Source organism: Heterodontus francisci, chromosome 18 (genome assembly GCF_036365525.1).
Source record: "Heterodontus francisci isolate sHetFra1 chromosome 18, sHetFra1.hap1, whole genome shotgun sequence".
Classification (NCBI taxonomy): Eukaryota; Metazoa; Chordata; class Chondrichthyes; order Heterodontiformes; family Heterodontidae; genus Heterodontus; species Heterodontus francisci.
In genome coordinates, this window is record NC_090388.1 from 33,324,886 (window position 1) to 34,478,318 (window position 1,153,433).

The 1,153,433-nt window shown below is 44.1% G+C and overlaps 2 protein-coding genes across 5 annotated transcripts; one reads left to right on the forward strand and one right to left on the reverse strand.

Annotated features, from left to right (window-relative positions):
- The first annotated feature begins 2,119 nt into the window (after window positions 1-2,119).
- tspan12 (tetraspanin 12) lies at window positions 2,120-44,226 on the forward strand. 3 transcript variants are annotated; one of them, XM_068051225.1, is made up of 8 exons: window positions 2,120-2,196; window positions 4,963-5,093; window positions 7,012-7,094; window positions 11,579-11,714; window positions 19,203-19,277; window positions 22,064-22,171; window positions 29,161-29,304; window positions 42,876-44,226. In XM_068051225.1, the coding sequence occupies exons 2-8, from the start codon at window positions 5,028-5,030 to the stop codon at window positions 43,182-43,184; spliced, it is 921 nt and encodes a 306-aa protein (XP_067907326.1). In that variant the 5' UTR covers window positions 2,120-2,196; window positions 4,963-5,027; the 3' UTR covers window positions 43,185-44,226. The 3 variants fall into 3 exon arrangements, with proteins under 3 accessions (XP_067907326.1, XP_067907327.1, XP_067907325.1); XM_068051226.1 differs by lacking the exon at window positions 2,120-2,196 and adding an exon at window positions 2,211-2,342; XM_068051224.1 differs by lacking the exon at window positions 2,120-2,196 and adding an exon at window positions 4,311-4,492.
- Window positions 44,227-70,314: 26,088 nt separating this feature from the next.
- On the reverse strand, window positions 70,315-584,036 carry kcnd2 (potassium voltage-gated channel, Shal-related subfamily, member 2). Of its 2 annotated transcripts, XM_068051227.1 has the most exons (7): window positions 582,916-584,036; window positions 109,715-109,877; window positions 92,938-93,036; window positions 89,302-89,397; window positions 78,678-78,737; window positions 74,735-74,982; window positions 70,315-70,744 (listed from the first exon to the last, which is right to left on the reverse strand). In XM_068051227.1, exons 1-7 carry the CDS (start codon window positions 584,025-584,027, stop codon window positions 70,567-70,569), a joined length of 1,956 nt encoding a protein of 651 aa, XP_067907328.1. In that variant the 5' UTR covers window positions 584,028-584,036; the 3' UTR covers window positions 70,315-70,566. The 2 variants fall into 2 exon arrangements, with proteins under 2 accessions (XP_067907328.1, XP_067907329.1); XM_068051228.1 differs by lacking the exon at window positions 78,678-78,737.
- Between the last annotated feature and the right edge of the window lie 569,397 nt (window positions 584,037-1,153,433).

Here is a 1,153,433-nt window from a genome sequence, read left to right on the forward strand (position 1 = left end):
TAAAAAAAAATCTTAATTTAAAAATAAAGCAGAAAACACAAAGATACTGAGAAGGAAAAGCCATAAATGTTATATTGAAATATATAGGGCATGTAATTTGTCGTGTAATTTGCATTTGTGGTTCAAATTATAATAACATGGATTATAATATTCTGAATCCCTTAATGTTGTTGGTCTTGTAATACATTTAACCACTTTCATATTACTTTTAAATTGTTATTTTTTTCTATGTACACTTACAAACTAGAACAAGCCCAACTGATTATGAGACACAAATATATTGTTAGCATTAATTTTATTTGTGCATTTGCATTGAGTGTATGTAACACATTTAGAATGGTACAACTCTGTTAAATTTTGCCATTTCCCCCATCCCCCCACTCTTCTCCCACACCATGCACAATGGCAAATGCATTTCTTGGAGGAATCAGGCACGATCCTTCATAAGCAAAAAAAAAAATGCATTTTCACATTAAAATGTTGCATTCAGTTTATTTTTAAAACACTTTCATTTCAGATTAATACTTCTTTTTGCAACCTTATGGATTAAAAATCTGACATTTGGGTTGAGCAAACCAACCAAATCATCACTTCTCAAAGTCACCTTGATCCTTCCTGGAGGCACAGCCTTCCCATTCACAGAACTCTTCCCTCTAATCCCCCAAATGACAGAGCCAGTCTCTCCTCACCATTCTCCCAACTAGTTAACAGACGTATGCTCCCTTTTTAACTCCTACAGTTCAGAGAGATACACCACCTCCAACTAACCACACTCAAATTCTTAAGACCTGTTCCTCTTCATTTCCTCCTACCAGTTCACAGAAATACTCTCCAATTCTAACACCTCCAATTTTCTCCTCTGCCTCTTTCAATCCCACCCATTCCCCAATTCACAGAGATGCTCTCCTTTAACTCTTCCTGTTCAGACAGGCACTTCACCTCTAACCACAAGTCCCCTCCAATTCACAGGACATTGTTGTTGTCCAACTCCATCTACCAGTTCAGTAGTACTGTTCCCTTCTAAACTTCAATTGTCGTCTCTTCCAATCATCACCCTTCCGTTTACAGAAGCAATCTCCTAAAGGTTCAATGGGGAAAGGCCCTCCTGCCATAGTATACCGTGTAAAACCCCTTGGCATGTATGCACCAGAGAATGTTTGACATGAAATGTAAATGTGGATTGTAAATATAATCTGTAATGGCAAGTGCAATGAGGCCTCATGTACTGTATTGAAAGAAACAGTATTGCACTTTATGTAATGCTAAATTTGAACTGTTATGTAATGTATGCAAATTTTGTGAATAAAGTGTATTTTTGGGAAAAAAACATTCTCCCTCCTTGATGACCTTCTCCTGTTTGGTTGCAGCTCCTGGACATTGCTTCTTCATTTCAGAAACAAACTGTATGCTGTAGCAGGGATGGGCAATAAATGCTGGCCTTGCCAGCGATGCCCACATCCCACGAACGAATAAAGAAAAGTAGGAATTCCTAACTGACTTTAAAACCAAGTTTTCCCATCTACAACTTGCAGCAAAGAATCCATCTGTGGAGCAACAAAAAAAAAATCAGGAGCTGAAACCAGCCATGAGGAGCACAGTAAAGAGCAGAACTACAACATCCTTCTGGCCAGACCACTTGGGCCAGCTGCTCATGGAACATAAAGTCTGCATGTTGTTGTACATTGTGTATTTTCACTTGTATTTATACAAGAGACAACCAGCAAATTATAAGCATTGCTAAAAAAATTCTTGTGTACAGGGCAAGTGTGACCATGCCATGCCATACTGTTACATGTCCTGCATCACATGTAAAAATAAACAAAAAGTCACATTTCACTAATAGTGATGGGACTATGAAAATGAAGAGACCAATGTGAATAATGGAGAATATTAGGTTGACATTCTGGCATTTTTCTGGGCAACTCTTGTGAATAATGGTGCATCGATGTAAATTTTTCCCTAAAACGTTGAGATTGCTTGTTTGGAGACCAGTGGATGGCAGAACCTGTCAGACCCTGATGCAGGTCAACACTGCAACAGCGGATGGAGACCGTGGGACTTTAAGACCTGGCGTTAGCCCCTCGGGTGGGTGGAGCTCAGGACAGCTCGCATGCGCAGCGTGAGGGCATTCCTGCTGTCAAAGTGCTCGGGAATTGTGGAGAGATTGTGTGGAACCTGGGAACCGCTCTTGCACAGGTATTTACTCAGAAAGCAAAAAGTCCAAGCATTGGGGTCGAAAAGAAAAAGCTGCTGGGAGCTCCCAGCCTAAGTATAACATCGCGCTGCAATTTTGCTCTTTAGGCACAGGAGAGTCCGCTTGTTACACTCACTTTCCACATCCAGTAAGTTCGAATTTTGAGCTTTTCGCAGTTTTTTGTTTTACAACGTGCAATGATCAATTGGGAAGATTTGTCTTTAGTATATATATTTTTTTAAATTGGTGACTGAGAGTTTGTGCCTGTGACATTGTGAGTTTCTACCTGCTTTTGACACAGTTGATTACACTATCCTCCTCCAACGCCTCTCTACCGTCACCCAGCTGGGTGTGATTGCACCAGCCTGGTTCCATTCTTATCTATTTAATTGTAGCTAGAGAATTGCCATCAATGCCTTCTCTTCCCATTGCTGTACTGTTACCTCTCGTCTCCCCCAAGGATTTATCCTTCGACCCATCCTATTTCTCATCTACATGCTGCCCTCAATTTCCACATGTGTGCGGAGGACTCCCAGCTCTACCTCACTACCACCTCTCCCGACTCCTCCACTGCCTTGAAATTGTCAGATTGCTTGTCCAATGTCCAGTACTGCATGAGCAGAAATTTCCTCTAGTTAAATATTTGGGAAGACTGAAGCCATTGTCTTCAGTCCCTGCCACAAACTCCATTCCCTTGCCATCAATTCCAGCCCTCTCCTTGGCCACTGTCTGAGGCTGAACCAGAGTGTTTGCAACCTTGGTGTTATATTTGATCCTGAGATGAGTTTTCAACCACAAAACTGTGCTGTCACTAAGACTGCCTCTTTTCACCTCCATGACACCACCCGTCACCAACCCTGCCTCAGCTTTTCTGCTGCTGAAACCCTCATTCATGCCTTTGTTACCTCCAGATTTGCCTTTCTAATGCACTCCTAGCCGGCCTCCCACATTCTACCCTTCATGGGCAGTGGTTAGCACTGCAGCCTCACAGCTCTAGCGACCCGGGTTCAATTCTGGGTACTGCCTGTGTGGAGTTTGCAAGTTCTCCCTGTGTCTGCGTGGGTTTCCTCTGGGTGCTCCGGTTTCCTCCCACAGCCAAAAGACTTGCAAGTTGATAGGTAAATTGGCCATTATAAATTGCCCCTAGTATAGGTAGGTGGTAGGGGAATATAGGGACAGGTGAAGATGTGGTAGGAATATGGGATTAGTGTAGGATTAGTATAAATGGGTGGTTAATGGTCGGCACAGACTCGGTGCCTGTTTCAGTGCTGTATCTCTAAATCTAAATCTAAATAAAATTGGGGTCACCCAAAACTCTGCTGCCTGTTTCCTAACTTGCACCAAATATTTCCATTCGTCACCCCTGTGCTTGCTGACTTACACTAACTGCCGGTTAAACAATGACTCTATTTTAAAATTCTCATCCTTGTTTTCAAATCCATCCATGGCATGGACCCTCCCTATCTCAGTAATCTCCTCCAGCCCTTCAATCCTCTGTGATGTCTGTGCTGCTCTAAATCTGGCCTCTTGAGCATCCCCAATTTTAATTGCTCCACCGATGGTGGCCGTGCCTTCAGCTGCCAAAGCCCTAAGCTCTGAAATTCCCTCCTAACATTCGAAGCCTCTCTACCTCACTTCCTTCCTTTAAGACCCTCATTCAAACATATCTCTTTGACTAATCTTATGGTCATCTGCCCTAGCGTCCCCTCATGTGGCTCGGTGTCATATTTTGTTTGATAATACCTCTGTGAAGCACCTTGGGCCATTTTATTACATTAAAGGTGCTATATAAATACATTTTTGTTGTAGTCTTGTGAGTTGTGCCTGTAGTATTGCGAGTTTGTACCTATGATGTTGTGAGTTGTACCTGTAGTCTTGCGAGTTTGCCCCTGTGATATTGCGAGTTTGAGCCTTTGGCACTGTGGGTCGGTACCTGTGGCAGTATGAGTTTGTACTTCTGCTATTGATTAAATACAACGCAGCAAACAGTCAGGTGTTTTCTGCTTTCTGCATCCCAATGGATAGTTCGGTCGTGAGGCATGGACCTGGTAAATAAGTAACGCGCCTTTGGGAGGAGTGTTGCTGAGATTATTCATTACCAAACATTCCGGGTTAAGGGTTAATTACCCTGACATTTACGGAGCAACAGGATGACTCAACCAACGACAACGTTTCTTTTTTATCTGGAAAGTTAGCAGAGAATTTTAGGCATTTGGAATTAGATAATTGTGAGCATAATGATATGGCTCAGCAGAAATGCGATGGAGATGTGAAACGGAAGAAAACTGAAGCAAACTGGTCAGTTTCCAACTTTATTTTTAAATGTATCGGTGTCTCTATTAACTAAGAAAAGCCCTTGATGATTTTCAGTTATATTGACAGTTTATTAGTTTACATATGACATGAAACTTCAAAGGCAGCGAATATTCGAAATAAAATGACGATGGTTTCTTGGTTGTTAATCAGGTGTCACTAGTTTAGAATCTTTTGTACTGTAGAGGGTGAGTTGAACAAAAGTAACAAACTTGTGTCTAACTGTAACTCAACGTGTAAAACGAGGGTGACCCTTGCTTTAACTGTAACCCGAACTTTGAAACACCTCAAAGTTTTTTTTAACTATAACTAAGCCTAAAACAGGAATAACTTCTTTCATAAAGCGGAATAGCATTTCTAACTTGTAAAATTATTATAGAAACGACCACATAAATACTAATGTTCGAACTATCAGCGAAGTGTTATCGTCCGTTTTACTTTTGACTCTTTTTAAGGTGACGGGGGGGATGATCTGGTTGTGAAACAGAATGATGGGGTCAACCCTTGAGCTTCTTTCAGAATGGCCAGAGAAGATTCCGTTAAATGTCTGCGCTGCTCGCTTTATGCTTTGAATTTTCTTTTCTGGGTGAGTACGATTACGAAAAAACAGATTCCTCTACTTCTGCTGACAGCTCACAGACAGTCATTAATGTGCTCTGCAAGCTTTGGGGCGCTGATAACTTAGATCGTCTCTGGAAAACTGAGTAAATATTGGTAAAATTACAACACTGCTCCTACAATCTTTTCCAGCATTATTGAACTAATCGATTTTTACTTGAACTTTGGATGTTCTGAGGGAAAGGTTTGTTTTTGATAGTCTTAGTTAGCTCTTGATAGATAGTCCATCAATGTGCTTAGACAGAATGCTCCAGTTGTTATTTACATTATGGTTAATTTTTGCAGTATCCTAATACCATTGGTCAATCATTCTTCATAAGATTTTGTGTAATCTGGAATACAATCCAAAACTAGTGTTCAGATCAGAGTAACTTTTACCAGTTGTACTAAAAAGTACAGCTGAAAATTCTGACAATAAGGCTTTAATTCACTAAATTTGAGTTGATTGGACCAGCTATGTTTCTGAAGGGTATTGAGACAACGCCATCAAGACAATATTTTCATAATTTGGTGAAGATTCTCAAGATTATGAATAAGAAAGTAAAGAAATTTTGGGGTTGGGTTTTGCAATATATGTCAACAATTTCATAACTGCATCACACTGTAAAAAATTATACTTTTTATTGGGCATGAGTATATTTGTTAGTCATCTGCAATCTGAGAATAGATGCCTTTAAGGGGAAACTAGATAAACACAGTAGGGAGAAAGGAATAGAAGGTTATGCTGAAAGGGTTAGATGAAGCAGGAGGAAGCTTTTCTGGAGCATAAACACTGCATGAACCATTTGGGCCGAATGGCCTGTTTCTGAACTGTACATTCCATGCAATTCTGTGTAGCTGAACAGAATTTTTTCTTATGCCTTTTTATATATAGAAAGCCATAAAAATGAATTGAGAATGCAGTTACGTATTTTAAATAGAAATATAATAGGAAAGTAACTTTTATAATCTTTCTGAAATATAGGGCTGAATATTACTAGCCCTTTGGGGACAGGCTGGGTGGTGGCAAGGCTGGCAAAATGGCATGGGAAAGCATCAGGTGGCGTGCCCGCCTCTTGCTGCTGCCATGTCATTTTGCCAGTGGTGGGAAAGGTGGGAAAGGTGGCAGATGGCCTGCCCACCCAGAGCCCAACTGAGCCACTGAAGTGGCCAATTAAGGCTCTTTTTCCGCCTCTGCTGCTGGGGGCCCGCCACCATGTGGGGAGGCCATTAGATAAATCCTGGAGGGCTCAGAGTGGGCTCTGGTGTGGGGGGGGGGCCTCCTTTTTGGGCACCCTGTTCCCATTGGGGGCCCCCTGGCATCAGTGGCTGCCAATGTGGCAATGGCACCGCCTGTCCTCCGCGACCCCCTGATACTCACCAGGGCCCGCCTGACTGGTTTCGGTGCCCACCAGACCACATTTAGCTGACTTTGAGGGTGCACATCCATCAAAGTGCCTCATCTTCTAGCAGTGTGATGCAGCACCAGCAGTGGCGCATTTTCCATATCGCAACAGCGACTACTTAAAAAAAGATATTTCATTAGCTATAAAGCATCTGATGGTTGTGAATGGTGCTATATAAATACAAGTCTTTCTTTTCTTTATAACTTTGCCCACATCCGATCCTAACTGCAAAATAATATAACACAATTTTCAGAAGCTTAATTTGTTTAAGAAGATGAATAAAATCAATCTCTAGATATTACAATGAAATACACTCATTGTTTTTTTTTTAAAAAGCACTGAACTACAGTACTGGTACTTAAATCTGCATATTTGTAAAACATTTGTGGCTGAAAGCTGATAACAGTAATAATGGGAAACCAGTTGAGCAAAAAGGAATTACTGCACAGTTTCAAATATTTGCCTACAGAATAGTAAATAAAAGACATACATATTTTACAGCTGATGTCAGTCTGTGTTCTGGGTGTGTCTGCATGGATGAGAGATTACCTGAATAATGTACTTCTATTAACAACAGAAACCAGGTATGTATGAACTAAGTACTGGATAAATTCCTTATGTGCAGTTATTTATTGAGTCTGTCAAACATGAATTATAATTAGATATTTAAAATGTGGTAGATGCCGTATAGAAACGACTTCTGATAAGAGCAGCTTCTGCATCATATCTAATCCTTGTCAATGATTTCCTTTCACAACCATTGATATTTAAAATCTAGACTTCCAACTTGTAGTTTTATGGTAATTTGAGTAGGTTTCCTGCCCATGATCGTTAGTTCAGATGCTTTTGTTAATAGTTGACCATCAAGTTGAATCCTTCCGTGCAAGTAAACATCTTCAAAACATCACATTGCTTTTTGCTATTAAGGTAAGTAGCAGATGGTTTTGAGACGAGTTTCATTGCCAATTTTATTATCTTTTTGAGGTGCTGTTTGAAAATGTAAAATGTTCATAATTACGATTGATGGCTTGACTCACAGCAACTGATGATATATCATTATAACTTGATACCAACATATTCTTTTGAAAACGTTAAACTTGGTTCTAAACATGGTATTCCATGATGCTAACAGAGAATAAGATCTAAGCTGTTGCAGGTTTGGAGCTTATTTTGTTTAAAAAAAGATCCTACGCAGTTTTGGGAAATAATTTTCAGAAAGTTTTTGGGCAATTTGTACTGTGTGTTTCTGCATTGCAAATCATGTTTTGAAGTTGAAATGCAAAACTTTCTGGTTTGTGTCAAGAGTTCAGCATCAAACATTCATTAATGGTCTCCAATCACACCTGAAGCAAAAATATAACTTGCATCCTGCATCCAGTATTTCAGGTGTGGTTAGATAGCCTTAGGGAAAATCTTTGCAAATTGCACTTTATGCAATTCATATTATAATTTATAGCTACTAACTCAAAGGCACAGCTTTTGGCAGCTAACAAGGTAGCTTTGGTGATGGCTGTCGGCTATTCGCCACTGGCAGGAACAAGCATCATAGTTGAAGCAAACATGAGTTTTGAACCTGAAGAGGAGAACAACATTTGTTTTTTTCTTTTTTAAAAATGTATTTTCTATCCCTCTTTAGGTCTCCCTATACTGTATACCACGCCTGGTGCAGGAGTAGTTGTCCAGCTCCCTGGTCACTGTCATGACTACTCTTGAGCTGACATTTATGGGGCAGTCTGGAGTGGCATAGCTCCAGATTTCTTCCTGTAGCTGAGGGTTAGGTACTTAGCCTGTGCTCAGTGATCTGAGACTGCGCAGATGAGATTAGGGCAGAGGAGAAATATATAGAACTTTTTAAAAGTATGCAGCTGAATCATTGCCACAATTACCCCCTTTACAATGAGATTAGTTTTTAAAGACATTTGAAAAAAGAACACTGTGTGTTAATTGTATATTGTGTTCAATTGTTTACAGGTGCTGGGCATTAACTGAGCCCCTATAAATAGGTACAGACTAAAACTGTAGTTGTTGGGTTAAGAACTGTATGCTTGTAATGCGTAGCTCTGTAAATATAAAAATGTGTAAAGATTGGCTTCAGTTCTATCCTTCTGGAATAGAACATTCTGGACAATCAGATATTTTTGTTTGCTGTTGACATTGGCCACCAGTGCTTAATATGACATATATTTTTGTTGGTATAAATTGAAAATAAGAATACTCATCAAGTAGGGCAACTTCATTATTTCAATGCAGAATTGTGAAATAAGAACTATTATTAACATTGACATATTTCTGTGTTCTCTATTCAATCTCAATGAATTTTTCTTTTGCTTAAACTGCTGGTTGCATCACCGGGGTATTAGCCGAATACTCTCTTCTAAGCCACCAGAAATCAGTCAGGATAGCAACTGAAATGGGAGTGGAAGAGTAATTGGGAAAATGAGGCCTACCACCAGATCCCCACCCCAACCTTGATTTGCTTCCTGTTAGGGCCATCCTTAGTTTCCCTTCCCCATTTACCACATATAAATGTCACAAGCACGTAAGGGCAGATCCCAGGTTCCCAGCAGATTTCCTTCCTATTTGCCATTCCCCAGAAGAAAGGTGGTATTTGCCCCAGGGTAGTGGTGGGAAGACCCCAGTTTCTGTTAATCGAAGGGGAGGTCCGAGTAGAGACCTCGTCTCCCTTCAGTTTGGCCCCAACACTTATCTTTCTTAGTCTCTGCTTCAGTCTACAAGGAAGGGAGTTTTTTTGATTTTTGGATCTTCTGCCTTTTTAAGGTCCTCATCTGGGATTTTCCAATCTCGTAGTGTTGGGTTTCCTCTTAGCGGTAGGAATCCCGCTGAGAGTCCATCTGGGATCAGGGCCGAGTTGGAAGAGTGTGAGGAAGTTCTAACCTGTCACTACTCCGCTCCCAAAAGGAAAGCCAAGCCTATTGAGTCCAATAATGAGAGAATTAAATGAACATTATTTAGAAACACATACAATGAGCCAATGGCAATAATCCCTCTTTTAATGTGCAGTAGTTCAATTCTCAGTTTGTACTGAGCAGTCGCACAGGTGCTACAATTGACTGCAAAATCTCTGATTTAGGGAGGGGAAAATTGTTTGTGGATCCCACTCCTGACTGATATACAGTGCCCCTTGCGGATGTGTGTGTGTGTGTATATGTGTGAACCATGGATGAGGATGGCTTTAGAGCCAACTGTGGTAAAGCCTGGCTCGGGTATAAAATTAAAACCCGACCTGGGCCTGACCCGACAACAGCCAACCCGAGCCCGAGTCCTTTAATTTTTTTGAATGCCCGCCAGACCTGAACCCGAAACATGTATTCGGGTTTGTTTAGTTTTAGTTTAGAGATACAGCACTGAAACAGGCCCTTCGGCCCACCGAGTCTGTGCCGACCATCAACCACCCATTTATACTAATCCTACACTAATCCCAGGTTCCCTACCACATCCCCACCTGTCCCTATATTTCCTAACCACCTACCTATACTAGGGGCAATTTATCATGGCCAATTTACCTATCAACCTGCAAGTCTTTTGGCTTGTGGGAGGAAACCGGAGCACCCGGAGAAAACCCACGCAGACACAGGGAGAACTTGCAAACTCCACACAGGCAGTACCCAGAATTGAACCCGGGTCGCTGGAGCTGTGAGGCTGCGGTGCTAACCACTGCGCCACTGTGCCGTGTTTGGTCGGGTAGCTAAACTTTAGACCAGTGATCGAGTACAGGTGCCAGTTGCTGATGTACCCGTGTTCAATTAACATCATAAAGTTTAAAAAAAAACAAACACTGATTTCAAACAGGCAAAGGCACCGCAACCCTGAGCACTTGTGGGAAAAAAAGTATCCACTTCAGGAAATCATGCAATGGAGCAAACAAGCTTCTGATGTCATTAACAAAAAAAAACTGCGCAGAGAACTCAGGTTGGGAGGTTTAATCTCCCTATTTCAGGATAATTTTAAATCCTTGGATCAAGTATAGATTAAAGCAAGAGCTCAGTTGATGTTTCTGTACTTACTGCAGTTATTGGTATCTTCCCCGGGCTTATCAGTTTTTGCCGGACTTGATAGGCTTCAGAGTGTAAGGGGTTGGGTTAATTTCATGCGGTGCTTTATGTCGGAACTTGTAGCTGTTTCTTTCCCCTCCTTTCCCCTCTCCATCCCACTCTTCTCACCTCTGATTTCTGATCCCGTCCTGATCTCTGCCCATGTCCAGCCCGACCCGACCTGAGCCCGAATTTTGGACCCGGAAGAGAGACCCGACCCGACACATGTCATCCGGTCCCGTCGGGTTTGGGTCGGGTTGCCGTGCTTTAAATTGTGGTGCCCTTCACAGTGAAGTGCCAGCTGACACTCACTATTTAGACTTGGAGATTAAAAATAGCCACTTGCACATGGTACCAAGATGCACCAAGAGCCATTGGAATTGTAAACCACCAAGAAGTCAATACCTTCAAATGGAGGAGAAAGGAAGGACTGAAAATTAGCAGAAAAACGAGGAAGAAAATAAATATATCGTTGGAATGAGAGAGGTAGTTGAGACTCGACTTTATAAACCTGAAAAATATAAAACAAAATACATTAATATTGGCCATATCAATGAAAGCCAAAATAAGAACCATTGGCCTAATGCCAGTTCCACCCCCAGTCCTAGTGCATTTCCAAAATGCTGGAATTCAATATTAAATTACATTAGTTTGCTAGCCCATCTGAAGAGTGTCTTCATTCCTCTCGCATGTAAAATTTTGCTGTATTTCTCCAAGCTTTATACCATTACATAGCATGCCGTTGAATGGAAACCGTGTCAAGAACATGCCAACACTTCAACAAACTTGTATAAATAAGATTGTGGTTACAGAATATTACATTGTGTAATAATCAGCTACTTTTCATTATTTTTGTGAGGCTTATTCTATAATTGTTGATCATTGGAAATGCAAAACACCAAAGCAGCCCTGTGTAGATATTAGTACAGAAACTATTGTTTTCATTATTACTGATTTTTTAAATTAATGTAATGTCTTTTGGATACCATTAACTCAGATTTAATGTTCTTTTGCAGGCTGGAAGAAGCATTCATTCTAACATATTTTCCGGTGATCCACCCTGTAATGATTGCTGTGTGCTGTTTTTTAATAATAGTTGGAATGTTAGGCTGCTGTGGAACAGTAAAGGGAAATCCCCTGCTTCTTGCTTGGGTATGTATGCTTTCAGTAAAGAATACTCTGCAACTTAGTTAAGTGAATTCTCAAATGCCTCATGCCTGAAATATTGGGCTGAATTTTCCCTGCAGGCTTGGAGATGGTGGGGCTGGAGGGGGGTGTGGGTTAATAGTGGGGAGCCATGTGGGGACGGCTCGCTGATGCATTCCCAACACTGGGGAACTTTCCCGGGGCGGCCACCAAGGCGGGTAACCAATTAACATAATTAAGGCCCCAATTAGGGGTGATTTTGCAGCCTTGCCAGCATTCTGCTGTGTGCGGAGACTGCCAGCTCAATGGCAGGCTGGGGGGCCATCAGAGCCAACGGCTCCATGTCCCAATGACGGGGCAGTGGGTGAGAAACAATTCCATCGGAGGGGTTTCTCCTCCATTCCAAGGGGCCGAGCAGCTTCACCCCTCTGAAATTTTCATTTAAATTTATGCTTCCATGTTGAGGCACCCTCGTGGTTTCTGATCTGCCTCAGCAGCGCCCACCTCTCCCAGTGGGGCTGCCGAGGTTCCAGAGCTATCAGTCCTCTGATTGGGCCAACAACATCAGGAGCCCTCCCACCATCCTTAATAAGGTGGCAATTACAGAGGTGGCCAATTAGGAGTCTGCCTCCAGAAAGATTTTGACGCCGGTTTCACTGCCAGCAAGTGCAGGCTTGGGACCCCCATTTGATCCCAAATTTGGGCTCCTGAAGCCCACGGATATATTTCCGACAATTATCTTAACTTTTAGTATTTGATACACAGTTTTTGTAGCATAATTAATAGCCCAGATTTTGCTGGAGCAGGGCATCTTGTGGCATGCCTGTTAAGTTAGACTTGTTTACTCACGCTTAGAGTTTAAAACATTTTGCCCACAAAGTTTCTGGAAATGTGAGCTGATAATGGCCCAGAAGGGGCAACCGGGCACCTGGGACCTTGGTGAACAACAGGACACACAGCATATTTCCTTAAACCATGAGGTTTACAGGATTGAGAGATAAACAAAGGAAGGACTGAGAAGAAGGGTGAAATAGAGTGGGTGAATTCAGGGACATAAAGACAAATAAAGAGAGGGAAAGAAAGACTGGATTAATAGAGAGAGAATAACTAGACAAATGAAAAATAAGAAAAAAATGACATTTAAAGTTTACATATTTCAAAAATCTTCAACAATTCTCTACCTGAAGGAATGAGACTCCACACATATAATTGTTCACTTTTTGGGCAAGAGAGGTTGACTGGCAGTCATTAACAATTATCACATAGTTAAAATGGAACGCATGTATTAATAACTTAACTTTCTCAAATTCAATGGGCATTGGATGTACAAATGCAGCAGCTTCACGGAATTCACGGAGAGGTTGATAGTGAGTTGCCATTTTCACAAAGCTAAAGGTGGAGTTGTGCCATTCGTCCAGCAACTAGTGGTGATTCACAAGTCATGGGGTATCTCTTCCTCACCACAAATTGCTGGACAATTTGCATATGAATAACACCGTGCATCATTCAGATTTCAGCAAAATCTGGCCCAATGCCTTTTTAGTTTAATAGATTTAATATATTTTCCTTTGTGAATGAACTTGCATTGGTTGGGAATTAAGAGCAACAAATGCTGATTTACGTATGAAGGTAATACTCAGTCATAAGTAGTACTACAAAGGTGAAAGAATCCCTGACTAATTGCTCCATAAATAGTTTGCAAATTCTTTGGCACTAGGATCATCTTCATGACTCTTCCACGACTTGGATATTTCCCTTATGTCTTGATAACCAAAACTGAACAGGGTAGTTTTTCCACCATTTTAAGTACTTGAGATGGGGTCTGACCAGGGCACTACAGTTTTAGCATGATTTATTTTCAGCTGGCTAAGCAAAATAACTATGCATTTTGTTTTCTTTGCTCTTTACTGCTGCTGTACAGTAATTTGACATGTAAATGCAAAATCCACTTCAGACCTCTTCCCACTTCACACTTAGCTATTTCTGCAGTATTCATGTCATACTTTTGGCATCCATTTCTTCACGAATCTGCTAGCGTCCTGTGTGTGGGGAGTGTATACTAAATAGTCCAGGCAATAGGATGTAGACCTACTGGTCTCCCTGTTGGTAGGACTGCTGCAATACAAAAGCACTTTCAGTTGTTCAGTATCAGAATACCAGAGAATATGGAATGATTAAGCCTCTCAGTTTAAAGAAAAATCATACTTAAGGGACAAACTAACCTTTGCATGATCTGAATATGAGAGATAAAGCTAATCAGTGACATAATCGTATAGATAATTGAACAATACAAACAAAAATTCACCAAAATGAACTAACCTTGTACAAAAAAAGGCGACTGACACTTTGGGCAGGATTTTCCCCGTGGGCTTTGCAATCCCACCGAAAGGCTGAAATGTGGGTCAGAAACCTGCACCATGGTGATTTTCCTTGGGGCAGCCAATTAATGGCCAGAGGGCAGGCTTTCAAAGCTGGAGGACCAATCAAAGGCCTTCCAACTTGAAAGGAGCAGCTAGCTGTGATGGCAGGTAAGTAAGGGAGAGGATGCTTCAAAATGGAGGTGCCCTCTCTCCAACCTTTTTAAAGTTTAAATTAAAAAATAGGTTTTGCAGCCAAGCCACCACTATGGCGGTGGGATGGGGGTGGTGAGGTGGGAGGGGTGGTGTTGCAGCAGGAGCCTGTGGCTGCTGTTGCACCCAGGCAAGCAGGGAAGGCCACTAAGCCTGCCTGGAGCACTGGCCTCCTAGCCTGCCGTCGGGAGGCCGCCTCCAGGCACCTAAACTAGACTGCAACACCTCCGGGATCTGGAGGCCAACTGGAAAATCCCATTCGGTCTCCTTTAATTGACCTTATGTAGCCCTTGATGAGCTGTGTCAGTTACCTGCTGCGTCCATGCAGGTAGCCCTACCGTGCCCCCTCATCCTGCCTCCGCAAAAATGGCCCAAGGGTGGGATGGTGCTGGGGAGCGGGATGGAGCCAGGGAACTGGCACGCTGGCCATGGGGGCTATTTTTAGCGCCTGCCCGCCTCCAATCCTGGCCCCAGTGGGGGCTAAAAATCAAACCTTTTATCTGAGTTGTATTCGCCATTTTAGAAGTGAAAGCTAATTTAAGCATTTAGGTTCAAGCACTATTGCGAGCTCAGTTTTGTGTCAAGGTTGCACGTTGTTAGTTACAGGTACCAATATGTGAGAAATGCTTAGATGCCCTTCATACAGTGAAATAACTTTAAAGTTTTAGGTTTATGTAAGGGGTGAGTTGATATGGATGATAATGTGTCTTTGCAGGAAACAAACAGATTGCTTGGCCTTTTTGACTTATTGTGCACTTTTTACTAAAGTGAAGTAATGCCTAATTTGGTTTCATTTGGAATGAACAGATTTGATGTAAACGAGTTAAATGAGCTGCTCTGTGGCTTATTTTTACAGCTTGGTGGGTTGCACATCTTTAGAATTGCTGCCTGTATATTAGTATACCAAAGAAATGTTACACTAATATAAAACGTTGTCATGTTGAGATAAGGTTATTTGCAAAATCTAACTAGCCTGCCATTTTAGATTCATTTTAGTTCTCATGCTCAGCATGATAGAGCCACCTTCAAATGGCTCAGAACGCATACTGTCCATCCGACTGCTCACCGCCTCTGGTCCAGTACACCTACTCAGCATCTATGCTCCACCACTCTGCTCCCCACCTGAAGTTAAAGACCAGTTCTACGAGGAACTCCATAATAGCATCCCCAATACCGAACATCTGTTCCTGCTGGGGGACTTTAATGCCAGGGTTGGGGCCGACCATGACTCATGGCCCTCCTGCGCTGTGGCATTGGAAGGATGAATGAGAATGGACAGAGACTGCTTGAGTTGTGTACCTGTCACAACCTCTGCATCACCAACTCGTTCTTTCACACTAAACCCTGTCACCAGGTTTCTTAGAGGCACCCAAGATCACGTCGTTGGCACCAGCTGGACCTCATCGTCACAAGGCGAGCCTCCTTAAACAGCATTCAAATCATACGCAGCTTCCACAGTGCGGACTGCGACACCGACCACTCCCTGGTGTGCAGCAAGGTTACACTCAAACCAAAGAAGCTACATCATTCCAAGCAGAAGGGCTGCCCGCGCATCAACACTAGCAGAATTACTTATCCACAGCTGTTACAAAAATTTCTAAATTCACTTGAAAAAGCCCTTCAAAACACTCCCACAGGGGATGCAGAGACCAAGTGGGCCCACGTCAGAGACGCCATCTATGACTCAGCTATGACCACCTATGGCAAACGTGTGAAGCAGAATGCAGACTGGTTTCAATCTCACTTTGAAGAGCTGGAACCTGTCAGAGCCGCTAAGCGCCTTGCACTGCTGAACTACAAGAATGCCCCCAGCGAGTTAACATCCGTAGCACTTAAAGCAGCCAGACGCACTGCGCAAATGACTACTGGCAACACCTACGCAGTCATATTCAGCTGGCCTCTGACACCGGAAATATCAGAGGAATGTATGATGGCATTAAGAGAGCTTTTGGGCCAACCATCAAGAAGATCGCCCCCCTCAAATCTAAATCAGGGGACACAATCACTGACCAACGCAAGCAAATGGATTGCTGGGTTGAGCACTACCTGGAACTGTACTCCAGGGAAAATGTTGTCACTGAGACCGCCCTCAATGCAGTCCAGTCTCTGCCAATCATGGATGAGCTGGATGTACAGCCAACAAAATCGGAACTCAGTGATGCCATTGATTCTCTAGCCAACGGAAAAGCCCCTGGAAAGGATGGCATTACCCCTGAAATCATCAAGAGTGCCAAGCCTGCTATACTTTCAGCACTGTATGAACTGCTTTGCCTGTGCTGGGACGAGGGAACAGTACCACAGGACATGCGCGATGCCAATATCATCACCCTCTATAAAAACAAAGGTGACCGCGGTGACTGCAACAACTACCGTGGAATCTCCCTGCTCAGCATAGTGGGGAAAGTCTTCGCTCGAGTCGCTTTAAACAGGCACCAGAAGCTGGCTGAGTATGTCTACCCTGAGGCACAGTGTGGCTTTCGAGCAGAGAGATCCACCATTGACATGCTGTTCTCCCTTCGTCAGCTACAGGAGATATGCCACGAACAACAGATGCCCCTCTACGTTGCTTTCGTTGATCTCACCAAAGCCTTTGACCTTGTCAGCAGACGTAGTCCCTTCAGACGACTAGCAAAGATCGGATGTCTACCAAAGCTACTAAGTATCATCACCTCATTCCATGACAATATGAAAGGCACAATTCAGCATAGTGGCGCCTCATCAGACCTCTTTCCTATCCTGAGTGGCATGAAACAGGGCTGTGTTCTCGCACCCACACTGTTTGGGATCTTCTTCTCCCTGCTGCTGTCACATACGTTCAAGTCTTCAGAAGAAGGAATTTTCCTTCACACAAGCTCAGGTGGCAGGTTGTTCAACCTTGCCCGTCTAAGAGCGAAGACCAAAGTACGGAAGGTCCTCATCAGGGAACTCCTCTTTGCTGACAATACTGCATTAACATCTCACACTGAAGAGTGTCTGCAGTGTCTCATCGACAAGTTTGGGTTGCCTGCAACAAATTTGGCCTTACCATCAGCCTCAAGAAAATGAACATCATGGGACAGGACGTCAGAAATGCTCCATCCACCAAAATCGGCGACCACGCTCTGGAAGTGGTTCAAGAGTTCACCTACCGAGGCTCAACTGTCACCAGTAACCGGTCTCTCGACGCAGAAATCAACAAGCGCATGGGAAAGGCTTCCACTGCTTTGTCCAGACTGGCCAACAGAGTGTGGGAAAATGGCGCACTGACACAGAACACAAAAGTCCGAGTGTATAAAAGCCTGTGTCCTCAGTACCTTGCTCTATGGCAGCGAGGCCTGGACAACGTATGTCAGCCAAGAGCGACGTCTCAATTCATTCCATCTTCGCTGCCTCCGGAGAATCCTTGGCATCAGGTAGCAGGACAGTATCTCCAATGCAGAAGTCCTCGAGGCGGCCAACATCCCCAGCATATACACTCTACTGAGCCAGCGGCGCTTGAGATGGCTTGGCCATGTGAGCCGCATGGAAGATGGCAGGATCCCCAAAGACACATTGTACAGCGAGCACGCCACTGGTATCAGACCCACCGGCCGTCCAGGTTTCCACTCTAAAGACGTCTGCAAACGCGACATGAAGTCCTGTGACTTTGATCACAAGTCGTGGGAGTCAGTTGCCAGCGTTCGCCAGAGCTGGCGGGCAGCCATAAAGACAGGACTAAAGTGTGGCGAGTCGAAGAGACTTAGCAGTTGGCAGGAAAAAAGACAGAATCGCAAGGGTTGAGCCAACTGCGTAACAGCCCTGACAACCAATTTTATCTGCAGCACCTGTGGAAGTGTCTTTCACTCTAGAATTGGCCTTTATAGCCACTCCAGGCGCTGCTCCACAAACCACTGACCACCTCCAGGCGCTTACCCATTGTCTTCCGAGACAAGGAGGCCAAAGAAGAAGAGAAGAAGAAGTTATGATTGTTATTACCAAATATGTTTTGGACAGTATAGTGTTTTAAGCTCAAAGCATACTCTGATGTCAGTCCTGTTGTATGTATCTTCTTACACAATGTGATGGGTAGTGCATTAAATTTTCTGCATGGAAGTAAAAACAAAATATTGCAGATGCTGGAAATCTGTAATAAAAACAGAAAGTTCTGGAAATATTCAGCACGTCAGGCAGCATCTGTGGAGAGAGAAGCAGAGTTAATGTTTCAGGTCTGTGACCTTTCATCAGATTGCTTCTCTCCACAGATGCTGCCTGACCTGCTGAGTATTTCCAGCACTTTCTGGTTTAAAATGACATGTTCCTTTTCTTTATATTCAACTGGTATGTGCTACCAATTTCAGAGGCGGTGGGCCCAGAAATCTGAGATTTTTGTGCAGCAAAAGTGGTTTAGTTCTGGTGTGTGGGACTGGAATTCAGTGCACAAATGCCAGAGTTATGCCAGATCTAAAATACATGTTACATTCTGATAGAGTGGCTGTTGGCATAAGATGTGCCCATCCCCACAGTGATACATATTTGATGACAGAGGGCAAAAACTGCTGCCACAGAAATTGTGCGGGGGTGGGGAGGGTTGTGATGGGGGGCGGGATTGGCATCTCTGGGGTCCCATCCTGCTGAAAATGTCTCCCAATCAGAAAGCTTACACCAGTATGCCTGTATTTAATCCTGCTTGGTTCGCTCTGTATGATTTTGATATTGGTCTTCCCCTTTCTTGTACTTTATTTTGTGTCATGCTTCAATTAATAGCACCTGAGTGGCAAATTGTTTGAAGAAACCTTGTAATAGACTGCACAGATTGGAAAACAAAATAGCTCACAGGAAATTCTACTGATTATTTCATACAATGTTTTAAGCTGTTTCCATCTAATAGTGTGACTCAAGATATTTAGCAAATTAATTCAGCTGCAGTATTTGCCATACAAAAAAGATTCATATTGTGCTTTTACAGTATTTTGGTATCCTGCTGGTAATCTTCTGTGTGGAACTAGCCTGTGGAGTATGGAGTTATGATCAGGATTATTTGGTGAGTACCAATTAGATGTTTTAAAATAAAATTTACATTAAATACTTACATTTTAATAGCGCAGTTACGACTTCCAACCTGAAACACTATAAAATATCTTTTCTTCATGCACCCCTATGGTTTATACAATTTAGAGTTGCATTTGTGTCATTATATATTGAATTATCTGATTACTTTTGCATCTAAGGAATATGTACAAATTTCCAATGAAGATTTCATGAATATGGTAGGAGATCTGCAGCAAAATATAATGTACTTTTATTTGGCTGATACTGTAACTTTGGAAATATTTTCTGTTTTCTTTTATCTTTCCCTAATTCTGTGACATTTTACATTCAGTATTATAACAGGATATTTTCAGTTATTTTCGATACTGATAAACTACAAGAATTAACATCTAAGGAACAGTTTCAGTAATTAAAATACACATTGAAATGATTAGCAGGTGGAATGGGTAATAGAAGTTATTGTTGTTGTCTTTATACAGATGAATCGTTTTTCAAGAATGAAATATAGTCTATTAGCTGCTTATTTGTCTTTGTTACTCTGCCTCTCCTCTTCTGCTTCTGTCTGTCTTTCCTCTAATGGTTTTCTCTTTGTCTTTTTCTTTCTTTACAGGTGGGAGGTGATGTTAGTGTGGCAGATTAAGGAACCCTGATGATCACAGGCTGTATTTCTGGTGTTGGTTGGGATAAAAATATGAATTGCAGACCTCCCTTCCCATCATTTCTCTCTGACATTTATGTTTCTTCCTGCCCTCTTAACTTTTATCATTATCCATACCTCTTCCCCTTTGCACTACCCACCAATCCATAAACCTCCCCTCCTCTTCATTCCACTGTCAATCACTTAACCCTTAATTCTATCCATTGCTAACTGACTCCCACTTCTATTGAGGTGAGAGGCCGGACGTCCCCCTCGTTCCCTACCTCAAACTGCTTCCCTCCTCCTCTCCTCCTCCTCCTCCTCTTATTTCCTATCTAATTCCCTCAATCTGACTCTGTTTGCTTTCAAAATGTAACCACTATTGAAAGAACTCAGATTAGAATGAAGAAAAGTCGCATCCTGATGACATCATCATGATGCACACACCATTATCAGTGCAGATTGAATATAGGCCGCGCAGTCTTGAACCCACCAGCAAATGCTGGTTGTAATCTGCATACTGGCTACAGGAGGTCGGGTAATGTCTGGACCAGCAGTTTAAATCTCCCAGACCTCATGCTGAGGAGGGCCAGATGGTTTTCAGTTGGCTTCAGCTGGGGAGTTAAAATTGACCCTTATGCTTTAAATTGGTAATTACAGCACAATTACAAGGAATTTTGGGCTGTAATAAATGCTATTATATTAAAAATCTCTAGCAAATGTCATAATTGCCCGAAAATGCCCTGCTGAAATTGGCATAGAAATGTCTGTAGATTGTAGATAAAAAATTTGCCAGTTGGCAAATGCTCTTTTTCACAATCCATTTAGTCATTCATACAATTGAATGTAAAAAGGTTATAAAATAATTCACAAAAAAATCATAAAAGGGATTAGATTGGTAAAATTTGCTTCTAGATGCAATCAGCATGCAGTACCTAGGTAATATAACCTGCAGTTACACTGCCTAAGTTTGCACTGTGATTTCTCACACAGTAACCTTCTGTTCTCGTTTATGCCATCTGGTGGAGTTATTGAGCAGTTGCCAAGCCCAAGTTCGCAAAATCAGAAGCAAATCACCCCAGGCTCTAGATGGACATCTCAAAAAGCAGCATTTATTTTTCTTTTTCTGTTCTATTCTCCTTACTACATGCACAGTGCCATGGCCAGGGAGACAGGCAATCAGCTTTTTCTCAGGTCCCTGTCAGGACTGTATTTGAATTGATCACAATGAGATTGAGACTCCCCCAGACGAACAGGAAGTGACTCAACTGTCGAATAACTCTTCTTTGGCACCTCCCTCTGATGACACACAGCAATTGAATGCTTCCTGGATGGAGAATCATGGCCATAAATATGCATACTGCCAATTTAATCTTTGACATTGTTTTTACTCTTTGACCTGAAACTTTATTGTACTGCTTGAATGCATCATTTGTTTATTGTCGATTTCAGAATGTAGCTTTAGTTGGTGTTAACATGTGCTTTTGTTAAAAATAAATGTTGGGCACTTGCTATTGATTTGTTTGACCTTATTGCTGGTAATGCAGTCATGCTTTACATGATAATTTTAATGTCAATCAGGTCCAGGAAACAAAAGGATGAAAGGAGTTGCTTTGAAAGAACTTGTTTGTGATTTAAAAAAAATTGGTTTAAGTGAAAGCCAACAACCAAGGCTTATATTTGGGAGCAATAAAAAATCTAGATTGTAGGAAAAGACAAGTACAGTTCATTAACAGATCAGCAATTGCAAACTAACTGAAGGAACTATAATTTGCAGGGTATACTTTGTTTCTTAGAGATTCTGGAAGGATAATATATTGGCTGAATATTATTTTGGTGTAATAAGTTACTTTAGATTTATGTAACTTTCTGTTAAATAGATCAATGAATGTTGTTAAGCATAGATTAATAGATACGTGCTCTTAAACCTAATGCCTGTGTAATATTTGTTTTGAACCCAGTGGTTATATGCTATATGTTCTAGTTTATATATATCATGACAATCTGTTGCAGGCATCATTGAACTATTATAAAGGTGTTGGTATGTGCTATGTGGTTGATATTTTGCACTTTGCCATACTGGTCCTAAAAGTCACAGTTTAATTATAATGATGTCACTGAGAGGTCATTCTTTGTTTCAGGTCTCCATACAAAGGTCTGATGTGCTTGGGTTGAAAACCAGAATGTCTCATTATGGTACGGCCAGGTACCAGTGGTTAACCCATGCCTGGAATTTCTTTCAGAGAGAGGTAGATTTTACAACTTGGCATGAATTCTATAAGTATTACTACTAAGTTTGCTTCTGCTGTGGAGGTGCAATACTTTTACCAATACATGTACTTATATGTTTTTTAAATTGAATTTCCTGCCTGGATAGTGCTGCTTGATATTAGCACATCCATTAGTATCAATTTGCAAGAGCATTGAGCAGAAAACAAAATTAGAATTATTTTTATGTACTGTGTGATAATGGACTCGAGAAGTAGATTTTAGAAATCTAATCCCTTTTATGAGAAGTGCTTTTGTGAGTATTTTGTATTCTTATTATGTTCAATTTATGAGTGAATGATTAAAAAGAATATAATTGATATATCCCTTGTAAGAGTAAATAAGTTTTTCAAGTCCAAAAGTGCTAATCATAGGTTTTTCCTTTTTTGGGGAGGCGAGAGGAAAAGTTTTTAGTTTTAGAGATACAGCACTGAAACAGGCCCTTCGGCCCACCGAGTCTGTGCCGACCATCAACCACCCATTTTATACTAATCCTACACTAATTCCACATTACTACCACATCCCCACCTGTCTCTATATTTCCCTACCACCTACCTATACTAGGGGCAATTTATAAAGGCCAATTAACCTATCAACCAGCAAGTCTTTGGCATGTGGGAGGAAACCGGAGCACCCGGAGAAAACCCACGCAGACACAGGGAGAACTTGCAAACTCCACACAGGCAGTCCCCAGAATTGAACCCGGGTCGCTGGAGCTGTGAGGCTGCGGTGCTAACCACTGCGCCACTGCAGGGAGAGATTGAAAACTATTCACTTGTTTTCAACTCCAACAATAAAGCATTTAATGCAATAAAACATCCCAAAGTGCTTCACGAGACCATTACAAAACAAAATTTGACACTGAGCTACAAAGGAAGATATCAGGGCAGATGACCAAAAGCTTAGTCAAAGAGGTAGGCTTTAAGGAGCATCTTGAAGGAAGAGAGAGAGAGAGGTTTTGGGAGAAAATTCCAGAGCTTAGGGCCATGACAGCTCCAGGCATGGTCACCAAAGGTGGAGCGATTTAAAATCAGGGATGCTCAATAAGCCAGAATTAGAGGAGAGCAAATTATCACAGAGGATTGTGGGCCTGGAGGAGATTACATAGATTGGGAGGAATGAAGCCATGGAGGGATTTGAAAATGAAAATTTTAAAATTGAGGCCAATGTAGATCAGCGAGCGCAGGGAAGCCGGGTGAACAGGATTTGTTGTGAATTAGGTCACGAGCAGCAGAATTGTGGATGATCTCAAGTTTACAGAGGATAGGATATGGGAGGCTGGCCAGGCGTGCATTAGAATAGTCAAGTGTGAGCTAACAAAGGCATGGAGAAGGGTTTCAGCAGCAGATGAGCTGAGACAGGGGCATAGTCGGGCGATTTTACTAAATTGGAAATGGGCAGTCTTTGTGATTCCATGGGTATACAGTCAGAAGCTTATCTCAGGTTGAAATATGACACCAAGGTTGCGAACAGTCTGGTTCAGCCTCAGACAGTCGCCAGGGAGAGAGATGGAGTTGGTGGCGAGGGACAGGAGTTTTTGGAGGGTAACCAAAGACAATGGTTTTGGACTTTCCAATATTTAGTTGGAGGAAATTTCTGCTCATCCAGTACTGGATGTCAGACAAGCAGTTTGACAATTTAGAGATGGTGGAGCAGTCAAGAGAGGTGGTGATGAGACAGAGCTGGTGCCGTCTGCGTACATGTGAAAACTGACGCTGTATTATCAGATGATGTCGCCGAGGTGCAGAATGTAGATGAGAAATAGGAAGGATTCAAGCATAGATCCTCAGGGACTGCAGAGGTAATGGAGCAGGAGAGGGAAGAGAAGCAGGTGATTCTCTGGCCACGATTAGATAGATAGGAATGGAACCAGGTGAGTACAGTCCTACCCAGCTGGACAACATTGGAGAGGTGTTGGAGGAGGATGGTATGGCCAACCATGTCAAAGGCTACAGATAGGTCAGAAAGGACAAGGAGGGATAGTTTACCTCTGTCACAGTCACATAAGATGTTATTTGTGTCTTTGATAAGAGCCGTTTTGGTACTGTGGCAGGGGAAGAAACCTAATTGAAAGAATTCAAACATGGAGTTCTAGGAAATATGGGCATGAAATTGGGAGACAACACCATGCTCATGGACTTTGGAGAGGAAGGTGGGGGGGGGGGTGGCGGTGGTAGTTTGGAAGGATGTAGATGTCAAAGGTTTTTTTGAGGAGAAGCGTGATGATGGCACATTTGAAGGAGAGGAGGACTAGTCCTGAGAGAGAGGGAGAACCATTAACAATATCAGCTAACATGGGGACCAGGAAGGGCTGTTGGGTTGGTTAGCTGTTCAGTTGGAATAGGGTTGAGGGAGCAGGAGGTGGGTCTCATGGACAAAATGAGCTCGGAGAGGGCATGATGGGAGATAGGAGGGAAACCAGAAATAGATGCAAGTTCAGGGCTAGGGCAGGGGGAATCATAAAGGAAATTTAGATAGGCTGCTAGGGGAAGGCAGGGAGGTGGCAAAGTGGTTTAAGAAGAAGGCTTGAGGTAGAGAAAAGAATCTGGAGTTATCCTTGCCTTCTGGGATGATCCTGCAATAGTGAGCAGATTTGAATATTAACATATAGTTAATTGTTCTCCCTTTTGTCAAAATATTGTTGTCTAATTTGCTTTGAGGTACTAAATGTTTTGTGGACTCAGATTTGATTAACCTGTAAGTTTTATAACAGAGATGACAGAAAATAACATTGAACACATTTGCCACTGTGGCTTTGAGTGAAGGCCTTTCTGCCATCATTTACTCTTAATCATTTTAGGACAAATTCTGCGAGTAGGGATTCACTTAATGGGAATTCAGGCCAGAGAATTGGGGTCTATAGTGCTACAACAACAAATTGCTTTTACAAAGCACCTTTAATTTTCAAAAATGATCTAAAGAGCATCACAAAAGAGAAACAGGTGAGCACCGTGCTTTGCTGGAGGGTTGGAAGGCGTAACCAAAATCTCGGTTCAAGAGACGTTTTGAGGAAGGCTGTTTATAAGTTGTGAGAAAGTTACAGAGGCAGAAGCATTTGGTTAAAGAAGTTCCAAATAGCTGGATAATGTAAAACAGTGCAGGTGCTGGAAATTTGAAATGAAAAGCTAAAATGCTGGAAATATTAAACAAAGGGTCATAGACGTGAAACATTAACCTTACCTTCCTTCCTCCAAAGAGGCTCCTTGATCTGCTGAATGTTTATAGAATTATCTGCTTTTATTCCAAACAGTTGGACCCAGGCAGCTCAAAGCTGTGCCATCAAAGGTGCAACAGAGGGAAGGGTGAAGGCAGTCCTTGGCAAATGTGTGTAAGGCTGGGGCAAGTTGCAGAGGTAGGGTGGGGTGAGACTATGGAAGAATTTGTAAATGAGGACCAATATTTAAATCTTTTGGGGGACAGATAGTCAAATTAGGTCAGTGAAAATAGAGGTGATGAGTGAGCCTGGTTTAGCATGGGATAGGATGCTTTGAACAACTTGGGAATTTGTGAAGGATGGAGGCCATAAGACTGGTAAAAAGGGTTTTTAGAGAGGTTTGGGGAGAAATTGGTACTTATTGAGCCTGTTTTCCAGGGAGATAATGGGGCAAAAGGATCAATTTTGCAAGGCTATGTCCTGTGCCCCAAAGTTCTGATGGAGATCTGATGAAGGATCATCAACCTGAAACATTGAGCTGAATTTTCCCAGCCCTATGGAGACAAGGGAGCCAGGAAAGCGGGAAATTCCATCAGGATGACTCCCCAATGCTGTACTGCCTCCGTGCTACTTTCCCAGGGGCGGGCTGCCACAGGAATCGGCAGACCATCCATGGAGGTGGGCAGGCAATGAAGCCAATTAAGACCCAGTCAAGGGTCATTTTGCCCCAGTGCTGCAATTTCTCACTGTCGAACAAGCCCTCCTACTGTGTCAGGAGCTTGGCAATGCTGCAGAGGCGGCCTCTTGCCAGGAGTCCAATGGGTTATGGGTACTTGAATTAATTAGCAGCATCAGGGGGCCACAATATTCACAGGGGTCCAGGAGTGGCGATAGGCACTCTTCAGGAGGGGTCAACCCTCCACCCTGAGGTCCCTCACAGTACTTTGTCATCTTTCTCACCACTGAAGAGGGAGGTCTTCGTGAGCACCTCTATTTTGAAGCACCCCCTAGGTTTCCCTCTTCAGCAGCGCTCACCTCTCTCAGTGGGGTTGCCATCCGGATATTGTTGTGAGCCCTCCTATTGGGCCTCCTGCTTCCCGGGTCCACCCGCCATCCTTAATTGGTCCCGCATATAGTCCTGACATCGGGGTCCCGGTGCTCACGGGAACATTCAGCCCATTAACTCTGTTTCTCTCTGCACAGATGCTGCCGAGCCTGCTGGGTATTTCCAGCATTTTCCGACTTGATTAAGATTTCCAGCACCTGGAGTATTTTGCATCTGTAAAGGGAAATTACTGTTGGGGAACAGTTGAAGGAAACTGATGGGTTGCACGTGGGCTTGTTGAGAAGGTAGCAAGTGATGATGGTAATTGTGAAAGGAAGAGGGACAGTGTTGAAACAAGGGAAACCATTAACAATGTTGAACAAGCTTTGGGCTTGGAAAAAGGTGGAGAATCAGGAATGGGAAGAAGATGAAGGGAGCAGGACTTGGTCTCATAGAAGAAAGAGCTTGGAGAAGGCAGGGGAGGATGGGAGTAAACAGTTATTGTCTGTGTACAGGGCAACATGGAAATGCAGATGATCTAAAGGAAAATTTACGATTACATAAATAAGAGAGAAAGAATTTGCATTTATAATCTCTGGATATCCCAAAGCAATTTACAGCCCCCCAAAAAATAAGAAAAGCAAAGAGAGAGTATGAGAAGAGACTGGCAACTAACATAAAAGGGAATCCAGAATCTTATATAACATATGAATAGTAAAAAAGGAGAGTGGGGCCGATTAGGGACCCAAAAGGGGATTTGCATATGGAGGCAGAGGGCTTGGCTGAGTTACTAAATGAGTACTTTGCATCTGTCTTTATCAAGGAAGAAGATGCTGCCAAAGTCATAGTGAAAGAGGAGGTAATTGAGACACTGGATGGGCTAAGAAATGATTAAGAGGAGGTATTAGAAAGGCTGGAAATACTTAAAGTTGATAGGTCATCAGGATCGGATGAGATGCATCCGAAAATACTCAGGGAAGTAAGGGTGGAAATTGGGAAGGCACTGGCCATAATCTCCTAATCCTCCTTAGGTACAGGGATGGTGCCAGATGAATGGAGAATCGTGAATGTTACCACCTTGTTCAAAAAAGGGTGTTAGGAGAAGCCCAGCTATTACAGACCAGTCAGTTTAATCTCGGTGTGGGAAAGCTTTTAAAAATGATAATCTGTGTGATAATTAAGAGGTACTTGGATAAATGTGCATTAATTATGTAAATCCAGCAAGGATTTGTTAAAAGCAAATCATTTTTATCATAACTTGATTGAATTTTTTGATGTGTTAGCAGAGGGTTGATGAAGCTAATGTGGTTGATGTGGTGCACATGGACTTCCAAAAGGCATTTGATAAAGTGCCACATAATAAGCTTGTCAGCAAATTTAAAGCCCATGGAAGAAAAGGGATAATGACAGCTTGGATATGAAGTTGGCTGAGTGACAGGAAACAAGGAATAGTGGTGAACTTTTTTTGGGAGTAAGGTATATAGTGGGCTTCTCCAGCAGTCGGTATTAGGACCACTGTTTTTCCTGATCTATATAAATGACCTAGACTTGGGTGTACAGGGCACAATTTCAAAATCTGTGGATGATACAAAACTTGCAAGTATTGTAAACTGTGAGGAGGATAGTGATAGACTTCAAGTGGACATGAATAGGCTGGTGGAATGGGTGGACACGTGGCAGATGTAATTTCATTCAGAGAAGTGTGAAGTGATAAATTTGGGAGGAAGAATGAGGAGAGGAAATATAAAATAAAGGATACAATTCTAAAAGGGTATGTAGGAGCAGAAGGACCTGGGGGTATATGTGCAAAAATCATTGAAGATGGCAGGGCAGGTTGAGAAAGTGGTTGAAAAAACATACGGGATCCTGGGCTTTACAAATAGAGGCATAGAGTAGAGAAACGAGGTTATGGTGAATCTTTATAAAACACCAGTTGCCTCAACTGGAGCATTGTGTCCAATTCTGGGCATCACATTAGGAAGGATGTGAAGGCATTAGAGAGGATGCAGAAGTACAAAAAGGGATCCAGGGATGAGGGACTTCTGTTATGTGGATAGATTGGAGAAGCTGGGGTTGCACTCCTTAGAGAAGAGAAGGTTGAAAGGAGATTTGATCAAAATGTTCAAAATCATGAGGGGTCTGGACAGAGTAGATAGGGAGAAACTGTTCCATTGGTGGAAGAGTCGAGGACCAAAGGATACCGAAATAGGAAAACATTTTATTCAGTGAGAGGTTAAGATCTGGAATGCACTGCCTGGGAGTTGGTAGAGGCAGATTCAATTGTAGCTTTCAAAAGAGAATTGGATCGTTGTCTGAAGAGAAAATATTTGCAGAGCGACGGGGAAAAGGCGGAGAAGTGGGATTAGCCGAATTGCTTTTGCAAAGAGCTGGCACAGACAAGACAGACTGAATGGCCTCCTTCGGTGTTGTAACCATTCTATGATTCTCTGATGAACCACTTTTGAAGTGCTTTCATTGTTGCAAGGTAGGGAACTGTGGCATGCAATTTTGCACATAGCAAGGTTCCTCAAATACCAATGTGATAAATAACCATATTGTTTACTTTAGCAGTGTTGCTTCAGGGATGAAATTTTGGCAGGGATGGACTCCCTGAATGCTTTGAATGCAAACATTTTAGCAATCGACAGGTTTATTTCAGGTGAAAGTAAATGTGTAACATTTTATTTTATTCAGTAAAAGATCATTGAGAATAGCTTTTGTTAGCAAAATTTCATGAAGTTTAGAATGCTGTCAATTTTATTTTTTTCCAGTTCAAGTGTTGTGGAGTGGTATATTTTACAGATTGGTTGGAAATGGCAGAAATGGAGTGGCCTCCTGACTCCTGCTGCGTTAGAGAATTTCCAGGATGCTCTAAACAAGCGCACAATGGGCATCTTATTGATATTTATCAAGAGGTAAGTGGACCTATTCTTTGCAACATTTATTAAATAAATAGTAATATGCGGTTAACCAATGTGGTTTGCAAATGGTTGGAAGTGGGTGCATATCTCATTTGAAGTGAAGTGCACTCTTATACATAAATTTTTCATGGTCAGCTCATTATCATAATTACACTTAGTTCCAAATGCAGATTTGGATCGATGCTGGGAGTGGAAAATAAAGTGTAAGTGAAATTTAAATGGATGTGGACAAGTAAAGGGAAGTGTCTGAATAGGGAGAACAAAAATCTTTACAGTTTTGGAAAAAGCTCAATGGTCATTTCAACCCATTGGCACCCATTGCCAAGGCTGAAAAAGTAGAGGAGCAAGATATGGTGCACAAATACGAAGCAAAAGGAAACCCAATGTGTGAGCATGATTCTGCAGGCAAGTGATAGAGCTGCCCAGCAACCATCCCATTTGATGGCTGCTAAAACAGTGGTGCTGCATGAGGTGGTTGCGAGCACTGTTTGCCACTCTACTGGTTAGCTGGAAGGAGGGGGAAGCATGTTTAAGCCACAGCTGACTGGTATGGTCACTGGCTGTTCTAGACACATGCTTCATTTTATCTCCAGGTGTACTTACAACAGATGGTGTAGCTCTGCATCTCACTATTTGCTGATGCAAAGCCTATGAAGATGGATCCGTTATGGTCTTTGCCAGGTAGGTATGCTAGGATGTGCAGATACGATTAATGGTATCTCAGCGGATGAAGCTAATCAGGCAATGCTGGCTACTGATCACCCTAGCAAGCTTTCTTTCATAAATATTCCTTAAAGCATGACACTGCAATTAGATACTTCTGAACAACCATTTAACAATACGACTAGTCAAGCCTTTACATGTCATGTTTGTGACATTCGGTTTTCTGTCTCAACCTCCTTTGGGAAGCCTTTGTGTGCGCTAATCATTTGCCAAAACGAGGAAGGTGCCTGTAGATGTGCGTATTGGCAGATGGGCACACTGGACCTTTGCTGCTGCCTGATATGCAAGACATCAATCTATCTTCCGAAAAAGCTCAAATACAGAGGGTTTCAGTGGCAGTAGTGGAAATGTAGGAAAACAAGGAAGCAGAAGCGCAATTACTGCAGAGATCTATTTTTAATCTTTGTGGCAGTAGAAAAACACTAAGTGCATTCATGGTTTTAAAACACAATGGCAGGGGTGGGTTGGAGGTATCAGGGGTGCTGCGGGGGGAAGTTGGATAGCATAGTCTGCTGGCAAGAATTGGACACGGGAGACAATTCTCATGCTGGAACGGGTTGGCTGAGGTATACTTTAGATTGGACCTCGGATCTCATTTAAATTAGACCCATTATCTGTGGACACCTCCTCTCGCATGTAGGGAAATGAATCAACCAATTTGTGCATAGCAAAGTCTAAAAAACAACAATGAGATAAATAGAAACATAGAAAGATCTCTTCAGCCCATCATATTCACACTGGCCGAGAAAGAGCTATCCAGTCTAATCCCACCTTCCAGCTCTTGGTCCATAGCCCTGTAGGCTACAGTGCCTCAAGTGTATATCCATGCTTTTTTAAATGTGAGGAGGGTTTCTGCCTCTACCACCTTTTCAGACAGTGAGTTCCAGACCCCCACCACCCTCTGGGTGAAGAAATTACTCAACTCCCTTCTAATCCTTCTACCAATTACTTTAAATCTATGCCCCCTGGTTATTGACCTCTCTGCTAACAAGAATGGATCCTTCCTAACCACTTCATCTAGACCCCTCAATTTTATACACCTCAATTAAATCTCTGCTCAGCTTCCTCTGTTCCAAAGAAAACAAACCCAGTTTATCCAATATTTTCTCATGGCTAAAATTTCCCATCCCTGGCAAAATCCATGTAAATCTCCTCTGTACCCTCTCTAGTGCAATCACATCCTTCCTGTAATGTGGTGACCAAAACTGTACGCAGTACTCTGGCTGCAGTCTAACTAGTGTTTTATACAGTTCTGGCATAACCTTCCTGGTCTTATACTCTAGGCCTCGGTCAATAAAGGAAAGTATCCTGTATGCCTTCCTAACCTTATCTGCCTGTCCTGCTACCTTCAGGGATCTGTGGACATGTACTCCAAGGTCCCTCTGTTCCTCTACACTTCTCAGAATCATACCATTTATTGTATATTCCCTTGCCTTGTTTGTCCTCCCCAAATGCGTTACTTCAGACTTCTCAGGAATGAATTCCATATGCTACTTTTCTGCTCACTTGACAAGTCCATTAATATCCTCCTTCAGTCTACAGCTTTCTTCCTCAAAATAAATCACACGGCCTGTTTTCATATCATCTGCAAACTATTTAATCATGCCCCCTATATTTCAGTACCACGAACAGCAAGGGACCTAGTACTGAGCCCTGCAGAACCCCACTGGAAACAGCCTTCCAGTCACAAAAACACCCATCAACTATAATCCTTTGCTTCCTCCCACTGAGCTAATTTTGGATCCAACTTGCCACTTTTCCTTGGATCCCATGAGCTTTTTATTTTTTGATCAGTCGGCCACGTGGGACCTTATCAAAAGTCTTGCTAAAAACAAACTACTTTCAATGACTCTCCTTGTTAACTCCTCAAAAAAATTCAATCAAGTTCGTCAGACACAACCTTCCCTTTACAAATCCACACTGACTGTCCTTGATTAATCCATGTCTCTCTAAATGATTTATACTGTTTCTCAGTATTTTTCCAATAATTTACTCAATATCGAGGTTAGGCTGACTGCCCTGTAGTTACTTAGCTATCCCTTCCTCCCTTTTTAAATAATGGTATAACATTAGCAGTGCTCCGGCACCATGCCTGCAGCCAGAGTAGATAGGAAAATGATGGTCAGAGCTTCCAATATTTCTTCCCTTAGCATTCTGAGTTACATTTCATCCGGGCCTGGTGATTTATCCACTTTCAGAGATGCTAAACACCTTAATATTTCCTCCTTCACTATCTTTATCCCATCCAGTATTTCACACTCCTCCTCCTTATCTGCAATACCTGCTTCATCCCTCTCTTTTGTAAAAACAGATGCCAAGTATTCTTTAAGAACCATGCCCATGTCTTGTGCCTCTAAATACAAGTTACCTTTTTGGTCTCCAGTTGACCCTACTGTTTTCTTGGTTATCCTTTTGGCTTTTTATGTAGTTATAAAACATCTTTGGTTTGTCCATGATCTTACTGGCCAATAGTTTTTCATGCTCTCTCTTTGCTTTCCAAATTTCCTTTAGTAATTTCATCCCTTCACTTTCTACACTATATTATTGAGCTTTTGTCATTTGACTTATTCTGTTTTGCCTTATCCTACTCTGTATGCTCTTTGACATTTATGGGAGTCTACATTTGGGAGTCCCACCCTTTCTCTTTGTGGGAATGTATTTTTTCTGAACCCTGTTTAGCTCCTCCCTGAATGCTTCCCACTGCTCTGACACTGATTTACCTGAAGTAGTTGTATATGAACATACGGATTAGGAGCAGGAGTAGGCCACTTGGTCCTTCGAGCCTGCTGTGCCATTCAATAAGTTAATGGCTGAACTGATTACTCCACATTTCCACCTACCCCAGATAACCTTCCACCCCCGTATCAAGTCCACTTTTGCCAAATCACATCTCAGCTTAGTAAAATTGGCCCTTCCCCGATTTAAACATTTATTTTAGGTCTATCTTTATCCTTTTCCATAACTACTCTAAATCTACCTGAATTATGATCATTACCACTAAAATGCTGCATCACTGCACAGATTCAATGCCTAAAACTAAGTCCAGAACTGCCCCTTTTCTTGTTAGGCTTGCTGCGTACTGGCTAAAAAGGCCTCTCTCTTGCTCTCACCTTTTTTATTAATTCTTTCATGCGATGTGGGCATCGCTGGGAAGACCAGCATTTGTTGACCATCCCTAACTGCCCTTGAGAAGATGGTGGTGCTGCTGGTAATCTGTTTTGTGATGTTGGTTGAGGGATAAAAATTGGCCAGGAAACCACAAAACATTATGAAAGGTTTTGTGAGGTAAATAGTGAAAATTGTTTCTCTTTCTTGGTAAATTGGTAACAAAAGGGCATAAAATCACGATTACCAGTAGAAAAACAAAGGGAGGGAACTCGGATTTTTTTGATAGGCTGAAGGTTATGAAAACAAGGAAGGCATTACAACAGGTGCCATACTCTCTGGCTCAGTAGCCACCTGCAGTAACGACCTCCATAGGCCTTACAATAAGTAGGAAATACTGTACTTTTTTAAATGAAACTACTACCGACCTTTCCCGTTTCAATTAAATATCAAGGAAAATAGGTCGCTGCTCACATTGCAGTCTCCTCTACATTGGGGTGACCAAATGCAGATTGGGTTATCGCTTTGTTGGACATCTCCATTCATTCCACCAGTGTAAACCTGAGCTTCTAGTCGCATGCCATTTTATTTCTCCATCCTACACCCACTCTGAGCTCTCTGTTCTTGGCTTTCTGGGCTGTTCTAATGAAATCTGAGGAACAGCTCCTCTTGTTTCATTTAGACACTTAACAACATTCTGGACTCAACATTGGGTTCAACAATTTCAGATCATAACCACTGCTTCCAAGTGCTGGTAATGCTTCTGCTCTTGCTGCTTACAACTGCTCTAGATCTATCTTTTGCTTCTTGACATGTCCCATTACCACCACTTATTGTGTTGCAGCATCATCCCTTTTGTCATTTAATCTCTTTTGCTTCCACCCTATCATCGACCTATCCTTTGTTTCTCCTTCCCTCCCCCCTTTTCCTTCCTCTGTACTTGCATTAAACCTGTTACATCTCTAATATTTGCTAGTTCTGCCAAAAGGTCATCCACCTGAAATGTTAGATCTGTTTCTCTGCCCACAGATGCTGCCAGACCTGCTAAGTATGTCCAGCATTTTCTGTTACCTTCACATGGTCCATCTCTGACACTTCCCTTCCTCGACTTCTCTGTCTTCATCTCTGGGGATAGGCTGTCCACTAATATTCATTATAAGCCCACCGACTCCCACAGCTACCACGACTACACTTCCTCACACCCTGCCTCCTGTAAGGACTCCATTCCATTCTCCTAGTTTCTCTGACGCATCCGTTCTGATGATGCAACATTTCACATCAGCGTTTCTAATATATCTTTTTCCTCAACCGAAGATTCCCCCCACTGTGGTTGACAGGGCCCTTGACCATGGCTGACCCATTTCCTGCATTGCTGCCCTCACCCCTTCCCCTCCCAGAACCATGAAAGGGTTCCCCTTGTCCTCACTTTCTACCCCACCAGCCTCCACATCCAAAGGATCATCTTCTGCCATTTCTGCCACCTCTAGTGTGATGTCACCACCAAACACACCTTCCCCTCCCCTCCCTTCAACATTCCAAAGGGACTGTTCCCTCCGTGAGACCCTGGTCCACTTCTCCATCACCCCGACGCCTCGTCCCCTTCCCATGGCAATCGCAGGAGGTGTAATATCTGACCTTTTACCTCCTTTGTCCCACCATCCAAGGTCCCAAACACTCCTTCTAGGTGAAGAAGTGATTTACTGGTACTTCTTTCAGTTTAGTATACTGTATTCGGTGTTCATAATGCAGTCGCCTCTACATTGGGGAGACCAAACGCAGATTAGGTGACCGCTTTGTGGAACACCTCCGCTCAGTCTGCAAGCATGACCCTGAGCTTCCAGTTGCTTGCCAATTTAATTCACCACCCTGTTGTCATGACCACATTTCTGTCCTTGGCCTGCCGCAGCGTTACAGTGAAGTTCAACACAAGCTCGAGGAACTGCATCTCATATTCCGATTAGGCACTCTGCAGCCTTCTGGACATCACATTGATTTCAACAAATTCAGAGCATGACAGCCATTTTTATTTATTTATTTATGTTTTTTTAACCATGTCCCTGTCTTAAAGTTGTTTTTTATGTTTGTACTTTCAGACAGAGCTGTTCATTATTCTGCCATTAACACTCTCTCAGGACTAATGCTTTGTCTTTTACGACAACTATTACCACTCCCCTTGCCTTTTATTCCGTGACATCTCTGTCATTTAATGTCTTCTGCCCTCCGCTCTATCACACACTTTCTCTTTTGTTCTTCTTCCCACCGTCCCCCCTGCCTTCCACTTGCTCAAAGTCTATTACATTTCTAACCTTTGCCAGTTCTGATGAAAGGTGCCAGACCTGAAACGGATTTTACAGATTCCCCCGAGGCGGTATCAGAGACAGGGGGGACACGGAGAATTGTGACGGGTGGCGAAGGGACAGCGGGGCGGGAGGCCCATTGCCTCTGCATTGCCCAGCGATCTTCCTGGGGGTGGGATAGTCCAACAACGGCCTATTAACACCCAATTATGGGCTTCTTCCCATCACCGCTGGGATCTTACCAGTGGTGGCTCCTCCGCTGCGTGGGGAGGATGCCTTGTAAAACGAAGCGTTCTCCATGCAGGCTTGGATTGGGGGTCCCTCCTCCATGGGCAATTTGTGGCCTATAGAGGGACCCCACCGGGAACCAATTCACCCCCCGGGACCCCCTTCCCCCTGGTCTGCAAACCACCCCCAGCCCCCCTCGCCAGGGCCTTCCAGACTGGCCCCAGTGACCCCACCTCACCTACCTCTTGCCTGGGGTTCCACCTTGGGCCTGGGTCCGAGGCCTCTGCAGTACCGGCAGGGGCCACTGCTGAGCTGCTGGCCCTCTGATTGGCCGGCAGCTCATGGAGACGGGAATCCCAACTTCTGAAACTCACATTTAAAAACACTGGAGAATCGCTCCGGGGGCCGCGAAAATACAGAGGCGGGGATCCCCCCACCTTTTTGGCCCAGCGTTGGGAGCCCCGCCTCCTACACAAAATCCAGCCAATTAACTCTGTTTCTGTCTCCACAGATGCTGCCAGACCTGCTGAGTATTTCCAGCATTTTCTGTTCTGATTCCGTATGTTTGTTGTTTTCAATGTTGTAGAAAAGATTTCTCTTAATGAGGTTTTGTTCTGCTACATCCGGTCCCATCTGATTTGCGACTAACCTTTCATGTGTATTGCTTAGATTTGCCATTCAATCTGTTCATTCAAAGGTAGGTTTGTTGGCCCGAAATGCTGTCTGGCTTCTCCCAGACTCCCACAGTAACTTTGGCGGAACTTTGGTTTTGCAATAATAATAAAGTCTTCAGGTATTAGTGGCAGCAGTGTGAAGAGCTGAAACCTGGCTTAAGTCAAGTGGCATTCAATTCACTTTACAGTAATATGATCATGAATGGAGTGTATTTCAATGAAGCTTTTTGTTAACTGAAAAGAAGTAAATCATCCAGAACTTGTCAACAAATGGATGCCATTTGCCAAAGGAGGTCTCTTTGGCATTTCACAGTTGATGTAAAAATAATTTCTGCCAGGAAATAATGAACTAAGCTTTGACATTTCCTTTTTCTTTGTCTCGTTTTGTTTACATCATACATTGGTTAGTGTTCAGATTATACTTGTGAAAGTTCCCACCACAGCAGCATAAATACACAGTGGAAAATCAGAATTCACATCTTTGGAGTTCTGTTATCTGCATACGACAGGTTGGAACTAATATGTAACGTATACTTTTTCCAAAAATGTCTTTGGAAGACAACAATATTAAACTCCAAAAGCAGCTCAAGAACCCATGAATGGTATTGGTTAATTGTATGTGGTCTGAAGAGACCACGTCTGCTGACGAGGTCAAAGGCTTTGGTGAGATCAATGAAAGCAACGTAGAGGGGCATCGGTTGTTCGCGGCATTTCTCCTGTAGCTGGCGAAGGGAGAACAGCATGTCAATGGTGGATCTCTCTGCTCGAAAGCCACACTGTGCCTCAGTGTAGACACGCTCGGCCAGCTTCTGGAGCCTGTTTAAAGAGACTCGAGCGAAGACTTTCCCCACTATGCTGAGCAGGGAGATTCCACGGTAGTTGTTGCAGTCACCGTGGTCACCCTTGTTCTTATAGAGGGTGATGATATTGGCATCGCGCATGTCCTGTGGTACTCCTCCCTCGTCCCAGCACAGGCAGAGCAGTTCGTACAGTGCTGAAAGTATAGCAGGCTTGGCACTCTTGATGATTTCAGGGGTAATGCCATCCTTTCCAGGGGCTTTTCCGTTGGCTAGAGAATCAATGGCATCACTGAGTTCCGATTTTGTTGGCTGTACATCCAGCTCATCCATGATTGGCAGAGACTGGACTGCATTGAGGGCGGTCTCAGTGACAACATTTTCCCTGGAGTACAGGTCTAGGTAGTGCTCCACCCAGCGATCCATTTGCTTGTGTTGGTCAGTGATTGTGTCCCATGATTTAGATTTGAGGGGAGCGATCTTCTTGATGGTTGGCCCAAAAGCTCTCTTAATGCCATCGTACATTCCTCTGAGGTTTCCGGTGTCAGAGGCCAATTGAATATGACTGCATAGGTGTTGCCAGTAGTCATTTGCGCAGCGCCTGGCTGTTCTTTGTGTAGTACTTCTGGCTGCTTTAAGTGCTAGGGATGTTAACTCGCTGCGGGCTTTCTTGTACTTCAGCAGTGCAGTGCGCTTAGCGGCTATGACAGGTTCCAGCTCTTCAAAGTGAGATTGAAACCAGTCTGCATTCTGCTTCACATGTTTGCCATAGGTGGTCATTGCTGAGTCACAGATGGCGTCTCTGATGTGGGCCCACTTGGTCTCTGCATCCCCTGTAGGAGTATTTTGAAGGGCTTTTTCAAGTGAATTTAGAAACTTATGTAACAGCTGTGGATGAGAAATTCTGTTAGTGTTGATGCGCAGGCGGCCCTTCTGCTTGGAGTGATGCAGCTTCTTTGGTTTGAGTCTAACCTTGCTGCACACCAGGGAGCGATCGGTGTCGCAGTCCGCACTGTGGAAGCTGCGTGTGATTTGAACGCTGTTTAAAGAGTGACGATGAGGTCCAGCTGGTGCCAACGACGTGATCTTGGGTGCCTCCAAGAAAACAGGTGACAAGGTTTAGTACGAAAGAACGTTGGTTTTGCAGAGGTTGTGATAGGTACACAACTCAAGCACTTACCGGAGAAATGCCGTGAACAACAGATGTCCCTCTACGTTGCTTTCATTGATCTCACCAAAGACTTTTCCTCGTCAGCAGTCGTGGTCTCTTCAGACTACTAGCAAAGATCGGATGTCCACCAAAGCTACTAAGTATCATCACCTCACTCCATGACAATATGAAAGGCACAATTCAGCATAGCGGCGCCTCATCAGACCCCTTTCCTATCCTGAGTGGTGTGAAACAGGGCTGTGTTCTCGCACCTACACTGTTTAGGATCTTCTTCTCTCTGCTGCTGTCACATGCGTTCAAGTCTTCAGAAGAAGGAATTTTCCTCCACACGAGATCAGGTGGCAGGTTGTTCAACCTTGCCCATCTAAAGGCGAAGACCAAAGTACGGAAAGTCCTCATCAGGGAACTCCTCTTTGCTGACGATGTTGCATTAACATCTCACACTGAAGAGTGTCTGCAGAGACTCATCGACAGGATTGCAGCTGCCTGCAATGAATTTGGCCGAACCATCAGCCTCAACGAACATCATGGGACAGGACGTCAGAAATGCTCCATCCATCAATATGAGCGACCACACTCTGGAAGTGGTTCAAGAGTTCACCTACCTAGGCTCAACTATCACCAGTAACCTGTCTCTCGATGCAGCAATCAACGAGCGCATGGGAAAGGCTTCCACTGCTATGTCCAGACTGGCCAAGAGAGTGTGGGAAAATGGCGCACTGACACGGAACACAAAAGTCCGAGTGTATCAAGCCTGTGTCCTCAGTACCTTGCTCTATGGCAGCGAGGCCTGGACAACGTATGTCAGCCAAGAGCGACGTCTCAATTCATTCCATCTTCGCTGCCTCCGGAGAATACTTGGTATCAGGTGGCAGGACCGTATCTCCAACACAGAAGTCCTCGAGGCAGCCAACATCCCCAGCATATACACTCTACTGAGCCAGCGGCGCTTGAGATGGCTTGGCCATGTGAGCCGCATGGAAGATGGCAGGATCCCCAAGGACACATTGTACAGTGAGCTTGTCATTGGTATCAGACTCACCGGCCATCCATGTCTCCGCTTTAAAGACGTCTGCAAACGCGACATGAAGTCCTGTGACGTTGATCACAAGTTGTGGGAGTCAGTTGCCAGTGATCGCCAGAGCTGGCGGACAGCCATAAAGACGGGGCTCAAGAGTGGTGAGTCAAAGAGACTTAGCTGTTGGCAAGAAAAAAGACAGAAGCGCAAGGGTTGAGCCAACTGTGTAACAGCCCCGACAACCAATTTTATCTGGAGCACCTGTGGAAGAGTCTGTCACTCTAGAATTGGCCTTTATAGCCACTCCAGGCGCTGCTTCACAAACCACTGACCACCTCCAGGCGCTTACCCATTTTCTCCCGAGACAAGGAGGCCAAAGGAGAAGGGAGTTGAGAACCACAAAAGCAAAATAATTTAGTTGGTGGCTTTCAAATAGTTAATTTACTGTGAATATATCTGAGGTAGTGACTTATGTACTATAGAATATTGCTTTTTTGTCAAACCCTAGTAACATCAATTGAAATCTGTCAAGCAAATATTATACCCAAGATATTAGGAAAGTGAATCCTTTGGGAAATAGATGCAGGTGTTTGAAAGGCTGTTCAAGAGCATGTCAGCGCCTCAGAAATCATCCCATCAGAAGTGATTCCAAATGCTCCCATTCTATTTATTGTGTCTGAAGGGTATCACTAACCTTGAATATATTTACACAGTGAGAGGGTTACCAGCTAATATAAAAACATAAGATGATTTGTTAGAAAAATGTCCTTGCAACTGTGTGCATTTGGTTAAGTATTAGGCACGTATTTATGATCCACATTGTTTCTTATTTGGAAGTCAAATATGTAGATATACATTCCATTACATTTATTTCACATATATTCTGCAACACCTATTGCAGATGATGATCTGTCAACCTTGCATTTAATTTACAGTATGGCACGGAGGAGGCAGTATTCATATGATATCTGAGTTGCTGTCATTATTATCTTGTGTTCTTAAGTGGATAATGTACAATAGCAGCAGGTGCATTTTATGCTCATTGGCAGTGACACCACAGAGTAAAAGGAGGTAACCTCAGACATATTCCAAGTTCATGAGTCCTAAGAACTGCCACAGAAAGTAGATACAAATGAGGGCCTCGTTCCTTCAGTGAGAGCTAAAGGAAGCAGCAAACTCTCACCAAAGAAATATCAGAATATTATCACTTGTTCCCCCAGCACTATATTGGCAATATAAAACCAACTTACATGATTCATTCTTCCTTCTAAGATAGTACAATTTCTGTGACCATATTACTCTGTGTAAAGATTGAAATATTCATGGCACGTAAAAACTTTATTCAAATTTTCTTTTAAATGTTCCATCTTTTCAATAAATGAAAGATGGTTTCTTCAACTTGCAAGTTCCAAGTAGTGTGTTTCTACAATAACCACCATATGAAATTCTGGTGTGCAATGTATAAATTGGACCAAGTCCCACTCCAAGACATAGCACAAAAATCAATTTGGAAGATGTCAGCTGTGGCTTAGTTGTTAGCACTCTCATCCCTATATCACATGGTTCTGGGTTCAAGTCTCAGGACATGAGTGTAAAAATCAAGGCTGATACTCCAGTGCAGCATTGAGGAAATGCTGTCTTTCAGATGAGACCTTAAATTAAGGCCCTGTTTGCTGTCACAGGTGGGTATAAAAGATCCTATGGCACTATTTCAAAGAAGAGCAGGGGAGTTATCCCCAGTGTCCTGGCCAATGGTCCCTCAAATAAACATCACAGAAACAGATTACCTGCTCATTATCACATTGCTGTTTGGGAGCTTGCTGTGTGGAAATTGGCTACCATATTTCCTGCATTACAACAGTGACTACACTTCAAAAGTATGCCATTGGTTGAAAATGCTTTAAGATGTTCGGTGGTTGTGAAAAGTTCTATATAAATGCAAGCCTTTTTAAATTACTTTCCATTGAGTATACCCCCCGGTTCTGCATGGAAGATGAAAAGGAACACGAGGCACAAGTTGCAATATGGCAGAAGACAGCAGTCCACTCGCTGTTACTGCTATGATTGGCACTGCATTTGTGCTTGTTTTACACCGGTTTTTATGTTCTGGTGTAGGCAAATGAGCTGTTTAAAGTTCATTTAAGTGTAAGTTGCCATCAGCAAGATTGGCAAAGAAACTGCTGTAAATTTCAGTATAATTTTAGAGTGTGAGATTGAGGGAATGCTGGGCCTTGGTGATAACTTTTAAGTAGTTCAGATCCTGCTTAATGAAGTGTGTGTGCGGAGCCTGCAAACTTTGCATTCCCATGCACAAGGTTTACTTTTGTTCCCAGGTGTTTCTGATTCCTGTTACATTGATGACAGCCACAGCTGATACCTAAAGTTAAGAAGGTTGGGTACCACATTTCATGAGTGAATAATATGGGCCTATTATGAGTGAGCTAACCTGAATTTGACATAGTATTCCACTTAACCTTGATCAAAATATTAAATTATTCAGGACAGAAATGGAATTAATGGTTTCCAAGTTCAAAAGAAACCTTGGCCTAGAATTTGCTGGAGTGGGGCATTTTGCAGCATAATCTGTTAGTTAAATCTTTTCCCTCACCCTACAGCTCAATTTTTTTTTGCACTGGAATTTGATGGAAATGTGAGCTGATAATGGTGAGCCAACAGCAATGGGGCATCTGGGACTTTGATGAATGACAGGACCAACATGTTATCTTAACAAATGAGACTTAAGATTACGAAAGAAATAGAGGAATTAATAGAGAAGGAAGTAGTGTGAATTAGGGTCAAATCAGGTACAGAAAGAGAGAGGGAAATATTAGATTAAAAGAGAGTGGAAAAAAGCACCGGAAGTAACTTAAAAATATTAAATTATAAATTCTAAATTTAAAAAAAAATTTCTAAGAACAATTTACTACCTGTAGGAATGAGACTTTACAGTTTCATTTGTTCCCTTTCTGAGAGGCTGACCAGCATTGCAGGCACTTAAAATATTGCCATTAAAAGGGTCCTAATGCTGTTAAGTACCAGCCCTAACTTTTTCTGATGAGTTTAATTGGTAATTTACTTGCAAATGCAGCAATTTTTTGAAACTCCCAGGGAGGTTGACAGTGAGCTGCTGTTCTTGCAAGGCTAACTGCGGAGTGCTGCGAATTGTCCAGCAGCTTGCAGCACTTTGCAAATTATGGGTATCTCTTCCTCGCCACAAATTACTGGGCAATTTAAACACTAAAAATGGTAAATTCTCTGTTACTTTGCCAGCAGATTCTGGCCCCTTGTGTAGAATATAGACAAACAGTAATTGGGTTTGATTTTCGGAGTCTCACCCAGAGCAAGGCACTTTGCACACCTTACTGGAAAAATGAGGGTAGTAGGAAATTTTCCTACAGTAAGTGAGGACTCTGAAAATTTACTCGATTTTGTGTTATGTTGATGCAGAATACAGAGTCTTGCACTTCAGAATGTGCTACAGTGGAAAAAAAGATATATTTAATGCAGGACTTTTATGGTTATTCAATGTAACATCTTTTGTTTTTGATGCAGGGCTGTGGACAGAAAATGTACAATTTCTTGCGTGGCACAAAACAATTACAAGTGTTGAGGTTTCTTGGAATTTCCATTGGAGTAACACAGCTACTGGCCATGATACTCACTATTACATTGCTTTGGGCCTTATACTATGACAAAAAGGAGCCAAGGACTGGTCAAAGGGTGGGCCAAAAAAAGCCCACTTCTCAACACCTTGCCTGTCATTCAGTAGAATTAATGAAGCATGTCCCAAGGAACTGTGAACTGAGGCAGGCAGGTGCAGCAAACAAATTTTGCGCACACTTTGAAATAGAGGAATTGTAGCTGGAGTTGAACAAATCAGCTGAATGCTGGAAACGTTGCACAAGAATCTCTTTCACCTTTGCACACAAATGTTACTATGAAATTTCAAAAGGACTTTTGAATTCCGTATTACAGCATCATCCCAAACAAAAGGATGAGACCGAGACAAAAACATTTCAGTGAAGATAACTGGAAAAGGGTTTACCTTGATTAAGGCACTTTTATATTGCTGCTACAGAAGACCTGAACTGTCTTGAGTACCAGTCTCTGGTTTTGATCATCTTTACTTGTTGTCATTTACTCATTGGAGACCTCCTCATATATTTGCCTCTGACTTTCATTCCTGGACCCCAAAAACCATCAGTTTTCAGGCACTGATGTTGCCCACTTTAACACCAAACAGTACAAATGGCAGCAGGAGTACTGAGCATCTTTTATGAATAACACTCTGATCAATGTAAAAGTGCCTTATTTAAACATATTTTTTGGGTTTTTTTAACAGGGCTATAGAATTCTATTGTAATAGATCAGGAGCTTTGGCGTGGCAGTAATCTTTTCCAGAAACGACAGACTATGTTCTTAAATTTTTTCAGAAATATAGATTTGATCAAAGTGGTTGACTCAAATTTTGTTTACATTCTGTCTTAATCAATATTAGTGTAATTGTTGAATGTGATGTACTGTTTTGTGTTATTTACTGGTTTGTGCAGGAATTATCTCTTTGAATATTGACCTTTGGAATTAGCTCCCTTTTAATCTTTCTGACACCATGTCACAAATTTCCATCTTCTATTAAAACAGTAGATATATGTATGGTCTGTTTACCATATGATTTCAAAAACCCCACTTGACTACATTCTGATATTTACGGATTACTATGTTTCAATAATTGTATTTTAAACATTGCATCAATATGCGACACTAATTACAGTTTTCAGTTTCAAGGATGTACTAAAATAGGCTGAAAACAAACCCCAGAGGAGTTAGCATGCAAAGTATAATAGGAATATCACAATTCATTTACTCTTTTATTTTGAGTTAATAAAAACAGTTTTGAAATACATTTTTATCTTGGGGTACAGAATTCCAAATGGGTTGATAGTTCAAGAAAGCAGAGGCCAGAATTTTTACCTGGCCACTTGGAGCGAGGTTAGAGATGGGGTGGGGGTGAGGGACCGTAAAATAAGAGCAGACTGCGTTTGGTTGGAAGTCTAGTGTCTTGACGTTACCTCCGGATTTTACCAGGGGCGGGAACTATGGACTTCTGACATCAAGGTGGCGGGACACCAAATAAGGTATTTGAAAGGTCAATTAACTCGAATTTTACAGTGCATTTCTAATTTATCAATGGCGCACAGGGACCATGAGGCTTTGGAGTCCTGCCTGGTGAAACAAGGTGGCAGCGAAGCGGGGATAAGTGCTGGCTCTCTCAGGAAGCCATGGGGAGAGCCAGCATGTGGTGGCAGGAAGGGTGATGCACAAAGGGCACTGCCAGTTGTCGGCAGAAGGGAGAAGGTGCCAAAACCGTGGGGGCGTGTTGCCAGGATCACATGGGGCAGTGGCACTTGATCCGAGGAAAAGACTCAGGGACAGATGTGGGGGTGTGGAGGGACACTAGAAGGCCCACTCATGAGAGAGAGGACACCTGTCAAGGGCTTCATCCACCCAGGCCTTGGGGTCCCTGTTGAGGAGGCACAGTTCAGAGGGAGGGAGGTCCAGGCACCGGTGGGGGCATATCACCATCCTCAGGACCAGCAAGAGTATCAGTTTCAGGATGGGCACACCAGAGAAGGGCACAGAGAGGCATGCCAACAGGCACTTGTGTGCAGAAAAGGCTATCCCCAGGAGAGTGTGTACTGCCGGAAGCTGCACTTTCTCCAAATGTCTACACGGTGGTATCAGTGATGGCTGCAGCTCCCCACGGAGGATTGCGGCTCTCCTGGGAGCCGGTCACTGATCTCTGCACCATGCTGCAGGATGAACTGAGACCAAGGGGGGGGGGGGGGGTGTGCAGGGTGAGGGGGTAGTTGGTGGACATGCAATGCCAGTGACGCTGAAGATCACCATGGCTCTCAACTTCCACACCTCTGGTTCTTTCCAGGGATCCACTGAGGATGTGTGTGGGATCTCCCAGTCTGCAGCCCACTGATGCATCAAGGAAATGACCGATGTTCAGGAGAACCGGCTACTATGTGCCCTACCGCACCAATCCAGAAGGTCAGGTGGAGAAACCCATTAGATTTGGGGCCATTGCTGCATTCCCCCAGGTGCAAGGTGTCTTTGATTGCACACAATTGGCCATCAAGGCTCCCATGGATCAGCCAGTGACCTTCATCAACAGGAAGGGCTTCCATTCCATCAATGTGCAACTGGTCTGTGACTACCGAAAGCAGATTCTTCAGGTGTGTGCACAGTTCCTGGGAGCAGCCACAACACTTACATACTTTGGCAGTCTCGGGTACGCAACTTTTCCAGCCCCCTGCTCACCTTCAAGGGTGGATACTCGGGTCTGAATTTTAAAATCCAGTGGTGGCCTGCCCGCGTGAGCTGCACATAGCAGAGCTGCCGCAATCCGAAGTGTGTTGGCTCATTTAAATAGCTGGGGCGGGCCGCCTGTGCGCAGGTGCTGATGCCATTTTTAAAGGGTTTTGAGCCCTACCGTTAAAGAGGTATGAAGTACTAACCTTGGCAGACTGAATGAGGTCGTCAACATGCTTGTGGCATTGGATCCAGGTTTGGTGGTGACCCCACAGCTGATGCCCTCCTCTACATTCTCTGCCCAGGCTTGCTTGGTCAGACAGGGCCCACTCCTCCTCCTGTCCCTGGGGAAGAGGATCTCCCACCTTGGCCTTCCAGCCTGGAGAAGCATGAACCATGGGGGTCACCTGGGATCTTCCTTCTGCCATTATTAGAACATAGAACATACAGCACAGAACAGGCCCTTCGGCCCACAATGTTGTGCCGATCCTTTGTCCTCTGTCAAGGACAATTTAATCTATACCCCATCATTCTCCATTATCCATATACCTATCCAAAAGCCTTTTGAAAGTCCCTAAAGTTTCTGACTCAACAACTTCCCCGGGCAAGGCATTCCATGCCTCGACCACTCTCTGGGTAAAGAACCTTCCCCTGACATCCCCCTTATATCTCCCACCCTTCACCTTAAATTTATGACCCCTTGTAACGCTTTGCTCCACCCGGGGAAAAAGTTTCTGACTGTCTACCCTATCTATTCCCCTGATCATCTTATAAACCTCTATCATGTCACCCCTCATCCTTCTCCTTTCTAATGAGAAGAGGCCTAGAATGTTCAGCCTTTCCTCGTAAGACTTATTCTCCATTCCAGGCAACATCCTGGTAAATCTCCTCTGCACCCTCTCCAAGGCTTCCACATCCTTCCTAAAATGAGGCGACCAGAACTGCACACAGTACTCCAAATGAGGCCTTACCAAGGTCCTGTACAGCTGCATCATCACCTCACGGCTCTTAAATTCAATCCCTCTGCTAATGAACGCTAACACCCCATATGCCTTCTTCACAGCCCTATCCACTTGAGTTGCAACTTTCAATGATCTATGCACATAGACCCCAAGGTCTCTCTGCTCCTCCACATGCCCAAGAACCCTACCGTTAACCCAGTATTTTGCATTCATGTTTGTCCTTCCAAAATGGACGACCTCACACTTTTCAGGGTTAAACTCCATCTGCCACTTTTCAGCCCAGCACTGCAACCTATCCAAGTCCCTTTGCAGACGACAATAGCCCTCCTCGGTATCCACAACTCCACCAACCTTTGTATCATCTGCAAATTTACTGACCCACCCTTCGACTTCCTCATCCAAGTCGTTAATAAAAATCACAAACAGGAGAGGACCCAGAACTGATCCCTGCGGCACGCCACTGGTAACTGGGCTCCAGGCTGAGTATTTACCATCTAAGACCACTCTCTGCCTTCTATCAGTTAGCCAATTCTTAATCCAACTGGCCACATTCCCCACTATCCCATGCCTCCTGACTTTCTCCATAAGTCTACCATGGGGGACCTTATCAAATGCCTTACTAAAATCCATGTACACCACATCCACTGGTTTACCCTCATCCACTTGCTTGGTCACCTGCTCAAAGAATTCAATCAGGCTTGTGAGGCAAGACCTACCCCTCACAAAACCGTGCTGACTGTCCCGAATCAAGCAGTGTCTTTCCAGATGCTCATAAATCCTATCCCTCAGCACCTTTTCCATCAACTTGCCTACCACCGAAGTAAGACTAACTGGCCTGTAATTCCCAGGGTTGTTCCTATTCCCTTTCTTGAACAGGGGCACAACATTTGCCACCCTCCAATCACCTGGTACCACCCCCGTCAGCAGAGAAGATGAAAAGATCATTGCCAGCGGCTCTGCAATTTCATCCCTTGCTTCCCATAACATCCTTGGATATACCCCGTCAGGCCCGGGAGACTTGTCTATCTTCAAGTTATTCAAAAACCCCAACACATCTTCCCTCCTAACGAGCACTTCCTCGAGCTTACCAGTCTGTTTCACACCGTCCTCTTCAGTAATACACCCCTTCTCATTCGTAAATACCGAAGAGAAGTACTCATTCAAAACCTCACTTATCTCTTCCGGCTCAACACACAGTCTCCCGCTATTGTCCTTGACCGGACCTATGGTCCCCCTAGTCATCCTCATATTTCTGACATACGCGTAAAAGGCCTTGGGGTTTTCTTTTATCCTACCCGCCAAGCATTTTTCATGCCCTCTCTTAGCTCTCCTAATCCCTTTCTTCAGATCCTTCCTGGCCATCTTGTATCCCTCCAGAGCTATGCCTGTGCCCTTTTTCCTCAACTTTATATACGCATCCTTCTTCTTCCTAACAAGACTCTCAACCTCTCTTGTCAACCACGGTTCCCTCACATGACCATCCCTTCCCTGTCTGACAGGGACATGCTTATCAATGGCCCCTACTATCTGCTCCTTGAAAAAGTTCCACATTTCGACCGTGCCCTTCCCTGCCAGCATATGCTCCCAACTTATGCTCCTCAGTTCCTGCCTGACAGCATCATATCTACCCTTCCCCCAATTGTAAACCTTGCCCTGTTGCACATACCTATCCTTCTCCATTACCACAGTGAATGCTACAGAATTGTGATCACTATCTCCAAAGTGCTCGCCCACCAACAGCTCTATCACTTGCCCTGGTTCATTACCTAGTACCAAATCCAATATTGCCTCCCCTCTGGTCGGGCAGTCTACATACTGAGTCAGAAAAGCTTCCTGGACATACTGCACAAACACTACCCCATCCAAACTATTCGATCTAAAGAGTTGCCAATCAATATTTGGGAAGTTGAAATCCCCCATAATTACTACCCTGTGACTTCTGCTCCTTTCCAAAATCTGTTTCCCAATCTGCTCTTCCACCTCCCTGCTGCTATTGGGGGGCCTATAGAAAACTCCCATCAAGGTGACTGCTCCTTTCCTGTTCCTGACCTCAACCCACAGTGCCTCAGTCGGCAGATCCTCCTCGAAAATTCTTTCAGCAGTTGTTACACTATTTCTAACTAACAATGCCACCCCCCCACCTCTTTTACCACCATTCCTAATCTTATGAAAACATCTATAACCAGGTACCTCCAAAAACCATTCCTCCCCCTCACCTATCCACGTTTCAGTGATGGCCACAACATCGTAGTCCCAAGTGCCCATCCACGCCTTCAATTCACTCACCTTATTCCTGATGCTTCTTGCGTTGAAGTATACGCACTTTAACCCTTCTCCGTGCCCATCTGTCCTCTGTGACAGTGCTACCTTCCCCAATACCTCACTACACTCTTTGTCTTTCTGAGTGGACCCACTGGTCCCTGGATTACAAGTCCGGTTCCCATCCCCCTCCCAAACTAGTTTAAACCCTCCCGAACAGTACTAGCAAACCTCCCTCCCAGGATATTGGTGCCCCTCTGGTTCAGATGCAGCCCGTCCTGTTTGAACAGGTCCCATCTTCCCCAGAATGCAGTCCAATTATCCAAGAACTGGAAGCCCTCCCTCCTACACCATTCCTGCAGCCACGTGTTCAGCTGTGCTCTCTCCCTATTCCTAGCCTCACTATCACGTGGCGCCGGCAACAAACCAGAGATAACAACTCTGTCCGTCCGAGCTTTCAGCTTCCAGCCTAACTCCCTAAACTCACTTCTAACATCTGTGCCACCCTTCCTTCCTACGTCGTTGGTGCCAATGTGCACCACGACCTCTGGCTGCTCCCCCTCCCCTTTAAGGATCCTGAAGACGCGATCACAAACATCACGGACCCTGGCACCAGGGAGGCAACAAACCATCCGTGCGTCTCGCCTGCGCCCACAGAACCGCCTGTCCGTACTCCTCACCATCGAGTCCCCGATGACTAGTGCTCTCCCATTCTCCCTCCTTCCCTTCTGAGCCACAGTGCAGGACCCCGTGCCAGAGGCCCGGTCACTGCAGCCTGCCCCCGATAGGCCGTCCCCCCCAACAGTATCTAAAACTGTATACTTGTTGTTGAGGGGAACGACCACAGGAGATCCCTGCACTGACCTCTTCCCACCTCTAACTGTTACCCAGCTGCCTTTGATTTGTGGAGTAACGACCTCCGTGTAGCTTCTATCTATCAACCCCTCAGCTTCCCGAATGATCCTCAGTTCATCCAGCTCCAGCTCCAATTCCCTAACACGGTCTGATAGGAGCTGGAGACGGATGCACTTCCAGCAGGTGAAGTCGGCAGGGCCACCGGAGGTTTCCCTCACCTCGAACATTCTGCAGGAGGAGCACTGCACTACACTGGCTGCCATTTCTTTTATTCAATTACCCCTTAGTTAAGTACAACTATAGATATTAACAAAAACAGTAAATAGCTTACCTGCTCAGTCCTTTTTGGTTAGAGGAGGAGGGTAAAAAGGGTCTTATTATTAGGTTAGAGGAGGAGGATGGGTGGGAGACACTACATGTGTAGTGGCTCGGGTTTACTCAGCTCCGCACCTTTAAGGAAAATACCTACCCAGGAGTCCTCGCTGCCGACCAGCTTCCGGTTCCTCCGGCGCCAAAAGAAACTCAAAGACAAGGAAAACAGTAAGTAAAACAGTAAGTACTTACTTTTAAAACACAGCTCCTGATGCCTTCACTCACCCACCGAAGAGTCGCTACCTTCTCCTGCTGCTCCGCCGGGAAATGAGGCCGAGTCCACGGAGCTCCGCACCTTTAAGGAAAATACCTACCCAGGAGTCCTCGCTGCCGACCAGCTTCCGGTTCCTCCGGCGCCAAAAGAAACTCAAAGACAAGGAAAACAGTAAGTAAAACAGTAAGTACTTACTTTTAAAACACAGCTCCTGATGCCTTCACTCACCCACCGAAGAGTCGCTACCTTCTCCTGCTGCTCCGCCGGGAAATGCCAGCAAATTATTGCTGTAGCCTTCCGGTGAGATCCTTGGTTGGTTTGAGTCTTCAGTCAAGGGAGCAGCAGCAGGAGCAGCAGGATGGCTCAAGGCAACAGTAGCAGGAGGGTGGGGGGGCTTTGCTCAGGCAGCAACGAAAGCAGGAATAAGGCTCCAGCACCTGCCATGACGTCAGCTGACTCTGGCCTCGCCGCCTGACATCCTGCTTCAGGCCCAGGATTGGACAGCCCACATGCTATGTAATCTTTAATTGTCTGCCTGCTGTAAGATTGTGTACGGCCGGCCACTTAACTACCGAACAGTAACAGCATCCACTTCCAGCACCGCTGCCATTATCTTGGCCCTTAGGACAAAATTCAGCCCAGTAACACATTTGTAAAAGCTGCTAAAAAGTATATATATATATATTCCAATTTAATTTCTTGATTTATGGTTCACAGGTGCTAAAAGGCAATATCAACAAAAAAACAGAAAGTGCCAGTAATACTCAGAGGGTCACACAGCAGCTGTGAAGAGAGAAACAGAGTTTCAGGCCATTCACCTTTCATCAGAACTGGCAAACGTAACAGACGTGACAGGCTTTATGCAAGTACAGAGGCTGGGAAAAGGCTGTGGGGAGGAAAGAACAAAATGAAAGATCATTGACCTGAAACATTGGGTGAGATTTTACTGGCCTTTGGTGGCAAGTTAGGAAGTGGGGGCCAGTAAAATGCTGAGGAGCTGCGTCGGGAGGGCTCCCTAACGCAGTCCCACTGCCAGGCCATTTTACCAGCAGTGGAAGGGCAGCGGCTCAGACATCTGCCAACTGGAGGCGGGCAGCCAATTAAGCTAATCAAAATGGAGGCGCCCTCTTGTTCTCCTTACAGCCTCAGCACTGACCACCTCTTTCAGTGGTGCTGCAGTGGCTGCAGAGCTGCCGCCCTTCTGACTGGGCTGAAAGCGTGAAGAGCAAACCCGCCATCCTTAATTGGATGGAAGTCCTGGCGATAGACTCTTAATTGGCACAGGACCCACATACGGTCCCATCGGGACTCATCCCATGCTGGGAAAATCCCGGCAGTTAACTCTTTCTCTCTCCACAGATGCTGACTGACTTGCTGAGTATTTGCAGCACATTCTGTTTTTATTACAGAAGGAAAGGTCTGTGATTGGGTGGTAGAGGCATTAAATGGCAAAGAGATAATATGGTAGGGCAAAAGTGGGTGGTAATGGGACAAGTAAAGTAACAGATGAGGAGGTGCGAATGGGAATAGTACAATCATTGCCAACAACTGCTGTTTGAAAAATTGGGGACAGTGGTTAGAATTTGAAAGTGTTGAAATCAGTGTTGTGTCCAGAGGGCTGTAAAGTGCCGAATTGAAAGACAAAGTGCTGTTCCTCGAGCTTATGTTAAGCTTCATTGGAACAGTGTAGGAGGCTGAGCATAGGGTTTCCAACTGACACGGGAGGAGTGTACAGTTTTTCTAGTTCCACTTCTCCACAGGTCACAACATATATTTAAATGTTCACCCAGTTACCGATACAGTCAATCATAGACTCTTTTTATTCCAGAATAAAATACACCAAACAGGTTTCTTTAATAAACAACAAATTATCAGTTTATTTTTAAACAAGACTTAACCAGTAATGAAGCAAAGTATTAACACACAGATTGAAATATGAAAGTTTCCTTTCACCTTAGCCCCTCACACTCACACACACACACATACACACCAGTTAACCAAAAATAGAGATTTTGTCTTTAGAGCTTTGTTACAACAAAAAAGACGAAAAAGAATACTTTGGCCAAATACTTGCTAATCTTTGAAAAAAAAAGACCTGGAAAGATGTCAGTTGTCCCTTTTTGGTTTGGTGTCCCAAATACACATAGACGGCTTATACTGGGACCTTTCTAGAACTGTTCTTTTCAGGCGATGTTGAAGATCAGTTTGGCAGGCTGTTCAGGAGAAATGCAACATCAGTTCCTCCAATTCTTACACTTGATTCTCAGTAAGTTCTCAAAGAGATGGAAGAGGGTGCTGATGGTGACTGTTCTCTTGGCTGGTTTTCTCCAATTACCTGCATAACGGTTCACACCCCAACACACAGTCCAAAGCAAAACCAAAAAGAATATCTCAAGAGTCAAGCCTCCTGCCCCCTATAAATCTTGACCAATCACTGCTCTGTAAACAACGGCCCCAAGTCAAAAAGCCCCTGCTGGGTATTTATCTGAAGACAGGTGATTTCCAGTAATGTTTTCAAACAAGACCACTCAGTGTCCTTTCAATGACCCCAGTGAAAAAAATCCAGGAAATCTTTTGCAGTTTTCCCAAATAAAACAGTGTCGATAATTCTAAAATACGAGTCCTCAAAAAAATGCTTAATAAAAAATATAGAAGCACCGTCATAACAATAGAGAGGTCAGCGTGGGGGCCAGATTGTGTTCTCATCCCGATGGCAGGTTTCGTAGTGGTGGTGGTGGGGGGCAGAGAATTGGGTCAGAATCACCTACCACAGAACCTGAAGCTGGGAATCCCAGTTCCAGTTTTCCTAGGGGTCAGTTAGGCCGACGATGATCTTTCCACCCAGAGGCCAAATCAGGGCCTTTTCCTACACCGCTGGGATCTTACCAGCTGCAGGGTGTCTCCACGGTGTAGGGAGAATGCCTTGGAAAATGAAGCGCCCTCCCTGCGGGCTTGGGTGAGTGTCCCTCCTTCATTGGTAATTTGTGGCCCATGGAGGACACCCACCAGGAACAAATGTACCCTGGGATCCCCCTCCCCATGGTACGAATGCCCAGTCCCCCACCCCTCCCCCTCGTCAGGGCCTTCAGGACTGGCCCCGGCAACCCCTCCTCACCTACCTCTTCTCCAGGTGCCAGCATTGGGCCTGGGTCCAAGGCCCCTGCAGTACTGCTCCCAGCTGCGCTGCTGATGGTGCTGAGCTGTTGGCCCTGTGAATGGCCAGCAGCTCTTGGGGGCGGGAATCCCAGTCCTTTAAAGGGACAGGGATCTCGCATCCTTAAACTTTGACTGCAGATGATGTGAGGATCGGTCTGGTGGTCTGAAAAGATGCAGAGGCGGTGTTCCCCCCGCCTTTTCAGCCTGGCGCCGGGAGCCCTGCCTCCTGCACAAAATCCAGCCCTGGGAGTGGGAGGGGGAGAACTAAAATGTCAGGCGACCTGAAGCTCAGTGTGACACTTGCAGACTGAATGAAGTTGTTTAGCAAAACGATCATTAAATCTATGTTTGGTCTCCCCAGTGTTGAGAAGAGTGCATTGTGAGCAGTAGATACAATATACTAAATTGAAAGAAGTACAAGTAAATCGCTGTTTCATTTGGACCGAGTGTTTGTGGCCCTGAATGGTGGGAAGGGAGGAGGTAAAGGGGCAGGTGTTGCATCTCCTTGCGTAGGAAAGTGCAGTGGAAAGGGGAGGGGGTATTGGGAGTTATTGAGGAGTGGACCAGGATGTCGCGGAGGGAATAGTCCCTTCAGAATGCTGAAAGGAGAGGGGAGGGTATGACATGTTTGGTGGTGGCAGAAATGATGGAGGATGATCTATTGAATATGAAAGCTGGTGGGGTGCAAGGTGAGGACGAAGGGAACTCTATCATCGTTCTGGGAGCAAGGGGTAGGCGTGAAAGCAGAAGTGTGGGAAATGGAATGGACATGGTCGAGGGCCCTGTCAACCATGGTGCAAGGGAATCTTCGGTTAAGGAAAACAGACATACAGGAATCACTTGTGTGGAAGGTGCCATCATCAGAACAGATGGAGATGGAGAAACTGGGAGAATGGAATAGTGTCTTTACTGGGATGGGAGGAAGTGTAATCAAGATAGCTGTAGCAGTCACTGGGCTTATCGTCGATATTGGTTGATAGCCTATCCCCAGAAATCGCCTTGGAAAACGAGGTGCCCTCCCAGTGGCTTGGGGCAATTTGTGGCCCATGGAGGACCCCTACCGGGAACAATTGTATTGCCCAGGACCCTCCTCCCCCTGACTGAATGCCCACCTCCCCCACCCACCCTCGCCGGGGCCTTCAGTACTGGCCTCGGCCACCCTGCCTCACTTACCTGAGATCCAGGGTTCCAGCACCAGTCCTGGGTCTGAGGCCTTTGCAGTACCTGGGGCGAGAATAGCCTTTAATGATGCATCCACCAGGGCAGTCCTGTTTGTCGATCTTGGGAAGGAGGTAGAATCGAATTGTGTGGGTTTGAGGTACGATGAGGTTAGAGGTTGTGGGGAGAAGATCTCCAGAGATGAGGTCAGTGAAGGTGTAGGAAATGGTTTGAAATTCAGGGTGCGATTGTGGTCTAGCAGGAGGTAGGAGGAGGTGTCAAAGAGTTGGCATTCAGCATCCACAAGGTGGTGGTCCACCCTTGTCAGCAGGTTTAATTACTATGTCTGGGTTGGACTTGAGAGCACAGAGTGCTGCAAATTCATAAGGAAAAAAAAAAGTTGCATTTGTGTAATACCTTTCGTGACCAGCAGATGTCTCAAAGCACTTTACAGCCAATTAAATACTTGGTGAAATACAGTCACTTTTGTAATGCAGGAAACATGGCAGCCAATTTGCAGACAGCAAACTCCCACAAACAGCAATGTGATAACAACCAGATAATCTGTTTTTTGGTGATGTTGTTTGAGGGATAAATATTGGCCAGGACACTGGGGTAACTCTCTTGTTCATCTTCAAAATAGTGTCATGGGATCTTTTACGTCCATCTGAACAGATGTGGCCTCGGTTTAATGTATCATCTGAAAGACGGCACTTCTGGCAGTTCAGCGCTCCCTCAGTACTGCACTGGAGTGTCAGCCTTGATTTTTGTGCTCAAGCCCTGGAGTGGGACTTGAACCCAGAACCTTGTGACTCAGGGAGGTAGGTTATAAGGAGTAAGGAGAGTAGATAAATTGAAATGGCCAATGTCAAGCTGACTGTTCCCAATGAAAAGATTAAGAGAGGGCAAGAGACTAGAAATGTTCAGGTGGACTGAGAATTCTGGAGAAAGTGGGGGAAGGCTGTGCTGGGGAACAAATCATGGCTAAAAAAGGCGATGAAGCTGAGGTGTTTGCTGAGGACTGATCGTTTGGGGTCAGAGCGGGTAAGGTCAAAGGAGAGAGTAAAAATACAGCAAGGGATGAGTTTGGAAGAAGGGATGGGGCCAGAGGAAAGAAAGAAGACATGCATTTATAAAGCACTTTTCATGACCACTGAACGTCTCAAAGTGCTTTACAGCAAATGAAGTACTTTTGAGCTGTAGTCACTGATGTAATGTAGGAAACATGGCAGCCAACTTGCACACAGCAAACTCCCACAAACAGCAATGTGATAATGTGCAGATAATCTGTTTCTGTGATATATAGAGTTCTGATGAAAGGTCACTGACCTGAAACGTTAACTCTGCTTCTCTCCCCACAGATGCTGCCAGACCTGCTGAGAATTTGCAGCACTTTTTGTTTTTATATCTGTTTCTGTGATATTGATTTGAGGGATAAATATTGGCCAGGACACTGGGGCCAACTCCCCTGCTGGAGCCAGTTGCTGAGGATGGATGTGGCTGTGAAAGTGAATTTTTGTAGGTATCTGATGAAACATGAGAAGGGAAATAGAAAGCAATGAAGGTGAACAAGGTAAAAGAGACAAACATAAATTCCATTGGAAAGCAGAACAGAGCAGAACTTCTTCAAGGTGGCATACCTGGAAGAGAACTGGCAATGAATTTAACACTAAAATGAAAACAAAATACTGCAGATGATGGAAATCTGAGCTCAAAGCAGAAAATGCTGAAAAAACCCCAGCAGATCAGGCAACATTATGGAGAGAGAAATAGAGTTAACAGGTTGAATTTTGCCACTAGTGTAGGGAACCTGCACAAGGTGGCAGTGCGTCTTCCAGCTGAATTTTATGGGAGGTGGCCAGTTAGTAAGTCGCTTCCGAGTTCACTGTCCAATTAGGGACAACGGGCAGGCTCCAGGGGTGGGAGCTGTAGACAGTGCAGCCCACTGCAAGGGAGGGCTGGCAGCCCTCACTGTGTGACCAGTGGGAGCATTGCTGAGGCTTAAGCAGCAGGAGTGGCAGAGAAGCATTGGACCTACCATCACTATCAAGGGAGCGGTTGAGATTCCATTAGCTCATGATCAGAGATATCTGTCTCCAGGACTTCACACTCAATGGCAGAGAGCAACCTTGCCATTTTCTGCTAGAAATATAGAGATCGCTTTCAGTTCTCGCACAGCTCCGACCTCCTGCTATGAAGCTGCCTCCTCTTGCTGGCCGGCTGCTGACACAGCAGGGGGCCCGTGCATCACCAGCTATATTGCCATGTGATATGAAAGTTACCAATAATAAGTCACTCAACAATGTGAATTGGCATCTTGCCACGGCCGCACGTGTTGCCGGCATTGAACCCAGTGTGTCTCTGGGAAAAGTAGCCGGAGGTGGGAACTTGTCAGCAAACCGGTTCGATGCCTTTTTTTCAGAATTGGCTTGCCCCCCCCCCCCCCCCCCCCACCTTACCTCCCGCATCCTCCCTACATGCCTTCAAGAGCCTGAGAACATACAGCCCAATATTTCAGGTCGTTGACTTTTTGTAAGACTGGCAAAGAGAAGTAATAGGTTTTAAGCAAGTGCAGAGGTGGGGGAGAGAAGCTATTGCTGGCCACTAAAGATGTGTCTGAAAACAAAATCTGACCAATTTTGCTGTCAGATTCATGCAAATAAAGTACATAACCCTTAGAAGCTACTGATTTTCACTTCTGAAATAAGTTTTTAAAAATGTGACTTCATAGTTACACAGAGTATTGCAATCTGTTGGACCTGTGATTAACTAAGCGATCGAGTGCTAACATACAGATACATAGCCACAATCCCCAGCAGTAGTTTGCCATTGTTAGCCTATTTATCACAGTTAGGCAGTAACCAAAGGCGATTACGTGTCCCCAAATGAATATAGGAAACCTAAGCAGGTCACATTAAGTTGATTTCATGAACCTCATCATGCCACAAGCACATGATTCATCATTTGAAGAAAAGGCAGAGAATCTTGGAGCAGTTGTGGGGATGTCCACAAACTAACACTTGCAGGTACCGTTTCTCCAGCAATGAATTGAAATCTCACCAAAACTGATTTCATGAAGCCCCAACTCAAGCACCACATCCCAGAAGATATGAATCAAATTCAATTAATTAATTAAATCTGGAATAAAATGTTAGTCTCATTGTCATGAAAACCCATTTGGTTTACTGATATCCTTCAGGGAAGGAAATCTGCCATCTTACCTAAGTCTGCCGTACATGTGACTCCAGACTCACAGCAATGGCCTAGCAAGCCACTCAGTTGTATCAAACTGCTCAAAAGTCAAAGAAGAATAAAACTGGACCATCCGGCATCAAGCTAGGCACAGGAAGTGATAAAGGCACACCCTGCTCAGTCGACCCTGCAAAATCCTCCTTACCGACATCTGGGTACTGTGCCAAAATTGGGAAAGCTGTCTCACAGACTAGTCAAGCAACAGCCTGACTTAGTCATACTCACCAAATCATACAGTACAGCCAATGTCCCAGACACCACCATCACCATTCCTGGGTATTTCCTGTCCTACCAGAAGGACAGACCCACTGGAGGTGGCGGCACAGTGGTATACAGTCAGGAAGGACCTGCCCTGGGAGTTTTCAACATTGACTCCGGATCCCATGAAGTCTCATGGCATCAGGTCAAACGTGGGAAAGGAAACTTCCTGCTAATTACCACCTACTGCCCTCCCTCAACTGATGAATCAGTACTCCTCCATGTTAAACACCACTTGGAAGACACATTGAGGCCAGCAAGGGCACAGAATATACTCTGGGTGGAGGACTTCAATGTCTATCACCAAGAGGAGCTTGGTTGCGCCACTACTGACCAAGTGGGCAGAGTCCTGAAGGACATATCTGCCAGACTGGGCCTGTGGAAGGTGGTCAGAGAATCAACAAGAGCGAAAAACCTACTTGACCGCACCTCACCAATCCACCTGTTGCAGATGCATCTGTCCATGACAGTATTGGTAGGAGTAACCACCGCACAGTCCTTGTGGAGACGAAGTCCCGTTTTCACACTGAAGATGCTTTCCATCGTGTTGTGTGGCACCACCACCACGCTAAATGGGATAGACTCAGAAAAAATCCAGCACCTCAAAACTGGGCATCCATGAGGCGCTGTGGGCCATCAGCGGCAACAGAATTGTATTCAACCAAAATCTGTAACCTCATGGCCCGGCATATCCCTCATTCTACCATTAACATCAAGCCAGGGGACTAGCCCTATTTCAATGAGGAGTGCCAGGAGCAGCATCAGGCATGCCAAAAAATGAGGTACTACCCTGGTGAAGCTATAACACAGGACTACATTTATGCTTAACAGTTGAAGCTGCATGCAATAGACAGAGCTAAGAGATCCCACAACCAAAGGATCAGATCAAAGCTCTGCAGTCCTGTCATATCCAGTCGTGAATGGTGGTGGACAATTAAACAACTAACCGGAGGAGGGGGCTCCAAAAACATCCCCATCCTCAAAATGGAGGAGTCCAGCACATCAGTGCAAAAGAGAAGGCTGAAGTATTTGCAACAATCTTCAGCCAGAAGTGCCAAGTGGATGATCCATCTCAGCCTCCTCCTGAAATCCCCAGCATTACAGATGCCAGACTTCAGGCAATTCGATTCACTCCACAAGATACCAAGAAGCAGCTGAAGGCACTGGATACAGCAAAGGCTATGGGCCCTGACAACATCCCAGATGCAGTACTGAAGACTTGTGCTCCAGAACCAGCTGTGCCTTTAGCCAAGCTGTTCCAGTACAGTTACAACACAGGCATCTACCTGACAACGTGGTAAATTGCTCAGGTATATCCTGTCCACGAAAAGCAGGACAAATCCACTCTGGCCAATTACCACCCATCAGTCCACTCTCAATCATCAGCAAAGTGATGCAAGATGTTGTCAACAGTGCTATCAAGCGGCAGTGACTCAGCAACAATCTGCTCACCGATGCTCAGTTTGGGTTCTGCCAGGGCCACTCATCACTGCCATGGTCCAAACATGGACAAAAGAGCTGAATTCCAGAGGTGAAGTGAGAGTTACTGCCCTTGACATCATGTGACCAAGTGCGGCATCAAGGAGCCTTAGCAAAACTGGAGTCAATGGGAATCGGGGAAAACACTCCACTGGTTGGAGTCATACCGAGCACAAAGGAAAATAGTTGTGTTGTTGAAGGCCAATCATCTCAGCCCCAGGATATCACTGCAGGAGTTCCTCAGGGTAATGTCCTAGGCCCAAGCATCTTCAGCTGCTTTATCAATGATCTTCCCATCTTCCTTCCATCATAAGGTTAGAAGTGGGGACATCTGCTGATGATTTCACAGTATTCAGTACCCATTTGCAACTCATCAGATAATGAAGCAGTCCATGCCAACATGCAGCAAGACCTGGATAAAATTCAGATTGAGCTGATAAGTGGCGTAACATTCATGCCACACAGTGCCAGGCAATGACCGTCTCCAGCAAAAGAGAATCTAACCATCTCCTCATAACATACAATGGCATTCCCATCACTGAATTCCCCCATCATCAACATCCTGGGGCTTACCATTAACCAAAAGCTTAACTGGACCAGCCATATAAATACTGTGGCTACAGGAGCAGGTCATAGGCTGGGAATTCTGTGGCGTGTAACTCACTTCCTGACTCCCCAAAGCCTGTCCACCATCTACAAGGCATGAGTGAGGAGCGTGATGAAATATTCTCCACTTGCCTGGATGACTGCAGCTCCAAAAACACTCAAAAAGCTCGACACCATCCAAGACAAAGCAGCCCGCTTGATTGGCACACCATCCATCACCTTAAACATTCACTCCCTCCACCACCGGTGCACAGTAGCAACAGTGTGTACCATCTACAAGATGCATTGCAGTAATGCACCAACCCTCCTGTGGGAACAGAATTTTCGAGAACAGAATAATATGGGGACATTTAAGATGAAATAATTAATCAATCATGTATTACTAACAAACTAACCTCAGAGCTGCAGAGACAGCTTATCAGAAATAACTTCATAGCTTCAGGGCTGCACAGACAGCTTATCAGTAGAAATAGACTAACAAGCAAAAACTAACAGGACAGCTGCAGCCTGCCGAATAGTAGCCTATTGTACAACAATCAGCCCAAAGGTACAAGGAGATAGGGGAGTGAGAAACTGCTTGAGGAGAGGGTGACAAGGCAGTACCCCAATCAGGCCATGACATCAAGAAACTGCAAAGTTTGTAAACCAATTGGGAACATAAAGGGGGTGTCACTGATTTGTAAGAAGAACTATAAGAAAGGCTTGAATTCCCTCCTCCAGCACGGAGGAAGAGGGAGGAGAGCCCAGGTGTTGTTGTTGTTCGCTTTGCTGATGATGTAACCACTACTACAATAAAGTTTCTTAAAGCTACAGTCGGACTTCATCTCTCTTTGTGTAACCCATGAGATCATACAACTGAGATCCAACCATCCATCACCTTAAACATTCACTTCCTCCACCACCGGTGCACAGTAGCAACAGTGTGTACCATCTACAAGATGCATTGCAGCAACGCACCAACCCTCCTTTGACAGCATCTTCCAAACCTGCAACATCTACCATCTACCACCACTTGTAATTTCCCCTCCAAGCCAAACATCATCCTGACTTGGAACTATATCGCCGTTCCTTCACTGTCACTGGGTTAAAGTCTTGGACCACCCTCCCTAATAGCACTGTGGATGTACCTGCACTGGAAGGATTGCAGCAGTTCAAGAAGGCCGCCACCACTTCCCTCTCAAGGGCAATTAGGGATGGGCAATAAACACTGGCCTTGTCAGCGATGCTTACATCCCAAGAACGAATAAAAAAAAAATACATTGGGCTCACAAGAGTTCAACTGCAAAAGACAAGGCAGAAATATTACAATTTGTGGACATCATTTCATTGGCCATCCTTCCAACATGGAATCAATGACATACATAAAAAATGCAGAGAAAATGGGATGGGCTAAGAATCAGTGGCCTTACTAGTTAGCAGGAATGGAGCAAGAAAACAGCATTTTGAATGGCTTCAGAACTTTTTCCCTAAAATCGCACAACAGGGTACAAAACACGCAGGGTAATACATGCTTTGAGTTTTAAAAATGGCAGGATTTGTCATGTGACGTAATGATGGACTTATGGTTGGGAGAGGAGAGGAGTGAAAACAGAGGAGGATATAAACTGGGATATGTGGCTGGAGAAGATTGTAAGCATAAGTAGATGTAGAGTCATGAAGGAATTTGAAAGTGAGTTCGATGATTTTCAGGTTGATGCACTGAGGGAACAGGCAACAAGTGAATCTTGGCCAGTACAGGGGTGTGCAGAACCTTGTAAAGGATTGGCTACAGGTCACAGGGTTCTCTATGAACTGAAGTTTATGTATGGTAGGGTTGGGGAAGCTGGAAAGGAGAACATAAGACAAATCAAGCCTACTGGTGACCATGGCATGAATTAGAGTTTCAATGGTGCAGGGACTAAGGTAGAGGAAGGAGTATTCTTTGGGGTGGACCAAATGTACAATTAGAGAGCACTGAGTCAACAGGTGGACAAGGTGATAGCCTTGCTTCCAGCATCCATTCTAATAGTGCTCTTTGTTATTTACGCCTAAATGCCACAGCAACTTCAGGTGAGGGCAGATATGTGATTAAATGTGGAAATCAAAATGTTGTTGCCAGAAATGTGCCACCACTCCAATGTTAGGTTTGTGAGAACAGCATATCACTGTCTGGCTCTCCATTCAAATGCATTGGAGTTCCTGTACTTGCAGGTAGATACAAAATAAACCTGTTTCAGAAGTTAGGTCGTCATTTCCCTTTTAACAATGTGATAAGTGTAAATTACTGCCAATCAAGTTCTCTGGCACTGAAAGTTAACTCTTACAAGTGTGGAGACTTGTTATTTCAAGTTATAATTGTTGTTGGAGATTTTTAAAAATTAAAATTCTTTCTGTCTTTTCCTCTCTCTCTCAATACAATTCTTTAATCCCTCTTATTTCTCTTTCTGTACCTGATTTGACATTGAATTCACCATTTTAGCTTATACTTTTCAGTCCTTATGTTGCTAATTTCACAATGTTTCAATCTGATCGGTTAAAGAGATACATGGTGGCTTGCCTCAGAGAGAGAGAGAGAGAGATACAGCACTGAAACAGGCCCTTCAGCCCACCAAGCCTGTGCTGACCATCAACCACCCATTTATACTAATCCTACATTAATTCCATATTCCCTACCACATCCCCACAATTCTCCTACCACCTACCTACACTAGGGGCAATTTACAATGGCCAATTTACCTATAAACCTGCAAGTCTTTGGCTGTGAGAGGAACCAGAGCACCCGGCAGAAACCCACACGGAGAACTTGCAAACTCCGCACAGGCAGTACCCAGAACCGAACCCAGGTCGCTGGAGCTGTGAGGCTGCGGTGCTAACCACTGCGCCACTGTGCCTCCCCTTGTAAAGGCCATTTCCATCTGGCATTGCCAGCAACTTGCAGTGCAAAACATTATTAACATTAAACAGACAAGGCAAGTTTAACTAACAGTGGGCGCCATTTGTCACAGGAAATGTTGGGTCATTATCTCAAATCAACATCCCTATTGGGATAAATTAATGAGAACACCATGCCACCTTTTATTAATTAAATTTTTAATACTTGTTCAGCAGGGTATTATGACTTACCATCCATAGACACCATTACACCTTATTAAAGCACAGTGTGACTTAATTGTAAACTGATGTACATTGATGATCACTCCTATCTCTGAATAACAAATAATTCTTCAATATTGAAAACCTCGACAGGAAATAAAAACACACCACATGTGCTATTAAATTGCTATTTCAAAAAGATCATGATAGTATTGAACAGTACACACTGGAACCTATAGATGTGACAAATAAATTGTATCTTAATTGAACACAGGTATTTAGCATTACATAGTTTATTTACACACCTGTCAACCATTTGAGCAGTTCTGCCCTTACAATGTATTGCTAACTGAAAGTGAAAATATATTCCAATCATCAAATTTGCAATCGTATGTGACCTATTTTCCCCTCTGCCAATTTGGGTGTTCATTTTATTTAGCTGTTGGGAACTTAATCAACAGCAGCTGGCGGTGGTGGGGTATCGATTTCAGTTTTGTTTTGTGACTTAAATTAATAATGTAACAAACCTTTTCAGAACTGGATGTGTTTGCTCGGGCCGTCCAAGCATTCTGGGTGTGTTTTGAATGGTATTAATTAATCATTGCTGGATACTGATAATTATTCAATTATTACCTCGAGGAAGTTCAAGATGTAACAGCTGCACCTATGAGTCAGGATTAAAGGAAGTACATTTCAGATGTAATTATACTGAAGCCTCTTGATAGGTACATTTGAGCCATTTACTAGCTTCAGCAAAACTAAGTTGTGTGAAGCTTTCACAAGCTATGTCACATTTTCTGATTGTGCCACTGAAACGTATAGGCCAGGTAGAGCACATTATCGATGTCATAATTATTAAACACTATGTGATGTCCCTGAGTGATAAAACTGGCACAAGCATGATTGCATTGTCATCCAGAACTTAGTATGGCTGAGCCTGATGTACATTTGAGATCTGTACAGTCTTCTAAAGTGGTTCTAAAGTAGTAGGTTGAAAAATAATGGACAGTGTTCTTTGGTCTCTAAAGTTAAGAATAAATTGGAATGCTAATTACATTCAGTGAGCCACAAGGTTGTAACAGTGAAAGAGCAAAACCCTGCTAGCGAAGGAATACTATCTCTGATAGTCATGATCTTCGGGAGAGCCACAGAAGATAACTGAAGGCAATTTTGGGTAAAGAAAAGCAGACAGTATCTCTAATTGATTTCTTTATATTACATATACACAGGTAATTATACAAGCTTATTGGTTTAGAAACCTCAAAAATAACTCTCTTACTAGAACCAGTACTGAAAAATATAAGGCTATCTTGCTTATGTAGCTGGTGTCATTGTGAAGCGGTAACAGATAACATCTCTTCCTCGCCCTAGGACTGTGACTTGTCCTTCTTTTCTACCTCCAATTTTTCTCCTGCGCCATATAATACGTTCAACTAAGAGACCAAGCAACCCTCTCCATCTGCATTGCTCTTGTTGACTGCCAGAAAGCACCTGAATGGCCCAGTTTTGACTCCCATATCCACTGTATGACTTTCCCTTTATAATAAAAATGTAATTATTTTCACCAAATATTATGGAAATCTAAATTAAGTTTTTTGGTTACTTCTGTTTGCTGAAATTAGCCTAATCTTACAAATCTGAATGAAAGCCGATAGGAGTTTAAAGGTTATTTAAAAAATGATTATTCATCCTTGAAATGTAGGCATCCTCAGCAAGGTTGGCATCTGTTGTTCATCCCTAGTTGTCCTGCGAAGGTCATGATGAGTCTTCTTGAACTGTTGCAGCTTGTGTGGTGAAGGTACTCCCACAGTGCTGTTGGGTAAGGAATTCCAGGATTTTGACCCAGTGATGAAGAAGGAATGGTGATATATGTCCACCTCAGGATGGATTTGGGAGGTGCTGCTGAAGAAGCCTTGATGTGTTGCTGCAATGCATTCTGTGACAAATACATGCTGTAGTCATGGTCCGCCATTGGTGGAGGGCAGTAGCGAAAATAGGTTTGGTTAACTTGGTGGGGTTGCTTGGTCTCTTAGTTGAACTTATTATATGGCACAGGAGGAAAATTGGGGGTAGAAAAGAGGGACAAGTCACAGTCCTAGGGCAAGGAAGAGATGTTATCTGTTACCGCTTCACAATGACACCAGCTACAAAAGCACGTTAGCCTTATATTTTTCAGGACTGGTTCTAGTAAGAGAGTTATTTTTGAGGTTTCTAAACCAATAAGCTTGTATAATTATCTGTGTATGGCGCGTGTGGGAAATTCAAGAATTGGCTGACTTGAATGGGACTGAATTGGGAACTAGGGAATGCCAACATACCTGAACCAAAGGCCAGGTTTGGAACTGCAGTCTTGCAGGTTGAGCCTGGAAGATGGCAGAGATTCCTTGGAGCAAAATGGAGGTGGTCTTCCAAAGCCATGTTAGTTGACCTCAAAATTATTGAGCGGAGTCATAATGCCCCCGCCCCCACTGGGGGTGTGCATGAATGTTTCGGTGAGCAAATGAGGTGCTGTTCAAGTGGACTGCTTTGTCTTGGAAGGTCTCAGTGTAGTTCCAGCTACATCCATCTAGACAAGTTGTGTATCAATCACACTCCTGATTTGTGCCTTGTAGATATGCCCTCAAAGTTTTCCAAGTCTTGCTGCATGCAGGCATGGATTGAATTATGTGAGGAATTGCTCACAGAGCTGAACACTGAACAATTATCAGCGAACAGCCCCACTTCTGACCTTATGAAGAAGGGTAGGTCACTGAAGAAGCAGCTGAAGATAGTTGGACTTAGCTTATTTCCCTGAATATTTGTTGCTAATTCTTTAACAAAAATTTGCATCATTACATTTATTACCTCCAATGGGGAATGTTCTTAAATATTAATTAAATATTGTTAATACTGTGCACATCTCATTAGTTGGTCTCTGTTAAACAGATTTAGAAAATGTTACAGCAGTACAGATGCAGAGGTCCTTAGTTCTGTGCTGAGTACCTCCTTTTAATTAATTCTCTTATGCTGTATAGTTGCTTATACAGTCCTGGACAGTTCCAAGGCAGAGGAGAAAGTCTCAAAGACCAATTTAAAAACAAAGTAAACATTTCTGTTTACCATCAGAAAATTTTAGATGCTAATGTGTTTTTAGTACAATGAGATCTTTTATACAGCCCAGATGAATGCTAATTCTTGGTGTATTCCAGTTTTCTCTATATTCTTCCAGTATTATAATTATAAAAATGCAGTAAAAGATGACTTGGAAACTAATAGAATGCTATATATAACCATAACAGCAGAAGTATAGAAATTGCAAAATGGTATCAATAAAGCAAACACAATTATTTCAAAAACACCAAGAAAGCAGGATCAGAAAACATAAATAAATAAAAGTCGTTAGGAACAGGTATCAAGAAAAAGATATCTTGGCTCAAAAGAGTGGAAAGTATTTGGAATAATCTACCAAGGAAGGTAATAAAGGCAAAAATATTGGGGTTACTCAAAATATAATTGGATGTCCCGATGGGGGAAGAGCTAGTATACTGGAAGAATGAGCTTTGATGGGTCAAATGGCATTTTCTTATGGTCTGAGCAGAATTGCATAAATGATATTCTTGTCAGTAATTCTAACTATATATGGTTTTACCTGGACCAAGTTATTATATTGGGCCTGTACAGCCAATTCATCAAGGGTAGTTTTCTTTTCAAAAAGATTTTCTCAACAAATTTCACTCCTTCACTTTTCTTTAAGCATTGCTATCTTGTAAGGTACCGCTCCATTGATGTTGGGGACTATTTATAACCCACAGGTTCACCATCTATACGTGTGACCCAAAGAAAGTAAATATAACCAAGTTAATTGACTGCAGGCAGCTTAACTGCTGAGCTTTATCTTGTCTTAACTTGCTATCCACATATCCATTTCCAGCAGGGCTACTGAACTGCCATCAGGAGAATAATTTGTGCTTGACTTTTCCCTTCCTTATCCCAATGTACTGACGTCAACTGTAAGTAAGATCCCTATCCGTTTGCTTGGCTGGGTTATACTAAATCAGCACAGATCTGGAATCAAACCTGGAACCTTCTTGATCAGTAGCACTCAGCTAATACTGCCCTTATCACCTGAGCCATCAGGAAGCCAAAAAGTACTTTTAACATAAAATTCTTATAATTATTAAATTTGAGGTTTTGGGGACTGGGAGCCAATGAAAAGAATGAGGATTAGGGTGATGGGTGATTGGGACCTAGTGCAGGATAGGGCATGGACTTTAGAGTTTTGGATCAACTGAAGTTTACACAAGGTACAGGTTGGGTGGCTAGCCAGGAGAGCATTGGAATAGTTGAGTCTGGGAGTGACAAAAGCATGGATGAGGGTTTCAATGGCAGATGGGGTGAGGTAGGGTCAGGGGCGATCTAAGGGAAGTGACAGTAGATGGTATTTTTGATGGAGAGGATATGTGGTCATAAGTTCAGTCAATATTGCAAAGTCTGTTTCAACCTGAGATCGTTGTCAAGGAGGGGAATGGATTTGGTGGTGAGGGTATAGAGTTTGTGGCAAGGGCTGAAGATGAAAGCTTTGGTCTTGCATAACTGGAGGAAGTTGCTACTCATCCAAGACTGGACATCAGACAAGCCTTACAGCAGAGTGGTAATGGGGTATTTGAGAGAGATAAGGCTGGGCTTCATCAGTGAAGCCAAGATATTGCCTATTCGGATTATGTATGAATAAGTTTTACACTGTTGCAGAATGTAACTATGTAGACCTTTCCCACAAATGACCATATATATTGCACTATATATCGAATATGGTTGATTGCATTACTGAGGTGACAGAAAACACACGTGCCGAAAAATTAAAACATTTTAATCTCAACTTGCGTACATGGGAATCATTTTCTATATCATGTATCTCCAATGTGCCTTTTGTTTTTAAAAATTATTTAAAATGCACAATTCATGATCCCTCATGCTATTGCATACTTGCATTTTAACAACACATCTTTCCATGTATATTTTACAGGTGAAGATACGCAGTTCAAATATTCTCTGTATCTTTGTAAGTTCTATTAAATACATTCTATTTTCCAGTTGCACATTTTGTCTGCAAAAATACTTCAATGTTATTTCACATTATTCTTACACTATTTGCCCCGTACAATTTACCTAGGGATAGTTTTACAAGACTTAACCTTTCAGTAGTTAAGAACATGATTGCTGTTGATTTATTAAGCATTACTTCTAGTTACAATACCAACTCTTCCAACTGAAGCATGCAGACATTTTATTTTTAGATGTCTAGTTATCCAGCACAATAGGTGGCAAATTATGCTGCTTCGCTAAAGTAGAACTTATGAAAGTTATTTAAATCCAAAACAGTGAAATCATATGATACACTACAAAATTACAACTACAGCACAGAGCATTGCACACTGCAACAGTCATTTTACAACCCAGGACAGTAAGTCTGATAGAGATTTCAGAGTTGCCCTTATAACATCATAAGGAGATTATATAAAAAATATTCAGAAAAGGAAACTTTTGCATAAGTAATACTTAAGTGTAGATGGGAAAGTTCCAGATGCAACTTCTGCCATCCTTTACCGTAAAAGTGTGAAGCAAATACTTTTATATTTGCAACCAGGTATTCATTACATCTTTAAAGAAGTATTGCTGTATTACTTTGCAGTGCTTCAGACAGAGACCAATCTATGAAAACATTGAACAAAAATGCAATATATTTTTAATTTTCTTTCCAAGCAGCCTACCCCATTTAACAGCACGTCAACAATGCTCACATTTGTAAACTAGATATATTAGTCTAAATACAACAGCGTTACAAAAAAAAATGTAGTGGAAGTTCACTGCCTTGCCACAGAAATATCAATCATGCAAACTTGACTCTGTCCTTCTAACCTCTGTTTGAAGCACCATATCATTCAGATATTTTGCTTTATTTAGGGATGGGGGGTGCCAAACAGGTTTACTCTGTTGAAACACCCTCTGCCTACTGAGCATTTTCCAATGAATGCAGATTATGGTTCTCTTTCCTTTGAGCTGTGGCTGAGAATAAAGGCCACTCCGTTACTCTATAATATCATCCAGTGTGATTTAAGGAAAGTGGTTAAACCAAAGACTAAATCATTTGAATATTACCACACTTAAAATCCCCAATTAAAAAAAAAGGAATTAAAACTGCAATTCAGTACATTTGAAGATACTGACTCAAAATATTCATATATTTATAGGAGGAAGAACAACTTCCACAGCTGCAAATGATAGGAGTACATAGCTTGCTGAATAACCATCCACTAAATCCCATATAAATCTTGGAGACCATGCAGAAAGAACAGTCTGTTAGTCTTGCTACAGCTGCAACGAAGAAGGATAAAATCTGAAATACACATCAACTGCAGTTCACTCACTCAAGCGCTTGCCTGAAAATAGTTCACACTCATAATAAGCATTATAATTCAAGCTTGTACTGGGGAAAACAAAACGTCTGGATAAAAATTTGTATTCTGCTCTGTATAGCTGTGTCATCCTCAATACAATATTTTTAATTTGAGGTTCATTATTCACAAAGTTTTGCTGTAGCGTAAATGGTATTACTGCAATCGGTTTTAGTGACTTCTGACCAACTATACATAGTCCTCTGGTAAGAAACAGGCCCTGATTTTGGTGAAATATTGTACGTGCCCACTGCATTGAAAAACAAAGAATGTTAGGTATTGCCGCAAGGAAAATTTAACATGCAATTCTGTGGTCTTTGCTTAACTTAAAATATGTTAATCTTCAATCCAATATTTACAGTTACTTCTGTCTAACTTCAACAAGTTCATTTTATTTTTGCTGAATTGATTGTTACTGCAAAGAGGAAAAGTCCACTTGTAGTTTGAAAAGTTCTTTTTGTTTTTTCTCCCTCATGCACACTTTTCCAGTTGACGAGTACTTTTATATTAAAACGAGCCTTCGGGACAGGAAATGTAGAGTATGTGGAAATGTCTCATTGTGCTCAACTGCAAAGTAGTCATTGCAGAACTTTAGCAAGCTTAATGATACCTCCTTTTGCTCATCTCACTGTCAATGTTACATAACTTTGATGTCATGCTCCACTGATAAATATCTTCAGTGCGATGATCACTGTTGCCATGGACTTCACAATGCAAAACTATTAGAGAAAACACTGATGTTCTCCTCTTGCTCTCTTGTCTGTGATGTTCTTTTCTATTTCTTCAATAGCAGGAACATAACACAGGTGGTCAGATGACTTTCCAGCCTCACATTTAACTTAGTAAGATTTTTACAGAGCTGACACTTTTACAATGTTGCTTTCTGCTTGGTCTGGAGAGTCAGGCCTGTCGTCTCCTTCGGGTGTCGTGACAGGTGGGCTGGGCATGCTGATTACCGCTGTTGTTACATAAGATTGTTCACAATTTAGTTTGACACTTTCCTCTATGTTTGCATTCAAACTGGATCGGCTGGAAGAATAAACACAAATCGTTATAGCCTGTAAGGTACTAACAAAGCAGGGACCACCATAAGATGAGCTATTTAAATGATGTGTCACAAAAAACTGAAAACAAATTGGGCTGAATTTTATTCTGGCGAAGGGGGACCTGGTGGTGGGCCAGAAGGCAGAGGAAGACCCTGCCTCGGCCCTCCGTCAGACTCCCGAAGCCATTTAATGGTGGACAGGCAATTAACTGCCCGCTATCAGGGACACTGTTCCTTTAAGGGACGAGCTCCTGCTTCCAGAGCTGCTGGCCAATTGGCAGGGCCATTGCAGAGCAGTGGTTGACTGCTGGTACTGCAGGAGGCCCTGCACTACAAAGATGTCTGGAGACCCTGGGGAAGATAAATGAGCTCAGGGTTGCCTGGGCCATTCAGACAGGCCCTGGCGATGGGATTGGCGCAGGGTGAGGATGGGAGGGTGACTGCCCGGGGTGTGGCGATTGCCACCGGGGGGTGCCTCCGGGGGTCCTGGATTGCCCCCAAAGGAGGCGTGTCTTCATGCAGCGACAGGTCCCTTTGCCTTCCACAAAATTGAGGTGGAAGCGGGAAGAGGCTCTTAAGTGGCTTCAATTGGCCTAGGGCAGGAAGACCGTCCTTGGTCTTCCCCACCCCGGACAAAATAGCAGGGGGTCTGGGCAATGTCGGGAACAGCGCCATCTGCCACTTTGTTTGCCTCCCCCCCCCCCACCGTCTCCAAGGGCAGAACAAAGTCAACTTTTTGCATCAAAGCGGTTATTAAAATAATATATTGGTTCAATAAATCCTTCCATTTTTGTTTTGTTGAAATGATCAGCGAAAGATAGTTAAATTGATTCACATAGTTTATTTTAAAAGGCCTCACCATTAAGGATACTGCACTTAATCAGTAAAAATCAAAACGCACTCCCCAGTTTTCATAATTATAATATTTTCTTGACTTTAAATGACCCTTCAAGCTTGAAATGAGTCAAATGAATTGAAAGAAAAGATGAAAAGAAACTTAGGAATAGTTCAACAAAAGAAATGATGGGGTAGATTTTGGTCTGGGTCCGTTCCTGAAGACTGCACATGCCTAAACCAAGCGGTCCCAGGATTGCCAAGAATTGGCATTTACATAGTTAGGGTGAGCCGCTGATGTCTGTCTCCCCTCCACAGCCAGTCTGTCAGATGAAAAAAAAAATTAGTCACACCTGCCTCCCCAGCAGTGATCTTCAGGTAAATTCTAGGGTGTAGGGGGTGCTGTGGAGAGAGCAAATGGATGAGGGGGGACGAAGGCTGCCAGGACTGTGGTGCCAGGGAGAGCAGTCTTGCTCCTCCTGGATTCACAGAAAGGTTTATTTTTAAAAGAATCAAAAGTTCCTTTAGTTGGTGGTCGCAGAGGTTGCTGAAAAATTCTGAGCGGGAAGACAGTGAAGCCTGCCCTGCTCATTGGGAACAAATTTTACGTAGAGGTCCTACAACATTAAAGCCTTTCAGTACGAAACCTATTCTAGGAAACTGCCACGGGTTTGAACTTGTACCAAGAACAAATTAACTCTCAGGATCTTACATTCCTCTTTCTATCACCTTGGAAATGCCTGGAAAGTACCAGGGCTGCCCCGAAGAGGTGGGCTTGGGCCTGCGTCTATAATAGGCGCATTTTTAAGGGAAAACATTGTAATAAGGTCGAGAAAGATGTTGTCCCTCTTGCCACAGTTTAATCAAATAGCAAAAGAACAATGCCCACTTTGAGAAACACCTGAAAGAGCTAGCTTTAGGCCTTGGGCATGGGACCCGCTCAGGTTTGAGGGTCTATAGGACCCCAGCAAGAAGGCTGAGGAGGGCTTCTTTTGCAGCCTCACCACAGATGTTCAGGCAGCAGCCACAAGGCCCAGTGACGATGGCTAGTTCTGCTCCTGCAGGCATCTTAGGCTTGCAGCTGCATCTGTGCAGGGTAAGGCCAGAGGTGGGCATGCACCAAGGGTGTGACTGAGTCATGCAAATGACTGGGTCTAGTAAGTTTCTTAACTCTCTCTCTCAGCACAATTTATTTCAAATACACTACCAGGGCCGAGAGTCACAAGATTGACATTGAAACTATTTTAACTTGGAAATTTTACTAAATTATTGCCATTCACTGGTCACAGCAGTTTAAATCCTACTACTTTTTTTTACAGTGATTCCTGACAACGCAGAGCATGCACAGACTGATCACGGACATCATCAGTGCATGCGAACGTTTGACAGCTTGCCAGTATAAATGCACGCATGTGCGCACTGATGTCACCATGCAATGACATCCTCACCCCTCAATAGACGTGATCACTGGCTTCATTCCCCCTGTTAGTACCCCACTCCCACTTGCCATCCCCACTTCAATTGCAGCTTTCAATTTCCCGCTCGATCCCGCCTCACTGCTGCCTTCCCTCAGCCACTCCCTCCCGCCCTCCCTCAGCCACTCCCTCCCGCCCTCACCGATTTCCCCCTCGGCCGATCGCTCCCCGCTTCTTCGCAGATTTCTAAATATCAATGACATAAAGGGATATGGGGAAAGTGTGGGAAAAAAGCATTGAAGTGGATGATCATCCATGATTGTATTGAATGGCAGAGCAGGTTCGATGGGCTGAATGGCCTACTCCTGTTACTATGTTCGCCGCTTGCCCCCTCGGCCAATTTCTCCCAACCTTGCTGCTTCCCCCCTCGGCCGATTGCTCCCCACTGCGCTGCCCGAAGAAGTGGCAGGGGGCAGGGAATGAGCCGCTGAAGCAGCAAGGCAGAGAGTGAGCGGCTGAGAGGTGACGTGGGAGCGAGTGGCCAAGAGGCAGGAGGCGACGAGGCCTGGAGCGAGCGGCCGGGGGTGTGGGGAAGTGGGAAGCGAGCGGCCGAAGCAGAAAGGTGGGGAGTGAGCGGCCAGGGTGGGGGAAGTGGTGAGGGCGGGAGGGAGCGGTGAAGAGAAGTACAATGGCAGGAGGGCGCAGGTACTGTTGGGGGTGAGATGGAGGTGGCGATCACAGCCATTGAGAGGATTTGGGTTTAATTTGCTTTTTGTGACAAATTGAGCAGCACCATGTTTATTATCGGCAGCTGCCTGAGACGTCGCAGACAGTGACATTTCAGCAGATGTGGCTGCATTTGCACATGTGCCAGTACTGCGCCACCTTGTGGTTGTGTTGTCAGGAAATGCAGCCTTTTTTTTTACAAGATGGGTTGATCATCCATGTATTACCCAATAGTTGACAGTGACCTTTTCATTTAATTGATGTAGTCTTGGTTTCTATAATTTATGAAGAAGATTTTTTTACCTTTACTTATTAAGTTATAAATACCGTGGCTACAAGAGCAGGTCAGAGGCTAGGAATCCTGCAGCAAGTAACTCACCTCCTGACTCCCCAAAGACTGTCCACCATCTACAAGGCACAAGTCAGGAGTGTGATGGAATACTCTCCACTTGCCTGGATGGGTGCAGCCCCAACAACACTCAAGAAGCTCGACATCATCCAGGACAAAGCAGCCCGCTTGATTGGAACCCTATCTACAAATATTCACTCCCTCCACCACCGACGCACAGTGGCAGCAGTGTGTATCATCTACAAAATGCACTGCAGCAACGCACCAAGGCTCCTTAGACAGCACATTCCAAAACCGCGACCTCTACCAACTAAAAGGACAAGGGCAGCAAATGCATGGGAACACCACCAGCTGCAAGTTCCCCTCCAAGTCACACACCATCCTGACTTGGAACTATATCGCCGTTCCTTCACTATCATTGGGTCAAAATCCTGGAACTCCCTTCCTAACAGCATGGTGGGTGTACCTACCCTACATGGACTGCAGTGGTTCAAGAAGGCAGCTCATCACCACCTTCTCAAGGGCAATTAGGGATGGGCAATAAATGCTGGCCTAGCCAGCGACGCCCACATCCCATGAATGAATAAAAGAAGTTTAAAGTCTGGGTTATTAAGCAGTGATTTAAAAAAAAGACACTTAGAAGTAGTTACCTATTGGAGAGCGCACTCTGCTGCACACATCGAATCTGAATAGTACTGAGCTCCTGTACACTTCCAGGGTGACTGCAAGAAATATTGGAATTTGGGAGCCGGAAAGGCTTTTTGCTGCGTCTTGAGCAACACGTCCCTGTTAAACCATGTTGAGAGGAGAGAGAAGGGCTGTGCGAATTTGATCGATTTCTTGTAGATCCTTCTAGACAATTCTCTTCATATGTTTGTTCATCCACAAAGTCATGATTCTAATTGAAAAAGGGGCAGAAAATGAAAAGTAATTTGTATCATAGTTTTAAGAAAGTTTTGGCGCTTCACCTCTTTTTAGAAGAATATGTCAACAGGAAGAATCAGGGTCTGACAGACTAGACTCACAGCAAGTTCACGAATATCGATTAAAACTGCGGGCACAATGGCTGGCACTTGCTGTTGAATTCCAATCTTGTGTTTGGCTGTAGAGCTCAGCTAGTGGCAGAAGCTGCAAAGAGCTAACCAGGTCTTTCCAGAACCTGCTTATCTGTGTTTAATATTCTCACTCTGGTTTTACTTTTCCTACTTTTTGGCTGACATGATAAAGATTTGGATTAAGGTTTTCGTAACTATGCCAAGTAGCACTTAGTATCCTGTTAGCACCACAAGTTGCTGAATGAGTTTATCATGTGGCAAGTCAGATGGTGGAGCAGACCAATTTCACAGGAGAGTTCTACAACAAGCATAGGATTACAAAATTTGAACACCTAACATGGAACTTCATACACCAGCAGTACACATTGGGAGTGTGGGCAGAGGTCAGTAGGCGCCACAGAAAAGTTCAGATGTAAAATCCTGTCAGGTGTACTGACCATTGCACCCAATTCCCAATATGTTCTCCAGGGGGATGACGATTTACACTGTGAGCAAGAATTTGTAAAATCTACTCTGTAGCATTCTAATGGTGATATGTGGAAAATGATAACACACAAGAAAGCACAGAAGAGATGGTTGGGTGAAATCAGGTGGTGCGATATTTGCATGAAATTTCACTTTGCAATTTTAATGAAGGCTTTACCTTATTCAAAATAACTGGGTTAGCATTAATTTTTAAAATAGCTGACAAAGATATTTCATATCAGTATGCTTGTACGTTAATAGTGCACTACACAATTTCATATCAATGAAATCAAATTGCTTTGTTTCAGTGAAGCAGTACCACATTCTTCTGGTAGAAACACAACATTCTCTACCAAAGTCCACTAATACATCTGGGCAATCATGATCAGAAAAGTCAATAAACTTTCTTCAACTGTCAGGAAGATAGATACAGCAGAAAATACCAATGATTTGAACTCCATGTCCAAATATAAAATAGTAAATAATAATAAAAATATTCTGCACTGGACACACACAGTTATGTGGCTCCAAAAACAACCTTATTTTTGGCTGATGGAGTCATTGCAAACTTGGAATTTTAAAAGGCATTATTATATTTTCTGCACTTAGTCATCGATAAGAAACGTGAGTTCCTCATGAAATTTTCTTGTAATAGGCTTCATCATATTTTATAAAGTCCAACAGATCAAAGGCATAATGCATCTATTGTTTACTGTGCACCAAACCCTTAGACAGGCTGCAACTCAAGAATTTCAGATTTCAGGTCAAGCATCATGATGCTGAAGTTAGTCCTAGTATTACAGCAGTTAAGTTATTCGAAAGTCAGGAGTAGCTTCATGATGATAGTTTAACCTACTGCAAGTAATTAAACACTTAAAACAATAAATACATGTTGCCAGTCCAATCTTCCTTTTTAAAAATCTCATTTTAACTTTACTTGATTACAAATTAATATATCCTATCCTAACTTTTCTATTACTGTTTTTATGATTTTTAAATGTTTGAGCATCTCTGCTTTATCTATTTCCTCTATCTCTGAGATCCATTTTGGAGATGGGATATAGATATAGAAGTTTTAACTACACAGCGTGTTTTTTCCAGGTTTCCCTCCTGAAAACCGGCTTGGCTGGCTGTCTGTCAGGTGAAGAAGGCTCTGGAAAAAGCCGCAGATGAGGAGCAGTTAGGTTTAGTGGTGGTGGTCGTGGGGTTGGGTAGATTGCGTTGTGGAGCGGTCAGGGGTGACCGTGGGAGGGTTGAAAGTAATTGTGAGGCGGTAGGGGGTGATTACAGGGCTGAGGTCAGGGATGCTGACAGATCATTGGGGATTTACAGTGTTAGCTTGTTGGGCCTGGAGGAATTACTCCTGCTCCTCCAGGCCAGAAAGCAGTGCTATAAAGGAACTTATCTTATGGATCCAGCCCTTCTCACCTCCTTTTACCTACTGGGTTTCATGAGGCCCAAGAAACCCGAACAACAGCAGTAAAAAATGCAAACCTTGTTAAAATGGAGGCACGCACTCTCCTTAAAAGGTTTCAAAGACTAACCCACTTCCTAGAGCAGATTGGTCGCCTGCCCCTCATCCATCTCCCTCAAAATCAGAAGTGGATGGATTTGAGGTGGCTTGGGTTCTTGTTTGAAATTGTTACTTCCCACCTAATCCAAAACCACCTGTTAAAATTATCCCCTAGTGGTCAGTTTATCAGCCAGTCAAGACTGAGGAGTGTAAAAATTGGCAGGGTCACATTGCAAATACGTGAGTCCTGATAATTTTATGCAAGTTATTTAGACCCTGCAACCACGGTATAAGTTAAATAAACTGGCCATGAAAACAATATTTATGACAATCATGACCGTGATAACCAGGAACCAGAAAACTAAATAAACGGGAAAATAATTAATTGATATCCTTATGGTTATTCAAATACAGCATATGAAAATTAGACAAGCTGGTTTTGTATTAGAAAAAATACTTTGCATGTTATTTTCATGACAAAATCAATCATGGCTACATTGTCCACTGAATTCAGATAAAATGCTGAGAAGCATGGAAACAATTAGATGCTCATAAAAAACACTGGTTCCAAAAATCCTTAAAGTAAGATCCCAGTGCTTATCCTGGGATTGCACCAGCCTGTGCCCTCGGTAGGGACCACAGCAGAAATTTGCAGGACTAGTGGGACTGCATGGGCCAGGGAGGTGCAATCACCACTCGAGATGGATCTCTGGCACCCATCTGCCCCATGCAGCCATAAAATTTAGTGTCTCCCCATTATGGAAGTTGGGGGAGGTGGGTGGGACGGTGGGATGCCGATACTCATCTTCCAGATTCTCCTGCTAGAGTTATGGTAGAAGACTAGCAGAACCCCCAGGGATTTTTGGGACCATTAAATTTGCCAAACGATTTCATGATTAAATTAAAATTTATATATGATGTCAATGAATGCGAATGGTATATTGAAAAGACATTAGAATTTTTCTTGGATTTGGCCTAAGGCTATCCAGAAACTACTGTCCACACATTTATGAAACTACTGTCCACACGTTTATGTTGATATACAGTTATTTTCCCTCATTACTTTTGAATGTATTGTCATCAACTTTAAACTTACACTGTCCAAAGTTTAAAGTTAAGAATCATTTGCACTCACCTGTCACCATCCATCCACTAGAAATGGATCATTGCATTTTTATAACATTCAGAGTGAAACAATATCTAAAACTCTATATCATAAAATCCATGGATGTACTAAATGTATGTTGCACAATATTACCTACCAGCTTGCCTTTGTCATTTTTATTGCCTTATACATTTATTAAGTGCTGGGCACTTAATGCTAAGCTGATCAATATTTTCTAGAAAGAATGACACATAAATGTGGAGAACACTGAACCCATTAAAACAGCGAAACAAGTAACCAGCAGAAAAGCTTTTGCACAATCACAGAATACTAGCATGCAGCACAAACATCTTATGACTGTTAAAGCATCAACGGCTGCAGCACAAATACCATAAAATGCAGCGTTACAGACACTTAAATTCAGATAGTTCTGACACGAACAATCAAACTGGTACCTTAATGGACGCTGAAGACCGAATTGATAAGAGGGGATCATCCACAAGATAGGACAATCCCTATATGGTAACATGCCAACAAAAAAGAAACAATGACTAATGCATCTTAACAGTTTAAAATGAGTATATTCAAATATCTGAACAAAACACCAGAATCTCTTCTGACACCTTCATAAACTGGGAGTATTGCACAGTTAATCACTATATAACATCTACATTTATTTGTTAGAAAATTTCAAGTATATTTAATAACAAATCATAGCCAGAAGGATTGAAATGACTTTTTTTTACAAAATATACTTTGGGCAAATAAAATGTAAAAATAAATAGGCTGTTAAAAAGACAATAATTATCTTTAAAGAGCAAATTTAAGTATATGTTAGATATGGTTTATAAGTCTCCTCTTTCATTAATGTACTGGGAGATAATTGCACTATGTCTACTCTTTCGCAAGTAATATTTTTAGAGCTAGCTACTGAGTTTTCTTACAGCTTTAAAGACAGTGAAAAAGATTTCAACAGTTTCCATACTGAATGCGAAGCTTGTAACTTACCTTTTTGGCATTTAGCTGACAAAGAGATTTTGAAAAATAATCAAACGGCACTGAAAAACAGTGTCCTGATCAAAAAGGGCTATGTTAAATTTCAATAGTTTTGCTGTGACAGTCCCCTGATGTGGGGGGAAAAAATAGCCTAATCTGTTGAAGACTGTCATGAATATCACACAAAGCTGTCTTTAGATTTCCCTACATGACAGTTTCTTCAAACATTCATCAAGAAAGGTGGGCCAAGTAAATTTATTTCTATTTTGTGTGGAGTATTTAACTTACATAAGGAATGCTTTATATGATATAGTTTGTGGGTTTGAAAGCATGTCTGTATAGGTGATTGAATGGCATAGTGGGCTATAAGTAACCTTTCAGCTCTAGATCAGACTGCAATAACCCACTTGGAAAATGAGCCAGGGCACTGTTAATCCAGTTCCTAGTAGGTGTGCATTGAGCACGAAAAATTTACGCTAAATTAGCAATTCCACTCAGAGAGGTCATAAAGATTACTCAGGTGGAAAATAAAAAGTCACCAAGGTGCAGTAGAGAGTTCTTCTGAAGTTATCAGTTAAGGCTCATTGCTGAAGCAGAGTAGAGCGTGTGTCTAATCTGTTCTCATATCTGACCTGGAACTGATTGATGCTGAAATTAGCTGCCCAAAATGGCAAATTTTATCCATTATATCTATTTCCCAGCACTAACGCCTGTTATCTTAATGGGTGCATACAGATAAATAAATAAAAAATCAGAGTTAGAGAGAAATAATGCAGACAACAAAGACTGCAGACATAGTACTACAAATAATAACAAGATTCCTTACAGATTTCATCAAATATCATTCCAAGTCATGCAAATCTTTCTTGCAACTTCAGACACCGGTTAGCACACGCTTTCCCACAGATGCAAACATAGAGGATTAATAAAACTGATGGTTTATGAAAAATATAAATGACAGTGATTCTGGCTGCATTCCTCATGAAGGGGTTGAAATTCCTGTGTGCTGTTTTTAAACACTAGTTGATGTGTTTGCATGAATTTCCTGAATGTACTATTTTAACAAAGTCCTTCATCCATAGTTTATTTTTTATTAAATGTTTATTTCCCATTGCTTATTCTATTTGCATGGTACTGTACTTTGAAAAGTGTTTTCTTTTAGTCAATTGCCAGAATGAAGTGAAACCACTGTCTGAAGTATTGCAAGGTGACTGTGATAGTATAACACAAAGAACTCATTGTTCCAGCAGTTGATGCATTAGTTGCAAATTACTGCTGGAATACCATCCCTCACATGCGTTTTTTCTTTCAGAATTCAGTTACACAAAGCTATGAATTGGAAAACTGAATGAGGTGAATCTCCATTTTTAATTACACCACAGATGCTTGTGCACAATACAAAATATTTGCATTTTCACTTAAGGTAAATCATCCCAATTACAAACAACTAACTAAAATCATGGACTAAAACTCATTTATCTCACCAGTGATGCCATGACCAAAAGCTCTGATGATGCAATGCCTCAAGAAGGGATGATTTCTGTTGCTTTGGGATATGCAAAACATGATACCACCATGTATTTATTCTATGGGGATGATTGCGAGTTTTACTGCCCCCATAATTGATCTTTTAAAAATGGTATTACACTGGGTGTGAAGTTATATTTTCAATTTTTGACAGGAATGAAGGTGTAATTAAGCTTCTACGAGGAGCCATGCTCCTGATAATAAACAGATCATTCTGGAGAGGCCCTGAAATTGATTCATACAAGCAAAATATGGGATAAAAACAGGAAATGCTGGAAATACTCAGCAGGTCTGGCAGCATCTGTGGAGAGAGAAGCAGAGTTAACATTTCAGGTCAGTGACCTTTCATCAGAACTGGCAAAGGTTAGTAATATAATAGGTTTTAAGCAAATAAAGTGGGGGTGAGGCAAGAGATAACAAAAGGGAAGGTGCTGATAGGACAGGGTCACAGAGAATAAATGACAAGAAGGTCATGCAGCAAACGGTATGTTAATGGTGTGCTGAAAGACAAGGTGTTAGTGCAGAGAGAGTGTTAATTGACAGAGAAATGAACAGCCCTGGCTCAAAGCACAAACATGAAAAAAAGTGGGCAGGCACATGGTTAAAAAAAAATGATGAAACAAACTGAAATAAAATAAAAAGAAAAAAGAAAAAGAACTACAAATAAAAAGGGGGACCCGTCATGCTCTGAAATTATTGAACTCAATGTTCAGTCCGGCAGGCTGTAACATGCCTAATCAAAGAACAAAGAACAGTACAGCACAGGAACAGGCCATTCGGCCCTCCAAGCCTGCGCCGATCTTGCTGCCTGCCTAAACTAAAACCTTCTGCACTTCCGGGGACCGTATCCCTCTATTCCCATCCTATTCATGTATTTGTCAAGATGCCTCTTAAATGTCGCTATTGTACCTTCTTCCACCACCTCCCCCGGCAGCAAGTTCCAGGCACTTACCACCCTCTGTGTAAAGAACTTCCCTCGCATATCCCCTCTAAACTTTGCACCTCTCACCTTAAACCTGTGTCCCCTAGTAACTGACTCTTCCACCCTGGGAAAAAGCTTCTGACTATCCACTCTGTCCATGCCGCTCATAACTTTGTAAACCTCTATCATGTCGCCCCTCCACCTCCGTCGTTCCAGTGAAAACAATCCGAGTTTATCCAACCTCTCCTCATAGCTAATACCCTCCAGACCAGGCAACATCCTGGTAAACCTCTTCTGTACCCTCTCCAAAGCCCCACATCCTTCTGGTAGTGTGGAGACCAGAATTGCACGCAATATTCTAAGTGTGGCCTAACTAAAGTTCTGTACAGCTGCAGCATGACTTGCCAATTTTTATACTCGATGCCCCGATGAAGGCAAGCATTCCGTATGCCTTCTTGACTACCTTATCCACCTGCGTTGCCACTTTCAGTGACCTGTGGACCTGTACGCCCAGATCTCTCTGCCTGTCAATATTCCTAAGGGTTCTGCCATTTACTGTATACTTCCCACTTGCATTAGACCTTCCAAAATGCATAACCTCACATTTGTCCGGATTAAACTCCATCTGCCATTTCTCCGCCCAAGTCTCCAACCGATCTATATCTGCTGTATCCTCTGACAATCCTCAACACTATCCGCAACTCCACCAACCTTTGTGTCATCGCAAACTTACTAATCAGACCAGCTACATTTTCCTCCAAATCATTTATATATACTACAAAGAGCAAAGGTCCCAGCACTGATCCCTGCGGAACACCACTAGTCACATCCCTCCATTCAGAAAAGCACCCTTCCACTGCTACCCTCTGTCTTCTGTGACCAAGCCAGTTCTGTATCCATCTTGCCAGCTCACCTCTGATCCCGTGTGACTTCACCTTTTGTACCAGTCTGCCATGAGGGACTTTGTCAAAGGCTTTACTGAAGTCCATATAGATAACATCCACTGCCCTTCCTTCATCAATCATCTTTGTCACTTCCTCAAAAAACTCAATCAAATTAATGAGACACGACCTCCCCTTCACAAAACCATGCTGCCTCTCGCTAATAAGTTCGTTTGTTTCCAAATGGGAGTAAATCCTGTCCCGAAGAATCCTCTCAAATAATTTCCCTACCACTGACGTAAAGCTCACCAGCCTATAATTTCCTGGATTATCCTTGCTACCCTTCTTAAACAAAGGAACAACATTGGCTATTCTCCAGTCCTCTGGGACCTCACCTGTAGCCAATGAGGATGCAAAGATTTCTGTCAAGGCCCCAGCAATTTCTTCCCTTGCCTCCCTCAGTATTCTGGGGTAGATCCCATCAGGCCCTGGGGACCTATCTACCTTAATGCTTTGCAAGACACCCAACACCTCCTCCTTTTTGATAAGGAGATGACTGAGACTATCTACACTCCCTTCCCTAGGCTCATCATCCACCAAGTCCTTCTCTTTGGTAAATACTGATGCAAAGTACTCATTTAGTACCTCGCCCATTTCCTCTGGCTCCACACGTAGATTCCCTTCTCTGTCCTTGAGTGGGCCAACCCTTTCCCTAGTTACCCTCTTGCTCTTTATATACGTATAAAAAGCCTTGGGATTTTCCTTAATCCTGTTTGCTAATGACTTTTCATGACCCCTTTTAGCCCTCCTGACTCCTTGCATAAGTTCCTTCCTACTGTCTTTATATTCCTCAAGAGATTCGTCTGTTCCTAGCCTTCCAGCCCTTACGAATGCTTCCTTTTTCTTTTTGACTAGGCTCACAATATCCCGCGTTATCCAAGGTTCCCGAAACTTGCCAAACTTAACCTTCTTCCTCACAGGAACATGCTGGTCCTGGATTCTAATCAACTGACGTTTGAAAGACTCCCACATGTCCGATGTTGATTTACCCTCAAACAGCCGCCCCCAATCTAAATTCTTCAGTTCCTGCCTAATATTGTTATAATTTGCCTTCCCCCAATTTAGCACCTTCACCCGAGGACTACTCTTATCCTGATCCACAAGTACCTTAGAATTATGGTCATTGTTCCCGAAATGCTCCCCTACTGAAACTTCGACCACCTGGCCGGGCTCATTCCCCAATACCAGGTCCAGTACAGCCCCATCCCTAGTTGGACTATCTACATATTGTTACAAGAAGCCTTCCTGGATGCTCCTTACAAATTCTGCCCCATCCAAGCCCCGAGCACTACGTGAGTCCCAGTCAATATCGGGGAAGTTAAAATCAGCCACCACTACAACCCTGTTACCTTTACATCTTTCCAAAATTTGTCTACGTATCTGCTCCTCTACCTCCCGCTGGCTGTTGGGAGGCCTGTAGTAAACCCCCAACATCGTGACTGCACCCTTCCTATTCCTGAGCTCCACCCATATTGCCTCGCTGAACGACCCCTCTGAGGTGTCCTCCCGCAGTACAGCTGTGATATTCTCCTTAACAAGTAATGCAACACCCCCACCCTTTTTACATCCCCCTCTATCCCGCCTGAAGCTTCTAAATCCTGGAACATTTAGCTGCCAATCCTGTCCTTCCCTCAACCAAGTCTCTGTAATAGCAACAACACCATAGTTCCAAGTACTAATCCAAGCTCTAAGTTCATCTGCCTTACCTGTTATACTTCTCGCATTGAAACAAATGCACTTCAGACCACTAGTCCCGCTGTGCTCCGCAACATCTCCCTGCCTGCTCTTCCTCTCAGTCTTACTGGCCTTATTTACTAGCTCCCCCTCATTTATTTCACTTGCTGTCCTTTTGCTCTGGTTCCCACCCCCCTGCCACACTAGTTTAAACCCTCCTGAGTGACGCTAGCAAACCTCGCAGCCAGGATATTTGTGCCCCTCCAGTTTAGATGCAACCCGTCCTTCTTGTACAGGTCCCATCTGTCCCTGAAGAGATCCCAATGGTCCAGATATCTGAAACCCTCTCTTCTACACCAACTGTTCAGCCACGTGTTTAGCTGCACTATCCTCCTGTTTCTAGCCTCACTGGCACGTGGCACAGGGAGTAATCCCGAGATTACAACCCTAGAGGTCCTGTCTTTTAACCTTCTACCTAACTCCCTAAACTCCCCCTGCAGGACCTCGTCACTCTTCCTGCCTATGTCATTGGTACCAATGTGTACCACAACCTCTGGCTGTTCACCGTCACCCTTCAGAATGCCCCCTGTCCGTTCAGAGACATCCTTGACCCTGGCACCAGGGAGGCAACACACCATCCTGGAGTCTCTTTCACGTCCACAGAAGCGCCTAACTGTGCCCCTGACTATGGAGTCCCCTATAACTATTGCTCTTCTGCACTTTGTCCCTCCCTGCTGAACAACAGTGCCAGCCGTGGTGCCACAATCGGTAAATGAGATGCTGTTCCTTGATCAGTGGTGGCAAGAAGCAAAATATGGGGGCAACTCATAAGCACCCTGCTATGGATTTGTTATCCTTAGGAAACAAATGTGATAAATTATCATTGGCAAGATGGATCGTTTACCAGTCAATTAAAAACGCTAGGTAAATGAAATATAATAGTTTGGTACCTATAAAAACTATAAATGCTTATTTTCTTAAACCCTTGAGAACTAAATTATTTCGCGGATTTCATCGTACTTTTCTAAATTTCCTTATTCAGAAATAATCTATATTTTAAAACTTCTTCCTTAAGTTCCTTGACATGTTTACAATTCCTCCAGCTGAAGATGTGCAGTTGACCTGCTCCCAGTCCATTGCTAATGCTGCTGTAAAATGAGTTTCCAGAATCTATCTACCCAGCAGTGGCGAGGAAGGATACATTCTTCAATTGCCACCTTCCCTCCTTGTGAGGAATCACTTGATCCTTGCACTGTGGCTTCCCCGATGGCCTTGCAAAAATTAGGAATTTTCCAAGCATTTTACAATTTATATCATTTAGCCAAACTCCTTCCCCTAATATATCTCCAGTTTTCTGGCTATATCTTGGTTCCTATTTTTGATGTATAATATCCATGGTATAAAAATAATTGCGATGCCAGGGTATATTGTGTGAAGTGAATTTTTGAATGATGGTGAAATTATTGGATCTATATTGCATAAAGGGCACAGAACGCACTCTGGATGAGGTACTTCAATGTCCATCACCAACAGTGGCTTGGCAGCACCACCACTGACCAAGCTGGCAGAGTCTTGAAAGACATAACTGCCAGACTGGGCCTGCGACAGGTACTGAGAGAACCAACACGAGGGAAAAATCTACCTGACCTCGTCCTCAGTAATCTACTGCAGCAGATGCATTTGCCCATGACAGTACTGGGCAAGAGTGACCACCGCACAGTCCTTGTGGAGATGAAGTCCCATCTTCACACTGAGGACACCTTCCATCCTGTTATGTGGTACTACCACCGTGCTAAATGGGATAGATTCAGAACAGACCTAGCAGCTCAAAACTTGGGCATAGTTGAGGCACTGTGGGCCATTAGCAGCAGCAGAATTGTATTTACCACAATCTGTAACCTCATGATCCAGCCTCTCCCTTGCTCTACCACTCTTATCAAGCCATGGGACTAACACTGGCTCAATGAGGAGTGTAGAAGAGCATGCCAAATGAGGTGCCAAACCTGGTGAAGCTACAACACAGAACTACATGTACACTAAATAGTGGAAGCATGCGTATGTACAGAGCTAAGTGATCCAACAACTAACAGAGCAGATCAAAGTTCTGGAGTCCAGCTACATCCAGTTGTGAATGGTCTCCATGAACATTCCCATACTCAATGACAGCAGAGCCCAACATGTGAATATAGAAGACAAGGCTGATGCATTTGCAACCATTTTCAGCCAGAAGTGTCAAGTGGATGATCCATCTCAGTCCCCTCCACCATCACAGAAGCTATTTTTCAGCCAATTTAATTTGCTCCAAGTGATATCAAGGAACAGATGAGCACACTGGATACAGCTAAGGCTATGGGCCCCGCTAACATCTCGGCTGTGCTCCAGAACAAACTGCACCTGTAGCCAAGCTGTTCCAGTACAGCTACAACACTGGCAACTAACTGACTAAGTGGAAAATTGCCCAGTTATGTCCTGTCAACAAAAAGCAGGACAAATCCAATCTAGCCAATAACAGTCCCATCAGTATACTCTCAATCATCAGCAAAGTGATGGAAAGGGTCCTTGACGGTGCTATACGAACATACGAATTAGGAGCAGAAGTAGGTAATTCAGCCCCTCGAGCCTGCTCCGTTATTCAATAAGATCATGGCTGATCTGTTTGTGTCTTGAATTCCACACTCCATCTATCCCCGATAACCTTTGATTCCCTTGCCTAACAAGAATCTATCAAGCAGCACTTAGTCAGCAATAACCTGCTTGCCGATGCTCAGCTTACATTTCACCAGAACCACTTGGCTCCAGAGCACATTACAGCTTTGGTCCAAACATGGACAAAAGAGTTGAAATGTAGAGGTGAGGTGAGAGTGACTGTGCTTGACATCAAGACAGGCTTTGACCAAATGTGGCATCAAGGAACTCTAGTAAAATTAAAATAGGAACCAGGGGAAAGACCCTCGACTGACTGGAGTCATACCTAGCACAAAGGAATGTAGTTGTGGTTGTTGGAGGCCAACCATCTCAGCTCAAGGACATGGTTGCAGGAGTTCCTCAAGATAGTGCCCTAGGCCCAACCACCTTCAGCTGCTTCATCAATCACCTTCCCTCCATCAAAAAGACAGAAGTGGGGTTGTGTGTGAATGATTGCATAGTGTTTAGATCCATTTGCAACTCCTTTATATAATGAAGCACTCTGTGCCTGCATGCAGCAAAGCCTGGGCAGGGTATAGGCTGGGGCTGAAAAGTGTCAAGTAAAATTCATGCCACACAACTGCTAGGCAATGATCATCTCAAACAAGAGACAGTCTAAACAGCTCCCCTTCACATTCAATGGCATTAACATTGTCAAATCCCCACCATCAATATCCTGGGGGGGTCACCATTGACCAGAACTGAACTGGACCAGCTACATAAATACTGTGGCTACAATAGCAGGTCAGAGATGGGAATTCTGTGGTGAGTGACTCACTTTCTGACTCCCCAAAGCCTTTCTGATTAGAGATACAGCACTGAAACAGGCCCTTCGGCCCACCGAGTCTGTGCCGAACATCAACCACCCATTTATACTAATCCTACACTAATCCCATATTTCTACCAAACATCCCCACCTGTCCCTATATTTCCCTACCACCTACTTATACTAGTGACAATTTATAATGGCCAATTTACCTATCAACCTGCAAGTCTTTTGGCTTGTGGGAGGAAACCGGAGCACCCGGAGAAAACCCACGCAGACACAGGGAGAACTTGCAAACTCCACACAGGCAGTACCCGGAATCGAACTCGGGTCCCTGGAGCTGTGAGGCTGCGGTGCTAACCACTGCGCCACTGTGCCGCCCCTGCTACGGTTCAAGAAGGCAGCTCACGGCCACCTTCTCAAGGGCAATTCTCAAGGGATGGACAATAAATGCTGGCCTGCCTAGCGACTCCCACATCCCATGAATGAATAGAAAATAAGCTTTCCAGCAGCTATTAGTCACAAGTCAGGAGTGTGATAGAATACACTCCACTTGCCTAGATGAGTGCAGTTCTAACAAGAGCCAAGAAGCTCAACACCATCCAAGACAAAGCAGCTCGCTTGATTGGCACCCCATCCACCACCTTCAACATCCACTCCCACCGACGCACAGTTGCAGCAGTGTGTACCATCTACAAGATGCACTGCAGCAACTCACCAAGGCTTCTTTGACAGCACCTCCCAAACCCATGAACTCTATCATCTAGAAGGACAAGGGCAGCAGGTGCATGGGAACACCACCACCGTCAAGATCCCACCACCCACCCGCCCACCCCTCCAAGTCACACACCTCCCTGGCTTGGAAATGTATCGCTGTTTTTTCATCGCCGCTGGATAAAAATCCTGGAATTCCCTACCAAACTGTGGGAGTAAGTTTACCACTTGGACTACAAGGTTCAAAAAGGTGCCTCGCCACCAACTTCTCAAGGGTAATTAGAGATAGTCAATAAATGCTGCCCACATCTGTGAATGAATGAATAAAAAATGTCTGTCCATCAAATTTAAATTATTTTATGCAAACATTTTTTTTTACAAATTTCTGAAGAAAAGATGGAATAGTCAAATCAGTTTAATCTGAATTATCACCAAAATTTAAAGTACTCAAATTTCCCCAAGACTTTTGCATTTTATATCCTGGAGTAAAAATGGATCCTCAAAGGGTTCATTCTTTGTTAGATTATTTTAGATATAATGAGATTCTATTACATATTATCTGGAGTATTTTTATTTTGGCTTATCCTTGCTCCCTATAAATATTCTCACAAGAGGTGAAAGGTGGGCGAGATGATAAACGTGAAGCAAGAATGATGTGGTGCTACGTAACAGAATTTTTTGGTAAGGTCTATTAGTGTATCTTTTTCAGTAAACAGGCAATATGATTTCCTGCAAAACATACACCATAATTTTAGGACAATCATTTTTCAAACAAAAATGCAAAAACACAAGCCTAAGAGGGTCAACTCATTTTACTTCCAAGTTTTGGTGAAGGCTCAGATGTCACTCCTTACCGTAGTTTTCTCCAAACAGTGTAAGAGATGGTGATGTTGCCTCTGAAATGAAGACACTGACTTGCTAACTAGGGCTTGTTCTTCATCATTAGACATCTGAAACAAATCAAGAGACAATGAATCAAAAATATTTTAGCCAATTATTAAAATATTCCAGACTCTAGTTCAACATAGATGGATTGTACTGCTTTGATTTTTATAGGCTCCAAAATCTATGGGGCTGAAAAGCCTGATTTCCACTTGGGGGAGGCGTGGGTTTTGCGACATAGGTGGATCTTCCGTCTGCTCCTCCGATATCAAGGTAGTATAAGGGAGCAGAGTCAGAGGACTTCAGAGGACAGGGATATTGCTCTTTATGCTCTTGAAAGATCTCAGCCTAGAGATGGTATAAGTCCCTTTCAGACCTTCTGGAAAATCTCAAATCTTACATAGACTAGTGTAATTGATTTCAAAAGGTGATCACTTATGTAAGGAAAAATGGCAAAAAAACTGGAAATGTGACACCTGCCATATTGCTAACAGTTTCTCCACTGGCATCCAGGGCACACACCTGAAAAAGGCATTAGTCCCTTTGCATATGGTAATAAGGGGCCTATTACCTATTTGATTCTGGTAAATTAGGCTTCTTAGTAATAAACATACCTAAAGGAGAGGTTGTTCTACTCATTTACATGTTCTTACACTGAGTGTTGGAACACAGTATCTTCTAGAAATTCATTATGTTCAAACATTCAGACATCCAACTGTTCAAACTGTTTCTGACTATTAAGTTTATTCAACTGGATATCTTATTGTCCACTTATTGATTTCTTTATTCTCTGTGCATCTTCAATGCTCTTGTCTCTCCTGCAGTACTTCCCCTCTCTCTGTCCAATAGATTTTTCCTGATCCGTATGCTTCCTCTGCAGTGTTCTTTTTAAAAAATCCCCTCTCTGCTGCAGATTTCCCCTCTCTTTCTACTTTGTTTACCTTTATTCACCTTTTTTCTTTCTTTCATAGTCTGCACGGAACTCCAGTTGGTTTTCAATCCTTTATGCAGTAATTGCACTACCTTCGTCATGTTGGGAGTGGAGTTGGTGCAGTGGGGAAGACAGGAGCAGCAGGATTGGGAGGGCCCTGGAAAGAGAACAAGGGCTGCTGGAATAGTTGGAGTTTTGACCACCAGGCACCGGTCAATAAAAAAATCTTGACCTAAAGAAAAACTTTGCCGATTTCCAGATGCAGGAAGCAGTGGAGCAATTCATGTTGCAGAGTTGGTAGCCAGGAGCATATGGGTTCACCAGAATTGTGTATTGGAAAAAAGCTGCTGCTCATCCTGTATGATTTAATTATTTCCTAACATTTAGTCAAAAATGCATGTTGGTTCACTTCTACTGATAATGGCACTGATATTAACAGGCAGATGGGGAGGGTGTGGGGGAGCTTGTCAGTAGGCGAAGAACATGGCAAGGCTAGGGCGGTGGAGGGACTGCTAATTTCAAAGGCATGGATCATATTAGGAAGACTCCTGTCTGACAGCCAGCCAGACTGACTGCCTGGCCAGCGGGTGGTAGCAGCAGGATGCCACAGCTTGACATGGTTCTTGGCAGTCGGTAGCGGGCATAGGGAGGGGGGCTTCAGGCTGCAATCAGGGCCTCGGTGGGGGGAGAAGGGTAGGTAGAAGCTCTGGGCCACGCTTGGATCTGGTGCCCGGAAGCCAAAAGCGTGGGTCTTCCTCTGACCTACAGTTAAATTTAATTTATGGAATCCATGATGTCATCTGGCCCTGGCTTCTGAATGTTAAACAGGCCCCCAACTGCCTTTTGCAGGAGCTTCATCGTTGGTCTCATTGTTAAAATGGATGGGAATGAGGTCCAGTTGCTTGATCCCAATATTTTCATACTCCCCGACCTTTTTGGTGGGGGTGAGGTAGGGTAGTGGGAGGTTTAAAATCGAGGCCAATGAATCCAAAAGCCCATGCAACTCATGTTTAATGCTGATGGCAAAGAAATATATTTTGCATCTCAAGTTGTTCTTTGATTATTTTGTGCATTTTCAAATGGATTTGAATTATTAGTCATGTTACTTTGTCTATCTCTTTAAAAAAGTAATTGATAACTGAGGAGGATTAACTGGGGTGGGAGGGGGGTGTTCTTCAGGACAGTTCCTGTTCCATTGCTATAACTTCAGCACGTTTGGTGGAAATCTCGGTTGCCCGCGTAAACAGGGTCTCCATCCAGTTTCTGCCAATGTTACGGTGGCAGAGTGGGAGAAGCTGTATAATTATTTGCTGATCTCTTGTGTCCTTGCTCACAGATAGTCTGGGAATTGAAACTGGGCAATGATGTTTGGTTGCTAATCTGGCCTGTCTTTTTCAAGCCCCTATTCAGAGAAGGAGGTGGTCTAAAAAGGCACATCCTGAGACTAATTACTGTCGCTGTTTGAAGCGTCTCTACATTAGTGTTGCTTGTCTTCTTTGCTTGGGGACTGGCTATTTTATCTCAAGGTCAGAAAAACCTACAGGAAATAACTTGCTTTTTTTGTGCATAATTTTGGCTCCATTGCTGAAGTTCTGACAATGAAGCAGGAGAAGTCCTGAAGATATTCATCTCCATTAATCCTGGTCACTTATTGAACATTTAAAAGAAATGATAGACAAAACAATATGGCAAATAATTCAAATTTATACAAAAATGCACAAAGTAATCGAAGAACAACTTCAGGTACACTATAAATTTGATCTCCAAAAGGCCTTGATTTGGAGCATCACATGGAAACCATTGGTCTCCACTCTTCCAGAATACCTGACGCAAGTTCAGCATTGCCTTAATAAAGCACATGGCTTTGTAACATAAAATGATGAGTGTTCAGATATTGTCCTGAAGATTGTTGGAATATTTTGAACGACTGTTTTAATTCCTACATTCTTACCTTTTTAATAGATCATCTGTGGTGTGCTCTAATTAACCCAGTCTTCTCCCTTCAGCAAACTCAAGCTTCCTTGGCAGTTGGTCAGTGAATGCTGGCCTTTATTTTACTTTTTATTTAGTACTGAGACTGCCTTGGATAGCTCTTTGCTTTGATATGCAGATTTCTACAGTGGCTGGATTGTGCCTGACTTTCTGGGACAATGTGACTGCAAGAAACAAAAAGAAACGCTTTTTTCACTGGGCTTTTCCATTTGATACAAACTGTATGAAAATCCCAGTGAGGATTTAAAACACATGGCTACTGCTAGCACATGCGAAAGCTGGAACTGCTCCTATTAGATCCTGCTGTGCTCATAAACTGTGCAGCTTGATGCTTCCTCTTTTGTAACCCTCCAGTGATTGCTATGTATCTATCACATATTGGCAGCTTGTAATGAATCCTAGCTCGAATGTCCAGTGAACACTTTCAAAAGATACATAAATGAAAGTAGCAACTTGTTTAACCCTATAAGAAAATTCAGAATACATTCAAGCAGCATATTCATGTACAGGATTTCAGTTTCAGTGATGGCAGTGTCTTTATGAACGTGTAAATGAAAGAAAACAAAATATCAGCAAACATGTGGGATTAGGGTAATAACAACTGAATTTTTTTGGGGCTCAATTCTGTATGCTGCAGAAAAGAAGAAGAATAAAGTACAACACTGAGCTCTCAGCAGCCCATTACCTGCTCCAGTGAATCACTTAGCAAGCCATTGTGCTTGCTCTGCATATATGCATTTGCACTTCCAGTCTTTGCCACCCGGATTCTTGCAAGTCTGGCTTTCTGTACAAATAAAAACATACAAACCTATCAACAATTTATCCACAACTTTTCTTTTCTTGTTATATTTAACATTGACAATAGAACACTCATATTGAAAACTCATTACCAATGAGTGAGATTTATATGAGGAAATTATTTTTGATCTATAATAATACATGTTTTTAGTCTGTACAAAGTCTGTTTTGATTGGTCATTTAAGGGGAGAGTCTGATGGTGTGTTTATTTGATGGGCGGTGTCTGCAGAGGCACATGGGGTACACGAAGGACTGAAGCGTTGCCGATGGTTGGTGGTGGGTTGGTGGAGAACGAACACAGCGGAAGGTAAGGGAAGCTGAACAACAAAGTTACCCTGGCTGGAGAGACTGCTTTCATGAGAGATGGGATGGGACTGAATGGAGGGATGGGGATGGCAAGAGTGGGATGGGGATGGCAAGAGTGGGATGGGGATATCATGGCAGAAATGAATGGAATGGGGATGGCAGAGGATGGAGGGGATGGCATAGGAGATGTGGATAAGATAATGGAATTGGTTAAGTGTGGCAAAATGACAAACACAATTATTTGATACAAATTATTTGAAAGCTATTCTTTGTGCTTAAAATGAAAATTCACTAGATTTGAATTAAAACGTTTTAGAAAAGCTGTCAGGTGAATTAAAAGAATACATCAGCATTGATTCTATAGATGAAGAAGATGATAACACTCTATACCCTCCAGAGTTTCTACACAGTCTAACTCCAATGGTCCTGCCACCGCACAAACCTAGACTCAAGGAAGGAGCAGTTATAATGTTGCTACGAAAATTGAATCCTAAACAAGGACTTTGTCATGTTTCAGGGAACCGTATTCTTTTCTCCTCTGTTTGAAACAGACTGTTAAAAACAGTGTACCTTTAAGACAGAGAAAGAAGTTTTAGATTTCTGAGAACAGTGTGCCACAGCTGCACTTGTTACCTAGGCAACCGCAGGAGAGTGAGGAGGTCACATGGTATAATATTTAATTTTAACTGTGTGTAAAAACCAGCTAAAACCAGTTTTTGAGAGACACCAGTAAAGCGTGCTTACTGGAGGAAAGAGGTGTCTATTTCTCTCAGCAGCAATTCTACAATGAGCTACAGGCCATGTTAATTGCCTAAGGAGGAAAAAACCCTTTGAAGAGACCATTTGTATTGCTGGAGATAGCAACAATCCTTTTCTTTATTTCCAATTCAAGAAGTCTTTACTTCAATATTGAATCTCTCTTGACTGATAGTGTTTTCTGGAATTCGCAGCAAAGTTTCAACTGAGAGACTGTCGGTTTTTAGACCCATTGCTATACTCCTTGTTCAAAGAACTGTTTGACGCCTGCTGCAGCTGAAGTGCATTGAATGCCTAGCTACTAAAGGTTTTTTTCATCAATTCTGCATGGAGACTTCGAGTGGCATTTGATTATTCTTTTTTACACTGGGATACCTCACCCATCAGGAACGTAACCCAGAAAGACGAACAACCCGGTTATTTAGCTATTCTTAAGAAACAGCTAATTTTTAAAAACATAATTTAAAAAAAGAGAAACCGGTTAACCATTGATTTTTGAGTGCATATGTGTGTATGGGGGAACTAGGTTAAAATAAGAAGTTATAAGGTATAGGTTTATCTTAATTTTGTTTAACATTTAGTTTTTAATAAATAGTTAATTCATTGTTGTCTAAAGATACCTTGTTTGGTCTGTTTTATTCTGGGGGTTATTAGAGTGTTTAATTTGGCTGTTTTCCGGTTGGGCGAGAAAACGTTAATAATATGCTGCGACCTGTGCAGTGATGGGACTGAGTTGACAGTGCGCTGTTCCCGCCTTGGTCGTAACACATGAAATAAGATTGGTAGTTAGGAAGCTGTTCTCTTCAATGACAGGTGCTGAAATTATACCAGACAGATTTCAAAGAAATAAAGTGTTTATTCCTCGAATGATATTGAGCCCATCAGATGTAATCCAGCCTTTTCAACTCAGGAGAAAACAGTTCCCAATCAGACTTTCATATTTTATGGGCTGGATTTTACCAGCCCTTTGGGGTCAGGCTGGGAGGGAGGCTGGCTGGCAAGATGGTGCATGAAGGCATCAGGTGGCGTGCCCATCATCTTCCTCTTGCCATGCCATTTGCCAGAGGCGGGAAAGGTGGTGGATAGCTCTCCCACCCAAAGCCCAATTGAGCCACTTAAGTGGCCAATTAAGGGCCTCTTCCTGTCCCTGCTGGCATTTTACCAGTGTCAGGGGGGGCCCTTTGCGCATGGGAAAACTACCAGGTGAGCCCTTGTGGCCTCCTGGTGGGCTGAGAAGTGGAGGCCCCTCCTTTTTGGGCACGCTTTAGCCCATGGGGGGGGGGGTCCCAGGCAGCAATGGCACAGCCTGCCCTCACCAAATCCCACCCCCCACTCGCTGGGGCGTATCTAACTTGTCCCTGCACCTCAGACCCCATTTATCTGGTTGTGGGGCACACGGCCATTGATGTGCCTGCCTCCTCCAGGTGCAGTCCCAGCAGTGGCCACCGCTCCCGGTGGCACTGTTGAGGCTGCTGAGCTGCTGGTTCTCTGATTGGCTGGCAGCTCTTGGGGTGGGTGGCAGTCCTTATTAGGGATTAATTAACTGTCTGTTGCTGACAAGACCTATCCCTGAGTCCCACTGAAGCGGGTTTGCTCTACGCTTTCGAACCCAGTGGCATAACCCCTGTCGCCGGCCCTAAATTCAGCCCTATGACGATAAAAACAAGTCACAAGGCCAAATTCATGTCAAAATTTGTATTTATATTTCTGGGTCTGTTTTTACACACGGACAGTTTTATGTAGCTTTTCCAGAATGAGAATTTTTGATTCTGTTAAAGTCTTTGGTGAAACAATAACTAGAAATCCTGTATTTAAAGAAGTACTGTTGCAATAAAGATACTAATTTGACTGCAAATGTTTTGTCGTTCTTTCCTAATTGATTATAATTTCAGGACAGAAAATATTCACTCAAGTGGAAATTACAGTCTATTGTGCTGTGAAATTTAAAAAGTCCTGTTTATACAACAGATAGCTAATGTGCTATTTTTGAATAAGCTTTACTTACCTGGAACATGGCATTTTTTTTAACAATGATAAAATCCACTACAGTACATGAACTCATGCAAACACTCATCCTTAAATCTACTGCTCTATTAATAAATGCATCGTCACATTCGGTCACCATCACAACCCTCACAAAGATTTACTGAATAACCAGGCAGCATGTTGAAAACAAACACATATGCACCCACCACCATCTGCCCCACCCCAACAAACACACCGAGATTGCACCGTATGAAACATTTTTAGACTTAACCTAATATCTAAAATTATGGGGGAAGATTTCCACTGGCTCTGCTAGGAGGAGCTGGGACCAGTAACCAGTAACCTTGCTGTTACCTGTCAGCCGACCAGCCCAGACTGCTGCCATCCATGTCGAGATGGTGCAGTCCGCAGCCGAGCCTTCTAGCTCCAGAGCTGCTCGAGGTCGTCCTCCAAGACCATCTGCAGTCTCCCCCACTGAAAGCCAACAGCCTTTCACCAGCCATGCTGCAGTCACTGGATGGTGAAGTTGTGCAGCATGCAGTAGACCACCATGAATCTGAGTATTGCAGGGCTCCTCCAGGGTGGTCCAGGCAGCAGAAGCATGATTTTAACACACCGAAGGTCAGCTCTATCATATTTTGCGTGGCAACATGTTTGTAATTGTATGCATGTTACGTACGTGTATGTAAATTGCACATCAAAGTCATCAGCTCTGCTGTCAGTGGATAGCCCTTGTTGCCCAGTAGCCATCCTTTGGTTTAACATGGTGGCTCAAATGCAGTTGGAACAGCCGGCTGCTGTAGAATGAAGGCATCATAACTGTTGCCAGTTATGGATAAATCTGCATGATTCATTGTCTATGGTCACATACCAGATGGGCACTGAGGGACTGGCATCCTTTTTGGTTCCAGTATAGGGAAGTGTTGACATGCGGCGCCCACAAAGTGATGTGCATGCAGTCAATGGCACCTGCACCATGGGGAAGACTGCAATCCTAGCAAAGCTGCATGCTTACTATGCCTGCTTGTGTCTGCCAAGACAGAATTAAATGTATTTAGCTCTCATTGAGTAGAGCGCCTCAGTGACCTCCCTTATGTAACAGTGGACAGCAAACTGTGAGATGTTGCAAATATCTTCGGCTCCAGCCTAAAAGGAACCAGACGCACAGAAGTTAATCACTGCAGTCATCTTCACAGCCATTGGCAATACGGTCCTTGCCCTATTTTCAGGTTGCAGTCATAGCAGATTTCGAATGAGGACGTCCTTGCTGAAGCGCAGATGTCTCACATATTGTTCCTCGTTGAGGTTCAAGTAACAGAACTGCTCCATGAACACCCTGGGCAGATATGGCCTCCTGCTGAGAACCTTTTCCTCCTCCTTCCTCTTCCAGCAGCTTGTCCTGCTCTGCGAGGCCTCTGTTCATTCTCTAAGTCATGTTGTATTCTGAGAGGGATGCTTACCAGTGTACTTATGTCTGGGAGCAACTGGTTTGTACAGAAGCCTAAAAATCAGCAAAAAGTCTTTCAGCAACTTTTTAAAAATGTGTTCATGGGATGTGATTGTCGCTGGCAAGGCCAGTATTTATTGTCCATAACTTATTGCTCATACCCTTGAGAAGGTGGTGGTGAGCCACCTTCTTGAACTGCTGCAGTCCATGTTGTGTAGGTACATCCACAGTGCTGTTAGGGAGGGAGTTCCAGGATTTGGACCCAGCAACAGTAAAGGAATGGCAATATAGTTCCAAGTCAGGATGGTGTGTAACTTGGAGGAGAACTTGCAGGTGGAGGTGTTCCCACATGTCTGCTGCCCTTGTCCTTCTAGGTGGTAGAGGTCACAGGTTTGGAAGGTGCTGTCGAAGGAGCTTTGGCGAGTTGCTACAGTGCATGTTCTAGTCCTGCCACACCATTCCTTGTAGACATTTGCAACTTCAAACGACTATAGAAAGCACCAAACACTTGTAGAATCGTGGCAACAGCCAAAAGAAATCAACGAGCAATTAATCTGTAAGTAGATGATGATCCCTTTAAATAGCGCTGGTGAGGGTTCATTCCTGCTGCTGAATCTGTGTTCAACTGTGCAAGGTTAAGAGAGGGCATAAGCTGGAGTGCTGAGCTCCAAAATGGCATCACTGGCGTCAAATCAGCGTTGCATGAAACAGGCCATTCGGACCCAACAGGTCTATGCTGGTGTCCATGCTCCAGTAATGCCTATTCCCACCCTACTCATTTCAGCCTATCAACATATCTTTCTATTTCTTTCTCCCTTATGTACTTATCTAGTTTTCCCTTATAGGCATCTACCCTATTTGCCTAAACCATGCGGTAGCAAGTTCCACATTCTCACCACTTTGAGTAAGGAAGTTTCTGCTGAATTCCTTATTGGATTTATTAGTGACCATCCTTTTTTATGGTCCCCGGTTTTGGACTGTAATATAGCTTCATGTTTTTCTGCTGTCACACCTGTGTTGAATAAAAGTCTGAAGCTGCACTTATCTCAACTGGTCAGTTGCATCACATAGCCAATTCAAATATTATATGGAAAAATAGATTTCGAAATAGCTTGGGAAGGTCCTATGATCATGTTACATAACAGACAATGAAAGGAGAATAATTTACATGCATATTTTAAAAATGAATCACTGTTGCTTTGTGAATCATTTAAACATAATATAGCATTTTATGTTTAAAATTAAAAGCATCTGTATACATATGCTTATTAGAGGTCTCATCACTGCCCCAGTAGATTCGAATATGCAGACAACACGTGCATTGCTGTTACCTTGGGCACTGTACCTGATCAAATATTTTGGCAAAGAATTTTGACAGATGGTTTCTGTTTATCTTGTTCTACCGTGTACTTAAAACTTAGTATAAAAATGTTGTGTATTCACATAAATAACCAAAGGGAAAATAAGGCCAATCAATTGATACTACTGCAGAATTTATCAAAGGATTCATCTTGATAGGAAGCCAATTAAAACAATGTTCTGTGAACTTTCTCCCTCAGATGCCACAGGTTAATGGAGTAACAGTGTCTTTCACACACTCAGCTTTATTAAATATTTCTCAGGTTTTGCTCTTTTTGTGATCTGCATGTACCATAACTGGCCAGTTACAATCTTTTTGCTTATTTTTTTACATTTTCTTTTATTTTAATACAGAACATTAAATACTCATAGGGAAATTATATAACATAAGCAGATCTCCTGTGGCAATGGTCAATGTGAGTTGGGGGTTATGCTGTTGCAAGATGGGGTGTTGGAGTGGGAAAGTGTTATACGCTTCCATTGAAATGGTTTGGAAATGAGTTTGGGTGAGGTTGCTCAGAAGCATTGGCCATTTGGCCCATCAGGTCCTTGCTCTCTGTACAGAAATGCAGTCAGTCCCATTTCCCTACTATATTTCCCTCAAGTACCTATCCAATTTCCTTTTCAAATCATTGATCGGCCCAGCAGGAAGCAAGTTCCAGGTCATTACCATTCACTATGTTAAAAAGTTCTTCCTCACATCCCCCCGCATCTCTTGCCCAAAACCTTAAATCTGTGTCCCCTAGTCCTTGTAAATTTTTCAATTCATTCATGAGATGTGGGCGTCGCTGGCCAGACCAGCATTTATTGTCCATCCCTAGTTGCCCGAGAGAAGGTGGTGGTGAGCTGCCTTCTTGATCCACTGCAGTCCCTGTGGGGTAGGTACACAGACAGTCCTGTTAGGAAGGGAGTTCCAGGATTTTGACCCAGCGATAGTAAAGGAGCGGCGATATAGTTCCAAGTCAGGATGGTGTGTGACTTGGAAGGGAACTTGCAGGTGGTGGTGTCCCAGGCATCTGCTGCCCTTGTCCTTCTAGGTGGTAGAGTTTGCAAGTTTGGAAAGTGCCTCGGTGTGTTGCTGCAGTGCATCTTGTAGATGGTACACTCTGTTGCCACTATGCGTCGATAGTGGAGGGAGTGAATGTTTGTAGATGGGGTACCAATCCAGAGGGTTGCTTTGTCCTGGATGGTATTGAACTTCTTGAGTGTTGTTGGAGCTGCACCCATCCAGGCAAGTGCAGAGTATTCCATCACACTCCTGACTTGTGCCTTGTAGATGGTGGACAGGATTTGGGGAGTCAGGAGGTGAGTTACTTGCCGCAGGATTCCTAGCCTCTGACCTGCTCTTGGAGCCACGGTATTTATGTGGCTACTCCAGTTCAGTTTCTGGTCAATGGTAACCCCCAGGATATTGATATTGGGGGTTTCAATGATTGTAATGCCATTGAATGTCAAGGGGAGATGGTTAGATTCTGTCTTGTTGGAGATGGTCTTTGTCTGGCATTTGTGTGGAGCGAATGCTACTTGCCACTTATCAGCTCAAGCCTGGATATTGTCCAGGTCTTGCTGCATATCTACACAGACTGCTTCAGTATCTGAGGAATCGCGAATGGTGCTGAACATTGTGCAATCATCAGCGAACATCCCCAGTTCTGACTTTATGATTGAAGGAAGGTCATTGATGAAGCAGCTGAAGATGGTTGGGCCTAGGACACTACCCTGAGGAACTCCTGCACTGATGTCCTTGACCTCCAACAATCACAACCAGCGGAGAGTTTTTCCCATGTTTCCCATTGACTCCAGTTTTGCTAGGGCTCCTTGATGCCATACTTGGTCAAATGCTGCCTTGATGTTAAGGGCAGTCAATCTCACTTCACCTCTTGAGTTCAGCCTTTTTGTCCATGTTTGAACGAATGCTGTACTGAGGTCAGGAACTGAGTGGCTATGGCGGAACGTAAACTGAGCGTCACTGAGCAGGTTATTGTGAAGCAAGTGCTGCTTGATAGCACACTCGCCAACACTTTACATCACTTTACAGACGATCGAGAGTAGACTGATGGGTCAGTAACTGGCCAGGTTGGATTTGTCCTGCTTTTTGTGTACAGGACATATCTGGGCAATTTTCCACATTGCTGGGTAGATGCAGTGTTGTAGCTGTACTGGAACAGCTTGGCTAGGGGCATGGCAAGTTCTGGAGCACAGGTCTTCAGTGCTATTGCCGGAATGTTGTCAGGGCCCACAGCCTTTGCAGTATCCAGTGCCTTCAGTCGTTACTTGATATCAGGTGGAGTGAATCGAATTGGCTGAAGACTGACATCTGTGATGCTGGCAACTTCAGGAGGAGGCCGAGATGGATCATCCACTCGGCATTTTTGGCTGAAGATTGTTGCAAATGCTTCAGCCTTATATTTTGCATTGATGTGCTGGGTTCCCCCATCATTGAGGATTGGGATATTTGTGAAGCCACCTCCTCCTGTTAGTTGTTTAATTGCCCACTACCATTCACGGCTGGATGTGCTTAGCTCTGGCTGCAGAGCTTAGATCTGATCCGTTGGCTGTGGAATCGTTTTGCTGTTTGGCACACAAGTAGTCCCGGGTTGTAGCTTCACCAGGTTGACACCTAATTTTGAGGTATACCTTGTGCTGTTCCTGGCATGCCCTCCTACACTCTTCATTGAACCAAGGTTGATCCCCTGGCTTGATGGTAATGGTAGAGTGGGGGATATGCTAGACCATGAGTTTACAGATTGTGGTTGAATACAATTCTGCGGCTGCTGATGGCCCACAGCGCATTATGGATGCCCAGTTTTCCATTGCTAGGTCTGTTCGAAATCTATCCCATTTAGCACGGTGGTAGTGCCACACAACACGATGGAGGGTATCCTCAATGTGAAGACAGAACATTGTCTCCACAAGGACTGTGCAGTTGTCACTCCTACCAATACTGCCATGGACAGATGCATCTGCGGCAGGCAGATCGGTGAGGACGAGGTCAAATATGTTTTTCCCTCTTGTTGGTTCCCTCATCACCTGCCGCATATCCGGTCTAGCAGCTATATCCTTTATGACTCGGCCAGCTCGCTCAGTTGTGGTGCTATCAAGTCAGTCTTGGTGATGGACATTGAAGTCCCCCACCCAGAGTACATTCTGTACCCTTGCCATCCTCAGTGCTTCCTCCAAGTGGTGTTCAACATGGAGAAGCACTGATTCATCAGCTGAGGGGGGCAGTAGGTGAATCAGCAGGAGGTTTCCTTACCCATGTTTGACCTGATGCTATGAGTCTTCAAGGGGTCTGGAGTCGATGTTGAGGACTCCCAGGACAATTCCCTCCTGACAGTATACCACTGTGCCGCCACCTCCTGCCGGTGGGACAGGACATAACCGGGGATGGTCATGGCGGTGTCTTGGACATTGTCTGTTAGGTCTGATTCGGTGAGTATGACAATGTCAGGCTGTTGCTTGACTAGTCTGTGGGACAGCTCTCCCAACTTTGGCACAAGCCCCCAGATGCCAGTAAGGAGGACTTTGCAGGGTCAACAGAGCTAGGTTGACCTATCAAACAAAATTTAACACCAAGCCATATAAGGAGATAATAGGACAGTTGAGCAAAAGCCTTGCCACAGAAGTAGGTTTAAAGAAATGTCTTAAAGGAGAAGAGAGTGGTAGAGAGGCGGAGAGACTTAGGGAAGGAATTCAAGAACCTAGCGCACATGCAACTCAAGGAGCACCGAGATGTCAGAGGGTTGTAGGCCTGGAAGAGGTTATAGAGGCCTACCGCTTGTTCGAAGTCCCCGCTATAACATTCGTTTGTCCTGAGGCAGGCTGCACTCAGAGAAACCAGCCATACTGAACACCTGTCAACAAAGAAGGTAACTAACTTACCTAAATGTAGAGCCGAGAAGAGCAGGTTTGCTCCTCCCAACCCCTCATTAAAAGGACGTGAATTTTGTCTTATCGAAGAACTCCGAGGCATTTACAACCGAAAAAGGCAAGAAAGCCAACTCAATAATTGAAAGAAAGGCTTGCATTTACATCGTGCCTTTCATGACTCCAGGACATCCCAAAGCACTTTACAGCCAATGAAGTATTTTGGAAATGTTATCACTGTTGTCACATAGGAAATGCAGTAGCCAATTTTGCACACAGCAGGCTCCCACAAATAAAATGTGAGAATAATCAGATCAGCTGTTTTAGTGATGTTGATTCAGGGATAAATATTAGCCAGGATGCCATAATAAGAGCATAAAATCATAAGAAATAGGATCAGGAGTAGGCCATTGGGCCCCTCGAGCTTGCTCTGCCATTCAATAAGACCATGGCTGATCTGATTGTGGCCTTAACTCCACTTTACTGCCGGCCCGCCATAACTGTTGACTCCCCTGTAGATCAAAAATCTATCTAACTCAGCTTGAATATATTCAATGACTGAGTCTCTACTGCTGTCTGGGGAAGAGAATTCCTAAGATTAACAACCCTCTGAGAAAAGAAATTCCTCCTCATTTCCATCTTAAGTGCGAGACCCCTTATTTTTAAACTGTGCCCCTCAGTTCTAGATTCCCCCACGAGAGGAAATATCCTCTCAGCATCTATCCTGTCAAGCCTCCTTGGAATCTTCATATGTTTCAATAAGATCACCTCTCAACCTTCTAAACTTCAATGAATATAGGCCCAAAATGCTCAACCTTTTTTCATAAGACAACACCTTCAGGGATAGCTGAAGATTTCCAATGATGGGGGAGTCCAGAACCAGGGGTCATAGTCTAAGGATACGGGGTAAACCTTTCAGGACTGAGATGAGGAGAAATTTTTTCACCCAGAGAGTGGTGAGCCTGTGGAATTCGCTACCACAGAAAGCAGTTGAGGCCAAAACATTGTATGTTTTCAAGAAGGAGTTAGATATAGCTCTTGGGTCTAAAGGGATCAAAGGGTATGGGGCAAAAGTGACAACAGGTTACTGAGTTGGATGATCAGCCATGATCATAATGAATGGCGGAGCAGGCTCGAAGGGTCGAATGGCCTACTCCTGCTCCTATTTTCTATGTTTCTATGTAACTCTCCTGCTCTTCTTCATAACAGTGTCATGAGATCTTTGTCCACCTGAGAGAGTAGATGGGGCCTCAGTTTAACCAAAGACAGTACCTCTGACAGTGCAGCGCTCTCTCAATACTGCACTGAAGTGTCAGCCTGGATTTTTGAACCCCCAGGAACAAACTCCAAAGTGAGCCTGAGGCTCGTGACACACAAGTAGGTCTCTGTGAGAGAACATTTCTGAAGATTTATAAAAAGGAATATTTTACTCCAAATAGTTTAATATTTTTATGGGTTTTTTAATGAAGCTAGTTTCTCCAGCATGTGACTGGACCTGCAAAATAAATGCACTGGCAGCCTCATATTAATTTGAAAGGTGAGCTTTTAAGTTCAAAGAATATCTGGACAAAGAGGTACTGAACTGGATAAACCTGCTGTGCAGATGTAAATGAGCACCCAAGCAAAAAAGTACCAATTATTTTCTTAAACTACATCTTCTTTATTGCTTGCTATCAATCAGAAGAAAGAAAATCGCCACGTTTATACCTCAAATGCTTGCTTGGCCTCGAGTTCCAGGTTGTATCAAAACAGTTTGCAAACAATTTGAGTATTATTAAAAATATAAAAGGGGTTCCTACCTTCGAAGATCAGGTTTGCACCTCCCTGGAACAGGAATGTCAGTCAATTCCAAAAGGTGTTCAAAGCAATTTATCTGAGATTGCCTCAATTTATTTCTCAAAGGATCCTGACAGCGCACAAAGAGGAGAATTTAATCTCATCATTATGGGCTGAGTGTGTTATGAAAAAGAAATAAATGATACATAAGTAACTTCTTTCACCATATGGGTAAAAGAAAAACTGTAAAAGCTATAAGTCAAAAATAAAAGAAGAAATGGCTTGAAATGCACAGCAGGTTGATCAGGATCTGAAAAAAGATAGGTTAATGGTTTGGGTGCAATCCTCCATCAGAACTGCCGCAGTTGGGTTGGAGAACCGTATGATAGAGGGTTGGTTGTCCAGTATGACTATGGCAGTTCTGATGAAGGATATAGCCAAACATTTCTCTTTTGACCTATTGAAGCTTTATATGCATTCCTGAGTCCTCAATTATTGCTATAAATAGCTAAAGTAAAATATCAAAGGTAAAACTTCAACCAGATCTGTCAGCGGTAGCTCAGTGAGTGCGTGCTTGCTCTGCATGCTAAACCGTGCAGACTAGGAAATTCTCAGGATGATCTTTGGTCTCTGCTGAATTAACTCATCTCAGTTGGCTTGGTGCAGCTGGTGGGACCTTACAACTGACCTCAATGTCACTAGGCCAAAGAAGGAAAAAATAGATAGGGTTCCTGTTCCTAATCACCATCGAGTGGTTCATTCTGAAAAGTGGTGAGTATACACACCTGTGTTCTCTTGGTAATTTTCTCGTCTGTGTGGCTCAGCATGCAGTGCTTTTATCCACTGATCTACCAATGGCATATTTATCCCTTTACACCTTACCTTCAATATTTCACTCTATCAATTGAAGTTTCAATTGCAACAAGCTCTTGAATTTTATCAATTACAATTCTGTAGCAGATTGAAGAAGAACAGATATAACCAGTCCAATCTATCCTCTCTAAAAGTGTGTGAAAGAGGCACATATATCTTGCTACAGAATATTTTTTGTCCAAATCCTGCTCTTTTGAGTCTCCTCCATTAATGGCCTCCACCAAACACAACATAAACAGAAAATTCTTTTATAATGGAAAAAAGTTTCAATTCTTTGCATTAACAACTAAGTGTGCAAACCTCTGGTTAAATTAGTTTTTGGAGGCAGCAAAAATAATTGTTGAGCGTGCAAGAAAGGCTGAAATACAATGAGCCATTCAATTAATTCTGTTCACATTGGCTATAATTGAGCAGGAACTGAGACAGCCTGAACTCATTTTGAGAGTTTTTATTGTCCCAAGCTTTGATGCGATCTTCCAAGGTAACAGTACCTTAGTAATGGCCTGGCAAGAGGAAGTGATACCCAGTTCTGAGACTGAAATGCTCGAATAGTGATATGTCTGGACCTGCTTCTCTAAAGCCTTCTACTCAGAGCTATAATGGGAGGAAGAACTCTTGATGCCTGATTTTAATCCCCACACCCCCAATCCCACAGCCCGACAGAAACAGTGTGGTTAAGATAGTGGGGGTGTTCCACCATGTTCCTGCACATTCTTGGCATCCCGCACCTTAACTTCCTTGAACAGGGATGGAAAGGCTACCTGCCCCAGAGGACCAGGGCTCTAATTTAATTGGCGACATTGTGTCCCAATTATGTTATCAGAAAGTACATGCCATTTTAATAGCCATTGACTAATAGCTACGCAATCTCTGACCCACCAGCAAGAGTCAGTGGTAGGCAACATCCTGGCCATACAAGGCCCAGGTAAGTTCACTTTGTCTTACTTGTTAAAGGTTCCTTGTTGGCCTCCCCCACTCCAGGCAGCTCCCAATGTTTGTGGATTTTCCTGAACCATCCCCCATTCCTTACTTACCTTGCTGGGGACCAATGGAGCAAACTGAAATTGTAGAATCATAGAAATTTACAGCACAAAAGGAAGCCAGTCAGCCCATTTTGGTTGTGCTGGCACTAAAACATCCATCCAGCCTAACCCCACTTTTCAGCTCTCAGTCCGTAGTCTTGTAAATTACTGCACTTCAAGTGTGATGAGGGTTTCTGCCTCTACCACCCTATCAGACAATGAGCTCTAGACCTCCACCACCCTCTGGGTGAATAAAATTTCTCAACTCCCCTCTAATCCTCCCACCAATTACATTATTTCTGTATCCCGTGGTTATTGACCTCTCTGCTAAGGGAAATAGAACCTTCCTATCCACTCTATCAATGCCCTTCATTATTTTATGCACCTCAATAAATTCTTCCCTCAGCTTCCTTTGTTCTAAAGAAAACTTCTCTAGCCTATCCTCATAGCTAAAATTCTCCATTCCTGGCAGCATCCTTGTAAATCCCTCTGTACCCTCTCCAGTGTGATCACAACTTTCCTGCAATGCAATGCTCAGAACTGTATGCAGTACTCTAGCAATGACCTAACTAAGCACATTGCATATATGGGATTGATCCACACAGATAAGGATAGTTAGAATATTGTGTCCAGTTTTCGGTGCCATACTTTAGCAAGAACATTAATGCCTTGGAAACAGTATAGAAGGGGTTTACCAAGATGATATCAAGGATGAGAGACTTTAGTTATCAGCGGAGGCTTGAGACACTGAAGCGTTTTTAATTAGACCAAAGAAGGTCTAAGAGGAGATCTGATAGAGATGTTCAAAATTCTGAAAGGTTTTGATAAGGTAAATAGGGTGAGCTATTTCCTAACTCACTTCTTGATTTCCCCAAAGCCTGTGTGATGGAATACTCTTCACTTGTCTGGATGAAAGCAGCTCCAAGAACATTCAAGAAGCTCAACACCATCCAGGACAAAGCAGCCCGCTTGATCGGCACACCATCCACCATCTTAAACATTCACCCCCTCCACCACTGGTGCACAGTGGCAGCAGCAGGTTCCATCTACAAGATGCAGTGCAGCAACTCACCAAGGATAGGGGATCGTCAGAACCTTCCAAACTCGTGGCCTCTACCACCTAGAAGAACAAGGACAGCAGACACATGGGAACAACACTAGCTGCAAGATCCCCTGTGAGTCACACACCATCCTGACATGGAAATATATCGCCGTTCCTTCACTGTTGCTGAGTCAAAATCCTGGAACTCCCTCCCTAACAGTGCTGTGGATGTACCAGCAGTTCAAGTATGCGGCTTACCAAATTTTTCTCAAGGGCATGAGCAATAAATGATGGGCAACAAATGCTGGCCTTGCCAGCAATGCTCACATCCCATGAATGGATAAAAAAAAAATCCGTGAGTTGGTACCTAGAGTGCATAAACTTAAGATCATCACCAAAAGAACAAAGAGAGAAGTTAAGTGATGGCTTTTATTACACATATGGAATGCCATAGCTTTCTTGGCCCCTCCACTCTCTCTGTGTTGTCAGACTGCTTGTCTGGCATCCAGTCCTGGATGATCTGAAATTTCCTCTAATTAAACACTAACAAGACTAAAGCCATTGCCTATGACTCCTGCCACAAATCCCATACCCTAGCCATTGATTCCATCCCCCTCCCTGGCCACTGCTTCAGTCTCAACCAGACTGTTCGCTACCTTGGTATCCTATTTGACCCTGACTTGAGCTGTGGACATAGCTTCTCCATCACAGAGACCACCTACGTCCACCTCCAGAACATCCCCCATCTCTGCCCTGTCCTTAATCCATCGCTGCTGAAATCCTCATCCATAGTTTTCCTACTTCCACACACAACTATTCCAATGTTCTGACCAGCTGCCCATCTTCCATCCTCCAAAATGTTGAGCTCATCCAAAACTCATATCCCTGTGCGGCCTTGCCCATCCTTATCGCCAAGACTTCTGCTTTCCTCCAACTCTGGCCTCTTGTGCATCTCCAACTTTCTTTGCCCACCATTGGAGGTGAAGCCTTCCGAACCCACAACCTCTACCACCTAGAAGAACTAGGGCAGCAGATGTATGGGAACACCACTACCTGCAAGTTCCCCTCCAAACCACACACCATCCTGACTTGGAATTATATTGCCGTTCCTTCACTGTTGCTGGGTTAAAATCCTAGAACTCCCTTCCTAACCGCACTGTGGGTGTACCTATCCCACATGGACTGCAGCAGTTCAAGAAGGCGGCTCACCATCACCTTCTCAAGGGCAAGTAGGGATGGGCAATAAATGCTGGTCTAGCCAGCAAAGCCCACATCCCATGAACGAATAAAAAAAAGTTGTTGAAGCCTTTAGTTCTAATATTTACCTTCCTAAACTTTCCTGCCTCTCTACTTTTTCTCCTCCTTTAAGGCACTCCTTTAAACCTAACTCTCACCAAGCTTTTAGTCAGCCATATGCAGGAATTTGGTCTGAATGAGGGTAAGGTTAGTTTCAGCATCTCTGTGCTAATTGAAATCGAGAGTTCTTGCATCTAACTCAGTTTTATTGGCAATGAATATCATCTTATTATCCTTTTGGCCAAGAATAGCGCCATGGCCTGAGAAACCTAAAAGAGATGGATGATAAAGCAGGCAGGGACTCCTAATGCTATGTTGCAACATTAACTTTTAATGCATAGCTTTCAATTACAACTGAAAGGACCATTGAGTGAGGTGTGTAATGAGCAGCCAATCTGCTACTGCCTGCTTTATGCTCCACAGAAGGTGAAAGTTCTGCTCCTGAAAGTGGAAAGAATGAAGTGATGGATGATTTACAATTTTCATAGATTCAAAAGACATTAAGTACTTAAAGGATTAAAACTAGCTCTTCTTTAGTTGAGACCACCATATGTAAATCAGGGTCCTGAGCCACAACTACCAAAAATGAGCTGACAATCATTAGTCTTCTGATTGATAACATTTTCAAAAGAAATGAAAATATTACAATTATCTTCATGTACTTCTTTCATTTGATTAAATGGAGTTGTTATTCAAATTGATAAACAAGTTCTTGGAAACATTGCAGTCACAAAATTCTCTACTTACCCCACTCCAAAATAATGAAGTATTGAAGCATATCTTACTTTTGTTGATGGGGATTAAACTATTGAAACATTGATGGTGTACTTACCGGCACAAAAAAACCAGCATAAACCCTAAACACATCATAAATAAGTCTCAGGTGCATTAGTCATATGTATATTGACTATAAGAGAATTAAGCAGCACAGTACCTTCTGCGCCTTGCGTTTATCTGCCCGTTGGTTCTGATGGTAGATACGGCTGAAGTTGGAGACAATCACAGGGACTGGTAAGGCAATAACCAACACACCACTTAAAGAACAGATAGAACCAAAAATCTTCCCAGCAATGGTCTTTGGTACCATATCACCATACCTGCACCAAAAAGAACAAATCATCAGAGTTTTAACAATAAGATAACCAGCAGGCTTTTAGAACAATATTTATAAATAAAAGATATACAGCAGATTACAGCAGTGTAATCAATTTCTGTCAGATATAGGAAGAACATTTACAATATGCATATCAGAGTCGCAAAAATCAACTTAATTTCAGTTTTGTTTAAAGTCTTTTTCCCACGCTTTGTTTCTATCAAAGTCTGACCAGCATGCCAAACAACGTGCACTTCTGTTCATTTTGTTCTTTAGGAAATTATAAAGAAAGGTTTTGTTAAAATAAAATGACAAGTTTGTTAAAAATATCTCTGAAAAGCAAGAAATTATTCTTTTACTCAGTCCTGCCAACTATTTATATTATGGATCTACAATATCTACTCCTTCAGATAATAACCACAGAACAAAAAGCACATTACTATAATTAGCCTAATAGCCATTATGGAGATATGGTTGCAGAGTGAGCAAGTGGGAACTAAATATTCCAGAATACTTGACTTTTAGAAGAGATAGGAAAATGGAATAAGTGGGGAGGGGGTGGGGGGGCGGTTGCCCTGATAATAAAAGATGTGATAAAGGCAGTAGAGAGAAGGGACGTTAGCTAGGAAAATCAAGATGTAGAAGCAGTTTGGGCGGAGCTATGAAACAAGAGCTGGAGTTGTTTATAGGCTCCCTAACAATAATTGTAGTGTCAGGCAGAGTGTAAATCAAGAAATTAAAGGTGCCATGTACAAGGGTAATACAGTAACCATGAGGGACTTTAATTTCCATATAGGCTGGGCAAACCAAATTTGCAGTAATAGTGTGGAGAACGAGTTAATGGAATGTATACAAGAGAGTTTCCTAGATCAGTATGTCAAGTACCAACTAGGAAAAAGACTATTTTAGATCTAGTATTGCGCATTGGTTTGAATCTTCTAGAATTCCATAAATTCTAGAACAGTTCCCATATGGATTGGAAGGTTGCAAAAGTAATCCCATTATTCACAAAAGGAGGAAGAGAGAGAAGGCAGGGAAAGAAAGGCCAGTTAGCCTGATATCAGTAGTAGGGAAAATACTAGAAACTATTATTAGGGATGTGGTAACAGAGCATTTAGAGAATCATAATATGATTGGGGAGAGTTATGAAAGGGAAATTGTGCTCGACAAATCCTCTGGAGTTTTTGAGGTTGTAGTTAGCAGGATGGATAAGGGGGAACCAGTGGATTTTCAGAAAGCACACAGGAGGTTATTACCCAAATATAAGGAGTATGGGGATTGGGGATGATATATTAGCATGGATTGAGAATTTGTGATGGACAGAAAACGGAGTAGGAATAAATTGATCATTTTCAGGTTGGCAAGCTGTAACTAGCAGGATACCACAAGGATCAGTGCTTGAGCCTCAGCTATTTACAATCTACATCAATGACTTAGATGAGGGGATCGAGTGTAATGTATCCAAGTTTGCTGATGATACAAAGTTAGGTGGGAAAGTAAGCTATGAGGAGGATGCAAAGAGGCTGCAAAGGGATATAGACAGGTTAGGTGAGTGAGCAAGAACATGGCAGATGGAATATAATGTGGCAAAGTGTGAAGTTATCCACTTTGGAAAGAAAAATAGAAAAGCAGAAATGGTGAGAGACTGGGAAATATTAGGATTCAGAAGGAGCTGGGTGTCATTGTACACGAATCACAGAAAGTTAACATACAGCTACAGCAAAGCAATTAGGAAAGCAAATGGTATGTCCCTTTATTACAAAAGGGATTGGAGTAAAAGAGTGAAGAAGTCTTACTACATTTTATAGGGGCTTGGTGAGACCACAACTAGAGTATTATGTACAGTTCTGGTCTCCTTACCTAAGGAAGGGTATATTTACCTTAGAGGGAGTGCAACAAAGGTCCACTAGATTGATTGCTGGGATGAGGCAATGGTCCTATGAGGAGAGATTGACTAGTCTAGCCTTATAGTTCCTGTAATTGAGAAGAATGAGATGTGATCTCATTGAAGCATATAACATTCTTAAGGGGCTTGGTAGGGTAGATGCTGGGAGGATTTTTACCCTGGCTGAGGGTGGTAGGTGGGGTCTAGAACTAGGGATCACAGTCTCAGAATAAGGGATCTACCATTTAGAACTGAAATTAGAAATTTCTTCACTCAAAGGGTTATGGATCTTTGGAATTCTCTACTGCAGAGGGCTCCAGATACTCAGTTGTTGAGTATGTTCAAGATAGAGATCAATAAACTTTTGGATACTAAAGGGATTAAGGGATATGCGGATAGTGCAGGAAGGTGGAGCTGAGGTAGACGATCAACCATGATTGTGTTGAATGGTGGAGCATGCTCAAAGGGCTGAATGGTCTACTGCTACTCCTATTTCTTATTAATGTACACATTTTAAAGATAGCTTCCTTTTGGACACAGGAGGAGCTTTTGCCTCTCTATAGAAGTTGTTTTCTAATCCCAAGTAATTCCAACTATCCTGATTGTTAGAGAAATCTCCAAGCTGGTTTGTGAAGAAGACAGTGAGACTAGGATGCTTTGTTGTAGATTGTTTATTGCTTGTCACAGAGTTTACTTCAGCTCTCCAAATACCACCACCAGCCAGTGCTGGCTGGCTCTTCTTTCTCTATACACACTTGAATACAATTAACTAATTAATACCCAATACCTGTTCACCCCATTATCTTGAACTACCAGATATTTATCATCCATAATAAAAAAACAAATAGACACATTTTTCTTTACATTATTTCTCATTTCTTTTCTTTCCAACATTTCTTTTATACTCGCGAGATCAATCCTCAACCTCTTCTGCCACACCTTTTGTTGAATGGGCATTGCCCCAGAGAAAATGGTTATCAATATAACAATCTATAGGAAAACTCTTCTCCAATTGCCCCTTATACAAGAGTTCCTTCAAAATACTCGATAAATACATACCCATTTCTATCGCTTCTATCAGTGCAAGTGTCTCAGCAGCTAAGGTGCTTTTAACTAGCCTCTTTATTTTCTTCGATTCCCAAGCTAATGGACAACATTTACCATTTCTTCCCACCAAAAATATAACAAACCCTGCTGCGCTCGAATAACCATCGGCAAGATTAGCATGTGAGGCGTCACTAAAAATGACCAATTGCATCTCTTCTGAGTCACCCAACGCTGGAAACTGGAGTGTACATGTTTCAAAACTCAATCTCTTCAATGTCTTATTTTTTTTGCAGCACTTCCCCAACAGTAGCATGTTTCAGCCTGGTGCTCAATTCTAATACATCATAGCAAGCATCCGGCCTAGTCTGTGTGCACAACCAGTTCAACTGCCTGATTAAGCTCCTTAACTGGTCTACTTCTTCCTTGGTTGCAGAGTTTCCTTTTGTGAGGATCGAGCCTGATTTACTGGGATCCTCTTAACATTCTCTAAGTAAGACTGCTGATTTAGGGTTTCCCCCAACTTAGTCTGCCTAATATTCAGCCCTATAAATTAAAAGCTCCAGAAGCCGCACTTCCAATTTTAAATTCCTGCAGAACTTTATCTGCCATAACTTTCTCAAATGCCTCAGATCCTCCCCACAGAAAATCGTCCACACGCATCAAGAAAATGCCTGCTAGTTTTTCTACAAAGTACCAATAAAACATTGCCAGATCCACAATTAGTTGAATACAACCAGCTTTTAGGGTTGGCTGACTCTTCTTTATATATACACACTTGAATACAATTAACTAATTCACACCTCAACACCTGTTAACCCTATTATCGTAAACTACCAGATATTTATCATCCATTAACAGAACTTCAGACCCTAACACTGATAACATGTTTCAGATCTTTCAGGTGGGAGAATCTCAATTCCAAATTCAGAATAATTCAGCCTGGAGTGTACTTCAAGACAGCAATGCATCTTGGGATTGAGATGGCAGTAATAACCTGGCAGAATGATGTAATCTGAACTCTTTTCTGTGTTACATTAAGGGATAATACACACTCCTGAATGTGCATTATCCTTTACTAAAATCTGCAGGTTAGTAACTTCCACTTTGAAATGGTATCAGGTAATTTTATAAAACAGCATGTGGCTCAAATTAAATGAATTTATATGAAAAGGGCATGACTGATCCAGTAAAATAGCATATCGTATAATTATAAATAGAGATGTGTGGACAGAACTGGTGTCATTACATAATTGTAATACGATTCGTGTAAGGCTCCCAAGGATAGCGTTATGCATGCCTGACTATGATCAGACATGTTTGGTATTCCTACATGTGTGTCATTTCAGATATAATTTTATTTCTGTTGGAGATGATACATTATTGATAATTACTGCAACAGTTATCCAGGTATAATCAGGAATATCATACTGAGTAATACATTAGCCTCAACCAATCTTACTTACAGTGGTAGAGATGGTCTACTGCACCATCCACTGATTACATACATTAATTAACTATGGACTTGGTTTCTTCATCAAAAGGTTTTAGTTCTAATGCTACCGTTTAGCATCTTCCCCTTTTATAGCCAGTTAACATTCCTAATGTACCATACAAGAGAAATGATTTTGTGTGAATTGTCTAAATAGACAACATGAACAAGAAAAGTCAATTGCAGTGGCTATTAGCTTCCACTGGAGGGGTACATGACCTGCAGTTGAAGATGTCTGGAACGGCTGGCAATCTGGGAAAGAAATGCTGATGAAGACCCTGCCAGTGATTGCCAAGCTTGGCCAACTGGACAGGAAGGCCACATGGCTGTGTTTGGGGAGCCCGTCCACGGCGGCAATCAGGCGGAAGAGCGGCCACATGGTCCCGGCAGCGGCTCCCGCTCACTCGGCGACTCCGCGCTGTTTCCACACAAACTTTTCCCACAAGTCCAGCTTGGCTCCCGGATCCCCATCCCAGTAGCAGTACATCATTCTAAAAGGGACAATGGTGGGAGCTGATGAAATGTTTTATTACCTGCACCCCTCCCCCACCCCCGCTCCCAGCTCACCCCCCTCGCACCCCCTTCCCCCCAACCCCCTTGCACCATCTTCCCCTCGCACCCCCTTCCCCTGCACCCCTCTCCCCAGCTCCCCTCGCACCCCCTTCCCACCGCACCCCTCCTTCTCGCACCCCCTCCCCCCCACCGGCATCCACCTACCCCTGTGTAGGGGCACTAACAACCCCACTGCCTTGTGGGCATCTCGGGAGAGACCAAGGCTAAGGGAGTAAACCCTAACAGAAAATCCAGAGCGGAACCCCGATGGCGGTCATCTGTCACCTTTGGCATGTTTCCGGGAGTTCCTGCAGCCATACCGGTGCCAAACATCGTGCTCTGCACTCCTTTGGACCCCACCAGGAGGGCCGAGAGGGAGGTTTCGACGCTTGAGCAACTCACAACCTCCATACATCCGCCCAGGCATGCGCCATGGAGAGGTCACTCTATAGTCGCCTCACAGCGACCAAGTCAACATGGAAGGCAGCAGTTACGGGTTATAAGTCCAGCTCAGTTGGCGTAGAGATTGGGCGCCACGGGTTTCCTTTGTCGGTGGGCGAGGTCATTGCATCTCACTGGACAGCTACCGCCCACTTCAAACCGGACAGTCCCCGGTCAGTAAGGTTGTGTTCCGCCACAGTCCACCTGCTTCAATGGGTGCTTGGAGCTCAGGGTCATTGCCCGACAAGTGGACTGTAACACCGCACCAAACAGCACGACCAAAAAAGGAAAGAAGGTATCAGCCCTTCGTTTTGCAAGCTGGAACGTCAGAACTATGTGTCCTGGCCTGTCGGAAGACCTTACACAAATCAACGATTCTCGGAAGACCACCATCATCAACAACGAGCTCAGTAGACTCAATGTGGACATTGCAGCACTTCAGGAGACATGCCTTCCTGCGAGCAGATCTCTAAGAGAGCAAGACTACACCTTCTTCTGGCAGGGTAGGGATCCTGAAGAACCAAAACAGCATGGAGTGGGCTTCGCCATCAGAAACTCTTTGCTCAGCATGATAGAGCCACCCTCAAATGGCTCGGAACGCATACTATCCATCCGACTGTTCACCTCCGGTCTAGTACACCTACTCAGCATCTATGCTCCAACACTCTGCTCCCCACCTGAAGCTAAAGACCAGTTCTACGAGGAACTCCATAATATCATTAGCAGCATCCCCAACACCGAACACCTGTTCCTGCTGGGGGACTTTAATTTCAGGGTTGGGGCCGACCATGACTCATGGCCCTCCTGCCTTGGGCGCTATGGCATTGGTAGGATGAATGAGAATGGACAGAGACTGCTTGAGTTGTGTACCTATCATAACCTCTGCATCACCAACTCATTCTTTCACACTAAACCCTGTCACCAGGTTTCTTGGAGGCACCCAAGATCACGTCGTTGGCACCAGCTGGACCTCATCGTCACAAGGCGAGCCTCTTTAAACAGCGTTCAAATCACATGCAGCTTCCACAGTGCGGACTGTGACACCGACCACTCCCTGGTGTGCAGCAAGGTTAGCCTCAAACCAAAGAAGCTGCATCACTCCAAGCAGAAGGGCCGCCCGCGCATCAACACTAGCAGAATTTCCCATCCACAGCTGTTACGTAAGTTTCCAAATTCACTTCAAAAAGCCCTTCAAAACACTCCCACAGGGAATGCAATGACCAAGTGGCCCACATCAGAGACGCCACCGATGACTCAGCAATGACCACCTATGACAAACGTGTGAAGCGGAATGCAGACTGGTTTCAATCTCACATTGAAGAGCTGGAACCTGTCATAGCCGCTAAGCACATTGCACTGCTGAACTACAAGAAAGCCCGCAGCGAGTTAACATCCGTAGCACTTAAAGCAGCCAGAGGTGCTGCACAAAGAACAGCCAAGCGCTGTGCAAATGACTACTGGCAACACCTATGCAGTCATATTCAACTGGCCTCTGACACCGGAAATATCAGAGGAATGTATGATGGCATTAAGAGAGCTTTTGAGCCAACCATCAAGAAGATTGCCCCCCTCAAAACTAAATCAGGGGACACAATCACTGACCAACGCAAGCAAATGGACCGCTGGGTGGAACACTACCTAGAACTGTACTCCAGGGAAAATGTTGTCACTGAGACCACCCTCAATGCAGCCCAGTCTCTGCCAGTCATGGATGAGCTGGACGTACAGCCAACAAAATCGGAACTCAGTGATGCCATTGATTCTCTAGCCAGCGGAAAAGCCCCTGGGAAGGAGGGCATTACCCCTGAAATCATCAAGAGTGCCAAGCCTGCTATACTTTCAGCACTGTACGAACTGCTTTGTCTGTGCTGGGACGAGGGAGCAGTACCACAGGACCGCTATGCCAATATCATCACCCTCTATAAGAACAAGGGTGACCACGGTGACTGCAACAACTATCGTGGAATCTCCCTGCTCAGCATAGTGGGGAAAGTCTTCACTCGAGTCGCTTTAAACAGACTCCAGAAGCTGGCTGAGCATGTCTACCCTGAGGCTCAGTGTGGCTTTCGAGCAGAGAGATCCACCATTGACATGCTGTTCTCCCTTCGCCAGCTACAGGAGAAATGCCGTGAACAACAGATGCCCCTTTACATTGCTTTCATTGATCTCACCAAAGCCTTTGACCTCGTCAGCAGACGTGGTCTCTTCAGACCACTAGCAAAGATTGGATGTCCACCAAAGCTACTAAGTATCATCACCTCATTCCATGACAATATGAAAGGCACAATTCAGCATAGCGGTGCCTCATCAGACCCGTTTCCTGTCCTGAGTGGCGTGAAACAGGGCTGTGTTCTCGCACTTACACTGTTTGGGATCTTCTTCTCCCTGCTGCTCTCACATGCGTTCAAGTCTTCAGAAGAAGGAATGTTCCTCCACACAAGATCAGGTGGCAGGTTGTTCAACCTTGCCCGTCTAAGAGAGAAGACCAAAGTACGGAAAGTCCTCATCAGGGAACTACTCTTTGCTGACGATGCTGCATTAACATCTCACACTGAAGAGTGTCTGCAGAGACTCATCGACGGATTGCGGCTGCCTGCACCGAATTTGGCCTAACCATCAGCCTCAAGAAAACGAACATCATGGGACAGGACTTCAGAAATGCCCCATCCATAAATATCGGCGACCACACTCTGGAAGTGGTTCAAGAGTTCACCTACCTAGGCTCAACTATCACCAGTAACCTGTCTCTCGATGCAGAATTCAACAAGCGCATGGGAAAGGCTTCCTCTGCTATGTCCAGACTGGCCAAGAGAGTGTGGGAAAATGGCGCACTGACACAGAACACAAAAGTCCGAGTGTATCAAGCCTGTGTCCTCAGTACCTTGCTCTGCGGCAGCGAGGCCTGGACAACGTACATCAGCCAAGAGCGACATTTCAATTCATTCCATCTTCGCTGCCTCCGGAGAATCCTTGGCATCAGGTGGCAGGACCGTATCTCCAACACAGAAGTCCTCGAGGCGGCCAACATCCCCAGCATATACACCCTACTAAGCCAGCGGCGTCTGAGACGGCTTGGCCATGTGAGCCGCATGGAAGAAACAGGATCCCCAAGGACACATTGTACAGCGAGCTCGTCACTGGTACCAGACCCACCGGCCATCCTTGTCTCCGCTTTAAAGACGTCTGCAAACGCGACATGAAGTCCTGTGACATTGATCACAAGTCATGGGAGTCAGTTGCCAGCGATCGCCAGAGCTGGCGGGCAACCATAAAGGCGGGGCTAAAGCGTGGCGAGTTGAAGAGACTTGGCAGTTGGCAGGAAAAATGACACAAGCGCAAGGAGAGAGCCAACTGTGTAACAGACCCGACAAACAATTTTATCTGCAGCACCTGTGGAAGAGTCTGTCACTCTAGAATTGGACTTTATAGCCACTCCAGGCGCTGCTTCACAAACTACTGACCACCTCCAGGCATTTACCCATTGTCTCTCGAGACAAGGAGGCCAAAGAATATAACCAAAAAATAAGCATGGCTATTGCAAGTCAATCTCACGGAGATGAGTTTATTACATAATACAGTATTTATCTTTACACTTTAATGGCTGATGCAGTAATTGGCAAAGATATGTCACCTCTTCCTAGCCATACAGGCTATTCAGAATTTTATTAAGGGGCACTGTAGTATGGCACATGATGCCCATCAGTCACTTGTTGGAATTTTCAACATAAAGCGCATAACATTTGAATTGCCAGACACATGCACTTCTGCTCTTCCTGGCCTGCAACAATAAATTAAACTTCCCTGCTGGTCTCCTCTTGGACCAGCAGCTGATAGGGACACCCATCACTGTCCTAAAATGACAACTGGTGTCCTGTGTACACCATAGGACCCCGAGAAGCTTATTAAAAGAGGTTAACACAGGAGAGTAGGCCCTGGGGTGAGAGGGACAGCTGCATCGTTGGCAGGAATGATTGGTTCATGCCCACCATTTTCATGGTGCTACTGCCTGTTTGCACCAGGTGGGAGGCCTCAAAATCTCCCCCAGATGGGTGGAACTTTCAACTTTGATGAGGAAGCAAATCAGGCGATAGCGGATTGACTGCTTGCTTAACATCCCGCCTGATTTTCTTTTCTGGTAACTTCATTGGAGTAAAATAGGTGACCAATCCAATACCCGTCAAAGCTGAAAACTTTGCCCAATAATTCAATATCATGTATAAACTTTAACTTGGATATCAACTGAGAAGAAGAGGTCAGTGACAAGGGGGCATAGATTTAAAGTGATTGGTAGAAAGATTAAAGGGGAGATGAGGAAAAAGTTTTTCACCCAGAGGGTTGTAGGAGTCTGGAACTCACTGCCTGAAACTGTCGTAGAGACAGAAACCCTCAAGTCATTGAAAAAGTGTCTGGATATGCAGCTCAAGTGCTGCAGGGTTACGGGCCAAATGATGGAAGGTGGGATTAGGCCGGGTGGCTCGTTTTTTGACTGGCACAGACACAATGGGCCAAGTGGCCTCTTTCTGTGCTGTAAACTTTCTATGATTCTAAACAAAAGTCATTTGAAATATTGTATACGTATTCTCACAATTTATAACTTGTCTAGTGGTTACCTCAAACTTTGAAAAAAGCAAATTTTGTGATTTGGAATGTTAAGATACAGTGAAAACAAAAAGACTATTAATTTTGAGGTGCTGTAGTTGAGTAAATAGAGCATATAATGTGGAAATGATTTATATTTCATGACTGACCTGACCTGATAATTCAAGACTAACATAGTAGTGAATTAAAGTTAGCAGCGCTACATGATATCCCACAGCTTGGAACAATGAAATCTGTTCAATGCATAAATTAGGCAACAAATTAAAATGATAAAAATTAGGCTGAAATATTAATTTTAAAATGCCAGTATGTTGACGTGCAGATTGTGGATGAGTTTCAGTAATGGCAGGAAGAAATGTTCTTTCTTATAGTGTCTCTGCTTTCAGCTGCCATATCATTTACACAAAATATGGAAAATCTCATGGAAATACTACCATATGTGCCATTAATTTCTGATATAAATCTCTGATTTATGTGATTTATTTTGGTGCAATGACTCAGGACTCATTTCCAATCTCCAATCAGTCTCCAGAACAAGCCCTGTTACTCAGTTAATGCTTTCAAATAAGAGTATTTTTTATCATGTCTCACCGTTTGTCTCAAAATTCTCTCATTGCAAGTATAAACACATATTAAAAATAAAGAATTTGGAAAAGAACAGAACCACAGAGGTGGTAATGCCACTAACTTTACTAATGACTTTTATTTACAAATATTCTTTAACTATTTAGCATACAGGAAGGTCAAAGAGCTAGACACTTAAACTAGCTTCATGACAAATGATTAAAAAGTAATTAAGGCTGTGCTTGCCCATAATTTGAACTTTTTACTTTAGGATTATTTTATTATCTAGCCTCAATTCCTCGTACCACCCCCAGTTCATTGCTTACCTTGAGGGGGTGGGTTTTCTGGGACTGGAGGCAAAATGTCGCATTTCTGTGCCTAGGTTTTAAAATGCAGAGAAGGTTAAGGCTCCAGTCAGAGGGTTAGTTATTACTTGGTTGCATCAAAAGTACTTTAAAAAAAATCTGCAAATGGAATGCATTTTTCAAATACTTGAGGATAAGACGCTGCTAGAATTTAACTTGTACATCCCTTTAAATAAATATATAATTTTATGATATAAAAAGATTAGAGTTATGAAAACTCTCCCTGCAGACTACTAACATGGCATAAATGTCAATAATGATCAGAATTAGGCTGTTGTACAACTAATTGTTGTAGGGCGGCACAGTGGCGCAGTGGTTAGCACCGCAGCCTCACAGCTCCAGGGACCCGGGTCGATTCTGGGTACTGCCTGTGTGGAGTTTGCAAGTTCTCCCTGTGTCTGCGTGGGTTTTCTCCGGGTGCTCCGGTTTCCTCCCACAAGCCAAAAGATTTGCAGGTTGATAGGTAAATTGGTCGTTATAAATTGTCACTAGTATAGGTAGGTGGTAGGGAAATATAGAGACAGGTGGGGATGTTTGGTAGGAATATGGGATTAGTGTAGGATTAGTATAAATGGGTGGTTGATGTTCGGCACAGACTTGGTGGGCCGAAGGGCCTGTTTCAGTGCTGTATCTCTAATCTAATCTAAAAAAAAAAAATTTTAAGATCAAAATCTGCATGTGCAGCAGAAAGTAGAATTTTCCATCTGGTGATGAAAATTTATTAGACGTAGAGTGTTTCACTGTTAATCTCCATTTAATTCCAATTCTATGGCCCAGATTTTGTGGTTGCAATGATGGTGAAACATTACAACTGTGAAACTGACAGCAAGTTCTGGTGATGGCACATGAGTAGGTAAAAGCGGGAATCCATACGTTTCTGTCAATGATGCCCTGCTACTCCACAGGGTTCCCTGTTAAAGTCTCTGCAGAGGGCAATCTTTAGAAATCACCTGAATTCATGTGAACTTCCCCTTTTTCATCACTGTAGCATCACTGTAAAAAAAAAGGCTACATCTTGTTCAATGAAGTGTAACTGGGTTTTTAATGGAGCACTAAGCCATAACTGCTACTGAACAATCTCCCTGGCCTTGAAAAACTATTTTGATATTTGTGAAATGTCAAATTTCTACATTAGGATACAAATAATAATTTTAAAACATTATGATATTTCAGCTTCTACCTTATTCCCATGAGTATGTCCCAATCTTTATTTTGTTTTCTGTAACATTTATAAAAACTGAATGATAATCAGTGCATTTTACTTTCTGGTTTGCTGTCTTTGAGAATTCTTCAATGCAACTGGCTACTTAATGACATCACTATTGCTGGATACCTGGACATCCCCTAGGCTTGGCATCATAATCAAACTAACTTTGGGAAAGGTAAAATCCACACCATAGAGACCACTAGGTCATTGTGGGCAGCTTTCTTCGAAGTCAGGGTTGAGCTCTATCACTTCACTGCTGAATGCAAATTCTGGACCAATAGCTATGCACGTAAAACTAACAGGATGTAATACTGATATAGATTTATTGCAGGGACTTGCCATTATGTGAATATCTGATATAACTCCCTCCACTATAATCTTTGAAATTAAGTGCCATAATCAAGTGCCTTATACATATAGTATATAATATACTTACTGTAATACTTTATGGATCTGAGATACCAGTCTTTTGCTTCCTTGTAAAACATCTATTTCTCCTTTTTATAGTTTATATAATATGAAATGTAAATGTGTTGTATTATGTATAAAGGAATACTGTAAGTTACATGTCACAGTTCCAAGTTATGTGCATCCATGCTCGTTTTTAAGAAGGCTGTCAGCAGCAAGGTATCTGCATTGTGTTTTTTTTTGATATCTTAGATTAACTTATTTGTATACAATTTGTTTTTCACAATCCTGCAACCATCAAAAAACAAGTCTCAACTTTCCTGTCATTCCAACGATTATTAATTAAATTTGTAATTTCTACTAGTGCAATGAATTTTTCAGTTACTGTCACTAACTGCCACTGTTTACTGAAGTTTGTTGCTTGGCTTCAAATCAGTCAATGATGAGGTTGTTGCAAGCATGACACAAATCAGAAATGTAATAGTATCAAATAACAGAATGGAATGTTTTATTCAAAAAATGTAATATGTTTTGCTGCATGAGAATTTGCATTTATATTTAATATTACAGGAATATACATTTTTGTTATTGTATACATGTTAAGTAGTTCTAATATTTTCTGGTTTGTATGTTCTGTCACTGTTGTTCAGATTAATCTTCTAGACAAGATAGTAAGAATACTTGGAGCGCTCAAAATTCAGATGGATGATACATAGGTGAATTAGAATTTTAGACCTACGAGGGCCTCTTCTAGTCCTTTTATGTTTCACACTAGCCTCAAGCCATTGCAAATGCGACCCTGGCCAAACATAATTTTACACATATCAGACACCACTGTTTTGTAATTGAAAGCTATAGAAGCATGCTGCAAAACAAACACAAGTCATAATCTGAAAATAAAAGTAACCTTAAAAAATTAACAGCAGCAGTTGTTTCCTCCTGGACTAATTTCACCATATAACAATTTCATGGCAGTAAGTGTTCTTTCATCAGTTCCTAGCAGATTCCCCCATGACATTACTCACTGATAATCTCAGGTCTGGAGCATAGTTGTGATGTTAAGCTGTTAACTTTGCCTTTGACGCTTAAATAGGCAAATCTGGGTATGATAGCATAGTGGTTATGTTACTGGATTAGTAATCCAGAGGCTTACACTAATTATCTTAAGACCGGAGTTCAAATTCCACCATGGTAGCTGGATAATTTCTTTAAAAATCTGGAATACAAAGCCAATGACTATGAAACTGCTGGATTGTCATAAAAACCCATCTGGTGTACATATGCATAAGTCATTGAAGATGGCAGGACAGGTTGAGAGAGTGGTTAATAAAGCATACAGTATCCTAGGGTTTATTAATAGGGGTAAAGAGTACAAGAGCAAGGACGTTACGTTGAACTTGTATAAGACACTAGTTTGGCCTCAGCTGGAGTATTCTGTCCAGTTCTGGGTGTCACACGTTAGGAAAGATGTGAAAGCATTGGAGAGAGTACAGAAGATTCACAAGAATGGTTCTAGGGATGAGGAACTTCAGTTATGAAGACAGATTGGAGAAGCTGGAACTGTTTTCCTTATAGAAAAGGCTGAGAGCTGATTTGATAGATGTATTCAAAATCATGAGGGGTTTGGACAGAGTAGATAGGGAGAAACTGTTCCCACTCATGAAAGGATTGAGAACAAGAGGGCACAGATTTAAAGTAATTGGCATAAGAAGCAAAAGTGACAAGAGGAAAAACTTTTTCACACAGCAAGTGGTTAAGGTCTGGAATGCACTGCCTGAGAGTGTGGTGCAGGCAGGTTCAATTGAGGCATTCAATAGGGAATTAGACTGCTATCTGAAAAGGAAGAATGTATAGGGTTACAGGGAGAAGGCAGGGAAATGGCACTAGGTAAATTGCTCATTCGGAGAGCCAATGCAGACAAGATGGGCTGAATGGCCTCCTTCTGTGCTGCAACAATTTAGTGATTCTGTGGATGATTTAATACACTTTTAAACTGCTCATCTCAATCACAGAGCAATTGTCAGCTATCTGTAAACATCAGCCCCCTGATCAATGATAGGCTTTCTTCTTTTTCAAAAGATTGGGCTGAATTTTATCCGGGTGCTGCACTCCACGGTGGCGCCATTTAAACTCAGCGGGGTGCCCGCATTTAGCGGTCGCCACAGTGCCCTCGTGATATTACACGCAAGGGCTCATTAGCATCACTGCGTCGAGCTGCCACCCACCCCCCCCCCCCCATATTACGTGGGGAGAGGCGGGATATTCGGCACAGTGAGAGACATTTTGACAGCTGTGCAGCAGATGTTGGGGCCCTATTTAAAGCGCCCCAGCCTCTGCTTCCTGACAACTTTCAAAGAAATACTTAACTGACTGCTGAAGAGTGGGGCTGCTGTCAATCTGGTTGCAATGCAGAAAGTGCTGGAGAAACTCAGTAGGTCAGGCAGCATCTGTGGAGAGAGAAGCAGAGTGAACTTGAACAAGTTCACAAACCTGAAAGTTAACTCTGCTTCTCTCTCCACAGATGCTGCCTGACCTGCTGAGTTACCCCAGCACTTTCTGCTTTGCTGCCACATACTTACCCTGCTGTGTCCCAGTGTCCTATGAAGTTGCAATCCTCTTCTTCCACTCAAGTGTAACATTCCTTCTTGTAGGCGTGCCACACCTGGGTGAATAATCTTAATTTTGTACATTCCATGACGTGAGACTTAAATATCCCACAAAAGGCAAATCCACAAAAGAAATAAAACTATAATTGATAAATAATTATCTATTATGAGCATCTAATCATCTGACTGTGAAAAGCCGCAGACTTATATGCATTTGGAATCTGTATTCTCTGCTAACTGTTATGTGAAAATACAGATAACTGCAATTATATGATCTTTGTTAAAAAAAACAGGAAAATATGTTCATATTCTAACTGCATTGCCAACTAGGAATATTACACCGATAAATATGATCAGCTGCTGTAGAAGCAAAGTGTTCATGAACACGTGTCGATGTGTAATAGTTGCAAAATCTTGACAACAGCACAAATTTCCTCACTAGTCCTGCATTACTTTTTAAACATGTGCAAGACAAACTTTGCAGCCAGAAGTTACAGCTGTTACATGGTGGAGTTAACTTTTTATTTAAAGAACCACACCAAAAGCCGAGGATTGCAGAGGGGTACTCCAGGGTGGCCCCACAATTCAGCTATGCCTCCCTGCTCACACTCCGCCAGGCTGTGCGGGCAAGGTGGGAAGTCCTTTTCACAAAGCGACGAAAAGAAGAGGCCCTCCCACCTGAACAAGGCAGTTTAGCTGGAGATAGCAGAGGAGGTAAATAGCCGTGGCGCCATCCGCTGTCAAGGGGTCCAATGCTGGAAGGGAATGAACAAGCACTCCTCCAGCCAGCCGGAGCCTGCTAGGCCTCGTGTGCAAAGGGTATGAGTGCCAAAGTTATCAACAGCCAAAGGGCAATCAGATCAGCAGCCTTCCTCCAGTTGGGCTGCTAGTGCAGCGGTTGCACCAAGAAGGGGCAACTTCTCCATTTCCAGAGAACACACCAACACAAATGGGAATGCACGGGTGTCATAGCAATATAAATACATCTTTCACTAAATTTTCCTCACCAACATGTGTGTCCTTTTCTCCGTGCGAATGATGTGTGTCAGCATGTTGTACCAATGTCACATCCCTTTGCACCGTTGGCCCTTCAGGAGAGCCAACATATGCAATAACATCATTGCCATGCCACCCTTACTCATGAGCATCTCCACGGATGCAGTGATTTGGACATTGGCTCAGTCAGCTGCTGCCTCTAATGGTTTACACAGGGATGCTGCAGATGTGGACTGGTACACAGCAGGTGAGCAAGGGTGATGTGTGGGTTGCAGAGCTCATATCGGTTCCTATGGAGGCAGCCTTTGTCTGATAAGCTACTGTTGTATATCCCTAGCTCACTGCTAGCCCTGCTTGCAGTGCCTGGGTGCCATCTGCCCTCCCATGGGTCTTTCATGTTGTAGGTCTTCAGTGTCCTCACAGTCTAAGGAGGAATCCTGTTGACGTCTCTCCCCATCATGCCAGGCCTGGCCGGTTCCTATTGGGTGTGTAGCTGCACAGAACCGCAAAGAAAGGAGCTGGCCTTTTTGTCCTGTAGTACAGGGCATCACCCTATCCATCCAGGCATTGGGAGTGCTCTTTCAGCATGCCGATCTCCTACTCAATGGTGGCTCTTGTAGTTCAGTACTGGCATTGTATTTTCTCCTCTGCAGCAGTGATGGGGTCTCTCACTGGTGTCGGGAGCCATGTCTGCAAAGGATAGCCCTGATCTCCAAGAAGCCACCCCTCCATCTGAGCCAGTTCAGTGAACAGCGGTGGCAGCTGGGACTGGCACAGGTCCCAGGTGTCATGGCAGCTGCCTGAGAAGCGGTCACAGATTTGCATGAAGCATCTGCGGTGATCACATACCAGCTTCACTTAGATTGAGAGGATTCCTTTAATGGTGACGTCTGCAGGTGGTAGATTAACGGGAGGCCTGATGGCCCCATGAATGCAGTCTATGAACATCATAAGCTATGGTTCTCCGGCAATGGTGCTGAAATCAATGGCCCAATGGGCCTGGCTGCGAGAGTCTGTCCTGAAGCGGACATACTCACTGGCCCTCCGGTGCAGGGCATTGGTGACTTCCCCACAAAGGTCTCCGGTGGGTCCTTAAAAAGCTGCATAGGCATCAGGCTTGAGAGCTGCTGCCACTATGAGGACCAAAGGCATAGGATGTTCACTGGAGCCCATGGGCTGCAGGTCATCTTTGAGCAGGGCACAGAGATGTGTCACCACCCTCTCTACATGCGCAATCGCCTCTGACACTGGTGCTCGAACATCTGATGGCATGTCATGTGGGGCCTGTAGATGCACGACAATCATAATAGCGAGCTCCCCTTGAGAGCTGTTGCTCACGACTGGAGGCCTCTACATGGATCGTACCTGCCTGTTGATTTTCCCTCTGGCGCATACGGATCCTCAGGAGCAGAGAATCACACAATGTAGGATGAGCCATACCTATTTCCATGTGATAAATAACGTCGAACCCTTCATGTATTTGAAGGTTCCTAACAGGGCAGTGATTGGTGTTGACGGGTATATCAGCTGCTTTCATGGATCAACTATGTGGCGTTCCACGGCATTGTCCATCTTGGCCAACACTCAGAGTGGCACAGCATGACCACATCAAGATCCTACCAGCTGAATCGATTGCTCCCACCATCCATATAACCTACATGTTCCTACCCCCTCTGGCACCCTCCCCACACACAGGGTGCCTAGTGTGCCATTGCTCCTTCACAAACACAAACAAACGCAGAACGTACATTGCTTATGAAGGGAGGGTACACAGTAGCTCCCTTCATGCCTGCAGAGCTTTCCCTCCAATAATCCCAGACCGCCTCCCTCCTCCCTTTAAGAATGCAGAGCTGCGATCCCTGTAATCCCCCTCCTTCCTTCCAGTATGCAGAGTGCGACCCCTGTAATCCCCTCTCCCTCTAAGAATGCAGAGTGAGACCTCTGAGTATTCTCCCTCCCTCCTCCCTTCCAGTATGCAGAGCGAGACCCCTGAGCTCCACCCCCCAGTATGCAGAGTGCAACCCCTGTAATGCCTCCCTCCCTCCTCCCTTTAAGAATGCCGAGTAAGACCCCTGTAATCCCCCTTCCCTCCTCCCTTTAAGAATGCAGAATGAGACCCCTGAAAATGGAACTTAACTTCTTTTGGGAAACCTCCTACCTCCGATGATCTGCCAGCTTTTCAAATTGTGAACAGGACCACATGTGATGGGCGCCCGTTCAAAGTAAAATCAGGAAATGTCAATGGAGAGGTGGCGGGCTGCATAATCTGCAGAGGTAAGTACCGTTTAACATATTCTAATTGGGGTGCTGCCGCCGTGTGGCGGGGGGGGAGCTACATCAAGATTCACCCGCCGGCAGTAATTTGCAGCAGTCCATTCTCGGCATCGCAGGTGGAGGTGGGCCTCACCCCGCAGAATTTTACCGGCCCCCCTGCCGCGACTCGTGGCATCGAGGGGCCGGTAAAATTCAGCCCATTGCTTGCATCTGTATCAAAGTGTGCTATCTGCCTGTGTGACAAAAAGATACTAGACACAGATTATATACAGATTATTTTATATACAGATTATTAAATCTTCAGTCGCACTGCTCACTGCGCACTGGTCAGAGATACCATAAAATGGGAAATATGGATTAGCTGCCTGTTATACGCATCGCCCATTGAAGTTAATGGAAAGAAAAATTGGGTGGCATGTATAACATGTGAGTGAGCAGATTCATGTCTGTTCAAATTTTTTTTAATTCATTCTTGGGATGTGAGCGTCACTGGTAAGGCCAGCATTTATTGCCCATCCCAATTGCCCTTGAAACTGAGTGGTTTAGTCAGTCATTTCAGAGGGCAGTTAAAAACCAACCACATTGCTGTGAGTCTGGAGTCACATTAGGCCAGACTGGGTGTTATGAATGCTGGACTCTGTAACATGATTATGTCTTAAAAACTGTGATTTTTTAAAAGTTTAAGATGGAGTCTGGAAAGTCAGAGATCTTGCATCCACTCTGCTAAAGGACAGGACAGAAATCTTGGTTACCATGACAACAAAGAAGATAGAACAAAGATTTTTTGGAAAACGAGACTGCAGGGGTAACACTTGAACAACAATGGGTTTCACCCTCCCAGATGTTCAGGTAAACAAGAAGTCAGTGATTCTGAAGATGCAAATGTAGCAGACAGCTGTTAACAGCTGGGAACAAAGGAAGGCCCAGGTGGCTCTGTGAAACAAGGCTTTTGAACTTTGCATATTGGAAAAGGACAATAGGCTACTGATGTTTGGTTCCAGATAAATTTAACAGTTTTTCTGAAGGCACACAGGCTGTAAGAAGGGAACCCAGCATTTGCAGCCTCAGACCAAGCTGTAAGGAAGACAACCAGCCAAGGCAGCCTCGAGAGGGAGAGAGGGAACATGTGCTCACGGAAGCCTGAGACAGAGAAAGGCTGTGCAGATTGGAACCTGTTTGAAAATTGAAGTTTGCGGAGGAGTAAAAGCCCAACAGGATCACCATGAATCATTCACGAGCATGCTTGAAGAAGTGAGCGAAGAGAACATTGATTTTGAAAAGGTCTGGGAGATCCAACCTATTGCAACTGGGAGGAGTTTGGGATTTTTAACCGCAAAGATTTCGCCAAGAAAGAGGGCTGTGTACGTATAAGTGGTGTGAGGTTTCCAAATATTTTAGTAAGTAAAGAAAATACCTTTTCTTTGTAATTTGGGTTATCAGCTACTTACAAAGTACTATTTAGATAACTATTTCTTTTAGTTTAGTTGTTGTATGAAAGTCTTAAAACATGATATCTTGTTATGTATTTCTTTAAAATTGGTTTGAAGGTTGACACGGAACACAAAAGTCCGAGTGTTTCAAGCCTCTGTTCTCAGTACCTTGCTCTACGACAGTGAGGCCTGGACAACATATGTCAGCCAAGAGCGACATCTCAACTCATTCCATCTCCGCTGTCTCCGAAGAATCCTTGGCATCAGGTGGCAGGACCTTTTCTCCAACGCAGAAGTCCTCGAGGCGGCCAACTTCCCCAGCTTGTACACCCTACTGAGCCAGCGGCACTTGAGATGGCTTAGCCATGTGAGCTGCATGGAAGATGGCAGGATCCCCAAGGACGCATTGTACAGTGAGCTCGTCACTGGCATCAGACCCACCGGTCATCCATGTCTCCGCTTTAAAGACGTCTGCAAACGCGACATGAAGTCCTGTGACATTGACCACAAGTCGTGGATGTCAGTTGCCAGTGATCGCCAGAGCTGGCGCACAGCCATAAAGGCGGGACTAAAGAGTGGCGAGTTGAAGAGACTTAGCAGTTGGCAGGAAAAAAGACAGAAGTGCAAGGAGAGAGCCAACTGTGTAACAGCCCCGACAACCAATTTTATCTGCATCGCCTGTGGAAGAGTCTGTCACTCCAGAATTGGCCTTTAAAGCCACTCCAGGCGCTGCTTCACAAACCATTGACCACCTCTAGGCGCTTACCCATTGTCTCTCAAGACAAGGAGACCAATGAAGAAGAAGGGTTTGAGGGTTCAAATCTTGTATTTTAACATTAAAGGTCTCACTGAGGTTATAACACCAGATGATTTCCCCCACTGAGGGGCATTAGTGAGCCAGATGGGTTTTTTCGACAATCCAGTAGTTTCATGATCATTATTAATGAGACAAGCATTTCATTCCAGATTTATCAATTAATGGAATTTATATTCCACCAGCTGCCATGGTGGGATTTGAACCCATGTACCCATGGCATTAGCTTGGGCCTCCAGATTACTAGTTCAGTGACATTACCACTAAGTCACCATCTCTCCGTCTGTAATACAAGAGGTCTGATTCACCACTGCTCGCAATATCCAGTGCACTTTGTGTGTTACAAGCAGTGCCTTTGTAATTGACTTCAGTTGAAAGTGCAAATGGTTCGTGGAATTTGGCCAATATAGGCGGTTGCCCATATAAATTTGGATGGAGTAAGTGGTGGGAATGGTACAACTGGGAAGTGTACACGGCATGATGGCCAGAGTTTTCTACCATTATGGAAATCCAGCACATCTTTGACAGTAGTTTATGGATTATATAAATAAATAATAAACAAATAACTCTAATGAAGAATTCAGAAGAAAATTCTTTACCCAATGAGTGATTAGATAGTGTTACCTGCTGCCAAACGGAGTAGTTGACGCAAATAGCATAGATGCCTTTAAGGGAAAGCTAGGTAAATATATGAGGGAGAAAAAAATAGAAAGTTATGCTGACAGGGTTAGATGAAGTAAGGTGGGAGAATGTTTGTGTGGTGAAAAAACACCAGCACAGACCAGTTGGGTTGAATGGCCTATTTCTGTGTTGTAAATTCTGTGGAATTCTATGTATGCACTAGAGACCATCTATTGAGTTCCCTCAGATTCTCCCTTTTTCCCCCTTACACACCAAACCAAACCAATCCTGACATTCTACTCCTGTCTGTCAGCTAGCTGCCACCTCCCACCGGCTTCGAAAGGACAACTAATGATGTGCGGTAGTCAAAATCGCGTGGGCCTCACACTGAGGTCAGGAGAGTTTACTGCCTGCCTTGGCACCAGCCCGCCCGATTCCCATCCCAAGTTAAAATCAGGGCTACGTATTTATTTAGAAGTTACTTCAGCTAGGAAGAATGCTGTTTAGATCGCCCTGGATGGAAAAGAACACAATGATCCATGCATTCTTCAAATTGACATACTATCACTTAAAACCTGCTGATCAATTTCCATTTCCAATGGCTTAGTTAGTTAGTCCTATTCCTGGTATGTGGATGGACAGCACTTCAGTGCACAATGACTCTTGCAAGAGTACTAACACCTCCCTAGAAGAAATCGTCAGCTTTAGCTTCCTGGAAACATGCTTGGCTAATGGATCATTGGCCCAGAATTTCTTCTTCATTTTTGGCACAACAACAGTATAAGAGCCCTGTTGCACCATTTTTTCAGAGGAACTTTGCACCTAAGTGATATACTTTGGGTTTTCACCAGAACCTTGTTACATGTTAATTTCTTCAATCACTTGGACCAGACCTGAGTTAAATCTGCTGAAACCCCTCTTACTTCATTAACACAGCACCACCCTCTATGCAAAAGACCACAGAACTCAACTGTTATGCATTCATGCCAGTTCGGAACAGACATAACTTTATGCCAAACATTAAGGGCAAAACGACCCAAACTGCTGCAACTGAGACTTCTAGAGTTTGATAGCAATTTTCATTGCAATGTTTTTTTGGAAATGTTCTTACTGAGACCCACAATGTACTTAACCAAAACAATGTCCTCTAGGATTCAGAAGGACTAAGCAGCTGGAATAACCTTTGCAATGGTTATACCCTTGTTCTGGATAATAACGAAGAGCAACAGCAGAAGCAAGAGTGCTCTGAGAGTGAGGCACCTTGGTAGATGATCATTTTACACTTGCCCTATTACCATAGTGGTGGCACTGCACTTGTGCTTGTTTTAAGCTGGTTTTCATGTTCCGGCATAGGGAGAGCAGCACTACAGGAAATTTGGCTGTACATTCCCGTTGGCAAGATCAGAGTAGAAACCAATGCAAATTTTGGCATATATGGAATCAAGGAAATTTCAGACCTGCAGTATCTCACATATAAAGTTGCAAAGGAACTCTACCAATTCCACGGATGACAAATTCAGATTATATCTGTATAAACCCCTCATTAGTACAACTGTCTGTAAATTTAATTAATATGGACATTGTTAAGCCATACACAAGGTCGAATGCATTTCACATAAAATTGAAAATTAGTTATGAGGAGACAGGGCCACTGAACTTCAAGCAACAACTTAGAGGCAATAATATTATTATGCTAGGATCTATAGTATGAAGTAAATCTTAGCTTATTTCTATAGATCAATCCGAGTATGAGTTTCTTATCATGATAATGCTCAATATGGTACAAGGCATCTTAATCCAAACCCACAGGTTTAGGTTAAATAGAAAATTCTGCTCACCCCTAGCTGGAATTATATTTTAAATGCAATTTTCAAATTTGTTCCACTTTTAATTTCTTTTGAGGTTGAAGTTTAATGCTCAGAGAGTTTAGCAATCCATTTGTTAAAGATTTTAACGAATATAATCCTATAGTTCTCAGCCATACTTTGATAGCACAGAGAAAATGGATCCATTTAGAAATAAAGATTCACTCTTTTGTCTATATCTGGTATTTAAAATTGATTCCCCCACACAATAAGTTCTCCAAGCCACACATAAAAGTGAATGTTTTAAATTTAAATAATTTTTGACAATACTTTCAAGACAATGTATCCATTCACATCTTATCACCAGTCCCATGGCTAACCTTTTATAAATATAATCCTCCTCCAAGGGTAGGATTACCACTGAGAAATGAATATGTGCAAAATGTTCTTTAATGTCTTCTAAAGGCTGATAGAGTGTTCTTAAAAAGAAATCTCAGAATTAATGTTAAAATAAACTTAGAAGGAACTATGATTAAAGAGAACATTCTTTTCTATTTTTGTCTATTTCCTTTGATTTTTTTGGATTAAACTGCAAGTGCTGGTGACATCATCAGGATCCTGCCTTGGAAGAGATACTGAGACTGACAGCATGAAGGAGTTGAATTCGCAGCAGTAAATGCAATTATTAACCCAGGGAGCATCAACAATCTGGTTGTGGGTGTTAGTTCAGCTGCTCACTCAGATTGCTAGGACGACTAACTATGCCCGGCAAGTATCCCAGACGATGTCATCAGCACAGTGTTTAGGTCATGAATATGTAAACGGAAACAGAAATAGAACAACTCCACCCCTGATGCTAAAGTTAATAATTCTTTTTAACATTTACTTTAATTATTTTTAGGTTATTTTGAAGATAATATGGGTGCATGGCATGCAGACAAATGAGAGTGCTGGAATGAGCTCCAAATGAGGATTTACACTGAAACAGTAACCTGCCTTTTTGCTTTCAACAAGCCAATGAACCTTTTGTAAATTTCCCATATTTTATGTTTTTATTCCCAATTTTGACCATTTAAAGCTTTTTCTTTATCTGAATGTTAGAACACATACGCACAGCCACAATTTCCCACATCATTGCTGTACTGTCTGAAGAGAAGCTTGGAAACTTATTTATAGTGGGATGGGAAGTATTAGAAACAAGTTTATCTCTTATACAGGGATAATTGTGTAGCGTGCAGAGAGGGAAGTGGAAACTGGAAGAACAATAAAAGCATATTGTTACTAGGAATCCTTATTTAAGACTGACTGTAGCATTACTTGTCTCAGTCAGGTCACAATGCATCCATTAACATTTTTATTATGACCATAATAATGTGCTAAAATTGTTAGCTGCCATCTCAACAGAACTTGATGTTTCGAGGTATTATCTATGACAAAACAAATCAGGTCTGAACATTTTAATGTCATTTAAAAATAAATCTGATAGCTCTATAAAAATTTCATTGCAGTTGATGATCATACTTCAGATGGAAGTATGGAAATCATATCAATTTCATGCTAGAATACATAATTTTAATGAAATTGAGTGAATAAATGATATGACCTGAGGACTAACTCAATGTTAATTTCTTTACATGGCAACATCAAAGAGAAACCAGTCTAGGCGTAAAGACTGAAATACATTTTGTACTTTTACAGCATCATGTACAGCATATAGATTGTCACCACAGAACAGCAGAAACAAGATGCAAGATGACTAGTTTAGCCCCATTTAGGTTAGTACCAGGTGGCTGATCCACTTTGCATTGCTCCAGGTACCAGCCTTGATTTTGGTCTTTTTTATACAGAAGCACATAGCAGTTTGACTAAGAAAGCAAACCCCGGCAGAATGACATATCCATGTGTAAACATATAAAGAATCAACCTGTATCTTCAGACTAACTTAAGTTGAAGCTTTTACTTAAATTAAAATGTTTTTGCCTCCCTTATTTTGTGAAAGTCACCATCAACTTCACATCATTTATTTTCCCCACAACCAAAGTGAATCACATGGCAGCCAGCAGGCAGTGTCCCGCCCCACGGTTCAGTGATGCTTCCCCTGCAGGTTCTCCTCCAGGCCATCAGGGAAAGGCAGGAAGTCCTCTTCCCAGCAGATGGCGTGCAAAGACCCCCCTACCTCACCAAGGCGGCCTAGATGGAGGTAGCAGAGGAGGTCTCAAACCGTGGGGTCACGTATCATTGTGGTGTGTGGTACTCTGTACAACCTGGCGCTCCAAGGGGGAGAGCAATTGAACAAGGAGGATATCATGGAGCCCAATGCCTCCTCTGGCGATGAGGAGATGGAGGAAGAAGATGACCAAGCGCAGGATGCTGAAGAATCACAGGCAAGGTGCCATGAGATATACACAAGGGAGGCTCAGGACGCATTAACTATAGTCTTTCAGAGTTCCCTAGATTCAGCAGTGGTCTCTCTGGATTGGAAAGTTGCACATGTCACTCCACTTTTTAAGAAGGGTGAAAGGGGGAACCAAGGAAATTACAGACCAGTTAGCCTGACATCTGTGGTGGGCAAGTTGCTGGAGTCTATAATCAAGGATAGGGTGACTGAACACATAGTAAAATGTCAGTTAATCAGGGACAACCAGCATGGATTCATGACGGGAAGGTCGTGCCTGACAAATCTCACTGAATTTTTTGAAGAGGTGACTAAGGTAGTGGACAGGGAAATGTCTATGGATATTATTTATATGGACTTCCAGAAGGCATTTGATAAAGTCCCACATAAGAGACTGTTAACTAAGGTAGAAGCCCATGGAGTTGAGGGCAAATTATTGACATGGTTAGGAAGCTGGTTGAGTGGTAGGTGACAGAGAGTGGGGATAATGGGTAAGTACTCTGATTGGCAGGAAGCGACTAGTGGTGTCCCACAGGGATCTGTGTTGGGGCCTCAATTATTCACATTATTCATTAACGACTTGGATGATGGCACAGTAATATCATATATCCAAATTTGCTGATGATACAAAGTTAGGCGGCATTGTAGACAGTCTAGATGATAGCATAAAATTGCAAGGAGATATTGACAGACTAGGTGAATGGGCAAAACTGTGGCAGATGGATTTCAATGTAGGCAAGTGAGAGATTATCCATTTTGGACCAAAAAAGGATAGAGCACGGTACTTTCTAAATGGGAAGAGGTTAAGTACAGTGGATGTCCAAAGAGACTTGGGGGTTCAGGTGGGGGTTCATCTTTAAAATGCCATGAGCAAGTGCAGAAAATAATCAAAAAGGCTTATGGAATGCTAGCCTTTATATCTAGAGGAGTGGAGAATAAAGACACAGAGGTTATGCTGCAGCTGTACAAAACCCTGGTTAGACCCCACTTGGAGTACTGTGAGCAGTTCTGTACACCACACCTGAGGAAGGATATATTGGCCTTGGAGGGAGTGCAACAACGTAGGTTTACAAGAATGATACCTGGACTACAGGGGTTAAGTTATGAGGAGAGATTACACAAATTAGGCCTGTTTTCATTAGAATTTAGAAGATTAAGGGGTGATCTGATTGAAGTTTTCAAGATATTAACTGGAAAAGACAGGCCAGATAAAGATAAACTATTTCCACTGGTTGGAGATTCTAAAACTAGGGGGCATAGTCTAAAAATTAGGGCCAGATCGTTCAGGAGAGATGTTAGGAAGCACTTCTTCACGCAAAAGGTGGTAGAGGTTTGGAACTCTCTCCCACAAACAGCAGTTGAAGCTAGAACAGTTGTTAATTTTAAATCTAAGATAGATAGATTTTTGTTAAGCAAAGATATTAAGGGATATGGGCCAAAGGCAGGTATATGGAGTTAGGCCACGGATCAGCCATGATCTCATTGAATGGCGGAACAGGGCTCGAAGGGCTGAATGGCCTACTCCTGTTCCTATCTTCCTAAGTTCCTATGTTAATACTGGCACAGTTCACATGATCCTTAGTGACAGATACATATGATTAAATAAAGCTTCAGCACTCTGTAGCCCTGTTGCTGCTTCCTTCATTGACCTTGTCATTTACCTCAATATTGACTCCAGAGCCCATGAAATCTCATGGCATCAGGTCAAACATGATCAAGGAAACCTTCTGCTAATTACCACCTACCGCACACTCCCCTCAGCTGATAAATCAGTGCTTCTCCATGTTGAACACCAATTGGAAGAAGCACTGAGGGTGAGAAGGGCACAAGATATATTCTGGGTGCAGGACTTCAATGTCCATCACCAAGAGTGGCTCAGTGGCACCACCACTGACCAAGCTTGCCGGGTTCCAAAAGATATGGCTGCTCGACTGGGTTTGCGGCAGGTGTTGAGGGAACCAACAAGAGGGAAAAATTTACTTGACCTCAGCCTCACCAATTTACCTGTCACAGATGCATCTGTCCATTACAGTGTTGGTAGGAGTGACCAACGCACAGTCCACGTGGAGATGAAGTCCAGTCTTCAGACTGAGGGTATCCATCATTGTGTTGTGTGGCACTACCACTGTGCTATATGGGATAAACGGCCCAGGTATGTCCTTGCACAAAATGCACAACAAATCCAACCAGGCCAATTACTGCTCTATCAGTCTACTCCCGATATCAGCAAAGTGATGGAAGGAGTGGTTGACAATGCTATCAAGCGGCACTTGCTCAACAATAACCTGATCACTGATGCTCAGTTTGGGTTCTGCCAGGGCTCCTAACCTCATTACGGCCTTTGTGCAAACATGGCCAAAAGAACTGAATTCCAGAGGTGATGTGAGAGTGACCGCCCTTAATATCATGGCAGCATTTGACCAAGTGTGGCGTCAAGGATACCTAGCAAAACTGGAGTTAATGGGAATCAGGGGGAAAACTCTCTGCTGGTTGGAGTCATACCTAGCACAAAGGAAGATGGTTGTGGTCATTGGAGGTCAATCATCACAGTCCCAGCACATCACTGCAGGACTCTCTCAGGGTAGTGTCCTACGTCCAACCATCTTCAGCTACTTCATCAATAACCTTCCCTCCATCATAAGATCAGAGGTGGGGATGTTCACCGATGATTGCACAATGATCAGCACCATTTGTGACTCCTCAGATATTGAAGCAGCACATGGCAAAAAGCATTCGTGCCACACAAGTGCCAGACAATGACCATCTCATACAAGAGAGAATCTAACCACCTCCCATTGACGTTCAATGGCATTACCATCGCTGAATCCCCCACTATTAACCTCCTGGGGGCTCACCATTGACCAGAAAACTAACTGGACCAGCCACATAAATGCCGTGGCTACAAGAGCAGGTCAGAAACTGAGAACTCTGTGGCAAGTAACTCACCTCCTGTCTCCCCAATGCCTGTCCACCATCTACAATCATCACCATCAGAGGGCTGGCAGCTCAGCAGCGCCACTGCTAGCAGTGGCCAGTGCTGTGGCTGCAGCTCCAGGATGAGGGCGCCTCACCATTGAGATGCCCTCAACGAGAAGGTGGTGTTTTTTGGGGATGCTGGGGCCAAAGGCAGGCAGGCAGATAGGCCCCAATGATAGAAGGTGGGGGTTTGGTGCACTAGTAGTGCTGTTGCTGCAAGGGCAGCCATTGCCCTGGGACCCCTGCATGGGTCATGGAGTAGCCATAAAGGAAGGCCCCACCCAGGAACCCACTAGCAGGCCGCCAGAGTTTACCTGGCAGTCTCCAAACGCGGTGCGGGTAAAATGCCTGCGGGGGTGGGAAGTGGTCATTAATAGGCCTTTAAGTAACTCAATTGGTTGCCCAGTAGGTGGCCGAGCTGCCACGCTTCCCACCACTGGCAATATGTCACGGCAGTGGGAAGAAGTTGCGCTACCATTCCGATGCCTTCCCATTACATATGGGTAAATTCAGCCCATGGTCACGGTCAGGTGCACTCTTATTTCAGGCACAATTCTATCAATATTTGTGCTAATATACTTAGCTCCTGGTGGTTTACATTGAAGAATAACAATTATATTAGGTATATACCAGTGTAAACAGAGCTTTTGATTCTTTATGATATATACCTGTCAAAATCCTTGGGCTTGCTTTGATCTGACTCTAAGAGCTAAAGCCACCTTTCGATTGAAGCTGCCTCGTGGTTGGGGATTTAGGCAATTCAAGACAAACCTTTTTATCAAAGAAGCAATATGAAGAGAGGGTACATTTAAATACAGATCAAAATATAATATGATCTGTCTTTAATTAATCATTTAAACACAGAAGTTAGTCAGGCTTTGAAGCTTTGCGACATGGAATTCAGAGATTCAAACCTCAGCAATTCAGAATTTAAATTGCTTCTAATAATCTGTAAATAATAATGTAACTTGAATAAGTCTATGGGCTTGAATTTCCTTGGCGCTCTCTTGCTTTAATGCCATAATTTCAACGGAAACTCCTGTTTACACTGTAAACAGGGTTTCTGCTGAACTTTTCCTGAAGTTAGTGACAGAGCAGAAAAGGCCCTGAGGAAATTCCATCTCCATATATATGATTTTGACATTTGATAAGGTTTTGTCATTGAAACAAATACAAGGATCTGATCAAAGTTTATAATCTCCACTAGGTCAGACACTGTCTTTAAAGCTCTTAAAACATTTTTGAATTAATATGCAAGATGGTGCCGTCTGAAACTGGGTCTAGAAAAGGCAAAGGCACACAGAAGACAGGCACTAAGGAAATGCACAAGGGTGATTAGTTTACTTTTCTATGCAATATGTCATGATTTTTATTTATAAATTTGGTTTGGAATGTTTATTTGGTGGTGGCTTTTTTTTCATTGTGGCCAAGAAGGCGAAGTGATGGTCAATGACAGAGGGAAGGTAAGGTGTGTGGGACTGTTGTTGAATGGGTAATTGGTGTTGTGGTTACTAGCATTCTATTCAAATGAATTCTTCGCAGAAAGCCAAGTCAGAAAGGGGCTAAGCTGCCTCCTCCTTTTTCCGCCTCCTCCTCTTCCTTCCCCTCACTTTGTTCCTGCTCCGCAGCTTCTTGCCTGATAGCTAGTGGCAGGGGCTGTTGTCTCATGATGGCAAGATTGTGCAGCAGGCAGAATACCACCATGAATCTGGAGACCCACTTAGCTGAGTATTGCAGGCTTCTTCCTGAGCAATCCAGGAAACGGAACCATTGTTTTTGTACACCAATGGGCTGCTCGATCACATTTTGTGTGGCTGCATGGCTCTCATTGTATGCATGCTGCGCATGTGTGTGGGTTGCATATGAGAGTCATGAGCCATGTCGTCAGTGGATGACCTTTGCCACCCAGTAGCCACGCATTGGTTTGCTGGGTGGGAGCAATACAGCTGGCACAATGGACTGCTGCAGAATGAAGGCATCATGACTGCTGCTAGGATACTGAGCACTGACCTGTATGATGTGCTGCCTGTGGTCACACAGCAGCTGGTTGTTAAGGGAGTGGAATCCCTTTTGGTCTAGTACATGGCAGAATTGACATGGGGTGCCCACAAAACCACATGAATGCAGTCAAAAAGCACCCTGCACCATGGGGAAGACTTTAATCCTAGAAAATCTTTGTGCTTGCCATGCTTGCTTGTCTCTAGCAAGACAGAATGAAATGCAGTTAGCGCTCTTTGAATAGAGAGCCTCATAAGCATAAGGTGTAACAGGGTTTGATTTTAAACACACCGTGTTTTGAGCTCCCCCTCGGTGAATCCTTGTTCACCACTTTCCAATTATAAGTCAAATAAATGAGCACAAGGTTTAAAGAAGAAAAGTGAAATTTATTAAAGCTTAAACTTAAACTCTAATTCGGTTAACGCCGATGGATACACGCCGCGCACCACGCTAGCATGCATATGCGATACACACATACCCTTATGCAACATAGGGCAGCAAACTGCAAGATATTCCGAATATCTCCAGCTCCAGCCTGGAAGAAGCCAGACTTATAAAAGATCATTACCACTGTCACTTTCATAGTCCTTGCCCTGCTCTGAGGTTGCAGCTGCAACTGCAGCAGGTGGCAGAATTCAGTGAGGACAGTTGCTCCTTGAACACCCTGGGCAGTTATGGCCTCCTGCTGAGAGCCCTATTCCCCCTCCTCCAGCAGATAGTCCTGCTCTGCGTGGCCTCTGCTCATTCTCCCAAGGCTGTGTTTGCTGACAACGCAGTCACTAGGTGGTGCTGCACTGGAACATGCGCAAATGCAGCCTGCTCAACTAAAATGTCAGCGACGTTCAGGCAGCTGCCAGGACTAAAGATAGCGCTGCTCAAATAATCACACAAAGGCAACGTAAACACATGGCAGCACACAATGGCCGGAGAGATCGGCTGGCTGGGGAATGGCCAGAGAGAGCGGGCGGGGGGTGGGGGGGGTGTGGAATTGCCAGAGAGAGTGGGCAGGGGGACAGGAGATGAGCGCACCCGGCGCCACCAAGGTCTTCGGCTGCTCCCTCCCTGCTCCCCCCCCCCTTTCTTCGCCCCCCCCCACCCGCTCTCTCTCCCCCACCACTCCGCTGTCTCTCCCGCATTGTGCGATGACGTCATCTGGGCATGCGTGTACCAGTCCTGGCAAATTAGGTGATGACATCGTCCGCGCATGCGCCAACCGGTCCTGGCAATGTGGAACGCAGAGCATGCGCAGAGAGCAGGAGCCCGTTTGCGCAGGTTGGCGCAGTTGTATGACGTCCCCGCCGGCTGCGTTGTTCTCCCAATCATACTCTATTCCAAGAGGAAGGCCTACTACTGCACCTATGTCTGGGAGAAACTGGTTTGTGTAGAAGCCTTGAAGTCAGCAAAATGTCCTTTAGCGCCTACCACACCACTCCCTGTAGACTTTTGTAACTTAAAGCAATATGGAAAGCACCAAAATTCTATAGAAATGTAGCTACAGCCAGATGAAATTATTTAGCAACTAACCTGTAGGCTGTTGATGATCCCTTGAAATAGCGTGGGTGGGTGGGGGTGGGGGGGCTCCTTCCTGCTGCTTAATGCATATTCAGCTGTACGAGTTTGAGTGGGGTCGGTTGGACTGTTTGGGCTCCAAAATGGCAGCAGTGGAGTCAAAGCCACGATCCAGCTGCTTTGTATATTTCCGGTGGATGTTCACTGTGTGTGCTAATGCCTGCACCAAGATGGTATCCAGTGCGCTTTGTATGCACGCACACTGTGGACGCCATTTGGCAGCTGTAAAGGCATTACTGAGCCCTTTTTTCACCTCTGCATTCATTGTGTTGATGGTCTTAATGATTAATAATAAATAGCTCACATGGTAATACCCTCTATTAAATAGTGATAAAGCAGAGGTTTTTTCAATTTAAATGACACATCCCATGTGAAAAAAAGTGAAATGCCAAATATTTCTATTTTAGGCTTTAGTATTTTCAGCAGGACTACATTTTCCAGAGGTAGCAAATGACTTGAATCAGGTTGGATGGACAGCCTTAAATGGTGAGTGCTTTACCAACACGGAAGAAAGCAAAATGGAATAGCATCAAAAACATCCTAATGCAAAACAAATCTTTTTAAGTCCCAAGAGTTAAAAAAAAAGACACATGATATATCAAAGACACTCGCCTAATGGGTCACTCGGAAGGACAAATCAAGCTCGAGTGTCAGCTGCGGTAGCAATCTTACCTTTAAGTCACAAGGTTCTGGGATCAAGTTCCACTCCAGTGTTTGAGCTCAAAAATCAAGGCTGACACTCCAGAGCAGTACTGAGGTGCTGTCTTTCTAATGAGATATTAAACCAGGGCCCCATCTGCCTGTTTGGGTGGTGTAAAAAATCCCATTTCCTATTTCCCTGGTATCCTGGCTAATATTTACCCCTCAATCAACATCACACAAACAGATTATTTGGTCATTGTTGCATTGCTGTTTGTGGGAATTTGCTGTGCACAAATTGGCTGTCATGCTTCCTACATTACAACAGTCACCACACTTCAGAAGTACTTCATTGGCTGTAAAGTGCTTTGAGACGTCCGGGGGTTGTGAAAAACACAATATAAGTGCAAGTCTGTCTTTCTTTCGAGCAAAAATATTTTTACTAATTTCAAGTAAATAGTTCTCAGGAGTACTGGAATAAGTATCAACCTGAAGCTGCAAACAAAACCTTTCTTCAGAGGAACTAAAAGAACACTGAAGAAAAAGGCAATGGATAGCACTGGTAGTGATGGAAAAGTATCTTTCGGCTATGTTAAGTACCATTGGGTTATTGAAGATTCCTCAGACCAGATTAAGGTGGAATCTCAGGATATGGCCAGGATTTTAAGTAACTACTTTGCATCAGTCTTCACCACTAAAAAGAATGCTGCTATACCAATAATATATCATATGGTTGATGTTAAAGTTAGGGTTAGGGTTATCAGAGTGAACGCGGATATCGTCCTAGCTAGAATAAGGGGTTTCAAAATAGACAGGGTTGCTGGTCCTAATGACATTCGCCCAAGGGTGATCAAAGAAACGGCAGCTATGTTCACTGAACCCCTTGTTCATTTATTTGGCAGCTCAGTAGGATCTAAAATAATTCCCGTGGAGTGGAGGCAGGCCATTGTGGTACTAATATTCAAAATGAGCGATGTCAGAACCTGGTGAATTTCAGGGCCATTAGCTTGACTGAATTTATAGGCAAGTTTCCAGAAGGGATCATTAAAGAAACACTGTATGCAGACCTCGACATAGAAGGTGTTATTACAGACTCTCAACACGACTTCTCAGAAAGGTCAGGTCTCACCAAGCTCTATGAACTTTGTCAGGAGGTTACTTAGTTGGTATTAACTCTCATTTTGAAAAAGCTTCTGACAAGATGCTACACAATAGCAATAAGATAGAGTTCTGTGAGATTAGTGGGCAGATTTTGAGTTGGATTCGGAATTGGTTTCATTCTCATAGACAAAAGGTTGTTAGTAATGGTAGTGGTTTGTGTCAGTAACTTTCACTTGTGGTATCCCAAAGGGATCGGTGCTGGGAGCATTGTTCTTCACTACCTTTATCTATGATCAGGATGAAGATGTTGGAGGAACTGTGTGCAAGTTCACAGATGATACAAAGCTTTGTGCAGGTGTTGGGATTTTAGTTGAGAAAAATAAGTTACAAATAGATTTGGAAGCAATGGGCCCACATCTGGCAGATGTAATTTAATATAGAGTCAGAGAGTCATAGAGTTATACAGCACAGAAACAAGCCCTTCGGCCCACTGTGTCTGTGCCAGCCATCAAGCACCTAATTATTCTAATCTCATTTTCCAGCACTTGGCCCGTAGCCTTTTATGCTGTGGCGTTTCAAGTGCTCATCTAAATATTTCTTAAATGTTGTGAGGGTCCCTGCTTCCACCACCTCTTCAGGCAGTGCGATCCAAATTCTAACCACCCCCTGGGTGAAAACATTTTCCTCAAATCCCCTCTAAACCTCCTGCCCCTGACCTTAAATCTATGTCCCCTGGTTATGGACCCCTCTGCTAAGGGAAAACGTTTCTTCCTATCTAATCTATCAATGCCCCTCATAATTTTGTATACCTCAATCAGGTCCCCCCTCAGCCTACTCTGCTCTAAGGAAAACAACCCTAGCCTATCCAGTCTCTCTTCATACCTGAAATGCTCTAGCCCAGGCAACATCCTGGTGAATCTCCTCTGCACCCTCTCCAGTGCAATCACATCCTTCCTATAGTGTGGTGCCCAGAACTGTACACAGTACTCCATCTGTGGCCTAACTAGCGTTTTATACAGCTCCATCATAACCTCCCTGCTCTTATATTCTATGCCTCGGCTAATAAAGACAAGTATCCCATATGCCTTCCTAACCACCTTATCGACCTATGCTGCTGCCTTCAGTGATCTATGGACAAGGACACCAAGGTCCCTCTGACCCTCAGTACTTCCTAGGGTCCTACCATCCATTGTACATTCCTTTGCCTTGTTAGTCCTCCCAAAATGCATTACCTCACACTTCTCAGGATTAAATTCCATTTGCCACTGCTCCGCCCATCTTACCAGCCCATCTATATCGTCCTGTAATCTAAGGCTTTCCTCCTCACTATTTACCACCAATTTTCGTGTCATCTGCGAACTTACTGATCATACCGCCTATATTCACGTCTAAATCATTAATGTACACTACAAACAGCAAGGGTCCTAGCACCGATCCCAGTGTTATACCACTGGTCACATGCTTCCACTCGCAAAAACAACCCTCGACCATTAACCTCTGCCTCCTGCCACTAAGCCAATTTTGGATCCAATTTGCCAAATTGCCCTGGATCCCATGGGCTCTTACCTTCTTAACCAATCTCACATGCAGGACCTTATCAAAAGCCTTACTGAAGTCCATGTAGACTACATCAACTGCTTTACCCTCATCTACACATCTAGTCACCACCTCGAAAATTCAATTAAGTTAGTTAGACACAATCTCCCCCTGACAAAGCCATACTAAATAAAAAAAATAAAATAAAATACTGACCATCCCTGATTAATCCTGTCCCTCAGAATATTTTCCAATAGTTTCCCAACCACTGATGTTACACTCACCAGCCTGTAATTATCTGGTTTATCCCTGCTACCCTTCTTGAATAATGGTACCACATTCGCTGTCCTCCAATCCTCTGGTACCTCTCCTGTGGCCAGAGAGGATTTGAAAATTTGTGACAGAGCTCCTGCTATTTCCTCCTTTGCCTCACATAACAGCCTGGGATACATCTCATCTGGGCTTGGGGATTTATCCACTTTTAAGCCCGCTAAAACAGCTAATACTTCCTCCCATTCAATGCTAATATGTTCAAGTATATCACAATCCCCATCCCTGATCTCTACACCTACATCGTCCTTCTCCATAGTGAACACAGATGAAAAGTAATCATTTAAACCTCGTCTATGTCCTCCGGCTCCACACACAGATTGCCACTTTGGTCCCTAACGGGCCCTACTGTTTCCCTGGTTATCCTCTTGCCCTTAATATACTTATAAAACGCCTTAGGATTTTCCATTATTTTGCCCACCAGTGTTTTTTCATGTCCCCTCTTCGCTCTCCTAATTACTTTTTTAAGTACCCCCCTACACTTTCTGTACTCCTCTAGTGCCTCTGCTGTTTTCAGCGCTCTGAATCTGCCATAAGCCTCCTTTTTTTTCCTTATCCAGTCCTCTATATCCTTTGACATCCAGGGTTCCCTGGACATGTTGGTCCTACCTTTCACCTTAACGGGTACATGTTGGCTCTGAACTCTCACAATTTCCTCTTTGAATGACTGCCACTGGTCTGTTGTAGACTTTCCTACAAGTAGGTGCTCCCAGTCCACTTCGGCCAGATCCTGTTTTATCATATTGAAATCGGCCTTCCCCCAATTCAGTACCTTTATTTCTGGTCCATCTTCGTCTTTTTCCATATCTACCTTAAATCTTACAGAGTTGTGGTCACAATCCCCGAAATGCTCCCCCACTGACACTTCTACCACTTGTCCAACTTCATTCCCTAGGATTAGGTCCAGTACTGCCCCTTCTCTTGTAGGACTTTCTACGTACTGGCTCAAAAAGCTCTCCTGTATGCATTTTAAGAATTCCTCCCCCTTTAAGCCTACATATCTGCTCCTCTATCTCTCCCTGACTGTTTGGAGACTTGTAGTACACTCCCAGCCAAGTGATTGCCCCTTTTTGTTTTTAAGTTCTACCCACATGGCCTCATTTGAGGAACATTCTAAGATACTGTTGGGGGAGATAGCTTCTTACAGCAGTAATTGACCCCTTGATCAACAGTGCAATGCCACCTCCTCTGTTACCCCCTCCACTGTCACACCTGAAGACTCTATACCCTGGAATATTGAGCTGCCAGTCCTGCTCCTCCCTCAACCATGTCTCTGTGATAGCAATAATATCATATACCCATGTGCTAATCAATGCCCTCAATTCATCTGCCTTACTAGCAAGACTCCTCGCCTTAAAATAGATGCAATCCAGCCTTGCATTTTTCACTTGTGCCTTAACAGGTCTATATTTGCTCGGCCTTCCAGACTGACTCCGTTTCTCTTTTATATTTGACTGTGCATCACCCCCTACTGTACCTCCACTCTGTATCCCACCCCCCTGCCAAATTAGTTTAAACCCCCCCCCCCCCAACAGCACTAGCAAACCTCCCAGCAAGGATGTTGGTCCCGTTCCAGTTCAGGTGCAACCCGTCCAACTTGTACAGGTCACACCTTTGCCAGAAACAGACCCAGTGATCCAGGAAACTAAAGCCCTCCCTCCTGCACCATCTCCTCAGCCACGCATTCATCTGCTCTATCCTCCTATTCCTATCCTCACTCGCACGTGGCACCGGGAGTAATCCAGAGATTACAACCTTTGAGGTCCTGCTTCTTAATCTGCTACCTAGCTCCCTAAATTCTTGTTGTAGGACCTCATCCCTCTTTCTACCTATGTCGTTGGTACCAATATGTACCACGACCTCTGACTGTTCACCCTCCCCCTTCAGAATGTCCTGAAGCTGCTCTGTGATCCTTGACCCTAACCCCAGGGAGGTCACATACTATCCTGGAGTCACGTTTGCGGCCACAGAAAAGCCTATCTGTACCCCTTACGATAGAATTCCTTATCACTATAGCTCTCCCACTCCTTTTCCACCCCTCCTGGGCAGGTGAGCCACCTCTGGTGCCACAGATTTGGCTCCTGCTGCATTCCCCTGAGAAGCTATCTTCCCCAACAGTATCCAAAGTGGAAAATCTGTTAGATAGGGAGATGAACCCAAGGGTCTCCTGCACGACCTGCCTAGTTCTTCTACTTTGCCTAGCTGTCACCCATTCCCTTTCTGCCTGAGCAGTCTTTACCTGCAGTGTGACCACCTCCCTGTACGTGCTATCCACGATGATTTCAGCCTCGCGGATGCTCCACAGTGTCCCCAGCCACCACTCCAGATCCGAAACACGGATTTCGAGTAGCTGCAGCTGGAGACACTTCCTGCACACGTGTTCACCCTGGACACTGGAAGTGGCTCTGACTACCCACATTGCACAAGAGGAGCACTCCACATTGCCGAGCTCCCATGCTATGACTTACCCTTAATTTATTCCCTTAAATTACCCAAAAATTAGATTATTTACACTAGGGACCATGATTCCCCCCAAAAAACTGTAGACCTTTCTCTTTACTTTTAGTTACTTACCCAGCTGATATAGATACAGTATTGTGCATGTGGATATGTCTCACAGCAAGCATGTGTACACTATTCAGGGTTGCCAACTTATGACTGATAAGCAGCAGAAAAACCTAGTTGTCATAGTACATGAATCTCTGAAGGTTCACTACCAGGGCTGCAAGACTTTTGCAAAAACAAATACTGTACTGGAATATGTTGCCAGGATGATCAAGTACAAAACCAAAAATTCTATACTGTCCTTGTATCAGACCTTAGTTGGGCCTAAGGTAGAATAGTGGTCTCACATGGTGGATGGTAGGGAGTCCCTGGAAAAGATACAGACAAGGCGAGTAGATTGATATCTAGTTTCAAGGCTCTTAGTGTGAGAGAGCTGAAACATTTTACTTCAGAAAAGTACAGACTTTGGGGGAATTTATTGCATTCTTAGAAATAATGGAAGGATTAGACTTGGTTCATGTGAACCAAGTTGGATAGGTTAGTGAGGACCTGGGGACATAAGTATAAATTAAAAAATCACAGAAATAGATTAAAAGGAATACCTCCTGACATCTAAAGAGAGTTGTTGACTTTTGGAGCAAATTGCTGGCTTGCGCAGCTTGTGCAGATTTGCTGCAAATTTTCAAAATGGAGCTGGACATATTCCTGACTGACCAACTGCATACAGAAGCTAGAAGGGTATATGGGCATGTGTCACTGGGTTTCTATGATATCCTGAAACTTGTTTGATAACTTTCAGAGGTCAAAAGAGTAATTTCTCAGTAATTTCCCGTAGATTGGGCTGAGTTTTGTTCTGTTTGCTTTTTTCAGGACATGGTGTGATTGACAATTGGAGAGGGGTCTGTTGGGGATTATGGTGTGCTTAAGTTGCACCAAGACAATATGGAAGAAACTTTATGGACCAGCTGGTCTTTTCCTGTCTGACCTTTTTCACGTGTTCTTATGCTCGTATATGATAGGTATAGTTTACATACGAGAATTCAAATGAAGCTTAACTATATTGTAGTGACACTAGAAGGTGTATTGCAACTATCAGGTTCATGTTATGAAATTGAGCTGAGGCTGAACCATAGACTCGATTCATTGAAGTAATCAATTTAGATGGCGTTTATGAAAAAATTACAAATGCGGAGCAAATTAATGGTTATGTTCTCTGATGGGAAAAATGACTTACAATTGATTACACTAAAGTAATTAATGAGTTTTCAATATTAAAATGTGAGCATCAAACGGTTCTAAATGATATCACCATCTGCTATTTAATAAGCACAATTATAGCAATAACAACCACATATTGCAGTACAAATTAGTTACACCAAGTGCTTTGGCTCCAAATCCAAAACAAGAAAAAAGCTTGTGGTTCCTTCCTTAATACTTATTCCAATTTGAAATACTGCTGTATTAGAACATCATCATTAACTATAGCATCCAATGGGATTCTACTCTATTAGATTTTCAATCATCTGCAGACAAAAAGATAAAAGGTCACAATGTGAAATAAAGCCTGGACCTGTTTCCATGGCAAATGCATGCATTAGCATTGCCACTTGGGGTCTTTGTTATTGATCAGAATACAAGTTATTCTTAGTTACTAATACAGAGATGAATGTGCTCTGAAATGAAAGTAAAACAAGGCTTATTTTACTTGTAGGATTAAGTAAGCTTCCTTCAAACTCTAGTGTGATCAGGATAAAAATAAGCAGATTAAAAATAAATTTCATACAGCTATGTACACCCACTGCTGTCTAGAAAACTGATATGGAACAGAAGGCAAATGCAAATTAGAAACAGAGAAAACACACATACATCACATGAAAACACATTCTATTAGCGTCCATTCATTCACGCTTCTGTCATGATTTAATTTCTTTAAAAAGCTTGTTTTGACAATCCTGGCAGCAATTCCTGAAGCTTGAAATGCCCCAGAAATAGCTGCAGTGGCTGCTTGTGTCAATGCTCTGCTGACATTATTGTGCCAAGAAAACAGTATGGCAAAGATGAGATCCTTAACAAATTCTGAACCTGAGCAATTTGTATTTTTGCGGGTCAGTCTATTTATTCTTCTACAAAATAGCATTATGCATTTGAACTATGATATGGGGGTGGGGGGCGGATGACCAGGATTTTAGCTGCTAGCTGGTTTCCAGTGGGGCACTACTGGTTTCAGTTAGTTTGCAGCCTGCCTGCAGCAGTGGTGATTTTAACTGCTGGGCCTCATTAACATGCTGCTGGCCTCTGAAAAATACAGGCTGTTGCTCTCAGCTAAGTAGAGAAAAGTGGGATACTGGGGGGAACTCACAGTAGATCAAGGTGGGAGTGGGAGATAGTGGGGTCCAGGACAAGGGACGCTTAAACTTTCCTCGTGGATCAAGGACGAACACTTTTTATCTCTTGGCACCAAAAAGGAAAGTAAAAAACTTACCTGGAAGGCCTCTTCTTCTTCTTGATCCTCGTCACATTGATCTCCATCTGGCAGAAAAAACCATGGTGGCCGAAGATGTAATTACTGTTGGGGCCTGATGATGACATTGGATTTCAATTAGCAAATGTGAAATAGGAACCCGCCAACTTTGGATGGGTAGCTTAGCCACCTACCCAGAAGCACACATTAAAATCAGAAAATGGCAGGTTCCAGGTGGCTTTCTAGCGGTTAAGTAACTGGGACATTTTAACTGCCCATTTGCTTGAATCAACTGGCCCAGTAGGGTTAAAATTCCATCCATAACATTTGCTCTATGTGTCTATGCACTCGTTTGCACATTCTGCTAATATCTTTCCAATTGTAATTGTGTGTGGCAAATGAGAGACTGTCTTCTGTGCCCAGGACAGCAGCAACAAGGGTGTACTGAATAATCCTGCAGACCTGGGATCAACTGAAGCATCAGAACTTCAAAAAGAACATTACGGTGTGAAATTAATTAAAAATGATAAGAAATACAAATATTGAAATTTAGCAAAGTATTATCCCAAGCATAGTATGTATTTGGCAGGATCTTTTCCACTGCAATGTCAAACATACAGTATGATCCTGCTGGTTTTCCAATTATTATAATCTACCTTTGGCATGGAATCGATTTGAAAATGGTTTTGCATCATTAGTATTGTGCTGCTGTCTGTCATTGGGATGTGTCTGGCAGCTTTTTAACTTTGAAGTTCAATAAAAGTCTGGAAGCCCAATCACTCAATCTTAAATGTCTTGACAAAGCTATGCCATTATCTTCTTTCTATGATTAGAAGCATCAGGAGTAGGCGGAGGCTGGTGTGTTTGAGAACACATAAATAGAATCTTTCCTTTCCCCACTCAAGTGCAATATGAATGGGCGATATAGCAAGAGCTCTTTGCTCATAGCAATGTTTAAATTCAGCGGCAACTGGTGCACTGTGTGACTCTGATGTAAATTACAGTATGAGAATACTATGTAAAGTACTTGTAAATCAGCTTAGCTATGAAAGTATGTAATATAGTGTATATTATAACACATATGTATAAAGGAATATTGTGGTCTGGGGTGATATGGTGCTATGAAACACGGTTTGTACAGAATGAAGGGATGTAGATTTGATCTTCTGTTCTGAGTCATATTATTGCAGAAAGCTGCTAAGCAGAAGCCAGCCATCTCCCTGCAAAGGAAGGGGGTAGGAGATGCTTGATCCCCACTAGACTACTCAGCTACGCATGGCATTGCCAATGATCCAGGAACAGACTACTTTGTTTTCTTGGCCACAGAAGCTACATTACAGCACAGGGACCAATGAGAGAAGAAAATAAATGGGGTAAATGCACACAATGTTCACAAAATTAATGAAATGTCCATTGATTACAATTATTTCCATCTAAGAAAAGAACCTCACCTGCTTGATGTTCCTTCAGAAAACTTGACTGAGATGAGGATGTGTTATGCGTATGTGAGAAGGAAGGGCAGGTTTACATCCTATATTCAGTGCCTTAATAAATCAATGTGCTGCATCACCAGGCTATTTTCGCAGGTTTCTTTCTGGGGGAAAGGTGGTTTTCTTAGTTCACAAACATACCAATCACTACACTTCCAAATAATTAATTGTAGGATGAAGGGATTTTAGATATGTCTGAGAGACATTACAGAATGCTATTCAAGTATAAATCCTTCGTCCCTTCCACATTAATGATGTTGTACTGTACGAGCAACTACAAGTGAGTGAAACATGTCATAACCAGCACTGCTTCATTCACACACAGCTTGCTACTGCTAACATTTTTCCAGTTTTATATTAAATGCAAAGCATTACTGCACATATCTTCAGTGGATTTATGACTTTCAGATGAAATAGGGGGTGCACAGCGAGGGTGGCTTGCTTCCCTTCGTCACATATATACACAAGAACCTCATGACTGAAAGTCTGCCGGTTTCAAGGAGTGTTGGACCTGTGCCAGTAATATGGTTGACTGGACTTTGTTCACACTGTATCAGATGCAAATCTTACCCAACATTATATCTGTTTGGTGTTATGACCGAGATGGGAGCAGTGCACTGTTTATTCTAGTTCCACTTCTCCATGGGTCACAATATATATTAAAATTTTTTCCCCACTAACCTATACAGTCAATCATAGACTCTATTTTTATCCTGGAATAAAACACACCAACCAGGTTTCTTTAACAAACAACAAAATTATCAGTTGATTATAAAACAAGTTTTAATCAGTAATGAAGTAAAGCATAAACACACAGATTAAAATATTAAAGTTCCCTTTTGACCTTAGCCCTCACATTCACACACACGGGTTAACTGGAAAAATAAAGGGATTTTTGTTTTTAGAGCTGTATTACAGACAAAAAAAAACCTTTGGCTGAATACATGTCCATTGTTGAAGAAGCAGCAGATGAGATATGTTGCGTTCCAAACCTGGCATACAGTCTGGCCTCCGAGTACACGTAGAAGGGTCACTGGGATCTTTTAGAACAGCTCTTTTCAGGCGGCGTTGAGAATTAATTTAGCAGGCTTTTCTCCAAAGACAGGGGACGAGATGAGTTGACACAGTGGACTTCTCACGGTCTTTTAGAGAAGTGCTGGAAAGCTGAGCTGGGTGGTGGTCTTCTCTCCTTCCTCGGGAATTATATTCACTCCTTGGAAGTTCTCTCCTTTTTATACAGTTCAACCCTAACTCAAACAATTCAAAAGCGAAACCGACAACAGGAGGTCAATCTTTTGACCTCCATCAATCTTGACCTGTCACTTCTTTGTAAACAACTTCTCCAGATGTCCAAAGTTCTCTGCTGTTTATTGACCTGGAAGTTAGGTGGTTTCCCGGAAAAGCTTGTTGTTGTTGCTGGAAGTTAGGTGGTTTCCCTGAAAGGCTTGTTTTCCTCACATGACCTCTCAGTGCCCCTTAAAAAAACATTTCCAGGGACTGTTTCTTCAAAGTCAAGTGGCCTTCAAATGACCCCCTTTGAAAACCCCAAAGTTTAACATTTCTTCAATTTTTCAAAAATGAATCCTCAAAAAATATATTGAACAAAACACAGAGGCACTTTCATAACTGTGGGTCCGACAAGAAGAAAAGCAGGGGCATTGAATTGCACAGTGTTACACTGCCAATTTGAAGGTGGATTTTCATTGAAACTAGATTCATTCAGTACTAAATTGTCAGCACAATAGCAGCATTAAAAGATTATTCACTACAATGGATGTTAATCCACTACTACTGTTAATGAAAACCCAAGAGTAAAACTAGGTGCAGTATATTAACTCATTAATGATTACATAGGAATTAAATCACAGAAACAAGCCTAACTTAATTCACATTGGCGTTTATCCTCTACACAAGCAGAAGTTCTAATTGCATTGTTTAGTACTTAGCACTAAGTCCTAAATGGTGATTGGGAATTTCTTCAGAAATCCTCCCGCTCCGCTGCTGTAGCTTCATTGAAAGTGTGTCGGGTACCTTGTTTATGTGAGTAAACGGGATCTCAGCTGCACTTCTGGTGACATTGTGATGGCGGTGTGAGGAAATTCTCAGCCACTAAGAAAGTAACGTGCCAAAATGTGCTGCTATTTGCATAAGTAGTTTTTAGTTGGGGCTTTTTATTTGTTGGAATGGAAGATATTGATTTGAAAAAGGTGTTTAAAATTATGAAGGGATGGGACAGAGCAAATAGAAAGAGATTGTTCTCAGTAATTGAGGAGTTTTGAACAGGAAACATAGATGAAAAATTAAACACAAGGGGCCAAAACTTGGTTCTTGATTCATGATTAGCTCGGTCCTGGTACCTTTGAGGCAGACAACACGCAAACTTCATGCTGCCTTTTCATTTGAATTATTGTAGCATTTAGCCGAGCGTGATCTGCGCTTCTGGCTAGTTGAACACTCAACAGGGGGTCCAGTATTGTGAGTGGCTAGCACGTATTCCAGCTAGCCTGCACCTCTTACTGGCAGCCTGTTCCTCCTAAGAGGAGCTGCACTCAGTAGAAAAAGGAAGCTGCTGCTGTGTCTGCAGGAATTGGCTGTAGGAGAAGCACCCCACATGGAGCAACAGGGAAGAGAGAGGACTTCCTTGTGTTTGGATGCAGTGTTAGAGGACTTGGTCCAGGAGAATGACAGCAGGAGAGGGGCAATGTTTACTTGGAGGGGGCCAGGAGGCTTCAGAAGTGAATGGGAGCAGGTGACCAGGGAGGTCACTTCACAGAATCTGGCCCCGAGGACTTGGCAGCATTGCTGCAAGAAGTTTAATGACCGCACTGGCTGTTCATGATCAGTGAATGCATCTTCACATGACATCTCCTACCCACCACACCACTAACCTCTCATGCTGCTCAATGCACACCCATTGCCCACCCAGCATCAGTCCCTAGCAGTCAGCATTCAGGCTTAACATTCAGACACTTCACCTCATTCTCACGCACCTTCCAATGATGCCAGCTTCATACACACCTCTCTCATTGCTTGCATATACCTCCAGCTATTCAGCTATGCCAGTCACATCACCCAAATACAGTGCAACACAATCACTGACATTCTTCCCTTTCTCTTGCTCTCTCAGCATCATGGGGCTGGCTGTGGCAGAGACCATTGCATCGGGCATCTCTGACGCCATTCAGGATGATGGCATATTTTTACCTGATGGCCCTTCTCAATCCCACCTCATCTGCCATCCTGCTATCTGGCATGAAGTGCAAGCCGCAGATGGGCGATCATGGACATCCTGCTTTCCACTTCAGCTCCTTCCCCCACCCCAACCTCCTCTTCTGGTATTTTGCTTTCAGAAACCCAAGAACTACCACCTGGCCAGCTACTGCAGCCTCAGGAGGAAAAGTGAGAACTGCACCACATATTCGATAAATAATCATGGTCACTTGATCTGACAGTCACAGCCACCAGCTCAGATACTGGACTACGCGTACCAAGAGGGCAGAATAGAGTTGGGATCAGCACGTGGTGAATCACCGGGTGCCAATGTAACCAGGCCAAGGGGATGACAGTTCACCTGCCAACTCCCTGGAGAGCGAGTTCTCAGACAAGTTCTGCTACAAGGGACTCAGATGCTGATGTTAGTGGGGCGGCCCACAGGAGAATGCTGATGAGCATGCATACCAAGATTCTTGGTGTATTGACAGGCCTGCTAGAAAGCCTCTTGAAATGGTCAAGGAACATGGAGATGTCCGACTCCAATGTGGTAGTGGGCATCACACTGAGTTTGGAGCCCATCCTTTTCAGTGTGGAAATGGAGCCAACTCCAAGTCAGCACTTGCGGACCCAACTGTGATGCACGGTCTGGTGGCCACTGTCTCAGCTTCCATTGCAGCACAGGCAGAATCCACCCAACATCTCAGTGCTGCAGTGGAAGCTCAGATGGAGGCCAGATGAAAAGGTCATTGACTTGACATGTTAACTCTGTTTCTCTCTCCACAGATGCTGCCTGACATGCTATTTCCAGTGTTTTCTGTTTTATTTCAGATTTCCAGCATCTGCAGTGTTTTGCTTTTATGTTGTCATGAGATCCATGTTTGCTGCCATGCAGGCTCAGACTGCTGACATCATAGCTGTGGGTCTCAGTGCTCAAAGGGACATTGAGGCTCTCACAGTAGTCCAGCAATCTGTCCTCCAATAGATTACTAGAATTGCACCACCCTGAGGAAGTGGCAATGCCTCTGTGATGCACGAACCTTCTGTCTTCTCCGGGGATGACTGAATTTGTGACTAGTATTCTGCCAGTGCCCCTGCTGTTTCCTCTCAGCCAGGCAGTCAGCCCAGATTGCTACCACCCAAGCCGAGGTAGTACAGTCCAAAGCTGGGCCCTCATGGGCCAGAGCTGCTCGAGGGCATCCTGCAAGGCCATCTTCAGTCTCCCCCAATGTTCCCAGCCTTACTGCAGCCACTGGAGTAGCACTGTGGAGGAGCACTAGGCCTGGCAAAGTTACTCGCAAGACAGGTACTAAGGGTATGCACAAGGGTGAATAGTTCATTTTTGTTTGTAGTATTGGATTTGTTGTTGGATAAAGTTGTTATGGAAAGATTTGATTTTGGTGGCTTTTATTGCAGGATTTTGGCCAGGAGGACACTATGATGGGAGGCCACAGATGAATGTGAAGTTGGGGAATTGTGCAGGAATGGCGGTGATCGATGATATCCGAAGGGATCTGGAGTTTCAGCAGGCAGTCATGGACAGCCCGTCTGGAGTGCAGGAGTCCCAGATGCCTCCTCCTCCTGAGGTAGCCTCCCTATGGCTGGTGGTAATGGTTACGCCCTGAAAATAGCTAAGTTTGCTAGAATGCAGCAGAACACCATGGATTTGGAGACATGCTCTGGCAAGTATTGTAGGGTTCTCCCTAGTGTGGTTCAGGCAGCAGAACCATTGCTTGGGAATGCCGCTGGTCTGCTCCACAATGTTCCTGGTAACAGCATTGCTGTTGTTGTATGCCTGTTGTCCTCACTTGTCTGAGTTGCGGAGGGGAGTCATCGACCATAGGTATAAGCAGTATCCTTTGTCTCCAAGCAGCCAGCTTGGCCCGAAGGTGACAGGAACAGCAGACTACCTCAGTTTGAGGGCGTTGTGGCTGCTGCCAGGATAGTGGGCATCCACCGACATGATGGTTTGGGCATAGTCACACACCAATTGCATGTTAATGGAGTGGAATCCTTTACTGTTCCTGTACATCTTCCAATTTACAGTGGGGCCCACAGAGCCACACGTTTGCAGTCGATAGCTCCCTGAACTATTGGAATCCTGGAAAACCTGGCAAAATCATCTGCCTGCTCAGACTGCTTATTCCTGGTTAGCGGGAAGACGATGAACTTTCCTCTCCTCATGTATAGGATCTCCGTCATCTCTCAAATGCAGCAATGGATGGCAAACTAGGACATGTTTACAATGTCACTGTTCCTGCCTTGAAGGATCACATGCGTAGAAGTTGAGAGTGACGGTGACCTTGACCGCCACTAGCAGCACCGTCCTTGTCCTGCTGTGAGCCTGCAGGTCCTGTTGAAGGAGGTGACACAATTCAGTGACCACCTCTTTGCTGAATCCCAGCAGCCTCAGGCGTTGCTTTTGGCTTAGGTGGAGGTAGGAGAGGTGTTCCCAAAAACCATTGCTGAATAGGGCCTTCTGTGGCGAGCCCTCTTCTTCGTCCCTCTACTCAGAGCTTCCCCTCACTGTAGCTTCCAATCCATTTCCCTGTCGTGTTTCAGACCCAGAGGCACTGCAACTACAGCTCCTATAACTGTTGCAGCCTTTCTGTGGACGGGTTACAGAACTCCACTGCCTTCCACCCTCCCCCCACCCCCGTCAGGATGCAGCACCTGCAAGTTGGACGACGAGCCCTTTAAGGAGTGCGGGGGGCGGGGGGTGTCCCTCGTGTAGCTGAACGCATTTTCAGCTGGGAGTGGTTGGCCACAAGTCATTCACTGGACCTGGATGGTCCAAGTTTTCAGAATGTGCACCAAGTCATCCTAACATGCTGTTTGACATCACGATCTGCACACTGTGAAAGCTTCTGGTGCGCGCACGGCACATCCGAGCTAGCACTCTTCCCGCATGGGGCACCAGAAATGGCTGGAAGTGCTGCTTGTGCAATTTTGATGGTCTCTGGCATCTGTAGTGCAAGCTCCAGCTGTGCTACCGAGTCGAATTTTCTGGCCAAGAGATTTAGGACGGAAGCAGGAGAAACCTTTTTACGCAGAGGGTTGTGAGGCCTGGGAATACATTATCAGGGTTGGTGATTGAGGCAGACACCATAACAACATTTGATCGGAGGCGAAAGGACGGATCAATAAAGAAATAGGGAGTAAATTCCTGGCTACTGTTTTATATGGAGGTATTAAGTACTTACCTGCGTGCTAAACATTGCAATTAGGACCACTGCTCCTGTAGAGAATAAATATCACCATGCATAGATTGGGCTGAAGAAATGGTTTCCATGATGCAATTTCTATGTAATTATTAATGAAATAATGGGTGGGATTTCAATTCCAGGGTCGGGACCCCAATGTCATGTTCATTTCTGGGTCCCAACCCCTCACCGCGTCAGCATCATACATGTGTTGCGATTTTAATTGAAAAATCACTTTATTGGCCCAGAGTTGTATTTTCTGTCCAATTAGCGGCGGCAGGCGCAGAAAGGAGGCGGGACAGAGAAAGCAGCAGGCCCGATTTAAAGGGTGAGCGGCAGTCATTGCTGTGGTTGCCATTTGTTTCAATAATGGAAGGAAGAGCTGAGCAGAACGCAGTGGGTACGCAGGGCCCGAGTGCCAGGGCAGCCTCCATTTCTCAGACACCTCACTTGAGTTGCTGTTGAAGGATGGGTGACACCATGGAGAAATATCCTATGAGGTCAGCAGCTGAGGAGTGGTGAGGAGGAACTGGGTCCAGTGTAGAAAACATTTCAATGACCTGCTTAGGTCTGGCAAGATGAGTCCAAAGTTAGACCCAGATGGCCATGCTTCCTGGTCAGCAGTCACCAAAAAGCAAAAGAGAGGGACATTCTGAGGGCACCTAGAGTTCTCCTGACCATAAGAAAGATGTGTGCACAGCAGCATTGATGACCCATAAGCATTGTTCATAACCCTAACACTATTGGACAGTAGGCTACAGTGAAGACTGCAACGTCTTAGGGGAATGAAAAGCTGCAAGTGCTCAGGGAGAGAGGCATTGTCCAAATGGCATATTTCTTCACCTTGCAGGCCAAATGGGAGAACACCACCAGACAGAGGGAGAGGGCACATTTGGACAGTGCAGTGCCCCAGTTTGCTTCACTAACGTATTTTGAGGAGCTGCCCTTGATCTGCCAGATTGGCAAGCCATTGGAGACAAAGAAACAGCAGTCCAACATATACAGGGTAAAAAGATCTCAACATCTCCAGGTTCAGGGGATGCATGGCAATCCTCCCCGTGCGGCAAGGTGTCAATGCATAAGCTGCCATCTCATTATTTTAAGCACCAGATCTGTTGATTGTGCCGATTTCTGATGATGTCTCTTATGTCTTCCACAGGGCCAGCTGCAGAGGAAGAGGAGTTGACACACCAATAAATGTTCTGCAGGAGTCAGAGGAGGAAGAAACATCAGAACCTGCACCGTCACATCTTTCTTTTGCACACTCCACCAGGGCAGAGACTCTCACCTTGGTAGGTCCTTGCGCAATATTAAAAATGGCGGCACAGGGTGAAGTGCACATTATTCCTTCTGGAATGTGTCTTTGCAAAGCAGGTGTGGAAAGAGATGCAGTGGTTTTTGTCGAGGTTCATCCCAAGCAGCTCTGTAATAGAGGAGTCTGTGCTCTACGGGCTGTTCCCAGGGACGCACACCGAGATAAACATCAACTGCTGCTGGAGGACTATCAATTTTGTGAAAGATGCCCTTTGGTCTGCCCGAAACTTGCTGGTCTTCCAGCGCAAAGAGTTGTCCACGACCGAATGTTGCAGACTGGCACATTCCAAGGTCCAGGACTACGTGCTGAGGGACGCACTAAGGCTTGGGGCAGCCGCAACAAAGGCTCAATGGGGAAAGACCACTGTGTAAGGTCCACTCCCCAAGCTGAATGGAGGGGCTGGATCCCTGGGAAACCCCTCGAACTGTATTGGGAAAATTTTGTGTGCTGTAAAATGTAAAAATGTATATGGCATGACAAATGAAATGGAAGGGTTGTGAGGCAACTCACTCCTGTATTGAAGGAAACTGACCTCCTTTGCAATGCTTGTATTTTTTGACTTGGTGCTGTTTGCAACTGTTTGGTAATGTATTTTTTACGGATTTTTATGAATAAAGTATATTTTGGGAAAAAAAAATTATTTCAGAGCAGTAGGAATCGGCTGTGGGCAGTCCCTCTTGGAGGATGGAGCACAGGTGCAGCCCTGCTCAGCAGGGCGGAGATGCAGAGCCTCAAGAGTCACGAAAAAGGTGGCGCGACATGGAGAATTAGCGTGAGATGTGTTCCCAAATATCAGAGTTATCTGAGGCACTGCGGAGTCATGGGATGAGAATGGAAGAGTCCATTCATCTCATGCACTCGACTATGTCCTCAGTGCTTTGAGCGCATGAGCTCCTCCATTGAGAGAGTGGGCAACCTCACGAAGAGTCATATGCGGCATCACTCAGAGTGGATGCAGGAACAGCGCACTGACATGTCACAGTTTGTAGCACTGATCAGTCAGTGGTGCAAATGGCGCAAAGAAGCATGGAGCGGTGCCAGCTGCGGCCCAGCTGGTGTTTCCCTCTAGTGATCAATGGCGGCATGAAAGAGCTGAGGTGGCGATAGATGGTGATGAGAAGGCCACTCCTCACAGGGCTCTTGCATCATCATCCGCTTCCATGGCCACTCTGACGGAGGAAGGATCTGTAGAGTCACATCCTGGGCTGCCCCGGTAGTGATGTCAGTGCAGAAGCCTTTTGAGGTGCCCACCCACGCACTCGCCCCCAGCACCTCCATGAAGAGGCTGACCGCCATGGGGCCTCTCAGTCCCAGACAGGCAATAGTAAGCAGTCTGCCTCTGCTTCATTGTCAGCCACAGGGGGAGCAAACTCATAGGAGCGGCCATGAGCAGAGACCACCGTGCCAATGATGTCACTTTGTGGGTCACTTGGGTGTCTCTGGTGTAAATGATATTAAACTGTTAAGCGATAAAACACTGGGCATGTTGTTGCACTAAGGCATACTTGAGCATTTCCATTTCATCATGGAGAAAGTAAAATAAGGGTTAGCAAAGCAAAGGAATATGTTTGGGAACAGTGTGTGAGGTGGAGACACTGGAGCCTTGCAGTGTTTGTGCCATTAGAAGGTTGCTAACTTTTGTTCTAAACAGATGCTTGTTCTCACTCAGATGAAGGAAATTTTCATCTCCAAATGTCCTGTAGACTGAGCCTCACTTGGGTGAAATGTGTCTGGATCAGAATGGCTCTAGTGTCCCTGCCGTCCTGATGAGCACTTCACCTCCTGAGTCTGCCACAGCAACATCCCTGCAAAGCATGGGAACCGACCTCCAGTTCTCCTTCAGCCACTTCCTCGTTGTCTTCCTTCTCTGAGGAGCTGTGCTATTCCAGCACTTCTCCCTCTTCAATGTTCACATCTCTTTGGAGGGCCAGGTTATGGAGAGTGCAGCAGACCACCACAATGCATTAGACCCTTGAGAGAGTGTGCTGGAGGGCACCACCCGACCGATTAAAGTACCCGAACCTCATGGTCAGGAAGCTGATGGCCTGCTCAATGTTGACCCTTGTACCCACATGGCATAAGTTGTAGTGTCTCTCAGCCTCCATGGCAGGGTTATGCATGGGTGTCATCAGCCATCTCTTCAAGGGATAAGCCTTATCCACTAGCAACCATCCACGGATTTGCGATGACTCCATGAAGAGCTGCGGCACCTGTGATTCAGGAACCTCCTTGACCGGTCAGCTGGTGCCTTGATGGCCACATGGGTGCAACTGATGATGTCCTGCACCTGAGGGAACCCGTGCAAATCCCACTGCCCTTTCAGCTTGAGTGCTGCTATCCACCTGGAATTCAATGATCCCCTGCCCTCTCGAACAGAGTTACCTCGGAGATGCAATGATGTGCCGCTGCCTGTGAGATGCCACCAATCTCTGCTGCTGCTCCTTGTAAGGAACTGGTTACAAAAAAGTGCAAAAATAAGTATGACTTTTACAGCCATGGGAAGACTGCAAATCCTCGGATGACTCACAAGTCAGCAGCCATCTGCCTGAACAGGCTCAGCCTTCTGTGGCACTGATGCTTGACAAGTCGAGGTAGCTTCTCCATTGGTGATAAACGCTATGCTGAAGGCATTGCCTTTGTTGCCTTCCTGCCCCTTGTTCCTCACCCCTGCGCCCCTGTTGCCCAAGACTGTGCCTCTGCTCCTGCCAATGCTGCTCCTCATCGCTAGTCGGTCCTGTCTCAGAGTAGCTTAATTTCATTTCCTGTTATGTCCTTCCTTCCTTTTTATTGGAATGTGCAGTCTTTCTGAACAACCCCCCCCATGAACTTGTGAAGCCCATATGCAGAAGGATCTGTCACCCTCCAAAGCGCCCCTCAAAATGCCCTTGTCCAGAGTTGAGATATTCCAGATAACTCACCCTGTACAACTGGTTACCTGTGAATGAGGGCCTTCTCTGAGTATTTCCTCTTTAATTGTTCCAGTTGTTGTTGTCCTGCCACCCTGACTCGCCCCCTGCAGTTACCGTCTCCTCCTCCCCGTTGTGGTTGAGACCTTGTGTGAATCCCATGCCTTAATAAGAAAATTCCAAACTGGCCCTTAATGAGCTGACAACAAGCTGGTCAACAACCTCTACCAGTCATTTATACATTTTAGGCAGTTGCCTCTTTCCGCTTTCCTTGGAACCTTTTAAATGTTCAGTGTTTCGGTTTTGTGCTGGGAAACCAGCACGCCGACCCAAGGGAAGGGTTTAAGCACCTGCCTGCCTTCGTTCCAGCCCTCGGGGTGGGGGGGGGTGGTGGGGGGTGGAATCCCGCCTCTGCATTTTTTCAGACCCCCGGAGTGATCCTCCAGTCTTTTGGGGTCAAATTTAAAGAGGCATGATCCCCGTCCCTTTAAAGACTTTAAAGGGATGGGATTCCGCCTTTGTAAGCTGCCGGCCAATCACAGGGCCGGCAGCTGAGCAGTATTGGCAACGCCACCGGGAGCAGTGCCCACTGTCAGTACTGCAGAGACCTCAGACCCAGGCCCAGCGCTGGAACCCCAGAGAAGAGGTAGGTGAGGCAGGGTTGTTGGGGCCATTCCGGAAGGCTCCAGTGAAGTGGGGGTGGGGTGGAATTGGCATTCGGTCCAGGGGGAGAGGGGGTCCCAGTGGGGTCTTCCGTGGGTCACAAATTGCCCATGACAGTGGGACCCCCCCACCCTCCCGTCTGCAGGGAGGGCGCCTCATTTTCCAAGGCATCCTCCCCGCATGGCGGAAGCGCCCTGGTAAGATCCCAGCAGCAGTGGGAAGCAACCCTTATTTGACTTCTGGTGGGAAGGTCGTCGTCAGCCAATCCCACTCCCAGGAGAATCAGAACCGGGAATCCTGGCATTGGGTTCCATAGCGGGCGATTCTGTCCCGATTCTGCAGCACCGCCCTGCTACAAAACCCGCTGTTGGGATAAGAACAAAATCCAGTCCTTAGTATGTTTTGCAATCTCAAGAGCTCCACGCTCTCCATTTATCTCTTTTCTAGCCAGTTGAAATATGAAAAAAAATATTGGAGATTCAAATGCAGCTAAGAAGCTATTTTTTCTAACAACTTTGTCTCCTCCTGTCCTCTTCTGAAAGATGTGACTTTTGCTATGGCATAGTCCCGCAGCTGATGGTCAATCTTTAGTACGTGGCTCAATTTGTCTATGAGCCTAAACAATGAATTCACTCACGTTAAAACCAATTCTGCCTTTAACCAATGTCAACGTATGTATACTTTCCAGGAGGGATAATCAATTTACACAAGGAGGAACCCAACCTGATCTTTCTATCCTGATCCAAGGAGTCACGGATGCCAACTTCAGCACTCCCACCACTCCAAAAGATCTGGTAAGAGAACAGCATCATCTTGACAAGTGTTTTTGTTTGGAGAGAGAAAATTAGAACAGATATGCATCATTTTCTTTATGATGGGATCACACATACTGGCCGGAATTTTACACCACCCCAGCCAGCCGGATGGTGGCGGGCGGTGGCATAAAATTGAGCGGGAGGCTCCAGGAGGCCTTCCCGGCCCGCTCCTGCCTCCTACCCACTTTATGTGGGTTGTGGGGGGTGGGGAACAAGAAATGGGCTGCCCGCCCCTGGCCAATCAAGGCCCTTAAGTGGCCACTTAACGGCCACCTAAGGGCCTTCGCCCGCCTCCATGGGTATTTTACCCATGGCAAGCGGACGTCCAGGAGACGTGAAAGGCCGCCCAGTCTCACTCAGCGCACTGGGGTGGGGGTGCCCTGACAATCGGGACAACCACCCCCAGAACCCGAGATGTTCCCCCCCCCTCCTTCCCCCCCAAACAACCACCCTTGCCTCGCCGGGGCGCAGCCAATCTCCCTGGCGAAGCAACCCTCACATACCTTCAGTCCTGGCTCCATGTCCTCGGCTGGGTTGCAGTCCCAGCAGTGTCCACCGTCCCTTGAGCGGGTGGAAGTCCCGCCTCGGAACAATTAAAGTCTGGGGACCCGTAAAATTGCGGGTCAGATTCCCAGGCTGGGTGGAAGTGGATTCGCCACTGACTTTTACGTCACTGGCCAGCTCCCATCCGCCCGGTGTTAAATCCCGCCCAATGTTGTGTTTCAACATGAATTATACCACACCCCAAAGCCTGTCCACCATCGACAAGGCATAAGTCAGGAGTGTGATGGAATACTCTCCACTTGCCTGGATGGGTGCAGCTCCAACAACATTCAAGAAGCTCGACACCCTTCAGGACAAAACAGCCAGTTTGATTGGCACCCCATCCACAAACTTTCACTCCCTCCACCACCGACACACAGTGGCAGCAGTGTGTATCATCTACAAGATGCACCACAGCAACGCACCAAGGCTCCTTAGACAGCACCTTCCAAACCCGTGACCTCTATCATCTAGAAGGACAAGGGCAGCAAATGCATGGGAACACCACCACCTGCAAGTTCCCCTCCAAGTCACACACCATCCTGACTTGGAACTATATCGCTGTTCCTTCACTGTCGCTGGGTCAAAATCCTGGAACTCCTTTCCTAACAGAACTGTGGGTGTACCTACCCTACATGGACTGCAGCGGTTCAAGAAGGCAGTTCACCAGCACCTTCTCAATGGCAATTAGGGATGGGCAATAAATGCTGGCCGAGCCAGCGACGCCTACATCCCATGAACGAATAAAAAAAATTACACCCTTTGTTGACCATCAAAATCCATTTAACAAACTTTTTTTTAATAGTTAGTGATTTTCAAACATTTTTGGTGCATAGATCTACTTATTGGATTGTACAAAGGTCTGCACTGTCAGAATCACACCTGGCCAATGATGGGTGAGAGTTTCTAAAATACCTTTTTTTCTAAGTTATTGTTTTTACATTGTGCGAGGCCATTACTTCTGTACACAGTGATCAAGTCCTGTCTTGTTTAAATGCCATTTAGATGTGATTTTAGTCATGCAGTCAGAAACAACTGCACTTGACTTTATACACAGAGCTCATACTGAAAACAGAGAAAAGTGGTGACCATTAATTAAAATGGAACTCAAATGAAAATTAGGTAGCCTGGGCACTAAACCACTGATTGGAGTCACTTGAATTAATGACAATGAACTCTGCTTTTCCCCAGAATTAGATCTTTTAGTGTCTTTTCCTAATACACAAGTATAAGTAGAAATGTAACTTATAATATTATCAGAAGGACAAGAGCAGCAGAGACAGGAACATAGGATTGGGCTGCCTTTAGATTCTGTTACGGCCAGGTGAGAAAGGTGTCTAGGGGTCCCTTTTAGCCTCCACCTGGTCTTATTGTAACAGGGTTTATGTTTTTTTAACACACTGTGTTTTGAGCTCCCCCTTGGTGAATCCTTGTTCACCACTTTCCAATTATAAGGCAAAGAAATGAGCACAACCAGGTTTCTTAGGTTTAAAGAAGAAAAGTGAAATTTATTAAATCTTAAACTCTAATTCGATTAACGCCTACGGATACACGCCGCACCCCACGCTAGCATGCATACATGATATGCACATGCAAATGGAGACAGAAAAGAGCAGAAGAAAAATAAAGTAAAAAGATTTGAGGCAATCTCTGAAGAGTGTTTTTTACTGTGCTTCAAGCTCGCAGTAGTCCTTGATTGTAGGTAGTCTTGCTTTTCGTTGGGGCCCAGTATCCTTAAACTTTGTTCACTGTAGGAGACTTTTCTCTCTTGGGGTTCATGTGTCTTCAATGGGTCTTCAGTTCCATGAGAAAGAGATGGGAGCAGACAGGAGGGAAGTGTTCTCAGTCCAGGAGAAAAAAGCTTTCTGAGTTTCAAACACTCTGTGGCAAGTTCAAATTCAAACAGCCAATTAGTCATGTCACTAAACTGGTCTGACCAGGTCTTCTGTGTATTGGAGAAGCAGGGACTGGGTCCTTTGTTCCAACACTGTCTGCTGGCATGCAAAAAAGATCTTTCCAGTGAGGGGCCTGGCAATTCCTTGTGATAGGCCCTCTTTTCTTCACAGTAACATTTTAAAGTTTGTTAATGTTCATGTGGCGAAAAAATGTGAATCATTCTTGGCAGGTAGGGCCTGCATGACAATACCATCACAAAATAAAAATGATATAAAATAAAAAAGAGAACTATAATGTAGGGCGACATACAGGTGAATTAGCAGATGTTCGAAATGAACATGGCGATAGACTTTTCAATGTTTCTCCTGTCTTGTTTCAAATGCTTTCAAATAAAATGTATTCAATATATTTTATATATTTTGCCCAAAAGGGGGCACTAAACTCCAAGCAAGTACAGGTTTACTGTCAAGCATTCTGTGTAGCTGGTGATTTTTTCTGATAACTAGGTATACTGAAGAAGGAGGATTTTCAACACACCGAACCATTTAATGTATTCAAATCTCATGGACTCAGAGGCTTTTAACACAAAGGTCCTTTCACCCTGAGGACCAGACAAACTTTCCAGATAACTGTTCTATTTAAAGGTCATTCAGAGCGGCTTCCAAATCTGCAAGGCCTCAATTGTTAATGTGTCAGCTCTGTGGCAATGTTGTTTTGCCAGGAAAAAGAAAATCTACTGGCCCCATGGAATCATTAAAAAGTGGCATTACATGATAGTCATTTTAAATTAACAGTACAGAGAGACAGAGTGGTAGTTTCCTTTAACACAACCCAAAAGTCTTCCACCTTTATAGAAAGAAAAACAAAAAACTTGGCTATTCCATTTAAAACAGATGGTTTGAACAGTTCAGTAAACTGGCTGATCCAATAGTACTTTTCAAGGATAATTATGAGAGCTGTCTGATATCTGAACATGAAACAAATGGTGAACATTACAGTTTAAACAATGCAGGAAGGAAGCCATTTACAATCCCAAAGATTAGAGCAAGTCGTAACTTGAACATATCTTTTATTACAAACTACACTTCATTTGAGTGCATTTTAAAATAAAATAGATTCCACACAAAAATCATATATTACTTTAATATTAAAAGTTTAAAAAGAGAATTTTGGTTAATTCCTTGTACTTTATTACTTATATGTTACAGCATAACATTAGATAATTGTAGAAACTGTTCATTTGTTTCTAATTACAGAAAAAATGCATTGCAGAACTAGGTTCACCACTGATGTGAATTCTATCTATTAGTATAAATCATACTACTAGTTTTGGTACACTCAACATAAAGATTTATCCAAATGCAACATCATACAGTCTCTAAAGCAGAATTCAGTATGCCCTGCGTAGAAAAGACTAGAATCAGAATTGACAGCGGTTTAACCAATTGCCCATCTTAATATCTTGTGGCAACAACCTTTACAGAGAGAGTCTGTGCTGTACTGAAATTCCCATTTCAAAATGACTCATAAATTTCACTGTATACAAACAGCAAAAAACATGTGTGGAAATTATTTTTGTAATCTTGATATTCCTTATATTTATGTACAATGACATGGGATAAAGATACTTTGATGAAAAAACTGCTCTGGCCTATTCCGGTACTATAGATTTTTTTTTTATTAGTTAGCTTTACAGAGCAAAGCTGGAGGCAACTGTCACAAATCTTGATATCGTATGAATTTGAACCTTGTGTTGCTGGAAGCACAAAGGATATTGAAAATTGCACTGGAGTGCCAGCCAAATGCCTACTCCACCCTGGTTCAGCAAGCAATGATTAACTCTGCATCTGGAATTCTGCATCAAGGAATACAGTTCCAGGCAACAACAGTGAGAGAGAGTTTCACAGGCAGGGTAAGCAGTATGTGAAGTTTTGCTGCTGGCATACTGTGTAGACTTTTTGTATTGATATAATATTCTGCAGAGTTGTCAACATTGAGAAAATTCCTGAGTGAGATTTCTGTTTATACGTGCTGGTTGAATTACGTGTGTAATCACTATATATTGTAAATGTGTACTGTTTCACTCAGCAGCTCTGTGTTCCCTCTCTTTGCTTGCTCTACCATATTGACAAACTGCATCAAGCTCATTGATCCCCTTCGTTATGGCAACCCTTTTACCCATTCACTGGCCTCACTTTGTGAAACATGCAGTAGTATACCCACATCTGACTTGACATTTAAGGGCTGATTTAGCGATCGCATTGAAGTGGTGCTGGCAGCAGTCAACAACTTGATGTGGATGCTCTGTAGTTCAGGTGCAGATAATTGTAATAGAGGGCATGGTGTTCACAGCACTACTGTTTTGTCCACAATAGGATAGGAATGCTTGTACAGGGGCTGGATTACAGATTTAGACCCTGTTAATCAATGATTGATGCTTGAATGTATTGTAGGTGATTCATACCAACCTGCTCCTGCCAGTTCAACTGCAACATCCCCAACTCTGGTTCTGTGATTCTATGAGATGCACCTTCTATCACTTGATCATAAAATGCACACTTACCTTCAAGAACCATAATATTCTGTACATACAATGCACAATCTATTGCAATCTACCTTGAAGGTCTGTGAAAATTGCATGATTTCATGACAAGTAACTGCAATATGAAGTGCCACAGACTGAAGAACTGCTGTTGATGCTCAATTTATTTCCTACAGGTTTTTACAGTATCATATACATTGCTGCATCTTCCTAATTATGTGAAATGATTGATTCCTATATCGCCTCTGCACCTGAACCACAATTTCAATGAATCATCACATTTGTGCAAAGTAAATGATATCAGAGATTGTCCCACACTTTCAGATAAATAACAACTTGCATTTGTATCATGTCTTTAACATAGTAAAATGTCCCAAGATGCTTCACATGCGCATTATCAACCAAAGTTGAATACCAAGCCACATAAGGAGATATTAAGGCAGAAGACGAAAGGCTTGGTCAAGGAGGTAGGTTTCAAGGAGCATTTTAAAGGAGGAGAGAGAGGTAGACAGGCAGAGAGGTTTAGGGAGGGAACTCCAGAGATTTGGGCCTAGGCAACTGAAGGTAAGGCTGCCAATGGTGGAGTGATTAAAATTGGGGATGTGCAAGAGGCCAGAATTGGAGAAGTACAGAGATCTCAAAGGGTTGTAGGGTTGCGGCAGGTTACAGAGACAGGGACGGCTGAAGCCATGAAGGAATTTGAGGATAAAGATGAGAATTTTACAAAATCAAAATACTGCAGATGCTGGAAATCTGAAACAAAAACAGAAAGTACTGGAAATATTCAGCAGGTCAGAAAGCATCTGTGGAGAGAGAAACAGAGTTACCGTTTCAGGTCTGTGACATTTCACTGTGAGCATTTTACAATTGAGCTGTTACTGGACCAGGAGCCAATGTAAGTCAGTGAACACAGGGGTGATGGGTGAACGGGTCTTGATGCAAGTTAGGATATGGGCAACAGAGTTTTGGGTGAGCTCTAGTTTATACAGGATGGATGATAAGAGGCCAGCCAGGAGAGAATTGGAATAGTCAAGTCTAGAGGTACTGAAGGGATGGAAGGGGGTGTCAGCAGCAGATGAACTGAAGCAGACCTGGAGTTGGCGATGTTATGGAGGTGAAAATAGACGGTTTAGATGATGGTGCGGATATGTGGTTGGAAGCTCTCATCTCGGGATCAAATATGACACCAAGCCTACAAATAGTATGGTTCAGTTTCAGCCGATTGCCAAAGAGAGGGATGGAGGCGATGGCTGGGAAAGGAAGTTAGTGGTGGGACTTTGGTCTTCTCAATATTTAGTTGGACGCATCTAGTACTAATTTAGAGACAGTTGTGTGGGGTTTTGAGAGAGATGGTGGTGAGGTAGAGTTCGGTGTCGTCAGTGTACATGTGGAAACTGACATCCTGGCCAGGATTTTATGCTGGCGATGGGGGTCTCGATGTCCAGAAAAAGTGACTCCAAGAACTCCGTGTCACATCCACTGTGGAAGGTCCTGCTGAATCTAGTGCCAATTAGGCATTTACATGGACAGCGGCAAGTCTTCCACCGATCAAGGACCCCGGTGTTGGAAGACCCACCCTCAGAGAGCAGTTGGCCAATTAGAGGCTGGCAGTTCGTCCAGTGAGCACAGACATTGGCTGCTGCCGGTGGAGCAACTACCTGAAGCCCAGGAGCGTCGCTGGACCCAGGTCACAGGTAGGTCAGGGCGGGAGGGGTCTCGCAGGGTGGGCATTGTGGAGGAGGTGGGTGTAGGGGGGTTGGTAGCGAGGACAAGGGAGTGGTTCTAAGTGGGTCCCCCCCCTTCCTGATGCTGCGCCCCTTCTTCAGGCACTAAGCGCGTTTGAACGAGGGACCCACCCCTCACCACCCCCAGAGCCAGGAAGCAATCCACACAATTTTTTTGTGCCGTGTTTACTGTGTGGCGATAGGGCTGCCCGCTGCATGGCTAATTGCGGTGGCAGTGGGATGAGCCCCTTAATTGGAGATTAATTTCCCATTGGTGGCAGGACAGGAAGGCCATTCCTACCCCGGACTTGATTTTGGTGGAGATGGGAAGGTGGCGCAGTTTCCCCCCCCCCCCCCCCCCCTCCACCCCCGCCATCATCCCACTCGATTTTATGCTGTCCCACCTCCAAACCCACTGCAGGGGAGAGCATACAATTTCCCCCCATGTTTTTGGATGATGTTGCTGAGGGGCAGTATGTAGGGGAGGGGCCATGGATAGATCTTTGGGGGACTCCAGAGTTAATGCTGCAAGAATGGAAAGAGAAATTATTGCAAGTGATTATTTGGATTTGACTGGATAGATAATTATGAAACCAGGTGAGAATAGTCCCACCCAGCTGGATGATGGAGGAGAGGTACTGGAGGAGGATGGAGTGGTCAACCGTGTTGAAAACTGGAGAGAGGTCGAAACTGTGTCCATCCAATTTTACCCTGGGTGTCCACTTTTTTTCCAGGTACGCATAGCTGATTTAGACTTGGGCATAGGGAATACAATCTCAAAATAAAAGTAAGAATTTGGCAAACAGTGAGGAGATGGCCATCTTACCAGAATGAGCAGATGTGTGAGAGAACAATAATTTTGGATGAAAATTGGAAATGGGAGATGTAAGTGGAACAACGCTGAAGGATTTGAATCAACATAGAGATCTAGGGGTTAAAATAGATGATTGTCTGACAGTGCAAGTGTATGTAGATAAAACCATAACAATAATTTTGAGTTTTCTAAATAGGGGCATTGAGCATAAGAGTAAAGCTGTAATATGAAATTTATACAAAACATTAGATAGGCCACAATCAGAGTACTGTGTGCAGTTTGGACATAGGTTTACCAAGATGAGACCAGGAATGGGAAACTATAGTAATTGAAAGAGACTTGAAATACTGCAACTACCTCCACTAAAGAAGTCAAGAGGAGATTCAACTGAAATTTTTATATTGAGACAGTGAACTGGGAAAAACTATTTCTACTGCTGATGGAGTTAGTGATGAGGGGCCCTCAATTTAAATTGCCACTAAGAAAATGAGGAGAGGTTCGGAGTTTTTTTTACATTATGAGTTATTGGAATTTGAAACACTTTTCCATAGGCAGAAATAATTACATTTTCTCAGGGAAAGCTGGATAAATACTTGAAGGAGACAAAGATACAGGGTTATGGAGAATGAGCAGGGAATTGGAATTAGTTTTGGATTACTCCAGTAAAGAGCTGAAATAGATATAATAGTCCAAAGGGTGGCTTCCTCGGCTGTAAATTATTATGGCTCTATGAACCCTACATCTTTTTTGTCATGTGGCTCTTTCTAGGAACATAAGACTTAGGAGCAGGGTTAGGCCATTCAGCCCTTCAAGCCTGCTCTGCCATTCGATAAGATCATGGCTGATCTGGTTGTGGTCTCAACTCCACTTTCCTGTTTGCCCCCATATTTCTTTTAACATCCGCACTGGCTGCATAGCATCTCAATAGCATTGTTGATGTATAATTGCAGGCATGAAATCACAGTAACTATAGGTAACTCCTGTAGCAACAAGAAATTAATACATTAGCCATATTAGAGCAGTCTGGTAGAGAATATGGATATGCAGACAACAGTATTACTACTATAGAATTACTGAGTAAATTATAATACAATGTTAGTCTACTGAGTATATGAAAGACGTCTTTAGAATCATAGAATTTTGCAGCACAGATGGAAGCCGTTTGACCATCTGTGCTTGTGCCAGCTGTTTGAAATTCATTACCACCTGTTATAATATTGTAATCTCCCGTCCAGAAAAATAGGTTGTGCTTCACTACTTTTGTTTTAGCTGTGGTGTGGGGTAGAGGGATCTGTGACCATGAAGAACAACAGCACTTAATCAAATGGAATGAGCCCAAGAAAATAATATTTTCAAACCTTTTGAAACTGTTATAAAATTAGAAGAGAAATGGAAGAAATACATAATTGTCATCTCGCTATGGGTGTTGTGGCTCAAGAACCCGGTGTACAGGTGGTGGTCCCAACTTGAGGAAAGCAAGATTTGAGTACAGGAGTAGTGAAGTCTTGCTTCAATTGTATAGAACCTTGGTTAGACCACACCTGGAGTACTGTGTGCAGTTTTGGTCCCCTTACCTTAGGAAGGATATTATTGCCATAGAGGGAGTGCAACGAAGGTTCACCAGACTTGTTCCCGGGGTGGCGGCACTGTCCTATGAAGAGAGATTGGAGAAACTGGGTCTGTATTCTCTAGAGTTTCGAAGAATGAGAGGTGATCGCATTGAAACCTACAAAATACTTAAACAGATAGATAGGGTATATGCAGGTAAGATGTTTCCCGTTTGGAGAGTGTAGAACCAGCGGACACAATTTCAAAATAAGGGGAAGCCACTTAGGACCGAGATGAGGAGAAATTTGTCTAATCAGAGGGTGGTGAATCTTTGGAATTCTCTACCTCGGAGGTCTGTGGAAACTCAGTCATTGAGTATGTTTAAAGCAGAGATTGACAGACTTCTAAATACAAATGACATAAAGGGATATGGGGATAGTGTGCGAGAAAGGCATTGAAGTGGAAGATCAGCCATGATCATACTGAATAGCAGAGCAGACTTGATGGGCTGAATGGCCTACTCCTGCTCCTATGTTCCTAATCCTTTGAGTACTAAGTGCTCTTTGGAACTTTCAAAGCATGCACATATCTGTCACTTAACATCTTTAAATATGTTTTTTAAGTAACTGTTGCAGTTTTTGATATTTAAAAGGCTGAGGGTTGACCTCATAGAGGTCTTTAAAATTATGAAAGGTTTTGATAAAGTGGATACAGAGAGAATGGGCTGAATTTTATGGGGTCCCATAGAGACGGGACTGGAGGCAGAGTGGCCCATAAAATTGCGTGGGAAGGTGGGTGGGGGGATGTTGGGAGGGACAGAGTGCCCGTCACCTTGGAATTTAGTCTGGGGTGAGGAAGGCTAAGGAAGGCCTTCTCACCCAGAGTCCATTGAGACCCTTAAGTGGCCAATTAAAGGCCACTTAAGGGCCTGTTCCCATCGCCACTGGTATTTTACCAGTGGTGGTGGGTGCCTCTGCCATGTGCTGAGGTTGCCCAGTAAAACAAGGTGGCTTCCAGGCGGGCAAGGGGGAATGGGGGGGGCTCCTCTGTGGGCAATCTGTGGCAAAGGTCGCACCTCCGCTAACAATCCCTCTCTGCCCTCAACGACCATGCTCCCCCCCTCGCCGGGACCTGCCAGACTGGCCCCGGCGAACCTGCCAAACTTACCTGGGATCCTTAAAGGGATGGGGACCCTGGCACCAGGCAGTTAATTGCCTGAGCACCGTTCAATAGAGCCGGGGGCTCGCCAAAGGGCCGAGACAGTGTTCTTCTTGCTTTTTGGGTCCACATCGGGACACGTGCTGGCTCCATAAAATCCAGCCCAATGTTTCCACCTGTGGGAAAGAGCATAACTACAGACCATCAATATAAGAGAGTCACCAAGAAATCCAATGAGGAATTCAGAAGGAACTTTACCCAAAGAGTGTTGAGAATGTGGAACTCGCTACCGCAGGGAGTGATTGAATTGAATAGCATAAATGTAGTCAAAGGGAAGCTAGTTAAGCATATGAGGGAGAAGGGAATAGAGGGTTATGATGGTAAATGTAGATGAGGAAAGATGTGAGGAGGCTCATGTGGAACATAAATGCCAGCATGGACTGTTTGGCTGAATGGCTTGTTTCTGTGCCGTATACCCTATGTAATCTTCCGAGACAGGATTTGAATGTTTATTTTTTGTCATCCATGTATTTTAGCTTTCTCAAGGCCATGCTCTACTCCTGTCAAAAGGATTGTAAGGAGATCTCTACTGCCAACAGAACTCTTGACCCAGGAAGAGGAATTGGGGTTGATTTCTCCCCTCTATTTCACATAGTCCTGGGATGTTGGAGTTAACTGTAACACCCTCACTCATACTTAGTATGGACCAAGGATTAAACAAGGCATTTTCAGATCATAAAAATGTAAAGCTTGGAAGGATGTCCTTCATGTTGTTCTCGAAATTGCTATCAATCTAATAGTATTGCCCTGCTCTTTTCCTGTACTCTTCACATTTCTCTTTATCAAATAGTAATCGACATAACTGAAGCCTCTCATCCCTGATAGCATCACAGTCATTCTCATCTTTACTCCCTCAGTGAATTTCTATGGATTTAGCATTAGCCTTGCCTTAGAATTCAATGCCTTTATTTATAGAAGCTCAGCCCCCAAGTGTATTTTTCCAGCTGTCCAATCGCATTTCAAGATTCATATTAAGATATTCTCTCTGTAGTTCAAATGAAAGATTTTGTTATGGAAATTGATATGATGCAGGGATTCAAGTTAATTGCAATTTATTCAACAAACTAAAATGTTTAAGAACCTATACACAGAGAGTGCAGACACATCCAGTCCAAGTTTTTACTTGCTCCATTAGTAAATAATTCTGTTTACACTGCTTAGAATGATTGGTAAGAAGATTCTTCAGGAAACTAATTTTTTCTCCAAAGGCACGGAAAGAACAATATTGAATTTAAAGTTTACTTATTTGCCTAATTTTGATTAAGAGACAGCGGTCTAGAAATTCAAAAAGGCCCGTTAGCAAGTGTAAGGACCATGATGCGTGTATCCGGTCGTGGTGATGCAGGCAGTACGCAAACTTTGTGTTGCCTGTTCTTCGCTATGATTGGCTGCACACTCAGCAGGGGGCATGGGTGCCTGCATGGCTAGCACAAGATACTGCTAGCCTGCACTTCTTAAAGGCAGCCTGTATCTCTGAAAGGGGAGATGCACTAAGGCTGGTGGAATTGTTTGTAAAAGTCTTTCAGAGAAGGAATAAGATTACCGATGGAGCAGAAGGCCAGAGAAAGTGCTCCCAGGTTCTCTGATGTGGCACTGGAGGCCTTAGTCCAGGATGTGGAAAGGAAGAGAGTTCATGTTTCTACAGGGGGCCAAGAGGCCCTCCAGACACATATTGCGAAGGGAATGGGAGCAGGTAGCTACAGCGGTCAATTCAAGGAGACTGACCCCAAGGACCTGGCTCTAGTGCCGCAAAATGTTCAAGGACCTCACACGAACGGTAAAGGTCAGTGAATGCATCTTCAAGTGCCATTTCATACCCATTGCACCACCAGCCTCACACACTGTTCAATGCACCAGACCCTCATCACTCACATCAGCAATCAGGACTCATGTCTTACATTCAAAAGCTCCACCTCACCCTCACCCAATCCTGTAAGCCTCACACCCAGGCATGCCTGCATGTCCTGAGGATCTTGGAGGAGACAGAGCTCCAATTATTGGACTGGTAGTGACTGAGGCTGTTGCAAGTGGCATCACCAAGAACATCCAGAATGACAGTATGTTCCCCCCTTATGCACCTTCTCAAATCACACCTCACCTCATCTTGCTATCTGGTATGAAGTGTAAGCTGACTTCTGGCTTTTCACCTAAACCTCCGTCCCTCACCCCAACCCTCCCCTTGTGCATTTTTGCTTTCTGATACCCAAGTCCTGCTGCCTGGCCAGCCAATGCATGAAGGGTGCGAGCAAGTGCTGTGTCTGATGAAAAAGCACTTTGGGTGACTTGATCTGACACTTGCAGCCACCAACTCAGATACTGGCACTGCACAAACATTAGAAGGAAGAATAGAGGTGGGATCAGCATGTGGTGAGTCACTGGGCAGAAGTGGGTTGCAGCAAGGCCAGGGGGAAAGGATAGCATGCATAAAGGCTTCCCAGAGGGAAAGGTCGCAGAAGAGTTCTGTTGCAGAGGACTCAGATTAGGAGTTTGATGAGACAGTGTACTGGGCATGTCAACAGCGATGCTTGGTGCATGAGCAGGCCTGTCACAAAGCCTGTTGTTACTGTCAAGGAGCATGTAGGAGTTGGGTTCTAACTTGGCATAGGGCTTTGCACAGAGCTTAGAGCCCATTCTTTCCAGTGTGGATTGGTGGCCAACTCCATGACAGCACTTGCAGAACCAGCCACGATGCAGCGTCTGGTGGCTGATGTCTCAGCATCTATTGGAGCATGGGCAAAAGCCTCAGTGCTGCAGTGGAAGCTCAGGCATAGGTCATGAAATCCATGCTTGGTGCCATGCAGGATCGGACTGGGCTCAAAGGTGTGTACAGGCTCTCACAGCAGTCCAGCAATCTGTGCTCCAGCAGCTTACAAGTATTACTGAGGTGCCACTCCAGGGGAATGGCAGTGGTTTCGGGGTACATGAACCTGTGGTCCTCCTTCAAGAAGCAGCATTCGTGCTCCCAACACTGCCACTATGCCAGTGCCACTGCTGTTGCCTGTCCGCCAGCCAGCTTAGATTGCTGTCACCAATGCTGAGGTGGCACATGTAGAAGCCAGGCCCTCAAGGTCCAGAGCTGCTCAAAGGCATCCTGAAAGGCCATCTGCAATATCCCCCACTCAAAGTCAGCAGCCTTTCACCAGCCATGCTGCAGCCACTGGAGTAGCACTGTATAGGAGAATTAGGACAGGCAAAGGCACTAAGGGAAAGCACAAGAGTGAATAGTTGCATATTGAATGTATTATTGGAAGTGTTGTTGGATCAAGTTGTTGTGGAATGATTTTTCTCATGTCTGTTATTTCGAGATTTTAGTCAAGAGGACACTGTGATGGTCCACAGCAGAGGATTGGGAAGGTGGGGATTTGTGGAACAGCAGTGATATGGGAATGAGGTTCTACAGGAATTTAGTCTGATTAGCTGCTCAGGGAGAGCCCATCCAAAGTGATGGAGTCCTGTAAGCCTACTCCTTTCCTCCTCCTGAGCTCTTCACCAGAGGCCTGGTGGCAATGGTACAGCTTCCTGAGTGTTATTGGAGCCGCACTCATTCAGGCAAATGGAGACTATTCCATCACACTCCTGACTTGTGCCTTGTAGATGATGGACAGGCTTTTGGGGGTCAGGAGGTTGGTTACTTGCCGCAGAGTTCAGTTCAGTTTCTGGTCAATGGTAACCTCCAGGATGTTGATATTGGGGGAATTCAGCGATCATAATTCCATTGAAAGTCAAGGGGAGATGGTTGGATTCTCTCTTATTGGAGATCGCCATTACCTGGCACTTGTGTGCCATGAATGTTATTTTCCACTTATCAGCCCAAGCCTGAATGTTGTCAAGGTCTTGCTGCAAGTTGGCATGGACTGCTTCATTATCTGAGGAGTTGTAAATGGTACTGCACATCATACAGTCATCAGCGAACATTCCTACTTCTTGCCTTATGATGAAGCAGCTGAAGATAGCTGGGCCTAGGACACTACCTTGAGTAACTTCTGCAGCAGTGTTCTGGGGCTGAGATGATTGGCCTTCAACAACCACAACCATCTTCCTTTGTGCTCGATATGACTCCAACCAGTGGAGAGTTTTCCCCTTGATTCCCATTGACTTCAGTTTTGCTCAGACTCCTTGATGCCATACTCAATCAAATGTTGCCTTGATATCCAAGGCAATCACTCTCAACTCACCTCTTGAGTTCAGGTCCTTTGTTCGTGTTTGGAAGAAGGCTTTAATGAGATCAGGAGCTGAGTGGCCCTGGCGGAACCCAAACTGAGCATCGGTGAGCAGGTTATTGTTGTTTAAGTGGCACTTCATAGTACTGTCGATGACACCTTTCATCACTTTGCTGATGATCAAGAGTAAACTGATGGGGAGGTAATTGGCTGGATTGGATTTGTTCCGCTTTTTGTGGATAGGACATACCTGAGCAATTTTCCACATTGTTGGGCATTGTTGTAGCTGTACTGGAACAGCTTGGCTAGGGCCATGGTTAGTTCTGCAGCACGTCTTCAGCACTACAGCTGGGATGTTGTTGGGACCCATAGCCTTTGCTGTCTCCAGTGCCTTCAGCCATTTCTTGATATCACGTGGATTGAACTGAAAGGTTCCCTCCACCCCCGAGTGGTCCAGGAAGCAAAATTGTTGTTTTAGAACATTGATGGTTTGCCCCACAACATTCCTGGTCGCAGCATGGCTCTCTTTGTAATATGTGTTTAGCTGAGTGTTGAAGAGGACATTAACAGGACCTGTTAGGTCCAAAAAGGCAGGCTGAGCCCTAAATTAGTGTTGGACGCTGAGTGACAGCCTGACTGCCCACTCTGCATGCTACTGGCACACGGAGCGACGCCCTTGCTTCCAATCTTACAAGTGGAAGCAGATCAGCTCCCATTTTCAGGTTTCTGGGCTTCCAAGCAGCATTATGGAGCCAAATTTTGCGTCCTAGGAGTTTTCAGGAAGGGTCGGTTGCCAAAATAACTTGTTCTGATTTCAGATTTTTCTATGATGGCATCACAATAACTGCCATGTTTGTGCTGCAGCAGATGTCAGCCAGATTCTACTCTTCCAGTTGCAAGTTTTAAAATGGGTGGTTACTTTATTCTGTACCACCTTCTTAATTAGTCTCAGTACCAACATTTTCTCAATTACGAAATGGCTGATTTTGTTTTATGCTGGAAGCAACCTGTGCTGTATTTATGTTAGAAAGCTGCTTCCTCAAGTGGTGTTTCAAAATTGCCTCCCAATCCGGCTGCTGCAGAAACTGTTTATGCTGTTGTCAAATCCCAAATCATCTATTCTGGCAGTCTACATTTCCTGCAATGGCTGGAATGCCACTTTGTTTACTAATGAGCTTGAGCATTCCATTGACAAGTGAGCTTTCAAAATGCAGTTGTAGTGCATTTTATACTGCTATTATCTTCAACAGCTGTGCAGGCAGATAGCCACACAATTGAAACATTAACCTTTCTCTTTCAGGTACTATCAAGCTGCTGTACATTTTTTGTGTTGTCATTGTTGTATCTAAGATGTGGTGTAAAGGCAGCAGTCCATCCACGCGCGCTCAAGCACATGCATAGACAATGAAAGCTGAAATTTAATGTAAAATAATGCACATAGGAAGGAAAACTGGGCAACACACATACCCCAGTAATGGTAATGAAATGACTAAGAATGAAACTAAAAAAGATCTAGCAGTCTTTGTATACTCAATGATCCATATGTCCATTTCAGAGCAGCAAGCAACAAAACATATTGAATTACATCGTTAAAACAGTAAAATACTAGTCAGGGGATGTCATGGTCAAACTGTATATTGGCCCGGTCAGACCTTGAATGGTCTCCTGGATAGACCAGTGGAGGCAAAACCCAATTGGATCCAACAATGAAGGACGAAGATTGGCTGAATGTTCATCCTTGTCTGTAATTATCTTGTCGGCTTTCACTATTGGTGAAATTTCAAATGGAAGGAGCCAATGAAATAGTTAGCTACTTCTGATCATTAGAAATGTTCAATTGGTTTCGTGGACCACCTTAGGTTTACCTAACGCTTTTTGGGTAGATTTTACATTTTCACTGGCCGTCGGTGTACACGGTGTTGCAGATCAGCCATCCGTTATACACCTCACTTGATTTCTCCCATCCATTGATTTCAAAAGACTAGCAGTTGTGCGGGAGCAAAGGGATTTAGAGGTACATGTACACAAATCACCAGTGCACAGGTACAAAAAGCAATCGAACAGCTAATGGAATTTTGGCCTTTATCTCAAGAGCGTTGACAGTTCAAGATTTGTACTACCCTGCATGTACAAAAGTGAGGGAATGATCCCTCAGTTGTACAGAACCTGGATCAGATTCCATTTAGAGTACTGTGTTCAGTTTTATTCACCGCATCTCATCTCAGGGAGGATGTTGTGGCTTTCGAGGGATAAAGCTCAAATTCGCAAGAATGATACCACGGTTTAAAGGGTTAAATTATGAGGACAGGTTACATAAATTTGATTTGTATTGCCTTGACTTTTAAAGGTTATTATGTGAAACAATCGAGGTGTTTAAAATGATTAGGTGTTCGACAGGGAAGATAAGAGGGATAATTTACTCTGGTGCAACATTCAGAACAAGGGAGTATAATCTAAAAATTAGTTAGGCTGCTTAGGAGTGAAATCAGGAAGCACTGTTTTACACAAAGGGTAGTAGAAATTTGGAACTCTCTCTCCTAAACGCTGTGGATTCAGGGTCAATTAAAATCTTCAAAGCTGAGATCGGTAGAATTTTTGTTTGCTAAAGTTAGCAAAGGAGATGGAGCAAAAGCGAGTAAACGGAGTACAGATCATCCATGATTTAAAAGAATGGTAGACCCAGTTCAATGGACTGAATTGTCTATTTCTTTTCTGATATTACTCATACATTTGTCCCCAGCCTTCTGTTTAGGGAAGACATGTCCTGGCCACAATCTCTGCCATGCATATGTAATCTGAATTTCCTCTGTAACCACTGAGATGTACATTTGCACAGCCACTCCAGGCCCAAGCCCATTACTTCTATACAAAAGCAAAATAGTGCAGATGCTGGAAGTCTGAAATAAAAACAAAAAATGCTGGAAATACTCAATAGGTCTGGCAGCATCTGTAGAGGGAGAAACAGAGTTAACGGGCCAGATTTTAGCCGCTGAGTGCGGGTGGGGAGGACAGCTTGATTTGAAGATTGCATTCTCGGAGGTCAGCAGTGCCTCTGGAACATGACGCCATTTTTAAAGGGACGCCGGAGGGGAGGAAACATGTCAGGCACATGTCTCCAATTAAATGCCTGTTCAGCTCATTGAAGAGCTCATTTAACAGGCTTGTCTACAGGAGCCCCAGACAGAGGCACAGAGGCGAAACAACCAATGCCACCTGTTCAGCAGGCCAACCATTGAGCAGGTCATCAGGTTTCTGAAGATGTGATTCTGGTGCCCCGATTGGTTGGGTGGCATCCTCCAATACCCTCCTGCAAGGGTCTCGGTCATTGTGGTGGTCTGCTGCGCTCTCCATAACATGGCCCTCCAGAGAGGTGTGGACCTTGAGGACAGTGAGGCCCTGGAAGGAGACAGCTCATCAGGGGAGGATCAGGAGGTAAGAGGAGGATGAGGGGGTGAAGTGGGGATAACATTGAAAAGAGTGGTGCCCCTGCTGCACAACGAGGTGGCCTCCTCCTGCCACCCTCCGGGAAGACCACCTCCCTCCTCTCCCTCATGGCCTGCAGTATTACATCCAGATGGGTAACAATGAACCGAGGGTCTGCCCTGCCCCTAGTGCCAGGCCTCCAGCTCCCCTGTGGCATTTCGCTTCCCTCTGGTGAAGTGGAAGGTTTTGGCTTAAAATGCAGATTTCTCCCTCAGGATAACCAGCAGCCACAGTGATGGCTGCCGTGGGGTATCTGCATGAGATGCACACTTAATCTGCCCCACTTCCATTTTCAATCCCACTGGCTCTAAGTGGACAGGAAACCCTTCTCCACAATTAAGGGCTTGCCCATTTGGAAATTGCAATCTGAATCAGTTTCCCACATTAGGCCGATTTCTGACCCAAAACCAGACCAAGTTCTTGTTTCCCGCCTCCATAACGAAAATCCAGCCCAACGTTTCAGGTCGATAACCCTTCATCAAAACTGATCATCAGAACTGAAATGTTAACTCTGTTTCTCCCTCCATAGTTGCTGCCAGATGTGCTGAGTATTTCCAGCATTTTCTGTTTTTATTTCCCATTACTTCTATCTACATTTTTTTCTCTTGGCCCCTCTTGGACCATTCTGTCCTGTTCCCTCGCTTTCCCATCACTCTTTCCTTTCACTCCTTCTGGGTAATTTTCCCCCTTAAATCTCTACCCTAACCCATAACTACTCCTCAGTCTTCCTAATCTCCTGCCTCTTTTATCCTTCCATAGTCAGTCCTTACTTGTGCACAATGATTTTCATATTATTTATCTTTAGGAACCTACAGTCAGTAAATGAGTTCGAAACTTGATAAGATGAACCTGGTTAACAACTACTTTGCTGGTTGCCATGAGTTTGAATTAATCAGTTTTGACGTCTTTGTATTTTATTATTGCATGTTGCCTTTGTGAGGTCAGTTGGTACAGCCTGCACTCACTCTTACATCTACATAATTATAGTACACAGTATCTTCCAGAAATAGATGGTATGACAGAATGACAGTAAATGACACCTTCAACAGGAAATGAGTGAAGTCTCCCTTTATTAATTTTGTTCCTGACAGTTACCTCTTTCAATAACTACCATGGATGTTGATGTTATGCCAGTGAAATACGTGATATTTTCACTGCCCTGATCATATGAAAATTCTAACAAGTACAATTTTCAGATGAGGTGCATTCTTCATACCCAGTTTTAATCAGTTTAGCTTCTGTTGACTGACCTGATTCTGCCAGCCTTTGTCATTTTGCTGGTTATACAACTCCATTTTATCATTCGTTACCAAATGACAGTACTTGTGTCATGCAAATAATACTTTGTATTCTGTCCAATCCAAATTGTGGTTATGCACAAGGTTTACAGCATACATTTGTCATGCAAATAATGCTTCATGTTCTTTTTTTTTATTCATTCATGGGATGTGGGCTTCACTGGCTAGGCCAGCATTTATTGCCCATCCCTAACTGCCCTTGAGAAGGTGGTGGTGAGCTGCTTTCTTGAATCACTGCAGTCCATGTGAGGTCAGTACACCCACAGTACTGTTAGGAAGGGAGTTCCAGGATTTTGAACCAGCGACAGTGAAGGAACGGCGATATAGTTCCAAGTCAGGATGGTGTGACTTGGAGGGGAACTTACAGGTGGTGGTGTTCCCATGCATCTGCTGCTCGTCCTTCGAGGTGGTAGAGGGTGCGGGTTTGGAAGGTGCTGTCGAAGGAACCATGGTGCATTGCTGCAGTGCATCTTGTAGATGGTACACACTGCTGCCACTGTGTGTCGGTGGTGGAGGGAGTGAATGTTTGTGGATGGTGTGCCATTCAAGCGGGCTGCTTTGTTCTGGATGGTGTCTACCTTCTTGAGTGTTGTTGGGGCTGCACCCATCCAGGCAAGTGGAGAGTATTCCATCACACTCCTGACTTATGCCTTGTAGATGGTGGACAGGCTTTGGGGAGTTAGGAGGTGAGTTATTCGCCGCAGGATTCCTAGCCTCTGACCTGCTCTTGTAGCCACGGTATTTATATGACTACTCCAGTTCAGTTTCTGGTCAATGGTAGCCCCTAGGATGTTGATAGTGGGGGATTCAGTGATGGTAATGTCATTGAATGTCATGGGGAGATGGTGAGATTCTCTCTTGTTGGAGATGGTCATTGCCTGGCACTTAAGTGGCAAGTAACATTTGTGCCACACATCAGCCCAAGCCTGGATATTGTCCAGGTCTAGCTGCATTTCTACATGGACTGCTTCAGTATTTGAGGAGTTGCGAATGGTACGGAACATTGTGCAATCATCAGCCAACATCCCCACTTCTGACCTTATGATTGAAGGAAGGTCATTGATGAAGCAGCTGAAGATAGTTGGGTCTAGTACACTACCCTGAGGAACTCCTGCAGTGATGTCCTGGAGCTCAGATGATTGACCTCCAACAACCACAGCCATCTTGCTTTGCGCTGGGTATGACTCCAATTGACTCCAGTTTTGCTAGGGCTCCTTGATGCCACACTAGGTCAAATGCTGCCTTGATGTCAAGGGCAGTCACTCTCACCTCACCTCTTGAGTTCAGCTCTTTTGTCCATGTTTGAACCAAGTCTGTAATGAGGTCAGGAGCTGAGTGGCCCTGGCGGAACCCAAACTGAGCATCACTGAGCAGGTTATTGCTAAGCAAGTCAGAGCATGACAGCCCCCCACTTTACTTTCATTTTTAGTTATTTTTTCTTCCTTTTTTTTGCATTCCTTTTTACATTTTTTGCATTTATTTCATTTCATCTTAGTTTGTTCAGTTTGCTTACCCACTGTTTTTTTCAGGTTGTTTTTCTTCAGGTTTGCACTTGCTGATGTTCTATATTCAGTATATTCACACCTAATCTGTACTAATGCTTTGTCTTTCAAAACACCATTAACATATTGTTTGCCTTTGCTCTGTGACCTTTTGGTCAGCTATGTGGCCTGGTCCAATCTGCACCTTCTCCTTTGTTATCTCTTGCCCAACCCCCACCTCACTTGTTTATAATCTGTGACTTTTCTAATATTTGTCAGTTCCGAAGAAGGGTCACTGACCCGAAACGTTAACTCTGCTTCTCTTTCCACAGATGCTGCCAGACCTGCTGAGTGAATCCAGCATTTCTTGTTTTTGTTTCAGATTTCCAGCATCCGCAGTATTTTGCTTTTATTGCTAAGCAAGTGCTGCTTGATGGCACTGTTGATGTTCTGTCCCATCCAAACTCTGGTTATGTATGAGGTTTACACCACATGCTTCAAGAGGGTTTTGAGGTAATTTAAATAAGGCCCAGGGTTTGAGGTAATATTAACTTGTGCCGAAGATGGCATCGTTGCTATTTCTTTAATGTATTCTAGAGGCACTAGACTCAAGTCCCAGCTGAGTCCACAATTTAAGTCACATCCCTTTAGCACAGCGTTGTGAATTAATTATGAAAAAAAGAAAAGCTTACCTTTGATCCAGTCAGGAATAAAATAGCCTCAAACAGACAGTAAGAACAATCAAGTGGTTTCCTCCCTCAGTTGCCAAAGTCAGATTTAAAAGAACGACATAGAGGGTAACCCAAAAGTGTTAGTTGTTTATTTTAATGTTGGGCTTCTCTCTGGTGGTTTGGCACAGTAACATAAAAGCTTGCTGAAAGTTATGTAAATTAATTACTATACACTTGAAGTGCTCAGTACAATATAACTTTTATAGGGAATCACATGCATATGCATAGATCCTCCTTTCACTGCATTAAACATATTTTCAAAGATTCTACCCATAATGAGGCAGAAATCTACTCCAAGTACACTATAGTTACTGTACATTTTGCTTAGCGTTTCAAGTGCATACATGTTCCTGTGGCACAAGTCAGATCATACTCTCCTCCCCCTCTTTCCATTTGCTACAGTTTGCATTGCATCAATACTGAGGGAATACAAATAGTATTTCTCATTTTTAGGTGTTAAACATGAGGTCATTTGCACTCTGATAAAATTCCATAGTTCTGATGTGAAAATGCACTGCAAAAGATTATAACGATCTCATCAATATTTATTGGTCCATCAAATAAAACACCAGCTTCAATGCACTGATGCACTATAATACCTGGCTCCAGCGCTGCTCATTAGTTCAGTTACCAGTGGTGCCTGTTACTCAGACATTTTGGCTCTGAGGACGTTTTCTCTTCAACTGAACTTCATAGGAAAACTGTGCACAATCCAAGGATTAAGGGGTGGCGGGGCGGGGGGGGGGGGGGGTGGGGGGTGGAGGGAGAGGATGGGGAAGGAGATTTCGCACTGCAATTACGGAGTGTGATCACTACATAAATTAAGTCCTTCATTGAGTCTACCCCCTTCTACTGATTGATAACAGACGATTGACATCCCTCCCACCAATCGGAAGCTGCCCTGTTGCACAGTCTCACCTACTTTATTAATCAACTGCAGGGCACCTTGGGGTCACATGGCTTCTGATTGGAAAGCATGCAGCTGTTAATAGTTAATGTATTCAGTCAGGGATGAGTTTTGTGAACTGGGAACACAAGACATCTAATTTTACTCCTGATCTGCACATTCTGTTGAATACTGTTGGAAGGCATCCTGTAATAAATCACAACTCTGGGCCCAAAAAAAAAAATCATCCGGAGACTGTCCCCTGAAAACGGAGATGTAAGACCAATCGAGTATAAGGGTTATTTGAAATGAAATGAAATGAAATTGATCAGTTTTATCTTGGTACCTAGTGAGTATGAACCAGTACATAAGTGCCCATCATCTAGTATGAAATTGAATGTTACATCCAGAGACCACAGCGATGACTGGCATTGCATAGGGACATAATTTCATAGTTTGATTACAAAGTGATCTCCCAGGGTTAGGGTTCCTGGAAATAAATCCAGATCCTTTGTCAGATTGTACTTCAAAATATTCTCCTTGAAAAATCGAGCTAATACGATATTGGAGGACTTCCATTCAACTCTGAATTCTTTCTACGCTACAGACCATTCATTTTCGTAACATTCAAACAATCGCAAATTTGTAGTTCAGAGGTTATTTAGTAAGTGTGGTTTAGGAGGTTAGCACATTGCCATTCCAACTGTGCCAGCTCTCTGTAATGGCAATCAAAATCTAATCTGAACAGATAACGTACAGACCACTGCAGTCCATTTGGCTGGTCCCAGTAAAGCTACAATCCTGCTCTCTCCCTATAGGCCTACATTTCCTTCTGCTTCAGATATCTACCTATATTTTTAAAACATCAAACTCTGCATGCACTTATTGTCTGCAGCATTTGGCTTCCTGTTCCCTTGTTTTTGTCACAGTTTAGTGTCCACATTTTCCCCATTATCAATTCCAATGTCCACAATTAAAATGTACATTGTGCCCATGTTGGCTCCATGTTTCCCTACATTCCAACTGTGACTACAATTCAAAAGTACTTAATTGGTTGCAAAGAGCTTTGGGCATCTTGAGATTATGAATGGGGCTTATAAATAGGAATTCTATCTTTCTAAACTCTAGGGAATACAAGCCAAGTATATGAAAATTGTCCTCAAAATTTAATTCTTTAAGCTCTGGTTTTGCTATTCGATCTCAGTTGCCTGTGTTCAATCAGGCTAGAATTAAAATTAAAGTTAGGGAAGGCAGTGATGTAGTGGTAATGTCACAGGACTAGTAATCCAGAGCCTGGACAAGTAATCCAGAGCCCAGGCTAATGCCCTGGGGATACGGGTTTGAATTCAATTAATAAATCTGGAATTAAAAGCTAGTCTAATGGTGACCATGTCGATTATTGTAAAAACCCATCTGGTTAACTAATGTCCTTTAGGGAAGGAAATCTGGCCTCTGAAATGGCCTAGTAAGCCACTCAGTTCAGGGACAATTAGGAATGGGCAATAAATGCTGGCCTAGCCAGCAATGTCCACATCCCACAAATGAATAAATAAAAACAATTGGGCTCAGCAACTCTGATTTAGAGAATGGAAAATCACTCAAGATTTCCACTCCTGGTTATGATCCAATGAGCCCTACAGAAATGATATCTGTGTCAAATCCTTATGAGCTTAGCATTGGACTTGGCTGTTATGTCATCATGCACCCTGGCAACCAACCCCCACCCCCCCCCCCCCAACAATATTAATATTTGAATCAGATATTGAGGACACCAAATTTACATGGAAGGAGCTGATGTCTTTTTTTTTATTCATTCATGGGATGTGGGCGTCGCTGGCCAGGCCAGCATTTATTGCCCATCCCTAATTGCCTTTGAGAAGGTGGTGGTGAGCTGCCTTCTTGAACCGCTGCAGTCCATTTGGGGGAGGTACACCCACAGTGCTGCTAGGAAGGGAGTTCCAGGATTTTCACCCAGCGACAGTGAAAGAACGGCAATATAGTTCCAAGTCAGGATGGTGTGTGACTTGGAGGGGAATTTGCAGGTGGTGGTGTTCTGCTGGAGATTAATGAGAAAAAAAGGAAATATATGGGCCCTGACATTTGCAAGTAGGGAGTGTGACTGTCAGTAGCCTGGAAATGTGGGAAAGGCAAAGATTGTGCCAGATTCAACAGAAGAACCTCATTACAAATTTTGCACGTAGTTTTCCACCTGGCAGCTAGCTAGACTGAGAGGTTGGCCGGTGCTGGGTAAGAAAGTCTGCTGTACAAGGCCACAGCCAGGAATGGAGAGACTGCCCTGGTAGTGGGGGAAGGGCAGGGGAGGGGTCCTAGAGTGGAATCTTGTGGAGGGGGTTGGGTCTGGAGATTGGATCGCAAGGTAGGGGAGGGTATCATGGGGAGGGAGAGATCACAGCAGAGTAGATTGAGAGGCGGGTGTGTAGGGGGCATCACTCCTGCTCCCCCTAGCCTACAAGCTGTGCTGGAAAAACACCCACCTGCTGAAGCTGGCAGTTCCCACCTTCCTTCAGCTGCCAGGTTTCCCAAGCCCTGGGAAACACAGCCCACAGTCTTTAAATCCAAAGGCTATTAAACCTGAGGCCGTGTCCTTATTTGTGCCAATTCCTGTTCACCCATCATTCTAATACTCGCTGATCCACATTGGCTCCCAGTTAAGTAACGCCTTGATTTTAAAATTCTCATCCTTGTTTTAAGGTCCCTCCATGGCCTCACTCCTCAATATCTCTGTAATCTCCTCCAGCCCCATAACCGTCCAAGATAACTGTGCTCATCTAATTCTGGACTCTTGAGCATTCCCGATTTTAATTGCTCCAACATTAGTGGCCGTGCCTTCAACTGCCTAAGCCCTAAGCTCTTGTATTCACTCCCTAAACCTCTCTGACTCTCTACCTCATTTTCCTCCTTTAAGATGATCCTTAAAACCCTCCTCTTTGACCTAGCTTTTGGCATCTGTCCTAATATCTCCTTCTGTACCTCAGTGTTAAATTTTGCTTTATAATGCTCCTGTGAAGCACCTTGGGATGTTTTATTACATTAATGGTGCTTTATAAATACGAGCTGTTGTTGTTACTGACCCACTCTCAAAAGCAGGTTACTCACCTGTCTCCCAACCCACCCCAGTTAAGGTGGAAGTAGATGCGATCACAGAAGGTTGCAGTCAGGTATTCCCAATTCTTTTTACAATTTAACTCCCAACCCCTGGCACTGTCCCACCTGTCCTGCTCTACTCATGGCTTTTCATATCATCAAGAAGAAGTCAGAAGTTGCATTTCCGAACAACCTCTTTATTTGCTGGAGCCTTTTCTGTCTTGGGCATTGCATCCAGCTCTCACAATGACCCTGATCTTGCCCCACCCCTGACCCCCCCACCCCCCCCATTTGATCCAAGCTCCAGACCCACCCACCCTCCCCCCAGGGGGTTATCTCCATTCTCAGCTGTGGCCTTGTAACCAGATTCATATTCATTCATAAGCAGATATGACTTGACCATGCTAAGCATTACCATGTGTTACTTTCCTCAGTCTGGTTTAAATGTCGCAATCAGTCAGACCTTCATACTATTCCAGGATCAATCTGGATAACCTGTGGCTTTTTTCCCCAGAATAAATGACCTGTTCAAATAAATTTCCATGCTCCTGCACCCTCACCTCAAAGACCATGCAAACAGTTTATAGATTTTTTTGATCTGAGTCAGAGACCACGAGGGTAATTTTGATCTGATCCGCCCAGCGGGAAACTGACGAGATTGGATTGGGCACCTGCTTTACACCCCATCTGATTTTACTTGCTTTTGGCTTCAGTTTCCCACCAGGCTGGAATGGAAAGCTAGTCTTAGTAATGGTGCCATGAAATTATCATTGATTGTCTTAAAAACCCATCTGGTTTGCCAATATCCTTTAAGGAAGGAAATCTGCTGTCCTTACCTAGATTGGCCTATATGTGACTCCATACCCACAACAATGTGGTTTACTCTTAACTGCGCTCTGAAATGGTCTACCAAGCCAGTCACTTGTCAAGGGCAATTAGGGACGGGCAACAAATGCCGGCCTTGCCAGCGAAAGCCACATCCCGTGAATTAAAAAAAAAGGCAGATTAGGTTAAAATTTACCCCTGCTACCTGTGGAGCCCTCCAGAGATCTATCCTTCGGTCCCCTCACTTCATCATTCACCGACTGCCCTTTGGTGACATCATGCACAAGCAGAGTCAGCTTCCATGTATGCTGATGACACCCAGTTCTATCTCTCTGCCATTTCTCTCAGCAACCTCAGTGCTATCAGACTGCCTGTCTGACATAATGCCATGGATAAGTCAAAATTTCCTCCAAATGAACGTTGGAATGACATAAGGAATAACTTTCGATCTCTATCGTGCCTAGCTGCATTGCGTATCCCCCTCCCTAAGTGTTAAATTGGTGTCCTGTATGAGCCAGAGCTGAGTTTCAAACTACACATTCTATCTATCTTCAAGGCTGCTTACTTCATCTATGAAACATCACCTGCCTCTGCTCCCATACCTCACCTCCCCCAATGCTGCTGAAACCCTTAGCCATGCTTCTGCTACCTTGAGACTTAATTTCTTTAATGTCTGGCCTAAATCCCTTCAAAAACTCCAACATGTTAAAAATTTAACTGTCTTCATCCTGTGCTCTTTGTTAATCGCTCTTGTCCTTGCTGACCTGCATCGACTCTCTGTCTCCCAACACATTAACTTTAAAAGCTTATTCTATCCAAATCCCTCCCTGATGTTACCACCCTATCTCTAAAGCTCCTCAAGCCTTGTTTCCTCCTATACCCAAAGGTCCTCCTTTTGTGCCATCTTTTCCCACCCCTACCGGAGCTCCCCCTCCCACCTACATCCCACCAGTGGTAGCGAAGCCTAATCAGCTGCTTTAGCTTCCCTGTAACTCTGCTTAAATCATTCAGTTTTTCCACTTTGCTCTCCACCACTGAAAACCATCTCCAAACTAGTCTTTTTGGCCAAGCTTTCAATCACCTCTCCTAACACTTGTGCCGTGGCTCAACATGTGCTATTTTATATTATTTTTTCTTCTTTTCCAGATTTAAAGTGCCATGGGAATTTATTTTATGTTAAAGGTGCTATATTAATATTAAGTTATTATTGATTGGTGCAATTGTATAAAAGGGATTTGTTCAGCCTGTCTATGAGATGGTGCTGTTGTAGGAATTTATATCTAAGCCAACTGTTTTCTGCTTCAGCTTTATAATTCACTTTGTTTCAGGGCTAATAATGTTTACCAAATTGAGTTGCTTCAAACATCAGTGATCAGATAATAGAAAATAGCTCCTTCTCAAACCTTTGCACTACTCAACTGATTAACAGGTTACCTGCCTTAAAATATCTCAGCATTATTAAACCAATTAGACTACTGCATTGAACAACAACAGGCTGTGGTTGCTAGAGAAATAGCATTAATAATTCTGGAAAACATCCAGAATTCCTAGAACTGTCATATTGAAGCAAATGGTTAATGACAAGCTCTGCTGTTTCCCATTATGAATGAGGAATTACAAATGTTGCAGTTATGGGAGCTCAACTGAACTGTACAACTCCTGGAGAAATGCCAGCATAAAAACCAAACAGATAACTTGTGACAGACCAACCTTAGTGGAAAGGACCTCAACATTTTGGATATTTCCTGGTCACCCCAGGAATATGGGAAAATGTCTCCAGATCACCAAGAACTATTCAACACAGTAAACTTCTCCCAAACTGATCAGCATGTCATATATAAGCTTTGTTTTTATGAACAGTGACTTTATAGCCCAACTGCAGGAAACTAGGAATAGGGATGTGCAGAAGAACTCAATTAAGAACAGTGAGCTGTATTGTGGAACACAGTAGCCTGAATGTCTATCTACAGCATCACGTGGGATTGGACATGAAGCTACTGGCCTACCAGAAAAAGCTAGAATGCTCAAGGAACTGCAAGGAAAAGTGAGACTCGTTTTATAGGTAAGGAAACTAAAATGACCACATAGATCACATCTGAAGCAGCTATTTGATCTCAATGTTGAACTTTCTGTGTACACCTGAGTGAAGAAACCTGCTGAAATCCTGCTAACTACAGACTGAAATGTGTTTGTGGTGCTAGCGATAATTCTTCAGAAGCTGCCATTGGTGGAAGTTGTTCTGCCTAGAATATACCAGCTATTTGAATATAATTCACCTATGTGCCCTATGGATTGGTAAGCACGGGTCAAAGGTTACACAGTGAATTATCATGGCGGAGCAGCAACAATGGTGTGATGGCAATCAGAAGATACAAGAATAAATGAAAGTGGGAAACCAACAGAAACATTACCATGGTGCATGGGAGGCAAAGGAGATGACTCTATATTATGTTGTAAACATGGCCCAAGCCATTTACTGATTTATATGCAGAACTAATGGGCAGGAAAATCCATCTGCATTAGTGTGACTGAATGGGCTCTGCTGACAACTGTTGCTAGAATATGCAGAGTCAGCCAATTATTATAATGTCTGTGCCAGTATGGGCACATCTTGGGTGCCTGCTGCAGGAGTGGGTGGGAATTGCGGATGGCTGATCACAAGGAGCCATTGCTGTTTACTGCCAGAATTGCAGGCAGACAACTGGATGAGAGGTGAATATCACTCACTAGGAACAAAGATTTCCAGTGTATTTCCAGGCCATAACCCTGATCAGGTGAATAAATTGTATGCTGGGAGCATCCATCTCCAAAGTCATGGACTATGCTTATGGCAGGCAGAGGTTATGCCCAGACCCCAGGTCAGAAATTGGCTGCTGGGATATTCAGGTCCTACCCAATTTTCTTCACCTGTTTCTACACTCCTGCTCAATTTACACCAGGAATGTGCCTCTTGCCTTAAAGAAATTTGCAGCCATAATTTGTCAAAGTATATGGTTTCAAAAATGAGGAAATGTCTGTACTATATTACAAAGGTTGTCACATCCTTATTACCTGGTAACCTGAACATGCAAAGCATATTTATTTTAATACTTACATATATGTAATATGTTATTATAGTGTTGAAATATTTCAAAGCATTTTTTTTTTACAAAGAATTAGTTTGAATTGCAGTGACGTTGAGTAGGTAAAACTAAAGCTCACTGATATCTTCCTTTGCTTATTTAATTGAGTTCTGATAGCAACACTGAATAGGCACTTGAGTATATTAAAGGTTTAAAGACTTGCTTTCCATAGAGATCAAATAACTTTGAATATATTAAACATGTAGCCCTTCACTATCAATCCATTGGGTTTCTCATCAACTTGTTATTGCTAATGAGAACAATGCAGTCACCAACATATAAAAAAAGGAAATTGTTTAATAAAATCATTACACCTGTATTTGCATTCCACATTTAGCCACAAGTTGAAAATACAATTTTTTGCTTAAAATTACTAAAGGTAATAGTAAGTGCCTCAAATTTATTGAAATAAAGGTCATTTTAGATTAAGATAAGTCATGTTGGAAGCTGGTAATTACTTTACTATTCAGAGAAATCAGATTCAAGAACTTAATCAAGTGCTGCTTCTTCTCATGACTCCTGAATGTAATTTGTGCTTTTAGTAATTCTGTTAACCAGAACAGCTGAGCCAAGACTTCTATTTCAAAGCATCAATAGCTATACAAGAGACCATACACTTTCTCTTAATATAGCACGCTGTTATTGTGAAAGTCTAATGTGCGAATATGAGCTGGCACAATATAAGTGCTAGCACTTCATGTTGTTAAATGCTACTTTGCTCATGCAGGATAATAGACTGATGGCAGCGAGTTGCAAGGCAGTAATTTAATTGAACCATAATGATGACAAAGACTAAGTGATTTATGAATGACAGTAAAACCCTATGACAAAATTATGGACTTGAGCTCACAAGCAGGCATTTCTTATTCTTTATAATATACTGTGTTTTATAATATGTTGATTTATAATTTTTTTAATTACCCTATACTTTTTAGAGTGGAAAAGTAACAAAGGGAATAGTGATACAGACAGTGAAGGTACTTGTTATCACAGAGCTACCATTATAGCATAATGCAAGTTACTAAAGTTGTTTTTCTAGTAGGCTAACATACACTGCATTCTAATTTATTTATTTGCAATGTGGGTACACTAAAATCTAATATAAGATAGATAATTCTATTCTATCTGCTGCAAGTATTCTTCATTCATATAATTTGAAAGCAGTCACATCTATTGTGCAAAAAGACAGCTAACATCACAGAACAGCTGCTGCAAGTCAAGATTAATGTTATCCTTGAGACAGTTTGTTGAAACCAATACAGAGACATCCACTAACAAAAAGGTTAAATATGTTGCTATTTAATTCTCAAATATTTAATGAACTGTTTGAAACACTGTACATTTATTGAGCTAAATGTAACAATCTTAAAGACTGTGCCTTAAAGTCTGGCTACCTGACCCGAACCCGACCAAACCTGACTACGTGTTGGGTTCGGATCAGGACGGGTCTGTATTCGGCGTCCAGCATTCGGGCTCGGGTTGGGTAGGGCTGAACTGTAGTTTTGTTTCGTATTGTTTTTGTTTTACTCTATGATCTTTTTCTGTTTCAAAAATATGTTTGTTATTTTCGGGTCGGGTCGGGCAGTTAAAAAAATTAAAGGACTCGGACCCGGGTTGGGTTCGGGTTGGCTGTTGTTGCCTTGGGCCTGGGTCGGGTTTTAACTTTATACCTGAGCCAGGCTTTACTGTGCCCGTGGAAACAAATCGAACACTTAACATATTTACTCAGAGGACATCTGGCAGTCTGGGAAAGCTGTAAACAGCAACAAAGGAATACAAAGGAAGTAATAAGAAGTGCAAAAAAGGAACATGAAAAAAACATTTGCAAGGGATATCAAATCTAAGGGCAAGCATTTTGCTAAATATATTAAGAGAGAGTGCTAAAGGGGAATGTGAGCCTATTAAAGACAGATGCAGTTGAGGCTAAAATGGATAACGAAATAGCAGACTTGTTAAATGAGTATTTTGTATCAGTTTTCATAGTAGAGGACAAGGGCAAAAAGCCAGCAGATCAGTGAGGGGGGGGGAACATAGTGAATTTAATATAAATAAACAATATGGTGAAAAATATAATGTAAGGACTTAAGATGGACTAGATGGTTCCTACCTCAGGGTATTAAAAGAAATATTCAGGTGCATTGGTCATAATTTTCCAAAGCTCTCTAAAGTCAGTAATTATACTTTTGGATAGGAAAATTGCAAATGTCTTGAGGAGGTTAAGAAGGAAGGGAAAAATCATTTACAACAGACCTGCCAATTTTACATCAATTGTAGGGAAGCTACTGGAATCTATCATCAGAGACAGAGGACCCGATATTATGATATTGGCAAGGAGGGTTGCTTAAGTGGGAGGGAGAGTTTTGTGACTGGAGTTTTGTGCACTCTTATTTGGGGGGCAATGGTGGCGTAGTGGTACTGTCATTATGCTAATAATCTAAAAACCTAGGCCAATGCCCTGTGGATGCAGGTTCAAATCCCACCACAACAGCTGGTGGAATTTAAATTCAATTAATTAATAAGCTCAATTGTTTAATTTAAAAAATCTGGAATTGAAATCTATACCAGGATTTTACCCTAGGCTGACCAATGACTGAAAAGTCGGTGGCGAATCCGCTTCTGCTTCGCCTGGACGGGAAAGTGAAGGCATGTGAGTGCTGCTCCTTGTGCTGAGGATTGGGAACGGAAGGTAAGATCGCTGTGGTGTATATTTTAATTCATGCAAATGTGTTATTTAAATAACCGCCATGGAGCATCCCCAACGCCAGGAAGATGGGGCTCGACAATCCTGGTGTTGGGTTGTTTTTATTTCAGATTTCCAGCATCTGCAGTATTTTGCTTTTATTTTACTGAGGTGCACAGTGGAAGAGCTTCATCAGTGAAACGGATGAAGTGTGAAGGCTTCGATCAGTTACACTGAAGAGCTCCAGCCATGGCCATTAAGAGACTGCTGTTCAAAGCACTTCTTCTCTCAGAGTGTGCTTTCACTGCTCGATAGGTGATTCCCAAATGCTTAGAAGGCACTTCACTTGTCTAGCACTTCACTCACTTTCAGATCCACTGCCCTACTGCCAGACTTCGCCAAACATCTTGTGCTGCTGCACCTTCTACCTCTGATGAGCGACCAGAGGAGAAGCAGCAACATCAGCAGTAGTACCAGCTGCCTTTTCCTCAGCCACATGCCCTGCCAAAGAGCAAGGGGATGAACACAGAGACGCAGCTGGAAGGAGGGAGACACCCAATAGAGAGGCTACAGGCAGAGGATTAACTCTCTCGACTTGTTAGAGCACCTTGCCTCAGCAGACTCAAGTTGTCACAGCAGGTTGCTGCTGACATCTGTAACCTCCTGGAACAAGGCCTCCTTCCCAGTGTTGCAGATGGGAACACATTGCCAGTGGCCGACAAGGTGCCTGTCACTGGAGGGCCATCCCCCACCCCCCACCTCCCACCTTCTGCTCAATGCCCCGGCCTACCCGCACCCACCTCCCCCCCCCCCCCCCCCCCCCCCCACCACCACTGGAGAGGAAGCGGAGGTGTGAGTGATTGTAATGCCTTGTTGTAGAGGAGGGAAGGATGCCATTTGTGGAGGGTCACTATGAGGTATGGGTGTGAGAGGGCAATAGGAGGAGGGTGAATGTTGTGCATGTGAGGTGCCTCCAGGGAGAGGAATGAGTTGAGCTCCAAGGTGTGTTGACCCCAGTCGTGCTGTGCTGGGCAAGTCCGAATGTGGGGCTTGGTACCTGAAGTTGTCATTGGCACTTATGTGTCATGCTGTCCTGAGGTCCTAGATCCTCATGGTGCATTGTCTCCAGGTTGAAGGGAGCACACTCCTGCTGATGACTGCCACAGGTACTTCCATGCACACCTACTTGGTTGGAAAGGGGTGCTGTTTCTTCTGTCCTTGGGAGAGCTCACCTTACCGAAGCCCCTTAGATCCCACAGCAGAACCTCCAGGTAAGAGTGAGAGACATGGGTGGGGGAGAGGGGTAGCCTTTCCAGGTCTCTTCTCGATTACTGTGGTTGCTGCAACCTCAAAAATACAAGAGCTGGTGAGTTTTTCTGAATCATGCCATTGTCCCTTTAATTAGAAATCCTTCCTTTGGCAGAATGGATGCGCCATCCTGCCCTCCCTCCCTAGTTGGTCAGGGAGCTTGGGTTGCTAAGTGGTTTTCTCTAGTAAAGAGCAACTCTTGGGTGTGTTGAGCAAGGAGTAGGGTTCCAAACCAGAAAATAGTCCCACCATTGCGCCAGGGACAAAGTTGGTAAGATTCTGCCCACTATTTCCAGAAAAACAGGTGGCAGAATCCAACACTTAATCTTAAAATTAGAGCTAGACCATTAGGACGGAAATCAGGAAGCCCTTTTTCATACAAAGGGTAGTGAAAAGTCTGGAACTCACTTCCCAAAAGCTGTGGATGCTGGGTTAATTGAAATGTTCAAGTCTGAGATTGAGAGTTTTGTTCAGTATGCTTATCAAGAGGTCTGGTGCAAAGGCAGGTCAATGAAGTTAAGCTACAGATCAACCATGAACTAACTGAATGGTGGAAGAAGTTCTTGGGGCTGAATGACCCACTCCTATTCCTCTGACATTTGCTTACATCCTCCTTTGCTCTTCAGCATTGGTTTAGTTGGGTTTATTGCCAACATTTCTAGTATATTAATATGTTTTAGAAAACATTATTGCAAAGCAGAACAGTTTGCTGTGATAGAATCTGCTTAAAGTCTAAGAAAGATATCTGGGGAAGATATTTGTACACATAACCTACGCAGATTTGTATTGATTCCCTGGGGTCAGGCTGCACGTTAGCCATGGCCCGTGTGATATTCTTGAATGATGTCAATGAGAATCGAAGTAATCTGCATAGTGTCGAATGAATTTCTCCCCCTTCGTGTTTGTTATTTCAGACTGTAAGGTTGAATGTACTGCACCTGTTTAAGATTAAGAACTGAAAGGTGTTGGAGCCATATTTTAATAAGAAACCTTGATATCAGCTTGGGAAGTTCATAAGGATTTCTGGCCATTATAAGATATAAGCCCAGCAAGCTGGTTAAAAACAAAGTCAAGACTACACACAAGCAGCAATGTTTCCTACTCCATTGGACACTGCCTTCTAGTTTGATAGGTATTTCTTTTATCTATGTATTTACAACAGCCTTTATTAGACAAGTAATTAGAACAACATTTAATCTTTTCACCGAATTCATGTTGCAGTACATTTATCATGAATTTTCAGAGATAACTGGGAATATTACAAACCCAGGTTCACTCAGGGAACATCTTTTATAATGAAAGCACTATGTTTGTCATTAATCAGAAAGCAATAAACCTTTCCACATATATCTTCACTTTGTTTTAAATATGACTATGAAAGGAGGTGCAGTGCAACATTGTGAAAGCAAAGGACTGATGACAAGGAACAGAAGATTACTGAAAAAATAAACACAGTGATTGCTGGTCAGTATGTGGCCACGTTTAAAGCATAATTGGGCTTATTCTTACGTAGAAGGTTTTTTGTTACCCAGTAAATCAATGCTCACTTATATCATGCTCATATGTAACTGAGGTTGAGTTGTCACATTAATTAATTGCGAGTAGAAAACAAATATAAATAGACAGTTTGCAACCAACATAGTAAAAATGCTTTCTGCTGATCAATCTCACCTCAGTTTTAACTTGGGTCCCATCAGAAAAAAGATAGTATTGTCTGGTTTCTTTCAGTCGCACCATTAATGTGTTGCATTAAATGCTACAGTGGATTCCTTAGCAAAATATGGAGCAAGCTATTCTAATAACATTCTGCCATAGTCCAAAGGATTATTTGGAACTGGCAAAATATAGTTAATTTAATTTGCTTGGAACTTTTGAACCAAGAGTCCAACTGGTCCTTTCGGGCTCTTGCCAGAGGAAGGTCGTCACTTCCACCATTTAGCCAAGTACCTAGGCATTGCATACAAGCCTCAAAGGGAAGTATTTTCATCCCCAATCTGCCAGATAGACTTTGGGTAGGGAGCTGTTCTGTGCTCATTTCACTAAGAAGTTAAGACTTCCTTTTGGCTTTGCAATATGTTAATAGTTTTGCATGGATGGGTTTCCATAATGTGACTTGATAAGAGGGCAATCCTGATGATATAAATTGGACTTGGCTGAAGAGTTGCTTTTGATTGAATGCTCCCATTTTACTTGAATCATTTCCTATGAAAGCTTGTTTAAATACAGCTCTTTCTATAATTCAGAAACATCTGCTTGGAAATTCAGCAAGTGCTTCAGAATCAATAACAGGAAATTGTTTTAACTGTGCTTGTTTACTTTTTCACAGTTTTAATTCAGGGAGTATAAGGTAGCCCTATTGGGCACAACTGTTGTCTGCCAAATGCCACTGTGCTCAATCCGTGGCTTAAGAAATATATTGGCAATATACACAAGCTAATTAAAATACAGCAGTTTTAATGAAACCCCAAGACTTTTACAGTGGGATGCTGCCAAAATCCCATCCATCAACTTTGCAGTTCATAAATTTCAGAGACCTTAACTAGCTCCAAGCTAATCATATCTGTTAGCAACTTGTCATTATTTTACAGACAGATTAGCTACAGTGACTAAAACCTTTTCACTGGCCAGATGTATTCCTGCAGCATGACGTGTGATCTATCTTGACAGCTGATTCACTAGGAGCTGCAGGAAGAAGCCAAGACAATTTTGAGGGCCAGGCCTTGCATATTAGATAGAATTTACAGCACGAAACACCATTCAGCCCAACTAGTCTATGCCAGTGTTTATGCTCCACACTAGCCTCCTCCACCCTACTTCATCTAAGCCTATCAGTATAACCTTATATTCCTTTCTCCCTCAAGTACTTATCTGGCTTCCCCTATCAGTGCTGACTTTATATTTATGACTCCTAGTTTTTGACTCCCCACAAGTGGTAACATCTTCTCCACGTCTATCTTATTGAACCCCTTCATAATTTTAAAGAACGCCATTAGGTCACTGCTCGGCCTTCCCTTTTCTAGAGAGAAGTGCCCCAGCCTGTTCAGGCTTTCCTGATAGTTGTACCCTCTTAGTTCTGGTATCTTGCACCAGGACAGTCTGACCGGAGGCCCAACCAGGTCCCATCCACCTCCACTGCCTGGCTGAACGTGTTCTCACATTGAACAACTTCTCTTTTAACTGCACTCACTTCCTCGAAATGATTGAAGGTCATCGACCTGAAATGCTACCTCTGTTTCTCTCTCCACAAATGCTGCTAGATCTGCTATTTCCAGCATTTTATTTCAGATTTCCAGCATCTGCAGTATTTTGCTTTTGCAAATAACAAATTAAATCGCTTTTTAATCAACCTGGCCAGTTCCTATTATCATCTTAATTAAACCTCTACCTGGTCTTGTTTTCTGGCTTCAGACTTAACTAGCCCCTGCCTGCATCCCTCCATCACGGAAAAAGTTTTTCACCCAGAGGACGGTGGGTGTCTGGAATTCACTGCCCGGATGGGTGGTGGAGGCAGAAACCTTCAACTCATTTAAAAGGTACCTGTACCTGCACCTGAAGCTCTGTAAATGGACTAGGTGCTGGCAGGTGGGATTAGGTTGGGTGGCTAGTTTTTTCAGCTGCGCAGACATGATGGGCTGAATGGCCTCTTTCTGTGCCATAACCTTTCTATGGTTCTGTGGTTCTATCACTTTCCAGCGCTTCATGTCTTATTCTCTGGCTCCACTATCACCACTTCCAGCAACAGGCCACACATCCTGTTGCTCTCCCCACCTGTTCCACAGCCCTCCCCTTGGCATAATAATTTCATACATTCAGACATGTGTATTGTTCCATGTACTTATATATATTTACAATTTTTATCTACCGTCTGGTTCCAATATTTACATGCAGTTTCCTTTATAATCTATGTTTCTTATTCTCAATTATTCTATTTCTAATTATAATACAACAAAGCACCCTAGAGGCTCGGAATCACATATTTATCTGTTTTTCTAACTGTAATCCATAACCAAAGATTCCTTTCTTTGTCTAATTATGTTGTGCGACAAACACATAATCTATAACTATGCCACAGACCATCCATAATAATTGGCACTCATTAAATCCAAATGCAACAATTCGTAACCACACTGCCCAAGTTTCCATACCTTGACTTGCACCAAGGGTCAGACTGCAATTTTCAGCTGTTCTGGCCACACATATCCCAACATGAGCACTTGGAAGATCAACTGCTTTACTTAAAATACTCATTCAATTGCATCATTATTGCATTTCATTCATAGATTAACAGGTATATTAGCAAGGTTATCATTTAAACAGGAAGCAAAATAGATGCATCTTATAATCAACCTGGAAAAAAAGATTTGTAAAGTAATGACACAAAAAATAATTTCACTTTATTAACAATCAATCCTCACTTAAGTATATTTTGGTATGTTTTAGTGGTGCTTGATATCCCAGTTACTCTACAGCTGTATCGCGAATGAAGGCTCTCACTTCAGTGACAGCACAGTGAAGTAAGTAACACCTAAAGAAGTGAAGGCTGAAAATCTGTCGATCTTCCAGCGCTTTCCTGTCATAACTTTGTCAGAAGAGGACCAGAAATTCATTCCAGATCTAGATATGCATAAGTCCTGCTTAGATCAAGGATTCCAGGATAGTTTGATGGGAAAAAATCCTCTACCTGCCTCAAACTTGCCAATCGGCGTAAGAGAGAGGCTGAGCAAAGAATTGCGCACTCCTTGGGCTGGATTTTGTTTCCAGCCTGACATTGAGTTCTGTGGCGGGGAGGGCTGAAGACTCGGAGCGGTAGCAGATCCAAAAAACCCAATGCCAGGCTTGTTGGACCTGATTCTCCCGGGGGCGGGAGACCGACGTTGGCCTTCCCGTCCAGAGGCCAACTGAGGCCCTTAAGTGGCCTATTGATGACCAATTAAGGGCCTCTTCCCATCACCACTGGGATCTTATCAGTAGCAAGGGAAGCCTCCGCCATGCGGGAAGGACGCCTTGGAAAATGAGGCGCCCTCCCTGCGGGCTTTGAAGGGGTAGTCCCTCCTCTGTTTTTGCGACCCATGCAGGACCCCCCTGGGACCACCCTCCCCCGGACAGAATGTCCACACCCTCCACCCCCCTCGCTGGGGCCTTATGGACTGGTGCTGGCCACCCCAACCACACTTACCTGCGACCTGGGGTCTCCTCCATCTTCGCCAATGCAGGCCACCTGCAGTACTGGCAGTGGCCACCACTCCCAGTGGCATGCTGATACTGTTGACCTGCCGGCCCTGTGATTGGCTGGCAGCTCTTGGGAGTGGAATCCCTGTCCTGATTAAGTGTTTAAAGGGATGGGAAACCCACCTCCTTCAACTTTGACAGCCAAAGACTGGAGGATCGCTCCGGGGGTCTGAAAAAATGCAGAGGCTGGGTTCCACCTGAGTTTTCGGCACCATGAGCCCCGCCTCCTGCATAAAATCCAGCCCCTAATATCGGGGGTTCCTGTTTTCTTAGCCTTCAGTGACACTGGGTATAGGGTTGGTAAAGGTATGCCTGGCTAGACCAGGCACAGCATGCTGATGAGGTGTAGAAGTGGGGTCTATTTGGGGCAAAGAGGAAAACCATTTTTAAAAAATGCCTTCTTACAAAGTAGTTGCTGGGCTCAATTTAGTTTTGTTTTGTGGAAGAAGGCTGACACTTCCTTCCCTGGCCTGGTACCTCTGCCAGATTTTCTGGCATATTCAGAATAATTGATTGCTTAGATGTGTCTGTAATGGCATCATCAGCATGACCATTGCAATGTAAGGCAGTGAACCTCTTCCAGACTATAGTAAGTCTGCCAGGGTCAGTAGTGAAGGTTCCCAACAGGCGCATCTAGGTACCTAGGATAGATTTTCCCTCATGTAGATTTTAGGGCCTTGGTTTTCACTGATCTTATTAAGTATACTGCATTAACAACATTGAAAATAGTACTACAGGAGGGAGACACTGCCATCTCTTTTAGCTACCAGTGGACTGAGTAGCCTAGCCCATCTATACAGGCCAAGAAAGTACTAGATGATTAGTAAGAACCTTCTTCAGCCTTTGGGGAAGGTAGTGTGGTGAAAATAAGGTTGTGAAAACAATAAGCGTGCACAAATTTGCGCACATTGGGCTGAATTTAATCAGGGTGTGGGGTCTCTGACGATGGGTCTGAAAGCTAGGGGCAAACCCATCTCGGCCGTATGTGGCTGCATTTTAGGCTCATCTGGTGACTGATTTGTTGCCATTGGGACTCCCGTCCCTTTAAAGAACGAGAGCCTGCCTTCAAGAGCTGCTGGCCAATCAGAGGGCTGGCAACTCTTCAGTCTCAGCAGCGCCACCAGGAGCAGTGACCACTGCTGGGACTGAATCCAGCTGAGAGGACGCAGTGATGGATGCTGCCCTCGCAATGAAGTGAGTGGGGTCTGGGGTCACTGGGGCCAGTCAGGCAGGCCCTGGCGAGGGGGAGATATTAGTGAGGTTGGGGGGGGGGGGTGATGCTGCAAGGGCAGCCATTGTTGCCGGGGTTCCCTCCGTGGGCCACCGGGTGCCCGATTATGAGGGCCCACCCCCCACTCTCAGCGAGCGTTTACCTGGCAGTCTGCCCATGCGGTGGGAAGAGGGCCTTATTTGGGCACTTAAGTGGCTCAATTGGCCTCTGGGCTGGAGGGCCATCCTCCACCTTCCCTGCCGCTGGTAAAATGCCATGGCAGAGGGAAGATGATGGGCACACCACCCCCTGCCTTCCCTTGCCATTTTACGGGCCACCACCTCCCGGTCCATTGCTAGAGGGCTGGCAAAATCCAGCCCATTCTGTTCTTTTATTGATCCACTGCTATGGAAGCAGCCTGTAAGGCTAATTCCATTTCACTGGGTTGTATTACAGATTCATTTCAAGAACTAGTTCTGTAATAGGACAATGTGAATTACACCAGAATACCAGTGACAAACAGGAAAATATGGTACAAAAGAATTTTTGTAGTCAAAAATAGTGCCTCATGAAACTGGTGGGAAAAGGGAGCTGCGAAATAAATCTGGTCTGAAGTCAGTGTAAGTTTTTGCAAGTAACAGAATTGTGCTGGGGTATACAGAAAACTACTTCAGATGCTACATTACTGAAAATCTAGTTTCTTCTGCTGCTTCATAGTACCACTGAAATCCTAAAGCCATGTTAATAGAAAACTAAAATTAGTTGTCTATTTTTGTGCTGCTGAATACTATCAATTTAATCCAAAGCGAACAATACAAATAGAAAACAATTCAATGAGTGAAATTCGACTTTGGCAGGGTGCAAAGCAGGTGGTAGTAAATCATCTCCCATTATACGCTCTGCTTGATTTTTCTTCTCATTGCCTTCATTTTATCCGTGACATTTTATTTGAATATCAATATAGATTAAAATTGAGGTACAAAAGTAGTCGCTTTAGCTTTCTTGATGGCTCAGTGGATGCATAGACTGTGGTTTCACACTTGGCTAAATCAGAAAGCTTCCAAGTTCAATTCCTCGTCTGAACTGATTTCGTTGATCTCAGCCTGGACAGCAGCTGGTGCACTACAACTGGTTTCAGTACCTTGGACAGAGTAGAAATGTCAGTCAAGATTCCTGCTGCAAATTACTATTCAGTGTCTCCTGATAGAAGTGCAATAGATGTGCATGAACATAAGGTCAGGACAGGATAAAGTTCATGTGTAGCCTGCTAACATTTATTGTCATGGATTTATGGTTCCAGCGTCCATGAAACCATACCTTGATGTGGGTAAGAGGTGCATGCTTATACCATCTGCAGCTTGTAAATCAGAAGACAGTGTGGGATGAGGGGAAAGCGGGAGGCGAAAAGAAGGATTAGGTATGAGAATATTGGCATTTTCAATGGCTGCAGCTCCACCACAGGCCACGACCTCAGCAATGGACGTTTCAACAATGGCCAGCACCATCCTCTCCATGGGGGTTAGGACATGCAAGTGCACCCCTCCGGTTAGTTCCCGCTTCCTCCAATTCTGAGCCACCTTGTCCTGCGAGAGAGAGGGAGTCTGGCAGTGAGTGTCGTGCACTCTGTTTGGCTAATGTGGTCGTCATGGTTGAATAGCTGGCAGTGTGTGCAAGCTGCGGGATGTGGGTGTGAGGTTTGCAGCAGTGCTAAGCGTGTTATGGTAAGGTGAAGCTATGAATGTTAAGGTACGAGTCCTGGTTGATAGAGATTGTTGGTAGGTGAGTGATGGGGTTATGGTGAATTGAGCAATGGCTGAGGTTAGTGGTGCAGTTACAGTCATAGAGTCATTTATAGCCTAGAAGGAGGCTATTCAGCCCATTGAGTTCATGCCAGCTCACCATGTAGCAATCCAGTCAGTCCCACTCCGCCATTCGCTCCCTGCATGTTTATTTCCTTCAAGTGCCCATCCAATTTCCTTTTGAAATCATTGTCTCTGCTTCCCCCACCCTCATGGGCGGCAAGTTCCAGGCCATTACCACTCGTTGTGTAAAGAAATTTCTTCCTCATACTTCCCCTGCATTTCTTACCCAAAACCTTCAATCTGTGTCCCCTAGTCCTCGTACCATCAATTAATGGGAACAGTTTTTCCATGCCTAACTTATCTAAGCCTGTCATAATCTTGTACACCTCTATCAAATCTCCCCTCAATCACCTTTGCTCCATGGAGAACAACACCAGCTTTTCTAACCTAACCTTGGTAACTAAATCCCCCATCTATGGAATCATTCTGGTAAACCTCCTCTTCACCCTCTCAAGGACCCTCACATCTTTCCTAAAGTGTGGTGACCAGCACTGGATGCAATACTCTAGTTGGAGCCTAATCAGAGCTTTATAAAGGTTCAGTAATACATCCCCGCTTTTGTACACTATGCTTCTATTTATGCAGCCCAAGATCCCATTTGCTTTGCTAACCACTCTCTCAATATGTCCTGTCTCCTTCAAAAATCGATGCACATGCACCCTCGGGTTCCTCTGTCCCTGCACACTCTTTAGAACTGTGCCATTAAGTCTATATTGCATCACACTATCCCTCTGCCAAAATGCATCGCCTCACACTTCTCTGTATTAAATTCCATCTGCCAATTGTCTGCCCATTCTGCTAGCCTATCTCTGTTTTGTTGCAGGAGATTCTTATCATCCTCACTGTTTGCCACTCCTCCAAGAAATTCTACTCTGTATTCCAAGTTCCAAGTAATTTATATATATTGAAAAAGCACTGGTCCTAGCACTGACCCTTGGGCAATACCACTGTCTACCATCCTCCAGACTAAAAAATAACCATTTGCATGACTTGCTGTTTTCTGTCCTTAAGTCAATTTTTTATCCAATTGGACACTGACTCTCCTATTCCATGAGCTTAAATTTTGTTAACCAACCTTTTATGTGGTACTTTACCATACACTTAAAATCCATATAGACAACACCCTCCGCATTCCTTTCATCAACCTTCTCTGTTACTTTATCAAAAAATTCAATTAGATTTGTCAAGCATGATCTGCCTTTTACAAATCTGTGCTGGCTATCCTTAATTAACTTGAACCTCTCCAAGTGCCTGTTGATTTTGTTCCCTGATTATTGTTTCTAAAACCTTACCCATCACTGATAGTAAACTAACTGGCCTGTAGTTTAGATTAGATTAGAGATACAGCACTGAAACAGGCCCTTCGGCCCACCGAGTCTGTGCCGACCATCAACCACCCATTTATACTAATCCTACACTAATCCCATATTCCTACCAAACATCCCCACCTGTCCCTATATTTCCCTACCACCTACCTATACTAGTGACAATTTATAATGGCCAATTTACCTACCAACCTGCAAGGACTGCAAGTTGCTAGGACTGTCCTTACACCCTTTCTTGAATAAGGGTGTCTCATTTGCCACTCACCAATCCTTGTTCCTAATTGGCCCCACTCCAGCTCTTACTACCCACTTACTATTTACATGCCAGTAGAAGATTTTTGGGTTCCCTTTTATGTTGATTGCCATTCTATTCTCACGCTCTCCCTTTGCCAATCTTATCTGCCTCTTCATCTTCCCTTTCAACTATGGTACTTGGCCTTGTTCTCACTTGAAGAATTCACCTGACGTGCATCATACACCCTCTTTTTTTGGTAGTATACAAAATGTGAAGATGCATTCAGTGACTTTGACCATTCATGTGAGGTCACTGAACTTCAAGTGGCACTGCATCCGGGTGTTTGGGGCTTGACTCCTGGCACTGACCTCCACAGTTATCTGCTTCCACTGCCTTTTGACCGTGTGCCTGGAGGTCCTCCTGTCCTTTGCGGATACAGAACAATTGTCTTCCTCTCCATCACCTCTGTCAAGACCTCCAGTGCAGCGTTCAAAATCCTTGGAGTCCACTCTCTCCAGTGTTATGCCATTCCTGTTTCCCAGGATAGATTCGCTTCCTGCATGACTCACAGCACCTGCTGCAACCACAATGCAGCTCCTCTTTAAGAGGTGCAGGCTACCTTTAAGCAGTGTAGGCTAGCTTTAAATGGTGCTTGGAAGATAGAATTTTGGGCCCCTTGCTGATGCACACAGTCAATGCACAGCGCAGTTCGCAGTGGCTGCATTTATAAATCATTATAACGAATCAGCATGCTGTCTGCATTTCAATCATTGGGCACGGGTTAATTGCACATCATGATCTCCATGTCCTGTTTTTGGGGGCTATCCAATTTAGCTCCCAATTTGTTTCACTTATTTTATTTTGGTTCAGTTCAGTTGAGGACATTTGATATTGATAATTTACCCAGGAATTCAGAGGCGTGTTTGGAGGTGGGGATCTGGGAAAATTGTGGAGAACGAGGTGATGCCGGTTCCCCAACATGTTCCTGCCTTCTCGCGATTTTGTCGGTGGCGGTTTCAGTGTGGTGACAGTAACCTGCTTGGCAGGGAAGCCAATTAACGCTCACCAGCAACCAGTTAGCAGCAATTTTCCTGTGTAATTAAGATTTTACTGGCGTTGGAAGATACACTGCTCCTGCAAATGGGGTCGGGAACTGAAAATGGTCCCAACTGCCCAAAATTTTCGAAGTCTGGAAGATTCAGCCTAATGTTTCATATAACCTATTATTGACTCTGTCTGCAAATACAATTAAAGTAAATAGATGCTTCAGAGTTTGCAACGGTCATCAGATACCAGATATATTACACTTACCTTACAATCCATCTTCAATCCTGCTTAATGAAACAAAAGCTCTAACACAACAGGACCACAAATTGAACATTCAATCAGATGCAATGATAGCTCGCTCTTTACATATCCTAACAAATGATTTAAAGTCACCAGTGGCACTGTTATTGCAGCATGTGAACCATGAATCATTATGGAGTAATATCTGATCTAAATGGGGCTAAATTGGACTTTGTATTGAAAATAGTTTACAAACAGCATTACTTACCGTTCCAGGTCAATATTGTCTGAGATATTTATCTCCCAAAAGACCACTATCAGTTAAAACAAAGCTTCCTATTCAAACAATCAAAGCATTAACTTTGTCAATTTGTGCACTGTCACTACAACAAGATTTTTTTTACCTTGCTAATTTGTCTAATAAATCTGCAACAACCTTGAATGCTTTGTCTTGAATAGGCTGTACAAAGAGATGAGCCTGACAGTATTGCAGCTCACTAATCTGCACTTCAGCACCATGTAAATGTCAGCATTTTGTTCCCTGCAGTATGCGTATATTGATACATATTTTATATATATTACACACATGAGCATGCTATGTTGATGGAAATTTTTTGGGTGTAACCCACGCGAGAGATTAGATTGATGAATATAGATGCCTTCACGATCGCCAACACATCAGGCAAAATCTTCTGCAAGACTAACCACTGGCTCTAGAGCTGTGCAGCTGGAAATTCTTTATGAGCTGCTTTGCTGGCTGCCTACTCATCTCCACCACTGCTGGCGCTTTCCTTTAAACCAAAGTAATGTTGGGTACATAATAATGCCTGCCCAGATATGGGAGGGTGTATTATTTCCATTATTTGAGTCCAGCTATATGCCCCAAAACTGGGAGTTCTCATGTCCCTAGCTCTCAGAGATGTGCAGTATAGGATGGGCGGTGGTACACCTGGTGAGCCCAGGCATATTGATCTGCCAAATGATTGTATTGGACTTCACCGGGGGTCCAGGCTGCGATTGTGGCCTTGACCCTCAAAAATGAAGGAGTAAGTTTTACTTAAAAATTTTTTAAACTAGCTCCCTTGCAAAGGGTTAAGAGTTCTTTCCAGGTGTGTAGAAAGGTTTCGGGCATCAACAAAAATGTGCCGATGTATTTAAATCAAGCGACCTCCCCACAACCCTGCAAATTACATTGGGAATGTTCTCATTTTGCAGCAAGCCCCCCTCCCCAGTTTTCATACAAGTTTCATCCAGAATTTACTCGTCATTTTGAAATGATCTACAATACTTAATACACTTTACATTTCCCTACATATTGCTGTCGGTAAAAGTTAGTAAAAATCTATTCATAACAATAATCGTGAGGAGTTGTTTGCAATTAAGTTTCAGCTGTGCTTTTTAACTAATACCATCAAAACAAATTATATGGTCATTTATCTTATTTGTATTTCTGAGACTATGCTATGCACAAATTAGGTGCTGCATTTGTTTACACTTCAAAACTATCTTATTGGCTGTGAAGCAATTTGGAATGTCCTGAGGTTGTGAAAGGCATGATGTGAATCAAATTTTTTCTTTTTTTCTTTTTCTCATTTCCTCTTTTGCTTTCTTTCCTTTTTCAGAACATTAAGATATTTGGTCAGTTTTAATATTTTATTTGTAGTGACATAATGTGGCAGCATTGCACATTTTAAGTGCTATGTGCTTACCCATGTTCTAATATTCAATGTATATTCTTGTGCAGTTTTCCAGTACATTGTGTATCTACCAATCATGGAACCTATATTAAATTAAGTACTGTAGTCATCTATGACAAAAGGCTGCATTTCGCAGTGGAAACATGAAGTGTACAGCTATGAGGGAGATACAGAGGTGAAATAAAAATGTTTCTTCTCATTCTCAATTATGTCGATGTTCTGTCATGGACTTTCAGTAAAAGTAATGGACATACAGTGTTTTGTGCCCTATTTTCTCTGGAAGTTCACAGAATTATAGAAATTAACAGCACGGAAGAAACCATTCGGCCTATTGTCTCCGCCCTGGCCGACAAGGAGCCATCCAGCATATTTCCACTTTCCAACTCTCGGTCCATAGCCTTGTGGGTTATGGCTCTTCAACTGCATATCCAAGAATTTTTAAAAATGTTATGAGGGTTTCTGCCTCCACCACCCTTTTAGGCATTGAGTCCCACATCCCCACCACCCTCTGGGCAAAAAAATTTCCCCTCGAATCCCCTCTGAACCTCCAACCTCTTACCCTAAATATATGCTTTCCTTTTCATTTTTCCCAGTTTAGCCTACCTAAAATGTCACACAGAAACTTTCAGAAGTTCTTTATCTATTTATGAGCATTAGTCATTTCTAAATAGGGCTGATTTCCCTCTCCTTTGTACCTAGCGAATCCTCAATTCCTGAGCACAGGCAGATAGTCCAAGTGTCCACATCCTTTCCATTGACCAGGAATTTTCTGGGGATCTCTCAAGAGAGTGCAGTGATGCTCCAAGAGAGCTGTAATCCACTTTACTTTTCCTCCAATGCCAGAAGGATTACCTGAAGAGAGTCTTAGCCCCTCTGTCCATGCACCCTGAGCCCAGAAAGAAAGACTTGCATTTATATAGCACCTTTCACAACAACTGGATGTCTCAAAGCGTTTTACAGCCAATGAATAACTTTTTGAAGTGTAGTCACTGTTGTAATATAGGAAAAGACAAGTATCTTTCCTTTGCATTCTTAGGTCTGGAGCCCCCCTTTTGGACAGCAACCAGAATGCCCTACAACTGATAGTCACTAGCACTGCTACAGGCCTGAATTTTCATCTTGGATTCCAGGTGCAAGACCTTGCCAGGGGTTGCATCCACGCTGGGAAAGGTCAGCCTTGGAATAATCTTCTAAACCCGGGAATCCAGGTGGGTTGAGTCAGGTTGGACAAAAAGCTATTTGCCATTGCCATAAACAATTTGTGAGAAGCTAATAAATGGCAGTATTGGACAGCAATAATTCAAAATAAAATCAAATATACTCTTCATGGTATATTTTCCTTTGTATGTCTTTATAGAAAAATTAGGTCCAAGTGTAATGCAGTGTTTCTTGGGAGAGAGCTATGACTAATATTGTGTTAGTAGAAACACTACAGCTAGCGAATATAGTATCTTACACTTAGGTATCAAGTGTACTATCAAGATCCATGGCGAACCACTGGACAAAGTGGATCTCTTCTCATATCTTGGGAGCCTCCTCTCAACAAGGGCAGACATCGACGATGAAACTCAGCATCACCTCCAGTGTGCCAGCACAGCCTTTGGTCATTTGAGGAAAAGACTGTTTGATGACAAAGACCTCAAATCTGGCACCAAGCTCATGGTCTACAGGGCCGCAGTGTTACCTGCCCTCCTGTATGCATCGGAAATATGGACACTGTACAACAGACATCTCTCCAGGGTTTTGAGATATCACCAGTGGTGCCTCCTGCAAGATCCTGCAAATTCAGTGGCAGGACAGGCACTCCAATATCAGTGTCTTCTCTCAGGCCAACATCCCCAGTATCGAGACACTGGTCATGGCTAATCAGTTACGCTGGGCAGGCCATATCGTCCGCATGCCTGACACAAGACTCCCAAAACAAGCTTTCCACTCCGAGCTCCGTCACGGCAAGAGACTATCAGGAGGACAGAGGAAATGCTACAAGGATGTCCTTAAGCCTTCCCTGAAAAAATGTGACATCTCCACTGATTTGTGGGAATCTCTTGCCCGAGACCGTGCTAGCCAATTCGAACAACGTTGACATGCCCAGGCAGCGACCAAGCGGAAGGAGCGTACGAAAACTCGAGCATCCCATTCACTCGCCTCACCAAACACCACCTGCCCCACCTGTGGCAGAGTGTGCGGATCCAGAATTGGACTATTCAGTCACCTGAGGACCCACAACCCTGGAGTGGAAGAAAGTCATCCTCGTTCCTGAGGGACTGCGTAAGAAGGAAACAATTTAGGCTGTCTATATCCTTCCATGAAATTGAATTATTTTTGCAATGTGCAAAACCCATGGGCTATATTTTACATAATTACCTTGTGGCTATGCAGCAGCTTTTCATTCCTCAGTGAGGTTCTCCGAGTGTCATCCGTCTAAATCTCTAATAAGCAAAAATAAAACCTCCTTATTACTGTAAAATGGCATTCAAAACCCCCACTTAATATAGAGCAGATGAAAATGTTATTTAGCTCATTTGTTTTCAAATGTTAAACTGAAGAAAATTCTATATCCAGCTAATATTTGGTCTCTTGTATATATGTTTCGAAAAAAAGCTTCTGTAACATATTCTGCAGCAGATTCATTTTCTAGCTTCAGCCTGTCCAGCTCTGGAAATTCAAACTAAATGCCACTAAGCAGCAATCTAAAGACTAACTTCTGTATTCCACAGAACAGTTGACATGCATTTGCTTTCCAGATGGAAAACAACAGGTTTAACACATTAATCTGCCAGCCTCTTCCACCTGCAGCTAATTGGTAAATTCATTAGACCAACTGTCTTACAGTGCCATCTATTCTAATAAGAACAGGAATTTTACTATCATGTGGTGAGAAAGTGTCTGGAATTTTACTGGCATGCTGTGGATCCTGTTATTGGGACCGAATGCGGCTCCCGAGCCCATGCGGGTAGACAGCAGCACTGTGGCGGCTACTTTACCGGCAGCAGCCAATTAAGAGGCTGCCACTAGCACCCTGTCCAATTTAGGATGCTGGCCTGCCTCTCTGAGCTGCTGGCCCAATCAGAGGGCCGGGCAGCTGTGCAATCTTGGCACCATCACTGATACAGGTGGCTGTTGCGAAGGCTGCAAGGTGGAGAGGGCACCTCAATATTGAGGCACCCTCATTGGGCCGGTACAAAATATTTGATGTGCTGGGGCCAGGGAGGGTGAACCCTCCAGCAGTGGCGTCGAGGCTGCCAAGTCGGCCATTACCGCTGGTGGGCCATGGAACCTCCAGAAAAATAGGACCCCCTGGGAAGCTGCTGGGAGGCTGCTTTGATATAGCTGGTGGTCCCCTCCATGTGGTGGAAGCCATTCCGAGGCTCTTACAATCCCAGCGGCCTAGTAAACTAGCTGTTGATAAGCCAACTAATTGGATTAATTGGCCACCTGCCTCCAGTCGGCCACCCGCCTCCAGTCGGCCAAGCCGCTGCCACTTCTGCCTTTCGTAATATCCCGTGGCAGTGGGAGCACGTTGGGCTTCCCTCCTGATGCCTTCCGCTGCCATTTTATCACCCATCCTGCTTCCCAGCCTGTCTCCAAAGGGCTGGCAAAATTCAGTTCAGTGTCTTCACAGTCTGGACATAATTTTCAACAATTCCTCATTCTAAATACAGGAAAACTTTTATTTCTTGATTAGAAGCTGCACAATCTTGGCGTCAACTAGAATATCAGTCCAGTTAAGTAATTGTTTCCGTTATAGAAAATATGGTAGTCTTTATAAATGACATTGACTATTCTTTACTACAATTCATGAGTCAAGATTTTGGATTAACATTTGCACCTTGTGGCTGGATTTATCCAATGCCAGTCTGCTTGCAATCACCACCCATAAACTGCAAGTCAAAAATACCATGGCTCATGTTCTCACTGACACTAAGACTCACAACCCCATCACACCTGTTGTTCTCAAGCTTCACTAACTTACCGTGTTCCAGAAAACTAAAGTTTTTCCCTTTTAAATCCTTCACCTCATCCCTGCTAACTTTTTCAACTCCTCCATCATTATGTCCTTGCATACACCCTTTGCTCTTCTAGGTCCCTTGATTGCTGCTCCTTCAGACATTGTGTACCTGTCCTTTGGAACTTTCTCAGCATCTCCATCTTGTCATCTCCCTCCCAACTTTCAAAAGCCTCTTTCGAACTTCTTTTTCACTGCTTTTGCTCGCTCTTGTCCCTTTTCCCCTTCTTGCTCAGCGTCTTCTTGTTATCTATTGCGTATATATTGCTCCACAATTTCTCTCCGAATAGGTAAGTGTAAGTGTAAGTTTTCGTAAAACTGCAAGCACTTAGTGAGTCTCATATTCTTTATTTATTTGATTTCTTGGAGTTCAAGAAATGGTAGATGATTAAGTGTATATTTAATCATTTTCTGATTGAAGGCTATGCATATACAATGATAAGGCACATAGCCAATCTGGACATGCCATAGTAACATTTGTTCCTTTCAGGTATATTTTGGCTGGTAGACAATGATCTTCTCCCTAAAATACTGTATGAGTTTCCCTAGGTTCCAGTTTCAGTCCTTTTCAGGAACCACATTTCAAGTACGTTATAACACACAATGTACGATAACAAAACGCTTTTATATGAAAGGGGGTATTCAGTTAAATAAATTATTTATAATGAAACCTAAACAAAGGGACTTAAGAACTGTATTCAATGGCAAGGAAACATTCATGTGATGCTTGGATAACTTGGATAGGGGAGAAGCACTTGGGTTAAGTCTTTCTCAGTTTTTGCCTTCAAAGAAGTGGGAACAGAAGGTTGCATGAGCTAATCTGTCCCTAAGAGAACTCAACATTCATCCATTATGGGACTGACCATTGGATTTTTTTTTAAAACAAAAAATCCTTGGTAACATTGGCAGAAAGTATACAAGCTGAAGTCACAATTTGTGAAATCACTCGAGTGATTCATTATAATTGCTAATTATAGTTAATTTTGAAAAATAGGATCTGACAAAAAACAATTAGATTTAATTTAAGACATTTAGTTAAAGGTGAAACGTGCTATAATGGAAAACACCGTAATTCGCAAGACCATCGTTTGAAAAAAAATCTTATATTTTGTGTATACGTTTTCTTTACTCAAACAAGCAACACAGATGCTACTGATGATGACAATAGGAGAAAAAGAACAAAAGATTACCACTTGAGGGCTCCCTGTATATGGCAAAGGGAAGAGAATCGGGTCATTTCAATTGGAATAGGCTGGCATAATTTATCAATTCTCTCATTAATCTGCTCAATTTACTTAGGGTATCTGGAAGATAATGAAGCAAGAAGAACTGCAGTTTCCCCTTAATCCTACAGATTATTCCAGTCACATCGTTTTATCTTGCTTTCTGCTTTACCAAATACATTCATCAGAAATTTGTGCCAGAAGCCATTTTAAAATGCATTCATAAGATTATCATTAAGAACAAATGAAGCTGGGAAATCATTTTGATGCTATATATTCAAGTGATTCTCAAATCTCAAACTCTCAAATGGTCCTTCACCAGTTGACGAAAGTTATATAATTAAACCAATATTGCAGAAGTATACTAAATGAAACCGATTATTTCAGTTTCATGCAAATCATTTTAAAGTTATTTGTATCACACCTGATTTACATCACTTTGCAAGGCTAATAACATGGATTTAAAAAAGAAACAGAAAGTCTTGTATTTATATGCACCTTTCACAACCACCGGATGTCTGAAGCGCTTTATATATAAAACTGGTTCCGAAGAAGGGTCACTGACCCGAAACGTTAACTCTGCTTCTCTTTCCACAGATGCTGCCAGACCTGCTGAGTGATTCCAGCATTTCTTGTTTTTGTTACAGACAATGAAGTACTTTGTGAAATGTAGTCACTGTTGTAATGCAGGAAATGTGGCAGCCAGTATGCACACAGCGAACTCCCACAAACAGCAAACTTCCACAAACAGCAATGTGATAATGACCAGATAATCTGCTTTTTTGTGGTGTTGATTGAGGGATACACTAAGTCATAAATAAAGAGGTGTCATATACTTTTTTTTAGAGATACAGCACTGAAACAGGCCCTTCGGCCCACCGAGTCTGTGCCGACCATCAACCACCCATTTATACTAATCCTACACTAATTCCATATTCCTACAACATCCCCACCTGTCCCTATATTCCCCTACCACCTACCCATACTAGGGGCAATTTATAATGGCCAACTTACCTTTGTTTTGGTACAGATGATGATGCACCAAGCTGCAGATGCTCTTTTCTCACCCTTGCTGGCTGTGACGTGTGCAGTTGGAGGTTGCTATATCTTGATTCAATGCAACCACAGATCATGAAAATCAGTCAACTCAGTAACGCTTCACTGCAAGTATAATTTATCAATTGCACTTTAAACTATCACACATCATCAGACAAGAAATTCTATACGGGACCAGGATCTGAATTCATTTCTATTTTAGCTTTTGCTCATTTTCACCTTCTACCTTCCATAAACTTGGGCTCATCCAAAACTCTACTGCCCGTATCCTATCTTGCAACAACTGTCATTCACCATCACCTCTGTGCTCACTGGTCCAGTTCCTGGTCCAGCAAAGCCTCAATTTAAAAATTCTCATCCTTATTTTCAAATCCCTCCATGCCCTCACCCTTCCCTTTCTGTAACCTCCTCCAGCCCAACAATTCTCCGAGATCTCGATACTCCTCCAATTCTAGCCTCCAACACATCCCTGATTTTAATCTCTCCACCATTGGCGGCTGTACCATCAGCTGCTTAGGGCCTAAGCTCTGGAATTCCCTCTCTAAACCTTTCCAACTCTCTACCTTTCTCTCCTCCTTTACGACAATCCTTAAAACCTACCTCTTTGACTGAGCTTTTGGTCATCTGTCCTGATATCTCCTTATGTGGCTCAGTATCAAATATTGTTGATAATACTCTAATGAAGAACCTTGGGATATGTTACTACATTCAAGGCATTATTTAAATGCAGATTTTGCCGTTCAACTATAATCTCATATTCAACCTGTGTTATGCCTTCCTTAAAAACTCACCTTTGCCTTGCTCATGCTTATAACATGATTTGAACAATAATTTTGAAACAAATTATAAAATTGAATAATTTGAAATTCATTTATGGTATAAGTATAATAGTCCATTGAAGCGTTGTGCATTGAAAGCCATAAGGTGACAATGAGCTGTAATGAATTATTTATTTCAGTGCAATAAATGATCGCATCACGTGATACTGAATCGCTAAATGTCCATAAAATAGAAATCAGTTATACCACTGATCACTGTACATATATTGGGCAGATGTGGAAATGGGAGTGAGTCAATGCTTCTTATTGCTATAAATTGAACAAAATGGGATATTAGTATATTTTTATTTTGTTATAAGTTACAAATAAGCACTGTAAAAGCTTGGAAAAGAAATGTTGGGCTGAATTTTGTTGAGCTCCCAATTTCGGGCACTGTGGCGGGAGGGGGCCGGAAGATCGCAGTGGCCCGCCACAGAGCCCAACGCCGGGATTGCTGGGCTCGATCTTCCCGGCGGCGGTGAGGCTCCGTGGCGGCCCCACGCTGCTTGGCGACAGGACCCGACTTTAAATGTTTAAATAAACCTCATGAATACATGCAATTCCCTGCGACCTTACTGGCTGTCCAGGATCTTCCGTGCGATGGGTGGCACTCATGTGCCTTCACTTTCCTGTCCAGGGAAAGCTGGCGCCACCAAGTGGGGAAGTGGGGTACTTAGGATTTTTAGTGTAGTTGGGAGGGGGGGGTGGGGAAAACGGGGTCAAATCTGCATTTCTAGTGTGGGTAGGGTGGAGGGTGGTCAACTCGACAATTTAAGTGTTTTGTTGCAGGGGAGAGGGAAACTCTGCAATTTTTGTGGCAGGTCTGGCAGCCCTTTAAAACTGATGCCAGCACCAGCACCAGCACAGACGCAACTGATGCCATTCACGGCATCGCTCAGGCCACCTCGCCACATGACTGGGGGGGTGGGGGGGGGAGAGAGGCGGCCCACAGTGGATATTTAAATGAGCCACAGTGTGCTAGATCACGGTGGCGTGGTGGCATGCGGCCCATGCGTGCAGGCTGCCATATTCTTTCGCCCGCCACTGCTCCTGATGTCAGAAAAAGAAAATTCAGCCCATAGTCTTGTTAAAGCCCATCAGATATATAACATTTGCACAACGTTTCTCAAGTGTTGCAATGATCATAATTACAATTACTTTCACAAGAATGTGACAAACCATTTCACTCATCCTCCCCTAAAAATAAAAGTTTTATTGTACAGAGCAATGATGAATATTCATTTTGTAAACTGCACAGGATACAGTAATTCAGCAGTTTCAACAGATGGAAATGGTTTAAATTTTGGTGTACTCTCTGCCTTCCAAAATAAAGAATATAAGGACTTGGGAAAGAGCACATTCTGACTGTTTGAACCTGGCATCAGGTCAAGTATAGCATGGGTGAGAGGCACAGTGATACTCGTAAATTCTGATGGACTATCCTTGTAGCCTGTTCATAAAAGTCTGCCGATAGCTACTAAATTATTGGTAGTTTTAAAAAAGATTTCATTTAAGGAATTTCAAGCCTGCAGGGAAAGAAAGAAGTTTCAGCACACTACTCCAAGTTGGATCACTTGCTATAAGATAGCTAAATTTTGGATACAGTAAGCTTTTCAGATAAGTAGCAAGATACTGAAGCAATGTGGAAGAGAAATGTTGATTTTGTACCAGTATGAGCAGACTGACTGGAGTGATAATTTCCTCTGGTATCTGCAGCTAATCCAAGTGCATAATATTATGCATTGTGGCCATATTAGCATTGGAATGTAACCACACTGTGCACACTGCTATGGATTTTGTTAATGGTTCAACAAAGCAGATTCTTGTTTCTTTTTTTAAGCAAGCTCTGGGATAGCGGTGAAAGTATTGAAAGGCCAGCATCTATCATTTGTGATTGATGTGTACCCTGGCCTGTTGTTAAAAACCTTGCTGTTTGTACTATAGATCAGGAGAAGATCCTGTGGACCTGTGGATAGGCAGCTGGTGATGAGTCTTACTGTTGAGACTCTTGTTCCCTGGGTGGTATAGTATCAGTAGCTGTACATTGGTTTCTCCCTGCCCAAGGATTTTAAATGTTCTTGTGCCTCATCACTGACCTCATTTGACATGATTACAGCCTCAGGGATGGAGGCAGTGGAGTTTTCTAAAGATAAGTCCTCTTGTGATTGTTTTTCCTGGTTTCATGGCAAAGAAAGCATCTTTAAATTTAATTTACTCATGAATACACCACTGGCAGCATTTATTATTGTTTGTTTCCATACATTTTACACTGTTAAGGTGGTTGATTTGAATTATTCCAACTAATTTCTGGTAGTGTGTATTAAATATGCCATTGTTGATTGTTGGAATTTACAGTATTCTTGCTTGGACTTATCTTTGTATAATTGTATGAATTGTATTAACACCCACAAGTAAGAATATTGCTATCTTATACACCAATTGTGACTTCATAATAAATTAGTAGAAAAATGCTAACTTTTGCTACTCTTTAGTTTTGCACATACTCTGTTGAGGGCACCACAGCAGTTACAGCCACTTCACTCAATCTTCACTTCATATCTCTGACATTTTTAGATTCCACTTGTATTTCTAGTTTACAGCTTCAAATGCAGACCTGAGACAAGATCTAGAGCAAATCTATTTTTTTCCTTGGGTCAACAAACTGTGTTAAAGCAGAACATTGAGTCATTCAGTGTTGCTATGACAACAGTTCATATTAATCTGTCACTGTCTCATTGAATTTTTGAGTGTTATGAGTTGAACTTAAGTTGAAATAACATAACTTGACATTTATATTGTTAAAACCAACATGTGGAGTAAAAGGTCATTAATCAGATGTTTCAATTAAAAAGAGTGTTATGGTGTTACAGTGCAACTGTCTCACGGGGACTGATTTATGTATCCCTACTGCTCCACTTAACTGTAAAACAGGGTGATCGACAAGCAATTTAAAAAGCGACATGTCCACTGACTGCTTGAGGCCTGCCTGATTCGATTTTCGAGTAGCCCTCAAAATACCAGCCAGTTCAGGAGCAAGTGGGACCCTTGTTTAAATATTTCAATTGGGGTCCTATGCTTGTTGCAGCACCTCAATGCAATATTTATGGACCAATAAATTAGCAGGCGAAGGGGGCAAGTGGGGAGAAGTGGATCAGGTTTTTATAGTATGTATGTGGTTTCTTTCTGATCTAATATGTAAGAAGCTCCATAAGGGATGAAGTAATGAGAAATTAACTAGAGCAGAGAAGAGAAGCGTGGGAGTGCATCTAGGAAATAAGGATTACCATAAAAAAAGGTTTAAGGTTATCATTGAGAGAGGTACAGATAGGAGAAAGACCAAAGTAATAGACTGGGAAAAAAAGCCAACTTTGAGGGAATGAGAATGGAGTTAAGAAAGGTAAACTGGAGAAAAATATTAGCAAAGAAGTAGAACAAGAGTGGACAATATTTCAAGGAGAAATCAATAGAGATCGGGGTAAATATATTCGATGAAAATTGAGAACAAGCTAGCCACGAATGAGGTACCATTAATAAATAAAGAGGTGAAGATAGAAATGAATCTAAAGAAAAGGCATACGGAAAGTACATAAGCAATAAAGGAAAAGATGAGAAAAGGGACTTTGATGAACTTAGGAAAGAGATTAAATGATTTGAAAATTTTAAATATAAAAATAGTAAAGAACTCTACTCACATATGTAACAAAAGACAAGTTAAGATTGGGACAGGTTCATTAAGGAATGAACAATATAAACTCACAGGATACGATACTGAAATAGCAGGAATATTGAGTAGATTCTTCGCCTCAGTTTTCACTAAAGAGGCTAAAAAAGAGGAAATAACAATGGTGGATGAAGTCAAGGGGAGTAAGTAAGATACTGGAATCTTTGTTAAAAGATCAGATAACAAAACAACTAGAGGTGGACAATATACTAAAAAGTCAACATGGATTTCTAAAAGCAAGGTCACATTTAAACAAGCATATTGAATTCTTTGAAGAAACAACAAAAATGGTGGACAAGGGCAATGCAGTGGATGTGGTACATGTTGATTTCTAAAAAGCCTTCGATACGGTGTTAATAAACTTATGATAAAGGTCAGGACATGTGGAGTTAGGGGCCAGGTATCAAAATGGATTGAAAGATGACTACAAAATCTAAAACTGAGGATAGGAGTTAAGGGAAGAAAGTGGGATATAGTGTTCGGCAGGGATCCATGCTCGGACTGCAATTTTTATGTTTGTTTTATGAATAATTATACAGATCAGATAGATGAGCTAAATGTGGGTGAGCACCTTGGGAGTAGTGACCACAAAATAAGGTTTAAGATTCAATTAGAAAGGGCAAAAGTCAGTACAAAAACAAGACTAAGGCAGATTTTAGAAAGATGAGTGAGCTAGCTAAGGTAAGGTGGAAGTAAAAATTGGCCCACAAGATTCCAGAGCAACAGTTGGATGTTTTTAAAGAAGAAATTGCAAAAGTACAGATAAGTATATTCCATTAGAAAAACTACTAGTAGCTTTACAATGTCACTAGGGTTAGTGGGTGAGGCAGAAACAATGTCAATATTCAAGGTTAAATAAGAATGTGGATGAGGGAAAATGGTTAAAAGAATATGGGAACAGGGTGGGTAAATGTGATTAGGACTATTTGATTGTGTAAAGGGTGCAACATGGACAGGTTGGACCAAATGCCCCATTTCCATATTGTAGCTTCTCTATCATTCCATGTATTTTAAGTAATTTAAATCTAGCTTGGAAAATGAATTTCAATTATTGAGTTCTTCCTGGTTGTCTGCCAACCATACAAACTACATCACCTCTTTATTTTGGCTATAAAGTCAACTAAAAAATAATTTTTCTTTGAACAAGCAACATAACATTTTTGGGTTCAAGGCTTTTTTTGTATAAAACTAAAAATTTTATAAATGACGTAGCTTTGAACATTTTATGAAGTAATCTATGTTTATTAAAGATTGTATGATTTGGACTCACTATTATTGCACGCAGTACTTTAAAACAGCAGCCTAAAGGCAGGAATCAGCTGGTGAAGAGGATTGTTGTGTGGGAGGGATGCTGAAAAGGGCTGTGGACAGGTTGGGTGAGAAGGCTGATAGTGAAAGACATCAGAGTTTGAAAGTGGTCAAAGGCAGTTAAAGCTCCATTCCCTCGGGACCTCAATTCCTCAAGATTGCCAGAACCTATTCCCCAATACTACAATAGGAAGCAATTGGTCTTTGTTATGCCCAATGTCTAGGGGAAAAATTAGGAGGTGGGGAGGAACTCATTTCTGGTCACTATTTTGTGCACCTGATCCTGCACAGAAATACACTGACTACCTGTGCCAAGATGGCCGAATTTGAGAAGGCCAGCTGCATATTGGTCAGATCAGGCCTATGGCCCAATTTCTAGCAAGCTTCAGCCCTTCGTAAGGACATATGAACATAAGATATAACAGCAGGAGTAGAACTTTCGTCCCCTTGAGCCTGCTCTGCCATTCAACATGATCATGAATGATCTTCTGCCTCAACTGCCCGCTCTCCATATCCCTTGATTCTCTGAAAGGTCAAAAATCTATTTCAGCCTGATGAACTATATTCAACGATGGAGAATCCACATCCATCTGGGGTAGAAAATTCCAAAGATTCACAATCCTATGAGTGAAGAAATTTCTCCTCATCTCAGTCCTAAATGATTGGCCTCTTATCCTGAGACTGTGCCCCCATGTTCTAAATTCCGCAGCCTGGGGAAACAACCTCTCAGTGTTTACCATGTCAAGTCCCTTCAGAATCTTGTATGTTTCAATGAACTCACCTCAAATTTTCTAAACTTCAGAGAGCACAGACCCAATTTACTCAGCCTCTCATCATTGACAACCCTCTCATTCCAGGAACCAAACTCGTGAATCTTCGCTGTACTGCCTCCAAGGCAAGTATATCCTTCCTTAGATATGGAGACCAAACTGTGCACAGTATTCCAGGTGCAGTCTCACCACAGCCCTATACAATTGTAGCAAGACTTCCTTATTCTTGTACTCCAATCCCCTTGTAATAAAGGCCAGCATGCAGTTTGTTTTCCTAATTGCTTGCTGTACCTGCATACTAATTTTCTGTGTTCCTTGTAGGAGTACACCGAAGTCCCTTCGAACATCAATATTTACAAGTTGCAAGCCTTTTAAAAAATATTCTGCTTTTCTATTCCTTCTACTGAAGTGAATAGCCTCACACTTCCCCGCATTATGCTCCATCTACCATCTTGTTGCTCTCATTTAGCCTGTCTATATCTCTTTGCAGCTTCTTTGTATCCTCCTCATAGCATACATTAACACCTAACTTTGTATCAACTGTAAGAAATGGGACATTTAATAAATGATACTTTTCATAATATTGAATTCTTATAGAAATAGTTCTCTCTCTCTCTTATTAAGAAAGATTCTATAGCAGGCAGCCAGGACAGTGAAGAACTGTTGTCTCTGCCAAGGACATGACTCTAGCACAGGATCTGAAACAAGACATTTCTAAAGCTGATAAGATGGAGCCCTGTATTCTCTAGACAGGTGTCAGGCAGAAGTTTACTAATGATACCAAGCACGAGATAAGTTGAAAACTGACTTCAGGGGGCACAGTGATGGACAAGGGGGAGGTTACCACTCCTGACACCTCGGGTACCTGTCCTGCATTCATTGGTTAGAAGGGTTCAAACGAGTAATTGACATGGGGTGAACTACCAGCCCTCAAAAATAAAGTATATCAATGAATGCTCGGAGGAGCAGAGACAGCACCCCCCCCCATCTGGCAGAAGATAAAGAGCTTCCTGCCACCTTGGTTAACTGGAGGAGATGAAAAGGTGGGGGGGGGGGGGGGTGACAGAGAGAGAAGACTGTCCTTCTAGCTGCAGAGATCAGCTGCAAAATCATCTGTCACGGGTCATATGTCACCTGTTTATTTAGCTTCTGCATCATATCTAAACTGTTGCTGACCATCTGGTAATCTGTTACTCCCGAACCTAAATCTTACACATCAGCAAACTTAGATATATTACTCTCAGTCTTTTCAAAGTTATTAATATAGACTGTAAATAGCTGAGACCCCAGCACTGATTGATACTCCACTAGTTACAGCCTGACCAATCCTCCATCCGTGCTAATATATATCCCCAACTCCATGAGCCCTTATCTTGCATATTAACCTTTTGTGTAGCACCTTATCAAATGCCATTTGGAAATGCAAGTATACTACACCTACTGGCTTCCCTTTATCTACCCTACTCGTTACATCCTCAAAAAACTCTAATAAATTTGTCTAACACGATTTCCCTTTCGTAAAACCATGTTGATTTTGTTTGATTATACTATGATTTTCTAAATGCATTGTTCAGGGTTCCTTAATAATAAATTTTCGCATTTTCCCAATCTCTGATGGCAGACTAACTGGCCTTGTTTTTTCTCAGCCTCCTTTCTTGAATAGCAGAGTTACATTTGCTAACTTCTAATCCACGCTGCCCACTAGCCACTAGTTTCTGGGTCGAAACCAATTTCTTGTCCCAAACCTCAGTCATCGTCACTGCCAGATCATTTGCCCCATGCTCCAAAAACCTGCTCTACAATCACCAGACTCCTTAGGAATGTCCTTACTTGCAGATTCTGAGATCCCTCCTTCCAGTATTCACAACTTCCTAGACTGCTCTTCTAATGCTGCCAAACACCATGTCCACCCCAAATGCTCTCAGATCCCAGGGTCTTTCTCAGTGTTACTAGTTCCTAGAATCTGTCCCAATACTCTTAGAACCACTTTCCTCAATGCTTTCAAACACCTGAAGGCCCTAATATATAGTGTGATGCAGCACAGCTTGTATTTGTTTTTTTTTGAGAGAGTCCCGGATTTGAAATGGAAACTGGAGGCTTCCAGGTTTTTGGGGAGTCAAACCTAGCTTAGACAAACAAACAGTCCTGTGACTGAGTAAAAAACAAAGTTTTTTTTTAACCAAGGGCATCTGACTGAGACTTATGTTTCAGTTTCACTAGAAGGCTTTTGAAGAAGGTGAGAGCCAGCTGAAAGGCTGTGTGTGTGTGTTTTTTAAAGGAGACTTTTGAGAGTTGAGAAGGATACTGCAGTGAATGGAAAAATCAGCCAGTTTGTTTAAAGAGACAGGCTGAGAGCTGCAGCTTTTTGTGCTTCCAGAGAGGCTGCTTGGAATTGAAGCAGCCAGTGAAGCAGTTGTTTTGACTGCAGGCAGAGCAGCCTGGACTGAGGACTGACCATTGGTGAATGACTTACGACAGTTGTCTTCGGGGACTAAAAAGTTATCAGCAGAACCAGGATGTAGTGAGAAAGGCTAAATTTGTTCAAAAGGCGACAAGAACAAACTGTTAAAGGGAATATTGCATCGTTTGATATTGACAGGACCTTATTACTTCTGTATCTGCATCCTGGAGGACATAACTTGAAAAACTACCTGAGGAAGATCCTGATTTTGTTGTACTGTGGGACTGTTGAATGCCCTCTTGCTGATAAGACTGTTCAGTGGATCTGTAAGGACTAACTTTGTTGCATCTGATTGTTACCATGTAACCTTTAAGATTATAAATACATTGATCGTGATTTAACTGTTAGTTCATGTTTAATTTATGTTTGTTTTGGTTTGAGTGTTAAAGTAAAATTTATAAATGTGAAATCTTGTCCATTTTATTTTGGTTTCCTAAATTAGGGTCAGTTGGTGGATTCAATTCTTCTGGTTTGTTGGTGGTCACCATGGGTGTAATGAGTTCTTTATGTTGTCTGATGCAAATTAAATGAGATGCCTGGAGTCCAGTTGGTTGAAGATCTCAAACAGGTTTATTACAGCTAAACTATTATGTACAGTACAGCGCATACTATTTATAGAGCCTTCCTCTAGGTGTTACAGTTGCAGAGTGACTCTGGCTTGTAGTACTGGTACTTTGCTCATTAGCATACGAAGATCTTAAAGGGACATCACTCTTAAAGGCAATCATACAACGATGGGGATCATAACAACAGCTAGTCACTGAGACCACATCCCAGTACTGCAGAGCTCATGCTACCTTCTATGTATTCCCAGATTCATGATGCTCCCACTGCTGTGAAATCAATGTCCCTGAAAATATTTGGCATAATAACCCATCCTTATAAAATCTCTGACTCACTGAGTAATGTCATGGGACATTTTAGGAATGGACAATAAATGGCAGCAATGATCAAATACCAAGAATGAATTTTTAAAAATAAAGTATTCATAATCTTCATTGATTAATCTGTGACACATAGGTTTCTTCTTCCTTTTTTGAAGTAGTAAATTTCAATATATAGTTAGGTATGGATCTGGTGATATTATGTAGGGTTGTGAATGGGTCATTAGGTGACACTGGCAAACTGTAACCCTCTTCTTGAGAACACAGCAGAATGTTTAAGCGTGCAATGCCCAAGTGGGTTTGAAATTAAATGAGTATTTACATAATTTATTGAAGTATTCACTCGCTGTAGGGCAGTGAAATACTGTTGGCTTACTAGTGTTTTTCTTCGCTACAGATAAAATTATATAACTTGGCAATATATAATATACCATCGATTCATTTACACGTGGCAAGAATGATCAAATTTTGACATTACTTACCTTTAAATGGTTTCATTATACCTACAGTGTAGAAAATAAAAGGATACTTTCTATAACAAGATTTGTAAATAACACTGTGGATAAATACCAGTCTCTCACTCAAGGCAGATTTTCAGGGTACCCCGAAGTTGGGAGCGGAGGCCGACAGGGCTCCCAAAAATACCGAAGCCAGGTGGCATGTCAATTTCAAGACACCAATCCCAGTACTGGCAATAATCACCAGGGTGGGGGTGGGGGGGGAGGTGTGCGAGACAGGAATCCCATTCTCCTCCCAACTGAGGCCAATTAAAGCTGTTGAAAAGCTTGTTAAGAGCTTGTCAGGGTTTGAATTTGAAATTTTTAAAGGGGCGCACATGTAACACGTGCCTTATGAAACAGATCAGCTGAGGGGAGGCGGGTACAGAGTGGGGAGCCAGTCATGTCTGCCTCATGGCATTACCCTGGCCCCATAATACAGTCAGTGGGGCAAAGGGGGACTCAACTCTCGGTAAGGGGGTGCCCTTGGTGCTGCATGAATGGCAGGGAGAGTGGGTACTCAGCACTCCCCCTGGCATTGCAGAGGCAGAGGAGCAGGGGGCAAGGCTGCCAAGGAGAGTTGGGCATCCACCTGCCCAGAAGAAAGGCAGCAGCTGGCAATGGGGGCACAGCTTTCAGATTTCGGGCCCAGCGGCAATGAGGAGCAACACCCTCCACAGGAAAGGCGGAATCCAGAGCAGCAGGAGGGCACAGGAGAGAAAAGAAGGGCAGGAAGGATACAGAGGCCATACCCTCAGCACAGGATCTATCACTGAAGACGGAGCTACCTGGAGATGGCTGAGACCCAGTGCCGCAGGAGACTGCATCTCTTCAGGCAAATGGTCACAGAGATCTGTGACCTCATCGCTGAAGACCTCACACCTTGCAGCATTGGTCACCATGCCCTGCCAGTAGTTGTCAAAGTCACTGTGGTCTCGAACTTCTGACTCCTTCCAAGGATCTGCTGCAGACCTTAGTGGCATCTTGCAAGTAGCAGCCTACCACTGCATCTCTCAGGTCACTGATGCTGTCTTTAACAGAGCTAGACAGTATGTTCACTTCATGACAGACACGGCTGCGTAGGGACAGAGGGTATTGGGTTCTGCTACCATCGCTGGCTTCCCCCAGGTATACGGCATCATCGATTGCAGCCATCTGGCCATCAAGGCATCGACTGACTGCCCAGCGAGATTCATCAACAGGAAGGGCTTCCACTCCCTCAATATTCAACTGGTTTGCGACCACAACATGAGCTTCCTCCAGGTGTGCGCTTGCTTTCTTGGCAGCTGCCATGACGCCTTCATCCAGTGCCAGTCAACGCTACATCAGGTCTTCACTCCAAACCCCAGAGTGTATGGATGGATCCTAGGGGACATGGGAAATCCCTTGAAGACACGGTTACTCGTCCCTCTACGGGAGCCCCAGACAGAGGCACAGAGGCGATTCAGCCAGAGCCACCTGCTCACTAGACAACCATTGAGCAGGTGATCGGGCTTCTGAATATGCGATTCCGGTGCCTGGATGGGTCGGGTGGCACCCTCCAATACCCTCCTGCAATTGTCTCGGTCATTGTGCTGGTTTGCTGTGTTCTCCGTAACATGGCCCTCCAGAGAGGTGTGGACCTCGAGTATGATGAGGCCCGGGAAGGAGACAGCTCATCGGGGAGAAGAGCAGGAGCAGAGGGTGAGAGAGGAGGAGGAACCAGAGCTGGAGGAAGATGGCACAGAACAGAAAGGTGCGCCTGCTGCACAAACAAGTGGCCAAGCACAACTTGGGGTGTGAAGGAACATAAGAACATAGGAGCAGGAGTAGGCCATTCAGCCTGCCCTGCCATTCAATATGATCATGGCTGATCATCCACTTCAATGCCATTTTCCCACACTATCTTCATATCCCCTTATGCCATTGGTATTGAGAAATCTGACAATCTCTGCTTCCACAGCCCTCTGGGGTAGAGAATTCCAAAGATTCACAACCCTCTGAGTAAGAGCACGTAAGGATGTCATGAATCTCATAGATCTCCTGATTCAGGGAAAAGTCACTGAGCCCCTCTGACCCAGGTTGATGGGCATGGCATGGAAGGGAGTCTGAGACACGTTTGCTAACACATGGATGGAAGACGCAGCCTGGGACTTCTAATCACTTACTGCCAATGAAGGAAGTACATCTATCCAGAGGCTTTGCCCTCACCATGAAGGATCCTGTTATGTCTTTCACCACCTCAAATTACTTTTCCTGTCACAGCAGCAATAAAAAAAGTCCCAGATGTGTGCCTTTGAAAGATTGGAATTTGGCAAATGTTACGCCACTTTTCAAGAAAGGAGGTAGAGAGAAAACAGAGAACTACAAGCCAGTTAGTGACACCAGTCATTGTGAAGATACTGGAAACTATTAAGGAAGTCTTAACATTGCACTTGGAAAAACACAATATGATTAGAACAAGTCAGCATGGTTTTACTAAAGGGTGATTCTGTTTGACAAACTTGAGAGATTTTTGAGGATCCTCAATGTAACTATTAGGATAGATAAAGGGGAACTAGTAGATGTAGTATAACTGGATTTTCAAAAGGCATTCGATAAGGTGCCACCAAAAATATATATTTTTAATTCATTCATGGGATGTGGGCCGCGCTGGCTAGGCCAGCATTTATTGCCCATCCCTAATTGCCCTTGAGAAGGTGGTGGTGAACTGCCTTCTTGAACCGCTGCAGTCCATGTGAGGTAGGTACACCCACAGTGCTGTCAGGAAGGGAGTTCCAGGATTTTGACCCAGCAACAGTAAAGGAACGGCAATATAATTCCAAGTCAGTATGGTGTATGACTTGGAGGGGAACTTGCAGGTGGTGGTGTTCCCTTGCATTTGCTGCACTTGTCCTTCTAGTTGGTAGAGTTTGGAAGGTGCTGTCTAAGGAGCCTTGATGCGTTGCTGCAGTGCATCTTGTAGATGGTACATACTACTGCCACTGTGCGTCGGTGGTGGAGGGAGTGAATATTTGTAGATGGGGTGCCAATGAAGCGGGCTGCTTTGTCCTGGATGGTCATAGAGTTATACAGCATAGAAACAGGCCCTTTGGCCCATCATGTCTGTGCCAGCCATCAAGCACCTATCTATTCTAATCCCATTTTCCAGCACTTGGCCCGTAGCCTTGTATGCTATGGTGTTTCAAGTGCTCATCTAAATACTTCTTAAATGTTGTGAGGGTTCCTGCCTCTACCACCCCTTTAGGCAGTGTGTTCCAGATTCCAACCACCCTCTGGGTGTTGAGCTTCTTGAGTGTTGTTGGAGCTGCACCCATCCAGGCAAGTGGAGAGTATTCCATAACACTGCTGACTTGTGCCTTGTAGATGGTGGGCAGGCTTTGAGGAGTCAGGAGGTGAGTTACTTGCCACAGGAGTCCTAGCCTCTGACCTGCTCTTGTAGCCACGATATTTATATGGCTACTCCAGTTCAGTTTCTGTTCAATGGTAGCCCCTCGGATGTTGATAGTAGGGGATTCAGCGAAGGTAATGCCAAAGAACATCAAGGGGAGATGGTTAGATTCTCTCTTGTTGGAGATGTTCATTGCCTGGCTCTTGTGTGGCGCAAATGTTACTTGCCATTTATCAGCCCAAGCCTGGATATTGTCTAGGTTTTGCTGCATTTCTGCACGACCACTTCAGTGTCTGAAGAGTCGCAAATAGTGCTGAACATTGTGCAATCATTAGCGAACATCCCCACTTCTGACCTTATGATTGAAGAAAGGTCATTGATGAAGCAGCTGAAGATGGTTGGGCCTAGGACACTACCCTGAGGAATTCCTGCAGTGATGTCCTGCAGCTGAGATGATTGACCTCCAACAACCACAACCATCTTCTTTTTTAACAGGCAAGATAAGGGCTCATGGTGTTGAGGGTAATATATTAGCATGGATAGAGGATTAGTTAACAGACAGGAAGCAGAGAGTGAGCATAAAAGGGGCATTTTCAAGTTGCCAGGCAGTGAATAGTGGGGTGCCACAAGGATCAGTGCTGGGGCCTCAGTTATTTACACTCTATATTAATGACTTGGATGAAGAGACAGAGAGAAATGTATCTAAGTTTGCTGATGATACAAATTTTGGTGGAAAGGTAAGCTGCGGGGAGGATGTAGAGAGGCTGCAAAGAGATATAGATAGTTTAAGTGAGTGGGCAACAAGATGGCAAATGTAGTATAATGTAGGGAAATGTGAAGTTGGTCACTTTGGTCATAAAAATAGAAAAGCAGAATATTTTTAAAAATGTGTGAAACTGGTAAGTGTTGATGTTCACAGAGACTTGGAGGCACTCATACAAAGAATGCACAAAGTTAACATGCAGGTGCAGCAGGCTATTAGGAAGGCAAACGGCATGTTGGCCTTGATTGCAAGGGGTTTGGAGTTCAGGAATAAAGAAGTCTTACTAGAATTGTACAGGGCTTTGGTGAGACCACACCTGAAATACTGTGTGCAGTTTAGGTCTCCACATTTAAGGAAGGATATACTTACACTGGAGGCAGTGCAGCGAAGATTTACTAAATTGGTCCCTGGGCTGAGGGGGTTATCCTATGATGAGAGGCTGAGTAAACTGGGCCTATATTCCCTGGAGTTTAGAAGAATGAGAGGCGATCTAATTGAGACATACAAGATTCAGAAAGGGCTTGACAGGGTAGAAGCTGAAAGATTGTTCCCACTGGTCGGGGAATCTAGAACATGGGGACACAGTCTCAGGATAAGAGGTCAATCATTCAGGACTGAGATGAGGAGAAATTACTTCACTCAAAGGGTTGTGAATCTTTGGAATTCTCTACCCCAGAGGGTTGTGTATGCTCCATCATTGAATAGATTTAAGGCTGGGATAGATAGATTTTTGGTCTCGCAGGGAATCAAGGGATATGGGGAACGGGCAGGAAGGTGGAATTGAAGCCCAAGATCAGCCATGATCGTATTGAATGGCGTAGCAGGCTCGATGGGCCATATGGTCTACTTCTGCTCCTATTTCTTGTGCTCTTGTGTTTTTAAAGTGTCATCATTTACAAATTGTACAGAGAGGAAATCAGTTCAGAGTCAGTAGGAAGACACCACAGTTGCTCCGCTTGACTTGGTGGCCTCCGAGGAGGTGGAGACAGCTTGCTCACATGCCTCACCTTGTGGCTGAGATGCCTCTGGCGGTTGTCCTTCTCGTGGAGGTGCTCCTGGAGCATCTCCAGAGGCTTCTGCATCTGCAGCGAGTGGTTAGGGTCTGGAATTAACTGCCTGAGAGTGTGGTGGAGGCTGGTTCAATCGAGGCATTCAAGAGGGAATTGATTGTTATCTGAAAAGGAAGAATGTGCAGGGCTATGGAGAGAAGGCCAGGGAATGGCACTAGGTAAACTGTTCTTTTGGAGAGCCAGTGCAGACACGACGGGCCGAATGGCCTCCTTCTGTGCTGTTACATTTCTGCGATTCTGCATCATTACTGGCGCAGCCTCCATTACTTGGCCCTGCTGCATAGATGGTTCCTCAGTTGAAGGGACCAAGGAGGCCAAGGATGATGAGGGCAACCAGTGAGGGGTGGCACCCTCACCCCACCCCCCTCCCACCATGACAGCCTTTGCTGGGCGTGCCGGATGCCTGGCAGAGGATACCAGCTGGGCACAACTTGCATCGCCTCCAAGGAGTCTGTGCCACCTGCAGTACTGACTGGTTCACGCTATCCATGGATACCATGGACGTCAGTGCACAGTTCCTGCATCTACTCAGAGTGCTGCCTCATATGGCTCTCCAGGACGTTGGCCACACTCTCTGTGGAGGAGCTCATGTGCTCATAGCCCTGAGCCACTGTGGCGCATGTGAGCTGGACGGACTCCGCCATCCTTTGCCCCTCACTGCCTCAGGGAACTTTGACATGTGGAAGCACATCTCCTTCTGATGTTAAAGTAGACCCTTCTTTCCTGTAACTCCTGAGGCCTGCACCTGTGTCCAGCGGAAAAGGTTGTCTCTGTCCTCCCTCTGCCTCTGGCAGCTCCTCCTGCACACTGGTGCATGTGATCATCATCCTGTGCCGCCATATCTACACGCACGTGAGGACCCACCGAGGTGAGAGTATCTATGCTGATGGATGGCGCGCTCATAAGGTGTGACAGTGCTTCTCCTTCCTCATGCAGCTCAGGTCCTGCGGAGGTAGAGGGAGAGGCTGCCCTGGGTCAGATGTCTGCACCTGTGGGAGACACAAGAAATGATGACAACTAGCCTAGGAGAGTGGAAACCTCTGCAATGCTGAGGCTAACCAATGTTACTCAGTGGATGACATGCCTTAATGACCACTTTTCGTCTGAAATCACCAGGTGCACCAAGAGCTGCGGTTTCGCCAGAACCGACTGCCTCCTCTTCTCCTATCCTGGCTTTCTCCAATGCCTGATCCTCTGTGATGGTTATTTGAGAGAGTAAGGGCACACCTCCTCCCTCTGGGCCCTCTGCCTCATGTTTTGCGCAGGTTTCTCTTGCAAGAACAAAAGAGAGCAGGATAAGGTACTGCTGTCCTCTGTGTCCAAAGCCATCTGCCCTATTGATTCAGAGCTGCATGCCGTAGCGGTAACAGGTCCTCAGCAGCTCACAAGTCCTCAGCAGCTCACAGGCTGTGAGCCATTCTGAGGGCTCAGTAATTGCCCTGGGCACACACCCTCTCATCTTCAGGAGCAGCATGAGAAGTGGAGATAAAACAATGAAGAACAGGATATTCTTTTGAGACTGGGATAAAGACATATTTCAAGGCAGATGACAGGGAGCTTTAACCATGTTCAACCATAGATGACTTATCTTTTTTGGGTTTTACCATCCATCACTTAGTTTGCAGTTTGATGTTATCACGATATGCCTGCCTTATGCGGTTTCTGGCGGGAAACTCTTGCACATTAATTTCCTGTCTCACAGAGTCAGCCTGAGGCCACCATAATTTTAAACTCTGAGCCTTATTTAAATACCCCAATCCACTTCCTGCCTGGAATGGACATACAGATGGGACAGAGCGACTGCTATCAGGTGACGATCACGTGGCCCTTCACCACCTGCTGACCTCTGGTTCAGCGATGGAATTCACAGGAGGAACAGGGAGAGGTTGGAGTAATGGGGATATTATTTTCCTTCAACTTCATCTGCTCCAAGTATTTTCAGAATTTCAAATCGTGATTATTTCAATTACTTATTTTAATTCAACATTAACCATGAATGAAAAATTAGAATAATTACAATTACGCCACTGTTTGGAATCAAGTTATGGAAAGGAAGAGACAGATATTAAACAAAACCATCAACAATAATTTTGTATATCCTATACTCTATTATCATTTTTGAAAACTATATGTTTATTGATTCTGAGTTGTACATTATGCAGCACCTTGCATAATACATTATTGAATGTACTGCATCTCAGTGGAGATAGGGCTATGTTTAGTAGCATATTGACTGAAGCAGCCAGTGGAAAGTGAAGTCCTGAGTTACTTTGTAAAATGAAAAGAAAATGACAGCAACAGACTGTGCAGAGAATTGCCCATCAGTATAGCACAGTGTGCTATGAATACAGAGTCACAGTGCCAGCTGGTCTGTGCACAAATCACTCGGGTACCACATGAGATCAAAAATTCTAACCATCAAAATCTTACTTCCTCTTTTCAAAAAGTACAGTAACAAGTAATATATCATTGTAAGATCTGCATATTATTACCTATTTGGGGGTTTACTAATAATACATGCAAAAAAATCTTTCATTATTCAAATTATGCATGCCCCATATACAACAAAAAGGATGCCAGGCATGGATAAACAGGACAAATTCCCAACGGGCTAAGTTTCGCAATGAGAAAGACAGCCTTGCAAGAATTGTCTTGATTATGTTCTTTACTTTTATGACATGAGATAAATATTATAAGGCTTTGGGTAAAATTCCAAACAATATGCATCTATTTAACATTAATGTATCTTTTTAGAAGAGGATAAATTAGTGGTACTTTGTAATTTATTCTAATTGCGCTGCAATCCATCATACAAAGATGCACAGGCATGTCAGAAAAATTGTTGTCCTACTATATAAACAAAATAATGTATACTAATGGACAAATATCAACAGGACCTACATCCACTTATGCATTTCTATCCTCAGAGTTTTATTTATTGTATTAATGACAGAGGCAGGTACAAATGAGCAAAATGGTAAACTTGTTATTTTCATTTTCTCCTCTGCTCTTTTGATGATAGTGACACATGTTGGCTTATATTTCCACAGGCACTGGCAGCCTTCCACTAACTCAACAAGTGACATATTTGACAATGCGAATGAGGACCACATAGCCAAAGCTAATTCTAACATTCATACACATGTACTTTGCAGAAGGTATTTCTGGACAGTAAACAGAAGAAAGAATCCCTCCTTTGCTCAGTGGCATTGAGGTGACCTGTGGCACTGCTACTCATTTAAAATGAATAATCTGAGCAAGGATCAACCATGGGACGTTCCTGATCTGTATGGCTCAGTACCAAACAGGTGCCTTGAAACTGGACTCTTCAAACACTAGCGTACATGAATTCTTTTTTCTGCTATTTCAATAGTGGCCCTAACCCATTTAAAATAAATGGATTAACATTACTGTCAAAATAACACACAAAGGATTTTCATAAAATCATTGAATTTAACCTAGAAGGATGCCATTCAACCAATCATGTTCATGTTAGTTCCACATGCAAGCGGTTTACCATAAAGCTTCTCTTTTCCTATTACCTTTAATATGCTTAAGTGCTCAGCTAATTTTCTTTTAAATGTCAAGATCAACTTAACTTCAATAGCTTCTTGAGGTATTCATCCCATTTTCAAACAGTCAGTTGTGTGTAAAGAATTTTTTTTAATGCTTCTAGTATGAATGCCTAATTTCTAAAAGAATTTCACAAACAAACACAATAAGTACTACTGCGCTAACCATCAAAGAATCCAATTTCACGGTATACACAGTGCTCTTATCCACTTGGCGAGCACAAAATTAAAGTTTTCAGCACCAACAGACTTTTTCAGCATTCTATACTGTGTATCATTTTCATAGACAAGAATTAGTGACTAAAATATTTCAATAAAACTATATTATGCAGAATTAGAGAAATGTATGAATTTTTAAAAATCACTATTAAAAAATATATAATTTTATTGTAGATGTTCAAATGCAAATCTCCAAGCACTGTCAAATATTTACTTGAGCAAGGTGCAATTTAGGGGCAAAAGGATAGCACACATGCAATTCCAATACAAAGGTTTGTAGACAAGGTTACAGTGACATTCATAGGTTAGCACATTCAGCTAAGCATATGGATACTTGATTATCGTGAACAAAAATTGGCTGGGATTATAAATAGAATTGTTCAGCCACATGTCTTCAGGATGGAGTGCATCAGGGGTATTCCTGCATGATTTGCAGCAGCATGCCATTCTGACCATATCGCCTCTGACATTCTGGTGATTATCCAACATATTTGTACGGCTGGATGCTCCCTCTCAAACAGGAAAAAACTGTTAGACCGGCGTCTCTGGACATCTGCACATGCTCCTGGACCTCTGTAAAAATAATTCTATGCACCAGTTACAGTAGCTTACATTATTGTAATTACCTTATTTCTTTAAGTTTCTTTTTCCTGGAACATGGTAGGATGTATTTACATTTGGAAGAATATTACATTAATTAGATTTTTATTTTGAGTGCACAAGTGATAAACAATTTTAAATTTTTATAAAATTACTTTCTAAATGGTTTCACGGCAGTCCCCCTGATTTTAACTTGGAGCGCATTCGGGGCGGGCGGGGTGAGTGAAAGTCACCCACAGACTCCTCAGCGTGACGTTTGGGCCATTTTAACTCCAGGGCCTCACTTGAACATCTTATGCCTAAGCCTGGTGTAAGGATGTCAAGGCCATTGTATCCAGCATGACTTATTCCATTACTTCCAATATAACAGACCCTGTTGCAGCAGTAATGGGGGTGGTGGGTGTGCAACAGTGGGTCAGGAACTTGTTTATCAGAGAAGTGAGCTTTGTTGTGGCTCTTTAACTCGGTTTCCCAATCAATCACAAGAGCGCAGGCGTGATGACGATCTGCATCTGTCAAAGGAAGCATTTCTAAATAAAGGAACAACCCTTGCAGGAGTCAGAGTGGCTGAACTGTACATTGCTTCCGGAGGATTTAGCAACCACAGGCATGGAGAGGCGACATGGGAAGGTTGCCCCACGGATCTCTGACTCTTCCCTGGAGGCCCTGCTAGAGGATCTGAGGGATTGAAGTGAAGTGCTGTTTTCTGCAGATTGGAGGAAGAGGTCAGCCTCTCAAAGAAAGCAAGCGCGAATGGAAGTGGCCGAGGAAGTGAGCAGGATTGTGGTCCCTGGAAACTGGATTTAGTGTCTCAAGAAGCTGAATGACCGCATGAGGGCAGGAAAGGTGAGTGACATTCTGAATTCCCCAGCTTTTTCCTGCACAACACTCCTCTGACCAACCCATCTTGCAGCTCTACTCATTCCTCTCTCTCTCTCGAGGCAACTTCTCACATCCCCATCTGAACAGCCAACACACCCTCATCTTATTGTTATCTCACAGTCACCCTCCACAATTGGTGTCATTCCCTCCTCTCCACACAATCCATTTCTCTCACTCATAATTCTCTGCTTTCTCTTCTTGTTGGAGAAGAGAGTTTACAACTCCAGGGAGAGGCAGAGAACTGGGGGTGGTCCTCCTGTGATGGGCATCTTGACGACCACTGGCAGTGTATGCCCACTGGGTCCACAGTGAAGGAGGTCTTGCTCCAGGAGGCTGCAAATGTCACCTGCTGTGAACGCCTAAGCCTCATGAGGCACTGTTGCTCAGACATGTTGAGAAAGCTGATCCTCTGCCTGTTGACCCTGTGTTGGGGGTATTGCTTCCTTCGAGTTTGATCTCTGTGTCCATCCCCTCTGTCCTGTGGAGCAGCATGCGGCTAAGAAGGTAGCTGGTGCTGCTTCTGTTGCTCCTGCTGCTGCTGGTGGTTAGTGTTGTTGCTCCTCTTGCTTCTCATCAGAGGTCCAAGGTAAAGCTGCAGTGAAGGTTGACAGCATGGAAGATCAGATCAAGGTGAGTGAAGTACAAAAAGTAGTGGATGCAAGCCTCAGGCCCACAGTAGGTAATATGACTTCCAGAAATTTGGAAATCACTTGTGAAACAGTGAAATCTGGCATTCTGAACAAGTGCTGTTAGCTCACCAGCTATTCAGTTTCACTTACTAAAGGCTTTCCAGCCTGTCAGTTTCATTGAACAATGGTTCCCCTGGTGTGCTCCTGCCTTGTTGACTCAGGCGAGTTTCATAAAACTCGGGAAACCCATGTGCTGACTGTTAAAGCTAGAATTCTAGGTTAAATTTACAATTAATTGCCTACATAAATATTGAGATTACACAGCTTGCCTACAAACCTGCCCTGGTTAAACCCGAAAGTGAGTGGGGTTTCTGACCAGACACCACTTTTCAGGGCTTTAATCCCCCTTCCCCCCCACCTGCACCCAAACTTGCCCCCACCATGGCAGTTAAAATTCTGCCCATTGACTCCAAGGCCCAGTCACACCCAAAAAAATTCCAACATAGGCCTTTGAACTGTAACCTCACTTCTTCACAATGTCCAGCAGATACATCTCCCTTCTATGTACATTGATGGCTTCAAGATCAAAAAGCAATGCAGAAAGCCTCAGAAGCCTGGGAGTAAAACCTAGACTACCAGATAACAGGAATAATGTGGAGAAGTAAACCCTCAGAACTACTACCTGCAGAAACATGTGTAAATGTCAGGTCAAGATAATACATCAAATATAGTACACACCACACAGAGTCCAGAAATTCCACCCCTCGACAAACGTAGGAGATTTGTAGTCAGAGGATGCACTTCTGACCTTGCTGGGCAGCAATTTGGAAGACAACACAGAGTCATAATCCTTGCTGATCTGAGCCTGCTAGACCTACCCACTAAGGACAAAGTTCACCCCTGCAATAGATGGAGTGGTGCAACTGTTACTGCTCCCTGCAAGACAATGTACCTCCACTGTGATGATTTGCAACCGTAACCATTAAAAATATGTAGCTAAAACACTGGTAGGATGTATGCCAGTCAGAAAGAGTGATACAGGCAACTCATGTACTATGAAGTAATTCAGAGCCAATTTCTAGAAACCTATTTGACTTACATCCTACATCCACTCAGTATATACCCCAAGAAATTCAGAACAAAGTCACAAACTAACAATCCACAAAAGACAAAAGCTTAGATTTTCCTGTCCAGTGTTCTTTGCTCAGCTGCCATATTGCTCATGCCAGCAGGTCAGCTGATGTTACTTGAAATATTATTTCCACTTGCAATTGATGGCTGGTCAAGGTAACCCTTTCATTTTTGAAATCCTCCTCTGTTACCTCAGCAAAAGAGTATTCAGGATGCTCAGAATTGCTCAGTCATTAATGACAGCAAGATGTTTTCTCACCAATAATTTACAATTTGCATACACTTACCCGAAAGTGTGCATGTGTGCTCATGCCTGCCATCACTTCCACAAGAGGGTGGGAACTTGGTGGAAAACCTCCCCAACATCTTTCCAAGCCACACAGAAAATTCCCAACATGGTAGTGAAAATGCAAAATATCTCACGACATGTCACAATATTATTGGGTCCTCTAGAAGATCCTTGATACCCCCTGAACTGGTCAAATCCCAGGTTGGTCCTAGGCCCAAACATCTTCAGCTGCTTCATCAATGACCTTCCTTCAATCATTAGGTCAGAAGTGCGGATGTTCGCTGATGATTGCACAATGTTCAGCACCATTCGCGACTCCTCAGATACTGAAGCAGTCCGTGTAGAAATGCAGCAAGACCTGAACAATATCTAGGCTTGGGCTGATAAATGGCAAGCAACATGTGCCACACAAGTGCCAGACAATGACCATCTCCAACAAGAGAAAATCTAACCATCTCCCCTTGACATTCAATGGCATTACCATCGCTGAATCCCGCACTATCAACATCCTAGGGACTACCATTGACCAGAAATTGAACTGGAGTAGTCATATAAATACCGTGGCTACAAGATCAGGTCAGAGGCTAGGAATCCTGAGGCGAGTAACTCATCTCCTGACTCCCCAAAGCCTGTCCACCATCTACAAGGCACAAGTCAGGAGTGTGATAAAATACTCTCCACTTGCCTGGATGGGTGCAGCTCCAACAACACTCAAGAAGCTTGACACCATCCAGGACAAAGCAACCCGCTTGATTGGCACACCATCCACCACCTGCAACATTCACTCCCTCCACAGTGGCAGCAGTGTGTACCATCTACGAGATGCACTGCAGCAACGCACCAAGGATCCTTTGACAGCACATTCCAAACCCGCAACCTCTACCAACTAAAAGGACAAGGGCAGGAAATGCATGGGAACATCACCACCTGCAAGTTCCCCTCCAAGTCACACACCATCCTGACTTGGAACTACATCACTGTTCCTTCACTGTCGCTGGTTCAAAATCCTGGAACTCCCTTCCTAACAGCACTGTGGGTGTACCTACCTCACATGGACTACAGCGGTTCAAGAAGGCAGCTCACCACCACCTTCTCAAGGGCAATTAGAGATGGGCAATAAATAGTGGCCTAGCCAGCGACACCCACATCCCATGAATGAATAAAAAAAAATGAGCCTGATCCTCCAATACTGTTCATGTGCACACAATGTAATGACCACCTAATGCAACCCACTTTGTACCAATGAATACCTCTAAGAACAATATGATAAATTGCACAGTAATTTTGTTAGACTTATGTAGATTAGAAGAATTCAGACTGAAAGGAATTTTGAAAAAAAGGTAAAATATTTTCTACTGGCATGTAGACAACCATAGCCGTAATTCAAAAACTTTACAGAGAACATTTCCATATTTTTTGCATTAAAAGTATCAAATAAAAAGGGCCAGTTTTCACATTCATGTGTAACTCTGTTCTAATTTAGTTTGTCCTGCTGTATGACTGCCTGAACTATGGGAAGAATTTAGTGAGGCCATTTGGAGCAGGATTGGAGGCGTGAGAGGTCTGGAGAATAGCAATGGATGCGACCACTTGGACATGGGTTCCGGGTTTAGCTTATGGTTGGAAAGCACCAAGGCGGCCTTGCTGCCCTGGCGTGAGTACAATTTGAATTGCTGAACTGTTAGTTTAAATACATTTGAACGCAATTGATAGAGATTCAATGGAGGGTTTGGCATTAAGTTGACGACGGGCGGCCCTCATGTGCTTTCTGATCTCCTGCCATTAAAAGCTGGCGGCACCGAGGCAAGGCCTCAGTATCATGATGGGAAGGCAGCCATGAACAGTATTAGATAGGGGAAGACAGGGGAGTGGAGGCCATTATCGGCCTGCAGTGTTGTGCGCTCTGTACAGGTGGGCTTGGTCTCGGCTGGTCGGTATGGGTGGGCTTGATCTCGGGTGGTCACTATGGATGTCATACTATCGGCTGAGAGGGTTGGCTATCAGTAAGGGTGGGCACTGAGGAATATCAGCGCATAGGTCGAGAGGAGTAGCAGGCAAAGATGCCGGGGCAACTTTATTTCTGCAAGGACAGCACTCTGGCGGCCAACTGATCACCTGGCATGGGTTTCATACACCCTGTCTTTGTGGACCCCTGTGGCACGATGCAGCGCAACTGACGGAAGGAGGGCCAGGAGGCAAGAGACGGTCTCATACTTACCCGCTTCCAGCCACCATGCTTGCCACTCAGAGTGAAGGCAATAAAAAGTTACCTAAAAGCATTCAGTCTGTCGCCTCCTTTCTGTTAGGGTTCCATGCCTAGCGCCCAGATCACACACGCGCTCTGACATATCAGAGGTGCTTACTAAAGGAGGGCTGAGTCTAGACTGGCAGCCCACTATGGGTGAAGGGTGAAGTCAGTATCTCACAATTAAGGCATGAAGGAATAAGCATATTCCACAATGAAAGTCAACATTAAATGCGAATAAACTTTATAGCAGAAGACAAGTGGCAAATTTCAAGTATGCATGAAAATCCAAATGTATATAGGTGTTTTTTTCACATATTTTTCAGTGCTTCTATGCGCTGCGAACCCTGCGCCAGCAGCTGGGCTAGAGGCAGGCTGCTGATCAGGCTGCCCCTTGGACTGGGATGACTTCGGCGGGCGTCCTCTGGCTGCCTGAGGCCTTGAGGGCCTCGGCTGCCGGAGGGTTTCCTGCATAGGTGCTGGACTCTCTTCAGGCATCGTGGCTGCTGGAGGTGGGCTCATTGGCTCAGGAGCCGCTGTCCACAGTCAGAGCACCCTGAGGGGAATCCCTAGATGTGGAGGGCAGCTTCTCCTCCTGCCTTTCAAGGCTCACTTGAACCTCCCTGCTCACCAGAGAAGGATGAGGACCTGGAGAAGACTTGCCACTGCTGCATTGAGCTCATGCCAAGGTGATGGTGTGCAGATCTCTGCACATCTGTGGGATCTGGCTCTCCATGAAGGTCACCAACCTTTTGATGGAAGTTGCCTGCAATCTCATGCCTGAGACATGGCAACACTTATGGCGTGGATGGACTCTTCTATCATCCGCTCATGGCTGAGACATTTGCTCTGGCTTCTCCGCCAGATGTTGTCTTACCTCTCTCTGCAACTCCAGCATGCCCTTTGCTGTCGACACCATAGTCTCGTCATCAGCCTAGGGCTCAGCATGGGCCTGGCCACCCACACTCCTCCGACAATCAGAGACTGTCTCAGCCTCAGACAGCTGCTCAGGCGTGTGTGCGGTGCTCTCCCCAGCTTGTGACACTGATTCTAAAGCCGAGCACAAACCCACCAAGGTATCTACACTGGTGAAAGGTGCAGGAGAGTCATATGACGGTGCATCCTCTGACTGCTCATCTTTAGAGGTTGACTGCTGTCCCCTTTGGATTAAGTCGCCTGCGGACGCCAACCCGCATGAGATAGCAAAGACATGTGTGGGTTAGGCATTGCAGATCTTATGATACGAAGATCTCCAGAAGTGTGCTGGATGTTTTATTTTTTAATTTTATTTAGAGATACAGCACTGAAACATGCCCTTCGGCCCACCGAGTCTGTGCCGACCATCAACCACCCATTTATACTAATCCTACACTAATCCCATATTCCTACCACACTGTCTCTCAGAAAGAGCAATTCCCTCAGTTCCAATCCCCCGCCTTCTCCCCGTAACCCTGCACATTCTTCCTTTTCATATAACTGTCTAATTCCCTTTTGAATACTTCAATTGAACCTGCCTCCACCACATTCTCAGGCAGCGCATTCAAAACAATGGCTTATTCAGGATTTTTTTAAAAAATTCATTCATGGGATGTGGGCGACGCCGGCCAGGCCAGCATTTATTGCGCATCCCTAACTGCCCTTGAGAAGATGGTGGTGAGCTGCCTTCTTGAACTGCTGCAGTCCATTTGGGGTAGATATACCCACAGTGCTGTTAGGAAGGGAGTTCCAGGATTTTGACCCAACGACAGTGAAGGAACGGCGATATAGTTCCAAGTCAGGATGTTGTGTGACTTGGATGGGAACTTGCAGGTGGTGGTGTTCCCATGTATTTGCTGCCCTTGTCCTTCTCGTTGGTAGAGGTCGCGGGTTTGGAAGGTGCTGTCTAAGAAGCCTTGGTGCATTGCTGCAGTGCATCTTGTAGATGGTACACACTGCAGCCACTGTGCGTCGGTGGTGGAGGGAGTGAATATTTGTAGATGGGGTGCCAATCAAGCAGGATGCTTTGTCCTGGATGGTGTCGAGCTTCTTGAGTGTTGTTGGAGCTGCACCCATCCAGACAAGTGGAGAGTATTCCATCACACTCCTGACTTGTGCCTTGTAGATGGTGGACAGGCTTTGGGGAGTCAGGAGATGAGTTACTCGCCTCAGGATTCCTAGCCTCTGTCCTGCTTTTGTAGCCACGGTATTTATATGGCTACTCCAGTTCAGTTTCTGGTCAATGGTAGCCCCTAGGATGTTGATAGTGGGGGATTCAGCGATGGTAATGCCGTTGAATATCAAGGGGAGATGGTTAAATTCTCTCTTGTTGGAGATGGTCATTGCCTTGCACTTGTGTGGCGCGAATGTTACTTGCCACTTATCAGCCCAAGCCTGGATATTGTCCAAGTCTTGCTGCATTTCTACATGGACTGCTTCAGTATCTGAGGAGTAGCGAATGGTGCTGAGCATTGTGCAATCATCAGCGAACATCCCCACTTCTGACCTTATGATTGAAGGAAGGTCATTGATGAAGCAGCTGAAGATGGTTGGGCCTAGGACACTACCCTGAGGAACTCCTGCAGTGATGTCCTGGAGCTCAGATTATTGACATCCAACAACCACAACCATCTTCCTTTGCGCTAGGTATGACTCCAGCCAGTGGAGGGTTTTCCCCCTGATTCCCATTGACTCCAGTTTTGCTAGGGCTCCTTGATGCCATACACGATCAAATGCTGCCTTGATGTCAAGGGCAGTCACTCTCACCTCACCTCTTGAGTTCAGCTCTTTTGTCCATGTTTGAACCAAGGCAGTAATGAGGTCAGGAGCTGAGTGGCCCTGGTGGAACCCAAACTGAGCGTCACTGAGCAGGTTACTGCTAAGCAAGTGCCGCTTGATGGCACTGTTGATGACACCTTCCATCACTTTACTGATGATTGAGAGTAGGCTGATGGGGCGGTAATTGGCTGGGTTGGACTTGTCCTGCTTTTTGTGTACAGGACATACCTGGGCAATTTTCCACATTGCAGGGTAGATGCCAGTGTTGTAGCTATACTGGAACAGCTTAGCTAGGGGCGCGGCAAGTTCTGGAGCACAGATCTTCAGTACTATTGCCGGAATATTGTCAGGGCCCATCGCTTTTGCAGTATCCAATGCCTTCAGTCGTTTCTTGATATCACGCGGAGTGAATCAAATTGGCTGAAGTCTGGCATCTGTGATGCTGGGGACTTCAGGAGGAGGCCGAGATGGATCATCAACTCGGCACTTCTGGCTGAAGATTGTTGCAAATGCTTCTGCCTTATCTTTTGCACTGATGTGCTGGGCTCCCCCATCATTGATGATGGGGATATTTGTGGAGCCACCTCCTCCAGTTAGTTGTTTAATTGTCCACCACCATTCACGGCTGGATGTGGCAGGTCTGCAGAGCTTTGATCTGATCCGTTGGTTATGGGACCGCTTAGCTCTGTCTATCGATGAAATGAGAGGCTGACAGAACCATCAATGGAAAACAAATGTCATGGAGTTGCAGTATGCAGATTTATATTTACTGTGCATGCAACAAATTCCAGATCTACTGTTAGGAGAAACCATGTAGCAGAAGTTACGTAATCTCCTCGATGAACGTGTGTTAATTGAAACAGAGTCGTCCTGGCTTTTAAGCATCTTTAACACATCAGCACTGGAGCAGCAATGGAAGTAGGGTGGTTGCTCATCCTTACAATTGGAGGCTATTACATTACATGGGAAATCTCCAACAGAAGGGGAAAGAATTAACTGCAAAATGGGCTCAAAAAGCTTTTGAAATCCTGAAATGTTTTCAATTTACATCATTTAAAATAAAAGATAAATAGTACCTAGAAGTACAGCTGATGTAGACATGTAGTCAGCTTAATAGAGTCATAGAGAGATACAGCACTGAAACAGGCCCTTCAGCCCAACAAGTCCACGCTGACCATCAACCACCCATTTATACTAATCCTACATTAATCCCATTTTCCCTCTCACATCCCCACCTTCCCTCAATTCTCCTACCTACACTAGGGGCAATTTTTTACAATGGCCAATTTACCTATCAACCTGCAAGTCTTTGGCATGTGGGAGGAAACTGGAGCACCTGGAGGAAACCCACACAGTCACAGGGAGAACTTGCAAACTCCACACGGGCAGTACCCAGAACTGAACCCAGGTCGCTGGAGCTGTGAGGTTGCAGTGCTAACCACTGGGCCACTGTGCCACCCATGTTCTATAAATAAACTTAATATTCTGTCAGATTGTTCAAGCTGTAACATAATGACAAATATATATTACAAATTTTACTCAAAGCACAATGCAAACAAGAGAATACTTCAAACAAGACAATGACCAAACAGGGTGTATTTTCCATTCCTTTGTTTATCATGCATTTGCTGTTAAATACATTGTACTCATGATACAAACCTAAAAAGTATATTTTGTAGTAGAAAATATTATGTATGAATAATGCAAATCAGTAATGGTTTTTCTTAATTTTGTATGTCCTTACTAAGTATATGGAGCTATAGTGAGACGGTAGATCATTTGTACAGGACAATGCAGAAGGAAACTTAATACAATGTTTAAACTCTGCAGACTGCAATGTGTGTTGAAAATATCAGCATCAATTTTTTATGAAAGCAAATTTCTAAGAAGTTATCAAAGCTGGTCTAATCATATTTTGTTAATTTTAAAAAGGTATCATCGATGGGAAATTCGATGTTTCTTCAAATTTGATATGTATTTTGCCAAACTTACGATAGCAGATCTAGATAATGATACTTCAAATTGCTTTTTATTTTCTATTACAATATATTTTTTTTAAATTCTGAAATTAGTTGTTTTAAAAGTTTGTATGAATATCAGAACTCTAGTCTGGCATTCTACTTATTTTCTGTGCATCTCCATAGAAACTGTTATTTATTCATTTTTGCCTCAATGGAAGAAGATCTTTATTGTTCGTTATTTATAATGAAACCATAAATGCCTGTTTTTACTTTGAACAATGGAACAGCAGATATTTCCCCCATTATTATACAAAAGTAGAATTATTTACCATAATTTTATAAAATAGCTAGCTGTATTTGTGGTGGTCCTTAAACGTTTGTTAACATGTTTAAGAAACTCTGGTATAAAATTGAAGTACATTATTTGTCCCTAATACTATTATTTACATTGCAATAAATTTTTGTGCCATAACATGATCCAAATATTTTATACAACCATTGTTTGTGGCATATTTAAAATATGCAAGGGGCGGCACAGTGGCTCAGTGGTTAGCACCGCAGCCTCACAGCTCCAGGGACCCGGGTTCAATTCTGGGTACTGCCTGTGTGGAGTTTGCAAGTTCTCTTTGTGTCTGCGTGGGTTTCCTCCGGGTACTCCGGTTTCCTCCCACAGCCAAAAGACTTGCAGATTGATAGGTAAATTGGCAATTATAAATTGCCCCTAGTATAGGTAGGTGGTAGGGGAATATAGGGACAGGTGAGGATGTGATAGGAATATGGGATAAGTATAAATGGGTGGTTAATGGTCGGCACAGACTCGGTGGTCCGAAGGGCCTGTTTCAGTGCTGCATCTCTAAATCAAATCAAATCAATTAAATCAAAAAAATCATATTGTAAAACTTAATTGCTGCCATACTACCAAGACAGATCACACATCAAGAATGCCTAAAGGTCTTTCCCCATAATTCAATTTCAAATTTTTATAAAACAAAATCTTAAAAATACAATGCTGGGTTTTTCCGTGGCTTTTTTGTTCAGGGAGTAATTTTTGTTTGGATAGCAGAGCAACAGTGGCATAAAAACATTATGGAATTCTTCCAAAAAGTATAACTGAAACAGCTGTGTGCTCTCCAAAGCCTTAAAGCAAGCAGTTCTTGCACAGGCATAAAAATTACATTTGACCAATATTTTGGATTACTCATAATGTGAAACCTAGAACAACACCAGCTTGTTTTAATCCCTTGGTTTTGTGTTAATACAGTACAGTAAACTATTGTTTACTTGAAAAAAGTTAGGGGTTTTATTTTAAATAAACTGTAGCATAGCTATGGTATCCAAAATATTGTATGTTAGTGTGTCTGTAGTTAGCCTGAGCTTCTGCTGATTATATGGACCACTATATTGGACCAAATTGAACCCAAGAAATATTTTTGATTTTCTACTGTGATTATTTAGGTTTTCATTTCTAACTATTTTTTGTGCCCTTCTCCTTACATTATCTTCCTTTTACTCCTGCATACTGATGTCCTAACATCCTCAACCCAACATTCAAGTTCTCCTCTCTGTCCATAAGCAACACCATGGGAAATCAACTAGTATTAGTTTCCTTTTGCAATGACAAGAAATCTGTTATAGCCACAAAAAAAACAGAAGCAAAGTACTGTATGTCAGAATCATAGTCCCAAGGAGCAGAATTATACTCCTTATATTTCTTGTCAGGTAATGCTTCAGCATGATGGAGATTAAAAGTTTTATGGGTGACTGAAGTTGAATGGCAGGTCAGCAGTCATGTAGGACCAAAAATAATACAAGGACCTCTGGGATTACTTTACAACATTTAGCAGATGCCTTCTGTGAAAACTAATAACTTACTGCCAGACTATAAATTTTCTTTCAGCTACCATGCACTTAAGCTGAGAAATACTTGCACAGTAAGCTGTTCTGTAGTTATTTTTTTCATTGATGTCTCATCTCATAAGTCCAAATCAACATCAGCTTCTCATCATTGGCTTTTTTTTGGCACATCAATTCTTTCGATTTTCATACTGTTTCTGAATATACCTCCGGAAATCCGCATTTGTTTTTCTTCCTTCTTGACTAAAATGTAGCTAGTGAACAAAATGCTCGACATTTCATGTCCTACACTGTGGAAAGCATAATTGAGTGCATGCAATTTATTTTACTGATAACTTCATTAATTTTACATTATGGCATACTATCAATCATCTTTTATTTTAACTCTTTTCTAACCATAGTATCACAGAAGAATCACTATCCAATAGGTCCCACTCCCCTGCTCCTTCCCCAAAGTACTGCAAATTTTCCTTTTCAAGTATTTATCTGGTTTATCCAAGTTACTACTGAATCTGCTTCCACCAACCTTTCTGGCAGTGCATTCCAGATCATAACAACAAGCTGCATTAAAAAAAATGCTCCTCATCTTTCGTCTGATTCTTTTGCCAAATACCTTATATCTGTTGTGACGGAACTCACACCTGCCAAATGGAAACATATTAATTTTGTCATATGGGACACTACTTGAAACTTTTTATTGCACATTGCAAAGAACTTGTTTAAAAAAAAAGAACAGAACGGCTGAAAACATGGTTGCACATTTGCACTCTAAAAAGACCAGGAATAGCCGAGAGACAGTTGAATAGTCAGACAATGGGTGTGCTCCTTCTCCCAAGATTGGTCAGGACAAAAGTGATGATTAAAAGACACTGACAGCTTTTGACTTCTTTGTAAGAGACAAAATTCCACCCCCCCCCCCCCCCCCCACCAACCGAGTATGTCTTGGAGGCTCTGAAATCTACCCACCCTCCAAGAAGTTGCTGTTTCAAGAAGAGATGGACACATGACCTACCTGCTGGTCAGCCTGGGGCTTTTTTTGAATTGTGCCTCACAGAAAGGGACAGACAGCAATTTGAACACCAAGGAGAAGATCTCTCTCTCCCTCTCCCTCTGGCTGTCTCTCCAGCAAAGTCCCGGGGAACCCACCGTGGCAGTGTAAAATTCAAGACTACCGACAAAGCCCCTCTTCAGCCTTCTGGTACCAGACAAGCAAGTCTGAAATTGTGCACTGGACCTCTTGTTTAAACTCAAGAAAACCTGTCCAATTGGTTCAATTGCAATTACAATTAGAGTGGCTCACTGAAGGGGTAAGCTAAAATCACTGTGTTTTAAAAGATAAACCCTGTTACAGCCAAACCAGGAAAGGGCAAGAGGGGAGCCTGAGACCCTTTCCTCCCCTGGTCGTAACACTGTGTTCTATGGTTACTGACCCTTCTGCCAGTGGAACCAGTTTCTCCCTATCTATCAAAATCCTTCATAGTTTTGAACATAATCTTCAGTTCTTATATTTTGCAGGACAGATCATAAGATTTTCTAGACCAATCTTCGTTTTGCAGATGAAGCATAGAACAGGAGTAATAATAAAATTTGTCTATTGTGACAAATTTTATGCATCTTATCAGTTTTAGCGATTTGAGCAGAGTTATTAAATTTCACTCATAAAAGGCTTAAAGGTAAATGGTACTGAAGATAAAAATGAAGATAATAATGGCAGCAGGTCAAGAAGGTTCCAGTCCTGGTAACAGTACTGGGGCAATGTTGGTGTAGTGCACCAAACCAATATCATATCCAACCTAGGAGAGCTTTGTCCTGTGACTAGGAAAACATGGCTAAATCCCCAGAATAACCATTCTTCACTTTCATGAAATCAAAATTCCCACAAGCAATTTTTTCAAAACTCAGTAATTATGTTAAAAATAGAAGACCTAATAGAAATTGAACTTTAGGGTTTTTCAATGTCATTTGTAACCATTAAGTGTTATTTCATTTCTCCAGCATTTAAAAAAAAATTAACTTTCATGTTTTCAGCATTACATATTGAATTAAAATCACTTTTGTTTTCATTAAAATGATGGATGGTAGTGCTATGTTTTCTATTTTGTATTAGTGCCTAGTGCTGTGGGTTTGTGCAGTAGTTTAGGTGCAATGGAAATCAGCTGTCGTGCTTTACTGCTCTGCCCATCCCTCACTGCAGCAAAGCATCTAATGCTCAACAAAGCCACAAAATAGAAGTAGCATGCTTCCCTCCAAATAGCATATGAAATGGCCGCCTCAGGACTTAACACTATTCATGACTGGTGAGTGGGAGCAGGAAGTGGTGAGGCTGGAAATGGTGTTGGCATCATAATCACATCACTTTACCCTGATTTGAATATGTTCAAAAGGATCCGTCTTGTCCTCTAATGAGATCTCTGGCCAGCAGGAATTATGTCCTCTGCAAAATCCAGTTAACTATAAAAGCAGTGTTAAGTGGAGTGGAGAGACAAATATTTTATTGCCCATCTGCTACCATCCCATTTTGAGCACAATTGGAGTGGTAAAGAGCTAAAAATTGCACATGGAGTATAGCTTAGAAGGCTACATTTGATTTTATCTACTGACAGATACACTATAATACAGTCCTGGGACAGAGCCTGCAGTAAAATGAGCCGCTCACAAAATATTATGACATTAGCTTATTAACATATTTTAATAATACTCCTGTCATGTAGCACATGATGCACAGGAAGCCCCATAGGAGATGCTAAAGGGGAGCTGATTACCTGTGAATCACTGCCATTTGTTTTGTAAATACAGTGTTGCCTTGAGCCTTTTTCAGGATTTGGCTATTTGGAGGCCAAAAAAGGAAGTGTGAAGTGGCCTTGGTTTTAGGAAGCCAGGAGGAGCATTCCTGCTCAGAATCTTCTGCACATAGTCCCTGCAGGAAAATAGGGACTATTTGCAAGTCAGGAACCCGATTTACTAATTGGCAGGCTTTACCAAGGCTCTTTCCTAGAGACGTGGCATTATTATCTTGCCAGCCGGGTTTCCTGCCCAATTAGGGAGGGTAGGCAGGATGACCCGTCCATTCTGTCAATGGAGGGATTTCTAACTTAAGGGACCATGACATGGGTTACAAGGGCTCACCAGCACTTGGATTTTTGAGGCTGCAGTAACCATAGGAATGTAGGAGACTTGGGAAGGCTGCTCCCACCCCACCGAGTCACGGACTCTTACCTGGAGATTCTGCTATGGGGTCAGAGGAGCTGCAGTGAGGTGAGCTCTCCCAAGTATGGGAAGTAGAGGACAGTCTCTCCAACCAAGCAGTTGTGGTGCAAGTGGACAATGAAATGAGCAGCATGACTGTGGTCCCTCCAACCTGGAGACAGTGGGCTGAATGTTTGTTACTGAGGCGGGAAACAGGACCTGGGTCTGGTTTTGGGTCAGAAACTAGCCTCGGGTGGGAAACTGATTCACATTCAGAATTTCAAATGGATAAGCCCTTAATTGGCATGGAGACTTGTTTCCGGTCCACTTAGAGCCAGTGGGGCCGGGATTTGTGGTGGGTCAGATGAAGTGTGGAGCTTATGTAGAAACCCCACGGCAGCCACCACTGAGGCTGCTGGTTGGCCTGGAGGAGAGATCTGCCAAAACTTTCCACTGCACAAGAGGCAAGTGATATGTCACAGGGGAGCTGGAGGCCTCACTCTATGGGCTGGGCAGACCCTCGCTTCATCGATGCCCACCTGGATCTAATGCTGGAGGCCATGAGGGAGAGGCGCGAGGTCGTCTTCCCAGAGAGTGGCAGGAGGAGGCCACCTCACTGTGCAGCAGGGGTACCTCTCTGTTGAGTGTTATCCCCCTCTGCCTCCTCCTTTCTTACCTTCTGCTCCTCCTCCGATTAGCTGTCTCCATTAGCTGTGTCCTCAAAGTCCACGCCGCTCTGGAGGGCCATGTTATGGAGAGTGCAACAGACCACCACAATGACCGAGACCCTTGCAGGAGGGTATGGGAGGGTGCCACCTGAATGGTCCAGGCACTGGAATCGCACCTTCAGAAGCTCGATGGCCTGCTCGATGGTTGGCTTGCTGAGCAGGTGATATTGGCTGTATCACCTCTGTGCGTCTGTCTGGGATTTCCTTAGAGGGCTCAGTAACCATCTCTTCAAGGGACTTTCCCTTATCCCCTTGGATGCATTCATGCACTTTGGCGGGATGGAGTGAAGATCTGAGGCAGGGAATTCCCCGCTTGTCTTCAATCCGGCCCTGCAAAAATCCAGAAGAGGAAAGGGTGATGTCGAGATTTGACTCAACGTCAATTTCAGGGGATTTAACTCCCCACATGCACACAAACCTACCTCCCCTTGCCTGGGAAAATTTCTCCCAAAATTTCTGAAGTTTTGAGGCCTTTTTTTGAGTGCCCTCCAGGGTCCCTTTAAGGGCCTCTAGCTGGGGAACTCAAGACCCAGAAAGATGAGTCATATTCTGTCCTGTCCTGAAGATTTTAGCCAGGGTCGTCTAAAAAAAGCCCCAACCAATTTAGCAATCACTTGAACGCCTCTCTGCACTGCTAAATTGGTTATTATTGTGGCCATTTTATGTCCGTAAAACAGGCACAATAATGCTGAATTTAGGCCCCAGTATGCGCAATGCCAAATTAGACCAGTTGAAACATACAACATAGCAAATATCCCCACGGAAGTAAGGCAGTAAGTCGGACACAAAATGCCAATTTAGCTGTAAATTTATCATTCAGTATGACAGCCTGGCTTCTGGCAATACTAAACTCATTGTAGAGGTTCAGCATTGATTGTATGAGATACTTGGGCTGGATTTTATCGGTGGCGGTCTGTCTGCGCGGACTGCTCGTCGTGGAGCCACCGCGATGTTCAGCACGGTGGCTCCTTAGCATGCCTGGGTGGTGCCGCCCCCTCAAATGACATGGTGGGCTTGATGGTGCCGTGATCCACGTCAGGTGACAGGAAGGCAGGTGCTGGCGCCGTATTTAAATGGCAGCAAGCCCTGCATTACTTACAATTCAGAAAAAAAACCTTGCTGTTGAAGCTGCGAAAGGAAGACTGTAGAGTTACTTGTTGAGACCAACGTCCTGAACATTCCGAAGATGGCAGATATGCGCTCCAGGGTGGCCCCATGGTTCAGTGATGCCTCCCTGTTTAGTCCCCTCCAGGCTGTGTGGGCAAGGCAGGAGGTCCTTTTCTCCAGCGATGGTAAGAAGAGGCCCTCCTGCCTGACCAAGCAAGCCTGGGTGGAAGTGGCAGAGGAGGTCGGAGGATGAATGATCTCTCGTGCTCTGCAAAAGTAAGTGGCACTTTGTTTCATGGCAATGCTGAACCTGGGTTTGCCATGCCAAAGACAGAGAGGTCGGGCAGGGACCTTAATGGATGTATCTATAAAAGAACTCACCCTTGTCTGCTGCTCAGAGCATGGCACCTACATGACAGGCTCACTCAGTAGTGCAGACCGAGCCTTCCCCACCTTTGGGCCCAGCACCCTTGTTTTTTTTTTTGTCATGTTTTTGCGTTGCAATGCTTAATATCTCCAGGCAAAGAGGGCCCACGATGCTCGGGCAGCAAACAGGACTGGTGGAGAATACCACCACCGACCAATGACACAGGCTGAGGAGGCCCTCAAACACGCCCAAATCCACGTGGACCATTCCGTCGGTGACATTGAGATTGGGGTCCTGGGTGAACAGTGTTACAACCAGGTGAGAAAGGGGTCTAGGGTTCCCTCTCAGCCTTCACCTGGTCTTACTGTAACAGGGTTTAATTTTAAGCACAACGTGTTAGCTCCCCCTTGTGAATCCTTGTTCACCACTTTCCAATTGTAAGGCAAAGAAACCAGCCAAACAGGTTTTCTTAGGTTTAAAGAAGAAAAGTTGAAATTTATTAAACTTAAACTCTAATTCGGTTAACACCTACGGATGCAAGACACAACCACGCTAGCATGCATATGCGATAAACACACATGCAGATAGAGACAGAAAAGAGAAGAAATAAAGTGGAAAAGTTTGAGGCAATATCTGAAGATGGTCTTGTTTACTGTTCTTTGAGCTCGCTGTAGAGTCCTTGATTGTAGGTAGATCTTGCTTTTCGTTGGGGCCCAGTATTCTTCTTAAACCTTGTTCGATGTAGGAGGCTTTTCGCTCTTGAGGTTCAAGTCTTCAGTGGATTTGGAGTTCCGTGAGAAAGAGATGGGAGACCGTGAGAGGTCTTCTCAGTCTAGGAGCAAACAGTCTCTCTCTCTCAAACTGTCTGTACAATTCAAAAAAACTCAGGTTGCCCAGCAGGTGAGTCATGTGACGGGCTGGTTTGGCCACGTCTGTTGTGGATTTGGCCATCTTAGCAGTCATCCTGGAATGTGAGCTTCCTCATCTTCAATGTCTGGTGATCAAAGTCCATTGTGGGTTGAATGTGTCAGGGAATGGTCCTTTGTCTCCACAAGCACTGTCTGTTAGTATGTAAATGTTTTTTCCAGCCACGGCTGATCTTTTTAACAAGTCATTTCCCCGTTCCAGCAACAGTTTAAAATTAATGTTCACATGACAAAATTAATATGCCTCATTCTTGGCAGGTGGGGGTTTGCATGACAACAGACAGCCATTTGATATACACAATGATCAATGTGAACATTTTATTGTTTGAGACAATGCTGTCATAATCGTTACATACACAACATAAAGACTGACAGTATGCTTTTCATATTGTATCTTGCAGGTTTACACTCCAAATCCAAGTTGGTGGCCCAGGCCTCGTACGCACCTCTGAGGAAGAGACATCCTCAGAGGACGAGACATCCTCAGAGGACGTAGCGTCCCATGACACACCCGCACCTTCCACCAAGAAGATACAGTCACGTTGGTGGGAATCCAATCGGCCTTAGAGTCTGGGTCACAAGCTGGTGAGAGCACTGCAAATGAGTCTGAGCAGCTGACTGAGGTTGAAACAGCCAACTGACAGTCGAAGGGCTGTGGGTGGCCAGCCCACAGTGTGCTCCAGGCTACTGATGACCCTCTGTTGTCAACGGCACAGGGCATGCTGGAGCTGCAGCAGCAGTCATGGCAACAGCTGGTGGAGATGCCACGGGCCATGCACAGCCTTGAGCGGATAATGGCGGAGTTCATCCAGGGCATGGCAGCTGCCATGTCCCAGGCATTTGAGTGCATGGCTTCATCTATGGAGAAGACGGCGGCCCTCCTCGAGAGCCATATTCCATTAATTCGCGCTGACCTGCAATCCTTCACCGAGGCCATCAGATCCACACAGCAGTGCCTAGGTGTGAGAGGGACCAGGGGCATGTAGAGCGTCCCTGCCGTTGGTCCTTCCCGGGAGAGCAGAGGGGTTCAAACGAGCCTTGAGATGGAGGAGGCAAGCCTGCACATCATATCTGGGGTCGCCCTTCAAGGTGATTCCAATGTGGAACCAGCCCCTCCACCGGTGGTTCAAGCTCCAGCAGCCGCAACATCTGAGAAGAGTCCTGCACTGACGCAGGATTCACCCAGCCAGCCGGGGCCCTCCAGGCCTCGTGTGCAGAGAGGACGACCGCCAAAATCATTCACGGCCAAAGGGTAGAGGTGGTACCGCAAAGGAGCGCCCGCAAATGTTTCAATAAAACACTGCGACACAAATGGGTCGGCATGGGTGACACTACACTGTAAAAAGTTCAGTCACTAAATGTTTTTCCTTAACATCTGTCGTTTTACTGTGTGAATGAAGTGTGCCAGCATGTACTGATCGTGTCTCCTCCCATTACATCATTGGTCTTTCAGAACTGCCAATGTATAGAAAAACATCATTGCCATGCCAGCATTACTCATGTGCGTCTCCATGGATGCAGTAACATGGACAATGGTCTGCTGCTGCCAGTAATGGTGGAAACAACGATGTTGCAGATGTGGACTGCTGCACAATAGGTGAACGAGGGTGCTGTGTGGCTTCCAGAGTACATAGTGGTCTCTATGGCGTGGAGAACCGTTGATCAATCTTGCGTTGTAGTGCATCCCTTGCTCGCTGCTCGCCCTGCATTCGCCGCCTGGATGCGCTCTGTTCTCGCATGCGTCTTTCCTGCTGTAAGTTCTCTGCATCTTCATCGTCTGAGGAGGAGTCTTGCTCATGTCTCTCCTCATCCTGCAAGGCCTCCCCCCTATTGAGTGTGTAGTTGTGCAGAGCACAGCAAACAAGCAACGAGACGAGCTACCCTTACCGGTTTGTACTGCAGGGCACCACCTGATCTATCCAGGCAGCAGAAGTCCATTTTCAGCATGCCGATTGCCTGCTCAATGGTGGCTCTTGTAGCACCGCAGCTGGCATTGTATCGCTCCTCTGCATCACTGGTGGGGTTTCTCACTGCCATCAGGAGCCATGTCTGCAAGAGGTAACCCTTGTCTCTAGGAAGCCACCCCTCGATGAGAACCAGTTCAGTGAACAGCAACGGCACCTGGGACTGGCGCTTATGAAGGCATCATGGCAGCTGCCTGGAAAGTGGACACAGATTTGCATAAAGCACTTGTGGTGATCACATACTAGCTGCATGTTGAGGAGTGGAAGCTCTTTCAGTTTAGGTGTGGGGCTGGTAGCCCAGCGGGAGCCTTGATGGCCACATGGGTGCAGTCCCCTCACCTGTAACCCCATGATGGAGCCAAAGCTGATGGTCCTCTGGGCCTGGCTCTTAGGGTTCGTCCTGAAGCACACATAGTCACCAGCCCTCCGGTACAGGGATTCAGTGACCTTCCTGATGCAGCGGTACACTGCTACCTGTGTTACCCAACCTGGTCACCGGTGGGTCCTGTTACGAGGTTTCCATTTTTTTGTTAAAACTTGAGAATCTATATTTTTAATAACTGAAAAGGATTTCATGGACATTGAATCATCTGAAGATTGCTGAACTTCATGGGTGTTTTTTTCTAAAAGGAAGGTCACCAGTAAACAAGTTTTTACTGGAAGGCACATGATTTCAAGTAAACATAGCAGGGGGTTTGACTAAAGAGCTATTTTTGGTTATTGACAAAACAGGACTTATGATTATCACAGGACTTGCCTGGAAAAGTTGGTTTCATTTTGAACTGTTAAAAGCCAGCTGGGTTTTGGACGAAAAGACACAGTTGGAATTTGCTTATTGACCTGCCAGGAGATCAGAAGAAAATCCAGACAACTGTTACCTCTCTTTGAAGAATCCCTGCTCTTGAAAAGCAAACCCTGTATGAAGTTGGTACTGTTGCCTCCTGTATTTTGAAGAAATCTTGAATGTTTGCAGAAACCTTGCATCTTTAACAGAACTTTGCATCAAATGTGTGAGAATTGAAATCTTTGTTGCCACATACCTGATGTAAGACCCATGTGAAGCCTTCTGTAGCTGAATTTCTTTGAATGCCTACCCAAACAAACTGTTCATCAACATCGCCTGGAAAGATTCCGAGTGGCAGCCACCTATTCGACTTTGTGACACCTCGCCAAAACAAAGGACTTTCATATCTTCTCTGCCGTCTAAGTTATATTTTATTCCTTCTATTTCTTTGCAACAGCTGTAAACAAAAATCCTTTTATTTTCCTGGTTAACTGGTTGTGTATGTGAAATATGTGTATGATGGCGAGGATAAAAATAAGGGGCTTTAATAATACAATTCGCATATATATTTACTTTATTATTGGTTAAGTCTTGGTTTATAATAAACAGATAATTTTGTTGTTTACTAAAGAAACCTGGTTGGTGTGCTTTATTCCGGGGACAAATTTAGTATCCAATTGACTGTTTTGGAAAGTGGGAAAATTTATTAATATGTTGAGACCTGTGAAGAAGTGGGAATGAATTAACAGTGCACTCCTCCCGCCTCGGTCATAACAGTCCCTGAAATAATGCAGAGGTGTAAAAGTTAAGAGCCGCTGTCACTTTGAGGGCCATAGGCATAGGATGTCCACCGAAGCTCATCGGCTGCAGGTCATCATTCAGCAGGGCACAGAGATGTGTCACTGCCTCTCTTGACATCTGCAGTCGCATCTGACACTAGCGCTCAGACATTTGCAGGCATGTCATGCGGGACCTGTCAATGCACGGCGTTCTATACTGGTGAGTTCGCCTTGGGAGCTGCTGCTGCTTACGACCGGGGGCTCCCACATGGGCTGCACCTACCTCTTGGTTCTGCCTGCGGAGCATATGGCTCCTCACAATAAGCTGATCAATGAATACAGGATGTACCATCCCCATCTCCAAGTTGCAATTAAATTCGGTTCCTTCAAAGTACCTAACTCCGATAGTCATAAGGCTGCTGCTGTTTACTTAGCTTAAGACATGTGACTTCCAGTAAGTGTGTTTTTAAACAAAGTCCCAAGTCCTTCCTTTAAAAAAGAAACACAAGTCCAGCAGCTCCTCAGATATTTCCACAGACTTTTACAGAAAAGTCCTCAAAAAAAATTAAAACATGGAAGCACAGACTTGAGGTTTTCGTTGGAGAGAAGGAGGAGGAGAGGTGACTGATTATCTTATATGTCTCTATTAAAAGGGTTAGATAGGGTGGATAGTGAGAGTCTTTTTCCTCGGATGGTGATGGCAAACACGAGGGGACATAGCTTTAAGTTGAGGGGTGATAGATATAGGACAGATGTCAGAGGTAGTTTCTTTACTCAGAGAGTAGTAGGGACGTGGAACGCCCTGCCTGCAACAGTAGTAGACTCGCCAACTTTAAGGGCATTTAAGTGGTCATTGGATAGACATATGGATGAAAGTGGAATAGTGTAGGTCAGATGGTTTCACAGGTCGGCGCAACATCGAGGGCCGAAGGGCCTGTACTGCGCTGTAATGTTCTAATTCTAACAGGGCAAAGAATGATGTTGACTGTTACATCAGGTGCTTGTATGCATCAACTATGTGGTGCGCTATGGCATTGTCCATCTTAGCTTCCACTAAGAGTGGCGGAGCATGACCACATTCAGATTGTAGCAGTTGCATCAATTGGCCCACCAGCTAGAGTACCTTTAAACGCCTACCGTTTATGGCACCCTCCCCACATGAAGGGTTTCTGGAGTGCCACTGCTCCTTCACTCACACAAACATTCAAGGGCGCTGAGTGCCCTCTTTACTGAGAGAGGGTACACAGTACCTCCATTCATGCCTGCAGAGTTTTGCCCCCGTTAATACCATTTCCCTTCCACGTCCCCACATGCCTGCAGAGTTGTGCCCCCAGTAATACCATCCCCCTCCCACCTCCATACACGTGCATGCAGAGCTGAGACCCGTCTCGCAACACTGACCTTCACAGGCTCTGAGCACCGCAACTTCTGTCCCGCCGGCTTTTATCAGTCAGGAACAGGAAGGCACGTGAGATACGCCCGTTCAACAGAATATTCAAAATTGTTTACGAAGAGGCAGTGGGATGCATAATGTGGCAAAGTAAGTAGCGCTTTGCATATTGAAATTAGGCCCCCGTCGCCGAGTGGCAGGGGGGTGGCTGCCACAAGGCCTCACCACTGCCAGCAATATGGGGCCGGGCCTTCCTGGCGGCAGGAAGCGTCGCGGGCCTCTGCCGGAGGCATTTTCCGGCTCCCCCTGCCACGACCCCCGACGTCGGGGGACCTGTATAATTCAGACCCTTGTGTCTGTATAAATTTTGGTACATCAGTAGCCTGCTGAGAACTGAAAGAGCTCAACATGTCAGCCACTGGATTACTAAAACAGATTGATTGTATTTTAAAAATGATTTTTAAAAATCTTTGTATTTGTACCACTATACCAGTTCGGATGTCAACTAAGTGCTATCTTCTGATTTCAGGTGGTAAAGTTACTCAGGCTTTGAAGCCTTGTTGGGTTTTGATATTGAATATTTAGATGCCTTGAAAAACGTAATAAATGATATAACCAGAGCTGGTAATGATACAAGCTGAGAAAAAGAGTGTTTATGTCACTAAATATTTTCTTGCCTGGAAATTTCCTGTAATGATGATATTGGTGACAAATACTGTAAGTTATATTGCTGCATGCCCCAGTGGTGAATTTTGCTAAAATTTACTTAGAAATGTATTAGAATATGCCAGTGAGCATTGAAAATCAGAAGGAGCGCAGCCACTGGATGGGCTGGATTTTAAGCAGCCCTCGATGTCAGGATCCGTGGCGGAGGCTGGACCACGGACCTTGGCACCAGCAGGGCCCAGCCCTATATTGCCAGTGGCGGCGAGGCCTTGTGGCAGCCTGCATGCTGCTCGGCGATAGGACCGCAATTTAAGTATTTCAATAAATTAAAATACCTGAATTAATTACTCTCCCGTCACCTTCTGATGTCCGGCTGCGATCTTCACGCCGGCGGCCAGCAGTGGTGTGCATTCGGATCCCCGTCCGGGGAAACGAGGCGGAACACTGGTGCGGAAGGGGTAGGAGGTAAGTTTCTCAGTGCAGGTGGGGAGGGGAAACGGGGTCAAATTAACGTCAAGGGTGTAAGGGATGGTGGGAAGTGCTATAGTTTAAAGTTTGCGCAGTTTGGGGGAGAAGGTCAGATGGTAAAGGTAAGCGTGATTTTGGGGGATAAGGGCAAATAATTCATTTAATTGTTATTGGGGGGGTGGAAGAAGGGGCAAAAGCAATGTATTTATTTAATTTCATTTAATCTTTCTTTAAATATTTAAATTTGCCAGTAGGGCTAACAGCCCTTTAAAAATGGCATCAGCACCTGCGTACCGGCAGCTGACGCCATTGCCAGGGACAGACAGACCGCCCCCTCCACGTGATCGGGGGTGGGGGCGGCCACCCTGGCTATTTAAATGAGCTGCCACGCTTGGAATCGCGGCGGCTCTTTATAAAATTCAGCCCGATATCTCTGCAGCAAAGGGAATTGGTAAAGGCAATCTTGAGATTGAATTTCTTCGAGTATTCTCTCCCAAGATAATGTGCTTGTTTTTGAAAAGTACCGTATCAAAAGGAAGCACTTAATGTAACAGCTAAACGATCAAATTTTGAATTGATTGTATTATACTCAGGATTTAATAAAACACATTGCTTGATAAAGTATGCATTGCATTGCCATTTAATTAATCTTGAATTGTTTAGATGTTTCGTCAGTATATACAGATGTTAACTTATCTGACCCGCCAAGGGCGGGGAACCCAAAAGTCAGGATTCCCCCGCACGCTGTGGAGTGTGATGTCACCAATTGGTTCTTCGCCTGGCCGCCAGCCTGATTGACAGGGTTGGATTCCAGTCAGATGTGGAACAGACTGGAAGAGGCTGCAGGACAACATACGTTGTGCTTGGGGGTTGGAGGCCTTGTGAAGAAGGACAGGAGGGCGTCCAGCAGCTAGGTGTAAAGCTAATTACCTTCTGGGTCTGGCAGCTGTCGCCTGGATGTAGCTGCTGGGGTTCCCAAAGCTCAGGACACCTGGCTGTTCGTAGCTAACTTCAAAAAGCTAAGTAACAATGAGGCTCACAGCATTATTATAATATTTTAAGTGCCAAACTTCCCGCCTTCATTAAAGCCAGAAGCCGGCAGGTTGGAGGCGGGTTTGGGCCAGAATTCAGATTCTTAGGACTTTGACCTCTCACCTAACCCAAACCACCTGCTCTTTGTGGTTAGAATTAAAGTCGAGAGATTTAAAATCTAAGGATCCATTTAACAACGTGATGTGTTAATTACTGCCAGTCAACCTCTCTGGCACTGAAAACTATTAAAAGGGTGGAGACTCAGTCCTTCAGGTTTTAGTAGTTGTTAGAGATTTTAAAAATGTAAAATTTTAAATTTAAATCCTTTATTTTACATTTCCTTTCAGTCCTTTTTCCCTCTGCCTTATTCCAAGCTTACTCTTCCTCTATATTTTTTCTTTCTGTATCTGATGTGACATTGAATTGACCCACTCTGATCTATACTTCCTTCTCAGTCCTGGTGCTGTTATTTCAGTCATTCAATTTCATTGGTGAAGAAGATACACAGTTGCTTGCCCTGTTCATTCAGGTCTCAGATGCAATGGCCCAGATTTCTGGTTAGCAATAAATAAATGCCTCTAGCTGTTCATTACACTTACATTTGCCCAGTGACTTTCTATGGGTTTTTGCACTGGAAGTTGTGGGAATTAGAAATCTAAAACAGCTCAGCGTTCGCTATGGGATTTGTATGAACGGGTCAAATAATAGTTCATTTCCTTAACCAAGCAGACTAAGGAATTCTTACTGAGTTTGAACCAGGAAGCATAAGTTAAAATAGTGAATTCAATGCTAAATCACATGCAGAAAGCGAAATAGAGAAAGTTGGGAGAGAGAGATAAAAGAGACAAAATAAAAAAAGTATTTAACTTTATCAACAATAATTAAAATATGAAGAAGTGAGATCATACACTTGTAAAAGTTAATTTTTAGTGCCAGAGAGGTTGTTTAGCAGTAATTAAGATTTACCATGTCATTAAAAATTCTGCTACACATGAATGGAAAAGTCCTAACTTTTTCTGGTATGTTTAGTGGGTAGCTACCAAGCAAGTACTGTAATTTCACGGCCTTCATGTGTTTCAATGCCAAGTCTTTCAGTGAGGTACTATTATAAAGCAGGGGTCAGCAACGTGTCTGTACACGGACACCACATGGTAAAAATTTTGAGGTCCTGGTAATTTTAAACGTCTTGCTCCAAACCTTTAAATTTGTGTTTTAAAATAATCTAGCAGCTAGATTATTTTAAAACACAAGTTTAAAGGCTTGGTGCAAGACATTTAAAATTACCAGCAGCAAAAGTAATTCGAAAGAATCGGGATCATTGGGGCAGAAGTTGTTGGGAGCCGACAGCGGGTCAGTCAGGACCTGGGGGCAGAACCGACAGGTTCACTCAGTCTCAGATCTTCACCATTTCAGAACTGATTTAGTTCTGCTCTGCTCCAATACAAAGAAGTTTTGCGAATATTCAGCCGTTTAATCACACTGCCGCCCTCAAATGTCATTTGAACTGCATCTGCTACCTCTTTGGTAACTCAGTCATGTCCAGAGGCAACAAATATCAGAAATACAACTGCACCGTTTATTATATTATTGGATATATTCACTGGTGTTGAGTTTCCACCGGTTATATCTGGCACAATCTGAGCAGTATTGGCCAAACCAACGCAAAAAATCGTGGAATTTTAAATGTAAGTTAAAGCCACTTAAGTTTTTGTTTTTCGCAATTTTATACACCTCTTCAAGAGACAATTCTGAATCAGGCCCTGCCCACAAAACTGGCCTCACACCCAGATGGGATTGCAAGATTCCAGCAATTGCATTGGTTTGGGATTCAAATTGCAGTCATTTTCTTAGGCACTAGTTCCCAGTTTAAAAGATTCCATCGCTAAAATTATTTACTTGAAATAGGAACTGACCAGTGTACACCGATGAAACTATTAAATAATTCAGTGTAGTTTTTCAGTCATTTTCAATTATTTTAAATTGGAAGGGGGGATGCGCCCTTATTAAAAATGCTTATTTTTTGGTTAAAACCCATTTTTTGCTGTATTTATAAAATTGCACAAGTTACTTAAAGATATTAAGGAAGATATTAGGGGAGGCCGTGGTGTAGTGGTAGTGTCACTGGACTAGTAATCCAGACCCCCAGGCTAATGCTCTGGGGACATGGGTTTGAATCCCACCAGGGCAGATGATGAAATTTGAACTCAATTATAAATCTGGAATTAAAAGCTAGTCTAATGCTGAAATCATCGTCAATTGTTGTAAAAATCCATCTGGTTCACTAATGTCATTTAGGGAAGGAAATCTGCTGTGCTTACCTGGTCTGGCCTACATGTGACTCCAGACCCACTCCAATGTGGTTGACTCTTAAATGCCCTATGAAATGGCCTAGCAAGCCACTCAGTTCAAGGGCAATTAGGGATGGGCAACAAATGCTGTCCTAGCCAGCAATGCTCACGTCCCATGAATGAATAAAAAAAAATACTTTTAATGAAAAAACAAATGATTGCGTTCAGTTACACTGCCCAACTACTGGTTCATGGATGATTTGACTTTTTAGGGAAATGAACCGTAACTTAACCAGTGCAATTTCAAGCGCGTTTTGGGTCCAATTTCCCGATTGCACCCAAAGAGACTCGACCCCAGGTATTTATCCCTTACTATAGTTACTTCAAACAAGCAAGTGACCAGCCCAGTGAGGAATATCACATCTCGAGCCAATTCCAGCTGTGATGAAAGGTCATAATTGAGATAGGGACCATTTGTGGGTCCCGTCTTTGCTCTGGCTGTCAGGACGCTTGCCTGGGAGATCTTCCCACTTAAGAGGCTGGCTCCAGGTCCCAATTAAGGATGGGCACGTTCCTGAGGCTGGTTTAGCTGGCTCCGTGCTAATAGCACATGGTGTAACTAGCTCTATTCTGTCAACAAAAGTAATTTACATTGGTATTGGATACTGTTTTGCTTCCTAGCTAACTAATACAGTTGTGCTGTTCTCCATTGATCTTTGTACACTTAGCTACTTTATTTATAGGGAGAAATGTCTTTTGATGGCATTAGGTTGGCTATATACTTTATATGCTGATTAATTGCTCCCGTGTCTGTGGCTGAGCCAATAATTTTGTCAGATGTCCCTGGTGTAACATGTTGGTGCCTATCCTTGTTATAAAGAAGCTTCTGGAGGAGCAGGACAAATTAATATTGTATCAGGGAGGCTTTGAGTATCATTGGCACAGCTGTAGTCTCCTTCCCTTCCATTTTTAACTGCTGGCGGTCCATTTTTCAGGTGAAAATTGGGCAGTTCGCATTTGAAAATCACCCACGTTGCATTTCCAGGCAATCCAGTAACATCTATTTTTCATTTTTTACATGTTTTATTTTTGCCCTTTCATAAATACTCATCCAGCCACAAATCTCTCCAGCTGGGAGAGTAAGCAGATCAAACGGCTATGTCTTTTATAACTGTCTCAGCCAACATGATTTTGCTTCCAACAGAGTGACAATATTATTTATACACATGATGCAACAACCTAAATTAACCCTGAAGAGAACAGACTGACCTGATCAACAGGACAGGCAGGGACGGACAAGTGCTAGCTTTCAGCAGAACTACACTTTTCCCCCCATGGCAGTGCTATAGGGGAATTATATCCATGCTCAGACAATACATTTGAAAGCCTGTGGAACACAAGTCCCCAAGACAGGCTGATGTTAAACCTCATGAGCAAGAAGGTTAAATTGAGTTAAAGACAGTGCCATGGGTGGAATATAAAACAAGTCCAGTAGATCTTTCTAACATAATCTATTTACAAGATAGATCAAAATTTAATTGTGTAAAGAATCAAGTATAATTAATTATGGAAAGGGGTTAAAAGGTTTGCTTTAATGCTGAAACATATTCTATGGTTAGGCTCCTTCACAGCTGGAGGCAAAACAGGTGCTGATTAGGATATTATTGGATGGTGTGAGTGAGCAATGTTTATACTTTAAATACTTTCTATTTGTATAAATATTATTTTATACATGTAGGTGCATCATTTATTTCAAGCAGGAAGCCTGCAAGCAGGTAAAACCCTGCCTATATTTTTGAAATGAGTCCTTTAACTTGATACTTTAGAGTTAAGCAAAGTATTAGTGTTACTTTACAGTTTTTGACTGTGTATATACATTCGATTTCTGCCTTGTTTATTATATTGGCTGATTTCTACTACATTTATTCATGGTAATCAGACATTTAGAACTTCAAATTTTAGTGGGGTTGTGCAACAGGCATACTAGCAGATCAACTTCCTGTGATTTACTGCACTCGATGAATGGAGAGGAAAATCAGGAAAGGCGTGAAACGGATGTAGTTCGTCTCCTGCCAAGTAGATTAGGTTATGGTGTTCAGGTCTGGGTGCCACACTTTCGGAAGGATGTGAGGGAATTGGAGAGAGTACAGAAAAGATTCAGAGAATGGTTCCAGGGATGAGGAACTTCAGTTATGAAGACAGACTGGAGAAGTTGGGACTGTTTTCCTTGGAGAACAGAGGCTGAGAGGAGATTTGGTAGATGTATTCAAAATCATGAGGGGTCGGAACAGAGTGGATAGGGAAAAACTGTTCCCACTCATGAAAGGATTGAGAATGAGAGGGCGCAGATTTAAAGTAATTGGTAAAAGAAGCAGAAGTGACATGAGGAAAAACTTTTTCACGCAGCGAGTGGTTTGGATCTGGAATGCACTGCCTGAGAGTGTGGTGGAGGCAGGTTCAATCGAGGCATTCAAAAAGGAATTGGATTGTTATTTGAAAAAAAGGAATGTGAAGGGTTACGGGGAGAAGGCAGGTGAATGGCATAGGTGAGTTGCTCATTCGGAGAGTTGGTGCAGACACAATAGACCGAATGGCCTCCTTCTGCGCTGTAACAATTCTGTGATGGTACACACTGCTGCCACTGTGTGTCGGTGGTGAAGGGAGTGAATGTTTAAGGTGGTGTGTGGGTGCCAATCAAGCAGGCTGCTTTGTCCTGGATGGTGTCGAGCTTCTTGAGTTTTGTTGAAGCTGCACCCATCCAGGCAAGTGGAGAGTATTCCATCACACTCTTGACTTGTGCTTTGTAGATGGTGGACACGCATTGGGGAGACAGGAGGTGAGTTACTCGCCACAGAAGTCCTAGCCTCTGACCTGCTCTTGCAGCCACAATATTCATGTGGCTGGCCCAGTTCAGTTTCTGGTCAATGGTAACCCCCAGGATGTTGATATTGGGGGATTTGGCAATGGTAATGTCATTGAACATCAAGGGGAGATAGTCACTGCCTGGCACTTTTGTGGTGCAAATGTCACTTATCACTTATCAGCCCAAGCCCAGATGTTGTCCAGGTCTTGCTGCATCTGTACACGGGCTGTTTCAGTTTTTAAGGGTCACGAATGGTGCAGAACATTGAGCAATCATCAGTGAACATCCCCACTTCTGACCTTATGATGGAGGAAAGGTCACTAATGAAGCAGCTGAAGATGACTGGGCCTAAGACACCAGCCTGAGGAACTCCTGCTGTGATGTCCTAGGAAGAGATGATTGACCTCCAATAACCACAATCACCTTCCTTTGTGCTAGTTATGACTCCAACCAGTGGAGAGATTTCCCCCGATTCCCACTCCAGTTTTGCTAGGGCTCCTTGATGCCATAATCGGTCAAATGCTGCCTTGATGTCAAGGGCAGTCACTCTCACCTCATCTCTGGAGTTCAGCTCTTCTGTCCGTGTTTGGACCAAAGCTGTATTGAGGTCAGGAGCTGAGTGGCCCTGGCAGAACCAAACTGAACATTAGTGAGCAGGTTATTGCTGAGCAAGTGTCTCTTGATGGCACTGTCGACGACCCCTTCCATCACTTTGCTGCTGATTGGGAGTAGACTGATGGGGCCGTAACTGGCTGGGTTGGATAGGTCCTACTTTTTGTGGACAGGCTATACCTGGGCAATTTTCCACATTGCCGGGAAGATGCCTCTGTTGTAGCTGTACTGGAACAGCTTGGCTAAGGCCACAGCTAGTTCTGGAGCAAATGTCTTCAGTACTATTGCCGGAATGTTGTCAGGACCCATAGCCTTTGCAGTATCCAGTGCCTTCAGCCGTTTCTTGATATCACGTGGAGTGAATTGGATTGACTGAAACTGGCATCTGTGATGCTGGCCGAGATGGATCATCCACTCGGCACTTCTGGCTGAAGATTGTTGCAAATGCTTCAGCCTTGTCTTTTGCACTGATGTGCTGGGCTCTCCCATTGTTGAGGATGGGGATATTTGTGGAGCTTCCTCCTCCTGTTAGTTGGTTAATTGTCCACCACCATTTACGACTGGATATGACAGGACTGCAAAGCTTAGATCTGATCCATTAGCTGTGAGATCGCTTAGCCCTGTCTATCGCCTGCTGTTTCCGCTGTTTGGTATGCAAGTAGGCCTGCATTGTAATTTCACCAGGCTGACACCTCATCTTTAGATATGCTTGGTTCTGTTCCTGGCATTCCCTCCTGCATTCTTCACTGAACTAGGGAATCCGACTTGATGGTAATGGTAGAGTTGGGGATATGCCAGGCCATGAGGTTACAGATTGTGGTTCAATACAATTTTGCTGCTGCTGATGGCCCACAGAACCTCATGGATGCCCTGTTTCGAGTTGCTAGATCTGTTCGAAATCTATCCCATTTAGCATGGTGGTAGGGTCACACAACAAGATGGTGGGTATCTTCAATGTGAAGACGGGACTTCGTCTCCACAAGGACTATGTGGTGGTCACTCCTAACACGACTGTCATCGATGGATGCATCTGCGACAGGTAGATTGGTGAGGGCGAGGTCAAGCAGGTTTTCCAACTAGTTGATTCCCTCACCACCTGCCGCAGACCCAGTCTAGCAGCTGTGTGATTTAGGACTCGGCCAACTCGGACAGTAGTGGTGCTACTGTGTCACTCTTGATGATGGACATTGAAGTCCCCCACCCAGAGTACATTCTGTGCTCTTGCTACCCTCAGTGCTTCTTCCAATTGGTGTTCAACATGAAGAATCACTAATTCATCAGCTGAGGGTGGGCAGTAGGTGGTAATCAGCAGGAGGTTTGCTTGCCCATTTTTGACCTGATGGCATGAGACTTCATGAGGTCCAGAGTTAATGTTGAGGACTCCCAGGGCAACTCCCTCCCGACTGTATACCACTGTGCCGCCACCTCTGGTGGGTCTGTCCTGCTGGTGGAACAGGACATACCCAGGGATGGCGGTGGTGGTGTCTGGGACATTGTCAGGTAGCATTCCGTGTGTATGACTATGTCAGGCTGTTGCTTGACTAGTTTGTGGGACAGCTCTTCCAATTTTGGCACAAGCCCCCAGATGTTAGTAAGGAGGACTTAGTAGGGTCAACAGGGCTGGGTTTGGCATTGTCGTTTCCACGGCATAGGTCGATGCTGGGTGGACCTTTTCTCAGACTTTGTAGAGCTCTGATACAACTGAGTGGCTTGCTAGGCCATTTCAGAGGGCAGTTAAGAGTCAACCACATTGCTGTGGGTCTGGAGTCACATGTAGGCTAGACCAGGTAAGGACGGCTGATTTCGTTCCCTAAAGGACATTAGTGAACCAGATGGGTTTTTACAACAATTGACAATGGTTTCATCGTCACCATTTGATTAGCTTTTTAAATTCCAGATTTATTAATTGAATTCAGATTTCATCATCTGCTGTGGTGGGATTTGAACCCACGTCCCCAGAGCATTAGCCTGGGGGTCTGGATTACTAGTCCAATGACATTAACACTATGCCACCACCTCCCCCTCATCGGCAATCCCTAGTTGCCCTGAGAAGGTGGCAATGAGTTTTTCTTCTTGAGCTGCTGCAGTCTGTGTTGTACTGGTTTAATACAACTGAGTAGCTTGCTGGGCCACTCGCAGTTAAGAGTCAACCATATTGGTGTGGGACTGGAATCACATATAGGCCAAACTTGGTAAAGTTGGCAGGTTTCCTTCCCTAATTAATGAAGCAGTTGGGTTTTTACAACATTTCTACAACTTCATGGTCACTTTTTTGATGCCAACTTTTTATTTCCACGTTTCATTTCACAATTATTTGTATGTAAATATACGTAATCAGCTGGAAATTCTGCTAGAGTTCCTCAATGCTGATGATTTGCATAAAGCATGGAAATCGACTGTAATGCAAAATATTATGTCTTATTGATAAATTAGCATATCATGAACCACTATCTGTTAAGTGAATAAAGTGAATTGGCTCAAGTGTACTATTGACTAAAAAAAGAGCCAAAATCACTATCACTATAGCTCTTCCAAAAATTTCCAATAAGTTATTGTAAATGTTCCAACAAACTCTTTTATGCAGCCATGTTAAATCTCGTCCACCCTACTACATAGCTGTCTGTGCATGTGTTAACCAGGGACTCCAGCCTTAAATAAAAACTGGCATAACCCAAGGAGCGTAGTTGCTACAGACTTGAGTATATTTATTCAGCTTTGTTTCATTTATATTATGCAAGCAGCAGACAGAAAGAGGTCCTACTGCCTGCAGAAATATCTGAGGTCGAAGAATGCATGAACCTGAGCTTCACTGAGCACACCTGAAAGAAGCAAATGGGCCAGTATAAGCAGGCGGAGGAGCTAATGTGAATTAAATCGGCTCCCAGTGGTGCACACCAACTGGAGCAGTAGATATTCAACAAGAATAGTTTCTTCAGCAATCCCTTCCTCCCCTTCCATCTCTTTCATCCATTCAGTGCCACTATGAGCAAGGGGCCAGCCTCTTCCTCTTAAATCTATTGAGAGTGTACCTGTTTCTTTTCTTAAGAACACAGTAGCCGACTGCCACAAAGCGATGAAGTAAGTTTTTGTTTTGATTGTGTTTCCAGCAGTGAAGGAAGAATGCTTTTGTACTTCCAGGAACTGTTTCTTTGACAACATATAACTTCGGGTGATTTCTTTCCAAATACATGCATCACAAATGTAATAAAACTAAAGTGCATTGGAGTTGAACACATAGTTCTATTACAGCATGTTTTCTTAATGAGATGCACAAATAGTTCTTGTTTGAGAAGTGCCTGTCATAGTCATTACGGCACAGAAGGAGGCCAATTGGCCCATCGAGTCCATGCCTTCTCTCTATAGAGTAATCCAATCAGTCCTATTCCCCAACTTGTAGCCCTGCAAGATTAGTTCCCTCAAGTGCCCATGCAGTTTCTTTTTGAAATCATTCATTGTCTCCTTTGGAGACAGCAAGTTCCAGGTCATTACCACTTGCTGCTTAAAAGACTTCTTCCTCACATCCTCCCTCTATCTCTTGCCCAAATGTTTATATCTGCGTTCTCTAGTCCTTGTATCATCAGCTAATGGGAACAGCTTCTCTTTGTCTACCTTACCTAAACCAGTCATAATCTTGTACACCTCTATCCAAGCTCCCCTCAATCTCCTTTGCTTCCAGGAGAACAACCCCAGCTTCTCCAACCCTAGCTTGTAGCTAAACTTCCTCAACCCCTGGAACCATTCTGGTAAATCTCCTCTGCATCCTCTCATGGACCTTCACATCTGGATTGCTTTGTGGAGAGCTGGCATGGACCCAATGGCCTCCTCCTATGCCGTAAATGTTTCTATGACTCTAGCATTCCGAATGTGTGGTGACCAGAACTAGACGCAGTACTCTAGTTGTGGCCTAACCAGAGGTTTATACAGGTTCAGCATAACTTGCCTGCTTTTGTACTCAATACCTCCAATTCTGACGCCCAAGATCCCATATGTTTTGCTAATGTTACAACCGGGTGAGAAAAGGGTATAGAGTTCCCTCTCAGCCTTCATCTGGTCTTACTCTAACAGGGTTTTATTTTAAACACACCATTTTTTTAGCTCTCCCTTAGTGAATCCTTGTTCACTGCTTTCCAATTATAAGGCAAAGAAACCAGCCAAACAGGTTTTCTTAGGTTTAAAGAAAAAAGGTTGAACGTTATTAAACTTAAACTCTAATTCAGTTATAGTCTATGGCTACACGACGTGCCCTCGCTAGCATGCATATGCGATAAACACACATGCAGATAGAGATAGAAAAAAGCAGAAGAAATAAAGTGGAAAAGTTTGAGGCAATATCTGAAGATGGTTTTGGTTACTGTTCTTGCTGTAGATTCCTTGATTGTAGGTAGATCTTGCTTTTCGTTGGGGCCCAGTATTCTTCTTGTTCGATGTAGGAGACTTTTCTCTCTTGAGGTTCACATCTTCAGTGGATTTGGAGTTCCGTGAGAAAGTGATGGGAGCAGACAGGAGAGGTCTTCTCAGTCTAGGAGCAAACAGTCGCTCTCTCTCTCAAACTGTCTGTGCAATTCAAAAAATTCAATTACCTAGCAGGTTAGTCATGTGACTAGCTGGTTTGCCCACGTCTGTTTGTGGATTCGGCCATCTTAGCAGTCATCTGGAATGTGAGCTTCCTCATCTTCAATGTCTGGTGATCAAAGTCCATTGTGGGTTGAATGTGTCAGGGAATGGTCCTTTGTCTCCACAAGCACTGTCTGTTAGTATGTAAATGTTTTTTCCAGCCATGGCTGATCTGTTTAACAAGTCATTTCCTCGCGCTAGCAACAGTTTGAAATCAATGTTCATATGACAACATTAATATGCTTCATTCTTGGCAGGTGGGGGTTTGCATGACACTAACTACTCTCTCAATCTGTCCCGTCACCTTCAAAGATCTATGCACATGAACCCCCAAGTCCTCTAACCCTGTACACTCTTCAAAACTCTTCCATTTAGTCTCTATTCACACAGTGTATTCACACCTAATCTGTACTAATGCTTTGTCTTTCAACACACCATTAACATATTGTTTGCCTTTGCTCCGTGACCTTTTGGTCAGCTATGTGGACTGGTCCAATCTGCACCTTTTCCTTTGTTATCTCTTGCCCAACCCCCACCTCACTTGTTTATAATCTGTGACTTTTCTAATATTTGTCAGTTCCGAAGAAGGGTCACTGACCCGAAACGTTAACTCTGCTTCTCTTTCCACAGATGCTGCCAGACCTGCTGAGTGACTCCAGCATTTCTTGTTTTTGTTCCATTTAGTCTCTGTTGCCTCTCCCTATCCCTCCTGCCAAAATGCATCACCTCAATCTTCTCCATATCAAATTGCATCTGCCACCTGTCTGCCCTTTCTGCTAGCCTATCTATGTCCTGTTGCAGTTGATTGGTGTCATCCTCACTGTCTGCCACTCCTCCAAGTTTGGTATCATCGCCAAATTTTGAAAGTTTTGTATTCCAAATTTCAAGTCATTTATACATATATCAAAAAAGCAGGGTTCCTAGAACTGAACCTTGGGGAACACCACTGTCTACCATTCTAAACTTACCACGACTTGCAGTTTTCTGTTCTTAAGCCAATTTTTTATCCAAGCTGACAGTGACCCTCCTATTCCATGACCCTCAATTTTGTTAACCAGCCTTTTATGTGGTACTTGTCAAATACTTTCTTAAAATTCATATAGTCAACATCCATTGCTTTCCCTTCATCAACCTTCTCTGTTACTTCATCAAAAAATTCAATTAGATTAGACAAGCATGATCTGCCTTTTACAAATCCGTGCTGGCTCTCCCTAATTAACTCAAACCTCTCCAAGTGCCTGTTGATTTTCTTCCTGATTATTGTTTCTAAAACCTTACCTACACTGATGTTAAATTGACCAGCCTCTTGTTACTAGGAATGTCCTTACACCCTTTCTTGAATAAAGGTTTCACATTTTGTACTCTCCAATTCTCTGGCACCTCTCGGGAAGATTGGAAGATTATGGCACGTCCTTCTGCCATCTCCACTCCCACCTCCATTAGCAATCTGGGATGCAAGTCATCCCGACCAGGCGACTTAAGCACTCTCAGCATTGCCAGCCTTTCTAGTACCTCCTGCCTACCAATTTTCACCCCATCCATTATCTCTACCATCTCCGCTTCTACCAATATTTTGTTAGCATCCTTTCCCTTAGTAAACACCGATACAAAATATTCATTAAGTATTGAAGCCTTGCCCTGTGCCTGTAAGCATATATCATCGTCTTTGTTCCAAATAGGAACACCACCCACCCCCCACCTCTTTACTACCCGCTTACTGTTTACATGCCGGTAGAGGATTTTTGGGTTCCCTTTTATGTTAACTGCCATTCTATTCATATTCGCTCCTTTCTAGTCTTATTTTCCTTCTCACTTCCCCGTTCAACTTACTATATTTGGACTGGTCCTCGCTTTAGGAATTCACTTGACATACATCGTACACCCTCTTTTTTTGTTTCATCATATTCTCTATCTTCCTCGTCAGCCAAGGAATCCTGGCTTTTGGTTCCCCTGCAGTTTGCCTTTGTTGGAATATATCTAGCCTGTACCTGAAGCATCTCTTCTGTTACAGTTTTTCTGTCAATCTTTGGGTCCATTTTACCCTGGCTAGATCCCCTCTCATTCCAATTTAGAAGTCCTACTTTAGATTGTTCCTTGCTCTTCTCCATTACTAATCTAAACCTTATGATACAATGATCACTCTTACCCAAGTGTTTCCCCACAAACACTTGGTCCATTTCGCCCACCTCATTCCCCAACACCAGATCCAGAAATGCCTCCTTCCTAGCTGGACTTAGAACATACTGAAGAAGGAAGTTCTCCTGATACATTTCAGAAATTCCTCCCCCTCCTTACCCTTTCCCCTAACAATGTCTCAATCAATATTTGGGTAATTAAAGTCTCCCAATATCACCACGTTATATTTCTTGCATAGCTCTGTGATTTCCCTGCAGATTTAATCCTCTATCTCTTTCTCACTATTTGGAGGCCTATTGAATACCCCCAGTAGCATGATCATTCTCTTTTTGCTTCTCAACTCTAAACAAAAGATTATATAATGTTTAATGGAAATTATTGTGGGAATAACACATAGATACTATCACAGTCAAAATACTGTCAAATACAGATATAAAGGGCTGGATTTTATGCAGCTGGCAAGTGTCCCGACACTGGGCCCTAATGACGAGGGAGCCCTGTCTTGGCCCTTTGGAGGATTCCCCCGGCTGTATTTAATGTTGCTTGGGCAAATAACTGCCTGGCGCCGGGGTCCCTGTCCCTTTAAGGACAGGGATCCCGCCTCCAAGAGCTGCCGGCCAATCAGAGGGTTGGCAGCTCAGCAGTCAGAGCAGTGCCACTGGGAGTGGTGGCCATTGCTGGAACTGCAGTAGACACTTCAAGAAGAGCTGCCATGGAGCCTGGACAGAAGGTATGTGGGGGCGGGTTCAGTGGGGCCACTCAGGCAGGCCCTGGCAAGGGGTGGGGGTTAGGTTACTGAGGGCAGGAGGATGGATGTTGCCACTGGAACGGCTGCTGCTGGAGGCCCTCCGTGGGGCACAGATTGCCCACTCTTGCCAAGCCCACATGGAGGCTGCCTTGAGTTACTGGGAGGCACCCCCTACCGCTGGTAAAATGCCAGTGGCGATGGGAAGAGCCCCTTAAGTGGCCATTAATTGGCCACTTAAGGGTTTCAATTGGCCTCTGGGCAGGAAGTCTGTCCTCAGCCTACCCGCCTTGGACTAAATTGAAAGGAGTCGGGAATGTGACGACCACTCCACCCCTCGCCTTCCGACACGATTTTATGGGCATCCTCGGCCTCCGTTCCCATAAAATGCAGCTCAAAGTGAGGGCTGTGCACTCATTTTTTAGCATCCACATTTGATGTTACTATAGACAGTAAATTGACAGTCAGGTGCGATAAACAAAAAGCCTGTTTTCATGGTTTTACATGTTTAACGAATATTACTATAGAAGGGAAAATACTCTCAGTGGAAATATTTAAACCTCTTAGGCCTCATACAAATATTGTACAAAAGAACAAGATTTCCCCTTAACTGTGCAAATTGGTATCTAAATTTGGACACTGGATTCCTGAAGTCCTGTTGGTTCATCAACAAGCAGCTGTCAGCTGTTGCCGGAGAGGCAGTATTTTCTTTACAATCTGATATTTTAGTGGGTGACATCTGATTCCTGACAGTCCAGTCTATGCTTTATGTGGTACATACAAACAAAGGATCATATACGAACTTACGAATTAGGAGCAGGAGTAAGCCACTTGGCCCCTTGAGCCTGCTGTGCCATTCATTAAGTTCGTGGATGAACTGATTTCTCCACATTACCAGCTACCCCCCGATAACCTTTCACCCCCTTGCTTATCAAGAATGTATCGGCAGAAGAGCTTTGACTCTGATGCTCACCTGCCCTGTAGTCAGAAAGTACTTATGTTCTAAAAGATCCCACAGCACTATTCTGGCCACTATTTATCCCTCAACTGACACCCAAGACAGATTATCTGGTCATCATCACATTGTTGTTTGTGGGACTTTGCTGTGCGCAACTGAGTTGATGCTTTTCCTATGTTACAACAATGACTGCACTTGTAATAAAAGCAAAATAGTGCAGATGCTGGAAATCTGAAATAAAAACAAGAAATGCTGGAAATATTCAGCAGGTATGGCAGTATCTGTGGAGAGAGATGTAGAGTTGACGTTTCAGGTCAGTGACCCTTCATTACTACACTTGTAAAGTGCTTTGGGATGTCCTGAAAGGTGCCATATTTTTCTTTTTGTGGTCTTGTATAAGGTCAGAACTGCATTCCCAGCATCCTACAGAAGCTCATGTGGTATCATACAGGCATTGGCTTCATAATTTATCTGAAATTTAAGTATCCAAAGGTAAAACTATCATGCCTCTTAAAAAAAAACACTCATTCTTCTTTCCCAGGAATTTCTTTTGCACTTCCCTTTTGATTTTCAGTCCAAAACAATGAAATGTGAAACTCTAGGGCAGTAGACTGACTCAATCCTTCCCTTCCTAACAGCACTGTAGGTGTACCTCCACCCCAAGGACTGCAGCAGTTCAAAAAGGCAGTTCACCACCACCTTCTCAAGGGCAATTAGGGGTGGGCAATAAATGCTAGCCTAGCCAGCGATGCCCACATCCCCCAAACAACTAAAAAAAAAATCAGCCAGGTTTTAACTTCAGGCCAGTTTTCTGTGGATAACAGTGAGTTAGAAACTCACCCACTGCTCTAGAAAAGAGGTCCAGAATATTTTAACTCCTCGACCTCATTTAAATCCCGGTAGCCAACTTTCTGCCTCTTCTGGCTGGGAAATCACACCTGCCGAGACCAGGTAAGTACCCTGGGCAATTTTAACTGTCCACCGACCAGTTTCTGACTGATGGGGAGGGTAAATAGCTGCAATGATTTACCACAGGAGACACTGTGGTAAGGTACCAATTTGGAATGATCTGATTGTGTACATAATGTGCATTGCGAAGGTATTTGGATAATAATCAATCTACGCTACTCCACAACACAAGGAAAGGTTGCCATATTGAGTTTATATTTCCACTTTGAAATGACATTTCTACCTATCGCTACTTTGCTCAGAAACAACTCCAGTGAGACAGAGAATCAATGCTCTTTATTGTCTTCCAAATGGCATAAGTTCAGAGTACAAAACTACTAGGAAGTTTGTTAATTTGTAATATTTGCAATAGAAGTCAAATAAAAACCAATTAAACCAGTCAAGTTGAAAAAAATGTACAAAAAGAATGTACATACAAGTTCAGGAAATGTGAAATTAAATAGAAATTGGTGAAATACACAGAAGATCTGTGAACATTTATAAAGACAGGTTAACATTTTGATTATGAGTCCTTAATCAGAACTGGGAAATGATATATAAGCAAGCCCCTTGAACAAAACAAAAAGAGGAGGTAAAACAAGAGGTAAAAAGGCAAAAGCCAAATGTGTTATTTACTATCCCACATTGGCTGTTATTAGGGAGAAATTAGACTTGCACCAAAAATGGTAGCCAAGTCGGCAGAGCAATTACTTAGTACACTGCTTGGTACTGGCCTGAGGCCCCAGCTAAACTTGGCATTTGGCCTTATTTGAATAAAGCCAGTGAGTTTTAGACGCCAATTGGGAATTCCGATGCAGCTCACAATTTGGGGTCCCACCAGCTTCCAACTGGCAGGTTGGTCCTGGATGGAAAAGGGGAAGGGAGAGGCAAAGCAGAGGGGAGGTGGAGAGTGAGCCCTGGCTGACTGCAGTACATCTGTGGAGCAAAGAGGAGTATTCTTGCTCCTCTTGGCTCCACATAAATCTAACTTTTAAAATGTTTGATGACCATTTTTAAGCGACCTCCAGTGGTCCCTTTTAGGACTGCTGGTTAGGTCACTCCACCACTTGCATCAGATTCCAAGAACTGGCATTAGGATCCCAATTTGCATATGTCATTAGCCTTGGCTGGGACTTTACGATGACAACAAGGGTCTCGATGTCTGGTAAAAGTGATGCCGAGAAGCCCGCGTGTCTCTTCTGTGGAAGGCCCGCTGAATCTAGTGACAGTTAAGCACTTCAGTGGACAGCAACGGGCTGTGATCAAGGACTCCGGTGACAGAAGTCTCGCCTCCTGAGAGCTGCCAGCTAATCAGAGAGGTAGGTCTTCCATTGAGCAGCGCCACTGCGGTAGAGCACCTACCCAAGGTCGAGGAGTGATGCTGGACTCAGGCCACAGGTAGGTAAGGACGGGAGGGGTCTCAGGGGCGGGGTACATGGAGGAGGGGTATGCATGGGAGTCATTAGCAAGGGTAGGGGGGTGGCTCTCAGCGGGCACCCCTTCCTGATGCCGGGTCCCTCACTCAGACACTCTGTGCCTTTTAACAAGGCCCCCCCACCCCCCAACAACCCCAAACCCCCGCAGAAGCAGCCCATACAGTGCGGCTACAGGGCCACCCGCCAGACGGCTAATTGTGGCAGAGAGATGAGGCCCATAATTGAGCATTAATGCCCAGTTAAGGGCCTCAATTGGCGGTGGGTCAGGAAGGCCGTTCACAGGCCTTCCCGCTCCAGACCTAATTTTGGCAGAGGTGGGAAGGTGGCGGGGATCTCCCCCAGCCACTATCCCACCCAATTTTATGCTCTGCTTGCTCCAAACCCGCCGCAGGGAAGAGCTATAAATTCCCCCCCTTCTGTGTTTCAGGCTGGCATCTAGGAAGGTGTCCAATATAGAATTGGTTTATTTGCATGGCAAATCAGGTGCAGGAGGTGACCACCTCAAATCTGCAACCATTTTTGCACTCAGAAAGGTTGGGAAGGCAAGTTATATTTTTCTCCCAATGTATTTAATATCCTATGAATAGTTTTTAAAAAATCAAATGGCATGCAGACTACTAACTTTTTATACCATGCCTATTGAGAGTACTGGGGCCACAAGCTTCCAACACAGCGATCCCAGCAGCAATGGCAACCCCAAAGTAAACTTTGCAGATTCACTGAGAAAGTCAATTTTTTGTTTATAAATCAGACCTTCCCAGCACCCAGTTTAGCAAGTCTATAACTGTTACTGGGGGACTTTTGCTGGCTGCTCAAGAATCATTACGTAGGTAACTGGTGCCCTTAGAAAACCTTTAAGCACTGTACATAGGAACTGGTTGCACACTTCTGTGGTACAAGTTGAGCAGCTTTTGTTAGCTTAAGTCTGCTGAGGAAATGAAATGCTAATTCCCTTGATTCAGCATTTGTTATTTGCTAGAAATTTCTTAACCCTTTGTCTACACCAAAAGGTGTCTAGTAAATTTACACCACCTTAAAAATGAGGTAATCAATATGACCAACAACATACAAACTCCAAACCCTCAAGTCTGTGATTCTTGGTTTCACTATTTACCTCATGCTATTAGTCCTGCTGGACAAGTCCTGTGGATATTTAGCAGCTGTAGTCTAATCAAGGTGGCCTGGATTTTGCAGTAGTGATGATGGTGAAGTTATCAGCAGTTGCTGGCTGTCATCATGCCTCTGAAACGAACAGCAACTTCTGGAGCCCGCACATGCGCAGTTAAATGTGGAAATCCAGAAGTTGCTGTCAGTGATTTTAAGCTTCTCCAGAGGGCGGGCTGTTGAGGTCCCTCCAGACTGTAACCAATTGGAAATCACTGAACTGATGAGAACTGCAACTCTTAAACTTAAGTCTCGTTGTAAAAATCCTTGCAAAAGTTACACCTTGTTGAATGAGGTATAACTGGGTTTTTAGTACCAAGTTCATCATTACTGCTGAACAGCCTCACTGACCCAAAAGCACAATTTTATATTTGTTGAATGGAAAATTTCTTCATTGCAAGAAATTCCATATTTTTAAAATAATTAGTTCTAACGTTTATGATATTTTAGCTTCTACGGTAATCTCATGTGATCTCAAATATTAATTCCTAAATGTAAAATTTAAAAATTAAAAGTGAAGGGATTCCGTGGTTTTTACTTCCTGGTTTGCTGTCTGTGAAAATCCAGCCCAATGAGTTTATCCAGTTCTCAGTTCCATGGTGTTCAAAAAATACTTGGAGTGAATTCAAACACTTTCTGCCTTCTGGTTCATAAAACAGTACTGAAGCAAAGGGAGAGTCAGCAAAACCTTCGCTACCGCAGTAGCCTGCAGGATCATTAAAGTGATAAAGATATGCAGCAATTGAACGAGGAGGAATAGAATAGAGATTGAAAGAAAACAAAAAAGGACAAATTTTCCAGCATTAGCTTCTGAAATATCCCTGTCAGCAACCTGTTCTATCAACTTTCCGATCTTATCAGTAAATTAGAGTGGTATCATATTTTCTAAACCGAACCCTGGGACAAACTGGACACACAACAAAGTAGCCAGCTCAGAAAATGTAGGGTGTGCAGAGTAGCAATGCAAGTTTTTTTAGCAGCCTATATTTTAACAGTTACACATATACAATACAAATGAAAAAAAAAGTGCATATAATTACCACTGATGTAACATCACATTATTGAAGCACCTTCAGACACCATTTATAAATAATATAACACTGTTCAGCAACGTCAGTTTTTGTACCCACTGTCTACATGGCCTAATCTGTGTTGACTCAACTTTGTGAAAAGAAAATCGGTGACAGAACTTGAACTAGCATATATTATTGTTTAGGCATTTAGTAGACACCTTTATCCAAGGCAACTTACATTATATTCTCTGTGTTGTACCTATGTATTAGACATATTCCAACATGAAAATTAAAAGTTACGAGTATTCTTGGACAGGTTTCATGAACCAGAGAATCATCTGGGGACTTGGTTTGGATTCAAGACCTTCTCCAGGGACTGTCTCCAGAAAACGGGGATGTATAGGCACCCTACTGTGAATAATAGGATACATAATTATTCTTGTCAGGTCTGACATGAAGCTATTCCACCCTTTTGTATGCATTTTCATAATTTCACTAACAGATGCGGTACTGCACATAGTGCAGATTTAGCCAGCATTAGACAAAAATGCAAATAAGTTTCTTATTGTTAAAAACCAGAGTAATCTAGTCCGCGGTGAATTTTTCAAGTAATAGTTGGATTAATGGGGTGAGATGGTTTCTGAAAGATGGACTTAGCCACAATAAGAATTCTGCACATTCTGGACAAAATAATAGATAGTTGGTGGTGAAGACTGCAGGTCAGTAATTCTATCAGGTAGTTCTGATAATGTCATATTTAAACATTCACAGGGCCCACAGATTAAATTGCTGTTAGTGTCCATTGATAGATTGACTTTTAAATATAAAACTCCCTTGGCCTTGTTCACAGATTTAAAACAAATACTCTCGCTTTTAACTGTCTCTGCTTCTTTCCCACGCTTTCTGTACATCTCTATCATTCTGATTGTCTTTCGATCTTGTGTTCATAGCCTATGGTTCTCGCACTCTTTTCCCATCACTCATGAACATTCCCTTACAGATATACTCAATTTCCATCACTATCCTATTTATAACACAGGGTACATCGAATAAATGAGTACCAGGGTTGAGCAAGGAGGAACTATTATGGAGGTGTTACAACATGCAGAGGAGGGAATAGAAAGTTGAATTGGGAGAGGTGCTGGTCAGGCTGGGAGGCAATGAAGCAGCAACTGCAGCAAGTAAGAAGTAGTAGAAGCTTGGGATTGATTCATGGAAGGATGGCTGTGACTGTGGGACTGTACAGGGAAAGGTTGCTCCCTGGGCACCGAGAGGTCTATGATTGGGGATTACTGATGCGAGAAAGGTGGAATTGGGACCAAGGGAGAGGGACGAAGGTGGCAGACACTTGATTTAGGGGCACTTGGACTGGGTTCAGACAAATCAGGGAGGGACTTGTGTCTCAGCTCTAACCACACATTGCATGCAGCACTAGCAGGGAGCTGCAGAAAAGCAGAAGTTGAAGGGATGAAGTCTGGGAGCATTGGTGAGGGGGGAGCACAGAGGACAATATGGAAGCATGCAGGAGAGGAAAAGTGGTTGGAAGCTGATCGTAAAAGGTTGGGAGCAGCATGCACCTCAGATGTGGAGCTGGAAGTCTTCACGCAGGCAGGGAACACATCTATGCTCTAAGTAGCAGTAGATGTATATATGGACTTTCAAAAAGGCATTTGCTAAAGTATCACACAATAGACTTACTCAGAAAATAGAAACACATGAAAGCAGAAATTTGTCTCAAGTGGCAGTGCAAAACATGATGTATCGGATTGGCTGCCTGTTATCATTGACTGCAATGGAACTGCATAACAGGTGCTGCGTATAATGGATGGCCAATCCGATACTACCTGAAACAAATTTTTACCCCATGGTATTAAAGGGATGGTGTTAACTTGGGTACACAATTAGCTAAGGAATAGGAGGCAGACAGTAGTTATGAATGGATGTTTTTCTGACTGGAGAGAAGTACGCAGTGGCATCTCCCAGGGGTCGGTATTAGGACCAAGCAGAAAGTGGCCACAAGCAGTGTTCCTTGAAGGGATTGCTGGAGGCTGTGCTGGGAAACTTAAAAGATTGATTTAGCATACCTTGCTAAAAATCCTTCCAACCATTACTATACCCCACTCCCACCTGACCTGGCCCTCTTTATTCTTTAATTGAGTACTGCTGGTTTGGTCTGCGGATGAAGCTCCAAATTTCCTGCCCTCTGCCAGAATGGCAGACTGCCCATCAGCGCCCAGACTGTGCTGACAACTCATTGGACTTCGTTTTCACAGAAGCAACCATCAAAACTGTTTGGCGCTCATACTAAGCTATGCCATCTATCCAATGTACACTCCACTTCAAAGGCAGCAATTTTATTTTCGAAGATGAAAGTTTTTTGATTTTTGGATCACATGAACTAGTAGCATAAAAACAATCAACATGCTGGTATAGATGCATTTTATTTTTATTCTTATTCTATTATGTGCACATTCATTGCATTGGAATCAATGACACGAACGAGTGGGCCATGGCAGAGACAAAAGGGCAAAATGATAACACTTACATGGGAGCCAAAGACATATGGCATCACACGACTGGTATAATACCAAAACCAATTTTATTCTTTTATATACCATATATAGAATAAATTGTGCAGTCAAGTATTTTGTAATATAAACATTTTAGAAAAGGATGTTACTTGCTAAGTAATTTTATGGTAAATTAAGCAGATTGTATATTTCCCTAAAACTTTAAAACATATATTTGGCTTCAGAGATTTTTCCATACAATACTGTTACTGATATCATGATTTTCCTTGTTATCTAGCTATTTATACTATAGAAACTGGTGAACACCTTGGGGACAAATTCAGAGAGCTGGGGACCTTAGGAGACCTAACAATGAAAGCTAATAGACTTTCAAAGCCATTATTTTGCATTTTACTACGTTTTTCTTGCCTGTGTTTCCTATGCCCATGTGGCACTTTTACACCTCAGCAGAGTTTCAAAAGAGCAGCCTGTAATTGCACCTGCTGGTACTTTCTTCCATTTACCTCAGGCAGAGCAAACAAATCCAGTGGGCAGCTCACAAGACCCACAAAAGTGTTGTCATCTGTATGCTCATCATCAGCTGCGTTTCTAAAAGTAAATGACTGTTCATTTCTTTCTTTCCCCCCATTTTGTCCTACCACATCCAAACCAATCTCTGCTATGTGCACTTTACGAGCTTGTTTCACCCCTTCATCCCTCAAATAACTCATCTGAATTATTCATTCTATTTCACACGATTATCAGTTGCAGCTAGTCTCTTTTCACAAAACCCTGTGAATAACATATTACTCTAAGGGGGGAATTTTATCCTGGCAGTGGGGAACCTGACGTCCAAAGGAACTAACGCAGAAATCTCCATGTCGTCTCTTCCAGGGAAGGCCCACCGAATTAAGTGCCAATCAGGCACTTAAGTGGATAGCGGTGGGCCTTCAATGGGATCAAGGACCCCGTCAGCAGAAGTCCTGCCCTTGCAGAGTCTGGCAGCTGCAGTGCCACCCCGGCAGTGGTGACTGTTGCTGTAGTTGCACCTACCAGTGGCTGACGAGCATCACTCGAACCAGGCCTCAGGTAGGTCAGAGCAGGAGGGGTCTTGTGGGGTGGGGGTCGTGGGGTAGAGGTGATGAGGAGCAACGGCAGGGAGTGGCCCTCAGTGGGTCCCCCCTTCCCAATGATGGATCCCTCGTTTAGGCACTTAAGTGCCTTTTAATGAGGGAGTCCCCCACTGCCTCAGGAGTCGGGAAGCAGGCCACACGATTTTTTGTGCCGTGCTTCCCGTGCGGCAACAGGACCACCCGCCGCATGACTGATTGTGACTGTGGTGGGAAGAGGCCCGTAATTGCCCAGTTATGGGCCTCAATTGGTGGTGGGATGGGAAGGACTAAGTTTTGGTGGAGGTGGGAAACCCCTCACTCCTGCCACCATTCCACCCGATTTTATGCTCTCCCTGTCTCCAAACCTGCCGTGAGGGAGAGCATAAAATACCAGACCACCCACCCGCCCCCCCCAAATTTCAGCTCAATGTGCTTTTCTCACATTCCCTATCTGAAGCTCCACTGACTAAACTGTTTTTTCCAACATTTTTCTTCATCACTCTCAACCCTGGAATCACCTCTGTTCCCTATTAAATTATGTATTTTAATATTTTTCAGGGTAGCAGGGTTATTTAAGACTCAGAGGGTGGTCGACCCTGCCCTTTTGCAAGTCGTCCCAGGCCCAGGTAAGGGTCTCATGCTCAAAGTTTAGAGCCATGACTAATGGCAGAACCAGCGAATTTTTGGTGATGATGGCGGAAGAGCTAGAAACTCAAGGGACAACGGATGCTTACAGGCGGAGGATCCTTCAGGAAGAGGACTTGTGTTTCCTAAAGCACACATGAGGAAGGCAACAGGAAACCACCTCATGTACTTTTTCCCTTGTCATATTGTTCATTTCTCATGGATGTTAAAAAATGGGAGGCAAGTTTGAGCAACTGAAGAGGAAAAATTAGGACCATGAGGTATAGAGAAATGGGCAGAGGACCTGCCTATGGGCAGATCACCACTACTACTATTTTAGCCTATCATATTAATTCTGTGCTGTTGAGCAACTATTAGCATTGTATAAAGAAACAATCTCATTAGAATGCATAACATTCTTAGTTTTCACTATTTGAATTATGCATCATTTCACACTCAATTAACTAGTCACATACTTTTGAATACCATTATAAGAGAAAGCAAGTTATTTTCTTTAGATATGTTATAGATATGGAATCAGTAATCAAAAGGCAGCAGAAACATCTAATTTTGGATAATTTTCTTACAATTTGATTTAGGCTGGTGAAACTTTTACAATTAATTGAAACACATAAAAATCTTCAGTCCCATGCTTCTGCATTTTCATAGCTTTAAGCATTCAAGACTGTTAAACATTGAAAAGTAAGTTATGCATTTGAATAAAACATTGGAACATTTTATACATCTTATTTATTCATATATATGTCAGCATTTTTTAATTTTTACTGACAGTTCATAGTTCACACTTTTATCTATCTCCCTAAGTTTTAACTATTTACTTTTATTCAGAGCACACTCACCCTCTCCACTCTCTCCCTCTCCTTGGATTGAGAGCACTGAATGAAGGCATTGGGGTCTAAATTTGATAGCACCCGTACATGGATGCAGGGATTACGATGTGAGATTAACCTACGCCCATTGATTGTGATGCAGCCGGCAAACAAACTTAGTGCTACCTGCTCATTTCAATGCTTTCAGCGTACAGCCAGTGCTAACTGTGCTATTGACTGGATGGCTGCATAAGCAGGGAGCCAATATTATGAGTGGCTAGCACCACTTAAAACCAGCCTGCACCTCTTAAAGGGGAAGTGGACTGTGGCCGGAGCTGGTGCTGACAGTCGTTCAGGAAGTGATGCTGTCCTGGGAAACACTGGCACAACATGGGAGACAGTGGGCTTCAAGGTTTTTTTGATGCTGCACTGGAAGTCTTGGCAGACGAGGTTGAAAGGAGAAGAGGTGCAGGGGGCCAGGAGGCCCTCCAGACACAAGCTAAGAAGGCAGTAGGAGCAGATAGCCATGGAGATCAATGTCAGGAGTCACACATCAAGGATCTGGATGCAGTGCTACAAGAAGTTCAATGAACTCACTCTCGTTGTCAAGGTCAGTGAATACCTCTTCAAATGTCATACCCCACCAACTGCTTTACTAATCCCAATTCACCACACCATCATCACTCACCTACCAACGATCTCTATTAATCAGGACCCATACCTGACATGAATATGCTTCACCGCATACTCACACACTAAGCACTGCTGCAAGCCTCACACGTACATCTCACAGCTTGCACACACTGCCAGTTATTCAACCATGACAGGCGCATCACCCAAGCACATTGGTCAACGTTCACTGACACATTTCCCTTTCTCTTGCAGGTTAAGGTGGCTCACAACCAGAAGCAGCAGAAGCTAACCAGAAGGGGACAGGCGCGACTGCATGTCATTATCCATATGGAGGAGACAGTGCTGGCTATTACTGGGATGCCTATTCATGAGGCTGTACCATCGGCGGGGCTAAAACCATTGAAGATGATGGTATTCTCATAACTCATCCTTCTTCTCTTCCCACCATCTCTTCTGATTTACAGGATGTGGGCTGCAGATGGTGTAAACATGCACTTCTCACGTTCCCCCACCCCACTCCTCACCATAACCTTACTCTTGTGACTTTCTCCTTTCAGATACACAAGATGTGTAACCTGGCCAGAGGAACAGCAAGAAGGCAGTGATGATTAAGATGCACCATCATTCGATTTCACACTAGAAGCAACCTGCTCAAATACTGACACTGGGTGTAATTCAGAGGGTTGAATAGAGGTGGGATCTACTCGTAGTTAGACACCAGGCACGAATGGCTTGCAGCCAGGACAGAAGGAAAGGACAGCATAAGTGCCAGCTTGCCATCAGGTCTCACAAGAGTTCTGCTGCAGAGAACCCAGCTAGGCACTTATATGGGGCAGCCTACAGAAGGTGGCTGCTGGGTATGCAAACCAAATTACTTGGTGCATTGGGAAGCCTGACAGAAAGCCTATGGTCAATGTCAAGGAACATGGAGAAGTCCAGCACCAACTTGGCACAGGGCTTTGTGAAGAGCTTGGAGCCCATCCTTTCCAGCATGGAAAAATCAATCGAGTGAACCTTTTTTGCACCTCCCCTCTAAGGCAATTATATCCTTCCTTAGGTAAGGAAACCAAAATTGTACACAGTACTCCAGGTGACGTTTCACCAAAGCCCTATATAATAGTAACAAGACTTTCTTATTCTTATACTCCAAACCCATTGTAATAAAGACTAATGTACCATTTACCTTCCTTATTGCTTGCTGTACCTGCATGTTAACTTTCTGCAATTCGTGCAAAAACAGGGCATCCGAGTCACTCTGCATACCAACATTTACTTTTACCTCACATTTTAAATAATATCTTGCTTTTCTATTCTTCTTACCAAAGTGGATAATTTCATACTTCCCCAGCATTATACTCCATCAATTATCTAAGGTTCTCAAAGTGACTTCCATATTTACTACCCATATCCAATGATCAAAATTAATTTGCTTTACCGTCTCAAATTTTACATAAGTCTGCCCAGCCAATCTCTGGAGGTTCCGAAACTTCTGTCGGTAAGTTTCAGGGACTAACTCATACGTAGCGAGAATAGCCTTTTTTTCCATCTCATAATCTGCAGAAGCCTCTACACGAAGCATGGCATAAACTTCATGAGCTCTGCCCATCAACCTGCTTTGCATAAACTGTGTCTAGCTTTCCTTTGGCCATTTCATTTGTTTGGCTATTTTTTCAAAAGGAATGAAAAATGCCTCTACGTCCATTTCCTCAAACTTAGGGAGAGCATGTATGAATTTAAATAGCTTTTCACTAAGTCCTGGGCTGGATTTAGATCCTTCCTGACCTGAATTTTCCCTGGAGTCGAGACTACCCCTTTGACTTAGTTCCATCTCTTTTAATTTAAATTCCCTCTCCTCTTTCACTTTTTCTCTGAAGTGCTCTCTTTCCCCCTTTCCTCTCTTTCAAATTCAAGTTTTTTTACAGCCTCAAGTTTTTTTAGTTCTTTTTCCTGTTCAAGTTTATTCATTTCTAACTGAATCTTAGCCAATTCTACTGCATTACCCTCTGACTTGCAATCTTCTTCTTCCAATTTCAGATGTTGGGTGATAATGTCAATTATCTCTGTTTTTTAGCACCTGATTTCAATTCTAACCCCAATTGTGCTGCTAGTTCTTTTAGTCTAATCTTGGTTTAAAGTTTTCAAATCACAGAAGGACACATTCTCCTTTCCCAGAAAATCTGCTGCAACTGCTTACGCCATTCCGATGGTATAATCTTTACCCTATTATATAAGAAATCTGGCTCTTTTATTTTTTCCTCTTTCAAATTATTAATCCCCTCACATTTAACATAATTGACGTTGGAAACGATCCCGACAGGAGCCCCCAATTAATATGTTACGACCAAGGCAGGAGTAATATACTGTTAATTCAGTCCCACTGCTCCACAGGTCATAGCATATCAAAAAAAAGTTTCCCACCTACCAAAGAATAGCCAAATTAAACACTGTATTTTTCCCCCAGAATAAAGCGAACCAAACCAGGTTTCTTTAAACAACAACAACATTAACTATTTATTAGAAAAGAAATAATTGGTCTTAATTACTAATGAGATAAATCTATACATGAAAAAACCTCTTATTCCCTTAACCATCAAGCATACAGACATATATTCAAAAAGAAACGGTTAGCTGGTTTCAAAAGGGGGTTTTGGATTATAACTGTTTCTTAGGAATAGAAGGAATAATAAAAAATAATTGAGGTTCACGTACTGGTAGGATGTTTTCGGTATGGCGAGGTGTCCCAGAGTCAAATAGTCAGATGCCACTCAAAGTCTCTTCAGGCGAGGTTGATGAACAGTCTGTGATGGGTAGGTGTTCACGGCAATTTAATTGCAGCAGGCGTCACATAGATCTTCCGTCAGGGGTGTAGCAACAGGTCTGCTTGGGTTTTGAAGCGGCAGTCTAGCAGTAGAAGAGTTCTTCAGATTTCAGGATTTTCTTAGAACATAGGAGGCGGCAGGAATTTCACTGGATGCAAAGATTCTTCAGAGACGGGTGGCAACAGGTATCTGTTACATTTCAAATGCAGGATTCCTTTTCAAGAGATGCGAGTCTCCTTTACAGAGAGAGGTAGCACTTTTCTGGGTCTTTTCTCTCTTGCTACAGGCAGGTCAAGCAAAGATTTCAAATGCTTGCTCTTTGTCCAATTCACAGGCTTTTATAGGGTCTAAAGTGAAAAAAGCACCTTCCTGAACATGGTCACATGTCCAGACACAGTGACCGTAATTTTACGCCACCCCAAAGAGTGGGATGATGGTGGGGTGGGTGGGTGGCATAAAATGGAGAGGGAGGTTCCGGGGCCCTTCCCGACCTGCTACCACTTTAAGCAGGGCGGCGGTGGCAAAAAATGGCCCACCCACCCCAGGCCAATCAAGGCCCTGAAGTGGCCACTTAACAGTCACTTAAGGGCCTTTGCCCGCCACCATGGGGATTTTACCCGGGGCTGGTCAGGCAGCTCTCGAATGTCCCGGGGTGGAGAGCCCTCATGATCAGGCACCCTGTGCCCGATGGAGGGCCACCCTTACTACCTCCAATCACCCCCAAGACGCCCCCCCTTCCTCCCAATCGACCACCTTTGCCTCGCTGGAGCCCGACCGATTACCACCGACAAGGAAACCAAAACTTACCTTTGCTCCAGGTTCCCCAACATCTTTTCGTGACACTGGGCTGTAGTCCCAGCAGTGGCCATCGCTCCCAGTCGGTGGCCGGCTTCCGTCTGCCTAGGGTAAAATCCCAGCCACTGTCTCCCCCTCGTCACTCAAGCTCTGAAGAAAGGTCAAACCCCTGTGATTTCCTTGAAACTGCTGACCTTCCTATCCTCTTGTAAATTTAACTTCCTTTCAAAACACCCATAGGGCTGAATTTTATTTGGGCGCCGCGCATTCAGCAGCCGCCGAGGAGCCCCCGCGCTATTTCGTGTAAGGGTTCATTTAAATAGAGGGGGCAGAGCGGCCGCCTCCGATGACATAAGGGGGCGACCATTGCGTCCCCAGCAACGCCATTCAGTGCTACTGCACTGGTGCTATTTTTAAAGGGCTTCAAGCCCTTCAGTAACATTTTAAAATTTAAAGGTCCCAATCTCCGGGAAATGAAAATAAATTTAAGTTTCAACCCTAAATCCCAAGTCCCACCCCCAATGGGTAATTCATATATTAATTGCCCTTTCCCCCCCATAATAAACTTTTATTAGTATCCAGAACTTACCCCCCGAAATTAGTTCCCTTTGACCCTCAACCCCTTCCCACAATCCCCATATCCAATTAAAATTGATTTCCCTGCTCCTCCACCCCACCCGCCCTGAAAGTTCTATTGCTCCCCCCTCCCCACCAGGTTTTCGCCTGGATCTCTATGCGGAGTTCCAAAAGCATGCAGAGCACGAACGGCAGCCGTAATATCGGAGTGGGATGGCCGCCGCCTGCAAGTAGGTTAATTTGAATTTCATTAGGCCTCATTTTAATATGGAGATGAAGGGCCGCGCCGAGGTCCCATTGCCGCTGGTAATATGCAGCGGGCCCATCTCGATGTCACAGGTCGATGCGGGCCTCTCTCCGCAGCATTTTACCGGCCCCCGCGGCGTCGAGGGGCTGGTAAAATTCAGCCCATAAAGTTCAAGTCTTCTTTATGAACTTCCTTTCAAAACATTTCTGGAATTCCAATTATTTTTTGCAGGTGTCCTTCACGGAGCAAAATCCTTTTTTTTTAAACACAAAGAAGTCCAAGATTTTAGTACAAAAATAAAACCTTTTGTGACAATATTAATTACTTTATGTTCCGCATTCTCATTAGACCCTTGATTTCCCACAATTTCCATGTATGTTCTAAGTGGTCTTCTACTCTGAAGACTGACAACACATTTGTAAAACATCTCTGTCATTTCCTTAATCCCCATTATAATTTCTCCTGTCTCTTGTCTATAAGGAACCCATGCTTACTTTCGTTAATCTCTTCTGTTTTACCTACTCGTGAAAGCTCTTACAATCTGTTCAAATATTTCTTGTTAGTTTACCCCCAAATTCGATTTATCCATCTTCATCAAATTCTTGGGCATCCTTTTCTGTCCATCTTTTCGTACGCAAGTTTGTATGTACTGTTTATATATTATAAGTTTGTTCATTCTGTGAACTAGGAGAAGGTCTTCAACTTTTCCACCCCTATTCCATCCAAGTCTCCTGGCTTAATGATGTGCAAGATGCCACCTAAAAATACATTTAAAGTCTTAATCACTTGTGGTCCTCCTCCAGTCCATCTCTGTTTTCTCTTGTAATACAACACCATGACCAGCATATAAAGAAGCAGAATTGGCAGGATCAGGCCTACTCTATTCCAGAGAATGCAAACTGCTCCATTCCCTTTACAATTGTTTTAGAGGAGTCTCAAGAAAGGATCATTTATCAAAACAGGGAGAAAATGAAGATAAAAATATGTTTAATCTAAGTAAAAACATGCCAGATGCTCAGAGGATTTATCCAAGGAAAGCTGGGAGATGATGAAAGTAAGCAATGTGTTGGACTAATATCCTGTTCTTTTGGTAGTCACACAGTAAAGTGATTAAGAAAAAAAATATATATTTTTTAAGAAGTATTCTAACCTCACTGCTGAGTAATTACAGCACCTGAGGCATCATCTATTTACTTCTCCTGCAGAGACTGCTGCTATTTAAAATTAAAGAAATTCTCTGGATCTATTTACTCTACCAGCAGTAATTCACACCAAATCAGATGAAGGATCCTCTGTGGATTCAGAATGTGTTCTTAACAAGCTACGAGAAATGCCCTGCAAGCAAACAGAATATTCACATGACCTTCCAATTGGCCAAAAAACTTTATTGGAAGCTACATTACTGAAACAAATCCAAGTGATTCATCTCCGACGTCAAAGCAACATAACAAAAGATTTATCATTGCATGTATTTCTTTCAAAATGCATTCAGTTGTATATTTAATAGTTTGATTGAAGATTTTAAGAGATTAAAATATGGAAAATTATGTCAGTTGCACTTCCAATTACATTCTAAGTGAATTTTACATGAAAGCACTTGTATTATTCTTTTCAGAGGACATACTCTGATGAGAGATGTGATACTGAACCTTAAATGCAATGGGTTCAATTTTATTATAATGTGGCATGTTGCAGAGCTTGATTTATAGCTTGGGGCCTTTAATTCTGCTTTTAATAATAATTTTGGCACTGTGCATGGTGAAACTGTGTCAATTCAGCTGGAAGTGCACCTTGTAAGGGTTTATTTCAAGAACAAGAATCCTTAGTTAAGTCTCAAAATTTGATCAGCTTTGGGGTGGGGCTGGGTTGGGAGGGGGGGTGCGGGGGGAAGGGCACAGGCTGAGCCAAATTCCCATTTGGTACTACATTAGTTACGAGAAATGGATCAAATAGTTACTTTAATGTAGTCTCTTTAGTGTTTAGGATAAATATGATCTAAAGCAGAATACATAGGATAACTTTACATAAAGTTCTCAATACCAACTGCAACATAAAACTGGGCAACCTGATGAAAAACAATGAGTAAATGTACACTGTAATATTTATTGGGATTGAATTTCCAAGAGGGTTCTCCTAATCCTTTATCAAAAGTCCGTCAGATCTGTGGAAAGCCTGCAGAGATCATATAAATAACGTGTGCAGTTTCTCCAGGTTTCCATGGATCTTCTCGTGACATTATGCCAGGCGATCAGGCAAAACCCTGTGGAAATTCTGGTTTTGATGTTGGTGTCAAATATCTGGCACATTTACATGCATATCTCCATCAATTCTTTTAGTTATTAACGCCACCCATGATAACAGCAGAGAAAAGAACGTAATAGGAAAACATCAAGTGTTCGGAAGCTACTATCATTAATTCCTAGGCTATTCATTTTAAGCAGTTTCAGCAGAGTACCTTGTATGATCAATATACAAAAGAAAAAAAAAGTAAACACGTGGTTCAAACATCAAACTAATATCAATTAGCAGATTAGCATAAATTTATCAGTGTTTTTGACGATATCTTATTTTGAATCAACTATCACCAATATTAAAACTCAATCTGCAAATGAATAAGGGTCATGATAAGCATTCTAATTTTAACACTGTAATCTATGATCAGCTTCTATTTATGACATGCAATTACTAACTATTTTCAGTGTGTATTTTAACATTTTTGCTACTGAAAAGTCTCGGGTTGCCAACTCTCATTGAAGGTATTCCTGAAGGTTTGATCATGTGAATCTACAAATGGTATTGCATTTACCTTATAAAGGTTCAGTCCCCTTTAACTGAGTATCTTTACTCAGAGAAGTTCAAGGGACCAGGTGTACTGTGAGAAGGCAAAGAAGGGAAACCAAAGGAAAGAAAAAAATATGTAGGGGATATTTGCGACATGTGGGGGAGAACCCAGAGGTAAAACTTTGATTTAATCAGTAGCTAATAGCAACTCACTGAAATTGCACCGGTAATTAATAATAATGGTAACGTTCAGACTGCTTCGAACTGTAATACGGTAACTACTGATAGTAATAGGTCTAAAGCCCCGATATCCCAATTCTAACTAGTAGTAATCCTATAATACGTTGATATTCACCCTGTAACTACAGCCAGTAACCCCCTGCACTGCACGAAGTGCAGTCAGGCTCCCCATTCAATCCCACTTATAGCAGGCACCATCTTTCTCCCTATCTCCTTGGAATCTGGTTTAGATTTGGGCTCTGTATGAATTTGACAACTCAGAACTGGGAGTGCCAGTCAGGGCCAATCAGTTCTTGGACTTCACATGTTAAAACCAGCTAGCACAGACCAATCTGAACCAAATCGAGAGATCACACAAAGGGCAAAGGTTTTTGGAGTACTTCTCACAGGAGATATCATCCAAACTCAGCTCAGCATAAATACTTCAGACATTGTAGTTAAGGAGGAGGATTTGAAATATTGGATATTGGATCAAACATAGTGAAGGAGGAAATATTAACTATCCTTGAAAGTGGATAAATTGCCAGGCCCAGTTAAATGTATCCCAGGCTGCTAAGGGGAGAAATGACAGAAGCTCTGACCAGCATTTTCCAATCCTCTTTGGCTACAAGCATGGTGCCAGAAGACTGTTCACATTATACCGTTGTTTAAAAAGGAAGGGATAGACCGAGTAATTATAGGCCAGTCAGCCTAATCTCGGTGGTGGGCAAATTATTGCAAAAAATTCTGAGAGACAGTATAAATCATTTAGAGAGGCATGGATTAATCATGGAGTCAGCATGGATTTGTTATGCAAAGGCCATGTGTGACTAACTTAATAGAATTATTTTGAGGATGTAACAAGGAGGATCAATGCGAGTAGTGCAATTGATGCAGTCTACTTAGATTTTAGCAAGGTTTTTGACGAGGTTCCATATGGCAGACTGGTCAGAAAATTAAAAGCTCATAGGACACAAGGGAAAATGGCAAGTTGGATCCAAAATTGGCTCATTAGCAGGAAGCAAAAGGTTATGGTTGTCGGGTGTTTTAATGACTGGAAGACTGTTTCCAATGGGGTTCTGCAGGGCTCAGTACTGGGTCCCTTGCTGTTTGTGGTACATATCAATGATTTAGACTGAAACGTAGGGGGCATAATTAAGAAGTTTGCTGATGATACAAAAATTGGCTGTGTGGTTAATGGTGAGGAAGAAAGCTGTAGACAGCAGGAAGATATCAATGGACTGGTCAGGTGGATAGAAAAGTGGCAAAATGAAATTCAATCCAGAGAAGTGTGAGGTAGTCCACAGATCCCTGAATGTAGCAGGCCAAGTAGATAAAGATGGTCAAGAATACTTTCCCTTATTAGCTAACGCCTAGATTATAAGAGCAGGGAGGTTATGTTAGAACTGTATAAAACACTAGTTAGACTGCAGCTAGAGTACTACGTACAGTTCTGGTCACCACAGTACAGGAAAGTTGTGATTGCACTGGAGAGTGTACAGAGGAGATTTATGAGACGTTGCCAAGAATGGAGAATTTTAGCTATGAAGAAAGATTGGATAGGCTGAGGTTGTTTTCTTTGGAACAGAGGAAGCTGAGGGGAGATTTAATTAAGGTGTATAAAATTACGAGAGTCCTAGAGTAGATAGCAAGGACCTATTTCCATTAGCAGAGAGATCCGTAACCAGGGGGCATAGATTTAAAGTCATTGGTTGAAGGATTAGAGGGCAGTTGAGAAATATTTTCACCCAGAGGGTGGTGGGTTCTGCAGTTCACTGCCTGAAAGGGTGGTAGAGACAGAAACCCTCATCATGGCTGGAATTTTACCCCTCTCCCCCACGGGAGCAGGCTAGAGCTGGGGGGGGGGGGGAGGCGGTGGGGTAGGGGTGGTAGTGGCATAAAATTGTGTGGGAGGCAGGGGGTGCCATTCCCGTCACCTTCCCGTGCAGGCTATAATTTTACAAACAGCAGGCAAGGTGACAAACGGGCTGCCCACCCCAGGCCAATTGAGGCCCTTACGTGGCTAATTAATTGCCACTTAAGGGCCTCCTCCTGCCATCGCTGGTGTATTACCAGCAACAGACGGGACTTTGTCAGCTGTGGAGGCCACCCAGTAATACCTGGCGGCCTCCTTGCAGGCCCGAGGGGAGGGCCCTCCTGATTGGACACCCTGTGCACCACGGAGGGCCCCCCAACAGCTCTTGCCAACCCCATTTTGCACTGCCCTCTGGCCTCTTGATCAACCCCCACTGGGGGCCAGCCAATTGTCCCTGGTGAGGCTCCAAACCCAACTTATCATTTTCGGTGCCGGCATTCACGATCATCCTGAAGCTGGATGCAGTCCCAGCAGTGGCCACCGCTCCTGGTGGCACAGCTGGGATTGAGGAGCTGCCAGCTCACTGATTGGCCGCTGGCTTCTGGAGATGGGATTTCCTGCCTCAGAGTGGGCAGCAGTCCTACTGAAGGCCAATTAATAGCCTGGGCCACGTAAAATCTCTCCGTGGCTCCCAGGCCTGGCAGAAACGGGTTCGCCCCTGACTTTTAAGCAAGTGGGCTGGGCTTCCACCCGGAGGTAAAATTCTAGCCCATATTAAAACACATTTGGACATGCACTTGAGGTGCTGTAACCTACAGGGCTATAGACCAAGACCTGGAAGGTGGATTTAGACTGGACAGCTCTTTTTTGGCAGGCATGAACACCATGTGCCGAATAGCCTGTTTCTGTGCGATAAATCTTTCTATGTTTCCATGTTAGGCAGAGGCCACTCGGCCCCTGGGGCTTGTGCTGATGCTGATGCTCTCTCCTGTAACCCCATTCTAACCAGATCCTTTTATATTCCTTCTTTTTGAATATTTATTCTCTTCCTTTTTAAATTATGTTCGTTTCGCTGCTTCAATAGCCATTTGTGGTGAAGCATCCCATGGTTGAATTAGTCCTCAGTTCAAAAACCTTCCTTCTTGGCTCTTTGAGTGAGAATCATCAGTGCCCATCCCCTTGCTCCCGATTCGCAGTGGAGTCGATCTTTCACTATTTACCCACAGTAAAGTCCCCAGGTTTTACAACCCTTTACTGGCTGCTTTGCTCTTGGTGCCGCACCCACTCAGCACATTGCTGCTGCAGAAAATACTGGGCCACACGCCCCTCCCCCAGTTCCTCAGTTTCCCTCCACCTCTCCCGAGCCCACCTCCTCTTCACCCCTACCCAAAGTGCAATCTCATGATTCCCCTCTTCCACCCCCCTTCCAGGTCCCAATTCCCTGTCTCCCTATCTTCAACACCCCCACCTGAACCGCAGTCCCCCGACCCACAGACTCCCTCTCTTTCTCCTCTTGCTCTAAAGTCCTGATCCCTTATTCCCCAGTCTCCCTCTCTTCCCCCTACTCAAACTGCAATCCCCTGATCCACAGTCTCCTTCTCTCTCCTCCTGCTCCAATCTCTTGATCCCGTATTCCCCCAGTCTCCCTCTTTTCTCCCTGACACCCACTCTTCCAGGTTTCCTAAGAAAAGATACAGACCCATGGTAGTTTAGCAGCAGTTTTAGAAGTACAAGTCAAATTATAGTATCTTTTCAAAGGATTTTAATTTTTAATGTACTTTCTCCCCTAATCCATCAACCTGGCTTTCTCTATCCATGTCTCTTCAACCATGCCTGGGTTAATCCTTCACAACTTTCTTGCTACTATTGCTTTGCTTTATTATTAATGCAATGTGCAAATAGTCTAAGCGCCATTTTTCATAGAATTTTACTACATGTAGTGCTTTAATGGGATCGACTGGTAGAGGAGGCTGTTGTGTGGAGTATTCAGAGGGCCTAGGAATTCTGAATCCAGCTCTGATCTTTTTAGTCCTTAGTCTCATCCATTTTGGGGCTCTTCCACTCCCTTTAAGTACCTAGCTGTCTCTTCCAATGCTGCGGTGCTGGGGTCCCATTTTTGGGCAGTACATCCTGCATCAGAAACGGCATGAGGTTGTGATGCCTTCAGAGTTGCTGAAAGTAGCAGAAGCCAACTTAAGTACAGGCTTAAGAAGAAAGAAACCAAAAAGCAAAGACAGTCAACTACAGGGACCCAAGGTAAGTGCAGTAATATTTTCAAATAGTGAACAAATGTCACAGGAACAAACCTCCTGGAATAAATCTAACCAGAGTTAGCAACCACAGGCAAGTTTCCTGAGCAATGAATTTCAGTTGGTAACTCTTTTTCCAGTTCACACTACAGTTCCACAAGAGGGCAGTGCCAGAGATCATGCCGACACCTATGAACTAAGGGCTAAAAGATGATTAAAGACCAGGTGACCAAGTATGTAGCAAATTACCAGTTATATTCACCACAGATGTGAGGAATCAGTTTTATTTCCTTTTTAAAAGCTTTACTGTATATGGAATATCTAAACAATGGGATTTTGTTTAACTGCAGGACCATTTGTGCATTTCCTTGCAGTAAAGAACATTTATAACACTTTAAAACATTTGAATTAAGGGTCTTGGAGGGGACAGCACACAAGCTGGTGCAAATGCAGCTCTACAGTCTATTTGTTAAATGGCTTGTGGATGTCCATATTATCTTATAAACCTCTTCAGGCCATATCAGAGGTTCCTGTATTTGTCATTCTCGTTTACTACATAAATGTGGTGCCTTAAATCAGCAGTTTATTTGCTGTCAGTAACTTTACAAATCAGTGTGTTTTAGACTTTTGCAAAAGAAAATTAGCTTCCTGTCTTAAACTCCTCACAAGTTGATTTTCTTGGGCTCAACAGGACTAGTACACCCAAAGAGCTGGATTTTAAGAAGATAGCAGGGGTCCTTACACTGAGACAGAAAGGTGAGGGGAACCCTGCCTCGGCTGTTCTATGGGATCCCTGGCCGCATTTAACAGAGTTCAAGCAGTTAACTGCCTGGTGCTCGAGTCCCCATACTTTTCAGGATGGGGATCCTGCCTCCAAGAACTGCCAGCCAATCAGCTCAGCAGCGCCACTTGGAGTGGTGCCCACTGTTGGTACTGCAGTAGGTCTGGGGCCAGGATCAGCCATGGAGCCTCGGAGAGGACCTAAATGGGGGTGGGCTCGCTGGGGCCAGTCAGGCAGGTTCCCGTGAGGGGTGGATTGTTGAGGGCGGAGTGGGAGGGGGTTGGTGTTGGTGCAGGGGTGACCTTTGCCTCCGGGAGCCATCCGTGAACCCTCCATTGGCCACAGATTGCCGAAGCAGGGGGGTACAGGGAAGACTGGAAGAGCCATAGCGACAGGTGATTCAATAGTCAGGGGAACAGACAGGTGTTTCTGTGAATCGCAGACATGAATCCAGGATGTTGTGTTGCCTCGCTAGTGCCAGAGCATCCTGAAGGGGAAGGGTGAACAGCCAGCAGTCATGGTCCACATCGGAACCAACGACATAGGCAAAAAGAGGGATATGGTCTTGCAGTCAGAATTTAGGAAGCTAGGTAAGAAATTAGCATGCAGGACCTCAAAAGTAATCTCCGGATTACTCCCAGTGCCATGCGCAAGTGAATATAGAAATAGAAGTCTAAGACAGATGAATGCGTGGCTGGAAAGATGGTGCAGGAGGGAGGGCTTCAGATTCCTGGGACACTGGGACCGGCTCTGGGGGAGATGGGACCTGTACAGGTCGGACGGGTTACACCTGAACAGAGCTGGGACTGAGTTCCTTGTGGAACGTTTTGCCAGTGCTGTTGGGGAGGGTTTAAACTAGTTTGGCAGGGGGATGGGGACCTGAGGGTAGACTCAGCTGGAACAAAATCAGAAATTAAAATGGAAGGCGGAAAATTAATGGATGAGTTTAGAAGAGAGAGGAAATGAGGGTGAGAAAATAAAAAGAGTTTGGCAGTGCTCAAGGGTATCTATTTCAATGCAAGGAGTATAGCAAATAAAGCAGATGAGCTGAGGGCACAGATAGACATGTGGCAGTATGATATCATAGCTATTATGGAAACATGGCTTAAGGAGGGACAGGAATGGCAGCTCAACATTCCTGGTTACAGGGTTTTCAGACGCGATAGGGAAGAGGATAAGAAAGGAGGGGGAGTGGAAATTTTGGCCAAGGAAACTATTACAGCTGTGAGGAGGGATGATACGTTGGAAGGTTCATCAAATGAGGCCATATGAATTGAGCTAAGGAACAAAAAAGGGGCAATCACACTGCTGGGAGTGTACAATAGACCCCCAAACAGTCAGTGGGAGATAGAAGGGCAGATATGTAGGCAAATCTCTGAGAAGTGCAAGAACAATAGGGCAGTAATAGTAGGGGATTTTAGCTACTCCAATATTAACTGGGATAGATTTAGTGTGAAAGGAATTGAGGGAGCAGAATTCTTGAGCTGCATTCAGGCGAACTTTTTTGTCCAGTATGTAACAAGTCCAACAAGACAGGGTGCAGTTTTCGACTTAGTTTTAGGAAATGAAGCTGGGTAGGTGGAAGGAGTGACAGCGGGAGAGCATTTTGGTGGTAGTGATCATAATTCAGTCAGTTTTAACATAATTATGGAAAAGGGCAGAGATAGAACAAGGGTTAGAGTTCTCAATTGGGACAAAGACAACTTTAGGGAAAGTGGACTAGAAACAGCTACTTGAAGGTAAATCCTTGTCAGAACAGTGGGAGGCATTCAAAGGGGAGATTCAAGGGGTTCAGGGTAAACATGTTTCCACAAAGAAAAAGGGTGAGGCGGCCAAATCTAGAGCCCCATGGATGTCAAGGAGCCTACAGGGTAAGATAAGGCAGAAAAGGAAAGCTTATGTCTGACACCGAGAACTCAATACTACAGAAAGCCGAGAGGAGTATAGAAAATGGAGGGGTGAAATCAAAAAGGAAATTAGGAAAGCAAAGAGAGGGCATGAAAGAATATTGGCAAGCAAAATCCAGGTGAACCCAAAGATGTTTTATCAATACTTTAAGAGTAAGAGGATAACTAAGGAGAGAGAAGGGCCCATAAAAGACCTAAAAGGTAACCTATGTGCAGGAGCGGAAGATATTGGTATGGTTCTTCATGAATACTTTGTGTCTGTCTTCACAAAACAGGGGGACGATGCAGATATCGTAGTTAAGGAGGAAGAGTGTGAAGTATTGGATGTGATAAACAGGGAGAGAGGAAGTATTAATGGGATTAGCATCCTTGAAAGTTGAAACATCACCAGGGCCAGATGAAATGTATCCTCGGCTGTTAAAAGAAGCAAGAGAGGAAATAGCAGAGGGTCTGAGCATCATTTTCCAGTCCTCAATGCATACAGGTGTGGTGCCGGAGGATTGGAGAATTGCTAATGTTGTACCTCTGTTTAAAAAGGGAGCGAAGGATAGACTGAATAATTACAGGCCAGTCAGTCTAACCGCAGTAGTGGGCAAATTATTGGAATCTATTCTGAGAGACAGGATAAACTGTCACTTAGAAAGGCACAGGTTAATCAAGGATAGTCAGCATGGATTTGTTCAGGGAAGATCTTGTTTGACCAACTTGATCAAATTTTTTGAAGAGGGAACAAGGAAGATAGATGAGGGTAGTGCAGTTGGTTCAGTCTACATGGATTTTAGCAAAGCTTTTGACAAGGTCCCACATGACAGACTGGTTAATAAAATAAAATCCTATGGGATCCAGGGAAATGCAGCAAGGGGGATACAATATTGACTCAGTGGCAGGAAACAAAGGGTAATTGTTGACGGCTTTTTTAGCGACTGGAGGGCTGTTTCCAGTGGTGTTCCGCAGGGCTCAGTACTGGGTCCCCTGCTTTTTGTGGTGTATATTAACGATTTGGATGTAAATGTAGGGGGCATGATCAAGAAGTTTGCGGACGACACAAAGATTGGCCGTGTGGTACATAGCGAGGAGAATAGCTGTAGATTGCAGGAAGATATTGATGGTCTGGTCAGATGGGCAGAAAAGCGTCAAATGGAATTCAACTTGGATAAGTGTGAGGTGATGCATTTGGGGAGGTCAAACAAGGCAAAGGAATAGACGATTAATGGGAAAATGCTGATAAGTGCAGAGGAAGTGAGGGACCTTGGAGTGAATGTCCACAGATCCCTGAAGGTAGCAGGGCAGGTCGATAAGGTGGTTAAGAAGGCATATGGAATCCTTTCCTTTATTAGCTGAGGTATAGAATATAAGAACAGGGAGGTTATGCTGAAACTGTATAATTCATTGTGTGCAGTTCTGATCACCTCATTGCAGAAAGGATGTAATTGCACTAGAGAGTGTACAGAGGAGATTTACAAGGATGTTGCCAGGACTGGAAAAATGCAGCTATGAGGAAAGTTGGATAGGCTGGGGTCATTCTCCTTGGAACAGAGAAGGCTGAGGGGAGATCCGATTGAAATGTACAACATTTTGAAGGGGCCTGGATAGAGTGGAGGTGAAGGGTCTATTCACCTTAGCAGAGAGGTCAGTGACGAGGGGGCACAGATTTAAAGTGATTGGTAGAAAAATTAGAGGGGAGATGAGGAAAAACTTTTTTCACCCAGAGGGTGGTGATGGTCTGGAACTCGCTGCCAGAAAGGGTAGTTGAGGCAGAGACCCTCAATTCATGCAAAAGGAGTCCGGATAGGCACCTCAAGTGCCGTAAGCTGCAGGGCTACGGACCAAATGCTGGAAGGTGGGTTTAGAATAGGTGGCTCGTTTTTCGGCCAGCACAGACACGATGGGCCAAGTGGCCTCTTTCTCTGCCTTAAACTTTCTGTGATTCTATGATTCTAAGCAGCAAGGACCCCCCCCCACCAGCGAGGCCTCCTGGTGTTACTGGGTGGCCTCCCATGGGGAGACAGGGCTCCCACCAGCTGCTAGTAAAATACCAACGGCGATAGGAAAAGGCCCTTAAGTGGCCAATGGGCAGTCTTCGTCCTTCTCTGCTCTGACAGAACTGAATGGTGTCGGGCAGGTAATGGGCACTCCACGCCCTCCCCCACTTTGCTATTTTATGGCTCCGACGCCACCCTGCCTGTCCCTAGAGGGCTGATAAAATTCAGCCCAAAGTGTGCTGCACTTTTCCAAGATGAGTTGCACCTTAATTTGGCGAACTGGGTTACCAATATGGCCTGTTCATACCCCGAATGTAGGTCCGACAACTGGCAGGGCAACGTGTCAGGAAGTAGAGGCAGAAAGAGGAGTGTAACTGTAGGCCTGGCTCTTGGCCTCATGGTACTGGAACACAGCATCCACAAAGTTCCCAAGCTCTCAAAATCCCGTAGCAGATATGCCAACTCTTGCAAATGTATCGCAAGAGTTGCAATTTCCAAGTAAAATTAAGCATCACTCACGATTTCACGAGAGAGCTCTTGAATCTCAGCATTTTTCACAGACATTTCTTATATCAGTGCTTCTGCACATGCATCTCGACTTTTAAAGCAGCACCATCACAACAGAGAAGCCTTTGGCAAACTTTACCATGTGGTTTGTACGTGTGCAATGCAAATAATATTATTCACATGATGATCCTGAAAACACTAATACTAATTCATAAAACTGCACAGCCATAGGTCAACTGCAAGAAATATTGGGGCCTGAATTCAATAATGCCCGATAACGTCTGAAATGATCAGCAGGCTGGACTTGCGTGCAAGAAGAGAAAGGGCCTAGGACCATCCTAAATCCATCCTTGAGCCTCGATAGAATAAATCCTGTGAGCTGCAGGCACCAGAGCAATTTGTAGGTCAGAGCCTTCGAATGTCAGTGGTCTTGGAAGCCGATCAACTGGCAAGTAAGTCCAGGGATGTAGGGAGAAGGCAAATGGGAGGTGGGGGTGATGGGCGGTGAGGTTGGGGTGGGGGGCTGAGGTAGGGCTAGCCCCACCAAACTTATTTCTTCCTATTTTGATCTATCTTTTCTCCCCTGGTCCAGTCTATTCCCACCTACATCCATGCCTCTTCTGATGCCCTACATCAGTTTGACAACTTCCAGTTTCCTGGCCCTAACAGCCTCCTCTTCACTATGGACATCCAATCTCTCTAAACCTCCATCCCCCACCAGGACGGTCTGAGGGCTCTCCACTTCTTCCTTGAACAGAGGCCCAACCAGTCCCCATCCATCACCACCTTCCTCTGCCTGGCTGAACTTGTTCTCACATTGAACAACTTCTCCTTCAACTCCACTCACTTCCTTCAAATTAAAAGGTGTTTCTATGGGTACCTGCATGGGTCTTAGTTATGCCTGTCTTTTTGTGGGGTATGTCAAACATTCCTTGTTTCAGTTCTACTCAGGCCCCCTCCCCCAACTCTTCTTCCGGTACATTGATGACTGTATTGGTGCCGTTTCCTGCTCTCATCCCGAACTTGAAAACTTCATCAACTTTGTTTCCAATTTCCACCCTTCTCTCATCTTTACATGGTCCATCTACGACACTTCCCTTCCCTTCTTCGACTTTTCTGTCTCCATCTCTGGGGATAGACTGTCCACCAATATTCAATATAAGCCCACCAACTCCCACAGCTGCCTCGAAACAGTTCCTCACACCCTACCTCCTGTAAGGATTACATTCATTCTCCCAATTTCTCCGTTTCCTACGCATCTGCTCTGATGATGCAACCTTCCACAACAGCGCTTCTGATAAGTCTCCCCTTTTCCTCAACCGAGGATTCCCCACACTGTGGTTAACAGGGCCCTCATCCTTGTCCAACCCATTTCCCGCACTTCTGCCCTCACCCTTTCCCCTGCCACCCAGAACTACGACAGGGTTCCCACTGTCCTCACTTTCCACCCCTACACAACCAAAAGGATCATCCTCCGCCATTTCCGCCACGTCCAGGGTGATACCACCATTAAACGCATCTTCCCCCTCCCCTCAGCATTCCGAAGGGATCGTTCTCTCTGCGACATCCTGGTCCACTCCTCCAATACCCCCGATACCTCATCCCTTTCCCACAGCACCTTCCCATGCAAGAGGTGTAATACCTGCCCACACTATCCAAGGCTCCAAACACTCCTTTCAGGTGAAGCAGCGATTTACTTGTACTTCTTTCAATGTAATATACTGTATTCACAGTTCACAATGCAGTCTCCTCTAAAGTGGGGAGAGCAAACGCAGATTGGGTGACTGCTTTGCAGAATACCTCCGCTCAGTCCGAAAACATGACCCCGGGCTTCTGGTCGCTTGCCATTTCAACAACCGCACCCCCCACCCCGCTACTGCTCTCATGCCCACATCTCTGTCCTGGGTCTGCTGCAGTATTCCAGTGAACATCAATGCAAGCTCGAGGAACAGCACCTCAATTTCCGATTGGGCACACTACAGCCTACCGGACTGAACATTGAGTTCAATAATTTCAGAGCATGACTGGCCCTCTTTTATTTTTGTTCCTTTTTTTTGTTTTTTACCATGTGCCTGCCAACTATTTTTTTCATGTTTGTGCTTTTGGCTAGGACTGATCATTATTCTGTCATTAACACTCCCCCTTCACTAATGCTTTGTCTTTTATCACACCATTAGCACACTCTCTTTGCCTTTGTCCCATGACCTCCTTGTCAGTTAATCTCTCCGGCACTCTGTCCTATCACACACCTTCCCTTTTGTTCTCTTTTTCCCCACCCTTGCTTTATTTGCTTCAAACCTATTACATTTCTAACCTTTGCAGTTCTGACGAAAGGTCACTGACCTGAAATGTTAACTCCGTTTCTCTCTCCACAGATGCTGCCAGACCTGCTGAGTATTTCCAGCACTTTCTGTTTTTATTATAAAGTAAGGGACTTTGGAAGGCCTCAGTGCAGCAGGCAATGAAGAGAAACTCCTCAGGGTAGTTCCATGCGACCACCCTTGGGTTGAGAATTTGTGAAGCCATGAGGCACTGAAAAGAGGAAAAAGAGGAAAGAAAGATATGTTCACGAATGCCAGACGTCCTGCCTGACCTCACGGTTGTATGTTTTGCTGTATAATTAGTGTGTTATATCCTGTCTTAAACTCTGATTCAACTCAACATATCCACCATATTGGTTGTAGTCGATCCTGATTGAAAGATTAAAATTACAACATGATAACAGGTAGGATTTTTAAAAAGTCTTTTGCAAAGCATTTTCAGATGCAGTAATATAGCTTTTATAAAGAGTTCTGTCCTGTTAGAGATTAAATAAACCATCAATGAGGTTTATAAAGTAACTATCAATCTATATTGGTTTGTTTGAAAAAAGTTGCTACTCATGATTTTTATACAAAATCTCTTGATTTTTGAGTTTTTCTCTTGATTTATGAGATAGTGGGGTTGGCATATTACTGCAAAAGAGGTTTTGACATACCTTTAGGGTCCTCTTGACTTCCCCCATAAGGCCTCCTCAGATCATTCTTGGGCTTCCCTGTGTCTGGGTGCCACCAGATAGCAAACACAGGAAACTGATGTGGGTGAATGAATACCTCTTGCTGCCTTATTACCATCTGAAGGACAGGCCTATGTCTATTGCAGGCACAGGCCCTGTTTTGCAACCCCCACTCCCCACCCCAGGGGAAGCCCTATGGCAACATAAGGAGGTGGACCTGAAATCCCCTGTTTCCTATGACTTGGAGGTGTCTTAATCGTATCTATCTAATTGTAGCCAAGGTAATCATTTGCGATGGCTTCTCTTCCTTCTCCTGCATCATTATCTCTGGTGATACCCAAGGATCTATCCTTGTCCCCCTCCTCTTTCTCAATTACATGCTGCTCCTTGGCAACATCAGCCAAAAAGCATGGCATTAGTTTTCACATGTATGCCGAAGACATTCAGCTCTACCTTGCCAACACTTCTCTCGACTCCTCCACTGTTGCTAAATTATCAGACTGCTTATTCGACATCCAGTACTGGATGAGCAGAAATGTCCTTCAATTAAACATTGGGAAGACTGGAGCCATGGTTTTCGGTCCCCACTCCAAACTCCATTCTGTAGCTACTGACTCCATTCCTCCCCCTGGCAACAGTCTGAAATTAAGCAAGACTGTCCGTAAACTTGGTGTCACATCTGACCCCAAGATGAGTTTCTGACCTCATATTCATGTCAACACTAAGACTGCCTATTTCCACCTATATAACATTGCCAACTTCTCCCCGTCTCAGCTCATCTGCTGCTGAAATCCTTTGTTACCTCTAGACTTGACTATTCCAACACACTCCTGGCTGGTCTCCCACATTCTACCCTCTGTAAACTTGAGGTCATGCAAAACTCTGCTGCCTGCATCTTAACTCGCACCAAGTCCTGTTCCCCTATCACTCCTGTGTTTGCTGACCTACATTGGCTCCCGGTCAAGTCACGCCTTGATTTAAAATTCTCATCCTTGTTTTCAAATCCCTCCATGGCCTCGCCCCTCCCTATCTCTGTAATCTCCTCCAGCCCCACAATCCTCGAATTCTTGTCTCTTGTGCATCCCTGATTTTAATCGCTGCACCACTGATGGCAGTGCCTGCAGTTGCCTTGGCCCCAAGCACTGGAATACCCTCCCTAACCTCTCCACCTCACATTTTTCCTTTAAAACTCTCCTTAAAACCTACCTCTTTGACCAAGCTTTTGGTCATCTGGGCGGCACAGTGGTCAGCACCGCAGCCTCACAGCTCCAGCGACCTGTGTTCAATTCTGGGTACTGCCTGTGTGGAGTTTGCAAGTTCTCCCTGTGTCTGCGTGGGTTTCCTCCGGGTGCTCCGGTTTCCTACCACATGCCAAAGACTTGCATGTTGATAGGTTAATTGGCCATTATAAATTGCCCCTAGTATAGGTAGGTGGTAGGGAAATATAGGGACAGGTGGGGATGTGGTAGGGATATGGGATTAGTGTAGGATTAGTATAAATGGGTGGTTGATGGTCGGCACAGACTCGGTGGGCCGAAGGGCCTGTTTCAGTGCTGTATCTCTAAAACAAAAACTAATATCTCATTTTGTTTTAAAATGTTCCTGTAAAGCGCCTTGGGATATTTTATTACATCAAAGGCACTATATAAATGTAAGCTGTTGCTGTTGTTGTTGGTATCAGCACAACTAATAGGTGCATGAAATAAACAGCATATTTTTGAACACTACTGAGTCAGCGGCGCTTGAGATGGCTTGGCCATGTGAGCCGCATGGAAGATGGCAGGATCCCCAAAGACACATCGTACAGCGAGCTCGCCACTGGTATCAGACCCACCGGCCGTCCATGTCTCCGTTATAAAGACGTCTGCAAACGCGACATGAAATCGTGTGACATTGATCACAAGTCGTGGGAGTCAGTTGCCAGCATTCGCCAGAGCTGGCGGGCAGCCATAAAGACAGGGCTAAATTGTGGCGAGTCGAAGAGACTTAGTAGTTGGCAGGAAAAAAGACAGAGGCGCAAGGGGAGAGCCAACTGTGCAACAGCCCCAACAAACAAATTTCTCTGCAGCACCTGTGGAAGAGCCTGTCACTCCAGAATTGGCCTTTATAGCCACTCCAGGCGCTGCTTCACAAACCACTGACCACCTCCAGGCGCGTATCCATTGTCTCTCGAGATAAGGAGGCCCAAAGAAAAACCTTTTCTACCTTGTTACCAACAGAATACAAACCCTGCATCTGCGCAAAATTAAATAAAGTACTAAGATCAATTCCCTGTTAGTCTTGCAATCAGTTCCAAGTTATAGTAAAATAATTAAATATTTTCAGTTTCTCTACTGTTAATAGACTTCTAAGGTTGCAAACCTGCCATATCAACACCACTAGAAACAGCAATGTTCTTCTGGTCAAGGATTTTTCACCTGACAGGAAACCCAAACCTGCTCAGGCCACTGGTTAAAATTGTGGTTGAGGCCCAATGACCTCATCTGCAAATTGAAAGGACCCCGCTGGCTTGGAGCAGGTGTCTATTCTAGATGAGGGCGGGGCGGGGGGGAGGGGGTGGTAGTACAGGACATCAGTGGTCAAGTCATTCAGCCATTTTTAACTTACTGCCCACCCAATTTTCAGGTAATACTTGCCCCTCTATTTTCACTTTTTTAAGCCACCTTTGCCCACCTAACACCTCTTTCTCATATTACCTTCTACACCTCATGTTAGCCTTGCTATTTCAACTTCAGAAAATAAAACAATCAAAGTTTTGGATTCTTCAAATCATAGCTGGAATACATTTTTCACAGGTGCCTAGACTGTCGATTAGTCCAAGAGGAGGCATTAAATATATGTATGGAACTCTACCAACTCCTCAAATTAATGCAAGCTGTCAGGGCCTTTGACATAGAGATGCTGCTCATGGACAACATCATTAGCATTAAAAGCAATCAGACTGAATGACTTTACTGTAGCATAACACATTGACTAATGAACTGCTACGGGACTAACACACCTTTATTGCATGTGTGTGTTAAATATTTATCTTAGCTCAAAGGGAGTCTACTAATTCAGTTTAAATTGTTAGAATGAAAACTATGCTTCAGCATTTCTAAACAATCATTATTTCCTAAAATGAATTCTTGTCTGAATATACTGTTCCCTTTTTATCGTCACGTAAAACACATGCATTTGCTCTTTGAACATATATACAATGGTCGAACATTTCACAAGTATTCCACTGCTTCAGAATAACGATTGTGATGTATCTTGATGCCGTTTAGATAATTGTATAGCGTGTTCAGAAATTTAAAAAAAGGTTTGCCAAAGAGATTCCCATGAAGATGGTTCATCTTTAAAAATGACTGCATATTGTGGTATACAAAAAAAGTTAATATAAGCTGAGATAAAATATAGTCAATTTGCAACTTCAATGCTAGTAAAGGATCATTTTGATATTTCAAAAGATTAATGTTTTATGCAACTACTAAAATGTAAAAAAAAGATAGGGATATTATCTGACATGGTAGGCTACATGTTATCCAATTTCCACTGGTAAAACTGATCAGAACAGTTACAAGCGCTGAAACTATCTCATCATACAACTTGTCAGGATTTCATGTTTGTAAAATTTAAATAACTATTTTGTAATTTGTCAGTTATGAAGTAAACCATCAGCCTCATTTGCAGAGATATTTGTCATGTTGCCCTAATGGTCACGATATATCCCATAATACAAGGTGTTGATAAAGTGTTTGTGCAACTTTGAACTTTAATGACTTTAGATGTACACATGATAGAAGAAAACTATAAAAGGCATATGAAAGCATAATTTGAAAACATTTTTAATGTTAATGTTGTTAATGCTGTGTTAATGTTTTCCAGATTGAAAATGGAGACAGTAGAAGATGAATTGAGTGTTATGGCTAGTTGAACTGAAGTCCATCATAGCTGTGAGAAGAAATTTCACTGCTCATTATAAGAAAAGGGCACCACACAGGAACTCAATTAACAATTGAATAAAAATGTGTTCATCCAAAGTTATTAAAGTTGCACAAGTTGTTATAAACACCCTGGACAATGCTTATAGTTTTTCTTCACGAAATTCGACATTTATTCCAATGGCAATATTATCAATTCTTTGTTTAAAAATAAGATGCTGTAATAAGAGGCTCTGAAGGCTCTGGCATGTTTTATAATACATCACAGAAACTGCTATATATGTACCTTTTCTGTTTACTGTCTGTGAACCATCACATAAAACAGATTTACAATTAACATTCAAAAGATTATGTAGCACTTTCCAGGGCATGTGAATGTTGGATTATGGAGCTGCTATTTCTGAACAGCAATCTGTTTCATTGAATCCTGCCCCAATCTGTAGCACTCAATAGGATTCTCATTACAATATAGCACCCAAGTTTAGTTAGGCATAAATGATAAGTTCTCCTTCATAATAAAATGTGACAGTGCTTGTAATTCCAATTCCACAATTCAAAGTCTTGTACCACCACACAAATCAACAGGGGACCCATTATAAACAGGATCAATAATCAAATGGTTCACACTGGGTAAACACTGCCAATTCACTGATATGTTTCTTTTGCACATTTCAGGGTTACAACCTAAACTATGCGTAAAGTTTTATATGCAGCATTGTAAAGAAATCAATATTTGACAGCAGGACATGCTAGGTATAGTAATGGTAGAGTCATTACTCATTTATCTACCATTTCACATAGGGAGCTTTACAAGTAATGCACGTCTCCCACATAAATGATGCATGCTTCAAGAATAAAAGTTTTATGGTATATACATCAACATTAACTTTCATATACTATATACTGTACAGTGAACAGATTCAGAAATTTCTTTGTGATGCAATATGAGAGATAGAATGACAGCAAATAAGCACAGCATTTTAGGGTTCCTCTATCAGAAACCTCTCAGGGATGTTTACCCTCAACAACTGACAATTTCAGTCTTTCATTGCTAGTTGCTCAATTATACTATTTAATCAGTGAGTAAAGTTTCATTATAGAAATAATTCAATGAGGGTTTTCTTCATAAAAGTTGTTTGGCAAGACCCTTTCTCATTTATTTACAAATACAATGCCAGCACCAACTTGCATTGATATAGCATCTTTAACTTGGCAAAACATCACAAGAGCATAGCTGGAACAAGACTCTGGGCTGAATTTTGTGGAGAGGGCAGAAGTGCTGCTGCCGAGGCTGAAACCAAGAGGTGACCCCGCTCTGGCGGGCAGCAGAACCCGGGCAGCATTTTGCTGCTGGCGGCCAATTAAGTGGCACCCGTCCAATAAGGACGGCGGCCTGCCCCAAGAGTTGCCGACCCAATCAGAGGGCCAGCAGCTCAGCAGCACCACCACTAATGCTGGCCACTGCTCAGGCTGCAGCTGTAGAGAGAGGGCACCTCAATGGTGGGGCGCCTTTGAACAGGGGTGTGTACTGTTAAGGGAAGCTTGGGCCAGGCAGGGAGGCCCCGGCGATCGGGGGGGGTCCTGTGCTAGCGGCGGAGGCTTAGGCGCGAGGTGACCATTGCCTCTGGGGGGCTCCTCCATGGATCATGGAGTGCTCATAAAGGAGGACGCCCCAACCACCAACACCCCCCACCTCCCCACCCAGAGTGCACTGGGAGGCTGCCAGGTTTCATTGGGTGGTTTCTTCATGCAGCGGTGGGCCCTCCTGATGAGGGCAAAATGCCCATGGAACAGAAAGTGGCCCTTAACTGGCCACCCAGCAGGCGTCCGCCCTTCCAACTTTCTCGCTGCTGTCAATACGGCATGGCAGCAGGAGGACATCAGGCTCCCTCCTGAAGCCTTCCCCCGCCATCTTGTCAGCCCTCTCTCCTCCCAGCCCGTCCCCAAAAGGCCTGAAAATTCCAGGGATTAAGACAGAGGTAGGTTTTAACACTGGTCGTAAGGAAGAGAGGGGTGGGAAGCAGAGAGGTTTATGGAGGGATTTCCAGGACATAGGACCTAGATGGTTGAAGGAACCGCCAATTTTGGGGTGAAAGACATGGAGGATGGTCAAGAGGCTAGAGTTGGAGGAACGCAGAGTTTTCAGAAGGTTGTAGGCTGGAATTACTATAACCTACAGCTAGAATTGTGTGAAAGTACACCATTGTGCGATAAAAATGGTGCAAGCATTTTTTGTCTTTACTCCCAGCAAACAACAAAAAGGTTTACCCAAATATTTGTTACACCAACACTGACCCCTTTAAGGTTTCCAGCTAGGATATTGTCAGTAAACTAGAATACTAAAGCAATAATGGGGTGAAAGTGACTTTTTACTGATGTCTACTTTTTTTAAAACTACAATTGGAGAAGACAGAAATTTTACTCCCAAGGGATCTCTAGATTATGAGTAAATGAAAGAAGCAATTTTTGTAGATTATAGATTACCTGTCTCTAATTTGGGTGGCGCAGTGGTTAGCACCACAGCCTCACAGCTCCAGTGACCCAGGTTCAGTTCTGAGTACTGCCTGTGCAGAGTTTGCAAGTTCTCCTTGTGACCGCGTGGGTTTCCATTGGGTGCTCCGGTTTCCTCCCACAGCCAAAGACTTGCAGGTTGATAGGTAAATTGGCCATTGTAAATTGCCCCTAGTGTAGGTAGGTGGTAGGAGAATGGTGGGGATGTGGTAGGGAATATGGGGTTAATGTAGGATTAGTATAAATCGGTGGTTGTTGGTCAGTACAGACTTGGTGGGCCGAAGAGCCTGTTTCAGTGCTGTATCTCTAAATAAATAACATAATAATGAGATAAGGGAGTTGATAAAATAAAGAGATATGCTATGCTGCTTTATTTTTGAGGACCCAATTCACACAACAATTTGTTTTTTCTAAACAGAATTTAAAATGCTTCCAAAGTGTGTATTTCCCAAACAGAAACAAATTATTGATCCAAATTGTCAATAAACTCTGAACAAGGGCAATTAACTATTAAAGGCTCAGACCACCTGCTTAACTCTGCCTTTTGGTAATATTCAAATACTGTGCTGCACTTTTACCAATAGTTACAAACTAACTAGAAACTCTGTTTAGAAGTTTGATTTTTCTATGTAGGATACAAATCTTTATTTATGTTCTTTTCTTGTTGCCCCCAGGCTATGTACCTAGAGGAGGTGGGTAGGCTCTGTGCTCTCAAGCATTTCACAATGTGTGCTTGAATTACAGCACATACCAGGGATGATTTTTGCTCAGAATTTTGATCCCCTTTCAACTTTAATGAACCTGTCCTCAATTCAACATTTCCCATTAAACTTTAGATCTTTATAGTTGTACAATTTTTGACAGAAATACGCAAACACATTTATCACAGCCTTGCCTATGTTTGAAACCGATGAAATGGACTAGACACTTTATAAAAATTACACCGCAATAAAAATGACACTGCAATTATTTGTTGAACATCAGCACATTCCCCAAGACAAGGAATTAAAAATAAATGTTTTTTTAATTAGTTTTTAAATGAAAGGCTACAATTATTTTATGCCAACTTGTGCTTTTCTGTTTAGTGCCATATATACTTGAATCACAGCATAAAATGCTTTTAAAATATTTATTATTTTGCACCTTCTGTACAGCTTCCGAAAATAACTTTCAGCGTATTTACCAGCAATGACCCCTTTTCAGGTGCTCATCACATGCTGTTCCAAAACAGTCCATCGCAGAGCACAAAATGAGCTTTCAAAATTCAGTACAAACATGAAACATCAAATGGCCTTACCCTTGAGTTTAAAAATACAGCTATTTCTATTTTTTTCCTTTTTTAATAGGTAATTTTGTTTTTGAAAAGATGCAAATTAGGTGATCTTCTGATTGGGGTTTTCACTTGAATTTCTATGACTAATTCTTTGTTTGGCCTTTGCTACCTGTACTCTATACTATTGGTAGTTGTTAACTGTGTCTATCACACTATCTTCCAATCTGTAGTAAGCCACACCTAAATCTATTAGAGGAGGATATAGTGTAGGAGGTGTTGAATGCTATGAATAGTCACAGTGATGCTGTTCATTGTCTTTCTCTTCTCTGCATGACATGGTGATGCATTGCTGTGTAGGATGCAGTATACTTTGATGAAATATGAGAATTTGTCTGGGTCCTGTATTATGTTTTCTGATCTGACCAGATACTTGAATCTCTTTTGGTATGTTCAATAATGACTTAATTGCATGCACTTCATTATATGTGTGCTTAACCAGTGCACATAAGAACATAAGAAAGAGGAGCAAGAGTAGGCCATTCGGCCCCTCAAACCTGCTCCACCATTCAATAAGATCATGGCTGATCTGATTGTGGCCTTAACTCTACTTTCCTGCCTGTCCACCATAACCCTTGACTCCCTTGTCAATCAAAAATCTGTCTAACTCAGCCTTGAATATATTCAATGACCCAACCTCCACTGCTCGCTGGGGAAGAGAATTTCCCTCCTCATCTCTGTCTTAAATGGGAGATCCCTTAATTTGAAACTGTGCCCCCTAGTTCTAGATTCCTAAACGAAGGGAAACATCCTCTCAGCATCTACCCTGTCAAGCCCTCAGAATCTTATATGTTTCAATAAGATCATCTCTCAATCTTCTACACTCAAAAGAGTATAGGCCCAACCTGCTCAACCTTTGCTCTTAAGACAAGCCCCTCATCTTAGGAATCAGCCTAGTGAATCTTCTCTGAAATACTTCCAATGCAGGTATGTCCTTCCTTAAATAAGGTGACCAAAACTGTACACAGTACTCTAGGTGTGGTCTCACCAATGCCCTGTACATATGTAGCAAGACTTCCCTACTTTTATACTCCATCCCCCATACCCCATTATGATAAAGGCCAACGTTCCATTTGACTTACTAATTACTTGCTGTGCCTGCATGCTGACTTTTTGTGATTCATAGACAAGGACACCCAGATCCTTCTGTACCGCAGCATTCTGCAGTCTCTCTCCATTTAAATAATATCCTGCTTTTCTATTCTTCCTGCCAAAGTGGACAACCTCACATTTTCCCACCTAATACTTCATCTGCCAAATTTTTGCACACTCACTTAACCTATCTATATATCTTTCCAGACTCGTCGTATCCTCCTCACAACTTGCTTTCCTACCTGTCTTTGTATCGTCAGCAAATTTGGCTATAATACAGTTGGACCCTTCATCCAAGTCATTAACATAGATCGTAAATAGCTGAGGTCCCAGCACTGATCCCTGTGGCATCCCACAAGTTACAGTTTGCCATCCTGAAAATAAACCATTTATCCCGACTCTCTGGGCTGGCTTTTATGGACCCCCTGAGGCGAGGTCGGAGGCAGGAGGGCCCATAGAATCGCGATGGATGGCGGATGACGGGTGGTCGGGGTGGGGGGGGGGCAGGGGGTGCGGAGGTGGATGGCCCGTCGCCAGGTGATCTTGCCAGGGTGAGATAGGCCAACGACAGCCTTCCTACCCAGAGGCCAAGTGAAGCCTTTAAGTGGCCAACAACAGCTACTTGAGGGCTTCTTCCTGCCGCCACTGGGATCTAACCAGCGGCGGGAGGTACCTCCGCCACGTGGAAAGGGTGCCTTGTAAAATGAGGCGCCCTCCCTGTGAGCTTGTGGGTGGTGGGGGGGTGAAGGTCCGTCCTCAATGGGCAATCAGTGGCCTATGGAAGGCCCTGGCCAGGAAACAATGCACCTCCCAGGATCCCCTCCCCCTGGGCTTTATGACCACCTCTCCCATCCCCCTTGCTGGGGTCTTCCGGACAGGCCCCGGTGACCCCGCATCACTTACCTGAGGTCTGGGGTTCCAGTGCTGGGCCTGGGTCCAAGGCCTCTGCAATACTAGCAGTGGCCACCACTCCCAGTGACGCTGCCGATACTGCTGAGCTACCAGCCCTTTGATTGGCTGGTGGCTCTTGGAGGCCGGGTCACTGTCTTTAAAGGCACAGGCATCCCTGGCATGGGACACCTAGCCAGAAAACCAATGTAGGATCACTCCAGAAGGGCATGAATACGCTGAGGTGGGGCTGCCCCGCCACTTCATCCTGGCGCCGGGAGCCCCACTTCCTCCACAAAATGCAGTCCTCTATTTCCTGTTAGTTAGCCAGTCCTCCATCCATGCTAATATATCACCCCCAACACCATGAGCTCTTATCTTGTATAGTAATCTTTGATATGGCACCTTATCGAACACCTTTTGGAAATCCTAATACACTACATCTAATGGTTCCTCTTTATCCACCCTGCTTGTCACATTCTCAAAGAACTCTAATATATTTGTCAAACATGATTTCCCTTTCACAAAACCATGTTGACTCTGCCTGATTGTATTGTGATTTCCTAGATGTCCTGCTACTACCTCATTAATAATGGATTCTAGCATTTTCCCAATGGCAGACGTTAGGCTACTTTCTGTCTCCCTCCTTTCTTGAAGAGAGATGTTACATTTGTGGTTTTCCAGTCCGCTGGGACCTTTCAAGAATCTAGGGAATTTTGGAAGATTACAACCAATGCATCCACTATTTCCACAGCCACTTCATTTAAGACCCTTGGATGCAGGCCATCAGATCCAGGGGACTTGTCAGCCTATAGACCCATTAATATTCCCATTACTTTTTCTCTAGTGACAGTGATTGTTTTAAGTTCCTCCCTCTCTTTTGCCTCCTGATTTTCTACTATTCTTGGGATGCTTTTTGTGTCTTCTACTGTGAAGACGGATACAAAATACTTGTCCAAAGCCTCTGCCATTTCCTCGTTTCCCATTATTAAATCCCCAGTCTCAACTAAGGGACCAATGCTCACTTTAGCAATTTTTTTCCTTTTGTATTATTTGTAGAAGCTTTTACTGTCTGTTATTACTTGCTGGTTTTCTCTCATACTCCTATTTCTCCCTTTTTTTATAGCCGTCCTTTAATAGTTTCTAAACTGTTCTCAATCTTCTGGCCTACCACTAATCTTCGCAACATTGTACGCCTTTACTTTCAACTTGATACCACCCTTAACTTCCTTGGTTAGCCACAGATGGTGCATCCTTCTGGTTGAGTCTTTCTTCCTCAACGGAATATATTTTTGTTGCAAGTTAGGAAATATCTCCTTAAATGTCTGCCACTGCTTAGCTACTGACTTACCTTTTAACCTATTTTACCACTCCACTTTAGCTAACTCTGTCTTCATACCCTTCTAATTGGCTTTATTTAAGTTTAAGACACTAGTTTCTGACTCATATTTCTCATCCTCAAACTGAATGTGACATTCTATCATGTTATAATCACTTATGCCCAGAGGATCGTTTACTTTGAGGTCTTTAATTAATCCTGTCTCATTACACGTTATCAGGTCCAAAATAGCCTGGTCACTGGAAGGTTCCGGAATATATTGTTCTAAGAAACTGTCCCGAATACAGTCTATGAACTCATCCTCCAGGCTTCCTTTGCCAATTTGATTTGTCCAAACAATGTGAAGATGAAAATCACCCACAATTATTGCCGTACTTTTCTTGCAAGCCCCCATTATTTTTTGATGTATACTCTGTCCTACTTTGTGGCTGCTGTTTGGGGGCCTATAAACTATTCCTTTGTTATTTCTTATCTCCACCCAAACTGATTCTACATCCTGATCTTCTGAACCAAGATCCTTTCTCACTATTGTACAGATCACATCCTTTATTAACAGAGCTACCCCATTTCTTTTTCCTCCTGTCCTTCCAAAATGTCAAATACCTTTAAATATTCAGGTCCCAGCCTTGGTCACCTTGCAACCATGTCCCTGTAATGACTATTATATCATACTTATTTATTTCTATATGTGCTATCAATTCATCCATCTTGTTATGAATGTTGTGAGCATTCAGATAAATATAGTAGAAGTATTGTGAACTAGGAGTGTAAAAAATGCTTTGGTCTAACAGCCAACATTATATATTTCTTTGCAGGTTAATAACAGGTAGTATGGCGAAGCAGGGTGGGGAGGGGAAAGAAAAAGAATTGTGGATTCGCTTAGGAAAATGACATCATTATTGCTTCATGGGAACCAGACATTGCTGTGTGATCTTCGTGGCTCACGAATGTGCATGCATCATGTACAAGGGCACATGCGTGCAATCACTGTTAACCTGAACCTGGGGGCAATCCTGCAATTCAGCACATACAATACTCTCTGATACTGTTGCTCATCATCTATGGGAAAGTAATAGAAGTTGTTAGTTCTGGAAAGGAATACGTCAGTCAGCTGCTTATTCAGTCTGACTGATGTTCCTAATGTCCCTTGAGGTAGCCTGGAATGAGCCCGAGCATAAAGGTTCAGAGTTGAAGTAGCTGGACAGTCATTGGCAGTGCTGTGCCAGGCTTGGAGTTTGGCTGCAGGTCTGTTTGCACAACATGGTACAAATCTGACACTATTTCTGGTAAATCTGAGCCCAGGCATGCTCTGTTCTTCTGAAAAGTCCATGTAAATCCACCTTTGTCTTTATATCTGGTTGAGAAGGTAATGACAATGACAAATGTGGGAAAAAATTATGTTTATTTTTAGTATTTATAGGAGTTTTGCATCTAATTCTCTGAATGCCTTGAAGATGTCATTTTTAGTGCTTTCAGCTGCAGTTTGATTATAATATCGAAACAATTGGGGTAATTTTCACCTTCACTGAGTGATAAACAGGCAGAGTGCATTACCCACCTGATTTTAATTTCCATTGATTTCCATGGAAATTCAATTTGGGCAGATTCTATAAGGGCTAGCAATCTGCTCCACTCTGCCACATCACCCAAGCAGTGAAGGTGAAAATAACTCCAATAGGAAATGCTGCACTGAGCTAGCAATGTGAAGATAATGAATACTATGAAAATCAAATAAGAGCATCAAAAATGACAAGGAAGTACGGAACAAGAAAACACTATCACGTTGAACTGAATGGAGATGATTTAAAAAAGAAAATAACAAAACAAGGAAAAATGCATAAAATGCATTTCTTCTCATAATGATGCAAAGGAGTTTCTTATACAAAAATTAATGATCATTAATCAGCATTACCATATAATGCACTATTATGGGGATAAGGTGACAGGGAATATGCAGGCAACTACACCTAAAACTAGTTCCATGGACAGAACTACCTTTCACATTATTTTTTTTAAACAATGCCAAATTTAAGAATACTCATACAACCAGCTCCTATCAAATTGCTTATCAGATCAGGAGCTGTTGTAAGTGATTCAGGAAGCAAGATGTCTTTTGGGAAGCATTTATGCTGCCATTTGGGCCATCATGCAAAATGTTTCAGGCGAGCATCAATGAAAATGTACACCTCACTAGTCAGATCAGATATTTGACTGAGTCCTGTGCGCATCACTTAAAAATGTACAAAACCACCTGTGGAAAGTTGCACTGGGTGGGGTACAACTCCAGCCTCGCTCAAAACTGCATTTTAAGAATGTTCAGATGATACACTGAAGTTCAAAGAGTTATTTTTCACATTTTTATTGCTAAGAGAAAACAGATACTCCACCTGCTCTTGCCTAAAATTAAAAATTAGCTTTCTGGGGAACAAGCTTAATAATAGTGTGACGTGCAACTTAGGCCTGCCAGCTAAGCATTTGAGACTAGTATCTGCAGTATAGCGCTGTCACCTAAAATCTCTTTATTGGTGTACTCTTATTCACTGCTATGATGTTATTGCATCTGCTGGTTACAAGGAAGTGACAATTCTTAATTTTTCTTTTAGAAGCTTTCACATAACCTGAAAAACATCTGACCACTATCTTCTATCTATTAATAAATCTGTCCACTGAAAACATAAGACAGCATTATACATGAAGTTTCTGCTTCCTATTACTATCCAATGTGAAATCTCAGTAGTCAGTAAAAACTTCAACACAATAAATATTAACTGATGTAAGACACAGGCTTTAAAAAATTGGATTTCAGCAATTGTTAACTTAGGTACTCTAATGTGATTCAAAGTATAGTTTGCTGCTGGCTACGCAAGTCATAAAGCATCAATGAACTGAACAGTTATCAGCAACTGTGCAAGCCTGTCATTCATATATTGCGTACATCCAGTTGAGACAAGAATAAAATGTTTGATATTACTGTATGTACAGTGAGCTTAGACACAAGTGTTATAGTTCTTAGGGTAGAATTCTAAATGCAACTAATTCTAAATGCAACAAAAGGTTTATCTGCAAACTTCTGTTTGCTTCATCTAGGAAAGTCAATAACTCAAAAAAATTACATAGCCAAGGATGAGCAACCTTTGCAAAAGAAGTTTAATAGAAAATTTGGAGAAATTTCTTCTTTAAAGGAAATTGGTGACAAGAAATTGAATAGTGCACATTTGCTTGAAAATGTTATTTTTATTATCAATGTTGTTAGCTCCAATGCTAATTTAGGATTTGTAGCAACACACCAAATAAAAACCTATTTAGTGGCACGAGATGGAATTATTTCCCACTAGCTGAATATTTAGAGCCCATTCTCCAATTTGATCCTAGAGCAGCAGTTCCAGGCTGCACCGTTCAGGAAACGAGATGCACATGCATTTATTTAAGAAATGAAAAACCAGGAGGTATTAGCTCATTATTTCCCAACTAACGGTCCTTGCAACCTCTCTTCACTGGGAGGGTACAATCAGGGTGCTCCCTGACAATACTCGGAATCAAAACAAAAGCAAAAAGTGTTAGAAAACAGTATGCATACCATTCAAGATCCCGGAGAGCCAATCAGGGGTCTTAATGTTATTTTTTAATTTGTTGACTGTTTCTAAGGTTGGAAACAGCAGTACAGTTTCACCAGTAAGCAGTTCCAATGTGGTTTTGGAAGACCAAAATATTGATAGACCTGTTTGCTGCACCATAATAATGTAGTTATTTTGTTGACATGCTGTTCTCCCTTCATCAGATACAGGAGAAATGCCGTGAACAACAGATGCCCCTCTACATTGCTTTCATTGATCTCACCAAAGCCTTTGACCTCGTCAGCAGACGTGGTCTCTTCAGACTACTAGAAAAGATTGGATGCCCACCAAAGCTACTAAGTATCATCACCTCATTCCATGACAATATGAAAGGCACAATTCAACATGGTGGCTCCTCATCAGACCCCTTTCCTATCCTGAGTGGCGTGAAACAGGGCTGTGTTCTCGCACACACACTTTTTGGGATTTTCTTCTCCCTGCTGCTTTCACATGCGTTCAAGTCCTCTGAAGAAGGAATTTTCCTCCACACAAGATCAGGGGGCAGGTTGTTCAACCTTGCCCGTCCAAGAGCGAAGTCCAAAGTACGGAAAGTCCTCATCAGGGAACTCCTCTTTGCTGACGATGCTGCTTTAACATCTCACACTGAAGAGTGCCTGCAGAGTCTCATCGACAGGTTTGCGGCTGCCTGCAACGAACTTGGCCTAACCATCAGCCTCAAGAAAACGAACATCATGGGGCAGGACGTCAGAAATGCTCCATCCATCAATATTGGCGACCACGCTCTGGAAGTGGTTCAAGAGTTCACCTACCTAGGCTCAACTATCACCAGTAACCTGTCTCTAGATGCAGAAATCAACAAGCGCATGGGAAAGGCTTCCACTGCTATGTCCAGACTGGCCAAGAGAGTGTGGGAAAATGGCGCACTGACATGGAACACAAAAGTCCGAGTGTATCAGGCCTGTGTCCTCAGTACCTTGCTCTATGGCAGCGAGGCCTGGACAACGTATGTCAGCCAAGAGCGACGTCTCAATTCATTCCATCTTCGCTGCCTCCGGAGAATACTTGGCATCAGGTGGCAGGACATTATCTCCAACACAGAAGTCCTCGAGGCGGCCAACAACCCCAGCTTATACACACTACTGAGTCAGCGGCGCTTGAGATGGCTTGGCCATGTGAGCCGCATGGAAGATGGCAGGATCCCCACAGACACATTGTACAGCGAGCTCGCCACTGGTATCAGACCCACCGGCCGTCCATGTCTCTGCTTTAAAGACGTCTGCAAACTCGACATGAAGTCCTGTGACATTGATCACAAGTCATGGGAGTCAGTTGCCAGCGTTCGCCAGAGCTGGCGGGCAACCATAAAGACGGGGCTAAAGTGTGGCGAGTCGAAGAGACTTAGTAGCTGGCAGGAAAAAAGACAGAGGCGCAAGGGGAGAGCCAACTGTGTAACAGCCCCGACAAACAAATTTCTCTGCAGCACCTGTGGAAGAGCCTGTCACTCTAGAATTGGACTTTATAGCCACTCCAGGAGCTGCTTCACAAACCACTGACCACCTCCAGGCGCTTATCCATTGTCTCTCGAGATAAGGAGGCCAAAGAAGGAGGAATAATGTAGTTGTATCCCCCTACTCCAGAGCAGTGTGGTGTGGATAATCGAATAGGCAAATGGAAATTCATTGCCGAACTGTGTCAGCTCCACGTTACATTTAGTAGCATCACTTTGGGCGGAATTTTACGTTGGACGGGAGGCCCCGCCACCGGCTATGAAGTCAGGGGCAGGCCTGCGTCCGCCAGGCCTGGGAGCCAGGCTGTAATTTTACATGGTCCAGGCCTTTAATTGGCGTCAGACAGGACTTCCGCCCCTCTGAGGCAGGAAGTCCCACTGTCAAGAGCTGACAACCAATCAGCAGGCTGGCAGCTCTCAGTGCCGGCAGTGTCACCGGGAGTGGTGGCCATTGCTGGGACTGCACCCAACCAGAAGAGCAAGAGGGACAGCAACCCTGGAAAAAAGGTACGTTTGTGGATCCACGCTGGGGACAATCAGCCAGGCCCTGGGGAGGCAAGGGGGAGTCGGTTGGGAGGTGAATGTAATTCAGTGGGGGCAGTTGGACTGTGGAGGGAGCCCTCCATGGGGCACAAGGTGTCTGATCTGGAGACCCCTCTCCCCCACAGCCCGCAATGAAGCCACCAGGTTTTACTGGACGGCCTCCTGGAGGGCCTGAGCCGCCTGCCCGCCGCTGGTAATATATCATCGACGGCGGGAGGAGGCCCTTAAGTGGCAGTTAATTGGCTACTTAAGGGCCTTAATTGGCCTGGAGCAGGCGGGCCGTTTCTCGCCACTGCCGACACCGTGCCTTGAAAAATTGCAGTGGGGGCAGGAAGGCAACCGGAACAGCACCCCCCACCTCCCACTCTATTTTATGACCTCCACCACCCACCTCAGCGCGCTCCTGCAAGGGGGGGGGGGGGGGAGGCGTAAAATTCCGGCTATCTTTGCTTTCAATTAGCGACTTGCCCCATGTAAGCACACTACTCTCTACCATCTACTTATTACCCATGATAACGTTACAATATGAAGCTACAGTACATTTAGTTGGTTCCCTTTTTTAATTCCGTGTCAACAAAGACAATGATATATCTTGGGGTAATCTTATATTGGTTAATTGATTGTCATAAAATAATTAATGTGTATAAACAGGCACCCTAATCCCAATGGGGAAACAACAGTAATCTTTTATTAAAGAGGATGAGCTGAGGCCATGACGGATTTGTAGATGAGATCAAGGATTTAAAATTTGATCTGCTGGGGGCAGGATGCCAATGAAGGTCAGTGAGGATGTGAGTAACTAGCAAGCAGGACTTACTGCAGTGCAAGATGAAGCTATTGGAGTTCTGATGATTTGGAGTTTATAGACATTGGAAGCTGAGAGGCTGGCAAGGAAGGAGCTGAAAGCAATCAAGTCCAGAAGTGACAAAAGGTGTGGATAAAGGTTTCAGTAGCATTGGTAGTAACATAGACATGGAGAAGAGAAATTCTGTGGAGGTGGCAGTTAATCATCTTGGTAGTGGATTAGATAATGGGTTGAATTGAACAGAAGGTTGCATGCACTTTGGCTTAGCCTAAGTGAGCAGCCAGAAGAGGGGATGGAGTCAACAGCAAGTGTGTAGAGTTGTTGGTGGGGACTCAAAGCAGTGGGGATGATTATATCTGGATTGTTGTGTATGGAACCAGGGACGGCAGCATGCTTTTATATCAGCAACACCCGAGGTCTGGAGAAATTTCAGCTCCTCGGAATCAGTTTCACAAGTAGGTCAGATTCCTGGCCGAAGCCAGCTGGAATCACTGCCTGGTCAGCGGTGGGAACGAGATTTAGGTGACAGTAGGCCGCCACTAGCACCCAATGGAATGATTCCTGGCCATCATTTAAGTCAATCAGATAGGGTCTGGAGGTGGTGGGGGTGGGGGCAGAGGTAGTAATGTGAATAACATCTTAAAACTATGTACAGTAGCTCAAATGTCATTACTCGAGTTGAGCTCCGTCATTGGTGGTGTGAATGATGCAGTGATTTACAATGCCAAATTAAGAGTATTACACCACCAATTTATTGACACAGTATTGAAGCGTATTGCATAAACATGACCTTTTCTATAGCATGTTGCTGCCAATACACTAAAGAAGGATAAGTGACAATTGTCATTGTAGGAGCATCATCAGCATAAGCTTTGCAGTGGTTCAAGACGGCAGCCATTACCACCTTCTCACATTATGCACATCTCATGAGCAGATTTTAAAAAATCCTTCACGGCGAGTGCATAATCTGAGATGGCAATGCCGTTGCATGTCATGGGGAGATGGTTAGATTCTGTCTTGTTGGAAATTATCATTGCCTGACACTTGTGTGGTGTGAATGTTATTTGCCACTTATCAGTCCAAGCCTGAAGGTTGTCCAGGTCTTGCTGTATACGGGCACAGACTGCTTCAGTATCTGAGGAGCACTGATGAGCAGGTTATTGGTGAGTAAGTGCTGCTTCATAGCACTGTCAACAACACTTTCCATTGCTTTGCTGATGATTGAGAGTAGACTGATGGGGTGGAAATTGGTTAGACTGGATTTGCCCTGCCTTTTGTGGACAAGGCACATCTGAACAATTTCCTACATTGATGCCAGTGTTGTAGCTGTACTGCAACAGCCGGGTAGGGGCACGGCTCGTTCTGGAGCATAAGTCTTCAGCACTACAGCTGAGATGTTGTCAGGGCCCACAGCCTTTGCTGTATCCAGTGCCTTCAGCTGTTTCTTGATATCATGTGGAGTGAATCAAATTGTCTGAATACTTGCATCTGTGATGCTGGGGACCTCAGAAGCATTATTTTTAATCACACAAATAAATTATGCAATTCAGTATCATATGGATCTTGGAAGCAATTATCTATGGTGTTAAAATTTAGATTAAAAATTAAGAATTAACACATTTTGAACTGCCACTCAACTGTGAAGTTTTACGAGTTGCATGACTAAAATGAAGCCATGAATAGAGCTTCATGGTTTAACCTAAAGTAGATTTTCAACATAACCTGATCAAAGGCCATCGATCTGAAACGGTGGGCTTGATTTTTGCCGCAGGGGTGGGAAATGGAAGTTGAGACTGCTTCCGGGTCCTGAACCTGCCCCAGGGGGAAACAGTAAAAGTCCCTGAGTTTCATGGGGGCGACCCTTAATTGATATGGAGACAGGTTTGGCAGCCAATTAAAGGCTGCCTCTGCAGAGTGACAGATCTCAGAACATTTGATTTGCATAATGTCTCAACAAAGTCATAGGCCTGGCTGCCTTCCTTGTGCTCAAGTGGTCTCCCAATTGTGCTTATCAGCATTGCCCCTACTCTTATGCCCCCACAATGCCAGAAGGTTGACGACCCCCTGCATTGACTGAATGCTTACTGCCCATTCTCACTGCCACCTGCCCTGCATCAATGCCACTTGTTTCCCAGTGTACACGTCCCCTCTGCGCCGTTCAACCTTTTATGGCGCCCAGCTAATTCCCTGGGACGGCCATGACTGGTTCCCCACTGTGTTCCCACCTCCATTCACCTGGACTGCCCCAGACAGTGCATGCGCCCGTGCGCCCCTGCTAAAATCACAACATCCCCTGTTAATGAGTTCTTAATGAGCTCTTCAACCAGCTTAATTGACCATAATCATGGAGCAGGCAGGCCGCCTTCCACCTGTCTTGGTGAAAATGGATGGCAACGGGAAACTGGCTTGTTGGCCAGCGCCAGTATTTTCCACATTCACCCGCCTCTGTGACCTGAAAACTCAGCCCAGTAACTCTGTTTCTCTGTCCACAGATGCTGCCAGACTTGTTGAGTATTTCTAGCATTTTCTGTTTTTATTTCAATATAATGACTGAATTATTTGAGGAGGCCATCTAAAATGACTATGGGGAGGATTTGAAGAATCTGCTTTTTAAACATGCCTGTGGAAATAAATTGAGTACTCGGGAGGTAACTGTGAAAAGCTATTTATATCCCAATTGTATGGTACATCTTCACAAATCACGTGTAATTTAGGCACTTGTCAATAACAAGGCTTTCCTCAGTTCCAGGATTTAAAAAAATTCCACAATTCCCATGTCACAGAGGTGAGGATTTTTTTTTGAACAGCCAAATAATAAAACTGCATGCAGTATTTTCTGACAAGCAATAACACATCAAGATTGTGTCAGGACAGTAATTTAATGCCAAAGCCTGTATGTTTATACGTAATCAGAACTCAAGAGATTCATTATTGTGATCATAGGAAGCTTACTGCTCTGACGATCTGTTAATGGTTGTCCAAAAGACAGCAAGAACTTCCAAAGCAGTTTTTTAGCCATTGTCATTCATTGAATAAATAGATTATAATTAACAAACTCAAGACAGCTGCTAAACAACAAACTCATTAAATGAAAGAGAAGCTCTTCACAGAACAGAGAAATTAGACATGGGAGCGCCCATTTTTCAAGTGTAAAATAGGCGACACAGGGTCCAACATCAGGTTGGAACCTTCTGCTGAGTGATAAATGTTGGCCATGACACCAAGAGAATTCCCCTACTCTTCTTCAAATGATGCCTTAGGATGCCACTCGGGAGGTCAGATAGCAGATAGGGACTTAGTTTAATGTCTCATCTAGAAGATGAAATTTCTGACAGTACAGAACTCCCACAGTATTGCACTGAGGTGTGAGCAGAAATTATGTGCTCGAGTCTTTGGAGTAGGGCTTTGAACCTAAAAGATTCTGACTGAGAGTGCTACCACTGAGCCCAGAGTAACAGCCAATTAACATTAATTTCTTTCAGTGAGTTTGGAATCAAATAACATGGGACAGTTTATGCATAGTCAAAGGCTTGTATTTTGTAGTGAGTGATGAAGTAACGGCGCTCACTGCTGACCTTGAAGAAAACTGCCCTCAAAGATTTAATGAGCTCTGTGCCATGGATTTCACTTTTCCTGATGCTATTTTAATTCAAAGTGATTACTGACAACGCAGCCGGCAGCTTACGTCATCCGACTGCGCCAATCTGCGCAAATGCCCATGCGCTGCGTTCCGCAGTGCCCAGACTGGTTGGTGCATGCACAGATGACGTCATCGCGTAATGCGGGGAGGTGGGGGTGGCGCATGCGCAGATGACGTCATCGCTTAATGCGGGCAGATGGTGAGGTATCCGGGCCGAAGAGAGCAGGCATGGGGGGAGAGGGTGTCTGAGGAGCGGGGGAGTGGGGGTCTGAGGAGCGGGGGAGAGGGAGTCTGGGGAGCGGGGAGAGAGCAGGGGTGGGGGGAGAGGGGGTCTGGGGAATGGGTTGAGAGCGGGTGCAGGGAGAGCGCGGCCGAAGACCTTGCTGGTGGTGGGTGCGCTCTCCTCCTTCCCCCGCCACCCGCTCCCGACTCCCGCTGCCCGCCCGCTCGCTCACAGCCCCTGGCCCGCTCGGTCACCGCCCGCTTGCCACACCCCCGACCGCTGGCTCACCCACCCGCCCGCCCGCTCACTCCCCTCCTCGGCCCACTCGCTCCCTCCCCTCCCCGGCCTGCTCGCTCCCTCCTCTCCGGCCATTGTGTGCTGCCATGTGTTTAGGTTGCCATCGTGTGATTATTTGAGCAGCGCCATCTTTAATCCTGGCAGCTGCCTGACATCGCAGACTGTGACGTTTTAGTGGCACAGGCTACATTTGCGCATGTGCCATTGCCGCGCCCCCTAGTGGTGGCGTTGTCAGCAAACGCAGCCATTTTAATTTGGCACCAACGATAGTGGGATCTCTGGCATCCAGCAACAGTGATGTCACCAAGCAGGCCAAGCAGCCAATCACATTGAAGAATTCTCCCAGACAGCAAACCCAGGAAGCAACAAGCAGGATTTATCATTCACTTTTTATATTTCTACAGTAAGTGAGATAAAGGCCGGGATTTTTTCCTCGGCGGAGCTGTCCACCGACTGAAAAGTCGGTGGCGAACCCGCCTCCACCAGGCCTTGGGATCCGATCGCATTTTGTGGTTCCTCGGCCTTTGACTGGACTAAGACTAAGTCCTTTGTAAGGCCTGGCCACTAATAATGTTGGCTTATACCTGATTTAGCTCCCGAATTCCCCTATGTCCTTCAAAAGGAATGTCATGTGCGAATCTTAATAATCCCTGGCGGTATTTAGGTGATACCACTAACTGTTCAACAACTGTCCAGTCTTCATCCGCAGGTCTATGAGGCAGTCTCCATTTCCTCCTCAAAACCCCGTTTGCCATGTAATAGCCTTTCGCCTCAGCTTCTGTCAGAGCCGTCTTTGCGATTCAGTATAAATCTAGATCAGCTTGCTGTGCTGCAATTATAGAAGAATTGTCAAACATCTCATTTGAATTATCTAAATCCCCAAATAAGGTTTCAGATATTCGGCTATCTGTGGTGCCACTTTTATCTCCGACAATAGATCCTGTTTAGTCATTGCTCGGGTGACTGTGCAGGCAGGAAATATTCCCGGAACTTGTTCCTGTAATTGTTCCGTTTCCCTAACATCACTTTGTTCCTCCGTAATTATAGGAGAAACTGATACTTTTGATCCGGCCAAATCATTTCCTAGGAGTAGATCAATTCCCTCTATTGGCAAACTGTGGACAACTCCGACAGTTACCAACCCAGATATTAAGTCACTCTCTAGACGTACTTTATATAAAGGTACGGGTATATACACCCCGCCAATTCCATTAACTAAAACTTTAGCGTTTAAGGTGCTCTCTGATGGAAACATTATAACCTTCCCCAGCAAGAGTGTTTGGGTTGCCCCTGTATCCCTGAGTGTAATGATGGGGTTACTTTCCCCTGTGACAAAAATTCATTATAACTATATTCTTAACCTCTACACTCGCTTTAGTTTTTGTATCTGGTTTTAGAGCTGCCTTAAAGCGATAGCCTAGTCAGAACAGCCAGACGCTGCGCAAATGACTACTGGCAACACCTACGCAGTCGTATTCAGCTGGCTTCCGAGACCGGAAACATCAGAGGAATGTATGATGGCATTAAGAGAGCTTTTTGGCCAACCATCAGGAAGATCGCCCCCTTCAAGTCTAAATCAGGGACACAATCACTGACCAACACAAGCAAATGGACCTCTGGGTGGATCACTACCAAGAACTGTACTCCAGGAGAAAGGTTGTCACTGAGACCGCCCTCAATGCAGCCCAGTCTCTGCCTGTCATGGATGAGCTGGACGAACAGCCAACAAAATCGGAACTCAGTGATGCCACTGATTCTCTAGCCAGTGGAAAAGCCCCTGGGAAGGACGGCATTACCCCTGAAATCATCAAGAGTGCCAAGCCTGCTATACTTTCAGCACTGTACGAACTGCTTTGCCTGTGCTGGGATGAGGGAGCAGTACCACAGGACATGCGCGATGCCAATATCATCACCCTCTATAAGAACAAGGGTGACCGCGATGACTGCAACAACTACCGTGGAATCTCCCTGATCAGCAGAGTGGGGAAAATCTTCGCTCGAGTCGCTTTAAACAGGCTCCAGAAGCTGGCTGAGCATGTCTACCCTGAGGCACAGTGTGGCTTTCGAGCAGAGAGATCCACCATTGGCATGCCGTTCTCCCTTCGCCAGCTACAGGAGAAATGCCGAGAACAACAGATGCCCCTTTACGTTGCTTTCATTGATCTCACCAAAGCCTTTGACCTTGTCAGCAGACGTGGTCTCTTCAGACTACTAGCAAAGATCGGATGTCCACCAAAGCTACTAAGTATCATCACCTCATTCCATGACAATATGAAAGGCACAATTCAGCATAGCGGTGCCTCATCAGACCCCTTTCCTATCCTGAGTGGGGTGAAACAGGGCTGTGTTCTCGCACCTTCACTGTTTGTGATCTTCTTCTCCCTGCTACTCTCACATGCGTTCAGGTCTTCAGAAGAAGGAATTTTCCTCCACACATGATCAGATGGCAGGTTGTTCAACCTTGCCTGTCTAAGAGCGAAGACCAAAGTACAGAAAGTCCTCATCAGGGAACTCCTCTTTGCTGATGATGCTGCATTAACATCCCACACTAAAGAGTGTCTGCAGAGACTCATTGACAGGATTGCGGCTGCCTGCAACAAATTTGGCCTAACCATCAGCTTCAAGAAAAGGAACATCATGGGACAGGACGTTCTCCATCCATCAATATTGGCGACCACGCTCTGGAAGTGGTTCAAGAGTTCACCTACCTAGGCTCAACTATCACCAGTAACCTGTCTCTCGCTGCAGAAATCAACAAGCGCATGGGAAAAGCTTCCACTGCTATGTCCAGACTGGCCAAGAGAGTGTGGGAAAATGGCGCACTGACACGGAACACAAAAGTACGAGTGTATCAAGCCTGTGTCCTCAGTACCTTGCTCTATGGCAGCGAGGCCTGGACAACGTATGTCAGCCACGAGCGACGTCTCAATTCATTCCATCTTCGCTGCCTCCGGAGAATCCTTGGCATCAGGTGGCAGGACCGTATCTCCAACACAGAGGTCCTTGACGCGCCCACATCCCCAGCATATACACCCTACTGAGCCAGCGGCGCTTGAGATGGCTTGGCCATGTGAGCCACATGGAAGATGGCAGGATCCCCAAGGACACATTGTACAGCGAGCTTGTCACTGGTATCAGACCCACTGGCCGTCCATGTCTCCGCTTTAAAGACGTCTGCAAACGCGACATGAAGTCCTGTGACATTGATCACAAGTCGTGGGAGTCAGTTGTTAGTGATCGCCAGAGCTGGCGGACAGCCATAAAGGCGGAGCTAAAGTGTGGCGAGTCAAAGAGACTTAGCAGTTGGCAGGAAAAAAGACAGAAGCACAAGGGAAGAGCCAACTGTGTAACAGCCCCGGCAACCAATTTTATCTGCAGCACCTGTGGAAGAGTCTGTCACTCTAGAATTGGCCTTTATAGCCACTCCAGGTGCTGCTTCACAAACCACTGACCACCTCCAGGCCCTTATCCATTGTCTCTCGAGACAAGGAGGCCAAAGAAGAAGAAGAAGTCTGCTATACTCTCAATCAGAGTCTTTTCCTCTGCATTAGTTTTGCATACGCCAACAAGTCCTATGGGTTTACCTTGCAATTTCCAGCATTCTGAACGAAGATGACCCGTTTTGTGGCAATGGTAACACTTCGGTTTGCAAACCTCACTTCTACCCTCAGCATCTTCATTTCGGGCCTGAGGAGGGATCCTGGGGCATTCCCAGGTGTTCCTTCTTCTCCCCGGCTGCTTGCCTTCCTTTCACTCTCCCACTTTCTATCCTTCTCAGGTTTATGGGGGTGACAGACAAAAGGTTTTGGCTCATTCACAAGTTCAAAATCATCAGCAATTTCTGTTGATTGCCTAGCTTTCAGGTTATCTGCATGAATTCTCACTACTGAAGAAATGGAATGGAATTTTTAAACTCTTCCAAGAGAATCAATTCTCAAAGGTTCTCATAAGTGGTTTCCATCTTTAATGCCAGTATCTAATGGTCAAAATTAATTCCCTTCATCCTCTCAAATTCTACATAAGTCTGCCCAGCAAATCTCCGTAAGTTCCGAAATTTCTGGCGACAAGCTTCAAGGAATAATTCAATTGCAGCGAGAATAGCCTTTTTGACTTCTCATAATCTGCAGAAGCCTCTTCAGGAATCATGGCATAAACTTCATGAGCTCTGCCTATCAACCTGCTTTGTATATGCAGTGTCCAGCTTTCCTTCTGCCATTTCATCTGTTTGGCTATTTTTTTCAAAAGATATGAAAAATGTCTCTATGTCCCTTTCCTCAAACGTAGGAAGAGCTTGTATATTATTTAAACAGCTTTACACTAGGTCCTGGGCTGAATTCAGATTCTTCCTGACCTGAATTTTTCCTGGAGTCAAGACCACCCCTTTGTCATAGTTCCATCTCTCTTAACCTAAATTCCTTCTCTTCTCTTTAACTCTGAAATGCTCCCTCTTTCTCCCTTTACTCTTTTTCCAGTTCAAGTATTCTTATTGCTTTTTCTTTTTCCTGTTGAAGCCTAAGATTTTCCGTTTCTAACTGAATCCTAGACAATAACACTACATCACTCTCTGACTTACTATCTTCTTCTAATTCTAGATGTTGGGCTATTACATCAATTATTCCTGCTTTTTTGCCATATCGTATAGATTTCAATTCTAACTCTAATTTTGCTGCCAATTGTTTTAGTTTATTCTTAGTTAAAGTTGTCAAGTCACTGAAGGACACATTCTCCTTTCCCAGAAACTCTGCAGCAACTGCTAATGCCATTCCGATTGTACAGACCTTATTACACAAGAAACATGGTTCCTTTTATTTCATAATTGGTGTTAGATTTGGATCCCGACAATCGAGCATCCCAATTAATACGATTCCAAATGCGAGACCCCAATTAAACTGATCCCGGGCGAGCTCCCAATTGATATATTACAACCGAGGCGGGAGCAATGCACTGTCAATTTTCAGTCCCATCACTCCACAGGTCGCAGCATATTGTTAAAGTCTTCCCACCCAACTGGAAAACAGCCAAGTTAAACACTCCAGTAAGCCCCAGAATAAAATAGACCAAACCAGGTATCTTTAGACAACAACAAATTAACTATTTATTAAAAACTCGATCTTAAACACTATTAAGGTAAACCTATGTCTGAAGACCTTTTAACTTCTTATTTTAACCTAATTCTCCCATTCACACACACACACTCAAAAATCAATAGTTAACCGATTTTTAAAAAGAATGATGTCTTAAAAATTAGCTGTTTCTTAAGAATAAATAAATAACTGGGTTGTTTGTCTTTGTGGGTTACATTCCTGATGGGTGAGGTATCCTATTGTAAAAAAAGTTAATTAAATGCCACTCGAAGTCTCCATGCAGATTTGATGAAATAGACTTTTAGTAGATAGGCATTCAGAGCACTTCGGCTGCAGCAGGCATCATGCAGTTCTTTCAACGATGAGCACAGCAATAGGTCTACTTGAATTTTGAAACCAACAGTCGCTCAGTCGAAACTTTACTGCGAATTCCAGCAAACACAATCAGTCAAGAGAGATTCAATCTTGAAGCAAAGTAAAGTAAAGAAAAGGAATTTTGCTCCCTCCAGCAATACAAATGGTCTGTTCAAAGGGTTTTTTCCTCCTTAGGCAATTAACATGGCCTGTAGCTCACTGTAGAATTTCTGCTGAGAAAAATAGACAGCTCCTTTCTTCAGTAAGCACACTTTGCTGGTGTCTGTCAAAACCAGTTTTCGCTAGTTTTTACAGAGTCAAATTGAACCATTATGTCATGTGACCTCCTCACTGACTTGCTGTTGCCTAGGTGACAAACTCTTAGTTTTTAAAGACACACTGTTTTTAAACAGAATCTTAATGGCACACTGTTTTAATGAGGAGAAAATAAATACAGTTCTGTGACAAGATACAAATAGTGAAGAATGAAGTTAAAGTTATTTCATTAAAAAAAGGAGATTGAGATTGCACAAAAAGTATTAGAAAATTGGAGCAATTTAGCGTCAAAATAAAAAATAACAGTTTATTTTAAAGACAAAAGGTTAGTGAATGTTGCTTTTGGCCTCAGTGAAATGATAATGGCATGGACTTAGTGGTTGTAATGACAGCAAAACTGTCAGCTGTTACCCTGAAGTGAGAGGAACTTCTGGTGTCCGTACATGCGCAGTTAAACGCGGATATCTAGAAGTTGCTGTCATTGATTCCCTGCTCTTCCAAATAGTGCATTATTGAAGTCCTCGCAGATTAAATTCAATTAGAAGTCGTTGACTTGATGCGAACTTCCACTTCTAATGCCATTATTCTCACTTTAAAAACTCTTGAAAACGTTATGCCTTGTTGAATGAGGTGTAACTGGGGCTTCGACAGTGTACTAAGTCATAATTACTATTGCACAACCTCTTTGGCTCATAAAAACTAACTTTAGTTATTAGTGAAGGTACCTTGAAGGCCTTGTGGTAATTTGAATATTTTTTCTCAGCATGCAATTAAACATCACAAATGCAAAGTTCTGCAAAATCAGACTATGTATTTGACAAATGCTCTTAGTTTTCCTCCTTCATGTGCTGTGAACATTAATCCATTTTCTCCAATCGCTGTAGGTGGTGACATGCTCAGGTACAGTTCTGAGGGTACTGGCAGCCCTTAAATATTTCACCCAAGACATAATTCCTAGTAAAGGAGCCTTGATGGTAGGAGTCAGCACACACATTTAAGAATAATATTGCTGTCCTCATTTTTTAGCAGGGGTCGCTAAATAGCACTCTAGTGGATATGATCCTTAGCTGCCATTTGACCACCCCAACACAGAACTTCTGAAGTCAGTTGTAGTGCCCCACTACTATTCCAACTAAGTCAATATGGAACAGAGATCATAAACATCTTGTCAGTATGGTTCACATATTGCACTAACCCAAATGATCAAACATTCTCTCTTATAGCTCCACCAATGTGTCTGAAGTCCAAAAGGGGAATTTTAATTCTCTCTACCTGGCAGAAAATAGGAGTAATGCAAGCTAAAATCCAAGCAGTGGGTTTGTTGCTCTTTTCCCACCCCAGAAAGAGTCTGGGGGCGGCGGGGGGAAGGAGAGAGAGAGATAGATTTTCATTCCATTAGTCAGAACTGATTTTGAACTCACATCTCAGTAGTGAAAGCACAGCATGTTGTCAGATAGTGCTGCCCAGTCTCGAGTTTTACCTTTCATCCAAACATACTTTTCTACCCATGCATTCTAGTGTGAAATCATTCACAAAAATGAAATAAAGCATCTCCGTTTACTGGAGAATTTCATCTCTGAATCAATAGCCGCAACAGAAAACACAAATATATACAGGTTGCTGTTTCATATACTGTATTGATCAAGAGCAAATTCGTTTTTTGATAACTGCGCATTATGTGCAGTGGTTATTTACTTTGGAAATAAGAAGTTATAGATTGTGAGCTCTATTTTGTGCTAGAGTTCATACCATTGAATAATAGTCACATTTTTATATAACTTTTTATGGGGGGAGGGTGTAACCTCAACAACTGATGCACTGCTCATCGCTTGGATTCTGCCAGCGGATCAACAATCACTGACCCACTTCTCATTTCCTTCCAAAATGTCCATTCACTTGCAAACAAGACCCTTTCCATTTGTGACCCTATTGTGGATGATTGCAATGACATTGTGGCTTTGGTAGAAACTTTGTTCTCAGGTAACAACACCTTGCCGCTTATCAAAGTCTCCACCTGCTATACCTTTCACCACCTGCTAGTCCACCAGGGTGGTGGTGTGGTCCTTATCACCAAATCTCGCCTTGGTCTCTCCCCCTACTCCTCCGCTGAACACCTCAACTTGTTCCATTCCTCCTGCATCCCCTTTAAAATCCTTAGTTCTCTGTGCCTTACCAAGCCAAAACCTGAGTTTTTCCACCAGGATATCCTCACTCCTTTCCCTGTCATGAACTTCATTTCCTTGCCACCGACTCCAGCTCCCTCCCCAACCACTGTCTCAGGCTGAACCAGATTGTTCACAACCTCGGCACCATAGTCGACTGAGCTGAGCTTCCAACACTATACCTTCTCCATCACAAAGACCACCTACTTTCACCTTTGGAACATTGCTCGTCTCTGCCTTACCTCAGCCCATCTGCTGCTGGAAACCTCAAACATGCTTTTGTTATCTTATGAATAGATGAGCCTCCCATCTTTCAACCTCCACAAGTATGCTTATTTAAACCTGTGCTGCCTCTATCCTAATACAGCACGCCTGGGTTTGCTAATCTATGTTGGTTCCTGGACCACCAATTCTTCAAATTTTAAATTCTTATTGTGTTCAAATCACTCCATGCCCTCAACCTTTACCAACTCTGTAACTTTTTCCAGACCTACAATTCTCTGAGAAGTTTACATTCCTCCAACTTAGCTCACTTATGGATCTGGTATTCTCATTGATGGTATCTAGGCACTAAGTTCTGGAATACCTTCCCTAAACCTCTCAAACTCCCTTTCCTGCTTTGAGACCCAAAACCAGTGAAATGCCATGGGACAACTTTCTCTATAAATGCAATTTATTGTTGTAGTTCTAATACAACTCAAAAAGCCTCATAAATGTTATCTATCTTCATTTGCAGATCACCTGGTTGGAAGGCTGCGCAGTCAAGCTTTCAAATTACTGTTTTCGGTTATATCCATGATATAAACAGAACACATTCTGGTGTGAGAATTTTGCATTTGATAATTTGATAATGGCCTAGCCAGCGATGCCACATCCCATAAATGAATAAAAAAAAGTGTAATTCATGAACAAATCTATCACTCTTGTAGATTTAGAAAGGTCCACTCATTGGATTAGTACCTCATCCAGCAGGTCCATGATATATATGTATTGCTGTAGTCACACAAAATAACTGTTGCACTGTGTTGTCACTATCCTATATTAAAAAATACATTTTTAGTTAGGATCTTGAGTTGTAGCTGTTTTGGGTGGAGGAACAGGGAGGACAGAAAAAGTGCGTGTGAATGATCAATTTAACATTTTTTAAAGTTGATGTAAAAATATTTTTGTACCAATTTAATTCAAATCATATTTTTGATATTTAGTCCTTCAAATGCTTTCAAAAATTACATTTTTGAAGTCCATTGATTTTTGGATGTGTCAGAAAGAACAAACTATGATTTGTGAGTTCATAGGAACAACTGCAAAGTGCAAGTAAATGTACAAAGAAAGCCAACATACTGCCTTGCTTGCAAGCACAAAAGCATCTAGGTTGTACTGAAGAAAATGCTACCTATTAGCTTTACAGGTAGTAGCAATCCTTTCACTGTAAAACCTCCCAGGCCTCACTTTCGACTGAGATTTTCCCATCGGAAAAATTACTAATGTTCATACAATATCGAAAGCATTCTCATCAATCATTACTGGTCTTTCTCTCCATAATCACATAAACTGTAGAACACGACACGGTAATTCTTCTAGACAGAACTCCTTAGTCACGACAAGGTCATGGTATCAAATTCATGAGCATCTGTAAGGCAATCTATGTGTGTTTAAACATAATTACTTGCATCTGGCATCACATTGATGGAACCTTTCCAACAACAGCTGCACTTGCATTGCATTTTAAAAGTCATGTCTTACATTAGAAATTCTGAATTCAGCAAAGTCATATACAAAGAGAATACTTCATAATTTTACAAATGCAGAAGCCTAAATATGTGTCCTCATCTAATTTTTTCAATCAGTAACTCATTTGTAAGCTACAACCAACCTCAGCTTTCTGTTTGATAAAAGGTCCATTGTTTCTTCAAGCTCTGGAAAGTAAGTGCTGCACAAATATTACATTTGATGAGTAAATTAGCCCTGTCCATTTAGGAAATAAAATATAATAAAAGGCATAAAATGTGATAGGCTGGGTTTTGCGGTAAAAAATAACGGTGAAGCTAACAGTGCTCACCATTATTGACGTGCAAATTGAACAGCAACATCCAGCAACTATACTTGCGTAGTTAAATGTTTACATCAGGGTGTTGATGTCCGAGATGCCCTGCTTCTCCAAAAGCTGAGCAGCACTGGCATCTTGCCATCTAACTCAACATTCAAATACATTGAATAGTGTGACGTTGCTGTACTTACCTGATAGACACTAAACGTGTCAGAAAAGTTATGACTTGTCCCTTTTAATGGCGTGATAAGTCCTAATTGCTGCCAAACAACCACTTTGGCACTGAAAATTAACTTTTACAGGTATGGTGTCTAAATCCTTCAGATTCTAATTATCGTTGGAGATTAGAAAATAAAAATTAAACAACTATTTTTACCTTTTCTGTTTCTTATCTCTCTTTCTTTATCCCACCTTTGTTGTCCTCTCTTTATTTCGCTTTCTGTACCTGATGTGACATCAAATTAAATATTTTAACTGACATTACTGGTTCAGACTCTGCAATACTCATTAACAATTCTTCAATCTGATTGGTTAAGGAGATACACAGAGCTTGCCCCATTTACAAGGTCTCTGATCCCCTGTAGAGGGTGTTGTGTTTTTTTGATGGTTGGCTGACAGGAACTTCCAGTGCAAAAGCACAATAGAAGAAAAGAGAAAGACTTGCATTTATATATCATCTTTCACAATCTCAGAATGTCCAAAATCACTTTACAGCCAATGAAGTACTTTTGAAGTGTAATCACTGTTGTAATGCATAAACACTGCAACCAATTTGCACACAGCAAACTCCCACAAACAACAATATGATAATGAACAGATAATCTGGTTTAGTCATGTTGTGAGGTAAATACTGGCCATGTCATTGAACACAACTCCCCTGCTCTTCGTCCGAATATTGCTATGAGATATTTGACATCACCTGAGAGAGCAGATGGGGCCTAAATTTAATTTATCAATTGAAAGATGATACCTTTGACAGTTCAGTACTCCCTCAGTACTAGGCATCAGCCTAGATTTTTATACTCAAGTCACTGAAGTGGAACTTGAATCCACAAGCCTTTGACTCAAGAGACAAGTGCACTACCAACTGAACCACAATTGAGATGGCAAAGTCTTTGGGCAAGTGCAAATGTACCAAATGGAGAGCAGTTCGTTTGCCACTGACCACAATATCTGACCCAATGTCCAAATCAAATAATGCAAAGTCACTAGTTAACAACTGATATTTATTAATACTGTAACAGTAGCATATGAAAATCACAGGGCGGAATTTTACTTCGGGGCGGAGGCGGTCACCACCAGCCAAAAAGGTCAGGGGTGAGCCCACCTCCGCTGGGCCTGGAAGCCACGCCATGATTTTACCATAATTGGCCTTGGGTGGAACTTCTGAGGCAGGAAGTCCCACCTCCAAGAGCTGCCAGCTAATCATCAGGAGCAGGGGCCACTGCTGGGACTGCACCCAGCAAGAGGAGCAGCAATGGAGGAGGCCCCATAATTGTGGTAAGTGTGTGGGGCCTCGCCGGAAACAATCGGCTAGGCCTCGAAGAGGCAGGGGGAGCGGTCGGGGTTGAGGTAGGTGTTCCAGCGGGGGCGGCTTGTGCCATGGGGGGGGCCCTCCGTGGGGAACAGGGTGCCCAATCAGGAGGGCCCCCCTATGAGCTTGCAAGGAGGCTGCCAGGATTAACTGGGCAGCCTCCTCAGCTGGCTAAGTCCCTTTCCGCCGTTGGTAATATACCAGCCACAGCGGGAGGAGGCCCATTAATTGGCCACTTAAGGGTCTTAATTGGCCTGGGACAGGCAGGCCATTTATCATCTACCCTGTCTCTCTTAAAATTGCAGCAGGGCGCGAAGGCGATGGGAAGGGCACCCCTCGCCTCTCACTCAATTTTACACCCCCACCACCACCCCACCCACCTCCAGCCCGCTCCCGTGGTGGTGGGGGGGGGGGGGGGGGCGAGGTGGGGAGCATAAAATTCCTGCCAAAGAATTTGCAGTTGTGTGTAAAGTTAGGGCACGTAGGCTATGGGGAGAGAGCAGGACTAATTGAATAGCGCCACCATGACAGGCTGAATGGCCTCCTTCTTTGCCGCATCATTCCATGATATGTGGGGACTGACATAATCATGACATGTTTCACTCGTGAACTGATCACTCTATATCTATTATATTAAAATAGAATTATATTAAATAGTTTCCAAATCAAACCAATCACGATAAAAAAGATACAGCATTGTCAAAAAGAAATTCACCTCGAACCTCTGTGAGGGTTCTCTGGTGAAATATCAGTGAATTACCTGCGGAAACGTTATGAAAAGGTAAAAATGTCCACTTATGCTGTTCCTTCAGGGCTGTGCTGATCTCCCACTGACATTATGGTAAAAGATTGGAAGAACCCCATTGAAATCAGGGCCCCTGTTCTTTAAACATAATTGTAAATCTTATCTTAAGCACTTAGGGGTAGAAATTCATTTTGAGCAGTTGTCCAAAATGGGCAATGTCAAAACACCGCCATTATATTGAGTGCTTGCACATTCACATGCAGCATAGTTCGCAAAGTATGCTCAGAATTTTTTTTAAGTAGTTCACTATAGGGGAAAGAAATAGTATGCTTGTTGAAAAAAAATTGGTCGAAATGCTATAAATGTATTTTATTAAATGTTCCCTGGTCGTTCCGCAGCTTTAATGTATTCTTTGCTGTGCAGCAGACAAACAACAGTGCTTTGGGTAATTTTGAAGTCATTGATTTTACAGAAAATCATTGGGCAAATTACACTTGTGAATTCAGATGACAATAGAACATAAAGTACATTTATCAATGTGAATGGAATGATTTTTGTGTACATTACACCCCAGCAGAAGGTATGCACCATTGTTCCTATTTTCACCATTCACAGTTCCTCATGCAAGGCCACATTGGCAGTGGCCTACTTCCAACGTACTGCCAACCCTACTATTAGCGAGTTGCTGCAAGATGAAAAGTAATGGAATGTTGTGGGCATCCAACCCTGATAATCTGCTGGACATGATTCCAACAGTTATGATCTGATCTGATCATGGTTGTGGAGTCTACGGGAGAGCATCTAATTTGCATGTGCGTGCAAACACTAAAGCATTTGCATCTCTGGTGCTGACTTACTATGTCCAATCTCAGCTTTATCCCCTTTGGTCCATTTTGGAAATGGCCGATCAAGTCATTTCAAGAAATTTACCATTCTTGAGGGCTGCTTGCCTTGCCCGTTGCTCCCCCGATGGTGTTGTCTAACTATGCCCTTTGAACACCAACATGCATCACCTCACTGTGTGTATCAGCCTCCAATCCTACTCCAGCTCCCGACTGAGCTGACGAAGGGGCAATTCTTAGTGAAAGGAGTCCCTGCACCTGGCTCCATTGCCTGACAACAAACACATAACAGGTGAGAGTTAGCTGGAAAATCTCAGAAGACACAGCCACCAAGCTCAACAGAGCCCTGACGAGTTTCACCAGTCTCCTTGCAGAGTTATAAAATGAGCCCAGCAGAAACCCTGTAGGTTTTTAGGGTTCCCGTCAAATATTCTTTTCCCCTTGCAGGTCCATCCCTAGCCTCCTTGTATGATTGTGGAAACTGAGTGGAATTAGACCTCTTCTCTGGACCGTGTACAATTAGGTGCAATGATTCCAAAGCACAACACTGGTTCTACCCTGAAAAATGTGAATTGTCTGATTTAAAAATGTAGCTCATGCTCTGTTCATGCTCAACTTCTTAGTATCATTCACAAATTTGTTTAGAACAACACATCACAAAAAGACCCTTTTTCCTAGGTTAATGATATTCAAAGCTGCCTGTGTTACATTTAGCTTGGCATTAATCATTTCTGTGATTAATTAATGATCTGTTCATCAGCTACCACCCTTTTTCTCCAAATTTATTTTGTTGCATGCTCAGCTTAATCCATATTGACCAGACTTTTGAGAACACCAACCTTCAAGTTCAATGGTAGCCAACTTTGTTTACTTTTAAGTAAAAGTACATATGCACACTGCATCTAACTAATCAATCTAAAACCACAGCATGTTCACTTTAGAGATTTGTGCCTTTTGCTAAAGATATATGCTTCACTGGCTGAGAGATTTCTTTAGTTCTCATCAATAAAATAGTCTCTCAAAGCATCGTTACAACAGCAGAAAACAAGGCATCCAAAAGAATCTCTCTAGACACAAAATGGCTTTTAATTAATCAATTAACAGGAGTAAGCATTCTTGGATCCATATTTATACACAGATTTTGATCATTTCCTGCTCTATAATTTTAAATTGTTTAATTATTGTTGGAAAACATAACAATACAATAATATTACTAGTGCATGGAATACATAAAACATCTCAGGACAGCTTAGATGGAATCAAAGGGCTGAATTTTACCAGCCCCTCGATGCCGCAGGTCGCGGCGTGGGGGCTGGTAAAATCCTGCGGGGAGAAGCCCGCCTTGAGCCACGTCATCAAGAAGGGCCTGTCGCAAATTACCGGTGGCGGGGGGGACCTCGGTGCGGCCCCTCCCCCCCGTGGCAAGGCGGCGGGCACCCCAATTACAATATGTTAAATGGAACTTATCTCTTCAGATTATGCAGCCCGCCGCCTCTCCTTTGACTCATCCTGATTTTTCACTGAACGGGTCCAAAAAGGCAGAAGGTTTTGCAGCATAAGGTAAGTTCCTTTTCAGGGGTCTCACTCTGCATTCTTAAAGGGAGGAAGGAGGGGGGCATTACAGGGGTCCCAGTCTACATACTGGAAGGGAGGAGGGAAGGGGGAATACACAGGGGACTCACTCTGCATTCCGAAAGGGAGGAGGCGGGGTGGGGATTACAGGGGTCCCACTCTGCATTCTTAAAGGGAGGAGGGAGGGGGTGATACACAGGGGTCCCACTCTGCATTCTTAAAGGGAGGAGGGAGGGGGTGATACACAGGGGTCCCACTCTGCATTCTTAAAGGGAGGAGGGAGGGGGTGATACACAGGGGTCACAATCTGCATTCTTAAAGGGAGGGGGTCTGGGATTACTGGAGGTACTGTGTGGGGAGGGTGCCAGAAAGGGCAGGAGCATTAAGGTTATATGGACGGTGGGGGTAATCAATTAAGCTGGTAGGATCTTGATGTGGTCATGCTGTGCCACTCTGAGTGTTGGCCAAGATGGCCAATGCCATGGCAGGCCACATAGTTGATCCAGGAAACCAGCTGATGTACCCGTCAACACCAATCCCTGCCCTGTTGGGAACTGTCGAATACATGGAGGGCTCAACTTTATTTATCACATGGAAATAGGCATGGCTCATCCTACATTATGTGATCCTCTGCTCGTGAGGATCCGTATGCGCCAGAGGCAATATCAACAGGCAGGTGTGATCCACATAGAGGCACCCAGTCATAAGCAGCAGCCCCTAAGGGGAGCTCGCCATTATGACTGCTGTGCATTTACAGGCCCCACATGGCATGCCAGCGGATGTCAGAGCACCAGTGTCAGAGGCGATTGCGCATGTAGAGAGGGTGGTGACACGTCACTGTGCCCTGCTCAAGGATGACCTGCAATCCATGGGCTCCGGTGGACATCCTATGCCTTTGTTCCTCATAGTGGCAGCAGTTCTCAAGCCTGATGCCTCTGCAGCTTTTTAGAGGCCCACCGAGACCTTTGTGGGGTCACACAGTCAGCAGTGCACCACTGCATCAGGCAGGTCACCAATGCCCTGCACCGGAGGGCCAGTGAGTACGTTCGCTTCAGGACGGACTCTCACAGCCAGGCCCAGAAGGCCATTGGTTCTGGCACCATTTCCGAAGAACCATAGGTTGTCATGTTTATAGACTGCACTCATGTGGCCATCAGGCCTCCCACCAGGCTACCACCTGCAGACATGAGCATTAACGAAGCCCTCTCAATCTAGGTGAAGCTGGTATGTGAACACCGCAAATGCTTGCTTTGAATGTGTGACTGCTTCTCAGGCAGCTACCATGACACCTGGGTCTTGTGCCAGTCCCGGATGCCACTGCTGTTCACTGAACTGGCTCAGATGGAGGGGTGGCTTCTTGGAGATAAGGGGTCTCCTTTGCAGACATGGCTCCCGATACTGGTGAGAGACCCCACCACTGCTGCAGAGGAGAGAAACAACGCCAGTACTGAGCTACATGAGCCACCATTGAGCAGGAGATCGGAATGCTGAAAGAGCGTCTCCAATGCCTGTAAGGATAGGGTGATGCCTTGTGCTACGGGCCGAAAAGGCCAGCTCCTTTCTTTGCTGCTCTGCACAACTACACATCCAATAGGGGCCAGGCCTGGCATGATAAGGAGAGAAGTCAACAGGATTCCTCCTTGGACTATAAGGACGCTGAGCACCTACAACATGAAAGATTCATGGGAGGGCAGATGGCACCCATGTTCTACACACAGGGCTAGCAGTGAGCTAGGGACGTACAGCAGTGGCTTATCAGACAAAGGCTGTCTGCTCCATAGGAACCGACACGAGCTCTGCAAGCCACACATCACCTTCGCTCACCTGCTGTGCACCAGTTCACATCTGCAGCATCCCTGTGTACACCATTAGAGGCAGTAGCTGACTGAGCCAATGTCCATGTCACTGCATCTGCGGAAACGCTCATGAGTAATGGTGGCATGGCAATGATGTTATTGCATACGTTGGCTCCCCTGAGGGCCAACGGTGCAAAGGGATGTGACATTGGCACTGCATGCTGGCACACATAATTCGCACAGAGAAAAGGACATACATGTTGGTGAGGAACATTTACATTGCTGTGACACCCTTGCATTCCCATTTGTGTTACTGTGTTCTCTGTAAACCTCTGTAATACTTTTTACGGTATATTTAAGTCTCACATTCTGGAATGTGCAAAATTAAGATTATTCACCCAGATGCGGCACACCTACAAGAAGGAATGTTACACTTGAGTGGAAGAAGCAACTTCATAGGACACAGCAGGGTAAGTATGTAGCAGCAAAGCGGAAAGTGCTGGGGTAACTCAGCAGGTCAGGCAGCATCTATGGAGAGAGAATCAGAGTTAACTTTCAGATCTGTGAACTTGAACAGATGCTGACTGACCTGCTGGGTTTCTGCAGCACTTTTTGCTTTGCTGCCAGATTGACAGCAGCCAGCTAAGTATTCTTTGACAGCTGTTAGGAAGCAGGTGCTGGGGCACTTTAAATAGGGCCCCAGCACTTGCTGCACAACTGTCAAAGGGTTCCTCACTGCGCTGAATGTCCCGCCTCTCCCCATGTAATATGGGGTGGGGGGAGGCTCAGTGCAGTGATGCTAATGAGCCCCTGTGTGTAATATCACGGGGGCTCTGCGGTGGCTGCTAAATGCAGGCTCCCCACTGACTTTAAAGGGCACGGCGCCCGGATAAAATTCAGCCCAAAGTGTGCTCCTTCCTACCAACGGAAGATTCATCTACCGGTTAAAAATGTACACTGGTTTTATACCATGCACCTGTTGTCTCCAAGGAACATTAAGGGTTAATTCGACAATCCTAGTGAGGAGTCAAGCTCGTAGAATTGGGGCTCCATCTCTGACTCATTCTCCCTGTGAACATGGTTGCCCATTTGGATTGCACCATTCTGCTCCTCCTCCTGCCCCCACAAAAATCATATGAAAAGCTTACCAGTTCTATTTTTTGTCTGTCCTCTGATGATTCTTTTAAGCACCTCTGGTAAGGGCTCTAAGGTATTAAGGAATAGTGTACTTGCCTGGAGACAGCCGCCCAGCACCAGACCAGGGGACCAGTGTTCCAGGCAGGCTTCGAGGCCTTCCCTGCCTGCCTAGCTTCAGCTGCAGCCACAGGCCGCTCAGTGAAGGGGCTCCCCCTCCATAATGGTGGCCCAGATGCTCAGGGCATTTTTTAAGTTAAAGTTAAAAAATTTGGAGGGAGGGTACCTCCATCTTGGGCGCCCTCTCTCTTACTTAACTGATGGCAACCTGCTGCTTCTGCAGTGCTAAAGGGCCTCCTATTGGCTCTCCAGCTTTGAGAGTCTGCCCACCATCCTTAATTGGACAGAGAGCCCGCCCTCTGGCCATTAATTGGCCAATCCGAGGAAAATCACAGCCGGTGATTATTCCCCACACAGTGCGGACTTCTGAACCTCATTTGACCATATTTGCGAGGTTCCGAAGACTGCCCTGCCCCAAGTGTCTTCATCATCACTCTCTTCTTGAAGTTCCTCCACAGTCTGGCCAGGTTGCACCTCCTGGGTATCTGAAAGGCATACGGCATGCTTTGCTTCATCGGACGGGGTATTGAGTACAAGAGTTGGCAGGTCATGTTACAGTTGTATAGGACTTTGGTTCGGCCACATTTGGAATACTGCGTGCAGTTCTGGTCGCCACATTACCAAAAGGATGTAGATGCTTTGGAGAGGGTGCAGAGGAGGTTCACCAGGATGTTGCCTGGTATGGAGGGTGCTAGCTATGAAGAGAGGTTGAGTAGATTAGGATTATTTTCATTAGAAAGACGGAGGTTGAGGGGGGATCTGATTGAGGTGGACAAAATCATGAGAGGTATAGACAGGGTGGATAGCAAGAAGCTTTTTCCCAGAGTGGGGGATTCAATTACTAGGGGTCACGAGTTCAAAGTGAGAGGGGAAAAGTTTAGGGGGGATATGCGTGGAAAGTTCTTTACGCAGAGGGTGGTGGGTGCCTGGAACGCGTTGCCAGCGGAGGTGGTAGACGCGGGCATGATAGCGTCTTTTAAGATGTATCTAGACAGATACATGAATGGGCAGGAAGCAAAGAGACACAGACCCTTAGAAAATAGGCGACAGGTTTAGCGGGCCGAAGGGCCTGTTCCTGTGCTGTAATGTTCTTTGTTCTTTGAAAGGTGAAAAGCACAAGGGTACAGTTGTGGGGAGGGAAGGGAAGTGGAGGCAGGGGGGGTGAGTAAAAGGTGCATGCTTATACAATCTACAGCTTTTAAGTCAGAAGAGATTGTGGGATGAGAGAAGGAGGTTTAGGTATGAGGAAGCATCATCTTCATTGGTTTCAGTTACGCTGCTGGCCAAGGCCTCAGTAATGGACGTTTGATCAATGGCCAGCGCCTTCTCCTCATGGGGGTTAGGACATACAAGCACACCTGTCCCCAAGTCCTGCTGCTTACAGTTGTACACCGCCTTGTCCTGCATGAGATGGAAATGTGTGTCACTGAGTGTTGTAAAATCTGTTTGGGTGATGTGGCTGTCATGGCTGAACAGCTGGCAGCATGTGCAAACTTGAAGATGTTGGTGTGAGGCTTGCAGCAATGTTAAGTATGTGAGGGTGAGGTGAAGCTATGAATGTTAGATATGAGTCCTGATTTTTTTTATTCATTCACAGGATGTGGCAAGGCCAGCATTAATTCCCCATCCCTAATTGACCTCGAAACAGTGGTAGTGAGCCAAATGAGTGGAGCCATTTTCAGAGGGCAGTTAAGAGTCAACGAACATTGTTGTGGATCTGGAGTCACATATAGGCCAGTGTAGGCAAGGCTAGCAGATTTCCCTAAAAGACATGAGTGAACCAGATTGCCTTGTACACAATCCAGTAGCTTCATCTCCAACCTCCCTTTCCTCTCCAAAGTACTTGAATGTGTTGTCACCTGCCAAATCCGTGCTCAACTTTCCCAGAACTTCAGGTCTGAATCTCTCCAATAGGGTTTCCACCCCTGCAACAGTACCCAGATGGCTCTTATGAAAGTCACAAATTACATCCTATGTTATTGTGACAAAGATAAACTATCGCTCCCCGTCCTTCTTGATGTGTCTGCAGCCACTGACACAGTGGATAGGTGTTGGAGGAGGATGGTGTGGTCAACTGTAATCCAGCTGGGTGGGATTGCACTCTCCTGATTCCATTCTCCCTGGCAATGTCTGAGGCTGCACCAGACTGTTCACGATCTTGGTGTCCTATTTGACCCTGAGATGAACTTCCAAAAGAACAAAGAACAGTCCATAGAACTTAGAACAGTACAGCACAGTACAGGCCCTTCGGCCCACGATGTTGTGCCGAACCTGAAACCTGCTGCCAGGGGAGATGCTGGAAGCAGGTACGATAATGACGTTTAAGAGGCATCTTGACAAATACATGAATAGGATGGGAATAGAGGGATACGGGCCCCGGAAGTGCAGAAGGTTTTAGTTCAGGCAGGCATCAAGATCGGCGCAGGCTTGCAGGGCCGAATGGCCTGTTCCTGTGCTGTACTGTTTCTTGTTACAGCACAGGAACAGGCCATTCGGCCCTCCAAGCCTGCACCAATCTTGATGCCTGCCTAAACTAAAACCTTCTGCACTTCTGGAGTCCGTATCCCTCTATTCCCATCCTATTCATGTATTTGTCAAGATGCCTCTTAAACGTCTCTACGGTACCTGCTTCCACCACCTCCCCTGGCAACAAGTTCCAGGCACTCACCACCCTCTGTGTAAAGAACTTGCCTCACACATCCCCTCTAAACTTTGCCCCTATCACCTTAAACCTATGTCCCCTCGTAACTGACTCTTCCACCCTGGGAAAAAGCTTCTGACTATCCACTCTGTCCATGCCGCTTATAACTTTGTAAACCTCTATCATGTCGTCCCTCCACCTCCGTCGTTCCAGTGAAAACAATCCGAGTCTATCCAACCTCTCCTCATAGCTAATGCCCTCCAGACCAGGCAACAACCTGGTAAACCTCTTCTGTACCCTCTCCAGAGCCTCCACGTCCTTCTGGTGGTGTGGCGACCAGAATTGCACGCAATATTCTAAGTGTGGCCTAACTAAAGTTCTGTACAGCTGCAGCATGACTTGCCTATTTTTATACTCTATGCCCCAACCGATGAAGGCAAACATGCCGTATGCCTTCTTGACTACCTTATCCACCTGCGTTGCCACTTTCAGTGACCTGTGGACTTGTACGCCCAGATCTCTCTGCCTGTCAATACTCCTAAGGGTTCTGCCATTTACTGTATACATCCCACCTGCATTGGACCTTCCAAAGTGCATTACCTCACATTTGTCCGGATTAAACTCCATCTGCCATTTCTCTGCCCAAGTCTCCAACCGATCTATATCCTGCTGTATCCTTTGACAATCCTCATCACTGTCCGCAACTCCACCAACCTTTGTGTCGTCCGCAAACTTACTAATCAGACCAGCTACATTTTCCTCCAAATCATTTATATATACTACAAAGAGCAAAGGTCCCAGCACTGATCCCTGCAGAACATCACTAGTCACAGCCCTCCATTCAGAAAAGCACCCTACCACTGCTACCCTCTGTCTTCTATGACCGAGCCAGTTCTGTATCCATCTTGCCAGCTCCCCTCTGATCCCGTGTGACTTCACCTTTTGTACCAGTCTGCCATGAGGGACCTTGTCAAAGGCTTTAATGAAGTCCATTTGGATAACATCCACTGCCCTTCCTTCATCAATCATCTTTGTCACTTCCTCAAAAAACTCAATCAAATTAGTGAGACATGACCTCCCCTTCACAAAACCATGTTGCCTCTTGCTAATAAGTCTATTTGTTTCCAAATGGGAGTAAATCCTGTCCTGAAGAATCCTCTCTAATAATTTCCCTACCACTGACGTAAGGCTCACCGGCCTATAATTTCCTGGATTATCCTTGCTACCCTTCTTAAACAAAGGAACAACATTGGCTATTCTCCAGTCCTCTGGGACCTCACCTGTAGCCAATGAGGATACAAAGATTTCTGTCAAGGCCCCAGCAATTTCTTCCCTTGCCTCCCTCAGTATTCTGGGGTAGATTCCATCAGGCCCTGGGGACTTATCTACCTTAATACTTTGCAAGACACCCAACACCTCCTCCTTTTTGATAATGAGATGACTGAGACTATCTACACTCCCTTCCTTAGGCTCATCATCCACAAAGTCCTTCTCCTTGGTGAATACTGATGCAAAGTACTCATTTAGTACCTCGCCCATTTCCTCTGGCTCCACACATAGATTCCCTTCTCTGTCCTTGAGTGGGCCAACCCTTTCCCAGGTTACCCTCTTGCTCTTTATATACGTATAAAAAGCCTTGGGATTTTTCTTAATCCTGTTTGCCAATGACTTCTCATAACCCCTTTTAGCCCTCCTGACTCCTTGCTTAAGTTCCTTCCTACTGTCTTTATATTCCTCAAAAGATTCGTCTGTTCCTAGCCTTCCAGCCCTTACGAATGCTTTCTTTTTCTTTTTGACTAGGCTCACAATATCCCGCGTTATCCAAGGTTCCCGAAACTTGCCAAACTTATCCTTCTTCCTCACAAGAATATGCTGGTCCTGGATTCTAATCAACTGACATTTGAAAGACTCCCACATGTCAGATGTTGACTTACCCTCAAATAGCCGCCCCAAGTCTAAATTCTTCAGTTCCTGCCTAATATTGTTATAATTCGCCTTCCCCCAATTTTGCACCTTCACCCGAGGACTACTCTTATCCTTATCCACAAGTACCTTAAAACTTACGGAATTATGGTCACTGTTCCCGAAATGCTCCCCTACTGAAACTTCGACCACCTGGCCAGGCTCATTCCCCAATACCAGGTCCAGTACGGCCCCATCCCTAGTTGGACTATCTACGTATTGTTTCAAGAAGCCCTCCTGGATGCTCCTTGCATATTCTGCCCCATCGAAGCCCCTAGCACTAAGTGAGTCCCAGTCAATATAGGGGAAGTTAAAATCACCCAACACTACAACCCTGTTACCTTTACATCTTTCCAAAATCTGTCTACATATCTGCTCCTCTAACTCCCGCTGGCTGTTGGGAGGCCTGTAGTAAACCCCCAACATCGTGACTGCACCTTTCCTATTCCTGAGCTCCACCCATATTGTCTCGCTGCATGACCCCTCCGAGGTGTCCTCCCGCAGTACAGCTGTGATATTCTCCTTAACCAGTAATGCAATTCCCCCACCCCTTTTACATCCCCCTCTATCCCGCCTGAAGCTTCTAAATCCTGGTACATTTAGCTGCCAATCCTGTCCTTCCCTCAACCAAGTCTCTGTAATAGCAACATCATCGTTCCAAGTACTAATCCAAGCTCTAAGTTCATCTGCCTTACCTGTTATACTTCTTGCATTGAAATAAATGCACTTCAGACCACCAGTTCCGCTGTGCTCCGCAACATCTCCCTTCCTGCTCTTCCTCTTAGTCTTACTGGCCTTATTTACTGGTTCCCCCTCATTTATTTCACTTGCTGTCCTACTGCTCTGGTTCCCACCCCCCTGCCACACTAGTTTAAACCCTCCCGAGTGACGCTAGCAAACCTCGCAGCCAGGATATTTGTGCCCCTCCAGTTTAGATGCAACCCGTCCTTCTTGTACAGATGCCATCTGTCCCTGAAGAGATCCCAATGGTTCAGATATCTGAAACCCTCTCTTCTACACCACTGTTCAGCCACGTGTTTAGCTGCACTATCTTCCTATTTCTCGCCTCACTGGCACGTGGCACAGGGAGTAATCCCGAGATTACAACCCTGGAGGCCCTGTCCTTTAACTTTCTACCTAACTCCCTAAACTCCCCCTGAAGGACCTCGTCACTCTTCCTGCCTATGTCGTTGGTACCGATGTGTACCACAACCTCTGGCTGTTCATCCTCACCCTTCAGAATGCCCCCTGTCGTTCAGAGACATCCTTGACCCTGGCACCAGGGAGGCAACATACCATCCTGGAGTCTCTTTCACGTCCACAGAAGCGCCTATCTGTGCCCCTGACTATAGAGTCCCCTATAACTATTGCTCTTCTGCGCTTTGTCCTTCCCTGCTGAACAACAGTGCCAGCCGTGGTGCCACTGCTCTGGCTGCTGCTGTTTTCCCCTGATAGGCCATCCCCCCCAACAGTATCCAAAACGGTATACTTGTTAGAGAGGGGGATAGCCACAGGGGATTCCTGCACTGACTGCTTGCCCCTTCTCGCGGTCACCCATCTATCTGCCTGCACCTTGGGTGTAACCACTTCTCTAAAACTCCTGTCTATGACAGGACATATTTGCACCATCACTAAGACCACCTTTTTTTACCTCTGTAACTTCGGCCTGCCTCAGATCATCTGCTGCTGAAACTAAAACATGGCTACCTGACCCGAACCCGAACTTTAAGGGCATTTAAGTGGACATTGGATAGACACATAGATGAAAATGGAATAGTGTAGGTCAGATGGTTTCACAGGTCGGCGCAACATCGAGGGCCGAAGGGCCTGTACTGCGCTGTAATGTTCTAATTCTAATTCTAACATGTGTCAGGCTCAGGTCAGGTCGCTCCTCCGGGTCCGGCATTCGGGCTCGGGTCGGACACAGTGACAGCCAGGACGTCAAGGTGGGAAACTCCGCACTAGTCTGCAATGAGCGATTCCATCCAAGGTAGAGCACAACCTCTTTAATATAATCAACTTTATTCCAGTGGTCAGGTCGGGTCAGGCGCGGGAAAAACTGAAAGGACTTGGGCCGGGTCGGATGTGGTTCTGTTGGGCTCGGGTCAGGTTTCATTTGCAGACCCGAGCAGGCCTTTAGCTGAAACCCTCATTCATGCCTTTGTTACCTCTAGACTTGACTATTCTAACACAGCCCTGGCCAGCCTCCCACGTTCCACCCTCTGTGAAGTTGAGAACATTCAAAACTCTGCTGCCTGTGTTCTTACTCACACCAGGTCCCATTTGCTCATCATCCCTGTGCTCACTGACTACATTGGCTCCTGCTCAAGCAACTCCTAGATTTTAAAATTCTCATCCTTGTTTTCAAGTCCCTCCATGGCCCCTCCCTGTAATCCCCTCCAGCCTGACAACCCTCCAAGATATTTGTGCTCCTCTAATTCTGGCCTTTTGAGCATCTTTAGTTTTCATTGTTCCACCATTGGTGGCCGTGTCTTCAGCTGCCTAGGCTCTAAGCTCTGGAATTCCCTCCCTAAACCTCTCCGTCTCTACCTCTCTTTCTTCCTTTAAGATGCTCCTTAAAACCTACCTCTTTGAACAAGCTTTTGGTCATCTGCCCTAATATCACTGTCACCCACACCAGAAGTACGATGATACAAACTATGGACTCACTCTGAAGTGTTATGACAAACTGACTTTGTCTTTTAAAAAATGAACAATAGTCCAAAATGGCCACCAAAGAAAAAAGGAATGGCTGTTCTGTATTCAAACTGTCGGACAAATACAAAGGAAAAATCTGCAAAGCTAAGAGGTGTCACTTGCATCCCATCCTAAAAGCATTCCAGAATTGAATGTCTTCCTCTGAAACAAAGCAGGTGTGAAGTAGTCACGTCCTGGGCCCTTGTGTGAACACCATGGGGAAGAGATCAGAACGTCTCCTACGAGGATGTGAAAAGTAACACAGCTTTACCTTAAAAAAGACAGCCTAAAGCCAGGAAGAGAGACAGAGAGAGAAGCAACATCTAACAGATTGTGTTCCAGAAGTCAGAAGGCACGTGCCCGTCTGTAAAATCCAAAATCTACATTAGACAGCAGTGAACCAGACGTGTCCCACCTTCAATCAAGAGAGAAATCTACAATCATTTCAGGCCTGCACCCTTTGATAATTTGATTTCCATGAGAATTCAACAGGTTTATTGCCACCTTCTCTCACCCCTACTCAATGTCACCTTCCTTTTTTTCCCCTCTCTATCTGTCTCTTCTTGTGTTCTGCGTGCGAGCGAAGGCATGAGTAGATGGGGTTGTGACAATTTTGGGATAAGGCGTATTGATCAATAAACGATTAATTTTCTGTTTTTTAAAACCTACAAAAAAACCTGTCGCTGTCCGTTTATTTGAAAAAATAAAACACTAAAGGGGTTGAACCCTAATAACAAAATAAGCTTGCTGCGGTCAGGTGGAGAGTTGAAGAGTGGGAACCACCCACATCGCACCATGTGGCCATAACAATCGCCTTATGTTGCTCAGTGTCCAATTTTGCTTAACAACACTCCTGCGAAGTGCCTTGGGATGTTTTATTATGTTAAAGGCACTATACAAATACAAGCTAAAATAAAAGCAAAATACTGCGGATTCTGGAAATCTGAAACAAAAACAAGAAATGCTGGAATCACTCAGCAGGTCTGGCAGCATCTGTGGAAAGAGAAGCAGAGTTAACGTTTTGGGTCACTGACCCGAAACGTTAACTCTGCTTCTCTTTCCACAGATGCTGCCACAAATACAAGCTGTTGTTGTTATGAGGTAATTGAACTTTTTGCAGCACTGTATTTAGGTCCTCAGGGCTAGTCTCCTGACATTGACTTCCACTGCTCCCACTGCCTATTGACTGTGTCTGGGGGGCCTCCTAGCCCCCTGCAAGTGCAGGATATCCCTCCTCCTTTTCACCTCATTCACCAAGACCTCCAGTGCAACATCTGAAAACCTTGGAGCTCACTCTCTCACATGTTGTGCCTTTCTTCACTGTTTTATATGAACATATGAATTTGTAGCAGGAGTAGGGCCATTTGGCCCCTCGAGCCTGCTCATGGCTGATCGGAATGTGGCCTCAACTCCACTTTCCTGTCTGTTCTCCATAACACTTGACCCCCTTGTCTATTATGAATCTATCTAACTCAGTCTTGAATATATTCAATGACCAAGCCTCTGCTGCTTTCTGGGGAAGAGGATTCCACAGACCAACGACCCTCAGAGAGAAAGAATTTCTCCCTATCTCCGTCTTAAATGGGAGAACCCTTATTTTTAAATTGTGTCCCCTAGTTCTAGTCTTGTCTACAAGGGGAAACATCCTTTCAACATCCACCCTGTCGAGTCCCCTCAGGATCTTGTATGTTTCAATAAGATTACCCCTCATTCTTCCAAACTCCAATGGGTATAGGCCCAACCTGTTCAAACTTTCCTCATAAGATAACGTCTTCATAATAGGAATCAGTCAAGTGAACCTTCTCTGAACTGCTTCCAATGCAATTTTATCCTTTCTTAAGATAGGAGACCAAAACTGGACACAGTACTCCAGATGTGGTCTCACCAAGGCCCTGTACAGCTGTAACAAAACTTCCCTATTTTTATGTTCTATTCTCCTTGCAAGAAACGACAACATTCCATTCGCCTTCCGAGTCACTTCTGTACCTGCATACTAACCTTTTGTGATTCATATACCAGGACACCCAGATCCCTCTGTACTGCAGCATTCTGCAATCTCTCTCCATTTAAATAATATTCTGCTTTTCCATTCTTCCTGCCAAAGTGGACCAGTTCACATTTTCTCACATTATACTTCATCTGCCAGATTTTTGCCCACTTGCTTAGCGTATCTATATCCCTTTTCAGACTCTTTATGACCTCTTACCTTCCTACCTTTCTTTGTGTCATCTGCAAATTTAGCTACCATACATTTGGTCCCTTCATCCAAGTCATTGAAGTAGACTGTAAATAGTTGAGGCCCCAGAACTGATCCCTGTGGCACTCCACTAGTCACATCCTGCCAACCCGAAAATGTCCCATTTATCCCTACTCTCTGCTTCTTGTTAGCTAACCAATCCTCTACCCGTACTAATATGTTACCCCCTACACCATGAACTATTATTTTGTGTAGTAACCTTTGATGTGGCACCTTATTGAATGCCTTTTGGAAATCCAAGTACACCACATCTCCAGATTCCCCTTTACCCACCTTGCTTGTTACTTCCCCAAAGAACTCTACTAAATTAGTCAAACACGATTTCCCTTTCACAAAACCATGTTGGCTCCATCTGTTCACATTATGATTTTCTAAATGTCCTGCTATAACCTCCTTAATAATGGATTCTAGCATTTTCCCTTGATAGATGTTAGGCTAACTGGCCTATAGGTTCCAGCTTTCTGACTCCCTCCTTTCTTGAATAGAGATGTTACATTAGCTAATTTCCAGTCCGCTGGGACCTTTCCAAAATCTAGGGAATTTTGGAAGATCACAACTAATGCATCTACTATCTCTGCAGCCAGGGTGCCAGACCCTAGGATGTAGGCCATCATGTCCTGGGGACTTGTCAGCCTTTAGTTCTAATAGTTTTCCCAGTATGTTTTCCCTGGTGATTGGGATTGTTTTAAGTTCTTCCCTCACTTCTACCTCTTGTTTTTCAAGTGTCTTTGGGATGTGTTTTCTACAGTGAAGATTGGCACAAAATATCTGTTCAATGCCTCTGCCATTTCCTTGTTACCCATTATTAATTCTCCAGACTCACTCTCTCGAGGACCAACGCTCACTTGAGTTACTCTTTTCCTTTTTAAATACTTGTAAAAACTCTTACTATCTGTATTTATATTTCTAGATAGCTTTCTCTCATATGCTAATTTCTCCCTTCCTTTTTTTGCTAATTTCTCCCTTTCTTTTTTTTAATCATTCTTTGCTGGTTTTTAAAATCTGTCCAATCTTCTGATCCACCACTAATTTCCCAGATCTGATTCATTTCCTGCATGACTGCCAACACCTGACAACTTTAAGCAGTGCATGTTAGCTTTAAGAAGTGCTAGGAAGTTATGATTTTGGACCCCTGCTGCTGCATGCAGCCAATGAACAGGGTGATTGGCAATGGCTGCATGCAGAAATCGTGCTGATGAGCAGGTAGTGCAAAGAAAGCTTGCTGCCTGCATTTCAAACAGTTGGCGCGGGTTAATTGCCACCCTCAGGCTCGTTTTTGGGGGCTATCCAAACCCTTTGTGTTTTAGCACCTAATAGTTCCGGAATTCCATGAGACCCAATATGCAGAGTAAAACTCCCTTCACTCTCTTGCAACAATGTGCCTTAACATCAGCTTCAGCAGCACCAGCTCATCAGTGTGGTTTTCCGTTTCCCACACCAGCCTTCTGTAATTGAGATCCTTGTCAAACTTGTAAAAAGTAGGCTCAATTTTCCTCATGGACCTGCAATATGTACCCAGTAGGAAGCAGAATTTCATTTCACTTCGTGTCTTCAAAGTCACCAAAGAAAAGAGGTTTTCAGCCCACTTTTTGGGTCTAAATTGATACCCAAATTCCAAGATGAAATAACTGTCCAACTCTCTGTACCACTTGGTAATATTGTTTGTTTGTTTCTAATTAGGAAGACATTCAGGCATGTAAACATAAACAATTGATGATAAAAGCTGTATGTTCAACTTCATAAAGGGGTGAACAGATTTTGAAAACTGGCAAATGTGATAAGCATGAGCATATCATTGTCAATTTGAAAAAATGGCTCAAAAATATGTAATTTTCAATCTACAAACAGTACCACTCATGAGACAATGTGCTACAGTTTCTTATGGCTGGCATAGTAAATCAATAACTAGAAAATGTACTTCAGCTACATGGACTGGTGTGTTCACAACTACGAAGACCACTGAGCTCAAAACTTTGTTTTATCCTAGTCTTTTGTCTAGTGTCTGTAATGTTATTTGTTTATTTTATATGTGAACTATTCTAAGACTCATAGAACTATAAATAATATTTAAATAAAATGTGGGCTTTTATTATACTTTAATTAGAACATATATATGCAAACAGTTACTGCATGAGCAGATCTAAACACATCTCACTCTGTCAGGCTACATCCACAACTCCCTGGTCATGTGTGACGTGACATCACTTCCTCCAGTGACCTTCACTTACAGCTTCTAAAGGTGGTTCACTCTTAAAGTCATTCCACAACTGTGCTCACATTTTTTATTCCTCCAAATTTGCATGATTTCTTTCCCTTTTACAAAGCGTACTTTCAACAATCAACTGGACATTTGTTTGCTCAAAACCATTAATTGTTAGTCATTTTTCACTAAGTAATGTTTTAGCTCTTTTTATTCTTGTTTACCACAACAATCTTCATACTCAATTCCATAAGCTCAATACTGCATAGTGTAATAAATTAAGAAAGCTTATCACAGTTTTCTCTTGAATACTTTCTAAGTTATATGCCAGTCAGAGAGGTTAGTAAGCCTCATGTGCATCAAAAAGAAATATTTTGCCATCAATCATTTTGTGCAGGAAATCTAATAATTACCAGAATTGCACACCCAAAACCCTTTATGTAATAAGTTACTGCAAATTGCAGATGCAGAGGAAAGGGGCATTATTAGAAGGATATATGGAAAATTGAAGGGACAGCTCAGTTGGCAGCTCCAGTATCATTGCTAGTTTGGGAATAACATTGCCAGGAAGCCCGGAAGCAGAATATGTAGCAGTCTCCTGACTGGAACGGAGGGTGCCATGAAAATACTGAAGAACTTAAAAATAGAAAAGCTCTGAAATTACACTGCAGGATGTTAATATACAAACAAGAAACAAATTCACCTGAAATTCCTGTCTCTCTATTTTAGCAGAAAACTAACTCATTTAAAATAAATCTGCTACTCACCCTCTTCTAAAATTAGAGAGGAATATTACACAAATGTGATAAATATTCATTTGTTATTTCACAGTCTGATTTCAGGACGCCAAGTCCAGAATAAACTGGAACGATGGAAAGTGGGCAAAAAACTGTATTGAAAACTGTCTGAATTACCTTAAGATACCACAGCACAAGGCAGGGAGAGGTCAGCATTTCCCAGTTCTTTTGTTATATTTGCTATATTGGTTTCAAGAATATTTTATACTCCAATTTCATGGAAGAGTTCTTGCCAGTTATGTTGACGGGTCTTGCTGTCCTCAGGAATGGGAAGCTTTCACATAAACTTCATTACATCACACATCACAAAACATGACAACCAGCCAGTGATGTACTTTAGTGATAAATATTTAAATCATAAAACACAAGCAGAAACAAATAAAAGCAACTGAACATCTACAATCAAATGCAGCTGCATGATGTGAAGTGTAGAAACTATTAGATAATGAAGCAAAACCACACAATTATGATAAAGACTAAGCCATAAAATCGGAGTTCAAAATATATTAGAAAAATCAAAAGAACCTAATATATATGCTAATAGTAACTGATTAAAATTCATTGCAGTTGATGGCTGGAAGGGCAGGTTACCTGATACTGCTTCGAGACTACGTTTTGGAGGTGGTCTCGTTTTTAAGCACACCTAGAACAACAACATGCATTTATTTAGCACCTTTAACTTAGTAAAACACCCCAGGGTGCATCATGGCATGTATCAAACAAAATTTGGCACCGAGCCACATAGGAGGTATTAAGATAGATAATCAAAAACTTGGTCAAAAAGGAAGGTTTTAAGTAGTGTATTACAGGAGGAGAGAGGAGAGGTGGTGAGGTTTAGGGAGGGAATTCCACAATTTCAGGCCTAGCCAGCTGAAAACATGGCCACCAATGGTGCAGCCATTGAAACAGAGGTTGCTCAAGATGCCAGAATTGGAGGAGTGCAGAGATCTCAGAGGGATGTAGGGCAGGAGGAGGTTACAGAGATAGGGGGGGTTGAGACCATGGAAGAATTTGAAAACAAGGACAAGAATTTTAAAATTAAGGCACTGCTGGACTGGGAGCCAATGTAGCACAGAGAGTACACATTTGGGATAGTGATAAAGTTGTTGTAAGATATGTTTGGGAAGAGTTGCAGGCAAACATATTGGACACTAACATGAAAGGTGAAGGACAGTGTGGTGTTGGGTGGGAATAACTTGCACCCCACTATGATGAGAAAGGCAACAGTTTCCATTCAACTGTCAGTCTTCCCACCATAACAGTGCAAAGAGAACCTGCATCACATTCATAGACACATTTATCCATCTCTCTGTTTGAAGAACTTTGCAGTAAAGATCTATTGCCTTGTGACACCATGCCATAGTTAAAATAACCTGTAAACTACTAGCAGTTCAAATATAACTTTATGGCATCATGGCATATGAAGCACTAATAAGTATGTCTAGCAATTTAATAATATATACTTTATTCACTGCAGTCAACAGTAAACATGATAACACATTACACAATGAGTTAATTGTGTTTCAGGTTGCTATGAATGCCATTATATAGTTATCCCAGTTGTTACATTCTCCTCCAGTGAAATTAAATGCCTTACTGTTTTACAGATACTTTAAGAAAACTGGGATGGGTAAGCCAATAAACTTTGTAAGGAATATTCATCATAGGAAACCAAACAAATCTTTTAACAGCTATATAAATGTACCAATTACAGGCTTTAATTTTATTTTACTCACTGTTTTGTAATTCTTCAATGTTTATTTCAAGCTTTGATTCTTTGGCCAGGATTTTGTTCTGTCCTTGGAGGTGGGCACAGACGTGGGGGGCAAATAAAATGGCAGGCCGTCATTCCTGAAGTCACCTGGGCCCCTGCTGTTTTGTCTGGCTGGGGAAGGCTAAGGACAGCCTTCCTGCCCCAGGCCAACTGAGGCCCTGAAGCAGTAAATTAATGGCCATTTAAGTCCGTCTTCCTGCCTCCACCTTAATTTTATTGAAGGCAGAAGAGCCTGTCCCTCCCCCCCACCACCCTCACCAACATTTCCCCCCTGCCCCGCACCCCCACTCCCACCGGGGCCTGTTTTACTTGCTCCGGTGACCCTGCTTACCTCTTCCGGGGTCTTTTCCTGTCTTCGTGCTGCAGGGCCTACAGCTCTGAAGGCAGCTTGTCCCTTAAAGGAATTGCAACTGATGGAGGGCCGAGTAGAATCTCCCCCTCACCTCCCAGCCCGCCGCTGGGACCCCCTGTTTCAGACACCTTGGGCTGGATTTTCTGCTTGGGGTCTGGACCCCAATGTTGGTATCAAATGCGGGTCCCGACCCTTCACCGTGTCAGGAATAGTCAACCAACACTATTTTTGGCAAGCTGGCCAATTAGTAGCTAGAGGGCACGCTCGCCATCCTATTAAGCACAGTGAGTGAGCTCCCAAGACTGAAGGGCCAATAGGAGTCCCTCCAGCAATCAGGGGGAAAACTCTCCGCTGGTTAGAGTCATACCTAGCACAAAGGAAGATGGTTGTGCTTGTTGGAAGTCAATCATCTCAGCTCTAGGACATCACTGCAGGAGTTCTTCAGGGTAGTGTCCTAGGCCCAACCACCTTCAGCTGCTTCAGCAATGACCTTCCTTCAATCATAAGGTCAGAAGTGGGGATGTTCGCTGATGATTGCACAATGTGCAGCACCATTCGTGACTCCGCAGACACTGAAGCAGTCCGTGTAGAAATGCAGCTGTGGAATCTAGGGTGAGCCATCCTCGGCAAGGGGTGTGGGTTTGCCTAGTCATCATGTTTATACATGAACTGTTCCTTAGGATTGTACTAGGCATGGGAGTTGAGATAAAATGAGTGTTGCTGAAACAGAATGTACCTTTCTGTCTCGCGCTGTGGACTGCAGTATCCGCTGCAAGGCCAATGGTGAGACAGATATGTAAACGAAGGACTGAAATAACACTGTATCCCATTCGTTTAGGGCAAATGCTCAACTGCAGTATCATGGGTGTCTTTGAATGCAAATTAAGGATTGAAATTATTATTGTAAGACTATTGGTTACAGAATACTATAAGTGCCACTGTTTTGCGGAAACTCTTGAGAACATTGCAGTGAGCCCCACTGTGGGCCGTGCTGTGGCTGTTCTCCTTGTGCACAAGTCAATAAAAGCAGGTTGCGAGTACTCACCGTGCCAAGTCTGTTTATTTTACAACACAGCAAGATCTGGACAATATCCAGGCTTGGGCTGATAAGTGACAAGTAACATTTGCACCACACAAGTGTCAGGCAATGACCATCTCCAACAAACACTGAATGACTCAATGTTCTGCTTTAACACAGTTTGTTGACCCAAGGAAAAAAATAGATTTGCTCTAGATCTTGTCTCAGGTCTGCATTTGAAGCTGTAAACTAGAAATACAAGTGGAATCTAAAAATGTCAGAGATATGAAGTGAAGATTGAGTGAAGTGGCTGTAATTGCTGTGGTGCCCTCAACAGAGTATGTGCAAAACTAAAGAGTAGCAAAAGTTAGCATTTTTCTACTAATTTATTATGAAGTCACAATTGGTGTATAAGATAGCAATATTCTTACTTGTGGGTGTTAATACAATTCATACAATTATACAAAGATAAGTCCAAGCAAGAATACTGTAAATTCCAACAATCAACAATGGCATATTTAATACACACTACCAGAAATTAGTTGGAATAATTCAAATCAACCACCTTAACAGTGTAAAATGTATGGAAACAAACAATAATAAAGGCTGCCAGTGGTGTATTCATGAGTAAATTAAATTTAAAGATGCTTTCTTTACCATGAAACCAGGAAAAACAATCACAAGAGGACTTATCTTTAGAAAACTCCACTGCCTCCATCCCTGAGGCTGTAATCATGTCAAATGAGGTCAGTGATGAGGCACAAGAACATTTAAAATCCTTGGGCAGGGAGAAACCAATGTACAGCTACTGATACTATACCACCCAGGGAACAAGAGTCTCAACAGTAAGACTCATCACCAGCTGCCTATCCACAGGTCCACAGGATCTTCTCCTGATCGATGGTACAAACAGCAAGGTTTTTAACAACAGGTCAGGGTACACATCAATCACAAATGATAGATGCTGGCCTTTCAATACTTTCACCGCTATCCCAGAGCTTGCTTAAAAAAAGAAACAAGAATCTGCTTTGTTGAACCATTAACAAAATCCATAGCAGTGTGCACAGTGTGGTTACATTCCAATGCTAATATGGCCACAATGCATAATATTGTGCACTTGGATTAGCTGCAGATACCAGAGGAAATTATCACTCCAGTCAGTCTGCTCATACTGGTACAAAATCAACATTTCTCTTCCACATTGCTTCAGCATCTTGCTACTTATCTGAAAGGCTTACTGTATCCAAAATTTAGCTATCTTATAGCAAGTGATCCAACTTGGAGTAGTGTGCTGAAACTTCTTTCTTTCCCTGCAGGCTTGAAATTCCTTAAATGAAATCTTTTTTAAAACTACCAATAATTTAGTAGCTATCGGCAGACTTTTATGAACAGGCTACAAGGATAGTCCATCAGAATTTACGAGTATCACTGTGCCTCTCACCCATGCTATACTTGACCTGATGCCAGGTTCAAACAGTCAGAATGTGCTCTTTCCCAAGTCCTTATATTCTTTATTTTGGAAGGCAGAGAGTACACCAAAATTTAAACCATTTCCATCTGTTGAAACTGCTGAATTACTGTATCCTGTGCAGTTTACAAAATGATTATTCATCATTGCTCTGTACAATAAAACTTTTATTTTTAGGGGAGGATGAGTGAAATGGTTTGTCACATTCTTGTGAAAGTAATTGTAATTATGATCATTGCAACACTTGAGAAACGTTGTGCAAATGTTATATATCTGATGGGCTTTAACAAGACTATGGGCTGAATTTTCTTTTTCTGACATCAGGAGCAGTGGTGGGCGAAAGAATATGGCAGCCTGCACGCATGGGCCGCATGCCACCACGCCACCGTGATCTAGCACACTGTGGCTCATTTAAATATCCACTGTGGGCCGCCTCTCTCCCCGCCCCCCCCCACCCCCAGTCACGTGGCGAGGTGGCCTGAGCGATGCCGTGAATGGCATCAGTTGCGTCTGTGCTGGTGCTGGTGCTGGCATCAGTTTTAAAGGGCTGCCAGACCTGCACAAAAATTGCAGAGTTTCCCTCTCCCCTGCAACAAAACACTTAAATTGTCGAGTTGACCACCCTTCACCCTACCCACACTAGAAATGCAGATTTGACCCCGTTCCCGCCCCCCCCCCCCCCTCCCAACTACACTAAAAATCCTAAGTACCCCACTTCCCCACTTGGTGGCGCCAGCTTTCCCTGGACAGGAAAGTGAAGGCACATGAGTGCCACCCGTCGCACGGAAGATCCTGGACAGCCAGTAAGGTCGCAGGGAATTGCATGTATTCATGAGGTTTATTTAAACATTTAAAGTCGGGTCCTGTCGCCAAGCGGCGTGGGGCCGCCACGGAGCCTCACCGCCGCCGGGAGGATCGAGCCCAGCAATCCCGGCGTTGGGCTCTGTGGCGGGCCACTGCGATCTTCCGGCCCCCTCCCGCCACAGTGCCCGAAATTGGGAGCTCAACAAAATTCAGCCCAACATTTCTCTTCCAAGCTTTTACAGTGCTTATTTGTAACTTATAACAAAATAAAAATATACTAATATCCCATTTTGTTCAATTTATAGCAATAAGAAGCATTGACTCATTCCCATTTCCACATCTGCCCAATATATGTACAGTGATCAGTGGTATAACTGATTTCTATTTTGTGGACATTTAGCGATTCAGTATCACGTGATGCGATCATTTATTGCACTGAAATAAATAATTCATTACAGCTCATTGTCACCTTATGGCTTTCAATGCACAACGCTTCAATGGACTATTATACTTATACCATAAATGAATTTCAAATTATTCAATTTTATAATTTGTTTCAAAATTATTGTTCAAATCATGTTATAAGCATGAGCAAGGCAAAGGTGAGTTTTTAAGGAAGGCATAACACAGGTTGAATATGAGATTATAGTTGAACGGCAAAATCTGCATTTAAATAATGCCTTGAATGTAGTAACATATCCCAAGGTTCTTCATTAGAGTATTATCAACAATATTTGATACTGAGCCTCATAAGGAGATATCAGGACAGATGACCAAAAGCTCAGTCAAAGAGGTAGGTTTTAAGGATTGTCGTAAAGGAGGAGAGAAAGGTAGAGAGTTGGAAAGGTTTAGAGAGGGAATTCCAGAGCTTAGGCCCTAAGCAGCTGATGGTACAGCCGCCAATGGTGGAGAGATTAAAATCAGGGATGTGTTGGAGGCTAGAATTGGAGGAGTATCGAGATCTCGGAGAATTGTTGGGCTGGAGGAGGTTACAGAAAGGGAAGGGTGAGGGCATGGAGGGATTTGAAAATAAGGATGAGAATTTTTAAATTGAGGCTTTGCTGGACCAGGAACTGGACCAGTGAGCACAAAGGTGATGGTGAATGACAGTTGTTGCAAGATAGGATACGGGCAGTAGAGTTTTGGATGAGCCCAAGTTTATGGAAGGTAGAAGGTGAAAATGAGCAAAAGCTAAAATAGAAATGAATTCAGATCCTGGTCCCGTATAGAATTTCTCGTCTGATGATGTGTGATAGTTTAAAGTGCAATTGATAAATTATACTTGCAGTGAAGCGTTACTGAGTTGACTGATTTTCATGATCTGTGGTTGCATTGAATCAAGATATAGCAACCTCCAACTGCACACGTCACAGCCAGCAAGGGTGAGAAAAGAGCATCTGCAGCTTGGTGCATCATCATCTGTACCAAAACAAAGGTAAATTGGCCATTATAAATTGCCCCTGTTATGGGTAGGTGGTAGGGGAATATAGGGACAGGTGGGGATGTTGTAGGAATATGGAATTAGTGTAGGATTAGTATAAATGGGTGGTTGATGGTCGGCACAGACTCGGTGGGCCGAAGGGCCTGTTTCAGTGCTGTATCTCTAAAAAAAAAAGAGAGAATTTAACCATCTCCCATTGACATTCAAGGGCATTACCATCCCTGAATTCCCCATTATCAACATCCTGGGGGTTACTATTGACCAGAAACTGAACTGGAATAGCCATATAAATACCGTGGCTACAAGAGCAGGTCAGAGGCTAGGGGTCCTGCGGTGAGTAACTCACCTCCTAACTCCCCAAAGCCTGTCCACCATCTACAAGCCACAAGTCAGGAGTGTGATGGAATACTCTCCATTTGCCTAGTTAGGTGCAGCAACACTCAAGAAGCTCCACACTATCCAGGACAAAGCAGCCCGCTTGATTGGCACCCCATCTACAAACATTCACTCCCTCCACCACCGACGCACAGTGTGAGCAATGTGTACCATATACAAGAAGCACTGCAGCAACGCACCAAGGCTCCTTAGACAGCACCTTCCAAACCCGCGACCTCTACCAACTAGAAGGCCAAGGGCAGCAAGTGCATGGGAACACCATCACCTGCAGGTTCCCCTCCAAGCCACACACCGTCCTGACTTGGAACGACCTTGTCGTTCCTTCACTGTCGTTGGGTCAAAATCCTGGAACTCCCTTCCTAATAGCACTGTGGGTGTACCTACCTCACATGGACTGCAGCAGTTCAAGAAGGCAGCTCACCACCACCTTCTCATGGGCAATTAGGGATGGGCACTAACTGCTGGCCAAGCCAGCGATACCCACATCCCAGGAATGAATAATAAAACAAAATGACATATCAACAGCCCCGCCATCCAAGATGGGAGCTGCCAATGCCTGGAAAGAGAGAGAGGGATTGGTGGGGGGGGGGGGTCAGTGCCTCACAATGGAGGTGCCCTCTGAAGACCAGGTAAAAAAAGTTGATTTAAAAACTGCCACAGCTGCCACTATGCAACCCCTCCACTGGATGTTCAGCAGTCGCAGCTGTGGCTCAATCGACATAGTGGGTGCCGGGGAGTGGGTCCCTAGTGGGATGAAGTTCTACAACCTGCCCCCACCTCCGTTTCCCTCTTGGAGGCCATGTCTTATCACTGGCCATATTCTGGCCGCAGTGTGGTGCCCGCCGACTGGAAAATTACCGTCGGTAGGGAAGAGGGGCATTGTTGCTTGCGGGAGGGTAGACATTCTGCCCCCAACAGGCCTTCTTGAAAATGGCTCAAGGCATGATGATGCTGGCAAACCAGTACACCAACTAGTGGCGTGATATTCCAGGTCCACCCACCTCGTGTCCCACCTCCATCGGCCTCCTAAAATCCTGACCTTTAAATTCCCTGTAACTAGCTTTTTAGCAGCAGAAAGATCAGAATAAGTTATTCCATGTACCAAGGTCCACTGTGCCTGTCTTTAAAGTGTATTCAGCTATAAAATGTAATGACCAACACCTACAAATCTTTGATGCACCTGCAGTCCCACCGCATGCTTCACATTAGCCAATAAAAGGGCAGATGTCCAAGGTCAATAAAATAATGCGAAAAAACGGATTTAAGATTAGGTAGTTCAAATACAAGGCAGAATCATCACTGAATGGGTCTGCTTCAATGAATCCTGTGCTAAATAGGGTTATCACACTGCAAAATGTAGCAGTACAGTAATGCTGACTGAAGGAAAAGCTTGACAATTGCAGCTGCTCTATTGCTCAGGGCAAAATAAATGAATTTTCCAGCAATTACTTTTTTATATTTGCTTGTCATTGGTTAATTCTGCAATATTTAACATTCACATTTTAAACCTTTGAATGTTATAATTCTCCCTTTTCACCCCCACACAATTTCCATTGATTATCCAGACAACGTAATTAGTTGAATCTCTGGGCAGATTTTTAAGTTCAGAGCGGGAATAGAAGGAGATGAAAATACCGGCGCCAGCTGGTATGCCAGTTTCCTGTCACCATTGCTGGTGCCGGCATGTTTCACCACCCAATCCGGTAATAGGTATAATTAAGATAGTTAAAGAGCTCATTGAGAGCCCATTGAGGAAAATGTTCAGATTTTAGCAGGAGCGCGCAGGCTGCACGCTGGACCAGGTGCATGGAGATGTATATACAGCGGAGATCCAGTCATGGCCGCCCCAGGGAATTAGCTGGGCAGCATGAAAGGGAGAACAGCACGGAGTGGGGAATTGGCCTTTGGCACACAGGTGCCATTGGATCAGCAGAGGTTGTGGGGAGAGTGGTCAGTAAGCACTAGGGCAGCGCAGGGGTCGTCACCCTGCTGGCATCACGGGGGAATAAGAGGAGGGGACTAAGCTTCCAACACTTAATTATCAAACCACGTGAGCACAAAGAAAGCAACAGCTGGCAACGGGAGCACGACTCTCAGATTTTGGGTACAATGGTTATGAGGAGCAATATCCTCCGCAGGAAGGGCAGAGCCCCAGGCATCAGGAGGGCAGAGGAGAGGGACAGGGGCAGGAAAGCAACGGAGGCCATATCCTCAACATAGGATCTGCCGGCGAAGGCAGAGGTACCTTGAGATGACTGAGAACCAGTGCTGAAGGTGACTGCAACTTTCCAGGTAGATGGTCACACAGATTTGTGCCCTCGTCGGAGAAAACCTCACACCTTGCAGCAGTGTTCACCATGCCCTGCCAGTAGCCATCAAAGTCACTGTGGCTTTGAACATCTTTGCTTCTAGCACCTTCCAAGGATCAGCTGCAGACCTTGGTGGCATCGCGCAAACTGCTGCACATCACTGTATTTCATAGGTCACTAATGCCCGAATTGCGAAAGCTGTACATACTATTCCACACAGATGGTGCCTCGCAGGCACAGAGGGCAGTGCACTTCCCTCCTGCCCAGGTGCAAGACACCATCGATTGCACCCATGTGGCCATCAAAGCACTGACTGAGCAACCAGTGAGATTCAACAATAGGAAGGGCTTCCACTTACTCAATCTCCAGTTGGCCTGCGATCATAACAGGAGCTTCCTTCATGTATGTGCTCGCTTTCCTGGCAGCTGCCATGACTCCTTCAATCTTTGCTAGTCCTGGCTACTGCAGCTCTTCATTCGACCCTCAAACTCCATGGATGGGATATCCCTTGAAGAGATAGCTACTTGGCCCTCATGATAGCCTGAGACAAAGATACAGAGGTGCTACAACTGCAGCCATCTGCTCACCAGGAAAACCACTGAGCAGGCCATCAGACTTCTGAAGATGTGGCTCCGATGGTTGGACCAGTCGGGTGGTGCCCTGCAGCACACTCCTGCAAGGGTCTCGCGTATGGTGGTGATTTGCTGTGCTCTCCATAACATGGCCCTCCAGAGAGGTGTGGACCTTGAAGAGGGTGAAGCGCTGGATGGCCACAGCTAATTGGAGGAAGAGGAGGAGCAGGAGGTGGAAGAAGAGGACCAAGATGAGGAGAAGGAGGAGGAGGAAGATGCACAACATAGAGGTGCCCCAGTTGCACAGGTTGGTGGCAGGGTTCAAGAGTCTCCTCAGGATGCCATTAATATCAGGGATCATCTCACTCAGTTTCATTTCAGTTGAGCCTCTCTGACCCAAGAGGAACAGCATGGTCTGGAATTCATGTTGAGCTGCCTGTGAGAACACTTGCATTGAAGATACAGCCTGGAATAGCTCAACTCTTAATGCCAATGAAGGATGCACATCTGCCCAGAGGTTTCACTGTCACTGTTCACGGACGCTTGCTCCCCTTCACCACTTTATCCCTCTCTGCCAGTACTGCCATTAATAAAAGGAGGTTCACTAGTTAGGCTTCATGTGTCAATATTTACCTGGTGCTCAAAAAGACAAAAAGTGCAGAGTTACACACTCCAGTGGCTGATTCAATGCTCTGGCTGACGCAGCGGCCTCTGCTCTCAGCAACTTCTGTCCCTTTGTGGTCTCAGAGGAGGTGAAGGCAGCCTGCTCACTGGTCTCAGCGTGCAGCTGAGATGCACGTGGCAGTCATCCTCATCATAGAAGTGCTAGTGGGGGCACCTCCAAAGGCTGCTGCATCGGCGTCATTGTAGGTGCGGCCTCCATCACTGGGCCCTGCTGCACAGATGGTCCCTCAGTCAGAGGGGCCAAGAAGGCCGCTGATGATAATGGCATCCATGAGGAGTGGCACCCTCATCCTTCTCATGGACATCCTCAGCCGTTTGCTGGTGCTCCGGATGGCTGGAGGGTACCACCAGCTGGGGCGCAACTGGCATCCCCTCCAAACAGCTCTGTACCATTAGCACTGCTGACCGGTCAAGGCTACATAAAGTGGCATGCATCCTGTGAACGTCAGAGCGACGTTCCTGCATGCACTCCGTGTGCTGCTACATATGGCTCAACATGAGGTTGGCTACTCTCTCAATGGAGGAATTCATGAGATCAAAGCCTGGAGCCATGGTGGTGCACATGAAATGGATGGACTCCTCTATTCTCTGCATTGCCTCAGGGAACTCTTGACATGTGGGAGAATAGCTGTTGCTATTGGTCTAAGTAGAGCTTCCTTCCTGTGACTCCCAAGGCCCTGCATCTGTGCTCAGCTGACACTTGTGACATGCTCATCACCCAGTGCCACCATATCTAATCATGCTCAAGGACCTACCGACCTGACTGCATCTGTGCTGGTGGAGGGTGCGCTTGTAAGATGTGATGGTACTTGGTCTGAGCTCTCCTCTGGCAGCACTTGGCCCAGTGATGATGAAGGAATCGGTTGTTGCGCCTCAACATCAGCATCTGAAGAAGAGATCATGACAACTCGCGATGGAGAACAGAAGCCTCTACAGCGCTGATGCTTCCCAATGCAGCTCAATCTTCGGAATGCTGTCAGATAGGCTGGAGAGCAATGTTCCCTCTTGGTATATGCATTCCAGTCTCTATTCACCCTCTCCACCAGGGATGCCCATCTCGCCTTCCCTGCTCTTAGTCAGCAACCCTGGTGATCTCCATGGTTCCCTCTTCCATTATGGTGATGACATGAAGCTATGGAACCCCTGTACCCGTCTGGGCCCTCTCCCAGACACCATGTGTCCATTTCTACTGCAAGGACAATGAAGAAAGCGATCAGGCACTGCTGGCCTCTAGGGCAGCAGTTCATATACATAAGATGCTGCATGTCTCAGTGCTGGCAGATCCTCAGCAGCACTATGGCTCCGAGCCTTGCTGAGGAGTCAGTAAGTATCCTGGGCACGCATCCTTCCATGTTCAGGAGCAGCATGCAGGCTGAGACTCCTCAGCTTGTGTTTCTGCTGGAGCTTCAATTCCCACAGCCTGTCCTGAGGGTTCGACGTTGCACTCACCTTGCCAGAGCGAATAAGTTCTTTGAACCTTTTTCTACGCTGGAGCCAGTTTCTGCATACGACACTCTGCCTGCTCATTGCATCGGTGACCTCCATCCAAGCCTGCTGGTCTGGGAGGGTGGCATCCTCCTGCCACCCTCCAGGAACAGGACCTCTCTCCTCTCCTTCACTGCCTCTGCCTCTCCTGCTCCATCTTTATTCCAGTAAGTAATGCAGTAGAACAGCAGCCACAGAAATGGTTGCCATCGTGGCTTTAAATCGGGCCCATTCTCTTTCTGACCCACCTCCATTCATACGCCCACAACCGCTAATTGGCCAACAAACACACCCTTTAGCCAATTAACATTTCGCCACCGTAAATATCAGAGGCTGCTCCCCCCTGGGAGGGGATGGGGATCCTGAAACAGTCCTAATGTCCATTTCCCACCCCTGGAAGAAAAATCCTGCCCTCTACATTTTCAAATAACAATTTTGTTTTCTGTTATGTCCAGTAAAGACATATCATATTCTTTACTTTTAAGATATGAACTTTATCCAATGTGGACTCTTTGAAATTGACTTATCATTTAAAAAAGTGGACAATGAGTGGCCAAAATGGCCACTGAAAGTCAGATGACCTGGCCTGTGTATTCAAAAACTGCCTCACTGTCTCGAAAGAACAAAAGTATACATTACAGACTATGAGGTGTCAATTATACCTATCCTGAAACCACCAAGAGACATTCCTGAATAGAATGGGTTTCTTCTGAGACAAAGGTTAACACCCCACCCCCCCACCCCAGGATGAATATCTTACAACAAAGCCAGGATAAGTAGATGTGAAGTAGCCACATCATAACAGAATGGTACCCATCCAGGCACCAATAGACAGCCATGGATCCCACAACCTAGTTGTTGGAGAAATTTTCTTAGCTTTGCTAATTATTACCTAACTTTATAGAAGCAGAAAAGCAGGACACAGCTTGTAGCTAATCTAACCACAACCAACGGTCATAAATTGTAGACAGAGCAGCTAACCACAATCAGACATTACGGCCAGATATGGTGTCTGGAGTGGGCATTGAATTGAGGAACTAGCTTGTTATTGTTGAAACTGATGTTTCGCTGACCTTGGACCCTGCATGGTGCACCATTACGTAGGCAGTCTTGTGGGTGCTTATCTAATTACTGTTAGCTCTGCCTTTTTTATATACTATATAAGTCCACGGCGATCTGTAGCTCTTTGGGAGTAGCACTGAACCGCATTTAGGTAAGGTGTTATCCCCCATGATATCATGCAATAAAAAGTTTGTTCTCAACGTCTGAGTCCGGAGAATTTGTTCAACAATTGGGCACAATCTGGATTTTCTCCAACACTAGTCCATTGTGTGGTCACAACAGGAGGGAAGGTCATGTGCAAACTAACAGAAACTCTAATGTAATGGATTTTGACCTTAAAAGGTAGCCCTTTGGAGAGAGAGGGGAGATCTAGCCAACATCACAGAAAGCAGTCCAGCCAGTGGACAGTGGAAAGAAATCCAGCCAAGCAAGAAGAAGCCCTGCTGCTAATTCTACACTTCAACTTGCTGCAGCAGAGAAGTTAAAGTGACCACCACCTCCAGTCTGAAGTCTTAACCACCAGAAATCTACAACACCTCAACAAGTTCAAAACTACAAACACCCAGGCCTACGCCTCTAAGACAGATTGTTCCCCTTAGAGTTTCAATAGGTTTACCCCGAACCACGAACATCTACCTCACTTTAAACCACTTACCTTTTTCCTCCCTATCTATCTATTCTTGTGTATGCGTGCGTGAATAAATGTGTGTGGGAATGAATGTGTGCGTGAGTGAAGTTGCGACCATTTCAGGAATTGTGTAAAAATAGTTATTTTTTTTAAACTTATGAGAAAACCTGTCATTTGTCTATTTATTTGACCCTAAAACACTCCGGGCCTAACTTAACATTTTAAACAAAATATGATTGCCACCCAAATCCCTTACCAGTTGTCCGTAACAATTTCAAAGAAACTAGATAGTTTGGAGAAGGAACTAGGAAGTTGTATAGGAATTGGCAAATGGATCTGAATATTTGCAATGAAAGGATATATGAACTGGACCAGTAATTACCAGTTATGAGTTTACAATGCAGAAGGGAGGGGAGAATAGGATTACTGCAACTGATAAATGACAGGTTAATTAAGACACCTTGGCAATGTAATGAAGCAACTAAGATGGCGAATGAAAGATATGAGCCCACACTGCTGCCAGGTGAACTTTCCCAGCAATAGACAGACTTGTAAGGTAATCCCTATTAATGGCATGTTTTTAAAAATAAAAGCATTGACAATGGGCCTCAGAGCTTTTCCTGAATTGAAGTGTGTATAAAATTACTTTTCACTGATGCAAAAATGGCAGACTACCTGTATTCTAGAATCACACCTGGAATTTTGTAACCAGTTTTGGTCAGTTTACTTGTACGCAGATATAAGCACTGATTTTCTGAACATATGCTGCTGGTGTGGAGCCTTGCCTGCTAGGAGCTCATGGACTTCTTTGTCACTAGATTGAGATCTTCCGATCAGCTGTCACTGTCACTGTCACTTCTCTCCTTTCCCCTAGTCCACCAGGCTAAACGTCTTCTAAGGCTCCTCTCTGCCCTAGCCCTGAATTTGCATCTTCCCCTGGTTACTCTCCTGTCTTATCTCATGCCCTCTCCAAGCTCATCTTGTTATTGAGACCAACCTCCTGCTCCCTCGACCCCATTTCCACTAAATTGCTGCCCACCCAACTTCCCTACTATGCTGTGCTCCCATGTTATCTGATATTGTTAACAGCTCTCTCTCAGGTACTGTCCCTCTCCCATTCAAACATGGTGTCATCAGCCTTCTCAGAAAATCAACCCTTGACACCTCCATCTTTGCAAATTACCGCCCCATTTCCAACCTCCCTTTCTTCGCCAAAGTCCTTGAACATGCTGTCGCCTCACAAATCAATGTCCATCTTTCGCGGAACTCCAGGTTTGAATACCTCCAATTAGGATTCCACTCCTGCCACCCACAGTAATGAAACAGCCCTTATCAAAGTCAAAAATGACATCCTATTTAACTGTGACAAAGATAACCTATTCCTCCTCATCCTTCTTGATCTGTCTTCAGCCTTTGAAATGGTTGACCACACTATCCCCCTCCAATGCCTCTCCACCCAAGAATCCAGCTGGATAGGACGCTACTTGCCTGGTTCCATTCTTATTTACCAGCTGTAGCCAGAGAATCAGGTGCAATAAGTTCTCTTCCTGCTCTTACATCATTAACCTCTGGTGTCCCCTAAGGATCTATCCTTTGCCCCCTTCCATTTCCCATCTACATACTGCTTCTTGGTGACACCATCTGAAAACAAAGTGTCAGTTTCCACATGTATGTGGATGACACCCAGCTCGACCTCATCACACCTCTTTCAGCCTCCTGCCTCTAAATTGTCAGACTCCTTGTCTGACATTTAGTACTGGATGAGCAGAAATTTCTCCAACTAAATACTGGGAAGACCGAAGCCACCCCAAAATTCATTCCCTAGCCACTGACTTCATCGCTATCCGTCACAACTGTCTGCGGCTGAATCAGACTGTTTACAACCTTGGTGTCATATCCGTGCCATCACTAAAATTATATACTTCCACCTCCACAACATTGTCCGACTCCGCCCTGCCGCAGCTCATCTGTTGCTGAAACCCTCATCCATGCCTTAATTACCTCCAGACTTGACTATTCCAATGAACTCCAGGCCAGCCTCCCACATTCTACCCACCGTAAACTTGAATTCATCCAAAGCTCTGCTGTCCATGAACTTCGCCCATCACCCCTTTGCTTGTTGACCTACATTGGCTCTCGGTTAATCAACACCTCGATCTTAAAATTCTTATCTGTGTTTTCAAATCCCTCCATGGTTTTGCCCCTCCATCCACCCGTACCCTGCAATCTCTTTAATTTCCAGTCCTATAACCATCCGAGATATATGTGCTCCTTCAATTCTGGCCTCTTTAATTATCTCCGATTTTAATCGATCCACTAATGGCAGCTGTGCCTTCAGCTGCCAAGGCCCAAGGCTGTGGAATGCCCTCCCCAAACCTCTCTGCCTCTCTTCCTCCTTTATGATGCTCCTTAAAACCTACCTCATTAACCAGATGTCACCTGCCCTAATATTTCCTTATGTGACTCATTTGATAAAGTTCCTGTGAAGTGCCTTGGGACATTTTACTCTGTTAACGGCATTATGTAAATGCAAGCTGTTGTTGAAAAATCACAGGTGTGTTCCCTGCAATTTCCAATTGGATTAATGATCCTATAATGTAAATGAATTGGAAAGAATGGTGAAAAGAGAAACAAGGATCATCACTGCAGTAATATCTAAAACCTCAAGGATAGGCTAAATGAGTTGAGATAATTCTCCTTTCAGCAATGAATGTTATGTGGTTATCTCATACAGCATTTAAAATATTCAGAAGAAGTAATAAAATAGAAATGCGCAAACACCATGCAGCATAGAACAAGAGGGCATGATAGCAAGAAATGGATATTAGTTGTAATACTTTCTCTCTGAGAAGAGTAGATTTAAGTACATGACATAGATAGTCACTCAGTGTGGTTAACACAATAATGGTAGGCTGTTTAAAAAGGAATTAAGAAAGTAAAAGCATTGGATATCAGAAGTAAATCCACCAGCTGCTCGAATATGGCTGACATATATTTCATCCCTAAGGGCATGACAATAAAGTCATATAGTCCTGTGGGTGTAATAAACACAGGACATGTAAGAAAATAAGAACAGAAATAGGAGCAGGAGTAGACCATACGGCCCCTCTAGCCTGTTCTGGCAATCAATATGATCTGCCTCAACTCCATTTTTCTGTCCACTCCCTATATCCCGATTCCCTGAGAGACCAAAAATCTGTCTATCCCAGCCTTGAATATGCTCAACGATGGAACATCCACAACCCTCTGGGGTAGAGAATTCCAAAGACTCACAACCCTGAGTGAAGAAGTTTCTCCTCATTTCAGTCCAAAATTATCGACCCTCTTATCCTGTTCTATTCCCTAGCCAGGGGAAATAATCTCTCAGTGTCTACCCTGTCAAGCCCCTTCAGAATCTTTTACGTTTCAAAGAGATCACTGTTCATTATTCTAAACCCCAGATGGTATAGGCCCAATTTACTCAGCCTCTCTTCACAGGACAACCTTCGCATCCCAGGAACTAATCCAGTGAATCTTCACTATATCGCCTCCAAGGCAAGTATACCCTTCCTTAGATATGGAGGCCAAAACTGCACCAACTACTCCAGCTGTGGTTTCACCAACACCCTATACAATTATAACAAGACTTCCATATTCTTGTACTTCAATCCCCTTACAACAAAGGCCAACATGCCACTTGCTTTCCGAATGGCTTGCTGTACCTGCACGCTAACTTTGTGTTTTTTTTATTCTTTCATGGGATGTGGGCGTTGTTAGAAATGCCAGCATTTGCTGCCCACCTCGCATTGCCCTTGACAACTGAGTGACTAAATAGGCCATTTCAGAGTGAAGTTAAAAGCCAACCATATTGTTGTGGGTCTGCAGTCACATGTAGGGCAGACAAGATAAGGACGGCAGATTTCCTTCCCTAAACGGCACTGCTGAACCAGATGGGCTTTAACAACAATCAATGATAACTTCATGGCGCCATTACTGAGACTAGCTTTCAACTCCAGATATTTTTTATTAATTAATTGAATTTTAAATTCCACCAGCTGTGTCCCATGTCCCCAGGGCATTATCCTGAGCCTCTGGATTACTAGTTCAGTAACATTACCACTATGCCACCATCTCTCCTTGTATGAGCACACCCAAGTCTCTCTGAACATCAACATTTAAAGTTTAAAAAAAATTCTACTTGTCTATTCTTACTATCAAACAGAATAACCTTTCACTTTTCTACATTATACTCCATCTTCCACCTTGTAGCCCACTCACTTAACCTATCTATTTCTGTTTGCAGCTTCTTTGCGTCCTCCTTACAGCTTATATCCTCAACTAGATTGATGTCATCAGCAAACTTGGATACATAACTCTCAGTCTCTTTGTCTAAGTCATTAATATAGATTGCAAATAGCTAAGGCCCTAGCACTGATCCTTGCGGCCCTCCACCAGTTGCAGCCTGCCAACTTGAAAATGCCCTGATTGTCCCTACTCCCTGCTTCCTGTTCATTAACCAATCCCCCTATCACACACACAATGATAATACAAATTATGGATTAAATCTGAAGAATTAGAAAAACTGACTTTGTCTGTAAAAAATGGACCTTTCTTTTCAAAAGTGAACAATGCTCCAAAATAGACACTGAAGAAAAAATGCGCTTGGCCTTTGTATATTCAAATTGTCTGACAGAGACAAAGGAAAATCCTCAAAGCTAAGAGGTGTCAATTACACCCATCCTACAACATTCCAGAATTGAATGTCTTTGTCTGAAACAAAGAAGGTGTGGAGTAACCATATCCTGGGCCATTGTGAAATCACCATGGGGAAGAGACCAAAGCATCCCCTACCTGGAGGTGAGCAGTAAAATAGCTTGACCTTAAAAAGCAACCTAGACAGAGACACCCCAGAAAAAGAAGCAGCATCCAGACCCCTGTTTTTTCAGCAAACCTGGTGTGAAATTCTATATCTATACTTTATACAACAGTGAACTAGAAGTGATCCACCGTCTTCAACTGAACTTTCATCCAAGAGAGAAATCTACAAACATCTCAGGCCTGCAAGTGAACTCAATTTCCAAGAGAATTCAACAGGTTTACTGTGACCTCCTCCCGAAATCTAACTCCCACTAACAATCGCTTTCCCCTTTTTCGCTCTCTGTCTCTTCGTGTGTGTGTGTGTGCGCGTGCACGCACAAGCAAGTGCGAGTGTGGATGTGGTTGCGACAATTCTGGGATAAGGCAAATCAATCAATAAACAATTGATTTTCTGTTTTAAACCACAAGAAAACCTGTCGCTGTCTGTTTATTTGACGAATAAAACACCAAAGGGGTTAAACCCTAATAATAAAACGCACTTGCTGTGGTCACGTGGGAGTTGAACACTGTGAACCATCCAAACCTCACCACATGGCCGTGACACTCCATCCATGCTAATATATTATCCCCAAGCCCAACAGCCCAGATCTTCTGTAACCACCTTACGTTTGGCACCTTATCGAATGCCTTTTGGAAACGCAACCATACTGCACCTACTGGATTTCCTTTACCTACCCTACCCTACTAGTTACAGTTACATCCTCAAAAAGTTTGAATAAATTTGTCAAACATGATTTCCCTTTTGTAAAATCTTGCTGACTCTGTCTGATCATACTATGATTTTCTCAATGCATTGTTAAGACTTTCCTAATAGATTCAAGCATTTTCCTGATGACTGATGTCAGGTGAACTACCCTTAGTTCCCTGTTTTCTCTCTCACTCCTTTCTTGAATAGAGGTATTACATTTGCTAGTTTCCAATCCACTGGGACCTTTCTAAAATCTAAGGAATTTTGAAAAAGCATAACTAGTACATCCACTATCACTGCAACTACCTCTTTTAGAACTCTAGGATGTAAGCTTTCAGGTCCTGGGGACTTGTCACTTTTAGTCCCTTAGGTTTCTCGAATACGTTTTCTCTGCTGACATTAATTACCTAAGTTCCTCACTCTTATTAGCCCCTAGGTTACCCTCTATTTCTGGTACGTAATTTGTGTCTTTTACTGTGACGAAAGGCATAAAATATTTGTTCAAGTCTATGCCATTTCATCATTCCCCATGATAATTTCTCTTTTCTCTGCTTCTAAGGAAACAACAATTACTTAGTTACTCTCCTTTTTATATACTTGTAAAAGCTCTTACAATCTGTTTTTATATTGTTGGCTAGCTCTACTCATTCTATTTTATTCTCTTATCAACTTTTTTGTGGTCCTTCTCTGGTTTCTACAATTTGCCTAATCCTCAGGCGTACTACTATTCTTTGCAAAATATAAGCCTCTTTTAATCTAATACTATCCTTAGCTAGGCTTGTAAGCCACGGATGGATCTTTCTCACTGAATTTTTGTTTTTTTACTGGAATGCAGTTTTGTTGAAAATTTTGAATCATTTTTTTAAATGCTTCTCACTGTTCATTTTGCACCATACCTTTTAAACTATTTTCCCAATCAACCTTAGCTCTCCCCTCATACCTGTGTAATTGGCTTTGTTTAATTTTAAGATTCTTGTTTTGACTCGAATATGTCACCCTCAAACTTAATATGAAATTCAACTGTATTAGGATCACTTTTTCCCAGGGGAGCGTTTACTATGAGATTATTAATTAACCATGCCTCATTACACAATACCAAATCTAAAATAGCTTTATTCCCCAGTTGGTTTCACAATGTATTGTTCTAGGAAACTGTTGTGAAAACATTCTACAAACTCATCTTCCAGACTACCTTTGCCAATTTGATTTGTTCAGTCTATATGAAGATTAAGTTCTCCACGATTATTGCATTGCTTTTGTTACAAGCTCCAACTATTTCTTGCTTAATGCTCTGTCCAACGATATAACTACTCCCACCAGTGTTTTCTGTCCTTCTTATTCATAATCTCCACCCATACTGATTCTACTTTCTGATCTTCTGAGACAAGATCCTTTCTTACTATTGACCTTATGCCAGCCTTTATTGTCGCTACTCCTTTTTTTCCATTCTGGCCTGTCTTTTCAGAACGTTAAGTACCCTGGAATATTTAATTTCTGACCTTGGTCACCTTACATTAGCGATTATATCAAACCCAGTTATCTCCATTTGTGCCCCGAGTTCATTTATTTTGTTGCAAATGTTTTGTGCATTCATATAAACAGCCTTTCATTTTATTTTTTATTGCTTTTCTTTGCATGGACCTTCTTTGCTGCTGCATTATTGCCATTAAACTCACTGTCCTTCCTGCCCCACTCTAATTGTTTTTACCCAAGTCGCGACACTGTTCTATTTATATTTCTAAATTTCCCTTCACCTAATACACCACCCAACGCCACCACCCCCCCGCCCCCTAACTTGCGTTTGATGCTTAAATATCCTTTGCTCAGATTATGAGTTGTGAGATACATAGAAAAACTTTGTTTCATAAGGATTTCTGTTGTGCAAAATGTGGAAAAAGCATGAGTTGCCATTAGGTTATTTTATTTTCAGTAATCTCCACAGAAGCATGTAAACTTATTCTTCTTAGGACTGAATATTATGGGATTTGCATTGAAGGACATATTACCCACCCCTATGGTACTAATAGAGATGCTGATATACCAGGTATGATGCAGCTCTCTATCCTGTAGAGGAACAGCTACACTTACTTGATTTGCTTGAAATCAGTAGCTCAAAATTGTGCATGTTCTCTGCTTTCCTGATGAAAGGTCACAGACCTGAAATGTTGGGCTGAATTTTATTCGGGCGCCACGCTGCGCGACAGCACCCTTTCAACTAAGCAGGTTGCCTGCATTTAGCGGCCGCCGCAGAGCCCCCACGACGTTATGCAGGGGGGCTTATTAGAATCACGGTGCTAAGCCACCCTCCCCACATGGGGAGAGGCGGGTCCTGCTGCGCAGTGAAAGAGTTTTGGACAGTCGTGCAGCAGCTGCTGGGGCCCTGTTTTAAGCGCCCCAGCACCTGCTTCCTGACAGCTGTCAAAGAATACTTACCTGACTGCTGAACAGTGGGACTGCTGTCAATCTGGCAGCAAAGCAGAAAGTGCTGCAGAAATCCAGCAGATCAGGCAGCATCTGTGGAGAGAGAAGCAGATTTAACTTGTCCAAGTTCACAGACCTGAAAGTTAACTCTGCTTGTCTCACCACAGATGTTGCCTGACCTTGCTGAATGACCCCAACACTTTCTGTTTTGCTTCCACATACTTACCCTGCTGTGTCCCAGTGTCCTGCGAAGTTGCGATCCTCTTCTTCCACTCAAGTGTAACATTCCTTCTTGTAGGTTTGCCACATCTGGGTGAATAATCTTAAGTTTGCACATTCCAGGACGGGAGATTTCAATAGACCATAAAAGGTATTACAGAGGTTTACAGAGAAAACAGTGACACAAATGGGAATGCAGGGTGTCACAGCAATGTAAATATGTCTTTCACTAAATGTTCCTCACCAACATGAGCGTCCTTTTCTTTGTACGAATGACGTGTGCCAGCATGTAGCGCCAATGTCACATACCCTTGCACCGTTGTCACTTCAGGAGAGCCAACTTATGCAATATCATTACCACGCCACCATTACTCATGAGCATCTCCATGGATGCAGTGACATGGACATTGGCTCAGTCAACTGCTGCCTCTAATGGTTCACACAGGGATGCTGCAGATGTGGACTGGTGCACAGCAGGTGAGCGAGGGTGACGTGTAGCTTGCAGAGCTCATGTCGGATCCTATGGATGCAGCCTTTGTCTGATAAGCCACTGCTGTACATTCCTAGCTCGTTGCTAGCCCTGCTTGCAGAGCCTGGGTGCCATCTGCCCTCCCATGCGTCTTTCATGTTGTAGGTCCTCAGCATCCTCATGGTCCGAGAAGGAATCCTGTTGATGTCTCTCCTCATCATGCCAGGCCTGGCCCCTATTGGGTGCATAGTTGTGTAGAGCAGCAAAGAAAGGAGCTGGCCTTTTCGGCCCATAGTACAGGGCATCACCCTATCCATGATCTCCTGCTCAATGGTGATTCATGGAGCTCAGTAGCTGGTGTCGTATCTCCCCCCTGCAGCAGTGGTGGGTCTCTCACTGGTGTCAGGAGCCACGTCTGCAAAGGATAGCCCTCATCTCCAAGAAACCACCCCTCCATCTGAGCCAGTTCAGTGAACAGCAGTGGCAGCCGCGACTGGCGTAAGACCCAGGTGTCATAGCAGCTGCCTGAGAAGCAGTCACACATTCGCAGCAAGCATCTGCGGTGATCACATACCAGCTTCACCTAGATTGAGAGGGCTTCTTTAATGGCGACGTTTGCAGGTGGTGCTCTGGGCCTGGCTGAGAGAGTCCGTCCTGAAGCGGACATACTCACTGGCCCTCTGGTGCAGGGCATTGATGACCTCCCTGATGCAGGGATGCACTGCTGACTGTGTGGCTCCTCAAAGGTCTCTGGTGGGCCCCTAAAAAGCTGCAGAGGCGTCAGGCTTGAGATCTGCTGCCACAATGAGGAACAAAGGCATGGGATGTCCACTGGAACCCATGGGCAGCAGGTCATCCTTGAGCAGGGCATAGAGACGTGTCACCACCCTCTCTACATGCGCAATCACCTCTGACACTGGTGCTCTGACATCCGTTGGCATGTCATGTGGGGCCTGTAGATGCATGGCAAACGTAATGGCGAGCTCCCCTTGGGGGCTACTGTTCACGACTGGGGGCCTCTACGTGGATCGCACCTGCCTGTTGATATTGCCTCTGGTGCATACGGATCCTCATGAGCAGAGCATCACACAATGTTGCCATACCTATTTCCATGTGATAAATAAAGTTGAACCCTTCATGTATTCAAAGATTCCTAACAGGGCAGGGATTGGTGTTGACGGGTACATCAGCTGCTTTCCTGCATCAACTATGTGGCGTGCCATGGCATTGGCCATCTTGGCCAACACTCAGAGTGGCACAGCATGACCCATCAAGATACTACCAGCTGAATCGATTGCCCCTACCATTCATATAACCTTAATGTTCCTGCCCTTTCTGGCACCCTCACCACACAAAGGGTGCCTAGTGTGCCATTGCTCCCTCACAAACACAGAGCGTACAGTGTTAACTGATGGATGGTACACAGTACCTCCCTTCATGCCGGCAGAGCTTTCCCTCCAGTAATCCCACCCTCCCTCCTCCCTTCCAGTATGCAGAGTGAGACCCCTGTAATGCCCCCCTCCCTCCTCCCTTTTGAAATGCAGAGTGAGACCCCTGAAAAGAAACTTACCTTCTGCCTCCGTGGACCCGCCAGCTTTTTCAATCGTGAACGGGATGGCATGTGACATCCGCCCGTTCATCGAAAAATCAGGAAGTGTCAATGGAGAGGCGGCGGGCTGCATAATCAGCAAAGGTAAGTACCGCTTACCATATGCTAACTGTGGTGCCGCTGCCGTGTGGCGGTGGGGGGCACACCGAGTCCCCCCACCGCTGGTAGTTTGCAGCGGTTCTTCTCGACGTCGCAAGTCGAGGGGGCCCTCTCTCTGCAGCATTTTACCGGCCCCGTGCCACGACGTCAAGGGGCCGGTAAAATTTAGCCCGTTAACTCTGTTTCTCTCCACAGATGCTGCCAGGCCTGCTGAGTATTTCCAGCACTTTTTGTTTTTATTTCAGAATTCCAGCATCTGCAGTATTTTGCTTTCATGTACATGAACTCTGCTGTTCTGTTTAGATTATGGCTATTCAACAAAACCAATTTTGCTACTGAAAAATTCTATTTACTCACAACTGAGTAAATATATCGCCCTTCTCCTGGGCAGACAACAAACAATAACTTGCATTTATACAGCAGCTTTAAAGTGGAAATGTGCAGAACTTTAATCTTCATATAGACTAATCAAATGGCAAAGGTAGTCTGGAAGATGAGTGGAAATATCAATGCCTAACCAAAGAATATTAGGAGGGATGACCTAAAGTCTTGGTCAAAGGGATGGGTTTTAAGATGCTCTTAAAAGAAAAGTCAGTTGAGAAGTTTAGGGAGGGAATGCATCAGCATAGGGCCAAGATGATTGAAGGCATAGTTACCAATGCTTGGGCAAAGAGAGTGGAGGATGCACAAGAGGCCATCATTGTCGGAATGCAGAATTCTTGGGGGGTTGCAGGGCTGGAGAAGGATTAGAATAGAGATTGGAGCAGTAACACCATGAACGGATTTTAACAGGTGGAGAACTTTAAATTTGAGACATTGGATGATTGGCAGATTATGTAGGCCAGCGAATGCAGCAATGATGTGTGAGCAAGATTTTATGCATGATAGGATACAGGCATAGGAGTTTTAGATAAACTGATATTTATGCAGGGCTGAGGATGGAATGTATGACCAGGAGAGCATTGGAATAATCAAGTCTACAGATGACAAAGACATGGATGAAGGTTTCAGTCGCAAATAGGCTGAGTCAGTGGTGGAGATAGGTAATGTCATGGAGATAGAAGTAGGCAGTTTTGGTGATGCAAAGGATGTGATATTGGGAGCTCAACTCAGGATCAAGTCAGACGCTGAGACTGCAAAAAGTCGGTTTCAACCTGAGACAATGATCAGGGATAAGCCTGAAATAGGTGGTGAGGGTAAAGAGTTTGCACCGGGAGTCGAAGTCCAAAGATGGCTTCGGTCTTCCCTGTAGTTAACTGGAGGAAATTGCAAAACATGCAGAACAGGATTTCAAACAACACAGATGCAGTGGAACAGTTGTGGCAGAGAAATAGCTTAGATGTCATCAGTGCACATGTGGAACCTGATGTCAGTAAGGGGCAGCAGATAGTTGAGGAAAAGGAGGTAGCCAAGGATTGATCCTTGGAGTACTCCAGAGGTAATGGTGCAATAGCATGAAGAGAAGCCAATGATTGGATAAGTTAGAGTGAAAGCAGGTGAGTGCCGTCCCACTCAGTTGGAGAATGATGTTGTGGTCGACCATGTCATAGGGTGCAAAGACATTGAGGAGGACAGAAGGGATAGTGGTCTACGGTCACAGAAGATGTAATTCTGTGATTTTTATTAGGGCTGTTTCATACTATGAAGTTGTTGTAATGACGGCCGTTTTATACGGGAGGAGGAAAATATCAGAGGAAAGCAAACCATTTACAATGTCAGCTAGCACAGGGTCCGTGTTGTGAAGTTGATGGTCAGCACTTTAGTGGAATGGGGTCAAGGAAGAAGAGGTGAGTCTCATTGACAAGGTGAGTTTAGAGAGGGCATAAGGTATGATAGGAAAGGAGCAAGATAAAGACGTAGTTCAGACCAGGGGTGACTTGTGAAAGTTTAGCTAGGTAGACAAGGGAGACAGAAGATGCAGTAGAGTTAGCTTAATGGATCATCTCAGCCCTGGTGGCAAAGGAATCATTACCTCTGCATACTTATTGTTGGAGGTGAACAAAAGAGGGCAGAGAAGAGGGGTTTGAGGAAACCATTGTTTGTGGAGAAAAGAAGCCAGTATTCTCTTTGCTGACCTGGATGATCCTGGAGTAGTGCTCCAGATATGTTCAAGTCTTCACCCTTTGAACTTGAGGGATAAAGAATGCGGACCATACCAAGGTGAACAACGAGTGTGAGAGACAGTAAGACTTTTACTGCGGACAAGGGTATCAAAGGTGGAGGTGAAGGGGTGGTTGAGTTTGACAGTATACAGATAGGCTGGAAATCCATTAACAGTGTTAATATGGTAAATATTATGTTTCTGCCACTGAGACGATATCTTAATCACATAGCACATATCATCACATTTGTCTACCATAGTATGAAGATTCTTTAATTTATGCTGTTTCACTGACAGTAGAAACAGCACTCTTTGTCCCATCTGGCACATTTGGATCTATATGTTGTTGCAAATTTTGATTTCCTATTTCTAATTTCAACCATGCTCCTGTGCAGAATTGGTGGATGGAGGCCAGATATTTCTCCAGAATGTAGGGGGAAAGAAAAAGACCCAGTCGCCTTATGTCATGTTGAAATGTTGAATTTCATGTTATGTAATTCACCAGCCATTCTACGAGACCCTTTTCTTTTTATTTTGGCAATATTAACACTATGATTGAATTGTTTAACACTTGTTGACACTACTGCACTTCAAGCAATATTTCCACAACATTTTTATGTAGCTACTTTAAGTGTAAGGTGAAAACAGCATGAAATGTGCAATGTTACATTCCACTTGTTTTTTTTATTAAAAGAAATGTGGAAAGTATTGTTGAAAACATTCTAAATTCATAGTTGGTCTGTTCAAGAAAACTTTGAACAAGATAACTGTCTTTTTATAGGTAATTTCTGAAATAGAAAAAAAAAGATCTATTTAAATTAGAGGCCTGCTAAAAGAATAAGATGAACTGAAACTAACGAACCATGTACACTCGAAGGGTGATTCTGTAATCCTGTGCTCTAAGCACGGAAGCTGTGCTCACTAGGAGGTCAGACCAGAGATAAAACTACAACATTGCAGCTCCAATGATCTGTCTCTGGCCAAGTCTTGCAGGACATAGCTGCCAGATTGTCAGAGAATAAACTACTTGACCTTGTCCTCATTGATCTACCTGTCACAGATGCATCTGTCCATGACAGCATTGGTCCAGGTGACCTCCGCACAGTCTTTGTGGAGATCATGTCCTGTTTTCACACACAGGACACCTTCCATCATGTGTGGCACTACCACTATGTTAAATGGGATAGATTCAGTACAGATCTAGCAGTTCAGCCATGGGCCATCAGCAGCAGCAGAATAGTTTACCATCACAATCTGTAGCCTTATGGTGTGGCATATTCCCTCACTTCACAAGCTAGACGACCAACCCTGGTTCACTGAAGAGTGTAGAATAGCATGCTACACCAGAAAATGAGGTGTCTATCTGGTGAAGTTACAACAGAGGACTGCATGCATGATGAACAGCGAAAGCAACATGCTCCCGACAGATTCAAATAACCCGACAACCAACGTTTCAGGTTAATGCTCTGCAACCATGCCACTTAGTGAGACCACACCAGGAGTACTGTGCACAGTTTTGGTCTCCATATCTAAGGAAGAATATACTTGCAAGAGAGGCGGTACAGCAAATGTTCACTAGATTGGTTCCTGGGATGAGAGTGTCCTCCTATGATGAGAATCTGAGTAAATTGGGTTTATATTCTCTGGCGTTTAGAAGAATGAGAGGTGTTCTCATTGAAATATACAAAATTCTGAAGGGGCTTGACAGGGTAGACACTAAGAGGATGCTTCCCTTGGCTGGGGAATCTAGAACATGGGAGTAACGTCTCAAAATAAAGGTCGATCAATTAGACATGAGAGGAGGAGAAATTTCTTCACTCAGAGGGTTGTGAATCTTTGGAATTTTCTACCCCAGAGGGTTATGGCTGCTCCATTGTTGAGTGATATTTAGGACTGAGATAGATTTTTGATCTCTCAGGTAAACTAAGGAGATGGGGAGTGGGCAGAAAGTGGAGTTGAGACAGGAGCTCAGTCATATTTGTATTGAATGGCGGAGCTGGCTCGAGGGGCCATATGGTCTACCATTTGGTCCACCATAACTTAGCCAGCTCTCCCCTCATAACTGTGTAATTGGCTTTAAGTTAAAGATTCTTGTTTGGGACTGGAGTATGTCGCTTTCAAACTTAATATGGAATTCAATTGTATTGTGATCATTTTTTCCCAGCAGATCTTTTACTGAGATTACCAATTAACCCTGCCTCACTGCACAATACTAGACCTAAAGTAGCTTTATCACTAATATAAAATAAAAGCAGTAAGTTCTGGAAATACACAGCGAGTCTGTTTCCATCACTTCTGGAATGTATTTCCAGCACTCACTGTTTTTATTTCAGATTTCCAGCATTCACGATAATTTGGTTTTATTTTAGCTTTACTCCTAGTTGGTTCCACAATGTCGTTTCCTGGAACAATGTCACAAAAGCATTCTACAAACTCATCTATCTTCCAGACTACTTTTGCCAATTTGATTGGTCCAGTCTATGTGAAGATTAAAGTCCCTCATAATTATTACATTGCCCTTGTTACATGTTCCAATTATCTCTTCCTTAATGCACTGTCCAACAGTATAACTACTGTTAGAGGATTTATAAACTACTTTCACCAACGTTTTCTAACCTATGACATTCCTAATCCCCACCCATACTGATTGTAATTCCTGATCATCTGAGCCAAGATCCTTTTGCACTACTCTCCTTCTGTCATCCTTTACTATCAGGACTACTCCCACTCCTTTTCTCCATTCTGTCTGTCTTTTCAAAATGTTGTGTACCCTGGAATATTTATTTCCCAACCGTGGCACCTTGTAAACATAGCTGAGATTTAATACCCGATGGGAAAGGGAAGGCGAAAGTGGAAGCGGGTGGTGAAGGCCCTCCCGTTCTGACTCACGTTCCCATAGTAATTTTGCGCGAGCCAGCTAATTAATAGCTGGCAGGCTAGGTTACCGGTTACTCAGCGCCCAAAGGCCACATTGTCACCTGACACGGAAGAAATGGATGGTGCCATGTTTAAAAAGCCGCCAGCACCTGAGCCCTGATGTGGACGTCCATTCTTGCAGCTCTCATCCCTGCAAACGTTCTCAAAGGACTCAGGCCTGCTGGCACTCAGCTGCCAGAGACCCTCCTGCATCCAGAGATGCCTCCAGCATGCAGAACCCAACTGCCAGAATCCCTCCAGCATCCAGCTGCCAGAGAACCCTCAGCATCCAGCACCCAGCTGCCAGAGACCCCTCCAGCATCCACCAATGAAAGGCGCAGGAGAAACGCACTTGTAGGCACGGCAGAAGCAACGGTTCAGTGACAACTCCCTGTGTGTTCTCCGTCAGGCTACTTGGGCAAAGTGGGTGGTCCTCTTGCCCAGGGACAGGAGGAGGGGACCTCCACGGCGAACCAAGCATGACCACCTCTGCAACCTCCATCCAGCCTGCAGCCGTGTGGTCATCTGGAGAACCTGGCTGCAGTGCCACAAGCGCGCCAATGACGTTCTCCGCTCTGCAAAGGTGAGTACCCCACATAGTGCCCTTTGGAAGGCAGCAAATGGATAAGTAAAGGCACGTATGGTGGGGATGGAGCCCATCATGTTGGTGCCAATAGGCAAAGACTGCAGCATCTCCTTCATAAGGAATGGATGCAGCTCTGTCTAGGAGAATAAGCCGTGTACTGCTGACCCTCGCCGGGTGGCGCAAGAGAAATCTAATGGCACATGCATGTCATTGGCCCCAGACACAGCAGCAAGCATGCAAGTGAATGAGGCATTGTGTTTGCTCTAATGGGGCAACAAACATTCTTCTTTTGTGTTCCTGCAGGAGAAGATGGCCCAGAATGCCAGCGAGAGGGCCAAGACCGGTGGCAGAGTCCCACTGATCTCCATCCTGATGCCCAAGGAGGAGGAGACTCTAGAGCTGGCAGATTTTCATGGCGGCCGCTCTATCGCGGACGGTGAAGCCGGAGTGCATTCGCAGGAGGGTAAGCCGCCTCATTAGCAGGCACGAGGGAAACCTCAGGTAAGCATGAGGGGTGGTATTCATGTGTCTTCCAATGTAGAGATGCAAGCGACTTTGTGGGCTCGTGTCTGGAGAGGCAAGGAGTGCTGATCATTCTGTTCTCTCTCGCAGGTCAACAACAAGAACAGAGATATGCCATCTCTGGACGACAGTCGTCCACTTCTGAGGAGGTGGAGGGGCCTCAGAGGGCACAGTGTTACAACATTCCCTCGCACCCTCCACCAGCAGAGATACTTGTACCTCAGTGGGTATGCATTTGCAAAAAGAAGCGGGGTCACAACCTGCTGAGAGCACCACACACACACCTGAGCAGTTGTTGGAGGCTGTGAAAGCTGAAGCCGTTGACACTCGGAGGAGGGTGGGAGGCCAGGCCCATGCTGAGTCCCAGGTTGACGGCGTGCCTCTGGAGTCATCCGTGTAACGGCAAATGCTGGACATCCAGCATGAGGTGCGTGAAGATCTGGTGGAGATTCCAGAGGGTATGTGCACCCTGGTTCAGATAGCACAGGACTCCATCCAGGTTGTGAGTGCTGCGATCTCCCTTTCGTCTGAGCACGTGGCTTCCTCCATCGCGAGATTGGCAACTCTGATGGAGAGCCACATCCAGCAGGCCAGTCAGTGGATGCTGGAGATGCACGCAGACCTGCAGCCAATACCTCATCCATGAGCTCTACCCAGGAGTGGCATGGTGAAAGAGGGGTGAGGCACCTGGAGTCTCCACCAGGTCCTTGTAATTCTCAGGTCAGCAGGGAGGTGCAAGTGTGCCTTACAAGGGATGAAGGGCAGCTGCTAACAGCTTCTGGGGGCTCCTCTCAGGGCCCTCCTGGAATGGACAGTGGCTTCTCAGCACCTCAGGTTGCTGCGATGGCAGGCCTCAGACAGCCAGAGGATGGCCGCCAAGGTCATCCCAAGCCATGGGGCAACAGGTTAGTAGCCTGTCTCCATCGCAGCTGGCAGCAAAAGGGGAGCAACATGTAGGTGCAAAGAACAAAGAACAGTACAGCACAGGAACAGGCCATTCGGCCCTCCAAGCCTGCGCCGATCTTGATGCCTGCCGAAACTAACACCTTCTGCACTTCCGGGGCCCATATCCCTCTATTCCCTTCCTATTCATATATTTGTCAAGATGTCTCTTAAACGTCGCTATCGTATCTGCTTCCACCACCTCCCCTGGCAGCAAGTTCCAGGCACTCACCACCCTCTGTGTAAAAAACTTGCCTCGCACATCCCCTCTAAACTTTGCCCCTCGCACCTTAAACCTATGTCCCCTAGTAACTGACTCTTCCACCCTGGGAAAAAGCTTCTGACTATCCACTCTGTCCATGCCGCTCATAACTTTGTAAACCTCTATCAATTCGCCCCTCCACCTCCGTCGTTCCAGTGAAAACAATCTGAGTTTTTCCAACCTCTCCTCATAGTTAATGCCCTCCAGACCAGGCAACATTCTGGTAAACCTCCTCTGCACCCTCTCCAAAGCCTCCACGTTCTTCTGGTAGTGTGGCGACCAGAATTGCACGCAATATTCTAAGTGTGGCCTAACTAAGGTTCTATACAGCTGCAACATGACTTGCCAATTTTTATACTTTATGCCCCGACCGATGAAGGCAAGCATTCCGTATGCCTTCTTGACTACCTCATACACCTGCATTGCCACTTTCAGTGACCTGTGGACCTGTACGCCCAGATCTCTCTGCCTGTCAATACTCCTAAGGGTTCTGCCATTTACTGTATACTTCCCACCCTGCATTGGACCTTCCAAAATGCATTACCTCACATTTGTCCAGATTAAACTCCATCTGCCATTTCTCCGCCCAAGTCTCCAACCGACCTATATCCTGCTGTATCCTCTGACAATCCTCATCATTATCCGCAACTCCACCAACCTTTGTGTCGTCCGCAAACTTACTAATCAGACCAGCTACATTTTCCTCCAAATCATTTATATATACTACAAACAGCAAAGGTCCCAGCACTGATCCCTGCGGAACACCACTAGTCACATCCCTCCATTCAGAAAAACACCCATCCACTGTTACCCTCTGTCTTCTGTGACTGAGCCAGTTCTGTATCCATCTTGCCCACTCACCTCTGATCCCGTGTGACTTCACCTTTTGCACCAGTCTGCCATGCGGGACCTTGTCAAAGGCTTTACTAAAGTCCATATAGACAACATCCACCGCCCTTCCTTCATCAATCATCTTTGTCACTTCCTCAAAAAACTCAATCAAATTAGTAAGACACGACCTCCCCTTCACAAAACCATGCTGTCTCTAGCTAATAAGTTTGTTTGTTTCCAAATGGGAGTAAATCCTGTCCTGAAGAATCCTCTCTAATAATTTCCCTACCACTGACGTAAGGCTCACCGGCCTATAATTTCCTGGATTATCCTTACCACCCTTCTGAAACAAAGAAACAACATTGGCTATTCTCCAGTCCTCTGGGACCTCACCTGTAGCCAATGAGGATGCAAAGATTTCTGTCAAGGCCCCAGCAATTTCGTCCCTTGCCTCCCTCAGTATTCTGGGGTAGATCCCATCAGGCCCTGGGGACTTATCTACCTTAATGCTTTGCAAGACACCCAACACCTCCTCCTTTTTGATAATGAGATGACTGAGACTATCTGCACTCCCTTCCCTAGGCTCATCATCCACAAAGTCCTTCTCCTTGGTGAATACTGATGCAAAGTACTCATTTAGCACCTCACCCATTTCCTCTGGCTCCACGCATAGATTCCCATCTCTGTCCTTGAGTGGGGCAACCCTTTTCCTGGTTACCCTCTTGCTCTTTATATATGTATAAAAAGCCTTGGGATTTTCCTTAATCCTGTTTGCCAATGACTTTTCATGACCCCTTTTAGCCCTCCTAACTCCTTGCTTAAGTTCCTTCCTACTGTCTTTATATTCCTCAAGTGCTTCATCTGTTCCTAGCCTTCCAGCCCTTACAAATGCTTTCTTTTTCTTTCTGACTAGGCTCACAATATCCCGTGTTATCCAAGCTTCCCGAAACTTGCCAAACTTGTCTTTCTTCCTCACAGGAACATGCTGGTGCTGGATTCTAATCAGCTGACGTTTGAAAGACTCCCACATGTCAGATGTTGATTTACCCTCAAACAGCCGCCCCCAATCTAAATTCTTCAGTTCCTGCCTAATATTGTTATAATTAGCCTTCCCCCAATTTAGCACCTTCACCCGAGGACTACTCTTATCCTTATCCACAAGTACCTTAAAACTTATGGAATTATGGTCACTGCTCCCGAAATGCTCCCCCACTGAAACTTCAACCACCGGGCCGGGCTCATAAAAGAATTAACCAAAAGCACCAGATGCACTTCGGCCTCACAGGCGAATGGAGAGTTAAAAACTCCCTGCTTGTGCGAGATGATTTTTGTAGTAAATGTTGGATTTGGCTTATGTAAGTTTCCATTCATTGTTGGTGACCCTCTGTCAGTGCAACAGTGGCATGGGTCGGCCCAAGATCTGGCTAGGGGGCATTGCTGAAGCACCAGTTCCTTGTGGCCAAGGGGCTCTGGACTAAGAGCAGAGGTAAATGGCATTAGTGTGTGTGGAATGTGGTTTTTTATGCTAATAGTAGACTGCTGTAGTAGGAGTCAGGTGAAACAAGTGAGTATAAGTGACTCCTGAGTCTTCCTTGCGCCTATGTACATACGAACATACAAATTAGGAGCAGGAGTAGGCCACCCGGCCCCTTGAGCCTGCTCCATCATTCAATAAGTTCATGGTTGAACTGACTACTCCACATTTCTACCTACCCCCGATAACCTTTCACCCCCTTAAAATATTCAAAGACTCTGCTTCCACTGCCTTTTGAGGAAGAGAATTCCAAAGACTCAGGACTCTCAGAGAAAAATTAATCCTCATCTATGTCTTAAATAGGCGACCCCTTATTTTTAAACAGTGACCCCTAGTTCTAGATTCCCCCACAAGGGGAAACATCCTTTCCACATCCACCCTGTCAAGACCCCTCAGGATCTTATATGTTTCAATCAAGTCACCTCTTACTCTTCTAAATTCCAGCGGATACAAGCCTAGCCTGTCCAATCTTTCCTCATAAGACAGCCCGCCCATTCCAGGTCTTAGTCTCACAAATCTTCTCTGTACTGTCTCCAATGCATTTACATCCTTCCTTAAATAAGGAAACCAGTACAGTACACAGAACTCCAGATGTGATCTCACCAATGCCCTGTATAGCTGAAGCATACTCTCCCCACTTTTGCATTCAATTCCCCTCGTGAAAAACGATAACATTCTATTAGCTTTCCTAATTACATGCTGTATCTGCATACTAACCTTTTGCAATTCATACACTAGGACACCCAGATCCCTCTGCATCTCTCACCATTTAGATAATATGCTTCTTTTTTATTCTTCCTGCCAAAGTGGACAATTTTCCACTTTCCCACATTATACTCCATTTGCCAGATCTTTGCCCACTCACTTAACCTATCTATATCCCTTTGTAGCCCCCTTATGTCCTCTTCACAAGTTACTTTCCTACCTATCTTTGTGTCATCAGCAAACTTAGCAACCATACCTTTGGTCTCTTCATCTAAGTCATTTATATAAATTGTAGGTTGAAGCTCCAGCAGAGATCCCTGTGGCACACCACTCGTTACATCTTGCCTACCAGAAAATGACCCATTTATGCCTACTCTCTGTTTCCTGTTAGCTAGTAAATCTTCTATCCATGCCAATATGTTACCCCCTACACCATAAGCTTTTATTTTCTGCAATAACCTTTGATGTGGCACCTTATCAAATGCCTTCTGGAAATCTAAGTACAATACATCCACCGGTTCCCCTTTATCCACAATACATGTAACTCCCTCAAAGAACTATTGTGCCAAATCTTTGAGGATGCTGCAGCAGGTTATCAGATTCATCATCTTCCTCCTTGTCGGAGTACTCCTCGCGCTCCACTAAGTCCTCATCAGCCAAGGCCTCCCCCCTCTGCAACAAGCCGCTACTATCTGGGAGACACTTGCTGAGGCATATTGAAGTGCTTCACCAGAATGATCCAGGCACCTGATTTTCATCGAGGAGATTGATGGTCTGCTCGATTTATTTTTATTTTTTATTTAGAGATACAGCACTGAAACAGGCCCTTCGGCCCACCGAGTCTGTGCCGACCATCAACCACCCATTTATACTAATCCTACACTAATCCTATATCCCTACCACATCTCCACCTGTCCCTATATTCCCCTACCACCTACCTGTACTAGGGGCAATTTATAATGGCCAATTTACCTATCAACCTGCAAGTCTTTTGGCTGTGGGAGGAAACCGGAGCACCTGGCAAAAACCCACGCAGACACAGGGAGAACTTGCAAACTCCACACAGGCAGTACCCAGAATTGAACCCAGGTCGCTGGAGGTGTGAGGCTGCGGTGCTACCCACTGCGCCGCCCACTATGATGGTGGCACAGGTCACTGCATGGCTTGTTTTGCAGCATTACTCAGCCTCCGTCCTCGGGTTCCTCACGGGTGTCAGCAGCCATCTTTTCAGTGGGTAACCCTTGTTGGCAAGTATCCATCCTTGAAGGTGCATGGTTGGGGGGGGGGGGGGGATGAAAAGCTGTGACACATGGGAATGCCAGAGAAGGTAAGCATCATGGCTGTTCCCACAGTACCGTGAACACACCTGCAGGATCCGTTGATAGTGGTCGCAGACGAGTTGCACGTTGAGGGAATGGAATACCTTTTGGTTAACCAAGGCCACTGGCTGGCCTGCAGGAGCCTTGATGGCCACATGCGTGCAATCTATCACACCTTGCACCTGGGGGAACACTGCCATGGTGGTGAATCCTCTGGTTCTCTGAGCCTGACTGTCCGCATCAGCTCAGTAATCAATGTACTGGCTGGCCCTCCAGTAGAGGGCATCAGTCAGCACCTTGATGCAGTCACGTGTGGCTGATTGGGAGATGCCACACATCTCCAGTGGGCCCTTGGAATGACTCTGACGCATAAAAATTCAGAGCCACAGTGACATTGACGGCCACTGGCATCGGATGACCACCACTACAATCAGAACTTACCTCCTCCGCCATCATGGCACACAGAGCAGTCACGGCCTCTCAGGAGAGGCGAAGTCTGTGGTGACACTGCCTCTCTGACATCTGGAGGTGGTTTTTCCTTTGTCTGTATACCCTTGCTGAACGGTACCTTCGTCTCCAAGCTGGCACCTGCTCGCAGTCTCCTCTGTGGCCTTTGGCCACTTGCCCATCAGAAGGCTGCTCCTGCAACTGACCAGCAGGTTTCTGCTGTCCCAATGTGAGAGTCCAGACATCCCCCCACCCCCCCCCTTGAGATTCTCCTCCTGGAGGACCCTCCACCGGAATAAATGATGCCCATGGCTCTTGGGCACTGCCATTCCAATTTGCACAACCTGCCAGTCGCTGCTCCAACCCAGTCACCTCTCTGGCCCCTCTCTAGTGAGCCCCCTAACAGAAGCACGATCTCATCAAGGGGGCTTCAACCCAAGATCAATGACTGCTCAACTCCTTTCCACTGAATAAGATGAAAAAGCCTTACTCAACTGTTTCCAAGTGCAGCAACGGTAACAACTGCTGCTTCGTTGATGCCCTATAAAGGCTGCCGATGCTTCGATACCCCCTGTCCCCATGCGCTTAATGTTAAATCTGGACGGACCCATTAAATCGCGGTGAATTGCCTTATTAACACTTAACTGCCTCTCAATTGCTCATTTTAAAAACACAAGCAGAGCTCCATGCGTCTTGCCATCTGCCACTCGGTCAAGGCGAAATGATGTCGGGTGTTCATATTGACGCCATCATATGCAATTTTACAGCCTCCCCTGCCTCCACTTCTGCATCGTTAAATCCTGGCCCATGTCTCTGTAATGGCGATTAGATCTAAACCATTTATGATCACGCTACTAGGGGTATTCAATAGGCCTCCAAATAGTGAGAGATAGAGGAGCAAATCTGCAGGGTAATCACAGAGATGTGCAAGAACTATAGAGTGATAATATTGGGGTCTTTAATTACCCAAATATCAATTGGGATGATTTTAGAGTAAAGGGAAAGGAGGGGGCGGAATTTCTGAAATGTGTTCAGGAAAACTTCCTTGATCAGTATGTTCTCAGCCCAACTGAAAAGGAGGCACTGTTGGATCTAGTGCTGGGAAATGAGCTGGGCCAAGTGGACCAAGTGTCTGTGGAGGAGCACTTGGGTAAGAGTGATCATCGTATCATAAGGTTTAGACTCGTAATGCAGAAAAACAAGGATTGACATAAGGTAGAACGGCTTCATTGGAAGAGGGCTAATTTCAATATGATGAGAAGGGATCTAGCTAGGATAAAATGGAACCAAAGATTGATAGCAAAAACTGTAATGGAACCATGGTTGATCTTTAGGGAAGAGATGCTTCAGGTACAGGCTAGGTACATTCCAACAAGGGCGAAAGATAGGGGAACCAAAAAGAGGGCTCCTTGAATGACGAGAGAGATAGGAATTATGATGAAACAAAAAAAAAAGACGGCGTGTGATGCCTTCAAGTGGGAACCAGACCAAATGCAATAAGTTGAGAGGGGAGGTGAAGAGGCAAATAAGACTGCAAAGAGATAATATGAGAATAGAATGCCAGTCAACATAGACGGGAACTCAAAAATCTTCTACCGGCATGTAAATCGTAAGCAGTGGAGTGGGCCTTATCAGGAACAAAGAGAGTAATATATGCTTAGAGACACAGGGCAAGGCGAGAATATTTAATGAGTACTTTGTATTGGTGTTTACTTAGGAAGAGGAGTCCGACAAAATATCTGTAGAAGCTGCAAGAGTCGAGGCAATGGATATGGTAAAAATTGAGAGGGAGGAGGTACTGGAAAGGCTGGATATGCTTCGGGTAGATAAGTCACCTGGTCTGATGACTTGCATCCCAGGTTGCTGAAGGAAATCCGGGTGGAGATAGTGGAAGGGCTTGCCATAATCTTCCAATTTCCCAAGATATGGGGGAGGTGCTAGAGGTTTGGAAATTGGCAAATGTAACACCCTTATTAAAGAAAGGGTGGAAGGACAGTCCTAGCAACTACAGGCTAGTTAGTTTAACATTAGTGATGGGTAAGGTTTTAGAAATAATAATCAGGGAAAAAATCAACAGGCACTTGGAGAGTTTTGAGTTAATTAAGGATAGCCTGTGCAGATTTTTAAAAGGCAGATCATGCTTGACTAATCTATTTGATTTTTTGATGAAGTAACAGAAAAGGTTGATGAAGAGAATGTGGTGGTTATTGTCTATATAGATTTTAAGAAAGTGTTTGATAAAGTACCACATAAAAGGTTGGTTAACAAAATTGAGGCTCATGGAATAGGAGGGTTAGTGCCAATTAGATAAAAAATTGGCTTAAGGACAGAAAGCAGCAAGTCATGGCAAATGGTTGTTTATCAGACTGGAAGATGGTGGACAGTGGTGTTCCACAAGGATCAGCGCTATATATAAATGACTTGGATCTTGGAATAGAGTAGAATTTCAAGATTTGCTGATGATACCAAACTTGGAGGAGTGGCAAACAGTGAGGATGATATGAACCGCCTGCAATGGGACATAGATAGGCTAGCAGAATGGGTAGAGAGATGGCAGATGGAATTTAATACTGCCAAATGTGAAGTGATGCAATTTGGCAGAAGAGGTAGGGTGAGGCAATATCGACTTAATGATGCAATTCTGAAGAGTGTGCAGGAACAGAGGGACCTGGGGTGCATGTGTATCCATCTTTGAAGGTAGCAGGACATATCGAGAGAGCGGTTAGCAAAGCATATGGTATCTTGGGCTTCACAAAGAGAGACATAGAGTACAAAAGCAGGGAGGTTATGCTGAACTTTTATAAAGCTAGGGTTAGGCCCCAACTAGAGTAATGCATCCATTTCTGATCACCATACTTTAGGAAGGATGTGAGGGTCCTTGAGAGGGTGCAGAGGAGATTTACCAGAATGGTTTCAGGGAGGGAGATTTTAGTTACAAGGCTAGGTTGGAAAAGCTGGGTTTGTTCTCCCTGGAGCAAAGGAGATTGAGGGGAGATTTGATAGAGGTGTACAAGATTATGTCAGGCTCAGATAAGGCAGAAACTGAAAAACTGTTCCCATTAACCGACGGTACAAGGGCTCGGGGACGCATATTGAAGGTTTTGGGAAAGAGATACAGGGGGAATGTGAGGAAGAAGTTTTATGCAGTGAGTGGTAATGACCTGGAACTCATTGCCCATGAGAGTGGTGGAAGCGGAGACAATGGTTTCAAAAGGAAACTGGATAGGCATTTGAAGTAATTAAACTTGCAGGGCTACGGGAATTGAGAGGGGGATTGGGACTGACTGGATTACTCCAGGGAAAGCAGGCATGGACTCTATGGACTTGGTTGATGCGCGATTACTGTTAAACTCTCTGTCCCTTGCTGTCCCACTCTGCTCGTCTTTACCCAAATCACCACACTAATCTATTGTCTCAATTTTTCTCTTTAGTTTTCTCCCTTTCCCTTCATCTGAACCCTCCCTTCCAACATCCCCTTTTAGTTTAAAGGCCCATCCACAGCCCTAGTTATACGATTCGCCAGGATACTGATCCCAGCCCAGTTTAAGTGGAGCCCATCCCAACAGAACAGCTCCCTCTTTCCTGAGTCCTGGTGCCAGTTCCCCATGAATCAAAACCCCTTCTTCCCACACTACTCTTTGAGCCACGCATTTAATTCTCTAATCTGCTTGACCCTATGATAATTGGCGCATGGCTCAGGTAACAATCCGGAGATTATTACCTTTGGGGTTCTATGTTTTAATTTGGACCCTAACTCCTCAAACTTACCATTCCTGGTCTACCTATTTTGTTGGTTCCTACATGGAACACGACAACAGGATCCACCTCTCCCACTACAAGGTCATCTCCAGCCGCGAGGAGATGTCCTTAGCCCTGGCACCGAGCAGGCAACACAACCTTCGGAACTCCCGGTCCCGGCTGCACAGAGCAGTATCTATCCCTTGACTATACTGTTCCATATCACTACCACATTACTTTTCGCTCCTCCCACTTGAATAGCATCCTCAACCTGATGCGATGGTCAATTTGCTCATCCACCCTGAATTCTTTGTTCTCATCCACACAGGTAGCAAGTACCTCATACCTGTTGGTCAAAGTCAAGGGCTGAGGCTCCTCCATCAATACACACTGGATCCCCATACCTATAATAAAAGCAAAATACTGCAGATGCTGGAATTCTGAAATAAAAACAAGAAATGCTGGAAATACTCAGCAGGTCTGGCAGCATCTGTGCAGCGAGAAGCAGAGTTAACGTTTCGGGTCAGTGACCCTTCTTCGGAACCCCATACCTGCCTGACAGGCAGTCACACTGTTACTGATCAACCCTAAAGTTCTACTTAACATATGGGGTGTGACTGCTTCCCGGAACAAAGTGTCGAGGTAACTCTCTTCCTTCCTGATGCCTCACAATGTCGGCAGCTCAAACTCCAGCTCAGCAACTCTGAGCCGAAGTTGCTCAAGCTGCAGACACTTACTGTAGATATGGTTGACCGAGACTGCAATGCATTCCACAAACTATCACATGCTGTAGTCATGGCACACCAGCTGCCCTGCACGTCTATCTAACATTATTTCTTACTTTACTAAATTAGTAATTAGTTAGCAAAAGTAACAGCAAGTTACAGTCTACTAGTTTGAAGACAAAAGATGTGGTAGCAAACACTGACAAGAACAAAGAACAGTACAGCACAGGAACAGGCCATTCGGCCCTCCAAGCCTGCGCCGATCTTGATGCCTGACAATGTATGTAAAGAGCTTATGACTCACACCCAAGTTACAACTGCTAAGTAATTAACACTTATTCAGGCAACCAATTTTTCCTAAATTAGATGAGAAGAGCAGAGCAGTCCCCAGGCCTACTCCAGTCAGGATGCAGCGCAACATTGGCCATCGACAAAAAAGTAAAGTTTTCCGTGGAGCCTGTATGAGCAGGAGTGCTCCTCCTGGCTCCATACCACGCCTAAGGGACACTGTCAGCCCATGATAATCCTACCTGCCGTTGCTCTTCCCTGTCTCTCTGAGTTCAGTTCCAAGTGTGGCCCGAAATTAACCTGCTTGATTTGGACGAGCTGCCTCGGAGTTGCAACAGGTGCTGGTAGCTGACCCAAAGCATTGAAATTTAAAGCAAGCCTCGGGCCTCCCGGTTCAAGCACAAGCTACCTGTTGGCTATGGACTCAAATAGACCATATCAAATTTCTATCCGATTGATTTTAAATACTTCCCAAGTCGAAATTTCTCGCTCCTGGCCTCAACTTGCACTTCACACGCTGGACTTAGGACTCAGAATTATTCACACATCCCATGTATCTGCAGTTAATGATGGGTTTGTCTCCATTTTCAACTTTGCAGTCGGTTCAGGTGCTATCTTAGCACTCACAACACTCATGTTGGTGATAAAGAATACCTTTTTGTATTTGGGCAATATTATGGTTACTGTTCAGCTATGGCACCTATTATACTTGTTCTAGTTTCTTCATTTTGCTGCATTGGTATTTTGAGGCTTATATATTTGGCCTATCAAATGCTTCAACACCATTTGCAGTTTAATATTTTAAAATGTACCAGTAAGTTGCTCATGTAATTGCCCACAGTTGATGGATATCAGTTTTTAAAATATATATGCACATGGTGATGACAGGGTCAGGAAAGACACTTCAGAAAATCACAAAGCCACCCTCTGGCCAGAGCCTGAAACTCTATTGTGATCGTTGGCATAGCAATATTTAATCAGAATTAATGACATTGCAATTTACAGTCATTAATGTTGATAGAAAAACGTGACCAAAAATTGTGGCAATAGGAAGATTTGCAGACAGAATTAGTACCTGGGAGTATGATGTTATTGCTATTACTGAGACTTGGTTAAGGGAAGGGCATGATTGGCAACTAAATATCCCAGGATACCGATGCTTCAGGCGGGATAGAGAGGGAGGTTAAAGGGGTGGAGGAGTTGCATTACTGGTCAAAGAGGATATCACAGCTGTGCTGAAGGAAGGCACTATGGAGGACTCGAGCTGTGAGGCAATATGGGCAGAAGGGTGCGGTAACAATGTTGGGGCTGTACTACAGGCCTCCCAACAGCGAGCGTGAGATAGAGGTACAAATATGTAAACAGATTATGGAAAGCTGTAGGAGCAACAGGGTGGTGGTGATAGGAGATTTTAATTTTCCCAACATTGACTGGGATTCACTTAGTGTTAGAGGTCTAGATGGAGCAGAATTTGTAGGGAGCATCCAGGAGGGTTTTCTAGAGCAGTATGTAAATAGTCCAACTCGGGAAGGGGCCATACTGGACCTGGTGTTGGGGAATGAGCCGGGCCAGGTGGTTGATGTTTCAGTAGGGGACTACTTTGGGAATAGTGATCACAACTCCGTAAGTTTTAGAATACTCATGGACAAAGACGAGAGTGGTCCTAAAGGAAGAGTGCTAAATTGGGGGAAGGCCAACGATACCAAAATTCGGCAGGAGCTGGGGAATGTAGATTGGGAGCAGCTGTTTGAAGGTAAATCCACATTTGATATGTGGGAGGCTTTTAAAGAGAGGTTGATTAGCATGCAGGAGAGACATGTTCCTGTGAAATGAGGGGTAGAAATGGCAAGATTAGGGAACCATGGATGACAGGTGAAATTGTGAGACTAGCTAAGAGGAAAAAGGAAGCATACATAAGGTCTAGGCGGCTGAAGAAAGACGAAGCTTTGAAAGAATATCGGGATTGTAGGCGCAATCTGAAACGAGGAATTAAGAGGGCTAAAAGGGGTCATGAAATATCTTTAGCAAACAGGGTTAAGGAAAATCCCAAAGCCTTTTATTCATAAATAAGGAGCAAGAGGGTAACTAGAGAAAGGATTGGCCCACTCAAGGACAAAGGAGAAAAGTTATGCGTGGAGTCAGAGAAAATGGGTGAGATTCTAAATGAGTACTTTGCATCGATATTCACCGAGGAGAGGGACATGACGGATGTTGAGGTTAGGGACAGATGTTTGATTACTCTAGGTCAAGTCGGCATAAGGAGGGAGGAAGTGTTGGGTATTCTAAAAGGCATTAAGATGGACAAGTCCCCAGGTCCGGATGGGATCTATCCCAGGTTACTGTGGGAAGCGAGAGAGGAAATAGTTGGGGCCTTAACAGATATCTTTGCAACATCCTTAAACACGGGTGAGGTCCCGGAGGGCTGGAGAATTGCTAATGTTGTCCCCTTGTTTAAGAAGGGTAGCAGGGATAATCCAGGTAATTATAGACCGGTGAGCCTGACGTCAGTGGTAGGGAAGCTGCTGGAGAAGATACTGAGGGATAGGATCTATTCCCATCTGGAAGAAAATGGGCTTATCAGTGATAGGCAACATGGTTTTGTGCAGGGAAGGTCATGTCTTACCAACTTAATAGAATTCTTTGAGGAAGTGACAAAGTTGATTGATGAGGGAAGGGCTGTAGATGTCGTATACATGGACTTCAGTAAGGCGTTTGATAAGGTTCCCCATGGTAGGCTGATGGAGAAAGTGAAGGCGCATGGGGTCCAAGGTGTACTAGCTAGATGGATAAAGAACTGGATGGGCAACAGGAGACAGAGAGTAGCAGTGGAAGGGAGTTTCTCAAAATGGAGACGTGTGACCAGTGGTGTTCCACAGGGATCCGTGCTGGGACCACTGTTGTTTGTGATATACATAAATGATTTGGAGGAAAGTATAGGTGGTCTGATTAGCAAGTTTGCAGACGACACTAAGATTGGTGGAGTAGCAGATAGTGAAGGGGACTGTCAGAGAATACAGCAGAATATAGATAGACTGGAGAGTTGGGCAGAGAAATGGCAGATGGAGTTCAATCAGGGCAAATGCGAGGTGATGCATTTTGGAAGATCCAATTCAAGAGTGAACTATACAGTAAATGGAAAAGTCCTGGGGAAAATTGATGTACAGAGAGATTTGGGTGTTCAGGTCCATTGTTCCCTGAAGGTGGCAACGCAGGTCAATAGAGTGGTCAAGAAGGCATACGGCATGCTTTCCTTCATCGGACGGGGTATTGAGTACAAGAGTTGGCAGGTCATGTTACAGTTGTATAGGACTTTGGTTCGGCCACATTTGGAATACTGCGTGCAGTTCTGGTCGCCACATTACCAAAAGGATGTGGATGCTTTGGAGAGGGTGCAGAGGAGGTTCACCAGGATGTTGCCTGGTATGGAGGGCGCTAGCTATGAAGAGAGGTTGAGTAGATTAGGATTATTTTCATTAGAAAGGCGGAGGTTGAGGGGGGACCTGATTGAGGTGTACAAAATCATGAGAGGTATAGACAGGGTGGATAGCAAGAAGCTTTTTCCCAGAGTGGGGGATTCAATTAAAAGGGGACACGAGTTCAAAGTGAAAGGGGAAAAGTTTAGGGGGGATATGCGTGGGAAGTTCTTTACGCAGAGGGTGGTGGGTGCATGGAACGCATTGCCAGCGGAGGTAGTAGACGCGGGCACGATAGTGTCTTTTAAGATGTATCTAGACAGATACATGAATGGGCAGGAAGTAAAGAGATACAGACCCTTAGAAAATAGTCGACAGGTTTAGATAGAGGATTTGGATCGGCATAGGCTTGGAGGGCCGAAGGGCCTGTTCCTGTGCTGTAATTTTCTTTGTTCTTCTTTGTTCTTTGTTCAAAGTATGTACCCTATGCAAGATATTTTATAAATTTTGTTTAATGAATATTGTACTCATCATTGCTGGAGAATGAACAAAAGTTAAGCTCATATTTTTATAATGAAGATAATGCTGTTTGTCAGAGCAGTGGAATCTGTGACTGATAAATTCTGTAAATAATTCACTCGCATCACACAAACATACATACTGGCTATAGTAAACACTACATTTAATTCTCCACACCAACTGCTCACTTTTGCGAAAATGTGATTTCCTTATTTTTGTAGCCAATTATACAGCAGCTTTCTGTTTATTTCACTAGTAAGTAATTTCATTGAACAATTTTGGCATTTTATTGTTTAATCTTGACAGTAACATAAACTGTACTAAACCTATGATGCAAGCTGAAAGAAATATTAGAAAACAATATTAAATAGAATAGATAACCTCATGTATAAATATTTATTTTGGATTATTACACATTTATGTCAGAACAGTTATTAGCTATTCCTAGCTGCAGGAGGCTAGTCATAAATAAAATGTACATAATGTAGTAGTCTCTGCTAGATTAACTAATTTACAAGGTTCAATAGATGTTTTGGATGACTGAGGAGAGTTTCAAGTAGTTCTGAAGGGAATCTGAAGTGGTGACAAGTTTGCATATTATAAAATGTGTTAACTAAACCAAAATTAGAGGAGCTATGCTGTGTAATAATCAAGGGCCACATTTTTGACAACACCTTCCACCACCTGCTTTTAACCAAGATTGTTGCTGCAAATCATAACAGTTTGTTGGATGGCTATTTAAGTATTTAGATTTGATGAATACCAACAGGAATACACAAAATCAAAGGCGCGGCAGAGCTATGGATTAGCACCACAAGCAGTTAAAATAAAACAATATGCATATCCAACACAAAGAGTACATTCGAAAAAAAACAACACAATAGGAGCGATTCTAACTCGACAAGACCAGTGAAAATTGAGTGGATGTGCAGTTCAAATCGGCCACATGACATAACCACTGACGTCCTGCAGCAATCCTGAATGGAATTTTAACCTGCTCAGGAAGGACACCCGCCTGAAACCGGCTGTACCCTTCTTTAAATATACAAATGAGGATCCAATAATGTCACCAGGCTCTGAATACAATTTAAATGTTGGTCTCAGCAGGAATGCCACTGTGAAGATAATGGGAAGAGGATCCTGAATCCGAAGAGGTCTAAACAAGTACTTTTTTTTACACTTTTTTTTCCTCATGAGCCAAGAAGAGCAAGAGTGCTCCTCTGGACCTCACAAGGGAAGCTCAGGCTTCTCAGGCTCCTTGCTTTCTGAATTTAAGACCCTCACAAAACCTTCCCCCTGCTACCTACCTGAGTCCTGGTGACTGTTCTTTCAGTGCCTACTAGCAGCCCAGTGTTGCTGGAAATTCTGCTGCCTTCCGCCAGCCAGAATCCACTTCCCACCTGGTTCAGGTGAACAGATTACTGGAGGTATGCAGATGAAGCCAGGAGTTAAAATTGCCTGGACCATAGTATGCCGAGGTCAAGGAGGATTCCCACTTGCCTTATTCTCCCCTCCGATTCCCATTCCGAGTTAAAATCCAGGCAAGTGTTTACAACAACATTCAAATGCTAACTTACCATTAAAATGGTGAACTGGTAAAGAGTAACCTTGATACGTTCCTCCTTTCAGAATGTGGCAATTGACTTTTGTAAGTCAGGCTAAACTACAAGAACATTTGCCTGACTGAAGTAGTACAGTGCCTACAGCTGCTGCAGAGAGGTTTACACTTGTTTAATTTAAACACTTTCTTGATTTAATCAGAAGCAAATTACTAGCAACAACTTTTTTCTGTTTTCTTTGCTCCTAATTGTTAAATCCCTTGAGTGAAGAGTAGTTTCTGTAATTTCTTCGAGCACTCTGCAGTGAATGAAGCAAAAGCTGAAATATTTTGAAAATTAAGGTTGTCATCTTCAGATTTTATTACTGTGAGGTACTCACCTTTAGAGAGTCTAAGCAAGTAATATTTTAGTGTTTATTTTAGTGTTTAATTCACTGCCACTTCTCTTCCAGGAATGCCTACCTTGAAGAAGTTCTGCTCTTCTCTCCGACGGGATTTTCTTTTGTCTCTTTTACCTTGTTCACCTTCATTGCTTTCTATTTCCCTCCTGGTGTTTGATAAGGTATCTACCAAAACTCGTTTTCACAGCCACATCTCCTTCCTCAGTGACTGTCTCCGGCTCCGACTGATTCCACGTGGATTCCAACTGCAGTTTCACCCATCATGCTTTGAAACCACCCAGGATCACAGGTATCTCCGAGAAATACAACGTTCCTCGGACTGCTACTCTCGCCGCATCCTGAGATCCACACTCAGTGCTATGCGCCGCCATATGCACACACCGGACCTCTCTCTCCAGCTGCACCGTCTCACCTTATCTCAAATCTGTTCTACTCCGCAGTTTCATCTCATCTTACGTCTCATCCGACGCATTAACAAAAAACTTTTTTTCTTCCTTTCAGGTGTTAAGGAACGCAAGCTCCAGCAGCTGATGGGGACTAATGCCCCTCCAGATCCTCCTTCCGCTTCACTTCCCTCTGACCCCACCCCTTCTGATCTGACCCCTTGCCGTGTATTCACTATACCCTCTGACCTCCCCCTCTCTGATGCTGAGCGTTCTGTACTCAGCAAAGGTCTCAGTTTTATCCCCTTACGCCCCCACCTCAATGAATTTCGCGCTCGGCATGACGTTGAGCTCTTCTTCCGTCGCCTCCGCCTCCGGGCTCACTTCTTCGACCAGGAGTCCTCCCCCCGACCAGCAGACCCATTCACCCGCCTCCAGCATTCTCCCTCTACCTGGACCCCTCACCCTGGCCTCTTACCCGCTCTTGATCTCTTCATTGAAAACTGTCGGCGAGACATTGGTCGTCTCAATTTCTCTGCCCCCCTCACTCACTCTAACCTGTCCCCCTCTGAACTTGAGGCACTCCGTTCTCTCAGGTCTAACCCCGACATGGTCATCAAACCTGCAGACAAGGGTGGTGCTGTTGTTGTATGGCGTACCGACCTCTACCTTGCAGAAGCTCAACGCCAACTCACAGACACCTCTTCCTACCTCCCTCTGGACCATGACCCCACCACCGAACATCAAGCCACCGTCCAAAGGACTGTCACTGACCTCATCTCCTCTGGAGATCTTCCCTCTACAGCTTCCAACCTCATAGTCCCGCAACCCCGGACAGCCCGCTTCTACCTCCTTCCCAAAATCCACAAACGGGACTGTCCCGGCAGACCCATTGTGTCAGCCTGCTCCTGCCCAACTGAACTTATTTCTTCCTATCTAGACTCTATCTTTTCTCCGCTGGTCCAGTCTCTTCCCACCTACATCCGTGACTCTTCTGACGCCCTACGTCATTTTGACAATTTCCAGTTTCCTGGTCCCAACCGCCTTCTCTTCACTATGGACGTCCAATCGCTCTACACCTCCATCCCCCAGCAGGATGGTTTGAGAGCTCTCCGCTTCTTCCTGGAACAGAGGCCCAACCAGTCCCCATCCACCAACACCCTCCTCCGCCTGGCTGAACTTGTTCTCACATTGAACAACTTCTCCTTCAACTCCATGCATTTCCTTCAAGTAAAAGGTGTCGCTATGGGTACCCGCATGGGTCCTAGTTATGCCTGTCTTTTTGTGGGATATGTCGAGCATTCTTTGTTCCAGTCCTACTCAGGCCCCCTCCCCCAACTCTTTTTCCGGTACATTGATGACTGTATCGGTGCCGTTTCCTGCTCCTGCCCCGAACTAGAAAACTTTATCAACTTTGCTTCCAATTTCCACCCTTCTCTCACCTTTACATGGTCCATCTCTGACACTTCCCTTCCCTTCCTCGACTTCTCTGTCTCCATCTCTGGGGATAGGTTGTCTACCAATATCCATTATAAGCCCACTGACTCCCACAGCTACCTCGACTACACTTCTTCACACCCTACCTCCTGTAAGGACTCCATTCCATTCTCCCAGTTTCTCCGTCTCCGACGCATCTGCTCTGATGATGCTACCTTCCATGACGGTGCTTCTGATATGACCTCCTTTTTCCTCAACCGAGGATTTCCCCCCACTGTGGTTGACAGGGCCCTCAACCGTGTCCGACCCATTCCCCGCACCTCTACCCTCACCCCTTCCCCTCCCTCCCAGAACCGTGACAGGGTTCCCCTTGTCCTCACTTTTCATCCCACCAGCCTCCATATCCAAAGGATCATCCTCCGCCATTTTCGCCACCTCCAGCGTGATGCCACTACCAGTCGCATCTTCCCCTCCCTTCCCCTGTCAGCATTCTGAAGGGATCGTTCCCTCCGCGACACCCTGGTCCACTCCTCCATTACCCCCACCACCTCGTCCCCGTCCCAGGGCACCTTCCCTTGCAATCGCAGGAGGTGTAATACCTGCCCATTTACCTCCTCTCTCCTCACTATCCCAGGCCCCAAACACTCCTTTCAGGTGAAGCAGCGATTTACTTGTACTTCTTTCAATGTAGTATACTGTATTCGCTGCTCACAGTGTGGTCTCCTCTACATTGGGGAGACCAAGCGCAGACTGGGTGACCGCTTTGCGGAACATCTCCGCTCAGTCCGCAAGCAGGACCCTGAGCTTCCGGTTGCTTGCCATTTCAACACTCCCCCCTGCTCTCATGCTCACATCTCTGTCCTGGGATTGCTGCAGTGTTCCAGTGAACATCAACGCAAGCTCGAGGAACAGCATCTCATCTACCGATTAGGCACACTACAGCCTGCCGGACTGAACATTGAGTTCAATAATTTCAGGGCATGACAGCCCCCCACTTTACTTTCATTTTTAGTTATTTTTTCTTCCTTTTTTTTGCATTCCTTTTTACATTTTTTACAATCTTTTTTTGCATTTATTTCATTTCATCTTAGTTTGTTCAGTTTGCTTACCCACTGTTTTTTTCAGGTTGTTTTTCTTCAGGTTTGCACTTGCTGATGTTCAATATTCAGTATATTCACACCTAATCTGTACTAATGCTTTGTCTTTCAACACACCATTAACATATTGTTTGCCTTTGCTACGTGACCTTTTGGTCAGCTATGTGGCCTGGTCCAATCTGCACCTTCTCCTTTGTTATCTCTTGCCCAACCCCCACCTCACTTGTTTATAATCTGTGACTTTTCTAATATTTGTCAGTTCCGAAGAAGGGTCACTGACCCGAAACGTTAACTCTGCTTCTCTTTCCACAGATGCTGCCAGACCTGCTGAGTGAATCCAGCATTTCTTGTTTTTGTCTAAGCAAGTAATAATTCATTTAACTGCAATTCATAAATCTGGAGCAACTTTTATCAATTATATCATGTGCTAACAGAAATAATGCACAATATTAATATTTACCATTGTAAAATATAAACGCCAACCTATCAAATTTCCTGCAAAGTATATTCCCTTAGATAAATTGCAACATTGCACTGGGTGGCACAGTGGTTAGCACTGCAGCCTCACAGCTCCACCTAGCCGGGTTCAGTTCTGGGTACTACCTGTGTGAAGTTTGTAAGTTCTCCTTGTGACCGTGTGGGTTTCTTTTGGGTGCTTTGGTTTCCTCCCACATGCCATAGACTTGTGGGTTGATAGGTAAATTGGCCATTGGTAGGTAGGTGGTAGGAGAATTGTGGGGATGTGAAAGGGAAAAATCTTCTTCTTCTTCTTTGGCCTCCTTGTCTCGAGAGACAATGGGTAAGCGCCTGGATAGGATTAGTATAAATGGGTGGTTGATGGTTGGTGCAGACTTGGTGGGCCAAAGGGCCTGTTTCGGTGCAGTATTGCTCTATGTAATACAACTTGCATAGATACCAGTCTCTGAATGAATGGGTCTAAATTAACTTTCTTTCCAGCCACTTTTTTTCCTGGTGTAAATAGCTCATACAGCTGCTCATTCTATTTAAGCAGTCAGGTCTTTTTGCTCAGAGAATATAAAAATGTATTCAGCTTTCACATGTAGATGGTCTATCAATGCTGATGATAAAATAGTCAAGGAAATTTTGAATAAAATAGTTAACAGATATGAAGCTTATAAAAATATGTGAAATACTGTATTGGAATTTAAGAGCAAAATTTACATATTATTTCTCGAGAATCACATCAACATGATAATCAAAGCAAAGCACATGTTTCTAGAATGTGGTACTACCCCCAGAGAGACTGGTTTACTAAAACTTGAAAAGGCACTGTGGACAGAATACTGTATACTCCAGCTGCATTCTTAATATATTACTTGTCTTACACAATTCATCACATGACAACCTACAAGTGGAGACACTAGCTGCTGGCTGTCAATTGGTCCTCGACCTTGGTGATATACCATTTACTCTCTGGCTTCAATTCATTTGATTCTGTCAAAATTCAGGGAGGTACTGTGTGTGACAGAATAATTATCTTAGCAACTATGTCAAGTACAGAACAATGGATTTATAGCAATGTTTCGTTATGCATGCTAAAAGCAACTGCATGTTTTTTATTGGTCTTGCTTGGATTGCTGTGTCCCTTGCAGAAAAACATATTTTAGAAATAACTTGTAGGTTTCATTAATCCATAGACAAAATAAACACTTGATAGGGTAAAGGAAGTAAATCTGAAATAATACTTTCAGATACACCAGGACACAGATTCAGGATTGTGAAGGGCAAATTTAGGAATGACATCAGGCAATATTTCTTTAGACAATGGGTGATCAACTTTTGGAATGGGTTTCCGAAATGCAAAGTTGAATTCAGCTCACTGGAGTCATAAGAAACAGCTTTAAGTTGTAATGCTGTTGGATGTGTTGAGTATGCCAGACATTTTCCGCTTTTATTTCAGATTGCCAGCATCAGCAGTATTTTGCTTTTGTAACAGTTACCTTTATTTGTTGGCAGGCTCAATCAGATTGTGTTGATTGGATTTAGCAAGAATTCAAATACTGTAAAGTCTGATCTAATTTTTAAATTACCTGCAAGGCCAGATTAAAAGAAAGGACCTGGGATAAAGCAGAATAAAGGATTAATATGCAGGAAATTTCCTGTCTTGTGTCACTCCAGCTCAGTCATTGAGCTGAAGTGCGAGTTAGAGACACTCTGAAACATTAGGGAGGCAAAGGAATTTCTGCATCATTTAATCCAGAATATAGTTATAACACAGAGGAAAGCACAGGTTCAGGAGGGGAGAGCATGACTGTTAGGCAACTATGTACGGCGGACTTAGGAAAGGTTGAGAAGGTTCCGCAAGTCGCTGGTCCTGTTCAACAGGAACAATGTACTCGCTACCTGTGAGGACAAGGAGCAAGACTACAGGGACGATAACCAGAATACTGATGATTGCACCGTGGCTCAGGTGGCTGATCAAGTGGTAGGGAGCAGGCAGGGGTGTGCGGGAAGGGGGGGGGGGGTGGTGGTGACAGTAAGGGGGGTGGGAAGGGTGAAAGACAAACGTGATAGTGATAGGGGATTCTATAATCAGGGGTACAGATGGCATCCTCTGCAATCAAGAACAAGAGTCCTGAAGGGTGTGCTAGCCACCCAATACCAGGGTAAGGGATATCACGAAGTGACTGGAGAGGAATTTGGAAAGGGAGAGGGTAAATCCAGTTGTCATGATCCATGTTGGAATGAATGACATCGGTAGGAACAGAGAAGAAGTCCTACTGAGGGAGCATCAGAAGTTAGGAACTAAATTAAAAAAGCAGGGCCCTGAGGGTAATAATATCTGCATTATTTCCCAAGCCACGTGAAAATTGGCAGAGACAGACAGATCAGGTGAGTTAACATGTGGCCAAAGGGCTGGTGCGGGAAAGAGGAATTTCTTTTCATGAGGCACTGGGACAGTAAGGAGCTGTGCCGATAGGACAGGCTCCACCTGAACCGGAATGCATTCTAGCGGAAAGGGTAAATAGGGAGGTTGCAAAGGCTATAAACTAGTAAGATGGGGATGGGGGAAGGGCCCTACAAGAAATGAAACAACCTTAAATATAAACAAATCATGAAACGAGAGCGTGGGGCAGACAGCCTAAATTAAGGGAGGACATAAATGGCCAGGGAATAACTAGAGATATAGAACAGAGTGTAAAAAGATGGTTAAAAATAAAGTGAGAGGAACTGCCATTAAAAGTGAATTAAACTGTACAGCAATGTACATAGTGTCGGAATAAAATAGGGAACCAGAGGCAATAATACTTTGCGAGGAACCAGATATAGTCGGGATTACTGAGTCATGACTGCAAAAAAAAAAATAAGGCTGGCAATTAAACATTGCAGGATACAACATATTTAAAAAAGATACGGTCCGGAAAAAAAGAGGTGGAGTAGCTGTACTTATTAGAGATAACATAATGCGAGTAGAATAAAAATGCAGCCAATAGTAGGACAGAAATAGAATCAATGTGGATAGAGATAAAAGATAAAAAAGGATCAATCATATTAATAGAGGTAGTCTACAGTCAACCTAATAGTGAAAAGGAGGTAAAGGAAGAAATGTGCAAGCAAATTAGGGAAATGAGTAAAAAATATAGAACAATAATCAATCATGGGAGATTTCAACTACCTCAAAATTTATTGTCCAGAAGAGGTAGGTAAAGGGGATAGAGTTCCTACAATGTGTACAGGATTCCTTTCTAATCCAGTTTGTAATTAGCCCAACAAGGGAGGATTCGCTACTGGATCTGGTAATGGGGAATGGACCAGAGCAGATGAAGTAAAAGTAGGGGAAAGTCTAGGCAATAGTAACCAGAATATAATATACTTTAGGATAATAATTGAGAAGGATGTAGCATGACAAAGATCAGGATAATAGATTAGAAAAAAGCTGATTTTGAGGGGCTGAGAGTAGAACTTGTGAGAATAAAATGGACAACAATATAGGAAACAACATGTAGAACAGGATGGGAATCAAAAAATATATTCTGCTAAAAACAAGAACAAATTAAACATTAATGAGACACCCTGGATGAATAGAGACATAAGGGAAAAAAATGAGGGTAAGGAAAGGAACATATACAAAGTACATGAATAGAAGAGGGGAGCAAGACAAGGGAGAATATGAAGAGACTATTGCCAGAATTTTAAGCCGCCCCAGCAGGTCGGATGGTGGCGTGGGGCAACATAAAATTGAGCGGCAGGCTCCAAGAGGCCTACCCATCCCGATTCCGCCTCCGAACACGTTTACGGAGGTCCGGTGGGGGTGTGGGGGGTGGGGGGTGGGATACAGCCCGCCCTCCCGAGGCCAATCAAGACCATTAAATGGCCACTTAACGGCCACTTAAGGGCCTTTGCCAGCCTCCAGGGGTATTTTACCCATGGCAAGCGGGTGTGCAGGGGAAGTGAAAGGCTGCCCAGCGATAGCTGCCGGCCTGTCCACGCCCCGGGGTTGGGGGGGGGTTCATGGCAGTTGGGCACAGGGTGCCCGATTGAGGGCCGCCCCCCCACCTCCCAACCCACCCCTGGGATCCAAGATGCCCCCTCCCCACAAACGACTACCCTAGCCTCACCAAGGCACGACCGATTCCCAAACTTACCCACTCTCACAGCTCCATCAGGTCGGCTGGGCTGCAGTCCCAGCAGTGGCCACCGCTCCTGATGGCGCTGCTGAAACTAAGAGCTGCCGGCACGCTAATTGGCTGGCAGCTCACTGAGGCGGGACTTCCTCCCTCAAGTGGGTGAAAGTCCCGAGTCGGGCCAATTAAAGCCTGGGCGGAAGCGGGGTCGTCACCGACATTCACGTTGGAGTCCGGCACCCGTCCGCCCACTGTAAAATTCCAGCCTGTATGAGAAGTGAAAAAACAATTAAGAAAACAAAGAAGAACTATGAAACCAAATTATTAAGGAACATAAAACAAAAGAGTAAAATATTCTACAGGCACTTAACTTAGGACTAGGACTACAGGCAGCGATATCGAAATGCAGGAATATTAAATAATTATTTTACTTCAGTATTTACCAGGGAGACGGATTAAGTGGATATGGCATCAGAAGGTGAGATTAGAAATTATATAACTGCATTTCAAATAAGGAGAAATATTACCCTAAACTAATCTAACTCAAAAAGAATAAAACCTCTAGTCCGGGTGGATTGTATCTGCATATTCTAAAAGAATCTGGAAAAAAGATAGCAGGGACTCAACTACACATATTTAATAATTCATTCGAATAAGGTCAGAGGACTGTACCTATATTTAAGAAGGATGTTAGAGCATGTCCATGGAACTACTGACCAGTCAGTTTAACATTGGTATTAGGAAAGATAATGGCATCCCTAATAAAGGAGATAACAGAAAAACATCTGGAAACCAAAAATATAATAATGAATAGTCAAATGGATTTCAAAAGGGATAATCATGCTTGACCAACCTTGTTGAATTCTTTGAAGAGGTAACAGAGAGAGTAGACTGGGGTAATATAGTAGATGCAATATATCTATATTTCTAAAAGAGGACTTTGATAAGGTACCACATAATAGACTAATGAATAAAATTAGAGCATGCAGAGTTAAGGGACATGTAGCAGAATAGATAGTTGGTTGGCTGAAAGATAGAAAGCAGAAAGTAGGGGGAAAGGATAGCTATTCAGAGTGGCAGAAGGTGGGAAGTGGATAACCACAAGGATGAGTGCTGGCACCACTGTTGTTCACAAATTATATTAACGATTTTGACTTTGGAATCAAAACCACAATTTCTAGATTTGCGGATGACACCAAATTGGGAGGGGTAGCCAACACTGAGGAGGACTGCAACAAATTACAAGTCATTAGTAAACTTGCAGAATGGGCCTAGAAGTGGCAAATCAATTTCAACACAGATAAGTGTGTGGCATTACATTTTGATCAGAAAAATAATGAGGATACATATTTAGAAAATAAAAAAATCAGCCAATTCGATTCATTCCACATGATATCAAGAAACAACTGAAGGCAATGGATACTGCAAAGGCTATGGGCCCTGACAATATTCCAGCAATACTCCTGAAGACCTGTGCTCCAGAACTTGCCGTGCCCCTAGCTAAGCTGTTCCAGTACAGCAGAAACACTGGCGTATACCTGGCAATGTGGAAAATTGTCCAGGTATGTCCTGTCCACAAAAAGCAGGACAAATCCAACACAGCCGATTACCACCCCATCAGTCTACTCTCAATCATGAGCAAAGTGATGGAAGATGGCATCAACAGTGCCATCAAACGGCACTTGCTAAGCAATAACCTGCTCAGTGACGCTCAGTTTGGGTTCCGCCAGGGCCACTCAGCTCCTGACCTCATTACAGCCTTGGTTCAAACATGGACAAAAGAGCTGAACTCAAGAGGTGAGGTGAGAGTGACTGCCCTTGACATAATGCCGAGTATGGCATTAAGGAGCCCTAGCAAAACTGAAGTCAATGGGAATCAGGGGGAAAACTCTCCGCTGGTTGCAGTCATACGAGGCGCAAAGGAGGATGTTGGAAGTCAATCATCTCAGCTCCAGGACATCACTGCAGGGGTTCCTCAGAGTAGTGTCCTAGGCCCAACCATCTTCAGCTGCTTCATCAATGATCTTCCTTCAATCGTAGGGACAGAAGTGGGGATGTTCGCTGATGATTGCAGAATGTTCAGCACCATTCACAACTCCTCAGATACTGAAGCAGTCTGTGTAGAAATGCAGCAAGACCTGGACATCCAGGCATGGGCTGATAAGTGGCAAGTAACATTCACGCCACACAAGTGCCAGGCAACAAGAGAAAATCTAACCATCTCCCCTTGACATTCATTGACATCACCATCGCTGAATCTTGCACTATCAACATCCTAGGGGCTACCATTGATAGAAACTGAACTAGAGTAGCCATATAAATGCCATGGCTACAAGAGCAGGTCAGAGGCTAGGAATCCTGCGGCGAGTAACTCACCTCCTGACTCCCCAAAGTCTGTCCACCATCTGCAAGGCACAAGTCAGGAGTGTGATGGAATATTCTCCATTTGCCTGGATCGGTGCAGCTCCAAAGACATTCAAGAAGCTCGACACCATCCAGGACAAAGCAGCCCACTTGATTAGCACCCCATCTACAAATATTCACTCCCTCCACCAGCGACGCACAGTGGCAACAGTGTGTACCAACTACAAGATGCACTGCAGGAACGTACTTAGGCTCCTTAGACAGCACCTTCCAAACCCGTGACCTCTACTAACTAGAAGGACAAGGGAAGCAAATGCATGGGAACACCACCACCTGCAAGTTCCCCTCCAAGTCACACACCATCCCGACTTGGAACTATATCGCCGTTCCTTCACTGTCACTGGGTCAAAATCCTGGAACTCCCTTCCTACCAGCACTGTGGGTGTATCTACCTCACATGGACTGTAGCGGTTCAAGAAGGAAGCTCACCACCACCTTCCCAAGGGATGGGCAAGAAACACTGGCCTAGCTAGCGATGCCCATATCCCATGAATGAATAAAAAAAGGGGTAGTGGAGCAAAAGGACTTGGGAGTCCAAATACACAAATCACTAAAAGTTGTGAAGCAGGTCATTAAGGCTATAACATAAACAAACAAAGCATTAGCGTTTATTTCTAGAGGGATAAAATTGAAAAGTAGAGAAGCTATACCAAACTTGTATCAAACCTTGGTTAGACCGCACTTGGTGCACTGGGTACAGTTCTGGTTGCCATCCTATAAAAAGGATGGAGAGGCAGTGGAGAGGGTGCAAAAAAGTTTTACAAGGATGATACCAGAACTTTAAAGTTATACCTATCAGGAAAATTGAACAGGCTGGGTATTTTATTTCTTGAAAAGGGAATGCTGAGGGATTACCTACTAGTGGTCTTTAAAATTGTGAAAGGTTTTTATAGAATAGACACAGAGTGTTTCACTTGTGGGACAGGCAAAACTAAAGATCATCAATATGAGATAGTCAACAAGAAATCAAATAGAGAATTCAGAAAAAAAACTTCTTTACCCAGAGCGTGGTGAGAGTGTGGAATCTACCAGAAGGAGTAGTTAAGGCGAATAGTGTAGATGCATTTAAGGAGAAGTTAGATAAGCATATGAGGAAAAAGGGAATAGAGTTATGCTGATAGGGTTAGATGAGGTAGGATGGGCAGAGGCTCGAGTGGAGCATAAATGCCGACATGATTGGTCTGAATGGCATGTTTCTGTGCTGTATATTATGTCTAATTCTATGTAATGGGAGGATGGTAGAGTTGGCATTCTGGAAGATTGATATCAAATGGACAGAAAGGCCACTTCTATCCAAACATTTGTTATAGTACAACATCAACAGAAATTAAGCAATGCTGTCAAAAATGATTTAAGTGTAGTTTTGCACTTTGTAGTCTCTCTAAACCTCAGTAGCCAATGTTACAATAAAGCATTCCTGTGTTAGTTATGCAATTAAGAATCATACCTCTTATGATGATAGTTTACATAGAAACAAAAGTTGTTTTATTTTAAGCAGAACTGATTAAAACTAAGTCATGATACCATGTCCCACTAAGCCATGTCCTGTTATAAACGGATCAGTAACTTTATAGCATTGTTATATATCATATAACTTATTAAGCATGAACAAAAGTTGCAGGAAGACTGAACCAGTAGTTGACTGAAGATACTACAATGCAGCCAAAAAAGTTATATGAATTGAAAGTGTGCTTAAAATACCAAAATCATAGATGTTTGAAGGAGGCAATTTTTAAAATGCCTGCCCAAGGAAACAGGTACTGGTATTGAAGTGCATTCCCAGGTCGATCGGACCAGTAATGTTCTTGTTTCATTGCTCAATGGACCTGAGAAGCATAACTGAGCAGTGTTAATTTAAGTTCTGTGTGTATTTAATAATGAAGCTCTTGCCTACTAATTGCTATGGTAGATGCTTGGTACATCGTTCAATTCCGTTTTCTTTGTTTATCACTGTGCAATAATTTTCAGCTTAAATTAGATTGCAGGTCTAACCACTGGGTGTACTGAACACATAATGTACATAAATTATCTTGTAACTCACCTCAGGAAATCAAACAACATCAAACAGAAGTGGAATCAGGATTATATAAAGTATCAATACTGTAACTATAGCAAGACTAACAACTGGAATAAAATGTGATTTTGTGCAAGTACCATTGTTGTCTTAATAAATCCGGTTTAGCTCCTGCAGAACTCTGTGCCATAGCTCCTTGCTCAGAATGAACAGTGCCCCATTTGACTCTGAGCTGAGGTTCAAACCCCACATCCAGTTCATCTCCAAGATTGCTTACTTCCACCACTATAAGATTATCTGTCTTCAACTCTTATCCACGCCTTTGACACCTCCAGGCTGAAGATCTCCATTGTTCTAATCTCAGGTGCCCACATTCTGTATTGCACTAAGACCTATTTATGCACTACCTCTAACCTTGCTGACCACCAGTGGTTCCCTACTCTCCCAGCAAATAGTTTTAAAATTCTTAATCCTCATCTACAAATTTCTTGCTGACCTCCTTCAGCCTACATCCCAACATGCATCCACTGCTCCTCCAATTGGGATCTACTGTCCATTACATCAGGGTGGTAGGTGGGATGGTAAGTGGGGTGTCTCTGGGTTTAATGTTGAGATCAGTACCATTGCTAATTTACAGCAATGTCTTGAATTCAGATACTCAGGGTGGCATTTTATTGTAACAGACCCACTTGCAAAGTAGGAGCTGGCAGTGGGACAGGAACCTGTTTGTTGCAGTAGCAGGCTTTGCCATGGCTGTTTAACATCATCGCAGCATTAGCATCCCGATTCCGGATTTCCTAACCAATGACAGAGTGCATGCGTGATGACGACTCGGATCTGTCAATGGAAGGCTTTCTATTTAAAGGGACCCCATGACGGGTAGAATAGCTGAATCCTGCATTCTTTGTGAAGGCAGAATAAGGAAGAATGATGGCAGGAAGACATGGGAAGGCTGACTCTTCCCTGGAGGTGATGCTGGAGGCGAAGAGGACCAGAAGGCAAGTGTTGTTTCCCACGACACCAGCCTCCTAAACCAAACAGGCATGGCTAGAGGTAGTAAGCAGCAGAAATGTGGTCTCTCGCAGCTGAATACAGTGCTGCAAGAGGTTTAATGACCTAATAAGAGCAGGAAAGGTAAGTGGCATAACATTTTTAGCTGCCAAACCCCAAACTCTGGCTTCCCCACATTCTCCTGCACAGCACTCTTCAGGACAACACTGCTTGCAGCTCTGCTCATTTATCTCTCTCCAGGAATCTACTTGCACGCTCATCTGAATATCTAACCCTCACAGTGACCCTCATCTTATTGAAATCCTGCACCCAATCCTCACAGCAATCCTCCACAAATATTGTCATTCCATCCTCTCCACACATGCCACTTCCCACTTTTCACTCTCATAACTCTGTTTTCTCTCATTGCAGGAAAAGAGCATGCACAACTCCAGGAAGCGGCAGAGAACCGGGGTGGACTGACAGTCATAGCCATATTTACCGCTGTGGAGGAACAGACATCAACAGGTTGGCATTGTCCATGGGCATAGACGATGGAGAGATGGGGGTCTTCCACATATCTGGTGACAGCATTAAATATCACACTGCCACTTGGCACAGAACAATCATTCATGCTAAATTGATGCCACCACTAACTGAAATATCATGATATGTACAATGTAGAGTTTGAACCCTTTCCCCATGTCAGCAATAATTCATGTCTTTCATCTCCCACAGGTCCTTCAAGAGTGACAGAGGAGCAGCAGTAGGAGGAGGCCAATGAGTTCTCAGAGGAGGGTGAGGATTCACTGTCACATGACTCACGTGCACCCTCCAATAGTGCAGATACTGGTATTTTCCAGACATGCACAAGACACATATCAGGAATAACTTGTTACATGATTTATTGTTGCATTAAAATGTGACTGCAACACTGATTTGCTCACAGAGTGATATCATAAACCTAGTAGCTAGCACTATTAATAGGGACAGCTGGAGTTTTGTCTGCTTTCCTAAGATGCAGGCATAATTTGCTGCACTCATTTAGCACTGTCAATTGAAAGAGCAATCATTCTTTGAATCTGCAAACACCATATGAAAATAATCCATATGAATGCGAGGCTTTCAGGCTGTACATATGATTCATTCATTTCACATTCATTCACGGCGACCCAACTGTTTGAAATGGAAGGAGTAATTAAGGAATGGCTTCCTGAAATTTGGAACCCTGTTGAGAGACTCACAGACAGCACAATTAGGCACATCTGAGCTCGGCTGTCAATATACAGCAAAATTTGTTTTTTTTTGAGGGGTGGAGAAATGACAGAATTCTGCATTAAAAATGGAAAATGTGCCATTTGCTCTATTTACATAATATTGCCATTGACAGAAGCTTCACAATAGACAACAGGAGCAAGCAGTAGCTACAAGACAGGGACAAGCAGGATGATGGTGAGCTGTTGGAACTTTTCGGTATGGGGGAATGTTATATCTTTTTCTAAGAGGGCAGCTAAATAGACAGCATTGATTTTTTAGAATAGTTATGACATATAAATGCACCAATGTTTCACTCCCAGGCAGTAATCTGGCAGAGTCCATCACCCAGCCATTACAGAACTTGTTCTATTCTTATTTCTCAATATAATGACAATTGGACTGGTTCTATAATGGGCAGGCAATCCGTTCTGCCAGATTATTACACAGGCAATGATGATGAAAATTTACCCCAGGATTTCCTGTTTTGTTGAATAAAACACAGCCAATAAATATGATACAGTGCATATTGTGCAAACATATTTTCATTGTCTGTGTTTGATAATATATCTATAGCATATGCAGGCACTCAGTGCATCCGTGTGCCTTTTCAATATATCTCCCTATTTTTCTCAGATGTGAAATGCATGATTCTGCATAATGTATGCAGCTACAGTATGTGGTACTTCTACGCTCTTTATTAGATGAGCATTTGACATCTGCTTAGCCAAAGGCTAGGTGCACCTGGTGCAGGTTTGCTTGTGGTTACAATGGCAAATACCCTTAATGTACTTTCCTTAGTGCCAGGAGTATCCTTACCTGAGTCACTGGTGTCTATATGTCAATGTAACAGAGAAAAACATGGCTTTATAGATTTTCGAAGCAGATGGAATGAAAATCGGACAAGTTCCACAATGGCCAAGGGATCCACGCCACCAGATTACTGCCCAGGTAGCAAAGATGAAAATTTATCCCAGTGGCTTATAAAATTCCAATTGTGTGACAGCCTTCAATGAGTAAAATGAATAAAAGCACAGTATAGCTTAAATAAGTCACAAAGCTCATTCAAATTTTATACAGTAACATTTATTAGTAAGCATAACCTAAAAATGACACTGAATGAAATTAGCATTTAAATACTTAACGGATTTATATACAATTACCTTGTCGCTATTTTGTTGTGGGGTGGTGGGACATGGCTGTTCATTTAAAATAGGTAAATGCCTCTTTTAAAGTGGTTGACAAAGTATGAAAATCTTCAGTGCTGATACAACATATCACAGAGCATATCATATATTTTAACATCAATTTAACCTTGCAATTAAGTATTAGAATAAATACAGAAATCCTAGAAATATTCAGCAAGTCAGGCAACAACTGGAGTGAGAGAGAAACAGAGTTAATGGGCTGGATTTTACCAGCCCACCAACGTCAGGGGACGTGGTGGGGTGGGGGGGGGGGGTGGTGGGTGCCTTGAAAATGCCTCCGGGAGAGGCCTGTCACAGGCCTCGATGCCGGGAAGACCCTACCCCATATTACAGGCGGCGACGTGGCCTCATGGCAGCCCCCCCCACCCCCCCACCACCACTCAGCAATGGGAGTAAGATGTAAATATGTTAATTAATGCATTAATTGTTTACCTGCTTCGTTGGCTGTCCCTCTGTCATATTCCAGCCGGTTGCCGGGACTCCTGCACCTTTGGATCTCCAACTAAAGATCCGATGCGGTACACTGGTGGGGAGGGGGGAGGAGGTAAGTTTTCAGGGCAAGGGGGAGTTAGGTGAAACCATTTTGATTCATTTGAGGGGGTGGTGGGAAGGCGCAAGGTTCAAAGTATATAAACTTTGGTCGGGGGAGGGGGTTGGGGGGGGAAGAGATTGGGACCAAAAGGTTACGTTTTTTTTGGGCGGGCGGGGGGACAAGTAATAATCTGTTTTGTCATTGGAGGGGTAGGAGAGGGTATCGAAACTTTTGTTAAGTTTTTAATTTTAAATTCACATTTCCTATTACTTTAAAAATGTTAATAAATTGGATTGGCTTGAAGCTCTTTAAAAATAGTGCCGGTCCACTCTGGCCTTTTAAATGAGCCGCCGCGCTAAAAACCGCAGCTATGCAGTGCACATCTCATGCATGTGCTGTGCCGTTTTTGAAACTCGCCACCGAAATCGGTGGCGAGCTGGAAAAATTCAGCCCAATGCTTCAGGTCGTTACCTGCCATCAGAACTGGAAAAAAGTTTTGAGGTGTAACAGGTTTTAAGCAAGTAGAGGCAGGGAAAGGTGGGGAAGGGAGGAAAGAACAAAAGGGAAGGTCTGTGATAGGGTGGAAGGCAGGAGAGAATAAATGTCAAAAACGATTATGATGCAAACCAAAAGTGGGTGGTAATGGGACTAGTGAAGAAACAAAAAATGGCTCTTGAGTGGCTGAAAATGATAAAAGCAGAATCATTACTAGCAACTGCAATCCAAGAAAATGGGAGCAGTGGTTATGATCTGAAATTGTTGAACGCAGTGATGAGTCTGGAAGGTTATAAAATGCCTAATCAAAGATGAGGTGCTGCTCCATTAGCTTCCATTGAGTTTCATTAGAACAATGTAGGAAGCAGGGGCAGAGAGGTCAGAATGGGAATAGGACAGAGAATTAAAGTGACAAGCGACCGGAACTCAGGGTCACATTTGTGGACTGAACAGAGGTGTTCCACAAAGCAATCCCCCAATCTGTGTTTTGTCTCCCCAATGTGCAAAAGACTGCATTATAAGCAGTAAGTAGAGTAGGTACAAATAAATCTCTATTGCCCCTAGGACTGTTTGGAATCCCGGATGGTGAGAGGGGAATAGCTAAAAGGGCAGGTGTTGCATTTCCTGCGCTTGCATGGGAAAGTGCTGTGGAATGGGGTGGAGTGTGGGGGTGATTGAAGAACGGACCAGGGTGTCATGGAGGGAATGGTCTCTTTCAAATGCTTAAAGGGGAGGGCAGGGGGTAGGTGTGTTTGATGGTGACGTCATGCTGGAGGTGGCAGAAATGGCAGAGGATGATCTGTTGCATGTGGAGGTTGGTAGGGTGGAAGGTGAGTTCGAGGAGAACCCTACAGTGTTTCTGAGAAGGAGAGGAAGGGGTGAGAGCAGAAGTGCGGGAAATGAGATGGACAGTAACCACAGTAGAGATTGCAGACATTTCAGCTCCTCTAAACCTTTTTTTGTTTGTTTTCTTGTCCCATTACCATCCCCTTTCACCTTGCACCATCATCTTTTTTGTCTTTTAATCTCTCCTGCCTTCCACCCAATCACAGACCTTCCCTTTTGTTTTTCCACCACTCGACCCTTTCCCTGCCTTGCTTAAAACCTGTTAGATCTCTAACATTTTTCAGCTCCGATGAAAGATCAACAACCTGAAACAGTGGGCTGAATTTTACGCCGCCCCAGCGGGTCGGATGGTGACGTGGAGGCGGTGTAAAATTGAATGGGAGGTTCCGGGAGGACTTCACGCCAGCTACTGCCTCCGGCTAACTTTACAGCGGTTGAGCCGGGGAGGTGGGGGGGAAACGGCCCGCTAGCACGAGGCCAATCAAGGCCCTTAAGTGGCCACTTAATGGCCCTCGCCCGCCTCCACGGGTATTTTACCTGTGGCAAGCAGGCATGCTGGGGACGTAAGCTGCCGGCCTTTCCGTGAGCTGGGGGGGGGGGGCATGGGGCCGCCCCCGCCTCCCTACCCACCCCCGGGACCCAAGACGCCACCCCCTCCCCCCAAATGAACATTCTCGCCTCACCAGGGCACGACCGATCCCCAGGTGAGACATGCCCAACTTATCTTCACTCATGGCTCTATGTGGTCGGCTGGGCTGCAGGCCCAGCAGTAGCCACCGCTCCCGGTGGCGTTGCTGGAACTAAGAGCTGCTGGCCCGCTAATTGGCCGGCAGCTGACTGAGGCGGGACTTCCTCCCTCAAGCTGGTGGCAGTCCTGCCTCGGGACAATTAAAGCCCGGGGACCAGGAAGGTTCGCGACCGACTTTTAACTCGGTGGCGAATTCCCATCCGACTATTTATTTTTTTATTTAGAGATACAGCACTGAAACAGGCCCTTTGGCCCACTGTGTCTGTGCTGACCAACAACCACCCATTTATACTAACCCTACAGTAATCCCATATTCCCTACCACCTACCTACACTAGGGGCAATTTACAATGGCTAATTTACCTATCAACCTGCAAGTCTTTGGCTGTGGGAGGAAACCGGAGCATCCGCCGAAAACCCACGCAGTCACAGGGAGAACTTGCAAACTCCGCACAGACAGTACCCAGAATCGAACCCGGGTCCCTGGAGCTGTGAGGCTGCGGTGCTAACCAAGGTAAAATCTAAGGTCCAAGGTAAAATCTAGCCCAATAACTCTATTTTTCTCTCAAATGCTGCATGACCTGCTCAGTATTTCCAGCACTTGTTTTTATTTCAGAATTCCAGCATCCACCACACTTTGCTTTTAAAACGGCTTTGTAAAGTTTAAAGTGGTATAAGTTGTTTTATCTGACAGACTTCTTAAATTTCAAGTAATGCATTGCCACTCTGAGATATGCTAATTTGCTGATTCCAGTCCAGCTCATTGTTGTTTTAAATGTTAAATTACTACAGTGTAAATTATAAACAGGAACTGCAGAATTTAAGAAATGGGAGCAGGAGTAGGTCATATGGCCCCGTGAGCCTGCTCCGCCATTCTACAAGATCATGGCTGATCTTCAACCTCCACACCACTTTCCTTTCAAATCCCCATTTCCCTTGATTCCCTTTGAGTATAACAATCTATCAATTGAAGCATTGAAAATACTCAACGATTGAGCATCCACAGCCCTCTGGTATATGGAATTCCAAGAATCACAAACAACCCTCTGAGTGAAGAAATTTCTCCTCACAGTGGCGCAGTGGTTAGCACTGCAGCCTCACAGCTCCAGGGACCCGGGTTCGATTCTGGGTACTGCCTGTGTGGAGTTTGCAAGTTCTCCCTGTGTCTGCGTGGGTTTTCTCCGGGTGCTCCGGTTTCCTCCCACAAGCCAAAAGACTTGCAGGTTGGTAGGTAAATTGACCATTATAAATTGTCACTAGTATAGGTAGGTGGTAGGGAAATATAGGGACAGGTGGGGATGTTTGGTAGGAATATGGGATTAGTGTAGGATTAGTTTAAATGGGTGGTTGATGGTCGGCTCAGACTCGGTAGGCCGAAGGGCCTGTTTCAGTGCTGTATCTCTAATCTAAAAAAAAACCTGAGTCCTAAATGGCTGTCCTCTTATCCTGAGACTATGGGCTGAATTTTATCAGCCCTGTAGGGATGAGCTGGGTTCCGTGGGGCCCATAAATTGCAAGGGTAGGTGAGGGGGTGGAATGCCTATCGCCTTCCTGATGCCATTCAATTTAGTCGGGGCGGGGAAGGCCAAGGACAGCCTTCCTGCCCAGAAGCTTGCCTGACTGGCCCCACTTACCTTCTCTCCGTGGCTCCATGGCTGCTCCAGATCCTCTTGCAGTACAAGCAGTGGCCACTGCTCCAGGTGTCGCTGCTGGGACTGCTAAGCTGCCCAACCTTTGATTGACCAACAGCTCTTGGAGGCAGGATCGCAGTCCTTAATTGCCTTTGCGCCGTAAAATGCAGCGGTGGGTCAAAGCGGTTAACCCCTAATTTGTCAAATACTATTTCCCTCTCATAAAACGATGTTTTATAAGTATATTAAGGGCAAGAGGATAACCAGGGAAAGAGTAGGACACATTAGGGACCAAAGTGGCAATGTGTGTGTGGAGCCGGAGGGCACAGGTGAGGTTTTAAATGATTACTTTACATCTGTGTTCACTATGGAGAAGGACGATGTAGGTGTAGAGATCAGGGAGGGTGACTGCGATATACTCGAACAAATTAGCATTGAAAGGGAGGAGGTATTAGTGATTTTAGTGGGCTTAAAAGTGGATAAATCCCCAGGCCCAGATGTGATGTATCCCAGGCTGTTATGTGAGGCTAGGGAGGAGGTAGCAGCGGCTCTGACATAAATTTTCAAATCCTCTCTGGCCACAGGAGAGGTGCCAGAGGACTGGAGGACAGCGAATGTGATACCATTATTCAAGAAGGGTAGCAGGGATAAACCAGGTAATTTCAGACCGGTGGATCCAACATCAGTGGTAGGGAAACTATTGGAAAAAATTCTGAGTGACAGGATTAATCTCCACTTGGAGAGGCAGGGATTAATCAAGGATAGTCAGCATGGCTTTGTCAGGGGGAGATCATGTCTAACAAACTTGATTGAATTTTTTCGAGGAGGTGACTAGATGTGTAGATGAGGGTAAAGTAGTTGATGTAGTCTACATGGACTTCAGTAAGACTTTTGATAAAGTTCCGCATGGGAGATTGGTTAAGAAGGTATCCAGGGCAATTTGACAAATTGGATCCAAAATTGGCTTCGTGGCAGGAGGTAGAGGGTGATGGTCGAGAGTTGTTCTTGTGATTGGAAGCCTCTGACCAGTTGCTGTTTGTAGTGTACATTAATGATTTAGACATGAATATAGGATGTATGATCAGCAAGTTCGCAGACAACACGAAAATTGGTGATGTCGTAAATAATGAGGAGGAAAATCTTAAATTACAGGACGATATTGATGGGCTGGTAAGATGGGCAGAGCAGTGGCAAATGGAATTTAATCCTGAGAAGTGTGAGGTGATGCATTTTGGGAGGATTAATAAAGCAAGGGAATATATTATGGATGGTAGGACCCTAGGAAGTACAGATGGTCAGAGGGATCTTGGTGTACTTGTCCATAGATCACTGAAGGCAGCAGCACAGGTAGATAAGGTGGTTAGGAAGGCATATGGGATACTTGCCTTTATTAGCCGAGGCACAGAATGTAAGAGCAGGGAGGTTATGATGGAGCTGTATAAAACGCTAGTTAGGCCACAGCTGGAGTACTGTGTACAGTTCTGATCGGCACACTATAGGAAGGATGTGATTGCACTGGAGAGGGTGCAGAGGAGATTCACCAGGATGTTGCCTGTGCTGGAGCATTTCAGCTGTGAAGACTGGATAGGCTAGGGTTGTTTTCCTTAGAGCAGAGAAGGCTGAGGGGGGGACCTGATTGAGATATACAAAATTATGAGGGGCATAGATAGGGTAGTTAAGGAAGAAACTTTTTCCCTTAGTTGAGGTGTCAAAACCAGGGGGCATAGATTTAAGGTAAGGGACAGGAGGTTTAGAGGAGATTTGAGGAAACATTTTTTGGAATCTGGAACACACTGCCTGAAGGGATGGTAGAGGCAGGAACCCTCACAACATTTAAGAAGTATCTAGATGATCACCTGAAACGCCATAGCATACAAGGCTACGGGCCAAGTGCTGGAATACGGGATTAGAATAGATAGGTGCTTGATGGCCGGCACGGACACAATCGGCCGAAGGGCCTGTTTTTGTGCTGTATAACTCTATGACTCGGCCTAACCATATTATGATTTTCTAAGTGTCCTGTTACTACTTCTTTAATAATGGATTCGAGCACTTACCGATGATTGATGTCAGGCTAACTTGACTATAATTCACTGTTTTCTCTCCCTCCTTTCTTGTACAGTGATATTACATTTGCTACCTTCCAAACCACTGGGATCATTCCAGAAGCTAGGGAATTTTTGAAAATCAAAACCAATGTATTCACTGGGATGAATTTTCCCAGCCCTATGGCAACGGGCTGAGAGGTGGGAGTGCTGGTAATGTGGTGAAAGAAGGCATTGGGAGGGGACCAAAAGTTTCTCCCCCACCATGGCATATTACCAGCGACAGGAACCTCCGCAGCGTGACCACTGGAATATGATCCCCACCTCACCTGCTGACCCGAATCGCCAGGGACTGCTTGCTTGGGACTGGTTTGCTCAACAAAACCTGCCTCCTCTTTGAGGGCACCTCAGCATGGAAGTGCCCTCCTGCTTGTCCTGCAGCCTCAGCAGTGGCCACTGCTAAAAATGGCACAGCCGAAGCTGCCGAACTGCCAGCCCTTTGATTGGGCCATTGTGTTTAAAAGGTGGGCCGCCATCCTTTACTGGACAGCAGCCCCGGTGGCAGCCTGTTAATCGGCCAAAGCTGGTAAAATGCCACCACAGGGTCCAGAAGCCCGGGGTCAGTTCCAGCTTTCGGTCCCAGCAGCGGGACTTGATTGTCACTGGCAAAATTCAGCCCACTATCTCTGCAGCCACCACTTTTCGAGCTATAGGATGTTTTTGTTTTATTTGTTCACTGGATGCGGGCGTTGCTGGCTAGCATTTATTGCCCATTCGTAATTGCCCTTGAGGAAGTGGTGGTGAGCTGCCTTCTTGAACTGCAGCAGTCCTTGGGGTGAAGGCACACCCACTGTGCTTTTAGGAAGGAAGTTCCAGGATTTTGACCTGGCAACAGTGAAGGAACGGTGATGTAGTTCCAATTAAGGATGGTGTGTGGCTTGGATGGGAAATTGCAGGTGGTGGTGTTCCCATGCATCTGCTGCCCTTGTCCTTCTAGGTGGTAGAGGTCATGGGTTATGGAAGGTGTTGTCAAAGGAGCCTCGGTGAGTTGTTTTAGTGCACCTTGTAGATGGTACACACTGCTGCCACTGTGTGTCAGTGGTGGAGGGAGCGAATGCTGAAGGTGGTGGATCGGGTGCCAATCAAGCGGGTTCCCTTGTCCTGGATGGTGTCGAGCTTCTTGAGTGTTGTTGGAGCTGCACCCATCTAGGCAAGTGGAGACTATTCCATCACACTCTTGACTTGTGTCTTGTAAATGGTGGACAGGCTTTGGGGAGTCCGGAGTTGAGTTGCTTGCTGCAGAATTCCCAGCCTCTGACCTGCTCTTGCAGCCACAGTATTTATATAGCTGGTCCAGTTTAGTTGTTGGTCAATGGTAACCCCCCAGGATGTTGATAAGGGGGGATTCAGCGATGGTAATGCAATTGAATGTCAAGGGGAGATGGTTGAATTCTTCCTTGTTGGAGATGGTCATTGCCTGGCACTTGTGTGGCACGAATGTAACTTGTCACTTATCAGACCAAGCCTGAATGTTGTCCAGGTCTTGCTGCATATGGACACGAACTGCTTCAGTTGTGAATGGTACTGACCTTTGTGCAATCATCAGCGAACATCCCCACTTCTGACCTTGTGATGGAGGGAAGGCCTTTGATGAAGCAACCGAAGATGGGTGGGCCTAGGACACTACCGTGAGGAACTCCTGCAGTTATGTCCCGGGATTGAGATGATTGACCTCCATCAAACACAACCATCTTCCTCTGTGCTAGGTACGATTCCAATTCGTGGAGAGTTCTCCCCCTGATTCCCATTGATTCAAGTTTTGCTAGGGCTTCTTGATTGCACACTCAGTCAAATGAAGCCTTAAGATCAAGGACAATCACTCTCACCTCACCACTTGAGTTCAGCTCTTTTGTCCATGTTTTGACCAAGGCTGTAATGAGGTCAGGGGCTGAGTGGCCTTGGCGGAACCCAAACTGAACATCAGTGAGCAGGTTATTGCTGAGTAAGTGCCACTTGATAGCACAGTCGATGACGCCTTCCATCACTTTGCTGATGATTGAGAGCAGACTGTTGGTGTGGTAATTGGCTGTGTTGGATTTGTCCTAATTTGTGTGTTCAGGACACATCTGGGCAATTTTCCATTTTGTCGGGTAGATGCCAGTGTTGTAGCTGTACTGGAACAGCTTGGCTGGGGGCATGGCCAGTTCTGGAGCACAAGTCTCCAGTACTGTTACTGGAATGTTGTCAGGGCCCATAGCCTTTGCAGTATCCAGTGCCTTAAGCTGTTTCTTGATATCATGTGGAGTGATTCGAATTGGTTGAAGACTGGCATCTGTGATGCTGGGGACCTCAGGAGGAGGCTGAGATGGATCATCCACTCCGAACTTCTAGCTGAAGATTGCTTCAGCCATATCTTTTGCTCTGATGTGCAGGGCTCCCCCATCATTGAGAATGGGGATATTTGTGGAGCCTCCTCCTCCTGTCAGTTGTTTAATTGTCCACCACCATTCACAACTGGATGTGGCAGCTTAGATCTGATCCGTTGGTTGTGGGATTGCTTAGCTCTGTCTATCACATGCTGCTTCTGCTCTTTGGCATGCAAGTAGCCCTGTGTTGCAGCTTCACCAGGCTGACACCTCATTTTGAGGTTTGCCTGGTGCTGCTCCTGGCATGTCCTCCTGCGCTCTTCCTTGAACCAGTGTTGACCCCCAGCTTGATGGTAATGGTAGAGTGGGGGATATGCTGGGCCATGAGGTTACAGATTGTGGGTGGATACAGTTCTGCTGATGCCTCTCAGAGCCTCATGGATGCCCACCTTTGAGTTGCTAGATCTGTTTGAAATATATCCCATTTAGCATGGTGGTAGTGCCACACAACATGATGGACGGTACCCTCACTGTGAAGATGGGACTTTATCTCCACAAGAACGGTGCAGTGGTCACTGCTACCAGTTCGATCATGGACAGATGCATCTGCGACAGGTAGATTGGTGAGGATGAGGTCAAGTAGAATTTTCCCTCTTGTTGGCTCCCTTACCACCTGCCACTGACCCAGTCTAGCAGCTATGTCTTTTAGGACTCGGCCAATAGTACTGTTACCAAGCCACTCTTGGTGATGAACATTGAAGTCCCCCACCAAAAGTACATTCTGTGCCCTTGCCACCTCAGTGCCTCTTCCAAGTGGTGTTCGACATGGAACAGTACTGTTTCATCAGCTGAGGGAGAGCAGTAGGTGGTAATCAGCAGGAGGATTCTGTGCCCATGTTTGACCTGATGCCATGAGACTTCATGGGGTCCGGAGTCAATGTTGAGGACTCCCAGGGCAACTCCCTCCTGACTGTATACCACTGTGCTGTCGATGGGACAGGACATACCCAGGGATGGGGATGGTGATGTCTGGGACATTGTCTGTAAGGTATGATTGCATGAGTATGACTATGTCAAGTTATTGTTTGACTAGTCTGTGGGACAGCTCTCCCAAGTTTAGCACAAGCCCCAGATGTTAGTAAGGAGGACTTTGCAGGGTTGATAGAACTGGGTGTGCCATTGACATTTCCAGTGCCTAGGTCGATGCCGGGTGGTCCGTCTGCTTTCATTCCTTTTAGACTTTTATCTAACAGTTTGGTATAACTGAGTGGCTTGCTGGGCCGTGCCAGAGGGTAGAGTCGCATCTAGGCGAGACCAGGTAAGGAGAGCAGATTTCCTTCGCTAAACGACATTAGTGAACCAGATGGGCTTTTACGACAATCGACAAGGGTTTCATAGTCACCACTACTGAGACTATTTTTTTAAATTCCAGATGGGATTTGAATCTGTGTCCTCAGAGCATTAGCCTGATTCTCTGCATTGCTAGTCAGTGACATTACCACTACTCCACTGCCTCCCCATCTGATGTACACCATCAGGTCCAGGGATTTGTTGGCTTTTAGTCCCAGTAATTGCTCCAGTACTTTTTTAACAATATTAATTAATTGAGCCACTTATGTACCCAATTAAGGATCACTTCCCACCCCCACTGGCATTTTGCCTGCGTCAGGAGGGCACACCACTGAGCAGGGAGACTGCCAGGTAAATCATGACAGCCTCCCAGTGTGTTCTCACGGAGTGGGGGAGCTGGGGCTCCTTAATGTCCGCTCCATGGCCCACCCTGGTGGCAATGGGGCCTCTGTGGCTGGGGTGCTGCCTCTGTAATATGATCCCCACCACCGCCACCCCGACCCTTTACCTCTTCACCTCTTCTTCGAAGGCAGCTTGGCATGGAGGCATCCTCTTCTTTGTCCTGCAGCCTCAGCAGTGGCCACGACTAGGGGACAATGAATAAGAAGTGGAGACACTTCCTCCATCTTCCCTCTCATGACCCATTCGCACTTCCCTGCTGGCAATGAGCTGGAAAGCACTTTGCTACACATCAGTGGGGCAATGAACAGCCAAGTAAGTTTTGATCATTCCTATTTAAGGTTGCATTCAGAGTGTGTAATTCATTGGTGAGGGCCAGCATCTACTCGTTGGACTGCACAGTTGATGCTCCATGCATGCTCTTTCCATGAACGAAGACATCATTGCAAAGGCCGGCGATATCATGGCACTTATGCTCGAGATGGACTCCTCCAATCTCTCTCCAAGCATACACAGTATCATTGGAAAGCATGCCAGTACCTCTCACATTTTTTTGCTGCTGTTCCAGAATTTTCCACTTCATCAAGGCACCCGAGGCTTTCCATCTGTATCCAGCTGAGCAGAGCTCACAAGGCCCTGTGCCCTCTGATGGGGTCTCTCCAATGTCCATCTCCACATTTTCTCTTGCTCACTTATGATGTGTAAGACACCAAGTGAAAACCCAACTACCTGCCTTATCAGTGATTCTGAGCTGGTGCATGGTCTCCATGACAGTGCACCCTCAGAGTGACCTCCTCTGAGGAGTTGTCGTTCTCTTCTTGCATCACCTCCTGCTGGATGCTGAATGGACTTGTGGGAAATTGAAGACATCATCTAAATCAGAATTTTCAAGATTCAGTATTCAGGAAACGTGCACATGATAATATTTCACTGACTGACAACATTAAGTCAAGATGAGTGAGTGCTTTATGCCATGTGGCTGTGTGATATTTAATTCTGTCACCAAGTAGCTGGGAGGCCTCTGTCTCTCCATCTCCAATGGCCAGGAACACTGAGACTCAGCTTATCTCCAGCGCATCCTCCTCTACAACTGTCAGCATCGAGATGGCTGGGGACCACGTCCAGTTCTCTGCCACCCTCTGGTGTTCTGTGTTCTCCTCTCCTGCAAGGAGGGAAAGAATAGACTGATAAGTGAGAGTAATGGAATGTGCCAAACAAATAGACGGACAACATTTGTTGAGGGTCATGATGAGGGATAGGCATGAAATTCCATTAAGATGATGGTTAGTGTCAGTGGTGGATGGTCAGATAGCGATGTGGGAAATGCAAAGACAGAGAGGGATAGGTGCAACTGCAAGGTAAGTTGGTGTGAGGAGTGATGTACAAGATAGGCTTGGGAAGGCAGAGTGAGGGAGTTGGGGTGATATGCACATCAGTATGTAGTTGAATGTGCCATTTCCTGCCCTTATTAGGTCATTAAGCCACTTCTAGCACTGTAACTAGTAGCGTGGCACCACACTCCTGCTGCTAACCTCCTCAGCGATCTCCAGCCACACATTCTTGGTCTCTGAGACAGGCTTTTTCCTCCTGTCGGCAGGGAAGAGATTCTCCTTGCAGGCCCTTACACAGCGCAGCATCATGTTTAGGGAGGCATTTATGAATCGAGGTGCAGCCTTGGGAATTCATTAGCACAGCAGTTTCCTCTATTCCCCTTCAACAATCCTTCAACTGTTATCTTTGCAGTGTCCTTTTAAATATCCATCTGAAATAGATTCACAGGTCGTCATCACACCCGTTCATAGTAAATGATCAGGGAACCTGGTAGTCAGATGCAAATGCAATGGCTGGCTTAAAGAGCCACTGACAAATGCCCTGCAGAAACTTCTGGGTTCTCCCCACGCTACTGGACTGCCCCGCTCCTAGTGGGTCAAAAATTAAAATTCTACCCATTATTTCTCTTTCTGACCCAAATTCACCATATTTCTTTCTCTGCCATTCTAGTTTTTCTCTCTATTCTTAAATATCATTGGTGAATCATAGTATCATAGAAGGTCTAAGGGACAGAAAGAGACCACTTGGCCCATCGTGTCTGTGCCGGCTGAAAAACGATCCACCCAATCTAATCCCACCTTCCAGCATTTGGTCCGTAAGCCCTGCAGAATACGGCACTTGAGGTGCATACCCAGACTCCTTTTGAATGAGTTGAGGATCTCTGCCTCAACTACCCTTTCAGGCAATGCGTTCCAGACCCCAACCACCCTCTGGGTGAAAAAGTTTTTCCTCATCTCCCCTCTAATTTTTCTACCAATCACTTTAAATCTATGCCCCCTAGTCATTGGCCTCTCTGCTAAGGTAAATGGGCCCTTCACCTCCACTCTATCCAGGCCCCTTAAAATTTTGTACACTTCAACCAGATCTCCCCTCAGCCTACTCTGTTCCAAGGAGAACAACCCCAGTCTATTCAATCTTTCCTCATAGCTGCATTTTCCCAGTCCTGGCAACATCCTTGCAAATCTAAATAGTAAATGAAGGAGAGAGACTGTTTGTCCCGTCATTCACCAAGGTCTCAGATACCCAATGACCTAGCTGCGCTGATCAGCTCACACTTTCGGCAATTTGCAGCACAGAAATTTTAGATGAAGGGTGAGGGAAAATATCTAACTAATGGAGCATGCTGCAAGATTCCTTACCTCAGCAAATTCTGGGCTGAGACAGACCACAGACCGGCCGGCATTAATCCAACAAGTTGTACGAAGATGCCTGTTTGGCAATCATACAAGAGACTGTAGGGATAAGGAGAGACCAACAGAGATGCTCAAACGTTCTACAGGTGCTTTTCTATGACATGTCTACAGTCAGCGGCAGTAATTTGGCTCTTCCTCCATCACCTGCATTCCAGTGTAAATGATCTATTATTCAGGGAGGTGCTAGATTGTAGACCAGCAGGATTTTTCAAATTTGTAGTCACGTAAATGCTGCCTGTTTATGACAAGTGAAATACATAGAGTTGATCCTACATTTTCCATTCTGGGTCTCCATAATATGCAGCAAAACTCAGCAAGATTAAAGAGACCATTTTATGATGACATAAATTACAGGGGAAAGCACAATGCATGGAGATTGTTCTCCCCAAACATAAACTGAAAAAACCAATGTAAAAGTGCTTTTTGCAATATGACGGCTGTTGTGGTGCAGGGACCATGAATTAATCATCTGTGGAATGCAACTGGTCAGAGTTGAAATGTGTGAGATACAAGGTTCCATTCATATCCTAGCGTTTTGCTAGATTACTTTCAAGACAAAGGGTTTCATTTTGCAAAGTGTTACCTTCTTGGAGCTTTCATCTGTCTTTGATTGCCTCCCTCAGGAGATTGAGTGAGTTGGATAGAATCCATACTAGGACAAATTGTTCAAGGCTGTGTTGAGTGATCAGGTTTAAAAGCCTTTTCTTGTTCCATACTTAGGTTTTGGTACACCATTAGCCACAAGTCAGGTTGCACAACCAAATTGATGCTTGTGGGGAAATTTTACATGAAGTGCAATTGAAAGGCCATCATAGACATAAGAATTAAATACCAGGCAAATGAATGATCAATAGATACTGTGCATCAACCAACAAAGAAGATGTATGTTGGTAATCATCACTAAGCAATCATCTGGATGGTTAAAATGTAATTCACTGTGTTACTTTTTGACATTAAAAGTTTGAATACCAACAGGAAATTCTTGTCAGCAGTATTTTTTATTTAAAAGTGCTAAAGTAATGCAAGGTAAGATGCAAAGTGGTAAAAGTTACAAAAACGGATGTGAGAAAGTGCTTGTGAGGGTTATCAAGGACAACAGTAAAGGTTTTTACAAATATATTAAGAAAAAGTGGGTGGCTGGAAGTAATATGGGTCCCCTAATGATATACACAGGTGATATTGTCATTGGAAATCAGGAAATTACAGACTTAGTAAATGGGAAGGATATATTCATCTTGAAAGCGGTGCAGCACAGATTCGTTGGAACAATACTGGGGCTAAAGGGGTTCAAATTATGAGGAAAGGTCACATGGACTAGGCTTGTATCCCCCTGCATTACAGAAGCTTAAGAGGTGATCTAACTGAGGTGTTTAAGATCAAAGGAGTTGATTGGATCTATTTCCTTTGGTGGAAGAGCCCAGAAAAAGGGTAGTGGAAATCTGAATGCTCTCGGCCAAAAAGCTGTTGAGGCTAGGACTACTGAAAATTTCAAAACTGAGATTGATAGATTTTTTTTGGTATGCAAGGGTATTAAGGGTTACAGATCCAAGCCAAGTAGGTGCAGTTAAGATATAGTTCAGCCAAGAACTAACTGAATGACAGAACAGGTTCAAGGGACTGAATGCCTACTCCTGTTCCTATGTTCCTTCCTGTGTTCCTATGTAATTGAATGCAAATACAACTGTATATGCAATTCTAAAACATTGAGAGATAAGTGCTACGGCCAGGTGAGGAGTTCGGGCGGGTGTGTTGGGGGTCTCAGGCTCCCCTTTTGCCCCTTCTCTGGTTTGACTGCAACAGGTTTATCCTTTTTTAACACAGTGGTTGAACTTACTACCTCAGTGAGTACCTGCTCCTGTTCCTCTAATTTGACTGCAAAAAAAACAATCATTCAGGTTTTCTTGAGTTTAAGCCAGAGGTAAGTTTATTATACTTAACACTATAACCCGGTTTAAAATACTAAAAATACACTACACATTCACATGAGAGTCACGCACATACAAATAGATTACAGAGGGAAACAAATTTGGTGGTTGGATTAAAGTCTGGAATAAATGGAATTTAAATACAGTATGTGAGTCCGATAGTCCTCAGCTGAAATTGAAGTCCTGAAGTCCTCGGTGGGCCATGTGCATGGTGGTGAGCTCGCTTTGCTCAAGGCTCCTGAAGGCAGAAGAGGAGGTTGATTCTCGTCCCCTGGTTGCTAGCTGTGGCGATCTGAAGGCTTGAGGGTGTTCCCGTCGCAGCCAGATCTTCTCTTGATGTTTTCTGGGGAGAGAGGGCTGTTAATGGCTTTTCAGTTACGACTGTCTCTGTGTGACAAAGCTTACAGTCTCTTCAGAGCCGCACAGGCAGTCACATGACTCTATCAAGCCCCTTTGTTTTTAATGAGATTTTTCTGGAATCTTCTCTGTGATTCAAGGTGCTACATGCTTCAGGATGTCCAGTCACACTTGCAGGGGGTTGGCTCTTTCAAAGTCAATGGGTGTAGATAGCCTTGACAACTATGTTGATAAAGCCATTCTAGGTAATTCAATCTATGACAGCAAGCTATTGTTCTGGACTTGGTGAGATTTCATCTCCAGTTTAATCTTCTGGTGTTTCAAAAATACATTGCAGTGGCCATCTTGGTTTATTAAAAGTTAACTTGTAGGACTTTTCCATTAAAAGACTAATGTAAGATTCCAACCGATTAAATTAATATTTCCCATTCGGCATATCGGATTTTCATGACACCTCCGTATCATGCAGAATGAAATGTGATGATGGAAGCATTTCATTAAAGGAGTGGAAAAGGAAAAAAAGGAAAACACACATTCATTTTCATTCACTCTCAAATTCACTCAGGAATCTTAGAATTGTTGCAGCTGGTTTTCCTCTGCAACAGCAATGCTGATTTAATTCCCTTTTCTCTTGGTGTCTGTCTGGCATGGTTATGTGTTGTCAAATGGGTTTAAAGTTTCTTTAGCATCAATTTGTAATAATCTGGGGATGAGCATCTCAATAAACATGTGGTTGTACTGAGTGTCATTTAGAGGCTGCTGGCAGACAATTTTCATTCTCCCTGGCTTCCACTGCTCTGCCCTCATTTTAAGGAGTACAGTTGGAGCCCTTTCTCTTCTTGGCAGAATAAATGGAAACCTATACTTTAAAGCTCAGTACTTGCACTTGTATTGTGTGTTGGCACATCAAAATGCTTTTAAAAATTCTGTATTTCATTTCACAGCATCAAGAGTAAACCAATTAAAGTCCATACGTGTTTTAATCACTACAAGTTAAAGTGGTACAGTAGTGGTAAAATGGCAGATGATACCATTTTTTTGTCACTATGTTCAGCTAAGCGCTTATCCCTCCTGATGGAAATATCCAAATAAGTAACACTTACCAAAAAGGTAATTAGTTTGGCTGAATACATTAAATGTGCAAAGTTTATTGTCATAAACAGGAGATGAAGCTTATATTTCTCCAGTGCTTCAGTTGTCATTTATGGCTATAAATAAGGCATAAAAGACTTTGATCATTTTAATATACCCACTATCTGATGAGGAAAAATCATCGACTGTGACTGAGGCTGTAACTGTTAGTTCAGGTAGAATTTACTGTTTAAATATCTCTCAGTTTCCGGGTTCTCATTTCAAAATGAGAGTAAAGAACACGTAATTCCCACCACTGGCAGAAAATTACTCTTATGAGACACATAATTCCAATATACAAACAATTTCTAATTATCTCCCATTGTACAACATTCCCAATGCAAACAAAGCACATACATAAAACCTCAAACCACAAGTATAAACTGTTTTCTAGTTATTGGTCTCTTAATGTTTAGCACAGGCCTGTTAAATCACACCTAGAGACTAAAACTTATTTTTACAGCTCTAATCGCTTTTGGTATAATATATTCCTGTAGAATGTTTCTATTAAGTTTTGTTGGATTGAATTGCTGAATGGATGAGTTAATGAGCTGTGGCGCAGCCCATTAACTTACTCATTCAGCAATTCAAAGCAATTTTGGCTCTTTTTGTATTCAGTTTGTTGAGGTTCTCTGATCCAAACATAATGCTTCTTGGCTAAGTAGTCACACATTTATCAGCAGTCAACTGCACACCCAAGTGTTTATGTACTAGGTTAATGTGATTTTATGTAATTTCCTAAAACAGACTAAGTTCACGAAATCCATGTTATTTTCAGTTATAGTGGATTACGAAAGATATTACATGAAAATCTCAGATCTTCATGAACTTCAGACCACTGTGCATTATAATGTCTCTCTCGCATACATCTTACTGAAGCTATAATCCACTTTTTCTTTAACCTGTCAAAAGAAAGTTGAGGATTATCCTGCCATGGTTGCATCGTTTGGAATTATTGAAGTCAAATCTTAACCTAACCTACTTGGTGAATATGGGGCTGGCTTGGGTGGGACACCTGATTTACATTGATGGATTTTGAGATTAGAGATACAGCACTGAAACAGGCCCTTCGGCCCACCGAGTCTGTGCCGAACATCAACCACCCATTTATACTAATCCTACACTAATCCCATATTCCTACCAAACATCCCCACCTGTCCCTATATTTCCCTACCACCTACCTATACTAGTGACAATTTATAATGGCCAATTTACCTATCAACCTGCAAGTCTTTTGGCTTGTGGGAGGAAACCGGAGCACCCGGAGAAAACCCACGCAGACACAGGGAGAACTTGCAAACTCCACACAGGCAGTACCCAGAATCGAACCCGGGTCCCTGGAGCTGTGAGGCTGCGGTGCTAACCACTGCGCCACTGTGCCGCCCTAAATGTGAAACTGGCGAGGTTATAAATCTGGCATCTGACCAAAGCTGCCTCATTCTCAGGGTCGCATACTGGATTAAAATCGGGGTTTAAATTTCATTTCTTTAAGCAAGGAATTAAGTACTGGGGACAATAACATAGTAGTAATGTTGCTGGACTAGTAATGCAAAAGCCTGGACTAATGATCTGGAGACATGAGTTCAAATCCCACCACAGCAGCTGGGAAAAATTTAAATGCAATTAAACAAATCTGGAATAAAATGCTCTCATTAATAATGACCATCAAACTACTGGATTGTTGTGAAAATCCCATCTGGATCACAAATGCCCTTCAGGGGACAGAATGTGGTGCCCTTGCCTGGGTTGGCCTACATGTGACTCCAGACTCTTAACTGCCCTCTGAAATGGCCTAAACAAGCCACTCAGTTGTATCAAACTATTGCAGAAATGGTGAATAAGAATAAAACTGGACTGACTACCTGGCACGACCCAAGCACTGGAATTCCCTCACTAATAGGGGGTACCTACAGCACATGGACTGTAGCGGTTCAAGGTGGCTCACCACTTTCTCAAGGGCAGTTAGGGATGGGCAATAAATGCTGACCTCGCCAGCAATGCTCACATCTCAAGAATGAATTTTTAAAAAACATTTGGACTGAAAATAGCAACAGATTGCAAGTATACAGATAAACATATTGAATTATCCATTTCAATTTTTTTTTAAAGGCAAAGGGAGCAAAAATATTAAATCCTATGCCATCATCATAACTATGGTGGAGTGGAAATCCTGTCTTGCCAATGACTCGGCACCTGACTCTCTAGAGTCAGGCAATTAGCATAATATAGGTGCCACTCATGGCATCATTGGGATATCTTGGGCACACACTGAGGCAAACAAATGGCCAGGGGAAGCTGATAAGTCCAGCAGCATCTGTATAAAATAGAAATCAGTCTCCTTTATGAGGAGGCCGATTTTGCTCAGGCATAATTTTCTCGACTGGAGGGTTTCTGGCTTTGACCATGGCCTAGGAAACTCCTGTGGCCTCACTTAAGGCTGTTGTACTGTACTGAACACAAATATCTTGTCAGTGCCCACTGCTTCTAGGGTAGAGAAGGCCAGACCAGCATGAATTCCAGCTGATGACACGATTCCAATGCTCCCTGCTCATTTTGGGATGTTTTTCTACTAATGGCACTAGTTGTTGTTGTTATTGTCAGACTTCCAAAGGTCAGCAAAACAATTGTTTCCCCCTGTCCGCAAAAGAAATTCCTTTGTAACTACCTTCAGGGAACAGACTCAGTGTTAACGATTCCTACCACAACCTATCCAGATTACTCTCCAGGTACACCAGGCTCTGAATAAACCCAGAATCAATATTTCTTCATTAAGATCTAATTACTACAGGTGATCAGGAAGCGCATGGAGCGTTGCTGATAGTAAAGTATATTAAGATCAGAAACAGGTTTGAGATGTTGTAGTACTTGTTTAAGTAGGTTGTTTGGGAATCTTTATGAGGGGTGCAACCATGTAGAAATTGCACAATTGTAGGAAGACATATCATTTAAATCCACATCAGGTTTTTATTCAAATGATACCTTTGAAAACTCATATTGCTGCAAGTATAGGATATCAGAAGGTGGTACACTCTAAAGCTGAACAGGATAAGCTACAAGAGAATTTCAATATACTTGGCAATTGGGCAGACAGGTGGTGGATAAAATGCACTGTAGAGAAACGCAAAGTGATTCACCTGGGGACAAAAAATTCAGGAAAAGTCTATTATTTAAATGGATTGAAAATCATGTGTCCAGAAAACAAAAGAGATATGGGAATAAGCTGAAACTACCTCAGCACTGCTTGGTGGCAATGAATAAAGCAAATTAGATATTGGAATCTGCCAAAAGGTCAATATTGAGCTGAAATAATGAAGCAATCCTGCCACCTTATAAATCATTGATGCGACTTTACTATGTACAGTTCTGGTCACCACAGGACAAAGGATAACAAAGCTATTGAATGGATACAGAGAGAGAAACCAGAATGGTGGAAAGGATGGAGGGATTGGATTATGAGGAGGGATTATGTAAATTGGGCATGCTGTCACTGGAAAAGAGAAAGTTCAGACTGACATGATCACTCCTTTTTAGGATTCTATCAAGACTAGATAAAGTAGAACATGACAAGCTTATTCACCTTGTCCAGAACAGTACAATTAAAGGACATAGCCTGCATTGAAAATGAATTTGCAGAATATTAGGGGGAGTTTTAACCCCCATAAAAGGTGTGCTTGGATCAGGTGGGATGTAAAAATGTTAAAAATTTAAAACCCAACCCGCTCATTTCAGTTTTAACTGAATCGGGACGGCAGGCAACCAACCTACTCCCAGGAACGGGATTGGTTATTTAAATATTATACTGAGGCTGTATACCTCAGAATTAACTGCCATTTTAAATTTAACCCTGGCCGTCCAAGTTTCCAAAGCCTCAGGAAATCCGGCAACTAAAGCAAGGTGAGAACTGCTGCATCCAGGAGGTAAGTGCCTTTCCGCTTACCTGCTGGATCCAATTTGCCTGCTTCACCCACCTCCCACAATCAGACCCCACCCTCCCCTGACCCTTCTGACCATCTGCCACCGCACCACCTCCCCCCACCCTTCCATTCCCCTCTCTGGCCTCCGATCTCTGCTCCAGACACTGATTGTTCCCTGACCCTGGTCTCTGATCTCCCCTCTGCTCAGACCCTGATCTTCCCTCAACCCCAGCCTCAGTTGTCCCCTCTGCTCCAACCCTGATCTTCCCTCAACCCCAGCCTCTGATCTCCTCTCTGCTTTAATCCTGATCTTCCAGCCCCTGACCTCCCCTGATTCCCCACCCCCCCCTCCAGACCTTGATCTTCGTCCAACCCAGTTACCGATCTCCTCTCTTGCCTTCAAGCTTGCCTCCCCCACCCACCCCAGACCCCAACACACTTTGGTCTTTCCGAGCCCTCCTCTTTGCTCCCCATCTGACAGCTAGTGCCTCAATCTGGATGGCTGTGACCAGGAAACAGCCATAAAATGGCAATCAGGTACTACCGTTAAATTCAGCAGGACAGGAGGAAAAACCACTCTTCCAGGTTTCCCAACCACAAATTGCATCCCCATCCCTAAAATAAGATCCAGACCATTATTTCAGCGAGCAAGTGCTCAATCTATAAAACAGGTTCTCCAGGGAAACGGTGGAAGCAAATGGTGCTGATTCAATCGAAGACAAATTAGATTGATTTTTTAGAGAAAATAATATTTTGGAACACAGTATATGACAATTTCAGACATGACAAATGATAAGTGTGCCATGCTTGGGAGCAACAGATGATTTGGACCCATGACTCCTAAAACTTTCCACCTCTGGGGTTATCCTCACCTCATGTCTGGGTCTGCTGTAGCCTAATTGACAACGACTGATGGCTACAATTGGTCCACAATTCCATTATAATTGTATCATGCAAGAACCAGGTGGTAGGAGAAGAACTAGGTGAATTTTATGCCAGCTTTAGAAATTTGTCCTCTAGCTCTTCAAATGCATTTGAAAAACTTTTGATTGGCAACTACTGGGAGCTAAAGAAAAACTATTCCTCGAATGATGCATCTTTGAAAATTAGTGATAATGCATAGACTGCACAATCTAAATTCAGCTTGTGTCATCACACCTCTGGTCAAAAATATAAACTCCAAGCACAGGTTTTTGGGAGAAGCTGTGACCTTAAGATACAAATGTTGACATTAAAAAACACAAAGAAAAACAATTCAGCGTAGAAATTTAACCAGGTTGTTATGAAATTGTTTCTTTTATTTTGGTTAAACTCTTATTTTGGACATGAGAAATTTCAATAGTGGAGAAAGTGGGGGGAGAAAGGAAAACTTTGAAAGCATTTTAAAAGACTTGGGGGAACCCAGTGACCATATTGCACAACCAGTGAAAAGTTTACATAGAAATGTTCCATGATGAATACGGTCATGGCTGTTTAATTACACAAGTTGACCTTTTGCGCTTTAGGGGTACTTGTACCAAATACTTCTTTGAGTCCCTCCCACTATTTATCTGTAGGTTTACCCGTTAACAATTCAGCCCAGTTACTGTGGCCAATTTATTTCTCAACTCCTTGAAGTTTGCCTTAAATTTAAATCTTTGATTTGTGATCTGCTCTTCTCCCCCTCAAAGCTAGTGCCAAATTCATCCATATCATGGCCACTATTTGCAAGATATTCCCTGGCAGTCAGTTTGTTCACTAATTCTGGTTCGTTACTCATCACAATATCTAGGATGGACTTATTCCTTATCAGTGCTAAAACACATTTTGTTCCAGAAAATTATCACGAACATATTCTAGAAATTAATTGCCTTTACTACTCTGCTTTATCCAGTTTTTATTTTGTAAAAAATAAAATCTCTCATTATAGGCATGTTGTTTCTGCACATTGTAAGATAATACAATATGCAGAATTGCTTTTGGCAGTGGCATATAACTATAACAGACCCATGACTGCCTAATCTAATGGCCCAGATTTTGCAGTGGTAACTATGGGGAAACTGTCAGCTTTTGCCATTATCGCTCCACTGAAACTACCAGCAACTTCTGGAGGACGCACACGTGCAGAATAACGCAGAAATCCATAAGTTACTGTCAGTGATTCAATGTTCCTCCAGAGGGTGCGCTATTGAGGTCACCCAGAATGCAATCCCTAAGCAATCAGTCAACAGATGAAAATTTCCACTTTTACACTTAGTCCCTCTGTAAAAACCCTTGAAATAGTTCCACCTTGTTGAATGAGGTGTAACTGGGTTTCTAATGGCGTACTGAGTTCATAATTACTGCTAACCCTCTCACTGGTCCTGAAAAGCCAATTTTATGTTTGTGGGATATCAAATTTCTCCATTATGATAAAAAAAAAACACATTAAAAAAAATTAAAGATTTTCATGCTATTTTAACTTCTATCTTAATCCAATCATAATCAGTTATTTCACTATCTGCAAATTTAAATTAAAAGTAATAATAGTGCTTTTAACTTCAGGGGTTGCTGTCTGTGAGAATATTTCAATTTGATTGGCTGCTTACCCTGCTTGCTCATATCAATACTGTTGGATGCCCAAAGGTCCCTTGACTTGGCGCCAGATTTAAAAGCACACACCGCAGAAATTGTTGGATCTTTGTGGGCAGCTTTCTTCAAGGTCAGCGTTGAGCGCTGTTGCTTTGCCATTGACCACAAAATTCGTCCCATTAAACACTTTTTTTTTAAGGTTTAGATAATAGAAATCTGTAAGCAGCTGATATACATCCTATGATGTTCTCACTTAGAAACTCTTAACAATTCCAACACACTGGGAAGCAGTGTTTTTGCACCTCCATTCTGCATAATTATAGCATGTGGTATTTATATGGGGGCATAGTTTTGAGACTGATCTGTGTACTGTTATTACAGTAACAGCCAACACTCATTAGGTAATGTTACTATGAGAATAATAACCAATCACCCATCTGTGACTGTTTAATTACATGTTCCCATGATGAATTTTCCTAACATACTATTTCATTCCACATGATTAAAAATGCATAGCACTAACACAGAATGGCCTCAGAGTTTATCTTGAACACACCTAATATATTACATTGAGTATAGCTCCTCTTATTTTTCTAAAACCCAACAATTAATCTTATAAATGAAAATTATTTTGAAATACTCAACATCAGATGCAATATATCAAGGACCCCTCAAGCTTTCTGACAAATGTATCAAATGCATATTAAACTTTTTGCTTTGATTTTTATATATGTTTGAATGCAAATTTCAAAGCACTATCGTACTATATTAATTACTGATGAATGAAATATAGATGATACTTGCTAAAATATGTGTAGAACAATTTAACATTAAAAATGTTCCTGCTTTTAACTCCTAAAAGAAAAAAAGTAACTATAATACAGGTAGCTTAATTCAAAAATGGATCAACATATTGATAATGTTTAGCTTAGTCATTTGAATGTTCAACAATGCAATGTTCACAATGCAGTAGTCCTCCCTATTCAATTCACTGGGCACTCATTTTAGAACTTCTCTCAGCCAAATTGGAGGAAATCCATAACATGAGAAATTAATGCAGTACAGGCATTCCTGTCAAAACAGTGTTCAACTGCATAATCAGAATAATGTAGTTAGAACTTTGCATCGTACCTGTTCTGCGCAATACTTCACATAAAAGTGTTTTGTACTGGTTTAAAATGCACCATCTCCCAGCATTGTTGACCCTTAGCTTGATGTTCACAAATACAATTTTGTATTTTTGTTAACCCCTTATCTCTATGTTTGAAACCAGTTATGATTGTATCTTGATGAAAGAAGCTGAACTGTGGCTAATCTTTTAAAAAAAAGTATAAAGAAAAAATGAATGTATCAGAAGTGACTCTAATAGATTGAAATAAACTTTCAAATAAAATTTAACAAAAATAGCTGAACTCCTGTAATGTGATTAAAGTAAATATTTATAATAAAAGACTTGAAGTTCTAAATTAATAAATTGAGAGTGTAAGTTTACAAATTTTCGTGCGTAATATATGTTGAGTTTTCTTTCTTTATAGTGAGCAAATTATTAATGAATATCATAATTAATTATAAAATTTAGTAAGTTAGTTAGTAAGTAAGTAAAACAATATGACCATTAAATCCCAGAATGCTCTGGGTGGTGAATTTAAAGGTGACAGATTATGAATGCAATGTACCTGTGTGGGACTGGATGCACTGATAATCGTATGGGAAGGGGAGAGATTTTGAAATATACATGACCATGAAATTATAACTGTTGGACAGTGACAGATAAAAGAAATGTTAGGTTTATCTGGGCCAGGGATCATAACAGAGTATATTGAAGCTCTGGGCTTTGTACAAGAATGGCACAAATATCAAGTCTAGGTAATCACCTGAGTTCAGCAATACCAGGACCTCTGTAAACAGACCCCACATCCCCTACAACCAGAAGTTTTATCCTAACTGCTAGCTATCTACTCATACAAATGGCCTGTGGAGTTATAATAACAAAGCCTCTCATTATACAAATTAGATTTTGAAATCTTTCCTGTGCCCTAACTTGCATTTCTCCTTGCTTCCAGAAAGCTAAATAATAGTTTAGTGAAACATGACCAAACTAGTTTATTTTGCAAATATGTGAATGAACAGAATACTTAGTGAATTCCAATCTCTCTCAGAACACTCCTTGTGATATAGAAAGTAACAAAGCACGCCACACTATCCCTGTTAAAGAGCTAAATAATATTTTCTGACTAGCCAGTCCCTTTTTAGGATCTGTTTTCTCTTTTAAACGTTCACATCGGATTGCAATAAAACATCAAAAGTGTCTAATTTCCATTCTAGATTTCTTTCAACTGTATGCCACTTTATCCCAGCTGGACAGGAAATCAAAGATTTGTCCTTTGGCCCGCATCCAGCTCACTGTGCCTCTGATTGGGCAGCAGAGCTGTCGATTAAACTGGTTACCACCTACCAGATTAGAGCCTCCTTGGCAGCTGTCATCCATTGGGTTCATAACAATTAAGGCATTCGAACGTTACACTCACCGCACCGCCCCGGCCTCCCCGCCCCCACACCGGCCTTCCCCCCCCCCCCCCCCCCCGCCAACCGCCTCACAAAACCTGGTTTCTTGTTTGGAAATGTCATTACCTCAAACTGATATGATATGCAAGGAACTGCATCCTGGTTAGGTTCTTTGGCTCCATTTTGCAACCTCAGAATGTGTGTCCTGTGGATTTAAATCCTTGTGACCTAAATATAACTTAATAGCAACATCTTTTAAAAAAACAAATTTCTCTGAGAGCAAATAGTCAAAAATCCTGAAATATGACAAGGAGCTTGCAGTGTGAGTAAAGCAGCTGTTGGAAATGTTCAGGATGAGAGAGTTAGCTGGAATTGTTTCCTTTGAATCTGTACTGTTGTCATAGTTTTAATTCTTAAGGAAGTGGCCATTTATTAAGTTGAAGGAGTTGTGTGGAGCTATCAATCTATGTGGTGAGTGAACCGATGAGCACCCTCTGACCTGAGTCAAAATGATACCAAGGTTTGTACTTGGCAGGTATAATCCAGCTACATTATTAAGGTGTGTATAATACACTGTATTAGATTTAAAAAATGCCATTTTACTAAATCTTGGAGTAAAGAATTCTTTTACGTTTATGTTTCTAGGACATTAAAGGAAGTGCTACTGTGCTGGAAACAAGAGGTTTTTTTTTATTCGTTCCTGGGATGTGGGCATCACTGACTAGGCCAGCATTTATTGCCCATCCCTAATTGCCCTTGAGAAGGTGGTAGTGAGCTGCCTTCTTGAACCGCTGCGGTCCATGTGGTGTAGGTATGCCCACAGTGCTGCTAGAAAAGGAGTTCCAGGATTTTGACCCAGCAACAGTGAAGGAACAGCGATATAGTTCCAGTTAGGATGGTGTGTGACTTGGAGGGGAACTTGCAGGTTGTGGTGTTACCATGCATCTGCTGCCCTTGTCCTTCTAGATGGTAGAGGTCACAGGTTTGGAAGGTGCTGTCTAAAGAGCCTTGGTGCGTTGCTGCAGTACATCTTGTAGATGGTACACTCTGCTGCCACTGTGCATCGATGGTGGAGGGAGTGAATGTTTGTAGAATGGGTGCCAATCAAACAGGCTGCTTTGTAGAGGAAAGATAAGATGTAGATCAGGGCTTGATGGTTAATAGAATGGAATCCAGAAAGAGGATGAAGAGTAGAAGAAACAATGGCCTGAAATATCATCCCAAGGTAGAGCAGGATTCAGAGGGGGGCATGCCAGCAATTTCTCACTACCGCCAGCATGCCTGACTGCCAGCATGCTCCCACCTCCAGCCTATTTTCAGGGAGGCAGCTTCTGGGAGGTAATAGCTATCCACCCGCCAGTGGCAAGTAGCCAGTCAGACCAAATAAAATGCCAATTTAGGGTGCTCTGCACACTTTTGAGGGCTGATGGACCCCCGATATAGCTGCAGCCCGCAGATGGAATGGTGGTGGCCTCCTGGCAGCAGGTGGGGGGGAGGGGGAGCTAAAGGCGCATCCAGCAAGGCAGCCCAGCATGGACCCGCTGGGCGGTGAGGACCACAGGCTGCACCTGTGGTGGGGATCCCCCTCCGCCACAGTATAAATTGTACCTCCATCGTGAGGCACCCTTGAGGTTGCCCACCTCTTCCGATGGGGCTGTCGGCCGCCCAGAGCCTCGAGCGCTCCCACTGGCCCTTCCAGCTGCAGAGCTCGCCCGCTGTTCTTAAATGGATGGAGCTCCTGGAGGCAGCCTCTTAATTGGCCACCTTCTCGAAAATCTTCTCCAAGATCCCACCATACCACATCCTGGTTGCTGAACTATAATTCAGCCTGGCATCAGGATCAGGAAGCCAGAACTAAAATTCAGCCCATTATTATGGCTATAAAAATGGAAGAACTGTGGGTGAGAAAACAAGTATCAGACGGGCTGGGGAGTTCGGTAACAACTACAGCCGAGGAAGAGGAAGTGTATGGAAGCAAATATTTATCATGCATGGAGCAGTTGACCCAGATGTCACTGTATGCATGAAATAGACAATTTAGCCTATTGCACCATGCAGTTCCTGCAGGGACTTATACTGTTAAAGGAAATCATTTAAATTAGATTCAAATATAGTACCTGTCTTTTGAGACATATGTTGTATAAGGGAAGAATATGTTTTTATTTCAATTACCAAATTATCAATTTGGATAAGTAATTGCTGTATGGGGTATTTTCTTCACTAAAATACATCTTAGCTCACTATTTACATACTGGGGTAATTTTGGCTTTGTGTGATAGTATAAAATGGGTGATAACAAATCAGCAACCTAGTTTATATCTCTCGCAATTTTTATTTGACTTCAATGGAAATAAGAATATGAAGGAATTTAAAATGGGCTATGGACTTGCTATTACCCATTTCACACTATCACACAAATCCATGATGTACCCATGCTCTTTCAAAATACATCCAAATGAAATAGAGTTTCTTTGGCAGATGACCCAAAACTGGCAAGCTGGCTCGGGATGCCCTTTGGACTCAAATGAGGCCAGTCCCCATAGAAAATCATAGTGGTCGCTTCACCGCTGGAACAGACTGACGCACTCCCCTAGTCAGCTGCCCAAAAGTTGAACTCTACCCCAACTGACAGGAAGCCCAGACTTGCAGCGGCCTGCAATATTTCTGTGGGGCCTAGAAGGACACTTCTGCTCCCCCTGGCCTTACACATTCCAGTGCCAGTTGATACTGGACAGAGCGCTGATACTGGACTGCATAATCTTCCCAGTACCCTCCAAAAATGGTAGTCAAGGTTCTATGAACGTCATAGGACGTTGCATATTAAATGGGCCTACATCGTGAAACGGGTGGGCACTCTGGCTAACCGGTGATATCACAGCGATTGCAGGAGTGGAGCAATAAGTCATTCCTCCCAATTTTCAGGATGCTACCGCCCCTTTTCTGCCTGATGGGAAGTTTCAAAGCTGATCCCCTTGTTTCAAAACTGCAGACAACAGCAACAACAACATGAATATGTCCCTCGAATATCAATTCACCAGAATTGCATAAAGATTGCCTTATTTTCCAACATAAGTAGCTTATTCCTCCCTAAATGATGTAGAAAGGGCCCTGTGTCACAGATGGTAGATCGCTCCTCAGAACGCATAAATTAATTTTGTCTCTCCAAAGCGAGAAATACTTATTACAGAACTGGTACACAACACCGTTAGATGTATTGTACAAATCCCTTCAGCGAAGGACAATAAATGGAGCAAAATAAAGCATACTTCAAACATTCTAACAACTAAATGCAATTTGGAAATACAATGATTGCTTTAGTGGTTTTTTCTTCCACTGTTCATTTTAGATTTGAGTGTTGAGAGATGTCGGTTTGAACCTTACATCTTATACACACATCAGTGTCACATTTTCATTTCTAAATTGAACTATGGTAAGAAATGTGTTTGCTACTTGAAACCAACAAATTGAATACCTACCCTCTGAGAATTGTGGAATAACCTTACCTTCCTTTGCTGCCTTTTTATTGAGAGAAAAAAGTGGTGTACGCAGGATAATCTGATAAGCATTTATATAATCTAGTCTTCTTTGATGAAATAGTGAGGAAACTATTTACATGACAAATGTATCTCATTTTCCTGAAGTATATTTCCTTTTATCAACTGTATGCCAACTTTTGTGTTACTGCACCATTTGTGCTTTTCCCTTACACAACTAGCATGCACTGCTAACTTGCAACAGCAATCAGTCCAATTATGCAAAGACTGTAATGAATGTACAAATTACTCTCCTAAAGCAATGTACCACAGAAATCAATAGAGAAATTGAAACATTTCAATAAAAGCAAAATACTGCGGATGCTGGAAATCTGAAATAAAAACAAGAAATGCTGGAACCACTCAGCAGGTCTGGCAGCATCTGTGGAAAGAGAAGCAGAGTTAACGTTTCGGGTCAGTGACCCTTCTTCGAAATTGAGACCTGCTGAGTGGTTCCAGCATTTCTTGTTTTTATTATAATTGAAACATTTCCATCAGTTTAGGACTGATATCAGGAATTTTTTCTTCACGTAAAAAGTGATCAACACTTAGATGGACTTCTGAGCACAGCAGTGCAGCGAAAACCTTGGAATCATTTAAGAAATAATTACATCAAGCAAAGGGGGAAAATAAGGTTGTTCTGCATAGATATATTATGATGGGCTGAATTATCTTCATCTGTGAGTATCTTGAGATCTTGTGATTTAATATAGGGTTACAATTAGAAAGGTTTTAAATTGATTCCGCTCACCTCTTACAAACCAGATTTACTTCTCTGTAAATACTTATGTACTTTGGGGATGAAACTGGTCAATGCTAGTAGCACAAAATGGGCTGACAATGAATTCAGCAACCCATTTTACACTGCGAGCAATTTTATTTTCAATTGAAGTCAATGGAAAATCAGGCATGGAGTTAAATGGGCTGCCGATTCATTAGCCACCCATCTTGTATAACTGATGTTAATCAATTTCACCCCTTTCATGCAATAAGGCAGCACGTTACCTAATTGAATACAACAGACCTTTACTGAAACAACATACACCCTGAATTTTTGAAGAGCCTTGATCCACAAGCCTGTAGTTGGCTATCACTATTCTTTATTGTGTTGTCCCTGAAGGCCTAATTCCAAGAAGATGGCATCAAGCAAAGATCATTGACCAACTTAAGCCAGGCAAGGACCATGACATTGAACCATGTTCACTAACTAAACTATGGGTGGTGCACATGCTTTGGATGCTAGTGATGACAATGCTCTAAAATAGTTTGAATCAGTACTACTCAGGTCTCCTCCCTCACCTCCTCAACTCTTTTTCCAGTACATTGATCACTGTCTCAGGTACAGTTTCCTACTCTCGTCCCAAACTGGAAAATTTCATCAACTTCACTTCCAACTTCCATCCTTCCCTCGTCGTTACATGGTCCACGTCCAACTTTTCCCTTCCCTTCCTCAACGTCTCTATCTCCATTTCTGGGGATAGGCTGTTGACCAAATCCATTGTAAGCCCACTGACTCCCACAGCTCTTTAACTGTATTTCTGCATATGGTTAAAAAAAGCTCAACCATGAAGAACAACTAATTCATTTTGATCTACTGGAGTACTGATGTGGAAAGCTTTGGAGAAAGGAATAAATAAACTTAAAATTATATGATGTACACCAATAATGAGCTCAACTATATCCTTTGAAGTTAATCTTCAGCAATGGATGTGGTACACATGTGCTAAACATTGTCTAACAACATACATATAACTAATAAAATGCACAGTCTCTATTCTGCAACTATAGTTTGTAATAATCCAACTATTTGTGTAAGTTCAAAACATCTCAGGATTAAATTTGCCATTTAATCACAGCTGATCAGAAGTGAAAATCACTCCATCCTTTCCTCATTTCATACTAAACTTTAAGTATGAAAATGTTCCAGGGAATGTTACTTGCTATGACAATATGACTGCATGGTGTTAGACTGTCAATTTTGAAGTTACAGTGAAGGCCTTTGCTTCTTCAGTGAATGGAGGCCTGACCAGTACCCATCCACCACCTTCCTCTACCTGGCTGAACATGTTCTCACATTGAACAACTTATCCCTTGACTTCACTCATTTCCCGCAAATAAAGGGTGTTGCTATGAAAATTCATATAGGTCCTAGCTATGTCAATGTTTTCATAGGATATGTGGTGCAGTCTTTGTTTCAGTCCCACTCAGGTCTCCTCCCTCACCTCTTTATCTAGCACATTGATGACTGCGTCAGGTACAGTTTCCTGCTTTCATCCCAAACTGGAAAATTTCATCAGCTTTACTTCCAATTTCCACCCTTCCCTCGCCTTTATATGGTCCACTTCCAACTTTTCCCTTCCCTTCCTCGACTTCTTTATCTCCATTTCTGGGGATAGGCTGTTGACCAAGATCCATTGTAAGCCCACTGCATCCCATAGCTACCTTAACTGCATTTCTTCCCACCCTGCTTCTTGGAAGGACTCTATTCCATTCTCCCAGTTTCTCTGTCTCCATCCTGTCTGTTCTGATGATGCCACCTTCCCAACCAGTGCTTCTGCTTTGCCTTCCTTTTTTTTCAACCAAGGACTCTGCTCCACCGTGGTTGACAGGACCCTCAACCTTGTCCATTCCACTTCCTGCACTTCCGCTCTCACGTGTTCTTCTCCCTCTCAGAATCTTCCATTTCACCTGTCTCCATATTCAAAATGGATCATCCTCTGCCATTTCCATCACTTCCAGTGTGATGCCACCACAAACACATCATCCTTTCCCCTTTCAGCATTCCAATGGGACTGTTCCCTTAATGACACCGTTACACTCCTCAATCACCCCCAACAACCCCTTCCTTTCCGATAGCACCTTCCAAGCGCAGGAGGTGCAACACCTACCATTTTAACTACCCCCTTCCCATTGTCCAGGGGCCCCTTCCAGGTGGAACAGCGATTTACTTGTACTTTTTTCAATTTAGTATACTGTATTTGTTGCTCACAATGCACTGTCCTCACCATTGGGTGATCGCTTTGCTAAACACCTCCATTCAGTCCACAAGCATGACCCCAAACTTCTAGTCACCTGTCATTTCAATTCTCCATCCCACTCCCACTCTGACCTCTCTGTCCTTTGCCTCTTACACTGTTCCAATGAAGCCCAATGTAACCATGAGGAACAGCACCTGATCTTTCAATTAGGCACTTCAAAGCCTTCTGAACTCAACAGTGAGCTCAACAATTTCAGGTCATAACCTCTGCCCCCATTTTTTCAGACAACAGCTATTGGTGATGAATGCGCTATTGCCATTAACACCTCTTCTAGATCCATCTTTTGTTTCTTTGCTTGCCCCATTACCATCCTCTTGTCTTGCACCATTATTTCTTTGGTCATTTAAACTCTGCTGCTTTCCACCCAATCACAGGCCTTCTCTTTTGTTCTTTCCTCCTCTCCCCCCCACTTCCCCTGCCTCTCACTTGCTTAGAACACGTCACATCTCCAACTTCTTCTAGTTCTGATGAAGGGTCATCGACTTGAAACGTTAGCTCTGTTTCTCTCGGCATAGATGCCACTTCACCTGCTGAGGATTTCCAGAATTTTCTGTTTTTGTTTCACATTTGCAGCATCCACAGTATTTTGCTCTAGCAATAGAATATGTAGTATGTAATATGTTATCTTGGGGAACATCAATACACATCACCAAAACAACACTGGAGACTTAAAAGGAGTGATTTTCAACTATTGCCTACCCATTTCTCACCTGGAAAAACAGGCACCAGCAGAGGAATATTGGAAGGAACCTTGGTGTAAGATTTGATAAGATAGGGGTTTTTATACCCCTCTCTAAAGTGGGAACAGACTTGGCAGCACAACAGCTTGTTATGAATCGACTTTATTGAGATAAAGGTAAGGACAGGTTTGTTAAGTTCTCACATAAACCATAGTCACAAACTCAGGCAGTAATCAACAGTCTAACACAGATACTATCCGTATTAGAGACTGGATAGCAGAGCGCACGACTCTTTCTCTTGCAGCTTTGGGTCCTCAAACTTATGTCTCTCTCTCTCTCTCTTAGTTTCTCTTGTTGTTGTTCAAAATTCTCTGCCGTACAGTGGCAAGGAATGGACTTCTTTTATCCTGGCAGCTTTACAGTTAACCCTCCCCTCTCCCAATCAGGGATTAGGCTAGCATTGAAGGATGCCTTTCTTAACCAACCAAGGATTGTTTTGTGATGGTTGCTAACCTTTTGGATTTGCACCAGTAGTATACAAAGAGGTCCTTGTGTTGACTACTTTATCTCAATGCTTTTACTTTTCAAGTATGCCTGATCTCACTACGAGACAAATCTACGCAGAAACTGTTTTCACTGTCTGCTCTCATGGTCTCACCCTTTTTCTACAAGTAAACATTTTAAAACTTGGCATAATCTCCCAGAATCTCTCTGCCTTGTGTCATGCTAGGCCCCCACCTACCAAGAATGAAGTGCATTAATTTTGTCATGAACACTAATTTTAAATTGTTGCTGGAGCAAGGAAATGTCTTGTTAAATAAATCAGCCGTGGCTGGAAAAGATATTTGCATATTAAAAAAAGACAGTGCTTGTGTAGACAAAGGACCATTCCCTGACACATTCAATGCAAAACAGATGTTGATCACCGGACAGTGACGGGATGGAGAAGCACATTCCAGGGCCTGCTGGGGTGATGCAATGCACAAGAGCCAGGACTGGTTGGAGCAGCTGCTCATATGACTAACTGGCTGTTCCAGGGCTTTTTTGAACTTGCCACAGAGAGTTTGAGCAGAAAGACTGTTTGCTCCTGGACTGAGAAGATCTCTCCTGTCTGCTCCCATCTCTTTTTCACAAGCCTCTGAATCCACTGAAGACACATCAACCCCAAGAGAGAAAAGTCTCTTACAGCAAACAAGGTGTAAGAAAAATACTGGGCCCCATCGAAAAGCACGATCTACCTACAATCAAGGACTCTACAGTGAGCTCGAAGAACCGTAACAAAAACTCTTCTGATTTTGCCTCAAACCTTTCCACTTTATTTTTCTTCTGCTCTTTTCTGTCTCTATTTGCATGTGTGTATCGCGTATGCATGCTAGCGTGGCGTGTCGTGTATCAGTAGGCGTCACCCAAATTAGAGTTTAAGTTCAAGATTAATAAATTTCAACTTTTCTTCATTAAACCTAAGAAATCTGTTTGTGCTGGTTTATTTGCCTTATAATTAAAAAGCGAAGAAGAAGGATTCACCAAGGGGGAGCTAAAAACAAGGTGTGTTTAAAATTAAACCCTGTTACGGAAAGACCAGGTGAAGGCTGACAGGGACCCCTAGACACCTTTCTTACCTGGTCATAACACTTGACATCTTTTCAATACTGTGCCCTATTTCCTAGGTTTTTCCACTTTATCATATTACAAAGAAGGGTTCTAATAAAGCTAAATGTTAGTTTATGATAATAAGTCATTTGTTAGTTTATAATATCTAGATTTTAACAACTAGTATGCTGGTTAGTAACTTTTAGTATCACTTGGAAATCTAAAGCCCACCTGATATAGTTTACAATTTGGCTTATAAATGGATACACAGTGTTTCATCCTGTTTGAGAAAAGTTGAATATGCAGATCAGAGCCCTACAGCATCATAGGGCCCTAACTGCAATTTTGAAGTACAAATGGGCAGTGCACGTGATACTTTCTGCCCATTTGTACTAAGTGGTGTGCAGCAATACCAGCGGTCCTTAAAGGGACCATTGGTGGCCGGTCCATAAAAGCGTTACTTCTTTTCTTTTTTTATGGAAGCCAAAAAAGCCAATTCCCTGCCACCCCAGCACCCCCCACCACCCCCCCCCCCCCACACAAAGCCGACAAGTTGCATCGGAGTGTCCACTTGGTGCCCTCAACATTCAAATTAGACTCACACTGAAAAATGATTCACGCCTCTCAATGCTGACTTCATGCCCATTTGGAGCATGTTTAAGATCACCTGCAAAGATTCAAATTATATAGCAAAAACAAACATCATCTTTTGTCTCAAGCATAACCATCACAATCTGTTTCTACTGTGAAAAATTATGACATTAAGAAGCTTTGTGCAATGATGAGTAAACCAAAGTATTTCATCAACTATAATTCTGAAAGGATGTTTTTTGTTTATAACTGAGTAAGCAAGAAATTTGGCTCATCAGGGCCTGTTTATGGGCACCATGAGTGCACCTGGAACTCCGTCTGCAGCAGTCACATGCGCCAAATTGTGGAGCGAATTATGCTAGATGCCATATCAGTACAGGCATTAATGTGCATGCAGTGAACATCCACCAGAAATATGCAGAGCAGGCAGGTCATGATGTCAATTAGTGTGGAATGCTCCTTTTGACACCAGCTCCAGCCAACACCCTCTCTTAACCTCACACAGCTGAACACACGTGAAACAGCATGAAGTACTCTCAATCAGCGCTGTTCAAAGGGATCATCAACTATTTACAGGTTTGTTGCTGGTTCATTTCTACTGGCTGTTGCTACAATTCTGCATGTGTTTGGTGCTTTCTATAGATTTTTTTAAGTTGCAGAAGTCTACAAGGAGTGGTGTGGCAGGTGCTGAAGGGCTTTTTGCTGACTTCTGCAGTAACTAGACGTGGGTGCACGAGTAAACATTTCCCTTGGAATACAGCATGATTTGGAGACTGAACAGAGGCCATACTAAGCAGGACAAGCTGCTCGAAGAGGGAGGAGGAGGAGGAGCAAAAGACCTTTTGGCAGGAGGCCACAGCTGCCCAGGGTGGTCAGGGAGCAATTTTCCTTCCTGAACCTCAGCGAGGAACAATGTGTGAGATGCCTGTGCTTCAGTAAGGGCATCCTCATTGAAATCTGCCACCTGTTGCAGCCATAATGCCAACCTCCAAGCAGGGCAAGGTTGGCATTGCCAGTAGCTGTGAAGGTGACCATGGTGATGACGTTTTACAAGTCTATCAGGAGCAGGAGATATTTGCAACATCTCGCAGCTTGTCATCCACTGTTGCATAAGGGAGGTCATTGAGGTTTTCTATTCAAAGAGAGCTGAATACCTTTCATTCTCTCTTGCCAGGGACAAGCAAGTGGAACAAGCACACAACTCTGTTAGGATTGCAGGCTTCCCCATGGATTTCCTTGACTGCACACACTTCTCTTTGTGGGCACTGCACACCAACTCCGCTCTATACCGGGATTTCGCTCCCTCAAAGTCCAGCTGGTGTGTGACCAAAAGGAGTGAATCATGCAGGTCAATGCCCAGTATTCTGGAAGCAGTCACAATGCAGAGATTCATTGTGCCAGGTGCATTTGAACCACCACAGCAAACTAAAGGGTGGCTACTGGGCATCATGGGCTATCTGCTGATTCCAGTGCACAGCCCATGCACATGTAATCAGCATGCATGCAATGAAAGCTATGCTACCACATGAAATGTGACAGAGCAGATCATTGGCATGTTGAAGCAACACTTCTGCTGGCTCGGCCACTCTGAAAGAGCCCTGCAGTACTCAGCAGAGCGGGTGTCAAGACTTGTGGTGGTCTGCTGCATGCTGCACATCCTCGCCATCAGGAGGGGGCAGCCCTTGCCAGCAGCTATGTGCCAAGCAGCTGAGGAGCAGAAGCATAAGGAGGACGAAGGAAGGAGATAACCTAGATAGCTCCTTTCTGTCCAAGCTGTCCGAAATCATCTGAGTATGATACCAGTAACTGCAACCACAATTCCCCATTGACCAACAATCTCACACTTTACCTACTTACGTCATAGGGCCATAATTTCCATATTAAAAGAGACCTAATGCCTGAATCATGTGAGTGCCTTGGACACCCATCAGTAGACCCCTTTCAAAATGGAGCAGACACATTGCCTGTGCTCATGGGGCTGCAAGGCTACCAGCCCTATTTTGAGGTTATCATTACCATGTTAACACCAAGCAAAAGCACTTAATATCGAGCTCCATGATGTTTGAATCAGGCAAAGCATTATTCGTAAATATCTGAATAGTGAGCAAACATAAAAGCTCAGTTGCCTTATTTTATCTAGTTAATAGTTTTCCATTTCATGTTTAAAATGTCAACCCTGGATAAATTGAAGAACAGAACTCTTTTACACTTTACACTGAATGACACCCAGGTGCAATACTGAATTTTGCAGGAAGGAGAGGCAGACCATAAAAGGAATGTAATATCTTCAAATTTGCAGATGACAAAACTGGGTGGGAGGGTGAGTTGTGAGGAGGATGCAGAGGCGCTTCAGGGTGATTTGGACAAGTTGAGTGAGTGGGCAAATGCATGGCAGATGCAGTATAATGTGGATAAATGTGAGGTTATCCACTTTGGTAGCAAAAACAGAAAAGCAGATTATCTCAACGGCTATAAACTGAGAGAGGGGAATATGCAGGTGTTCGAAAGGAGACAAGCAACCTTCTCCGCAGTGAGGAACTTCAACCTGAGAAGGAGAAGGAAGGGGAGGCAGCTGAAACCAGCGACCCAGCGCCTACCCTGCGCCCGGAAACCCCTCCTCCACAGACAGAATCAATGGAGGAGGAGGCAGCAGATGGACAAACAGGTCAGTGGCAAGTGGTCCAGAGGAAAACCACAAAGAAAAAACATCCAAAAGTGGAACAGGCCACCACCCAAACCAGTGGCAAGAGGAGGCTACCTTCTGAAACAGACTACAACAGCGCCTCTTCACTGGACAGGGAAATGCTGGAACGACAGCCCCTTCAAAAGAGGCGGCAGAACTCCAAGGAGATGGAAGATAAAGCATCCCAGCCCCCGGGCACTGGAAGCTGTGATGGGCCCGGCGTGCCCCAACCCCAAAGCGCCACACGTAACGAAGTGGCCAACGCATCTCAGCTCCGGGACACTGGGAGCAAAGACACGTCTGGCGCACCTCAGCTCCGGGAAGCCGGGAGCAGTGATGTTTTCGAAGAGGAACAGAGGGAAGCAGCAGAGCACAACCCAATCCTTGCTGCCTACAAGATCCCCCCCCCCCCCGATGTCACCCCACCAGAACAAACCCTGCATGAGAAACCAAGAGGGGTTTCAGAGCCCAACCAACGTGAAACTGCTTGCGCACACGATGGGTATGCAGGAACATCCCGAAGGACTGGGACTAGCAAGGACAAATGGTATGGGAAGCAACAACTAACTTTAAATGGGTGTAAGGATTGCCTCCAATAATGTGCGTAGCATTAAATCTACTACGCGATGTGTTTCAACCTTGGATTACCTCGCCAAGATCAAAGCTGACCTACTGTTTCTGCAGGAGTGTGGAATACCACACCTCTGCACCTACAGGCAGTGGTCGCGATGGTGGTCCCACGGGCCATTGGTCTGGTCGGGGGGTAATGATTGCCGTTCCTCCGGCCTGGGTATTCTGCTGCGGGGAGGAAACTTCACCATCTCCGAAGTTAAGGAGGTGGTGGGCGGTTGCCTCCTCGTAGCAGACGTGATGTACAACAACGCTCCGGTTGATCAACGTGTACGCCCCGGTACAACGCAGTGAGCGGCTGATCGTCTTCCAGCAGCTCCCACTGCTGCTGGTGACGTCCAGGCCGGTCATCCTAGGCAGTGACTGCAACTGCATCATCGATGCGGATGGACGATCCGGCAGTGACGACAGCAAACTGGACACTACGTCCAGATTCCTAAAGAAACAGTTAAAGCTGCCAAACTGCACGACGTCTTCAGCAAACCTGCAGATGGAGCGCAGCGCAGATACACATGGTCAAGATCGGACGGGTCTGCCTGTTCCAGGATTGACTTCCTGTTTGTGTCCCGTGCTGTCACGGTCGGATCCACCGACGGAAAGCCGGTGTTCTTCTCCGACCACTGCCTCTTACTGGCCGACTGTCATTTACAGGACGACCAGCGGGTTGGCAGAGGGACGTGGAAGCTCAATGCTATACTGCTGACCCCAGAGAACGTTGAGGAACTCAAAAGGGATTACAAAGGTTGGAGGATCGTGAAACCCTTCTTTGAGTCTCCAGTTCACTGGTGGGAAGCGATTAAGGAGAACATCAAGAGGTTCTACATCCACAAAGGTGTTCAGAGGGCGAGAGAGAGACAGAGGGAAATGTCCCGACTCCAGAAAAGTATGCAAAATCTGCTCCGGTTGCAGTCAATGGGGGTCGAGGTCAAGGAAGACCTCCAAGAGGTGAAGAGCCAGCAGGCCTCGCTCTTTGCCAAGGAGGCCACCAAGATCATCTTCCGGTCCAGAGTCAAAGAACAAAGAAAATTACAGCACAGGAACAGGCCCTTCGGCCCTCCAAGCCTGCGCCGATCCAGATCCTCTACCTAAACATGTCGCCTATTTTCTAAGGGTCTGTATCTCTTTGCTTCCTGCCCATTCATGTATCTGTCTAGATACATCTTAAAAGACGCTATCGTGTTCGCATCGACCACCTCCGCTGGCAACGCGTTCCAGGCACCCACCACCCTCTGCGTAAAGAACTTTCCACGCATTTCCCCCCTAAACTTTTCCCCTCTCACTTTGAACTCGTGACCCCTAGTAATTGAATCCCCCACTCTGGGAAAAAGCTTCTTGCTATCCACCCTGTCTATACCTCTCATGATTTTGTACACCTCAATCAGGTCCCCCCTCAACCTCCGTCTTTCTAATGAAAATAATCCTAATCTGCTCAACCTCTCTTCATAGCTAGCGCCCTCCATACCAGGCAACATCCTGGTGAACCTCCTCTGCACCCTCTCCAAAGCATCCACATCCTTTTGGTAACGTGGTGACCAGAACTGCACGCAGTATTCCAAATGTGGCCGAACCAAAGTCTTATACAACTGTAGCATGACCTGCCAACCCTTGTACTCAATACCCCGTCCGATGAAGGAAAGCATGCCGTATGCCTTCTTGACCACTCTATTGACCTGCGTTGCCACCTTCAGGGAACAATGGACCTGAACACCCAAATCTCTCTGTACATCAATTTTCCCCAGGACTTTTCCATTTACTGTATAGTTCACTCTTGAATTGGATCTTCCAAAATGCATCACCTCGCATTTGCCCTGATTGAACTCCATCTGCCATTTCTCTGCCCAACTCTCCAATCTATTTATATTCTGCTGTATTCTCTGACAGTCCCCTTCACTATCTGCTACTCCACCAATCTTAGTGTCGTCTGCAAACTTGCTAATCAGACCACCTATACTTTCCTCCAAATCATTTATGTATATCACAAACAACAGTGGTCCCAGCACGGATCCCTGTGGAACACCACTGGTCACACGCCTCCATTTTGAGAAACTCCCTTCCACTGCTACTCTCTGTCTCCTGTTGCCCAGCCAGCTCTTTATCCATCTAGCTAGTACACCCTGGATCCCATGCAACTTCACTTTCTCCATCAGCCTGCCATGGGGAACCTTATCAAACGCCTTGCTGAAGTCCATGTATATGACATCTACAGCCCTTCCCTCATCAATCAACTTTGTCACTTCCTCAAAGAATTCTATTAAGTTGGTAAGACATGACCTTCCCTGCACAAAACCATGTTGCCTATCACTGATAAGCCCATTTTCTTCCAAATGGGAATAGATCCTATCCCTCAGTATCTTCTCCAGCAGCTTCCCTACCACTGACGTCAGGCTCACCGGTCTATAATTACCTGGATTATCCCTGCTACCCTTCTTAAACAAGGGGACAACATTAGCATTTCTCCAGTCCTCCGGGACCTCACCCGTGTTTAAGGATGCTGCAAAGATATCTGTTAAAGCCCCAGCTATTTCCTCTCTCGCTTCCCTCAGTAACCTGGGATAGATCCCATCCGGACCTGGGGACTTGTCCACCTTAATGCCTTTTAGAATACCCAACACTTCCTCCGCTCCATCGAGCAGGATGAGACGTGCTCGCGTTACTTCTTCCAAAAGATACACAGAGAGAGCTCTAGTATAAGCAGCCTGACGGAAGATGATGGCTCGGTAACGTCTTCGCAGTCCGACATACTAAGGATCAGCAAATCCTTTTATGCTGGGCTGTCTGACGTGAAGCCCACAGACAGCAGAGCCTCCCAGTCCTTCCTGTCATCTATCACAGAGGTCTTAGATGACAGCAGGAGGGAGAGACTGGACAAGCCGCTAACTCTGGACGAGCTGACAAAGGCCGTCGAGTCCTTCGAGACAAGTAAAACTCCCGGAAGCGACGGCTTACCGGTCGAGTTGTACTTGGCCCTGCGGGACTGGGTCGGCTCGGACCTGCTGGAAGTATACGAGAGTATGCTCCTGGCTGGCAGCATGTCAGAACCCATGGGGAAAGGCATCATCACCCTCATTTACAAGCGGAAGGGGGAGACGGCAGAAATCAGAAATTGGCGGCCCATCTCACTGCTTAATGTTGACTACAAGATTCTGTCCAAAGTCATAGCCAGTCGAGTCAAGTCTGCTCTGGAGTTGGTGATCCACCCCGATCAGACCTGTACTGTACCCGGCAGGAAGATCTCTGATAGTCTCGCGCTGCTCAGGGATACGATCGCCTACGTGCGGGACAGGAGGGTGCACACCTGCCTCATCAGCCTGGACCAGGAGAAGGCTTTTGACAGGATATCGCACACCTACATGATGGACGTGCTTTCCAAAATGGGGTTTGGAGAGGGAATCTGCAATTGGATCAAACTGCTCTGCACAAACATCAGTAGCGCAGTCTCAATGAATGGGTGGGAATCTGAAAGTTTCCCGATCCAATCCGGATTCAGACAGGGCTGTCCTCTCTCTCCCCGGTCTTGTTTGTTTGCTGTATTGAACCCTTTGCTGAGTCTATTAGGAAGGATGCGAGCAGAAGAGGAGTAACAATCCCAGGCAGCGGAGGTACTCAGGTTAAAACCTCCCTGTACATGGATGACGTCGCCGTCTTCTGTTCGGATCCGCTGTCTGTGCGCAGACTGATGAGCATCTGCGACCAGTTCGAACTGGCCTCGGGAGCCAAAGTTAACCACGGCAAGAGCGAGGCCATGTTCTTTGGGAACTGGGTTGACCCATCCTTTGTCCCCTTCACCGTCAGGGAGGAGCGAGTAGCCAAGGTACAACAAAAGTTGAGCATGTGGGGGCAGCGATCTCTCTCCATTGTGGGTAAGAACCTGGTCATCAGGTGCGAGGCGCTCACATTGTTGCTGTATGTTGCGCAGGTCTGGCCCATACCCCAATCCTGTGCTGTGGCGGTCACCCGAGCCATTTTCCGCTTCATCTGGGGAACTAAAATGGACCGGGTCCGGAGGGACACGATGTTCAAATCTCTGGATAAGGGCGGGAAAAATGTACCCAACGTGGCCCTCATCCTGATGACCACCTTCGTGAGCGGCTGCATCAAGCTGTGTGTAGACCTCCAGTACGCAAACTCCAAGCGTCACTACGTGCTGAGGTTCTATCTGTCCCCGGTGTTCTGGTCACATTGCCACGGAACGCTCCATGCAGTTGGACCGTGCCGTACCACCTATCCTTCGTGGAGCAGTTTCTGCGGGAAAACACCTTTGACCACCAGTCCATCAGGCAGTGGTCTGCACGGAATGTCCTCAAAGCCCTACGGGAAAAGGAGACGGTGGATCCTGTCGGATGGTTCCCCGAGCAGACCGCCAAAGTCATTTGGCGGAATGCCTCATCACCAGAACTTTCAAACAAGCACCAAGATGTCGCTTGGCTGGTGGTGAGAAGGGCCCTCCCGTCAGATCCTTCCTGCACGCCCGAAGTCTCACCCCCTCCGCGCAATGCCCCTGCGGTGGCTGTGGTGGGGAATGGACAGTTGCCCACCTCCTCCTGGAATGTGTCTTTGCAAAGCAGGTGTGGAAAGAGATGCAGTGGTTTTTGTCGAGGTTCATCCCAAGCAGCTCTGTACACAGGAGTCTGTGCTCTACGGGCTGTTCCCAGGGATGCACACCGAGACAAACATCAACTGCTGCTGGAGGACTATCAATTCGGTGAAAGACGTCCTTTGGTCTGCCCAAAACTTGCTGGGCTTCCAGAGCAAAGTGTTGTCCACCACCGAATGTTGCAGACTGGCACATTCCAAGGTCCAGGACTACGTGCTGAGGGACGCACTAAAGCTTGGGGCAGCCGCAGCTAAGGCTCAATGGGGAAAGACCACAGTGTAAGGTCCCCCCACCAAGCTGAACTGAGGGGCTGGATCCATGGGAAACCCCTCGAACTGCATCGGAAAAATTTTCATTTGCTGTAAGATGTAAAAATGTTAATGGCATGACAAATGGAATGGAAGGGTTGTGAGGCAACTCATGATTGTAATGAAGCAAACGGACCGCCTTTACACTTTGTATTTTTGACGGTGCTGTTTGAAACTTTTTGGCAATGTATTTTTCACAAATTTTTATGAATAAAGTATATTTTGAAAAAAAAATATGCAGCGAGACCTGGGTGTTCTTGTACACCAGTCACTGAAGGTAAGCATGCAGGTCCAACAGGCAGTAAAAAAGGCAAATGGTATGTTGGCCTTCATCACATGAGGATTCGAGTACAGGAGCAAGGATGTCTTGCTGCAATTATGCAGGGCCTTTATGAGGCCACACCTGGAATATTGTGTGAAATTTTGGTCTCCTTATCTGAGGAAGGATGTTCTTGCTATAGAGGCAGTGTAGCGAAAGTTTACCAGACTGATTCCTGTGATGGCGGGACTGACGTCTGAGGAGAAATTGAGTCGGTTAGAATTAGATTTGCTGGAGTTCAGAAGAGTGAGGGGGAATCTCATAGCAACCTATATAATTCGAACAGGACTTGACAGGGTAGATGCAGGAAGGATGTTCCCGATGGTGGGGGAGTCCAGAACCAGGGGTCATTCGTCTAAGGATACGGGGTAAACCATTCAGGACTGAGATGAGGAGAAATTTCTTCACCGAGAGAGTGGTGAACCTGTGGAATTCACTACCACAAAAAGCAGTTGAGGCCAAAACATCGTTATGTTTTCAAGAAGGAGTTAGATATAGCTCTTGGGTTTAAAGGGATCGAAGGATATGGGACAAAAGCAGGAACAGGTTACTGAGTTGGATGATCAGTCATGATCATAATGAATGGCGGAGCAGGATTGAAGTGCCGAATGGCCTACTCCTGCTCCTATTTTCTATGTTTCTATGAATAATATTATCTTCTTAAAAAAAGACAAATAGTTGGAAAGAATGCAATGAATAAATGTAGCTTTTATCACTGGAATTAGAGAATCATTGCACAATAAAGTTAATGCAGTTTTTGTTGAACAGTAAATAGTTTCAGGAGCAAGAGAAGGTCATACAGGCCACACCAAGTTTTTTATTAGCCAAAGTAACTTACCTTTTTAATCTGAAATCTTTGCCTTTCCACCTTGTTCCTGGATACACTTACTTTCCAATCTCAACTGACTTTTGCATCTATGACATTCTGTAAAAGTGGCCGAGACATTTTACCATATTGCACTCATTTTTGGTAAGGTTTTCACTTCCCCGCGCACACACCCAAATTTCTAGGCCAGCTGTTTGCACATTCTGACACTTTGTGTGAAGCACTTTTGCCTGAATTCACTTTTAGCTTTTTGAATTCTGAGATTGTGGATTGAATTTTAACTTGGACCACCAGACGTAAATGGGATGGTAACTGCTTGAAAATGGTCTACTGCCCCATTTACACTAGCATCCCGACCAATCTAAAAGCCATGGCTCAGTTAGTAGCACTCACCTCTGAGTAAGGAGGTCATGGGTTCAAGTCCCTCCCCAGAGACTTTATTTTAGGTTGACACTCTGGTGCAATACTGAAGGAGTGCTGCACTGTCGGAGGTGTCGTCTTTCCGAAGAGATGTTAAACCAAGGCTTTGTCTGCCCTCTCAGGTGGACAATGGAAAGCAGGGGAGTTTTCCCCAGTGTCCTGACCAATATTTATCCCTCAATCAACATCACCAAAAAAAAATCTGTTATTATCGCATTGTGTTTGTGGGAACATTGGCTACTGCATTTCCTACACAACAGTGACTACGCTTCAATACTACTTCACTGGCTGTTTTGCATTTTGGGATGTCCTAAGACTGTGAAAGGCACGATATAAATGCATGTCTTTCTTCGGCTCAGTGCCCACCTGATTCAGGTGGTAAGCCTTTTAAATATGCAAACTGGGGCCTTACATTGAATGTAAGGCCCCAATTGCAATTCTGACAGATAAGATGGAGTATGAACGGTGCACGCTCCACCCAGTTTTACTGTGCGGTGCAGCAAAAATAGCTGCTCTTTCAGACTTCATAAAAATAATATGGGCCGCTGTCACCCTGGACCCCTCCCCTCTGTGACGATACTCTCCTCTGAAACTTCCTTCCCGACAGCCAGGTTGACTTCTGGGACACTCAATACTGCACTTGCCTAGTGCCAGCAAGCTGCAGCTTGTTAGTCAAGCCCGTAAAATAGGCCGGGCCTCCCACCAGCAGGATCAGGCAGCTGGCCCATGTGCTCTGTCGGTAAACTCTATCATTATCTCCCTTGTTTTGGATTCTTGTACTTTGAGGAAGAGTAATTCCCAATCTTATCTGTCAAATTCCTTCATTATTTGAAGCAGCTCAACCATGTTCTCCATTAGGGAATGGCAGCTTAGTGGTTATATTACTAGACTAATGATCCTGAGACATAAGTTCAAATCCACCACAATAACTAGGGAATTTAAATTCAATTAATAAATAAATCTGGAATTTAAAATAAAAAGCTTGTAATGGTATAACAACTATATTATCATTAAAAACTACCATCCTTGCCTATATCTAACTCCAGCCCCACAACAATATGACTGACTCCTAACTGCTCTCTGAAATGGCACAGCCACTCAGTTAAGGGCAATTAGGGATGGGTAATAAATGCTGAGCTTTCAAGTATCACTCACACCTTGTGAATTAATTTTTAAAAAATTCAGGGAATATAAGCCAAGCTTATTCAGTCAGTCATTCATCACAACTCAAATCCATCATCCTGGTGAAATGGTCTCTGGATTTTCTCTGAGGCTGTTATGTTCTTCCTAAGACAAGGCTACCAAAACTAAATAAATAGTAGAGGTGTTTCTAAGATCCCTAGGCACACTGGATCAATGGACACAGCAAATATTGGAAAATTGGGCAGATTGGAACTCACACCTAGAAAAGAACTAGGCTGATCTTCTTCCATTTAAATTCAAGGAGGAAAATTGATGATGATGCTCCCAGGATTTTGACTCTTCTCAAGGGCAATTAGGGATGGACATCAAATGCTGGCCTTGCCAGTGATGCTCACATCCCATGAAAGAATTTGAAAAAAAATTTTGATGAGAGAATGATGAAATATTTCAGTAGTTAGCACTGATTTCATAACAACAAACATTGGGACCTGTCTGTTGCAAAACTGTGAACAGAAGAAGAATCAAGGCCAATAGCTCCACACAATGAGGTTGTCTGCACTCACCATTTGGACAAAATAAAAATAGAATATGACAACATTAGCCTTAACGATAAGCATTACTTCAATTCTGATTAAAATGTACTTGTGAAACCTATGTTGATACCTTGGATTCATGGGATACCTAATGTGCCAAATCAATTTAGTTTAATTCAGTCAGTGAGCATTTAGAAAATTTCACTTTAACATTATTTAATATGCACACATTTCTCACTTGAGTACTGCCAGGCAGAACAGAATCAAGTATATAGGTTCTCCCTACTGTGCAAGAGACAGGTGTAGTCATACACAAAATGTGTTTATTAGAATGTTTTTAATAAAATGATTAATAAAATATGTCAACACATTATTGCATGAAATTGTACATTTGATAAAGGATCGACAAAATGTCCAGTAAAGTAATATTATGTTGAAAGAATCTGAGTCACATTGCATTTAACAGCCAACAAATATGTATCAATTGTTCCAATGAAGGTCCAAAATTTTAGTGTCTATGTTGACTTGGTCACAATGCAAGTACTCATATGTAGAATAGGCTTGAATATTTGATTAAATTCATGTACAATGAAGAGGGAAGTCTAGTGCAAGAGAAATGTTTGTAGTCTAAAGCACTCACCCTAATATAACACCTATATTTTGAGTTACAAAACTTTGCTGCAGTGTTTATTCTCATAGTGAAATATTCTTACCCGCAGTTGAAAGGGAAGCCGATTTGAAGGAGGAAGTGAAAGCCTGGAACAACATGCAGAATTGGCTTGAAAGCGGCTTATCAGGAAGCACGGCATTCTTGTAAGTACATGGCATGTCAAATGAAATGGAAGGGTTGTGAGGCAACTCACTCCTGTATTGAAGGAAACTGATCTCCTTTGCACTCATTGTATTGTTTGACTTAGTGCTTTTTGGAATTGTTTTGAAATGTATGTTTTACAGATCTTATGAATAAAGTATATTTTGGAAATAAAAAAAAGGCATTCTTGTAAGTTAGCAGGTTACTTTCACATTTCAAATTGGGGATCCACCTTCTCCTTCATAAAGATCACTGCATCTAGTGGCTGCAAAGCAACTAATTACTGAGCAATATACTTGAAAAAGAGGATAACTGATACTCAAGAATGATTACAAGCCAATGAAGAACTTTGGTAGCATAAGCTAAGATCGTGAAGCTTGATGAGGTTATAACACTTGCTTTAAAAACAAATATGATTATAGCTTTTAAATCACTCCCAAGTACATTATTTTTATGATGACACTATGGTACATGACATATTTTCATTTTAATTGGGTAATTTGGATAAAGAGTTTCATGGCAGGCATTGGCATTCAGTGTAAATCAACATGGTTGATGCATAATGACATCCATTCCAGGACATCTAAAAAAAGATCCTCACAAAGTTAGCAGTGGGACCACATTGGGCACAGGCCTTCCCATCACTAAATTGGTTTGCTTTATGTCTGCTTTACATGTGAAAAAGTTGATAATTTCTACCCCTTTGCATCTATAATTATTATTCCTGACTCAACAATGAGAGGTTAAGTGAGTGGGTAAAAATTTGGCAGATGAAGTATAATGTAGGAAAATGAGAGATTTTTTCTGTTCTTTCAAGGGATGTGGGCGTCGCTGGCAAAGCCAGCATTTGTTGCCCTTCCCTAATTATTCTTGAGAAGGTGGTGGTGAGCTGCCTTCTTGAACCGCTGCAGTCCCTCTGGTGCAGGTACACCCACAGTGCTATTAGGGAGGGAGTTCCAGGATTTTGATACAGTGACAGTGAAGGAACAGCAATATATTTCCAAGTCAGAATGGTGTGTGACTTGAAGGGGAGCTTGCAGGTGGTGGTGTTCCCATGCTTCTGCTGTCCTTGCCCTTCTAGATGGAAGAGGTCGTGGGTTTGGAAGGTGCTGTCGAAGGAGGCGTGGTGAGTTGCTTCAGTACGTCATGTACATGGTACACACCGCTGCCACTGTGCATCGGTGGTGCAGGGAGTGAATGTTTAAGGTGGTGGATGGGGTGCCAGATCAAGCGGGCTGCTGCAATATAATGTGGGAAAATGTGAGGTTTTCCACTTCGGTGGGAAGAAAAGCAGAATATTATTTAAAAGGAGGGAGGGAGACTGCAGAATGCAGCAGGGGGCAGAGGGATCTGGGTGTCCTCATACATGAATCACAAAACGTTAGCATGCAGGTACAGCAAGTAATTAGGAATGTTGGTCATTAATGCAATGGGGTTGGAGTAGGGAAGTCTTGATACAACTGTACAGGGCGTTGGTGAGCCCACACCTAGAGTATTGTATACAGTTTTTGTCTCTACTTATGGAGGGATATACTTACATTGGAGGCAGTTCAGTGAAGGTTCACTAGGTTGACTACTGGGATGAAAGGCTCGCTTTATGAGGAAAGACTGAGCAGGTTGGGCCTATACTCATTGGAGTTTAGAAGAATGAAAGGTGATCTTATTGAAACATATAAGATTTTGAGGGGCTTGACAGGGTAGATGCTGAGAGAATATTTTCCCTCAAGGGGCAACCTAGAACTAGGGGGCACAGTTTCAAAATAAGGGATGTCCCATTTAAAATGGAAATGTGGAGGAATTTCTTCGCTCAGAGGGTCATTAATCTTTGGAATTCTCTACCCCAGATAGCAGCGGAGGCTGGGTCATTGAATATATTCAAGGCTGAACTAGACAGATTTTTGATCTACAAGGAGTCAAGGGTAGTGGGGGGGGTAGACAGGAAAGTGGAGTTACGGCCACAACCAGATCAGCCATGATCTTACTGAATGGCAGAGCAGGGTAAAAAGCCAAATGGCCTACTCCTGCTCCTATTCTTATGCACTTATGTAACTCCAAGCTTATCTCTCTTGCATTTTTAACAATAACCCAAGACCAAATCTTACTTAAAATGTGAACATGACGGTTTTTAAATCATTAAGACGACTATAATTGGCATAGTCTATATTTGAAAGAGAAATAAGGCACACCCATCTGAAATTTAGATGCAAATTTTGATTCTAGTTAGTCAAATAAACATCACATATTAGTGTCTATATACAATGTACCCACAAATAAATAATGTGGGAATACAAACTGGAAACTATTAGAAAAAATTCTGAGGGTCAAGATTAATCTCCACTTGGAGAGGCAGGGATTAATCAAAGATAGTCAGCATGGCTTTGTCAGGGGGAGATCATGTCTAACAAATTTGATTGAATTTTTCGAGGAGGTGACTAGGTGTGCATTTGAGGGTAAAGATGTAGTCTACATGGACTTCAGTAAGGCTTTTGATAAGGTCCCACATGGGAGATTGGTCAAGAAGCTAAGAGCCCATGGGATCCAGGGCAATTTGGCAAATTGGATCCAAAATTGGCTTAGTGGCAGGAGGCAGAGGGTGATGGTCGAGGGTTGTTTTTGTGATTGGAAGCCTGTGACCAGTGGTGTACCGCAGGGATCGGTGCTGGGACCCTTGCTGTTTGCAGTGTACATTAATGATTTAGATGTAAATATAGGAGATATGATCACTAAGTTCGCAGATGACACGTAAATTGGTGGTGTCCCAAATAGTGAGGAGGAAAGCCTTAGATTACAGGACGATATAGATGGGCTTGTAAGATGGGCAGAGCAGTGGCAAATGGAATTTAATCCTGAGAAGTGTGAGGTGATGCATTTTGGGAGGACTAATAAGGCAAGGGAATATACAATGGATGGTAGGACCCTAGCGAGTACGGAGGGTCAGAGGGACCTCGGTGTACTTGTCCATAGATCACTGAAGGCAGCAGCACAGGTAGATAAGGTGGTTAGGAAGGCATATAGGATACTTGCCTTTATTAGCCGAGGCATAGAATATAAGAGCAGGGAGGTTATGATGGACCTGTATAAAATGCTAGTTAGGCCACAGCTGGAGTACTGTGTACAGTTCTGGTCGCCACAGTATAGGAAGGATGTGATTGCACCGGAGAGGGTGCAGAGGAGATTCACCAGGATGTTGCCTGCGCCGGAGCATTTCAGCTGTAAAGAGAGACTGGATAGGCTAGGGTTGTTTTCCTTAGAGCAGAGAAGGCTGAGGGGGAGGGACCTGATTTAGGTATACAAAATTATGAGGGGCACAGATAGGGTAGATAAGGAAGAAACATTTTCCCTTAGTTGAGGTGTTAATAACCAGGGGGCATAGATTTAAGGTAAGGGGCAGGAGGTTTAGAGGGGATTTGAGGAAATTTTTTTTCACCCAGAGTGTGGTTGGAATCTGGAGTATTTAGATGAGCATTTGAAACGCCATAGCATACAAGGCTACGGCCCAAGTGCTGGAAAGTTGGATTAGAATAAATAGGTGCTTGATGGCTGGCACGGACACGATGGCCGAAGGCCTGTTTCTGTGCTATATAACTCTATGACAATTAAGTAAAATGATGGAATGTATTCAAGATTGCTTCCAATTAAAAAAAATTTTTTTTGAGGTCTTGGGTTAAAACTGAGCATAGCTCCTGAGAAGTTGGGAAAAAAAAATCCTGCGATTCAAGTGTGTGCCGGTGGAAAGCCCTGATGCCACATTTCTCCTATAAAGCCTACTAGAATAATTCTCGACATCTCCAGAACGGACTGCTTCTGAAACGATCCCAGTGACCCATCTCTGTATACCCCGACCCCAGACTAAAAAAAGGACAACTGACGTCCTTCCATATCTTCTCTTTTTTTCATCAAGAATTAGCAAGTATTTGGCCAAAGCAGACTTTTTTGTCTTTTTTTTTGGTAAAAGACCTCTGCAGAGAGAATTTCTGTATTTTTCCCAGTGTGTCTGAGAGTGTAATTGGGGAATTTAAAAAGGGAACTTTCATATTTCAATCTGTGCGTTAATGCTTTGCTTTGTTACTGGTTAAGTCTTGTTTCATAATAAACTGTTAATTTTGTTGTTTATTAAAGAAACCTGGTTGGTGTATTTTATTCTTGGATAAAAAATAGAATATATGATTGGCTGTATTGGTAACCGGGTAAACCTTTAAAATATATGTTGTGACCTGTGCAGAAGTGGAACTGGAAAGCAGCGTACTCCTCCCACCTCGGCCATAACAATGAGCAAATGAAGTGTTTATAAATAACAGTCAAGGATGGAAAACAAAAACAAAAACAGCTGTACAGAACTCTTGTGCGGCCGCACCTGGAGTATTGCGTACAGTTCTGGTCACCGCATTACAGGAAGGATGTGGAAGCTTTGGAAAAGGTGCAGAGGAGATTTACTAGGATGTTGCCTGGTATGGAGAGAAGGTCTTACGAGGAAAGGCTGAGGGACTTGAGGTTGTTTTCGTTAGAGAGAAGGAGGAGAAGAGGTGACTTAATAGAGACATATAAGATAATCAGAGGGTTGGACAGGGTGGATAGTGAGAGTCTTTTTCCTCGGATGGTGATGGCAAACACGAGGGGACATAGCTTTAAGTTGAGGGGTGATAGATATAGGACAGATGTCAGAGGTAGTTTCTTTACACAGAGAGTAGTAGGGGCGTGGAACGCCCTGCCTGCAACAGTAGTAGACTCGCCAACTTTAAGGGCATTTAAGTGGTCATTGGATAGACATATGAATGAAAATGGAATAGTGTAGGTCAGATGGTTTCACAGGTCGGTGCAACATCGAGGGCTGAAGGGCCTGTACTGCGCTGTAATGTTCTATGTTCTAATAAAACAATTGAAAATTGTGGAATTGGGGTAGGCTACAGGTTTGAAGAGCTCATATAACAAAGGGATAGTACCAGGGTGTATGAAGTCACTAAAGTTTGTAAGTGGAGAGGAGTGGAGCGGACATGTGGGGAGAACGCCGAGAGTGGAACCTATAAATCGAACCCGAGGACTGAGGCCCAGTCTCTTACCTTCCGGGACAGCAGTCCAGGCGCGCCAGGGTTTGAAAAAAAAAGTCAACAGTGATGTCACAGGAAAGCTGCAAGTCGATTGGTTGATGAGTAACTGCTGTTAGGGAATAGCTCTAAATAGCTAGCTCAGTAACTAAGGTAAGAAAGGTCTACAGTTTATTTTCATAAATCGTAAGTAGTGTTTTTTAGGGTGTTCTGCAGTAACGAGGACCAGGCAAGAAGGGCCCTAGAGTGATTGATATTATTTGATATTAAACATCTTCCAAAAGGTTTAATTTAAAGGGTTAAGTCATGGCAGGAGAGCTCAAAGCCGTGGTATGCTCCTCGTGCTCTATGTGGGAAGCCGGGAACAATTCCAGTGCCCGGGACCAGCATGTGTGCAGGAAGTATCTCCAGCTGCAGCTCCTGGAAGCCCGGGTTTCAGAGCTGCAGCGGCGGCTGGGGACACTGTGGAGCATCCGCGAGGCGGAGAGTATTGTGGATAGCACGTAAAAAGAGGTGGTCACACTGCAGGCTCAGACTCCACAGGCAGGAAGGGAATGGGTGACTACCAGGCAAAGCAAGAGGACTCGGCAGGCAGTGTAGGAATCGCCTGTGGCTATTCCCCTGCAATACAGATATACTGCTTTGGATACTGTTGGGGGGAATGGCCACAGCCCAATTCGTTGCACCACGGTTGGCGCTGCTGCACAGGGGAGGAGTAAAAAGTGTGGGAATGCAATAGTTATAGGGGATTCAATCGTAAGGGGAATAGACAGGCATTTCTGTGGCCGCAAATGAGACTCCAGCATGGTATGTTACCTCCCTGGTGCTAGGGTCAAGGATGTCTCAGAGCGGTTACAGGACATTCTGAAGGGGGAGGGTGAACAGCCAGTGGTCGTGGTACAAATGGGTACAAACCACGTGGGTAAAAAAAAAAAGTATGAGGTTCTAAAAGCAGAATATAGGGAGTTATGAAGTAAGTTGAAAAGTAGGACCTCAAAGGTAGTGATCTCAGGATTACTACCAGTGCCACGTGCTAGTCAGAGTAGGAATAGCAGGATATATCAGATGAATACGTGGCTGAAGAGGTGGTGTGAGGGGGAGGGTTTTAGCTTCCTGGGACATTGGGACTGGTTCTGGGGGAGGTGGGACCAGTACAAACTGGACGGGTTACACCTGGGCAGGACCGGGACTGATGTCCTAGGGGGAGTATTTGCTAGAGTGGTTGGGGAGGGTTTAAACTAAAATAGCAGGGGGATGGGAGCCTTTGCAAGGAGTCAGAGGAGAGGGGATCAAAGACAAGAACAAAAGACAGTAAGGGGAATAAGAAAAGTGATAGGCAGAGAAATCAAGGGCCAGAATCAAACAGGGCCACAGTGAAAAATAGTGGGAAGGGGACAAGTAATGTTAAAAAGACAAGCCTTAAGGCTTTCTCCCTTAGCACGCGGAGCATTCGCAATAAAGTGGATGAATTAATCGCGCAAATAGATGTAAACGGGTATGATAGAGTCAGGACTACAGAGACATGGCTGCAGGGTGACCAGGGATGGGAAATGAACAACCAGGGGTATTCAGTATTTAGGAAGGACAGACAAAAAGTAAAAGGCGGTGGAGTTGCATTGCTGATTAAAGAGGAAATTAACACAATAGTGAGGAAGGATATTAGCTCTGACGATGTGGAATCTGTATGGGTAGAGCTGAGAAACACTAAGGGGCAAAAACATTAGTGGGGGTTGTACATAGACCCCCAAACTGTCGTGAAGTTGGGAATGGCATTAAACAGGAAATTAGAGAAGCATGCAATAAAGGAATATCTGTAATTATGGGTAATTTTAATCTGCATATAGATTGGGCAAATCAAATTAGTCACAATACCATAGAGGAGGAATTCATGGAGTGTATACGGGATGGTTTTCTGGACCAAAACGTTGAGGAACCAACTAGAGAACAGGCCATCCTAGAGTGGGTATTGTGTAATGAGAGAGGAATAATTGACAATATAGTTGTGCGAGACCCCTTGGGGATGAGCAACCATAATATGATAGAATTCTTCATCAAGCTGGAGAGTGACATAGTTGATTCTGAGACTAGGGTCCTGAATCTTAATAAAGGAAACTACGAAGGTATGAGGTGTGAGTTGGCTATCATGGATTGGGAAACTTTACTAAAAGGGATGACGGTGGATAGGCAATGGCAAACATTCAAAGAGCGCATGGATGAACTGCAACGATTGTTTATTCCTATCTGGCGCAAAAGTAAAACAGGAAAGGTAGCCAAACCATGGCTTACAAGGGAAATTAGTGATAGCATTAGACCCAAGAGGCATACAAATTCGCCAGAAAAAATAGACCTGAGGATTGGAAGCAGTTTAGAATTCAGCAAAGGAGGACCAAGGGATTTATTAAGAAGGGAAAAATAGAATACTAGAGTAAGATTGCGGGAAACATAAAAATTGACTGTAAAAGTTTCTATAGGTATGTGAAGAGAAAAAGATTGGTAAAGATAAATGTAGGTCCCTTACAGTCAGAAACAGGGGAATTTATTATGGGGAATAAAGAAATGGCTGACCAACTAAATGCATACTTTGGTCTTGTCTTCACAAAGGAGGACACAAATATCATACCAGAAATGTTGGGGAACACAGGGTTTAGTGAGAGAGAGGAACTGAAGGAAATCAGTATTAGTAGAGAAATGGTGATGGGGAAATTGATGGGATTGAAGGCCGATAAATCCCCAGTGCCTGATAATCTACATCCCAGAGTACTTAAGGAAGTGGTCCTCGAAATAGTGGATGCATTGGTGGTCATCTTTCAAGATTCTACAGACTCTGGAACAGTTCCTACAGATTGGAGGGTAGCTAATGCAACCCCACTATTTAAAAAGGGAGGCAGAGAGAAAACAGGGAATTATAGATCAGTTAGCCTGACGTCGGTTGTGTGGAAACTTCTAGAGTCCATTATGAAAGGTTTTAAAGCAGAGCACTTGGAGAACAGTGGTAGAATCGGACAGGGTCAGCATGGATTTACAAAAGGGAAATCATGCTTGACAAATCTACTAGAATTCTTTCAGAATGTAACTAGTAGAGTTGATGAGGGGGAGCCAGTGGATGTGGTTTATTTGGACTTTCAGAAGGCTTTCGACAAAGTCCCACATAAGAGATTAGCATGTAAAATTAAAGCGCATGGGATTCGGGGTAGTGTATTGCGATGGATAGAAAATTGGTTGGCGGACCGGAAACAAAGAGTAGGAATAAACGGGTCTTTTCCCGAATGGCAGGCAGTGACTAGTGAGATACCTCAGGGATCAGTGCTAGGACCCCAGTTAGTCACAATATATATTCATGATTTAGATAAGGGAACTAAATGTAATATATCCAAATTTGCAGATGACACAAAACTGGGTGGGAGGGTGAGTTGTGAGGAGGATGCAGAGAGGCTTCAGGGTGATTTGGACAAGTTGAGTGAGTGGGCAAATACATGCAAGATGCAGTATAATGTGGATAAATGTGTGGTTATCCACTTTGGTTGCAAAAATAGGAAGGCAGATTATTATTCGAATGGCTATAAACTGTGGGAGGGGAATATGCAACGAGACCTGGGTGTTCTCGTACACCAGTCACTGAAGGTAAGCATGCAGGTGCAACAGGCGGTAAAAAAGGTAAATGGTATTTTGGCCTTCATAGCGAGAGGATTTGAGTACAAGAGCAGGGATGTCTTGCTGAATTATACAGGGCCTTGGTGAGGCCACACCTGGAATTTTGTGTGCAGTTTTGGTTTCCTTATCTGAGGAAGGATGTTCTTGCTATAGAGGGAGTGCAGCGAAGGTTTAACAGACTGATTCCTGGGATGGCAGGACTGATGCATGAGGAGCAATTGAGTTGGTTAGGATTATATTCGCTGGAGTTCAGAAGAGTGAGGGGGGATCTCATGGAAACCTATAAAATTCTAGCAGGACTTGACAGGGTAGGTACAGGAAGTATGTTCCCGATGGTGGGGGAGTCCAGAACCAGGGGTCATAGTCTAAGGATACGGAGTAAACCTTTCAGGATTGAGATGAGGAGAAATTTCTTCACCCAGAGAGTGGTGAGCCTATGGAAATCGCTACCACAGAAAGCAGCTGAGGCCAAACATTGTATGTTTTCATGAAGGAGTTAGATATAGCTCTTGGGGCGAAAAGGATCAAAGGATATGGGGAGAAAGCGGGAACCGGTTACTGAGTTGGATGATCATAATGAATGGCAGAGCAGGCTCGAAGGGCCGAATGGCCTACTCCTGCTCCTATTTTCTCTGTTTTTAAGTGTTGTCACACTATATGACAGATATTGTTATTGCAAACAGAACATTGGAATGTGTAAGCTGATCCTTCAGATACAATATTCAAAAATATAACTAGCTGATAGTCTAGAACCTGCTGTTTCCATAAAGTTTAATGCTTGTGTCAACTAAGAAGAAGTGGCCAGCACATGTTGGGGAGTGGTATAGTGCTTACTAACTGCCCATCTTCCAGCACGAACAAAATTGCCAAAAGGCAAATTAATATGAGTGCTATTACACTTAGTTCATGCAAAACCACAATTCATGTGGTAGAATAGGGTGTTTCAGAGGTAGTTGCCCCATACAGCTGTGTGAGCACATCATTAGAGTGATGTGGTTATATCATAGAAATGGAAAAAGCATTATGGGGATTGGGGAGGTTCCACTGAAAACGCGAGCATCTTTATTTGAAAGTTGTGTCGATCCATTTTTTCCCAATTTTGGACAAGATGGGGACTATATACAATACTCCACTCTATTAACTTGGCAGTAAAGGACAGGAATAGCTGAAAAGGGCTGTCGGTGATGTCTGGTGATACGTGTGGTATAACATCAAATCAATACATGGTGGTTCTTCCTCTAGCACAACAGGCACAACTATCTAGTAATAACGGTAGAGATATGCCGAAGGGAGAGCCTGAAGTTTAACTGGAACGTATTGACAGAGTTGTGCAACTTCTTCAGGAAGGCCTCCTCAAACCAGTGGCCAAAGAAAACATGGACTTCAGATGTTTAACATCCCAAACTAGCACAGGAGCACATATCAGGGACATCTGCATTGCTGAAGAAATAACTACATTTTTGCCCACAAATGTATCAAGGAGGTCACAGATGCATTATTCAGCAGGGCACAGTGGGCGGCACAGTGGCGCAGTGGTTAGCACCGCAGCCTCACAGCTCCAGGGACCCGGGTTCGATTCCGGGTACTGCCTGTGTGGAGTTTGCAAGTTCTCCCTGTGTCTGCGTGGGTTTTCTCCGGGTGCTCCGGTTTCCTCCCACAAGCCAAAAGACTTGCAGGTTGATAGGTAAATTGGCCATTATAAATTGTCACTAGTATAGGTAGGTGGTAGGGAAATATAGGGACAGGTGGGGATGTTTGGTAGGAATATGGGATTAGTATAAATGGGTGGTTGATGTTCGGCACAGACTCGGTGGGCCGAAGGGCCTGTTTCAGTGCTGTATCTCTAATCTAATCTAATCAAACAATCTCATCACTTCCGCCACTGACCAACAGCATTGCGAAATAAGAACACAAATTCTACAGAAGTGCCAACTTTCCCATTCTTCACCTGCACCCATGTCACCTACATGGGTCCAGTGGGCCATCTGCGCAATGTTATATTCTATAATACTGTTTGAATGTAGACATGGTGGAGTCCATATTGTCTGCAGGGAATCTTGTCTACTAACAGTGCAGATCAGGCATGTACTGCCTATGATTTTCTGAGCATTCATATTAGTGGTCAGATATTCACAGGCAGTGTACCCCAATATTTCCAGAAGGCACTGTTCACTGGGGTCCCCACCCTCAGTGCAGACTCATAATATCAGTCATAGTGTGCCTTGGAATCATGCATGTCGGTGCCTGCTTCTCTAAAAGGTTTTACAATGCCTATATTCTGATGTAATCATCTGTACCCTCCTTATTTGAACAGAAAAAAAAAATGGAAAGTTGGCTCCAAGGAAACCAACTTCTATGTACGGTTCATGCTATCTATGCACCAACCATGAAGCAAAGTACAACTACAACAAAACTCATGCTACAAGCAGAATAATATTGCATTGGTATCTTCAAGCAGTCCTTTAAAGGGCCAATTTAGCAAAGACACCAGGACTGCTGCATGAGGCCCAAGATGCACAATTTCAGAGTAATGATCAAGCTTCACCGGATAGCTCATGAATATATATACACTTGTATCGCTTGAATTTCATGCAAGGAGCAAAATGAATTGGGATCCTTCACAGAATATGGTGACGACATTGAACAGCACATTACTGAAGATTGAACTGCTACCAGGGATTGAGCAATAAACATAGCAGTTGAGGTCAGTGCTGACCTTGTCAACCATCAGCAGTACTTTCCCTGTGTTGCATGTTAGCTGCAGGTGTCCTTACTGCAGATGGTAAAGCTCTATCATTCAGATGTAGAGCAAGTTGAAGCAGTTGTCTTCAATTTAACATAGGGAGGTAGGTGTGTTAAGGTCTGCAGATGGTTGGGACCTGCAGAACTCCCTAGAATCCTTTCTTTTATCTTGTACCACCTCAACCACGAAATCCTGTATTGAAGCACTTTAAAAACAAACTTAATGTGAAAAATACTGACCCAAAAATATCTCAGAATGAATAAAACTTTCAGAAATATGGAAAAAATGTCTAATACAAAGATGCTGTAACCAAAACAATTACAGAGATTATTTACGAGTTCCTTCACACATGAAGCCTTCCCATGTCTCTGTTTTGAAGTAGACCCATAAGGGAAAAATCTCTCAGAATTGTGACTGGTTTACAGTTCAATATTTGTTCATAAAATCTGGGGTCTTAATGGAGCTTTTTCATAAAAAGGATACCCAAAAACATCAGTTCACTCAAGTGGACTGAATTGCAGCAAAGGAAAAAACTGGCTAAGGCCTGTTCTCCCAATTCATCGCTCCCTCTTCATCACTTGTACACTTGCTCTCCAGGCACACAAAATAACTGAACAGACCTTTACATGTCTGCACCTATTAGTGCTAATCTTACAGCCCAACCATTCCACTGCTCCAAGATTCTCTTCACCCCACCCACTTGCCTCCCAACCACCCCAATTACATGTTTCCTTCATAACTTTGGCTTGAAAAGAAGCCTCCACATTCAGCTCAATTAGTAGTGGAAGTGGATTAAAAACCCAATAAAGAATTGGCAGCAGCATCTATAATGCAGGAAGGAAGACTGGCAGAACCAGCACCCAGTCCAAATACACTCACAGGACCTCCACAGTTAAACCATTCTATAAAGAGTCAAACCAAATCTGTCAAGTATCCATGCCCAAACCACATTATACATTTGTATGCTCAGTTCTTCAAATAACATTTATAGCTATACTATTGTGGCTTCTTCCACAAACTTCCAGAGTTCTGCTTCAATATATGATATATAATCTATTATTCCTTCCAAGCAATGTTCCTTGGTACTGACTGGATTCAGTGTTTCACTGACAGCTTGTAGCCATACACTTAATTGGGATGTGCAGGAACTCTGCATGTAAGTCATTTAAGTCATGCCCTGTCTGTTTTAAGTTGCCTCCTCCCAAGCCCAGTGCAGTGGGGCATGAAGAGATGGGAGGGGGAACCCTAACGACATCATCCCATCAATTGTGCGCCATTACTCCTTGACTCCATGTAATAGTGATTACAGGCCCTGACCTACAAAATTAACATTCCTTACTTCACAACCCAAAATATTACAGCAATCCTTTCCAGAGTAAACAGCTGGCTTTCCCTTGCCAGTGTTATTTCAAGTGCTTAACTCCCTCCCAATTACAGTTCCACAGCTAACACGATTTATGTTTCCTGTTTGGAAATTGTCCATCCCAATGTGTGGAAGAATAGCCTATATTTTAGCCCGCAAGCTGAAAACAGCAATATTAAGAATAAACCAACAGGTGTAAATTCTCTCAGAACATTTTATTAACTTGCAATTTATCACTGAATAGGACAACAGCAGCAGTTTATAGATATATAAAGCTTTTGTAGAATCACACTTACAGAACTGCATCCACTTTGGTCATCACACTTATGAAGAAACGTACCTTCAGTAATTAAGGGTCAAGAGCCTGTATCACAAAGGAGAAGTGCTGCAAAGAATGCAGTGGTCAACTACCTTGAAGGTGGGAGAGAGGTTGAGGAGGATGAGTAAGGACAACAAGCCAACATATAATCAGACAGGATATCAGTAGTCAGGGCATAACCTGGATTGGGAATTTCAACAGGGAGCGGAGGGAGAGAAGAGCCATGACCTTCAAGGACCTGAGTAAGAAGGACTGGTTTGAATAATTGGGACCAGTTTCCTGGTCCCAACCGCCTCCTCTTCACTATGGACGTCCAATCGCTCTACAACTCCATCCCCCACCAGGATGGTTTGAGAGCTCTCCGCTTCTTCCTGGAACAGAGGCCCAACCAGTCCCCATCCACCAACACCCTCCTCCGCCTGGCTGAACTTGTTCTCACATTGAACAACTTCTCCTTCAACTCCATGCATTTCCTTCAAGTAAAAGGTGTCGCTATGGGTACCCGCATGGGTCCAGGTTATGCCTGTCTTTTTGTGGGATATGTCGAGCATTCTTTGTTCCAGTCCTACTCAGGCCCCCTCCCCCAACTCTTTTTCCGGTACATTGATGACTGTATCGGTGCCGTTTCCTGCTCCCGCCCCGAACTAGAAAACTTTATCAACTTTGCTTCCAATTTCCACCCTTCTCTCACCTTTACATGGTCCATCTCTGACACTTCCCTTCCCTTCCTCGACTTCTCTGTCTCCATCTCTGGGGATAGGTTGTCTACCAATATCCATTATAAGCCCACTGACTCCCACAGCTACCTCGACTACACTTCTTCACACCCTACCTCCTGTAAGGACTCCATTCCATTCTCCCAGTTTCTCCGTCTCCGACGCATCTGCTCTGATGATGCTACCTTCCATGACGGTGCTTCTGATATGACCTCCTTTTTCCTCAACCGAGGATTTCCCCCCACTGTGGTTGACAGGGCCCTCAACCGTGTCCGACCCATTCCCCGCACCTCTACCCTCACCCCTTCCCCTCCCTCCCAGAACCGTGACAGGGTTCCCCTTGTCCTCACTTTTCATCCCACCAGCCTCCATATCCAAAGGATCATCCTCCGCCATTTTCGCCACCTCCAGCGTGATGCCACTACCAGTCGCATCTTCCCCTCCCTTCCCCTGTCAGCATTCCGAAGGGATCGTTCCCTCCGCGACACCCTGGTCCACTCCTCCATTACCCCCACCACCTCGTCCCCGTCCCAGGGCACCTTCCCTTGCAATCGCAGGAGGTGTAATACCTGCCCATTTACCTCCTCTCTCCTCACTATCCCAGGCCCCAAACACTCCTTTCAGGTGAAGCAGCGATTTACTTGTACTTCTTTCAATGTAGTATACTGTATTCGCTGCTCACAGTGTGGTCTCCTCTACATTGGGGAGACCAAGCGCAGACTGGGTGACCGCTTTGCGGAACATCTCCGCTCAGTCCGCAAGCAGGACCCTGAGCTTCCGGTTGCTTGCCATTTCAACACTCCCCCCTGCTCTCATGCTCACATCTCTGTCCTGGGATTGCTGCAGTGTTCCAGTGAACATCAACGCAAGCTCGAGGAACAGCATCTCATCTACCGATTAGGCACACTACAGCCTGCCGGACTGAACATTGAGTTCAATAATTTCAGAGCATGACAGCCCCCCACTTTACTTTCATTTTTAGTTATTTTTTCTTCCTTTTTTTTGCATTCCTTTTTACATTTTTTACAATCTTTTTTTGCATTTATTTCATTTCATCTTAGTTTGTTCAGTTTGCTTACCCACTGTTTTTTTCAGGTTGTTTTTCTTCAGGTTTGCACTTGCTGATGTTCAATATTCAGTATATTCACACCTAATCTGTACTAATGCTTTGTCTTTCAACACACCATTAACATATTGTTTGCCTTTGCTCCGTGACCTTTTGGTCAGCTATGTGGCCTGGTCCAATCTGCACCTTCTCCTTTGTTATCTCTTGCCCAACCCCCACCTCACTTGTTTATAATCTGTGACTTTTCTAATATTTGTCAGTTCCGAAGAAGGGTCACTGACCCGAAACGTTAACTCTGCTTCTCTTTCCACAGATGCTGCCAGACCTGCTGAGTGAATCCAGCATTTCTTGTTTTTGTTTCAGATTTCCAGCATCCGCAGTATTTTGCTTTTATTATATTGGTTTGAATAATAGACTGGTCCAATATGTGATTTTAAAGGAGAGCAGGGTGATGGTGGTTTTGAGACCAATTGATATGAAAATGCAAGGATAGAGGTAAAAAACTTCAGAAGGCAGAAGCTCAATCAGCTAAAGATTTAAAGAAGCAGCTATTGAGTTCCATACCAAAAACAAATCTGATGATCACTTGGGGCAGGGGTGGGGAAAAAGAGTGAGGGGAAAAGCTGCATTGTAAGGTGAGGTGTGGCAGAGTTTTGAGAAAGACTAGGAGGGATGGAAGCAGGAGAAATCAGGAAGGAGGTGGAGGAAACCAAGTGGACAGCCTTGATTTGGGAAGCAAAGAAATTCATGAGCTCCTCACGTTTAGTGGAAGGGATAAGGATGGAAATGACAAAGGAGGACCCAACAGATAGTTGGTGATACATCATTGGAATTTGGGATTGTTCTTACCCTTTAGAATGATCCTGAAGTAGTGGGTGACAGAGAAGGCGCTATGGTGGTACTTGAGATGATCAAACCCATGTTTGGTCAGATTGATGAAATGCCATTATTTCCTTAATTCTGCACCCTCTGGATTTATGTTCAGAGGCTTTTATGCAGGAGCAGTGGTGGAGTTGACAGCCTTTCTGAGATTTGTAGGCACATGGATGTTGAATGTGCTGGCAAGATAATTGTGAAACCGATTAATGAATTTGCCAAGGTACTGAATTGTTAAGGAAAGTTGTGAAGATGAAAGAGGTAGCTTTTCTCCTATGTTAGAAGGAAACTGTAGAGAGACAGGCTGATGTGCAGAGCAAAAAAGAGAAGGAATTGACAGAAACAGCGCTGTTGGCACTGCAGACTTTTGAAGCCTCACATGTTGACAAGGTTGAGGGGAGGACCATAGATGTGAGTGAAGAAACAGTTATGTGCAAGGTCTGATTGAGAAAAGTGAGAGGAGATATGGAAGGAGGAATGGGGCAAGTCAGGTACAAATAAAATTATCAAGAGCAAGGGATCATTCAGTATAGCAAAAGCCCAAAATACTGCAGATGCTGGAAATCTGAAACAAAAACAGAAAATGCTGGAAATACTCAGCAGGTCAGGCAGCATCTGTGGAGAGAAAAATGGAGTTAACGTTTCAGGTCTGTGACCTTTCATCATATCATGTTCTACTAACATCTGAACTACAAGGCAGGAATTATATGCCCTTCCCCACCACACCCCTGGAAGCAAGTTGGAGACCAGGGGGCGGGGCGTAAAATTGAGTGTGAGGTGAGGGTGCCATTCCCAGCGCCTACCCAAATCCGCTGCCGTTTTACCAGCGGCGGGGGAGATGGAAAACAGCCCACGCTCCAGGCCAATGGAGGCCCTTAAGTGGCCAGTTAATTGCCACTTAAGGGCCTCCTCCCACCGCTGTTGGTATATTACCAGCAGCGGCTGGGCACTTCAGCTGAGGAGGCCACCCGGTAAGAGCAGGTGGCCTCCTTGTGGGCTCGGGGGGTGGGGGAGCTCTCTTGATTGGGCACCCAGCACAAGCTGCCTCCACTGTACCACCACCCCGCCCTCCCAATCGACCCCCTCCCCACCTCATCGGGGCCCAGCCGATTGTCCCCAGCGAGGCCCCACACACTTATCTCCATTCCGGGGCCTGCTCCATCTTGCTGGCCCTAGCTGGGTACAGTCCCAGCAGTGGCCACCGTTCCCATTGGCGCTGCTGGGACTGAAGAGCTGCCGGCCCTCTGTTTTGCCGGCAGCTCTTGGAGGAAGGACTTGCCGCCTCAGAGGGGCATAAGTTCCAACTGAGGCCAATTAAGGGCCTGGTAACGCAGAATCGCTGCATGACTTCCAGGCCCAGTGCAGGCAGGGTCGCCTCCGAATTTTCAGCCTGTGGGCAGGTCTCCACCACAACGTAAAATTCCAGCCCAAGTATTTGTTTATATCCTGCCAATTATCATCTTGTTTGAGATAAAAGTAGCTGAGCAAATGATCAGTGCTTAATTAAGATCCCTCCATTGACCCAATTGGCATTCTTTTGTGTAACCCTATTATTTTACATTATGAACTTAATAATGGCAGATTTTACATACACATTATGTGAACAAATCTGTTATAATGTATTCAGAATGATAACCTATCACTGCTGTCAGTTCTCTAAGGAATCTCACTGTTTAAAAAAACAAGATAAACTAACACTACAATGTCATGGAAAATGGCAGTTCTCAAGAAAGCATCACTGTTGGAATTTAATTAATCTTTGAAAGCTCTGAATTATAAGGTGGTCCTTCTATATTTAGACTTTTGTTAACGGCTCAAATGTAAGCACACGCCAGTTACAATAAATATTTCCCATCACAAAACAGCATAGCCTCAGCGTGCTTTGTTATGGCCACTAAACTATTACTAATAGAATTACATTTGTACAACTAGAGCTACAAAATATTATCAGCAAGCCAATCAGAAACCAACATTTTCTAAGAGGAAATTATCACTATGCAACTTTGTATTATTTTCCTGAATAAATACATAGCTACTCAATCCAACAATGTCCTTAACATTCAGATTAAATCATTTTCAAATGAATAATCTACCTGATACATACTTATATCTTGATAGGTCAAGAATCATGTAATGGAATCACCTAACCTTATGCCAAACATTTTCTGTACACCACCTGTTAAAATAAATATTTCTAATCAATATCTGATTCATTACTCATAAACCAAGCAGTAAAAAATAGCTGTATTAATTACTGTGTAAATGGAAAATTTTTATTGGAGCTGATGCAAGCTTACATTTCAGCTGTTAACAAAAATCTAAATACAGAAGGACTACCTTACAATTCAGAGCTTTCAAAGATTAATTAAATTCCAACAGTGATGCTTTCCTGGGAACTGATATTTTCCATGACACTGTAGTGATCAAATTATTCAATTGGCAGAACTCATTTCTGTCACTATGCAACTCTGCAGTCAGTATGGCTGTCGTGTTATATGGTGGTTATTCATATTTTAATACCCACAAAACTTCAAAGCGCCCGCGGGAGATGGGTCGGAGAGCATCTGCAGCGCACTGTCGGCAATGCTGCATGCCTTTATTTAAACCACTGCAAAAAAAAAAAACCCTTAGCAAATGTAATCACCTCTAAGTCTGCCAAATGATGCTTCACCTCCCGAAGGACGTGGATGAGCTTTCCGGACGTCGATGGTGGGCACTGAGGAAATGGCTTATTACCTGCACCAGATTCCACCCCCCCTCCCCCCCCCTTTACCCCCCTTCCACCCCCGTCCCCTTCCCTGCTCCACCCTCTCAGCTCACCCCCTCACAACCCCGTCCCAGCCCGCCCCCCCCTCGCACCATCTTCACCCCGCACCCCCTTCCCCTGCACCCCCCCCCCCACCCCCTCCCTCTACCCCTCCCCCTTGCATCCCCTCCTCCCACCGGCACCATCCTACACCTGTGTAGGGGCCCCAACAACCCCACTGCCTTGTGGGCGTCTCGGGAGAGACCAAGGCTAAGGGAGTAAACCCTAACAGAAAATCCGGAGCGGAACCCCGTAGGCGGTCATGTGTCACCTTTGGCATGTTTCCGGCAGTTCCTGCAGCCATACTGGTGCCAAACGTCGTGTCCTGCACTCCTTTGGACCCCACCAGAAAGGCCGAGAGGGGGGTTTTGACGACTGGGCAACTCTCAACCTCCATAAATTTGCCCAGGCATGCGCCATGGAGAGGTCACTCCATAGTTGCCTCACAGCGACTGAAACAACACGGAAGGCAGCAGTTACGGGTTATAAGTCCAGATAAATTGGCGTAGAAACTGGGCGCCACGGGTTGCCTTTGTCGGTGGGAGAGGTCATTGCACCTCACTGGACAGCTACCGCCCGCCTCAAACCGGGCAGCCCCCGGTCAATAAGGTTCTGTCCCGCCACAGTCTGCCTGCTTCAATGGGTGCTTGGAGCTCAGGGTCATTGCCCGAAAGGTGGACTGATACACCGCACCAAACAACATGAAAAAAGGAAAGAAGGTACCAGCCCTTCGCTTTGCAAGCTGGAACGTCAGAACTATGTGTCCTGGCCTGTCGGAAGACCTTACACAAATCAACGATTCTCGGAAGACCGCCATCATTAACAACGAGCTCAGTAGACTCAATGTGGACATTGCAGCACTTCAGGAGACTCGCCTCCCCGCGAGTGGCTCTCTAGCAGAGCAAGACTACACCTTCTTCTGGCAGGGCAGGGATCCTGAAGAACCAAGACAGCATGGAGTGGGCTTCGCCATCAGAAACTCCTTGCTCAGCATGATAGAGCCTCCCTCAAATGGCTCGGAACGCATACTGTCCATCCGACTGCTCACCACCTCTGGTCCAGTACACCTACTCAGCATCTATGCTCCAACACTCTTCTCCCCACCTGAAGCTAAAGACCAGTTCTATGAACAACTCCATAACATCATTAGCAGCATCCCCAACACCGAACACCTATTCCTGCTGGGGGACTTTAATGCCAGGGTTGGGGCCGACCATGACTCATGGCCCTCCTGCCTTGGGCGCTATGGCGTTGGAAGGATGAATGAGAACGGGCAGAGACTGCTTGAGTTGTGTACCTATCATAACCTCTGCATCACCAACTCGTTCTTTCACACTAAACCCTGTCACCAGGTTTCATGGAGGCACCCAAGATCACGTCGTTGGCACCAGCTAGACCTCACTGTCACAAGGCGAGCCGCCTTAAACAGTGTTCAAATCACACGCAGCTTCCACAGTGCGGACTGCGACACCGACCACTCCCTGGTGTGCAGCAAGGTTAGACTCAGACCAAAGAAGTTGCATCATTCCAAGCAGAAGGGCCACCCGCGCATCAACACGAGCAGAATTTCTCACCCACAGCTGTTACAAAAATTTCTAAATTCACTTGTAACAGCCCTTCAAAACACTCCCACAGGGGATGCTGAGACCAAGTGGGCCCACATCAGAGACGCCATCTATGAGTCAGCTTTGACCACCTACGGCAAAAGTGCGAAGAGAAATGCAGACTGGTTTCAATCTCATAATGAAGAGCTGGAACCTGTCATAGCCGCTAAGCGCATTGCACTTTTGAGCTACAAGAAAGCCCCCAGCGATTTAACATCCGCAGCACTTAAAGCAGCCAGAAGTACTGCACAAAGAACAGCTAGGCGTTGCGCAAACGACTACTGGCAACACCTATGCAGTCATATTCAGCTGGCCTCAGACACCGGAAACATCAGAGGAATGTATGATGGCATGAAGAGAGCTCTTGGGCCAACCATCAAGAAGATCACCCCCCTCAAATCTAAATCGGGGGACATAATCACTGACCAACGCAAACAGATGGACCGCTGGGTTGAGCACTACCTAGAACTGTACTCCAGGGAGAATGCTGTCACTGAGACTGCCCTCAATGCAGCCCAGCCTCTACCAGTCATGGATGAGCTGGACATACAGCCAACCAAATCGGAACTCAGTGATGCCATTGATTCCCTAGCCAGCGGAAAAGCCCCTGGGAAGGACAGCATTACCCCTGAAATAATCAAGAGTGCCAAGCCTGCTATACTCTCAGCACTACATGAACTGCTATGCCTGTGCTGGGACGAGGGAGCAGTACCCCAGGACATGCGCGATGCCAACATCATCACCCTCTATAAAAACAAAGGTGACCGCGGTGACTGCAACAACTACCGTGGAATCTCCCTGCTCAGCATAGTGGGGAAAGTCTTTGCTCGAGTCGCTCTGAACAGGCTCCAGAAGCTGGCCGAGCGCGTCTACCCTGAGGCACAGTGTGGCTTTCGTGCAGAGAGATCGACTATTGACATGCTGTTCTCCCTTCGTCAGATACAGGAGAAATGCCGTGAACAACAGATGCCCCTCTACATTGCTTTCATTGATCTCACCAAAGCCTTTGACCTCGTCAGCAGACGTGGTCTCTTCAGACTACTAGAAAAGATCGGATGTCCACCAAAGCTACTAAGTATCATCACCTCATTCCATGACAATATGAAAGGCACAATTCAACATGGTGGCTCCTCATCAGAGCCCTTTCCTATCCTGAGTGGTGTGAAACAGGGCTGTGTTCTCGCACCCACACTTTTTGGGATTTTCTTCTCCCTGCTGCTTTCACATGCGTTCAAATCCTCTGAAGAAGGAATTTTCCTCCACACAAGATCAGGGGGCAGGTTGTTCAACCTTGCCCGTCTAAGAGCGAAGTCCAAAGTACGGAAAGTCCTCATCAGAGAACTCCTCTTTGCTGACGATGCTGCTTTAACATCTCACACTGAAGAATGCCTGCAGAGTCTCATCGACAGGTTTGCGTCTGCCTGCAATGAATTTGGCCTAACCATCAGCCTCAAGAAAACGAACATCATGGGGCAGGATGTCAGAAATGCTCCATCCATCAATATTGGCGACCACGCTCTGGAAGTGGTTCAAGAGTTCACCTACCTAGGCTCAACTATCACCAGTAACCTGTCTCTAGATGCAGAAATCAACAAGCGCATGGGTAAGGCTTCCACTGCTATGTCCAGACTGGCCAAGAGAGTGTGGGAAAATGGCGCACTGACACGGAACACAAAAGTCCGAGTGTATCAGGCCTGTGTCCTCAGTACCTTGCTCTACGGCAGCGAGGCCTGGACAACGTATGCCAGCCAAGAGCGACGTCTCAATTCATTCCATCTTCGCTGCCTTCGGAGAATACTTGGCATCAGGTGGCAGGACTATATCTCCAACACAGAAGTCCTTGAAGCGGCCAACACCCCCAGCTTATACACACTACTGAGTCAGCGGCGCTTGAGATGGCTTGGCCATGTGAGCCGCATGGAAGATGGCAGGATCCCCAAAGACACATTGTACAGCGAGCTCGCCACTGGTATCAGACCCACCGGCCGTCCATGTCTCCGTTATAAAGACGTCTGCAAACGCGACATGAAATCGTGTGACATTGATCACAAGTCGTGGGAGTCAGTTGCCAGCATTCGCCAGAGCTGGCGGGCAGCCATAAAGACAGGGCTAAATTGTGGCGAGTCGAAGAGACTTAGTAGTTGGCAGGAAAAAAGACAGAGGCGCAAGGGGAGAGCCAACTGTGCAACAGCCCCAACAAACAAATTTCTCTGCAGCACCTGTGGAAGAGCCTGTCACTCCAGAATTGGCCTTTATAGCCACTCCAGGCGCTGCTTCACAAACCACTGACCACCTCCAGGCGCGTATCCATTGTCTCTCGAGATAAGGAGGCCCAAAAGAAAAGAATACCCACAAAACACATACTTATCACTTTTTAGCCCCTATGATACTTCCTCCTCTATTTATTAGCACACAAGTGTCTGTGCTGCCAACCTCTCCACAGCTGTTAATAACGAGCATAAAAACTGGCCAAAACCATTTACTTTGATGGAACATTATGTCTGGTCATGCAACAATCTATTCGTGGGTATGGCTAAGGTCTGGGAATGTTCATCCAAAGAAGTAAGATAAGTTTAAGCATCTGTTCAGGCTGAGACAAAAACTGGTTTCTCTTGGGGATAGGAATCAAACACAATGCTCTCTGAAAAGAAACTAATTTTATTAGAATAATTGACAGTTGATAGTTAATCACTTACTTGCAATTCACGTATGTTCTTTTCTGCTACTCTTCTATCACCTAAAGTGGTGGTATTGGTAGCTGGGATCAACCCACAACGGTCTTGCGATTGGGATGGGAAGGGGGGGGCAGGGTGGTAGGGCACGAGTCCACGAGGGAGGCCTAAACTTTTGTCGTGCCCAGAAAAACAATCCTGCTGCAACTGGCCGCACAAGGAAAATTTTTTAAAAATTGAAAAACTTATCTTTTTGGATTTCTTCTGGCCCCTATCCTCTTCCTAGCCAGTTAACCGGGCAGAAAACTCACTGCAAGTTCCTGCTCAAGCCATTGAGTTAATTTTGTAGTCGGGTTCTGATGACATCAAGAGGACCAAAAGATGAGGAAGCAGCAGAAAAAGGAGGGCTACCTCAATGTCTTGCAGCAAGAGATATGAAAGATCAGTTGATTTCCCAGCTCTGAAAGTTTACACAAAGCTCCGATGCTTAAAAGTCCTTCTAACATCCTTCATTACCTCCTTCAATCCTGCAATAAAGATCAAAACTATTCAATTTCTATATTAATGACAAACTGACAATGCAAACTAAGAGGTTGCTACTAAAGTACAATACAGACCAAAATGCCAAATGCGATAAAGATAATTCATTTAACAGCAAACATAATAGTTGCCTTCCATTCAATTCGCACTCATACAGTTTTCCTTAAAGAAGGTTTACTACTCCTATGAGTTTCTCCACTAATGGCCTCAGCAAACCTTTGGATGGCTGCTGTTCCACATGTTGTGACCCTTGAGATACTTACGACCAGGGAATTCTAAATGCTCCAATCTGTGAAGGACCAGCTGCAGAGTGTAGCACTTTGGCTGATGCCAGGGCACTCCCGAGTTAACTTACTGGCACCATTGTGGGTATTGAGGGGGAATGGAAAAGGAGCAGGAGTGCTGATATCCTGAGAGAAGAAAACACACACAGCCCTCATAGTGCCACTGCCACTCCTGTGGCGCTGGGGCTCATCACTTCCACTGATCTGTGGGTGAGCAGACTGCAGAAGATGGCTGACTCCTTGAAAGCCCCTATCTATTTGCTCCACCAATCTTTCCACAGTGGACGCATGTTTTGCCTCTCCAAAGTGAAGCACAGTTTCCACCAAAGCTGCAAAAGCTGGCGACACTGGCTCCTTTTGTAAGAGTCCAGCTGCAGCGTCCCTGGAGGTGACCACTCTTCATGGTAGACTGCAGAGTGCTGATGTTATGCAAGTTGATACCATACAGGGTAGAGGTAGGCTTCTCCATACTTTCAGCCCTGGTGCTGAAACTGCTTGGCAGGTCTTCCAATACCTGGTACAGCAGCTTGCATGGGACCAGCATTTTGTTTAACTGCTGGTGACTTAAGGCCTCATCCCCTTCCTGCTTAGCAGAGGTGGAACAGAACCTTGACCTCCAATGAGGTCCCTCTTGGGATGGTCCTGCCACAAATACCTGCTGCTGCTCAATTGTGCTGGGTGTTTCACCATAGGAAGATCCCTCTGGCTCACTATCTGACTAACATTGAGTGCCAGTATCTGAGTTGGTGCCTGGAAAGGATGGGATGTCTGTGAGAGCATTCTCTAGAGGATTGTTCTCCTCCAATGTGTCTTCTGCAGTAGCCCCTTGCTGCCAAGATGGACCTAGAAGAGAAAAGGGACAAGAGTTAAGATGACAGATAACATCCAGGAATTCTCAGGCGACAGTAAAGCATGGTGCATATTTGCTGAGGTGATTGAAGCAATAAAAGTAATATGCACACTCTCTGCTCTGTTAAGCCTCTGCTTTACCTTCCGTGATGCTAAAAGCTTTGCCGAGCTTCTTGCTCCATTTGGATTAGGGCAATGATGTCTGCAAATTCATCCACCAGTTCGCTTCCTCGCATTATGTACTGTCTTGTTCTGGAGAAAGGTGAGATGTTGCAAATGTTTTGACCTCTGTTCCTCTTGTCTCTATTCCTTGTACTGAATGACAGTATCCCTAAACTCAAACTACTCCACCTCCCTACCCCACTGCTCCCTGTTATTGCCTTCTGTCCCCTCTTCACCTCCCCCACAGCCCTCTCCTATGTCTGCCACTCATAAGTTTCCACCAATCAACTACTCCTGGACCTCCTGGCTCTCAGCACTACTCCCAAGCAGTATACCACCAGCAAGCCTCCATCCATCTGGCATCCAGGCTTGTAGCCCTGCTACAAAAACAGAAAATTCAGTTCTGATGAAGGGTCATGCTTGAAACATCTACATTTTCCACATCTTTACAGATGCTTCCTAACATGCTGAGTATTTCCAGCATTTTCTGTTTTTGTTTGTGGCAAATGTTTCCCCTCCTATCACCTGAGCCTTCAGACATCATGGGCCAGATTTTTAAAGCCCGTTAGGAGTGGAAGTAGATACGGGTGCGATTTGAAGATCGCATTCTCAGAGGTCGGCACTGGATTCCGCCACCTCCGGAACACGAAGCTACTTTTAAAGGGACGCTGGGAGGGAGGGAACAGGAAGCCGCCAATTAAATCGTCTGTTGAGCTCATTGTGGAACTCATTAAAAGACTTGTCAGGAACAGTTTGTGACTTTCAATGGAAGGGCATGGGAAAACGCCATGTCTGGAGCATGGCAGGGTGTAGAAGACGGCTATGGGAAGGGCTGATTAACGTAATGCAGAGGTCCAAAATAAACCTCAGCTACTCAAAAAGTGACACAGAGTAGCCTTGCCGGAGCTGTACGACTTGCATTTGTCAGCGGTGAGTGGTAGGTATCTGGAGGGATGTGAGCTCGCTGGTATCACTTGGGCAGCTGAGGTCAGCAGGGAAGCCCTGGTGAGGAGGAAGCAGTGGAGGCAGGGATTGCTCAAGAGGTGGCAAGTGACCAGGCAGCAGACGATGTTAGGCGATGCCTTCACAGACCTCAGGGTGAACTGCAGGCTGGTATGACAGCAAGGGCCACGCTAATTTAGCAGCGCTTCACCTGATTGCCCCAAGCCCTTGCGACTGATGACACCAAAACCCACCTTCCAGCATAGAGAGCAATCATACCACAAGAGGAACATAAGAACATAGGAGCAGGAGTAGGCCATTCAGCCCATCAAGCCTGCTCCACCATTCAATCCGATTACCACTGACCATCCACTTCAATGCTTTTTTCTCACACTATCCCCATACCGTTTTATGTCATTGGTATTTAGAAATCTGTCAATCTCTGCTTTAAGTGTACTCAATGACTGAGCTTCCACAACCCTCTGGTGTAGAGAATTCCAAAGATTCACAACCCTCTGAGTAAAGAAATTTCTCCTCATCCCAGTCCTAAGTGGCTTCCCCCTTATTTTGAAATTGTGTCCCCTGGTTCTAGACTCCCCAACCAGAGGAAACATCTTACCTGCATCTACCCTATCTATTCCTTTAAGCATTTTGTAGATCACCTCTCATTCTCCAAAACTCGAGAGAATACAGGCCCAGTTTCTAACTGCGAGATCCCACTGCCAACCTGAGCATGGAAAATGAGGGTTCCTTCACCAACATTCTCCAACATCACAAGGCATGGGCACACATAACATTTCCAAGGCCCCACATCCCCCCCACCCCACAATGCTACATCTCCCTTCTGAGATGAAACATTAATAACACACATATCAAAGTGATAACATAAACAATTTATATTGTGACGATAATAAAAGAACATGCAAATATTCAGAACAGTACCCAGGTGAGCCATTAAGTGAATTCAACCATGTGGCACCTTTCTTTCCCTAATACATCTACAGGGTGCTCCCCTTGTGGCAGAGGATGAGGTGGAAGCAGCCTGCTCCCTACTCTCTGCCTATGGCTGAGATGCTCTTGGCTTTCACCCTCGTCTTGGAGGTGCCTGTGCGTCATTGCAAGGGCTCCCTCTGTCACAGGGCCTTGGCATACAGATGGTTCTTGAGTTGGAGAAGGCGAGGAGCTGAAGGGTTACGCCAGTGCCCCCGTAGGGTGGCCCCTTCATCTGCTGCTTCAACTACCTCAGTCCTTTCCTGGCAGCCTTGGATGCTATTGAGGCCACCGGCTGGGATGCAGCTGGCATCAACTCCGAGCACCGCTGTGCCATCAGCGACACTGAACGGTCTATGTTACAGAGAGTCTCACTCTTTCTGTGCATATCAGCGTGCTACTTGTGCACCCACTCAGAGTGGTGCTGCATTAGGCTCTCCAAGAAGTATTCCAATCTCTCAAAGGAAGAGCTCATGCGATCCAATCCCTGGGTCATGACAGAGGAAATGCGCTGCATGGACTCCTCCATTTCCTACCCATGGCTCCTCAAGGCCTCAGGGAACTCTGACAAAGGTGAACTTATCTGCCTCTGGTTCTCGAGGAAGACCCTCCTTGTTTGTTGCACCCGAGGCACAGCATCTTCGCCCAGTGAAGCATCGCTGGGTCTGTCCTCCATCCTCCAAGGGGGACTGCCCACAACTGATTCTGCATCACCCTCCTCCTCCTGCTCATGTGTGCTGTGACCTTCACCCAGTGCTCCCCCTTCCACGCTACTCTGGGGCCCAACCCAAGCTGAGTGTGTCTGCGCCGGTGGAAGGTGCTGAGGTATGATGTGACGGTGCAGGTTCTGTGGAGTAGCTGCCCCACAGAGGATGGCGGCGTCAATTGGACAGGTCCACTTAGCTCCCCCTCTGCAACTGGCCCTGTGGGAAACAGAAGAAAATGGAAATGAGGACTCGTCCTACTCAACAAATGCCCTAGCACAACAATCCCTTCAGATGACAGTGGTCTAAGATCCACAGCACGCATTAGGCAGGAGTCTCCTTTATGACCTTCACCACAAGAAAGAGCTACCCAATGACCCTGCTGCTCATGGCCTCCCACCTCGCCATCCACCACCAAATACATCAATGGGAACCTGGTGATCTCCAGCGCCGCCTCTTCCATCGGGTCAAGGTGTGCAATTGGGCTACTCTACCACCCTTTCTGGCCATCTCTCGTGTGTTATGGGCTTTCTTCTCCTGTAGAAAGAAAAATGATTCATAAGTAGGCTGCCCTCCCTTATCTCTTCCAGCATGACATACATGTAAGTTGATGTTCCCCTCAAGTGATGTCCCCATCTGATTGTCGCCCCATATGTGAGGGTGGCTGCCATCTCAGATGTGGCACCTGCACACTTGACTTGTGAGGTCAGCTCGCTTACATTCTGGTGCTTTGAGAGTTGGTGTCCAATCAACCGGGTGCCACTAGCCACTCACCTTACCAGACTGCAAGAAGTCGTTGACCCTTTTCCTACACAGAGAAATCCCATCATTTCAGTTTCCATTTGAAGTCACCCTTCAATTTCACAGAATCACATAACATTTACAGTACAGAAAAAGGCCACTTGACCCCTCGTGTCTGCGCCGGTGGAAAAAAAGAGCCACCAGCCTAATCCCACTTTCCAGCATTTGGTACTGCAGGTTAGGGCACTTCAGGTGCACATCCGGGTACCTTTTAAATGAGATGAGGTTTCTGTCTCTACTACCCTTTCAGGCAGTGAGTTCCAGACCCCCAGCACTCTCTGGGTGCAAACAGTTTTCCTAATCTCCCATCTAAACCTTCTACCAATCACTTTAAACCTCTGGCCCTAGTCACTGACCCCTCTGCTAAGGTAAACAGGCCATTCCCATCCACTCTATTCAGGCCCTTCACAATTTTGTACATCTCAATAAAATCTCCCCTCAGCCTTCTCTGTTCCAAGGAGAACAAACCCCAGCCTATCCAATCTTTCCTCATAGCTGCAATTTTCCAGTCCTGGCAACATCCTTGTAAATCTCCTCTATACCCTCTCTCATGCAATTGCATCCTTTCTGTATTGAGGTGACCAGAAGTGCACACAGTACTCACGTTGTGGCCTAACGAATGTTTAAAATAGTTCCAGCATGAACAGCAAGACTAGTCAAGTCCAGTTTGAACACTGTGGTGATAATGTGAGGTCAATATTGTGCTTCAAATTATTGCTAAGTGGTGGGAAGGAACTGTGGGTAAACAATGACCCAGAGTTACAGGAGCATGAGCCATACTCTCTGTTGTACAGCTGAATGGGATTTCCAGATGTATCAGGACCAAGGAGGGATTTTAAGTTGATGGCCATTAAGACAATTACTGAGAAATTCATTAATGCCATGCCCATTTTGCGGGTGTAAAATGGGCATCTGGCATGTCAGTTGGGTGCTACATGCCATATTGGTGAAGGCTTCAGTACAGGTGTCCAGGACCCCCCGCCTAAAACAGACTTAGTCCACTTGTATATGTCCCATTCCTGAAATTCGGTTGCCCTGAATTTAATTGGCATCAGGCTGGTTATGTTAAAAAAAAACAGGGTATAGATGTGGCATAACCAGTGGTCCGTTAAAAAAAAACCTGACATGCTCCTCCCAGCTCCATAGCAATTCCAAAGACCCTTGCAAACCCCATTGGCCCTTCCCAACCTGTCCCCTCCCTCTCAATTGTCCCCCTCCCTCCTATTCGCCCCTTCTCACCCAATCATCTCCATTCTCCCAACTGTCTGTCTCCCTCCCAATCACCCCTTTCTCCCTCCCAATTGCCCTATGCCGCTCTGCAAATACATCTGCCAGAGAGGCAAACGGCTCCAACTTTGTCCTCGTGCAACCAATGAGTAGCCTCTGGACACCTTATTGGTGTCATTACTTACTGGCAATATGCTGAAGAAGACAGAGCACTAATTTTGGGTGAGCCTTTAGCCTTTTGCCCCTGGCAGAGGTGCTCTCACCATCGGCCATATTTCAGACACAATGACGAGCCAAAACAAATTTTCACCCCATTGTGTTGGGAGTCAGGGAGCCAAATGCATTTGATAAGTAAAGATGGTGGGATAAGAGAGCAAAGTTCTTGATTCTATGCACATCAAGCCCCATCATTTTTGAATAAAACTTTAAGAAAATTGTCTCATATTACAAGTTTTATTTTGCAAATTTCAAGGCCTAAATAAGACGTCAGGGAAACCACATCATTACTACAGAGGTTCAAATTGAATTTTTAGCCAGTGAGTGAAGTAGCTCAATTTGAAAATCAAGCCGAATATTTAGCAAGTTTATTTCCTGCTCCTTCTTGTCAGCTATTATGGTACCTTTGTTTGCTACACATTTACCTGTAGATTTCCCACTTATTGGTAATAATTTACAGCCTAGTGTTTCTGTTCAGTTGCGCTTGCTTTTTCAGCAAAATTTGCCCAAAATCGCATAGATACTGAAGCATCTTGCCCTCTTTGCCGCCCCAACACTACTATATAAACTGACTGGCCAGGATGCCTAACTCCTAATTATAATCCAGCAATCACTGTTTGAAAGTTCATGTGTACAATGGATAAGGTCAGGATCAAGCTTAACTGTGATGCCATTTTAGTCAAGTAGTCTCTCAATGCTGTCTATGCTTACTTATGAAGAATGAGTGTTGATGACATCAAAGGAACCATACTGCGGCATGCCTTCAGAAACGATAAGAAAATTGAAAAAAATGCATATTTCACAATGTTTTCTTCTCTCCAATTAACACCTACTTTACCAGCTACATATGTGGTGAAGTGATCTAAAAATTCCTTAAGCGGGGACGATAAATTAAGCTAATGAGACTTCTTAGTCAAAACAGAACATATTAAATGGCAATGAGTTATTGAAGTAGGATGAGAATGTGACTCACTTTAAATAGAATATGTAAAATACCTTTTTAAAAAAAAAGTCACCTTCCAAACAAAAAAAATCAATAATTCAATTTTTGCAGTTGTTTGGTAGTACAGCACTTGAGAATTGGTGAAAATAGAGACATGTTGTCGAAGTTTCTCATCTTGCACTCATCAGGACAATTGCAAGAATAACCAATGTAAGGGAAAACAACAACTTATACTGCATGGGAAGAGTGTGCTGATTGGTTGGCAAGTGAACTCTGATTTGTAGAGGCGTTGTCATGGAAAACGCAGTTTATGGTGACTGACAGTTAACTGCCAAGCTTTGTTTGAAATTTAAACCAGGCAGCTTGACTCTGATTGGTCAAGATGTTGCCCTGAGGAATGAACCAGCGGATGGCTGTTACTTATTTTTGTTCGGCTAAAACAGGCGCAATGTGTGTACATGTTCTTTCTGTCTGCAAAGAACAGAGCCCTGTGCATTAATATATTTGGCTTCCAGTACGCGCAAATATGTCACACCGCGAGCCCTACTGAAAATCTTAAACTGGTTGTCAGCATAATTCTTAGCACACTGCGGATTATTTAGCAAATGTTGTCCAATTGCAGAATCACATCTAATGTTAGACACTGTGTTTTGTGTTTTGCAAGCACAGGCTTATTGGGTAAGGCCTTGCTCATTGCGAACAGCGGAAGGGACATGTTGTTTGATACGATCCACCAGTCTTTCGGACGTACGGCCTATATACCTGAGCATCACACTGGCATTGAAATTCATATATCACATTACGCAGGATGTCTTTTTGGCTTGACGGCAGCCTCCTGTTAGTGGCGAACATCACACGTGTTGCTACTGCATAGGGTAGCAGCGTGAAACAGCTAGCTTTATCTGTTGCTCATATTTTTGGGATACATTACCCTTCCGGGGTAATTTGAGGTAGACTGGGCACTTCTCAGGGCCGAAAATGACGGCCTTAGGCTTCGCTGGCTCATTCCTCAGGGCACTGATATATTGACCAAGCTACCTGGTTTAAATTTCAAATAAAGCATGGCAGTTAACTGTCAGTCACTGTAAACTGGTGCCTTTTCCATGACAACGCCTCTACCAATCAGAGTTCACTTGCCAACCAATCAGCACTCTTTTCTCATGCAGTATAAGTTGTTGTTTTCCCTTGCATTGATTATTCTTGAAATTGTCCTGATGAGTGCAAGACGAAAAACTTCGACTGCATGTCTCTATTTTCAGCAATTCAATTTTTAATGCTCTGGAGATTGAATTTGAATTTCATGAGCTAATAATTCATCTTGGGCGGTTGCGCAAAACACCAATATTGCACAGCTGCCTGTTATACACTTACTTCATAGTCAGTTCCGTTAACTTCAAAAGAACGGAATTTAAGGTGAAGTGTATAACAGCCAGCTGATGAGATACAGCCTGAGCAAGACAAATTTCTAGCCCTATAAATTTTTAACTCTTTCTGTTTTAATTAAAGCATAAAACTAAAACTTAAATCAGGCTTCATGACTTACAACTGGAATATGATGAGACACCTCTCCAAATGAAATTCCTTATTGCCTTTAAGGCAATTATTGCTGCTACCAGTCTCAGACTGGTATCCATAAAGACTGCAGTAGGTTCCCAGAGTTATAATGCTGGCTGAACATTCCTGCAGGCTGCAACAAGGCCAGCCGCAAAGGACTTCTATTCATACATATTTGGACATCTGTGCACAGCTCTGCCCTTTTAGGGGAGAGTAGGCAGGAGAACTGTTTCCTCACAACATCAAAGAAATCTCACACCAACTTTCAAAATGTGGCTTCACACTGGGGTTGAGTTATAATTCAGCCAAGCAAATTCAACATCGTTTTGCATTCTTTAGGATTAGTGTCCACAGGCATCAAATTGTGACCAAGTCCAGGTTAAACTGCCAGTGTTACGTTGACATGCACCCAAACTGCTTCACTTTAAAGTAGGTGTAGTCTAGTAACTACATCATAAGATTTTTCAAGGTTTCAAATTACCACTCACTTTTGGAAAGGTGCATTTAAAGAGGTTGTGATATTGTGATTACATGAAAATGTGAATAATGTTTTTTATGTAAGTAAAATGCAGCAGGAAAGATGATTTTCAGTGAGATATATTCCATTTACGAGGCTGACTCATGGAATACATACTGTCTAATATTAATTGCTACCGAATATTCCTAAATATTGCTGAAAGAGATATAAAACAAGAATCTTGAATTCCCAACTAAGAGATCAAGATTAAATCCTAATTTTGATTGATATTTGCAGGCCTTTTTTGATTTGTTTAGCTGCATCACTGGCTAGGCCAGTATTTATTGACCATCCCTAATTGCCCTGGAGAAGATGGTGGAGCTGCTTTCTTGAACCGCTGCAGTCCTCGTGGTGAAGGCACACCCACAGTGCTGTTCGGGAGGGAGTTCCAGGATTTTGACCCAGTGACAGTGAAGGAACAGCTATATATTTCCAGGTCATGATGGTGTGTGACTTGGAGAGGAATTTTCAGGTGGTGGTGTTCCCATGTACCTGCTGCCCTTCCTCTAACTGTTAAAAAAGTCTTGTTGAGTTGCTGCAGTGCAACTTGTAGATGGTACACACTGCTGTTATTGTGCACTGGTGGTGGATGGGGTGCCAATCAAGCAAGCTGCTTTGTCCTGGATGGTGTCAAGCTTCTCGAGTATTGTTGGGGCTGCACTCATCCAGGGAAGTGGGGTGTATTCCATCACACTCCTGACTTGAATCTTGTAGATGGTGGACAGGCTTTAGGAAGTCAGGAGGTCAGTTACTCATTGCAGAATGCCCAGCCTCTGACCCGCTCTTGTAGCCACAGTATTTATATGACTGGTCCAGTTCAGTTTCTGGACAATGCTAACCCACAGGATGTGGGGCGATCAGCGATGGTAATGCTGTTGAATGTCAAGGAGAGGTGGTTAGATTCTCTCTTGTTGAGGAATGATATTGGACAGCAATTTTTACCAATGTGTGCTTGTGTTAGGGAACCTAATCAGCCAACCACATATAATAGGAAATAAATTGTGCATTGCCCAAGATTTACCATCCATAATGGACAGAAAATCATGGGCAACACGTCTACCATTTCCCAGTATGCACAGTTGGAGCTTTCTGCTGATAGCGTGTTTTGATAAAATCTCCCCATGGCATTCATTTTTCTTAGAGGTTGGATTTGACAATCTTCATGGCTTGTCTATGAGTAAGAAAAAAGGGAAAACTGAATGCCCACAGCACACATCAGAAATGAACCAAGGATGACACCTAGCTGAACATAGCATGGATAAAGAGGGAACAGAAAAAAAAAATGCAGAAAAACTAAAGGAAGGAGAGGAAATAAAATCATTAAAAACTAAATTATGGATCCTCAAAAATGACTTTTATATATTGCAATTTAACCAATTATAATGGAAAAAGAAATTCAAAATTAACATTTTAATGTATTTCTGGAAACTCACTTGCAGAATTATGAACAAATGCTCTATATTTGCAGAACATTGTTGAATTAAGATAGATTTAGTAAAAATGAAATAGGAATATGCAAATTCACAAATGCAATTACAAAAGACATATTTAAAATCACTGGGGGGAGTTTGCCCAGATACCTTAGGTGCTAAGGAGTCTCCGAGGTGGCGAAGATGGGATTTTAAGCTGAAACATCAGTTTAGCCCAAGTTTGGTGCAAGATGGCATCTTGGTAAAGGAGTTGAAGCCTATGGTAGTAAGGGCCACCCAAAGGATCATTAAACAGCTGATTGCCATATAAATTGCCTGCTAATGTTCATCATTTGGCAGCTGGCACTTGAACTAATACCCTTTTCTAACAGCGAACAGTTGATTAGGAATAATTAACCATTGCAGAAGTTTTGAAGTGCTACTAAAAGGTATATCACTTTTTACTGTTCACTTGCTGCTGGATGTTTATACAGGACTTCTGAAACACACTGGCAGACTTTCTGGGACACTTTGTCAAGGCTTCACCAACATTTATTCTGGAAATTCTCTAAAAAGACTAAGTGCTGTGTTACTTCACCTTATAGCAGTCACCAGCAGACAGGGAATGCTTGTTCTTGCTTTGAGTCCCCCTTGGTCTGCAGGAGGAAAGGGCGAAGGGCATGAGGCATCCTTCCTTTACTGGACCTCCTCCACCAGGACCTCCAGTCTATGTCTGAAAACCTGGGCGCCCTCTCTCTCTAGGTCCCTGAGACATCCTTCCACATTGGTTTCTTTCACAGCCAGTGCATTCCACACCTTCGGTTGAAGTGGATGAGTGCAGGCTATAGATACAGCTCCTGGAAAATTGCATCTAATCAGCGCTTGAGTGCTAAACCTGTTGGTTGCAGTGCCTGTAGGCACATTTAAATCATGTTAATAATCAGTCAAAGATTACATGCTAAATCCACACTTTAAAACAGGCATTTCTTATTACCACAGCACCCATTCAACAACCGTTTTCACCTTTTGGCCAAAATAACCCCCAAAGTATTCCACATCACAGGAGGAGGCCATTAGGTTCATCATACTTGAAGTCAGCTCTCTGAAACTGTTGTCCACTTAGTCCCATTCCCCTGTCCATTCCTAATACGCTGTTCAATATTTCTTAATCAAATATCTATCCATTTCCATTTAAAAAGCTATTATGCATTCTGCTCCACCATTGCTTCTGTTAAGGCATTCCAATGTCCTTACAACCCTCGACATAAAAAGAATTTGAACCCCTCAGTTTGATCTTCTGTATATCTTATATTTACACTCTCTAGTGGCCAACTCACTCCAACATGGAAACTGTTTTTCCCAACTCACTTTATCAATATCCTTAAAAATTTTGAATAGTTCTAGCATATCTCCTCTTAACCTTTTGTGACGTAATGAAAAGAATCAAAATTAAAGACCCTCATCGCTGATATAATTTCATAAATTCTTTATGAATCCCCTCTATGAGCTTGATATACTTAACTCCTTGATATACTTCCTACTCACATTATTGTGTTACTGCGAGCAATAAGATACCAAACAATCTTGAGCTGAATGCTAGTTAAATAGTGGGTTCTTTATTGTGAAGTAACAAGTTTACAAGCAAACTTGATCATACACGTGTGGCTCAGTGACTAATGTAACTCCAGCTGCTCTATCACATATTGGTTGACACCACTTCCTGTGATGATGTACTCAAATTGTTAAAGTGATATTGCAACACCTACATTGGCTTAAATGGAAATACACGAACAGTTCGGAACAATATTTACATATGTATTTTAATTAAGTGTCTCCGAAATGTACTGGTGGTCTACTGACTCGACCTGATTTGTCACTATGTAGCTTGGTTGAGCACTAGATTTGTCAACTTTTTCTCTTGACCTTTGTGTGTGTATTTTGAAAGTCATCCTGTGCTTGAGCATTACACTTGTCACTTTTCTTTGCCACGTTCTGCGGATTCGAATGTGAATGTGTTGTTGAAGAGTTGTCTTGACTTGCCTTCCAAACATAATTTCCACAGGTGATGGTAATCCTGTGCCAATTGGTGTTGCCCTTAAGTGTAACATGGCTACGTGTACATTTATCGACACTTCACAATCAATGTCTTGACTGTACATACCATGCTTTCTGCTGGGCTATTCAACCGAGGGTAATGCGATGACAATGTAACATGATTAAAGCCCATTTCTTATACATGTCTTCAAATGGTTTGGCAGTGAATTGTGAGCCATTGTCTAACACTTTCTCCTCCAGAGTACCAAATAAACTGAAGTTTGCACTGATGGTGTTAACAATTGATGCTTGATGTGTCCCTCAATTGACAGATTATGGGGAACTTGAAGAAGTAGTCGGTAATCAACAGAAAATCATTGCCTTTAACAGAAGAGGTCAGTAGTTATCCTTGACCAAGGATGTGACGGAACTTTGTGAGGATGGAGTGGCTCTTTATGTTGGCTTGTTTGATGCTTTTGGCATGCATTACGTAACAGTGACATCAAGGAGGCAATATGGTTAATTCCCAGCCAGTAGACAGTTTCACGTTCAAGTCTTCTAGACTTCTCAATGCCCATATAATCTTGGTGCAACTGTGAAAGAATGTCAAGATGAAGCATTTCTTTAATTGACACTTCTCTTCCTTTGAAGATAACGCCACTAGATACCCCCAACTCATCTCGGTATGGCCAAAAGATTCTGAGTTGTGTAGGAACTTCTTGTATTGTGTCAGGCCATCCTTTGGCAATGAGTTGCCATTACTCCTTCAAAACTGGGTCTTTGGAAATCTCTTCCTGTAGTTCTTCATGCTTCCTTTGTCCGAAACACATCAAAACTATCTGGTATACATCTTCCAACTCCGTCAACTTCGTCAATCTGGACGTCTAATGGAATGTCTTCACATTTTCTGAGATTTGGCAATCTGTTAAGGATGTCAGAAGTCACCATAAGATTCCCAGGCTGAAATCTGACCCCACAGTCATACCCTTGTACCTTGATTAATAGCTGTTGTAGTTGAGGTGGCGCACTGGTGAGTGTTTTTTGTCAGGTCATCACCAATGGTTTGTGTTGCGTCTTGACTATGAAATGTTTGCCAAAGAGATAAGTGTAAAACTTGGTGATCCCAAATAACAGTGCTAGTTTTTTCCTTTCTATGTTGGAATAGTTGGCATGTGTTGGCAATAAACTTTCTGAATCAAAAGCAATTGGACAACTTTCTTGCAATAAGCATGCTCCGAGACCTTTTAACAATGTCTACTTCAAGAATGATATCTTTATTCCGGTCATAATACTGCAAACAGTGACTGCTTCAGCAAATTGAGTGCATGCTGATGGTCCTCGCACCACAGGAATGGTGTATCCTTTTTGAGAAGTTCCCATAGAGATGAAAACTTCTCAGAAAAATCTGAGATATAGGGAGCTAGGAAATGAAATAAACCAAGACATCTCCATAAGTCATCCTTGTCTTGTGGATTAGGCAAAGACTGAATATCCTCTATCTTGCTGGGATCCGGTCTTAAGCCCGTATCAGAGTAGATTGAGCTGAAAAAGTTGATGTAGCTTGTGTTAATGGCACACTTCTTGCTGTTGAATACAAGGCCTTCCTTCCTGGCTATTTGCATTAGGATGTGTAGATTCCTGTCGTGGTCTTCTTTTGTGCTGCCCACCTGCTATATCATCTGAAATACAGACACATTCTGGAACATTCTCAGTAATATGATCCATATGTTCTTGAAATAAATCCTGGCTTACTGATAAACCAAACAGTAAGGCAAAAAACAATATCTTCCAAACGGAGTTCTGAAAGTTGTTAACTTCTGTGAACTTTCAGAGAGATGGACTGACCACTATCCGTATTTGCATCTAGCTTCATTTGGATTTTACTCTTTCAAAATGGGGATTTTATGAGGACATCATTTTAACTCCTGGTTCAACCTTCTAGGGTCTGAGCATACCCTGGTGGTGCTGTCTTTTTTGATGACAGCTGTTACAGAGCTGTGCCACTCCACGTGCTGAACATGCTGGATAATTCGTTGCCTCTCCATAGTAGCCAGCTCGGTTTCAGTTTGTCCTTGATGTGAACACGACATTTATTTGGTGGATCTTTGGAAGGAATTACATCATCTCCCACATGTAGAGTAGCATCTCCTTTGTAACTTCCCACAATATGAAAACGATCTGGGTACATTTGTTGCAAATCCTGAATGGACTCAATGGGGTCACGTCTATTTTGGTTGTGTGTCCTCGGCACACTGCTGATTTCATGAACTGTAAGAATTCGAAGCTCGCTACATGCCAGTAGCCCAGAAACTAATGGACCATTGGTGTCAACTATGTAGAAGACTTGCTGTGACCATGTAGAGTTTTCATACCTGCGTTCCAACGTTATTGCTCCCATATAGTTGATTGGAGAACCGTTGTACACAGTGAGTCTTGCCTTTGTAGGTTTTATCATGGCTTTACATCTTGCCAGGTACATAACTCTTTAATATTCTCAGTGGCAAAATATTTGCACTTGCCCCTGTTATCGATACTGAGTCACAGCTTGTGGTGGCCATTCATCTCTGGGCATATGATGTTGATGGTACTGTATGCTTCCTGCTATGTAACTGCATCCATCTGGTGTGCAACTGTTTGTGTGAAAAGCTTGTTCACCTTCAGTGCCCTCGTTATTGCTCACGTCCTTGTCTATCCGTGCACATGTCTGTGTTTAGATTGGCCTCTTACGAATGCATCCCTGTTTCTCTCACAAGTTGGTATTTGTTTCTCGTCAGGTCATGGCCCGCTGTGACTTCTGGCCAATTTTCCATTACCAGACCTCCTGCATAGCCTTGTCCAGTGCCCTTTCTTCCCACACACCTTGCAGTTGTCCAAGTAAGCTGGATAATTTCTTGGTTGGTGCATCAGACCGCATTTGCCACATATCTTGCTTTGCTGAGGTGACCTAGTTACCTCGTCTATGCTGTTGCTCTAAGTGCTCATATGCACAGCCTGCTTGCAGCTATGGTCTCGAAAGTCCTACCTTCATTCAGGAGACTTTCAATATCATACCTTTTTCTTTGGCTAATAGCTCTTTCTGAGAAGCTTCTATCGGGGTAGACGCAATGACCAATTCCATTATCTGTTCGGATAACTCCACTTCTGAGAAATCAAAGACTTTTCCTTTCTTGCGCCACCTGCTAATAAATTGATCAATGGTCTCCTTGGACTTCTGTTTGTATGTCATCAGATCCAGATGGATTCTAAAATTAATCTTGACCTTCAGCTGGTCCTCTAATGTAGTCCAGAGACTTGTTCGGTCCTTCTGGTCCGCTTCAGAATGTCCTGAGGTGTTGTTGCGATGGAGCCTTTTGTTGCCGAGAGCCATTTTTATTTTGATCACTTGCTTGTTAAGCTCTATGACCGCAAGATCCAAAAAGCACAACTCCATGTGCTGTCTGAACAGTTGGAATTTATGGAGGAGATCTTGGGCTTTCCAATTCATTGACAGGTATTTGGTAGTTACGGTGCTAAATTTTTTGTCTACACCATATTGTGTTATTGCTTTCTTCAGCAACAAGGTACCAAACAATCTTGAACTGAATGTTAGTTAAATAGTGAGTTATTTATTATGAAGTAACAAGTTTACATGAAGCACTATCATACATGTGACTAGATGACTAACATGACTCATACATACATACATATGAATTAGTAGCAGCAGTAGGCCATTCAGTCCTTTGAGCCTTCTCTGCCATTTGATTACATCATGGCTGATCTGAATGTAGCCTCAACTCCACTCTCCTGTCTGCCCCCATAACACTTGACTCCCTTGTCTATCAAGAATCTATCTAATTCGGCATTGAATACATTCAATGACCCAGCCTCTACTGTTCTCTGAGGAAGTGAATTCCACAGACTAAAATCCCTCTGAGAGAAAAAATTTCTCCTCATCTCCTTCGTTAAATGGGAGACCCCTCATTTAAAAACTGTGCCCCCTAGTTCTAGTCTCACCTATAGGTGGAAACATCCTTCCAGCATCCACCCTGTCAAGTCCACTCAGGATATCATAAGTTTTAGTGAGATCAGCTCTCATTCTTCTAAACTCCAATGGATACAGGCCCAATCTGTTCAACATTTCCTCATAAGATAACCCTTTCATCCCAGGAATCAGTTGAGTGAACCTTCTCTGAATTGCTTCTAATGCAATTTTATCGTTTCTTAAGTAAGACTCCAACTGCTCTATCTCATGTTGGTTGACATCACTTCCAGTGATGATGTATGAAGTGCTCAGACTGTTAAAGTGATATCACAACCATCATCAGGACCAGGATTTAACATGGAGGCAGTGGCCCTGTCCACCGACTGGAAGTCAGGGGAAAACCCGCCTTCGCCAGCACTGAAAGCCACGACCGGATTTTACGGTCATCAAACAATTGTTGCCTGAGGTCATGCCTTCCACCCCCCATGGCAAGATGTCCCACCTCCAAGAGCTGCTGGCCAATCAGAGCGCTGGCAGCTTTTCAGTCCCAGCAATGCCTCCGGGAGTGGTGGCTGGGACTGCAGTAGACCCAGGACCAGTGCTAAAGTAAAGGTAACCCAGAGTAAAGGTACGTGGGGCAGGGTCGCTGGGGCCAGTCAGGCAGGCCCCGGTGAGGGGGTGGGGAAGCAATAATGAAGCCAGGAAGGAGGTGGTGGTGGTGGGTTCTTCAAGCGAGGGCAGCCCTTGCCGCTTGTGGGGGGGGGGTCTGTGGGGTACAGGGGGCCTAAATAGGATGGAAGGCCCCCCTTCATACAGTTAGGCCTCCAAACAGTTAGGCACCTCCCCCGTCGCTGTTAAAATACCAGCGGCGGAGGGAAGGGGCCTATGTAGCCATCAATTAGCTACTTATGGGCCTCAACTGACCCAAGGGTGGGCCAGCTGCCACCTCCCCCGGCTCTGGTAAAATATCCGGGGAACGGGTAGGGTACGGGCAAGTCACCCCCTGCCATCCCACCTTATTTTACGCCCTCCCACCTCACCATTCCCCCAGCCCATTCGAAGGGGATGGCGTAAATTCAGGCCAAGGAGCCTGTAGCAGCAATTGTAGGATGAGTTGGATGAAATATATATGTGGGCAGAGAAATTGTATATGAAAGTTAATGCAAAAAAATGCAAGGTAAAGCACATAAGGAAAATTAGATGACACTCATACTCCATGAACGGTATTGACATAACAAAGGAAGAAGCTAAAATACTAAAGTATTAGTTGACTTGATGCAGCATAGGCTGCAGGCCCAGACAACATCCTGGATATAGTACTGAACTAGCCGCAGCCCTCGCCAAGCTATTCCAGTAGAGCTACAACACTGGCATCTACCCAACAATATGGAAAATATCCCAGGAATGTCCTGTCCACAAAAGGCATAACAAATCTAATCCGGCATTTTACCGCTCCATCAGTCTACTCTAAATCATCTTCAAAGTGATGGAAGGTGTTGTCAACAGTGTTAGCAAGTGGCACTTAGTAACAACCTGTCCACTAATGCTCAGTTTGGGTTCCACCAGGGCCACTCAGTTCTTGACCTCATTATAGCCTTGGTCCAAACATAGACAAAGGAGTTGAATTCCAGAGGTGATGTGAGAGTGACTACCCTTGACATCAAGGCAGCATTTGACCAAGTGTGGCATCAAAGAGCCCTAGCAAAATTGAAGTTAATGGGAATCAGGGGTAAACTTTCCACTGGTCGGAGTTATGCCGAGCACAAAGGAAGATGGTTGTGGTTGTTGGAGGCCAATCATCTGAGCCCCAGTACATCGCTGCATGAGTTCCTCAGGGTGGTGTCCTCGGCCCAACCATCTTCAGATGCTTCATTTATGACCTTCCCTCCATCATAAGGTCAGAGGTAGGGATGTTCGCTGATGATTGCACAATGTTTTGTACCAATTCGCAATTCCTCAAATACTGGAGCAGACGGTGCCCACATGCAGCAAGACCTGGACAGCATTCAGGCTTGGGCTGATTAGTGGCAAGAAACATTCGGGCCACACAAGTGCACATTGACCATCTCCAACAAGAGAAAATCTAACCATCTCCCCTTGACATTCAATGGTATTACTGAACTGAACTGGACCAGCCATATAAATACTCTGGCTACAAGAGCAGGTCAGATGCTGGGAATTCTGTGGCAAGTAACTGATCTCCTGACTCCCAAAGCCTGTCCACCAAACATAAGGCACAAGTCAGAAGTGTGATGGAATACTCTCCACTTGTCTGGATAAGTGCAGCTCCAAAAACACTTAAGAAACTCAACGCCATCCAGGACAAAGCAGCCAGCTTGATTAGCACCCCATCCACCACCTTAAACATTCACTCCCTCTACCACTGGCAGACAGTGGCAGCAGTGTGCACCACATAGAAAATGCACTGCAGCAACTCGACAAGGCTCCTTTGACTGCAACCCCATGACCTCTACCACCTAGAAGAACAAGGGCAGTAGACACATGGGAACACCACCACCTGCAAGTTCCCCTCTAAGTTACACACCATCCTGATTTGGAACTGCATTGCTGTCCCTTCACTGTCACTGGGCCAAAATCCTGGAACTCCCTCCCTAACAATATGGCAACATAGAAAATAGGAGCAGGAGTAAGCCATTTGGCCCTTCGAGCCTGCTCCGCCATTCATTATGATCATGGCTGATCATCCAACTCAGTAACCTGTTCCCGCTTTCCCCCATATCCTTTGATCCCTTTTGCCCCAAGAGCTATATCTAACTCCTTCTTGAAAACATACAATGTTTTGGCCTCAACTGCTTTCTGTGGTAGTGAATTCCACAGGCTCACCACTCTCTAGGTGAAGAAATTTCCCCTCATCTCAGTCCCTTTATCTTTAGACTATGACCCCCAGTTCTGGACTACCCCACCATCGGGAACATCCTTCCGACATCTATCCTGTCAAGTCCTGTTAGAATTTTATAGGTTTCTATGAAATCCCCCCTCACTCTTCTGAACTCCAACGAATATAATCCTAACCGACTCAAACTCTCCTCATACGTCAGTCCTGCCATCCCAGGAATCAGTCTGGTAAACCTTTGCTGCACTCCCTCTATAGCAAGAACATCCTTCCTCAGATAAGGAGACCGAAACTGCACACAATATTCCAGGTGTGGCCTCACCAAGGCCCTGTATAATTGCAGAAAGACATCCCTGCTCCTGTACTCGAATTCTCTCGCTATGAAGGCCAACATACCATTTGCCTTTTTACCGCTTGTTGCACCTGCATGCTTACCTTCAGTGACTAGTGTACAGGAACAGCCAGGTCTCGTTGCATATTCCCCGCTGTCAGTTTATAGCCGTTCAGATAATAATCTTCCTTCCTGTTTTTGCTACCAAAATGGATAACTTCACATTTATCCACATTATACTGCAACTGCCATGCATTTGCCCACTCACTCAACTTGTCCAAATCACCCTGAAGCCTCTTTGCATCCTCCTCACAACTCACCCTCCCATCCAGTTTTGTGTCATCTGCAAATTTGGAGATATTACATTTAGTTCCCTTACCTAAATCATGAATATATATTGTGAATAGCTGGGGTCCTAGCACCGATCCCTGCAGTACCCTACTTGTCACTGCCTGCCATTCGGAAAAAGACCCGTTTATTCCTACTCTTTGTTTCCGTTCCGCCAACCAATTTTCTATTCATCGCAATACACTACCCCCAATCCCATGCGCTTTAATTTTTCACGCTAATCTCTTATGTGGGACTTTGTCGAAAGCCTTCTGAAAGTCCAAATAAACCATATCCACTGGCTGTCCCTCATCAACTCTACTAGTAACATCCTCAAAGAATTCTAGTAGATTTGTCAAGCATGACTTCCCTTTCATAAATCCATGCTGACTCTGTCCGATTCTACCACTGTTCTCCAAGTGCTCTGCTATAAAATCTTTGATAATGGACTGTAGAATTTTCCCCACTACTGACGTCAGGCTGACAGGTCTATAATTCCCTGTTTTCTTTCTACCTCCCTTTTTAAATAGTGGGGCTACATTAGCTACCCTCCAATCTGTAGGAACTGTTCCAGAGTCTATAGTGGTGGGTATACCTTCACCACACAAACTGCAGCGGTTCAAGGGCAATTAGGGATGGGCAGCGATGCTCACATCCCATGAACTAACAAAAAAAAAGTCCAACCAATGCACAACAGCAGTCAGCAAAGCCAACAGAATATTGAACTACATAGCCAAAAGAGTAGAATATAAGTTATAGGAAATAGCACTCAAACAGTAGTGCTCTGGTCAGACAACATCTTGAATATTGCACCTCACCTGACCACACCCCACAGAGAGAGAGAGTCGGCACCTCACCTGACCATGCCCCTGGGAGAGAGAGAGTCGGTACCTCGCCTGACTATAAGCCAGAGAGGGAGTCAGCACCTCACCTGACTATACCCCAGAGACAGAGAGAGTCGGCACCTTTTATATACCTGTTCATGGCATTTTAATGATCTATGTATCTAGATACCTAAGTCTCTTTGGACCTCCACTGTTTCATGTACAACTCCATGAGCTCCATGCAAACTAACTAGAGGTGAGAGTGCAGGGAGCAGGGAAGGTGGGTTTGATTAACCCCTGGCAACCGTGTTTAATTTGGGAAAAAAAAGTTAAATGGAACTGTATCAGATGTCATTATATCCAGTGTGAGTGGAGCAGGGAGCAGAGGTGAAATGGGACTGGATTAAAACAAGAATGTTAGTTACCTATATTTAAATAAACGCTCACAACAAACAGAGGTAGATATATAAATTACTAAAGATGCAACAACAAATTCTCTGCATCACCATGAGTGTTGCCATGGGGAATCTGCTAGTTGCTAATTAATTGTGCGTGGCAGCTTATTTGAAAAAATTTTGCAACTGCTCTCAAAGCTTAACAAATCCAAAACCAATTTTGAGATTTATTGACTTTTCCGGAAGATATTTAAATTGAAAGTGGTCTACTTTATATTATTTTCCATTAATTAATCCCATCAAACATGCTGTGAAAAACAGGCAACCGTAGACTGTTAATACCTTAAATAAAAACCATGAAAAACTGGAAGTTCATTCAGACTCAGTGAGCATGCCATATTTAAATAATATCTACAAGTCAGCATTCGTTTATCTTCATTTAACATTTATTAGAGATACGTGTGTGGGTGTGTATGTGTGAGTGTGAGAGGCTAAGGTAAAAAGGGAACTTTAATATTTCAATCTGTGTGTTTATGCTTTACGTCATTACTGGTTAAGACTTGTTTCATAATAAACTGTTGTTGTGTTGTTTATTAAAGAAACCTGGTTGGTGTGTTTTATTCTGGGATAAAAATAGAGTGTATGATTGAGCATATCGGTAAGTGGGAAAAAAATTTAAATATATGTTGTGACCTGTGGAGAAGTGGAACTAGAATAAACAGTGCACTTCTCCCGCCTCAGTCATAACAATAATTATTTTTGAAGAGTAAAATAGTAAACATTAAATATAGCTGTTGATTTAAAAATAAATTGAAATAGCAGGGCAGCCATGATTATCAATTGTTTTATATTTAAATATCTACAAATCTCATCATGGCTATTTCAAAATGTTTGAGATACATGTGACATTCTACAAATCTGAATAGGGTATATTTTCACCACATCCCAAGTAGTAGAGGTTAATATCAAGTATTTCTGAGACTGGTGCAAGCTGGCAGCCATAACTATACTGCCTATTTGTATCAGTACATGTACACCCAATTGTTTGTACAAATTTCTTTTCATTAGCCTCTGGCTTCAAGTGAAATATCTAGTAAAAGAAATAATGGGATAGCTAGCACTTTTATGTCATTATAAATTTAAAGGCTGCACTGGAGGCTACAGTTTAAAAAGTTGCCTGTGCCATATCGCAAGCACTCAGTAATCCTGGTCAACCAGCTGAGTTCTGTGATGTGAACCATATAATAACACTTTAGCTTCAGTGTGGAAAATCAAAAGATATCACTGAAACAACTAGGAAGTATTCTAAAACATTTAGTTAAGCCAAGGAAATGCCATTTAGTTTGAAGGATAAACTGATGAGTATATCCCAGTAATTTTGTTATTAACTGCATGCCGAAAGGGACTTGTTTTTAGGTCCTGAATCGTAGGCTTTTCCGACCTAAGCAGCCACAAACAGCTCATGAGACTCAACAGTGCAAGGGTTCGTATAGATCCTTCTCACATGGTGCATTATTTGAATACTGAATTATGAATATTGACTGTAACATAACACGAACAGTTGCCCACTGCAAACTAAAATATAATTTTATTAGTTCTTCACTAAAAATAAATGATTATATAGAGACAGAATCATGAAATTCTGAATTATTGAATATTAAGGGTATTCCACTTGTGAGAAGGCAGAAACCAGCATAATCACAAGTAGTTTTAGCAATTATTATTATTTATTCCAATTTATGGGTTAATCTACAAATTATATACATTATTTTTCCTGTAGGAGGGGGAATAAGAAATACTTCCACTACACAATTGAGGTAGTGTATAATTTCTTACATTTTAGAATTTGATGTAAAAGTCCCAAATTAAGGGAAAGAGAATTGTTTAAAATAATGCATTTTGAAGGTGCTAAAACTGTAGAAAGAGTGCATACAATGCTATTGGAGTTCAGTCGCGGGAGACAGTACATTTGTTGTTGACATCTAAGTGATTTATTCCCAGAAGCTTGTAAAAAAGCTGTTCTGCTGATGTTCTGGTTTTCTTTGACACGAAGAACCACCAGATTTATTACTGTATTTATACTTCTCGTTTTCACTCTGCCCAACACTGCCTTTGCAGTTGGGAATCTGTCACCTTCACTAACTTTCATTAATAGGTGCAAATATCACTTTCTACATCAGTTGCTTCCATGTGTCCTGAAAGGACGTATTTTAATGGAAAAGTTGAATATGCTTAGATTAAATTGCTTTTAGAATACTGCAGTTTAAGCACTAAAATCATTGAAGCTGTATACAGTGTACATAGACAAACTTTACTGTATCGCGATTATTTTGCGTGGTTGCCATTTTTAATAAATATTTGAATGTGAAAAGCAATTCAATTTAGCATGCATGTCCTGCGTTTAAATAGCTCACATGAAGCTAAGCAAAAATATAAAAATTAAGTATTTTTGCAATCATAATTCTGAGATTTATATGAAGTGGAGTGCTAAATTAGTACTTTATATTTAAAAACTCAAATACATGCCTAACCATGAGTCTTATGATGGACTAAAATTCACAAGACTGTGATCAATTAAAAAACAATTGATGCTACGAACTTAATCAGGGCTTTCCTGTAACTTCAGTGAAAGATCAGCAGAAACCCCGCTTACAAGCATATATAGGGATTCCACAGGAGTTATCAGAGCCGATGGCATTTCCTTAGGAGTTCTCCCCAAGTGTAACAGTCCACACTCCATTTTCTTGTTAAAGCCAGCAGCATGGAGTTTCTGCTTGGGTAGCGTCTTTTTCGGCATAATACACTCAAAATCGAAACCAGCTCAAAAAGAAACACGGAATTTTAAGTGCAAATCGAATATCAGCAATCTTTTGCACTAGTTTAATAAACATTTTGCACTAGAGGCTGGCCCTGTCCACAACATGGTCACTACCCTCCATCCCCCCAAACTTAATTAATCACCATTGTGAGTTTCCACTACTTGCGTCCATTTGCAGGCCTTGAGGAGGCTCTAACAATTAAGCTTTTTTTTTTTGGCGCAAGGACGCTAATTGGCACATCTTAAAAGCTTTTTGAGTATTTTTTAAAAGGTTATTGACTACTGTACCAAAATAAATTTTAAAAAATACAGAATCTGTTGCTAAGTCATTTTCAACTATTTAAAATCATATTACACTTGGTTGAAATTTTTATTTTTGTGATAAAACTGGATTAAACAAACTGCACCAAGTTGCCACTCTTAAATATGTCAAAGAATATTTTATTTGCAAGATTTTTAAAAATTACATTCTAAACTGCTGCCAAATTGCACTGAATCATGGCACATTTTACATTTGTCAATATGCAACTGAATTTGAGTGGAAACCCAAGAAACTTTTCAAAACGAGTGCAATTTTAGGTGCAATTTGTACCTGGATTGTTGATTGAAGCAAAAGTGAAAAGATCACAACAAGTGATTTGTCTATAAAGCAGACATTCCCATTAACTACTATCAATACTAAGATTTTCTAGGCAATCTTCAGACACCTTTAAGTGCTCAGTAAGTAGACAGAGAACTGGGAAAAAAATCACGTTGAAACACTCAAACAGGAAATGGTGTGTGATATCGGAAATATAAAAAGAGACAGAAGAAAAATAAATTTTAAACCACACCAAGATTATTCATTATTCACTTGATAAATCCTATGTTGCTACCACTGTTGCTACTCTGATCAGTATCACGCTCACGCAAGGAGCAATTATAAACTATTAAAAAAATGAACTGATAAATTAACCTCCCAAAAATTGGGCACACTTTTGCCACAAGACAAAACAGAGTAATAGGTCAAGTGATCTCTCCTGTACTGCGAACATACATAATGACTGCTGCAGACTGAAACCATCATGATGTCTGGACCAGCCTTGAAGAAAGCATTAGAAATGCTAATGGCTCCATTGCATTTAATGGCTACCTTTTCAACCAGTTGGACTAACAAGGACCTTTCCAGACACAACGTCTCCAGACCCAAACTCTGGATAATAGGTGTGACCAAACACCACTTTATCAAGATGAGCAACATTCAAACACCATTGTCTAAACAATGACCACACATTCAGAGACATAGTATGAAAACACCAGGGATCTCAAATGTATCTCCCACTTACTTCATGGCTAAAGCTGGTTTTCAAGGGAGAGCAACTTTGGTCATCTGACAGGAACCAAGCCCGATAAGGTTTCTTTAAATAAAAAAAACTTTTCTGTGCAGAAAGACAGACAGCAGGAGACAGAAAACCAGCAACCAGGAAGGCTGAGAGGGAGACCTATTCCAACCAAGAAGGTGATCCTGCCGAATACCATTTTTAAAAAAACTACCAAGAGGCAGAGATGAAAAGGTGACCTTTGAAAACTTCCCATCTGAGAGAGTGAAACAGGATCTTCGTTATTAGACTATAACTGAGGTGTAACCAAAGAAGTCCGCAGCCAAGCATCATCCATCTGAAACTCTCCAAAGCTTGACTCCAGTGAACCAGGAGAAACAGGAAGAACGCACCTGCATTGTTTAAATTTTCCTCCCGAGAAAACCAACAAGGTTTCACAACAAATTCTTTTTAAAATAACACCAGACCTAAATGCATGCTATCTTTTAATCTCTACCTTCTCTTGTGTGTGTGTGTGCGTGTGCGTGTGGATGAAGTTGTGATGTTTCAGGTTTTGTTTAACATTTATAAACATTTATCTTTCTTTAAACCTACAAGAAAACCAGTCATTTGTCCCTTTATTGACCAGTAAAACGCTCAAGCGTTAAAACATAATGCTAATAAAATCACTGTCTACAGTCAGTTGAGAGGTAAAAAGGGAAACTACCCCTCTCATTTTCCACCCGTCCGTAACATCACAAAAAGCAAAAGCAAATGTTCTTAACTGCTATTTACATGCTTTGAATGCAAGCTAAGTAAAATACTAGGCTGTTGACATGAACTAGATAAACACCGCAGTCCGTTATCATAATATTCCATCTGGCCGTGAATCTAGACCTCTATTGCGAATGTAAATGAAATTTAAATTAGTTGCAAGAAATTGTGAAAGCATTTACATTAATTTAGCCTATTTTTAAAAATGCATGATGAGATACAGACTGGATTAGTAGACGCTGTCAAAAAAAAATTGAATAGGATAGCTAGCTGTCTATGCAGACACCTTGAGGTGTTACAAAATACTGTTAAACTGTGCAGTCAACAATACGTTTGGAGAAAGGAAGTTCTAATTCTGTCTTTTTCAGCTTTAAGCAGAAAAATAATGGGCTGCATTTTGCAGACCCCCTGATGTCAGGAGTTGTGGCGGGGGGGGGCTGAAAATGCCTCCAGGAGAGGGCCACCACGCACCCCGATGCCAGGATGACTCGGGCCGATATTTCCTGCGGGAGAATTAATCATACTTACCTCGCCGCCTTCCGTCCCGGTGCAATCCTCCTGCCACTGGCCAGCACGCCCGCGCCTTTGCATCCCCGTCTGGGGAAACAAGGTGAAACACTGGAGGGGAGGGGGGGGGGAGGTATGTCTCTCAGTGTGGGAGGGAGGAGAATGAGGTCAAAGTGACATCATTGGTGTAGGGGATGATGGGAAGGGTTTCAGATTAAAGTCTATGCACTTTGGGGGTGGACGGTCAGGTGGACAAAGTAGGTGTTTTTTTTGGGGGGGGGAGAGGGTAAGTTATTAATTTTATGGTTATTGGGGCTAGGAAAGGGGCAAAATAACTACTTGATTTTTAAATTAACTATACCTTTAAATCTTTAAATTTAGCGGTAGGGCTCGAAGCCCTCTAAAAATGGTGTCAGCGCCTGCACACAGGCAGCTGACACCATTGTCGGGGACAAACAGCCCGCCCCCTCCACATCATCAGCGGGGGAGTGCCGTCCATCCCGGCTATTTAAATGAGCTGCTGCGCTTAGGATCGCGGCAGTTTTGCACATGCGGCCCGCCATTGTTTTTGTCAATCGGCAGCGGGAATATAAAATGAAGCCCAATGTGTTGATAATTAACATTTTTGAGACAAAGGTAACAATTCATCAACTTTTACTTACATTAAATGCTGGCATATTTCTATTTCATTTATTTTACAAACTCATAAAAATGAATGTTGCAGGTGTAACAAATAAAGACTGACTATTGGACCAGTACAAAGCTGCTACTGTTTCCAATTTAGGTTTCAGCCTAATATTCTCTTGCATGACTGAAAAAAGTGCAGTTATTCGATGAAAACAATGTTGAACAAGCAGAATTCCACTGTGGCATCCCACCACAGCAGAGTCTTGGTGTACTTTATGTTAAAATTGCTACTATTAAGTAAAATGTAGCTCTCAGGGGACTAAATTCACTGAACATTGGGGCTGGAGATTGGCATTTCAATGTGGCATCTGTACCAGAGTGCTTTACACAATGAAACGGGATACTTATGATATCAAGGGATATGTGGATAGCGTGAAAAAGTGGCGTAGAGGTAGATGATCAGCCATGATCTAACTGAATGGCGAAGCAGGCTCGATGGGCTGAATGGCCTACTCCTGCTCCTCCGCGTGTGGTGGGTAGAGATTGGGGATAGAGGGTGAAGGGGGGGGAAAGAGACACTTAGACAGCCAATCAAGTCAGGTTCAGGCCTGGGCCCAATCCTGGAAATCAAAATACTGTTTAAATTAGAAGTTGCCTTGGATTCAAAGCACCTTTTTTTTTTTAGGTAGATCCTGATTTGGAAATGAAACTAAAAGCCTCAATGTTTTTTTTTACCAGAGACATGTGATTGGAGCTTAGGTTTCAGTTTTACAAGACGACTCTGGAGGGGTTTGATGCAGGTTGCAAAGTTGGGAGTTGGTTTTTAAAGAGACAAGCTGAGAGCTGCAGATTTTTGTGCTTTCAGAAAAGCTGCTTGGAATTGAAACAGACGACAAAGCAGCAGGATGGAATAGTTGTTTTGACTGAGGGCTGACCATTGATGAATGACTTAGGGCAATTATCTTCGGTGACTTAAAAAGTTATCAGCACAACCACACCATCAGCATGGTTGTGGGCAAGACCGAAGTTGTTTGAAAGGTGACAAGACCGAACCGTTAAAGGGAAGACTGCATCGCTCACTATCGATAGGATCACATTACTTCCATATCTGCATCCTGTAGGAAAGGATTTGGAAAACTACCTGGGGAAGTTCCTGATTTTGTTGTACTGTGGAACTGTTCAGCACCATCTTGCTGATAAGCCTGTTCAGAGGATTAGTAAGGACTGCCTTTGTTGCATCTGCTCATTAATATGTAACCTTTAAAATATACAAACATCGATCATGATTTAACTGTTAGCTTATGTTTATGTTGGTTTTGATTTGAATGTTTAAGTAAAATTTATAAAAGTGAAATCTTGTCCTTTTGGTTCTTGTTTTCCCTTATTTCAGTCGGTGGATTCGATTATTTTGTTTAGTTGGTGGTCTCCACGGGGATAACAAATGTGTGTGACAAAAAGAATACTGAAAATAAAATTTCTTAGCACTTGTTCAGAGAATGGATCACTAACTATTAAAGATGACTTTTCCCACTTATTTTCCAGTTTTAGCACCTACTTTGTGCAATCATTCCTATGAATGTGGAAAATTGAGATTATTCATAAATTAGTAGAATGAACTGGAGCACTGAGCAACATAAATCACACTAAAATTAGGCAACAGAGTCAGCCATTTATGAGCTATAATGGTTTTGAAATACTGTACATAAATTCAACGTCACTTTTGGAAAGCTATGACCTTGTCCTCACACTAAACAGCCTTTTTAAAAAAATCAAATTCTGTAATAGATTTATTTCCTTTATACCAAAAGACGTGGAACAAAATAGGATTACAAAAAAAACCCCCCAAAAAGCTAATTGGCACAGGTAAATTTAATGGGCACACAATTAGGAAGGAAATATTGAAAAATTTATAATTAGGTGGCAATGCAAAGGGCTCCAATGTGCATCACGTCTACATTTTTATTGCTAAACTTTTCTGATCATTGATACCGTGTCAAGAGAGATTGTCAAATTTGTTGTTGCTGGTGAGGTAAATGGTCCCACACTAAAAAAGATTTACTATAAAAGCAGTTGCAAATCAAAATCATGAGCAAAAAAGCTGATTTCCACATAGCAGATCTCATACTTTCAACAGGATGGCCCCTGCCCACCCCATCCCAACATTCCTATCCATTCCAAATTTTCACCTGCTTCCTATGATGCTGAATTATGCGCAGAACTTATTACACTACAGCAACAATTGTTTGAAAAAAACATGCATTTATATAGCACATTTCATGACCACAGGATGCCCCAAAACATTTTACAGCCAATGAAGCACTTTTTAAAGTGTAGGCAATGTTGTAACATGGGAAATGCAGCAGCCAATTTGCACACAGCAAGTTCTCACGAACCGCAATATGAAAATAACCCGATAACCTGTTTTTATGATATTGATTGAGGGATAAATATTGGCCAGGATAATGGGGGTATTTCCCCTGCTCTTCTTCAAAATAGTGCCATGGGATCCTTTATGTTCACCTGAGAGGGCAGATGGGGCCACATTACGTATTTTGTGCTGCAAATCAGCCCAATTTTAACTCCTGGATGGGAGTCGTGTGGACAGGTATCTAGGCAGACGCTCTGCAGTGGGGGGGCTTGGGAGATTTTAACTCTCAGGCCATATCTGCTTTGGGCCTAGCAGTCCCCTGCCCAAACGCAGCAGGTATCCCCAGCAGACCGACAAGCGAGAACTAGATTTCTGGCTGCAGAAGGCTGTCGCCTGGTCCCCTGGGACCAGCAGGAACAGTTCCCGTGATTGGGAGAGGGGTCAGAAGGGCATTGGAGTCAGGAAAGACCTAAGGTTTCCTTCTAGGCTTTGGAGGAGTACACCTGGCCCAAAAAGGAACAAAGAAAAAATAAAGCAGACTCACTTTCTGGACCTCTTCTACCCCCAGTTCCTCTTGTCACCAGCTTGGCCAGGTGAGAAAGTCACACTAACTTCCTCATGTAGGCCTCAGGTTAAAACTGCAGTTTATTTTTAAAGCATTCTCTGGATGTGGGCAATGCTGGCAAGGCCAGCATTTATTGTCCAACCCTAACTGCTGTTGAGAAGGTACTTGTGAAATGCCTTCTTTAACTACTGCACTCTGTGTGGTGAAGATACTCTCACAGCACAGTATTATAATTTTTGTAGCAGTTTTGTTACAACTGAGTGGCCTACTAGGTCATTTCAGAGAGCAGTTAAGAGTTAAGTAAATTGATGTGGGTCTGGAGTCACATATAGGGCAGACCAGGTAAGGATGGCATATTTCCTTCCCTAAAGGACATTGGTGAACCAGACATTTTTTTTTACAAGAATCCAATAGTGTCCCGGTTACTAATGCTGAACTAGCTTTTTATTTAAGATTTATTTAATTAACTGAATTTCTCATCTGCCTGAGTGGAATTTGAGCTCATGTCTGTGGATTATTAGTCTAGATCGCTGGATCACTAGTCCAGTAACATAACCACAATACTACCTTGTTGGGCCATGAAAATATAATTGGAGTTTGATCTGCATATTTAAAGGTCGCCAATGCCTTCCAGGGAGTGTTGCTCTAGAGGGGAGGCAGTGGTGTGGTGGTAGGTTCACTGGACTAGCAATGCAGAGGCCCAGGCTAATGCTCTGGGGACACAGGATCAAATCCCACCATGACAGCTGGTGGAGTTTAAATTCAATTAATAAATCTAGAATTCCAAAAAACTAGTCTCAGTATTGGTGGCCATGAAACCATTGTCGATTATTGTAAAAATCCATCTAGTTCACTGATGTCCTTTCGGGAAGGAAATCTGCTGTCCTTAGCTGGTCTGGCCTACATGTGACTCCAGACCCACAGTAATGTGGTTGTCTCGTAAATGCCCTCTGAAATGGCCTAGCAAGACACTCTGTTGTACCAAACTGCAAGAGAAAAGTCTAAAAGGGATAAAACCAGACAGACCACTTGGCATCAACCTAGGCACCGGAAAAGACAACGGCACAGCCAGCCCTGTCGACTCTGTAAAGTCCTCCGTACTAACATCTGGGGACTTGTGCCAAAATTGGGAGAGCTGTCCCACAGACTAGTAAAGCAACAGCCTGACAGTCATACTTACGGAATCATACCTTACAATGTCCCAAGACACCACCATGACCATCCCTGCATCCCATCGACAGGACAGACCCACCAGAGGTGGCGGCACAGTGGTATACAGTTGGGAGGGAGTTGCCCTGGGAGTCCTCAACCATGACTCCGGAATCCGTGAAGTCTCATGGCGTCAGGTCAAACATGGGCATGGTAACCTCCTACTGATTACCACCTACTGCTCCCCTCACCCCTCAGCTGATGACTCAGTTCTCCTCCATGTTGAACAGCAATTGAGAGAAGCACCGAGGGTGGCAAAGACAGAGAGTGTACTTTGGGTGGGAAACTTCAATGTCCATCACCAAGAGTGGCTCGGTAGCACCACTATGACCGAGCTGGTCAAGTCCTAAAGGACATAGCTGCCAGACTGAGTCTGCAACAGATGGTGAGGAAGCCAACAAGAAGGAAAAACATACTCGACCTCATCCTCACAAATCTACCTGTTGCAGATGCATCTGTCCACAACAGTATTGGTAGGAGTGACCACTGCGCAATACCTGTGGAGAAGTCCCGTCTTCACATTGAAAATACTCTCCATCATATTATGTGGCACTACCCCCATGCTAAATGGGACAGATTTTGAACAGATCTAGCAACTCAAAACTGGCCGTCCATCAGGCGCTGTGGGCCATCAGCAGCAGCAGAACTGTATTCAACCACAATCAATCATCTCATGGCCCGACATATCCCACACTCTATCATTATCATCAAGCCAGTGGATCAGCCCTGGTTCAATGAAGAGTGCAGGAGGGCATGCCAGGAGCAGCACCAGTCTGACCTAAAAATGAGGTGTCAACCCGGTGAAGCTACAGGACAGGACTACTTGAATGCCAAACAGCGAAAGCAACATGCAATAGACAGAGCGAAGCGATCTCATACCAAAGGATCAGATCTAAACTCTGAGGTCCTGTTACATCCAGTAGTAAATGGTGGTGGACAATTAAACAACTAACAGGAGGAGGAAGCTCCACAAATATCCCCATCTTCAATGATGGGGGAGCCCAGCACATCAGTGCAAAAGACAAAGCTGAAGCATTTGCAACAATCTTCCGCCGAAAGTGCTGAATGGATGATCCATCTCGGCCTCCTCCTGGGGTCCCCAGCATCACAGATGTCCATCTTCAGACAATTTGATTCACTCCACATGATATCAGGAAACAGCTGAAGGCACTGGATACTGAAAAGGCTATGGGCACTGACAACATTCCGGCAACAGTACTGAAGACATATGCTCCAGAACTGGCTGCACCCCTAGCCAAGCAGTTCCAGTCCAGCTAAATACTGGCATCTACCCAACAATGTGGAATATTGCCCAGGAATGTCCTATCCACAAAAAGCAGGACAAATCCAACACAGCCAATTACCGCCCCATCAGTCTACTCTCAATAATCAGCAAAGTGATGGAAGGAGTCGTCAACAGTGCTATCAAGTGGCACTCACTTAGCAACAACCAGCTCAATGATGCTCAGTTTGGGTTCCGCCAGGGCCACTCAGCTCCTGATCTCATTACAGCCTTGGTTCAAATATGGACAAAAGAGCTGAACTCAAAGGGGAGGAGAGGTAAGAGTGACTGCCCTTGACATCAAGGCAGTATTTGACCAAGTGTGGCATTACGCAGCCCTAGCAAAACTGGAGTCAATGGGAATCAGGGGAGAACTCTCCACTGCTTGGAATCATACCTAGCACAAAGGAAGATGGTTGTGATTGTTGAAAACCAATCATCTCAGTCCCAGGACATCACTGCAGGTGTTCCTCAGGGTAGTGTCCTATTCCCAACCATCTTCAGTTGCTTCAGCAATGAACTTCCCTCTATCATAAGGTCAGAAATGGGCATGTTCGCTGATGATTGTACAATGTTCAGCACCATTCACAACTCCTCAGATAATGAAGCAGTCCGTTTCCAGATGCAGCGAAACCTGGACAACATTCAGGCTTGAGCTGATACGTGGCAAGTTACATTTGCGCCACATAAGTGCCAGGCAATGACCTCTCCAACAAGAGAGAATCCAACCATCTCCCCTGGACATTCAATGGCATCACTATCGCTGAATCCCCTACTGTCAACATCCTGGGGGTTACCATTGACCAGAAACTGAACTGGAGTAGCTATATAAGTACAGAGGCTGGGAATTCTGTGTTGAGTAACTCACCTCCTGACTCCCCGAAGCCTTCCACCATCTACAAGGCACAAGTCAGAAGTGTGATGGAATACTCTCCATTTGCCTGGATGAGTGCAGCTCTAACAACATTCAAGAAGCTTGACACCATCCAGGACAAAGCAGCCCGCTTGACTGGCACCCCATCCACCACCTTCAACATTTACCCCCTCCACTACGAACGCACAGCGGCAGCAGTGTGTACCATCTACAAGATGCACCGCAGCAACTGGCCAAGGCTCCTTCAACAGCACCTTCCAAACCTGAGACCTCTACCACCTCAAAGGACAAGGGCAGCAGATGCATGGGAACATCACCATCTGCAAGTTTCCCTCCAAGCCACACACCATCCTGACTTGGAATTATATCGCTGTTCCTTCACTGTCGCTGGGTCAAAATCTTGGAACTTCCTTTCTAACTGCACTGTGGGTGTAGCTACATCAGATGAACTGCAGCAGTTTAAGAAGGTGGCTCTCTACCGCCTTCTCAATGGTAATTAGGGAAGGTAAGTTAGTGCTGGCCTAACCTGCGACAACCACATCCTGTGAAAGAATAAAGAACAGGTTAAGATTGCAGCCGCGGAAAGACACGGGATTTGGTGGAGGTTAATTGCTACGACCATTTTAACAGTCCACCCACCTCATTTGCAATGGGTGGACAGGGTTAACCTCAGGCCTCTCTGTGCTATGTAAGTATTACCTCTACTTCCCCTCGCTTCATTGAAAGCGCAGGATATGTGAGTCATCCCATTAAGGCATAGGGTGAGGCAGCATGAATGAGCTGCCACCAAAACTGGAATAGGTTTTAGTGGATGCACTTGACCGATACTTAGTGATGCAGATTTTATCATCTCTTATCATTATGGCACGGACTCTGTTCAATAAATAGAAACTAATCCTGATTCTAATAAACCTTAGTACTCTCTTTATTTAAAAGTGTTACTCCACTAATTCAGAAATGAAATAATACAGCTATTCTTTTTTGAAGCCACTTTCTTCACAATAAAATATAGCTAAATCGTGCATTTTTATTTGACAATGTCAATGACATTCTGCAGTGCAAAATACACACAGTGAAATTTGCCAGTACAAAATGTCACTGCGCAGTGCTAAATAAAATAACTCACCATGAGAAATAGCACACAAGCAAATCAGGGAGATCGGGAACATCCTGCAAAACAAAATGGAAGCCTGCCCAAACTGTTCAATTTAATTAATTGGAACTAACTACTGCATAAACAATTTGAAATTTTAAGACCAACTCAGCCTTTTTTTTAGTTCATATAAAAACATTAAAGAGGAGAGTTTCCAATTCCTTGAATGTTGTTATGCCATTGGTAATGGCTTGCAGTATTTGGCAAATTCGTAAAAACTTCCCTTTTTCAATGGTTACTTAGCAGGAGACACCAACCATGTAAATTCTTTACTTAGAATCTGGATCTCCAGGTGCAAATTATACTGACTGTGATTCAATGCACATAGCACACAAAAATTAAATAGGAAATCCTAAACATTTCAGTCCTCGGTTCAGTTACAAAAAAAAACAGTGGTAACTGGAAATGAAGAAATTTTCCACATAACGAAAATAGAAACAAGAACAAAAATGATTATAAAACTAAAAAATTCTCGAATGGATAAAGCAAAATGGATTTTTTGGAAGTTACATCAAATCCAAATTAAATGGGCGTTCTTACACTTATTTTCATGCACATTAAAAGCTTGCATTTCATGTTTCACTAGGTTTGCATATAACCCTTCTGACAATTTTCTCACAGGGATGAGGCCCAGCATCTACAGAAAATATGTGCATGAACTGCAAGTGCCTCAGTACTACTTTTCTACCACAGAGGGAGCTGTGCTATTTGTATAGCTCAATGAAGTCTTCAGTTCAGAGAAGCCCCACACTACAGCTTAATCATATACAACTCCATGCAAAATTCCAGGGGATTTTTAATAATTTAACCTGCCCAGGTCTAGGGCCATTTTATCAATTACTATAATTTGTCCGTAGCCATTCTATCACATCACTCCTGCAACGATAGCTCCAGCATGATGTGACCTACAGAGGCATAAATTGAGTTGCCGTTTCTTCTATTTTTCCGCACCAAATTTACAGTTTTTACATGATCAATGATGTGACAAATCAAAAGGAGCTACCGTTTCTCATGGAAGTCTTGCACTTCAAAGTCAAGACCCATTTTTGTCATTACACTTTGAAACAAATATTTGCTTATTCCACAGGACTGAAGCAACTTTAAAAAGCATGCTGGAAATTCCTAAATCAGTACAAATAAGAAAGAAAAGGGAAAATATGCAAATGCTAAAAATCAGAATTAATAAACAAAAAATGGGGAGAACACACGGCAGGTTCTTCAGTATTTGAAAAGAGAACAGAGGTTTGCATTTTGGGTGTAGCTGCTTCATCAGAATTGGAAATTAGAAGATAAGCTAGCTCCTTTATAGATCTAAACAAATAAAGAAAGGAAGCTTGAAATTCCATCATCAGAAGTGCAGCACAGTTTGGGTTTCCTCCTGCTAGTCTGCCCTCGCTCTGTCACTGACCCAAATCCTGGGAATGGGGTCATTTGCATCAGGCCACCCATGCTGCCTACGGCACTTCTCCCTGAAGGACCAACAATTTGGAGCAGGCACCTTGTCACTCTTTCAAGGGGAGTAGACTGCTCCAGTCAATAATAGAAGATGTTTTTAAAAAATGAAGAAAATGGCAATGCATCAGGAAACCAGCTGTGTGGCTGCCATGTCTCCTGCCAAACACATGGATACCTGTATCATGCTTCCATATTTTTAGTTTGGATGAAAGGAGGCATAGTTTGTAAAGATTTTTGTTGGGCGAGTCCTGTAGGATCATCTCAGTTTCTCCATGAAGGGCACCACTTACGTGGAAATATGTACATTTTATATGCATGCACAAAAATACATTGGCATTAATATCTTTGAAGGACGTGAAAGGCCAATATGTCTTTTGTTTGGTCATTTTCTGATTTTCAAGCCTTGTGAGTGAGTTGTCCATAAGCCTAACTTTTCTGAATAAGTCTCCAGATGTTTTCCTGACTGTTTAAGTAAGCCCTCTGACATCTATTTCTCAGCATTTATCTGATGCTTCATTATTCTACAGACCTCTTGTCTGCTGCCCCAGTTTCTCTCAAGAGGTCTCCAGGTCACTTCTCTGTTGCCAGTTGCTAAAAGATCCTAATCACATTATTGTAAAGAAATAGATTAAAAGAGGAAAGTAAAAGGATGATTATTCCTAGCTGTTAAATGGTTAACTGTTTTCTTGCTAGCATTTGTAAACTGTGCGTAGTGATAAGCTGCTTGGATATGTATCTGTCATAGTTTAATACCTGTAATCAGCAGTTTAAAAAAGCAGGAAGGATAAAAGTAGAAAAAGTCAAAGCAACTTATAAAGAAAAAGTAAGAGTGACAATTAGGAAAAGAAAAAAAGTTAATTTTAAAAAATATTAGCAAATAAAAATTTAAGATATTTTAAAAAGATACTTTGCATCTCATTTGGTGAAGTGTACAAAATATCCTAATCTTATTGCTAAAATTTCCTCAGTACTACACCAAACCTTTGCAAACCATGTTCTCAGTAAAAGTGCCCTGATTTAAAATGTAGTGCTAAATGAATGCTATTTCTTATTGGTCAGTGGTGGGATGGGGTGGGGGAAGAAAAAAAACACCAATATTGCTGAATGACTGGGCAATGACAGTTGGCAGGTTCAATCAACTCCTCACAATTCTTTTCACTTAATAGGCATTTTTACACTGTGGAACCAGGCAAGGACCTGGGCCGGATTTTCAATCATTGCTGAAAGTGGAGATGGCAGCAACTGCGATTTGAAGATCGTGTTCTCAGAGGTTGGCACTGGGTCCAGCTGCCTCCGGAACACGATTCTATTTTTAAACTTCAGCGGGCAGGGAGGGAACAGGGCGGGCGTCCGTGCCCAATTAATTGCCTGTTGAGCTCACTAAAGAGCTCATTAACTGGCTTGTCAAGAGCAGGGAGCTATTTTTAAATGCTGGGAACAGGGAAAATACCATGGGGGGAACATGGCAGGGTAGTGAAGACGTGAGCATTGCGGAGGGAGATGAGGGCAATGGAAATGGCTGTTTAATTTACAGCAGAGGCAGCAAATGAAACTTAACTGCCTCAGATGTGTTCCACTGAGGATATTGTTGCAGAGTTAGAAGTTAAATGTTACATTGGAGATTGACATGAGACCGGATCAAGAAGTGAGCCGGCTTGCATCACTGTGGCACGTGGGGTTGGCACAGGATGCCCTGGTGATCATTAAAACCCCAGCTGATGGAGGTCAGATGGGAAAAGGCGACTCTAACATTGGGTAGAGCAGCCAGGATGAGCTGTAATACATACTGGTAAATGTTATGATAATTATACAAGTAATCCCCCCAATCTTAAAATGTCTGTTAAATGTGTGATAAAATGAAATGTTACTAGAGTACTGTCGGTCAATGGACTGGAACAATGAGGCAGTTGAATAGTTTAAGAAACCAAAAACAAACACTAAATAAATTTATTGTTCACAGTGTATATACTTCCTCGCAATCCTTTTTGTGCTATTCAGTGAATTGTCCTACTCAGCCCTTATTATCCTTTAAATAACTCAGTAGCTGAGAACTTTCCAATGCAGACACAAAAATCAACATTTAAGATATATATAATGATCCCGCCCAGAATAGATGGGAAGTTGGCCGATGGAATTTAAATGAGGACGAGCTGTTTCTCAATTGGTCCTGGGCTAGAAAGTCACACAGGAATGCAATTTCTGTACAATTTCAAGACATATTTCTATTGCCTACTGTTTAAAATGTCTTCTACACAGAAACATTAGGGCAGATTTTGACTCATGGTGCAAATCAGAGGTGTGGGGACCAAAACGGGCAGCAAGTAGTCCAGTCCCCCTCACTTATATGTTCTGATACTGACTACCAATCAAAATTGTTGGGTAGTCACAGAAATGGACCCTGGCAAGAAAAGTAAGGATTTGGAGAGGGTGTCTGAGCAAACGCATAAATCAGGGGAAGTGGGAGAAGCAGTGAACAGTGGAGACCTAAGATATCATTGTGGGGCCAGGAACAGCATTCTTGCTTCTCCTGCTCCACAAGGAACTTTGAAAAATGTTTTGAAAAAATAATCTACATTGGCATCCTGTGGCTAGAATATTTACCAGCTTTTGTTGGCAGGTTGGAGAGTGTGTGGCTTAGTCAGGCCCCACAGTTCAAATGATGTGCAAATCCCATGACATCATTGGGACGCAACTCTGTCGTGTAAGTTCCCAGTTTACATTCAGGCAAGTAAAAATGGTGGAGTGGGGGGAAAAGCAGTGCAGGCCGCACCCCAGCCCCACCAACCCCCATCTTAACATCTATGCCTGCCAGAATACTGTGGTTAAAAGTGGCCCGTTTGTTTCTGAAATTAATCATGGCCTAGAAAACAATTAAGCACAAAGAAGAACACAATTATTGTACAATTTGATTGTTTCAAATCAAGTTGTCAAAGCAAACTTGCCAAATAATTGCAGGAATGAAAAATGACATAACAACTGAATAAATACTCGTCTTAAACAAATGTGGCTTTCTACACCAAGTAAAACAAAAATTCTCATTTTTGAAACCTATTATCAGTAGACTACATACTATCACAAGCTAAGCCATACTACATTAGGTGAGACTAGTCAACTCTGACAACAATCAGCTGAACATATTCCTATGAACATTTTAAATCCATTTTAAATTATAAAGATTTCAAGCAAATGATCTGAAGGGTGAAATAGTAGATTTCTATTACAGAATAAGACGTGGAAATCAATTGTCATTTTAATATAATATAATAGATCCTCCAAGGACCTCCAAGCATTAGTTTTATGTGAGTGTTTCTATATTACTTTGTAAAAAGTGCTTTAAGAGCTGATATTTGAATTGTGGACCGAGTGATGTGTGCACAGACTGCAAAGGATCTGTTTCCAAGCAGTTCAACAGGGAAATGACAGGAAGAGTTACGACTGTCACATGACTTGATTGTGGGTTTTAGTTTCACTTTGCATTATGAAACAAGTGTGGGCTGGACCAGCAGCATGCAGTGAACTGGCTGGAACCTGTTTGCAGACCAGAGAAAAAGACCTACTCTCTGTAAACGAAGACTTGCCTCTCCTGGGAAAATAAATCCTACATTTGAGGTGGTGGCTGTGGTCTGCCTGGAGGGAGGAAAAGACCCCTGGAGAGAGAAAAAAGACCAAGGAAAAGAGGAGTTGCTGCTCTCTGTGGAGGACAACTGCTTTGCAGACAGGAAACCCTGCATTTTAAAGGTAGCAGATTCCTATTGCCTCCAGTTTCTAAAAAATCCCTGCCTCAAGAGTGATTCCTGTTACCTTGTGTTTTGGGAGATCCTGAAATCTCAAAAAAGTTTCTATTGCTTGACTGCTACTTCAAAACCCAAGTAGACCTGTTGCTACACCCTTTTGCTGAAAGATCTGTGTGATGCCTGCTGCAGACGAATTGCCTTGAATGCCTACCCATCACAAACTTTTCAACAACCTCACCTGGAGAGACTTTGAGTGGCATCCGACTATTTGACTCTGGGACACCTCACCGTCCCGGAAATATCCTACCAGACAGTGACAACCCAATTATTTTATTACTCCTAAGAAATAGTTGTAAACCGAAAAAGTCTTTTTCCCCGGTTAACCGGTTTTTGAATGTATGTGTGTGCATGAGGGTTAAGAAGAATAAGAAGTTTTAAAATAATCTTTTTCACATATAGAGTTATCGCATGATTATTTATTAATAAACTAATTCTTAAACAGTTAATTTTGTTGCTTAAATTTAAGGGCGGCACAGTGGCGCAGTGGTTAGCACCGCAGCCGCACAGCTTCAGGGACCCGGGTTCAATTCTGGGTACTGCCCGTGCGGAGTTTGCAAGTTCTCCCTGTGACCGCGTGGGTTTTCGCCGGGTGCTCCGGTTTCCTCCCACCGCCAAAGACTGCCAGGTAATAGGTAAATTGGCCATTGTAAATTGCCCCTAGTGTAGGTAAGTGGTAGGGAATATGGGATTACTGTAGGGTTAGTATAAATGGGTGGTGCTTGGTCGGCACAGACTCGGTGGGCCGAAGGGCCTGTTTCAGTGCTGTATCTCTAAATAAAAAATAAAAATAAAATAAAGAAACCTGGTTTGGTGTGCTTTATTCTGGGGGGACAAATAGAGTGTTTAATTTGGTGATTTTCCAGTAGATGGTAAACTTCATTAATACGCTATGACCTGTGGAGTAGTGGGGCTGAATTAACAGTGCATTACTCCTGCTTTGGTCGTAACAGTTTTCACATGTACGCTGACGATACCCAGATCTACCTCCCCACCACCTCTCTTGACTCCTCCGCTGTTGCTAAATTATCAGACCGCTCATCTGACATCCAGTACTGGATGAGCAGAAATTTTCTCCAATTAAATATTGGGAAAACAGAAGCCATTGTTTTTGGACCCCTCTCCAAACTCTGTTCCCTAGCTACCGACTCCATCTCTCTCAATGGCAACAGTGTAAGACTAAACCAGTCTGTTCGCAATGTCCATGTCATATTTGACCCTGAGATGAACCTTCAACTATGTATTCGCACCATCACTAAGACTTATTTCCACCTCCATATCATCTAACTTCGCTCCTGTCAAGCTCATCTGCTGCTGAAACCCTCACTCATGCCTTTGTTACCTCCAGACTTGACTATTCTAATACACTCCTGGCAGGCCTACCACATTCTACCCTCCATAAACTTCAAGTCATCCAAAACTCTGCTGTCCTTGTCCTAACTCGCACCAAATTCCATTCACTGATCACCTCTTTGTTTGCTGAATTACATTAGCTCCTGGTCAAGCAATGTCTTGACTTTAAAATCCTCATTCATGTTTTCAAATCCCTCCATGACCTCATCCCTCTCTATCTCTATAAAGTCCTCCAACCCCACAACTCTCCAAGATATCTGTGCTCATATAATTCTGGACTCTTTGAGCATCCCTGATTTTAACGCTCCATCTTTGGTGCCTAGGTCCAATGCTCTGGAATTCCTTCCTACACCCTCCCACCTCTCTGGCTCACTTTCCTCCTTTAAGAGACCTTAAAACCTAGCTATTTGACCAAGCTTTTGGCCATCTGACCCAATATCTTCTTACGCGGCTTGGTGTCATATTTTGTTTTATAATGCTTCTGTGAAGCATCTTGGGATATTTTATTACCTTAAAGGCAAATACCTCCAAATATAAGTTGTTGTATAATCCCAATTCTCAAATGGCACTAACAACCATATGAATTTGATATTTTATATGAAATGAACAATGGAAATGTGACATGAAATCAGTGTTACCTTAACTTTTTTGTTTTAAATTAAACTTTAAGAATTAGGTTATGAACTGAAAGTTCCTCCAGCACAGTTGCCCAGGCTGTTACCTTCTTCACCTCAAGCACAATGAACTAGGTCAATTATGATGAAGCTATGAGTCAGTATAATTTACTATTCGCCCCAACAAAGAACTCTGCCTGCAATAGTTTTCTTGATTGAAACAATTTTCATTCTATTTGGGTAGTTCTCCAAAAATATTATAATTTCTAAGAGTTGGGTAATGAATTACGAAATGTGAAAAAATCTTTCTCAATGTATATTCTAAAGTGGAGTAACGGATCAGATCATAATACATTATATATAAGTCCCCTTACCCCACCGCCACCATATCAATTTTCTCTTTTTATCCCCTATTCAGTGAATTATCCTTCTGTACCTCGACCAAGTGATCATTCTTCATGGTAACCCTGGACAGCAAGTGTTGGCACTCAAACAACCATGGAGGATATAACAACCAAGGCTGCTCCCGTCCTCAACTAATTACTGCACATGCACACCATCTGGCAAGAGTTAATGGTAAGTATTCAAGATCAGGAACACTGGATAAAGTTTTTCCTCCTCCCTGGCCTAAAGCACATGGATACAATAAAATTACAACATTGCACAGCACAGGAGATCATTTGGCTCCACTTCAACCTGGTGCAGCAAAGAACTGAAAGTGGTCACCTCCAAGCTGAAACCTTAACCACACGAAATCTGCAACACCTCAACAAGTCAAGACTACAAACCCAGGCCTGCACCTTAAAAGCGACTGTTCTACTTAAAAGATTCAACAGGTGTACTGTAGACCACAAACACCTACCACAACTTGAACTCCTACCTTTTGCCTTCTACCTATCTTCTCTTGAGCTTGCATGTGAGAGTGAATGCGTGCATGAGTGGTCTTGCAAACATTTTGGGGAATGAATATTGTTTAATAAATAGTTAATCTTCTGTTTTAAACCTACAAGAAAACCTGTCATTGTCAGTTTGTTTGGCAAGTAAAGCACTCAGGGGCTAATTCATCATTTTAAAAACATGACTGCGGTCAGTTGGGAGGTGAACTTTGGGAACCACCCACACTCCTTACCACTTGTCTGTAACAATAATTAAATTTTGTATGTATTATTGGAAATGCTGTTAGATAAAGTTGCTATGGAATTTTTTTTGTTGGTTTCTTTTAATTTAGGATTTTGACTAAGAGGACAGTGTGATGGTACGTAGCAGATGGATTGGAAGGTGGGGGACTGTGGAGCAACTGTGATGTGTGTATGACATCTTGGGGTACAGAAGTCTGAGCTTCTGCTCACAGACAGCTCGTCCAACAGGTTCTGATGAAAGGCCGCAGGTCTGAAACATTAACTCAGTTTTTCTCTCCACAGATGCTGCCTGAGTATTTCCAGCATTTTCTGTTTTTATTTCAGATTTCTAGCATTCACAGTATTTTGCTTTTACATCAGTGTTAGAGGCTGTTTGATGTCACGATCCTCCCACTCTGGATGCTTCTGGAGCACACACGGCACACCCGCACTAGTGCATGTCACTCAGGGCATGCCATGCAGGCCATGGCAGAAGTGCCTGGAAGCATTCCAAGTGACATTTTCTGAGTTTGGAGCTTGTGTAGCACCTGCACCAGTGGCACTACAGAGTCAAATTTCATGGCCATATGTACAAGTCATGCAATAATGATGTGCAATGTAGTCGAAAGTTTTTCTTTGTTTCATTTCAATATGTTCTGATGTTTAAGTTGGCATGCATATCTAATTTGCCTGAATATGCTAAAGGAGCAAACTCTACTGATGGACCGAAAGATCCTTACTTCACAATGCAGGATAAAATCAACATGAAAATGTTCTGAAAATATGGCTCCATGTTTACATAGACATCATTCTGCTTTGTGCACTGGGGAGTTTTAAAACTTGTTTTTAAAGCCTATTGAGATATTGCTGTAACCTTTTTCCTTCAGGGATAGGAAGTCATTTGAAGTAAAATAAAAGTGTGGCGTAGGACCAAGACTATGCAACTGAATCCCTTTGTTCATTAACACTGAGACACACATAATCTTAACAAAAAATTCAAATCTCTTTCTTGGCAGCCAGAAGCACAATATAACACTCACATGAGCCTCTTGAATGTTACATTGGACATGAAGCAAACATCATCAATAAAACGTTACATTTATTCCTATATTACTATAAAAACAAAGCCATACTGGTCTCGGTTGTTAAAAATAATAAACTAGAAGAAGGAATTTGATGGAATACAAAATTGGCTTTGTTGTAATCTGTTATGGGACACACTTCTGCCTCTGTTTCATTTTCTTTCCTGTGCCCCTTTCAACACAAATTCGGAATATTCAGGGAAGTGATTTGTCCTGTCCTCTCCCTTATTGTGAAAATGGTTGATAAGAGATACTATCTACAAAATTGCTTAAGAAGCAACACTGCCACATCTTTCTAGCACAGCAGGATTAAAACAACTGGGGTGACACCATGAAGGGATTTAAACGTCTAGAAGATCATTTTAGATTTGAGATGTTGGGGAGCCAGTAGCCAATGTGGGTCAGCAAGCACATGGATGATAAGCGAATGGACTTGATGCTGGATAGGATGCCGGCAGGAGAGTTTTAGATGAGCTGAAGTTTATGGAGGTTAGAGGATAAGAGGATGGCCAGGAGACCAATCGAATAACTGAATCTGGATATGACAAAGACATAGATGATAGTCTCAGCAGCAAATGGGGAGATGGAGGAGTGGAGATGGTATATATTACAGAATGGAAGTGGATAGTATTTCTGATGGAGAGGATACAGGCTCAGACCTCAGCTTGCGGTAAAATAGGAACCTGAGGTTGCAAACAGTCTGTCTCAACCTAAGATGTTCTTTGGGAGTGGGGGGGGGGGGGGGGGGATACTGTCGATGGTCTTCGATGAGATCACCAAGTACATGAAGAAGAGAAGGGGACCAAGAATAAATTCCTGGGAAATTCCTCCAGAAGTAATTGTGTAGGGGCAGGAAGAGAAGCCATTGCTGAAGATGCTCTGGACAGGTAAGAGTGGAACCAAGCAAGGGCAGTCCCATTGAGCTGGAGAACGGAGGAAAAGTGCTCAACTAGCATTGCCGATGGTGTAAAAGACTGCAGAAAAGTTGAGAAGAATGAGGAGGGATGGTACCTCAGGGGACGTCTTTCCTGCAACTTTGATTAGCATTATTTAAATTCTGTAGCAGGGACAGAAACCTGATTGGAGAGATTCAAATATGGATTTATGAGTAAGATGAACACAGATTTGCAAAGTAACATGTAGTTTGGGATCTCTGGAGAGGAAAGGCAGGTTGCAGATAGGGGGATAGCTTTCAAGGACACTGTGGTCGAGGGTGGATTTTTTGAGATGTGGAATGATGGCAGTTTTGAAAAGTAGCACCAGAGGAGCTGGAACCATGTACAATGTCAGCGAGCATAACAGCCAGGAAGAGAAATTGTGGGATCAGGAGTTTATTGCTAATGGAGTCAATTGAGAGAGAGGTGGGTCTCATGGACAAGATGAGCAGGATAGGAACCAGCATGAACAGTTCAGAGTTACTTCACCTTACAGTGAAAATTCCCAACAGAAAACTGACACAGGAGCAGATCAGGTACTGGAATAGAGGCAGTCCAGCAGAGTATACAATCTCTGAGGAAAGTGTGATGGCTTTGACGATCAATATAAAGGCCAGAAGCCAGCAAAGAAATCAACTTCGGTCCAGGAGAAAATGAATTTCTGTCCAGCACTCAACACAGCAGCAGAGTAAAGCTGAGAAGCCAGCAATGAATGGAGGCAGAGTCCTGAAATTTACAGGTAACAGCAGCAGGTGGAGGTGGGCACTCCAAGCTTGAATAAGTTACCTTAAAACTTGACACAGCTGAGTAACAAAGCAGAATTATGGTAGCTGAATGTTATGGGTTGATTCAATGGAGCATATGGCAGAATAATCCAGGAGTCTGGGAGTTCAAATTTGAACAAGGTTTCAGCCATTGAAAAGAGCAGACTACAAACACAGAACCAGCAATATCAGATGATGGACAACTTGCTAAAATTGGAGTTTTAGAATTAAGGAATTTATTCCAAGAAGGTTTGACCATAAACTGTGATGTTGTTTTCACAATTAGAATAATACGACAAGTCACCTGGAAACAAAGATGACTAAGACATACAAGTGCAGGAAAGAGCCATTGTAAGTGGCGCTAGTAAACCACAGTAATAGTCAAAGTCATGGGTGCTAGTTAGTCATAGTAAGCAAAAGTGGCTTTATTAGAGCAATGTAGAATGACTTTTCTACAACAATTTTCTTCCACTGGTAACACTGTTAGTTTTGAAATTTGTGGCACACACTTTACACAGAAAATTTCCAGACTCTGCAATTGTGATGAAAGCCCCACCTGCCAAGAATGAAGCATATTAATTTTGTCATATGCAACATTAATTTTAAACTCTTACTGGACTAAAAACATGGCTGCACCTGCATTCTAAGAGGCAGTTGGAGAAGGCAATGGAACTCCCTGATTCAATTAACCAAATGGATTTTGATCAAAAGACACTGAGGGTGTGAAGGTCAGCATTCCAGCACCCCCACCCCCCCTCCCCCTACTGCGGATATCTACTAAGATTGAAAGAATCCACAAAACTCGCCAGGCAGGTTGTCCTGAAAGTAAAAGAGCTAGTCACATGACTGGCCTGCTGGCCCAGGTTTTGGTTTGAATTGTGTTCACAGAACAGTTTTGGTCACACTGCAACTGAACTTGAAGAGAGAGGATCTCTCCCTGTCTCTCTCTCCCTCTCACACAAAAACAGGGACTCACGGAAGATACTAAGCCAAGACAGAAAACCATCGTAACAAGTTTGAAAAAGTGCACTGGGCCCCAATGAAACAGCAGGATTTAACTGCAATCAAAGATTTTACATCGAGCTCAAAAGACAGTCAATGAACTCCAGCTATTGCTTCAAACCTTTCCCCTTGATTCTTTCTCCTTTTCTGTCTCTATCTGCATGTGTGTTTATCGCGTATGTATGCGAGCATAGTCGCGTTGCGTAGGTTAAGTAGTTTTAACCAAATTAGAGTTTTACGGTTAATAAACTTATACCTTTCTTGTTGAAATCTAAGAAAACCTGTCTGGTTGATTTCTTTGCCTTACAATTGGAGAGCAGTGAACAAGGATTCACTGAGGGGAAGCTAAAAACACAGTGTTTTAAAAATTAAACCCTGTTATGGTCAAACCAGGAAAAGGCTGAGAAGGAACCCCTAGACCTTTTTCTCACCTGGTTGTAATAGAATCTTTGACAAAATTTTCTTAGTACATTGGATGAATATCATATTCCTTCAGTCTTTAATTCAGGTTATCCTTGAAATGTTTTGTCTGACTTCCTGCTCTCCATTTTCCTGTCATTAGCTAGATTTTGAAAGCAGGTTGTCTGGCATGCAGGCAGCATGTCCAATCCACCAGAGCAGAATTGTATCTGTATATCTATGACTTTAGAGTCATAGAATCATAGGGGGGGAATTTAGGCTGGGGGAAACCAATGCTGAGATTCCCACGTCACCTCTTTTCCAGAAGGCCACTGAATTTAATGCCAATCAGGCACTCAGGTGGACAGCAATGGGCCTTCCATAAGATTTGGGACCCCATCACCAGAAGTCCCACTCTTGGAGAGCTGCCAGCCAATCAGAAGCCAGCAGCTGCAGCATCACCGCAGAGGTGGTGGCTGCTGCTGGAGATGAATTCCTAGAAGCCGAGGATTGTCGCCGGACCCAGGCCTCAGGTAGGTCAGGGTGGGAGGGCTCTCGCAGGGGGTGGGAGGGGGCTCGGTAGCAAAGGCAGGGTGGGGGCCCTCAGCAGCACCCCCGCCCCACTTCCCAGTGCCAGGTCCCTCGTTCAGGCACAGTGCCTTTGAACGAGGACCCCAGAGCAAGGAAGCAGCCCACATGGTTTTGCGTGCCGTGCTGCCTGTTCAGCGACAGGGTCACCTGCCGCAGGGGATTTGCAGCTGCAGCGGGAAGAGGCCCTTAATTGGGGGTTAATTACCCAGTTAAGGGCCTCAATTGGCGGCGGGGTGGGAAGGCCATTCACAGGCATTCCCACCCTGGACTACGTTTCGGAGGAGGCGGGATGGTGGTGGGAACCCTTCCGCCATCATCACACCCGATTGTATGCTCTCCCCGCCTCAAAACCTGCCATGGGAGAGAGCATAAAATTCCTCCACAGAGTCTTGATGGCATTCATGTTGGTTCACTGCAGCAATTCAACAGCCACTGCTGTATCATCCCACTGTATTTGCAGGAAGCATTTTAAGTGCCTTTTGTGGAATCAATCTCACAGTTTCACATGCTGATTTCAAAGAGTCAAGCTTTCACAGCCATATGAACTGTAGTCCTATGAACACCCACAACACTGTATTTAAACTATAGACCATACAGTCTCCAAACATTTCAGTACAACTAGGTGCATGCTGCACTAGATTTTTTTTTAACAAAGTGACTTTGACAATGCATCCGGCGCCCCGACATCATCAGAGCACTCCCGGCTGCGCATGTGTGCAGAACGGTCTCTTGCTGTCAGTAAAGTGCTGCGCATGCACAGCCTACGTTCCTGCCAGGATTAATTTGCACATGCGCACAAAATCATCATCACGTACTGGAACGTCATCCTCTTCCCCGCTGCTGCCTCCCGTGCCCGTCTGCTCGCCGCTTGCATCCAGCCTCACTGCTGCCTTCCCTCAGCCACACGCTCCCCGCTTCAACCCCCCCAACTCCCATCATCCACTCGCTCCCCCTCGCCACTTCATCCCCATCAGCAGCTTGCTCCGTTCACTGCTTCTCCTCCCCCGCTCCCTCCCACTTCCCCCTCTCCCCCGGTCTCTTGCTCACAATCTCCTTCCCCTCCCCTGCCTATCCCTATCTTGCCACTAGCCCTCTCTCTCTCCATTTCCCCCATGGGGAGCGGGAGCAGGTGGGCGGGGAGGGGGCCGGTGGGGGGAGTGGTGGGGGGAGAAGTGGGAGGGAGTGGGGTGGTGGGGGGATTAAGCGACGAGGCCTGGAGTGAGTGGCCGACAAGGGGGTGGGGGAGGCTGGGGGGGTTTAAAGCAGCAGCGAGTGGACGACGGGGTTAGGTTTTGAAGCAGTGAGCAGAGCGAGCCGCTGATGGGGATGAAGCGGGGAGGGGGAGCGAGTGGCTGACAGGTGGGGTGGAGGGGGATTGAAGCGGGGAGCATGTGGCTCAGGGAAGGCAGCGATGAGGCCGGGAGCAAACACGAGCAGACAGGCACGCGAGGCTGTGCCGGGAAGAGAAGCAGGATATTGTTGGGGGTGGAGTAGGATCGGAGTGATTGCATTTAATTTTTTGTGATAAATTGAGCAGCGCCATCTTTAATTCTGGCAGCTGCCTAAAATGTTGCAGTCAGCGATGTTTCAGTGCATGAGGCTGCATTTGCACATGTGCAAGTACTGCCCCACCTAGTGGTTGCTTTGTCAGCAAACACAGCCTTTTTTAATGGATTTAATGCAACTGATTGGCTTATGGATGGTCAAATAAAATGCAATTATCAGTGCCTGGAAGCTCATGAATGATGTGTTGCTTTATCTTAGTTTTGCCTCAGTCTGTTGAGGTCAAATTATATGCCCTTCTTAAAGTCTACTGTTACATTATTCAGTCCTATAGAAAATATCATGTAGCAAGTGTACAACTCCAAGCCATTTGTTATGGGGAGGGGGGGGGGGAAGGGGGGTGCATAGTCAACAGCAATGATGTCTACCCATTCTGTTGTGGAATAAAAACAGAGAATGCTCGAAGTACTCAGCAGGCCAGGCAGTATCTGAGGAGCAAGAAACAGTTAACGTTTCAGGTCGATGACCTTTCGTCAGAACTGTTGCAACTTGAAACGTTAATTCTGTTTCTCTCACCACAGATGCTGCCTCACCTGCTGAGTATTTCCAACATTCTCTTTTTATTTTAGATTTCAGCATCTGTAGAATGCGTGTCTGCATGTTATTGTGGAATTGCTCTTATCATGCTAGGCCCCCACCTGCCAAGAATGAGGCACATTAAATTTTGCCATGAACATTGATTTTAAACTGTTACTGGAGTGAAGAAAGGACTTGTTAAACAGATCAGCTGTGGCTGGCAAAGACATTTGCATATTAACAGACGATGATTGGAAGGACAAAGGACCATTCCTTGACATATTCAGGTATTGTGTATAAGAGGAGCATTCTAGAGACTGCTAAGGTGATACAATCCAAGACATGGTCAGACCATTTATTCACATGACTAACCTGATTGGTAATGTGGGGTTTTCTGAATTGTACAAACAGTATGCACTCAGAAAATCTGCTTGCTCCTGGACTGAGAAGATCACTCCTGTCTGCTCCCATCGCTTTCCCACAAGATCTGAATCCACTGAAGACACATGAACCCCAAGAGAGAAAAGTCTCCGACAGTGAACAAGGTTTAAGAAGAATACTGGGCCCCAATGAAAAGCAAGATCTAACTAGAATCAAGGACTCTAGAGTGAACTCGAAGAACAGTAACAAAACCTCTTCAGATATTGCCTCAAACCCTTCCACTTTATTTTTCTTCTGCTCCTTTCTGTCTCGATTTGCATGTATCACATTTGCATGCTAGCGTGGGGGCGTCGTGCATCCGTAGGCGTCAACCAAATTAGAGTTTAAGTTCAGGTTTCATAAATTTCAACTTTTCTTCTTTAAACCTAAGAAAGCCTGTTTGTGCTGGTTTCTTTGCCTTATAATTGGAAAGCAATGAACAAGGATTCACTGAGGGGGAGTTAAAAACATGGTGTGTTTAAAATTAAACCCTGTTACAGTCAGACCAGGTGAAGGCTGAAAGGGAACCCTAGACCTCTGCACATAGATTTCTGCACATTTGAGACTACTTGCTTTTAGTGGAAATACATTCCATGAGAAATAAAAATTCCAAGAGGAGGACACGCCATCCATGGTAAACTAAAAATGTTAAAGACAGTATCAAAATTAAAGAAAAAGCATATAAATGTGCAAAGATGGGTGGCAGGTCAGAAGATTGGAAGTAATATAAAAACCGGAAAGAATGACTAAAAGATTAATAAGGAGGGAAAAATTAGAGTATGAGAGATAGCTAGCGAGAAATATAAAAACAGATAGTAAGAGTTGCTATAGATATTTAAAAAAGAAAAGTTAACAAAGTGAGTGTTGGTCCTACAGAAAGTAAGTCGGGGGCACTAATAATGGATAATAAGATGGATTGAACAGGTATGTCGCATCGGTCTTCACTGTAGAGGATACAAGTAACATCCCAGATATAGCTGTAAATCAGGAAATGGAAAGGAGGGAAGAACTCAAGAAAATTGCAATCACCAGGGAAGTGGTACTGAGCAAATTGTTGGAGCTGTGGGCTGACAAGTCCCCAGGTCCTAATGGACTGCACCATAGGGTCTTAAAAAGTGGCTAGTGAGATAATTGGTGCGTTGGTTTCAATTTTTCAAAATTCCCTAGATTTGGGGAAGGTTCCATTAGATTGGAAAATAGCCAATGTAACTCCTTTATTCAAAAAGGGAGGGAGACAGAAAGCAGGAAACTACAGGCCAGTTAGCTTAAATCTGTCATAGGGAAAATGTTAGAAGCTATTATTAAAGACATTACAGTGGGGCACTTACAAAAATTCAAGATAAGCAGGCACAACCAACATGGTTTCATGAAAGGGAAATCATGTTTAACCAATTTACTGGAGTTCTTTGAAGAAGTAACATGTGCTGTGGATAAAGGGGAATCGGTGGCATCCAGAAGGCATTTGATAAGGTGCCACATCAAAGGTTATTGCAGAAAATAAAGGCTCATGGTGTAGAGATAACATATTGACATAGATAGAAGATTGACTAGTTTACAGGAAACAGACAGTAGGCATAAATGGGCCATTTTCAGGCTGACAAGATGTAACGAGTGGTGAGTCACAGGGATTAGTGCTGGAGCCTCAACATTTTACTATTTATATAAATGCACTGGATGAAGGGATCAAAAGCATGGTTGGTAAATTTGCTGATGACACAGAAATAGGTAGGAAAATAAGTTGTGAAGAGGACATAAGCAGACTACAAAGGGATACAGATAGGTTAAGTGAGTGGGCAAAGATCTGGAAAATGGAATATAATGTGGGAAAATGTGAAATTGTCCATTTTGGCAGGAAGCATAAAAAAGCATATTATCTAAATGGTGAGAGATTGTAGAGCTCTGAGATGCAGAGGGATTTGGGTGCCCTAGTGCATGAATCACAAAAGGTTAGTATGCAGGTGCAGCATGTAATCAGGAAAGCTGATAGAATGTTATTGTTTATTGCAAGGGGAATTGAATACAAAAGTATGGAGGTCATGCTTCAGTTATACAGGGCATTGGTGAGACCACATCTGGAGTACTACGTACAATATTGGTCTCTTTATTTAAGGAAGGATGCAAATGCATTGGAAGCAGTTCAGAGAAGGTTTACCAGACCAATACCTGGAATGGGCGGGTTGTCTTATAAGGAAAGGTTGGATAGGCTAGGCTTGTATCTGCTGGAGTTTAGAAGAGTAAGAGGCGACTTGATTGAAACATACAAGATCCTGTGGGGTCGTGACAGAATGGATATGGAAAGGATTTTTCCCCTTGTGGGAGAATCTAGAACTAGGGGTCATTATTTCAAAATAAGGGGTCACCCATTTAAGACAGAGATGAGGAGAAATTTTTTATTTCAGAGAGTTGAGTCTTTGGAACTCTCTTCCTCAAAAGGCGGGGGAGCAAAGTCTTCGAATATTTTTAAGGCAGAGGTGGATAGATTCTTGATAAGCAAAGGGGTGAAAGGTTATCGGGGGTCGGCGGGAATGTGGCGTTGAGGCTACAATCAGATCAGCCTTGATCTAGTTGAATAGCAGAGCGGGGCTTGAGGGGCCGAGTGCCCTACTCCTGCTCGTAATTTGTATATATGTTTGAATTATGAAAGTACTTCCATTTTTAATTTTTCTGTGGACTCGTGTTTTAAAATTTTGGAAATGGATTCATTTGGAGGACTGAAGTGATTCCATAGATGTTGGACTTTGTTTATTTTCAAAAGGTCACTGGAAGGACTTTGGGACTTTGTTTAAAAACACTTACTGGAAGTCACATGTCTTCAGCTAAGTAAACAGCAGGTGCCTTCTGACTATGGGAGTTGTTTACAGAGAAGTGACATGTCAAGATTGATGGTGGTCAAGAGTTGATTTCATTTTGGCTTGTTTTGAGTCAACTGGGGGTCAGCCTGCTAAAGGAGAAAACCAGTTCATCCTTTCGCCACCTCTCTGAGAAACCCTGAGAATCCAGTGTGTGATAGCTGAAACCCCTGACGCCGCATTTCTCCTGGAAAGCCTGCCAAACTAATCCTCGACATTGCCTGAAGAAAACTGCTCCAAAAAGATTCCAGTGACAGCTGTCTATGCGTATTTGGGATGGCAGAAAAGGAACAACTAATATAATTTTATATCTTAACCTTTTCCTTCAAGAATTAACAAGTGTTTGGTCAAAGTATTTATTTTTGTCTTTTTTATAAAAAGATCACTGCAGAGAAAATTTATTTTTCTTTAAGCAATGTGTGTGTGTGTTGGGTTATGGTAGAAGGGAACCTTTTATATTTCAATCTGTGTGTTAATGCTTTGCATCTTTACTGAATACATCTTGTTTACTAATAAATTGATAATGTTGTCGTTTATTAAAGAAACCTGGTTGGTGGATTTTATTCTGAAATAAAAAGAGAGTATATAATAGAGTATCAGTAACCTGGCAAACATTTAAATATATGTTGTTGACCTGTGGAGAAGTGGAACTAGAGAAAGACAGTGCACTGCTCCCACCTCGGTCATAACAATATGTATCTCCATATGCCTCAAATGCAAAGTCTGGAATTATGTATTGCCCGGCTTCACTTTGAGTCAATAAGCAGAACCTTCAACTTTGATGGGGCGTAAATCAGCCAATAACGGATCGGTCACTCATTATACACTACACCGCGTCTTTTACCTTCCACTGAAGTCATACACTCAACTCCTCCAAAGGACTGAGTTAGAGGGGTCTGCATTTGGTTACGCACTTTGCACAAGAGAGAAAAAACAGGAACTTGTGGAAAGGATTTCCCAGGACATGGCCCACTGGAGGGCAAGGTTGGCTCCAAATTCTGTTGGAAGACAGAGATGCTAACTTCAGGGGTCCAGCTTCAAAAGAAAAGTGATTTTGGCACACATGCAATTCTGTGATGTACTTGAAAGTTGTTTGCAGGCCTTCACCTGGACAATCAGGTCATCAACAGCTGCATTATCAAATCTGGCAGCTCTTGCAGGAGCCATCAATCACAGAAGGTTCAGTGGCGCAGTGGTTAGCACTGCAGCCTCACAGCTCCAGCGACCCGGGTTCAATTCTGGGTACTGCCTGTGTGGAGTTTGCAAGTTCTCCCTGTGTCTGCGTGGGTTTCCTCCGGGTGCTCCGGTTTCCTCCCACATGCCAAAGACTTGCAGGTTGAAAGGTTAATTGGCCATCATAAATTGCCCCTAGTAAAGGTAGGTGGTAGGGAAATATAGGGACAGGTGGGGATGTGGTAGGAATATGGGATTAGTGTAGGATTAGTATAAATGGGTGGTTGATGGTCGGCACAGACTCGGTGGGCCGAAGGGCCTGTTTCAGTGCTGTATCTCTAAACCACACCAAAAATGTTTCCAAATTTTATGCACACCTCGCTTTTAGAGGTTAAAGGTCACATTAATTAGGCGTTGGGTCTGCTCGGAATCCCACCCTCCAAAATGGGGAGCTGCCAGCTAACGCAATTAACCCATGGGAGCTTGCCTATGTGATATAAATAAGACCCAACAATCAAGAGGGTTCAGATTTCTGATAGTGTGCAGGTGTCTGATTGGGTCAATTTACACTGGGCAAGACAAAGACAGGGTAGATGTTTGTCTTCACCATCTATTCATTACTCTACCACAAGTGCTTTGCCTGCCCATTGCAGAACCCACTCGATTGTCATCCCTTCGAAATCACTGAAATGAAAATGGCGTTGATTCTACAACGAGCGATGATTCACTTCAGCAGATTATTTCCTAGGCTATAAAGATATAAATCTACCTCTATGAATTTTTCTATCAATTTGTTGCTATGGAATTGTTTTCCTCATTGATGATTCCCATTTAGATTAAAATCTAGGTAGCTGCACTACAAAGGAGTCTGGCTATTGTTTTATGTTGAAGCGAAGTTATAGCAGTTGGTCGAGTATTTAGCATTCATATGGCAATTGACTGAATTTCCTGAACACCATGAGCATATTATCCATTCTGTTATAAATCTTTCTTACTATTTTTCTTTAAAAAAATCAGTGCTGTGCTTAGTTTCAACTGCTACTACACTTTTCCACTGAAAATCACAGAATTCTACCCCTCCCACCCTGTGAGAAGGAGGCAGGCACTCAGCGTTTAAGTAGAATTACATTTTTTTAAAACATAGAATTACGCAGAAGGTATCGGATTATAAACAGGCCATTCGATCCAACAGGTTGGTGCTGGTGTTCTTACCCCACGTAAGCCTATTCATGCTCTAATTACCAATTCCCACCTTGCCCCCATATCCCTCTATCATCTTCTACCTCATATATGCGTCAAGCAGCCCCCGAAGGCCATCAATGTTATCTACTTCAACCATTCCATGTGGCAGCGAGTTCCACATTCCCACCTGTCTCTGTGGAAAGACATTTCTCTCAATTTTTTTTAATTGATCTGTTCGTAGCTATCTTATATTTAAGCCCCCTCTGTTCTGGACTAGGGTTGCCAACACTCACAGGACATATTCCTGAAGGTTTGATCATGGGACATCTGATCATGTGACATCTGATCACGTGATACTTTTTATTGTAAAGGTTGGGCCCACTGTAGTTGAGTGTCTTTGCTCATGGTTTTGTGCCAACAGTTGGTGTCAGAATCACGAGGCTGCCTGCAAACAACTGTTGTGGAAAGGTTTCCTGCCCCGTTACTGGTCAGTTCCTGCATGTCAAGCGCCCATCTTTTTTCGATATTTTAGGCACCCACCAGAAGCAGGCAGGAGCCACATGAATGCATGCAAATTGAGATCCTATGGTGTCATTAGAACCGCACTTCAATTTTAACACTACTGAAGTTGCTCAGTAAATTCTTGCAGAATGGTTTCAGATGAATGTTAGAAGCAGTATTCAAAAGGGCACTCAATAGCATTCCCTAAGAGTATGGGGAACTGTTTGTTGCTGCTTATTTTGGGATTTCCATAGGACAATTTGTTTTGGGGGTTGATTTATTTTCTGCATTTATTCTGACCACACATTCTCAATAACCATACAGCTTAAGATAGGTGGCTTTCTTGGTACTTTAATCTGGTTGCTTGAAGAGGAGGAAGGGAGCAGCAGCAGCGGCTGCTCTGCCACACCAAGCATTGGGCACACTATCGGGAACCTGAAACTACAGATTAGGTGCCTGTAAAAACCTAGGGGTCCACAGATAATCTCATGCATCATGGTAGTGTGCTGAATTTTGCACTCTCACAATATAAAGAGGATTGCGCATGGAGGAGGACAAGCAAGAGGCACACTCCTCATCTTACAAAGTGGACTTATGTGAAGGCAAGGAGCAGATGTGTGCTTATTATTTCATTTGCCATTTGATAACACTGTTAAACTGTAACACCATTTCACATGATGATGTTGTTATCTGCTGTGTTTCTGTAGTAGCTATGGACTTGGCAAAGCCAAGGATCATATATAATGAATGATGGTCAGTGGGATGGAAGTTTGTTTTGACTGAAGTATAGATTAATTGGTTCAGATGATGTTCTGAGCAGGAAAAGGAAGGTATAGTGGGGGTTGGGGAGAGCAATAATTTAGGACAGGCGATAGCTAATGAGTTGCTGGTATACAGCTTAGCTTGTAAGCTGATGTTGCAGAGCTCCTGCTGCTGCATCCTCCAGCACATGTTTCCTCCTTCTGGCATGGTGGTTGGTCATCAAGTTGCTCCTATCATTCTGGCAGGGGATGGGGGGGGGGGGGGGGGGGGGTGGATGCAAGGAAAGGAGGTCTTTTTGGAGTTCCTTGAGGAGGAGGAGGAAGCGGGAAATGCTCTATCCAGTGGATGGGAGAAGAATACCTGGGCAAATAACATGGCACCAATGGGTAGAAGTGGCAGAGTAGTTGAATGTGAGGAGCACTGCAACCAGGAACTGTCAGTAACACCAAAACAAATTTAAAGATCTGGTCAAAGCTGCTAATATAAGACTTCTACTCACACCTCCCTTACTCTTTATTTAGCCCTAAACCAGCGCTCAGATTCCACTTCCCATCACTCTCCACGTTCACAGCAGCACACTTCACTAAACTTCCTTCTACTGCTGCTTGCAAACTCTGTACCTGCCACTGTCTTCACAATTACTTCTCTCCCTTCCCCACATCTGGGCCTCCTTTCACACAACATCCATACTATTCTATCCTGACATGCATACTGTCAGGCAACGCCACCCCACCCCCTACCAAGAATGAGGAAAATTAATTTTGCCAGATGAACAAAGAACAGTACAGGAACAGGCCATTCGGCCCTCCAAGCCTGCGCCGATCTTGATGCCTGTCTAAACTAAAACCTTCTGCACTTCTGGGGACCGTGTCCCTCTATTCCCATCCTATTCATGTATTTGTCAAGATGCCTCTTAAACGTCGCGATCGTACCTGCTTCCACCACCTCCCCCAGCAGCAAGTACAAGGCACTCACCACCCTCTGTGTAAAAAACTTGCCTCGCACATCCCCTCTAAACTTTGCCCCTCGCACCTTAAATCTATGTCCCCTAATAACTGACTCTTCCACCCTGGGAAAAAGCTTCTGACTATCCACTCTGTCCATGCCGCTTATAACTTTGTAAACCTCTATCATTTCGCCCCTCCACCTCCGTCGTTCCAGTGAAAACAATCCGGGTTTATCCATCCTCTCCTCATAGCTAATGCCCTCCAGACCAGCAACATCCAGGTAAACCTCTTCTGTACCCTCTCCAAAGCCTCCATGTCCTTCTGGTAGTGTGGTGACTAGAATTGCATGCAATATTCGCAGTGTGGCCTAACTAAAGTTCTGTACAGCTGCAGCATGACTTGCCAATTTTTATACTCTATGCCCCGACCAATGAAGGCAAGCATGCCGTATGCCTTCTTGACTACCTTATCCACATGCGTTGCCACTTTCAGTGACCTGTGGACCTGTACGCCCAGATCTCTCTGCCTGTCAATATTCCTAAGGGTTCTTCCATTTACTGTATACTTCCCACCTGTATTAGATCTTCCAAAATGCATTACCTCATATTTGTCCGGATTAAACTCCATCTGCCATTTCTCCGCCTAAGTCTCCAACCATTCTATATCCTGCTGGATCCTCTGACAATCCTCATCACTATCCGCAACTCCACCAACCTTTGTGTCGTCCGCAAACTTACTAATCAGACTAGCTACATTTTCCTCCAAATCGTTTATATATACTACAAACATCAAAGGTCCCAGCACTGATCCCTGCAGAACACCACTAGTCACATCCCTCCATTCAGAAAAGCACCCTTCCACTGCTACACTCTGTCTTCTGTGACCAAGCCAGTTCTGTATCCATCTTGCCCACTCACCTCTGATCCCTTGTGACTTCACCTTTTGTACCAGTCTGCCACGAGGGACCTTGTCAAAGGCTTTACTGAAGTCCATATAGACAACATCCACCGCCCTTCCTTCATCAATCAACTTCGTCACTTCCTCAAAAAACTCAATCAAGTTAGTGAGACACGACCTCCCCCTCACAAAACCATGCTGCCTCTCGCTAATAAGTTCATTTGTTTCCAAATGGGAGTAAATCCTGTCCCGAGGAATCCTCTCTAATAATTTCCCTACCACTGATGTAAGGCTCACCGGCCTATAATTTCCTGGATTAGCCTTGCTACCCTTCTTAAACAAAGGAGCAACATTGGCTATTCTCCAGTCCTCTGGGACCTCACCTGTAGCCAATGAGGATACAAAGATTTCTTTCAAGGCCCCAGCAATTTCGTCCCTTGCCTCCCTCAGTACTCTGGGGTAGATCCCATCAGGCCCTGGGGACTTATCTACCTTAATGCTTTGCAAACCTTGATTTTGGACTGGGGTTGGTTAAGAAAGAACTTGCTTTAAAAAACAATGGGAGACAGTGGTTGGAGAGAGACATTAGCATATCAACAGACAGTACTTCAAAGGACAAAGGGGCTATTCCCTGCTCCAATTTGATCCACAATGGACTTTTAGATGACCAGACGTTAAAGGTGGAAAGGCTAGAATTCCAAGTTAACTGCTAAGATGGCCGAACACACAAACAGATTTGGTCGGACCGGTTTGGGTCACATGACTGTTGGAGGTTTTTGAATTTGAACTTCCAACAAGGAATTTGAAATCAGAAAGCTGTTTTCTCCTGGACTGAGATCACCTTTCTCCTGTCTGCTCTCATCTCACTCTCATCAGCTTCAGAAACCACTGAAGATACATGAACCCCAACAGAGAAAAGTATCCTACAGTGAACAAGTTTTAAGAAGAATACTGGGCCCCAACGAAAATTAAGACGACATACAAAAGGACTACAGTGAGCTCGAAGCACAGTAAACAACAAATTCTTCTGATATTGCCTCAAACCCCTCCATTTTATTTTTCTTCTCTTTTCTGCCTCTATTTGCATGTGTGTGTATCGCGTGTGCATGCTAGCGTGGATGCGTCATATATCCGTAGGCGTTAATCGTATTAAAGTTTAAGGTTTAATTAATTGCACTTTTCGTCTTTAAACCTAAGAAAGCCTGGTTATACTAATTTCTTTGCCTTATAATTGGAATTTGGTGAACAAGGATTCACCAAAGGGGGAGCTCAAAACACAGTGTGTTTAAAATTAAACCCTGTTACAATAAGACCAGGTGAAGAAAGCAAAAGACCCCTAGACACCTTTCTCACCTGGTCGTAACAATATCTTCACAAATTTTCAGCATGCCACACAGTAATTCATTGCCTTTCTGCTTGTATGACAAGCTTGCACATAATACCATAGCAGCAGACGGGAACAGGAGGAGGGCCACAAAACCTACTAATCCTTTGCTCTTTGGAATAATTTGCACTGGAATTAGTGGGCAGAGGACACGTAAGAACTTTGAAGCTGGTGAGACTGAAGGATATACCATGCAGGCTTTTGGCCATCTTACCCTCCTTTCTCTCCTCACTGAAATGTCTTCCTCAACACATGCTGTATGACAAAGCGATGGTGCTTTGAGCTACCACTCATCTGTCACTGCTAACCCTTGCTGCTAATTAACCTATGTTCATTCCAATTAATAAATTCAGTTGCAACAGAGGAATAGGAGAACAATCCTCCTAAAAACATACTTTACTCAACCTCACCCTTACAGGCATCAGCTCAGAAACTGGCAATGGAATAAATACGCCACTGCATTATTTCGAAAACAAATCAAACAAGCATGTAATCACCAGTAAATATATTTTTCTTCTGCCTTTTAATGAAGCTTTCCAGCGTATCCTGACTAGATTTACATTATAATGACTACTTGTCATTCATTATTCTACTACGAAAGTGAAAGGGAGCTACATTACACGCTTGTGACTTTATCACTCGAGGTATTTCTTTCTCTCATTAAATGAGTAAATTACACAACAGTGTCAAAACACAGGTTGTACTCAAAGGAAATAAAAATGTAATGTTATTAGAATTAGAACATTACAGCGCAGTACAGGCCCTTCGGCCCTCGATGTTGCGCCGACCTGTGAAACCATCTGACCTACACTATTCCATTTTCATCCATATGTCTATCCAATGACCATTTAAATGCCCTTAAAGTTGGCGAGTCTACTACTGTTGCAGGCAGGGCGTTCCACGCCCCTACTACTCTCTGAGTAAAGAAACTACCTCTGACATCTGTCCTATATCTATCACCCCTCAACTTAAAGCTATGTCCCCTCGTGTTTGCCATCACCATCCGAGGAAAAAGACTCTTTTTTTGAGGACTTTTCTGTAAAAGTCTGTGGAAATATCTGAGGAGCTGCTGGACTTGTGTTTCTTTTTTAAAGGAAGGACTTGGGACTTTGTTTAAAAACACACTTACTGGAAGTCACATGTCTTAAGCTAAGTAAACAGCAGCAGCCTTATGACTATGGGAGTTGTTTACAGAAAAATGACAGGTCAAGATTTATGGTGGTCAAGAGTTGGTTTCATTTTTGGATATTATTTTGGGTCAGTTTGGGGGTAAGCCTGCTAAAAAAGAGAAACCCTGAGAATCATGTATGAAGACTGGAGAAACTGATGCAGCATTTCTCCTGAAAAACCTGCTAAACTAATCCTCGATATCACCTGAAGAGAACTACTCCAAAAAGATCCCAATGACAGCTTTCTACGTGTATCTGGACGCCAGCTGAGGACATTCCATATCTTATCCTTTTCTTCAAGAATTAACAAGTATTTGGCCAAAGTTTTTTTTTGTCTTTTTTTGTAAAATGAATCTCTGCAAAGAAAACTTCTTTATTTTTTTCTTTAATCAGCATGTGTGGTTGTGTGTTGGGGTTATTTTAGAAGGATCGATATTTATACTTTCATATTTCAATCTGTGTGTTAATAAGCTGTGCATCTATATCGAATGAGTCTTGCTTTATAATAAATTAATAATTTTGTTGTTTATTAAAGAAACCTGGTTGGTGGATTTTATTCTGAAACTAAAACAGATTAAGTATATAATTGGCTGTATCCATAACTGGGTAAAATATTTAAATATATGTTGTGACCTGTGGAGACGTGGAACTAGAGAAAGACAGTGGGCTCCTCCATCTTTGGTCATAACAGTAGGGAAAATATGACTGAAGTATTAAAAAAAAGTCTTGCATCATAGAGGCAAGCATGTACAAAGATCTTATGGTCCATTCCAAACTGCACGGATGTAAAGTGATCAATCACTAACTGCCTACAATGTCAAGGTAAGTGTACTGTATTTATTCTGCTCATACGTAAGATTAACTCCCCTGTTCTGTGTCAGTTTTCAGCAATACTGTAACCAAAAGTCAAAGCTGAAGAGTTATAGGTCCCTGACAGTACAATAGTAATCATTATTCTTCCCAACAGAATCAACGATAGCTTAAATGATAATACCGGCTGGGGTTTTACTCTGTCAGTAACTGGGGAGTAATTTTACCACCGACATTTCTGTGATTCCTAACAGTACTGGAGCCATTGCCAAATTTCAAATATATCCCCTCTGTAGTCTCAGCAGTTAGGAGTTAACAGCAAAGTTTGATGAAGACGTCTGACAGCCCAATAAGCTTGACAAACGACTGCCAAGTCATTTGATTATTCTTTTTATGGTAGCAATATCAGCAGCAAAGACTAAAGCCAAATAGAAATGGCCTACTCTTCACAGTTCTTTTAGGGCATCATGAGCATAGTTGTGAGTCCTGTCGCATTGCGTACATTGCCTACCTTTGACTACTGATAAAAACATTCAGTTACTGATCACTTCAACATCTGAACAGTGGGTAGACCAATATTAATAAGAATTTTACTACACAGAGAAAGAAAACCTTTGATTTCTAAACAGCCAGAAGTAAAATGCAATAACATAGGAACATAAGATAGGAACAGGAGTAGGCCATTCAGCCCCTCGAGCCTGTCCCGCCACTCAATGAGATCATGGTTGATCAGCGGCCTAACTCCATATAGCTGCCTTTGGCCCATATCCCTTAATATCTTTGCTTAACAAAAATCTATCTATCTCAGATTTAAAACTAACAACTGTTCTAGCTTCAACTGCTGTTTGTGGGACAGAGATCCAAACCTCTACCACCCTTTGTGTGAAGAAGTGCTTCCTAACATCTCTCCTGAACGGCGTGGTCCTATTTTTTTAAGACTATGCCCCCTAGTTTTAGAATCTCCAACCAGTGGAAATAGTTTATCTTTATCTAGCCTGTCTTTTCCAATTAAAATCTTGAAGACTTCGATCAGATCACCACTTAACCTTCTAAATTCTAGCGAAAACAGAACTAATTTGTGTAATCTCTCCTCGTAACTTAACCTCTGAAATCCAGGTATCATTCTTGTAAACCTACGTTGCACTCCCTCAAAGGCCAATATATCCTTCCTAAGGTGTGGTGCCCAGAACTGCTCACAATACTCCAAGTGGGGTCTAACCAGGGTTTTGTACAGCTGCAGCATAACCTCTGTGTCTTTATACTCCAATCCTCTAGATATAAAGGCTAGCATTCCATTAGTCTTTTTGATTATTTTCTGCACTTGCTCGTGGCATTTCAGATCTATGCACCTGAACCCCCAAGTCTCTTTGGACATCCACTGTACTTAACCTCTTCCCATTTAGAAAGTACCCTGCTCTATCCTTTTTTGGTCCAAAATGGATAATCTCACACTTGCCCGCATTGAAATCCATCTGCCACAGTTTTGCCCACTCACCTAGTCTGTCAATATCTCTTTCCAATTTTATGCTATCATCTAGACTGTCTACAATGCCAACTAACTTTGTATCATCAGCAAATTTGGATATATGACTTACTATGCTATCATCCAAGTTGTTAATGAATAATGTGAATAATTGAGGCCCCAACACAGATCTCTGCGGGACACCACTAGTCACATCCTGCCAATTGGAGTACTTACCCATTACCCCCACTCTCTGTTGCCTACCACTCAACCAACATCCTAACCATGTCAATAATGTGCCCTCAACTGCATGGGATTCTACCTTAGTTAACAGTCTCTTATGTGGGACTTTATCAAGTGCCTTCTGGAAGTCCATATAAATAACATCCATAGACATTCCCCTGTCAACTACTTTAGTCACCTCTTCAAAAAATTCAATGAGATTTGTCAGGCATGACCTTCCTGTCATGAATCCATGCTGGCTGTCCCTGATTAACTGAGATTTTTCTAGGTGTTCAGTCACCCTATCCTTGATTATAGACTGCAGCAACTTGCCCACCACAGATGTCAGGCTAACTAATCTGTAATTTCCTTGGTTCCCCCTTTCACCCTTCTTAAAAAGTGGAGTGACATGTGCAACTTTCCAATCCAGAGGGATCACTCCTGAATCTAGGGAACGCTGAAAGACTATAGTTGGGGCATCTACAATGTGCTCCCCTACTTCCTTTAACACCCTCAGATGGAAACCGTCAGATCCTGGGGATTTCTCATTCTTTAGTTCCATTAATTTCCCTGTTACTGATGTTTTACTTACGTTAATTGTATTAAGTCCCTGTCCCCTGTTGGCTATTAATTTTTTCGGGACTTCCAGCAAGCTATCCTCCTTTTCAACTGTAAATACTGAGGCAAAGTAATTGTTCAACATGTCTGCCACTTCCCCATTATCAATGACAATATCTCCAGCTTTTAGTGGGCCTACATTGCTCTTGACCACCTGCTTTCCCTTTATGTAACTATAAAATTTCTTCTTATTGATTTTGATGTCCCTTGCAAGTTTTAATAACAAAGCAAGAAGTAACTGTCCAAACCTGTATTTTTTGAAGTTCTATTGCCAGTTTAAACAATGAGAAGGAATTACAATCTATAAGGGCAAGCAAAATTCCAGGAGAAATCTAGTGCCTAATGAGAAAAGGTCAGTTTTAAAGTTTGGGGAAAAAATAATTGATATAATACTACTTAACAATTCAAATATTACAACATAAATTCTCCTAGTAGAAATTGAAATTTTAGCATTAGTAATGCATCTATAAATATGTTTTTACTTTATTGCAATCGTGTTACAGTAGCTTGATGTCAAAACATAAGGCTAACTAAGTTTTACAACACTTATCTTTCGAATTGAAAATGGCACTAAAACCAAGATAGGCATAGAGCAAAATGATATTTGTATTAGAATTGAAAGAAGCAGAAAAATCACTGAGTATAGCAAAATGGCAAAAGATAATTTTTAAATGCATAAAGGGTCAACGGACTGAGAATGGACAAAGTAGCAGCTATAACAATGAAGAAAGCGGCAAGTTCACAGGGCGGTGCACCCCAACATCAGTGCACCTGCTCAGGATCACTACTGCTGATACCACCAAAGTCTATGGGGTCAGGGGAAGTCTCTTCAGTTGAATGACTATGGTAGGTGTTTACACTACTAGGGATGCATCTCATGCACATGCCCATCTGCCAGTTGAGGAGGTGGAGCAATAAGGACCATTCCCTATGGAAAGATCAGAAGATTACTGCCTGTATTCCCCTTTGTAGGGGGTTGCATTTTAAAAACAAATGCTTTCTTCTTTGGCAGTCGAGGCCATGATGCCATTAACATTGAGGTGGGGCCACCACTGCCATTAGACCTAGTATGCTAATGCCAATCATATGCCAGGTCCTTCTGACAGCCAGGGGCACAGGAAATTCCAAGGTTCAGTTTGGGGATTGGATCTGCCTGGGACCCTGATTGTAACACTGATCCCTGCTTCACTGATGATGTGGAAGATCCACACAGACCAGTCGTGCCGTAAACAGTAAGTAAGGTTGAGAGCTGGACTGACTAATTATGCCGCAGAAGCGGGTTATGGGGACTGAATCCATTCGGGGCCCCAGACTGGCTCAGGGTCCTAACAGCACCTCCCTCCCAACCCCGTGCCCGTCCCTTCCTACAATGCTGGCCTTATGGGTGGGGGGTGGGGGGGGGAGAAGCTTCCAGTCCACCCCTTCCAAAGTTTGCAGGGTTCTGACCTAATGCCCAGCACTTCCAGCTCATTTCCGCCAGAGTCCAACAGGAGTTCACCAGAGAGACTACAGGTTTTCAGCTCTGTTTGAATTCTAGTATAGACAGATACACAAATTTCCTAAATGTACCACAAATCAGGTGATCTGTGAGAGGGATCCTGTGCCTTACAGCTCAAGCACAAAACCTCCTGGTGAATAAAAGAGCGTCGCCATTAGAGGACATTCAGATTTCAAATCGTTAGACTGTCTCACCATTATGAGCAACAAAAGCAGCTTGTATATGAAAAAACAGAAAAAAAACACAGAAACTGAAGTGTGGGGCAACAGAAAAAGAAAAAGTAAACACACATGAAATACTTCAACAGGTATATCGTCAAAAGAAAACCAAATGTATTGTGAGGACATGTAGCCATCGTAGGAAAACAAAAAGATTTTCTTTACATAGATCTGAATAAAGAAGCCACGTCAGCTCATTTAATCTCATACTTCCAAAATATCAATCTTACAAACTTCTTATTCCAGCTTTAACATCCAGGCAGATAAGACCTCAATTTAACGTCTTAAACAAAGGATGGCACCTCCTAACAATGCAGCACTCCCTCAGTGGGAGATGGGATCAAATTCTAGCTTATGCACTCAAGTCCTGGTATAGGCTATCAAGCAATAACCTGATCTAGAAGCAAGAGTGGCATCACTGAATCAAGTTACCACTCTTTGCTACAGATTTACTTAGAAGTCCATACTGATACAATGATCTAACAGTGTGGAGTATGACTACAGACTTTGGGAGCAAAAATCGAAAGCATTCGACAATGGACATGCGGATCAAGATGTGCAAATCACCCACGCCTATTGCTTCCAACGCAGGCAGCACACAAACTCCCTACTGCCTGTTCATTTAAATGACTGTAGCACACAGACAGTGCTCAGCATCCTGTTCGTGGCTGCACGCCTGAATCAGGGGCGCAATATCATGAGCACTAGTTCAAGCTAGCCTCTGCTACATAAAGCCAGTCTGAACCTCTTAAAGGGGAGGCGCCTTGTGGCTGGAGCAACTGCTGGACGTCATTCTAGAAATCAGTTTCACCTGGGAAAGACAAGGGAATGGCACAACATGGCATGGAGCAAGCTCCAAGTTTCCCTGACACAGAACTGGAGGCCTTGGTGCAGGAGGCGGACAGGACACAGGTCCTCAATCCACAGGCCCCAGGTGACCCTCCAGACAAACTCTGAGAAGGCAGTGGGACCAGACAGCTGAGCTGGTCAATGCCAGTGATGTAGCCCCAAGAACCTGGATGCAGTGCCACAAGAAATTTAATGACCTCATACATGTGCTCAAGGTCTGTGAATGCATCTTCAATGCCAGATCCTACCAACTGCACCACTAGCCTCACACCGTGCTCACTGCACTGCACCCTCTTGCCAACAATCTCCATCAATCAGGACTCATACCTCATATTCATAATGTTATACTAAGAAGGAGCCGTGATGAAAATAAACAATGAACTAGAGGAATTATAAAATAAAAGTTAACTGTTGAACTGAACCACAAGAAAGTGAACACATTTGTACCACAGACAAAATGGAATATAGAGGTCAGGTGACCCCCCTTTCCCCACCTCCTGTATGTCAATAAACAAGCCTGTCTGCAAAGACGAAACTCATTAACTGCGTCTGAACTAGCTTTGGGGAAGACACAGTGAAATGAAAAGAAGCCCATTTCAAGTTAATGATTCATACCTACAGGAATGAGACCAATAAAGGTCCTGTAGACAGACTGACTCCACAGCCCGAACCAAGATGAATATTTATGAGGTAGCACCATTATAACAGAATGGTCTCCATCTAGATGCCACCAGATAGCAATGGTTTCTATATCCTGGGACATTGTGTCACCAGTGGAGAGGGCCCTGTATCACCTGACAGATACTCAAATGTGATGGATTTTACCTTAAAAGGTGGCTCTAGAGAGAGGGGAGATCAACCAAAGACTACAGAAAGCAAGTTCCAGCCAGAGGCTGTGAGATACGGTCTAGCTAATCAGAAGAACCCTGCTGAATAACAACTTGAACAACCAGTGCAGCAGAGAAATTGCAAGGTGACTTTGACACTCTCCATTTGTGAAAGTAAACCAGATTCACACCATCAACTTTGGACTGAGATTTAACCAAAGAAAACTATACTTCAGCAAACCCAAGACAAGGAACATTCAGGCCTGCAACACCATTACAAAATTTCCTCCCAAAAGAAACTCTGAAGGTTCTTTATGCAACAGACTCTTGTACAGTAATTTGGACTTTAATTGCATCCTATCCTTTTTTCACTATCTATTTATTCTTGTGTATGCAGGTGTGTGTGAATGCATGTGGCTAAGCTTGTGACCAGTTCAGGAATTGGTAAAAAAATAAATAGTATCACAGAATCAAAGAATCGTTACAACACAGAACAATAAAGACGAAGCTTTGAAAGAATATCGGGAATGTAGGACCAATCTGAAACGAGGAATTAAGAGGGCTAAAAGGGGTCATGAAATATCTTTAGCAAACAGGGTTAAGGAAAATCCCAAAGCCTTTTATTCATATATAAGGAGAAAGAGGGTATCTAGAGAAAGGATTGGCCCACTAAAGGACAAAGGAGGAATGTTATGCTTGGACTCAGAGAAAATGGGTGAGATTCTAAATGAGTACTTTGCATCGGTATTCACCGAGGAGAGGGACATGACGGATGTTGAGGTTAGGAACAGATGTTTGATTACTCTAGGTCAAGTCGGCAAAAGGAGGGAGGAAGTGTTGGGTATTCTAAAGGGCATTAAGGTGGACAAGTCCCCAGGTCCGGATGGGATCTATCCCAGGTTACTGAGGGAAGCGAGAGAGGAAATAGCTGGGGCCTTAACAGATATCTTTGCAGCATCCTTAAACACGGGTGAGGTCCCGGAGGACTGGAGAATTGCTAATGTTGTCCCCTTGTTTAAGAAGGGTAGCAGGGATAATCCAGGTAATTATAGACCGGTGAGCCTGACGTCAGTGGTAGGGAAGCTGCTGGAGAAGATACTGAGGGATAGGATCTATTCCCATTTGGAAGAAAATGGGCTCATCAGTGATAGGCAACATGGTTTTGTGCAGGGAAGGTCATGTCTTACCAACTTAATAGAATTCTTTGAGGAAGTGACAAAGTTGATTGATGACGGAAGGGCTGTCGATGTCATATACATGGACTTCAGTAAGGCGTTTGATAAGGTTCCCCATGGCAGGCTGATGGAGAAAGTGAAGGCGCTTGGGGTCCAAGGTGTACTAGCTAGATGGATAAAGAACTGGCTGGGCAACAGGAGACAGAGAGTCGCAGTAGAAGGGAGTTTCTCAAAATGGAGACGTGTGACCAGTGGTGTTCCACAGGGATCCGTGCTGGGACCACTGTTGTTTGTGATATACATTAATGATTTGGAGGAAAGTATAGGTGGACTGATTAGCAAATTTGCAGACGACACTAAGATTGGTGGAGTAGCAGATAGTGAAGGGGACTGTCAGAGAATACAGCAGAATATAGATAGATTGGAGAGTTGGGCAGAGAAATGGCAGATGGAGTTCAATCAGGGCAAATGCGAGGTGATGCATTTTGGAAGATCCAATTCAAGACTGAACTATACAGTAAATGGAAAAGTCCTAGGGAAAATTGATGTCCAGAGAGATTTGGGTGTTCAGGTCCACTGTTCCCTGAAGGTGGCAACGCAGGTAAATAGAGTGGTCAAGAAGGCATACGGCATGCTTTCCTTCATTGGACGGGGCATTGAGTACAAGAGTTGGCAGGTCATGTTACAGTTGTATAGGACTTTGGTTCGGCCACATTTGGAATACTGCGTACAGTTCTGGTCGCCACATTATCAAAAGGATGTGGATGCTTTGGAGAGGGTGCAGAGGAGGTTCACCAGGATGTTGCCTGGTATGGAGGGCGCTAGCTATGAAGAGAGGTTGAGTAGATTAGGATTATTTTCATTAGAAAGACGGAGGTTGAGGGGGGACCTGATTGAGGTGTACAAAATCATGAGAGGTATAGACAGGGTGGATAGCAAGAAGCTTTTTCCCAGAGTGGGGGTTTCAATTACTAGAGGACACGAGTTCAAAGTGAAAGGGGAAAAGTTTAGGGGGGATATGCGTGGAAAGTTCTTTACGCAGAGGGTGGTGGGCACCTGGAACGCATTGCCAGCGGAGGTGGTAGATGCGGGCACGATGGAGTCTTTTAAGATGTATCTAGACAGATACATGAATGGGCAGGAAGAAAAGAGATACAGAAGCTTAGAAAATAGGCGACATGTTTAGAGAGAGGCTCTGGATCGGCGCAGGCTTGGAGGGCCGAAGGGCCTGTTCCTGTGCTGTAATTATCTTTGTTCTTTGTTCTTTTAATAGTTTTTTTTTTAACCTACGAGAAAATCGATCATTTGTCTGTTTATTCAACTCTAAAAACACGCAGGGAAAAACACACCATTTTTAACACTATCTGCGGTCAGTTGGGAGTGAATAGTGGAAGCCCCCACACCAGTTATTATTTGTCCGTAATAATAGCTTCACCTCACCCACACACACTTGGCACTGCTGCAAGCTTCACACCCACATCTCACGCCTTGCACACAATGCCAGCTATTCAACCATAACAGCCACATCACCCAGACACATAGCATCACGCTCACTGACATACTACCCTCTCTCTTGCAGGACAAGGTGGTGCAAAACCGGAGGCAGCAGAAGCTAACTGGCAGGAACTGGCACAGCTGCATGTCCTCATCCCTAAGGAAGAGACTGTGTTCACTATCACTGAAATCATGACTGAGGCCTTGGCCAGTGGTGGGGCTGAAAGCATTGAAGATGGCAGTATGCTCCTACCTAATCCTCCTTCCCACATCTCACTTTTCCCTCAACCCACAAATTCTTCTGATTTACAAACTGCAGATGGTTTCAGTGTGCACCTCTTGCTTTCCCCTTACTGCCATCCTACCTTTGTGCCTTTCTCCTTTCAGATACCCAAGAAGTGCCACCTGGCCAGGTAGTGATGCAGGAACGTAAAGTACAAGAGGAAGAAGGGACTGATAGTGATGAATCATCATACCTCACTCTCACAGCCAGCAGCTCAGATGCTGGTAATGCACGTACTTTAGAGGGTGGCACAGAGCTGGGATTTGCACAAGTGGCCTGCAGCCAGGGCAGGGAAAAAGGGTAATGTAGGTGCTAGTTTGCAAGGGGAGCAAGGTTGCACACAAATTCTGCTGCAGTGAACTTAGATAAGGACATCGATGGGGCAGCATACAGGAAAAGGTAGATGGGTATGCACAAAGAAATGCCTGGTGCATTGGTGGGCCTGCCATAAAACTTGAGGATACTGTCAAAGAGCACAGAGAAGTCCGGCACCAACCTTGCACACAACTTTGTGCAGAGCTTGGAGCCCATCCTTTACAGTGTGGAAGTGGTGGTCAACTCTATTAGCACACTTGATGCAGTATTTAATTGCTGATGTCTCAGGTTCAATTGCAACACAATTGAAGTGGAAGCTCAGACTGAAATCACGCAAGCTAAGCTTGTTGCCATGCAATTAAAGCTTGTTGCCATCATACCTGTGGATACCAGCATTCAAAGGGGATTGGAGGGTCTAAAAGCAGTCCAGCAATCTGTCCTTGAAAACATTACTAGGACTGCTGAAGCACCGTGCTGGGAGATTTGCAGAGGCTCCATGGAGCACAAACCTGCTGTCCTCTCTCCAGATGACAGCGTTCGGCCTCCCACCACTTAGTTGGCCAGCCAGCCCATGCAGAAGTGGTGCAGTTTGGGCAGAGCTGCTCAAGGTCATCCTGCATGGCAACCTGCAGACTCCTCCAATGAAAGTCAATAGCCTTCTGCCAAAGATGCTGCAGCCACTCGAGTAGCTAGCACAGGACTAGGACAAGCAAAGGCACCTGTAAGGCAGGCACTAAGGCAATGCACAAAGGGTGATTAGTTGACAAATTGTATGGTAGTTTGTAAAGTTGGTTTTGAATGTTTGTTTTGTGGTGCCTTTTATTTCAGCATTGTGGTCAAGAGGATGCTGTGACAGTCCATAAGAGAGGGATGGTAAGGTGTGGGTCTGTTGTTGAATGGGCAATTGGGGTTTCGTTCATTGGCGCCATGGTTGGATGCATCAATAATGGACAGCCTGGCCAGAAAGGGGATGTGATGTTTGCTTCCTCCTCCTCAGCTGCTCACCAAAAAACTGGTGGCAAGGATTGTGCTCTCATGATGAAGAGGTTGTGCAAGATGCAGCAGACTATGAAGAATCATGACACACGCTCTGGAGAGTACAGCAAGGCTCTTCCAGAGTGGTCCAGGCATCGGAAGCATTGCTTCAGCACCCCAATAGTCTGCTTGATGACATATCATGTGACAGCATGACTCCCGTTGTATATATGCTGTCCACGTGTGCGTGGATTGTGCATCAGCGTCATGAGCCAGATGATCAGCAGATACCTCTTGTCGCCCAATAGCCATGTTCTGGTCTCTCGTGTAGTCTGAAATGCTGATGGTACAGCAGACTGATGCAGAATAAAGGCATCACGACTGCTGCCAGGATAGCAGGCACTGAGCTGCATGATGCCCTGAGCATGGTTGCACACCAGTTGGACAATTAGGAAGTGGAAGCATCTGCGGTTGCAATATATCTTGATTTTAGACGTGTCACCCACAAAGCAATCTATGTTTAGTTAATGGCGCCCTGCACCATTGGGAAGCCCGGTGTCCTGGCGAAGCCATGTGCTCATTCTGCATACTTCTCTCTGGAAAGAGAGAAAGCAGTGTTTTCTCCCCTCTCTTTGCATACAGTGCGTTAGTCACCTTCCTTATGCAACAACAGTGAACAGCGAACTGCGAGACGTTGGAGATGTCTCATGCTCCAGCCTGGAAGGAGCCTGGCGCGAAGAAGTTCACGGCCACGGACACCTTCAAAGCCACCGGCAATGCCGTCCTCACCCTGCTCTGAGGCTCTAATGAACTGAGGTTGAAGTAGGAAAATTGTTCCCTGAAGACCCTGGGTGGATATGGCCTCCTGTTGAGAGCCCTTCTCCTCCTCCTCCCTCTTCACATAGCTTGTTCTCCTCCTGTTGCCTCTGCTCATTCTTCCTGCCATGCTGCAGACCAAGGGGGATGGAAACTTCACCACCCATGACTAGGAGTAAGTGGCCTAAGCAGATCCTTTGAAGTCATAACCAAGGTCTTCACCATATGCTATACCACTCCCTTGGACTTCGCCAACTTTAAATGTCAGTACAAACTACCTAACACTTCAACTAACTCAGCAGCAGCCAGTAGAAATCAACTGGTAACTAATCTGATAGTGGCTGATGATCCCTTTCTGACGTGGGAGGGGATTGCCCTTCCTGCTGCTGAACACATGTTCATGTTGCATACTAAAATAAAAGCAAAAATAAAATAAAATAAAAGATGCTGGAAATCTGAAATAAAAACAAGAAATGCTGGAACCACTCAGCAGGTTTGGCAGCATCTGTGGAAAGAGAAGCAGAGTTAACGTTTCGGGTCAGTGACCCTTCTTCGGAACTAGCAAATATTAGAAATGTCAAAGTTTATAAGCAAGTGAGGCGGAGGTGAGGCAAGAGATAACAAAGGAGAAGTTGTAGATTGGACAAGGCCACATAGCTGACCAAAAGGTCATGGAGCAAAGGCAAACAATATGTTAATGGTGTGTTGAAAGACAAAGCATTAGTACAGATAAGGTGTTAATGGACTGAAGATTGAACAGCAGCAAGTACAAACATGAAAAAAAAACAGTGGGTAAGCAAACTGAACAAACTAAGATGAAATGAACAGCTATGTGGCCTTGTCCAATCTACACCTTCTCCTTTGTTATCTCTTGCCCTACCCCGCCTCACTTGCTTATAACCTTTGACATTTCTAATATTTGCTAGTTCCGAAGAAGGGTCACTGACCCGAAACGTTAACTCTGCTTCTCTTTCCACAGATGCTGCCAGACCAGCTAAGTGGTTCCAGCATTTCTTGTTTTTATTTCATGTTGCATACCTCCAGTGCATGCTCCCACAGCCGTGCTACTGACCTACTCAAAATGGCATCTAAGGCACCCTGCGCCAGAAATGTGCATGTGCGCGGGGATGCAAAACGGCACCTGTAGCGCTCAAATAGGGTGTCAAATTTTGTGGCTATTAATTTCCCATGTGCCATTTATTAAGTGGAATGTTCTAGTCTGTAAATTAGAAACAGGTTTCATAAAATGTTGATAAAAAAATACAGTTGTCACTCAATCAAAAAACAGTATTAACATTCTAAAAGCCAACCAACGGTCATAAAAATCTGAGCATCTGGGACTTTTACTGCACTTCATTCCAATAGTCACAATGATGTTGGGTCATTCAACCACACAGAACCGAATATTATCAGTTCAGCCCAGACAAAACAAGAACACATGAAGAGCTTTGTGCAGTGATAGAACATTACAAATACAGTTGTATTTCATTTTAATGGTGATATGTAACACATTAGCCCTCAGTGTACAGTGCAGTTTCGGTCTCCTGTTTATTTGTCAATAGAATTCAATGCTGATGGCTTTGTGAATCAAACAGCACACTTCGTGAATGAAATCACCGGAATTAGAAATCTCCTTTTTTGACAGTCACAACATAATACATATTTATTGACAATTGAACACTAAGTATTGCTTCATATGTAGCATGCGAATACTGTTTTTTTTAATTGAGCAAATAAATATTGAGGCACCAGGCTGAGATATTTATATCAGGGTCAGCAGTAATGAATGTATTGAATAATCCCACTTTTTTTTAAAACAACATTCACCTAGTGTTTCATCTCCTTGGGAATGCCACACAATAACGGCATCATGGCTGCTTCCAGGATAGCTGTCACTGACAGGCACAATGAACCTTCTGTGATGAGGTGTCACAGCAATTGTAATTGAGTGCAAATCCTTTCTGTTGAAAGGCTATGCAATTGATATGAAGCATGGGTAGCATTTATGGCATCTTGCACTTGAAGGAGCCCTGCCACCCATTGATAACTTTGTGTCCTGTCCAGCTAATGTCTCCTTTCCACAAGAAAAGTGATGAAGTTGTTGCTACTTACAAACACAGCATATGTCACTTGTTTGTGTGTGCACTTTAAACTGTTTGATGTGGCAGATGCCTCCTGCAGTGGTTTGAAAGTAAGCATGAAAGCTTCATGCAGTGGTAACCTTCACTCCTACAGTATGAGCCTCCCCTTCAGCTGGTCATTGTGCAGCAGGTGATACAATTCTATGGCAGCCTGTCTTATGATGAGGAGGCAATGAAGACAAGTCTCCTCTGATATAATCAGGAATGTCCAGAGGTATTTTTTGGCAGAGGTCCCAGAGTAATGACAGATGTCAAAACACCACAGGGATTGTTAAGCCTGCAATGTTGGCCCCTCATCTTAATTGTGCAGCATGTTCAGAACCTCTGCCGTCATGTCCTTGTATGCTGCAAATTCGAAACCGTAGCAACCAAGAATATTGAAGCTAAGTATTGCCGAGGAAAACTGTAAAAATAAAGGACTATCCAGCAAAGCTAACTGATGCATGAAACAAACTACAGCAAGAGGGAATAAAAATGCAAAAAAAAAAGCTGAAACAGCAACCACTATTAACTTTTAAGAGGTTCACTAGAGCAAGGCAGGTTCTGGATCTCCCCCATAAGCAGACTTTATGGTTAAGGCTCATGCTGTGGGTAGAACCTACAAAAGAAATTCAGTGAGGGAGCTTTAAATGGGGAGATTAAAACATTGAAACGAGGCTGCACGTCAGTCAAGGCTGCAACCTCAGTTTTTTGCACCAAATCACCCATTAGAAAGTTATGGCTATTAAAACGGAGGTAATGGGCTGGATCCTTGTCCCGCTGGCAGATTAGCAGTGGGGCAGGACTTCCATCTGCCCAAGTGATTTCATTGCTACCCACTGAACAAAGGAGAAGTTAGAAGAGCAGGCAGAAGAAGAGGGAGAAAGGAACAGAAGGATAGGTTGATGAGGTTAGATAAAGAAGGATAGGAAGAAGCTGGTGTGGAGCACAAACACCGGCATGAAGCTGTTGCGCCGAATAGCCTGTGCCTGTATTATAAATACTATGCATGTAACACCACGAAAACAGATCTAATTAATTATGTGGGGTGTATTTATATGGGCAAAACCACTATCTATTGGTTTACTGCACTTGGAAGGAAGTGAAATTCAGTGCTGCTGCAGCATTTAAAGCATTGCAGCTGATTAAAAGGACATTTCTTTAGCAGGGTACAGCAGAACAGTGTAGCAATGATGAGGAAGCAGCCACCTCGGCGATGGAGGATGTCAGCAAATGAAAAGACTTCTGGATTTAGTGGTGCTTCACACATGTCCTTCTAGCAGGAATAAAGCCCAGAATAGGATTTCTAGGAACTGAAGTATTAAGTACCATAATATGATGGTCCAGATTTTGTGGAAAGAAGTGGCAATGGCAGTGAGTGTAACTTCCACCACCCCATGTAAAATGTCACACAGTGCAGGAAGAGTTTTAGTTCCCTCACAAGGTTTGGCCAAGCCCAAGGTCAACAAAAGCATTTTTCACCTTGCACATCCCCGGTAGGAAAGATAAAGACACGACTCACATCCTTACATCTCATGTCCTCCGGTGATATTATCTTAGTGACAGGCATATTCACCTACTCACAAGGAACCTCAATAATACATCGTTAAATTTGAATCACTGAGAACTCACATGGCCTGCTACATTGAGTTTTGCTAGTCTTAAAGGAAAAATGTTTAAAAAGACTCGGCACCTACAAGTTTATAGGGATGGTATACATGCAGAGATATGGGTGAGAAGAAGCGTCCTTATAACTTACATTCTTTTAGCTCTGTTTTTATTGCAAAGAACAAGATAGCACATAAGCAGCTTCAAAAATCTTCACCTAAACACTTAAAGCCTGGATTTTCCTTAAGAAATCTAACGCTTGTTTCAAGTGTGGGCACTGGACAACTACTTTTTCTCCTTGCCTAACCAGGATGAGGGTGGGGGGGTGGGGAAACGCAATTCCAGACAGAAATGTGCACGCACTCCTACCTGATATATTGGAGATTTAATAAGCCAGTCAGAACCCAAAAATTGGGCAATGCACAACTGAATTAAATAGCTTAAAGAAAGAAACAGATATGAGCAGATTTCACAAAATCAGAAGTGTTACACAAATTTATAAAATGTAAGCACGGTTTCTTCAGCATTAAAATCGCGACCAACTCCAGAGGAATGGACCATGATATTAACAGAATTTAGAAATATAAAGAACAGTATATGGCTGCAGTAAATTACATTAAAGTGAGGCAATGAAGAAAGCTGCATGAAATTTCAAAAAGGTCCAAACCAGAAGAAATGATTGAGAGAATGTTCATCCATAAAATCCCAGTTATCTGGTAATTTTTTTCCTGATTAATTTTCCAGTAGTCAAGAAAACCCCATATGCCAAATGAGAAATATTAATTTCATCGATTGGAAACTATTACATCAGACTTTAAATGGATAAAACCCTACAGTAACTTTTTAAAAAACTAGCAGCCATGATGGCCACTGCAATTTGCATCTGAAATACCAGGGAAATGAACTGGAGGCAAAGTCTAACAAGAAGCCCAGCCAGAACAATGGCTAGTTCGAAGTAATTGAATTACTTAAAATGGCTTCATCAGCAAGGCAATCCTGATACATTGACTTTGAAAGAACAAACCCCCTCCAAGTGTAAATTGGTATCTTGGGGCATGTGGAGCCTATTCCTTAACCTTGAATTTCATTAGAAGGTTCCAGAAAATCTGAAGCAGCCATGTGAGCGTCTCTCCATCTCGGGGGGAGCTGGTTTTGTTTCCATTGGACAAAGTGACAAGCAGAAACTGAGTGTGCATCAGCAGATAAGGCTGCAGGCTGCCCTCTCTCTCTCTCCCAAGAAAAATCACGTTTAAAAACCATCTGCACCTGTGGACCCTCCAAGCCTACAGACTGCTACAGCCAGCGACCAGAGAGCCAACTACAATTCTACCTTCAAGAAAACCCTGAGTGAAGCAGGTAAACCACAAAGTGCACTTTGACCAGCGAGGACTTCAAGAATACAGCTTCTGTCAGAGGATTACCGAATCATCCGCTTCACAGACTGTGTATTTAAGTTCCATTTATTCTGGATTTCAATGCAACCACCAAATTTGATTTTCCCACTGCAATCTATTTGTGTGTGTGTGATTCTCGTGTGAATGTGTGCGTGAATATGTAGCATATTTTTTAGTATTTTTTAAATCGGAGTTAGAGTATTAAGTACCTCTTTCTTGTTTAAACTCAAGAAAACCTGTCTGATTGATTCTTTCACGATCACAGAAAGGTAAAAGTTAAAACACTCATAGAGGTGGTAAGCACAACCACTGTTTGAAAGGAATAAACCCTGCTGAGGTCAAACAAGAGGGCGGGCAAGAGGGAAGCCCAAGGCCCCTCCTCACCTAGCTGTAACACCAGTATTGAGATTAAGAAGAAACCATTGCAAAAAGAAAATTTACATTGGGCTGCATTTTATTCTGGTGACGGGGCTCCCAGCAGCGGGCCGGAAGGCAGGAGGGGACCTCCGCCCTCCATCAGACCCCCGAAGCCATTTCACGGCAGGCAGCCAATTAAATGCCCCCCGTTGGGGACACCGTTCCTTTAAGGGATGAGCTTCCACCTCCAGAGCTGCCAGCCAATCGGAAGGCTGGTAGCTCTGCAATACCAGCAGCGCCACTGCAGGAGGCCCTGCAGCACCAAAGACTGAAGAAGATCCCAGCGCAGGTGAGGGGGGTCGCCGGGGCCAGTTACGCAGGCCCCAGCAACGGGGTCGGAGAGGGGTTTGATGAGGGTGGAGTTCCCTCTGGGGGACCTTGATTGCCCCCAAAAGAGGGAAACAACCCCTGCCAACCCCGCTAGGGTCCCAACCTCCAACCAGTCTTTACCTGGAGGTGTCTTCCCACAGGGGGGCCCGCTGCCTTCCACAAAATTGAGGTGGCAGCAGGAAGAGACCCTTTAATTGGCACTTAAGGACTTCAACTGGCCGGGGGCAGGAAGGTCATCTTCGGCCTTTCCTGTCACATACAAAATGGCAGGGGGCCCAGGCAACGTCAGAAAAAGGACCTCCTGCCATTTTGTTTGCCCCCCCCCATCTCCGTGCCTGCCTCCAAGGGCAGAACACAATTCTGCCCCTTAATCAGCTTGCTACTATTCTCTAAACACACCAATACACACAAGTTAATTTCTTTGTAAACAATCCACAGTTTCACTTACGTGGATAATTGTCTGACTGCTTGGTGTCTGTGACAGCCTTTCTTCATTTCTAATCTCATGTCACAAACCCCCCAGTCCTTTGGTCCCCACAGAGGAATCATTGTTCTTCTACATCTATGAGGCCAAAATAATCTCAGAAAAATATGAGGAAGCACAATACAGTGAGGAATCTACTATGAAGGAATCAGCCACAACAACTGAACACTTACAACCCTCATATCCCAATCCCCAAACTCAACTCCCTTCATTTTAGTCTTTAGTTCCATTATGTACACAGCTGTGAGTCTTCATGGTGACTATTCACGGTCATGGAGGTAAATATGTTTCTGAAACCATCAGTCTAATGTGACACTCTTTTATTCTGAATCCTGCTTATATTCATGTCATGAATGTTTTGACTTTTGCCAGTTCCAACAGAACCTTTTTTCCTTCTAATGTATGTTGCAATTGCACCTATGCCTGATATGTGCATTCAGAAGATTACATTAACATAAATCATGCACAGAGAATTTATTATGCATTCTGCAATGTCTATCAACGAGAGAAAGTGAGCAAGAGTAATTCACAATACTGCCACATATATCTGAGTTCTACAACATGCTACTTTTTAATAAATTACTCTGGACAATTAAAAGAAACTTCAATTGTACTGACTTCACACCAGTGGCATAGTTATAGATGTATAGCTTGAGTAGAGTATTCCACATAACTGTTCAGAATTTTCAGTATGCCCAAAGTGACTCAGATCCAATCTTCAACAACTGTTCAATTAATGTACTTCACTGGCACTAAAGATCTTTCGCCATACTAAATCCACAATGGCATGTGAAACCGACATAAGTTCCACCTGAACTTTAATTTTCTGTATAACAAGTTGGCATGAAAATGACTGCAAATGAGAAAATTATCCTCCCCTCCATGGGTTCTAAAAAGTTTAGACTCTTGCGTGAAGTTCTTGCTATTTGTAGATAACGAAGAGGAGACTGCATTCAACCAATCAGTTCTCTTAAATAATTGTTTTAAGTCATTGATGGTGCAGTACATGTATTCACTTCATCTGTATAATTACTAATGTGTTAGCTGTGTTTTATTGATTCTGACTTGACCTGTTTGATGAATGCCTCACAAATTGCCAGAGGTGGGAGGGGAAGGAAAGGATATCAGACAGTCCTCTGTTTTGTCTCAGTCCATGTAACGGCAGTATTATTGGACAATCTTACAGTCAAGAAAATTAATTAATTTGATTTTCTCATATATGTGTGTATTCATACATTTAAATTTGTATCAAGACATAACACTAGGTGTTTTCTACATCGCACAATGTTCAAAGTCCTCCAGAAATAAATCCCTATAGCTTGAATTATTTAACCCAAACTCCAAATCAAAGCCAGTGCAATAATTGCCTAATGCAAACAATGAGCCATCATAATTCTGAAAAGAATGCTTAAAATTAAATGTGCATATTTATTTTCCAATCCACATAGAGTGAGCTGAGTTTTTTGATGAACTATCCTGTTTTCTGTATGTCTGTTGATTTAAAACTAAAGGGGACTGCTGCCTAAATAAAGCCCAAATTATTACAGATTTTGACTGCAGATCAGGAGAAGCTGACTGATATTCAAGTCAGTAACAATGATGATCTGATGACTCACTCTGAACACAATACGTAAAACAAGACACACTATCAGCATGGAATAAGACAAATTGCCGTAGGCTGCAAACATCTATTAATTCTTTGGATGATGACTAATGAGTAGGAGCAATGACACAGGTGGGTAAGTAAGCAGAGCAAAAATCTAAATGAAGGGCAAGAAATTAAAAACAGAGTGGGTGAAGTAAATTTAACATAACTCACCCAGCAGGAAACTGACAGGATCAGATCAGCCACCCGTTTTGCACCCTGCCCAATTTTACTTTCCATTGACTTCAATGAGAAGTATAAATGAACTGGATATAAAATGGGTGGCAGATTTGATCCCATCTGTTTCCTGCCAAGTGGATTGAGCTTAAATTTATCCCCAGGGTCTTAAAAGCAAAACAAATTATGGAGATAACATGATCAGCTAAATTCTTAAATAAGCTACAGGTGCCATTAATTCAGTTATGGTTATTTTTTTAAAGATCTTATTTTAAATCTTATTTTATTCTACTAATTATAATTTATAAATGTAAGAATACTGCTTTGCATTTAGCAAATTTAGACCAAATTGAATTATCTTCTAGCTTTATCCACTTTGTGAATGAACTTAAAACATAAATATATAGACCTGTCTGCCACAGGAAGAGGCTGTCCAGCTGACTTTATACCCCTTCTGAGGGTTGATTTTATAAAATCCTATTTCTCTGCCTCCTGCCTTAAATAATTCCAGTTTACTGTTTCTTTCCATTACAATTTTATATCCTCCTTCTTCGAAGTGCCAGCCAGTCACCCAATAGTGCCAGCAGGAGGCCAGCTCCATTTTGAGTGCCTGGCCTCAATAACATTTAATCAGTAAGCTGCAGGTAGAAAACAACCACCCTGTCATATTATGCTGCCTCCCAGCTTCCAGGCCCACAAAACGGTAAATCTGGGGGGGTGGGGGAGTTCATTCGCGGGCAGAGGGATCCGATCAACCAGCAATCTAGGTTATTTTTGTGGAGCCCAGAGGAACATTCCTCCTTCTCCCAGACAAAAATGAATTAAACCTCACCCTCTGAGCTCATCTTTGGCTGGACTGCCTGCTGCAACTGGACAGTGTGTGCACAATGCACACTTCACTCCTATGCATATCACAGGATCTGGATTTGCATATTAAAGGGCCTACCGCCCAACTCAGGTGGACACTCTGACCACCTAGTGGCAGGCCCTTGGGCAGATCGCATCTGTGGGAACAGAGCAGTAAGTCATACCACACCATTTTCTCATTTCTGTCCAATGAGATGCCTGAAAATCTCCCTGCTCTGTTGAAAGAAAGAAAGAAAAAAGTTGCAATTATGTAACATCTTTCATATCCTTAGGTTAGGCAAAAGTACTTCACAGCCAATGAAATACTTTTTGAGTCTAGCTGTTGTTGTTATGTAAGTAAATATAGTAGCCAACTTGCATATTACATGATTCCGCAAATGAACAGTTAATCCATTTGATGTTGGTTGAGGGGACAATTGTTGGCCAGGGCATCAGTGGAACTTCCTGCTCATCTTTAACTGATGCCACGGATCTCGGTTTAGTATCTACCTGAAAGATAGCACTTTTGCCAACACAGGGTTCCCTCAGTACTGCAGCGAAATGCCAGCCTCGATTAAAACCTGGCTACCCGACCCAAACCCGACTAGACCCGACTACATGTGTGGGGTTCAGGTCAGGTTGGGTCTATATTCCAAGTCCAGCATCTGGGCTCGGGTCGGGTTGGACAGTGCTGCTTCCGGGAAGTCACAGGATCAGGCTCACCCATGATTCCCCATAACTCCATCTGCAGGAAGAGCCTGCTGCTGGAACGGATGAAGGATATTCGTTTCGGGTCGGATCGAGCATGAAAAAAATTGAAGGACTCAGGCCCGGGCCAGGTTTGGGGTGGCTGTGGTCGGGTTGGGTCCGGGTGGTGTTTTAATTTTATACCCGAGCCAGGCTTTAGCCTAGATTATGTGCTCAAGTCTTGGCGTGGAACTTGAACTTATAACATTTTGACTCAGAAACAGGAGTGCCAAAATTAAGCCAAGCTGACAATTCTAATATTTTTGATCAGTCAACATGTTACATTCAAAATTACATATAATTCCTAGGAACAACAGATAAACAGAAGAATGAAGGCACACTGACTATTTGTTTACCTTCTGGAGAATTATTGTCCTCATCAAGGTGAAGGAAGTCCATCATGGGAATTGAACAACTTTTAATTTCAGTGTCATCTTCAAACAGTCTCAGATTAGTCAAAGTACAGCCAGATACAGAACAAATCTTCATCTCCTCCGCTCCAACATTTTTCCACCCATAACTTCATATGGGAAACACTACTATACCAGTCTGCCTTACTCCGCTCCCAATTTTCACATGAGCCATTGCAAATCTTTCCCAAGACAAGATTGCCAGTGTATGAAGAATCTTGGGAATTCTGTGTTATGGCCTAGACCCGTTAAAAACTTGGCTGAGACTGCACAAGCTCATTTCATGTTGGACTCTTACTGGCAGACGACATAGGAAATTTTCCTTCCAATAACTGAATTTAATTAAATATAGAGATGAAAGAACAGTTTGCTCACTCATCGTACCACTCAGAGCCACTACACTAACAATTTCAGTGAAAGTCTTTGCATGGATGTGGCAGACTCTGAACAGCAACATCTACATTGACCTAGACAGTACTATTTATTCCATTCTTAGTACAGAAACATAGTTTACAGGTTCAAGCAGGGTGTGGAACATATCAATTTTCAAACTTTGATTTTGAATAATGGCCTCCAGTAAAAAAAACAACACATCAATATCTGGTCTTTTAGAAATTGGAAAGGTCTGATCATGGTAAATTTAACAACTGAGTCCACAAATATTCAGCTCATAGAAGTTTAGATTCTTTAATTTAGAGTGGTGCCTTATAGTCTATTTTTGTCTCCATTTTTCATAGAGAAGAAAAAGCACTGACACATACAGAAAATGTACATGAAAATATAAATCTGTCACATCTCAGTGCACATACTAACTTTCTGTCATATTATTTATGACTTTATAAAGATACCAGTTATTTCCTATTATCTCTTCAATAAATAAGTAAAGTGAGGCATGTTGCAGAACTACAATTCATTAATGAGATGGACTACAAAATCGTCACAGTGTCTACCCTCAAAAGCTTGCACAGCATCTATCAATTAGATTTCGCCTCAGCGCTGAAGAGTAATTGGATTGCTTCCCATTGACGTGTTGCAACCTGACAATTTGGGCAGATTTTTGCACAGAAATAGCAAATGCCCTTGAAGATATTCACTGATGGTTTTCACCTTATAATAATGAAATGCCAATTTTTATTTTATTAAAAAATCTGTCATGTAACTACTTGCATTTTTTGTCTATGGTTTATCAAACTTGAGTTCATTTCAGCATTGTGGATCAAATTAACCACATAAACTGGAAACACAAAATTACAAATGTAGCCCAGGTTTTCACAAGATCATGCTATTATAATAGCGCTGGTAGATGCGAACAACACATTTTATTCCCCAACAAACCACCACAAGGTTAGGTGTACTTTTCCAGTCCAATAAAAGCTATTGCTATTCTGAAATCATAAAAGCTATTCTTTTTGTCGATCCACAGCTGCAAAGGGAAGCAATTGGTGACTTTGAATGGATACACCTGCCCGTACAAAGCCAGAAGCAGGATAGTGTCTGAAACAGAAATACAGTATATTTAATTACCACAAGCCACCAAAAGTAGTGATGATTTATGTCTCAATTTTCAGTAAGAAACTTGGGAACAGTCAAAATACAAGGTGGTACAACATTCTAATAATAAACATGAGTTAATGCTAGTATTCTTCAACTATGCGTCATTAATAATGGCATAGATGTACTATAATTCAAGTTATTTTTACCTCCTACCTATAGTGAAACACTAAAACTGCATATTTTAAGTATTCTACCTTTTCTATTTTAACCAGCAGTTAATAATTTAACATTTTATCTGTGCCTATCGTGATGAATTCTAAGGACAGTGATCAGTTTAATAAGCCTCTCTATTACTGCATTTTTTTGCCTGCAGTACCAATGTATTATGTCATGTTCAGAATGGACTAAATGGTATCTTTTCCTCTGCTCACTACTTCTAGAGACGAAGGGCTGGATTTTGTTGTCCCGGTGCAGAAAAAGACAGTCACCCCGCGCCGCTGCAATTCTGCGGCACACGGTCACATAGCATATTCACAGCGGCCACACCCCCAATCACATGGGGGGGGGGGGGGTTGGCGGCATTGGCGATGCCATTCACAGCATCACCTGATGAGAAAGCAGGTGCTGGAGCCATTTTTAAAAGGCTGCCAGCCCTAAGGACAGTTAAGCAAAATGAAGAGTTGACCCCTTCCCTCTCTTCCCTCTACAAATACTGCAGAGTTGACCCTTTCCCCCACTTCCCGATACATATACTGCAGAGTTAACCCTTTCCCCCACTTCCCTATACAAATACTGCAGAGTTGACCCATTCCCCCACTTCCCTATACAAATACTGCAGAGTTGACCCATTCCTCCACTTCCCTATACAATTACTGCAGAGTTGACCCCTTCCCTATACAAATATTGCAGAGTTGACCCCTTCCCCACCATCTCTGTGACGCCAGCTTTCCCTGGACAGAAACATGAAGGCGTGTGAATGCCACATGTTGCGCTGATGATCAGCAACTGAGGGTAAGATCACTACGGGTTACATTTAAATTAACGCAAACATTTAATTAGCATATGGAAAGTAGGGTCCCGTCGCAGAGCGGCAGAGGGGTCGCCATGGAGCTTCCCTGCCACCAGGAAGATCAGGCCCGGCAATCCCGGCGTCGGGTTTCGTGGCCGCCATTCCAAAGCTCAGCCCCTTGAGGCTGCTCTGCCATTCAGTAATATCATGGCTGATCTTTGAGCTACACCTCCCCATATTATCCCCATATCCCTTGATTCCCTTAGTATCCAAAAATCTGTCATTCTCTAATTTGAATATACTCAACAACTGAGCATCCACAGCTCCCTGCAGTAGAAAATGCCAAAGGTTCACAATCCTTTGAGTGAAGAAATCTCTCCTCATCTCAGTTTTGAATGGCCAACCCCTAAATCTGAGACTCTGGCCCCTAGTTCTAGATTCCCCAGCCAGAGTAAACATCCTCCTGTCAAGCCCCTTAAGAATTCTATATGTTTCAATGAGACCACTTCTCATTTTTCTGAACTCCAGGGAATATAGGCCTAGTCTATTCAATCTCTCCTCATTGGACAATCCCCACATCCCAGGTATCAGTCTAGTGAAGCTTTGCTGCACTCCTTCTAAGGTAAGTACATCCTTCCTTAGGTAAGGAGACCAAAACTGTACACAGTACTGCAGGTGTGGTCTTACCAAGGCCCTATACAACTGCAGACTTCTTCACTCTTATGCTCTAATCCTTTTGTAATAAAGGGAACCATACCATTTGCTTTCTTAATTACTTGCTGTACCTGCATGTTAACTTTCGTGTACCTAGACACCCAGATCTTTCTAAAATACCAACATTTCCCAGTCACTCATTATTTAAAAAAAGATCCTGCTTTTCTATTTTTCCTAGCAAAATGGATAACTTCACATTTCTCCAGATTATATTCCATCTGCCACGTTCTTGGTCACTCATTTAACCAGTCTAGATCCTTTTGCAACCTCCCTGCATCCTCTACACTTTCCCACCTAACTTTGTACTGTCAGCCAACTTGGATACTTTACACTCGATCCTCTCATCTAAGTCATTAATAAAGATTGTAAATAGCTGAGGCACAAATACTGATCCTTGCAATATCCCATGAGTTACAGCCTGCTAACCCAAAAATGACCCGTTTATTCCTGCTCTCTGTTTTCTGTTTATTAACCAATCCTCACTCCATGCTAACATATTATACCCAATCCTATATACCCAAATTTTGTGCAATAGCCTCTTGTGCGGCACATCATCAATTGCTTTTTAAAAATCCAAATATACTGCACCCAGCGGTTCTCCCTTATTGACCCTACTAGTTACATCTTAAAAAAAACTAATAGATTTCCCTTTCGTAATCTGTGTTGATTCTGCCCAATCATATTATGATCTATTTACTAAGTGCCCAGTTACACCACATTCCTAATAATTGATTCTAGCTTTTTCCTTACTACTGATGTCAGGCTATCTGATCTATTGCGCTGAATTTTATGCCGCCCCAGCGGATCAGATGGTGGCGTGGGGACGGCATAAAATTGAGCGGCAGGCTTTGGGAGACCTCACTGCCCCGATTCCGCCTCTGACCAACTTTACATTGGTCCGGCGAGTGGTGGGGGGCAGGAGGTTCTGGGAGGCCCACCCGCCCCGCTTCCGGTCAACTTTACAGCGGTTGGGTGGGAACGGCCCGCCCGCCCGAGGCCAATCAAGACCCTTCAGTGGCCACTGAAGGGCCCTCGCCCGCCTCCACGGGCATTTTACCCGTGGCAAGCGGGCGTGCTGGGGACGTGAAAGGCCATGGCAGTCAGGCACAGGGTGCCCACTTGAGGGCCACCCCCACCTCCCAACCCACCCAGGGGCCAAAGATGCCCCCCTCCCCCCAAATGACAACTCCAGCCTCACCAGGGAAGGACCAATCTCCCTGGTGCAAGCCCAACTTACCTAGTCTCCTGGCTCCATCTGGTCGGCTGGGCTGCAGTCCCAGCAGTGGCCACCGCTCCCGGTGGTACTGCTGGGACTAAGAGCTGCCGGCCCGCTGATTGACCGGCAGCTCACTGAGGCGGGACCTCCTCCCTCAAGTGGGTGGAAGTCCAACCTCGGGACAATTAAAGCCCGGGGGCCCGTAAAATATGGGACAGATCCCCACGCTAGACGAAAGCAGGTTCGCCACCGACCTTTATGTCGGTGGCGAATTCCCATCCAGCCAAAGTAAAAATCCAGCCCATAGTTCCATTTTGGTGCTCCCTTTTTTCTTGAATAGGGGGTTGCAATTTCTCCAACAGCACCTTCCAAACCCACAACCTCCTCTAACTAGAAGAACAAGGACAGCAGACACCTGCAAGATCCCCTTCAAGTAACACACCATCCTGATTTGGAAATATATCACCGTTCCTTCACTGTCGCTGGATCAAAAACCTGGAACTCTTTCCCTAACAGCACTGTGGGTGTGCCCACACCAGATGGACTGCAACGGTTCAAGAAGGCAACTCACCACCACCTTCTCAAAGGCAATTAGGGATGGGCAACTAATGCTGGCCTTGCCAGCAACGGGTACATCCCATGAAAACAATTTTTAAAAATTGCTGCCTTCCAATTTGTGGTGTCCATTCTAGAATCTAGGGAATTCTGGAAAATCTAAACCAATGCATCCACTATCTCTGTAGTCACCTTTTTAAAAACCCTAGTGTGTAGGCTATCAAGTCCAAGGGAGTTGTCGGCTTTTGGTCCCCTTAATTTCTCCCCTACTATTTCATCATTAACACAAATATCCTTAAGTTCCTTGCTTTCACCAGACAGTTGGTTCCCCATTATCACCAGAATATTTTTTGTGTCTTCTACTGTGAAGACCGATACAAAGTAATGTCTCTGCCATTTACTTAATCCCCATTATGAAACAGGAGGTAGTTGAGATACTGGATGTGCTAAAAATTGATAAAGAGATGTTAGAAAGGCTGCCTGTACTTAAAGTTGATAAGTCACTAGGACCGGATGGGATGCATCTGAGGATGCTGAGGGAAGTAAGGGTGGAAATTGCAGAGGTACTGGCCATAATCTTCCAAACCTCCTTAGATATAGGGGTGGTGCTAGAGAACTGTAGAATTTCAAACGTTACACTCTTATTCAAAAAAGGGCGTAAGGATAAACCCAGCAAATACAGGCCAGTCAGTTTAACCTTGGTGGTGGGAAAAGCTTTTAGAAATGATAATCCAGGACAAAATTAACAGTGACTTGGACAAGTGCAGATTAGTTGGGAAAGCCACATGGATTTGTTGAAGGCAAATCATGTTTAACTAACCTGACTAAGTTTTTTGATAAGGAAACAAAGATGGTTGATGAAAGTAATGCGGTTGATGTGGTGTATGTGCACATTATAGACTTGCCTACAAAGTCCATGGAATAAAAGGGACAGTGGCAGCATAGTTATGAAACTTGCTAAATGACAGGAAACAGAGAGCAGTGGTGAACATTGTTTTTTGGACTAGAAGGTGGCATACATTGGGGTTCCCCAGGGGTTGGTACTAGGACCACTGCTTTTCTTCATATATATTAATGACCTAGACTTAGGTGTGCTGGGAACAAATTCAAAACTTGCAGGTGACACAAAACTTGGAAGTATTGTGAACCATGAGGAGAATAGTGATAGACTTCAAGAGGACATAGACAGGCTGGTGGAACGAGCAGACAAGTGGCAGATGAAATTTAACAGAGAAGTGTGAAGTGGTACATTTTGGTAGGAGAACAAGGAGAGGTAACACAAAAGAAAGGGTGCAATTCTAAAGGGGGTGCAGGAACAGAAAGACCTGTGGGTATGTGCACAAATTATTGAAAGTGGCAGAGCTGGTTGAGAAAGTGGTTAAAAAGGCATACAGAACCTGGGCTTTATAAATAGAAGCATAGAGTACAAAGGCAAGAAAGTTATGATGAGCCTTGATTAAACTCTGGGTTCGGCCTCAACTGGAGTATTGTGTCCAATTTTGAGCACTGCACTTTAGGAAGGATGTGAAGGCTTTAAGAGAGGATGCAGAAAAGATTTACGAGATTGGTTCCAGGGATGAGGGACTTCAGTTATGTGGATAGTTTGGAGAGCTGGGGTTGTTCTCCTTCAAGAGAAGGTTGAGAGAAGATTTGATAGAGGTGTTCAAAATCATGAGGGGTCTGGACAGAGTAGATAGGGAGAAACTGTTCCCATTGGCTGAAGGGTTGAGAACCAGAGGACACCGATTTAAAGTGAATGGCAAAAGAAGCAATAGCGACATGAGGAAACACATTTTAAAATCGCGAGTGATTAGGATCTGGAATGCACTACCTGAGAGTATGGTGGAGGCAGACACAATTAGGGCTTTCAATTGGGAATTACATAAGCACCTGAAGAAAAACAAATGTAGGGCTACAGGGAAAGGGCAGGGGTGGGGCTAGCTGAGATGCTCTTGCAGACAGCCAGTATGGACACAAAAGGGCGAATGGCCTCCTTCTGCTGTAACCATTCCATGATTCTATGATCATAATTTCCACTGTCTCTGCCTCTAAGGAACCCACATTTACTCTAGCTAATCTCTTCATTTTTAAATACCTATAGAAACTTTTACAATGTTTTTATGTCTCTAACTAGTTTACTTTCATATCCTACTTTCTCTTTCCTTATCAGTTTCTTTGTCATCCCTTGCTGAATTTTAAAATCCTCCCAATCCTGTTGATTACTTTTTTCCTTTAATCTAACACTATCTTTAGTACAGTCAATTAAAATAATCCAATGCAACATATTACATATACAGTGTATATTTTATATTAAATGATAATGCAACCTTCTCTGAAAAATACTGATTTCTGTTTACTGCATAAGATTTTTAAAAAATAATCATGTCAATTACAGATAACTGTGCTGAAATATTCACCTTATCATAGCTTTCTAACAACATGCCTTCAAAGTTAAGCCAGCTGTGGAGCTTATCTTCAAGAAATAATAAGGCCTATCCTCACAAAAATGGCACTTACCCATCCAATTGTCTGTTCCATGTGCCCATCTATTAAATTCAGTTTTTAGGCTTCCCATAGCATAACAGCACATTCATTCCATTCAAGACCTATGCATATTTAATCTAAACTGCACAATGTTTTGGAAAACTGCTTACTATTGGTTTTAAATGTTATATATACACATGTACTTTGTTTACAAAACAGAACCAAAAGTTTATAACTATTGTTAGAAAACTGGTTTATGCAATATGTGCACTGAAATACAGCGGAATCCCAGTTATCTGCACTCCAATTGTTGAATGTCCTAATTATCACAGAATTTTTCTAGCAAAGTCTTGTGTAAGATATCACCTCAGTGCAAGGCCTACTCACACCTGTTTCCTCCTGTCTACATAAATTAATCTCACACCCCAAGTTCTTAGCATTGTCTTCATTCCCATGTCTATGCTTTTGCTAGGCATGATGAACCAAAATTTCTGATTCTCATCACCTACTTAGGAAGATGTCCATTCTGTTCCATTACACCAGATTGAGGTACCATTGTATGGTTTAACTGACACAGAACGACATTATGTAGCATTTGCTTCTCCAAGCTAACTCATGTTTTACAGAACATCTATCCACATTTGTCGATTTGGAAGTATCCAATGCAGCTAAATCTAAAAAAAAGTGGTGTAACTTTGCATACCAACATTTCAAAAGTGCTGTGCTTCTCTCACAACTTTCCTTCCCAGTAGAACCTGAAGCTTGGTGGCAACACAAATCAACACTTATTTAATTTGTCTCCAAACAACCAATTACAGAGTTAGAGTAATTAATACAATGCATCGCTAAACTATGACATCAGAACAATCCTGTACAGAAGCAATGTGTATTGGTGAGTGAGGAAAGAGGGCAAAACTGAAAGGAAAGGTGAGAGAAGCACAGCACTTTTGAAATGTTGGTATGCAAAGTTACACCAAGTTTTTTTTAGATAAGCTGCATTGTATACTTCCAACTCCAAGATCCAAAATTATTCAAGCAAACAAGGTGAAATTATCAAAAGCTTCAATTAGCGTGCTGCTTTACCTTATGCCTATACTGATGTGTGCAGATGGACTCTTCACTGCTATCACATTATCAAGTGATCATGTGTGATAAATTTCACACCTCCACATCAGTACACAATGTAAGAACGTTGAAAGTCCAGGCCAAGGCTGGCCTTCCCCATGAGCGCTAGGCTCCAAAAACAATTCAAAGAACAGCAAAACCTTCCAGGTGACAATAATCCCTACCTGTAGCAGCCATTGAATCAGTGGCACTTAGATCAAAAGAGTTGCATTCAAAAAGAAGCGGGAGAGGGGAACAAACAAGTGACAAACTTGCAGCAGCCAGAGGCGCCGCGAGAGTCAGGCACTTACCCCAGGGTTGTCATGGTGACGATGGTGTACCAGAAAGCAGCCGGGATGCTGGTGAACTTGGTGGCGGAGGAGCCTTTCTCGGCGTAGAACATGACGGTGGCGAAGATGATGATGGCCATGGTGAGGGAGAAGAGGAGGAAGCCGAGCTCGGAGGCGCAGCTCTTGAGGGTGTAGCCCAGGATGCGCAGGCCCTGCGAGTGGCGGGAGAATTTGAATATCCTGAAGACTCGGAAAACCCGCAGGGTGACGAAGGCGCCGCTCACATCCTCGTTGTCGGTCATGACCAGGCCGATGTAGTAGGGCATGATGGCCACCACGTCGATGATGCTCATGACGCTGCGGACGAAGCGGTAGCGGCTGGGGGCCGCCATCAGGCGGAGCAGGTACTCGACGGTGAAGATCATGACGCACGCTGTGTCCAGGCAGAAGAAGGCCAGGGCGTAGCGCTCTCCGCACGGCAGCTCCTTGACGCTGCCCGGCACGGCGCCGCACGGCACCGTCTCCACCACGTTGGCCATCACCGAGACGGCGATGAAGAAGCCGGTGACATAGTAGAAGACCAGCGCCAGCGTGCTGGTGTGCGGGTTCTCGAAAGCCCGCCACACCTTCTGGCGGGTTGTCATGGACGGCAGCCGGTTCTCGTTGCTGATGTCGTCCTCGGCGTCGTCCATGATCCGCTCGACGTTTTCCCGCTTTCGGTCCTTGTACTCTTCGTAGCAGCAGTCGCCGATGATCTCGGGGATGATGCCGAAGAAGGAGAGCTCCTCGTCGTAAGCCGAGATGCATTCGTGCCTCGGGTAGTGCAACTTGCCGGTCCGGTAAAAATTCAGGATGCTCCTGAAGATGTCAGGGTCCCGGTCAAAGAAATACTCGCGAATCTCCTCGTTGTAGAAGAAGTCCTTCTCCGAGCTGCCCAGCAAAGTGTCCGGGTACCTCTCCAAAGTGCTCCTCCAAGTCTGGAAGCGCCTGCCGCTCACGTTGAGGATGACCAGCCCGTCCTGCGACCGCTTCCTGTCGCTGGGGGCAGCGGGCATGGGCTGGCTGGCCACCGGCATCCATCCGATAGCGGCCGCCCGGGCAAAGGGGAGCCAGGCTGCTACTCCCGCTGCCATCGCTCCGCCACTTCCTGCCCGCTGAGCACGGCTGGCTAGCTAGGAGAGAGAAACAGGTCGCTTCCCGATTCACAACCACGCTCGATGCTCTACGCCTAACATCTAGAAAGATAAAGGAGATAAAGGAATGTAATTTGCAATCGTATAAAATAAAACAAAAAAACTCCCAACGGCAAACCTTTGCCCAGGCTCAGAATATTTATTTCGCAGAATTCCCCATCTCTTGTTTTATTTTACACACACGCACATGCATTTAACGAGTACCGTCTTATTGCAGTTGTACTCCGACAGGCATCAACTTCATAGGCAAACACAAATTTACCAGGTGCTACCAAAAGAACATTTTAACTATTTGTTGTCCTACCTCTCTGAAAAGTCGGCCACTTGTCGGATGCATGGGGGTTTCGGTCCTGTATCTGTCCAATCCACTATATAATAACGAATGTATATCATGTGTAGAAAATGCGAAGAACCTGTATTGGAGCAGCGACAGGAGAATCCCTCAAATCGAACCTTTCAGTCCACCAGCAACAAGTTCAGGAAACGTAATCACGCTCGACGATTCAGCCGGCGATACGAGACCTCAACATATTCCACTTCACTCTGTTTGCAGTACAGTACCTCTAAAAGAAGGCGAGATCGTTTGCATATACATTTATATACAGAATACAAGGAGTCATTCGCAAGACTGAGGGCGCAGTTGAACTTCCTTGCTGTGAGATCGTGTGGGTGGTTCATAACCATCAGCTAATGTGTTTTCAAGAAGACCTCGAAGTAAAATCAAGACCTACAGTTTTTTTATTTCAAGATTAGTTTGGGATGAAAATGCCTCTGGAGCCAGAACCTTAGTAAAATAAAATCGATTGCTGAGACGAGAATAAGCAGAAAAATGTAACGTTCTAATAGAAATTGACTAGAGTTCGTTCTAATGTCCAGTGACCGCCGTTTATAGTAACTGGTGTGCTCTTTTACCGTCCAATCTTTTCTGTACCGTTTACAAACAAACAATGCAGGGACTGAGAGATCGCTTCAGCCACTCAATGTGTTTCAGCTCTCAATTCATCTGAGTATTTAAATTCTGTTTCCCCTGTTAGAAACCCACAGCAGCGAGTTCTACCTGTAGAGGGCGATAGGATTCAGGATAGAAGCTAAACGATCTGAGGATGGCAAACATAATCAAAAAGGCTGCAACGTAATATAGGCGATTTAGGAGATTATTAAAGAGTAGCGTAAGGCCTTAATATTATAGCATATATGTTGACATTGAGCCTCTTTTAACGTCATAAATATTGTCACGTTTTCTGTGAATTTAGTGATTAAACACTTTATCGATTAAGGATGAAATCACTTCAATGATGAGAGAGATAAACAGGCAGTAGAGACTTAATGGGTAGAATTAAGAAATGAAAAAGAATTAAAAACTAGTGGGAGTTGTGTACAGGCCCCCTGTATAAATACAGAGTTTAAACAAGCATGTAGCAAAGTCAGCCTGGTTTTAATTGGGGGATTTTAACTTTCATGTAGAATGGGATAAGCAGATTAGCACAAGTCAGAAAGGTAGTGAATTTATTAAGTATATCCAGAATAGTTTTCTACAACAAAAAGAATGCGGGTCATATTAGATTTAATAATGAATAATGATTTAGTTAACAGTCTAATGGTGTGTGAAAATGTATCTAATAGTAATCAAAAGCAAATGCAGCATACTGGTTGAAAGGGAGAAATGTGAAACAGCTACTAAGAATCTAGATTTAGGCAAGGCTGACTTTAATGCGACAGACTGTCCACTGTAAACTGGGAAAATTTGTTAATGGTTAAAATGACAGAAAATCAGTGGGAGGTGTTCAACAAAGAATTTAATGTGATAAATAACCAGTTTATACCCCTAAGGGACAAGATCTCTGCTTGCCAAAAAAAAAGTCATGGACAACTAAAGAGATATGAGACAACACAAAAGTAAAAGAAAAAGAATACAAAAATGCAAAATTAAGGAAAGATCCTGGCAAATGGGAAGGAAACAAAGAACAGCAAGAATGACAAACCATAGTATGAGCTACAAAAAGGGAGTGTGAAAAGAAACTTGCACGGGATATCAAAGTTAATATATAAAATAAACTTACAATTACTTTAGGAGTAAGAGGGTGGTCAGGAGCAATGTGGGCCTTTGAAAACTGCTAACGGTGATATTGTCAATGAAAATAAGGAAATGGCAGACATGTTGAATAATTATTTTTTGTCAGTATTTACTGTTGAGGAAGAGGTTAGCATGGTGGACATCCCAAGGAACCGAATACTGAATTGAGGCAGGGACTTAACAAAATTAACATAAGCAAAAAAACAGTAATGAAGAAAATAATGGCACTAAAGAGTGACAAATCTCCAGGACCAGATGGTTTCTATCCCAAAATTTTAAAGGAAGTAGGTGAGAACATTGCAATTGCTCTAATTATAATTTTCCAAAGCCCTCTCAATTTGAGAACCATTCTTTTAGACTGGAGAAAAGCACATGTCACTCTGCTATTTAAGAAAGGTGAGAGAGGGAAACCAGGGAATTATAGATCAGTTAGCCTAACATCCGTTGTCAGGAAATTACTAGAGTCGATAAGGATGGGATGATGGAACACCTCGAAGGTTTTCAGCTGATCAAAGGCAGCCAGCATGAGTTTGTAAAGGGAGGAACCTAATAGAATTTTTTGAAGAGGTGACTAAAGTAGTGGACAGGGGAATATCTGATATGTATATGGACTTCCAGAAGGCATTTGATTAAGTGCCCTGTAAGAGACAGTTAGCTAAAGTTGAAACTCATGGAATTGAAGGCAAATTATTAACCCAGTAATGAAATTGGCTGAGCAGAAGCAACAGAGCGTATGGATAATAGACATATACTCTAATGAGCAGGATGTGACTAATAGTGTCTGACAAGGATCTGTGTTGCGGCCACAACTATTCACCATGTTTATTAACAACTTCGATGATGGGATAGAAAGCCACATATCAGAATTTGTGAAGAAAGAAGATAACTGGAATTGGAAGCAAAGTAGATGGAAGCACAAAAATTCTAAAGAGATTCATAGATTAAGTGAATAGGCAAAACTGACAAATGGATTTCAGTGTGGGCAAATGTGAGTGCATACACTTTGGACCTAAAAGGGTTAGAATAGGGTGCTTTCTAAATGATGAAAACCTAGAAACAGTAGAGATCCAAAGAGACTTGGGGTCCAGGTAAATAGATTATTAAAATGTCATGAACAAGTACGAAAAACAATCAAAAAGGCTAATGGCATGCTGTATCTAAAGGACTAAAATACGAGGGAGTAGAAGTCATGCTTCAGCTATACAAAGCCCTGGTTTAGACCACACCTGGAGTACTGTGAGCAGTTCTGGGCACCATGCTTTAGGAAGTATATATTGGCATTAGAGGGAGTGCAGCATAGATTTACCAGAATTCTACCTGGACTCCAAGGGTTAAATTATGAGAAGAGATTACAAAACTAGCATTGTATTCCCTGGAATTTAGAAGGTTAGGATGTAATTTGATCGAAGTTTTCAAGATATTACAGGGATCAGATAGGATAGATAGACAGAAACTATTTCTACTGGTTGGGGAATCTAGGACAAAGGGGGCATAGTTTAAAAATTAGAGCCAGACCTGTCAGGAGTGAAATTAGGAAACACTTATACATAGAAAGGGTGGTAGAAGTTTGGAACTCACTTCTGCAAGTGACAGGATGCTAGGTTAATTATTAATTTTAAATCTAAGTAAGTCCCAAAGTACTCTACAGCCAAACACAGTGGCCAACTTCGCACAGCATGATCCCACAAACATTAATGAGATAATGACTAGATAATCTGTTTTTGAACAAACTTTCCCAAGAATTCCCTGCTGCCTTAGCCCTAAATACAGATTTTTGTCTAGATTCCATTTTGTCTATCTCCAGCAATGCTTTCTCCAACCTTATCTTGTCCATGAGGCCCATCTCCTGCTCGCTTGATCCTATTCCAACCAAATTGTTGAATACTCAACTTCTCTTACTGGGCCCATGTTAGCTGATATTGCTAACAATTCCCTTTCCTCAGGTACTGCCCTCCTTCCTTCAAATCTGCTGTCATCACCTTTCTCCTCAAAAATACTACTCTTGACCTCTCTGTATCTGCAAACTATTGCCCCATTTCCGACCTCCCTTTCCTCTCCAGAGTTCTTAAATGTGTTGTTGCTTCCCAAATCTGTGCCCATCTTTTCCACAATGCCATGTTTAAATTCCTCCAATTCAGGTTTCCAGCCCAACCACAGTACTGAAACCACCTCTGTCAAAGTTACAAATTATATTATTTGTGACTTTGACCATGATAAACTATCTCTTATCATCCTTCTCAACCTGTCTGCAGCTTTTGACACAGTTGACCACAATATCCTCCTCTGTTGTGGAACTGCCTTTGCCTGGTTCCTTTCTTATCTATCTAATCATAATCGTATTATCACCTGCAATGGCTTCTCTTTGCACTCTCACTTTGATACCTCTGAAATTCCCCAAGGATCGATTCTTGACCCCCTTCTATTTCTCATCTACGGGTTACCCCTCAGCAAGATCATCCAAAAACACAACTGGTTCCACTTCTATTCTGCCGCCACTCAGGTCTATCTCATCACCACCTCGCTGGATGCCTCAATTCTCTCTGATTTGTCACACTGCCTATCCAATATCCTATACTGGATGAGCAAAAATTTTCTCCAACTAAATACGGGGAAGACTGAAGCCATTTGGTCCCTGCCATAAACTCAATTCCCTGTCCATCATTTCCATCCCTGATACCTGTCTTAATCTGAGCAAGACCATTTGCAACCTTGGTGTTGTGTTTGATACCAAGTTGAGTCTCTGACCACATATCCCACACCATCACCAAGATTGCCTATTTCCACCTCCCTCACATTGCTCAACCTTCCCTCAGCTCACCTGCTGCTGAAACCCTCATCCATGCCTTTATTACCTGTACTTGACTATTCCAAAGCTCTGCTGGTTGGCCTCCCATCTTGCATCCCACACAACATTGTGCTCATTCAAAACTCTGCTGCCTGTATCTTAACCGGCTCCAAATCTCATTCGCCCATCACCTCTATGCTTGCTGACCCTCACTGGCTCCCCATCTGACAACGTCTCAATTTAAAATCCTCATCCTTGTTTTCAAATCTATGGTCTTGCCCCTTCCCATCTGTGTAGCCTCCTCCAGCTCCACAAGCCTTTGAGATCTTTGTGCTCACCATTGACAGCCCTGCTTTTAACTGCCCTAAGTTCCAAAATCCCCACCCAAACCACTCCACCTCTTCATCTTTCTCTCTTTTGAGATGCTCCTAAAAAACCTACCTACCTCTTTAATGAAGCCTTTGATCATCTTTCCTGATTTCGCCTTCTATGGCTCAGAAAATTTCAAAAATAATTTTAATATGTTTTTATTGGCATAGCTCTTATTAAGCGCCCTGGGACATTTTACTACGTTAAATGCACTTTATAAATGTAAGTTGTTGTTGTTTGAGGGATAAATATTAGAGAGATACAGCACGGAAACAGGCCCTTCGGCCCACCGAGTCTGTGCCGACCATCAGCCACCCATTTATACTAATCCTACATTAATCCCATATTCCCTACCACATCCCCACCTTCCCTCAATTCTCCTACCACCTACCTACAGTAGGGGCAATTTACAATGGCCAATTTACCTATCAACCTGCAAGTCTTTAGCTGTGGGAGGAAACCAGAGCACCTGGCAGAAACCCACGTGGTCACAGGGAGAACTTGCAAACTCGGCGGGATATTGGCGGGGACATCCTATTTATGCGCCATAGTAAGAAAACTGAATTGTGGCAGTGAGCAACATTGCAAACACGGAAATAGGTGACAATCATACGAAACATTTAACAAGATTTTGTGTACTTTATGTAACTTATATGAAAAGCAATTATGAAAGAAGGACGACTATAAGTATCAATACCCTAACAAAGATCACTGTTAAGCATCAAATTAACTGAAATTATTGAAATTAACTGAAACAGTGAAGCATACCTGAGGGAGGAAAATTAACAACGTGCGGTCCCTGTACATATGTTAACATGTCTAGGTATGCCACAGAGCTCTTCAATGTTTAAACAGAAATTTGGCGAAAAGACATATTTAATCTGAACACGTTTTGTAAATATTTGATTGTTGTTAAAACAGACTCGGCTAAAGCACAGTGAAGTGATACTTAATTTTGGAAAAGTGCAGTGAAAATCTTTTTCCCCAAGCAACGGGTATTTCAAAAGAGCCAATTTTACAATCAAACGTTTTAAACTCGATTCCGATTAACTGTATCATTAAATCCCAGCTGTTAGAGCCTTGATAAAGCATGCAGCAATGGAATATAGAATGACATCAAGCTATTACCAAACTGTGAAAGGTTGGATGAAAGTACTTTGTTTCTACTGAGTTGCTTTTTTCTTGTAACTGACTGTTGAAGTACAGCGAAGCACATTATTAATCAGTACATACATATAAATGGGCTCATCAACGATGTTTACCAATAAATCAGCCTTCCCCTATCTTGATCGAAACGTCTTTCTGAGTTTGATGTACATTTAAAGGGCTTATTTTAAACGAAATCGCAGATATACCAAATTATATCCACCTACAATTATATTGAAAGGAAAATCATATTTTGCTTGACAATGACATTTCCTTGATGACAATTGGTCAGGGAAATTGGATACTGCTGTATCAAATCAATTCAGAAAATTATAATCGAGGTTGGTGTATATGAGTTAGAAAGTATTTTACTTGTCGCATCCACAATCAAGTACTCGTGTTACTGGTACACGAAATTCAAGTGTAAGGGTGAAGTTTCACACAGCAACTTGAAACGTCATCTGTGCGACAATGTGTTCATTCTTTTTAGGCTACTTCTATAATCAATGCTAAAATATTAAAGCCAACTACAGATTGCGTCTCCATGGTTACCACAGTACACTAATTTTCAGCGTTGGCAATATAGTGGAATAAAAACAGAGAATGCTGGAAATACTCAAGCAGCATCAATGGAGAGAGAAACAGAGTTAACGTTTGAGGTCGATGTAACAGGTTACAAGACATCTTATATCTCTTAAGTTTTTCCAGTTCTGATGAAAGGTCATCGACCTGAAATGTTAATTCTATTTCCCTCTCTACTGATGCTGGCTGACCTGTGAGTATTTCCAGCATTTTCTGTTTTCATTTGAGATTTCCAGCATGGGCAGTATTTTGCTTTTCTACTGGTAATATAGTGCTTTATAGCCAACCCGAACAGTTTCTCCTAACAGAAAGCAACAAGGAAGCGAAAAGTCTGACAGATAATTTAGATAAAGACAACTCCCACTGCAGCTCCTAACAAGATGCGCTTTAATTAAATAACCCGAAAGTGACACGAAGTTGATGGACCGTAAATAATAGTACCATTGCGGACCTCATAACTCAGCATTAGAACAAATAAAATACAAACTCATGGAGAAAACAATACGCTTTTACCTGCATCAGTTTGAAAACGAACATGTGAGGAAAGGAACACATTTATACACAAGCCAAGTACTGTGGATGTTGGAATTCTGAAAGAAAAACAAAGTGCTGGAAATACGCAGCAGATACACAACATCAGTGGCGAGAGAAACAGAGCTAACATTTCAAGCCGATGGTATTATCGATTATACAATAGGGGTGAATTACAGACACAACCACAGGTAGTTAGCACCAGTTGTGGTTGTGCGTAAAAACCTAAATCGAGGAGAATCTACTGCATTTCTTTCATACCTCACTTCTGCTCCATTGCGTGGTATATACAATGTGCTACTCTCCATTTGTGAATAATGGTCATTGCTGCATACGGACAAAGAGATCATGATAATCTTTGAAGGCATATTCGATTAAACTCCATTTCAAGGATGAGAAACTGTTTGGTCCCGGTTCCGGTGACCCTTGCAGAAAGCAAGTTCACTGTCTGGAAGAAAGTTTTTTGAACGATAAGCATTCTTACAAATGCTCATCCGGAAATTAAAGAAAATATGAATTTCCGTCTCTTTGAGGTCATCACTATCTCCAAGAGATATACCATTGTGTGACTATCTAACTTTCTTCACTCTAATCAGCCTTAGCAAATACCTCAGCAGCAAAACATATTCTGTTGTACAGGAAGATGAGAATATCCTAGCTGTTGGTGTTATTGATCTCATGGTTTTACATAACAAAGTGTGGATATTTTCAAAATACCTTCTTGTTCATAAATGCCTAGTAGAATGTGCCAACATTCTGACTCTCCCAGATCATTAATGAGTGTCAGGATAGAGCTATTCACCTTATCGATATAATAGAATCACTCAATTAAGATTTTTGCTAACCTTATGGCTTCTTCAGGATGGTGGATTTGGAGGTGACCTTGGATTTGGAGGTGACTTTGGAGGTCTCCTATTATAGATCTTAGCTCCATCTTTTTTTGGATTCAGCTGGAAAATGGCCTAACTCAGGGCTGATATAATATTTGAAGTTTATTCTTCCATTGTATTATATTTCATGGCTTGTGGAATTATTGGAATCTATTCTGAGAGCCAGGATAAACTGTCACTTAGAAAGGCACAGGTTAATCAAGGATAGTCAGCAAGGATTTAGTGCTAGCAAACCTCCCTGCCAGGATATTGGTCCCCCTCCAGTTTAGATGCAACCCATCCTTCTTGTACAGGTCACCTCTGCACCAGAAGAGATCCCAATGATCCAAGTAGCTGAAGCCATCCCGCCTACACCAGCTCTTCAGCCACGCATTCATTTGCCTAATCCTCCTATTCCTACCCTCACTAGCACGTGGCACAGGGAGTAATCCTGAGATTACAACCCTAGAGGTCCTGCTTTTTAACCTTCTGCCTAACTCCCTATATTCACTTTGCAGGACCTCATCTCTTTTCCTGCCTATGTCGTTAGTACCAATATGGACCACAACCTCTGGCTGCTCATCCTCCCCTGTCAGAATGTCCTGCTCCGAGACATCCTTGACCCTAGCATCAGGGGGGCAACATACCATCCTGGAGTCTCGTTTGCAGGCACAGAAATGCCTATCTGCACCCCTTACGATACCATAGCTCTTCCAACCCTTTTCCTCCCCTGCTGTGCAGCAGAGCCCTCCGTGATGCCACGAACTTGGCTGTTGCTGCTTTTCCCTGGGAGGTCATCCCCCTCAACAGTATCCAAAGTGGTATATCTGTTTGAGAGGGGGATGGCCACAGGGGACTCCTGCACTACCTGCCTGCGCCTACTACTCCGTCTGGTGGTCACCCATCTCTTTTCTGCCTGTGCAGCCATTACCTGCGGTGTGACCACCTCACTAAACGTGCTATCCACAACATCCTCTGCATCGCGGATGCTACACAGTGAATCCACCCACAGCTCCAGCTCCGTAATGCGGGTAGCCAGTAGCTGCAGATGGAGACACTTCCTGCACACATGGTCGTCAGGGACACTGGAAGCGTCCCTGATTTCCCACATAGCGCAGGAGGAGCATATCACGGGGCTGAGCTCTCCTGCCATGACTTACCCTTAGGTTAATTAGTTACTCCCTGAATTAAAAAATACTAATTATACTAGGGGCCTTGTTCTACCCACGTCAATCTAAAATTCTTTTTAAAAAAACACTTTAGTAGTACTCACCTTATCTCCAGAGGTTTTATTTTCAACAAAAAAAAACTTACCCCTTATTTTTTAAGATATTCTAACAGCTGCTACTCACCAACCAATCACCTTGCAGCTCTCCTGTGATGTCACTGTTGGCTTTCCCTTTCAAAACTCAGGTGCGCTGTTGCTGCTCTTTTTAAACACCGCAGTTCTCACTCAGTCTCCTTCTTTCCGCTGCCGCTGCACTTTTTAAACACAGCTGGTCTCACTCAGTCTCATTCTTTCTCGCTGCCGCCGCACTTTTTAAACACCGCTGGTCTCACTCAATCTCAGATTTGTTAAGGGAAGATCTTGTCTGACCATCTTGATCGAATTTTTTGAAGCAGTAACAAGGAAGATAGATGAGGGTAGTGCAGTTGATGTGGTCTACATAGATTCTAGCAAGGCTGTTGACAAGGTCCCACATGGCAGACTGGTTAAGCAAAATCCCATGGGATCTGGGGAAATAAAGCAAGGTGGATACCAAATTGGCTCAGTGGCAAGAAACAAAGGGTAATTGTTGATGGGTGTTTTTACGACTGGAGGGCTATTTCCAGTGGTGTTCCGCAGGGCTCAGTACTGGGTTCCCTGCTTTTTGTGGTATATATTAATGATTTGGATGCAAACGTAGGGGGCATGATCAAGAAGTTTGCAGATGACACAAAGATTGGCTGTGTGGTAGATAACGAGGAGGATAGCTGTAGGCTGCAGGAAGATATTGATGGTCTGGTCAGATGTGCAGAAAAGTGGAAAATGGAATTCAACCCAGAGAAGTGTGAGGTGATGCATTTGGGGAGATCAAACAAGGAAAAGGAATACACAATTAATGGAAAAATACTGAGAAGTGTAAAGGAAGTGAAGGACCTTGGAGTGAATGTCCACAGATCCCTGAAGGTAGAAGGACAGGTCAGTAAGGTGGTTAAGAAGGCATATGGAATTCTTTCCTTTATTAGCCGAGGTATAGAATATAAGAGCAGGGAGGTTATGCTGGAAATGTATAATTCATTGGTTAGGCCACAACTTGAGTACTGTGTGCAGTGCTGGTCACTTCATTACAAAAAGGATGTAATTGCACTCGAGAGGGTACAGAGGAGATTTATGAGGATGTTGCCAGGACTGGAAAAATGCAGCTAGGAAGAAAGATTGAATAGGCTGGGGTTGTTTTCCTTGCTTCAGAGAAGGCTAAGGGGAAATCTGATTGAAATCTACAAAATCTTGAGGGGACTGGATTGAGTGGAGGTGAAGGGCCTATTTAACATGGCAGGGAGGTCAGTGACGAGGGGGGGATAGATTTAAGGTGACTGGTAGAAAAATTAGAGGCGAGTTGAGGAAAAGATTTTCACCCAGAGGGTTGTGGGGGTCTGGAACTCACTGCCTGAAAGGGTAGTTGAGGCAGAAACCCTCAGCTCATTCAAAAGGAGTCTGGATATGCATCTCAAGTGCCGTAATATGTAAGGCTATGGACCAAATACTGGAAGATGGGATTAGAATTGCTGGATCGTTTTTCAGTCAGCACAGACATGATGGGCCAAGTGACCTCTTTCTGTGCCTTAAACTTTCTATAATTCTTTGCTCAGACCCTTTGGGTCTTCTGGGAAGATTTAGCTTTTGAAATATTGGCACATTATTTATTTTCATAACAGTCTTATCCCTTAGGATTATGATTGCTGATTCAGGTTTCCCTTGTCCTTCTCCTTAAAGCCTGACTAGATGTATGGTAACTTGTTGGGTTTGTTACTTAACTGGACTTTACCAACTTTGATTAATGTTATTGGTGTTTAACAGCTGGTCTAATGGATTTTATTTTAGTATGAAGATATTAGAGCCCAATGAGGCCCATCTAACTTGTTCATTTCCAAAATTTCCTTGTGGTCTAAATGTTATTAGGTAGTAAAGTTATACAGCCATTTCTGCATTGATGAAATTATTTTTGGTCATGCAATAATGCAAAGACAGCAACATATCTCCAGAGCCAGATTCTAACTTGATTCCAAAGTTGACTGAAAACAAGTGGTGTGATATCCACAGGAGGTGTTTTTATACTTTACATGATGTCTAGTTCAAACAATCCAACTTCATTGTGCTAAGAATCTGAGCTTAAAAATTTGGAGCTTCTGCACAGTTTGCAAACTTACTGAAGAATCTTTTTAATGTTTTAAAAAGCAAATGCTCCTGCAAACTGTGAAGGAATGGTGATTATAGTTCCAACTCAGGATGGTGTATAGCTTGGAAGGGAACTTGCAGGTGGTGGTGTTCCGAAGCGTCTGCTGCCCTTGTTCTGCTAAGTGGTTGAGGTCACGGGTTTGGAAGATGCTCTCAAAGGTGGCATGGTGAGTTGCTACAGTTCATCTTGCATATGGTACACGCTGCTGCCACTGTGCATCAGTGATGGAGGGAGTGAATGTTGAAGGTGGTGGATGGGGTACCATTCAAGTGGGCTTACTCCATACTCACACTTTCTGAACATTAAAACATATTCACCAGGTAAGTAGAACAAACACATGTGTGTAAGCATGCCTGGATCCTCATCTCAAGATGTATACAGTGCAATTCTGCTGGTCTTGACCATGCTTCATATTCTACTCTAGCACTTAGATGGGTAGTGCATCTTTAGTCAGGTCACATATCAAATTGCAACCCCTTGTTTCTCACAACTTATGCTTATAAATGTCAGGGCAGAACAATATGTTCTGCTTTTAGTCAGTTTGGAAATTAAAGAAATTCATTTCTACATTGATTGACTGGACATGGAAAGATTTTTGCAAAAGAAGAGTCACCATCCAAAAAGCCTATCTATGTCATTTTCGTTATCAACTGGGTGACATTGAATTAATCATGTTTAAGTTGAAGGTCAAACTTTCCTTTTTCTACTTCATTTAACCACAGGAACATAATTTAACTCCAGTAATGTCACTAGACTAGTAACCCAGAGCACCAGGCTAATGCTCTGGGAACATGGGTTTGAATCCCACCATGACAGATGGTGCAATTTGAATTCAATTAACAAATCAAGAGCTAAAAATAAAAACAAAAAATGCTGAAAATACTCAGCAGGTCTGGCAGCATCTGTGGAGAGAGAAGCAGAGTTAATGTTTCAGGTCAGTGACCCTTCTTCAGAACTGGCAAATATTAGAAATGTGATCGGTTTTAAGCAAGTAAAGCGGGGGTGGGGCAAGAGATAACAAAGGAGAAGGTGTAGATAGGACAAGGTCACAGAAAATAACCGACCAGAAGTTTGTGGAGCGAAGGCAAACAATATGTTAATGGTGTGTTTAAAGAGAAAGCATTAGTACAGATAGGGTGTTAACGGACTAAAAACTGAACAGCCGCAAGTACAAGAATTAGAATTAGAATTAGAACATTACAGCGCAGTACAGGCCCTTCGGCCCTCGATGTTGCGCCGACCTGTGAAACCATCTGACCTACACTATTCCATTTTCATCCATATGTCTATCCAATGACCACTTAAATGCCCTTAAAGTTGGCGAGTCTACTACTGCTGCAGGCAACGCGTTCCATGCCCCTACTACTCTCTGAGTAAAGAAACTACCTCTAACATCTGTCCTATATCTATCACCCCTCAACTTAAAGCTATGTCCCCTCGTGTTTGCCATCACCATCCGAGGAAAAAGACTCTCACTATCCACCCTATCTAACCCTCTGATTATCTTATATGTCTCTTACAAATATGAAAAAAAAGTGGGTAGGCAAACTGAACAAACTAAGATGAAATAAAATAAAATAAACTCAAAAAAAGAAAAAAATAACTCAAAATAAAAGTAAAATGGGGGGCCCATCATGCTCTGAAATTATTGAATTCAATGTTCAGTCCGGCAGGCTGTAATGTGCCTAAGTAATAAATGAGATGCTGTTCCTCAAGCTTGTGTAGATGTTCACTGGAACACTGCAGCAATCCCAGGACAGAGATGTGAGCATGAGAACAGGGGGGAGTATTGAAATGGCAAGCAACCGGAAGCTCGGGGTCATGCTTTCAGACTGAGCGGAGGTGTTCAGCAAAGCGGTCACTCAGTCTGCGTTTGGTCTCCCCAATGTGGAGGAGACCACATTGTGAGCAGCGAATACAGTATACTACATTGAAAGAAGTACAAGTAAATCGCTGCTTCACCTGAAAGGAGTGTTTGGGGCCTGGGATAGTGAGGAGAGAGGAGGTAAATGGGCAGGTATTACACCTCCTGCAATTGCAGGGGAAGGTGCCATGGGAAGGGGACGAGGTGGTGGGGGTAATGGAGGAGTGGACCAGGGTGTCGCGGAGGGAACGATCCCTTTGGAATGCTGACGGGAAGGGAGGGGAAGATGCATTTGGTAGTGGCATCACACTGGGGGTGGCGGAAATGGCAGAGGATGACCCTTTGGATATGAAGGCTGATGGGGTGGAAAGTGAGGACAAGGGAAACCTGTCGTGGTTCTGGGAGGGAGGGGAAGGGTGAGGGTAGAGGTGCAGGAAATGGGCCGGAAACGGTTGAGGGCCCTGTCAACCACAGTGGGGGGGAAATCCTCGGTTGAGGAAAAAGGAAGACATATCAGAAGCACTGTCATGTCATGGAAGGTAGCATCATCAGAGCAGATGCGACGGAGATGGAGAAACTGAGAGAATGGAATGGAGTCCATACAGGAGGCAGGCTGTGAAGAATTGTAGTCGAGGTAGCTGTGGGAGTTGGTGGGCTTATAATGGATATTATTAGACAACCTATCCCAAGAGATGGAGACAGAGAAGTCAAGGAAGGGAAGGGAAGTATCGGAGATGGACCATGTAAAGGTGAGAGAAGGGTGGAAATTAGAAGCAAAGTTGATAAAGTTTTTCAGTTCGGGGCGCGAGCAGGAAACGGCACCGATACAGTCATCAATGTACCGGAGAAAGAGTTGGGGGAGGGGGCCTGAGTAGGACTGGAACAAGGAATGTTCGACATATCCCACAAAAAGGCAGGCATAACTAGGACCCATGGGGGTACCCATAGCAACACCTTTTATTTGAAGGAAGTGAGTGGACTTGAAGGAGAAGTTGTTCAATGTGAGAACAAGTTCAGCCAGGCGGAGGAGGGTGGTGGTGGACGGGGACTGGTTGGGCCTCTGTTCAAGGAAGAAGCGGAGAGCCCTCAAACTGTCTGAGTGGAGGTGTAGAGAGATTGGATGTCCATAGTGAAGAGGAGGCGGTTGGGGCCAGGAAACTGGAAATTGTCAAAATGATGTAGGGCGTCAGAAAAGTCACGGATGTAGGTGGGAAGAGACTGGACCAGCGGAGAAAAGATAGAGTCAAGATAGGAAGAAATAAGTTCAGTGGGGCAGGAGCAGGCTGACATAATGGGTTAGCCAGGACAGTCCTGTTTGTGGATTTTGGGAAGGAGTTAGAAGCGGACTGTCCGGGGTTGCGGAACTATGAGGTTGGAATCTGTAGAAGGAAGATCTCCAGAGGAGATAAGGTCAGTGACAGTCCTGTGGACAGTCACTTGATGTTCAGTGGTGGGGTCATGGTCCAGGGGGAGGTAGGAAGAAGTGACTGAAAGTTGGCGCTGAGCCTCTACAAGGTGGAGGTCGGTATGCCATACAACAACAGCATCACCCTTGTCTGCAGGTTTGATGACCATGTCAGGGTCAGACCTGAGAGAACGGAGTGCCTCAAGTTCAGAGGGGACAGGTTAGCGTGAGTGAGGGGGGCAGAGAAATTGAGATGACCAATGTCTCGCCCACAATTTTCAATGAAAAGATCAAGAGCGGGTAAGAGGCCAGAGGGAGGGGTCCAGGTAGAGGGAGAATGCTGGAGACGGGAACTAAAGCTAGTCTAGTGGTGACCATGAAACTATTGTTGATTGTTGTAAAAACCCATCTGGTTCACTAATGTCCTTGAGGGAAGGAAATCTGTCGTCCTTATCTGGTCTGGTCTACATGTGACTCCAGACCCACAGCAATGTGGTTGACTCTTATTGCCCTTTGAAATGGCCCAGCAAGCCACTCAGTTGTATCAAATCACTAGAAAGTCTAAGAAGAAAAATGAAACCTGACGGACCACCTGGCATCAACCTAGACACTGGAAATGACAACAGCAAACCCAGCCCTGTTGACCCTGCAAAGTCCTCCTTACTAACATCTGGGGGCTTGTGTCATAAATGGGAGAGCTGTCCCACAGACTAGTCAAGCAACAGCCTGACATAGTCATACTCACAGAATCATACCTTGCAGACAATGTCCCAGACACCATCTTCACCATCCCTGGTTATGTCCTGTCCCTTCGGCAGGACAGACGCATCAGAGGTGGCAGCACAGTGGTATACAGTCGAGAGAGAGTTGTCCTGGGAGTCCTCAACATTGACTCTGGACCCCATGATGTCTCATGGCATCAGGTCAAACATGGGCAAGGAAACCCCCTGCTGATTACCACCTATCGCACCCCCACCCCCCTCAGCTGATGAATCAGTGCTTCTCCATGTTGAACACCAATTGGAAGAACCACTGAAGGTAGAAAGGGCACAGAATGTACTCTGGGTGAGAGGCTTCAATGTCGATCACAAAGAGAGGCTCGGAAGCACCACTACTGAAAGAGCTGGCTGAGTCCTAAAGGACATAGCTGCTAGACTGGGTCTGTGACAGGTGGTGAGGGAACCAACAAGAGGGGAAAACCTACTTGTCCTCGTCCTCACCAATCTACCTGTCACAGGTGCATCTGTCCATGACAATATTGGTAAGAGTGATCACCGCACAGTCCTTGTGGACTGTCTTCATACTGAGGATCCCCTCCTTCGTGTTGTATGGCACTACCATCGTGCTAAATGGGATAGATTTTGAACAGATCTAGCAACTCAAAACTGGGCATCCATGAGGTGCTGTGGGCCATCAGCAACAGAAGAATTGTATTCAACCACAATCTGCAACCGCATGGCCTGACATATCCCCACTCTACCATTACCATCAAGCCAGGAGACCAACCCTGGTTCAATGAAGAGTGCAGGAGGGCATGCCAGGAGCAGCACCAGGCATACCTCAAAATGAGGTGTCAACCTGGTGAAGCTACAACCCAGGACTATCTGCATGCCAAACGGCAGAAGCAACATGCAATAGACAGGGCTAAGCAATCCCACAACCAACGGAACAAAGAACAAAGAACAGTACAGCACAGGAACAGGCCATTCGGCCCTCCAAGCCTGCGCCGATCTTGATGCCTGCCTAAACTAAAACCTTCTGCACTTCCGGGGACCGTATCCCTCTATTCCCATCCTATCCATGTATTTGTCAAGATGCCTCTTAAACGTCATTATCGTACCTACTTCCACCACCTCCCCCGGCAGCAAGTTCCAGGCACTCATCACCCTCTGTGTAAAGAACTTGCCTCGCACATCCCCTCTAAACTTTGCCCCTCTCACCTTAAACCTAAGTCCCCTAGTAACTGACTCTTCCACCCTGGGATAAAGCTTCTGACTATCCACTCCATCCATGTCGCTCATAACTTTGTAAACCTCTATCATGTCGCCCATCCACCTCCGTCGTTCCAGTGAAAACAATCCGAGTTTATCCAACCTCTCCTCATAGCTAATGCCCTCCAGACCAGGCAACATCCTGGTAAACCTCTTCTCTACCCTCCACGTCCTTCTGGTAGTGTGGCGACCAGAATTGCATGCAATATTCTAAGCGTGACCTAACTAAAGTTCTGTACAGCTGCAGCATGACTTGCCAATTTTTATATTCTATGCCCTGACCAATGAAGGCAAGCATGCCGTATGCCTTCTTGACTACCTTATCCACCTGCGTTGCCACTTTCAGTGACCTGTGGACCTGTACACCCAGATTTCTCTGCCTGTCAATACTCCGAAGGGTTCTGCCATTTATTGTATACCTCCCACCTGCATTAGACCTTCCAAAATGCATTACCTCACATTTGTCCGGATTAAACTCCATCTGCCATTTCTCCGCCCAAGTCTCCAACCGATCTATATCCTGCTTTATCCTCTGACAATCCTCATCACTATCCGCAACTCCACCAACCTTTGTGTCGTCCGCAAACTTACTAATCAGACCAGCTACATTTTCCTCCAAATCGTTTATATATACTACAAATCTAAGTCAGATCTAAGCTCTACAGTCCTGCCACATCCAGTCATGAATGGTGGTGGACAATTAAACAACTGACAGGAGGAGGAGGCTTCACAAATATCCCCACCCTCAACGATGGGGATCCCCGCACATCAGTGCAAAAGACAAGGTTGAAGCATTTGCATCCATCTTCAGCCAGAAGTGCCAAGTGGATGATCCAGCTCGGCCTCCTCCTGAGGTCCCCAGCATGAAAGATGCCAGGCTTGAGCCAATCCAATTCACTCTGTGTGATATCAAGAAATGGCTGAAGGCACTGGATACTGCAAAGGCTATGGGCCCTGACAACATTCCGACAATAGTACTGAAGACTTGTGCTCCAGAACTAGCCGCGTCCCTAGCCAAGCTGTTCCAGTACAGCTCCAGCACTGGCATCTGCTCGGCAATGTGGAAAATTACCCAGGTATGTCCTGCGCACAAAAAGCAGGACAAATCCAACCTGGCCAATTATCACCCAATCAGTCTACTCCCAATCATCAGCAAAGTGATGGAAGGGGTCATTAACAGTGCTATCAAGTGGCACTTTCTCAGCAATAACCTGCTCACTGACACTCAGTTTGGGGTCTGCCAGGACCACTCAGCTCCTGGCCTCATTACAGCTTTGGTCCAAACATGGACAAAAGAGCTGAACTCCAGAGGTGAGGTGAGAGTGATTGCCCTTGACATCAAGGCAGCATTTGAGCGAGTATGGCATCAAAGAGCCTTAGCAAAACTGGAGTCAATGGGAATCGGGGGAAAGCTCTTCATTGGTTGGAGTCATACCTAGCACAAAGGAAGATGATTGTGGTTGTTGGAAGTCAATCATCTCAGTCCCGGGACATCACTGCAGGAGTTCCTCTGGGTAGTGTCCTCAGCCCAACCATCTTCAGCTTCATCATCAATGACCTTCCTTCCATCATAAGACCAGAAGTGGGGATGTTCGCTGATGATTGCACAATGTTCAGCAGCATTTGTGACTCCTCGGATACTGAAGCACCACATATCCATATGCCGCAAGACCTGTACAACATCCAGACTTGGGCTGATAAGTGACAAGTAGCATTCACGCCACACAAGTGCCAGGCAATGACTATCTCAAACAGGAGAGAATTTAACCATCTCACCTTGACATTCAACGGCATTACCATCGCTGAATCCCCCACTATCAACATCCTGGGGCTCACTATTGACCAGAAACTGAACTGGACCAGCCACATAAATGCTGTGGCTACAAGAGCAGGTCAGAGGCTGGGAATTCTGCAGTGAGTAACTCACCTCCTGTCTGCCCAATGCCTGTCCACCATCTACAAGGCACAAGTCAGGAACACTCAAGACATTCAACACCATCCAGGACAAAACAGTCCACTTGATTGGCATCCCATCCATCACCTTCAACATTCACTCCCTTCACCACCGATGCACACTGGCAGCACTGCGTACCATATACAAGATGCACTGCAGCAACTCACCAAGGCTCCTTAGACAGCACCTTCCAAACCTGGGACCTCTACTGCTGAGAAGGACAAGAACAGCAGATGCATGGGAACACCACCACCTGCAAGTTCCCCACCAAGCCACACACCATCCTGAGTTGGAACTATATCGCCGTTCCTTCACTGTTGCTGGGTGAAAATCCTGGAACTCCCTTCCTAACAGCACTGTTGGTGTACCTACACTTCAAGGACTGCAGCGGTTCAAGAAGGCAGCTCACCACCATCTTCTCAAGGGCAATTAGGGATGGGTAATAAATGCTGTCCTATCAGCGACGCCCACATACTCCGAACGAATCAAAAAAAGGATGTATGTCACTGACACATTCTCCACTAATTGGTGGAAACCCTGCCATGATGCCTCAGCAATAACTAGATGGAGAAAGCACTTTAGTTTTCTTATCTATTAATTTTATTGTTCTGTCTGGTATAATCTTAACCACACTTATACAGTTTTTTGTATCATTGATATGCCTTGCATTAAAATAATGCTTCTCGTGGCTATCGCCTTATCATTCTACGGGGACAAATTCCTTCGCATAGTGCTGCTAGACGTACCTCAATTCCCTGGGGGGTAAGCAACGCGCGGGCTGCTACCTGTGCAACCTGCACAGCGTTCTTCGATGATCTCATGTTATCAATGATAGAATTCCCCCAGGAGTCATGGTAAATCTGCATACTATGCCAGAGAATTTCATCCCCCCAAATTTTCAGTCAGAAAATTATTCTTATCTTGTAACTCAGCTATCAATTTTTGAAGAGCTAGGTAATCCACACCTCACATTTTAATAGAGTGGTTGAGTGATTGTTCTTCCTATCTTGTCTCCTTCCCCTCAAGCCTCTCAAAGTTTCATTGGTTTGGACGCTTTTGGAATGTAACAGATATTTCCAAGAAAGAGTAGTTTCATCATTCAGAGATATTATTTGAGTTATTCAAGGAATGAAAGGAAGAAAACCCTTAGGATACCAATACAGGCTATCTCCAGATGAAATAGACCCTTAAGCAGTATTCTGTATTTTGCTTACTTGTAGCTCAAAAAATAATTCTCCCTTTGGATCAGGGTAGATTAATGCAAAGATATTCAACTTTCTGAACAGCTCATTATAAGGCCTTTTTAAAGCCAATGCAGAGCAGTGATATAGAAGTTTTTGCTTATCTCAGTCAAGCATAAGATGGATTTACAACCTCAATGGTTGTAGCTTTTGATCAAAAATAACATCAAATCTTTGTGTAGGTATGTCCATTTGCTCTTTTTTCTCTCCTTGTCTCCATTTATCCCTACTTTCTTACATCCATATGCTGTAATCAATTACTGCAGGTCTTTAAGGGAAGACCAATGGTCACTCGCACTTTAAACAGGTAAGCAAAAATTTCTTGATATTTCTTTATTAATGTTTAAATGAAACCAAACATACTTCCTGTTTTCAAATTATCATTATAATTGGAAAGTGCATGGTTTTATGATTTCATAAAGGAGGATTGTGATTGACAAACCTGATAGAGTACTTTGAGGAGGCAACAGATATAATAAATACCAGAATTGCAGCAATTGTGGTCTGCATGGACTTTCAGAAAGCCTTTGACAAGATACCACATAGAAGACAATTGGAGAAGATTCAGGGGTGGGTGGAAAACTGCATTAAAAACCGGTTAGAAGGAAGAAGTTAAGGGCATCTTCTCTCTGTGGTTGGAAGTGGGCATTGGTTTAATAAAAGGTTCTGATCTTGGAGTGCTTCTGTTCACTGTGTAAATCAATGATTTAGAAATAGGGCTAGAGGGAATGGTGTGCAATTTTTCAGAGGACACTAAAATAGGAGGCATAACAAATAATTCTGAGAACGAAAGAAGCTGCAAGGTGATACTGAGAAGATGGTGCAATGGGAAAATAATGTGGCAGATAGAAATCAATGTCAGTAAATGCAAGGTGTTACACACTTTGAGTGAGGGGAAGCCGAGTAATGTGGAAGAGCAGAGAGATTTAGCATTTCAGTGTCACACAACATTAAAAGCAGCACCTCAAGAAGATAAAGGCATAGGAAAATTAAAGGAATACTGGGTACAGAATAAAGAACAAAAGAGCATGAGAAATAGGAGCAGGAATAGACCATACAGCCCCTTGAGCCTGCTGAGCCATTCGATATGATCATGGCTGATCTTCTGCTCAAATCCACTTTCCCACCTGCTCCCTATATCCCTTGTTTGATGCCTTTTAAAAAAAATTCTCTTTTATTCTTACTACCAAAATGAATAGCCTCACACTTACCCACATTATAATCCATCTGCCACCCTGTTGCCCACCCACTTAACCTGTCTATATCTCTTTGCAACCTCTTTGTGTCCTCCTTACAGCTAGCTTTGTATCATCAGCAAACTTAGATACATTACTGTCAGTCTCTTCATCTAAGACATTAATATAGATTATAAATAGCTGAGGCCTCAACACTGATCCTTGTGGCACTCCACTACTTACAGCCTGCCAACTTGAAAATGCACTGTTTATCCCTACTCTCTGCTTCCTGTCCATTAAGTAATTCTCCATCCACATTAATATAATACCCCAATTCCATAAGCCCTTATCTTGCTTGTCATAAACTTTTTGTGTGGCACCCTATCAAATGTCTTTTGGAAATCCAAGTATACTACATCTACTGACTTCCCCTTATCTACCCTACTAGTTACATCTTGAGAAAATTAATACATTTATCAAGCACAATTTCCTTTATGTTAAACCATGTTGACTCTGTCTGATCATCCTATGATTTTCTAAGTAGATTATCAAGATTTCCTTAATAATAGATTCCAGCATTTTCCTGATGACTGATGTTCACTGTTTTCTCTCTCCCTCCTTTCTTGAATAGCAGTGCTACATTTGCTAATGTCCAATCCACTGGGACCATTCTAGATTCTGGGAATTTTGGAAAATCATAACCACTGCATCCACTATCTCTTTTAGAACCCTAGGATGTAGGCCATCAGGTTTTGAGGATTTGTTGGCTGTTAGTCCTTTACGTTTCTCTAATATCTTTTTTCTCTGATATTAATTACTTTAAGCTCCTCACTTTGATTAGACCCTTGGTTATCCTTTATTTCTGTTATATAATTTGTGTCTTCTACTGTGAATTATACCTATATAATTGGCTTTGTTTACGTTTAAGATACTTGTTTTGTCCTCAAGTATGTTGCTCTCAAACTTAATATGGAATTCAATTGTATTATGATCATTTTTCCCAGATAAACTTTTACTATGAAATTACTAATTACCCCTACCATATTACACAATACTAGATCTAAAATAACTTTATCCCTAGTTGGTTGTGCAGCATATTGTTTTAGTAGTACAGAAGTAATGTTGAATCTAGATAAAATCTTAGTAAGACCACAGTTTGAGTACTGTGTGCATTTTTCATTCCACATTATTGGAAGGTGTAGAGGCTTTAGAGAAGGTACAGGAGAGATTCACTTGGATGCTGCCTAGAATAAGGAAAGAGAAACATGGAAATATGGAAAATTGTGGTTACTTTAACTCGAACAGAAGAGTATAAGAGGTGATTTGATAAAGGTGTTTAAAGCCATGAACCTATTGGACACAGAAGATGGAAACAGGCTGTTTTTAGCTGTTGAGGAGTCTGTATAAGGGCCATGAATATCAGATCAAATGTACAGTTTAAGAGAAACCTTTTTCCACATAGAGCTGTGAAGCAGGAAAATGTATTACCACCATTAATGATTGAAGCAGGAACAATATTAGCTTTTAAGATTAGATTGCATAGGTGGCTGAAGAAAAGGATCTGGAATTGAGAAGGCATATGTGATTAGGACTAATTCTCAAATGGAGGATAAACAACATAGACTGATGGAGCTGAATGACCTGTTTCCCTGTTTATTTACTATGTAATTCTATACAAAGGCACAAGTTAGATTAACTACTAACGTTTTGGTAATATCATAAAAATGGTACATTCAGCATGCAATTTTAGCCTAGTTCCTGTTACATTTGTGTTACCTTTTAATACGCACATATCTTGTATTCAAATCATTCAAATTCTTGTAGTGCAAATTGGCTGATGTTTAAATTCTTCCAGTTTATTTGTTCAAACTCAATGAAAACCTCTGCCAGCTGACTAGCCAATACGACTTTACGAATAGTGATTCAAATTTATTAATTAAGTCATGTTCATATTTTATAGCAGGGAAGTGAACCAAGTGAGGCAATTAAATTGTTCAAACCATTTTATTTTTAAAAAAAAATCTTCCCCCATAATTTTTTCTCCTTAGTCAACTGATAATAGACTTAAAATAAGGTTTTTAATAAAAACGTAAATATTTCACAATATTGTTCTGGATTTCACATTCAGCAGTGAAACAATGGCGCTCGCCAATGATCTAGAATAAAGCTGTCCACAAAGATCTAGCAATCACTGAAGCATGGATTTCTCCTTTACCTACATCAGTATGAGTTTGCTTCTTCTCTCTACTGCAAACCATATTTTTAAACTGCACTCCCCTGTCTTTTCCACCCTAACCTTTAACAAGCAGTGTGAGCAGCTCATTGTCACTAAGATTGAGGTGGTCTGATCAGCTGACTCTAACTCTTCCCTTCCTTTTCCTAGTCCACTGGGTCAAACTCCTTCTGGAGATTCCCCCACCTTAGCCCCGAACTCACATTGTTCTCTAATTTCTCTCCTATCTCCCCACAGACCTCTCTGAGCTAATCTAGACCAAGAGACTCACCTCTTGCTCCCTCAACCTTATTCCCACTTAACTTCTGACTACACAATTTCTCCTCCTGGTTCCCATGTTAGCCAATATTGTTAATGGTTCTCTCTCCTTAGGTGCTGTCCCTTTCCTTCAAATCTACCATCATCATCATCTTCTCAAAAAAACTAACACTTGACCCACTGACCTTGCAAACTACCGCCCCCATCTCCAACTTCCCTTTCCTCTCCAAAGTCCTTGAATGCATTGTCGCTTCCTAAATGTATGCCCATCCTTCCCAGAACTCCATGCTTGAATCCCTCCAATGAGGTATCTGCCCCTGCCACAGTACAGAATGGGTCTTACAAATGAAATTCTGCATGACTGTGACAAAAGTAAACTGGCCCTCCTCGTCTTTCTTGACCTGTCTGCAGCCTTCAACATGGTTGACCACACCATCCACCTCCAACATCTCTCCACCATTGTCTGGCCAGATGGGACTGCATTCGTTTGGTTCCACTCTTATCTATCCAGAAGATCTCCTTCAATGGCTTCTTGTCCTGCTCCCACACCATTACTTCTGGTGTCCCCAAAGATCTATCCTTGGCCCCTTCCTATTTCTTATCTACATGCTGCTTCTTGTTGAGCAGGTTGGGCCTATATTCATTGGCTTTTAGAAAATTCAGATCTTATTGAAACGTAAAAAGGTTCTGAGGGGCTTGACAGGGTAGATGTTGAGAGTATGTTTCCCCCCATGGGGGAATCCAGAATTAGGGGGCACAGTTTCAAATTAAGGGATCTCCCATTTAAGATGGAGAGGAGGAGGAATTTCTTCTCTCAGAGGGTCATTAATGTTTGGAATTCTCTTCCCTAGAGAGCAGTGGAGGTTGGGTCATTGAATATATTCAAGGCTGAGTTAGACAGATGTTTAATTGACAAGGGAGTCAAGGCTTATGGGGGGCAGGCAGGAAAGTGGAGTTAAGGCCACAATCAGATCAGCCATGATCTTATTGAATGGTAGAGCAGGCTCGAGGGGCTGAATGGTCTACTCCTGCTCCTATTTCTTACGTTCTTATGTTCCTTTAAATGCTCCTTAAAACCTACTTCTTTGACCAAACTTTTGGTTATCTGCTGTAATATCTTCTTATGGTTCAGTGTCATATTTTGCTTTATAATCTTCTGTGAAGTGCCATGGGTCATTATTGTATTAATGACGCTATGTAAATAAAAGTTGTTGTTGTTGAATCTGGCACCAAGTAAAGGGATCTCCAGGGGTCCAGCAACCCTGATGTCATCAAGCAGGGTTATCAGTGAATGACATTGAAGTATTATCACACACAGCAAGCAAGGTAATGCACTGAATATTTTCACTTCTAATTATAATTTTGCAGAGAGTGGAATAAATGATTATGATTTACTTATGGGATTAAAGTAGATGCTGAAATACTATAAACAAGCTTTAAGAAAGATTATTCTAATTTTTTTTATCATAATGGAGCAAATTGACATGCTAAAATATGTAATTACTTTTTCAGGGCCAATGAGGCTGTTCAGCAGTAATTATAAACTTAGTATGCCATTAAAAGCCCAGTTACACCACAGTCACATGGTGTAACTTTTTCAAAGTTTTTATGGCAAGACCAATAAGGGCAAGTTCTCATTAGTTCAGTGATTTTTACTTGATTGCAGTCTGGGAGGACTTCAACAACGGGGAAGCATAGAATCGCTAACAGCAACTTTTGGATTTAACTGCGCATTTAACTGCATGTGCAGACTCCAGAAGTTGCTGTCAGTTTCAGAGTAGTAATGACAGTGGACGCTGACAGCTTTACTACTGCAAAATCCATGCCAATATGATTAAACGTAACTGTAAATTATTCTTTTTGTCTTTGAGAACCTTTATTTCTTTTAACATGAAAACCTCGGAATCACTCAAAGCTTGGCCTTGGATTTGAATTTTTTTCTTCAGAGCTTGGAATCTGTTAGCTGATGAGAATTCTTCGAATCTGAACTTTTGCATTGAGCCCAATTTCCCAGCACATATTGGATGGATTTTCATTCTAACTCGAACAACATTATTTTTCAGGCTGTAACAAGAGACTTCTGTTCGTTTTTTTAACATTATTTGATGAAAAGCTTCAAGACAAATATCAAGCATGTTTTTCTTCTGAAGAGGAGTGGGTTGTAATGCGATTTTACACTTTTGTGGGAGATATTTTTGTGTTCCAAGTTGCTAACCACTCTTATTGGTGAGCCCTAGTTTCTATGTCTTTGAGAGTCTTTACACTTAGGAACATAGGAAATAGGAGCAGGAGTAGCCATTCGGCCTCTTGAGCCTGCTCCGCCACTCAACTAGATCATGGCTGATTTTCTACCTCAATGTCATTTCCCCACACTATCCCCATATCCTTTGATATCTTTAATATCTACTTATCCTGATATCTAGTTAAAATTCATAGTACAGTCAGGATAATGAACAGAACTCTTTTTTTTCTAATTGCTCAGCTACTGGTTCCGTCCTGTGTCTCCATGGAATCCTCTTTGTCTTTGAAAGCAACAAAGTAACACTACAATAGACTTGTTTTGGGCTTTAACTTCAAAACTAATATACTGAGCAGTAATAGAACAAGCAGATAATAGAAACATAACATGAATATTTATAGCATTGTTATGCTCTGGTAGCTTCTCTCAAGATTTCAAATGTATTTCTATGTATCACTGCTTCCAACAAATATCGTGACTTTGGCTGCTGTCCCTACCTTCCCAGAAGTTTTTCATCCATTTCATGATGTCCTTCAACATTGCGCCAGGGAGGCAACATATCATCCAAAACTGCTGTTAAAAAGTCTGTCTATTCCTCTGACTGTAGAATTACCCTTGCACATCACAGACACAGATCATTTCAGTTACTTCTGGATTCTTGCAGCCAAAAGGGCTAACGTAGCAGGATAGCTGAGATCAATTTCAAGATGGTAGATTGTCTACAGGATAAGAAGTGAATGTATATTTAAAGTCTAAAAGCCAAACACATTGTTGTGATCCTGGAGTAAATTATAGGTCGGAGCATGTAATACTAGCAGGTTTCCTTCTCTAAAGGACATCAGGGAACCAGATGGGATTTTACAGCAATTCAACAGCCTTATGGTCACTTTACAGATACCAGATTTTTATAAACTGAATTCAAATTCTCAGACCTGCATGGTGGGATTTGAACTCACTGGGCTGGATTTTGTCCGTCCCTTGAGGATGGGCTGGGAACTGGGCGGGGGGACCAAAGTGGTGTGGGGTGGCGATGGGTGGCATGCCTGACATTGTCCTGCCCTCATGCCATGTTGTCCATGGTGGGCACCATGGCGGATGGGAAGTCCACTAGGAGGCCAATTGAGCCACTTAAGTAGCCCGTTAGGTGCCACTTAAGGGGCACCTCCTACCTCCACTGGAATTTAGCCAATGTCAGAGGGGCCACCGCCATGTGGAAACACCACCAAGTAACACCTGGTGACCCCCTAGCAAACTCTGTGGCCGATGGAGGGCTCCCTCAGTGGCAAGGGACCCGCTCTCTGTAATGAGCCCCTTCCTCCTCTGGGCCTGCCTGAGTGGCCCTGGCAAGCCCGACCCCACTCACCTGGGATCTCCTCCTTGGCTGCTGCTCTGAGCCTCCAGCAGTGGCCACTGCTCTCAATAGCGCTGCTGGAGCTGCTGAACTGCCAGCCCTCTGATTGTCCGGTAGCTCTTGGGGTGGGATATTGTCCCATATCCTGGATGGCATCCCCGACAGTGGGCATTTAATTGCCTGCCCATTGTTGAATTCGGCTGAGGGTTGGTAAAGGGCTGAGGCAGGGTCACTCCTCGTCTTCCGGCCCGTCAATGGGACCACCATCTCCGAAATAAAATCCAGTCTACTTATTTGTTCAGTCCTCTGTATTGCCAGTACAGTAACATAGCTACATTATCATACCCATTTAATGATATTTAAATGGAAGACCATTAGTTAAAGACAAGAATAATTATTGCTGTATATCACATTAGGGGTATCCAGCATTTCTGTTTATTTCATTCTATTGTTATTATAAACCATGCTGATGAACAAGTCCCAATGCTTGAATTAAGTAGCGGTTAGAGTGGCACAGTGGGTTTTTTCCGGGTGCTCTGGTTTCCTCCTACATGCCAAAGACTTGTGGGTTGATAGGTAAATTAGGGCTATTGTAAATTGCCCCTAGTGTAGGTAGGGGATATGAGAGGGAAATGGGATCAATGTAGGGTTAGTATAAATGGGTGGTTGATGGTCAGCATGGACTCGAAGGGCCTGTTTTAGTGCTGTATCACTCTATGAATCTCTGAAATAATCATATCACCAAAAATGATTTTATGAACTTTTCCCTTGGTGATTTTCTCACCAGTTTTTCCTCCACCCCTACACTCCTCTCTTAAATCCTTACGTTTCTGTGGGTGCCAATTACCCTCTGGCATCTTGTCCAAATAGCTATTAGCTTAAAGTTTGAACTTGCTATTTGACTATGGGGAACATAACAGCTATGCTTGATCCTTCCCTTGACTATTCTACATTCATACAAACACATGCACTGCCAGCAGGCACCACTGCATAGTAATCTGGCCGGAGGCCTGCATGAATTCTCTCCTCCAAAATTTAAAGGGATCAATTTTATCTTGCTTCAGACAGTGCAAGCAATACAATAGCAGCCTAAAAGTTGCAGTGTTGACATTATCGCCACAATTGAACTCTGAATGGGCCCTCCATCACATTCTTTAAGGTCATGACAAGGGCAGCATATATCCCCCTTATTTCCAGTCAGACCCTCATTGTAGTATACAAATCAGAATCCTATGGCATACATACAACCCTTAAGGGATTGTTCCAGGTTTCTCGGGAAAGGGTACATTTTCAAATTTTTCATATTTTGTGCAGCCAGAGGGGCAAGTATATTTGTCTGCCCACTCACCCACCCCCTCAGAAAATCTTCTAGCTCCTGCCTTCCTCTCCTCACCCAATCACCTTATTTCAGGATAAAACAACCATCTCATCTCTACTGACCTATAGAATTTCCACACCTCCTTGGACTGCTGCACTGTCTGTGAGTGCTGGAACAGTGCTTGCAGCTCACTGGCCGAATATAAATAAAGTCTGGTCCTCAAAATGGCTTGGTCCTTGTGGTAGATATTTGGCGGACTTTGCATTTGCACCACCTTCTGCCCACCCAAATGTAAAAGTGATGCTAAGAATTGTGACCAATTTAGATGTGAAATGTATCTCGTTGCTTTATTAAAAAAATCATAGAAGTCAATTGTTCTGGTCTGATTGTGATCTTTGTTTACATTAAGTGAAGTAATAATATGGAGCAGCTTGGTATCTGTTTGATAAGAATGGGTATCTCGTTATGCCTACACTGCTGGTAGCTTAGAGCAGATAAGGACCAAGAAATTTGTGCTAAGTTTGCATGGGAGCAGCAGATGGAGAAAAATTGGAAGGAGAGGATTGTATACCCATAATGGACACCTTCCCAAATTACTGTCCATTGAAAGGATGGATATAAAGTCGACTGTACTGTAAATATCGACTGATATGGTTATGTGATCTTTTCTGTTAAAAGTTAGTATGTAATATAAACTCAAAGAATTACATAGGATATATGGCATAGAAGCAGGCTATTCAGCCCAACCAGTCCATGCTGGCCTTTATGCTCCATTTGAGCCTCCTCCCTTCTTTACTCATTTAAATCTGTCATCATAACCTTCTATTCCCTTCTCCCTCACATGCTTGTCTTGCTTCCCCTTAAATGCATTTATACTATTCACTTCAACCACTGCTAACCTGTGGCACCAGGTTAACCAGGCTAACCTGGTTCCACATTCTCACCACTCTTTGGGTAAAGAAGTTTCCTCTGAATTCCGTATTGGATTTCTTGGTGACTATCTGATGGCCTCTTCCCCACAAGTGAAAACATTGGGCAGAATTTTGTTCTGCCTTTGGAGGCTGGCACAGAGACGGGGGGCGGGGGGGGCAAACAAAATGGCAGGGGGTGCCATTCCTGATGTGGCCCGGGCCTTCTGCTATTCTGTCCGGCTGGGAAGGCCGAGGACAGCCTTCCCACCACAGACCAATTGAGGCCCTTAAGTGGCAAATTAATGGCCACTTAAGGGCCTTTTCCCACCTTCGCCTCAATTTTGTGGAAGGCGGAGGGACCTGCCGCCGTAGGGAGATGCTGCCAAATAAAGCCTGGTGGCCTCCTAATGGGGCCGCGGTATTCCTCCTTTGGGGACAATCCAGGGCCCCGAGGGCCCTCCCCCGGCAGTGATCTCCACCCCTCCCCGCCATGGGAAGACCCCTCCCTCCCACCCTCACTAACCACACCCACTCTTCGTAGGGGCCTGCCTGAATATCCCAGGTGACCCCGACCCTACTCACATTTCCCGGGGTCTTTGGACATCTGTGTACGGCAGGGCCTCCTACAGTATTGGCAGTAGCCACTGCACCAAGTGGCGCTGCCAGTGCTGAAGAGCTGCCGGCTTTCCAATTGGCTGTTTCCCTGGAGGCAGAAGCATGTCCCTTAAAGGGACGAGTTCTGAACAACAGGCAGTTATTTACCTGCCTGCTTGCCATGAAATGGCTTTGGGGGTCTGACAGAGGGCCGAGGCAGAGTCTCACCCTGCCTTTCAGCCCACCTCAGGGAGCCCTATTATCAGAATAAAATGCAACCCATTCTCTCTGTATCCACACTATTAAAACCTTTCATAATTTTAAAGACCTCTTTTAGGTCACCACTCAGCTTGCTGTTTTCAAGAGAAAAGAAACCCAATCTGTTCATCCTTCCCTAATATGTATACCCACGCACTTCTAGAATCATCCTTATAAATCTTCTCTGCACCCTCTCCAGTGCCTCTAAATCTTTTTTATAATATGGTGATCAGAACTACATGCAGTACTCTGAGTATGATCTAACCAAGCTTTGATACACATTCAGTATAACTTCCCTACTTTTCAATTCTATCCCTCTAGAATTAAAGCCTGGTGCTTAGCTTGCTTTTTTATGGCCCAGCTAACCTGTGGCACAACTTTTAGTGATTGGTGTATTTGTACTGTGAGATCCCTTTGTTCCTCTACCCCACCTAGACTCTCAGATTCCAAGTAATAAATGACCTCCCTATTCTCCCTACCAAATTGTACTGCCTCACATTTATCTGTGTTGAACTTCACTTGCCATTTATTTGCCCATTCTGCAAGTTTACTAATGTCCTCCTGTAATTTGTTGCTGGCCTCTTCAGTATTGACTTTCCCCCAACTTGGTATCATCCGCAAATTTAGAAATTGGGTTTTTGATTCCAAAGTCCAAATCATTAATGTACATGTGAACCACAATGGTCCCAGCACTGATCCTTGTGGAACATCACTTTTCACCTTCTGCCACTCTGAATAACTACCTTTACTCCCGATCTCTGTTTTCTGTCTGGAAGCCATTTAGTAATCCATTCTACCACTTGTCTCCTGAATCCACATTTTCTAACCTTATTCTTTGGTCTTATAAAAGGTCTTTTGAAAATCCAGATAAATGACATCCAATGCATTACTATTAGCTACTCTACCTATTACCACCTCAAAAAATTCAATAATGTTGTTCAAGCAAGATTTTCCCTTTTGAAATCCATGTTGACTGTTCAATATTAAAGTTTTCTTTTCTAGATGTTCTACTATTCTCTCCTTCAGTAGGGATTCCATTATTTCTCTACCACCCATGTTAAGCTGACTGCTCTATAATTCTCTGGGCATGTTCTGTCTCCCTTCTTAAATATAGTAATTATGTTAGCTATCCACCAGTCCTCTGGCAGTACAACTTTTTCTAACAAATTATGAAATATGTGTAGTAATGCCTCTGTTATCTCTTCCCTAGATTCTTTTAAAACATGTGGATGCAATCCATCCTGACTAGGAGCTTCTTCCTTTTTGAGTTTAATTTGTTTATTCAATACATCCCTTTTTTACTTCAAATGCACTATCGCATTACTCATCTTATAATTGAAATTCCTGTCTACCTGTTCTATCTTCCTAGTAAATACCAAAACAAAATAGTTATTTAATATTTCTGTCATTTCTCCATCATTACCTGTGGTGTTATCCTGTCTATCTCTTGATGGTCCTATTCCCATCACAGCCTTCCTTTTTTATTGATGTGCCTGTAAAATATTTTAGTATTTTGTTTTAGTGATAATTTAGCTTCCTAGTTTCTTTTTGTCTTCCTAATTGTTTTTCTGACATCTCCTCTAATCTCTTTGAATTCTCTCTTGTCACACACACCTCTGCTGTCTATGTACTCAATATATGTGTCTTTCCTAACCCTCATTTGTTCCCTTATGTCTTTATTCATCTGAGGAGTCTCACTAGTGTTTAGTTTGTTGTTTCCTTCTAGTGGAATATATTTTTCCTGCAATCTGTTGAACAGTGTTTTAAATGTTTCCCATTGTTGTTCTACATCTTTGTTTGCCAATATTATTGCCCATTATATTTTCCCAAGTTCTATTCTCAGCCCCTCAAAATCAGCTTTTCTCCAGTCTATTAACTTGGTTTTACGTCATACTTATGTCCTTTTCTATTATCCTCTGAAAGCATTTTACGTTATGGTCACTATTGCCTAGATGTTCCCCTACTTTTACTTCTCTTATCTGCTCTTGTTCATTCCCTATAATGAGATCCAACAGCAAATATTCCCTTGTTGGGATTTTTACATATTGGGCTGAATTTTACGTTGCCCCAGCGGGTCGGTAAGTGGCGTGGGGGCGGCGTAAAATTGAGCAGCAGGCTCCGGGGGGCCTACCCACCCCACTTCCGCCTCTGGACAAGTTTACTGCACCGGGCGGGGGATAGGAAATGGCCCGCCCGCCTGAGGCTGATCAAGGTCCTTAAGTGACCACTTAATGGCCACTTAAGGGTCCTCGCCTGCCTCCACGGGTATTTTACCTATGGAAAGCGGGTGTGCTGGGGACGTGAAAGGCCGCCCAGCGATAGCTGCTGGCCTTTCCGCGTCTAGGGGGGGGTATGGCAGTCAGGCACAGGATGCCCGATTGAGGGCCGCCCCCACCTCCCAACCCACCCTCGGGACCCAAGACACCCTCCCCCACAAACGACCACTCCAGCCTCACCAGCGAAGGACCGATCCCACTGGGTGAGTCATGCCCCTACTTACCTTCCCACCTCGATCCATGGTGTCGGATGGGCTGCAGTCCCAGCAGTGGCCACCGCTCCCGGTGGCGCTGCTGGGACTAAAAGCTGCTGGCCCGTTGATTGACCAGCAGCTGACTGAGGTGGGACCTCCTCCCTCAATTGGGTGGAAGTCCTGCCTCGGGACAATTAAAGCCCGGGGACCCATAAAATGCAGGAGGGATCCTCGGGCTAGGCGGAAGCTGGTTCACCACCAACTTTCATGTCGGAGTCCTACTCCTGTCCAGCCACTGTAAAATTCCGGCTATTGGGTTGAAAAGAAGTCCTGTACATATTGTAGGAACTCCATTCCCTTATGCCCTTTACCTACCTCTTCTGTGCAATTAATATCAAGGTAGTTGAAACTCCATGTTTATAATTCTATGATTTTTACTCAATTCCCTAATTTGTCTGCATATTGCTTCCTCCACATCCCTTCCACAACAGATGGTCTGTAGACTACATCTATTAGTGCGATTGATCCTCTATTATCATTTATCTCTTCATATGGAATCTATTTCGTCTTGCTGATAGCTGCGTCCCTTTTTTCTACTGCCATTATGCTATCCGGGATTGTCATTTGGGGAGAGATTGAGTCGGTTAGGATTATATTCGCTGGAGTTCAAAAGAGTAAGGGGGTTCTCATCGAAACCTATAAAATCCGAACAGGACTTGACAGGGTAGATGCAGGAAAGATGTTCCCGATGGTGGGGGAGTCCCAGAACCAGGGATCATAGTCTAAGGATACGGGGTAAACCTTTCAGGACTGAGATGAGGAGAAATGTTTTCACCCAGAGAGTGGTGAGCCTGTGGAATTCGCTACCACAGAAAGCAGTTGAGGCCAAAACATTGTATTTTTTCAAGAAGGGTCTAAAGGGATCAAAGGGTACGGGGCGAAGCCAGAACAGGCTACTGAGTTGGAGGATCAGCCATGATCATAATGAATGGCGGAGCAGGCTCGAAGGGCCGAAAGGCCTACTCCTGCTCCTATTTTCTATGTTTCTATCCCCAATAAGTACAGCTACTCCACCTCCCCCTTTTCCCCTCTCTATCTTTTCTAAATATGTTATACCCTGCAATGTTTAATTTCCAGTCTTGATTTTTCTGTAGCCATGTCTCAGCAATCCCTACTATGTCTGGTTCCTCCCTACACATGATTGCCCCCAGCTCCTCTGTTTTATTATGGACACACTGTGTATTGCTGTGCAGACATTTTAACTAATTTTAATAGGATTTCCTCTCACTTTATGTGAATCATCTTTTCAGAATCCTGTTCTATAACTCTATTTATTCCCTTGCCATCGATGTGCTCTTTTACTTTATTTTTTCCTATGCTCTCCTTCCCTGTTTTGTTTACATTTAGGGTGCTTACATTTCTCGTAGTTCCCTCCCCCCATCTTTTTAGAATTAGAATTAGAACATTACAGCGCAGTACAGGCCCTTCGGCCCTCGATGTTGCGCCGACCTGTGAAACCATCTGACCTACACTATTCCATTTTCATCCATATGTCTATCCAATGACCACTTAAATGCCCCTATAGTTGGCGAGTCTACGACTGTTGCAGGCAGGGCGTTCCACGCCCCTACTACTCTCTGAGTAAAGAAACTACCTCTAACATCTGTCCTATATCTATCACCCCTCAACTTAAAGCTATGTCCCCTCGTGTTTGCCATCACCATCCGAGGAAAAAGACTCTCACTATCCACCCTATCTAACCCTCTGATTATCTTATATGTCTCTATTAAGTCACCTCCCCTCCTCCTTCTCTCCAACGAAAACAACCTCAAGTCCCTCAGCCTTTCCTCGTAAGACCTTCCCTCCATACCAGGCAACATCCTAGTAAATCTCCTCTGCACCCTTTCCAAAGCTTCCACATCCTTCCTACAATGCGGTGACCAGAACTGCACGCAATACTCCAGGTGCGGCCTCACCAGAGTTTTGTACAGCTGCAGCATGACCTCGTGGCTCTGAAACTCGATTCCCCTACTAATAAAAGCTAACACACCATATGCCTTCTTAACAGCCCTATTAACCTGGGTAGCAACTTTCAGGGATTTATGTACCTGGACACCAAGATCTCTCTGTTCATCTACACTACCAAGAATGTTCCCATTAGCCCAGTACTCTGCATTCCTGTTACTCCTTCCAAAGTGAATCACCTCACACTTTTCCGCATTAAACTCCATTTGCCATCTCTCAGCCCAGCTCTGCAGCCTATCTATGTCCCTCTGTACCCTACAACATATCCTTCGGCACTATCCATAACTCCACCGACCTTCGTGTCATCCGCAAATTTACTAACCCACCCTTCTACACCCTCTTCCAGGTCATTTATAAAAATGACAAACAGCAGTGGCCCCAAAACAGATCCTTGCGGTACACCACTAGTAACTAAACTCCAGGATGAACATTTGCCATCAACCACCACCCTCTGTCTTCTTTCAGCTCGCCAATTTCTGATCCAAAGCTCTAAATCACCTTCAACCTCATACATCCGTATTTTCTGCAATAGCCTACCGTGGGGAACCTTATCAAACGCCTTACTGAAATCCACATACACCACATCCACTGCTTTACCCTCATCCACCTGTGTGGTCACCTTCTCGAAAAACTCAATAAAGTTTGTGAGGCACGACCTACCCTTCACAAAACCGTGCTGACTATCGCTAATGAACTTATTCTTTTCAAGATGATTATAAATCCTGTCTCTTACAACCTTTTCCAACATTTTACCCACAACCGAAGTAAGGCTCACAGGTCTATAATTACCAGGGCTGTCTCTACTCCCCTTCTTGAACAAGGGGACAACATTTGCTATCCTCCAGTCTTCCGGCACTATTCCTGTCGACAATGACGACATAAAGATCAAGGACAAAGGCTCTGCATTCTCCTCCCTGGCTTCCCTGAAAATCCTAGGATAAATCCCATCTGGCCCAGGGGACTTATCTATTTTCACACTTTCCAAAATTGCTAACACCTCCTCCTTGTGAACCTCAATCCCATCTAGCCTAGTAGTCTGAATCTCAGTATTCTCCTCGACAACATTTTCTTTCTCTACTGTAAATACTGACGAAAAATATTCATTTAACGCTTCCCCTATCTCCTCTGATTCCACACACAACTTCCCACTACTATCCTTGATTGGCCCTAATCTAACTCTAGTCATTCTTTTATTCCTGATATACCTATAGAAAGCCTTAGGGTTTTCCTTGATCCTATCCGCCAATGACTTCTCGTGTCCTCTCCTTGCTCTTCTTAGCTCTCCCTTTAGATCCTTCCTGGCTAGCTTGTAACTCTCAAGCGCCCTAACTGAGCTTTCACGTCTCATCCTAACATAAACCTTCTTCTTCCTCTTGACAAGCGCTTCAACTTCTTTAGTAAACCACGGCTCCCTCGCTCGACAACTTCCTCCCTGCCTGACAGGTACATACTTATCAAGGACACGCAGTAGCTGCTCCTTGAATAAGCTCCACATTTCGATTGTGCCCATCCCCTGCAGTTTCCTTCCCCATCCTACGCATCCTAAATCTTGCCTAATCGCATCATAATTTCCTTTCCCCCAGCTATAATTCTTGCCCTGCGGTATATACCTGTCCCTGCCCATCGCTAAGGTAAACCTAACCGAATTGTGATCACTATCACCAAAGTGCTCAACTACATCTAAATCTAACACCTGGCCGGGTTCATTTCCCAGTACCAAATCCAATGTGGCATCGCCTCTGGTTGGCCTGTCTACATACTGTGTCAGAAAACCCTCCTGCACACACTGGACAAAAACTGACCCATCTAAAGTACTCGAACTATAGTATTTCCAGTCAATATTTGGAAAGTTAAAGTCCCCCATAACAACTACCCTGTTACTCTCGCTCCTGTCGAGAATCATCTTTGCTATCCTTTCCTCTACATCTCTGGAACTATTCGGAGGTCTATAGAAGACTCCCAACAGGGTGACCTCTCCTCTCCTGCTTCTAACCTCGGCCCATACTACCTCAGTAGACGAGTCCTCAAATGTCCTTTCTGCCGCTGTAATACTCTCCTTGATTAACAATGCCACACCCCCATCTCTTTTACCATCTTCTCTGTTCTTACTGAAACATCTAAATCCCGGAATCTGCAACATCCATTCCTGCCCCTGCTCTACCCATGTCTCCGAAATGGCCACAACATCGAGATCCCAGGCACCAACCCATGCTGCAAGCTCACCCACCTTATTCTGGATGCTCCTGGCGTTGAAGTAGACACACTTTAAACCAAGTTCTTGCTTGCCAGTGCCCTCTTGCGTCCTTGTAACCTTATCCCTGACCTCACTACTCTCAACATCCTGTACACTGGAACTACAATTTAGGTTCCCATCCCCCTGCTGAATTAGTTTAAACCCCCCCGAAGAGCACTAGCAAATCTCCCCCCCAGGATATTGGTACCCCTCTGGTTCAGATGAAGACCATCCTGTTTGTAGAGGTCCCACCTACCCCAAAAAGAGCCCCAATTATCCAGGAAACCAAAACCCTCCCTCCTACACCATCCCTGCAGCCACGTGTTCAACTCCTCTCTCTCCCTATTCCTCGCTTCGCTATCACGTGGCATGGGCAACAACCCAGAGATAACAACTCTGTTTGTTCTCACTCTAAGCTTCCACCCTAGCTCCCTGAATTTCTGTCTTAAATCCCCATCTCTATTCCTACCTATGTCGTTGGTGCCCATGTGGACCACGACTTGGGGCTGCTACCCCACCCCCTTAAGGATCCCAAAAACACGATCCGAGACATCACGAACCCTGGCACCTGGGAGGCAACACACCAACCGTGAGTCTCTCTCGTTCCCACAGAACCTCCTATCTGTTCCCCTAACTATGGAGTCCCCAATGACTAATGCTCTGCTCCTCTTCCCCCTTCCCTTCTGAGCAACAGGGACAGACTCTGTGCCAGAGACCTGTACCCCATTGCTTACCCCTGGTAAGTCGTCCCCCGCAACAGAATCCAAAATCTTCCTAGTTGAAAGCCTTTGTCACCTCCCTATATTACCTTTTTGCTCAGACAAAGGTCCGTCCCAGTTCAGGTGGTACCCATTGGTACTGGTCCTTCCTTTCACAAAACTAGTGCCAGTGTTCTGTGAAAAGGAACCCCTCTTTCCCACACCAACTCTTTATCCCTGTGTTAATTCTCCTGATCTGTCTGCTCCTTTGCTAATTTTCACATGGCTCAGGCAATAATCTACAGATTGTTACCCTCGAAGTCCTGCTTTTTTCTTTAGAGCCTAACTCCGAACACTCTTTCCGCAGGACCTCTTCCCTGTTCCTACCTATGTTGTTTGTTCCAACATGGATTTACCCCCTCCCCTTCCAAGTTCCTCTCCAGCTGCCGTGAAATATCCCTTACCTTGGCACCTGGTAGGCAACACACCCTTTGGGATTCTCATTCTTGGCTGCAGAGGTCGCTATCTATTCCCTTAATTATAGAGCCCCCTATTACTACCACATTTCTATTCTGCTCTCCCACCCCCCCACCCCCCCAAGAACATCAGAAATAGGAGCAGGCATAGACCACATGGCCTGTTGAGTCTGCATTGCCATTCAATATGATCATGGTTGATCTTGGACTTCAGCTCCACTTTCCTGCCCGCTGCCTATATCCCTTGATTCCCTGAGAGACCAAAAATCTGTTTATGCCATATGTTCAACAATGGAGCATCCACTACCCTCTGGGGTAGAGAATTCAAAAGATTCACAACCCATTGAGGGAAGAAATTTCTCCTCATCTCAGTCCTAAATGATCGGTCCCTTATCCTGAGACTGTGCCCCCGTGTTTTAGATTCCCCAACCATCAGAAACAAAACAACCTCTCAGTGTCTACCCTGTCAAGCCCCTTCAGAAATATTGCAAGTTTCAATGAGATCACCTCTCCAGAGAATATAGGCCCAATTTACTCAGCCTCTCATCAAAAGATCACCCTCTCATCCCAGGGACCAATCTAGTGAACCTTCGCTGTACTGCCTCCAATGCAAGTATATCCTTCCTTAAATATGGCACAAATATGCCAGATGTGGTCTCACCAAAGACCTGTATAATTGTAGCAAGACTTCTTTATTTTTGTACTCCAATCCCCTTGCAATAAAAGCAATTTCCTAATTGCTTGCAGAACCTATATGCTAACTTCCTGTGTTCCTTGTACAAGCATACCCAAGTCTCTCTGAACATCAACATGGATAAGTTCCAGGCCTTTTAAAACATATTCTGCTCTTTTATTCTTAGGGCCAAAGTGAATAACCTCACACTTGCCCACATTATACTCCATCTCCCACCTGTTGCCCACTCACTTAACCTGTCTATGTCTCTGTAGCCTCTCTGTGCCCTCCTTACAGCTTGTATTTCCACCTACCTTTGTATCATCAGCAAAATTAGATACTTACTCTCTGTCTCTTCATCTAAATCATTAATATAGATTGTAAATAGCTGAGGCCCCAGTACTGGGTAGCAAGGATAATCCAGGAAATTATAGGCCGGTGAGCCTTACGTCAGTGGTAGGGAAATTATTACAGAGGATTCTTCGGGACAGGATTTACTCCCATTTGGAAACAAACAAACTTATCAGCGAGAGGCAGCATGGTTTTGTGAAGGGGAGGTCGTGTTTCACTAATTTGATTGAGTTTTTTGAGGAAGTGACAAAGATGATTGATGAAGGAAGGGCAGTGGATGTTATCTATATGGACTTCAGTGAAGCCTTTGACAAGGTCCCTCGTGGCAGACTGGTACAAAAGGTGAAGTCACATGGGATCAGAGGTGAGCTGGCAAGATGGATACAGAACTGGCTCAGTCATAGAAGACAGAGGGTAGCAGTGGAAGGATGCTTTTCTGAATGGAGGGATGTGACTAGTGGTGTTCCGCAGGGATCAGTGCTGGGATCTTTGCTGTTTGTAGTATATATAAATGATTTGGAGGAAAACATAGCTGGTCTGATTAGTAAGTTTGCGGACGACACAAATGTTGGTGGAATTGCGGATAGTGTTGAGGATTGTCAGAGGATACAGCAGGATATAGATCGGTTGGAGACTTGGGCAGAGAAATGGCAGATGGAGTTTAATCCGGACAAATATGAGGTAATGCATTTTGGAAGGTCTAATGCAGGTGGGAAGTATACAGTAAATGGCAGAACCCTTAGGAGTATTGACAGGCAGATAGATCTGGGCGTACAGGTCCACAGGTCACTGAAAGTGGCAACGCAGGTGGATAAGTTAGTCAAGAAGGCATACGGCCTGCTTGCCTTCATTGGTCGGGGCATAGAGTATAAAAATTGGCAAGTCATGTTGCAGCTGTACAGAACTTTAGTTCGGCCACACTTAGAATATTGTGTGCAATTCTGGCCGCCACACTACCAGAAGGACGTGGAGGCTTTGGAGAGGGTACAGAAGAGGTTTACTAGGATGTTGCCTGGTCTGGAGGGCATTAGCTATGAGGAGAGGTTGGATGAACTCGGATTTTTTTCACTGGAACGATGGAGGTGGAGGGGCGACATTATAGAGGTTTACAAAGTTATGAGCAGCATGGACAGAGTGGATAGTCAGAAGCTTTTTCCCAGGGTGGAAGAGTCAGTTACTAGGGGGCATAGGTTTAAGGTGCGAGGGGCAAAGTTTAGAGGGGATGTGCGAGGCAAGTTCTTTACACAGAGGGTGGTGAGTGCCTGGAACTTGCTGCCGGGGGAGGTGGTGGAAGCAGGTACGATAGCGATGTTTAAGAGGCATCTCGACAAATACATGAATAGGATGGGAATAGAGGGATATGGTCCCCGGAAGTGCAGAAGGTTTTAGTTTAGGCAGGCATGGAGGGCCGAATGGCCTGTTCCTGTGCTGTACTGTTCTTTGTTCACTGATCCTTGTGGCACACCACTAGTCACAGCCTGCCAACTTGGAAATGCCCCATTTATGCCTACAATTTGCTGCCTGTGCATTAACCAATCCTCTATCGATGTTAACATATTACCACCAACTCCATGGGCCCTTCTCTTGCCTATTAATCTTTTGTGTGGCACCTTATCTAATACCTCTTGGAAATCCAGGTATACTACATCTACTGGTTCCACTTTATCTACCCTACTCGTTACATTCTCAAAAACACTAATAACCTTGTCAAACACAATTTTCCTTTCGTAAAACCATGTTGACTTTGCCTGATCATACTCTGATTTTCTAAGTGCATTGTTAAAACTTCCTTAATAATAGATTCCAGCACTTTCCTGATGACTCATGTCAGGCTAACTGGCCTGCAGTTCCCTGTTTTCCCTCTCCGTCCTTTTTTGAATAGCGATGTTACATTTACTAAATTCCAATCTGCTGGGACCGTTCCAGAATCCTGGAATTTTGGAAAATCATAGTCAGCACATTCATTATCTCCTCAGCTATTTCTTTTAGAATCATAAGATGTAGGTCATCAGGTTCTGAGGATTTGTCAGATTTTAGTCCCTTAAGTTTCTACAATAATTTTTCTCTACTGATATTAATTACCTTAATTTCCTCACTCTTTTTAGCCCCTAGGCTACCCTCTATTTCTGGTTTGCAACTTTTGTCTTCTATTGTGAAAGACAGACACAAAATATTTGTTCAATGTCTCAGCTATTTCCTAATTCTGCATAATAATTTCTCCTAACACTGCTTCTAAGGGACTAACGTTTACTTTAGCTACTCTTCTCCATTTTATATACTTGTAAAAGCTCTTACTATCTGTTTTAATATTCCTAACTAGTTTACTCTCATTTTATTTTTTCCCTTTTTATCAACTTTTTGGTGTCCCTTTGCTGGTTTCTAAAACATTCCCAATCCTCAGACTTGCTATTATTCTTTGCAACATTATAAGTCTCTTCTTGTAATCTAATAATATCCTTAACTTCCTGAGTAAGCCACGGATGCATCTTTTTTGCTGAATTTTTATTTTTCAAGGGAATGTATTTTTGCTGAACATTTTGAATTGTTTCTTAAATATTTTTCACTGTTTATTTACTACCATACCGTTTAGTCGACTTCCCCAATCAACCTCAACCAGCTCTCTCCTCATACTTATGTAATTGGCTTTGTTTAAGTTTAAGATTCTTATCTGTGATTGGAGTATGTCGCTTTCAAACTTAACATCGAATTCAATTGTATTATGATCACTATTTCCCAGCAGATTTTTTACTATGACATTACTAATTAACCCTGCTTCATTACACAATACTAGATCTAAAATAGCTTTATCCCTAGTTGGTTCCACAATGTATTTCTCCAGGAAACTGTCACAAAAACATTCCACAAACTCATCTTCTAGACCACCCTTGCCAATTTGATTGGTCCAGTCTATATGAAGATTAAAGTCCCCCACAATTACTACATTGTCTTTGTTACAAGCTCCAATAATTTCTTGTTTCATGCTCTGACCAATGATATAACTATTATTTGGGGGCCTATAAACTACTGTGAACAGATTAACACACCAGAATTCTTCCAACACTCCCAATTTAATTCTGTCCAATCTCTGACCATTCCACAACATCCTTGAAATCATCAATAACATCCTGAGTGGTGACCACGGTAGTTTGGGGGTCTCTCCTTCTCTTCCTTGATCTCTCCACTGTCTTTAACAATGCCACCTACCACCCCTTTCTCACTGTCAACTTCATGACATTTCTCTCTCTTGTTTTCATTCATAGCATTCCCAAATGCAACCACTACATCTCCTCAAACAGCTTTTCCTCCTGTGCCCCACAGATGAAAATGTAAAAGGAGAGTGGGAACTGGCATGTAGAAAATATGTATAGTTGTCATTGTAGAATAACACACATCACAAGTCCTGTGATTTTTGGAAGTATTCTGCTCAACCCCTTGCCTACCACAGGGGAAATATCAAGATATAGCTTTGTGTTTAAACTTCTAGTGTGCAGCACAAGTGTTAAAAATCTAAAAATTGTATGATATACAAATGAATCTCATGTTCGAGCCATAGAAGTTCACAACATCCCACCAGCAATTTTTAACTCTTGCTATTCCTAATATGGATTCTACTTCATGATCTTCTGAACAAAGGTCCTTTCTCAATAATGCCCTTATGTCATCCTTTACTATCAGGGCTCCCCTCCTCCTTTGCCATTCTGTCTGTCTTTTTGAAATATTGTGTATCCTGAAGTATTTATTTCCTGACCTTAGTCACCTTGTAACTATATGTGTCTGTAATGGCGATTAGAACTAAACCATTAGAAGGACAAGGGCAGCAAATGCACGGGAACACCATCACCTGCAAGTTCCCCTCCAAGTCACACACCATCCTGACTTGGAACTATATCGCCATTCCTTCACTGTCGCTGGGTCAAAATCCTGGAACTCCCTTCTACCAGCACTGTGGGTGTACCGACCCCACATGGACTGCAGCGGCTCACCACCACCAAGGGCAATTAGGGATGGGCCAGCGACGCCCACATCTCATGAATGAATAAAAAAAAAAATTATTTCTATTTGTGCCAATAATTCATGCAGCTTATTGTGGATGCTTAATACATTCAGATATAAAACATATAATTTCAATTCTTCTACTGCTATGCCCTGCATGGACCTTACAAGCTGATGCACAATTATTGTTAAACTCTCTGTTCCTTCCTGTCTCACTCTGCATGTCTTTACCCACATTGTTAGACTGTTCTATTGCCTTGACTTTTCTCTTTGAATTTCAAAATTCCCGTTCACCCGAACAATCCCCCCCACCCCCGCATCCCTGCTAGTTTAAAGCTCTTTCCAAAGCCCAATGGAACAGCTCTTTCTTTCCTGAGTACTGGTGCCAGTGCCTCATGAATAAAAACTCCTTCTTCCCACACCACTCTTTAACCATGCATTCAATTCTGTAATCTGTTTTCCCTATGCCAATTGGCACGTGGCTCCTCGTTACAATCCAGAGATGATTACCTTTGGTGTTCTGCATTTTAATTTGGACCCTAACTCCTCAAGTTCTCTCAGCAGAACATCATTCCTAGTTCTATCTATGTCATTGGTTCTACATGGACCATGACAACTGGATCCTCCCCTCCTGCTCCAAGTTCATCTCCAGCTGCGAGGAAATGTCCTTAACCCTGGCACTGTGGGCAGGCAACACAACCTTCGGACCTCTTGGTCACACCTACAGAGAACAGTTATCTATCCCCTGACTATACTGTCCCCTATCACCACCTGTTGGACAGGACCAGTGTTTGCAGGACTTCCTTCTCAACCTCCCCTAAATCCCTGCTACCCGACTCCCTAACAGGCACACACTCACGTTCCTGAACCTGCATTTTCCTCTGGGGTGTGACTGTATTCTGGATAAAACTGTCCAGAAATTTCTCACTCTCCCTTATGTGTTGGAATCTCTCCAACTTGCATTCCAGCTCAATGATCCTCAGCCAGAGAGATTTGAGATGAAGCCATCTCCTGCAGACATGTTTGCTCGTAAACTCTCATATTCTGCAGTTGAGACACACAATCTTCTCTACCACACCTTAGACTAGCCTTATTTTATTTATTTAATTAGTTAAAGTTTTTATTCAATGATTATTTGTCATTATATTAAATAGTTTAACTAGTTAATCTGTAGATTTAATACAGTACTTATATTTTCCCGGTCCTAGTCTAAAAAGCTACCCTAGCTTAGAGAATAAAAAAACCTTGAAACTCAACAACCAATTACCTACCTCTTCACCGAATTAAAGCCTTCAGCCCAATTAAAGCCAAATTAAAGACTTCAGCTCTCAGGTCTCGCTGTCTCCCGCTCCATCTCTTTGTTTTGTAAAATACTAAAATAACACCTCTTCCCTCACTTCGCAGAATTTCCTCACTCAAGTTCCCCAAGTTAAATACTCTGTCAAAGAGTGCTCCGTTGAGCTGGACTTCATGCTGCTTAGTTACTCTTTTTCCTGATTGGGAATACTGAGGTGTAACAGCAACTGTAGTGTTTCTGGACATATCAGACTTGCAGTAAGCCTCCATCTATTGAAACACATTAGATTCCAGCAGACAGACTGGTATCTTTGTATTATTCAATATTGAATTTACAATGGGGATTTATGAAACCTGAATTGCAATCTTCTGAGTGTAAATTCTCTATGAAGGGAAGCCTAGTCTACACACAATGCTATCAATACACGTTTTTTTTTAAATGAGGAATCTATACCCTATTGTGTCCAGGGTAATATTATACCGAAATATTCAATGTGTATTCATTAGTATTGATCATATGGTGGTGGAGTTAAATGGTGATATATAAATTTATAAAATTTATAAAAAAGACAAATGAAAATCCAAATTCTGATGAAGTGTCACTGACCTGAACCATTAACTCTGCTTCTCTCTCCACAGATGCTGCCAGAACTGCTGAGTATTTCCAACATTTCTTGTTTTTTTTCCAGATTTCCAGCATCTGCAGTATTTTGCTTTTATTTTAGTGTTTAATTCACTGCCACTTCTCTTCTCAGAATGCCTACCTTGAAGAAGTTTTGCTTTTCTCTCCGACAGGATTTTCGTTTGTCTCTTTTACCTTGTTCACCTTCATTGCTTTCTATTTCCCTCCTGGTGTTTGATAAAGTGTCCAAATTGTCCTATCAACACCTTCTCTTTGGTAAAAGCAAAATACTGCGGATACTGGAAATCTGAAACAAAAACAAGAAATGCTGGATTCACTCAGCAGGTCTGGCAGCATCTGTGGAAAGAGAAGCAGAGTTAACGTTTCGGTCAGTGACCCTTCTTCAGAACTGACAAATATTAGAAAAGTCACAGATTATAAACAAGTGAAGTGGGGGTTGGGCAAGAGATAACAAAGGAGAAGGTGCAGATTGGACCAGGCCACATAGCTGACCAAAAGGTCACGGAGCAAAGGCAAACAATATGTTAATGGTGTGTTGAAAGACAAAGCATTAGTACAGATTAGGTGTGAATATACTGAATATTAGATTAGATTATGATTAGATTAGATTAGAGATACAGCACTGAAACAGGCCCTTCGGCCCAACGAGTCTGTGCCGACCATCAACCACCCATTTATACTAATCCTACACTAATCCCATATTCCTGCCAAACATCCCCACCTGTCCCTATATTTCCCTACCACCTACCTATACTAGTGACAATTTATAATGGCCAATTTACCTACCAACCTGCAAGTCTTTTGGCTTGTGGGAGGAAACCGGAGCACCCGGAGTAAACCCACGCAGACACAGGGAGAACTTGCAAACTCCACACAGGCAGTACCCAGAATCGAACCCGGGTCCCTGGAGCTGTGAGGCTGCGGTGCTAACCACTGCGCCACTGTGCAGCAGCAGCAAGTGCAAACCTGAAGAAAAACAACCTGAAAAAAACAGTGGGTAAGCAAACTGAACAAACGAAGATGAAATGAAATAAATGCAAAAAAAGATTGTAAAAAATGTAAAAAGGAATGTAAAAAAAAGGAAGAAAAAATAACTAAAAATGACTAAAAATGAAAGTAAAGTGGGGGGCTGTCATGCTCTGAAATTATTGAACTCAATGTTCAGTCCGGCAGGCTGTAGTGTGCCTAATCGGTAGATGAGATGCTGTTCCTCGAGCTTGCGTTGATGTTCACTGGAACACTGCAGCAATCCCAGGACAGAGATGTGAGCATGAGAGCAGGGGGGAGTGTTGAAATGGCAAGCAACCGGAAGCTCAGGGTCCTGCTTGCGGACTGAGCGGAGATGTTCCGCAAAGCGGTCACCCAGTCTGCGCTTGGTCTCCCCAATGTAGAGGAGACCACACTGTGAGCAGCGAATACAGTATACTACATTGAAAGAAGTACAAGTAAATCGCTGCTTCACCTGAAAGGAGTGTTTGGGGCCTGGGATAGTGAGGAGAGAGGAGGTAAATGGGCAGGTATTACACCTCCTGCGATTGCAAGGGAAGGTGCCCTGGGACGGGGACGAGGTGGTGGGGGTAATGGAGGAGTGGACCAGGGTGTCGCGGAGGGAACGATCCCTTCGGAATGCTGACAGGGGAAGGGAGGGGAAGATGCGACTGGTAGTGGCATCACGCTAGAGTCAGTGGGCTTATAATGGATATTGGTAGACAACCTATCCCCAGAGATGGAGACAGAGAAGTCGAGGAAGGGAAGGGAAGTGTCAGAGATGGACCATGTAAAGGTGAGAGAAGGGTGGAAATTGGAAGCAAAGTTGATAAAGTTTTCTAGTTCGGGGCGGGAGCAGGAAACGGCACCGATACAGTCATCAATGTACCGGAAAAAGAGTTGGGGGAGGGGGCCTGAGTAGGACTGGAACAAAGAATGCTCGACATATCCCACAAAAAGACAGGCATAACTAGGACCCATGCGGGTACCCATAGCGACACCTTTTACTTGAAGGAAATGCATGGAGTTGAAGGAGAAGTTGTTCAATGTGAGAACAAGTTCAGCCAGGCGGAGGAGGGTGTTGGTGGATGGGGACTGGTTGGGCCTCTGTTCCAGGAAGAAGCGGAGAGCCCTCAAACCATCCTGGTGGGGGATGGAGGTGTAGAGCGATTGGACGTCCACAGTGAAGAGGAGGCGGTTGGGACCAGGAAACTGGAAATTGTCAAAATGACGTAGGGCGTCAGAAGAGTCACGGATGTAGGTGGGAAGAGACTGGACCAGCGGAGAAAAGATAGAGCTTATCTCCGCTGGTCCAGTCTCTTCCCATCTACATCCGTGATTCTTCTGACGCCCTATGTCATTTTGACAATTTCCAGTTTCCTGGTCCCAACCGCCTCCTCTTCACTATGGACGTCCAATCGCTCTGCACCTCCATCCCCCACCAGGATGGTTTGAGGGCTCTCCGCTTCTTCCTGGAACAGAGGCCCAACCAGTCCCCATCCACCAACACCCTCCTCCGCATGGCTGAACTTGTTCTCACATTGAACAACTTCTCCTTCAACTCCATGCATTTCCTTCAAGTAAAAGGTGTCGCTATGGGTACCCGCATGGGTCCTAGTTATGCCTGTCTTTTTGTGGGATATGTCGAGCATTCTTTGTTCCAGTCCTACTCAGGCCCCCTCCCCCAACTCTTTTTCCGGTACATTGATGACTGTATCGGTGCCGTTTCCTGCTCCCGCCCCGAACTAGAAAACTTTATCAACTTTGCTTCCAATTTCCACCCTTCTCTCACCTTTACATGGTCCATCTCTGACACTTCCCTTCCCTTCCTCGACTTCTCTGTCTCCATCTCTGGGGATAGGCTGTCTACCAATATCCATTATAAGCCCACTGACTCCCACAGCTACCTCGACTACACTTCTTCACACCCTACCTCCTGTAAGGACTCCATTCCATTCTCCCAGTTTCTCCGTCTCCGACGCATCTGCTCTGATGATGCTACCTTCCATGACGGTGCTACTGATATGACCTCCTTTTTCCTCAACCGAGGATTTCCCCCCACTGTGGTTGACAGGGCCCTCAACCGTGTCCGACCCATTCCCCGCACCTCTACCCTCACTCCTTCCCCTCCCTCCCAGAACCGTGACAGGGTTCCCCTGGTCCTCACTTTTCATCCCACCAGCCTCCATATCCAAAGGATCATCCTCCGCCATTTTCGCCACCTCCAGCGTGATGCCACTACCAGTCGCATCTTCCCCTCCCTTCCCCTGTCAGCATTCCGAAGGGATCGTTCCCTCCGCGACACTCTGGTCCACTCCTCCATTACCCCCACCACCTCGTCCCCGTCCCAGGGCACCTTCCCTTGCAATCGCAGGAGGTGTAATACCTGCCCATTTACCTCCTCTCTCCTCACTATCCCAGGCCCCAAACACTCCTTTCAGGTGAAGCAGCGATTTACTTGTACTTCTTTCAATGTAGTATACTGTATTCGCTGCTCACAGTGTGGTCTCCTCTACATTGGGGAGACCAAGCGCAGACTGGGTGACCGCTTTGCGGAACATCTCCGCTCAGTCCGCAAGCAGGACCCTGAGCTTCCGGTTGCTTGCCATTTCAACACTCCCCCCTGCTCTCATGCTCACATCTCTGTCCTGGGATTGCTGCAGTGTTCCAGTGAACATCAACGCAAGCTCGAGGAACAGCATCTCATCTACCGATTAGGCACACTACAGCCTGCCGGACTGAACATTGAGTTCAATAATTTCAGAGCATGACAGCCCCCCACTTTACTTTCATTTTTAGTCATTTTTAGTTATTTTTTCTTCCTTTTTTTTACATTCCTTTTTACATTTTTTACAATCTTTTTTTGCATTTATTTCATTTCATCTTCGTTTGTTCAGTTTGCTTACCCACTGTTTTTTTCAGGTTGTTTTTCTTCAGGTTTGCACTTGCTGCTGTTCAATATTCAGTATATTCACACCTAATCTGTACTAATGCTTTGTCTTTCAACACACCATTAACATATTGTTTGCCTTTGCTCCGTGACCTTTTGGTCAGCTATGTGGCCTGGTCCAATCTGCACCTTCTCCTTTGTTATCTCTTGCCCAACCCCCACCTCACTTGTTTATAATCTGTGACTTTTCTAATATTTGTCAGTTCCGAAGAAGGGTCACTGACCCGAAACGTTAACTCTGCTTCTCTTTCCACAGATGCTGCCAGACCTGCTGACCTTCTCTTTGGTTATCTCTTGCCCCACCCCACTTTATTTGCTTAAAACCTGTTACAGTTCTAATATTTGCCAGTTCTGATGAAGGATTACTGACCTGAAATGCTAACTTTGCTTCTCTCTCCACAGATGCTGCCAGACCTGCTGAGTATTTCCAGCATTTCTTGTTTTTATTTCAGATTTCCAGCATCTGCAGTATTTTGCTTATATTTTAATGCATTCTCATTGCCTTGGATACAGCCATTCAGACTGAGCATTGAGAGATTCATTTGTTACAATTTAATTTTGAACTGGCTTATCGTGCAAACAGCCTGTTCTAACAGAGGACACAGACAGACAGCTGTGTGTTAGCATCTGAAAGAAGTGCTCCCATACCATTTATACTGAAGGAAGAGAATTTAGTCTGTTTATTTATTATTGTCTCAAAATTCAAAAAAGTCAAGCCAAAACAGAGATCTCTGATAATTTAAATTGAAGGAAGGGAAGTTAGACTGTGACAGTCTTTTATCCCTCAGAAATTCTAGAGCCAGATTGATTCTATTGAAAGTGGTTGCGAGTTGTTGATCTACTGTGGTCATCGCTGGAAGAAAGCGGAGTTTGAAACTTCGGGTGTTGGATTGTATTCCTTTCCTCATCGGACCCTGGAAGATTGTGCATAGATTTTAATCAGAGGATTGTTCATTTGTAAATTTGCAAGGATTCTAATTTTTTCATTTTAAATGTTGTTTGAATCTTCGGAGTGTTTAAAAATTTAGTTTTCTAATTAAATAGTTAATTTGTTGATTTAAAGACACTTGGATTGGTTCGGCTCATTTGGGGGTCAATAGATGGTACAATTTGGCTGGGTCTTTAATTTGGAAAGTTTAAAATGATATGTTAGGTGATCTGTGGATGGATGGGATTGAATTAACAGTGCGTTTCTCCCACCATAATCAGAATGGTATATTTTGATTGGGGGCTTTGACTGGAGCGGTCGGTCGTAACACCAGCAGGTGACTGACTGGTTTGACCAGGTCTCTTCTGTGAATTGGGGCAGGGACTGGTTCCTTTGTTCCAACACTGGCTGCTAGTATGCAAAAAATATATTTCCAGTCAGGGGCTTGGCAACTCCTTGTAATAGACCTTCATTTCTTCCCAGCAAAATATATGTGCCTCATTCTTGGCAGGTGGGGGCCTGCATGACACTTTCCCTTGGTGAATCCTTGTTCACCTCTTTCCAATTATAAGGCAAAGAAAGCAGCACAAACAGGATTTCTTAGGTCTAAAGAGGAAAGGTTGAAATTTATTAAACTTAAACTCTAATTCGGTTAACGCCTATGGGTACATGACGTGCCGACGCTACCTCTGCGGCACCACTAACTGGTGAACTAGTGTCCACTCCTTGCTCTCAGGTCTGTGAGGAGAACTCCATTTCCTCATCAGTACCTCGTTCTTTAAATAGTAGCAATCAGGGACTCTATGTGCTTCACTTTTAGACTGGGCAGCCTGTGCTTACTCTTGCAGTACTGGGTCGGCTCGCTGAGTCTCAGCTAGGGAAAATCCATTTAATTCATTCCCTGGGCCTCCTAACTTTCCAAAGAAAGTCTTGGACAGGCAGAACTCATGGTCATCTGCCTGCAGTGCCAATGCAGTCTCCTCTGGGGGAGCTGGTTTTATCATGGCCTGATCCACTACAAATTCAGGGACACTGCAGGGGACAGTCTCCTGCCACTGCACTATCTTTCTGACCTCCTGCGGTCTTTCTTTCACTACTTGGGTTGGGTGGGGGGGGGGGGGGGGTGGGGGCTACCACCTTCACCCCTGCCAGATCATTACCTAGGCGCAGGTCAACCCTGTCCACAGGCAATCTCGGGACAATCCCTATGGTCACCGGTCTGGAAACTAGGTCGCACTCCAGGTGCACCCAGTGTACAGGTACAGGCATATACTGCCCTTAAATACCTTTCACCACCATTCTGGTGTTCATTTCACTCTCTGGGGAAAAGGTCAGGCCTTTTCTCAGTTAAAGGGATCTAGTGGCCCCTGTGTCCCTGAGAATCACTATGGGCTTGCTTGCCCCACTCAAGGGGTGTGGGGTTACTTTCCCTTCAGACACAAAATCCTGATATCCTTCAGGAATCCTATTAACTTTTCCTGCACTGGCCATACTAAGCTTCCTGGGTTGCGGTCTTGCTGCAGTTAAAGCCACAGCTTGTTCTGTGCTTTCCATCAGGATCCTGTCTTCACTGAGTGGGTGTGTCCTGATTAACCCTACCAGTTTTCCCTTTGGTTTCCAGCAGTCAGCTTTTAAATGCCCTGCCTTATTACAATGGAAGCACACAGGTCTCCGGGTCTCACACTTGCTCACAGCAACTTCCTTTTTGGCTGGAGGAGGGCCCCCTGTGTCTTCTGCTTTCCTTTCTCTCCCAGGACTGCCTGTGCGGAGATCACCTTCCCATCCTTTGTCCTTTTCAGATTTGTGGTGTGATTAGGAAAGATTCTCGCTTGGGAAACCGCCTTATAAATAAAAGCAAGCTCATCAGCCAGAATGGTCGCTTGCTGGGCTCTCTGAACCCGCTGCTCTTCTACATGGATCTTCATTGAGAATGAGAGAGAGTTTTTAAATTCCTCTAACAGGACTACTTCCCTGAGATTCTCATAGCTGAGCTGTACTTTAACAGCCCTCAGCCACTGGTCAAAAGCCAGCTGCTTACATCTTTCAAACTGCAGATAAGTTTGATTAGCTTGCTTTTTGAGGGTTCTAAACTTTTGACGATAGGCTTCGAGTACTAATTCATATGCCCTGAGGATAGCATTTTTGGTCAGTTCATAATTTGATGAACTCTCATCTGGCAACGAGGAAGAAACCTCACGGGCTTTTCCAGTTAGCTTGCTTTGTCGTAAAAGAGACCATGTTTCGGCTGGCCATTTTAGCTGCCTTGCCAGTTTATCAAAAAAAAACACTTCCACACCTTCCTCATTGAATTTTGAGATTAGATGAGTGAGTTTTAGCAATTTTGTACCCAGCCCTGAATTATGCTCCTCTATATTGGCCACACTTTCACTGGGTCACTCTGTCACCCCCTAGTTAACTCAAGTCACTTCAGCTCTCTTTCTTCGGACTCTTTCTGGAATACTCTTTCTCTCTCTCCTATCTCTCTCGTTCCTTCTCCTGTCTTTCTTTTGGTCTCTCCTCTCTTTCTTTCTCTTCCCGTTCCTTCTGGAAGGCTCGCTCTTTCTCCCTCTCTTTTTCCTCTAATTCAAGTTTCCTTTGTTCCAATTGTAACTTTGCTAACAATACCCTGTTGGAGTCTGCTTCTAACACTGCTTCTGCTTCTTCAGATTCAAGGGATAAATGGTTGGCTACTAGTCTTAGGAGTTCAGACTTCCTCGCCTTGCCACGTACAGTGATCCCACACTGCTCAGCCATTTTTCTTAACTCCTCCATAGACAGTGCTTTTAACTTATCCCAAGTTACTTCACCCTGGCTTGGAAAGTTGCAGACATGTTAGTATTCAATCACACACAACCATAAGAAAACCTGTATTAATCTTGCTCTCTTTATTTGATTAGGAACAATTTGCCTTCCCACTTCCAATTTCTCTCGTTTGTCTCTGGGTCGAATCCGGACCCTAGCATCCAAATTTCTCTTATGACCAGTTGATAAAGAAGTCTAGGGTACCCTTTCAGCCTTCACTAGGTCTTAATATAACAGGGTTTTGTTTTTAAACACACTGTGTTTTTAACTCCCCCTTGGTGAATCCTTGTTCACCACTTTCCAATTATGAGGCAAAGAAATGAGCACAAACAGACTTTCTTAGGTTTAAAGAAAAAAAGTGAAATTTATTAAAACTTAAACTAAAATTCTAATTTGGTTAACACTTATGGATACATGCTGCGCCCCACGCTAGCATGCACATGTGATACACACATGCAAATAGAGACAGAAAAGAGCACAAGAGAAATAGTGGAGAGGTTTGAGGCAATCTCTGAAGAGGGGTTTTTGTTACTGTGCTTCGAGCTCATTGTAGTCCTTGCCTGTAGGTAGATCTTGCTTTCCATTGGGGCCCAGTATTCTCTTAAACCTTGTTCACTGTTGGAGACTTTTCTCTCTCGAGGTTCATATGTCTTCAATGGATTCTGAATCTGGTGAGAGAGATGAGAGCAGACAGGAGAGGCTCTTTTCAATTCAGGAGCAAACAGCTTTCTATCTTCAAACACAATTTCTCCAATTTAAAAGTCCCCTAGTTGGCCAGCAGGTGGTCACATGACGAGGTCTCTTCTGTGTATTGGGGCAGGGACAGGATAGCAGATATGTCAAAAAGCAAGCCAACACAAAACAGAAGCCCAAGTAGATACATCAGGTTGGTAGAGAGACAAATTGTCAGGAGGACATGGACGAAGAATGTGCTCATGTGAATGGTGAGCAAGCATTTCACATAGTCAATTTGGATCAACATGTCAATGTGATTCCACAATCTGAGGCATTCGCCATGATCGGGATTATATGTCTGCAGAAGAGTGTCAGGCATAGGTTCAGAGTGAAAATCGACACCGGAGCAAGTGCAAATATTCTGCCCATTCGTATACTGAAGGGCATGCATTTAAAGAAATAAGCATCTATGGCACTCGCCACCAAGACACTCGGCTACAATGGTTCTCCAATCAAGTGCGTTGGAACGATAACCTTACAGTGCAGCTATGGGTCCTCCGAATGGCTACCACAAATGTTTTACATTGTAAATACAACTAAACCAGCTGTTGCAGGACTTCCAGTATACCGAGATTTACAAATTGTCACGCTACATAAATTCAGTAATGCACCAAAGATAGTAGAAAATACTCAGGTCGAGTGTATCGGGTTGGTCCATGTAAAGGATGACACAAAAGGTGGGAGTCTTGACACGAAGAGGTGATATGGCCGGGAGTCTCGTCTCAGGCTTCAGTTCAGTGCAGCAAGTACCTGGAGCCAGAGAAATTGCCGGTGATTGGTGATGTTGCCAGTCAGCATTTTCCTTAGCTTTCTAAACAAGGGAAGGTGAAAGCATCATATGACAGGCAAGCAGCACCAGAATTAGCTTGATTGTGAGTAGGACAGAAGGTCAGAGTCCTCAATCATGCATCAGGAACTTGGTATCCTACAAAGGTTGCTAGGATATGCGACCTGCCCAGATTGTACAAGGTCCAGACACCCAATGGTGTGATTTTCAAATGGAACTGAAGTCAATTCAGAGAGCTGTACGACAACACTACACATGACAATGCTGTGGCATTGCGGACCCGTTCAAAGACAAAGCCTGCAGTTGAACGTACAGAGGCTATGAGCACAAAGGAAGAACATGCTAAGCAGAGTCTCAGAGGAGTCATCAAGACGAGCTCAGCTCTGGGAAGAGGTTTACAATAACAAAATCGGGACAAACAAGCAAACCGCCTCTACATTTTAGAGAGTGTTAAACTTGCTTATTTGTAAAAAACATTTTGTTTTAATCATTTATAGTTAGCCTGAACCGCAACATCATCGTATATTGTACATATGTTTTTATCTTTGGAAAAAAAGGGGAATGTTGTGGGATGATCTTAAGCAGACAAACTTAAGAAGCTGTAAGTGAAGGTCACCAGAGGAAGTGATGTTGTGTCACACATAACCAGGGAGTTGTGGATGTAGCCTGACAGAGTGAGATGTGTTTAGATGTGGTTGTACAGTAACTGTTTGGATATATATGTTCTGGTTGTTATAATAAAACCCACATTTTCTTTGGATATTACTTGCAGTCCTGTGAATCTTACAATAGTTCACATACCAAAGGAACAAGTAATATTACACTAATGAAGACAAAGAAAGGCTGCCCAAGGTAACTAAGTGCAGGAGGGTGTGGGCCTAATCCTTCCGATTGAATCATTTATTAAGGGGCAACAGCTTTATGACATTGCAGGTAACTTTTTTGCCTTCTGGAGTGCAGGAAGACTCCACTGTGGGGTTGGAGACCATCTGCCAGATGTTCCTAACAGAAGCTAGCATGCCAAAAGCCACCTGGAGTTTACACTGCTACAGCCCCTGTAGAAGGCCTGCAGCGGTATAGAACTTTCCTCCCCTGATTTGATGTAAGCCATTTAAATCAGCGAAACCAAAAATATGACAATGTTCTATTGAAGTCAAATGATTGATATAGTGCCAAGTTGCTATTGTATGTCTTGTGTTTGTATTTCATCTTCTTACAATATTTGTAACAAACACATTTTAAAATAGTTTCAATAAAAATGCAAATTAGCCTTATTTTTATTTAGAAAAGCACATAAAGGGCTGAATTTTCACTGGAGCCAGGACTGTTTCTGGGTCCCAAACCTGCCCCTGGGGGGGGAAACAGTCACTCTTGGGGATTTTTACTGGGGCGCCCCCTTAATTGGCAGGGAGACAGGTTCCCTGTGCAATTAAGGGTGGCAGGTTGGCCAGTCAGAGGCCTTCCAGCTTGTGAAGAGCAGTAAAGGGTAAGAAATTGAGAGGGAGCCTTCTTACCAACTTTTTTAAAAGATCAAATAAAAAACAGAAAAAGCAGCCAGGCCACCACTGTTGATGGGGGGAAAACCCCTCTCAAGTTGACGTTTGGCTGCACCCAGCATCCAGGCATGCAGGGAGGGAGGGCCTGTGAGTCGACCTAGAGCACTGACACTCCAGACTGCTGCTGGGTGCCTGCATCCAGGCAGTTGAACTGCCCCCCCATTGCAGCAGGTAACTGGAAAATCCCAGTCGGCTTCCTTTAACTGCCCTTAACAAGACTCCTAATGAGCCTAATTGGCTTCCCCACCTCGTGGGCACAGGTAACTCTGCCATCTCTGAATCCCCCTCGGCAAAAATGGCTGGTGCCGGTATTTTCGGGCTCCATCTACCTCCGCTATTGACCTTGGCGGGGCCCGAAAATCCTGCCCTAAGTAATTGACATGGCACTTCAAAATGGAGATGCCCTCTCACCAACCTTTTTAAAACTTTAAGTAAAAAGGAAAAAAGGTGCCAGGTGGGAATGGGGAGGGTGCATGGTGCGTGTGGTGAATCACTTTGCAGGGTGGCCTTTGGCTTCACCTGCTGTCAGATAGGGAGGGCCTCTCGGCTTGCCTAGGGCGCTGCCATCACCCCCCACCCTGGACTCCTGCTGTGTGCATGTCTCCAGGCAGCTAAACTGCACCCCTCTCCGGCCTCCCATTGTATATGGGAAACTGGAGGCCAATGGAAAATTCCGGTTGGCCTCCTCTTATCTTTGCTTAATAAAGCTGTTAATGAGTCTAATTAGTCTGCTTTGTGGCAACGGGTAGCCTGCTGGCTCTGAATCCGCCTCAGCAAAAGTGGCTGGTGCCAGAAATGTGGTCGGGAAACCAGCACGCCGGCTGGTGCTGATATTTCCAGGCCCCATCCGCCTCCATTCCTGATCTCAGCCTAGCATGAACATTCAGCCCAAAATATCAGGAATTAAATATAGCGAGCGTATGAGATTAGGCTGTTATTCACCACATTCCAGGAATCTATTATATTTTAACTGTACAATTTAAATTGCTTAGAAATTTAGTGATACATCAATTGTACTACATGAACATGCAGAAAAGAAAAATGTAACTTTGTGACCTAAACTCTGGTAAACACTTTCAATGTTGTAGAGCACAAGCAGCAATAAATCTCAATAATGAGTTGGCCTGCATAAGAACCTGAATCATTCAATCTTTTCTGAGTCTTCATATAATGGGGTACTCCAGATGGAATTGCAGTCAGGCACTAACTCTTCAGCTTCAGTGATAGAGGCTTCTTTTTCGAATAGCATCCTTTCTAGTGACAAAGCTGCTCCAGTTAAAAAAAAACTAAAGCGCCTTTGAAAAGGGGGATGGATATGCTTGTTATTAAATATTAATTTCTTTTACAAAACATGAGTTTCCAAGAATTATCATTTTGTAGTTTTTTGCCCCAATGCTACCAACATCATTAAAAATAGATTATCTGGTTACTTATCAATTGCTGTTTGTGGGAGCTTGCTATGTGCAAATTGATTGCTGCATTTCCTTACATGACAACAAAGACTACACTTCAAAGGTACTTTGTTGACTGTAACGTGCTTTGGGACAACCTGAGGTTATGAAAGACGCTATTTAAATACAAGTCTTTTTTATCTAACTATATAAATGCAAAAAATGGGTCCTCCGGGCAGTGAACCTACAGAAAGAAAAATAGAATGTTGTTAGAGTGTGAAGTTTCCAAAGATAAATTACAATTATATGTATTCTATAGAAGTGTATTGAAAAGGGGGTGAGCAAAATTGCAATGTGCAAAACATTGTCAATCCAGTTTATAAAGAATGTGTTTTCAAGTATGCTACACATAGCACAGAGAGTAAATCTTCCTCCATAGGGTTTGATTTTCATCCTGGAGGCAGATTGTCTGCCTATTGTACCATTTGCCTAATCTTCAGTCCATTGACACCAATGGAATAAAATTTGGTCTGGTTCTATAACGGGCCAGCAATTGTTTCACTAGATTACCCCCAGAGAATGAAGATGAAAATCTACTCCTTAGTGTTCTGATTTGATCAAATTCTCACTTTCTTTCAGCTGATACTATTGCAACTTTAGACTGGTGTTGTAGTGAGATACTTTCTCTGTTGTTTACTGAAAAAGTTGATATGAGAGAGTAAATGGGTGGTAAAGACCGACAGAAAATGCTGAGTTCTTTTCTAACTTGCTCCCTTATTTGAAGGTGTTTCGAATTGTTAGCCAACAAAAAATTAAGTTTCTGCTGAAGAGTAATCAGAAAAATGTTCTCATGTAGTCTTGCTCAGGGTTGGATAAGGGCAAAGACTAAGTTTATTATGTAATCATATTTGTCAGCTTGTTTTATGAAAGAAGACCAACATTTTAAACAGACCGACAAAGGGAAGGTAGAAACAATGTGAGGGTAGAAACAGGGGCAGGCGGTTCTGAAATGATGTGTTCTTCGACCAGTACCATCTTTTCTGATAGCTCACGAAGACCCACTGAGGTGCATGTACCTGCACTGGTGGAGGGTGCAGAAGTAAAAGGCGATAGTCTAGGCTCTGAGGTGTCTTCCTCCTCTGATTCCTCGGGTACTTGTTGGTGTTGTGAGGACTCCTTCTCCTCTGCAGCTGGCCTGTGCGAGACATAACAGAAGGTGGTGATGAGAGATTGGGACAGTCAACAGATGCTTCTGCTACTTAAAATGATGGATGACAGCTTGTTGTATGAGAAGCATTTCATGCATCCCCTGAACCTGGAGATGCTTAGATCTTCTCACCCTGTCTACAGTGGACCCTCGTTTCTCCATCTCCAACATCCCAGTAACTTGTCACGCTGGCCAGATCAAAGGCCAGTTCCTCAAAATCTGTCAGTGATGTGAACTGGGGAATCCCATTGTCCAAGCATGCCCTCTCACTCTCCTGAGCTTTCATCTCCCATTTGACCTGCAAGGTGAAGAAAGATGCCGTTTGGACTATGCCTCTCTCCCTCACCACTTGCAGCTTTTCATTTGCATACACTGCTGCAGTCTGCATTCCAGCCTCCTGTCCAATAGCATTAAGGTTATGAACGATGCTTATGGGTCATCAATGCTGCTGTGCACACATCTCTCCCATGATCAGGAAAATTCCATCATCCACATCTCTTTTGCATTCTGGTGACTGCTGACCAGCAGGCATACCATCTGGGTCTTTATTTGGCCTCATGTTGCCAGGCCTAAGCAGATCATTGAAATGTTTTCTGCACAGCACCCATTTCCTCCTCACTACTCCTCTGCTGCTCACTTCATGAGCCACCTACAGCCATGCCTTCTTGGTGAGCCTTGCAGGGTCTCTGTTGCCACTGGCAAGGAACAGGATGTTTGTCCATTCAGTCACTGCCTCCAGCAGCACCATCAGAAAAAACAGGGGGCTGCCCAGGAGCAGGGGTTTGTCCCTTCCTACTGCCCTCTGCTCAGATCTTCCTTGCATAGTGGGGATGAACAGCAACTACAGCTGCTCAGCCTTTAAATCAGGCCCACTGCTGACTATGACCCACCTCTTTTCTGCATCCACCGCCGCTAATTGGGCAGCAAATGTGACTTTTGGCCAATTAACTACTTATCATATTAAAATTGCAATGCATGCATGTTGCCAGCGTGGTGTAGGGTTGAGACCCAGAAATGAACACGATGTCGGGGTCTCAACCCCAGAATTAAAATCCCACCCAGGGAGTAAGGGAATTAAGGGAGTAGCAGGTTGGGGGTTGTTGGGAGAATGTGACTACTTACAAGCTTTTGATCATCTGACCTAATATATCCTTCTGTGTCTTGGTATCATATTTGTTTTATAATGCTCCTGTGAAGCGCTATAGGACTTTATATTATATTAAAGGCGCTATACAAATGTAAGTTATTGTTGTTAGTAACCTGACAGATCTGACTTGACTTCTGTTGGCATTCATGATCTGCTGCAATTCCCACTGGCAGCCCTCACCCAACCATGCTTCCACTGGCAGACCTCACCTAATTTAGTCCTGCTACCAACTTGCACTGCTGAGCTCTCAGTTTATCTATTTCAGTGTGGAATGGGCTTACTGTTATTTTTAATATGGAAAGGAGCGACAAATATGGCAGATTAAGTTCTAAGTCAGTTTTTAAAGATATGGATTAAATAACTAATACTCAAATGAATGTAAATTCATTACGGTAAGCTGTTTGAACCTTTTAATTCATTATATTGAATTTGTTACAAATAATATTTACAATTACTCTGCCTCATTTATGTCCATTCTATCCACTTTAAATGATAGACTTGTTAGCAGAAAGTTCATTCATCTGAGTATATATGCTGCCAGTGAGTTTTGGTTTGAGCCAATGCTGCTTCTGGGAAATTAATTCACTCAGGAATGCCTTCAGGAGTCAGGTAAGGAAGGGGCACATTCCTTCTAAATTCCTCACTGCTTGCTGCCATGTTTGAATTGGGGTCTCTCAAAGGACCTGTATGTCCTAATCTGTAACTCACTAACATTTTACAAGTTTTGTGTATATCTTCTCCCTTTTTACCCTATTACCTCTGGTGGAAGAATCCAAAACAAGGGGACATCATTTTAAAATTAGAGTTGGGCCATTAGGAACAAAATTGAGAAGCACTTTTTCACTCAAAGAGTAATGGAAATATGGAATTATCTCTCCAGAAGGCTATGGATGATGGGCCAATTGAAATTTTCAAGATCTTACCATTAATCATTGATAAAGCAATCATGGTAAATGGAGCAATGGCAGTTAAATGGATTTGAAATACAGATCAGCGATGAGCTAATTGAATGATGGAATAGGCTTGAGGGGCTGAATGGCCTACTTCTGTTCCCTTAGATTTGGGGTTGGAGGGAGGGGTAGTGGGGTGTTGGGAAAATAGGGAGAGCCGTGTCTGGATGGCTCTCCAATACATTCCCACCTCTGAGGGGACTTTCCCAGGGATGGGCTGGGACCAGGGTCTGCTGCCTGCTCCCTGGAGGTGAACAGGCAATTAGGGCAATTCAGGCCCCTCTTAGGGGCCATTTTGTGATGCTGCTAGTATTTTCCTGCCATCTGAGTGGCCGGAGACTCTATGCCCCAATGACAGGGCCACAGGATTCAAAGGTCACAACTTCATCCATCACTACTCCAGTGGAGGGGTTTCTTCTCCACCTCGATGGCCCTACCAGCTTTGGGCCTCTTTATTTGTTGACTTCTCCGCAGGCAATCGAGGGCACCTCCATGTTCAGGCACCCTCATGCTTGCCTGCCTGCCTAAGAGTGCCCACTTCTCCTGGTGAGGCTGCCAGCCAGACATCGCTGTGGGCCCTCTGAGTGGGCCTCCCGCTTCCCTGAATCACCTGCTGTCCTGAATTGGGCAAGGCTCCTGGAGGCTGCTTCTTAATTGGAAGCCTCTGGGAAGGTTGAACCCATGTCCTACCATGGTCACCTGCAGGTTCCAGAACCGGAACTGAGGCCGATGTTGGGATCGTGATCCAACTGGGAATGTCCGGCCCTGGGCTGAATTTTAAGAGCCCGCTGACAATCTCAAGTGTGGCGGCATATTTAAATAGCCCTGGAGGCCTGCCTCCCCCAATCTCATGGAGGGGGCGGGCTGTCCGTCCCTGGCAATGGCATCAGCTGCCTGTGCGCAGGTGCTGGAGCCATTTTTAAAGGGCAGCCAACCCTGCCGCCCAAATTAAATTTTTAAAGAAATATTCTCCAAAATTAAATGAATAAATTTCTTATGCCCCTTTCCCACCCCCCACTAACAATTACTGTAACAAATTTCCCTTTCCTCCCAAAACACTTACCTTTTAAATGTAGCCTACCCACCCCACCCCATAGACTGCACAAAATTTGAACTTCAACCCTTCCCACCATCCCCTACACCCATTACATTTATTTGACCCCATTCCACCTACCCCGCACTGAAAATCTTACCTCCTCCCCCCTCCCTTCTAGTGTCACGCAGCCTTTCCCCGGACAAGGAATGGAAGGCGAGGGCAAGCTGACCCTTGCGCCAAAGATTGCGGCGGGCCCTCAAGATTGCAGGTGAGTGTATGGTAATTTATTCATTTCACTTGATTAACATATGGAGGCCACCACGGAGCCTCGCCGCTGCTGGAAGGATCGGGCCGGACCTTGCTGGCGTCAAGGTCCGTGATGGGCCTCATCCAGTGCCATCTTCAGGCCCCCACCGCCACGGATCACGACATCGAGGACTTATTAAAATATAGCCCTATATGCCAATTTAGATTCTGAGAAGTGTGAAAACAGCAATATTATTGGTTATTAATACAGTTTTGCCCTAATGATGTTATTATTTACCAGAATCATTTAAAGTGACACAAAACTATCATTTTGAACAAGTTTGGTCTGTTATACAGTATAAGGACAATGCCTTCCTCCCTTTGTTAATGTAAAGTGCAAAATATACACCATAATCTGACTGAATGTCTTTTCATTAGTGTGCAATTTATAAATTTCAAAAGTAAAACTTTTTGTAAGACCTCTTCCTGTCACATGATGCAAAGCCACATAAAAAGCATGACAACCATTGTGGCAACAGTAATGAAAATTATAAATGCTAGTGATAAAATTAACAGTCAAAAATTAGGAGATGGGAGGAAGGAACAGAAAACTGTATTCTAGGAAGATAACTGGGAGCAAGCTCAAGGCTGTGACACACATGGGGGTTTAGATGACTTTGTAAATGACTCGAGTTCACCCGTCATGTAGACTTACAGTTTACATTTTTACCTAAGCCCCTCAAGCAGTGTAACATGTTGTCAGTCATTTTAGTCAATATATTCAATGTAAATTTTATGGGTGATAGCCACCATCAGTATTTTAAAATAAACAATTTTTGATTAAAAAATATGGTTTTGTTTACTTTTGTCTTTCTGTTTAATTTAAACATTATTTGAACAGTGCATGCTGAGAACAAAAGCAGATAGCTTGGAGGAACCAATGAGCTAAAATAAACTATTGTAGATAAAGAAGATAAATATAAAATTGATTTTTTTAAACTTAGAGCTGGATATGTTATTTGATTAGTAATTATATGTTCAAACCTTGATAATTTCCAATTAGCATAGCTATCTGGCAATTTTTTGAATATAATATTTTATCAAATTACACATTCGAACAGTGACTGCTTGAAGCAATATAAGTGTAGAAAGAGAACCATTGGAACCCTCCTGGGCTGGTCGATTGTAAGGATTAATTGCATTTAATTAATATATTCAAGGGTCTTGTATCTCTGAATTAAAAATTGTATAAAGCTTTAGCTGTTCAAATAACCTGCGAAAATGATTTGACCTCATGCTCATTAATAGGATGCTGTATTAGAACTGCAGTGTATATGCAGTGTTGATGGAAAGCGTGAATAGAAATGATAAAAGTATAGCCATTTGCTTTGTGATTGTGCTTCCAATTTCAAGATCTATATAATCTGAGTGATAGCATGAGGGATCTGATTTAACATCATTGGTTATCAATAACCCTGGGCATTTGATCGATCAGCTGCAACAGGTTCACTGAGTGAGGTGCTGATGAAGTGAGGTTTTGCTGAGAGAACATAAAAATATGGTTTGCTGTCAACAGGAGTTTCCTATTGAGACAGAATGGAGTAGAATCTGCAAGGCCAGGTAGGTGCATGTTGGCAACATTATCTTAAGACGATTTAAGCAGATTGTACAAATGAAAGGTAATCAAGTTGTAAGAGTACAGCAGAATAAGATCAGCCATGAGCTGATTAAATGGTGGAACAGGCTTGAGGGGCTGAATGTACTACTCTTGATCTTATGAGATGATAGCTGAGTGAGTACAGGGAGTTTAACCTGAACTGATGTTTGGTGTTGAATTCTAATTGGATTGAAACTACTTTTGGTTATTTGAATGGCTAAGTCCTTTGAGTTAACTTATGATGGCAGGACAGTGGAAACTTGTGTTGTGTACATGATATGTGACTTTCTGGAAACTGTGACTGTCCAGGAAAGCCACAGGTGTTGGAGTCTGCTGGGGGACTCATTTGAGTTTACTGAGCTTGAGAAACAACTGGAAACACGTTGCACCATATGAGAAGGTTTGCACAGTTCATATTTCAAGAGGTGGTCACTCCACCACCTAGAGAAGATTAGTGAGACAGAGGAACGGAAGTCAATGATCAACCTCTGATGGGGAAAGGTGGAGGGGTTAATGAGAAGGAGCACTCAGGCAGAAGCAATGCAAGAAATGCTTGGCTGTGTTCTGAAGCTATCTAATAGGTAAATAAGACTGGATATCCATGATGAAGATGAGAATACCAACTCAGGGGAGGGAAATCATAAGCAATACCTTGGCAGCATGGAGAAAAGTGGTAACTCCAGGAAGGAAAGATAAGTACAGCAGTACAGTGGTAGCGGGGAATTCAATAGTGAGAGGAGCACAATATTGCTTAGACAAATATAAATGTGAGACCTAAATAGTGTGTTTCCTCCAAGGTGCGAGGATAAGAGATGTAACAGAGATGGCACAGAAGCTCTTCGAAGAGGAGGGAGATCAGTAGAATGTCACGGTTCATGTTAGAACCAAAGATGTAGGAAGGACTAAATGCATGCCCTGCAAAGAGAGTCCTTGTGAAACCAAGGGAATCCAAATGAAAATGTGTGTATACTAACACACAGAATATAAGAAACAAAATTAGGGAGCTAGATTCATTGATTAAAATAGCAAATTAAAACAGAATGGTCCTAAAAGTCTGAGTGCCTTCCAGTGCAGTCCCATTTGAGATAAAGTATGATAATGGTGAAAAGCCCCTGAGTAGGCCAGGAACCAGATATGTTGGACCCGACTGCCAATACCAGCATCTGTGAGGTCTTCTTTGGGATGAAACCTCTGTCCACCTGAAATGTGGTCTATATGTCAAAGGAGAGATGACTGTTTGGAGGGGAATCCCAGGCTGGGAATTTCCTCAGCCTTGGTCTGGGTTCCACCAGGAGTCAGTACATCAGGTGAAAGGAGGAATGTGAGCCTCCTGATGGCAAAAGTAGGGAACACCTGAAAGTCCAGGACTAAGTGTTGGCTGGTCTACCAAAGAAAATATGCTTTACAAGGAGGATGATAAACCTTTTGAAAAAAAAAGACTTGCATTTATTTAGCACCTTTCACAACAGGATGTCCCAATGTGCTTTACAGCCATTAAAGCACATTAAGTGTAGTCATTGTTGTAATGTAGGAAATGCTGCAGTCAATTAGTGCACAGTAAGTTCCCTCAATCAACATAATAATGACCAGATAATCTGTATTTGTGATTTTGGTTGAGGGATATAATGACCTAGACACTGCTGTTCTTCAAAATACTGCCATGGGATCTTTTAACATCCACATGAGAGGGTAAATGAGCCTTGGTTAAACGTCTCATCTGAAAGACTGCACCTCTAACCATAGAGCACTCCTTCAGTACTGCACTGGAGTGTCAGCTTTGACTTTTGTGCTTAAGTCCTGGAGTGGGGCTTGAACCTACAACTCAGAGGTGAGAGTGTTGCTAACTGCGCCATTGCTGAGACTTTAAATGCTGAAGCTGGCTTCTGCTGGTTCTACTGTACCTCTCTTCACCACTGATACCCCACCCCTACCTATAGCAATTACCTGAGGTGGATGTATGGTGGTACAAATGTCTCGAGAGTTATTCAAAATAGGTAACTTGTGCCATATCTCAAATACTCCAGAAAGATTCTTTGCTGGCTGATTCTGATATCTAAATTGATCATCAGACACAACAATTAAATATACCTTATTCATAAAACTGTTAGGAGGGATGTCAAAGGAAGAAAGGGAGAAGCAAAGTGTATTAATAGAGACATCTTCATAGTACTAGGGCATGAGGATGTAATTATCCAAGAGCAGACTGGGAAGGGATAATGTTAGTGGTGAGAAAGGGAAGGTTTTCTTGCAGTGTGTTCAGAACTGCTTTCTCAGCCAATATGTTGCTATTCCAACAAAGGAAGCAAGCATCTCTTGATCTGGTTCTTTCTAGTGAAGGAAAGCAGATAGTTACCAAAAAGTAGGGGAACATTTAGACCGAAATAATCTAAATAAGCTTCAGGTTAAGAATGGGAAAAGTCAAGGACAGAAGTGTTTCACCAGGAAAAGGAAATTAAAGGGAGATAAAGAAGGACCTACCTGATTTAAATGGAGGAAACAACGTGGCAAATATAACTTTAGATCAGTAATGGGAAATATTTTGAAACAGGAGATGGAGTAGGTACAAATCAGATATATTTCAGTCAGGAGAAAAAGGTACATTTTTACTTTATTGCTTGGGTGATAATCTGGTGGAATGGATTTACCTGTTTGTTCCAGAACCATTGAAATTAATGGAATGAAAATTGGGTGGATTTTACAATGGGCGGATGATCAACTCTTCTAGATCGCTGCCCATAAGTTGAAGTTGAAAAATTACATGGATGAACAGGAATATCAGAATAAATTTGAGAAAAAAAAACTTGGTATAACAAGACAGTTTAAAAAAAAAAAGCCATGACCAGTATTAAATTATATAGGAAAGCAATGAAAGGGAATGATAGAAACTCTAAGTGGGAGTATAAGAGAAAATTAACAAAAAAGAGCAATTAAAAGAATTTTTATAGGCACTTTGGGGGAGAAATTAAACTCTCAGCCACCCTTTAATGCAAGTGAAAAGTGGATGTCCAATATTGGAAATTGGGGGACACTTCTTCCATCCTTTGATGCCTAAAGTTCACCTGAGGCAATATTCAGGCAGGCTTGTAAAGGAACATAAAGTCCGACCATGAATGATGCTTAACTATGCATATAGGGATGCAATGCCTGTTGTAGGACAATAATTGGGACGGTCTACACCTGAACTGTGCTGGGGCCAGTGTTCTAGTGAGCTGCATAACTAGGGAAGTAGAGAGGGTTTTAAACTGAATAGTGAGGGCAAGGGATCAAATTTGGGAAGATATGGTAAATCCAGGAGTAGAGACAAGTCAAGAGAGAAAGGTATGTTACGACCCAGTGAGAAAGGTGTCTAGGGATCCATCTCAGCCTTCACCTGGTCTTACCGTAACAGGGTTTAACTTTAAACACGCCATGTTTTTTTTTTAGCTCCCCCTTGGTGAATCCTTGTTCACCACTTTCCAATTATAAGACAAAAAAACAGCACAATCAGGCTTTCTTGGGTTTAAAGAAGAAAAGTTGAAATGTATTAAACTTAAACTCTAATCGGTTAACACCTACAGATACATGAAGTGCCCACACTAGCATGCATACACACATGCAAATAGAGACAGAAAAGAGCAGAAGAAAAATAAAGTGGAAAAGTTTGAGGTAATATCTGAAGAGTTGTTGTTACGGTTCTTCGAGCTCACTGTACAGTCCTTAATCGTAGGCAGATCTTGCTTTTCATTGGGGCTCAGTATTCTTCTTAAACTTTGTTCACTGTAGGAGACTTTTTTCTCTTGGGGTTCATGTGTCTTAAGTGGATTCAGAGGCTTGTGAGAAAGAGATGGGAGCAGACAGGAGAGAGATCTTCTCAGTCCAGGAGCAAACAGACTCTCTGTGGCTAGTTCAAAAGAAAACCCTGGAACAGCCAGGTAGTCATGTGACCAACTGGTTTAACCAGTCCTGGCCCTTGTGGATTGTATCCTCCTTAGCAGGCCCTGGAATGCGCTTCATCACCTTTGATGTCTGTTAGCATGTAAATTTTTTTTCAGCCACGGCTGACCTGTTTAACACGTCATTTCCTTGCTCCAATAACAGTTAAAAATCAATGTTCAGGACAAAATTGATGTACCTAATTCTTGGCAGGTGGGGGCCTAACATGACAGGTATTAACATGGGAAATGATAGATTTGTCCGCTCTATCCCTTCCTCTAACAGTCTAAGAGTAAATCATAAGATAAGGCTAGAGGTTACGAAAATAATAAAAGGACGAAACTAAAGGCTCTATCTGAATGCACGTAGCATTCGAAACAAAACAGATGAACTGAGAGCACAAATAGAAATAAATAAGTACGATCTGATAGCCATTACAGAGACATTGCTGCAGGATGACATAGATTGGAACCTGAATATTGAAGGGTACATGGCATTTAGGAAGGACAGGGTGGAGGGGTAGCTCTGTTAGTTAATGATGATATTAGCGCAATAGAGAGGGATGACCCTAAGTTCAGGAAACCAGGATATAGAGATGAGAAATCATACAGGCAAGAGGTCACTTGTGGGAATGGTGTATAGGCCACTTAACATTAACCACATTGTACGATGGGGTATAAAGGAAAAATAATGGCAGCTTGTCAGAAAGGTACAGCGATAATTAATTATGGGGGATTTTAACCTGCATAGAGACTAGAAAAATCAGATGGGCAGAGGTAACCTAGATGAGGAGTACATAGAATGTTTTCGGGATAATTTCTTGGAACAATACATTCTGGAGCCAACCAGAGAGAAGGCTATACTATGGTAGAATTAGAACATTACAGCGCAGTACAGGCCCTTCGGCCCTCGATGTTGCGCCGACCTGTGAAACCATCTGACCTACACTATTCCACTTTCATCCATATGTCTATCCAATGACCACTTAAATGCCCTGAAAGTTGGCGAGTCTACTACTGCTGCAGGCAGGGCGTTCCACGCCCTTACTACTCTCTGAGTAAAGAAACTACCTCTGACATCTGTCCTATATCTATCACCCCTCAACTTAAAGCTATGTCCCCTCGTGTTTGCCATCACCATCCGAGGAAAACGACTCTCACTATCCACCCTATCTAACCCTCTGATTATCTTATATGTCTCTATTAAGTCACCTCTCCTCCTCCTTCTCTCCAACGAAAACAACCTCAAGTCCCTCAGCCTTTCCTCGTAAGACCTTCCCTCCATACCAGGCAACATCCTAGTAAATCTCCTCTGCACCCTTTCCAAAGCTTCCACATCCTTCCTACAATGCGGTGACCAGAACTGCACGCAATACTCCAGGTGCGGTCTCACCAGAGTTTTGTACAGCTGCAGCATGACCTCGTGGCTCCGAAACTCGATCCCCCTACTAATAAAAGCTAACACACCATATGCCTTCTTAACAGCCCTATTAACCTGGGTAGCAACTTTCAGGGATTTATGTTCCTGGACACCAAGATCTCTCTGTTCATCTACACTACCAAGAATCTTCCCATTAGCCCAGTACTCTGCATTCCTGTTACTCCTTCCAAAGTGAATCACCTCACACTTTTTTGCATTAAACTCCATTTGCCATCTCTCAGCCCAGCTCTGCAGCCTATCTATGTCCCTCTGTACCCGACAACATCCTTCGGCACTATCCACAACTCCACCGACCTTAGTGTCATCCGCAAATTTACTAACCCACCCTTCTACACCCTCTTCCAGGTCATTTATAAAAATGACAAACAGCAGTGGCCCCAAAACAGATCCTTGTGGTACACCACTAGTAACTAAACTCCAGGATGAACATTTGCCATCAACCACCACCCTCTGTCTTCTTTCAGCTAGCCAATTTCTGATCCAAAGCTCTAAATCACCTTCAACCCCATACTTCCATATTTTCTGCAATAGCCTACCGTGGGGAACCTTATCAAACGCCTTACTGAAATCCATATACACCACATCCACTGCTTTACCCTCATCCACCTGTGTGGTCACCTTCTCGAAAAACTCAATAAGGATTGTGAGGCACGACCTACCCGTCACAAAACCGTGCTGACTCTGGCGAATGAAGTTATTCTTTTCAAGATGATTATAAATCCTGTCTCTTATAACCTTTTCCAACATTTTACCCACAACCGAAGTAAGGCTCACAGGTCTATAATTTCCAGGGCTGTCTCTACTCCCCTTCTTGAACAAGGGGACAACATTTGCTATCCTCCAGTCTTCCGGTACTATTCCTGTCGACAATGACGACATAAAGATCAAGGACAAAGGCTCTGCAATCTCCTCCCTAGCTTCCCAGAGAATCCTAGGATAAATGCCATCTGGCCCAGGGGACTTATCTATTTTCACACTTTCCAAAATTGATAACACCTCCTCCTTGTGAACCTCAATCCCATCTAGCCTAGTAGCCTGAATCTCAGTATTCTCCTCGACAACATTTTCTTTCTCTACTGTAAATACTGACGCAAAATATTCATTTAACGCTTCCCCTATCTCCTCTGATTCCACACACAACTTCCCACTACTATCCTTGATTGGCCCTAATCTAACTCTAGTCATTCTTTTATTCCTGATATACCTATAGAAAGCCTTAGGGTTTTCCCTGATCCTATCCGCCAATGACTTCTCGTGTCCTCTCCTTGCTCTTCTTAGCTCTCCCTTTAGATCCTTCCTGGCTAGCTTGTAACTCTCAAGCGCCCTAACTGAGCCTTTACGTCTCATCCTAACATAAGCCTTCTTCTTCCTCTTGACAAGCGCTTCAACTTCTTTAGTAAACCACGGCTCCCTCGCTCGACAACTATAGGCTATACAAGAACTGGTATTGTGCAATGAGATAGGGTTAATTAATGACCTCATAGTTAAGGCGCCCCTAGGGAGCAACGATTGTAATATGATTGAATTTTACATTCAGTTTGGAGGAGAGAAGCGTGGATCCAAGACTAGTATTTTAATATTAAATAAGGGCAATTATGAGGGTATGAAAGCAGAGCTAGCTAAAGTGAACTGGCAAATTAGGTTAAGGGATAGGTCCATAGAGATGCAGTGACAGACATTTAAGGGGATATTTCAGAATACACAGAATAGATACATTTCAACGAGAAAGAAAAATTCCAAGGGTGGGACCTGCCATCCGCGGTTAACTAAAACAGTTATAGATAATATCAAACTTAAAGAAAAAGCCTACAATTGCGCAAAGATGGGAGGCAGTTCAGAAGATTGGACAGAATATAAAAAACAGCAAAGAATGACTAAAAGATTGATAAGGAAGGTAAAATTAGAGTACAAGAGAAAGCTATCTAGAAATATAAAGTCAGACAGTAAGAATTTCTATAAATATTTAAAAAAGAAAAGTTAACAAAGTGAGCGTTGGTCCTATAGAAAGTGAGTCTGGGGAATTAATAATGGATAATGAGATGGCAGATGAACTGAACAGGTATTTTGCATCGGTCTTCACTACTGAGGATACAAGTAACATCTCAGTATTAGCCATAAGTCAGGAAATGGAAGGGAGGGAGGAACTCAAGAAAATTACAATCACTAGGTAAGTGGTACTGAACAAATTGTTGGAGCTGCATGCTGACAAGTCCCCAGGTCCTGATGGACTTCATCCTAGGGTGTTAAAAGAAGTGGCTAGTGAGATAGTTGATGCTTTAGTTTTAATTTGCCAAAATTCCCTAGATTCAGGGAAGGTTCCATTAGATTAGAAAATAGCGAATGCAACTCCTTTATTCAAAAAGGGAGGGAGACAGAAAGCAGTAAACTACAGGCCAGTTAGCTTAACATCTGTTTTTTAGTTTTAGTTTTAGAGATACAGCACTGAAACAGGCCCTTCGGCCCACCGAGTCTGTGCCGACCATCAACCACCCATTTATACTAATGCTACACTAATCCCATATTCCTACCACATCCCCACCTGTCCCTATATTTCCCTACCACCTACCTACACGAGGGGCAATTGCTAATGGCCAATTTACCTATCAACCTGCAAGTCTTTGGCATGTGGGAGGAAACCAGAGCACCCGGAGGAAACCCACGCAAACACAGGGAGAACTTGCAAGCTCCACACAGGCAGTACCCAGAATTGAACCCGGGTCACTGGAGCTGTGAGGGTGTTAGAAGCTATTATTAAAGATGTTATAGCAGGGCATTTAGAAAAATTCCAGGTAATCAGGCTGAGTCAACATGGTGAAAAGAAAATTATGTTTAACCAATTTATTGGGGTTCTTTGAGGGAGTTACATGTGCTGTGGATAAAGGGGAACCAGTGGATGTATTGCACTTAGATTTCCAGAAGGGAACTTGCAGGTGGTGGTGTTCCCATGCATTTGCTGCCCTTGTCCTTCTAGTTGGAAGAAGTCGCGGGTTTGGAAGGTGCTGTCTAAGGAGCCATGGTGCGTTGCTGCAGTGCATCTTGTAGATGGTACACACTGCTGCCACTGTGTGTCGGTGGTGGAGGGAATGAATGTTTGTGGATGAGGTGCCAATCGAGTGGGCTGCTTGGTCCTGGATGGTGTTGAGCTCTTGAGTGTTGTTGAACAATCTAACAAGCAGTCCTTAAGGGGACATGTTCAGCACCTGAGATGATGCAGGGACAAGGATTAACTTTTAGTATGAAAGGAGAGTAGAGAAAGAAGTGGCTGGTGAAAGCAATTGCAATCTGTAATGTCGAGTGAAACAGAAGTAAGGGAAAAACATAATAAGTGTGATGAAATCGAGTACAACGTCTCCTCCAGCATTGGCACTTACCATGGCCATGACTCTGCCCCTGCCATCATTGGCCAGCATGTTTACTTCCACAGGGGAGAAGATGTGCAGGTGGGCTCAGCCTCCTCGAGTGGCAGCTTCCTGGCAGAGGAAGGGCTCAATTTAATGAGCCCGCCACTGGAGCCGACAGCGGGCGCGGAAAATGGCTGTGTTTCCATGCGTCATGTATGCGGCTGTGCTGCCATGATTACATGGCGGGCGACCATCTTACATAATGGAGGCGCCGGACACCCCCCATCATGTGGCCGGGGCAGGAGGCGAAACGCCGATCATGGCATCAGCTGACAGCAGATCAGGTGCTGGCACCATTTATAAAAGCCTGCTAGCCCTGCATTCAATCTTGCCTTGCAGTCTACAGACGATTAGTTTACTGTTGGGCATAAAAAGTCACAGCACTGTTTCCTTCAACACTCAACCTGCTCTTCTCCCCCCCTCCCCCCCCCCCGAACCACCTGTAACAGTGGCCAGGATGGCAGAGGGTAGACCAAGGGTGACCCAACAGTTCAGAGATGCCTCCCTGCTGATTCTCTCTCAGGCTGCAAAGGAAAGGTGGGAGGTTCTCTTCCCCAGCGAAGGTTTCTATGAGATCCCCCTTCACTCTTCTGAACTTGAGCAAATATACTCCCAACCGACTCAATCTCTCCTCATATGTCAGTCCCACCTTCCCAGGAATCAGTCTGGTAAACCTTTGCTGCACTCACTCTATAGCAAGAACATCCTTCCTCAGATAAGGAGACCAAAACTGCACACAATATTCCAGGTGTGGCTTCACCAAGGCCCTGTATAATTGCAGCAAGACATCCCTGCTCCTGTACTCGAATCCCCTTGATTTGAAGGACAACATACCATTTGCCTTTTTTACCGCCTGTTGGACCTGCATGCTTACCTTCAGCGACTGGTGTACGAGAACACCCAGGTCTCACTGCATATTCTCCTCTCTTAGTTTATAGCCGTTTAGATAATAATCTGCCTTCCTGTTTTTGCAACCAAAGTGGATGACCTCACATTTATCCACAATATATTGCAACTGCCATGCATGTGCCCACTCACTCAACTTGTCCAAATCACCCTGAAGCCTCTCTGCATCCTCCTCAAAACTCACCCTCCCACCCAGTTTTGTGTCATCTGCAAATTTGGAGATATTACATTTAGTTCCCTCATCTAAATCATGAATATATATTGTGAATAGCTGGGGTCCTAGCACCGATCCCTGCGGTACCCCACTAGTCACTACCTGCCATTCGGAAAAAGACCCCTTTATCCCTACTCTTTGTTTCCTGTCTGCCAACCAATATTCTATCCATCGCAATACACTACCCCCAATCCCTTGCGCTTTAATTTTACACGCTAATCTCTTATGTGGGACTTTGTCGAAAGCCTTCTGAAAGTCCAAATAAATGGCATCCACTGCACCCCACCTCCCATCAACTCTACTAGTTACATCCTCGAAGAATTCTAGTAGATTTGTCAAGCATGATTTCCGTTTCATAAATCCATGCTGACTCTTTCCGATTCTACCACTGTTCTCCAAGTGCTCTGCTATAAAATCTTTGATAATGGGCTCTAGAATTTTCCCCATTACTGACGTCAGGCTGACTGGTCTATAATTCCCTGCTTTCTCTCTACCTCCCTTTTTAAATAGTGGGGTTACATTAGCTACCCTCCAATCTGTAGGAACTGTTCCAGAGTCTATAGAACCTTGGAAGATGACCACCAATGCATCCACTATTTCTAGGGCCACTTCCTTAAGTACTCTGGGATGTAGATTATCAGGACCTGGGGATTTATCAGCCTTCAATCCCATCAATGTCTCCAACATCATTTCTCTACTAATACTGATTTCCTTCAGTTCCTCTCTCTCACTAAGCCCTGTGTTCCCCAACATTTCTGGTATGATATTTGTGTCCTCCTTTGTGAAGACAGAACCAAAGTATACATTTAGTTGGTCAGCCATTTCTTTGTTCCCCACAATAAATTCCCCTGTTTCGCTACCACAGAAAGCAGTTGAGGCCAAAACATTGTATGTTTTCAAGAAGGAGTTAGATATAGCTCTTGGGTTTAAAGGGATCAAAGGGTATGGGGCGAAAGCAGGAACAGGTTACTGAGTTGGATGATCAGCCATGATCATAATGAATGGCGGAGCAGGCTCAAAGGGCCGAATAGCCTACTCCTGCTCCTATTTTCTATGTTTCTATGACTGTAAGGGACCTACATTTGTCTTCACAAATCTTTTTCTCTTCACACACCTATAGAAACTTTTACAGTCAGTTTTTATGTTTCCCGTAAGCTTGCTCACGTATTCTATTTTCCCCTTCTTAATCAATCCCTCGGTCTTCCTTTGCTGAATTCTAAACTGCTCAGGTCTGTTGTTTTTTCTGGTGAATTTATATGCCTCTTCCTTGGATCTAATGCTATCTCTAATTTCCCATGTAATACATGCTTTGGCTACCTTTCCTGTTTTACTTTTGCGCCAGACAGGGATAAACAATTGTTGCAGTTCATCCATGCATTCTTTAACTGTTTGCCTTTGCCTATCCATCGTCATCCCTTTAAGTAACGTTTCCCAATCCGACATAGCCAACTTGCACCTCAGGAGGATGCAGGAGGAGGGTCAATGATAGCCTGTGTTCAGTCAAGGTGAGTGCTCCATTCCATTGCTCTTTTCTAGGTTTGGCTGTCACTACGGGGTTTGTGACATGGTGAGGGTGCCACTGCCAGTGCGATCACAGAGAAATTATAACCCCATCATGACAGATGCATGGCTGCATCTAGGACGCACACCACTCTCATTCATTGCTCAGCCCCAGCAAATCCCATGACAGCGTGTGTCACCATGAGATACATCCAATCCTCCAGTTGGTGACGACGGGCCCATAGGAGCAGAACAGACAGGGTGAAACATATGCCAATGTTATAATTTTTCCATCTTTCCTCTTGCAGGATAAGAGGGCCCTTCGCAGGAAGGAGGTGGCCAGAACTGGTGGTGGGGTTCCTGACATGTATCCTTTTAGCCAGGCCGAGAAAGAGACCTTAGAACGAGCAGGGAGCCAGGGCGGACATGCTATAATCTGACAAAGGACACGAGTCCCTGAGCAAGAGAGTGATTATCGCTGTTCATCAAAAAATTCATGAATGATGATGAGCCGCCTCAGGCATATTTGCCATAATGGGATATGTGCAGCCTAACTCAAACATGTTTTTATTCTATCATGCAGGTCAGTATTCGCAGGTGAGTGCAGCCCCAGAGGGACACCTGTCAACCTCTGAGGAGGAGGACCACTCAGAGGATGCACCATCCCATGACTCTCCTGCACCTTCCACCAGTGCAGATATTTCCACCTTGGTGGGTAATCGATTGGCATTAGAATGAGGGTCACGAGCTGGTGAGAGCACGGCACATTCACCCGAGCAGCTGGCTGAGGCTGAGACAGCTGAGGCCTCTGACAGTTGGAGGACTGTGGGTGGTCAGGCCCATGCTGAGCCCTAGGCTGATGACAAACCTCTGTTGCTGACAGCACAGGGCATGCTGTAGTTGCAGGGAGAGGTAAGGCAACATCTGGCCGAGATGCCAGAAGCCATGCATAGCCATGAGTGGATGATGGAGGAGTCCCTCCATGCCATGACTACTTCCATGTCCCAGGCAGACAAGCACATGGATTCCTCCATCGAGAGGTTGGCGACCCCCATGGAGCGCCAGATTCCATAGATGTGCCAGGACCTGCACACCATCACTTTGGCGATGTGCTCAAATCAGCATTGGCAAGACGAGAGAAGGACCATGAGCCTGGAGTCTTCTCCAGCACCTCGTCCTTCTCTGGTGAGCAGGGAGGTTCCAGCAAACCTTGAAAGGGAGGAGGAGAGGCTGCGCTCCACATATGGGGGCTCCCCTTAGGAAGCTCTGAGTGTGGACACTGGCTCCTCAGCCCCTCCGCAATTGAGCCCAGCTCCAGTAGCCTCGATGCTTGAGCAGAGTCCAGCACCAATGCAGGAACCCCTTTGGCAGCCGGTACTCACTAGGCCTCAGGCACCCAGAGGACAGCTGTCAAAATCAACTCTGGTCAAGGGGCATTCTGATCAGCAGCCTGCCTTCTTCACAGGGGCTAGCGCAGGGGTCACACTGCATAGTACTCACAAGAGTATTCAGAAAAGCACCTAGCCTTACTTGGGTATTCATGGGTGAGGCAAATATATTATTTGGAATTTAATTAAATGTGTTGTTAGCTATCATTATGTGAAAACCATGTTCCAAAGTTCCTTAATTTTGAGTTTCTGACTTCCACCCTACCCCTTAGAGCAGTGCCAATGTGACCACAGCCCTCATTATCATGGCAATATGGTTGCAGACCTAATTAACATATGTTCTCCCAAGGGCACTAGTGCACATTACAGCTGGTCGGCATTCAGTAAACACAGATGGAAAGGAAGTGGAAGATTACATGCATGAAGGTGAGCCTTTATTGGATTCTTAATAAATGGACATCAGGGTGACCGAAAGCGGGTCATTATAAAGTTGTCTCTTGCCTCCTTTGTGTCGCTCAACATGTTTGGCCTCCATCACTGTGTTCTCCTCATCCATCGCTGCTTGCCCCTGTCTCTCCTCTGCATCCTCCTCATTGGAAAATGGTTGATTGTCGCTGAGACATATCCTCCTCCTGTAAGGCCTCCCTTCCCCCCCCCCCCCCACCTTAGTAGTACCATATTGCGCAGATCACAGCAGACCACCGTGATTTGCGAAAAGCTCGACTGGGCATACTGCAGGGCTCCACCAGATCGATCAAGGCAGTGGAACCTCATCATCAGCAACCCAATGGCCTGCTCAATGGTCACTTGGGTAGAGCCATGGCAATTGTTGTACCTCTCCTCTGCTGCATTGCGAGGTTTCCTCACAGGTGTCATAAGACAAGTCTTGTACCTGAGAACCCATCTCTGAAGCAGAGCGGGGGGATTGAAAAACTAAGGCACCCAAGATTGTTGAAGTATGGAGGCATCGTGGCTGCTTCCTGAGAAGTGGGTGCATACCTATAGGAAACGCTTTCGGTGATTGCAGACCAGTTGAATCTTGATTGAATGGAAGCCTTTCCTGATGAAGGCAGCTGGCTGTGGGAGCCTTGATGGCCACATGTGTACAACCTATTACACCTTACACTTGTAGGAATCCAGCTATGGCCCCGAAACTGATGGCCCTCTTCGGCCTGACTGTGCGCTATTGGACAAATCCTGACATAGTCACCGGAACTCTTGAATAGGGTATTTGCCATCTCCTTGATGCAGGGGTGCGCGGAGACCTGGAAAGATCCAGATGCATGGAACGTTAGTGCCATGGTAATCTTTAGGGCCATTGGCATAGGGTGACCTCCAAATCCCCGAGGTTGCAAATCGTCCTGCAGAAGGCTGCATAAGTCGGTGATGGCCTCCCTGGAGAGCTGAAGTCTTTGACAGTGTCGCTCAGACATTTGGAGGTAGGTGATGCGAGTCCAGTAGACACTATGGCATACATGGGTCCTTCGTGGCCTGGCTGGCTGCTGCTGCGCTCGTCGTGGAGCTTCAGGGTCAGGCGCAGCTGCCTTCTTGGGCCTGCCTCCATCGAAGGCACATCGATATGCTAAGGAGATCCAAAAACACAGGGCGTATGAGCCCCATGGCAGGTGTCCTGGGGCCTTCAGATCGCTTCAGATGCAGAGATGAGCCTGCCTTGACAACTATGCTTATCACTATTTGCTTGGTGGAATGCCTGATGGGCCATCATCATTTCCAGCAGTGTGAGTCACCACACACAGTAACACAGCAGTTATGATACCCTCTAATTCCCCCTTCCCCCACCCCTCCCCCCAGATACACTCCACCTCGACTCTTGCAGAGCCCCTCCCCACCTCCCCCCACCGATATACAGAGCCCCCTTGCAGAGCCTACATTAGCAGAGCAGCAATGGCCACTGACCCCCCCCCCCACCCCGCCACCACCCTTACTTTCCATATGCTGCAATGGTTGGGGTTTTAACAGCCACAAAGCCGAGAGTACGTGAGTGCCGCATGCCATCCACAAAATCACATTCCAGTCATTAAATTGGGAATAATTACATTAAATTCATGCTATACAGAATTTCACCAAGTTAAATTAGGTTCCCGTTGCATTGGGGTGCCATGGTATGTCCCCACGAAATAGAACACAAGGGAATGATGCCAGGTTTTGGTGCAGCCGGCTCTGCAACGACTCTCCATCCTCCCACGCACCAAACCTGCCTTAAATGGCTGCACAAAATTCAGCCCATAGCATGCAACCTTCTCTGAAGCTGGGTGGTAAATTTTTCAAATTTTAAGCACCTCTTATGCACCATTCTCATTTACTAAGGCAGGGTTACGATCCTGTTTATCCCTTGTCTAAATGATATTCATCTTTTGTAGATAGGTTTGACATATCCTTCCACAGCTCTTTTCCTTTTGTTTTCACTAACAGAATAAAATTAAGCATTTAGAAGGTGAGTTATAAAAAGTAATACTCTATCTTGATTGGCAAGTCTTTTCCTTTATTATCTCATTGATATTCCAAAATTGTGATGATTCCTGTATTTGAAGTAAAACTAATTTTTTGTGTGAGTCTTGACAGTAGCTGCTGGCAGATTGGATTTGACGACTGGGCAACTCTCAACCTCCATAAATTTGCCCAGGCATGCGCCATGGAGAGGTCACTCCACTGACCACCTCCAGGCGCGTATCCATTGTCTCTCGAGATAAGGAGGCCCAAAAGAAAGAAAGAAAGAATTTGCAAACATAATTTTCAATCTTGTGTATTTTCTATGATTCAAGGTTATTCACAACTATACAATATTATGTACAGACCATAAAACAAATGGGGCAATTTTAATCTAGTCCACCCAGATGAAAACAGTGGTATCAAATTGGCTGTCTGTTTTACACCCTGCCTGATCTTCTGGAGGGTAAAATTGGGCAGGGTGTAAAAGGGGTGGCTGATACCATTAATTAGGTTAAAATTACCCATTTAGGTTTAAACATCCATACAACATTTATAGCCTTTAATACCATCAATCAAGTACTTTCTTTCTTTAAAAGCACCGATTGTTTGTGCTTTTTGCTGATAATGCTGCTTCACTTGTGGATTTATACATACATGTTAGTTAAAAATGTTTGATCGCAGTACTAGTGGGGTTTCAGAGTTTAAATTACATGGGATTATGCAAACTACCTGCCTAATGTTGTGGAGAGTAAAACCCATTAACCTCTTAATTGCCTGCCTGCCGCATGTTCCATTTTAAAATGGAGTATTTGCCATACTTTGTAAACACGTCTATCGAATTGTCAATTCTGTTTTGTGCACATACAACAAGAATTTATTTTACTACCTCAGTATTATTTATAATAGAATTAATAGTCATTTGGTAGTACAGAATTTGAGTATTGCTGAATTCAGCAATCTTTCATAATAAAAACAAAAATGCCGGAAATACTCAGCAGGCTGCAGCTAGCTGAAGAGAATAAAATAAAAGCAAAATACTGTAGATACTGGAAATCTGAAACAAAACCAAAAAAGTGCTGGCAAATACTCAGCAGGTCTGGCAGCATCTGTGGAGAGAGAAGTAAAGTGAACGTTTCACGTCAGTGAACGTTTCATCAGAACTGGCAAAGGTTAGAAATGTAATAGGTTTTAAGCAAATAAAGCGGCGATGGGGCAAAAGATAACAAAAGGGAAGGTGTTGATAGGACAGAGGGTCACCGAGAATAACTGACCAGAAGATCATGGAGCAAAGGCAAAGGGTGTGTTAATGGTGTGGTGAAAGAAAAAGTGTTAGTGCAGAGAGGGTGTTAAATGACGGAATAATGAACAAGCAATCTTTCAGCCCTCTTTCCTGCTCCATTCCTGCCAATTTCCATTTTAATATCGGTGGTTTTGGTGGCAGATGAGGCTCCTGCTGTACTTTATTGAGCATTGTTGGTTAGATTGCATCAGACGTGGAAAAACTGAGTAGGACACATACAGTGTATGCTCCACTCAGTTTCTGCAGAGTTTGGTCACCCTAATGTGCATTTCATGCCTATGAAACTGATGCGATGGGATCAATTTCCTCCATGTAATGAACTTTCACAAAGAGAAAGCACCAGGATTGGACATACTGGGCATACAGGTACCTCTCTGTATTCAGGAGAATAACATTTGTGGGGGGATTGGGGATAAAGGAGAGGTTAGAGGGGAAATGGGAGAGAATGGTACTGCTTGGAACCTTTTTATCTGGAGTAACAGTCCTAGTGTGTTTCCTGTGCTGCTCAATTTTTAGTAAATAAATTACAGTAGCTGTATAATAGTTGCAACCTTCAATTAACATGCGATGTGAGAATGAAATGTTAACAAGTAAAACAGGTAATTTTGCTTTCTTTCACAACCTTGTGCTAATAATTATTAGCACATCTCAATTTTCTGCTCAACAAAATGAGTCAAAGAGGGCAAACTAGTTAATTAACAAATGCCATTCCTGTGGACATTTGTTCTAGTAAATGCGACTAATATTGCGGACATTGTTTTGGCAAGAAATTTCAAAGATCTTTTTAACCCACCTCACAGCAAAAATGTCCTTTTCAATATCGGTCTCCTATTCAATATCTTATCTTATTGTATTGAGGCGAAATATCTGGTGGCACAGCTGTTCAAACTAACCTGTAAGAAGGTATAAAAGAACAATGAAAATGCCTAAGGGACTGGATCAATCAGCTGATGTTTAAATTAATTTAGTAATACATTGGTAGAACAGACATCGAACATATTTCTTATTACCTTCATTACAGACAATCTTCATTATTCTAAAAGACTTGCAGACTTCAGCAGCAAAAGCAATGGACTGAGGAATGAATCTAACTGATATTTGTCACCTTGGACACAACACTACAAAATTATGTGCATATTGGATCCAAAATATAAATATCTTAGCATTTATTTTTGGAACTGTAGACAAGGATTACAGTTTTAACTAAGCTGCTGTATGGATTTATGGGTTACCATTTGATCAGGATTAAGAGCACACTGTTGCAATCAGTATTTTTGTACCTCATCCCTCTTGGCATTTTGCAGTTCACTGCAAATCATTTTGTAATGTCAGTATTACCAGTGTGCGTTGGATAGCTTTGCATACGTACAAGGTGTATCATCTTTCTTGTTAACTGTCATGATTACTTCAATAACATAACTGTTAACGGATAGTAATGGTTTTATATAATTTTAAAGTGCTTTCATATGTGTAAAATGAATATTGCTGTCATTTGGCTGCCATTTTTACCATTTGGAGACATCACTTATTTCTGCTTGTGATCTAAAACTCCACACTGTGTAACATTTAAATGAATATGACTAATGCTTCTATTAGATGTCTGTCACTTCTAGAGAAGGTGACTTTGGTCAGAAAAAAACACTCATGCCATCTTCAGCTCTCTCTCGTCACAAGGTCCCTGAAAATTCAAGGGCTACCAATGGAATGCTTTTGAAGGGGTGGGAATTGCTATTAGGGGATATCCAGTTATGCCATGTCCTCTCTCCTTTTTCCATTCATCAAATATTTCAGTTGCAGTAGCGTAAGTGCAGAATGAACCCACCCATAAATGAGCAGATATACTACAATGCCATGCAAATAAGAGAAATATATCATATAATTTCCTCCATTTGCACTGCAGCAACACCGTGCAAGGCACACCCTTGAATTCCTGGTCCCCAGCTTTACAAATGCCATCAGAGGATTTACAGATTAAAAGGCTAGTTTTGGCCATGTATTCAATGATGAGTCATGAAGTGTTCAGTTAAATAACATTTTAATGCATTATCCAGATACCAACATTTTTGAGGTGAGAGTGACTGCAAGGCAGCATTTGACCGAGTATGGCATCAAAATTGGAGTCAATGGGAATCAGGGAAAACTCTCCGTTGGTTGGAGACATACCTAGCACAAAGGAACATGGTTGTGGCTGTTGGATGTCAGTCATCTCAGTTCCGGGACATCACTGCAGGAGCTCCTCAGGGTAGTGTCCTAGGCCCAACCATCTTCAGCTGTTTCATCAATGACCTTCCTTCAATCATAAGGTCAGAAGTGGGGATGTTCGCTGATGATTGCACAATGTTCAGCACCATTCGCAATTCCTCAGACACTGAAGTAGTCCGTGTAGAAATACAGCAAGAGCTGGACAATATCCAGGCCTGGGCTGAGAAGTGGAAAGTAACATTCGTGCCAGGCAATGGCTATCTCCAACAAGCGAGAATCCAACCATCTCCCCTTGACATTCAATGGCATTATGATCGCTGAATTCCCCCACTATCAACATCCTGGAGGTTACCATTGACCAGAAACTGAACTGGAGTAGCCATATAAATACCATGGCTACAAGAGCTGGTCAGACACTAGGAATCCTGCAGTGAGTAACTCACCTCCTGACTCCCAAAGCCTGTGCACCATCTACAAGGCACAAGTCAAGAGTGTGATGGAATACTCTCCACTTGCCTGGATGGGTGCAGCTCCAACAACACTCAAGATGCTTGACACCATCCAGGACAAAGTAACTCACTTGATGGGCACCCCATCCACAAACATTCACCCCCTCCACCACCGACGCACAGTTGTAGCAGTGTTTACCATTTAGAAGATGCACTGCAGCAATGCACCAAGGCTCCCTAGACAGCAGCAACCCATGACCTCTTCCACCTAGAAGGATAAAGGCAGCAAATACATGGGAACATCACCACCTGCAAGTTCCCCTCCAAGCCACACACCATCCTGACTTGGAACTATATCGCCGTTCCTTCACTGTCACTGGGTCAAAATCCTGGAACTCCCTTCCTAATGGAACTGACTGTACCTACCCCACATGGACTGCAGTGGTTCAAGAAGGCAGCTCACCACCACCTGCTCAAGGGCAATTAGGGATGTGCATTGGCCACATCCCATGAATGAATAAAAAAAGCATAAATTCTGCAAACTCATTTACAGCACCTAAATTTTGGAGCCATGCTCCCATTATTTGATTAACTGCTAGTCTGTTCAATTTGTTGCGCATTCCTTACTTCATGAATAACTTAAATGAATGTTTCATAAAGCAAATTTTAAATGCAAGCATTTTAATAAAGCATATGTAATTAGATAACCGAAATAACAATCTTAAACAAAATGAAATCACAACTGTACTGTAATATGATGAGTGAATTGGGTTATTTAAAATATTTATGCATTAAACATGACTACTTTGTCCATGTAGAGGGCATATTCATTTATGGTTTATGATAAGAGATTCTACACAAAATCCAATTAAAATAAAGTTGTGAAATCGGGCATGAGGATTGAGATTAATCTGCTCCCATTGATTGCAACAGAGACAACATACAAACTTTGTGCAACCTTCTGTTTTACATGTTTGCAGTGTCCAGCTAGCATTAACTGTGCTTTCTTGCGCTGTTTAAAGCTAGCCTGTGCAACTTAAAGGGGAGGTGCATAGTGGTTGAAGGAGGTGCTGGGAGTCATTTACATTGTTCCTCGGGGGAGCGCAGCCAGAGCAAAGTCCGTGGCACCATGGGTGGTTCAGCTGCACAGGAGGGGAGTAAGAAGAGTGGAAGAGCAATAGTGATAGGGGATTTGATAGTCAGTGGATCAGACAGACGTTTCTGTGGCAGTAAACGTGACTCCAGGATGGTGTGTTGCCTCGCTGGTGCCAGGGTCAAGGATGTCACGTAATGGCTGCAGGACATCCTTCTGGGGGAGGGTGAACAGCCAGAGTTCATGGTCCACATTGGTGCCAGTGATATAGGTAGGAAGAGGGATGAGGTCCTGAATGCAAATTTTAAGGAGTTAGGAAGAAAATTAAAAAGCAGGATCTCCATAGCAGTAATCTCAGGATTACTCCCAGTGCCACGTGCTAGTGAGCATAGGAACAGGAGGATTGATTGATTGAACATGTGGCTGGAGAATTGGTGTAGGAGGGAGGGCATTAGATTTCTGAGGCATTGGGACTGGTTCTGGGGCAGGTGGGACCTGTACAAGTTGGACGGGCTACACCTTAAGAGGACCGGAACTAACAACCTCGCAGGGAGATTTGCTAGTGCTGTTGGGGAGGGTTTAAATTAGCTTTTCAGGAGAATGGGAACCTGAGGAGTAGCTCAAATTGGAAGAAAGTAAAGCTGGGAACACGAGGTAGAAAAGTAACAAGTGACATTAGAAGGTAGGCGAAACAAAGTTGAGCATCAACTAGGCTTAGAATGCAGAATGTCAAGACGACAAGGTTAAGGGCACTCTACCTGAATGCATGCAGAATTCGCTACAAGGTAGATGACTTAAAGGCCCAAATAGAGGTAAGTGGGTATGATCTAATTGCCATAACAGAAATGTGGCTATAGGGTAACCAAGACTAGGAACTGAATATTCAAGGATATTTGACATTTAGGAAGGACAGGCAAAAGGAAAAGGAGGTGGTGTTGCGCTGATAATAAGGGATGGGATCAGTACATTAGGAAGGGAGGATCTCCGATCGGAAGAACAAAATGTGGAATCTGTTTGGGTAGAGCTAAGAAACAGCAAAGGGCAGCAAACATTCGTAGGAACAAAAACAAGAAATGCTGGATTCACTCAGCAGGTCTGGCAGCATCTGTGGAAAGAGAAGCAGAGTTAACGTTTCGGGTCAGTGACCCTTCTTCGGAACTGACAAATATTAGAAAAGTCACAGATTATAAACAAGTGAGGTGGGGGTTGGGCAAGAGATAACAAAGGAGAAGGTGCAGATTGGACCAGGCCACATAGCTGACCAAAAGGTCACGGAGCAAAGGCAAACAATATGTTAATGGTGTGTTGAAAGACAAAGCATTAGTACAGATTAGGTGTGAATATACTGAATATTGAACAGCAGCAAGTGCAAACCTGAAGAAAAACAACCTGAAAAAAACAGTGGGTAAGCAAACTGAACAAACTAAGATGAAATGAAATAAATGCAAAAAAAGATTGTAAAAAATGTAGAAAGGAATGCAAAAAAAAAAAGGAAGAAAAAATAACTAAAAATGACTAAAAATGAAAGTAAAGTGGGGGGCTGTCATGCTCTGAAATTATTGAACTCAATGTTCAGTCCGGCAGGCTGTAGTGTGCCTAATCGGTAGATGAGATGCTGTTCCTCGAGCTTGCGTTGATGTTCACTGGAACACTGCAGCAATCCCAGGACAGAGATGTGAGCATGAGAGCAGGGGGGAGTGTTGAAATGGCAAGCAACCGGAAGCTCAGGGTCCTGCTTGCGGACTGAGCGGAGATGTTCCGCAAAGCGGTCACCCAGTCTACAGTCTCCCCAATGTAGAGGAGACCACACTGTGAGCAGCGAATACAGTATACTACATTGAAAGAAGTACAAGTAAATTGCTGCTTCACCTGAAAGGAGTGTTTGGGGCCTGGGATAGTGAGGAGAGAGGAGGTAAATGGGCAGGTATTACACCTCCTGCGATTGCAAGGGAAGGTGCCCTGGGACGGGGATGAGGTGGTGGGGGTAATGGAGGAGTGGACCAGGGTGTCGCGGAGGGAACAATCCCTTCGGAATGCTGACAGGGGAAGGGAGGGGAAGATGCGACTGGTAGTGGCATCACGCTGGAGGTGGCGAAAATGGCGGAGGATGATCCTTTGGATATGGAGGCTGGTGGGATGAAAAGTGAGGACAAGGGGAACCCTGTCACTGTTCTGGGAGGGAGGGGAAGGGGTGAGGGTAGAGGTGCGGGGAATGGGTCGGACACGGTTGAGGGCCCTGTCAACCACAGTGGGGGGAAATCCTCGGTTGAGGAAAAAGGAGGTCATATCAGAAGCACCGTCATGGAAGGTAGCATCATCAGAGCAGATGCGTCGGAGACGGAGAAACTGGGAGAATGGAATGGAGTCCTTACAGGAGGTAGGGTGTGAAGAAGTGTAGTCGAGGTAGCTGTGGTAGGAGTTGTTTATAAGCCACCAAACAGTAGTGGTAGTGTGGGTGTTATGACCAGGTGAAAAAGAGGTCTAGGGTTCCATTTCAGCCTTCACCTGGTTTTTACTGTAACAGGGTTTAATTTTAAACACACCATGCTTTTAGCTCCCCCTTGGTGAATCCTTGTTCACCGCTTTCCAATTATAAGGCAAAGAAACCAGCACAAACAGGTTTTCTTAGGTTTAAAGAAGAAAAGTTGAAATTTATTAAACTTAACCTCTAATTCGGTTGACGCCTATGGATACATGATGCGCCCACGCTAGCATGACTAGGCGATACACGCATGTAAATAGAGACAGAAAAGAGCAGAAGAAAAATAAAGTGGAAACGTTTGAGGCAATATCTGAAGAGTTTTTGCTACGGTTCTTTGAGCTCACTGTAGAGTCCTTGATTGTAGGTATATCTTGCTTTTCGTTGGGGCCCAGTATTCTTCTTAAACCTTGTTCACTGTAGGAGACTTTTTTCTCTTGGTGTTCATGTGTCTTCAGTGGATTCAGAGGCTTGTGAGAAAGAGATGGGAGCAGACAGGAGGGATCTTCTCAGTCCAGGGGCAAACAGACTTTCTCAGTTCAAACTCTTTATACAGTTCCGAAAAACCCAGGTTGCCAAGCAGGTTAGTCATGTGGCTAACTGGTCTGACCATGTCTTGGGTTGTATCACCTTGGCAGTCTCTGGAATGCTCCTCTTACACACAATACCAGGTGATAAAGGTCCATTGTGGGCTGAATGTGTCAGGGAATGGTCCTTTGTCCTTCCAATCACCATCTGTTAATATAAAAATGTCTTTTCCAGCCATGGCTTATCTGTTTAACAAATCCTTTCTTCACTCCAGTAACAGTTTAAAATCAATGTTCATGACAAAATTGATGTGCCTCATTCTTGGCAAGTGGGGGCCTAGCATGACAGTGGGGCATGGCATTAATCAGGAGATTAGAGAAGCATGTGGCATGGGTAATACAATAATCATGGGTGATTTCAATCAGCATATAGACTGGGTAAACCTAAAGAGCACTAATTCTGTGGAGGACGAGCATCTGGAGTGTTATAGGGATGGTTTTCTAGAGCAGTATGTTGAGGAACCAACTAGAGAACAGACTATTTTAGATCTAATATTATGTAATGAGAAAGGACTTATTAGTAATCTTCTTGTAAAAGAACCTTTAGGGATGAGTGACCATAATTTGATAGAATTTTTAATTATGGCTGAAAGTGAGGTAGTTCAATCTGAAGCCAGGGTGTTAAATTTGAACAAAGGAAATTATGAAGGTATGAGGGGCAAATTGTCTGAGGTGGATTGGGAAAATACATTAAAAGGTATGAAAGTACATAGGCAATGGTTGGTCTTTAAAGAAATATGATATAGTTTACAGCAACTATACATTCCTTCAAAGCACAAAAACCCCAAAAGTAAAGGCAGTCAACCGCGGATAACAAAAGAAGTTGAGGATTGTATAAGATTAAAAGAAAAGGCCTATAAAGTTGCCAGAAATAGTAGTAAACCTGAGGATTGGGAGGATTTTAGAATACAGCTAAGGAGGACAAAGAAACTGATGAAGAAAGGGAGAATAGAATATAAATGTAAGCTAGCAAAAATATAAAAACGGACTGTAAAAGCTTCTATAGGTACATAAAAAAGAAACATTTGGCTAATACAAATGTGGGTCCATTACAGGCAGAGTCAGGAGAATTTATAATGGGGAATAGAGTAATGGCAGAGAAACTAAATGATTACTTTGAGTCTGTCTTCACTGAGGAAGATACAAGAAATCTCCCAGAATTAGAGATCCAAGGGATTAGAGGGAATGAGGAATTAAAGGAAATTAATATTAGTAGGAAGGTGTATTGGAGAAATTAATGGGGCTGCAGGTTGATGAGTCCCCAGGACCTGATATTCTACATCCCAGAGTGTTGAAAGAGGTAGTTATGGAGATAGTGGATGCATTGGTGATTATCTTCCAAAATTCTATAGATTCTGGAGCGGTTCCTGCAGATTGGAAGGTCACAAATGTCACCCCACTATTTAAGAAGGGAAGGAGAGAGAAAACAAGGGATTACAGACTTGTTAACCTTACATCAGTCATTGGGAAAATGCTAGAATCTATTCTAAAGGATGGATAATAATGGTCTGATTGGGCATAGTCAACATGGAGTTCTGAATAGGAAATCATGTTTGATAAACCTGTTGGAGTTCTTTGAGGATGATACTAACAGAATTGATAAAGGGGAGTTGGTGGACGTGGTATACTTGGATTTTCAAAAGACCTTTGATTAAGTCCCTCACAGGAGGTTGGTTAGCAAAATTAAAGCACATGGAATAGGAGGTAATATACTGGCATGGATTCAGGATTGGTTAACAGGCAGAAAACAGAGAGTAGGAATAAATGGGTTATTCTTGTGACTAGTGGGGTACTGCAGGGATCAGTGCTTGGCCCCCCAGCTGTTCACAGTGGCGCAGTGGTTAGCACTGCAGCCTCACAGCTCCAGGGACCCGGGTTCGATTCTGGGTACTGCCTGTGTGGAGTTTGCAAGTTCTCCCTGTGTCTGCGTGGGTTTCCTCCCACAAGCCAAAAGACTTGCAGGTTGATAGGTAAATTGGCCATTATAAATTGTCACTAGTATAGGTAGGTGGTAGGGAAATATAGGGACAGGTGGGGATGTTTGGTAGGAATATGGGATTAGTGTAGGATTAGTATAAATGGGTGGTTGATGGTCGGCACAGACTCGGTGGGCCGAAGGGCCTGTTTCAGTGCTGTATCTCTAATCTAAAAAAATATATATCAATGATTTGGATGTAGGGAGCAAATGTAATAGATCCAAGCTCTCGGATGACACAAAACTAGGTGGGAATGTGTGTTATTAGGAAGATGCAAAGCAGCTTCAAGGAGATCTGGACAGACTTAGTGAGTGGGCAAGAACAAGGTGGATGGAATATAATGTGGAAAAATGTGAGTTTATCCACTTTGGTAGGAAGAATAGATGTGCAGAGTATTTTTTAAATGGTAAGAGATTAGAAAGTGTAGATGTACAAAGGGACCTGGGTGTCCTTGTCAATATGCTCCTGAAAGCTAACATGCAGGTGCAGAAAGCAATTAAGAAGGCTAATGGTATGTTAGCCTTTATCACAAGAGGATTTGAGTACAGAAGTAGTGAAGTCTTGCTTCAGTGTATAGAACTTTGGTTAGACTGCACCTGCAGTACTGTGTGCTGTTTTGATTCCCTTACCTTGTCATAGAGGGAGTGCAACAAAGGTTCACCAGACTTACTCCCAGGATGGTGGCACTGCCCTATTGTTGGATCCCATTAGTTACACAAAGAGAGATGAAGTCCGACTGTAGCTTTAAGAAACTTTATTGCAGTACTTCTTGGTTACATCATCAGCAAAGCAAACAACAACAACACCTGGGCTCTTCTCTCCTCTCCTTCTCTCCTCTCCTGCCTGAGCAGGGAAATCAAGCCTTTCTTATAGTTCTTCATACAAATCAGTGACACCCCCTTTATGTTCCCAATTGGTTTACAAACTTTGCAGTTTCTTGGTGTTATGGCCTGATTGGGGTACTGCCTTGTCACCTTCTCCTCTAGCAGTTTCTCATCCCCCCTATCTCCTTGGACCGTTAGGCTGGTTGCTATACAATAGACTACTATGAAGCAGCTTGCAGCTGTTCTGTTAGTTTTTGTTTGTTAGTCTACTTCTACTGATAAGCTGTCTGTGCAGCCCTGAAACTATGAAGTCAATTCTGATAAGCTGTCTCTGCAGCTCCGAGGTTAGTTTGTTAGTAGCACATGATTGATTAATTATTTAACCTTAAATGTCCCCGTATTATGCTGTCCCCACACCTATGAAGAGTTATTGGGGAAACTGGGCCTTTATTCTCCAGAGTTTTGAAGAATGATAAGTGATCTCATTGAAATCTACAAACTTCTTAAAGGGATAGACAGGGCAGATGCAGGTAAGATGTTTCCCCTGGCTGGGTAGTCGACAACCAGGGAACACAATTTCAAAATAAGGGGGAAGCCACTTAGGACAGAGATGAGGAGAAATTTCTTTTGTCAGAGGGTTGTGAATCTTTGGAATTCTCTACCCCAGAGGGCTGTGGAAGCTCAGTCATTGAATATGTTTAAAGCAGAGACTGACAGATTTCTATATACAAATGACATAAGGGGATATGAGGATAATGTGGGACAAGGGCATTGAAGTGGATGATCAGCCACGATAGTATTGAATGGCAGAGCAAGCTTGATGGGCTGAATGGCCTACTCCTGCTCCACCTGGGCAGGACCGGGACTGATGTCCGAGGGAGAATATTTGCTAGAGTGGTTGGGGAGGGTTTTAATTAAAATTGCAGGGGATGGGAACCTTTGCAAGGAGTCAGAGGAGGGGGGGATCAAAGACAAGAACAAAAGACAGTAAGCGGAATAAGAAAAGTGATAGGCAGAGAAATCAAGGGCCAGAATCAAATAGGGCCACAGTGAAAAATAGTGGGAAGGGGACAAGTAATGTTAAAAAGACAAGCCTTAAGGCTTTGTGCCTTAATACGCGGAGCATTCGCAATAAAGTGGATGAATTAATCATGCAAATAGATGTAAACGAGTATGATATAGTCGGGATTACGGAGACATGGCTTCAAGGTGACCAGGGATGGGATATGAACATCCAGGGGTATTCAGTATTTAGGAAAGGGCAGACAAAAAGCAAAAGGCGGTGGACTTGCATTGCTCGTTAAAGAGGAAATTAACGCAATAGTGAGGAAGGATATTAGCTCTGAGGATGTGGAATCTGTATGGGTAGAGCTGAGAAACACTAAGAGGCAAAAAATGTTAGCGGGGGTTGTATATAGACCCCCAAACTGTAGTGGTGATGTTGGGAATAGCGTTAAACAGGAAATTAGAGATGCATGCGATAAAGGACCATCTGTAATTATGGATGATTTTAATCTGCACATAGATTGGGCAAATCAAATTAGTCACAATACTGTAGAGGAGGAATTCTTGGAGTGTATTCGGGATGGCTTTCTGGACCAATACGTTGAGGAACCAACTAGAGAACAGGCCATCCTAGAGTGGGTATTGTGTAATGAGAGAGATTCATAATTGACAATCTAGTGGTGTGAGACCCCTTAGGGACGAGCGACCATAATATGATAGAATTCTTCATCAAGATGGAGAGTGATGTAATTGATTCTGAGACAAGGGTCCTGAATCTTAGTAAAGGAAACTACGAAAGTATGAGGCGCAAGTTGGCCATGACGGATTGGGAAACGTTACTTAAAGGGATGACGATGGATAGGCAATGGCAAACATTTAAAGAGCGCATGGATGAACTGCAACAATTGTTTATCCCTGTCTGGCGCAAAAGTAAAACAGGAAAGGTAGCCAAACCATGGCTTACAAGGGAAATTAGAGATAGCATTAGATCCAAGGAAGAGGCATATAAATTTGCCAGGAAAAACAACAGACCTGAGGATTGGGAGCAGTTTAGAATTCAGCAAAGGAGGACCAAGGGATTGATTTAGAAGGAGAAAATAGAGTACGAGAACAAGCTTGTGGGGAACATAAAAACTGACTGTAAAAGTTTCTATGGGTATGTGAAGATAAAAAGATTGATAAAGACAAATGTAGGTCCCTTACAGTCAGAAACAGGGGAATTTATTTTGGGGAATAAAGAAATGGCTGACCAACTAAATGCATACTTTGGTTCTGTCTTCACAAAGGAGGACACAAATATATCAGAAATGTTGGGGAACACAGGGATTAGTGAGAGACAGGAACTGAAAGAAATCAGTATTACTAGAGAAATGGTGTTGGGGAAATTGATGGGATTGAAGGCCAATAAATCCCCAGGGCCTGATGGTATGCATCCCAGAGTACTTAAGGAAGTGGCCCTAGAAATAGTGGATGCATTGGTGGTCATCTTCCAAGATTCTATAGACTCTGGAACAGTTCCTACAGATTGGAGGGTAGCTAATGTAACCCCACTATTTAAAAAGGGAGGTAGAGAGAAAGCAGGGAATTATAGACCAGACAGCCTGATGTCAGTAGTTGGGAAAATTCTAGAGTCCATTATCAAAGATTTTATAGCAGAACACTTAGAGAACAGTGGTAGAATTGGGCAGAGTCAGCATGGATTTACGAAAGGGAAATCATGCTTGACAAATCTACTAGAATTCTTTGAGAATGTAACTAGTAGAGTTGATGAGGGGGAGCCAGTGGATGTGGTTTATTTGGACTTTCAGAAGGCTTTCGACAAAGTCCCACATAAGAGATTAGCATGTAAAATTAAAGCGCATGGGATTCGGGGTAGTGTATTGCGATAGGTAGAAAATTGGTTGGCGGATAGGAAACAAAGAGTAGGAATAAATGGGTCTTTTTCCGAATGGCAGGCAGTGACTAGTGGGGTACGGCAGGGACCCCAACTATTTACAATATACATTAATGATTTAGATGAGAGAACTAAATGTAATATCTCCAAATTTGCAGATGACACAAAACTAGGTGGGAGGGTGAGTTGTGAGGAGGATGCAGAGCGGCTTCAGGGTAATTTGGACTAGTTGAGTGAGTGGGCTAATGCATGGCAGATGCAGTATAATGTGGCTAAATGTGAGGTTATCCACTTTGGTAGCAAAAACAGGAAGGCAGATTATTATCTGAACGGCTATAAACTGAGAGAGGGGAATATGCAGCGAAACCTGGGTGTTCTCGTACACCAGTCGCTGAAGGTCAGCATGCAGGTGCAACAGGCGGTAAAAAAGGCAAATGGTATGTTGGCCTTCATAGCGAGAGGATTCGAGTACAGGAGCAGGGATGTCTTGCTGCAATTATACAGGGCCTTGGTGAGGCCACACCTGGAATATTGTGTGCAGTTTTTGTCCCCTTATTTGAGGAAGGATGTTCTTGCTATGGAGGGAGTGCAGCAAAGGTTTACCAGACTGATTCCTGGGAAGGTGGGACTGACATATGAGGAGAGATTGAGTCGGTTAGGATTATATTCGCTGGAGTTCAGAAGAGTGAGGGGGATCTCATAGAAACCTATAAAATTCTAACAGGACTTGACAAGGTAGATGCAGAAAGGATGTTCCCGATGGTGGGGGAGTCCAGAATCAGGGGTCATTAGTCTAAGGATACAAGGTAAACCTTTCAGGACTGAGATTTCTTCACCCAGAGAGTGGTGAGCCTGTGGAATTCACTACCACAGAAAGCAGTTGAGGCCAAAACGTTGTGTATTTTGAAGAAGGAGTTACTTATAGCTATTGGGTCTAAAGGGATCAAAGGGTATGGGGTGAAAGTGGGAACAGGCTACGGAGTTGGATGTTCAGCCATGATCATAATGAATGGCAGAGCAGGCTCAAAGGGCCAAATGACCTACTCCTGCTCCTATTTTCTATGTTTCTATATTTCTATGTTGAATGTGACTTGGAAAAGACAGAAAACTGAAACAACATGCTGCAGTGGAGACCTTGGTGGAGAAGGTACAAAGTAGGAGAGGTGTCCTGTATCTGAAGGGGGCCAAGAGGCCCTCCAGACACATATTCGGCAGGCAGTGGGAGCAGACATCTGTGGAGGTCAATGCCAGGAGTCAGATCCCGTGGACCTGAATGAAGTACCACTAGAAGCTCATTGACATCACATGACTGGTCGAAGTCAGCGAATGCATCTCCAAATTCCATATCCTACCGATTGCACCGCTAGCCGCAAACACTGCTCAATTTACCAAAACCCCTCAATCGTCTGCCAATAATCTCTTGCAATCAGAACTCATGCCTGACATTCATATGTTGCACCACACCCTCAAACACTTAGCACACTCCAAGCCTCACAGCTTGCACATACTGCTAGCTATTAAACTGTGACAACCACATCATCCAAACAGATTGCATGTGACTGCATATCCTGACCCTGATGGAGGACGCAGTGTTGGCCAGTATTGTGACGTCCATTGCTAGAGGCATGGCCATCAGGGGCACTGAAACCACTGACGATGATGGTATCCTCATGCCTAATCCTCTTTCTCACATTTCACCTCCCCCTCATTCCACAGTCTCTTCTGATTTACAAACTGTAGTTGGTGTAAAAGTGTACTTTTTACTTTCCCCCACTCTTCACACTACAATCTCACCCCTGTGCCTTTCTCCTTTCAGATACACAAGAAATGCAACCTGGACAGGACCATCAAGAAGACAGCAATGATGAAGACACAGCACTGTCACACTGTCACTTGATTTCACACTTGCTGTCACCAGCTCAGTTACTGTACCTGCAGGTAATTTAAAAGATAGCATAGAGGTGGGATCTGCATGTGGTGAGACTGGGCGTGAGTGGCCTACAGATAGGGAATTGGGCAAGGATAGCATAGGTGCCAGCTCGCCAGAGAGTGAGGTCTCACAATAGTTCTGCTGCACAGAACTCAGATGAGCACTTCAATGGGGCAGTGTAAAGAAGAAGGTTGATGGGTATGTACAACAAAATGCTTGGTGCATTAGAAAACCTATGGTTACTATAAAGGAGCATGAAGATGTCTGGCACTAACTAGGGGAGACAGTGGCATGGTAGTAATGTCACTGAACTAATAATCCAGAGACCCAGGCTAATGCCCTGGGGGCATGAGTTCAAATCCCATGGCGGCTGATGGAATTTAAATTCAATTAATTCATAAATATGGTTCACTAATTCCCTTTAGGGAAGGGAATTTGCCATCCTTACTTGGTCTGGTCTGTGTGACTCCATAGCAATGTGGTTGATTCTTAAGTACCCTCTGAAATGGCCAAACAAGCCACTCATTTGTTAAGGGCAATTAGGGATGGGCAACAAATGCTGGCCTTGCCAGTCATGCCCACATCCCATGAAAGTATACAAAAAAACTTGGCGCAGAGCACATCCTTTCAAGCACAATTGTGGACCCAACCATGATGCATTACCTGATGACTGATGACTCAGCTTCCATCGCAGGATAAGCAGCTTCCACCTGAAGTCCTGAGTGCTGCAGTGGAAGCTCAGACTGAAGTCATGCAAGGTCAGTTTGCTGCCATGTAGCTCAAACTGCTGCCATCATGGATGTGGATACCAATGTTCAAAGGGGCTTGCAGAGTGTCACAGCAATCTGTCCTCCAACAGATGACAAGAATTGCAGAGGCACCGCCAATGTCCCCTCTAGTTTTTTATTGTTGTGCCCAGCATAGTTAAGTGCATGGGACCTGTAAATATTTTTATGCTGCCCACGGGGAGTGGCCGTACTTCCATTGAGTACGAACCTGTCATCCTCTATAAGGAAGGCAGCATTTAACCTCTCACCCATTCTACTCTGCAAGTGCCCTTGCTGTTGTCTGTCAGCCAGCCAGCCCAGACTGCTGCTGCCAGACCGAGATGTTGCAGTCCGCAGCTGAGCCTTCTAGACCCAAAGCTGCTCGACGTCATCTTCCGAGGCCATCTGCCTTCCCCCACTGAAATTCAGCAGCCTTCCACCAGCCATGCTGCAGCCACTGGGGGAGCCCTGTGGCACAGCACTAGGACAGACTAAGGCACACACAAAACATGTTCTAAGGGAAGGCAAAAGGGTGATTAATTAGTTAACTTTTGGATGCAACATGGAATGATTTGATTTATAAATTTGGTTTGGAATATTTATTTTGAGATGGCTTTTATTTTTGTATTGTGGCCATGCAGATACTGTAATGGTCAGTGACAGGGGGAAGGTAGATCTGGAACTGTTGGTGAATGGGGAATTAGGGTTGTGGTTACTGGTATTGCACTCAGATGAGTTGTTCACAGACATCCCCACCGGAAAGGGGCTGTGTAGATGGCCTCCTCCTGAGTTGCTCATAGTATGGTTGGTGCCAAGGGCTGTTCCCCTCATGATGGCAAGGTTGTGCAGCATGCAGCAGACCACCATGAATCTTGACATGCACTCTGCTGAATACTGCAGGCCTCCTCCAGAGTGGCCCAGGCAGCGGAATAATTTTTTTTAGCATCCCCATTGTCTGCTTTATCACATTTTGTGTGGCAGCATGGCTTTCACTGCATGCATGCTTGCTGCGCATGTGTGTGTACGTTTTGCACCAAAGTCGTCAGCTCTGTGGTCACCAGATAGCCTCAGTTGCCCAGCAGCCACTCTTTGGTTTGCTGTGGTGGCTCAGATGCAGCTGGCACAGAGAACTGCTGCAGAATGAAGGCATCACGACTTCCACCAGGATATTGGGCATTGACCTGCATGGTTCTGTGCATATAGCCACACACCAGCTGGACATTGAGGGAATGTAATCCTCTGGTTTGCGGTATAGGGCAGAGTTGACATGCGGCACCCGCAAAATGATGTGCGTGCAGTCAATGGCACCCTGCACCATGGTGAAACCTGCAATGGTGAATAAAGCCAAGTGTTCGCTCTACCTCCTTGTCTCTGGAAAGAGAGAATAAAATGTAATTAGCTCTTAATGAATCGAGATTGTCAGTGCCCTCCCTAAGTGGATGACAAAATGTGAGATGTTGCAACTATCTCCAACTCCTGCCTGGAAGGAGCCAGACACATAAACATTCATCATCACAGTCACCTTCACAGACATTGGTAATGCAGTCCTTTCCCTGCTCTGAGGCTGCAGTTATGGCTGTAGAAGGTGGCAGATTTCATTGAGGATGTCCATACTGAAGCGTAGACATCTCACACATTGGGCTGGATTTTGTTCTCTGCCAGGTGATGGGTTCCATGGCGGGGCGGGGGGAGGGTCCTGAAGATGGTTCCGGATGAGGCCTGCCACGGACCTTGATGCTGTGAGGGCACGGCCCTATTATCCTGGTGGCAGCGAGACTCCATGGTGGCCCCCCCACCACTGGGTGACGGGACCACAATTAACATATTCAAATGAATAAAACTATTAAATTTACATCAACTTAACTGTGATCGTGAGGGCCCGCCGCGATCTTTGTCGTGGCGGCTGGCACTCCAGCGCCTTCAGATCCCCATTTGGGGAAACGCGATGCCACACTGGTGGGGAGGGGGGAGGAGGTAAGTTTATCAGTGCGGTGGGGGTGGGGGGAATGGAGTCAGATATACATGATGGGTGTAGGGGATGGTGGGAAGGGTTGAACCTTAAACTTTGTGCAGTTTGGAGTGGGATGGGGGGATGGTCAGATGTAAAAGGTAAGTGTATTAGAAGGGGAAAGGCAAATAGTTATTGTAATTGTTATTGGGGGGGGGGGGGTGGGAAAGGGGCGTTAGAAAATTATTTATTTAATTTTGTGGGGTAGGACTTTAAAAATTTAAATTGGGGAGCAGGGCTGGCTGCCCTTTAAAAATGGAACCAGTGCTTGCGCACAGGCAGCTGACGCCATTGCCGGGGATGGACAGCCCGCCCCCTCCATGAGATTCTGGGGGGCGGGCCGCCCTGGCTACTTAAATGAGCTGCTGCACTTGAGATTGCAGTGGGTTGCAGCCAATGAGCTCGCTGCCGAGATCGGTGGTGGTCTCTTAAAATCCAGCTCATTGTTCCTCCCTGAAGTTCAAATAAAAGAATTGCTCCTTGGACACCCTGGGTGGATATGACCTCCTGCTGAGAATCCTCTTCCCCCCTCCTCATCCTCCTCTTCCTTATTCCAGCAGCTTGTTCTGCTTTACATGGCCTTTGTTCATTCTCCAAGCCATGCTGTATTCCAAGGGGAATGACTAGCGCAACCAGGTCTGGGAGCAACTAGTTTGTGCAGAAGCCTTGAAATCAGCCAAAACTCCTTCAGCACTTCCAATCTGTGGACTTTGCAACTTGAAGCAATTATAGACAGTACCAAAAACTTGTAGAATTGAAGCGACAGCCAGAAAATAAAATCAACCAACAATTAACCTGTAAGTAGTTGATGATCCCGTTAAATGGCACTGGTGGGATGTCCTTCCAGCTGCTGAATGTGTGTTCGGTTGTGTGAGGTTAAGAGAGGGCATTAACTGAAGCGTTGAGCTCCAAAATGGCGTCACGGGGGTTCAGTATGTGTTGTACGCTGATTGACATCATGATCTTCCGGCTCTGCATACTTTTGGCGGCTGTTCACTGTCTGTGTGTTAACGCACTCTCCAATATGGCGTCCAGAGTAACTCACACCAGAAGTGTGCATGTGCGCCGCAGATGCCATTTTGGACCATCAAATTTTAGAGCTTTCCCAAATTCGTGTACATCTTTCCCAGAACTCCATGTTTGAATCCTTCCAATCATATTTCCATCCCTGCCACAGTACCGAAATGACTCTTAGCAAAATCATAAAAGAGATCCTATGTTACTGTAACAGGCAAACGATCTCTCCTCATCCTTCTCAACCTGTCTGCAGCCTTTGACACAGTAACTGGGTATGACTGCACTCGCCTAGTTCCATTCTTATCTATCTAATCGTAATCAGAGAATCACCATCAATGGCTTCTCTTCCCATTCCTGCACAGTGATCTCTGGTGTTCCCCAAGGATCTATACATGGCCCCCTCCCATTTCTGTTCTACATGTTGCCCATTGATGACATTATCTGAAAGCACAGCATCAGTTTCCACATGTAAACTGACAACACCCAGCTTTACCTCATCACCACCTCTCTCAAACTCTCCACTGCCTTTATGTTGTCAGACTGCTTGTCCGACATCCAGTACTGGATGAGCAGAAATTTAAAGCAATTAAATATGGCAAAGACTGAAACCATTGTCTTTGCTTCCTTGCCACCGCCTCCCTCCTGCTCTCTGGCAACTGTCTGAGGCTGAACCAGAGCTTTCGCAACCCCAAGATAAGCTTCCAAACACAATTCTGTGCCACCACTAAGACTGCCTATTTAGATCTCCATACCATCACCCAACTTCATCTCTGCCTCAGCTGTTCTGCTGCTGAAACCCTCATCCATGCCATTGTCACCTCTAGACTTGATGCACTGCTGGCTGGTGTTACAACATGACCACTCAAGACAAAGCCCCCAATCAAAATATATGATTCTGATTGTGGTGGCGGCAACGCACTGTCAATTTAGTCCCGTCACTCCACAGATCGCGTAACATATCACTTTAAACTTTACAGATTAAAGAAAACCACAGCCAAACTGAACCATCTATTAATCCCCGAATGAGGCGAACCAAACCAGGTGTCTTTAGATCAACAAATTAACAAATTAAAAACTAAATTCTTAAACACTACTAAGATAAAAACAACATTTTAAAAAAAAGGAAAAATTCGAGTCCTTGCAGATTTATGCTTCCCGATGAACAATCCTCTGATTGAAGTCCACTTGCAATCTTCCAGGGTCCGATGATGAAAGAAAAACAGTTCGACATCTGAAGCTTCAAACTTCTCTTTCTTCCAGCAATGACCACAGCAGATCAACAACTTGCAACTACTTTCAAAGGAATCAATCTGTTTAGTTTAGTTTAGAGATACAGCACTGAAACAGGCCCTTCGGCCCACCGAGTCTGTGCCGACCATCAACCACCCATTTATACTAATCCTACACTAATTCCATATTCCTACCACATCCCCACCTGTCCCTATATTTCCCTACCACCTACCTATACTAGGGGCAATTTAAAATGGCCAATTTACCTATCAACCTGCAAGTCTTTGGCATGTGGGAGGAAACCGGAGCACCCGGAGGAAACCCACGCAGACACAGGGAGAACTTGCAAACTCCACACAGGCAGTACCCAGAATTGGACCCGGGTCGCTGGAGCTATGAGGCTGCGGTGCTAACCACTGTGCCATTGGCTTAACTGTCTTAACTTTTAGAATTTTGAGGGGTTAAAAAAGTAGTCAGTCCAAATTCACTTCCTTCAGTTTAAATTAACAGAGATCTCTTTTCCGTTCATGCTGGCCCAGCTGTGTCTGTGTTTGTCTCTGCAAAAGCCAGTTTTTCAGCTAGTTTCAAAAGTTAGTCGCAACATTGTATATCCTGTTCTTGGTCTCTGAATGGCTCTATCCAGGCAACCAAGACGCACTTTCCTTGCTAACCTCTGAGGCTGGCTTGTTCTCCCACTCCGTATGGTTGTTTCCAAGGCAACTAAGATGCACCTTCTGAAGATGGCTGTCTTAAAGCAGTACTGATCCTTTGCGGTCTTAAAGACACACCGCATATTTCCCGGAAAAAAACAACAGGCTCATAACACTGGCCTCTGACACTCTATCCTCCGTAAACTTGAGTTTATCCAAAACTCTGATGCCTGTGTCCTATCTCTCACCAGATCCCATTCACCTATTACCGCATTGCTCGCTGACCTATATTGGCTCCCAGTTAAGCAATGCTGCAATTTTAAAATTCTCATCCTTGTTTTCAAATCCGATCATGGCCTGGCCCCTCCCTATCTCTGTAATATCCTCCAGCCCTAGAACCCTCCAAGCCATCTGTGTTCCTCTAATTCCAGCCTCTTGAACATCTCCAATTTTAATTGGTCAAGCATTGGTGGCTGTGCCTTCAGTTTTCTGGGCCCTAAGGTCTGGAATTCCCTCCTTAAATCTCTTCACCTCTCTACCTCCCTTTCCTCCTTTAAGACACTCCATAAAACCTTCCTCTTTGACCAAGCTTATGGTTATCTGACCTATATGGCTTTGTGTCAAATTTTGTTTTATAATGCCTCTGTGAAGTGCCTTTAGACCTTTCATTATGTGAAAGGTATTATATAGGTAGGTTGTTGTTGGTTCTGTAATATACTTGAGAACTAATATGTCATTTACTTCAGAGAACAGGAATAAAGAGAAAAAGAGGAGCAGAACAAAGGGAAACCGTAAATAATCACATCAATAAGTCAAAACCGATACCTGTCAACAACAAACTCCCTCTTGACATCCTTTACTGACCAAAGTCTGATATAGATTTCTCAAAATATTACCAGACAAATATAAAATTTCCCACCTTAAAACTTTATGCAGTATAGATGAAATGATAAGATAATAATGTTAGTTAACTAATTATTAAGGGAACATTAAAATACAAAATGTTTCAAGTTTAGACTTTTAAAATGCTAGGCAGGTGCACTTTCAAGCTAAAGAATGGTTATTGGGTTTTCAGTCTCTATTGACCTTCCAGTGAAGGCGAGGCTTCTTCATTTGCTGCATGGACTGGTATATAAAAAGGTTAATGCATCACTGAGCTGGCATCAATAATGACAGAATATGATTTATTTAGATTTTTTTTAGATTTAGAGATACAGCACTGAAACAGGCCCTTCGGCCCACCGAGTCTGTGCCGACCATTAACTACCCATTTATACTAATCTTACACTACTCCCATATTCCTACCACATCCTCACCTGTCCCTATATTCCCCTACCACCTACCTATACTAGGGGCAATTGCTAATGGCCAATTTACCTATCAACCTGCAAGTCTTTTGGCTGTGGGAGGAAACCGGAGCACCCGGAGGAAACCCACGCAGACACAGGGAGAACTTGCAAACTCCACACAGGCAGTACCCAGAATAGCTGTTCATCAAGTAAAAATACATTAATAAATTTTGACCTTCTCCAGTGATTAACAAAGCCTTCAATACAGGCACCAGAGGCTGGATTTTGTTCGTCAAGTGCTGGGAGTGAGGGTGGGTGGGGGCGCCTGGTAGTATGTTGGAAACCTGGAAGTAAGTGCAACGTGTCTATCAGTGGCTTTTTAACCCAGCCACTGCGCTATCATATGGGGCACTATTTTAGCACAGGCTTCGGGACCCCAACGTTGGGACTAAATGGGGGTCCCCAGCCTGCACTTGCTGGCAGTGGGACTGGCTCAGCAGTCTTCGAAGAGGCAGCCTCCTAATTTGCTGCCTTTGGGCTTGCTGTCCAATTAAAGACAATCAGAGGGCCGGCACCTCTGAAACCTCAGCAGCCCACTGAGAAAGGTTGAGCTGCTGAGGCAGGTTGAGGATCAAGGGGGTACCTCCGTTTTGATGCGCCCTGGGACAGGTAGGAAAAAAATTAAAAACCAGAGCACCCAGGCAGGCAGGCCCCTCTGGATGGCCAACTGGGGCTGTGGGATGACTTTCCCTGCCTATGGCCCTCTTTGGGTCAAAGAACCTCCAGCTCTAATGGTTCCTCCACAATGCCTGGACAGCTGAAGGGAGGCTGCCTCCACTGAGCTGAGGCCTCTCCATGCGGTGGGGGACTGCTATGGGAAAATCATCCTTAATAGTGCCTTTAATTATTTAAGTTGGCTTCTGACCTCTGTTCAGTGAGAAACCAATCTGCGTCTGACTCCACCGCTGGGAAACTTTCACAGCAGTGGGATTGCATTGGGGAGCCATCCCAACACGGCTCCCTCTAGTTTCCCAGCACACACCCCCCACCCCCTCAACTCCCAGCCCCTCTTGCCGGGGTTGGGAAAATCCTATCCATGATTTCTGCGTTTCCTGACCAGTTAGCATCAGTGGGCGTGATGATAACACATCCGTTGGGATTTCAACTCCAGTATTTGAACAGACACCAGACATGCAATTTGAAGGAGTTTGGAGCCACACAGAAGGAAAAGCCAGATGGAATCCCAGAAGTCAAAGGTTGTGCCTTGGTTCAGTGATGCCGCCCTGAATATGGTGCTGGGAACTGTGAGGGATATATTGTTCCCTAGTGACAGGAGGAAGTAGTCAGCAGAAGAAGGCCTGGTTGGATGTTGTTAGGATCCTGGGATATCCCTACATTGGGATTTCTTGCTAATTAAAGAGAGCTAACATAAATACTATGACTAACTGTAAATTAGAATTTTCACTAGTTGCGAGATGATAATACTTATACTGAATTATATTTTAATTCCTGCTTGTGATTTGCCCTGGTGAGAAGCAGCTGAGAGGTGACATGATGGGAAACTGTGGTTTGGCCCTTCATTGATCAAATGTTTTATTGACCCCCAAATGTTTTAAAAGGTAGCAAATGGTAAAAAGGTAAACTTCAGCAGAAATTCAAGCAGAGTGTGAAAACTGACAGGCTGCTGCGTGAGAACTGAAAGATAAACACCTGAATAGAATTCCAGAGACCCAGCTAGAGGACAGAGAAAACAATAATGCCTTGAATAAAAGCAAAAAGTGCTGGAAATACTCAGCAGGTCTGGCAGCATCTGTGGAGAGAGAAGCAAAGTTAACATTTCAGGTCTGTGACCTTTCATCAGAACTGGAAAAGGTTAGAAAAGAATTCGGTTTTAAGTAAGTGAAGGGGAGGGGGGTGGGGGAGAGAACAAAGGGGGAGATGTTTGATAGGACAGGAAAGATTAAATAACAAAGCTGTCCTGGGACAAAGGCAAAGCGCGTGTTAATGCTTGTGGTGAAAGACAAAGCATTAGTCCAGAGAGACTGTTAATAATAGAATAATGATCAGCTCTGACTACACGAAAAGCAGGCACACGGTTAAAAAATAAAATATTAATAAAAGGCCAGTCATGCTCTGAAGTTATTGAACTCAATGTTCAGTCCACAAGGCTGTAGAGTGCCTAATCAAAAGATCAGGTACTGCTCCTCAAGCTTGCGTTGATATTCACTGGAACACTGGAGTAGGTCAAAGACAGAAATGTTGTCATGAGAGCAGGGGGAAATGGCAAGCAACCAGAAGCTTGGGGTCATGCTTTCGGACTGAGTGAAAGTGTTCAGCAAAGCGGTCACCCAATCTGCGTTTGCTCTCCCCAAAGTAGAGGAGACCGGATTGTGAGCAGCGAATACAATATACTAAATTGAAAGAAGTACAAGTAAATTGCTGCTTCACCTGAAAGGAGTGTTTGGGGCCTTGGATAGTGAGGAAAGAGGAGGTAAAAGGGCAGGTATTAAACCTCCTGCGATTGCATGGGAAAGTACTGTGGGAAGGGGACAAGGTGTCGGGGGTAATGGAGGAGTGGATCAGGGTCTTGCAGAGGGAACGATCCCTTCGGAATGCTGACAGGGGAGGGAGGGGAAGATACGTTTGGTGGTAGCATTACGCTGGAGGTGGCGGAAATGGCGGAGGATGATCCTCCGGATGTGGAGGCTGGTGGTGTGGAAAGTGAGGACAAGGGGAGGGAAATGGATTGGACACGGTTGAGGGCCCTGTCAACCATAGTTGGGAGGAATCCTTGGTTGAGGAAAAAGGAAGATATATCAGAGGCGCTGTTGCGGAAATTTGCATCATCAGATGTGTCAGAGACAGAGAAACTGGGAGAATGGAATGGAGTCATTACAGGAGACTGGGTGTGAAGAAGTGTAGTTGAGGTAGCTGTGGGAGTCGTTGGGCCTATAATGAATATTAGTGGACAGCCTATCCCCAGAGATGGTGACAGAGAAGTCGAGAAAGGGAAGGGAAGTGTAGGAGATAGACCACGTAAAGGTGAAAGAAGGATGGAAATTGGAGACAAAGTTGATAAAGTTTTCCAGTTCGGGGCAAGTGCAGGAAACAGCACTGATACAGTCATCAATATACCAGAAAAAGAGTTGGGGGAGGAGGCCTAAGTGGGACTGGAACAAGGAATGTTCGACATATCCCACAAAAAGACAGGCATAACTAGCATCCATGCGGGTGCCCATAGCACACCTTTTACTTGATGGAATAGTGCCTTGAATCTTAGGTAAGACAGTTGACAACCAAGGCCACCATGTCTTCCTTGCTTTGGCCAGGAACCTATATTGAAATATCAACATGCTGATAAGCGTCCGAAGCAGAAAAAATAGATGACGTCAGGAATCATGAGATCCTGACGGACAGATGTGTACGTGACAGAGGATCATAGGAAATAGGAGCAGGAGTAGGCCATATGGCCTAATGAGCCTGCTCAGCCATTCAAACAGATCATGGCTGATCATCTACCTCTACACCATTTTTCCCCACTATCCCCATATCTCTTGATGTCATTAGTATCCAGAAATCTATTGATTTCTGTTTTGAATATTTTCAATGATTGAGCTTCCACAGCTCTATGGAGTAGAGAATTCCACAGATTCACTACCCTCTGAGTAAAGAAATTCCTCCTCATCTCAGTCTCAAATGGCCTGTCCCTTATTCTGAGACTGTGTTCCCTGATTCTAGACTCACCAACCAGAGGAAACATCCTATCCACATATACCCTGTCACGCCCCATAAGAATTTTGTAAGTTTCAATGAGATCACCTCTCATTCTTCAAAACTCTAGAGAATACAGGCCCAGTTTCTGCAATATCTCCTCATAAGACAATCCCGCCATCTCAGGGATTAGTCTGGTGAACCTCTATGACAAGTATATCCTTTCTTAAATAAGGAGGCTAAAACTGTACACAATACTCCAGGTGTGGTCTCACCAAGGCTCCATACAAATGCAGCAAGACATCCTTACTCAAATCCCCTTGCAATGAAGGCCAACATATCACTTGCCTTCCTAATTGCTTGCTGCAACTGCATATTAGCTTTTAGTGATTCATGAACAAGGATACCCAGGTCCCTTGGACATCAACACTTCCCAACCTCTCACCATTTAAGAAATACTCTGCCTTTCTGTTTTTCCCACCAAAGTGGATCACTTCACACTTATTCACATTATATTCCATCTGCTATGTTCTTGCCCATTCACTTAGCCTGTCCAAATCCCCTTGAAGCCTCCTTGCATCCTACTCACAAATTACATTCCCACCTAGTTTTGTGTCATCAGCAAATTTGGAAATATTACATTTGGTCCCCACATCCAAATCATTTATATAGATTGTAAACAGCTGATACCCACTAGTAATGCCCTGGAATCCTAAGAATGACCTGTTTATTCCTGCTCTCTGTTTTCTGTCTGTTAACCAATTCTCAACCCATATTACCCCCAATCCCATGTGCTCTAATTTTGTTCGCTAACCTCCTGTATGGGACCTTATTAAAAGCCTTCTGAAAATCCAAATACACCACATCCACTGGTTCTCCTTTGCTACAAGTAACATCCTCAAAAAAACTCCAACAGGTTTGTCAAACATGATTTCCCTTTCATAAATCCATGTTGACTCTGCCCAATCATATCACTATTTTCCAAGTGTCCAGTTATCACATCCTTTTTAATAGATTCTAACATCTCTTGCAATTGGGCAGCTCAAAACATAGCAAGGTAATGATTGGGTTAAATCCATTTCTATAGACTTTGTTGTGCCACAAGAGTATAAGAAAGGGTGCTCAAAGCACTTAAGGTGTAGAAATAGTCGGCCAGAGGAGACTTAGGACCATCCCACAGACAAACCCGCATGGAAAGACGGGCTGCCAGAAGCACCACGTCTGCGCATGTCACATTGAACGACATGACGGTGCCTGGGGCATGACCATTGGTTGTAGTCATGTGGAGATCCTGCTTCTTCTCAGAGTATAATGGTAATGCTGTTGCGCTTTGATACTACCGCTCAAATATTAGCATGTGTTAAGTCTTGCTTATACTGTATAAAATATAACCACTGTCACCAATAAAGGTATCATTTCAAATCATAGCAGAACTTGAAGTGAAGGGGTTAATTGACTCTGACACAGGATCACGGTGCTGTGGACAAGGATACAATGCAGGAAGCGGTTCAATGATCTAAGCAGGCAGGAAAGTTGAGAGCAATGGCACATTCACCTATATTCTGATGTGCGTATCACCTCAATCCCCTCACTCTGCCTTCACAGGTGTATTCCAGCACATCACTCCTCACATCAAATTACCTTCCAGGTACACCCATTCCTCTCTGTCTATGCACTTCCTCACATCCCCATTTGTCCATCCACCACTTATGTAATGTCACGTCTCTTCCTCATAGTCACCCTCAACAAATGAGGAATAGGTGTCCTTGGAAGGTAATTTGGTGTGAGGAATGATGTGCTGGAATAGGCCCGAGAAGGCAGAGTGAGGGGATTGAGGTGATATGCACATCAGAATGTAGATGAATGTGCCATTGCTCTCAACAAATGCTCTCCATCATCCATTCAACACATGACACTACTCTCACTCATAGGTCTCTTCTTTCCCTCTTTACAGGAGAAGAGAGCACAGAACATGAGGGAGAGGCTGAGAATTGGAGGTGGCCCTCCAGCCATCTCTCAACTGACAGCTGCAGAAGAGAAGGGGCTGCACATCAGCGGAATCTCAGCATGCCTGGCTCTGGAAGATGGGGAGATGGCCCTCCCAGCTACCTGGTGACAGAATTAGTTATCAGGCAGCCACATGGCATACAACATACACACGTTGACTTGATGTTAACAGTGAGTGAAATATGATCATGTGCATAATTATGCAGTCAAATGTTCTTACTTTCACAGTACCCATTCATGTCTTTTATCTCCGATAGGGCCTTCATGGGTCCCATAGGAGCCAGCTGACCAATGACAATGATGACTCCTCAGAGGAGGTCACTCCCTCTAAGGGTGGACCATCACAGGACTCATACAGATATGCACCAGCTCAGATAACCACACTTCAGTGGGACCAATAAAGCAGATAGTTTGGGTTTTCACCAGGTGATTCACAGATCACAGGTGGAGACAGGAATAGCTGTGAGAATCTATGTAGGAGGGCTTAGGATGATCCAAACTCTGTTCAGCTGGACATGGATGCTGTACCCCGTGGGCCATTGACGAAGAGGATACTCCAGGAGCAACAGCAGAGAACAGTGATGTACTGACAGATTTTCCAGCATCACTGCGCATGCTTGCAGTGAGATTGGAGGAGTCCACCTCATGCATGCCTTTGAAATGATATCTTTCTCCATGCAAAGAGTGGCCACCTGCACGGAGCATCAAACACTGCAATCACACAATGCAGGCATTTACCAATGGCTTGCACATTCTGTATACCACCTTTAATAGGATGACTGATATCTTAACATTGGTCATTCATTGCCCAATGATCTGCAGCAAAGTGTCCTTCAGTTCATTGTTAGCAGCAATATCCAGGTGTGACGAAACCATACCTGCCAAATGGAAACATATCAATTTCATCATATGGAACACTATTTGAACATTTATTGGACTTTGAACATAACTTGTTTAAAAAGACCACAGAGCTGATTGGCTGAAAACATGGCTGCACATTTGCATTCTGAGAGACAGTTGAATAGTGAGACGATGGGAGTGCTCCCTGATTCAGTTAGCAAGATTGGGCTGGGCAACAGTAATGATCCACATCTTGTCTATGTAAGAACCAGCATTCTACCCCCCACCCCCCACCAAGTGTGTCTAGTAAACTTTGAAGAATCAACAACCCTCGCAGGAGAAGCTGTTTCAAACAAAGAGCTGGTCATGTGGTTAACCTGCTGGCCAACCTGGGAATTGATTGAATTGTGCCTCACAGAAAGGTTTAGGGCAGACTGCAATTGAACTTTGAGAAGAAAGCACTGCTTTCTCTCTGTCTTTCTCTCTCCAGCAAGTTCCAGGGACCCACGGAAGCAACTTAAGCCTCAAGACAGAGGATCCCTCTTGCAGCCTTCTGGTACCAGCGAAACAGGTTTGACAGTGTGCACTGGGTCCCAACAAGAACTGCATGACTTAACTCCAATCAAGGCGGCACAGTGGCGCAGTGGTTAGCACTGCAGCCTCACAGCTCCAGGGACCTGGGTTCGATTCCGGGTACTGCCTGTGTGGAGTTTGCAAGTTCTCCCTGTGTCTGCGTGGGTTTTCTCCAGGTGCTCCGGTTTCCTCCCACAAGCCAAAAGACTTGCAGGTTGACAGGTAAATTGGCCATTGTAAATTGTCACTAGTATAGGTAGGTGGTAGGGAAATATAGGGACAGGTGGGGATGTTTGGTAGGAATATAGGATTAGTATAAATGGGTGGTTGATGTTCGGCGCAGACTCGGTGGGCCGAAGGGCCTGTTTCAGTGCTGTATCTCTAATCTAATCTAGTCTTTACATCCAAACCAAGGATAGTATCTGAATTCCATTTACTACTCCAACCCCCGCCATTATTCTTTCTCCCCCTCTGTATTGATTTGTGTCTGTGTTTATATCACGTATGCATGCTAGCATGGCTGTGTCACGTATTTTTAGTAACTTTAACTGAGTTAAAGTGTTAAGGCTAATAAACATACACCTTTCTTGCTTAAACCTAAGGAAGCCTGTCTGGTTGGTTCATTTACAATTATTACTAGAGAGCAGTGAGCTAGGATTCACTGAGGTGAAACTAAAAATACTGTGTTTTAAAAACCCTGTTACGGCCAAACCAGGAAAGGGGCCAGAGGGGAGCCTGAGACCCCCTTCCTCATCAGGTCATAACACAGGTCGAATAGGAGAGGGATGATGGTGAAAGGGGACATGGAGATAGGAAATTGGCTCAAAGTTCTTTGACTTTTCACCCATCACTCCACTGCCTCAGTTAATACCCCACAGGCTGTCTTGTATTGCAATGGGAAAAACTGCCTCTTCATAGGTGTAGGTGAAGCAGTCTTTTGCAGGGCTCTCATGGGGTTCAAAACCCAGAGGATGTCAACCAGGAGCATCTGAGCAATCAGAGTAGGGATCTGAGCAGTCTGTCTCTTCCTCTGCCGAAACATAGAAGTGCTAGAAAAATGAAGAATAAAGATCTGTAGTTGCACAACGGTATGTACATGAGTATGTTTTACATTGTTAGAATGTTAAGTTTCTGTTTTATATGTGATCTATATAAATATTATTCTTTTACACGACTTTCCTATCTTGCCCATTCCTGGCGTGTAAAGTAACCTCTCAGCACAAGTACTGTGAACAAACCCTTTTACACAAGCAGGTAAGAAAGCAGCTACAAGCGCTCAACACTAATTCCCTTCAGCTTCCACAACCGCTTCTTTCTTCTCATCCTGTTTTTCACTGGCGAGTTCCAGGAAACCTGTGGAGTCAATGCTAAACTCCAAAACCCTTGTTAATATTGCTGTAATGGAGTGACTAACACATTGACTTTGACAACCAGCCTCTCTCATGGAGGCTTTTTGCATGCAACCTGGTGCGCTGCAGTTAAATGTGGAAACCAACAGTTTGAAGCCAGATTCCTGATGTGTTCACATTTTTCCAGGATTTCACCCTTCCCACCTGCACCCAAATCACGCGTTCACCCATGTTAAAATTCCCCCCAATTTATTACATGAGAAGAGATCTGCAAAAATAATTAAGCTTTGCCTTATAAAAGACCAGAAACACATCAAACTAAACAAATAACTGAAAACAGTACAAATGAAGTGAAAGGATATTCTTGGCACTAATTCTGCTGCTTGTGATAGGAAGTGTTTCAATTACCTCATGTGAGCAGCAGTATTTTGGGATGTGAGCACCTACTAGGCCATTTCAGAGGGTAGTTAAGAGTCAACCACATTGCTGTGGGTCTGCAGTCACATGCAGGCCAAACCAGGTAAGCACAGCAGATTTCCTTCCCTAAAGAACATTAGTGAAACAGATGGGTTTTTACAACAATCAATGATAGTTTCATCGCACCATTACGGAGATTAGCTTTTAATTCCAGATTCTTGTTAACTAATTGTATTTAAATTCCACCAGCTGCCATGGTGGGATTTGAATCTATGTCCTGAGGGCATTACCCCAGGCCTCTGGATTACTAGTCCAATGACATTACCACTTCACCACCATCTCCCCATAATGACTATAAAAAGCAGAAGCCTGAGACATCTGCACAATCCTGTCCAGGGGACATTCAAGTTTTGGCCAGGCTCGGGCGAAGAACGCAAAGGCTGGTTACGAGTTATTTTGTTTAAGTCGAGCTATGTGACTACTGATATGGGGAAGCCTAGAATTATCTGTATTTTTGTATTGTTATGTGACGATTAGAGGGTAGAAATTGGACCTTCTGGCATCTGTTTCATGGATGTAAAATGGACGTTACACAGCCAATTTTAGGGACCAAGGAAGCCTGAAAAACATCTGATATAAAATTGGCATTAGATCTCTTATGCATTTAGATGAGAGCCTCACCCCTATTTTAGGTCCCCTCACAGAAATTGGTGTGCAGCCTGAGTAGCAATTGCCAACTAAAGGTAAGTTTTTCTTTGAAGTGCTCCTCCCAGCTCAGCAGCATTCCTGACTGTGGTTGCCGGCTGCATTGAGCCTCACTCACGTTGTCCTCCACTACGCCACCCTCTCAGCATTTAACTGAGGCCACTGCCAGTGTGACATGTAGCCTGAAATTAATTGTGATAAAAAGACCATCTGCCTGTGGAGACACAACAGGTGTCAGCATCTCACCCAGATTATTTAGCTGAGACCTGAGGCCCAGTTTTATGCCTCCCACTGTAGACATGCCTTGCAGCTGCATCGCCACCTTGGTTCCAGAAACCAGGCACCAACGCATTTCCACCCCAAGTTGTACTGTTTTAAGAAAATTAATCCGAGAGTAACTCTTGCTCTCAATGTTCACACGTTGGGAAACAAAGCAGCTTAGCGACTCATATCTGGACTTCTTCTACCATGTATTTTCTCAGTCCATCTTCAAGTAAATTGAAGAAGCACTGATGCAAAAGATATGAACATCTATTTCAGATCACAAGGGGGTACTATTTTCTCACTCCGAGAAATTTGTGGTGTAAAGTTAGATATTTGGTTTTACGGCCAGACCCCTAAACATTACACACTTTGACCTTTTATGGGAGTGACTAGCTTTGCTGTACCTGACCAACTATCTAAGGTAAGACCTTAGACTTGTAACAATTGGACAGATAGGCTGAAGGATGGTTGGTATGAGAAATGGAAAAAGAATACCATTTTGGTGCAGTGGGAAATGTTATTTCGAGATTGGGCTTGAGGCACACTGCTGAACAGAATTGAAGTAACATTATTCTGCATCTGGGTGCTCTAAACCTGATGTGGGAATGCTTTATTCTGACACTGGGCATTGTTACTGATGTGGAAAACCATCATACAAAAAACTAATTTCATGGAAGATGATGTATCCTGGGGATCTATATGTCAACAATCTTAGAAATGCACTAAAGACACTGTTGTGTGTTGAATCAACAAATGTATTGTACTCCTAACTTCAACACTGGATAAAGCAAACCACTAAGTGCAGAGAAATCCAATTCAAATTTCAATGGACATTCCCTGCAACATGACTCATAGTTAGTTTACTCTGCAGTCGTAGGGGTATCACTTGGAAGGCCTATAAAACTCTATAGTAATTTGGTTTGGGGGCAATAATGGTGTGTAAAAAATAGGGAATTATAAGTTTTTCAGGCTTGATAATTGGAGAATAATAATTATTTTATCCTAGGTACTTTTAGAAGTTTTTTAAAATATTAAAAAACTCAAGTACAATAATAATTTTGCTTTCAAAATACAATAGAAACAGTATTGTTCCTTTATACTGCTTATACTGACTAATTACAGCACTAATATCTCTGAATGATGAGATTCATGGCTAAAATCTTCATAAATAAGTCTCAACTCTGGTTAATTGGAGTGGACTCCTTGTAACCATTATTTCTACTTCTAAATTATTTTCCTACACTAGAATTTGTCTATACTGGAGAGAATGGTCAGAACTTTTTGCACTGCACAAGCCAGCTTACAATATTCTACTCAATAAAATGAATTAGTGAAAATTGTGGTGTGCAGGGTGCAGAAGCAGAATATTGCAACCAAATCCAAAATTAACCAACAATTTTGAAACTGCAGCTGAGTTCTATATTTGTGCCTCTCTGCACTTTCCTACAAAACAAATAGGCCTCAAAACTAGATCCGTAGTGACAGTAGTTTCGGTGCTATAGGTACCATTTTAGTACCAAGATGGCATCCATGCCATTTCTGCTCACTTTTGGTGTGACCCATGCCGAACGCCATCTTGGTGACGGCATTAGCGTGGGTGTTATGAATGTGCACTGGAGGGATGCAGAGTAGACAGTTTGCGATGTCAGTCAGTGTGTAATACTGATTTGCCATCAGCGATGCTGTTTTGGACTTCACCATTCCAGTTATTGCCTTCTCTTAAACACACACAGCTAAACATGTATTCAGCAGAAGGAAGGAGCCACCTCCCACCAGTGTTATTTAAAGGGATCATCAACAACTTGAAGATTAGTTGCTGATTACTTTCGACTGGCTCTGTTTGAATTTGTTGAAATGCTGAGTGTCTTGAGGAGTTAATTACAGTTAATGAAATCTGCAGAGAGTGATGCTGCATATGGGAAAGGCATTGCTTGTGACTGCTATCATGTTCAACACATCAGCCGGAATTTTACGCTGGGCGGACGGGAGCCGGACTCCAACGTAAACGTTGGTGCCGATCCCGCTCCTGCCCAGCCTGGGGATCCGTCCTGTATTTTACGGATCCCCAGGCTTTAATTGGCCTGAGGCTGGACTTCCACCCACTTGAGGGAGGAGGTCCTGTCTCAGTGAGCTGCCAGCCAAACAGCTGGCCGGCAGCTCTTAGTCTCAGCAGTGCCACCGGGAGAGACTAGGTGAGACTAGGGTGGTCGTTTGGGGGGGGGAGGGAGCGTCCTAGTTCCCGGGGTTGGGGTGGGAGGTGGGGGCGGCCTTCAATCAGGTACCCTGTGCCCGATTGCCAGGCTCCCCCCCAACCCCGCGGGGTGTGGAAAGGCCGGCATCTGTAGCTGGGCAGTCTTTCACGTCCCCAGCACACCTGCTTGCCACGGGTAAAATACCCGTGGAGGCGGGCGAGGGCCCTTAAGTGGCCACTTAAGGGTCTTGATTGGCATTGGGCGGGCGGGCCAACTCTCACCCCCCCGTCCCCCCCCCACCCCCTGCCAGACCAACGTAAAGTTGGTCGGAGGCGGAATCGGGGCGGTGAGCCCTCCCGCAGCCTGCCGCTCAATTTTATGCCACCCCCATGCCACCATTCAACCTGCTGGGGCGGCATAAAATTCCGCCATGCAGGTGAATGCCCACTATTCTGGCAGCAGTCAGGATGCATTCATTCTGCACGAGTCCACTGTTCCACCAATCTTTCAGCCACGACATCAAACCAGAGGGTGGCTGCTGGGCGACAAGGGCTATCCATTTTACACCGAACTCATGATTCCATTCTGCAACCAAACCACACATGGCCAGTATGTGTTCCTTAAGAGCCATGCTGCCACGAGAAACATCAATGAGTAGAAACAACTGGTGTGCTGAGGCAATGACTCTGTTCCTTCAAACGCTCTAGTGGAACCCTCCAGTACTCGGTGGAGCAGGTGTCCCATTTCGTGGTGGTCTGCTGCATCCTCCTCAACTTGGCCATCATGAAGGCACAGCCCTTTCCACAAAGGATTTGGCAACCACCTTAGGAGGAAAAGGAGGATGAAGAGGAGGAGGTAGGGAGGAGGCAGACAGTACATTTACGTTCCAACTGGGCTGTCCATGAGAGGCTAATTTTATTCCAGTTCCTGGGAACACAACCCCAGATCCCCATTGTACAATAGTCCTTACTATTCCTCTGTTATGGACAATCACAGCATTTTCTTAGCCCCTATCCTGAAATAAAAGCAACCATTCCATGCTAGCTTTATCCAACAAAACATCCAATATTCTACAAAATCCGCTAATTACCCTGGTGCATTCACTTATTGTTGTCTTGGAGGTGCCTTTGCTTATGCAGTGCCCCCCAATAAATGCAACATGGCTGGCGGAAAACTGCTGATTTATATTGGGGGAGATTGTAGATGGCCTTGTAAATGCCCTTGAGAAGTTCAGGCCTAGGAGGCTTGGTTTCCGACTGCATTACTTTGGAATGGGTGGCAGCAGTGTGGGCTGGCTGGTTGGCAGGCAATAGCAAAGGCACTGGTGGAGTGGCAGGGGTGGGAAGAAGGTGTCTTCCTGAGAGAGGACAGCAGGTTTTGGCTTCACGGAGCCACTGCCACTTCCCTGGGGTGGCACCTCAGCAATCCCTAGTAGTCTGTTGGAGGAAAGATTGCTGGACTGCTGTGACATCCTGAAAGCCCCGTTCAGCATTAATGGCAGCAGTCTAAGCCAGTGTAGTAGAAAGCTCTGCTTGAATGTCTTCAGTCTGAGCTTCCACTGCAACTCTCAGATGTTGAATAGATTCTGCTTCTGCTGCATTGCAAATTGAGATATTGGCCATCAGACATTGCATCAAGGTTGGGTTTGCATGTGCTGTTATGGAATTGGCCACCACTTCCACACTGGAAAGGATGGGTTCCAAGCTCTGTGTAAAGCCTGTGCCAAGTTGGAGCTAGATTCATCCATGCTCCTTGACAGTAACTGCAGGCTTTCTGGCAGGCCAGCCAGTGCACCAAGAATTTCTTTGTGCATGCCCATCAGCCTTTTTCTTTACAGCACATCTGAATCCTCTGCAGCAGAACTCGTGTGCAACTTCGCCCTCTGGGGCGCTGGCACCTAGGCAATCTTTTCCACCTGCCTTGGCTGCAGCCCACTCATGCCCGGTGACTCACCACATGCAGATCCTGTCTCTATGCTACCCTCCAAAGTACACACAGTGCCAGTATCTGAGCAGGTGGCTGTGAGTGTCAGATCGAGTGATAGTGTTTCTTCTTCATCAGTCATTTCTTCCTCCATGAGTTCAATCTCCCATAGCACTGCCTGGCCAGGAGGTAGTTCTTGGGTATCTAAAAGCATAAAGACGCAAAGGCAGGGTTGGGGTGGGGGTGGGGGAAAGCAAGGGGTGCATGGTTACATCATCTGCGGCTTGTAAATTATAACAGATTGTGGGGTGAAGGTGACGTTTTGGGAGGAACATACCATCACCTTCTATGGTTTCAACACAACTGCTGGCCATGGCCTCAATGACATCCACTCCAATGATTTCCAGCACTGTATCTTCCATAGGGGTGATTACATGCAATCATGCCTGCCTCCCGCCAGTCAGCTGCTACTGCCTCTTGACTATGGGCCACCTTATCCTGCTAGAGAGAGGGAAGTGTGTCGGTGAGTGTAGTGCAATGTATTTGGGTGATGTGCCTACCACAGTTGAATAGCTGGCAGTGCATGCAAGTTGTGAGGTGTGTGTATGAGGTATGCAGCAGTGCTAAGTGTTTGAGGGTGAGGTAAAGCTATGAATGTAAGTTGTGAGTTGTGGTTGATAGGGATTGTTGGTGAGTGAAGGGAGTGTAGTGAATGGAGCAGTGTGTGAGGCTACTGGTGCAGTTGGTAGGATATGGCAGTTTACTGACCTTGACCATGTGAGGTCATTACATTTCTTGCAGCACTGCGTACAGATCCTTTGGTCGAGACTGCCGGCATTGACTGCGACGGCTACCTGCTTCCATTGACTTCTTAGTATCCGCCTGTAGGATCTCCAGCCACCTGAGGGAAGAGGTCTTCTCTCCTCTTGTGCACCTCCTACACCAAGGCCTCCAGCACTGTATCAGAAAACCTTAGGCCATGCTCTCTGGTCTGTCGCACCATTTTTCAAGGTCTTCTTGCTCTTTAACTGCACTTTCACTACCTCCAACCCGTGCTGCAGCCAGAATGCATCTCGTCTTTAAGAGTGCAGGCTAGCTTTAAGTGATGCTAGCCTTGCATGAAGTTGGGCCTCCTGCTGAGGCGTTCAGCCACTAAATAGTGTGTTCAGCGTTGGGGTGTATGTCACTATCATTAGAATTAGCAGGCAGCACAGCATTTGTATGCTGCCTGCATTACTTTGTGGGGTAGTGGGGTAATCGCACATTGCAATCCCTGTGCCTGATCTTGGGGACCAACCAATTTAGCCCTCATAATGTCCAAGGATTAACATTAATGATTCAAAGTGAAATCTATCAGAAATAATCCCTTCTTAAAAAGCCATTTATTTTTTTAAGAGTGTTTCTATCAGGATTTTATGTTTATCAAGCCAAAGGTTTCTGGGTTTGATGGAATTATTTTGAGAATTTTGAGTTAAACATTAAATCCAGGGCCTCTTTTCTTCTTGTTACTTTAAATTTGTTGCTAAGAGATGCTTACTCGCTGTACCTTGCAGTCTGATAACTTATAAAATCTCTGATTAATTACTGTGGTTCTGAGATATGTAAATATTTAATTTTTAGCGAATCCCAGCTTGAAAACAACATTCTTGTACTATGTGATTCATCATCATTATTATTATCTTTTCTGCAATATTAATAGAGCAGATTCTTTATGCATGTTGTCCATTGAACTGAGAAGATTCTTTTTTCAATTCCACTTGTTTGCAGGTTATCTGGATACAATGGAATGATTAATTTCTACCAGGATATGTGGTCTTCATAGTGATAATATGTCTTACTCTCCAATGCTAATATTATGGTACTTGTAATGCTACATTTGTATCTGTACATTGATACATAGTGGTAGTATAAATTTGGAGTCAGATCTTAATCTGTTTTCAGAACACGTGGACGTAGAAATATAATCGTGCCCGAAAGCATGGTCCTACAACAGCACAGGACCTTTATTGATATACTTTAACAAGGTTTTTATACTTTCACTGCACAGTCTGGGAATCTATGGAGGAGCCTGATCCAATATAGAGGGCAGAGTATTTCCTGGGTGGAATGACACGCACGGACCACCTGTCATATTGGAACCTTAGGCACCTGTAAAATGGGTGAGGTATGATTTAATATGTAGGCTGTTAAAATCAATTGGAACACGATCTCTTCCAGGAGGGTATCTCAATATATGGAAAAATTGGTATGAAATTCAGGTCAATGTATTAAGAGAAAATTTGCATTTGGTATTCACTTTTACGTTGCAAAATTGGCCTGAATCTCAGGAATGTATTGCACATGAATGTAAGTTATACCCAAAAACTAACAGTGGTGCTCGCTCAAATTTAGATTTTATGGTGTGACACTGAACCTGGCACAATAAATGGAAATTGTACTCTTGATTATGTTAGCTATTTTGATCTTGGTTTTGGATCTGGAGAGTTTTTGAATTTTCAGCACTGGATAACCTTTCGAATGCTATCAAAGGGTGTTTTATCTATATAAAATCTGCAATGAGTGAAAGCTATCCTAAGTAGAATATTAGCTTTTGCCTAGCTTTCAATTCTCAATCTAGAGAAGATAATCAAACTGGCAATATCTTATGGATAGGAAAGCAGTAATTTCTGTAAGCAAACCAAATTAGCAATAATACTGTAGAGGAGGAATTCCTGGAGTGCGTACGTGATGGTTTTTTGGACCAATACCTTGAGGAACCAACTAAAGAACAGGCCATCCTAGACTGGGTATTGTGTATGAGAAAGGATTAGTTAACAATCCTGTTGTGCGGGGTACCTTGGGGAAGAGCGACCGTATCATGATAGAATTCTTCATTAAGATGGAGAGTGAGAGAGTTGATTCCGAGACTAGGGTCCTGAATCTAAATAAAGGAAACTATGAAGGTATGAGGTGTGAGTTGGCTATGGTAGATTGGGGAACGTTACTTAAAGGGTTGACAGTGGATAGGCAATGGCTCGCATTTAAAGAGCGTATGGATGAATTACAACAATTGTTCATTCCTGTCTGGTGCAAAAATAACACAGGAAGGGTGGCTCAACTGTGGCTTACAAAAGAAATTAGGGATAGTATTAGATCCAAGAAGGAGAAATATAAAATGGCCAGAACAAGCAGCACACCTGAAGATTGGGAGCAGTTTAGAATTCAGCAAAGGAAGACAAAGGGATTGATTGAGAAGGGGAAAATAGAGTATGAGAGTAAGCTTGCGGGGAACATAAAAACTGACTAAAAGCTTCTATAGATATGTGAAGAGAAAAAGATTAGTGAAGACAAATGTGGGTCCCTTACAGTCAGAAACAGGGGAATTTATAATGGGGAACAAAGAAATGGCAGACCAATTAAATACATACTTTGGTTCTGTCTTCACAAAGGAGGACACAAATTACCTCCCAGAAATGTTGGGGAACATAGGGTCTAGTGAGAAGGAGGAACTGAATGAAATCAATATTAGTAGGGAAATGGTGTTAGGGTAATTGATGGGATTGAAGGCCAATAAATCCCCAGGGCCTGATAATCTACATCCCAGAGTACTTAAGGAAGTGGCCCTAGAAATAGTAGAAGCATTGCTGGTCATTTTTCAAAATTCTGGAACAGTTCCAATGGATTGGAGGGTAGCTAATGTAACCCCACTATTTAAAAAAGGAGGTCGAGAGAAAACAGGGAATTATAGACCAGTTAGCCTGACATCAGTAGTGGGGAAAATGCTACAGTCTATTATAAAAGATGCGATAGCAGAGCACTTGCAAAACCATATGATCAGACAAAGTCAGCATGGATTTACGAAAGGGAAATTATGTTTGACAAATCTACTGGAATTTTTTGAGGATGTAACTAGTAGAATTGAGAAGGGAGAACCAGTGGATGTGGTGTATTTGGACTTTCAGAAGGCTTTTGATAGGTCCCACATAAGAGATTAGCATGCAAAATTAATGCATATGGGATTGGGGGTAAGGTACTGACATAGATAGAGAATTGGTTGGCAGGCAGGAAACAAAGAGTAGGAATAAACAGGTCTTTTTCCGAGTGGCAGGCAGTGACTTGTGGGGTGCTGCAGGGATCAGTGTTAGGACCCCAGCTATTCTCAGTATATATTAATGATATAGACGAGGGAATTAAATGTAATATATCCAAGTTTTCAGACGACACAAAGCTGGGTGGGAGTGTGAGCTGTGAGGAGGATGCAGGGAAGCTTCAGTGTGATTTGGACAGGTTGAGTGACTGAGCAAATACATGGCAGATGCAGTATAATGTGGGTAAATGTGAGGTTATCCACTTTGGTAGCAAAAACAGAAAGGCAGATTATTATCTGAATGGCGATAGATTGGGAAAAGGGGAGGTGCAGCAAGAGCCAGGTGTCCTTGTGCACCAGTTGTTGAAAGTAAGCATACAGGTGCAGCAGGCAGTTAAGAAGGCAAATGGTATGTTGGCCTTCATAGCGAAAGGGTTTGAGTACAGGAACAAGGATGTCTTACTGCAATTATACAAGGCCTTGGTGAGACCACATCTGGAGTATTGTGTGCAGTTTTGGTCTCCTTATCTGAGGAAGGATGTTCTTGCTATGGAGGGAGTGCAGCAAAGGTTTATCAGACTGATTCCTGGGATGGCAGGACTGACATATGAAGAGAGATTGGGTCGATTAGGCTCGTATTCGCTAGAGTTTAGAAGAATGAGAGGGGATCTCATAGAAATCTACAAAATTCTAACAGGACTGGACAGACTTGATGCAGGAAGGATGTTCCCGATGGCGGGGGAGTCCAGGACCAGGGGTCACAGTCTAAGGATAAGGGGTAAGCTAATCAGGACTGAGATGAGGAGGGATTTCTTCACCCAGGGAGTGGTGAACCTGTGGAATTCTCTATCACAGAAAGCAGTTGAGGCCAAATCATTAAATATATTCAAGAAAGAGTTAGATATAGTTCTTAGGGCTAAAGGGATCAAGGGATACGGGGAGAAAGTGGGAACAGGGTACTGAGTTTGGATGATCAGCCATGATCGTATTGAATGATGGCGCAGGCTCAGAGGGCCGAATGGCCTACACCTGCTCCTATTTTCCTATGTTTCTATGTTTCTATTTTGCACTTCTAATTTATATTCCATTTTACAACAAGCACTATGAGCCCACAGAAGTGATGTACCCAGGTCTATGCCCAGGCACACTGCATTTCTGGGAACTGACAGGTTTGAGTACAGAAATACATAATAGATGCAACATGGAAACAGGCCATTTGGTCTCACCAGTTCATGTTGGCACTTACTCTCCATGCAAATATTACCTCACTAAAGAAGTCATTCTATATGTGAAAGGCTATGCAGTGACTGCCAAAAGCCTCTGTAACTGTGTAGGGTGGAGTAGAAGCACAGCCTTGCTGAGACAGCTTAGAGATTAGAGTCATAGAGTTTTACAGCACGGAAACAGCCCTTCGGCCCAACGCGCCAGCCCCGACCATCAAGCACCCGTCCTAACTAACCCCATTTCCCAGCACTTGGCCTGTAGCCTTGTATGCTATGGCATTTCAAGTGCTCATCTAAATACTTCTGAATGTCCTGAGTGTTCCTGCCTCTACCACCCCTTCAGGCAGTGTGTTCCAGATTCCAACTCTGGGTGAAAAAATTCCTCCTCAACTCCCCTCTAAACCTCCTGCCCCTTACTTTAAATCTATGCCCCCTAGTTATTGACCTCTCCGCTAAGGGAAAAAGTTTCTTCCTATCTATCCTATCAGTGCCCCTCATAATTTTGTATACCTCAATCAGGTCCCCCCTCAGCCTTCTCTGCTCCAAGGAAAACAACCCCAGCCTATCCAGTCTCTCTTCATAACTGAAATGCTCCAGCCCAGGCAACATCCTGGTGAATCTCCTCTGCACCCTCTCCATTGCAATCACATTCTTCCTATAGTGTGGTGCCCAGAACTGTACACAGTACTCCAGCTGTGGCCTAACCAGCATTTTATACAGCTCTAACATAACCTCCCTGCTCTTATATTCTATGCCTTGAAATTGTACTTTACCATATCCTTTACTGTGCATTCTGATCATGATTTACTGTCTTATGGCTGATACTGGCTTGAATAGTTGTGTCTTTAAACCAGTGGTTCTCAAACTTATGGACCCCTGGGGATCTACAGAGACTTTCCAGGCAGTCTGTGATGCAGGGCCTGCCCACAGGTGGGTGACATGGGTGACCTCCCAGGTCGGTGTGGTCAAGAGTAATGTGAGTAACTGGTGGCCAGAGGTATGCTCTGCTCCCCTGTGACCTTGCTTTCTCCATGCTCCTTTCTTCTCCCTGCTCCTGTTGTCTCCGGGCTCCTGCTCTCTGCATGCTTCTGCTCTCACCATGGGGTGCTTCCCAATTGATCCTGCTCTCCCCTGGTCCCCTAGTACTTTCTCTGTGTTTTGCTGTCTCTGGGTTCCTGCTCTCTTCATGCTCCTGCCAAGGATAGAAAGGCTCTGCAGTGAGAAGAAGGCACGCCCATCTAACTGATATCTGTAAATAAATACCTGTTTTCTTAAAAGCATTATTGAAACACTCTACATGCAACACTTCCAAATTATGAGTATTATTTAGTATTAGAATTTAGCTAGTTGGGGTTGGTGGGGAGTGGTCTGTGACTACTAATCCAAAAAGGTTTGAGAACCACTGCTTTAAACTATACGAAAGAAGCCATTTTGTTTCTTCATGCAGGAGAATCTGTAAAAAATAGTGTGACTGCAGACAGTACATACTTTGTATTCACACTTTAAAACAGTCCAAGAGAAATTATAGCTCATGAATAAAAATAGATAAAAATTAATTTTTCCTGAAGCAAAATCCAGCTGAGTGATATAGGTCAGTAGTAGCATATAACCATATCCTTCCAAGAATTAATAGGTAAGAAGGAAGCAATAAAGTCTTGTGGTGATGAGTATAGTATTGCAAGTGATGTTTTACCATTGCACAGCAGCAAGTAATTCAGAATTCTTGGCAGACAATTTTGAGTATTAGCATACTCGAAATTAAAATTAAAATTAGAAAAAGGCTATCCAATGTTACTTGCGTAAAAAGACATAGCTAAAGTGTGTTATGTGATACATCACAGATCGAGGAGTTAAGATGGTATTATAAGTTGTTAAAGGTTATCAGCATTACTTGACCCTAAAACTGATTACATTCCGAAAGCAGATCCTACACTAGAGCTGTGCTGTTCTATACTGGGGAGGTGATGGCTTAGTGATATTGTCACTAGACTAGTAATGTAGAGATCTAGGCTAGTGCTCTGGGTCATGGGCTCAAATCCACCACAGTAGCCCATCCCTAATTGCCCTTGAGAAGGTGGTGGTGAGCTGCCTTCTTGAAGCCACAAATTACCAAGTGGGCTCATTTTTCTTGAGTGTGTTGAATGTTTGCACTCTGACCGGCTCTTCAACTATCAGTTCTGGCAACAATTTGGCAGTTTTAACAAAGTGACATTTGACTTTCTGTCATTTCACCATGATCATGACCCTTGTGCCTGTTACTAGTTCTGGATTCAGTAGTTTCTTAGCTGTTGGAAAAGTCATTTGGATGTGGCATCAGTCACTGGACTGGACTACTTTCCGTGCCTTCAGGAGGTGTGTTTCTCCACTCTAAGATTGCCTTATACACATCTGTGCTGGATCTAGTAGATTTTTTATAATCCTTTTGGCAATTTTCACTGCTGCCTCAGCTTTTCCATTTGACTGGGGATAGTATGGAGGTGATGTGTAGTGCTGAATTTCTCAATTGTTCATGTAGTGTCTGTATTTTTCACTCGTGAACTGAGGGCCATTGTCACTCATCACATGGTCGGGAATGCCATGATGACTGAAGTGTGCTTTCAGGCGTTCTATGATCTCATTGGTAGTCATTGACGTCAGCTGGTTTAGCTCCCAGTAGTCTGAATAGTAGTTGACAGTGATGAGATAATAAGTTCCAGTGAGAATGAAGAGGTCCATTCCAAGCTTCATCCATGGTCTGTCTGCGATGTCATAATTCATGAAGGATTCTTTAGCTTGCTCAGCTTGATGTTCATCACAAGCACTGCACTGGCGATGTGCTCCTGAATCTCATTGCTCATGTTTGGCCAGGAGAGCACTTCTCTTGTCTTCCTCAGACTAGACTTGATTCCTTTATGTCTTTTGTGGATGTGCTTCAGCATCTCCTCATCTCTTTAGTCCCTTTGTACATACCATAATGATCCGTCACTTCATCCCTGAATGCCCAATACTCTGACAGCAACAGGTGTGTCCTTGATGGTTTCAGGCATCCTTTCATCACATTTCCTGCAGCACTTAAAGAGTTGCTTCTCATCGCGTAGTTTGCTTGATCTGAGCAAAAAAATTATATGTCAGATTCAATGGCTTGGATTTTATTCTGGTGACTTGGGTCCCAGCGGTGGGCTGGAAGGTGGGGAGCAAACCAGTCTCGGCCCTCCATTAGACCCCCATTGCAATTCCATGGCGGGCAGCCAATTAACTGCTTGCCGCTGGGGACGCTGTCCCTCTAAGGGACGAGCTCCCGCCTCCAAGAGCTGCCGGCTAATTGGAGAGCTGGCAGCTCTGCACTACTGGCAGTTCTAATGGGAGTGGTGGTCACTGCTGGTATTGCAGGAGACCTGCAGTGCCAATGATGGAGAAGACCCCAGGATACAGATAAGTGGAGTTGCAGTCGCTGGGGTGAGTCAGACCAAGGAATGCCCCTGAGCCTGCTAGGTCTCACCTAGTGGCATCTGCACGTGACAGCAGGCTCCTCCATGTGGTGGCTGGCCCTTCTGTCTTCCATAACATCAAAGTGGCTGTGGGAGGCTGCCTTTACGTGGCCATTAATTGGCCACGAAATACCTCAATTGGCCTGGGAGGGGAAGACCATCCTTGGCCTTCCCTGCCCCTGAAAAATGGCAGGCGGCAGGACAACATCGGACGTGGCATCCCTTGCCATTTTGTGTGCCCCTGCCTCTGTTCCTGTCTCCAAAGGCAGGATAAAATCCTGCCCAATGTCTCTACTGGGTTGATGACTTCCAAAGCATGTTGTGTTGTTACTTCTTGTTGAAACTGGAAGATGTTTAATTCTGTACTAGCATCATCAACTTTCTTCAAAGAGAGTGCAGCTCTTCACAACATGTCAGCAATGTACATACATCTTATTTTTATTCATTCATGGGATGTGGATGTTAATGGCTCCGCCAGCATTTATTGCCCAGCCCTAATTGCCCTTGAGAGGGTGGTGGTGAGCTGCCTTCTTGAACCGCTGCAGTCCATGTGGGGTAGGTACACCCACAGTGCTGTTAGGAAGGGAGTTCCAGGATTTTGAACCAGCGACAGTGAAGGAACGGCGATATTGTTCCAAGTCAGGATAGTGTGTGACTTGGACGGGAACTTGCAGGTGGTGATGTTCCCATGCATCTGCTGCTCTTGTCCTTCAAGATGGTAGAGGTCGCGGGTTTGGAAGGTGCTGTCTAAGGAGCCTTGGTGCGTTGCTGCTGTGCATCTTGTAGATGGTACACACTGTTGCCACTGTGTGTCGGTGGTGGAGGGAGTGAATGTTTGTAGATGAGGTGCCAATCAAAGCGGGCTGCTTTGTCCAGGATGGTGTTGAGCTTCTTGAGTGTTGTTGGAGCTGTACCCATCCAGGCAAGTGAAGGGTATTCCATCACACTCCTGACTTGTGCCTTGTAGATGGTGGACAGGTTTTGGGGAGTCAGGAGGTGAGTTACTCGCCGCAGGATTCCTCGCCTCTGACCTGCTCTTGTAGCCACGGTATTTATATGGCTACTCCAGTTCAGTTTCTGGTCAATGGTAGCCCCTAGGATGTTGAGAGTGGGGGATTCAGCGATGGTATAGACATTGAATGTCAAGGGGAGATGGTGAGATTCTCTCTTGTTGGAGATGGTCATTGCCTGGCACTTGCGTGGCGCGAATGTTACTTGCCACTTATCAGCCCAAGCCTGGATATTGTCCAGGTCTTGCTGCATTTCCACACGGCCTGCTTCAGTATTTGAGGAGTTGCGAATGGTGCTGAACATTGTGCAAGCATTAGCGAACCTTCCCACTTCTAACCTTATGATTGAAGGAAGGTCATTGATGAAGCAGCTGAGGATGGTTGGGCCTAGGACACTACCCTGAGGAACTCCTGCAGTGATGTCCTGGAGCTCAGATGATTGACCTCCAACAACCACAGCCATCTTCCTTTGCGCTAGGTATGACTCTGAGTAGGTTATTGCAAAGCAGGTGCTGCTTGATGGCACTGTTGATGACACCTTCCATCACTTTGCTGATGATTGAGAGTAGACTGATGGGGCGGTAATTGGCCGGTTTGCAGTTGTCCTGCTTTTTGTGTACAGGACATATCTGGGCAATTTTCCACATTGCCGGGTAGATGCCAGTGTTGCAGCTGTACTGAAACAGCTTGGCAAGGGGTGCGGCAAGTTCTGGAGCACAGGTCTCCAGTACAATTGCCGGAATATTGTCAGGACCCATAGCCTTTGCAGTATCCAGTGCCTTCAGTTGTTTCTTGATATCACGCGGAGTGAATCGAATTGGCTGAAGTCTGGCATCTGTGATGCTGGGGACTTCAGGAGGAGGCCGAGATGGATCATCAACTTGGCACTTCTGGCTGAAGATTGTCGCAAATGCTTCTGCCTTATCTTTCGCACTGATGTGCTGGGCTCCCCCATCATTGAGGATGGGGATATTTGTGGAGCCTCCTCCTCCAGTTAATTGTTTAATTCTCCACCACCATTCACGGCTGGATGTGGCAGGACTGCAGAGCTTAGATCTGATCTGTTGGTTATGGGATCGCTTAGCTCTGTCGATTGCATGCTGCTTATGCAGTTTGGCATGCAAGTAGTCCTGGGTTGTAGCTTCACCAGATTGACACCTCATTTTGAGGTATGCCTGGTGCTGCTCCTGGCATGCCCTCCTGCACTCTTCATTGAACCAGGGTTGGTCTCCTGGCTTGATGGTAATGGTAGAGTGGGGGGATATGCCGGGCCATGAGGTTACAGATTGTGGTTGAGTACAATTCTGATGCTGCTGATGGCCCACAGCACCTCATGGATGCCCAGTTTTGCATTGCTAGATCTGTTCAAAATCTATCCCATTTAACACGGTGATAGTGCCACACATTCTTTCATACTAAACCCTGTCACCAGGTTTCATGGAGGCACCCAAGATCGCGTCATTGGCACCAGCTAGACCTCATTGTCACAAGGCGAGCCGCCTTAAACAGTGTTCAAATCACACGCAGCTTCCATAGTGGGGACTGCATCACCGACCACTCCCTGGTGTGCAGCAAGGTTAGACTCAGACCAAAGAAGTTGCATCATTCCAAGCAGAAGGGCCACCCGCGCATCAACACGAACAGAATTTCCTACCCACAGCTGTTACAAAAATTTCTAAATTCACTTGTAACAGCCCTTCAAAACACTCCCACAGGGGATGCTGAGACCAAGTGGGCCCACATCAGAGATGCCATCTATGAGTCAGCTTTGACCACCTACGGCAAAAGTGCGAAGAGAAATGCAGACTGGTTTCAATCTCATAATGAAGAGCTGGAACCTGTCATAGCCACAAAGCGCATTGTACTGTTGAACTACAAGAAAGCCCCCAGCGAGTTAACATCGGTAGCACTTAAAGCAGCCAGAAGTACTGCACAAAGAACAGCCAGGCGCTGCACAAACGACTACTGGCAACACCTATGCAGTCATATTCAGCTGGCCTCTGACACCGGAAACATCAGAGGAATGTATGATGGCATTAAGAGAGCTCTTGGGCCAACCATCAAGAAGATCGCCCCCCTCAAATCTAAATCAGGGGACATAATCACTGACCAACGCAAACAATTGGACCGCTGGGTTGAGCACTACCTAGAACTGTACTCCAGGGAGAATGTTGTCACTGAGACTGCCCTCAATGCAGCCCAGCCTCTACCAGTCATGGATGAGCTGGACATACAGCCAACAAAATCGGAACTCAGTGATGCCATTGATTCTCTAGCCAGCGGAAAAGCCCCTGGGAAGGACAGCATTACCCCTGAAATAATCAAGAGTGCCAAGCCAGCTATACTCTCAGCACTACATGAACTGCTATGCCTGTGCTGGGACGAGGGAGCAGTACCTCAGGACATGCGCGATGCCAATATCATCACCCTCTATAAAAACAAAGGTGACCGCGGTGACTGCAACAACTACCGTGGAATCTCCCTGCTCAGCATAGTGGGGAAAGTCTTTGCTCGAGTCGCTCTAAACAGGCTCCAGAAGCTGGCTGAGCGCATCTATCCTGAGGCACAGTGTGGCTTTCGTGCAGAGAGATCGACCGTTGACATGCTGTTCTCCCTTCGCCAGATCCAGGAGAAATGCCGCGAACAACAGATGCCCTTCTACATTGCTTTCATTGATCTCACCAAAGCCTTTGACCTCGTCAGCAGACGTGGTCTCTTCAGACTACTAGAAAAGATTGGATGTCCACCAAAGCTACTAAGTATCACCACCTCATTCCATGACAATATGAAAGGCACAATTCAACATGGTGGCTCCTCATCAGACCCCTTTCCTATCCTGAGTGGCGAGCAACAGGGCTGTGTTCTCGCACCCACACTTTTTGGGATTTTCTTCTCCCTGCTGCTTTCACATGCGTTCAAATGCTCTGAAGAAGGAATTTTCCTCCACACAAGATCAGGGGGCAGGTTGTTCAACCTTGCCCGTCGAAGAGCGAAGTCCAAAGTACGGAAAGTCCTCATCAGGGAACTCCTTTTTGCTGATGATGCTGCTTTAACATCTCACACTGAAGAGTGCCTGCAGAGTCTCATTGACAGGTTTGAGGCTGCCTGCAATGAATTTGGCCTAACCATCAGCCTCAAGAAAACGAACATCATGGGGCAGGACGTCAGAAATGCTCCATCCATCAATATTGGCGACCATGCTCTGGAAGTGGTTCAAGAGTTCACCTACCTAGGCTCAACTATCACCAAATAACCTGTCTCTAGATGCAGAAATCAACAAGCGCATGGGAAAGGCTTCCACTGCTATGTCCAGACTGGCCAAGAGACTGTGGGAAAATGGCACACTGACATGGAACACAAAAGACCGAGTGTATCAAGCCTGTGTCCTCAGTACTTTGCTCTATGGCAGCGAGGCCTGGATTAGGGCGGCACAGTGGCGCAGTGGTTAGCACCGCAGCCTCACAGCTCCAGGGACCCGGGTTCGATTCCGGGTACTGCCTGTGTGGAGTTTGCAAGTTCTCCCTGTGTCTGCGTGGGTTTTCTCCGGGTGCTCCGGTTTCCTCCCACAAGCCAAAAGACTTGCAGGTTGATAGGTAAATTGGCCATTATAAATTGTCACTAGTATCGGTAGGTGGTAGGGAAATATAGGGACAGGTGGGGATGTTTGGTAGGAATATGGGATTAGTGTAGGATTAGTATAAATGGGTGGTTGATGTTCGGCACAGACTCGGTGGGCCGAAGGGCCTGTTTCAGTGCTGTATCTCTAATCTAAAAAAACGTATGTCAGCCAAGAGTGACGTCTCAATTCATTCCATCTTCGCTGCCTCCGGAGAATACTTGGCATCAGGTGGCAGGACCGTATCTCCAACACAGAAGTCCTCGAGGCAGCCAACATCCCCAGCTTATACACACTACTGAGTCAGCCGCACTTGAGATGGCTTGGCCATGTGAGCCGCATGGAAGATGGCAGGATCCCCAAAGACACATTGTACAGCGAGCTCGCCACTGGCATCAGACCCACCGGCCGTCCATGTCGCCACTTTAAAGACGTCTGCAAACGCGACATGAAGTCCTGTGACATTGATCACAAGTCGTGGGAGTCAGTTGCCAGCGTTCGCCAGAGCTGGCGGGCAGCCATCAAGGCGGGGCTAAAGTATGGCGAGTCGAAGAGACTTAGCAGTTGGCAGGAAAAAAGACAGAGGCGCAAGGGGAGAGCCAACTGTGTAACAGCCCCGACCAAAATATTTTCTGCAGCACCTGTGGAAGAGCTTGTCACTCTAGAATTGGCCTTTATAGCCACTCCAGGCGCTGCTCCACACACCACTGACCACCACCAGGCACTTACCCATTGTCTCTCGAGATAAGGAGGCCAAAGAAGAGTGCCACACAACATGATGGACGGTATCCTCAATGTGAAGGCGGGACTTCGTCTCCACAAGGACTGTGCGGTGGTGATTCCTACCAATACAGTCACGTGTAGAAGCATCTGCGGCAGGCAGATTGGTGAAGACGAGGTCAAGTATGTTTTTCCCTCGTGTTGGTTCTCCCACCACCTGCAGCATACCCAGTCTAGCAGCTATGTCCTTTAGTACTCAGTCAGCTCGGTCAGTAGTGGTGCTACTGAGCCACTCTTGATGATGGACATTGAAGTCCCCCACCCAGAATACATTTTGTGCCCTTGCCACCCTCAGTGCTTCCTCCAACTGGTGTTCAACATGGAGGAGTACTGACTCATCAGCTGAGGGAGGGCGGTAGGTGGTAATCAGTAGGAGGTTACCTTGCCCATGTTTGACCTGATGCCATGAGACTGAGTTGATGTTGAGGACTCCCAGGGCAACTCCCTCCCTACTGTAGACCACTGTCCCGCCACCTCTGCTGGGTCAGTCCTGCCGGTGGGACAGGGCATACCCAGGGATAGTGATTGCAGTGTCTGGGAGATTGTCTGTAAGGTATGATTCCATGAGTATGACTATGTCAGGTTGTTGCTTGACTAGTCTGTGGGACAGCTCTCCCAACTTTGGCACAAGCCCTCAGATGTTAGTAAGGAGGACTTTGCAGGGTCGACAGGGCTGGGTTTGCCATTGTCATTCCCGATGCCTGGGTCGATGCCGGGTGGTCCGTCCGGTTTCATTCCTTTTTATTTACTTCGTAGCGGTTAGGTACAATTGAGTGGCTTGCTGGGCCATTTCAGAGGGCATGTCAAAGTTAACCATATTGCTGTGGGTCTGGAGTCACATGTAGGCCAGACCAGGTAAGGACAGCAGATTTCCTTCCCTAAAGGACAGTAGTGAACCAGATGGGTTTTACAATAATCGACAATGGTTTCATGGCCATCATTAGACTAGCTTTTAATTCCAGCTTTATTAATTAAATTCTGCTTCCATTGCTTCTACTTCACTTCCAAGTGATATGTCTGCAAACTAAGTAACATCCTTTGCAAAGGCTTTGGAGCAGATAGAAGCAGATTGAGAAAAGTGCTTTGAAGTAGCTTATGGTCAGACTCTACCATTAATTTCTCTCTCCCAACAGACACTGATTGAAATACTCACAAGCAAAGTAAATAGCCAGTCACTCTTTCTCGATCTGTGCAGAGTATTGTTCGGTTTGCGTTAACACTCTGGTGCAAATGCAACTGGTTGTTCTTGTTGCTTGAGGATAGCTCCACGTCCTGCTTCACTGGCATCACATTGCAGGGTGACTTTCTCATTGACATCATAATACGTCAGCATTGGCGTTGATCAATATTCTCCCTCTCTTCCTGAGCTCTAGTGTTAAAGACATAGTGTTCCTAAATGACATTAGTGGACGTTTCAAACTGGGTCTTCAAGGACTCCAAAATCTCACAAGTCTTGTTTTTGTTCTCCTCAGGGAAATCTAGGGTGCAGTACAGATTTCCCCATCAATGACAATTGAGTTGCTATTCTTTATCTGTTCGGGTTTCTTGTCCAACTCTGTGGCAATCTCATAATTCTGCCACTGAGACTGGAAGAATTGCAATTTCCTCTTCAGTCTCCCTTCATGTCCATAGGAGCAGGTACTGGAAAATTCGAAGCCATAATGACTTACCCAGCTGTCGATGTCCTGTGTAAAGTTGCAGATCGGAGTTTTTTTTAAACTAAAACTTGACCTGCCTGAACTCCACAGAGCATAATTATTCTGATGTTTCACACATCTGCCGGCTGTCTTACAGCTATCAAAATCCTCTCACATCCCCTCGACTCACTTCTGACACCATGTTCCATGTGGTGTATAAAATGGCTACTGCCAAAAGCCATTATTTTATCAAAACACAGGAGATGCCTAAGCTTTCCTTCCGGGGTCCGAAGTTAAAACAAAACCTCTTTGGACTTCTTCTAGCCCTGACTCTTCCTACAACTAGCTTCACCTGTTCGGAACATCACTACAGTTTCCCTGCTCTAACCATCAATTAAAATAGGAGTTTGGGCCTGATGATGACATCAGAACCCAATCTACAAGTTAAAAGAAAGTGACACCGGTTTCAGCTGAGTGTAGGAGAACCCTGCCTGATTTTCCTCTCCCTCGCTGAAAATGTAAGGTCAAATATCGCACCAGTATTTCTGCTGAGAGCTCAGCACAGATCAGAAATTGAATGCAGATCCTTTTTAGTCTATGTGGAACAATCGATTTTATTCTGAAATGCATGTGCAAAGCCACAAGTTGCATATGGGTGGGTTATATCTATTCAGAGTGGAGCTATAAGACCATTCCACCAAAAGTAGTAAAATACATAAAAGGTGTTTGTATTCTGTTACAAAAGTAAAATACTGTGAATGCTGAAATCTGAAATAAAAGCAGAAAATGCTGGAAATGTTCAGCAGATCAGGAATGAACAAAATGGATGGTCTGTGATAGGGTGGAAGGCATCTTCCAAACCAGTGCTTTCAGAACATTACAGCGCAGTACAGGCCCTTCGGCCCTCGATGTTGCGCCGACCTGTGAAACCATCTGACCTACACTATTCCATTTTCATCCATATGTCTATCCAATGACCACTTAAATGCCCTTAAAGTTGGCGAATCTACTACTGCTGCAGGCAGGGCGTTCCACGCCCTTACTACTCTCTGAGTAAAGAAACTACCTCTCACATCTGTCCTATATCTATCACCCCTCAACTTGAAGCTATGTCCCCTCTGATTATCTTATATGTCTCTATTAAGTCACCTCTCCTCCTCCTTCTCTCCAACGAAAACAACCTCAAGTCCTTCAGCCTTTCCTCGTAAGACCTTCCCTCCATACCAGGCAACATCCTAGTAAATCTCCTCTGCACCCTTTCCATAGCTTCCACATCCTTCCTATAATGCGGTGACCAGAACTGCACGCAATACTCCAGGTGCGGTCTCACCATAGCTTTGTACAGCTGCAGCATGACCTCGTGGCTCCGAAACTCGATCCCCCTACTAATAAAAGCTAACACACCATATGCCTTCTTAACAGCCCTATTAACCTGGGTAGCAACCTTCAGGGATTTATGCACCTGGACACCAAGATCTCTCTGTTCATCTACACTACCAAGAATCTTCCCATTAGCCCAGTACTCTGCATTCCTGTTACTCCTTCCAAAGTGAATCACCTCACACTTTTCCGCATTAAACTCCATTTGCCATCTCTCAGCCCAGCTCTGCAGCCTATCTATGTCCCTCTGTACCCTACAACATCCTTCGGCACTATCCACAACTCCACCGACCTTAGTGTCATCTGCAAATTTACTAACCCACCCTTCTACACCCTCTTCCAGGTCATTTATAAAAATGACAAACAGCAGTGGCCCCAAAACAGATCCTTGCGGTACACCACTAGTAACTAAACTCCAGGATGAACATTTGCCATCAACCACCACCCTCTGTCTTCATTCAGCTAGCCAATTTCTGATCCAAAGCTCTAACTCACCTTCAACCCCTACTTCCGTATTTTCTGCAATAGCCTACCGTGGGGAACCTTATCAAACGCCTTACTGAAATCCATATACACCACATCCACTGCTTTACCCTCATCCACCTGTTTGGTTACCTTCTCGAAAAACTCAATAAGGTTTGTGAGGCACGACCTACCCGTCACAAAACCGTGCTGACTATCTCTAATGAACTTATTCTTTTCAAGATGATTATAAATCCTGTCTCTTATAACCTTTTCCAACATTTTACCCACAACCGAAGTAAGGCTCACAGGTCTATAATTTCCAGGGCTGTCTCTACTCCCCTTCTTGAACAAGGGGACAACATTTGCTATCCTCCAGTCTTCCGGCACTATTCCTGTCGACAATGACGACATAAAGATCAAGGACAAAGGCTCTGCAATCTCCTCCCTAGCTTCCCAGAGAATCCTAGGATAAATCCCATCTGGCCCAGGGGACTTATCTATTTTCACACTTTCCAAAATTGCTAACACCTCCTCCTTGTGAACCTCAATCCCATCTAGCCTCGTAGCCTGAATCTCAGTATTCTCAACAACATTTTCTTTCTCTACTGTAAATACTGACGCAAAATATTCATTTAACACTTCCCCTATCTCCTCTGATTCCACACACAACTTCCCACTACTATCCTTGATTGGCCCTAATCTAACTCTAGTCATTCTTTTATTCCTGATATACCTATAGAAAGCCTTAGGGTTTTCCCTGATCCGATCCACCAATGACTTCTCGTGTCCTCTCCTTGCTCTTCTTAGCTCTCCCTTTAGATCCTTCCTGGCTAGCTTGTAGCTCTCAAGCGCCCTAACTGAGCCTTCACGTCTCATCCTAACATAAGCCTTCTTCTTCCTCTTGACAAGCGCTTCAACTTCTTTAGTAAACCACGGCTCCCTCGCACGACAACTTCCTCCCTGCCTCACAGGTACATACTTATCAAGGACACACAGTAGCTGCTCCTTGAATAAGCTCCACATTTCGATTGTTCCCATCCCCTGCAGTTTCCTTCCCCATCCTACGCATCCTAAATCTTGCCTAATCGCATCATAATTTCCTTTCCCCCAGTTATAATTCTTGCCCTGCGGTATATACCTGTCCCTGCCCATCGCTAAGGTAAACCTAACCGAATTGTGATCACTATCACCAAAGTGCTCACCTACATCTAAATCTAACACCTGGCCGGGTTCATTTCCCAGTACCAAATCCAATGTGGCATCGCCCCTGGTTGGCCTGTCTACATACTGTGTCAGAAAACCCTCCTGCACACACTGGACAAAAACTGACCCATCTAAAGTACTCGAACTATAGTATTTCCAGTCGATATTTGGAAAGTTAAAGTCCCCCATAACAACTACCCTGTTACTCTCGCCCCTGTCGAGAATCATCTTCGCTATCCTTTCCTCTACATCTCTGGAACTATTCGGAGGTCTATAAAAGACTCCCAACAGGGTAACCTCACCTCTCCTGTTTCTAACCTCGGCCCATACTACCTCAGTAGACGAGTCCTCAAACGTCCTTTCTGTCGCTGTAATACTCTCCTTGATTAACAATGCCACACCCCCACCTCTTTTACCATCTTCTCTGTTCTTACTGAAACATCTAAATCCCGGAATCTGCAACATCCATTCCTGCCACTGCTCTACCTATGTCTCCGAAATGGCCACAACATCGAGATCCCAGGTACCAACCCATGCTGCAAGCTCACCCACCTTATTCCGGATGCTCCTGGCGTTGAAATAGACACACTTTAAACCAGGTTCTTGCTTGCCAGTGCCCTCTTGCGTCCTTGTAACCATATCCCTGACCTCACTACTCTCAACATCCTGTACACTGGCACTACAATTTAGGTTCCCATTCCCCTGCTGAATCAGTTTAAACCCCCCCGAAGAGCACTAGCAAACCTCCCCCCCAGGATATTGGTACCCCTCTGGTTCAGGTGAAGACCATCCTGTTTGTAGAGGTCCCACCTACCCCAGAAAGAGCCCCAATTATCCAGGAAACCAAAACCCTCCCTCCTGCACCATCCCTGCAGCCACGTGTTCAATTCCTCTCTCTCCCTATTCCTCGCTTCGCTATCACGTGGCACGGGCAACAACCCAGAGATAACAACTCTGTTTGTTCTCGCTCTAAGCTTCCACCCTAGCTCCCTGAATTTCTGTCTTAAATCCCCATCTCTCTTCCTACCTATGTCGTTGGTGCCTATGTGGACCACGACTTGGGGCTGCTCCCCCTCCCCATTAAGGATCCCAAAAACACGATCCGAGACATCACGAACCCTGGCACCTGGGAGGCAACATACCAACCGTGAGTCTCTCTCGTTCCCACAGAACCTCCTATCTGTTCCCCTAACTATGGAGTCCCCAATGACTAATGTTCTGCTCCTCTTCCCCCTTCCCTTCTGAGCAACAGGGACAGACTCTGTGCCAGATACCTGTACCCCATTGCTTATCCCTGGTAAGTTGTCCCCCGCAACAGTATCCAAAACGGTATACCTGTTGTTGAGGGAAACGGCCACAGGGGATCCCTGCACTGCCTGCTGGTTCCCTCTCCTTCCCCTGACGGTAACCCATCTACCTACTTCTTTTACCTGAGGTGTGACTACCTCCCCATAACTCCTCTCAATAACCTCCTCCGCCTCCCGAATGATCCGAAGTTCATCCAGCTCCAGCTCCAGTTCCCTAACGCGGTTTTCGAGGAGCTGGAGTTGGGTGCACTTCCCACAGATGCAGTCAGCAGGGACACTCTTGGCAACCCTTACCTCCCACATTCTGCAGGAGGAACATCCAACTGCCTTAACCTCCATTCCCACTATTCCAAATTCCCAACAAATCTACTGAAAAACCAAAAACAAAAAGTCAAAACTTGTTAGGTTAACAATCCAACGGACAGAACTTCCTAAATAAAAAGCTTACCTTATCAACACACCAGAGTCCTTTTTTTTTGGTTAGAGGAGGAGGGTGGGTGGGAGACACTGCACGTGTAGTGTCTCGGGTACAGCCACCACACAAATATATACTTTTTCCTTACCCAGCAGTCCCCTGGTCCTCCGAAAACAAAAGGGAATTCACTTTTAAACTTACACTGAAATTGACTTCACAGCTGTTAGCCCGTTCACGCACCTCCGTTGCTTCTGATATGTCTTCCTTTTTCCTCAAGTGAAGATTCCCTTCCACCCTGGTTAATGGGCCTTCAGCTGTGTCTGTTCCAAATTCCCGCACTTATGTTCTCACCCCTTCTCCTCCCTCGCAGAACTATGATAGCATTTCCTTTGTCCTCACCTTCCACCCCACCAACCTCCACATTCAACGATCATCCTCGGCGCCATTTCTGCAACCTACAGCATGATGCCACCACCAAACACATCTTCGCCTTTCAGCATTATGAAGGGATCTTTCCGTCAGTGCTACCCTGGCCCACTCCTCAATTGCACCCAACACCCCCTCCCCTTCCCACGGCACCTTAGTGTGCAAGCACAGGACATGCAATCCCTACCCTTTTACCTCCTCCTTTCCAACATTCCCAAACACTCCTTCTGGGTGAAACTGTGATTTTACTTGTACTTCTTTCAATTTAGTATACTGTATTCACTTTGGGGAGGATGACCACTGTGTGGAACACCTCCATTTAGTCCACAGACGTAGCCTGAAGCTTTCAGTTGCTTTTCATTTTAATTCTCTGTCCACTCCCATTCTGACCTTGGCCTCATATATTGTTCCAATGAAGCTCAATGTAAGCTCTAAGAACAACACCCTGTCATTTGATTAGGCACTTTACAGCTTTCCGGAATCAACACTGAATTCAACAATTTCAGATCATAACCACTGTCCCCATTTTTCAGACAGCAGCTGATGGTAATGTTTCTGCTATGCCATTTACACTTCCTTTAGAGCCATTTTTTGTTCCTTTGCTTGTCCCATTACCTTGCCTTGTGCTATCATCTTTTTTTCACTGAATCTCTCCTGCCTTCTACCCTATCAGAGACCTTCCCTTTTGTTCTTGCTTCCCCTTCCCCTGCCTCTGTACTTGCTTAAAATCTATTATATCTCTAACTTTTTCCCATTCTTGTGAAAGGTCATTGACCTGAAAAGCTAACTCAGTTTCTCTCTTCACAGATGCTGCCAGACCCTCTGAGTATTTCCAGCATTTTCTGTTTCTAGTTCATACTTTATGCTTGAGTGCAGAAAATAGATGGTGACATATAGACTATTGTCCTGGATATATACAGCTACAAAGACTACTAAATTTGGATCTGTCAGCTGGGAATAGCCAACATATTCAGATAATCTGTGTGATCTAACTTCGAGCCTCAACCATGCTTTGACAGTCCCTCTTAGGTTCAAGGCAATGTTGATCTTTTATGCCAGAGGGACATTTGTCTCCAGCTGGAGAAACTGTGGAAATTTGTCAATTCTTTATTTTAAAATATGCCAATGTGGTAACAGATACATTAGCAAAGTGCTTTGTGAGTCCATTTATTTCTCCAACTTTCTATAGAGTATATATCAAACTGAAATAGATTTTCACAGTTGTAAGCTTTTCCAAATATAATCAGGACAATGAATTATGGCACAAATTTATTCACATTCCACTCAGAAAATCAAATGACTTACAGGACCAGGAAACAATATAATTTATTAATATCCAGGTAGTCTCTGGGGGCAATGGTATTATCATCAGTGCAGTGGCCAAATAAGTTGCCAATTCCCATATAACCTATATTCTTGAAAATGTGGCTTTTATACATTAACTTTAAAGTGTCAAGTGTGAAATATGTAGGGAGTTGTTTTTGTGTATGTTATTGTTGTCTCACATCAAAGTAATAATTTATGGCATGGGACCTGCTTGAAGAGATATTGACTACTTTTGCGATATTCACACTTGACAATGGCTTCAAGCGAAAAGTCTGATTCATTACATAAGGAACACCCAGCGACTGAACAAAAGGAAAAGGTGTAACTGTAACACAACATGCTGTACAACTCTTTGTGTAGACCTTTTGGGAGACTTGGTGATGCTGTGAGTTAAAACACCGGGCTGGATTTTATCCAACCCCTGGAGACGGGCTGGGAGGCAATGGGGCACACAAAAATCACCTGGGGTGGCATCAGGTGGGGTGCCCGACATTTTCCTGCCTCCGTGCTATTTTGTCTATGGCGACCACTGTGGCAGACAGGAAGTCCGCTGGGAGGCCAATTAAGCCACTTAAGGGCCACGTAAGGGTCATTTGGCATTTAGCCAACATCGGAGGTACCCACCACTGCATGAAGACACCGCCAGGAGAGACCTGGTGGCCTCCTAGCGAGCTCGGTGGTGGTGGGGCAATCCAGGCTCCCTGGTGGCAATGGCTACCCCTGCAGCAAGACTCCCCTGCCCTCACCAACCCCCTCACCCTTTCTCCAGGGCCTGCCTGACTGGCTCTGGTGACCCTGACCCCACTTACTTTGGTCTGGGGTCGCCTCCTGCTTCACTGCTCTGGGCCTCCTGCATTACCGTCAGTGGTCACCACTTCCGGTGGCATTGCTGGTACTGCTGAGCTGCCGGCTCTAAGAATTGCGGCAGGATTTTGTCTCTTAAAGGGACAGTGTCTCTGATGGCGGGCAGTTAATTGCCTGCTCATCATTGAATTTGGCTGGGGGTCCGATAGAGGGCCAAGGCAGGGCTGCACTGCCTCCCATCTTCCAGCCTGTTGCTGGGACCCCCATCGCCGAAAAAATTCAGCCCACTGTTTTGCCTAAATGATCTAGATTTGAATTCAGCCAAAATCGATAGTCAAATTTTCCCTGGTCTGAAAATGATGTATTCTATGTGAAATTAGTTATCACATACAAAGAATTTCCTAGTCTGTAATTTAGCACTTTAGCAGCTAACTAACTCAGAACAGGATGGATTGTGTGGAAAATGGAGATGTCACACCTGTGAAGCTGGGGTCAATACATTGCAGCAGTGGTGAAGGAACTTTATAAAATATCGAACATATATTATAGCTAATTAGGAATATTTGATATAGCATTGGGTGCACTAATGCAGAAAAATGTTGAATTCCAGTTCTAATATCCCCCATCTTGGTAAGATATAAATTCTCTCCCATCCATAAAATAAATGATTTCCCTGTTTTAAAGGTATTGATACCAAACTGTAACTACAGGCCTGGAAAATTGTGGAACCTAATTCTAAACTGCTGTACATTGCAAACATGGTCATACCTCGGCCTCCATCATTGCAATAAACATCCAGTAAAGCACTGTTTGTGATTTCTGGCAGAACAGGAGTCTATGTCATGACAATATGTGTGGAACTGGTATGAAATAAAACACAGTGACATTTTTGTCTTGTTGTAGGTTCTGACCATTGTTTCAACTGCAGCTGTATTTGTGTAAAACATATCCTTCATCCTGAGCTACCAAAACAAATGTTCCACCATCTGAATAAGTTTCTATGCTATATTTAACCTATTATATATTTTCCAAAATAAATATCATTATTTGTCTTGCATTAGTGCTGGCACGAGCGTGTTTGCTATAGCTCTATTTTGTTTGTATTTTATTCCTGTTTTCCTTAACTTTTGTTATCATCATGTGCACATTAATGCTATGTTCTGGCAGGGAGCTCAAGCTGAGTAAAGCAAATAGTACACAGAATAAATGTTCTAAGGCAGCCTGTAAATTCATGGGACTCTGTACTAAGAGTTAAATCACAGAATTTGAAGCACTTATGCACACTGCTGCATAAAATATGTGACATTTTACATTATTGCACATAGATTTTTAATTTTGTAAATTATTATTACCTTCATGTTTCCAAGGAGATAGAATGGTGTAGAAGATGGTTGAAAACATATTAGTTATGAATAATTATGTATTGTTTAGGATGATTTCAGCTGCCAGATGTTCGCAAGTTTGTTAAAGTCTATAGTATTTTTCTATTAAAATAAATTTCTGAAAGTTGGTGATACTGAGCAGCTGGGATATTGATATTATAACTGCTATTCTCAAGTGGATTAATTTGGTATCTGTAATTATAATGTTAATGAACTATTACTAATAAGGACTATTATGCTGCAACTCTTTCATCATATTGTGACTGTAGGTGTTGTATCAGTCTTGTATTAGTGCGAGGAAAGAACATCAATAGGCAGTGGTTCAGTGTTTCGGACAAGTAATTACCAATGATTTATGACTCCAAAACTTCACCTCAAGTGGGTTTCTGCTCAGATGTCTTTAATGCTTGCTACTTAAATGAGAAGTTAGAAAGATGGCTCAAACATCTTTCATGTAATCTAAGTTGTCCTACAGACCTTAAAACCAAGTGACTCATTTATTGAACTGTGCTGTGTTTGTGTTGTGTGATGGGGTGCAGCATAGGAAGAGGAGGAGAGGGGATGTATGACATTGTGAAATTTACAAGATCATTTTGATGATGGTTGATTTTTTTTTCTAAATTTTGGCCTAGAATTTTGTCAAAATGGGTTACATCACTGCTTTGCTTTTAAAAAACTTCACCCACCATTGGCCTACGGAGGGAATTACATGTAGGTTTTCTGGGTCTGCTCATTTGCTTTCCTGTCGATTCAGTTATTGGTGCACAACTGATCATAAAACACATCCAAACTGAAGTGCCTGAAAACGTAGCGCAGCCTTTAAAAAGATATATCAACAGCAGGCTGGAGGACAAACAGGTGCTTGGCTCTTTCACTCCACTCTCTAATAACGTCATTGCATTACTTAGCAATATTTTATACCTGAGATCTCTTTGCTTCATTCTTTAGTGATTGTCACTATCCACAAAATTGGCATACAAGAGTATGTCCTTGGGAATACTGTATTTGCTCCCCCTTGCATCCCCTCCTCCCACCGGCACCATCCTACACCTGTGTAGGGGCCCCAACAACCCCACTGCCTTGTGGGCGTCTCGGGAGAGACCAAGGCTAAGGGAGTAAACCCGAACAGATAATCCGGAGCGGAACCCCGTAGGCGGTCATGTGTCACCTTTGGCATGTTTCCGGCAGTTCCTGCAGCCATACTGGTGCCAAACGTCGTGTCCTGCACTCCTTTGGACCCCACCAGAAAGGCCGAGAGGGGGGTTTTGACGACTGGACAACTCTCAACCTCCATAAATTTGCCCAGGCATGCACCATGGAGAGGTCACTCCATAGTTGCCTCACAGCGACTGACACAACACGGAAGGCAGCAGTTACGGGTTATAAGTCCAGATAAATTGGCGTAGAAACTGGGCGCCACGGGTTGCCTTTGTCGGTGGGAGGGGTCATTGCACCTCACTGGACAGCGACTGCCCGCCTCAAACCGGGCAGCCCCCGGTCAATAAGGTTCTGTCCCGCCACAGTCTGCCTGCTTCAATGGGTGCTTGGAGCTCAGGGTCATTGCCCGAAAGGTGGACTGATACACCGCACCAAATAACATGAAAAAAGGAAAGAAGGTACCAGCCCTTCGCTTTGCAAGCTGGAACGTCAGAACTGTGTGTCCTGGCCTGTCGGAAGACCTTACACAAATCAACGATTCTCGGAAGACCGCCATCATTAACAACGAGCTCAGTAGACTCAATGTGGACATTGCAGCACTTCAGGAGACTCGCCTCCCCGCGAGTGGCTCTCTAGCAGAGCAAGACTACACCTTCTTCTGGCAGGGCAGGGATCCTGAAGAACCAAGACAGCATGGAGTGAGCTTCGCCATCAGAAACTCCTTGCTCAGCATGATAGAGCCTCCCTCAAATGGCTCGGAACACATACTGTCCATCCGACTGCTCACCACCTCTGGTCCAGTACACCTACTCAGCATCTATGCTCCAACACTCTGCTCCCCACCTGAAGCTAAAGACCAGTTCTATGAACAACTACATAACATCATTAGCAGCATCCCCAACACCGAACACCTATTCCTGCTGGGGGACTTTAATGCCAGGGTTGGGGCCGACCATGACTCATGGCCCTCCTGCCTTGGGTGCTATGGCGTTGGAAGGATGAATGAGAACGGGCAGAGACTGCTTGAGTTGTGTACCTATCATAACCTCTGCATCACCAACTCATTCTTTCACACTAAACCCTGACACCAGGTTTCATGGAGGCACCCAAGATCGCGTCGTTGACACCAGCTAGACCTCACTGTCACAAGGCGAGCCGCCTTAAACAGTGTTCAAATCACACGCAGCTTCCACAGTGCGGACTGCGACACCGACCACTCCCTGGTGTGCAGCAAGGTTAGACTCAGACCAAAGAAGTTGCATCATTCCAAGCAGAAGGGCCACCCGCACATCAACACGAGCAGAATTTCTCACCCACAGCTGTTACAAAATTTTCTAAATTCACTTGTAACAGCCCTTCAAAACACTCCCACAGGGGATGCTGAGACCAAGTGGGCCCACATCAGAGACGCCATCTATGAGTCAGCTTTGACCACCTACAGCAAAAGTGCGAAGAGAAATGCAGACTGGTTTCAATCTCATAATGAAGAGCTGGAACCTGTCATAGCCGCTAAGCGCATTGCACTGTTGAACTACAAGAAAGCCCCCAGCGATTTAACATCCGCAGCACTTAAAGCAGCCAGAAGTACTGCACAAAGAACAGGCGTTGCGCAAACGACTACTGGCAACACCTATGCAGTCATACTCAGCTGGCCTCAGACACCGGAAACATCAGAGGAATGTATGATGGCATGAAGAGAGTTCTTGGGCCAACCATCAAGAAGATCGCCCCCTTCAAATCTAAATCGGGGGACATAATCACTGACCAACGCAAACAAATGGACCGCTGGGTTGAGCACTACCTAGAACTGTACTCCAGGGAGAATGCTGTCACTGAGACTGCCCTCAATGCAGCCCAGCCTCTACCAGTCATGGATGAGCTGGACATACAGCCAACAAAATCGGAACTCAGTGATGCCATTGATTCTCTAGCCAGTGGAAAAGCCCCTGGGAAGGACAGCATTACCCCTGAAATAATCAAGAGTGCCAAGCCTGCTATACTCTCAGCACTACATGAACTGCTCTGCCTGTGCTGGGACGAGGGAGCAGTACCCCAGGACATGCGCGATGCCAATATCATCACCCTCTATAAAAACAAAGGTGACCGCGGTGACTGCAACAACTACCGTGGAATCTCCCTGCTCAGCATAGTGGGGAAAGTCTTTGCTCGAGTCGCTCTGAACAGGCTCCAGAAGCTGGCCGAGCGCGTCTACCCTGAGGCACAGTGTGGCATCTGTGCAGAGAGATCGACCATTGACATGCTGTTCTCCCTTCGTCAGATACAGGAGAAATGCCGTGAACAACAGATGCCCCTCTACATTGCTTTCATTGATCTCACCAAAGCCTTTGACCTCGTCAGCAGACGTGGTCTCTTCAGACTACTAGAAAAGATTGGATGTCCACCAAAGCTACTAAGTATCATCACCTCATTCCATGACAATATGAAAGGCACAATTCAACATGGTGGCTCCTCATCAGAGCCCTTTCCTATCCTGAGTGGTGTGAAACAGGGCTGTGTTCTCGCACCCACACTTTTTGGGATTTTCTTCTCCCTGCTGCTTTCACATGCGTTCAAATCCTCTGAAGAAGGAATTTTCCTCCACACAAGATCAGGGGGCAGGTTGTTCAACCTTGCCCGTCTAAGAGCGAAGTCCAAAGTACGGAAAGTCCTCATCAGAGAACTCCTCTTTGCTGACGATGCTGCTTTAACATCTCACACTGAAGAGTGCCTGCAGAGTCTCATCGACAGGTTTGCGGCTGCCTGCAATGCATTTGGCCTAATCATCAGCCTCAAGAAAACGAACATCATGGGGCAGGATGTCAGAAATGCTCCATCCATCAATATTGGCGACCACGCTCTGGAAGTGGTTCAAGAGTTCACCTACCTAGGCTCAACTATCACCAGTAACCTGTCTCTAGATGCAGAAATCAACAAGCGCATGGGAAAGGCTTCCACTGCTATGTCCAGACTGGCCAAGAGAGTGTGGGAAAATGGCGCACTGACACGGAACACAAAAGTCCGAGTGTATCAGGCCTGTGTCCTCAGTACCTTGCTCTATGGCAGCGAGGCCTGGACAACGTATGTCAGCCAAGAGCGACGTCTCAATTCATTCCATCTTCGCTGCCTCCGGAGAATACTTGGCATCAGGTGGCAGCACCATATCTCCAACACAGAAGTCCTTGAAGCGGCCAACACCCCCAGCTTATACACACTACTGAGTCAGCGGCGCTTGAGATGGCTTGGCCATGTGAGCCGCATGGAAGATGGCAGGATCCCCAAAGACACATTGTACAGCGAGCTCGCCACTGGTATCAGACCCACCGGCCGTCCATGTCTCCGCTTTAAAGACGTCTGCAAGCGCGACATGAAATCGTGTGACATTGATCACAAGTCGTGGAAGTCAGTTGCCAGCATTCGCCAGAGCTGGCGGGCAGCCATAAAGACAGGGCTAAATTGTGGCGAGTCGAAGAGACTTAGTAGTTGGCAGGAAAAAAGACAGAGGCGCAAGGGGAGAGCCAACTATGCAACAGCCCCGACAAACAAATTTCTCTGCAGCACCTGTGGAAGAGCCTGTCACTCCAGAATTGGCCTTTATAGCCACTCCAGGCGCTGCTTCACAAACCACTGACCACCTCCAGGCGCGTATCCATTGTCTCTCGAGATAAGGAGGCCCAAAAGAAAGAAAAAAAGAATTTGCTCCTGAGAATCTCTGACTGTGGTTCAAAGGTTTTGGGGTGGAGGGGTTTTGAAAATCTGTCAGTGGTCTGACCCTGTAAGGAGTCAGAAGAAGTACAGGTGTGTGTAGCCTGAATGGCAAAACAAACAACTTTAATAGGTGTTTTCCAGCTGCAGAAATCTGTATTCAAACATCTCCAGACTTCTGTGTCAGGAACTCACTTCTGCCCATTTAACTCAAAGGTAATTTACCCTGGGTAAATCAGCATTGCAAACCCAGGAAACTTAGAGATGCAACATCACTGGCTCTCAAATACAAACAAGGCCAGTGAAGACTCTACGTGTGGATTCCTGGAAGGCCCAAAAAGCACAAGAAAACTTGGGGAAAGCATTTAAAATGTGAAAATGAGACAGAAAAATTACTTCCACATGAATTTCCTCACTAAAAGCATTTCCTGTGCCATTTTGCATGGGCAGGTATGCCAAAAACAGTGAGGAATTTCATCCTTTTAACTTTACTTCCATCTTTACCTTTCAAAATAAACACAAACAATTCAGTGTTGTATATATTATCTACACTACTTGACAGCACAAATAAACTATAACAAATGAGAGCCTCAGCCTCTTTCCAAATCAAATGTTGACCACCCAAAATATATTTTGTTAGCCCAATGCAATTTGTCATTTTAAACTCCTTTTGCTCAAAAACTCTTGCCCCTTCCTGTTCAGACCATCTGTCATTACTAAGGTTTTATCCTTGGTCCCTTTGTGTTCTTTGTCCACATGCTGCCAATCAGCGATATTATGTGAAAACACGGGACTCCTTCCACATGTATACTGACGCTAAACAGCTTTACCTCTCCAACGGCATTCTGTACTCCAGTTCCATATCTTATCTCTCAATAACTCCTGCTCACCTGTTTTCCTTATCATAACTGACCACCTTTGGTTCCTCATCATTTCACCTAATGTAATGAATTCAGAATCTTTCCCACTATTTATAAATCTTCCCATAGACTCATCCACTGGCAGTGGTCCACAGGTAGATCCTTGGGGTCAAGGCGATCTGGAAGGGGTTGGCAGTGGCACTCAGGAATGGCATGGAGATCATCCCAGCTTCACATTAAGGTGTTTTAAAAGTATTTTTAAAAAAACTTATCTATTTGCTGGTGATTTTGTGGTGAGAGTGCACGAGAGCCCCAGAAGTTTTAACTCCACAGTAAGCATGTGATGTCACTCACAGGTTCCACGCCCAGATGTCAGCTTTCAGTTGGATGAGGACTGCTGGAGAAAAAGCTGCAAGACCAGGTGGGTCCGAGCTCGGGGTGGAAGATCCAAACCTTGACCATGGGGGCGGGGGGGGGGGAGGGGGGTGTGTGGCGGGGGGGTGTCTGGCCACTGATCATGGGGTGTGGGATTGTTGGTCTAATATCATGGGGGTGTGGATGGGGAGCTTGAGAGGCCAGGAGGAAGCCCTACTGCTCCTTGTGTTCTTGAAGGAGTGCTCCTGAAGGCTGCCCTCAGCTTGCTGCAGCTGTCAGGTTTCCCGAGGCCCGAGAAACTCGGCCAGCCACCGTTAAACCTGTAAAGCAGGTTAAATCCAAGTTTTACAGCCTCATTAACATATTTAAAATACCTCTTGGGAGCTGGTTGGTTGCCCATCCTCTTTGCTGCCTGAGTAAAAGCCACACGTTGGCAGGTTGGTGCTGGCTTCCCAATACGTTTCCAGTTTTTGGGAATTTAACTCACACCCAATCCCACCTGCTCCTCACCTTAAAATTCCTCCCAGAAAGTCAAACTAGGAAGCGTAACTTAGAATTTTTAATTCAATGTATAATTATGTACAGAAAGTGAAATAAAGAGAGGGAAAGGAAGATGGGATTAAGAGAGCGAGATAAAAGAGATAGAAAGATAAAGTAAAAACAAAATTTACTTACACTTTTTAAACTCTTCAATAATAATTAATATCTGTAGGAATGAGACTCCGCACATATAAAAGTTAGTCTTCAGTGCTGGAGAGGCCATTTGGCAGTAATTAAGATTTGAGACGCCATTAAAAATTCACTTACACATGAATGAACAAGCCCAAACCTTTTCTGGCATGTTTTTGAGTATCTATTGGGTAAGTACCACAACGTCATGCTGTTGCATGCATGTGAATGCTGGGGCTCTGGGTGAGGTACCGGTGTAGCAACGTTTGTGGAGGAGCAAAGCAACCCGGACAGCAACTTCCTGATTTTTGCACTTAACATTAGAAGTTGCTGTTCGATTTACTCCTTAATAACGCCGAGCGCTGATAACCTCACCAGTATTCTTCTTGCAAAATCTGGACCAATAAATGTGGTACACAAAATTCTACCATTATGCAAATTTTATGACTCAAATGTTGGATAATCTTTTGCTGCTTGATGTAAAACACACTTGTGTTACACATATATCAATTCTCACAGTTTGGAATATTCTGTTTCAGTCTTTCATTTTATAAATTACATGCTTGGAGTTTCTTCTTCCTCTGGTTGCTGGGTCCTCCTTTCCTACTGTTTTCAGAATTTGGGTGACACATCTGCAGGGTTTCCATTTCCAAGTTATAGCCAAAGCAGGTAAGTGTCAGAGATTGATAGATACAGTATTGGGAAGAATGTTATGATTTTTTTTTATTCTTTCAAGGAATGTGGGCGTCACTAGTGAGGTCAACATTTATTGCCCATCCATAGTTGCCCTTGAGAAGGTGCTGGTGATGTGTCTTCTTGAACCACTGCAGTCCGTCTAGTACGGGTACATCCACGGGTGCTGTTAGGAAGGGAGTTCCAGGATTTTGATCCAATGACATTGAAGGAACGGCGATATAAGTCCAAGTCAGGATGGTGTGTAGCTTAGAGGGGAACTTGCAGGTGGTGGTGCTCCCATGCATCTGCTGCCCTTGTCCTTCTATGGGGAAGAGGTAGTGGGTTTGGAAGGTGCTGTCAAAGGAGGCATGGTGAGTTGCTGCAGTGCATCTCCCCTCTTGCGTTCACTTCTTTTGTCCATGTTTAGACCAAGGCTGTAATGAGGTCAGGAGCCAAGTGGTCCTGGCAGAACCCAAACTAAGCATCGGTGAGCAGGTTATTGCTGTTTAAGTGGCACTTGATAGCACTGTCAACGACACCTTCCATCACTTTGCTGATGATCGAGAGTGGACTGATGGGACAGTAATTGTCCTGATTGGATTTGTCCTGCTGGACAGGACATACCTGGGCAATTTTCCACATTGCCGGATAGATGCCAGTGTTGTAGCTGTACTGGAACAGCTTGGCTAGGGGTGCGGACTACAGACCACAATCAGTGATAACTCTAGAAAAAGGCACACCAGAGCTGGAAAATCATGATTCTTCCACAAAGAATAATCATCCCAAAACGTATTAAGCAGGAAATAGCTGGAGATTAAATACTGATTTTATTATAGAATTTATTCAAACAATATTTACAAACTACCTATGGGGATAACGCTCTTCAATGAAGAGATAGTACTACTGTGGTACTATCTAGTAGATTGCTACTATTAAGAAGGTTGCTATGTAATTTAAGCTGAATCTCCAATTGTTATCTCTCTGTTCTCAGGCACATAGGGGTACTTCGTGCTGAGAAATTCAAGAGCAGAGGGCCTGTTTGTTGCCTGAGAGATGAGTATTGAAGTATCCAAGTGGAGTCATCCATGGCACCTATCTGAAACAAGCATTAGGTCCATTGCCCATGTACATCAGGTGGCAAATGTGTGTTCCAGGATATTTTGTCAACTTAGATCCAGACTGATCACAGCATGTGGCACACATGCAGCAATCAGCTTTCTCGGGCAAGTTGCAGCTAAACCAGTAGTCCTTAGAGGCTCCCAACAAACAGGTAAGTACAAAATGTTACACTTATCTGAATGCGGAGACAGGAGGAGCTCATTAAAACTATGTCTGGCCCATGTTCTCCTCCCTCCTCCTGATTGCCTCCCGGACTTTTACCTGTCTTTAGCCAGTGTCCCTGCCACACCACTTACCCCCACCATCTGCCGAATTGCCTCTGGGGCATGACTGGCATCCGCAGCTCAATAAACAAATGAGGCTGGTCGAACAATTCAGTGTGGTCCCGCTTCCATGTCTTTAGGCGTGCGCAACGGCTGCTGCAACCACATTGTACCAGAGTTCGGGCGTGATCCAATTTCTAGGCTAAGCTATTTTGAATGAAAATTATTGCCTATTTAATGTGTTTTTGCTTTTGAGAATATTAGATATTATATATAGATATTTTTATTCTGCTTCACCTTTCTGTTGGTCTCCTTGTATCATCCTGGTGGAGAGGGTAGTACAGAATCAATCCGTGACCAGACTCTATTACAGCTACTCTTTAATCTATCACAAAAGTGACCCCTGGGGATTATTTCTCCCTGAGGAACAGTTCATAGTTACTGTCAGCATTTTTCTGTGATTGCATGGTTCGGTCTGATAACATAGCATTAGTAAATTGTTATTGCAATCTGTGCTTCCTTAGAACTCCAATGTGGGCCTTATTATGAAATGTTCAAAAAGTCAGACAGCAGTAATATCTTTCAAATGAACACAAGCATTGAAGAAAAATATTGTATAGATTCTTAAGAGTATTCATGAGCATTACAATGGTCAAAGTCCCACTGTGAATCATACAGATATCTGTATTGATTTTGTCTGATTTTTCTATAACAAAATTATCAGCACCTTGTTCTCAGAAATCTTCAATTTGACTGGAAGACTAACAACTTAAAAGACCTTGGCTTTGGATCTCAATCGCCAAACAGTTTGTAATTTTGTAAGCAAAGCAGCAGACACAATCAACATTGACAGCAATGTATTTCCATTTGGAAAAAAAAGGCCTTTCAAATGAAATAGTTACTTTGGAAAGTAAAAACAATTGAGTTAATAATTCCTTTTTATTTAGCATTTCTAACAGCTTTATAATGATTCTATTATGTATTACCACTTGAGCACTGTAAAATTAGATTTATAAAATTGCCATTTCATTCATTCAATGTTCTGTCAATGAGTGCTATCAAACAGATTTTCAATCCTGTCAACGAAACTCCTGAACTAAAATAGATTTTGTGACACATATTTTAGGTACAATTTAGTGATTTCTGTTGATGATGAACTTACTTACTCATTACAGCATATGTAAAATTGCAGAATCTGCCGAATAGGGATATTCAGTAAGTATTTATTCCTTATAACAGCAAAAAAAAAAGATAATGTCAGTCAAAATTATAAACCTGTAGTGGTATTTAACTTAGCTTAGGATATGCATCAGACATATATCAATGATTGTTTTAAAAATCAATTGATTTGAAAAGAAATAAGAGCAAATGTAAAATCATGACAAAATAAATAGGGACAATAAAGTCTGAGATAACATCCAAGTTTAAACCAAGCGAGGGTGGCTTTGGACGTGTAATAGAGCATGACCTTCCCTCTCAATGCATAAAGCAGTCAACAACGGAGCTGGTGGAAAAGGCTGATGGTGCAGTTATAAAGATATTGGTGTAATGCTTATGGGGTACATTGATGGCAGCTCTGAAGAGAGAAAACACACTGCCACCTAACCAAAGTGTCAGTGTCCGAAGGACAAGAGAGAGGAGCTCAATACAAACCATCTTAAATTAAAGTCCTCTATTAAAGTACTATGGTGGTGGGCTGATGGCAAAACTACAGGCATGGTGTTGCTCGCAATCAGAACTGTGAATCTGCATGTATGTGATTTGGGACGCTGGTTGCTCAATGTTGGACTTTGAGGACAGTTGTGTCACCATACTCTGGATGGCTAAGAAGCCCTGTTCAGGAATTCATTTCTCCCTTGTAGTGCTATGGGGTGCCTTATGCGTTGTTTGCTTCCAGTAGCTGGACGAATATACATGTACCATGTTGTTACTCCCAATTGTGAAAAAGTACAAAAAAAAGCATTTGAGCATTGTATCATGAAACATTAGAATAGTTTTTTTCTTCTTTGGCTTCCTTGTCTCGGGAGACAATGGGTAAGCGCCTGGAGGTGGTCAGTGGTTTGTGGAGCAGCGCCTGGAGTGGCTATAAAGGCCCCGACAACCAATTTTTTCTGCAGCACCTGTGGAAGAGTCTGTCGCTCTAGAATGGTTTAGGATCATCAAAAATTCTGTCACTAACTCTGAGCAAAGGATGGCATTATTGGCCAAAGAACTGTTTTGGTATAATAGAGGTCTTTAAAATTATGAAATGTGTTGACAGAGTAGACAGAGAGAGAGAAAGTTTACATTTGTGGGGAAGAGCAAAATAATCAATAGTCACCAAGAAATCAAATAGGGAATGTAGAAGAAACTTCTTTACCCAGAGATTGGTGAAAATGTGGAACTTGCTATCACAGGGAGCGGTTGAAGCGAATAGTATAGGTATATTTAAGGGGAAGCTAGATAAGCATATGAGGGAGAAGGGAATAGAAGGTTATGATGACAGATTTAGATGAAGAAAGAAGGGCAGAGACTCAAGTGGAGCATAAATATTATCATGGACTGGTTGGGCTGAATGGGCCTGTTTCTGTGCCGCATATTCTATGTAATTCTATGTCTGATTGGAATATTGCTGTAATGAGTGAAACACTAATCATGAACAAAACTGAGATCACAAAATCAAAGGACCAAGATAATGGTGAATGAAGAAGTATATTTGGCAATCTCAATTCATTTATCAAAAGCTATCCTTGAGTCTCCCTCATTGTAGCGTTCAATTCTTTCATACATGATTCCAGCACTTGTGCTTCTACTACTCCCTCTGGAAATCTATTCCACACATTTATCATTCTTTGTGCAAAGAATTATTTCTGGATATCAGTCCTAAAATTTCCAAATACTAGTATGAATCTCAAACGTGCAGTGTCTGTGATGGTGTGTAATGAAGGGTCTAATTATTCCTGTGAGGAAAATTAATGAACAAGGAGTAGTATAAATATTTTTGTAATATAGTGGGAGATGAGAGGAAGGAGACATACTCATAGGACAATGCAAACAGAGCTTTATATTCAGACTATCCCAGGCTATATGTGACTGTTCGCGCATGCCAAGCTGGAAAACAGGCAAAAGATAACTAGCATCTCAAAAAAGCTGGTACAGCTCCTAAAATCTAATAATTGAAAAGGACTGTGAATATAGATCTGAAAAGGAGGCATGAATATTTGAAAATTTACTCAATTGACCGTTCAACCTCACTGCCAAAGTTTTTGATAAGGTAGTATAGTAACCTATCCACACAAAAAAAAATGGATGAACAAGGCAGAAAAGATAACAAAGATTGGAAAAGCTCCTTGTCTTAATGAAAAATCAGTCGAGGCTGACAAATGCCTGTGATTTAATGATACCTTTTAGTTAATCTGGAGGAATGGTGTAGTCTTACAGGATCTTAAAAATGAAACCATTGTTGTAAATGTAATGGGAACAACAACATAATAAAAGCAAAATACTGCGGATGCTGGAAATCTGAAATAAAAACAAGAAATGCTGGAACCACTCAGCAGGTCTGGCAGCATCTGTGAAAAGAGAAGCAGAGTTAACGTTTCGGGTCAGTGACCCTTCTTCAGAACTGACAAATATTAAAAATGTCACAGGTTATAAGCAAGTGAGGTGGGGGTGGGGCAAGAAATAACAAAGGAGAAGGTGTAGATTGGACAAGGCCACATAGCTGACCAAAAGGTCATGGAGCAAAGGCAAACAATATGTTAATGGTGTGTTGAACAACAACAACTACCTATATTTTTATAGCACCTTTAACATAATAAAACAGGTGCGTCACAGGAGCATTATAAAACAAAATATGATACCGAGCCACATAAGGAAATATTAGGTCAGATGAGCAAGTAAGAATACCCAAACTATCAAGAAGCCCCTTTTTCCTTCCTGAGAAGATTAAAATATTCCTCAATTAACTTCTTATCAACATAGCAGGCAATGCACTTCTGGAAACATGAAACAAAAAATAGCACAATTGATGATTGAATGTTTTCATATATCAACTATATGAAAATGGAACAAAAAAACACTCAGGGATAATTTTATTAGCGCGCCGCTCTCTGCGGCAGCGCACTTTCAACTTGGCGGCCTTCTGACACGGATGTGCTGCCGCCAAACCACCATGATATTATGTGCGGGGGCTCATTTAAATAGAGGGGGCTGAGTGGCCGCCCCCGATGATGTAGAGGGGGTGGCCGCTGCGTCCCTGACAACTGCGTCCGGCGCCACTGCACAGGCATTGGCGCCATTTTTAAAGGGCTTCCCGCCCTTAGAGGACATTTACATGATTAAAAGGACCGATTGTTTAATAATTTAGATAAACCTTTGTCCACACCTGCAATCCCCTCTCCCACCACCAGCCCCCCCCCCCATTGCACATCGTGTCATTTTTCTTTGGCCTATCCCCCCCCCCCAAAAATTAGATAGCAGAAACGACCTTTTCCCCCTGAACTTTATTCCCTTTGACCCTAAACCCCTTCCCACCATCCACACAACCAATGAAAAATGTTTTCAACGCGTCCCCCCCACCGCCCTGATAATTTTACTCCTACCCCCACCCCATCAGTGTCTTGCCTCGGAACTCCGCCAAAGGCACGTGAGTTGCGATCGGTGGCTGTAAAATCAGCGTGGGTCGGCCACCGCCAGCAGTTAAGTTCATTTACATCTAATTTATGTTAATTTAAATATTTCGTTGAAGTCTCTGCCGCTTGGCGGCGGGTGGGGCGCACTGAGCTCCCCCCGACACTGGTAATATGTGGCGGACTTTCTCGACATCAGATTTTGAGGCGGGCCTCTCCCCGCAGCATTTTACGGGCTCCCCTGCCACGACCCACGGCGTTGAGGGGCTGGTAAAATTCAGCCCTCAGTCTTCAGTGAGATGACAAAGGAATTGAGACAATTAGCGGACATACATTGTTTAAATTACTTTAGAATGTTTGGGAAAATATGTCCAGATTATTTGTCAACTAGATTATGGCATACTGAATAGAATACGTATGAGAGTTTACTTTCTATTTAACATTTCCATCAGGGTCAGAAAAGCTGTGTTCTTGCGTGAAGCAGTAATCAATGATGTCAGAAAAGATTTAAATGCAGATATGGTACATTAGCTTTCCTCCATCTGGCAAGCTCTTCAACTTGAGCAGTCTGTGCACTTCAACCAAGGTCAATGGTGAACTCATCCGCAAACTTCTCTTTGCCTTTTACTTTGAAATAAACCCAAAAGTATTTGTAGTCAACTATCAGATATGCACAAAAGTAAAACAGATCTTATGTCAATTTAAAAATTGAGCTGGTGTACCAACCTGTATCCAACAAATAGAAAATTCAGCCATCTATCATCTTCAATAGTGTTGAACTGAATGCCCCACCTAACTGAGAAACATACTATCAAAGGTTGCTCTGTTTGATCAAGGAGTGATTGCTTGCAGCAAAATGGCTAGACACTCCTTTGTTATACTAAAGCAGTGAGTCTGAGGTCAGCACAGTACCAATAAATTCAAAGCTTATCTTGCAGCTGTGATCATGAGTTGAACCTCTGTGGCTTTGAAGCCGAATAATATTACTGCTGTCACGTCAATGGTCTCAACAAATTTCACCTTTGCTACCTCAGATCCACCATGCATGTGCAGGACCACATTCCCATTTGTGAAATGCTGAAACCCAAAAATCAAACAACATTGAATCAATACCAATGTATCGAACCATAGAACCATATTAAAATTACAGCACAGAAGGAGGCCGTTTAGCCTGTCATGTCTGTGCCGGCTGAAAAAACTAGCCGCCCTATCTAATTCCACCTTCCAGCACCTGGACCATAGCTTTGCAAGTTACAGCGCTTTAGGTGCATGTCTGGGTAACTTTTAAAACAATTGAGGGATTCTGCCTCCACCACCATTCCTGTCAGTGAATTCCAGACACCCCCCCCACCCTCTGGGTGAAAATGTTTCTCCTAACGTCCCCTCTAATCCTTCTACCAATCACTTTAAATCTGTGCCCCCTGGTAATTGACCTCTCTGGTGGGAGAAACAGGTCCTTCCTGTCTACTCTATCTAGGTCCCTCATAATTTTGTACACCTCAACTAAGTCACCCCTCAGCCTCCTCTGTTCTAAGGAAAACAACCCTAGCCTATCCAATCTTTCCTCATAGCTGCAACTTTCAAGCCCTGGCAACATTCTTGTAAATCTCCACTGCACTCTCTCCAGAGCAATTATGTCCTTCCTGTAATGTGGCAACCAGAACTGTACATAATACTCCAACTGTGGCCGAACCAGCGTTTTATACAGTTCCAGCATTACATCCCTGCTTTTGTATTCTATACCTCTGCCAATAAAGGAAAGCATCCCATATGCCTTCTTCACCACTTTACTGACCTGTGCTGCCACCTTCAGGGACCTGTGGACATGCACTCCAATGTCTCTCACTTCTTCTACCCCTCTCATTATCCTCCCGTTTATTGTGTATGCCTTCACTTTATTTGCCTTCCCCAAGTGCATTACCTCACACTTCTCCTGATTGAACTCCATTTGCCACTTTTCCTCTCACGCAACCAAACCATTGATATCATTCTGGAGCCTACAACCATCCTCTTTATTATCAACTGCATGACCAATTTTTGTGCCATCAGCAAATTTCCCAATAATGCCTCCCACATTTAAGCCCAGATCATTAATATATACCACAAACAGCAAGGGACCCAACACTGAGCCCTGTGGAATGCCACTGGAAACAGCTTTCCATTCGCAAAAACATCCATCGACTACTACCCTTTGCTTCCTGTCACTGAGCCAATTTTGGATCCAACCTGCCACATTCCCCTGTATCCCATGGGCTTTCATTTTACTGAGCAGTCTGCCATGCCAGACCTTATCAAATGCCTTACTAAAATCCATGTAGACCGCATCCGCTGCACTATCCTCATCAATCCTTCTTGTTACTTCCTTAAAAAATTCAATTAAGATAGTAAGACATGACCTTCCTTTAACAAATCCACGCTGATTATTCCTGATCAGTCTGTGCCTTTCTAAGTGGCAGTTTATCCTGTCCCTCAGAATCGATTCTAATAATTTACCCCCCACCGAGGTCAGACAGACAGGCCTATAATTATTTGGCCTATCCTTTGCATCCTTTTTAAACAATGATATAATGTTCGTGGATCTCTAATCCTCTGGCACCTTGCTCGTATCCAGTGAGGATTTGAAGATGATCCTCAGCGCATCTGCTATTTCCTCCCTGGCTTCCTTTAACAACCTAGGATGCAATCCATCCGGCCCTGGTGATTTATCCACTTTCAAGGATGTCAGACCCTCCAGTACTTCTCTCTCATTATGCTAATCGTATCTAATATTTCACACTTCTCCTCTTTTACTACAATGTCTGCATCATCCCTCTGTGAAGACAGAGACAAAAAACTCATTAAGAACCCTGCCCACATCATCTGCATCCACGTGTAAGTTCCCATATACATCTCTGATAGGCCCTATCTTTTCCTTAGTTATCCTCTTGCTCTTAATGTACTGATAAAACATCTTTGGGTTTTCCTTGATTTTACCTGCTAATATTTTTTCATGTCCTCTCTTTGCTTTTCTAATTTCCTTTTTTACTTCACTCCTCTGGTTGGGAAATGCTGTTTGAATGAATAATACCAAGCCTGTCCAAGCATGTTCAGTGTGTTGGGTTCATAACTTGTAGGTGTTCTTAGGCTGGGAAGGTGCATTTTATAGAATGTATTAGAAACACAACCTGAAATTGTATGTACAGGCACAAACAATTGGACATACATATAGTAGGCCAACTAGAATGCAATTCAGGATTGACCAACTTTAAATAGAGGGCTGTGAAAAGCAAGAAAATGTTTGCTGCAGGAATGCATCAATAGCAACTGGTGCAACAATCAAGCAATCAGAACAGCTCCTTTGTACACAATCAATTTGTGAAGCCTTCCTTCATGGATTGCACTTTACAGCCACAAGCAGGTGTGTAGAAGACAATTAACTTTTGACTAATCACCTTCATGATCTATTTTTTATTCTTTCATGGGCATCGCTGGATAGGCCAGCATTTATTGCCCATCTCTAATTGCCCTTGAGAAGGTGCTGGTGAGCCACCTTCTTGAACTGCTGCAGTCCATGTAGGGTAGGTACACCCACAGTGCTGTTAGGAAGGGAGTTCCAGGATTTTGACCCAGTGACAGTGAAGGAACGGTGATATAGTTCCAAGTCAAGATGGTGTGCAGCTTGGAAGGGAACTTGCAGCTAGTGGTGTTCCCATGCATCTGCTGCCCTTGTCCTTCTAGTTGGTAGAGGTCACGATTTGGAAGGTGCTGTCTGAGGAGCCTTGGCGAGTTGCTGCAGTGCATCTTGTAGATGGTACACGCTGTTGCCACAGTGCGTCGGTGGTGGAGGGAGTGAATGTTTGTGGATGGGGTGCCAATCAAGTGGACTGCTTTGTCCAGGATGGTGTCGAGCATCTTGAGTGTTGTTGGAGCTGCACCCATCCAGGCAAGTGGAGACTATTCCATCACACTCCTTGTGCCTTGTAGATGGTGGACAGGCTTTGGGGAGTCAGGAGTTGAATTACTCACCTCAGGATTCCTAGCCTCTGACCTGATCTTGTAGCCACAGTATTTACATGACTACTCCAGTTCAGTTTATGGTCAATGGTAACCCCCAGGATGTTGATGGTAGGGAATTCAGCGATCATGATGCCATTAAGCGTCAAGCGGAGATGGTTAGATTCTCTCTTGTTGGAGATATTCATTGCCTGGCACTTATTTGGCGCGAGTGTTACTTGCCACTTATCAGCCCAAGCCTGAATATTGTCCAGGTCTTGCTGCATTTCTACATGGACTCCTTCAGTATTTGAGGAGTTGTGAATGGTGCTGAACATTGCACAATCAGGAAACATCCCACTTCTGACCTTATGATTGAAGGAAGGACATTGATGAAACAGCTGAAGATGGTTGGGCCTAGGACACTAACCTGAGGAACTCCTGCAGTGATGTCCTGGAGCTCAGATGATTGACCTCCAACAACCACAACCATGTTCCTTTGCGCTAGGTATGACTCCAACCAATAGAGAGTGTTCTCCCTGATTCCCATTGACTCCAGTTTTGCTGAGGCTCCTTGATGCCATACTCGGTCAAATGCTACCTTGATGTCAAGGGCAGTCACTCTCACCTCACCTCTTGAGTTCAGCTTTTTTGTCCATGTTTGAACCAAGGCTATAATCACAATACATAACAGAGATTTAAGAAGCCCTAAATCTGAGTATATGGCAATTATTCTAAACTACAACTTTGACAGCTGCTATATGTACAGTGGATCAAGTAAAAATTACACAATTGCTCAGTATCACAAACAACATAGCAATTCAAACAAAATAAATGTGGGGATTGGTCACAACAAATATATTTTTGAAAATAAGAGCTCTGTAAATCAGGAATGCTTATTCAAAGTCTTCACTAAATATAGTTTACAACAAAATTACAGACAAAAGCTGCATCCACTGAAGATCACAAAAGCAAAATACTGTGGATGCTGGAAATCTGAAACAAAAAAAGAAAATTTTGGATATACTCAGCAGATCTGGCAGCATGTGTGGAGAGAGAAGAAGAGTTAACATTTCAGGTCCGTGACCTTTCTTCATTGAAGATCATATCTCTTGGTCATTCTGCAATTCCTGGTTGGGGGCTACAATTATGGAGTGGATTTGTGTGGCCCCATGAGGCAGGATTGGAGGCAAGGGGTGGCACAGAGTATCATGACCGGTGATTGCGGGGGGCGGATGAGCCCGTCGCCTCCCCGTCGCCAAGCCATCTTCCTGGGGCCAGAATAGGCCAACTACATTTATCCCCCTTTTGACTAAAGACCTTATTTTTACATTAACATATTCTAAACAACAAACATATATACATCAAGTTATTTCTTAGTGTTCATCTTGTCAGTTTTCTCTAAGTACAGTGACAGTCTTTTGAGATAGGAAGGTCTATTCGTTCACTCCCTTCTGCCTCTCCTCTGTATCAATTGTCAGCTCCTGAACCTGCTTCATCAACTGTTGAAACATCTGTGGCATAAGCATGTTCAGGATGCTTCTCACTTGTCAGAATAGTTCCTATGTTTTTTTCTCGTCAGAATCATCAGAAACATCATCGGGTTTTAATGTAGGTTTCTATACATTCTCAGACTTCTTCAGCTGGATATCATAATTTACAGTAATATTGGCAATAATCTTCCTTGGCTGTCTCCTTTGCCCATGCTGTGACCTCTTTGATCCAACATTTAGCACGGCTACTGCTTGCCCACTTTGTGGCTGCCTTCCGAAATCTGCACATGACGGAGTGAGGTCTGGGGCAGCATTCATGAGAGGTCCAAAGGTCTTGCAATTGGTTTAGTCTGGCTAATCTTGTCAAGAACAACATCACTGATTACTGGCAATCCATCTGGCTTCTGGGCACTAGCTGCTGTGAACTGGAACCCACGGAGAAATGCCTGGTCATATCACTTCTTGCCCTCAGGATTTAGCAGTTTCCACAGCTCTTCTTGGAAGCTGGACATCAGGCTGTCATCAGGGCTTTCTTTGATGTTGGTCTCAGTGCTTTCACATTCGGAAGTGGACTCTGAACCATTCATTTTCGTTCATGTCTGCTTTATCAATCACATTAATGTGTGCTTTGATGGGGTCAACGAGTTTAAATCCAAACCTATCGAAAAGGTTTACCCCCATAAAGCTTCGGCCTTTAGCTACATAGAAAGTGAAGCTGTTTAGGATGACGTTTTTGTAGAGTTCTGGAACTGTGATGATCCCCGAAACTGAAATGATAGTGTCGTTATAAGCTTGAAGAGTGTCTGTTGCAGGAGTGAGGGGGAATTGTAAAAAATACTGATGGTAGAGTTTGTCACTCAAAATAGAAACTTTCGTGCCAACATCGATAATAAGTGACACTGAGATGCCTGCGATCTCGACTGAGCACTTCCTAAAGTGACCTGGGGTGTTTTACTTTTGGAGATGGAATATACATGTTTTACCTCACTCTCAGGAAGAGACTCGCCTATGTGTTGAACCGATGAAGTCTTTTTCTTTGACGACCTGCACACCTTTGCAAAATGGTTCCATTTTGAACATGAGTTACACATTTGCCCTCAAGTTGGACATGGCATTGTAGCTTGATGAGCATTTTTGCAATCTGGGCATAGTTTTGCAGGTAACTGACCACGATGGGACATCTTTTGTTGAGGTTGCTGAGGTTTGCTTGGCCTTAACCCTTGCACTGAAGCTGATTGGGCAAGCTGTGTCTGCAACCCTGAGTCTAAGAGTGCTTGTGTGTGTAACCTCTTCGAATTTAACATAGCAGATTCAATCTGAACTGCTAGAGTTATGGCTTTTTCCAAGGTTAAATGATCATCCTTCATGAGGAGATGGTCCCTAATTCGTGAAATTGAAGTCTTTTTAATTAATTGGTCACAGATTATTTCATTATTTAGTGTGCCAAATTTACATGTAGGTGTCAGTTGCTGCAATGCTGTTACATACTGTTTAATGGACTCACAGTATCCCTGTGATCTCTGGCGGAACCCATATCGCTCTATCATCACGCTTATCTTTCCAAGAGCATTCACTACCACATTGACCGTGGACTTATCTTCAGTGAGCTGCTCGAAGACTCACTGTCCTTCTGCTCCTAAACAAGGTATGAGTGTTGCTTAAGGTTTGCTGCTATATCTGGGCTGTCTAACCCTGTAGTGAGCAAATAGATCTTGAACCCTGAACCATCACTCCCAACTCAAAGGAGGATTTCCTGGCATTGGCAGGAAAGGTTCTGGAGCAGGTACCCTTAGAAATCATTCATTCATCTTCATCGCCAAGTTTTTTGTTGTGTTTACGCTGGGTTATTGGGTTTCGTTCGATATCTGATTAAACTTTGAGCAATGCAGATATCATACTGTATCAAACAACCAACTGGTTTATTTAAAACAGCACATTAACAGTAAAGGGTCTTATAGGATTCCAGTACATGTCTCTGACAGCAGCCTCTGTTCAGTGAGGCAGATTCAAAATGTCTTACAGAAATCACCCACAATTCCACTTCTGCTCTCCAGCTCCACCCTCTGGTGGACGTGCTCTCGAAAATGGGGTTTTGGGAAGGAACCTGCAATTGGATCCAGCTGCTCTACACAAACATCAATAGTGCAGTCTTAATCAATGCGTGAGAATCAGAAGGTTGCCTGATCAAATCTGGAGTCAGACAGGGTTGTCCTCTCTCCCGTGTCTTGTTTGTTTGCTGTATCGAACCTTTTGCTGAGTCCATTAGGAAGGATGTGGGCATAAAAAAGGGGACAATCCCAGGCAGTAGAGGCACTCAGGTCAGAGCCTCCCTGTACATGAATGACGTCACCATCTTCTGCTCAGATCCGCTGTCCGTTCGCAAGCTGATGAGCATCTGCGACCAGTTCGAACTGGCCTTTGGAGCGAAAGTAATTTGCGGCAATTGGGACCGATCCTTTGTTCCCTTCACCACCAGGTCAGACTACTTGAAGGTGTTGGGGATATGATTCGGAGGGGGCGGGGTGTGCGCCAAAACCTGGAAGGAATGTATAGCCATGGTAAAACATGAACTGAGCATGTGGGAGCAGCGGTCTCTCTCCATTGTGGGTAAGAACCTGGTCATCAGGTGCGAGGCGCTCACATTGTTACTGTACGTGGCACAGGTCTGGCTCGTTCCCCACTCCTGCACCGTGGTGGTCACCCAAGCCATCTTACACTTTATTCTGGAGATCCAAAATGACCTTGTCCACAGGGATATGATGTTCAAACCTCCAGATAAAGGGGGAAAAAACATACCCAATGTCGCCCTCATCCTGATGACCACTTTTGTGTGCGGTTGCATCAAGCTGTGCGTAGAACCCCAATACACAAACACCAAGTGTCACTATGTGCTGAGGTTTTATCTGTCCCCGGTGTTGTGAAGGATGGGTCTGGCCATATTGCCACGGAACACTCCATTCAGTTGGACCATGCTGTACCACTTATCCTTCGTGGAAAGGTTTGTGCAGAAAAACACCTTTGACCGCCAACCCATCAGGCAGTGGTCTGCACGGAATATCCTCAAGGCCCTACGGGAAAAGGAGATGATGGATCCTGTCAGATGGTTCCCTGAGCAGACTGTCAAAGTCATTCGGCAGAATGCCTCATCACCAGAACTTTCAAACAAGCACCAAGATGTAGCTTGGCTGGTGGTGCGAAGGGCCCTCCCCGTCAGATCCTCTGCACAACGCCCTTGAGGTGGTTGTGGTTGGGAAGACACTGTTGCCCACCTCCTTCTGGAATGTTCCTTTGCAAAGCAGGTGTGGAAAGAGATGCAGTGGTTTTTGTTGAGGTTCATTCCAAGCAGCTACATAATGCAGGACTCTGTGCTCTATGGTCTCCAGGGGCGCACACTGAGATAAATATCAACTGCTGCTGAAGGACCATCAACTTGGTGAAAGACGCACTTTGGTTTGCCCGAAACTTGCTTGTCCACAACCGAGTGTTGCAGACTGGCACATTCCAAGGTCCAGAACTACATGCTGAGGGACGCACTCAAGCTTGGAGCAGCCGCCGCAAAGGCTCAATGGGGAAAGGCCGTGGTGTAAGGTCGTCCTGCCACAGTATACCGAGGGGCTGGAACCCGTGTAAAACCCCTTGGGCTATATGAACCAAGATATGGTTTTGCATGTAAAATGGAACGACAGGGGTTGTGAGGCAACTCACTTTCTGTATTGAAGGAACTGCTTTATTTTTCACTTTCTGGAATGTCAAATTTGAACTGGTTTGTAATGTATTTTTTGTTACAGATATTTATGAATAAAGTATATTTTTGGAAACAAGGGTTGCTGGATATAAGTTGCCCAGTTGACATGATATACTTTGATTTTGAAAAGGCCTTTGACAAGGTGCCAACCATAGATTACTTAATGAAATAAATGTCCTGTGAGATTAGTTGGTAGATTTTGGGCTGCATAAGAAATAGGTCCTATTCTCATAGGCAGACGTTTGTTATTAACAATAGTAATTCTGAGTGGAAACTGCTTACAGGTGAAATCCTGCAGGGATCAGTGTTAAGGCCATTGGTCTTCGCCACTTACATCAATGATCTGGATGAAGGCATCGGAAGACCCATCAGCAAGTTGACACAAAGATTTATGTGGGTGTTAGTACCTTACATAAGTAAAATATATTACAAGCAGATCTGGATCTGATGAGACTCGGGTCTGGCAGATGTCATTTGATATAATAAATGTAGTGTATGCATGTGGATGTTGATTCATGCAGTGTGTGTAGATTTGCTGCAAACATGTTTACAACTCTTTTATTTCCAGTTTTTCAAAGAAACTGAATTCAAATTCTCAAACTACATTGGTAGAATTTACACTCTCATTCACTGGATTATTAATCTAGCATTTGGATTTTTTTACCAGTAACATAACCACAATATTACCATACATGTGAGTGACTGTCCTTGACATCAAGGCAGCATTTGACCGAGTATGGCATCAAGGAGCCCCAGCAAAACTGAGGTCAATGGGAATCGGGGAAAGCTCTCCACTGGCTGGAGTCATACCTAGCGCAAAGGAAGATGGTTATGGTTGTTGGAGGTCAATCATCTGAGCTCCAGAACATCACTGCAGGAGTTCCTCAGGGTAGGCACAACCATCTTCAGCTGCTTCATCAATGACCTTCCTTCAATCATAAGGTCAGAAGTGGGGATGTTTGCTGATGATTGCACAATGCTCAGCACCATTCTTGATGCCTCAGATACTGAAGCAGTCCGTGTGGAAATGCAGTAAGACCTGGACAATATCCAGGCTTGGGCTGATAAGTGGCAAGTAACATTCGCGCCACGCAAGTGCCAGGCAATGACCATCTCCAACAAGAGAGAATCTAACCATCTCCCCTTGACATTCAACGGCATTACCATCGCTGTATCCCCCACTATCAACATCCTAAGGGCTACCATTGACCAGAAAGTGAACTGGAGTAGCCATATAAATATCGTGGCTACAAGAGCAGGTCAGAGGCTAGGAATCCTGAGGCGAGTAACTCACCGCCTGACTCCCCAAAGCCTGTCCACCATCTACAAGGCACAAGTCAGGAGTGTGATGGAATACTCTCCACTTGCCTGGATGGGTGCAGCTCCAACAACACTCAAGAAGCTTGACACCATCCAGAACAAAGCAGTCCACTTGATTGGCACCCCATCTACAAACATTCACTCCCTCCACCACCGACTCACAGTGGCAGCAGTGTGTACCATCTACAAGATGCACTGCAGCAATGCACCAAGGCTCCTTAGACAGCACCTTCCAAACCCGCGACCTCTACCAACTAGAAAGACAAGGGCAGCAAATACATGGGAACACCACCACCTGCAAATTCCCCTCCAAGTCACACACCATCCTGACTTGGAACTATATCGCCGTTCCTTCACTGTCCTGGGTCAAAATCCTGGAACTCCCTTCCTAACAGCACTGTGGGTATATCAAACCCAAATGGACTGCAGCGGTTCAAGAAGGCAGCTCACCACCACCTCCTCAAGGGCAATTAGGGATGGGTAATAAATGCTGGCCTGGCCAGCGTCACCCACATCCCACGAATGAATAAAAAAAAATGCAGGTTGTGATGAAGTGGAGGACTGCAAAAACCTATCACTCATCTACTGAATATTCCCTCCATCCCTCATAATCAGAAAGTTCCTTTCCCTCTGAAGATCTGACCGAATACGAACCTGGATATTGTGGGAATGAAGCCCATGTCCTACCACTCTGTGGTGCAGCACAGAGCAATGTTATAGGTCATCTCATAACACATGTTTCTGATGTAAGTGCAAGCTACCCATGGTGAATTCTGAGATTTCACTGTCACACACAACAAGATAAAATGGGAACTATTACATCCAAGCATATTTATATAATTTATCTTACAAAACTACAGGTCATGGTTACTGGAATGCAACAGACTTGCTTATCCAGATTATTGTGTTGTAGTGCAGGTGTTGAATCAGTCACTTTGAAAGTTAATCTTTACAGACCCGGTTGAAACAGGGAAGCCTTAGAACAAATTGTATAGCCTCATACTTCGTTCAAGAATTGGAAAGGTGCATTTATTCATTCTTAGAGACCAGATAAGGTTTCTCGTTCAGATGATCCACAGTTAATTGCAAGCTCTATTGTCCCAATGATCCAGAAATCAATACCTTATTACTTAAGGTACTCAGGATTTTGCAGAAGCTAATATGATCACCATTAATCTGAAAAATCAGCAAAATAGTGGCATATTTTTCACTGCAGAAATTGCAAGGACTCCTAAAATATCCTCCTTACCATAATCAACAATGTTATTACTGAGTATCGTAAGTGCATGGTATTAAGTGGCTGGTTTACAAGCATAGTTACATCTCGACAAAATCTGAAAATGTGGACTGCCACTCAAACTACATTCCCCTCATTTGATGAAAGCATCATGGCCTGGAGTTTCTTTGAAACTCACGCTGAAACAGTGACAGAAGTATGGGCTTCCTGAAAAAAGAGACATGCTGTCGAAGCTTTTCATCTTGCACTCATCAGGACAGACGCAAGAATGCCAAATTTCAAAGGGAGCAATAATTTATACTGCATGACAAAAGGGTGCTGACTGGTTGGCAAGTTGACTCTGGTTGAGGTATTGCCATGGAGAATGCACCAGGGAACTGTGCCTCTCATGCTTTTGTTTAATTCAAAAAAAAAGGTGCAATGCCTGGACATGATCCTTTTGTCTGCAGAGGACAGGTTCCTGTATATAAATATAGGTAGCTTCCAGCAAATGTAAGTGAACCACATTGTGAGCCCAACTGATAATCTTAAATTGGTTGGAAGTGCAATTCTTAGCACATTCAAGATTGTTCAGTAAGTCCAGTCTAATCACAGAATCAGATTTTTTTAAAAATTCATTCATTGGGTGTAGGCATCGCTGGCCAGGCCAGCATTTATTGCCCATCCCTAATTGCCCTTGAGAAGGTGGTGGTGAGCTGCAGTCCATGTGGGGTAGGTACACCCACAGTACTGTTAGGTAGGGAGTTCCAGAATTTTGACCCAGCGACAGTGAAGGAACGGCGATATAGTTCCAAGTCAGGATGGTGTGTGACTTGGAGGGGAATTTGCAGGTGCTGGTGTTCCCATGTATTTGCCGCCCTTGTCCTTCTAGTTGGTAGAGGTCGCGGGTTTGGAAAGTGCTGTCGAAGGAGCCTTGATGCATTGCTGCAGTGCATCTTGTAGATGGTACACACTGCTGCCCCTGTGCGTCGGTCGTGGAGGGAGTGAATGTTTGTAGATGGGGTGCCAATCAAGTGGGCTGCTTTGTCCTGGATGGTGTCGAGCTTCTTGAGTGTTGTTGGAGCTGCACCCATCCAGGCAAGTGGAGAGTATTCCATCACACTCCTGACTTGTGCCTTGTAAATGGTGAACAGGCTTTGGGGAGTCAGGAGGTGAGTTACTCGCCTCAGGATCCCTAGCCTCTGACCTGCTCTTGTAGCCACGGTATTTATATGGCTACTCCAGTTCAGCTTCTGGTCAATGGTAGCCTCCAGGATGTTGATAGTGGGGGATACAGCGATGGTAATGCCATTGAATGTCAAGGGAAGATGGTTAGATTCTCTCTTGTTGGAGATGGTCATTGCCTGGCACTTGTGTGCGCGAATGTTACTTGCCACTTATCAGCCCAAGCCTGGATATTGTCCAGGTCTTGCTGCATTTCTACACGGACTGCTTCAGTATCTGAGGAGTCACGAATGGTGCTGAACATTGTGCAATCATCAGCGAACATCCCCACTTCTGACCTTATGATTGAAGGAAGGTCATTGATGAAGCAGCTGAAGATGGTTGGGCCTAGGACATTACCCTGAGGAATTCCTGCAGTGATGTCCTGGAACTCAGATGATTGACCTCCAACAACCACAACCATCTTCGTTTGCGCTAGGTATGACTCCAGCCAGCGGAGGGTTTTCCCCCTGATTCCCATTGATCTCAGTTTTGCTAGGGCTCCTTGATGCCATACTCGGTCAAATGTTGCCTTGATGTCAAGGGCAGTCACTCTCACCTCATCTCTTGAGTTCAGCTCTTTTGTCCATGTTTGAACCAAGGCTGTAATGAGGTCAGGAGCTGAGTGGCCCTGGCGGAACCCAAACTGAGCGTCACAGAGCAGGTAATTGCTAAGCAAGTGCCACTTGATGGCACTGTTGATGACACCTTCCGTCACTTTACTGATGATTGAGAGTAGGTTGATGGGGCGGTAGTTGGCCGGGTTGAACTTGTCCTGCTTTTTGTGTACAGGACATACCTGGGCAATTTTCCACATTGCAGGGTAGATGCCAGTGTTGTAGTTGTATTGGAACAGCTTGGCTAGGGGTGCGGCAAGTTCTGGAGCACAGGTCTTCAGTACTATTGCCGGAATATTGTCAGGGCCCATAGCTTTTGCAGTATCTAGTGCCTTCAGTTGTTTCTTGATATCACGCGGAGTGAATCGAAATTGGCTGAAGTCTGGCATCTGTGACGCTGGGGACTTCAGGAGGAGGCCGAGATGGATCATCAACTCGGCACTTCTGGCTGAAGATTGTTGCAAAGGCTTCAGCCTTATCTTTCGCACTGATGTGCTGGGCTCCCACATCATTGAGGATGGGGATATTTGTGGAGCCTCCTCGTCCAGTTAGTTGTTTAATTGTCCACCACCATTCACGGCTGGATGTGGCAGGACAGCAGAGCTTAGATCTGATCCATTGGTCATGGGATCGCTTAGCTCTGTCTATTGCATGCTGCTTACGCAGTTTGGTGTGCAAGTAGTCCTGGGTTGTAGTTTCACAAGGTTGACACCTCATTTTGAGGTATGCCTGGTGCTGCTCCTGGCTTGCCCTCCTGCACTCTTCATTGAACCAGGGTTGGTCTCCTGGCTTGATGGTCATGGTAGAGTGGGGGATATGCCGGGCCATGAGGTTACAGATTGTGGTTGAGTGCAATTCTGCTGCTGCTGATGGCCCACAGTGCCTCATGGATGCCCAGTTTTGCATTGCCAGATCTGTTCGAAATCTATCCCATTTAGCACGGTGATAATGCCACACAATACGATGGACGGTATCCTCAATGTGAAGGCGGGACTTCGTCTCCACAAGGACTGTGCGGTGGTCACTCCTACCAATACTGTCATGGACAGAAGCATCTGCGGTCGGCAGATTGGTGAGGACGAGGTTAAGTATGTTCTTCCCTCGTGTTGGTTCTCCCACCACCTGCCGCAGACCCAGTCTCGCAGCTTTGTCCTTTAGGACTCGGCCAGCTTGGTCAGTCGTGGTGCTACCGAGCCACTCTTGGTGATGGACATTGAAGTCCCCCACCCAGAGTACATTTTGTGCCCTTGCCACCCTCAGTCTTTCCTCATACGGTTTTCAACATGGAGGAGTACTGAGTCATCAGCTGAGTGAGGGCGGTAGGGGCTGACCTGATGCCATGGGACTTTATGGGGTCCGGAGTCGATATTGAGGACTCCCAGGGCAACTCCCTCCCTACTGTATACCACTGTGCCACCACTTCAGGTGGGTCTGACCTGCTGGTGGGACAGGACATACCCGGGGATGGTGATGGCAGTGTCTGGGACATTGTCTGTGAGGCATGATTCTGTGAGTATGACTATGTCAGGCTGTTGCTTGACTAGTCTGTGGGACAGCTCTCCCAACTTTGGCACAAGCCCCCAGATGTTAGTAAGGAGGACTTTGCAGGGTTGACAGGGCTGGGTTTGCCGTTGTCGTTTCCGGTGCCTAGGTCGATGCCGGGTGATCCGTCCGGTTTCATTCCTTTTTATTCACTTTGTTGTGGTTAGGTACAACTGAGTGGCTTGCTAGGCCATTTCAGAGGGCATGTAAGAGTTAACCACATTGCTGTGGGTCTGGAGTCACATGTAGGCCAGACCAGGTAAGGACAGCAGATTTCCTTCCCTAAAGGACATTAGTGAAGCAGATGGGTTTTTACAACAATCAACAATGGTTTCATGGCCATCATTAGACGAGCTTTTAAGTCCAGATTTATTAATTAAATTCATATTCCACCTTCTGCTGTGGTGGGATTCGAATTCATGTCCCCAGAGAAATACCCTGGGTTTCTGGGTTACTAATCCAGTGATAATACCACTGCACCACCGCCTACCCCTATCCAGATCCAGCTTTAAACATTGTGTTCTGAGTTTTGCAAGTATGGGGCTGGTTGCATATGGTATATGGTTGAGTGTGGTCAGTACTTTGCCTGATACGAACAGCCTAAGGGACATGCTGTTTGATATGATCTGCCAGTCATTGGGACGCACGGCCTACGTACCTGGCTTTGCACCAGCACAGGAATTCATATACCACATTACACATTTGTGTCATAGGCAAAACATCTTTATGGCTTGATGGCAGCGTCCTGTTAGTGCAAAATACCACTAGTGTTGTTACTGCATGGTAGCAGTGTGCTCAAATTTTTGAGATACCTTACCCTTCCAGGGTAATTTGAGGTAGACTGGGCACTTTTCAGGTCCAAATGTGGCGGCCTTAGGCCCATTCATGAGTATGCAAGATACACAATGAGCAATGATCGGATCTGGGTAGCCACTATCCCACAGGATAGCTTTGATGCTTCGTCCTTCAGCGTCAAGCTTGCACAATAAGCAAATGGCTTGGGCCCTATTTACAAGATTGCCAACCAATCAGCACCCTTTTCTCATGCAGTATAAATTGTTGCTGCCTTTGAAATTTAGCATTCTTGCATCTGTCCTGATGACTGCAAGACAAAAAGCTTTAACAGTATGTTTCTTTTTCAGCAATACTCAAGTTCTGTACTACCAAGCGACTGTAAGTATCGAGTTACCAAACCTGGGTGTAATTCAATTGCTCCAACCCTCGAAGATTTGTCGACCTTTCCAGTCTACGCTGTTGCAAGTTGAATTACATTTATAGGTCACTTTGGCTGTTTTCATCCAGAGAACTGCGCTACATTCTGATTAGTGTTATAAAACTGCAAGGTTAAGATCTTAAAGATCCCTGAGCACCCTAAATTTCTCAAGAAGGAGCAGCCAGCAGAAATGGTGGGCTGGATTTTACCAGCCCTTTGGAGATAGTCTAGGTGGCGACAGGGCTGGTAAAATGGCAGCAGAAAGTGTCGGGAGGGGAACCCGACATCTTCCCGCCACCATCCCATATTCCCAGCAGTGGGAAGCTTAGCAGCCTGGCCAGCCGCCAGGCGGCCATTTGTGCCAGTTAAGTGCCCAATTAAGAGCCGCCTCCCACCACCACTTGCATTTTACCGGCATTGTGAGAGGCTACTGCCATTGGGGAAACCAGGTAAAGTCTGGCGGCTTCCCAGTGGGTTCAGGAGGGGGCCCTCTTTTATGGCTGCTCCATGATCCACAGAGGGGCCCCCTGGTGGCATTGGCTGTCCCGCAGCTATGGTGCTGCCAATGGAAGAAGGACCCCGTCCCCGCATTGTCGGGGCCTGCCTGCCTGGCCCCAGCAGGGTTAAAGAAAAAACTTAGTTGGTCTTCGAGGGCACCTTGGCATGGAGGCCCCCTCTCCTTCATGCAACCTCAGCAGTGTCCACCTTTAACAGTGGTGCTGCCAAAGCTGCAGTGCTGCCGGCCCTCTGATTGGTCCAGCAGCTCTGGGAGTCAGGCTGCTGTCCTCAATTGGACCGCGGGCCTGACAGGGACCTCTTAGTTGGCTGCTGCAGGTAAAATGCTGCCCAGGATCCCACCACCCGCCATCGTGGCATCGGCTCCTGTTTTCAATTCTGGCTGCAGGACTTCATCCTGGTGGCAAAATTCAGTCTGGTGTTTCTACTGGGGATATCCCTCTTCAGCATCATAATAGAAGAAGGAACAGAGACAGGAGATATTCAGAATAGGGCATCATGCATGGAGACACCAGTCCACACTGTAATATTGCCCCAAGAGAGAGTACTGGCCCCATATGAGTTTTGAAGAAGTGTCGCAACAACTCTGCTTCCAGAGACTGAGGTTCACCATTTATTGTCTCTGCAAGATTCTTCACGTTGATCTGCAGTCATGGTCTACATCATGCAGGACTTTGACATGAAGGTCATCATGACATTGAAGTTCTACGGCTGCTGTCAGCAATGGGGAAACTGGGCAACATAAGCGAAAGGCAACATTATCCTCCTGTTCCAAGTTTTCTGCATTGCTGGAACTATCCGATTCAGCTAGAGGTCTTACCTGAATGGTTGCCTGGCTATGGGGCCTGGGATGGTGACTTAGCACTTGTTCCTGAATCAGGAGAGCTGGGTGACTCTGCAGCTGCTTCAGAGGACCTCAGATCTTGAGAATGTGTGCTCCCAGCCGAGGAGGGTGGAAAGGGTTTCCAGTTGTCCATATTCTCTCCAACAGACAGCTGGAGGGAGACAGTGGAAATCACTCTTTTTCTTCAGAAGCTGCTCCTCTTCCTCTTGCCCCTCCATTTCCTTCACTTCCTTATGCTTCTCTGCTTCCTCGTCCACATGCTCCCACTCTTCCTTCTCTTCCTCAGCACCCTACCTGGGCTTCAGTGGAATGCTGTCAAGAAAAGCCCAAGGTTAGAATGGCTGAGCATGCCATCCTTGGGATGCAGTGTTCATGGAAGAGTGTGGGGTGGGTGGTGAAACGTTGGCTGGGAACAGAAGCTCAGGTACTCACTGGTGCTGCATTGGTGCCACCCACCAAGGTCACTGCCACTTGCGTAGCGTGACTGTATTACCTGTTTGTATAGATGTGTGTTTTGATTATTATTTTAATTGATTAAACTTCTTTTTCTTGAACCTTGAATTGCAATAAATGCCAGTTTATTTTATAATTCAGATTAGTTCTCAATCTAATTCAGTTTAAAGTCCAGGATCCATGACAGTCATTTTGAACAGGTATGGAATATCATGAACAATTCGGAATAGTCAGATTGGTTTTCAGTAATTACTCTATAGAGGCAGCATTAAAATATCAAAACATCACAGGCACCTCTGACAATCCATAGAAGCAGACATGATAATGTCAATGCTCAGTACCTCTTTCACCTTGCCAGACTATTCACAGTGGCCTATATTGTTACTTGCAAGCTGTTTTAACTAACTGGTCGCTGAGCTAGAGTGAGAACTGGTAGAATAATTTTCATGAGTGAAGAGGTACAAGAGGAGGGGACAGCGAAGGAAGTTGAACCTGAACCAGCTTGTTATAGGGAAGGCTTGAGTTCTTGCTCAGTTTCTGAGGCCAGGGTTTGGTACCTCAGAGAGCCTGCATATAAAACAAAGCTGCAATTTGAGCATCAATGCTTTCTGAGGTCATTTGATATTGTTCCAGGCACCCTGCTGATGTGGTGGTGAGAATGGATACATTCACTGCCAGTATCTTGGGTTCCAATATACATCAAAGGCTTGTCAGTCCTATTCCCCATCCTTAGAGATGCAGCTGCTACAAATAATAATGCAGCTGGCAGCAACTGTCTCGGTGGTTTCTGCTTGGACAACAGTAAATATTGGACTAAATATAAAAACATCACTGTGTGTCGGCTCAGAGGTTTGGTACAGGTATATCCTGAACAGATTGAAAAGGAAAAATCTTAAAGTGATGGGATTGGTATTCTATTTTCCAGTAGTGCCGCACAGGATGACGCCACTCCCAATGGTCTCAAGTCAAACTTTATGACTCACATTCTGTTTCTGCCAACAGGAGGGCCAGCAGCAGATCACTTAACAGACTGTTAGCAAAGCAAGGTGTGGAAATTTGACACCTATCTAAGTAATTTTACATGGCATTCTCCTCTTTGATTAGTCTCATCCCATACATGATAACTCATACTTCTTCTTTTGGGCCTCCTTATCTCGAGAGACAATGGATACGCGCCTGGAGGTGGTCAGTGGTTTGTGAAGCAGCGCCTGGAGTGGCTATAAAGGCCAATTCTGGAGTGACAGGCTCTTCCACAGGTGCTGCAGAGAAATTTGTTTGTTGGGGCTGTTGCACAGTTGGCTCTCCCCTTGCGCCTCTGTCTTTTTTCCTGCCAACTACTAAGTCTCTTCGACTCGCCACAATTTAGCCCTGTCTTTATGGCTGCCCGCCAGCTCTGGCGAATGCTGGCAACTGACTCCCACGACTTGTGATCAATGGCACACGATTTCATGTCGCGTTTGCAGACGTCTTTATAACGGAGACATGGACGGCCGGTGGGTCTGATACCAGTGGCGAGCTCATACTGCACAATTGTAAAACCTGACAAAAAGATTGCGAAATCAGAATAAGGCGAGATTTAGATCTATTGCCTACTTTCCTTCACCCTCCCCAAGCCTGTTGTAGCATATGCTTACTACTGGAATTTCTATTCGAATGTACTGATTTATGGTACCATCCAGTTACTGATGAGACTCCTTAATAACATTTTTTCATTAAATAATGAAAAAATCCATTAGCTGAAATGAGGGAAGTACTATGCTTCCTTGCATCTGACATATACGTGTATAAATTATGCAATGCAGCTCCTAACTATCCGTTGCATTTTCAGTCATATAACTTTTATGGAAAATGCCTATTAAAATTACCCTCAATAAAACTAAATATCATCACCACGTGCAGTATCATCCAGTTCAAAAAATGCAGTAATGCTAATATCATTAGAACTAGTCACCTCACTGAACTGGATTTGTTATACTCTATTATAAGGATGCCAGGGAAAATGTTGTAACACAGACTGAAGGTGACACTTTAGCTTGCTTGATTGCATTAATATGAAACTGACTATTTTTATCGTAGAGTTGTCCTTATGTTACTTCTGCCTTGACCCTTCATCAGCTGGTGAAAGCAAGCACTTCAGTTTTGGCTAAGATGGTCTAGTGTCTTGCAAGTTGTGCTCAGTGATGTGTACAGCATGTGTGAAATGAAATTTATTGCTAATATTTAACTGTCACATTCTTGATTATCCAAGAGGAAGATGTGGTGCTTTGATGCCACATGGGGGAACAGCCAGTGACCCCAACTTTAAAGGGCATTGATCAATGGTACTCAGCCCTCTTTCTAAGATGGTTGATTTCAAATTTAAGTGGTGCTATCTTTGAGTGTTTTCCAGCCCAAGGCTCTGGACTAGAGATTCTTGCAGGCCCCATTTCCACTGCTTTTTTGACCTAGATGGTGGTATCTTCCTGGATTCCAGGTTGCTCAGGGGAAAAAGGGGGCAGAGGCAACAAGAATTCCACTGAGTTAGGCTATATCACCAGACCTCCTCCTTTTACGCTTTAGGTCTACTCGTTTCACAGTCTGATGTATGTATGGGGGGACCGTACTAAATCTTATATCTTCAATATCTGAAACAACATTATCTGCCAAGTCCTGAACCAACATGTCACAGGCCCTTCCCTTTGAGTTCTCAAACAAATTGAGGCAGATTAGTCAAACGCTGCCGTGATGTTCAGTCTGGTGTTGGATGCCCTCGAGGTGCTCCCTTCTTTTGGTCGTTGCGCGTACTGTCCTCGATGCAGGCAAGTGGTTCTGTTGATATTTACGGTGGGTGCCTCCCATGTTACCGCAGTTACCAGGAGGGTGATCACTGTTGCTGCTACCCACTGGGCTGCCATTGCTCTAGTGGTTTACCTGAAACCAAACGATTAAGTGATCTGCTGCTGGCCCTCCTGTTGGCAGAAACAGAATGTGAGTCATAAAGTTTGACTTGAGACCATTGGGAGTGGTGTCATCCTGTGCGGCATTCCTGGAAAATAGAATACCAATCCCATCACTTTAAGATTTTTCCTTTTCAATCTGTTCAGGATATACCTGTACCAAACCTCTGAGCCGACACACAGTGATGTTTTTATATTTAGTCCAATATTTACTGTTGTCCAAGCAGAAACCATCGAGACAGTGTGTGTGGTTTTATTGTTTCCTAGAATCTCTTTAAGTTTCAGGTTAGAATACCAACTCAAATTCAAATTCCTGAAGCTGTCAGCAATCTTGTTGCAATAAATTTTGAAAGTTGCATGGTTATCTTAAACTGCTAGCGGAAAGGGTTAACTTTCTGCTAGTCTGAAAGAGGGTGGGGCGAATGTTATCAGATGAACTAGTGATGATGTCACCACGCCTTTACCTACGAAGACAGAACAAACCATGTGCTATGGAATAGTCTAAACAAATACTTTTCAGACCAATAAGAAATTTCCCAATTAGCAGTATCCAACATTAAAAATTACCTTGTTCTCACATGTGTGAATTTATATCTGGATTAACATTCCCACCTTTATCAAAATACAGTCAGGTTGTGATTCTTGGCCAGAAATCTCAATTTGAATCTTATAACTTAAACATTTAGTTTGTTTACACCTTCCTTTTGATCCAACTCATATTCCTCATTGTGAATTTAAAAAAAAAATGTGTTGACACCCCTTTTGCGCAACCACCCTTTAGGGAAGAAAGCATATTAAAACTTACACACATACATTATCCACACAATTTCTGCAACATCCATTCAACTTAACAACTTAAGATGAAAGAAAGAAAACAAAGGAAATAAAGTGCATCAGTGGTCTTGGACCTTCATTTAAATCTGCCAGACTTCAAACAGGGGCCTCTCACAGGCCTGGAGGAGGGTCGGTGGGGGGAGGGGGATGGGGGAAGGAAAGGGTGGTCTTTGAGTTTTTCACCCACAGGAACAATTGAATTGCCAGTGCCGAGTATCATTACCTATCGTTCTCCCTTAAAGGAATCCTTCTCTCTCTCTCCCCTTGCCAAAACAAAGTGTGTACTTTAACAGCTTCTCATCCATTTTAAACAGCTGTCAAAACTTTAAAACATCATGCAAGACCAGGCCACTCAGGGTTAATAAGCCATTAGTTCGATGACACAGACAGAGCTAACATAGACGAGTAAATCACAGAACACTAATATAATGCACTAACAGAAACTTATGCACACACAAGTTTTCTTCCTTTTCCTTTATCTTTTCCGACAGCATTTTAATTTACTGTGGTGCTTCCAACTTAATTCCTCCTAACCCTTCTCTGACACCTACCTATGTTCAAGACAGTCCCCTAAAATGATTTTTAAAAAACCCAAATTATTTACAGCAGACCTTCTTAGATTATTTACCTTTCCTCATGACTGCTATGCACCTGCACCCACTCTCTTGGCCTTATGTGCCCATGACACAGAGCTACAATTCCCTTTTCCTTTGTATCCTTCGTCTATTTGTTTGTTCTTTATCTTAGATGACATTTTAGTTCCTTAAACGTAACTTGCTAAATTATACTGGACTTTTTGCATGTTATCCCAAATTAAAATAACAGTGTTGTTGGGGTGACAGGTTTTGTTAAAGTTCTGTTGATTTCTTCCCAAAAGCAACATTTTTCTATAGTCACAGAAACCACCTAGAATGTTTTTTTTTTAGTTTGTCTAAATTAAACTTCAAAACATCTATATCAGGGAAGACAGCATTTTAGATTATGCTCCAATTGTTTCTAAACTAATTTTAAAATCTTTTCAATATCTCCTTTATTTATCATTACAGTCAGTAAGATATGTCTTTAAACTGCAAAATAAGCAATAGTAGATTTTAACTATGGTCCAATTAAAGCAAAGCATTTAAAAACATCAACTTGGATTTCTGCCAGGCATTTCCAAGGCTGAAGCTTATCTCTTACAAAATTGTGCATTGCCTTTTCACAGTTTCAAAATCGACTTTTAAAATAAAAATAAAACACTACACAATTTTTAATTTAAAATATAGTTCAGTTTTATATCCCATTTCTGGTTGTACAATCTTAAATTAAAATGAGCACACTCAGCAATTACATTCACATTTCCTTAATTCCATACAACTTAGAAATATTGATTCCTGTAATGAATTCAAAGTACCAAAAATCTGCATTAAATTCCCAGTCCCCAGCCCAAGGAACACACAGGTTCAACCAGTTCACACCCAAAACATGACTCAAGGTTCCCACAGAAATATACATGTACAAGAATAGAACAAGAGAACAAGTAACAGACTCATACTTTCAACATTAAAGCAAGACAACAAAGAGTTAATGATTGTCAGCTCCACAGCTCACAGCCACACAGAGAAGTGAAAGCTTCCAACAAAAGAACAAAGAACAAAAAACAGTACAGCACAGGAACAGGCCATTCGGCCCTCCAAGCCTGCGCCGATCTTGATGCCTGTCTAAACTAAAACCTACTGCACTTCCGGGGACCGTATCCCTCTATTCCCATCCTATACATGTATTTGTCAAGACGCCTCTTAAACATCACTATCGTACCTGCTTCCACCACCTCCCCTGGCAGCAAGTTCCAGGCACTTACCACCCTCTGTGTAAAAAAACTTGCCCCGAACATCCCCTCTGAACTTTGCCCCTCGCACCTTAAACCTATGTCCCCTAGGAACTGACTCTTCCACCCTGGGAAAAAGCTTCTGACTATCCACTCTGTCCATGCCACTCATAACTTTGTAAACCTCTATCATGTCGCCCCTCCACCTCCGTCGTTCCAGTGAAAACAATCCAAGTTTATGCAACCTCTCCTCTTAGCTAATGCCCTCCAGACCAGGCAACATCCTGGTAAACCTCTTCTGTACCCTCTCCAAAGCTTCCACGTCCTTCTGGTAGTGTGGCGACTAGAATTGCACACAATATTCTCAGTGTGGCCTAACTAAAGTTCTGTACAACTGCAGCATGACTTGCCAATTTTGATACTCTCTGTCCCGACCGATGAAGGCAAGCATGCCGTATGCCTTCTTGACTACCTTATCCACCTGCGTTGCCACTTTCAGTGACCTGTGGACCTGTAAGCCCAGATCTCTCTGCCTGTCAATACTCCTAAGGGTTCTGCCATTTACTGTATACTTCCCACCTGTATTAGATCTTCCAAAATGCATTACCTCACATTTGTCCAGATTAAACTCCATCTGCCATTTCTCCACCCAAGTCTCCAACCGATCTATATCCTGCTGTATCCTCTGACAATCCTCATCACTATCCGCAACTCCACCAACCTTTGTGTCATCCGCAAACGTACTAATCAGACCAGCTACATTTTCCTCCAAATCATTTATATATACTACAAACAGCAAAGGTCCCAGCACTGATCCCTGCGGAACACCACTAGTCACATCCCTCCATTCAGAAAAGCACCCTTCCACTGCTACCCTCTGTCTTCTATGACCGAGCCAGTTCTGTATCCATCTTGCCAGCTCCCCTCTGATCCCGTGTGACTTCACCTTTTGTACCAGTCTGCTATGAGGGACCTTGTCAAAGGCTTTACTGAAGTCCATATAGATAACATCCAGTGCCCTTCCTTCATCAAACATGTTCGTCATTTCCTCAAAAAACTCAATCAAGTTAATGAGACACGACCTCCCCTTCACAAAATCATGCTGCCTCTCGCTAATAAGTTCATTTGTTTCCAAATGGGAGTAAATCCTGTCCTGAAGAATCCTCTCTAATAATTTCCCTACCACTGACGTAAAGCTCACCGGCCTTTAATTTCCTGGATTATCCTTGCTACCCTTCTTAAACAAAGGAACAACATTGGCTATTCTCCAGTCCTCTGGGACCTCACCTGTAGCCAATGAGGATACAAAGATTTCTGTCAAGGCCCCAGCAATTTCGTCCCTTGCCTCCCTCAGTATTCTGGGATAGATCCCATCAGGCCCTGGTGACTTATCGACCTTAATGCTTTGCAAGACGCCCAACACCACTTCCTTTTTGATAACGACATGACCCAGACTATCTACACTCCCTTCCCTAGACTCATCATCCACCAAGTCCTTCTCTTTGGTGAATACTGATGCAAAGTACTCATTTAATACCTCGCTCATTTCCTCTGTCTCCACACATGGATTCCTTCCTCTGTCCTTGAGTGGGCCAACCCTTTCCCTAGTTACCCTCTTGCTCTTTATATATGTATAAAAAGCCTTGGGATTCTCCTTAATACTGTCTGCCAATGACTTTTTATGACCCCTTTTAGCCCTCCTGACTCCTTGCTTAAGTTCCTTCCTACTGTCTTTATATTCCTCAAGGGCTTCATCTGTTCCCAGCCTTCCAACCCTTACGAATGCTTCCTTTTTCTTTTTACTAGCCTCACAATATCCCTCGTTATCCAAGGTTCCCGAAACTTGCCAAACTTATCCTTCTTCCTCACAGGAACATGCTGGTCCTGGATTCTAATCAACTGACGTTTGAAAGACTCCCACATGTCAGATGTTGATTTACCCTCAAACAGTCGCCCCCAATCTAAATTATCAGTTCCTGCCTAATATTGTTATACTTAGCCTTCCCCCAATTTAGCACCTTCAGTGGTGGACTACTCTTATCCTTATCCACAAGTACCTTAAAACTTACGGAATTATGGTCACTGTTCCCGAAATGATCTCCTACTGAAACTTCGACCGCCTGGCAGGGCTCATTTCCCAAAACCAGGTCCAGTACGGCCCCATCCCTAGTTGGACTATCTACATATTGTTTCAAGAAGCCCTCCTGGATGCTCCTTACAAATTCTGCCCCATCCAAGCCCCTCGCACTAAGTGAGTCCCAGTCAATATAGGGGAAGTTAAAATCACCCAACACCACAACCCTGTTACCTTTACATCTTTCCAAAATCTGTCTACAGATCTGCTCCTCTATCTCCTGCTGGCTGTTGGGAGGCCTGTAGTAAACTCCCAACATCGTGACTGCACCCTTCCTATTCCTGAGCTCCACCCATATTGCCTCGCTGCATGACCCCATTCAGGCAGATTCGAACAAAGACATAGTAACTTGTCTTTACTCACTTTTAAATTTCACTAAAGCATCTTGTTTAAATTGTCCCTCTTACCTCAGCCTGATACCTCTCACTTTCCCACTCCAGCTCTTGCCCTTCTAACACTTGTAACCTGTCTCTTTTCCTGAGTTAGCCTAGCTAATTCAGACTTTCCAGACTGACACATGGTAAGATAGCACTTGCACAATATAATTATTCCATTTTGTCTGTTCTTTCCACCATTCTTTACACTTATCCGGGGTCCTTGAGGGATCCCAACCTTCTTGATCATTTATATAAAGTTCTTCTTGTTTATGGCTGCCAAAAATTTGGTGAGTGACTCTTCAGGTCTCCACTCTGGATCCTTAGTTGCCATGGCTGATGTTTTATAGTCTGACTGTTGTTACTATTTGTGTGGGTACAGACCTCTCGCTACTCTATGATCGTTCCTACAAGGGAAACAGACCTCTTGTTTCCGCTCCGATCATTCTTACTTTGCCTGGTTAACCCAGAGAACGATATTACCTCCTCGTTTACCCAAGGAACCGCGATCCTGGCGCTGCGATGTCTTTAGTTACTCCACCCGTGGGCCCGTCGTTTGGTCCGGATCCTCAAATCGGCCCGCCAGCTTCCCATCCCGAATGCCGACCTTCCTATCTAATGGGTGGTAAAGTAAATGTACTCACCCACTCTCTGAGGCCAGCATTTGACCAGGCACTGCAACTGAGCCCTGAGGATCCTGCTGACTTTGCCAGATTGTTGTGGGGAAAATAACTGGTCTTGAGTCCACGGGATTAAAGTAAGCAAAGGTTTATTCAAACACTGGTGCAAGGGAGATGTGTCTGGTGAAACATCCAGAGGCTTCTCAAGGAACCAGAGTCTGTAGTCCAAATTTATAGAATACAATTATCATTACTCATTTGTCCACACTACCCCTTCCCGACACATTCCAGAAGTGCAGCTTGATCAATAAACTGAAGTGTATTGTCTCACTAATCATCCCCACTGTTGTCTCCTCTCTTGTCGCAGTCTTATCTCAAGGAGAACATTGTTGTACAGCTTCTCATAACCATTGCCACGCATCCCATCATGCCCTGATTCCCCACAACTACAGTGCTTCCATCTTCCTTCTAAGACTGTTAACGTACCCTAATGCTAATTAATCTACCAATGTTACCCTACTGGTCCCACTTCAGATGCAACACAATTCAACAAAATTGATGCCATTGTAATTCATTTTTGTCTATAATGGGTGAAAAGGGGTTTACCAAACACAGTGCCTGGGATTTTATGGACACCCCCCCACCCCCTGAGATGGGATTGGAGGTGGGGTGCACGGAGAATCACGACGAGTGATTATTAACAGTCTGTGTGTCCCAGATTGTGCAGAATCGTAGAAAAAACTTACCTGGCAGGGGAGAAACCATGATCAGTGGCCTTTGATCCTGTCCTGGGTATGCTTTGAGTAAAATGGCTATAACCAATCTTCGGGCTCAAGCCAGGGAGCGTGTAACACTGTTCGTGTGGTGGTGAAGGACAAGGAAGGAGATGCACCGGTTGATCGTATCTTCTTCATGAAGAAAATCCACATCAATTGTTGTGGATTCCAAGCTACGGACATCTTTTGCCTGCAGGACTTCCCCAGCAGTGGATATTTCGACTTGACGTTCAAGAACGTGGCGAGATGCATCAAGATCCTGAAGGTGTTCAAGGAGAAAGGGAAATCAGGCGCCACTGTCCATCCTCAAAGCTGTTCACTCTTCATGCTGCCGTCGCAACTTGACCGGGTGGTGGCTATTCACCTCTACAACCCCCATGTTCCTGTCGTGGATGTACTCGCCTTTCTCGGCAGGTACATCGAGGTGGCCGGCAGCAGCACTGATGTCAAAGACCCATTTGGGATTTGGACCAGCAAGCGGCAGGTCAAGGTGACCTTGAAGGTCGATGCCAATGGAGCCATCATCCACCCTCCCTCCAGCTGCGCTATCGGGGGAAGTCGAGGCTTCTTGGTCTACGCTGGGCAGCCCAGAGTTTGTCGCACTTGTGGCAAATCTGGTCACGTGGCAGCTAACTGCAGCACGGTTGTCTGCAAGAACTGCAAGAAGGAAGGCCATCAGACCAAGGACTGTAAGCAGAGTAAGTGTTGCAACTTGTGCGGTGCGGCAGGCCATCTCTACAAAACCTGCCCCAAATGCTGCCTCAGTTATGCTCAGGCAGCAAGGTCCAAGAAAAGGCCGGGAGAAGGAACAACAAATGCATCTCGTGCTGGAAAGGAGACAAGCAACCTTCTCCGCAGCGAGGAAAGTCTACCTGAGAAGGAGAAGAAAAGGGAGGCAGCTGAAACCAGCGACCCAGCACCTACCCTGCGCCCGGAAAACCCTCTTCCACAGACAGGAATCAATGGAGGAGGAGGCAGCAGATGGACAAACAGGTCAGTGGCAAGTGGTACAAAGGAAAACCACAAAGAAAAGACCTCCAAAAGTGGAACAGGCCACCACCCAAACCAGTGGCAACAGGAGGCTACCGTCTGAGACAGACTACAGCAGCTCCTCTTCACTGGATGCGCAAGTGCCGAACGACAGCACCTGCAAAAGAGGCGGCAGAACTCAAAGGAGCTGGAAGATAAAGCCCCCCAGCTCCCGGGCACTGGAAGCTGTCATGGGCCCAGTGCGCACCAAACCCAAAGCACCAAACCTAGCGACATGCCCAGCGCATCCCAGCTCTGGTACACCGACAGCAACGACACGTCTGGCGCACTCCAGCTCCGGGAAGCTGGGAGCAGTGTTTTTGAGGAGGAACAGAGGGAACAGCAGAGGACAGCCCAATCCTTGCTGCCTACAAGACTCCACTGATGTCACCCCAGTGGAACAAACCCTGCATGAAAAACCAGGAGGGGTTTCTGAGCCCAACGATCATGAAACAGCTTGAGTACACTATGGGTATGCAGGAACATACCAAAGGACAGGGACTAGCAAGGACAAATGGTATGGGAAGCAACAACTAACTTAAAAATGGGTATAAAGATTGCTTCAATTAACGTGCGATGCATTAAATCCACTACGCGATGTGTTTCAACCTTGGAATATCTCACCAAGGTCAAAGCCGACCTACTGTTTCTGCTGGAGTGTGGAATACCACACCTCAGCACCTACAGGCAATGGTTGCGATGGTGGTCCCACGGGCCATTGATCTGGTCAGGGGGAAATGATTCCCGTTCCTCCAGCCTGGGTATTCTGCTGCGGGGAGGTAACTTCACCATCTCCGAAGTTAAGGAGGTGGTGGGCGGTTGCCTCCTCGTTGCAGATGTAATGTACAACAATGCCCTGCTCCGGTTGATCAACGTGTACGCCCCGGTTCAATGCAACGAGCGGCTGACCGTCTTCCAGCAGCTCCCACTGCTGCTGGCGACATTTAGGCCGGTTATCCTAGGCGGTGACTTCAACTACACCATCCATGCAGCTGGACGATCTGGCAGAGACGACAGCAATCTGGACGCTATGTCCAGATTCCTTATAGAAACAGTAAAAGATGCCAAACTGCACAACGTCTTCAGCAAACCTGCAGACGGAGCGCAGAGTAGATACACATGGTCAAGATCGGACTGGTCTGCCCGTTCCAGGATTGACTTCCTGTTTGTGTCCCGTGATGTCACGGTCAGAACCACCGACATCAAGCTGGTGTTCTTCTCCGACCATTGCCTCTTACTGGCTGTCTGTCACTTACAGGACGACCAGCGGGTTGGCAGGGGGATATGGAAGCTCAATGCTACACTGCTAACCCCAAAGAACGTTGAGGAACTCAAAAGGGATTACAAAGGTTGGAGGACCGTGAAACCCCTCTTTGAGTCTCCAGTTCACTGGTGGGAGGCGATCAAGGAGAACATCAAGAGACTCTTTACCTTCAAAGGCGTTCAGAGGTCGAGAGAGTGACAGAGGGAAAGGTCCCGACTCCAGAAAAGTATGCAAAATCTGCTCTGGCTGCAGTCAATGGGGATCGAGGTCAAGGACGACCTCCATGATCTGAAGAGTCAGCAGGCTTCACAAGGCCTCCAAGATCATCTTCCGGTCCAGAGTCCGCTCCATCGAGCAGGATGAGACGTGCTCGCGTTACTTCTTCCAAAAGGCACAGAGAGAGAGCTCTGTGATCAGCAGCCTGAAGGAACAGGATGGCTCGGTAATGTCTTCACAGTCTGACATACTAAGGATCAGCAAATCCTTTTATGCTGGGCTGTCTGACGCGAAGCCCACAGACAGCAGAGCCACCCAATCCTTCCTGTCATCTATCACAGAGGTCTTAGATGACAGCATGAGGGAGAGACTGGACAAGCCGCTAACTCTGGATGAGCTGACAAAGGCCGTCAAGTCCTTCGAGACAAGTAAAACTCCCGGAAGTGATGGCTTACCAGTTGATTTGTATTCGGCCCTGTGGGATTGGGTTGGCCCGGACCTGCTGGAAGTATACGAGAATATACTCCTGGCCGGCAGCATGTCAGAATCCATGAGGAAAGGCATCATCACCCTCATCTACAAGCGGAAGGGGGAGAGGGCAGAAATCAGAAATTGGTGGCCCATCTCACTGCTTAATGTTGACTACAAGATTCTGTCCAAAGTCATAGCCAGTCAAGTCAAGTCTGCTCTGGAGTTGGTGATTCACCCTGATCAGACCTGTACTGTACCCGGCAGGAAGATCTCTGATAGTCTCGCGCTACTCAGGGATACGATCGCCTAAGTACGGGACAGGAGGGTGGACACCTGCCTAATCAGCCTGGACCAAGAGAAGGCTTTTGACAGGATATCGCACACCTACATGATGGATGTGCTGTCCAAAATGGGGTTTGGGGAGGGAATCTGCAATTGGATCAAACTGCTCTACACAAACATCGGTAGCGCAGTCTCAATCAATGGGTGGGAATCAGAAAGTTTCCCATTCCAATCTGGATTCAGACAGGGCTGTCCTCTCTCCTCTGTCTTGTTTGTTTGCTGTATTGAACCCTTTGCTAAGTCTATTAGGAAGGATGCGAGCATGAGAGGGGTGACAATCCCAGGCAGTGGAGGGACTCCGGTTAAAACCTCCCTGTATATGGATGACGTCGCCGTCTTCTCCTCAGATCCGCTGTCTGTGCGCAGACTGATGAGCATCTGCAACCAGTTCGAACTGGCCTTGGGAGCCAAAGTAAACCATGGCAAGAGCGAGGCCATGTTCTTTGGGAACTGGGCTGACCGATCCTTTGTCCCCCTCACCGTTAGGTCAGACTACCTGAAGGTGCTGGGGATATGGTTCAGAAGGGCCGGGGAGTGCACCAAAACCTGGAAGGAGCGAGTAGCCTGGGTGCAACATAAGCTGAGTATGTGGGAGCAGTGATCTCTCTCCATTGTGGGTAAGAACCTGGTCATCAGGTGCGAGGCGGTCATGTTGTTGCTGTACGTGGTGCAGGTCTGGCCCATACCCCACTCCTGCTCTGTGGTGGTCACCCGAGCCATTTTCCGCTTCATCTGGGGATCCAAAATGGACCGGGTCCGGAGGGACACGATGTTCAAACCTCTGGATAAGGGCGGGAAAAATGTACCCAACATCGCCCTCATCCTGATGACTGCCTTCGTGTGCGGCTGCATCAAGCTGTGTGTAGACTTCCAGTACGCAAACTCCAAGTGTCACTACATGCTGAGGTTCTATCTGTCCCCAGTGTTGCGAAGGATGGGTCTGGTCACATTGCTGCGGTACACTCCATCCAGTTGGAGCGTGCCGTACCGCCTAACCTTCGTGGAAAAGTTTCTGCGGAAAAACACCTTTGACCAACAATCCATCAGGCAGTGGTCTGCACGGAATGCCCTCAAGGCCCTATGGGAAAATGAGATGGTGGTTCCTGTCGGATGGTTCCCCGAGCAGACTGCCAATGTCATTTGGCGGAATGCCTCATCACCAGAACTTTCAAACAAGCACCAAGATGTAGCTTGGCTGGTGGTGAGAAGAGCCCTCCCCGTCAGATCTTTCCTGCATGCCCGAAGTCTCACCCCCTCCGCACAATGCCCTCGAGGTGGCTGTGATGGGGAAGAGACTGTTGCCCACCTCCTTCTGGAATGTGTCTTTGCAAAGCAGGTGTGGAAAGAGATGCAGTGGTTTTTGTCGAGGTTCATCCCAAGCAGCTCTGTAACACAGGAGTCTGTGCTCTATGGGCTGTTCCCAGGGACGCACACTGAGCTAGACATCAACTGCTGCTGGAGGACTATCAATTCAGTGAAAGACGCCCTTTGGTCTGCCCGAAACTTGCTGGTCTTCCAACACAAAGAGTTGTCCACGACCGAACGTTGCAGACTGGCACATTCCAAGGTCCAGGACTACGTGCTGAGGACGCACTAAAGCTTGGGGCAGCCGCAGTAAAGGCTCAATGGGGAAAGACCACTGTGTAAGGCCCTCCCGCCATAGTAAACTGAGGGGCTGGACCTTTGGAAAACCCCTCGAATTGTATCCGGAAAATATTTGTTTGCTGTAAAATGTACATGGCATGTAAAATGAAATGGAAGAGTTGTGAGGCAACTCACTCCTGTATTGAAGGAAACTGATCTCCTTTGCACTCTTTGTATTGTTTGACTTAGTGCTGTTTGGAACTGTTTTGTAATGTATTACAGATTTTTATGAATAAAGTATATTTTGGAAATATAAAAAAGAATCACGACGGGTGGTGGGGGAGATGGTGGGCCGGAGGATTCATCACCTCCCCGTCGCCCAGCGATCTTCCCAGGGGCAGGATAGGCTGATGACGGCCTTTCCGCCCAGAGGCATATTCAAGCACTTGCGTGGCTGTGAATGGCCAATTAAGGGCCTCTTCCTGCTACCACTGGGATCTTACCAGCGGCAGGGCGGCCTCCACTACATGGGGAGGATGCCTTGTAAAATGAGGCGCCCTCCCTGCAGGCTTGGGAGGGGTGGGGTCCCTCCTTCGTTGGCAAGTTGTGGCCCATGAAGGACCCTCATCGGGAACAATTCTATCTCCCAGGATCCCCTTCACCCCGGACTGAACAACAACCCCCCCCCACTCCCCCTTTGCCAGGGCCTTCTGGACGGGCCCTGACGACCCCGCCCCACCTACCTCTGTTGCGGGGTTCCACCACTGGGCCTGGGTCCGAGGCATCTGCAGTACTGGCAGTGGCCACCACTCCCTTTAAAGTCTTTAAAGGGACAGGGATCCTGTCTCCTAAAACGTTGACAGAAATAGATCGCTCCAGGGAATGGGTGGTGGGGGCTGTTGGGGGAAAGGCAGAGGTGGGGCTCCTCCCGTCTTTTCAGCCAGGAGCCCGCATCCAGCACAAAATCCAGCCCAGTGACTCTCTAATCATTTCTGGGGCAGTGTAGGTAACGGTAGTATAAAAATGAAGCAGTTGGAAAAATACAAATTTTAGTTTCAGGTTAAATGAGCTTTGACTGAATCAATTTGGATCAAACTTATACATCTGAGATGTTTTATTTCTGCTTTTATCACCTGACAACTACTTCAGCCTGAAATACTTCCCTGGTTGATGACACAATCATTGATTCTGCAAAAATCTTCACTTCTAATACAGTCAATGTAGCCTAAAAAATCTCAAACTGACAACATCAAAGGTTTAAGGTATACCTGGTTAAGACATGACATCTTCAATGATTTAAGGGAGTCTTAGGCTCAGGCTGAAAAATCTGACTCTGTAGCACCCATTTCTCAGCGCTATATGGGTGCTGTTTTGGGTGCAAAATGGTGTCCGCACTGCGGTGATTTGGACAAGTTGAGTGATTGGGCTAATGCATGGCAGATGCAGTATAATGTGGATAAATGTGAGGTTATCCACTTTGGTAGTAAAAACAGGAAGGCAGATTATTATTTGAATGGCTATAAACTGAGAGAGGGGAATATGCAGCGAGACCTGGGTGTTCTCTTACACCAGTCGCTGAAGGTAAGCATGCAGATGCAACAGGCGGTAAAAAAAACAAATGGTATGTTGGCCTTCATAGTGAGAGGATTCGAGTATGGGAGCAGGAATGTCTTGCTGCAATTATACAGGGCCTTGGTGAGGCCACAGGTGGAATATTGTGTGCAGATTTGGTCTCCTTATCTGAGGAAGGATGTTCTTGCTATAGAGGGAGTGCAGCAAAGGTTTACCAGACTGATTCCTGGGATGGCGGGACTGGTATGAGGAGAGATTGAGTTGGTTAGGATTATATTCGCTGGAGTTCGGAAGAGTGAGGGAGGGATCTTATAGAAACCTATAAAGTTCTAACAGGACTCGACAGGATAGATGCAGGAAGGATGTTCCCGATGGTGGGGGAGTCCAGAACCAGGGGTCATAGTCTAAGGATACGGGGTAAACCTTTCAGGACTGAGATGAGGAGAAATTTCTTCACCCAGAGAGTGGTGAGCCTGTGGAATTCGCTACCACAGAAAGCAGTTGAGGCCATTATATGTTTTCAAGAAGGAGTTAGACATAGCTCTTGGGTCTAAAGGGATCAAAGGGTATGGGGCGAATGCCAGAACAGGCTACTGAGTTGGATGATCAGCCATGATCATAATGAATGGCGGGGCAGGCTCAAAGGGCCAAATGGCCTACTCCTGCTCCTATTTTCTATGTTTCTATGTAACATACACATTTCTGGTGCAGGCCGCACCATTTTGGTGAGGGCATTAGCTTGTGCATCAGGAGCATGCACTGCAAGTAAGCAAAGTAGGCAGATTGTGACGTCAGTCATCATGTAATGTTGATTTGACTCCAGCTGTGTTATTTTCAACTTCAACGCTCCACCGAACACTCTCTCTTAACCTCGCAACATGCATTCAGCAGCAGGAAGGACCCCTCACCAGTACTAATTAAAGGAATCATCAACTACTTTCAGGTTAGTTGCTGATTGATTTCTGCTGGCTGCGGCTGAGTTTGTACAAGTACTGTGAGTTGGTGAAGTTTGCAGGGAGTGACGTTCATGTGGTGCAAAGCAGTTCATGCTCACAGTCGCCATTACAACCACGGGACGTGCTATCCTCGCCTTGCTCTGAGGCTGCAGGTCTGCCTGCAACAGGTGGCAGATTTCAGTGAGCACCTCCTTCTTGTAGTTGGTGTGCGACCATGCTTAGTACATCATGCAGCTAAATGCCTGATATCCTAGCAGCAGTCATTATGTCTGCTGCACCATCAGTATTTCAGCCACCATGTCAAACCAGATGGTGACAAGGTCTATCTGCTGACCACCTGGCTCATGACCCCAACGCATTACCCAAACACAGGTGAGCAGCATACAAATAAAGAGAGCCATGCTGCCACAAAAAATATCATCAGTGCTTCACTGCCTGGACTGCTCTGGAGGAGCCCTGCAGCGTTCATAGAGCATGCGTCATGACTTGTCATGGTCTGCTGCATCCTGCACAACCTCACCATCGTGAGGGCACTGTCCTTGCCATTAGGTATACGGTGAGCAACTGAGGAGGTGGAAGGGAAGAAACAACCAATTGAGTTAGTGACTGCGAGTGTGAGATTGAGTGATTGTGTTTCTTCATCATCGGCCACCTTTTCCTCTCCCACTTCATGTTCCTACACCATTGCCTGACTAGGCTGCAGTTCTAGGGTATCTGAAAGTAGAAAGATACAAGGATAGGGTTGTTGTTGGGTGAGATGGGAAAGCATGAGGAGCATACTTACATCATGTGCAGCTTGTGAATCAGAAGAGATTGTGCAATGACAGGGAAGTAGGATGTGAGAAGGAGGATTAGGTAGGAACATACCAAAATCTTCAATCCTTGCAGCCCTGTCGCTGGCCATGGCCTCAGTGCTGGCTGCTCCAGTGATGGCGAGCACTGCCTCCTCCATTGTTTGAGGACATGCAGCCATGCCTGACCCTCACCTGTTAGGCATTGCTGCCTGTAGTTGTGCTCCACCTTGCCCTGAGAAAAAAGAGAGAGAAGTGTGCCAGTGAGTGTGGTGCAATGTGTTTTTTTCTATTCTTTCATGGGATGTGGGCATTGCTGGCAAGCCAAGTATTTGTTGCCCAACTCAAATTGCCCTTGACAACTGCAAGGCCATTTCAGAGGGCTGTTAAGAGTCAACCACGTTGCTGTCTGGAGTCATATATAGGCCAGACCAGGTAAGGTGGCAGATTTCCTTCCCTAAAGGACATTAGTGAACCAGATGATTTTTTATGACAATAGATAACAGTTTAATGGCACTATTACGTAGACTAGATTTCAATTCCAGATTTTTATTAATTAATTGAATTTAAATTCCACCAGCTGCCACGATGGGATTTGAACCGATGTACCCAGGGCATTAGCTTGGGTCTCTGGATTAGCAGCTTAGTGACATTACCACTATGCTACCGTCTCCCTGTTTGGGTGATGTGGTTGTCATGGTTGAATAGCTGGCAGTGTGTGCAAGCTGTGAGATGTAGGTGTGAGGATTGCAACATTACTAAGTGTGTGGGGGTGAGGAGAAGCTATGACTATTGACTTTTTGTCATGATTGATGGGGATTGCCAGTAGCTGAGAGTTGGGGCTGTGGTGCATTGGTCAGTATGCGAGGTGGGTGGTGCAGGTGGCATTTGAAGATGCATTCACTAACATTGACCAATCATGTGAAGTCACTAAACTTCTTTCTGCACTCCATTCCTTGGGACTACTTCTAGCATTGACCTGCATGGATATCGCCTCCCATTGCCTTCTCAGAGTTTGTCTGGAGGGCCTCCTGTTCTCCTGTGAGTAAAGTACATCTCCTCCTGTCCATCTCCTGCCCACCAAAGCCTCCAGTATTGCATCAGAGAGCCTTGGAACCCATTCTCTGCATTGTGCATTTCTGTGTCTTTCCCAGGTGAAAATCACTTGTGCAATGAATTCCAGCACCTGCTCCCGCCAAATTGCACCTCCCCTTTAAGAGACGCAGGCTGGTTTTAAGTACTACAGGCTAGCTTGAACTCCTGCTAGCCTCTCATGATTCTGCACCCTCTATTCAAGCATCATGATCCCCATGCCTATTTTTGAGCCTTATCCAATGTTCCCCCCATAACATCTTTGATGATTTAGGATAATCTGGAGTAATGATAACATGTTTTGTTATTGATAATGGTGAGCTCTGCTCCAGTAGACTGAAGGTTGCCAGAATCTTTTCTTCCTCTTTCCTTTTCTTCCTTTTATCCTGCCTCATTCTTGTAAAATTAAGAATAATCTACAAGCTTTTAAAATCAGCACTTGGTGCCACCTTATTACTATTTCTTGATTTACTTTGTCTTTTATTTTTGCAAACTTTATATTATAAAGCTAAAGGTATTATGCATGATTTATAAAGGTCTCATCTGTGTATGGATTAGTTGAACATGTATTTACAACCCCATTTCGTGACTCCAATTCTGAATTCCCAAAGCAGAATTTAAAGAGGCAGTATGATGCAGGTAGTCACTCTCTGCTAGTTCACCCAAATTAGTTACTCTTGTGTGAACATGGATGGTGAGTGTTTATGGCCCATTTAACCATATCATAGCTGCATGTAACCCTGTCCCCACCCAAAATCCACACTTGCACATTTTTAGCATAGTTGACATAAAGTGAGCAGCAGCAGGTACATTTTCTCAAACCCACCCATCCCTCTCCCCTTCCAAGGACACCAAGACCAAGTAAAGTGCCCCTACTGCTAATCAGCCTGGATCCTGGATCAAGCTCAGGACAATCCTTGTTTTAGGACTCCAATGTCTCACCATATGGTGCAAAAACTGACTGCGTGATTGAGAGTTAGGGATTGCTGAATACTCAATGCAGCTGCCCCACCGGCCTGGAGAGTACGGATAGTCCAGAGTGCTAGGCACAGATCAGAAGGTCCTAGGTTTGATTCTCAGTACTCACTAAATTAGTTGATTTAGTTAGAGCAACAATTAGTTTCACTGTCAGCTGATTTGCAAAGGAAGAGGAAAAAAAGTCTTCCAAATTTATCTCTAGACTTACAGGTAAGATAGTGGAGTACTAGAGGGTTACACGACCCACGGAACCATACCTCAGCATGAATCAGTGCCTTCAGTACAAGAGGAATGGAAGCTGGAATTAAGTCAACGTTAGTTTACAATGAAAATCAGATTGTTGTTTTCTATGAGCCTTATGAGGCTATGTTCATTTAAAGCAGAGGAACAAGTTCCACACACAGCTTATGTGTCATTGTCCTGTGCATATTCAATAAATTATCACTGAACTGGAAATCAAAATAATTAAAAATATTTGGAAAGCTATTGCTGTCAGATCTTGAATGATGAGAGATGTGTGTCCATGCTGAGCAATTTGATGAGATCCTTTTGTTCTCATTATATTTGTATTCTCTGAAGGAAAGAAAAAAAGTCAGAAGAACTCCTAATTATTACATTCAACCAGTTTTCAGTTTATAAGCTAATGAGATTTGTAGGCCTGGGACTTTTATTGTGGTATCAGACAAATACAATCCTTGTGTTACTCTTTCTCCTCAGGTTCATTTTCTATGACCTGTTGATAGTCTTTTTAATCTCTGCAATGGACTACACAAAAAACCCACCTAATCAGCCAGTTCAAGTCATAATAAATTATTAAATGCTGCTATCCATTGAGCTCTATGTGTGTACACTAATACCAGACTGGGAACAGTCAGACAATACTGCTAGGTTTAACTAGAATAAGTGAATGAAGCAGTACAATGCAAAGAAATTTAACACCATTGAACAAAACCAACGACATTACTACACCAGAATATTCACTTTCAACTGGAAAGAACCTACTCACCACTAAAGGTGAAGGTCATTTTCATTGTAAGTTGAACTGATTATTGTGAAGTGAATGTAACAAGTGTAGCAGAGAATAAAAATGAATTTTACTCACTATTTACCTTCATCTATTGCCATTTTTGGTTACAGCAAAGGAATTAATTTTGACCACATTTTAGCTCTAACATCATTGGACTAAAGGAACGGGTAGAATGACAATATGCATGGGAAAAGCAGTAATGTGGAGAATGGAATAGCTTTTGAAAGGGTCGTAAACTAATATAGTTTAATAGGATTCCCATTTTTTTGCTCCACCAGAAGTCTGACATATGTGGAAATCCATCACCATCTTTAAACATCTCCAAACCAAGCTATTAAGAAATTCACAAAGATAGTTTTTTTTGTCTGATGTGGAATGCACACTCTCTCCCTCATGAGATAAGTCCAGAGAGCTTTGGCACACATTCACGGAAACAAAACTTAGCAACCCAGATGGGCACAGGATACTGCTGAAGTATAAACAACAAAACCTGTGCAGTTTATCAACACAGAGAACTGGGTCTGGTATACTTCCCATTGCCTATCCAGTCAGGACCTGTTAGGAGATTGATCTGATGTCTACCGGCAAGATAAAGGCCATTTACTTTGAGCTGAGCAGCAAGATACCCAGTCCAAGTGACAGACCTATCTCTCCAGGTCCCATGAATGAAGTAGGTTGGTGGGTTGATCATTAGGAGTGCTCTGGAGTACTTTGCACCTTCCTGACTCAGGTATTCGGTTACTGATGCTGCCACAGAAGACTGATTTGGGTCGGAACATCTAGAAACAAATGTGTCATCTTGGAAATCTGCACTGGGACAGAAGAAAGTCAAGAAAGACTAAAGTGTCATTTTACCGTCTTTGCACTGTCCTGCAAAACTGTGTCCAGGCTGTGTTGACATCCAGCAGGGATATGGATCAGCAAATGGAACACAAGTCCCTTGACTCTTCCATTTGATAGTGTCCTCTTGAACCATTCAAAGACATAATGCAGGACTTGTGGTACTTTGTGGCCTACTGGTTAGCCTGTTGTTTAATGTAATTAACATCTAGGTCTGGGAGTAAGGAGTGGAGAGAGAAGCTTTGATAGAAGTTTTTTTTTCATGTTTCATCTTTCATCTGCCAAGTTTTTCAAATCAAAGTCAGAGGTCATTGCTAATGGTTTTGCATTATAATGCTCTGATTTGATAGGTGCTCTACAAATGCCTGATTTTCAGTAGAAGATTCTAAAACTATGGCCCTGATTTTAACTCATCCGCCCAGTGGTAACGGGATGGGTGACTAGTCAAAAATCACAAAAATTGATTTAGTGCATTGTTCCTGCTGACCACTATTTTTACAGTGGAACTGTCTCAGGTCACAAGAGTGCAGCCGGAAGCAGGCATGTACCTTTATGTATAATTTCAAATAGGTGCCCAATGACGCACTTTTAGCTGGCGGGTCAGAAGTCCCACCCAGCAGCATACACACTAACTAAAAGCCAGTGAGATTGTCTTCAGAAGCTGACTGACATAAGTGGAAGCTGAATTTAAAGAGACGCTCACCTGCAGGCACTTAGGTCCTGAGGATTTGTGTGCCATTGTGAGTAGCGCATTTTCAGGACAGGTTTCAGCTTCATCAGGCAGGTTATTATAAATCCCTGTAGCCTCCTACACCAGGACCTGTTGCCTACAGGACCAAGGGGAGCCATGCTCTGCCAGTGGCTGTGAAAGTCACCACTGCCCTCAACATTTTTTGCCACAGCTTTCTTCCAGGATGCTACAGCAGACATTAGTCATATCTCAATCTGCTGTGCACAGCTACATCAAACAGGCCACCAGTGCCTTCTTTGCCAGAGCAAACCAATTTTTGTAATGAGAAGCTTTTTATGTTGTCTGGTGCAACATAAATGAAATACATGGAGTTCAGCTGATTGAAGATCTGAAACAGTTTATTAACAGCTAACAAGTATGGCTGTGTTTGCTGACAATGCAACCACTGTGTGGTGCAGCACTGATACATGCGCAAATACAGCCACATCCAATGAAACGTCACTATCTGCGATGTCTCTGGAGCTGCCAGTAATAAAGATGGTACTGCTCAATTTGTCACAAAAAGTAAACACAGCCTTAAACTCCCCACAGTGGCTCCGATCGCTGCCTCCATCCCACCCCAACAGTTCCTGTGCTAGTACAGAACCAAATAATCTTATTATAAGGCATCATTAAATTCAGTCTTTGTATGATGCTTGTTATTCTAACATATTGGTTTTGGAAATAGATTCATATGACTTATTCTCTTGCATAATTACAGCAATGTGAATGGATTCTGGGCTATAATTCAGATACTAGCCATGGCTCTTCTCTTCGCTGCTCCCTCCTGCTTGGGTCTGTTTTCTGCTTCTCCCCCCTCGGTCACTCGTTCTGCCTTCGCTGCTTCCCTACCTTGGCTACTCGTTCCTCACTCCCCCCACACCCCTCTCAAAGTCGCTCACTCCAGGTCTCACTGCTTCCCTCTTCTTGGCCACTGGCTCCCACATTGCCTTGCCACCCCTCGGCCACTTGGTCCCCATCTTGCTGCTTCGGTGGCTCATTCTCCGCCCCGCTGCTTCTTCGGGTGTCGTGGCGGGCAGCGAGTGGCCTAAGGGAGAAGTAAAGAGGGCGGGTGGGAGTGGCTGATGGAAGGTGATGGGGAGTGAGCGGCTGAGGGGGGAAGCTGCGAGAGCGAGTGGCTGAGGAAAGGCAGTGCCAAGTCAGGGAGCGTGCGGCCCTGTTCCAGCATGCAATGACATTTTATAGTGCATGCGTGAATTAGTTCTGGCAAGCCGGGTGCTGACATAGGTTGTGCATGTGCAGCACCATACTGACAGGAAGAAAGTGTTCTGTGCCTGTGCGCAGCTGGGAATGCATTGATGATGTCAATGCTTGGCTGCATTGTCAGGAGTCACTTTGAACAGTGCAGAGTTAACAGTTTACATGACTTGCCTCCAGTTGTTACAGTAGCAGAGCAAGGCTGTCATGTAGTCACAAGACTGCCTCCATGTGCTCAGTTCATTAGCATACTAAAATCTTAAAGGGATATCACTCTTAAAGGCAATCACACAACACCTTTGTGGTGGATGTCAATAGCCAGATTTGCAGCTGTTTCCCTTGTTTCCAGGGCACAATAGAGTCATGCAACTATTAGGGCATCAGAAGGACAGCCTGTAGCAGATGTGAACAAGAATGTTCCACTCCATCTATGATCAAAACCACAGAAGGATAATGCAAGTGTGCACCAGTTTTACTGGCAGCTGCCATAAGGCCCTCACGCTACGACACTCATCCATTCCCTCCACCTTTCCATCCATCCAGGAATGTTAAAAGATGGCTGCTAAGCGACAAGGTATACCTCATCTATGCATTGTTGATGACACCTCTTTGCAACCCCACGCTCTGAACAAAATAGGTTCAATGAAACCATATGTTATATATTGTAAAGTGCTAGGAACAAATTAACGAGGAACCAGTTGTTATGTGTAAGTGTAAAGTGAGGCCACTTTCACGGCTGCACTGGAGAGTCAAGTGATCTGTAACAGAAAACCAGTTTCACCAGTCCTACAGCAGGCAGCATGGTGCTGAACAAATAAATGAAAAGCTCAAAGCTTTCCAAGATTAAAGTGTGATTATTTCCAACATTTGGGAACCAGAAAACAACAAGAAGACATAATATGGTGGCAGCGAGTGTCTGTGAGTAAACCTAGAACATTTTAAAAGAATTAGATTGGGAAAATTGACCCAAATTAGTGCCAGAGAGAGAGAAAGAAAAACTGAGTAACTCGTGTGAAAATGAAAAACGAAATGTCAGCCGGGACAGGAATGAATGCACAGCTACAGCCCATAATGAATTGGGAAGCTGATGATGTTGTAGAGACATTTGAGAAGTTTAAACAAAAGTGCAGACTGACATTCAGTAGTTTCCTGAAAGGCACTAATGAAGAGGAGATGGTCAGCTATATCCTTCTTGAGCTGGAGATAATGGATTAAATTTATTTAACAGCTGGGACCTAAGTGAAGAGGACAGCAGAAACCCAGACAAAATTTTTGAAAGATTCAGCACCCATCTCCAGCCAAAATCAAATCATCAGCTATACCAATATGAATTTTAAGGCCTCAGACAGGAACTAGATGAGCCCATTGACAATTTTGCAAAACAAGATTGAAAAATGCAGCCGGAAAATGTAAATTTAAGGACACAGATGAAAGGCTTATGATCAGCTCATTTGGGGTTCTGCACATCCTAAAGTGCAGAAAACTCTAATCGGAAAGGACAAACTCACAATATCATAGGCTGTAGACACTGTCAGAGCACATGAAGCCATGAGCAGACAGATGAAGACAGACTACCCAAACGCTAGCCTTCAGTTAAGCCAAGAGAAAGGCAGCAGGGTTGATGCAGTGAACCAGTAACAAAAGAATTCACACCAGACATCGAGAAAGACGTGCAGGAGCTATGGCTGACCACATGAATTGACAGACAGAAGGAAATATCCCGCATATGAATCAATCTGCAGAGCTTGCAGAAAGACCAATCACTGGGAAAAGATGTGCAGAACAAGGAAAGTGGTAGAGTAGTCACCTTCTTCTTCTTTGGCCTCCTTGTCTCCAGAGACAATGGGTAAGCGCCTGGAGGTGGTCAGTGGTTTGTGAAGCAGCACCTGGAGAGGCTATAAAGGCCAATTTCAGAGTGACAGACTTTTCCACAGGTGCTGCAGATAAAATTGGTTGTCGGGGCTGTTACACAGTTGGCTCTCCCCTTGCGCTTCTGTCTTTTTTCCTGCCAACTGCTAAGTCTCTCCGACTCGCCACTCTTTAGCCCCGCCTTTATAGCTGTCCGCCAGCTCTGGCGATCACTGGCAACTGACTCCCACGACTTGTGATCAATGTCACAGAACTTCATGTCGCGTTTTCAGACGTCGTTAAAGCGGAGACATGGACGGCCGGTGGGTCTGATACCAGTGACGAGCTTGCTGTACAATGTGTCCTTGGGGATCCTGCCATCTTCCATGCGGCTCACATGGCCAAGCCATCTCAAGCGCCGCTGGCTCAATAGGGTCTATATGCTGGGGATGTTGGCTGCCTCGAGGACTTCTCTGTTAGATATATGGTCCTGCCACCTGATGCCAAGGATTCTCCGGAGGCAGCGAAGATGGAATGAATTGAAACGTTGCTCTTGGCCGACATACGTTGTCCAGGCCTCGCTGCCATAGAGCAAGGTACTGAAGACACAGGCTTGATACACTCGGACTTTTGTGTTCTGTGCCAGTGCGCCATTTTCCCACACTCTTATGGCCAGTCTGGACATAGCAATGGAAGCCTTTCCCATGCGCTTGTTGATTTCTGCATCGAGAGACAGGTTACTGGTGATAGTTGAGCCTAGGTAGGTGAACTCTTGAACCACCTCCAGAGCGTGGTCGCCGATATTGATGGATGGAGCATATCTGAAGTCCTGTCCCATGATGTTTGTTTTCTTGAGGCTGATGGTTAGGCCAAATTCATTGCAGGCAGCCGCAATCCTGTCAATGAGTCTCTGCAGATACTCTTCAGTGTGAGATGTTAATGCAGCATCATCAGCAAAGAGGAGTTCCCTGATGAGGACTTTCCGTACTTTGGTCTTCTCTCTTAGACGGGCAAGGTTGAACAACCTGCCATCTGATCTTGTGTGGAGGAAAATTCCTTCTTCTGAAGACTTGAACGCATGTGAGAGCAGCAGGGAGAAGATGATCCCAAACAGTGTAGGTGCGAGAACACAGCCCTGTTTCACACCGCTCAGGATAGGAAAGGGGTCTGATGAGGCACCACTATGCTGAATTGTGCCTTTCATATTATCATGGAATGAGATGATGATACTTAGTAGCTTTGGTGGACATCTGATCTTTTCTAGTGGTCTGAAGAGACCACGTCTGCTGACGAGGTCAAAGGCTTTGGTGAGATCAATGAAAGCAACGTAGAGAGGCAGCTTTTGTTCATGACATTTCTCCTGTAGCTGGCGAAGGGAGAACAGCACGTCAATGGTGGATCTCTCTGCTCGAAAGCCACCCAGTGCCTCAGGGGAGACACGCTCAGAGTAGTCGCCAGAGCGAGAGTAACAGGGCAAAAGAGTAGTGAAAGAAACCAAACCAAACTGGAAGATGACGATGGGTTTGAGAACGTGATAGACATAGGAACCATACTATTACACAAAAATGTCTGGATGTGACAGTTCCCACGGAAAAGATATTCACACAACCATTCAGATCAGGAAGAGGGTGAGAAACAAGCCCACAGCAATAAATTTGAAGGTGAAGATTGATACTGAAGTGCAGAGTAACATCATCCCACTCAGACTATACCAGAACATCTTTCCTGAAAATTTGGAGGAAAATGGTTAACCAAGGAAAGGTGCTCTGAAACCAAACAACATCGAACTAACAGCATATGGGGAAACTGAGATTTGACAGATAGGAACAACCCAAATCAGAGGGACACACAAAAGAAAAGATGTTAACTGTATGTTCTACGTCACTGAAACAGATGGTCCTGCTATCCTGGGGTTGAGCAGTTGTGAAGAGCTGCAGATTATCTCAGTAAACCAAAAGGTGAAGGAGGTGACACTGAGGGTTGAAGACAGTATACCCATTGAAAAGCACCCTCTGATCAGAAGCAAAGAAGATCTGGTACAAATGTACCCAGAGTGTTCTGATGAGACAGTTGGATGCTTTGAAGATTTTGAGTATCACATCACTATTGACCCAGCGATGAAACTAATGATTCATCCCTCATGTAAAGTACCAGTAGAACCAAAAGGAAAGCTTGAAAGAGAGCTCCGAGAAATGGAAGAAAAGAAGGTGATCGCCAGAGTCACAGAGCCTACAGATTGGGTAAATTATATCGTTGAGAGAGAAGCCAAATGGACAGCTAAGAATTTGTCTAGATCCCAAAGATCTTAACCCAGCAATAAAGAGGGATCATTAACCTGTTCTCACACTGGAAGAAACCACACCAGCATTGGCAGGGGCATAAGTTTTCAGTAAGCTTGAAGCCAGAAATGGCTACTGGAATGTGAAGCGAGACACAGAGTCTGCACTGTTGACAACGTTCAACACACGCTTTGGATGGTACAAATTCCTGCATCTACCCTTTGGCCTCAAAGTGAGCCAGGATGTGTTCCAACAGAAAGTAGATGAGACATACAGGGACATACAAAGTAGCAGTCGGCATAGCAGATGATATTCAGATATATGGTGTGGACAGAAAAGATCATGAAAACCATCTACATGAAGAAATGGAGAGAACCAGGAAAGCTGGGATTAAACTAAACATAGACAAATGCATCGTGAAAGTGACAGAATGCCAGTTCTTTGGAATGATGGAGTCAAGCTGAGTCCTGAAAGACTCTCAGCCATCTCTGGGATGGAAGCCCCAAGAGATAAGAGAGAGTTGAGAAGTTTCCTGAGTGTGATACAATACATGAGCTCCTTTATTCCACACATATCAGAGCACACCACAAACCTGCGGGAGCTGATGAAAGAAGATGTAGAGTACCATTGGTAAGAGTCACATGACAGGAGTTTCACAAATTCAAAAAGGTGGTATGCAAGGAGACAAGTCTGTCATACTATGACAGAAAGAAACCTGTCACTCTACAAGTAGATGCTTCCACAAAAGAACTGGGAGCAGCCCTGGTACAAGAGAGAAAGTCAATAGCATTTGCATCCAAAGCTCTAACATCAGCTGAGACAAGATATGCCAACATAGAGAGAGAGCTTTTGGCAGTCATGTATGGATGTGAGAGGTTCCACACATATCTCTATGGGAGGAAGTTCATCGTGCACAGGAACAGATCTACAAGAAAAATCTATGTAAAGACCAGCAAGACTGCAGAGGTTACTCTTGAGGTTTCAAAGTTACAATTTCACTCTGAAATATAAGCCAGGAAAATAAATGGTGCTGGCAGACACCCTATCTCAGTTGTCACCACAGGAGAAACATGAGATAGATCAGGGAAATAAAGATTCATCACCTAGTGAATGTAACACCATTGAAACTGAGTCAAGTTAGAGATGACACCAGCAAAGATGAGGAATTACAGATACTGTCTCAGCAAGTGATCCAGGGATGGCCTGATAAGGTACAGCACACACAGCCAGCAATACAGCAGTACTGGTCTATCAGAGATGACATCTCACTAGAAGATGGTGTTCTGCTGGCCGGATCCAGAATAATCAAACCCAAAACAATGCAGGAAGAACTTCTTCAAAAGATACATGAAGGCCACATGAGAATGGAGAAGTGTAAGCTCAGAGCCAGATCAACTGTGTACTGGATAGGCATATACAAAGATATCGAAAATATGGTGTCTACATGAAATGTATGCCGGAAGTACAGAAACACATAGCAGAAAGAGAAGGTGATAGCTACTGAAGTACCACCCAGACTATGCCATACTGTAGGAGTCGATTTATTCACACATAATCAAGAATGGTATCTCATAGTCCCAGATTACTACTCAAAGTTCCCTTTTATCCGGTAGGTGAAAGATTTGAGAGCCACAACAATCATCTCAGCAATATGAATTCTGTTCGCTGAGCAAGGGATTCCTGAAAGGTTAATATGTGACAATGGCACCCAATTTACATCCAGAAAATTTAAGGAATAGGCTGACCTGTATGGGTTCAACACCATCACCTCATCACCATACTACCCACGGGGACACGGATTTATAGAAAGACACGTCCAGACAGTCAAAAGAACACTTGTGAAATGAAGGAAGACCCAAACCTGGCCTTATTGTCACTCTGATCCACACCTCTCATGGCTGACATGAAATCAGCTGCAGTGCTGTTGAATGGATGAAAATATAAGACCAGTCTGCCAAGCAATATATATCCCTCAAGTGACCAGGACCTCACTGAAGCACAGGTAAGAGGAGAACAACACTTCAATGAGTATGCTAAATCCCTACCTGAGTTGTTGAAAGGTCAAACTGTACATGTACAGGATCCAATCAAGAAAACCTAGAGCCCAGCAAAAGTTTTTGGTGAAGCTGAGACTCCAAGGTCATAGATCACTGAGACTCCAAGGTCATAGATCACTGAGACTGAAACCGGTAACCAAATGAGAAGGAACAGAATACATATTTGACCTACACCTGAGCGGGAACAACAGAAAGACCATCAACAATACCCGAAACATCACTATCCAGCGAGACAGCATTGACAACATCACCAGCAAGTGACACAGCATCACCTGTACGGCGTGCCAACTTACCACTGAGAGCAACAAATGCCAAATCTACAAGATGGAGGCACAACATCTTACTACCCAAGTGATACTGTGAATATTGTTTTTAGAAAAAGAATACACGCTATAAAAGACTCTAAAAAGGGGTTCAGATTATTCCAAAAATTGGTTGATAATCTTCTTTAGTTATATTGACAGCTATATTGATAAAGAGGCATTATGTTTTAAAGAAAGAGTTATGTTATATATTGTTATACTATTTGTAAAGTGCTTGGAACTAATGAGCGAGGAACTAGTTATTTTATTTTAAAATTTTATTTAGAGGTACAGCACTGAAACAGGCCCTTCGGCCCACCGAGTCTGTGCCGACCAAGAACCACCCGTGTATACTAACCCTACAGTAATCCCATATTCCCCTACCACCTACCTACACTAGGGGCAATTTACAATGGCCAATTTACCTATCACCTGCAAGTCTTTGGCGGTGGGAGGAAACTGGAGCACCCGGCGAAAACTCACGCGGTCACAGGGAGAACTTGCAAACTCCACACAGGCAGTATCCAGTTGTTATGTGTAAGTGCTCCAGTGGGGCCACATTCACGTCAGCACTGGAGAGTCATGTGATATGTAACAGAAAACCAGTTTCACCAGTCCTGCAGCAGGCAACATGATGGCTGAACAAATAAATGAAAAGCTCAAGTCTTAAAGTGTGGTTATTTCCAACATCTGGGAACTAGAAAACAAGAAGACCTAACACCATAGGAACATCATCAAGCATATCACTGACATTTTGAAAAAAGGGTAGGATTTTGTTCTGCCCTTGGAGGCAAGCACAGAGACGGGGGGGGGGCGGCAAACAAAATGCCAGGGGGCGCTGTTTCCGATGTCACCCAGACCCCTTGCCTTTTTGTCCAGGGCAGGGAAGGCCAAACCCTGCCTTCCCACCGCAGGCCAATTGAAGCCCTTAAGTAGCCAATTAAAACCATAGAACCATAGAAAAATTATGGCACAGAAGGAGGCCATTCAGCCCATTGTGTCTGCACCAACTGAAAAAAACTAGCCGTCCAATCTAATCCCACTTTCCGGCATCTGGTCCATAGCCTTGCTGGTTGCAGCACTTCAGGTGCATGTCCAGGTAACTTTTAAATGAGTTGAGGGTTTCTGCCTCTACCACCATTCCTGGCAGTGAATTCCAGACACCCATCACCCTCTGGGTGAAAAAGCTTTTCCTCATGTCCCGTCTAATCATTCTATCAATTGCCTTAAGTCTGTTCCCCCTGGTAATTGACCTCTCCGCTGGGGGAAACAGGTCCTTCCTGTCTACTCTATTTAGGCCCCTCATAATTTTGTACACCTCAATTAAGTCACCCCTCAGTGTCCTTTGTTCTAAGGTAAACAACCCAAGTCTATCCAAACTTTCCTCATAGCTGCAACTTTCAAGCCCTGGAACATTCTTGTAAATCTCCTCTGTACTCTCTCCAGAGCAATTATGTCCTTCCTGTAATTGGTGACCAGAACTGTATGCAATAATCTAGCTGTGGCCTAACCAGCATTTTATACAGTTGGAGCATTACATCCCTGCTTTTGTATTCTGTACCTCGGCCAATAAAGGAAAGCAATCCATATGCCTTCTTCACCACACTATCTACCTGTCCTGCTACCTTCAGGGACCTGTGGACATGCACTCCAAGGTCTCTCACTTCTTCTACCCCTCTCATTATCCTCCCGTTTATTGTGTATTTCCTCGCTTTGTTTGCCCTCCCCAAATGCATTACCTCACAGGTCTCTGGATTGAATTCCATTAATAGCCACTTCAGGGCCTCTTCCCACCTCCACCTCAATTTTTTTGAAGGCAAAGGGGCCTGCTGCCATGTGGAGATGATGCCAGGTAAAGCCTGGTGGCCTCCTGGGGGTAGGGGGGTCCGGGGTGGGATCCTTCCTTTGGGGACAATCCAGGACCCCCGGAGGGCCCACCCGGTGGTGATGGCCACCCCGCTGGAAGACCCCCCCGCCCCCCCCACCCACACTAACATCCACCCCCACACTGTCGCAGGGCCTCCTGCAGTACTGACAGTGGCCACTGCACCTGGTGGCCCTGCTGGTACTGCAGAGCTGCCGTCCCTCTGCTTGATCAGGCTGTTTAAGAAGTGTTCTGTTCTCACCTGCTGAGTCCCTCACAGCTGCAGGCAAAGAGTGTCAGAACTTAACTCGGCAGAAAATGAGTGCGTGCCGAGACTCCTTTTCTCAAAGGAAATTGTGACAACCAGCCCAATGGTACTACTTAGATATGCAAATACCCGATGAACTGTAATGTTGGATGTTCTTTGGAATGCTCCCCCATAACAGTATGTTGTGTTTTTATTGGTACTCCATGAAAGAAGGCATGCCAGACTGATTAACAGTTAGTGCTCTATGTTGGCCACATCTATAAAGATGCCATCGTATCTACAGGCTCTAGGATTGGCTGGCGATAATCATGAGAAACCATCCGCACTATGTCTGGGGGAGCTGAAAGCCAGACGCAGAGTTGTGCTATCTGCCAGCAAGATCATCTGTAGCTATAATGCAGCAAAGGGCTGACACAGCCAGTGACAGTAACAGTGGTGCCTTGAAACCTGGCTCCTCCTATTTGCAGATACTCTGTAATGCTAACCTATGGAGCTGATGCAATGGAGTGGCACAGAAACACCTCATGCAGCCATCAGACAGAGGACAGGGTGCTGGGCTGCTTTAGTCAGTTGCCTGCAACTCAGGCCTGCACTTTGCATTCCCTCTCTCTTAGATTCTCCCCCACCCCCACTTTAACTTAGGGAAAGGTTGATAATGGGTTGAAATGGCACCTGCTCCTTTCCAAAGTCTTATTAAAATTTTAGGCGCAGCAGAAAACAAAGTAATTTTTCTGGTGTGTTATTAGGATTTTTAAAAATTTAACCTGCACTATATTTTCTGTTTCATTGCATACATTTTTATGGCCTCAGTAACAGTCACATTAAAAATTGAAATGCTTCCATGATTGCATGCTCTTAAACATGCTACTCTTAATGTGGATCAATGATAGTCAGATGGCTTGAAACTTTACTTCTCATGTACAAAGAGGAAAATATAGGGGGAATTTTATGCTCTCCCCTGCGACGGGTTTCGAGGTGGTGAGAGTATATGATCGGGTGGGTTGGTGGTGGGGGTGGGGGGCGGGGGTGGCGGGGGTGCCCGCCACCTTCTCACCTCCACCCAAATTAAGTCTGGGGTGGGAAGGCCTGTGAACAGCCTTCCTGCCCTGCTGCCAATTGTGGCCCTTAATTGGGTAATTAATGCCCAGTTAATGGCCTTATCCTACCGATGCCGGAATTAGCCCAGCGATGGGTGGGCCTGTCGCCGCACAGGGACCACGGCAAGCAAACCCGTGCGGATTGCTTACTGGCTCTGGGCAGGGGAAGGGGGGGGGGGATCCTCATTAAAAGGCACAGTGCCTGAATGAGGGACCTGGCATCGGGAAGTGGAGGGCCCGCTGAGAGCCACCACCCCTGCCCTTGCTGCTGACCCCACCTATACGCCCCCTCCCCCGTAAGCCCTACCCCACAAAACCCCTCCCGCTCTGACCTATCTGTAACCTGGGTCCCTCAGTGATCCACAGCTGCCGGTGGGTCCATACCCGGCAGCAGCTACCACCTCTGTGGTGGTGCTGAACTGTTAAAGAGCTGCCAGCCTCTGATTGGGTGGCAGCTCTCAGCAGGCAGGACGTCCATCGCCGGGGTCCTTGATCTGGGAAGATTTTCCGCTGTTCACTTAAGTTCCTAACTGGCACTTGATCTGGTGGGCCTTCCCCAGAGTAGGCGATGCAGAGCTCTTGCCGGCGCTTTTGCCAGCAGTCAAGACCCCCATCACCTGGATAAAATCCCAGCCATTGTGTGAGTTCAGCACTTTACCCGGCTCTAATTGCTTACACTGATTTCTGTTTTGTTTACAGCTATTTTTAAGTTTCAGTGTATACTAATGAGATTTACAGAAAACTTGGATGTCAATAGAGATCAGGAAAATGGGAGCACGAATGGATATAATTTCAGGTCCAACTTTCCAATTACGCTCCACGGGAAATTCCAAGAAGTTGTTTTCACAGTAATCATCCTGTCAGCACTATAATGCCTCTCTTGATTTATGTCAGTGTTATGACTGTTAATTTGAGCTATACTCTTCACATCTGTTGATCCTTCAAAGCAGTTTTTTGAAGACTAGCGGGACGCACAAATGTTAATTTAATAAGACAAAAAAAATGTATGTCGCATAACAATGATTTGGCCAGTCATGAAAATGTAATTATGTTTTAGGATTCATGTTATGATGATAGTGGATTCTGCCCACTAGGGAAACTGGTCTTCAGTGTAGTGATTAAAATGGCAGTTCATCTGCTCTGCTTAGGGAACTTGTCTTATGCCTCTCATTGCAAAGAGCAAGACAATGAGCTGAGAGAAATATAACGGGCTGGATTTTAATGTTCAGATGCACTGGCCTCGGTGCTGGGGGTTGGGGGGGGTGGTGGTGGGTGTTGGTGGGGAGGTGGGGGAGCCATAACACGTGGGAAACCTGGAAGCACATGAAGAGCATCTGTTTTAACACAGCCCATGCATTAACATATGATTTCCAGGTTTCCTAACTAAGTAGTGTCTGTCAGCGGGCATGATGATAAACCAGATGGCGCAATTTCAAATCCATTATTTCAAGGGACACTCCATATCTGCAAGTTAAAGGAGTTGGAGATGGGAAGGAGAGAGAGTGAAGTATTGCCATACTTCTGCAGGCGATGATGCCCTGCACCTGTGGGAAAGCAGCCTGAACCACAAACCTGATGGCTCGTTCATTCTGACTGGCAGCATCGCAGGTGAAGTTGACAAATTTGTTGAGCCTGACAAAGAAGCCATTAGTCACCTGTCTTTGTGCACCTCCAACCTGTAAATATCTCCAAAAAGCCCTGGAAGGATCTAGAGGCAAAACTGTTGAGGGCGGGGGTGCCTTTGACAGCCACTGGTAAAATGGATTGAGAATTGGTTGACAGACAGGAAACAGAGAGTAGGAATAAACAGGTCTTTTTCCGGGTGGCAGGCAGTGACTAATGGGGTACCGCAGGGATCAATGCTTGGGCCCCAGTTATTAATGACTTGGATGAGGGAACTAAATGTAACATTTCCAAGTTTGCAGATGACACAAAGCTGGGGGGGAATGTGAGCTTTGAGGAGATTGCAAAGAGACTCCAATGTGATTTGGTCAAGTTGGGTGAGTGGGCAAATGCATGGCAGATGCAGTATAAAGTGGATAAATGTGAGGTTATGCACTTTGGTTGTAAAAACAGGAAGGCAGATTATTATCTGAATGGTGATAGATTGGTAAAGGGGGAGGTGCAACGAGACCTGGGTGTCCTTGTACACCAGTCGCTGAAAGCAAGCATTCAGGTGCAGCAAGCAGTTAGGAAGGTGAATAGTATGTTGGCCTTCATTGTTAGAGGGTTTGAGTACAGGAGCAAGGATGTCTTACTGCAGTTATACAGGGCCTTGGTGAGACCATATCTGGAGTATTTTGTGCAGTTTTGATCTCCTTATCTGAGGAAGGATGTTCTTGCCATGGAGGGAATGCAAAGAAAATTTACTAGGCTGATTCCTGGGATGGCAGGAATGACGTATGAGGCGAGATTGAGTGGACTAGGCCTATATTCACTAGAGTTTAGAAGAATGAGAGGGGATCTCATAGAAACCTAAAAAATCTAACAGGACTAGACAGGCTAGATGCAGGGAGGAGGTTCCCGATGGCTGGGGAGTCCAGAACCAGGGGTCACAGTCTCAGGAGATGGGGTACGCCATTTAGAACCGAGATGCGGAGACATTTCTTCACTCAGAGGGTGGTGAAACCTGTGGAATTCTCTACCGCAGAAGGCAATGGAGGCCAAGTCATTAAATATATTCAAGAAGGAGATAGATATATTTCTTAATGCCAAAGGGATCAAGGGATATGGGGAAAAAGCGGGAACAGGGTACTGAATTAGACGATCAGCCATGATCTTTTTTGAATGGCGGAGCAGGCCCGAAGGGCCGAATGGCCTACTCCTGCTCCTATTTTCTATGTTTCTATTTTCTATGTGGTCACCAAGTCCAGTTGGCAGCAGGTTTTGTTACAGAAGGCTGCCAGCATCTGACACAACTCCCTGAGCCTCCTGAGACACTGGTGTTCCCACATGCCGAGGAAACCTATCCTCTGCCTGTGACCCTTTGTGCTGGATATGGCCTCCTGTGAGATGCATCTCTCTGCTGCTCCCCTCTCTCCTGTGAAGATTCAGGCCTGTGAGCAGCAGGCTGTTGATAGTCCAAGTCCTGTTGCTGCTGCTGGTGCTCCTCTTGGCCCTCATCTGAGGTCCAAAGTAACACAATGTAAGCGGCATCTTTTGTGGTCTGATAAATCAGAGCTCCAAAGTGCAGATCAGACCTCTGCACATCGAAATATAGATAACATCTCCAAAGTGTGCAATGTCACCTCTCAGCACAAGTACTGTGAACAAACCCTTTTCCACAAGCAGATAGGAAAGCAGTTGAGTACTGAGTACTTACTGGTACATTTCCCTATCATGGCTACATCCCCTTCAATTGCCACTGTATTCTCACCTTGCTTTTACTGACAATTTCCAGGAAGCCCGGGAAACCCATGGATCCAATGTTAAACTCCAAAACCCTTGTCCATATCGCTCTAATTGAGCATTTAATGTATTGAAACTGACAGGCCACTGCTGTTGAGATGGTTGTTTGCATGCAGCCTAATGCACTGGAGGGAAGTTTTAACATGGGTGAGTGTACTGGTTTGGATGTGGGTTGGAGTCGACCCACTCGTACTTTTCCAGGATTTTACCCCCCACCCACAGCCCAACCCATATACTCACCTATGTTAAAATTTCCCTCAAACCAGTATGGACATACAAAATACAATTTAAACTAATTATTAAAAAGACTCCTCTTATATTTGCTTTACTTGTTATTTTTGTGAAAACTTTTATAAACTGAAATTCATCTGCTCTGCAATGTTATGCATTTGCAGAATATCACCTGAAGGTAATCCTCCAGCAGTTTATGCTCTGTTCTGTTAGAACAGTTGAACTCATGCCAGCAGAATATGAGCAGAAGAAAGCTGAGGAAAAGAAAAAGAGCCACGATGGAGAGAAAAAAAAAGGCAAACAGCAACGAGCTGAATAGTGAAAGAGACAGAGGCTAAGGAAAACAGAATCAAAGTGAAAGACAGATACAGGCCAGGTATAAGAAACTGGAAAAGAAAAGGAACAAGAACAAAATAAAATAGGATTGAATGAGAGAAGTAAAACAGACAGTAAAAATTATATAAAAGAGGAACTGTACTTTGTTCATAATTTGCTTTTGCTACTAAATGTTTATTGTTTTGTTCAAACCACAGTAAATCTGAAAACAAATCCCAATTCAGGACAGCAGCAGTTTCTAGGCCTTTCTCTCAAAGTATTAAGATGCCTAGGAGCAGTCCAGTGCCCTATTTTAGAGAGCAAGAGAACAGAGTATGCATAATTCATCATCCTCTAAACCCCAAACAATTTCTTTGGCATATTTAATACGAAAAAACATACCTCTATGTCAACAGCCTCCATTGGTTCCTTTAAGGACAACTTGTTAGGCTACCGGAGAACCGGAAAAACTGCGAGTGGCAAGCATGGTGCATGCTAGACTAAGTTTTTAGCCAATTTGGCATTGGGCTCCTGAAAAAGGCAGACATATTGAGCACTTCTTCATTGGGCGGTGAAATTGGATGCAGGATACTGATGCCCAAAATTGGTCCCCCTAACCTTAGTAGCACATAGCAATTTCTATCCCTAGGAGTCAGAGTGTTGGTTCAGAGTGGTTGGAAGTGAATAGTGGTGTCCTCCAGGGTTCATTCATGGGACAGCTTCCATTCAATGAAGTATGTCAATGATTTGAATATAGGACAAGAGGGAGCAGTTTTAAAATCTGCGGTTATCAAAATAGGAGGTATAGGCATTCCTCGGAGCTACTCTTGCTCTGTCGGTGTTGAATGCCCAAAGTGTGGTGGAAACCCTGTTTATGCACATAAACCGGATTTATTCTGCAGAAGAAGGAATTTTCTTCTACACAAGATCAGATGGCAGGTTGTTCTACCTTGCCCGTCTCAGAGCGAAGACCAAAGTACGGAAAGTCCTCATCAGGGAACTCCTCTTTGCTGACGATGCTGCACTAACATCCCACACAGAAGAGTGTCTGCAGAGACTCATTGACAGGATTGCGGCTGCCTGCAACGAATTTGACCTAACCATCAGCCTCAAGGAAATGAATATCATGGGACAGGACGTCAGAAATGCTCCACCCATCCATATCGGCGACCATGCTCTGGAGGTGGTTCAAGAGTTCACCTACCTAGGCTCAACTATCACCAGTAACCTGTCTCTTGATGCAGAAATCAATTAGTGCATGGGAAAGGCGTCCACTGCTGTGTCCAGACTGGCCAAGAGGGTGTGGGAAAATGGCGCACTGACACGGAACACAGAGGTCCGAGTGTTTCAAGCCTGTGTCCTCAGCACCTTGCTCTGGCAGCGAGGCCTGGACAACGTATGTCAGCCAAGAGCGACGTCTCAATTCATTCCATCTTCGCTGCCTCCGGAGAAGGCAGGACTGTATCTCCAATGCAGAAGTCCTCGAGGCGGCCAACATCCCCAGCATATACACACTACTGAGCTAGCGGCGCTTGAGATGGCTTGGCCATGTGAGCCGCATGGAAGATGGCAGGATCCCCAAGGACGCATTGTACAGCAAGCTCATCACTGGTATCAGACCCACCGGCCGTCCGTGTCTCCACTTCAAAGACATCTGCAAACGCGACATGATGTTCTGTGACATTGACCACAAGTCGTGGGAGTCAGTTGCCAGTGATCGCCAGAGCTGGCGGACAGCCATAAAGGCGAGGCTAAAGAGTGGCGAGTTGAAGAGACTTAGCAGTTGGCAGGAAAAAAGACAGAAGTGTAACAGGCCATTCAACCAATTTTATCTGCAGCACCTGTGGAAGGGTCTGTCACTCTAGTATTGGCCTTCATAGCCACTCCAGGCGCTGCTCCACAAACCACTGACCATCTCCAGGCGTTTACCCATTGTCTCTGGAGACAAGGAGGCCAAAGAAGAAAAATCCTGCACTTCCAGTGAAGTATTTTTTGCCTGCAGAGTGGTGCATCTCTGAGGAATTTCCTAGCCATAGTTAGTTCTTTAGAAGATGAAAGGAAGCTGCAGAGGGATATTGATAAGATAAAGCTAAAAAGTGGAAGATGGATTTCAATGTCAATAACCATGAAGTGTCTAAAGAACAGTAATTATACTCTGACTGGAAGTAGGCTTTGTGTTGTGGAAAGCAGAGGGATTTTGATGAACAGGTTCACGAGATATTAAAGGCCGCACCTGAGATTGATAAGACTGTAAAAAAAGTGAATGGAATACCAGATTTTTTTCTGAAGGGCGATGGAAAGAAAAACCAAGAGGCAATGATGACCCTATATAAAACCTTATTAAGATCTCAGTTAGAATACTGTGTGCAGTGTTGGACTTCATGCTGAGGCTTTAGTGAGGGTACAATGCAGATTCACGGGGATCCAGCCTGATATGTGGAAATTTAAATATGAAAAAGATGTGAAAAATTGGCTCTTTTTGACTGAAACAGCACTGAATATAGGGCTATATGATAGAAATGTTTAAAATAATGAAAGGATGGGATAAGGTAGAAATAAGTAAGGATCTACCGAGGCTAATATTTCAGCTTTGACAACTGTCTGGTAACCTGGGGAGTGGATCACCCATCTGTTGTAGAATCTGTGAAATCAATGGAATGAAGATCAGCTAAGATCTATAAAGGATGAGCGATCCACTCTACTAGCTGGACAGTGACGTTGAAAATGACCCTCAACTTCTCTGTTCATGATCTCTTGAACTATGTAAATAGCGTCACTTGTTTCTTCAGTATCTAATATTGTCTTTGCATTTTCACCTTCCACTAAGTTTTTTTTTTGTCATGTTTATACAAAGTGACAAACATTTAAAATATTTAGGTAGCTCAACATCCCTGTTGTTCAGAGTGACTGGAGAAAACTCATCCAACACTTCTTTTTTCCCTTTACATGAAGCTGCAATAATTATTTCTGCAGAAAAGCACTTTCTACCTTAATTTGCCATTGCTCATTGTCAATCTTTCAAAAACATTTAAACATCAAAGTTCAATAACTGAATACTGGAAAATGGTTCAGAACATTTTGTTCGGGCTTTGTTTTCTTGCCTTCTAACAGCATCTGGGAACAATGCATTTAATATGAGAGATCTAATCCTGCATGAACAGTCATCATTTCTATACATCTAATGGTTCAAAAGTACTGAAATAACAGAAAATGAATGAAAAATGATTACTCTTTACCACTAATATCTTAATAAATGGATGTTTGAGAGCTGCAGGAGATTATGGCACTACCATGATGTACTGCAGATAATGTGCAAATAATTTTACCCATTAACTATGTATTTTAGCATATAACTAATACAAATCAAAATTCACAAAAAGCTGGGCCATTGCCATTTCACAGCAATTAGGCTTCCTCTACAGGTACATTTATTGTATTATGGAAACATCCCTTCTTGTGATTTACAGCAGGGTGTCTTTTAAATAGGATGACAATTTTCATTTAGTGCCTTTAATATAATAAAACAAGCAGAAATGTTCTACTGTGATGGGATTAGACAATGAGCAATAATAAAGGAGTTAAAAGAAATGACTCAAGACATGGTCAAAGAGATTGGTTTTATATGCAGGAAAGAAAGACATAGGAAGAGAGTCCCAGAAGCGGGGCAACTGAAAGCTTTGACTGAAGGTTGATGGAGAGAGGAAAGCTTCAGAGTAGGCCAAATTTGGAAAAATTCAGAATACAAGTTTGTACTAAGGGCTGGAGAAAACTGAGGAGTTGGATGGGGAGGCATTGATAGACTTCCAGATGAGAACAAGGTTTTTGAATTCAATGTGCTGAGGAATGGGGAGCCAGTGGAGGTCAGCAAGGATTGTGGTGTGGAACCCAAGATGTAATAGGATGTAGACAGCTGATTTTTGGATGAATTATAATTAATATGGAGTGGAACTCAGCAAGCCACTGATAAAAGTGTTATAGTCACAATTAGAAGTGAGGAATGTGTGATTGAGAGTTTCTATGGAGTAGGACTGAGGTGGATGGTGTTACAGAGCTGAATATGGCTGGTCTTGCTAGTGGCTATTATGTAGGGATTGAAGTTCAGCTGAAGTTTAAAGACGACACATCATCAAGTTCAGTCTGAGTGAACCGAGAAAGGGAATAAAATCAGGGGCTTTATTGTGGAATTTTTGATGGGAGAAAAACAGGATGGTTTTGGTTTTCCTGATATAATGTTGGATAAAGTTCTTGCTCATCTGTAACTTAATGTTAGACAAACATTGACAGCACAATGATGCCAGCGGAGTCAAGGGTAGTGGTGAAGAGGTAAAGCTGGATGTTAATTGTATATTAATTGTATGCAGGTGTAGGCATTAATTCAGGATTCACTTGTGCCCCTATAAATAGGGACAGACTGAAATTGTGGTTGTGGGGTTAAGAGGTGCATGCTTGTAATGTGTATCTCTGTAAATAAATCCTGATAAAAGTGCATAAAGATTTGCTCCAGTTCTATCTTTCACCACTTGACTTTCTGGAATCTAACACTGGATATCACCATACATATGAAGCTGACTCACTATCTAAGAGTGATGTTGACAGGGGCAACAAGTGGACTTAGTCAAGGATGGAACCTTGGAGCACACCTGAGGTGACTGGGTGAGGGGAGGAGGAGAAGGCATTACTGGAGATGTGCTGGCAGCTTTTGGACAGGTAGAAATTTAGCCAAGAGTAAGCAATGGCATGGAGATGTACCAGTTGTTACGACCACATGAGAAAGGTGTCTAGGGGTTTCCTCTCAGCCTTCACCTGGTTTAACCGCAACAGGATTTAATTTTAAAACACTTTTTGTAGCTCTCCCTCAGTGAATCCTTGTTCACTGCTTTCCAATTGCAAGGCAAAGAAATCAAATCAGACAGATTTTCTTAGATTTAAACAAGAAAGGTAGAAATTTATTAATCTTAAACTCTAATTCGGGTAACGGCTACAAATACGCGACCGTGCTAGCAGGCATACGCAATGAACACAAACGCATTCAGAGACAGAAAAAGTAGAAACAGAAAAGTTTGAGGCAACAGATGGATTGTCACAGTCCTTTGAGTTTGATGTTGAGTCTTTGGTCGCTGGTAAGTCTTGCTGTTTGTTGGGGCCCAGTGTACGCTTTAACTTGTTTCAATGTAGGAGTATTTTCTCCCTTGAGGTTTACGTGTCTTCAATGGGTCCGGAGAAAGCGAGAGAGAGCCAGCCAGGAGAGCAGCTGCCTTGTTCCAGGTTCAGTTACACTCTGCAGTCTCAATTCAAACTGTCCTGTGAGCACAATTCAAACCTCCAAGTTGGCCAGCTGGTTAGTCATGTGACTAAGTTTTTTCAACAAACTCTCCTACGTCTTTTGCGGATTCCAAAGCTCTCGGTGGGGGGTGGTGTAGTGCTGTCTTTTACACCGACAAGATGTGGATCTCTATTGCCCAGACCAATCTCTGTTAATTGAATCCGTGAGCAATTCTCTTGTCTCTCCGAGCATTGTCTCTTAGTATGCAAATGTTCTTCTAGTCATTGCTGGTCTCTTTAAACAAGTCATCACTTCACTCCACCAACAGTTTAAAATTGATGTTCATATGACAAAATTAATATGCCTCATTCTTGGCAGGTGGGGGCCTTCACGACACAGTGCGGAGAGAAGCCAGAGGACAATGCACTGGTCAATATTGAATCCAGTGAAGGTGTGGAACAGCAGGAAGAGAAACAAAAGGAGAATAGGGAGGTAGCACACTACAGTTGTAGTCACAAAGTATGTTGTTGATGACTTTAATCATGAAAGCCTTAGTACTTTGGGTAAGGTGAAAACCAAGTGGAAGGGATCTGAACTGGAAGTGATGGTGAGTTTGTAGTCAAGAATAATTACATTTAAAAAGAAAATATGTAATAACTTGTCTGTTCTCTGCATAGATTCTGATTGACCTGCAGCATGTTTCCAGAACTTTTGTGTTTGTTTTAGATTTCCAGCATTCTCAAGATGCGCGTTGTCAGTGCTCGCTCATTTTTGCACTCACAGCACCAAGGACTTGTAAACAGTCAGATTGTACTTTAACTCAAGTATTAAGCTTCATAATACTTCAGAAAAACAATCCCATTGTGTCACTGTAACTTTTTCCAATTTCCAAATTAGCCTTTATTCTGGGTAACACTTTACTATGAATCTGTACCCATTAGAAACTAATTCATTGACCATCTTTATAGTTAGGAAACAGAGTAGACTCCCACATCATCAGTCTGGAGTAGATTAAAATTAAGAGCTGAAGGTGGATGAATGCTGATTAATTAAGGGTGGTGGCCCACCCACAAGAGCTGCCGGCCCAATCGGAGGGTCGGCAGCTCAGCGGTGCCATGCCAGCAGTGGCCGTTGCTGAGGCTGCAACTCCAGGGAAAAGGTGCCTCAATGGCTGGGCACCCTCAAAGAGTGGTGTTGGGTTGGGGGAAGCTGGGGCTTGGCAGCTAGGTCTTGGCAATCAGGGTGGGTGGGGCGTTGTTGTACACCATTGGTGTTGTTGCCACGAGGGCAGCCATTGCCACCGGCTGCCTGGGGGGGGGGGCACCTCCATGAGCCTCCTTGATGGGCCATCCTGATGCAGGCAAAATGCCCACAGAGGCAGGAAGTGTCCCTTAATTGGCCACTTAAATGGCTCAATTGACCAACCAGTGGGCGACTGAGCCACCAAGTTTTCAGCTGCTGGCAACATGGTATGACGGTGGGAAGACGTCAGGCTGCCCTTCCGAATCCACCTCCCTGCCATTTGCCAGCCCTCCCACCTCCCAGCCTGGTGCCAGTGGGCCGGGAGGAATCAGCCCATGATTTACATGGGGAAATGGGGAACAAGGAATGATAGAGAAGGGAATAGAGAGGAAGGAGAGTGACAGGGTGGAAGACGAAGGAAGAAAGGTGGAGAGGAAAAAGGGGTGTTAAATGGATGAGTGGCAGTAGGAAGGAAGTAGTAGGAAGAGTAAGAAGGAGGAAGGAGGAAAGGCAGTGGAGTGGTGGAGGCAAAGGAAGAGGAGGAGAGGAGCACAAGGAAATGGAGCAGAAAGTGTGGGATGAGGGGAAGGAGAGAGCGGGGGATAAAATAAACAAGGGGAGGTGGAGGAGGGAGAGGGAAGTGAAGAAAAGAGTGTAAGTAAGTGAAAGGATGCAGGGAAAAAGGGAGGAAAAAGGAGGGACATGGAGTAGAGAAGGTAAAGAGAGGTGAAGGATAGGGTTAAAGGGATAGGAGGAGGGGATAAGTGCAGCTGGGAGAGGATGGGAGGGAAGGAATAAAGTGAGGAAAAGGATTAGAAACTGAAGGAAGGAGTGGAGGCAAGAGGTGGAGGAGTAGGAAGTGGGGAGAGAAGGAAAAAGAGAAGGAGTGAGAGAGGAGCGATGGGGTGGTAAAAAGTGGGAGGTGTGGAGGGGAGGTGGAGAAGATCATGTCAGAGAAACAGAAAGGGAACATTTTACCAGTTTACTAACTCCTATCCATTTAGTCTTCTAGTAGTGTAAAACCGCTGTGAACAAATCTCTGTAAATCCTATTAATGTGTATACATTTGCACCTCAAGCTCAATATACTTGTAGGAAATACATTTAACTGAAACATCATCCTTTTATTAGTGGGTTACACTAGAAATACTGGTATTGTAAAACTATATCTAAAACAGAGGCCCTTAGTTTCAACCCAACACACACAAAGCGAACAGGGTCTGTAAGCAAGTTCTATAATGACAATCAACTTACTGTACCATTCCCCCCAGAAATCTGCCAACCACCATTTTAACTGGCGCTGACTAAGATGGGGAATGCACCCACAATAGACAGTTGTCCCATTCATATCAGCAACTTGCATTGTATAGTGCCTTCAACATAGAAAAACCTCCTCAGTCTCTTCATAGGAGGTGACATCCTTAATCCCCTTATCTGAAAATGCTTCTCTCTATTAACAGATCCTGTTACCCACTTCAGCACTTCCTTGATTTTGCATTGAAGAATAATGAAACCATTCAACCAACCTCTACATTAGTAATAGTCTGACAATGAAAAGAAACCATAGATCAATGTGATAAAGGTGATAATTTTATTTCCAAGCACAATATTGTAGTGAATTATTTTGTCACATAAGTGATCAACTCACAATGTTCCCTTAAAAAAAGATTTAGTTACTCTACTGCTCCTGCAAGGTCCTTCCCCAATGGCTTCAGCAGAACTGGTGGAAGACTGCTATTGCTGTTTTGTAGGGTTTCTGGTTGGCGACTTTTGGGAGCTCGAGCCTGAAAAAGCCCCCCTTGTAGACAGCAGGGCTTCAACTTCCGGGGCAGTCTGGCCCAGCTGGCTTTCTGGCACTGTGATTGGGATTGACTAATGAAGCAGCTGTTCTGACATCCTGGGAGAGAGCTTCTCATGCCCTTCCCATAATACGGCTGCCACAGCCAGGGGGCTGAAGTTCATTGCTTCTGTAGAAAAGACTGTAAAGGTGACTCCTTGGCAGGTGATATCTATTTGGTCCACCAATCTCTCCAAACTGGACACCCACCCCTCCAACATGTAACCTAGAGCCTGCATAGAAGCTATTTCTGCTTCCACCAAAGTGCTGGTGACAATGGCTGCTTTTGTGAAAGGAATGCTAAGTGGAGAGGGAGACTGCAGAATGCAGTACAGAGGGATCTGGCTGTTCTGTACATGAAACACAAAATGTTAGCAGCAGGTACAGCAAATAATTAGAAAGGCAAATGGAAGGTTGGCATTTATTGTAAGGGGGTGGAGTATAAAAGTAGGAAAGTCATGCTACAGCTGTACATGGCACTGGTGAGACCACACCTAGAGTACTGTGCACAGTTTTGGTCTCATTACTTAAGGAGGGACATACTTGCAATAAAAGCAGTTCAGAGAAGGTTCACTAGATTGATTTCTGGGATGATGGGCTTGGCTTATGAGGAAAAGTTGAACAGGTTGGGCCTATACTCATTGGAGTTTAGAAGAATGAGAGGTGATCTTATTGAAACATATTGATTCTGAGAGGGCCTGACAGAGTAGATGCTGAGAGGATGTTTCCCCTTGTGGGGTAATCTAGAACTAGGGGGCACATGTTCAAAATAAGGGGTCTCCCATTAAGACAGAGATGAGGAGGAATTTCTTCTCCCATGGTTGTTAATCTTTGAAATTCTCTTCCCCAGAGGGCAGTGGAGGTTGGGTCATTGAATAGATTCAAGGCTGAATTCGACAGATTTTTGATTGACAAGGGAGTCAAGGGTTATGGGGGTAGGCAGGAAAGTGGACTTAAGGCCATAATCAGATCAGCCATGATCTTACTGAACGGCAGAGCAGGCTCGAGGAGCCAAATGGCCTACTCCTGCTCCTATTTCTTATGATCTTATGCAGAACCTGATGCCTCACTGCTAATCCAGTCGATGTGTCAACCATTATATTAGTGCATGGAGGGGATGAAGCACTCTATGCCATGCCTTCTTCTGTGGGCTGTGGCTGCTGAGAAGCACTGACACAAAAGTGAAAAGGGACAAGAATTAGGATGGCACTGAGAGGTTGGAGAGAAGAAGATGTCAGGCATCACAATGCAGCTTGATTTCGGCAAGTTGTGAGATTGTGCATTTTCTTGAGGTTCACGAAGTTATAGTTGGAGACACTGAGGTGGATTTTATTCTGTTGATGGAGTGCTGGGGGAGACTCTGCCTCAGCCCTCCGAGGAACTCCCGTTGCTATTTCACAGCGGGCAGCCAATTAGCTGCCCATCGTCAGGGCGTCATCCCTTTAAGGGATGAGCTCTCGCCTCCAGAGCTGCCAGCCAATCGGAAGGCCAGCCGCTCTGCAGTACCGGCAATGCCATTGGGAGTAGGAGGCCTGCAGTGCCAAAGAATGGAGGAAACCCTGGGCCAGTGAGGCAGGCCCTGGTGACTGGGTGGGGGGACGGCAATCACTGCCAGGAGGTCCCTCTGGGGTTTTGGACTTCCCCCAAAGGAGGGAACCCCGACCCTGCTTTCAGGCTTTATCTGGTGGCATCTCCCCATGGCAGCGGGCTCCTCTGCCTTCAATAAAATTGAAGTGGAAGCAGAAAGAGGCCCTTACGTGGCCTCAATTGGCCTCGGGTGGGAAAGCCATCCTCGGCCTTCACCACCCCGGACAATTTGGCAGAGGGTTGGGACAATGTCGAGAACATTGCCAATTGCAGTTTTGTTTGCCACCCCCCCCCTCCCCCCACCTCCATGCCCATCTCCAAGGGCAGAATAAAATCCTGCCCACTGTTCATATAATCACTTGCTGCTGTAGTTCACAACAGCACAATGAGTTTGGCTGGTCCTCCCCTAATCTTAATCCCTTTTGTGTTGTGGACCATTTTGTCCTGCAGAAGAAGAGGGTGAGTGTTAGTGAGTGTGTCCTATAAAGGGGAGTGCAGATGTTTGGGCCTTCTGCTTGTTGTGGATATGCTGAGAGGGAGCGGGAGTAATGAGCAAGTAGGCTGGAGAGATGTTGAATTGAATATGAACTATTCAGGAAACAAGTTGCTGATTCTGTGAAGGCTGCCACATACGAAGAGAATGGTGCTAGTTGCTACTGTGAATACAAGGTCTGGGAATTAAAATAGCCTGGTTTCAAATTTTCTGCAGTGGGTGGGTTTCAGACTCACCTTGCTCCTTGCTACTCATCCATCCAAAATCCACCCATTGTTCAAATTACAGCATATCAGTCTAATCTTCATTAATCTAGCCATCAACCAAGCACTAGTATTGACTTATAGATATGTGTTGTGACCATTCTTTGCATTGATCCTAGTCACTAATAGGTAAACTCTGCACTATGCCCTCTCAGCAGGTACCTGTGCTCAAAGGGACCATGGTTTAGAGAAACAGTGCTACACAATGCTGTAACCTTAATTATGAACTGCATTCACTTTGAGAGAACTGAATTTACCTTTTGGAGTCAGCAGTCTCCAGCAGCAACTAACATCTCCATTACAGTCAAGTCTGACCCTTTTGTAATACTTGCATCACTATTATGTACTGTGCAAAATTATGAAACTTCAGAAATATTGGTTTTTAATTAGGTAAATTGTGTCTGCTGCACCCATCTAATGATGTCATGATCAGGCCTCATTACAATCATCTCAGCCAGGTGCTAGTTATGAATGAACACTGACAAGCAGCTCATCAATTGGGGAATGGGAAATCCAATGGTTTCTTTGAAGAACTGAACCAGGAATGGAGTATTAAAGATGGGGAAACAATCCTGGGGGTGGATCTGTGGAGTGGCTGGCAATGCACAGGAAGACTTTTCAGGCACCAAGACAGTCATGCCAGAAGCAGATGCTTCAAGGACTTTTTTTTAAATTTCCAAAATATACTTTATTCATAAAAATCTGTAAAAAAAATACATGACAAAACAGTTCCAAACAGCACCAAGTCAAACAAATAAAAACAGAGCAAAGGAGGTCAGTTTTCTTCAATACAGGAGTGAGTTGCCTCACAACTCTTCCATTTCATTTTTCATGCCATATACATTTTACAACAAACAAAAATGTTCCCAATACAGTTCGAGGGGTTTCCCATGGATCCAGCCCCTCAGTTCAGCTTGGTGGGGGGACCTTACACAGTGGTCTTTCCCCATTGAGCCTTTGCTGCGGCTGCCCCAAGCTTTAGTGCGTCCCTCAGCACGTAGTCCTGGACCTTGGAATGTGCCAGTCTGCAACATTCGGTCGTGGACAACTCTTTGCGCTGGAAGACCAGCAAGTTGCGGGCAGAACAAAGGGCGTCTTTCACCGAATTGATAGTCATCCAGCAGCAGTTGATGTTTATCTCGGTGTGCGTCCCTGGGAACAGCCCATAGAGCACAGACTCCTGTGTTACAGAGCTGCTTGGGATGAACCTCGACAAAAACCACTGCATCTCTTTCCACACCTGTTTTGCAAAGACACATTCCAGAAGGAGGTGGGCAACCGTCCATTCCCCACCACAGCCACCGCGAGGACATTGTGCAGAGGGGGTGAGGCTTCGGGTGTGCAGGAAGGATCTGATGGGGAGGGCGTTTCTCACCACCAGCCAAGCTACATCTTGGTGCTTGTTTGAAAGTTCTGGTGATGAGGCATTCCGCCAAATTACTTTGGCGGTCTGCTTGGGGAACCATCCGACAGGATCCACCATCTCATTTTCCCGTAGGTCCTTGAGGACATTCTGTGCAGGCCACTGCCTGATGGATCGGTGGTCAAAGGTGTTTTTCCGCAGAAACTGCTCCACGAAGGATAGGTGGTACGGCACAGTCCAACTGGATGGAGCATTCCGCGGAAATGTGACCAGGCCCATACTTCGCAACACCGAGGACAGATAGAACCTCAGCGCGTAGTGACACTTGGAGTTTGTGTCCTGGAGGTCTACACATAGCTAGATGCAGCCGCACATGAAAGTAGTCATCAGGATGAGGGCGACGTTGGGTACATTTTTCCCGCCCTTATCCAGAGGTTTGAACATCATGTCCCTCCGGACCCGGTCCATTTTGGGGATGCCCAGATGAAGCGGAAAATGGCTTGGGTGACCGCCACAGCGCAGGAGTGGGGTATGGGCCAGACCTGCGCCATGTACAGCAACAACGTGAGCGCCTCACACCTGATGACCAGGTTCTTACCCACAATGGAGAGAGATCGCTGCTCCCACATGCTCAGCTTGTGTTGTACCTTGGCTACTCGCCCCTCACAGGTTTTGGTGCATGCCCCGGCCCTTCCAAACCATATCCCCAGCAGCTTCAGGTAGTCTGACCTAACGGTGAGGGGGACAAAGGATCGGTCAGCCCAGTTCCCAAAAAACATGGCCTCGCTCTTGCCGTGGTTAACTTTGGCTCCCAAGGCCAGTTCGAACTGGTTGCAGATGCTCATCAGTCTGCGCACAGACAGCGGATCCGAGCAGAAGACGGCGACGTCATCCATGCACAGGGAGGTTTTAACCTGAGTGCCTCCACTGCCTGGGATTGTCACCCCTCTTATGCTCGCATCCTTCCTAATAGACTCAGCAAAGTGTTCAATACAGCAAACAAACAAGACGGGGGAGAGAGGACAGCCCTGTCTGAATCCAGATTGGAATGGGAAACTTTCTGATTCCCACCCATTCATTGAGACTGCGCTACTGATGTTTGTGTAGAGCAGTTTGATCCAATTGCAGATTCCCTCCCCAAACCCCATTTTGGAAAGCACGTCCATCATGTAGGTGTGTGATATCCTGTCAAAAGCCTTCTCCTGGTCCAGGCTGATTAGGCAGGTGTCCACCCTCCTGTCCCGTACATAGGCGATCGTATCCCTGAGTAGCGCAAGACTATCAGAGATCTTCCTGCCGGGTACAGTGCAGGTCTGATCAGGGTGGATCACCAACTTCGGAGCAGACTTGACTCGACTGGCTATGACCTTGAACAGAATCTTGTAGTCAACATTAAGCAGTGAGATGGGCCTCCAATTTCTGCCCTCTCCCCCTTTCGCTTGTAGATGAGGGTGATGATGCCTTTCCTCATGGATTCTGACATGCTGCCGGCCAGGAGCATACTCTAGTATACTTCCAGCAGGTCCGGGCCGACCCAGTCCCACAGGGCCGAATATAACTCAACCGGTAAGCCATCGCTTCTGGGAGTTTTACTTGTCTCGAACGACTTGACGGCCTTTGTCAGCTCATCCAGAGTTAGCGGCTTGTCCAGTCTCTCCCTCCTGCTGTCATCTAAGACCTCTGTGATAGATGACAGGAAGGACTGGGAGGCTCTGCTGTCTGTGGGCTTCGCATCATACAGCCCAGCATAAAAGGATTTGCTGATCCTTAGTATGTTGGACTGCGAAGACGTTACCGAGCCATCCTCTTCCTTCAGGCTGCTGATAACAGAGGTCTCTCTGTCTACCTTTCGGAAGAAGTAACGCGAGCACGTCTTATCCTGCTCAATGGAGCGGACTCTGGATCGGAAGATGATCTTGGAGGCCTCCGTGGCAAAGAGCGAGGCCTGCTGGCTCTTCACCTCGTGGAGGTCCTCATAGATGCTTTAAGGACTGACAGTTCAGCCCCCTCAAGTTCCACCACGTACAAGACCAAAAGATGACGTCGGACCCTGATTGTCAGTAGGATTCCACCTCTTCTAGGTGGTAGTGCTACTTGCCTGCTTCCTGGCCTGCTCCAAAAATCGCAGTAGGATTGAAGTCAACAGGAAGAGGGCAATAGGTGTTGTGCCATAGTTTTTGACTCACTACCATGCATTCAATCCCCTAAAATAAGAGTGAAAGTTGCCCTCATTATGCATATGCACACAAGCCGTCAGGATATTACCAACCTTAAAGGCACTTTCTTTGTTCGACAATGTGAAATGTGCCAATTCTACAGAGTCTGTTCTCAGTATGGGCACTGATTTTCTCTGCAATTTACCAAGAGTACTGACCTGATCATCGAGCTATAGAAATTACAGCACAAATGAAGGCCATTATGCCCATTAAGTGCTAGCTCCTTAATTGGAGCTATTTCCTGTAGTTCATTTTCCCTGTCATTTCTTCATATTCTTTTATGGTCTTTCATATGAAATACTTATCCAAATGTTGTTCAAATTATGTTATATTCTCTGCTTCAATAGACATTTTTAGTCAAGAATTCCATCTTCCAATAACCTGCTGAATGAAAAATATTCTTCTAACCTCCCCTTGGGTCTTCCTGTGATATTTCTGATTAATGTTCCCCTGTTGATTTTCAAAATCTCTTTTAGGTTTCTTCTCAATCTTCTCTGTTCCAATGAAAAGAGCCCAAATTTTTAAGTCTTTCTTCAAAACTTTAACCTTTCATTCCTGATGATATTCAAGTGAATCTTTGGCTGGGATTTTGTCAGCATGCCACGAGTCCTGACATCGGGACCAAATGCATATTCCAAGCCCAGGTGGATGAACAGCGGGACTGCGACAACAATTTTGTCAGTGGCAGCCAAGTAACAGACCCCCGTTGGCACTGCCATCCCATTAAAACAGCGGCTTGCCTCTCCGAGCTGCTGGCCCAATCAGAAGGCTGCCAATTGAGGTGGCCCCCTGCTGAGGCTGCAAGGGAAAAAGAGGGTACCTTCGTACTGACACACCCTTGAAGAAATGGCAGAAAAAATGTTGATGTGCCAGGGCCAGTCAGGCAGGCAATGGTGATTGGAGGGGTGAATCCTCCAGCGGCGACGTAGGGATCATGTCTTTGCCATTGTTGTGCCCCTGCGTGGGCCATGGAACCTCAGTGCCAGTAAAATGCCAGCAGGGTGGTAAAATGACTGTCAATAGGCCAATTAATTGGCCACCCACCTCCGGTTGGCATGCGGCTGAGCCGCTGCTGGTATAGCCCCTGGTGCGGGATCATGTCAGGCTTCCCTCTCAACGCCTTCTGCCACCATTTCACTATCCTTCCCACCTCCCAGCCCGTCTCCAAAAGGCTGGTAAAATTCCGGCCTTGCTGTTTCCTTTCAATGGCTAAAATATCCTCCTTGCCACGGTCTGTCCAAAAAGTATATGCAGTTGGAGTCATAGAGCGCAGAAAGAGGCCCTTCAGCCCATCGTGTCCATGCCAGCCATCAAACACCGATCTCTTCTAATCCCATTTTCCAGCACTTGGCCCGTAGCCTTGTATGCTAGGATGTTTCAAGTGCTCATCTAGATACTTCTTAAATGTTATCAAAAAAACAGCACTGCACGCCCTCAATACTATACTGGAGTGTCAGCCTAGATTTTTGTACTCATGTTCAGGAGGGGGATTTGAACCCACAGACTTCTAATTTATAGGTAAGAGCATGATCAACTGAGCCACAGCAAACACAAGTGCTCCAACTGTAATCTAACTAGTGTCTTAGCCAAATCCAAAATAATTTTTTTGCCTTTGTATTCAATTACTTTTTATTTGGACCCATAAAAAAGCATTTGAATTTTTATGCTCTTTTTCTACATCTGCCTATTCACCTTTAATGACTTATGTATTTGCACCTTTAGATTTCTCCTTCCTCCTGCTCAAAAGGTACTAGTTGAGATTTTTCAGTATTGCACCTCCCACCTATCTGTCCCCTCTGCTAACCTGCCTATGTCCTCCTGGAATCTTGTGCGTTCCTCCTCACAGTTTGTAATGCCCCCTAATTTGATATCATCAGCGAACATCAATAAAGAGTTTAGAATGTGTGCCCTCTCTATAACAACTGTCCAGTATACTCTCATGAATCAAGTTTATTAACGTATTTAAATATAAAACATGCCCTGCATTGCTTGCGCTGGGATTTGATGTATTGTTTTTCCTCATGTTTTTAACCCTGCCCCTGCCACCTTCTTCTGCTATTTTTCTCCAGTTGGTACAGCTAGTGAATGGCCTAACTCTTAACACGGCATTCAGTTCAAAAGCAAACAAAAGTGTTTGCATTTGACTCAGTTCTTCAACAGACGTTTCCCGCTTAATGCATTTCTGAAATTGTTTGTCATGTTCTAATAATTTCTATTCTGCTAAAGTGAAATATTTTTACTTATTTACTTTTACACTTTGGCGGCACAGTGGCACAGTGGTTAGCACCGCAGCCTCACAGCTCCAGCGACCCGGGTTCAATTCTGGATACTGCCTGTGTGGAGGTGCAAGTTCTCCCTGTGTCTGCGTGGGTTTCCTCCGGGTGCTCCGGTAGTATAAATGGGTGGTTGATGGTTGGCACAGACTCGGTGGGCCGAAGGGCCTGTTTCAGTGCTGTATCTCTAAAAAAAAATAGTACAATGAAGTGCATATCAATCTTAATGCGTGTTGATCACAGGAAATGTTGCAAGGTACAGTTTGTGCAAAATTTAAATTTTAAATTTTTCATTCTGCATTGCCTACAATCATTTTGGCATGACAATAACAGGGATTGGAACCGGACAAAAACAAAAAAGGCAAAAGCAAGATGTTCTCTATTGGTTAAGACATTTGTCTTTCTGACGCAACTGAGAACTTAGCAAGCATACCATCATTTAGATTTTAGTTTTCAAAATAACAATAAGCTGAAGCCCGAGCCACACAGTGGTGCAATGGGAACGGCACATGCTGCCATCTCTCAGGATGTCAGCACATCTTCTCCTTCAGCACCCCATGGTGCCAGCCAATCAGCTGGGCCTGTTGCCCTGGTAGCTGCCATGTTGCAACAGTCAGCATCTGGGTCCTCACAGGCTCAAGCACCCAGACATCACTGACCACGAGCATTTTAAGGGTCTGGAAGTGAGGAGCAGCAGCCTTCGGCAGCTTTGTGGAAGCCATCATGGGACTACTTCCAAGGATTTTAGATTCATTAAACCTCTTTAAAGAAAAAGTATAGGTTGATCTCTTGAGTGAGCAATCAAGGGGAGGTGGTGGTGTAGTGGTATTGTCACTGTACTAGTATCCCAGAGACCCAGGGTATTGCTCTGGGGACATGGGTTCAAATCCCACCACAGCAGAAGGTGGAATTTGAATTCAATTAATAAATCTGGAATTAAAAGCTAGTCTAATGATGGCCATGAAACCATTGTCGATTGTTGTAAAAACCCATCTGGTTCACTAATGTCCTTTAGGGAAGGAAATCTGCTGTCCTTACCTGGTCTGGCCTACATGTGACTCCAGACCCACAGCAATGTGGTTGACTCTTACATGCCCTCTGAAATGGCGTAGCAAGCCACTCAGTTGTATCTAACCGCTATGAAGTCAATAAAAAGGAATTCAACTGGATGGACCACCCGGCATCGACCTAGGCACTGGAAGGGACAACGGCAAACCCAGCCCTGTCGACCCTGCAAAGTCCTCCTTACTAACATCTGGGGGCTTGTGCCAAAGTTGGGAGAGCTGTCCGACAGACTAGTCAAGGAACAGCCTGACATAGTCATACTCACAGAATCATACCTGACAGACAATGTCCCAGACAGTGCCATCACCATCCCCGGATATGTCCTATCCCACCGGCAGGGCAGACCCACCAGAGATGTTGGCACAGTGGAATACAGGAGGGAGGGAGTTGCCCTGGGAATCCTCAACATTGACTGTGGACCCCATGAAGTCTCATGGCATCAGATCAAACGTGGACAAGGAAACCTCCTGCTGATTACCACCGACCGCCCTCCCTCAGCTGATGAGTCAGTACTCCTCCATGTTGAACAGCACTTGGAGGAAGCACTGAGGGTGGTGAGGGCACAGAATGTACTCTGGGTGGGGGACTTCAATGTCCATCATCAAGAGTGGCTTGGCAGCACCATTACAGACTGAGCTGGCCAAGTCTTGAAGGACATATCTGCTAGACTGGGTATGCGGCAGGTGGTGAGGGAACCAATAAGAGGGGAAAACATACTTGACCTTGTCCTCACCAATCTGCCTGCCGCAGATGCATCTGTCCATGACAGTATTGGTAGGAGTGACCACCGCACAGTCCTTGTGGAGACGAATTCCCGCCTTCACATTGAGGATACCCTCCATTGTGTTGTGTGGCACTACCACCGGGCTAAATGGGATAGATTTTGAACAGATCTAGCAATGCAAAACTGGGCATCCATGAGGCGCTGTGGGCCATCAGCAGCAGCAGAATTGTACTCATCCACAATCTGTAACCTCATGGGACGGCATATCCCCCACTCTACCATTACCATCAAGCCAGGAGACCAACCCTGATTCAAAGAAAAGTGCAGGAGGGCATGCCAGGAGCAGCACCAGGCATACCTCAAAATGAGGTGTCAACCTGGTGAAGCTACAACCCAGGACTATCTGCATGCCAAACTGCATAAGCAGCATGTGATAGACAGACCTAAGCGATCCCATAACCAATGGATCAGATCAAAGCTCTGCAGTCCTGTCAGATCCAGCCGTGAATGGTGGTGGACAATTAAACAACTAACTGGAGGAGGTGGCTCCACAAATATCCCCATCCTCAATGATGGGGGAGCCCAGCACATCAGTGAAAAAGATGAGGCTGAAGCATTTGCAACAATCTTCAGCCAGAAGTGCCGAGTTGATGATCCATCTCGGCCTCCTCCTGAAGTCCCCAGCATCACAGATGCCAGATTTCAGCCAATTCGATTCACTCTGCGTGATATCAAGAAACGACTGAAGGCACTGGATACCGCAAAAGCTATGGGCCCTGACAATATTCCGGCAATAGTACTGAAGACCTGTGCACCAGAACTTGCCGCGCCCCTAGCCAAGCTGTTCCAGTACAGCTACAACACTGGCATCTACCCGGCAATGTGTCAAATTGCTCAGGTATGTCCTGTACACAAAAAGCAGGACAAGTCCAACCCGGCCAATTACCGTCCCATCAGCCTACTTTCAGTCATCAGTAAAGTGATGGAAGGTGTCATCAACAGTGCCATCAAGCGGCACTTGCTCAGCAATAACCTGCTCAGTGACGCTCAGTTTGGGTTCCGCCAGGGCCACTCAGCTCCTGACCTCATTACAGCCTTGGTTCAAACATGGACAAAAGAGCTGAACTCAAGAGGTGAGGTGAGAGTGACTGCCCTTGACATCAAGGCAGCATTTGACTGAATATGGCATCAAGGAGCCCTAGCAAAACTAAGGTCAATGGGAATCAGGGGGGAAACCCTCTGCTGGCTGGAGTCATACCTAGCGCAAAGGAAGATGGTTGTGGTTGTTGGAGGTCAATCATCTGAGCTCCAGGACATCACTGCAGGAGTTCCTCAGGGTAGTGTCCTCGGCCCAATCTTCAGCTGCTTCATCAATGACCTTCCTTCAATCATAAGGTCAAAAGTGGGGATGTTCGCTGATGATTGCACAATGTTCAGCATTATTCGTGACTCCTCAGATACTGAAGCAGTCCGTGTAGAAATGCAGCAAGACCTGGACAATATCCAGGCTTGGGCTGATTAGTGGCAAGTAACATTCGCGCCACACAAGTGCTAGGCAATGACCATCTCCAACAAGAGAGAATCTAACTATCTGCCCTTGACATTCAATGGCATTACCATCGCTGAATCCCCCACTATCAACATCCTTGAGGCTACCATTGACCAGAAACTGAACTGGAGTAGCCATATAAATACCATAGTTACAAGAGCAGGTCACAGGCTAGGAATCCTGCGGCGAGTAACTCACCTCCTGACTCCCCAAAGCCTGTTCACCATCTATAAGGCACAAGTCAGGAGTGTGATGGAATACTCTCCACTTGCCTGGATGGGTGCAGCTCCAACAAGACTCAAGAAGCTCGACACCATCCAGGATAAAGCAGCTCGCTTGATTGGCACCCCATCTACAAACATTCACTCCCTTCACCACTGACGCACAGTGGCAGCAATGTGTACCATCTACAAGATGCACTGCAGCAATGCACCAAGGCTCCTTAGACAGCACCTTCCAAGCCCGCGACCTCTACCAACTAAAAGGACAAGGGCAACAAATACATGGGAACACCACCACCTGCAAGTTCCCCTCCAAGTCACACACCATCCTGACTTGGAACTATATCGCCGTTCCTTCACTGTCGCTGGGTCAAAATCCTGGAACTCCCTTCCTAACAGCACTGTGGGTGTACCTACCCCAAATGGACTGCAGCGGTTCAAGAAGGCAGCTCACCACCACCTTCTCAAGGGCAATTAGGGATGGGCAATAAATGCTGGCATAGCCAGCGTCGCCCACATCCCATGAATGAATTTTTAAAAAATGAATTGAAGGCAATTATGTTTTCTATTAATCAATCACATTTGGCACTTTGGTTTGCACTGAGCTTTTCGAACAGCTTCTGAATCTGCATTATCAGCATGTCTGATACAGCAGTTGTCTGAATAGTTTGAATGTTCTTTAATGCAAGAGTTGTGAAGGATGTAACAAATGAGTAGACCTTGATTTTGTGTAATAGTGTAAAACAGGTGGTGGGGAGGCGGCAGCCCACTTTACAGGCTGGATTTTACCGACCACCACCCCCCCAACACCGACGTTGGGTTTTGTGGCAGGGGGGGCTGGAAAATGCCTCCGGGAGAGGGCTGCGACACACCTTAGCCCCGGGGGGGCCTGGCCCGATAATATTGGCAGTGGCGAGGCATCGTGGCGGCCCCCATGTCGCTCGGTGACGGGATCACAATTTAAATGGGTGGTTGATGGTCGGCACAGACTCAGTGGGCCGAAGGGCCTGTTTCAGTGCTGTATATCTAAAAAAAAAATCTAAATCTAAATATTTAAATAAATTAAAATAAGTGAATTAATTAATATCACGTTGCCTCCTGGTGCTCCGCCGCGATCTTCATCCCAGCAGCCAGCACTCCTGTGCCTCAGATCCCCGTCGGGGGAAATGAGGCAGAACACTTGTGTGGAGGGGGGTGAGGTTAGGTTATCAGTTCGGTGTGGGGAGGGTTGATGCGGGAGGGAAATGGGGTTGAATTAGTGTCATGAGTGTAGGGGATGGTGGGAAAGGTTGTAGTTGAAGGTTTTGCAGTTTGAGGGGGAAGGTCAGATGGTAAAGGTAAGTGTTTTAGAGGGAAGGGAAAATAATTAATTTAATTGTTATGGGGGGATGGGAGAGGGTCAAATGAGATGTATTTATTTATTTTAATTCCATTTACCTTTAAATATTTAAATATCCTGGTGGAGCTGACAGCCCTTTAAAAATGGCGTCAGTGCCTGCGCACAGGCATCTGACAGCATTGCCGGGGATGGACAGCCCACCCCCTCCATGTGATCCGGGGGGTGGGGGTGGGGGCGGCCCGCCCTGGCTATTTAAATGAGCCTCTGCACAGAAGATTGTGGCAGCTTTATGGCGTGCGGCCCGTATGGGCAGGCCACCGTTTTTTCATATAAAATCCAGGCCTACATCTCTCCCAATTTTTGGGAGCAATGTAAAACAGGCTGCTGATCACCTATTTCACATTATAGCACAAAGTCAAGATCTCCCCCAAGGACTGTTAAGCAGGTGGACTCTGCAAGTTCTCGAGGCAGGGGTATATGAGCAGCTCAGTGGAATCACTGAGAAAGAAGCTAATCTCCCAAATCTCTTGCTGTAAGAAGTTAATCTGGAACTCCTCCTTCTGCTGCTTCCTTTCCTTGCCCATGGCCTTCCTTGGCCAATAAGGATTTCTACTTTTCAGCCTTCTCCAACTATAAGCCTCTCTGTCATGCAAGGTGATGTGGTGTGCAGTACACTCACCACAATGATGCAGGAGACCCTACCTGAGGCATATTGTAGGGAGCCCACTGACCACTGAGTCAACTGAACCTCTGTTTCAAGATGCCTATGTTGTGTTGTAGAACGATTCTGTTGGATCCAAAGTTTTCGATATGTCTGTGTTGCTGGGGCATGGTGGGGTTGCACAGCGGTGTCACTACCCATGTCTTTCAGGGGTATCCCTTGTCCCTTAGCAGCCACCTTGGCACGCTCCACACAGAGTCAAATATTAAGGTGATGGTAGACAGTCTCAGGACAAATGCATTGTGAGCTCCCTGTATGTTGGTGTTCCTGGGATTGGCCACCAGTTGCACAATGATGGTGTCAAATCCTTTTCTATTTAAAGATGTCACTGGCTGCTGTTCTGGTGCCCTGACAATTTGAGATTAAAATGGAGTAAGGATCTGAATGACATCACTGGGGCGTGACGTTTATATTTTAATAAATGGTCTACAATGGCACCTATCATGATTGGAAAAAAAAATCACCAGTTAAAATGATGACTGATATGAACAGTTGGGGAATGGGAGATAAATGGCCAAATGTGATTTGAGCCCTCCATACACACAGTTAAAATTGGTGCATCAATGTAGAACCTGACTTACAACTTTATGCTTGCCATGTCTCTTTTCTGACCTGCTGCTTGTAAGTCTCCATGCTTTTGCCATGCACTTTAATTATTCCCAATTTAAATTTTATCAAACAACTTCCTTTGAATTTAATTTACATATTCTGTGCTTATAGAATTTTAATTTTTTGCCATTTTGCTACTGTGAAATTAGAGTTATTTAGGTGCAGATGTGACACAAATTTTGCATATACGCTGTGCCTGAAGTATGACTTGTGTAAGACCTACCATGTATCTATATACTCACATGCACACTTCTCCAGAAATTTAGTTAATCTTCACTTCAGATATTTTTAAAATATTCATTCATGGGATTTGAGCATTGCTGGCTAGGCCAACATTTATTGTTCATCCCTAATTGCCTTTGAGAAGGTGGTGGTGAGCTGCCTTCTTGAACAGTGTAGGTACACCCAGAGTGCTTTTAGGAAGGGAGTTCCAGGTTTTTGACCCAGCGACAGCGAAGGAACGGCGATATAATTCCAAGTCAGGGTGGTGTGTGGCTTGGAGGGGAACTTGCAGGTGGTGGTGTGCCCATGTGTCTGCAATCCTTGTTTTTCTAGTTGGTAGAGGTTGCGGGATTGGAAGGTGCTGTCGAAGGAAGTTTGGTGAGTTGCTGCAGTGCACCTGCCACTGTGCACCAACAGTGGAGGGAGTGAATGCTTAATGTGGTGGATGGCGTGCTGATCAAGTGGGCTGCTTTTTCCTGGATGGTGTCAAGCTTCTTGAGTGTTGTTGGAGCTGCACTCATCCTTGCAACTGGAGAGTATTCCATCACACTCCTGACTTGTGCCTTGTAGATGGTGGACAAACTTTGAGGAGTCAGGAGGTGGGTTACTTGCCACAGAATTCCTTGCCTCTGATCTGCTCTTGTATCCACAGTGTTTACATGGCTGGTCCACTTACGTTTCTGGTCAATGGTGACCACAGGATGTTGATGGTGGGAGAATTCAGTGATGGTAATGCTATTGAATGTCAAAGGGAGATGGTTAGGTTCTCTCTTGTTGGAGATTGTCATTGCCTGGCACTTGTGTGGAGTGAATGTTACTTACCACTGATCATCCCATGCCTGAATGTTGTCCAGGTCTTACTGCATGCGGGCACAGCCTGCCTCAGTATCTGAGGAGTTACGAATTATACTGAACACTGTACAATAATCAGTGAACAGCCCCACTTCTGACCTTATGTTTGAGGGAAGATCATTGATGAAGTAGCTGAAGATGGTTTGGCCTAGGACACTACCCTGAGGAACTCCTGCAGTGATGTCCTAGGACTGAGGTCATTGTCCTTCAACAACCACAACCATCTTCCTTTGTACTAGGTATGACTTCAACCAGTGGAGAGTTTTCCCCTGATTCCCATTGACGTCAATTTTTCTAGGGCTTCTTAATGCCATACTCAGTCAATTGCTGCCTGATATCAAGGGCAGCCACTCTCATTTCACCTCTGGCGTTCAGCTCTTTTGTCCATGTCTGGACCAAGGCTATAATGAGGTCAAGAGTCGAGTGGCCCTGGCAGAACCCAAATTGAGCATCGTTGAGCAGGTTGTTGCTGAGGAAGTGTCGCTGGATAGCACTGTCAATGCCACCTTCCATCACTTTGATGATGATGGAGAGTTTAATGATGGGACAGTAATTGGCTGGATTGGATTTGTCCTGTTTTTAGTGAACAATTTTCCACATTGTCGGGTAGACTCCAGTGTTGTACTGGAACAGCTTGGCTGGGGGTGTGGTTTGTTCTGGAGCACAAGGTCTTCGGTACTATAGCCAGGATGTTGTCAGGGTCCATAGCCTTTGCTGTATCCTGTGCCTTCAGCCGTTTCTTGATATCACATGGAGTGAATCAAATTGGCTGAAGACTGGCATCTGTGAGGCTGGGGACGTTAGGAGAAGGCAGAGATGGAACATCCACTCAGCACTTCTGGCTGAAGATGGTTGTAAATGTTTCTGTCTTATCTTTTTCACTGATGTGCTAGTGCTGCTCCTCCAGTTAGTTGTTTAATTGTCTACCATCATTCACGACTGAATGTGACAGGTCTGCAGAACTTTGATCTGATCTGTTTATTGTGGGATTGCTTAGCCATGTCTACAGCATGCTGCTTCTGCAGTTTAGCATGCATGAATCCTGTGTTGTAGCTTCATTGGGTTTGTACCTCATTTATTTTGCGATATGCCTGGTGCTGATCCTAGCCTGCTGTTCTACTGTCCTCGCTGAGCCAGGGTTGATCCCCTGTCTTGATGGTAATGGTAGAGTGAAGGATATGCTAGGCCCTGAGGTTACAGATTGTGGTTGAATACTATCCTGCTTCTGCTGGTGGCCCACAGCACCTCATGGATGCCTAGTTTTGAGTTGCTAGATCTGTTCTGAATCTATCCCATTTAATATGGTGGCTAGATGGGACTTCATTTCCACAATGACTGTATGGTCGTCATGCCTACCAATACTCTCATGGATGGATGCATCTGCAACAGGTAGATCACTGAGAACAAGGTCAAGTAGGTTTTTCCCTCTTGTTGTTTCTCTCACCACCTGCCGCAAGCCCAATCTAGTGGCTATGTCCTTGAAGACTCGGCCAGCTCAGTCAGTAGTGGTGCTATTGAGCCACTCTTTGTGATGGGCATTGAAGTTCCCTATCCAGAGTACATTCTGTGCCATTGCTACCCTCAATGCTTCTTCCAAGTGGTGTCCAACATGGAGGGGTACTGATTCATCAGCTGAGGGAGGGCAGTAGTTGGTAATCAGCATGAGTTTTCCTTGCCCACATTTGACATGATGCCATGACACTTCATGGAGTTCAGAGCCAAAGTTGAGGACTAGTTGTAATACTAATGCTGGCATTACAGGTCATGCCAAAACAAGCTTTTTAGTTTTTTAGTTTTAGAGATACGGCACTGAAACAGGCCCTTCGGCCCACCGAGTCTGTGCCGACCATCAACCACCCATTTATACTAATCCTACACCAATTCCATATTCCTACCACATCCTACCACATTCAGATACAGGCTTTGTCTGTTGTCCTAAACAAGCTTTGGACAGCCCCCATTCCATTTAAATGTACTTTTGATTCTGGATTATGGCAGTTGGAACTACACATACAGTAAATAAAGAGCAGTTACATAATATAATTTTGCCTACTACCACCATGGCACGAATGCATTGTAAATCCATCACTTTCACTTAATCATGTTTCCACTGTCATCAACAAGTGCAATATGGCTGTGGAGCTGCCATACTACATTTAGCACCAGATTTGGTATCAGATATTAGTGCGTCTCTAAAAAGCAGAAACTGTTAATCTCGTACTGGTGAACAATCTGAAATGGGAATATAATTATGAAACTAACAGAAATAATTTTCCTAGTTTTGCTTGGCTCTCACCCTGGGTAGAAATGGTCTCCTGCTGAGGACCTTCTCTCCCTCTTCCTCCCTTTTCTATCAGCTTGTCTTGTCCTGCTTGGCTTCTGTTCAGTCTCCAAGTCATTCTGTATTCTATGGGGAATGCCTATGAGTATACCCATATCTGGGTTCCGAAGAAGGGTCACTGACCCGAAACGTTAACTCTTCTTCTCTTTCCACAGATGCTGCCAGACCTGCTGAGTGAATCCAGCATTTCTTGTTTTTGTTTCAGATTTCCAGCATCCGCAGTATTTTGCTTTTATTATCTGGGATCTAGTTTGTGCAAAAGCCTTTAAGTAAGCAAAATGCTCTTCAGCGTCTCTCATACCACTCCATGCAGACTTTTGCGACTTAAAACAATGATAGAAAGCACCAAACACTTGTAGAATCATACCAACAGCCAGAAGAATTCAACCAGCAACTAGCCTGTAAATAGTTGACGATCCTTTAAATAGTGGGGGTCCTTCCTGCTGTTGAATATGTATTCAGCTGTGCGAGGTTGAGACAGGGTATTAGCTCAATCATTGAGCTCCAAAATGGTACTGCTGGTGTCAAATCAGCGTTGCATGGACACAGTTTTGGAGCTCTAAGGGCACTTGCAGTGTGCAAAGGGCTAATGAACCTAAATTCACTCACTTTGCATCTTAGTTTGAAACTTCAGTGAGCATTCTGTATTTGGTGTAAACATATGTTCCATTAAGAAAACAACTGATAAATGCTTCGGTTACTGCCAAAAAGTACCAACTGCCCCTAGTTTCAAGTCACTGATGGTTAAGAATTTGTACCAAAGGATTATTAAATCCAGGTACAATAAGAAATGTCACGAGGGAAATATGTTTAACACCAAACTTTATTCTACTTGGCAAAAGTGTAAACCAAATAGCAAATAACAGTGACATCTTATCAACATTTAACTTGCTTATAAAAATACATACTTTTAGATAGCCAAAAAGCATAACTCAGTTGATTAGAAAATATTTTTGTCATATGCAAATTATTTACTTGTTATTTAAAATTTGGATAGTTGATATTTAGTTTTATTTTGTAAACACATCAGCCTAAAAATTGGATGGTGCCATGTCAAATCTTGCAATATGGGGGGCAGAAAGCACATGTTCATTATAAGCTGGAACCTCTTCTTCTTCTTCGGTCTCCTTGTCTCCAGAGACAATGGGTAAGCGCCTGGAAGTGGTCAGTGGTTTGTGAAGCAGCGCCTGGAGTGGCTATAAAGGCCAATTCTAGAGTGACAGACTCTTCCACAGGTGCTGCAGATAAAATTGTTTGTCGGGGCTGTTACACAGTTGGCTCTCCCCTTGCGCTTCTGTCTTTTTTCCTGCCAACTGCTAAGACTCTTTGACTTGCCACACTTTAGCCCGCCTTTATGGCTGCCAGACAGCTCTGGCGATCGCTGGCAACTGACTCCCACGAAGCTGGAACCACACAACGTTATTGTCAGTAGTTGCAATAAATTACTGGAATGTTTGATATAAAGACTGCTTCATATTACAATAGGGAATAGCTAATATGATGATGTTGAGGCTCAGAGCTAGGATGTGATAGCTAACTGTGAGAAGCAAAGATTTTACTTTTCATAGAGATCTTGGTGAGAAGCGACAGGGTTTTGATGGGCTTAGAGTTCTAAATAATAATGCTCTATTCATCTGTGAAGGTGTGCTGAATGAGCCTGTCTTTCAACTGTCAGACAGCTATTGGCACTGCATCTGGTTCCTGTTTCTCATGAACTGGGTTTACAGCACCAGCAGTGTCACCATCAGTCTCTCTGGCATCCTCTGCAACATCTACTAAAAGAAGGTTCCTGATGGCAAACTTATGAAGCACACAAAATGCCTCAACAATTCATGAGACTGTGCTGGGCACATGCTGAAAGGCATCTTCGAACTTATCCAGACACCAGGACCTTCCTTTGACCATTCCAATGGCTTGTTCAATTTGAATCCTTATCTTTGTGTGCGCTTCATTGTAACGCTCCTCTGCAGAATGCAGGTCATACAAAGAGGCATCATGACACATGGAAGTGGTGGATATCCCTTGTCACCCAGCAGTCATCCTGTCCCCACCTGTTGAAGTAGATCCGAGGCACTGCATTGACAAAGAGTAAAAACGACAGCTGTAAATTCATGTGCAAGTAGCTGTGCCTATCATTGAAAATGAAAATTTAGGGAATGGAGGCCTTTGTAGTTCATATAAATATGGAGGTTCACGTTTGGAGCATGCAATGCCACATGTATGCAATCATTTGCTCCAACAGTGTTGGATAATTCAGCAATTCTGAAAAATATGATGGCCCTCTCAAGTCATCTGAGTGGGAGCACTATTGAATTGTATGAGTTGAGCTAGACTGACAAAGAGGTCATTAGTGGCTCGAGTTATAGAGAACTCCACAGCAAATTGGCTGATCTGTCAAAAGTCCCCTGTGGCTCTATGGAAGTAGCCTGCAGCATAAACGTTGAGCGCTATGGCCACTTTTCATGCCATTATGAAGGCTGTGTGTGCTGTGAACCTTGATGACACATCTGGATGCAGCAATGACTCGAGCTGCTCTAAAGCATATAAGTGAAGTGCGGCCTCTTGAGACAGAGCTCCTGGAAAAGGTCTTGGAAAGTGCGCCTGCTGGATGAATACAGTGGGAGGATGATCTGGCTCTCCTCCGATTCAGCCTGATTAATATAGCTTCCTTACAGTCTGCTACAGCTCCTCTTCCTTCAGCATATAGATCACCCACTGGGAGGAGCATTATGGAGATCTCAGACAGCAATTGTGTTGAAATAAAAAGGCTTGCTGCATATAACAGTAAAACTTTGCAATGTCTACAGTGAATCCCAAAGTATTAAAAGTATCCACAAGTAATCTCAGTTGAGCAGAGCCCCTTTAACCAAGTACTTCCACCTTGATGAATGGATCCTGACAGACGGTAATGTTGCCCATTCTTTCGTTGGACAGGAAGGCAGAAGTCACTGGAGTTGGGACACGTGATGCCATCACATCCTAACTAATGCACCAGAATTTCTACATTCTGAATTAACACAATTAGTTAGCATACATCATCATGAGATGATCATTGTTATGTCAAATAGTTTATCATGCGCCACCTTTCTTTCTTTTTGCCTAGTGATTAAAGAAAAAGAAAAAGAAAAAACATTTAATTGCGCAAAGATGGGTGACAGAACAGAAGATTAGACAGAATTTAAAAAACAGCAAAGAATGTCAAAAGATTGATAAGGAGGTAAAAATACAGTATGAGAGAAAGCAGGCTAGAAATCTAAAAATAGATAGTAAGAGTTTCTATAGATATTTAAAAAAGAAAGGAGTGAATAAAGTGAGCGTTGTTCCTATGGAACATGAGTCTGGAGAATTAATAAGGGAAAATAAAGAGATGGCAGATGAATTGAACAGATATTTTGCATTGGTCTTCACCATAGAGGATACAAGCAACATCCCAGAAATAGCTGTAAATCAGGAAATGGAAGGGAGGGAAGAGCTCATGAAAATTACAATCACCAGGGAAGTGGAGCAAATTGTTGGAGCTGCGGACTGACAAGTCCCTGGGTCTTGTCTTCATCCTAGGGTCCTAAAAGAAGTGACTAGTGAGATAGTTGATGCATTGATTTTAATTTTCCAAATTCCCTAGATTCGGGGAAGGTTCCATTAGATTGGAAAATAGCCAATGTAACTCCTTTATTCAAAAAGGGAGGGAGACCGAAATCAGGAAACTACAGGTCAGTTAGCTTAACATCTGTCTCAGGGAAAATGTCAGAAGCTATTATTAAAGATGTTATAGCAGGGCACTTAGAAGAATTCAAGATAATCAAGCAGAGTCCAACATGGTTTTGTGAAAGGGAAATCATGTTTAACCAATTTATTGGAGTTCTTTGAAGAAGTAACATGTGCTAGATGATAAAGGAGAACCAGTGGATGTACTGTACTTAGATTTCCAGAAGGCATTTGATAAGGTGCCACATCAAAGATTATTGTGGAAAATAAAAGCTCATGGTGTAGGGGGTAACATATTGGCATGGATAGAAGATTGGCTAGCTAACAGGAAACAGAGAGTAGGCATAAATAGGTCATTTTCTGGTTGGCAAGTTGGAACGAGTGGTGTGCCACAGAGATCAACTTTTTACAATTTATATAAATGACTTAGATGACGGGGCCGAAGGTATGGTTGCTAAATTTTCTGATGACACAAATATAGGTAGGAAAGTTAATTGTGAAGAGGACATAAGGAGGCTACAAAGGGATATAGATATATTAAGTGAGTGGGCAAAGATCTGGCAAATGGAGTATCATGTGGGAAAATGTGAAATTGCCCATTTTGGCAGGAAGAATAAAAAAGAAGCATATTATATAAATGGTGAGAGATTGCAGAGAAGCTCTAAGATGCAGAGGGATCTGAGTGTCCTAGTGCATGAATCGCAAAAGGTTAGTATGCAGGTACAGCAAGTAATTAGGAAAGCTAATAGAATGTTATCAGTTATTGCGAGGGGAATTGGATACAAAAGTAGGGAGGTTATGCTTCAGTTATACAGGGCATTGTTGAGACCACATTTGGAATACTGTGTACAGTATTGGTCTCCTTATTTAAGGGAAGATGGGAAGGTTGTTTTACTAGGCAACATTGGACAGGCTCGGCTTGTATTCGCTGGATTTAGAAGAGTAAGAGGCGACTTGATTGAAACATATAAGATTCTGAGGCGTCTTGACAGGGTGGATGTGGAAAGGATGTTTCCTCTTGTGGGAGAATCTAGAACTAGGGGTCACTGTTAAAAATAAGGGGTTGCCCATTTAAGACAGAGATGAGTAGAATTTTTTTCTCTCAGAAGGTCTTGAGTCTTTGGAATTCTCTTCCTCAGAAGGCGGTGGAAGGAGAGTCTTTGAATATTTTTAAGGAAGAGGTAGATAGATTCTTGATAGACAAGGGGGTTAAAGGTTATTGGGGGTGGGCGGGAATGTGGAGTTGGGATTACAATCAGATCGGCCTTGATCTTGTTGGGTGGCGGAGCTGGCTTGAGGGGCCGAGTGGCCTACTTCTGCTCCTAATTCGTATGTATTTCTATGTTTTTCTCCCAACAAATCCATCTGTTTCGCATAGCAGCATTTGAGCACTTACTGATAAACCTAAACCTTAAATATAGTAATATGTTATTGATGCATTTTATCCCATGCCATTAAAAAAAAATCCCTTTCTGAACCATGCTTCTTGCTACACAATTACCAAAATCAGTACTCAATAAAAGGTCTACTGTACATTAGATTTGGGTTAACCAATTTCCACAGTAGTTCATTGTAAGCAGAAATGTTACTTCCAGTTGACATTTTTATGATGTCAGTTTTCCTAATCACATTTTACCAAGAGAGTTGAGAGTTGGTACAGGGTCATGATTATTTTTTACTTTACCCTGCAGTTCAGCCAATTTAAATTTAGAAAGCACTTAGTAAATCATTGGGCTGCCTATTGTAGAACACCTGGAAAGAGAAGCAAACAGTGGCAATCCATTGACCTAGTTGTGTCATTGTCCTTTAACTACAAAACCAAACGACATGTTTTTATATTACTCTTTCATGAAAGATGGATGATGTTAATAGCAATGATCTTCCAGTATATTGGATAAAGTGGGTTGCAGTCTCTGTTATACATATTTCATCGCTTCTTGGTGATTGTTAACCTGATGAAAAATATTGTTTACTTTTCCTGTGTGCTCAATGATTCAATGAAAAAACACAGGAATGTCAAGAGAAAATAAGGTCAATGTCTCCTGCTCATTGAGGTTACGGAGAATACAATAAAATACACATGACATTGCTGCATCATTGTGACATAAAACAACTTGAGACTTGGATAATGCATATCTTAAATAATCTTCACCAAAATCTTAGGAGTTGCCTCTGTATTTGAAAGACATTTGTGGTGGCAGGGTGAAATATTGAGAATGAAAGTGCAGTGGATGTTGTTTATATGGATTTTCAGAAGGATCTTAATAAGGTCCCACATAATAAACTGGTTGCAAAAATTAAGACACACTCCTAAAACTTTGTGCGGATTCTACAATTCTGCCACTGGAGTTGCAGCTTGAGACCAATAGAACTCCCAAGAAATTTCAGAGCGATCATAATAAAGGGAGTGTTACCACATTGGTTGATACAGAGAAATTATATCCTCTAGTGGGGGAATGCAGAAGAAGAGAGTATAATCCTAAAATTAGAGAGACGCTGTTTAGGAAGGAATACAGGAAACACTTTTTCATGCAAAGGCTAGTTGAAATCTGGAACTTGCTCCCCCAAACAGCAGTGGATACTGGCCCAATTGAAATTTTCAAGACTGAGATAATTAGGTTTTTTGGGGGGTAAGGGTATCAAAGAATATGGACCAAAGGTGAGTAAATGGAGTTGAGTTACAGATCTGCCATGATCTAGCTGAACTGTGGAACAGATTTGAGGGGCTGAATGACATACTCCTATTACTATGGGTAGAGAGGCAGCTGGGGACCGAAGGCAAAGATTAGGACTAAATGGGTATTTTGTGAATTGGCAGGTTATGGTGTGCCACAATGAAATATGCCAGAATTTCTTTTGTTTTTCATTGATATAAATAATATGGTTTTAGGCATAGAAGTTTGTTGATGATACCAAATTAGCAGGCATGGGAAAATGATGAGACAAACACAGGCAACTGCAGGCCTGTTAGTCTTATTTCAGCTCCATGTAATCTAATTTAATTGATTTATGAGGATTAAACTCAATGATTAGCTGTGCAACAATGCCCTAGTAAACTGTAGTCAACATGGCTTGGACAAGGAAGATCGTCGCTGGATCAAAATCCTGGAATTCCCTACCCAACAGCGCATCACCACATGGACGGTAGTGATTCAATAAGAAGGCTCAGCACCACCTTCTCAAGGGAAACTAGGGATGATCAATAAATATTTGCCCTGCTAGCAATGCCCATATCTAGAGAATGAATTTTAAAAAGATCCTGTCTGATTAACTTCCTTGATTTCTTTGAACAAGTGATAACTTGAGTCAACTAAAAGTAGTTTCACAGGTTAATGAAGCCATATAATAATGAAAGGGTTTGATCGGGTAGATGTGGAGAAAATTTTTCCACTTGTGGGGAGACCCAAACTAGAAGCCACAGATATAAGAAAAACATGATTAATTCCAATAGGGAATTCAGAAGAAACCTTTCTTCACGCAGAGAGTGGTAAGAATGTGAAATACAGAGCCACACTAAATAGTTGAGACAAATAGCATTGATGCATTTGAGGTAAAACTCAATAAGCTCATGAGGGAGAAAGGAATAGAAGGGCATGCTGATAGGGTTATATAAAAAGGGATGGGAGGAGGGTTGTGTGGAGCATAAATGCTGGCATTGACTGGTTGGGCTGAATGGCCTGTTTCTGTGCTGTAAACTTGATGTAACTCAATGTAACTGTGGTAACCCTATGACATTGTGTACTTAGACTTTCAAAAGGCATTCGGCAAAGTTACACATCAAAGATTATTAATTAAGCCTAAATAACGAGTATTCAGGGCAAAACTTGGGAATGGATAAGAAATTGGCTGAAGGATAGAAATTGGCTGAAGGATAGAAAATAATGGGTACTGGTTAGAGGAAAAATGTCAAGCTGGAGGGATTAGCATTTTGGACCACTGCCATTTCTAATTTACATCAATGACTTGGATTCAGAAATGCAATGTAAATTGGTCAGATTTACAGTTGATACCAAACTAGGATGGACAGTGCATAAATTACAGAGTGAGTTAAACAAATATGTGAGTGGGATGAAGAAGGGCATATGAAATTTAGTGCATAGAATTGGAAAGGATTGCATGTAGAAAAGAAAAACGGATGGCATTCATACTTCATGAATGCTGTTAAAATCTTAAAGGATGAAGCTGAAAGAGATTTATGAGTTTTTGTAGGCTCCATGGAGTTAATTTTGACTTTGGGCAATATTGTAAAATGGGCAATATCAGATTAGCTGCCTGTTATATGTCACTCCCAATTTTCATTTCTATTGACTGCATGGTAATTATTTGAGCTTCCAGCAAAGCTGTAAAGGCTGGTGACATTGGCTCCTGTGGTGAGGGCCCAGCTTCAGAACCCCTGGAAGTGCTCGCACTCTCCAAGGTAGGCTGCAGTGTGCTGATGCCACGTGAGGAGGCCATACTTTCAGCCATAGTCCAGGCCTTTCAGTTCTTGTGAGATGCAAGCAGTTTTGTTTTCACGATGGCATTCCTGAAAGCTTCGTCTCTGTCCTGCTCCACATTGTCTCCAATTTGTCTCCATGTAATAACACAAAATAATGAACACACTACATTTTCCTACAAGAGTGGGTCACCTTGCTTGAATTAAGTAAAATAATTTCTAAATATCTTCCTCCATGTTATATTTCTGATTTTGGATGAAAGATTGATCGAACAGCTTTCTGTTTAAAAACATAACTGGCAGCGTGTTTATGTACCTACTTTATCTCCCTGGGTTCACAATCAGAGTGAAAGGCCGATTCCAGACTGTAATGAGTTCTTTATGTTGTCTCATGCAACATAAATGAGATGGGTGAAGTCCAGTAGGTTGAAGATCTGAAACAGCTGAACTATTATAAACAGTACACAGCAAACTATTTACAGAAATAAAACAAGAAATGCTGGAAATACTCAGCAGGTCTGGCAGCATCTGTGGAGAGAGAAGCAGAGTTAACTTTTCAGGTCACTGACACTTCACCAGTTCTGACTGTTCAATTTTTTGAAATTGTTGGAATAACTCATTGATCATTGTTATTAATAATATTGTTATTCCTTTTGTATATGCTTTTCCCCTCAAAATTTACAGTTGTACACACACCTAATGAATTGGAATTCACAGGATGATAGTGTTTCTGGGCACACAGCCCAATATTGGCTAATGTATCATAGTGCCCATGAGGTAAATACATTACAGAGGGAATGCATAATGTACGGTTGTCACAGGGATGGAAGGGTAAAAGACAAAATGATCCTTCAGAAGCTAAAATAATATGGAACTGAAGAATGAGCCTAGGGTATGGTTACCAGTGAGGCGTTCATGCCAAATGGAAGGGGGCTTTAAACCTCATCCATACCTATTAATAAAACGCCCCCATATAGTTTTCTACTGAACCCATAGGAATAATTTAAACTTTTGTTCATGGTGTAAAACGGGCGATATTGGATTATACACTCCACCTAGTTTCCTTTCCATTGAGCTCATTGAAAAGGAAAATAAAACAGGTTATACAATTGGCATCAATTGGCAAATGTTAATATGACCCCAGTGTATTTAAAGCTGGATTATATTTTATCACTGTACAAAACTGCAAGATTATATTCAAAAAGCTTTAATACATTTTGTTTCTGTGAAATATAAAGCTCTAATTGAGTATTGTGTCCACAAGCACTGGCTGCATTTCAAGGCATTAGTAATTAGTTGCAGGTCTGTGTGTGAACTATTTAGGAGTGATGGACAGGTTTTTGCGGTCAATTAATTTTGATCTTTGTTCAATTTTGCATTAAATAGTTGGACTAATGGTTTTGCTTTACTGTTGTGTTTTGGCTGGGATCACTTTGTAAAGAGTAAAACCTAATGTATTTAGGTGTCAGCAAAATTAGTTAACTGGTCAAAACAATTGCTCTGTTTCATAAGATGAGCATTCCTGTAAAATGTGGTACATAAGTCACTCCTTTATAGTGCAAAACATTGCAGGAAGAAAAGTGACTTATATATAGATATACATTATATACTCTTTAGCCTTGATTTTGTGAGGCTTTGCTGGTGGTGCCAGCAAAGTCAGAGGAGACCTGTATTCACTGTCTCTGTTTTAACAAAGAAACTGTCATCTCTACATCTTTGTGTTGACTGACTATTCTTCTCTGTACATCTGTCATTCCATATGTTTTCACAATCCCTTCTGAATGTCTCATTGTCTTTGTATGTCTTTCAGGCATGATTATTTACTCTGTTTGTAAAGACATGTAGTAAACTAGCAATAAACTGGCATAAAGCCAGAGGTGGGTACTGGGACCTTAGGGAGATAGGAGGAGGAGAGGTTAAAAGAAGTCTTGATGGAGCTTTTGTAACATGTACAGATAACAGAATTCAGAGATAGAATGGAGCATATGCAAAATGGAAGGGAGCCATGGTTTAATTTAGGGCTCAGCAAACACCAGGGGTGGAATTTTCATTACAGGGTTGGGAACCCGACATCAGGAACATTTCCAGGTCCTGACCCTGCACCATGCCAACTTCAGTGATGTGGTGTGATTTTGAAATTGGAAGTTCTTAATTGGCCTGTGGGTGTGTCCAACATCCAATTAGAGGTGCCGGAAGCATCCTGGATTCGGAACAGGTCACTGAGGGCAATTTTAAAAGCCAAGCAGCAGCCATGACTGGGCTTGCCATTGCCTTCAGTAATGCAGCACCAGGGAGATCAAATGGAATATATTGGCATGGGCGTGCATCCCTGGGCAGCACCACGTTTCTCTGATGCCTCCCTGGAGGTGCTCATTAGTGCATTCTTCCCAACCTCAGAAGGAGAAATCCAATGAGAGCAAGAGGGTGTGGATGGAGGTGGCCAAGGAGTTCAGCAGCCAGGGACCAACGAGAAGGACTTGGGTGCAATGTAGGAAAAGGTTCAATTACCTCTTGTGGTCTGGTAAGGTGAGTGGCCAGCGGCACCCATTTCTCTGGGCACCAACTCTGTAAGCACCAGGATGTGTGAGCTGACCTCACAGAGTGTCCATAGTTCTCTCTCACATTGTCAGAGTAAGTGAATGGCCACAACACTGAGACACAGCCACCCTCACAAATGGGGCAACATTCAGAAGGAGACATCACTGAGGGGAACATCAGCCCAAGTGTATGTCATGCTGGAAGAGATAAGGGAGGGAAGCCTACTTATGAATCATTCTCCTCTCATCCTGCAGGTAAAGAGAGTTCATAACGCAAGGAAGATGGCCATAACAGATGGTGGCATGGCCCAGCTCCACACTCTGACAGCCGTGGAGGAGGTGGCACTGGAGATCGCCAGGGTGCCCTCGAGGCATTCGATGGGAGATGGCAAGACAGGAGGCTGTGAGCAACAGGGTCATTGGGTAGCACTTCCTTGAGGTGAAGGTCATGGAGGAGACTCCTGTCCAATGCGTGCTATGAATCTTAGACCGCTGTCATCTGAGGGGATGGTTGTACTGGGTCACTTGTTGAACAGTTCTCATTTCCATTTTCTTACTTTTCCCACAGGGCCAGTTGCAGAGCCGGATCAAATTGCCCAAGTGGCACCACCATCCTCGGTAGGGCGGGAGTCCACAGAACCTGCACCGTCACATCCTACCTTGGCACCTACCACCAGCGCAGACACAGTCACAACGGTTGGGCCACAGATTAGCGTAGAAAGGGGATCACTGGGTGAACTTTACACCATGCGTGAGCAGGAGGGGGAGGAGGTTGAGGCAGAGTTATCTGTGGGCAGTCCCCCTTGGAGGACAGAGACAGACACAAGCGATGCTTTGCTGGGTGAAGATGCTGGGCCTTGGGTGTCATAGACAAGGAGGGCCTTCCTTGTAAACCAGAGGCAGATAGGTTCCTGTTTGTCAGAGTTCCCTGAGGCCTTGAGGAGCCATGGACAGGCAATGGAGGTCCATGCAGCACATGTGCTCTGTCATGACTCAGGGATTCGATCATATGAGCTCCTCCACAGAGAGATTGGGCAACCTCTTGGAGAGCCCAATGCAGCACCCCTCTGAGTGGGCGCAGGAGTAGCGCATTGATATGCACAGAAAGAGTGAGACTCTCTGTAGGATTGACTGCTCAGTGTCGCTGATGGTGCAAAGGTGCTCAGTGCTGACAAGCCTCTCAATGAGCTGCACAATGATCTTAACAGGTAATTAATTGGAGATGTGCATGGTTGCCATTCCCTCCCTCCTGGGGTCCCTTTAAAAATGGCTTTGTGTTCTGGAGGCAACAGAAAATCAAGTCGCACGCACACCCGCTCCCGCCCCCAGTGGCCTTTAAAAGTACGGATGGTCCCCTTGTTGTTGTGAATCTGGAACTGCACGCCTGACTTGAAGTGGCTTCTGGGATCTGCTGCAACACAAGTATGTGAGGAAGAAATGAGGCCATGTGCTCAGGTAGTAATAATCACGAGTACCTATTGTGGGTAGGCTGCAGAGCGTAAAGTGGAGTAGGTGGAGGTGGGAAAAATTGGGGGGTGGGCAAGGGTAGCCAAAAAATTGCAAGTTGGAACCCAAGTCCCAAAATCTGGGTTGGGAAACTTAGGGGTATGATTGGGGGCTGGGGATGGGGGAAGCTGAAGGGGTTACAGTAGGATGTTCTGTACAAAACATGCATCAACTTTAACTGGCAGACAGCTTTGTTCTGCATCAGGCCAGGGACTGCGGGGCAGCAAGAAAAAAGAAAGGGCAAAACTCCCACCTGCCAACCAATGTTCTTTTGCTTCGAAGTCCCGTGAGAAGTAGGAGGGATGACTCATTCACTTTCAAATTGATTTATTTAATTGTTTTAGTGTAGTGAGGAGCTGCGCAATCAGAGCAATAAATCTGTTTTCTTGTAAATTAAACAAGACAAGTGAACAACACTGAACATCTCTTGGTATAATACAACTAAAAGGCTAAAATTTGGATAGCCCCTGAAAATGGGCACAGGGATCGTGATGCATGATTAACCTGCTCAAAGTAATGCACGCACCATGCAAACTTTGTGCTGCCTGCTAAGTCAAATGATAGTGGCGTGTAGCCCAGTACTAAATGCATTGTTGAATGGCTGCATGCATCAGCAGGGACCCCATGTTCATGCGAGGCTAGCATCAGTTAAAGAGGATGTGCATTCTGACTGCAGCAGGGACTGTAATTTGTTGTAGAAGAGTGTATGACCTACAGGAAGAGTGAAGACGGCAGAAAGCAGACTCCGATTTTCTGATTCAGCACTCAAAGCCCTGGTGCTGGAGGTGAATGGGAGGATGAGTGTCCAGCCAGGAGTCTCTCTAGACAAGCGTTTAGAAGGGAATGAAAGGAGAGTCCAATGCGAACAGTGTTGCCCCGAGGACTTGTATGCAGTGCTGCAAGACGTTTAACGACCTCACATGCATGGTCAAGGTTAGTGAATCTTCAAATGTCACATACTTAGAACTGAATCACTGACCTCTTACGCCACTCAATTCACCCCACCTCCTTCACTTGCCTACTAATATTCTCTATCAAGGATGACACATACCTCACATTCATATCTTCACCTCACCTTCACACACTTAGCACAGCTGCAAGCTTCACTCCAACATCTCACAGTTTGCACATGCTGCTAGCTATTCAACCATAACAGCCACATCACCCAAATCCATTGCACCACACTCACTGACACACTTCCCTCTCTTTTGCAGGACAAGGTAGTGAGCCACCAGAGGCAGCAGCAGCTAACTGGTGGGGTACGGGCACAGCTCCATGTTCTCACCCTCACGGAGGAGTCGGTGGTTACCATAATTAAAGAGGCCATCACTGAAGTCACTGCCAGCAGCAGGGTTGAGACCATGGAAGATGATGGTATGTTTTCACCTAATCCAGCTTCTCACATCCCCCCCAGTGCACAACCTCTTCTGATTTGCAAGCTGCACTCTTACTTCCACCCCACCTCACTCCTCTTCTCACCAAAATCCTACCCTTGTGCCTTCTCCTTTCAGATATCCAAGAACTGTCAATTGGCCAGACAGAGGTGCGGCAGAGTGAAGGTCAAGAGGACCAAGCCACTGATAATGAAGAAACTCTGTCACTCACAGCCACCAACTCAGATACTGGAATGACGTGCAATTTAGAGGGTAGCGTAGAGGTGGGATCTGCACGTAGTGAGTCACCGGACATGAGTGGGCTTTAGCCATGGCGGGGGAATAGAATAATGAGGGTGCCAGCTCCCTGGAGGGCGAGGTTGCACACGGCTTCTGCAGCAGAGAACTTAGGTGAGGACTTCGATGGGGACGGCATCCAGAAAAAGGCTGACTGGCATGCATATTGATATGCTTGATGCAATGGCAGGCCTACCAGAAGGCCTACTATCATTGTCAAGGAACACAGAGGAATCCGGCTCCAACTTGGCACAGGGCTTTGAGCAGAGCTTGGAGCCTATCCTTTCCAGCATGGAAATGGTGGCCACTCCACATTGCAATGCCTGATGGTCGATGTCTCAGTTTCCATTGCAGTATAAGCAGAAGAAACCTGCGTTCTACAGTGGAAGCTCAAACTGAAGTCAAGAAATCCTAGCTTGTAGCCATGCAGGTTCAGACAGCTGCTATCATGGTTGTGGATACCAGTGCTCAAAGGGGCATTCAGGCTCTCTCAGCAGTCTGTCAATCTGTGCTCCAGCAGATTACTAGGATTACTGAGGAACCACCCTGGAGGAATGGCAGTGGCTCCATTGAACACAATCTGCTGCCCTGTCCCAGGATGATAGCATTCATGCTCCCACCCCTGCCATTCAGCCAGTACCCTTACTGTTGCCTGTCAGCCAGCCAACCCAGACTACTGCTGCCTGTGTCAAGGTGGTGCAGTCTAAAGCCGGGCCCTCAAGGCCCTGCGCTGCTTGAAGTCATTCTGCAAGCCCACCTGCAGTTTCCTTATTGAATTCAACAACCTTCCACAAGCCATGCTGCAGCACTGTGTAGGAGCGCCAGGCCAGGTAAAGGCACCGGCAGGACAAGCACTAAGGGAATGCACAGGGTGATTAGTTGAGTTTTGTATGGAATATTGGACGCTATGTTGGATAAAGTTGGTGTGCAACCACGGAGCAGGCTCCAGAAGACAGGTGAATGGTGTCATGCTCACTGGGGCCACTTGTGCAGGCCCCGGTGAAGCGGAGGGGTTGTTGCTGAGGGTGGAGGGGGATCTTTCAGCGGGGTGGGTGGGGGGGCTACTATGGGCCACAGAGTGGCTGAGTTGGAGAGTGCACCTCCAAGCTTGCTAGGAAGCTGCCTGGTTGTACCTGGCGGTATTTCCACATGGTGGCGGGCTCCTCTGATGTTGGCTAAATGCCAGTGGAAGCAGGCGGCAGACTTTAAGTGGGCCACTTAATGACTCAATTGGCTTCCTAGCAGACTTCCTGTCTGCCACCTGCCACAGAGAAAATGGCATGGGAGCAGGGCAATGTTGCGCATGTTGCCTGATGCCACCCCTCATCTACCAGCCTTTCTCCAAGGGTCAGATGAAATCCAGCACAATGATTCAAGGTAATATTTTAATCAATCTATTCCACATACTGTCAAAGTGCAAGCACTATCTACCACAGCACAGTTAAAAGAACAACATTCATCACAAGAATAAAACTTCTTGTGACCAATACAATTCATTTGGATTCATCATTATCTTCACCTCTTCCTCAGAATTCTCTACATCATGTGTCATTTTGAGGATCCTGCCTCTCAGCTTTGGGCAGTTCATCGCATAACGATATTTTGCGTCACATCTGACGCACCTATTAACTGTTCTTTGGGAATTCCTGGGATTCATTCACCCATTATTGCTGTTCCAATTCTGACTTCTGCTGCTAACAGTGCTTTCATCTTCATTCTGCCTGTTTTTAACCCTTCCATTATATTGATGCTTGCATCCAGTATCTGGACAATTTTGAAATCTGACAATCATTGAGTTCTCTAATCTTTATGTCACCATGGAATGTCCCATTTGTTCCACAAAGGCTGAAGGAAATGACTGTTTCAACAGGAACTTTCTCAAGGCTGCAGACATCTGATCCAACAGCGTCTCCCTCTCTGAGAACCGAATACCATTTAGAACCAAGAACCTGACCATATGAAACATTTTAGCACAATCCATCAATTTAAACACTTATACTGATCCAGGGATTCCCAAATTGAATTTCTTCAGTTTTTTATACAAACTGTTCAAGTCCACAATATAGCCCTCCATAGAATGGCCATCCGTTTTTCAAAATCCGTCAAAGTCTGACCATGCCTCATAGGCATTTAACAGACCATCTTTCTTGTAAATTTCATCTATGAATTTTAATAGAATGTCCAAACCTTCATTACTATCCAACTGCTGGCATCCATCTCACGAAATACTTTTGATTTTATGTCTGGAGCGACAATGCCCAGGCCATACCTTGATCCCTCTTTGGTAACCCACGTTCACATATCCACTTCATACTTCCACTGGTCATTTGGTTCAGACTCCTAGAATATCGGAGGGTTATCATGTCACAACAACTGACACTTACTTTCTGCCATTTTTCATAATGGCTACCAGAATTGTAGTTTTCTGCCTGATTTTTTTTTCTTAGTTTGCAACTATTTGTTGCTACCATGTTCTATTCCAGGAAGTCAGTTGAAGCCAGCAAAGGATAGAACTGGAACCAATCTTTACACACATATATTTTTATTTGCAGAATTACACATTACTAGCATACACCTCCTAACCCAATAACCACAGTTTTATAGGGGCTCAAGTGAATCCCCAGTTAATGCCCACCATCTGCATACAATTAAATAAAATTAATATACAATTAACATCCTGCACCATAGCCTGCTATCCTGGCAAAGCCATGTTCATGCTACATGTTCAGAGAGAACACAATGAGCTCCCCTCTTCTGGCCTAAAGAGTGTCTGTCATCGCTGATGCAGCAGTGGACAACCAAGTGGGAACTGGTAGTTATGTCACCTGCTCCAGCTGGAATGATCCCGACATGAAAAAATTCAGGACTATGGTCATCTTCACAGCCTAGTTGGATAAGGCTGAGAGCCCTTCTCCCCCTCCTCCTTTGCCCTCTGCGAGCAGCTTATCCTCTTCATTGCTGCCTCTGCTCCAGCTCCCTCTCATGCTGCTGTCCAAAAGAAATTGCATCTATCACACCCATGACTGGGAGAAAGTGATGTGACCAGAACTGCTGTAGTCACAACTAAAGCCTTCCCCACATACAACACCACTCCCTGCAGAATTCACCAACTCCTCAAAACACCCAGCACTTCCAGAAACGCAATCAGATACAGTAGAAAGAAATCAGCAATCAACCTGCAAGTTGTTAATAATCCCCTTAAATAGGTGAAGATTCTACTTGCTACTGAACACTTGTTCAGCTGTATAAGTTTAAGAGAGGGCATTAGTTAGAGCAGTGAGGTTGAAAATGGCAGTGTTGACATCAAATTAATGTTACACACTGACTAACATCATGATCTGCCTAATCTGCACACTTTTGGCATATGCTCTCAATGCCTGTTCTCACGCCCTCACCAAGATGGCATTTGGAGTGGTTTGTGCTGGAACTGTGCACATGCAGCTTGGACCCCACTTTGGTAACAAAACATCACCTGTAGCACTGAAACTACAGATGCTATGGAGTGCAGCCTAAGTGGGCAATGCCCTCCTGCTGTGTCCTCAGACCCCACAAATTTTCATGAAGAAGGAACAATATATTCAATGCATGAATGTGTACATCATTTATTATTTACCTTTCTTTCATTTTACCTCTGTCCTTTTGATGTTTGATACTTTTTTTCTTTCTGCTGTTTCTTTTGGGTGGTGCTGCATAAATTCATGCAGGATTTTGATAACCTGCAGAATTTCCATCTTTATGATTTTCCCATCACCTTGAGCCTGAGATAATCAGCATTTGTGTTTCAAAAGAAAACAGTCAATAATTTGTCCAGAATCTGGCAGCTTTTTCTCATCGAATCTCAATGAATATTTATAAGCTTCACAAGGCACTGGAAAGATCCAGGCCAAATGATGCTTTTGGGCATTTCTTAGCTGAATCTGATTCTGAGCCAGAGATTCCATGCAGTACAAATTTCCCCAGATAAGGTTCCAGGTTTTCCTGCAATGGTGAGATCGGTACTGTACACTATAAATTTTGCTATCTAGTGCATCAAACTCACCGTTGCTGACTTAGGTCTGATTTTCCTGCATTTCTAATTATAATATGCTGCAGCTTGCATGGCATTGAATCTGCAACAGCAAAGCCTTTTTTTACAGCGACTTGAAGCATACATTTGGTGCAAAACGTTTTACTTTTATTGCTTGCTAGGAATCTTCCAAAGCATCTTCATCTTCAATATTGATGATAAATTAAAATATACCATTATTCTTGACACAAATCTTTTCATATTCATACTCAGTAATGTGGAAAATACCAGTTGTGGATCAACCTATTCCTTTCACTATAAATTTGCTCCCATACTCCTATGACTTTTGCAGACGAAAATGAACCAAATATGTATGTTTTCATTGTTGGTGGTCAATAAGTAAGAGCCCAAGGCAGCTTCCCTAATAACTGATATCTTTAATATTTCAGTATTTCTGCAGCCAGAATTTTCCTTTGATTTTTGAATTCTTTCTTTTATTTTTATTTTTGATTTTGTTTCAGTTTTCTTCCTTTATTTTCTTCTCTGCTTTCTTTCTTATTCTCTTTTGCAATATTTTTTGCCTTTTATTTTTCAGCTTCGTCTGTTCTTTTTCTTTCCATGGTCTATTGTTTAGGCTCTCATTTTCTGAATTTTCTTTTCCTAATTTTTAATCCTCTGTTTTTGTTTGATTTTTTATTTATTTTTGTTTGATTTTCATCACATAGCATGCTTTGTTATTTAATTGTGCTCCTTATTCCTCCTCGCTGTTACATAAATGTAATTAGCGCCATATTTAAAGCTGTAAATGGAAATGGAATTGTTAATAGTAAAGTGGGTGATTTGCCAGAAAACCGTGGAGTCCATTGAAATCATTAGTACCAATATTAGGAACAATTCAACAAAGCAATGCTACCTGGAGCAGGCGGTAGCACCATTAACATCTACATCAAACGTCCTCTGACAGAAAGGCCTCCAGAACAGTCACTGCATCCAAAGTGGATGCTCTGAGCACTGATCTTGAGGATCACTTGAATAGAATGTTTGAAAACAGCTTCTGGGAGCATCAAGGCAACATCACTCAGGATCTGCAGGATGTAACTGATATACCATCAGGTCTGCCCTCCCACATATCAGTGCACATTCAGGTCCAGCATCCAGCTCAATTTGTGTGTCTAGAATCTGTCATAATGATGCCATCCTTTCTCCTGCTGTCAATGTGTATGACCTTTCTCACCATGCTCGCAGACTCCTGCTCAGATGGCAGGATATAGGACCAGACTGCATATGGACTTGCAGTGGCGATGCAGCCTCCTGAGAAACCCTGCCAGGATTGAGAAACCCTTGGACAAGAGTCATCTCAGTAAAAAAAAGCTGATGATACCACAGCGCAGGGAAGCACCACTGTACACTCTGGTGGATGTGTACCTCCTAGTTGGTCTTCTTTCCTGGTGTAGCATTACTCTGAGCACCTCCGACATTTTCTATTTATCTCTCCAATATAGACAGGATGTGAGAAGGCCCATAGTGAGCCCTACAGTAATGGCTCCATCATAGAAAGGTGGGAGGAAAAAGATTTCCCTACCTGAAACTGCTGAAAGACAGCTGGCAACTGTCATTCTTAGTTGTACAGCTGAGAAAAATGTTCCTATTTCTATTCAACTGCAAAAGGAACTACAGGGTAATTTTAGAGTTTCTGTACTTCGAGATGGCAGCTATGCTTGAAGAGAGTTCGGGCCAGAGAAAGCATTGCTGAATTTACACATATAAGTACAAGTATATTGTCATTTAAAATAGTGTCTACCTTAATTAAGAATTGATCAGTTATGCCGTGTAATTTTGTATGACATACCAAATGATATAATGTAGTTTTCTGACAAGACTATCAGCACTTCTGTTACAATAGCCAAAAGCAGTTTTTGTAATCTGAAATTTGATTTGCAGTTCAGCTTGACTGGATTTTTGGGTTAGATCCATGATCATTCCAAATAATCAATGGATTAAAAATTAGTATTGAAAATGAATTCTGCACCCTAATAATTGCTTATTATGTTCTTCTATTGTGTGAATTTAACCATACTCTAGAAAAGACATAAATTTGGTGTTTTAAACTGACAGTAGCATATTTGGAAGAATTAAATGATGTAGGTGTTAGATTGTTGCTCTTCCATATCTGGGATCTGCATTTCCCTCTCGTATATCCGCATGGAGTTAAAAGCCATCTTTCTATTTTCACGCTTGGATATGGAAAGTACGCCTAGTTTTTTTTTGCCCAACTTTTACATCACTGCACAGTCAATCAACACCCAAACTTATAACTAGATAGAACATGCTTGAGGTTCTGCATGAGAAATCCTAGCCTTGGGGATAGGAGGAAGCATAAAAAGCAACATCTTCCATCCAGTTCCTCTGCTGTTCAATGTTTCATCAAACTGACAAAAATCAAAGGCTTTGAAGACTACTTGATGTTTCTGGGAGATACTGTCAGCTTCTTTATAAAGAATCAGAATTGGAAAGTTTTCATAGTCATCTACACTTAACATTTCACTGGTATTAAAAAAAAGGAACTGACTTCCAAGCAAAAAGATAATGCATGAGGTCAATCATTAAACGATAATAACACACATACTGTAATATAGGTCATGTGATTGTCTTCAGCACACATACTGTTCATGTGATTCTCTTCAATACTCTTTCATGTACTTCAAATTTCCTCTATTTGTTCTAAAGAACCATTGTCTACTGTTCTGGTAAGAATAGGCGAAGCCTTTGTCATTCAATTTGGGATCCCATTAAAAGTATTCTGTTGAATTTGTCTCCTGTAACCTATTTCTAGGTAAGTATTAAACACTGTAATTATCCTGTTCTTGTATCGATGTTATATCTACCAGACCAAATTAAAAGTTTGAAGCATTATATTGAGAAAAATGTCTGTAATGTTTTATGCATAAACATATGTTTTGAATCATTCAGCAGAAGGTTTTTATTTAAATATTTCTTTATTATGTTACATTTTGAGAATGTATTGGAGGTGACTTTGTCACTATTTTCCTTCCCTTTTTTCAAATATTTTTGTTTCTTAATTTTTGTAAAGCTTGGAAGCATTGTGACTATGTTGGTTCTGTCTGTAGCAGTAAGCTTATTATAACTTTACATGGATTGAGAAATAAATCAAACACAAGATAGATATTTTAGTAAACATTAAATAGTAAAAGCTGCAAGGCTTGGTAATGGATTTTCAACCTTGTCAAGGCACAGCAGAGTTTACATTATAAAAACATTAAACAATCCTTGTGGCCTTGCATAGTGTAAGTCAGAGAATATTGTCTCTCAGTGGAGTACTCCTGTTCCTCCTGGATTCACATTATGGTAAGTAAATAAAAATTATCTGCCGGTTTCTTCCACTGCCTCCTACAGACTCTTTAAGGGATGCTAATTAGGCCACTATAGTATCTGTAAAAACAGTAGGAAGTTCTGACTACTTTAAACGAATTTCACAGTGGCCGAGACATACGTGCAAATTGGGCCTGGGTGTTCCATCTGCTAAGTTAGCTGTTGTTGCATCTGCTTTATGGGTGTTGAATTTAGGCCCCATAGTGTCAAAGGCCCTGAGTATCACATCACTATTTTTGGAGTGTAGTCCAGTTTTATCTAAAAGCTATCCCATTAAGAATAGCTTCAAAGCAATTAAGCTGATAGTGCCACTATTAGTGCGAATCTCTCATTTTGTTATACTGTATGGATTTGATGTGACAGGTTAAATTCTAGTCCAATTGGGTGGGTGGAAATCTCTCTTTCATGTTTTTGAACACCTGTAAGTATAACCTCTCAAGTCTTTATTCAGTTGCCATAGCTCTACAGTATTAAAAAAGGACCTCAGGCTGGGATGAATTTACCTTTCTCTGAAAGACATGACAGGACCACTAGAAGGGAAAAATTGTGGTAGACTGAGGTGCACTGTTTTGGCAAAGTATAAAGGAGCCAATCAGTTTGCAGTATTTAAAATTAAAATTATGATTTTTTTTTCATCAATTCATCAATTTAAAACTATAAGAAAGCTATTTTGTTATGGAGATAAATAGGAATTCGATAAATGATCTTTGTTAGTGTTCCAGGTAATAAGAACTTTCACATTGATGAACACAGTATTAAAAAAGATTCTTCAAGCTGCTGCTGCTGAGTTAAGTTTTATGAAATCTGCAATATAGAAAAGGAAGATAGATCTATTTATAAACAGCAATATCTGATAGATTTATTTTAATAACAGTACCTGACAGAATCAACAGTGCATGAGTTAATCAAATGAGGAAGTTTTTTCTATATAGCAATGCCCCATGAGCTTCATACCTCAAAGTTAAACAGCCTATATTTAGTAACAAGGTAATCCCTTCTGTGTAGGTTCAGGACATAAAATTAAGTGTTCTGTGCTCCCTCTTTATAAAAGTAACTTTGTGTTTAGAAAATGTGCTGTTGTCTCTTAGCTAATCTGCTATATCCAGGCTTTCTTTCTTTCTTTATTTTATTTAGAGATACAGCACTGAAACAGGCCCTTCGGCCCACCGGGTATGTGCTGACCATCAACCACCCATTTATACTAATCCTACATTAATTCCATATTCCTACCACATCCCCACCTGTCCCTATATTTTCCCTACCACCTACACTAGGGGCAATTTATAATGACCAATTTACCTATCAACCTGCAAGTCTTTGGCATGTGGGAGGAAACCGGAGCACCCGGAGGAAACCCACGCAGACACAGGGAGAACTTGCAAACTCCACACAGGCAGTACCCAGAATTGAACCTGGGTCGCTGGAGCTGTGAGGCTGCGGTGCTAACCACTGCGCCACTGTGCCGCCCACTGTTTCTCCAACTGTTGCCTTAGACCTTTACCCCAAACCATGCTTATCTTCAACAACAAGAGTGAGGAACTTATTGGCTTCTTTGCAACTAATATTGAGACCGTTGGCTCAGCTGCTTGTGGTTCCCACCTTCTTCTTGCCCTTACCATACCTCCGTCTAGGCTCTTTCTGATCGAGCCCTGATCCCCTGTCTTTCCTTAGTTTCTCTATCGCCCCTCATACTTTCTCCAAGCTTTAGCTTGTCCGTTCTGCTCCCTTGTTCCCATTTTCACGAAACTTATCATCCAACTTCGCTTCCTAGTTCACATCCTAGCTGACATTGTAATTGGTTTCCTCTACCCCTTCCTTTCAAAACCATCATTATCCCCTCCTCCTTAACAAAACACCTTTGATTCTTTGGTCCTTGTAAATTACCACCCCACCCCATATCTAATTTCCCTTTCCACTCCAAAGTCCTTGAATGTGCAACTTACCAATCCATGCCCATCTTTCACAAGTGACCATAATTCCATAAGTTTTAAGTGACCATAATTCCATAAGTTTTAAGGTACTTGTGGATAAGGATAAGAGTAGTCCTCGGGTGAAAGTGCTAAATTGGGGGAAGGCTAATTATAACAATATTAGGCAGAAACTGCAGAATTTAGATTGGGGGCGGCTGTTTGAGGGTAAATCAACATCTGACATGTGGGAGTCTTTCAAATGTCAGTTGATTAGAATCCAGGACCAGCATGTTCCTGTGAGGAAGAAGGATAAGTTTGGCAAGTTTCGGGAACCTTGGATAATGTGGGATATTGTGGGCCTAGTCAAAAAGAAAAAGGAAGCATTCGTAAGGGCTGGAAGGCTAGGAACAGACGAATCCCTTGAGGAATATAAAGACAGTAGAAAGGAACTTAAGCAAGGAGTCAGGAGGGCTAAAAGGGGTCATGAAAAGTCATTGGCAAACAGGATTAAGGATAATCCCAAGGCTTTTTATACATATATAAAGAGCAAGAGGGTAACTAGGGAAAGGGTTGGCCTGCTCAAGGACAGAGAAGGAAATCTATGTTTGGAGCCAGAGGAAATGGGCGAGGTACTAAATGAGTACTTTGCATCAGTATTCACCAAAGAGAAGGACTTGGTGGATGATGAGCCTAGGGAAGGGAGTGTAGATAGTCTCAGTCATCTCATTATCAAAAAGGAGGAGGTGTTGGGTGTCTTGCAAAGCATTAAGGTAGATAAGTCCCCAGGGCCTGATAGGATCTATCCCAGAATACTGAGGGAGGCAAGGGAAGAAATTGCTGGGGCCTTGACAGAAATCTTTGCATCCTCATTGGCTACAGATGAGGTCCCAGAGGACTGGAGAATAGCCAATGTGGTTCCTTTGTTTAAGAAGGGTAGCAAGGATAATCCAGGAAATTATAGGCCGGTGAGCCTTACATCAGTGGTGGGGAAATTATTAGAGAGGATTCTTCGGGACAGGATTTACTCCCATTTTGAAACAAACAAACTTATTAGCGAGAGGCAGCATGGTTTTGTGAAGGGGAGGTCGTGTCTCATTAATTTGATTGCGTTTTTTGAGGAAGTGACAAAGATGATTGATGAAGGAAGGGCACTGGATGTTATCTATATGGACTTCAGTAAAGCCTTTGACAAGGTCCCTCATGGCAGACTGGTACAAAAGGTGAAGTCACATGGGATCAGAGGTGAGCTGGCAAGATGGATACAGAACTGGCTCTGTCATAGAAGACAGAGGGTAGCAGTGGAAGGGTGCTTTTCTGAATGGAGGGATGTGACTAGTGGTGTTCCGCAGGGACCAGTGCTGGGACCTTTGCTCTTTGTAGTATATATAAATGATTTGGAGGAAAATGTAGCTGGTCTGATTAGTAAGTTTGCGCCGACACAAAGGTTGGTGGAGTTGCGAATAGTGATGAGGATTGTCAGAGGATACAGCAGGATATAGATCGGTTGGAGACTTGGGCAGAGAAATGGCAGATGGAGTTTAATCCGGACAAATGTGAGGTAATGCATTTTGGAAGATCTAATGCAGGTGGGAAGTATACAGTATTTGGCAGAACCCTTAGGAGTATTGACAGGCAGAGAGATCTGGGCGTATGGGCGTACAGGTCCACAGGTCACTGAAAGTGGCAACGCAGGTGGATAAGGTAGTCAAGAAGGCATATGGCATGCTTGCCTTCATCGGTCAGGGCATAGAGTATATAAATTGGCAAGTCTTGTTGCAGCTGTACAGAACCTTAGTTAGGCCACACTTAGAATATTGTGTGCAATTCTGGTCGCCACACTACCAGAAGGACGTGGAGGCTTTGGAGAGGGTACAGAGGAGGTTTACCAGGATGTTGCCTGGTCTGGAGGGCATTAGCTATGAGGAGAGGTTGGATAAACTCGGATTGTTTTCACTGGAACGACAGAGGTGGAGGAGCGACATGATAGAGGTTTACAAAGTTATGAGCGGCATAGACAGAGTGGATTGTCAGAAGCTTTTTCCCAGGGTGGAAGAGTCAGTTACGAGGGGACATAGGTTTAAGGTGAGAGGGGAAAAGTTTAGAGGGGATGTGCGAGGCAAGTTCTTTACACAGAGGGTGGTGATTGCCTGGAACTTGCTGCCGGGGGAGGTGGTGGAAGCAGGTACGATAATGACGTTTAAGAGGTATCTTGACAAATACATGAATAGGATGGGAATAGAGGGATACGGTCCCCGGATGTGCAGAAGGTTTTAGTTTAGGCAGGCATCAAGCTCAGCGCAGGCTCGGAGGGCCGAATGGCCTGTTCCTGTGCTGTACTGTTCTTTGTTCTTTGTTGTTCTAACACAAGATCATAAGAAATAGGAGCAGAAGTAGACCATGTGGCCCATCGAGCCTGCTCTGCCATCCAATACGATCATGGCTGATATTGGGCTTCAATTCCACTTTCCTACCCGCTCCCCATATCCCTTGATTCCTTGCAAAACCAAAACTCTATCTATCCTAGCCTTAAATCTATTCAATGATGGAGCATCCACAGCACTCTGGGGTAGACAATTTCAAAATTCACAACCCTTTGAGTGAAGTAATTTCTCCTCATCTCAGTCCTGAATGATTGACCCCTTATCCTGAGACTGTGTCCCCGTGTTCTCGATTCCCTGACCAGTGGGAACAATCTCTCAGTTTCTACCCTATCAAGCCCTTTCAGAATCTTGTATGTCTCAATTAGATCGCCTCTCATTCTTCTAAACTCCAGAGAATATAGGCCCAATTTACTCAGCCTCTCATCATAGGATAACTCCCTCAGCCCTGGGACCAATTTAGTAAATCTTCACTGCGCTGCCTCCAGTGTAAGTATATCCTTTCTTAAATGTGGAGACCAAAACTGCACATAGTATTCCAGGTGCGGTCTCACCAAAGCCCTGTACAATTCTAGTAAGACTTCTTTATTCCTGCACTCCAATCCCCTTTCAATAAAGGCCAACATGCCATTTACCTTCCTAATAGCCTGCTGCACCTGCGTGTTAACTTTGTGCGTTCCTTGTATGAGTACCCCCAAGCCTCTCTGAACATCAACACTTACCAGTTTCACACCTTTTAAAAATATTCTGCTTTTCTATTTTTACGACCAAAGTGAACAACTTCATACTTCCCTACATTATACTCCATTTGCCATCTTGTTGCCCACTCATTTAACCTGCAATATCTCTTTGCAGCCTCTCTATGTCCTCCCCGCAGCTTACCTTTCCATCGAGCTTTATATCATCAGCAAACTTAAATACATTACTCTCTGTTTCTTCATCCAAGTCATTAATATAGAGTGTAAATAGCTGAGGCCCTAGCAATGATCCTTGCGAAGCCCCACTATTCACTACCTGCCAACTTGAAAATGCCCCATTTATGCTCACTCTCTGCTTCCTGTCTGTTAACCAATCCTCTATCCATGCTAACATAATACCCCCAACACCATGAGCCCTTATCTTGCCTAGTAATCTTTTATGTGGCACCTTATCGAATGCCTTTTGGAAATCCAGGTATACTACACCTACTGGTTCCCCTTTATCTACCCTACTAGTTCTATCATCAAAAAACTCTAATAAATTTGTCAAAGAGGATCTCTCTTTCGTAAAACCATGCTGACTTGTTCTAATCATACTATGCTTTTCCAAGTGCAATTTTAAGACTTCCTTAATTAATTGTTTCCATTATTTTCCCAATGATTGATGTTAGGCTAACTCGCCTGTAGTTCCCTGTTTTCTCTCTACCACCTTTCTAGAAAAGCAGTATAACATTTGCCAACTTCCAATCTGATGGGACCATTCCTGAATCTAAGGAATTCTGGAAAATCACAGCCAGCGCATCCACTATCTCTGCAGTGTTATGACCAGGTGAGAAGGGGTCTAGGGGTTCCCTCTCAGCATTTGCCCGGTTTAACCGTAACAGGGTTTAATTTTAAAACACTGTGTTTTTAGCTCCCCCTCAGTGAATCCTTGTTCACTGCTCCAATTGTAAGGCAAAAAACTCAAACAGGTTTCCTTAAATCTAAACAAGAAAGGTAGAAATTTATTAATCTTAAACTGTAATCCGGTTAGTGACTAGGAATATGCAACATGACCACGCTAGCATGCATACGCGATAAACACACATACAGATAGAGACAGAAACAGTAGAAGGAATAAAGGGGAAAAGTTTGAGGAAATATCTGGTAGTTAGTCCTTTAAGTTCAACGTGGAGTCTTTGGTTGCTAGTAAGTCTTGCAATTCGTTGGGGCCCAGTTCACGTTTGAACTTGTTCCGATGTAGAAATTTTCTCTCTTGAGGTTTACATGTCTTCCGTGGGTCCGGTGGCTTGGGAGAAAGCAAGAGAAAGAGGGAGAGGCTTCCTTGTTCCAGCTTCAGTTGCACACTGCCTTCTGAATTCAAACTGTCCTGTTACTAGTTCAAAAAACCTGGACCAGCCAGTTAGTCATGTGACCAGCTGGTTTAACCAGTCCTGGCTCAGTGAATTGCATCATCTTAGCAGGGCCTGGAATGTGCTTCCTTATACCTTCATGATCTAGTGATCAAACTCCATTTTGGTTAATTGGAACAGGGAATAGTCCTTTGTCTCCACAAGCAGCATGTCTTAGTATGCAAATGTCCTTCCAGCCTAGTGTCTGGTGATCTTCAAACATGACATTTCTTTACTCTAGCAACAGTTTGAAATCAATGTTCATATGACAAAATTAATATGCCTCATTCTTGGCAGGTGGGGGTCTGCATGACAGCATCTATCTCTTTTAGAACCCTCGGATGTAGACCATCTGGTCCCTCAAGTTTCTCCAATACTTTTTCTTGACTGATATCAATATCCTTAATTTCCTCACTCTTTTTAGCCCCTAGGTTACTGCTGTGTCTTCTACTGTGAAGACAGACACAAAACATTTGTTCAATGCCTCTGCCATTTCCTCATCCCCCATGATGATTTCTCCTGTCTCTGCCTCTAAAGGACCAATGTCTACTTTAGCTACTCTCTTCCTTTTTATGTACTTATAAAAGCTCTTACAATCTGGTTTTATATTGCTGGCTAGTTTACTCTCATTCTATTTTTTCCCTTTTTACCAACTTTTTGGTGGCTTTTTGCTGGTTTCGAAAACATTCCAAATCATCAGACTTGCTACTATTTTTGTAACATTGTAAGCCTCTTTTTTTAGTCTAATACTCTCCTTAACTTCCTGAGTGAGCCACAGATGGGTCTTCCTGGATGAGTTGTTGTTTTCAACGGAACGTACTTTTGTTGAACCCTGTGAATTGTTTCTTTAAATGTTTCCAACTATTCATTTATCACATACCTTCCAGTCTATTTACCCAATTAATCTTAGCCAGTTCTCCCCTCATATCTTTGTAGTTGGCTTTTATGTTAAAGATTCTTGTTTGTGATTGAAATGTCTCACTTTCAAACTGAACATGAAATTCAATGGTATTATGATCACTATTTCCCAGTGGATCTTTTACTGTGACATTGCTTATTAACCTTGCTTCATTACACAATATTAGATCTAAGATAGCTTTATCCCTAGTTGGTTCTGCAACGTATTGCTCCAAGAAACTATCACAAAGCATTCTACAACTTCATCTTCTAGACCATTGTTGCCAATTTGATTGTTCCAGTCTATATGCAGATTAAAGTTCCCCACAATTAATACATTACCTTTTTATATGCTCCAATAATTTCCCATTTAATGTTCTGTCCGATAATATAACTACTGTTAGGAGGCCTGTAAGCTACTCCCACCAGTGTTTTCTGACTCCTGCTATTCCTAATTTCCACCCAAACTGGTTCTACTTCATGATCTTCTGAGGCCAGATCCCTTCTTATCCCTCTATGTCCTTATGCCATTCTTAACTATCAGGGGTACCCCTCCTCCTTTGCCATTCTGTCTGTCTGTCCTAAATATTTGTGTACCCTGGAATATTTATTTCCCAACCTTGATTCCCTTGTAACCATGTCTCGGTAATGGCAATTAGATCTAGATCATTTACTTTTATTCATGCTACTAGTTCATCTATCTTATTACAGATGCTTTGTGCATTCAAATAAAGGAACTTCAATTTCATTTTTTTTACCTCTATTCACTGCAATGACCTTATTTGCCAATGTACAATTTTTGTTAGACTTTCTGTCCCTTCCTGTCCCATTCTGTTGGGAGTTACCCACATCACTATCCAATGCCCAGACCTCTCTCTTTGGATTTCTGAATTTTCCTTTACCCAAAACCGACAATCCTACAACTCTATCTTTGAATCTCTTCAACTATGTTTTCACTGTTGCCTCAGCACTGAAATGGCCAAAACAAAATCATAGATGCCTGTGACTGTGACCATGCTGCATTATCTCTGCTCAATGACCTCAACCTATCTACAGCTTTTGACATAGTTAACTACACCATCCTCCTCCCACACCTCTCAGTAAAAAAGCCCACACATGGGGCTAGATTTTATTAGTGCGCTGCCCAGAGTGGCGGCCTTCGAACATGGAAGTGCCGCCGCACAGCCCCCGTGCTATTATGCATGGGGGCTGATTTAAATAGAGGGGCGTGGAGTGATGATGTAGCCGGGGCGGCTGCCGCGACCTTGGGATGGCGTCCAGCGCCACTGCGCAGGCGCTGGAGTCATTTTTAAAAGGCTTTAAGCCCTTAGAAGTAATTTAAATTTTTAAAGGTACGTTATGCATATATTTTTTATTCACAAATAATAATGATATGGAGGCCCTTCCCCAACCCCCCCTCCCAATGGTCATTTCATTGCCCGATATTACCAAAACTTGCCTTTTTCCCTACCTGAACTTTACCCCCAACATTCTAACTTTTCCCCTTCAACCCCTTCCCACCATCTCCACATCCAATAAAAAGTGTTTCCCCTGCTCCCCCACCCCTCCCGCCCTGAAAATTTTACTCCTCCTCCTTCCCACCAGGTTCTCACCTTGGAACTCCGTATGGAGTTCTGAAGGCGCACAAAGTATGAACGGTGGCTGTAAAATCGGCATGGAACAGCTGCCGCCTGCAGGTAGGCTCATTTACATCTACCTTAGGTTGATTTAAATATGTAGATGAAGGCCCCGTCACCACTGAGGTCCCCCGCCGCCGGTAATATGTGGCGGACCCTTCTCAACGTCAGGGATCGAGGCGGGCCTCTCCCCGCAGAATTTTACTGACCCACAGCGTCGAGGAGCTGGTACAGTTCAGCCCATGGTTCCACTCTGATGTATTTAGTTGTAGTTAGATCTTCTCCAGTAAAGGCTTCTCTTCCTGCCCCTGCTCCTCAGGAATCCCCCAAGGACCTATCCTTGACCCCTCCTTTTCTTGATCTTTTTTCACTAAATTAGCTGAGGGCATTTTAATGTCATATTTAGTTATTAATCTCCCAGGAGATTACAAGTTGGAAGGTACACTGGGAGTCATGAGCATGATGATCAGGCCCTGTCTACCCTTTCAGGTAGATGCAAAAGATCCAATTGTATTCTTGCAAAGATGACAGGGAAGTTATCTTCGCTGTCCTTGCAAGTATTTATCTCTCAACCAACATCACTAAAACATATCATCTGGCCATTATCACATTGCTGTTTGTGGGCCTTGCTGTGCACAAATTGGCTGCCCTGCTTTCTATATTACAACAGTGACTACACTACAAAAGTATTGGCTGTACAGTGCTTCGGGTCATCCTGAAGTGATTAAAGATGCTATATAAATACAGTCTTTCTTAATTATGGCATAACTATTTGGGACAGGCATAATGAACCAAATGGTCCTTTGTATCTGCCTTTTTATATGCCTGTATGCTTGTATGTACCATATATACTCATGTGAAAGTTGAATTTTTGAGACCAGTTTCTGGGGCTAAAATTTGGACGGTTGACTTTTACACGAGTCATATTTTTGAACTTTTTTGAACAAAATAATGGCCACCATGGAAACAGACATAATTGGTTTAAATTCATTTCAACAAAAGTCATATGCAATTTTATACATTTTCTACAGTAAATTGAATAATGAAAATTAGAACTGAACATACATTAAAATCCATCAAAATTACTATCATTATTGTCTGCAGCTCTGAATAATTCTTCCCAATCATCTACTCGAATAGCATCATTTTATGGATCATCATCAACAGCAGTTATGCCATCATCATCTTCATCATTTCACAAATAATCATCCTGGGTACCATTAAGTGCATTGGAAATCCCACATTTCTTAAAGGATCTCATGACAATGTCAGTTTTGAGCTCATTCCAAGCATTCACAAGCCATTCACACAAAGCTGCTGGTATTGGAGCCCACATGCTGCCACCCTTGGTAAATGTTTTCTCTCACTCCAGCATCCATTTGCACCACTTATTTCAGATGCTGTCCTTGAAGGGCTTGTTGATACTGACATCTAACGGTTGGACCACAGTGGTAAGGCAATCACTGCAATACTGGCATTCTGTGATCGAACCTCAGCGACATCATCATCTACTAGGTGTGATTTAAACATGTCCCAGATGAGCAAACATTTCTCTTTATGTAATCCACCTGGTCACAAATTCCACACTTTTCTCAGGCATATTTTGCAGCCACCTTTATCCATCCATCCTTTTTGATGAACAGGGATAACAATGCCTCTTGGAAATTTCAGTTTGGGGATGATTTTCCTCTTAAATATCACCATTGGCTTTAGCGTTGCCCCGTCTGACATACAAGAAAGTACAACAGTGAATCTAGTCTTCTCATGACTGGTTGTCTTAACCAGAATTGTTTTTTCTCCAATTTTGTTCACCGTTTCATTTTCCCGCATATCAAAATTCATGGGAGTCTTATCCATGTTGTCAATACAAGCCAAACTGTAATTATTCCTCTCTCGAAGTCTGACTATAAATCAGTGGAATTTGGTGATCTTGTTGTCAAGTTCAGCTGATAGACACTGTGAAATCTTAATCTTTTGGTGAAGCACAAAATCGTGTCTCTGTATGAACCTAGCACACCATCCAGCACTGGCCTTGAAATCTGCGATGCCTTTTGCTTCTTGCAGGGCATATCCATTCTGGCAATGTTCACTGACCCATTCTGCAACTTTATCATCTAATTGCAGCCATTTTCTAGGCTTCCCCCTGTTGGCACTTTTAATCTTTGGCATCTTCCTGAGCTGTGTGGAAAGCTTTCTCCAATCTCTGACATTCTTCTCTGATATTTCGAATTCTCTTACTGTCGCACAATTATTCACCTTCTCTGCACACGCAGTGACTTTTAAATTAAACTGTGCTGTGTATTTGTTGTTCTTCCTTGGCCATATTGAAAAAATGTCAGGGCCCTAGCTCGGGTCTTTCTGCACTCTAAAAGTTAAGGTTGACCTTTATGCAAGATATCGGAAAAATTCATGACTTTTTGGCCTTTAGTCATGGGGCGACTTTTACATGAGATCGACTTTTATCCGAGTAGATATGGCACTTGAATATTTAGAAGCAAATGTTATAGTCAAAAATAAATCATTCTTAAATGTAAAATAACAGTATTTCATAACAACTTGATGTTAATTTGCAGATCTTTGCATGACACAGATAAAAATAATTACTCATTCTGTGCTCTAAAAGGCATATCATGTGTATGATTTCACATATAACTGAGATTCATGTTGATTACTAATACTTTAGTTAAAAATAAAGCTTGATATTCCATAAATCGCAAAGCACATTATAAATCAGAGAGGATTTGGTCAAATGCAAATTTCCCACCTGCAATGTGTTCACTCAGCCAGTCACCCACACATCACTACCAATGTCTCATCCACATAGTGACTAACACATCCAGTTAGTCTGTCATTTGCCAGACAACATCCACATAGTCATCCAGTACCCACCCACATAGTTACCTAATCTTCCATATCCTCACTCATCCAGAGTGTCACTGAACTAATCACTTCTTTTTTCCCTGATGTTTTTCCCCTCGTACTAGCAACATAAGAAAGCGTGGCAAGAAAACAAACAACTCAGCTACCAAGCCCACTCCTTGCAGAGCCATGTAAATCTACGCAAAAAAACATTTATCTAAATCCATTTAACATTCCATGGGCAAGTTTTGTGTAAATATTCTGTAATTCTCTGAGGTTAATTGGGAAAAAGTTTATAATATTCATTGCGAACACATCGGAGTTCCATTCCAGTGTGTTCCCCCACTATTTTTCTGCCCCCCCCCCCCACCTCCAATTCTGTCACCCTGGGACCGGTAAAATTCAGCCCTGTGACTTTTCTTTAATCCTGTGCAAATTCACACTGTTTTAAAACACAATATATAAACATAACTCAATCCCAAATCTTTTCAGTGAAGGAAAAAATCAAAAGTCCCTGAAAGCCACAGGAAAAGAGTAAAATACAATAGTTTCAAAAGGTAAAGATGCGGATTAAATAAAAAATCTGTGTACCACGTTGTCACAAAAGCATGCTATGCCGCATGATGATTTTTTATTCCATCGGCTGGATACCTGAATTAAATTTTAAAAAAGGAAAAGAAGGAACAGATAAAAGGTGACTTCTAGCAGCTAAAATTGCCACCACAATTTACATCTCTGTATCCTACATTCCAATGCATCGAGGTAGAGACGTAGTGTCTGCTCAGTCCTCAGCAAAAACAATGACCTGGGAATTTTGAATGAACAACCTGTGCTGTCCCCATTAACAAGACATTAAGGCAATCACTTGGGACATTAAACTCGTGGAAATGAATCACTCAAACCGAATCATTTGAACAATGGGACCCTGGTTGACAGAAGGGGATTCCTAGACGTGAACTGATTAAGTAAGTTATAAGAGGAAATGCACACTGGGTGACAGTCATGTGACAGGCCCACCATCTGTGTGTTTGAGCTTTTTTATCTCTCTGCAGATCAGACAAGTAGCTTGACACTGACCAGAGAAGACCCAGGTGGGGTCCCCCTCTCTCTCGAGTCCACTTTACAAGCTTCAAGCTGTAACCACCTCAGCTTATCACTGCTGTAGACAGAAACCCAGTGAAGGCAATCATCTGCCTCACGCTCGTCCAGGAGAACCACTGAACCAGCTGGCCACATCTGCAAGCTGGAAGCCTCAGTACACCGTGTTCAGCTGGAAGCTAGCCGAGTCACCAAACTCCACAGATGGTATAGCCCTTTTTATTGCTCCAGACTCTAATCCAACCAATCTATCCTTCCCCACTCTGTAACCTATTTGTGTGTGTGTGGGCTGAATTTTATGTTGCCGCCGCCGATTACGGCGGTGGCTGTATAATATGGTGGCCCGGATGTACAGGTTTTACTCCGCAGAGCCACCACGATATTATACACGGTGGCTCATTTACATGGCTGGGGCAAACCGGGCCCTCCCCTCCGATGATGTGGAGGGGGCGGGCAAACGGTCCCCGGCAATGGTGTCCGACGCCACTGCGCATGCGCCGGTGCCATTTTTAAAGAGCTTCTAGCACTTACATTTAATTTAATTTAAAGGGAAAGTGTAATAAAACTGATATTAAAAAATTACATACATGTTTCCAGCCCCTCTCCCACCCCCCTCATTAACAATATACTCATTCCTTGCCTCTCCTCCCAAAAATACTTACCTTGTGTACCTGACCTTGCCCGCACAAAGTGCACAAACTTTTAACTTTACCCCTTCCCACCATCCCCTCCATCAATCAGAATAGTTTGACTTTGCTCCCCCACTCCCACACTGAGAAACTTTCCTCCTCCCACCTCCCCACAGGGGTTGCGCCTCATTTCCCTGGGTGGGGATTTGAAGGCGCAGCAGTGCTGGCCGCTGGGATGAAGATCGCGTTGGCACTTCAGAAGGCAGTGGGAATGTCATTAACTCAGGTAAGTTAATGAATTTGAATATTTAAATTACGGTCACGAGGCCTCGCCGCCACCGGCAATATCAGGACGGGCCCTACCGGTGTTGAGATCCATGGCGGGCCTCATCCGGGGCAATCTTCATGCCCCACCACCACGGATCCCGATGTTGGGGCCTCTATAAATTTCAGCCCTGTGTGAAAGTTTGAGCGTAGTTTATTATTTTACTTAGATCGGTTTAAGTACAATAAAGCTTGCCTCTTTCTTTGTTAAACTCAAGAAAACCTGTCCGATTGGTTCTTTTATGATCATAGCACGTAAATAGTTAAGCACTCAGTGAGGGAAAATATCTACTTTAAAGAAAAAACCTGGTTGCGGTCAAACAAGGAGAGGGACGAGAGGGGAGTCCTTCGACCCCTCCTCACCTGATCGTAACAACATGTAAGACCAGTGAAATGCTTGAACTGAAGTATGAATACCCAAGCAAGGTGCAAGGTGGATATAATATCACTGTCATTACGCTCACGCAGCAGGTCTTTGAACTTGACGAGCACCTCAATTCGTTAAGCAATATACAGACTGGGTAGATATTTACAGGTAGACTGGCAAAAATCAAACAAGTTGGCAGCCCATTTTGCATCTCAACTGATTTTTATTTCATTGACTTCAATGGTAGAGATTGGCAATGATTGGACAACGAACAATTAAGTTGGATAACAAAGGGATCCTGTTAGATAACCAGTGATGAGATGTTTAACTTCCTCCAAAGGTCCATGGGGCCATGCCCAGAGTTAGACAATTTTCCCTTAACACAAGGGAATTTTCCCTTAACACAACTTTTTCAAGTTACATTTTGAAATTACTTTAAGTTTAGAGGTCACTGTAAATGAAAGATGATTGGAAGAAGAATTTTTTTTACTTTGATAAAATCAGGACAAACCATAACTTGGATTTTTGAGCAATAGTGGACAGAATTAGGCTGGGTAAGAGAGCAATAGCATGGCATTGTGATGGTCAAGCGATCCTCCTCCAATGACTCCCTCTGTTATCCAGCTCAATGGGACTGCTATCACTCGGTTTACTGTTAAATATTATTAGATAACTTCTACCATTGAAGGCAATGGAAATAAAAATTGAGAGGGATGTAAAAAGGGCTGCCGACTTGCTATCACCCTTTTTATACTATCACACAAAGATAAGATCTACCCCACTGAGTTTATGCACCTGAAAGAGAAAAGATAAATGTTTTGGGTGGAGACCCATCTTACATTTTTATTTCAGATTTGCAGCACAGTTCTTTTATTAAAGAAATTATGTTTGTCATATTTTCAAATACAAAAATATTCAGTGAGAGAACCGAGAACGTTCTGTCATTCTTCAGAAATACTGTCTTTTTTTTTAAAAAAGGAAAAGGTTATCTGTAATGCATCTAAATCCAAACTGATCTAAAATTAGATTCTTCTAGTAATCTTTATCAGCCTATTTCAAATTCTTGCTTCAGATCTCTACTATAAACACGAGTCAAGCAAATTCAAGAGCAATCTGAAAATGACAAAAGAGCCTGAAGTTCCAATGTTTGTTCATGTAACATCTGAAGAATAAATATGTTGCCTGTGCTCTTAAAGGTGTCACTTAAAGTTTTCTAACAGTAGTCTTGGTTAGGTTTATTTTGCAGAATTTCCTTTTAGTTTGAAGAATACCGCACTTGACTCAAAAACAAACAATGTCTAATAAATTGAATCACAGAATCTTATATCACAAAGGAGGCCATCTAATCCGTTGTGCTTGTGCCAGCTCTTTGTAAGAGCTGTTCAATTGCTTGTTTCCCATAACCTTGCGAATTAGTCCTCTTCAAGTATCTATCCAATTGCCTTTTGAGGGTTCCAATGGAATCTGGTTCCACCAGCCTTTCAAATTGTGTGTTCCAGTTCTTAACTGCTCTCGGTGAAAAAAAATCTTATTTCCCCTTTAGTTCATTTGCTACTTGTTTTAGATCTATGGGCTATGTTTTTGCGCTCCGTAGCACCACTGGTGTCAGTGTTATGGAAGTCTGGAAGCTATAAAATGGAATGGGCTGTGCTGCCAACTATTTCCAATGAGTCTTGTGCAGTGCCCATGCTGAACAATTGTTCCAACCAATTTGGCAAACGTTTCATGAACTTGTTCTGCACATGTCCACTAAATGCCTGTGCTAATCACTCTCAACTGAACATACCTTCAGTAGCACAAGATTACTTAAAGGGCCAGGTATCCAACTTGCAGATGAAGTGCTTTTGACTTACTTCTGCTGTGGCAAAGTAAGTCAAAAGCACTGTGGCTTGTTTTTGGCAGTTTTGTGGTGAGCTGCTGCATACATTCTGGAAGGCCAGAGGGAGAAGCAGGATGAGAGGGTGTGTGGCATTTCCAGGATAGCGGAATTCACGATGGTGCAGCTTGCATGTGGCTTTGTGAGTCCCCAAGTCAATGGGGAGGAGTATGGGAACTGCAAGGGCTACCACTTAATTAATGTACAGTTGATTTTCAACCATGCACAATATATCCATGATGCTGAATGCCCACTGTCATGGCAATAGCCATGACACCTTCATTCTGAGGCAGTCTGCCATTCCTGCTGTCTTCGGGGCTTCACCGAGAACCAGAAGGTGACTGCCTGGAGCCCAAGACTACTCTCATACATGTGCCTGATAACCCGCCTCTGTCACCCGACCACATGAGAACAACACATGCATAACGAGAGTTATGGAGCTACTGGGAACATCATGGAGCAGAACACTGGCATACTGAAGCAATGCTTCCAATGCCTGGACCACTTGGGGGTGCCCTTCAGTACACACCAGAGCATGTGTCCAATTTTGTAGTAGTCTGCTGCATCTTCCACAACAGCGCCAACATGAGGGTGCAGCCGTTACCAGCGGTAATCCAGAGGAAGAGGAGGTGGAAGAAGAGGAGGAGGCAGGGAGTATGCATCCTGGATCCCTTTGCTCAGGATGTGCTGTCCAAGAGCACCTGTTCAGACGCCAGTTTCCATAGAACAACGTCCCTTTACCACCATGGATCCACTATTCCTTACCATAACATCCATCCGAGATGCTCCATCACAACATTCCATTGGCCAACATTCTTTAACATCTTTATCCACTAACGCAAAATGGAACCATTCACTCTTGTGCATTCCCTTCGCGCCAGTCCGCCTTTGGCTGTGCTAGTGCTCCTACACAGTGCTACCTCAGTGGCTGCAGGGTGACTGGTGGAAGGCTACTGACTTTCACTGGGGTAGACTGCAGATGGCCTTGAAGGCTGCCCTCGAGCAAGTCTGGACCCTGAGGGCCTGGCTTCAGACTGCACCATCTCGGCATGAGAAGCAGTAATCTGGGCTGGCTGGCTGACAGGCAACAGCAAGGGCACTGGTGGAGTGGGATCATAAATGCTGTGATCCTGAGAGAAGACAGCAGGTTCAGGCACCATGGGGCCACTTCCACTCCCCTGGGGTGGCATTTCAGCAATCTAGTAATCTGCTGGAGCACAGATTACTGGATTGCTGTGAGAACCTGAATGCCCCCTTGAGTGCTGAGATCTGCATTCATGATGGCAAAAAGCATGGATCTTATGACCTCTGTCTGAGCTTCCAATGCAGCACTGGATGGCTTCTGCCTGTGCAGCATGGAAGCTAAGACAGAGGCCACCAGACGTTGCATTACGGTTCTGTCTGCTTGTGCTGTCATGGAGTTGAGCACCACTTCCACGGTTGAAAGGATGGTCTCCAACCTCTGTGTGATTCCCTCTGCCACATTGGATTCCTCCATGCTCTTTGACAATGACAGAACGCTGTTTGGCAGGTATGCCAATGCATTGATTGCATCCATAGCAACATTCTCCTCTTTACCCCCCCATTGAAATCATCATCCAAGTCCCCTATAGTGTGTGCAACCTTGCCTTCTGGTGACCTGGCATACAAGCTATTGTTTCCCTTGACCTGGGTGTAACCTACTTGTGTCCACTCATCAGCAGCCTCCTTTGATTCAGTGCAGGTTCCCTTTAAGAAGGACAGAGCTGGAAGCTAGCTTGAACACAGTGGCCACAGGGGCGGCACAGTGGCGCAGTGGTTAGCACCGCAGCCTCACAGCTCCAGGGACCCGGGTTCAATTCTGGGTGCTGCCTGTGTGGAGTTTGCAAGTTCTCCCTGTGTCTGCGTGGGTTTTCTCCGGGTGCTCCGGTTTCCTCCCACATGCCAAAGACTTGCAGGTTGATAGGTTAATTGGCCATTATAAATTGCCCCTAGTATAGGTAGGTGGTAGGGAAATATAGGGACAGGTGGGGATGTGGTAGGAATATGGGATTAGTGTAGGATTAGTAGAAATGGGTGGTTGATGGTCGGCACAGACTCGGTGGGCCGAAGGGCCTGTTTCAGTGCTGTATCTCTAAACTAAACTAAACTAAACACATGTTAGGCTCCCTGTTGTGTGTGCAGCCATTGAGCAGTGCAGGTCATGCTGAACTGCATGTTGAAATCATGGAAATGAGGAGGTGGCACGAAGTTTGTGTGCCTGCCTGCCTCAACGGAAATGAGCGTGGACAGATTGCAAAATATGACGCACATGCCCGAAAATGTGTGTGAACCAATTATTAGCCGATGATCTCTGGTTACTGACAGACATGACAGCGAAAACAATTTCTTCCTATTTACTCTATCAAAATCCTTCATTATTTTGGATGACTCTATTTGGACACCCCTTAACTTTCTCTGCTCTAAGGAGAACAATCCCAGCTTCTCCAATCTCTCCACATAACAGAAGTCTCTCATCCCGAGCATCATCCTGGTAAACCTCCTCTATGCCCTCTCCAAGGCCTCAACATGTGTGCTGCCCATAATTGTACACAAAACTCCAGCTGAGGTGAAACTACTGATTTGTAAACATTTCCTTTTTTTATTGTATTCAATGCTCCTATTTATACAAAACCAAGTAACCTATACGCTTTCTTAACTCCATTATCTACTTGTCCAACACCTTCAAAGATTTGTGAATATGCACCCTTAAGTCCCTCTGCTCTGGCATCCTTCTCAAAATAGTACTATTTATATGATACAGCCTTCATGTTGTTCCTCCCAGCCTTCATCACTGCACACTTAACATGTATCTGCCCATTTCACCACTCTGTCCATGTCGTCTGGAGGCCTGCTATTATCCTCCTCAATATTTACTACGTTGTCAAGTTTTGTATCATTCACAAATTTCAAAATTGTGCTCCCTATACCCAAGTCCAGAGCAATTATATATAATAAGAGAAGTAATGGTCCTAATATCAATTCCTGGTGAACCCTACTGCATACTTCTCTCTGGTCAGAAAAACATCCATTCGCCACTAATCTCTGCCTCCTATCCCTGAGCCAATTACACACCCCAGGTACCGCCGTCTCTTTAATACCATGTGCTTCTGTTTTCTGAATAAGTCTGTCATGCCGCACTTTATCATCAAATGTCTTTTGAAAGTCCATATATACAACATCTACTGCATTACCTTCATCTGTTACTTCAGCAAAGAACTCAATCAGGCAGACATGATTTGCCTTTAATAGTTGTCCTTTATTAACCTATGCTTCTCCAAGTGAGAATTAATTTTGTCCTTGACAATGGTCTCCAGTAGTTTTCCCACCACTAACCTTAGGCTGACTGGCCTGTAGTTACTAAGTGTATCCTTCTCTCCTTGAAGAAAGGATAATTAAATAAGGCTGGGAATTGAAACAATTAGGGACATGGAATGAAAATATGTGAAATATTAGAGAAGAGCAGGAGCAGGAGCTAATTGAACATTCTGGGGTAGAATGTGACTGTGCGAGAACATAAAATGGGTGTCAATTGAAATAAAAATCAGGAGAGATAGAAAGCGAGCTGCTGATTTGATATCACCAATTTTGCAATATCATACAAAGTCAAAATATACCCTGATGATATTTGAAACAGGGTCAGAATCTTAGAATACATTTTTCTATCGATTGAGAAACTCTGACTTTTGTAATCAAAGATAAAACTGATTCTTGTCTAATTGTAGCTGTTGCAAATTATTTAAACAGTACAACACATTTCTGCTGCTATTGTGTTTAAGCAGCATGAGTCTAGATCACACAATTCATGGATGAACTTTGTTTTTATCAGGAAATTGTTTTGTGTGGAGCAAAATTAAACATTAAAATACTGTAGCTATAGAAATTTTCTGGCATTGGCATTGTAGGCATCATATAAATAGCATCAGAAATTGATTGATAGCTTTGCCCTCTGAACTGTAGCACTGGGACAATTATCTTGTGCTGGCCACATGATGCTCACACTATCTGCTTTCCCATTATTATCTTGCAACAACACAAATTCATTCTCAGCCGCAGATATCACTTGTACTTACTGAAGAGGCAAAGGCAATAGGATGGCTGGGAAATTCCTTGGAGCTGCTCCTTTTCCATGGCGTTACTTTACCCAAAATGTGCTGGATGTCTCCTTCATGTTTGCATTCAGTGCTGTATTCAGATAGCCAGACAGTGAAGGATAGAACTGGAGACTAATCTTTACAGACTTTATAATCTTTTATTTACAGAGACACACATTACAAACATGCACCTCCAAACCCAACAACCACAGTTTCAATCTGCTTCTATATATAGGAGCTCAAGTGAATCTTCAGTTAATGCCCAGCATCTGAATGCAATTAAACACTCAATTACTATACAATTAACATACAAGGTTTTGACTACACTCCTGGAAAAATAACATTGATGGAGTGGGAGCAGTTTGGACTAATTTCCCAGCCTTTATTTTAATTTGTGATGACACTCAACACAAAATAACTGCACATCCGTGCCATAAATACCACTATGGGTTTTCATAGAGTTTGACTTAGAAATTGGTTAGCGCAGCGCGTGTTTTTTTGAGTGCTACTTTGACTACTAAGGTCCCAATATGACAGGCAGGAAGTGTGCATAGATTTCCAGCCACAATTATGCCACCTATATTAGGTAAGGACAAAAAAATTCAGCCTTTACCCATGTCTGAAACAGGCATTAGGGCCTTTGGATATGCAAATAAGGCATCTAATGCCTTTAAGAGACCCCTCTCTAAGATTGGTTTGCCCTGAGGCAACATATACCAGGGAAACCAAGCCTAGGGATTGGCTACTAGGCCCAACTAATAAAGTGAATAATTTATCTGAATGTTGAGCTAGGAGGAACAGCATTAGGAACCTGCTATCCTTATCTTGTCCAGCTTACGCCTGATTCCAGTTTCATATTGTTGTATTTGATTCTTAAAACTATAAGGAAGAGAAGATCTTTTTGACACAATTATAATGCTGGACTTTCAAGAAGAACAAGGCTGATGGGACAAAAGCTAATTTTGAAACCTGCTGGGCTGTTGAAAAATAGCAAAAACCAGACGGTGTTATCTAGAAGCAACAAAACAAGGCATTGACAAGGTTACTGAAAAACACAATGGGCCTCATCAATAAACAATCCTCACCAGGTTGTTTGTCAGATAGACAGTGAAGATCATCAGTAAAGTGATGGAAGGTGTCATCAACAGTGCCATCAAGCGGCACTTGCTTAGCAATAACCTGCTCAGTGACGCTCAGTTTGGGTTCTGCCAGGGCCACTCAGCTCCTGATCTCATCACAGCCTTGGTTCAAACATGGACAAAAGAGCTGAACTCAAGAGGTGAGGTGAAAGACTGCCCTTGACATCAAGGCAGCATTTGACCGAGTATGGCATCAAGGAGCCCTAGCAAAACTGAGGTCATTGGGAATCAGGGGGAAAACCCTCCGCTGGCTGGAGTCATACCGAGCACAAAGAAAGATGGTTGTGGCTTAGTTTAGTTGAGATATACAGCACTGAAACAGGTCCTTCAGCCCACCGAGTCTGTGCCGACCATCAACCGCCTATTTATACTAATCCTACACTAATTCCATATTCCTACCACATCCCCACCTGTCCCTATATTTTCCCTACCACTTACCTATACTAGGGGCAATTTCTAATGGCCAATTTACCTATCAACCTGCAAGTTTTTGGCATGTGGGAGGAAACCAGAGCACCCGGAGGAAACCTACGCAGACACAGGGAGAACTTGCAAACTCCACACAGGCAGTAGGAATTGAACCCGGGTCGCTGGAGCTGTGAGGCTGCGGTGCATCACTGCAGGAGTTCCTCAGGGTAGTGTCCCAGGCCCAACCATCTTCAGCTGCTTCATCAATGACCTTCCTTCAATCATAAGGTCAGAAGTGGGGATGTTCGCTGATGATTGCACAATGTTCAGCACCATTCGTGACTCCTCAGATACTGAAGCAGTCCATGTAGAAATGCAGCAAGACCTGGACAATATCCAGGCTTGGGCTGATAAGTGGCAAGTAACATTCGCACCACACAAGTGCCAGGAAATGACCATCTCCAACAAGAGAGAATCTAACCATCTCCCTTTGACATTCAACAGCATTACCATCGCTGAATCCCCCACTATCAACATCCTAGGGGTTACCATTGACCAGAAACTGAACTGGAGTAGCCATATAAATACCGTGGCTACAAGAGCAGGTCAGAGGATAGGAATCCTGAGGCGGGTAACTCACCTCCTGACTCCCCAAAGCCTGTCCACCATCTACAAGGCACAAGTCAGGAGTGTGATGGAATACTCTCCACTTGCCTGGAAGGGTGCAGCTCCAACAACACTCAAGAAGTTCGACACCATCCAGGACAAAGCAGCCCGCTTGATTGGCACCCCATCTATAAAAGGCACAGTGGCGCAGTGGTTAGCACCGCAGCCACACAGCTCCAGCGACCTGGGTTCAATTCTGGGTACTGCCTATGTGGAGTTTGCAAGTTCTCCCTGTGTCTGCGTGGGTTTTCTCCGGGTGCTCCGGTTTCCTCCCACATGCCAAAGACTTGCAGGTTGATAGGTAAATTGGCCATTATAAATTGCCGCTAGTATAGGTAGGTGGTAGGGAAATATAGGGACAGGTGGGGATGTGGTAGGAACATGGAATTAGTGTAGAATTAGTATAAATGGGTGGTTGATGGTCGGCGCAGACTCGGTGGGCTGAAGGGCCTGTTTCAGTGCTGTATCTCTAAAAAAAAACATTCACTCCCTCCACCACCGATGCACAGTGACTGCAGTGTGTACCATCTACGAGATGCACTGCAGCAATGCACCAAGGCTCCTTAGACAGCACCTTCCAAACACGCGACATCTACCAACTAGAAGGACAAGGGCAGCAAATACATGGGAACACCACCACCTGCAGTTCCCCTCCAAGTCACACACCATCCTGACTTGGAACTATATCGCCGTTCCTTCACTGTCGCTGGGTTAAATATCTGGAACTCCCTTCCTATCAGCACTGTGGGTATACCTACCCCAAATGGACTGTAGCAGTTCAAGAAGGCAGCTCACCACCACCTTTTCAAGGGCAATTAGGGATGGGCAATAAATGCTGGCCTGGCCAGCGACGCCCACATCCTATAAGTGAATTTAAAAAAAATTGATCTATCCAACCAATCAACTGTTGATATGGTCTTCAGATGATGGGATTCACTGAAAGAAAGTATAAGCAAACATGGAAGTATCATGTAAGTACCTGTATGTGTGTCCAGGATTTCACGTTGGGTGGACGGGAGCCGACCACCGACTGAAAAGTCGGTGGCGAACCCGCTTCCGCCTTGCGTGGGGATCCGACCTGCATTTTACAGGTCCCCAGGCTTTAATTATTCGAAGGCGGGACTTCCACCCGCTTGAGGGAGGAAGTCCTGCCTCATTGAGCTGCTGGTCAATCACTGGGCCGGCAGCTCTTAGTCCCAGCAGCTCCACTGGGAGCCGTGGCCACTGCAGGGACTGCAGCCCAACTGAAGCCATGGAGCCGGGAAGACAGGTAAGTTTTGGTTCCCTCGCTGGGCGTAATCGGTTGGGCCCGGACGAGGCAAGTGTGGATCTTTGGGCGGAAGGGGAGCGTGTTGGGTCCTGGGGGTGGTTGGGGTAGCGGGGGCGGCACTCCATCGGGCACCCTGTGCCCGATAGGCCGGGCCCCCCTTCCGAGATGCCTGCTTTTCCCAGGTGCCTTTTCCCGGCTCCAGGACGCTTGTTTGCCACGCGTAATATCAGCGTGGAGGCGGGCGAAGGCCCTTAAGTGGCCTGAGGCAGGCAGGCCATTTTTCGCCCTGCCCTACATAAAGGGGGAGGAGGCAGGAGAGGGTTGGGAAAGCCTCCTGCTCCATTTTACGCCACCCCACCCCTGCCAACAACTGACTTGTTGGGGTGGTGTAAAATTCTGGCCATGTGTTTGTGTGTGTGTGTGTGTCTGTGTGTGTGTGAGAGAGTGAAACTATTGTAGGTTCTACGTAATCCATAGTAGAATAGAATTTTGCATTGTACATCTGAGCTAATAAAGCTTAATGTTTAATTCACATATTTGAGGGTGCTCTCATTATTTCTTGTACTTCTTGTGTCCAAGCCTTAGAGTAACCTGTCAAAGGTAGAAGGTTACATCCTACAAAACCTTAGGGCAATAAGGTATGTACGCTAAATATCACCTGTGTCCCAAGAACAAGTTAAATTATCGTTCATGCAGTTCTTATATTCAGTCTCAGATCAGGGGACCATGAGGAGTCAAGACTTCTGGTCTGGGAAACGAGCAGCAGTTGTTCTTTCAGCACTTGTTTCAAGAATGTTATGTTTTTTAAATTGAAATATGTGGGTCCTTTCTGCATAGGGGACTTGATTGCCCACTGATTCCTATTACCTTTCTGGGGCCTCCCTCCACTTTGGTGGATAATTGAACTTCCACTATAATCTTCAAACTCATTCTTAACCAGATACTTATCCAGTTCCTTTTAATAGAAGTTAATTAATCTTTCATTAGTTGCCTCTGAAAGGGATCAACTTCATATTTCCATTGCCCCTTATACTGCCTGAGGAAAGATATCTTTCATCTCACGCGAGATGTTTTTCCAATTCTCTGCCCACAAATTAAATAATCTGCCTATATGCATATTATCTATAATAGCAAATTCAAGACTTAGATCATCTGCCCTGTAAAAAGAACAAATTCATATTGAATATGCAGCACAGAAATAGGCCATTCAGCCCATCTAGTCTGTGCTGATGTTTATTCTTTACATGAGTCTCTCCCATTTCATCAACCTCATCTCAACCTTCCAGCATATCTTTCTATTCCCCTTTTTTCTCTCATGTACTTATATCATTTACTTTTGAAAGCATCTAAGCTAATTGCCATCAGCACTTCCTATGGTCACGAGTTCTGGATTTTAGCCATTCTCTGAGTAAAAAGAAAATCTCCTTATTTCCTGATTGGATTTATTAGTAACTATCTTGTATTTACGGACCCTAGCTTTGGATTCTCCCACAAGTGGAAACCCACACAAACAGGTGGATTAGGGTTGGATGGGAGGCTAAAAAAATTCAAAATCTGAAAGAGGAAACCAACCCACATCAAACCTGCCCACGTCCAGTTTTGACAGAGGTGGAATGGAGGGCAGGTGGCTAATCCACTCCCAGGAGGTGGGTGGGTTGTTGAAAGGAGCTCCGTGCCTTCATTTTAACAGTGTTTTTATTTTTAATCCCTGCTGGCCATGTTTCCCGGGCCTCAGAAAACCCAGCAGGTAAAAGGAGGCAAGACAGTCTGGATCCATAAGATAAGTGCCTTTACAGAAATGCTTGTGAGCCAGGAGGAGCAGGACTGTTTACCCTGAAGATGTAGATAAGGGGTGAGCCCAACAAGCTTACCCTATGAGCACCCCATAATCTGTCTGCTCCCATCGTCGCTGGCTTTCAGGCAGGAAACGTGCAGAAAAAAAATTAAAAGACACTCAGTTAAAACGTGAGAGTGCTTTGGGGTGGAGTTTGAGATTTTTAAAGTTTTAACAGCTGACCGGACATCAACCCACCTGTTTTTGGGAGTTAAGATTCGATTGAGCAATTGTTTTCTAAGGTGTACATGACATGTCTGTTTTTCCTACCAATTTTGTCACCTCACATTATGTTGAGGTTTCAAATTGGTGCTAAATTTTTTTTTTATTAATTCATGGGATGTGGGTGTCGCTGGCCAGGCCAGCATTTATTGCCCATCCTTAATTGCCCTTGAGAAGGTGGTGGTGAGCTGCTTTCTTGAACCGCTGCAGTCCATGTGAGGTAGGTACACCCACAGTGCTGTTAGGAAGGGAGTTCCAGGATTTTGACCCAACAACAGTGAAGGAACGGCAATATAGTTTCAAGTCAGGATGGTGTGTGGCTTGGAGGGGAACTTGCAGGTGGTGGTGTACCCATGCATTTGCTGCCCTTGTCCTTCGAGTTAGTAGAGGTCGTGGGTTTGGAAGGTGCTGTCTAAGGATCCTTGGTGTGTTGCTGCATTGCATCTTGTAGATGGTACACACTGTTGCCACTGTGCGTCGGTGGTGAAGGGAGTGAATGTTTGTAGATGGGGTGCCACTCAAGTGGGCTGCTTTGTCCTGGATGGTGTTGAGCTTCTTGAGTGTTGTTGGAGCTGCACCCATCCAGATAAGTGGAGAGTATTCCATCACACTCCTGACTTGTGCCTTGTGGACAAGCTTTAGGGAGTCAGGAGGTAAGTTACTCACCACAGGGTTTCTAGCCTCTGACCTGCTCTTGTAGCCACGGTATTTATAGGGCTACTCCAGTTCAGTTTTTGGTAAATGGTAGCCCCTTGGATGTTGACAGTGGGGGATTCAATGATGGTAATGCCATTGAATGTCAAGGGGAGATGGTTAGATTCTCTCTTGTTGGAGATGGTCATTGCCTGGCACTTGTGTGGCGCAAATGTTACTTGCCACTTATCAGCCCAGGCCTGGATATTGTCCAAGCCTTGCTGCATTTCTACATGGACTGCTTCAGTATCTGACGAGTCACAAATGGTGCTGAACATGTGCAATCATCAGCGAACATCTCCACTTCTGACCTTATGATTGAAGGAAGGTCATTGATGAAGCAGCTGAAGATAGTTGGGTCTAGTACACTACCCTGAGGAACTCCTGCAGTGATGTCCTGGAGCTCAGATGATTGACCTCCAACAACCACAACCATCTTCCTTTGCGCTAGGTATGACTCCAGCCAGCAGAGGGGTTTCCCCTGATTCCTGAAGTGACAACCATAGAACAGTGCTTTAAAAAGTGATATCAAGCCAGCTCATATTCAGCTCAAATGAATCAACAGCTGGTGTTGTATTATTATTTGGAGTTTTTTGCTGTTTTCAAACACTGAACATTAATGAAGCATCTGAGAAAAGGAAACATTTGTCTTGCTAATGTTATATACCAAGTAATTGGTGACTTTGTTCCAATGTTAACAAAATAATGACGAGGTTAGGAATTGATTCACAAGTACTTTGCTGAAATTCATCTAATGTCAGGACATAGGTATCAACAGAGTGACCTGTGGACTTTTGCAAAAATAGACTTGTTTAAGCTACCTGTGTCTGTATCGACAATGGCACTAGATAGAGCCTATGGTGTAGATTTTACTGATGAACCATTCCAGAGAACATATAACTACTAATTCCTTTATGTATGACTAATGACTGGCAGTGGTGCTTTTTTGCTTCTGCACACCTTTCAGATGTGTGTGGTGGTTGAACTGGAGTTCACCAGGTTAGTTATCATCTCCGAAAATGTCTTCTGATCTGCCAGCTCTTTGCTAGAGCAATCCAAAACTAATCCCAGTATGGTATCCTGAACAGAACACTCTTCTTCATTATGACACCAATTACCTGATCCATGGTCCTGTTATCAAAATGTGCTTTGCTATTGCTCTGCTGATCCATAATTCCTGCAGAATTGCAAAGTATGCAATTGGTTGTAGAATGCAATGATTAAATGCCAAGAACCACTTCAGATATCCTAAAATAGGATTACGTTAAGTGCATCATGACTGTTCAGAATCATGGCATTTCCAATAAGTTCCTTTTTCATGAACTTACCCTAGGAAAACAAGAGGTGAGTCACCATTTTATTTTGTTTTTGCTAAAAGACGAGGAAATAAGCATCCTCATTTCTAAAAGTTGGAAATATCATCAGAAAAAAATTGAATGCATATTTTTGTAATACCTTGGTGAATCTCCCAAAGCGTTGCTCACATAATAAGCCCATATGTTTTTTAGCAGATCCTAAGATAAAGATCCTAAAAAAACTTCTTAGTGTATTGATTCTTAATGTGACCATTAAGTTGACAAGACCACTGTAACATACCAATAAATGTGCGGTTTTTCCAGTTCAGGTGAAGTACTATGCTGACATGCATTAGGATGTTTGAGTCAGGGCTAATCTATAATCAACAATATCAAACCGCATCCATGATGACTAATCCATGTGAAACCATCCTGAACTTTGGTTGTGAACTGTTATTCCTCCTTTCTAATTCATGTTGTTTGATTGTGCCAAATAGCAGAAAAAATATCAGAACTGCATCCCAACTTATTAGTGCTTATTTTACAAGTCCATGCCGGCAGTACATAGCCTCACTGTTGGCCAACCAATGCTGTGATTTCAGATGCACTATTTATAATACACTGAATTTCTTGAGAGGCAACCTTGTGGGCAAAAGGCAACAGAGCTGTTGATAAGTCGACCTCTATTTTTTACCCAATCATGATTAAATTTATGACAATTATTCCAACACTACCTCCAGTGGCACCTCACTATATAACATGGGTGCTCAACAGCTCAGCACACCTTTTCTTTTGCATAATCCTTAAAGCAAGCTGGCAGACTCCTCTCATGCAGCCTGAACCTTTCCATTGATGCAAGGGTGGCTTCCAGCTCAGAAGAGGTCCCCCCTCCTTTGTTTGATCTCTTGCAGCACCCTCCAAGGAAACCTTCCTCACAGCCTCAATAGTACACATTTTGCCAACTTAATTGTACATCTCCTCACAACAAGTATGCTCCCTCGTGTTAATGCAGAAAGATGAAGAAATCCCCTTTAATGGCAAGCATTGTTGTATGATCGCTTTAAGAGTGATGTCGCTTTAAGAACTCAGTATGCTAATGAGCTAAGTACCAGGATGTAGCCATGTGACTAGAAGTCATAGTCACTCTGCACTGTAACACCCTGGACAAAGGTTCTGTATACAGTTTTGTCTGTATTGTGTGTATTAGTTTAGCTGTTAATAAACCTTCTAAGAGATTTTAAAGGAACTGGAATCCATGCACCTCATTGTGTTGTTTAAGATAACACAAAGAAACTCATGATATGATAGCAGCAGTGGTGAAAAGACAAGATATAAGCTTGAAGACTACAGGTAAAACAGCAAAAAAGATTTAACAGCAGAATAGAAAACAGAAGAGAAAATTTGAAGTAACAAGTGAAGAAACTTTAAAACAAGTACCTGAAAAGAGTGAAAGAAAGCTACATACCTTAGAAGGCTGAGAAAAGCTCCGTAGAACAGTAGCGTGGCTGAAAAGCAACTGATTGGGTAAGTCATTGTGCCAATGATCGATCAATCCCAGTAAAAAGACGGCCTTTGAAGAGTTTTTAAAAATTCATTTTCGAAAAGCTCCATGCAAGCGAGAGAATAAAAAAGGGAAAACTCTAAAAAGCGTGCAAACTGAAAAAGAAACAAAGTCTGATAGTGAAAAAAAGCCCGGAAAACCCCCAAACACAACAGTCTTCATTAAAGCAGTCAAGCTGAAAAAATCATTAAACCAGTCAAGTGCGAAGAAGATACCTAAGCTCTAGCAAAAAAAGCAAAGGGGAAAACCCTTGAACTGCCTATTGAATGGCTGTGTAAACATATAAGCGGTGTTGAAACAGAAAAAACAGAGAACACTGTTAAGCACCTGTTACACTCCATCAAAGCAGCTAGCCTGAAGAAAAGAATTTCTTCAAGGGGGAACAGTGCAGAGTTAATAAAACAAATTTTAAGCCGCAAATAGAAAAATCATAATAAGTACAGTGCTGAAGGCACATACAGCACTGAACAAAGTTAAACATAGAGCAGAAAGCAAAAGAACAGCAAAAAGATGCATATCAAATTTCCTAGCATGAATTGGAAGTCCATTAATATCCTATCCGAGTTTAAACGTTTGAAACAAATAATGCAGTTATGCTTCATAGAACAAGTGCTTGCAGAGCCAGAGCGGCAGGCTGTGGAAATACTGATAGCAGTTGGAAATGAGGGGCTGTACAGAATCAATACCTCTGCCTTATCTGAAGGGAGAAGAAAAATCCTGGAAAGTGCTGGAAGATCAGCTTTGGGTAAGAGTGAATTTTAGAATTCATCACTTGGATGTGCTACGGGCAACAGCCACAGTAATCAATAAATCAATTCTTCAGTAGATGCCGTAGTAAGGGCAATGAATGTGATGTTTCAGAAACTGAGCTCTCAGAGCAAATAATGGAGCTGGTGATTGTCTCAACACCTATTGAAGCATTTCAAAAAGAGCTCTTGGGAAAAAAGAAAGGTCACAGCATTAATGCACTGCCAGAAGATGGCAGGAAATACGAAGCCATTGTAGCTGCATCTGCAAGCACTAAGTGCAGCTGACAGTATTAACATGGTAGCCAGGTTGCAAAAAGCAAGCAAGCTGAGTAGTAAGTGTGGTTTGTCCCACTAACCGTGTATTTGTCCTGCATTTCAAGATCTGTACAAGGCGTGTAGTGCAAAAGGAAACTGGGCCTGCCTATGCAAGACAGCTGGCTCCAAAGACACAGCCAGAAGTCACAGTAGGACACAAACAAACAGAAGACAGGTGCAGCAACAGGGCAATAGCAGCAAGGAGATCGCCAGCGACCTGCATGAATGCAAGCCGATACACGAAGTCCACAGTGAAATAGACCTGAGACAAGACTCAGAGTGGAACGATTCTCAGCCAGAAAATGAGCAGGTATTTCACATTGTGAACCTGACACATTGCATTGATGAATTCAAACAACTGGAAGCTTTTGCTACTATTAATATCATGTGCCCAAAGAAAGTTGGCAAATGCACCCTCAAGATTAAGATTGTCAATATCCTGCCTGTCTGAATCCTGAAGGATATTGTAATGAAAGTGCTTCTGTTTCGTTAAAAATATTTTTTGAGGAATTCATTGTCAAACTGAAGAAATGTTGGACCAGTTTTTTTTCCCAAGAGGGTCATCAAGAGGACACTTAAAGAACTGGTTTGGCAACCGCATTTACTGGTTGTCAGATGACTCAAGTTAAAAATAGAACAGAAACCCTGGTAATTGGGGAAGATGTGGACAGAGAAGTAACAGTCACGCCCCTTGATAGGACAAGCCTGGGAGCAGCAGGTTGGACCTGAGAGGGCAGCAAACTCACAAGCTTTTGGTTGTAGTGTCAGTGTTTACCTCCTGGAATGAGATAAAGATAGCGCCTGCTGCTGCTGAAGAAGTTTCATGGAGGAAGAGACCAGATTCTTGCTGAACATTTAAAGAATCAAGTCTGCAGAAGGAGAAGAGAATTCTCAAGGAAGGAGAGAAGACCACAACCCAGCTCAGCTTTCCAGCATCTCCCTAACAGACCCTGAGAAGTCCACTGTGTCAACTCATCTCATCTCCTGTCTTTGAAGAAAAGCATGCTAAATTAATTCTCAATGCCACTTGAAAAGAACTGTCCTAAAATATCCCAGTGACCCATCTATGTGTACTTGGAGGCTTGACTGTATGCCAGTTTTGGAACACAATGTATGTCATCTGCTGTTCTCTTCAAGAATGAGCATGTATTCAGCCCAAGTGTTTTTTTGTCCGTAACAGAGCTCTGAGCAAAAAGCCCTTTTATTTTTCTGGTTAACCAGTGTGTATGTGTGTGATTGTGAGGGACTAAGGTAAAAATGGAATTTTAAAATTTCAATCTGTGTGTTTATGCTTTACTTCATTACTGGTTAAGTCTTAATAATAAACTGATAATTTTGTTGTTCATTAAAGAAACCTGATTATTGTGTTTTATTCTGGGAAAAGTAGAGTATATGATTAACCGTGTTGGTAAGCAGGAAAATTTAAATATATTTTGTGAGCTGTGGAGACGTGGAAGTAGAATAAAAAGTGCACTCCTCCCGCCTCAATCGTAACAATATGTACCACGGTCATTGGAAATTAATGATACAACTGACAACTGCAAAGTTAACTGCATACAGTGGGTCATCCATCCCTTGCAGTGGCACACTAACAATGCAATGCAGCTATGGCAAGTCGGCAAGAAAACCACTAATATTTTACCTGGTAGAAACGAGCAGGACAGCAGTGGCAGGTCTACCAGCGTGTAAGGACCTTAACATCGTGACTATCTACGAGATCATCAAGGTACCCATTACAGCAGAAGAGACCAAGGATACTGCATTGAGTTAGTGCAGGGCTTACAACAAATGTACCCGCACAGGTTTGATGCCATAGGAGATTTCAAAGGTGATGCCATACTGTACCTCAGAGAGAATGCACTCCCTTAGTCCAGCCCCCTGCTGTCTGAGATTGAGCCACAGTTCTTCCAGGATATCAACCAGGTTCTCAGAGACGCCATCCCAAGAGAATGAAGATCCAAATTCAGATGGTGAAAGTTCTTTGTCGACAGGCAGTTTTTCCTCGCGTTCCAGAGACTCAGAAGAAGAGATTGACGCTCCAACCATTGAGAAGCAAAGGATGGCAGAGGGAAGCAATGCCAAGGTGAAATCTCCAAGGACCAGAATCCGCTCACAGACTCTAGCCAGCATCAAATGGTGCAGTCTGGAAATCCAACAACAGCACAGCTATGCCATTCCCTCATCTCTCCTCTTTAGAGAGCCGCCAGCATCAAAACGAGCCAGAATGGACAGGTACCTCCATGCAGCCAAGTACTCCTTCCCCAACAAGTCCTCAACCTTGAGTCCCAGGCCTTCAGACGTTGAGGATGAGGAGAGACGAAGGACACTTGATGTTCTGAAGATGCAGAGGAGAAATGAGTCGAAGCATTGTCTGTTGGCTCTTTGAGATCAGGTGCCAGAACTTTCCAAGAGTGTCAAGGCCTCAAAAGTAGTCATCCTGAGAAAAGCAACAGAGTATGTTAGCAGGCTGAAGGCAGAGAAACAGAAATTGAATGCAGAGAGGGAGAAATTTCAGAAAAAACAGCAACAGCTTAGACGCAAATTCTCCGAGATGCAGGAGACACTGCTCGAAACACAAGGGGGAATGAAGATGGTGCATGACTGACATGCAGTGACAGAACAACAGGACAACAACCAATACATTGACAACATGTCTGCAAACAAAAAACAGCCAAAGGTGAAATCCACATCCCCAGAAAGTTATACCATAACAAGATCTGGATGAGTTATCAAACCACTGAAACGATATATGGGCTCGTACATTTCATAATCTCTATCCCTGTATAAATAATTTTGATATTGTCCAATTTTATGTGTTTTTACTTGTAGCTTACAAGACTTATCTTTGGAAAGAAAGGGAACGTTGTATGATTGCTTTAAGAGTGATGTCGCTTTAAGAACAAAGTATGCTAATGAGTTAAGTACCAGGTGTAGACATGTGAGTAGAAGCTATAGTCACTCTGCACTCTAACACCCTGGACAAAGGTTCTGTATATAGTTTGCTCTGTATTGTTTCTATTAGTTTAGCAGTTAATAAACCTTCTAGAGATTGTTACGACCAGGTGAGAAAGCAGTCTAGGGGTTCCCTCTCAGTGTTTTCCTGTTTTGATCGTTACAGGGTTTAATTTTTAAAACACCATGTTTTAGCTTCCCCCTTAGAAAATCCTTGTTCACTGCTCTCCAATTGTACTGGCAAAGAAATCAACCAGACAGGTTTTCTTAGATTTAAGCAAGAAAGGTGTAAGTTTACTAACTTTAAAACTCTAATTCGGTTAAAACTAGTACGAATATGTGACGCGACCAGGCTAGCATGCGTACACAATAAACACACACGCAGATAGAGACAGAAGAGGAAAAAGAATAAAGGGGAAAAGTTTGAAGTAGTAGCTGGAGTTCAATTACTGTCTTTTGAGGTCTATGTAGAGTCTTTGCGGTTAAATCTTGCTGTTTCGTTGGGGCCCAGTGCACACTTTCAAACTTGTATCGATGAAGGAGTCTTCTGTCTTGAGGTTTAAGTGGCTTCAGTGGATCTGGGAATTCATGAGAGAGAGAGAGCGCCAGGGAGAGAACTTCCTTCTCTTTTGTATTCAAAGTTCAGTCTCTGTCTTCAAACTGTTCTGTGAACATGATTCCAAAACCTGGGCCAGCAGGTTAGTCATGTGACTCTTTTTTTAAAACAAACTCTCCTGCATTTTTGTGGATTCCTTTCATCTTAGCAGACACCTGCAGTGGGTGAGGGGGTGGGGGTGGGGGGGGGGGGAGGGGATGAATGCTGGCTTGTTACATATTCAGTGTCTGGTGATCAAAATCCATTTGGGTTAATTGGATCAGGGAGCAGTTCCATTGTCTCTCCAGGCAACTGTCTCTTTGCATACAAATGTTTCCAGCCACTGCTGTGATTTCTTTAAGCAAGTCTTCTTTTTAGTCTAGCAACAGTTTAAAATTAATGTTATTATGACGAAATTAATATGCCTCATTCTTGGCAGGTGGGGTCTTCATGACAAGATCTCCAAGGAACTGGAATCCACGTAACTCATTGTGTTGCTTAAGATAACACAAAGAAACTCATGACCAGCATCAACCCTTTAAGGACTACTGCTTTGTCCACCTTTCGAACCCCCAGCCTATAATGCTTTCCTTTCACAGGAAATATGTTGTAATTAAGATTAACCTTCTCTCTTGACAGTAAATGCATATGTGCCACTTGTGAGTACAGCCCAGATTTTACTTTCCTTGAAAAATCAGGGTTATGTAATACTTAAGTAACAACAAATTACGGACTCAGTTCAGCTGCTGTGGAACATATCCTTTAGCTTATGATGAATCTTCCACATATACAAAGCTAGGTTTATTGCAGCCAGTTCAACTGTAACTAACATGTCAGTGTTACTGCATATTTACGAACATATCATTAATCCTGTGCCCTTAAACTAGAAACTGCAAACCTTCTGTAAAAATTATAATTGTATCAACTTGTTCGTTTTTCAAACAATGTTTAATTGACTGTCGGATAAACACAGTAATATGAGTAGTGTTTGGCCAGTATTTTATACTTTGTAGTGTCTATTCAAAAGGATAGATTTTCCTTTTGTCAAGGATCAGTCCAAGTCACAATTACAATCAAAAAATGGAACAGCTTCCAAATGACAGCCATGCACAACCAGACAAATTAGCTGCTCGTATCACCCAATAAATCCCAATCACAGGTTGCATAAGGTGTCCTACCTTCAGTCTCACATGTCTGGGAGGCAAAGGATAATAAGGATCATGTGAACAAATTAGAAGAGTGGAGAAAAATAAGGATTAAAAATTTAGTATGTCACTGCTAAGCTAGTCAATCATTTAACCATGTGATCTTTTTTGTTTGACTTGCCTGCAAATACTTTAAACCCCATTGTCTGTTGTACCAACAATTGTCTTACATAGGTTTAAAGAACAAAAGCCATTTGCAAGTAAGTTACTGAAGACTGCTTTACCTGTCATAATTTGATTGAGCATCATGAATGATAGTATCTATTAAGTTAAGTAGCCAAATGTTCTGAAGGTCTGTGCTTGCAGTCACTGCTTCCATTCCAACCACTTGGTGTATGCATTGAGTTTTCATCAATCTTGTAATGCTGGCTGTGCTTGAGCTCTGCCATCTTGGGTGGTCTGTTCTAAAGCATTGCAATGCCCTGTTGTTTAGCTTTATATGTGAGGTGAAGGTCTGCAAAGGAAACCCGACCAAGCCTGAATGCTGGACCCGGAAGTGCGCCCCATGTACTGATGTACAGGCCTGCTACCTGACCCGATCCCTATAGGACCCGATGCCATGTGTCGGGTTCGGGTCGGGTAGGGTCGCACATCCAGGTCCGGCATTCAGGCTCGGTCGGGTTTCCTTTGCAGACCATTAGTCTGTTCCTGCTTTTTCTTAGTTGTCTTACCAATGTGGCTGTAAATGTCAATGCAAAGTTTTCTGTACAAAACACAGGTTAATAACCTCATGTTGTTGATTCCTCTACTACTTAGAAGGACTAGGGCAACAGACCATATGGGAACACCAGTGTTTTGTTATAGGCTGTCAACAGAAATGTACCAAACACTAGAATAATGATTGGTAAACTAAACAAAGGGTTCTTTATTGAAGAATAACAAAATTCTAGGAAAGCTCTTCAATACACATGTTACCTGCTGACTTACACCACTCCAACTACTGTATCACATGCTAACTTGCATCACTTCCTGTGCTGATGTATACTAAAAAAATTACGTATTCAGTAGTATGTTAATCAGTATTAAAGCAATATCACAACATCCCCCTTTCCTCCAGTAGAAAAATTACATAAATTATAAGCTATGTACATAATGAAATGGGATAATTGTGAACAGATTTATACATGTATGGAATCTTATGTTAATTTTTCAAGTGTCTCTGAAATGTACAGGTGGTCTGCTTACTTGACCTGATCTGGTAACAGTGAAACTTTGCTGAGATCTGGAATTTTCAATTCTTTTCTCTTGACTCGTAGGTCTCGACTGACAATTATCCTGTACTTGAGTGTTGTACATGTCATCATTCCTCGCAGAATGTGGATATGAACATGTTCTTGACGCTACAGGAGTGTTAGTTATGATGCTGTTGGATAACTCTCTCAGCTGACATCTATTCCTCCTCAATGTTGTTCAATTTGGGGTGGTTACCTCGTATGACTGTGGCTCATTACAGATCTTTGACACTTCTGCAGGGAACCATGTCTTCTCTTGAAGGTGATCACTTTGACCTTATGTCCGATATGTAGAGGAGGCAACTCCACACCTGGATGTTTGTCATGCGTGATTTTCCTTATCTCTTGTCTTACCAATAATTTATCTTGGACTGACGACATTCTAATCTCAGAAGAGTTGTCCTGACTTGCCTTCCAAACATGATCTCTGCTGCGGATAGTAATCCTGTATCTAGTGGTGTTGCTCGTCAGTGCAACATTGCTATTTGAATGTCTTGATTAGTCTCCTTACATTTCTATATTAGTGACTTTACTGTCTATACCCATCCTTTCTGCAAGTCCATTTGACCTTGGATAGTGTGGGGATGATGTAATGTAATTTAAAGCCGACTTTGCACACGTCTTGAAATGGCTTACCAGCATACTGTGGACCGTTATCCGACACGATCTCCTCTGGGGAACCAAAAAGACTGAAAATTGCACTCATCGTGTTTGCTACTAATGCAGTAGATAGCTCAGTTGGTGTAAGATAGGAAATTTGGAGAAGTAGTCAGTAATAAGTAAGAAGTCATCACCTCTGACAGTGAACAAGTCAGTAGCTATTCTTGACCATGGATGTGATGGAATATCATGACATGCATTGCACATCCTCACTGCTCATTCTATGTCGTTATTGATTCCTGGCCAATAAACTGTCTCATGTGTAGGTCGTCATGATCTTTCAATGCCCATGTGACCTTGATGTAATTGGGTAAGGATATCTTGACAAAGTGCTTTTGGTATCAATACTTGTCTGCCCTTGAAAATGACTCCACTTGATGTCCCTAATTCATCACAATATGGCCAAACGCTTCTGAGGGAACCTCTTGCATTGTATCTGGCCATTCACTGATGATGAGCTGCCATAATGCCCAGAGAACAGGATCCCTTGAAGTGTGTCTCTGGAGCTCTTCGAGCTTGTTCTGTCCAAATCCCATTAGGTCAATGTTGTACACATCTTCAAGTTCCACACCTGCTTCGTTCACTTGGACATTCAACGGTATATATTCTGTCTTCTTGGGGTTGGGTAGCCTGCTCAATGTGTCAGACGTAGCCATGAGGTTTCAAGGCTTTTATCGGATCTCATAATTGCATTCCTGTACTTTGATTAGCAACCTTTGGAGTCGGGGTGGCGCACTGGTGAGCGGTTTTTGCCAAATCATTGCTTGTGATCAGTCTCAACAACAAAGCGTTTGCCAAATAGATACGTTTGGAATCTGATGATACCAAACACTAACGCCAGTGTTTCTTGTTCTATTTTTGAATAGTTAGCCTGAGTGGGTGACAAACCTTTAGAATAGAACACAATTGGTCTACCTTCCCATTGACATGCTCTGAGATCCTCTTGTGAAGCATCTACTTCAAATATAGTTTCTTTCCTTGGGTCTTAATATGGTAAACATGTTTCAGCAGAAAGTGACTGTTTTAACAAATTGACCGCATGCTGATGATCTTCATGCCTCAAGAATGTCTTGATGATGCTTTCTCAGAGAAATTCAAGATATATGCTTCTAAGAAGTTAAACAGGCCCAAACACCTCTGAAAATCTTCTTCATCTTGAGGAATAGGCATTGATAGTACATCTTCAACTTTACTGGGGTCTGGTTGTATTCCAGTGTCAGAATAGATTAAACTGAGGAAATTAATATGGCTCAAATTGAAAGCACATTTTTTGCTATTAAACACGAGACCTTCTCTTCTAGCCGTCTCCATTCGAATGTGAAGATTCTTGTCATGCTCTTCCTTGGTACTTCCCTTGACCGCTATGTCAACCGCAATGCAAACAAAGACAGGAACACTCTCAGTAATTTGATCCAGATGTTGTTGGAACAGGTTGACTCACTGACAGACCGAATAGTAACTGTAGAAATCAATATCTCCCAAGTGGTGTTCTGAATGTTGTTAGTTCCTGTGAATCCTCAGAAAGGTACACTGGCCAATAACCATGTTTTGCGTCCAACTTTGAGAAGAACTTGGCTCCAGAAAACCTTGGGTTGCACTCCTCGAAAGTAGGCATGTGGTGAGGACATCTTTTGAGTGCTCGATTTAATCTTCTGGGATCCAAGAATACTCTAATAGTACCACCATTCTTGATTATTGTGGTTATAGAGTTACACCAATCTGTATATTGCTGAACCTGGTGAATAATCCCTTGTTCCATTGTGTCAAGCTCGGCCTTTAATTTGTCCTTTGTGTGGACACTACACTTCCGTGGTGGATCTTTGGAGGTAACTGTGTTGGCTTTCAGCTGAAGAAAGGCATGTCCTATAAAACTGCCCATGGTGTCAAACTCTATCTGGGTATTTATGTTCCATATCTTGAATAGACTCAATAAGGTCAAACTTGCCTTGATTATCTAGCATTAGCACTTCATTGATCTCACGAATCATCACAATCTGGAGCTCACTGCATGTTGGCTGTTCACTTACTGCTGGACCATTAGTATCAACAGCATTAAAGACTTGTGGGAACCATGCATTTCAACATCAATGCTCCCACACAGTAGATTGGTGAACTGTTATATGTGGTGAGTCTAGCTCTTGTTGGCTTCTACTTTGCTAAGTACATGTCTTTGAGGATGTGCCTGTGCTTGAAATGGTACTTGGTGAGCTCATTTTTTTTTGTTGAGCTGTTGCTTGCTGTGGCTTCTGGCCGCTTCTTCACTGCTAGATTCTCTACACAGTCTTGCCCATTGTCCTTTTAGACCACACACCTTGCAGGTATCTCTGAATGCAGGACATTTACATGGCTGATGCATTAGACCGCACTTGCTGCACATGTGGAGGTGCCTTGGCTATCACACCTACAGTTGTTGCTGCTCCAAGCCCTTGTCTATATTGCCTGCTTGCAGCTATGGCTTCGTATTTTCTGTCATCTTTGAGCAGACTGTCGATGTCGTATCCTTTTTTCTTATTGAGCAGATCTTTTTGGAGCCTCTCTATTGGAGTTCATGCGATTACCAGCTCCATGATTCTCTCGGTGAGTTCTGTGTCTGAGTAATCACAATTTTTGCCTTTTTCTCGACATCTCCTGACAAACTGTTCAATAGCTGCTTTGGGCTGTTGTCTACAGGCTATCAGTTCGAGTTGATGGATTCTGAAGTTGATCTTGACTCTTAACTGATCTTCCAGTGTTGTCCAGGGTTTGGGTGGGTCTTCCTAGTCTGCTTCAGACAGTCCAGAAGTGTTGATATGATGGAAACCTTCATTATCAATCGCTATCTTTATTTTTATTGCTTGCTTGTCGGGTTCTGCGACTACAAGGTCTAAAAAGCATAACACCATGCACTGTCGAAATAGTTGGAATTCATGAAGGACATGTGGAACCTTCAATTCAGAGGTGGATATTTCATTGTCATGGTGCCAAAATTTCTTACTTCACAAGAATTATTTTTCCAGGGCTTTTCCCCTTAAAATTAAGTTTCATTTAATGACTTTTCTTTGAGGAAAAACAACGCAGGTCTACTGCGTCTGCAGCACTGGGCCTCTACATGCCCTGAGCTCTGGGGCTACAGCACAGACTTTCAGCCTCGGCATGGGGAGACTCTGCCCACAGAGCCCTTTTCAGTGGGAAAACCATGACGCTTCATGGCGGTGCAGTCTCGCAGCCACGATTCGGAACAACGTTTTTTTTTAGCCCAGTTCCACCAGAACATTGTCCTTCTCGTTCACTACCGGTGCGACAAAATTCCCCTTTCGATTACTCACTCGTAGTAGCAATTCTTGAGGGTGATTTTTGAATCCGGTCCTAGATCTCGTTGTCACTGCCTCTTCCAGCTGTTTTCAGTGTTGTCCCAGGCTTTTATCGATTCTCCCATTATCCACATGTCACGCTTGTGATCACTGTCACTATGTCGAACACCGCTGCTAACAAGTTGTGCACATCCGCATTCCTGCCACTATATTGTGTAATTTGCTCTTAACACAAATATACCAAACTTTATAACAATTATTGGGAAACTAAACAAATGGCTCATTATTGAAGAATAACTGGATTCTAGGATAGCTGGTCAATACATGTGCTACTTGCTGACTAACACTGCTCCAACTATTGCATCACATGTTAACTTGCATCATTTCCTGTGATGATGTATACTAAACTATTTACAACAAGTATGTTCAACAGTATTAAAACAATTAAAGCAATATCACAACAACCACCTGCAAGTTCCCCTCCAAGGCTCACCACCACCTTCTCAAGGGCAATTGCGGAAGAACAACAAATGTTGGCCTTGCCAGCGATGCTTATAGCCCATGAAAAAGTAAAAAAAATCAAAAGAAGTCCCTTGACTAAAACTCAGCACAATGCTGGCAATGTTGGTTCATCTGAACATTTCTGTGTCTTTTATGTGATTTTGTCATCAGACCCACAGCAATAATCTGAAAAGGTGCCCATGAAACTTTTAATTTTTTGAGTGACAGTTGGAGACTGGTAAGTTCACTTGACCTTCATCTTTATTTTCACTTTCACATCATATTCTTCAAACATTCTGTCCATTGATCTTCTGAATGCAGTGCATGCCTTTCTCACATAACTCATAAACTCTTTGTCAATGATACCATCAGTCGTGATGATTCTGCCAGATAAATAAACTGCTGGACTGTCTTCAAACACTCGTTTTTGACCCAGATGTCAAGGTCTTTGTGCTGAATGCCAGGACTATTACATCTGTTTTGTTAAGGCTGGCAATAAAGCTTATGCATTTAGATGTCAATGCATTATAGTTCTTATTGAAATGGAGGTTATACTCTGACTGACCCATTGAGAATCGAAAGTTTGGGTCAATCATATTGAAAACACCTGTGACAATCACATTGGCCAGTTTCACTCCAGTGTTCACCAAGAAAGCTTCTGAGCGTCTGGAAATATCCTAATAATGAAGGTTCCATCACTGAGCTCCTGGCAATCCTGATCAACTGTGCAGAACCTTTCACTGTGCTATTCACATTCAATAATGCCAACAATCACTATGAAATGACTTTGGTTCTGTTTTGTGACTTTCTGCTGTAGCTCATGATGTCATAGAGTCATAGTTATAAAAGCACAGAAGGACGGCATTTAGCCCATCGAGTCCTTGCCGGCTCCATGTTGAGCAAACCAATCAGTACCATTCCCCCACTCTATCCCCACAGCCCTGCAGCTTTATTTCCCTCAAGTGCCCATTCAATTTCCTTTTGAAATCCTTCATTGTCTCTGCTTCCACCACCCTCATAGGCAGCGAGTTCTAGGTCATTACCACTCATTGCGAAAAAAAAGTTCTTCACATACTCCCAGCATCTCTTACCCAAAACCTTAAATCTGTATCCCCTAGTCCTTGTACCATCAGCTATTGGGAACAGATTTTGTTTGTCTACCCTATATCTGCCATAATCTTGTACCCTCTAGCAAATCTCCCCTCAATCTCCTTTGCTCCAAGGAGAGCAACCCCAGTTTCTCCAACCTAACCTTGTAGTTAAAATCCCTCATCCCTGGAATCATTCTGGTAAATCTCCTCTTCGCCTGTCAACAATCCTCATATCCTTTCTAAGGTGTGGTGACCAGAACTGGATGCAATACTCTAGTTGTGGCCAAACAGAGCTTTATAAAGGTTCAGTATAACTTCCCTGCTTTGTGTACTCAGTACCTCTATTTATGAAGCTCAAAATCCCACAGGCTTTGCTAACTACTCTCTCAATATGTCCTGCCATCTTCAAAGATCTATGCACATGAATGCCCACGTCCCCCTGTCCCTCTTCAGAATTGTACCATTTAGTCTTTATTTTTTCTGCCTATCCCTTCTGGCAAAATACATCATCTCAGATTTCTCTGTGTTAAATTCCAGTTGCCATATGTCTGCCCATTCTGCTAACCTACCTATGTCCTGTTGCAGTTGATTGGTATCATCCTCACTGTCTGCCACACCTCCAAGTTTTGTATCATCAGAAAATTTTGAAATTTTATTCTGTATTCCTCGATCCAAGTCATTTATATATATCAAAGAAAGCAGTGGTCCTAGCACCGAACCTTGGGGAACACCACTGTCGACCATCCTCCCATCTGAAGTATAAGCATTTACTGTGACTCACTGTTTTCTGTCTTGAAGTCAATTTTTTTAAATCTCAGCTGACACTGACCCTCCTTTTCCATGAGTCTCAATTTTGTTAATGAGTCTTTTATATGGTATTTTGGCAATGGCTTTCTTAAAATCCATGTAGACAACATCCATTACTTTCCCTTCATCAACCTTCTCTGTTACTTCATCAAAAAAATCACTTAGATTAGTCAAGCATGATCTGCCTTTTACAAATCAGTGCTGGCTCTTCCTAATTAATTGGGTTCCCTTTTATGTTAACAGCCATTCTAGTCTCATTATCTCTCTTTGCTAGTCCTATTTTCTTCCTTATTTCCCCTCTCAAGTTCCTGTATTTGACCTGGTTCTCACATGTTAGTGATGTTACTGTTGGTTGCTTTACCTATCCTGTAATATCCAATTAATTAACCTGTGAAAAGAAATTGGTGCAGGAGCTGTTACAAATTATTTTTATAATGTCCATTATATTGGTGACATTGCTTTAAGAGGATTATGAAATATTGGTCTGAATCCTCCTTTGAGATCTCAAAAAAAATTGTGGCCCACACATGTGGGCCGTGCGTTGCCGCAATCTTGAGCGCAGTGACTCATTTAAATATGCAGGGCAGACACTCCCCCCAGTCACATGGTGGGGGCGGCCTCAATGATTCTGTGAACAGCGTCCGCTGTCTCTGCGCAGGTGCTGGCGCCATTTTTAAAGGGCTACCAGCCCTGCTCAGAGAATGCAGAGTTGCCTCCCTCTCCCTCCCCACCCCCACTACACTAAAAATAAATGTTTGGCCCATTCCCCGCCCCCGCCCAATACATTGAAATTGCAGGGTTGACCCCTTCTTCCCCCAACTGCACAAAGTGCAGAGTTGACCCCTCTCTGCGCCCCCCCTTCTTTTTTCTTTTCTTTTGGGCCTCCTTATCTCGAGAGACAATGGATACGCGCCTGGAGGTGGTCAGTGGTTTGTGAAGCAGCGCCTGGAGTGGCTATAAAGGCCAATTCTAGAGTGACAGGCTTTTCCACAGGTGCTGCAGAGAAATTTGTTTGTCGGGGCTGTTGCACAGTTGGCTCTCCCCTTGCGCCTCTGTCTTTTTTCCTGCCAACTACTAAGTCTCTTCGACTCGCCACATTTTAGCCCTGTCTTTATGGCTGCCCGCCAGCTCTGGCGAACGCTGGCAACTGACTCCCACGACTTGTGATCAATGTCACAGGATTTCATGTCGCGTTTGCAGACGTCTTTATAGCAGAGACATGGACGGCCGGTGGGCCTGATACCAGTGGCGAGCTCGCTGTACAATGTGTCTTTGGGGATCCTGCCATATTCCATGCGGCTCACATGGCCAAGCCATCTCAAGCGCCGCTGACTCAGTAGTGTGTACAAGCTGGGGATGTTGGCCGCCTCGAGGACTTCTGTGTTGGAGATACGGTCCTGCCACCTGATGCCAAATATTCTCCGGAGGCAGCGAAGATGGAATGAATTGAGATGTCGCTCTTGGCTGACATACGTTGTCCAGGCCTCGCTGCCATCGAGCAAGGTACTGAGGACACAGGCCTGATACACTCGGACTTTTGTGTTCCGTGTCAGTGCGCCATTTTCCCACACTCTCTAAGCCAGTCTGGACATAGCAGTGGAAGCCTTTCCCATGTGCTTGTTGATTTCTGCATCTAGAGACAGGTTACTGGTGATAGTTGAGCCTAGGTAGATGAACTCTTGAACCACTTCCAGAGCGTGGTCGCCAATATTGATGGATGGAGCATTTCTGACGTCCTGCCCCATGATGTTTGTTTTCTTGAGGCTGGTGGTTAGGCCAAATTCATTGCAGGCAGCCGCAAACCTGTCGATGAGACTCTGCAGGCACTCTTCAGTGTGAGATGTTAAAGCAGCATCGTCAGCAAAGAGGAGTTCCCTGATGAGGACTTTCCGTACTTTGGACTTCGCTCTTAGATTGGCAAGGTTGCACAACCTGCCCCCTGATCTTGTGTGGAGGAAAATTCCTTCTTCAGAGGACTTGAACGCATGTGAAAGCAGCAGGGAGAAGAAAATCCCAAAAAGTGTGGGTGCGAGAACACAGCCCTGTTTCACGCCACTCAGGATAGGAAAGGGCTCTGAGGAGGAGCCACCATGTTGAATTGTGCCTTTCATATTGTCATGGAATGAGGTGATGATACTTAGTAGCTTTGGTGGGCATCCAATCTTTTCTAGTAGTCTGAAGAGACCACGTCTGCTGACGAGGTCAAAGGCTTTGGTGAGATCAATGAAAGCAATGTAGAGGGGCATCTGTTGTTCATGGCATTTCTCCTGTATCTGACGAAGGGAGAACAGCATATCAATGGTCGATCTCTGGGCATGAAAGCCACACTGTGCCTCAGGGTAGACGCGCTCGGCCAGCTTCTGGAGCCTGTTCAGAGCGACTCGAGCAAAGACTTTCCCCACTATGCTGAGCAGGGAGATTCCACGGTAGTTGTTGCAGTCACCGCGGTCACCTTTGTTTTCATAGAGGGTGATGATATTGGCATCGCGCATGTCCTGGGGTACTGCTCCCTCGTCCCAGCACAGGCATAGCAGTTCATGTAGTGCTGAGAGTATAGCAGGCTTGGCACTCTTGATTATTTCAGGGGTAATGCTGTTCTTCCCAGGGGCTTTTCCACTGGCTAGAGAATCAATGGCATCACTGAGTTCCGATTTGGTTGGCTGTATGTCCAGCTCATCCATGACTGGTAGAGGCTGGGCTGCATTGAGGGCAGTCTCAGTGACAGCATTCTCCCTGGAGTACAGTTCTAGGCAGTGCTCAACCCAGCGGTCCATTTGTTTGTGTTGGTCAGTGATTATGTCCCCTGATTTAGATTTGAGGGGGGCGATCTTCTTGATGGTTGGCCCAAGAGCTCTCTTCATGCCATCATACATTCCTCTGATGTTTCCGGTGTCTGAGGCCAGCTGAATATGACTGCATAGGTGTTGCCAGTAGTCGTTTGCGCAGCGCCTGGCTGTTCTTTGTGCAATGCTTCTGGCTGCTTTAAGTGCTGCGGATGTTAAATCGCTGGGGGCTTTCTTGTAGTTCAACAGTGCAATGCGCTTAGCGGCTATGACAGGTTCCAGCTCTTCATTATGAGATTGAAACCAGTCTGCATTTCTCTTCGCACTTTTGACGTAGGTGGTCAAAGCTGACTCATAGATGGCGTCTCTGATGTGGGTCCACTTGGTCTCAGCATCCCCTGTGGGAGTGTTTTGAAGGACTGTTACAAGTGAATTTAGAAATTTTTGTAACAGCTGTGGGTGAGAAATTCTGCTCGTGTTGATGCGCGGGTGGCCCTTCTGCTTGGAATGATGCAACTTCATTGGTCTGAGTCTAACCTTGCTGCACACCAGGGAGTGGTCGGTTTCGCAATCTGCACTGTGGAAGCTGCGTGTGATTTGAACACTGTTTAAGGCGGCTCGCCTTGTGACAATGAGGTCTAGCTGGTGCCAACGACGCGATCTTGGGTGCCTCCATGAAACCTGGTGACAGGGTTTAGTGTGAAAGAACGAGTTGGTGATGCAGAGGTTATGATATGTACACAACTCAAGCAGTCTCTGCCCATTCTCATTCATCCTTCCAACGCCATAGCGCCCAAGGCAGGAGGGCCATGAGTCATGGTCGGCCCCAACCCTGGCATTAAAGTCCCCCAGCAGGAATAGGTGTTTGGTGTTGGGGATGCTGTTAATGATGTTATGGAGTTGCTCGTAGAACTGGTCTTTAGCTTCAGGAGGGGAGCAGAGTGTTGGACCCCTCTCTGCGCCCCCCCACAACTGCACAAAGTCAAGAGGTCACCCCTTGCCCCGCCTACACTAAAAATGCAGAGTTGACCTCATTCCCCTGCACCCCCCCTCCACTACACTAAAAATGATCTGATTCCCCCCTTCCCTGGTACGGTGGTGCCAGCTTTCCCTACACGGAGAAGTAAAGGTGCGTGAGTGCCATTCGTCGCACTGGCACTGAAGATCCAGATCCAATGCTAAGATTGCAGAGAAATGGATTTAAATGTATACATAAAGTTAATTTCAATATTTAAAGTTGGGTCCCATCACCGAGTGGCATGGGGTCATCTCGAAGTCTCACTGCCGCCAGAAGGATCAGGCCCAGTAATCCCAGCATTGGGCTCCATGGTGGGCCACTGCCACTGCGATCCTCCGGCCCCCCACCCCCGCCATGGAGCCTAATGTGGGGAGCTCAACAAAATTCAGCCCATTTTGTGGCAGGTTTGGAGCAACAAACAGAGGAGAACACATTCTTAAAGACTAGTACTTCAAATGAACCTCAAAAAAACTGCAAAACTGCATTCTTTCTTTCAATATATTCACTCATGGGATGTGGGCATTGCTGGCTAGGCCAGCATTTATTGCCCATTCCTAATTGTCATTGAGAAGGTGGTGGTGAGCTTCCTTTTTGAACCGCTGCAGTCCATGTGGGGTAGGTATATCCACAGTGCTGTTAGGAAGGGAGTTTCAGGATTTTGACCCAGCGACAGTGAAAGAACGGCAATAGAGTTCCAAATCAGGATGGTGTGCAGCTTGGAGGGGAACTTGCAGGTGGTGTGTTCTCATGCATCTGCTGTCCTTGTCCTTCGAGGTGGTAGAGGTCGCGGGTTTGGAAGGTGCTGTCGAAGGAGCCTTGGTGAGTTGCTGCAGTGCATCTTGTAGATGGTACACACTGCTGCCACTGTGCATTGGTGGTGGAGGGAGTGAATGTTGAGGTGGTGGATGGGGTGCCAATCAAGCGGGCTGCTTTGTCTTGGATGGTGTCGAGCTTCTTGAGTGTTGTTGGAGCTGCACTCACCCAGGTAAGTGGAGAGTATTCCATCACATTCCTGACTTGTGCCTTGTAGATGGTGGACAGGCACTGGGCAGTCAGGAGGTGAGTAACGCACTGCAGAATTCCCAACCTCTGACCTGCTCTTGTAGCCACAGCATTTATGTGGCTGGTCGAATTCAGTTTCTGGTCAATGGTAACCCCCAAAATGTTGATAGTGGGGGATTCAGTGATGGTAATGCCATTGAACATTAGGGGAGATGGTTAGATTCTCTCTTGTTTGAAATGGTCATTGCCTAGTACTTGTTTGGCACGAACGTTACTTGTCACTTATCAGCCCAAGCCTGAATGTTGTCCAGATCTTGCTGCATATGGACATGGGCTGCTTCAGTATCTGAGGAGTCATGAATGGTGCTGAACATTGTGCAATCATCAGTGAACGTCCCCACTTCTGACCTTATGATGGAGGGAAGGTCATTAATGAAGCAGCTGAAGATGGTTGGGCCTAGGACACTAACCTGAGGAACTCCTGCAGTGATATCCTGGTACTGAGATGATTGACCTCCAACAACCACAACCATCTTCCTTTGTGCTCGGTATGACTCCAACCAGCAGAGAGTTTTCCCCCAATTCCCATTGATTCCAGTTTTGCTAGGGCTCTTTGATGCCATACATGATCAAATGCTGCCTTGATGTCAAGGGCAGTCACTCTCACCTCACCTCTGGAGTTTAGCTCTTTTGTCCATGTTTGGACCAAGGCTGTTATAAGATCAGGAGCTGAGTGGCCCTGGCAGAACCCAAACTGAGTGTCAGTGAGCAGGTTACTGCTGAGCAAGTGCCGCTTGATAGCACTGTCGATGACCCATTCTATCACTGATGATAGAGAGTAGGCTGATGGGGCGGTAATTGGCTGGGTTGGATTTGTCCTTTTTGTGTACAGGACATACCTGGGCAATTTTCCACATTGCAAGGTAGATGCTAGTGTTGTAGCTGTACTGGAACAGCTTGGCTAGGGGCACGGCTAGTTCTGGAGCACAAGTCTTTAGTACTATCGCTGGAATGTTGTCAGGCCCATAGCCTTTGCAGGATTCAATACCTTCAGCCATTTCTTGATAATGCCTGGAGTGAATTGAATTGGCTGAAGACTGGCATCTGTGATGCTGGGGACCTCGGAAGGAGGCCGAGATGGCTCAGCCACTCAGCACTGCTGGCTGAAGATGGATGCAAATACTTCAGTGTTGTCTTTTGCACTGATGTGCTGGGCTCCCCCATCATTGAGAATGGGTATATTTGTGGAGCCTCCTCCTCCTGTTATATGTCCACCACCATTCATGACTGTGACAGGACCGCAGAGCTTGGATATGATCCGTTAGTTGTGGGATTGCTTTGCCCTGTCTATCACATGCTGCTTCCGCTGTTTGGCATGCAAGTTGTCCTGTGTTGTAGCTTCATCAGGCTGATACCTCATTTTGAGGTATGCCTGATGCTGCTCCTGGCATGCCCTCCTGCAATCTTCATTGAACCAGGGTTGGTCCCCTGGCTTGATGGTAATGGTAGAGTTGTGGATATGCCGGGCCATGAGGTTACAGATTGTGGCTGAATGCAATTCTGCTGCTCCTCCACAGCGCCACATGGATGCCTGGTTTGAGTCACTAGATCTGGTCAAAATCTATCCCATTTAGCACGGTGGTAGTGCCACACAACACGATAGCGGGCATCCTCAATGTGAGGACGACACGTCTCCACAAGGACAGTGCAGTGGTTACTCCTACCAATACTGTCATGGACAGATGCATCTGTGCCAGGTAGCTTGGTGAGGACGAAATCAAGATGGTTTGTCCCTTTTGTTGGTTTTCTCACCAAGTGCCACAGGCCCAGTCTCGCAGCTCTGTCCTTTAGGACTCAGCCAGTAGTGGTGCTACCAAGCCACTCTTGGTGATAGACTTTTAAGTCCTCCACCCAACGTACATTGCTACCCTTAGTGCTTCTTCCAGTTGGTGTTCAACATGGAGAAACACTGATTCATTAGCCCACGGTGTGGGGCAGTAGGTGGTTATCAGCAGGAGGTTTCCTTGCCAATGAGACTTCATTGTCTCCTTACTGTATACCACTGTGCCACCACCTCTGGTGGGTCAGGACATAACCAGTATCAGGAACATTGTATGTAAGGTATGATTCTGTGAGTATGACTATGGCAGGCTGTTGCTTGGCTAGTCTGTGGGACAGCTCTCCCACCTTTGGTACAAGCCCCCAGATGCAAGTAAGGAGGACTTTGCAGGGTCAGCAGGGCTGGATTTGTCATTGTCATTTCCTAGGTTGATGCCAGGTGGTCCTTTTGGTTTCATTCCTTTTTTCCACACTTTGTAGCAGTTTAATAACAGTAGCTAGCTAGGCAATTTCTTATTTCCAGAGTCAACTACATTGTTGTGGGTCTGGAGGCACAGGTAAGCCAGCCAAGGTCAGGACAGCATATTTCTTTTCCTAAAGGTCATTAGTGAACCAGATTGTTTTTTTACAACAATTGACAATGGCTACCATTAGACCAGCGTTTTTAAGTTGAAATCAAATTTTGCTATCTGCCTTGGTGGGATTTGAACCCACATCCCTAGAGCATTAGCCTAAGACATCAGGATTACTTACCCAGTAACATTACTACTATGCCACCACCTCTCCATCCCATCTTTGTATTCCAAAAAAATCACTAGTTTCTTTGAATGCGTATCCTGATGCATTTAGACAGGGTCAAATAGATATGGCTAACCACTCCAAAACATTTCTTCTCCAAATTCACCACAAATAATTTCCAAAGTTATACTGTCACTACAAAAGACTAATGTGCAGGAAAAAAAGTACTTTAGAACATGAGACAATACAAGGAACAGGGTCTCTTCCCATATCCCACATCACTGCATTAGGTATCTGAATATACAAGTTTGGTCTAATGTATATCAGTCAGAACTGCTCAGGACTTTTGCTGCTACTTTTACTCAGCTCAGTTTAAAGTACTGTTTCCTAAAAATGGATATCTCCATGGCAATATCTTTTATTTTGATGTTATCAAGACTAAGAGGATGAACACATGGAGGAAGCTAGCCTTTCCCAGCCTTCTCTTGTCAATCCACCTCCATCTTCACTCTCGATCTATTTGTCTACTATATTTAAGGCCTTCTTTTCTTGCAGAATCATGATTTCTGTGATGATGGTCCTCCCCCCATTTGCTTTCAGTAACACTGTGTTTCTTCATGCTTCTGTCATTGAAACTCCTTTTGCATTGTGTGACGTTTTGAGGGGTGGTGGAGATTGTACACACTGCTTCTATCACCTCCCACCAGCCAGTCTGCAGCACTCCCTGAGTGGATCTCCTGTCCTCAGTTCCCATCAGTTGGGCCCTCTTGATTCCCACTTTTGCCAGACACGTTTCCACTGACTCATTGAAAAATCTGAGGGTCTCTTCCTGCTGCTGTACTCTCTGAGGCTGCAAGCTCCTTCTGAAATCCCACTGTGAATTGATGCTGCATATTAACATGTGGGAGCATCATGGGAATACCTTTGCTGATAGACAGCAGCAGTTTAGCAAGAAGGATGACCACCACCTTCTCAGAGCAACTAAGGATGGGCAACAAATGCCAGCAATGCCCACACCCTGAGAATGAACAAAAACACTGTCTGCATCCTTTTTAAAAGCTGAACTAGAACTATATTCTTCCACCCTCTTAGCAGTGGTAAGCCGCACAAGGGCAGTTGTATGACCCCAAACCGCCCTGCACAGCTAACTAAGGTTCTGGGAGGGAATAGTGGTGGTTTCGAGGCGACTTCACTTTTTAACAGGTGATAGGACACCTGGTGGCAAACTTGTCAATAGGAGAATTCAAGACATCCCACCTTGCTGTTTTATATAGATAATAAGCATGCTTGGCTTTCATAGATAATTAGACAGCAGTTTAAAATAAATTAACTAAATCAGAAATTTCTTCACATCTTGAAAGTTTAAATACATGAAAATCTTGCAGATGACTGCTGCATGCTCTTGGATTGTTCTCAGACCTCAAGCTTATCAAATTATTGCTCCTTTGAGGAACAGTGGATATTTTAGTTTTCTTAGGTCCTCAATAGTCTTTGTGCCAATTAATGAATGTGATTCATCTTCTTCCCTGCACCATTATTGATGTGTCTGGAAGAAGAGCAGGAAATCAAACTTTCTTTACTTGCCATCACCTTATGTCTTACTTCCTTGCATTTTTACCTAACACTTTTTCATTCTCCACCCCTTTAGCTTTGCCAAAAGCCTGTAGATACAGCACCATTCACAACCTCAGGATGTCCCAAAACACATTACAGCCAATGAGGTACTTTTGAAGTGTAGACACTGTTGCAATGTAGGAAACATGGCAGAAAATTTGCACTGAGCATCTCCCACAAACAACAATGTTGACAACGACCAGATAATCTGTTTCTGTGATGTTGATTGAGGGATAAATATTGGCCAAGACACTACAGATAACTGCCCTACTCTTCTCAAAATCACACCATTGGATCTTTTATGTACACCTGAGAAGGCAGACTGGGCTTCAGTTTAATTTCTGATCTGACAGATGGCAGCTTTGACAGTGCAGTATTCCCTCAGTACTGCACTGGAGTGTCAGCCTAGATTTAGGCACTCAAGTCCTGAAGTGGGACTTGAACCCACAGCCTTCTGACTCAGAAGTGAGAGTGCTACCAACAGAGCCATGGCTAATAGCTTCAGCAGTATTTTGAGGCTTCCAAAAGTCTTCAATTTTTTTTCTGCCCCACCCCATTTTAATTTAGATTTAAACTTCCAGTCCCACCAATAGTTTGCTTTTCGATCCATCCAAGCTTACACTGAGGTTTTGATAATGTCCTGAAAGAGGACAATTGCATGTAAACAGTTTGCTTTTATTTAGTCTTCCAATAATCATTCTGGCATAAATTACGCTAAAATAGGAAATCCTATGCTTTAAATTCTCCAGTTTAAAACTAGTGACATGCAGGCACTAAACTAATGGTCACCATTTGTCCAGTTTTCAAGTTCAATGTTCAACTTCAACCTTGTTTTTGCTAACGCTCAGAGCTTGTTTGGTAGGCAAGAATAAAGCCTCATCAGTATGCAATCATTGCATCAGAAAGTTGAGACAAATCTGTATCTTCCAAAAGTCTTGCAAATGATGAAACTGTGTATAAAATATGTTCTGAAAAAGATATTTAAAGTCTTGTGGGCTGATTCAAATGTTATTGCTGTCCAAATAATTTTACTGCTAGCTTTTTGCTTTTGTACGTTGCTTCTGTCTAATTATAATTCCTTTAAATAAATATCATTGGTTGTTTTAGCCTGCGTTATATAATCTTAGAGCATGAGTTTTTCAGGCTATGCAATGGAGGAGAGTGGATAGTTGACAGCCTGTGCAATCTTGGTGTCAACTATTGCAATAAAACTGTACTCCACTGTGAAATATTGCAGTAAAAGAGTAATTGTTAATTCTTGTGGCACTGTACTTCAATTTATGGCATGCATGAAGGTATAAATTTTAGATCATTCAGTTTCCTCTTATGGGAGTTGCTGTTTTACTGAGAACATGAATAGAGTTGCGAGAGAGCTGGAATTGTAACAATGATGCACAGCCAGCAGAATGGAGTTAAACTACTTGTGCATTTACACTGAGCTCTGTGTTTCTTGGCCAGTTTAATTTTTAATGCTAGAGGAGAATTGATAAATTTGTTCATTCAAAATTTAGTTTAATGGAATGCCTGGGCAGTTTTTACATCTTGGCTTTGCGCTAAGGTTGGAATTATAATACAACCAGATCAAATCTCATGTGAGACTACCCACAAGCCACCTCCTATGTTCAGTGGACTCAGGAACCAGATTTCTGGCCTGACTTCCCAAGTTAAACTGCCACGTTCATATTAATGCACATCAGAAACTACTCAGCGCTGATTCGAAAGTAGTAGTACAGCAGTGTGGTAAAACTTTCTAAAAAAAGAAAGCAAATTGAACTAACCTAGACGTCTTGTTGTCTATATTACTATTCTGAATGACTCTGACTGGAACTATATCTGTCATAGAATGGTTACAGAACAGAATGAGGCCATTTGGACCGTCGTGTCCGTGCTGGCTCTCTGCAAAAGCAACTCACCGAGTCCCACTCCCCAGCCTTTTCCCTGTACCCTGCAAATATTTTTCTTCAGATAATTATCCAATTCTCTTATGAAGGTCTTGATTGCCTCCACCACACTCTCAGGCAGTGTATTCCAGATCCTAATCACTTGCTGCGTGAAAAAAGTTCTTTCTCATGTCACTGTTGCTTCTTTTGCCAAACACCTTAAATTGGTGCCCTCTGGTTCACGATCCTACCACTAATGGGAACAGTTTCTCCCTATCTACTCTGTCCAGGCCCCTCATGATTTTGAACACCTCTATCAAATCTCCTCTTAATTTTCTCTTCTCCAAGAAGAACAGCCCAGTTTCTCCACGTAACTGATAGACCAAGGTAGTTTTGCTGTAGAGATTAGAAATATGCACTGAACTGGAAGAATACTTCAAAGTTAGCTGCATGTACTTAAATAACAGCTGTTCTTTCTATGTATGAGGTCTGACTTTGCAATGTACACTGCGGCACGGTGGCGCAGTGGTTAGCACTGCAGCCTCATAGTTCTAAGGACCCGGGTTCGATTCTGGGTACTGCCTGTGCGGAGTTTGCAAGTTCTCCCTGTGTCTGCGTGGGTTTCCTCCGGGTGCTCCGGTTTCCTCCCACAAGCCAAAAGACTTACAGGTGATAGGTAAATTGGCCATTATACATTGCCCCTAGTATAGGTAGGTGGTAGGGAAATATAGGGACAGGTGGGGATGTGGTAGGAATATGGGATTAGTGTAAGATTAGTATAAATGGGTGGTTGATGGTCGGCACAGACTCGGTGGGCTGAAGGGCCTGTTTCAGTGCTGTATCTCTAAACTAAACTAAACTCTGGTTAAACTGAAATAATGCAATATGACTGTATGCCTGCCTAAAGTTGCCATACTCATCTCATATGTAAGTAGTGTATTGTCAAATTGCTTTGACACAAATTTCAATGATGTAAATATTTTATACTTCATCCAGGTCTATCAGCTGACAATGATGCAGTTTAAGTACTTCGATTTTGACAAGCATGTTAAATACAAAGGGGTAAGAAGTAGCAGAATAGCTTGCCTAATTGGTGAAGTGAATATCATTTGTTTCTGATGCAATTAAAAACCAGCCAACACCTCCTCAAGGACAGGTGTACTTTGGCTGCAGGCATCTTGAAGTCGACTTCTCAACATGGTAGAGCAAGGAGAAGATTCAAGGCCCACTCATTTTCAGAAATATCATCCAAGTACCTGTTGGAGGAGGTCAACAGTAGAAGTGGTGTCCTCTTCCCACCAGACAGTAGGATGTATCCTGGCAAGCTGCTTGGCAGCAGTGGGCACAGGAAGCAGAATGGGTTGCTGCCAGGGAATTGGGTCCAAGGACTTGGCTGCAATGTAAGAAAATGTTTACTCACCTGACCAGGTTTGCTATGGTAAGTCCTCTACCATCAATCTCTCATCACTCTCCGCATAACTCTGCACTAGCTGAAGCACCAGCACTCACGACTCTTTCCTTCCCTAATTACCAGTACTCTCCTCAAATCACTGCATCACACTTTATTCCAACTCCTCCTGCACCTAATACCACACTTTGTATCTCTTACTGCCTTCACCTCCTCACAGCTTTGCCGCCCAAGACCACGATTTTACCTTGACATACACATCCTCAAAAGATTTCACTGGACTATCATTAACAACCTTCCTTCTTTCTTGTGGACCAACTTGTGAGTAATAGAAGGGAGGAGGCGAGGTCGGCAGCATGTCCTCTCCCATGTCAAGGAGGATGGAGGACGTGTCTTGCAAGATTCTTGCCGATCTTACACTCTTTCTATTCTCAATGAAATCTCACCCTCAGACGCTATGCCTGACAAAATGCAGCTGCTTTCATCAGTCAGTCATCTATCTCTGCTTAGCCTTGACACTCATCCTTGTTCTACTTTTTTTCACGTGAATCAAATGTAGATCATCCAGACACTGAGGAGCTGGAAGAGGGCAGCACTCATGAAGACACAAGTATCACTCAATCTAACCTTAGCAAGCTTTAAGTTAAAGATTGGCATTATGTGTATTTGACATGATAGACTGGAGAGGTCTGCACTGGGTGACTTGATCTGGATGGGATTGATTACCTTTCAGAGATACCCCAACAATTCCTTTGGGAGGTTAGTCCTGGGACTCCTATGCTGCATTGCAGCACTTCAGCTGGCACAATGGACCTCTCAGAATATTGGCCCCTTTATCTTGTATTTGTCTTGCTCAATTGATAGAACTGCATGAAAGTGACATAAGCAGAAAAATAAACAACAGTGGAACACACATTATGTAGTATAAGGATGTAAAAGATTAATACCGAAGACAGTAAGAGAGACCCCTCCCATTGTACAAATGATGATGTACCAGTCACATGAGATAGGCTGGAGAAGAAGGTATAGCAGCACGGAGGATGCTAGCTTAGGTGGCTTGCGGAGAGTGTATATAGTAACAGTAAATAATGAAGAATTGTTAGTTAACCTTTACTGGAGTCTAAGACTTTCTCCAGAACACACTACAACACTACTAATACAAACTCAACAATGCAACACATTAAACAATTAAGGTCATCATTGTACAATGCACGTTTTATTTTGTTATTTCTGCAAGTCAGGTGAAAACAGACACATGGCTGTTGTTTTGAAAGGTACTGAGTAATGATAAGTGAATAATTAAAAGATAAGCATCAAATAGACGTTATCCTTCTGGCAAGTTCAGTTTCCATTACATTTCAAAGTGCTTATACATAAAGTAACTGATTGCTCCTTTTTTTAAAGTGTAAGCATGACTGTAGTCTGTACTGAACTATTACAAACTAAAAAGAGCACATAGTTGGGCTCCATACTGTTTTACTTAATCAAGTTTTGCGGCCCTTCTCTATTCTTATCCTACACAATTTCTCTGCTACGTTCTCCTTCACTGCGATTGAAAGTTAACCTATTGTATTGTTAACCACATGGACTGCAGGCGATCACCACCATAATCTCAAGGACAATGGGCAATAAATGCTGATCTTAACAGCAATGCTCATGTCCCAAGAATGAATAAATAAAAAAGTCTGAATTCTGTATGACATAGGCATTAATTACCTGATAAGACGGCCCTCCATCTGCACAAAAACAAATCAATGACATCAGGTTTGGCCCCAAATGGAATATTGCATCCAGTTCTGGTCGCCACTCTTCAGGAAAGGTACTTGAAAGGTTGCAGAGGATATTTATCAGTATGGTTCCAGGGATGGAGATTTTAGTTACAAGGTTAGGTTGGAAAAGCTGGGTTTGTTCTCCTTAGAACGAAGGAAATTGAGGGGAGATTTAATAGAAGTGTACAGGATTTTGACAGGCTTAGATAAGTTAGACAAGGAAAAACTGTTTCCATTAACAACTGCTACAAGGACTTCTTCTTCTTTGGCCTCCTTGTCTTGAGAGACAATGGGTAAGCACCTGGAGGTGGTCAGTGGTTTGTGAAGCAGCGCCTGGAGTGGCTATAAAGGCCAATTCTAGAGTGACAGACACAGGTGCTGCAGATAAAATTGGTCACCGGGGCTGTTACACAGTTGGCTCTCCCCTTGCACTTCTGTCTTTTTTCCTGCCATCTGCTAAGTCTCTTCGACTCGCCACTCTTTAGGCCTGCCTTTATGGCTGTCCACCAGTTCTGGCGATCACTGGCAACTGACTCCCACAACTTGTGACCAATGTCACAGGACATCATGTCATGTTTGCAGACGTCTTTAAAGCGGAGACATGGACGGCCGATGGGTCTGATACCAGTGACGCGCTGGCTGTACAATGTGTCCTTGGGGATCCTGCCATCTTCCATGCAGCTCACATGGCCAAGCCATCTCAAGCGCCGCTGGCTCAGTAGTGTGTATATGCTGGGGATATTGGCCGCCTCGAGGACTTCTGTGTTGGAGATACGGTCCTGCCACCTGATGCCAAGGATTCTCCAGAGGCAGCGAAGATGGAATGAATTGAGACGTCGCTCTTGGCTGACATAGGTTGCCCAGGCCTCGCTGCCGTAGAGCAAGGTACTGAGGACACTCAGACTTTTGTGTTCTGTGTCAGTGTGTCATGGCGTACAAGGACTAGGAGACACAGACTGAATGTTTTGGGCAAAAGATGCAGGGGGAATATGAGGAAGAACTTTTTTACACAGCAGCTGGTAATGACCTGGAACTCATTGCCCAGAAACGGAGATGATCAATGACTTCAAGGGGAAGCTGGATGGTCACCTGAGAGAAATAGACTTGCAGGAATATAGGGACCGAGCCAGGGAGTGGAACTGACTGCATAGTTCCATGGAGAGCCGGCATGGACTCGATGAGCCGAGTGGCCTCTTTCTGTGCCATAATCGACTCTAACAGTGAGAAATCGGTTAATAAGACATATGAAATCCTGGGCTTTATAAATAGAGGCATAGAGTAGAAAAGCAAGGAAGTTACAGTGAACTTTTATAAAACACTGATTCGCCCTCAACTGGAATACTGTGTCCCATTCTGGGCACCTCTGCTTCGGAAGGATGTGAAGGCATTGGTGAGAGTGCAGAAAAAATTTGCAAGAATATTTCCAGGGATGAGGGACTTCAGTGTCATGGATGGATTGGAGAAGATGGGACTGTTCTCCTTAGAGAAGAAACGGTTGAGAGGGGATTTGATAGAGGTGATGGGCGGCACAGTGGCGCAGTGGTTAGCACCGCAGCCTCACAGCTCCAGCGACCCGGGTTCAATTCTGGGTACTGCCTGTGTGGAGTTTGCAAGTTCTCCCTGTGTCTGCGTGGGTTTCCTCCGGGTGCTCCGGTTTCCTCCCACATGCCAAAGACTTGCAGGTTGATAGGTTAATTGGCCATTATAAATTGCCCCTAGTATAGGTAGGTGGTAGGGAAATATAGGGACAGGTGGGGATGTGGTAGGAATATGGGATTAGCGTAGGATTAGTATAAATGGGTGGTTGATGGGCGGCACAGACTCGGTGGGCCGAAGGGCCTGTTTCAGTGCTGTATCTCTAAACTAAATCTAAAATCATGAAGGTTGTGTCCAGAATCAGAGGACACTGATTTAAAGTGATTGGCAAAAGAACCAGAAGCAACAAGAAGAAAAACTTTTCTACGCAGCACGTGGTTAGGATCTGGAATGCACTGCCTGAGAGTGTGGTGGAGGCAGATATAATAGTGGCTTTCAAAAGGGAATTGTATAATAATTTGAAGAGAAAAGATTTTCAGGGTTATGGGGAAAAGGTGGGGAATTGGACTAGCTGCACTGCTCTTGCCGAGAGCCAGCACAGACATGATGGGCTGAATGGCCTTCTTCTGTGCTGTAACCATTCTATGATTCACATACCAAGGTCCTCAATACACTAATACTGAGAGAAACTTAATTTACCAAAGTTGTAAAGTGAAAGATATACCTAATTAATTGACAAATAGTTGACTGCAGACCAGATATTTTATGTGACAAATTGAGAACAAGTACAAATTCAGATAAAGAGGAACAGAGAAGTGAAAATTAGGATTTTCCCACCGGAAATAATTTTTCATAAATTTTTAGTTGACTATTGTCAGAGAAATAAGAAAATTTATATTTGGCTAGTTATGATTTTTAAAAAAAATCTACACTGATAAAAATGGCATGCCCAGCTTTGTTCAGATTTGGTCTAATTCAATCATTATTTATTTTGTACCAACAAATTGTTGCAACATTATAAACAAACAGCTTAGAATAAGATGTTTAAATTTTATTCAGTCTAGATGCCATCTTAAAATTGAAAATTATATTTGTATTTTAAAATAATTTTTGAATAACCCATACTTACCAATTCTTAATTTCCACATCTGCGTTCCCAGGTAATGGATTATTTTATCAGTTGTCAGGACGCAGGCAATACAAGCAAGACCACATTTATTCCCCATCTCTAGTTGTCCTGAGAATTTGATGGTGGCTCTTCTCCTTGAACCACTGCAGTTCTGGTGGTGATGCACTCCCACAATGGTGTTAAGTCATGATTTCATGAAAACTCATCCAGTAACGAGGAAGGAACAGTAAAATTTTTCCAAGTCAGGGTTGTGTGCATGACTTGGTAGGGAACATGAAGGTGAACGATACAGTTATTCTTGTCCTTTACAGTGATGGAGATTGTAGCAGAGGGCGGTACTGTCGAAGTAACCTTGGTGAGTTGCTACCTTGCATCCTGTACATCATATAAACTGCAGCCACAGATGGTGATGGGTGTGGATATTGAGTCCAGTGGCAGTGGCACAAAACAAGCAAACTACTCTGTCCTGGATGTAGTCGAGCTTTTTGAGTGTTGTTGCACCCCTACAGGTAAGTGGTAAGTATTCCATTGAAGTGATTTATGACTTTAACCTCTTATAGGGACTAAATCAAATCAGGAGTGCATCCCTATAAATCTCCTTTAATCAAGTTCAAGCCAGACAAATTCTCAGACACTTATTTGAGTCCAAAGAATTGTACTAGCTTTCCCTCAAAGAAAGAAAACCAACAGAAAATATTACCATCTTTCGGATAGCCTATTTTGAATATTATGGCTAAGTCATAAATATACCAGATATTATAAGGGTCTGGAAAACTCTCTTCAATACGTATCTCTCCACTTAAAGAGACACAGAGAGGGGGTTCTTGTAGTTGTATACAGTATGCTAAATGAGATGATTTATTAACTTTTATATATTTATTAAAGAATTTAACATGCAATGAACTTCTTAAGTGGATAAGTATATCACATTATTATATATTACTGAGAGATGTAACACATATTCTTATTTCTAACATAAAATCCAAAAGTTTAACCTTGCTGATGTTACAACAATATTATCTTAGAATATCCAGAATATCCATCAACATTTAAAGCAAACATTTTACCTTAAATCCCCCGAGTAAGGCATGAGATGAGCAGTGTTGTTTGAGGATACAACACCTCTAAACTTTGCTTTCAAAACCTCTCATTTTTATACTATTTCTGAAGTGTCATCTGACTTCCAGCATTTATGTGACCTTCCTGTGTGTGTTTAAAATCTATATCTTTAATGACCATTTCCACTTAATATTTTACTGGAATTTGAAGTTGTGAGCTTTTATCTGGTCAAAATGTTCATAATTATGTTTACTTAACCTTTCTCGTTCCTGTGAGTACATTCCAATTATTGTTAATTGCCCTTTCCATGGCACCCCAAAGCAACCTCCGGAGCCGACCTGTCTGCACAAACTAATTAAGTTTGTTGCTATCTCTTACTGACAGGATATTTCAATGTGTGTGTTTATCTTCCAAGCCCCTGACAACAGAGACACAAATGGATTTCCCAACTTGTTCATAACAGGGACCTTGAAATTTTCTACCTTCTTAAAGGGGAATTTTAGTGAGTTCGAAAAACTGACCATCCATTCAATTCCTAACTCTAAAAGATATAATACACAAACTATTTCCAAATTCTACCTAATTAAGCCCATTTTACCTACATTCCATCACACCATCACACTCTTAACTTGAGCCTTGTAGATGGTGGAGAAGCTCTGAGTGGTCAAGAGATGCACCATTTGTCATAGTGTACCTTGCCTTTGCCCTATTATTGTATCCATAGTGTGGATGGTCCAATTCATCATTTGATTAAAGATATCCCTGAAGATGCTATTGGAGTGTGACTCAGTGATGGTGGTGCCATTGAAAATCAGGGAAGATAGGTGGACTTTTCCTTGTTTAAAATGGTTATTATCTGGCATTTATGTGACAAGTAAAACTTCATCTACCTTACTAATGCAATAGAATATTACCATTTTAGAGTCATAGAGTTATACAGCACAGAAACAGGCTCTTCAGCCCATCGTGTCTGTGCCGGCTGAAAAACGATCCACCTATTCTGATCCCATCTTCCAGTATTTGGTCCATAGCCCTGCAGATTACGGCACTTGATGTGCATATCCAGACTCCTTTTGAATGAGTTGAGGGTTTCTGCCTCAACTACCCTCTTAGGCAATGAGTTCCAGACCCTCATCACCCTCTAGGTGAAAAAGTTTTTCCTCATCTCCCCACTAACTTTCTATCAATCACTTTAAATCTATGCCCCCTAGTCACTGACCTCTCTTCTAAGGTGAATAGGCCCTTCACCTCCACTCTATCCAGCCCCCTCAAAATTTTGTACATTTCAATCAGATCGCCCCTCATCCTTCTCTGTTCCAAGGAAAATAACCCCAGTCTGTCCAATCTTTCCTCATAGCTGCATTTTTCCAGTCCTGGCAACATCCTTGTAAATCTCTTCTGTACACTCTCTTGTGCAATTACATTATTTTTGTAATGAGGTGAACAGAATTGCAAGTTATGGCCTAATCAATGAATTATACAGTTCCAGCATAACCTCCCTGCTCTTATATTCTATACCTTGGCTAATAAAAGAAAGGATTCCATATGCCTTTTTAACCACCTTATCGACTGGTCCTGCTACCTTCAGGGATCTATGGATATTCACTTCAAGGTCTCTCACTTGCTCTACACATCTCAGTATTTTCCCATTATTCGTGTATTCCTTTGCCTTGTTTGACTTCCCCAAATGCATCATTTCACACTTCTCCAGGTTGGCTACGTTTCTCACAACTTCCATTTGCCACTTTTCTGCCCATCTGACCAGACCATCAATATCTTCCTGCAGCCTACAGCTATCCTCCTCGTTATCTACCACATGGCCAATCTTTGTGTCGTCTACAAATGTCTTGATCATGCCCCCTACATTTACGACCAAATCGTGAATCTATACCACAAAACGCAGGGGACCCAATACTGAGCCCTGCAGAATGCCACTGAAAACAGCCCTCCAGTTGCAAAAATACCCGTCAACAATTACCCTTTGTTTCCTGCCACTGAGCCAATTTTGTATCCACCTTGCTTCATTTCCCTGGATCTCATGGGATTTAATTTTTTTTAACCAGTCTGTCATGTGGGACCTTGTCAAAAGCCTTGCTAAAATCAATGTAGACCACATCAACTGCACTACCCTCATCTATCTTCCTTGTTACTTCTTCAAAAAAATCGATCAAGTTGGTCAAACAAGATCTTCCCTTAACAAATCCATGCTGATTATCCTTGATTAATCCATGCCTTTCTAAGTGACTGTTTATCCTGCCTCTCAGAATAGATTCCAATAATTTGCCCACTACCGAGGTTAGACTGACTGGCCTGTAAATATTCGGTCTATCCCTCGCTCCCTTTTTTAGCAGAGGTACAACGTTATCTGTTCTCCAGTCCTCCGGCACCACACCTGTATCCAGTGAGGACTGGAAAATGATGGTCAGACCTTCTGCTATTTTCTCTCTTGCTTCTTTTAACAGTCTAGGGTACATTTCTTCTGGCCCTGGTGGTTTATCAACTTTCAAGGATGCTAATCCCAATAATACGTCCTCTCTCCCTATGTTTATCACAAAAAATACTTCACACTCCTCCTCCTTAACTACAATATCTGCATCGTCCCCCTCTTCTGTGAAGACAGATGCAAAGTATTCATTAAGAACCATACCAATATCTTCCACCCGTACACATAGGTTACCTTTTTGGTCTTTTATGGGCCCTACTCTCTCCTTAGTTATCCTCTTACTCTTAATGTATTGATAAAACATCTTTGAGTTCACCTTGATTTTGCTTGCCAATATTCTTTCATGTCCTCTCTTTGCTTTCCTAATTTCCTTTTTGATTTCACCCCTCCACTTTCTATACTCCTCTCAGTTTTCTGTAGTATTGAGTTCTCGGTGTCAGACATAACCTTTCCTTTTCTGCCTTATTTTATCTGTAAACCCCTTGACATCCATGTGACTCTAGATTTGGCTGGCTTACCCTTTTTCTTTGTGGGAACATGTTTATTCTGAATCCTTTGAATGTATCCCACTGCTCTGACTCTGATCTACCTTCAAGTAGCTGTGTAGCAAATAGTGAATTCTTCCCAAGGTCTCAGTAACCTAAATTCTGAAAGGCTGCATCAGCCAGCCAAAGGAAAGCAATAGTTTAATTGCAAAACATATTAGCATACATGAACAGAAAAAAAAATTCTTTAAAAAACTGAACAAATGCAGAAAGATATAGAATATGGAAAACTTTAAGACACTGTACTTATGAGTTATGGTGTGTCCAGGTGCTAGAAGTAGGCAGTAGTCTCATTAATATATGTTAATTGAGGTCAAATGACAGTCATAAGCCCAGCATCATTTTTGCACTGGAAGTGAAAGATTGTTATGACCTGTTTCCTGTTTGTCAGCACTCCAGCACTATATCTGAGAACCTCTAGCTGGAAGGCATTTGCCTCATGCTGTCTAAGTGTGCTGGTTGCTGGACCCCATGATAAAAAGCACCTTCCTTTTAACTAGCAGCTGCCCCGTGGATTTTCCATCCTCCTAATCGGTGAGATGCCTATTGGGAGTGTATCTTACACTGGCAGCTCATTGAAATAACTTAAATTAGGCTAGATCAGGAAAATAGTTTGGGCCCCAGGCCAACTCCTTCAGGCAAAACAAAGTCACTTGGCACAGTCAAATGCACCTATAGACAAAATTATTTACAGTTGTGGTTTCAGCATCACTAAAATGAACCATCAGGCAGCTTGAACATTTTTAATTGCAGATGCTTTCCTTTTCTTCATAGAAATAATAGTTTTCTGCTTTGAAGAAGAATGAATTTTATATGAAAGTATTTTTGCCATTTAAAAAAAAAACCTTAATATTTCAACTGCAATAAAAGCAAATTGTTCTAATATCGTGGCAATGTTTGCATTACATTATGGCAGACTGGTCATTGTGATGGATATTTTTCCATATTTCTAGATAAATTCCTTTTCTCCTTGTCATCTTTTCATCCTTAGCACTGTCTGACACCACATGCCAGCATTTGCAGATGGAATTTGTTCTCTGCAAGTGTCTATTCAGCTCCACAAATCTCAAGTGTTCAAATACATTGCAGCCTGACTCTTTACTTTGTGTCCCATATTGATCATACTAATTTCAACAGCCCTTGTAGCAGTGTCAATCTGTGCTTATTCACTCTCTTGGTGCTCCGAGAGTTCATAAATCAAAAATAAATAAAAATGCAATTGCCATCATCTCAATGGCCACTTCCCTCCTCCATTAATACTGCCCCCATAGGCCTCCTCATGGTCTTCACCATTAGAGTAAGAATAGTATCAGCAACAGAATTTACATCCATTATAAAAGTATTGTCCTGAATTTCCTCAGGATGCGATCCCAGGGGTTTAGCTAGGATCATGGCTGCCAGTGCCCTCCAGTACTGACCCTGCTGGAGTGATCAGTAGGAGGGCATCTAACATACATGAGGTACATGAGTGTAGGTGTGATTATGGGCACATCTCTGATGTCTGAGTGCTCCATGCAGTAAGAAACATCCTGTGCTTGCCCGATCCAGATGCCACCCCCACCCATATTCCCCTGCCACCCCAATCTAACTTCCAGGCACATCCCTTACATCTCTTCAGGAGTGCAAACCATTCCATTGACAGGAACTCAGTGGTGGGTCCTACTTTTATTGATCTTGTGGCTGATGTGCCTCAACTCAATCAGTGTACTAATCTCCGAAGGTGAAGTAGACCCCGGGTGAATCAAGTTAGCAGGAATTGTCAATGTAGAAAATCTCCGTCACTGGTTTCTGCCCTTCTCTTGCCTCCCGACTACCTTGGTGATATTTGCTTTGTAGAGGATGGGCAGAGATTCGTCCCCTGACAAAGCAAATTGGAAATTGCTGCAGTTACAGTAGGAAACTGATAGAATCCTTCTGGATTTTTGGACCCTATTTCTTTTAGAGATTTGCTTTTCCTCACCAGTCAGAAAGAGGATGGTAGCAAAATGCCTTGATTTTATCAAGATGGACAGACAGCCCTCATAGAATTTGTCTAAAAGTATTCATAATAACCCATGTAAAAGCATCATATTAAAATGTCAAAAATGTCAATGGTTTTCTTGGAATAGTTATCAACATTGTTTGTTATATGCTGCGTGGAATTTTGGTCATGAGCATGTTGCACCTGCTGCTGTGATGGATAACTTTTGTCTTAAAAAGCAATGTTTTGAATCAAACCTGCTAAGCCTATTGAAGCTGTATATAGATATAACTCACTGAATTTGAATTGTTTTGCTAAATGTATGAACCAAAAGGATAGATTTAACCCCCTCCCCTCTGACCGCAGTAATGTTCCTGCCCCTTGCCAGCATAATTTACCTGAGAACAGGCACTGTAGGGCTGCCACCCATGACAGGTGAGGGCCTACTTTATATTATGTCACTGAATATTGTTTCATGCTGAACTCAGCTGAGATCCAATTTAGCAAAAGGACCTGAAACAGGCTTAGACACCCAATTTCCACATATAGTGGATTTAACACCTGTTTCAGGTCCTTTTGCCAAATTGGATCTCATCTGAGCGTAGCATGAAATATTATCCGCCCTGGACAACTAGAGGGGACCCTAACCAATATAGTGCATGACGCATTTCTAATGAACTGAACATGCACACGCTATATTGGACCCTTCAGCACCTGTTTCTCACCTGAAGAAAGGGTGCTGCACAACAGGATGTCTAGGCCATAGTGAGGCCTGGGATTAAATCACCCCGGGATTGTTTTTGTGCTGCGTTCGGCGAGTTTTGAATTGACACCAAAACTCACCTGTCAAAAACTGGTCTGGAGTTAAAATTGGGGCATTGGGTGGATTCAAGTCAGGAAATTTAACACTTGAATCCTCCAGCATTATTATTCGAGTTTTGTGAAAAAGGAAGCTTTGAAATTGTGTTGCATAATAGCTAGCAAGACAAGAAGAGGTTGAGGGCCTAAGTCTGTGTTTTGGGAATCTGACTGGTGGACGGACAGTTGATTTTTATTAAGTTGTCATTTTTTTCTTCATTTTAGATTACTACTTTTACTTCTACCATACAATGCCTTTCTTACAGGTATACTTTTTACAAATTCACTGAAGAGTATTTTCAGATTAATGTTTCTATTTAAAATTGTGCGAGGAAGTTGGATAATTTCTCAATCATTATTTAATCATTAGCTGGATATCATAGTTCTGCGCTGCATCAACAGAAGACAAAGCAATTCCCCACGATGATTAATACATGGTTGAAGTTAATTGCTGTAAAGCATGAAGCAGACAGTGATTATGAAAGAAAATACCCAAAGGAAGAAAAAAAGGGCAACAAAAGGGACAATAGGCTGGAAATTTGTTTGTGTAGTGCCATTTTGTGTGCCGTTATGGAGACCCACTGCTGCTCCCCGGAGGTACAACGTGCTGCTGGCTCTTTTTGCATGGCCCGTGTAGCGTTGATCCTGACTCTATACTAGCCTCTAATGTTGACAGTGTGTCATTATCTTAGCTGGTGGCTGGGATTGTAAGATCAAGAGCTGGAGTTTATGCTCATCCCGATGGTGTGTTTTGTGGCAATGGGGCCGAAGAATTGGGGCAGAATCACCCGCCATGGGATCTGCCGGCGGGAATCCCAGTACTGATTCTCTCGGGGGCAGGATAGGTTGACGAGGGCCTTCCCGCCCAGAGCCAAATAAGGGCCTTTTCCCACTGCTGTTGGGAACTTACCAGCGGCGGGGAGGGTGGGGTCTCCGTCACGCGGGGAGGACGCCTTGGAAAACAAGGCACCCTCTCTAGGGGCTTGGAGAGGGGGGTCCCTCCTTCATGGACAATTTGTGACCCAAGGAGGACCCCCACTGGGAACAAATGTACCCCCCGGGAACCCCCTTCCCCTGGACTGTACGTCCATAACCCCACCTCCCCTCGCCGGGGCCTTCCAGACTGGCTCCAGCAACCCCTCCTCACCTGCCTGTTTTCTGGGGTTCCACTGCCTGGGTCCAAGGCCTGTACCGGCAGTGGCCACCACTCCCGGTAAGTATGTGAATGTTAGGTTTAAGTCCTAAGTGCCAGGGAGTGATGTTAGGTGAGTGATAGGGGTGTGGTGCATTGAGCAGAGTGAGAGGTGGGTGGTATGGTGGGCATGAGATGTAATGTGAGGATGCATTCACCCATGTGAGGTCATTGTACTTTTTCCGGCACTGCTGACATATCCTTGCCAAACTTTGGGCATTGCCCTGCCTGACAGTGTGCTCCCACTTCCTTCTCAGGCTGGTGCATGAGGGATTCTTACCCACCCAGGGAAACATAGCCTCCCTCTTGGACTCTGCCTCTGTCACCTGAGCTTCCAGGGCAGGCTCGCTAAACATGTGACTGCGCACCCTTGTGTGCTGCACAATTCTGCTATCTGCAATTTTCCCAGTTGATTGACTAGCAGTCTTCCCATCAGCAGTGCAGTTTCTCTTTAATAGCCTTTAAGAAAGAAAGGCCTGCAGGACCACATGATTTGATAGCAATGCTGCCCGGTCCTGCTATAAATTGCAGAGACCACAGGCAGCATTTAGGTTGGAGAGGAGAGCAGCACGTGAGCTGCTCAGGCCACTGCTACGATCATGGAGATGAGGTGGGTACACCAAATTCATGTGTTGCCCACCTCAATCTGAACGAGGGCGGGCAGGTCACAAATCGCGACTGCCACGCCCAAAAAAAGGAGTTATTTAATTTCCCGCCCACTAAGTTTTATCTAGCCAGTAAAATAAGTAGAAGAAAATATATAGGAAGCTGAAGTGATGAAATTGGAAAGGCCTATTAGTAGCAGAAGAGATAAAAGGAAAAGAAAAATGAAACAGATGGGAAAAATATTGTTCTTGCTGTTGAAAATATTTGGGTCAAGAATACAAAACTAATATAAAAATAAGCAATACAGAGGTTCCTGCTCAGTCTACATTAGGATTAGGAAGATTACTGTGAAGGGGAGGTAAGTAAAATCCTTTTTGATCCATTTATCTATGAGAACAGGAGGTACTCAGGCACAAATCCTGCCTACGAATAAATAATCAAAGAAGGCTTGCTGATTAAGAAAATAAATGTGGAGGCTGAGGTATATATAGGAATGTTTAAAAGAGATGATAGAAAGATGCTCCAAATGAAGAAACAAAAATAATGACTAAGAAAAAAAGAAGCAACAACAGCTTAAGTCAGAGAGTATCACAATATTATAACACATTCTGCAGTAGCAGTGACCGTGAGGTGTAAGAGGAAAGAATGGAAAAGCTGAAGAACAATGGCAGAAGTTGAGACTTCCCAACCAGGTCCAGGCTATAATCAATAAGGTGGCAAATTAAGTGATCAATTAATAGGTATAGATAAGGACAAAAATTGGTCTAATTTCAACACTCCGATGGATTGATTTACACAAACACAATGTGGTTTAGTTTGCATTTTGCTGTTATCTGGCATTGAAAGTGTACTTTTGTGATTAAAATTTCTATGAATATAATTTTAAAAAGTACTATAACTTTAAACCATAACAGCATTTACATTATTGTACCATGACTTCTGATATTATATGCATTGTTTTTGTGCTAATATGAAACCTATGGCGAACAATGTTTTTGTTATAACTTACTTTTTGTATGGTTCCAGATCCAATCCTATTGAATTTTTTCTGATGCAGTAAAATCAAACCACCATACTGTATCCCTGACACTGATACATTCAGTGATGCACTACAATATTTTTTTTCCCATCTACAAGACCATTTCAAACTGTTTCTGGCATATTTTAATTTAATCACAACAGAATGCTGCCATAGTCATGCTGGGAAGAGCCTTAATGTGTGCTTTAAGGAAAGAAGGAAGCTATTTTGTATCAGTCTTCTATGGAATCCTAAAGGCCATGGTGAACACCGGACACATTGTCATCTTCTGCACAGTTATGAAAAGAATGAAGGAAAAAACTGATCCATTGTGCTTGCTTCTTCCTATAGCCTAAGAGAGTTCACTATCAAGCAATTCAGTGGGTTGGATTTTGTGCTGGAGGCGGGGCTCCAGGCATGGCCAAAAAGGCGGGGCGAACCCTGCCTCTTCCTTTTTGTGTCCCCCCCAGAGTGATTCTCTGGTCTTTTTAAATCTAAGTTGCAGGACCTGGGATTCCCCATCCCTTTAAAGATGGGTATCCTGCTTCCAAGAGCTACCGGCCAATCAGAGAGCTGTCAGCTCAGCAGTATCGGCAGTGTCACTGGGAATGGTGGCCACTGCTGGTATTGCAGAAGCCTCGGACCCAGGCCCAGCACTGGAACCCCAGGCCAGAGGTAGGTGAGGCGGTGTCTCCAGGACCAGTCCGGAAGGCCCTGGTGAGGGGGTGGGTGTGGGGGGTGGTTGTGCAATCCGGAGGAGAGGCTCCCAGGGGGTAAAGTAGTTCCCAGAGGGGGTCCTCCATGGGCCAGAAATTGCCCACGAAGGAGGGCCCCCCAAGCCTGTAGGGAGGATGCCTCATGTTGCACCCAGCGATGGCAGGAAGTGGGCCTTAATTGGCCATTAATAGGCCATTTAAGGATGTCAATTGGCCTCTGGATGGGAGGGCCATCATCAGCCTATCCTGCCCCAGGGAAGATCGATTGGCGACAGGGAGGTGATGGGCCGTCCACCCCGCCTGCACCCACGCCGCCCCCCCCCCCCCCGCCAACCATCGCTATACTCTGTGCGTCTGACCCCGCCTCAGGGGGCCACACAAATTCCAGCCCAATGAGTCACTTGTTAGAAATGAATAACCATAGATAACAAAAGAAGTCTGATTCTTTTTCCCATTCTCAAAAGTCAAGGCCACAATATCAGTGTGAACAGTTTCCATGGCCATCATTAATCCTGCATAGTTGCATCCCACAGATAACATGTCTGTGCTCTCACCAGGACTCAAGCCTTCAATGTTCTGCAGATTATTTGATCATCTATCATCACTTAGTCCTGTAACCTTCAATTTCTTGCATAACCAGTTAAGTTGGGGTTTCCAGTTAAAAAATATATTTTTCTTTGTACCACTACATTTCATGCAGACAACTTTTGCACAGTTCTTCTGTGACAGATTTTGTTAATTCAGCATTTTATAGCTGCATAAAACTAAGCAATAGTCATTATTCAACAGCTACTGAAATCATCATTCAACAATTACAAAGCAGCTCAGAGATAAAACTTTCATGTTGTGGCAGGATTTACTTTGACGTGATATAACTTACTGTAATATATATAATTTTTAACCAATTACAATATTACTAGTTAACATAGGTCTTACCCATTCTAGTATTATTCAATTAATCACATGTAGCCAGAAAGTTAGAAATTTATTTTCTTCTGCCACACAGTGTATTACCATCTGGTGTGTTCCCAAGGGAGGAAAACAAGAGTCCAGACAAAGCAATGAATTTTCTGCTACTGACTTTCAGGTTAAAAACAGTTGGCTAGGAATACACAAATGTGATCCATCAGGCCTGATAAATGCTTGAGTTTCTCAAAGAGCATGAGCTTCACAGGAGTCAATGCTTTTTGTGCTGGTTATCCTTGTGCCACTAGCAGTTAATTGGAGTCTTGAATATAACAATAATTGCACTGGGACATGACTTGATGGGATAGCATGTCAAAGAACAAAGAAAATTACAGCACAGGAACAGGCCCTTCGGCCCTCCAAGCCTACGCCGATCCAAATCCTCTATCTAAACCTGTCACCTATTTTCTAAGGGTCTGTATCTCTTTACTTCCTGCCCATTCATGTATCTGTCTAGATACATCTTAAAATACGCTATCGTGCCCGCGTCTACCACCTCCGCTGGCAAAGCGTTCCATGCACCCACCACCCTCTGCGTAAAGAAATTTCCACGCATATCCCCCCTAAACTTTTCCACTTTCACTTTGAACTCGTGTCCCCTTGTAATTGAATCCCCCACTCTGGGAAAAAGCTTCTTGCTATCCACCCTGTCTATACCTCTCATGATTTTGTACACCTCAATCAGGTCCCCCTCAACCTCCGTCTTTCTAATGAAAATAATCCTAATCTACTCAACCTCTCTTCATAGCTAGCGCCCTCCATACCAGGCAACATCCTGGTGAATCTCCTCTGCACCCTCTCCAAAGCATCCAAATGTCAGAAAATATCAGGACCAACTGACATTTCTAGTTATGTTATTCATTAGTTTTAAATTGCCATCTTTCTGATTTGTTGCATTATGATTTGTCATTCATACAAAGTCTCACTTGTATTTTTAAATGAAGCTTAAAATTCAGATAATTTCTCTTCCTTCTAATTTATTTGAGTACATTTCAATTAATTCTATAGGACTCATACACTACTGCAGGCTAATTGATAGTTTGTCCTTCTCGGCTGCTGGCTAACTTCTGGGCATTTTGTGGGCTGTTTTCTGACTTGTAAAACTCAATCCTGAATTCTGAGAAGAGATTTTTGCCGGTGTTTCAGTGATTTTGGTTGCTTCAAACTAGTTTTACTGCAGTTATGAATGGTCTGGTAAGGCTGCTTTTGGGAGCAACAAATAAGACAGGAGAGAGAAGCTGGGAGAAGAGGGAAGGAGGAGGACATTGTGTAAGATGCTGTACACATGACAGGGTTTAAGGGAGCATTCCTCACACCTGAGTTTCTCTGAGGAGCAATGTCTCAGGTGCTTTTGCTTCACATAGGAGGCTGTCTCTGAACGATGTCACCAACTGCAACCATGACTCAAGTCTTGCACCAGGGTATGAACATCAGTGCTGTCAGGTCCATAATTTTTATGCAACAGATTCCTCCCAGGCTGCAGCAGTTGACATCGGCAACATTTCACAGCTTGCAGTCCATCACTGCATCAGGGAGGTCATCGATGCTCTCTGTGCCAGGCGGATCAGCTAGATCGCTTTCTCCATGGAAATAACATACTTAGCAAGACAAGAGAGCACTAGGCTTTGCCTACATTGCAGCCTTCTCCAGGGACAAGGTGCAATAGACTGAACCTACATTTCACGGCATGCTCCTATCATCAGCCAGGTATCTTTTTCAATAGAAAGGGATAGAACTCCCTCAAAATGCAGCTCCTCTGTGGCCTTGTTTCCTGCAACAGCCAGGATGCATTCACCCTGAATTTCTGTCTGGCTTTTCACCTTTCCCAAGAGATTACATGGCTTCTGCATAGGTGGGGAGTGTCTGTATTGTGATGCAATAGGATGCGTAATTGCATAGGACAGGCTAGATAGACCAGTGGGCCTTTTCCTGTCCAGTGGTTCTTTTCCTGTCCTGTGGTTTTGTGCATTCATACATCGTCACCATTATTGTTTTCTTCATCATCACCTGCCACCCCCTTACCCTTTACCTTGTTCTGCTGGATCTGGAGAAGAGGTGGAAATGAGGGAACAATGGGTATGATTGCCCATAGAGAGGGTGATGAGATTGAGAATTCTCTACTGTCCAATGAGAACTTGGTTCTTTAAGGTGTTGTAACAGGTGCATATTTGGTTTTTGCACCAACTGACCTGCTGCTGACTCTGGTCCATTGCTCTCTCCATTGCTGACTGCCAATGTGCCTTACCTCCTCTGTAGTTCAATTGCCTGCTCCTCAAACATTGCAGTGAGCTTCTCCCTTAAATCCAGGGTCACCTTTCTGGTAGCTTGCTCCAGACAATGTAGCACCGATTTTAACTCAAGGTGGGAATCGTGTCGGCGGGGACTGAAGTGAGCAGCGAATTGTACCGACCTCAGCATTGTGATACCTGGGAGATTTTAACTCCTAAGCCTACTCTGCATTGCCTCAGTCGAAATTGGCAAGAAGCGACAGCTGACTGGTTGGGCGGGAACACATTATTGTGTGACAGGAGGCTGCCATCAGCAACCATTGGAACGGTCCGTGGCATTGAGGAAAGCTGCAGGGGTGGGGTTGAGCTGAGCTTCAGTTGGGTGGGGGGTGGGGCAGGAAATCCAGAGGAGGAGAGGTTTAAACTTTCACTGAGGGGCCCGGAGGAGCACTCCTGCTCCTTCTGGCCTGACTAGGAAAGTCAAACGAAAGTAAAAGGATTTAACTTTTTGGGCATCCTTTGTTCAGGTTGGGCTGGTGGGAAAATCACAATGGCTTTGCCACGCCGTCGTCTGGTTACAATAGCAGTTGGTCCTGATGATATCAACAATGCACTTCACCAGTGGGTGGTGGTCCTGCCATACTTGCTTTACTGCAGCATAAATGGTCCTGTGGATTCAGGCCTTACATATTTGAATGCATGTTCATATGCATGGCCTCCAGAAAACACCTTGATGAGGAATATAAGACATTCGATCATTGGCAAAAACATACCTTACAATCACCTATTGCATCACCAGGAATTTTTTTTAACATAACTTATTATCTCAGTTTTTCTATAATCTGCTCAGAAAGCAATGATTAATTTTTAACCATTATGAATTTGTTCCAAATATTTTTTCTACAACTGATCTAAATAACAAGTATTTCATTATTCTTCAGAGACCTTTACAAAAAGGCATGATAAAAATGACTGATGTGTGTTTGACTGACAGTGTTAAATGTACTAAGTAAGGGAAAGATGAATAATTGGCGAACATTTTATGTTGGATTATAATTATAAGTGTTAGTGTATCTGTAAATTACTGTGAATTGTAAGTGATAGGATGCATTGAATGATTGTTTGAATAAGGTATAAATTTATCAGGGGCCAAATCTAATCAGTTGGAATGGTGATTACAGAGTAAAGTGCAAGGATGCATTTAATTAGAAATAAACAAGATAAAACATCCAGTTGTCAAATCTAAAAGACACATGTATATAAATATACCAGCAGGTATTCAATGAAGGTGACAGCTAGTTAGATTATGCAACAGGTTGTTGCTGGGACTTGTCACAAAGTGTTATCGCTTTGTGAAAAAAAATACTGAAGATGTTGGAAATCTGAAGTAAAAACAGAAAATTCTGGAAACACTCAGCAGATCAGGCAGCATCTGTGGAGGGAGAAACAGAGTTAACGGGGGGAATTTTCCCAGGCAAGGGGAGGTGGGTTTGGGTGTTGTGGGCAGTTAAATCCCTTAAAGGTGATGTCGGGTTGGGAGCCCAACATCACTCCACCCTCTTGCGCATTTCACCTGGGCGGGTTTGAAGGTGAGCAGGGAACCCCCGTGCAGCTGTCGAGTAAGTAATTAAAATATTTAAATAGCTCACTTAGTTGCATTTTAACCAAGGATTTTGGCTTTCCCAGCCAGTGGACCTATTTCCCGAGCTGTCAGCAACTCGCTGGGATCACCGAGGTGAGTTTGCAGCTGGAGTGCTTCTTCAGTGAAACTGACAGGCTGGGAAGCCTTTGATTAGTGTGAAACTGAAGAGCTCCAGCCATGGCCAGGTGAGAGGCTGCTGCTCACAGCAGTCCTTCTCAGAGAGTGCTATCACTGCTTGACAGGTAATTGCCACCTTCTTGGGAGTCACTTCAGCTGCCTTCACTTCACTCACTTTCAGCTGCACTTCTTTGCTGCCAGCCTTCACCACAGCATGGAAGCAGCTTATGTAGCCCGACTTGGACCTCTGACGAAGAGCAAGCGGAGCACCAACACCAATATCACCAGCACCAGCTGCCTTCTCCTCAGCTGCATGCTGCTCCACAGGGCAGATGGAATGGACATAGTGATTCAACTGGAAGGAAGTGATACCTCCAATACAGAGTCTGCAGGAAGAGGATCAGCTCACTCGACATGTGCGAGCACCAATGCCTCAGGAGGCTCAGGTTTTCACAGCAGGTCAGCTGCTGATATCTGCAGCTCCTGGGACAAGAGCTTCTTCCCAGTGGGTCAGGTGGGCACGTATTGCTAGTCGCTATCAAGGCTGTCCTCCCTGGGTCTTTGCCTCTTCCTGAGGTTGTGTTCTTTCTTCTCCTACAAGGTGAGAAAGCAGATAGTTATGAGTGTTAGCAATGTCTTGTGTGGATACCAGGGAAGGACATAATTTTTGAGGGTGAGTGTGAAGCATGGGCATGACAGGGCAATAGGATGAGGGTGAGGGTGAGTGATGGCTGCTCAGATGGGGGGATGTGAGGTGCCTGCAGAGAGAGGAACGAGTGCAGCTGTAAGGTGTGTTGGTCTGAAGAGTGCTGTGCAGGAGAATGCTGGGAAAGTCAGAGTGTGGGGTTTGTCACCTGAGATTGCTATGTCACTCACCTTTCCTCACCTCCTGAGGTCCTGGATCCTCTTAGTGCACTGTCTCCAGGTTGGAGACACCACACCTCTGTTGCTGACTTCCTCAGCTACTTCCATCCACTCCTGTTTGGTTGGAGAGGTTATCGTCTTCCTCCATCCCTGGGAGAGCTCACTTCACTGCAGCCTCTCAGATCCCCCAGCAGGGCCTCCAGGTAAGAGTGAGACCCCTGGGCAGCAGCCTTTCCAGGTCTCCTCTCCATTCTGCTGGTTGCTGCAGCTTTAAAAATACATGTCTTTTTGAGCCATTGTAACCCATGCTGGGTTCCCTTTAATTAGAAATCCTTCCTTTGAAAGAATAGGCGTGTCATCCACCTGCCTCTCCTGATTGGTTAGGGGACACAGAGGCGGGATGTTAATGGCATGGTTCAGTTCAAGAGCAAAAGCAAAGCCCACTCCAGCTGTCAACGGGTTGCTGACCCACTAAAGGTCCTGTCGTTTCAGGAGGGACGAAGTTCAGAAAATTCTACCCAATGTTCCAGGTTGATGACCTTTAACTCTGACAAAATGCTAGAGTATTTCCTGCATTTTCTGTTTTTATATCACTCCGTTACAGCTGAGTGCATAAGATAAAGTTGTAACTTTTTGCTTGAGTGAATTAGTCATTTTTGGAGCAGGAGTCAGTATGAACAGTGATGTGGAAAATGTAGAGTTAATAGGGTTACTAAGGTTCACACAGTTGAGGTTGTTTTTCTCTTGCTGAACCTTTCCATCATGAGGCCTTGGTCAGCTTATTTATTGTAAAAGATAAAACATGCTTGGACAATGGAAGCATTGGGGAAGGCAAAATTGCAAAGAAAAACTGGTATTATAAAGTGTTGAAAAAGAAGTGGATAAGCAATAGTAAGATAACTAAATATGGGCATATGAATAACCAGCTGTATTAAATGTATAAATATCTCTGCTGTAACCAATGATTTTTCAAGAGACTTTAGCATGCTAAAGGCTCTCCCCTGCATGCTTGTAATAAAGATTTTCTGAGTCCAGCTCACTCTTAACTCTGAAGTGGTTTTGTCCCACAATAAAAAAATTTGCCTTTTATATGTGCCTTATGAAAATATCAAAAATGTTTTCCTACAAAAAAAGGTCATCAACCTGAAACTTTAGCTCTGTTTCTCTCCCCACAGATACTGTCAGACCTGCTGAGTATGTCCAGCATTTTCTATTTTTATTACAAACATTTTCATGTTCACTAAACGCACCTTGCACTTATACAACTCAGGACATAATCAAACTTGATCACAGCTACCATTAACTTATATTGTTATAATACAGTGGAAGTCTTGCTTATATTAGCACACTTACTTCCTGCAACATTTCCCCTGACACACTAGCCCTGTCACATTTGGTTCAAAGTAAAACAGTACCACATTAAAACATAAGAAGTGGGAACATACAAACCTGAAGAAAGGAAAGTGGGTACCAAGCTATCAATGAAGAACTTCTGAAAACAGCCAATCTTGAATGATTAGGAAGATGAACCTACCAACAAAAGAAAATAGGTGAACTACTGAAATCACCTTTTGAAACAAATTCAACATTCATTTTTCTTAGTAACTGAGATTTCTAAATATCTAAAATAAGAGTGGTCACATAAAACATCTTATTAAAAATGAATACAGCAATAAAATTGTCCTTTTTGTCTGAGTACTTTCATTAATCTATTTATTTGAGAAACATCATAATATTTTAATATAGATATCATATATTTATATATATTTTAATACTTAATATTATGACCTGACTCTGATTGTTAGCTGAAGATAGGTACCAGAGTCATAGCATGTGCAATGTACAATTTCCCAGGTTAGATCAGTCGCATTTTCAGACCAATTGGAAACATACTTTTTTCACATTTGTGTGATAGGCAGAACGTCTTTTTGGCTTGACGGCAGAATCCTGTTAGTGGCGAACACCACACGTGTTGCTACTGCATAGTAGCAGCGTGAAACAGCTAACTTCACTGTTGCTCAAATTTTTGGGATACATTACCCTTCCAGGGTAATTTGAGGTAGATTGGGCACTTTACATGGCCAAAAAAGAAGGCCTTAGGCCCATTCATAAGTTTGTGCGATATGCAGAGAGAAATGATCTGATCAGGGTAGCCATTGTCATGCAGGATGTCTTTGATTTGCCCTATTTCAGCCTGTCACACAAATGAATAATGTGATATATGAATTTCAGTGCCAGTGAGATGCTAGTAATATAGGCTGTATGTCCCAAAGACTGGTGGATCATATCAAACAAACACGTCCCTTCCGCTGTTCGCCACAGGCAAGGTAAGACCATGGTGAACCAACCAGCCCATGCTTGCAAAACTCAAAACACAGCGTCCAACATTAGATGTGATTCCGTGATTGGACAACATTTGCTAAATAATCCACAGTGTGCTAAGAATTATGCTAATAACCAATTTAAGATTGTCAGTAGGGCTCGCAGTGTGGCGCACTTGCGTGTACTGGAAGCTACATATATTAATACACAGGGCCCTGTTCTTTGCAAACAGAAAGAATATGTACAAACATTGCACCTGTTTCAGCTGAACAAAATAAGTGACATCCATTCGCTGGTTCATTCCTCAGGGCAATGCCTTGACCAATCAGCGTCAAGATGCCTGGTTTAAATTTTAAACAAAGCTTGGCAGTTAAATGTCAGTCACCGTAAACTGGGTGCATTCACCATGGCAACGGCTCTACCAATCAGAGTTCACTTGCCAACCAATCAGCACTCTCGTCTCATGCAGTAAATGTTGTTTTCCCTTACATTGGTTATTCTTGCAGATTGTCTTGATGAGTGCAAGACAAAAAGCTTGGGCAACATATCGCTATTTTCAGCAATACTCAAGTTCTGTACTATTAAACAACTATAACTGTACTTCAGTTTGTGTGCTTTTGAAAATCAATTTGATATAAACTTCATGGTGAATTTGAATAGCTTTTCAACTAAACTTTTAAAATCATTGTTAGTTCTACATATTTACCTTTGTGTGATTCAGGCCCAAGTACTTTTAAAAAACAAGCTTTAATATACATTGATTAAAAGCAGTAGTTTTCATACAACTGTTCTATAGTATTACATTAAATGGCAAGGAATTAATACAGCCTGTTTCCTCTGCTCATTTAAGCTGATCAAACTTGTTAACTTTAGTAGGTCAGCATTACAACAAAAGGACTTCTAACTGTTCCAAGAGCACGCTAACCATTGGCGGGACCAGGATCTACCCTTACACTATGCGCTACCGTGGGCTGTACTTGAACATAAAAGTATTCCGTCCTGCTGCCGCCAAGCTCAAGGTGTTTACACCACATTCTAATCTTTTCAGCCTCTAAATCTGTCTTATAAGCTTTGTTTCTTCTACAGTAATGTGTTGGACAATCTTTATTTTTTACTGTGTTATGCGGTGTCTTCTTCTCGTGGCTCACGTAGAAACAAAAAGCTCCACTTTTACTCCACATTCCACTTGAACGTTTAAACAACTTAAAAATATTGTGACATTCCCTTCTATTGAACCTGAGTGGAACCACTCTGTGCCAACTTTCACTTTATTCTTTAACTTCTTTTCTGACCTTGCCTTGTATCATGTTGGAGTTTTCAGTCAGTTAATATTAGATTTACATAAGTATTCATACCTGATCTTAGTTTCATTTGGCCAATATTATACATCAGGTACAGGCAGAGAAAACAATAATTCATCATACAGAAAGCAACAATGTACTATATTAACAAGAAACCATGGAGTTCTCCAGCTCTTCCTTTACCTGCATTCATTTTATGGATAAGCCTTGCTAAGTATTATTTCCCTTAAACCCTCAATTGTCCCAACTTCATTGTTAACGCAAAGGAACTCAACCCTGAATTTTGTAGATCCAAATTCTGCATAGGCTTTACTATAATTTCAATCCGTCTGACAGATAACAGTGTGTTTAGCTCTATTGTGATTGTTTCATTAATTAGTCAGTTTCTCTATGGAGCATGTGTCGGCACCTTGATTTGAAAAGTTTTCTCACTCCCCTGAGGCACATTAACCATTTCATGTTGTGCTGTTGTTACGAAACCAAGCATGTCTGAGACTTGTTCTTCAGGGCCATATGTGACATCTGATACAAGCCATTCTTGGGCTTTCAGGTGATCTTATCAGCAGATTGCATTTGGGGTGGGTGGAATTTGCAGATCTTTGCTCATCTCCCCCTGCATGGTCCCAGTGTCTCTGGCCTCTGGGTTTATTTGTTCTTCGGTATAGGAAAGGACCCACACATCTCCTAGAGAAAACTTTCAATTAACTATTCTCACCTACATTTTCCTGACTTTGACTAGAATTTACATTATGCCCATGTTGATATCTTTTGGTGAATTGTGCCAAGCTGATCTATTCCAATTCACCAAAGGAAATATTTTTAGAAGAGTTCCCATTTGGTGGTGTGATTTTTCTGTTTCCATCTTACATCCTTATTTCACTTCCTCTCATTCCATTTTACACATTCCGTTAATTACCATTCTCTCATTCATGAGCCCTGAATGAATTTTACTGACCAATACAATATTAAAGATCAAAAACATAGATTAAATCTTCTCAGCTGGTCCAAGTTATGAACACATTTTGTTTTTTTAAATTTTAGATGACATTTATTTACCAAATATTGTGCCTAATATATCATTTCAAATTATCCTAAATCCAAACAGCAGTATTATTTGAATTACAGAACTTGCCAATGCTTAATTTTGTTTCCCCAAAGGTTTTCTTCCTTGATACACAGCATTGGGCAAGGACCAACTAGACTGCACTCTTGTCTTTTAATAAAAATTTGATTAACCCCTTAAACCTCAAGTAAATTTTCCTTTATCGAGTGCTTGAAACAGCAACTCATATCAATTTATCTCATCAATTCCCATTTCAGAAACAAACGATGCCCAGGCCTGGTGGGTTTACATTAGGGACAGAAATGTTTGCAATTTCTTTTGAAGGTAACTCCAAGACCTCACCCAACTCAAGCACTTTGTCTCAGAAGATAACAAATAACCCTGAATGGGTTCAGGCTGAACCTTTGAAAGGCAAAGTCTATAGTTCCAATCATCACCAGGCTGTGACATCTGGGGCTGAATTTTTGTGTCCCACTGGGGGCAGGAGCGGAGGTGGATGAGGCCCAAAAATACCGGCGCCGGCTGATGCCAATTTCCCAATGCTTTTCCCGGCGCCAGCCATGTTCATCAGGGCGGGATCGCGATCCTGCTGGATCCCCAATTCAGGTCAATTAAGGTGGTTGAGGAGATCATTAAGAGCTCTTTATTGGGGGGTGGTGTTGAGATTTTCACAGGGGCGTATGGGCTACAGGCACTGCTTGGGGCCGAGCAGGTGAACGGAGGCGGGTACATATGGGTCATGGCTATCCTAGGGAATTATGTCAGACCCATAAAAGGGTGACTGACACAGGGGGGACTCAGTAATTGGGAAATAGGTACCCTTAGCACAGCGCAGGTGATGGCGGAAGTGGGCAGTAAGCGCATGGGCAGTGGAGGGTTCATCACCCTTCTGGCATTGTGGGGACAGAAGAGCAGTGGGCAAGGCTGCCAAGGACAATTGGGCAGCCAGTTGGCCACAATGAAGGCTGCAGCTGACAATGGGGGCACGACTCTCAATTTTGGGCCCAGGGGCATTGAGGATCAACACCTTCCGCAGGAAGGGCAGAGACATGGGCATCGGGGGACAGGGCAGAGGAACAAGGTTCAGGAAGGACACGGAGGCCATCCACAGCATAAGATCTACCGACGGATACAGAGCTACTTTGTCATGACTGAGTACCAGTGCCACAGGAGACAGCGTCTCTCCAGGTGGATGGTTACAGACATCTGTGCCCTTGTTGTTGAAGACCTTACACCCAGAACATTGGTCGCCATGCCTTGACAGTAGCCGTCAAGTCACTGTGGCCTTGAATGTCTTCACTTCTTGCTCCTTCCAAGGATCAGCTGTGGACCTCGGCGGCATTTTGCGAAAAGCTGCACATCATTGCATTTCACTTGTCATTGACGGCCTATTAGCCAGAGCTGGATAGTACATTCAGTTCATGACAGATAGGCCTCGCAGAGACATAGTGCATTGGGTTTCACCTCCATTGCTGGATTCCCCCAGGTGCAGGGCATCATCGATTGCACCCATGTGATCATCAAGGCACCCAGTGACCAACCACTCAGATTCATCAACAGGAAGGGCTTCCACTCCCTCAATGGTCAACTGGTCTGCAACCACAAGAGCTTCCTCCATGTGCATGTTCACGTTCCTGGCAACTGCCATGCCACCTTTATCCTCCATCAGTCTAGGTTGCCGCAGCTCTTTACTCCAATCCCCAATGCCAGTGGATGCATGCTAGGCAAACAAGGGATATTCCTTGAAGAGATGGCTACTCACCCCTCTACAAGAGCCCCTGACAGAATCACAGATGTCATACAACCAATGCCACCTCCTCACCAGGACAAACATTGAGCAGGACATCAGGCTTCTGCAGATGCATTTCCAAAGTCTGGACCAGTCGGGTGGTGCCCTGCAATATAGTCTTGCAAGGGTCTTGCTCATTGTGGTGGGCTGCTGCGCTCTCCATAACATGGCCTCCCGGAGAAGTGTGGATGGTGAGGCCATGGAAGCTCATTTGAGGAGGCGGAGGGGCAGGAGATGGGAGAGAAGGAGGAAGAGGAGGTGGGGGGAGGATGCAGAACACAGAGGTACATCGGCTGCACAGGGAGGTGACCGGGCAAAGCGTGGGGTGCAAAAGTGTCATTAGGATGCCATGAATGTCAGGGATCATCTTATTCAGGAACATTTCAACTGAAGATGCAGACTGGAACATATAAACTCTTGCACCAATGAAGGAAGCATGCTTGCCCAGAGACTTTGCTGCCATTGTTGAGGTACCCTCGATCTCCTTGAGCACCTCATATCTCTTTTCTTTCCTGCCATCAATAAAAGGAGTCTCAGATGCGTGGCTTAAGATGCCATGATTAAGTAAATCAAAAAGTAAATCAAGATGGCAGCTGGAAGATGGCTCCCTAGAAAGCTCCCTTGCTGTGCAAATCTATCCATGGCCATCTGCTCCCATTCTTAGTGCTTTCTCCCCCAATCTACCCTCTTAAACTGTTTAAATTCCCCTGGCTCTTTAATTAGTCCTAACTACAAGTTAACAGCGAGTTTAATGTTACCTGGGCCCACTGCCCTCCCCCAGCCATACCTGCTCTTTGCTTTCTTCATTGAGTACTGAATTTTGCTGAAATTGACATCCAGTTTTCTGGTCGCCTAGGCTACACTTCTCTACCGGACAAAATTGCAAAGTACAGCTGGTGATAATCTGATCTTCTATCCTGTTGTCTACATCATCCAGAGCGTCCGCAGCCACGGCGTGCGGTAAGTCCAGTGCAGAGAGGAAGGAGCAGTGGAACCCTAGGGTAATAAGACCTAGTACAGAGGGGAAGCATTGAGAAAAACCCGAAACATGTAAAAAGCCACGACCCGGCCCCAGTTGACTCCATCGCGGAACGACTCCTTGGCCACAACTTCAAAGCTCCCGCGGGAGATGTGAGGCTCGTAGCGCATCTGCAGCGCAATGTCGGTGAATTCCTGCTGGTACTGGCGCCCGAGGCTGTCGCCCACCTCCCAGAGGACGCGGATGAGCTTTCCCGGCGTCGATGGTGGGAATTGATGAAATGTTTTATTACCTGCAACCCCTTCACTTCCCACCCGCTTCCCATTCCCCCCACCCCCCGCTTCCCCTTCCCAGCTCCTCCCTCCCAGCTCACCCCCCGTACCCTCTTCCCCCACCCCCTCCCCCCTCGCAACCCCTTCCCAGCTCCCCCCTCGCACCATCTTTCCCCTGCACCCCCTTCCCCTGCCCCCCCACCCCTCTACAGCCCCCTTCCCAGCTCCCCCTCGCACCCCCTTCCCTCCACCCCCACCCCCTCGCACCCCCTCCCCCCGCCTCCCACCGGCATCGACCTATCCCTGAGCAGGGGCCCCAACAACACCACTGCCTTGTGGGCATCTTGGGAGAGTCCAAGGCTAAGGGAGTAAACCCTAACAGAAAATCCAGAGCGGAACCCCGTAGGCGGTCATGTGTCACCTTTGGCATGTTTCCGGCAGTTCCTGCAGCCCTACCGGTGCCAAACGTCGTGCTCTGCACTCATTTGGACCCCACCAGAAAGGCCGAGAGGGGGGTTTTGATGCTTGGGCAACTCACAACCTCCATACATTCGTCCAGGCATGCGCCATGGAGAGATCACTCCATAGTCGCCTCACAGTGACCGAAACAACACAGAAGGCAGCAGTTATGGGTTATAAGTCCAGCTCAATTGGCGTAGAGTTTGGGCGCCACGGGTTGCCTTTGTTGGTGGGAGAGGTCATCGCATCTCACTGGACAGCTACCGCCCACCTCAAACCGGGCAGCCCCCGGTCAATAAGGTTCTGTCCCGCCACAGTCCACCTGCTTCAATGGGTGCTTGGAGCTCAGGGTCAGTGCCCGAAAAGCGGACTGCAACACCGCACAAAACAGCACGAAAAAAGGAAAGAAAGTACCAGCCCTTCATTTTGCAAGCTGGAACGTCAGAACTATGTGTCCTGGCCTATCGGAAGACCTTACACAAATCAACGATTCTCGGAAGACCGCCATCATTAACAATGAGCTCAGTAGACTCAATGTGGACATCACAGCACTTCAGGAGTCACGTCTCCCTGCGAGCGGATCTCTAACAGAGCAAGACTACACCTTCTTCTGGCAGGGTAGGGATCCTGAAGAACCAAGACAGTATGGTGTGGGCTTCGCCATCAGAAACTCTTTGCTCAGCATGATAGAGCCACCTTCAAATGGCTCAGAACGCATACTGTCCATCCGACTGCTCACCGCCTCTGGTCCAGTACACCTACTCATCATCTATGCTCCAACACTCTGCTTCCCACCTGAAGATAAAGACCAGTTCTACGAGGAACTCCATAATATCATTAATAGCATCCCCAATACCGAACATCTGTTCCTGCTGGGGGACTTTAATGCCAGGGTTGGGGCCGACCATGACTCTGGCCCTCCTGCCTTGGGCGCTATGGCGTTGGAAGGATGAATGAGAATGGACAGAGACTGCTTGAGTTGTGTACCTAACACAACCTCTGCATCACCAACTCGTTCTTTCACACTAAACCCTGTCACCAGGTTTCTTGGAGGCACCCAAGATCATGTCTTGGCACCAGCTGGACCTCATCGTCACAAGGCGAGCCTCCTTAAATTGTGTTCAAATCACACGCAGCTTCCACAGTGCAGACTGCGGCACTGACCACTCCCTGGTGTGCAGCAAGGTTAGACTCAAACCAAAGAAGCTGCATCACTCCAAACAGAAGGGCCACCCATGCATCAATATGAGCAGAATTTCTTATCCACAGCTGTTACAAAAATTTCTAAATTCACTTCAAAAAGCCCTTCAAAACACTCCCACAGGGGATGCAGAGACCAAGTGGGCCCACGTCAGAGACGCCATCTATGAGTCAGCCATGACCACCTATGGCAAACGTGTGAAGCGGAATGTAGACTGGTTTCAATCTAATTTTGAAGAGCTGGAACCTTTCATAGCCGCTAAGTGCATTGCACTGCTGAACTACAAAAAAGCCCCCAGCGAGTTAACATCGGTAGCAAAAAGTGGCGGCACAGTGGCGCAGTGGTTAGCACTGCAGCCTCACAGCTGCAGGGACCCGGGTTCGATTCCGGGTACTGCCTGTGTGGAGTTTGCAAGTTCTCCCTGTGTCTACGTGGGTTTTCTCCGGGTGCTCCGGTTTCCTCCCACAAGCCAAAAGACTTGCAGGTTGATAGGTAAATTGGCCATTATAAATTGTCACTAGTATAGGTAGGTGGTAGGGAAATATAGGGACAGGTGGGGATATTTGGTAGGAATATGGGATTAGTGTAGGATTAGTATAAATGGGTGGTTGATGTTCGGCACAGACTCGGTGGGCCGAAGGGCCTGTTTCAGTGCTGTATCTCTAATCTAATCTAAAAAAATCTAATCTAAAACAGCCAGAAGCGCTGCACAAAGAACAGCCAGGCACTGCGCAAATGACTACTGGCAACACCTATGCAGTCATATTCAGTTGGCCTCAGACTCCGGAAACATCAGAGGAATGTATGATGGCATTAAGAGAGCTTTTGGGCCAGCCATCAAGAAGATCGCCCCCCTCAAATCGAAATCAGGGGACACAATCACTGACCAACGCAAGCAAATGGACCGCTGGGTTGAGCACTACCTGGAACTGTACTCCAGGGAAAATGTTGTCACTGAGACCACCCTCAATGCAGCCCAGTCTCTGCCAGTAATGGATGAGCTGGACGTACAGCCAACAAAATCGGAACTCAGTGATGCCATTGATTCACTAGCCAGCGGAAAAGCCCATGGGAAGGACGGCATTACCCCTGAAATAATCAAGAGTGCTAAGCCTGCCATACTCTCAGCACTCTACAAACTGCTTTGCCTGTGCTGGAACGAGGGAGCAGTACCACAGGACATGTCCAATGCCAATATCATCAACCTCTATAAAAACAAAGGTGACCGCGGTGACTGCAACAACAACCATGAAATCTCCCTGCTCAGCATAGTGGGGAAAGTCTTCGCTCGAGTCGCTTTAACCAGGCTCCAGAAGCTGGCCGAGTGTGTCTACCCTGAGGCACAGTGTGGCTTTCGAGCAGAGAGATCAACCATTGACATGCTGTTCTCCCTTCGTTAGCTACAGGAGAAATGCCACGAACAACAGATGCCCCTCTACGTTGCTTTCATTGATCTCACCAAAGCCTTTGACCTCGTCAGCAGATGTGGTCTCTTCAGACTACTAGAAAAGATCGGATGTCCACCAAAGCTACTAAGGATCATCGCCTCATTCCATGACAATATGAAAGGCACAATTCAGCATAGCGGCGCCTCATCAGACCCCTTTCCTATCCTGAGTGGCGTGAAACAGGGCTGTGTTCTCGCACCTACACTGTTTGGGATCTTCTTCTCCCTGCTGCTCTCACATGCGTTCAAGTCTTCAGAAGAAGGAATTTTCCTCCACACAAGATCAGGTGGCAGGTTGTTCAACCTTGCCCATCTAAGAGAGAAGACCAAAGTACGGAAATTCCTCATCAGGGAACTCCTCTTTGCTGATGATGCTGCATTAACATCTCACACTAAAGAGTGTCTGCAGAGTCTCACCAACAGGTTTGCGGCTGCCTGCAATGAACTTGGCCTAACCATCAGCCTCAAGAAAATGAACATCATGGGACAGGACGTCAGAAATGCTCCATCCATCAATTTCGGCAACCACGCTCTGGAAGTGGTTCAAGAGTTCACCTACCAAGGCTCAACTGTCACCAGTAACTTGTCTCTCGATGCAGAAATCAACAAGCGCATGGGAAAGGCGTCCGCTGCTATGTCCAGACTGGCCAAGAGAGTGTGGGAAAATGGTGCACTGAAACGGAACACAAAAGTCCGAGTGTATCAAGCCTGTGTCCTCAGTACCTTGCTCTATGGCAGCGAGGCCTGGACAACGTATATCAGCCAAGAGCGACGTCTCAATTCATTCCATCATCGCTGCCTCCGGAGAATCATTGGCATCAGGTGGCAGGACCACATCTCCAACACAGTAGTCCTTGAGGCGGCCAACATCCCCAGCTTATACACACTACTGAGTCAGCGGCGCTTGAGATGGCTTGGCCATGTGAGCCGCATGGAAGATGGCAGGATCCCCAAGGACACAGCGAGCTCGCCACTGGTATCAGACCGTCCATGTCTCCGCTTTAAAGATGTCTGCAAACGCGAGATGAAGTCCTGTGACATTGATCACAAGTTATGGGAGTCAGTTGCCAGTGATCACCAGAGCTGGCGGGCAGCCATAAAGGTGGGGCTAAAGTGTGGCGAGTCGAAGAGACTTAGCAGTTGGCAGGAAAAAAGACAGAAGTGCAAGGGTTGAGCCAACTGTGTAACAGCCCCGACAACCAATTTTTTCTGCAGCACCTGTGGAAGAGTCTGTCACTCTAGTATTGGCCTTTATAGCCACTCCAGGCGCTGCTCCACAAACCACTGACCACCTCCAGGTGCTTCCCCATTGTCTCCTGAGACAAGGAAGCCAAAGAAGAAGAAGAAGAAGCTGAAGAAAAATATTAGTCTTCACAAACAAAATCTTTGTGACATTCTTACACATTGAAAAAGAGAATGAAGCCCAGCAGTGGCTCCAAAATATTCACATAGGCTTTTTAAAGAGACAGTATGCAGAAAACAAAAGAACTCCTGTGCCTTGTGATGGTAGAAAAGGAAGGGAATCTCCCCCTTTCTCCTTCTTTATCCCTGCAGGTTTACTGTTTTATCTCTCAAACCAATTTACAATTTTGATGGATTGCTACTTAGTTCCATTTGGAAATTATAACCAAGATGTACTGGTTGCCCTTCTGAACCCTCTGAAATGGGCCAATTGAATCAACCTGTAAATTACTCCATGAGCCATGGCTACCAGGAATGGCTAAATGACTTTTTAACTCTGTGCTCGAGATCATACTGGGCATCCATGAGGCTGTCATTAATAATGGCATTCCTGGCCTAATCCAAGCAAAGTCACCTCATCAGCTGTGGTAAGTAGCCTTTGGTCCAGGCTGTCACCCTTCCGGTGCCCACTAGGTGTGTGATTAAACGGACTACCTCATTACGAAGTGACTGCAGGACTACTCATTTACCCTGATAAATTAACAAGTTATCCATTGTTTCCCTATTAAAGGCCATGAGCCCGCACCTTTGATGGCCGTCTGGAATAATTTAATCCAATGGTCCCCACTCTACACCCCTGCAAGGTCAAAAGCGGGTGTTTCACTTTGAACTTTATTTATCTGTTCGTGCAATGCTACGGATGATTACCACAATTCTAGGGCAATCTCAAACTTCTTAGCGAGCTGATCTGCCTTGTTCTCACTGGCCTGGGGCGATTTTAGAAGCAAGTCTCAGACGTGCAGCAACCAAATTAAGAAAATAGTACTTTGTAAAGGTTCGTATTGATCTTAATTAATATATGCACCTTTAATTTAAATTGCATATAGCAATTTTTAGCTATAAACTAATTTAAACAAGGTATTTTGGAAAGTTCAAATTGATTAACGACCAGACACCATAGCAATTTGTAATTTCTTCAAGATCGAATCTCATCTTTTTTAAACAAGCTCCCTTTGTTTTTCACATTTGCACAAGTAAGCTTTCGTGAAAATAAATCCACACTGGCGTCTTTAACTTAAAATGTAAATCACAAAGTTTTCCCTAATTCTCAGTCTTACATTGAAATGAACATACTCAGCAATCATATTCACACTTGCATGCACCTTAAAAAGATTGATCCCTGTAATAGGTTATGAACTCAAGGAGTGATAATTTTTTGTGATATTCTCAAGTCACAGGCTCAAGAAATAGTCACAGTTTAAATCATTCCAAAACCAGAAACATGGGGCTGGATTCTACCTTAGACAGACGGGAATTTGCCACCAATGTGAAAGTCGGTGGCGAACCTGCTTCCGCCTAGCCCGGGGATCCGTCCTGCATTTTACGGGTCCCCGGCTTTAATTGTCCCGAGGCGGGGCTTCCACCCACTTGAGGGAGGAGGTCCCGCCTCAGTGAGCTGCCGGCCAATCAGCGGGCTGGCAGCTCTTAGTCCCAGCAGTGCCACCGGGAGTGGTGGCCACTGCAGGGACTGCAGCCCAGCCAACACCAGAAACCCTGCAGGGAAGGTAAGTAGGGGTTGCCGCACCAGGGGGATCGGTTCTTCCTTGGTGAGGCTGGGGTGGTCATTTGTTGGGAGGGGGTGTCTTGTGTCCCGGGGGTGGGTTGGGAGACGGGGGCGGCCCTCAATCGGGCACCCTGTGCCTGATTGCCATGCCCCCACCCTACCCCCCAGGGGCGCGGAAAGGCTGGCAGCTATCGCTGGGCGGCCTTTCACATCTCCAGCACGCCCGCTTGCCACAGACAAAATACCAGTGGAGGCAGGTGAGGGCCCTTAAATGGCCGTTAAGTGGCCACTTAAAGGTCTTGATTGGCCTCCGGCGGGCGGGCTGTTTCCCAACCCCCCGCCCAATGGTCGGAGGCGGAAGCAGGGCAGGTAGGCCTCCCGGAGCCGCCTGCTCAATTTTACGCCACCCCTATGCCACCATCCGACCTACTGGGGCGGTGTAAAATTCAGCCCATGACTTTAGCAGGATTTTTGTGGTGAGAGAGGGGCTGGAACAGAGGCGCCAGGTAGCCTATTGAGTCAATAGTGCACAGTGGCGCAGTGGTTAGCACCGCAGCCTCACAGCTCCAGGGACCCGGGTTCGATTCCGGTTACTGCCTGTGTGGAGTTTGCAAGTTCTCCCTGTGTCTGCGTGGGTTTTCTCCGGGTGCTCCGGTTTCCTCCCACAAGCCAAAAGACTTGCAGGTTGATAGGTAAATTGGCCATTATAAATTGTCACTAGTATAGGTAGGTGGTAGGGAAATATAGGGACAGGTGGAGATGTTTGGTAGGAATATGAGATTAGTGTAGGATTAGTGTAAATCGGTGGTTGATGTTCGGCACAGACTCGGTGGGCCGAAGGGCCTGTTTCAGTGCTGTATCTCTAATCTAATCTAATCAATTAAGAGGCCTATAAAGGCTCCTTTGCCAAGCTGACTGGAAGTTTCCAGTCAGCAGGCAGGCCCCCCCTGCAGTGGTCAAAACATGGCCAGAGCAAGGAGGCCTCCTTGGCGGTAGAACGAGGTGGAGCTTTCAAATGCTGTAAAACAAATCCTACTGCCGATGATGAGAAATGGTCACAGTTGCAGCTGCAACCCACCCTGTGGCCAATTGTACTTTATAAATTTTAAAAGTGCTGGAGGTCACCTCCATCTTGAGGTGCCCTGTCTCTCTCTGACCTACAACAGCAGGCTGCAGCTCTTTCACTGCTGAAGGGCCACTTATTGGTCTCCAACCTCAGCAGCCTGACCACCAGCCTTAATTGGATGGCGAGCGCGCCCTCTCGTCATTAATTAGCCAATCCTATACAAATCGTGTCAGGTGACTATTCCTGACACAATGTGGGGTCGGGACCCGCATTTGATCCTGACGTAGGGGTCCTGAACCCAAATGGAAAATCCAGCCCTCAAAAATAATACACCTGAATACAAACATAGAGAAAATGATTAACACACTTAAAATAGCATACACTTGTATAAAATAAAATGCTTAAAATACTTCCCACATCAAATATATAGCTTCAGAGGGTTTAATGGCTTATAACGCCATTAAATATCCGTATGTTAGCAAATTTCCACACATTCACATATACCAGGCTGGATTGTGTAGTCCCACCACTGGGAGCGGTGGCGGGAGCGGAAGATGGCAGCCATCCCTCAAGACACCAGCGCTGCTGCAATTATGTGGCGGGCGGCCACTTTACATATTGATGGCACCGCCCTTCCCAATCACGTGGCGGGGGGGCCTTGGCAACGCCGCAAACGGCGTCACCTAATTCGTGAGCAGGTGCTGCTGCCATCTTTAAAAGGCAGCCAGCCCTGTGAACAAAATGAAGAGTTGCCTCCATCCCCCACCATTTCATAATATAATGCAGAGTTAACCCCTTCCGCCCCCATGTATACACTGAATGCAGAGTTGACCCCTTCTCCCCCCATCTGTACTCAAAATGCAGCATTGACCCCTTCCTCTCCTCTGTGGCTCCTGCTTCTCCTGGATGGGAAAGCGAAGGCACGTGAGTGCCGCATGTCACTCTGAAGATCAGGAGCGGATGGGAAGATAGTGGCAGATGACATGGTAATATATGCAGATAGGCATTTTAAATATTCTAAGTAGGGTCACGTTGCGGAGTGGTGGAGGTGCCACCACGGAGCTACCTCGCCGCTGGGAAGATTGGACCCAACAATCCTAGCGTTGGGTTCCACGACAGCTGCTGCCACTCCATTTCTCCGCACTCTCCTCCCACCCCCGCTATGAAACCTGATGTCTGGCTGAAAACAAAATCCAGTGCACCATTGCACAGAGACACCAGTGAATGTTAAAGAACCCCATGACAATGCCTGCCACATCCTCTTTTACTACTTGTATGGGTCTCATCGCTGCTTGGGGAGTTTGTTGTATGTCAGGAGATTCTGGGCCGGGATTTCACGAGGAGGGCCACAGGCTGAAAAGTTGGGGGTGAGCCCGCTTCTGTCAGGCCTGGAGGCCACAATAGTATTTTGCGCGACCCAGACCCTTAATTGGCTGCAGTCGGGGCTTCCACCCCTCTGAGGCAGGAAGTCCCGCCTCCAACAGCTGCGGGCCAATCAGATGGCTGGTAGCTCTTCAGTCCCAGTAGCACCACAGGAGTGATGGCCACTGCTGGGACTGCAGTCAGCATGAGGAGCAACATGGACATCAACCTTCAGAGAGGTAAGTGGGGTTTGGACCTTGCCGGGGACAAACAGCTAAGCTCCGGTGACAGCGGGGGATACCTGGGTGTAAGAGCAGGGCGAGGTGGTGGTTTTGGCTGAAGTGGCCTGTGCTGCTTGGGGTGTCCTTATGGGGCAAAGGGTGCCTGATCAGGAGGGCTCCACCCCAGCCTGCATGGAGTCCGCCAGGTATTTCTAGGCAGCCTCTACAAGTGCCGAAGTGGCAGTCCACCACTTGTAAAATATCAGCGATGGCGGGAAGAGGCCCTTAAGTGGCCATTAATTGTCTACTTAAGGGCCTCAATTGGCCTACGGATGGGCAGAGCACTTGCCAAGGAGGGCACTGCAATTATCATGGGTGATTTTAATCTGCATATAGACTGGACAAATTAAATTGGCAAGGGTAGCATGGAAGACAAATTTGTAGAGTGCATCAGGGATTGTTTCTTAGAACAATACGTTGCAGAACCTACCCAGGAACAGGCTATTTTTGATTTGGTAATGTGTAATGAGGTAGGATTAATAAGAGATCTCGTAGTTAAAGATCCTCTAGGGGGAAGTGATCATAACATGGTAGAATTTCAAATTCAGTTTGAGGGTGAGCAACTAGGGTCTCAAACCAATGTCTTCAACTTAAACAAAGGTAATTACAGATGTATGAAGAAAGAGTTGTCTAAAGCGGGCTGGGAAAATAGACTACAGGGAAAGTCAGTACAGGAGCAGTGGCAGACGTTTAAGCAGATATTTCTTAACACTCAGCAAACATTTATTCCGGTCAGAAGGAAGGACCCAATGAGAACGATGAACAACCCGTGGATAACAAAGGAAGTTAAGGAGAGTATCAAATCAAAAACAAAGGCGTACAAAGCGGCAAAAGCTAGTGGTAATCCAGAGGACTGGGAATTTTTTAGAAAGCAGCAGCGGATGACTAAAAATCGAATAAAGAGAGAGAAAATTGATTACGAGAGTAAATTGGTAAGAAAAAAAAACAAACAAGAGCTTCTACGGCTATATAAAAAGGAAGAGAGTAGCTAAAGTAAGTGTAGGACCCTTAGAAGATGAGACTGGGGAATTAATAACAGGGAACAGGGAAATGGCAGATAATTTAAACCAATATTTTGCATTGGTCTTCATGGTGGAGGACACTATAAATATCCAACAATAATAGATGAGCAAGGTGTAAATGGGAGGGAGGAACTTGTAACAATCTCTATCACGAGGGAAAAGGTGCTGGACAAACTGATGGTACTAAAGGCAGACAAGTTGCCAGGACCTGATGGCCTGCATCCAAGGGTTTTCAAGGAAGTGGCTGCAGAGATAGTGGAGGCATTGGTCATAATATACCAAAACTCACTAGATTCCGGTAAGGTACCAGCGAATTGGAAAACTGCTAATGTGACGCCCCTATTCAAGAATACAGAACTGGCTCGGTCATAGAAGATAGAGGGTAGCAGTGGAAAGGTGCTTTTCCGAATGGAGGGATGTGACTAGTGGTGTTCCACAGGGATCAGTGCTGGGACCTTTGTTGTTTGTAGTATATATAAACGATTTGGAGGAAAATGTAGCTGGTCTGATTAGTAAGTTTGCGGACGACACAAAGGTTGGTGGAGCTGCGGACAGCGATGAGGATTGTCAGAGGATACAGCAGGATATAGATCAGTTGGAGACTTGGGCGGAGAAATGGCAGATGGTGTTTAATCCGGACAAATGTGAGGTAATGCATTTTGGAAGGTTGAATGCAGGTGGGAAGTATACAGTAAATGGCAGAACCCTTAGGAGTATTGACAGGCAGAGAGATCTGGGTGTACAGGTCCACAGGTCACTGAAAGTGACAACGCAGGTGGATAAGGTAGTCAAGAAGGCATACGGCATGCTTGCCTTCATCGGTCGGGGCATAGAGTATAAAAATTGGCAAGTCATGCTGCAGCTGTACAGAACTTTAGTTAGGCCACACTTGGAATATTGTATGCAATTCTGGTCGCCACACTACCAGAAGGACGTGGAGACTTTGGAGAGGGTACAGAAGAGTTTTACCAGGATGTTGCCTGGTCTGGAGGGCAGTAGCTATGAGGAGAGGTTGGATAAACTCGGATTGTTTTCACTGGAACAACGGAGGTGGAGGGGCGACATGATAGAGGTTTACAAAGTTATAAGCGGCATGGACAGAGTGGATAGTCAGAAGCTTTTTCCCAGGGTGGAAGAGTCAGTTACTAGGGGACATAGGTTTAAGGTGAGAGGGGCAAAGTTTAGAGGGGATGTGCGAGGCAAGTTCTTTACACAGAGGGTGGTGAGCGCCTGGAACTTGTTGCCGGGGGAGGTGGTGGAAGCAGGTACCATAGAGACGTTTAAGAGGCATCTTGAGAAATACATGAATAGGATGGGAATAGAGGGATACGGACCCCGGAAGTGCAGAAGGTTTTAGTTTAGGCAGGCATCAAGATCGGCGCAGGCTTGGAGGGCCAAATGGCCTGTTCCTGTGCTGTACTGTTCTTTGTTCTTTGTTCTTTGAAAGGAGACAGAAAGCAGGAAACTATAGACCAGTTAGCTTAGCATCTGTCATCGGGAAAATGCTAGAGTCCATTATTAAGGAAGAGATAGCAGGACATTTAGAAAAACATAATGCAATCAAACAGAGTCAACATGGTTTTATGAAAGGGAAATCATGTTTGACAAATTTGTTAGAGTTCTTTGGGGATATAACAAGCAGAGTGGAAAAAGGGGAACTGGTAGATGTGGTGTATTTGGATTTTCAGAAGGTGTTTGATAAAATGCCGCCTAAAAGGTTATTGCACAAAATAAGAGCTCAGGATATTGGGGGTAATGTGTTGGCATGGATTGAGGATTGGCTAACACACAGAAGGCAGAGAGTCAGGATCAATGGGTTGTTTTCAGGTTGGAAAGCCGTAACTAGTGGGGTGTCACAAGGATCGGCCCTAGGGCCTAAACTATTTACTATCTGTATTAATGACTTGGAGAAAGGGGCAGAGTGTAATGTATCCAAATTTGCCGATGATACAAAAATAGGTGGGAAGGCATTTTGCGATGAGGACACAAAGAATCTGCAAAGGGATATAGATCGGTTAAGTGAGTGAGCAAAAACTTGGCAGATGGAGTTCAATGTGGGAAAGTGTGAGGTCATCCACTTTGGTAGGAAGAATAAAAAGGCAGATTATTATTTAGATGGAGAAAGACTACAAAATACTGCAGTACAGAGGGATCTGGGTGTTCTTGTACATGAAACACAAAAAGTTAGCATGCAGGTGCAGCAAGTAAGGCAAATGGAATTTTGGCCTTTATTGCTAGGGGGTTACGTTTAAAAATAGGGAAGTCTTGTTACAACTGTACAGGGTGTTGGTGAGGCCACATCTGGAGTACTGCGTACAGTTTTGGTCCCCATATTTAATGAAGGATATACGAGCATTGGAGGCAGTTCAGAAAAGATTCACGAGGCTAATTCCTGGGGTGAAGGGGTTGTCTTATCAAGAACGGCTAAACAGGTTAGGCCTTTATTCATTGGAGTTTAGAAGAATGAGAGGTGATCTTATTGAAACATATAAGATTTTAATGGGGCTTGACAGGGTAGATGTTGAGAATATGTTTCCACTGGTGGGGGGAATCTCGAACTAGGGGACATAGTTACAGAATAAAGGTCCCATATTTAAAACTGAGGAATTTCTTCTCTCAGAGGGTGGTGAATCTCTGGAATTCTTTACCTCAGAGAGTTGTGGAGGCTAGGTCACTAAATGTACTTAAGGAGGCGGTCGATAGATTTTTGAAATCTTGAAGAGTCGAGGGTTAGGCAGAGCAGGCCCGAAAGAGGAGTTGAGGCCTGGGACAGATCAGCCATGATCTTATTGAATGGTGGGGCAGGCTTGAGGGGCTGAATGGTCTACTCCTTCTCCTATTTATTATATTCTTATGTTCTTATGTTTCCAGCTTCCCCGCTGCAGCTGGGGCAGGTGGGCGATGTGCATAGCACCTCCTGCTTCCCACACAATTTTACAGCCCCCCTCCCCCCACCTCCTAGCTCGTTCCTGGGGTGGTGGGGGGGTGGGGTCGTAAAATCCCAGCACTGGTTTTGGACCTTGGTCTTCTCACTCCTTGTCTTGTTCTTGATCATACTTGCTAATAGCCTTCTCTGAAGAAATTTTGCTCTTGCTATATTGTGGGTAAGTGAGGTTACTGGTTGAGGCTTCAGCCTCTCTTTTTCTTTAAACTTTCCTCCAGCATCTGGATTTTCTTTTGACGGTGTGTATCTGGGTCTGTCAAGTCTCCAGCCCTATGCTAGTTCCCCTGTTGTTGTTTGAGGACCCCACTTAAGGCATTGATTTGCTCTACTACTTTTTGTTTCCACAATTTATGTAAACTCTCCTGCCTTTTGTGCTCGGCTAATTCTCTGGATTTCTTGCATCTTCAGCTTGAAGATAACACACTGATGTGGCTAGGGTCATGTTTTCTTTGTTTTTTGATCTAATTGGGCTTTCACTTTTTTGATGTAATTGCTCTCGGTTTGGGTGTTTTGGCTTAATTGGGTTTTCAACCTTTAGTTGCATTCGCTATCTGCTTCTAATTGTTCCTTTAGTTTCACAATTTGCTGTCCTTGCTAGAGCACAAGCACAGTTTTCCAGTTTTCCTTTTTTAAATGCTTCTCCTGGGTTAGTGCTTGAACTGTCTGTCCTAGCTGTTCTATGTTTTCTGCTTGCTCAATCATGGGGATGCACAACCCTAATGATTTTTCCAAATATGTGTGTATTGTGGAGCATGTATTTTCTGGTGCACACATCATTCATATTTCTTTTATTTATAGGCTTGGGTACTATCTATAAATTGTTAACAGCCAAAATATTCCCTTCTGATTTATGTTTTCTTACAGGGCTGGTCACCACTTATAACTGGACAAGCAAGTTCTCCCTGAAAACCTGGAACCAGTCAATCTATTCAACTTTCTTATTTTAAAATCTTTAACTCGGGCCTGTCCTAGGAATATTATACATATGGCATTTCCTATGGGCATACCTTTGTATGCCATTAACATGCAGTGGGAAGAGCAGAAGAAGATGAAGCAAAGGAAAGTGAGAAAGCATGTAAGGAGAATTCACTCCAAAAGATATCTCCCCCTAAAAATATATACAGAGGTTGAGATTCATGGATTGGGGCAAAAACAAACGGCGGGGTGGGGGTGTTCTTTGTCTAAAGATTCATAGTAAATGTGACTTTCACATCCTCTCCCTCTTCATTATCCTCCTCCTTGATATCATCCACATAATCTGCAACAAAGGATTTCCTTTGCTCCTACTTTTTAAAATTCTCATCATCATCATTTTCCTCCTCTTTCTTATTGTATTCCCTCTGCAGGAAGGGAGGTTGGAAACTAGGACTGAATTTCGTCGAGCCAGCTGGTGTCCTGACACCAGGTCGAGAAGGCCAGAGGAACCCCTCCTTGGCCCTTTGGAGCCCCCGGTGCAATTCAATGGTGCTCTGGCACTTAACTGCCCAGCGCCGTGGTCCTCGTCTCTTTAAGGACAGAGATTCAGCCTCCAAGAACTACCAGCCATTCAGAGTAGTATTGGCAGTCGTGGCCACTGCTGATATTACACCCGCCTGGGACCAGGCCCATCAGTGGAGTCGCAGACACAAGATAAGGTTGGCAGGCCCTGACAAGGATGGGGTAAGGGGGCGTTGAGGGCAGTTGTTCACGGAGGGGCAGCCTTTACTGCAGGAACCCTCTGTGGGCTGCAGATTGCCCACGGAGAAGGCTCCTGACTCCCAGTCCACAGGGAGGCCATCTCGTTTCATTGGGCGACTTCCCAGCATGGCGGAGGCTGCCCTGTCACTGGTTTAATTCTAGCGGTGGCAGGAAGGGGCCCTTAAGTGGTGAGTGCTTGGCCACTTAAGGGGCCTCAATTGGCCTCTGGGCGAGAAGGCTGTCTTTGGACTTTCCCGCACCTGACATTATTGCAGTGTGATGGGAAGGCGACAGGCCCTCCACCCACGCCCACAATTCTATGTCACAATTCTATGGCCCACCCCCTCCCCCACCCCCACCTCCCACCACATCTCCTGGGGGCCTATTACGTTCCACCTTAAGAGTGCGATAGCATAGTATTAATTGCATGGAACTTTGAGGCTGTGTGCTGTTTCACAGAGATGATGCAGTGATTGTGTGACCATATATTCATTAGCCTGCCACTGGCACTGGTTTACTGATGTTACCGGCTCCACGGCTAGTTTGAAATGACTCCCCAATAGCTTCCTGGCCTGTTCCACATAAGAATGAACACAGAGTGGGGAGTTTTCCCACTACCTGGAGGGGGTCTGGAGACAGGGGTGAGACAGGAAAATGGCAAAAAAAATGCATTGGGCCAGCAACCAGATGTGTTCCCGTCTTCCCACAGTTTTACTGGAGATGGCTTCAGAGTGGTGACGGCAACCCACCCGGTTCCTTGGTTCATGGAGCTTTCATTTATACCCACTCTTGCTGTGTGAACTGAACATGCCCCAAGTTTAGAGACTACAGGAAATTGAGCTAAAATACATTACATGCAAAGTAATTGAAATGTTAATGAAGCTCTAACACATTCTGCTGGCAAAACTGAAACTTCCAACATATTCTGGCCCCATAATGGCATCTACAGAAGTGATTCCTGCTGGTCAATTATCTCTTTGATCTTTGATTTGCTTAGCGAGAAGGGAGTAGATGCATCATTGTATTGAGTTCCTGGAAAGCTTATGAGGAAAAGGCAAGAAAGGTATGTAACCATATAGCGTTGATGCATCTGTCTAATTGTAGCCATTCTGCATCGTGTTGGTGAAATTGTTGGTGCAGTTTTACCTAGGCTAAAGAAGATGTAGTAAGTGAGTCAAAATGTTGTAGGTGCTGGCTTTGATTTTTTTGTATGTATAAAAGTAAGCTGCAGCCATATGAAATGATTTCAGTCATAATAACCTGCTACCATTAAGACTTTGTGTGGTGGTCTTAAAAGTTGGCCTTTGAATATCGCTATAGGACATCAGAAATATAACTAATTTGAAACATTAGTTTTTGAAACAGACAGTAAAGTATCCTTAATATTATTTCTTCCAAGTGTAAATACTTTATTGCGAATATATAAAAATTGTGAATATATAAAAGTAAACAAATAACTAACCGTACCAAGTACAAGCCAATAAAAATCGATCAGCAATTAAAACCTTTACCAAAATATCCAAACATTGAAATAAAAACAGAGAATGCTGTAAACACTCGACAGGTCAGGCAGCATCTGTGGAGAGCGAAGCAGAGTTAACGTTTCAGGTCTGTGATCTTTCATCAGAACTGGCAAAGGTTAGATAAGAATTAGGTTTGAAGCAAGTGAAGGGGGTGGGGTGGAGTGGGGTGGGGGTGACGATGGTGGGAAGAGAACAAAAGGGGAGGTGTGTGATTGGGCAGACGGCAGGAGGGATTACATAACAAAGCTGTCCTGGGACAAAGGCGAGGAGTGTGTTAATGCTTGTAGTGACAGACAAAACATTAGTCCAGTGAGAGTGTTAATAGTGGAATAATGAGCAGCTCTGTCTGCATGAAAACAGGCACATGATTAAAAAACAATAAAATAAAAAATATAAAAATATAAAAAAAAGCCAGTCATGCTCTGAAGTTAATATAATAATATATGCTCTGAAGTTATTGAACTCTTTGAGTTACAATTTTACAATCTTTTAATTTATTGTCCTGTAGCTAATACAATGCTTTAATTGACTAATTTAACTGCTGGTAAACGCAGGATTTGTTTATTATGATTTTCTTCAGCATAATCTATTGCATACAACAGGATTATAATTGTAATCTATTACAGTCAGTTTAAATTGCATCTTTTTAAAGAATTTCAGAAATACATAAAATCTCCAAATAAATCATAGATGAGTGCCACCTACTGGCTTATTGATAGCAAATTGCTTGCATTTTAACATGTTAATATTGGTTGTTATAAGCATTACATAACAGACAAACTGAACTAAGATGTAGATAAGATTGTTGGATTCCACATTTAATTCAATAATTGGAAAATTAGATAACTGCACTGCTCTTACATGATAATGCACAAAATAGTGTGCATTATAATACAAAACTGTCCACAACAATTCTAATTTTGTTCAGTGCAATGCATCATCAACCTCGAACACAGTAAGGTGTAAATCAATTAAATATCCGACACAATTTTCATGCTAAAAATACATCCAAGCCAAACATGGTTTGGCATAATTTAAACCTAATTAGATCATTATTAGTGTAACACACCAATGAGGGAAAAGAAATCTGTAAGTAAAGTTACAATCTGCCAGTGATCTTTTATAAATTGTTCATTCAAAGTGTCTCATAGAATTAGCACATTTGGTGAAACACTTAGAAAATGACTAGAAATTTTCTGGCTGCAAATCTGTTGAGACACAAATTTAATATCTGGCAGGTAGTTATCAACCTTTGTTGATAAGCATTTGAAGAACAGAGTAGTTCACAGTTCTTGAACATCCATTTGGACTATGCAACATTTACAGTTTTTGAAGCTGTGCCCATGGGGGTTTATTATGATAAATGATGCTTAATGAGGGCATGCTGAACACTGAGTAGAATAGCTTAGCTGACAAAGACTTTCCAAGCATTAGCACGCAAGACCCCAAGCACACGTGACAGAATGATATATGACTGACTGGACCCCTGCAAGGGATTGTCCCTTTGAATTAAAATGTTTTATGACATGCATTTTATGCCTTAACAGCATTGACGATACAGTGTCAAAAATATTTTAATTTGGTCAATGATGTATGCCGTTATACAGTACACATATGTATTTTTGTCAATAAGGTATTAAAAATGATTTTAACTATCATTAGTGTTAAGTAAACCTTGTTGTACCAAATAGCGAACCAAAACACAAAACTATAGTAGCTTTATTTGTTTTATATTGGCGGTAACAGAGTAATAGAGCACCATAAGTTGAAATTTTCAGAAGTAATATCTTGAGTAAGATTGGCGATGAAAGGATGATTTCATTCTCCAATAGTTATTTCTAATTATTGGACTCAATGGACTGACTTGATCAAATTTATTGAGAAGGATTTAGTCTATTTAAAACAGACTGCTGACATTACTGAAAGCAAAATACTGCAGATGCTGGAAATCTGAAACAAATACAGATCACACTGGAAACACGCAGCAGGTCAGACAGCATGGGCTAAATTTAATGAGACTGTCGCGGGTGCCGATGCCAGTCCCAGAAATGTGCGCCGTTCCTGCTAGTCATGTGGGCGGCTGGCCCACTGCCATCATGCGGCAGGCAGCCACTTTACATAATGGAAGCGGGGGACTAGCCAATCACACGGCAGGGGCGGGATCTGAAAAGCTGAATATGGTGTCAGATGACTCCGGACCAGGTGCTGTCGCCACATTTACAGCCCTGCCAGCCCTGCTTGCATTGTTGCCTTAGAGTGATTTGCTCCTTGCTGTTCACTACTGAGACTGGTGTTGGAGTGACTCCAGGACCCCTCACTCCCTGGAGAAGGACGCTGCAGGATGGCAGAGGCAAGACACACGGTGGCCCCACGGTTTAGTGAAGCCTTCCTTCAGATTCTCCTCCAGGCGGCAGGAGAAGGGGGGGAGGTTCTCGTCCCCAATGCTGGTAAGGGGAGGGCCTTCCACCTGACCAAGCAAACTTTGATGGAGATCGCAAAGGAGGTCAGCAGCTGTGGGGTCACCCCCGAATAGTGCCATAAGAAGGTCAATGACATCCTTCATTCTGCCAAGGTGACTGCTCCACACCTCTCTCCTTTTTAGTGATTGCAAGTGGCCATGCAGGAGGAAGCAGAATATGGGGAGGAAGGCACTACAACTATGCTGGCAGAAGGGGTTAAGCACCACATATCCTGACAGATGCATGGCTGCATCTTCGCTACAGGCCACCTTTTTTCACAGCTCGCCCCCATTAACACCCCTGAGAGTTTTTCTTTTATTCATTCATGAGATATGGGTGTCGCTGGCTAGGTCAGCATTTATTGCCCATCCCTAATTGCCCTTGAGAAGGTGGTGGTGAGCTGCCTTCTTGAACTGCTGCAGTCCATGTGAGGTAGGTATACCCACAGTGCTGTTAGGAAGGGAGTTCCAGGATTTTGCCCATCGACAGTGAAAGGACGGCGATATAGTTCCAAGTCTGAATGGTGAGTGGCTTGGAAAGGAACTTGCAGGTGGTGGTGTTCCCATAAATTTGCTGCCCTTGTCCTTCTAGTTGGTAGAGGTTGCGGGTTTGGAAGGTGCTGTCTGAGGAGCCTTGGTGTATTGCTGCAGTGCATCTTGTGGATGGTACACACTGCTGTTACTGTGCATCGGTGGTGGAAGGAGTGAAAGTTTGTGGATGGGGTGCCAATCAAGCAAGATGCTTTGTCCTAGATGGTGTTGAGCTTCTTGAGTGTTGTCGGAACTGCAACAACCACAACCATCTTCCTTTGTGCTAAACCAGCGGAGAGTTTTCCCCCGATTCCCATTGACTTCAGTTTTGCTAGGGATCCTTGATGCCATACTCGGTCAAATGCTGCCTTAATACTACATGATTGGAATGACGAGATCTGCACAGCCTAATCCATGCATGTTTGTGTTCTCTCACACTGGTCGGCATCTGCTGGAGACTCAAGCAGAAGGGGAGCGGCTGTCACCCTCTGAGGAGGAACCGGAGTCAGAGGATGCACTGTCCCTTTACGATCCTGCACCCTCCAGGTTGATTATGAGCCTCTTGTGTCAACAGCACAGGGCATGCTATAGTTGCAGAGAGATAAAGCAACAATTGGCATAGATGCCAGAGGAATGTGCAGCCATGAGTGGACAATGGAAGAGTCCATCCATGCCTTGAGTGCTGCCATGTCTCAGGCATGTGAGGGCAAGGCTTCCTCCATTGAGAGGTTGGTGAGTCAGATCCCACAGATGTGTACAGACCTGCACACCATCGCTTTGGCCAAGAGCTCAACACAGCAGTGGCAAGGCAAGAATAGGACGAGGCCCCTGACGTCTTTGCCAGCTCCTCAACCTTCTCTGGTCAGCAGGGAGGTTCAAGTGAGTCTTGAAAGGGAGGAGGAGAGGCTGTCCTCTACATCTCGGGCTCCCCTGGTGCTCTGAGTGTGGACAGAGGCTCTTCAACCCCTTTGCCAGTGAACACAGCTCCAGCAGCTGTGACACCTGAGTAGAGTCCTGCATTAGTGCAGGAAGCCCTCAGGCAGCCGGGACCCTCCAGGCCTCAGGTAGCCAGAGGACGGCTGCCTAAGTCATCACAGGCCATGGGGAAGCCTGATCAGCAGCCTCCAGCCCAGCTGCTATCGTAGGGGTCACACCTCATAGGAGCACTCATAAACATATTAAGAAAACCACTTGGAGATATTTGGGGTTCACAGGTGTTTGAAATTTGATATCTGCTGCATTATATAAAGCTCTTTTGTTCTTACAATTAACCTTCATAGTGTAAATGTGATTATTATATCATGCATTAATTGTGAGCCACTGACTTAACCCTTCCCCCTTAGTGGATGCCAATTTAGGCACAGTCCTCATTTGAATGGGCTCTCCCATGGGCCATAGCGCATAGTTCAACTGGGCAGTAGGCACAGAACACAAATAGAAAGGAGGCGACAGATGCATGTATTGAGTTGAGTCTTTATTGTTTATTCCCCAAGTGGCCATCAGGGTGGCTGGAAGCGGGTCAGTATGAGATTGTGTCTTGCCTCCTTGGCCCGTCGTTCAATCCGCCTGGCCTCCGGTGCAAGGGCTTCAACATCCAGTGCTGACTGCTCTTCTCAATCCTTCTCATCTTCCTCGTCGGTGGAGGAGTGTCACTTAGCCATGTCCTCGTCATGCGAGGCCTCCACCGTTTGCAGTGCTAGATTGTGCAGAGCACAGCAGACAGCCACGATGCGCAAAACCCTCACTGGGGCATACTGCAGGGCTCCATTGGATCATTCTAGGCAACGGAATCTCATCTTCAGCAGCCCAATGGCCTGCTCGATGGTCACTCGGGTGGAGCCGTGGCAAGTGTTGTACCTCTCATCTGCTGCATTGAAAGGGTTCCTCACAGACGTCAGTAGTCATGTCTTCAATGGGTAGTCCTTGTCCCCAAGAATCCATTCCTGAAGGCGAGTGGGGGGGGCCTGAAAAGCTATGGTACCTGAAGCCGTTGATGTATGAATGTGTCGTGGCTTCTTCCAGGGAAGTGGGCACACATCTGCAGGACAAGTTGCACGTTGATGAAATGGAGCTCCACCTGTTGATGAAGGTGACTGGCTGGTCTGTCGGTGCCTTGATGACCACATGCGTGCAATCTATCAAACTTTGCACCCGGGGAAATCCAGCCATGGCCCCAAAGCCGATGGCCTACTCAGCCTGACTGTCAGGGACTGTCTGGTAGTGAACAACGGCCCTTTTGAACAGGGCATTGGTTACCTCCTTGATGCAGCGGTGGGCTGCTACCTGTGAAACCCCACGCATGTCCCCAGTGGATCTTTGGAATGATCCAGACACATAAAGGTTCAGTACCACTGTGATGTTCAAGGCCATTGGCATAGGGTGAAGCCCCCCAAACCCAGTGGTCACAACTTGTCCTGAAGCATGGCACATAAGTCAGTGACGGCCTCCTTGGACAGCCGTAATCTTCGCTGACAATGCCTCTCGAACATTTGGAGGTAGCTGAGTCTGGTCCAGTACATTTACTGGTGCAAGTAGTCCTTTCTTGGCATGGCCAGCTGCTGTTGCTCTCGGCATGGAGCTTCACAGGTAGGCACAACTGGCTGTTGGCCCATCCTATGTTGGAGGCACCGCATCACACCATGAGGGTCCAAAAAGACAGGGTATGTAAGACCCCTATCAGGTGACCAGTGGGCCTACAGAGTGCTGTCGATGCAGAGACACAGTGCTTTTGCTACTTCTCCCAGCAAACTCCCTGATGGCCCTCAGCGCCCACCCTTACTGATAGCCAACCCTCCCATCCAGAAGTATGGGCAACAAAACCTCTTACCCAACAGTTTATACACCTGATACAGCCACACATAAACAAGTCCCTAACTTGCAGACCACCCGAGACCCTGCGCAGCTGGCACTCCCACCTGAGACCATGTCGCCCCTTGAGGAGCACCAGAGACCATGACCCCCCCTTGCAGACTGCCCAAGACCATGACCCCTCCCCCCGCTTGTAGCAATGTAGGCCAACAATGGTCTCTGCTCCCCCCTCTTCCCCTATGCAATGCTGGTCATGGCTGCATAATTGTCATGGTACTGAGGTCTCACCTTGGTACCACCTGCTTTCAACAGCCGGGAATCTGAAGGCACGTGCAGGTCGCCCGTCATCCACTTAATTCCAATCCCCCGTCGAATCGCGATTAATTAGATGCTAATGTATTAAAAGTAAGTGCTCGGCAATTTAAATTACATTCCTGTAGTGTTGGGGTGGGAAGGCCACCTTGGTGTTTTCTCGCTGCTGACTAAATCTGGAACTGATGTCACAACATCAGATTTCTCGGTGGATGCTTCCGACACGATTCTCTGGCATTATCCCCCCACCCCCCCCCCCCCCCCCTCCACCCCCATGCCACCATTCCCGTTCCAAGCAGCCGCACTAAATTCAGCCCACCTGTGTGGCACTCTTGGCTACTTGGTACTACAATTTCAGAAGAACAAGTTTATTTAGTGTCTTATATTTCAATAATAAATTGCCTGAAGGCATGAAACATAGAAATCCTTCATGCGTGGCAAAATTTACTTTGATTCACTACTTTTTTTCTCGACAGTACATTACCAGAGTGACATTGAATGTATGAACACATTTTACTCATTTTAGCTAAGTATAATTAATCATATGTCATTATGAAATTAAATGTTGAAAGGACCAGGGCATGGCTGTAATGGGATCTGGCAATTTCTATTAGTCCTTTGCATATTATTTTATTTCTATTTGCCAAGTTCCTCGCTTTTTTCTTCTCCCCTTCTAAAGGTTCTTGTTGGGATGCAGATTCACAAAAGCCAGAAGTACTCCTCTACCTCAACTCAGATGTTGAGTGTTGGTGAGCTATTTAACCTTGGAAAAACATCACAGCTGAGTTCAAACCTGTCCTTACCCAACAATCACAAAGGCACACTTTCCAGCAGGAATCATTGGATAACGATAAAAACACAAAATGCTGGAATTACTCAGCAGGTCTGGCAGCATCTGTGGAGAGAGACGCTGAGTTAACATTTCAGGTCATTGCGTTATCATTAGATAACAGTTCGGAGTGGAACCCTCATTTGATTTATTTTTCCATCTAGCTAGTCAAGGTCTGTTGAGGCTGTAGTGTTTGATTGATCTGGGTTTGATTGTATTAGTCTGTCCACTGACCTGTGTTCACTGTGCTTGATTGCTTAAGCCTATGGGTGGAGCTGAAGAGTTGAAACTGAAACCAAAAGAGCAAGACTCGAATGTTCTCCAGAAAAAGACAGAAACTTCTGAAAAGACATGTATTGAGATCGAGTAAGGGCTGAGATACTTAAAAGTGTTGTTAATAAACCAGTTGGTGATTTCATACAATTGTGATATTTGCATTACTCTGAGATAAATCAGATATACATAATATATCCAGTAACCCGACGTAAACATAACAGGCCAATTGTAGTGCAGCAGTTGCTGCCCCAACTGAGTTCAGCTAACTCAGCACATATTTGGAATCAAATCTGGCACTTAATGGCCTTTATGGCTTAGAACTACCCAGGAAGATTTCTTTACCCCTTAGTTCAGTTAGGAAGATGAATTTTATATTTTCTACACTACAAAGCCTTTAGAGAGATGAAATTCCTCTCCCTTGCTCCCAAAGTACACATAAAAAAGCAGGTGCAAAAGAGGAAAAATAGATGCTCTTCCTTTTCTCCCCTTTACTCCTGCAATTGCACTGCACCTGAATTTCCTCTGTGACTTTTCTGTACCTGACTGTGCTTGAAATTACATTGCAAATGAATGTCGGAGGACTTTACACCCATATTGCTTCTATCAGAGTGTGCAATGCTATTGATCCTGACCTGCTATTTCTACATTATTACTTTTAAAGGTCAGATGGTCTTCTCAAGATGATCCTTTACTTTTTAATTTTTGAATAGAATAATGATTTTGCTGCTTCAGGACTTTTTGTAGAATGCCATAGTCATTTCTACTTAGTGATGGAGGCTATGTTTAGTAGCTTACCAATGTCTCCTTTTGTGATATGATTTATTTGGAGGTAGACAATAGATAATAAGTACAAGTCCCTTTGGCAGCTGCCAAAGTCTGGCCCTCTCCTGAGCTGCTAAGAACTGTCTTCCTTCTACAGTATTGGACTCTAGATTTCCTCTGACTATACCACTATTCCATCCCTAAATACCTCCACTTTTCTTCTCTCTGTCTCCTCCTTTTAGACCATCCTTTAAAGCCTTCTCTTTAACTAAAATTTGGTCACCCTCCTAATATCTCTTTATGTCAGCATCTGTTTTTCTTAATGCTTCTCTGCAGCACCTTGTAATGTTTTCTATTTTACAGGTGCTTTATAAACGCAAACTGTATTTGTTATTTTGACTTTCAGTGAATTGGTAACAAAAGGTATAAATTTAGGATTAGCATTAGAAGCTGAGAAGAGAGGTTAACTGATTCTTCCCACGCTAATTGTTATTAGAATATGAATGATATTACTGTAAGTAACTACAAAGCTGAGTTAATCACAACATTGAAGATAGAGTCAGGAAGACTGCAGCAGTTCAAGAAGGTGGCTCACCATCACCTTCTCAAGGACAATTAGGGATGGGCAATAAATGCTGGCCTTGCCAGCGATGCTCACATTTCATGAAAGAATTTTTAAAAATTGGCATTTAGATCCCAATACAGGAAGTGTTCCATTTCCAAAGTCATTCAAACAGAAATATCAACAGAAACAAAAACAGAGAAAACACTGGAAAACTCAACAGGCCAGGCAGCATCTGTGGAAAGAATAAAAGTCAATGTTTTAGGAAAGTTCCTTTCCCCAAAACTTGTGAAGAAGAGTCTAGAATCGAAACTTTAAAAGTCGTTCTCTGCACAGATAGACTGAATTTAGTGCGCAGATTGGAGCGGGAATGGTGGCACTGGGGGGCCGGAGTATCATGTCAGAAGTGTCTGCCCGGAAATCAGACGTCATGACGTCGGTTCCAGATTTAGTCAGCAGGAAAGCACCAAAGCGGCCTTGCTGCCCCGACATGATGGGATTGCAATTTAAGTTACTGAACACTTAAGTGGAAATTTTATGAAGGTGACAGGGGTCTCAGCCGCCAGCTGGAAAGCCGGCAAGAGACCCGAGTTGCCTCCTTTGGGGGAGGCTCGTCAAACGATGAGGCAATCAGGCACTTGAGAGACCACCTGTAGGCCTTTCCTGGGATCAGAACCCCGGGTTGGGAAACCCCGCCTGCTGGGAGCTGTGGCCAATAGAGGCCAGTAGCTCTTTTCCTTGGCAGCACGACTGAGGAGGAGGTGGCTGCTGCCAGAATGGCACCCCCTGGGGGCCCAGGATCGCAGACAGCCCAGGATCACGGAGCAACCCACGCCAGATGGCGGGAGGGGTTTTGTGGGGTGGGGGTTGCAGAAGAAGGAGGTGTAGGGGGGTCAGCAGCAAGGGCAGGGGTTGGCTGTCAGAAGGCCTCCCCCTTCCCGATGCCAGGTCCCTCGATCAGGCACTGAGTGCCTTTGAACATGGGATCACCCCCCCACACCCCCACAACCTGGAAGACCACGAGCAACCTCACATGGGTTTGCATGGCGTGCTCCCCACATGGCAACAGGTCTGCCCACCGCTGGGTTAATACCAATGGCAACAGGAAGAGGCCCATAATGGGACATTAATTGCCCCTTAAGGACCTCAATTGGCGGCAGGGCGGGAAGGCCGGCCGCGGGCCTTCTCGACACAGTCTTAATCAGGGTGAAGTCGGGAAGGTGGCAGGGTCCCCACCCGTTACACCCTACCCGAGTAAATCCCTTCCCTGCCTCCAAACTCGCATGGGGGGAGCATTAGATACAGCCCTTAGTTTTAATACATTAGCATCTAATTCATTACAATTCAATGAAGACCTTGGAATTAAGTGAATGACAGCCAGCCCTCACATGCCTTCGGATTCCCGGCCATTGAAAGTTGGTGGCACTGAGGTGAAGCCTCAGTGCTGCGATGGTTAGACAGCCATGACCAGCACTGCATAGGAGAAGAGGGGAGATTGGAGACCATTGTCAACCTATACTACTGTGTGCTTTGAAAGGAGTGTTCATGGTCTCGAGTGGTCTGCAAGGGGGGGCTTGGTTTTGGGTGGCTGGTGTATCAGGGACAAAGGCTACTCGTTGAAGACATTGCTACTCACTTCTGTGAGGAACCCTCGCAATACAGCAGAGGAGAGGTACAACGTTTGTCACGACTCCACCCGCGCGACCATCGAGCAGGTCGTCAGTCTGCTGAAGATGAGATTCTATTGCCTAGATCAAACCAGTGGAGCTCTGAAGTATGCCCCAGAGAGCCAACCCTCAACATAAAATTTTGGCACAGGAAAGAGATATACATATACATATGTTCAGTGTTCCATACCAGATCATTACATTTTAAAAGTTTTGAGGATCTAGGCCTTATTGTATGCATATATGCATTTAAGTAATCTCTGGTGTGACAGAAACCACACCTGCCAACATGAGACATATTAATTTCTTCATATGCAACATTATTTTTGAACTGTTACAGGACTTGAAATAACTCATTTAAGAAGACAACAACAGTGGCTGAAAACATGGCTGCACATTTGCACTCTAAAAAACAGATAGTATGGAGCACTGAACATATGTATATGTATATCTCTTTCCTGTGCTGAAATTTTACATTGAGTTGGTGGCCCTACTCACCAGCTGGAAAGTTTGGGGGTGAGCCTGCCTCCACCAGGCCTGGAAGCCACGCAGCAGGTTTTGCGTGGCCCAGGTCCTTAATTGGCTGAGGTCGGGACTTCCTCCCTCTGAAGCAAGTATTCCCTGATTCAATTAGGCAGATGGATTTCTGTGAATAGGGATGATCAAGAGACATTGAGAGTCATTGAGCCAGCATTCCACTAACCCGCTACCCACTAACCCCCCCCCACCCACCCCTCCACACCACCCTACTGAGAGTATCTGGTGAGCTTGAAGAAATCCACAAATTTCGTAGGTGAGGCTGTGCTAAACAAGGAGCTAGTCACATGACTAACCTGCTGGCCAACTTGGGGTTTTTTTGAATTGTGCCTGACACAGAAACATAGAAAATAGGAGCAGGAGTAGGCCATTCAGCCCTTTGGGCCTGCTCCACCATTCAGTTTTGGAAGAGGCTGCAAGTTCCAGGGACCCGTGGAAGTAATTCAAGCCTCAAGACAGAAGACCAGCGAAACAAGTTTGGAAGTGTGCACTGGGTCCCAATGAGAATTGCAAGACTTAACTACAATCAAATACTTTACATCCAATCCAAAACCAGTAACTAAATTCCATCTATTGCTTCAAACCTTTTCTCCTTTGATTCTTTCTCCTTTTCTGTCTCCGTCTGCGTGTGTGTTTATCGTGTATGCGTGCAAGCGTGGTCGCATCATGTATGTTTAGTAGTTTTAATTGAATTAGAGTTTTAAGGTTAATAAACATACACCTTTCTTGCTTAAATCTGAGAAAACATTTCTGGTTGATTTCTTTTCCATTACAATTAGAGATCAGTGAGCAACGATACGCTGAGGGGAAGCTGAAAACACAGTGTTTTAAAAATTAAACCCTGTTACGGCCAAATCAGGAAAAGGCTGAGAGGGGAGTCTTAGACCCCTGCCTCACCTGGTCGTAACAGAAATTGGGGTCTAACATCCCGGATTAGATCCACAGACAAACAAGAAATTTTAAGTGGGAAGTCAAATTGATCCAATCAGGAAGAGAAAAGATTTCAATATAGGTTTTCTTGTGCTTGTGTGTGCTAGAATACTAATGTGTCTGTGACTGAAGCCAGTAAATCCCCAAGACAGGATGAAGTAACTTGGGAGAGGTTAAAAGCACTATCTATGCAGGAGCTGAGGAATATGATTGAGCAGTGTGGGATCACTTTCCATGCCAAGACTAGGAAATCAGATCTCCTAAGACTAGTGGCCAACCATTTTTCCCTCGAATCTGAAGAAGCAGCGACAGGGTTAGAAATAGATTCCGACAGGGTATTGCTAGCAAAGATACAATTGGAACAGAGGAAACTTGTATTAAAAGGCATGGAAAGAGGGAACGAAAGTGAGAGACAGGAGAAAGAAAAAGAGAGAGGAGAAAGAAAGAGAAAGAAATCTCCAGAAGGAATGGGAAGAAAGAGAGCTGAGGCGGCTTGAAATAACTAGAGGGTGACAGAGTAACCCCAGTGAAAGCGTGGCCAATATGGAGAATAGTAATTTGGGGCTGTGTACTGAATTATTAAAATTTTCCCAATTGATTCCAAAATTCAATGAGGGAAATGTGGAAGCATTTTTTGAGAAACTTGCAAGGCTGTTAAAATGGCCAGCTGAGAGCTGGACTCTACTGGTGCCAAATAAGCTAATAGGAAAAGCCCATGAGGTTTATTCCCTGTTGCCAGATGAGAGTTCATCAAATTATAAACTGACAAAAATGCTATCCTCGGGCATATGAGCTAGTACCGGAAGCCTAGTACCAGAAGTTTCGAACCATCAGGAAGCAAGTTGATCAAACTTACTTGGTGTTTGAGAGAAGTAAGCAGCTGGTTTTTGACCAGTGGTTGAAGGCTCTTAAAGTGCAGCCCAGCTATGAAAACCTCAGAGAGGTTATTTTGCTAGAAGAATTTAAAAACTCTCTCCGCCTCTCCATAAAGACTCATGTAGAGGAACAAAAAGTTCATAGAGCAAGGCAAGCTGCAATTCTGGCTGATGAGTTTGCTCCAATATACAAGTCAGTTCCCCAGGGGAAACCTTTCCTAGTCACCCTCACAAATCCGAAAAGGACAAAGGGTGTGAAGGTGATAGGAGCCCAAGCAGTCCTGGGAGAGAGAGAAAAGCAGGAGACACAGGGGACCCTCCTTCAGCCAAAAAGGAAGGTGCTGTAAGTAGGAGTGAAACCCGGAGACCTGTGTGCTTCCATTGTAATAAAGCAGGGCATCTAAGAGCTGACTGCTGGAAATTACGGGGAAAGCCTGTAGGGTTAATCAGGGCACACCTGCTCAGTGAAGGAGAAAGGACCCTGATGGAAAGCACAGTTGAACAAGATGTGGCTTTAACTGCACCAGTAGTAAGGATCAGAAAACATATTGCTGTAGGTGCAGGAAAAGTTAATAGGATCCCTGAAGGTTATCAAGATTTTGTGTCTGAAGGGAGAGTAACCCCATCCCCCTCGAGTGGAGTAAGCAAGCCGATAGTCATCCTCAGCGATATAGGGGCCACTAGATCCCTTTTGCTGGGAAAAGTCCTGACCTTCCCCCCAGAGAGTGCAGTAAATTCCAGAATGGTGGTGAATGGTATTGGAGAGCAATGTATGCCTGTACCTTTACATTGGGTGCACTTGGAGTACGACATAGTTTCGGGACCCGTGACCGTAGGGATTGTCCCTTGTTTGCTTGTGGAAGGAGTTGACCTACTTCTAATTAATGATCTGGTGGGTGAAGGTGGTAGTAAAAAAGAGACCGCAGGAGGTCAGAGAGACAGTGCAGTGGCAGGAGACTGTCCACTGCAGTTCTCCTGCATGTGTAGTGAATCGAGCCATGATCAAACTAGTTCTCCCAGAGGAGACTGAATTGGCACTGCAGACAGATGACCATGAGGTCTGTCTATCTGAAACTTTCTTTGGAAAGTTAGAGGAACCAGGGAATGAATGAAATGAATCTTCCCTAGCTGAGGCTCAGTGAGCCAACTCAATACTGAGAGAGTTAGCACAGGCTGCCCAGTCTGAAATTGAAGCAGAGGGAGTCCCTGATTGTTTTTATTTAAAGAATGGGGTACTGGTGAGGAATTGGAGTTCTCCTCACAGACCTGAGAGCAAGGAATGGACAGTGGTTCATTAGTTAGTTGTGCCGCAGAGGCACTGGAGAGAAATATTAAGAATGTCCCATGAGATTACAGTGGCTGTAACATGTCAGTATATGAAAAACTAAAGCCCACATAAGGCAGCAGTTTGACTGGCCAAAACTCCACAAAGATGTGGTGGAGTACTGTAGGAGTTGCCACATGTGGCAGGTTGAAGGGAAACCACAACCCACAGCAAAATCTGCACCCCTATGTCCTGTACCGGCATTTGAAGGACTCTCCAGCAGAGGGCTGGTGAACTGTAAGGGACCCCTGCCGAGAACAAATAGGGACAGACAGGCACAGGGCTGGCAAAAAGTTAGAGAGGAAAGGGGAAACCGAGACAAAGACGACAGGTTAAAGGAGATCCAAGAGGATTCCCAAATGGAAACCCCTACTGTCCAGTCAGTCGACCCTGAAATGTTGGAAAAATTAGACCCCACATCTTCTTATGTAAATGCACACACTAGTAGCACCCCACCAGAGTTGCTAACAGTATTTACAGAAACCTGCAGGGACAAAGAAAACTCTCAAGAGGGCCGAGAAACAGTGAGGGTGATGCCACACCTAGCCAAAGTGCCACAGAGGAGTGCAGTAGAATCTGTACAATACCTGCAATCAGGAATGTCTCAGAGGACAAAGGGAAGATTAGCAAAGAACCCACCCACACTGTCAGGAGAAAAGGGAACCAACCATCCCCTAAAGTGAAAAGCACTTGCCTGACTCATCAAGGCACTGAAAGAGAGATTAGAGTGGATCCACCCACTGCCGACTCTCATAAGCAGAACTCCAAACCAGGGCTAATTAAATTTAACCCTCCCCTTTCAGACCTCAACAGGAACAAAGGTACTCTAGGCAGTCATTGAAACGTGCAAACTTCAATCCTCCCCAAAAATCACATGTTTAATGGGATTCCCATTCCAACGTATTGCAGGCTGGTAGTGAAGAAAGTTCAAACCCCTTTGGGCCACACAGAACTATCTCAGAACCACCTCAAGGGAAAAGGAGCAGTTTAAAGCAGCACTGCTACAAAGGAAAGACAGGCTGTAACAATTTTTAGGATTTCTGAATGAATGAGAATGAATGAGAGAAATGCATGTCTATTTTCCTGTACTTACTCGTCTTTCTATTTTTATAATGAAATGCTCTCCTACTATTGCATTTCATTCCGCTGGATGTGGAGGAGTGACGGAAACCACACCTGCCAAAATTAGGCATATTAACTTCATCATATGGAACATTATTTTTGAACTGTTACTGGACTTGAAATAACTTGTTTAAAAAGACCACAACAGTGGCTGAAAACATGGCTGGACATTTGCATTCTAAAAGACAGTTGCATGAAGAAGACAATGGGAGTACTCTCTGATTCAATTAGCCAGATGGATTTTTGTCAATAGGGATGATCAAGAGACATTGAGAGTTATTGAGCCAGCATTCCACCCGCTCCCCCCCCCCCCACCCCCACCCACTGAGAGTGTCTGGTGTGCAATCCACAAATCTCGCAGGTGAGGCTGCTCTAAAGAAGGAGCTAATCACATGACTAACCTGCTGGCCAACCTGGGTTTTTTTTTTAATTGTGCCTGACACAGAACAGTTTTGGAAGAGATTGCAAGTGAACTTCAAGAAGAGAGCACCTCTCTCTCTCTCACGCAAAGTTCCAGGGACCCACAAAAGTAACTCCGCCTCAAGACAGAAGACCAGCAAAACAAGTTTGGAAGTGTGCACTGGGCCCCAGTGAGAACTGCAAGAATTAACTTCAATCAAATACTTTACAGCCAATCCAAAACCAGTAACTAAATTCCATCTACTGCTTCAAAACTTTTTCCCTTTGTTATGATCCTGTAGTTTTTTTTCGGGAAGAATGTGGTGTGCCTTTAAAGCTAGAAAGGGAGCAGTACTGCATTAAGGCAGCAGGCTCCAGAAGTTGAGTCAAAGAATGAATTCTCGTTGCCCAGGATACAGCCATTTGGAGACTGTGAGTCAAAGAGTGCAATCCCGTTGCCCAGGATACAACCATTCAGGACCAGAGATCGAGAGATACATAGTTATAATTTAATTTTGAATTGACTTATAGTGGAAACAGGCTGTTCTAACTCAGAAAAACATATAGACAGCTGTGTGTTGGCACCTGAAAGGAGAGCTCTCAGACCATTTAAACTGAAAGAAGATAATTTAGTCTGTTTATTTATTATTCTCTCTCAAAAATCTGAAACGTCAAGCCAAAACAGAGATCTCTGATAATTTAAACTGAAGGAAGGGAAGTTGGACTGTGACAATCTTTCATCCCTCAAAAAATTCTAAAGCCAAATTGATTCATTAAAAAGTGTTTGCAAGTTGTTAATTGTTGAAATTCATCGCTGTAGAAGGAACAACAATTTCACCTTCTGAATTAGACTATGGACTATTCTAATGTTGATGAACCTGATTTTTTCCCCATCAGACGGCTGTGAGGATTTCAAGCAACTTTGGACTGTTCCACATCTGGCAGGAGTGTAAATCTGCAAGGACTCTATTTTTTTCTATTTTAAATGTTGTTTATATCTTATCAATGTTTAAGAATTTAGTTTTACTAATTAAACAGTTAATTTGTTGATTTAAAGACGCCTGGTTTGGTTAGCCTCATTCGGGGGTTAATAGATGGTACAATTTGGCTGGGTCTTTCTTTAATTTGGAAAGTTTAAAATGATATGTTAGGTGATCTGTGGAGAGATGGGATTAAATTAACAGTGCGTTTCTACCACCACAATCAGAATCGTATATTTTAATTGGAGGCCTTGACTGGAGCGGTCGGTCGTAACATCTTTGATTCTTTCTTCTTTTCTATCTCTGTCTGCGTCTCTTTTAATTGTGTATGCATGCTAACATGGTTGTGTCGTGTATTTTTAGTCGTCTTAACTGAATTAGAGTTTTAACGTTAATAAACTTACACCTTTCTTGTTTAAATCTGAGAAAACCTGTCTGGTTGATTTCTTTGCATTACAATTAGTGAGCAGTGAGCAAGGATTCACTGAGGGGAAGCTAAAAACACAGTGTTTTAAAAATTAAACCCTGTTACAGCCAAACCGGGAAAAAGCTGAGAGGGGAGCCTTAGACCCCTGCCTCACCTAGTCGTAACACTGGTTATGTTTAAAAAGTGCCAATGAGTTTTACTGGCTCCTTGTTTGATGCTGCACAGAATTGTTCCACGCACTGTCAAACCCATGGAATGTGAGAGAATAACTTTTGCAGGTGTGCAGTGCTACCTTCTGGAGTCAAGTGGGGAGTTGACTCCAGATTTATACTGCAACTTTAACATTAACGTAAAAGGAAAATTGCTCTGTTGTAACACTGAAGTTGCAATATTAAGTTACCCCTTTATGTTGGGGATGGTGTGAAGATCAAACACAGTAAGGCAGGAGGGAAGAGGAAGAGAGAAAGGGCAAAACATTCCAAAAAAAACCATGACCAGAGTATAGAATCATAGAATGATACAGCCCATTATGCCTTTGAAAGAGTCCCTCTCCATGTTTTTTCCCTGTATCCTTGCAAAGTTTTCCTTTATAAGTATATATTCACTTAAAAGTAGTATGAATAAAATAAACAGACAAAAAGGTTGTAATGGAGATAGGTACTTGTAATTACCCCAAATAATATTAGCACTGCTTTCAGAAGGCAGCATGATTTGGGAAATTGCAGTGCACGGCCCATGATTTTCCTTTCATCAAAAGTAATCAGCCTGTGATTTCCTGCAAAGCACTCCGTGCAAACAACTCTGTCTTGTAGCAAGTATGGGGGAATAGAATTAAGACCTGTGAATGAATGGAATCGTTACAAGATGAGAAGGTGAATACATTATTAACCTAAAAAATTCTTACTATTTTTTAATGTAATCACTTTGAGTTTTAACTTCATAATCGAAGAATTAGAATAACCAATCATGAGGCTATAGCTTGGGAACTGTACAGACCTGATTTTGCAAAAATGGCAAAAAAGAGGTTGTGTTGGCATATGTTTCCTAAGAACCATCAACTCAACTTTTGTTGTCCTTCAAGTAATGCAGGCACTGAGGACTGCTATGTAATGAAGGTGTCATGAATACTTCTAGGATGTTGGCTATTAATGTTGATTCTGTTGTCAAGTACCACATGTATATTCACTGATTGCAAACCTTTGCTGTTCATGTAGGCTAAGGGGTTGATATGTGAAATTGCGACTCTCACATCTAAGATATCCTGCACTCAAGGGAACCCTGCCTTCTGGTAAAATGTCTGTGCCCTGTCCAGCTGATGCCTTCTCTCCGCATGGAACATTTTAAAAGTGATGCCTCTGCAAATATAGTGCTTGTTACTTGCTTAATATGTATATCCTCTGCGGACTGACTGATAAGGTAGAGGAATCCCTGTGGTCGTTTGAAAAGATCAATAGGATAAAAATTCCATGTTGTGGTAACCTTCACGGCTGTCTGTGCTCTAGATACAGTCTGCAGGACATCCTGCAATAGGCAGTGTTAAGTTGTGAAGGCTTTCTTGTCCAGTGGAGATGGCAAAACTAGGGCTCCTCTGGCATGTGCAGATATGTGCAGAGGAGTATATAAATGCAGTTATGGTCACCTAGAGAGTAAGGGTTGAATTTTATCGTGGGCTTCGGGATCCTGACATCATGGCAAAAAGCTGGTCTCAAGCTCACACTTGCTGGCAGAGGGACCAGCTCGGCCATTTTACCACAGGCAGCCTCCCAATCACAGGGCTGACAGCTCTGAATCAACAGTGCCACCGGCAGAGGCAGGCACTGCTGAGCCAGGCAGGAGACCTCGAGCCTCTGACAGTTAACTGAATAAAAAATTAAAAATTCAGGGTGGCAAGGGTCAGAGGGGAAACTCAGCGGGGAGATCGTTGGGGGGCCGCAGGGGCCTGCAGACCCTCTTTGGGCCATGGAGCCTCTAGCTCCGATGGCGTGCTGGGCTGCTGCAGGGAGCCCACCACCATTAAGCTGGTGGAGTACCTTCATGACATGGAGTGCAGCAGTTCAAGGAGAAGGCCAACCATCACCTTCTCGAGGGAAACTAGGGATGAACAGTAAATGCTGACATCCACATTCCGTGAATCAATTAAAAAAAAATGTAAATCTATTAGCCTCTTAAGAATTCTTCTTCCTAATCTAAAACAGGAAACACACTTAGAATCTCCAAGGAATACCATTCTCACCACTTTGTATGGTGCAATTTAAATGACAACAGCAATCAATATTAATGGAGGAAAGTATTGGAAAAAAAAGTAAAAATAATTGTAAATGTTCTGTGCCCTATCCAGCTGGTGCCTCCTCTCCACAAGGGAAATTATGAAAGCTAAACTTCCATGTGGAGAGGAGGCATGCAGGTGTTTAACTAATGCATGGAACAAAATACAATTGCAAATGATGTCCAAAAATACAAAGGCCGGAATTTTACCAGCCCATTGGAGCCGGGCTGGGAGGCGGAAGGGCTGGTAACATGATGTCAGGAGGGGAGCCCAACATGTTCCTGCCATCACAGCGTGTTGTGGTGCTGACAGTTCTCGAGAGAGCAAAGGTGAAGGTGCGGCATAGTTGTGCTGTTGCTGGGTTTCCAGGCTGCACCGTTTGATGCTGGCCACAGTCCGCAAGCGGGTTGCAGTCCTTGGAGAGTTCCCTTTGGGAATGCTCCCCACTGCCCACTTTTGCTTCTCAGTGTTGCAATGTCAATCCCTTCTTCTGAGCCGCTGAAGTGCGAAGAGACACTGCTCGTTAACGAAGAACTTTCACCATCTGATTTTGGATTTTCATTCTCTTGGTGTGGCGTCTCTGAGAAGAAGCTGATACTTTCCAAACCAGAACCATTGACTTCCTGGAGAAACTGTGACTCAATGCGGGTACCCTTGATCTCTTCTGCTGTAATGGGTGCCTTGGTGACCTCGTGGATAGTTGTGATGTTGAGGTCCTTACACGCTGGTAGTCCTGCTACTGCTGGTCTGCTTGTGTCTACCAGATAAAATATTTGCGGTTTCCATGCTGACTTGCCATAGCTCCATTGCATTGTCAATGTGCCACTGCAAGGAATGGGTGACCCGTTGTATGCAGATAACTTTGCATTGTCGGTTGTATCATTGATTTCCAATGTTTCCAGTACATATCCTTCAGGATTCGGACTGGTAGGATATTTGCACTAGCTCTAGTGTCAATCTTCACCCTGAGTGTGTGTTTGCCAGATTTCGTTGGGCACATGATGTTAATAGTGGTGAAAGCTTCCAGTTGTTTGATTTCATCAACATGATGTGTCAGGTTTACAATGTGGAATGCCTGTTCGTCTGTTGGCTGAGAATTGCTTCTCTATGAGCCTTGTCTCAGGTCTGTTTCACTGTGGACTTTGTGTATCAGCTTGCATTTATGTAGGTCCCTGGAGCTCTCCTTGCTGCTGTTGCCCTGTTTCCTGTTTGTTTGTGATCTACTGTGACTTCTGGCTGCGTCTTTGGAGCCAAATTTCTTGCATAGGCGGGTCCAGTTTCCTTTTGCTCTGCACACCTTGCATAGGTCTATAAATGCAGGATAACTTTGCGGTGAATGGGACCAACCACATTTACCACACAGCTTGCTTGCTCTTTTCGACCTTGTTATCGTGCAGATACTGTTGGTTGCACCTAGTGCTTGCAGATGTTGTTGTCCACCTACAATGACTCCGCATTTCCAGCTATCTTCTAGCAGTGCATCAATGCTGTGACCTTTCTTTTTCTCCAAGGGCACTTTCTGAAACACTTCCATGGGTGTTGAGACAATCACCAGCTCCATTATTCAATCCGACATCTCAGTTTTTGGAAAATTGCATTAGTTGCTCTTACTACGGCATCTACTGATGAACTGATCTATTGATTCCTGTGGCTGTTGCCTGTAGGACATCAATTTGAGGCAGTAAATTTGAAAATTCACTCTTAATCAGAGCTGATCGTCTAGCACTTTCCATATCTTTGCGGGATTTTTCTGGTCCTCTTCAGATAAGCCAGAGGTATTGATTCTGTGCAATCCCTCATTTCCTTTTACAGCTTGATTTTTCTGGTTCTACAATTACTTGGTCTGTAAAGCATAACTGCATTCTTTGCTTGAAAGGTTGGAAATCAGTTAGGATTTCCATGGCCTTCCAGTTCATACTGGGAAATTTGGTATCCATCTTCCTGCTGTTCTTTTGCTTAAAACTTGATTTAAGAATTGTCCTATGACTCTGCGCTGTTTCCCCTTGAAGAAACTCTCTGTTTATACTAGCTGCTTGGATTGAGAGGAGCTGGTGTTTTGTAATGCTCTGTATTTATCTTGCTTGTAGCACTTAAGCTGTTCTGTTTACACAGCTTTTCAGTAGGCAGTTTGGTTGCATTTAAGCTGGTCTGTTTACACAGCTGTTCACCAGGAAGTTCAATGGCTTTTTTTAAGAGTTTGTTTATGTTCTTCACACTCGAGTGGTTTAATGGCATTTTTATAGCTGTGGCTGCGTGGATGAAAGCTCTTTTTTATGCTCGAGTGATTTAATGAGTTTTTAAATAAACTTTGGCTGTGTGGATAAGGCTTTGTAGTGATTGGGTTTTTCCTATGCTTTCTGCAATCAGATGCCTCCTGTGATAGCGCCAACCTCAATCAGACTGGGAGAGGAGTCGGGTCTTCTCTGTTTTCTTTTCTAGAGTTTTTGCAAAAAATATCGGCTTTTTAAGGACTTAAATGTTTTTTTTAAACCAGTATCCTTCGAGCATTGGCACAATGACTCACCCGATTTACTTGCAGCCTATCGTTCTGTGCTCTGCCTTCTATAAATTGAGGTAAGTTTCTTTTCACTGTTTGAGCCAGTGCTTTTTTTAACTTTCTGTCTAGTGGCTGTAGGAAGGGGTCATTTTTAAAGCTGTTTTACCTGTGGTCTTCAACTTAGACTTTGTCTTCTCACTTTTTCTGATGCAACATAAATAAGATGCATGGAGTCCAGTTTGTTGAAGCTCTCAAACAGGTTTATTAACAGCTGAGTTGTTATGTACAGAGCCAACTATTTACAGAACCTTCCTTGAGGTGTTATAGTTGCAGAGTGCCTCTGGCTTGGAGTCACATGACTACATCTTGGTGCTTAACCCATTAGCATTAAAGGGACATCACTCTTAAAGGCAATTATACAACACTGTGTACAGTTTTGGTCATTTTATTTAAGGACAGACATAGCTGCATTGGAAGTAGTTCAGAGAAGGTTCACTAGGCTGATTCCTGGGATGAAGAGTTTGTCTTATGATGAAAGGTTGAGCAGGTTGGGTCTATACCCATTGGAGTTTAGAAGATTGAGAAGTGATCTCGGAGGAATGTATAAGATTCTACGGGGGCTTGACAGGGTAGATGCTGAGAGGATGTTTCCCCTTGTGGAGAAATCTAGAACTAGGGGGCATGGTTTTAAATTAAGGTGTCTCACATTTGAGATGGAGATGAGGAGGAATTTCTTCTCTCAGAATGTCTTTAGTGTTTGGAATTCTCTTCCCCAGAGAGCAGTGGAGGCTAAGTCATTGAATATATTCAAAGCTGACAGACAGATTTTTGATTGACAAGGGAGCCAAGGGTTATGTGGGGCAGACAGGAAAGTGGAGTTAAGGTCATAATCAGATCAGCCATGATATTATTGAATGGCGGAGCAGGCTTGAAAGGCCGAAAGACCTACTCCTGCAGCTGCCTTCTTGTGAAAACAACACAGCCTTTTTTTCTGGCTTAATATTCTGCAGCATTTTCTAGAAACTGAAGCTTACTTTCCAATTACAATTCCAAATCAAGCTGCTGTTATGACCGAGGCAGGAATAATGCACTGTCAGTTCAGTCCCAATACTCCACAGTTCGCAGCATATTATTAAAGTTTTCACACCTACCGGAAATTAGCCAAATTAAACACTTTAGTAACCCCCAGAATAAAACAGACCAAACCACGTATCTTTAAACAACAACAAATGAACTATTTATTAATAAACTGAATCTTAAACACTATGAAGATAAATTTATGTCTAAAGACCTTATAACTTCTTATTTATGCGAACTCCCCCATTCACACAAATACATTCAAAAATCAACATTTAATTGGTTTTAAAAATAGTATTTCTTAGGAATAAATTAAGTAGCTGGGTTGTAAATCCTGGTGAGTTACGTTCCTGGTTGATGAGATGTCCAGATTAGAACAATTTGATGCCACTCGAAGTCTCCACATGAATTTGACGAAGCAGTCTTTTAGTAGATAGGCATTCAAAATACTTTGGCTGCAGCAGGCGTCACACAGTTCTTTCAACACAGAGCATAAAGACAGGTCTATATTTGGATTTAAACACAATCAGTCAAGAGGGAGTCAATCTTGAAGCAAAGACTTCTTAGATTAGAAGTAAAGAAAAGGAATTTTGCTACCTCCAGCAATACAGATCTTCTCTTCAAAAGGTTTTTTTTCTCCTTCGGCAGTTAACACAGTCTGTGGCTCATGGTAGAATTTCTGCTGAGAATTCTCTTCTTTCAAAGCAAGCATGCTTCACTGGTGTCTCTCTAGTTCAAACCAGTTGAAGCTGATTTTTACACACAACTCTTCTTCTTCTTCTTCTTCTTCTTTGGCCTCCTTGTCTTGGGAGACAATGGGTAAGCTCCTGGAGGTGGTCAGTGGTTTGTGGAGCAGTGTCTAGAGTGGCTATAAAGGCCAATACTAGAGTGACAGACTCTTCCACAGGTGCTGCAGATAAAATTGGTTGTCAGGGCTGTTTCGCAGTTGGCTCTCCCCTTGCACAGCGACCGAAACAACGCACAATTAAAAGTTACAGTGTACCATGTGACAAGCTGCCCAAAATGGGAGGAGGAAGAGGGGGAGAAGGGATCTCAGCAGGAGGTCATATCCATCCAGAGTCTTCAGGGAGCAATTCTTTTACCTCAACTTCAGGGACGAACAATGTATCTGACGTCTGTGCTTCACTAAGGAGCTGCTCACTGACATCTGCCACCTGTTGCAGCCTGAACTGCAGCCTCAGAGTACAGCAAGAATGACACTGCCAGTGGCTATAAAGGCGATGATGATTATGAACTTTATGTCTGGGCTGCTTCCAGGCTGGAGCAGGTGATATTTGCAATATTTCCCAGTTTGCCAGAGACTGTTACAAAGGGGAGCTCTGTGTTGTAAGAGAGCTGAATACATTTCATTCTCTTACCAGAGAGAAGGAGGCAGAATGAGCACATGGCTTTGCCAGGACTGGAGGCTTCCCCATGCTGCAGGACTCCATTGACTGCATGCAGTTCACTTTGCGGGTGCCGCATGTGAATTCTGAGTTGTACCCCAATCATAAGGAATTCCACTCCTTCAGTGCCAGGTTTCAACCATACTCAGCAAATCAGGCAGGCCAATGGCCCGATATTCTGGCAACTGTCCTGATGCCTTCATTCTGTGGCAGTCCATTATACCATCTGCATTTGAGACACCACGACAACCCAGAGGGTGGTTACTAATATCAAGAGCTATCCACTGACCACCTGGCTCATGACTCTGGTGTGCAATCCATGCACTTGTAGGCAGCAAGCATATAACGATGGCCATGCTGCCATATGAAATCTGATTGAGCAGACCATTCGGGTGCTTAAACAATGTTTCTGCTGACTGAACCATTCTGGAGGAGCCCTGCAGTACTTGGCAGAGCATGCACCAAGATTCGTGTGGTCTGCTGCACAATCTCTCCATCATGAGGCCTCATAACTCACCACCAGGTATAGGGCGAGCAATTGAGGAGGAGGAGGAGAACGGGAAGAGGCAACCAACATGTCCCTTTTCTGGCCAGGTTGTCCTTGATCAATTCATCTGACTGCGAGACCAAAAAACGCAACCCCAATTTCCTGTTCACCAACTGTCACACACCTTACCTTCCCTTTGTTACTGACTATCACAGTGTCCTCTTGGCCACAATGCTAAACAAACATTCCAAACCAAATTTGCACCCATGATGGCATTAAACTGAGCTTGTATGACTTCCACCTGAGCTGTAACTAAAGTAGCCAAATGTTTTGTGACTTCTGCTTGTGCTGCAGTGTAGGCTGAGACATCAGCCATCAGGTACTGCATCATGGTTGATTAGCAAGTGTTCTTATGGAATTAGCCACCACTTGCATGTTGGAAAGGATGGGCTCCAAGCTCTATGCAAAGCCCTGTGCCAAATTGGTGCTGGACTCCTCCATATTCCTTGATAGTAACCGAAGACTTTTTGGCAGGCCTGCCAATGCATCAAGCGCATGTCCATCAGCCGTTTACTGTAGGCTAACCCAGCGCAGTGCTCATCTGAGTCCTCGGCAGCACAACTCATGTGCGATCTCGCCCTCTGGTGACCTGGCACCTGTCCCTAACCCTAACCCTTGTCCCCTGCCCTGGCTGCAGCCCACGTGCCTGGTGTCTCACTATGTGCAGATCCCGCCTCTAAGCTACCCTGTAAAGTACGCGCAGTGTCAGTATCTGAGCTGGAAGCTGCAAATGTGAGCATGAGTTATGGTGTTTCTTCTTCATCACTATCTTCTTGCTTTTCCATCTCTAGGTCTTCGAGCACTGTCTGGCCAGGTGGCAGTTCCTGGATATCTGAAAGGAGAAAGGCACAAGTTTAGAATCAGAAGAGATTGTTGGATGAGGGGGAAGGAGGATGTGAGAAGGAGGATTAGATAGGAGCATACTATCATCTTTGATGGTTTCAGCCCCTCTGTTGGATATGGCCTCAGTCGTGGTAACTTCAATGATATAGAGCATAATTTCCTTCATGGGGGATAAGGCCATAAATTTGTGTGTTCCTAACCGATTAGGTGCTGCTGCCTCTGGTTGCACGCCACCTTGTCCTGCAACAGAGAGGGAAGTGTGTCAGCGAATGTTATGCAATGTGTTTTGGGTGATGTGCCTGTCATGGTTGGATAACTGGCAGTGTGTGCAAGCTGTTGGGATGTGGGCATGAGGCTTGCAGAAGTGCTAAGTGTGTGAGGGCATGGCATGGAGTCAATGGGCCAAATGGCCTCCTTCTGTGTCTTAAATGACTCTATGACTCTATGCCTAGGGTGAATGTGAGTTATGAGTCATGATTGTTAGAGATTGTTGGTAGGAGTGTGAAACAGGGGGCTGTGAATTAAGCAGTGTCTGAGACTTGTGGTTCAGGTGTAAGGAAATGGCATTTGAAGATTTAAACCTGGCCCTGATCACTCATGTGAGCTCATTGTTATGTTTACACTGGGGTACTAGGTTTAGTTCATTACATCTGATTTAACTCAGAGCAATGCAGATATCACACTTATGTTAAATAATCAACTGGTTTATTTACAACACATTAACTTAAAAGTTCTTACAGCACATTCCTGCTAAAGTGTGGAGCACTTCACGGAGAAGACTCGGAGGGCGGAGTTCCGGACCGGTAAGTATAAAAAACTTACCTCAGGGATTCGCGCCTACATTCACGGAGAAGACTCGGAGGGCGGAGTTCTGGACCGGTAAGTATAAAAAACTTACCTTGGGGATTCGCGGCCTACATTCACGGAGAAGACTCGGAGGGCGGAGTTCCGGAGCGGTAAGTTACCTCGGGTGGGGAAAAAAAACTGAAAAAGTGACGTCACAGGAAAGCTGTGACCTGATTGGCTGGTAGGGAATTTGTACTGAATTTGAAAATAAAACATTGATAAAAATTGATTAAAACCCTAATTAACTAATAAGTAGAGTAACTAAACCAGAGGGAGGAGATTACTGTATTTAGATAGCATTTAGTATTTATTGTAGAAATCTAGCACTAGGGACCACATAGGTAAGTGTATCATAATTTAGTAAGGATTTAATAAGCATTTATTTATTTTAAATTAATGTATTAATTAGTGCTAGAAATGTCAGTTAGAGGGGTGAAGTGCTTCACCTGTGCGATGTGGGAGGTCCGTGACGCTTCCAGCGTTCCGGACGACTACATCTGCAGGAAGTGTACCCAGTTGCAGCTCCTCACAGACCGCATGAATCGGTTGGAGCGGCAATTGGATGCACTTAGGAGCATGCAGGTGGCGGAAAGCGTCATAGACAGGAGTTTTAGAGAAGTGGTTACACCCAAGGTGCAGGCAGATAGATGGGTGACCGCTAGAAGGGGCAGGCAGTCAGTGCAGGAATCCCCTGTGGCTATCCCCCTCTCTAACAAGTATACAGTTTTGGATACTGTTGGGGGGGATGGCCTATCAGGGGAAAACAGCAGCAGCCAGAGCAGTGGCACCACGGCTGGCACTGTTGTTCAGCAGGGAGGGACAAAGCGCAGAAGAGCAATAGTTATAGGGGACTCTATAGTCAGGGGCACAGATAGGCGCTTCTGTGGACGTGAAAGAGACTCCAGGATGGTATGTTGCCTCCCTGGTGCCAGGGTGAAGGATGTCTCTGAATGGACAGGGGGCATTCTGAAGGGGAGGGTGAACAGCCAGAGGTTGTGGTACACATCGGTACCAATGACATAGGCAGGAAGAGTGATGAGGTCCTGCAGGGGGAGTTTAGGGAGTTAGGTAGTAAGTTAAAAAACAGGACCTCTAGGGTTGTAATCTCGGGATTACTCCCTGTGCCACATGCCAGTGAGGCTAGAAATAGGAAAATAGTGCAGCTAAACACGTGGCTGAGCAGCTGGTGTAGAAGGGAGGGTTTCAGATATCTGGACCATTGGGACGAATCCCTTGAGGAATATAAAGACAGTAGGAAGGAACTTAAGCAAGGAGTTAGGAGGGCTAAAAGGGGTCATGAAAAGTCATTGGCAAACAGGATTAAGGAAAATCCCAAGGCTTTTTATACATATATAAAGAGCAAGAGGGTAACCAGGGAAAGGATTGGCCCACTCAAGGACACAGATGGGAATCTATGTGTGGAGCCAGAGGAAATGGGCGAGGTGCTAAATGAGTACTTTGCATCAGTATTCACCAAAGAGAAGGACTTGGTGGATTATGAGCCTAGGGAAGGGAGTGTAGATAGTCTCAGTCATCTCATTATCAAAAAGGAAGTGGTGTTGGGTGTCTTGCAAAGCACTAAGGTAGATAAGTCCCCAGGGCCTGATGGGATCTACCCTAGAATACTGAGGGAGGTAAGGGAGGAAATTGCTGGGGCCTTGACAGAAATCTTTGCATCCTCATTGGCTACAGGTGAGGTCCCAGAGAATAGCCAATGTTGTGCCTTTGTTTAAGAAGGGTGGCAAGGATAATGCAGGAAATTATAGGCCAGTGAGCCTTACGTCAGTGGTAGGGAAACTATTAGAGAGGATTATTTGGGACAGGATTTACTCCCATTTGGACACAAACAAACCTATTAGCGAGAGACAGCATGGTTTTGTGAAGGGGAGGTCATGTCTTACTAATTTGATTGAGTTTTTTGAGGAAGTGACGAAGATGATTGATGAAGGAAAGGCAGTGGATGTTATCTATATGGACTTCAGTAAAGCCTTTGACAAGGTCCCTCATGGCAGACTGGTACAAAAGGTGAAGTCACACGGGATCAGAGGGGAGCTGGCAAGATGGATACAGAACTGGCTCGGTCATAGAAGACAGAGGGTATCAGTGGATGGGTGTTTTTCTGAATGGAGGGATGTGACTAGTGGTGTTCTGCAGGGATCAGTGCTGGGACCTTTGCTCTTTGTAGCATATATAAATGATTTGGAGGAAAATGTAGCTGGTCTGATTAGTAAGTTTGCGGACGACACAAAGGTTGGTGGAGTTGCGGATAATGATGAGGATTGTCAGAGGATACAGCAGGATATAGATCAGTTGGAGACTTGAGCAGAGAAATGGCAGATGGAGTTTAATCTGGACAAATGTGAGGTAATGCATTTTGGAAGGTCTAATGCAGGTGGGAGGTACACAGTAAATGGCAGAACCCTTAGGAGTATTGACAGGCAGAGAGATCTGGGCGTACAGGTCCACAGGTCACTGAAAGTGGCAACGCAGGTGGATAAGGTAGTCAAGAAGGCATATGGCATGCTTGCCTTCATCGGTCAGGGCATAGAGTATAAAAATTGGCAAGTCTTGTTGCAGCTGTACAGAACCTTAGTTAGGCCACACTTAGAATATTGCGTGCAATTCTGGTCGCCACACTACCAGAAGGACGTGGAGGCTTTGGAGAGGGTACAGAGGAGGTTTACCAGGATGTTGCCTGGTCTTGAGGGCATTAGCTATGAGGAGAGGTTGGAAAAACTCGGATTGTATTCTTTGGAACGACGGAGGTGGAGGGGCGACATGATAGAGGTTTACAAAGTTATGAGCGGCATGGACAGAATGGATAGTCAGAAGCTTTTTCCCAGGGTGGAAGAGTCAGTTACTAGGGGACATAGGTTTAAGGTGCGAGGGGCAAAGTTTAGAGGGGATGTGCGAAGCAAGTTTTTTGCACAGAGGGTGGTGAGTGCCTGGAACTTGCTACCAGGGGAGGTGGTGGAAGCAGATACGATAGCGACGTTTAAGAGACATCTTGACAAATACATGAATAGGATGGGAATAGAGGGATATGGGCCCCGGAAGTGCAGAAGGTTTTAGTTTAGGCAGGCATCAAGATTGGTGCAGACTTGGAGGGCCGAATGGCCTGTTCCTGTGCTGTACTGTTCTTTGTTCTTGTTCTTTGTTCTTTGACTTCAGTACATGTCTTGAGGCAGCCAGTATTCTATGGAAGCTTCTAGTAGTCTCTTAGTTTCACTTTCACACTGCAGCTCCAGCTGCAGCTCCAGCTTAAGCAATCAAACACAGTGAACACAGGTGGTAGACAGACTGATACAATCAAACCCTGAACCATCAAACACTTAATTTTTTCCCCCTTTTTGACTAAGAATTTTTTTTTCATTAACATATTCTCAACAACAAACATATATACATCAAGTTATTTCTTCGTGTTCAACTTGTCTGTTTTCTCTTAGTACAGAAATAGTCTTTGAGATAGGAAGGTCTTCTTGGTCTCCGATTAGATGTACAAATTTGAGGTTGTGGATCTGTTTGATCAGCTTGATGAGGTGGGTTATCAATGTCATTCATAGGAAAAGGAAATGTATCCTAATAACCACGATCCTCAAAATATCCTGCTCTGCTCCCTATCAAACGTCTTGCATTCCACCTGCTATTGTCAGTCAACAGATAAGCATTTGTACTGAGCAAATGTTTAATTTGCTTCGGACCTGATAACAATGAAGCAAGTTTGTGGTGATGATTTGGCTGTTTGATTCGAATCTAATCTCCAAGTTTAAACTGTGGTTCTCTTGCACCTATACGTTTGTCAAAGTATGCTTTTGTTTTATCTTGTCGCTTTGCGATTTCTGCTTTCATTCTGACATCCTTGTTAACTGGTAGTGGTGGTTTAAGAATGGTCAGTGGCATGCGAAAGTTACAACCTATCATAAGTTCAGCTGGTGTCTTGCTGGCCAGAGAGTATGGGGTGGATCGGTATGTGTGGAGTAGCATGTGAACGGACAGTTCAAATGTTCTCCCCTCCAACATACTAGCTTTCAGACTTTCCTTTAGCACCCTGTTGAACTGTTCAATGCCACCATTCAATTGCGGGTTGTAGTGTGACGTCAGCTGGTGATGGATTCCGTAACTGGCTGGGAATTCTGGGAATTGAGTTGTAACAAACTGTGGTCCGTTGTCTGTATTGATAGTCTCTGGCAAACCCCATTTTGTAAATAACTTGCTCAGAATGTCGATGACTGAAGCGGTTGTAATGGAAATTCTTGTAGCAATTTCCGGCCATTTGCTATGGAGATCGTGAACTACAAGCAAAAAATGTCGATTCCTAGGGGCTGCTTGCACTTCTCCAAAAATATCAACTTGAAGTTGTTGCCATGATTTTGTTGGCCATGGGGTTGGTTTTAGAGGTGCAAGAGTTGGTTTAACAGATTTTTCACTGAGTGCACAGCTGCACGGTTCCTAATGAACTCTTCTATACAGCGATCTATTGCTCGCCACCAGACTGTTCATGGGATTGTTGTTTCATCTTAACAACACCTGGGTGTCCTTCATGGGGAAGATGCAATACACGTTGCTGTCGTGTCTTTGGGATAACTGCCCGAGTGCCACGTGCAATACAGTTATCGCCAAACAATGCAAGTTTATTGCATACTCTATAAAACGGGATCAGTTCTTCCCCATATGACGAGGCCATTCAGATTTGACGTACTGACTTACTTTCTGCAGTACGTCGTCTGCTGCTGAATCTGTCTCCAAATCCTCTCATGTAACCAGATTCGTGGTCACGCACGAAATCACTGTGATCACGTTGTCTTCAACGTCGCAAGTTGCTTTGCTATCGCTAACACTTATCTGCGATGGTATTACAGCTAAACATATCCGCTACTCGATTGTGTGAACCCGCAAGGTACTTGACCTCGAAGTTACACCGATGTAAACAATCTAACCAATTGTAGATGCGTAGAGGTCAACGACCTGATCCTGACATAGATAATAATGTATTCAACGCTTGGTGATCGGTGCGAAGAGTAAACTTTCTACCAAAAAGATACATGTTCCAATGTTCACATGCATAGATACAGGCTAGTGCTTCCCGCTCTCCAGTAGAATATTTACGTTCAGTGTCCGACAACGGGCGTGACAAATAAGCTGTTGGTCGTTCGCATCCATCAATAGACTGAGAGAGTATAGTGCCAATTACAGTTCCCAACGTATCTGTTGTGACATACGTCTCCACATGTGGGCTGGAATGCGCGAGGACTGGTGGAGAGGCTATCTTTGCCTTTAATGTTTCAAATGCTGATTGCTGTGTGACAGACCATTCCCATTGAGCCTCTTTACGAAGATGTTTCCACAGAGGTTCTGCAATCTCTGCGTAATTATGAATGGATTTATGATAGAAGTTGGTACTACCTAGAAACAATGCCAATTCTTTCACATTAGACGGTGTTGGAAGCGCATGAAGGGCTTTGACATTGTCATGTGTAGGCTTTACTCCAGCTGCTCACTCAGTAACCTGGAAAGTCAATCTCAGGTCCCTTAAATATGCATTAGTCCTTGTTGAGCGTCCAATTGTTTTACAATTCAAGTGAGCACTGCTGATAATCGTTGATCATGTTCAGCTTTGACCCATCCGTGGACAACGATGTCATTGAGTAGATGGAGCATCCCCTCGACATCCAGCATGACTGAAGAAACTTCTGGAATGCACTAGGTGCTGAACTTAGTCCATATGGCGTTCTGCAGTACTGAAACGCACCTTCATGAATAATAAAAGCTGTAAGATATTGATTTTGCTCTGCTAGAGGTATCTGAAGATAACTCCGTCGCATATCAAGATTTATGAATACTGTGGAGTCATGAAATGATGCTGACAGTTCTGGAATTGTAGGAAGAGGATACTTGTCTGGTATGATAGCTTTGTTGATTGCCTTTAGGTGAATGTATAGACTATATTCACCATTTTTTTGTCATGCAATGACTAGATTTGATATCCACGGCAATGAGTCGATTCATTCAATGACACCAACTGCTTCTAGTCAGTTCAGCTCCTGTGACACTTCGGCACGATTGCAAACAGCAGCCATCTTAAACTTCATGAAACTGGTTGAATTGATGTGTTGATGTGAGGAGCAAGACAGTACCCTTTGATCTCCCCAATTCCAGTAAATAAGGAAGGATACTGGCGTGTATAATCTGCATTATCAATCCCGTTAATGTGTGCTCCGATGGGGTCTTCAAGTTTGAATCCAAGCCTATTGAAAAGGTTTTCCCCCATAAGCCTTTAGCTACATAGAAATTGAAGCTGTCTAGGGTGACATTTTTGTAGCGTACAGGAACTGTGAACATCCCCGAAACTGGAATGATAGTGTCGTCATAAACTTGAAGAGTGTCTGTTGCAGGAATGAGAGAGAATTGTGAAAGATACCGATGGTAGAGTTTGTCACTCAAAATAGATACTATCGCGCCAACATCGATAGGGAGTGACACAGATGCCTGCGATCTCGACTGAGCACTCCTTAAAGTGACCTGGAGCTTAACATTTTGTGATAGAATTTACATGTTGTACTTCAACAGGAAGAGACTCCTCTATGTGTCGAACCGATGAAGTATTTTTCTTTGACGACCTGCACATCTTTGCAAAGTGGTTCCACTTTGAACATGAGTTACACGTTTTCCCTCGAGCTGGACATGGCATTGTGACTTGATGAGCAGTTCCACAATTTGGGCATAGTTTTGAAGGTGATGGGGAACATTTTGATGAGGTTTCTGAGGTCTTCTTGTTTTCGCTAGAATTTAGAAGGTTAAGGGGTGATCTGATTGAAGTCTTCAAGATATTAACAGGAAAAGACAGGCTAGATAAAGATAAAATATTTCCACTGGTTGGAGATTCAAAAACTAGGGGGCATAGTCTAAAATAAGGAGCAGACCATTCAGGAGAGATGTTCGGAAGCACTTCTTCACACAAAGGGTGGTAGAGGTTTCGAACTCTCTCCCACAAATAGCAGTTGAAGCTAGAACAGCTAATTTTAAATTTGAAATAGATAGATTTTTGTTAAGCAAAGATAAGGGATATGGGCCAAAGGCAGGTATATGGAGTTAGGCCACGGATCAGCCATGATCTCATTGAATAGCGGGACTGGCTCGAGGGGCTGAATGGCCTACTCCTGTTCCTATGTTCCTTAACCCTTGCACTGAAGCTGGTTGGGCAAGCTGTGACTGCATCCCTGAGTCTAAGGGTGCATGTGTGTGCAACCTTTCTGAATCTAAGATGGCAGATTCGATCTAGACTGCTAAGGTTATGGCTTTTTCCAAGGTAAAATAATCATCCTCCATGAGAAGATGCTCCCTAATTCATGGAATTGAAGTCTTTTCAACTAATTGGTCACGAATTGGTTAATGTGCCAAGTTTACATGTAGACACCAATTGTTGCAATGATGTCACTATTGTTTAATGGACTCACCATATCCCTGGGATCTCTGGTGAAATGTATATCGCTCTATCATCACACAGTCGTTTGGCCCGACGTGTTTTTCGAGAGCACTCATTGCCGTATCAAATGTGAACATATCTTCTGAGAGCTGCTTGAAGACTCGCTGTCCTTCTGCTCCTAAACAATGTATGAGTATTGATTTCTTACGGTTTGCTGCTATATCTGGGCTATCCATCCCCATAGTGAGCAAGTAGGTCTTGAACCCCGAAATCCATCACTCCCAACACAAAGAAGGATTTCCTGGCATCGGATGAAAAGGTTCCAGAACTGGTAATGTTAGATTTTGTTGAATCACCATGTTTTTGTTATGTTTAAGCTGGGTTACTGGGTTTAGTTTTTTTATATCTGATTTATCTCAGAGCAATGCAGATATCACATGTGTTAAATAATCAACTGATTTAGTTACAATACATTAACTTAAAAGTTCTTACAGGATTTCAGTACATGTCTTGAGGCAGCCAATATTCTATGGAAGCTTCTAGCAGTCTCTTAGTTTCACTTTCACACAGCAGCTCCAACCAGAGGCTTAAGCAATCAAACACAGTGAACACAGATGGTGGACAGACTGGTACAATCAAACCCTGAACCATCAAACACTACACTCATATTAAACATCTTGCAGCACTGGGGGGATGGGGCTACACTGCTTGTATTGACCACGATGGATATCTGCTCTCACTGCCTTCTCAGAGTTTACCTGGGAGGCCGCCTGACCCCTGTGGAGAGAGTACATCTCTCCTCCTGTCTACCCTGCACCAAGGCCTTCATCTTGGAATACACTCTATGTCATGTTGCAACAGCAGTCAGTGTGCTTCCTGCACAGAATGTCTTCTCCAGCTACTTCCTGCACCTGCACCTGCTCCAGCCAGAATGCACCTCCCCTTTCAAGAAATGAAACTGGCTTTAAGCGGTGCTAGCCTTGCACAAACTTGGGCCCCCTTCTGAGGTGTGCAGCCACTCAACAGCATGTTGAGCACTAGGCTGCATGCAACTATCATGTAAATGAGCAGGCATTTCAAAGTTTGTGTGCTGCCTGCATCAGAAGGAATGGGAGCAGGTTAATCGCACATTGTGATCCCTGCGCCTGTCTCCAGATATTATCTAATTTTGCCCACTGTAAAGTGTGCAGTCTGTAACTTGGAGCCTGGAGCCGACCTTTCCAACTCCGACAACAAGATGCTAGTGCCTCCCCATGAGATCCATGGCCTAATCCTCAAAAGCTTGAGGGGTTTAAAGATGTGATGCTCTGTCCAGTGTCCTACCTTTGGCGAGCATATGTCCTGTAAGAAGAGAGTGAGAGAATGTAATACTAGCAGTTGAGGACTGTATACCAAGTAGCATGGGGACTTATAGTTGTTGATGTGGAGGTATAAGGCTTTTAAGGTGAAGGAAGGGATTTTAGGATTGTGTAGTTAAGTAATCATTGTAAGGGTAGGTAGGTCATCATACTTATAAGATCTTGAGTAAGCACCTCTTTAACCAGTGAGCATTTAGAAGGAAAGTTAAGCAAATTAAGCAAGTGCTGCTTTAAAAGGATGAAGTTTTTGCTGGAGAGAGAAATTCAAGCCCAATTCACCTGTTTTTTGGGGTGAAAAATTAAGGTTGAAAGGACAAATTTGGGGTCATGATCTCTGATCGCTCCAGAAGTATGTCAGCTGCCAAATTGAAAGATGTCAACGTTCAGGTATGTAGGGTGCCTGGCTGAAACAGGTGTTAGCCACCTTAACTATGTACATAGGGATCCTAATGCCAGCTTTATGATCCATATGCAAAATTGGCCATCAACTGGGAGCAGCAAGCGTTGCATATGCTCCGCCCAGTTGTTCTAAGTCATTAGTTGTCTGACAAGCTATCCTTAAAATGACTGCTGGAAGCTGCTTGCAATCAGGAAACTTCTTTCAGTTTAATTTTTGTGCAGCCAGGAGGAGCAATACCTACCCCCTCCTCAAGACCTACCAGCAGCCTGTCTCGGCAACAACCGGACGAAATTCCTAAGGCCCCGAGTGGCGAGCTGCATCACAATAGTTGATTGGCATCTGTATCTTGCTGGTTTTCAGCACATAGACCCTGAGGCCTAAACTTGTCAGGCTTTGGGCCATCATCTTTGGGTGTGCGTCATATGTTTGCGTGCGTGTGCAGGGCTACCACTCATTTATGTGCCTGGAAATATACGCTGCAGCAATCGATCAACATAAGTGCATTGTGGTCTCCCATTTGCATGGTAAATTGACCTATGAAATGCAGGCCATATCATTGTAACTTGGCTTTCAGTTGCACGAGTGTCAGTTTGTCACTTAAAATCTTCCCTGCATTTTTGTGCCCAACCGTATTACTGGTTTAGCTTGACAATATTCATTTTAAGAACTGCAGCAGTTCACTTACAGCCTTGTGAACTTGGCAGAGAAACCTTTCAGCTCAGTGATGTTTCCAACCATTAGGCTGTAGCCTGACTCTTAAGGGATTATAAGCTATTATTTATTGCACAACACCTTTACTTTTCTTTTAATTTCTATCCTCAACTATAGCAAATTAACTTCCCAAGTGTACATTAAAATGAATTAATTTACTCAGATTCAGAAGCTAAAACTTGAGTAGAATCATGGGAAAACATTTTAAATGCTGGAAAATTAGACATTAGGTATGAAGATGATATCAATATTCCATCATAGTGCATTCATTTACTGTACCTAGAACCTATAAATTTCCATTTCTCACTTGATACAGCAACCCATGTTTCTTAATGTGCCATGCTCTCTGATATAAATGTGTTATTCATGGATCACTCACCAATAGAGAAATGAGCGAAAATATCTTCCATAATAAGTCCTTCACTATAACATGTTTATGCGTGGTTCCCAAAGATCATATTACGAGTCCATTCTGCCATATTACCATAACCTTGATATTTTACTTCACTAAAACAGAAATATTCTATCTTAACAGATAAAGTTATTTTTTCTTCATAATATTTGCTGTACAGTGTATGAAAGAAAACAAAAAATTGAACACTATTATTAAAAATAATATATTGCCTTTCATAATTACATATAGGGTAATTTGCTTTGAATAATAGCCTGTAATTTGCAGATTTGCAAAATAAGGAGGCAATGTCCTATTATTTTCATATTTGCTTTGTGCAGATTTCCAATAGTAGTCCATTGGGTAACTTTTATGATTATAATTTGTCTTTGGCTGAGTTTGGTTTGAAGTTCACAAATTTACGGGGCTAAATTTGATTGTCCCCAAAAAACAGCCATGAGGATTGCGATGTGTGATTAAGCCACGCATGTTCATTCTGATACAGGCAGCACACCAACGTCATGCTGATTGCTCATTTCAATGATATTAGTATCCAGCCTGCGCTAACCATGCTGTTCATTGGCTTGTCACAAAAAATGCCAATACTATGGGCTGAATTTTATGGGCCCCCGTGAGGCGGGGCCAGAGGCAGGGGGTCACAGAGAATTGTGATGGGTGGCAGGGGGCATATTAATGGCCTGTTGCTGCTGGGATCTTATAGGGGCAGGGGTGCATCCGCCATGTGGGAAGGGCGTCTTGTAAAACAAGGTGCCCCTCTAAGCAGGCTTGTGGGGGGGGGGCCCCTCCTCCACAGGCAAACTGTGGTCCACGGATGACCCACTGCCAGGAACCACTTCACCTGGCCAATTACCGCCCCAACAGCCTACTCTCAATCATCAGTAAAGTGATGAAAGGTGTCATCAACAGTGCCATCAAGCGGCACTTGCTCAGCAATAACCTGCTCAGTGACGCTCAGTTTGGGTTCCGCCAGGGCCACTCAGCTCCTGACCTCATTACAACCTTGGTTCAAACATGGACAAAAGAGCTGAACTCAAGAGGTGAGGTGAGAGTGACTGCCCTTGACATCAAGGCAGCATACGACCGAGTATGGCATCAAGGAGTCCTAGCAAAACTGAGATCAATGGGAATCAGGGGGAAAACCCTCCGCTGGCTGGATTCATACCTAGCGCAAAGGAAGATGGCTGTGGTTGTTGGAGGTCAATCATCTGAGCTCCAGGACATCACTGCAGGAGTTCCTCAGGGTAGTGTACTAGGCCCAACCATCTTCAGCTGCTTCATCAATGACCTTCCTTCAATCATAAGGTCAGAAGTGGGGATGTTCGCTGATGATTGCACAATGTTCAGCACCATTCGTGACCCCTCAGATGCTGAAGCAGTCCGTGTAGAAATGCAGCAAGACCTGGACAATATCCAGGCTTGGGCTGATACGTGGCAAGTAATATTCGCGCCACACAAATGCCAGGCAATGATTATCTCCAACAAGAGAGAATCTAACCATCTCCCCTTGACATTCAACGGCATTACCATCACTGAATCCCCCACTATCAACATCCTAGGGGCTACCATTGACAAGAAACTGAACTGGAGTAGCCATATAAATACCGTGGCTACAAGAGCAGGTCAGAGGCTAGGAATCCTGAGGCGAGTAACTCATCTCCTGACTCCCCAAAGTCTGTCCACCATCTACAAGGCACAAGTCAGGAGTGTGATGGAATACTCTCCACTTGGTTGGAAGGGTGCAGCTCCAACAACACTCAAGAAGCTCGACACCATCCAGGACAAAGCAGCCCGCTTGATTGGCACCCCATCTACAAACATTCACTCCCTACACCACCGACGCACAGTAGCGGAAGTATGTACCATTTACAAGATGCACTGCAGCAATGAACCAAGGCTCCTTAGACAGCACCTTCCAAACCCGCGACCTCTACCAACTAGAAGGACAAGGGCAGCAAATACATGGGAACACCACCACATGCAAGTTCCCCTCCAAGTCACACACCATCCTGACTTGAAACTATATCGCCGTTCCTTCACTGTCGCTGGGTCAAAATCCTGGAACTCCCTTCCTAACAGCACTGTGGGTCTACCTACCCCAAATGGACTGCAGCGGTTCAAGAAGGCAGCTCACCACCACCTTCTCAAGGGCATTTAGGGATGGGCAATAAATGCTAGCATAGCCAGTGACGCCCACATCCCATGAATGAATAAAAAAATTAAAACACCCCTAGGACCCCTGTCCCCCAGATTGTTTGACGACCTCTTCGTCCCCTGCCTCCCGGGACTTTCCGGACTGGGCCCAGCGACCCCGCCTCACCTACCTCTGGTTCGGGGTTCCAGCGTTGGGCCTGGGTCGGAGGCCTCTGCACTACTGGCAGTGGCCACTGTTCCTGCTGGTGCTGCCGATGTTGCTGAGCTGCTGGCCCTCTGATTGGCCAGCAGCTCATGGAGGAAAAATCCTCGTCTTTAAAGCGACAGAGATCCCGGCCCGTGAAACTTTGATGTAAAAAGTCTGGAGGATCACTCCAGGGGAGGCAGAAAAAGGCAGAAGCAGTGTTCCCCTCACCTTTTCAAACTGGCGCTGGGAGCCACACCTCCCACACAAAATCCAGCCCTAGGAGTGGTTAGCACTATTTAAAGGGGAAATGCACTGCCTAAAGCTCGCTCTTAAAGGTAGATGTTCTGTGGCTGGAACTGGTGCTGGCAGTCATGCAGGGAATGACTCTCACCTGGGAAAAATTGAAGAATGACATAGCATGGGAGAGAGTGAGTTCCAAGGTTTTCAGATGCTGCACTGGAGGCGTTGGTTGGAAGTGGAATGGAGGAGAGATGTTTCGTATCTGCAGGGGGACAGGAAGCTCTCCACAAACATACCCAGAAGGCAGTGGGAGCAGATAGCTGTGTAGGTCAATGCCATGAGTCAAGCTCCGAGGACCTAGATGCAGTGCCGCAAGACGTTCAACGACCTCGGATGAGTGATTATGGTCAGTGAATGCATCTTCAAATGTCATATCCTACTAAATGCACTACTAGCCTTACACACTGCTCAATTCACCACATCACCATCATTCACTTACTCACAATCTATATCAATCAAAACTCATACCTAACATTCATATGCTCCACTACATACTCACATACTTAGCACTGCTTCAACTTTCACACCCACATCTCAGAGGCTGCATACACTGCCAAGTATTCAATCAAGACAGCCACATCATCCAAACAAATTGCGTGACACTCACTGGCTTACTTAACTTTTTCTTACAGATGACACATAAAAGGAAGCAATTGTAGCTTACAGGAGCTTACGTACCTGAGTGTTCTAACCCCCATGGAGGAGACAGTGCTGGCCATTATTGGAACAACAGCAGGGCTGAAACTATTGAAGGTGATGGTATTCTCATACTTAATCCTCCTTCTCACATCCCACCTTTCCCTCATTCCACAATCTCTGCTGATTGACAAACTGCAGATGGTGTGAGCATGCACTTCTTATTTTCCCTGCCCCCCTTCCCACTTCGCACACCACAACTTTACCTTTGCCTTTCTCCTTTCAGATACCCAAGAGAGTGGAAGAACAGCAAGGAGACAGTGATGATGAAGACACACCGTCACTCGATTTCATACTCGCAGCGACCAGTTCAGATATTGACACTGTGTGTAATTTAGACGATAGCAGAGACGGGGGATTAGCCCGTGGTGAGACACCGGGCATGAGTGGCCTGCCACCAGAGCAAGGGGCAAGGGTAGTGCCGTGGTGGTCAACTCTGTTCGCACACCTGTGGATCCAACTATGATGCAGAGTCTGATGGCTGATCTCTCAGTTTCCATTACAGCACAAGCAGCAGCCACCCAAAGTCTGAGTGCTGCAGTGAAAGCTCAGACTTCTGTCATGCAAGACCAGCTTACTTCCATGTAAGTAGAGACTGCTACTATCATGGCTGTGGATTATAATGTGCAAAGGGGCATGAAGGTGTCACAAAAGTCCAGCAGTCTGTCTACGAGGATTGCTGAGGTGCCGCCCCTGGTGGTATGACAGTAAGTCCAAGGAGCAGGCACATGCTACCTTTTCTCAGGATGAAAGCATTCATCTACTGCCTTTGCTACTTTGCCAGTGTACTTGCTGCTGCCAGCCCAGACTTCTGCTGCCCCTGCTGAGACGGTGCAGTCAGCATCTGGACCTTCTTGGACCAGACTCCCCTGCAGCACTTCAACTAGGTTAGGTATCTCCCTCATGGTTGATTTGCCTTTTTGGGAACTTCCTTGACCCTGCAGATTTCTGTAAAGCAACTATACATTCCTTCAAGCCACAAAAACCCCAAAAGTAATGGTAGTCAACTGTGGATAACAAAGGAAGTTAAGGATTATATAAGATTAAAAGAAAATGCCCATAACGTTGACAGAAATAGTAGTAAACCTGAGGATTGGGAGGATTTTAGAATACAGCAAAGGAGGACCAAGAAACTGATAAAGAAAGGGAGAATAGAATATGAATGTAAACTAGCAAAATTCATAAAAACATACTGTAAAAGCTCCTATAGGTACATAAAAAGGAAACGTTTGGCCAAGACAAATGTGGGCCCATTACAGGCAGAGTTAGGAGAATTTATAATGTGGAATTGAGAAATGGTAGAGAAGCTAACTGATTACTTTGTGTCTGTCTTCACTGTGGAAGATACAAGAAATCTCCCAGAATTAAAAATCCAAGGCATTAGTGGGAATGAGGAATTGAAGGAAATTAGTATTAGTAGGAAGGTTGTATTGGAGAAATTAATGAAGGTTGATAAGTCCCCAGGACCTGATATTCTACATCCCGGAGTGTTGAAAGAGGTAGCTATGGAGGTAGTGGATGCATTTATGATCATCTTCCAAAATTCTGTAGATTCTGGAGTGGTTCTTGCAGATTGGAAGGTCGCAAATGTCACCCAACTATTTAAGAAGGGAGAGAGAGAGAAAACAGGGAATTAGAGACCTGTTAGCCTTACATCAGTCATTGGGAAAATGCTAGAATCTATTCTAAAGGATGTGATAAATGGACACTTGCGTAATAATGATCTGATTGGACATAGTCAACATGGATTTATGAATGGGAAATCATGTTTGACAAACCTGTTGGAGTTTTTTGAGGATGTTACGAACAGAATTGATAAAGGGGAGCCGTTGGATGTGGTATACTTGGATTTTCAGAAGGCTTTTGATGAAGTCCCCCACAGGAGGTTGGTTAGCAAAATTAAAGCACATGGAATAGGAGGTAATATACTAACAGGATTACGGATTGATTAACAGGCAGAAAGCAGAGAGTAGGAATAAACGGGTCATTCTCGTGTTGGCAGGCAGTGACTAGTGGGGTACCGCAGGGACAGGTGCTTGGGCCCCAGCTGTTCACAATATATATCAATGATTTGGATGTGGGGACCAAATGTAGTATTTCCAAGTTCACAGATGACACAAAACTAAGTGGAATGTGTGTTGTGAAGAAGATGCAAAGTGGCTTCAACGGGATTTGGAAAGACTGAGTGAGTAGGCAAGAATGTGGCAGATGGAATATAATGTGGAAAAATGTGAGGTTATCTACTTTGGTAAGAGGAATAGATGTGCAGAGTATTTCTTAAATGGTAAGAGATTAGCAAGTGTAGATGTACAAAGGGACCTGGGTGTCCTTGTCAATAAGTCACTGAAAGCTAACATGCAGGTGCAGCAAGCAATTAGGAAGGCTAATGGTATGTTGCCTTTATCGCAAGAGTAGTGAAGTCTTGCTTCAATTGTATAGAACCTTGGTTAGACCGCACCTGCAGCACTGTGTGCAGTTTTGGTCCCCTACCTTAGGAAGGATATATTGTCCGAAAAGGAGTGCAACAAAGGTTCACCAGACTTGTTCCCGGGATGGCGGGACTGTCCTACGAAGAGAGATTGGGGAAACTGGGCCTGTATTCTCTCCAGTTTCAAAGAATGAGAGGTGATCTCATTGAAACTGACAAAATACTTAAAGGGTTAGACAGGGTAAATGCAGCAAAGATGTTTCCCCTGGTTGGGGAGTCTAGAACCAGAGGACACAATTTCAAAATAAGGGGGAAGCCACTTCAGACAGAAATTAGGAGAAATTTCTTTATTCAGAGGGTTGTGAATCTTTGGAATTCTCTACCCCAGAGGGCTGTGGAAGCTCAGTCATTGAGTATGTTTAAAGCAAAGATTGACAGATTTTTAAATACAAATGACATAAGGGGATATGAGGATAGTGTGGGAAAAAGGCATTGAAGTGGATTATCAGCCATGATCATATTGAATGATGGGGCAGGCTCGATGGGCTACTCCTGCTCCTATGTTCCTATGTTCCTATTGCTTGTTGGCAGTCTTTCCAGGGATTCTCTTTGTCCTGCCTTTAAAGAGAGGAGTGTGGGGTCGTATTTTCCTAACATTTCAAGGTTGGCTACCTGGACAGTAGGAGGTTCAATTTGGGAATTCTCCTGACCCTCCTCTAACATGTCTTTACTGCCCTTTTTGTCCCCTTCCTTCCTGACTGTCTGACAGACCTGTGCTTGTCTGTCCCCTTCCTGGCCATGTTACTGTTTCAATATGTTAATGGGGCACCTAACCTTTGCTTTTGCCTTTGGTCTGGGGTGTCAACTAAATAATTTACCCAGCTAATTCTTTTTGGCATTCAGTGTGGGCCACTGAACCAGGCTTTCAGGGGTTCACCCCGAATTGGGAGTAATACCAATACATGGTTTCCACGTCCAAATGTTCTGGCCTTGGCATTTTTATCTGCCTGCCTTTTCACAGCTGCCTGGGAGGTCTTTAGGTGCTCCTGAGCCACTGCACAGGCTTTCGTGAGTCACTCCCGGAACATAGAAATGTAGTCTAACATGGAAGACTCATACCTGGGTCTCAAAAACCTCTCCGTGATTAGTTTAAGTCAACCTCTCACCTCGTGTCCATAAACTAATTCCAAGGGACTAAAGCCGGTGGACTCTTTGGGCGAGTCTCTATGGCAAACAGGAGAAATCCCAACACTTTGTCCCAGTCATGGGGGTACTTATAGCAGTATGCCCTGGTCATTGTCTTTAGGTCTGGTGGTACCATTCCAAAACCCCTTGTGACTGTGGGTGGTAGGCTGAGGACTTCAGCTGGGTTCTGCTCAGATTACCCATGACTTTTTGAAAGATTCCAGACATGAAATTCATACCCTGATCCAACTGGATCTCAGCAGGCAGCCATATCTGGTAAAGAATTGGATTAGCCCCTCTACGAATACCTTGGCAGAGCTAGTTCTCAGGGGAATGGCCTCTGGGATTTGGGTAGCCACATCCATAATGGTGAGAAGATACTGGTAGTCCCCTTTTGTATTCTGCAGGTGTCCCACACAATCCACCAGCACTCTGCTGAAGGGTTCCCAAAAAGCCAGTTTGGGAATTAAGAATGCAAGTTTTATTGCAGGTTGGGGCTTCCCCACAACCTGGCATGTGTGGCAGGTTTTACAGAACTCCACCACATCTTTGTGGAGTTTTGGCCAGTCAAAATGCTGTCTTATGCGGGCTTGGGTTTTTCGTACACCGACATGTCGAGCCATTGGAAGGTCGTGGGCTATTCTTAGTATTTCTTTACAGTACCTCGGTGGCACCACTATCTGGTGAACCACTGTCCACTCTTGTTCCACAGGTCTGTGAGGAGGTCTCCACTTCCTCATCAGCACCTCATTCTTTAAATAGTAGCACTCAGGGACTCCATCTGCTTCAGTTTTGGTTTGTGCAGTCTGTGCTAACTTTTTTAATAACCTGACCTTTATAAAGGTTCAGCATAACTTCCCTGCTTTTGTACTCAACGCCTCTATTTATGCAGCCCAAGATCCCATATACTTTATTAACTACTCTCTCAATATGTCCTGCCACCTTCAAAAATTGATGACATGCACCCCAGGTGCCTCTGTTCCTGTACGCTCTTTAGAATTGCACCATTAAGTATATACAGCCTCTCCCTATTCCTTCTACCAAAATGCATCACCTCACACTTGCCACCTCTCTGCCCATTCTGTGAGTCTATCTATGCCCTGTTGCAGGCGGTTCATATTATCCTCACTGTTTGCCACACCTCCAAGTTTGGTGTTGGCAGCAAATTTTGAAATTCTACTCTGTATTCCTAGATATGTCATTTATATATAGCAAAAAAAAGCAGTAGTCCCAGCACTGATCCTTGGGAAACACCACTGTCTACCATCCTCTAGTCTGAAAAGCAACCATTTACTATGACTCACTGTGTTTGAGCCAATTTTTTTATCCAATGGGACTCTGGCCCTCCTATTCCATGAGCCTCAATTTTGTTAACCAGCCTTTTATGTGGTACCTTATCAAATACTTTCTTAAAATCCATATAAACAACATCCACTGCATTCCCTTCATCAACCTTCTCTGCACGTCATCAAAAAATTCAATTAGATTAGTCAAGCATGATCTGCCTTTTACAAATCCATGCTGGCTATCTTTAATTAACTCGAACCACTCAAAATGTCCGTTGATATTTTCCCTGATAATTGTTTCTAAAACTTTACCCACCACTGATGTTAGACTTACTGGCCTGTAGTTGCTAGGACTGTCCTTCTACCCTTTCTTGAATAAGGGTATCACATTTGCCACTCTCCAGTCCTCTGGCACCTCCCACATATCAAGGGAAGATTGGAAAGTTATGGCAAGCCCTTCCGCTATCTAAATCTCAACTTCCTTTAGCAACCTGGGATGCAAGCCATCCAGACCAGGTGACTTATCTACCCTAAGAACAGCCAGTCTTTTTAGTACCTCCCCTCTCTCAATTTTTACCCTATCCTTTGCCTCTACTCTCTCTACTTCTAATGATATTTTGTCAGCCTCCATTTCCTCAGTGAACACTGAATCAAAGTACTTATTAAGTATATTAGCCTTGCCCTATGGCTCTAAGCATATATTACCCTCTCTGACTCTAATAGGCACCACTGCTCCTCTTAAATTCGCCTACTTTTTACATGCCGGTAGAAGATCTTTGGCTCCCTTTTATGTTGACTGCCATTCTATTTTCCTATTCTCTCTTTGCCAGTCTAATTCTTCTCTTCACCTCCCCTCTCAATTTATTGCATATGGCCATTTTCTCACTTGATAGGCTGGATTTAGTTCCCCCCCCCAGCCATTGGGGTCCTTGGTAGGGGGGCCTGGAGATGCCTCTGGGAGAGGACCGCCATGTACCCCGACGCCGGGAGGGCCAGGCGCGATATTGTCATCATTGGTGAGGCCTCGTGGCGGCCTCCGCTGCTGCTCTGTGGCGGGACCCCTATTTAACTATTTAAATAAATTAAAATTAATGAATTAATCATACTTACATCACCGCCTGAGTTCGTGTTCCGATCTTCGGCCTGGTGGCCGGCACTCCCATGCCTTCGGATCCCAGTCCGGGGAAATGAGGCGCCACACTGGTGTAGAGGGAGGAGAAAGTAAGTTTCTCAGTGCGGGACCAGGGGGAACGGGGTCAAAGTAACATCATTGATGTAGGGGATGGTGGGAAGGGTTGGAGGTTAAAGTTTATGCAGTTTTGGGGGGGGTTGAATGTCAGATTGTACAGGTGAGTGTATTGGGGGGGGGATAGGGAAAATTGCTAATTTTATGGTTATTGGGGTGGGAGAGGGACAAAATGAATGTAATTAATTTTTTTTTAGTGGCTTTATCTTTAAGTATTTAAATTTGCCGGTAGGACTGACAGCCCTTTAAAAATGGCGTCAGTGCCTGCGCACAGGCAGCTGACACCATTGCCGGGGATGGACAGGCTGCCCCCTCCATGTGATCAGGGAGGTGGCCCGCCCCGGCCATTCAAATGAGCTGCCGCACGGAAGATTGCGCGGCTCCGCGACATGCGGCTGGTATGGGCGGGCCGCCGTTTTTTTCACCTACGTCAGCAGCTGAAACAGAAGATTCAGCCCGATGACTTCACATGACATGCATCAAACGCCCTTTTTTTTTTGTTTCATCATCTCTATCTCCCTCGTCAACTAAGGAGCCCTCTCCTTGGTTCCCCTACCTTTCACCCTTGTTGGAATGTTCCTGGCTTGTACATTCATTAAAGATAACCCATTGTTTTGATACAGCTCTTCCTACCAGTCATTGTTTCCTTTCTACTCTGGATAGATCCCTTCTTATCACGTTGAAATTAGCCCTCTTTCATCTAGACATTCTATCTTATTTTGTTCCTTGCTTTTCTGCATTACTAGACTAAACCTTATGATGCGATGATCACTCTTACCCAAATGCTCCGCCACAGACACTTGGTCTACTTGGCCCACCTCATTTCGCAGCACCAGATCCAGCAATGCCTCTTTTCTATTTGGACTGAGAAATACTGATCAAGGAAGCTCCCCCCGAACACATTTCAGAAATTCCTCCCCCTCCTTACCCTTTACTCTAAAATTATCCCAAGCAATATTTGGGTAATTAAAGTCCCCAATATCACCACTCTATAATTCTTGCGCATCTCTGTAATTTCCCTGCAGGTTTGCACCTCTATCTTTCTCACTATTTGGAGGCCTATAGAATACCCCTAGTAGCGTGATCATACCCTTTTTGCTTCTCAACTCTAACCAAATGGATTCTGTCGTTGCCCCTTCAAGGACATCCTCCCTTTCCAGCACTGCAATGTCTCCCCTAATCAGGACTGCCACCCCAGCTCCCCTTTGTCCTTCTCTATCTTTTCTGAATACTTTATCTCCTTGTATATTAAGTGCCCAGTCCTCGCCATTCCTAAGCCATGTTTCTATTATTGCAACTACATCATATTCCCATACTGCTATTTGTGCTGGTAGTTCACCATACTTATTCACCACACTTTGTGCGTTTATACACATGCACTGTAATCCTGTCTTTGCATTCCGTAGTTCTTCTCAGTCTACTTCCATCTAATACGGAACTACTCTCTTCGCTAGTCATAACACTTGTACTCTGACCCCACCTAATATTTTGCTATTTCCTATTCCAGTGCTGTCTGTCTCTTCCAATTATATGTGTACCTTGGTGTTCCTCTTGTATTATCTCCTGCTTCCCACACCCCTGCTAAGTTAGTTTAAACCCTCCCCAATAGCACTAGCAAAGGGGTTTCATAATGACCATTATAGGATGGGGGAATCTTGGGAGCCCGGGGCAGGGGAGGTCTAAACTTCCCTTGGGCGGCCTGTAGGACCATGATTAGTCCCATAAGGAAAGTGAAAATTTTAAAATGACTTACCTCGTTGGATATCTTCTAGTCTCAGCTCCTCTTTCTGCTAGATTGACTTGCTGGGAAAACCACAACTGCACCCATGTTCAGGCCAAAGGGCAAAATAGCACTCCAGCCCTCATGATGTCAGCAGAGCCTGATCTGCATATTTAAAGAAGTACTCCACGAATGTCCTTCTTATTTTTATAGAAGTGCAGTTTAAAATTTGTGTTGCAAGATGTGGATGGATGAGTCCTCCAAGCGATTTTAACTGCCCGTCCACTTGGTTTCCACCAAGTGCAGTGTTAAAATTGTTTCTTGAAACTTCTTTCTCTTTTTCAGTAATAATAAAAACTTCCAGTAGAGTCAAACTGCTTGACAATCCCATGTTGCATTTTTTAGTTCAGTATATTTAGAGATTTAGAGTTAGCAGTGCTAAGAATACATTCGAATATACGTCTGATAACATAACAGTGGACAATCAGATGACATTTGCCCAGGTCCGTGCAAGACGAAACATTTTCTTTCACATGAATGGGAATTTGTACATTCAAAGCTCGGAACACTTATGGGAAAGAAACTGTACTGGGAAATGGTTTCCTTTACAAAGCTCACCTCACAAATAGACACACTATTTTGGATTTCACTTAATACATGAAATATGTCTTCTTAATCTGCAGCTATACAAACTATGTGAAACTGTGTGAAGCACATTGATGCTCTCCATAGGGATTCCCGTACTAGGCATCAGCAAAGTGCATTTGCTTCCATGAAATGCAGGTCAACGGAGATCTAAAAAGGAGCCCTTTAGAGAAGGATTATTCTTCAAAGGTATAACACAGTTTGAAACAAACACAGCAGGAAGTATCAAAAGAAAGGCACATTATGTGAAAAAGTATTTCTTCCTCTAATTTCCTGCCACTTTTATATAACCTTCTGTGGCATTTTATCATTCTAAATGCAACACCCTGCTACCTTTGAAAACTAGATTTAAACAATAAATCTTCAAACAGTCTTATAAAGATTCCGCAATTTCAAAATAATTTTCTGTATTCTCTAGTCTGTAGAGGATTTGTTTACTATCTCTTTCAGGCTTGCATTTGGTACTGCACCGTAAAACATAATGATATATGAAACTGGTAATAGTTATGATAATCATTGTTCCACATTTTAGTCATTGTTCAATATCTTCATAACCAGAAGTTCAAGTGGCAATATAACAATGCATCTACAGGAACCATAATAATACATTATTAATATGTGTGTGGATGTTTGCAGAAAATTGGAGAGTGGCCAAAGTAGAATCCATTTTAAAAAAGGGAGACAAAGCTAATAGAGGAAATTACAGGCCAGTTAGCTTAATATCTGTGGTAGAGAAAATAATTTTTTTCATTGAGGAATATATTACTGCAAATCTAGCTTCAGGGAAAATAGAAGTAGCCAGTATGGATTTCGAGAGAAATGACCATGTTTGATGACTCTCATAGAATTCTTTGAGCAGGTAAAAGACATTATAGTTGTGGAAAATGCAATGGATGTAGTGTACATGGACTTTTGGAAAGCCTTTGATCACAAGGTACAACATGGGGGATTATTAGAGAAGATGAAAGGATATAGAGTTTGTGAGGCGGGTCTAGAAACTGGATTAAAAATTGGTTAGCAGGGACAAAAAAAGAGTAAGAGTTAAGCGCAGCTTTTCAGAGTGGTTGGGAGCGAATAATGGTCCCATAGGGTTTAGTTTTGGGACCACCTCGTTATTCACTCTGGATATCAATGATTTGGATATAGGCTTACAGGGAGTGGTATCAAAATTCGCAGATGATACCAAAATAGGGCGGTGGGGGGGGGGGGGGGGGCGAGGTTAATTCCTTCAAAGACCAAAGGAAGTTGCAAAGGGATATTGATAAGATGGAAATTTGGCTAAAATATGTCAGTAAGCGTGAGATGATGCATTTGGTTAAAAGAAAATTATACTCTGAATGGAAGTAGGCTTGGTGCTGTGGAAGAGTATTAGTATTTGGGGGGGGTGGTGGTGGTGGGTGGAGGGAACAGGTTCTCAGGATTTGAAGGCATCATTTTAGTTGACAAGGGTGTGCAATGAAAGTGCTTCCATTTTTAAATATTTATGAGGACTTGTGTTTAAAAATTGTGGAAATGGATTCATTTGAAAGGCTGAAGAGATTCCAAGGATGCTGGACTTTGTCTTTTTTAAAAAAGGTCACTGGAAGGACTTGAGATTTTGTTTGAAAACAAACCCTTACTGGAAGTCACATGTCTTAAACTAAGTAAACAGCAGGAGCCTTAGTGACTAGGGGAGTTGTTTACAGAGAAGTGACTTGTCAAGATTCATGGTGGTCAAGAGTTGGTTTCATTTTGGGATATTGTTTTGGGTTAGTTGGGGGTAAGCTTACTAAGAGAGAAGCCACCAGCTCATCCTTTTCCAACTTGTTGAGAAACAGTGAGAATCCAGTGCATGGACTGGAAAAACTGATGCAGCATTTCTCCTGAAAAGCCTGCCAGGCTAATCCTCGATGTTGCCTGAAGAGAACTGTTCGAAAAAGATCCCAGTGACAGCCATATACAAGTATCTGGATGCCAGACCAGAAGGGCCAGCAGAGAACATTGCAAATCTTATCCTTGTTTCCTCCAAGAATTAACAAGTATTTGGCCAAAGTATTTTTCATGTCTTTTTCTAAAGAGATCTCTGCAAAGAAAACTTCTTTATTTTTTTCTTTGACTGGTGTGTTATAGAGTCATAGAGATATACAGCACAGAAACAGGCCCTTCGGCCCATTATGTCTGTGCCAGCCATCATGCACCCAACTATTCTAATCCCATATTCCTGCACTTGGCCCGTAGCCTTGTATGCTTTGGCGTTTCAAGCGCTTATCTAAATACTTCTTAAATGTTGTGAGGGTTCCTGCCTCTACCAGCTCTTCAGGCAGAGCGTTCCAGATTCCAACCCACTCTCTGGGTGAAAAAGTTTTTCCTCAAATCCCCTCTAAACATCCTGCCCCTTACCCTAAATCTATGCTCCCTGGTTATTGACCCCTCTGCTAAGGGAAAACGTTTCTTCCTTTCTAATCTATCAATGCCCCTCGTAGTTTTGTATACTGCAATCATATCCCCCCTTAACCTTCTCTGCTCCAAGGAAAACAACCCTAGACTTTTCAGTCTCTCTTCATAGCTGAAATGCTCCAGCTCAGGCAACATCCTGGTGAATCTCCTCTGCACCCTCTCCAGTGCAATCGCATCCTTCCTATAGTGTGGTGACCAGAACTGTACACAATACTTCAGCTGTGGCCTAACTAGCGTTTTATACAGCTCCATCATAACCTCCCTACCCTTATATTCTATGCCTCTGCTAATAAAGGCAAGTATTCCATACGCCTTCCTAACCATCTCATCTACCTGTGCTGCTCCCTTCAGTGATCTATGGACAAGTAAACCAAGGTCCTTCTGACCTTCTGTACTTCCTAGGGTCTTACCATCCATTGTATATTCCCTTGCCTTGTTAGTCCTCCCAAAATGCATCACCTCACGCTTTTCAGGATTAAATTTCATTTGCCACTGCTCTACCCATTTTACCAGCCCATCTATATCTCCCTGTAATCTAAGGATTTCCTCCTCACTATTTACGACACCACCAATTTTTATGTCATCTGCAAACTTACTTATCATACCTCCTATATTCACATCTAAATCATTAATGTACACTACAAACAGCAAGGGTCCCAGCACCGATCCCTGTGGTACACCATTGGTCACAGGCTTCCAATCGCAAAAACAGCCCTCGACCAGTACCCTCTGCCTCCTGCCACTAAGCCAATGTTGGATCCAATTTGCCAAATTGCCCTGGATCCCATGGGCTCTTAACTTCTTAACCAATCTCCCATGCGGGACCTTATCAAAAGCCTTACCGAAATCCATGTTCCATATCAACTCCTTTCTGTTCTGTGTTTACAACCAGATCATGTCACTCGATCTCTCCATTGCCTATGTAACCTAAGTTCCATTCGCTACCAGGCTGCCATTCCAAGGCCATTACTTTTCTCTAGATCCTTCTCAAGTTCTCTTCACCTGTCTCTTCTCTGTCCAGTCACCTAGTCATGTCACCTTTCTTTTCTCCACTCTTGGGTACTTTGCACACCTTTAATCCCTACCGCAACCCATCAATACTCGTGTGCTTTCCTACTCTCCTGCACTGTCTCAGGCTTTGAGTTTCCTTAGAAAACCCCATTGCGACCTCCAAAGGGCCCATTAAGGAACTTGAAGCTGTCTCCAGATAAATAGCAACCTTTACAGTACATTCTCCTCTCCCACCAACCTTTCTGCTCAGAATATTAACTGGAGCCAACCTTGCCAACATCTTCCTGGCCCACACAAACTATCCACCACAGCCTTCTTGGACTCGACAGCAGATCAACAATCACCATCCACCTCCACATTTCCCTCGAGAATGTTGGTACGTCCAGGAAAATCCTTTCAATCTACGACTTACGGTGGAAAACTATACCGATATCATAGCTTTGACTGAAAGTCGACTCACATATGCTGACATGCTGGAGTAGTGACCATAATCTAAGGGTTAATATCGAAGCAGAAAGGAAAAAAGTTAATGCAGAAGCAAGGGCACCAGATTGGAATACAGATTTAGAAACACGAGGAGTGAACTAGCTGAAGAGGTGGAAAAGGAAACTGGCACACAGCATTGTGGATCGATAATGCGATACTGCTTTAAAAGCGGAAATTGTCATGATGTAGAATAAATACTTAACCATTGAAAAGACTAGGTTGCATTTCACAATACTCCAGATATATGAAGAGGTTAGATATAAATTAAAATTGAAGAAAAGAACATGTGGTATGATCAATATGAGAAAATGTGAAGAAAATGAAAGTCGTTGTTAGTAGTTAGAATATTGCGTGCAATTCTGGTCGCCACACTACCAGAAGGACGTGGAGGCTTTGGAGAGGGTACAAAAGAGGTTTACCAGGATGTTGCCTGGTCTGGAGGGCATTGGCTATGAGGAGAGGTTGGATAAACTCGGATTGTTTTCACTGGAATGACGGAGGTGGAGGGGCGACATGATAGAGGTTTACAAAGTTATAAGCGGCATGGACAGAGTGGATAGTCATAAATTTTTTCCCAGGGTGGAAGAGTCAGTTACTAGGGGACATAGGTTTAAGGTGAGAGGGGCAAAGTTTAGAGGGGATGTGCAAGGCAAGTTCTTTACACAGAGGGTGGTGAGTGCCTGGAACTTGTTGCCGGGGGAGGTGGTGGAAGCAGGTACCATTTAAGAGGCATCTTGACAAATACATGAATAGGATGGGAATAGAGGGATATGGACCCCGGAAGTGCAGAAGGTTTTAGTATAGGCAGGCATCAAGATCGGTGCAGGCTTGGAGGGCCGAATGGCCTGTTCCTGTGCTGTACTGTTCTTTGTTCTTTGTTTGTTTGTTCTTTGTATATTGAGTTTAATTGGATACAGGTGGCAGTCACAAACCAGGGATTCACTTGGGCTCCTATAAATAGGAACAGACTGGAACAAGGGCTGGAGTTTAGGAGGTGCATGTTGGTAACGTGTATCTCCGTGAATAAATACTTATAAAAGTGTGTAAAGATTGGCTCCTGTTTTATACTTCACCACCAGACTTTGAGAGAAGGACAAGGAAAGCAGACGGAATATGAGCAAAGCATATTTTAAAAATTAATATAGTATTCCACAAATATCTTGATAAATAGAGAATTATTGAATCTGAAGTGGAATCCCCAAAAGGAAGGGATAATGAGTAAGTAGAGGATAAGCACGAATTGCCAAGGGTGTTGAACAAGTACAAAAGCCTGATGAAAGGTCAACAACCTGAAATGTTAAATTTGTTTCTCTATCCTCAGGTGCTACCAGACTTGTTCAGTATTTCCAGTATTTTCTCTTTTTGATTAGTGCTGAGCAACTCCTTGGCTTAAATGTTTTCAAAAGGATATTAGAGAGAACAAAACTCCTGAATTGGTTAAAATTGAGATGAGAAATATCAGAATAAATATCATGTGTATTGGGTTAATTTAGAAGGGAACTTTCATATTTCAACCTTTGTTGTTAATAAGCTTTGCATCTTGTTTGAATAAGTCGTGTTTTATAATAAATTAATAATTTTGTTGTTTATTAAAGAAACGTGGTTAGTGGATTTTATTCTGAAATAAAAAGAGTATATAATTGGCTGTATCGGTAACTGGGTAAAACATTTAAATATATGTTGTGACCCGTGGAGAAATAGAAATAGAGAAAACAGTGCACTCCTCCAGCCTTGGTCGTAACAGGTGTAACAAAAAGCTGATGGTTTTCTAGGTTTTATCACAAGAGATTAAGGTGATGAGGTAATGATGAATCTATATAAAATCTCAGAGTGCGATGTGCATTATTGGGGTACACAGTTTATGAAGGATAGTGAGGCTTCAGAGAGGGTACAACACAGATTCATGAGGATGCTGCCTGCTATGAGGATATACTAAATATGAAGAAAGACTTGAAACACAAAACTTGAAACTCTAAAACAACATAGATTATGGAGTGATATGATAGAAGTGTTCAAACTTATGTAAGGATGGGACAGAATAAATAGAAGCTGCCCATTTTCAATAGTTGAAGAGGCTAAAACTAGAGCCATAGATTGAAAAGATTTAGAACAGAAGGCAGATGTCATGCTAGGCCCCCAACTGCCAAGAATGAGGCACATTAATTTTGTCATGAACTGTTTTAAACTGTTGCTGGAGCGAGAAAATGACTTGTAAAACAGATCAGCTGTGGCTGGAAAAAGACATTTGCATATTAACAGACAGTGCTTGGAAGAACAAAGGGCCATTCCCTGACACATTCAACCCACAATGGAACTTGATCACCAGGTATTGTGTATAAGCGGAGAATTCCAGAGACTGCGAAGGTGATACAATCCAGGACTGGTCAGACCAGCTGGTCACATGACTAACTGGCTGCTCCAGGGTCTTTTGAACTAGCCCCAGAGAGTTTGAAATCAGAAAGACTATTTGCTCCTGGACTGAGAAGATCTCTCCTGTCTGCTCCCATCTCTTTCTCACAAGCCTCTGAATCCACTGAAGACACATGAACCCCAAGAGAGAAAAATCTCCTACAGCGAACAAGGTTTAAGAAGAATACTGGGCCCCAACGAAAAGCCAGATCTATCTACAATCAAGGACTCTACAGTGAACCTGAAGAACTGTAACAAAAACTCTTCAGATGTTTCCTCAAACGTTTCCATTTTATTTTTCTTCTGGTTTTTCTGTCTCTATTTGCGTATGTGTATCGCGTATGCATGCTAGCGTGGGCACGTCATGTATCCATAGGCGTCAACCGAATTAGAGTTTAAGTTCAAGATTAATAAATTTCAACTTTTCTTCCTTAAACCTAAGGAAACCTGCTTGTGCTGGTTTCTTTACCTTATAATTGAAAAGCGATGAACAAGAATCCACCAAGGGGGAGCTAAAAACACAGTGTGTTTAAAAATAAAACCCTGTTACGGTAAAACCAGGTGAAGGCTGAGAGGGATCCTTAGACACTTTTCTCACCTGGTTGTAACAGAAATTTGGGTGCTAGCATCCGGAATTGACCCACAAACAAACAAGAGAAATTGGAAGTGGGAAGCCAAATTGTTCCCAGTCAAAAAACAGCAAGATTTCAGTTCAGATTTTCTTGTGATTGTGTATGCTTGAATACCAATATGTCTGCAACTGAAGCTAGTAGCTCCCCAAGCCAGGGTGAATTAACGTGGGTTAAGTTAAAAGCACTGTCTATGGAGGAGCTGAGAAAAATAGCCAAGCAGTGTGGGATCACTGTACGTGGCAAGGCTAGGAAGTCTGAACTCCTAAGGCTAGTGGCCAACCATTTTTCCCTTGAATCTGAAGAAGCAGAAACAGGGTTAGAAGCAGACTCTGAAAGGGTATTGTTAGCAAAGATACAATTGGAACAGAGGAAACTTGAATTTGAGGAAAGGGAAAAAGAGAGAGATAAGCAGGAGCGGGAGAAAGAAAGAGCCTTCCAGAAAGAATGCGAAGAAAGAGAGCTGAAGCGGCTTGAGTTACCTCAGGGGCAACAGAGCAACTTTAGTGAAAGCATGGCCAACATGGAGGAGCGTGATTCAGGGCTGGGTACAGAATTGTTAAAACTAGCTCAACTAATTCCAAAATTCAGTGAAAAGGATGTAGAATAATTTTTTGTGTCCTTTGAGAAGCTGGCAAGGCAGCTAAAATGGCCAGCTGCGACCTGGCCTCCTTTATTACAAAGCAAACTAACCAGGAAAGCCCATGAGGTTTATTCCCTGTTGCCAGATGAGAGTTCATCAAATTATGGACTGACAAAAAATGCTATCTTCGGGGCATATGAATTATTACCCGAAGCCTGTCGCCAAATGTTTAGAATCCTCAAGAAGCAAGCTAATCAAACTTACCTAGGGTTTGAAAGAAGCAAGCAGCTGGCTTTTGACCAGTGGCTGAGGGCTCTTAAAGTACAGCTCAGCTATGTGAATCTCAGGGAAGTAATTCTGTTAGAGGAATTAAACACTCTCTCCCACTCTCCATTAAGACCCATGTAGAGGAGCAGCGGGTCCAGAAAGCCCGGCAAGCGACCGTTCTGGCCGATGAGTTTGCTTTAATTTATAAGTCAGTCTTCCAGGGGAGAACCTTTCCTAGTGATCCCCACAAATCCGAAAAGGACAAAGGGTGGGAAAGTGATAGGAGCCCAAGCAGTTCTGGGAGAGAAAGAAAAGCAGGAGACACAGGGGACCCTCCTCTAGCTAAAAAGGAAGGTCCGGTGAGCAGGAGTGAGACTTGGAGACCTGTGTGCTTCTATGGTAATAAAGCAGGGCATTTAAGAGCTGACTGCTGGAAACTAAAGGGAAAACCTATATGGTTAATCAGGGGGTCATCTGCTCAGTGAAGAAGGAATCCTGGAGGAGAGCACAACAGAGCAAGCTGTAGCTTTAACTGCAGAAAGAGTGCAACCCAGGAAGTTTACTACTACAAGTGCAGGAAAAGTTAATAGGATTCCTGAAGGTTATCAGGATTTTGAGTTTGAAGGGAAAGGAACCCCATACCCCTAGAGTGGGGCAAGCAAACCCATAGTAATTCTCAGGGATACAGGGGCCACTAGATCCCTTTTATTGGGAAAAGGCCTGACCTTTACCCCAGAGAGTGCAGTGAACACCAGAATGGTGTTGAATGGTATTGGAGGGCAGTGTATGCCTGTACCTGTACGCCGGGTGCACCTGGCGTGCAACCTAATTTCGGGACTGGTGACTGTAGGGATTGTCCCGAGTTTGCCTGTGGGTGGAGTTGACCTGTTCCTAGGTAATGATCTGGTGGGGGTGAAGGTGGTAGCCCCCGCAGTAGTGAAAGAAAGACCGCAGGAGGTCAGAGAGACAGGGCCGTGGCAGGACACTGACTCCTGCAGTTTCCCTGAATGTGTAGTGAATCAGGCCATGATCAAACCAGCTCCCCCAGAGGAGACTGAATTGGCACTGCAGGCAGATGACCAGCTCTGTCTGTCTGAGACTTTCTTTTGAATGTTGGGAGACCCAGGGAATGAATTAAATGGATTTTCCATAGGTGAGGCTCAGCGAACCGGCCCAGTATTGCGAGAGTTAGCACAGGCTGCCCAGTCTGGAAGTGAAGCAGAGGGAGTCCCTGATTGCTACTATTTAAAGAATGAGGTACTGATGAGGAAATGGGAGTTCTCCTCACAGACCTGAGAGCAAGGAATGGGCAGTAGTTCACCAGTTAGTGGTGCCACAGAGATACTGGAGAGAAATATTAAGAAGAGCCCGCGAGACTACGGTGGCTGTCCATGCCGGTATATGAAAGACCAAAGCCATAAGACAACAGTCTGACTGGCCAAAACTCCACAAAGATGTGGTGGAGTATCGCAGGAGTTGCCACATGTGCCAGGTTGAGGGGAAACCCCAACCTACAGTGAAACCTGCACCCCTACGTCCTGTGCCGGTGTTAGGAAGACCCTCCAGCAGAGGGTTGGTGAACTGTAAGGGACCCCTGCCGAGAACAAAAATGAACAGGGAGGCACAAGGCTGGCAAAGGTTCGACAGGAAAGGGAAAAAAGTGGCCAAGAGGGCAGGTTAAAGGAAGTCTGGGAGGAATCCCAGATGAAAACCCCTACTGTCCAATCAGCCAGCCCTGAAAAATGTGAAAAGTTAGACCTCACATCCTCCTACATAAATGCAGACACTAGAAGCACCCCACCAGAGTTGTTAACAGCACTTACAGGAACATGCAGAGACAAAGAAAGACCACTAGGGGGCAGAGAAACTGTGAGGGTGATGCCTCACCTCGTCGAAGTGCTGCAGGGGAGTGCAGTAGAGTCTGCACAAATACCTGCAGGCAGGAGTGTCCCAGAGGACAAAGGGGAGATCAACAAAGAATACTCCCCCATAGTCAGAGAAAAAGGGAACCACCCATCCCCCAAAGTTAAAAGCCTTTGCATGACTCAGCAAAGCACTGAACGAGAGCTCAGGATAGACCCGCCCACTACTGACTCTCCTGGAAAAAAAATTACCTCAGCAGGGACAAAGACAGCCAGACAAAGGCAGCCATGGAAATGGGCAAATAGAAGAGAAGCTTCCCAAAAAACGAACCACATGCTTATTGGGATGCCAAAAAAGGGGCAATTTTAATAAGTTTTAGGATTTGTGAATGAATGAGAGAAATGCATGTTTTTTTTCTGCCTCTTATATTTTCTCTCAACCTTTTTAATGAAATGTGCTTTTTTCAAATTGCATTTCATTCCACTGGGAGAGTTGGTGTCATGCTAGACCCCCACCTGCCAAGAATGGGGCACATTACTTTTGTCATGAATACTGATTTTAAACTGTTGTTGCAGTGAGAAAATTACGTGTTAAACAGATCAGCCGTGGCTGGAAAAAGGCATTTACATATCAACAGACAGTGCTTGGAAGGACAAAGGACCATTCCCTGACACATTCAACCCACACTGGACTTTGATCACCAGGTATTGTGTGTAAGAGGAGCATTCCAGAGACTGCGAAGGTGATATAATCCAGGACTGGTTAGACCAGTTGGTCACATGACTAACTGGCTGCTCCAGGGTCTTTTGAACTAGCCCCGGAGAGTTTTAACTCAGAAAGACTATTTGCTCCTGCACTGAAAAGATCTCTCCTGTCTGCTCCGATCTCTTTCTCACAAGCCTCTTATCCACTAAAGCCACATGAACCCCAAGAGAGAAAAGTCTCTTACAGTGAACAAGTTTAAGAAGAATACTGGGCCCCAACAAAAAGCAAGATCTACCTACAATCAAGGACTGTACAGTGAGCTCGAAGAGCCGTAACAAAAACTTTTCAAATATTGCCTCACACGTTTCCACTTTATTTTTCTTCTGGTCTTTTCTGTCTCTATTTGCATATGTGTATCGCATATGTATGCCAGCATGGGCGCGTCATGAATCCGTAGGCGTCAACCAAATTAGAGTTTAAGTTCAAGATTAATAAATTTCAACTTTTCTTCTTTAAACCTAAGAAAACCTGTTTGTGCTGGTTTCTTTACCTTATAATTGAAAAGCGGTGAACAAGGATTCACCGAGGGGGAGCTAAAACATGGTGTGTTTAAAATTATACTCTGTTATGGTAAGACCAGGTGAAGGCTGAGAGGGTCCCCTAGACACCTTTCTCACCTGGTCGTAACAGCAGAAAAAAATTGTGAAACTGCAGAATTCACTTTAAAGGTTAGTGATTTGAGCAAAAAGTCCCAGTGTTCAAACTTAGACTCAATCGGTGGATTAACAAACATGGGTTGAAGGGATATGGAAGCAGCTCATCTGCTGTAATCTTGCTAACAGTGTTTTTCTGGTGTTTTTGTGGCTCTTCTGACAAAGTTATGGCACGAGTGGGAGACTCCCATGGATATTCACTCCAATGGTTACAGTCAATTTCTAGCTTTATAGCAATGGGAGAACTATCATCAACTTTAGGCTGTAGGAGGACCACAATAAACATTGGAAACCATACCCCAGGTACAGAATGACTTTTCAGCATAGCCCAGGAGATATACTTTTATTGATATATTTCAAAGCTTATTATAGTCAGCATATAGATTAATTTTGTGTTCAACAGTACAAAGCACCACCAAAAGACAGGGCTTAAAATAACAGCAATACCTTGCATTTATACTGTGGTTTTAATATAGCAAAACATTCCAGGGTGTGACAACAGAATGTTATCATATAAAATTAGACACCGAACCACATAAAGAGATATTAGGACAGGTGACCAAAAGCTTGGTCAAAGAGGTAGGTTTTAAGGAGCGTCTCAAAGGAGGTAAAGAGGCGTAGAAGTTTAGGGAGGGAATGTCAGAGCCTAGGACCTTTGAAGCTAAAGGCATAGCTGCCAGTGGTGGACTGATTAAAAATGGGGATGTGCAAGAGGCCAGATACCTTAGAGGGTTGTAATGCTGGAGGAGTTACAGAGATAGGGAGGTGCGAGACCATAGATGGATGTGACAACAGGGATGAGGATTGTAAAATCAAGATGCTCTTGGATCGGGAGCTAATGGACTCCAAGATGGATGGAGGATTGTGTGGGTTAGGAGTCAGGCAGCAAGGTTTTGGATGAGCTCAAGTTTACAAAGGGTGAAAGATGGAAGGCTGGCCAGGAAGGCATTTGGATCATATTTAAGACGGACCCTGATATGCGTTTCTTTGCTCTTTTCCATGACATTCCAGGTCTCAAGCAGCTTTTCATATTGTATATAATGGTGACATTTTGTGACAAAAATTTGTTCCTTTTGAGCTATGAAAAAATGTAGTAGACCCGTTATTGATTATAATGTTAGGTACTGAAGAAAGTGAAATAATCTTTGTTTAAACGCATCTTAATTCTTAGGCTCTTCAACAGTTCTAGAAAGGTCTAGAAGCAATAATGTTCTTCCTTATTGAAGTTTTAAAAGACTTTGCCATCGGGTAACAAGGCATAGATTTTTTTCTTCACTAGTTTCTTTGAAAGCATAAAAAATGTTAAGGTTCATTTGATTCATTGGACCTTGTTCCTAGAGTTACAGGGACTGCGTCAACTTGTGCAGCACGTTTTCCCCAAGTGCAGCATTCCTTGTAGAAACTGCTAAATATATATCACTTTCTCTTCCTCCAACTGTAAAGTTTCTGAGATACTGCTTAATTACATTAGCCTTAACTCTTTATGCGAGACACTATTATAGAAATGTTCTATTTAACATAAACAGCTTTGTTGTTGATGTTCATTGTAATTATTTTGATCTCTATCATGATTTTTTTTCAAACCATAGTGTTGCAATGTACTTGATATATAGTTTCACTGGCATAACTTGATCCTCCCTCACTCAATATTAACTGCATTAAAACCTGAAAGAGAAATAGACCGCATGAATCAATAATGTTCATCATGATGTATCTAGACCTAGGATTAATCAGTTTCTTGCATGAGATTTTATATCAATTCTTCAATGCTCTGTATTCAATGGGAGCAGTTTTCATTTTGGGTGAAAGTGTAAAATGAGCACAATCGATTCAGCTGCTCATTATACATCTCTCCCAATTTTAATTTTCATTCAAGAATTTATCGCAGAATGCTGAGACAGATGAGGGAGGCGAGGTGTGAGGCCTTGACAATTATATCTTTACTGATAACCTAGACAATAACAGTTAACAAAACTTTAGAAGAAAAAGATCCACCTGACAAACCAGCTAGACCTCTTTGAGGAAGTTACAGCCCAGGTGGTTGTAGGGACTCAAGTTAAATCTTGAGGACGATAGGAAACTGACGGAAGGGTAGAACACAATGAATGTTTTTTTAGAGGAGTTATATAGGGGTTCAGCAAGTTCTGAGTTTGCTAACTCAAGGTTCATTATGGGGACCACTACCATTACTAATTTACGTCAAACACATATGGATAGTAACAAAAACAAGAAATGCTGGATTCACTCAGCAGGTCTGGCAGCATCTGTGGAAAGAGAAGCAGAGTTAACGTTTCGGGTCAGTGACCCTTCTTCGGAACTGACAAATATTAGAAAAGTCACAGATTATAAACAAGTGAGGTGGGGGTTGGGCAAGAGTTATCTCTTGCCCAACCCCCACCTCACTTGTTTATAATCTGTGACTTTTCTAATATTTGTCAGTTCCGAAGAAGGGTCACTGACCCGAAACGTTAACTCTGCTTCTCTTTCCACAGATGCTGCCAGACCTGCTGAGTGAATCCAGCATTTCTTGTTTTTGTTTCAGATTTCCAGCATCCGCAGTATTTTGCTTTTACATATGGATAGTAATTGGTCTGTGTTTTATTTTGGCACAGGTGCGACCTACCTACTCCCGCTGCTGTGGAAGTAGGTACCATGCAAATTTTGTGCTTCCTCCTCATTTACCTGATTGAAGCTTTGGTCTGAGTACATCCTTTGTTGCCATATGCCTGAGCGGTCAGCAGGGAGCCAGCGGTGTGTGCTAGTAGCCCGTCCCTGTCCCACTGGACTGATTTCTTCCGACCTCGACTCTATTTTTTGCCCTTTGTTCAGTCTTTTCCCACCTACATATATGCTTCTTCCAATGCCCTCCGTCACTTTAACAGCTTTCCTGACTCTGTCTCCTCTTCACCATGGATGTCCAATCTCTCTATACCTCCATCTCCCACCACGATGGTCTGAGGGCTCTCCGCTTCTTCACTTAACGGAAGCCCAACTAGTCTCCATCCGCTACCACCCTCCTCCACCTGGCTGAACTTGTTCTCACATTGAACAACTTCTCCTTCAACTCCACTCACTTCCTCCAAATCAAAGATGTTGCTCTGGGTACCCATATGGGTCCGAGCTATGCCTGTCTTTTTGTGGGATATGGTGAACATTCCTTGTTCCAGTCCTACTTGGGCTCCCTCCCTTACCTCTTTTTCCAGTAAATTGATGACTGTATCGGTGCTGTTTCTTGCTCTTGCCCTGGAATGGAAAATTTCATCAACTTTGCTTCCAATTTCTACCCTTCTCTCACCTCCACATGGTCCATCTCCGACTCTTCCCTTCCCTTCCTCAACTACTCTGTCTCCATTTCTTGGGAAAGGCTATTAATGAATATTCACAATAAACCCATCAACTTCCACAGCTACCTTGACTACATTTCCTCACACCCTGCTTCCTGTAAGGACTCCATTTCATTCTCCCAGTTTCTCCTTCTTCATCACATCTGTTCTGATGATGCAACCTTCCATATCAGTGCTTCGCATATGTCATCCTATTTCCTCAACTGAGGATATCCCCCCACGCTGGTTGACATGGCCCTTGACCATCTTTGTCTTATTTCCCGCACTTCTGTTTTCATCCATTCCCCTCCCTCCCAGAACCATGATAAGGGCCTTACCATCTCCCCCACCAGCCTTTGTATTCAATGGATCATTCTCTGCCATTTCCACCACCTCCAACATGATGACACCACCAAACACATCTTCCCCTCCCCTACCCTTTCAGCACTCCAAAGAGACTGTTCCCTCTGTGACACCCCTGGTCCAGTCCTCTATAGTGCCCAACAACCCCCCCCCCCACTTCCTACAGCACCCCCTCCCCTTCTCATGGCATCTTTCCATGCAAATTCAGGAGATACAACATCTGCCCATTTATCTCCTCTCTCCTCACCCTCCAAGGCCCCAAACATTCCTTCCAGGTGAAACATAGATTTATGTGTACTTCTTTCAATTTAGAATGCTGCATTCACTGCTCACAATGCAGGCTACTCGACACTGGGGAGACCAAACGCAGATTGGGTGACCGCTTTGTGGAACAACTCCGCTCGGTCCAGAAATGTGACCCTGAGCTTCCAGTCACCTTTCATTTTAATTCTTCACCTTGCTCTCATGCTGACCTTTCTGTCCTTGGATGCCTGCAGTGTTTCAATGAAGCTCAACCTAAACTTGAGGAACAGCGCCTCATGTTTCAATTAGGCCCTTTCCGGACTCAACATTGAGTTTAACAATTTCAGACCTTAATCTCTGCCCTCACTTTGTTTCCTTTTTATTTGCAGATTTCAGTTTTACTCTCATTTTTCTCTTGTTTTTGCTTTTGGATGGCAGCTGTTTGTTCATCGGTCTGCCATTCACACCTCCTCTAGATACATCTTTGTTTCTTTACTGTCCCATTACCACTCCCTTTAGCCTTGTACCATCAATTCTTTCGTCATTTAATCTCTCCTGTCTTCCATCCTATCACAGGTCTTCCCTTTTGTTCTTTTTCCACCCTCCCCCCTTTTCACTTGCTTAAAACCTATTGCATTTCTAACTTGTGCCCGTTCTGATGAATGGTCATTGGTTTGAAACCTTAACTCGGTTTTTCTCTCCACAGATGCTGCCTGACATGTTGCGTATTTCTAGCACTTCCTGTTTTCATTTCAGCGGTATTTTGTTTTTCTATCAGTCTGTGCACAGTTGGTTATATTTTGCTTTTGGAATGATTTATAGGAGAGAGAAGTCTCACCCAATACTAAATTAGAAATTATGTGGGTGAAATTGAACTTTGGTGGGGGCACTTAACAAGTGGAAACCGATCAGCCGCATGTTAGTCCTGTCCTTAGGAAAGTTGTGTTGGAAGTATAACAGACATCTGATCCACTTTTTGTACCCCTGATGAAGTTTAATTTTATCCCTTAAAAATCAGAAATAATAGATTACAGTGCCACTTATACTCTACACTAAAATCTTCTGCCACCTTACTGGAGAGCAGCATAGCTTTTGTAGTCATTTAAAATGACCTGTTTCTCAAGGTTGTTATAAGCCTTGAGGTGGCCATCAGCCTGGATAAGACCAGTCTGGATAAAATGCTAAATGTCTGACAACTCTCTGTGTATCTGTAAGCTATGCTGAATTACAGCTTAAGCAACATATAAATTGGATTACAATACAATAAAGTTGATTGCAATGTGACCTTCTTATTGCTTGCACTAATCTATAGAATGAACTACAAGCTACTTCTGGAATCTTTCAAGTCTTGTTGTCTGGGTGCACATAGGCTCGCTCCTTCTTATTTTGGAAAACAAAATTCCATAGTTCTCTAGCTGTACTTTATTGCCAAATAAAATAATAGAAAACTATAGAAACACATTGGGGGTGAAATTAATCTTTGGCATAGTACAGAACAGGCAATGATGAATCGTGAATTGGCAACCTGTGTTGTACCCCACAATTGAAAGGAAAATTGGTCTGAAAGTAAAATGGGCTGTCAATTCACCATTGCCTGATTTGTGTGACAACTGAAGACCACTTTCACCTCCATTGTTTTTCCCCACATCATGATGTTCCTTTAGCTGAGGACTAACATGACATGATATTTAATTAGCTACTTGCCATTGGTAATGTTCATTAGATTGTGATTGATGGTTATTAGGAATCCTCCGGAAGGTATTCTAAAGTTTATGAAGTATTTTGCTCTAGGAGCTGCAGCAAGTGGAATAGCAAATATAATGAGTAGTTGGAGGCTAGAGCATATAGTAGATTTAGTTAATTAGGTCAATAATTCTGAGTTTTTGTATAGGGTATGTGTGCATAATTAATATTTTTAATGAAAGCCAATGGAATATTTTGATAAAGTCATAGAACTTTTATATTATTTGGTAGTTTGGTACATAGGAAACTACTTTTTTGGCTTCAATTATTTTTACACTGACTTAAGGGGTTAAAATTTTGCCTGCTGATAATTTTAGTGACAAAAGTTGTCACCAGTACAGAATGGGACATCCTATACTAATGTTGACATTTTCCTTTGGTAAAATTATCCATCAAAGGAACTTTACCCTTTCAGTCCCAACTGAAAAATTGTGGACATGCCACCAATGTTTCTTTTGGCAATATTAATGCCAAGCCATATTTCTCCATATGGGTTTAACTGAAGAAATTATGAAATGCACATAGATGAGGAATGTCACTCAGCCCATTCACACACATCCATTTACAATAAGTTTAAATTCTCCCTATCACAGCATTTGACTTTTTCCAAGGTTTTGTCCTCCACTACTGTGTGATGTTTCATTTCATGTGCTGATCACTTTTTTATGTGAAGAATAACTGTCCATTAGTCCTAAATTCCTCTTCCATTAGCATTTGCCTTTGGCTTTGTGCCATGGTTTAACAGAACTGGCATTCCTATACTGCTTATGACCAGTGGACTAAGAACATTAGGAGCCAGATATAAGGAACAAACATAATTAAAGTGATCAAAACTGCATAATCCAACATCATTAAGCCTTTACATTGCCTGCCATTAACTGGTGAGGTTTATTGTATTACACAGGTTTAAATTAATACAGTAAGCAGTGGTGAGGAGAGGCATTATTTAAAAAAAATTAATGAAGAACGTGATTAATTAATTAATTAAAATGCAATAAGGATGGCAGGGTAGGTGATGTGTTGCAGCTGCGGTATGTGAGAGGTCATGGAGACCAGTGTGATCCACGACAGCCACGTCTGCTGAAGGGTCTATACCTCGAGGAGCTTCGGCTCAGAGTTGATGAACCAGAGGCTGAGCGACAGACAGTGTGATATATCAGGAAGACAGAAAGTTACCTGGACACTTTGTTCCTTAGGATGGGGTCTTCTGATTTGGTCAGTGGTCAGGGACAGGATTTTGTGACTATGAGTAAGGCAGGGAAGGGGATTGAGAAGGCATAAATGGAGGATCCTCGGCCCTTGCAATTGTCCAACAGGTTTAAGGTTCTTTCAACTTATATGGATGAAAATGAGGGCTGCAGGGCAGAAGAGCAAGCTGACTGTGGTACAGGAAGCCATTCAAGTGAGGGCAGTAAATAGGAATGTAGTGGTAGTAGGAGATAGTGCAGTTAGGGGGATGGACACTGTTCTCTACAGCCAAGAATGAGAGTCCGGTGCCAGGGTTCGGGACATCTGCTCAGGGCTGGAGAGGAACTTGCAGTGGGAGGGGAAGGATCCAGTTGTTGTGGTCCACATGGGTACCAATGACATAGATAGGGCTAGGAAAGATGTTTTTCATAGGGAGTATGAGCAGCTAGGGGCTAAATTTAAAAGCAGAACCTCAAAGGTTTGATTTTCTGGATTATTACCTGAGCCACAAACAAATTGGAGTAGGGTAAATAAGATTAGAGAGTCAAATGCATGGCTCAAAGATTGGTGTGGGAGAAATGGGCTTCAATTCATGGGCACTGGCACCAGTACTGGGGAAAGTGGAAGCTGTACCATTGGGATGGTCTTTACCTGAGCTGTGCTGGGACCAGTGCTCTGGCAAGTCGTATAACTAGGGTGGTAGAGAGGGCTTTAAACTAAATAGTGGGGGCGAGGGATCAAGTGAGGGATGATTTGATAATTTAGAGAGAGAGGAGAAAGCAAGACAGCAAGGTAGCAATAAGGGAATTGATAATCTGAGTGTGGCAGGAAGGGAAGATTGGAAGGAAGCAACACTGGTAACAGGAAGTAGAAAAGTAGTAAGCAAATTTAGAAGACAGACGAAGCATAGGCAAGCATCAAATAGGATCAGAATGTGGAATAATGTTAAAAAGACAAAGTACGCACGCAGCATTTGCAACAAGGTAGCTGATTTGAAGGCACAAACAGAGGTAAATGGGTATGATTTAATCGCCATTACAGAGACGTGGTTACAGGGTGATCAAGAGTGGGAACTGAATATTCAAGGATATTCGTCATTTAGGAAGGATAGGCAAAAAGGTAGAGGATGTGGGGTGGCACTCGTAATAAGAGATGAGATCAGTACTTTAGTGAGAGAGGATCTTAGATCAAAGGATTAAGATGTATAATCAGTTTGGTGGAGCTAAGGAACAGCAAGGGGCAGCAAACATTGGTGAGAGTTGTTTATAGGCCACCAAACAGTAGTGGTAATGTTGGACATGGTATAAATCAGGAAATTCGAGGTGTATGTAACATGGCTAATATAGTAATAATGGGCAACTTCAGTTTACATAGAGACTGGGTAAACCTAATTAGCATTAATGCTGTGGAGGATGAATTCCTGGAGTGTGTGCAAGATGGGTTTCTGGAGCAGTATATTGAAGAACCAACTAGGGATTGGGCTATTTTAGATTTAGTATTATGTAATATACAAACATAAGAACATAAGAACTTGGAGCAGGAGTAGGCAATTCAGCCCCTCGAGTCTGCCCCGCCATTTCATGGCTGATCTCATCTTGCCTCAACTCCACTTTCCTGCCTGTTCTCCATAACCCTTCAACCCATTACTAATTAAAAATCTGTCTATCTCCTCCTTAAATTTACTCAATGTCCCAGCATCCACCGCACTCTCGGGTAGTAAATTCCACAGACTCACGACCCTTTGAGAGAAGAGATTTCTCCTCATCTCTGTTTTAAATCTGCTACACCTTATCCTACAACTATGACCTCTTGTTCTAGATTGCCCCACCAGAGGAAACATTCTCTCTACGTCTACTTTGTCAATCACCTTAATCACCTTATATACCTCAATTAGATCTCCTCTCATTCTTCTAAACTCGAGAGAGTAAAGGCCTAACCTGCTCAATCTCTCTTCATAAGACAAACCCCTCATCTCTGGAATCAATCTAGTGAACCTCCTCTGAACTGCTTCCAATGCAACTACATCCCTCCTCAAGTAAGGGGACCAAACTGTACGGAATACTCCAAGTGCGGTCTTACTAATGCCTTGTACAGTTGCAGCAACACTTCCCTACTTTTATACTCTATTCCTTTAGCAATATATTCCAAAATTCCATTTGCTTTCCTTATTACCTGCTGTATTTGTATACTAGTTTTCTGCGAATCATGCACAAGGACACCCAGATCCCTCTGCATTGAAGCACTCTGAAGTTTTTTTCCATTTTCCATTTCGATAATAATTTGCCTTTCTATTCTTCCAACCAAAATGGATAACCTCACACTTATCCACGTTAAACTCCGTCTGCCAAATTTTGTCCCATTCTCCTAACCTATCCATATCCGTTTGTAAATTTCTTATTTCTTTATTGCAACTTACTGTCCCACCTATTTTAGTGTCATCTGCGAATTTGGCTATAGTACCTTCTATCCCTGCATCCAAGTCATTAATATAGATTGTAAATTGTTGGGGCCCAAGGACTGAACCCTGTGGCACCCCACTAGTTACATCTTGCCAACTAGAAAAGGACCCATTTATCCCGACTCTCTGTTTTCTGTTGGTTAGCCAATCTTCTATCCAAGCTAATAAATTGCTCCTTAACCCCATGTGAACTTACCTTGTGTATTAACCTTTTGTACGGCACCTTATCAAATGCCTTCTGGAAGTCCAGATATACTACATCTACAGAATCCCCATTATCCACTTTACTTGTTACATCTTCAAAGAACTCTAGTAAATTAGTCAAACACGATTTACCCTTCATAAAACAATGCTGACTCTGATGGATTGCGTTTTGACTTCCTAAATGTCCTGTTATTACTTCCTTAATAATGGATTCTAACAATTTCCCAACGACAGATGTTAAACTAACTGGACTATAATTCCCTACTTTCTGCCTCCCTGCCTTTTTGAATAAGGGCATTATATTAGCATTTTTCCAAACCATTGGAACCTTTCCTGCATCCAGGGAATTTTGGAATATTATAACCAATGGATCCACTACCTCTGCTGCCATTTCCTTTAAGACCCTAGGATGTAGGGCCATCAGGCCCGGGGGACTTGTCTGCCTTCAATCCCAATAGTTTGCTCAGTACGTGGGTTTTCTCCGGGTGCTCCGGTTTCCTCCCACAGCCAAAGGACTTGCAGGTTGGTAGGTAAATTGGCCATTATAAATTGTCCCTGTATAGGTAGGTGGTAGGGAAATATAGGGACTGGTGGGGATGTGGTAGGAATATGGGATTAGTGTAGGATTAGTATAAATGGGTGGTTGATGGTCGGCACAGACTCGGTGGGCTGAAGGGCCTGTTTCTGTGCTGTATCTCTAATCTAATCTAATCTAATCTAATCTAATCTAAATCTACTTTTTCCTAGTGATGATGATTGTTCTAAGTTCCTCCCTTTCTATAACCTCTGCATTACCTGTTACTATTGGGATGGTACCAGTGTCCTCCACCATGAAAACTGAGGCAAAATACTGATTTAATGTCTCCGCCATTTCTGTGATCCCCACTATTAACTCCCCAGTCTCATCCTCCAAGGGACCAACATTCACTTTAGCTACTCTCTTCCTTTTTCTATATTTATAGAAGCTTTTACTATCCGTTTTTATATTTTGTGCTAGTTTTCTTTCATAATTTATCTTTGCTCTTTTTATTACTTTTTTTGTAACCATTTGTTGATCTTTAAAAGTTTCCCAATCTTCCAGCCTGTCACTGGTCTTTGCAATATGATATGCCTTAGTTTTTGTCTTTATGTTATCCTTAACTTCTTTGCTTAGCCATGGATGTTTTTCCTTCTCTTACAATCTTTCTTCCTCTGGAATATATTTTAGTTGGGAGGAATTGAATATCTCCTTAAACATCTGCCACTGCTCATCAACTGTCCTACCTTTTAGTCTTCCTGCCCAGTCCACTAGGGCCAAATCTGTCCTCATGCCTGTGTAGTTACCTTTGTTTAACTCCAGAACGCAAGTGTGGGACTCATTTCTAATGAGAAAAGGCTAATTAATAACTTTGCTGTAAAGGATCCTTTGGGAAATACTGACCATAATATGATAGAATTTACAGGAAGTTTGAAAGTGATATAGTTCATTCTGAAACTTAGGTCTTAAATCTGAACAAAGGAAACTATGAAGGTATGAGGGGCAAATTGGCCAAGGTGGATTGGGAAAATACACTAAAAGATTTGACAGTAGATAGGCAGTAGCTGGTATTTAAAGAAGTATTAGACGGTCTACAACAAATGTACATTTCTCTGAGATACAAAAGCCCAACAGGAAAGGTAAATCAACTGTGGCTAACAAAAGAAGTTAATGATAGCACGAGTTCAAAGGAAGTGGCTTAGAAGGTTGCCAGAAAATGTAGTAAGACTGAGAATTGGGGCATCCGGCAAAGGATGACCAAAAAACTGATAAAGAAAGGGAAAAGAGAATATGGGCTTGATTTTATAGGGTCCCCGATGTTGGGAAAGGTGGCATGAAGATTGCTCTGGATGAGGCCCACCACTGACAATACGCAGATTGGTACTTACCATTCATTAATATGCAGGCCGCAGTGATTCAGGCAGCAGGTTGAGATCTTCATTCGGACATGCAGCCCTCACGTGCCTTCACTTTCACATCCATGAAAAGCTGGCGGCACCGAAGCGTCAGTCCTCGGAGCAGGCGAATGTGGGTGCGGGGCTGCAGTGACTGGGATATAACTCTGCATGTAAGAAGGGAGGTACCCCGTGCCATTCCACCATAAAGGGGTCACTCTGTGCCCCTAAAGTCTGGAGGGGGGTGAAGGGGGCTGACCCTGCAATCGGCCAGCGGTGTTTGGGGGAGGGGGGGAGCAATAGCACTCCATGACCCCTTTGTGTGGGGTAGGGGCCAAAAATGTGGTCGTGTTCATGGTTGCATCCTCGCAATGCCAGTTACATGACCATGCTCATGTTGCCCCGCTTTTATGCAAAACTAAGACGGGCAATGTCATGCCATAACATATAGGTGATGACAGAACACAGCTGAAGCACCAATTTACATCACTGTCTGCCCTGATAGGTGTCATTGACCTACTGAAGGCACAGAATTCCTACAGATAACTGTACCTATGTAAACAATAGAACATATTACTATACAAATTACTCTGTAGGATCAACATCATTTGCATTTATACATAATGGTAACATGTAGTTTTTTTGATATATATATCCTGGGGCTGGTCCATCTGTCTTTCTTGATCCAAGTGCTGTGAGGAGCCATATCTGCCGGAGTCCGAACCAACAGGCAGGCACAGCCCAAGTGGAAGCTCATGGAAGCGAGCAGCAGCTGCCACCAACGTGCATTCGATGCCAGAGAAGACAGCGGGTCTGCAGGCCCCGCATGACATACCTGCAGACGTTGGAGCACGTGTCACAGGCGACTGCGGATGTCCAGAGAGGCGGTGAGGCATCTCTGTGCACTGCTGAATGATGACCTGCAGCCGATGGGATTTTCTGGATACCCTAGGCCTGTGGCCCTCAAAGTCACCGCAGCTCTTACCTTCAACGCCTGCGCATCATTCCAGGGACCCACTGGTAACCTGTGTAGAGTTTCACAGTTAGCAGTGCACCGCTGCATGAGGGAGGTCACCAATGCCTTATACAGGAGGGCCAGTAACTACGTTCGCTTTGGGCCCTGACAGTCAGGTGCAAGGGATCATTGGCTGCATGCATGTGGCCATCAAGGCTCCAGTTGGACAACCAGCCGCATTCCTGAATAGAAAGGGCTTTTACTCATTCAACGTGCAGCTAGTCTGTGCACACAGGAAACGCTTCATGCAACTGTGTGCCCGCTTTCCAGCAGCTGCCATGATTCATTCATCCTGCACCAGTCCCAGTTGCCAATACTCTTCACTGCAGTGGCTCAGATCTAGGGGTGCCTTCTTGGGGACAATGGCTACCCCTTGCAGACATGGCTGTTGACTCTGGTGAGAAGCCCCACCAGCAATGCAGAGAGAGATACAATGCCTGCCACGGCTCGACATGAGCTACCATCGAGCAGGCCATCAGCATGCTCAAGATGCTGTCCCACTGCCTGGACAGATTGGGTGGGGCCCTACAGCACTCAGCAGAAAGGGGAGCGCGCATTGTTGCACTATGCTGTGCTCTGCACAACTTTGCCATACTGAGGGGGGAGGCCTTGCAGGCTTATAAGAAACAGGAGCAGGAGAAATCCTCGGACAATGAGGACACAGAGGTGGTGCAGCAGCATATGCGCATGGGAGAACGAAGATCATCGAGGCATCGCAGACAGGGTGAGCAAAGAGCAAGGGATGATCGGCAACGCCTTATTGCTGAGCACTTCCACTATCCCTGAGGTGCAGAATATGCTCCCCATCTCACACATCAGCGTGCTTCATCTGGTAGGCAGTCTCCTGCATCATACAAGGCAAAGGAATACATGATTAATGAAAAAATACTGAGAAATGCAGAGGAAGTGAGGGACCTTGGAGTGAATGTCCACAGATCCCTGAAGGTAGCAGGACAGGTCGATAAGGTGAATAAGAAGGCATATGGAATCCTTTCCTTTGTTAGCCGAGGTATAGAATATAAGAGCAGGGAGGTTGTGCTGGAACTGCATAACTCATTGGTTAAGCCACAACTTCAATACTGTGTGCAGTGCTGGTTACCTCATTACAGAAAGGATGTAATTGCACTAGAGAGGTTACAGAGGAGATTTACAAGGATGTTGCCAGAACTGGAAAAATGCAGCTATGAGGAAAGATTGGATAGGCCAGGGTTGTTCTCCTTGGAACAGAGAAGGCTGAGGGACGATCTGATTGAAACGTACAATTTTGAGGGGCCTGGATAGAGTGGAGGTGAAGGGCCGATTCACCTTAGCAGAGAGGTCAGTGACTAGGGGGCATAGATTTAAAATGATTGGTAGAAAAATTAGAGGACAGATGAAGGTGGTGGGGTCTGGAACTCACTGCCTGGGTAGTTGAGACAGAAACCCTCAACTCATTCAAAAGGAGTCTGGATATGCACCTCAAGTGCTGTAATCTGCAGGGCTACAGACCAAATGCTGGAAGGTGGGATTAGAATGGGTGGATCGTTTTTCGGCCGGAGCAGACACGATGGGCCAAGTGGCCTCTTTCTGTGCCTTAAACTTTCGATAATTCTAGTGTATGATTCTGTGACATCTGTGTCTCCACCAGTACTGGCAGCAGATGACTGAGCCACTGGCCATGTGACTGCACCCGTGCTGTGCCACATCATGCATACTGACACGGTGATGATCTTTCTCCATACATTGGTATTGCTCTCATGTTAATGATGTAATGGGAGGAGACATAGTCGGCACATGCTGGTGTGCCTCATTCACACAATAAAAAGAAGACACCTGTTAGAGAAACACATTTAATGAGAAGTAATCAATTCATATACATTTCACCTGTGATAACGCATTTGTGTCACGGTTTCTTTTTTAGCCATTTGCAGGTGCTCTTTTGCAGTGCAACCTCTGTGCTAGCAGCTTGACTGGAGGGCTCTCCTCAGACGTTGTGGCTGCTGGAGCTGGACTCACCGGCAGAGGGGCTGAGGAGCCGGTGTCCACATTGGAATCACCTTCAGGGGAGACCCCACATATGGACCACTGGCCCGTCTCCTCCTTCTTAAGGCTCGTGGGAACCTCGCAGAGACACTCTCCAGGCCCCTGGTCCCTCTCTCGCCTTGCCACTGCTGCATCCAGCTCATGGCCGAGGCGAGGGTTTGCGGGTCGGCGCGCATCTGTGGAATGTGTCTCTCCATGAGGGCTGCCATCCTTTCCATGGAGGAAGCCACATGCTCATTTGCCTGGGACATGACAGCTGTCATGGCCTGGATGGACTTCCCCATCATCTGCTCATGGCTGCGCATGACCTCTGGCATCTCCGGCAGATGTTGCCTTACCTTTCCCTGCAACTCCAGCATACCTTGTGTTATCAACATCAGAGAGACATCATCAACCTGGGCCTCAGCATGGGCCTGGCCACCCACAATCCTCCGACTCTCAGAGGCCTCGGCTGTCTCAGCCTTAGGCAGCTGTTCGGGTTTGTGTGGGGTGCTCTCACCAGCTTGTGACCCAGAATCTAAAGCTGAACGCATTCCCACCGAGGTGAGTGTCTCTGCGCTGGTGGAAGGTGTGAGAGTGTCATGGAACGTTGCTTCCTCTGAGATTGTCTCCTCCTCAGAGGTGTCGGCACTCTCCGGGGCCTCCGATGTCACCTCGGAGCGTCGCCCTGCAAGATACAATGTGAAGATCACAGTTTTAGGTTCACTGGTGTACATATCAGTAACATGACACCACTGTGACCACAAAGGAAATGTTTTGAATAATCATTGCATTTGCCAAAGAGATGTATGTTCACACCGGAACCCAAGCTCCGCTTCTGAAATGGAACGTCCTCCCCGACCGCACGTAGTTCGAGGGCCTCCTCCTCAGCCTGGGACAGTGGTTGGATGTCCGGCACCCCTCCTCCAGTCCTGGAGGATTCTCTCACATTGTGCACACTCTTTGCCTGGAAAAGCAATGATGCAGATGCATAATATTGCCAAACAGCAACATGACGCTTTACACAACAGGGGGGCTACAACAAAAGGTGGGAGACAGTCAGTGTGTCAGACGGACTCAGTCTGTCATGTAGGTGCGAATGAGGGTGAATTCTTTCACACAGGCAGCTAGCCATGTGGCATCAGTCCCCCACACCCGGCCTCCCTGTGTTTGACTTGGCAACGGCACACATGTGCCACTCTGTGTGGGCAAACCCAGATCAGATGGGTCCACAAAAAATAGTGCCACTTACTTGTTTTGTGCAAATGAGATCGTTCATCCTCTTGCGGCACTGGACCCAGTCTCGGTGGGTGACCCCATGGCAGCTTATCTCCTCTGCAATCTCCATTCAGGCTTGCTCGGTCAGGCGAGAGGGCCTATTCTTGCTATCATTGGGGAAGAGGACCTCCCGCCTTGCCTGTGCAGCCTGGAGGAGAGTGAACAGGGAGGCATCGCTGAACCGGATGGCCACCCTTCCTCGCTCCTCTGCCACCTCTTGTACCTTGCTGGGGGTCTTGGCTTCACAATGAAGTTCAACAGCTCCTGTGCTGGTTTCTCAGCTCCAGCAACAAGGTTTTCAAGTCGATTCTGTCTGTCTGCAGGGCTGGCTGCCATTTAAATATTTAAATATGGCAGCAGCACCTGATGAATCATCAGCTGACGCCATTTACGGTGCCGTTCAGCCCGTCCCCTCCACATCATTGGGTTCGGGAGCAGCCGCCCAGACATGCTAATGAGCTGCTGCATTTGGAATTGTGTATGTGCGGGCCGCCATTTTATTCGCCTGCCGCCAAAATCGGCGGTGGGCCGTTGGAATCCAGGCCTATGACTGCAAGCTAGCAGGAAACATGAAGGCGGACTGTAAAAGCTTCTTTAGGTATATGAAAAGGAAAAGATTAGAAAGGACAAATGTGGGTCCATTACAGGCAGAGACAGGAGAATTTATAATGGAGAATAGGGAAATGGTGGAGAAACTCAACAATTACTTTGTGTCTGTCTTCATGGAAGAAGACACAGAAAATCTTCTAGAAATACCAGGGAACCAAGGGACTTGTGAAAATGAGGAACTGAAAGAAATTAGTATTAATAAAGAGGTAATACTTGAAAAATTAACTGGATTGATGGTTGATAAATCCCCTGGACCAGATAAGCTACATCCCTGTGTATTGAAGGAGGTGGCTATTGAGATAGTGGATGCATTGGTGGTTATATTTCAAAATTCTATCGATTCTGTAAAGGTTCCTGCAGACTTGAAAGTAGCAAATGTAACCCCACTATTTAAGAAAAGAGGGAGTGAGAAAATGGGGAACTACAGACTTGTTAATTTGATGTCAGTAGTAGGGAAAATGTTTGAATCTATAAAGAATGTGATAACTAGACACTTAGAAAATAATGATCTGATTGGGCAGAGTCAACATGGATTTATGAAAGGAAAATCATGTTTGACAAACCTGCTGGAGTTTTATGAGGATGTTACTTGTCGCATAGATAAAGGAGAACCAGTCGATGTGGTGTATTTGGATTTTCAGAAGGCTTTTGATAAGGTCCCACACAGGAGGTTACTAAACAAAATTAGAGCACATGGGATTGGGGTAATATACTGGTATGGATTGAGAATTGGTTAACAGACAGAAAACAGAGAGTAGGGTCATTCTCAGGATGGCAGGCTGTTACTAGTGGGCTACCGCAAGGATCAGTGCTTGGGCCACAGCTGTTCACAATCTATATAAGTGGTTTGGATGTAGGAACCAAATGTAACTAGGTGGGAATGTAAGTTGGGAGGAGGAGGCAAGGAGGCTTCAAGGGGACTTGGACAGACTAAGTGAATGGGCAAGAATGTGGCAGATGGAATATAATGTGAATAAGTGTGAAGATATCCACTGAGAGGTGAGAGGTTGGGAAGTGGCATTGAGGTAGATGATCAGCAATGATCTAATTGAATGGGGGAGCAGGCTTGATGGGCTGAATGGCCTACTCCTGCTCCTATATTTTCCAATGTGCATTAATCGTAATTGGACAACGTTCAATACTTCCAACAGACTTAAATTAACCTGTTTCATGTTGGAGTTTTGGTATAATTGGCAAAATTCCCTACGTACATTGATTACTTATATACTGTTCGTATAGTTTGCATTGTTTCATTGTTTGAATTCACAAGCTACAGCCTATCTATTCTTTGGAATCAGTCAGGCATTTCTGTGGATTTTAGAGCTAGTTGCAAAGGTCAAACACCTCATTTGCAAGGATAAGTATGTTAAATTTGCACGGTGTCAATGAGCATCTGATCAGATGATTGTATTTATTTACACCAAAAGCATTTACCAAAAATGAAGCATAAACTATCAATCAAATTTAACATGTTTTTACATGTCAGACTGAAAATGACAAAGGAGGCCTTGAAATTATGCTATGAGCTATTAGTGTTGAAAAATTTAATGTATTCATATGAAATTAATTTTTCTGCTATCTCTGTTAAAATAGCAAAGTAATTTCATAGGAATGAATTAAAGGTTAAATCACCAGTTTCTCACAGCATAGCTTCGAAGCCATGCTATATTTTGAATGAGTACATTCTGCATGAGCAACATCAATTTTTCCTTTAATAAATCGCCAAGACTGGTACAGAATTTAAAGTACACTTATTGGTCTCAAATCCACACACATTCCTTGTTGAAGTGTCAGTATATAGGGGATATTCTACACTTTCATTTTCTTTTTTTTAATGATACTTTACTGTCAGCATTAAGTGCAAGTTGAGAAGATGGATTAAGGTCCAGTATCTCCCTAAGTAACATTTCTATTAACCCCATTTTTCTTTCACCTCTTACACTAAAATAAAAGTATTTGCCACTGGGTGATGATCACTGACAATGTCTTACCCTTTTAATTTGAATTATACTGCTGTCCAATCCTCCAATTTCATGTGAGTATGTCAATGAAGATTGTGCCCATTAGTTACATCTTCATTGTGGCTTGTTTTATTCAAAAATGATGTAAACTGAACATTATTGTTAATTTATCCTGGGTAAGTCTAACCAGTGTAGGCTGAGATATTAAATATATGTAAAAGCATTCAGTCTTCTTGTTTTCATCCTTCTTAATTAGTCAATAATACTTTAATTACTGTAGCTGGCAGGAATATTTCTTTGTAAAAACTGCATATAGTTCCCAATGATATAGTTATATATCTCTCCATCTCCAGGTTTATTATAACAATGATCAAATGTTGCCTCGGAAGATAAAATTCATTGCCATCTTTTTAAAAATTCTATGATAGCTTCTGCAGTTGGAAGAGAGAGAATGGCATCATGATATTGAATGGCTGAAGAATTTAATTTCAGCAGGCTGTGTAAATCATTCATGTTGCGCTGCTTCCAGTGGTGCTACGCAGGCCTACCTGCAGAGTTGAAGCGTAGGTGGCACCGCTGGCCGGTACCTGCGTGGTCAGTGTGGCATGAGGCAACAGGAGTGGCACACGCAGCTGCGTCCCTGCGTCCGCCCGAAGAGGTTGAAGGAGCGAGGTCATGATGCCACAGACATCAATGGGCTGGTGCATCGCATAAATACTAAAATTGACCAACAAATGTGCGGGGAATGCCTTCCGTATTCACCCTGGAAACAACAAGCTTTAGGAAGCAAGCTGGGCCCTGTTCAGGGGCTATATAAAGGGCCGTTCAACAAGTTATAACTGAGGTGCATTTGACTTACGTGTGCTCAGAAATAGTTGGTGGAAGCACTGTGGTGAGTTGCTGGAGAAGTTTGAAGGTTTCTGTTGACCACAGAGGGGCACAAAATTACATTGGCTTGCATGGGAATGGCAGCAGCGGTTGCAGTACTCCTTGTTCTGCAACATGAGCAGGACAGGCAGAAGAGGTGGCAGAGAGGCGAACAGCTGCAAGGAGGGAGGAAAGGAGGACTGTCCTTCGAAGGCGCTATCCCAAGAGAGTCTTCCGGGAGCACCGGTCCTACGTTGGATGAACCAGGAGCAGTGCCTGAGGAGGTTTTGCCTCACTAAGGAAGTGTAAATAGAGTTGTGTCACCTCCTTCAGGAAGACTTAGAACCTCAAACCAGAGCGAGAATGGAACTCCCAATGTTTGTGAAGATCACTATCGTCTTTTCGTTCTTTGCAACAGGTTCCTTCTAGATGAGAGCCGCTGACATGAGCAACATGTTGCAATTAGCCATCCACAGAAACATTGGGAGGTGACAGGGGCATGCTACACGAGGAGAGGAGGCTTCAGTTTCTTCTCTCTGAGGAGTGAAGATCATGTGGATTCGATAGGATAGCAGACTTCTCAATTACGCAAGCCTCTATCGTCAGCACACTAGTGTCTCTGCAGACCTCAACTTCAATGAGGAGTGATACCTCAACTGCAAGGGCTAACACTGACAATGTGCAGTTGATGTGTGACCACACAAAGAAATTCATCTTGGTGAAAGTGCACTTTCCTGGCAGCATCCAAGATGCTTTTATCCTGCAATTCCCACCATCTTCAGGTCCCCAAAACAGGGAACAGGTTGGCTGTTCAGCAACAAGTGATATCCCCTCCACCATTATCTCATGAACTCCTCTCGTCATCCCGCCACGCGAGGACAGAACGCCTTTGACGAGAGTCATGGAGCCACATGCAACTCTGTGAAACCAGCCATCAGGGTCCTAAAGTGGAGATTTTGCTGCTTAGATCACTTGGGGGTTCTCTGCAGTATATGCCTGAGAGGGTCTGCATGCTTTTCGTATTGTGCTGTGTCCTCCACAACCTCCAAGTTATGAGAGTCCAGCCACTAGCTCCCAGGATCTGGAAGCCATCTCAGGAGGAAGAGGACAAAAAGGAGGTGGAAAAGGAGGAGGAGAAGGAGGAGAGGAGGAAGGGAGGAGACCGCATGCACCATGTGTAACTGGATGGAATGAGAGTGAGCATGTAGTGAGGCTTTGCTTCAGTTAAAAGGCACGTACCCCCATCCATCATGGACTCACCATTACCTTACAGTACATCCATATCAGACTCCCTATCACAAAGTCCCCTTCGTCTACATCACTCAACAAAGGCCAACAGCAAAAAATTCACACAAGAACATTATTCTGCAATACATGAGAGGGTGCAGAGGAGATTTACCAGATGGTTCCAGGGTTGGGGGATTTTAGTTACAAGGTTAGATTGGAAAAGATGGGTTTGTTCTCCTTAGAACAAAGGAGATTGAGGGGAGATTTAATAGAAGTGTATACGATTATGACAAGCTTAGATAAGTTAGACAAGGAAAAGCTGTTCCCATTAACAAATGGTACAAGGACTGGGGACACAGATTGAAAGTTTTGAGCAAGAGATGCAGGGGGAATATGAGGAAGCACTTTTGTACACAGTGGGTGGTAATGACCTGGAAGACGCTGCCCAGAAGGGTGGTGGAAGAGGAGATGATCAATGACTTCAAGGGGAAGTTGGATCGCCCCTTCAGGAAAATAGACTTGCAGGACTATGGGGATCGAGCAGGGGAGTGGGTCTGGCTGGATTGCTCCATGGAGAACTGACATGGACTCGATGAGCCGAATGGCCTCCTTCTGTGACATAACTGACTCCCTTGGCAGTGTTATTCTGGAGGACTTTTGCCCCCACCGAACCCCCGGAAATATGGCCTCCTTCCTGGCCTGGACCTCTTGACATAGTGAGTCCAGGAAGAGTCGCAAAATCTGGAATCCCTCTCCTTCCCTTGATGTGCCTTAGCTTCTCCCAGAGTGGCAAAACAAAATGATTATCCAGTAGCCTGCCATGTAAAGGGTAGGCTCCCAAGAGTGTGCAGAGGACGCCGACACTGAAAGGGGGATTGGCACTGTGCCAGAGCCACTTGCAGCCGTGCTACAATCATGGAAATGATGTAGGTAGATGAATTTGGTGTCTTACCCACCTTGTTTCCAATGGGCATGGGCACATCTCAAATCGTGACACCCATGCCCAGATATTGGGGCAGATGAATTTCATGCCCAACATTTCCAGAGATGTGGATGTCTGCAAGTGCAAAATAAATTAAATTCCCATCATTCAAAGTATCAGACTGCATTTACTTCTCTTAAATCATGACAAGTTCATATCCTACTTTACCTATTTTTCTATGTCAAATGAGGCCACTGGGTTTCAGCTTCACAGCAGAACAATCTGAATTGTGGAATGTGACAAATCACATCACTAAAATTTCTGAAATCCAATGTGATAAAATAATTTAAATTATTCAGGCACCATGAAGCAGTGGCCTCAGTTGTAAGATCTATCCAGGGTTATTTTTTAATTGTTTTCTTTTTTCAGTTGTCAGTTTTCTTTTTAAACTATTGGCCCAGTTTTGGTAGGCTGACAGGTACGTGAACCTATGACCCTCAGACAGGGGCTTCTCCATCTCCCACTGCTCCACTAAAGGTCAGTCAGCCGGTCATCATTCCCATGGCTGCTGTAATTTCTTCTTTATGACCTCCAATATTCCACTTCAATCCCATCTTTCAAAGACTCCTAAAAATTCTTTCCTTTAACCTCAGTGCTCACCTTTCTCCTCTGTCCTGAGATTTTTTTTCTGTCTGTGTGTAGTGTTATTAAAAATACAAAATTTGTTACTGATGATATATACTTAGGACATAAATTAAGAGTGGCTCTGAATTGGACAAGCATCAGCATATGCTTTGCATTGGATTAAGAATTCACTTTTTCCAAGAAACCCATTAGGCTGTTGTCATGTCAAAGATGGAATGAACAGACAAAAAATGGCCAGGCATATCTTTCTTAGTTTGGCTGGATTGTTAAATCCTACTGGGGCGGGAACAGATACGTGTGTGATTTGTAGATCACGTTCTCGGAAGTCGGCACTGGATTTTTTAAAGGGGCGCTAGGAGGGAGGGAATGCAACCCTGCATGCCTCTAATGAATTGCCTGTTGAACTCATTGTGGAGTTCATTAGCAGGTTTGTCAGCAACAGTTTGGGATTTTGAAAGGGAAGGGTGAATGCCATGTCTGGAAGATGGCAGGGTGTACAAGTCGTGAACAATGCAGAGGGCCAGGAGGGCTATGGGAAGGGCTAGTTAACATGCTAGAGAGATTGAAAATAAAGCTCCGCTGCTCCAAAAATGCTTCAGAGTAGCCATTTCTGGAGCTGCACAACTTGCTTTTCGCAGTGGTGAGTGGTAGGAATCTGGAGAGGGACATGAGCTCCCTGGCATCACTTGGGCAGCTGGGGTTGGCAGGGGAAGGTGTGGTGAACACACAAAGCCCAGCTGAGGGAGGTCAGATGGGAACAGGCTACTCTGACATTGGACAGAGCAGCCAGGATGACCTTCATCAGATGAACCATCTGGATAGCAGGAGGGCAGAGGAGCACAGTAGGAGGCTGCAAGGGGAAGAAGACACTACCCAAGTGTCAGCTACCTGCAAATGACAGAATGCCAGTGCCGTAGGATGCTGCGCCTATCCAGGAAGATGGTCTCAGACCTGTGTGCTCTAATCCACAATGACTTGAGGCCTTGCAGTCCCCCACAGCAGTCTCTTACCTGCAGCCGTCAAGGTCTCTGTTGTACTGAATTTCAACACAACCGGGTCGTTCCAGGGATCAACTGCGGACCTAGGTGGCATCATGCAGTCGGCACCTCATCATGCCATCAGGTAGGTCACGGATGCCATATTCAGGAGGGCGAGGGACTACATCCACTTTGACACAGATGGGCTAGTGCACGGACAGAGGACATTGGGTTTTGCCTCCATCGCTGGATTCCCCAAGGTGCAGGGCATCATCAGTTGCACCCATGTAGCCATGAAGGCACCCAGTGACCAGCCAGTGAGATCCATCAACAGAAAGGGCTTCCAGTCCCTCAATGTCCAATTGGTCTGTGACCACAACAAGAGCTTCTTCCACTTGCTTTCCTGGCAGCTGCCATGACTCCTCATCCTCTGCCAGTCTAGGCTGCCTCGGATCTTGTTTCCCAAAGTGCGTTGATGGATCCAAGGGGACAAGGGAAATCCCTTGAAGAGATGGCTACTGACACCTCTACAGGAGCCACAGTCTGAGGCACAGAAGCAGTATGACCAATGCCACTTGCTCAGGAGGACCACATTGAACAGATGTGATTCAAGTATCTGGATTGGTCGGTAGCACCATCCAATGCCCTCCAGCAAGGTTCTTTGTCATTATGGTGGGCTGCTACGCTCTCTATAACATGGCCCTCCAGAGAGGTGTGGTCTGTCAGGACAGTGATGCCATGGAAGGAGACAGCTCATCAGGGAAGGAGCAGGAGGTAAGAGCAGGAGGAGGAAGAGGGGGCGGAAGGGGATAACACTGAACAGAGAGGTGCCCCTGCTGCATGAAGAGGTGACCTCCTCCTTCCACCCTCTGGGAAGAGGACCTCCTTCCTCACCCTCATGGCCTCCAGCATTAGATACAAGTTGGCATCGATGAAGCGGGGGTCTTCCCTGCCTCTAGTGCCAGGTCTCCAGCTTCCCTGGAACATATCGCTTCCTTCAGTTGCTGCGGAAGATTTTGCCACAAAATCTCTCCCTTAGGATAACCAACTGCCTCAGTGGTGGCTGCAATGGGGTGTCTACATGAGTCTCACATTTCATCTGGCCCACCTCCAATCCCAGCCCCACTGGCTCTAATTGGACAGGAAACCTGTCTGCATATCAATTAAGTGCTCACCCATTTGAAAATTCAAACCTGAATCAGTTTCCCACCAGAGGCAGATTTCTGACCCAAAACCAGACCCGGATTCTGTTTCCCACCTCCATTATGAAAATCCAGCCCAGGAATTCAGAACCAGGTACAAATTATTTTCTCAAGTAGGAGAACAGAGGAAATTATTGTCCAGGTAAATTATCCTCGTAAAAAGTAAATGTTGAATATAAGATCAAATCCCTTACTTTATACTAATGTTTTTTTTTATAAAAGTCGTAAAAATAGGCCTGTGTCCTTATCTAGATTGCTTAGCAATTTAGACAAGTTTATTGATGAAAAGCAAGAACCCTGGAATGACTCTTAGGGTTTTACAAAAGAACCAATTTTATATTAAATCTATTTCAACCGAATTCGTCACATTTGTTGTGATATTAGAGTGCTGTTAAAAGTGAAACAGTAGTACTGTGTTTTTCTCTTAAATGTTTATTAAATGTAAATTTAAAACATTTATTAAAAGTGTAAATTTTTAATGACTACACTTCAAAAATACTTCATTGGCTGTAAAGTGCTTTGTGATGTCCGGTGGTTGTGAAAAGCCCCGTATAAATGCAAGTCTTTTTTTAAAAAGTTTGAATAATACAAAAGAACACAATAAAAAAGTAACTGTTGTTGGATGGAAAACTGTGCTTGAGGTTACTGGTGTCACTTATTAATTATTTCTTCATGTAGAACTTGGGCAGAAGAGGACTGTCTACGTTGTAGCCTTTTCTTCCTGTTCCTCCACTTCCTTTTTCATTTCCTCCTACTCCACTTCCACCTCTTCCTTCTCCTCCTTCACCTCATGCTACTACCCCTCAGCTTCTCAATTGTTAGGTGGTGGCAGGGGCTGTTCCTTCAGAATGATCAGGTTGTGCAGCATGCAGCATGCAGCATATTACCACAAATCTTAATACCTGCTCAGCTAAGTACTGCAGGGCCTCTCCAGAGTGGCCCAGGCATAGAAGCAAAACCGAGGGATGCCAATAGTGTGTTCTATAATGTTCCTTGTAGCAGCATGGCTCTCGTTTTATGCTTGCTGTGCATGTGTGCATGGGTTGAAGAGCCATGTCATGAGTGGATAACCCTTGTTTCCCAGTAGCTAGCCTTTGACTTGTCAAGGTGGTTCAAGTACAGGTGGCACAGAGGACCGCTACAGAATGAAGGAATCATAAATAGCGCCAGAATACCGAGCAGTCACCTGCATGATGCGCAGCCTGTGGTCATACCCCTTGAGCCTGCTCCGCTATACAACAAGATCGTGGCTGATCTGATTGTAACCTCAACTCCACATTCCAACCTACCCCCAATAACTTTTCACCCCCAATAACTTTTCAGCCCTTGCTTATCAAGAATCTATCTACCTCTGCCTTAAAAATATTCAACTATTGATCATCGCTGAAGTTGAGGTAAGAGAATTGCTCCCTAAAGATCCTCAATGGATATGACCCTCTGCTGAGAGTCTATCTTTGCCTCCTCCTTCTCCTCCCTCATTTAGCAGCTTGTCTTGCTTGCATGGCCTCTCCTTTCTCCCATTCATGCTCACTGCCAAGAACAAGCCTACCAGGCCACCCACATCTGGAAGCAATGTGTTTCATCACAAGCTTTTAACAAACAATTACTTTAACACCAGCCAGATCACTCCCTGTAGAATGTTAAAACTTTAGCAACTACAGGAAAGGTTCAAAAACCCATACAATTGCAGCAGCAGCCAGGAGAAATAATTCAGCCTGTAAGTAGTTAATGGTCCTGTTAAGGAGTGCTTGGGGGTGGTGGTGGGGAGGTTCCTTCATGCCATTTAACGTTGTGTTCACATGTGAGAGATGAAGACAGGGCATAGGTTGGAGTGCGGCATTTTAAAATGGCAGTGCTGGCGTCAAATCAACATTTCACACTGATTGATATCGTAATCTAACTGCTCTGCATGCTGCCGGCAGTTGTTAAGTGCGCATGCAAACCTCATTATCAAGCTGGTGTCTGTGCACTCCCATTGGGAGTGCATCTTCAGAACCATTTTTGAATGTTAGGAGGCTGCATAGTGTCTAAACAATGGGTGCTAAGAGTCCAATTTTCTCCCCCAATAACGTTTCTTGTCACAGAAGAAACTTGTCCACAATGCACCCTGGAGCCAAAGGATCAGAGGGGGAATCCCCAACATTAAAGGGCTTATCCTCTATGCAGCAGTTGCCATGGTGAGATTGGAGGGACAGTTCTGGCTGCAGATTAGTGGCAGTACACCTAGATAGTCACTGTGGCATTCCTGTGACATGGTAGATAGCCAGGAACATTCGATAGCCTTCTTAATCCCACAGGAGCAGCACTCACCCATTCGTAGTCTGTACCTTCCCTGGTTGCAGACTTGTCCCACACAGAATATGGGTAGCAAAGGAGGAAGATGGTGAGGAGGAGGACTAAAGGAAAGACATTTTTCCTTGTCAATTATGACTACCATCATGATGAGGAGAAGAGTTTGAGAAAGATAAGGATAAAGACACCCAATGGTCCCTGTAGCATGATTTAGGCCCATATTCTTTTGTCAATGCCCTTTAGATCACAACCCCTGCGTCATCTACTTTATTCATCCCACATACCAGGTCTGAGCCCATCACTGGGTGGGAATTAGATAGTGTTAATGAGGTCTGGGTGATTCATAGAAGAGAGAGAGCTAGAGGAGTGGGCGAGGATCTGCCATCTTTCCGGCAGAGGTGGAGAAGTTGTGCATGGCTTCAATGTTCTTTCTGATTAAATAGCAGTTTAATGCCAGTAGAGATCTGCATTTATGAAAACAGTGACATGTTTCTGTACCATATGAAGGTCAACATTTCATTGCTGAGATAATTAGATTATCAAAGTAGACCTTTTTTTTAAATACAAGTAACATCCTCAATAGGGAAAGCAAAGGCCACATGAACTTTTAAATTTTGAAATGAAATAGTCTGTGTGTTAATTCAGAGAGGGTTAATAATAAAGGTTAACTTAAATTTCTATCATAGATAGAATACTGGCATAAGAGGCATAATTAAGATGTAAAAATCCCAGTAAACTGAAAAACAATAATGTTTCTGTCAGCCTTCTGTCTGCTCATTCTGTCCAGGGTAACTGTTATTGAAAATGTCATAGCAGATAAAAATATGTTCATCCAACTATGTAACCATGCACGAATGTAACTCGAGCACAAAGCTCTTAGTCTTGCTAGGTAGTGTGTTGTCTCAATCACTATTTTTCAGATTTTGCTATTCAGTAAGAACTAGCATTCAGAATGTAAATATTAATAATTCTCATTTGGCTCACTGCATGTTGAAGCTATGAAAGACCTTTAGTGCCATAGCGTAACTTGTAAAGTAGAAAGCATGTCATGACTTTAATTGAATTGTATTAATTGTCACATGTGAAACAATTGCATTCCTAAAGACTATTGATGTAAATAGTTGTTATGTAACAGCACTAATAGGCAATTAAATATTCCAAAACATTGTGAATAAACTACAATGCATTACAGGATACTTCCCACTACAAGGCACTCAAAGTGAATGACAGAGAAACATACAAACATTTTTCTGAAGTGGACTTTTACACATTATAAATGATTGATGTGGAAATTATTGTTTCTTTTGTTCTAGACAAGACATCTTGGTCACAAAATTCCTTGGATTGTAATCCCAGGTCCCCCCATCCATATTCCTCCTGTGTAAACAGGCTGGTAGGTTAATTTTATTTTTTTAATGTCTATTCTTTGGCGAGGTAGGCTGCTTCCTTGGTCTTACTTACCTCACTGGGAATTCCATCCTCCACAAATGCTAGATCCCAACTGAGCCTGTGGCACGACAACTCAACCACTGGCTCCATCCCAGCCATCATTTGTTTTATAAGGAATGAATGGCTGGTTTTCTGCTGGAGTTACGACAGGAGGATGGAGGAACTACTGAGAGATTTCAGGGCCAGTGAGCCAAATTTTGTTTGATAGCTAGCGTTCCACCATTGGGACCAGAAGTGAGTGCGTGCCATGTTGGGGCCAAGAGCGGCTGGCTGCACGTGATCCAGTGGCGGCTGGCCAATTTAGGGTAATGAGACATGGGGGCCAACCAATTACTTGGTCGGTGGTGAGGGCAGAGGCGGAGACGTTGGCATCAGCTAATGCCTCGACAGGTGCTGGCCCCATTTTTAAAGAGCTGCCAGCCCTGCATTTTATCTTGCTGTGTGCACTGAGAGGATATACAGAGTTCTGAAAGGCTGCAGAGTGATGGCGGAAAGCAGACCCCAGGTGTTTCATTAATGCCTCCCTCCTGGTGCACTTGCAGGCTGCCAGGGAAAGGTTGAATATACTATTCCCTAGGGACAGGAGGAGGAGAGCTGGAAGCCTGACCCAGCAAGATTGCGAAGGAGGTGATCAGCCGTGGGGTCATACCGAGGACCTGGACTCAGTGCTGCAAGTGGCTCAATGACCTCATCCAGGCAGTGAAAGTGAGAACCTCATAAAGTCTTTACCTCTTGGACCTTGCATCTGGTAAAGCAGGAGGGTGCATCGGGTGGCAAGGGAGTGCCCACCCAGACATGGGCAAAGGGGCAGGAGATGCAGCCAAACTCCTTGAAGCATGGCGAAATGGCCCTGAAAGGAGGCTGTTTGGCATTGCAGACCCTCATGATGTCCCTGGAAAGGGGCCAAATGAAGGAGGCATCTGTGTGTCCCCATCCGTTACTGATGGAAAAACAACAGGATATGTCTTGGGATTGTTCTTGCTGGGGAGACCAGCAGCATTCATGGCTCTGTCTGAAGGAGAAGATTGGGCATAATCGGAGACAACGGGCCAAGACCAGCAGTGGACTGCCGATTCTCCATGTCCTGACCCTGATGGAGGAGGAGGCCAAGGAGCCACAAGATCGAAGCATTGTGGATGGAGAGACAGGGGCACCTTCCCAAGACACTTAGAAAGGTCGTCATGGGCACAAGGGTGCATCAACAGCTATGGAGCCATGCTGATCATCAGGCGTCCGGTGCCTACAGGTATCTCCAACGTAGGTATGTGTGCTATGTCAGGAGGGGAAGCCCTAGACGCCTCAATGTCTCTGTTTTCTCATGCAGGTCAGACAGTGCCTATTCGAAGAGCCTCCGAGAATGTGGGAGAACCTGCCACCTCTGAGGGGGAGGAAGGAGCTTTTGAGGTCTAATGTCACCTCAAACCCCTGCACCCTCCACCAGTGCAGACATTCACATGTTGGTGGGTATTTGCTCGAGGCTCGATTCGGGCACAAAACCTGGTGAGCACAGCACACACGTGCCCAAGCAGCTGACAGAGGCTGTGACAGTCCAGGCCTCTGACAGTTGGAGGACTGTGGGAGACCAGGCCCATGTTGAGCCCCAGGCTCATGACATGTCTCTGCTGTCACCAGCAGAGAAATGCTGCAGCTGCATTAAGAGGTCAGGCAACATCTGCCAGAGGCAATGCGTGCTCAAGCACGGTCAATGGAGGAGTCCATCCAGGCCTCTGACTGGTGCATGTGGTATCCTCCATTCAGAGATTCGTAGCTGTGATGGACAGCCACATCCAGCAGAGCACTCAGTGTCTGCAGGATGTTCATGCAGACCTCCCGTCTTGACCATGAGCATAAGGTGGAGTGGTAATGCAAGAGGGGAACAGGGGACCTGGAGTCACCACCCTACGTCCTCTACCCTCTCAGGGCAGCAGGGAGGCACAAGTTTGCCTTGCAAGGAGGAGGAGTAGCTGCCCACCACTGCTGGGGGCTCCTCTCAGGGTATTCCTGGTACAACCAGCAGTTCCTCTGCCCTTCTGCCAGTGATGCCAGGGTCTTCACGATCCCTGATGACAGAGGGTTCTACTGCGTAGGTTCAGGAGGACCCCAACATGCTAGTGCCCACCGGGCCTAAGGCAACCATAGGATGACTGCCAAGGTCATCTCTAGCTAAAGGGCAGTAAGGTGAGCAGCCTGCCTCCACTTCAGCTGACAGTGCAGAGGAGCATCTTGTAGGCGTTCACGCAAAAGAATGAAGAAGAGCACCTAGAAGCATGGGGTGAATGGTTTTTGAAGATGGAAAGGGTAACATTAGCTGTCATGATCATGAAAGTTTTTTTCCAACAGCAAGATCTACTTCCTATTCCATAAGGCCTTCGGCGCATCGTTTCAACCCTGCCTTTGTGAAGAGGTTCGAAGCAGGGCATCATGCTGCGAGGGGTCCAGTCTGGAGCTTGGCCAGCTCAATACTGTGCAACTGATCAATGAGTGTTTGGTCCCTGAAGGAAAGAAGGCAACAACAGGGATGCATAATGGTACGTCTTTATTGGTCAACAGACAACTGGCAGTAAAGATCAAAGGAAACATGAATGTATAAGGGCATCGCGCGCCTCCCTTTCAAGTAACTGATGGCATCTCTCCTGTTGTCCCTGGGGTCCTTCATCTGGCGACACTTAGCCACCTCCCTCCTCCATACCTTCATCATCCGAGGAGGCATCGCTCTCCTTGCATTCCTCATAGTTCAAGGCCTGCCACCCCTTTGCAGCGCCAGGTTGGACAGTGCACAGCAGATCACCACAATATGTGAGACTCTCACCAAGTCATAATGAAGGGCTCCACCAGCCCAATCTAGGCACCTGAATCTCATCTTCAACAGATCAATGGCCTGCTTTATGACCAGAGGCATTGTCCTGTGGCAGAGTTGTGCCTTTCTTCTGCATCTGTGTGTGGTCTCCTCACAGGTGTCAATAGCCTTGTCCTCAGTGGGTAGCCCTTGTCTCCATGGATCCATCCCTGAAGGTGAGTGGGAGACTGGAAAAGTCTGGCACCTGAGACTGCCACAAAATGTTGGCATTGTGGCAACTTCCCTGGAAACGTCCACAGACCTGCAGGATCCATTTACGGTGGTTGCAGACCGGTTGTACATTGAGCGAATAGAATCCCTTCCTGTCGAGGAAGGCCGCTGGCTGGTGTTCCGGAGCCTTGATGGTTACTTGTGTGCAGTCAATGACACCCCGCACTTGCAGCAATCCAGCGATGGTCCTGAACCCGATGGCCCTCTCAGCTTGAAAGTTGGGATTTGTGTGGAAGCGCACATTGTCATCGGCCCTCCTGAAAAGGCAATGGTGACCTCCTTGATGCACCGATGGGCCGCTGACTGTGAGATACACACATGTCCCCAGTGGATCTCTGGAATGACCCAGAGCTGTAGAAGTTCAGCACCTTCAGTGCCACTGGCATTGGACTCCCAACAGGTCCCCTGGGGCACAGCCCATCCTGCATCATAGCACATAAGTCAGTGATGGCCTCCCTGGAGAGGCAGAGTGTTCACTGGCACTGCCACTCGTGCATCTGCAGGTAGCTGAGCCTCGACCAGTAGACCCTCTCTGGAGGGTACCTCGTTCTGCATGGGGGAGCCACCTGTCTTTCCCCTCTGCACCCATTTCCACCATCTGTAGCCCGGGGCTGACCCTCCTGTGGCGTCCTGTGCAGATGCCTGCACTTCCCACCCGTTCTGCTGCACCTCCATTTCAATGGGGTCCCCGAAGCCTGAATGAATGAGGCCCATGATAGGTGACCTCTCCCTAAGTACAAGTCCTTCCTTGCCAGCGGCCCCGTTCCTTCCCCCAACTTGCCACCTCTGATAAGGTGGCACTTGTCCTTTGCCCCTTGGAATGGCACCCCCGCAGTTCCGAGATCTTTGCTCCCACATCCTCAGATGACGCTTGATGCCCTCCCTTCTTCACTGCCTGGCAGTCGATGCTGCCTCTCCCGATGGCAGCCAGCAATGAGCTCCTGCCTCTATGTTGCCTCCTTGAAGCAGGCATGGCTCTGAAGCTCCTTGAATCACATGCGCCTTTAATAAAATTTTAAGTCATAAATAAAATTATTGTCAATAGGCCTCTTAAATACCTTAGTTGCTTGCCCACTGTGTCACCGTCTGATTCCGCCCTCCATATTTGCCGCCATAGACAAAATCAGAGTTGCCAATCATGATGCTGGCCTTCCTGTCTGACGTCTCCCATCTCAATTTTATGCACCACCCCTTCCCCCGCCTTCGTTCCTGTGTCCAAGGTTGGCACAAAATTCAGTCCACTATCTCAAAGCTTTTACTACATCAATTACGTTGACAGCAAGATGTAGAATTGGCCATCTGGTCTGATCATTTTAAAAGTTGCGAAAACCTAAATGTGTCAATGTTTTTAATTACAGCAGCCACTCATGAACCTAAACTTTCAATCTCTTAATTTTTATCGGAAGCAATCTCTCTTCAATTCTAACCAAGCTGAGCTATTCTGCGAACTAGATTTTATGGATTGGAAAACACTCGATTTAATTTGCACCACTAACTGTTATATTTAAAAATTCACTTAATGGTTCATTTGAATGTAGTTTTGCTGATACCTTTCAAAAATTGTAGACTTGATCTATAAACAGTTGAATATCTCTGTGAATATGCTGATATCAATATGGAAGATTAAAATGCAAATTTAAAAAAGTTTATGTTTAATTTATACATCCTACTATTATAACCTTTGTTTTATTTTCCAAAAGATGCATTGGTTTTATTACATGATTTAACTGACCATATAGCAGATATTTAAAATGATTTTTACTTTTTGGCTGGTAAGTAATGACTATGGATTTAGCTTTTAATGAATGCTCCTGATTGTAAACAGCAATATCCTGAATTGGAATTATAACTAACAGTAATCCCTGAAAAATTAAAACAATTGGAATCTTGTTTTTTTTAATATACTAGTGGATTTTTAAAATACAGAACTGGTATTGCTGGTGGTAACTCAAATGACTAGAATGTTGTATATTGTAATACACAATATATTATTCTGCATTGGGTTTGTGTTCCATTAAGGATAGTAAATAAGCATTGACCTAGTCAGAGGTTAATTGCTGTTTAGTCAGGGAATGTTTTAGATTGGAATGTGTTGATCAGTTTTAGTTTGAAATTCTGAAGTACCAAGCACTTAAAGAGAGTTTTTCACCTGTAACAACTTCAGTAGGGTGGGAGCTCTATTTCATGCCTATATCCCTGATGGCAGATAATTTCAGTGGGCTCCCAGCATGACTCCAACCTTAGTTCAAGGTGCCTGCTTAGAAGAAGGGTTGGAAATTGCTACAGCTAGTTCCTGTCACCATTGATCTTTATAGGGCAGAGATATGATAATTACGTTTTCACTGTTTTTGGTGAGGATAAGGGTGGAGCAGTGCAAAAGTCTCAGGAAAATATGGAGTAGCTTAATTAAAGGCATAAGTCTTCACAATTTCCTTTTACCTTTGCACTGTTCAAGGGTTCCAAAGATGTTGGCGCACCAATACAGTGGCACAAGTCCCAAAGAAAATCTGGGCTGTTGAAAATTTCATTTAGTTTAATGTTATTTTTCCAAAATTTCTTCCCTATTTTGCTCATGGAGAAATCTTTGTTTTCTTTATCCCTACAGAAAAACTTTTGAAAGCTATATTTTGTTTTACGTTGACAAATGGTCCTGGATTGAAAATAATGCCTCTCCTTTTTGGTTTGGTTCTGTGAGAGGGCAGGGACAGGGAGGATTACGCTTTTGTGCTTTTTTAGGCAATAGATGGGGGGAGACCTTTGAAGAATCATCTGCAGCTTTTGACATGGACAGAATGGATTGCTTTGAAATCAAGTAATGTGAGCTTGGATGGTTGGGGGAAATTTAAGTTCCAAAAGAAAGTTTCGACGGTGTTAGATGTCAAGATATTTCTTCATTGGCCTCAAGGCAACAAAATATCATTTTTTGAATCAACTTCTATTTCAACCTAACGCGAAACCCACTCAAGCTGCTTTTAGAGATTTCTCAGAGTAAACAGTGATAAGAACATTGTGGTTTGATAATAAAATAATCAATCATATGTAGATGAGAGCCAACCACAATAAGTCTGATCCCAAGGATGACGAGCATGAGCTATGAGGAAAGATGAGAGAAATTCAAACTATACAGTCTAGAGGAAAGAAAATTATCAAAGGACCTCACTGAGTTATATAAAATCTTATACAAGGTAAATTTAGAACATTACTTCAAAGTAAGTACGGCCAGCAGAACCAGAGGACACAAATTTGATCAGTGAAAAGCATATATATAAAATAGATACATGAAAATTGTTTCTTTACTCAGAGTAGTACAAGTTTGGAATTATCTACCAGGCAAGGAAGTAGAGATAAAGGCATAAGAGATGTTTTCTGCAGAGATTATGGGGGGGAATTTTAACACTTAAGAATGGGTGGGTTGGGAACAGGTGGGAAGTGAAAATCGAAGAAATTTGAAGTGTCCATGCGCCCACTTCCGATTCAACAGATGCATGTAGAGCTGTGTACATGTATCCTTCTCGTGCAGCTGTGTACGAGTAACCTGCTTGGCAGAGTCAGTGCGATCATTAGCACAGGTGGCTCAGTAATTAACACAGCATATAACATCATTAATAATGAAGGGATTTTTAGTTGAATTAAACAGTCTTTGAATTTAATGTCTCCAGTGTGGGTTTCCTGGGCTCAAGAAACCAGCTAGGGAAAAGCAGATGAATTTGAGGTTCATTTCCTGGGAGGCTTTCAAACTTCAGATTGCCTGATCTCAATAAAGGCTCAGTGCTTACAGCTGATGTGGCAAACGTTTGGCAGTGAATTCTATCCAGAAAGGAGGTTTTTGAGAAGATCAGAATCTTTCAAATGGACACCAGAAGGACAGGAGACACTGAGGAAGCTAATCACCATCCACAACATTGACGAATGGCCGTGGGAGATTAGTAGGTGCACAGGAGAGAGGTGCAGTACAGAAGGGACGAGACCAACAGAGGGGTCAAGATCGAAGAAGGCACTATCCATGTGATGGGGAGGAATGGAGGCTCATCTTTCTAGGCTATCTGAAGAGCAGCACCTCCGCAGGCTTAGATTGACATAGCAGATGGTTGCTGACATATGCGACCTCCTTCAAGAAGAGCCCGCTGCTGTCAAATTCACAACTGCCCTCAATTTCTTTGCCTCTTGCTTCTTCCAGTGCATCACCAGAGACATCTCCATGGACGCTAAATTGGCTCCTCATAAATTTATACAGCATGATGGGTTGTTTGCCAGGGCGTCGGCTTGTGTCAACTTCCCCTGTGTTGATAATAGTCAGAATTAGTGGACACTTTAAGGAGTTGGGCAAGATATACAGGGGGATGTGAGGAAGAACTTTTTTATGCAGTGAGTGGTAATGGCCTGTAACTCACTGCCTACAAGGGTGGTGGAGGCAATGATGATCAATGATTTCAAAAGGAAATTGGACAGGCATTTGAGGGAACTAAACTTTCAGGAATATGGGAATAGAGTGAGGGAATGGGAATGGCTGTATTGCTCTACAGAGAGCCGGCATGGACTCGCTGAATGGCATCCCTCTGCGTTACAATGGTTCTGTGATTCTATGACTCTCATTCACCTCTCTGGCTGCCTTCCCAGAGGTAGAGGGTGCCATCAATTGCACACAGGTGGCAATCCAATGACCACCACAGCAACCAGGAGTTTTCATCAAATGCAAGGGACTTTATTCCATCAGTGCAGAGCTGGGGTGGAATTTTAAGGGCTGCGGGGAGACAGGGTGGGAGGTGAGAAGGCCCATAAAATAGCGACGGAAGGTGAGGACAGAGTTCCTGTTGCGTTCTCATCGCCCTGAGATTAAGTCGGGGGTGGGAAAGGCCGCAGATTGCCAGAGACCAACTGAGGCCCTTAAGTGGCCAATTAATAGCCACTTAAGGGCCTCTTCCCACCGCCGCATGGGGAAATTGCCCAGTAAAACAAGGCAGCCTCCCTGTGGGCTTGGGGGGAGGGGGGGACCCTCCTCCATGGACAATTTGTGGCCCGTGAACACCTCTCCCCCTCCTCAATGACCACCCTCGCCCTCTTCTTGCCGAGGCCTGCCGGACTGGCACTGGCGACCCCGCCAAATTTTCCTGGGGTCCGGGAGTCCAGTGATGGACTGGTCCCAGGCCTGGTGTAGAACTGGCAGTGGCCACCACTCCTGGTAGCGCTGCCGATACTACTGTGCTGCTGGCCCTCTGATTGGCCTGCAGTTCTTTGAGGCAGGATCTCCATCCTTAAAGAGATGGGGACCCCAGCACCGGGCAGTTAAGTGACCGAACGCCATTAAATTACACTGGGAGAGCTCCAAAGGGTTGAGGCGGGGTTCATGTCACCTTTTTGGCCTGGTATTGGGATCCCTGCAAACTCTATTAAATTCAGCCCCTGGTGTAAACCACATGAAGGGGTTCATGCACGTGTGCGCCAGATTCCCTGGGAGCTGTTGCAAAGCATTCGTACTGTGACAGTCCAACATTGAAGATCTTTTTGTTCCAGATGCTAGACTTAAGGACTGGCTCATAGAGGACAAGATATACCATCTTCAAACTTGGCTCATGACACCTGTGAGGAAACCCACACATGACGTGCAGAAATGCTACAAAGAGAGCGACATAATCACCAGATCTGCCATTGAGCAAGTAATTAGCATGCCTAGATAGACCTGGAGGCACCCTTCAGCCAGTGAGGGTGTCCAGGATGATAGTAATGTTTTGTGTCCTGCACTGCATTGCTCAGCAAAGAAGATTGCGGGTGGAAGACAACCAAGATGCTCATGAGGCATCTTCTGATGAGCAAAACATCAAAGAAGAGGGAGAGAATGAGGAGGAAGAATATGAAGTTGGGGCATCCTTTGCCAAAGCAGCCAAATACATTGCTGCCAAGGGTGCCAGGAATAGCCTCCAAGCTAGAAAGTTCTGTTAATTATTCCAACTGGAACAAATAACAAATGAAAGCCACCACCGCCACTAATCCACCCCCCACTAAAGGCCTGCTCAGGTCAGGAAACAAAAAACCGGACCCGAACCCGAGAAAAACACATCGGACCCGTGACCGACCTGGCCCGAGTCCCTCCATTTTTTCCCGGGCCCGACCCAACCCGAGCCCAACCTGACCCGAGCCTGACCCGAGCCCAACCCAACCACCGGAATGTTCACTTTACCTACCTTCCGATTCCGAATCTGTTTCTTTTTAAACAATTTTTCAAGTCCAGTTAATACCGTGTGTGTCCGACCTGGACCCGGCCCCAGCCCGACCTGGACCCGACCTGAGACTGAAAGCCGGACCTGGAAGAGCGACCCGACCCGACCCGATCCAACCCAACCCGACCTGACCCGAACCTGACACATGTCGGGTCCCGTCGGGTTTCGGTTGGGTAGCAGGCCTTTACCCTTGCCCCATGCTGCACCCATACTCCTCCCTTTGCACGAAACAGTCCTTTAATCATGCATATAACCACTGCAAATCCACCCAATGGGCCCCATCATGTATTGATGTTCATCATGAAACAAGTGAAAGGGCAAGTTGGTACTTGGGACGCAACAATGGTCAAGACATGGAAGGGATGGTAATCAATAAATTTTATGTGGTATTATAGAAACAAGGAAAGCTATTAACATAACATTTTGTCAAACACTCATGTGCATACCCTTGGTGAATTACAATTTCTTCAAGTCATACTTCCTACCACTTCTATGTGAGGCATACTGTGTGGCTTCGGCGATGTGGAGGCAGGCTGCTTAGATCCCTGTCCTGACTGCTGAGATGCTTTTGGGTGACAACCTGTGGGTTTTGGAGTATCTGAGGGTTCCAACTGAACCTGTGCAGGGGCCATTGGGAGACAAGGATAACATGTTGGATACTGGCTGGGATTGTGGGGAGGGGTGGGAAGTGGTAATGCTTTGAGTGGAGTCCTCACATCCATGTCCCCTTTCACCATCATCCCTCTCCTGGGCCAACGCCACATCACTCCTACCAATCTGCTGCAGACCAGCTTGGTGAAGATCAGTGACACGTTGTAAGGCCACTGATAAAGTATCCTGGCAGCAGACATGTTGGCATCTGAACTCTGCACAGACATGGTCATGATGTGCACGGACACGTTTGAGAGCTAGTCTTGAAGCTCCACAGAGGCCGTCACTCTCTCCACAGCAGACAATTTTGCAAATACCTGCACCACCAATCCACCACTGCTCGAGTTGGACTCCTTCATTCTCCGCTGTTGTTGGGAGTGTGTGGCATAACTGTCAGTACCTCACAAAGCTGGTAATGTACCTCTATCATTCTCCTTCTCAATGAAGGCCCACGGGCTTCAGCATCTGTGTCCAGCTGAGCAGAGCTTAGAAAGGAATGTGTCCGACTACCCCTCTCCTGACAGGGACTCTTCACAGCTGTCCCTGCAACCAATGTTACTTGTGCTCACTTATGAGGTGTGAATCATCAGATGAAGACCCAACGAACTGTCTAAATGGATCCACCAAAGTGCTATTCTTGGCACTGGTGCATGACTGGAGATTCTATAACAGTGCACCCTCAGAAAGAATGAAGCTCTCTAAAGAAATGTTGTCATGCATCTCCTGTAACTTGTACTCTACGTGTAAAGGCCCTGGAAGTCCAAGGGCAGGGACATGAATTAGTTGTGGCAAAGTAACAACCTTGACTATCACCATACTCAGTCTCCTCAGAATTGTCATTGCTGAAATAAAGCCAGCATGTGTGTCAGAGATATTTTTAATTCTGTCACCAGGCACCTGTTAGTTCTTTGTCTCTCCATCTGTGATTATCTCCATGGCATCCTCCTCTGCATCTGTTAGCTGCACAATTTGTCGCGGGCCACCTCTCGTTCTCTTCCTCTCCCTTGAATTTTGCTACAAGGAGCAAAAAAAAAACTGTGAGTGAATGAAGGCTATGTATTCAGATGCATTTGGTAAGGGTGACTCTCATCACATTGCATCAGGATTGGGCTGAGTGGCATTGGTGGATGGATACATGGGGAGGTGAGGAAGTGAAGGATGGGTGGTGCTGAAACCTAAGTGACGTGATGGAAGAAACACAGAGTGGTGTTGGAGTTTACACCACAGGAATGAATCAGCAAAATACTCATTTTTCCTGGTCTGCTTAGGTCATTGAACCGTTTCCTACTCAACATCCAATGCACAATGAGGTTGCCCACAGGTCCAGATAAAGGATGTCCTTAATGAGCTGTCTTCAGGCCTGTGGTTTTGCTGCCTTGACTTCTATCCCTGTTAAGGATTATTCTGTTTGTACACCCTTCATTGTTTAATTAGCATTAGTCCTTTCCTTTCCCAGCATTCCATGCTCCTGCCTCCAGCCAAGCCTTCATGGTGACAGCAGGTTTCTCCCTCCCATTGCTGTGGAAGAGTATGTCCTTCCTGTTCCTGTCTGTACTCTGGGTATGGCCTTTGCATCCTAAACACCTCCTGGCTCCTCCAAATTCCATTTCTGCATTGGCCCTTCAAATAGTGGGTCAACATCACACTTTCTAAGCAGCTTGGAGACACAAAACCGGGAAGGAAGAACGTAATAACTCAATTAAGTCAAAATCAGAGAATCCAACCGCTATCTTTACTTCTGGGTTTTTTGCCACGCAGTACCCACCCCATCCTTGAAACCCATCTTTGCGTTAATATCGGGGCCAATGAATTCACAAAATATTGAGTGTGAAAGTAAAGTTTATGTAGTTTATAACTTATTTCTGAGATTGATAGAGGATAAAATATTTTAAAGTAAAAAGCTATGGAGTTTGTGGGTGAGAATTATGTTCTTGGTCACTTTACTTAAGATAGGTGGCATGGTGTATGTGGCAGGCAGGGTATTTCATGTCGTGGATACAAGTCAATTACTCTCCATCATTAGTCCTTCAGTATGGGATCATTGCAAGTTTTTAAAGCAATATTTCTCAGTTGATTAACAGGAACTAATGCTGTCAGTATATTTTCTTAGATAATTCATGTAAAAATAGCTCTTTGATCTATTCTAATAAAGACTATAACAAACATAAGAAGAATTGTAATATTCCTCAATTTATCAAGTGAAGTTTTTTTTACTCCAGAAGTGAAGGTTAATCATTGTGAATATCCCCATAGAAAGGAAAAAGAATTAAATTTGTGAGGGCTGCCTAATCACCATAATAGAAGATACTGCAGCATTGAGTCATAATGCGGGATGCAGTTTTAGCTTTATGACTCAATGTGAAGACAGTTCTCTTATGATAAAAAATTGGTCTATAAAAAATTAAAATGCGCTGTTACCACTTCAATTTTGTGCAGTGGCTGAACTCCAATTCTAAAATGTATTTTATATATTTTATTCGCATATTCAATGATGGAGCTTAAGACCTCATTTTGTTGTCGGAAAAATGCCCTAAAATATACCTGAAGTGTGTCCTCATAGTGGAGTCAGTAGTCACACTAAATAGTGGGAAAGGAAAGGACTAATGCTAATTAAACCATCTTTGAAAGTGGATGAAATGTATCCCAGGCTGTTAAAAGAAGCAAGAGAGGAAAGACCATCTGACCATCATTTTCCAGTCCTCACTGGTTACAGGTGTGTGCCACATGATTGGAGGATTGTACTTTTGTTTAAAAAGGGAGAGAGGGACAGATCAACTAATTACAGGCCAGTCAGTCTAACCTTAGTAGTGGGCAAATTATTGGAATCAGTTCTGACAGACAGGATAAACTGTCACTTGGAAGGGCACAGATTAATCAAGGATAATAAGCATGGATTTGTCTGACTAACTTGATTGAAATTTTTGAAGAAGTAACAAGGAGGATTGCTGTGGGTATTGCAGTTCAGTTGATATGGTCTACATGGATTTTAACAAGGCTTTTGACAAAGTCCTACATGGCAGACTGGTTAAAAAAAAGCCCATAGGATGCAGGAAAATGCAGCAAGCTGGATACAAAATTGGCTTAGTGGCAGGAAACAAAAGGTAATTGTTGACGGATATTTTTGCAACTGGAAGGTTGTTTCCAGTGGCATTCCGCAGGGCTCAGTACTAGGTACCCTGCTTTTTGTGGTATATGTTAACGATTTGGATGTAAATGTGGGGGGCATGATCAATAAGTTTGCAGATGACAACAAAAATTGGCTGTGTGGTTGATAGTGAGGAGGATAGCTGTAGGCTGCAGGAAGATATTGATGGACTGGTCAGGTGGGCAGAAAAGTGGCAAATAGAATTCAACCTGGAGAAGTGTAAGATGATGCATTTGGGGAGATCAAACAAGACAAAGGAATACACAATTAATGGGCGAGTACTGAGAGGTGTAGAGGAAGTGAGAGCCCTTGGAGTGAATGTCTCCGGTCCATGAAGGCAGCAGGATAGGTCGATAAGGTGGTTAAGAAGGCATATGGAATCCTTTCCTTTAATAGCCAAGGCATAGAACATAAGAGCAGGAAGGTTATGCTGGAACTATATAAATCATCAGTCTGGCCACAACTTGAGTACTGTGTGCAGTCTGGTCACCTCATTACAGAGGGATGTAATTGCACTAGAGAGGGTACAGAGGAGATTTACGGGAATGTTGCCAGGACTGGGAAAATGCAGCTATGACGAAAGATTGGATAGGCTGGAGCTGTTCTCCTTGGAACAGAAGAGGATGAGGGGAGATTTGATTGAAATGTACAACATTTTGAGGGGTTGGACAGAGTGAAGGACCTACTTACCTTTGCAGAGAGGTCAGTGACTAGGAGGCACAGAGTTAAAGTGATTGGTAGAAAAATTAGAGGGGAGACGAGGAAACATTTTTTCACCAAGTGTGTGGTAGTGGTCTGGAACTCACTGCCTGAAAGGGTAGTGGAGGCAGAAACCCTCAACTAATTTAAAAGGTGTCTGGATATGCAGCTGAAGTGCTGTAACCTGCAGAGCTACAGACCAAATGTTGGAAGGTGGGCTTAGGTTGTGTGGCTCATTTTTCGGCCGGCGTAGACATGATGGGCCAAGTAGCCTCTTTCTGTGCTGTAAACTTTCTATGATTCTATATTTGGTCTTTGATCTCCCTCTGACAGTTTTGGGGTCTATAATCTGTGTGATTGCCCCTTTTTTGTTCTTTACTTCAACCCCAATGCCTTATTTGATGATCCTTCTAATGTATTATCTCTTCTCACATCTGTCATTGGTTCTTTAACCAATATTGCAAGCCCCCCCCACCCACCTCCTATTTATCCCCTTTTCTATCTCATCTGAAAACCCTGTAACCAGGAATGTTGAGCTGCCATTCCTACCCTTCTTTAAGCCATGTTTCAGTTAACAGCCATGATATACTTCCAAATGTCTATCTATGCTCAATTGTCTTATTCATTAGACTCCTTGCATTAAAATATATAACATTAAGCACTGCCAAACTGCTTTGTTGTCTATTTTCCGGCTTTTGTTTCCTTTGCCTTCCATACTTGCTTTCTGATTTTCTGCTTCCCATTTCCAGCTTTGCTTCTCTCCTTTCTGAACCTCTATTCAGGTTCCCACCCCCCTGCCAAGCTAGTTTAAACCCCCCCAACAGCACTAGCAAACCTCCACGCAATAATATTGGTCCCGGCCCATCCAGCTTGTACCGGTCCCACCTCACCCAGAAGCGGTCCCAATTCCCCAGGAATCTAAAGCCCTCCCTCCTGCACCATCTCTCCAGGCACACATTCATCTCCTCTATCTTCTTAATTCTATACTCACTAGCATGTGGCACTGGGAATAATCTGGAAATTGAAGTCCTGATTATTAATTTCTTTTCTAGCACCTTAAATCTTCCTGCAGGACATCATGCCTCTTTCTACCTATATCATTGGTGCTGTTACGTCTGACTGCTCCAGTCAAAGTCCCCAATCAAAATATATGATTCTGATTGTGGTGGGAGAAACACACTGATAATTCAATCCCGTTGCTCCACAGATTGCCTAACATGTCATTTAAAACTTTCCAAATTTAAGGAAGACCCAGCCAAATTGTACCATCCATTAACCCCTGAATGAGGCTAACCAAACCAGGTGTCTTTAAATCAACAAATTAACTCTTTAATTAGAAGAACTAAATTCTTAAACACTATGAAGATATAAACAACATTTAAAATAGAAAAAAATTAGAGTCCTTGCAAATTTACAGTCCAATGTTGCTTGAAGTCCTCACGGAATGTTATTTGAAGTCCTCACAGAATGTTGTTTTGCTTCTCCAGCGAATTCAACAATTAATGACTTGCAAACACTTTCAACAGAATCAATCTGACTTTAGAGTTTTCGAGTGATAAAAGATTGTCACAGTCTAACGTCCCTTTCTTCAATTTAAATTACCAGAGACCTCTGTTTTGGCTTGACTTTTTTAGAATTTTGAGAGATAATAAACGGACTAAAATCCTATTCCTTCAGTTTAAGTGGTTGAGAGCTCTTTCTTCAGGTGTCAACACCAGCTGCGTCTGTATCCATGTGTTCTGTTAGAACAAACTGTCTTCAACTAAAAGCCAGTTCAAAATTGAATTGTAACAAATATATCGCATGAGACTCACTCCCAGTGGCTGTATCTATGATAACGAGAATGCACCCTTTGAATCGCAGTCTCCAAATGGCTGTTTCTAAGGCAACGAAAATGCACCTTCCTATAACTCCTGAGGTCTGCTGGTTCTTAAAGCAATACTGATCCCTTGCAAGCCTTAAAGGCAAACCGCATATTTTGAAAAAAAACTACAGGACCATGACAGTACAGATATGGACCATGACCACTGTCTATTCACCGTCCCCTCCTCATAATATTCTGCATCTGCTCAGTGACATCTTTAACCCTGCCAACATCCTGGAAACATGTCTGCAAACACAGAAATACTTGTTTATAGCCCTAACCATTGAATCCCTGATGACTACTGCATTTCTGACCTTCTTCCTCCTGCCTGTGCAACTCAGTCACCTACTCCCAGAGCAAACATCGCCATCACTGGTATTCAGAGTTGACCATCGGTTAGAGAGCAAGATGCACTCAGCGGACTCCTATACTACCTGCCTGGTTCTCCTTGTCTGTCTGGCAGTCACCTATTCCCTCTTTACCTGCACACTCTTAAGTTATAGCGTGACCATCTCCTGAAATGTGCTATCCAAGTAGCTCTCAGCCTTGTGAATGCACTGCAGTGATGCTAGTTGCTGTTCAAGCTCTGAAACCTGGAGCTCCTCCAGCTGATGACACTTCCTGTGGTTGTGCAGGACATGAGAAGTGTCCTGGAGTTCTCTTGTGGCAAGGATGTGCTTTCATCAGGACTGAGGTGCATTCCATGCCTCTATTTAGACTACAATCTAAATTTAACTAGAAATAAGACCTAAGACTAGTCCCTTGACCTGGACAAAAAAAACACTCATCAATCACCTCAGGTTCCCTTACCGCTGGGCTCTCCGATTCCTCACGGCTCTCCTGTGACATCACTTTGCAATTTTTTTCTGCTGTGCCACCCACCTCTCTCTGTTGCTGCTCTGCTGTGCTTTGATCTTTCTTGGCTTTGATCTTTCCTTGGGATTGCTCCCATGGTGCTCCTCACTCTCCTGACTCTCTGCTGTTCGACCATGCTTTGGTTTAAATCCCAGGGGCTGTTCCCATGTTGCTTCTTGCTCTCTTCTCTCACCTGTCACTCAAATTGGTCATTAGAATTGAAGAGGGTTCTATGGAAGTTAAGGATATATAAAATTATGTGTTTCACAGCAAATTTCAGTCCTCAGTCTCAGACTTAATTCTTCGTTTAGTTCTAGGTTTATTTTTCAGTAGCTCTTGTGGTAGTCTTTGCAATAGAAGGCGTTGTTGTTCTTTGTGTCCTGTATGTAAAAGTGTGTTGCCATAAAATCAGAGAGTGCATCTCTCAAAAAGGTTGGTGAAATTAAGATTGTATGGCCAGATACAACCAGACACAAGAGTGCCACTTAGACGTACAAGTTCATCAGAGATCAAGAGTGGTGAGATTAAAGCCAGCTGGTCCAGATACATTTGGCAGCATAAAAGGTGAATATACCCAGGAGCAGAGAATTCAGGAGAAATGGATTGCAACCCTATAGATGATGTCTCGGAAGCTTTCCCAAAAGGAAGACAAGGTAATGAGTTCATCCATGCCAGCTCATGAAGACTAAAGAGTAAAAATTTGTTGCTGCTCATTTTCAGATGTGGGGGTTGTGATTCACGATCTGCCTGTGCATGTTCCTGTTGAGGCTGGCAGCATGAAAACTTCGGGCTGCCTCCTCCAAACACAAACCAGGCTGCGGACTGGCTGCACGCTCAATATGGGGCTAGCACGTGCTCCAGCTAGCCTCCAACTCTTTAAGGCAGTCTGCCTCTTAAAGGGAAGCTGCACTGAATGAAAGGCGGTCGCTGCTGACTGTCAGTGCTGTAATTGGGCAGAAGGGAAATGGAGCATCAGGGCAGAGGAAGGGTGCTGTTGTTCACAGATGCAGTGTTGGAGGCCTTAGTTATGGAGGTGAACAGGAGGAGCGAAGCCATGATTCTGTGGGGGGGAATCAGGAGGCCCTCAAGGCCTGCCCTCTGAAGGGAATGGGAGCAGGTGGCCAGGGAGGTCAACACCCAGAGTCTGGCCCCAGGGACCTGGCAGCAGTGCCGGAAGAAGTAGAATGATCTCATGCATGAATGCATCTTCAAAGGACATTTCATCCCACTGCACCACCAACCACTCATGCTGCTCCATGAACCACGCCCCTATCTTTCACCCATTAGCAGTCCCTAGTACTCAGGACTCATGCCTAACATTCAGATACTCCACCTCACACTCACAAACTTTCCAATGATGCCAACCTCACAGCCAACTTTTGCTGCCTCCACATACTTCCAGCTATTCAGCAGTGACAGGCACATCACTCAAACACAATCACTGACATTCTGCCCTCTCCCTTAAAGGACAATTTTGCCCACAATAAAAGGGAGCAAAGCCAAGATGACGGGTGACAAAAGTGGCAAATGGAATTCAACCTGGAGAAGTGTGAAGTGATGCATTTGGGGAGGTCAAACAAGGCAAAGGAATACATGATTAATGGGAAAATACTAAGAAATGTAGAGGAAATGAGGGACCTTGGAGGGACTGGAGTCCACAGATCCCAGAAGGTAGCAGGATAGGTCGATAAGGTGGTTAAGAAGGCATATAGAATCCTTTTCTTTATCAGCCGAGGTATAGAATGTAAGAACAGGGAGGTTATGCTGGAACTGTATAACTCATTGGTTAGGCCACAACTTAAGTACTGTGTGCAGTTTTGGTCACCTCATTACAGAAAGGATGTAATTGCATTAGAGAGGGTACAGAGGAGATTTATGAGGATGCTGCCAGGACTGGAAAAATGCAGCTATGGATAGGCTGGGGTTGTTCTCCTTGGAACAGAGAAGGCTGAGGGGAGATCTGATTGAAATGTACAAAATTTTGAGGGGCCTGAATAGAGGATAGTGGGGGTCTGGAATTCACTGCCTGAAAGGGTAGTTGAGGCAGAAACCCTCAACTCATTCAAAAGGAGTCTGCATATCCAATCTCAAGTGCCGTAATTACAGGGCTACATACCAAATGCTGGATGGTGGGATTAAAATGGGTGGATCGTTTTTTGGCTGGCATAGACATGATGGGCCAAGTGGCCTTTCTCTGCACCTTAAACCTTCTTTGATTCTATACTATGACAGGCTTACCTTCATCCCCTGAGTCCCACGGAGGAGATGGCCCATGGGGCCAGCTGCAACAGAGCCAGTAGCATCCGGCATTGCCAAGGGCATTCAGGACACAGTGTGCTACTGCCTTTGCTCCTTTGTGACTCCCAGCTTGCCCTCATCCTGCTTTCCGGCGTGCTGTGCAAGCTCTCTCCCCCCCCCTCCCCCTCTCCCTTTACCCTCCCCTTCCCCAATCCTCCCTCTCCCCCTCCCCCCTCCCTCTCCCCTCCTCCACTCTGATTTTATGTTTTTAAATACCCAAGCAGTGCTCCTTGCACAACGACAGCAGCCTCAGGTGGAAGAGAGAGAGTAACAATATATCAATGATGAAGAACCACCATCACGTGATCTTACACTTGCAGCTACCAGCTCAGATACTGGCACTGAATGACCTTTAGAGGTTGGCATAGAGTCGGGATCTGCACGTGGTGACTCTTTGGGCATAAGCGGCTTCAGACATAACAGAGGGAAATGATAGCTCATGTGCCAACGCAATGGAGAGTGAGGTCTTACATGAGTTCTGCTACAGAGAAGTCAGATAAGGACTTCGATGGGGTGGCCTACAGGAGAATGCAGCCACAATGGCTGGCTGGCCAGATAGCATCCTTTCATTGTCAAGGATCTTGGAGGAGTCTGGCTGTAATGTTGCACAGGGCATTGTGCAGAGCTTGGAGCCCATCCTTTCCACCATGGAACTGGTGGCCAACTCCACGACCACACTTGCGGCACCACCTGTGATGCAGCGTCTGATGGTAAATGTCTCAGCTTCCACTACAGCTTCCGCCCAACCTCTCAGTGCTACAGTAAAAGCTCCGATTGAGGTCACAAAATCCATGCTGGCTGTTATGCAAGCTCAGATTTCTGCCAGCATGGTTGTGGATCTTAGCGCTCAAAGGGGTTTGCAGGCTTTCGCGGCAGTCCCGCAATCTGTCTCCAGCAAATTACTAGGATTGTTGAGACACGGTCCCATGGGAGTGGCAGTGGTTCCGTGAAGCACAGACTTGCTGTCCTCTCTCAGGCTGACAGTGTTCATGCTCCACCTTTGCCTCTCTGTTGCCTCTCAGCCAGCCAGCCCAGACTGCTGCTGCCCATGCCAAGGTGTTGCAGTCCGAAGTTGAACCTTCAAGGCCCAGAGCTGCTCAAGAGCATTCTGCAAGGTCATCAGCAGTCTCCTCCACTGAAAATCAGCATCCTTCTATCAGCCATGCTGCAGCCATTGGCGGAGCACTGTGAAGGAGCACAAGGCCAGGCAAAGGCACCCACAAGATAGTCAAGAAGGGAATGCACAAGGGTGGAAAGTTAATTTCTGTTTGTATAACGGGATGCAGTTTTGGAGAAAGATATTGTAGCAAGGTTATAGTTGATGTCTTTTGTTGTAGGATCTTGGCAAGTGGAAAATGTCTCAGATGGATGGTGAGGTGGGATATAGTGGAGCCATGGTGGTAAAGGGAAGTAATCCGAGGGGAAGTGGCGTATGAGAAGGCACTCTCGGACAACATGACCAGAGCGAAGGTGTCCCGAACGTCTCCTCCCTTCCTCCTTTTCCTCCTCATTGTTCTCCTGCTCCTCCCCAGGTGGCCTCTGGATTCCTGGTGACAATGGTTGCACATTGAAGATGGCGATGTTGTAGAGGACACAGCAGACCACCAGGAACTTGGAGACACTCTCCGACGTTTACTGGAGGGCTCTCCTGAGCAGAAGTATTGCTTCAGCATGCCGATGGTCTGCTCCACGATAGTCCTGGTAGCTCCTATGGTTCTCGTTATATGCCCGCTATTCCCGCATGGTTCGATGGTGGGGGTGTGGGGGGTGGGGGTCAGTCATCAGCCACGTGAACAGGGGGTAACCTTTATGCACGAGCAGCCAGTTTCTGGTTGTTCTGGGAGAAGCGAAGATGACAGGAATGATAGACTGCCTCAGTATGAAGGCATCGTGGCTGCTGCCAGGATATGGGCATTCACCAACATGATGTACTGTGCATGGTCACACTAACTGCACATGGATGGAATGATAACCCTTGCGATTCCTATACTTCTGCCCATTGACATTGGGTCCTGCAGAAACATGTGCGTGCAGTCAATGGCTCCCTGCACCATTGGAAATCCTGCTGTCCTGGCAAATGTATGTGCCTGCTCATCCTGCCTCTTCCTCTTTAGACAGCACAAAATGTAATCCCTTTATTGGCATATATTGCCTCCATCACGTCCCAGATGTATTGATGGGAAGCATACTGGGAGATATTGGTTATGTTGCCTGCTCTTGCCTGGAATGTTCTGGTCATATAGAAGTTTAATACCAATGTGACCTTTACGGCAGCACTACCCTCACCCTGATGTAAGGCTCCAGGCCGTGTTGATGAAGATGGCATGGTTCTGTAACCACCTCCTTGGTGAACCAGAGATACCTCTGACGTTGCTCCGGGCTCAGATGGAGCTTTGACAATCGCTCTTGGAAAACCCATAGTGGGTAGGCCTTCTGTGGAAAGCCCTCCTCCTCCTCCCTCTGCACCCATCTGTTGTCCGTGTTGCAGATCCAGAGGCACTGCAATGACAGCCCCCATACCTCTTACAGGCCAAGGGCGACAAAATCCTCTGCCCTCCCTGAACGAATGCACCTCACCACCAGACCTCCTAAAACAAGCCACACTATTTCCACTAACTTGTCCACAGCAGAAATAAGCCACTAGTATCTCACCTGCAAGTTGGAAGCTGAGCCCTTTAAATAACATGAATGGGGTTTCCTCATGTAGCTGAAAGCAGCTATGAGCGATTAGCACAGGTGTTCTGCAGACCTGCGCAGTCAAAGTTTCAGCAATGTGTGTCAAATCAGTCAGAACAGCTGATTGGTGTCACGATCCAACCTTTCCTGATGCTACCGGCGCACACCTGGCATACCCATGCTAGCATCCTTCCCAGCATGAGATGCCGCATGGGCCACACCAGAAGTGGCTGGCAGCACGACATGCACCATTTAATGCCTGCAGGGCTTCTGTTGCCCTGGCACCAGTGGCGCTATGGCACCCAATTTCGCAGCCTAGATTGTTTAAGCTCTGGAAACATTGAATGCTACAAGTGGGTCTAGAAACTGGAGCACCCATTTTTCAGGTGCAAATGGGTGCAATGTGGCATGTAGCATGCACCGGTCCGTTCCCCACCAGTGTGTGCCATATGCCATATTGGTTATGGTGCCCTGTAGTCATCCAGGGTGCCCACCTGAAACAGGCATCAGTTCCATTGCTTATGCAAATTGTGCAGATCCTGGATGGAGGTTGGCAGCATAACTGTTAATATAATTAGAACTGGTTGATGTAAGTTGGTGTGAATATATAGACACCATTAATTAACTGTTCAACAAAGGTTCAGCAGCAAACCCCAGATAGTTTCTTGACAAGGAGTTAAGATGAAGGGTTCATGATTTATCTGGCGCCCTTGATGAATAATATTGTCAGTGTATAACTCCCAGTGTTCTTCCACTGACTCAATTGTGGAATGTTTCCAGCCACAATGTCTTCATATTATGAGCCATACAGTAACTATAAAATGGATATTTTTAAAGAAGAATTATACACAATCTTGTGCTTTAAAAGAAGTTATTTCATTAAAATTACATAATTTCTCCAGCACTGTAAATTCTGTTGCTTGCATTTGTTTAAGCATTCCCTGTAAACTGATTGCATGTACTTGTAGTAAATATAAAGGTCTTTGGATTTTAAAGGCAAATAAACATTCAAGTATTGGATATCAACAGTCTTTATTCAGCTTTGTAAACCTGATAGTTCAATATTAAATATAAATGCCAATAAATAAGTATATTATAATGTCCAAAAGAGTTAGGCTAAAAAATCTGGCCATGTTGTGCCCATTCTCTGACACAAAATGGCTTTCTGAGCCAACTATATGGTGGGCAGGAATTATACACTGATTGTTAGCCAGAAGTGTTCCACCCGCCATATTAATCCAGGCCAAAATATCGGCGTGTAGTTCTGACACCTGAAACAGGCATTCGGCCCTTTGCATATGCAAATAACGGGCTTAATATGTTTTTGAAGAACCCACTGCAAGATAGGTTAGCCCTGGGGCAGCTGTGCCAGTGCCAGCTACACTCAGGAAAACCAGGCCTATCCTAACAGGTCAGGCCGCAACCAACAGGCCACGTTTTTAAAAATATACTTACATGAATTTAGAGCCATATTTGGATTTCCAGAAGACATCAGACAAGGTGCCACATCAAAGGTTACTAAGCAAAATAAGAGCTCATGGTGTAGAGGCTGACATATCAGAATGGATAAAGGACTGGTTGGTTAACAGGAAGCAGAGAGTAGGAATAAATGAGTCTTTTTGGGGTTGGCAAGCTGTAACGATTGGAGTGCCACAGGGATCAGAGCTGGGGCCTCAATTATTTATAATTTATATCAATAACTTGGATGAAGGGACCAAATGCATGGTTGCTAAATTTGCTGATTACACAAAGATAGGTAGGAAAGTAAGTTGTGATGAGGACATAAGGAGTCTGCAAAGAGATATAGATAGGTTAAGTGAGTGGGCAAAAATTTAGCAAATGGAGTATAATGTGGGAAAATGTGAAGTTATCCACTTTGGCAGGAAGAATAGTGAAGTAGCATATTATTTAAATGGAGAGAGATTGCAAAACTCTGAGGTACAGAGGGATCCCATATGGCAAAGTAATAAAAGCTTTGGAGGGATATTATAAGATCAGAAAGAATGCTATTGTGGAAAGGGTGAAATTCAACAAATGTATCCAAAAAGAAGGTGAAAGTATTGATTCATTCATTAATGATTTATATAAAATAGCTGAGGATTGTGACTGCAGGAGCTTGTGAGAAGAACTGATTCGGGACAGAATAGTAATCAGGTTCATAGACGAAGCACTGTCAGACCAGCTTCAGTTGAAAGATGATTTGACTTTGCAAAAGGCCATTCTGTTGAGCAGGCAGGCATGGTTCAGAAAATTTAATCGACTACTAGTTCGGGGGGATCGAGAGAGCCACCTGTTGCACCTGCATGCTTACCTTCAGCGACTGGTGTATGAGCACACCCAGGTCTCGTTGCATATTCCCCTCTCTCAGTTTATAGCCATTCAGATAATAATCTGCCTTCCCATTTTTGCTACCAAAGTGGATAACCTCACATTTATCCACATTATACTGCAAAGCCATACATTTGACCACTCATTCAACTTGTCCAAATCACCCTGAAGCCTCTCTGCATCCTCCTCACAACTCACCCTCCCACCCAGTTTTGTGTCATCTGCAAAGTTGGAGATATTACATTTAGTTCCCTCATCTAAATCATTAAGATATATATTGTGAATAGCTGGGGTCCTAGCACCGATCCCTGCGGTACCCTACTAGTCACTGCCTGCCATTCGGAAAAAGACCCGTTTATTCCTACTCTTTGTTTCCTGTCTGCCAACCAATTTTCTATCCATTGTAATACACTACCCCCAATCCCATGTGCTTTAATTTTACACACTAACCTCTTATGTGGGACTTTGTTGAAAGTCTTCTGAAAGTCCAAATAAACCACATCCACTGGCTCCCCCTCATCAACTCTACTCATTACATCCTCGACGAATTCTAGTAGATTTGTCAAGCATGATTTCCCTTTTGTAAATCCATGCTGACTCTGTCCGATTCTACCACTGTTCTTCAAGTGCTCTGCAATAAAATCTTTGATAATGGACTCTCGAATTTTCCCCACTACTGACGTCAGGCTGACTGCTCTATAATTCCCTGTTTTCTCTCTACCTCCCTTTTTAAATAGTGGGGTTACATTAGCTACCCTCCAATCTGTAGGAGCTGTTCCAGAGTCTATAGAATCTTGAAAGATGACCACCAATGCATCCACTATTTCTAGGGCCACTTCCGTAAGTACTCTGGGATGTAGTTTATCAGGCCCTGGGGATTTATCGTCCTTCAATCCCATCAATTTCCCCAACACAATTTTTCTACTAATACTGATTTCCTTCAGTTCCTCTCTCTCACTAAACCCTGTGTTCCCCAACATTTCTGGTATGATATTTGTGTCCTCCTTTGCGAAGACAGAACCAAAGTATGCATTAGTTGGTCAGCCATTTCTTTGTTCTCCATAATAAATTCCCCTGTTTCTGACTGTAAGGGACCTACATTTGTCTTCACCAATCTTTTTCTCTTCACATACCTATAGAAACTTTTACAGTCAGTTTTTATGTTCCCCGCAAGCTTACTCTCGTACTCTATTTTCCGCTTCTTAATCAATCCCTTGGTCCTCCATTGCTGAATTCTAAACTGCTCCCAATCCTCAGGTCTGTTGTTTTTTCTGGTGAATTTATATGCCTCTTCCTTGGATCTAATGCTATTTTTAATTTCCCTTGTAAGCCATGGTTTGACTACCTTTCTCGTTTTACTTTTGCGCCTAGAAGGCTTAGAGGGTAGTATCTGCCATATGGATGATGCTCTGATTCATGGAGCAAACCAAGATGAACATGATGCAAGAGTAAGAGCTGTGTTACACCGATTACAAGAGGCTGGTCTCACATTAAATGAGAAGTATGTATTATCACAGTCAACAGTGAGGTTCCTTGGCCACATAATTGATGAATCTGGCATCAAGATAGATCCACAGAAGATGAAGGCAATGAAGGATTTACCAGAGCCAAAGAACACAACAGATTTACAGAAATTCATGGGTATGGTTAACCAGGTAAGGAAATTCCTACCAAATCTAGCCACTGTTAACAAGCCTTTATGACAATTGCTAAAGAACAGCAATGCCTGGAGCTGGGCAGACTGCCAGAAAATACTTTTGAGAAGATCAAGGAAATGTTAACTTTATCAGAAGTAATGGTACATTATGATCTGGAGCTAGTGACCATTATTGCAGCAGATGCATCATCAACAGGACTAGGTGCAGTTCTGTTCTAGATTCAAAAAGATGGATGATGCAGGCCTGTGTACTTTGCCTCTCGTTCATTGTCAGAGACAGAACAAAGGTATGCAGTGATTGAAAAGGAAGTATCAGCAGCAACATGGGCATGTAAAAAATATTCAGACTACGTACTGGGCCTCAAGGTCAAGATCAAAACTGACCACAAGCCTCTAGTGACGTTTCTTAATTCAAAAGCTAAATTACCCCCAAGGGTATAGAGACTTTGACCACGAGTAATGAGATATGACGCAACAACTGAATATGTCCCAGGGAAACATCAGGTGACAGCTGATGTATTATCAAGGGCATCAATCGATATACCTGAAGTGGGGGATTTCTCATTCCTGGAGGAAGTAGAAGTCGTTGCTTTAGCTATAACAGAAGATTTGCTGGCAACTGCTCAAACATTACGACAAATTAGATACCTGTAGAAAGAGGATGGCATCTGCAAAAAAGTAAGACAGTTTTGCCAACTAGATTGGCCAGAATATATGCCTAATACCCTACTTTTAAGAAATTATCATGAGCAATGAAGACATCTTACTATTGTGGACAATTTTCTAGTCTATGATGAAAAACTAGTTATTTCAAGGGCTTTAAGGTTAGACATCCTACAGAAACTACATCAAGGGCACTTAGGAATCACCAGGTGTAGTGCAAGAGTGAGGAACTCGGTATGGTGGGCGGGTGTTTCCAAGGAGATCGAAGACATGATTTCTAGGAGTATCACATGCGCAACTACTAGACAAGACTCTCGAGAGCCACTGATGTCGTCTTCATTTCTGTCCAGGCCATGGGAGCATCTGGACCTGTTTGAACATAAAGGGAAGAATTTCCTTATTGTCATTGACTTTTACTCCAAATGGGTTGAAGTCACACCTGGCCCGAGTTTTGAAGCCGTAATAAAATCACTAAAAGAAATTTTCACCACACATGGCATTCTGGAACTAGTGATCTCCAATAATGGTCCACAATTCGCAAATGAAACCTACAAAGCTTTTGCAGAAATGTGTGGGTTTGCCCATGTTACAAGCTCACTGAGATATCCCCAGGGCAATGAAGAAGTGGAGAGAGGTGTTTGAACCATGAAAATGCTACTGAAAAGGAATGAGGATTTTCGGCTAGCACTATTAAACAATCGATCAATGCCACTCCAGAACGGGTTGATGCCTTGTGAGTTGCTAATGAGTAGGAGGTTAAGAACGCAACTACCTACACTCCCAAGAACTCTTCAGCCATGGTGCAGAAGACCGGAAAAGGGTGAGGGTGAGAGAAGAGAAAGAGAGGTCAATCCAAAAGGAGAATCATGATAGACGCTACAGAGCAAAAAATCAACAGACCAACGACCTGGAGATTTGGTTTGGATTAAAGATCAGGGTCAATAATGGGAAGTGATGGAGAAATCTCCATATCCTCGATCCTACACAGTCCTGACAGACCAGGGATGGGTAATGAGAAATAGAAGATCATTGGTACTGACATCACAGAAAAACAAATGGAGAAAAATCAAGAGAATCAGCTACCAGAGAAAGCCGATGAACCGGTGATACAACCAGCAACAGATCACCCAGACAACAGTAAAAGCAGAGAAACTGAGTCATCCAGTAGTTCCACTCAACCACAGGAAAGTGAGGAAGAAGAACCAAAAGACTCAATACCCCAAACAAGTGAAAGAAGAACACACTATGGCAGAGTTGTGAGAACCCCACAATATTCCAGAACTGATGAATGAAGTCAAAGACTTGGGGAGGGGGTGGGGCGCGGTGGGGGGTTGGGGGGGGGGGGGATGTAGTATAATGTACATAAGCTGTTGTCAGTTAGATTATGTAAATAGACCAAAAGCATCATCACAGGATGTGATGTCACGAGTATGAACCTCGTGTTGCTCAGTGTTTATGTAGCTGCCTTAGAGAGGAGACCCCTGTAAATAAACCTCTGTTACTTTGACCCAAAGTCTACTATCCTCATTTAATATTAACAGCAAACTGCCCAGTATAATACACAAGGCATGTTGGGGTCAGGAGCGGCCGGCCAAATGCAAATTACTGGCGGCCGGCCAATTGAGCTTAACGAGCCACGACACCCTGGAAGGCGGAGAGCAGGGCATCAGGTGACGGCACCATTTTTAAAGGGCAGCTAGCCCTGCATTGAACTTTGCCTGCTTAAGGGCTGGAAGAGGAGGTGGTCATAATGGATATTTAGGGATGGCTGAGATGATACCTCAGGCAGCCTCATGCTTCCCCGATGCCTCCCTCCAGGCTGCAAGGGAGATGAGGGGCATCTTGTTCCCGAGGGACGGGAAGAGGAGACCTGGGAGCCAAACCAAGCAGGTATGGCTGCAGATCACAGAGGAGATCAGCAGCCATGGGGTCACACCACGCACATGGACTCAGTGCCACAAGCAGCTCAACGACCTCAACTGGGCTGCGAGAGTGAGTAACTTTTAATGCCTTCATCCTCTTGGGTCTTGCATCTGGCGAAGCAGGATGGCACATTGGGAGGAGAGGAATCAACCCCCAGATGCAATCAGAGAGTCAGGGGATGCAAGCTGACTGACAGTGACATGACAAGGTAGCCCTGAAAGGAGACCCTGTCATAGTGCAATCTCACGAGGCCCCTGGAAAGGGGATGCATGCAGGAGGCATCTGTGTGCTCCCATCAGTGGCAGCTGGATTGCCAGCAGCCTAGGTGTTGGGATTGATCTCGCTTGGGGACCAACATTTCCCTTCCCTCTGTCTGCAGGAGAAGATAGCACACAATTGGAGAGAATGGGCCAAGACCGGTGGTGGGATATGTTGAACATTTCTTGTTCCCGTCCTACTCAGGCCCCCTCCTTCACCTCTTTTTCTGGAACATTGATGACTGTATTGGTGCCGCTTCCTACTCTCGCCCCGCATTGGAATTTCATCAGCTTTGCTTCCAATTTCCACCCTTCTTTCACCTTTACATGGTCTATCTCTGACACTTCCCTTCCCTTCCTCAACTTCTCTGTCTCCATCTTTGGGGATAGGCTGTCTACTAATATTCATTACTTTCCACTTTCAGTCCTCATTTTCCACCCCACCAGCCTCCACATCCAAAGCATCTGCCATTTCCGCCACCTCCAGCGTGATGCCTCTACCAGACACATTTTCCCTTCCCCTCCCCTGTCAGCATTTCAAAGGGATCATTCCCTCTGTGACACCCTGGTCCACTCTTCCATCACCCCTGACACCTCATCCCCTTTCCACGACACCTAACATGCAATTGTCGGAGGTGTAATACCTGCCCTTTTACCTCCTCTCTCCTCACCATCCAAGGCCCCAAACACTCCTTCCAGGTGAAGCTGTGATTTACTTGTACTTCCTTCAATTTGGTATACTCTATTCGCTGCTCGCAATGCAGTCTCCTCTACATTGGGGAGACAAAATGCAGATTGTGTGACCGTTTTGCAGAACATGTCCGCTCGGTCCAAAAGCATGACCCCCGAGCTTCCATTTCGACACACCCCTGCTCTCCTGCCCACATTTCTGCCCTTGACCTGCTCCAGTGTTCCAGTGAACGTCAGCGCAAGCTTGAGGAGCAGCACCTGATCTTTTGATTAAGCACTCTCCAGCCTCACGGACTCAATTTTAGAGCCTTTTTTAAAAAATAATTTTCTTTTTTTTATTGTTTTATTTTATTTTATTTTTTAACCATATGCCTTTTTTCATGTGGACAGAGCTGCTCATTACTCAGCCATTAACAGTCTCTCTGGACTAATGCTTTGTCTTTTACCACAAGCATTAACACTCTTTTTGTCTTTGTCCCATGGCAGCTTTGTTGCTTAATCTCTCCTGCCCTCTGCCCTATCACACACCTTCCCTTTTGTTCTCTTCCCCACCAACCGCATCCGCCCCCCCCTTCACTTGCTTAAAACCAAATTCTTTTCTAACCTTTTCCAGTTCTGATGAAAAGTCACAGACCTGAAACGTTAACTCTGCTTCTGTCTCCACAGATGCTGCCTGACTTGCTGAGTATTTCCAGCATTTTCTGTTTTTATTTAAGACTGGTGGTGGGCCAACCATGCTGCATGTTCTAAGATCGATGAAGGAGCAGGAGGCCATGAAGTTGGTTGGAAGTGCAAGATGGCTGGAGCGTGGTGGATGGAAAGACTAGGGCAACTCCTCAAGACAGTGAGTAATGTCGCCATGGAGCACAAGGCTCATGTATCTTCAGCGATGGAGCCATGCTGCTCATCAGGCATCCGGTGCCCACAGCGGTCTGCATTGTAGGGGTGTGTGCTATGATGGGAGGGCAGGCCCTTGAACCTTACATCTCTCTGTTCTCTCATGCCAGTCAATCATTCCAACCCAGACAGCCTCCGAATCTGTGGTAGAGCCTGCCACCTCTGAGGGAGGGTAGAAGTCTCAGAGGTTCCATTGGCACCTCATGCTCCTGCACCCTCTGACAGTGCAGATACTTTCCCCTCGGTAGGTTTGCATTCTGGTTTAAATCTGGGCACACAAGCTGGTGAACATATCACACATGCGCCCGAGCAGCTGTTGGAGTCTGTGACAGCCCAGCTCATGAAGAACCTCTGGTGCCAGCAACATCATGGGAACTGCAGCAGTGCAACAAGAAGTGTGGGAACATCTGGCAGAGATGCCAGAGGCAATGTGTGCCCAAGCACGGACAATGGAAGAGTTCATCCAGGCCTTGAGCTCAACATTGTTCCTGACTGGTGCATGAGTGGCATCCTCCATTGAGAAATTGACGGCTCTGATGGGGAGCCACATACAACAAAGCATTCAGTGTCTGCAGGACATTCATACAGACCTCCATGACTTCATCCTGACCATGGGCGCAAGGCAGCAGTGGCAAGATGAAAGGGGGACAGGGGATCCTGAATTGCCACCAGGTCCTCTGTCCTCTCAGGTCAGCAGGGAGGCAGAAGCCTGCCTTGCTAGGGAGGAGGAATGGTTACCTCTCACAGCTGGGGGCTAATCTCAGGGTGCTCCTGGTGCGGGCAGCTGCTCCTCTGCCAGTGTCGCCAGTTCCTCCAACATCCCTGCTGGCAGAAGGTGGTACTGCTTCTGTGCAGGAGGCACTCAGCATATCGGGGCCACCAGACCCAAGACATTCAGGGGACGACTGCCAAGGCCATCTGTGGCCATGGGGCAGCAAGGTCAGCAGGCAGTCTCCACCTCAGCTGGTAGCACAGGGATGGCACCACATAGGAGTTCACAAAAGAGAATTAAGAAGTGCACGTAGAATCAAGGGGTTATCAGTGGTGAGTGTATGTTTCAGAGGCAGTCTGCAGTCTGAACGTAAATAAATTGTTTTTGCTAAGCATGGATTCCCTCCCTTTCTCTTCTATCAAGGATTTGGCCCTTTGCTGCATCCCAGCCTCTATGAAGAGGCTCGAGGTGATTGAACATGCTGCGAGGGGTCAACTCTGGACCTCACCAGATTTGCTTGAGACAAATGTCCTGTAAGCCAATGCATCCTTCAGGAAAGAGGGCGACAGCATCGCTGCATAAAGATGGGTCTATATTGGTGAAGACACAAGGGGCAGTAGGGATCAAAGGAAATATGAATGTATAAGGGCAATGCGAGCCTCCCTAGCACCTCTCTGATGGCTAGTCTCCTGTTTCCCCAGGGGTTCTTCGCCCTGCCTGGCTTTCCCATCTTCCCGCTCCGCATCCTTATTGTCCAAGGATACATTCTGCTTCTCACTTTCCTCATCGCTCATCAGCTCCCCCACTGCAGGGCCAGGTAATGAAATGCACAGCAGACCACTATGATATGCGAGACCCTCAAAGGGGCATACTGAAGGACTCCACTGGACCGACCGAGCCACCTGAACCTCATGTTGTCCTATGGCAGGCGTTGTACCTCTGTGGGTGGGCTCCTCATAGGCGTCAGTGGCCATATCATCAGTGGGTCGCCCTTGTCTCCAAGGATCCATCCCTGAAGGCTGGAGGGAGGCTGGAAAAGTTCAGGCACCCAGAACTGCCTCAAAATGTAGGCAATGTGGCAACTTCTCAGGAAGCGGCACAGACCAGCAGGATCCATTTACAGTGGTCACAGACCAGTTGTACATTGAGGGTGTGGAAGCCCTTCCTGTTGATGAAGGCTGCTGGCTGGTGTTCAGGAACCTTGAAGGCCACATGCAAGCAGTGATGACACCCTGCACCTAGGGAATCCAGCTATGGTCCCATACCTGATGGCCTTCTGAGCTTATGAATTGGGATCCATGCAGATGGGCACATAATCTCCGGCCCTCCTGAACAGGGCATTGGTGACCTCCTTGATGCACTAATGGGCCACTGACTGTGAGATACCACACATGTTCCCTGTGGATCCCTGGAATGATCTGGTGGCATAGAGGTTTAGCACCACAGTGACATTCAGGCCCAGTGGTATTGGATTCCCAAGTCCCCTGGGGCACAGCTTGTCCTGCATCATGGCACACAATTCCGTTACAGCTTCCCCGGAGAGGCGGAGTATATGTTGGCACTGCGTTTTGGACATCTGCAGGTTGTTGAGCCTTGATCTGTAGGCCCTCTCTGCAGGGTATCTCCTTCTGCTTGGGACAGTTCCCTCTCTCACCCCTCTGCGCACTTCTCGAGTTTCCGGAGGCTGCTGACCCTCCTGTGGACTCACAGGCCACTGTGGTGCAGCTGCAGGTGCCTGGCCGTCCCTCCCACTCTGTTGCACCACGTATTTGATGGGGTCCCTGAAGCCTGGCTGAATGAGGGCCATGATAGGCGGCCTCTCCCTGAAAGGCCGTCCTTCCCTGCCAGAGGCCCGCTCTTATTGCCCCCACTTGTGAGGCTTTCCCAGGTGTCACTTCCCCGTTGCTCGCCTTGTAATGGCTCCCCCTGCAGCTCAACCAAACGTCCCCTCACTCGTGACTTGATGCGCACAGCTCTCCCTTCGTAAACCTGCCAGTCCCTCAATGCTTACCTTCCTAATGGTGCCCCTTGCATCCAGCCATGCTCTGTCGCCTCCATGTCACCTCCTTGCTTCTGAAGCCCCATGTGCCATTTATAAAATTCAATCTGCTCCATAAAATCGCATTCAATTGGCCTAACAATTATCTTAGATATCTGCCTGCTGCATCACCGTCGGACCTCCGCCTTCCATCTTTGCTGCCATGGACAAAATCGGGATGGAATGTCACAACATTGGACTAACTGTCTGGTGTGTCCTGTCCTACATGCTTCAATTCCAGTCCACTTCATTCCCTTAAAATTCAGCCTTCCCGTGGGCTCATGGGCCATTATAATGCAGCTGCGAGTTAAGAAATGGGCAGCAGAGCTTTGGATGACCTCAAGCTCATGGAGGGTAAAATGTGGGAGACCAGCCAGGAGTGCATTGGAATAGACGAGACTAGAGGTAACGAAGGCATGAATGAGTGTTTCAGCAGCACATGAGCTGAGACGGGGTAGTCGGGCGATGTCACAGAGGTGAAAACATGCACTCAGTGATGACACAAATACGAGGTCAGAAGCTAATTTCGGGGTCGAACGTGACACCAAGGTCATGTAAAGACTGACTTAATCTCAGACAGGGAGCAGGATGGAGTCAGTCGTTAGGGAATGGTATCGAGTTATCAGGCACGGTTTGCTGAGAGAGTTGACTGTCACTCTCTGCAGCTCTATGAATTTCTATGTCCAAAAGTACTAAAAAAGCCACAGAAAAATGAGTTAGCAGCAGATAGTTAGGGATATTTTGTTTATTTTTTATGGAGCATATTCTGATAAGAGAATGTATTGACACCACCAGCTTTCACACTGGTAGCCTCCATAACCAGATTGTACCAGCTGATTGGGTGATTAGCCAATGCAGTGGAAGGGTTGTGGAATCTCATAACTAATTGATGATGGGGGAGCAGCCATGCATTATGATGGGGTGGGGATGGCATCCGCCCACTGGATACAAGTACCCTGATGGATATCAACCCAGAATTTAGAGCTGGAGCTTCAATTTCTACTTGTCGGGGATTGGACATGACACCTACTGACTCAAGTGGGAATGTGAATCAAGGCTTGCACTGATATTCATTTTATTCATATTCAACACTTCAACCGATGTAGAGTTCAACGATTCTAATTTTAAAAGTATGTTTGATAGTTTGGGCCAATTTCACTTTCTATTTGTCATAATCTAAATGAAATTGGCCATAAGTAGCTTTCCAAACTTTCTCATTCTATTTCAAAAAGATTTGATGGAAAAAATGTATAAAATATTAAACAAGTGCATATTTTGCACTTATTTTGCTGATCTCTCAGAAAGCAGCAGATGAGAACTGGTCCTTTCTATTTCCAAAGAATAAGCCTATCTTTCCTATTTCATATTAATGAAGTGATGTTGCATGAAAATAGCACAACAAAAAACACTTTCAACTCACTTATCATTTGAATCCCACACTTGAAGAGACAAGCTGCTGGCAGATCACTGATGTATGCAGTAGGATTTACATTTCCTAAGAGTTGAATTCCGTTTTCAAATATGTCACCTGAGAGTGATTCAAGTGCAAATGAGAGTCAATGCTGATATCTCTAGGTATTCTACACTCCAGCAATATGGCAGTTACTGCTTTCGATACTAAACTAGAAAGGCAACCCCTTGCCCTCCCTCCCTTAGCAAAGGCAGAACAAAATTCATCTCTTGACCTCTCGACTATATCTTGAAGGTTTTTCTGTCACTCTTTCTTTATCTCATTCGTCATTTTCTTTTCTTTTCAAATCCTCTTCCACATCTTATTTTCTCATTTGTGAACTGAAGGCTTTTGATGCTCCATTACCAAATGAATAAAATTGATTGTTCTAACACAAAGCCATAAATGTTGACGGTGATACTATTAAATATCAATCAAAATTGACATTGTAATTAAATATACTTACATTTATTGGCAAATATTTGGGAAATTACCAGACAAATAATACAATACAAAATTTTGTGTGATCCACTATTAAAGCAATGATCCAAAATTTGTGCAGTGTCAATTGAGTAACAGAGAGCATTTCAGGGCAAGAATAATTTATTATTATTCTGAAGGAATTAGAATGATGGTCACTCTTACAGACATTCAATTTGTTAAAACTCTAATAGCTTGGAGCCTAATTTTTATTGACTGACAAACTTTTATCTACAGAAACACACCATATACCTCCAGTCTGAAATCCATCTTTCAGCCTGCTCCTATATATATAAGCACTGGAGCGTTCTCAATTAATACCCACCACCTGAATGCAATTAACACCCAATTGATATACAATTAATACCATTTACAACTGATAGAACCAGACAAAGTGAGGATAAGCAAACACACCAGGTTCCCTTAGGGTAGTGGTGACTCATTTCACAATAGTGGTTGTGAAGGGTTTTAAGAAATCACCAATAGTATATACTTGGTAAAGCATAAAAAGTCATAGGACGGAATTTTACGTTGGGCAGGAGGCCCCGCCCACTGGCCAAAAAGTTGGGGGCGAGCCTGCCTCCACTGGCCTGGAGAGCCACGTTGGGATTTTCTGCTCCCCAGGCCCTTAATTGGTCACAAAAATAAAAGCAAAATACTGCGGATGCTGGAAATCTGAAACAAAAACAAGAAATGCTGGATTCACTCAGCAGGTCTGGCAGCATCTGTGGAAAGAGAAGCAGAGTTAACGTTTCGGGTCAGTGACCCTTCTTCGGAACTGACAAATATTAGAAAAGTCACAGATTATAAACAAGTGAGGTGGGGGTTGGGCAAGAGATAACAAAGGAGAAGGTGCAGATTGGACCAGGCCACATAGCTGACCAAAAGGTCACGGAGCAAAGGCAAACAATATGTTAATGGTGTGTTGAAAGACAAAGCATTAGTACAGATTAGGTGTGAATATACTGAATATTGAACAGCAGCAAGTGCAAACCTGAAGAAAAACAACCTGAAAAAAACAATGGGTGAGCAAACTGAACAAACTAAGATGAAATGAAATAAATGCAAAAAAAGATTGTAAAAAATGTAAAAAATGTAAAAAGGAATGTAAAAAAAAGGAAGAAAAAATAACTAAAAATGACTAAAAATGAAAGTAAAGTGGGGGGCTGTCATGCTCTGAAATTATTGAACTCAATGTTCAGTCCAGCAGGCTGTAGTGTGCCTAATCGGTAGATGAGATGCTGTTCCTCGAGCTTGCGTTGATGTTCACTGGAACACTGCAGCAATCCCAGGACAGAGATGTGAGCATGAGAGCAGGGGGGAGTGTTGAAATGACAAGCAACCGGAAGCTCAGGGTCCTGCTTGCGGACTGAGCGGAGATGTTCCGCAAAGCGGTCACCCAGTCTGCGCTTGGTCTCCCCAATGTAGAGGAGACCACATTGTGAGCAGCGAATACAGTATACTACATTGAAAGAAGTACAAGTAAATCGCTGCTTCACTTGAAAGGAGTGTTTGGGGCCTGGGATAGTGAGGAGAGAGGAGGTAAATGGGCAGGTATTACACCTCCTGCGATTGCAAGGGAAGGTGCCCTGGGACGGGGACGAGGTGGTGGGGGTAATGGAGGAGCGGACCAGGGTGTCGCGGAGGGAACGATCCCTTCGGAATGCTGACAGGGGAAGGGAGGGGAAGATGCGACTGGTAGTGGCATCACACTGGAGGTGGTGAAAATGGCGGAGGATGATCCTTTGGATATGGAGGCTGGTGGGATGAAAAGTGAGGACAAGGGGAACCCTGTCACGGTTCTGGGAGGGAGGGGAAGGGGTGAGGGTAGAGGTGCAGGGAATGGGTCGGACATGATGCTACCTTCCATGACGGTGCTTCTGATATGACCGCCTTTTTCCTCAACCGAGGATTTCCCCCCACTGTGGTTGACAGGGCCCTCAACCGTGTCCGACCCATTCCCCGCACCTCTACCCTCACCCCTTCCCCTCCCTCCCAGAACCGTGACAGGGTTCCCCTTGTCCTCACTTTTCATCCCACCAGCCTCCATATCCAAAGGATCATCCTCCGCCATTTTCACCACCTCCAGTGTGATGCCACTACCAGTCGCATCTTCCCCTCCCTTCCCCTGTCAGCATTCCGAAGGGATCGTTCCCTCCGCGACACCCTGGTCCGCTCCTCCATTACCCCCACCACCTCGTCCCCGTCCCAGGGCACCTTCCCTTGCAATCGCAGGAGGTGTAATACCTGCCCATTTACCTCCTCTCTCCTCACTATCCCAGGCCCCAAACACTCCTTTCAGGTGAAGCAGCGATTTACTTATACTTCTTTCAATGTAGTATACTGTATTCGCTGCTCACAGTGTGGTCTCCTCTACATTGGGGAGACCAATCGCAGACTGGGTGACCGCTTTGCGGAACATCTCCGCTCAGTCCGCAAGCAGGACCCTGAGCTTCCGGTTGCTTGCCATTTCAACACTCCCCCCTGCTCTCATGCTCACATCTCTGTCCTGGGATTGCTGCAGTGTTCCAGTGAACATCAACGCAAGCTCGAGGAACAGCATCTCATTTACCGATTAGGCACACTACAGCCTGCCGGACTGAACATTGAGTTCAATAATTTCAGAGCATGACAGCCCCCCACTTTACTTTCATTTTTAGTCATTTTTAGTTATTTTTTCTTCCTTTTTTTTACATTCCTTTTTACATTTTTTACATTTTTTACAATCTTTTTTTGCATTTATTTCATTTCATCTTAGTTTGTTCAGTTTGCTCACCCACTGTTTTTTTCAGGTTGTTTTTCTTCAGGTTTGCACTTGCTGCTGTTCAATATTCAGTAGATTCACACCTAATCTGTACTAATGCTTTGTCTTTCAACACACCATTAACATATTGTTTGCCTTTGCTCCGTGACCTTTTGGTCAGCTATGTGGCCTGGTCCAATCTGCACCTTCTCCTTTGTTATCTCTTGCCCAACCCCCACCTCACTTGTTTATAATCTGTGACTTTTCTAATATTTGTCAGTTCCGAAGAAGGGTCACTGACCCGAAACGTTAACTCTGCTTCTCTTTCCACAGATGCTGCCAGACCTGCTGAGTGAATCCAGCATTTCTTGTTTTTGTTCCTTAATTGGTCAGTTGGCCGGCAGTGCTTGGTTCTAGCAGCGCCATAGGGGACGCTGGCCACTGCTGGGGCTACACCCAGCCATCACAAGCAAGGTAAAGGATGGCTCCAGAACATAGGTAGATTTTTGAGGCCTCGCCAGGGACTATCAGTAAAATACCAACAGCGACAGGAGGAGGCACTTACGTGGCAGTTCCTTGGCCACTGAAGGGCCTTTATTGGCCTGCAGCGGGTGGGCCGTTTCTCGCCGCCACTGCCCGGTGTAAAATTGAAGCGGGAAGGCATCGGGAATGGCCTCCACACCCCCTGCCTCCAGCTAAATATTACGGTCCCCCCTGTCACCAGGCTGCTTGTTGGGTGGCGTAAAATTCCAGCCATAGTTTACTTATTGATATCTCTTTACTTCATAGGTTTTTTAAAAAATGCAATGAAATTCCTTGGATTTTATTAAGCTTCTGCTATTATAAGGAAGTAATATGGATGAAATTCACCCTGTTGACAATTTTGGTGGAAATGTCAGCATGTGTACCAAACATGATTTGCATCCATGCCAACCTACACCACAATAATGATCTGCATGAAAAATGTATAGGCTTACTTTACTTTATTTTATTTTATTTTAGGAAATGGTTTCATAAAATACAATTAATGGTGCATGTAACTTGCAATATAGATAAAGTCCTGCAAGGGATTGATATTGTTATATGTAATTAAAGTTTTAGGTTTCTGCTGTCACATCATCATAAGCACTGTTGTCGGGAAGGTTGATGAAAATCATAATAGAGCAGGAAAATACTTCACCCCTGTTAAAATGTTGTGTGTTAAATACATTTCCTGATTGATTTGTAATGGAATTCTGCCAAATTTAGCACTAAACAAATGCATGAAGACAACTTATACTAAGATACAAACATTGTGACCAATACAACATCTGCTACTTTTATATGAGTCAAAGAGAAGCCTGCAGGCTCACAATGGTCTGGATCTATAATAGTCAAAAATTAAAAATTAATTTATGCTTAAGGCCATGATAGTTCAGTGAGGATAATCCCCCTTATTACTGTAAAAGAGGCTATGCAGCTCATTACATTGTTCCAATCTTGAGTTTGGGCAAGTCCTATGTTTACAAGCAATATAGCTAAGTTTCCAGCTTAATTCTCTTAAAAATAAGAAACAAATTCAGCTCTATCTTTTGCATGGAATGTTGAACCTTAAATTACAATTGATCATAACATGACAAAATTGATTAGCTCAAATTTAATAATTATGCTCTGACAATTGGCTCAATAGTTACACCCATCAGAATTCCCCCATCTTTACATCAAGAGGGTGGGACAGTGGCACAGTGGTTAGCACCGCAACCTCACAGCTCCAGTGACTCAGGTTCGGTTCTGGGTACTGTCTGTGCAGAGTTTGCAAATTCTCGCTGTGACCACGTGGGTTTCCACCAGGTGCTCTGGTTTCCTCCCGCAGCCAAAGACAAGCAGGTTAATAGGTAAATTGGCCATTGTAAATTGCCCCTAGTGTAGGTAGGTGGTAGGAGAATTGAGGGAAGGTGGGGATGTGGTAGGGAATATGGAATTAATGTAGGATTAGTATGAATGGGTGGTTGATGGTCGGCACAGACTCGGTGGGCTGAAGGGCCTGTTTCAGTGCTGTATGACTCTAAGATCACCATTAACAGAACTAAACTAGGAGAAAAACAGTAGCATATATATGTGAGTCTTGGTGAAGTGGTTTAACTTTGGCTTCTCTAAGTGTGAACATTGTGGGTTTAAGTCCCATTCTAGAGAGCGCATAATCTAGTGTACTACTGAAGGAGTGCTGCACTGTCAGAACTGCTGTCTTGTGGATGAGACGTGAAACTTAGGCACCAATCTTTTTGTTCAGGTGGCTGCAAAATATCTATGACGGGTTGCATCTCAACAGAACTGGGACCAACATCCTCATGGAGAGCTTCACTGCTGTGATCGGGGAAGGTTTACACTAAATTGGCAGGGGGGTGGGAACCAGCTAATAGAAGTAGTAAAGAGAATAAGATGCACAAAGGAGTGCGAGTGTTGGATAATCTTAGAGAAGGAAGTTGTGCCATATTAGATAGGAGCAGACTAATAAGGAATGCAAAGACAGGTTGCAAAGCATGTATGTAAATGCACAAAGTATAGTGAATAAGGTTGGTGAGCTGCAAGCACAAATAGCCCTGTGGGAATATGATGTAGTGGCAATAATGGAAACGTGCCTTAAAAATGGTGAGGACTGGGCACTTAATATTTAAGGATACAAAGTGTTCAGAAAAGAATGGGAAGGGGAAAAGGGAGGTGGGATGCAGTACTGATTAGGGAAAACATTGTAGTGTTGGAATGTCCTTGAGGGCAAAGACAGAATCCATTTGGCTAGAGTTGAGAAGCTGAAAGTGTGTGATCACACTACTTGGGGTATTCTAAAGGCCTCCAAATAATGAGAGAGAGATGGAGAGATCTGCAGGGAAATTAGAGATGTGCAAGATCTATCAAATGGTGTTAATGGGAGACTTTAATTACTCAAATATCAATTGATATAATAGCGTAAAGAGAAAGGAGGGGGAGGAATTCCTGAAATGTGTTCAGGAGAACTTCCTTGACCAGTATGTTCTCATTTCAACTAGGAAGGAGGCATTGCTGGATCTGGTGCTGGGTAATGAAGTGGGCCAAGTGGATCAAGTGTACGTGGGGGAACACTTGGGTAAGAGTGATCATTGTACCATAAGGTTTAGATGAATAATGGAGAAGAGCAAGAAACAATCTAAAGTAGAACTTATAAATTGAAAGAGGGCTAACTTCAATAGGTTGAGAGGGGATCTAGCCAGGGTAAAATGGAACAAATGATTGACAGGAAAAATAGTAACAGAACAAAGGGTGATCTTTAAGGAGGAGATGTTTCAGGTACAGGCTATCTACATTCCAACAAGGGCGAAAGGTAAAGGAACCAAAGCCAGAGTTTCTTGGATGAAGTGGGAGATGTAGTGCTTGATTGTATTAGTCTGTCCATTGATCAGTGTTCACTGTGTTTGATTGCTTAAGCTTATGGGTGGAGCTGAAGAATTTGAAACTGAAACCAAAACAAGACAGTGACTGTTCTGAGAAGACATTGTGCTGAGATCTTGTAGTGTTGAGATAGTTTAGCCATACTACTGTCGCAGATAGTGTTAATGACATCAAAGCAACTTGCGACGTTGAAGACTACATGATCGCAGTGATTTCGCGCATGACCACAAATCATGTTACGCGAGAGGAGTTGGAGGCAGAGTCAGTAGCAGACAAATTACTGCAGCAAGTAAGTCAGTACCTCAAAACTGAGTGGCCTCTTGATATAGGGGAAGAACTGATCCCGTTTTACAGAATATGCAAACAACTTGCATTATTTGGTGATAACTGTATTGCATGTGGCACTCGGGCAGTTATCCCAAAGGCACTACAGCAACGTGTATTGCATCTTCCCCTTGAAGGACATCCGGGTGTTGTTAAGATGAAAGAACAATCCCGTGAAGCAGTCTGGTGGCCAGGAATAGATCACTGTATAGAAGAATTCATTAGGGACTGCGTAGCTTAACACTCAGTGAGAACTCTGTTAAACCATATCCCCCACCTCTACAACTGACCCCGTGGCCAACAAAACCATGCCAACAATTCCAAGTTGACATTTTTGGAGAAGTGCAAGCAGCCCCCAGGAATCAATGTTTTTTGCTTGTTGTTCATGATCAACATAGTAAATGGCTAGAAATCGTTACAATAAATTTCATTACACCCACTTCAGTCATTGATATTCTGGACAAGTTATTTACAAACTTCGGTTGTGGGTAAAATGTTGGAAAAGGTTATAAGAGACAGGATTTATAATCATCTTGAAAAGAATAACTTCATTAGCGATAGTCAGCACGGTTTTGTGAAGGGTAGGTCGTGCCTCACAAACCTTAATGAGTTTTTCGAGAAGGTGACCAAACAGGTGGATGAGGGTAAAGCAGTGGATGTGGTGTATATGGATTTCAGTAAGGCGTTTGATAAGGTTCCCCACGGTAGGCTATTGCAGAAAATACAGAAGTATGGGGTTGAAGGTGATTTAGAGCTTTGGATCAGAAATTGGCTAGCTGAAAGAAGACAGAGGGTGGTGGTTGATGGCAAATGTTCATCCTGGAGTTTAGTTACTAGTGGTGTACCGCAAGGATCTGTTTTGGGGCCACTGCTGTTTGTCATTTTTATAAATGACCTGGAAGAGGGTGTAGAAGGGTGGGTTAGTAAATTTGCGGATGACACTAAGGTCGGTGGAGTTGTGGATAGTGCCGAAGGATGTTGTAGGGTACAGATGGACATAGATAGGCTGCAGAGCTGGGCTGAGAGATGGCAAATGGAGTTTAATGCGGAGAAGTGTGAGGTGATTCACTTTGGAAGGAGTAACAGGAATGCAGAGTACTGGGCTAATGGGAAGATTCTTGGTAGTGTAGATGAACAGAGAGATCTTGGTGTCCAGGTACATAAATCCCTGAAAGTTGCTACCCAGGTTAATAGGGCTGTTAAGAAGGCATATGGTGTGTTAGCTTTTATTAGTAGGGGGATCGAGTTTCGGAGCCATGAGGTCATGCTGCAGCTGTACAAAACTCTGGTGAGACCGCACCTGGAGTATTGCGTGCAGTTCTGGTCACCGCATTATAGGAAGGATGTGGAAGCTTTGGAAAGGGTGCAGAGGAGATTTACTAGGATGTTGCCTGGTATGGAGGGAAGGTCTTATGAGGAAAGGCTGAGGGACTTGAGGTTGTTTTCGTTGGAGAGAAGGAGGAGGAGAGGTGACTTAATAGAGACCTATAAGATAATCAGAGGGTTAGATAGGGTGGATAGTGAGAGTCTTTTTCCTCGGATGGTGATGGCAAACATGAGGGGACATAGCTTTAGGTTGAGGGGTGATAGATATAGGACAGATGTTAGAGGTAGTTTCTTTACTCAGAGAGTAGTAGGGGCGTGGAACGCACTGCCTGCAACAGTAGTAGACTCGCCAACTTTAAGGGCATTTAAGTGGTCATTGGATAGACATATGGATGAAAATGGAATAGTGTAGGTCAGATGGTTTCACAGGTCGGCGCAACATCGAGGGCCAAAGGGCCTGTACTGCGCTATAATGTTCTAATCAAAATGGGGTTTGCCAGAGACTATCACTACAGACAACGGACCGCAGTTTGTTTCAAGTCAGTTCATGGAGTTCCTAGCAAGTTATGGAATTCATCACCATCTGACGTCACGCTACAACCCACAATCGCATGGTGGTGTTGAATGATTCAACAGGCTGATAAAGAAAAGTCTGAAACTAGTATGTTAGAGGTGAAAACATTTGAACAATCCATTCACATCCGACTCTGTACATATCGATCCACCCCACACTCTATCATCAGAAAGACACCAGCCGAACTTAAGATAGGTTGTAACTTTCTCATGCCACTGACCATTCTTAAGCCATTACTATCAATTAACGAGAATGTCAGAGCGAAAGTAGATGAAATTGCAAAGCGCCAAGATAAAGCAAAAGCGTACTTTGACAAATGTACAGGCGCAAGGGAACCACAATTTAAAGTTAGAGAACAAATGGCAAATCGTGACCACAAACTTGCTTCATCAGTATCAGGTCCAAAGCAGATTAAACGTTTGCTCGTTACCAATGCTTATCTGTTGGATGACAACAGCAAGTGGAATGCGAGATGTTAGATAGGGAGCAGACCAGGATATTTTGAGGATAGTGGTTATGAGGATACATTTCCTTTTCCTATGAGTGATATTGATCATCCGCCTCATCAAACTGATCAAACAGATCCACAACCTCAAATTCGTAAATCTGATCACAGACCTAAGAGAGCTTCCTGTCTTCAAGATTATTTTTGTACTTGAAGAAAACAGCCAAGTTGAACACTAAGAAATAACTTGATGTAAGTATGTTTGCTGTTTAGAGTGCTTTAATTAAAATAATGTCTTTAGTTAAAAGGGGGAAAAAGGTAGTGTTTGCTTGATCTGGGTTTGATTGTGTTAGTCTGTCCATTGATCAGTGTTCACTGTGCTTGATTGCTTAAGCCTATGGGTAGAGCTGAAGAATTTGAAACTGAAATTAAAAAAAGATAGACTGTTCTGAGAAGACATTGTGCTGAGATCTTGTAGTGCTGAGATATTTTAAAGTGCTGTAAATAGAACAGTTGGTGATTTAATACAAGTAATATATCTGCATTGCTCTGAGATAAATCAGATATATAAAAATATCCAGCAACCTGGCGTAAACATCAGGAGATAGAGGATATGATGAAACAGAAAAGTGGGCATGTGATGCATGTCAGGTGAATTCTTCAAGCAAGAACCAGGCCAAATACAATGGGCTGAATTTTATAGACCCTCCAGTGAAAAAAATAGGGTGGGGCCGCACGCCAAAGAGCCGCTGCGCATTTACCTAATTGGGGCAGGCCGCCACCCCCAATCATGTGGAGGGAGCAGGCTGTCTGTTCCCGGCAATGGCATCAGCTGCCTGTGTGCAGGTGCTGACGCCATTTTTAAAGGGCTGTCATCCTTACCGGCAAATTTGAATATTTAAAGTTCAATGGAATTATAAAAATACATCTCTTTTGCCTCTCTCCCACCCTCCCATAACAATTAAATTAATTATTTGCCCTCTCCCCTACCAAAACACGTACCTTTACTTTCTGACCTCTCCCCACGCAAACTGCACAAACATTCACCTACATCCCTTCCCACCATCCCCTACATCCATGACATTAATTTGACTCTGATCTCACTCCCCCCACCCCCGGACTGATAAACTTATTTCCCCACCCTGACAAGTGCTCCGCCTCGTTTCCCTGGATGGGGATCCGAAGGCCAGGCAGTGCCAGACGCCAGGGTAAAGATCGCGGCCTGACATCGGGAGGCAACATGAAATTAATTAATTCAAGTATTTTAATTTATTTAAATATTGAAATTGAAGTCCTGTCGCCGAGCGGCGGGGTTGGGGGGGGGGCCAACACAAGGTCTTGCTGCCGCCAGTAATATCAGGCCAGGCACTGCCGGCGTCAAGGTCCATGGTGGGCCTCATCTGGTGCCATCTGCAGACCCCACCGCCACAGATCCTGCCGTCGAGGGCTCCTTAAAATCCTCCAGTTGAGAGGGGAAGTGAAGAGAAAAATAAAACTGACAAAGAGAGAATATGAGAATAGCTTCGCAGCTAACATAAAAGGGAACCCAAAAATCTATGTAAATAATAAGCAGGTAGTAAGAGGTGAGGCGGGGGTCTATTAGGCCAAAGAGGGAAAGAGGGTGATATATGCTTAGAGGCGCAGGGCAAAGCTACAATATTTAATAAGTACTTTGTATCAGTGTTACTAAGGAAGAGGATGCTGACAAAATATCGGTACAACTGGAAATGGTGGAGGTAATGGATGGAGTAAAAATTGAGAAAATTGATAGGAAGGATGTACTAGAAAGGCTGGCTATGCTTAGAGTGGATAAGTCACCTGGTCTGGAAGGCTGGCATTCCAGGTTGCTTAAGGAAGTGTGAGAGGGGATAGTGGAAGGGCTTGTCATAATCTTCCAATCTTCCCCAGATACAGGGGAACATAAGAACACAAGAAATAGGAGCAGGAGTAGGCCATTCAGCCCCTCAAGCCTGCCGTGCCATTCAATAAGATCATGGCTGATCTGTCCCAGGCTTCAACTCCTCTTTCGGGCCTGCTCTGCCTAACCTTCCACTACCCGAGATTTCAAAAATCTATCTGCATCCTTCTTAAATACATTTAGTGACCTAGCCTCCACAACTCTCTGAGGTAGAGAATTCCAGAGATTCACCACCCTCTGAGAGAAGAAATTCCTTCTCATGTCAGTTTTAAATGTGTGCCCCCTTATTCTGTAATTATGTCCCCTAGTTCAAGATTCTCCCACTACTGGAAACATCCTCTGAACATCTACCCTGTTGGGAGATGCCAGAGGATTGGATAATGGCTAATGTGACATCCTTATCCAAGAAAGGGTGTATGGACATTCCTAGTAACTACAGGCCAGTCAGTTTAACATCAGTGGTGGGTAAAGTTTTAGAAATAATAATTAGGGAAAAAATCAACAGGTACTTGGAGAGATTTGAGTGAATTAAGGATAACCAGTATAGATTTGAAAAAGGCAGATCATGCTTGACTAATCGAACTGAATTTTTGATGAAGTAATAGAGAAGGTTGATGAAGGGAATGCAATGGATGTTGTCTACAACTATTTTAAATAAGCCTTTGACAAAGTATCACATAAAAGGCTGGTTAACAAAATTGAGGCTCATGGAATAGGAGGGTCACTGTCAGCTTGGATAAAAATATTGGATTATGGACAGAAACCAGCGAGTCATGGGAAATGGTTGTTTTTCAGACTACAGGATGATAGATGGTGGTGTTCCCCAAGATTCAGTGCTAGGACCACTGCTTTTTTGATGTATATCTATATATAAATGATTGGATTTTTGAATACAGGTAAAATTTCAAAAATTGTCGATGGTACCAAACTTGGAGGTGTTACAGACAGTGAGGATGATACCAATCAACTGCAACAGGCTATAGATAGGCTAGCAGAAAGGGCAGACAAGTGGCAAATGGAATTTAATACAGAGAAATGTGACGTGATGCATTTTGCCAGATGTGATAGTGAGAGACAACATAAACTAAATGGCACTGTTTGCACAGGGACAGAGGGACTTGGGGGTTCATGTGCATAGATCTTTGAAGGTGGCAGGACATATTGAGAGAGTAGTTAGCAAAGCATATAGGATCTTGGGTTCATAAATAGAGTAATTGAGTACAAAAGCAGAGAAATTATGCTGAACCCTTATTAAACTCTGGTTCTGCGACAACTAGAGTATTGCCTCCAGTTCTGGTCATCATACTTTAGGAAATATGTGAGGGTCCTTTAGAGGGTGCAGAGGAGATTTACCAGAATGGTTCCAGGGATGAGGGATTTTAGCAACAAGATTAGATTGCTGAAGCAGGGGTTATTCTCCTTGGAGGAAAGGAGACTGAGGGGAGACTTGATAGAGGTGTACAAGATTATGACAGATTTAGATAAGGTAGACAAAGAAAAGCTGTTCCCATTAGTTGCTGGTACAAGATTTATGAGACCCAGATTTTAGGTTTGGGCAAGAGATACAGGGGGGATGTGAGGAAGAATTCTTTTATGCAGTGAGTGGTAATGGCCTGGAACTTGCTACGTACAAGGGTGATGGAAGCAGAGACGATGAATGGTTTTGAAAGGAAATTGGATGGGCACTTGATGGAAATAAACTTACCGGGCTACAGGGGATAGAGCGTGGGAATGGGACTTATTGGATTGTTCTACAGAGAATTGGCATGGACGTAATGGGCCGAATGGCCTCCTTCTGTGCTGTAATGTCTCTCTGACTCTATATGACGATTTGAAGAAGAGGAAGGGAATTCTCTTGGTGCCCTTGCCAACATTTATCTCTCAACCAACATCATTGAAGCAGTTAATCTGGTCATTTATCTCTTTGCTGTTTATGAGACCTTGCTGTGAACAAATTGGTTGCCATATTTATCTACATTAATAACATTGATTCCAAATTTCAAAAGTATTTCATTGGCTATGAAACACTTTGAGATACCTTAGGGACGTGAATGGTGCTATATAAATGCAAGTTCCTTCCTTAGCAAGAAACACTTAAACAATGCTTTTAATATGGCAAAATATTCCAAAGCACTTCACAGCTGGGCCATAAGTGAACTTGAACAGTGGGAGTAACTTGAGTGCTCAAAAATACAGTTAAACTGATTGTTTATGAGAGAGCATTGAAGGACAGGAAAATAATAGCAAGGATTTACAGCGAAAATTCCAGATTGTGAGGACAAGACAGTTGAATGTTCTGTCCTTGATAGTATATTACATAGAGGAGGGAATGCACAGTAAGTCACAGAGATTGCAAGCAAGTGTGTAAGGCTGAAGGACTTAGCATTGGTATGGAAGTGAGAGGCCATGGAGTGAATTGAGACCGACAATAGCCCTGGTATTTACAGTGAGGCAGCAAGGGTGTGGGGACATGCATTTGCAGCCAGGAAACCCAAATTTAATAGCAGGACATCATTTTTACTGCATTTCTCGCTCGGCAGTCAGCAAGGTTGAGAGGCTGGCTGGCTGCTGGGTGGGAAAACCAGTTCTAAGGCCACAGTTAGGGACCATGGAGATCAGTTTCTGCCAATCAGAAAAGATGGCGGTACGGTGGAAGAGCTTGAAGAGCGACAGTGAGGAGGGAGGAAAGGAAAAATCTCAGGGTGGGAGAAATCGCAGGTGTGTAAATATCACAGGGGGAGAGATTGGAGGGGGTCAATAGATTGTAGGGGAGAGGTTGCAGGGGAAGGAGAGATTACAGGGGAGGGAGAGATTGTGAGGGAGGGAGAGATCGCAGGGAGCGAGAGATCTGGGGGAGGGAGAGTTCGCGGGGACATTGCACTTTGAGAAATTGAACCACTTCCTTTTTTACATAGGTATCAACGTTGAGCAAAGGAGATGGATGACCACATTGGTACAATCTATGATGTCTACACCCCGTGGAGATCTGGCACTGTGTAAAATTGCAGTGCCCCCTCTCATGTTGCTGACAGCTGTCCCTGGAGGACATAAAATTGTTAGATCTGCAGAACAATTCATCCCTTGCATACTCAATGCATTTGTACATAACTGTCTAATGTAACATATGGCCTTAGTAGCAGTCCATAATAACCCCAAATTAAGGGTGGTGGAGACCATGCCAGTCAGTGACAGGGTAATCAAATACAGATGGATGTGTCTCTATGTACGCTAATGTGGGACACTGGTTACTGGATACAGTTTATTGCTTCCAAAAAGCAAAGGGGGAGTTCCCAATGGGAAAAGCATTGTGCCCTGTCTGAAAGGATAGGGGGGAGGGAAATGACAATCCATCAATAAATGCACCAAGTCAGATAACAAAAGAGTTGGCAGCAGCAATAATTAAACTTAAAAATACAACTAAAAATAACGTAACCCTTTTAAATTCTCTTTGTACTTCTCCATCACACTCAGCAACCCTGGATGTCCAGCTTATACTGGTGTGAATATGAATCAGCACAAACGAGATGGGAATTATGGAATATGAGACATATGGCATCATAATGCCATTATCGCCTCATTTTCACCAACTATCTGAAGCAGCACGGGAATATGTCTGGGCATTAAAGTGGGTGAGGGACCAGTGTTGATTTCCATCCCTTTTCCCGCTGCTGTCCTTCCAATAACGAATAATGAATTTTAAAAAAAGCATCACTGAATTAGAGAATGGTCACCAGATAATCCAAGATTCTGTTTCAAATCGTGTTATTTTTACGTAACAGCTGTAAATAATCTGTTGCTTCAAACTGAACAAATATATGGGTTTTACAGAGTTAAATAATTGCTTATTGAATCTATTAGAAGATATCTGGGATATTTTTACAGGGAATATGCACAGTTGAGCTTATCCTAACTCTCTTGATGTTATTTCAAAGGACTACCTCAGGCATTGGAGTGATGATACTGAAACCTCTACTGATAAGCAGATAACAATTTCATCTAACAAAGCAACCAGTGGGTGCTTAACAGCCGAAGGCAAACTTAGAGTGTTGGTAAGGCTATTTTTGATAATTATTTTTTGAAATGTATTATCGATTAACAAATGAGATAAGAAAACATAGCATGAGAAAAGGCCATTCAGCCTGTTAAGCATTCTCCTATTATAGGCTACCCTTTCATGGACTCTGGTGTGCCCATTTAATTTCTGAGGGAGTGCCTGCATAAAGAGTACTTAATCCCTAAAGGTGATCACAATAACTCAGTGCTGATCCCAAGTTAGCTTTGGATGCATCAAAGTTCTGTAAAGGGTAACAAGTTCATCCAACGAGAAGCCAAAACATATGCAGAGAAGATCCTTTTGTCTGTGCTGTGTTAGCTGATCACAGATGAGATAGTAGCAAGGGCATTACAATTGAGTTTACTGCCTTATGTAGTAAAAGGAAAAATGCTTACAGCAACAACAATAGTTCTGGCTGCTGATCAGCATCCAACTATCCCCGCTGTAAGTAGCCATTGTTATACGCCAGAAAGCCAACTGGTGAAGGTTAGAACTGGAGCCAATCTTTACACACTTTTCTATTTATTTACAGAGTTATACATAATAAGCATACACCTCTGAACCACTGTTTCAGTCTGTGTCCATTTACAGGGGCTGGAATTTTACGCCACCCTAATTGGCCAGATGGTGGTGGGGTGGGTGGCATAAAATGAAGCGGGAGGCTCCAGGAGGCTTTCCCGATCCGCTCCCGGCTCCGCCCGCCCCTTTACGTAAGGCGGAGGGGGGGCGGAAAACGACCCGCCCGCCCTAGGCCAATCAAGGCCCTTAAGTGTCCACTTAACGGCCACATAAGGGCCTTCGCCCGCCTCCACGTGGATTTTATGCATGGCAAGTGGGCATCCTGGATCTGGGAAAAGCCGCCTGAGAAAAGCAGACGGCGTCCGATAGTCTCTGGGGGTAGGGGGGGCCTGCTCATCGGGCACAGGGTGCCCAATGGAGGGCTGGCCCCGCTACCCTAAACACCCCCCAAGACCCAACATGCCTCCCACTTCACCCCAAACGACAACCCTTGCCTCACCGAGCCCCGACCAATTACCCCCGGCGAGGTGACCAAAACGTACCTTATTTCCTGGCTGCCAGGAATCTTGGCTTCATGCTGGGCTGCAGTCCCAGCAGTGGCCACCGCTCCCGGTGGCACTGCTGGGATGAAGACCTGCCGGCCCACTGATTCGCCGACAACTCAATAAGGCGGGACTTCCTCCCTCAAGCGGGTGGAAGTCCCGCCTCAAAACAGTTAAAGTCTGGGGACCCATAAAATACGGAAGGAATCCCCAGGCAAGGCAGAAGCGGGCTCGCCGCAGACCTTTACGTCGGAGGCTTGCTCCCGTCCTCCCACCATAAAATTCTGGCTAAGGATTCAAGTGAATCGCCAGTTAATGCCCACCACCTGCATGCAATTAAACACAATTAATATGTAATTAATAGCCAAGTCAAAAAAAGACTGGACTTAAGTGTAACACTCCCACGCCCCATGATTGGACGTCCTGCTGAAACTCAGTGTGAAGGTTCATGCATAAATAATAGTTTCTTGGAGGAGGAGTGACGTTTGTGGAACTGCATTCAAGCATGTGTCAATTGCCTCCAGGGGGAGGGAAGGAGATAAGGGGGGAGAAAATGGTTAAAAAATGTTAAAAGAAAGGGGGAGAAACCCCAGGGAAGCCAATATTTATTTTACTCTTAATTTATAAGTCTCAAGTGTCACCTTTTAAAAAATGAGACAAAAAGTTCATCACGTTAATAAGGTAAAATCTAAAATAGTAATTAATATAGAAGTTTAAATTATGCAGGTACAAAGTACCCAATATGTGGCTGCTGCTGTTTGAAAAAGCAAACAAAGTTCACAGCATGATCGCTGTTTCATGTTGAACAAATGCCATTCAGATGTGCATGTCTGTACAACTTCAAAGGCATTCATATTGCCTGCATGCTTAGACTTCCACAAAATATTTACTGAATAATGAATAAGCCAATGATGATAGCGAACGACAACAGTGAAAAACAATCCAAGGAAAATGACATGAGATAAATAAATCTGAGGATTGGGAACAAAAAGTGACTTGCAGTATTATCGCAACCTTGATGTAATTGATCCAGTTACCTTTTTTAGATGCTGAATTTCTGCTGCGGTTCAATGAACTGATAATGGCTATGATGTGGCTAAGTGCTTCAAACAGGTTCAAAGATGAAAACAAATAACAACTATCTTGTAAACAGAGATGCATGGTGACTTAAACTACAGCTGAATAAATTACAATGTAAAAAATATTCATTTTAACGATCAAATTTGGTGTTTGTTTTACACTGATCTCTGCCTCATTATCAATATCAGCCATTTTAATGATATCCATGTGGCGCAAACTGGGTTGGTACTTTAAATGCCCCTGGTACCTTCGCCACCAATTTCCCACCTGCTTCATGCCAATCCTGATTTTAGTCACCACATTCCTTCTTTAAACATACAGATCAGACCCAGATTGCAATTTTGACTCCAGCCTGAGTGCAGAAGCTGTTCTAGTTTTCTCATCATGTGAAGATATCGAGAAGGGGATCTGGATCCAGAAGAGGCCAATTAAGGCAAGTTTTGTTTCACTTTCCCTGATGGACCAAGAAGGCCTTCAGTGACCCGGAAATTTCTTCCTTCTGTCCAGTGAGACCCTCATGAAAGCCACTCCCTGTGACTGACTTTCTTTTCAATGAATCTTCCTTTGGTGCCAGCCAGTGATCTCTGGCCATCCAAAATTCTGTTCCTTCCGGCTGACTATCTGTTGCTTTCCACTCATTTCTGGCAGCAGCTCACCAGCAGCATGCAAATGTGGCCTGGGAGTTAAAAGCACCCCAGTAACTTGCTGCTGATGTCACCTGTGTTTAGCATTATCCTTCGGACGACCCAAAATGCTTCATGGCCAATGAAGTACTTTTGGAGTGTACTCAGTGTTGTAATGTAGGTATATATGGCAGGCAAATTGCACATGGCAAGGATCCACAAATAGCACTGAGATAAATGAACAAATAATGTGTTTTATTGATATTGGTCAAGGGATCAATGTGAGCAGAACACAGACAGAGTTCCCTCCTCTTCTTCAAATACTGCCATGGGTCTCTTTATAGCTAAGTCAGGGGCCTCGGTTTAAGGCTTCACCTGAAAGAGATTATCTTAAAGACTGGAACATCCTTTCATTATTCAAATCTTCATCCATGCCTTTTTCACTTCCAGACTTAACAATTCTAATGTTTTCCCAGCCAGCTCCCATCCTCCACCCTCCATAAACATTAGCTCATATAGGACTCTGCTACTCCTATCTTATTCTGCACCTGGCCCTGCTCACTTCTGAGTTACATACGAACGTACGAATTAGAATTAGAATTAGAACATTACAGCGCAGTACAGGCCCTTCGGCCCTCGATGTTGCGCCGACCTGTGAAACCATCTGACCAACACTATTCCATTTTCATCCATATGTCTATCCAATGACCACTTAAATGCCCTTAAAGTTGGTGAGTCTACTACTGCTGCAGGCAGGGCGTTCCACGCCCCTACTACTCTCTGAGTAAACAAACTACCTCTAACATCTGTCCGATATCTATCACCCCTCAACTTAAAGCTATGTCCCCTCGTGTTTGCCATCACCATCCGAGGAAAAAGACTCTCACTATCCACCCTATCTAACCCTCTGATTATCTTATATGTCTCTATTAAGTCACCTCCCCTCCTCCTTCTCTCTAACGAAAACAACCTCAAGTCCCTCAGCCTTTCCTCGTAAGACCTTCCCTCCATACCAGGCAACATCCTAGTAAATCTCCTCTGCACCCTTTCCAAAGCTTCCACATCCTTCCTATAATGCGGTGACCAGAACTGCACGCAATACTCCAGGTGCGGTCTCACCAGAGTTTTGTACAGCTGCAGCATGACCTCGTGGCTCCAAAACTCGATCCCCCTACTAATAAAAGCTAACACACCATACGCCTTCTTAACAGCCCTATTAACCTGGGTAGCAACCTTCAGGGATTTATGTACCTGGACACCAAGATCTCTCTGTTCATCTACACTACCAAGAATCCTCCCATTAGCCCAGTACTCTGCATTCCTGTTACTCCTTCCAAAGTGAATCACCTCGCACTTTTCCGCATTAAACTCCATTTGCCATCTCTCAGCCCAGCTCTGCAGCCTATCTATGTCCCTCTGTACCCTACAACATCCTTCGGCACTATCCACAACTCCACCGACCTTAGTGTCATCCGCAAATTTACTAACCCACCCTTCTACACCCTCTTCCAAGTCATTTATAAAAATGACAAACAGCAGTGGCCCCAAAACAGATCCTTGCGGTACACCACTAGTAACTAAACTCCAGGATGAACATTTGCCATCAACCACCACCCTCTGTCTTCTTTCAGCTAGCCAATTTCTGATCCAAAGCTCTAAATCACCTTCAACCCCATACTTCCGTATTTTCTGCAATAGCCTACCGTGGGGAACCTTATCAAACGCCTTACTGAAATCCATATACACCACATCCACGGCTTTACCCTCATCCACCTGTTTGGTCACCTTCTCGAAAAACTCAATAAGGTTTGTGAGGCACGACCTACCCTTCACAAAACCGTGCTGACTATCGCTAATGAAGTTATTCTTTTCAAGATGATTATAAATCCTGTCTCTTATAACCTTTTCCAACATTTTACCCACAACCGAAGTAAGGCTCACAGGTCTATAATTACCAGGGCTGTCTCTACTCCCCTTCTTGAACAAGGGGACAACATTTGCTATCCTCCAGTCTTCCGGCACTATTCCTGTCGACAATGACGACATAAAGATCAAGGACAAAGGCTCTGCAATCTCCTCCCTAGCTTCCCAGAGAATCCTAGGATAAATCCCATCTGGCCCAGGGGACTTACCTAATTTCACACTTTCCAAAATTGCTAACACCTCCTCCTTGTGAACCTCAATCCCATCTAGCCTAGTAGCCTGAATCTCAGTATTCTCCTCGACAACATTTTCTTTCTCTACTGTAAATACTGACGCAAAATATTCATTTAACACTTCCCCTACCTCCTCTGATTCCACACACAACTTCCCACTATTATCCTTGATTGGCCCTAATCTAACTCTAGTCATTCTTTTATTCCTGATATACCTATAGAAAGCCTTAGGGTTTTCCCTGATCCTATCCGCCAATGACTTCTCGTGTCCTCTCCTTGCTCTTCTTAGCTCTCCCTTTAGATCCTTCCTGGCTAGCTTGTAACTCTCAAGCGCCCTAACTGAGCCTTCACGTCTCATCCTAACATAAGCCTTCTTCTTCCTCTTGACAAGCGCTTCAACTTCTTTAGTAAACCACGGCTCCCTCGCTCGACAACTTCCTCCCTGCCTCACAGGTACATACTTATCAAGGACACGCAGTAGCTGCTCCTTGAATAAGCTCCACATTTCGATTGTTCCCATCCCCTGCAGTTTCCTTCCCCATCCTACGCATCCTAAATCTTGCCTAATCGCATCATAATTTCCTTTCCCCCAGCTATAATTTTTGCCCTGCGGTATATACCTGTCCTTGCCCATCGCTAAGGTAAACCTAACCGAATTGTGATCACTATCACCAAAGTGCTCACCTACATCTAAATCTAACACCTGGCCGGGTTCATTACCCAGTACCAAATCCAATGTGGCATCGCCCCTGGTTGGCATGTCTACATACTGTGTCAGAAAACCCTCCTGCACACACTGGACAAAAACTGACCCATCTAAAGTACTCGAGCAGAGTACTAATTAGGAGCAGAGTAGGTCATTCGGCCCCTCGACCCTGCTCCGCCATTCAATAAGTTCATGGCTAAACTGATTACTCCACATTCCCACCTACCCCTGATAACATTTCACCCCCTTGCTTATCAAGAATCCATGTACCTCTGCCTTAAAAATATTCAAAGACTCTGCTTCCACTTCCTTTTGAGGAAGAAAATTCCAAAGACTCACGACCCTCTGAGAGAAAAACTTTCTCCTCATCTCTGTCTTAAATAGGCGACTTCTTATTTTTAAACAGTGACCCTTAGTTCTAGATTCTCCTCTACACCTCCATCCCCCACCAGGATGGTTTGAGGGCTCTCAGCTTCTTCCTGGAACAGAGGCCCAACCAGTCCCCATCCACCACCACCCTCCTCCGCCTGGCTGAACTTGTTCTCACAGTGAACAACTTCTCCTTCAACTCCACGCAGTTCCTTCAAGTAAAAGGTGTCGCTTTGGGTACCCGCATGGGTCCTAGTTATGCCTGTCTTTTTGTGGGATATGTCGAGCATTCTTTGGTCCAGTCCTACTCAGGCCCCCTCCCCCAACTCTTTTTCCGGTACATTGATGACTGTATCGGTGCCGTTTCCTGCTCCTGCCCCGAACGAGAAAACTTTATCAACTTTGCTTCCAATTTCCACCCTTCTCTTACCTTTACATGGTCCATCTCTGACACTTCCCTTCCCTTCCTCGACTTCTCTGTCTCCATCTCTGGGGATAGGTTGTCTACTAATATTCATTATAAGCCCACCGACTCCCACAGCTACCTCGACTACACTTCTTCACACCCTACCTCCTGTAAGGACTCCATTCCATTCTCCCAGTTTCTCCGTCTCCAACGCATCTGCTCTGATGATGCTACCTTCCATGACGGTGCTTCTGATATGACCTCCTTTTTCCTCAACCGAGGATTTCCCCCCACTGTGGTTGACAGGGCCCTCAACCGTGTCCGACCCATTTCCCGCACCTCTACCCTCACCCCTTCCCCTCCCTCCCAGAACCGTGACAGGGTTCCCCTTGTCCTCACTTTCCACCCTATCAGCCTCCATATCCAAAGGATCATCCTCTGCCATTTCCACCACCTCCAGCGTGATGCCACTACCAGTCCCATCTTCCCCTCCCTTCCCCTGTCAGCATTCCGAAGGGATTGTTCCCTCCGCGACACACTGGTTCACTCCTCCGTTACCCCCACCACCTCGTCCCCGTCCCATGGCACCTTCCCCTACAATCGCAGGAGGTGTAATACCTGCCCATTTACCTCCTCTCTCCTCACTATCCCAGGCCCCAAACACTCCTTTCAAGTGAAGCAGCGATTTACTTGTACTTCTTTCAATGTAGTATACTGTATTCGCTGCTCACAATGTGGTCTCCTCTACATTGGGGAGACCAAGCACAGACTGGGTGACCGCTTTGCGGAACATCTCTGCTCAGTCCGCAAGCAGGAGCCTGAGCTTCCGGTTGCTTGCCATTTCAACACTCCCCCCTGCTCTCATGCTCACATCTCTGTCCTGGGATTGCTGCAGTGTTCCAGTGAACATCAATGCAAGCTCGAGGAGCAGCATCTCATCTACCGATTAGGCACACTACAGCCTGCAGGACTGAACATTGAGTTCAATAATTTCACAGCATGACAGCCCCCCATTTTACTTTCATTTTTAGTTATTTTTTCTTTTTTTCTTTTTTACATTTTTTACAATCTTTTTTTTTTGCATTTATTTCATTTCTTCTTAGTTTGTTCAGTTTGCTTACCCACTGTTTTTTTCAGGTTTGCACTTGCTGCTGTTCAATATTCAGTCCGTTAACACCTAATCTGTACTAATGCTTTGTCTTTCAACACACCATTAACATATTATTTGTCTTTGCTCCATGACCTTTTGGTCAGCTATGTGGCCTGGTCCAATCGACAACTTCTCCTTTGTTATCTCTTGTCCCACCCCCACCTCACTTGCTTATAACCTATGACTTTTCTAATATTTGTCAGTTCCGAAGAAGGGTCACTGACCCGAAATGTTAACTCTGCTTCTCTTTTCACAGATGCTGCCAGACCTGCTGAGTGGATCCAGCATTTCTTGTTTTTATGTCTGTTTGTGTATTTGGCCATCTTAGTAATTAACCTGGAATGCTTCAACGTCAGGTAATCAAAAGTCCATTGTGGATTAAATTGGAGCAGGGAATGGCTCCTTTGTCCTTTGAAGTACTTGATTGTTGATATTCTAATGTTTCTCCCCAGCCAAAGTCTCCAATTGTTGTTAAAGCCAGTTCTTTCTTCACCATCAGCAGTTTAAAATCAATGTTCATGTGGCAAAATTAATTTTGCTCATTCTTGGCAGGTGGGCGCTTGCCTGACACTCGGATGTTACTTGTATCCTCAATAGTGAAGACCAATGCAAAATATCTGTTCAATTCATCTGCCATCTCCTTATTATTCATTATTAATTCCCCAGACTCACTTTCTATCGGACCAAAGCTCACTTTGTTAACTCTTTTGTTTTTTAAATATCAATAAAATCTCTTATTATCTGTCTTTATATTTCTTGCTAGCTTTTTCTCATACTCTACTTTTACCTTCCTTATCAATATTTTAAGCATCTTTTTTGTTTTTTATATTCTGTCCAATCTTCTGACCTGCCTCCCATCTTTGCGCAATTGTAAGCTTTTGTTTTAAGTTTGATACAATCTTTAATTGTTTTGGTTAACCATGGATGGCGGATCCCACCCTTGGAATTTTTCTTTCTCATTGAAATGTATCCATTCTGTGTATTCTGAAATATCCCCTTAAATGTCTGCCACAACATCTCTATTGCCCTATCCCTTAACCAAATTTGCCAGTTCACTTTAGCTAGCTCTACTTTCATGCCCTCATAATTGCCCTTATTTAAGTTTAAAATACTAGTCTTGGACCCACTCTTCTCTTCCTCAAACTGAATGTAAAATTCAATCATATTATGATCGCCTAGGTGCCCTTAACTATGAGGTCATTAATTAATCCTATCTCATTGCACAATACCAGGTCTAGTATAGCCTGCTCTCTGGTTGGCTCCAGAATGTACTGTTCCAAAAAGGTATCCCGAAAACATTCTATGTACCCCTCATCTAGGCTACCTCTGCCTATCTGATTTTTCCAGTCTGTATGTAGGTTAAAATCCCCCAGAATTATCGCTGTACCTTTCTGACAAGCTGACATTATTTCTTCCTTTCTACCCCGTCCTACTGTATGGTTAATGTTAGGTGGCCTGTACACCACTCCCACCACTCACCATTTCTTGCCTTTATGATTTCTCATCTCTACCCAAATTGCATCTACATCCTGGTTTCCTTAACTTAGGTCATCCCTCTCTATTGTGCTAATACCATCATTAATTAACAGAGCTGCCCCTCCACAATTTCCTAGCTTCCTGTCCTTCCTAAATGCCATGTACCCTTCAATATTCAGGACCCAATCTATGTCATCCTGCAGCAATGTCTCTGTAATGGCTATCAGATCGTAATTATTTATTTTTATTTGTGCTCTCAGTTCATCTGTTTTGTTTCAAATGCTATATGCATTCAGATACAGAACATTTAGTTTTGTCCTTTTATTATTTTTGTAACCTCGAGCCTTATCTGTTGATTTACTCTTAGATTTGTATGCTCTGTTCCTTCCTGTCACAGTTTGTTTATCATTTCCCATATTAATACCTTTCTCTCTTGCCTTTTCTCTACTCCTTGATTTCCCATATCTTCCCAAATTTGATCCCTTGCCCCCACTATTCAGTTTAAAACCCTCCCTACTTCTCTAGTTATGCGGCTCGCTAGAACACCGGCCCTAGCATGGTTCAGGTGTAGACCATCCCAATGGTACAGCCACCACTTTCCCCTGTACTGGTGCCAGTGCCCCACAAACCAGACCCCACTTCTACCACACCAGTCTTTGAGGCACACATTAATTTCTCTAATCTTATTTTCCCTATGCCAATTTGCACGTGGCTCAGGTAATAATCCAGAGATTATTACCTTTAAGGTTTTGCTTCTTAATTTGGTGCCTAGTTCCTCATACTGACTATGGAGAACCTCATTCCTTGTCCTGCCTATGTTGATGGTACATACCACGATGACTGGATCCTCCTCCTCCCACTGTAAATTCCTCTCCAGCCCTGAGCAGATGTCCCGAACCCAGGCACCGGGCAGGCAACACAGCCATCTGGACTTTCGCTCTTCGCTGCAGAAAACAGTGTCAATCCCCCTAACTATACTGTCCTCTACTACCACTACATTCTTTTTTTCTCCCTCCACTTGAATGGCTTCCTGTACCATGGTGCCATGGTCAGATTGCTCATCCACCCTGCAGCCTCCACTCTCATCCAAACAAGCTGAAAGGACCTCAAACCTGTTGGACAATCGCAAAGGCTAAGGATCCTACATCCTGCTCTCTGAGTCCCCTTACCTGCCTCAGCTGCAGCCACACTCTCCTGTCCCTGACCACTGACCAAATCAGAAGACCCTATCCTAAGGGGTGTGACCGCCTCCTGGTACAAAATGTCTCGGTAACTTTCCCCCTCCCTGATGTGTCTCAGTGTCTGCAGCTCGGACTCCAGTTCAATGACTCTGATCTGAAGCTCTTCGAGCTGCAAGCTCTTACTGCAGACGTGTTTGTCCTGGATCACACTGGCATCAAAGAGCTCCCACATGCTGAAGCCCTGACACATCACCTGTCCTGCCATCCTTAATTGTTTTAATTAACTACTTAATTATTTTATTCAATTATTTATTTTATTTTCCTTTTTTAAATATATTTTATCAAGCTTACCACTAGTTCCTGTACTATTTGAAATGTTAGGATTAGACTGGACCTTAATCACTTACCAGATACTCAGCAAACTGGTAGCTTCTTCCCAACCAATCACCTACCTGCTAGCCTGTGATGTCACACTTGATTTTCTTGAACGAGCTCGTTCCACTGAACAGAACAGAGGATCCAATAGGATAGAGGATAGGAAGCCACTCCCCACTCTCCGCTCTCTTTTCAATGAAGCCTCTCCCCACTCTCCGCGCTCTTTTCAATGAAGCCTCTCCCCACTCTCCGCGCTCTTTTCAATGAAGCCTCTCCCCGCTCTCCGCACTCTTTTCAATGAAGCCTCTCCCCGCTCTCCGCATTCTTTTCAACGAAGCCTCTCGCCGCTCTCCGCACTCTTTTCAATGAAGCCTCTCCCCGCTCTCCGCATTCTTTTCAACGATGCCTCTCCCCGCTCTCCGCACTCTTTTCAATGAAGTCTCTCCCCGCTCTCCGCGCTCTTTTCAATGAAGTCTCTCCCCGCTCTCCGCGCTCTTTTTGAAGTGAAGCCTCTCCCCATTCTTTGCGCTCTTTTTGAGGTGAAGCCTCTCCACACTCTTTTTGAAATGAAGCCTCTCCCCACTCTTTTCAATGAAGCCCCTCCCCGCTCTCCATGCTCTTTTCAATGAAGCCTTTCCCCACTCTCTGCACTCTTTTCAATGAAGCCACTCCCCACTCTCCGCTCTCTTTTCAATGAAGCCTCTCCCCATTCTCCGCTCTCTTTTCAATGAAGCCACTCCCCACTCTCCGCTTTCTTTTCAATGAATCCTATCCCTGCTCTCTGCACTCTTTTCAATGAAGCCACTCCCCACTCTCCGCTCTCTTTTCAATGAAGCCACTCCCCACTCTCCGCTTTCTTTTCAATGAATCCTATCCCCGCTCTCTGCACTCTTTTCAATGAAGCCTCTCCCCATTCTCTGCTCTCTTTTCAATGAATCCTCTCCCCGCTCTCTGCACTCTTTTCAATGAAGCCTCTCTCCATTCTCCGCTCTCTTTTCAATGAAGCCTGTGCCCACTCTCTGCACTCTTTTCAATGAAGCCTCTCCCCATTCTCCGCTCTCTTTTCAATGAAGCCACTCCCCACTCTCTGCACTCTTTTCAATGAAGCTTCTGCCCACTCTCCGCACTCTTTTCAATGAAGCCCCTCATTGCTCTCTGCGTTCCTTGCAATGAAGCCTCTCCCCACAATCTGCGTTCTTTTCAATGAAGCCTCTCCCCGCTCTCCGTTCTCTATTCAATGAAGCCTCTCTCCACTCTCTGCACTCTTTTTGAAATGAAGCCTCTCCCTGCTCTCCGCGCTCTTTTCAATGAAGTCTCTCCCCGCTCTTTTTGAAATGAAGCCTCTTCCCACTCTCCATGCTCTTTTCAATCAAGCCTCTGCTCGGTCTCCCCACTTGTTTCAATGAAGCCTCTCCCTGCTCTCCGCGCTCTTTTTCAAGTGAAGCCTCTCCCCACTCTTTTCAATGAAGCCCCTCCCCACTCTCCCCGCTCTTTTCAATGAAGCCCCTCCCCACTCTCCATGCTCTTTTCAATGAAGCCTCTACCCGCTCTCCGCGCTCTTTTTCAAGTGAAGCCTCTCCCTGTGCTCTTTTCAATTAAGCCTCTCCCCGCTCTTTTCAATGAAGCCCCTCCCCACTCTACGCGCTCTTTTCAATGAAGCCTCTCCCCGCTCTTTTCAATGAAGCCCCTCCCCACTCTCCATGCTCTTTTCAATGAAGCCTCTCCCCGCTCTCCACGCTCTTTTCAATGAAGCCTCTCCCCACTCTCCGCGCTCTTTTCAATGAAGCCTGTCCCCGCTCTCCGCGCTCTTTTCAATGAAGCCTCTCCCCACTCTCCGCGCTCTTTTTGAAGTGAAGCCTCTCCCGGCTCTCCGTGGTCTTTTCAATGAAGCCTCTCCCCACTCTCCACGCTCTTTTTGAAGTGAAGCCTCTCCCCACTCTCCACATTCTTTTTGAAGTGAAGCCTCTCCCCGCTCTCCGTGCTCTTTTCAATGAAGCCTCTCCCCACTCTCCGCGTTATTTTTGAAGTGAAGCCTCTCCCCACTCTCCACATTCTTTTTGAAGTGAAGCCTCTCCCCGCTCCCCGTGCTCTTTTCAATGAAGCCTCTCCCCACTCTCCGCGCTCTTTTTGAAGTGAAGCCTCTCCCCACTCTCCACATTCTTTTTGAAGTGAAGCCTCTCCCCGCTCTCCGTGCTCTTTTCAATGAAGCCTCTCCCCACTCTCCGCGCTCTTTTTGAAGTGAAGCCTCTCCCCACTCTCCATGCTCTTTTTGAAGTGAAGCCTCTCCCCACTCTCCGTGCTCTTTTTGAAGTGAAGCCTCTCAGCACTCTCCGCGCTCTTTTTGAAGTGAAGCCTCTCCCCACTCTGCGTGCTCTTTTCAATGAAGCCTCTCCCCACTCTCCGCGCTATTTTTGAAGTGAAGCCTCTCCCCACTCTCCACATTCTTTTTGAAGTGAAGCCTCTCCCCACTCTCCACACTCTTTTTGAAGTGAAGCCTCTCCCCACTCTCCGCGCTCTTTTTGAAGTGAAGCCCCGCCCCACTCTCCATGCTCTTTTTGAAGTGAAGCCTCTCCCCACTCTCCACGCTCTTTTTGAAGTGAAGCCTCTCAGCACTCTCCGCGCTCTTTTTGAAGTGAAGCCTCTCCCCACTCTCCACATTCTTTTTGAAGTGAAGCCTCTCCCCGCTCTCCGTGCTCTTTTCAATGAAGCCTCTCCCCACTCTCCGCGCTCTTTTTGAAGTGAAGCCTCTCCCCACTCTCCACATTCTTTTTGAAGTGAAGCTTCTCCCCACTCTCCACACTCTTTTTGAAGTGAAGCCTCTCCCCACTCTCCGCGCTCTTTTTGAAGTGAAGCCTCTCCCCACTCTCCACATTCTTTTTGAAGTGAAGCTTCTCCCCACTCTCCACACTCTTTTTGAAGTGAAGCCTCTCCCCACTCTCCGCGCTCTTTTTGAAGTGAAACCTCTCCCCACTCTCCACATTCTTTTTGAAGTGAAGCCTCTCCCCACTCTCCACATTCTTTTTGAAGTGAAGCCTCTCCCCACTCTCCACATTCTTTTTGAAGTGAAGCCTCTCCCCACTCTTCGCGTTCTTTTTCAAGTGAAGCCTCTCCCCACTCTCCACACTCTTTTTGAAGTGAAGCCTCTCCCCACTCTCCACATTCTTTTTGAAGTGAAGCCTCTCCCCACTCTTCGCGTTCTTTTTCAAGTGAAGCCTCTCCCCACTCTCCACACTCTTTTTGAAGTGAAGCCTCTCCCCACTCTTCGCGCTATTTTTCAAGTGAAGCCTCTCCCCACTTTCCACACTCTTTTTGAAGTGAAGCCTCTCCCCACTCTCCACATTCTTTTTGAAGTGAAGCCTCTCCCCACTCTCCATGCTCTTTTCAATGAAGCCTCTCCCCACTCTCCATGCTCTTTTCAATGAAGCCTCTCCCCGCTCTATTCAATGAAGCCCCTCCCCACTCCTCGCGCTCATTTTGGTGAAGCCTCTCCCCACTCTCCGCACTCTTTTTGAAGTGAAGCCTCTCCCCACTTTTCAATGAAGCCCCTCCCCGCTCTCCATGCTCTTTTCAATGAAGCCCACCCCGCTCTCCATGCTCTTTTCAATGAAGCCCCTCCCCACTCTTCGCGCTCTTTTCAATGAAGCCTCACCCCACTCTCCATGCTCTTTTCAATGAAGCCTCTCCCCGCTCTATTCAATGAAGCCCCTCCCCACTCTTCGCGCTCTTTTTGAAGAGAAGCCTCTCCCCATTCTTTGCGCTCTTTTTGAGGTGAAGCCTCTCCACACTCTTTTTGAAATGAAGCCTCTCCCCACTCTTTTCAATGAAGCCCCTCCCCGCTCTCCATGCTCTTTTCAATGAAGCCTTTCCCCACTCTCTGCACTCTTTTCAATGAAGCCACTCCCCACTCTCCGCTCTCTTTTCAATGAAGCCTCTCCCCATTCTCCGCTCTCTTTTCAATGAAGCCACTCCCCACTCTCCGCTTTCTTTTCAATGAATCCTATCCCTGCTCTCTGCACTCTTTTCAATGAAGCCACTCCCCACTCTCCGCTCTCTTTTCAATGAAGCCACTCCCCACTCTCCGCTTTCTTTTCAATGAATCCTATCCCCGCTCTCTGCACTCTTTTCAATGAAGCCTCTCCCCATTCTCTGCTCTCTTTTCAATGAATCCTCTCCCCGCTCTCTGCACTCTTTTCAATGAAGCCTCTCTCCATTCTCCGCTCTCTTTTCAATGAAGCCTGTGCCCACTCTCTGCACTCTTTTCAATGAAGCCTCTCCCCATTCTCCGCTCTCTTTTCAATGAAGCCACTCCCCACTCTCTGCACTCTTTTCAATGAAGCTTCTGCCCACTCTCCGCACTCTTTTCAATGAAGCCCCTCATTGCTCTCTGCGTTCCTTGCAATGAAGCCTCTCCCCACAATCTGCGTTCTTTTCAATGAAGCCTCTCCCCGCTCTCCGTTCTCTATTCAATGAAGCCTCTCTCCACTCTCTGCACTCTTTTTGAAATGAAGCCTCTCCCTGCTCTCCGCGCTCTTTTCAATGAAGTCTCTCCCCGCTCTTTTTGAAATGAAGCCTCTTCCCACTCTCCATGCTCTTTTCAATCAAGCCTCTGCTCGGTCTCCCCACTTGTTTCAATGAAGCCTCTCCCTGCTCTCCGCGCTCTTTTTCAAGTGAAGCCTCTCCCCACTCTTTTCAATGAAGCCCCTCCCCACTCTCCCCGCTCTTTTCAATGAAGCCCCTCCCCACTCTCCATGCTCTTTTCAATGAAGCCTCTACCCGCTCTCCGCGCTCTTTTTCAAGTGAAGCCTCTCCCTGTGCTCTTTTCAATTAAGCCTCTCCCCGCTCTTTTCAATGAAGCCCCTCCCCACTCTACGCGCTCTTTTCAATGAAGCCTCTCCCCGCTCTTTTCAATGAAGCCCCTCCCCACTCTCCATGCTCTTTTCAATGAAGCCTCTCCCCGCTCTCCACGCTCTTTTCAATGAAGCCTCTCCCCACTCTCCGCGCTCTTTTCAATGAAGCCTGTCCCCGCTCTCCGCGCTCTTTTCAATGAAGCCTCTCCCCACTCTCCGCGCTCTTTTTGAAGTGAAGCCTCTCCCGGCTCTCCGTGGTCTTTTCAATGAAGCCTCTCCCCACTCTCCACGCTCTTTTTGAAGTGAAGCCTCTCCCCACTCTCCACATTCTTTTTGAAGTGAAGCCTCTCCCCGCTCTCCGTGCTCTTTTCAATGAAGCCTCTCCCCACTCTCCGCGTTATTTTTGAAGTGAAGCCTCTCCCCACTCTCCACATTCTTTTTGAAGTGAAGCCTCTCCCCGCTCCCCGTGCTCTTTTCAATGAAGCCTCTCCCCACTCTCCGCGCTCTTTTTGAAGTGAAGCCTCTCCCCACTCTCCACATTCTTTTTGAAGTGAAGCCTCTCCCCGCTCTCCGTGCTCTTTTCAATGAAGCCTCTCCCCACTCTCCGCGCTCTTTTTGAAGTGAAGCCTCTCCCCACTCTCCATGCTCTTTTTGAAGTGAAGCCTCTCCCCACTCTCCGTGCTCTTTTTGAAGTGAAGCCTCTCAGCACTCTCCGCGCTCTTTTTGAAGTGAAGCCTCTCCCCACTCTGCGTGCTCTTTTCAATGAAGCCTCTCCCCACTCTCCGCGCTATTTTTGAAGTGAAGCCTCTCCCCACTCTCCACATTCTTTTTGAAGTGAAGCCTCTCCCCACTCTCCACACTCTTTTTGAAGTGAAGCCTCTCCCCACTCTCCGCGCTCTTTTTGAAGTGAAGCCCCGCCCCACTCTCCATGCTCTTTTTGAAGTGAAGCCTCTCCCCACTCTCCACGCTCTTTTTGAAGTGAAGCCTCTCAGCACTCTCCGCGCTCTTTTTGAAGTGAAGCCTCTCCCCACTCTCCACATTCTTTTTGAAGTGAAGCCTCTCCCCGCTCTCCGTGCTCTTTTCAATGAAGCCTCTCCCCACTCTCCGCGCTCTTTTTGAAGTGAAGCCTCTCCCCACTCTCCACATTCTTTTTGAAGTGAAGCTTCTCCCCACTCTCCACACTCTTTTTGAAGTGAAGCCTCTCCCCACTCTCCGCGCTCTTTTTGAAGTGAAGCCTCTCCCCACTCTCCACATTCTTTTTGAAGTGAAGCTTCTCCCCACTCTCCACACTCTTTTTGAAGTGAAGCCTCTCCCCACTCTCCGCGCTCTTTTTGAAGTGAAACCTCTCCCCACTCTCCACATTCTTTTTGAAGTGAAGCCTCTCCCCACTCTCCACATTCTTTTTGAAGTGAAGCCTCTCCCCACTCTCCACATTCTTTTTGAAGTGAAGCCTCTCCCCACTCTTCGCGTTCTTTTTCAAGTGAAGCCTCTCCCCACTCTCCACACTCTTTTTGAAGTGAAGCCTCTCCCCACTCTCCACATTCTTTTTGAAGTGAAGCCTCTCCCCACTCTTCGCGTTCTTTTTCAAGTGAAGCCTCTCCCCACTCTCCACACTCTTTTTGAAGTGAAGCCTCTCCCCACTCTTCGCGCTATTTTTCAAGTGAAGCCTCTCCCCACTTTCCACACTCTTTTTGAAGTGAAGCCTCTCCCCACTCTCCACATTCTTTTTGAAGTGAAGCCTCTCCCCACTCTCCATGCTCTTTTCAATGAAGCCTCTCCCCACTCTCCATGCTCTTTTCAATGAAGCCTCTCCCCGCTCTATTCAATGAAGCCCCTCCCCACTCCTCGCGCTCATTTTGGTGAAGCCTCTCCCCACTCTCCGCACTCTTTTTGAAGTGAAGCCTCTCCCCACTTTTCAATGAAGCCCCTCCCCGCTCTCCATGCTCTTTTCAATGAAGCCCACCCCGCTCTCCATGCTCTTTTCAATGAAGCCCCTCCCCACTCTTCGCGCTCTTTTCAATGAAGCCTCACCCCACTCTCCATGCTCTTTTCAATGAAGCCTCTCCCCGCTCTATTCAATGAAGCCCCTCCCCACTCTTCGCGCTCTTTTTGAAGAGAAGCCTCTCCCCACTTTTCAATGAAGCCTCTCCCCGCTCTCCCTGCTCTTTTTCAAGTGAAGCCTCTCTCTGCAATTTTTTCAATGAAGCCCCTCCCCGCTCTCCATGTTATTTTCAATGAAGCCTCTCCCCGCTCTCCATGCTCTTTTCAATGAAGCCTCTCCCCCCTCCCAATGCTCTTTTCAATGAAGCCTCTCCCCCCTCCCAATGCTCTTTTCAATGAAGCCTCTCCCCCCTCCCAATGCTCTTTTCAATGAAGCCTCTCCCCCCTCCCAATGCTCTTTTCAATGAAGCCCCTCCCCGCTCTCCATGCTCTTTTCAATGAAGCCTCTCCTCCCTCCCAATGCTCTTTTCAATGAAGCCCCTCCCCGCTCTCCGTGCTCTTTTCAATGAAGCCTCTATCCCCTCTCCGTGCTCTTTTCAATGAAGCCCTTCCCCGCTGTCCGTGCTCTTTTCAATGAAGCCTCTATCCCCTCTCGCGCTCTTTTCAATGAAGCCTCTCCCCGCTCTCTGCGCTCTTTTTGAAATGAAGCCTCTCCCCGCTCTCCATGCTCTTTTCAATGAAGCCCCTCCCTGCTCTCCATGCTCTATTCAATGAAGCCTCACCCCCCTCCCAATGCTCTTTTCAATGAAGCCTCTCCGCCCTCCCAATGCTCTTTTCAATGAAGCCCCTCCCCGCTCTCCATGCTCTTTTCAATGAAGCCTCTCCCCGCTCTCCGTGCTCTTTTCAATGAAGCCTCTCCCCCCTCCCAATGCTCTTTTCAATGAAGCCCCTCCCCGCTCTCCGTGCTCTTTTCAATGAAGCCTCTATCCCCTCTCCGTGCTCTTTTCAATGAAGCCCCTCCCCGCTCTCCGTGCTCTTTTCAATGAAGCCTCTATCCCCTCTCGCGCTCTTTTCAATGAAGCCTCTCCCCGCTCTCTGTGCTCTTTTTGAAATGAAGCCTCTCCCCGCTCTCCATGCTCTTTTCAATGAAGCCCCTCCCTGCTCTCCATGCTCTTTTCAATGAAGCCCCTCCCTGCTCTCCATGCTCTTTTCAATGAAGCCTCGCCCCCCTCCCAATGCTCTTTTCAATGAAGCCCCTCCCCGCTCTCCATGCTCTTTTCAATGAAGCCTCTCCCCGCTCTCCGTGCTCTTTTCAATGAAGCCTCTATCCCCTCTCCGTGCTCTTTTCAATGAAGCCCCTCCCTGCTCTCCGTGCTCTTTTCAATGAAGCCCCTCCCCACTCTCCATGCTCTTTTCAATGAAGCCTCTCCCTGCTCTCTGCGCTCTTTTTGAAATGAAGCCTCGCCCCCCTCCCAATGCTCTTTTCAATGAAGCCTCTCCCCCCTCCCAATGCTCTTTTCAATGAAGCCTCTCCCCGCTCCCAATGCTCTTTTCAATAAAGCCTCTCCCCGCTCTCTGCGCTCTTTTTGAAATGAAGCCTCTCCCCGCTCTCAGCGCTCTTTTCAATGAAGCCTCTCCCCCCCCCAATACTCTTTTCAATGAAGCCCCTCCCCGCTCTCCATGCTCTTTTCAATGAAGCCTCTCCCCGCTCTCTGCGCTCTTTTTGAAATGAAGCCTCTCCCCGCTCACCATGCTCTTTTCAATGAAGCCTTGCCCCGCTCTCAGCGCTCTTTTCAATGAAGCCTCTCTCCCCTCCCAATGCTCTTTTCAATGAAGCCCCTCCCCGCTCTCCGCACTCTTTTCAATGAAGCCTTGCCCCGCTCTCCGCGCTCTTTTCAATGAAGCCCCTCCCCGCTCTCCGCACTCTTTTCAATGAAGCCCCTCCCCGCTCTCCGCGCTCTTTTCAATGAAGCCCCTCCCCGCTCTCCGCACTCTTTTCAATGAAGCCCCTCCCCGCTCTCCGCGCTCTTTTCAATGAAGCCTCTCCCCGCTCTCCGCGCTCTTTTCAATGAAGCCTCTCCCCGCTCTCCATGCTCTTTTCAATGAAGCCCCTCCCCACTCTCCGCGCTCTTTTCAATGAAGCCTCTTCCCGCTCACCATGCTGTTCTCAATGAAGCCTCTCCCTGCTCTCCGCGCTCTTTTCAATGAAGCCCCTCTCCGCTCTCCCCGCTCTTTTCAATGAAGCCCCTCCCCATTCTCCGTGCTCTTTTCAATGAAGCCCCTCTCCGCTCTCCCCGCTCTTTTCAATGAAGCCCCTCCCCGTTCTCCGTGCTCTTTTCAATGAAGCCTCTTCCCGCTCACCATGCTGTTCTCAATGAAGCCTCTCCCTGCTCTCCGCGCTCTTTTCAATGAAGCCCCTCTCCGCTCTCCCCGCTCTTTTCAATGAAGCCCCTCCCCATTCTCAGTGCTCTTTTCAATGAAGCCCCTCTCCGCTCTCCCCGCTCTTTTCAATGAAGCCCCTCCCCGTTCTCCGTGCTCTTTTCAATGAAGCCTCTCCCCGCTCTCCGCGCTCTTTTCTATGAAGCCCCTCCCCGTTCTCCGTGCTCTTTTCAATGAAGCCTCTCCCTGCTCGCCACGCTCTTTTTGAAGTGAAGCCTCTCCCACTCTTCATGCTCTTTTTGAAGTGAAGCCTCTCCCCACTCTCCCCGCTCTTTTTGAAATGAAGCCTCGCCCCACTCTCCCCACTCTTTTTGAAGTGAAGCCTCTCCCCACTCTTCACGCTCTTTCTGAAGTGAAGCCTCTCCCACTCTCCGCACACATTTTAAAGTGAAGCCTCTCCCTGCTCTTTTTCAATGAAGCCTCTCCCTGCTCTCCTTGCTCTTTTCAATGAAGCCTCTCCCCGCTCTCCATGCTCTGTTCAATGAAACCTCTCCCCACTCTTTTCAAAGGACCCGCATCCCGTTCTTTTCAATGACGCCTCTCCCCACTCTCCCCGCTCTTTTCAATGAAGCCTCTCCCCAATCTTTGCCCTCGTTTCAATGCTGACTGTCTGGACCCCCAAGGATGCCTGTTGCAAATTCTCATTCTCGTGCTTAAATCCAATCATGACTTTGGCCCTCCCTACCTCTGAATTCGTGTCCAGCCCTATAGTCTCCGCACTCCACCCCCACCCCAATTTCTCCATTTGTCCATCTCTTGTCTTTGATGCATCCTCCCTCCCTTAGTCCCAACATTACTGGCCGTGTCTTCAACTGTCTAGGCCTAATGGAATTTCCTCTTTAGACCCCTCCAATTCCTCATGCTCATTAAGACCCTCCTTAAAACCTACCTCTTTGACCAAACATTTGACAACCCCTTACAATATCTCTTTTGTTGACTTGGCATCCGCTTTTGTTTAATTACACCTTTGTGAAGTGCCTTGGAACATATTTCTATGTTAAAGGCCCTATATAAACACAAGTTGTTGCAATGAACTGAAATGTCAGACTGGACTATGTGCTCAAATCTCTGGAGTGTGAATTGAACCCATTGCCATTTGATTCACAGGTAGCTTCCTGCCACTGATCAGAGGCTGATTCATATACTGACTTAATCCAAGTCAATCTCTCTCTTTGGCAAGGTTATTTATTTTAGTTTGTTCTCCCTTTAATCTCTGGTGTCATTAAATCATTTCTCCCAGGTGCTCAGGCATATTTACAGTATTGTAACATGTTAAAATAAACTAATATGCAATTACTTAGTAGTGCTAACCTCCAATTTGCACCTTATGTTAAAACAGATTTTAGCACTGCATTTTTTAGGAGCCGCATGGATGCAATTTTATTACATTTATCAACTTTACACTGGTGTCTAATTTGATGTCAACCATTCACTGTGCAATGGAATTTTTGGAGGTGCAGGAAAACAAAATAAAAATGAACATTTTTCCAATTTATTTTAGATTTTGAATATAGTACATAACTGAAGAAAGTGAAACTTTAGTGTTAAATTTCTATTCACCCTGAGATATGGGGCAGAATTTTCGTATCATTTCAGAGGTGAGAGGACTGGAAAATTGGCATCAGACTGTGGCATACTAGTTTGACGGCATATTCCCGCCTCCGGCCCATCATCTTGTGCATTGTTGGAGTTGCACTTAACCAGGCAAATGGAGAGTATTCCATCAAGTGGTAAGTGGTGGACAGGCTTTGGGAAATCAGGAGGTGAGTGACTCTTCCAAAAATACCCAGCCTCGGACTTGCTATTGTAGCCACAGTATTTATGTGGCTGGCCCAGTTAAGTTTCTGATCAATGGTATCCCTAAGAATGTTAATGGTGGAGGAATCAAATGGTGGTAATGCCATTGAATGTAAAGGGGGAGGCACTCAGACTTTCTTTTCTTGGAGATGGCCATTACCTGGCACTTATATGGCATGATTGTTAATTGCCACTTTTCAGCCCAAAGCTGAATGATGTCCAGGTGTTGCTGCAGCAGGTACAGATTGCTTTCTTATCTGAGGGTTTGTGAATGGAACTGAACAGTATGCAATCATCAACGACCAAGCTCACTCCTGACATGATGATGGAGGGAAGGTCATTGATGAAGCAGCTGAAGATGGTTGGGCCTCGGACACTGTCCTGAGGGACTCCTGCAGTGATGTCCTGGGGCTGAGATGATTGGCCTCCAACAATCACAAGTATCTTTCTTTGTGCTAGGTATGACTATCTATAACTACACTACTCTATATTAAATACTAATATATTTATAATATTGTTTTTCATATTCCCTGAAGTCTTAATTTTTCTTTCTGTTTTAGTTCTCCTGATCAGGTTCCTAACTCCCAGAACCTTGTTCTTTAGCTTTATTCTGTTCTTTGACTCCCTGTAGATTTTATTTCCTTTTATTCCCCAATGACTTCACTTGTTACCCATATCAATTTCCATCTTCCTCTGCTGCCTTTTTTGCCCCTGAGTAGAACATGATTGCTTTGTTTCTTCTGTAATGTACTCTTGAAACTGTTCATTTGTTGTGCATGTTTTATTGCTGTTGCATCAACGATCTCTTTACTTCTTCCCTTCAAAAGAAACATGCATGGGGTGATTTTCATTGTCACCACCTGGGCAGTAATCTGGTGGAGTAGATCACATGCCTTTCATCGAACACACCTGACTTTAATTCAATTGACTTCAAGGCGGTGAAGATGGAAAATCTCCCTCTTTGATCCATGAAGGCCTGGGCTTCAAATGGACTTACTGGCAGTTTCTGTCAACAGTACAGGCTCAGAGTCATAGAGTCATAGAGTTATACAGCACAGAAATAGGCCCTTCGGCCCATCGTGTCTGTGCCGGCCATCAAGCACCTAACTATTCTAATTCCATTTTCCAGCAATTGGCCAGTAGCCTTATATGCTATGGCATTTCAAGTGCTCATCTAAATACTTCTTAAATGTTGTGAAGGTTCCTGCCTCGACCACCCCTTCAGGCAGTGTGTTCCAGATTCCAACCAGCCTCTGGGTGAAAATATTTTTCCTCAAATCCCCTCGAAACCTTCTGCCCCTTACCCTAAATCTATGCCCCCTGGTTATTGACCCATCTGCTAAGGGAAAAAGGTTCTTCCTATCTAACCTATAAATACCCCTCATAATTTTGTATACCTCAATCAGATCCCCTCTCAGCCTTCTCTGCTCTAGCCTTTCCAGTCTCTCTTCATAGCTGAAATGCTCTAGCCCAGGCAACATCCTGGTGAATCTCCTCTGCACCCTCTCCAGTGCAATCACATCCTTCCTATAGTGTGGTGCCCAGAACTGTACACAGTACTCCAGCTGCATTTTATACAGCTCCATCATAACCTCCCTGCTCTTATATTCTATGCCTCAGCTAATAAAGGCAAGTATCCCATATGCCTTCCTAACCACCTTATCTACCTGTGCTGCTGCCTTCAGTGATCTATGGACAAGTACACCAAGGTCCCTCTGACCCTTTGTACTTCCTAGGGTCCTACCATCCATTGTATATTCCCTTGCCTTGTTAGTCCTCCCAAAATGCTTCATCTCACACTTCTCAAGATTAAATTCCATTTGTCACTGCTCTGCCCATCTTACCAGCCCAATATCGTCCTGTAATCTATGGCTATCCTCCTCATCATTTACGACACCACCAATTTTCGTGTCATCTCCAAACTTACTGATCATACCTTCTATATTCATGTCTCAATCATTAACGTACACTACAAACAGCAAGGGTCCCAGCACCGATCCCTGCGATACACCACTGGTCACAGACCTCCACTCGCAAAAACAACCCTCAACCATCACCCTCTGCCTCCTGCCACTGAGCCAATTTTGGATCCAATTTGCCAAATTACCCTGGATCCCATGGGCTCTTACCTTCTTAACCAATCTCCCATGCGGGACCTTATCAAAAGCCTTACTGACGTTCATGCAGACTACATCAACTGCTTTACGCTCATCTACACATCTAGTTACCGCCTTGAAAAATTCAATCAAGTTTGTTAGACATGATCTCCCCCTGACAAAGCCATGCTGACTATCCTGGATTAATCCCTGCCTCTCCAAGTGGAGATTATTCCTGTCCCTCTGAATCTTTTCCAATAGTTTCCCTGCCACTGATTTTAGACTCACTGGTTTGTAATTACCTGGTTTATCCCTGCTACCCTTCTTGAAAAATGGTACCACATTTGTTGTCCTCCAGTCCTCTGGTACCTCTTCTGTGGCCAGAAAGGATTTGAAAATTTGTGTCAAAGCCCCTGAAATCTCCTCCCTTGCCTCACAAAACAGCCTGGGATACATCTCATCTGGGCCTGGGAATTTATCCACTTTTAAGCCCACTAAAACAGCTAATACTTCCTCCCTTCCAATGCTAATATGTTCAAGTATATCACAATCCCGCTCCTTGATCTCTATATCTACATGGTCCTTCTCCATAGTGAACACAGATGAAAAGTAATCATTTAAAACCTCACCTATGTCCTCCGGCTCCACACACAGATTGCCACTTTGATCCCTAATGGACCCCACTCTTTCCCTGGTTATCCTCTTGCCCTTAATATACTTATAAAATGCCTTGGGATCTTCCTTTATCTTGCACGCCAGTGTTTTTTCATGTCCCCTCTTCGCTCTCCTAATTATTTTTTTCAGTACCCCCCACCCCCACACACTTTCTACACTCCACTAGTGCCTCTGCTGCTTTCAGTGCTCTAAATCTGCCATAAGCCTCCTTTCTTTTCCTGATCCAATCCTCTATATCGCTTGACATCCAGGGTTCCCTGGACTTGCTGGTCCTACCCTTCACCTTTACGGGAACATGTTGGCCCTGAACTCTCACTATTTCCTCTTTGAATGACTCCCACTGGTTTGATGTAGACTTTCCTACAAGTAACTGCTCCCAGTCCACTTTGGCCAGATCCTGTTTTATCATATTGAAATCGGCCTTCCCCCAATTAAGTACCTTTATTTCCATTCCATCTTTGTCCTTTTCCATAACTACCTTAAATCTTGCAGACATATGGTGACTATCCCTGAAATGCTCCCCCACTGACACTTCAACCACTTGTCCGGCTTCATTCCTTAGGATTAGGTCCAGTACTGCCTCTTCTCCTGTAGGACTTTCTAGGTGCTGGCTCAAAACGCTCTCCTGTATGCATTTTAAGAATTCTGCCCCCTTTAAGCCTATTGTACTGAGACAATCCCAGTTAATATTGGGGAAGTTGAAATCCCCTACTATTATTACCCTATTATTTTTACACCTCTCTGATATTTGCCTACATATCTGCTCCTCTATCTCTCCCTGACTGTTTGGAGGCCTGTAGTACACTCCCAGCTAAGTAATTACCCCCTTTTTGTTTTTAAGTTCTACCCATATGGCCTTATTTGAGGAATCTTCTAAGATATCATCCCTCCTTACTGCAGTATTTGACTCCTTGATCAACAGTGCAATGCCAACTCCTCATTTACCCCCTCTCCTGTCACGCCTGAAGATCCTATACCCTGGAATATTGAGCTGCCAGTCCTGCCCCTCCCTCAACCATGTCTCTGTGATAGCAATAATATCATATACCCATGTGTTAATCAACGCCCTCAATTCATCTGCCTTATGTATAAACCCAGTCTCTTCTTTATTTCACAACAGTGTACAACAAGCAAGATGTCCAGGTTAGTTACAAAGTTTCGCTGTTTGTTGTTCCTTGCTCTGCTCACAGATGCCACAGATGCTCGGTAGAGGGCACCAAACTGGTTCAGACTCCGGATTTGGGCAAGTTTCCGCTCAAAAGCCTGCAAAAAGTTTGGGGTCAGCTTTTACGTAGAATGGTAAGCGTCTTTCCTTTGTCGCTAACTGCAAAATTCAGGCCATGATTTGTGTTTATGACATTTTGAACTTGATTTTGCCACAGTGAAGAGGCTGGAGCAGAACAAACAGCACAGTCTGACATAGTGATAGTATTAGTTCTGTCACAAATTTGATAAAAGGGAAAATAAGATCAAAGAAAATAAATCCCCACAATTTAGCAATATTATATATTATATTTTGGTCAGAATATGGCCCTAAGGGAAACAAAGATCAATTCCTTTTTATAAATATTTGAAGAACTTGTCTAAAGGCTGGGATCTCCAAACAATTGCACAACAATTTAATTTATCAGCATTTTACCTGCAGAATAATTCAATCAGAGATATCAATGTTTTATTCCATCCCAGAGGCTGTATTTCCCAAATGGATAAAATGGCAATATTACTAGATAATTATGGAATACAATAAATTGCTAAGTAACAGATTAGATGTTGTCAGCAGATGTAAAATCATCATACAAAACCTCACAAGATTAGAAAAGGCTGTAACCTATCAAAGACTGCTCCCTGGTTGCTCTGCAAGTTTATCGAGTGAGTAGATGAGTCATTACAGTGGATAGGTTAGACTCCCCCAGTCTGTGTTAAGTTAGCTGGGTAGTGATACGAATGATAAAATTGGTCTCAGAGCTTCTGAGATGGGGAGGGGAACACAAGCAGTGGTTCCTTCTCATGACTATTATCCTGTGACCTCTGCTGGGACTGCACCTGTGAGGGTGTCAGATAGGAACAGCATCAGCTTAAATTGGTGTCAGCCTGGGTGCAGTGGTAGCACGCTTGCCTCCAAGTCAGAGAACCATGGTTCAAGCACTATTCTAGAGATTGGAACATATAATCTAGGCTGAAACTTCTGTGAAGAAAATGAGGGAATGCTGAGCTGTCACAGATATTGTCTTTTGAATGAGATAATAATGGAGGCTATACCCTCAACTGCACCCTCACCTCGACCAATGAAACTCTCGACCCCAATAAAACCATTACTCTCTCTCACCCTGACTGTTTCCCCCATTCAGTGGTTACCTCCATTCCCTTAAGTCCAAAGGACGCAGATCTGAATGGATATGATGGACAATTCTTTTAGTCATTCATTGCCAGATGTGACTGGACCACATAAAGCACTATTGGATCCTGCTCTCATCGACTAAAACTGCTCAATATTCCAGGATCATCATGGAGTGTAAAGATAACCTCCCTCCCTGGTTTCTTTTCTCAATTGCAAACTGTCTTCTTAAGCTCCTGTCCCGTGTCTCCTCCACCCTCAGCTCCAACAATAAGTGTGAGAAGCTCATGGTCTTCTTTGTTACTAAGATTGAGGATTAAGACCATCTGATCAACTGCCTCTGTTTCTTCCTCCCTTCCACTAGCCCACCAGGTCAAACATCCCCCAATTTCCCCTCTGTCTTAGCCCTGAATTTGCACCTTTCTCTATTTTTTCTCCAATCTCCTCTCATGCCCTCTCAGAGCTCATATTGTCCATTAGACCCACTTCTTGCTCCTCAAGCCTATTCCAGCCAAACTGCTGACTTCCCAATTTCCCCTCCTGGTCCCCATGTTAGCTGATATTGCTAACACTTCTCTCTTCTCAGGAACTGTCCCTCTCTCCTTCAAATCTGCCGTCATCACGCCTCTCCTCAAATAAACAACACCTGACCTCTCCATCATTGTTCCATCTCTAATCTCCCTCTACTCTCTAAAGTCCTTGAGTGTGTTTTCACCTGACAATTCTGTGCCCATTTTTCTCAGAACTCCATGTTTGAATCCCTCTAATCCCTTATATTTCTGCCTCTGCTGCAGTACCAAAACGACTCTTACCAAAATCACAAATGACTGTGAGAAAAAAACTATCCCTCCTCGTCCTTGTCAATCTCTTTGCAGTCTGTAACACAGTTGACAACACCATTCTCCTCCAATGCCTCTTCCCCATCATCCAGCTGGGTGGACTGCACTCGCCTGGTTCCATTCTCATCTATCCAGTTGTAGCCAGAGATTCACCTGAAATGGCTTCTCTCCTGCACCATTACCTTTGGTGTCCCCCAAGGATCTATCCTTGGCCCTCTCCTGTTTCATGTTTAAATGCTGCCCCTCAGCAACATCATCCCAAAACACAGCATCAATATCCACATGAACACTGACGACACCCAGCTCTAACTCAACACCCCCTCTCTCAACTCCCCACCCCCTCTGTCAACTCCCCACCCCCTCTGTCAACTCCATGACTTTCTTGAAATTGTGAGACCGCTTATCCAAATTCCAATACTGGATGATCAGAAATTTTCTCCAACCAGATATTAAAAAGACCAAGCCATTGTCTTGAGTTCGTGCCACAAACTCCATTCCTGAGCCACCAGCTTCATCCCTCTCCCTGGCAGCTGTCCAAGGCTGAACCAAATTATTCACAACCTTGGTGTCATATTTGATCCTGAGATGAGCTTTTGACCACATATTTATTCATCACTAAGACTGCCTATTTACACTTTCTTGACATCACCTGAATCCACCTCTGCCTCATTTCACCTATCGCTGAAATCCTCATCCATGCCTTTGTTACTTCTAGACTTGATTATTCCTTCTAGCCAGCTTCCCACATACTACCCTGCATAAACTTGGGTCATGCAAAACTCTGCTGCCCATGTCCTCACTCACACCAAATTCCATTCACCCATCACCCCTGTGCTCACTAACCTACGTTTGCTCCCGGTTAAGCAACGCCTCAATTTTAAAATTCTCATCCTTGTTTCCAAATTCCTCCATGGCCTCACCCCTCCCTATCTCCTCCAGCCATACAAACCATGAAGATATCTGTGTTCCTCTATTTTTTGCCCCTTGAACATCCCCAATTTTATCAGTCAACCATGGGTGGCCACGTCTTTAGCTGCCAAGACCCTAAACTTTGGAATTCCTGCCCTAAACCTCTCCACCTCTCTTCCTCGCTTTCTTCCTTTCGGATGCTCTTTGAAACCTACTTCTTTTACGAAGCTTTTGGTTATCTGCCCTAATATCTTATTTTGTGGTTTCGTATCAAATTTTATTTGAAAATGCTTCGATGAAGTTCTTTGGGAAGTATTACTATGTTAAAGGCGCTATATGCATACGAGTTATTGTTGCTTTTGAGGCCTTATCTGCCTACTCAGGTGCATTGTTATGACCGAGGTGGGAGGAGTGCACTGGCTTTTCTAGTTTCTAGGTCACAACATCTATTTAAATGTTTACCCAGTTAGCGATACAGTCAATCATATACGCTACTCTTTATCCCAGAATAAAATACACCAACCAGTTTTCTTTAATAAACAACAAGATTATCAGTTTATTATAAAACAAGACTTAACCAGTAACAAAGCAAAGCATTAACACACTGATCAAAATATGAAAGTTCCCTTTTTAAAAACAAAGTGACTCCTGACAACGCAGCCCAGCACCGACATCATCAAGAGTGCCCCCAGCTTCGCACATGTGCAGAATGGACCCTGGCTGTCAATATGGTGCTGTCCATGTGCAGTCTACATCAGCACCCGGCTTGCCAGGACTAATTCGCGCATGTGCACGAGCACGTCATCACGTACTGCAACGTGTGCTCGTCACTTGCTCCCCACCTCGCCACTTCTCCTCCCTTGGCCACTTGGTCCCCACTTCACACCCCCCCCACCCCCACCTACCTTGGGCCACTTGTTCCCCGCCTCGAACTTCTCCCCCCTCGGCCACTCGCTCCCCACTTCACCCCCAATGACCACCACCCCCCAGCCATGTACCTCTAGGCCACTAGCTCCCCGCTTCGCTGCTTCCTCCCCTCTGCTCTGCCTCTGCTTTCTCGCTCCCTCCCATTTCTTCTCCCCGCTCCCTCCTGCGATAGCCGTCTTTCTTCCCTGCACGGGGAAAGAGGGGGAGAGAGAGAGTGACAAGATAGACAGGGGAGGAGAGGGAGACTGCGAGCAGGATGGAGCCGGGAGCAGAAGCAGAGTAGAGGGGGTGAAGTGGCGAGGCCAGGAGCAAGTGGCCCACAGATGGTGGGACGGAGTGGTGGGTGAAGCAGGAGCAAGTGGCCAAGTGGGGAGAAGTGGTGAGGTGGGGAGCAAGCAGTGAGCAGACAGGCACACGAGGCAGCAGCGAAAAGAAGCGCAATGGCAGGAGGGAGCAGGGTACTGTTGGGGGTGGGATGGAGACAGCGATTGCAGCCACTGTGGGCATATGGGTTTCATTTGTTTTCGTTTTTGTGATAAATTAAGCAGCGCTATTTTTACTCCTGGCAGCTGCCAAAAACATTGCCGACAGTGATATTTCAGTGCATGAGGCTGCATTTGCACATGTGCAAGTACTGCGCCACCTAGTGGTTGTATTGTCAGCAACCACAGCCTTTTAAATATTCCCCAATTACACTCACACACACACTGGAAAAAATACAGAAATTCACTCTGCAGAGGTCTGTTACAAAAGAAAAGGACACAAAGAATTGCTAATTCTTGATGAAAAAAGAAAGAAGATATGGAAGGAAGTCAGTTCTCCCTTTTTTGGTCTGGCATCCGGGTATATGGAGATGGACATTGGGTTTGTTTCAGAAGCAGTCCATTCTGGAGATGTCAAGAATTATTTTTGTGGGCATTTTTGGAGAAATGTGACATCAAGGTTTTTCTGTCAGCATATACTTGAATTGCAGGATTTTTTCTCAGCTCCTCAGAAGCTATATGGCACCAGGGATTTTTTCTCTTCCACACTGAATCTTGGCAGGATTTCTTCAAAAAGGTAGAGAAGGAGGTGAGCTGGATGGTTTCTTTTTCCTTGGCAGTAAAACACCAGCTGTCTTCAAGCAGTTCACACGACAACAAACTGATTGGGATGTTGTACAGTATTGGGGTTCAGTAATCTGGGCATTGTACAGTATCAGGGTTCAGTAGTTGGGGTGTTGTAAAGTATTGGGGTTCAGTGATTGGGATGGTGTACAGTATCGGGGTTCAGTAATCAGGGTGTTGTACAATATTAGGGTTCAGTAATCAGAGCATTGTCCAGTATCGGGGTTCAGTGATCGGGATGGTGTACAGTATCGGGGTACAGTGATTGGATGTTGGATAATGTCCAAACCCCAAACAGAGAGTCGGCCTCCTGACCTCCACAAACCTTGACATGCGGCTTCTCGGTAACCATTTTTCCCCAAGTCACCAATGGTTCTGTTGTTTACTGAGCCCAAATCACAGGTAGCCTCCAGCACAGGTGGCTTTCAAACAACATCTTGTCCTTTTGGTGAACTTGGCAAAAAAAAACACAACTATGGAATCTTTTCAGTTTTAACACAAGTCCTCAAAAAATAAAACATTAAAAAAAATGGAAGCACTTTCATAACAGTATGAAAAAGACCCTTTGACACTATTCGAGAAAGAACAGGGGAGATCACTGGGCAAATATTCCCCAACCAAGACCACTAAAATGAATTCTTTCATAATTATCAATTCCTTTTTATAGCGTTGTAGATATTCAAACTGTATTGACGGCATTTCCCACGTCATGTGTAATTTTCAAGAATTAGAGCTGCCTTATCTACTTTTCCTACAAGCTGTGGGATTTATGAGCCCCTGCAGTGTAATAAAATGTAGGATACAGTATCACATGATTAGGACTAGGATATTATAAGCTCATTTTTTGCAGCTGTGCATCTAGTTTTCACTACTGTAGTCCTTTATGTTGGCTGTAAAAATAATTGGTCATCTTATTTCGGTACAAATGCACATTATATTTTTTACCCTCCACAAGCTTTCTTTTTAGAAACATCTCAATCTAGTTTTGCTGTGTCGGGCATAATTATAGTAATCAGAGAAGATAAAAAAAATTAAATCATAAATGATTAAACTTTGTTTCACTGCCTCAGTCACTGTTGCCTTATATTGGTTCAGTGAACAAAGTAACATACACAATAATTTTTAAAACATCTTGGGGAGAAATTTGTTTATGTAGCCCCACTTCCTCTGGCAATATGTCTATGTTGATTCCCTGGGGGCAAGCAACACCATGGACCAAGCAGGTAGGGGCCCATGGCACTGCCTGCCCCTAGGAATCAATGTAATCTGCATAGAGGCACTACGCAAACAAACTTCTCCACTAATCACAACCTGGAATTTATTTTGTAGACACAGAGCAGAAGTTAGACCCAAAACTGCAGATTATCCCAAGCCTATTCTGCTGCTATCAAATTATGCAAAAATTTCCTGCAAATCTCATTAGAACGTGCTTGTATGTAAAATGAATGGAAAGGGGTGGAAATCAATGTAAACAATTGTGGCCTAAGGAAAGGACCAAACTCACACCATGTATTTCTTCTTTAAATAAGATCATTAAGAATTCGACTCATTTTACCAACATTCATACATGTCAGACACAGTGGGCTGAATTTTATGGGCCCCCTAGGGACGCCTTGGAATTTAGTCCATGGCAGGAAAGGCCAAAGACTTCCTGCCCAGAGGTGAATTGAGGCCCATAAGTAGCCAATTAATGGCTACTTAAGGGACTCTTCCTGCCGTTACTGGTATTTTACCATTGGCTAATGGGAACCCTGCCAAGTGGGGAGGTTGCCCAGTAAAACAAGGCGGCTCCCGGCGGGCTTGCAGGAGGCCAATATGTGGCACACAGAGGACCCCCAACAGCAAAGGCTGCCTCTCCGCTAACAACTCGCCCCCTGCCCCGGCGACTCCGCCACACCTACCTGGGGCACAAGTCTCCAGTGCTCATCCTGGTCCCAGGCCTCTTGTACTGCCAGCAGTAGCCACCATCCCAGTGGCGCTGACAATACTACTGCCAGCCCTCTGATTGGCCAGCAGCTCTTGGATTGAGATCCCCGTCCTTAGAATTTCCTTTTTAAATACCTGAGCGCCATTAAATTGAGCCAAGTGTTTTCCAAAGGACCGAGGGGGTATTCCCTTTGCCTTTTGGGCCCAGCATCAGGACCCCTGCTGCTCCATAAAATCTATCCCAGCAGGTTTAATAACCTGAAATCACTTTTCAACTTATAATGTGCCTTGTAATTAGAATCATGGAATAGAAACATAGAATCATAGAATGGTCACAGCACATGTTGTGTGCTCAGAGTTAAAATACCTGAGTTCGTTACTTTAAACAATGGTGGTCCGCCGGCACGGACCGCACGTCGCGGAGCCTCCGCAATATTAAACGCGGCAGCTCATTTAAATGGCCGAGGTGGACCGTCCCCCGATGATGTGGAGGGGGTGGGCGCTCCACCCCGGCAATGGTGTCAGCAGCCTTTGCGCAGGCACTGACGTCATTTTTTAAGGGCTTCAAGCCCTTAAATGTTTTAAAGAGAAATGTTGGAAATTTTTTTTAAAAACACTTAATTTTCCCCTCACCTACCCCGCCGATAACCATTGTTACGACCGAGGAGGGAGCAATGTACTGTCAATTCAGTCCCATTACTCTACAGGTAGCAGTATATTATTAAAGTTTTCCCACCCAACTGGAAAACAGCCAAATTAAACATTCTAGTAACCCCCCAGAATAAAACAGACCAAACTGGGTATCTTTAGACAACAACAAATTAACTATTTATTGAAACTAAATCTTAAACACTATTATGTTAAACCTATGTCTGAAGACCTTATAACTTGTTATTTTAAACTAACTTCCCCATTCACACACATACACGCAAAAATCAATGGTTAACCGGTTTTTAAAACAATGATGTTTTTAAAAATCTGTTGTTTCTTAAGACTAAATAAATAACTGGGTCATAAGTCTTTGTGGGTTATATTCATAATGGGTGAGGTATCCTAGTGTAAAAATAATTAGATGCCACTCCAAGTCTCCACACGAATTTGATGAACAGTCTCTTAGTAGATAGGCATTCAAAGCACTTCAGCTATAGCAGGTATCACACAGTTCTTTAAACAGGAGTATAGCAATGGAATAAAAACAAGAAATGCTGGAACCACTCAGCAGGTCTGGCAGCATCTGTGAAAAGAGAATCAGAGTTAACGTTTCAGGTCAGTGACCCTTCTTCGGAGTATAGCAATGGGTCCACTCGGATTTTCAAACCGTTAGTCTCTCAATTGAAGCTTTACTCCAGCAATACAAATGGTCTCTTCAAATGGTTTTGTTTTCCTCCTCAGGCAATTAACCTGGCCTGTAGCTCATTGTAGAATATCTGCTGTGAGAAACAGACAGCTCCTTCCTCCCGTAAGCATGCCTCGCTGGTGTCTCTCAAATTCAAAGCTGGTTTTTACACACAGTTAAATTGAAACATTACACCATTTGACCTCCTCACTCTCCTGCTATTGCCTGGGTAACAGGTACAGCTGGCAAACTGTGCCTTTTAGTTCTTAAAGGCACCCTGTTTTAATCCGAGGAGAAAATAAATACAGTTCTGCGACACCATGTAATTAACTACTTACCCTCTCCCCACTCAAAACACTTTCCCTGCCCACCTGACCTTTCTACCCACAAAGTTCATAAACTTTAATGTTTACCCCTTTCCACCATCCCCTAAACCAAACAGATGATTTTGACCCTGCTCCCCCACCCCACACTATAAAACCTATCTGCTCCCCCCTCCCCACCAGTGTTCTGCCTCAGATCTCCAGACAGGGACCCAAAGGCACGGGAGAGCTGGCCATTGGCACCAATATTGCTCGGGAATGGACGGTGGGAGCAGGCAGGTCATTTATTCATTATTTTACATTTATTTAAATATTTAGATTTGGCTCCCATCGCCGAATGGTAGGGGGGGGCTGCCACGAGGCCTTGCCATTGCCGGCAATATCGGGCCGGGCCTTCCCGGTGTTGAGACCCATGGCGCGCCTCTGCTGGAGGCATTTTACATCCCCCGCACCATGACCCCCGATGTTGGGGGGGTGGGGGCTGTAAAATTCAGCCCTTTATTCATACCTACTAACAGAGAGGGCAGCAGAGAGGCAGTGTACAAAAGAGTTCACAATACAATCAGCCAGCTTAATACAGTATACTACATTCCCTCCCCTCTTAAAAAAATTACATTAAAATGTAAAATGGCACTTGTACATAACTTCCCAGAATACAATAACAATACTTTGAAATTTAACAGGTTGAGTAGCATGCTTGTTACTGTAATCACAACTAAAACATATATAACCGATACTTGAAAAATAACTTAAATCTAAAAAATTCTCCTCAAGAACAGTATGTCTTTAACAAAAATATCATCATTGACAAAAAGTAATGAAAGAAACAAATTAGTTTTTTTTCCTTCCTACATACTTTCAAGTAATCTATCTGGCTTCTTTCTCTTTCTGTCTGGGTATCTTCTTCCATTTCCATGAGCTTGACTCTGCTCTCCCCACATCTCAGACTGTTTTGACCATGAACTTTGACTTTGACTACCAACTCCACTTAATGGTTGGGACTGTGAAATTGATTGATTAGCCTCAAAGACCGTGACTCACTTTCCTCTACTGGTGGATTCTGTAACTGACAAACTTTCAGATACTTTGTGATTTTCATTTTCTTTCTGACTTTCTTTTTCTATGGTTCTATTGTTGTATGGAACTATGGGAATTTGGACTATAGGCTGTTTCTCATGCTGTCCCTTTGTCAGATTTCGTCTTTCAAGCAAATGATCTACATAACACTGATGGAGTCCAGAGTCTCTCACCAATCTTCACTGGATATGTAAATACACCTTGTCTTTTTACAACAGCTCCAAACACATATTTCTCCTTATCATCTTGGTGGCTTTTCACCATTACCTTCTGACCTGCATTGAACTCTCTAAGTTTTATGCCTCATCTTCATTCTGTCTTGCTTTTCTCTTACCTTGCTATTGATGTCTCGCTTAAGCAAATTAAACCTTGTCATAGGAACATGTTCAAACATTAATTCATATGGTGAACATGTTGTAGACTGTGGTGTTACTCGATAAGAGAACAGAAAATTGTCTAGCCTGTGTCAAAGAGAAACCTGGCAATTACTGCCAAGTTTATCACCTAGCAAATACTTCTGCAAAGACCTCTTCACAATTTGTATACTTCTTTCTGCAGCACCATTTGATGCTAGGTGATGTGGTGGTATTAGAGTATGCTTGACTCCATTCTTACTCAGAAATATTTCAAACTCTTCTGATGTAAACTGTGGACCATTATCTGATACCAACACCTCTGGAAACCCATAAATTGCAAACCAACTTCTCAAAACCTCATTAGTTTTGGTACTTGTGGTATTTGGCATAAACTCAACATTTATCCATTTGCTATCGTTCTTGACCAAAACAAAATACTCTTTACCTTCCACTTCAAAGAAATCAACATGTACTCATTCCCACTGTTTTCTTGTGTTTGACCGTGGAATAAAAGGAACTTTGGTTGGATCGTTTCTCATTCTGAGTCACACTTCACAACATTTCATCGACTCTTCAATGCCTCTATCTACCATTGGATACCAAAAATAGTTTCTTGCTACTGCTTTCATATGGACTATCCCTGTGTGCTCTTGCTGAAGTTCCTCTAACAATCTCTCTCGAAACCTTGGCGGAATAATGATTCTTAAACCCCATAGGAGACGGCCTTGATCTACACTCAGTTCATTTCTATGGGTGAAATAATCCTGTAATTTCTCATCAACACACTCTCGAGACCAGCCATTCATAACATAATTGAGTACTTTACTGAGCACCACATCCTTGCAAGTTTCTTCAGAAATTTTTCTGGCAGACACAGGCATGTCATTTGCGTATGTGAAGTAATTTATAAGTAACTCATGGGCTAAAATTGAATCTGTCTTCAGTCCCTCAATGTCAGACATACTCTTACTGATCCCTACTGCAAATAACTCTGCCCAGTTTAAAAGTATTTCCTTAAGCCAATTTCTTCTCATTAGGGAAACTTTGTTCCATCCTACTACTAACATGGCAAATAATAGGATGCATCATTGTATTCCACCTTAACACTCACTTCACTTAATACTGAAATACTGTTATTAGTTTCACACCAGTTTTCTATAAGGGAATGTCAGGGGGAGGCGGTAGCATAGTGGTATTGTCACTGGACTAGTAACTCAGAGACCCAGGGTATTGCTCTGGGGACATGGGTTCAAATCCCACCACAGCAGAAGGTGGAATTTGAATTCAATTAATAAATCTGGAATTAAAAAAGCTAGTCTAATGATGGCCATGAAACCATTGTCGATTGTTGTAAAAACCCATCTGGTTCACTAATGTCCTTTAGGGAAGGAAATCTGCTGTCCTTACCTGGTCTGGCCTACATGTTACTCCAGACCCACAGCAATGTGGTTGACTCTTACATGCCCTTTGAAATGGCCCAGCAAGCCACTCAGTTGTATCTAACTGCTACAAAGTCAATAAAAAGGAATGAAACCGGACGGATCACCCGGCATCAACCTAGGCACCGGAAACGACAACGGCAAACCCAGCCCTGTCGACCCTGCAAAGTCCTCCTTACTAACATCTGGGGGTTTTTGCCAAAGTTGGGAGAGCTGTCCCACAGACTAGTCAAGCAACAGCCTGACATAGTCATACTGACAGAATCATACCTGACAGACAATGTCCCAGAAACTGCCATCACCGGGTATGTCCTGTCCCACTGGCAGGACAGACCCGCCAGAGGTGGTGGCACAGTGGTATACAGTAGGAAGGGAGTTGCCCTGGGAGTTCTCAACATCGACTCTGGACCCCATGAAGTCTCATGGCATCAGGTCAAACATGGACAAGGTAAGCTCCTGCTGATTACCACCTACCGCCCTCCCTCAGCTGATGAGTCAGTACTCCTCTAAGTTGAACAGCACTTGGAGGAAGCACTGAGGGGGGCAAGGGCACAGAATGTACTCTGGGTGGGGGACTTCAATGTCCATCACCAAGAGTAGCTCGGTAGCACCACTACTGACCGAGCTGGCCGAGTCCTAAAGGACATAGCTGCTAGACTGGGTATGCGGCAGGTGGTGAGGGAACCAACAAGAGGGGAAATCATACTTGATCTCGTCCTAACCAATCTGCCTGTCGCAGATGCATCTGTGCATGACAGTATTGGTAGGAGTGACCACCGCACTGTCCTTGTGGAGACGAAGTCCCGCCTTCACATTGAGGATACCCTCCATTGTGTTGTGTGGCACTACCACTGTGCTACATGGGATAGATTTCGAACAGATCTGCAAATCTGGGCATCCATGAGGTGCTGTGGGCCATCAGCAGCAGCAGAATTGTACTCAACCACAATCTGTAACCTCATGGCCCGGCATATCCCCCACTCTACCATGACCATCAAGCCAGGAGACCAACCCTGGTTCAATGAAGAGTGCAGGAGGGCATGCCGGGAGCAGCACCAGACTTATTTCAAAATGAAGTGTCAACCTGGTGAAGCTCCAACACAGGACTATCTGCGTGCCAAACTGCGTAAGCAGCATGCGATAGACAGAGCTAAGCAATCCCATAACCAACGGATCAGATCTAAGCTCTGCAGTCCTGCCACATCCAGCCATGAATGGTGGTGGACAATTAAACAATTAACTGGAGGAGGTGGCTCCACAAATATCCCCATCCTCAATGATGGGGGAGCCCAGCACATCAGTGCGAAAGAAAAGGCTGAAGCATTTGCAACAATCTTCAGCCAGAAGTGCCGAGTCGATGATCCAACTCGGCCTCCTCTTGAAGTCCCCAGCATCACAGATGCCAGACTTAGCCAATTCGATACACTCCGCGTGATATCAAGAAACGACTGAAGGCACTGGATACAGCAAAGGCTATGGGTCCTGACAATATTCCAGCAATAGTACTGAAGACCTGTGCTCCAGAACTTGCCGTGTCCCTAGCAAAGCTGTTCCAGTACAGCTACAACAATGGCATCCACCCTGCAATGTGGAAAATTGCCCAGGTATGTCCTGTACACAAAAAGCAGGACAAGTCCAACCCGGCCAATTACCGCCCCATCAGCCTTCTCTCAATCATCAGTAAAGTGATGGAAGCTGTCATCAACAGTGCCATCAAGCGTCACTTGCTTAGCAAGAACCTGCTCAGTGATCCTCAGTTTGGGTTCCGCCAGGGCCACTCAGCTCCTGACCTCATTACAGTCTTGGTTCAAACTTGGACAAAAGAGCTGAACTCAAGAGATGAGGTGAGAGTGACTGCCCTTGACATCAAGGCAGCATTTGACCGAGTATGGCATCAAGGAGCCCGAGCAAAACTGAGGTCAATGGGAATCAGGGGGAAAACCCTCTGCTGGCTGGAGTCATACCTAGCGCAAAGGAAGATGGTTGTGGTTGTTGGAGGTCAATCATCTGAGTTCCAGGACATCACTGCAGGAGTACCTCAGGGTAGTGTCCTAGGCCCAACCATCTATCAGCTGCTTCATCAATGACCTTCCTTCAATCATAAGGTCAGAAGCTGATGATTGCACAATGTTCAGCACCATTCGTGACTCCTCAGATACTGAAGCAGTCCGTGTGGAAATGCAGCAATATCCAGGCTTGGGCTGATAAGTGGCAAGTAACATTTGCGCCACACAAGTGCCAGACAATGGCCTTCTCCAACAAGAGAGAATCTAACCATCTCCCCATGACATTCAATGGCATTACCATCGCTGAATCCCCCGCTATCAACATCCTAGGGGCTACCGTTGACAAGAAACTGAACTGGAGTAGCCATATAAATACCATGGCTACTAGAGCAGGTCAGAGGCTAGGAATCCTGCGGCGAGTAACTCACCTCCTGACTCCCCAAAGCCTGTCCACCATCTACAAGGCATAAGTCAGGAGTGTGATGGAATACTCTCCACTTGCCTGGATGGGTGCAGCTCCAACAACAGTCAAGAAGCTCAACACCATCCAGGACAAAGCAGCCCGCTTGATTGGCACACCATCTACTAACATTCACTCCCACCACCACCGACGCACAGTGGCAGCAGTGTGTACCATCTACAAGATGCACTGCAGCAATGCACCAAGGCTCCTTAGACAGCACCTTCCAAACCCGCGACCTCTACCACCTCGAAGGACAAGAGCAGCAGATACATGGGAACATCACCATTTGCAAGTTCCCGTCCAAGTCACACACCATCCTGACTTGGAACTATATCGCCGTTCCTTCACTGTCGCTGGGTTAAAATCCTGGAACTCCCTTCCTAACAGCACTGTGGGTGTACCTACCTCACAAGGACTGAGCGGTTCAAGAAGGCAGCTCACCACCACCTTCTCAAGGGCAATTAGGGATGGGCAATAAATGCTGGCCTAGCCAGCAATGCCCACATCCCATGAGTGAATAAAAAAAAACATAAAGAATGATGATAGTGAATAACTGAGCTTATAATTTCCTAGTCCCAATCGTGATTTTGTATCATATCTTTTCTGATACAGCAAGGGCCTCATAATATGACAATTTATATCCCCAGCATTTGTAATAAAAGTAGCTAAAGCAGCTCTAATTCTTGAAAAGTTTGAAATGGCATAAATACTAATGGAATATGTACAATACTGAAAAAGAATTTGATAATTAGGATGGAATTAAGGACGATAATACAACTGTAGGATTTTGGTGGCTTGTAGAAATTCTTCAAGGTTTTCAAGGTACTTAGACAGTTATCCAGCATTAAGGCTGCACATGTACTACTAAGTAATTACACTAAATATTCCAGTCAATTAGACCTTAATTTACAGCTCGTGGCCATGATTGGACAGAAGCAATAACATTTTCACACCTGAGAAAACTGTAAGTGAAGGCTCTTGTCACATTTAAAACACCATGAAAAAACCTCACAAGAGTTGAGTGAAAAATAATGGCTGCAAAGATAAAAAAGTCTCGAGATGCCCCATTTTTTGAGCTGGACTGTTCCTGAACAGGTACCGGCTGTGCTCGACACATTTGCCATTGTCACCCACAGTCTTTCTACTGCCAGCTCCAAACTGTGCTCCAACTCACAATATTTTCCAATTATCTGTATTTATGATATGAATGTGTAGTTACATATCCAGCTTATTGAGATATCTATTTATCTGTGGCTATTACTGATCTGTAATCATTGCTGGTTAACTTAATCCAGTGCATATACACTGCAAACTTAACATTTGCACAATTAATTTCAGATTTGCACCGAAAAACAATCTGTGCAGGGTAGGTACACCCACAGTGCAGGAAGGAAGTTCCAGAATTTTGACCTAGCGACAGTGAAGGAACAGTGATATAGTTCCAAGTCGGGATGGTGTGTGGCTTGGAGGGGAACTTGCAGCGTTGTGGCCTTCCCATGTATCTGCTGCCCTTGTCCTTCTCGATGGTAGAGGTCGCGGGTTTGGAAGATGCTGTCGAAGGAGCCTTGGTGAATTGCATTTAGTGTCTGGACAAATCTGTATTCAGGTTGGACCTGACTCTAGAGCATAGAAATTTACAGCATGGAAGGAGGCCATTCGGCCCATTGGGAGGAATTTTATGGGGCCCACAGGAGCGGCTTTGGTGCCGGGAGAGGTGATTTAATTAAGCGTGACTTGATATTCCAGTTTCCCAACGGCGGGTTTTTATTTCGCAATGAAGGTAGTGGCCTATTTGCGGCAGTCCAGGATTCACTTCATACGATGATGGGTTGCAGCTTTCCATACGTTTCCATAGCTTGAATACTCATTACTTAACAATGATTTCAAATTAAGTCCTACCTGCCAGATTAAGTTAGTGCGAATGGGAATCTCGTGGCACCCGGTTCACGTTCATTTAAAGGTGGCATACACCAGTCGGCTTTGTGCAGTTGTGTCTGAGGTTAGTGGTTTCATTTCTTGAATGCTTTGGCACGAGGAAGTCCAACATTGGAATGGATGTTTGACTCCAGGCTCGGCACCAGAAAGTGCAATTCTTCTCAGGGGAGGCAGCAAAGGCATGGTGCGGGGGTGGGGAGGGCACGGGCGGAAGGACACAGGGTGGGGTCTTGGGTGCCTGAAGGAGCAGGGGAGGGAATGTTGCTGCACCCAGGGTGTGTCCTGGGTGTTGTTGATGATGCAGTTGACTGGGGCGGGGCAGGTTCTGTTTTGCAGAGAAGAATAGAGTGATGGTCATGATGGGTCTAAAGGGAGGGGTGAGTGCTGTCCACCTCAGGGTGCTGTGGGGCAAATTCAGGGTACTGTTTGGCAGAGGGTATGGTCACAGTCACAACATATGAGACAGTAAATCAAATAAATGTATTTCCCAGTATTGTACTTAATCTTGACACTATCCTAACCACCCATGCCTCCTTCATGCTCATAATTCCTTATTTTCTTGCTTTCTGCCAGTACGTCTAGGTGCTACACCGACATTATTAGCTGAGGTGGAGGCAGTCTGCTCATTACACTTCACTGCTGTCCTGGATGATGGTGATGGGCATCCTCTGGAGGTAAGCGTCCTTGAGGGCACCATCCTACTGGGGATCTCCAGCACTAGTGCTTGAACATCCCCCATGTGCTCGCCTGCTAGAGATAAGGGGCACAATGCTTGGGGGAAAGAGTAGACGCTGCTTACCCTTGGGCTGTCCAGACAGGAGGGCCCTGGAGCAGCTGGCATGCACTCCTCCTCCATCTGGGTGCACGATGGCACCTGCCTTTCTCCATGAGAAGATTGGGCACCTGGACGGAGGTCCTGGTTCCTCATTCCCCCTCTCGCTTAGCCATTGCTGCATCGACCAGTTTGGGCCAAGTGCTCAACCAGACTCGCCATGGAACTCGCCAAACTCTCCACTGAGGAAGCCATATACTCATATGCCTGGGACATGGCAGACATCATGGCTTGCATGGATTCCTCCATGGCACACGCAAAGCCACACATGACCTCAGGCATCTCCGACATATTTTCCCCAAGATTTCTCTGCACATCCAGCAGACTTCTCGTAGCCTCAAATAGAGGATCATCAAGAGCATGAGGCTAAGCAGGGGCCTGGTCTCCAGCAGTCCTTCAATTGTCAGGTGGCCCGACTGGCACATGCTCTCTCAGCTGCTGTTGTGCCCACCAGGTTGTGACCCTGATTCTAATCTTAAACCCCTCGCAGACCATGTGGATGTATCTGTGCTGGTGGAGGGGGAGGTGGAAGAAGAGGCACATGGCAGTGCACCCTCTGAGACAATGGCTTCATCTTCCCCAGAGGAGGCGGCCTCTTCCTCACAGTGTGCAGCTAGTCGAGTGCGGGCATCCAGTGGCAAAGCAAACAGAGACACATTAAGCATCATTACATCATGAGGTCAACACTTTAACACACATTTCTCCTATGACCACATATGGCTGGAACAGTAAATTCAACACTTCATCCTTATGCCTTGACGATCAGCCTCATCGTCAGCATTGCTCGACCGCCCTCCTCTCCAGCCAACTCCATTGCCTCCTCCTTTGCTGGTGTGAGTTTTCTGAGGTCGGACAGTCCTCCACCCTCTTTGGTCCACTCACACTGATTGTTTATCTTGCAGCAGAAGGTGCTGATTTAATGAGATATCAAATGATATCTAAGAAACATTATCCACATGCATGGACATCACTCTTTCAGGACTGAAATTCGCATCCTGCATCCAAGTGCAAACATGCGCCACACTAACACATTCTGCACAATCATGTGGTATTTGGTACAGAGGCTGATCACAGATTCGAACGTATGCCATGACTGCCTACTGTCATTAACACACTCTCACACAGCCATGAACAAAACACATGTACGGCTTCGCCAACATCACTTACCCATCAGATCTGAGCAAGTCATTGACTCGTTACCGATACTGGACCCGGGTTCCATGCATGACCCACGGTTCGATACCTCCTCTGCCACCTCCATCCAGGCTGCCTTGCTCAGGCGGGAGGCTTTTCTAAGTTCATCCCTTGGGAAGAGGACCTCCCGCCTACCCCTGACAGCCCAAAGGAGAGCCTGCAGGGAGGCATCACTGAACGGTGGGGCCGGAAGCTGCCTGCTGGCTAGCAAAGCAGTGCTGGTGTGGGCGGTGATGGTGAGGGGTGTCAAAGGGGAGTTGCTGCTGGGGTGGGAGAGATTGCAAGAGACGAGGGAGTGAAAAAAATACTTGATTTATGCAAAGTAAAAGAAAATGTCCTGGATGAGTTGAAAGAACAGGCAGGCTGCTGAAGCTCCAGGCCTGCACTGTGAAATGATTTACAGCCGTGGTATTAACAGTGCTTTGCAGATTGACAGCAGGTTCCACCAATGAAATTCTGTCCCTGCCGCATGATCGCACAGGTCTCCCATGCCCACCGCTGACTCTTAAATTTAAATACCTGATCGTGTGGGAAATGGCAAAAAAGGCAGAAGCGGAAGTGCCACCAACTTCCTGTTTCACCGTCGGAGATGCCATGGGACTCATAAAATACTGCATATTGTGTCCATGTGACTGATAAAGGGCCATCCAGCCTAATCCCACTTTCCAGCTCTTGGTCCGTAATCTTGTAGGTTTCAGCACTTCAAGTGTATATCCAAGTACCTTTAAATGTTCTGAGGGTTTCTGCCTCTACCACCCTTTCAGGCAGTGAGTTCCAGATCTGTACCACCTTCTGATTGAAAAATATTTCCCCTCAAAACTCTCTAAACCTCCTACTTCTTACCCTAAATCTATGCCCCCTGGTTATGGACCCCTCAACCAAAGGGAATAGGGCCTTCCTATCCACTCTGTCTAGACCCCTCATAATTTTATATATTTCAATTAGGTCTCTCCTCAGCCTCCTCTGTTCCAAAGAAAACAAGCCTAGCCTATCTAATCTTTCCTCATAACTAAAATTCTCTAGTTCAGGCAACATCCTTGTCAATCTCCTCTGTATCCTATCTCGAGCAATCACATCTTTCCTATAGTATGGTGATCAGACTGCACACAGTACTCCAGCTGTGATCTAACGAGTGTTTTACACAATTTCAGCATAACCTCCCAGCTCTTATATTCTATGCCTTCGCTAATAAAGGCAAGTATCCCGTTTGCTTTCTTGATCACCTTATCTGCCTGTCAGCCACCTTCAGGGATCTGTGGACATACATTCCAAAGTCTCACTATTCCTCGACACCTCTCAATATTGTCAAGAAAACCCCCATGCCAAATTAGAGATATTAATTTAATGGGTTGGAACCTTACATTAGACTTCTAATGGGAAACAAGATCCTACAGTAACTTTAAAAAACTAGTAGCCAAGGTGGCTACCACAATTTGCATCTGAAACACCTTTTCATGTTTGAAAGATCCACTGGGAGCCAGAGGTTTGAACAGCATGGACCCAGAATAATGGCTTGCTCTAATTGAGTGAATTGCCTAAAATGGCTTCATTAGCATGGCAGACAGGGTAATCCTAACAATTTGACTTTGAAAGAGCAAACTCCCTCCAAGTGTAAATTGGCATCTTGGGCATATGGAACCAATTCCTAAACTTGAATTTCATTAGAAGGTTCCAGAAAACCTGAAGCAGCCATGTGACCATTTGTCCATCACGGGGTGAATCTGTTTCCTTTGGACAAAGAGACAAGCAGTAACTGAGAATGCAGCAGCAGAGAAATGTGTGGGCTTCCCTTTCTCTCTCCCTCTTTCTCTCTCCCCAGAAAACATCAAGTTTGAAAACCATCTGCAACTGGGACCCTCCAGGTCTACAGACTGCTACAGCCAGTGACCAAGGGAAGAGAGCCAACTTAATTCTGCCTTCAAGAAAACCCTGAGCAAAGCAGACCAACCATAAAGTGCACTTTGACCAGAGAGGACTTCAAGAATACAGATTCCCTCGGAGGACTACCAGATCACCCACTTCACAGACTGTGTATTTAAGTTCCATTTATTCTGGACTTTAATGCAACCACCAAATCTAGTTTTCCCTCTGTTTGAATGTGCGTGATTCTCGTGTGAATGTTTGCGTGAATGTGTAGCGTATTTCTTTTAGTATTTTTAAATCAGGGTTAGAGTGTTAAGTACAATAAACTTATCTCTTTCTTGTTTAAACTCAGGAAAACCTGTCAGATTGGTTCTTTCATGACCACAGTAAAGGTAAAATGTAAAACACTCACAGAGGTGGTAAGCACAACCACTATTTAAAAAAGGAATAAACCCTGTTGCGGTCAAATAAGAGCAAGGGCAAGAGGGGAGCCTGAGACCCCCTCCTCACCTGGCCGTAACAATATACTACATTTATTGTGTATACCCTTGCCTTGTTAGCCTTCCCCAAATGCATTACCACACGCTTCTCCAGGTTGAACTCCATTTGCCATTGTTCCGCCCAGCTGACTGGTCGAATGATATCTTCCGGCAGTCTCCAGCTTTCTTCTTCATTATCAAACATATGTCCAAAAAAAAACAATTATGCTAGTCAGTCACAACCTTCCCTTAACAAATCTATGCTGACTGTCTTTTGATTAATCTGTGTCTTTCTAAATGAAGATTTAGTCTGTCCCTCAGAATTTTTCCAAAAATTTTCCCACCACTGAGGTTAGGCTAACTGGCCTGTAATTACTCAGTCTATTCCTTTCTTCCTTTTTAAACAATGGTACAATGTTAGCTGTCCTCCAATCCTCTGGCACACCTGTAGCCCAAGAGGATTGGAAAATGATGGTCAAAGCCTCTACTATTTCTTTCTAGCTTCCCATAAAAGCCGAGGATACATTTTGTCTGGACCTGGGGGTTTATCCTCTTTCAAAGATGTTAACACCTTTAATTTCCTCTCTTGTTATATTAATTTCATCTAATATTTCACACTGCTCTTCCCTGATTACAATGTCTGTATCATCCCTTTCTTTTGTGAAAACAAACACAAGGTATTCATTACGAACCATACTAACAATCCTCTGCCTTCACACCCAGGTTACCCTTATGGTCCCTCATAGGCTGTACTGTTTCTTTAGTTATCCTCTCGCTTTTTATACAAAGCAAAACAAGCATACCTGAAGTTATTGGCAGAATTTTACCAGCCCTCAGCTGGCAGGAATGGAAGTGGGGGGTGCTGGTGAAATAGTGGGGAGACTGGTTAGAACGGCGCCCCCGACACAATCTTGCTGTCAGGGAAGATTCCCAGCAGGCTGCGAGGCGGATCTGCTGCCCACTCCAAAGTGATAGGAAGCCAATTAGCATAATTAAAGGCCCTATTAAAGCCTATTTTATGGACCGCCGGCATTTTGACGATGGCAGAGCAGCCCTGCACCATATTGGGAAGCTTCCAGTTTCATGGAGATGATCTCCCTGCGGCAGTCTGGGGGTCATCAGAGCCTGAGAGGGTTTGCCCTGCGATTGGCAGGGCCTTCCCCCTCAGCCATCCTGAATTTTAATTTGCACTTATCTCTATGAGGACGCCGCTATCTTAAGGTTCTCTTGAGATCTCCAACCTTCCTCAGTAGTGCCCAGCCCTCCTAATGGCACTGCTGAGGCTTCAGAACTCCCGGCCATCTGGATGGGCTGGCAGCATCATTAATTCCATTGGGAATTCCATTCTTAATTGGGCGCAGGGCCCACAGCTGGCCATTTAGGAGGTGCATCCGGTAAAATCGCCTGGCTGGTCCCGCTGTCGGGAATTGCGGGCTTTGGACCCACATTTCATCCTGACGTCAGGGTCCCAAAGCCCATGGTAAAAACCATCCCATACTGTGCAAGATTGGGGTGTCCTGAATGCAGCCAGGTTGACTGCATTCAGAAAACCAGGTTCGCTACAGTGCTACCAGGGACCACTGTAGACTGGCACCAAAAGGTACGTTTGTTAAAAATACTACCTGAAAGTAAAGCTGAGAGGAGTCTAATGGCACAAACACATTTCTAGGCGATAGTCTCATGGTGCTTGATTCTTGGGATTGCTAGATTCCCATCACATTTGTATGGATGTACTTCTCCATAGCATGTGAAGTTAGCACAAACAGGAAGTGAATCTAAATAAAATGAGCCATTCGTATCTTGGTGGTAAATACACATAGGGGCGGCACAGTGGCGCAGTGGTTAGCACCGCAGCCTCACAGCTCCAGGGTCCCGGGTTCAATTCCGGGTACTGCCTGTGTGGAGTTTGCAAGTTCTCCCTGTGTCTGCGTGGGTTTTCTCCGGGTGCTCCGGTTTCCTCCAACAAGCCAAAAGACTTGCAGGTTGATAGGTTAATTGGCCATGATAAATTGTCACTAGTATAGGTAGGTGGTAGGGAAATATAGGGACAGGTGGGGATGTTTGGTAGGAATATGGGATTAGTGTAGGATTAGTATAAATGGGTGGTTGATGTTCGGCACAGACTCGGTGGGCCGAAGGGCCTGTTTCAGTGCTGTATATCTAATCTAAATATGTCTAAAGTCATTTTCATCCAATTGTGTGAAAAAGGACCCTTCATTTCTTCAGACAGCTGTAGTTTGTTTATGACATTCTGCTTTACCAAGTAGGTTTTAACTTTGCTCCGATGTCCAGCATTAATTACGTAATTTCTGTGTTACACAATCATCAGTAATAATGCAGTCATGTTTAGTCTGTTAAGTCTTTCAGAAGACATGATCCCATTAAATATGAAAGTGTTTGAGGAAGCTAGACTAGTTACATGTATCATTATAATTTCTGATTAGCTAGAATTGTCCAGACATAATGTTAAAGTATGCATGGATATAGAAATCGACAAACTATAGTAATTTAATTGGAAAAAAAATTACTGTCTGTTGGTATTGCTTGGTTACTACAGCAAAGAACTATTGGCATCAGAACACAAGAATATCTGTAAGGGCTAATCACTACTAAGCATTTCCACTCAAATTGCAAAATAAAATTGAGTTCAGTGCACATGAAAGGTGAAATTAAATTATTTTATTGATTTCTTTTAAAAATAAAACTTGGATGGGGTTTAATGTCAAAGCTTTTGAAAAAACATACTAGTGCAGCTTGTGAGACACCAATATATTACTGTTTACAAATGTGATTAGTTCCTGGAATAATGGAGCAAAATTATACAATTGAATTAAAAGTGTTAGTGTATTTTCCATGTCAAAGCTACATTGCATCCTTTTCAGCCATCATGTTATACTGTTTACATTTTACATATTGTTTATTTCAATGCTACACTAGTTTCAGTATGGTTTGTCTAATTCTACATTAACTTCTTTTTTCAGGCAGAACAAGTATAATGTATGTAGTGTATTAACATAAAGACAGGGCTAAATTGTGGCGAGTCGAAGAGACTTAGTAGTTGGCAGGAAAAAAGACAGAGGCGCAAGGGGAGAGCCAACTGTGCAACAGCCCCGACAAACAAATTTCTCTGCAGCACCTGTGGAAGAGCCTGTCACTCCAGAATTGGCCTTTATAGCCACTCCAGGCGCTGCTTCACAAACCACTGACCACCTCCAGGCGCTTATCCATTGTCTCTCGAGATAAGGAGGCCCAAAAGAAGAAAGAATTAATGTGGAATCAGAAGGAATCGTTCATGGTGCTAAGTGAAAATTAATATAAGCATATAAAAATGATGGGCAGGAGATCATCTGTTCCATCAGACACTCATGATGGCCAGTGCATCAAGACTAGACACTTCCCACTGCCCCGCAGCCATGTGATCTCTCAGGGGATCCAAAAAAAAAAGAGAACGACCCAGGTCCAATAAGGGAAATAAACATGGAAAATTCTTCTTCAACGTCCTCAAGTGATCTAATATGTCCAGGAAATCACATGGACCACGTATCACTTGTAAAACCACTTACCTTCTATATGATGCGATCTCTGTCCCAGTCAATAACCACTGCAGATCCCTCTTGAAGGCTACTGAGCAACAATTTGGAAGATTTATGAAGGCCTGCGTATGTACAAAACATATGAATAAATGACTTTGTAGAGATCAACTAGGTCATCAGGCAGGGTAGGGCAGTCAGTAGAGTGGAGCACCATCAATCAACAGTGAGCAAGCTATCCTTCGTGCACAAGGCATAGCAAAATAATACATAAGCTCATTTTTTACAACAGGTTTATGTTCCTGTCACATCGAATGCACAGAGAAACTCATCCCCCACTGTGAGCAGATGTAGGCAAAGGAACTAAAAGAATAAAGCATATAGGAAACCACAATTAAACACCCTCGTCGTGACCTTCACATGTACAGAATGAAATTGTATGTATAAATAAATGTCATGGAGTTTTTCCAACTATTTTTGGGGTCAGAGAGAAATTTTGTAAACATTTCCCATAGTCGATTGATTAGGTGATATAAAACCCATGATTGGGTACAGATTTTCTATTTTGTGCTAGGAAAGATTTTGATAGATTGAATCGCCTTTTTGGTTTCATGTTTCTTCGAAGGCAATTTTAACTTTGGTGCTATTGAATTAACCACCCATTGTACACCTGCCATTAACTTTAACAGAAAGGAAATTTGGGCAATTAATTCGTTATGGCCCAAAGTCCAAAAACAATAACTTACAGTTATGTAGTGCAATTATCATAGTAAAACCTCCCAAAGTACTTAATAAGAGCAATTCAATAAAAACATGTTTGACACTGAGCCACTGAACAAAATATCAGGTCAGAGGCCCAAAAGCTTGATCAAACAGGTAGTTTTAAGAAACATCTTATAAGAGGAGAGACAGATAGAGAGGCAGAGAAGTTTACAGAAAGGATTCTAGAGCTTAGAGTGAAGGCAGCATTTGTGGAGTGATTAAAATCAGGGATGCACAAGAGGCCAGAACTGGACGAGTGCAGAGATCTCGATGGCTTGTAGGACTGCAGGAGGCTACACAGATTGGGAGGGGTAAGGCCATGGAGGGATTTGAAAACAAGACTGAGGATATTAAAATTGAGGTGTTGTCGAATTGGAAGCCAGTGAAAGTCACCAACCACAGGGATGATGGATGAAAGAGATTTGGAGTGAGTTAAGATAGAGGCAAAGTTTTGGTTGAGCACAAGTTTATGTGAAAAAGGGAGGCCGGCCATAGAGAATGGAATAATCAAGTATAGAAGTAACAAAAGGTATGGATGAGGGTTTCAACAGCAGATGAGTTGATGCAGAGTTGGCGTTAAGGAGGTGAAACTAGGCAGTCTTGGTGATGGTGTGAATATGTGGTTGGAAACTCATTTTGGAGTCAATTACAAGTTTGAAAATGGTCCTGTCCAGTTAAGCCAGTTGGCAGGGATGGAAATGGTGGTCAGAATTTCCCAGCTGGTAGAAGTGACTTCCGGTATGTACTGGATGGGAAAGTCCTGGAAATTGACATCGGAATCCTGATGTGATCCCGCCCTCCTCTGGCTTTCACTGGGGCGGGATTGAAGACAAGCAGGGAATCTGCTTGAATCTGTCAGGTAGGTAATTAAGATATGGTTGAGGTAATTAAAAAGGCAATAAAGACCTGTTTTAACCCTGAAAACCTGGATTTCCCAGCCTGTGGACCTGTTTTCTGACCTGTCAGCAATTCACCAGGGTCACCAAAGCGAGTACACAGCAGGAAGAGCTTCTTCAGTGAAACTAATAAGTTGGGAAGTCTCTGATAAGTTACACTGAAGAGCTCCAAAAATGGCCATTGAAAGACTACTGTTCCAAGCACTTCTTCTCTCGTAGAGTGCTTTCACTGCTTGACATATGATTGCCAACCAAAATACCCTCTATTTTTTTGGTGTGCAGGTGATTTAAGTGCACGGGCCCTTCCAATTTTTTTGCCCAGCTACTTTCTGTTTGTATGTTCAGTCATGTCTTCTAGTAGGGCTTGAAACTGCTTGAAACTAAAGAAGTTTTCTCTGCAGAGATCTCTTTACAAAAATACTTTGACCAAATACTTGTTAATTCTTGAAGGAAAAGGAGAAGATATGGAATGATATCAGTTGCCCCTTTATTCTGGTGTCCTAAATACGCATAGACGGCTGTCACTGGGATCTTTTTGGAGCAGTTCTCTTTAGGCAATGTTGAGGATTAGTCTGGCAGGCTTTCCAGGAGAAATGCAAGATCAGGGATTTCAGCTATCACACTGAATTCTCAGTGTTTCTCAGAGAGGTGGAGAAAGGATGAGCTGGTGTCTTCTCTCTTCTGACCACACTACCTTGGTTTTTTTTTGTAGCAAATCCATCAGTGGAGCGGCTGTCGAGCTATAATTTCGTAAAAACTTGTGGTAAAAACCACACATCCCCAAAAACCTCATGCTTTCCCGTATATTCCTAGGGGCAGGGAACACCATCAATGCTTGTACCTTTGCTGTTCTTGCAACACTTGTCCTTGCCCTATTGTCTGCCCTAGGTAAGTTACTCATGTTTTTGCAAATTCACTTTTGGCAAGGTTTATCAACAAATAAATTTGTTGAAGGGATACTGGAAGGTTCCTTTAACACCCTGGGCGCATGAAATTCCTATAGCGGGACATGTGGGGATCCGGAAGACCAAATTGCATTGTGATGCTAGGCCCTCACCTGCCAAGAATGAGGCACATTAATATTGTCATAAACATTGATTTTAAACTGTTATTGGAGTGAAGAAAGGATCAGCCGTGGCTGGAAAAGACATTTGCATATTAACATAAGGTGATTGGAAGGACAAAGGACCATTCGCTGACACATTCAACCCACAATGGACCTTGATCACCAGGTATTGTCTGTTAGAGGAGCTGTAATCCAAGATGTGGTCACATGACTAACCTGCTTGGCAACCTGGGTTTTTCTGAATTGTACAAACAGTTTGAACTCAGAGAGTGTCTGTTTGCTCCTGGGTGGAGATCTCTCTCCTGTCTGCTCCCATCTCTTTCTCACAAGCCTTTGAATCCACTGAAGACACATGAACCCCAAGAGAGAAAAATCTCCTACAGCGAACAAGGTTTAAGAAGAATACTGGACCCCAACGAAAAGCAAGATCTACCTACAATCAAGGAGTCTACAGTGAGCTTGAAGAACCGTAACAAAAACTCTTCAGATATTGCCTCAAACTTTTCCACTTTATTTTTCTTCGGCTCTTTTCTGTCTCTATTTGCATGTGCGTATCATGTATGCATGCCAGAGTCCGCGCGTCGTGTATCCGTAGGTGTCAACCAAGTTAGACTTTAAGTTTAATAAATTTCAACTTTTCTTCTTTAAACCTAAGAAAGCCTGTTTGTGCTGGTTTATTTGCCTTATAATTGGAAAGCGGTGAACAAGAATTCACCAAGGGGGAGCTAAAAACACGGTGTGTTTAAAAATAAAACCCTGTTACGGTAAAACCAGCTGAAGACTGATAGGGAACCCTAGACCTCTTTCTCACCGGGTCATAACAGCATATAAGTCAACATTTTTACTGGCCAGGTCTTTCCAAGGACTTGGTGTAGTTTTGTAAAACATGCCATACGTGCCAGATTGCGCGAAAACTGCAACCTTCCATAAAACAGGTACCTCTAATTCTCATACTAGTTATTGGGAAACCATTTAGTAGGTCGTTGGTAAACTGCGTAGGACCTTTGCCGAAAACAAAAGCGGGAGACCAATATATACTCACTATTATGGATATGGTTCCTCGGTCCCAGAAGCAATTCCCTTGAGAAGAATTTCTGCTAAGCTAGCGGTAGAGAGGTTAACCGAGTTCTTCACAAGATATGGATTACTGATTGGGATTCAGTCAGGTCAAGGTTCCAATTTTATGTCCAAAATTTTTCAGGAGGTTATGGGTAATTTGGCTATAACACAATTAACGTCTTTAGCATACCACCCACGGACACAAGGAGCATTAGAAAGATATCATCAAACCCTCAAAACAATGATTAGGGCATACTGGCATGAATTGGGATAAAGGGCTAGAATTTCTTTTGTTTGCAACTAGGGATTCACCTAATGGGTCTGCAGGTTTTAGTCCTTTTGAATTCGTTTATGTACATGAGATAAGAGATCCTGTAAAACTAACTAAATAAAGGTTTTTAGAACAGAGAGACAAATCTTCTGTGCTAGATTATGTTTCCACATTCAAGGAATGCCTCACGAGAGCTTGCAAAGTGGCTCAAGAACACCTTAAAGCTTCCCAAGCATCAATGAAGAAATGGGCAGACAAGCATGCTAAGACCCAAACATTTCGACCATGGGATGAGATGTTAGTATTACTTTACAGGGTGAACTGTTGAAAGCATGGTTCAGTGTTCCATATAAAGTGGTCAAGAGAATTGGTAAAATGAATTATTTAATTGACACCCCAGATGGCCAGAAAAAGAATTGACTGTGTCATATCAATATGTTAAAACAATATTATCGCCAGGAAGAGGATAAGCAAGCACAGGTATGTCAGGTAGTAGGGACAGTGAAGGATGAAAGGGATAGTGAGGATGAGACAGAAGAAGGCCTAAACAATTCTCAAATTGAACCTCCTAATATCTGGTTAGCTAATACTGATTGCTAGGGAGATTGGACAATATGCTTTCATATTTAGATGCAGAGCAATGAGAAGACCTAACAAGGCTACTCACAGCATTTAAAAGAGTCTATAGGGATAAGCCAGGATGTACAACCTTAGCCACACTTGATGTGGATGTAGGTGAATCATTTCCTATAAAATCTTACCACCTAAGTCCAGAAAAACCGGCCCAGGTAAAAGCAGAAATCCAATACATGCTGGAAAACCACCGAACTGAACCCAGTCAAAGCAGCTGGAGTTCACCAGTAGTATTATTGCTTAAACCTGACAGTTCAATTCGACTTTGCATTGACTACAGAAAAGTTAAAGCAGTAACAAAGACAAGTACCCAACCCCTCACTTGGAAGACTGTATTGACAAGGTGGGCAGTGCCATGTTTCATACCAAAATAGATTTGTTAAAGGGATACTGGCAAGTCCCTTTAACACCCTGAGCAAAGAAATAGCGGCTTTTGTCACACCTGGTGGTCATTTCCAATGCCGAGTGATGCCACTCAGGCTAAAAAATGCCCCAGCCACTTTTCAGAGACTAGTGAACCAAGTGGTAGCTGGTGTTCCTAATTGCGTGGTTTACCTTGATAATGTGCTAGTCTGCAGTGATACTTGGAAGGACCACTTGGAACAACTGGGTGGCTCTGTGTGGATGATTGCAATCAGCTGATTTGGTGATAAACTTTGTGGAAAAATTAAAAAGCAAAATGCCATACTATTCCAATGAAAATCTAATTTTGTTTGAGTTATATGAATGCAAAGGTGGTGCAAAGCAGAATTGCATAAATTACAGGTAAAGAGTGAATGGGGATAAGTGTGAAAATGTGTTTTAAAATGTTTGCACCTTTTTTCTATACTTGGGTGGAATTGTTATGAGAGCACTTCTACTTTGTTTTGTAAAATATGTTTTTAAGGACTTATAGTTGAATTATGGACATTGATTCATCTGGAATCTTGAAGAGATGCTGAATGTTTTTTTTAAAGAGGTCACCAGAAGGTTCCTGGATTTGACTTATAAACAAGTCTTACTGGAAGGTACCTGTCTGGGGATAATCACCCAGCAGGGGTTGTTTTTGACTCGGGGAGATGTTTACAAAGAAGTGACAGGTCAAGATTTATAGCGGTCAGGAGGCTTGACTTCTGAAGTGTTTTTAGTTTCAGTTTGAATTGTTACAAAAGTTAGTTGGTTTTTGCCTACCAAAGAAGACCCTGTTCTCTCTCCCTCTTGAAAAGAAATCCTGCGTACAGTGTGTCAGTTTCCTATTTCCAACTGTATTTGAAGAAACCCTGCGTATCAAATGTATGGGAACTGAAACCTTGTTGCCACATTTCTGCTGTAAGACCTATCTGAAGCCTCAGTAGCTGCACTCCTTGAGGAGGATAATTTTCATTAGCATAGTATTTATCTTTAATATAAGTGTCTTCTGCAATTTATTAAAACATTTAAAATTGAGTTTTTTCTTATAAATAATGGTGCTATTTCAAAATAAACACTTTATTGTCATTTTAGACCTGAGCGAACAATTTGAAAGATATTATTGTAAATAGCTATGTATTTTTTTAGTGCCTCAAATCATTACTTTGTATTTGATGGTAAAATCAAAAGTACAATTGCTATTAACAACAGATGTCATTAAAGCTATTTGTAGCTTCAAGCAGGCAAGTGGGAGATAAACTGATTGAAATAGTACTGGAGAAACATCTTCCTATCAATCTCATTAAGCATTCATTAAATAAAATGGTAAGCTAGCCAGCAAATAGAATTGCAAAATAAAGACCTTAAGTATAGGCATTGTTTTTTCTTGACACATTACATTTCTCTTTGTCAACAAGTTAACAGAAAGTGCTTCATTAAAGGTGACAGCTGCTGAGATTCTAGGAGAGCTGTAAGTAAACATCTTGGAAAAATGGTTAATCTATATCCCCACTTATGATACTACAGATTCTCACTACCACAAAATAGTATTGGTATTTATACAAATTTCAGACATGATAAAAATTGTAAGTTATCATGAATGAGTTGGAACTAAACTTTTAGATTTTTCAACATTTTTCAATATTTTTACTGTTCATCCACTATTTAGCTAATTGTAATTATTTCATTGATCCCTGAACAGATTTCCTCTGGAGTCAAAAGTTTGAATGCTTCCAGCTTCAGTTGGATATATGTACATGATTATTACCACTCTGTTATTTATACTTCTGGCTCAGTTTTTTTAAGTGTGAGAAATTACATTTTATTGTATAGTATGTGTGATTTAAACAAAGACAGAAGTAACTGAAAACAGATTAAAACTCCTACCTAATACAACCTAGGGCAAAAGCTGCTTTTCGTACAGGGTTAGATAACAAATTAAAGAATTCCAAAATCGGAGGATCAATTGTTAAAGCTGCAAAATATTAAATATTATGAAACATCAGCAATTAGATATTATATGGAATATACTTTCTGGTGCAGAGTTCAGGATAGTATAGAATCTTCAGAAAAGGCAAGAACATTGAGAGATGAGAAGTAGTAGTAATATTGATAAAGTACAGCCATAGGAAGAAGAGATTTCAGTACGGGAGATTAGGCAGTGCAAACAGTAAAGCCCAGAAATCAGATCATGCCTGAAAACAGGTGTGGGGACATGGGAAAGGCCTGGACTGCTCTCAAAATAGGCAACACACAATATCCATGCTACTTGCTATTAAAATAATTTGTGCATGCAGCCAGTACTATCTCTGTTATTCATTGGCTGCATGCCTATCGGTTGGATTGGAGCAGGGAGGTGTGATTTCAAGAGTCCAGGACTTTACAGAAAGACAACCAGTACCCATTAAAGGGGAGGTGCATTCTGGCTGCAGAGACAGCAAAACACCTTGAGGAAGATATGGCTGAAGGAGGGAGTGAGCGGGCACCAAGTTTCTCTGATGCTGCACTGCTGAGAGGAGCGGGAGAATTCTTTTTCCTCAGGGGACAGGAAGTCCTCTAGATATCCAGTCAGGTCGTAGTGGGAAGAGATTACTGAGTACGTCAATGCCAGGGAAACTGCACCATGAGCATGGATGTAGTGCAGGAAAAGAATTTAATGATTTAACTAGAGTAGTTAAGGTAAGAAGACTACTAAAATACTTACTGGTCACAGATACATTACTCACAACCTAATAACTCACAACACTGAGAACACCACAATGCTACCCTCCCTTGCACTATCCTGCAATCACTACACTACACCTCACTAAATCTCTTTCTCTTCATGTTCACATACTCACCACTATTATAAACCTCATTTACCCACAACTCACATCCAACACACAGACTGTCAGCTATTCCCCCAAGACAGCCATGTTCTCCAAACATCTCACAAAACTCTCACTGGCACTCTTCCTTACAGGGGAAGATTGCATGCAATAGAAAACAACAGGCTGCCACCAGATGAGAAAGATCCCTTCCTTCCATTGAAGACAGTGTCCTGGCACTCATGGAAATGCTCATGGGCAACAGAGAATGCTAGCTGCTCTCAGGTTTGCGCAAAATTTTGTGGTGCTTGGAGGAGTCCAACTCCAACTTGCCTAAAGGCTTTGTGCAGAGCTTGGAGACCATTCTGTCCACACGGAGCGAGTGATCAGCTCCAGCAATAATGCAGTGGAATCTACCATGATAGAACATCTTATGACAATTCTGACATCTTCCATGACCCCACGTACTGGTGCTATAGAAGCTTGTAGGGTCACTATGGTAGCTGATACTTCTGGCATGGAAGCTCAGATAACTGCTATCTTGGCTTGCAGGGCTACTGTTGAGAGAGGCTTCATGGACATCACATCACTCCTGCACCATGTTCTCCAGCACAACCCTTGAACTGCTGAGGTGCCACCTCAGGAGAGTGGCCTTGGCTCCCTGTGAAAGGCATCTGGCGTCCTTTCTCAGAATGACAGTATACCTGCTTTCCCAGGTACAAGAAGTAAGTAAATGCTAGTGCAATGTTAGCCTTTATCTCAAAAAGGTGGCAATACAAAAATTAGGAAGTTTTGCTTCAATTGTACAGACATTGGGCAGATTCATTCTGAAGTATCAAGTTTTGGGCATCGACCTCAGGAAATATATTTTGACCTTGGAGAAGGTATAGCATAAATTCACCAGAATGATACCAAGGCTTATGAGGCCATTTTGTATAAATTTGGTCTGTATTCCTTTGAGTTTAGATGGTTGAGGAGTGTTCTAATCGATGTATTTAAAATAATAAAGTGATTCAGTAGAGTAGATATAGAGGAATAATTTCCTTTGATGGAGGAATCTAGGACAAGGGGGCATAATCTTAAAATTAGAACTTGGCCTTTTAAGTTGAAATCTAGAAGCACTTTGAACACAAAGGGTAAATCTGCAACTCTTGCCCCAACAAGACTATGGATTCTGGGTCAATTGAAATTTTCAAGACTGCAATTAACAGATTCCTGTTAGGTAAGGGTATCAAGGGATATGGAGCAAACATGGGTAAGTAATGTTGAAGTACAGATCAGCCATGATCTAAATGAGTGGTGTAATAGGCTCAAAGAGCTGTACAGCCTACTCCTCTGTAATGCATTATGACGGCTAATTTTCTAGACTACATGGAGTCTACAATAGCTAAATAAGAGTCTAAAGAGAACGATTCTGCACCAGCATGATATTAAGCGAGTTCACTTTGTTCGGGATACACCTATGTCTACAAAACCACTCTGTGTGTTGGTTGGGAAACCCATTCTGTGCTGGTTGACAATTTGATCTGCTGCTTCCAAGGAAAAGAACATTTTGCACCTGTACAAGTATCCAAGATGCAGGGTGGATTGAAGGAACAAAGAGATAGAGTCATAGAGTTTTACAGCACAGAAACAGGCCCTTTGGCCCAACGTGCCTGTGCTGACCATCAAGCACCCGTCCAATCTAATTCCATTTTCCCGCACTTGGCCCGTAGCCTTCTATGCTATGGTGTTTCAAGTACTTGTCTAAATACTTCTTAAATGTTGTGAGGATTCCTGCCCCTACCACCCCTTCATGCAGTGTGTTCCAGATTCCAACCACCCTCTGAGTGAAAACATTTTTCCTCACCTCCCCTCTAAACCTCCTGCCCCTTTCCTTAAATCTATGCCCCCTGGTTATTGACCCCTCCACTAAGGGAAAAAGTTTCTTCCTATCTATCCTATCAATGCCCCTCATAATTTTATATACCTCAATCAGGTCCCCCCTCAGCTTTCTCTGCTCTGAGGAAAACAACCCTAGCCTATCAAGTCGCTCTTCATAGCTGAAATGTTCCAGCCCAGGCAACATCCTGGTGAATCTCCTCTGCACCCTCTCCAGTGCAATTACATTCTTCCTATAGTGTGGTGACCAGAAATGTACACAGTACTCCAGCTGTGGCCTAACCAGCATTTTATACAGCTCTAACATAACCTCCCTGCTCTTATATTCTATGCCTCGGCTAATAAAGGCAACTATCCCATATGCCTTCCTAACCACCTTATCTACCTGTGCTGCTGCCTTCAGTGATCTATGGACAAGCACCCCAAGGTCCCTCTGACCCTCTGTACTCCCTAGGGTCCTACCATCCATTGTATATTCCCTTGCCTTGTTAGTCCTTCCAAAGTGCATCACCTCACACTTCTCAGGATTAAATTCCATTTGCCACTGCTCCGCCCATCTTACCAACCCAACTATATCGTCCTGTAATCTAAGGCTTTCCTGCTCACTATTTGCGACATCACCAATTTTCATGTCGTCTGCGAACTTACTGATCATTCCTCCTATATTCATGTCTAAATCATTAATGTACACTACAAACATTAAGGGTCCAGCACCGATTCCTATGGTACCCCAAGGGTCACAGGACTTCATTCGCAAAAACAACCCTCGACCATCACCCTCTGCCTCCTTCCACTAAGCCAATTTTGGATCCAATTTGCCAAATCACCCTGAATCCCATGAGCTCTTACCTTTTTAACCAATCTCCCATGAGGGACCTTATCAAAAGCATTACTGAAGTCCATGTAGACTACACCAACTGCTTTATCCTCATCTACACATCTAGTCACCTCCTTGAAAAATTCAATCAAATTTGTTAGACACAATCTCCCACTGACAAAGCCATGCTGACTATCCCTGATTAATCTCTGCCTCTCCAAGTGGAGATTAATCCTGTCTCTCAGGATTTTTTCCAATAATTTCCCTACCACTGATGTTAGACTCACAGGCCTATAATTACCTGGTTTATCCCTGCTACCCTTCTTGAATAATGGTACCACATTTGCTGTCCTCCAGTCCTCTGGTACCTCTCCTGTGGCCAGAGAGGATTTCAAAATCTGTGTCATAGCCCCTGCTAGCACCTCCCTTGCCTCACATAGCAGATGTTTCAGATAGATGTTTCAAGTGTTAGCCTTCCAGAGGGACACTTCCATCATTGAAAGTCAACAGGGTTCAATTTCTGATACTAAACTAAATTATGTTCATTTAAAATAGCTTATGTTGTTTTGACTTTAATGTCTAACATTCCTGGAAAAATATTATTTTATTGGAACCTTTGAGCTTTCAGTGCTGGGGAATAGTTTTGTATCATGGATTCGTGCCCAGTAGGAAGTGGGTTGTAACCAGCCAAGTTCATTTCCATTAGGAGCTTTACAGCAAGGAAAATGAAGAAACTTTCATTCCAGCAGTCTGGGCTGTTGAATATCCAGTTTCAGGAGATAAAAGGAAAGTATACCAACCCTGATGTGTCATCCAGTCCCATTCCAACCTATTACTTTTAGCATAGTATCCAAATGAAGTCACTTTAATTGACATAACAAGATCTCGGAATGTAATCCTAGTCTAAAATAAAGTATGTTAATTTAGTTGTTTATGATTGCCAGTTCAGAATAATTTAATAAGCCAAACATTTAAAGCCAAGATGATTTTAAAGATCAATTTTTAAAACAATTACCAACAACAAGCTCATTATGCTCATTAAGCTCATTAAGCTGAATCATCAGCCATGGCTCTATTGGTAGCACTCTCACCTCTGAGTCAGAAGGTTGAGATTTCAAATCCCATTCCAGGAGTTGGGTACAAAAATCTAGGTGGATACTTCAGTGTAGTACTGAGTGTGTGTTGCATTGCTGGAGATGTTGTCTTTGGGTTGGAATGTTAAACGAAGGCCCTATTTGCCCTCTTAGGTGGATGTAAAGGATTCAATGACACTGTTATGAAGAAGAGCAGCAGTGTTACTCCTGATGTTTTGTCCAATATTTATCCCTCAATGAACATTACAAAAAACAGATTATTTGGTCATTGTAACATTGCTGTTTGAAGGAACTTGCTGTGTGAAAATTGGCTTCTGCATTATAATGGTGACTACACTTCAAACATAATTCATTGGCTGTAAAGAGCGTTTGGAAGTCCTGAGGTCATGAAAGGTGCTTTATAAATTCAAGCCATAACTTATGTTTGCATTGTTGAAGCCTGTAAGCTGGGAGCTCTACACCTCCTGAAATAAACCCCTCATTGTATAACCTTCTTAATTAAGTTCTAAATGATATGGTTTTCAGGCTTATGAGCATCATATTAACCTCTATTGAGAATACTGGTACAATATCTTGTCCACTTTGCTCATAGATTAGGTACAGAAGCATACGACTGTAACTACCTAGTAAAAATAATTACATTCCATTGCAATAAGTCAAAACTAATCTGCACAATAAACAAGATTAACATAGATTAATTGTAGCTTCAAAGTGAAATAGGATTTTCAATTTTTTTTCTTTTCACATGTTAATTAGGTCAGATTGAAGAGAGGAAGAGGAATCCTTTAGGGAATTTTCTCTGACGCAATTGTCTTAAAGCATGCATTTTCAAACAATGTGCTGCTTTTAAACTAATCAGAGCAACATGGCAGCTGTAACTTGCCTCAGCAAATTTAGCAATATAATACTAACAGTATCTTTTTACTCTAATATGGGCATATTTACTACCCACAGAATATTCTTATTACAATGTCAACCAATGGCTACTGGGAAGAATGCAGGGGAATATTGCTGGAACTGGATGTCTTTCAAAGTGATGCACTCTTTCAAATTGTTGCCGATTTCATGAGCAGATCTTGTAAAAATAGGCTGCTTTAAGAATGAATTTTTTCTGCCCTTTTTTCTGGTCTGCTCATCCCTTAAATAACAATGAAATCTTACATTTATGCAGCTCCTGGAGTACAATATCCCAAGGCCCTTCACAAAAGTGATATTGAACAAAATTTGACACCAAGCATTTTAAAAGAGGAGAGAGAAATAGAGAGACAGAGAAGTTTGGGGAGGGAATTCTATCGATTAGGGCTTAGGCACTGAAAGCACTGCCACCAATGGCACAGCAACTAAAATTGGGGATGTGCAAGAGGCCTGAAGTGGAGGACTGGAAGAGGTGACAGAGATGGGAGGGACAAAGCCATAGAAGGATTTTGAAAACAAGGATGAGAATTTTAAGTTGCCGGACAGGGAGCCAATACAGCTCAAAGAGCACAGGGGTGAATGGGACTTGGTGCAAGTTAGGATATGGGCGGCAAGGTTTTGGATGAGCTGAAGGCTATGGCGGGGGAAGGTGGGAGGCGGGCCTTGGTGATGGAGCGGATGTGACTTCGGAAACTCATCTCATGGATGTTTTGTTTGGTCAGTAAGGGCCTGCAGGAAGATAATCTTCCCTGCTGTCAGGAGGAAGAACACTGCTGGCGAAACAAAGAAGGCATGACTGGAGGTTGCCATGAGGCCAGCAGTAATAGCATGGTGCCACAGTCCTGGATTCAACGCTGAAAATAGTTTAATAAGGGCAGGAAAAGGGAGCACAGTGGCATATTCACCTATATCCTATAATAAAAGCAAAATACTGTGGATGCTGGAAATCTGAAATAAAAACAAGAAATGCTGGAACCACTCAGCAGGTCTGGCAGCATCTGTGAAAAGAGAAGCAGAGTTAACGTTTCGGGTCAGTGACCCTCCGAAGAAGGGTCACTGACCCTTAACGTTAACTCTGCATCTCTTTTCACAGACGCTGCCAGACCTGCTGAGTGGTTCCAGCATTTCTTGTTTTTATTTCACCTATATCCTGATGTGCATATCACCCCAACCCCCTCACTCTGCCTTCTCAAGTCATCAATCACTTCAAGGACATCAATCCTCACAACAAATTACATTGCAGGTACACCTTCCCTCTCTGACTATGCACTTCCTCACATTCCCATCTGTCCATCCAAACTGACACTTAGGCCGGCATTTTACCGTTAAGAATCGGGTCCCGTCGGGGTCGTGCGGAGGGAAAAATGGCACGCGAAGACGTCGGGCCGAGTTCCCGGCGTCATTACGCGCTGACACAATTTAACCAGCATGGGAAGTCGGGCGCGATCGAGTTTGCGCTCGCCGCCTAACTAACATCAATTGAGACGTACTTAAGGTAATTCAGAATCCAATTGACAGAGATTTTACGCTATGTATCTGATTTTACGGCCATTCATTGGGTCGTGGGGCGTGTCGAGAACCCGGCAGGTTCAAAAGGGTGGCAAGCATTGATTCATGAGGGAGTTGGAAGTAAAAATGAATTTATTGAACTTTATTAATGCTGATGTTATTTGTGTGTCCGACCAAGGGTGTAACTTGCAGGTTATGCAGAAGGTTTAATCTGAATGTTATGCACTGCTGATAGGGACCCATGTAATATTAGTTATTGCCTGAAGGAAGTACCTGAAGTGAGCCAGTCACAAAAGCTGGAAGCTATTACCTGTGGTCAAAGCATTTGTTCTGCTGTTCAACAATGGGAATTGTTCACTCTGGAGGTGGATCATCAGATGAGGAGGACAATGATTCAATGAGTGACAGAAGTACAAATGGTCAGGGGAATGTACAGCAAGCTGCACCCGTGCATCCTCCTGCTGTTGGAGGGACAGTAGTTCGCAGAGTCACCCGGGAGCGACCAAATGTCAGGAGACGTGCCTACCCAGTAGTAAGGGCAAACCGAACCGGTCTGAACGACCTGCAGCTGTCAGAACGCCAGTGCAGAAGATGACTGCGGCTGTCATGGCAGACTGTCACATCTCTTTGTGAGATGCTGGCAGTGGATGTTGCATCAAACTGTCTTGGTGGCCATCCAATGCCAGTCGCTCTAAAGGTCACAGTAGCTCTTAACTTCTATGCGTCTGGCTCCTTCCAAGCCTCAGCTGCAGACTTGTGCGGTGTTTCACAATCAGCAGCACACCATTGCATAAAAGTAGTGACTGATGCATTGTTTCAACGTGCTGACTATTTCATCACGTTCAAGACGGACAACACCAGTCAGGCTGAGAGAACCAGAGGCTTTAGCATTATATCCGGCTTCCCAATGGTACAGGGCGTGATAGACTGTACTCATGTGGCCCTTAGAGCACCAGCTGGACAGTCGGGGGCATTCATGAACCGCAAGGGATTCCATTCAATGAACGTTCAGCTCGTCTGTGATCATCGGAAGCGAATCATGCAGGTGTGTGCACGTTACCCTGGTAGTTGTCATGATTCTTTCATTCTCCACAACTCACAGGTGCCTGCAATTTTCAGTCCTCCACACAGAATGGAGGGATGGATACTTGGTGACAGGGGTTATCCTCTGAAGACATGGCTCATGAAACCAGTGAGGAACCCAAGGGGTGAGGCGGAGGAACGATACAACGGGAGCCATGTGACCACCAGAGTGACAATCGAGCAAACTATAGGCCTCCTAAAGATGAGATTTAGGTGTCTTGACTGCTCTGGTGGATCACTGCAGTACGCACCGTCGAGGGTTTCCAGAATCATTGTCGTCTGCTGTGCCTTGCATAACCTGGCAATTGAACATGGAGATGCCCTAGAGGATGATGAATGTCAGTGCGATGTGTCATCAGATGATGATGACGTTTCTGATGAGGAAGATGGGCATCAGTCTAATGATGATCATGGAGAAGAAGCTGAATGTAACTTGGCTCTAACTGCTAGAGAAACAAGGGAATCTCTAATAGGAACGCGTTTCAGTTGCAATGATAGAAATCTTCACACATTTCAATTTGCTTTATGACATTAATCATTGTGAGGATCTGACAGTGCAAAATCTCTAACCTTTAGGGGGTGAGACAAAGCGAATAACCAATCCATCACATCATGAGGGACGCGACCCAAGTGTGTGGCCTCACATTTGAGACAACTTGAGTTGACTAACTATGTAATATCTGACTTTAGGAATGACATGTCCAATGATAAAATCTCCAATTTAATCAAACACTATTGTTTTACAAATCAAATAAATGTACTTCAAATCACCCAGTGCACCAGTAGTGAAATTAAAGTGTTTTCTTAATCCGTTTACGTGTGCTCATTCGTGTGCATGATCCCTCGCCACCAGACTTACCAGAGGCAGGTGGCTGATCTTGTTGCCACCCTGCTTTTTGAAGACTTGGGCGGACGTCCTCTGCATGCTCGCGGCCGTGAAGGCCCTGGCATCTCAGGGTTCTCATGACAAATATCATGAGCACCCTCTATCACCCCAGGATTTAACGGTTCACATGTCCCTGGCGGAGGGAGCAAGGAGCTGCAGGATGCATCAGAAGTGCCGTGAGAGGAGCTCCCATATGCGATCTGCTGCCCCTGTGCCCTCGTGAGGCTTGGATGGTCCAATATGGTGGCATCAGAGCACTGAGTGTCCTCAACCTGGCGCAGTCGCATCAGATTATGCTCTCTGATGCTCTGGTCCAGGGAGGCCATAGTCTCTCTGAAGTCTCGAATTGCATGAAGAACTGGTCCCTCCACTGCAGCCGCCAGTCTATCAACGGAGGAAGCCAAATGTTCAAATGCTTGTGAGTTTGCTGAACTCATACCCTGGATGGATGTCTCCAGAGTATGAGTCATAGCGCGCAACATCTCAGGCAACTCCGCCAGATTTCCATGGACCGCATTCTGCACCTGCAACATCGCCCGATGAAAGGATGATCTCAGAGGCACGTCATCAGCATGCTGCTCTGCACTGGTCTGGCATCCTACTCTCCTCCGAGTGTGTGATGCATCGGCCGATTTTGCCTCTGGTGTCTGGCCCAGCACTGTGCTGTGCTCACACCAGTATGTGACATTGATTCCCCAGACACAGTCATCCCAACCGAAGTGTCAGTATCTGCTGTGGTAGTTGGTGCGTCGCGATGATGTGACGGTGCACCCTCTGAGGCGTCCTCCTCCACCTCAGAGGTGGATGGTCGGGCAACGGTAATGCTTCCTGGCACATGCTGGGTGTCAGCTGTTGGGAAAAGCATTGTGATCAGTTTCATCATCAATCCAGAGTTAAGCACAAGTTTGTGCCTCCAGCATGGTTACATCTGGGTGATGTTACAACTGAGGGCAACATCCAGTGCATTTAACATTCACCAAATCATTGGCACAGTAGCGTAGCCTCACCAACCCCCCCTTCCCCCCCATAATGAAGTGTTACACCACATTCTGGATCACTCACTCTCATGGCCAGGTACACCGGCCTCGCCATCTGCCACGGCGCAACCTCCTTCCTCCCCTGCTATAATTAAGGCATCCTCCTCCATTCTGGTGAGGAATGCCTGGGTGGCTATGATGCCACCGGTACGTGACCTCTCCCGGGCATTGTGTGTCCTCTTTTCCTGAATAAACAAAGATACTTATTTTATACATAGTCAATGGCATATGACGCTGTCACCCAAAGGGTTGGTGTTCCATGTCACTGCTGTGACAGTGTTGGGCGCAACTTTAACATCACAGCATCAGCGTTCATCTCAGACTTGCCCATCATGCATCCCATTTCAAGGCAGCAGCCAGGCATTGATCATACAGGGCTTCCACATTGCATCATGGGTACACAAAAAACCTCCCTTGGCACATAACCAATTAGATGAATGAGGAATGCCCCTTACCCGGGAAGAGCGAAGCAGGTCATTGAGGCGCTTGCGGCACTGTATCCATGTACACCTCACAACGCCTCGGCTGCTGACCTCCTCTGCAACCTCCAGCCAGGCCCTCTTGGTCACCGGAGGCTCTCCTTCTCCCATCTGAGCTGAACAGAATGTCTCTCCTCTCCTCAACGGCCTGGAGGAGGACCTGCAGTGAATCGTCAGAGAATCGGGGGGCAACGCGATTGCTTCTGCTCTCCATCACCTCTAACAGCAATATTGCTGTCTCCCAGTCTTTCTGTGTTTCAAGGTATGGAGCCTTTGAAATCTCCAGACCTTATGACAGTTGTATCTTCCTTTACATCAAATGGGGATCTCACTGCTCTGTTTAAAATCAGTAATCCTTTATGTAGGGCTTCCGCGTATGAGGCCCCGCCCCCAATGATGCTGAAGTTCCTGCCCGCGCGCGCCATTTCTTTTCGGAGTTACGCCGCGGGCTCGCCGATTAGGTGACCAGCACGTGATGCCAGCGGCCAGGTGATGCGGAGCGGGATCGGGGCCCTGATCCACTTCGGGCGGATCAGCCCCGGGGCCAACGGTAAGCGAAAAATTCCGGCCTTAGTCTCATCTTTATGCAATGTCATGCTTCTCTCTCATAGTCACCCTCAACAAATCCTGACTAGGAACTATATTTCCATTCCTTCATTGTCGCTGGGTCAAAATCCTGGAACTCCCTACGTAACAGCACTGTGGGAGTGCCTTCACCACACAGACTCCAATCGATCAAGAAGGTGGCTTACCACTAACTTCTCAAGGGCAGTTAGAGATTAGCATGAAATGCTGGCCTTGCCAGCAATGCCCACATCCCATGAACAAATGAAGATAAACCTGTATAGCCTCACGTTAAATGCATCTATGCCAATTACCTCAACCACTTCATGTGGTAGTAAATTCCACATTCTCAGCATTCTCTGATTAAATAAGTTTCTCTTGAATTCCTTATTGGATCTAGGTCGGCAGGTTAGTGCAATACTGAGGAAGTCCTGTTGGAATTGCCTTCTTTCAGCGGAGGCATTAAACCAAGGTCCTATCTGCTCTCTTAGTTGGACAGCAGGGGAGTTCTTCTGCTGTCCAGGCCAACATTGATCCTTCAACCCAACACCAAACACACAAGATCTGATAATTTATTTCAAAGCTGTTTGTAGAACATTGTGGTGCGCAAATTGGCTGCCACATTTCCCACATTAGGACAGTGACCAGACTTCAAAAAAGTACTTAATTGGTTGTAAAGTGTTTTGAGACATCCTGAGGTTTATGATAGCACCATATAAGTGGAAGTTCTTTCAATTGGTAAACTGGTGGGGGAGGGATGCAGGAGAGAATGTGTCAAACTTTCAGCTGGTTTTCCAGAGTTCATGCGCTAGATCGTGACATTCAGCATTCTACATCAGTTTCAGCAACACAAAAAATACAGCCTATCTAAATCTTCACCTGTATTTATGATTAAAAATACAGTCACAAATTGGAGGATGATTTGTTAATTTTTTTAGCAAGCATCATGGTAACATCAAGCACATACACAAGTGAGGATAGAGTTCATAGAGAGGAATGGTATATTCTGCAAAGTGTTTCACTTATTATAGACTGAGAAAAAATAGAAGAAACTGCTATTTGAATTCTATGAGATGTGATGGCAGGGCCGGACTCGGTGCAACAATCCAACTCCAGTAAAATTGTGTTTTTTTTAAACTAGATTGTAAAGAGTTAAGCAGGTGAATACACACACTAAGATACACAGCCATGGATCGTACAGTGGAAACCATCACCTTTGAAAAATTGGATGTCACGCTGTATAGCAATACATTTTAGAAATGCAAAATTGTTGCAATTTTAGGATCAAAAATGAGCAGTTCATTTATCTAGTCTTAGTATCTGCACTTGCAACCTTGTAAATGGAATAAAAATTGCCACCTTTGCTGTGAGTTTTCGTGTAGGCTCAGCTTTTGAAACAATCAGGAACAACTGGTCCAAATACTGTTTCCATAGCTGTTATATTGCCTATAAAGATAGTCTGTGTTGTAGCATTTGTCATATCTCCTGAGCACAAACTCCGCTAATGGATTCATGCAGAGCCATTTTACATTTTTCAGACTCTGAAAAGCATATTTTTACAGCTGACATAATCAATGACATAATAATGAAATCACATTATCACTCATTGTGGTTTTCCATCAACAATTAGGCACGGGGCCAATTTCCACATGAATGCTGATATTACCCATCTTTACTGCTCCACTACTGGTCTTGACCCTTGACTCCCTCTGTGCTGCTAAACTGCATGTTTTGATATCAAATATTCAATGACTCACAACTTCTCCATCTTAACATCGAGAAGACTGAAGTTGTTGGCTTTGGCCTCTGCCACAAACTCCGTCTTGTCCCCCAGAAGTCATGCCCCTCCTCAGCCACTGTTCACAGTCTTGTCACCCTGTTTGAAATATTGGCGGCAACAGCAATAGGCTGGGTAAATCCAGAGCTGATACTAGTGGCTAGTATGGAGTCGGGAGTGACATAGGGGCATTATGGCTGAATTGGAAGCCAGAAAGGGAATGATGTGTATGGAGAGTGGTGGGGCTGGGGTGATGATAGTTGCGGGGTTTAATGGTAGGTTAATTATGTCGTTAAAGATACACAGGTGAGGGCATTGTTTAATTAAGGACTGAGAGGGCATATAAAGAGAGCCTGCTGGGACATAGAGGTGGAAGGCAGGAGGCAGAGATATGCAATGCAGCATCCTGTGAATAAACCCATCATCAAGAAAAGGGTCTGTGTCTAGCTTCATTCTTCACCATTTGGCTTGGATCGATATAATAGTGGGGAGTGTCCAGACCATGCGCATCAGGAAACATCTTATGGCCATAGCTAAAAATAGCTATGGCTGGAACTTGAGACGAGGTGGCAGTCAGTACATATGATATGGGGCCAGTGTCACAAATAACATTGCAGTTAGAAAAGAGCTGGAGTGATGCAGGCATGATTAAGCACAAAGCAGGGGAGGGGAGTTAGGATTAGGAACTGGACCTGACGTGGAAGGAAAGTGTTTTCTAAATAGGTAAACGGAGTAGGCTGGAGAAGCTCTCCTGCCTGCCCCTTCATCTTCCACCATACATAAACTTGAGCTCATCCAAAACTCTGCTGCCCATATCCTAGTTCACACAAGTACCATTCACCCATCACCCCTGTACTCACTAACCTACATAGGCTTTGGTTCAGCAATACCTCAATTTTGAAATTGTCATCCTAGTTTTGAAATTTCTCTCTCTATGTTGATATATATATCACGCAATTACAAAAATGCTGAAAACTGATATATTTTATTCACCTCAAATCAGAAAAGCAACATAACAAGGCAGGACAGTTCATTCTACAATGCTACCAACTGGGCACAGCCCACAGTAGACAAATAACACATCTTTAACTATGCATACATTGTCGCACCTACACTGTTTGGGATCTTCTTCTCACTGCTGCTCTTACACGCGTTCAAGTCTTCAGAAGAAGAAATTTTCCTCCACACAAGATCAGATGACAGGTTGTTCAACCTTGCCCGTCTTAGAGCGAAGACCAAAGTACGGAAAGTCCTCATCAGGGAACTCCTCTTTGCTGACGATGCTGCATTAACATCCCAGACAGAAGAGTGTCTGCAGTGACTCATCGACAGGATTGCGGCTGCCCACAACAAATTTGGCCTAACCGTCAGCCTCAAGAAAATGAACATCATGGGACAGGAGGTCAGAAATGCTCCATCCATCAATATCGGCAACCACGCTCTGGAAGTGGTTCAAGAGTTCACCTACCTCGGCTCAACTATCACCAGTAACCTGTCTCTCGATGCAGAAATCAACAAGAGCATGGGAAAGGCATCCGCTGCTATGCCCAGACTGGTCAAGAGGGTACGGGAAAATGGCACACTGACATGGAACACAAAAGTCCGAGTGTTTCGAGCCTGTGTCCTCAGTACCTTGCTCTACGACAGCGAGGCCTGGACAACGTATATCAGTCAGGAGCAATGTCTCAACTCATTCCATCTTCGCTGCCTCCGGAGAATCCCTGACATTAGGTGGCAGGACTCCAATGCAGAAGTCCTCAAGGCGGCCAACATCCCCAGCATATACACACTACTGAGCCAGCAGCGCTTAAGGTGGCTTGGTCATGTGAACCGCATGGAAGATGGCAGGATCCCCAAGGACGCATGTACAGCGAGCTCATCACTGGTATCAGACCCACCGGCCATCCATTTCTCCGCTTTAAAGACGTCTGCAATTGTGACATGAAGTCCTGCAACATTGATCACAAGTCGTTGGAGTCAGTTGCCAGTGATCGCCAGAGCTGGCGGACAGCCATAAAGGCAGGGCTAAAGAATGGCGAATCGAAGAGACTTAGCAGCTGGAAGGAAAAAAGACAGAAATGCAAGGAGACAGCCAACTGTGTAACAGCCCAGACAACCAATTTTATCTGCAGCGCCTGTGGAAGAGTCTGTCACTCTAGAATTGGTCTTTATAGCCACTCCAGGCGCTGCTCCACAAACCACTGACCACCTCTAGGTGCTTACCCATTGTCCCTCGAGACAAGGCGGCCAAAGAAGACATTCACTATATAAAAAAAGTAAAGTTTAGCTGTCATATAACATTAGTTCAACTGCATAACAAATAATTACATTAAAAATCCCGCAGTGCCACCTACATGCAAAAGTAGTTTGTGCAATAAATATTGACACTTTTAAAAAGGGTCTTCCTGTTGACAGCAACACCCACAAAGAGGTTTTCACTGTATTTTGCAATGGAATGTTGCAATCCCCTTCACCATTTGTAATATTGAATGCTTAAAAATTTTAAGAGTGCCTGTCAAAGCATCAAAAGTATACAATAAAGAAGTGCAGTCATTTTCCACTGAAGTCAATGATAGGTTAATTTCTATTGATGAAGGCAGGTTTTATATTGGTTTGGACATTGATAAGCATGTGGCAATCTGAAAACTTCCCCTGTTAACAGAAAATAATCTGGGGTTGACCTGAGCACACTTTTAGCCCACAGGAAGTAATTGAGTGATGCCCTTAATGGGACCAGTGGCTAAACATCACATTAAAGTCACAGACAGGAGGAAAAGGAAGAAAAGGAAGAAAAGGAGGAGGAGGAGACATGGAAGAGATGACATCCGCAATGTGCAACTGGACAGAGCGAGAGGCACTGTATTGTGAGGCTTTTCTTCAGTTGAAATGAACTTCCCTATCGTAACAAAGACTCACTATTCCCTAAGAGTACATCCATATCAGACTTCCCAACACAAAGTCTCCTTGGCCAACATCATTCAATAAAGGCCAACAGAAAATACCTCCACTCAACAGTTTCATCCATCAACACATCAATAATGCGAAAAAAAAACTGATCCTTTCTGCATCCCCTGAGCATCTGTCTTGCAGGTGTCCTTGTCTGGCCTAGTGCTCCTATGCAGTGTTACCCCAGTGACCGCGGCAAGGATGATGGAAAGCTGCTGTTACTCAGTGGTGGAGACTGCAGATGTCCTCCATGCTCCTAGCCAGTGACTGGAGGCTGTCTGGCAGCCTTGTTAATGCACCAAGAATCTCGATGTGCATCGTCATCAGTGTTTTCCGGTAGTTTATTTAGTTTATTTATTTAGAGATGCTGCACTGAAACAGGCCCTTCGGCCCACCGAGTCTGTGCCGACCATCAACCACCCATTTATACTAATCCTACATTAATCCCATATTCCTACCGCATCCCCACCTTCCCTCAATTCCCCTACCATCTACCTATACTAGGGGCAATTTATAATGGCCAATTTACCTATCAAGCTGCAAGTCTTTGGCTGTGGGAGGAAACCGGAACACCCGGCAAAAACCCACGCGGTCACAGGGAGAACTTGCAAACTCCACACAGGCAGTACCCAGAATTGAACCCAGGTCGCTGGAGCTGTGAGGCTGCGGTGCTAACCACTGCGCCACTGTGCCGCCAATTTTCCCTGGAGAGGCCCGACCCCCACTTACCTCTTTGTAGGGCGACTTCTATTGTTCTTCTTTTTGCTGGGTGTAGTCCCAGCAATGGTTACTGCTCTCGGTGGTGCAGCTGGAACTGAAGAGCTGCCGGGCCTCTGATTGTCCGGCAGCTCTTGGAGGCATGACATCCTGGCTCAGAGGGGTGAAAGCCCTGACTGAGGCCAGTTAAGGGGTTGGGCCATGCAAAATAGTAGCGTGACTTCCAGGCCCAGCGGAGGCGGGCTCTCTCCTCCAGTGGGCAGAGCCACCGCTTCATAGTTAAATTCTGGCCTTATTTTCTGATCAGCATTAACATACCAAAAGTAAATTATACAAAGGTATATATTATTTTGAAGCTAAAATTAATGCATATTAAATCCCATATTAAATGTGATCTCCTAAAGTGTACACAGGATTTTTTTTTATTCATTCATGGGATGTGGGCATCACTGGCTAGGCCAGCATTTATTGCCCATCCCTAATTGCCCTTGAGAAGGTGGCAGTGAGCTGCCTTCTTGAACCGCTGCAATCTCTGGGGTGTAGGTACACCCACAGTGCTGTTAGGAAGGGAGTTCCAGGATTTTGACCCAGCGACAGTGAAGGAACAGCAATATAGTTCCAAGTCAGGATGGTGTGTGGCTTAGAGGGGAAATTGCAGGTGGTGGTCTTCCCATACATTTGCTGCCCTTGTCCTTCCAGGTGGGAGAGATCGTGGGTGTGGAAGGTGCTGTCTAAGGAGCCTTGGTGAGTTGCTGCAGTGCATCTTGTAAATGGTATGCACTGCTCCCACTGTGCATCGGTGGTGAAGGGAGTGAATGTTGAAAGTGATGGATGGGGTGCCAATCAAGTGGACTGCTTTGTCCTGGATGGTGTTTCTGGTCAATGGTAACCCCCCAGGATGTTGATAGTGGGAGATTCAGTGATGGTAATGCCATTGAACATCAAGGGAACATGGAACTTATTTCTTCCTATCTAGTCTCTATCTTTTCTCCGCTGGTCCAGTCTCTTCCCACCAACATCCATGACTCTTCTGATGCCCTACGTCATTTTGACAATTTCCAGTTTCCTGGTCCCAACCACCTCCTCTTCACTATGGACGTCCAATCGATCTACACCTCCATCCCCCACCAGGATGGTTTGAGGGCTCTCTGCTTCTTCCTGGAACAGAGGCCCAACCAGTCTCCATCCGCCGCCACCCTCCTCCGCCTGGCTGAACTTGTTCTCACATTGAACAACTTCTCCTTCAACTCCACGCACTTCCTTCAAGTAAAAGGTGTCGCTGTGGGTACCCACATGGGTCCTAGTTATGCCTGTCTTTTTGTGGGATATGTCGAGCATTCTTTGTTCCAGTCCTACTCAGGCCCCCTCCCCCAACTCTTTTTCCGGTACATTGATGACTGTATCGGTGCCGTTTCCTGCTCCCGCCCCGAACTAGAAAACTTTATCAACTTTGCTTCCAATTTCCACCCTTCTCTCACCTTTACATGGTCCATCTCTGACACTTCCCTTCCCTTCCTCGACTTCTCTGTCTCCATCTCTGGGGATAGGTTGTCTACTAATATCCATTATAAGCCCACCGACTCCCACAGCTACCTCGACTACACTTCTTCACACCCTGCCTCCTGTAAGGACTCCATTCCATTCTCCCAGTTTCTCCGTCTCCGACGCATCTGCTGTGATGATGCTACCTTCCATGACGGTGCTTCTGATATGACCTCCTTTTTCCTCAACCGAGGATTTCCCCCCATTGTGGTTGACAGGGCCCTCAACCGTGTCCGACCCATTCCCCGCACCTCTACCCTCACCCCTTCCCCTCCCTCCCAGAACCGTGACAGGGTTCCCCTTGTCCTCACTTTTCATCCCACCAGCCTCCATATCCAAAGGATCATCCTCCGCCATTTTCGCCACCTCCAGCGTGATGCCACTGGCAGTCGCATCTTCCCCTCCCTTCCCCTGTCAGCATTCCGAAGGGACCGTTCCCTCCGCGACACCCTGGTCCACTCCTCCATTACCCCCACCACCTCGTCCCTGTCCCATGGCACCTTCCCCTGCAATCGCAGGAGGTGTAATACCTGCCCATTTACCTCCTCTCTCCTCACTATCCCAGGCCCCAAACACTTCTTTCAGGTGAAGCAGCGATTTACTTGTACTTCTTTCAATGTAGTATACTGTATTCGCTGCTCACAGTGTGGTCTCCTCTGCATTGGGGAGACCAAGCGCAGACTGGGTGACCGCTTTGTAAAACATCTCCGCTCAGTCCGCAAGCAGGACCCTGAGCTTCCGGTTGCTTGCCATTTCAACACTCCCCCCTGCTCTCATGCTCACATCTCTGTCCTGGGATTGCTGCAGTGTTCCAGTGAACATCAACGCATGCTCGAGGAACAGCATCTCATCTACCGATTAGGCACACTACAGCCTGCCGGACTGAACATTGAGTTCAATAATTTCAGAGAATGACAGCCCCCCATTTTACTTTCATTTTTAGTTATTTTTTTCTTCCTTTTTTCTACATTCTTTTTTACATTTTTTACAATTTTTTTTGCATTTATTTCATTTCATCTTAGTTTGTTCAGTTTGCTTACCCACTGTTTTTTTCAGGTTTGCACTTGCTGCTGTTCAATATTCAGTGTATTAACAGCTAATCTGTACTAATGCTTTGTCTTTCAACACACCATTAACATATTGTTTGCCTTTGCTCCGTGACCTTTTGGTCAGCTATGTGGCCTGGTCCAATCTACACCTTCTCCTTTGTTATCTCTTGCCCCACCCCCACCTCACTTGCTTATAATCTGTGACTTTTCTTATATTTGTCAGTTCCGAAGAAGGGTCACTGACCCGAAACGTTAACTCTGCTTCTCTTTCCACAGATGCTGCCAGATCTGCTGAGTGATTCCAGCATTTCTTGTTTTTATTTTATGGTTAGATGCTCTCTTGTTTGAGATGCTCATTGCCTGGCACTTGTGTGGCATGAATGTTACTTGCCAATTATCAGCCCAAGCTTGGATGTTGTCCGGATCTTGCTGCATTTCTACACGAACATTGTGCAATCAATGAACATCCCTACTTCTAACCTTATGATGGAGGGAAGGTCATTGATGAAGCAGTTGAAGATGGTTGGGCCTAGGACACTACCCTGAAGAACTCCTGCAATGATGTCCTGGGACTGAGATGATTGACCTCCAACAACCACAACCATCTTCCTTTGAGCTAGGTAAGACACCAACCAGGATTGTATCAGAGTCAGTTTGTGTACTGCAAAGTATTACTTGCCTGACACATGTACTGTTATTTTCCCTTGATGCAAACCTGTCAAAGATTCACATTAAACTGTTTGCACAAGCCTGGTACAATCCTTCAACTTAACAATACGCTTGTAAAAGGTAAGATTAGATCGACATTGCTTCCAATTTTTTCCTCATTTGTTCAGTGTTTAGCTAAATTGGCACTACTTGAAGTGAATATGGTACATATTAGTAGATCTTTTGTAAATCATTTGCATCAGTGAATCAAAGTTCTGAACATTGCTGAACAGTGAAAAACTTAGAAAAAGTATGACTAAAACAGAAAATGTTGGAAACACTAAAGTGAGATAACATCTGTCAAAGGAATAGACAGCTTAACATTGTAGATATAAATCCTAACAGAACTGGAAAAAAATAAAGATGACTAATTTGCAATAATTAGATATCCATTCCATATAATACAATGTTGAGCTACGATGTTGTGGCCATTACCGAGACGTGGATATCACAGGGGCAGGAATGGATGTTGGATGTTCCGGGGTTTGGATGTTTCAAAAGGAATAGGGAGGGAGGTAAAAGAGGTGGGGGAGTGGCATTGTTAATCAGGGATAGTATCACAGCTGCAGAAAGGGAGGTCGTCGAGGAGGGTTTGTCTACTGAGTCATTATGGGTGGAAGTCAGAAACAGGAGCAGTCACTTTGTTGGGAGTTTTCTATAGACCCCCCAATAGCAACAGAGACAT

What these genes read in the sequence shown, in the direction of transcription:
- kcnd2 (XM_068051227.1), bottom strand. Translation starts at nt 584,027, where the DNA reads ATGGCAGCGGGAGTAGCAGCCTGGCTCCCCTTTGCCCGGGCGGCCGCT. An exon ending in ATAAACGCAAGGCGCAGAAG is followed by an intron (nt 93,037 to 109,714) that starts GTACTGTGCTGC and finishes TTATTTGTACAG; the next exon opens with AAAGCCAGACTTGCAAGAAT. An exon ending in ACTGTTTGGAGAAAACTACG is followed by an intron (nt 78,738 to 89,301) that starts GTAAGGAGTGAC and finishes GTTACCATATAG; the next exon opens with GGATTGTCCTATCTTGTGGA.
- tspan12 (XM_068051225.1), top strand. Translation starts at nt 5,028, where the DNA reads ATGGCCAGAGAAGATTCCGTTAAATGTCTGCGCTGCTCGCTTTATGCT. An exon ending in CTTTGAATTTTCTTTTCTGG is followed by an intron (nt 5,094 to 7,011) that starts GTGAGTACGATT and finishes CATATTTTACAG; the next exon opens with CTGATGTCAGTCTGTGTTCT. An exon ending in ATCCCCTGCTTCTTGCTTGG is followed by an intron (nt 11,715 to 19,202) that starts GTATGTATGCTT and finishes GTGCTTTTACAG; the next exon opens with TATTTTGGTATCCTGCTGGT.